This window comes from Equus asinus, chromosome 18, assembly GCF_041296235.1.
Source record: "Equus asinus isolate D_3611 breed Donkey chromosome 18, EquAss-T2T_v2, whole genome shotgun sequence".
Taxonomy (NCBI): Eukaryota; Metazoa; Chordata; class Mammalia; order Perissodactyla; family Equidae; genus Equus; species Equus asinus.
In genome coordinates, this window is record NC_091807.1 from 36,184,798 (window position 1) to 37,252,808 (window position 1,068,011).

The 1,068,011-nt window shown below is 42.7% G+C and overlaps 2 protein-coding genes across 7 annotated transcripts; one reads left to right on the top strand and one right to left on the bottom strand.

Annotated features, from left to right (window-relative positions):
* Positions 1 to 1,723: 1,723 nt before the first annotated feature.
* On the top strand, positions 1,724 to 62,084 carry PCP4 (Purkinje cell protein 4). 3 transcript variants are annotated; one of them, XM_070488919.1, is made up of 5 exons: positions 1,724 to 2,194; positions 3,878 to 4,009; positions 8,083 to 8,281; positions 35,242 to 35,293; positions 61,668 to 62,084. In XM_070488919.1, the coding sequence occupies exons 3-5, from the start codon at positions 8,273 to 8,275 to the stop codon at positions 61,793 to 61,795; spliced, it is 189 nt and encodes a 62-aa protein (XP_070345020.1). In that variant the 5' UTR covers positions 1,724 to 2,194; positions 3,878 to 4,009; positions 8,083 to 8,272; the 3' UTR covers positions 61,796 to 62,084. The 3 variants fall into 3 exon arrangements, with proteins under 3 accessions (XP_070345020.1, XP_070345019.1, XP_014694769.1); XM_070488918.1 differs by lacking the exon at positions 3,878 to 4,009 and having other exon boundaries at positions 1,806 to 2,194; positions 8,037 to 8,281; XM_014839283.3 differs by lacking the exon at positions 3,878 to 4,009 and having other exon boundaries at positions 1,809 to 2,194.
* Positions 62,085 to 140,854: 78,770 nt separating this feature from the next.
* Positions 140,855 to 828,408, bottom strand: DSCAM (DS cell adhesion molecule). Of its 4 annotated transcripts, none has more exons than XM_014839281.3 (33): positions 828,137 to 828,408; positions 717,593 to 717,910; positions 702,620 to 702,766; positions 422,789 to 422,935; positions 414,818 to 415,096; positions 413,178 to 413,453; positions 404,695 to 404,991; positions 403,670 to 403,945; positions 380,764 to 381,042; positions 373,061 to 373,180; positions 355,285 to 355,458; positions 280,422 to 280,618; positions 279,287 to 279,383; positions 278,607 to 278,735; positions 271,941 to 272,108; positions 261,218 to 261,288; positions 241,643 to 241,883; positions 239,921 to 240,067; positions 233,754 to 233,909; positions 223,646 to 223,779; positions 205,069 to 205,222; positions 200,673 to 200,790; positions 199,149 to 199,312; positions 197,459 to 197,557; positions 194,221 to 194,409; positions 192,753 to 193,043; positions 189,212 to 189,388; positions 177,474 to 177,504; positions 171,274 to 171,389; positions 167,704 to 167,853; positions 159,789 to 159,986; positions 158,168 to 158,470; positions 140,855 to 141,813 (listed from the first exon to the last, which is right to left on the bottom strand). In XM_014839281.3, the coding sequence occupies exons 1-33, from the start codon at positions 828,177 to 828,179 to the stop codon at positions 141,461 to 141,463; spliced, it is 6,039 nt and encodes a 2,012-aa protein (XP_014694767.2). In that variant the 5' UTR covers positions 828,180 to 828,408; the 3' UTR covers positions 140,855 to 141,460. The 4 variants fall into 4 exon arrangements, 2 of the variants coding, with proteins under 2 accessions (XP_014694767.2, XP_070345021.1); XR_011495418.1 differs by having other exon boundaries at positions 141,357 to 141,813; positions 199,149 to 199,316; positions 271,941 to 272,017; positions 828,137 to 828,300; XR_011495417.1 differs by having other exon boundaries at positions 141,357 to 141,813; positions 199,149 to 199,316; positions 828,137 to 828,300.
* Between the last annotated feature and the right edge of the window lie 239,603 nt (positions 828,409 to 1,068,011).

Consider the following 1,068,011-nt stretch of genomic DNA (forward strand, 5'->3'; position numbering starts at 1 on the left):
TTGAGGGATGGTGTCGTATCAAGGGCTCACACTTCTGATCCTCCTTCCTCATGATAAAGGAAGAGGACACATTTGCCAGATCAATGACCACGTACCACGTCTCTGAGGCCACGTTAATCTCCTCTAGCAAGGGTACCACATCTGGCACAGCAGTTTCAATTGGCGCTGCTATTTGGTTGAGTTTGTGCTACTCTACTGACCTCCTCCAGGATCTGTCTGGCTTTTGTAGAGACCCGATTGGTGAAGTAAATGAAGGTAAGCTGGGAACCATCAGGTCAGCATCCTTTAGCTCTCTAAGAGTGGTACTTATCTCTTATCTATATTCCATTGGGATGCGATATTGCTTTTTATTGATCATTTTGGCTGGGATGGGGGCCCTTGCCTACTAGGAGAGCTCTTCTGCCACAGGCCATGGATCCACTGTGGAGATTCTGCCAATTGCCAAATATGTCTATTTCCAGCAGACCCACTTTGTGTGGATCCTGGGCCAGGACACCGTTTATACTCAGCTCACATATGCCCCCACTCGTAACAGGGAGGCTGACGCTTTGAGTCCCTATTTTCCACTTTGACCTTATATTTAACTATCTTCAAAATGTTTGAGTGTTCTTCTTTTTTAGTGTACAGTTATTCAAATAAATGGTTATGGGCCCTTTGGAGGAATAACTGGGAAAATGAGCATTACGTACAGTTGCTGTGATGTTGGTGGGTCCTTCCTCCTGAGGACCTGGCCTTGCTTGCGGTCAATTGCTTCTGAGTCTGAAAACTGGCTCAGATTGAGAACTGGGCAAAGACTCTTGACTTTTTCTTGAGATGGCTGCCCTCAGTCTCTTGATTTCCATATTTGGTTTCTTGTACAGATTTGTACAGATCCTTGTACAGATGTGTTTGCATAGATTAGGGTCTCTCAACCTCAGTACTATTGACATTTTGTACCAGGTAATTCTTTGTAGTGGGGGCCTGTTCTGAATATTGTAGGAAATTTAGCAGCATCCCTGGTCTCTACACACTAGCTGTCAGTAAAACTCTCCCCCGCCCCCCTCCAGGTTGAGTGAAGGGGGGGGGATGGGGCAGAGGCGGAGCTTGGGCTGTGATTTAAGCAGAACAACTGCCTCAGTTGATCCCACAGGAAGCTTTGGAGCTGGGATGGATGACCCTGCAGAGTTGTTCCGAACTGGGGCAACGTGGCCAGACCTTCATTGGATGTGGACTGCCCCGTGAATGGCATGGTGACTTTGGGTGAGGCAGCTCCCTTTGTCTGAGAACAATCTCCCTGGGGGCACCGAGTTGAGAGCTGAGTCCGTCACCAACACTCAGCAGCTGAGGAATGAGCATCTGGAGGGTCCCCCATAGCGTTCTCTACAGAGACAACCACAGCCACGGTCCAGATGTCCGAGCTGCGGGGGGGCACCATAACAGAAGAACACAGGCTGGGGGCTTAAACAACAGAAATGTATTTCTCACAGTTCTGGAGGCTGGAAGTCCGAGCTCCAGGTGCTGGCAGGGCTGAGTTTTTCCTGAGGCCTCTCCCTTTGGCCTGTAGATTGTCTTCCTGTGTCCTCACACGGCTTTTTCTCTGTGCGCGCACATCCCCAGTGTCTCTTCCTCTTCTTATAAGGACACCAGTCCTGTTGGATTAGAGTCCCACTCTTATGACCTCATTTAACCTTAATCACCTCATTAAAGGCCTTATCTCCAAATACAGTCACAGCGCATGAATTTTGGGGAAGGCACAATTCAGCCTATAACGCCAGACGAGTGGGCTGGCTCTCCAGAATTGTTGATTTGAAATTTGGGCAACAGTTGCTGGAGAGGGATTTGGAGGAGTTAACCTGTGTTGAAGTGAGAGCAGGGAGAATAATTAAAGACTCAACAAAGCACCATTCTGAAAGCTGTCACGGCCGCTGAGATCAGAGAGCCCTATCAGCAGGCCTACAACCTGGCCTTCAGCGATGAGCCCGCGGTTGCAGCATCAGAGCGGGGGCCCTTTGAATACAAACACCCGCTGACCTTTTCATCAGAGAGAGAGAGCTGCGAAGGGTGACACGCTGGTTCTGTGAGCAATCCAGGCAGTCCTTATCCCGAAGACAGGCTTGGACATTTAATTGGGCTGAAAAGGACTGTAGGTCATAAGATGACCTTTTCATCCATGAACAGGGAGTAATTTAAACCTTGAGAACAGCAGCAGCTCCAGGTAAGACAGCAGCACTCGAAGGTGAGACTAGACAGAGGCCACAGAGCCGCGGCAGGCGGGTTTGACCTGTCCATGTCCCCCTCCCATGGCATTGTCCTTTCTCTCATATTGGCTAATGACCTTGTGGAGTGTCAAGGTGGGATGGAAGGTTGCATGTGTAAACCCAGGTTATTTTAGGTGAGAGAGAGGCATAGAGGGGGAGAGGGAGAAAGAGAGAGAGAGCACGCTCAAGGATAACAAATTTCCATGCCTTCCAGATAGAACAAAATGTACACATCTATTAACCAGAGTGGACGGTTAAGGGTGACCCATGGCGTATAGAAGCGTTGGAGAGAACACACGTGTTGGGCGGGGACGGAGAAACAGGGGGCAAATTGGCAACTGTGCAGTATTTTTTGCTAAAAACCCTGGAAGATCCCAGCCTAATATTTCCGTTAACTTATTTTTCTTTTAAAAAGGCAATAAAACACAGTCCTCTAGGTTTAAAACAGCTCCATTTTTCCAGAAAATGTTTAATGTTTTAAAAAGTTGGCTTAAAATTTGACAGCATAGGGATTTTTGAAGTCTCCTCTTTTCTCATTTTCAAAGGAGAAAATTCTCCATGTTGGCTTTGAAAAATGAATGTAATTTTACAGAAAAAGAGTTTTCTTTATATAGCAACATTCACATTTAGTGACTGATAGAATTCTTATTTGTTCAAAAGCAGTTTTGGGAGCCGATGGGGTGCCTGGCACTGTGCCAGGTAGGGGCAGTGGAACGGTGGAAAGGGTGGGTGCCTCACCCTCTTAAAGTCAAGGATGTGAGAGACAAGACTTGTGTAAGCGAGCAAACACGGAATGAGTCATTCTAAGAAATAAATACTCCAGGGGAGGTTCGTGGAATTACGTTGCATTTCCACACCCGTGGATATAACCATGGTAGCCCCCTGGCTCTGGGCCTTTTGATGTCCAGCAGTTGGCAGAGGGTTAGGATCTGTAGGAAGGATTAAAATTCAAGGCAGCAGGAAACAAGGTGGGGCACCAAAGGCAGGAGCCCACTGGGTCCACCTGTTAGGATGGGGATTGCTGGGACTTGAGATGGGGCTACTTAGAAACCCAGGGACTATAGTTGGCTTCTGGCTGGGGAGCAGTGAAGGCAGAAAGAAGGGAGGAGACTAGTCACTGACGCTGGGACAGGAAGCCTCCATTCTAGGAGGGTGACCACATTCTCTCTGTCCCGAAGACTTCCGTGTTCAAGGATTAGGATAGCACTGTGTCTGCACATGGCAGCATGTGAAAGGTCAAGAAGCAAAGGTGGGAACATGAAGCTGGAGATGGATTTTTTAAAAGCCCCACACCCCCTGAAATTAGAAACAAATGATGCTTTTGGTATAAAAGTCTGATGAAAAACCCTAGGTCATCAATATATGCTGGCCCTATAAATAAGCCCAGTGGAAGATTTTGAAAGATTGCCTAGTCCAACTTTGCAGCTTCAGGCAGGACCACGCTTCCAAGAAGATGAAAATAATCTATCTGTATCATATATTTTTTCATAAATTATGGGACCATACTTCTGTATTTTAATTCAGCAAGGTTGAAGTATTCCCCAAGATCTAACATATGAAGCTGTAGATCTAATTCTTCCGAAGTTCTCTCAAAATTTATTTCCAAGCTCAATATATTTAGTGTATATATTTTTGCTTAGGTTGGCAGAGGTGAAGCTTTAATATTTCTATATTACCGGTGGAGGAAACGAGACACTGAAGGATGGAGAGACTTTGCCAAGGTCATATGGAAAACTATTGTTCATCTCAAGGACTAAAGTGCTAAGATTCTGGTTTGTGACTCCATCTACCATGTAATATGATGTTTGGCTGCTCTAAGTAAAGTCGTGATAGAGATGTGTTGAAGCTGTTTAAATAAAATTGGCATCTGTAAGAGTCAACAACAGGCACACTGATCCTAAAAGGAGGTAGAGGGAGGCGGGTGGGCAGAAAGTGGGAGGGAGCCTGGAAACTTTGGAAGGAGTGAGTAACGTGTGTGCATGTGTGTGTGTGTGTTTGTCCTATCACTGCTTCAAGCAATGATGCTCAAACTTGTCTGCTTATCAGAACCACATGGGAAGGTTTAAAGACCATCGATTTACCATCCTTTCTCCCTTGGGATTCCGAGACGAGGTCCAGGGATTCTGCAATCCTAGGTCTGATGGCTGGGCTTGTTGGGGCACCAGTGCCCCAAGAGAATGGACGGGGCTGGGAGTTGTGGTCCGAGGGCCCACCTGTTGGTAGATGATGGAAGGAGCATCAGTGCGTCAGTGCCTGTGGAGTGGACCAATGAGCATACATGGAACTGCATGGGGCGCACTCTCAGATGCATCCTGTGTAACCCGTGGGCACTGATTGCCCACGGGCAGCTTGGTTCTCCCTCTGTGCCATACTCAACATTTGCTTTGAGTTCTCTAAAACAGATACAACTCCACAACTCATTAACAGGAGATAACTGTTTGACTACAGATGTCCTGGGGAAATGAATAGCGTTAAACTGCGTGCCACATGGCAAACACTGATCAAATCCTTCTATTTTTTCCCCGAAAGTCCTCTCCAAGTGCTTGCTCTGTCATCTATCTTAGTCTGCCAGGGCCGCCATAACAAAGGACCACAGGCAGTGGGGCTTAAACAACAGAAATTTATTGCCTCACAGTTCTGGAGGCTGGAAGTCGGAGATCAAAGTATAGGCATGGTTAGTTTCTCCTGAGGCCTCTCTCTTTGGCATGTAGGTGCCACCTTCTCCCTGTGTCCTCACATTGTCATCCCCCTGTAATGGGTCTATGTCCAGATTTCTTCTTCTTTTAAGGACTTCAGTCCTATTGCATTAGAGCCCAACTATAGGACCTAATTTTACCTTAATTACCTCCTTTAAGACCATATCTCCAAATACAGTCACATTCTGAGGTACCGGGGGTTAGAACCTCAACATATGAATTTGGGGGGAGGACAGCATTTGGCCCATAACATCACTCAGCCTCTCTTCCATGGCCATGGCTACAAATTAAGAAGATTGGTTCCCACAAGCCTTAGGAGACTTGTGCTTCTTGCTGCTTCAGGTTTGTGCTCACTCGTGTTCATGCAGCACAGACAAGGGCTCTGACCCAGGCCTCCTGCCTCGGCCTCCGTGGGCAACCCAGGCTCACTGGTGCCCATCTGGGGACATGTGGTCTTTCTCTCCCTCACTGAGGTGGACCTGAGGAGATGGGTGGGAACTGAGGAGATGGGTATGTCAAGGGGAGGAGGGCATATGGGCACTGAGTTAGGGTGAGAAGAAGATTAATCTGAATTGGGATGCCATGGTCTTCTCGGCACAGAGAGCAGCAAGGTGGTGGGGGGAGTGTGGGAAGAGGAAGGTATCAGGGGACACTTAATCTTCTTGCCAGACTCATTAACTCCCACCCCAGGACTGGCCAGGTAACAGGACTGGAATGTTCCTTGAGTCTCCCTTTCTGCGCCCCACACCTCCCCCAGGTGCTCAGCTCTGCTTTGTTGAAAAGCTGTTGCTGCTCTTCGTCCCAGGAGCAAACCAGAATCTGCAGCAGGAACCACCCTGGGGAAGTTTGGAAGTTTCAATTGAGTGTGCGAACTGTCGATTGCATTTATATGTCCTGGTTGCATTGGAAATATGCATTCTGGCTAGCTGGCTCTACAAAGGACCAGGTTCACAGCCTCTTCTCTGATGGGGCCCTAAAGCGCTCCTGTTCTCTCCTTTTACTGCTTTTATTCGTTGATATTGTGGAAATGTATAAAAGAAACCTTTACTAAACTGGATTAGGAAGGCCTGGAGGGGGAGCTCTCATGCTCTATCATGCATCCTCAAGTACTCCAAATAGGAAGAGACACACACCTGCATCTCTGACAGGAAGTACAACTACTTTACTAGGAAAGAAGATTTCTCTCCCCACAGGGCAGCAGCCCAGCCAATGAGAAACATCACAGCTCAGCCAATGAGAAGCACCATGGCTCAGCCAATGAGAAGCCGTTGTTGCCCTGAACTGTTAGTTTCCTCCAATGGACTTTCATTTAGAATAGCCCCTCCTTCTCTCCCTTTTTCTCTATAAAAACAGCTCTCCTCTTTTATTTTCTGGATTTGCCTATGGTTTGCCATAGCATACACATCCTGAGTTGCAGTTCTTTTGGCTAACCCAGAATAAATTGGTTTTGAGGATAAAATAACTGGTGAATTTTCCTTTTAAGTTGGCAGTATGAAGCTCCTTGACCCTCTCCTGGGAATTGGGGAGCTACCAGCAGGAGAGGACTGAGGGGTCACCATCCTGGCACCCAGGGCACACAATTTGAGGAGGTGCAGATTCTCAGGTTCCAGCAAGTGCAGCATTGGCATTTGTACGAGTCTGAGAGTGAGTGCCTCCTTAAGTTTTGCACTTGCCCTGTGCTCATCACTTCTTACTTCCTCCTCCAAACTCAGGGAAGCTGCTTCTGTGGATACAACTTGTAGACCTTCAGACAGTAGGTCACTCTCATATCCACAGGTTCCACTAGCGCATTTCCATTTCAAGGCACCTGCAAGGCAGAGGTGGTAGGACTTTCCCCTAGAGCAGTTGCAGCGGGCCATTCCCTGGTCGTGAGGAAGGACGGTAAGGAAAGAACAGGGAGAAAATTGGAATTGCCACAATTGTCGGGGTGCAGAGGTGGGCGTGGCTCCTGGGAACAGAGAGCCTGGAGCAGGAAAGCATGGAGGTGAGAAGAAAACCCCATGGAGTGTGAAGCGAGAGAGGGAGGAACCCAAGGAGGAGGGAGTGGAAAGGAGAGGCCACCTTGGCAGTGGCCACGTGGAAGCCAATGGAGGAGAATCCGAGATAGGGTCTGTGCTCAGCGCTGATTCCACAGGTAGCTGCTGACTGAGTCTCTCTGTGTTGTGGGGCCGGGTGAGGCCCTGTGACACTTCTCAGCATTGTAACAACTCTACAGTTTCTCACTGATTCATCCACATGAAATATTTGGTGGCCACCGCTTGGATATATCGGAATGTCCAGTAGATCCTTGGTATGTGAGGAGTTACTGCTCGTCATGTGGACTGTTCACCAGGACAGGGCATCACTGTTATTCTACTGAGGCTCCTGCTTGGATCTGGGGTGGCGTTGTAACTGGCACGTTGCAGGAAGTCTCCCTGACCGGCGATGGGCCAAGGAGAGGCAACCACATACATCTCAATTCTGTGCATCGGCTACATTCCCCAGTCTGTGACTCCTCCCCTGTGAAAGCCAAGTGTCCCCTCAGATGCCGTGAAGACTCCTCAGGGTCTCAAGAGTCCAGGACTGGGAAGAAGGGTTGAACCTCTTCACAGAGAGGCGGGATAGGGCAATGAGACCTTTAGTGGATTCCAGGGTCAAAGCTGAGTCTTCCTCCCAACGCTGGTGAGGTTATGACAACCACAGAGAAAGCAGGGGAAGCTCTTCTCCTCTCTTGTCACAGAGTGACTCTCCAAGTTGATGTCCTAGTCCTGCTCATGGCCTCCAGCCAGAGGGTGAAGTGCCCGGGGTACAGCAGTCTGGCAGATTTGGGGTCAGGGGACAAGGGGTGGAAAATGCTCAACTCTAAAGGCTGAGATGTGTGCTACAAACGCGGGGAGGCTGCAGCTCCTGAGAAGACAAGGAGGGGTGCTGGCAGGCACGAGCTGGTGTTTTCAGAGCTGCGCTTCCTTCAAAAACCTCCTTTCCGTTGACATTGAAAATGTATTTTCCATGTGTCGCAATCTTGTGCCCCTGGATTTAACGAACAATGGCTTCCCTGTGATGATCTTTGTACCAGTGACTTTGATTTTTTTTTAAATCCAGCATTTCCTTCTCTCCCTGGCAGAATTTGGAGCAGCGACCTAGCATGCCTGCCTCCTTTCTTCCACTAGGTGGCCCTTTGTGCTCTCAGATATCTGCGAGGCGTTCAGACAGGTGAATGAATCTCATTGGCTTACGGGAGGAATGATGCCACCGGGCAGCCCTTTTTAAGAGGAAAGCCAGGACCTGGGACTAGCGACCCCTGAGCAGTGTTCTCCGTGCTTAGCGGTGGGGATCCCGGAGCTGCGGTATTAAGGCAACATGAGCGAGGTGAGTGGCACTTCTACCTGAAGAGGGAAACGTGGGGGTGTGAAGGGACCTTGCTACACAGTTAGTCTCAGAAAATGTGAAGGGTTTCTGAGTGGTGGTAAAGAACAAGTCAATCCTTTGGGGCTTTGGGGACCACCACTATTGATAGTTTGGTTTGTATGGCAAGTGCAGAAACTGGTTAAGTTTGCAACTTTTTAAAATTCACCTTCGAAAGAGGAAGAGACTGATTGTTTGCTTCTGATTTAATTGACTGATTTCAGTGACTTTAGAAAGTGCTTTGGGTTTTAGACCTCAGAAGAGAAAGCCAATTGTTTTCGTCTCTCATGATGATTGGCACTACTTCCAGTGTATATCTTCACGTGGTTTTTTTTGGTGGGTACCTTTCTGAGGGTTAGCAGGCTGGCCATCTGGGGAAAGTCAGGCTCAGAGGAGAAGTGGGGAAAGGATTTCATTCTGTGGCTGTTTGGAAGCTTTGCTCGTACAAACTACATCTGCAGTTAATCAGAGTACCAGCGAGAGAAACGCAAATTGTATGAACCGTGAAAACAATCTGTGTATAGGCGTGTGGCTCCAGGATGGAGAGACGTGAGCCGAAGAGGAGCTAGTTTTCAATGGAAAGTCACTTCGTGGATTAGATTTATATGAATATGTTGTTGGGACAAACTGATGGCTCATTTTATTCTTAAAAAGATCATATTCTGTTTTTTTCTTTTAAACGAGGCAGATTTGGGCTTGTACAATGCCACCCTCTAATTCGCTTTGATAACCGAGACAAGTCCATTTTCGTTTCATTTTGGTTGGCGCTTAAATAATTACTTTTAAAGATCTTTTATCTTTTCTGTCTTTTTTCTTTGGACAGATGGGTGATCCTTTTTTTGGAAGTCTAGAGTAAAATTAACAGCTTTGGAAATAAAATGCCTCTTCACTGTTTTCCTCTCTCTTACGGGGGACTTTGATATAAACACAGAAGAAGGAGTGGGCAAAGCATTATCAAATTTAGGAACGGGGTTTGGGGTGGAGCCAAGGGCTCAAGCAAGGAAGAGGGTGAGTGTGGGGAGGAAGAGAGAGTGGCTGAAACCCTTCCAACAACAGCAACAACAGTAACCACCACACCAGGTCCCATTGGCCCAGAGGTCGCAGTGCTCAGGACGGTGTCTAAATCTCCATTGGTGTTGCCTTATTTGGCCCTCCCAACAACCCTGGGAGATAGGGGCTATTATTATTCCCAACTGGCAGATGAGCAAACTGAGTCACAGAGAAGTTCAAGGTCAAGTGGTTCAAAGTCACCAGCCCCTGAAGGGTGAGCCAGGACTCGGGTCGCAATGCTGGGCGGCTGACCGTCAGGTGGATCTTGATGTCCAAAAACATATGGAATTCTCTGAACAGTGGGTGCCAGAGAAGGAGAAAGTGGAGGAGGGTGGGAAGAGAGGAAAAGGAAGTCGGGTCTTTGAAATTAGACACAGGGCAATGAGGACCAGACCTTCATCTCCTGCACACTTGGGTGAGGGGCTTTCTGCTGGACTCTGCAGAGATTTCAGAAGCTTCTGTATTTGTGTCAGCTCACCTTGCTCGCGAGGAGAAGGGTGCCTGCTGGGTGAAGTGGCTTTTTTTTTTTTTATAGATAACTTAATAGTTTCACATAGAAACAGCATAGCCCTGAGGGGCCGTCTTTCTTCCATCAAGTCAGCTATGGGGATCTGTTGGGAGTAGTGATCCTCTTGCCGACTCTCCCCTCTGGCCATCGCCCCATCTTCACTGAGGCTCCTGCCCAGCGTCATGCTCATGAGCTTTCCAGAATGCCTCAGATCCCTGGTGTTCACTTAATTGTGGGTCCTCGGGGACAGAGCAGATATCCCAGAGCTCACCCCATGATTAGGGTCACGACCTCCTTTCTGCTAAACGTGTAATTAGGGCAACTCTGCAGCCACGGCCCCGCCCCCCAGCATTCCATCAGACCCGTTTGCAGACTATAGCAAGAACTCTCTGCCTTCCTTCCTTGAAGATTGATAAAATCCCACAGTGTGCACAACTCACTCCTTTGCCTCCCTTCCCTGCCCACCAAGTCCCTTCCAGCTCCCTCCACCTTTCTCCCTCCTGTCCCTTCTGTGCCCATCTCTCCCCTCACATCGCATGCAGCCCCTGCTTTCTGATCACCATCTGGGTGACCAGCTCTTGGCTGATCTCCAAGTTTGTGGGGGTGTGCTCCTTGGGGAGCTGGAATTTGTCTTTTGACTAAAACTTAAATCTGCTTAAAACGTTTAATAAAGTTGAACAGAAGCTCCTTTCTGGGTAGAGAACTGGACCCACCCCCCCTGCCCTCAGTTGGATGAATTACATGTGGCTTCTAGTTTTAATAACTTTCAGGCAGCGATGGATTTCAGATGATTGTTTACTTACTCCTGTAACTAATGACCACAGAGGGCCGAAGCAAAGGATTTTGTCAGACTTTTCTCTGACTTCAGGATTTATTTGACTCTGATGGGCAAATAGTTCCTGCTCCAGCTGTCAGGATTTAGCTGCAGAAATACCCCAGTTCATAGCTGCTCCCTTGGGCCAATGCACCACCTGGGCTGGGCGGGGAGGTCCCCAAAGGTCCAAATGCTTCCTTGGGTCAGCTCTGCTCTCCCAGGTCTTCCAGCCTTTAGGGGGAATGCGGTGGGCATCAGGGAACTGAGCCTGGAGCTGGCTCTCACCTGGGCGATTTTACTAAGACGTTGGTCTTCTTTATCCTCCATGACAATGCTTTTTGGGGAGAATGACGTATGATTGAAAAGAGCAGCTCAGTATAGGAAAGAAAGTAAAGTCCAAATTTAGGGCAATGTGAGAGAGTGGAGGTGGTTTGTGGGGGTGTCTAATTTACATTTCGGTATTAAAGTATGTCAGATGTGCCTGGAGCAATCCACGAGATGAGTTGGAAGGTAATTTAGCAAGGATCAAAATGCAGGCTTAGTTCTATTAGTTGGATCAGAAATCCTAATCACCAAGGTTGAAGTTTGCAAAATGCATTCTCTTCTCTCCCCACGGGACTCCCCGTGCACAGGAAGAGGAAAAAGGCTCCCTGTGTTTAGTCACCTAATATTGGAAAAAAGATTCCCGCGAACAATGACAACCATTCCCATTTCCTCATTCAGGTGTCCGTTTTTAAGTTGCTTTTCAAAAGAATTTAGTTAGGAAGTCCAGGAACTAGATTTTAATGCATAAAGGCAAACATTTGGAGAGTTCATTTAAAAATGACACACACTGTTTGGGAAGGGGCCGGGGGAGTTCCCAGTTGCATAATGCATCAGTTGACAGCTATTAATTAGACTTGAGACCTCTTTGGAAAAGCACGCTCCTAATGCTTCGGTTTCCCTGTCACAGGCTCTCTTCTCAAATTGGCCTGGGCGGGATGTTCCCACTCGGTGCCAGGGTTACAGGCTTTTCTTCCATCCAGACGTTGGCCACAACAAAAGACTGCCTGTCAGAGGCATGGCTTGAACACACCGAGGACATTTAAGGGCAAATCTTCAGACACAGAATCAGAAGTTACTTGTCTTATGTATTAAATCTCTAAGGAGAGAAGAAAGCAGCAAGCAGCATTGTTCTGGACGGAGATTTGCAAGGGGAGGCTGTGCCCACTTAAATCTTGGAATGGGGGCATGGGAAAGACATGATCTTTTTGTTTTCAAAAATAGCCATTGGTTTAAAAGTTGCATACAACACTGGTTTGGGGCTAACATAGTCAGCCATCCGAGTAATCCATTGGAGAGACGAATAGTAAGATGAAACAGACCTAAAATGAGAATTATTATAGTCGCATGCTTCTTATGATGTAAGGGAGAACTGGAAGAAATGGTAACAAATGAATGATTAGGTTTGCAAGGAACTGTGTATTTTAGATCATGTAAGCATAGATTCTGAGGTAACTGCATAAAATGTGGGTTTTGCAACTGGCCCCCAAAGGCCTAGCAACAGAAGGTGAAGTGACAATTCAATTTCTTAGTCATTTTAACCTCCTTTGGAGGTCTACCTGCAGTGGGGATCCAGGAAGATCTAGCAAGATCCACATGGTTTTGTTGGTAATATACACTTATTGTGTCTATTGTTTGCACAATAATAGACACCCTCTCTATTTTAATTGGGGATATTAGGTCTAGAAAGACCTAATTATGACTTGGGTTCAAAGTTCATCCTTCCCTAAGTTGGCAGAGGCCACAATTCAGCATGAAAATGTGTTTGCCGGGCAGATTGTAATGGACTGCCATAAACTTGTTTCTCTGGATCCTGCATTTCGTTAACGATTGCTGTGGGATCAGAACTAATGCTGTTTTTCTCTTTTCAATGTAAGAATGACAGAATACAAGATGTATTTTTTTTTCCAGAAAGAAAAATGAATAAATGAGTCACAATTGATTTTATTAAAGGTTTAGTGGAATATTGTGATGAAGATAAAAGATGAAACATGGGTTCTTGTAATGGAAAGTGCCTTGAATTTATGATGAACACATTTTCTGCATTATTTTTTGAAGGTCTAATTTCTGCTCCCAGGGCTTTATTAGAGGTGGTGTCATAGGTGGGAGGCACTCATAACTGGTCTGTGGTCCTTCTCTTCTTAGTGCACTGGGCGCGCTGTACTATTTCAACACCTGAATAATATCACAGGCCCCGGCCCAGGGCTTTTCATTAATTTAGAGTGACTTTCTAGAAAGGGCTTCATATTGGGGGAAAAGAAGGATTTTCAGGGATGCATATGCATCGGTTTAAATTATATTTGACTAATAGCTTTATAAAACACGGCATTAAAGATCATGGCGTTAAAGTATTGTGTTAGTCCGTTTCGGCTTCTATAACAAAGTACCACTGAACGGCTTATAAAGAGCAGAATTATTGGTCATAGTTCTGGAGACCAGAAGTCTGAGATCCAGGTGTAGCATGGTCGGGTGAGGGCCCTCTTCCTGGTTCCTAGGCAGCTGTCCCCTCACTGTGTCCTCATGTGGAGGAAGGCACAAGGGAGCTCTGTGAGGTCCCTTTTATAAGGGCACTAGTCCCATTCATGGGGGCCCCAACCTCACAAGCTAATCACCTTCCAAAGGTCTCCCCTCCTAATGCCATCATCTTTTGGTGTTAGGATTTCAGCCTATTAATTTTGGAGGAGCACAGACACCCCGACCGTCGCAAGTATCATGGATTGTATTTCATTTATTAGAATTACCCCACCTGGACTGTGAACTCCCTGAGGACAATATGTCATCCACAAGACTTGGCTCCTGGTTTGGTGCTTGTTGATGTCCAGTTACTGGATGAATACATGGCTTTCAGGGTGTGGATTTATCAGTTAATATGACCAAAGGACCAGAATCTCTCTTTTCTAAATGTTGATATTTGTGCTACGGGTAGGTTTGGAGAAGAAAAGTTCTATCATTTGTTTTTTACTCCTGGCTTGAAACCTGTGTTTGCCATTTAAATCCTTTTAAGTTGGAAATGGGTGCATTGTTATATATGTAAAATAAATGCTTTCACGGCGGACAAAGAAACGAGAAAAACTGGCAAGAATCTTGACAGAAAGAACTCTTGACATTTGGGAAAATGTCAAGGAAAATAGGGGAAGCTGAAGGAGGAATGGAGAATTCTAATATCCTGTAGGTGGGGGTTGTCTCCTTTGAGACTCTCTCACCTCAGAGAAGTTCTATCAAACTCAAACAAAAAGGACTGTAGCCAGAGAGGCAGAGCCCATGAATACCTTGAAAAATGGTTTGCTGTTTTGAAAACCAATCTGACTGCGGTTAGAGGCGAGTAAGAAAAAGTCTAAGTGAATCTTTAGTAAGAGAGTTCCTCCTGCCGAATCACGGTCAGCCAAACCGCAAACTCTGGCATATTGTTGAAGGCAAAACATATCTAGCACACAGAAAACAAATAGCATCTTTAAATATTTTAAGTCATATTTAAAAGTTAATCATCAATATTAATATTAAAACAAATATTTTAATTTATAGTTGCATATTTAAATATTTTAAATTAGTTTATATTTGAAATAGGAATATATGACAATTCATACCAATAAGAAATTGAATTGCATTTGCTCTCCTGGGAAGTTAGACATTGAATTGTGCGTCAATGTCCCTGTGCAGTCTAATGGGATCTGTCCCCACTTTCCTGTAATCCCCAGGCATAAACTATTTACCATTTTTCTTCCAATCTTTTGAATGAAGTGCAGCATAAATAATGAATAGAGAACGTTTTCCATTCGATTTGGCGTAGGTGCCTTTTGGGTATGGATATGAGAATGTTCTATAGATCATCATTTTGTGCCATTAGCCAAGCAAGCTTGCCACACCCGTCAATGGCCCAAACCTATAAATCCAACATCCATTGCAGGGCAACTTTACATGAGCCATTTAGCATAAGTTACACATTCCAGGCATCAATCCACTTGAATATTGTTTGTGCCTCTCAAATAGCCCTAAATTTATGTTTCTGAATCTTACAGAATTACTTCTCATTCTATTTCTGACAGGGAAATGCTTGGCCATATTTATAACATTGCCAGTGGAAAAATCAATCACCTGCTAAATGCCATTATTTTATATTTTACTCTTAAACTGCCAGCTTATAAATAAAAGGAAGAGAAATTAGAATCATAAAGTAGGAAGGTAATCATCCACAAATTGGAAACTCCCCTGCAGAACATCTAAGGGAAAAGAAGCTACAAAGCGTGAACTGATGGAGCTATTCAAATGAGGCAGTTTTCATATCAACATGGAACTAGGATGGAGAACAGGGGAGTCCTTTCTTCTGGAAGATTTCTGCCCCCAGTTTGAGGACAGTTATGGACTTTGCCAAGACTAAAATAGCTCACCATCCATACTTCAATCCTTCTCCAAATGGTCTGAAATGTCCTTGGGATGTTAGTTTTTCAATACTTGTTTATGACTTTTTGAGCGGGGAGTTTGTATCTGGATTGGTTTGGGATTATACTTTTCCCGGTATCACAATCCAAAACTGTAGTGGAGAGGCGTGACAGAAGAAATGGTCATCTGTCCCCAAGACACCACACCTGTTGCTTAGCCAAGGTTCTAACGAAGTGACGAGTTATTTTAATTTTAAACAATGCCTGAAAAGGAATCCCAGAGGTTGACAATACTCCTTAACATTTGTCTTAACCAAACGAGAGTAAAAATATCACAAGGAAATGTGTTTCCCCATTTTCCCCAAGATGTTTTTTTTTGTTAGCCAATACACTTTTCTGCCCGTAACATGGCTAATTTCCAATATTTAAAAGCTAATTAAGGAATTACACCTGTTTTAACATGTAAGATTCTTACATATATAATTTCCTTATTCAGTAACATCCACTATTTCATTAGGGAGCGTTAGAAAAATATCACTTTTTTTCTTGAGCCTGGCAAAATGGCTAATCATACCTAGGCTTTTCTTTTTCACACTTGTTGGATGTGCAGAGAAATCCCTGTCCGTGAATTGGTGAGATCATGAGCCTGAGAGTGATTGCGTTGGAGCACCCATGGGACCAGTCTTTTCACCTCTGAGAGGTGAGAGGTCATCAGTAGACACGAGTGTGGGCACAAACCTGTCCGCATCCTAGATGGGCAAGGATGTTGAGCCCTCTTTTAAAAATTGTATCTCTTCATGCGTTTCAAAGAGATGGAGATAGCAACAAGCAAAACTTCAAACCCTTATGCAAAGCAATTCAAGGTCCTTTGACCTGGGTCTGTCCTCTTCCTAGGGAAACCGTTGCTATCTTGTTCATTTCCTTCTTTGGCTTTTCCACTGTTGGCTGTCATTGTCAGAACAAGAACCACCAACAAGGATTTAGAAACTCACATTCGAAGCTTATCAATTTTGGGGAACTATCTCCTCAGTGTTCCCCCAGATCCACGACAGAACAATGGAATAGTGTCCACAGTGAGCATGGGTATCAATCCTCTAGACCAGTGGTCTCCAAAGTATTTGAAAGTGCACCCTCTCAGGAAAATGATTTTGAGCCTGTATGCACAATACATCTTTATTTATTTATTTAAAAATTATGGCTATGTGCTAATGTGCTAAATGTTAAGTGCAATCATAAAACAAAAAAAATACTTAAAAGAATGAGAGAATGATGAAATAAACCAGACTTTTAGATATCTTGCTAATTGTGATGGGTTTATTAACCCTAGCCAAAATTTCAAGGCACAATGTCTATTTGTGAAAAGTTAATTGATGGAAGAGCACAGAAATCTATAGTTCAAATAGTCTTGGGAATTCTACTTCTTTTTGAGCCTAAATTGATGACTGGTTTTTAAGCTCGTCTTGGCTCTCAAGAAGATAATCTAGTAGTAGAAGGGTCATTTAGCACCTCCGTGGTTTCCTCGTTGCTGTTGCTGGCATTGTTAGGAGTATTTTCAATATGTGAGCATTTTGTGCAGGAATTTTTTTTATTGTGGTAGAAAACACGTATCATAAAATTTACCATCTTAACCCATTTTTAAGTGTGTAGCTCAGTGGCGTTAAGTTTATTTACATTGTTGTGAAGCAGATCTCCAGAACTTTTTCATCTTGTAAAACTGAAACTCTATACTCATTAGACAGCAACCCCCCTTTTCTCCCTCCCTCTCTCCTGCTAATCATCTTTCTACTTTCTGTTTCTGTGAATTTGACTACATTAGGTTCTTCACATAAATGGAATCCTACAGTATTCGTCTTTTTGTGACTGGCTTATTTTACTGAGCATAACGTGCTCCAGGTTCCTCCATGTTGTAGCATGTGACTATCCAGGAATTATTGAAAGCCACTTACCTGCTGTGGGGAGATTAGTCTAGTTAAAGGTAGATTGTATAATCTATAAATCCTCTTATGCTGGAGCACGGGAACTGCAGTGCAGCACGTGGCGGTATTCTGAGAGCAAGTTGAGAGTAAGGGGGTCCTGGACAAGCCTCAGCTGTGGGGCTCCCACTCTTCCCTGCTCACCCCCCAAGTGATGATGTCAGCATCAATCCAGATACTAGCTATTGTGAAAACCCAATTTCTTTCTTATTGATCTTAGATCCTAAACAGAAAAATAGAAATTCTGAAGTCCTTTTCACCATGCGTCATTGTGAGAGTTAAGCACCTTACAACGCTGGAAGTTGTAAGGCCGTTCACAGTGCAGTCTGTGTCAGTGGTGCTCCCTGGAGTTGTGCTGTGCACAACCTGTGCAGCCGAACTTGGTGGCCCTGCCCCTCCCTGGGTTGCAGTCAGCCTGTTTAAAGATCATTGAGCTAGAGAAAGATTGTCGTTTCTGTGGTCTTACTTAGAATCTAGAGAATTGAAGGAGGCCATGGCTGTCATTTCATTCAAAGTAGTCATTTTAAAATAGGGAACTGAGTGCCCAGAGGCTAACCTTGCTCAAAATCAGAGTTTCTTGAGGAAAAGCCAGTAGGTTTCACTTACACATTTCCTATCCTATTAAATTTCTCATTTTCTATTATATCCTGGATACAACCCAATTTCTTTAATGCCTGTCCCAATTCCATTTAGAACTTGGACATGAAGTATATCAAAAATAATATTGTCCTGGATTTCTTTTTATTAGTCTTGAGTAAAAAAAAGAACTACGGAAATCTTGATGAAGGCATTCTTTCCTTCCCCAGGTCTTCTATTTTATTTCCAGAGGTTCCAGTTTGCGTTCTGACCCCCACCCCCATCCCCATCACACAGGGAGAAGTTGGCCAATGTCAGCGTTGTTATTCCTGTGAAATATTTCACTAAGGTCTCTGTTGACAAAGTTTTCCTGTTTCTTGGCTGGGAGAGTTTCCTTGACTTTGAGTTCACACCAATCACCTTCATTCCTTACCTTACTCTCCATGGCGCTGTGTGAATAAGAAGGAGCATTCTGAACCCCCCAAAATGAAACGCTTAGAAAACGTTTGCTCGGGGAATGCTGGCCCTTTCTATGCTCATTGGCAGTCACTATTTGTCACTCACATTTCTTTATGCCTTCTAGATTACGAAATTTTAAAAAACAGAGGCTGCGTCTTTGACACCTTTTCATCTCCCCAGCACATACCGTTCATCCCCCACTGATGGGCAATCCTTTATGTGTGGGACATTGTGCGGGGTAAGTGAATAAGGCACGGTACCTACCCCTCAACGAGCTCATAGGCTAGCAGGGGAGTCATATCACATGAAATTAACCACACTGCGGGGTCCACACAGAGTACAGGTCTATTCACTGTAGTATAAACCAAGTGCCAGGGAAGCATGGGTTAATGTCATTGTGCAGGTCTGGGAAGGGGAGGAAGGACGTGTTCAGGAAAACCTTCCCCATGGAGTCAATGCTCACAAAAGCAGGGGATCAGTACCCTTTGACTGAAGAATAACCAACATAAAAAACTTAGCAGTGTGGTTTAGCTATAACCACATGAGAAATTAGCAATCTTGAAGTCCAATGAATGGATACATGTCTGTTATGATACTACAGTTGATTTCTAACTTCTGCCCAGTGATAAAAATTGCTTTAAACATGTCAGACATTTTCCCATTCTCATCACTGAATATTTGGGTTCTATTGACTATCTTCCTTTAAAAGTATTAGGTGAAGAAGAGTCTATTCAGTACATTGCAAGCAGATTACATGAGGACAGTCAGGAAGATTTTTGGAATTGTGCGCATTGTTTTATTTTTAAATTTCCGTGTTCTAATTGTGAGAAATGCCTATGTGAATTTAGGTATGCCTGTAATCTACCTTCTGTGTGAGTATTAGCATTTGTCCGTAGTGGAATATCATTGCATGATTTGTATCTTAGAGTCCCTGGTAGCTTCTTAATGATTATTACTATTTTCTCCTCCTCTTTGGAGTTTGTTCAAGGCATGGGCTTATTCCTATATTTATAGCTCCATTCTCACATATGCATAAGTCCTGTCAAAATATCGAGATAATACAGTGCCACGTTGCAAATATTATTTCTGGCAATGTTCTATACCTCTGAAATGTGGGCTGTTTTATCTCTTCTTAAAGATAAGTTCTTAAAATAGATGTAGCAATTTGTCAAGTACTTCCACCAAATACCTCCTTCAAGTTCATAGTTATTTTTTCATCTAGATTTAATCGCTTCCATCTTCAGGGCAGATTTGTTTCATTTTGGGGGAACTATTTTATGAATTTCCGTGTCACTATTTTTTGCTGAGTTCTTGCTGAGTGCCAGATTTGGCTGAAATTCATGTGAGAATTCCCCCACAGTTGAATTTTGGATGAGGATTTTGAGTTCTCACTACAAAAATATAAATGCAGCGTAATGTAACTGTCGAGCTATAGGCGGTGCCCTCAGGGGGCCCTGTGCTCGCTCCTAGGTCCCTTTAGTATTACAACAAGGAGGCAAGAGAGAAACTGGAGAGTCAAGCAGACTTCCGTCAGAAATGAGGTAATTTAAAAACAAGCCACAGTTCTGTAGTTGTTTCCTCCCGTCCACTTCTGCAAGAAATCTCTTTTGATATGATGGTAGCTCAGACAGAGTTGGGAAGCCTGAGAGAGACTGCAACTGGAGTGGGGGGACAGGACCAGTGACACATTTTGTGGGGCCCAGCGAAAAATAGAAATGTGATGCTCCATGTTAAACTTTATTGAGACTTTCAAGATGATGATGGCACAGCGTTAAACCAAGCATGTGGCGCTTCTAAGCCGGAAGACCCTGTGTGACTGCAGGGGTCACACAGCCATAAGGCTGACCCTGGGTAAGAGTAGGAGGCCAGCCTTATGGCTCTGGGAGGATTGCTTTTTAGTGAAAACAAAATGAGAGAAAGAGCTGGTGAAATGTAATTCCGTTATCCCTTTGCAATACCTGGAGTCTCGTATGTAGTTTTCCCTGTCCAAGCAGAGGTTTTCAGAATGGCCCACCCCTGAACATAAAAGCAGGTGGCTTGAGGGTCTTACCCACAGATCAGATGGAGCTTTCAGGCTGGCTCTGAGGAAGCCCACCTAGAGGCATGTTTGGACAAGAAATCAGTGATGCTGGCTGACCCTGCAGGGCTATTGCGAGGATGGAGTAATAAAATCAATTCAAAAACACTTGGAAGGTATATATTTTTTAAATACTATGTAAATGCTAAACCATGACTTGAATGTGAAAAATTCCCCCAATTCAGATTCCCAACATCTTCACTGAGTGTTGGTTGTTTATTCCCATGAATGCTTCAAGCGACGCGTTTTGTCCTGAGACTTTTCCTGCCCTCGAGTCTTCTGTCCTCCTCGTCTCTCCTTGAGGGTGCAATGTCAGGGGACACAAAGGGCAGGTGTAGGAGGCTTGTTCAATTAAAGAGACATTTTTGTGCTTGGAAAGTAAAGAAGTCTATCGTATTAAGAGCCAGAGTCCATAAGTGCAGATATGAAGCAATTCTGTGGTGTGAGTTCGGCCGTTCCTAACAGCCTCGTCCCCGGAAGACAACCTCTAATTAAATTACAGCTGGGTTTGTTCTCCAGCGAATTAAGTTGTTCTGGTTTTCAGAGGGATTTGAAGGTAAAATATTGTGCGAATATCCATGACGAAGGAGTCCCGGCCGGGAGACGGAGGTGGTAGGCGGTGTTGCTGCTGGTGGTGGGATGTGTGCATTTTGTTTGAATGGAGAGATGGCTGGAATTTTCACCTCCCCAGGGGGCAGCAGACCAGATGGCCCCTACAGCTTCCATCCCATCTTCTAATCTGCCTCAATTCACTTCTTGAGCTGTGACAGCTGGTTTAGGACTAAGCATTCCCCCTCTCTTCCAAAAGTACACAACCTCAGACTTCCACCATCTTCTGAAGCTATTTTCGTTTGAGTTGAGTGGGGGAAGAAACCCGGCTGCTTCTTTATTACCAAAAAAGAAAGTCTCGAGCTTCTGAAGCCTCAGAACACCCCCTCTCGCAGAAGCACATGGAGCGGCGCACGGTGCCAAGTCAGCATCTGCGCTTCATCACAAGAAGTCAGTGCGCGAAGACTGGGCTTCAGCCTTCAGAGGAGGCGTGTACACACAGGAGTCTACGAAACTAGTTAAGTGTGTGAAAAATACATCAGGACATCCGGAGAGAGGGAATTACCAGGCGAGAGGTGTCTGCGTGGTCCTGGAGCCCAGTTCTCACAGGTGCAGGAAACACGTCTGCAGATCTGGTGTCCAGTGGACTCTGGACACTGCATGGTGTGTTACCAGGGTCCTCGACAATCTGATGAAGTGTGTTCACCCCATCTTTTTCCTGATAAGTTTTATGCATTTTCATATACAGAATTTTGTGTGATGTCATGGATTTCTATAATAAGGAGGGTCAGGAAGCTTGATGCCCACTCTACCACCAGATGGATGGAGGCATGAAATGTCTGTGCTGTTGGTGGCAGAGGGGGTCATCAAAATCAGGTCTTCCATCTTCTTGGCCAATATTCTCCCGTCTAGCCAGTCAAGATGAAGTGGCAAGTGTGCAGACTTCCACGCCAGTCTGCCCAGGTTCAAACTCCATCCCCTGCACTTAGCAGCTCTATGTCCTTGGGCATGTGACTAAACCTCTCTGTGTCTCAAGTTTTGTATCTACCAAATTGAAATAACTGTCATATCCATGTCACAGTGTTGCTGCCATAGAAGGGTTAAGCTACTGTTATTGAGAAAACATAGCTCTTTGCATTTGCAGAGAGAGAGCCTTGTGCCTTGGAGGCAGCCCCTTTCCCTCAGCCCTGAATGTGGGCTTCTCTTGGTTAACGGTGGCTTTGGCCTCTGTCCTGTCTTCTCGTGTGCACTGTTTTGTTCCCTTGATGAAGAGGTTGAGTGCAGCAGTAGATCCAGACTGGCTCAGCCATGGTGGAGCCATGTGGCCATGGTGAGTGACCATGCAGCACCCAGGATGGGTGGCTGTTTAGGAGTGGGCAGAGCAAAATTCCCCCCACTGTGGGGGCATTTTCATTCTGTGGTCTTCGGTCTCTCTTTGGCCTTCCTTTAATCTCAGCCAGCTCTGCATTCTACCAGCCATATTGAGGGAGCCATGGAGGAATGGAATGCCTGTGTTACTCTTGAAAGGAAGCAAAGATGTGTATTTCTCTGGGGAAAGTAATCTGGGAAAACCACGTGTGGATTTTCTGACCCCATGTCAGCTTCTCTAGCCTGTGAAATATAAAAGTGCCCTAAAAATCACATGATTCTGGGAGGGTCAGGCAGCCGTGGTGTTTCCACAATGACACAGTATAGATTTCATCTGGTTCTAGAAAACTGGCCATGCCTGTTGGCTTTTTCCTTCACCATCTGTATAAGGTAGATATGTCCTGTAACAAGTTAGTTTACAGGCATGTCTCAATTTCTGCTTTTGCATGTTTCTCTTATCGATGGTTTTCCACTTCCTTTCTTTCCCTTGGCATTTGGCTGGTCAGCCACAGCTCCCAGGGAGGGGGAGAGAGAGCCAATCCCTCATGTCCTCTGCCCTGCCTGAATCAGGTGCCTTCCAGGTGCACTGTGAGAAATAAGCGTGTGGATATCTGTGTCTTTGTCTGAGAGCCTGCTGTTGTCTTTTGTTCAGTCACAGCAGCTGTTCTAGAAAGCATCTGGCCTTTGTACCAACAACCTTTGTTCTGAGGATAATCTAGGAACTGACACAAATTCAGGAGGACAGAGAGGAATTGGGGCGGACGGGGAAACATTTGTTTGAATGCAATACAGACGTGGAAGGTGGATGATGGCATCCAGGTTCACGGATCGTTCTAGCACCTTGCAGATCTATGGGGCTTCGAAAGATGGCTGAGGGCAGGTTAATTCCACTCTTGCTGGGATAAATGGGGGTGGTTGTGTGTTGACTCATGTGTCCTTTATTCAGCCTTAGACTTCCGGAGAGTCTGCAGGTTGGGTTAGAGGCACACCCATCGTTCTGGGGCCACCCGGTTCTTCCAGCTTCCTTCCGCATTCCTCCTCTGGCCATCAGTCCGTCCTCATCCTGCATCTTCTCTTTCTAGAAAAAAATACAAGCTGTGATTTGTACCAAACAGGCAAAATGCATACACGTCAGAATCAGAGGCCCAGGAAATTTCAACTGAGATTAATAACTTAAGGACTAAAGGGTAGAGGGCACATACTTTATGAAAAAAATGATTCCAAATCCTAATAGTCCCTCTTTGGATTCTTGTAATAGCCATGTGAAATATATGTTTAATTTAATTGCATTTATTTAACTCCACAAAGAGGAAGCTGAGAAAAGATGGAGAAGCTGAGATCCAAGGAGTGCAATCGCTTGTTGGGGATCATTCGGCTGCAGGTGAGAGCTGATCTTCGCACTGCTGAACCCGATGGTTTCACTACCTCAACTTCCTGCAAGTCGAACACAATGGAAAGGAGAGAGGCATACCTCCTTTTGAGTCTTTTTTTACCATTACTTTGCAGTCTGATTCCTTTTAGGGACCAGGTCCACACAGTGTGACTGTTGTTATCTCATGTAATTCTCACAACCTGAGGAGGTAGGTTATTGTTATCTCCCACTTTATAGAAGCAGAAATGAGGCTCAGAGAAGTTGTGACCTGCACAGGGTCACATAGCTGCTGAGTGCCAGGGTTAGGATAACCTGGGCATTCCGATTTCAGGTCACTTTCTTTCTCTTTTTTAAAGGCAGATTTATTAAGGAGTAATTTAAACATACTGAAAGTTATGCTTCTTAGTTGTGCAGTCGATGAGTTTTGACACATTTGCAGTCTTGTAATTGAAATAGAGACTCTTCTATCACTCGAAAGTTCTTTTGTCCCTTTGGAGTCAGCCCCTCCCTCCACCCTTGGTCCCGGAACCCACATTCTTTGCTATCACACCCTCAGTAAAAATAAGCCCAATCGATGACACAAGGTGTTTACACTGTCTTGAGCGTAAATGACCACATAGGCTTCCAACAAGTGCAATCACGTATTGCAACAATTTCCCAACGGTGCTTTGTAATTGATGACCAAAAGTATTGGAAATGTAAGAAAATACCCAGGGGAGTGATGACAGTTCTGGTCTCACACAGCAGGGAGGGCCTTCGATCAGCATGGGAGCTTCAGCTTCTGCACAGCAGCCTCAGCCCCAGTCCTTAATGGGTTTCTGTCCTGCTCCTGAAACTGACGCTCAACCTCAGCACCCGTTCTTGCTCGAGGGGCCGATTCAACCACATCTGGGCAATGGAGGGCTGTGGAGCTTCCCTTGCCAGCAAGGGTCCCATCTGCAGTTGCTTTGCTCTGCACCACAGCTCCCTCTCTGCATCCTTGCTGGAGGCTGGGAAACCCCTGGCTCTGGGCTGGTTCCCAGGGCGGGTGGTTGAAAGAGCACACTTATCTTCTTCCTAGTCTGGAGACAGCATCCTGCCTCTGAGCACTCTGGGGTTCAGGAGAGAATTCAGCTCATGCCCACAGAATCGCAGAGAACAGGTACCCAAAGTGGTGCTGAAGAAGGCCGCTCTGCTGTGTGCTCTGGGCACTGAAGGCCAAGGAGGCCCCTACTGTCCTCTGGGGCCAGGATTCCAGGGCACACAGGGCAAAGTCAGCTGCAGAGCTCTCTCTTGTGTGGGTCTAGTTTTCAGCCCAAGTGGAACAATCTGTCCTTTCTCATCTTGCTGCTTGCATTATTAGTTTGCTAGGGCTGCCATAACAAGGTGCCACAGACATGGGGCTTAAACAATGGGAATTTATTGTCTCACGGCTCTGGAGGACAGAGGCCCAAGATAAGGTGTTGGCAGGGTTAGTTCCTTCTGGAGAATCTGTTCCAGGCCTCTCTCCTTGGCTTATAGACGAGGGTCTTCTCCCTGTGTCTCTTCACGTTGTCTCCCTTTATGCACATCTGTATCCAAATTTTCCCTTTTTATGGGGACACCAGTAGTATTGGATTAGGGCCCATCCTAATGACCTCATTTTAACTTGATTACCCCTGTAAGGACCTGATGTCCTACTAAGGTCACTTTCTGAGGTTTTGGAGGTTAGTACTCCAATTTTGGGGACCCACAACTCACAGCTCAACAAATGACACTGCAAGTGTTGTGATGGCTTCCACCCAACTTTAAGGACCATTTAGAACCTTCCATGCTATTCATTTTCTAAGAGCATTGACAGCAACACACGTGTCATCATGACTCTTTGTTGAGCTAAATGGAATAAACCAAGCAAAGGGATTTTGTTGGCATATTTGAGATATGTGGATTTGAACATTTAGAGGTATTGCCTGTAAATGAACTTACTAGGACGTGAGTTGACCCCATGAAGAGCTCATGGGGCACATCATCAAATCTGTAAAAGGAGAGGACCCCCCACAGAAGGCATCATAGCAACCACTCTTAAAGTTGCAACATGTACCTGTTATGAAATTCTGTGTGTGGCTTAGGGCAATTTTATAAAACAGAGACTATGTTTGTATATATCCACACAGAAAAAAGATGGGAAGGAAGAAGTATTCTGAGCCATCTCATTGAATATTAACGTGGATTAACTCTGTTTAGTTGTATTATACATAGTTTTCTGCTTTCCCCTTTGTGCATTTATTTTCCAAAATTTCCATATTGACCACATCTTACATTTATGAATAGAAATCAGTGTTCTAAAAAACAACTGGCACAAAGAAGGTTTTTAAGGTTAGAAAATTCTAATTTAAAAAATATAACTATAGGATAAAGTGAATTTGAACGAGACAAATCAGGAATCTAAAAATGAGAGTCCTTTCATAAATGGTCTGCCTAAACTACAGCAATCTAAGTTATTTCTATTACCATAAAGGTCAGGATAAAAATGCTAGGAGGAGAATATGGTATTTGGGGTGTAATTCAGCCTTTGGGTCTCTCAGAGGTGAGAGCGAGCCAGTGGAGGAAGAATTACAAAGGTTAATGCCCTTGTGGTTGAAGATTCCATCCCTCTTTTTTTAAGCAACTATTTTTTTTTTTTTTTAAAAACCCTTTTAGCTGAAATTCTCTTTGACATTAGTTTCTACACCTTTAGGGATTAAATTCGTGGAGTTTTTAGTGTTCAATTTTCAGAATGTAACTAGGAGAGTTATAGACCATTTAAAAATATCAGTGGCAAGAAATTAAACCTATTCTGTCCTTATCACAAAATGTGGGCATAAAGGCTCTTCTGCTCTTCAGACAAATTCAGAGGCCGATCTGGAAGAAGGCTTTAATGAGGTGTCTTTGATGTTCCTGAGAAACCACTCCTTTAGTGATTGCACTGGCCCCGGGGAGTCCTCCACGACCTGCTGCCGACCCAGCTGTTCATCCCATTTCGCTGTGCCGTCGCCGTGGTCTCGCTTCTCTGTTCGTTTAAAGTCTGATATTTCATTGAAGAGACTCCCCATCCTTCGTCAATAAAACATTAAATATAATGCTATGGAAACACGTCTTTTTGTTTCTTTATAAAAACGATGATCAAAGGAATGCACAGAACAAACGCTGAGAAGGGAGGACTGAGGTCTTTGGGGATGGTTCCCCATCTTGATGTCACTCCCATGCAGAGGATTCATTCTGCAGAGAGCACGCAATATCCAAAACTCATGGTCCCCAAGTGCAGTCTATGCCAAAGACATGCAGATTTGTGCTTTTCCTCCTATTTATGACCCATCTGAGGAACTGCTTGTCACGATGCTACCATTTCAGGGGCTCTAGAAACTCTGAAACCGTTAGGAATCTGAATATCAGTATGCAACAGCATGTAAGGAAGACAGCACCACAGAGAAAAATAACTTAAGAGAAAATGCGTCACCAGGGCGTACATGACATTAAGTGGTTCTTTCTAACAAGGGCTTCCAAGCCACCTTGGGAAGGAGATGGATTTTTCTTTCCTTCTTTGGCCAAATCTCTGCAACTACTTGGTAGACAGAGTCCAACAGAGACCAGGGATTGGAAACAGAGGGCAAAATGCTAAAAAGCACCTCGAAACAAGTACTTTCCATGCAAGCTCTGTGGCCTAGTGGTTAAGTTCGGTGGGCTCCATTTTGGCAGCCCAGGTTTGGATCCCTGGGGTGGACCTACACCACTCATCTGTTAGTGGCCATGCCCTGGCCAAGTCTCCCATAAAAGAAAAGGAAAAAAGAGGAAGATTGGCAACGGATGTTGGTTCAAGGCGAATCTTCCTCAGCAAAAGAAAGAAAACAAAAACAAGTACTTTCTCTTTCCCTTTTCTTGATACAGAGATGCTGCCCACTTGATATTGTTGAATAACGCCTCTTCTAGAAAACACTGGAATTGATGGCAGGGAGAGCACCCCTGCTGGGTGCCGGGTCCCTACATATGGCAGTAGAAGCCAGAGGTTATCATCTCTCATCTTTCCTTCTCAGAGGGAGGGAATGGAGACTCTGAGAAGGGATTTCCCCAGCAAAGTGCAGCTATTTGGGGTGCTGTGACTCACGCTCTTCCCTCAAGATGTGGACAGTCCTCCTTGACCCCCACCCACCCCTGTATGAATTGGGCGCCCCTTGCCCATGCCTCTGATCTTAGTCATGTTGGGTCAGTCTTAGCCACTGTATTGAGATGATTGACTTAGTCTCTGTCCCTTCAGGTTGTGAACCAACCCCCAAGTCAGAGAATGTGCCCATCTCCTGGCACCGGCAGGGCCCAGCCCAGTGCCTGGCTCATGGAAGGACAAGGAAACAGGGAGTCCAGGAACGAGTCAGCCCTCCCCACCTCGGTTGACTCTGGACCTCTGTCTGACACTGAATCTGTGACCCTCACTGCAGATGGTTTTGTACATTGGTGAATGTACCTTATCCTAATAATCAGCTTTTGAAAAAGATCTTTTATTTCTTAGCCTGGGAGAGACCAGAGTCCTGTAAGTGGGGAATTTTCCTTGTGTTGCAGCTGTGAGAGGCTGACTCCCGGAGTGCGAGGAGCCTGTTTCGCCTCCATCCCTGTTGTCTTGAGAACGGGGCTGTGAAGAAATGCCTCTATGAGCCAAAGGCTTCTGTGGGGTTCCTTTGTTCTTTTTCCCCTGTAGACCTGGCTCCACGAGGGTCATCTTTTCTCCAGTGTTGCCAAAGAAAATGCATGCACAGAGCTCTATCCAATATTTGGTGGCAAAATGCATGGGTCTCTTGGGAAGATGGGAGAAGAAGGAATGGAGAGTTGGTGGGACCCCGGGCATCTTGGAGATGACCTGGGGCTTGTACTGCTTCAAAAGGCTCTTTGTTCCCAAGCCCTAAGGGGGTTTTGGAAGTGGTGACCCTTCAGTCAAGTCATATCTCACCAAATTAAAAACCAAACCAAGTTCTTGCTGAATACAGATTTATCCACTTAAGTGCTATAGGTCCGGATTCAGAAAATATTCCTGGACTGTCATTTGTACCCCAAATTTCACCTGCTGGAATTCATTTCCAGTTTCATTCTCTTAAACCTTCTGAAATGAAAAATAAATATCTTTTAACAGGAGCTTGTGTTTCATCCTAAAGATGGAACAACGTGTGCTGGCTGAATGATTTTCCAAGTAGACATAATCTGTCCGGTGTTCTGAGTTTGCATTAATGAGGAAGCGGGTTTTGGTAATTCGGTTTCATACACAACATATGATTGGCATACCCAATTTTATGGATATCAACAGCAAAGTAGGAAAGACGGGTCCCTCCACTACAGTGTTCTAGAAATTGTATAAGAAAAACTCACAAATGACAGTGCGAATTCGTAACCTACAGTCATGGCCCATGAGAAAGCTGCAAATGAAAGCTTTCAAAGACTGTATTAGAATAATTTTCTAAATCCTTGAAATTACTTGACTTCTTGACTCTTTTACTTGCTTTGGGGAAACATGTGATCAGTGCCTGGTGGAGTTGCCTGGGAGCCTGAGGCAGAGGGAAACATTAGAAATACCGAGCGAGCCTGTCTTTACATAAAATGGGGATATTTTGTTTATCGTGACTTTTTGCAGTACTTTGATTTGCTAAAATATTACATTAAAATATTATTTATCTCTTTTCAGCTTTATTGAGGTATAATTGATGAATAGAATTGTAATATTCTTAATGTGTGCCATGTGATGATTCCATGTACGTATAAATCGTGAAAGCAGTCCCACCATCCGGTTAATTAACAGATCCATCACCTCATGTACTTTTTTTGGTGAGAACACTTCGGTTCCACTCTCTTAGCAAATTTCTGTTATATAACACAGAGTTATCAACTATAGTCACCACCTTACACATTAGCTCCTCAGACCTTATTCATCTTATAACTGGAAGTTTGTACCCTTTGACCAGCCTCTCCCCATTCTCCGACCCCCAGCCCCTGGCAACCACCATTCTACTCTCTGTTTCTGTGAATTCGACTTTTTTTTTCAGGTTCCACATGTAATTGATCCCATACAGCATCTGTCTTGACTAATGAGTTTCTTGGTCCCCTTAAACTTTGTGCCTGAGGTGCATGCCTCACTTTCCTTATCCCATGGTGACTACTCCAAGAACACTAAGATTTTGTAACAGATTTCGTAAGGAGAAGAGTGGGCTGAGAAGTAATCGAGTCACTCATTTTCTAAGGGAAGTGCAAGCCTTGCGACGAACACGCGGGAAGGTTGTTTTTGAGTCTGTTTGTGATGGTCCGGATCCCAGGACGCTTTAGGCAAGCCGATTCTATTAAGACATAGGTGTTTCTGATGTGTGTACAGCCTCTAGATGTAGCGAAGACGTGGTCAGAATGCCTCAATGTCTACTGTCAGCTCAAAGTACAGGAAGAAATGGATCCTAAGCCAGTTACTTACTAGAAAGTTGGGGTGGCCTGTTGCACTAGCGGAGTATCTAATTTGATGAGATTGCCTATGATTTTGCAGCTTGGTTGAAAAACGTCACCCAGCCAAATTTATGTGCTGAACAGGACACCTCTCACGTGTCACTTCAGATCCTATCAGTGAGGACCTCTGTGGGTGGCCAGCTTGGAGTGGACTCCACGGACTTCAGGCAGGTGTGAAATGACAGCATGTCACCACCTGCCCATGCCTTGCATCCCCACCTGTCCACCTCCAGCCCTGGGGCTTCTTCCTTGTCTCTAGGCAGGTGCCAGGTAGGAGACATTGCCCAGTCTAGAATCATCCAGAATTAATGGTCCTCGGTGCCTATCTTAGAATAGCGAGAGGCAGTAACTGGTGGATACCTCATTCATCCTCTCCCACCTGGGAGTCTGTCCTCAGACACAGTCTGCACAGCTCTCAGAGGGTGGACCATCAGCATCCCGATGTGCCTGGCAATGCCAGCTTGGTGATAAATCCTCTCGTTGGCTCTCTCTCTCATCCCTGCTTCCATCCTTTCTCCCTCATTCCTGGCATTGCCCTCTCTGACAAAGTTGTAGCACAAGCAGCATTTGCCTCATGCTCTGCTTTTGGGGAAACCAAACTAAGACATATTCTTTGTTATTTTCCTAAGCCACGGGTGCAACAGGACTGTCAGGAAAAATGACTTCAAAAACTATACCTTTAAATACCAGTCTTGCCTTTTTATAGATACTTGGCATGTATCAGATTATCAGAAGGAACTATCATCTACTCAGTCTTTATTTAGGTTCCTTTTAATTGGACGTTTATTAAATTCTGAAGTGCTCTCTTTTCATTAGTTAACCTCACTGAGGAAGCAAACCTCCCTTCTGAGACAATTGCCAAGTGTTTGAAGGTTGAGAACTCAAGCAAGGCCCCTTCCTATGGTGATTCTGCCTTCCTCCCTCAGATTTCCTCACTGCTGCCCAACAGATTCCACAGCAGGTATGCAAGCCAGCAGCCTGTGCCAGAGCAGAAGCTTACGTTAATGCTGCGATTTTAACTTCTTGTATTGCGTCCTTAGATGGGTATTTGGCATTTCCTAATGGTGAAATGGGGACAATATAGAAAGAGGGAATTTTGAGGAAAATGTGTGTATGTTCTAATGAACATGGTGGTTTTCTTATTTGTGATCATAAGGTAGATTGAGAGGAATACACTCCCTCACACAGGACTCTCTGCTCCTTAAAGATGTCTTGGGGATGATGACAGGGCCAGTGTCTTGATGTGTTTAAAGAGGAAATGCCAGTGTGCCTGAGGAGGATTGGTGTAGAGCTGGCTTGGGCAATAGCAATGCTGATTTCAGACGGCCAAAGAAGAAAGGGACTGGTATTCTTCTAGACTCTTAGGAGAACGTAGAAAAAGGTGCTGTGTCTGTGGTGGGACAAGGAGTCGTGGAGGGTCCCAAATAGGAGTGTTTTATGAATGTAAAGTCGTTAGGGTGGGGGTGGGGCTGGAGTTGACCAAGAGAGTTGAGAGCATCTGTGCCAAGTGCCTTCGCAAGAGGCAGACAGCGAGAATCACAGCGACATTCTCCTGGCAGTGGAATTATGAGAACTCCTGGCTCTGGTTTCGTTGGTGTTGAAACTGATGCTGATATTTTTGCCTCTACTTGCTCCCCCATCAAAGAAAAAATAAACAAAAGCCCATGTATTCAACCACTGCTATTCTTAGAGGCCACGACAAGTGACTTTCTAGATTGGTCTGAAAATATTGAGGCAAATTTCTGCTCATAAAATGATATTGAATGCCACACGCAGGAAGCTCTCAAATACACTTGTGCTTGGGTTTCTAGATAATTCTGACAGTATATTCGATACCTCTGCATTAACCCGGTAATTGTGGCTGTGTCTATTTGGTCAGAGAGACCTTTTCCTGCTTTCTGCATACCCTGATATGTTACGTTGTTTTGATATGTAAACTGAGTGACACACTGGTGGAATTCATGATATCATTGCATCATTTGTGAAATTCCTAGGAAAGAGCTCAGAATTCCAAAATCTTATGCCAGAGTTTGTTCTGACGACAGTTCATCATGCCGTTTTCCATTAACACTCCATCTTCTCATCAGTCCAATTAGAATAGATGGTATTCTTGAGGTGTGGCTATTTCTGTTCAGCAGGCAGCACAGGTTCTTAGGATGATGAGCTCATGGTTGGAGCTAATGGATGGAGGAGGCCAGCTCTTCTCTTATTTGGGGATGAGAGTGGGAGGGGAGAAAAGGCAGTCTCTTCCCTCAGGGTGCTAACTTCTATCACCTCATGAAAAAGGACCTTTTCCTTACTGGACTTTTGGAGAACAACATCCAGCCATCCATCTATTTTAGCGCAGCCTAGCTCTGAGTTCTCGTGTTATTTACATTTAAAGAAGGATCTCACAGCAATTCTACCATCAAGCCCCGGACTCTTGGTTTGACTCCACTTCTTGTAAGTCAAGTGTCCTCAAAACTCTCAGCCTCCGGTGCTTATAAAGTCACATTGACCTTCACACAGGAGTCTCCCTAGCTATCACTCCCCATCTGCTGAGGGAGGCCCTCAGGAGGATGCTGGGAGATGCTCAGCTCAGTGGTTCCAAGGGAAGACTCCGGAGTCAGTGTCTTTGGGTTTGAGCTCTGGCTCTGCCACTTCCCAGCTGCAGGACCTTGAGCAAGCTCCTCTCTGTGCCTTAGGATACAACTGGATAGTGAGGCTGACGAGGATAATGGTGGGATCTACCTCATCAGGGATGTTGTCAGAATTCTTTGAGTTGGTGATGCCTGGGAGCACTTGGAGCATGTCTGGCCTCAGCACATGCGAGTTGAGACCACCCCCAAACCCCAGCCTGACTTAGACCCTCTTCATTTCCCGGTTCAAGGAAATTTCACCCACCATACCTGTTGTTAAAACAATCGTTTTACCATGACCATAGACACCAGGGACAGGAAAGCTCTTGGATAATTCTCCACTGCTTTCGACCTTGCCTTAAAAATGTCACAAGGTCTCAAAGAATTATACAACCAGATGCTTTCAGTGACTAGTTCTTTCTTGTCAGGATCATTTTCTGATCCGAGACACCGTCTCCTTATGACATCTATCAGCTTCATTTTGCCTCCATCAAATAAGACCTGACACAAAAACCCTGTCTTAGAAATCCTGAAAGAATGACTCCTTTTTCTCCCCTGTGCACATTTCATTTTGGTTTTACTCAGGTTTCTAAAAAGTGATCTTTTATGGAACGAAGTATTCATGACATTTGAAAGGTGTCAATGTTCAAGGTATTCAAAGACAGAGGGGTTGAGTGTGTGCCTGTTTTGCACTTGTATTCCATTTAATTTGACTTTATTCAACTCTAAAACACTGTCCTTTTATTCCGTGGAATCTGCCGTTTTTGTCTGAGCCATCTATGAATTACGTGGGGAACGATGGAGACCCCTGGAGAAGTTCAGCTGCCCACAGCTGCTGTGTCACTAGCTCGATCCTCCACAATGCTGGTCAGATTTCCATAGAGTACAGTGAACTTACAAGCTTTGTATTTGAAAAAGGAGACACCGCAATAAGCACAGGCAAGAAGAAAAGGGCCTTTTTGACTTGAAAATCTACTATATTTAAGAAATGTGTAATTTGTTTAAATCAAGATGCAGTTTATTACAGGTTGAGTGCTTTAGATAACGATGTCATGATATGGGGACCTAAATGGAGTTTGTCGAAGAACAGCTGATGTTTGGCTAAGGGCTGGAAACTTCTCCCCCCATGGGAACACATGGGCAGATCTGGCATTCTGAAAATCATGATGTCCCAAATTAAATACGAAGAAGGAACCCACGTTTATCTAACGTTTCCAATTTGTTGCCTTTCTTTCCACTTTCTGCTGGAGAGGAGTGGTCTTTCTTCTCATAACGGTGCAAAGCACCCCATTGACCTGGTGGGTGTTTGCGCATCGAATTCACTGGGACGGTGCTTGTGTGTGTGTGTGTGTACGTGTGTATGGTGGGGTTGGTAATAAAAGGGAGACTTGACTTTGCCTCTCTCTTGGATTATCATCTGCCCAAGGCAATAAGCATATACAGGGAGGGTTAACTTTGTTAACATAAGTCTATATCATTCATCCTATCACTTAGACTAAGCAGAACCTGGAAGCAAGATTTTCCCAGATGATCATCTACCATTAATCAAGGGTTGACTAAAGACCTGGGAATTTCTCATGACAACATTGAACACTGATGGGAACTGATTATTATTTTTTTGATGTTGTTTTTAGGCTGAAGTCCTGGACCCGAATATAAATTTTGAGGGCATCTTTATCCCTTAGTGGGAGTCACCTGCAGTGATTTTCTCCTTGTTCAGTGCTCTGTGTCTCTTTCCAAGATCTCATTCAGATAGTTATGTAACAATGACAATTCCTGAAAAACACCGACCTCTGGGCAAAAATGTCTAGTCTCTAGTCTTGACTGTGCCACCAATTAGCTACATGACCTTGGACAAATCAGGCTCCCTGCCTGGCCTCATTTTCTTCACCTGAGAGTTAGAGACTTTACAGTCTCTTCAATTTTTTCAACTTGAAGCTTATTTTCTGAAAATGACCAGAAAATTGAACTGAAAAAATACTTCTCTCTCAAAGGACTAGAGCGATTCTGAACATCATGTTATTTAAAGACAGTAGCTGGATAAGCTTTGAGGAAACATGCTTATATGTTTACATGTGTAATGCATTCATACAGTTCCCCAGACCTCACACTCAGAGAACCTTGCCCAAAGGTTCAAGTCGAACCATAAAATACTCATACTTCTGGTCAACCTGGTAAAATGAAAATGTACAAGATGGGCATAAACAATGACAGAAAAATAACTCAGTAATAGCATAAACTCTACAAATACAAAATTTTTTTAGTTGATTAAAATTTATTTAAAAATAAGACATTGGACATAGCGATTGGAATAAGAATATAGCAGGGCAATGGCCAACAGTGACAAAGGTGACAGTTCTGATCTTCTCACAATTGGTATGAACCCTTGGCTGTTTCCTTCATACTTTAGATGAGGTTATGCTCCGTAGACAACAGTCTCTATCTAATTTCTCTTGTGACTGGTGAACTGCGTTCATCGAGCAGTGGATAATGGATGAGGGCGGCAGTCTGTGCGATTTCAGTTTATCCTTCCTTTGGTTGATCCTTTCCTAGTTTATGAGCACCATGCCTTAACTATCTGAGCTAAAGTAACAGAGAACTTGATATAGTGCAAGAGACAAAAAGAAACCTGGGTATATTTGATAACAATTTCCTTCTTTTCTTTTTTTCCTGCCTTTAGCGACAAGGTGCTGGGGCAACCAACGGAAAAGACAAGACATCTGGTGAAAATGGTAAGACGACATGAATAGTCCAAGCACTTACCTTTTCCCATCTGTAGTCTTGGGCACCTGGTAGCTGTGGATCGTGTCTTCCGCTCAAACCAGCCTACTGTACGTGTCTGTGCTCAGCTTAGAGAGGAATTTAGTCATGCACAGTGAGCACCGTGGTCTGGTTTTACAAAGAAAACTGAGCTAGCTAAATACAGTGGTAAGAACAGTTTTCCTCCCGAAGGAGGACTCCCATTTTGGGCAACATGATAATTACAATGCAAATATAGTTCTCTGCTTTCTTCATTAGGGTTGGTGAGAATCATCTGAGTTGTTGTGAGGATAAAATGAGATCAAATGAGATAGGTGCTTTGAAAACTGTGAAGTGCTCAACTCCTGGAGGGAGGTTTTAAAACGTGCTTCAGCCCTCCCTGGTACACAGAGCACAGTGCTGGTCCCAGGGGAGGTGCTGGATGAGGGAGTGTCACTGTTGCGATTCACCAGCAAACCAAAGTATGTTGTAGAGAGCAGATCATTTGAATCCTGTCTTTCTGGTCTCCACCACTCCCTTGAATTGTAGGAATGATCATCCAATATTATGGATGGGGAAACTGAGGCTTGAGTGGAGGAGGTGGGAAGTGACCAGGAACGGGAAGAGCATGGGCCTTGAAGGAGACAGAGCTGGGTGTGAGCCCAGCTCCCCAACTTTAGCGGTTGTGATGGAGGCTGGCTCGTAATAATGGAAAATCCCTGGTAAGTGCTGGGGACGACAGTTATGATCTGGTGAGGTTAGCTTCTGGGTGCTCTTACTTTTTGTTAATTACAAAATGAACTTACCTTTTGTGAAAAACTACTCCTGCTTCCAACTGGATGGAATTTATGCTAGTGCCTACTCATCCAATTGTGCATAATGCCCATCTCACACACTAGCCGTAAAAATTCCTTAGGGGCCTGAAAACCACTTTGGATCCTCTGTTGTGACTCTGAGCTGAGGCCTGAGCAAGACTCATGTACTAGAATGTTCCTCTCTGCTGCACTCATCTTTGGCCTCCTGACACACCCACCCATTTTGGGCCATCCTATTGGGCAGGGTCATTGTGGTGACCTCTAGGGTGAAAAGTTATCACATCAATAAGTAGAGGGGTTGGTGCCTAAGAATGTCCTGATCAGAGCTGGAGAGGGGAAGGTGCGGAAGGAAATAAGTTCTTTCACGATGCTCAGGGCTCTTCCTGTCTTCACTGTGTGAGTTGGGGTCAGTGTGGACCATTGGCAAGGAGGTCAGAAAGCAGAGGAGGAGCAAAGTTAGAGATGCTCAAACAGAGAAGGATGGTCTGCCATACGGGAGACTCCCAATTTTCCTGGTTCATAGATTCGTATCCATCTCTTCATTGGAGTTAATTTCCACTGAGCCTCACAACCTTAGAACTGTGGGGTTTTATAGTCAAAGATCCTCTAATGCAGTAGTTCCCACACTTTTTTGCTCTCACAACTTCTTTCCGTTCTTAAAAATTCTCAAAGACCCCAAAGAACATTTTTTTGTGTTGGTTATATCTACTGACGTTTCCCATCTTAGAAATTAAAGTGGAGAAATTTTAAAAAGGTTTATTTATTAATTCATTAAAAATAAAGCGATGAACCTAGGACATAAGTAACATATTTAAGTGAACAGTAATTATATTTTCCAAAGCAAAAAAAAAATATTTAGTGAAAAGGTTGGCAATGTTTTACATTTTTGCAAATCTCTTCAGTGTCTGGCTTATAGAAGGCAGCTGCTCTGCATTCAGTCTGTTGTGCTGTCATATGGTGTGTGGCCCCTGGAAAATTCCACTGTGCACTCGTCAGAGAATGAGATTTTAAAAAGCAAATGATACCTTAGTGCTATAAAAAATAATTTTGATCTTGCAGGCTCCCTCAAAGAAGGGAGGCACCCCAAGGGTACCTGGTCCCTACTCTGAGAACTGCTGCTCTCGTGTAACTCCTGTGTCACACACAAGGAGCCTGGAGTCTGAAGATAGGCAGAGTGGTGGCCAAGACAGGACTAGATCCTTTGTGTTTGATGCCGCTGCAACCTGGCTTTCCTCTGGGGTCCCAGAGCTCCTTCGAAGCATGTCTGCATGCTCAGTGCTGCGCACCAAACGGAATTATCAGCTATTATGGAAGATGCTACTTCCTGCCGTTCCAAGGCATGGAAGTTCTTTCAGCTGAAAATCGGTCCACTCTAGTGAAAACTGAGTGTGTCTTTTCTGGAGTTATAAAAATTCATTGAAAGGAAAAATTAGAGATACTATGGATAAAACATTTCTTTATATAATTCTAGATGTTACAGGATGTTCACTTTTAAGTAGAAAAACGGATATTTAAAGGTAGAGATTATTTGCTAGTTACAAAATAATGGTGCTGTATAAATTCGAATTGTTATTAACATGTTGTACTTTAATTTCAGATAAAGCTGCTCATGTATGATATATGTACAAGATATTTTATTATAATATCAAATTTGTGCTTTTGCCTCCCAAACTGAACACAGACAAATGTCAATAACAACCCAAGAAAGGGTGGGGTAAATATGTCTAGAAGTGGTCTAAACAATGTCCTCCTAAAAATCTGAGTTGCTTAATTTCTTATTCCTAATTTCATCATATGAGAGGATCATCTTGGAATTTCTCTTTTAACCTATTACATTCCATTGAAATTCAAATTATTTTACTCTGCCATCACAGGTATCTAGAGAGACCTTTTATCTTAATGTATATTTCTTATTAATACAAATGGAGCTGCCTACATGCGTTGAAGGATCAGGGACCCAGGAGAATAGAAATACAAAGCACAGAACATCAAAATGTTATGAGATTTGGATAGTAGTCAATTAATCTTAAAACGAACATTCCCAACTTTCATTAGTCATCTACAAATCAAAGTGTTCTTATTTCAGAGATTATAAATTTAGTTGAGGTCTCCATTTAACACTTCAAGCAATGAAGATTATGAGTGCCTTGAAATTCTAATTCAGATCACAGAAGACACAAGTCGGATGCATTAAAACTCCAGAGGGATCTAAATTTTGGAGGTCTGCCATAATTTTATTGTACTAAACGTTATCTCAAGAGGGCCATTGGCTTGGAATCTGGGCTCTTGTGATTCCAAGATTTATTTTTTTTGTTGTTGTTCCCATGGTAATTGTTGATGTGAAATATGACATTTATCCACTCCGTATCCAGAACACCCCTGAAATCCTCTTTCCTCTCCAGGACACCAACCTCTGGATACACAACCCAGCAAATCCAGATGTTCTTCATCTTATCTGCAACATGGAGACAGCTTTTTCAGAACTATTAGGGTCATTATTATTTTTTAGTTGAAAACGAATTCATTAGAATCTTGGTGGTTTAGAGATTTTCATTCCTATACGAACAAAGAACCTTCATTATTTGATTAGTTTAGGCCAAGAACTTCATTTGTTTCTTGATATAATGCCCTATTTGAGTGAAACAGTAGTTTACAGCTCCAGTTACAATTCAGGTGCCACGTTAAATTCAAACATGTTTATAAATACAGACACAACCATCTGAATCTAGATTATTCGCCACCAATTACCAATTTGGACACAACCAAAAGATTTTTTTGTAAGACAATAGTTTTGCCAGATATCTTGATCCATATCTTGCTACTTGCTCAGAGAGACTCCAAGAGTTAAATTTCTTTATTGACGTACAAAAATAGGAAAATATTGGAAGGAGAGTTGCTGCTGGGAGGCTTCCAATCCAAAGGAAAGATTTATGAGTAATAAAGCTCTGATGGAGCTTCTTTGCAGAGCTTGGAGGCTTACCCAAGCTAAATTGAATTTCTAAAACTGGAATGGATTTCTCTCGACTTAGTGGGCTGTGATACATTTGTTTCGAAAAAATCTGTCTTTGGAGGTGAAAGGCATATGGACATACCTGATAAAAGAGTTCTCTCCACCCCAGGCCGGGGGTAAATGCCCAGGAGGAAGGTATTGTCCTGCACTGCCTGTGGGCCTCACCACAGTTGTAGTTTCTTTGAGATGTGAGTAGCTGAGCAAAAACTCAGGTACCATGTTTGAATGGGTGGGTGTGCCCCTTCTCGGGGAAAGTGGTTGTGGCTTGAGAAATTCTAGTAGGTGTGGGGATATGCTAGGAGCACTTAAGATTTAGCTTGCTTTGATATGATTATATGATTGCCAGCGATGAATAAGATAGATGTCGTAGTACTGGGTATTCTCCTCTCCTTGTTTTGAATAAAACCAAAACCATAGAAATTTAAGTTTATGTCACCTTTGCATTTTGCAGGCACACACACACACACACACACTATAGTTTTATTTTTCTGCTGTTGAGTAGGTGGAGAGAGAAATTGACTAAGAATCATCTGCATTCATAGACAGATAGATATATACACTACCATTAATCTGACATGATTTTTCAAATAAGAAATAAAATTCAAATATTTACTCCCAAAGCACTTTATGCGTGCGCTGCCTGCCACCTCCCACTGCCTTGGCTCCAGATCACCCAGTGGACATCAAAGTTTTCTTTTGGTGTTTTTGGTGCATGATGATCTTTCAATACCTACAAATTGACTTGGGCATATTTTGCCTAGGACGCTATCTCCTCTCCTTGGTGTGCGGAAGTGTGTGGAGTGAGGTCTTGTTTGCGAGGGTGGAAGATCAGCCTGGAGTAAGAAGGTACTGATGGTGCCAGTGGGAACAAAGGGTGATTGTGTGCTCATTATGGCAGCCAAGAGAGAAGGTCAATTCCGGCAGGGGGTGCTGCCTGGCTACTCCTGTTCCTCGTGACAGGAAGATTGGGATGAAAGGCAGGAGGAAGAAATACTGTTGCTGGAAAGGCTACAGAGGCATCCTGGTCTGCAACTGCCCAAAGCGGTGGTGAGATTGGTTCTGCTTCAGATACAGGAAGTGATAGATCAGAGTTTGAGGACGGATAGAGAGAAGCCTGCAGCCTGCAATTTAGACCTGTGGCATTCCGACCGGCTGCTGTGTGCAGGGGTGTGGAAGCCAAGGAATGTGAAGCTCTGCTCCACACTGAGGATCTAATATGCCGATTCTGCACAGTTCCCAACAGGAGTTTGGGTGGAAACTTACCAGGCTAAGGTAAGCCTCCTTGAAAAGGGAGAGCGATCACTTATAATGTGGAGCTGCAACGTGTTTCGGAAATATGCTGCTCCAAACTGTCACAGACTGTACCGGGCTGTGGGAAAGCCCCTCCCTAAAGTTATCAGTCTCTCAGGTGTGCAACCATTCCCAGACCAGAAATCGATAAATAAGTTTCCTGCTGGAGCCACAAAACCACGAGGTGCACGAGGCCCAGAATTTCCCCGAACTGAAACATAGTGAATGCTGTCATGAATGCCACACATACGCGAGGCTTTCAAGGTGAAAGATCAAACGACTCTGGCCTCCATCTGGGCTCTCTTGGCTTTTTCTTTCCTTTTTCTGTATTTGAAGCAATCAGAAAAAAAAGTTTCAGAACAAGAATGGGTGAAATGCTAACACGGCCTTCAGATATTACTAGCAGGATACTTTCTTTGCGCTGTCAGCTTTGAACACCCTAAAGCATGTGTATCCCAGAACGAAGAGACGGAGACATGAGGCAGCTTCTGATATTGCCCCAGATGGAGAAGGCATGAAATTGGAATTGCTTATTAAGCCAGGCCTGTAAACCATGAGGGTCTTCACGCAAAGCTGGTCAATGGGTGATACTGTTCAATGAGCGAATCGATTCTTTGCGAAGGTTATTTGAGGGGTTAGTGCTGACTGGGAATTTATTACTGTCCATCTCAGTTATAAGAGTGATTACTTTTTGCCCTTCAGCTTGAGCACTATAATAACTTCCATGTGCAAGTGATGCCTTGGATAAATACAGTGTTTCTAACCCACTGTTTTTGGAGTAAACATGCTGGAAGCATTGTCAATAGAGGTGGGGATTTGTACTTGCTCCCAGGTATAATTCTCTACATCTGTATACATTTGCATAGTTTAAAATGCTCTCAGGCACAATCTTTTGATCCATTCTGTGGCAGACTTGGGAGGTGAGTAAGGAGTCCATGCCACGCAAAGTTCCTCCGGAAGTCAGGTGATTTGCCCAAGGTCACATAAATAAGAGGAGGAAAGTTTTGTTCATCTGGCTGCGGTTCAAACACACCAGCTGTCTCCACTTACACTGTCTCCTGAGTTCTCTCTTGACTGGGGGTCTTGTTTGTAAACTGGCCACTTGGGTGGGCTGAGGTCTGAGCCCATGGAACAGACTGAGGTTAACAGCCCTACATCTTGGCCAAGCTGAAACCATAGTTTCAGCAACACCATTATCTCATCACTTTAGTTAACTAGCCTCTGCCAAATTCGTGCGATCTCAGATTAATTGCTGGGACAGCCATATTACTTTTCAAAATTAAACATTGAGGCAGTATTCTAATTTATGAGCTTATCCATATTTTTCCTTCTCTTTCTCCCTTCATGCCCCCCTCCCTCCCTCCCCGCCTTCCTGTCTTCCTTCTTCCCATCCTTCCCTCTTTCTTCTGGAGATTGAATATTGGATAACTTTAGACGAGCTGAAGACAGAATTTTATTGCATATCATATGGAGAAGGCCAACATGGCTTAGTGAAAAGCTCAAGTTATAGATTATGCTAAAAGAATTGCCATTTTAGATCTTTTTAAGCCTATGAAGTAGTTGGTACCAGGAAAATTGCCATCCTTCTATCCTTTTGGGATGCTGCCCCAATCAGGAGATAGGAATGTTTCATATTCTGCTTATCAATTATTTGTATGGAAATAATATTTCTCAAGTGCTTGAAAACACTTTGCTCTTTTAAGAAAGTGAAATGCTCACAATTTTATTTATAGAATTAATTTGCACAGCAAGCAGCTTTTCAGAAGAGAGAACTGACTTGAATTTCAGCCTGCGCTGCATGATAAGGTGGTGGAAGTTTGCAGGTTTCATATTAGTGGGATCCATCTGTGACGACAAAGGCATGCAGAGATGCTAATGTTCCCTCTTGGGAAAGGATGTTTTTGGGACATAGAATGGGCCGAATTGTCTTCAGAGACTGGACCTCGCTCCCAGGCCAGATCTGCTTTCTCAGCCACGTTGCGAAGGGAAAAGGAAGGCTTGCTGTCCCTGTAAAGGTCTCCCAGGGCGTCCTCAGAGCAACCACAGAACTCGCTTCGACCCTGAAGGCAGAATTCTCCCCAGATCTCCAAAGAAAGCTCTCTGCGTGCGAGCCGAGTGGTTCTGGAACACAGCTTTGGGGAGAGCACCTGGGGGCAGTTGTGAGCTTACGTAAATTCCGTTCAACACTATTGATTGGTTTCTTCCAGCATGGCTCATCAATAAGGAGTGGGATTTTCTGATCAATGCTAATTAATTGTGATGATTTGGCTCAGTTTGGGCTATTCAATCAAGAAACAGCTATTTTGCTCCAAGTACAATTTTTCGTTTTCTCCTAAGTGGGCTTCTCCTTGTTTTCAGGAAGTGACCAATTTTCGTTAATTTAGGCCAGCTGAGAACAGATGCGCTCTGAATCCTCTTTTTAAGAGTTACTTCAAAATGTGATAGTAGGTTCTGTTGGCTCCATGCTAAAACCTAGTCTAGCCTACTGCTGCATCATTCTCCACAAAGGACAGGGCTGGCTATATCAGTTGTAGGGTCAAGGCAATAATGAAAACATGGGCCCTTGATAAAAAAATTATTAAGCAGATCATTAAATCAAGTCCAGGTCCTTCTGAGTGTGGGGCCTGCACATATTCCTGTCCCAAAGCCGGCCTGTGAAGATGCTACATTTAAACTTCCTTTTTTTTTTTTTTTTTAAAGAAGTAAACAGACATCATTCACGGCACAGTACATTTTTTTCCCACCATTTTCTAAACTGGTATCCTGGTTTAAGCACAGCAGATAGATAATTGGAAACTTTTTGGTGTAAAAAGTTAATTTGAATCTAGTTAATTTTCCAAATAAGGGATGTAAAACTTCCCTGTTCTTTATATTTTTTTCTTACTTTTTAATGGACTTGGCGAATATTCCTGGATCACTTCATATATTGGTTGTAAAGTGCGATATCTGGTTTTGGATCATACTTTGTAGAGGATTAAAGATGGCTACACAGCCTTTGGCCCGAGGGGAGGGAGTTCTAAGTCGCCTCCTCTTGCATGGGGCAGGCTGTAAGTCCTTACACCGAGAGCACGCAGCAGAGAGGATGCATGTGAGTTCCTGGGCTGGACCTTAAGACACTGGCCCCTTCTACTTTTCCCTCTGGGAATGCTTACTCTGGGAGAAGCCAGTTGCCACTTAAGAAGTCCAACTACCTTGAAACCATCACACTGTAAGGAAGCCGGAGCTAGTAGCCACGTGGAGCAGCCACTTGCAGAGAGGCTCAACCAGTCAGCAACGTGCCAGCTTTCCCAGCCAGGCTGGTGGACATGTGGGTAAAGATGCTCCAGGTGACTCCAGCCTCAGGGCCATCTGGCTGCGACAACACGAAAGACTCCATGCCCGAAGTGCCCAGCTGAGCCCGCCAACCTATAGAACTGGGGGAGAGAGTACTCGTTCTTGTGTTTAAGCTGCTAAATTCTGGGGTAATTAGTTCCACAGCAGTAGTTAACTGGAACATACCTAAACCTCTTGTCTTGGCTAACCCATTGGTTGGTTCTCTTCTCATTCCACCCCTCCATCAGGTACTTGCTGGATTGTTTCCTATTCTTTGCTGGTGAGAATGTTGTCTCTGCAGGATGCAGACCTTTAGGTCCTTAATCATCAGAAAAGGGATGTTGCCGAACAGTATGGACGCTAGCTTTATTTTGCTTATTCATTCATTCAAGAAAATATTTACTAAGCACTTAACATGTGCTAAAGATTGTAATCTGAGCTGTGATGGAATATTTTAAAGAGCAATGCTGGGTGAGTAGAGTCCAAAGTCCTTAGTGACAAATGGATCAGTGATGGTCCAGGGAGAAAATGGGGGTACATTCCACCTGGGTAATTTGCAGAGAGTTAACTCCAAAGGGACCATTTGGGAAGGTGTGTGCAGGGTTTAGAGAAACCCACAAAGAATAGTGTAGCACCTCAGGCTAGCTATGGCAGGGCCAGAAGTGACACCCCAGAATCCAGAGCGGTGCCTCGTGGGGGGCAGTCTGACAGGAGCCGCGTTCTTCTATTGAGGGACATACCTGAGCTCCCAGCAATTTTGCAGGCTTTCAGGGTTGCCATATTTAGCAAACAAAAATACAGGTTGTTCAGTTATATTTCAGTGTCCGATAAGCAAAAAAATTTTTAGTGTAAGTGTGTCCCATGGAGTATTGGGATATATTTATAATAAACACTTTTTCATTGTTCATCTGAAACTTGAATTTAACTAAACAGTCAATATTTTATCTGGCAACCCTAGCAGAGAAGGAGAGAAGGGAATAAATACCCAGATCTTCCTCTTTCTGTCTTCTGATAGCCTCCAGTCCCACCCATTGGATGAACCCAACCAAAGCTACAGCCCTGTGGTTGGGAAGAGCGGGCAAAGGGTGGGGAGGGAGTTGGAGGAGCCGAGGCGAACAATTGCATTGTGTCTTGCTGTGTACTTCTCTCTCCCGGCCTTTGGGCCAGGTCGCCCTAAGCCCCTCTCAGTCCTCCTAATTGAAAAATGTAGCCCATTGTACTGTAAGTGATTGCAGTCTGACAAAGACAAACGAGGGATGATTTTTGTATGCAAATTCTGGATTGGTTTCAGGAAAAAAAAGAAAGAAAACAGTCCATCAATTACATCCTTTTATTTTAACTGTGCAGTGTCATCGGTTGGCTTAATATTTTTAAAGGAAGGAAAACTGTCAGGTCTATTTTTGAAAGATGATATATGTGACATTCTTAGAGCAATTAGGCTGTCCCCGTGAAGGTTAATGGGTGTTCTTGGAGGTCACCTCCAGTCCTCCTCAGGTGTCATTCAGGAGCAAAGGGAAGTGGTGAAAGATGGGATGGGAGGCACTGAGTTAGACTGCAGCCAGGCAGGGCGAAGGGGTGAGGGTGGAGCTGAGCTGCATGCATCCCAAGCTGGTCTTCAGGGAACCCTGTTGGAGCCCAGGCCAACTGCGACATGGGGATGGGGGACAGAGCAGGCACAGATCCCCCCAGGAAGTCAGGCTTATCAGAGCAGGAGGGAACGGACAGCGGCTCCCAGCCTCCTGAGATGTGGGGCCTCAGGGACCAAACAAGGGTGGAGTGTGGTCAGGCACCCTCCAGTGATCTGGGGCTGGAAGCCACTCACCCACATGCCACGGCTTTCCAGAAAAGCTGCCTTCCTAGGGCCCACTGCATCTGTGGATGACTCACCCAGCTGCCCTGGGCCAGGACAGGTGGGGAGAAGGGGCTGCCCTTGACTCCAGGTGTTCCCGGAGAGGCCTGGAGTAGCGGCTTCCTGCCCCGGGTTGATGACGGATGCAGCCCTGAGCTTTCCCCAGCTAGCGTTTCAGATAGGAGATGCTACTGTTTGCCTTCACTGTCCTGGAGAGGCATCAAGGAACAGATTTGCTTCCATTAAGGTTCCTTTTGGATTGCTTAGTTTCAGAACCTTGAACGAAACTTCAAACTTGTGGCTTCAAGGTCAACTGCTCAAAAAAATATGAGACAGGACCCATCATCTCTTTCTTTTAATTAAGAACAAACCAGACCCCAAATTTCCATCTCTCTCCTTCCCCACACAACCAGGGCAATTGTTCTTTTGGGTACTTGGTGAAGGTATTTCCCAAAGAAATGAGGATTTGAGCCCCTTCAATAGAAACCATACTTTGAAAGTTCAAGGGGGAAGAAGAGTAACCAATATGGTGGGATCATTGAATTTAAAAGGTAACTATTTATAAACTTCACTTTTTCCAGCATTAATGTGGAGTATTTACTATTACTTTTTTTTTTTTTACAGAAATTACCACTTGTCATGAGTGGGAAAGCTATGTGCATCTTACTAGATTTAGTTTAATAAGACATTTAAAAAATTATATTTTCCTTGAAGGCTACCCACTGCTTCCCAAAAACCTAACTAATGGCAGATGCTCCTAATCAACCCTCTGGGATTCCTTTGGGTCCTTAGCACAGTCGTCCTGATCAGGGTGCTACTTTCCTTTGTCCTGTTGGGATCTGGAATCGAGTCAACCATTGATCAGCTGAAATGTGCATTGATTTGATAGCCCCAGATGAGGGACGGGGCGGAGGGAGAAATGGGGAGACAGCGATATGGCCTCCTTCACAAGGTTTATGAGAATGCTCCTTCCAGTAATTTATGATGATGCTAAATGGAAGCTAGCTGCTATTTTTGTGCTTGGCAAGTGGCTTCTTCAATATTTCTCAAGCACATTCTTCTCTCTCTACCGTTCCTTCATCCAGACCCTTACGATAATTGAAAATTGAACCGTGCTCCTGCGTTCATTTAGAAAGCAAAATCTGCTCAGATGTCAGAGAGATGCTTTCACGGTTAGGGGCTGAAGTGAGGGGAGTAATTCACACCCCTTCCATCACAATCAGCTCACAGACCCAAGTGCAATGGGCTGGACCTCTGTACATGGCAGAACTCATTTTCCACAGCACAGAGTTGCTAATGGTGCTCATCACAATGAGAGGATAGGTCTTCTCGCCTCCAACCTTTCTTAGATTTTGGGGTGTTGGAGTTTTCAATGCAAACATGAACCTTTTGGCAGTTTGAATTGATGTGTGCTCAGCAAAATTCAATTTCCCACCAGTCCATAAAGGATGCGTTTTTATAGTGTGCTGGAAAAATGGGCTGGGTGGTCAGAAATGGCCCTTGAAGATGCCGGTTGTAGATCATAATGCATTTTCTGGCCACGATAAGTGCTCTGAGAGTTCCTCCCAGGTGGTCGCCCTCCATAATTGTTTCCTAGGATTTTCAGAAGAAAACAGAGAAAGGTTTAGTGTCAAACTTTTGCTGTGTTCATCCATGGGTTCGCTGACTCCATGCAGCCCCCTCTGAGGTGCTTGGGCACTTGAGTAATGGATTTTGGGTTCTTTTCCTTTTAGCTGTTTCCTCTGATTGTGGCAGCGCTGAGTCTGCTCCGCTGCATAGTCTGGCAAGAAAACCAGGTCTGATTCTCAACTTGCTCATGAAGATAGGGGAGGGTGCATCCCCAAAGGTTCTTGTTCCTGCCGTTGTGTGGTTTGGCTGTTTGCTGGCGGTTCACCCACCGTGGATCGTTCCATCTCTTTGGGTCCCAATTCCTCATTGCGGGACGATGTTGTCTTCAGGCTCTGGTCTAATTTTGACACTTTGTGATTCTGTGGCTGTCTCTTTCCTGGGACACTATAGAGTGTTTGATTTCTTTTGATTTTATTTCCTGCCCACATCAAGGGAATATTGCCTGTGAGTCCAAAGGAGAAATATGACGCTATTTCTCGGTGGAGGCAGTAGAGGGGAAAGAAGGTACAATGGACAGAATCTGAATAGGATTTCACCAGCTGTGAGCATGTGATAACAAGTAATATAACAATTTCAACAAAATGGGTGAAAATGGGAAAATTCATCCAATTTGTATCTGGACAAATTGTGTTTCCAACTAGCTGACTGCCGAACATGGAAAGAGGGCTTATCCTCCTGGACTTTTCCATGGCATGCGTTCAACTTTGCAATGAGGCTGCCCGGCCAGTGGCTGCCCTCCAGGCAAGGACAAGTGTAGACCCTACTCATCACAGGAACACAAAAGGGGTGGTTGGCCTCCCAGGCTGAAATGGGCACACCTGCATGCATAAAGAGGCTGCTGTCCGCTCTCCCTCACCCCTGAAATTAAATTGTTACTGCAATTCTGGAGCCAGAAGGTGCTCCAATCTTATTTTGAAACTTTATGACCATTTCACTTGTGGGCCTAGGAAACGCCAGCTGGTACCATGCATGATTGGAATTGTGTGTGAGTTTGCCCATGTGTACCCTCTCCAGCCCCACGGCAATTGAATCTTGACTTACAGTTATTTCTTGAAAATGTCTCATTTGCATTTTCTGTAAATCCAGCCCATAACACCTTAAATTATGGCAATGCACAGAGGAGTTGAAGTACAATTTTGAAATTATGGGCCAGATTAGTGTGTGGAAGGCTTGAACAGCATCTCAGAAGGCATTGTGCACTACCTGTAGATAAGATGTTCAGCCGTATTCGGTTCACACATCTCAAAGTTGAACAAAACCATAAAATCTTGCCAATTACATATCTGGGCTGGAATTAGCCTCCTAGGTCATCCTGGTCATTCACAGCGGGCAAAATATAACCCCTGGTGTATATTTCCTCAGTTCAGCTTAAAATGGCTTTAGCGAAAGGTCAGACGCCACCACTCCGGGAAACGCTTCCATTCTCTAATAGACTGATGTTAGACACTTTTTTTTGTAACATTCTATCTAAATTGGTTTCCCCATCACTTTCTTGACATCAGTCTCTATTAATGCTCTCTTGAGTTACAGCAACCAAAAATGGATATTTTATCACTGTCTAACTTTTTGATCTACACAGAAATTCTTCTACTCTCTCTGTTGATAATTAAAATCCTCCAAGGGGTGATATTTCAGCGCTGGTTCTTTGAAACATTCTGTGTGTGTGTGTGTTTTTAAAACTATTTCAAAACTGAATAATTTTGGATCACGTTGCTTGACACTGCAAATTTCTCTGTTTTTGGAATTCTTGACATAATACACCCTGCTTTATTTTTGGTCTGTAAGAACTTCCAGAAGAGGGGTGCTTTGATGGCCTGCACAAAGGGCAGGGGACTTGCTGTCTTGTCACAGTGTCACATAAAAGGCCCTGGTTAGACAGTAGTGATGGTTCATTGAACCAAGCACAGCCCACATCTGGATTCTCCCCAGGTATTCACCCACTGAACCAGTAGGAGTGACGGCTGGAGCATCAGGATCTTTCCACTACCTGAGAAAGCACTTCTTGTTCCATTTCTTTCTGGGATTAGTTGTCCTAACATTATTATTAAATGATTCTTAAAACTAAAACTGGAACTCTAATGTTAGCTAGTCCTTCTGGGTCTGGGGCTTTCTATGTGGCCCAGCTACATAGTCCAGAAAGCACATAACTTTATTCCTTCTTGGGTATTTGATTTTATTCTCTTTTTACAAATATGTGAAACCATCTTCCTGATGAGTAGAATAATAAAACCCAAAGTTTCAAATGCCTTGCCTCTAAAAAGCTATTTCCAACAAACCAGCAAGTCCTTGGCCATGAGCTCTTAAGATAGTGTCATTTAAAAAATGCAAGTGGAAGCCATGTGTCTTTGCCTCAAACATACCAGAAGGATATGGAAGACTGAGGCTGTGGGATCAGAAAAGCAGAGTGCGTGGAGTTTAAATCCACAGGCTGGCAGTTCCTGGAACCCAATGCACATCTTTGTTTATGCATAAGTACATATTTGCGAACAGCGGCACGTAGCTCTGTGCAGAACCCATCCCCATCCTTAGGACATTCTGACACCCAACGCTTGCTCATGTTGGGAACGTTTAAAGGGTGTTTTAAAGTATGGGAAGTCAAGGATGAATGTAGTCTTGTCTATTTCTGCCCCTCTTTTTCTTGTTGCACATAAAAAGTGTGAGAACGCAGTGAAGCACATGATGCAGGGCTAGATGGGGAGTCGAGGTTGGTGGCAGCCTCGAGTTTGAGATTTTGAGCAGTAACGGGCATTAGTCAGCCCAGCTGCAGCGGGATCTGGCTCTGGCTTTGCTTCACAGACCCCCTTTCAAGGCATCACTCAAAGATTTACGCTGAAAGTCAAATTCTGTATACACAGCAGACGCATCTACCCAATAGTCTTGTGCATCTAAGAAAGCTTGTAATCCTTGAAAATCCACAAATGAAAATGCCTGTCTGTCTGGATTAGAGGCACAGGGCTGAAAAGCCAGAGTGGGAATGTGCCCGGTGAGATAACACAGCCCCTCGGCTTAGCTGCTGGCAGGGGTCCAGGAAGAATGCAGAAACATCTGCCCAGCTGAAGCTGGACGCTGGCACACGGCTGGAGAGAGGCATCTTTAATCAGGCAGCACCACAGAGAGCAGGGAAGGAGGAGAAGCCCGCAGCCCCAAAGTCTGCAAAGAGCTCTAGTCCCTTCCTGGCGTGCATGTAATAATTTTGCAATCCACGCTGCTGTTTGCCTTCCATGTCGTTCTCGAAGCTTGATAATTCATCCCATAGAGCCCAGGGCTTGTCTGCCCTTTGGTCTTTCTCCTCCTTCTGCACTGAGTCTTGGGACACCTTCCATTTGCCTGAGCTGTTACTTTTCCCCTTTAAAGTCAGACTGTCTAGAATGATGGGGGTGGGGAGCTAGAAACTCAATGAGTGCAAGTCAGGTTTTCTATATTAATTAGGCGAATCTCCTCCTTGGAGGTTCCTTGAAGATGTCCTGTAATTATGATTGCATTGGACTTTTCTTTCTATTTAAAACTGGGCAATTTTACAAAATTCTCTATGGTGGGGAAAATTTCAGTTTAATCCTTTAAAATTGTTAGTTTGAAGTTTAGAAGCTAGATGCGAAAGGGAGTTCAAGAAGGTTCCACCCTTCTGAAATAGTAAAACCGAGTAACATGAAAGAAAGGAAAAAACTCAAATTATTGCAAATTCTGAAAGGAAGAAAAAAATGGACCTGGAGCAGAATGAAGGGAGTTGGCTAAAACTTGATTAGGGAAAACTCCCGCCAAGGAGGAGCTGTGTGTTGCTTATGTTTGTTTCCTATATTTTCAAGCCCTTGGAAAGCTACATACTTTCAAACGTTGGAAGGAGAAGGGTGTGGAGGGAGAAGCTGATGCACCACGAGAAGAAAAAGATCATATGATGGCTGGCGAAGGTTACCAAATATGCAGGAATCATTTCTGTGAAAAAATGGAGATTTTTAAAGCATTAAGCGCTATGAAAAATAACCATCCATGTCAGAAATTTAACAGCCATATATATAGCAGAAGAAAAAGTGTATAGTTAAGGGTGGGGTGGGGTAGGGATAAAGCCATGGAATTTTCATTCTTTCCATGTGCTCAGAAGAAGAAAGAAACATTTGGGATGTGATTCTCGCTTCCGATGGGGTTCTTATTTATCTACTTTCCTTCAACTTATTCTCCAGCAAGAACTAAAGAATTTTCTATGCAAATAAAATGAAAGCCTGCTGTGTGATCCCTAAACTCATGGGGACATCCCTTTCCTTATGTGACATCCCTCTCTTCCTCCAGCCCCCTGTAAATTAGGCGTGCCTGTGGGACGTGGTGGCCCAGACAACAGAATCCACTCTTGCTAGGTTCACTAGAAAGGGATTTATTACAGGGTGTCTGTGCCTTACAGAATTTCTGGGACCAGTGCAGGGCCAGGAAGAGCGCATAAGAAGCGCTCAACCACACGGCAGGTCTTTCCAGCAGAAGCTCCACTGTTGCTGCTGCCTCCTGGCACATAGCACCAGGCACAGGACAGCGGCTGTCCCTGTGGCTGCCCCAGAGACCCAATGCCTCTGCCTCCGTGCTTGGCAGAGGTGGATCTTCCTGTGTTTGGTTGCCAGCCTCGGCACTCCCTTCTGCCTTCTCAGATCCTGCCACAGTGCCCCCACCTGGCTGACCCTCAGCCTGGGCTGCCACTGAATTCTGCTCCCAGGACATCTGGGAATGGGTTTGTCCAGCTTCTCAGCATCGGTGGTGGAGGAAGGAGCTGGAAGGAGAGGGTCTTGGGTGAGTCAGTCTGTGCATCACGAGCTCAGATATTAATCCTTGATTTGTAATTGCTCTTTACACATCATAAAGCCGGCCGGTGCACGCTCTCTACTTGTCTCTCTAAGCATCTTGAGAGAGAACCAAGCCTTGATTCCTTATTATCCCCATTTCAAACACGGGAGGATTTGAACCTCAGAAAAGCAAATCTGACCACATTCAATCAGCCATAGCTTGAATTTGAGCCTTTCTTTTGAAGCTGATTCTGATCATACCTCATCTGCCTGTCTTTCTTTTTTTTTTTTCCTAGAAGATGTAGGCATTTTGACAAGTGTCATGGGCTGAATTGTGTACCCCCCTTAAATTCATATATTGAAGCCCTAACCCCTAGTCCTTCAGAATGTATGTGAAGATAGGGCCTTTAAAGAGGTAATTAAGATAAAAGGAGGTCTTTAGGGTGGGCCCTAAGCCAAGATGACTGATGTCCTTGTAAGAAGAGATCAGGACACAGGCACACACAGAGGGATGACTGTGTGAGGGCACAGGGAGATGACGGCTGTCGACACGCTAGGAAGAGAGGCCTCGGAGGAACCAACCCTGCTGACATCTTGATCTTGGCTGTAAAACCTCCAGGACAGCAAGGAAATAAATGTCTGTTGTTTAAGGCCCACACCCTATGCTGTTTTGTTAAGGCAGCCCTAGCAGGCTCATACAACCAGGGACCAATTTGGCCTCCAATAGAAAAATTATTTTTTTCAATGATATTTATATCTTCTTTTTTGGTTCTCTTCCTAGGCTTAATAAATTTGGGGGGGGAAATTTGATCTCATCTGTGCTCATTCTTTTCCATCAATCCCCACATTTGTGGGATAATCATTTATTATCTAAATGCCCCAGCTGGGTAGTCATTTTATACAAGCAAAGTGCATACAGGTAGGGACTAGAGAAATGGGATAACAGGAAACAGAGGACCCCGAGGAGCTGGAGTAAGCTCTCATTTTCAGCTGACCAAGCCAGGCTTGGCACTGACCACAGCCCGATCTGAATCGAGGAGACTGCGGGCTTCAGAATGCCTCCATTTCAGGACAAAAGAGAATGTCTCTCTCTTGGAAAAAGCTGTTCGTACCAAAGCAGATGCTAACGTGGTAAATGGAAAGTTAGGAGAAATGGGAATTGTGTTTTCATTTGCTGTGAGAAGACAATAGATGCAGAAAGCCCCTTGCCTGGTGCTGTTAATCCCTGACCCTGCTCGTTAATCTCCGCTGCTTAGCAAAGACCTGGAAAATTGCAATTCTCTGCACCAGCAGCCCCGTTCAATAAACCCCGAGCCAGCGGGCAGGAGCAAGGCTTGCTGAATCCCGTGCTCCCGCCGGGCAACAGGGGGGCTGTTTTGACTCAGGAACCACTGGCTGAAGGATCTTGTCATCTCTTCATGCTTCATTTCCAGCTTTTTAAGTTGTCTTTGCTTTTTATTGGCATTTTATGAAATGGATGCTCTGTGCCAGCATTTTTATGAACTAGATATACAAATTCATTTTTACTATATTTTTTTCTTGGGAGGAATTGACCTTTCCCTAACATTAGATGCATTCTTCTCTGGGTAGATTTTGATCCAATTTGAGGCTTAAGAGATAAAATTTCCAATCCTCATTTGCTTTCTTACTTGTCTTCGCTTTCCTTGCCTCGAGGGCCTGGGTTTAGATCCTTATGAAGGAGGCCATGCTGGGTCTCCTTGGCCAGGGGGTGGCCTGGTGCGGGAAAGGGCGGATAGCCAGCTGAGAGGCTCCTGGAGCCAAGGGCTCTGTGTCAATTCAGTATCAAGGGCAATACAACTGACAGATGTTAATTCTTTCCAAGTTAATAGGGTACTTTGAAAGAAGGTAGGACATTCTGAGGACCTTGGCATCATAATACCCCATTTGCAAGGCATACTTAAGTTAAATGACTGTTATTTCTTATGGCGTGCTAAAATTTAGGTCCTTTTATAGTATGATCTGTGCTGTGCCTCCAAATCAAGGCAAACTCCTACTCAGGACAATTATATCCCAATTTACCGCTTACGCGCAAATTTCTGATCCACAGGATTAGGCCTTAGGAGGTAATTTGTTTCTATAAAATAAATCTTAAAATATGGAGAGTCTTAAATACACAAACAAAAGCCTTTACCTGTATGTGTATGTGTGTGCATGCATGCACAAGCGTGCTCCTCTGTTCATGAGTTATTGCCAGTATCTCTAGGCAATGACTTTACGTCATCAGAAACTCAGAAACAAATATATTTAAAAGTTCCTTTGATCAAGCGTGGGGGTTGTTTTGGAGTGATGCTAGGTTTCAAACTTCGTCATTTCTCGGGCTGTTCAGAATCCACGAATAGCTCTCTTATGCCCTGACTGACTACATGTCTTTTAATTTCTAGAGCATTATGCTAATTATTTGATGTCTGCCTCTTAGATTGTGAATGCACAGATGAAGAATAATTTTTCAAAAAGCGTTGTTTCTTGTCAACCAAGAATACCTGCTGCCCCTCCTCTGTGCAGGTGGTCCTGGCCTCATCTCCCCACCTGTGTCCTTCCTGGAGGCCTAACCTGACTCCTTAATGCACGCATGCATGCTCTCCCGCTCAGCATTCTGCTTTTGGAATTTCTGAAATTCCATTACTTATTGTGCATTTACCTTCTTATTTTCTGTTTTCCCCAGGAGAACAGAGGCGTGGGCTTGCACTCTGCTCTCTCCTAGCCCGTAGAACAGTGATGGGGCCGTGCTGGGCACTCCAGACCATTTCCAGAATTTGGTATACATTCTCCTGGACGGGCTGGTAAACAAGCAGATTTTGCACACTGGTTGGCTGTGTCATATATTCAGACTCGGGCCATTTAAGGTTTTTTAGCAGCACTGACTGGTCCATATGAAGGCTGTCATCTTGGTCTGAGTCTAAGGAGCTGAAAGTAATGCAGCGCTGCAGAATAAAAACAGGACTTGGAGCAAGACCTGGATTCTGCATCCGCCTTTGGTTGGCTAGGACTCACCAGGTGATCTTGGACGAGGTAGATTGTCTCTGTGCCTTTGTATAATGGGGACAATGAGCGCTTCCTGTAGCTCTCGTAAGCAGTAGCAGAAGTCAAACCAGCACAGACTACAAAGCTACTTTAAAACCTAGAGAGCCCCAGAGTTAAATTAGGTGCTGTTATGGGCCGAATAGGGTCCCTCCCCAAATTCAAATGCTGAAACCCTGACCCCCAGTCCCTTATAATGTGACTCTATTTGGAGATAGGGCCTTTAAAGAGGTGATTGGGTTAAAATGAAGTCCTTAGAGTGGGCTGACTGATGTCCTTGTAACAAGGGAGACACAGAGAGGATACAGGGGGAAAGCAGCCACCTGTGAGTCAAGAAGGGAGGCCTCAGGAGAAACCATACCTGCTGACATCTTCATCTTAGACTTCCAGCCTCCAGAATGGTGAGAAGACAAACTTTTGTAGTTTAAGGCACCCAGCCTGTGGTACTTTGCCGTGGCAGCCCGAGACGACTAATGCAAGTGCTCAATAGAATCTGTTGATGGGCTGTAGGATGATTTGACAACCACTAGACTGCGTGTTTATGAGAATAGATAAACGCAAATGGGATTTTAGTATGCCACAGCCTTTTCCCATTTGATGGGTTTTCATGACCATATCAGAGACTTGTCACATTCATTTGCAATTGTCTTCAACTGGTAGTAGTTTCTTCGTTTTATATTTATGATTCTCTATTTTACCTTTGCCATCAAATGATCTGTAAAAGAAAGTCCACTGAACGTCTATGAGGGAGGTCTATGTAGTGCTCCATAAAGAACGGCTCTTGTTACAATGCCATCTTTAAAAGGGCCACCTGAATGTTTCTCTTATGACATAACAAAATGCAAAATAGCAGGGCCACTTCCTGTCTCAGTCTCTGCAAGGAAACGGCAATATTTCAGGGAAATAGCAAAGAAATATCTACACTAGTGTGAAGTATAAATCTGAATCAGACTGGGTTCCTTCCTAGTGGGGAGACCATGGCAGTACTGAGTCATGAGCCAGCCTGAGCCCCGGGATGTAGCATTTCTCCATTATGCTTGGGCCCTTGGCAGCCCTCTGTGTCATGTCTTGGGTGTTTGGTAAAGTTTCTGCCAAAGAAGAAAAGTCTAATTCCTTGGGGTCATTTTGCAGCTGTGCTCTTTGTTCTGAGAGAGAGAGGGGTGGGGAGAGAAGACAGATGGATACGTGGATAGGAGGATAGTGGATAGGTGGATAGATAATGGAGCAGATAACGTCAACTGCCAGCCTGATAGACTTTGATCCTCACTTCCTCTGACTGCCCTGCATCTTTGAGACGAGGTTTTCCAGGTAACAGACCTGGCGGAGTTTGGGAGAAGTCTGAAGGGCTTGTGGGGGATCCCTCTCTTCACACCTACAGTCAGAAAGTCATGGTTCCTCTCAGTCAACAGGGGAGCTGGCAGTCACCATCTTTTTCCATTAAACCAGTGATTGCTGTGAATAACCTCTTGACCGTTCTCCTGGTCAACTTGGGAATTTCTACACAGAGGGACACACAGAAAACATAAAATTCCAGAACCCTGGACAGATACACAGGATAACGACGGTGCGGTACTGGGCAGTTTATAAAGTGTTCTGGTGAGATACTGCTTGCTCAGACTGATGAAAAGCGTCTTCCGGAACCGGGTGGCCAATGCATTTGCACACTTCAGACAGTGAATAAAAATGTCAGGTCGAGCCCATTCAGCCCAGATGTAAGCCTGCAGACATCTTTACGAAGCAACAAGTAGAAGGATGAAGGCAATGGCTGCATGGCAATCTGGAAATAAGATGGCACGCGGTCCCCCTGCACTGCTCCTTTAGATCTTCCGTTCCTCCTGACAGAGGAGCTGTGCAGAGGGCCTGGTACCTTCAGTGCCTCCTGGCTATGGGGACTGGGGCCACCCCCTTCTGCACTGTCCCAGGTTTACAGTCACAGGACCTTTGGGTCATGGGCTGCCTGGTCTTCAGACATCATCTCTACACCTTGTGCTGCTGAAAAGGGGCCATCCTCTCACAGCCCAACAAATGGCACCTGCCGCGCAAGAGGCTGGGGAGGGCCCAAAGCCTGGATGGCTGGAAAGCATTCCCTTCCCCTCCCTATTAGGGCCCAGGCATCTGTGAGTTTCACCACTGAGCAGACTCAGGGCCCTGAGCCTGGGGACCCGGTGACTGCCCATGACCCCTCCACTCACTGTGCAGCTCCAGATGCTCTGCTCAACACCCTTGGGCCTCTGGTTGACTTTACAACATGGCCTTGATCTGCACATAACACTGGACCTAGGGGGAGCAGGCTTTTAAACAATGGTTTTACTTCTCCATTTTCTAGATGAGCAAATGAGACCCAGAGAAGCCATGAACCTTCCCAAGTCACAGAGCAGCTGGAGACACCTGCAAATCGGACACCCCTTGCCTCTGCTGGCTGCCTCATCTGTGGTGGGAGGGTCTGAGGATTGGAGGGAGCCAGCCCCATCCCCAAGGAGGCTGGAGGGGTCTGTCAGCCTGATGAGAGGCCTGCCTGTGTTTATTCTCTGGCCAGGTGCTGGTGGCAGGCACTGTTCTAGGCTGGTGAGGAGGGGCTTAAAGCCCCCCTAGAGCTCCCTGGCATGAGAACCCACCATCAGTGGGGGTTTCTTGGGAGCTGGTGCCCGGCCGCTTGGACGGGGCTGCCTGTGTGTTCACCCAGGGCCCATCTGGGTCACACCTGTGCCTCACCAATTCCCTTCTCCCGTGAGGGCTGCGTATCTGAATGTGCGCACCCTGGAAACCCTGACTGTTTCCTGAGTCCCTCCCCCATGAAACAGCACTTCCTTATGTGGTTCCTGTGTGGCTGCGTTCTCCATCTAGGAGAGAAACCTCCCATCTTCTTCACCGCGTCGTCAGTGGATGGTGCCCCTCAGCTGGCCCCGCAAAGGCTTAGCCTTGGCACCTCCCAGCCTCCACCTTTAGAGGCCTGGTGGTGGAAATGGGAGTGAGGAATCCTGCCCACATGGATAGGAAGTGGTTACCACTGAGGGTGCCTGACTTGGTTTAGTCCTCCAGACAAAGGCATGCACTGGACAGCTGCCGATCCTATTAATTAACGGACTCGCTTGCAATCAACAGTTACTAACTGAACACCCGCTGCGTGTCAGGCCCCGTGTGAGCTGCTGGCACAAGACAGGTGAAGTCCCCGCTCTCATGGAGCTCACACTGGAGTCGGGGGACAGACCACAGACCAGGGAGGAGAGAAGGAAGGAGAGTGAGGTAGTGATGGCCCATGAAGAACCAGAATGCGGGGTGAGGGGACGAGGTGCATACTGTAGGCAGCACACTCTCCCAGAGCCCTTCCTGCGCCCCGCAGATGTGGCCAAGGTCCTCTCTCTGTGTTTCAGCAGCAGAAAGGGCCCCTGGTGCTGTGGGCACCCTGCCTCTGCCCTGGAGTGACTGGGAAGGGATGCTCTTGCATGGCCACCCTGCTTCTGGCTGTTGTCACCATCCCCTGCATCACAGGAGGGGAGCCTTGGCAGGCACTCGAGGACTCGGATTTCTGCAGGGCCTGAGGCTCTGCGGAGTGGCTCTGGGGGCTGGATACCCGGCTGTGGTCCCTCCAATGCCCTCCTCCATCATCCCTTCTCTCCTGCTGAGTCTGGGGTGTTCAGGGTGTGCTTTCTAGGTCGTAGGACCACATGGAGCCATGTCCAGGCCTTTACATCATTGGAACTGAACCCTGTGCCACCCGGCTTAACTAGTGGTCCCTTCTCTGCCACCATCCCAGTCCCTGTCCTCTGCCTTACACATTCTGCCCCTCTCAGTGGAAGGAGTGACAATGACAGACCTCCTCCAAGAAATGCTTGACTCTACAAAGTAAACAGAAAGTAACAACTCCTGGAATATTAGCGGTTTTTGTTTAAAGACTGTACTATTTTTCAAATGAGAGAGGAATCTATAAATCATTTTTGGCTGAAGATATTAGTTTAAGGTATAATTGTGAAATTCATGTTTATGACCAGTCCTCATGGCCTCGTTACATATTCCCTAAATATACATAATTTTCTGCACCTTCATTTATCATTTGTCAAAAATAATATTGCTGTTTTCTTCCATTATTAGAAAAGGGAGAAGATGAATCATACCTTTCAAAAGCTTCAGATCGCAGCAACGTTTTAAATCTAAAAAAGAAATTTCCCGTCTCCTTGTCTCCTTTTAAATCTGCGTTCGTTTTTCACCTTTGTAGCTGGGATGCAGTGGATGCAAGGATTCCTTTGGGAGGGGAAGGATTTGGGACTCAATCATCTTCTGACAATTCCCAGTGTTGAAGCTGCTGCTTATCTGCAGATGTTACCTGTATGAACGGGCTTGTTGCCGTGAGCACAGGAGCTGGAGCCATTTGAATTTCAGGTTTGCTAGATACTTCTCTCCAGTTCCAGGCTCATGTGAGCACAACAATGAAACATTTTTTAAAGTATTGACTTGGGCTTCAGGAAACTCCCCCTCCCAGTGGTCTTGTCCCTTAGCAGATTCCCTGAAGAAAGGGCTCCTGCAGTGTGGATTAAAATGTGAATGGAGCCTGAGGCAGTAAGAGACAATCCCACTTGTTCTCCAGATCATCTAGGCTCCCATGGGTTAAAAAGATGCCTGCACCGCGCCCCCCCCCCCCCCCCGCCCCCCGCCCCGCCCCATAGTCCCTGGACATTGGTGCACTCAAAATCACTGCTTTTACGGGCATCTGCAGCAAATCTGGGATAGAGGGAAACAGTTCTACTGATTTAGGTCACGCACTGATCAGTGAGCAAGGCTTGCAAAGCCAGTGTCCTCTCCTGGATGGAGGTGTGACTGGAGGGCTCTGGGGGGAAACTGTTTAGTCTCTAGGAAAATTGACATGAGCCTGCTCAAGGACGAGCAAAGGAAATGTCACCCAACCAGATGCGTCTGAAATGAGGGCCAATTCATACGTATATATATTCTTATTATCATCTATCTATCATATCTCTCTATCTATCTATCTGTCTATCTGTCTATCTATCTATCTGTCTGTCTATCTTTCTATCTATCTATCTATCTATCTATCTATCTATCTATCTATCTATCTATCTGTCTGTCTGTCTGTCTATCTTTCTATCTATCTATCTATCTATCCGTCTATCTGTCTGTCTATCCATCTATCTACTTATCTATCTATCTACCTACCTACCTACCTGTCTATCTATCTATCGATCTATCTATCTATCAATCAATCATCTATCTGTCATCATCATCTATCTGAGAGAGAGAGAGAGGACACAGCAAGCAGGTGAGAACAGGCCTACCTCCCTTTCAAGCAATCCTAGTGTCCTCACCCTCTTTATTAGGGGTCTGCCTGAACATTGTTATCCAAAGTCACTGAGAGAGGAAGTGAATGAATGGACCACATTTTGGTTAAAGGATGAACCCAGGCTGCCTGGTGACGAAGTCAGGAACAGCTTTGTCCCTGCTCCCTGGCTGGGGCCTTCTCTCCTGCCTCAAATCCCCTGGTTCTCCCGTCCCCAACGGGCTGTGCTCCTCACACTGCCAGGCTCCAGGTGCAAGTCCAGGTGGCAGGGAGGCTATGGGTCCAGGTGCAAGAGGAGGGTCCTGTCCCCTGCCTTGAGCTAACTCCAGGGACTTATTTGTCACTTCATCTGTAGACAAAGTAGCTTTATCTCAGTTCCGGCTGCATCTTAGAATCACCTGAGAGCCTTTTAAAAAAGCAGGCCAGCCTGACCCTACCCTGGGGACACTGATTTATCTAATTTGGCCTTGCTTGCAGGAGCCCCTCCCACTGCAGCTGTGCAAAGAGCATCCCTGAGTCTGGAGTGGGGCTCTGTGTCTGTGTTTTAAAAAAGATGCTTTTGGTGATTCTGATGATGAGCTTTCAAGGGACTGAGTTCTGAAGATTCTTCCTTTCTAAGACTAGAGGATTTTGTTTATGTATTCATTTTGAGTATTTGGCTAGAAGCTGGCCAGTACTCAGTAAGGTACACAGCCCAAAAGGACAACGGGCACATGTTTTCACTTGCTTTGGCTTATATCCTGTTTCAATGATCATTACAGTGTGAATTAGTTAAATCCTCCTGGTTTAGCAAACAAATTGCTAAGCCTACCTCATTGGAACAAAATGTAAGACTTGTGAAAGTTCAGCCTCACTGTGAAGGTCAAATGCTGTCATCCATTTCTGACAATGATAAAAACAAAAGCCCTAATTCAATAAGCAAATCTCATTGGCAATAGAAGTACCCACAGAAACGCAAAGACTTTAACTCAGAGGTGTTGTGAATATCAGCTCCTGTTTGGCCTGTATCTGTAGCACTATTTAAATTGTATCCACACTGTTTAAATTGTTACTTTCAGGAGACAGTAACAGCACAGCTAAAATTATTAACACTATATGTGAAATATGGCCTTGAGAAACAGAAAATCGTGTACAGAAACTATCTGAGATGTTGAGACTGTGTCCTTGAGTTTCACCGACTCTCGCAGGTGTAGAGTTGGGGAAGCCAGAGAACAGCACATTCTGAGCTCTGATGAGCATCAGGACACGCTCCCCTGGACTTTCCCTTGCAAACTAGGTCTTGTGCCGGGGGTGGAGAGTGTGCTGCCTGGTGGACCGGCAGCTGTCCGCCTTCATGCTCTCAGATCAGTGATTGCCTTATGTTTTTCTTGCTACAGATGGGCAGAAGAAAGTTCAAGAAGAATTTGACATCGACATGGATGCGCCAGAGACAGAACGTGCAGCAGTGGCCATTCAATCTCAGTTCAGAAAATTCCAGAAGAAAAAGGCTGGATCCCAGTCCTAGTGGGATAGCCCCTTCCTAGTCTGCCAGAAGACATCGAATTCCACCATCGTTTGTCAAGGAATTAAAAGAATAACACCCTAGAAAGAAATCATCTGCACACCATACACACATGCACAGCAGTCCCACAATGCATGTACAGAGGCCCATGATATTTATAGCCTGATAGGAAAGTGTAGACAATGCAATTGTGAGTGGCTTAATCTCTATGTTTACCTCTAGTATCATTCCTCCTGCAACTAAGTATTTTCCTTGATGTTGTAATAAAACGGAGTTAAGATGCGTGATTAAAGTGTCTGCTTTCATCTCTCCCTTTGCATTAATCCTGGAAGTTACGACTGTCAGAGATGACCGCCCAACAGTTGTCTCTTCTTTGTCCCTTAAGAGTTAGAGCTGAACCAAGGTGCCTTCTGCGAGGAGCTTTTCGGGAGAGAATGAGAGATCCATTCTCAGCCGTGACTGTCTCATTTGGAGAGTATTAACTGCCGACTGGTGATGGTAATACATTTTCTTCTTATGATAGGAATAGAGCCTTATATCCTGGGGTGCCAAAGATTTAGAAGTTCACAGCGAAGCATGACTCATCCAGGAAAACAGGAGGGGGAAGGAGACGCATCTGTGTTTGGAACGTGTCACCTAGGTGTACTCAGCAGGTGCATTTCAGAACTGCAAAGGGGACGCCCCCACTGTTGAGGGCGTTCTGCCACTTACCTGCAGTTCTGTGCACCTGCAGGGATTCAGAGGGAAGGCATGTTCTCCAGTCTTCCCCACCCTCCATGAGCTCCTCACACTGTCGTTTGCTACTGTTAGGATTATTTACTGCAACCTGCATTTTGGAGAAGCTATCTGGGTTCTCTCCCACCACACCTCTTTCCCTGCAAACTTTGCCGGAAAATTGCTTCACACACCCTAAAGGCGCTCTGCCAGCAGTGGGGAGAGGTCTGTCACATGGAGAGAATGGCTCTATGGAGTCAAGAGCCAGGGGGTTGGGTGTGTGCCTGCCTTGGGGCCCAGGTGGCAGGAGTCCCCAGCCCCTGAGTCTGGCTGTTGTTTGAGCTTTGCCATGTGAGAAACTGATGTGGAAATTGCATCTCTTCTTCAGCATCCCGAGGTGCTCAGTGACAGCACAATGTACCACCATGGGGCATCAATTTCTTTTCTTTGCCAGCTCCTTAACCAAGGATCAAGGTGGAGCTTGAAGAATGGTGGAAAGAGGAGGGACAGTGCTCTGTGTGAGTGTGTGCATGTGCTCACACACGTGTGCTTAGGGGTGTGGGTGTAAAATATGCTGGAAGCAGCCAGTATGCAAGGCAATGACTGGGGTGGAGGCCGTGTTGCTCCTTGGGCAGGTCCCGTTTGCCATCATGAGGGTACAGACTGAGAAAGACTGGCTCGCTTGGGAGGATTAACTATCTCAAAAACTCCATGTAAAAACGTGTTTGTCATCTTGTGTAAGGAGATCCCTGCTCTGGGGCTGTTAGGGGCGGGGCGAGGGAGAAACTCCGGGGTTCCTTTAATGGGTTTCTAATTAGAGAAGCACTAAATAGGATTGCTTTGGCACTAGCCACCAGCCAGGGCTCCTTGGAGCTCCTGGCGGCCTGTGGTCCCCACTGAAAAGAGGCCAGCAGGTTGAGGGGACACTCCATAGAAAGATTCCTGAGACCGCGGGGGTACGAATGCCACAGAAATTAGATGGACTCTGACGTAGTCTTCCTTGGAGATCCCTAAAGGACCAATGCAGAGAAAGTCCAGAACAAAATAAGAGCTTACACAACTCAGTTGAATTCCCTCTGCATCCTCCCAGCACCCGAATTGTTCCCGCATCCTCTGAATATTTCACATAAAGGAAGCAGGACCTCCCCTTCCTGGGTGTGTCTGGCTCTGACCAGCGGGCACAGTCTCCTGGGGCTCTGACCCATCTGGGATCAAATCTAGTTTTACAGTGAAGATGCTCCCCCTAGAGGGGATTCTCCATGCAAAGCAGGAAATCCTAGGGAGTGGTTCTTCTCCAACATTCTGAAGGGACAGGAAGCACTCTTTAGTAGTAACGGCCCATTGATGCAGAAGGAGGAGAGTGCCGTGAGGGCTGTGGTGTTTGGGGAGAGGCCCCTCAGTGCTTCTGATGCACCTCCCTCCTCGCAATCACAGGACAAGGGTACATCTCACTTCCTTGGAGCCACAGGGAGGCATTTTAATTTTTCACTTCCCAGGTAGATTCATGAGAGTGTAAAACTCCAGCTAACAGCACAGAGAAGATTCCAAACGTGTCCCCCTCTGCACGGAAATTGAGTGTGTTGAGTCCATGGCCTCACGGAGCCAGGGGAATAAGTGGCTTATGGCTGAAGGCTTTGGAGGGTCTTTCCATTCCCACGGGCTGTAGTGTTCATCCAAGAGGAAAGGAGGGAACTTTCCCAGGGGGGGCTGCACAGGGTGTCAGCAAGTTGGAGCATCACTAATTCAATTTTGTTTCATACATATTTATTAATTTATTAATATTAATTATTAACATTAATTATTAATATATTAATTCATTAGTATTAATATGGCCATCCCTCATCAAGGTCCCGGCAGGCTAGTGGGGAAGAGGCTCAGATAACCCACGGTAAAACGGTAAGATTTGTGCCTCCGAACAGAGGGGAGCCAGCCCATCCAGGCTTGGAGACTCAGGTCTTCCCAAGGAACTGCCCCCTCAGCAGCAGTTGGAAAGACGATGGGAGTTACTAGGTAAATAAGAGTGGCTGGCTGGTTGGTAGAGAAGTGTCTGGGCAAGGCCCAGGAGAAGGAGGTACCCAGCTTTGCAGACTCAGAGGTGCAATTTATTAGCACATCCCAACCTGGGGGACGTGACTGCAACCCAAACATGGGCAGGCCAGGAGGCAGGACTCCAACACTTGAGATTGGGAACTGGGTTCATCTTTGACTTATAGGTCGGTCAAGTGACTGCAGAGACGTTACCTACCTTGAGCAGCTGGCTTCCTTACCATCGAGGTGATATTAAAATCCACTTGGCAAGGTGGATGGGAAAATGTTAGGAATTTACAATGAGATAAAATGCATGAGTGCCTAGCTCAATGTAGGTGCATAATAAATGGAAGCCATTAATAACGGTAGACCCATGTGGCAAAGAGTCGATCACTGCCTCCATCGCCAGCACTCTTTTTTTTTTCATTCAACCCAACCCAGAGTTCCACAGACTCTGCTTCTCTTGGCTACAGACTGTTGGGCCAGTGATTGGCACTTGACTAAAGAGGTGGGCTCAGCCAATCAGGATGCTTTTCTTGTGAGTCTCAACTAATTGTCATGGGAACTGAGCCAGTTATTGGGAAGATGTTCAGTCTGGGCAGAAGCTGGTATTGTGGCAGGTTAAAACTGCCAAAAAGCCTTTTTAAAGTAAAACACAACAAATTTTTTTCTTCCAAGAAGCTTCAAAAGCCCTTTTGAAGAGAGATGCAGGTTGATTCATAAGAGGATTTGAGATCCAAGATATATGGGCACACAAAAGATAAAGGGTAGCCTAGGTTGGGTTAGTCATTTGGTTGCAATGAGCAGAAACCCATTCACACAAGCTAAAAAAAGAGAATTATTGGGTCTTACAGACATCCAAGAATAGAACATCCATGACATCCAAGAAAAGAATAGAATGCCATAGGCAGGCAGAATTATGTTAAATATAAATTTATAAAAATAAACTGGGGCACCGTAGGGGAAGAATTGATGCCCTCATGTGATTGTCTTTATAGCATTTTATGACTTTCAGTAAAGTTTTATGGTTTTCTTCATATAGGTTTTTTTGTTCTATTTCTAGCTATTTCATGGTTTTTGTAGTCTTTCTAAATAAAATCTTTTCCCAAAGCATTCTCTGGCTGGTTTTCCTGTTATCTAGGAAAACTACTTATATCTGTGGTTAACTCTCTCTGCTCATCTTACTGAACTACAGAACATATGGTCCTTTTTCGGCGGATTCTTTAGGATTTCCAGGTAGACAATCCTATCATCTGCAAATGACAACAGTCTTGTCTCTTCTTCTCCACTGTTTTTAGCTCCTTTCTTTTTTCTTGTCTTGTCTTCCTTATGCTCCATCCTTGTGTTTTGATCGTTTCGGTCTCAGGTGACTGTAACAGACCATATAATGAGGTGGGCGTTTTCACAGGTCATGAGTTGACTGATTGTAACTTCACAGGGTCATCTACTCTCAAGTCTTGCAGTCCTCTCATTGTGTCTTTGAATGAACAAATTTTATGTGCCCTGAAGATTAACCTAGATAGATTAGTGTAATTGGAAGGGAAGATTGGAGAGGGAGAAAGAGTTTAGGGTCAGAGCTTATATAGGATTTGTATTTAAGGTGAGGATTCCCATGATTGGTATGTTTAGGAGATTTTACTTGATTCCAATTCGAAGCGTAGATCATTGAGGTGGGGTCCTTTGCTCAATCTGCAATGTCCAGTGTCTTAGGCAGCTTGGGCTGCTGTAGCAACCGTACCATAAACTGGGCGGCTTAGATAATAGACACTTATTTCTCATAATTCTTGAGGCTGGAAGTTCCAGATCAAGGTGCTGGCAAATTCAGCACCTGGTGAGGGCTCTCTTCCTGGTTGGCAGATGGTGGGGAGAGAGACAGAGCGCTGGAGTGTCTTGTTCTTCTTACAACGGCACCAATCCCATCATGGAGGGGCAATTCTCATGACCTCATCTAAAGCAAGTTACCTCCCAAAGGCCCCACCTCCTAATACCATCGGCATTGGGAGTTAGGGCTTCACCATATGAATTTGGGGGGACACAGACATTCAGTCTGTAACATCCACCTTCACAGGAGCAGGGGTCTCTGGTCCTCCCAGACGCCCTTTACTATGGTGTGATCCGACCAAATGACACATTGGACATGTTCACTGCCCAGATGACTTGCTACACAGCTGAGGTATATTTTCTACTGCCCGCCACTCCTCTCCTCTGTTGCTGCTTTGACATTGGCTCCGTTTTCCTTGTGGCTGTGATGGAGGACTCCATTCAGTGCCACATTTCCCTTTTAGAAACAGCTTGTTCTTTTGCTAACAGATGATTAATTGAATAAGAAGTAGGGGTGAGCAGAGTGCTGCTATGCTTTGAGTGACCTCCCTGGGAGTTAGGAGTCCGCAGGGCAGGGGTAAGGAGGGGTTTTGGTGGGGCTCTATCAGGCTTTGTAGATAACAACCAGAGGATTGTAAAGTGGATCCACTGAACTTGTTCTCTCTGCTCCTTGCCCCATAAAGCTGATCTGAATACTGAGATTTGGGGTGCCCAAAGCTAACGATTCTCATTATTTCTATGCGCCTGTGCTGCTGCAGGGGCTCTACCATCTGAGTGTTTAAAAGGATGCCATCCCATGAGCCACAACTGCTCACAAAGATGGAGAAGTGCTTCTCTGCTAGAGCTTCCGAGCTTCAGTGGGGGGTCCTTCTTTCAGCCCCCACAGCTAAAGCATCATTTCCTAGCCCCCCTGCGAAATGAACTGCAGAGTTCCTCTTAGAGGATTGTCTAGTCCAAAGCCAGGCAGAGTCTATGACGTGTAAGATGGGTTCCTGCACAGAAACCCCCAGACACACAGGAAATCACGGGGTTCACCCAGACTGAGAGGAAAGTGTGTTCCATGGGAACCTTACTGACGCTGAAAGCACCACCCTCACTGCACATTTCCCTCTGGTGTAGACACAGCTATCCATGTCTTGGTGCTTTACTCAATCACGGTGCTGTGGGAGCCACATGTGGGGCCTGTCCTGCCTGAGACAGGAGAGCATGTGGCTGACTTTCTACCTATTGACTTGTTCAAAGGCCTCGATAGAACTAATAATAGGGAGAGAGCTGACATCATTCCATACTCCATCATTTCAGTGCCTGTCCCTTTGATTTCTCCACTTTGCGCCCACTTTTCTCTTTCTATAACATTCCCTGTGGCACCCAGAGTAATCTTTTAAGAATGAGAATTTGATCATGTCATCTTTTCTACTCCTTCCTGCCCCCAAACTTAAAATCCTTCAACAGCTTCACTGTGCTCTTAGGATAAAGCCAGTTTCCTTAATGTGGGCTGCAAGGACCTGTGTGGTGCCCTCACTGCTCACTTTCTGGATGTTTCAGTTCTTCAAATGCCCGCTCCTCCCTCCCATATCAGCCCATTTGAGTTTGCGCCTCTGTCTTTCCATCTGGTTAACTCCCATCATCCTCTAGTTCTGAGCGGACATGTCACCTCCTGGAACAGTTGAGATAAAACCAACTGCCGGTGAAAGATAAACCCCGAAATCCTGAGGCTGAACCCAATAGAAGTTTGTTTCCCACTCATGGCAGAGCCTGATACAGGTGTCCTGAGTCACGGCCATTGTCCATTGGAAGGCGGCTTCAGAGGTTGGTCGTGGGCCAGACCCAGAAGTGACTTAGATCAATTCCACTGGCTGGAACGCAGGCACGTGGCCACACCCGTTTTCAAGGGAAGCTGGGACGTAGTTGACCAGTGTCCAGGCAGTAGAGGAAACAGGTTTTGTTGAACCCACTGCAGTCTGTGTCCCTCCCCTGCCAGGCCCACCCCACACGAGGCTCTGCTCTTGATGGCACTTATTACAGTTTTAATTTCATACCTATTTATGTGGTTCTTTGATTAATACTCATCTCCTCCCCTAAGCTCCGTGAGGTCAGGGACGTCCTTTTTATGGGCAGTTTCATTGCTCATTAAACACCATGAGAATGAATGAATACATATGTGCCCAAGGAAGTATTTGTGAGCAGAGGGACATAAAGGAAGCCCGTACTTTCATTCAGTAAACAGCCAAGAAAGACCCTGATTTGGCCAGAGTCGCAGGAGGCCTGTCCTCTTGGTTTTCATTTTCCTTTCTAAAGAGGGTCTTAGAAAGCCAGTGTGTTGTGGAGTTTCCTGTCATCCTGGTTTACAACGGACAGAAACACCGTGGAGTTCAGGACAGATGGGCACCAGTGCACAGGGACATTTCTAGACCACCTCCCACCTAAAAGGAAACCAGAGCAAACAAATCCCCAAGTCTGCAGTGGCCTCAAGGACAAGTCTGCATTCTGCAAGTCCGGCATCTTGTCTATCATCTTTTTGGTTGAGGAAGTTTGCCCCAATCTAACATCTGTGCCAGTCCTCCTCTACACTGTATATGGGACACCGCCACAGCATGGCTTGATGAGCGGTGAGTAGGTCTGTGCCCGGGAATTCGGGCCCATGGACCCCGGGCCGCCAAAGTGGAGTGTGTGAACTTAATCACTATGCCACCAGGCCAGCCCTGTATCATATTACTTTCATGTCATTCCTTCCAAGTAGAACATATCCCCTTCTCTCCACCTACTCTCCCTGGGGGAGCAGACCGCCTGGACTTGTGGTCAGCAGAGCCAGGCTTGGCCCCGACTCAGTCACTACTACTGTTGGTGTTGTCCTGTGCAAGAGCCCTAACTTCCTCTGGCCTCAATCTCCCCCTCTGCAGAGTGGGGATAACGAAATTCTCAGGGTGGTAGACAGGGAGCGGCATCTTTTCTGCGTCTCAGGCCAAAGCAAGCTGCTGAGCGCTTGATGTGTATTATTTCATTTAATCTTAGCAATCTTTTAAGTAGGCACTTTTTATCCCCATTTTACAGATGAGAAAACTAAGCCTCAGAAAGGAGAAGGAACATGCTTGGGGTCAAGCAGCTACTGAGGCATGAGGCAGGATTTCTCGTCTGGGTCTGATTGGAGAGCCTGCAGTCTTTGACACCTATATCCCCCAGTATGAGGCATTGAACGCCAATATATCTTGTAACTAATGATATTTCTTATCCACATGGGGCACGTTTGGGTTCTACACTGTTTGATGATCCCCATGATGCCTCCTTCATCCATTCACGTCCTTAGGGGGTTCTCTTGCCTCTGAATTCCAACACCGGTGGTGTAGATAGAATAATGGCCCCCAAAGCTGTCCACATTCTAACCCTGGGAACCTGTGACTATGCTACCTTACATGGCAAAAGGGTCTTTGCAGATGTGCTTAAGGTAAGGATCTTGAGATGGGAGACTATACTGGTTGCCTGGATGGGCCCAATGTAAACACAGGGTTCTTGTAAGAGGAAGGCAGGAGGATCGTGTCAGAAGATATGACGGTGGAAATAGAGGTTGGAATGACGCCCTTTGAAGGAAGAGGAAGGGGCTGTAAACCTAGGAATGTGGGCGGCATCTAGAAGCTGGAAAGGGCAAAGGAACAGATCCTCCCAGGAGCCTCCAGAAGGAGCCCAGCCCTGCCAATGCCTTGATTCCACCGCACAGGACTCATTTAGGACTTCTCCGGAACTGTAACTGTAAATTAGTGTTGCTTCAAGCCACTAGATTGTAATTTGTTACAGCAGCCACAGGAAACTAACACCGTGGCGTTTTCTGTGCCATGTACCTTAACACGCGGTGGGTCTTGTAACAACCATAATGCGTGCATTAATTATTATTGCCCCGGCTCGTGGAGAATCCCTTGATGGGGGAGACCCCAGTTTATGCCTCTCATGAGGTCAGTGCAGACATATCAGAAGAAGAGAGTAAAATTCCGTTGGGGTTCAGAACCCTGGTGAGGCCATGGAGATGGCCAGCAATCACTGTGTCATCTGGCCTGGTCTCTTGGGATGGAAGCAGCATGACATCATCACCTCCACTGTCTCTGTGGGATGCCCTCAGACAGGGAGGTGCTGACGGCTGAAGTGAGCGCGCGGCATCATGGCGCTGCAGCTGCCACAACTGGACCCTGCAGCAAACTCCACACACAGAGTTGTCCTGCCTTGGAGGCTGGCCGAGGGCCAGTGCTGGTCCTCGGCCAGCGCTGGTCCTCACCGAGGATTTTCTCGTGGTTCAGATGTAGCTCAGGCTCTTCTGTGTCATTTGCTTGCAACCCAGGCAGCAGCCTCTGCAGCTCCAGGGCACTGAGCTGAGCCGAGGAACCCAGCGGCTGCAGGAATGGCTTTCCACTGCAGAGCTGTGAGCGGGGAGGGGGCAATGCAGGGACTACACCATAATATTCCTCCAGCATCCCTTGTCCTCCCACTGCAGTCAGGCTCCAAGGAAAGGAAGATGTATTCTCTGCTCATCTTCCTGGTGCGGATGAACCGTGGGGTGAGATACTTTATTAACTTGATCACGTCCTAGGTGGGCACACCGTGGTGAGGGAGCTCCCCAGTGCTGTTCGTGGAGTGGCTGGGCTCAGCTTTTGTGATTGCCTGGGTCTGAACGAAGAAAGGCATTTTGCAGCTCCCTCGTGAGCAGCCAGGCTTTCAATCCAGTTCTCATTTGCTGCCACTCTCACCCCATCTACGGCCCCCTTAGGTGCTTTCATGTTCGTAAATCAAAGAACGTTCAGGGCTGCAAGCTGCTGTAGGATCTCATCCACTCCTGTGTTTTGTAAACAAATAAAGCAATGCTCGGAGAAATGGAGCGGCTCATCCATGGCTGCAGGGCCAGGCCCCGGCCTCCAGGCCAGTGTGTCTCCTGCTGAAGCTTAACCCACAAACAGGGCTGATGCAACCCATTCCTGACCTTCCATCGAGACGCGAGGCCGTGCTTTTCTCCAACAGGCCCCAAGAGGCCCCTTGCTGGCCAGGTCGATAGCCTTTTGCTAAAAGTCCCTGGGAATGGAAGTGGAAGAAAGATGAGAAGCAAACAGTGGGCCACTCCATTGCTATTTTGGTCCAAATCTCAGAAGAGTGGAGGGAAGCAGTGTCACGGTCAAAATTTAAGCTCAGCTGCTTTAACAAACACCCCAAATAACAGTGGCTCTGACAAGCAGGCTGTCTCACCTGCGACAGTCTGGATGAAGCCTTCCCGGGCTGTGAGAGCAGCTCCTGACACCAGGAACAGTGTTCCTTCCATCTCGTCATTCCACTAGCCTTAGGAACTGCCCTCTCCCTCCTGGTCTAAGATGGATCATCCCTGTGTCCACATTCTAGTCGCAGGAAGGGGGACACGGGGAGGCACAGCTGGGAGGAGGGATACAGAGGGATGGTGCAAAGTCTCTGCCACATGGACCATCTTTTGAGGCCTAAACTATGGGGATTGGTGTATATACGGCCCATGTTCCCCAGACAGTTGGCATCTGTCCACTTCCCTTGGCATGTGTGGCCTGGGGACATGATTGACGTGGCCTGGCAGATGCTGTCCGTGCCTGCCTATATCTCTCCAGCACTCGTCATTCCATTTAATGCCGATGGCCTCCTCCTGCAAGCATCTGGGGCCCCTGGGGGCTTCTCTCAGCCTGCATGCAGCCCAGCTGGGAGTGACGGGGCATCTCTGCTGTCCAGTGCAGTCCCCAGACAATGCCTGATTGAAACTGGAGGATAAGCATCCCAGCCTCCTGCTCTTCAGATGAGATCTCTCCTAGGCTGCTCCATCCTGCCTCCCAGAGTTCCCTGGTGGGGGTAAGCCCTAAATGCACACAGGAACCTGCTTGATGACGTATGCTTTATTGGTTTTGCTCCCTTCCCGTCCCATGTCCGCACTTCTCTCCCCCTGCTCCCTCGGATAACCTCCCAGACAAACCACCTCCATCCAAATCCTTGCCTCAAAGTTCGCTTCTGGGGAACCCAACGCAAGACATATGGCAAGGGAGACGTGTGGGCATTTTTAGCTAAAACTCGAGGTTCTGAGAATTCTGGACCATATGCTTTGTTTACATCATATTTTTCACAATTTCCTTTTATTAAGAAATCAACCTTTTAAGATTAAAATGGGCACGAATTGACTTAGCTTTTATCCATGAAGAGTTGTTTTCTTCCCTTCCTTGAAGCAAAAACTTGCCTGTAAGGGTGAAGGAGGGTGGAGTAGGATGGTGGAACCCATCAGCTTTGTATCGGGCTCTGGCTAAATCTGTAGACACAAAAATGGAGAAAGACGTCCTCTGCTTCTTCTGGAAGGTCCATTCCAGTGGGAGATTTAAGCTGTAAGTATATGAGAAGGCAAATATGAGCCTGAGAGAGTAATGCAAGATGTGTCACAGTGGAGCTCCTGCTCATGAAAAACTGAGCAAGTGCTTGAGAAGATTATAGGTGGGCTGGGAAGCCGGAAGCTTCTAGAACTAAAGAGATGGAAAGAAGGAGAAAGTCCAAGAATGAGGCTCACAACGTCCATAACAAGATCACGTGTTTCTGGATCAGCCTCACTTTCTTGATCACAGGAACATCAGCCACGAAACCCTCCCTTGGGAATTGCATACAAACTTTCCCTTTGCTTTTTCAAGTTAGCCAGACATGAATTTCAGGCTGCTTCAGAGACACTGCTTTCTTCATTGATTTGTGTGTTATGACTTGGTGCCTCTGGGCTATGCTGACATCTTGAATCTGCTTCTGCATCTCGGGTTAAACAGGGATGGTGTTCTCCACACGGGTATGCCCCATCCCTTCTCTGCAGCGTTGTCACCCTCTGCCCGCTCTCTCGGTTTCTTCCAGATGTTCACTAACTTGTTCTTTGTTGAAGTTCCTTCAGCCCCCTGACCCCCAGACCATTCTCAAAGTGGTCCTCGCTCTCCAAGAACAACTCCTTGTGTTCGGTCCAGCCTCAGTGACAAGGCTCTCTGCTCAAGGGGTAATTGCTTTCTGGGAGGCTCCCTGGTGCCTCATGATAATAGCTCTCTGATGGACACAAGCTCTCAGTGGTCCTGGCTGCAGAGCATTTTGAGTCTATAGCCTGCACACAGCAGAGCCCGTCTCCTAGCACCTGTGACAGTCTAGGACCATGAAAAGCTATTCCAGTTAAAATCAGTGCAGTGTGGGGTGAGGCTGGTTGCACTGTGACTCCTTCAAATTTCCTGAGTCCCGTCTCTCCTCTTTCGCTATAGTTTGTAAACCCCAGGCTATGATTTCCCAGTTTTCTTAATGGGCAATCTAACAAGCTGAGTTATCTTCCAGACAGATTACATCATCTTTATCTAACCTTAAACTGGATGCCTGACCTGGATTGACTCAGTCCTGGGGTATCTTTTTGGCTCCTCTGGCCCGGGGCCACACACTCATTCTCAATTTGAGGTCTCCCCAGGAAACTTAGGTCAATGTCTCTCCATGAAGTTTGTGGATGTTACAACTCTGTTTTGTAGTAAATGGTCTGAGTTAGTCTGTGAGCCAACAGTAACTCCAGTAGGTTTTAAGGATAAGGTGGGACTAGCAGGGCCTTGCATGGATCATTCTATCCTGGACCCATATCCAGGAGAAGGATCCAGAACTTGACATACCACTGAGGATGAGGGAGCAGAACTGCTGTTCCACCACCTTTCCTGCTCTTCAGTTTGTTCTCCCTTCCTGTCTCATCTAGATACCTACTGCAGATCCCTTAATAATAATAGTCACATTACTCAGGATCATTAATGCTAGCAGCGGTAACAAACATCTTAATGGTTTAATATGCAGGAAGCATGTTTCTCACTCCTATAAGGTCTGATGAACATTGTGCAGCTCTTTTGGGCACCTCTCCGCCCAGGGGGTGACTCAGGGATTCAGGCTCCATCTCCTGGGTGACTCTGTTATCTTTGGGTCATTTACTTCCGAGAGGAAGAGCTTGAATGATTACATGGTGGGTTAGTTTCCTAGGGCTGTCATAACAAACTGACATATACTAGGTGGCTTGGAACAACGGAAATTTGCCTCACAGTTCTGGAGGCTGCAAGTTCACAATCAAGGTGTTGACAGGGACGAGAGTGGTTTCTCCTGGAGCCAATGAGTATCTGTTCCAGGCCTCTCTCCTGGTGTCTTGTGCTTCTGGCGATCCTGCAGCTTCCTTGGCTTTCCTTTCCGTCACTCCAACCTCTGCCTCCATCTTCACTTGGCCTTCTTCTCGGTGTCCCTGTGTGTGTGTTTGTCTTTTTCTTTACTTCTTATAAGGGCACCTCTCATTGGATTTAGGGCTTAGCCTAAATCTAAGATTATCTCCTCTTGAGATCCTTGACTAAATTAGATCTGCAAAGACCCTTTTTTTTCCAGATACTGTCAACTTCACAGCTTCTTCCGGTTAGCACTTGGATATATATTTTGGGGACCACTATTCAACATGCTCCACATGGTTTGTTTGGTTTGTTTTATTGTCAGGCCCAGAAGTGGCACACAGGGCCACCCACGTTCTACTGGCCAGAACTAATCACACAGCACAGCCCTAATTGTGAGGGAGCCTGGGGAATACAGTCTTCCTGTTTGTCCAGTGGAGGAAATGGAGGTGGCGAGCATCCAGCCGGGCTCTGACATCGGCTCGCCCTGAAGGAGCACTCACTCTGTGCCAGATGGCCTGCTATGGACTTTGCACAGACCATCTCATTTTAACCCTCACAAGAAACCTCTGAGGTAGATACTCATAGTTATCCAGATTTCAGATAGGTAAACAGAGGCACAGAGCCCTTTGAACAATTTCCCAAGCTCATTTGTACATGGCGGAATCACTGTTTTCATCTGAGCAGTTGTTTTCAAATCCTATGCCTTTAGCTTTTGCATGATGTGGCTTCTAACTGCATTGACTTCTGGCTATTTTCCTTTGTGGGACAATTGTTACCCTTCCCCACATGTCCTCAAGCCTGTTCTCAGACCTTTGTTGACTCGTCCCTGGTGACTGACCTGGCTGGGGCACAGTGCTCATTGGGTGCTGGCTTTCCTCTGAAATGTTCTTTCCTTCACTCTGAAAAGTGTCTCAGCTTTCTTCTCCCCACTATCCCTTGTTCAGGGACACGTCAATGGATGCTGACGATACAGACAAAGTTCTTACCTTCCAGTCCCGTAACTGGATGACATCGATCGACAGGAATGACAATGCAGATGTCCCAAGCTGATTGAAGTAAATGTTGACAAGTTCATCCTTCAAAGCAGAGAAGCTGGCTAGTGGAGACTGGTGTGTGTACCTCAGCACAATTATTGACTTTTGAGTGAGAAGATACTGCAAATTTATTTCTATTTTGGCTGCGCACTGAACCACATCTCAGCAGCTCCAGCATAATCAACATCAAGCTGCAAAACATCAATTGGCAGCTTGGTCGAAGTGGATCCAAACTCCCTTGTCTGAACAGAGCAACACAGCATATTTGTGAACAAGAAGGTCTCAGATTTCCAGTGTGTGGAGAGGAGGGGATCACGGTTACCTTCCTCCTCTCTGTTGTACCTTCTATTCTGGAAAATTTTCTGCTGGCCTGCAGAAGTCGAAAGAGGGAAAAAGACACCTGTACAATTTTTGTACTTAATTACTGATTATTGATCCAGATCTGTCTTGTACGTATAGCAGACAAAAATATAAGTATTTGTTTAAAGAAAGTCCAGAGGAGGGATGAGCTTGGAGGAAGGGTAAGAAGAAGGAAGAAAAGAATCAAAGAAAGGGAGAAGTGCAGGAAGGGAAGAGAAAAAAGGAGCAAATAAGTAGGAGGAAAGAAAATAATTTCCCTCCAGCTTGGTTTTGGGGTAAGAGAAAACATTTTCACCATGACCTTGACCAGTGCATAGTTAGGGGGTATTCATGCCTGCTAAAAGTTCTGTTAAATCTGTTCGCAGTTTCTGCAGATGCAGTAGATTTCATTCCAAGAGCTGGAGAGCTGTAGTCAGTCCGTGGATGGGGGAGGCACCTGACAGCGTGAGTTGGTACTAGTTCACTTTGCACCTGCTGTGTATGAGGCATTGTACCAAATCTGTGGGGACACAGAGCAAATGACGCAATTAGGTACAGTTCTTGCAGTCTCTTTTGTTAGGCACAATGTTAAGACATGATCATCTGTCTGCAAGGAGCTTTCTTTTTAACAGAGGTGATAGACATGCCCACAAATAAGGTAAAAGTGTCAAGTTCTTTGGCAGACAGATGAAGAATGGGAAGGGAGTGAGATCAAGTTCAATCAAGAGAATACGTCATGGAGAAGTATAGGCCTTGAAGAAAGCATAGAACTTGAACATGTGGAGATAGAGAAAGGGACATTCCAGGTCAGCAGACACAGAGGCAAGAAAACACTTTTCTGGGAGAATAGCAGCTCTTGCAATTTGAGAAATGCATAGGGAGCTTAAAGTGGTGTAGTGGAATCAAAGCCTCAGAGGCATTTTAAGGCCAGGCTGGATTACAGATGGCCATTGTGGCAGAGATGGCTAGCAGTTCACCAGCCTGCGTCTTCTCTTTGTCTTGGGACCATAGCCAGTCTACACCTCCAGACTTCCTCACAGTTAGGCCATGTGACTGAATTCCAACCAATGAAGCCATCTGTCAGAAAAGAGGAGCAGACCCCATGGGTGGGTGGAAGGTAAGCCTGTACAACTGCACCACCACTTCCCACCATGCCAGCTGCCACCACTACCACCACCGTTACCACCTTAACCACCATCAATGCCACCTCCACCTCTACCACCATCACTGCCATCATCAGTACCACCACCATCACCACCATCACTATCATCACCACCTCCACCATCATCAACACCACCACCATCATCACTACCACCACCACCAACAACAACAACACTACCACCACCACCACCACCAGCATCACAACCATCATCACCATCACCACCACCATCACTCCTACTCCTATTACTGCTAACAGGAGTATTGAGAAGACACACTGTGCCAGGTGGTGTTCTACGTGCTCTCACGTTTTATCTCGTTTAACCCTAACAGTGACCTACGAGGTGGGCACTATGATTAGCTCCATTTTGAAGACAAATTTAAAGCCATTGGTTGTGTTCTAGACTTCAGAGATTTTAGCCTATCAATGCTTTTGAAGTTCTTTGACGTCAATTCTTAAATTATAGTATTCAGGTAATAGTTTAGGCTTTGTGTTCTTAATTGTGCTCATCACAAGTCTGGCAGTGTTTTAGTTAATCTTGAATCATAGATCAGAGTGTTTAATGATGAGCACACGCATCTGCAAACGGAAGAGTTTCCAGCAAAGAGCTACAGCATATACATGTTTAGTGTGAGATGACTCTTTAAAACATGGGCAGTTTAAAAAAGCTACTGCCTTGATAACTGTCCTTCACTATTATGACTTTTACTCTCTTGATAATTATATAGAATAGAACAAAAGGGACATTTTGTTTCAGAAATAAAATTCGGTGTTTAACAACTTGACCTAGAGAGGAACAGAGAACTGATGAAGAGGGTTTTCAAAACAAAATGTTCTGATCTGAGTGCTGAATCCCTCCATACCTCCATCAATTCCTTCCACACCTCTACCAGCACCATCATTTATTGACCTTGCTATTCATCCATACTATGACCTGTCTCTAATCTCTCTATTCATTCCCCCCAACCATCGCCATTTTATCTTGACTTTCCTTTTAGTCTCCGTCTCTGTCTCAGCCATTTACTAAGGTACACATTTCCCTCCTCTCTTGATGCATTACCTGTATTTTTTTTGGTTAAATTTTACTTTTATAAATGTTGCATGGTTCTACAGACCTTATAACAAAACAGCAATGTTCTGCCCCACCTTTCCCATCTCCATGTCCTGTCTCCCAAAGGAAACATTTTCAGCTTTATCAGATGTTTCTTTGAGCATTTACCTCCATATTTCTAAAACATGCTTATACAACTCTTAATATTTCAGTGTCAGGTATTATATGCGGACTTCCTAAATGGAAGGTGAGAATTTACCTCCTCTTGATCTTCCCCTTCTGCTCTTCTCTCCGTAGAACTTCCTTTCAATCAGTGTTGGTATTTCCATCGTTATGCCTATGCGAATGTAATCCAGAACTGAGTCATCTAATGTTCTGTCATTGCATTTTTTCCCTGAAGTTAATAATTGTCTAATTTTTTCTTTGTTTAGGTTTTATGTACCTACCACTATTTTAATCCCAAAATTTTCATCAAAAGTTTGTTTGTCCTCGGTGAATTAAAATACTTCAAGTAATCTGTAGTTCCCTTCATTATTTTTTTCTGACATATTCTTCCATCCTCTTGCTCCAATAGGACTGCAGCACAGCTTTCACCCTGGACTGTCTGTCTGTCTGTCCCTCAGATAGTCACTAACCTTTCTCTTGTGTTGAGGTTCCTGACTTCTGGCTCCCACATGTTCCTCTTTCTTGGTTACCTTCTTCATGTTGATAGAATATACCTTTGGGTTCCTGCTAAGAAAGAGTACCTGGAAGCTATATTTTTTGAGATCGTGCATTTTTGAAGATGTGTTTTTCTTAACTCTTACAATTAAATGATGGCTTGGCTAGGTAAAAATTCTAGGCTCTAAGTAATTATTTCAGATTTCTTATATTGATCCCCCCTAGCTTTACTGATACATAATTATGTACAATAAAATTCATTAGTTAAATGCATATAGTTTTATAACTTTCGTAATTATGTAAAATTGTATAACTACCACCACAACCAAGATATAGAACAGTTTTCTCACTCTCAAAAGTTGCCACTCTATAGTCAATCCTCAGGCAATCACTGCTATGATTTATGTCACTACAGTTTTCTTTTTCTAGAATTTCATAGAAATGGTTTAATCATACAGTTTATAGACTTTTGTGTTTGTCCTTTTTCGCTCAGCATGATGTTTTTGAGGTTCATCCATGTTGTTATGTGTATCAATATTTTGTTCCTTTTTATGCCTGAGAAGTATCCCATAGTATGAATATATGTAATTTGTCCCTTCACCAATTGGTGGACAATTGGTTTGTATCAGTTTTAGGATTTTATTAATCATTCTGCAACTACTATTTGCAGACAAGTCTTTGTGTGGGCATATGTTTTTATTTGGTTTCTTTCTCTCTGAGTGGATGGAATTTCTGGGTCATATGGTAAGTTTATGTTTAGATTTATGAGAAATGGCCAAACAGTTTTCGAAAGTGGCTATGCCATTTTGCATTCCCACCAGCAATGTATGGGAGTTCTACCAACTCTGGTCAACACTTGGTGGTGTTTCTGAAGATTTTTGAAGGTGTTCTTTATTTTGCTGTAGGCTCCATTGTTCTGAAGAGGAATCTAATATTGTTCTGGCTTCCAATCTTTCGTCTGTGCCCTAGTTTTTGTTTGGGGACCTTTAAAGTTCTTCTCTTTATCCCAGTTTTCTGAAAATTTAGTCATGTGCTTTGAGGTGAGTGGCCTTCATCCTCTTGTGCTGGATGTTTAAAGCAAACTTTCCTACTGGAATCTCATCTCCTTCCCTTCATGGAAATTTTCTTAAATTATTTCTTAATTTATTCCTCTCCGTTTTTCTCTGAACTCACTTTCTAAAACACCTATTATTTGGATGTTGGCTTCCTAGGATGATCCTTTCATTTTGTTTATTTTTCTCTCATTTTTTGTTTCTCTATCATTTTGTCTTGCTAGCTGGAAGATTTTTTTTTCAATTTTATCTTTCAATATTTCTATTGTATTTCTCGTTTTGATTGCATATTTTTAGTTTCCAAGATCTATTTTTTGTTCCCTGAATGTAATTGCTTTTAATCACACTTATTTTATTAAAACAGTATTTACTTGTCTCTATCAGGATATTAATTGTAACTTTCCCACCCAAAGATATATTATTCTCCTTGCATCACCCTTGTTTCTTTTTCCTTATTTGTTCGTTGTAGCATTTGTCTTTCCTTTCATGCTAGATCAGTGATTCTCAACCGGGAGAGTGGCGGGAAGACTTTACTATGGGGGGATATTTGGTGACATCTGGAGATACTTTGGGTTGTCACACTGAACTGGCGGTGCTACTCCCTCTAGGGGGCAGAGGCCAGGGATGTTGCTAAGCACTTCACGATGCACAGGATACCCACCCCCTGCCCTGCAAAAAAACATTATTCAGGCCCGAATGTCAGTAGTGTGGAGGTTGAGAAACCCTGTGCGGCTAGATGTTTCTGTCAGATGTCTGCTGGTCCTTGGCTGTCAGTTGATATTTGAAGTGCAATGCATTAAAAAGTATCCATCAGCAGAGCTTGTTAACTGGTGGATTCGACACAGAGACGTTTGGCTGGGTCTTTCATTGCTCTGTGTAGGTCATTGTCAGTCTAAGTGTGTAGGGGGAAGAGTATAAGTGTGGCAGCCCATGTGCTCCAAACTGAGGAGGGAAAGGGGCCCCGGGGTCTCATCATGAGTGTGCAAACTTTTATTTAATTCTCGTGTTTCAGGCTATACCCTGACCTCAGCTCCATATACTCTGCCTTTTTTCAGTCTCTCCAGAGAATAGACTTCAGCCTTCTGCCAAGTCGAGGTGGACAACTCAGGATGTAATGCCCTTACACGGACCTTCAGTCAATGCCCCTGTTTTCCATGACACCTGTCTCCCCATTGCTCACCTGAGCTCTAACCTCGACCCATCCTTTCTGGGGCTCATTCTCCCTTTCAGAGGCGACTCTGCTGCTTTACCAAGCAGCTGCCACACACCCTGTAAATTCTCCTTAGACTCCCATCCCACCACCAGCTCTTCCCTAAACTCTCAGCGGGTGATCTCACCTCCCCTCTTCTCAGAATGAAGGCGTTCCAACAGAACCCCTGGACTCCATTCCTCTGATGGACAACGTTTCTTAGGTCCATCTCTTCTCTTGCTCCTGTTTATGAAGAAACATCTATTCCCTTGAAAAGGGCCACCATTTCTCCCGTACAGAGGATCAGCCCCTTCCAGTCTCTTTAGGAAAGGTGTTCCACAATTTCACTCTTTTTCCTGAATCCTTAGTTTCCTCCTCATCATAGCCTTCTTTCTCCCTGTGAAAACACAGTTAGGTCTACTTTGTCTTTAAAAATGAAATCATCCCATGATTCTGGTGTTTCCTAAGACTTCTATGTTTCCTTTCATAGCCAAATTTCTTTTAAAAAGTTGTCTACATGGGGCTGGCCCAGTGGAGTGGCAGTTAAGTTCACCTGCTCTGCTTTGGTGGTTTGGGGTTCACCAGTTTGGATCCTGGGTGTGGACCTACACACCACTCATCAAGCCATACTGTGGCAGTGTCCCACAGAAAAGTACTAGAAGGACTTACAGCTTGGATATACGACTATGTACTGGAGCTTTGGGGAGGAAAGAAAAAAGTTGTCTACACTTCTTGAAAGCGCTTACCTACCCGGCATTTGTGGACTGGCCATCACTTCCATCCCTCCACATATCGTTGATGGTATTCTTGGCTTGCACCCTCCCAGAGACAGCCCCAGGCTTTCTGCTTCTTGTCACTGCTCCTTCACTCTGCCGAGTCCTTTTCTCCCCTCAACTGGGTCTTCCTCTTACTCCCATACACTAACAAATGGAGGAGTCACTTCAGGTTCTACACTCAACCTTCATTTCTCCTCTCCTGGATAATCTTATTTATACTCACGGCTTCTATCATTGGCTCCCAAATCTTCATTGCCAACTCGCTGGTTTTAAAGGCTCAGACTCCATATAAGGCACAACTGAGGGAAATGACTCTTTGATTTTAAGTTAGGTGGGGGGGAAAAGATGGTAGCCAAAATATCTAGAATGGCTTGATAGGTATGGTCAGAGGATGGCATGCTATCAACCTGCTGTAGTTTTTGGTAGGCTCACATCATCAAATGTGGGAAATAGCCTCCCACCTCAGCTAAAGATTCAATATTTCTGCCCTTTTGCCACACTAAATCCTTACCTTATTCTGTTTTAATTTGGGAGCTTTTTTACACCTAAACTATTCACATACTCCTGTTTCCCAAATTACCCTGAAATTATATTTTGAAGTCCATCCATAGCTACACCAAAGAAATATGGTCTTTCATTCTTTTCAAGTTCAAAATGAAAGCATGGTTTTGTTTATTCTGTGACTTGGAACACAAAGGAGGGAGGCAAGCCTCTCCTGAGCCTCACACTTGCTCATATACTCATTATGCTGCCCCTGGATTGAGTCTTGTGGCTTAGGTTCTTGGCCCAGGCTCACACTATAATCACCTGGGGAACGTGTGAAAAATGCCATTGTTCCGGCTCCGCTCTAGACCGATTATGAGGCTTGCTCATCAGTACTTTTACAAAGCTTTTCATGTGATTCCAATGTGCTGCCAGAGCTGAACCACAGTTCCAGGGTTTATATTTTTTATTTGCCCAACTTTTATTTTCTTTTGGCCAAGACTCAAATATTACTCTAATGATTCTCAAACTTTCAAGTGTATTAGAATCACCTGGAACACTTATTAAGACATTTCTGAGCCTCACCCTCAGAGTTTTTGATTCAGCAGGTCTGGGTGAGCCCCAAGGATGTGCATTTCTAACAAATTCCCAGGTGATGCCAAGGCTGATGGTCTGGGGACCATGCTTTGGGAACCACTGCCTAACTCTGCCTAAGGGTGTTAGTCTTCTGGAGTCTACTTCTCAGAGTTAGGGTAACCAGCTAGTCTCCATGTTGGCACTAAAAGTCCCAGGTCTTGAAAACCCCTTGGTGTGAAGAAAACTAGGACAATTGGTCACCAAAAAGTTATGTGCATGTCCTACCCCCTAGAACCTGGAAACCTGATCTTGTTTGGAAGTAGGGTCTTTGTAGATATAATTAAATTAAGGATCTTGCAATGAGGAGAACATACTGGACTGACTGGGTGGGCCCCAAAGCCAATGGCAAGTGTCTTTAAAGGAATGAGGTGGGAGGGAGGTTATACAGACAGAGGAGAAGCCCATGTGGTCACAGAGGCAGAAGGAGGAGGGATCCAGTCACAAGCCAAGGAACGCCTGGAGCCACCAGAAGCTGGAAGAAGCAAGGAATGGGTTCTCCCCGAGAGCCGTCAGAGGGAGAGTGGCCTTGTTGCCATGTTGATTTTGGACTTCTCCAGAACTGTGAAGGAATATATTGCTTCTGTTTTTAAGCCACCAAGTTTGTGGTAATTTATTACAGTAGCCACAGGAAATTAATACAGTCGCCCTAACCACTGCTCTTCTATTCAGAGGTGTTTCTTCTCTCTTGTGCCTATTGGAAGGGACATATTCTGAAAATACACCGCATCCACAGACCGGCTGATTGACTAACGAGTCTATAAAAATGCTTCCGAAGAACAGGCTAGAAAGCAATGGAGTACGGTTAATCTGCCATATTAGAAGTTCTGAAGATTATCTACAGTAGGTCATTAAGCAGCAAATGAGGTAAATAGAAAATCTATTAATATTCAATGTGCCACCTGGTTATGTAGGAAATGGCAGCCCAACAATCGTAGGCGTCTTGTCAGAAATATTCTAGAGCAACCGTGCTCTGGGTACAAAAAAGAGACCATGTGGAGAAACCTGGAGAATGTCAGCACATCAACTACTGGGAAAGTATTCAACCCTAGAGTCAGGTATTGGAGGATTGTCTGTGTTCTAAGAAAGTGCTGGCACGTTATTGGGTCACACAGAGAGAACCTAGGTGAAAGGACTGGGCCACCCTCAGGGCACACCCTGTCAATTGCAGGTCACTCCTAAGGCCTGTGCTTGGAACGGAAAGGTTAAGATATATACAGCAGGTTGCCCTGCAATGTACTTTGAATTCTATTCCCTAGGGTAGTTCTGCTCTGGAAAACCAGGTGTGGATCTCTCTTTGGGGCTCCCTAACTGGTGTAGTCTATTTTCTCCATCTCTTCTGGGTGTTCTATCAGCTGCTTCTGAGGGGTATCTGCCACCCACATCCTTGCTGAGGTCTGAGTCATGGTTTTCTCCTGTTATTCAACTTCTGGACTATTGTCTGAATGTACTGCTGTCTAGGTTGCTCATACTTAGCATGTGTCCAGCATATACTGTCATGTGTTATGCTTTTTCTTCTGTTTATTTTTTTAAAGTTGTTCATCACTTGTCTCATGCACGCGCTTTTGCGCATGGAGATTGCTAATTATTTAAAGACGAGAATCAGGCCATCTGCTTTTTCTCACTTTTAAAACACCCAGGCCTGGCACCAGTGCACAGCAGGATCTTATCTGGTACAGAAGTATTCACAGCTACCCACCATTGTTTTATTGTCACTGAATCTAAGTATTAATAAAAGCCTTCCGGTTCAGCTGTGAATTGAGTGGGGCCCCCTGAATGGGCCTCAAAAGCTGGCTAAATGTTCTAGAACGTGGGGCAAGAGGATCAGCATGGCAGACCTGGGAGAGGGTGGTGGAACCACAGGCGCGGCTCATCACCTGGCCCGTTTGCAAACATTCAATGAATATTTGCTGAATGAATGTTGCCCGAGGGAATTAGCGGTGTCCAGCTTCTTGTAGGAGAATACTCTGTGGTGTTTTTGCATCTCACCGAGAACCTATTTTTAAACTCAAGTTCTGCAATGGCTGTTCTTCTTGGACTCAGTTTCTGAGACCATAGAGAAGAAACTCTACGTTATATCTAATGTCATGTCTACTCCAAGGCAGGACCAGCCCAATGGCCCAAAATGTGTTTGAAAGCTGGTGTTCTAGCCTAAGCTTCACGTGAACGCTCATTCTATCCTTCAGTGTTCGCATCATAAATAACCCACCAGGGAATGAGATCAGTCTTTAGGGAAGATGCGCCATGTTTTTTAAATTTCTTTATTTCCTGCTCTTTCTGAACCCTGAGGTTCAGGGGCCTCAGGCGTAGCCCTCAAACATGACTAGCCCAGAGTACGACTGTAAGGAATTGTGTTAAAATGGTAATTTTAAAGAGGGAGTGATTAACGTAGCTTATAAAATGTAAAGATGTAAGATCCAACATGTATTTCTCCCCGCAACCTCTACAGCTAGCGACGGAGGACAATCTTGGAGAAAATGTAAAGTGCTCATTGCGAAAAATAGAAGCAACCCATCAAGATACAACGGGCTAATGTAACGGCTCTGCAACTACTTTTTCCCCCAAAATGAAGAATTGTTAGTAAGCTAAAATGCTGTGACATTTTAATTCACAAATTTACTGTTGAAACTTTTAATTTGGGAAGGCTAACATAAAAAATGCTTTGCTTGCAGAGCTATCAATAATTTAGAAGGTGGTTTCTTTGGGGTTTATCTACTGATTTCATTGAAACTTTGCAGTATGGGGAAGAGAGAGTGACTGTTTTTGAATATTGTTGAAGTTATGTTACCCAAGGATCTAAATTGGGGAAAGAAGCTTAAAGGGAAAATAGATCAAATTATCTCCTATCAATGGGAAGACGAATTCAAATACTGAAAATCTTGTATTAATCACTTTGGTGCAAAATTAGGAAAACTTTTATGTTGGTTCCTTATAAATTTCAATTAGATTTACTATAGCACTTTATTACTAAATAAATTTTGTAAAATGAATTTATTATGTTAAAAAAGAAAAAGTATATTCAAGGATAGTCAGACTTCTGCTGATAAAAACTGACCACGTTCTCTTAGATATTCTTCCAGAGATCTATTTCCAGAAGCTTATTCACGTCGTTAAAACTTAGAAGCACAAGCCAATGTCAGGTAAATGAAATTAAGCTTATGAAAAATTAGTTTCTAGTTTTAGAACTCTCAGTAAGCACTGCAAAATAATTTTTTTTAGTAACTTCTGACCTTGGGAAGTTAGGGTACATGGTTGAATAAAACTAAATAGAAATGGTATTTTAAAAAATTACGTGAGCCCACTAACTCTGTCCTTGGTTTTAAAAGTGTCTGTTGGCTTCCAAGCACTCCATTTAAAGAAACTTAACAGTAAGAAACTAAGCTTCGTGAAAATAAATGGCACTTCTGAGATTCTTGGAGTTAAGTGTGTCTGAGAATGAAGACTTTTCTGTGAATGTGGGATTAAATCTTGGAGGCCCATTTTGAGAGGCATCTAACACACCTTCTGTTAACTGATTCTCCAACTGGCACACAACCTCGGGTCCGCAGAAGACTTCAGCACTAATTTTCCACAAATTACCACCCCTCACTCCACAAGGTCTAGATCACCATTACACAAATAAGCAGCATCTTTAACTATTAAGTCAGGGTACTGGGGAGGCTATGGGGCTCCAGGCACTACACAGGTATCCTGTTGCATTTTTCCAGTCCTCTTTCTCTAAGTTGTCCCAACGGTGTGCTTCTATAAGCGCCGATGTTCTATGGATAAGCTGAGCTGTCATGTTGAGTTGGATGTTCTCACTTGTTTCTTTTTCTGAAATGTGCTGACCTGATGTTTCCACCTTGAATTTCAAGAGCCAGGTGGATTTTTTTGGAAGCTCGAATCTGTAAGTTTGTATGTTATCTTTAGCTTGGGCTCGAAAAGAAAATAGGTGAACATTTATAAAAGGGTGACTTTTCAAAGAACGTTATTTCTATATATTTTTATTTTTAACAGTCTGAGTAGACATTTCAAAAGACTGCTTCATGTCAGCAAGGAAGCTTACAGAATGAAATTTTTGTTAAAAATTAGAACTTACCTAAAAATCCCAGAAAGAACACTGCATCTTAGCTTAAGGTAGGAAACTGAGGGGAGGAGATAAAGCATGGGGGAAGGAGTATGGATATGACCCGGGTTCTTTCCTCAGATGGAAGGAAATAAAGTAACTTTTGGCTTCACAGGTTTTCAAACTTTTTGACATCAACAATCTTCATTTCCATTTCATTTCAGAAAGTGTCATTCATGGACTTTTTCTGGGTCTTGTAACTACCCAGAGTTGCTCTGCCTTCGAGGAGGGCAAATTCCTCACCACAGCTACAACCTTTGGTGTCTTCCACTGGCTCACTCTGAATGTTCCTTTTTTCTGCATCAAATCAGTAGCCCCATAACCTTACCCTCGGTCTCCCAGTTCCTCAGTCTTCTCTCACCTTAGTTTCCCCACTTAGTCTGGATGAGATGATCAGCCATTTGAATTGTTCTCTTACTAGTGTCCTAAATTTCAGTATCTGCTTGAATTTCCTTGCTACCATTTTGTTTTTGCCTAACATGACTAAATTCTTGTGTGTGCATGTGTATGTGTGCATACGTGTCTCTGAGTGTGTGTGCCTGTGAACATGCACATGTTTTTATAGTCCTAATGTTGAACATTTAGATGCTACTAGAGAAAGATACTCGGTAATGTTCATTATTCTCAGCACAAAATTATTTTATATAACCTCAGTTGAGGCCTCCTTGCTACTTGACATTTCTTATCATTTATTCTAGTAAATTCCCTAGTGAATTGCCCACAGTATCTGATCTACCCCTTTCTATTCTCTTCAAGTTTCAAACTTAGTTCCTTAAACTGCCTCCTTTTCTGAAGATGAACTTGTATCCTACACCACTGAGAAGATATAGCTGTACAGACTCTCCCTCTCTCTTGGCCTCTTACACCTCCATATCAGAATTCATCTTCATCCTCTATTCTCTTCTCTTTTGCTACTATTTCAGAAGATGCTAATATTTCTTCCTTTTTCATCACTGAAAGTTTCTCAGCTATTTTCTCTTTGAATTTTACTCCTACCCAATTTTCCCTCTTTCTTCTCCTCTTTGGGACACCAAATATACGTATGTTGGACCTTCTGAGGGTATCCCAAATGTTGTTTATGCTCTTAATAGTTTTTCCCACTATTTTTTTCTGTCTTCATTTTGGGTGGTTTCTACTAGCTTTTATTCCAGTTTACTAATACTGTGTTCTGTGTGTCCAGTCTGCTGTTAAACCTATCTGCTATTATCTCAACTTCAGATGTTATACTTTTTAAAATTTTAGATGTTCATTTGATTATTTATGAACTTAAGTTCTTTGGCAAACTTGTTCATCTTTTTGTCTATATTGTGATTCTTTCCTTTCATTTAAAGATATGTATCAATCAAGTTAAAATTATTGTTTATGATCTCTAACATCTAGCTTGTCTGCACTTCTACTTCTATTGAATGTTTTTTTCTACTGATTATTGGTCATATGGTCTTCCCTCTTTGTGTATCTAGTTTTGTAAATTCATATTGGATATAAAAGAACAGTAGAGACTCCGGTTGATGTATCTTCCATCAAAAAGGCTTGTTCTTTCCTTTGTGAGGCAGGGAGGATAAGAGGCTGATCACCTAGTACAATCAGGATTTGGTTGAGTTGGTGTTGAGATTCAATTTTAGTAAGACTTAGTTTACATATGGTTCCCCACTGTGTCAGGCTTTTGGTTGAGAGCTCAGCAGGTCTTTATCTCAGCCCTGAAAGACCAGAGGGCTCAGTTCTGCCCGTCAGAGGTTTTCAATTTAGCTCTTTAACTTCGTATATGAATTAGTTATCTATTTCTGCATACAAATGACCCCAAATTAGAGGCTTAAATAACAAACATTATTATCTCAGTGTCTGTGGCTCAAGAATTTGAGAGTAGCTTAGCTGGGTGATTTGGCTGAGGGTCTCTCACGAAGTTGCAGTCAAGGTGTTGGCAGGGACTGCCATCAACATAAAGACTGGGCTGGAGCTGGAAGATCTGCTTGCAAGCTTAGTCACTTGTCCACTTGCCAAAGCCCTTTTTTCCTCTCTGGTTATTGGTGAGAGACCTCATTTCCTCACCATGTAGCCTCTCTATAGGGCACTTTTGTGTCCTTATGACATGGCAGGTGGTTTTCCCCAGAATGGATGATTCAAGAGAGAGCAAGGTGGAGGTCACAGTGTCTTTATGACCTAGGCTCAAAAAGTCACACTCCATCATGTCTACCATATTTTATTCCTTAGAAGTGAGTCACTAAGTAGAGCCTACACTCAAGGGGAGGAGAATTAGCTCCACTGAAGGGAAGAGGATGAAGGCATTTGCAAACATATTTTAAACTGCCACACCTCCACACACATCTTTCAAAATCTAGCAAACATCTTCCAAGAAGATCCGCTTTGTGTTTGAGGTAGAATGCCTGAAAGGCCTTGTTTTTTAAGCACTGAGAACACAGGAGAATTCACTTTGTTGTTTAGAGTTCTTGGCCTACCTCTGCACTCTCCCACAGGGCTCCAGAACTCAGAGAACAGCCTGAGGCCCCTCTCGTTTCCAGTTTGTCATGGCAGCCTCATTTGCAGCTAGAAGCTCTGCTGTTTCTCTTTCTTCCAACGGAAGCCCTCTGTTTGTCCAGATCCTCAGCACCCACCAGGAATAGTCCCCCAGGGACAAAATGGATGGCCATCATCACTTCACCTCCGAATGGTTTTTCCATATTTGGAATCTTAGATCATCCAGTTCTTCTTGCTTCTACAGTTCTCTGATAATTTAAAAACGTAATTTTGTAATTGATCCAATTTTTTGTGGTTGTTGCACTAGGAACGTTGGCCTGTGTGGCTGCAGCCATCCTGAGACAGAAGCAGAGCTCCCTTCCTTTTCAAAGGAAACGCCCCCATCTGTTTTCTCGTTTCTGAGTTCCTGAGGCCCTGCTCTGTAAAGTGTGCACCATTTCCTTGGAATCTCACTTTGCTCCTGTCCTTCTCCTTCAGCTTGCAAACAGATTTATGTCTTTGCTCTTCTAAACAAATCCATTTTGTTTTCCCAACCCTGGCACCTCTTTAAAACCTCCCTCTCACTCCATTTCACTCCGGTGCTGGAGGGGCTTGGCCTCATCTCCCCCTTGGGTCCTTTCCACTCTGGTTTCTGAAAGTTCCCTGTAAAGTCCTCAACAGACCTCTTGACAAAATCTGGAGACTTCTTCCCAGTTTTCCCCACACCCCAACATGTAGCCTCATTTACTGTTAGAAACTCTCCCCTCTGGTCTTTTCTTTGGCGTTCCCGGTGAGGGCAATTTCCCTTCTTTTGGCACATCTTTTGTCTCTTAATGCTCTCTTTTCTCTTGTTACTGGGTGTTCTACCCGAATTTCACTAAAACCCGGGGCTTCAACTTCCACTTCTACTTAAGGGACCCCCACATTTTCATCTATAGTCTTTACCTTTCCCTTGGGCAACACAGCGGATTTCAAGTGCTTATCAGACATCTCTACATAATTGGACTGTTACTATTCTAAAAGTAATATTTTGACCTGAAATGTTATTTTCATAATCTCCATTCATTCTCTGAGGCTCAGATCACATTGTCCTTCCACCTGGCATCCATCTCTGATCCTGCAGGCTGCATGGTGTAGGATGGGAGCAGGATTCCTCTGTGCTCCTGTGTGTCTTGTCTCCACCACGCCATTCACCACTCTGCATTGCATCATCTGCTAACTGTCTCTCTTGCTCCCCTAGAGCACTTGTTCTCACCTAAGGGGATTTTGCACCACTCTCCCCACCCGAGGAAATTTGACAATGTCTGGGGACATTTTTATGGTGTGAGTGACTATTTGGGGACTGCTACTGGCATCTAGTGAGTAGAGGGCGAGGATGCTGCTAAACCTCTTATAATGCACAGGACAGCCCCCATAACAAAGAGTTATCCAGCTACAAATCCAGTTTCTAGGGCTGAGAAACTGCAGTAGACTTTCAGAAAATGGTAGCCTGTTTTCCTGATCTGTGACCCTGCAGTGCTTGACTCATTATGTGTGCTCAATAAATGTCTACTAAATGTCTGAAAGAAAAGAAACTCATTAAATACACTCGCCTGCCTTATCTTCTTTTCTCGATTCTGTACTATCTTGTTTCCTCTTTGTTTACTAAAATCTTATACATGCTTCATGATTCAGCTCAAATCCTGGTAGCACTCCACGAGGTCTTTGTGATTCCTCCAGAACTCCAGGGAGCCCCCACAGCATCTGTGTGCAGTTTTTATCACTTCTTCTGGAGAAGTATGCTTATTTGCTTCCATGGTCATCTCCCTAAGTAATTCGTAAGTCCTGGGAGCACTGTTGGCTAACTGCTCCTTTTCGAATGCATCTTAGGGCCCAGCACAGAGCCTCAGGGCAGTAGGTATGTTTTTCATTGTTAATGAATTGATTCTGCTGCCAAGCGGCCTTCAGTATCCCCAATACAGAGTACTTTCTGTGTACCAGGCTGTATCCGCTAAAATGATGGAGAAACCAATGGATGATTTGAACTTCCTGTTTGGGGTCGTTTGTTATCTGACGATAAAAGCCTAATTGAGAACTTCTGGTGGGCTGGTGATGCCCTGTAGTATTTGTCAAATAAACTCCAACAAAACGACTTCCAGAAACATCTTCTTTAACAACGTCAGCATTGGAGTTAATACATATCCAACTGGACAATTGGACAATTTTTATTTCAATGTATAAATAAAAGTATGTTTGCCAAAAACAATAAGCACATCTCTAAGCAGTCATACTTGGCTTACAGCACTGCAGGGTAGCAGAAAATGCCACCCCAGAATATGGCACATTGACATAAGGATTATTTTGAGCTTAAGACAGAGCAGGTATAAGAAAAGCTCTCTGTTCTCCCCCTATGTGCCTAAAAGCAGGACATGACTTTGTAAAGGTTCCCCTCCTCCCCTCATTACCAGGAAGAACGGAAGTTAATCCCTGGAAACAATTCTAGATTTTTTTCAGCCCAGAGATATCAGCAGAAGAATCTACATAACAAACTTTACTAGCTAGCCCTTATCTTCCATTAGTTCCCCCATATGTTTATCTTCCCAGAATTCGCTGCCCGCAGAAGCCCAAAGTCATTTTCCTGTGTCTTACTGCTTCTCTAAAAATGTAGTGTTCTTTTGTTAGGATGTTCTATATGTGCAAGTTCTCACCATCCTTTTGAGATACTCATCACTGGGTGCTCCCATGTGTGTGCAGCTGCCCATGTTAATAAACTTCTGTTTGTTCTTCTCTTGTTAATCTGTCTTTTGTCAGTCTAATTTACAGGGTTCCAGCCAATGAAACTAAGATGGTAGAGGAAAGAATGTTGAGTTTTTCCTCTCCTGAAGCACACATCCGAACCATTATGAGTGAGTTCAGAAGTATGGCCATTGATCTAACAAGTCCTGTGGGCTGGAACTAGGCACGTAGTGGTAAACAAAACGTCATTTCAAAGACAGACTCATTCTTCTCCCTGCTGGCAAATTCCTGCTCTTTGATGGTGGATATGAATTTTGGAAATTGTCTAAAATCTTTCAGAGTTGAGAATAGTGAGTAAAGGGAGACTCGCCCTAGGCCTTCTCTGAAAGTCAAAACTAGGGTCTAATTAAATAATTTAAGCCTGTTTCCTGAATCTCTTATAATCAAGTTGAGAAAGCCATTCCCACATGGCTTTATATGTTTCAAGATCTCTGAAATAGCTCCCAGAGACTCAAGGCGACTACTCTGAGAGGGTCAAACTCTTGCTGATCTGTAAATTCTCATCATCTTGTTATCTTTCATTCATACCTTGTTTAGAAAGTGTGTTTAAACACCTTGTGAAGAGGCAAAGGCTCCTACTCTATTAGGACAGACTATGACATTCAGAAGATTGGGGACAAAGAAGAACATTCAACATTCTTCTTGTGAATGACCTCTTAAAGGATTTCTGTTGCTTTAAATCACAGTGTCTCTTTTCTGCCTCTGGTGAGAACCTTCCAGGCATTTTAGATTAGGTTTTCTGTGCTTCCAACACAAGCATATCATTGGGGAGCTAAATTACATTTAGAAGTCGCATTTTTATTTTGATGATATATTGTTGATTGACTTTGCGCTCAATTTAATAGAGTAATCATCTTGCTCCCGAGTGGCTATGACATGCTCAGTGCCCTAGGCCACAAGCCAGAATCAAGATCCCGTGTAAGAAAGTTATCAAGCTCTTTAATGGAGAAAAGAAAGATAATAGATTCTCTGCTCTGTGCCCTCCAGCCCCTCCAGCTACTTTGAACTCATTTTCACTTGGACTCCAAAATTAATGAATTGTCTTTTCCAAAATAGCAATACCAGTTTATACGAACTGGTGTGTCCTAAATAGACAAAATAAGTGTGTGCTTGTTTTGCAATAGAAAAGAATGGACTTCCATAATTATAGTTTTAATGTTACACATTTAGTTTCATTTTCCTTTTCAAAATACATACACATGGCAAACTGCAATGAAAACTTCTAGAACATCTAATTCTACAGTGCTTGGATTGGATCACAGCGGACATTATAGTTCTACGCGGCCTCATAATTTACAGCACACATTTTGTGTTTTAATTTCCATAATGATCCCCAGAGGCGAAGTAACACACCAGAGATGAGAGAGTGACTATGCCAGGACTTAAGAACAAATCATTTGACCCACGTCTTCCACCCTCTTCATTACAAGGGTATTTCTCAAACTCAAGTGTGGTCCAAACCCATTCGAAAGGGAAAAAGCCTTCTTGTGGATCCCTGAGAGATACACAAAAGTGAAATGTTGCTGTTTTGGTGATTACCTGATCTAATAACATCATAAATCCAGAGGCAAACGTGAGCTTCCAGGCTTTCAGAATATGCTCATGCTTTTGGGGTGAATATCAAAGAGAAAACACACTAGAAAAGGTGCATATAATTAGAGGGCTTGAAAGCTCCCTGCGATTTTATGGACTCCATGCTAAAAAACACCATGACTTAGGAGAAAGAATATTTTTTAACTTTCCTGAGTGAAGATGTAGAATTTGCCATCTTAGCGTGAAAGGTTCTGCAGAGAACATGAGTTTCAATCATTAAACCTAAGCATCCAAAAGGCAACCTCGTTTTCACATGTATACCCTAAGCCCCCACTGGATGACGGGGATGGAAAGAGTCCTATTTCATTAAACATAAGCACAACCAGTTCAGGGCTCCCTCTAGTGATCCAGGGTCTCCTCTTCTTCTCCCAATAGTGGAGACTACCTTCAAATGTGGGGGGTTTAGAAAGTGCCACAGTCTCGGCGGGAGGGGGCATCTTGTCCTTGGATGTCATTGTCTTCTCTTGTGAGCTTCTGAGATACCCATGTTCCCATTTAATCAGGGATCACTGGTTCACCTAGATCTGTCTACCTGGAGCCCTTGGCAGGACGCCCTCTCCTCCCCTTGGAGGAGGATGTCCACTGAGCCTCTGATTCTCAGCGAGAAAGGTATGATGGTTAATTTTATGTGTCAACTTGATTAGACTAAGGGATGCTCAGATAGCTGGTAAAACATTATTTCTGGGAATGTCTGTGAGGGTGTTTCTGAAAGAGATTGGCATTTGGGTCAGTAGGCTGAGGAAAGATCTGTCCTCCCCATGTGGCCAGCCATCACCCAATCCACAGAGGGGTCCAAATAGAATGAAAAGGCAGAGGAGGGGGAAAGCCTCTTTCTTCTTGAGCTGGGAGATCCATTCTCTCCTGTCCTTGACATCAGCTCCACTGGTTCTCTGGCCTTTGGACTCTGGTACTTGCACCAGCGACCCCCTCCCTGTCTGGTTCAGCCTTGGACTGAATTACCCTATGGACTTCCCTGATTCCCCAGCTTACAGACAGCAGATCGTGGGACTTTTCCGCCTCCATAACCGAGTGAGCCAATTCCTATAGTAAATCTCTTCTGGTATGTATCTCTATATATCCTATTGGTTCTGTTTCTCTAGAGAATCCTGAATATTACCGAAGGGACACTCTCTCTCTTGTGCAGAACTTTGTGGGGCTCTCCCAGCTGTCACTTCTCGTGCATCAAAACACCTGGGCTAGGTGAAAAGCTGCTGATGTTGGTCCCCAGTTAGGAAGCAAGGCACAAGTCGTCTCTGCTCCTGAGGCACTAAAATTCTCCAGTGGGGGAGGGGGCATCTATCACTCCTTCCTTATACTAGTCAGGGTTTGTCGAAGAAATAGAACCAATAGGATCTCTCTCATATGCACATAGGTAGGTATAAGATGTAGATATACGGGTAGAGAGGGAGAGAGATTTATTTTAAGAACTGGTTCACATGACTGCATGATCGTGCAGGCTGGCAAATCTGAAATCTGCAGGTCAGGCCAACAAGGTGGAAATTTAGATGAGAGTTCATGTTACAGTCCTGAGTTCAAGTTCACAGGACAGATGGCTGGAATCACAGGCAATATTTCTACCTTGTGGTCTTGAGTCTGAATTCCTTCCTCTCTGGTGAAGCTCCATCTTTGCTCTTAAGGCCTTCAACTGATTGGATGAGGCCCTTCCACAGATTACGGAGAGCAATCTGCTTTACTCAAAGTCTACTCATTTAAATGTTGTTCATATCTGCAAAATACTTTCACAGCAACATCTAGGTTGGTGTGTGACCACACAATTGGGCACCATGGCCCAGCCAAGTTGACACATAACATTAATCATTACACCTCTCTCTGCACAGCTCTGTTCCAGAAGACAGACCAGCTTGGGCATGGAGCCCCTTCTCAGGACACCCGGTGACCCCTAACTGTCAGGCATCCTTTCTCATGCTCCTTCACCTCAGCCTGGGGACATTTGAAAATTCTCCCATGGGACAGGAAAAACTGGCTCTCACTTTAGCTCATGTTGTTCCAAATCTGTCATTTATGGTGTAAAATGTGTTTCCCTGGGTCCTTCAGGAATGTGGCTTCTGTGACTCCAATGGCTTTTCTTGTAAACTATAGTTTCTCCGTTGAGCTGCAAAGGTTATTTTTAAACTCAAAAGCTGAGAGTTGACACCCCGGTTCTGCTGCGTCATCACAGCAGGAAGGGATCACACTGGAATGGATCCTGTGATGTCCGAGCTGCTGCCTGGACCAGGGGAAGCAGCATAAGCTACAAGAGGAGTCACGAGAGTGAGAACACCAAAGTCAACCCACCACCATGCCGGCAGCTGTGTTGCTGTGATATCAGCCTGCTGCTGCTGTGCATTGATGAGATCTCACATGCGCCCAGACCCGAACCTTCTCTGTGGCCCCCTCTGCATCTTATTCACCTTGCATCCACCACACAGTTAGATTTCAGTGAAAAGCAGTTGGATGAGATAGGCTAGGGAATATAGCAAGTACAAATTTCTTTAAGTAAGAACTGGAATTTCTTCCTCATCTCTGGCTGGCACTGTTCTTTAAGATTAGTTGAACATTTTTACAATCACTGAGACCAAAGGCGTAATCAATTTGCGTGTCTCTCTTCATAAAGCCCTTTCCTATGGTTAGATTACAAAGCCAAGGCCCATCTATTTTGTCACTCAGATCACTCATTAGAATTATGTTGAAAAACAAGACTTTCGAAGCACATAGAATGAAGATCTAACCACATCACTTACAGTTAGTCCTCTGTGTCCTTGAATGGGTTTCTAATTTGTCTCAGAAATAGCTGGCTCTGTGAAATACAGCATAGCTTTCAATTGCTGATTAAGACCTACATAGATCAAAGGCTCTGTTTCCTTGTTCAAAGACACACCATCTTATATAACTAGCATAGAGGAGGCTCTCAATATTGTTTGTTGAATCAACGAATCGTGTTAATAATACAGATGCTCATATAACATAGAAACTACCAACTGAGCCACAGGAGGGGCACTCATCCATGTGGCTTAAACCACTTGGCATTGTTCATTCAGATATTACCATAGTCATTTCCTGGTCTTGAGGGTCATTTTGTCGGTGAGTGAATCATCAAATCCTCTAGGGTGAAGCTGAGAAGAATTCACTGGAAGCTTCCAGAACTAAGGGGAAGACTGAAGAATCTGGCTGAGAGAAAGGGCAGGGATCAAGGTAGACTCAGCAGCAGGGTTGGGGCCAAGGGTCCTCCAGTGTGGACATGGTTGTTAGCACCATGGCCGCTCTTGGACACCTAATGCCAATGCCAATGCTGACAGTCTCTAAGGGCAGAGGCCACTCTGGACCTCTGCTTTTGTGTGGCAGCCACTATGAGCAATTCTTTTCACCATCCTGGCATCTTTGGATCACCTTCCTGGGTGCAGAGGCTGGGGCAGGAGCTTCTTCTTGGCCGAGCGGAAGTTGCACGCCCACTCAGTAAGAGTCAGGGTGGCACGCCAGCCTTGCCATCCACTGAGATTTGCACAATGCAGGGATTTCCCCCAAAGGGACCTGGGTTCAGAATCCTGGTGAGCAAACCCTCCAGCGACGTTCACTGCTGTGCTGCAACTGAGTCATGAACAACGGTAGTTTTACGGGAATGAAATCAACTTAACACCGAGGAAAGCAAAGTTATGTTTATATGGAGCCACTTAGCACTGAGTTGGGCTGGGAATAAACACACGACAAACATTGTTTTTTATTGTTATTTTATAATCATCATTATTAACAACATGGAATTGTCCAGATTTTAAAAATAGTAGGTAGTGACTAATTGTCCACGGGCTGGCCCTCGGTAAAATTCGCAAGCAGAGTTGTGTCTCAGACATCTGTCTCCTTGCATTTCCAACACTTTCTCCCATCTGCGTCCTTCCCATCCTCACTTTCTTTCTCGGACCCTCTTTCCTTCTTTCCCAGTAGCACAGGGTCTTGTTCTTTGCTAATAGTCAACTAACATTTGTTAACGAAGTTAAACCTGAGAATGGCTTAAATGCGAGCTCTGCAAAGCTATTTGAAATTCTACCATGAGCTTGCAAAGTTGGCAAGGCCAATGAATGAATCTTTAATGGTGACACTTACTGCCGTAGGAATAACTAGCCTTCATTAGATATGCACTTCCATGTTGGGCACTGAGCTAAATGCTTTGAATGCATTATCTCCTAGGCGTAAATGCATTTAATCCTCACAGCTCTTTGAGAGGCTTACTATTATTATTACCACCCTGATTTTCAGATGGGAAAATTGAGGCTTAGAGTTAAGGCAGGAACCTGGTTTTGACTGACCTGCTGCTCATACTGGGGGCTATAGCTCAAACTACATCACCTTCAGCCTAATTTCACATACTCCCAGGGCTAGTTCATGACACTGCTGTCCGCTCAAATGATAAAGAAAATAACTCGAGAAGCATTGAGGAGCCCTGTATTAGTCTGGGTTCTCCAGAGAAACAGAACCAATAGGATATATACATAAAATAAGTAAATGGTTCGTGTCATTTGGAGATTAAGAAGTCCTAAGACATGAAGTCAGCAAGCTTCCAGGAGAGCCAATGGTGTAGTTCCGGTCAGAGTCTGAAGGCAGAGAAGACTGATGTCACAGCTCCAGCAGTCAGGCAGAGAGAAAAGCTCCCTCTTCTCCAGCCTTTTTGTTCTGTTCAGGCCTTCAACTGATTGGATAAGACCCACCCACATTGGGGAGGGCAATCTACTTTACTCAGTCTACTCATTCAACCGTTGATCTCCTCCAAAAACACCCTCGCAGACACACCCAGAATAACACTTGACCAAATGTTTGAGCACTCATGGCCCAGTCAAGTTGACAGGTACAATTAACCATCACAAGTCCTAATTTTCTAAAGTGTTTTGAGTTCCTTGAGGCCAAGGACTAATTTTTACTCTTTTTTGAAATTTTTTACTATTTGTTAATATTCAGTGCCCAGCTAGTTCAGTTGAATTGAATAAATCTGTGCCAGACTTTGTTTCAGTGCATGGGGACAGTCCCAGGGGCTCTCGTGAGGAATCCTGTGCTCAGGGAGTCCAGGGTGTAGGAAGCAGAAGAGGCCAGTTTCAAGTCGTGTGTCTGCAACTGAGCAAGTGATTCCAATTCTCCTTGGATTCTCCAATTCTCCTTCCATTCCAATGGAGACACTGAGCAGTGTCTCCAATTCTCATTGTTTTCTCTGTAGAACGGGAGAGAACAAGATCTACTTCCTTGGGTTGCTGTGAAGACTAGAGCGTAGGCAGGGGGAAGTGCCAGGCACGTAGTGGACCCACCATAAGTGGGTGCTGTTATACTTAGGAGGTGAGGAAACTGAAATTGATTTTCTTGGCAACTATTAAAGATGGCAGCTTTCTACTTGTTGCGCCCAAAGTGGTTTAGGGAGAGTGTCCTCCCCAAGTCACCATCCATCAACTGGACATATACAGGCTTTGTCAGCATCTATTCTGGATGGCTTCCTTTAAAAGACACCCAGCACGCCTCCTTTTGAAAGATAAATCACTGACAGTATGACCTTTGTGTTCTAAAGCAGCTTTTATGTGGTGCAAAGAAAATATTTGAAATGCTGAGAAAGTCTTTCAAGTGGAAAGATTTGCTGCAGACTGGCGTAGCCAGGGTAGATGACCTTTTAATTGATGATGCACCAAGCTCTCAAAAATCAAGTTCAAAGTTAACTTGTCAAACAGTGTTCCTTTAGGAGTTGGAAGCCTTGATTTTTTTCTCTCTAATAACAACGTAGCTGTTTTGCTTTTTTAGCAAAGTATTTGCTCCCCATTTTAACATCCCTCACCTCCCCCTCCCAGGCATCTCTGGGGCTTTGATGGAGAAGTTAATTCTCTGTGGGTCAGACCCTCTGCTGAGACAACTCAGATAACAGATTCGCCTCCGAGACTCACAAAGACTTACAAAGAGTTCCCAAAGAAGCAGAAAGATAAATGTTGGGTCTGATGTTGCAGGTCACTGAAAATCCATTTTGGAGTTACAATGCTATTGAGTCTTTCTGCTGAAATCTCCTTGCGGAGTCTTCACGGAACCAACAGTAAATTGTGGTTGTCAGTGGGAATGCTTGCCCCTCGGTCTTACCAAAGCAAACAGAGTAATCATTTGGGAGGAGTGGGTCTAAAGGCATTTCATTGGACTTGAAATAGACTTAAACTTCCTTACATTCCTTGGTCAAGCCACCCATTTCAACTTGACATTCTTTCATGTTGCACGTGTCCTTTCAGTTCTGGACTTCCCTGGGTACCACAGCTCATCTGCAGCTTTGCCTGTGAGCTTATTTCCAAGTAGCTCTTTAGATGGAGCATTTTCTATTCCTTTCAGTCATCAATATCTATGCAAATTTTCAGATTTGTTTAGCTATTTTGTTTTTTTTTTGTGCGTTTTTAGAAAAATCCAATAGAGTGTTTGCCTGCATTGGTTTCTAGATTGTTCCGTTTACTGACGAATTTGTTACCTACTCCCACTTTCTGGGAGTCTCAGAAGGCCTGAGGTTTGGCCAGAAATTTAATATCTATCCAAAGGCATGAACCCTAGAATGTTTGCCATTCAGGGCCCCAGGGACCCCTACTGCCTGTCCTAGGAGAGGGTCAGCTTCTCTTCAGCCCTGTATCTCTCTTCCCTCAGGATGATCCACTGAGTCAGGGGACACAACTGCTCTTGGTGCCCCCACCCCTCCACCCAAAGTGCTCCTGTCCCAGGAGGCCATGCCCCAGGGTGCTGACGCCCTTCCAAAGTGTGCACGGTCAACTTCAAACTGAAGGAAATTGCTGCAGCCCAACGTATTTTTGGCTCAAGCTAGCTAAGAGCCATGAAAATGCTGATTTTTTAAATTTTTTATTTTTTTGCCAGAAGCACATAACTGCCTCTTTAAATTATTCCAGCTAACTTCCGTTGATGGTCTGTGGATAAACAAAAGTGCCAGCGGAACTGAATTTGTTGGGCGGTTTCACATAAAAGACGCATGTCGTAAGTAGAAGATCTGTACTCGAGAGCATCTAATTAGGAAAACCTAACAACAGCCCTGGTAAATGTCTCCCAGGGAGCTTGCATCTGGGCTCAATGCATCAACTGCATATGAAAGATTCATAGCTTTTGTGAGTCATTAAAAGCTATGTAACGATCACGAAGGCATGTTCAGCTCTTAGGGAAAATGGAAGGCACGGTTTTGAGTTGAAAAGTCATTTGCCTTATGGGGTGTGTGTGTGTGTGTGTGTGTGACACAAAAATGTTCAGTAGGTGACCTTTCTTTCACATGCCTCCCGCCAGGGCCCCCACACCTGTATTCTGTGTCTCCCCTACAGGAGCCTACACGGGATTTCGTGCCTACAGGTTCTTGTTATTTTGCTTGCTGTCATGTTTGGAAAATTAACACCCACTAAGATTTTTTTTAACATTTAAGCAAGCACATTTTTATATGTAGCTTCTGAAAACTGAACAACTTTCAAGACCCACAAGGATTCATGTCAAAGGCTGCCTGAAGAGCTGATGGAAAGATGGTTGTGGTCAGGGGTGTCTCCTCCTCTTGATACTGCCATAACAAATTATCACCAACTGGGTGACTTACAACTACAGAAACGTAGTCTCTCAGTGCTGGAGAAGAGGTCCAAAATCAAAGTGTCAGCAGAGCCATGCTCTCTCTCAAGCATCTCGGGGAGGATCCTTCCTTGTCTCTTCCAGCTTCTGGGGCTCCAGGGGTTCCTTGGCTTGTGACGGCATCACTGCAGTCTCACCTCTATGGCCACATGGCCTTCTCCTCTTCTGTCTGTAAATTCTCTCTGTCTGCTCTTCTCTTGTAAAGGCACGTGTCTTTAGATTTTGGGTCTACCTGGATAATTCGGGATGCTCTTATCTTGAGAGCCTTAACTTAATCGTACCTGCAAAGACCTTTTTACAAATAAGGTTACACTCATGGTTCCCAGTGGATGTACCTTTTGTGGGGGACACTAATCAACCCACTACTCCTCTCAGACCACAGCAGTCAACAAAGAGAAAGGCCGCTATGTTGTTGTAACTCAATTTCCCGGAGATATTTGTTAGAAAGTCAAAGCTTATTCCAGTGAAAGCATCACTGTATGTTGACTCCACCTCCTTGTTTTGAAATTTCCTGCCTGATTCCTAGGAAATTTGCATAGGAATTTTCATATGTAAAAGCCAAATATTTGCCAAGAAAAGAGATTCTTGTTTTTGGAGCGAGACTGAATGAAGTTCAAACACCAGCTGAGTCATTTTTTAGCTGTTCTTGACCTGGGGAAGTCACTCGATTTCTCTTAGCCTCAGTTCTTCATCTGTTAAGCATGGAGAGTAACATCTTTTACACAGATGAAATGTAAGGCAATAATGTATATGCTCCTAGCATAATGCCTGGGGCATACTGGGCACTCCACATTGTGACTATCATCAGTGTGATTGTGTGGCTAGATCCTTTGAGATGTCTTAGCTCAAAACATGTATGGCTGTTCTTGAGAAAATACTAGTTTATTTGCATGCATTATAGAAGATGAAAAAGGCCACTGGAGGTGGGGGAGCAGGTGTCATGGCTATATTCCACATTGTAATGGTGTCCTCCTTTGAAAAAGAAGTTCTAAGCACTACTCCCTCCTTCATAATCATGCCTACCTTCATAATTTCTTGAGGGTAAAGCCTAAAGTCTCATACATGTTATTAGTCCACATATTGGCTACAAACGATAGGGCAAATCCTTCTTACTGGGTCCCAGCGGAGAGGTGCCATGTAGTTAACCCATGCTTATTCTCTGGCTGCCTCAGAGAGCCCATTCTCTCTCCTTTCTCCCCACCTTTCCTAGGCAGGCTCCTCCTAGAAGGTAGCCAGATTACGTTAGTTGGAGGGAAGATGAAAAGAAATCAATGGTTATGGCCTTACAGCCCGCTTGGGAAATCTGTGCCCTTTCTCCAGGAGTTTCCAAGTTTAATTTTTCTTATTCAATCATTTTACTTTCTGAACTTGCTGGCAGGCAGTGAATTTCCTTCAAAACTGTTGCAGTGTGGTGCTGCTGGGGACAGAAGCAATTTTTTGGAACTATAAAATTTTGGCAGAGTTCGAGAAACACACTGGTGGTTCCAGCCCATCTGCAAGTGACCGCTCTGATGACTCCCAGGAAACAAACAATTTGATCCAGCCTCCATTGACTGCTGTTGTGAAGTTGGAATTTATCATAATGTTCAGAAGTCTAATGATCCTGGAAATCAGGAAGAAAGAGAGATTAAATTCCTAGCTCTATAGTATAACTCTTCCAGTAAATGGATACAGTCATATCTCTCATTGTGAGCTCAAAAGACTGACTTTGAAGATCTAGAAGCTTCTGTTGTTGACGCTACTTAAAAGAGGCTGATTCCAAAATCATCAAGTGCTCTGTCTGTAGGACAAATGGAATTTTAATGGCCTGCAGTGCCATTTAAGTACTCATGCTAATAGGTATTTTCCATTTAGGACATAAGTACATGGTAACCAAGAATTCATTCCAATGCTGGCCGTTGTTATAGGCAACTAATTTACACTGATTCTTGACTAGAAGTAAATTGCCACATCCATTAAGGAAATTAAAGAAGGGCATCTTTATTCCTTCTCCTGCATCAGACAGTGGACATCCTCCCCCTACATTTGCTGAGCGTCCAAATGTCTTCCAAATACGTTCACCAGTTTTATTCCAACCATTAAGTTCTCTGTTTTCCATTTACTCTTATTCAGTTAACAATAACAACCCAATATGAAAAACGGAAGAGATGCTTCGGGCCAGGAATAGGAGGTTTGTGCTGAGCTTCCACACCCTCTAAGGTTTTGCCACTGTCCCAGCACCTCAGTGTGGATGTGCTTAACCATCCAGAAGCCCATTGAATCTTGTCTTCCAAGAATCCTTCAAGAGCTCAATCTCCAGCCTCCCATCCCTTTCCCAGAAGGCTGTGTGTGGGGCTGAAAGTTCAACCCTCTAATCACCTGGTCTTTCTGGTGACCAGCCCCATCAGAGGCTATCTAGGGGCCTCACCCTAAGTCATCTCCTTAGCATAAAGTCAGGTGTGATCAGAAGGGTCTTGTTATGAATAGCAAAAGACTTATCACTCAGGAAATTTCAAGAGTTGTTTTTTTTTTAGGAGCTCTGTGCCAAGACTGGGGACAGAAACCAAATACATTTCTTATTAGACCACAGTAATCCTTCTTGGCTACAAAGTTGGGGGTTCCCACAACCCTGTCTCCCATTCGAGATCAATAATTTGCTAGAATGACTCACAGAATGCAGGAAAGTGCTTTACTTATGATTACTGGTTTATTGTGAAGGATACCACTCAGAAAGCCAAATGAAACAGATGCATGGAGCAAGGTATGGGGATGGATGCGTGGAGCTTCCATAACTTCTCTGGGCTTGTTAACTTCCCAGCACCTTGATGTATTGCTCAACCAGGAAGTTCTCTGAACTCCATTGTTTGGGGGGTCTTTATGGAGGTTTCCTTACGTCGGCAGAATTGATTAAATCAGTGGCCATTGGTGACTGAACTCGACCTCCAGCCCCTCTCCCTTGGTGTAAGGTGGGAGTGGAGTGGGGCAGAAAGTTCCAGCCCTCTAATCATGCCTGGTCTTCCTGGGGACCAGCCTCCATCCTGAAGTCATTTAGGGTCCCCGGGCCACTGGTCACCTCCTTAGTACACAAAAGACACTCTTATCACTGGGGAGAGTCCAAGGTTATAGGAGCTGTGTGCCTGGAATTGAGGACAAAGACCAAATATTTATGTTTCATTATATCATGATGCTCTCATACTATTTATGAGAAGACCTCTTCATATGGCATAGATCATGATCAGTGAAATAATTAGGCACACTTAGGTTCTATTTCATGAATATATCTTCTCTCTGTATTTGTGTCGTGTGTATAACCATGTTCACTGCTGTATTCTCATTGCCTGCACATGGTAGGTGATGAGAAAATATTTACTGAATGCATAAGTAAATGGATGAATGTGATCTTTACCTAGGCCATGTGCTGTTGGGCATAAAGTATTCAACAGCAATGCCCTGACCTGCCATTAGTAGGGAGGGAGAGAGGATGATTTTTGATACTGTGACACAAGAACACACCCATTTCCATTTTAAGTCCTAGAAGTAAGTAACTCTTTCAACCAGAGTGTTGAATGGGTCTCCTCCATTGCCAGTGACATCTCCAAAGAATCACAGAGATGGGTCCTTTGGGGAGTTCGTTTTCACACATCTTTCCTATTTCCCAGTCATACAGGTAGCCTGGATTTTGTGCAGCAAAGACAACCATTTCATAAGATTCAATGGATGAGACTCAGAACTTAAGCGTCATTCTTCCACATAATTAATAGAGTTTTAAAAATATGTCTTTGTGTCAGGGACTATGTTGTATACCAGGGATGTCATGATTAAGATAAGATTCCTGTTCTCAAGGGTGGGAGGAGGCCACTCATTACTCACCATTGTTTAAAGTGTCATGACACAAACGCACAGGCCGTACTGTGGGAGTTTATGCTAAACCTCAGACTGAGATTCAGGGCCTGAGTCATTTGGTGATCAGTCATCAGTGTCTGTGATTTTCAACACCGTGTCCCCTCTCTGGGCCACTGGTGATGCAGTAGATCCACAAAGAGTGATCAGCAACTGTCCCCAGATTTCCTGCAAGTTTTAATGTGGTGCTTACTGGATGGGTCAAGGGAAGATTTCTAGTTAGTGATGGTACTTGCCTCCATCACCTAACGAGCCTTCGCAAGTTTACGATAGAAAACATCAAAGAGAAAGAAGTGAGGGAGGAGCGTTACTTTGGAAACTCGCTAAATTCTCCATAAGAACACACAGAGCAAGGAGGATAACGGAACTGAAAACCCATGGACACAACTACTGTGAAACTTGGTGGCAAGATACTCCCCTCAAATCCTAACATCTAAGTGAGTCATAATCTATGTCAACAGATGCTGTTGCCCGACTCCTCCATCACGTCCTCCTGAGGACCTCCCACCATCTTTCTATTCCTTCCTTCCCTCCCTCCTTCTCTTCTTTCCTCCCTCCTTCTCTCCTTCCTTGCCCCCTCCCTTCTTCCCCCCTTCTCTCCTTTCCTCCTCCCTCCATTCCTCCTTCCCTCCTGCCTTCTCTCCATCCTTCCTTCCTTCCTCTTTCCTCCTGCTTTGTTCTCTGAAACTGAGGTCAAAAGCTGGGAAGAGAAACTAACATGCATTGGGCTGCTGCTCTCTACCCACAAGGGTACACACTGGAATCTCCCAAAACCTCCCCAAACATGCATGAGATTTTCCAGAATCCCTGTGGTTTCATGTGATTTTGTTCCATTCAATAAAGTCATTTTGCTAAAAGTACATTACTGTTATTTTTGTATGGTTGTAAAACTTCTCATAAATAAATTCATAAATCATAAAAATAATCTTATTTCTAAATGTGTACCATGATTTTGGTTTGGGAAATACAATTTTTAGAGAGGACACAAGGGGACAAATTTAAATTGAACAGCTGGAGAAACAAGCTGGGAAAAAATTCAGCCTCCAAATAAGACAGAAGGGTTTGACGGTGAAGTGCAGTTCAGTGAAATTTGAAATGGTTGCGGAGGAGCTTTCCTTGTGGTGGTTTGTGTCCCTAAGGTATGACCCAGCTGGGATTAAAATTCGAGTGGTCCAGCGCTGGAGGCAACTCTCTGCTCTTGGGGTCTGCTTCTTCTTCTCTTTGCTGACCCTCCCTCGCCCATGCCGCTTGCCTGTGGAGGGCACCATCTTCCCAGTTCCCACCCAGCCTGCTGTGTTTCCTCGTCTCTCCCCTTCCCTGCAGGATGTCTCCAAGGTGCACAAGTTTGTACAAGAATACGCTGGTGATGCCCAAGTGCGCTTCTGTGGCCCTGACTGGTCTCTGGAATTCCAGACTCATGTTTCCAAATGCCTGTAGAACGCCTCCAGGAAGACTGGAACTTTTGAGCCTGGACCCAAGGACACATTTGGGAGTCCAGGAATGGCTGCAGGGGTATTACTGGGGACTGGTTTCCTGGTGTACGTGTGGGGAGAGACTGAGGCAGAAGGAGAGGGTGAACCTCCGTGATCGAAGGGCATCCTCCCGAGTCAAGGCTAAGAGAGAGGCCCCTGGTGCTAGGATGGTGCTCAAGTTGATCCCCTTGAGCAAGAGGGCTGAGCTCTTGCACTGCCCTGCACTGACCTGTCACTGGGTGCAAGCTGCCCCCAGGGAGGGACGTGACCTCCAGCGAGCCGGCACTCATCAGCTGGATGCCTCTGAGACCCTTCAGCCACCAACACTCCCACAGCTGGGAGAATGAAGACCTCCATCCTTAAGGGGACTCTGGGTGATGACCCACGAGGGCACCCACCACCTCTGTGTATTTAAAACCCTTTAAGACTTCAAATATAAGAATCTTGCAGAACTAGTAAGAAAGGAGAGATTCTGTAGTCCAAATGCCTCACTTTATAAGCCAGAAAAATGAGTTCTGAAGTCAAGTAAAATGTCTGCCCCAGCCTGTGGTGACACAGCAACTTATGGCTGAGCCAGGACTAGAATCCATCACATCTACTTCTTGGTCCAGCGCCTTGTCTACACGCAACAATGAGCATCCACTGCCTCCCTCCCCAGAATAGACACCTAAGTTGCTTCTGGTTGATGCGAGTTATGCGCATGTTAAAAACCATAGGTGGCCAACTTGTAAGTTTCTTGCTGAGTCTGTGCAAAGAGAGTCACAGGAAAGGCTACAGGGCACCCCTTCGCAGAAGCATCAAGACAGGCTGGAAGTGTCTTGCAGGATAAGCAGAAGGCACTGGAAGTTTGAACTTCCCCCAGCCTTCTCAGACAGTGATGCCCAATGGCCTGTGAACTCAGGGAGGACAAGACCCCTGACCAATGACGCACGCACTCCCAGGACGTAGCACAGAGCTGAACTTGTGGTGGGGCACACTAAAGCGCTTCTGAACCAACAAGCCATTTCACTACTGGTAACTTGCTTGTCCAAACCACTAACATAGGCTTTCCTTCTTCAAAGGTTCCCTCAGAAATTAGTATTATCTTTTCTATTCTTATCTATATCTGAACTTTTGAAAAAACCAATGCTCTAAAACGAATGTCATGATCCCATTCTATTCCAATTTGCCAATCTGCTGTCCTTCCATTGGGGATATTTTGATTTAGCGTCTAAGGAATTTCCCAGCAGGCAGTCTGAGGGGGAGATGGAGTGCAGGAGACTGGTTTGGATGTGTTCTTCGGAACAGCACCTGTAAGGGAGGAGGAAAGCTGGCTCAGGCAGAGGGAGATGATAACCTGAAATGAAGTTGCAAGAGAGGACTCACCCAGACCCATGGGGGCTCTAAAACTGGGATGCCTTCAGAGTCCTCCCAAGTCAAGGCTAACGGTAAGGCCTCTGTCCCCTGCACCCACTAGTCCTTGGATGCCAGCTGGCCTAAGGAGGGGGCATCATCATGGGTGGGGCATCTCCCTACTCCCCTAGGGCCAATCTTGGAGAGCATCTCAGCCATGAGTCACAGCTTTGGTCCTGAAGATGTTGGGTGGCACATGCAGCATCCTCTGAATTCAGTGACTTGTTAATCCATTGAGATATGGCAGATAGACACACTGTGGTCCCAGCAGCCATCAAACAAAAGCCTGGCATTCTCAGCACATGCTGAGGGTCACGGAACAGCCCACTCTGTGCACATCTAGTGCTCCCTCTGCTCTCAGCTCAGTCCACCCTCAACCTCTCTCCTACTTCCAAGTTCCAAGGATCTCCTCACAATGTCAAGACTCCTGCATCTTAGAAAAAATCTTCCCTCCACGTCCGTCGCTCTGTATCCAATTTCTATGCCTCCTTTATATCAAAACTTCCTTTAATAGTGACCTGTGCTTCCTGACTTCACTTCAATTGTGCACTCTCCCCTTAACCATAGAAAAGCCATAGAGGAAACAGGACTGGGGGTGGGAGGGGACTCTTTCCCCAAACAAACAGAAAAGCTCACAGTTGGAAACTTGGTAGAACTAGTACAAGCTCCTCAAATCATCTATGGAGATTTTGAAACATGAATCAAGATCCAATTTGACATTATCTTTAAAAAATGACACACTTTTCACTTAGGAAATAAAAGCTAACACTCCCACAATATTTGGGCCCCTCCAAATATTGCAGTCACATCGTACCTGCATCTCAACCCACTGCCATCCGGCTTCTGAATCTCCACTTGATGAAACTCAGGGTTGCTAATGGTCCACATGTTGCTTCATCCAGGGGATATTTTCCCTCTCTCAGCCTATTTGTTGGCTTTCACTCTCTTCTTGCTCCTTCCTTTGGAAATTCTCTCCCTTGGCTATGGGGACACTCGACTCTCCTGGTTCTCCTCACATCTCATTGACCATTCTTCTCTCTCTCGCACTCTGATCCTTCTTTTTCAGCCACCCATTGAAGCATTAACTCTTCTCTTCCACTCCATGTGCTTCTCCAGGACAATCCCAACCATTCCTATGGCTTCAAATGCTGTCTCTATGCTGCTGATGCTCAGGCTCCATCTCAAGCCTGCACTTCCCTCCCTAGCTCTGCATTCTGAGGCACAGCTGCCTCCTGGATCCAGAGGCACCTGAGAACCTCAATCAAATAGGTCCAAACCCAAACATACCCCTGCTAAAAATCCTGCTACTCCTCCTCTCAGCATATCATTTAATGCAGACATCATTCTTTCAGTAAACCTGAAAGTCTTACTAAGTTTTTCTCTCGTCTTCACCTCTCGTGGGATCAATTATGCAATTCCTTCTATTTTGACTCTTAAATATTTTTTAGAATTCTCCATTCCTTTGACCAGTGTTCTAATCTAAGGCATTTACTACTGTAGCTTGTGTCCCCAGATGTGGGCCAGGCCTGCAAGGAGAAGCATAAACACACAACAGAGGTAGAACAGAGCCACTTGTGTACTGGGCTCTCGGACTCCCTGAAGAACTAGTTTCACACATTGTAATACTCACATGCACAACACACACACACACATTCTCATAAGCTCGTATGCTCTCTTTTGCACACACTCCTGACTCTGTGAGCGTTGAAGATCAACATCTTTACTGAAGGTTTCTTGGAGAGACAAGAAGGCAGTTAGGTTGCACACCACATAGCACTTCTTCCTTAAAATCCTCTTTCAACATCTCCTTCTTTTTGCCCTAAGTTCTTCTCCTTGGACAGTCCTGCATCCCTTTCTTCCACCTTGTTCATCTCTCTTCTTCTGCCTCCTTCTCTCCCTCTGGCACTGCTCCTCCAGCCCCCTCCTCCTCCCAGATCTTTCCATCTTTTCCAAATAGAGACACCTGGATTTTCTTGTCTTCTATATTTTTATTCATCACTTATTTTGAGTGAACACTGAACATATCACCAGTTGAGAAAACACATGACTGTTTCTTTTTAGTAAATTCATGTGTTTCTTGTGGCTGCTGTAGCAGAGTCCCACAGACTTGGGGCTTAAACAACAGAATTTAGTCTCTCACAGTCTGGAGTCCGGAAGTCTGAGATCAAGGTGTTGGCAGGCTTGGTTCCTTCTGAGGGCCGTGAGGGAGAATCTGCTCCAGGCCTCTCTCCCGGCTTCTGGTATTTTGCTGGCAATTTTTTGGTGATCCTTGGCTTGTTGAAGCATCACCCCAATTTCTGCCTTCATCTTCACGTGGGGTTCTCCCTGGGTACTGTGCCCACATTTCCCCTTTTTATAAGAACATGGTCATGCTGGATTAAAGGCCATTCTACTCAGTATGACCTCATCTTAACTAATTACGTCTGCAATGACTCTATTTCCAAATAAGGTCACATTCCGAGGTACGGGACTTTAACACTTCAACATAGGAATTTTGGGGGGACCCAACTCAACTCACAACAAGTAGAGAGGGGAAAAAGTAAGAATAAATACTATCCCTACAATTTCGTATATTTTCCTCCACCTCCTGCTCAAGCAAATAAGTCTTGGAGTCCCCATTGGCCCTGGCCCTGGGCAGTGTCAGAGGAAAGCAATTTCCCGTGGTGGTAACGGTCCTTGGGCCAAAACAGGCCTCCTGGATTTTATACCAAAGTGAGTCCTTGGAAACCTCTTGAAAGGGCAGAGCTCTCTGCAGCCGACGGAGTTGTGCTGCTGCGTTCATCCATTGGTCTCGAGGTGCGTCTTATTTTCAGTAGAGCGTGTGGTGGTGCGGAGGTCAAAAGCTGGCTGGGGGCACCTGCAGCTGCAGCGGTTGGCACGATGTTTTGTCATCACTCATTAATAGAAATAGTAAAACCAATAACAATGACTCTAACATTTATTAGGGTTTCCTGTGTTCCAGGCACTGGTCTATTCCACACGTGTTTCATTTACGTTAGATGTGGAAACCACGGCTCAGAGAGGTCAGGACATCTGCCCAGGATGTGCAGCAAGTAACTGCTCTGGGCATCAGCTGGGCTTCAGCATAAGGAGGGGTAAAGATGAGGTGTGCCACGTTGGGGAGGGCTGCCAACCGAGAAGTGAGAACAGGGATCTGCTCTATTCCACGCACACCTGCGGCCTCTCTCAGGGGCCCTCTCAGGTGTCCTCGACCTGCTCCTAAGGTGATACTGAGCCCACTTGCTCTGTCTCTTCTGCCACTATTGCCAAAACCAGTGATTCTCAAAGTGGGGTGCCCAGCATCTGCATCACCCAAGCTCTTGTCAGCAATGCAGAGTTCCGGGCCCCACCCCGGACATTCTGAACTGGACACTCCGGGATGGGGCCCAGCAAGCTGTATTTGTTTCCAACTCCTCCAGATGACTCTGATGCACTCAAGTCTGAGAAGCCTTGAGCTAAACTGCCAGGTTTACAAGCTGTCTGCCAAGAGTTGATTGAAAGGAATCAGGTTTTTAATTGGGACGGACTTCACCCGGAGCAGAGCAGACCCGGCTTTGCCCAGCAGCCTCAGACAACTCCCGTGGAGGGGCAGCCCCGACCCTGGGCCCAGATACCCGCTCCAGCTTCTTTTTGCCCTGTCACATTGCTTCTCATCTAGCTCACTCTTCCACAGCCATTCTCATGCCTGCCTATTTAACAAGCATTTTTACTTTCCATCAGCAACTACCATTTCATTTTGGCTGTGAAATTAACTTTAATAAATAGAAACCCCTAATGCCTTGGGATATGTGCTCCCACATTCCCAGATAAGTGTCAAGTAGGAATGCTCAGGGCAAGTTAGGTGACATTGTGCAGGGCATCCAGAAATCCCAAGTTCTAAACACTAGGCTCCCTGGGATGCTGAGCATGCTCCTCTCAATAATTTATCAGGGGGAGGGATAGTCTTTGATCTGGCCGCGACCAAAAGCAAAATAGACATGGACATTTTGTTTTGCTACCTGACGAGTGGCTCCCCAGCTCCATACAGCTCCCTCACCAGCTGCAGGGGAGGAAACCCCCAGACGGCCTGGCCAGGTGCGGGTCAGCATTCAGGATAGGAGAGGTGAACGTGGGGCAGGGGAGTGTGGCCGGTTCTGCCTCCCCACAGAAGTTGTTCCCAGTTCTTGCTCACCCTGGAATTTATGAGTAGGAAGGGAGCAGACCTGGGGTCTCAAGTTCGTGCCCCGCTATGGTGCCGCCCTCCCACTATGCTGGAGAAAATGTGCAAAGACAAGGCCTAACCGACACTGGGCGCTGCTGGTGGTGTTACTTTCGTTTTGAAACCCAGATGCTGTAGATTTAATTGCACTATTTGATTAGAGTACATGCTCCTCCCCTGGGGGGCTTTTGTTTGACTGGCACAGGGTCTTGTAGTTCCCCCAAATCCCCAAGCCGAATGTTGAGGTCTGTGTGGGTCAGGATGGGAGTTGTCAGACTGTGGTGAGCCCATGGACCAGAAGGATGGGAGTTAAAGACAGGCAGGATAGCTCAGTGGTCAAGGCCATTGACCCTGGAGCTCTTGTTGGGTGTGCATCCCATCTCTGGCCCTGAAGAATTTCCTTTACCACCCTCTCCCCATTCCAGGTCTTGGTTTCCACAGACTGGAGATGATGACAATGGTATCCGCCTCCGAGAGGTATCCTGTGGAATACATGACAATTTTTATAAAGCATGTAGAACAGTGCCTGGTAGAAGAAGTGTGATGAGTAAAAAAAAAAAAAAAATCATTGATGCTGACTTGTTTTTTACCATTTTTTTCCCCAAAAGACATAAGACAGAACAATCTTTCTGGTTAATGAAAATAATCGAGGGTTTTAGAGAGGACATTTATTTCAGTTTCCAGGGGCTGCTGTATAACAAAGTACCACAAAGTGGGGGCTTAAACAACAGGAGTTTATCGTCTCACGGTTCTGGAGGCCAGAAGTCCAGATCACGGTGTGGGCAGGGCTGGCTCCCTCTGAGGCTGTGAGGGAGAATCTGCTCCGAGCCTCTCTCCCTGGCTTGTAGGCAGCCATCTTCTCTCCAGGTCTTTTCACGTCATCTTCTCTCTATGCGAGTCTCTGCATCCAAATTTCCCCTTCTGTAAAGACCCCAGTCCTATTGGATTAGGGTCACCCTAATGACCTCACTTTACCCTGATTATGTCCGTTAAAGACGCTATCTCCTAGTGAGATTCATTCCGAGGTACTAGGGCTTAGGACCCCAACATATCTTTTTTGGAGAGCCCACAGCTCAACGCAGAACAACATTCAACCATTGTTTTGGTTTCTGTAATCATCCCAGGCTGTCAGAAATTCGCCCCAGAAGGGCTTCTCTTCCACCAGCTCTTCCTTCTCCAAAATGGACAATTTACGTTTGCGTCTGTGCTCCAACCCCCTGTGGTCTCTTGTGATTGGGAGTTCTAAATGAAATCAGCGTTTCCTCCCAGATTTTTACAGGAGAGCTCTACTTCCAGTTTTGAGGTCGTCTCAGAGGGGTTTTGCTTTAATTGGCTTATTTTTTCCCGTCCAGCCAGATTGCTACAAGGGCTTGCTTTCTGGACGAGGCTTTGGGATGCTCAGACGCACACAGCAGGACGGAATCTGGCCCACATGATGGGATGTTACAAGGTTGGAGAACAAGCCCGTCTATTAATAACAATTATCTCAGGATGACTGCCCAGAGTCAATGTCATCTTCAGAATCATTATTCCCCTCAGTATCTGCTCACTTGAAATACAGGTGTGGGATTTTTAAAGAACCAAATATTCAGAATATGCCTCTCTTTTCTCCCACTTCTGAGGAACTCAAATCCCTTTGTTGTTGGTTCTAATGTGACTCCTTGCTTTTCGTAGGTTCTGCATAATCATGTGGTAATTGAAGGCATTGGAGAGTTCGATATAGTTACTGGAGTCCACGTAGTCTAGGGTGATTCATGGAGAGCTGCACCTCAAGGCAGCAAGGAGACAGACATAGGGAGGCCAAACTGTCTGACTCTTGGCCCTGTGTTCCATCTTCTAACCATCCTCTCTCTAGGTTGACCAAATTTGGAGACATCTGTCATTGCGATTACAGTGCGTGCACTCTGATGCATGACTTCTGTGAAGGCTTCAAGGAGTTTTACTTGCTGTGCTTTTTATTATCCATTGCTGCCCTGAAGTACGTACTGGGTTTTCAAAATCCTGATATTTTTGGGTGGTTCTGCTATTGACCAAGCAGATGCCAGGGATGCCCCATGGCCGGGATCCAGATGTGCAGTGGGCTCGGTGGGTCTGGATGCACTTTCTCTTTCCAGATGAGACCCACTGCAGTCTTGAGCTGAAGAAGACAAAATATGGGAGTGCCAGGGGTGGGAGGGGGTTAACAGGACCACATTTTCCCTCCTTTATGAGCTTCAGAAGGGGGAATGGAAATGTCAGTGAGGTTTGCAACCTCTGAAATATGAGCTTGTTAATGAACAAGGTTAAACAAACAAAAACCCTAGAACCCAGGCAACCCTGTCTGAGTGTCCCAGGGCTGCCATGACAAAGTACCACAAACTGAGTGGTTTAAACAACAGAAATTTATTCTTGCACATTCCTGGAGGCCAGAAATCTGAGATCAAGGTATCAGGAGGGCAATGCTCCCTCAGAGACTCTAGGGAGAACCTTTCATGCCTCTTCCTAGCTTCTGGTGGCGGTTGTTGACATTTGGCATCCTTTGGTTTGCAGCTACGCCACTCCAATCTCTGCCTCGATCATTATACGGGGTTCTTCTGTGTGTCTCTGTGTCCAAATTTTGCTTTCCTTCTAAGGACACCTGCCACTGGATTTAGGGCTCACCCTACTTCAGTTTGACCTCATCTTAACTTGGTTATACCTGCAAAGACCCTATTTCCAAATAAGGTCACGTGTTGGAGGCTTCTGGGGTTGGGAGTTCAACATATCTTTTTGGAGGACACAATTCAACCCAGGACACTCCACCGTCCTCACAAGTATTCATCTGTCTGCTTGGCTTTCAGAAGCTTAATAACAAGAATGTAAAGTCCTAGGAAATATTGGAAATTATCTGAACTTGGGATTTTGCAGTTGGGTTTACAGTGCTCACGTGTCTTTGTTGATAGGGATAAGGAAATAAAATTCAGAATGGTTTTGGTTTGTAGGGATCATGTTCGTTGCTCAAAGGGCAGCTATCGAGCTGGTTGGTCCCTGACTGTGGCCTTCAGAACTGGTCAGTACCACCTTCCTCCAGTCCCGACCCACTCAGGCCCACAGCCATGTTTCGTGGCAGGGGTGTAAAAGATTTCCCTGTGCTTCTGTGTGTGGTGAGGGAGCATGGGTGGGGTCAACACTGAATTAAACAGTTAAGCAAAAAGCACTGATGCTTTGGAACAGTGTTCTTTGGCTTTCACTGCGAGTCTGAAGGTCTCATACAGAAAAATCTGAATAACTTGGGTGCCTGACTCGCATCTACCACTTTTAGGAAGTGACTGTCTACTGTCCAGAGCCACAGCCTAGGGAAAGGAGACGCTGTTGGCATGGCTCCTCTATGCTCTTGACATTGGAGTTATAAAGGTGATGGACTCTCATGATCTGCACTATATTCAGAAGCCATCTGAGTGGACATTGGACCGGCTAGAAGACCAAGAGAATGCTCATTTCATCTTTTGATGAGATGACCTTGCTTCATGACCTTGGGCAAAGCAATTTGACTCCCTCTACTTTGCTTCTCTTGTTTTGAAGTGGAGATCACGACACGGAGACTCATACAAGAAAGGCTTCCCTTTGCCATATCCCAAAAAGAACCAAACAAGACCCTTAGAGCAATGTATTGGGGTCTAATGTGAATGATGTTATAGGCACTCATACTGAGCCTTTGAATATGCTCATTAATGTTTTCAGGGTGCCGGGGCATTATTGAGTAAATTGCAACTTTAGGCATAAAAGTAAAATATAGCTGAAAATAATTATAAAGATCATAACAGTGTTACACGAACTTTTTTATGGGTAATTGGGACTTTCTGAATGCTTGGACTATAATGACTCAGCCATTCAACTAATGGTTGACTTGATTCTCCCACAGTCAAAGTAACTGAAATGGTAGGTCCTGAAACCTACTTTATGGCAAATGGTTGAGTTTACAGAGTGCTTCTTTATGTAAATATGGATTTTTTTTTGCATATATCTTTAATGTGTTTTTTTAAGGTAAAAGTAATGTTCACCAAAACAACCACTGTTTGAGAGTTTTCTCTCAAGTGAAATTGAGGTTGCTGTGAACGAGGGAAAATGGCTTTTGTTGTCACCTCAGAACTTCTTAGGGCCATGGCAGGATGTGGGGGGTAAGAACTGCTTCATGAATTAGGTATCTTATGCTCCTATTATCAAGCTAATGATTTGCTACTTATTCTTTCATATTTCTTGATAAGAAGCACCTATGAAAGGATTGACTAAGCTTGAGCCATAGGTTTATGTGCAAGTCTGAAATTCTAACTTTTGGAAATTTAAACATATTCTTTTACTCACATTTGCAATGAAATTGGCTTCTTGTGAAGTGTCAGCTCACTGGGATGATGAACAGGAAATCCTATAGTTTTATTTTTTCCAGTATCTGCCCTTCCCAACTCTGCTAGGATGAACTCTCCCTTCCTCCAGGAGGCAGCTCCCTGAATGACCTCCTGGCCAGAGCCTGTGCTTCTTTTCCCGCTCCTTTGGACTTAAAATAGTTCACTCTGGTCCTCAAGACTCGATGTTTTTCCTTTGCAATCTTCACTATTAAGTTTAGCTCCTATCTCTCTTCTCCTCCCCACACAGCAGGTCACACCTCCTCCTTGTCTCCTCTCCTTGTCTTCCTTCTCCTCCCTCTCTCTTTCCAGCACTGGATCCCCTGAGAAAAGGGTTGGGAAGTTTGACAAAAAAGAGCAAACGTTTCCTGGTTGACTGGGTGAAACTACAGTCCACTCTCCTAGTATTGTTGCCTCTCTGGCTGACACTGACAACATTTCGGGTCCTTAAGTTGGGAATCCGAATGCTCAGTCCCTCACGAAGCGGACATTCAGACAGTTCTTTAGAGGACCCTAGAGAGATCTCTATCACTTTGGCCCCCACTGCAGGAAGTTTCACCCACAGATTCTCACTGCTTGCACAGCAGACCCCTTCTCGACTGGGTCTCCACAAGTCAGCACGAACTTGAGATGTTCACTCAACCCATGGGGACTCCTGAATTCTTGTGACATCAAATGGTGGAGGTTCAGGCTGCCAGGTGCCCTATTTGAGTACTTGTCCATGGTCTTCATGGAGGAGGAGTGATGCCCTGCTTGGATTGGGGAAAGTGAGGGGAGGTGACACAATAGCTGTGTTCATGGAAGAGCTGATAAACCCTTTTCCCCTCTCTGAAGAAAGCCTGTCTAGGGGCAGTGGGCAGAGTTGGTGTAGTGAAGCCAGCAGGCTCCTCAGGAAAGGGAGGGAGCCTTCCAAGCGAATCTCCTGACTGGTTGCAGAGAGTCATCCTCATACGAAGCCCAGGGTTTCTATCTTCATCATCAATCTTGAATAGAAACACACTATCTACCTATATTTGCTTCTCACAGAAATCCCATAAGGCTGATAAAGCTGATGTCCTCATTTTAAAGATGAGAAAACGTTCCACATAACACGGTCCCCTCACACACCCTCTCCTTGCACACTTGCAATCCATCCTCCTTGTAAGACTGAGATAACCTCCTCTTTGAAGCTCCCAAGATTAAGTTGACCTTTATGGTCCTGCTTCATGGATTCTTAATTTGGCCCTGAGTTTAATCTGTTTTGTCCTATTTTATCTGTCAAGTGTATTCTTCTTGTTTCTCTAACAAGATGGTACAATATTCGAAGGTGAGAGTCACATCTTCTAAGACTTATATTCTCCTCTTAATTGACTAGAAAATGCTGGACATATAGCAGGTACTGAAAAATATTTCTTGATTGATTGAAACGAGCAGCCCAAACTTGTTTTAGAAGCTTAGATCATTCAGATATTTCCTTTAATTCTTTTTTACTGGGCAACTCAGATGTACTTGAAGAGATATGTGATTGACAGAGATCTCCATTTCCTTCATTTCATTTTATGGACAAATGCATGACCTTTGGCAGATCCAACCAAGGGTAGCCTCCATTCAAATACACTAACAGGGGAGACTTCTGTGGCCCACCTATTCTGAGATCTAGATCCTGCAAATGGTCTCCTGTTCTGCTTATTCTCCTTGGAAAGAATCTCCCAACAGTGCCTTATAGAGCCATCCAAAGGAATGGTTGAGAAGAACCAAAACCATGCTATGGAAAATGTATACATAGTTTAATCAGCAGGAAACATTAGCTATAGTGTGTGCATAAAACTAAAAAACCTTATGTGGTCAAAAGAACAGTCTAGTTCTGGTACTGAGCACAAATTCCTTCTTCCCAACGTATTGGGGGAAACCTGAGTGACTCCATCTCTGTTTCATTCTTGCTTGATGCTCTTTGGCCCTTTCATCCACTTCTGTGATGTCCATGCTCCTCTCTCTGCCTTTCACTGTATTTCATTGGATGGGTAACTACTTGTGTGCTGGCTGATATAAAAATAACAGCAAACCCTTCATCCATCCAGGAATTATTACTCAAGATACTGACTTTAAAATACAGAGCTCTCATGGATTAGTATCCCACCACCATTTGTGCTAAAGCAGAGGTCCCTTAAAGAAACTCGAAGGGGTGCATTTCTCCTGCAGTGCAAGTTCTCCACACCTGGCTGCCGCTCTTGACTTTCCCTTCCCAGGAATGGCTCTTGTTTTCTCCTCTCCATTCTACTGGCTGGGTTCTATAATCCACTCTGGTTTTTGAGCAGACAAAAGCAAAAATTGGGGTCAGGCAGATATGGGTGCCAATCTCTACTTAGTTTCTTATTAGCAGTGTGTGACTTTGGCCAACTCGTTTGATTTCACAGCGTCTTCCCAATGACAGCCGCCATTTTGTATACATAGACAGGAATTATGGGTGTTAAATTATCAAAGGTCCCCAGCCTGCTGCAGCCCAAGAGTGGGGAGGAGATAAGGACTGCTGCTCTTGTTTAAAGGATTTGTGCCCACTTACGGTGACTTACATTTGCACAACCAGCCAAAAAATTATGCTGCTCTATCTGATGCACACATTAAAGTATTGATGCTGATGGTAAAAAAAAACCTGACATTTTTACATAAAATATCTTCCTATGTGGCATTAATTGGATTCTTCTTTTCTATTACTGATTTTTTCTGAGAATATTTCATAAGATTTCTATGAAGGCGTTCTTGTTGGCATCTATGAACTTATACTTACTCCTCACTTGAGTTTGGAGAAAGGAACAAAGATGTGGTCTCCTGGTGACCTCTTATTGTACTCAAGATGCCGTCAGTCCTGCCTCTGTGGTGAATCTGGTGTGCGGAGCTACGATGGCACCTTGAATGTGGAGGACATAGAGTACAAAGAGTACTGAGTAGTTAGAAGAGGTACAGAGGGCGTGCCAACCTTTAAGAGAGCTTAATTAATCCAAGAGCCGAGGTAAAAAGAAAAAAAAAAGTACAAACATTAAAAAAAATCCTCATTAAACTGGCGGCCTTTGAGCAAAGCAAATCTAAGTCTTTTAGAAATCACTCATTTGGACCCAAATCCAAAAGTATCTTTTGGCTGAAAATATCAACTTGAATAGTTACTTGAAAGTCATGACACATTAGCAGTGAAACTTTAATTAAAAGTAGCCATTGCTCACTACTGTGCGAGGACTTCCCTCTTAGTGGGAGGGTCTTTGAACTGTTTGCAGCATCAAATTTGCTTTCATTCTAATGATAAACCTTTAAAACTTTCAGAAAAATAACAGGAAAAAAAAGACTTTATTGACTCCTAGGGCTTGTGTCTGTGAATAGCCTTTTCTTCAAGGGGGAACTGGTCACCCCAAAAAGGAGTGCATCCTCCCAAAGCGAGGAGAGGGGCAGCATTTCCAGAGTGCATCAGCCCTGCTTCCATGAAATCTTTGATCACATATTCCTTCCTCAAGAAAATTGGTATGGATATCCTGTCTATTCACCCTGGGCTCTTGGTTAAATATGTACCGTTTTTCCTTGTTAGTTAAGCTGTTGATTCTCTTCAAGCCTGAAGAAATTGCCATGAGTTCGTAACTGGACCTGAACCCAGCTGGCTAATTTCTATAATTCAGATCCTGGAAATGCTCCCTCATTAAATAACACCCTGCTGTCTTCAAAGAGCCCTCCAGGGCAGCTTATTTTAGGTACGTTAACCCTTGCTTTGCCATGGATACTAAAGCACAGCTTTCCATCTGCTGAAGGTCCAGGCTGGGTGGTCAAAGCCTTGCACGGTCAGCTCAGGGAACAGTGTGGTGCTCTGGAATCCAAGGTGTGGAGTCACACTCCTGCCTCTGCCACTCATCAGTAGCATGGGAGAAGTTACTACAAGGCTCTGCACCTCTGTTTCAGCATCTGTAAAATAAAGATCACTGTCTCATGGGGTTATTGGGAGGATCACATGAGATAACGCCTAAGAAAGGCTTTCTAGGTGCCTGGCATGTGATCAGGACTTGATCTGCAATGGCTGTTATATTATTGTTTTCATTCTACAGACCTTCACTGAGATCCTACTATGCACTAGGCATTGGGATAGACCAGTTGGGGAGCCAAGATGAAACCATGAGCCCTTTGGTCCTGGTGAGAGGAGCAGACAAGTAGATAGATCACTAGAGTTCAGGGTGATCCTGGCTTTGGTCAAGATTTCCCAGGATATTTGGGAGCATCTACTCAGATGTGGGTCCAAGGGTGGACACATAGAGGGAGCTCTGAAGGCTGGGTGAGAGTTGGACATAGCAAAGTGTCCCAATGCAAGGATGAGCTTAGGCAAAGGCTTTGAGGCATGGAGGAGCCTGGAGAGTTCTGGAGTCACTGGCACAACATGGGGAGTGGGGAGTTGAGTCTGGGCAGGCCAGGTCAGAGTGGCCTTGAGGGTCATGTCCAGGGGCAATAGGAAGTCACCAAAATATGTAAGTGGAGAAGTTATTTGATGATGTTTCTGTATCAGGGGGATGGATTTTCCAGGAATGCAAAGGAGGGACATGAGAGACCAAGACTGGAGTCCAAGGGACTGGTTGGGAGCAATATCCCATTGAGAGAATGAGTACCTCTCATTCATGTAGAGAATGGTCGACTGTAGAGGTGGCAGGATGGGCAGGAAGGGATAAAAATGAGAGAAGGTTGAGACTAGAGTGGACAGCATTGGCAACCACTGCAGGTGGGAGCTGAGGTGTCTGCAGGAGAGAAGGGTGATGAGATGGAAGTTGGAACATGGCAGGTGGTTCAGAGTGAAGCCCACCTTCACCTGTGATGGGGATTAAGAGCAAGAGTAGCTCCCCAGACGGGGATGGGAAGCTCTGGCTGCCTGAAATCCCAGCTGCTGTCCTCTATAACCTCCGTCCTTGGGCAAGTGACTCTCTGCAAGCCTCAGTTCCCTCACATGTAAAATGGGGGTAGTAAAGCCTTTCTCCAGGGCTGGGGTGCATCAAACAAGGGAATGTGTGCAAAGAAATGGAACTGGGAGCCTTAGCCTTGGTCAGTGGGCCCAGGCCGAACATATGGGAAGCGTCATCAGAATAGTTTGAGGCCATGTAAACAGGGAGGGGCTGCCAATATGGACTACATGGTGATTCAAGGTTTTACCAATTGCAATTCCTGTCTCTATAAAAACAGGATTTGAATGGATCCAAAAGGTGTTCTTACCCTGTCCAAGCTAAAGAACTAGTCACCATGAGAGTTACCCGGATAAAGCACAGTCATTCCCCTTAGTAGCTGAGGGTTGGTGAGGAGATGGGATAGCATCGGAGAAGTCTGGGCTTCATTCCCAGCATTGCTGCCCCTTCCTACTTACACCATCGTAGGCAAGCTTTTCACCTTCCCTGAGTTGTGTTTCTCCACCTGGAAAATGGGGGATGATAATGCTTGTTTTCTGGGCTTTGGGGAGGATCAGAGGTGACAAATTGTAAGACCTGGCAAGCAGTGGCTTCATTATCATTATTAGAGGAGATGAAAGGTAATCACATATAGCTATCTAGCTCAAAATGAGGAACATCGAAGATAGGATGCTTTGGAGGTTCAGAGGAGAAAAGGACTATTTTCAGCTGAGATAACCAGGAAAGCCTTCCCCTGGAGGAAATTGAACTTGCTCTGGGTCTGGAAGAAAGGTGGAGATTGTGTGGTGTCTTCACCATGTTGACTAGGCCAAGCTGGAACCACATTTTCCAGAATTCCCCTCCTCACATAGGGTTGTGTTAGGGTGGCCACAGGGCATTTGCATGAGGTTTCAAAGGTGAAGGAGAAGCAGCAGGTATGTTCCTTCAGCCCTTGGGAGGTCAGAGAAAAGGGTCCAGGCACCATCACTTCTTGTGCACGTTGTCCTCATCTACTGGCTCAGCTGGGTGATTCAGCTGTGCCAGCTCCTGCTGAATGCTCGCTCTGCCTCTCCAGTTCCTGGGCTGGGGGTGGACTTAGCTCCATGACGGAGAATGCCAGCTTGTCCTGCAGGACACCCTCACCACCTGCCCCTGAAGTTGGCAGCTTAGAGGTGTAAGACACTGGTATAAAGCCTAAATTCTGTATGCCTTCACATCTCGGGGAACCTAGGAGGGCCTCACATGGTCCAACTGCAGTTCCCCTCCCTCACTGTGCTCCTGTGGATGGGTCCCCTGGTGAAACACTCTCCCTATCACAGGGAGTAGGCTCAGGGGCTGCTTATCGCTGGTAGCAGGCTTCCATTCTCTGCCGGCCTGCAGAATTATTCAAACAAACCAACCACGTCCTCCTGTGGGAACCAGGGGTCACCCTGTCCTCTTGTTACTACAAAACCTGCCTCTCACAGCCCCTGGTAGTTCACTCTGTTCCCAGATGGAACCCCTGTGAGGCCCTGCATGGCATGTGGTGCCCTCCATTTCCCGAGCTGTGAGAGCGTGTGACTCATAAGCTGCTGTCAGTCTCGTCTGTCCCATGTCAGGTGCTGTGTGTTTGACCATGCCCCTCACCCCATGGTGGGAATGCCTCCTTCACCAATGAGGTGAAGGGGTGGTGTTCCAAACAGAGAGCCCACAAGTTCCAGTCCGTTCTCCTGGATTCCAGTTCCTGCTTGTGAGTTTCTCTTGTCTTCCCTCTCCCCCGTCTGATACCCACCCTTCCTTCCCATTGCCTCCCTTGTGCACTTTAAGCACCAGACACAAAGCCCACAGCCTTGAAGGGGCTGTTTAACCAGCTTCCAGGATTGCATGGCTCAAATCCCTGTAATAAATCCCTTTATATATATATTACCACTGATGGTTTTGTCTCTCGGATCTACCGCTAATTTTTACAGATTCTAACAGGTACAATTAGGCTCAAGGACTAATAGGATCTGAAAAATCTAACGATGGTGAGGAGAGGCCTATTTATGCAATAGGTGGGAATTTTTCAATCCATTACCTTGGTTGTGCTAGAAATGTAACTGCTTTCTTCCTGGAGGCCCCTTTCTGTAAGGAGTAGAAATATAATCTTCCTAATTCACAGTAAACACAATGAAAATTCATGTTCCTTTCCCCGCTCTACTTCTCTTCAGAGGGGGGCACATTCATTCTAGGGACCAACATGGTGGCATCTCTGCAGGGAATCAGGCCTTGCTTGGCATCTGTAGACATTGGACTCCTCTGCAGCATGCATGTTCCGTCGGTGTGTCTCTGTTCTGGCCGGCCGGTGCCCCTGCCCTCAGGACAGCCACCCCTCCTCTGACACTGCCTGCTGCTATGTATGATTTCTCTGCACTCGATCAGGGGTCAGGGTTCTGTGAGCCAACCTTGTGCCCTTGGCCTCAGCATTCCATGCGGATGCCTGTTCTCACTTGTCTTGGTGCCCAGGGCTCCAGGTGGCAAGGGTCCACCACGTCTCCTCAACTCTTGGTTCTTCAAACATACCAGAGGTTTCCTTGCCTCCTCCCCTTGAGTCCAGTCCTGGGGTGGGTTCATGGTTCCTTTTCAGAGACCTGTATGCATTTAATTCTTTCCCTTTCCTTTTCTTCCTTTTAGTCTAAGGAGAGTGTTTTTCTTTCTTAGGAGAAGCAAGTATTTTAAAAATCTCTTCCTTGGGCTATAGCTTAGGAAAAAACCTCCAGATATTAAGAACTTGACATCTTTCTTCTTTCTTTCCGGTTGACCTGATGACTTTGCTTTGGAGCAATAAGAACCTCTAGTTCTAATCAGAGAAGGCCGTGGGGTGGGTGAGGGATGGGAGGACACATACATCACATAATCCTTCAAAATCTCAGGCAGCGGAGGAGAGAGGTGCAGAGCCTGGTGTTAAGGACCGAATGTCTGTGTGCCCCAAAGTTCATATGTGGAAGCACTGACTCCCCATGTGGTGGTAGTTGGAGATGGGGTCTTTGGGAGGTGACTAGGGTTAGATGAGGCCATGAGGGTGGAGCCCCATGATGGGATTAGCACCCCTAGAAGAAGAAGAAGAGAAACCAGAGTTCTTCCCCCCAGCCCTGCACATACGCACCCAGGAAAGGCCACATGAGGAGGACACAGCAAAGGCAGCCTCTGCAAACCAGGAGGAGAGGCTCCCCGAGAATCAAGTTTGCTGGCACCTTGACCTGGGACTTCCAGTCTCAGAATTGTGAAAAATAAATGTCTGCTGTTTAAGCCCCCAAGTCTATGATATTTTGCTATAGCAGCCCAAATGGACTAAGACACCAGGGAGCCAAGGATCGGAGAGAATTTAAAGGGAGAGCCAATGGAAAACAGACTCCCTTCTACAGAGAGATCAGCAAGGCTGGGCTTGAGGAAGCCCATTTGATTTGACACTCTGGAGCATTTTTGGGAGAATGCTGGCAAGAAAACAAGATTGTAAAAGGTTATGGAGTAAACCAGGATTGGAAATATGAAAGCATTGAGTGTCAGCCACTTACTTCTATGATATCCTAGTAAATAAAAGTGGAGCCAGATGATGGAAGCTTTAGGGCCTGCAGGGGACCTTGAGGTCCCAGCAAGGATGAGGGAAGGATATTTTTAGTATGAGGGAGGTTTAGTTATGCTGGTTGACAGAGGAGAAAGAGCCAAAGTAAACCAAGAGATGAAAAGTGGAGTGAGAAATCTTCACACTTGGAAACAGAAAACCGATTTTGGAATCTTGGCTACACTTTTTGTGAGCATGACCATCTTGGACAAGATAATAAACTTCTCTGAGCTTCACTTTCCTCATTTGTACAACTTCTGGGGATGGTAAGTCTGTGTCACAGGCTCACTTTGAAATGTTATGCTATTAATTTAAAAGGACTTTGCATAATACATCACTATTTCCATAAATAGGGACACATATAAGATGCTTACTATGTGTCAGGCCCTGCTCTCTACATTTAATGTATATTAACTCATTCAGTTGTACATATTAAATGCCTTTCAATTCACTTAATTCTCAGGCAACACTGTGAGGTAATTACTTTTATTATTTACATTTTACAAATGAGGCACAGAGAGGTTAAATCATTCTCCCAACAACACAGAGCTAAGAATTGGCAGGAAGACTGGCTCCATAACCTATACTCTTAACCATTCTACAACACTGCCTCATGCCAAATGAGCTTTCAGGATAAAAACTGATTACTCAGTTGATTGATTGGCTGAACATAGAAAGAGTAAGGACAATTGCTGGAAAACAATATCCAAGAAGGAACAAAACAGTGAGATCAACAGCCCAAGTGGAAGGATTGACCTTTGAAGGATGAAGGACAAAACCAGGAGAAATGATGAAGCTGCAAGGTGGCAGAAACACTGCTTGAGCACCTGTATCCAGCAGTTCCTGAAGCTGATAAGATCTATTCCCTGAATTTCTGCTTAAGCCAACAAAATCTCTTTCTTGCTTAAATCAAGATAGGTTGAATGTTAGCCCACTTGTGTCTGAAGGATGATAACTGATATGCTCATGGAATTTAAAGTCTGGTGGTAGAGAGGAGAGGTGGAGTGGGCTGTCATTTCATGAGAGTAACCAGTCCTTGTCCATCTGTCTGTATTAGTTTCCTAGGACTGCCAAAATAAGTTACACCAACTAAGTGGCTTCAAACAACCGAAATTTATTCTCTCATAGTTCCTGAGGCTAGAAATGTGAAATCAAGGTGTTGGCAGGGCCATGCTCTCACTGAAGGTTCTAGGAGAGAATTTGTTCCTTGTCTTTTCCTAGTTCCTGAGGATGCAGGTAATCCTTGTGTTTCTTGGCTTGTAGGTGCATCAGCTCAATCTCTGTCTCCAGCATCACATGGCTGTTTTCCCCATGTATCTGTGTTTCTTCTCCTCTTATAAGGATGCCAGTCATGTTGGAATAGGGCCCACCCTAAGTGAATATGACTTCATGTTAATTTGATGGCAGCTACAGAGAGCCTTTTTTGCAATAAGATTGCATTCACAGGTGCCAGGGTTAGGATTTCAATATATTTTTGGAGGGACGTGATCTGCCCACTGCACTCTCATCACTCGTTATAAACGGCCATGCGGGACAGAGGATCACCTTGATGTTTTCCTCTCATTTTCTCCTATCTTTCCACAAGTATTCAGGCAGCTTTCTGTCTCTCAGCTCTCAAGGGGAGGGATGAAAATGTCTAGAATAAAGGCCATATTCTCGACTTTGAGTTCTGAAACTGGCTCTTGAAATCCACTGTAAAGAGAGCAGTCTAAAAACCAAGGGATTTTTGATTTACAAGAGTTGAGCTTTGTTGCGAGACAAAAGCAATTGTGAGTTTCAGCAAGAAGGCTTGAGGGCTGAGCACAGAGACTATAAAATAAGCCAGGGCGCAGGAGAGAGGACACAGAATACAATGCAAGTGCAGCTCTTCAACTACTTACAAAGGAAAATAAGGATTCAACAAGCAAGGTGCTTAGGAGGCAATGAGGTCAGAACAGAGCTGTTGGTAGGTGTCTGAGAAGACCCTCATCCCACAGTCTGCTTCTGCCGAGAGTTAAAATCCTAAAGAGGCAAGAACCATGCTGAGCAGTTTGAGGAACCCAGTAGGCACAGTCCGGCAATGCTGCAAGCCTCTGAGGATGGGGCCAGAGCACACGGCCCTGGGATAGCAGATGACCTAAGATTGAAAGAGGTCTTTAGCTGGAAAGGTCCAAGGCAGTCTCTAGGTCTCACACATCCCCTGAGGACAGGCCTCCAGGTGGACCAGAGTGACAATAAGGTCAGAGTGCCCACAGTGACCATGGCAGGGACCACAGACTTTAGCGGTGGCAGCTAGCATAGAATGTCCGAAGACCATAAGGAGTCGCTTCTCTGAGACTGAGGCAGCAGCAATGGCTAGAGGCCAGACTTCACCTTCAGCAGCCTGTCCTGAATCAAGCGTATATTCCCATCCCCGCCCCTAGAACATTGCTACAAAGACTGGGAGAAGAGAAGGAGCAGGAGGGAACCCTGCATTTGGATAACTTCTTACCCCAGCAAGTTGAGCTCTAGATTGGAAGTGACGAATTTCCTTGAATTGAGTTTTTATTTTCAATCATCCATTGAAATGGAGGCTGAGTTCAGTTGCAGAGAAATAGAACAATTACATTTTTACATATCTGAGTCTTCATAATATGTGTCCTGGTTACTGATTGCTGTGTAACAAATTACTGTAAACTTATCAGCTGAAAATACTCTATGTTTATGACCTCACAGTTTCCATCAGCCAGGATATTGGGTAGGACGTGGCTGGGTTTTCTGCTTTGGGGTCTTACCAGGCTGCAGTGAAGGTGATGACCAGGGCTGAGGTCTCATCTGAATGCTGTGAGCGAGAGGAATTCACTTTCAAGCTCTCTCAGGTTGTCGGCAGAATTCATTTCCTTGTGGTTGTAAGATCAAGGGTTGATTGTTGACCAGAGGCTGTCCACAGCTTGCAGGGCCACCCACAGTCCCCTGACACACAATCCTCTCCACAGGAAGTTCACAACATGGTACATTACTTCTTGAAGGACAGCAGGAGAGTGGAAGTGAGGCAGCCAGCACAAGGTGAAGTCTTACGTAACATAATCATGGGAGTGACAAATTGTCACATTTGCCACATTCTAGTTGTGAGAAGAAAGTCACAGGTCCTGCCCACACTCAAAGGAAGGGGCTTACATGGAGGCGTGAATGTCACAAGGAAGGGATCATTGGAGGTCACCTATTCCTGCAGAGTTGGCTGCGTATAGTCTTCATTCCAGCGTAGGGGTTCAATTGTTTCCAATGAAGTCTTTTGTCAACTTCATAAAGTTCTGTTCAAGATTATATTAGTTAGAGAACCTTTACTTGGAATTTATATATAAGCTGGGTAAATCCTATCTAACTGTTGAAGGAGGGAAAACTTGGACAAGCAGGACTCTGCAGAGATTCCAAGAAAGGATGGCTTCCAAGCGGGTGGACGACATGTTAAAGCTCCATACATCACTCGGGTCCAAATAGACTGTTTCTTTATTTACTCAAGTGTTACTCAATATAATTTAGCTATTAGAAAAAGACATACCATTTGAGAAACAACAACTTGCCCTTATGATTTTTATTAAGTCTAATGAACAAGAAATAATTGAGAACATGTAGCTACTTGACATTGACTACTTAAAAATTATAAACATGCATCTTTTAGGGTGATAATAGAACAGTTTCTTTTGCAGTTTAAGCTATAAATTCTGTCCTCTATACATTTTTGGCAGAAATGGCTTTAATTAGCTTTCCTCATCTTTGTCCTCCTCCTCACCCTTCTCCTCTTCCCTTCCTCCATTTTTAAAAAATATATATGTCAATATAATTAGCTTTATGAACCAAACTGGTCAACTAAGAAGAAAACGATGTAAATTGAAAAGGAACTACATGATCACACATTTAAACACGGTTAAATATGCTCTCACGCGTGCTATCGGGCTAGGAATGGATTTCAGTACCATGGACATTCACCCAATCAAAAGCCCCAGTGGGAGTGTTTACTTTATGCTGATACACACAAATACAACCAAATGATCCTTTTCAGCCCCGATGTTGAAATGGTGCTTGGGATGACTGAGTGGGATGCTTGTTGGCACAGTCTCTGTTGACAGTTATTACTTAGCATGCATGGTCTTGAATAAGCAGTCAAAGGAATAGCTAATCACAACGATAAACGTTTATTGGGAACCTATCATGTGCCAGGCACTGTTCTAAAGCTTTTAGTTGCGTTAACTTATTTCATACTCACAACATTCCTAAAGGAAATTATTACTATTTCCCACCCTTTACAGATAAGGAAATCAAGACATGGGGAGTAACTTACCCAAGGTTACTAGAGCCCAGATTTGAACACAGCAATCTGACTTCAGGTCTCACACTCTTAACTCCTTTAAGTTTCCTGCAGGACTAGTACTATACACCTGGGTAAGTCCGTGCAGAGGTCTTTGGAATGATTAAAAGAAAGCAAATCAGTCCTCTTTGAGCTCTTCCATTAAGTCCCAAGATTAACTGCTTGATGAAAAGACCCTGGTGTGGTGTGTGTTCTGGGTGTCAGAGTGGTTTCTATCTGTATAATGGGGCAGGTTATATTGAAGACATTCTCTCATGTTTATTATTTTGGGTCAAAGACTAGCTCATCTTAACTTTGCGTGAAATGTCATTTTTTTTGCCCTCTTTTGAGGTATTGTGCTCAGCTCAAGTCAACAATCTCTTGCCCCAGTTGTTAGAAACATCGAGATCCTCTTAGCAGGGAACCGGGAGGATGACTCAGCCACAAAGTGGGTTTCACAAAGAAGTCTGCAAAGGAAGCCAAACCCAAATTTCAGGAAATGGTGTTAAAGGTTCACACGGATTGTAAGACGTATAAACACCCCGTCTTCTATCTTTGAAAGCCCTTACCGCTACTTCAATTGCTAATCCTCATTAGGCTATAAACCTGGAAAGGACTTGGCATCAAAGATAGTGCTAAAATCAGATGCTTCCTGGCTGAGTCCAGCCCCTTGAGGAAACCAAATGACTTCCCCATCCTTGGCTTCAAAGTCCCTCCTGATTTACAGATTCCCTTAGCCTGTCAATCCAGGTCCTTTGCTGAGTGCCTGCTTTAGCTGTGTGTCACCAGCTCTTCATCCGTGAGAGGGCCTGGGAGGGGAGGTTAAACCCAGAACGAGCCCACCTTGCTGTCCACTGGCGGCAAATGCAGCAAACTCTTATCTTGGATCCCAGTGGTCTTCCCCTTGGCTCACAGGCAGCTGTGGGGCAGACTCCCCAGGACTGGCTCATGTTTCCTCAAGAGTGCAGAAGAGCATTTTGCATTTCAAGAGGATTTATTCTTAACTTTCTCCTTTACTTTTTGGCCAAGATTTACTTTCACCATATATTGAGAAGTTCAGAGAGTGTTCAATAAGCATCCCCTCAGAGAAATCTTTGGAAGACTAATAAAGAGAACAATAATGTCCTTAATAAGGAGATTAAGACAGGGAGTACTGGGGGCCGGCCCCGTGGCAGAGTGGTTAAGTTTGTGCCCTCTGCTTCGATGGCCCAGGGTTTCGCCAGTTCGAATCCTGGGTGCTGACATGGCTCTGCTCATCAAGCCATGCTGAGGTGGCATCCCACACGCCACAACTAGAAGGACCCACAACTAAAAATACACAACTATGTACGGAGGGGCTTTGGGAGAAAAAGGAAAAATAAAATCTTTTAAAAAAAAGGGAGTATTAACATTTGCAATGCTACCTACTCTTATTTTCGAGTATTTCTTGAATGTCTAATACACATTGGGCACTGGGGTAGGTGCGGGGTAGAATGAAGAATAAGACCTTATACTAGGTAGGGCTCCCTAGAAATAGAACTTGACATGTGAATTTATATATACGCAAGTGATTTATTAAAGTGCTACCAGAAGAAAGCAGAAAGCGGGTGGGCAAAGAAAGGTTGGAACAGGGATGTGATATCTGGTGAAGTCCCAGCTTTGGGGTGATCCTGCCTGGGGTTCTAGAGTGTAAATTGCAGCTCATATTTTGTTTCAAACAGGCAAGGAAGCTGGGCTTTCATACTCCTGGACTTGTCAGTCATTGACTAAGATCTCTCCAGGAAGATGATAACTCCCAGGCATTCTGGCTCTCTCTGCTTGTAGGAAATGCAATCCCAGTAGGTCAAGAGCACTGAAGAAAGCAGTAGGCACTGGCATTAGAAGAAAAGCACACAGAAGCTGGGGTACGGGCACATGGAAAGAGCAAAAGGTGATTTGAAGGGTTGGATGGGGCACTAACAGAGTCCGCTACGGTCCACCCCTTGCTCTGCTTAGATTTACTCACATCTCACATTAAGTTTACTCCATCCTGTCATGGATTCTTCAAGATTGTGGTTGATTTCAATTTCTGTGGAAAATCCGATAAGAGGAGAGCTAGTGGGACAAGATATAGCCCCCACTGCTGCAGTTGGTCCCAAGGCAGTATCTGGTCTTCATCATCTCTTTCCTCTGGCATCCATTCCAGATTCCCTTCGCCATCAGCAAGCATACTTGCTGGTCTAGGTGGCTTGTTTGGTGAATTCACCAAGACCCCCATCCCTGAAATGATGAAACCCGTGGTTACTATGCCCAGTTAAGGCCATGGTTGCTGTAACTGCCCATGCACAGTTAAAAATGGGCACAGGAGCACCAAGAGATGCCCTAGTGAATCACCTGAGTGTCAAACATGTTCCTCTCTGTACTCATTAAGTGGAAGCCCTACTTCATCATGACGATCAAGGTCAATTACTCTGGCCAGGAAGGTAACACTGTAATTTTCCTGCTGATTTGCTGTTAGAAAGAACCCAAAACGACTGAGCAGCAACTGTAGCTTTAAGTTAAATGTGACTTTTACTGTGTCTCCCAGTGGAAGTGTCTTCCCCCTGGTAACTGGGGCCTCTAGACCCACAGAACCTAAAGTTGGGGGGATGAAATCAGAAATTTCCTTGTGAATTTTTGGAGGTGATGGTTAATAAGGTCACTCCTACTTTCAAACTTTTTTTCCTGGATCCATGCATTCTACCATTGAGGACTTAACACCATACCCCAACCTCAAGGGGTGTCATCTCCAATCTAGCATCTTAGCTATATTTTCAAGATGCTGTTATCATGCTCTGTGCTAGCTTCCGGATGTAGTTTGACCAGTAGGTCCCATTGGCATGTGCCCAATGTCTCACTTTCTTTGCCATAAGTAAGTCCCTTGGCTCTAGACAATATTTCGATATGTGGGACCCCATTTTGGTACATTTGTCACTCTATGAGCTCTAAGATGTTGTTTGGGCCTCGGCACCAGGACAGAAGGGTAGAGTGGTAATGTTAATCCTGATCCCAGTTGCTACCTTTTCCAGGCCAGGCAAGAGGAAGGAAGATGGCAAACAGGATATAACTTCTGTTCTCAGGGAAAACAGAAGAATAAGGTACAGCTCAGCAGAATGGTTGCCCTGCTCTTAGCCAACAGGGCTTGGATTCCATGCTCCTGCACAAATCTGTTGCTGGCTAAGGCCCCTTTACTTAGGGGACATAAACTAGGCATGTCCCGCTCTCTTCACTTGTGGGCAAAGTGGCTCCAGCTGCTCAGGGAAATTCTTCCAAAGAGAGTCACATGTATAGACAATTGAAGCCAGGGCATGGCCCCAGAGGATCCGAGTAAAAGGGATTTGAGGATATCTTGGCAAAGTGTGGACAGTGTCTGCTACAGACCTGGCCCCTGTTCTCATGCAGCTCATGGTCTCAGGAGATGGGGAGATCCTGAGAAAATCCTGAAATTCAGAGTGGTAGGTGCCATGACAGAGGCAAAGGCAGGAAATTCTAGGGTCACTGAGCCTAAGTCTCTTTCCTGGGCTTAAGGGTGGGAGAAAGAAGAAGGGACCATTACTCCATAGGAGGGATCCTCTGAGCTGAGCTCAGAAAGATGGGCGAGGATTATTCAGACAAATGTGTTGGGGGATATGATGTTTTAGATAGAGGAAAAGGCATGTGCAAAATCACAAGGGTGAGGGAGCCAATACAAGTATTGAAGACTGATGAAAGCATTGTGTGTGTGTGTGTGTGTGTGTGTGTGTATGAGAGAGAGAGAGAGAGACAGAGACGGAGAGAGAGAGAGAGGTAGAGAGAGAGAGAAAGATAGAAAGGTGGGGTATAAAGGGATGTTGATCGAGATGAAATAGTAGTCTAGTCTAGACAGACGAGACTAGATAAGAGCCAGGTCGTGAGTGGTCTGATATGGTATACTGAAGAGTTTGGATGTTTTACTTAAGGCAGTGGAAAATCATTGGTATATATTAAGCGGTGAATGACTCAATGAGAATTGCATGCGTGGAAGACTAGTATGGCACTGGCATAGAGAATGAGATTGGAAAGGGTGCAATATTGGAGATACCAAGACGTATTTCAAGAAGTCATTGCAATAATCCATGTGAAGAAGGACAGGAACCAGAGCAGGTGTGGAGAGATGAGGAATCAAGGGAAAAGTGCGGGAATAAGAGACATGGTTAGTGAATGTGGGGTGAAGGAGAGCTCCAGACTGGATGGTAAAGCCATCCATTGGGATAGGGAGTCAGACGGAGGGGAACCAGGGGTATTGGGGTCATATATAGTCATCAGTATTGCATAGGTTGAATTTGAGGTTGCATGGGACATCCAAATGGAGATGTCCAAGAGGCTGTTGGATGTGCAGCTCAAAGCAGAAGTTCAAGCTGGAGATACAAATTAGGAGTCAGCAGAATATAGATGATTACTAAAACTGTGATTGTAGGTGAGATGCTAAAATTGTCCATGGTGAGATATAAATGCCAGAGTAAGGGCATAACTCTAAGACCACATACACTTGAAAGGAGTTTTGGAGAATGAAGACCTTATGAATGAAATTGAGAAGAATTAGCCCAAAGAGTCAAAGAACAAGAAACCAGGCAGAAGACAACTTCTCCAATGCTGCAGAGGAGGTTGGCCAAAATGAGGATTGCCAAGGGGCCATAGGATCCAGCCACAAGGAAGTCATCTGTGGCCTCCAGGAGAGCAACTTCAGGGGAAACAGTGGATGGGAGCAAAACAGGTGGTAAGGGAGTAGGACCACAGAGTACACGTCTTTAAGATGCTGCCTTGCAATGGAAAGGAGAGAATAGGACAGTGTCTATAGTGAGTGGAGTGAGAGAGATGGAGAGATTTTTTCTTTCTTGATGGGAAAGACTTGAATATCTTTACATATGAATACGAGAGGCAATAGAAGTGAGAGGGGGACTGAGGAGTGGGAGAGGTTGAGATCCAAAGTATAGATGAGGAGGTGGGACAGGGATTAGGAGAGGGTGCTTGGCCCATGTAGAATTGGGTTAGCATCAGAAGTGCTGGCCTCACAGGAATCTCACTTGCAGAATGTTGGCTCAGTTCTGGTTGTCTGGTTCATGTTTTCAAGAGTGAGAAGTGCGATGTACTTCCTGACCTGTATGCTATGGCAGGAGCCTGGACCTGGAGGAATGTGAGCAACTGGGGCCACGTCCACCAAGGACAGACCACCAGTCTTTTTACCAACGATGAAAATCACTGTTCTGCTGACTATTACACAAGGGGTGCCAGTACACACTGAGAAATCTGCTAAACGTGATGTCTGGATAGAGTTTACCTAAAGAGAAGTTTTTATTTAGAAAGGTCTGAGAGAAGGTCAATCTTTTCAACAGCAGTATTTGAGATTTTACACAACACGGAGTGAAGTCTCTATTACCTGAGACTTTTGAATAACCAGGTTGTTTCTTTATTTTCCCCTCCCCCAGGATAAAGAGCAAACACACAATAATTAGCTGAATTAAGGAGTTTATTACAAAGGTTAAAATCTTTCTTACACCCGGGGCTCATGGACATTTAGAGCATCCTTTTTACATTCTACAAACATCTGCACACCTACATTCACTTCATAAGCATCATTTAAAATCACTTACCAGTTTTGGCTAATGTCTCTGCTGGGTGTAGGGGTCCAAAAAGATGAATGAAATGCAGCCCTTACCACTGGCACACACTTCTGAGGAGCTCAAATATTTATCCAATGAGACTGACATTGAGAAGGATCCTCTCTTTGTTGAGCCAAAAGGGCCTTAGAAATCTTCTGGTCCAATCAAGTCTGTTTGCAGACGTCCAAATCAGAGGGTCATGCATAGGATCGCACCAAGAATTCCTAGAGTTGGTGGTACTAGAGTTGAGCGTCTCAGTGCAGTGGGTTTTTTTGCAGACACCACGTGCTTTGCCAACTCCAAATCCTCCTATGATCCGACATCTTTAAACAAACAAAAATGTTCATATTCATCAGAATGGGCACATACAGCAGGCAAGCAGACAAACACAGGCATCTTGAGTGCAGTCTTTGAGAAGGATGGGTCCTGAAGGATTTTCCAGTAAGCTCCATAGCCATCTCATGTGCCCTTCCTGCATGCTCTGATAACACTTGTTGGAAGCATCTTCGTTATGCTTGGTTTGATGCAAAAGACTCTTACTCCTCTTAATGGAAACACCAGTACATTGATATTGACGGTTAACTCTTGCCACACGAGTGGGTTGAATGTCATTCACTAAAATTCACTAAGATGAAGATCACAAAAGAGTTGTAAGAGAAGATAAGTGAAAGTTTCAATGGGACAGGAATGTCCTCTTGTCATGTAGCCACGCAGTCAGAGGAATAGGTAGAGTGTTGGGTTAGCACTACATTGAAATAAAATCAATTTGAACGTATGCATCTTTACCTGGTTTGCATGTGTAGAGTGTATTTCTTTGGACTGTTATCAGGTCACCTTCCTGGGCAATGGCAGAGCAACCTCCCATCTTGGATGGGGAAACAAATGTGGGAGGGCTGTTGGCATGGTGTGTGGGATGTGTTTCATTTGTGTGTTACTGAGTGTGGGCACAGTGGTTGCATGGAGAATCATGCTGTTACTCAGGGCATGGGTCCTTGATTTCCACATACCTGCGGACTGATGCTGGATCAGCACCCTGGTACCATCATTACTCCATCTCAGAAGTGGCACCTTTATAGGGCATTTGTAATTTCAGATCTAGAAACAGGAAGCATCCTTTTAACAGAGTGCTAAAATATTTCTCCATCGAGTGGTAAGAGGAGGTCCCCTCTATTTAGTGAGGCCCTCAACCCTTGGAGGAAGCTCAGAAGATGAGAGATTGAGGCAAACCCTAAATTAACTCTTTGAGAATGTAACCTTGTGCCTACACACAGCGTGGTTGGAAATGCCACTTTCTCTCTCATTGTCAATCTCTAGGGGACATGGTAACCACTTTGGTGGTGCTCCAGCCCCAGGCCCTGCTGTCTCGAGGACACTTCTGAGCACCTTCCCTCTAACACACATGTGAATGTATGTCCCAGTTGTTTTGTTCTCCATGGGAAGGCTATCTTTTTGTGGCAGAACACAACCCTCTCTGGGCAGGCACAATGCCAGAGATAACAAACATTGCTTTTTCTTCTTACAGTTGGTTTGAAGTTTCTGGGACACAAAGAGCTTTCTGGCTTTGCCAAGCTTGTCTTGGGAGATGAAAGCAGGCACCCCTTGCCATGTGTTCAAAGTTACTTTTTCCATTTTTTCTCTTTCTTTCTGAAAGTGAGAAATTGAGAAAAGGAAAAAACCAACAACATTCCCATCAAATTGCAAAAAATTTGTGAGTGAGTGCATCACACCCAGAAGTCTAATCTGCAACTAGTCCTACGAGAGAGTGGAGGAGGGAGCTAGTGCTGCCCATGTCTAGTTTGTTATTGTCAAGAACCATAGAGGGTCTCGGATTTTTATCATACTTGCAAGCTGACACATTGGCCTGCCACACTTTCATGGATGCAGCCTGAAGACACGAAGACATGAAGCCTGAGTTCAGAGACTCAGCATGATATTACTCACTGCACAGGAGTCAGCATGCGTGCCATGTTCCTACCAGTTTCCCTAGGTCCCCGAGGCCCATGGGGTGGTGCAGAGCAGCCAGGTGGATGCTGTGCACACAGTGGGTTTGTGTCCCAGCGGTGGAATCCTGAGCTTAGGAAACCAAACATTTTTTTTCTAATTCAACAAATACTTATAGGATGCTACCATGGGCCAGGTGCTGTTCTAGGAACTGGGGACGTGATGAATGAAACAGAGTTCTGTCCTTGTGGAGCTGACATTCTAGTGGGAGAAGACAGATAATGAATAATAACCATTATAAATAAGTAAATGATACAGTAATTTAGAAGATGATAAGAGTAAGGGCAGAGAGCTGGAGAAGGTATGAGGAAACAGAAATGCCAAGAGGCGGGCAGAATGAGGTATTAAATAGAGTGCACAAGGAGGGTTTCATTGAGAAGAGGAAATGGAGTGAGGATGGAAGGAGGTGAGGGAGGCTGCCTGAGACTCCCCCCTCTCCCAGAACATCAGGAAGGAGTGAGGGTTTGAATGCCTGTGTCTAATGGAAACCCCAAACCTTTAAAAGGGGTTGCTGGCAAACCTGCCAAACTTTGCCTCAGAGAGAGATACTATTTTTGTTATCCTGGCAGCAAACACTTCTGCCTTTTGCCCAGCAGGGAGACAGATCTCTGTCTTCTACAGCTAGTTGTTATGCAAAGATAACGCAGAACAGAATCCATGAATGCCCCTGCTCAGAAGACATACACAAATGCAAGGGACCCATGGAGGATTGTCTCTCAATGCTTATTCCCTACTCCTTCACTCGATGACACTTGAGTGACCCAGGTCACGCTGAAGTCCATCCAGTCTTAAGTCCCAGCTGGCTGGGGGTGAGATGCTCAGCCAGGGTGCTGTCCTTAGTTACCATCTAACTCTGTCCTAGCCCCGGCGCATCAGGCTCAGGAATTCCTTAGGCCACCCAAGAGCTCTACCATCATGCGTCTTCCCAAAGAAACAAACATACATGAGCAAACAAACACTATTTCACACAGACCTGAAGACTCCTTGATTTGAGCCCTTGTTAAGGATTGCAACAGCTTGGTTTCTAAGAGCTGCAGAAAACCTTTCCTTCCCTCCAGACTCATTCCCCTGACTCTGTTGTTTGGCAGGTCATTGTGGGTCAGTGGTTGGAAAAGCAATGTGGTGCTCAGGACTCCTGGATATTAAATTGTTGACAGTCTTCCCGAGAGACTTTTAGAGAGTTGATGAAGTAGCCCTCTTTCTGGGTCACATTTGTTAGGCAGTTAAAGAAGGCTTTTGAACAGGCTCATACTCTTAGCTCCCTTTAAACTTCTCTAGGGTAGGTGACTATAATGAACCAGTCCTTGTATTTCCGTTCCTGCTCTGGGCCCTGGAGGCCGTCCACACTGTCTGCCATTGCAGGAAATAGATTTACCGAGTTCACAGCTTTTCTGGAAAGCTTCAGTCATTTCCTTAAAAATGGCATGAAGCTTTTGGCATATGAGGACTCAAGGGCCCAGGTCAGAGGGACCTTAACTGAGTGGTCGTCTACTGCTTAAGAGCAATTTAAGCAATAGTGTGTTTTTTGTGTCTTAAGACATTATCAAGATTCTCCATAGCAAGAACACAAATAGGATGGGATTAGAGTTTACCCAGTCTAGCCTGTGACCAGCTTTATGCCATCCTACTCTTCCATCTTTTCTCACCTCCACTTCTCCACACTCTTCTCTTCATGGGTAATCATAGCAGACATGGATACAAGGAAGCGGGTAGGCAGTTCAATGTGAATTGAATGGAAGCACCAGGGCTCCTGTAGATGTATGAGCATTGGGTTCTGTGTGGCTTACCGGCTACGTATTAAGAGATCTTGCTCACTTCAGGAAGGTGGGCATTTTTCAGACTGGGGGCCAGATGGGTGCCTTGGAGGAAACCCAGTCCATTGACCCAACGTTTATTGTCCAGAGTCTGAGTTTCACCACTCTAAGATACAACAATCTGGTTATAGACTAAGGCTAATAAAATGACCTCTCAAAGACATTAAAAATCAGATTAGAGACAGGCGGAGGTCTGGAGGAAGATTAATTATGATACTCTCTATAACAGTTTTTGCAATACACAGCGTTCCTTTAATCTAAGCATCTGGATCTCTTTATAGACAGGAATACCGGGCCCCATCTGACAGGTATGGAGGTGGACCTTTGACACAGTGCTTGTGTGCTGAACTCATTTTAATAAGCATTTTCAAGGCAAGATTATTGAAAGTAATTCATTCCAGAGGCAGACATGATACAGAATTTTTTTATTTTTGCACAGCTTGAGAGAAAAATTTAAAAAAAGGTAAATTTCTAAGTTTGGGGAATATAGAAGTTTTAGACTGATGAAAGAGAGAGCTTTAATTTTTTTTCCCCAGAAACTAGCATTTTATTTCTTTTCCATAAAAAAACAGTCTGTGAGGGTGCAGACAATAAGTTATCAGCATGGATTAAATTCTGAAACCATGGCAAGAAAAAACGCACATCTCACATCCATGGAGTCACCTAATGGTAGCACCAGCCGGCGGTCCTGAGATGGGTCTGGACCTGTTCTGCAGGCTCTTGGTGTCATTGCATCTACGTGGGGAAATGGGCCTACCTGGAAAATAAAAGGAAGGAAGAAATGATGGAAAAGAGGGAAGAAAGGAGGGAAGGAGAAAGAAAGGAAGGAAGGGAATAAATGAGGGAAGGAGGGAGAAAAGGAAAGAAATTTCTGAACATGTTCCCAGGTGGTAATAATCGTCACCAGCCTATGCTGGTGGCTTAAAGGGGAGCCTGTAGAGAATATTAAGGGAAAAGAAGGTACTTGTGCAGTCTGTTACCTGGGGAACCGAGCATCCATGGGCATTTGATCAAGTTTTCTGGTCAATGCCAAACCTCTGACATGGAGACCTGGATATCCTTCTCTTTTGAGAAAGGGAGTCTGGAATGGGATGTGGGTACAATGGGAGGATTACATGCTGTTTCTAAAGCACACTATGGAAGGCTCATGGGATGACGAACGCAGACCATACTGTTTAAGAGCAAGTTGTCTGTTAGGACGAGCCACAAAGTAAGTAATTTAAACTGGAGGAATAAGAATGACAATAAAAACTTAGATTTCAGAGGAACATCACTTACTATCAACTAGTTTTCTTCTGAGTATGGAGGAGTGACCTGGAGACAACATACACGAGGACGGTCTATTGCATATTTAGGTACCAGTCCCAGTGGTGACAGGACAGATCTGGGAAAGTAGGATGCACAGACTTCTCCTGGTCCTCTCTTCCTCTCTCCAGCAAGCTGGGGCTAGCTGTGGGACTCTAGAGCAGAGGTCTACAAACTTTTTCTGTAAAGGGCCAATGGTAAATATTTTCAGCTTTGTTGACCATACCATCTCTGCTGTAACTACTCAACTGTCCCATTGTGGCATGAAACAGCCATAGACAAAATGCAAATGGGGCGCATGGCTGTGTTCCAATGAAACTTTATTTAGGAAAACAGAAGTGAGCTGAATTTGGCCTAAAGGCCATGCTTTGCTGGCCCCTGATCTAGCCAGAGGGCCAAGTGAGCATTTGGGAAGCCTAGAAAACCTGGCCAGCCCCTTGTTATGGCTGAGACCAGCTGCACCTTCTGTGCTCTTGCCAGCCGTTCCCGAGAAGTTCAGAGTGTTGGCATCCTCTCTGGTTTATTCAGCTGGGTTCTAGGTTCAGCCCTGGTATTTGCAAACACAAGCATCCATAGGAAGGAGGACCCAGCAATCAGTAGGAGGCAAGAGAAGCAGACATCGAAATAAAGGCAGACCACCTTTTCTTTTTTATTTCGCTTAGACAAAATGCAAAGAGTGTCTCGTTAAATTAAAAAATAAACAAAAAAGGAAACCAGATCAATTCCCCCCCCCCCTTCACTGATGGCACTCGTCCTAATGAACAACAGAACAAGGTCAGACTGGGGACCCCGTTTCTAATGGGAAAGAAAGGTGTGCGAATGTGGCTAAAGTTCCCCTGCCCTCACATCATTGTCCCTTTTAAATTCACAAAGAGGGTTAATTTTTTTTCCTGTTTTCTTTCTTGAATCTTGTGTGATAGAACTTCCAGTCAGAAGGTTGAATTAGTCCCCCATGCACTTTGTAGAAAATCAGTAAAAATGCAGTAGCCTGTGAAGATCATAAAACTGGACTTCTTTCCCAAAAAATCAGATGCCCAGGCAGATGGAGCTCACACTCAGACAGAAAAAAAGCAGGAGAGTCTTTGCACTGTCTGTGGTTTCAGTATTTTCTCTTTTTTTTTTTTAATATATTTTGGCAATTTTCTTTAATTATAAATATCGGAATTCCGTAAAAAAAAGGTAGCTTTGATTGGATTTTTTAAATTGTATTTACAACGGCTGTCCAGTCATGCTGTCTGTTATACCAGGGTGTACGATTTCGCGTAGGGGTTGTTTCCTTTCAAATGCCCCCGAGAGTCAAGCAGGGACTCTTGAGAGCTGCTCATCTTAGCTGCCTGTCCCAGCTCTGCGCCCTCTCGCTGAGGTAATGTGGCCACGGCCCCCTGCTGCCACTGCTGTCCCTCTCTCGTGGAGGACGTGGAGGAGGAGGCCTCCATGGGGATTGGCTCGAGGACCGTGGGGCGCTTCAGGGTCCGACTTTTCTGAGGTTCCAAGCACGCTTGCCCTAAACTCAGGTCCCTGCTGGTGCCTGGACCGCTTCGGTTTAACAAAAAGTCCATCCTAAGGTATGGAGGCAAATGGATGAGGTCACCTGAAAAGAAACACAGAGGGGTTAGCTGGTTTCTTCATTCGGTCAACAGGTGCTGAGGGCTTTTGTGTGCATGCATAGGGTTTGGAGATGGACACGAAACTGCTCCTGGGCACGCTTTTCAAGACCCCTGGTCAGAACTCACACAGGGGCAGGTGGAATTGTCTTACACCTCTCCCCTGGGCACAGGAAGAGCTGGCTTCTCTACAGCACGTTAACTTGGGCTCTTAAATGTCACACTTTAACCAGAGAAAAAGAGATGACAAGGTCCTCCAAAACCCCACAACGGAAAGAAAAATGACATCAAAGGCAGCAGTGCACATCAGGTATAAAATGTGATAGACCGAGCCCCGGATGTGATGGCAAGTGCCGGCAGAGTGCCAGGTTTGAGGAGGGAGGCAGGGATGCTGAGGAAGGAGGAAGGAAGAGCTGAACCTAGTCTCAACAACTCCACAAAACTGTGTGACCTTGGCTGGCCACTTAGAGTCTGGGTTTCTACAATTGCTCTTGGTGAAAATCCCAGAGCATATGGCCTCCTTCCCAGGCTTTGCCTACCTGCTAAACCTGTTGTGTCTCTTCTGTTTCAGTTAGTGCTGTGTACAAAAACAAGAACAGCTTGGACCACAATATTAGCATTTCTGCTTTCTTCTTGAGACCACTCACTTTGGTTTCTGTGGTGCTATGGAAATGCACCTTCAGGTCTCCTTCAAGAGAACCTACCGCCGGGAGAGAGATTGGCTGGTGGTCCAGCTGCACCCTCCAGAATGCCGAGGCCACCCGGCCTCCAGGCTGCTCCCAGCTACTGCCTGAGCATGACAGGATCCTCCTGATGGCCATTCCCACCCAATGTGGGATTTCTCTAAAAGGCAACTTTGGCTCAGAGATTCCCCATCGTCCTGGCTGCAGCCTCCTCAGCAGTGTGCGGCAGTCTGAGGTTCTTCCTGTCCAATCCTTTCTTCCCTTTCTCCTCCCACAGGTGTCAGATCTGTATCTTGGTCTGGGGACTCTCCCTGCCTGCTCCTGCTCCCTCTCTCTCTATTCTTTGCAAGACTTTCCCCAGTAAATCCCTCGCATATCTAATCTATTTTAGCATCGTCTTCTTGGAAAATCTGAACTGCCACAGCTTCTATCACCATTAAGTACTGAAATAGTTTCTTCTTTTGTTTTTGTTTTTTTTGATGAAGATTAGCCCTGAGCTAACATCTAACATCTGCCTCCAATCCTACTCTTTTTGCTGAGGAAGATTGGCCTTGAACTAACATCTGTGCCCATCTTCCTCTACTTTATATGTTGGACACCTGTCGCAGCATGGCTTGATAAGCAGTGCGTAGGTCTGAACCTGGGATCTGAACCCACGAACTCCAGGCCACCAAAGTGGAGTGCATGAACTTAATCACTATACCACCAGGCCTGCCCCCTGAAATTGTTCTTTCAAGGTCAGCTATGACCTCTTATTGCCACATTCCTTGGTTTCTTCTTGGTCTTCATCCTACTTGCATGGTCTACAACATTTGATGCTGTTGATCTTTCTGTTCTTAGAACTCTCAGTTTCCATGGCACTTTGTTCTCCCAGATACCTTCCTACGTCTCTGATTGCCACTTGTCACTCTCCTTTGCTGGATCCTTGTCCTCCATTATTCCTCTATACAAGATTTTCCCAGTGGCCTGTGCTCAGCTCCCTCTCAGAGAGCTCAGCTGCTGCATCACCTCTTTATGAGTAGTTCCCACATCTATCTTTTCCATTTTGCTCTCTTTCCTGAGCCCTACACTTGAATTTCAGATGTTTTGCTAGACATTTCCACATGAATGTCCATCCTGAATTTTAAATGCCATGATTTACAAACTCAGTTCATGAAAGTCAGCCCTGACTCCCAGCCTAACCCCCATTTCTCCTGTGTGCCTAATCTTGTTTCATGTCATCCTCCTCCTCCGAGACCTTAATGCTTGAAACCTTGAGCCCTCTCTGACACCTTCTTCTCTGGGTTAATTCTACTTGCAAAATACCTCTTGACTACTTTCTGATCCCATCTTCATGATCCTGGTTCAAGTCTTCGATACATCTCTTTGGTCCCCTGCAATGCATGAGCACAATGAGGACCCAGGCACTAGATACACTTTGCACCCAACATTCCCCAGGTTGAGCTGGACTGAAGCCTGGAGCTGAACTTCCGCAGTTTTGGAATAGGCAGTGCTCGTTCTCTAGCCTGGTGCTTCCCCCCGTTCTCACTTCAAGATACATGCAGACAAGGGGTATTTGCGCAGCATGCTGGGATGAACTCAGGGGGCTCTTCCTGGCCATCTTAGGGCCTGAGGGGCTCACCAGCTTGGTTCACCTGTAACTCCTTCATGACACACCAGGTAGGCAGCTCTAGTTAGAAAAAGGAAAGGAGTATGCAGACCTGGAGCCAGGAGCCCAGTTAGGAGGATGAGCAGGGGAGGGAGCCATGATGGTGGCCTGAGCTCAGAAGGCAGCAATGGGAAGTAAGAGGGAACGAAACTGGAAGATATGTCAAGGAAGACAGCTTCAGAACTGATGACAGGTGGCACTGGTGAAGGGGAAGGAGGAGACAGGGATGACTCCTTCCAGCTTCCAAGCTTAGGAAACTGGGGAGACAGTGAGACCATTCACTGGGAAGAGACGTCTAGGAGAAAGGTCATATTTTGGTAGAAATAGATACTGGGTTTGTTTTCAGACATGCTGAGTTTGATGTGATTGGGGGACACTCAAGAGGAGATGTCTAGTGGGCATTTTTATCTTAATAATAGATCAAAGGCATAACTCATCCCTTAACTTTCTGAATTTAAAATAACTGACAATTCTCCTTTCTTTTGCTTCAAAATATTCCCTGCTTTCCTTATTGTCAATCACGTCTTCCTCAGTCAGCCCCGTGGAGGTTCTGGGCTCTGAGTGCAGAGCGGGGGATGAAGGAACCACCTGTACGAAGCGGGGCTGCCCCTAGCTCTGACCTGCTCACAAAGTAATGGGAGCTGTGTGTGTTTACACAGTGACTTAAAGGCCCAAACCTTCAAAAATTCAAGTTCACTCACTGCAAGGGAAAACCAATTAAACAAGAGGAAAGGATCGCCCAATGGTGTAAGAGAACTAGAAATAAAACCAAGAACAGGCATCAAAAAATGCATTTTATACAATTTAAACGAACATAAGGATTTTGAAAATGCTATTACTTTTCTTGAGATACTTTTCCCCAGGATAAGAGGGACAATGACCTTATTTTTGGGAAATTTACCAGTTGATTATCGTGTCTTTGAATTACATTGTCATGTCACTCGATATTTATGATGCAAGAGTCCACTTAGTGTTTCCCCTTGGCTTTCTCAGGATGTCTTTATCCCACGAAGCCATGGTGAGTCATTATATGATTTCATTAGGAGCTGTAGCATGTATTTCACTAAAATGGCCCCAGAGACATTTTGGATTTGGCTCACTGAAATTAAAGCTACTCTGATTCAATGTTGGCTTTATACAGTGAGCTGGATCAAAGGAAAGCCCAACAATAAATGCCTTAACAACAAATCAGCCATAACACTCTTAGAGAAAGAAATTACATAATTTGACATTCTTGTGAACAAGGTTTTGGTAACTTGACGTATTTGGACTTTGGCTTAGAAAAAATCATAGCATGAGGACCACCATTAGAGACCCTAATAGTGAAGGTGCAGGTGCACCTTGCCATGCGTATTAGCTTCACTCCTGAAAAACGAAAGTATTTACTTTTTAAAAACGAAATCTTATGTCCCTGATGCCTTTTACGATGACATTGAAATTATTTATCTTCATTTATGATAGTAGATGTATTCTTCCACATTCTCTATCGGGGGTTAATTATTTGCAAACAAATATCATGAAAACATTAAAAGCTGTAATAAAAAAATAAAGTTGAAAATTGTTTTGCAGTGTGAAGAACATTTTGCACGTGAAGCAACATGTCCTATTCTACCCATTTTGAAATTTGTGGATTTTTATATATCCAATTTCCTAAAAGTGATTATCTGTGTTTATTCCTGAGTCCAAAAGCAAATTATGTTAATTTGCTCCTTTATTTCTTTACATGACTGAAACTACTTTTTATCATTTTGTTCAACTACTTGAGCAAATGTGGAAGACATTTGCCTCCAGGGTTATCTAAAAATGTAGGTCAAGAATGCCTCATGCTGTTCCTGAGACCCAACCAAATCGTGAACACTTGCCATATCTGTAACATGTTGTAACAAACTGGGGAATGAGTCTCCATCCTGGCAACCCCCCGCTGAATGAGGGGGGCTTATTAAATCCTTAAAAAGCAGTAGCTTTTTGGTCCCAGCTGGATTGCAGGATGCTCAGTCCTAGATTGGATGGACCAAATGTGTTCGAAATCAAAAGACAAAGCCCATGATATCTGCCCCCTGCCCGCAGGGCCTCCCACTTCAGATTTAGCGATCAAGAGGGTTAGGGTAGCTGAAAAAGACTGGCGAGAACCGGAAATCCTTAATAATGGAAACAGCTCAGCACCGCAGCTTGATGTACAAGGGCGTCTTGTGTTTGCTTATGGCGGGTCTGCCAAGTATCTCTGAATATCCAATGTCTCCGAGTGATCCAGTTTTTCAGGCAAAGCTTGATTAAGTTGTAGGATGCTCTAATTAGCTCTTTTGACAGTGTGTGTTTCCCAATTAGCACCCGGAGTAGCCCTTTCAGCTGTGTGAATGCTGCAAATGAGCTCTCTTAATAATTCATGCCCGTATATGGAAGAACGCACCAGAGCAACTGGTGGTGAGCTTTGTTTATCAAAGGTACTTTATGTCTACCAAAATGGCCCCCCCACATTTTAGTCCAAGTACCAGCTGGGAAGCTGGATTCTCGAATCGTCTGTCCATCTTTTATGTTCTTCAGATGCTTACAGATACCAACTCAACCGGTGCACCTATCACTCCAGAGAGAGAGAAGTGAAATGGGAAATTTTGGTGACAATCTGGATATGGGCACCCCTGCCTTTCTTAACCTCCCTGCCTCCCTCTGCCTGTTTCATATGGGAGAAACGGAACAATGATTCTAATGGTGGCAGTTAAGATTGAAGTCTGGATGGTAAGTGACTGCATTTAATATGACTGGTTTAAATCCAGGCTCAGTTTCCACATTCATAAATTGGGAATAACAGCGGAATCTGCCACAGAGGGTTGTGGTGAGGATTTAATTAGATAATGTATATGAAAATTTTACTGACGGACGTCTCCCTTCTCAGAGGGGCTGAAGTTATGAGCTGGAGACCTGCCAGGGAGATGCGCAGGGAATCTTCCTCATACCTTAGTTTCTGTCTTTACTGGGTTGATCAGCAATCCCTAGAAAGATGTGTCCTTGTCCTAACCCTCAGAATCTGTGAACGCGACCTTATTTGGAGAAGGGGTCCTTGCAGATGTAATTAAGATCTCGAGATGAGATCCTCTGGATTTCAGGTGGGCCCTAAATTCATGACGTGTGTCCTTATAAGAGAAAGGTGAGGAAGATCTGAGACACAGAGAAGAGGAGAGAAAGCCGTGTGAAGAAGGAGGCAGAGATGGGAGTGATGCAGCCACAAACAAGGAACGCCAGGAGCCACCAGAAGCCAGAAGAGGCAGGGAGGGCCCTTCCCCAGAGTTCCCAGAGCGGGAACAGCCCTGCTGACACCTTCATTTCAGACTCCTGGCCTCCAGAACTGTGAGAGAATAAATTTTTGTTGTTTTGAGCCATGTAACTTGTGGTAATTTGTTACAGCAGCCATAGGACACTAACACAGACGTTCCTTCTTCTCAGCTGAAATGGGCTGGGGGGCTTCACATGAACACCTCTGCCCAGAGAATAGTCTCTGCTTCCATCAACCAAGGAAAGGAGGAGATTTCTCTTGAACGATCAATGACAGCAGCCAACATGGTAGCGGTTTAGGGTGTCCCCACTCGTGCTCTGGGCTCATAGTAGCCCCTCGCTGGGCTATCCTGTCATCCGTCCTTCCTTCTCTCCACAGGCCAAGCCAGAGTCTCTTCTCCCAGTTCCCCTGCTCCCAGGAAGCAGACGTCTGCCCAGCTGGCACTCAGAGACCCCCTCAGGGATATGTTGGAAGCGGCTTTCCTGGATTCTCCCCGAACATGGAGCAGAAGCCTCTTGGAAGGCATCTTTCTCCGCAAGAGTGGGCCTTCTTGCTTCCTCCCCGTCCAGTTCTCCCGTGCTGATCCGCCCGGCCACACAGCCCTCGCCATGCTCCATGGAGACACACACCCTGATGGAACCAGCCAGGACCCTCGGGAGTTCTTCCATGCATCTGAAAGCAGCAGGGACCTAGCAGAAGTTTAAAGATATTTTTTGCTTTGAGCTCCAGAGTCACTCTGTCAGGTGCACATGCCCCTGGGCATCCTTGTGCATCAACCTACCATTGCCATGAACAGAACACCGAACGCTGGCAGAGCCCAAGCCACATCTTAGTGCTGTTTCCAGGAAAACCAGCCACAGTGGCACTGCGGTGTATTCCGGCAAGGACTTACATCCTCTGTTATCTAACTTCTCCTCTCTGCTTCCCTCCAGCTTTCCTTTCCACTTTCTTTCTCTCTCTCTTTCTTGTTTTGTTTCTCTTGTGCGGAAACTTCCACCCATGAAGTAAAAGGCATGGAGAAGGAGTAAAACAGAGAGTGCAGGAGGGGGAGACAGGTGAGTGCAGCACAGCAAGCAGGACCCAGACATCAGGGAAAGCGTGATGTGTATGTGTCTGTGTGTGTGCCTATGTGTGTGTGTGACAGAAAGACAGAGATGGGAGGAAAATTGGGGGGACAAGCAGCACACTAACAGGGAAGGATGAGGGATGTAGGAGAAAAGGACAGTGGTTGACAGGAGGACCCAGGCTCACATTCTGAAAGCTGGAGGGAAATGACCTGGGGACGATGCTCCCTTCCACGTCTTCCTTTTGCACTGCTTACCTAACTGCCCACACTTCTAGCACCTTCCTGGTTAGCTACACCTAGTTAGCTACCTTCCCAAACCCAGCATGAATACACAGGGTGACAGCGGGCTAAAAGAGTCCTGTCTGGGCCTTTGGGGGCCCATCCGCCCACAAATTTTTGTGGTTTTCAATTGTGCACTTGCACGTCATAAACAGTCACCCACTGTGCCCTGCTCCCGAGGCTGATGGTCCTCCCATCAGAGATGTGCAGTGCAGGCAAGGGCTGAAGATGGCTGATAACTGTGGGAAGAAAGAACTCTGAGAAACCAAATTTAGGGACCAAGGTGCCGGACCAGACTGCGGTCAGACTGGGCTGAGATGGATGGAGTATGGCAGGGGTAAGTGGGAGGGAGGAGGGCTGAGAGAGAGAGACAGAGAGACAGGAGACAGTCATAGAGAAACAGAGAGAGAGAGACATAGAGACAGACAGAGAGATACGGACAGAGAGATGGGGGAGAGAGTCAGAAAATAGAGAGGGAGGGAAAGAGAGAGAGAGATGGAAAGGGAGGGGAGGGAGATGGAGATGAAGGAGAGAGAGAGAGCAACTGGATAGGGAGAGAGAGAGAGTGGGAGAAAGACGGGAGATCAGAAAGACAGACACACACACACACTCAGAGGGAAGAAACATGGAGGCATAGAACCAGGGAGAGATGAAATGAGCGACAAAGAGCCACAAATAGAGAAAAGCAGTTGGAGAGGGAACAAGTGAAGACATCACATGGACTGAAGCAAAGAGGAGTGGGGAGGGCGAGAACACTGAGGCGGACATACGAGAATAGGTGTGGATCATGGACAGCAGGATGGCCTGTCCCCTTGCCTGGCATTGACAGCCCACACCCCCATGGGGCCTCTACATTACCAGAGCATTTATCCCACTTTGCCTCATCAACCCGCAGACCCCCACACCACAAGCTGCCCCCTTCACCCCCGCCACGGGAGCCCAGGCGCTGCTGTGACTCACGCCTTGAGGGATGAGGGGTGATTTAGCTTTGTTTCAATGTTGCACCTTATTATTTAACATAATGCTCCATTTCTCATCCTCCTGTCACTGCCCTCTGGGGACCCTTGGTGCCACTAATATCTCTGAGAGTTCACACTAAATAAGTCAGCATCGATTTCTCCCTCTGTCCCTAACCTCTTTGCTTGCTGGTGCCCTGAACCAGCACAGAGCCCCCCTGGCGGTCCCACACCCCTCAGCAGATACGTGCTCAAAGCTTGCCATCCTCCACCAAGGGGCCCTTCAAGTCCGCCTGTGTGAAAGGTCCTGACTTAAACCTGCCTTGTCTTAGCTGAAAATCAGGAGACTCCCCCTTCCTATCAGGAAAGCAAAACTTCCTGAACTTTCTCAATATATTCAGACTCACACATAGAGTTTGAATGCATTTTCGCTTTGGAAGAAGGATAGCAAAATCAATACTGAAACAGAACAGGAATGATTCGATTCAGAAAATCTATAATGGATGTGCATTCCACGAATCTATTCTTAGACTACGGTTCCTGTCATTTGCCACGCACACACTAGAAGAGAAAGGTCTAACATTTAGATCAGTGGTCCTCACTGAGGTTGATTCCCCCCACCCAGGGGGCATGTGGCAACATCTGAAAACTTTTTTGGATAACACAATTGGGGGGGGTGCTGGTTGCTACTAGCTTCTATCGTACAGAGGCCAGGGATGCTGCTCAACATCCTACAACACACAGGACAGCCCACACCACAAAGAATGATCTTGTCTCAAGTGTTTATTGTGCTACTGTTGAGACATCTTAGTTTAGATAGCCAAAGGTCATGATTCCAAGTGGATCCTTCTATTACTTTAATTGTACTTGAAAAAACACTCAATTCAACCAGAATAAGGAATCCTGCTCCCCAACCTCCCTAGTCCACAAGGAGTTACAGCTTCAGTTCTTCATGGGAGAAAGTCAGGGATGGGCTGGACAGAACAGTGGTCAGAAGGTCTTTCTCTGACTTGACCTGATGAGGTGGGAGCTTAGAACAATGGGAAGAGCATGAGTCAAGGAGTTCTGCACTTTGTGTTGAAATCCTGCCTCTTTCTCTACATACTTTGGTGACCCCTGTCTTTAGTCAAGTGAAGGGGGCACAATAATTTCCAAGGGCACCTTTAAGTCTAAAAGATTCTTTCTTATGCTCTGAACTATCTCACCTGCGAAGACTGGTTAAGCGCGTCTGTCTCAAGAATTTAGGGATAAGTATGGGACAAATGAATGCATATCTGGGAACCTAAAATTCCAAGGCACATGCAATAGCCTTCCTCCCCTTCCTGTGCACGACTTTACTAGTCGGCAACTGTGAAAACACACATGCTTTCACAACAAATTCGTACAGGATGAAAGTGAATCAGAGTCCCTAGGGGCTTAAGTCTCCTCCGGGGCCACATGAAAAGGAACTTTCATCAGTTTCTAACGAGGTTCGCTATCTGTGCTTGGATGGAGCTGGATGTTGGCACAAAAATAAGATGTGAAGCATGCTTACATGGAGTTCTAGCAATTTCAGTAAAAACCACACAGATCAGCCTTCCAATGATACTATGGCATCAAAGAGCAAGTTACAAAGGGGAGCGTGCAGCCCGCCCACACTGGAGGCAGACGAGATCTAACACTTTTTTAGTTTAAGATTAATGTTGCAGTATGGTAATGAAAACTTGTAAACGAACCTCTCCTGGAAAATGAATCTTCACTCCCAAACGGCAACCAGGAAAAACTCTAAATAAATAATGTGCGCTTGATAGCAGAGGTCCGTGCACACAGATCCTATTACCATTCTTGGCTTGTACTCCGGAGGCTTCATACATTTTTAAGAGCTCATGGATATTGTGATCCCCCACTCCCCGGTGGACTTTGAAAACTACACTGAGGTATAAAGTGGGGCTTAGAGTTTGTTGCTGTTCATGATTCTTCTGAAATAAAGTAGTTCTGAAGAAAAGCAGGATTAGAAAATGTCCCCCAGCATTTAGGCAAACCCAGAACTCATTAGCAGGATTTTGGAGCACTCAGTGAGGAAGGGTCTGTGAGGTTCAAAGACAGCTCCAGCTCCCACGTGAGACCCACAGGGACCCACACACTGGGGACCACCGAGGAGGAGCTCCCATTGGGGGCTTGTATCTGCTCAGCCATGAAGCTGGCAGACCCATCTCAACAACCCTGTGCATCTTGAGTCATCCCACAGAAGGACTGAGCTAAACTGGAAATGAGAGGATTCCAGGCAGAGGAAATATTTGTTTGTGGGGTTTAGGAGGCCAGAGAGTTGGAGCCCAGAGAGGGGAGGTCATGACTGGTGAGGAAGACGGGGCTGACCTCTCACAGCCTCCTAGGTCTTTATCCTGAGAGCCATGGGAAGCCACACAAGCGATATCAACACGAGGGGGTTGACTATGTAACTAGAATTTATGGCTTGTTGCTTCTCCACTTTGGGTATAGGATGCATTAGAACTTGGTGCCAGTTGTATCCACACAGAACCACACTGACAGACTATGGTCTTGCTGTCTTCTTCTTAGTTTTTCTATATTCCCAGGACCCTCAGCTTGGACCTGGCTCATCATGACATCTCACTGGGCTGTGTGTAGTCTGTGTGCGTGAGTGTGGGTGTGGGCGTGGGAGGGGGTGGTGCCTGCCTTCCTAAGCTGGATTTCACCTTGTTTCTTGGACCTCCTCATTTATCTGTCTTGTGTCTTCAGTACCTGCTGTCTATGACACTACATGCTGTTCTGATAAACTAAGGAGACTGTGGGAAGTGTTGATTTAATACATTGACATTTTCGTGTCTTAGGATAATACCTCATGCAGTATCTTTTTACAGAGAAGCTGTTCAATAAATATGGGTTGAATAAATGGGTGCAATATATTTGTGTCCTGACAGACCCTTTTTGGAAACGCAGTGAAATTTCAGTCACTGTGGAGAGCCTTTTTGCTTGTCATGTGCAGCACTGGAATCTAGAAGCTTCCTTCTGGTCACTCAGTAGGACACAGGTGGCCCTCTTGCCTCTCCATCACAGGTCTATCAGGCACAGCCCTCCTCCTCAACTTCTACCTCCCGTGGGCTCCCCAACAACTAGACCTGAACCCAAATAAGCCTATCAAGCCAAACAGTGAGCTGTCTAAGGGGCTCAGAAGTCAGAGCAAAAGCAATTTGAACAAGAGAATCCAAGTCCAGGAGGCAGAGGATGCACACAACAGAAGCAGCTACAATAAATCAGTAATAACACTCAGAAAGGGGGCTTGAGCATCTATAACCAGTGGCAAGAGTGGGAGGAGGTGGGTGCAAAAGGCAAGCAGACTTAGAGTTCCAAGCTTGGGAACCTTCAGAACAAGTCCTACCATCACTTTATGTGTCCAAGGGACATCAGACTAAAATTACAAGAGAGTCTTTAAGAAGACAAAAATGCAAATGTACATCAGAGAGATTTGGGTTTTCTAGCAGGGAGCCAGAATGAGGACTTCTGAATATTTAGATCTACCCAGAACAAGCCTGAATAGCAATGTACGGAGGTGTTGATAAAGGCCCCAGGGTCCTTCTAACTTGAAATTCTATGGGACTGTCTGAAAGTTTGTAAGTTTGGCAGCTCAGAGGAAACTCCTGCTGTGGGTAGTGAATGCCAAGGTCATTCCTGTCTCCTGCCTTTATCTTTGCTCTTCCCTCTGCCTGGATCACTGTCCCCTGAGGATCTCTGCTGGACTTCCTCTGCCTCATCCATCATTTAGATTTCAACTCAGGTCTCATTGTCTCCAAGAGGCCTTCCTTCCCTGACCATCCTCTCCATAAAACGCCCCTGCCAGACTATCTCCTTCTCCTACTTACTTCTCTTCCCAGCACTGCTCATGATCTGAAACTATGTGATTTGTTTACTTGATTAGTGTCTGTCTGCCCCCAGGGATGTGAGCTCCTTCAAGGTGGGGTCTTTGTGGATATTCTCTACTGCTGTATCCCCAGCTGCTAAAGCAGGGCCAGTTATTGAGTAGGCACTCAAAAAACACACACTGAAGGAAGAAATGGAAGCAGAGAGGCTGGGAGGGAAGGAGCAGGCCCATCTCTGGAAGGGTGAAGGCCAGAGCAACACCAACAGTGTGCATGTGCAGGTGCATGCCTGTGTGTGTATGCATGCATGTGTGTGTACAGGTGCATTCCTGTGTGTCTGCATGTATTTGCATGTGTGTGCATGCCTGTGCACACACACATGTGCATGTGTAGGCATCAAAGATACTTGTACTTGAAAGGAGACCCTTTCCCTAGTTCTTGGAATAACATTCATGACAGAAATTTCTAAATTAAATTTGAATGATGTGAAAAAGAGGAGGAATGCAAACCCAAGGCACGGGGCCCCAGCATCCCAACCCAAAGGAGAAAGGGCAGGAGGGAACCCCCCCCGAGAGGAATGAAGTGTGACGCCCTGGGTCATGAGGCGGGAGTCTGCGCCAGTTGACCAGCCAGGAGCAGAGCTCAAGTTCTCAGATGATGCAGGAAGAGCGAGGCTGGGGAGGAGGTTATTTGGCAGAGAAGATTTCTGGCGTCTAATTTTGATTTAAGAGCCAACATGAGAGCCATGTAGCCTTCGGAGGGGAAAACAGCACCTAAATGACACGGAGACCAAGAGGGCCAGCCTTAGTGGAGGAGGGCACGATCTGAGCAGAGGTGGGCTTGTCCTTCAGATAAGGGCCCTGCCTCTCACTCTCCAAGCTTTTTGGTCAAATACACACCCAGGAGAGCATGAAGAATGGGAGGAATGGATCAAAAAATGAAAACTCAAAAACTGCTTCGCATAACTGGTTATTCAGAGAACCAACAAGTTGGCGGCAGGCAGTGGTCATTTCCAGCTGGAACACCATAACGGTGTTCATCACGACACAGGCTGATGTGTGTCCATTTAAGGCTGCGGCCCCAGAGGGTAAGTGCAGAGATCTGAAGGGGCCAACGCTTCCCCTGCTGCTAGTGGGGTCAGCTGCATGACGCTGCACATTTGAAGCTTTAAATAGATTTAAGTAGCTTCATGCAGTAGCATCTCTTGATTGCATCGGATAAACATCATGAATAAAGAAGCAGTAATCCAAGAATGTCAGAAACTGGCTCAAGATGCTACCCGAAACCAAGAATAGGTATTGTAACCAAAGTACTGACGCTACCCTGACTGAGAGGAAGAGAAGCTGTTGAACTTTCCAGCTATTTCTCAGAGGAACAGAGAGTTTTGTTTGTTTTTGTTTTAAAAGATAGAAATAGCCATCCCTTATGGAACATAATAAAACAATTACACAATGGGCATTTTATTTGAAATATACAAGTCCCACAATGCAGAAAATTCAAAATTCAGGTATTATTAAAAATCGAAAGCTAGACTCTGATGTTTGCCTCTTGTATGAGCCTTCCACATTTCTTGGGGATCTCCTCCTTATCTGTAGAAGAGATTTTCTTTTGACTTGTTTAGAGCAAGAATAGGAAATAAATCACTTTGTTTAAAGTTAAGCTGGAAGATGGAGTGGACTTAAATGTCCTCTTGTGTTTTACTAATAATTTCTAATAATTGCAATATTTTAACCAATTGGCTAGTCTTGTCCTTATCACAACCATGATGTAGTTGTTCATTCAATAACATTTATTAAGCACCTACAATATGTGAGACAGTGTTAGGAGTATATATTCAATATCATTAAGTCATTTAAATGTATTTCTTGAACGCTCACTGTTCTGCCAGATATCTGCTAGACACTAGGAGAGAAATACGAAGGCAACAGACATGTTTCCTATGTTTCTGCAGCCATGATCTGGCCAAGTTCGTTCAACTTGATTCAGGTTTGTACAGAGTTGAAAAGCTTGGGATTATAAATGAAAAAAAAAAAAGATCATCAAAAAAGAAGAGGAACTGATGGCGAGCAGAAAGCTATCCAGAGGTTTGAAAGACTCCCCAGAGACACACACTGACTGATACCATCTAGAATCACGAGGGAACACAGGTACACGGCAACACAGGCACACAGCGCAAGGAACTGCTAATTCTGACACAGCCTCTAGTCAGCAGGAGAAGAAACTGCAACCTCGGGTTCTGTGCCCAATGTTGAATTTAGTTGCATTGTAAAGGAGCAACAGAAAGGCTTCCAGAAGGATGAAACATTTTCCTAAAAGCATATCAGATGTTCAATAATAACACAGTCATCCAGAGTGGACGAAACAAAGTTTGTGGACTTTAGAACTCCCATTAATTTAAAAACGTCTTCATATCTAAAGTTATACAATCATTTCATTCTCAATAGCATATTGAAACAACAGCAACTTAGTTACGATCTTTCAACTGCTCTGATGGATCCAGGCAACAATGTCATGAAAAAAGTTTTAACTCTTTTTCAATATTAATCCAACAGTATGAACAAGAAGCCATCAAAAAGAAACAAATCTTTAATTAGTTCAAAGTCTGCCCAAATAGGACCATCATTTAATCCAGAAGCTCCTTATATGCTAGGGGGATGGTGGCTGTGGATCTTAGATGGAAGCATGAAGTACTTCACTGGGTGATACACAAATGAGGTGGATGCTTCCCAGGATGTCAGTGGCCACTTCAGGAAAATGAACAAAAGAGGGAAGGAAGACCGCAGCCAACAGCACATCTGGAGACTGCCATTGGAGTCACCGTGGGAATTCTAACGACAGCATCACAAGGCAACAACAGAAACAACGAATGTCGATGACACGTTCTCTGCTAACCTCTGCTTTACCTCCATACGTCTTACACAAACCCCATGTGTTGGCACCAGAGTTACGCCCATTTTGCAGATGGGGCAACTAAAGCCAATCAACGCTAAACAATACGCCCACAGGTTCATTTTCTCCTCTCCTGTCTTCCTCATCCACAAAAAGTCACAGCATTTATCTTACATTTTCCTGCATTTGCCTTGCAAATAGATGCCAACAACAAAAAATCCTTGAAATAAAAACACCCACAAATAACCGTTTGTCTTCTCCCGGAGGACGTAGACAGAGTGAAAATAAATGAAGCCATCATTCTTTATTGTATGCTGGCATGAATCTTGACTCAGTCTGGAAGATTAGTTGCTGGATAGGCACTTCTTATTTTATATATTTTTATGCATTTATAAGGCTCATTTCAGCTGGGCCTTATGCCATAAAACCCAAGGGAATTGCAATAATTTTAAAATGAAGATAAGTGTTTGAAATAGAACTAGCACAGTGGTTCAGAAAATGGGAAAAAGAGAAATAAAACTGGATCCCATAAGAACAGATAAGCCAGTCCGTGAAGGAAAGTCTACAGGCAGCTATTTGAGGATGAAAAAGGAAAAGCGGTTTTTCTGATGAGAACTACAACTAGCTGCCATGATTTGAATTCAGTCTAAAAATGCGTTTTATTTGTCCGCTACAACGATTTGCAAATATCAGAGCCAACACTTAAAAAAACTGTGACTCTCCATACAGTCAAGATTTCTGGATTTTCTTGAGAAACTCCCTCATACTAGGCCCCCATTTCCACTTGGGACCCGTTGGCAGGAGCTTGTTAGAGCCTTTTCCCTCTAGAAAGTTGGTGAATTCTTAAGTTGTCCATGCCCGCATCACTCCGTTTTACCCCACACCCTGGCCTCTTCACTCACTCACATGATCTGCCAGGCCCTGCAGAGTTTACAGCACCCACACACGAACCCAGACCATTCTCACATGTTCAGGCAAAGACCAAACTACCAGCTGACCTAGCAATAGCCAGTTAGTCTCACTTTGGGTAACTCAGTGAAGTCAAGTTCCAAGCATTGGCTCATTGGTGAGATCCCTCTCCTTTTGAAAGCCCTCAGCATAGCTGTTTTAAAATATAAGCCCTATAATTTTGATACTCCTCTCATCAAGTGGTGGTGGTGGTGGTGGTGGTGGGGGGGGGTTTCCTTCTCTTGAATCTGAGCTCCTTGGACTCTGCCACTGCTTGAACAATAGATATGGCAGAAGTGATATGTAATTTTCTAGACCCAACCTTAAGAAACTGGCAATTTCCACTGTCTGTCTCTTGGGACACTGGCTCTTAGAATGGAGCCACCATGACATGAGGAAGCCCAAGTCACCTTGTGAAGAAACCTCTATAGGGAGGACACGGCCAGCACCAACTCACCAGGTGAGCGAGCATTTTCGAAGAGGGTCCTCCAGCCTTAACTGAGCCCCTCCAGCTGACATTGCTGGAAAAGAGATGAGCTTTCCCCACCAAGCCTTGACTAGATTTCGGATTCATAAACAAAAGACATGATTGCTGTTGTTTTAAGGCAATAAACTTTGGAGTGGCTCATTATGCAGCAATCAATATACAGAACAGCCAGTCTAAACACCAAGAAGGGCTTTTATCGTAGACGAGTGTGAACGAGGAAGACGAGCTTTCCTCGACAACGGTCCACATGGGTCCTCTCTCACCTGGCCGATGTGCCTTTGGAACCGCCATGTTCATCACGCGTCCTCCATCCTGAGGTTTGGGGGGAGATGCAGTGAATCTGCAGATCCCCGATTCTGAAGGGGTGCTGGAGGTCAGACTGTCTGTGTACTCATTTGTCCCTGCCGTCAACTGTTCAGATGATGTGTCCGATATGAAGCACTCTGTGATGGTGAACTTGGCGTGCCTCAATTGTTCTTCCATCTTGGCATGCTCATAGGCCCTGGCCAGTTCTTCGTAAGTGGAGGAGGCACTTTCTGTGGAGACCATGCTGCTTCGCGCTCGATCTACGCCGTGTGAAAGAGAAAACAAGACGGGTGAATTATCACCGTGAGTTTGCACTGATTTCTTCCAGATCACTGGACAGCCCACAGGAGTCCTGGGTCTTTGCCGGAGGACTGCCTTTGTTGCTGCCTTTGTTGCTGTGAGGTCAGCTTCACAAACCTCAGCAAAGTGGGCTCAGGGAACTTTGTTTCAACTGAATCGCTGTAGTTAGATGCCCCCAGCCTGGGACATTTCCACTAATCAGTAATGCATCCCCTTTAAAAAATTCTGTTTTTAGTGAAAATAATTGGGAATGCAGTATAAATGTGCTGTGGTGTTTCCCCCTTCCCTGCTCTGACTTGCAAATCGATCTGTACTGTAGACTGTAATTGGCATGAATGATTGGAGCTCTGCAGTTCAGCTCCTCTGGCCTCAGAAGCCGTGATGATGGTTCGAAATGAAGACGTGACTTTGCAAGGAAATTGGCCAAGGGGCAGAACTGTTCCCAACGGCTAGACTCATCCTTTGTGTGTACCTCCCTTTACCGGGACTTGAAAACCCCCAGGACAAAAAAAGGTGCACCTTGGTCCAAGGAATCTGCATTTTAAGCCCACTAAAAAGTTCTGAAGTCACCTCTGTGCAAAGCTGAGATTCTTCTAAGAGAAATAACAGCCATAAAAATAAATGTACAGGGTGACACTCCACCTTTGGAACACTATTTTTAAGTGTATCTTCCAGAGCAAAAGAAAATGAGTATTAAAATTTCCTACAGCTATTAGGTTTAGATATAATTTCTTTTCAAAATTTAAGATGGGGGGGGGGGTGGGCAACCCGGTGCTATTCTTAGGCTCTGTCTCTCTCAGAAGTGAAAGCTTGCTGGCTGATGCCATAGGCTAGATGACTTACTTTATAATCAGCCCCTGTTTAATTGTCAGATGGATCAGCCGAGGTTCCCGGTAGAGGGTGCCACGACCTTGTCATGTGTCTTAATCCTGGAGATGCTAGTGGGTCAGACGCCCTCAGAGTATGATCAGGAATTATTGCAATCATGTGGGTGAAGATTTAAAAATGTCTATGTTTCTCTCGGTGAGGTAGGAATAAAAGGAGACAGCAGCATGAGTCTGCAATTCAGGATATGTGCAAAATAGATGCCTTTGGCTCTTTTGCAGAATTCCTTGGGCCCTGGATGTCATCAATGCGTACCGCAGTATTGGTACCTGTTAGAAAAGCAGCCTAACAGTTTGAAAGCGACCTTGAAAGAGAATGAGTCGGGGCCCATGAAGCCCAGGGTGTGGGCTACACTCATCCTGGGGGTGGAGGAGGAGGTGTGCAGGCCCCTACCTGTGTCTTGAGAGGGGCTGACGCTGTAACTGTCACTCTCCTTGTCCATTGACCCCGCAGCCCTGGGCGTTGGCAGCCTCCAGTCTGTGGTGAGGGTGTGTGCTGAAATGGTGGGGTGGGGTCTGTTGAGGGTCCATTGGCTGGCGTACCGGTTTCTCGCTGTGGGCCCAGCCTTTGCATTCCTCCTGGTGGTGGGATCTGTGAAGAGCCAAGAATAACGTCTGTCTCTGTCTCTAGGAGTATGGTGAGTCATGATCAAGACACTGAGTGCAGCTCTCCCAACCCAGCCCTATGACCCACCCTGCAGGGATCATGCCTCCAGGAAGCCCTCCCTGATTGCCCTGTCCAGAGTACTCATTTCCTTTCTCTTATGGCCTGAGACATTCATGCGATACTTAAGCATTTCAAAAAGTCCTGTGGGGGAAAGGACTTGAGATTTGGACTCAGGAGTTATGGGTTAGAGTCTTGCTCTTGGCCCTTAATAGTTTCATGACCTGATGGATATCGTTTAAACTTTCTGAAAATCATCATCCTCTGTAAAAGGAGGAACCTTGGCCAAATACGCTCTATCGTGGTTTCCTTTCTACAGTTCTCCTACCTTGAGGTGATGATATGGGTTGAATCCTGTCCCCGCAAAAGATATATCCGTGTTCCAACCCCCAGGCCCTCCGAACGTGATCTTATTCGGAAATAGGGTCATTGCAGATGTACTTAGTTAAGATGAAGCCAGACTGGAGTAAGGTGGGCCCTTATTCTAGCATGACTTGTGTCATTATAAGAAAAGGAGACAAGCACAGGGGGGCAGAAGGCCACGGGACGATGGAGGCAGGGCTGAAGCACGGTAGCTACAAGCCAAGGCATGTCAAGATTGTCAGCAACCACCGGAAGTTAGGAAGAGGTGAGGAAGGACCCTCCCCAAGGGGTTTCAGAGGGAGCATAGCCCTGTTGACACCTTGATTTTGGACTTCTAGCCTCCAGAACTGTGAAACAACGAATTTATGTTCTTTGAAGCCACCCAGTTGGTGGCATGTCGCTACAGCTGTGCTAGGAAACTAACCCATGTCTCCTGTTTTATTGTCTTTATTTACTCATGGCCTTGAGCATGACTATTTTATGCATCAACTAAATTGCAAGTTCCTAGAGCAGAGGGACGATAGCTTTTTCTTGTAACTCTGTCTTAGATGTTCGCATATGGTAGCATATCTCGTCAATGGATTTGTCTGAACTTTGACAAAGACTTGGATTACCCAACGTGGAGAGCAAAGGTTTCCTGAGTGTCTGGATCTGTGAATTCTTTGCTTTTCAAAGAGGGATTTTATGCGGTTCTATTTCAAAATGGTCTGGCCACTACCAAACCCAGCAGTCTCTCTCCACTGGTCAGCACTAATGGAGCAGCTTCAGAAAAACAAAACCAAGAGGGCCAACCTGTGCCATTATTACACTGACTTATTTATGTTTTCTCATGAACCCTCCAGAGTAGGGTCGAGGCTGTGCATCTTTGCATCCACCCATACAGCCTGCTATAATCCCCGGTACACACTGTTCCCTGGATTGATACATACAGCCCAGTGTCACTTTATGGATGAGGCAAAGGAAGCTCAGCGAGGAGAAGGGACACAGCTGTTAAGTGATGAAAATGGAGCCTCTGCCTTTCAGTTCAGAGATTGTCCATCACTGGACCACACGTGTCCTCAACCTGGACATCTCAGTCTTCTAGTACGGTGTCTGCATGACACTGGCTCATTCACAATTCCACATTAAGTCGTGGGAGGCAGACACTTGAAAGTGGTGAAATGACTTTCTTTTCAAATGGAGGATTCTCCTCTTTGCAGTTTCTGGTTACTGGACTTTGAACCTAATCCATCATTCTGCAATGCCAGAGAGAAGCATTAAGACGGCAGCCAAATCAACATATTTTAAGATTTCTTGGGTCATCAAAATGCTCCATCTTGGTGCATCTTCTCCGGGGCATTGATTTTAAGACACATTTCATCCCTTACTTGCAAAATTTCACGGAAGACTTTATTGGAAGATTTTTTTTTGCCTTGATTAGAATGTAAATGAGTTACGCTGGAGCAACAAGCTCTCTGGACAGCAAGGTATGAATGATAATTGTGTGTCTCCACTGAAACGCTGGGTGAGAGGTCCTCAAAGGATAGACAAACATTCTCATGGGTAGGAGGCTAAATGTCTTCCAGGCACTATTGACTTGATAAGTGGAGCTCAAATAAATGGAGCTTGTTATTTAAATGCTAATGAATCTTTTCCAGAAAATTACCCAGTCCCTTACATAAATTTTGAGGGTTCTCATTTTTATTCTTCTTTAAGTTTCTTGCAACTACAGCTGTGGATCAGTCTATTCCTGGCATGGATGCTTGTAGGGGGATGGGGTCTGTTGGATGGTCCTACTTAGAGGGCACAATTTCCTCAACTCCCCTCAAACCGTCACCTGCATTTCCTCCTGTCGAGCTCACCCACCACTGGTGAGGCAGAGCCCTCTACGCCCATAGCCCCTTCTCTCGCTGCGATCACCCTATTCGGAAAGCTCCATGGTCAAGGTGCACACGTCAGCCTCTACTCAAAGTCAGAACTCCTTTTAACTTAATTTTGTTCATTATCCCTTTTTTCTAGATGAGGACAGTTTTAGCCGTGGCCTGATAATGTTGGAAATATAGGTCATGATATCACTTTCCTTGAACCACAGCCTGCAATTCTTTTCTGCTCTAAGCAAGCATCCTAGCGGCAAAATTGTCTCAGTAGGTAGAATACTGGGGTAGTTGACACCTTTTTTTAATAACCAGGTTTTTGGAGCTGTTTTGTACCTGAACTGAACTCTTCTGTAGGATTGCTCCTGCGATAGAAACGAAAACAAAAATTTTACCTGGATTCCACCCCGTAGCTTCCTTGGTAGATCTTACTAGCTAATCTACCAACCAAATACACGTTGAGATTTACTGCCCCTGCATGGAAAGTATTTAATCTGGTTCCTCAACATGCTAATATAAATAAAACTTAGTGATAAGGCATCGTGCTTTCTAAACAGTCAATGATTTAGGGAGTAGGTGATATAAATAACTCTTGGCCTTTCAACTCTGGGTCTGAACCTGAATTAAGCTTCTGCCCATTGAATCAAATTATTTTAATTATCTTGAATTTGGGATAAGAGAGGATTTTGCGGATAATAGGGTTACAAAACATGTCATGTGTTTTGTGATCGTGGTATTAATCTGCTTTCATTCCCTGCTATCAGTTTTCATATCTTGTAGATGCTGAGGCCTCAGCTTTAGATGGTGAATTTACCAGTTGTCTCATAGGGAGGATGAAACTGGTGGGCCTGAATGTTCCTATTATTTAATGAACAAATATTTACCAAGGGCTCATACAGTGGACTCTCCTCACCCACATCAGACATTTTCTCCCGGTATTATGTCTAATACCATCTTGAGTGATACAGTGTGCAGTTTTTTCAAAGTCTCAACAAAAATGATTCAGTCCCAGGTGTAAGCTCTTCTTATTTAATATAAACATGAGTCTATTTAGCCTCTAGATTTCCCTTAAGAAGCATCAGCTCAACTTAATGGCAACATGGAGGGGTTGAGAGTGGGGGCTGCAGAGTTCAGTTGCCTGAGTTTGATGCAGTTTCATTACTCACTGGCTGTGCCCATTTCCCTCGTCTCTGAGACTGGGTTGACAACATCACCCACCTTCAGAGCCATTGTGAGACTGTGTGAGATTAACGGGCTAGTGTGCTACGGAACATGGGAGGACTCAACAGATCTCAGGCTCCAGCCAGTGATTCCCGAGTGACAAACACTTGGCAAGGGATGGAGCACCTCCTGTTTATTGCGAAGACGGCATCCAGAGATCTGATGGACCAGGAAGGCTAGAAACTCAACTTAGAACAGAAAAGGTTTGGTAGAAAAATACCCATTAAAATCCACAAAACTGGATTCTGGAGAGTGCCTGTGATGCAGAAAGGAGCTGAATGGTAGAGCTGGTGAGGCAGTAAGCTCTGTCCTATTCATTTCCCAGAGTATGCCTACATATATCAGGGCTGCTTGGTTAATGCTCTTTGCATGAATGAATGAATGACAAATGGATGGATCACTCCAATAAATATGCCAAGAAAAACCCAAAACAGGTCAAGGCTAATATTTATCACTTGACATGCCCTTGTATCCTTGCATACTTTGTAAGTAAAAAAAATTGATTTCGATTCTCCTAGGTAATGATCTCATCGGTAAGTCTCTGCAAAGTGTGCTGGGGGGAGACCGTGTACGTATTAAAATGGTGAGGGCAAAGTACATACAGCCAGCTGATTAGATTTCTCAGGAAATGGAGAACAAAGAGAGGGAAAAAGGGATTGACAAAGTCCTGTTTAAAATACTAAACATCCTTCCTTTTCCATCTCCTTTACTCTGATTTCAGAACTCGACAGTCGATAGCTATTTAAATATATATACTGAATGGCTATATATACCCTGTGGCTGGAACTGCGGATAGTGACATGAATAGAGTTCCCACTTGCAAGTGTATCCTAACCCACAGGAGAGATGGGGAGTAAAGAGAGCTGGAGACATAGCCAACGCATTTGTTTTCACAGGCTGAAAGAGATAAATAGCAACTTGTTGCAGTTTCTCCCATCCTCATAATAAGAATTTGTTGCAATTCTTTGGGGAACTAATACAATACTTAGGAATGTAACTTCTATGATGCAGTCACTCCAGTGTGCAAAGGACATATTTTATATGTTCTTCAAACTGAAGACTTCCTACAATGAGAGCATAGTCCTGAGATAATTAGAACAATAACGTCTTGTGGTTGAGGAAATAGACTTTAAATGAATGTTTGCAAATATGCCAGGCCACAGTGAGAAGAATCTGCTCCAGGGGACTGAGATGACACTGGGGTGGCAAGTTGTGGGGTACAAGAAGCAAGCGGGGGTCTGGGCTTCAGAAAGCTCGCGGCTTCAGATTCCTGCAGTAATCCACTGGGGGCCTGTCACTCACTGTTTTTACTTCCAAATTAAAAATGAAATGCTCTAAGTCCGTCACAATGTGGTTTTGGGGAAATACTTAATGAAAAATGATCCCAAAGATCTTTTACTATAGAGAATGTTCTGCAGATGCTAAATGAATAACTATTTTTTTTTTTTGGAACTAGAGGCTGATGCATGAATTTGAGTAGATCTGTCTAATATTTGTAAACATTATTTAACGAACTTTAGCCCAAATGAGAGAAGTATTATTCTATAAGCTGTAGTTGGTTCAATGGGATGTGATCATCAGGCAGAAACCCCTGGGAGAACATCCCAGCGCTCTCAGAACGAAATGCAAACACATGACACTGCCCTAGGAGGCCCTACAAATCAGGGCGGCTGTTTCTCTGGCTCATCCTTTGCCACCTTCCTTGTCGCTCCCTGCATTCCAGTCCTGATTCTGTCTGCAACATGCCCTAGGAGCTGTTCCCTCCTCTTCCCTCTGCCTGCCAGGTGGCTCCTGCCTGTGACTCAGATCTTGGTTTGTGGCTTCTCCTCAGTGGAGGTCTTCCCCAAAGACTCAGATCCGAGGTAGCCCCTTTCACTCTCCCCACACTCCCACTGACTCACCATCAGATGATCGTGTTCTATTTTTTCCTAGTACTTATTGACAAACAAAAAATAACTTAGCTCCTTGTTTAAAACGTCTGACTTCCTCCACTAAGATGAACTGAATGTCTTTTTGCATCTTACAATGGATCCCTATCATCCAGCACCGGGCCGTATGTAAAGTAAAACCTTAACAAATATGTTTGAGCCAGAATGAACGAATTCTTAAAGCTTTCCAAACATGCTTACAATGTTATAGCCATGGGAGACGCAGACATGTCCCTCTGGTGTGCCTTCTACCTGCCATGCACCTCTCACTGGCTACAATTTCTACTTGTGCCTGAGATGTATGTCTGCTGATATGTTGAATGTCATCAAATCAACTTTTATTCTGGGACTGATCATGCAATTGGAAGTTTCCCAGTGCTTTACTTTCACTGTCTCCTCTCCCGACTTGTCTTGACTATTTATGACTAGACTTTGTGTGTTTCTTTGTTTGTGGAACATTAAAGGGAGGTGGAAATGCGTGCTCTTTTTACCTGGCAGAAAGAATTGATGTGCTGTAGCGTGGTGAGCTTGAGGGAGCCTGCACCGATTTACTAAAAGGGCAGGGATACGAAGAACACTTCTTCCTGGCTTCTATGTGACACGTGTCTAACATTTGGGGAAGTGTTTCTCAGTGAGGGTTCCAGACAACCAGCATGAGAATCATCCAGGATGTCTGTTACAATACAGATTCCTGGGCCCTGCCCTAGACGAAGTGGATCAGAATCTCTGGGGGTAGACCCTGGAGTGAGTATTTTAAACAAGCACGGTTGATTCTGACGCACACCAAAGGTTGGGAACGCCAGCTGGGGCAACTGTCTCCGTTCTCCGTCTCTTTCCTGCTAATGCCTCTGTTAACTTCCATGCTGAGTGGGACAAAGGAATATTGAAGTCAAGGATCCATCGATCTAAGTCCCCTGGGGTCTATAATCTTTCCCTGATTTAACAGCAATACGTGGCTCGGAAACCCATCATGGCAGTATCCTGATGTGGCCAGAAGCAGGACCAGCCAGAACACAACACAACAGGAAAGCCAATAGCTGGAGAGAATCTCAAGGACCTTGAGACAGTTTTTAAGAGCAAGGCCCTCGTCCATACACACCCCTTCACAAAGCTAATTCTCACTCATGCCCCATTCACGTCTTCAGAATGTGCTAATGCCATCAAAGAAGGAAGAGGGTGAGGTTAGACAGAAGGGAGAAATAAAAGACTTCTTTAGCATATTCTTGAAAACAATTTCTCAAATGAATTTCAATAACTGTTAAAACTGTTTTCTTGCATATTACAATGTAAATAATAGGAAAACTGTTTTTAACAGATTTATTTAGGAACCAACAAGTTTGCTTCATGAAGTTCAGTGCATTTCACAAATGCCTTAGAAGTCAGAAATTATGAAGAATAGCCTTTAATAGTATAATATTTATTTTTCCCATTACAACACTCTACCCTAAGAATGTAAATTTTTGCAAAGAAAGTGATTAGGGATTTAAGAGTTGCACATCAAAGCATCCAAAAAGACAATAATCGGGACATCAATTTCTCAGTCTTTAAAGAGATTTAGGAACAATTTCAATTAGGAAGGAACAAGACTATCTAATTAATAAGCTCTAGATACTTATTCAGAGATTTAATTTCATTGCAGTAATTAATTTCCATATATCATGGATGCAAATATTATTAACTAAACCAAACATAATACCCAGATTAACCAGAATTATAATTTTTCTCAAACAGTGTGTTCAGGAGAAAAGCATAAGCTTTGAGGACAGACAGATCTACAGCTAAATTGTGGTTTCACTACGTGTTATGCGGAGAACTTTGGGCTGTTTACCTAACTGCTTTCACACTCTGTTTTCTCATCTGTAGAATAGGCGCTGTAACATCTGCATTATAAGTAGGCACTTTGCAGGGTTCTTGCGCAGATAACAGACACGATATCATCTTTCTATCCCAATCCTGGCATAGAGTAGATACACGCTAATATTAATTAACTTCCCTTTTTCCTATGTTGTGTAAATTAAAAAAATTAACTTGACCGGAAATTTCTAGTGCTTTCGTAGTAAACCAATACCAAGAGTTATTGGCTTCAACTGACACAATTTTAATAACAGCTGAAATCAAACAAGAGAAACTCAATGTCCCAATTACAGATGTTATCACACCTGTTTGTTTCTTAGGCATAGGGCTGAAAAGCCCCACATTTCCCTTTCATCAGAACAGAGCATTAAGGCGTTCTCTGCACCGACAACATCTATACAGTTTAAGTGATGTTTGACCACTCACTCGTTCCCGGCCGAGCGTCCGAAACGTCCACTAAGGGTCCGGTGGCCTGCGACACTGATTGGTAGTGGACCGTGTGTGTGACTGTCAGGGACTTCTGTTTAGCTGCCTCTCCAAAGTCAGCATCCGTCAACAGAACCGTCGAGCGATCATCTATAGCACAGCGAGGACACAGAAAGCCAAACACGTTTATAGCCCCCTTTAAATGACTCTCTGGCCTTTTTTCTCATAGGTACTTGAGTTATTATTAATAGCAACAATAATAATAACCTCATCAATAGCAGCAAAAACAACTAAAAATTCAAGCACTGCATTAGAATTACTCTAGAACGCCAAAAAGAGAAAATTATCCTTAGGGGTTGACTCCGGGGCCTGAGTTAAAGAGAGGGATCGAAGAGAAAAGTCGCTCGTCTCCCTTGGGGCTTGGTTTCTTCTCATTAAGCAAACATTGATTTGGGGAGGCCTGTTACAGCCGTCCGTTTAATAGGGTTTTGGATATATGTGTTTGTTAAAAGCTCATCTGAGACATGGCCAGCCACGTCATCACCACCCAACGATGGGGCTGCCATTGGAAACAAGCTCTGTTTGCAGAACTGGAAAAACTCGACTGCAGTTGTCTACACTGGGGGTGACCCTCAGACTGGACTTGGCAAATGTTTGGGGTCGGGGGGTGGGGAGGAGAGAAGGGTCAGTCTTCGGAGCATAGCAATTCTTCTATTTTAGAGTTTTGGAGGTATGTTCTTTTTCTTCCCACCTTTTCTGAGCTCTAATTACTCTAGAACATCCTTTAATTGACTGCTCAAAATGACTCACTTGTCAGATTTCCAAAGTCCTATTAGCGTAGGCACTTAAAGGTTAGAGAAGCAGGAACCTGGCCTCCGATGAATTAGGAGCATTTTAGTGCTTGGAGAAGGAGCGGTTGGTTGAGCTGTGTGTCATTATTTCATTGTCTCAAGATTTTCATTACTTTGTTGTGATACTTTTCACATTTTCTTAAGAGCTTTTTTACTCCAAGGGAAACTTCCGTTAAGATACGGATTTTTCATAAATTTTCAAGCATTGCAGCCCAGGACGATGTTCATATGAGCTTATCAGTCAGCCAGGACCATGCTACAGCGTGCCTTGACACGGAACGGTAATGTGAAAGTCATAAACAACACAGCGAGACTTCTGTGCCCAAAAAAGGCTCTGAACAGAACGAACCTTACAAAATCCAATTCCTCAGGCTCTGGCAGGAAAGGAAAACTTCTTGAAGTCAGAATAAAATTTCTTGGCAGAGCAATAGAGGAAACACTGCCAAGATGTCTGCTGGCATCCCAGGGTGTGGTGCAGCACAGGTTGACACTGTAGCAGAAGCCAGGGCTCAGCTTGGGGGGCCGGCACCCCAGCCTGCACTTGACCCTCAAATATGGCTGTCTTTCTACAGAGACAGGTTCTTACAACTGGACCTGGCCTCAGAGGCCTGACATCTACATTGGTGTTTCATTAATAATACTGGTGTGTTGCAGTTTCTAACATGTGGCCCCGCTAAGAGCAAACCAGATATTCACAGGGCTAGGTTACAAAGTTTTAATGGGAATTTCAGGTGTCTGTCAGTTTGTGAGGTTAACCATTCATTCCGGCTAGAAATTAATGGCCCTCTCATATTGGATTCTCATAGTCAGAGCCCAGAGCATTTTACAGCATCACATTTTTACTTCCCCAATAATTAGAAAATGCCATCGACCAACTGTCAGGCATCACCAGCAGGTCAATGACTCTTGGTGATAGATGATCCTGTAAGGAATGCGATGCATCTCTGGCTAAGGGTCATTATTACTTACAGAAATGATGAGCAGACCTTCCTCTGGTTTGAGGCCAGCAATGACTAGCCATTGAAAAGCAATGTACCACTCCCAGGATCCACCTGGCTATCTATTTTAACAGCCATAAGTAAAGCTATTGACAAGTCCAGTGAGAAAAATTTAGCAAATATCTGAACCAAAAGGCCAAAGGAATTACATTTTGATTTTGGAACTGATGTTTCCAAGGAGATTTTAGTTTTAATATCCAATCTATTGAGTTCAATAAGAGAGATTCCAGATACACTGAAAAGAAAAGATAACCAAAAACGAAAGAGTGCCTTGTCCTGATGCAAGCAGGCTAATAAAACCCTGTGTATTTTAGGATGGGTAGAGCACCCTCATACAACATGGGTGGTATTTAATGGAAGCTGGTTGGTCCAGGGCCACACTGGACTCGACAGACCTTCTCTAAGTGCTGCTATGCCTGGAGCAACCTTGAATCCAGCAAGGGCAGCCCAGGCCTTAGAAGTCAGGAGCCATTAAGTCAAGCTGTCTTTGCTGTTTTGTTAGAACATAATAAAAGCAGGGCAGGGGCAAGGGGCAGTGGAGATGTTCTGCCAGTCTGGCCATTTACCACTGCCTTCCGGGCAGGAGGGAGCTAGGGTACATGCCAGGAGTTGGGTAGTTTTAGCCAAATCACAGAAAAGGATTACCATGGGACCAAGTGCTAGCAAACACCTTCCAGAACAAACACAGAGCGAAGTTTGAAAAGACGCAGCCGCGGCAGCCTCCCTCAGAGTCTGTTTCCATGGGTACTGGAATTCTCAGTGGTACTTCTAAAGTGAGGCATTCTGGGAAGTAGCCTTTAATACGGAAGCAGGTGGCGACAGCCAGTCACCTGAGGAGAAGCAGGCGGCCGAGCAGGGGCCCTTCCTGGCTCTGCTCCTAACTGTCTGTGACACCTGCAAGTGACGGACCCTCTTGGCGGCCCAGTTACAAAGAAGTGCCCTTTTCCTATGTTGTTTGGGAGGGTTGAATTAAAGATTTCACATAGGGAGCTTACAAAAGTACGTGACATTTAGAGAGCTCTCAATAAATGTTAGCTATTCTTCTGATCATTATTGCATGAGAATATAAAGCCTCCGATTCTGGAATAAATAGAACTATCTAGGAATATGGTGTGGGACAGTGGGCTTCCAGTGGAAAGAGCCCAGAAGGAGTCGAGACACCAGGCTTCTGGGTGAACAAGCCACAGAAGCCCTCCCTCCAGGTGTCTGTTTGGTAGTTGTGAAATAAGGGAGCTGGGTGTTTCCCAATGCGCTGGGGAGGAAACCGTTCCAGGCTGTTTATGGGGTGCTGCGGGATGGTGCAAAGACACTTGTTTGTGCAGTGTTAAGTAGAGTTCAAATGTTTTCTTTCATGACGGGCTTATTGGAGTTGACAAGGAGAGGATAAAGTCAATTTCCAAGATGTAGCTTTGGCATGGGGTCCTTCTAGGTTTATTTGATTCCAGGTGTTCATTCTTTGGAGCAGCGCCAATAACCTCTCCAAGAAAGACCCAACATGGGTCAGATTTGGGGAACTCCTGTCTCAGGTGACCTGTCAGATATATATAAGTTCATTTTCCCCTATATGTGCTGGCACTTATTATTTTCCTCAATAACAATTCTCTATCTTCTAACTTCTTGCTCAGGTAGCATCCAAGACGTTCCCATATCTAATGGGGTTTGGGCTGAGCGGGCAGAGCTGCAGCAGCCACATTGTGTAAAGCGGCAAACAGGCACCTTACCGATGGTCTCCATTGTGTCTCTCTCTTCAATCAGAAGCTGGGCCCTGGGTATGTCAATGTGCATTCTCAGGGTTTGTTGTTGCTTGCTCAAGGTATCCGAAGTCCGGGTATTCTTACTGGAATAAAATAAGGGGGGATGCATTAACAAACACAGTCCAGTGTTACGTTATGCCAACATAGGCTTGCACATCAACTTGGTTTATTATCTAATTATGTGAATGCTTGTGTGTGGGGGGAAAAGGCCATGACTGGAGATTTTTTCCTTCATTCAAATGATATTTATTAATATTAAATTTCAGCAGTCAATTGTGAGGTTCAGAAATACAAATTGTCAATAGAGATTGGTTCAATATCAATAGAACCTTCGGAATTTCTCATTTCCTGAGTAAAAGCTAAGTGAAACAAAAAATCAATTTTTAAACCAAGAACAGTTTCATTTGTCAGATATAAGCTATCCCAATGATGGAAAGGGAGGAAGCGTGTGCACCGGCTGGTCATTGGATGGGGCTTTTACTAATGGATTTGTATCTATATCTGGTGTCATTTTATTTTTGTTCTAGTAACAAATCATAAACCTTGTTAGCTTTCCTGACAATAGTTTAGTTTTCCTAACCGACATTACATCTTAGAATAGAAAAATAAAACAATTACAATAAGAATTTTATTTCAAAATTTGTGTACCAGAAAATGATCTTAGAGTGAGCTGTCTTCTAAAAGTAAACGAAAATAAGTAGTAAAACTGTATGGTATAATCAAATTCAGTTATAGCCTGTAGTAAAAAAAATCTGCAGGTTGCACAAAAATACAAAAAAATCGATAAAGGCTGTAATTAGTAACCCATATCAGAAGAATGGTTGTTTGGTCTTTACAGAATTAGAAGAATTGAGTCGATTAAAATAATGGTTACTGAAACACCCTCTAAGAAGCAGCAGTCCTTCAGGTAATTCAATCAATGTGATAATTTACAGCATTCGTAAATCCAGCTCAATCATCAAAATCTGTTTTGAGGAAGATTTCTGGAGCCCGAGTTCACTCAATGAGTTACCCCCTGCTAGTTACTTTTCACAGAGAACAAGAAATGGGGCGTCCACACTACAGCTCAAATGCTTTTCGCTCTAACATCCCCTAGGAGTCCCAGATCCTTCCTTGTCAATGAGGACTTGCCCATTCTTGAACCTTGTGGCTGAAGAAACGTTAATAATCTGAAGGTCGAGTTTGCTCAAGAACCCCGTAGACATTTTCATGCTCATGTCTGAGTTAATATTCTGAATATCTTATAATGGTCCTTCCTTCACTGAGTGTAACCAAAACAACTCATGAAAACAACACCTTCAGAAAGGTGTTCCCACTCAGGACTTGATCTTGAACCAGATTTCTTGCTCCACAGATGAGTAACTGGGTTAGGCAGCTAGATCATAGTAATTACACAAAGCCCAAAGTCAAACGTTTTGGCCTGAATTTTTCTGACGGTCTATATACTCTTTTCAATTACTAATAAGTTCTCACTTTATTTGTGTTTAAGAAAAAAAGCAAAGATTCAAATACGTGAATGAGGAGCGTTTTGGTTACTTAGGGGGCTGCAGCCATGTCATGCTTAGACAAGTCTATTTCTCCAAAAACATATGGGGAACTACTCCACTGTGAATAACTGAAAGATCTGTTTAGAAACTTCACTGGGGACCTGAGCTTGTCCTTGCGCCAAAAATAGCAGTGTGAGCTAGTTCCTTCTGCTCATGATGAATAGTTATGAGGCAGCCAGCGGCTGCTCTATTAAACGGCGATGACCCCAAGTGCAGGCTATCCTAACAACGAGGGGTCCGCTGGCAGATTGACACAGGAAGCCAGTGAAATAACTGGTGTGTGCCACTGCAATTGGCACAAAGACTGAGAATATGATTAAACTTGGTGACCGAGGACAATCAGAGCTGGAGGTTAACTCCTCCTCCTGGAAAGACTGTAGGCTGCCAGGCGCTGCAGCTGAAAGGCAAGATCATGGGCCAATGAACCTTGAGATTCACGGGCTCATTGTTTCTCCCTCCCTTTGCATTTGCTGTTCCCTTTGCTTAGAACACACTCCCACTGCCCCCCTGATACCCATGTGGCTGGCTGCCTTGCTTCCATCTTTTCAATGGAGCTGGATTGGCCCTGCTGTGGGAACTCCTCACGCATCTTCTCTTCATTCTCTAATTTTGTCTCCTTACCACTTCATACTCTCTAGCATATATTTAACTGATTTATCTTTTTACTATCTGTCTCTCCCACTGGAATATAGGCTTTACAAGGGTTATTTTCATCTGTTTTGTTCCCTGTGTATCCCTGGAACTTAGGGCAGTATGTGGCCAAAGTAGGTGCCCAATAAATACTTGTTGAAGATTGTTGACTAAATCGTGTCGTTTGGAGGTACAGTGTGAGCTCAGTGACCTGTCCTGGAGACTTCGCTTTGGGGACATAATGTTCTTCTCATTCTAAAAGGGTTATTAGGTCCCAACTAAACTGTTTCTTTAACTTAATCTTTGCTGCTATATTTTATAATTTATTGTTATATGAAGGCTGACTCTCCAAAATTATAACAATCGGTCAGCAGAACAGCAGCAAACCTTCAAAAAAAAAAAGCTATTTAATGGAACCTCATTTGTGACCTGGAAAAAGATTCTGAAGGCTTTCACTGTGGAAACAAAATTGCATCTTTTATATGATATGGGATTATGCTAAACGTATTAGTTATTATTGAAATATAATCTTCCACCATCCATTTGCCATCTGCCTGTCTGATTAAAATGACAGGGAGCTGACGCTGGCTCACAGTGTATGGTATGTCTGGGCTTAGTCAGTGAATTACTCGCAGTTGCCACAACTCTTCAAAGTCTCAATATTTCCTTAAATGTGTGGAAAAGAACTGATGAAGATGCCTGCACATCACACCCTCCCCCAATGTGATAAGGAGCATTCTCTAAGTATAAAATAACGATAGGGCTCTCCGGATCATTTATCGTTATAACAGTTGGGTGGGTGTTTTGGTTTTTGGTTTTCTTTTTCACTATGTGTATAAAATTGTGAACATCAAAAAAGCTAACCTAATTTAAACTTTTAATTTGAATCCTTCTCTGACTATAACTAGCTCTTGCTAACACTGGTCCTTGGACATTAATCACGTGTCGGTTAGTGCCTTAGAGCAGGCCAGTCCTTCTTAGAAGGCTGGGATTCTTAAAAAAATTGCTCCTGCCTAATCATATAAAAGGAAAATCCCTTCGATGTGGGCATGGTGGGCGAAGTCTCTCTTCTCTCTCTTCTTTGGGGTGATTTGCTTGGGTGAAGTGGATGAGTGTCCAGAAGCACGAGGCCCAGTGATGGGAGATGGTATCACGTGGGAGACGCCCTGGGGGGCTCCAGGTTGTCTGTGTTTGCCCTACAGTTGCAATAGCCTGTCTGGCCCTGGGACAGCTAATCCCGCTGAAATACACAGGAAACCCGCTGAAATTCCACTTCTTTGTAGAATGTGGTTGGAAAATTCATGCTACCTTCGCCAAGATCACAGAATAGTAAAGCTAGGAACAGTGTCAAATTGCTGTTTTTAGATGAGGAAAGTAGGACGCAGACAGGGGAAATGACTTGCCCAAGATCATGAAACCAGCTGGTGGCAGCGTTAGGCTTGTGGTTCTGTGTTCGCACTGCACCAGCCTGCTAAGTCCTCAACTTCCCAAGAAAGCAGCAGCGAAGATCAGGGACAGCAATCCCATAGCCTTCTCTGCACCAATGGATGTGACTTGCCTAGACTTCCTGGGCCACATTTGAAATCCAGTTGGCCCTAAACTCACCAGGTAGGTCATCAGGTCTTTTGTTGCTGGGCCCATTAACCTGCCAAACTCAAATTGAACTGACCCTTCATGATTAAAAGCATTGCTTTTACTTCTAAATTAATCCCACAAAAAAACCCACCTATTTGAGGAACTTGGAAATTCTCTTCCTTTTCAATCGCTTTCACCCTTTGGAAGAAAACCACCTCCACTATCTTAAGTGAGAGTAATTACTAGTTTTAATCTTTCTAATTTCATGTTGGAAACTGTCAATTGCAAACAGCATTAATTCCTGCCCTCATCAACAGGTGGTCTTTCAACCAGAGTAATTGCCCTATTAATGAGGAAGATGCTTTCTAATGTCTTGCTTGGGGCTAATGAGAAGGGAGAGGGATGCAGTCTAGGACACCAGATACCAAATTGTCCTAACTAAACAAACATCGAACATGTCAGAAAACAGACTGTTGTGTCACGGGCTTTGGGCAGAGGCATGATCTGTGGGTTGGGAGTGGATGGAGGAAGTGGCCAGAAGCTCCCAGTGAGGGCTGTAGGAACGAGGCTGGGGTACAAACCAGTGACGTGAACTGGGGTGGGGATGGGGACGAGCTTGCTGTGCTGAGCAACAGTCATGCCCAGTCTCAAGGGGGCGCTGTATGTAGCTCCAGACAGCCATTACCATCTAGGCTCTGCCCAGTGTGGCCAGAGCATTTCCAAGACAGTCAGAGAGCCAAAATTTCATGTGAAATCTCTTGATTTCTAAATGTCATCAATGAATTCATATTTTCAAGTCTATATTAGAAAATTTATTTTTTTAGGTAGATAAGTCACTGTAAATCACATGACTCTGGCTTGATTTTTGTTTTCCAGATGTTTTGTCAAATTTGTTCAACACAAGGGCACATGCTGGATGCCTTCCAGGTGACCACAGACATGTCCTAATACTTGCTTAACAACAAGTACAGACTTTCACAAGACATGGACTCAAGGCATTTCATACAGATTTTCACAATCTTCCCATGCAAGTTTGATCTAGTGTGACGTGATTAGATGTCCATTATGAAGGAGATATTTTACAGTCACTTGCATCTCCGAGCTCTCCTCTGAGCTCCAGATTCCTGCTACCAGCTATCTGTTTTATACTGTCATTGGATGCTCAAAAAGCATCCCAAATTCAACAGGACCCATACAGGTCTTTTTGCTCCCATCAACATCTTCCCTCCCATGCCCTGCAAAAAAAAGTCCCTACCCAGCATCTATCTTCCCAATCTTGGCAAATGGCACCAATGTTCATCTAATTGCTCACACCACGTATTTCAGAGTTATCCTTGGTTCCTCCATATCCTTTACTGCAGTTCACACTGTTTTAAAGCACAATATGGCCAAACAAAGATGTCTGTGGGAAACGTCCTCCATGGGCTGATGGTAGTTGACCTTTGCCTTAGGTCTTCAAAGATACTGGTGAGATGGGACATGGGCTGTTTGTGAACAACAAAAAAGTACTAATTTTATAGGCAAAGATGGGGAGGGGAGTTAAACTGTGGTGGAGGAGGGAGTGGGAAGAGACCCCATACGCCATACTCCATCCTTTTTCTCTCCCTACATTAGTCATCCTAAAATGGCAACGTCAAATTCACCATCAGGGTCCCTGATATTTTTCCTATCTGGTCCCAAGACTCTGATTATCATTTTTTTCACTTTTGGTTTAATCATTACAATATAAAAGGCTTAACATGCAAATATCAGGGTGTCTTTTACAGTTCACTTTTTTTTTTACATTCACTTACTTATCCAAATACTCTAGTCATTCATCTACTCAACAATTATGAGTGCAGGAATTACAGTGCTGGGTGCTCCTAAAAGGATGATGAAATATCAGGCTATGACCTCCAAGACCAGACAGAGAATAGATATTTACAGAAGAAGTTGTTGAGTACTCTAGTGGAGGGGCACTGAAGATGCCACGGGGGCTGAGGGCCAGCAGACTCTTGAGCAGCCCACTGCTTTGGAAGAGCACAGCGCACAGCACATTTCCTCTTGTGGGTTTCTTTTCACTTGGCTAACTCTGTTAGGAAGAAGGCCTGGCCTCAAAGGTGGTACATTTGGGTGGAAGTAAGGCCACAGCTTCTCGATTATCATGTGTCTCTTTATTCCCAGGTTAGCGGGAAACATTCTATTGGTTGAGTTTTGTCAACAAGAAAACTACATATGGCACGTATAAAAGTATATTAGTTGGTATTTATATAGCCAACTAAGTAGTGCACGGATATTTTGGTATATAGCATGGAAATCATATCTCAAAGAGAAAATATGTTATCAATTTCAGACTGTCATCAAAAAAAATCATTAAGACAAGTTGGAAATTGTTCTTTTAAACATGATATCTGGGATTCTAGGTCTTGTTCTTACCTCATGAGCATTTCAGCTAAACTCTTTGCATCTGGGGAAAGAAAATTAATATTAGTACATGATAAAAACTTATTAACATTCACTTAGGCATTTATGAAAAATATTCTACAGAGTCAAATGACAAAAGCCATTTTTAAATGTGTGTAATTGTATACCCAGATGACTGCTAATAACCTAGAGTTTTATGGATTCCTTATTTCTTCTACATGGGGTATATGTATATATATATATATTTTTCATTACAAAAAGATAGCATAATACTCTGGGGCCATAAAAATCGTAAAAATTCTCAGACATCTATTAAAGGTTTTATTACAACCTATTTGCCACTTTTCAAAAACCCACTTTTACTTTCTCGAGTCAGAAAATTAACGTTTTGAAAGTAATTCATTTATGTAGCACAAATTCTACTCTTTTTGTTGTCAAAATTAAAAAGCTTATGATACCATAGATCCCTTTAAAAAGGCACTATTACAGAGCTGTGAATCCTGTATGCGGATCAAAGAATTGTAGAAATGGCATATCGCCGTATCTGGAAACTCAGAAATAAAACTTTATTTTTCTTCACTGAGGACATTGTTTACCAAGACTTGGTTACCACTCCTGACAAAATAAATCCTGCCTAAAAACGGTGTACAGAAAAAATTCTATATTTTTAGTGGCATGGCTTTGAAATTCTCATTTCCCTTAAAATATAATTTGTTCTTTTTACACATCTTGTCCTGGCAAAAATGAACATTTCCTTTCTTAGAACACAAAAGCCTTCTCTTTGTTTTTCTTTCATTGCTCTCTAAAACGTCTTGATGTTAAATGCAGTGTTCGATACACAGAACTTTCTGGAAGTGGATTCAGATGACTGTGTGTCTGGATCTATAGAGAAGAAATACGTATGTTGGCGCATTTTCATCTTTTCAGGGGCTGACATTTAGATGCAATCTTTTTCCAGTTGGGGAGCAGCACGCTGTTATGGAGAGGTGTGGACGGTCCTAGCAATAACCACATGTGGGCTGGCACCCTCAGGAACCCAAGCTCAGTTCTTCAAGTCAGCCACACCAGTTCCCATTGGCAACCTCACAGCAGGACCCTGGTTTTTTGCACAGATGGGTTCAGTCTGGGAAATGAAACAGCTCCCTTCCACCCCAATCAGATGGCAAAGTAAAGGAAGAAAAACAGTATTTAATTTCCCAGCCCATGCCTTTATATTTATCTGCAAAGACAAAGTAAATACGATGAGCTTCCTTTCTTCCTGAATGAATTAGCACTTGCAAAGTAAATATATGTATATTAAATGCCAGAAGCTGGGGATTAATTAGCTCTATGTAACGACTAAACAGTGACTAGTTCAACACTCTAAAAAAGAGGGGAAAATTCCAAGGAGTAAACATTTTACTTCCGCTCACTATTGGAAGGGAGCTCAGACTCAAATGGCTTTAGGACGGACCTGGTTTCCTCGTTCTGCCCACCATCATCGTTCCTTTTCTATTCCTGAAGCCAATCACTGTGTTCTCTTCTGTGATTTTTCCATATCAGTGTGCTAAGGAATTGCAATGTCCAACAAGTGACAACAGAGGCTTCCTCAAATACTGACATGCTCCAACTGCAAATTTTCCCTGTCTACAATTAGCAGGCGTCTTCATTGAGGCTGAGCTGGTCCACAGGTGTAGGCGCCCAAAGCCATTTTGGTCCACGCTCCTCTAAGCTTAGACACAGACTGCTGTCTCTTCCTGTCCTAGCTACTGCTTTCTCCTTCTGATTTTATCTGGAATTGTGTGAAAAACTGTATTAATGGAAACACTTCTTCTGTGAGTTCACCTTTGAGACACGCTGGTGGAGTTTTAAGTACAGTGATGTGGTCTGGGTGGCACAGGTGGCATCGGGGATCATGAGTGACTGTCTTCTGGGGAGTGGGCATGGGGCCAGCTAGCAACACAGTTGAGTGCATATTAGGGATCTGCATTGTGCCAGTGACTTTAGGACTGCTAGCTTGTGTCCCCTTAACACCTATCCCTGCCTGGGAATTATTATGCCCTCATTCAGAAACCATGAAACAGGGACCCAGATATGCTCAGTCATTTGCTGCAGCTGAGCGGAAATTCATAACCAACATCTGTGGATTCAAACTCTTTTTTTCATCACTATGCTCAAGGCCCTTTGTATATAGAGTGGGACAAGTGTCATATCCTCAGGGACACACAGAGGAGCAGATGCCTAGTGCCAGCTGACTGAGGAAGATGATCCCAGGAGGTCACTGTCTCAGGTGGGTCAGTCTGGAAAGATGGAAGACTGCCCGCACCTTAAAGGAACCATGGACTTGGGGAGCACAGACTTGGATGGGAAGAATGCTCCAAGGTAGAGCAGTAGTGTGCATCGGAATTCCGAGCTCCTCGGGAAGCAAGGACTAGGTCCGTTTGACTGGACAGAGAAGTTGTGATTGTGAACTGGGGATGGTCAAGACATTAAAGAGCCAAGGGGATGTGACTCTGTGCTACTGGTCATAATCAGGAAGCTTTTACCTGGGCCAAGGGAAGGAGGGGAAGAAGGAGGGCAGAGGTGGTGGAGGTGGGTGCCGGTGCTATTGACTAGCATTGATCAGGCAATCCAGGGTGCTCAGGATGGGGGCTGGGGCGGAGACTTGTTAGCAAAGGTGAGAGGTTGTGAGGGTTGGATGAGAGGGCTGCAGTGAGAGCAGGGGCCGAGGAGGGGATGCCATTACAGTAGGTAAAAGGCATCTGTAGGAATCGAGGACCTACTGGGTATGGAGGCAAGGGGCACAGAGACCTAGGGAGTCCAGGGAAATGGCGAGATTTGGGATATACAAGGCTGGGTGTATGGTAACACAAGTGACAGGAATAGGAGTCTCCAAGGACATGGGAGCAGAAATCGGGTGAAGGCTGAGGTGTCTGGCTTCAAACATTGGCAAACTTGAACATATTAAAGTAGGTGGGGGACATGAGCTGAAGCTGGTCAAGGCAGATCTGGAATTGAGTCTGGGAGAGATGCGAGGGCTGCAGTGGAGCTCAGCGTCTTATTCATGCCCATATATGGAGAGTGGAAAGAGATGATGGAATCTCTGACACACGTCTGTTTAGGGGTGAGAAGAGAATCTGGGACAAGTTAAGATAATTTTTTCAAGTCATGGAATCATAGGGTCTTCAGAGCATTGAAGACGTTTCAAGTCAGCCTCCCAATAACGTTTGAATCCCATCCACAATGTCTTGGGCAGACGTCAAAATGAGCTGGGGCCACTGGACTCTGCAGGGAGGGGTCATGCTGCTGCTGCACACACAGTGCCCTACTCTCGCTCCCAGAACTGACCTGTCTATCAAGTCTGTTGACCTCTCCCACCTCAACGTGTCCCCAGGGGACATTTGCTTTTTTCTCTCTCCTCGGTTCAAATCTCATTTACTAGTCAACAGTATCCTCCTGGTCTCCCCAACTCTAATCTCTCAGCCCTCTAAGTGACATCCATGCTGCAGGAAGGGTGATGGATCTGACACACATCCCTCACTGTGTCACACCTGTGCCTTGAAACTCTCAAAGGGACCTCCCTGCCTGTAGGACTCGTCGGCATAGAGCGCGAGCCTTCACATGCTGGTCCCAAGCTGTCTTTCCAGCTCTGTTGTCTCTCACTTCTGATCTTCTGCCTTCATCTTGAGTTTCTGGCTCTTGCATTCTCTGCAGAGACCCCATGACTTTGCTCCTTCAAGTCCCTCTGTTGTCCCACCACTCATGCAGGTGCCACTTGCTCTGTGCATCTTCCCAAGCCTGGCTTTGGTTCTCTGGGCTTCGTGGACCTTGGCACATATGTCCAGTACCGCCTATCCCAATCTGCACTGTGACTTCCTGTTTTTATGTTGTCTCTCTATTGGGCCTTTCATCTTTATCTCCAGGCACAGCCCAGTCCCTGGTAGAAGGTGGAGCCACACTAAGTTTTCTCAGGGATATATTTAATTGTGAGAGACATCTTTCTAGTCTTGCATTGAAATCCCATGATGTAATTTCTACCTGGATACAACAATGACACCTTCTGGAATCATTTACCAGCCTTTCAAATATTTCCACGTAGCCACCAGTTCACTGCTTGCCTTCAGCTTTCTCTTTTCCAGGTTAAATTCTTTAATTTTCTCAATCACTCTCCATATGGCATAACTTCTAGGTAATTCTCTGCTTGGGACTCTCATTTATGAAAGACCTGTAATTTCTTATTATCCTTTATTAAATGAGGCTGAGTGCAGAAACTGGTAATTTTTTGATATTCTTCTTGCACACCAGTGAGAACACAATGATCATTATATGTGTTGCAAATGAATTTTCACAATCTATCTAGGAGACTTTACAATTATCCTTATTAAATTTTATCTCCTTGGCTCCAGCCTTTCAAAATCTCTTAAAATTCGGATTCTTCCCTCTAACACATTTAACTTTCCCACCTGGATTTGTGCCACCTCAAAAACCGGCTCAGCCTGTCCAGATTTCAGCTACAGCCTGGTACTCCCTTATCAATCAACCATGTCAAAATGCAAATGGAATTTGTCAGGCCTCTGCACAAACCATCCTTCCTACAACCTAACCTAATTTATTCCAATCTATAATTTCTATAATTTATTGCTTTTGATGATGGGTATGGAATATAACTATTTTCTAACAACTCCAATTTGATGGTTCAAAGATTATCCACAAAGGTCTTGGGATTATGTTTGAAAAAATTTTGTTCAGAATCCTAATATGTTACCCTTTGGGGTCTAGAGACCGGAACCCCATGGCACTTAATCTCTCCAGTGGGAGAAATAGCTTCCCCTTCGGTGGATTAGCATAGCATTTATTGGTGTCCATAGTGTGCTGCTTATCATTTGGACTTTGTACAATGGTTTGTTGTAAACGTGGTCTGCTTCCCCTACTAGCAAGGGCTTGGGGATATTATTTTATGCAACATCTCCTCCTTCCCCCACCCCGCCCAATGACTAGAACACAGTAGGTTTTGAAAGAATAAATCAATTTAAATAATCAGGGGATCTGATTATTTTCTCAAGCAAGCCGAATCTTTCCCTTCTTTCCCTCCTTCCTTCCTCCTTTCTCGCCTTCCTTTCTTCCTTCCCTCCCTCCCTTCCTTTTTTATGATTCTTGTTCCACATTTTCTGGTTTGAATAGCACTTCTCCTGGTGCACATCAAAGCAGAGCAGATGTTGAGTCCTTCTTTCTTTTACCTGCCATCTGTGAATATGAGAACATCATCTCAAGCTTCGTTCTTCTTGCCCAATGCAGCTAAACAGTCTTTTGTGTTGCCTGTCACATTTTCCCACAAATTTCAGCTCAGTTCGAGATTTAGACCTGTGACATCTCTTCTAAAGCCCCTTGCTACTCCTACACACCCATCCTCGGCTCTGTGCTCCCTGCTTAACCTTTCGATTTGGAAAATGATGGAGAAATATCACCAGGATAGTCTGGTGATAGTGAAACATGGAAGGAAGGAGTTGTAAAAAAATACATTTTCTAACACTCTGAATGTGCAAAGAGAGCTAGAAAATAAGAACTGAAAGGAGAATTTGATGATCAGAAGGTAACTGGCCATCTCCCTTCAGAAGAGTAGTTTCATTTGAGTGGTGGGGGTAGAAGCAAGACTGAGGATTTGGGAGCTGGTGAGCGGCAATGTCGCTGAGTACAGAATATCCTTTGAAGAATTCAGTGAGGAAAAGACTTAGAGAGAAGGGCAGTAGGTTGAAGATATGCAAACTAGAAGGAATACTTTTTTTCAAACATAGGAGAAGCCTGAGGGGTAGTGAATATATACAGGTAAAAAATGAATAAACCAAATATTTTCGATGAGCAAAAATAAAATTATAAAGTGGCTATTGATCCCATATATTTTCTGGCCCCACGTTTCACTGATAAACCTTTTAAAGCTAACCTAATATCGAGGGGATGACCTATTTCCTTCTTGAATATTCCTAAGTCTGAAGAAGTTTCATGGAAAGAGAACTGCGGTAAGCAACAGTGACCCAGGCTCTCCTTCTAGTTCTGCCCTAACTGATACGGGATTTTGGACAGGTTGCCTTTAGTTTCCGTGTCACTAAAATCCTTTCAAGTTTATGCTCAACTGATCTGCACAGCTATTGAGAGACTAAAATAAGATAGTGTACAGTAAAGGGTTATAGGAGAGGAAACAGTGAAAAATGGCAAGGGTTAGTACTCTGTTGCTTATTGCACGGTTCAGTTAGTTCTTGGGGAGAGGCACCCCCAGCTGGAGTAGGAGTATCCCAGTGTGGTCTCCCCCACTTCCCACGTTCTTTCTGTGGACTGTTGCTTCCATCTTGGGTCTGCACGTGGCACGAAGGTTCTTATCAAAGAGGCAGTGCAAGCCACATTGTGTCAGGGGAGAGCACACAGCGAGTCTGAAGGACTGCAGCTGTGCCAGCCTTGAGAGCCTGAGTTGCCTCATTTTTACATGCCCCAACGTTTCTTTAAAAGAGAAAGCTGATTCATAGCCACGTGACTACATTTTCATTTCTGAGGTTCTAGTTAAGCAAAATAGAATATGCTTAGGTTAATATCTCTACTGGGCAGTCCTTGCACACACCCACAGAAACAGAAAGCTGATTTGGGGGCAGCAGACCTCAGCCCGTTTTGCCATCTATCAAAAGCTCTTGTTTGCAAGCTCCCTCGCAGCAATCTCTGCCTTTCTGTGGAATGGAACTGGGTCTTACAAACTCGCTATTTTGATAAGGGCTATAAACCTGCATTTACGTTTTTACAAAATGACAAATAGGACTTCCAATCATCAGCGTGCTCAAATGAAAGCTGATTCAAAACCCAAGGCAAAATAAATATCCAGAAAAGAAAACCGTATATACTTGCAATCCAAGAAAACTGCAAGTACAAACAGACAAAATAGAACACCCAGACAGGGCACAGCCTGGTACCAGGGCTGACCTCAGCTCGCTCCCTCCTGACGGTCCACTCTCTGTCCCGCGCTCCATTGGCTGCCCTTGGCTCAGCCCCACTCCCTACTCTCAGATACAGAAACCTTGTTTACTTAGGTTTGCTGTAACAAGTTTGGAGTTTAGAAAGGATAATTTTATTAAGAAATACTGGCTGAAAAAAAAAGGAAAGAAAGGAGGGAAGGAGGGGAGGGAGGGAGCAAGAAAGGAAGGAAGTACGAAGCATAGAACTAGTTTCAGAGTACATGCTTCTAATTCCATCTAAACCGCAACCGCAATTTGGCATTTGTTAGCCTGGCAATTAAGCCCCCAAGGTGCACACTCCCAATTCCTTCACTAACGAATATCGTGGACTTCTGGAGCACAGGAGCCCTACTCGTCAGCGTCATGCCATCTTTGCCTAGTTTAAGTTGACCTCAAGTCTAAGTGTATTAGGCTCTTAGATACAATTCTCTTCCCTTATATTATTAAAGTTTAAGCTAATTTTTGGTCTTACATATGAGGAAGGGTTTCTAGCTCATTTGCAGAGCAGATAAATGGCATATCAGAACTCAGAAAATAATGATGACCCCTCATGACCCACCCCTTAAACTGTGGCTGTGTAGAACCATGAGACCTCCTGGAACGGATCAGTTTTATAACATTAGTCCATTTCAGAGCATGTTTAAAATAATAAATATGTTTCTGTTCAAGGGAAGAAGTGCAACTGGCCACAGAAGCGTGGCCCAATTTTATATCATCCGTTGATTTTTATCTTTAGTTTATTTGAAGTCTTGGAAGTAGCTTTTTGGCTTGGCACTGCCAGTTGACCCATACTGGCTGGTGCCAACATAAGTTTGCACCCTCTTGGGTAAACTCATGCTAAAGGAGAAAGCTTTTAGGGATCCTGGAGTTGATCACTTGACATGAGAATCAAATTTTTATAAGGTTGAGGCTGCTGGGATCGTGGGCCCAGCCAGTGACTCATTCTATAACCTTGCACTTCAAAGGATCTAAAAGAGGGGAAAAATCAGGGCATCTTTAAAAGCAAAACATGGCTTCTGAACTCCTGGATAAGGTTATAGATTTTTAAAAAAATGTAGCACTTGCAGACAATTTAGACTTTAGGAGGTCGCTATGCTCTAAAATTAGTAAAGTGCTCAGGAAGCAAGAATATAGGTTGGCTAAATTGCTTGAGTCCCATTTTCCTTTTTTTTTTTTTTAATTTTTACATAAAAGACCGTTATGTTGTATTCACCTAACTAGGTTGCTTGTCTATATGGTAAAACATCCCGTGCTTATAAACATTTACTAGTTTCTAGCAACCAAACAATGGAATCAAACAAGGTCAACTATGAGGTTGACCTTACATAGTAACTCTCACAGTGTCCACTAGGAACCCACACGATGTTTTTCTATAATTTAAATTTTCTAATTTCCATTTTTGATTCTGATTGGTGGCTGCTCAGGCAACCACTGACATATTATTAGAAATGTCCTTATTTTGGACAATAAAATTATTGTAGGAAGCAACTCTTTCTGTTGAAACTGTAAATATATTTGAACTCATTCTAACCCAGGCACAGAATCTGTGCCCTATGTGGGTCAAGTTGTAATTGGGCGATTCTACTAATGAACTCTGTTTAATAGACAGGCATCCACTGCCTTACACACTCTGACTGTCATTTCCCTCCAGGAGTAAGCTGGGAATATGTCGTTAATGAATGGGGACCCTGCAGGGCTGAGAGACAAAGGTTTTTCTGGGGCAAGGCCTGGCCTTTCATTAATTGCCTCTTAACAACCCTAGTCACTTACTCTGTCCTTTTATGGGTCACTTCTCATGGTTACAGAAAGATGAGTCTGTCCCCTGTAAGCCTTTCCTCACTGCCACTGAGTGTGAGCATCTATAATTCTGAGATGCGGTCTTAGTAATCTGTTTTATCTCCAGGACCTAGCCAACCTCTTGTGATCAAACAAAAATGGTTAATATGAAAATTTTACTGCTGCGTTTAAAAATGGTACACCTGGCACACGGTAGATAATCAACAATGGTTTGTTGAATTGAATGTATTTCAGTGTGTCCATGTTAAAACTCGCCATTAGGAAGCAGATAGAATTGGGTACCCAATGCTTTGTATTCCTGCAAATCCCTCTTGTCAGATTCTTGATTTGGAAACCTTTATTAAGCATCTACAAAATGCAACACTGCAGACACCTTCATACCACAGCAAGCTACTTCTCCGGAATTCTCTGCTCCTCAGTGTCTCCCATAAATACATCCTCTTTGCCATGTCACTTATTTTCTTCCTACTGAAACCTTTGTGTTGGCTCTATCTTTTCTCTAGCACAAAGAAAAAAAATTGTTTCCAGTGAATGGAAGACCGTGCTCTTTGACGTGATGTACTGCTTTCTTTACCAAGACCAACTACAAAATGTTGGTCCTAGAAGTAGAGATGCCAACAATAAAAATGCCAGTCCCGGGATATTTTCTGGACACAGCCCTTGGAAAGCAATAGCTAAATTACAAGGGACGATTAAGAATGAAAATAAAGGATGCACGAGCCTCCCAACAGTCTAACCAAATGTATCAGCAAGAGTCAGCTACATCTTTAGCATCTTTTCCTTGTTCTTGGCAAGGAAGAGGAAGATTGGAGTGCTTAAGTTGTAGGTAGAATAGGAAAATAATAGCTGGGAAGGAAAGAGAAAGAAATAGGGGCCAGGGGGAAAAAGAAAAGGTGAATTTGGCAGAGAGTAGTAGAATTGCCTTCACACTTAATGCTTTGCTGCCAAACCCTGAGATCAAATAGAAATGATGAATAGGGGCTTGCCCCTTGGCTGGGTGGTTAAAGCTCTGCCCACTCTGCTTTGGTGGCCCAGGGTTCACAGGTTTGGATCCCAGGTGTGGACCTACTCCAGTCATCAGCCATGCTGTGGCGGCATCCCACATACAAAGTAGAGGAAGATTGGTGCAGATGCTAGCTCAGGGCTAATCTTCCTCAAGCAAAAAAAGAGGAGAATGGGTAATAGATGTCAGTTCAGGGCCAATCTTCCTCACCCCCAAAAAAAAAGATGAGTAAGAAAATTTTACCGTTGGTTTAAACAAATGTTATATGAACAATTCATAGCCTTCTAAACACAACTAGTTAGATTTGGCTGCCTAAACGCACCAGGACACACCCCCTTGGTACCTCAATAACAATGTCCCTGAAGTCCAGACTATGGGATTCTGTTTTCTGTGAAGGAGGGCTATAAAAACATCCTTTTGGTATTTTAATGATGAGCACCTGTGAATGGAATCCAACACGGCTCACCTTAAATCGAATTTCTCAACATATTAGGCAATATTATATCTGTGCAGTGCTGTTTTGTGTAGCCCTCACATGGCCTCCCCTCTTCTCCCCAGTTGGGATTAATTGCTCCCTCTTTTGTGCTTATGTAGGATTGGTTTGAAGTCCCGTTTGAGCATTCATGACATTTTTTGTTCTTTTCCTGGAAGACGCTTCTGTGTCTCCCTCCTACGCTAAACCTAGAGTTCAGAAGGCTCTTTCTTTTCATCTTTGCACATCAAGCATCTAGCACGGCGCTCAGGATATAGACTTCACTCAAGTAAGTAGAGTTAAAAGATACGTGGTTAACGTGATTTAGAAAGGACACTTCAATGAGACTGATGGTTCCTCTGAATTACTGGGCTGCAGAAGATTTAAACAGAAGGACTGTTAAAGTATAGAGATGAAGTGCAATGCACTTCAGATATTTTAATTAGTTGGCAAAGTGAAAGCAAATTAGTAGTAAAATGTGTTAAAGTCCTATAAAGAAGAGTACTTTGAACGAGTGAAGATGTGAAAATATCACCATGTTTTGCTGCTTTAACTGGATCACGGCCAAATAAAGTGTTTACCAGAGAGGTCAATGTTTCCCACATACACCAGCGAGGTTTGGGGATATCACAGATATGTTTTAGGGGGAGTGCTTGCAGACTTGCTCCTCAAATGTAACTCTGAAGAATACACAGGATGCTGCTAGCATTATTCCGCACTGCACTGATATTAAAACGTGAACATCTTGCAGACGCATTTTACCAAAAAAGCGGCTTGGTAAATACCCTGACAGGTAAAGAGGAAGGACTCGGAAACACTTGTCCTGTCCAGCTTTTCTGTTTGAAAGAACTTGTTGTCCTTCCATTGCAGAGCAAGGGCAAGGAAGGGCTGTCGGCCAGAAGCTGGAAACAGCCTCGTCGCCAGACTCCACAGAGCTGGACAGTATAACAATGGTGCCCCCAACAATGGCTCTCATCTGGCCGAGGGGCTCACCTTCCACTGTTGTTTTCTTAGTTAGACTGAAACTCTTACACTGGGCTTCGCCTCAAAATTTTAATTCGGGAAAGTGTGTGTTTTCTGCTTTCCAATGCCTTACCAGAACCATAAGCCCTCAATTTCCGCTTCCCGGTAATAAAATAGTTCACATTTCCAGAGCAAATCTCCTAGGTCTTTTCAAAGGAAGCCGTACTTGGTGGTACTGCTTGAATGGCTAAAAATTAAAGAGAGTGGGCTTGAAAAATCCATGAGAAAATCCACCTACTGCCAGCTAGGATTTAGGAGACCTGTGAGGGGCTGACTTTCACTCCATTTCCGATTGACTGAGTAGTAACATCTGTAGGACTTTTCCTCTAGGCTTTGCGGTCTTGTAGAAGGCACGTCACAGAATCAGGCAGTTGGGGCTCCTGGCTCAGAGAGTAAAGGCTATTCCACTGGGGGCTAATTCTCTCCTGCCTGGCTGTTGAGTGACACCTGGCACGCGCAGTGGATGGCCGGAGCCTTGACTCACCTCTCAGCCTCTTCAGCCTCTGCTCCCGCCTCCTCCTTCGCACCACCAGCAGGAGAACAAAAAGCAGCAAGACCCCCACCAAGATACAGGAGATGGTCACCAGCATCTTGAGCCCCTCGTTGGTCGCCAGTCCTTCTTCGCTTTGGACAACTGACTTAATGAGTGGAGGGATTGTACCTGAAAGCAGGGCCATGATGTTAGATGGCTATTAATGAAGACAGCATGGCGGAGTTTTTAGGGATGACGGGTTATAAGAATCGGGCCGTGTGATCCAAGGGTGTCCAAGGTGATGAGAAATGAGAGGAACTCTTTATCTAGGTCCTTGCTGATTTATTTACTTGCTCGCTCCCCTCCTTTCTGCCCAACTCAACTTACTCTGTAGCACATCAAATCAGCATCGGCACAAAGGGTGGAGTGCATCTCTTTGAAAGGGACTTCATTTTGCAACCTACTGCTGGGTGCAGGCACTTGAAAGCATAATGTCCAGGCTAGGTGCTTAAAAAAGCCACATGCATTTACCTGGAATTCACTGTCACCCATAGCACAACTGAGACAGGCTGTTTGAAAAATTGCACATCAAAGAACGAACAACAGGTTTGGCAAGCGGACAGAAGAGAGTCTGCAGGGAGACTGTACCAGATACACTGGCTTAAAGAAGCTTAAAATCCCTTTTTGTTTGGTTATTCACTTGCTTTTTATCACAGGTGTAAGACTACATCTCCTTTAAAAACTGTCATTGTAGGGTTTAAGAGCTACAGACAACTTTTCAAAGGGGAACCATCCAGGTCTCTAAAGAAACCTATTTATTGACCAGGCATTGTTAAACAGTGCTGTGAAATTCAGATTATTTAGAATTATAAGGAAATAACTAGAAGGCTGAACTCTGAACTATTTTAAGCTGCCTTCTACACAGAGGCTGAATGCAATGGGCGCAGAGATTCAAACACAGACATCCACTTTTTATGGAGCATGCATTTTGGCACCCTCCATTATGTAAGATGCGCCATTCCACTGTACTTTGCATGTACAACTAGGGCCAGCAAGTCAAAGATTTAGGAAAAATAATGTAATTTCCCCCTGAGCAAAAGTGGTCTTTATCTTGCATCAAGTGAGTAGAACAGAGATAACGAGCCCCAGTTCCCTATGCTGTCTGCTAAGTCCAAGGAGAGCATTCTTCCAACTTTATAGTGTTTTGTGCTGGGAACCCAAGTCTGCAAATGCTCGGAACCCAGGTAGGTGGCGCATAAGGGGATGCAGGCGAGGATGGGTCTGCAAAACCAAGAGAACATAAGGACAAGTGGAAACGTTTGGCCAAGGAAATGGTAGAAGAAAGAGTCAAATAAAGAAATGGAAGAATCTGCAATCTGACTGGTATAGATGGGAGGCTAATTGTCAATGTTTGTTTTTCCCAAAGTGAAGAAAATTCTTCAGACAGATGTGACAAAAGAGATATTAAAGCTATAGATCCACGAGATTGGCTCAAAGAAATCCGTAATCTTTTTCAAAGAAAATAGAAACATATATTCTCACTTCCTAGTGTCATAAAATCATTTCAGAGTTGAGAAAATTAAAGGTAGCTCACAGGACTTTTTCATGATGATAATATAAGATCCCGGATAAAGTGAGAGCATTAAATATTCTTTTAGAAGACAAGCATTTAAAACCCGCACAGCGCTTTGTAAGTTAGACTCCAGTTTCAAATGCTGCACAGGAGCAGTTTCTAACTAAGTGGTTGGCTATGGACATACCACCAATGTGCACACTGAAGCTTTGCTCCGGCGTCTCCACAGATTGTAGAGAAGCTGTGTGCCCGAGTGTGATTATTGTAAAAGTCAAGTGATGTAAGTCAATAATCTAAAGTAAGAAATATCCTGACTGCCCAAATGGTCACCTACTAGCAGAAGGCTTTGGGGAACCCTTAAATAATAGTAAAGTGTTTGATCTTTCATTCTGTAAGACCAGAGAATTAAACCATGTCAGGGGGAGAAACCAAGTCAGAAGTGCTGCTCTGCCTGTGGTGATGCTTTGTGACGGGAACGTCTTTGAAGGATGTCACTCATAACCGAGGGCTAGAAAGTTAGAGCGACATCAGCCCTTGAGACAATGGTTACCACCCAGGAGCTGTGCAAAGCGCTCCGGGGCCATGGGGTAGAGCGCCACAGAGGCAAGGCCCCAAGCTGGTGTGACCAACACCAGGAGGGTTTCCACCTAAGGACCTCCCTCCAGTCACAGGCCCCAGGCCTGAAAGGTTGGGGATGAGCGTGGGCTCTGGCTGAGGAGGGCTTTGTGGGGAAATGGCCCTGGATAGGACATTCGAGTGGGTTTCCACAGTGCGCCAGAGAGCAAAGAACTGGCTCTAGGCCAACCAGGAGATTCCAGGAGAAAACGGCCAAATGAGGATCCCAGGCCACATCACCTCATTAGCTTCCTTCAGTTATTTCTGAGGGTTCTTGGGTTCATGGACTCTCTTTTCATAGGATGCTCCTGCTGGAGCTTTAATTAGCAAGATCCCAAGTGCACGTAAGCGGGGGGGGGGGGGGGGGCCCTTTAGCCTGCCTGGCAGTGAGTAAAGTATTGGGGCATTGGCTCAGGTACAGCCTTTCTGGGCCCACTCATCCGACACTGGGGTCCAGCCTGATCCGCGGGGAGTGGACAGAAGGCTCTGAGGGGAGCTAAGCCAGCAGTCCCGAACATTCCGATAAACTGCAGCTGCTTTACATGGTGATCAGAGCGCCTAACGCAATCCCTGCGGCTCCCTGAGTGAACAGCACTGCAAGGCTGCAGAAATCAGCATCAAGATGCCACTCTTCAGGACTTTCTAAAGTTCCCTAACAACAAGTCATTCAATGAGCTTCACCAGGCTGGGCACTTGTTCAATATCAATAAATGACCCTTGATACAAGTTACAGAAAAAAAGGATAAAAATTTATATCATTTAATTTTGGTCAACTAAATGTCATGAGACGCCTCACCTGGTTTTCAGAAAGCCCATTCATATTGCACATGTGCATGCATGTGTGTGGGTGGGTGAGCATGCACAAACATCCTGACACTGTCCTATTTCCATCAGTGCCTCTATTTCTGCTGAGAGACTAACATAAATCCTTTACCATGGAAAACTGTTTTTGCACATGCAGTTTAAGGGCTTAATGAGAGCAAACACGAAAGTTATATGGATTGGGATGGGGTGGGGAAAGAGGTGGGAGACAACAAAAGCAATGTTAGCTCATGGTCATTGACAAAGGTACAGAACCACGTGGTCAAGAATCCTTCAGCCCGGAGAGAAATCACTCCTGCACCAAGACTTGCTAATGAGATCCCATTGGTTCTCAGCCCCTTATTTCTGGAACACGGTCCTGGTCATGTGAGTACAATGAGCTAGGGAGCCCTGGAGGGAGCCGACTAAATGGCCCCAAAGCCTAATGGGATCTGTGGGCCCTGGTTATGCTGTGCCAGTGATGAATGTCAAGTGGGGAAGGGTCAGTGAGCACGTGCATGTCCCGAGACACAAATAGGAGGGCTCTAAGGCCAGCCAGCTTACTGCCATCGTAGTTCAGCGTGGCGAAGTTGGCCTGCTTCTCCGCACAGCCAGCACTGTTGCACACCCTCATCTGCAGCTCATACCAGGTGGCCTCCTGCAGGTCATACAAAATGTACGACTTGGAGAGAGAGGTCCGCTGCGCTGTGGTCCAGACCGTGGTCCCAAAGGGTCTGTACTCGAGCGTGAAGGAGGTGATAGGGCAGCCGCCATCATTCCAGCCGATGAGGTTCAGCCTCACGCGTGTGGTGTTGATGCTGGCGAAGAGCTCTTGCTCCTTCGAGAACTGGGGCTCTGTGGGAGAAGGCACACCGGGGATCAGCTCATAGCTGCATGAATGAGAGCCGTCAAAGTAGTCACACATTTCCTCTGGGCTGCTTTCTCCACCTAGATGAGGAGTTCAGTCCATGTCTGGGTCACAGGCCACTTGCAAATTGTCCACTATTTATAGGGACCTTATAGACCAACGGGCTATCTCCAACCATAATAACCTAGGTGTGAGGGGCAAAAGTGGGTGGGTAAAGGTCATCTTTGTGTTTTCTAGAGTTCCCTGAAGAACAACACTCTTTTCATGTGTGCGTTTCCTTGAGTGGTTCTGAAGGACCCCCCGCAGTGTGCTGGGCTGACCTTTCCATTCTCGTGTGGGTAGATCTGACTCACTGAAGACTGAGTTGGATTTGGAAAGTGCCATCAGGTACCCCTCACCATCCAAACACTTTATACTGGAGCAGAGGGACCTAATGGATATATTTCTGCATAAGTCAATCCCTCATCATCTGAATCTTTATGATGACGTTCTCCAAAACTCAGGTGCTGGCTCCAAACAACGCCTTTGCCTTGCCATCTCTCTCTCTCGTGCCATCCAGCCCACTCCACCAGATAAGAGTCAGGTGAGAGCGAGACCTACGAAGACCTTCTCTTCACCTCCCCCTTACACTGGTGTGTGGCTATATCTCTCCCTCTTTGAGGTGTACTGGGCAAAAATTCAGCGCTGAACATCATTCCCCTGGGATTCATGTCCTTGAAGGTCCATGTTTCAGATTAAAAAAACAACCCACAAAAGCGTCAACAATCTATCCCAGGCAATTCCCACCTGAGAAGCAGGGCCATGGGGCAATGTGAAAGTTATAGATAGAGGGCACATGGGGAGACTAAGGGCAAAGGAGAAGGTGAGAAGGCAAATGTCACATTTCACGGCTGCCCAGCCTGGGCACTTTATGTTGGCACCAAAGCCCTCGATTTTCAAATGATATTCTTATTTTTACCTGGAAATGAAATAGGAAAAAGAGCTCCAGAATACTCTGTAAGGACCCGCCACTCTCTCTTTACCTTGCTGTAGCTGCCAAACCCACTTTGGCAATAAAGTTCAAACACACAAACATGCAAATATCTGATGCATCTTTTGTGACTCCAATGCCCCTTCGATCTGGAAAACAGAGGAAATCTAGAAACAACAAGAAGGCATACGCACCTTTTCCCAATGTTTTCGCTTCTATGATTTCACTTATGCGCCCGGGCCCCACTCCATTTTGGGCGGTAAGTGTGAACTTATACCAGGTACCACATTTCAGATTTTCCAGGCGGTAAGAACGTTCACTCGGGCTGATTGGAAAACTTCCCCACTGCTCACTGTTATCCTCGGAGTACTGCAATATGTATCCTTCAGAAAACAGGAAATATTCGCAAGAGCGTTATTTGCCTGCTACCAGACGTTGACTGGTGTCTGTATTTTGTATCAGATGGGAGTTCTCAGAATTTGAGCATCTTTGGAAGAGAACATTTGAACTCTTCCTGATTCCAGGAAATTTAACCCAGGCTGTGCTGTGACGACGTATTGATGAGTGAGGTATTTAGGCCACACCGACATTACTATGGTGGTATTACTGGATAGTGTGGTGGAAATAAAACCAGTTTCTGACCATAACCTTTTAAAAGGTGCACCTGGCAGCAGAGAGTGGACACTAAATTTCTGGCCTTGATAGCACACGTGCCCGAATCCTTGGGCATGGTCTGAAGCTGAGTTATTTTTAAGAGAACAAAGCTCTGGGAAAGTGATAGGGAAAGTGATACGCTATCAATGGGGCTAGGAATCTCCTCGACCGTCCCTTGCTCAGTCCACAATTACTAAGGGAAGCGGCTCCAAATCTTGTAGCCATCTCAACATTTCAATGGTAACCTGGCTTCTTCTTAGTTGGAAAAATCCCTCCAACAATTCATTTCTGCACATGACCACTGGTACCTCTATTTTTACTACTAACAACAACTGTCATTTTCTGAGCACTCACTACGTGCCAAGCATCTCCTCAGCCCATTACATTACCTCATGAAACCCTATGAAATAGCGATTATTATCTCCACAGTACTGATGAAGAGACTGAGGCCCACAGAGGTTAGGTGACCATTCTAGGGTCCCATATGTAAGAGTCACACCCCACCGTCAGAATCTGAATCCTACCCTCCTCGACCCTGTGGTCACTGAGACATTCCTCCCTGTTGTAGCCTTCATCCCTGTTTCTCCAAAGATTCTCCTGGGGCAAAAATATTCTGTCTGCTCTGTCCTTGTCTCCAAGGGTTCACACCCAGGTAGCCCGGGACTCGCCTACCTAGTGCATGGTGTCCTCACACCAACAGACTGGTATCTTCTATCCTGCCTGTGGAATCCCACTTTTAACACAGGCAAAGCACTTCCCACTTCCACACTCTACTCTTCTATAACCCACACTGGCAACATTACGTCTTCTCCGAGCCTCTCATGCGGGGATCGCCCATCTCTGATTCCTCCGTCTGTGTTCACGGTCAGTATCTTCCCTGCTCCTTCCTCCTTCCCTTCTCTCTGGCTCCTTGGGGCCCATCCTCCTCCCTGATCCTCATTTTCTCTTCTGTGTTCCTGATCTGTGCTCATTGCAGCTCCTCTAATACCTGACAGACGAGTGATGGATCTGTGTACTCCATGCTCCCACCATCATAGCCTGACTTCCACTCCGGCTTTGCCCAAAACACCTCCTTGGTGCCCTACACACCGTGGGGACTGCATTTTCCTTCTAATTTCTATCGTCTAAACCACTATGAGGAAGCTTTTCCAACCCTTGGCAATGGGAGCCCTCATGCCAATGGCTTTGACCACCACTGTGTTTCAGGGCCCTCCGGTTGCCTTTGCTTGGAAATTCTTCATCACAAAAATTGGCCTCATCTCTAAGACCTTCCACTCTGACACTCTTCCTGTACTACTTCTACTAAGCTCTCACACTAATGGATCCAAAACTTCATTTCACTTGAACCTAGAGTCCTGGGGTCCCTTGAACTCTTTCCTTGGTGCCCCATTTTTTTCCATAAAAAGGTTCTCTAACTAGCCTAGAATTTTTGGTAGACCATTTCGATACAGAGTCTGGTTTTCCTCACTCTTCTGATTTCCGGCCACACTTATCCCCCGGTCTGGTAGGACCAACTCTGGTAACCTGTGATCCGCTTTTCTTCCCAGCTGTCCAGCATCACTTGAGAAAGTCATTAAATGGTGATAATTGTGCCCGCTACAATCTGTGCTATTTCTCTGCAGCTGGGGCCTTGTTCCCACTAGGCAATGACTTTGTTCATCTATTAATGACTCCCTGTGCATTTCACACGGCAGCTGTTACAAATCTTTCCCACGCTCCTCAAACCCACAAAGAATCCTCACCCCTAATCATCCACCTATTTTCAAAAAATAATCTCACCTTCTCCTTTCCTAATAAAAGGGGACATCCTCCCCTTTACCCAGCAGAATGCTGATAAATGTTTAATGACCAGCTCTTAAAAAACAGAAGAGCTATGATTGGTAGCATTTCTGATTTTCATGGTGTGTAAACACCCCCAGCCTGGCTGTAGTCACTGAGTGTGAAGCTGGGAAGAGATGCGACAACTCGATCTCATGAGCTAGAAGGAGCTGGGGGTCCAGCATACCACTGGCTTCACCCTAAAATGCCCCTATATTTCTAGTCGTCTTCTCACCTTGCCCTTCTCTAGGAAGAAAGGAAGTCCTCTGCCTTCGGAAATCTAAGCCCCCCATCCTCTCCCACCCAATCCAGGACCTCTTTCATCACCTAGTCCCGCACTCCTGCGCATCTTCAGTCTCTTCCTCTGGATTGTCTCCCTTTCCCTGGTCGACAACTTACTTAGAATGATGTTCTCCCACCTCCACTTAGGCTGGAATTATCACGCTATCTCAATCCTTCAGTACAAACTTCCTTTATCCTTTTCTAGTATACACTAATTGCAAAAGCTTTGTGCAAATAGGTCATTTCCCATCTAAATTCTAGGTTCTCCATCTTTTATTATTTTATAAGTCAGAACAGGAACTGTGGTTACTTGAATGAATGATTGAACACATGAATGAATGAACGATAATGTTGACAACATGTGGAAGAAACGGCATGCGGAATTTCAGAGGCGAGATAACCAAGCTGGTTTTTTTTTCTTTTCTGCATTTGTTAATATTTCACTCAGACTGGATGCACAATAATAATTTTGTGAACGGGACTCCTTGGATGAATGATGAGTTTCAACAAATACCACAAAAATAGATGCATGGTTTCCTGTTTAGTTAATGGAAGGATTAATTATGCAATGTATTTTTTGGAGGAATAAACTAACATAATTATTTGATAAAGATGTGTCACATCAGCCTGTGGATAATGACAATTAAACAACTATTGTGGACAAGCTATTTCTATTACCTCTGATAGAGCTGCCCCCGTTGTCTCCAGGAAGCCAGGAGAGGGTAATAGAAGAAGACGTGGTTTTGGACACCGTCAGCCGAGGCTGATCTGGTGGAACTAGAGAGGAAACAGTTGTTAGAAAACAAGAATTAGTTTTTCACATCCTTCATCCTCTTTAACAGTCATTTACCAAATCATTTTTAACAGCCATTTATTAAATAAGTGTTTTAGGTTGCCAAAATATGCAATTCACTTCTGTCAAAATGTCTATTTCGTTGATATCCTGGGCTAAAGAGAGAGAACAGAGCGAATCTATTATTTAAAGAAAATTCAACCACATTTCTATTTAGATTTATATCTAACTCATTTTCTCATTGACTTCTTGAATTTCTGAGTTGTTCATCACTAACTAAAATCTTTTTAAAACTTACTAAGGATGCATGCATTATTTTACTCTGAATTTCTGCCATGATTCCAGCGAGAAAGATAAATGGTATCCACTTAGCTGTTCTGTTCTCAGGGACGTGAAAGGGAGAGGAGAAGAGTGGCTAGAGGGGAAAAGAATTGCAAAAATTTCCACTTTAACTACTCCCCCAAGACACAACACCCACATGTGCACACACTCACTCAGCTCTGAAAATCAGAGGCGTGCCGCCAAGCAGCAGCATGTGACCTTGAGAGTTCATACAAGGTTTGAAGAATACATACTTTCAACCAATGAGCCTCAATACTATTTTGGATTATCTCTGAGGATGGAAGTGCTGAAGAAATTCGGAATCAGGTTATCCAAATTATACAGAAAGCTTCCCATAAAACGTCCTTCTCTTTCCTCCGAGAGAAGCCTGATATATTAACCCGAAGGCATAAAACATTGACCTATCTCTTTAGAGTCATTAATATAGTGTCTATCTTCTTAAATGCCCTGAAATGCTCCCGACTTCAATATACTTGAAATTCCAGATCAATTATTCATTGTTTTTTTAAAAAATATGGTTCTTCTCCTCTTCTCCCTTCCTACCGAGGACAATATTGATTTTATTTTTACTTGCTGCGATTTATTAATGTGACAACATTTAAACCCAAAGACGCATATGTTTTGATTCCACTAATAAAAAATCACTGTTCCAAATTTGAACCCCATCAGTGGCCATTTGGGATTTTACATATGATTTTAATTTGAAATCTTGAATTTGTCACGTACCTTTTGTGTATGATATCACGAAAAAATTACGTGCGTTGTCTTAAATACAGAACTAAATGTTGTAGCAATACACAGAGTTTTAGTCAGTGTCTTTTTTACTTACATTGCCTATAACAATTTAGTTACTTAGAAGACCTTAAAAGACCTCGGTTCAGACTTATTTTTATTTGTATTTTCTGGGTTACACTTATATAGAATAGAGTCAACCATGCAATTAGTGGCAGTTATTAAGAAGGACTTTCTTAGCGATGCACACAGAAAGAAAAATGAGACTAAGCTCTCTAGATGCAAAACTGTAAACAGTGTTATCTCTGGGATTATGAATGCTTTTTATTTTCTTCGAGTTTTTTAAATTACACTCTCCAAAATGAACACGTATTTTTTTGTAACATGGAAATAGCAATTAGCTCTTTATAAAGGCTGATTTTTAAGTTTGTTCAATTTTACTCTTTGCATATAGGCATACGTACAAAAAAAGTCACGAAAGAGAGTCCCCAAATTTTGTACCTTGTACTTGTAAATTTAAAATAATCTCATCTGATCCCCAGTTGTTATTGGCGATGCAGCTGTAATAGCCGGAATCTTCTGCCTTCACCGTGCGGATAACGAAGCTTCCGTTGCTGAAGATGCTCCTTCGCCCATCAATCGTTACTAGGCTGGGTGTCCCGTTACTGCCTCACAGGAAAAAAAAGGCACAGATTAAAGAAATTACAATCCAAGTTAGCTGAGGTTGGGGAAAAGCATAAAGACTCTCTCTGAAGCAAACGACACATTTGGAAGCTTGTATTAAGTAAGAACTAAACTATCATCATATGACAAAAACAATCAAATAGCTGAGTTTTGTACTTTGTAAAAAATGCTATATTGGAGTGAGGTCTGTGTCAAAGGCCTAGATTCTGGCTCCTCGAATATGTCAATAACTGCCATAGCCCCAGTGGGCCTTTCTCTCCTCCACTGTGCAGGCACCAGTAACTTCCCCTTTTTGGGAAATCCTCTTGTGGACAGAAGTGCCATTTTGACCAAATCATGTAGGAACAACTAAATTTTCGGACCTCTGGTAGATTCATTTGAAGTTATAGTTGTTAACAATTTTGACATAAGAAATGAACTGTAGCATCTCAACAGGGCAATGAGCTGACCCTAGTATAAAGAGAGTTTCCTTGCTGTCATAAGCGAGGCCACGGTGGCGAGAGTCCAGTCATCTAGGGTCATCCCCAAATCAGGCAGAATGCCACTTGACCTTAGGAGCATACTTATTTCCTTTGGATTAACTGACTTTAAAAGAGATGAGAAAAGTGGTCACTGGACGAAGACCGTTATTTCAATAGGTTATGTCTTTCAAGTGCTTTTGTTTTGAAAATAGGTACTCTTCAGAATCCGTTTTAAATCAAATCTCTGGGCACATTAGTGAATTCTCAACCCTTTATTTATAACCTAATTTCTTCCTCTGAATAGAGAGAAAGCATTTAAAAAAGTTACGCTGACAGAATACTTCTCACCCACTTTCTCCCTTCTATCTTAGCTGCTATTATTTTAATAATGACTGTTGAGTATGGAAAATCAGATTTTGTATTAGCAAAGTGCTAATGTATTGCATTTCTTAAAGTTATTTCTCAGAGCATTTGAGTCAGGGTTAGTCGGTCCATTATCTTGGAAGGGGAAGAGATGGGCGCTAAGTCTCACATAACCTTGGGTACATTCATCTTGGTTGTACAGGAAATTTAGGCGACAAGGCACAGAAAACTTACAGAGATTATGGGGTTGACGAGACTCTTTTCCTTGAAATAATTCTCTTACAAACTTAAAGGCTGTGAATTTACGGCGGATTGACACAATAGATCTGATCCTTTTAGTGCTAAAGCTAAGATCCACCCCGCACCCTGACCTCCCCTCTATCTCGAATCAGTCAGTAGGTTTCCTGGAGCTTTCATTAGAGTAAATGAATACCAGGTTCGACCACTGGACCCAACACTGTATGTCTGATGCCATCTCTCAGAGTTCACTGAGGGCATACACTGGGTTACTGGTTACCTGTCTTTCATCCATTTTACTGCAGGAGAAGGGTCCCCGACAGCTTTACAAGGCAAGGCGATGTCTTTCATCCATGGCGTAGTCACTGTGCCACTGAAGGTCAGGATTCGTGCGGGGGCTGGAGCACCAAACAGCAGAAGCCTAGTTACTCCACTTGTCTACACAGAGGCCAAAATGACCTTGCCCACTATAGCAACACCCCTAAAAAAGGCGAGTGCAGCACCGCCAATTAACGTCACACCTCTCAACATTATTCTCGGTGTCCGGGTGTGTACAAGGGATTTTCATTGTAAGAACATACAAATAGCTGAAAACCTCCTATTGTAGCATTTTTTCCCCCTTCTATTGACTACAATTAAATATTTGGGGCTTCATAAGCTTGGCAGCTCCAAGCTGTGTTTTCTATGAGCCCAAATATTTTTCAAAACACTTTATTAAGCAATTTATCTCAACAGCAAAAACTGCACATTAAAATACATTTTTCATATCTGAGAGAATAGACAATACAAAACATAAAGCCCCCAAAGACAGGAGGAAGTAAAACTGGAACAACTTCTATTTATCAGTTTTGTGGTACCTTCCTGACTTTATTATATAAACTTGATCTTCTGCATAAACTTTAAGGAAAATGAACATTTTCAGAGTGCCCTCTCTTGAAAAACAACCATTTACTTGGGACAGTGATTCAGATGCTTGAACAGGAGCATCATGCAGAGGTGTCTGGTGCTGGCACAGTCCCCAAGTAACAGGAGGGCTCAGGAGGTAGAGGGGGAGAAGCCCAGGGTGGACTCGCGTCAGCAGGGGCCTCTTTGAAGACTATTGGGGCCCAGCACTGACAGGCTCCTAGAACCACCTTCTTGAGTGAGACACAAAAGATGACAGAGACACCAAGACACAAGTCTTCCAGAAGCAGAATCATCTGCCTGACCTTTGCCATACACTGGGACAGTACTTTCTACAATGCTCCATCTGCAAGCTCAGCATGGCCAGATGCACACAGATGTGGTCTTAAGACTGCAAGTGGAAGGTGACTGCAATCTGATTCTGGACCCATAAAGATGGGACCAGTGTTGGGACCCCTCTACCACTTCAGGCTTGAGAGTTTGGACTGACCAACAGGCATAGGGGGCAAATTCCCCAGGAAAGCCCTGGAATTCCAGGAAAGGTGGGTTTCCTGGAGCCAACTCATTATGGAGTCATCCTGGTCTAGAATACAAGCCTTGGTCATTGAGGTCTACCAAACAACTCCCGTTTTTGTTGTTCTGAGCTCTGTGGGCAAGAGCAGAGAGAAGGAGGAAATGCCAGTGGGCTCAGAAGCTGGACCATTTTTGTGCAGCAAATATTACAACAAAACCCAACCAAGTATTTGAAGCAACGTTCCTGCCTGCAGGGGAAACAGAAGCTCTTCCTCCTTAGAGAAGGGTCTTCCGAGACGGCTCATGGATGGCACCCTTCACCACAGAATGGAGTATTCTAGGGCGGAGACCACTCTATCAGTCCTTGACGTTGCGGATTTTCATCATGATAAGAGAAATATCCTGGTCAGGTAGCACCGGCTTTCTGGTATTGGTAGTTTGCATTTTCCCTTTCAAACCTTTCAGACTGTCCTTTTATGAGGAATGTTTTCACAGAAAACTAGGGGAGAACTCGTGAAACCTAGCTAGAGTTAGGGGCTTTCAAGCTTTTTAAGAGTCCCCTCTACTGTAAGAAATATATTTTACACGAATCCCAGAAGTTACACACATATTAAGATGTGCGCGTGAAAACAGTTATGCAAATTAATACTTAGTGTGTATGATGCATTCTGCTTCTTTTTCAAGTCTAGGCTAGACTATTTGACTCTATTCCATTGCATTCCGCTTTAGCTCTTAAATATGCTGGTTATAAACCTTAAAATTAATTCCAGGACTTAGGGACGATTTCCCATCTGCTTTTTGAGCCCCATCCTTCCAGCTTGAACCTTTCTGTTTTTACGGTTTGCCAGTGTCTGGGGCTTCCGAGTGGTGCCTGCCAGCCTGAACATTTGCTCCATGCTTGAGGAACTCCCCAGCTCAGCCCCTTTCCAGAAAATCCACCTAGATCAACCCTAACTCTGCGTGAACCCCATTTGAGCATGAGAAGCTGAACATTTCTGGAGAAATCCATGTGATTTGGGAACCATTGTGCATTCATGATCACCAACCTACACCAGACTCTTCAGCTTTCCCTGCCGGTCCTTCTGTTTCCTTAGTGAATTCCTTCCTGCTTCTCTGCAATGATGATTTCCTCTTGTCCCTCCTCTTCTCAAATTTCTGGTCCTCCATCCACCTCCACCCCCACCCCCCACCCCCGCAACTAAATTGCCTAATACTTGAAAGAGAAAATTGAAGACACCGCTGGGAACTCTGCATTTCCTGCCACCAAATCTATAAACTCACTTGCGTTTCCTCCAGCAAACCTCGGTCTTGTGGCCATCGCTCTTTCTCCTGTGTTATCAACCTCTCCCTCTCTGCTGGAGCCTTCCATTGCCCTACAAACATGTCTTGCTAGCTGACATATTAAAAAATAGTAAAACCAGAGCCTTCCCCTCGCCAGACCCCCTGGACCTCCAACATGCTACCCTCTTTCTCAGCTGGAGGCCTTCTCATGTTGCAACACCATTGTCTTCCCTTGTCATGTAACTGCACTCATCCTTGAGGGCAGGTAGACATCATTTATATATATATAATCCTTAGAAGAGACTCTTGTGTGCTTACCAAACCCTGTTTCCTTTTCCTTCTTGACATTCACCCTGGCTTCCTTTCCCAGCTCTGTTTTGAAAATCACTAGGGCTCAAGCCTTCATTCTACACAACAGAATGTGGGTAAAACTGATGACCATGCTTCCAAGTCTGGCCCATGAAAACCTCTCTTGCCAGCCTCCATGCCCTCTCTCTCTCCATCTATGTGGCTGGACATGAAGGACCCCAGGACTTGAAATCACAAGGTGGAGGAGACCTGGATCCCTGAGTCACCATGTGGAATGAGCCACCTGTCCAGGAATATCTGTGTTGGCCTGTGTTACTATGTCAAGCCAGGGAAACAGGGATATCTGCTTCAATGGTCAGGCTTCCTCGACTATATCACCCCTGTGTCCCTAGCCTAATGCCTGACATACAATAGGCACTCAAAATGATTTAAGAAATGGCCAAATGACATTTAATTTCCCCAGACAAGTCGTACTCCTGGGGAAGTAGCCAGTTTTCTTTTGTGCCCCTTTGAGTATATCACCTCCTACAACATCAGCCAGGACATTCCTGGCTATGTCTGGAGATATAACATCGAACACACAAAAGGAGAGGAGGTCTAGCCATCGTTAATCCTACATCTTATGTTGCATTTCTGTTTTTAATCCCACAGTGCTGTCCTTATGCCCATCAATAATCATTGTGTTCAAATGTTAGAGAGTGTATGTTAGGGGTGGCTCGATATCATGATCAAAGAGTATGATAAACAAAAACAAAAAAATCCACCAATTTGTTTTCCTTACCAACAACATGCTTATTTTCTATCTGTATTTGTTTTTAAAATGTGACACTATTCTCTTTTTCCCTCAGTATTTTATTCTCTCTTTCTCAGCTATCACACTAATAAGCATGTTATTAAGAGCACTTAGAGGTGAAATTGCAATCTTGGAAAGCTCACTCTCTCTTTCAGGCACCTAGAACCCGCATGAGTAACAAATGGCCAATGTGGTGTAGTCCAAAATAATGGGGCAGCTCCCACTGGCCTGGAATTGTGATGTAGGTACACCTGATCATGATGAGTGCTAATTCAGGGGGACCCTGTGCACAGGGTGGTAGCAATGACCAGAAGTAGAATAAGAATATTCTGTGCCTATACGTGCTCTTAACATCTCAACGGGAAGACATTCTATTCATTTTTAGGGACTTTTTGTTCTTTGTTGACTCCAACTTCCCACTTTTACTTAAGGTCTTTGTTTATAGCACTCTATCAACAGAAGAAGAGCTAATTATCCCCTTATACTTGTAAGGTTCCAAATTCCATAGACCAAAACACAGACATTTCTCTTTAAGAAGTATGGTACCTGGTTTTGGTGAAAGTAGACCTTGCTGGGAAGTTGCTATGTAGCGATTTTCATCTACCCATAGAGGTGAGTGGGGGCTCCTTTTCTTAATTTCCCAAAAGACATATTAAGTTGTAGAGCCACCCACACCTCTAGGAGGATTCTTTTCTGATACGCCCAAAAGCCCAGTGCCAGCTAGCAGCCACCCTTTTTCTTGGGCTGAAATATGGTAACATGCGAGGTTCTGATTTACTTCATTTTTAAGCCTTTGTAAGCTTTATTTCGGATTAAATAGAGACTTAAAAACAGTCAAATGACAGTGGGAAAGGAGGTCCTTTCTACAGTGACACACCTTTAGCTAATGGCTCTACGGTGATGATCTCGCTGCTGTTGCCTCTCCCAGCCGAAGTCACGGCCACAACCCAGACGCTGTACTGACGATTCCGACTCAGGTTAGGAATTCTGTAGGAAAATGAGTCAGGAGAGGCTTCAAACTCGCTGATCACCTGTGAGAGGAGACATAAATGTTCCCACATTCAAGGAGGCAAATGGCACAAATGGATTTCCTAAAGGAATGGTTATTAACATATCATCTATCATAAGAAACCAAAGCCACCATTAGTCCCTCTCTGGAAGGCTGGATTTGCAATATGAATACATATACATCTATCTCCCCATAGTCTACCTTTCTCTATGCAGCAGCTTTGACAGCCACCAATCAGTAATATAATCCTTTAAATTAGGGGTCCTTTAAATCTAACCCTTAAATTAGAGTAACAAGAACCAGATTTAGCCTCCTACTGGAAACAACCACAGAACATGCAGGATATATGAAACAACAGTTTCAAAGGCATTGTTCCTCCACTAAGGAAGGACGATCATCTCTGAAATACAGGAAACAAATGAGGCAAGACCCACAATTGGAGGGTGTTTACATTTTTTGAGAGTTTCCAGGCCATGACACAGGGAAGGGAACCCAGGAGGAGCCCAGCAGCTTCCCTGACTTGAGGAGACAGAACTGAGAGACTAGTAGGGAGCTGGAGTTCACAGGACTGAGTACCGGGGAGGAGAGAGCTACACAGAAAGCTCTGGAGAGCTAAAGAGCGTCCCACTGGGGTATTCAACTGAGTGGATCTGTGCACACATGTGAGGAACTATCCGAGGCCAGGGAAGAACCACCTGAAAGGATCAGAGGTCACAGCACGCAGCATTTACACAGAATAGTGCCTGTTCCCACCAGACAGAGGGCAAACCCTCAAGATTCATGGAGCATTAGATATAGTACATAAGGGTCTTTCCTCAGTGATGGGCAATAATTAGCCCTAGATTGGACATCACATGGGTATTGCCTAACTAATATTAAAAGCAAGATTCATAAAGATTAAATTGACACTAAGTAACAACTGCATCCCAGAACAAAAGTCAAAAATATTCATGGAAATAAAAATATCCAGTACCCAATAAGGTAAAATTCACAATGTTTGGCATCCAATAAAAAATTTCCAGATATGAACAACCCAAATAGCCATCAACTGATGAATGGATAGACAAAATAAGTTGTATCCATACAACTTATTACTCAATAATAGAAAGGAATGAAGTATTGATACATGCTACGGCTTGGATAAATCTTGGAAACATTATACTTAGTGAAGGAAGCCAATCGCAAAAGACCACATATTTATGATCCCTTTCTAAGAAATGTCCAAAATAAGCAAATGCACAGAGATAGAAGCAGATTAGCTGTTGCTGGGGGCAGGGTAGTGGAGGGAGAGAATGAGGAGAAACTGCTACCGGGTGTGGGGTTTCTTTTTCGGATGATGAAAATGTTCTAAAATTAGATAATGGTGAAGTTTGTGCAGCTCTGTGAATATATTAAAAATGACTGAATCGTACACTCTATAAGCATGAATTTCTTGGTATGTGAATTATACCTCAGAAAAGCTGTTATAAAAAATTCCAGGAAGGTGAAGAAGCAGAAAAACATGACTCATAAAAAAATACAATTCAATCAATCCAAATCGACCCATAATTGACACAGATATTATATCTAGCAGACGAGGCCATTGAAAAGTTATTATAATTGTATTACAGCTATAACTGTATACACTCAAAAATTGAAGTAGATACATGAATGATATAAAAAGACCCAAGTTAAACTTGAAATGAAATTATAATGTGTGAGAAGAAAAAGGCACTGGATTAGATTAATAGATTAGCTCTCGTAGAAAAAAAAGATTCGTGAACTTGAAGACAGATTAATAGATGAAGCACAGAGAGAAAAGAGAATATATAACTTAAAGGAGCCTTAGTGAGCTATGGGACAACATCAAGCAGCCCGACATAAATAAAACTGGAATCGCTTAAAGGAAGGGAAGGATGTAGGACAGAAAAAAATGATTGAGGAAATAGTGGCTGAAAATCTTCCAAATTTGATGAAAACTATAGATCCATAAAGCCAAGAACCTCAGCCATAAAAATATGAAGAAAACCACACCAAGGCACGTCATAATCAAATTGCTCAAAACCAGTGATAAAGAGAAATCCCTAAAAACAGCCAGAGGGGCTGGCCCCACGGTGTAGTAGTTAAGCTCGGCATGCTCCATTTTGGTGGCCCCAGCTTGCAGGTTCGGATCCCGGCACAGACCTACATTACTCATCAGCCATGTTACGGCTGCGTCCCACATACAAAATAGAGGAAGACTGGCACAGATGTTAGCTCAGGGACAATCTTCCTCGGGTTAAAAAAGAGGAGGATTTGCAATGGATGTTAGCTCAGGGCGAAATGTTCCTCAGCAAAAGAAAAAGAAAAAAAAAAGCTGCAGAAAAGACACACACACGAAGGAACAAAGATGAGGATGCCAGCAGACTTCTTGTCAAAAACTATCCAAGTGCTATTGAACGTCCCCTCCAAATTTATGTGCTGAAACCTAATCCCCAAGGTGATGGGATAGGAAGTGGGGCCTTTGGAAGGTGATTAGGCTGTGGGATTAATGCCCTTAGAAAAGAGGCTGCAGAGAGCTCCCTTGTCCCCTTCCACCATGTGAGGAAACAAGTCTGCAACCTGGGAGAGGCCCCTCACCATACCCTGATCATGCCGGCACCATGATCTAGGGCTTCTAGCCTCCAGAACAAACACAGAAAATTAGCATAAGGAAATGGGAGTGACGCTGTAACAAATACCTAAAAACGCGGAAGCAGCTTTGAACGGGGTAGAGGCTGGAAGAGTTTTGAGGTTGATGTTAGAAAAAAAGCCAATGTTGCCTTGCTAAAGGTGATTCTGGTGAGAGGTCAGAAAGAAAAGAGGAGAGCTGGGGAGAGCCCCATCTTCTTAGAGAACGCGAATAATGACATACAGAATTGCACAACAGAGAAAAGATGATCCTGGTCACAAAGTGGCAATGAACTTGGCTGAATTGTGTCTGTGTTCCAGTGTTCTGAGGAAGGTGGAATTGCAAGCATGAAATCAGATCCTTAGCTGAGGAGACTTCTAAGCAAAGTGTTGAAAGCGTGGCTTGGTTCCTCTTGACTGACTTTACCGACATAGTGAAATGCAAGAAGAGAGAAATGAATTGAAGAAAGAATGAAGCAAAAAGGAACTAGAAGTTAAAAATTTGGAAAATTCTCAGGCTATCCATATTCCCCCAAAAATGAGAAAGCAAATTTGGGTGAGGACACTGGAGGATGCTGCCCGGCAACCATTTGATCAGGAGATTAGCTTGGGTGTGAACACACGAGCCTAATCAGCCACCCCATGAGAACGCTGCCAGTTTATGGGATAGAACCAAGGCAGGCTGTTGAACTCAGATTCTACAAAGCAGGACCATAAAGCTATTTGGCTGTGAACTTGTGTTATTCTTCAAGAAAAGGGAAGAATGGCTCTGAAGGACATTCAGAGATCAGCAGGATCACCACCTTTGTAATTGAAGCTTTGGGGGCGGGGACCCCCCTGGAGCTGTGGCCATCAAACGCCCACCTGGCAGATCCCTGGGGTCTACTCTGATGAAGAGAACCACCGCCTGGGTGGGGTCCCTGCAGAGGGCCCCAGCACGGGCACAGCCGCACTCAGCAGTGGCGGTGATGTTGTAATCCTAGTGGGCCTGGAGGATGCAGCATTAAACCTACGAAGACTATTCTTGTGCCTTAAGATCCAACGGAGTTTGCCTTGCTAAGTTTCGGACTTCCTTGGAAGCCATCACCCCTTGTTTCTTTCCTTTTTCTCCCTTTTGGAATGGGAATGCCTACCCTGTGCCTGTCCCGCCATTGTACTTTGGAAGCACGTAACTTGTCTTCTTCACAGGTTCACAGCTGGAGAGCAATTTGCCTCCGGATGAGTTGTACCTTGAGTCTCACCCATATCTGACTTAGATGACATTTAAATGAGTCTTTGGACTTTAGACTTCAGAGTTAATGCTAGAATGAGTTAAGACTTGCGGTACTATTGGGATGGAATGAATGGATTTTTGCATGTAAAAAGGAGGTGAATTTCGAGGATCCAGGGGCAGAATGGTATGGACTGAATGTTTGTGTCTTCCTCCAGATTCACAGGTTGAAGCCCAAATCCTTCATGTGATGGTTTAGGAGGTGTGGTCTTGTCATGGAGGTGATTAGGTCATAAGGATGGAGCCCTCACAAATGGGATTAGTGCCTTATAAGGGAATGAAGACACCAGAACTCTCTCTCTCTACCAAGTGAAGATACAACAAAAAGCCAGGAAGTGGGTTCTCACCAGACACTAGACCTCCTAGCACCGTGACCTGGGAGTTCCCAGCCTCCAGAACTGTGAAAAATAAATGTGTGTGGTTTAAGCCTCCCCCTGTGGTATTTGTTATAAAAGCCCAAGCTGACTAAGACAAGGAAACGAAGGTAGGGACCGAGTCAGTGACTCACTGAGGTCGTGATGCCAGCCGAGGGTGGACAGAGGCTCAAGCTCGGTGCTTCCACTCTCAAGTCCAGTGCTGTTTCCTCACACACTCCATGTTGCCAATTATGAGCAGCCGAGCACAGGAAGGACTTATTTCTACCCCTGCAAGCTGTTAAGTAAACCTTAGTAGGTCAGCAGGCTGCATAAAAAGCAAGACCAGCTGTGCAATTAAATAAGGGACGTAAATGTTAACTATACATCTCAATCGTCATACATCCTATGCTCTCTCACAATCACGTCAGAGAATTGCCCATTGTCAAATATTTAACTTACAGGTACACAGTGTCAGGTGATTAAAGGGAGACTACAGGGTCCTTGCACAGATTCTTCAGGTGTGCACATATACATTAGTGTGCACACGTGCATGCGTGTGCACACATCTGTACTCTCCCTCCTCCCTCCGCCGCCCACACCAGTCCTCTCTCATCTTCAGAAAATCATGGGAAAATTAATGCCTCCAGAATTTCAGAGGGAATTTGGCTTGCCTCCTGGCAAACTGAGGAAATAATCCCAAGACTGTGTGTACTTGCATTCTGCCATGTTCCAAGGCTACGTTGTTGCCAAATTAATTTTACAAAGCTTAATGATGTGCAAAGTGTAACAACTGCATTAACAGAGCATTAAAATGTATTTACAAATTTAGGATTTCCTGTGAAGAGTACATAGCTTTTAGTTGAAACTCAACAAGTATCCTGTCTATAAGGTGCCATTGGTCCTTGACTATCACTAAAACATGTATTTTATTTAATTTTTACCTGCAACATGAAGCATGGCTAAAATCAAAGGTAAAAATATGATTTCCTATGCAAAAATATTTGTTCACTATTTATATGGAAGATTAACCAAGAGCTGAAGTAAAAGGTTTATTTATAGAAAATTCCTCCAGTTGGAATGATGTTTCTCTATAGATTAGGTTGGAACGGAATAGTCAAGCTGTTCAAGGTTCCTACTGTTTATTTGGGAAAGTCAGTTGCACTGGCGTTGCCACCCTTTGATGCCACTGCATTCCCCTGATGACTGCCATAATTAGGCACTTTTTTTCTGGTCTCAGCAGAAGGGCAAGCAGAAAGTTGCCAGCTGCACATCTTAAGCAATCGAAGAGTTGATATGTTTTCTTTTTAATATATGTCACTGGATATTAAATGTGACTTTTCCTATTGTCTTGAAGTTTTAGCAATGGCCTTAAAAGGTGAGAATAGTGCCGAAGATGCCAGTACCTTTTCTCCTAACAAGAAACATGAGATCACATATGCAGGGCTTTCTGGTTCTGAGGCTTTGCCCATCAGCATCTCTGGGCCCCATAAGAGGCTGAGTCAGGAATAAGGACTTTTCTGTTGAGAGAGGTCTGTGTGCATTCCCACCTAGGGGTGAGAGGGGTCTTTGAGCTCCAAGAAAACCACTCAGAGATCTTGGAGTCTGGAAGGACATAGAGATTGGCAAGTGAGTCACAGCTGAGAAGGCTAAGGCTAGCCATAATGGCAAAGGATAGCCCTGCTCACAATGGGAGAGAAGGCTGTGCTGGGGCTGGCTGGGGTAAAGATGCTTACACACGGACCCCACGGGAGAGAGCAAGACTGGATGCCTCAAAAGGGAAGTCCGTAGGCACGAAGTAGCTCCTATACAAGGGTGTATTGCAAATTATATAACATTTACTTTAAACAGCATCACTTATCTATAGATAGTGCATAATTCAACTATTAACAATTTCAAGGGGTGGCAACAGGTGAGAAAAAAAGAGCTAAATGGGAAAAAAATGAGTCAAGCTCATTCAGGGTAGTGAAGCAAGTCCATTTGATTAAATCCTTTTCCTTAATGCTCAGCCAAAAACGCTTGCTCTGAGAAAGAGGGAGCATGAATATTGTTTCCTTATGAAACATTTTCCTCAATATTTTATATGAAATATAGTAGTATTGATTATGTCTATGTTTCATTAATCGTCTTTTTATTGGACATCAGATATTCCAACACAACGATCCAATAGTGTTTAAGCTGACTTGCTGATTTCACATGCATTTCATTATATGACACTCCCTCCTAAATACTGAGAATGTTCGATGAGAAGGGATGGATTTTATTTCCAAATTTCTCCCAATACTTCAGCTAGGTCAACACATCACAGACTTTGAAGTATTAATGGAGCGTGGAGGGAATAAAAAGTGACAGAGGAGAGCTTGACTCTCAAGGGCAACAAAACATGAAATTGCAGCATAAGAGAAGCAAACTCCCACTTTCTTAGAGATTAAGGAATCAAATGCGGCAAAGGAAGAAATTTGTGGGGAGGGGAGAAAGACACATTTTTCCGTATTGAAATATCTAAATGTTTAATTTCCTTCTAGAACTGCAACTCTCTAGACTTATTGTCTTCAAAATTAAGACAGAGACATTAGCCATTCAAGAAGAATTTATTATGCTTAAAATGTGAATTAATCTTGAATAGATAACATAATTGGGCTAACCATTTATTTTAAGGGAAGACTTAAGAGTTAACTTCATGACCTGCGGAAACACAGAAACAATCAACATTAAGGAAGTTCTGCTGCCAGGCATATCTCTTGCATAAGCATGGGTTTTGGTGGGGAATTCTGCCCCGCAGCTCATTTTTGATTCTTCTCTGTGCTGGCATGATGGAATAGACAGGAAATTTACAGACTGGAGTTGTCATTCTTCTGTGCCTATCATGAACTCCTGTTAGCCATTTGAGATAAAAAAGTCTGTTCTTCCTCATCTAAAATGTATTTGAACGTGTTGATTCTGTCAGCATCCAGAGTTGACCTAACATTTATTATTAATTAATCACTCTCGATTGAAATGGCTTCTAAGTGGCAGCCAGTTATTTATTTCTTGGTCCATTAGAGATTGTGAAGTAATAAGAGCAGGTTCTTCTCTCTAGCTGATGTCACCTAACAGGGATAATCCACAGAGTTCTTGAGGAAAGACTTTGGTTTTCTGTTTGAGGCATACAATTAAGATATAGAATATTTATGTAGTTTATCCATTGGGCTATCACAAATACTGTGTTTGCAAATGGAATGTTCATGGTTTTATTGTAGGAGGTAGTTGGAGGGTCATGCCGACACCACCACAGTGGGAATATGGAGGCCCATGACTGATGAGGGATAACGAGATGTCTAGGACACCTGGGGCCAGCCTCATAAACTTGCTGGACTACAGATCCCTCCTTTGGATTACGGTAAGAAAATTTATGCGAAAGATCCTAACGTCACACCTAGTAATAAGAAACGCTCAAAAACAGTTGCTGAGTTTGAATTCACAGGCATTTACTGAATTCAACTCCAGTGTGTAGATTATAAGGTAAGGTCCCTCCCCAAGGACCAAGATATGATCATGGCGTGGCAAATGGAAGGTTAATTAAAATGAGGCATGGTGGGATTCCAACAAATTCTTACTAAAATCTAGAAATTAAATCCTTTGCGTTCCTTTTCTAACACTATCACTGTCATAGTTGAGGACATGGATTAATATTTGCAAAATGCCTAGGAAAGTAAATGGAAACTTCATGCATTTCATTAAAAAAATATTTAGAGCAAGTTTTTACAAGACTTCTGACATGTTTGCCTTCCTAAAATTGTACCCAGAATGGAAAATTCAGCTGATGGTATAAACTTTGTGACACCCAAGCCACGCAGCTCATTTCCACTGTTCCACATTTCTGCTCGATTGCCTTGGGTCTGGCGGATGGAGTCATGGATTTCTAAGGAACTGGACAGTAGCCTTGTCAAAAGAATGTAAGCGTTGCTGGAAGGTTACTCTCCCAGGGCTTCAGTGTCACCCCACAAAAAGCCTGTGAACAGTGTCTTCCAGACCTACTTTCATTCCAGAATGATTTCTGCCTTGTGGTGCTGGTGTAATATTCTTGCTCATGTTTAAGATACTTTTTAACCAGTAAATAAGATAAAATTAGCCACAATGAGCTACTTCAAGTGCTCTTTAGTAATTTCTATAAAACTGGATGTTTACCCAATAATGGGCAAATCCCTCTTGCTATTTAGCTCAATGGATGAACTTGTAAAGCCTTGTAAGCTTTCTTTAATCCCCTCAATCTGGTGCCATATTTGCCCTTTATTTATACGTACTTTAGGGTCTTTATCTCTATTCCGCTTTGGATTATGCTCTTCATGCTCTTACCATCTCTCTTCCTGCTGGGTGGAGTTCAGACTCTCTGAGTGGTCCTTCCTCACCCCTCCCTCCACTTATTCCCCAGGGATCCAGCGTTGGGACCCACTAACCACCAGCTGGAATGGACTGTGGAAATGCCTGCTGTACTAAGTGAGTTTAATAAGGACCTAGAAGTTATTTGAATACAATGGGGAAAAAAATGTGTAGAGAATGACCATGGAGTCGCAGGCTGTTCAGTGTGTCTGTCAGATATAAAAAGAATTCCACTTTAAAGAATTTCAATTAATCTTTTACTGAAAATTCTATCAAAGAAATGTGGTGCTTTAATATCTAATTATTAACAGGCAGTTAAAAAAAACACTTGAATGCTCTGATTTTGTAGATAGAATGCTCACAGTAGTGATTAAAAATACCTCCCCCAAAACGGAATAAACCAAATGGACCGCTCTCTTAATTACAGAGCAACAACACTTTCAGAGCATATAAAATCTTTCTGTTTAGCGGCAGAGAAGTGGTCTGGATTACATTAAGAAGAAGCAGTTAGCTGGATCAGTTTAAGATTTGCCTCTGTTGTTTAAATTCCTACGTAGAATACATTTGGATCCTATTTCCATTTTATTTCACTATTTTCATCTCCGAAAGGAGAAAATATGGCACAAAGCCCTTCCTAAAAGTCTAGACTGGGACGGCCAGCGCTTATAGAAAGATAGCATCCTTGTTTCATCCGGTCAGTGTTAGTGGCTTCCTCTGACTTTACTGAGATTGCTGTAGCTGCTATTGGCTATGTATGACTATGGCTACTTTTAAAAAAGCTTTCCAAACAAAATATATCATCTTTTGGCTTCCAAATATAAAAATTATTGTTATAATGTTTTGCAAGTGAATGAAAGTTGATATCCAGAAAAGGCAGGAAAGAAACTAGTATCTCCATGTTATTATTTAGAATCAGGGCACTGTCCAATTTACCACTCTGGCACTACAGGATTCTTATATTTCCCAGGCTCTTTCTAACAAAACCACCTCTATTTACTACAATTTTGGATCATGCCTTCTCTGTTGTCATACCATCTGCCATACTTGATTGCCATCATCTATTCAACACATTCCACACAAAAGAACTAGTTTAGCATCTTATAACTTCTCGCATATAAGAAAGAAATTAGTGAGAAAAGCTCTTCTTTATCAAAAAATAATATATGCACAACATACATTATTGGAAAAAATAGCTATTTTCCACGGTCTTAATTGAAAAGGATTTAAAGCCTTTTATTTCCCTAAATAGTACCACATGTCTGTGTCAGTCCAAATCAAAAAGATAAGATGTTTTCAAAGCTGGAATCTTTCAAAGGCTCCAAAAGTGGTTGATCAAAATGGCATTTTAATCTGTGGCTCCTTGGAAAGCAGTAAGCAGCATTGGAGAAGCACGTTCAGAGGGGCATATACTCCAGTCTAGTCTGAATGAGTGCCATCTCGAAGCCAGAATACTTATTGGCAATTTATCTGCACAATTGGGCAGGCTATCTTGTGGGACTGAGCTTCAAAAGAGATTTCCAGGGCTTGTTTCTGTACAGAAATTCTATTTGAATATATGCTTCTGTTTTCCTCTGCTCCATAAAGTAAAAAATTGGGCTCAGGATTTTAAAGCTTTCTCCCGACCTTAGAGTATGTGTCACCTGCATTTTGACCAACTATAGCAACTGGACAGCATCACTGGATGGCAATGAAATTGAATGATTACTGAGGAAATTGAATGAATACTAAAATATGTATTCAACAGAAAGATCGAGCAGTTATTGGCTGGTTCATTGAGGATAGGTAAAAGGAGAATGAAGACCACTTTTAAAGGACTAGATTATAAAAGATAACATGCTCCTCCCACTCCCCAAAAGGATCAAATTCTAACAAACAGATGTAAATTGCAGCATAAAAAATTTAAAGTTGCTTTAGAACAATATTTCATCAGAATTGGCTTTGAAATTCTGAGGTATTTCCAAGGAAGCTTCAAGAATATACTTCCCAAGAGATTTTATAAAACCAGAATTGGTTTTCATAGGTCTGGGATGTGTAGATCTCGCTCTGTCTCAAGGAGACTTTTCTAGGCCTTTTTATCCCAGCCATGTGATTGTACGAGACCATGTTGAGTACTCTGGTGCAATGTGGTTGAGTACAAGAGCACTAATACATGGGCACCACACACAAGTACACAACAAAGCTCTGATGAACAGGAAATTAAATACACATGTGTAAATGGAACAGGACTGTGCATTCTTATGCCAACTGTTGGCATTTCTATAATTTCTAGCTTTGCTGTTACAGAAAGAAGAGACCCACCATTGTGTCATTTAGATAGAACTAAGGAAGAATGGCTGTCACGTCAGTGATTTAAAAGCATAGGGCTGAGACAGAGAAAGACAAACACCGTATGATTTCACTCATCTGTAGACTATAAACAAAGTTATGGACAAAGAGAAGAATGTAGTGGTTACCAAGGGGAAGGGGAGTGGAGGGTGGGCACAGGGGGCAAAATGGCACACTTATATGGTGTGTGACAAATATTAACGTACAACTGAAATTTCACAATGTTATAAGCTGTTATGACCACAATAAAAGAAAAAAAGATAAACCATGAAGACACTTAAAAAAAAAAAAAAAGGGCTAGCCCCATGGCCAAGTGGTTAAGTTCATGCGCTCCACTTCAGCGCCCCAGTGTTTCACTGGTTTGGATCCTGGGTGTGGACCTAGCACTGCTCATCAAGCCATGCTGAGGTGGCGTCCCACATAGAAGAACTAGAAGGACCTACAACTAGAATATACAACTATGCACTGGGGGGCTTTGGGGAGAAGAAGAAAAAAAGAGGAAGATTGGCAACAGATGTTAGTGCAGGGTCAATCTTAAAATAAATAAATAAATAAATAAAATAAAAGCAAAGGTGTTTTATCTAACTCCTTCTGGGATAGAAAGCATCCCAAAGTGTATAACACACTTTCCTGCCTTATTAAGTAGAAACTTCATTATACAACTTAACCTCTGTTGGATGACTCCCAGTCATCATCCATAAAATTTAATTCAACACAACATTTGCTGAACATCCACTATGTCAGCATAATACTAGATTTTCTGAAGGCATAACAGTGACTAGCTGTGGTTCCTGCGCTGAGGAAACTGATTCTAGGGGCTCAACCATGTCCCCGTCTCACGATAATGCGAGATATTATGGTTACACCAAAGGGACGTTAGCGATCAACGCCGAGGATCCTTGAAGTGAGATGGGGCCACCTTCCCAAGGAAGGCAGTAGGCGTCAGAGTGAAGAGCCCAGACCCCGAGCTCAGAAACCTGTGGTTTGCAGACTCTGTCTTTTCCTTGCTGAGCTGTGTGGTCCTGGCCAAATTGCACAGTCTCCGTTTCAGTACCAGTCCAGTGAAGATAATAATAACAACCTCTTCTGCATAAGGTCGTCATCAGAATTAACTGTTGAAAAACGGCATTTTAAAAAATGTGAGTCATGAAAGCAATTTAGTGGGTCATGACAATCGCTTAAAAAATAAAATAGAGGAGAAAAAAACCCCAAAAGAACAGAAAATATCAGAATGCCTCACGTGTAGTAAGCGTGAGTTTTGTTTACGAAGCTTTTGTTGTGCACGTCCTGGATTGTGATTATAAAATCTATTTCCTATCGTGAGCCATGAAAAAACAAGTTTGGAAACCACAGGGATAAAGCATTTAGCAGATGGGACTAGAACACATTTTGAGGAAGTGCTCAAAAATGGTGGAATAAATAACACAGCATTTAAGTTGAGCCTTAAGAATAAACATTTTTACATAAGAAGATGAGGGGGAAAAGGGAAGGAGGACCCAATACAGACACACACTCACGCGCACACACAAACACACACACACGAGACCTGGCGTAGTTGAGATACCAGATGGGGGCAGTTTGGTAGAGTATGAGACTGGAAAGGAATTGGAGCCGGATTGTGGAAATCTGTACAGATCATATTGAGGATTTTGGATTTTAATTTTTTTAGGTAAAAGGGGAGAAGTCAAGAAATTTGCACAAGGGAGTGATAGGATCAGACCAAGAATTTGAAAGAATACTTATGGCCGTGATGCAGACAATGGACTGGGAGCTGAGACAGGTATTGGAACGGCTTCTGACCCAGTTTTGGTTCCCCAGGCGAGGACTTGAACCAAGGCAATGGCAGTGGGCATGAAAGAAACGGGGAGGATTAAAAAGACTTTGCAGAGAGAGAATCCTCATGACTGGATGTCATTTTGCAGATGCTATTTCCTCTGATCATAATATCCTCTCATCAAGTAAAATTCCCCTCCTGCAAGCTAGGGCTTTATATATGTCCCAAGAAACTATCTCTGACCCTATTGTTTGAGTAACACCCCCATCGCCCGTGTTCCTGTGTCATCCTCTGCTGTGCATTCCACTCTTGTGACCTTTGCCACCTCACACAGAACATAATGATCTCTGATATTATCTGCCCTCCTCAAGTTAGGAACTCCTTAAAGAAACACACTCTGCCCTTTGTCACAGCAGTCCCACGGTAGTCATTAGAGCTGGTCTCTATTCTGGTTTGCCGTCTGCGGGGTGCATGTTAAGGTTGTACTTCCTGTTCCCTTGTGGTTGGGTGAGGCCATGTGACAAATGAGGGCCAATTTAATGTCTATAGCAGACCCTCCAAAGACTTCTTTCCCTCTGCCATAAAACTCTCATGGGTCCTTCTTGGAGTGAAGGTAAGTTGGAGCAGTTATCACAACTCACAGTGGACATGAATGTGAAAGAAACAAAAACTGTCTGTGTAAATCACTGAGACTTTAGGCTTCCTTGTTTTGCTGCATAACTCAGCCTCTCCCCACTGACGCACCTTGGAAGCTGGCTCAGTGTCTATCTGAGAGTACTGCTCTACATAGATTTGCTGTGCAAATGAAGAAAAGATTTGGTAGCCAATCAGATAACGAGTGGAGAAGAAGAAAGGCATCAAAGGTAACCTTAAGGCTTCTGGTCAGAGGACAAAGGATATTGTTAGATCGTTAGCTCAGCTGGGAAACAGGAAGAGAAGTGGGGCAAGAGCGAATTTGGCTCTGGACTGGTGGGACGTGAGGGACTGGTGGGGTCTCCATGAGGACTGATTGGTTCTCTAAGATTGTCAAGATTAGGGATAAAAATTTTGTGCTCCTTAACTTTAGATGCCAGTTAAATTATGAGAATAGATTCAATGAGCCATGGAGATAGTAAAGAACATGTAAAGAGAATAAAGGAGGAATAGTGAAAAATGCCTACATTTAACGGTAGGGGGTCAAAGGTGAGGGAGCAACAAAAGAGAAAGAATAAAAGGGTAATGGAAGCTAAGAAAGAGAGAATGTAAAAACAAATGGCTTTACAATGGAATGCCACGCTAAAACGAAATAAAATAGGAAGAACATTAGGAAGAGGTGATGGAATTTTACGACCAGGAGGTCCAGGGTGTCTTCTGAGCTAGGAACAAAGAACATTGCGATGAATATCAGTATAAATAGAGATGGTCAAGTCAGATACTACTTGCCTGATTCCATTATTGCACCATGTTTTGACTTGAGATCCCTGAGCATTTCTGGTTCTCTGAGGCCACTGTCTCTTGTCCTCAGCCCCACTCTGGTTTATTAAATGCAGTTGTGGGAGGGTTGGGAGGCAAAGACACACCTGCTGCTTTGGACTGAAAGTTATCTGGACCTGGTGAAAGTTACTCTCCTTGCTTCCCAGAAGACTTGCTTAATTCCAAATGGTGGGCAACATCGTGCAGAGTTAGTTGCCCAAAGTCTCCTTTTGGTCAAGAATACTAGTACAATCTCATTTGCTCGTTCAGCAACATCTGTTCAGCACCTACTATGATAATGGATAAGATTATCATCTGAAACTGGAATAATTGATGTGGATCACAGCTCACTGACACAATTTTTTTATTCTTCAGTAATGAGAAGTGTGTGCTATCTAATTTCACCTTTTAAGCTCTATGTCAATCAGCTTAACATTGTAAAACAGATGATTTCTATATCCCGGTGTTTATTTAGTACACACAATTTTTCACAGACTGCTTTTACGTGGGGAGTAGCGGAGAGGAAAATCCAGCATGGCTGCTTTCCACCCAGAACCTTACAAGGTTAACTTGCTTCTTTGGATTTTCATGGCTTATCATAGTGTGCGAATTGATCATTCAGATCATTGTATGTTAAAATCAACAGCCACAGTCCAAAAATCATGTGGCTGAGGTTCTGGAGCAAATGAGCTTTGAGACTTTGCTTTTTGAATCCCTGATGGGGCAGGTCGATGACTCTGCATTTGCTCCCCTCACGGATAGACTCCAGTTTCCCCAGCCCCACTTTTAGAAAACCAGTCTTTTGTTGAATTTACAGTTTCTTGTCTGTTGACATACAAAGTTTCAAATTCCAATATCTTTTACTATGCTGAACTGAGAGAACACCATGAAACAAATGCCTTTTATTAGAAAACGCATTTTACGTGTTGGAGAAGAGAGCGGCGCCTGTGTCATTTCACAAGGTCCTTTCACGAGGAAGATGAATTAGGGATCTTGAGAGAAAACTGACATCAGCAAGAAGGTTAGCTAAGGGACTCTTATAAAGAAGATTAAATTACAGAGTATAGTGTGTCCTGATTTATCCTCTCATGTTCTACATTCAACTATGAAATCATTTCAAGGAAAAAATTCAGATAGATGAGCAAGACAAATATACAGAGCTAAGACTGCCCTCTGGTGTTTATTCTGACACATAGACAGAAAGGAAAAAGCCCCGGAAAATTTGATAGCATTGTTTTCTGACTTAAAATTATAGAAACTAAAGATGGGGGAAAAAAATCTCCCTTTCCAGTAATTTATAGTTTCTCAGTGATTCCATCCGAAAAAACAGAATAAGAGATGAGGTTTTCAAGTAGTCACCTCTAAGAGAAACGTATTAGCTCTCTCTGATCTTTACTTGTTATGGTATTATTTTGTTTTAAAAATAGGCCTCGTATGGGAAATCTCTGTCTCTCCTGCTCATTTTTGCTGTCAACCTAAAACTGCTCTAAAAATTGAAGCCTATTAGAGAAAACAGTCCTCGTGGTCTTAAATGATGTTTGAAATAGATGAATCTCAATGTGGCTCCAGAGATGGAATGAAACTGATTCTGGTTCACTTCCCTTTATTGAGGACAGGACTGGGGTTCTGGATCCTTCTTGCAAAATTTAATAAATTGCTTGTAGCTCAGAAGACTACAGGCACCTCATGACAGTCATATTTCTAGATCTATAGTGTTTTCTAATATGGTCAAAAGGCAGACACCCTGCTAGTGATTGTAAGACATCAACTAGGTGAGAAACTCAGTTGCTATTTCCCACCTTTTCTGGTTGTCGTTTTTGGAAGGCTCTTGTTGAGAGGGTACCAGATGGTCCAATCCCGTTGTTCCGTGCATGGAGAGACAATGGAAATCCCTGGGCAAATCATTTCTATCCATCCTACAGGCTGTTTGATCATGTTTTCAGGATAGTACTCTTCCTTCTTGATTGCATGTAATTTGTAGGCTGGGAGGATCCGGGCCAATACGGCCCACAGCGTCCACAAAGGGGAGCGCTCTCATCCAAGCGTCAGTCACTCCGGGCTAAGTTCAAATAAGCCAGGTTGGGGTTTTTAGTTTAGAGATAAAGACTCGATTGGGAAGGCAGAATGAGAGCGAGCTGCTGGAGTTCTCTGTACCCTGCTGGTCTCTCTCTGGCTTGTTGGACTCAAAATAGCAAAGGTGAATTGTTTAGCAAATAGATAGCTGAATGATGGCACGAAGAGCAACAAGAAGCACTCCACATTCTGGTGGAATACGGGTTCTCTTTACTTCGGGAATAATCTGGTCTTTCTTTGGTAAACACGGTGCTACATTAGGGTAGTGAGAGAATCAGAGGTGACACAGGGGAGCACTGGCTTGGCTCTCCAAGCAGAGGAACAGAATTTCCTAGCTTTTCATCTCAGCATCTCTACTGCCTTGCATCACTGGGCTTTGATGGTAGAATCCACCCCGTGAGAATAACAGCATATTTGAAACCAAATAAGGAACCCATAAAAAAGTCCTGGAACCCAACTCTGACCATTTTACATTTAAATCTACTTCGACTGCAGAGGTGCGGCTGTTGACATAGACACAGAGGGACATACAACTTGATATTTTTCAGCAGAGACATGGACCGACCTCTGTGAGCTGCACACACGCTCTCCGTTGTCTCCCCATGGTTAATCATGCTGACTGTCTGGGGAGCCACAGGGTCTTTGGGTCCCCTACAGACTCTAGACCTGGGAAATTGTATCAATTTAGTTGAAAGATTAACTAGTAAATTAGTTCAAAAATATTATTCAGCCCTAAAAAAGAAGGACATTCTGACACATGCCAGAGTATGGATGAACCTTGAAAGACATTACGCTGAGTGAAATAAGCCAGTCACTAAAGGACAACAGTGTGGGGCTGTCCTGTTGGTGTAGTGGTTAAGTTTATGCACTACACTTCAGTAGCTTGGGGTTCATGGGTTTGGGTCTCGGGTGTGGACCTATACACTGCTCATCAAGCCATGCTATGGCAGTGTCCCATACACAGAATAGAAGAGGACTGGCATAGATGTTAGCTCAGGACCTATCTTCCTCGAGCAAAAAGAGGAGGATTGGAAACAGATGTTAGCTCAGGGCCAATCTTCCTCACCAAAAACAAAACAAAACAAAACAAAACAAAGAGGACAACACTGTATGATTCTACTTGTATAAGGTACCTAGAGTAGTTGAATTCATAGAGACAGAAAGTGGAATGGTGGCTGCCAGGGGCTGGGGGAGGAGAATGAGGAGTTAGTGTTTATTGAGGACAGAGTTTCAGTTGGAGGAAGATGAAGAGTTCTGGAGATGGATGGTGGTGAAGGTTGCCCAACACTGTGGGTGTCCTTCATGCCACTGAACTGTATGCTAAAATGGTAAATTTCATTATGTGTATTTTACCACAATGAAAACAAAATTAATTCTGTATTCACTCCAAAAAAGCTTACTGAGTGACTACACACGTCAAGTTCTATACCGGGGACTGGGAGCTAAAAGATGGCTTAGACACAGTGCCTACCTCAGAGGATGTCATCCAATTTCTATGAAGACATCGTAAATTTTGATGAACTATGTTTCCTTTCTTTTCTCTAAATTTCCCTTTTTCATATGCTTTTGTATCTGGTCTGAGAAATAGCTTAACTCTATGTTGCTATTTAGTAGTAATAACATGAGTGATAAACACTTTGAAATATTAAGTACTCTAACTTTTATTTCCTTCACAATGAACTAAGCTGACTATTGTAAGGGTCATAGATACTCATTAAAGTCCCTCATGTCTAGAACAGGGGTTTGCCAGCTGCTCTTTTTCAGTGGGGGGATGGGGCAGAGAGGGAGGATGGGCTGGAGGTGGGAGCAGAGGAGGGAGGGAGGAAGAAAGGGAGACAGAGAAGGCACGAAGTGACTTGAATGATGAGTCCAAGAGAAAAATCAGTAGGTGATGTCCACTGACTATCAATTAAGGCACAATTAAATCCTCAGGGGTTGGATTTTGATACGCTGGCTGGCAGTTTTGTACGAACTCGCCAAATAGAAACAATAATTCCAGACAATTGTGTCCCTTTTAATGATTCCAACGTATATTTTCAAGTGAGGTGCAAATGAGGATGTTTCTTTGTATGTGGAGACAACGGGGGAAAAATAAAAACCACTGGAAAGACCCAAGTAGGTGGGAAAGGAAGGACCGAAACTGGCCCAAATGCGTCTGGTAGCTTGTTCCTGGAACATGCTGGAAAGGCACCTGGTTATTCACCAACTTACTGTGGGATAGGGGTGGGAGCAGAACACTGTGTACTTTCTGATGATGCCGTTCAGCTTGAGAGGGGGGAGCCAGGACACGAAGACCGTGGAGGCGGAGGCCGCAGCTGCCTTGACTCCCGCGGGAGGACCTGGAACTAGAAGAGGCGAGTGTTTAGTCACAAAAATGCAGCTTCCACACAGTGCTCAGGTCCACTCTGCCCAACACGACCCCCTCTTCCAGTTGGGCCCAGGCTCAACATCCCTATGTTGAAGCCCTAACCCCTAGCATCTCAGAATGTGACCTTATTTGGATACAGAGTCTTGACAGAGGAGAGCAAGTTAAAGTGAGGTCATCAGCGTGGGTCCTAGTCCAACATGGCTGGTGTCCTTACAAAATAAAGGGAAATTTGGATTCAGAGACATGCGTAGAGGGAAGATGATGCGAGGACACAGGGAGAAGATGCTGTCTACAAGCCAAGGAGAGAAGCCTGGGACAGATTCTTTCCTCACAGTCCTCAGAGGGAACCAACTCTGCCCACACCTTGATTTTGGACTTCTGGCCTCCAGAACCGTGAGACAATACATTTCTGTTGTTGAAGCCCCCTCTCTGTGGTACTGTAACAGCAGCCCTAGGAACTGGCAGTCTCTCTCTGACCGGTGGCCTCTGAGCCCCACTAAGCCCTGTCCTTGGGCAGGTCCTTTGAGAGCCCCGTTTTAGCAAGAATCTAAGTCAGTGCAGCCAGAAGCCCCTCAGTGTCTCATCACCCTTGATATCTGATCAAAGTCCTCATTCTCCACCATCCCCAAGGTAATATCTGATCATCCGAGCCTGCCTTCAGCGAGAATCCTGTTAGACGGATTTAGTCAGAACGCCCCTTATCCCTCAGGTTTCCTCTTAGTAATTCTCCCTCCAATATCCCCGCCCCTTCCCTTCCACTCCTCGGCTATAAATTCCCACTTTCACTTGTATTCGGTGATGAGCCCACTCTGTCTCCTCTACTGCAAAACCCCATTGCGGCAGACCCTATACCTACACCTACACCTTGCGATAGTTGCCCTGAACAAAGTCTGCCTTATCGTTCTTTAATGAGTGTCATGAAGAATTGTTTCTTTAACAGAACTAGAACAATCAGTTCAAGTGCCTGTTTTCCTGGGAGCCTTCCCTACTCATTTCAGTCCCAGCTGATTTCTTGCCTCTGAACAGCGGGAGAATTTAGTTTCTGGGTCATTCTTGTTTCTGCTACCGTGTTTGGCTTTGAACAGGCTGGGGATGTACATCTCGCCTCCTGAGTTAGAGAGGAATGAGGGCGAACTACCTCAGTCATCAGAGATCACTCTTCCTTGCCCAAAACATTTTTTTTCTTTTCTTTGAGGAAGATTAGTCCTGAGCTAACATCTGCTACCAATGCTCTTTGTTTTGCTGAGGAAAATTGGCCCTGAGCTACATCTGTGCTCATCCTCTTCTACTGTATATGTGGATGCCTGCCATGGCATGGCTTGCCAAGCGGTGTGTAGATCCGCACCCGGGATCCGAGCCGGCGAACCCCGGGCCACTGAAACGGAACGTGTGAACTTAACCGCTGTGCCACGGGGCCGGCCCCAAAACACTTTTTAATAGTGACACTTTTGGGTCAGGAGAGGTACAGAAACATTTTGCATGAGTCTGGATTTTTTGTCAAAGATTCACAGTTCGTATAGAGAACAAACTCGCCTCTGTAAACCATCTAAGATGGCAGAGAACGGTGCTAAGGATATTAAGCATAATTTGGGAGAGAGATTGAATGCACATCCCACTCCCCATCCTTTTGTTTTCCAAGTTGAAGAAGGAGGATGGGGTGGGGTGGACAGGACACAGGGAGAAGAGGAAAGAGCATTCATATTGCTACGAGGAAAGCCTCAAGGATCTTGCTTGTTCCTCACTGGTCTAACTGTCCATGTGGAGAGTGGTCCCTGCCTTGATGTAGGTCTTGACATTCAAACTAATATACATCCCTTGTGAGCCCCTGGAGGAATCTCTGAGTCTCTTCCTGCTCCAACAACAACATAATTGCTCAGTAAGTACCTCTGGAGTTGAGTGTGTGTCTCATAATTGTCACCTTGACTCTTCTAGTTCAAAACGACAAAGCCAACAACTCCAGTGAGAGTTAACTTGGGCTGGGACACTGCCACCATTTGAAAATATAAAATCTTGGGATCAGTTTTTGGTGAGTGCTGCTGACAGCAGAAGGTCTAGAAAAGGGAACACACCCAAGTGATGAAGCCTGGATCAGTAAGTCCTTGGGAACAAGGCAATGTTGTCCTGAGGACGGAGGGCATATGTGCTTAGGTTTCCTATAGGTGAGGGCAAGAGCCAAGACATCCACAAATTCATCACCTGATTCGGAGCCTCAAGGGCTCCTTCTGAACACCAAGGATGGAGTGGACATTGACTTAATATTTCCATCCCAGTGAGCGCTCCAGCTTAGCCAGCACTCTCCATTCCTTCTGGAAAGCAACTCCCTGGCCAGCATCTACCGGGCTGAGCACTCCCTCTGGCCAGCTTCTCTCTAGGAGCCAAAGTACTTGGGCAACAACCACTTGAGTGACTGCTTAACCGGAGTCAGTCATGTATGTGTTCCCCCTGTTTGTGACAATCATGCTTGTCATGGAAATGCAATTTAATTAATTATGTCAACCAATGAAATATTAGTGCAAAAGCAAGCTGTTTCTACGACAATTAATGGGACTTCTTTGGAAAAGCTTTCTTAAAGGTAATTTTTTTTTAAAAAGAGGTTCAATTAGGTTTGGGGCAAGACAATTGAGAAGAATGGGACACATGGCAAAAATCAAGACAAACACAAAGAAATTGCAAGGAAACAGATTGTTGGCAATTGGCAACTTGCTTTTATGCCATTATCAAGAAACTTAAATGGAAATTGCAGATGATCCATGATGAATGGTTCATGGAATAAAAGATGACCTAGGACTCTAATCTCTTCACCAAAAATTAAAGAAATGAGCCTGGATCATTTGATTAGAGAACGATTAGAGAATAAATCTATATTTATATATTTTAAGTTAAAATACAATGTTTCTTGGTCACGGTAAAGTTTATTGATTCCTTGTTTTAGCTGACTATTTCCGTTAACTTGTCTTGATCGCATCAGTTCAAAGGGCTTTTACTGAACTTACCACCTAAACCCCCACCTGGCTCCCCATACACTGACTTATGATCTATCTGATTCAGCCTTTCCTTACATGGTTATTAGAATTTTGTACGAAAAAATAATAACTATATAGAAACTGAGGAACAAGACATTCTGGCAAAGCTTTCTGGATTGCTGAGCCAACACTTTAAGAGATAGAATTTAAAATTTTAGTTCAGGTTTGGATTATACCACAATGGTTAAAGACATGGGTCCAGCAGCCCCACGCTGGCTTGTCCACCTCTACCACAAAGTTCTTGGTCCTGAGAAAGTTCATTGACTTCTCTGATAAGCCTTAGCTTCCTCATCTGTGAAGTGCGGAGAATAATTATAGCTATTTATGGCTTTACTGGTAGGATTATGAGAGAGAATTCGAGTAAAGAATTTATATGGAATTCTGCGTACAGTGAGCACTAAATAAATTCCAGCTATTGTTGGTAATAACCGTCATCATTTCCTTACATTACACATCACTAAAGGATACTAGCCTTTACTTTGTGACTCAGTGTTGAATAATAAACACCGAACGTTGAGAGTTGCAGAAGACAGAGGCGGAGTAGGACAGTCTGTTCGGGACACGTTTTCTTAAAACCTCTCTAGTCATCAGATTACATTTTGGTAATCTGCTTTTTCTTATGAAGGTATAGGCAAGCCTGGGAATTTTTCACGAATTCCTGGCCAATGTTGAGTGAATTTCTGACTCCAGATTTGATTGTTGAAGTACAGAGCACAGCTCCAGGGGACCATCTCCTCTACATTCTCCCCATTTGCCCAGACCCACCTTCTGAGCTGCAGATGCTCTTATTTCTCACATACATAATAGCCACTGGCATCGCCACTCTGACTCATAGGCACTGTAGACCTACCATGTCCAAAACAGGGCTCACCATCTTCTCTCCCAAGGCTGCCCTCCTCCTGTCCTCCATTTCAGGAAATGGCACAGCCCTCTCCTTGGTTGCAAGAGCCAGAACCAAGAATTCTCTTCCCAGCCCCCTCCTCCTCAGTGAATGTGTAAGGTTGGTGTGACCTCCTCGTGGACATGCCAGGTCAGTGTTTGGGCTCTCCTCCTGAGTTGATGTTGTCCTACAACATTGGACCCCTTTTTAGGTCCTTAGAAGTGGTACACTTCTCCCACCCCAGGCCCTTGACACACGCTGATCTAGGGCTTTGGGTTCTTTTTGTCTGAAATTTTTCCAATCCTCCACCTTTTCCTTGGCAACTCTTACTCATTTCTCAGGTTCTGCTAAATATCACTTCCTTGAGAAAGTCTTCTCTGACCAGTAGCCTAGGTTAGGTCAGGGCTCCCATGTTCTCTCAAGACTCTTCTCCTTCATAGCGCTTGTCACTATCCACTCAGGAGTGATTGATAAGCATCTGTCTCCCACAGCAGCCTACAAGCCCTGCCATGCCCATCCTGTTCTCTGCTGTGTCTCCAGTACCCAGACTAGTATCTGGAACATGCTAGATCCTCAGTACAAGAGAGTGGAAAAATGATTTCATCAACTAAAGTGTGGGAGACAGAATTCTAAGATGGTGCCCAAGATTCTTGACCTGTGACGTAGATACCTGTATAACTTCTTCCCTCAAATATGGGTGGTACTTGTCACTATGGTGGACAGATCACTCCCATGGTCAGATTACAGTATGTGATAAAGGTGAAGAGATTTTGTAGACATAATTAAAGTCCTAATAAGTCCACTTTAAGCAAATCAAAAGGACAATATCCTGGGTGGGCCTGACCTAATCAAATGAGCCCCTTAAAAGAGGGTCTAGAGGTCAGAGATGGAAGAAGTCAGAGAGATCTGAAGTCAGAGACTCTCTCCCATTGGCCATGAAGAAGCAAAGTGCCATGCTGGGAAGGGACCAGATGACGGGGAGAGTGGGTGGCCTCAGAGCTGGGGAGACAGTGTCAGCCCCACAGCCGCAAGGAACTGGATCCTGCCAGCAACCAGCGAGCTTGGGAGAGGACCTGATCTCAGAAGAAACCACAGCCCCAGCCAACACCTCGCTCTCAGTCGGTGAGACTCCAGCTAACCCGTCCCTGGACCTCTGACCCAAGGGCACAGTGAGATAATAAATCTGAATTGTTTTAAGGTGCTAAGTTTGTGGTAATTTGTTATACATCATAGAAAATGAATTTATACAGTTAAGCCCTCTGATAATGTAACTTAATGTAAAACATCAACGTCAGCGTTCTGAGAAATATTGCCTTGGTTTGAAGGATGACAGAAGTCTAAGTACCCACACGGACACTTCAGTCAGCTTCATTTTTGTCACCATCATTTTTCTGGTTTGGTGATCAGCCAAAGGTAGGTTTGTGTGTGTGTTTGTGTGTGTGTGTGTGTGGTGTGTATATGTGATGTGTGTATGTGTTGGTGGTGTTCAGGTGTGTGGTTTGTGTGGCGCGCGTGCCTGTGTGTGGTGTGTGAGAATGTCCACATGCAGTGTGATTGTGCATGTGGTGTGTGTGTGGGGAGGAGGGGTGTGTGGCATATGTGTTCACTGTGTGTGTGAGTGTGTGTGCGTGTGTGCATATGTACATGTGGTCCACCGTGGTAGCCAGATCCGCCTGAGCCCCAAACTCTACAGTGGCATCTCTGAGCCACGAGCAGATGACATGACATTGGATGCACACATCCACAATTGACACTGTTCATGGCCAAACAATGCATGCGAGTCCCTTCTCTCTTCCTATTTGCACAGGACTCATATATTTCCGGCCTTTGCTCTCACCAGAGCAATGGTTTCCAGACACCCTTTAAAGTAGACAAATCCTTTCAGTGAAGTATCATGTGGGAAACCAACAGATAACACAGTACAAGTGGAGTGGCTCTTCTTGAAGCAGAGCAGGGAGCATGGAGCCCCCACTGGGCCTCTCGCTTACCACTGGGCACCTCTGAGGCCCACCCAGGGGCCCTTGGACTTCATAGGAACCTGTATGAGAACCACTGTAGTGGAGGGAGCTTTGAAATCCATATGGTCAAACGCCTTCTAGGGCATCGTGGTCTGTCGTGCTGCTAGCGTACCTGTTCCTGCACAGAGCGTGACATAACACTGCCGTATGCTATGGGACTCTGGAATCCCAAGCAGCACTGATATTGGCTAATTGGTTGGCAGATCCTCCCGTGGAGGATCCTCACGTGTCTTCAGTGTCTACTGAGGGACAGCACTGCTGGTGGTTAGGCTAATAGACACACACACACACACACACACACACACACACAGAGTCCATCGCTTTAAGGTATACCGAGGTGTGGTTACACAATCACCTGATGACACACCATCCATGCCTTCAAGAGAATGTATGGCTCAAGATATGGGTGGCCAGAGATGTCCTGGTGTCAGTTTATTTGTCACTCACTCTTAGCTCTACTTTGACATGTTGTGCCAAAGAGATTGTTAATTCCCGGGGGCAGGGAGCAAAGATCACGTTACGCCTCCGGCTAGCCTTCTGCCCACATAAGGCCTTACAGAGTTATGTACATTAGGGAAGCACTCAGTAAATGTTTAAATAGAATATAACCATCTCTATTTACACGTATGGTATGTTTACTTTTGCAGAAAGGATGAGGGCTGAATCTACTTTATGCCTGTAGGACGAAAATACAATTGGAAAATTAATAGATTACGTTATGTTTGTGTTCTTCTTCCCCACGGCTTTGCTCAGATTACAGTCTCAGCAAATAAAACGGTACTAGGGTTTCACAAGTGGTTTAGAATTCAGAATTAGTTGTCTTCTGTTCAAAAACAGAAAGCCAGGTCAGCAAATAATTGTTTGTGTTCTTGCAGCATAATAAAGGTACAAGTTCTCATTGATCCAGCAGTCCTGGGAAGAGACTCTGAAACCTGAGCAATTCTCACCGACCCCCCAGAATACGTCCATGGACCAGAGACAATGTTTATGCATCTGAGAATATGTTTACGGACCCAAGACTATGTCCACGGATCTAAGAATGCATCTATTGGCCCAAGAATCCTCACAGAGGTGGAGAAACTACTTGAGGCACAAAAAAATATTCTCTAAAAAAATATTTCAGTTGCAAATTATACCCTATAGAAGTAAACTTTTTGTCTGTTTTATTTTTCAATTCTGTTCATTTAATCTACTTTTATTTACTTATTATTTTATTCTATTTTTGTCTTTTTTACTAGCAACTGATAAATTTTTCCTTTTTAAGATGATCAGTGACCTCACAATACAATTTAAAACTCCAGCCCCCCTGGCCCTGAGAGGTTAAGGGCCCTTGTTGAAGAAATGTGTTAGGCATAGAGGACCGAAGTGATTCTTTGTTGTAAATGTATAAATATTTCTTGTGAGAACATCAACAAACACTGAAACTTCAGCCTGTGCCTAGAATAGTGACTTATTGAAAATTGTTAAATAAATATTAGCAATCATTATTTTACTGGAATTTTATGCACATTTTTACATAATTCAAGGGAATTTGGCAGTGTAATCCAAACTTCAAAACTATGAGACCCCACAGTACAAGTATAAACAGAATCTAGATCCTTCTGTGATAATTAGCCTTTGTCCCTTTCAATCAGATACAAAGCGCATTCAGTTCTATAAACGCCTATTTATATTAGGTAATGAGTCTACAAAGGTGGTTGGCACAATTCTTTATCATTTCTAAATTAATAAATGTGGGAGATAAGCTGATCATTATACCAGTTTTTCTCTCCTTCCATCTAACCTCTGCTCTGCTGCTTTGTGAAAATGCTGATGATCTAGCCCAAGGAAACACTGACATTCAGGTCTGCATCAGTCTGTCCCACAGACAGCACAAGTGGAATTCTTCAGCTCCTCTCTGGGGTAAGTGGTGGACCCAAGACAGGACCTTCCACAATCAATCACATCTCCTCATACCGTCAGCACCAGATAGGAAAGCAGAGAACAACTGATTGAAAAATTAGACTTTGGGTCTTAGGGTCAAGTTTTGAGACAGAACTCTATGATTTCTAAAACTGGAGGATTAACTAAAAATTGATCCAAAATTGCCTGTCAATAAGGAGCTGTAGACAACCTTTCCTTCTTATTGGATTTCTGTACATTCTTCTGAAAAATGCAGGTGTCAAAATTTATGTCACTGATCAATTTGCTGTTTAAGTAATAATTCCAGTGACATTTGTGTTATTGCTTAGCAATGCAAAAGAATGTTCCACCCCCACTCTGAAGGAGTGGAGATCAAATAATCAAATGTCTAGTGTCAAGAAACTTCCCACTTTGTGTCAAGCTAGGTGTTTGCACACATCACTTGACTTTTTATATCTTAATTCTGGTGCAGTCTGATCATTCTGTCAATTTTGTAGGTGAGTTCAGTTTAGAGGAGGTTAGATAAGGTGCCCAAAGTTCCAAGGGCAGCAGGTGACAGAGCCAGCATCGAGACAAGGCTCTTTGTCTATTACATTTTTAAAAATTAAATTATGGCCATCTTCCCTCAGGACATAGCTTTGTAGATCTCTCTGTTAACGTGTGACTTCCTAACGGCACTGCATTTTGACCTTAGATTTCCCTAAATAACTCAATTTCTTTGAACAGAATTGGCTGACACCTGCACATGCCTGGGAAGAATCAGAATGTTCTAGAATGACTAATGCTAAGAGGATGAATCGGTGTGCAGGCCCTGTGATGCAAGAGGGGCTAGAGAGACAGTGAAAATAACCTGTGAAGGTGGATGGACTGGATCGCTTCGGGGAGCAGGGCCTGGTTTGCTGAGGTGAGAGCAAAGAGTGAGGTGGAAGATGGCATGTGATGAATGTCAGGGAAATGTAGTTAGCGAATAGAAAGGCTGAAGAGAAAAGTCTATTAGGCCTCTGAGCATGAGTTTCTAGCTTTGCTTCCGCAGGACAGATATGGGGTGGAACCACAGAATGTTTGATATTCTGTGTAGTGAAGGGGTTTGCATAGACATCAAACCTGCAATACGTGAGAGGTCACGAGCAATGGCTCACAGCTTTCCCACTCCCACCCTGCCCAGCTTCCTGGGAAACAGAGCCCTGGCAAGAAGAATAAACTACGAAGCCAAAATCAGCACAGAACTTGGGTATTCTGGTGTCTCATCTCAGCCCCATCTCTGGTAGAATTCTATGCTCTGATTTGCAGGGTTCTACAGGGGTACCAATTTGACCTCAGTTGTTTCTTCCTTTGTTAAGGTGGAGACTGCTTTTTCTACTATTGCTGTAATATTTGTTAGAACTTACACTGTTCTTCAAACAGGTTTGGATATGGCCCCTCAGAGTTTCCCTTAAAACAAGACAAAAAATTATTTGCCATGTAGTTTTCGTAGGTTTGGGAAATAGTCACATAACCAAGTCCAAATTGCATGGAACGGCAAGAATTAATGGTCCGAACCAAAATGCTCCATGAATTAAAATTTTACTAAAACATAATGAATTCTTCCAAGAAATTAAAAAAAATTAACATGATGCTGTCAATTTAAGGGCTTATTCTAAAGAGATTCTAAAGCTGGCACAGAACAATATGACGCAGACTGTTACATAATTGTCAAGTGGAAGGATGGAAACAATCAAAGCTTACACTAATAGCTAAAGAGTCACTAAAATCTTTCTAACAGCATACAAAAACAGGCAAGTATTGCAGCTCTGGGATACAAGGCATTTTTGTTTAAAATAACACTTGGCCAAAATACCAAAAAAAAAAAAAAAGAAAGAAGAAAAATTATAGGGGAAGAGAGAGTCAATGGATAAATCAAACATAGGTGACAGGGAGTTGACGGTCTGACTTGCACTGGGATATTTTGGGAGGGCAGCAAAAGGTTTGCAAAGAGCAAAGTCAAGGCTGACAAATTAATGGCAAGCTCCCTGACCGGCCTTCCCAACAATAACTTCAGCCCGGGAACGCTGCCACTTGGCAGCCTCACGTGTCCCATGTGTTTCAGACAGGAACTGAGCGTGCCATCCACACCCGCCCCATTTCTCACCATCCTCTTTGGTCCTGGTAAAGATCTGCTCACTTCTGACGCCATCTCCGGCACGGGTGAAGGCCAACACCTGGATGCTGTAGTTGGTATATTTCTCCAGCCCGTCCAGCTCCAGGGAAGGCTGCGTGGTGGTGACATTTTTAATCTCGCCCAGCTCTGGAGGACAAGAAAACACAATCTGGTTACTGTGGCCGTGGGTGTGCGCCTTCCCCTGCACTGTTGCTTGCTGGCCAGCACGGGCCACGCGTATCTGTCTGTCGCACCCTGAAATTACTCAAGGGGGCTGTGCGCAACCTTCGTGTGACACTGACAGTACACGGAGAGTTGGACAAGATCATTCACACCAAACTGCCACAGGACACCAGGCGGAACATGGTCTGAAAAATCAGAGCAATTCACTCCAAGTTAAAAGTTATAAAGCCACTGCCAGCACGGGGGCTGCCACTCCGGCAGAGTCCTCCAGCAGTGGCTGATCAAGCACGTCCCTCGTGCCTGGACCGCAGGAAGCTTAGGACCACAGATCGCTCACTCTGTAGACATATTGCTAACTGATGAACAAGAAGCTTCTGTAAGTCGGGTTTTGTTTTTTTTGTTCAAAAATCCCCTCTACTTTAACATACATGCATTTTTAAGTATCTAACTTCTGAAATGTTTGAGCTGAGATGAGGTGGCTTAGCGAACTCCTCCTTCACCTGGCGTGAACTCTCCTAGCATCCTTGCTGAAGTGACACGCTGACGTGTCGGAAACTTGGCGTTGGCTAAAAAAGCGTCGTGTTCTGGAGTGGGATCAGCTAATAATATTCAAAGATGGAACGTTATGCTCACCCGTCTTAGGCATATTCTACATGGCAATTTGAGAAAACTTATAAGGACGTGTTGAAAACTTATAAGGACGTGTTGAATACCTCCACGGATGTTCTGGATTTTGAAAGAAGCTACCTACAGAGGCACCAGAGCAGGAGAGAGAGGACTGAAGAACTGCTCACTGCTAGGGCAAGTGGCCCTTTGGGGAATGTTTGGTACCAGCTGCGTGCCCTGAGTGCCCGGTCACTAAGAGAACTGGGTGGGAGGCGGAGGTCCAGGAGCGATTCCTCCTCGGGTGGCTGGCCATAGTGAAGGCCACCTTTGCACTCATTTAGAAAGCAATAGGGCTGCTTGTCAGCTTCTCCTGCTGTCTCTGGCATTAGTAAAGATACCTGACATGCCGGGCACGCTTACTTAGGTGCCAGCACTGTTCTGGGTGCACGTTAACTCTTTTAACCAGCACAGCAATCCTGTTATTTCCAACATCCATTCATTTTATAGGCTAGGAAACTGAGGCAGAGAGGGGGTCAATATCTTGCCCAAGGTCATGGAGCCTAGCCTAGTGGCCGAGAGCATGGGCTGTGGAGCCACAGTCCGTGGCCTCATGTCCACAGGCCACGTTCTCAGCCACTCCGCTGTGGTTACTCTGTGGAGCTGTCATGTTGGCCAGATTACGTGGACTCTCTGCCAGCTTGGTTTCCTCTCCCTGCTCTCTGTCTTTCTTTTCTCTTATTCTTCTAGCATATTGAACAGACATTCAGAGATTAATGGTCACCTATTTTGTGATTATGATCACTGTGGAATATCTTTTTTTTATTTCTACTTTTGTCACCAAAAGGATCAGGGTTGAACTGGATATAAGAGAAAAGTTAAATTTAAAATAATGCATGGGGTGGCCAAGCCTTGCCACACACGTGCCAGGGTGCCTGTGTGTGGTGAGGGTTGTGAGAAGAGTAGGGAAGCGGACACATGAAGGACGTTGGGTCACAGACACAGCCCCAGACCCGAACATGAGCCAAGGCCTGTCACCACCTTGAGCAGACTAGGGGCGAGTTCTGGGGGCAGGATGCTCTGCTGGGGGGAGAAAGCAGACAAGAAGGACAGCCCCCAAAGAAGCTTTTGGCCTGGTGTCTTCCGGGGAGGCCAGCAGGCTGCAGACTTTTAGGGGATATAATTTGGAAAGCTCCATAGATGGTTCATGGAAAATGAGAGCAATGTTTGCTCATACTTGTGGCCATCGTGCATTCAAAGTCAGCAATTGTTAGCCCCAGATGGGGTAGAAATTCTCCCCTCTGAAGGAAGGGCCCGCCCAAGGTGACCATCAGGTATCTTTCCGTTATACTATTCATTTATAGGTTTCATTTTCCAGAACATAACTAATATATGTCAATTGGGTTAGGATAAAAACCTCAAATGCTAATGGAAAAAGTTTAAGATCTCAACAAGATCTTTTCAGATTTAGGAACTTCTACATTGTGCCAAAGATTTCACACACACACACACACACACACACACACACACACACAATCAGGGAAAAATGCAACTAATGGGAGGGGTTACACAGGGGCTGTGTGCCGGAGGCTGGCGATGAGACCTTGACTAAATCATTTGACCTCCTGGGGCCTCTGCGTGTTTCTACCTTTAAGAAGGACCCAGGGGTCTCTGTCTCACAGAGAAAGTAATATCAGGATGTGGAGAAAGTTGTGCTGATCCTGCAGAGCTGTTGCTGAATAAGACACAGTGAGAAGGAACAGAGCGGTTAGGAGAGAAGGGCAAAGTGGATCGCCCTGAGCTTTCTAAAGAAAGCAACAGTTACGACAAAAGAGTTACATCTGCTCATGAATTACTCTACCTATTACAATTAATATTTGGATGTTGACTCACATTGGGGTTCATATTGTCTTGAGGAACTAATTTATCACGAACCATGAATACGATTGCAGTCAAAACCCCCCTTCAAAATGAACTCCCAGAGATTTCTAACACTACCTGAGCGCCGGAATGGACTTTCCACACGAGCCCCTCGGCCCTCTGGTGGACGGTGTTTTCCTGACCGGCAGAGACTTGATGATTAGCAGATATGGGGGAAACCGGAATGAGAATGACGAACAAAGCCAAAGGCAGAACAGCACGCCTCATTTGGCATTTAGTTTAGCACTTGTTCTTTTTTTATGGCTTAACCATGGATTTCTCTCTCTTACCTTTCACAGCTCCGAAAGGGTTATTTTTTTTTTTAAATATGGAAGCTAAATAATAGTGTTCAGTTGAAGTTATGTGTAAAATAATATGAAATAAATACATAAAATAAATTCAGAAATCATACTATTTCTAACACACAATTTTTTTAAAAGACTTTATATTTTAAAATAAAATAGTTTAATGTCTTTATTACCCCCTCCCTCGTTCTCAAAGGGTTTTAAGGAAGAAACCAAAATAGGGGTGGAAATAACTCCTCTGAAGCCCCCAAATGTCCCCTCCCACTGCAGCAAACACCCTGGTTGGTGCCCGGTGTTTCTCTGCTTCAGAATCCAACACTTTTGTCTTGAAGAAAGCAGAGATGAAAAGTGGCTCAGATTCAGATGGAAATGGTGACTTTTCCTAGTGCGCCATTTTCCCAGCAATCCCAGATGAACTGCTTCTGTCAGGTCTTAAAAATCAATCAACTTACTGATTACGATAAAATACTCAGAAATTTCACCGACCTGTATATTTAACCTGCCTTATTAAAGATATTAACCAGTTTCATTTTATTTGATTATGTTCACAATAACAAAATGCTTTGTTATACTTATTTTTGAAAGTATTTGGGGCAATTGCTAACCACAGTGATAGCAACAATCTCTGTCTCTCCCACCCGCTGTGTGCGTGTGTGCGCGCACGCGTGTGTATGTGTGTATGAGATGTTTTCTCAAGGGTTAGCAGGTGTAGTTCTTTTCATAGTCACTGTATGTTCTAAGTCTGTGGGAAGCTCGGGGTCACAACCTGAAGAGTTTGTGAAAAAGCGTCCAGTCATTCCACAAAATTACCCGCTAATTCATAAATGTCATCTCTCACGGGTAGGGAAAGAGTTTGTGTTTCTGAGGGTTTCTTCCTATTATCTTTTGGAAACTAAGCACAGAACTTCTGCAGAAGACATTAAGCACCTCATTTTGATCTTAATGCAGTGAGTAAAAGTATCCTTAGAAACTATATGCATTTCCAAGTATTCTTTATTTAAAGAATTTTACTTTTTTTTTTTTCAGGAAGATTAGCCCCGAGCTAAAATCTGCCTCCAATCCTCCTCCTTTTGCTGAGGAAGACTGGCCCTGAGCTAACATCTGTGCCCATCTTCCTCCACTTTATATATGGGACGCCTGCCACAGCCTGGATTGCTGAGCAGTGCCATGTCCGCACCCAGGATCTGAACCGGCGGACCCCGGGCCGCCAAAGAGGAATGTGCGCACTTAACCGCTGACCCACGGGGCTGGCCCAATTTTATATTTTTGAATATTCATATTTTTAAACCTTTGAAAGTGTAACATTCACTGAACCAGGTCAACCACATCATCCATCGTAGAACTAAGGTGCTAACAGGCAATATTAGCAAATATGAGTAATCTGCGAAAATATGGACAAAGAGCCACCACTAGATTCTGGAAATATTTCCAACAAGAACAAAAAAAGAACAATTTTAGTGTAACACCGCCTTTAGGTGAATACGTCAGGGTGCTTAGTTTCATCTTATTCAAGATGAGGATTAGAAACCAGGACAAGTATATGCAATAATATTCTATGGTATTGTGTCAGTGAAATAGATAATTGTGCAAATTTTCATTGATCTACACTTTACATCTATGGAATTTTTAAAAGTTTTTTTTTGGAGGGGAGAGGGTGGAATTGTGAAAGAATCATCTACATAAATGTGTCCCTCTACGTGGTTGGCTGTACATTATTGGGCTTATGGTTCTGTATTCATTAGACTCTCCCTTGCTCACTAGTCTAGAACATCCAACAGGGCAGACACTGCATCCTCAGTGTCCAGCATGAGCCTAGCACAGAGCTGATGCTCAGTTAACAGGTCTGCTGGGAGATGGAGCAGGCGAATCTTTACAGAATGCCTCCCACTGCCGGCTGCTGTGGAGGTGCTACACTCAACATCAAGAGGAATTGAGTCTGATCTTCAGCCTTGAGAAGCAAGCCTGGTTACAGACATAAATAGCTAAGGCTCAAACAGTGCTATTTATTTAGCAAGGTAAGCTTATTTTGCAGTGTGTCTTCTTTCCTTTATTCTGGCACCAATAGTGGTACCCCTGCAGCCTCTGAGGCCCTGTGTGCTTTGTTTACCTGGATGTGGCAGCGACCTGCATGGCAGAGCAGACCCAGGTGGTCCTGAGCAGGGTGGGATCTGCTCTGGGAGCCGTGGCTGCATTTGCCCAAACTCAGAGGTGAGTGTGCACCAGGAGACCACAGTCAGTCAGAGAGGCTGAGAGAAGCCCTAAACCAGAGGGGAGATGCCGCCCAGGGGCAGGGAGAGCAGGAGGAGGCTGGAGAATGGAGAGCAGGGGAGGACGCACTGCGGGCGCCCAGGTCTTGTGAACAGACCTACGGAGGCCTTTTCTGTCGAGGGCAGTGGCGCAGGTGTGCACCTGTCATGCTCACAGAGTGGGGCGTAGCCTGGCCCAGCACCCACCATCGGAAAGCAAAGACACTGACATGTATTCTCCCCAAGAAACTTCTGGCCCCAGTCTTACTGCCACCTGGACAGGTACCCTCTCATTCAAAGCTTAGGCCAAACACAAGGGAAATTTTTGTCCTAAAAGTTGAAAGAAAAAAACAAACACAAAGAGACAAGAAGAAGAAGGAAGGAAGAGAAGCAGGAGGAGAAAAAGAGAGAGGGAAAGGAGGCAAAAATGGACAGTTTGGGATTAAAAGGCTTCTCTTGGGGTAATAATATTCCTGTCACGATGTTCTAGCATTCTCCCTTCTAGTCCAACTACAGGAATTTAAGAAGTTTCCCTGCCGAGTTCTATTTAGGAATAGGAAGAGGTCAAGGTTTTAGGATACGCATCACGTAGAACTTTCTAGATAGAGATCAAGGTTTTGGTGCTGTCTGCAGAGGCTTGACATAGATACTCATAATTAGGAAAACACATTTGTGCCTAGATTTCCCAAGTGCCATCCCCCTCCTACACTTCAAATTGCTTTTGGAAGGTGTGTGATGTTTTAAACAGCTGTATATACCTGTTAAAATGTCAGATGAGAGATAAGAACAGAATGATGTGGGGAAAAGAGGAAAGTGTCCTTTGATAAGGAGGTGCGTGCCATATCCTGAATCCCGTGTGTGTGGGGTATCTGCAAATTCCATCCTACTTTAATCCTCTTACCTCCGTCCATGAGGTTGGCCCAGTAAATGACTCTGAACCCCTGCAGAATTCCATTCAAGGCTTCCTTGGAAAGTGTGGACCAGGATATTGAGATGCTTTCTGGTGATGTTGCTATGGCTTGGACATTTTCCGGGGGATAACTGGGCACTGGAAACAAATAATTAGAATCTGTGATAACCGTGGGTGGTTTTATTAGCAAAGCAATACTGCGTAAGCAACATTAGTTTCATATTTCAATGTGCAAGCAAAAGAAAAAAAATGCACTCCATGCCCAAAATTAAGGAAAAAAATGAGTACCATTTCCCTATGCAAATATCATGATAATTCAGTAAAATATCGTGTTCATGCACGTGTCCCAACGTGCTTCCACAGTCTCTCTTTCCAGCTTCACTGCTGCACTTTTAAGGAGACTGTTCTGGGCTTAAAGAGTTGAGGACACTTCTGCTGTTATGGCATGAGTAAAGGACCATTGCTTGACTGGTCTATTTTCCCATTATTCTTGTAAGCTACATTTTTCTCCATATAGTAATTCCCTTGGTATTTACTAATACCTAGCATATAAATTGGAGGCCTAGCTGCTTAAAAAGAGCTAAAAAGCAGACATGTAATTGTAATTTATTCACTGCCCCCTCCCCATCTGCCTCCCTGCCAAAACTATAACATTCTGTCAGAGGAAAGAGAGAAAATGGACTAAGACGCTGGTTAGAAGAAGATCTGAAATATTTTTCACATTGAGTTTATGCAAACCTTAAACGTTGTGGCTGGGAGAGGGGACAAAATATTGACTGAATCACATACATCAATGAAAAATGAGCTTCGAAGTGAAAACCAAAAGTGGCATATGTAACCACTCTTGCAAAGACTATGAAGATGGGATGAAAATCCCGGTCTTCAGGGTTCTAGTTATCTAAGACTTCTCTTCCTGTAAAAATGGTCAGAAATTATACATACAAGTCACTGCGAGCCTCCTCAAACCTCCGATCAAGTGGTTAATTGCACAAAGGTGATTGCAAAGCAAGCTTGCTGCCTTAAGACCTAGACTTATTGCTGCAACGACTCCCGTATATTGTCTCGCACCCAGCAGACTGTGCCTCTGCACACCAGGGGTCTCTGTCTTTTCAAGCTCTATTGGAAATGGGAGCTTTTAGGTCATTTTCACTACGACATAACAGAAGGGGAAATTAATTCCTCATGGCCACTAGGGGGCACTCGGTCACTGTGAGATTTGCTCTGGAAGTCTGCTCATTCCCGTTCCCTGGTCTCAGAATGCTTGAAAATAGAAAGCAACCTTAAAAAAAAAAAGAAAGAAAGAAAGAAAGAAAGACAAAAAGAAAAAAAAATTCCTCCTTAACATTGATTTGAGAGAAATTCTTAGAAAATCAATTTCTACTTTCTGGGCAGACTTCTGCAGTCGTAGGAAGAGCCTTCGCTTCCCTCAGGAAAAGCCCCATTCTTGTGCTGGAAATGAATGGGAAAGATGCTGCAAAGGGAGTGGATTTCGGCTTTGTAATTGGGATCTGTCAAGGGCGGGGGGGCATCAAAGCAGTCCGCGAGTTAATCAGGGCCAGTGTCCCCACCAGCCACCCCAGGCCCCAAGGGCCCAGCGCCTCTGGCCTTTGTTACTACAAGGCCAGCAGGGTGCCCCACTGCGGGGAACCCAAGAGGCCACCAGAACGAACCAGTGAGGAAGGAAAGGCGCCAGCCCGGGGCCCCAGAACCTACCATCCTCGAGGGTGGTGGTGATGATTTCCTGAGAAGAAGGTCCCGTCCCGGCCCGGTTGCAGGCCTGCACCACCAGGCCGTACTGGGTGAACTTATTTAGGTTGTCCAGCGTGTAAATCTCACTGTCCCCAGTGGTGTCAATACTGATAATGTTGAATTGGAAGTTGCCCCCAGTGCTGTACTCGCGGTAACCTATTTGGTAGCCACGGATCATCCCATTTTGCAAATGTTTCTTGGGAGCCTAAACAGGAGAGAAAAAAAATACACTAAAGAATACTTGAGGTATGAAACCCGCACCCACCCACTTCTTACGGAAACAAAAATAAAGTCGAATCATCAGAGTAATAGTAATAATGGCATAGTAGCGATTACGTTCATAGTTGAAACTCATATGTGGAGCTTGCCCTTGGCCAGGGCTCTTCCTTTACCTGTATTAATGTACACAGCCCTCACTGCAACCCTCCGAGGTGGCACTACAGATGGTGCCACAAATGACCCTCCTTTGACACAGCAGATCACACAAACATAAGGGACAGAAGGGGAACCCCTGCCACCCTGCCGACCTCTCCAACTGGTGGCAAAGGTCCAGAAGATGGATTGTGTACACCAGCCCCACACAGCACCACTGATCTTCATGTATTCCAGCAAAATCGATTGAGCTCGCTACGCTGTGCCAGACTGTTCTAGGTACGGGGGAACAGAATTTAATTCAAAATAGACCCTGCCCCCGTGAAGCTTACATTCTAATGGAATATTCCAGAATAAAGGTGTTTCCAGGTTGAAAGCTGGATATGGAGGGGAGACCACTGCTGCCTGAGTTGTTTTGGAGTCATTTTACCGTGATTTAAACCGGGGAGGCTGCATCTAGAGTTAGCTTCCCTCTGCTAATGATAGAGACTGCCAAACCCACGGCAGAACAATCTTGGCTGACATGTTGGACTTTTTAAAGAAACCAGACACTTTTCAAGTATAAGAACAACACCAAAGTGATGTCGGTAAAGTAATAAAGTTTTTTTAGACTTTCAAGCAGTCAACAGTTACGTGTGTGTGCAAGGGTGCACGCATATTTGCATTACGTCTATGTGTGCATGTGTGAATGCGTATTTATGTGTGTGTGCACGTGGGTATTTCAGTACAAACCATAGATTTAGATCTCTCAGGGCTCTGAAAAGTCTTCTCTGCTCTGAAAATGCTGACAATCCAGCTGGAGAAAGAGAATAAACACTTGGGAAACTATAGAGAAATCTCAGTGTGGAAGCGTATGCTACTGCACGGTGAAGGCCAGTAGGCAACCAGCAAGTGGCAAAATGGAGAGCGTTCTGAAGCAGTCAGAAGAGGCCAGTCCCTGGTGGGCTTGGAGCACTGGCCTGGGCTGTGGAAAGGGCGCTGAGGGTGTGGAGGCGGAGCCTGCAGAAAGGGGCAAGGAGAGACTGAGCCGGCTGCAATGGAGCAGAGGGTGCTTGACGCACAGCAGTGAGAAGTGGCAGCGAGAACAGACAGGGTGGAGCTGCCTCCTGGGGGTAGTCGTTGATCGCCTGCAAAATGTGAAGGAGAAGGGTCCACACAAGGAGAAGCCAGAAGAAAGAGCGAGCAGACAGCAGCATTAATGAATCTGGCAGATATTTCTGGATTGCCTAATTTGCCAACCTCCCGGTGGGATTACATGCCCCGGGTCTTTAGGTATTAGTCTGAGCTATACAAGAGCAGCAAAAACACATTTCTTTTTTAAAGTAAGTTCCTTCATTTACGGTTTTCTTGGCTTCCAGTTGCTTTTCTCAACAACCAGTGTGATTTCATGCATTTAAAACATGGTGCTGATAGACATAAACGAAACACTCATGGAAACCGTGACTTCCGTAGTCAGGTTGGCACAGTGGACCCTGACATAAGAGCTCAGATCTTTCTCATGTCAGGCAGATATCTATGCACGCCTGTTTTTGCATTGACGAACTATGACTTTTCACTTTGCTTTAAAATTGAATCTAAAGATTTTAGATGTTGATAATTCGATTACATGTAATTTGTTTGACCACAACCACTGAATTGCATTTGTATCAACAAAATTAATTCCCCTGAAAAAGTCAAGTATAAGTCAAACAAAGCAAAGATATTTCTCTTATTTCACAGTTTGTTTAATGTTAAATACAGTGATCCAAATATTATATATTTTTTCTTTTTTTTGCTGAAGAAGATTAGCCTTAAGCTAAAATCTGTTGCCAATCTTCCTCTTTTTTTAGCTTGAGGAGGGTTAACCCTGAGCTAACATCTGTGCCAATCCTCCTCCACTCTACATGTGGGTTGCTGCCACAGCATGGCTGATGAGCAGTGTAGGTCCATGCCCAGGATCTGAACCTGCGAAGCTGGGCTGCTGAAGTGGAGTGAGACAAACTCGACCACTATGCCATGAGGCTGGCCCCCTAATGACATATTTTTTTTTAATTTAAAAAATATATTAATTTTTCAACTGGTTCCCTGTGTGGGTTTAATTCCCTCCAAGATATCAAGTCAGGATCACACTCTGGGGGCTACGGAGTCAGCTCAAGAAGGAAGTGTGCACAGTGCAGACAAATGCCCACAAGAAAATGTTTATGCACCACACACAATTTAGCGAAATCTTCCACAAGTGCGGGCACTTGCTTGCTGCCATTAGTTCCTTGGGTTTGGGGGGATTAATCATGCCTGTGATCTGAGTGCACGGTAGAGTGGAGGAATCTTCCTTTTTTCCCTCTCCATGGGGGAAAACACATTCTAATCCGCTTAAGTATGATGGACAACACAGATGATTTTGTTCCGTTCAGTGTCAATATTTTGTTAAAAATAAATGGAATATTCTTTACAATTTTCTTAGAACTGAATTTTAGTCTTGTTAATTCTAGAATGACATAATGATTATTTTTGCCTATTAGGTCCTTCTGCAAAATATTTTATATAAAAATTATTTTTTATTTTTTTCTGATAAAAGTACACAGCCACCACATCTACGCAGTCACTATTGACACTGGATACATTTTGCTTTGTCTAAGTGAGGTTGAAATCTGTTTTTGCTTTTGTTTTTCATGTGATTGTCTCCATACTCTGTATAATTTGGTGCCTGATTTCTTACATTTAATATGCTATTCCCATGTTTACTTGACAGTCTTTAAAAATCATATTCCACAATTGATGTTTGATTTTATCTAACCATTTTTCCATTGTTAGCCATATTATTGTGTTGCAATTTATTTTCAACCACAAATACTCTGTTAGGAAGCTCTGTAATACAGTTTCTCTGTTTTTAAGTTTATTTATTGGATGCAAGTCCCCCCAGTGGATGACTGTCTTATTTCAAAAAGGTTGTGCCCCAATTGCCTGTGAACGAGATAGGATTTTGTGTTATTCTCCCTTTAGATGTGCAATACAATATGACAACTTAAGGGATTGTATTTATCACAAGGGACAAACATGGGTGCTCTCCTCCAGTTTTCTTAATATTCCAGTTTTGAAGAGATATGTGTTGAGTAGGGTTGTGAGTTACTTGAAGGTGGTAGTGTTTTCAGCTCTTTTCCTTTCAGGATTCTAACACAATCTGTGGTTATCGTGCAGAATGAATTGTTGCAGCTGAGAAAGAAGCAATAGATTCTTCTTACAAATGGAACATGTACTTTTAATTCCATAGCTTGTCGGCCTTCAGAAGGTTTTAAGAGAATCTAAAAAGGTGGTGGGGCCAGGAGAATGGTTATGAGGTTTTGTTGTAGCATGATGAAAATGTTCTAAAGTTAAATTCTGGTGATGGCTGCACCGACCTGTAAACATGCTAAAAACTGTTGAATTGTCCATGGAAGGCAGCGGATGCGACGGTGTGTTAATTTCATCTTAATGAAGTTGTTGTAATAAAAGGCAGTGTGCTGAAATCATCTCTAGGCTACTTATCTTTCTAGTTCAGTTATAACAATAGCTCCCTTGGCCCACGACAATGACCGCCACCAACCAAAACTCACCACTTGTACCATCACATCTTCACCAATACCACCACCAACATCAACATCATCACCTCTTACCACCACCACCACTTCCTCCATGCCCCCACCACAACCACTACCATCTATTGCTGCGCCCACCTCCGCTACCACCATCACCACCACTGCCTTCACCACCGCCACCACCTCCACCACCATCACTGCCAATGTCACCACCACCTCCTGCATTAGTACCACCACCACGAATAGCATCTCTACCACCATCCCATCAACATTCTCACCATTGGTACCAACATCACTGCCACTATCATTACCTAATGCTACCACCGCTTCTACCGCCTTTACCACCATCTCTACAAAACATCACTGCCATGACCTTCAACACTTCCACCCCACCATCACTGACATTACCATCACCATCACTGTCACCACCACCGCCACCATCTCCATCACTGTCCCAGAACCAACATCACTGCCACCGCAATCACACTATCACTACCACCATCTCCACCACCACCTCCACTCGTTGAACACTTGCTTTTTACAACCAGTGTAATAGGTAAGATACATATAAATATATATAAAATCCCATTTGTCCTGACAACAACTCCAAGGAGTCTCATTATCATTCTTTATAGATGAAGAAACTGAAAGTCAAAGAGGTTAAAACATCCTCCTCAAGGTAAGCGTGGAGTTGGAATTCCAACCTAGGATTTTCTAACAGTTGTGTTTAGTCTCCACCATTCACAGAGCCTCAAATAACTTTCCTCCTTTTTGCAAAGGTTGTTAATTAAGTTTGTAAAGTTATACTAAACAAAGCATTTTTAGTCACAGAAAAATTTAACAAATATTATGAAAAGAAAGTATTATGTCTTTATGCACAAAAGCAAGCAAACAGTCTAACTATATCAGGTAAAGTTTAAGTTCTATTATTAATTTGTAGGCTAAATAGTCAGATTCGAATTTGGAGATGTTTTTACATTAAAGAAATCCTCAAGGGCATATTGAAAAACACAGATCTCTTTCTTTTTCTTTCTTTTTTTTTTTTTGCTGAGGAAGATCAGCACTGAACTAACATCTGTACCAATATTCCTTTACTTTATATGTGGGTCACTGCCACAGCATGGCTGACAAGTGGTGTAGGTCCAGGTGGAGGATCCAAACCTACAAATCTGGGCCACTAAATTGGAATGTGCTGAACTTACCCACTATGCCACGGAGCCAGCTCCAAATCTTTTTTAAAAAAATCCCTAAATGCAGGAATTTTGTACATTAAGTGTAGGAAATGTTAGGGGTTGTGAGGTAAGTTTCAAAGTTTTTTGAAAGTGACCTTGGAGGCTCTTACTGAGTTGTATGGAGACAAGCCAGTGAGGGCAGAGGGTGTGGATCAGCCAAGGCACTCTAATCTGTCTGGCAATGGGCTTCATATCACCCAAAGACAAGTTGGTACATAATACCCTTTACTCTAAAAATTGTTTTGGATGATGCCTTCAACATTTCTACTTGGAGCAGGTGTCTACTTGGAATCAAGGGAGATCGTTGGCTGGTGTATGTGGAGAAGACATCCTAGTGGGGAAGACAGTTTTAGAGCACTGTTCTCTAACTGTTCAATAGCATCAAAGAAAGATTGATGAAATGGTAAAAAATCATCATTCCCTTTCACGAAGCTAAGTGAATGTAGTTAATGGTGGGGTAGGAAGAAAGGAAAAAGAAGAAATCAGGTAGAAATCTTAAAACATATTTTGAATCTGGGTTGCATGATACTGGAGAAGACAAATTTCCTAAGAAATCACTTTGGCATCACGTCTTTATCCCCAAATCTCAGTGGTGCCTGTTGGGAGATCTGAACCTGCAGTAGTCTTTCCAGACTAATGTCCCCTGGATGTTCCTTGATGACTTAGGATCCTCTCCGACTGTTTGAATAAGCATGAAAATACCAGCTCTCTCACATTTCCCCATGTCCTGAGAGCCCTCATCAGAGAATGCTCTCCTTACTCCTTTCTACTGTCAGAACCTGCCTCCTCCTCCACGGCCAGCTCAATTTCCAACTCATCAGGAAGCTCCCTTTGGCTGCCTGCACCCAAGGAGTCCTCGCCTTCCTCTGGTCTCCAGCGGCACTCATCCATCCACCATCAGCTCAGCAAGAACTGATCACTTCCAGCTCCTTTTGTGGCCGCTGTTCCGTACAAATGTCTGGTTACCAAGCCCTTGATTGCAAACTCCGAGTGCGCAAGGATTCCCACAAACATGATTCGGATCTCGCCCACTCTCCTGTCCAAATCAGGGCTTCAGCACAGTGGACATTCTCAGAAAATGTTATTGTAGATGAAGAGAATGGTTTTAAGCATATATGAGGGGCAACAAAAGTGATGGGTAAGAATGACGTCAGTTGCAGGTTTATAATCTGATTGGATAAAGGGCGAATGTGAAGTATATAAAGATGGAAGAGATGCCTGGACTCCAGACTCATGACGTAGCTGTTGATCAGAGAGGTCTGGGTCAGGCTGTACGGAAGAAACCCTCAGGAGAAGTGCGACAGCCTGGACACGTGGATTCAAGCTGCGAGCTGGCTTCCATGCCATCACTTAGTATGGCAGCCCAAGCATCATGACGGGAGATCCAGGCAGGATTCGGAGGGGTCCAGCTTCATTTCCTAAGCCCCATCAGGGAGGAAAATAGCTTCTGAAGAGCCAATTTATTTGGACAATGTCATCCATTTTTTTTCCTGCTTAAAACAAGGATTCCAGAGAGTTTGTTCACTTGTTCAGCCAACCGGTGGGTTACATGTTTTTACAGTCAGGATCATTCAAGAGAGACCCATAGATCTGCAGTGTCTCACCTGGCAACCGGTCCTCTTAATGCATATTAAAGAAATACTTCGGAAAGTAGATGAAGGGAAATAACACTAAAGTGGAGGAGGGCTCCCTTCTCTCTCTAGTGGGGAATTCAACAATCTGCGCCCCTTCCTGCAAGAAGATGTTGGGATTTACGGACCACTTTGACATGTGAGGGATCTGTTTCCACCTTTTCTCAAATCCCTTCGAATGTGCGAAAATTCTGAGAGAAGCCCTGACCGATTTGCTGTTATATTTCTCACGTAGAAATAAATTGATTTTCCATGTTGAATTTTACTCTTCCATCCATTTACCTTTGGATCCAGTAATGATCCTGATTTCTTTTCATTTGTCCCATTTATGTGCCATCTCTCGCACTCTCTCTCCCCTTTCCTGCCCTGGCATTTTCTTTTTTCTGCTGTAGTCTCCCTAAACAGCCTTCTTTCATCCTTCCAGCTGCCCTTTCTCCAGCCTTCAAATCCCTCCCAACCCCCACTTCCTTTAAGAAACTGTCTCTTTTGATCTCCATGACAACAGCAGCACCGTGTCAATTTATTTGTGCGGTTTGCAAGTGCCTGCATTTTACGTGTCCATCCAAATCAGCTTGCAAGCTGCCTGTGGCAGATTCTTCGCTCTTTAAAGAGATGGAAAAACAGGGGTGATGTGCAAATGCTCCTGGCACTGTGGAGGATGGGAGTGATTAGAACAGGCATCTCTTCTTCAGCAAACCACCAGCCAGGTTCTGTTTCCAGCACACTCCCCTCCCCCTTTCCACTGCAGGCAAAGAATGGACTTTGCTCAATGCCGGGATCCACCTGCTGACCAGGGGAGCTAAAATTCTGCACTGCAGAATTCTGCATTCCAAGAGCACCACCGTACTTGGGCACGTTGAGTAATTCAGTGGAAAAATGAATTGAAAATTTTCCTTTTAGATTCCTCCCAATTTACTTAAAATGTAACCTGTCCTCATTTCCCTCTTTTTTTTTTTGTTTTTGAGGAAGATTAGCCCTGAGTTAACATCTCCCGCCAATCCTCCTCTTTTTGCTGAGGAAGACTGGCCCTGAGCTAACATCCACGTGCATTTTCCTCCACTTTATATGTGGGACGCCTACCACAGCACAGCTTGCCAAGTGGTGCCATGCCCGCACCCGGGACCTGAACCGGCAAACCTCAGGCTGCCAAAGTGGAACGTGCAAACTTAACCACTGCGCCACTGGGCTGGGCCCTCATTTCCCTCTTATTGTAGGGGTGGGGGACTGCCTTTTTCATCCTTGTGTAATTCCTCCAGCTCCTTCACTGCTCGCCAACGTAGACAGCAGCTACTCAATAACTTGTTCAGCGGAGGAGTGCATTCGATTTTACAACCGTGCACTGGGGGCCTATTCTGTACAAGGCTCTGTGGGCAGGGCAGACCTACAGTCCCTCCGCCATGAAAGAGCGGGAGGCTTGTGGTGCTGAAAGTTTGCACAGGGTCCTATGGGAGGGAAAAGTGAGCAGAGGGATTCCCAGAGAAGGGGACACTTCATCTGAGCTGAAAGGAAGACCAGCCTCTGCTGAGGAGGGGGCAACATCACAGGAAAGCAGTCAGCACACACAGCTGCCCTGGGTGAGAGGACAAGAGATGCCCAGGGATGGAGAACAGCTCCGAGTGACCCTTCAGGGAGGTATCTGTGGTGATTGTGGGGCTGAGGGATGGCGGGAGTGTAGAGGAGGTTAGGCAAACACCCAGAACCTCTGAATGAGAAACACTCTGTGGTGAGGGGGCTGGCAATCCACGTTTTAACAAGCCCTCCAGGGGATTCTGGTGTACTCTCAAGTCTGAGAACCACTGTGGTTGTCATTGGGGTGTCATTAAAAGGTTTAGAATTGCCCTCACTTGGGATGGACTAGTCAGTTAAAAAGTGATGGCTGTGCCTTCTCTGATTTTTCGGGTCACCAATAACCCATTTTCCTGGTGTCTTTGCAGAACAAAAGGATTGAATGCAAATAAGACTGCAAGACCACTGTGGTCCCTCAAGCCACACAGCAGCAAGGGGACTCTCTTCACATGGTGGCTTGTTTGGAGGGAGACCAACTGCCTTACTGGACAGAACACTGCTGTGGCTCCGTAGCCCCCGTGGATATCATGGCAGAGCAGCCTCTCTACAGGAATGGACAATGGACTTCAAGGGAGAAGAGATGTTTTACATCGCCTCAAAACACATTTTCATTCTTGCCTCTCTCCTTAGAGTTGCATTACACTAAATATACTATCTATTTCATAGGTCTTATACAAGCAATTTGCATGGCCCTATGGCTCCCTCCCCCAAATTATTGTCCATTGAGGGGTTGGGAAAGAATTAGGGGACCACATGTTATGAAATAAAAAAAAAAATGGACTCATGAGCTGAGAATGAGACATGCTTAGAACAAAGGGAGCTATTCAATTCAGGTGTGAGAAATAATGATGAATGGCAGAATGTTTGAACTACACTACCTTGAGAGGCCAAGAACTTTGACTTGTAGCCAACAGTCACTGTATTCTAGTCAGACTTGGCAGCTGAGGGGGAGATGGCAGCCAAGGGGGTGTGTCAGCTTGGAACACAAAGTCGAATTTCAGAAACAGGTACTTAGAATGTTATGGAATGAAATTGAGATTAACTACCGCAAAACAGGACTCCATTTATTCAATTGCTAAACGGTAGAAATGGCTCCCATTTCATTCATTCACTCATTCATTCATTCATCTAACCAGTAAACATTTGTTGAATAGCTACTCTTGCCGGGCCCCTCTTTTTTCTGAATTTTGCTGTCTTTTGCATAGCACACTGTCTGGTAGCCACATAGTGCATTTCTCATCATACATAAAGGCTGAACCAGTGGTTTCTGCCAATGACCTAAGAAAGGAATTCATGGCACATTCACAGACTAGGGTTAGTTTTGTATATATCCGCACCGAGAAGCCGTCTCCAGGAATATCCTTCGCCTAATGTCAAGGTCTCTAGATGTCATGACTCCTTCTTAAGGTTCCATTGCCAACTCAGGTAGTTGGTGAAGATGGGGAGGTGGCTGCCACAGCTCAATGAAACCAGAGACGACTTCCGAGAATAGAGTTGGTCAGAAGGGTGATGGCTCAATGTCCCAGTGTCTAGAAGTGTAGTCAGTCACAGGGAAGTGGCAGGGAGAGTGGAAGTGCCCTGGGTTCCGACCAAGGAAAGAGCAGGGAGAGAATGAGGAGGGGGGCTATGGAAGTTTCCTGGGCCAAAAGGGAGTGTAGCCAAGGTCCAGCCAGGAAAGAATCTATCTGGAGGCTGTGAGGTTTTGGGAGACTGGTCCAGTTTGCACATCTAAGTCTACAGGTGATGGGGATTTAGAGGGCAAGGAGTTTTGTTTTGGATGCCAAGAGGGAGTGTGTACTAGCCAGTGAGCATCAGGCTGGGGTCCCAACTATTTAGTGGTAGCTGGGTGATCCCAAAGGGCTCGGCTCCTTCCATGCAGATGGGGGGACCCAACCTGGAGTAGCTCCCCCTCAGGTAATGTGAGCTCCTAGAGATGGCAGAGTGGCCAAGGAGAGGGGGGGCTGACCCATTAAAAGGCCACATAGATCTGGGGAGGACACGGTTGACCCAGATATGTTAAGTAAGAGCAAAAGGCAGGATTTCCAATGACAGGAAGGCTCTGTAAAGGGATGACCTGCCACAACCATATGCAGGGCTGCTGCTGTGACAGTCTTTGTAACTTCTGCTAAGTAGGGTCTGTCCAGAAGAACCAAAGAAGATCTGAGGCTCAGAAGAACCTGCTCAATGAAAGGAAGGCTCTAAATTCACACTTAAGAACAGTTTCTCAATGCTTTAAATCTCAGCACAAAGAGCCAGTTACTAACAGGAAGCTGTTTGTGACGTATTTCAATTGTACGTGGCTATTTCCCCAGGTACCCTCTTGATTCAGTGAAGCGCGGTTGACAAACTATGGTCCTGGGGCCAAGGCTGTTTGACCACTTGTTTTTATATATCCCTCTTAGCTAAGAATATATATACTTTTTACATTTTTCAGTGGTTGCAAAAAATCAAAAGAAGATTTTGTGACATGTGAAAATTACATGAGCTTTAAATTTCAGCGTTCCCGGGTTAAGTTTTGTCAGAGCTCAGCTGCATTCATTCATTTATGTATTGGCTGTGTCCACTTTTGTGCTACAATGGCAGAGTTAAGACAGAGACATTATGGCTCACAAAGATGAATGTATTTACTCTCCGGCCCTTGACGGAAATAGTCTGTCAACCCCTGTAGGACACAGTGTGGATCAAAGCCACATGCAGGGTGGAGTTCACTGGGTGGGCTGAGGATGGGGGTGGAGTGGAAGTGGGAGGAGAGGCAGGGTTGGAGAAAAGCCAGCATCTGGGCCAAGTGTTTGATGGAGTCAGTTCCCCTCCTTGCTGGGATGGCAAAGTTCTAACTGGTGTTCTATCAGAAGAAGACAAGTAATGTCTGCATCAATCGTGGGCCTCTGGTCACGGATTTAATATCTGCCACCTGCACCTTAGCGATGATTTAAGCGTAGGATGGCATTGCTCCTATACAGCTACTTACCTCTGTCTCTTATCTGTACTTGGGAATGAAAGGCACCAGCCTCAACCAAAGGAATTCAAGGCATCAGCATCATGAATGGGTAATGGAAGAGAGGGAGATTGAAAAAGTGTCTGATAGGCTACTCTGCCCTCTCAGGAACATGCTAGAAGCATTTGGACCAAATGTTCTGGTTCTGAAACGGGGGATGCTCCTGACACAAGCCCAAACACATGCAGAGAGAGTCACAGATTCTGCACAGACCCCCGGAAGGGACAGAACACACCCCCCACATCAGACCTTCCTTCTTTGGGAATTCTCACTGCTGGAAGTTAATAAGAGTATGTCTCCTCCTGAATTCTTCTGCTATTTATATAAAAACAAGGCTTGTTTCCAACTTTGGATTGTGACTGCCAGGGAAAACAGGAATGATCAGATACTTTTAAGAGGCAGCATAGTTTTATTTCCTATATTTCTGTGATTACTCAAAGCACACAGAACTTTTATTTTCAGTTGTAACTTAAAACTTTCAAAAGAATGTCCTAGTGGGAGGAATCCATCACAGGAATTGAAAGAATGTGAACTTATTTTCCCAACTTTTTAATACACAGAGAAGTTTGGCCTTTAAAAAGTTATAGAAGATCACCTGAAGTAGACTTAGTGGGTTACATCTTAGTGGATTAAGTTAAACGTATTTGCATTAGTGACATGAATCTGAAAGCATATATTGTGTTTTTCTGTTCTGCCTCATGTTGCCATAAAAATGGACTGTGGAGATTAGATGCAGAGGTGTCTCCTAGGGCAGCTTGCTCATGCTGTCCTGGCTGGAGTTCCTCCTGCAAAAGACCCTGAACAACTTGGTCCAGACTCGTTATAAAGGATAAACATAACACCCTATTTCTTCCCTCCCCTTAGGAGACAATGTCATGAAGTAGCAGATGTCATTCAATGCCTAGGTAATTCTTGATTGGACATAGGTTTTCCCTTTTTTTTCTTTGATTTTTCATCCTAACATCTACGCCTTGTTTAGTAACTTATCCACATTATTTGATTTCTCTAAGATGGCTAATGTCATTAGCAAGATGGCATAGTGATGACTGTCTAAGAAAATTAGGCACATTAAACTGTATACTCGTTCATTCACTCCGTTGATAGATGCCATTCAACTCATTTATAAAACTCAATGCAACAGTCACGTTGATTTGATCTTCCAATTTCTCTGTGAAAAGTGGAGTCAGTATTTTATGAGAACCAGCAAAACTATACATGAGACAGTCTTTTGAATACTTTTCTTGAACTTACTACCTATCCATCTATTATTAGATTATTTAAAATAAAACTTTTATTTATTTATTTACTTTTGTCGGGCCAATTTTACAGTATTTACATTCCTGGGAGGTATTTGTTACTGGGCTGTCCAGAGCCATCAGAAGGGCAAGATCCAGGGTAGAGATCAAAATCAAGGTTGTTATTCAAAGGACCAACCTATGGAAGGATTCTAAAGTGCTCTCATCTCCTCCCCCCTCCATGGTTATCAAGTCAGTGCTGTGAGATGAGTAGGATAAGAACATGCCATGAACATGTGCTCTGATTTATTTATCTATGATATAATGAAAAGCACACTCAGACTGGAACTAATGAAAAGGGTTTGAGTTTCGGCAATGACTAATAGAGTAGCTTGCTCGAGGTCATTTTTATTAGGTGTAGAGATGGCAGTAATATCAAATTTTCCTGAAGTTTAATCCAGTGCTTTTAATACTATATAAAGTATTCTCATTATATGCTCTTCGCTTGCCGTAGATGCATTTCACTTATGCTAATACTACTTAATGCATAATCTAATGAGATAATGTCAAGTTATAGTTTTACATATACTCTTCATTTTTCACTGTAAATACTATATATTCATACATTTATGTCCCTGTAGGGTTTCATGGCTAAAATTATACACAGTGTACTTAATAGACAATTAAGTAATTTTCAATATTATTCTGAACATAAATTTTATCCTAAGGTCTCAATTTCAGAACCTAAACCATTTGTAAAATGTGATGTTGGTGTACCAAATACACACCCATGGCTGGTCATCAATAAATTTCTAAAATGTTCTTTTAGTTGCAACTTCCTGGTTCCTACTCATTACTGTTACTTGCGTTTCTGATAATATGTTCTCTAAGTCAAAGCAAAAATATCATCCTTGCCTCCTAACTTACTGTAACCTGACAGTTTATAACCTGACAGTCGTAAAAGAGAACAATGAAAGTGCCTGCCCTCTGTTGTCTTGTACTGTGTTTGGTTCATCCAGGCTCAGAGTGAAGCTTTCAAAAGAAACCATCTGAAAGGATTGCCAGCTGATGAACAGAGATGGCCTTGGTCCTAGTCTTTAGTCCAAGTTCAGTTTATGTCCTGTCAGGGTCAATTAGCTGGAGAGGTACAGCCTTTTCACTGGAGTTGAATGGAGACATGCCTCCAACGCTGAGACCTGGCTAACCTCTCTTCCCAGCATGCCTGTGTGTCAGACCTGGATCCCACCCTCTTGGCGCCTGAGCAGCCTCTGGAAAGGGGGCCAGCATCTTCACTTTGAGGCTGAGAACCAAGAGAACTGCTTGCTGGGTTGGGAGGCCAGCCAGGACCCTTTGAGCAGGCCAGCTGGCAGCTCTGCTCTGGGACAGAGACCTGGAGTCCTTAGAGAAGGCCCATCACATGGGTACACCAAGAGAGCGAATGCAACGGAGAGATGGAGAGAGATGCAGAAGATATACCAAGTCAAGCAAATAAGCAATCAATGGTTTTACTAAAGGGGTCTGCGTATTTTATATATACTCCTTTCCAGGGAGTCCAGAGGTTTCCAAAGGAAGAGGTACCCCCACTTGATATGAATATTTTAACATATACGTGAACAGTGGGAGTGCTTCCTGTATTTATTTAACAAGTATTTACTGCTCTCTTACGGAGGATGTAATGAACAAACAAAGTATCCCCTCTCCCCTCACAGAGCTTCCAGTCTGGTCAACTGTAAGAAGTTGAGAGAGAATAATCCTACTTTACCTGGGTGACTAAGACGTTCTGAAATCAGTTTGCATTTCTCTTCTCTTGCTATAGCGGGAAGAGGTCGGATTTGCTAATACGAGAAGGGCTGACAATTCCTTAAATATTTGTAAGACATCTTGGTCATCTGGGTTTTTAATAAAGCTGCTGTAAATCCAACTCTAGAACCAATTGATTAGCTCATCAAAGAAATCTAAACTTTTGCAATTTTTCATAGCCTAAGGATTAAAGTGAGAAAAAAATTAAATAAAATTAATTTCAAGGCAACCCTTTTGAATTTCAACTGATTAGGAACAAAGGGTGTCGATTTACTTCTCAAATTACGCTAAGGATAAGTTTACAATTTGGAAAGAAAAAGGTAGCAGGTAGAATGTACCTCTTGCCTATTTTCTCTAACTTTAATGGGATTGGGTAAAATTTATAATATGAGGTTGGCAGGAGAGGAAAATAACTATTTGTCAAAAGTTACTATGCACGAGCCACAATCTCGGCCCTTCATAGGAATTAGTTTATCGATGGCTAAGAAGCCCATGAGACACAGTCAGACAGACCGGGTGGAGGTCCTTGATCTGACAGCCATGAGTCCTTAGATCTTGAGCAAGTCCTTCTGACTTCAGGATCCCCTCCGTACAAAACTGAGTGCACCCAGTGCACAGATCTAGAAATAATGCACAATCTAAAGACTTGAGCACAGTGCCCGCAGAGAGCAAACGCACAGAAAGATAACTTTCCCGGGAACCCCTGCCAGGAAACACCATACTAGAAGGCACTCTTTTTCCAATGTGCTGTGCCATTTCTTGGAGGTGTAGGGGTTTAAATGCAGGAGTCAAGTGGAGCCTGAAGTTTATTAAACCCTTACGATGAAGGTCGCTGGCAATAGAGCAGTTTTGTTTTTAAATGGCAGACTAAGCCATTTTCCCATTGTATGAGCTCATCTCTGAAACATATAATTGATTGTAAGGATGCCTCAATTAGCTGTAATTATTGGGGCTTATGGAGATGTGATGTTCTAGTTAAAAGTATTCCTCAGATTACTGAAATTTAATGCAATGCCTAAATCTTCAATTTTCATATTTTATGGAAATCGTGCATCTCTTCTGCAAAGCTTCTCATTCTAAATAAAATCTTGGCCAGAGGGTGTGATACTGAGGGGTAAGAAAGTGGTAAAATCCTTCTCAGGATTTTTATCCTGAGTCGTCAGTTTGACAATTGTTTTCAGCACTGCAATATTTAAGTAATCGAAAATTTCATATTTTCAGGATAGCCCATGGCTCTAAAAAGATTTCTCATTCAAATCAAAACAAATCAAAACATTTACATGATTTTGTCCTCAAAATCTCTGACTTTAATTGCATTCTCTGGATAAATGTTTTGAGATATCTATAATAATTAAGTATTCCAAATACTGAAGGGTTTATTTTATGAGCACACGCAAATAGCAGTCAGTCAAACTGTCCTTCATTTGTATGAAATGAGATCAGTTGATTCTGAGACTGACCAGGAAAGAAGGTGACAGGCATTGTCAAAAGAGGCTTGTTCTGTCAGTATTTTTACACCAGGAGATAGACTAAAATCGGAATTTTCTGAAAAACCAAAAAATTCTCTTTTAGTCTTACAATTTTCAGGTACTTAAATATATTATCAATAAGCTGTAGTTTTAAATAGTTTTTCTGAATTTGAATAACCCCAGCAAAAGCATGTAGTAAATCGTATCAGCTTACGCAAATCCTTTTGTTTTCCAAAAGGTGTCGAGCAAGTTAGAAAATGAATCTTTATTATCTTTTACTTTACTTTTATTTTATTTAGAACCAGTTATGTTTTCTCTTGAGTTCCTATTTAGGCACTGCTTAGCATTTTTATTTAACTCAAAATATGTAAAAATACTTAAGCGCCCTTCAGGGCCCTCATCTTGCATAATATAGACAATTAAATGTGGCGCGAGTTCTTGGACATCTTCCTGTGGGCTTACAATTGAAGTGAAGTGCAGATGTCCATCTCCTCTAAAACATATCACAAATTTATTGGACCATGACTGCCATTTACTTGTCAATAAATTGTAGTAGAAAGCCAGGTGTAAAGTGATTGGTCTGTCTGATACCCCGAGCATGGGTCACATCTTTGGGTGTCCACCATCACGTGCTCCGGGGTATTTCACTGTAGCGTGAATTACACCCTCGCTGTATTCAGTAGCCTGGTGTTTGGAGATTCTAACAGCTGGGATGCCTTCTCCATGGCGTTTCTGAAAGACGTAATGCTTCAGAGGCTAGTGTGATATGGAGAACACTTGTCATTCCCAACTTACATAGGCACACATTCATCCATCCATCCATTCACTCACTCATTCATGCAAACCTGCCAGCCACTGGGATCAAAGATGAAGGAGACACTCCCCACCTCTAAGGAGCTCACAGAACAGCAGAGGAGATGCAACCAAACGATCTGTAGAAACCATGTGACGGGAGCCTCGCTGAGCTACCACCACGAGTAATGAGTAACATGAGAATGAGACAATTGATTCCACTGCGGAGATTCATACATCTTCACAGAGAATCATGTAGGACCAGAGTGTTGGGTAAGCGGGACTAGACAGGCAGAGGGGGGATGTTACAAACAGTGTGAGCAGTGACATGGAGAAGGGGAGAAGACGACAGCTGTGGGCACCTGCATGGTCCCTTATAGCTAGGGAAAGATGGGGTGACAAACCTGACATGGGGTGTTACAGCCTGATGTTGAATGGCGTAGAGTGTCCTTTGGCTTTTGGTCTGTATTCAGTGGGCCATGGGCAACTTTGCCTGACTTGAAAATTAAAAATATTGAAACCTTCCTTTGGTGAAAGAAATAAATAAAAAGGGAAAGTTGTTTATTTTCTTCAAGAGAAGGTGTATTTACGGAAGCATTGCTTGTACAATGATAATTAAACAACTTTAACATCTGTCCTGAATGTTAGAGAAAGGCTGCCAAGGCGCGTCTGACGTTTAAGAGGCTTAGCCTCTAAAATGGCTGTTTTCCCACCCAAACCCTGGAGCAATCCTCCTTTCTGTCTCATATCTCTCCATTGAGTGCAACTTTTCCTTCCGATCAGTTGTCCTGTGACCCTGAATGAATTTCTGTCTCAGTCCTACAGCTCCCGATATATTTCCATCCTGGCTGACCAATGTGGGGCTCTCTCTTTGGGCTCATGGGATTTCTCCCTCTTTCTTTACTTCCTTCTTTCTTCTCCTTTGCTGTCAGTCACCTTATATAAAATGTAAATATGGAACTTTTACACCACAAAACAAAGGCATATTGTATGCAGCATACTGTAATTTACCTATCGTGTAAATTACGGACAGGAGCATACAAGTTGGTTGAGTCAGTGCTGCACTTTCATTACATAATCAGGCCAATGTGAATCGACAAGCCAATGAATGGGCAGCCCTTACCTCATTCAATCAGTTAAATCACCGCCATATCCGTCCGTGCGCTGACAGGCCAGGCAACAACGGCCTGCTACTCTGAGATAAATCACCGTTCCGTGAACAGACTATTACAATCAGCTCATGATCTAATGGGAGCCAGGTATCCTTTTAATTGCCTACAACACGTTCATCCTTTTGACGTTAAGAAGAAATTTAACTGCAATTTACTGACTTTTGCTGCTGTTTTTAACAGAGAGAAAAAGGATGGAAAGCCTTTTTAAAGCCTCGTTAAGTTTCCATTCTTAGTTATAAGAGCTCCGTAGATGGACACCTGTTTCACGCAGGACCCAAAAAGCTTTAGGGGCCACGGTAATGGCTGGTCTTTTTCAGTGGCAAAAGGTAAGAGAAAGCGGAAGGCCAGTGGGTGGAACTTGAGAGTCTTTAATTCGAGACAGAGTGAGTCAGCGTTCCTTTTGTAGAGTGGCCGGCTTCGGACGGAGTTATGGCATGCTGTGTGCCTTTCATTACAAAGTGTGTGATGCTCACAGCTGGCGGATGAGCTCACAAAGAGGAAGGACACCCCTCCCCACACTGCTCAGCCTGTGCTGTCTGAGCGGCTACACAGTCATGGCATACTGCCGCTGGAATCGCAAGTGTACAAAGCTGATGCAAACGGGCTTGCTGCATTAACATGTGCGAACACCAAGGGTGGTATCCACCCCAACAATGAAAATCCGTTTTTGTTACAGACACTGGCCGCTTTATGTTAGAGCTGATACTAGAAGGAAAAACCCAACAACAGGCGCAACGGATTAGGTTTTTAGGTGACAAGGGGTGTGAGACTTGAAGCCCTGCTTTCTTCTCTGAGTGAGAATGCAGAAAGAAGATGAGGAAAGAGGTAAGAAGAAAACCCATGTGAGGAGAGAAATCTAGAACTGGAAGAGCAAGTGCAAGTTTACAGAAGTTTTCACCCAACAAGAGGACTCTAGATAAAATGGAATTCGGCCTAAGGTAGTTAGTTCCAAGAGCACGTTGGGAGGATGACTGATTCCCAAGGCAGCTTCACCCACCAGACAGGTGACTTCAAAATCACTAGGGCAGAGGTGCCTAACGCTCCAGAACATAAATCAACACCGCTTCCTTCACTGAGAACATTTTGCTGTGAAAAACATGTTGCCAGACAAAACAGTGTGCTGTGTGGTGAGGTGTTTTGCATTGAGGCTCAGACGTTCTCTCCCAGCAGCTGGCGACAAGCCCTTGGCTGGCCAGCAGCCAGTCTGCATCCGAGGGCCACACTTGAGGTACCACTGCCTCAGACAGCAGCTGGTTCAACGGCCCACCTCACTGGGAGGAAATGAAGGGGTGTGCTCGAGGACACAGCGAGCTAGTGGCACGGCAAGGACTTCTCTCCTTTCTGCCAGTTCAGTGGACTATCTGCCATACCATGATGTGCCATTTAGGAAAAGCAAGTGGAAAATGTTTCTGCTGGAATGAAATTAGCGAGTGCAGTCAAGCACATCCGTGTCACTACTTGTGTCGAGACAGCACTGAGGACCAATCAGGATTCAAAGAATAAAAACAAGACACAACCACAGCCCTCTCTGTGGATACAGAAGGTGCTGTCAAATTATCCAAGATGTAGCTACAAATGTTGGATTTTAAAAAAGGGCCTTTAATGTAATTTCGCAAAACAAAAGTTTTATAAAACGTTAGTGTCTTGGCATCATAACACAACGTGAGTGAAGCACTCACCCCCATGGGAAAAGTGCCAAGAATACAAGTGTTTACTTGGTTTACCTTCCAGGTGACCCTGATGCTCTGAGATGATATGGGCTCCAGGTGAACTTCTTGAGGTGGGCCATCAGGAGCTGTAGAGATCAAAACCCACAGGCTGGTTAGAAATGGTTCCAGAGTGGAATGAAACCTATACAACAATGCACAGGTCAGGAAGACAGGCCACAGCAGCACAGAGAAGCATGTTTTCAGCTTTAGTGGGCAGGTCAATGTGGCAGAGTCATTGTGTACAAAATTGACCCCGCGCTTACTAGCCCCCGGGAGAAATGAATCTTCAGGACTTGTCCTTGTATTCTTTCTCAACATGTCTTTGACAATTTGATTAATAAACCTTGAGTTTGAGCAAGTTAACAGGTAAAATAGGAAGTTTTAAAACAACATTCATTTATAAAACACCATGGGGGCTGTTGAAGACCCTTCTCTTTCCCTTGGAAGTGTCTTTAGTGACATGACGTTGGGGTCACTTAGGTTGCTCAGACGTATTGGGGGAAAAAACTAAGGCTTCTTCTGCCTTTGAGTCTCTTTGATCTCTTTAGCTCTCCACACTTTCCAATTAAAAACTCTCATTAATGAGGGGCTGTAGCCACAGATGGCAGAAACAAAGTTGAAGAGTACCACAACGCGTGCAGCTCACACCAACCTATTTCCAAGCGTTGTACAGATGCCAATTCCATTCCAGGTACAGTCAATTAATGGGTATTACACATGTGCTACGTACTAAGTACTTCGCATAGGACTGAGAGAAAGCCTCTTTGTCCACCGAGAGTTCATAATCTAACCAGAACAGTCGAACGCATGCACTGAGATGAAGACAACGATACAACGTAGCATATGCTCAAATATCTTCTGAGAAGTTGGAGCAAATGGTAACCCAGGGGTCAGAGGGAGAGACCCCTGTGGGTGACAACATGTGGTTGGGTTGACAATTTTGCAGTTACTGCTGAGCTGCAAATGGGACATTTCTGTGAATGAGCAGATGCCAATTTGCAGAAGGGTGATAAAGAAAGAAAGGAAAGCAGAAGAATATGACCCAATTTGATGAGTTTGGAAGTGAAAGTAAGGGCATAGATAGAGGTCAAGTGAGGGGAGAGGCAAGGCCAAGGGACACATGTTTTCCTCTTTTTGGGGAAGAAGGTTTGAGTAAATATCACGATGTAGCTAAATTGATGGGCGTTTCAATCTTTCTGCCCAAGTTTGGATTCCAGCTCTAGCCCTTAGAAGCTGTGTGTTTTTTTGCAGGTTACTTAATTTCTCCATGCCTCAGTCTCCTTCTTTATATAAAGGGGCAATAAAATTTACCTCACAGAGTTGTCATGAAAATAATGTACTTAGTAAATATATGCAATAATAAGAAATATTATTATTATCATTGGGCGTTTTGTGCATATGCGGTAAAGGAAGGAATTCAAATAGTAAGAAGAGAAGGTACATTTGAAGGAACAATGTTTGAGCAGAGACACAGAGGATAGAAGCAGGGGGAGGTGACGGAGTGAGTGGGTCCCATATGAGCAAACGCCTCCGGGATGGGAGGATGGAGGAAACAATGGGGAGGCTTTGGGTAGATGTGCTGGTCGCAAATAATGAGAGGCAAACCCAGGAAACCAGAATTGGGGGTGAAGGAGAGCGTCATGGGCTTGAGGAACACAACAAAGCCTGGGGAAATTGCAGTGGCTTCTGGAAAAGTGTGCTCTGCACATGAAAGCACTGACCACAGGCGGGGGTGTGAAGCAGATGAAGATAACGTGGAGAGAAGATGATGACATGGAGAGATGCCAGCGTGCTGGGTCGTGGGCCTTGATGAGACCACTGACATGGTGCAGCACAGAATGTTGCTGGGTGGATTTGGGTTAAGCAGAGACAATGGGAAGGAAGAAATGGATGCTGGGTACTACTTGAGGAGTGAAATAGGACCAGACGGCTGCTCCCATACATCAGGAAGAAATGAGGGAAGCGATGCCAGAGGTCGAGGCTGGTAGGACTGGGAGAGAATGGTAACCTAAGAATGCCAAGAAAGGAAGCTGATTTTTCAGAAAAGACGAGTCATTATATTTTAGATATTTGAAGGGAAATGGTGACATTGCAGCATCTGCTAGGCAGCTGAAAATGTTTAGAAGAACTGGGGAGAGACAGGAGGAATCAGGACTGTAGACTGCTTCCTTCTCCACGCCCCTCATTCACAGTCTTGCTGGTGCCAACCCTGAAATTTATTCTCAATGTCTCCTGTCCTCTGCCTTCTCTGCCACTGTCCTCACCACCAGGCTCTCAAAGCCTCTCACCCTGACAGCCCACTCCAGCCCAGCATCTATGCCTGGCGCCAGTTTCTATTTAGTTCTTAAACATTAATTCTGGTCTTCATTTTGCTCCTTTTAAAGCACACATGGACTCAGAGCACCCTTCCAGCTTCTCACCCTTCACACTAACTTCCCACTGTTTGTGTCCTGCCTTCTTCTCCATGCTTCTGTTCTGCAACCCCCCACCACCCAATGTGTCTCAGGCCCCAGCCACATCCAACATCTCAGTGGAACCTAAACACACCAGCCCTTGGGCAGATTGGAGCCCATCTTTTCCCTCCAGCAGAGTTCCCTGCCTGTGCCTGTGAGCCCCCACTTCGGCTTAGAGACCTGCCATATCAGTGTTGGGCATATGTTTGTATAGCAGTCTTTGCACCAGTCCTTCTCTCTTTCCCCAACAGACTATAAGTTGCACCTCTCTCTCCCCAGCAGGTCATGGGGACTGTTGGTTTTCTGGGGGTGCTGCAGCCTCTTGGATTTATTGGTACTCCAAGTCTGCGGTAGCATTGAACAGCAACTGAGGGAGAGGCTGGCTCATTGTGATAACTTGCTGGAGCTCTGCACCTGATTTTTAATCAAGCCCTTTGTGCAGGAATCTTTTGATATCAGATCCAATGAAAACACGTGGAACAGATTTCTCTCCCCACTGAAAATTCTGTGGTCAGTGAGAAGCGTGCAGTTCATCCATAAAGATTCTTCCTGAGAGCCAGCCCTGATGGCCTAGTGGTTAAAGTTTGGCACTCACTGCTTTGGTGGCCCGGGTTCATTTTCTGGTCCTGGAACCACACCACTCATCTGTCAGTTGCCATGCTGTGGTGGCGGCTCACATAGAAGAACTAGAATGACTTACAGACTTACAACGAGGATATACAACCAGGTACTGGGGCTTTGGGGAGGGGGAAAAAAAAAAAGAGGAAGATTGGCAACAGATGTTAGCTCAGGGTGAATCTTTCCCTGCAAAAAAAAAAAAAAAAAGGAATAAAAAAAGTCCTTGAAAACACGATTTTGAGGTCTGACAGTTATGCTGATGCTTATTTTAATTTAGTTGTGTTAAGTCAAATTGAAGAAGGAGCCTGTTTATTAGGAATTGGAGGCAACGTTAGGGCACCACCTCATGCTGCATCCTTTGGGCACGTCTGGGCTGTGGCCTTTGATGTGGCCTTCTCAGAAGTATGGCAGGCCAAAAATAGTCGCAGTCTTCATATTCGTATGGAGATGTATTCGTAATTAAAACCAAGATATTAGGATAGTGTTTACAAAAATGCTCTTTATTCTATCAGAAAACAAAGTAAAAAATGCAGTCATGAATTGGGGACAATTTCTTCTTCTATTCTGGTCTAATATTTTATGAAGGCCCCCGGTGAAATTCGCAGGGGTGGGGGGCAGTCCCTGTCTCCAGGACAGACCTGACCTTTAAGAACACAACACCTTTTCTGCTTAGCCTATTACTACTTCAATGGTTTGTCAGTGATTCATTTATCGGTCTGCCTGTCCTCAGAAGCAAATGCATTCCGACCTCTCCTCTCTTAAAAATAAAATGATAGAGGGGCTTGCCCCGTGGCCGAGTGGTTAAATTCGCACGCTCCGCTGCAGGCGGCCCACTGTTTCATCGGTTCGAATCCTGGGCACGGACATGGCACTGCTCATCAAGCCACGCTGAGGCAGCGTCCTGCATGCCACAACTAGGATGACCCACAACGAAGAATATACAACTGTGTACCGGGGGGCTTTGGGGAGAAAAAGGAAAATAAAATAAAATAAAATAAAATAAAATAAAATAAAATAAAATGATAGAAACAATATTCAAGACAGCCACCGAAAGAATATAATCTGTATACACACATCAGAGCTGTGCCCAGCATAATTAGGGGGACTTTTTGTTTCTTTGGGCACTGGATTTTCTACTCTAGGTTTCCAAAACATTGTAAGAAAAACTTTAAAAAAACGATATAAAAAGTATTAGTCTGCTTTCAGAATTTTAGTGCTTTCCTTACAGCTCCTGAGCTGTAATTTTTTCATCAGTCCTCATCTCAGTCCAAAAAGATAATTTCTGTAAAACTACAATCCAAGGCAGACTGAATTCCCAATGCTGAAAGTGTTGAAGATCAACCATTAGGTACCCATTTATTTAACTAAATTTGAAAATTGTGTTGACATTTAAGAATTTATTTACATGCTCTTGAATGGAAGCTGTACTACATATTGAAAGCATAGTTTCTTCTTTTCCTTTTTTAATCAGAATATTTAGAGAGGGTTAAAGGTAAGAATTAACAATGAATGTGATTTTCTAAGATAAATAATCTCTGCAATTCCAGCAAAGCCAAAATTGTTCGATATGTAAAATAGTAATAAGTGAAGACTATAGTTACAGTTCCTAATGCTTTTTTCTAGGCAAGGCAACTTTTTTTTTTTAAAGATTGGCACCTGCGCTAACATCTGTTGTCAATCTTTTTCTTTTTTCTTCTCCTCAAAGTCCCCTAGTACATAGTTGTATATTCTAGTCGTGAGTGCCTCTGGTTGCCATGTGGGACGCCACCTCAGCATGGCCTGATGAGTGGTGCCATGTCTGCATCCAGGATCTGAACCCTGGGCCGCCGAAGCAGAGAGTGTAAACTTAACCACTTGGCCATGGGGCCGGCCCCCTAGGCAAGGCAACTTTGACTAATGCTGTTTGGCTCAAACTACAGTGATGCCAGACCCTTCCTAATTGCCAAACCCACAGCTCTGCTCTTGTTTCTCGTCCCGGTCACCCAGGGCTGGCTCTACATCCCTTCCTCCTGGGCTGGCTCCTCTCCTGCTGCCTGTTTCCCTGACAGCTCCTTTGTTGCTCTCAACGGATGGTCCTCTCTCTCGCTTCCGATCAGTGAACACCAAGACTCGAGTCTCGGCATTCCCCTTTGCTCAGAGAATATTCTCTCCTCCATAGATCAATCTCCTGGCTTCACCCAGAGTCTTGGACTTAATCCCTTATAGAGCCAGGCTGAACCACCCCAGTGGGGATCACTCCCAAATTTCTATCTCTGGTTTCCTTATTCCTCAGTATTCTTTACCGAGGGCCTGCTGCGTTCCAGGTGCTAAACTAGGCAAGAACTGGGGTACAAAAACAGGTAAAAAATAGACTGAGGGGCAACTGCATGGTTCCACAACCACATGTTCATGCCCGGTAGACGCAGCATGGGTGAGAGGAACGTTCTTTGCTGGAAAAGGAGACCAAGACGGTGTTCAGTAAAAATCAGAACCAAACCAAGAACAGTTGATGCCTAGATGGGGAAAGCTGAATTTATTTAATAGCCATTTTGTCAAATAAATAGCTTATTCATTAAACTATTTATTTAGCATCTATTATGTGTCAAACACTAAGTGTCTGGGATACTGCAGCAAGCAAGACAGACAACTATTCCTGCCTTGTGGGAGGGACCAAGAATAGATCATAAAATAAATAACTCAGTAAATTATATGGTGCGTTGATGGTGATAGAAGCTATTTTTGAAAAGCAGAGTGTTAAGGGAGGGAGATGACCAAGCATGCCAGAGCAGGCAGTGGGTTAAACTTTAAACAGAGGGTCAGGGTGGGACTCATGGAGATGATGATATCTAAGCAGATTTCAAAGGGTTTGGGAGGAAGGGGAAGAACATTCCAAACCATTTCAGAACAATTCCAGAACATTCCAAGATAGCTGGCTTGAGTATACTGGACATGAATGAGGAACTGCAAGGAGACCAGTGATTTATGTAGGTTTAATTTTCAAAGTCTCTAAATGGAAGCTGGAGAAAAACAAGTACGAGAGCAGATTGCTAGAGGCTCACGGGTAGGGCACACCTGGTTCTTCTCGGCAGGCAGACCCTGTGCATTTGACTCTGTCCTTGAAGAACACAATTGATGCCACACCGGGCCCTCTTGTGCACCACTATTCACATGTCTATTGTTACATGTTGATGCCTTTTATTCTCTATCCCCCATGATATCCTCCCCCCTCAGCCTCCAGCTCAGCACACAGGAAACTCTTCTTCTAGATCAAAGCTGTTACTCTGGATGTGATGAAAGATGATGCAAGGACCATTAACTCAGTGCCGGGTCCAGTGGAGCTCCAACGACTCCATGTGGTGACCCTTCCATAATCCTGACCTTCCATTCTCTGATACGTCTATGAAAATCCAGTAGTTTTTCAGGGAGCTCCCACGTAATTGAACTTCCCCATTCTATGGACAGATTCATAATGACAATGATGAAGGGATCAGCCACCCCAAACTTGGTCACAGGCACTAAATGACACATGACCTTCAGGGTACAGCTGTTAATGGAGAACTTGGTCTTGGGTGAGGGTCAGCTGTGGACGTGACGTGCTGACTGGTATCAAGGAAACCTGGCAAGTCAACGCACTTCTGTTCCATTAGGAGCTGATCTGGTTAACTCTTGACAGTGTCTCCACTTACTCTCTTGACTTCTCCTCTTTGAGGGGTGAAGGGTTGCTAAGGGGAGTCCGGAAAAGTGTGTTAAAAACTGTGATCTCTGCTTCGTGGGTTCCTGAGGTCAAGTGTATTAAAGTAAATGATAATGCATTTGAGCACTTTCACATGAAAATAAACTCAGTGTTGTGGAGTTGGAACGATGTTATTTTCCAGCATGAGGCAGAAAGGCTATGTAAATGGTAGCAATTCCTTCCTCACTAAGCTTTGCAATGGATGATACAACAGGAATCCAAAACCCAAATTCCCACCATGGCAAGACCTAAATTAGGCATCTGTAAACTTTTTCTATAAAGGGCCAAATAAGAAATATTTAGGCTTTGAGGGCCACATGAAATCTCTGTTACATATTCTTCTTTTTAAAATGCAAAACCTATTCTTAGCTTGAAGGTTATAAGTGGGATTTGGTCCATGGGCTGTAAGTTGCCGACCTCTTAAAGGAAAGAAGGGTGGCATGACGGTTAATTGGGGCTGCATGGCCAGCCTAAAGGGGAACCACTGTATATGTTCCAGCTCTTTGTTGCCAAGGAGGCACTCAAAATTTAGATTTTGATCTGATATTACCAGATTTAAAAAATTGACACCTAATCCAAAAGATTTGCATGGCAATAGGAAGACCCAAAGCAAACACATCCACAGGCCTGCTCTGCTGTGGTCTGCATTTATCACCTGGACCTGCTCCACCCCATCAGGACAGGGGAGGGCGGGAATCTCAGGCTGCCAGCTCAGAGGCTTCCTGTGGTCCTAGTTGGAGCTTTGATGGGTGGGTCTTCTTTCTCCCATCTTCTTCCTGCCTCCACCTTCCATCCCTGCCCTTTCGCTTTTCTGTGCTTTTCTTTATTTATGAGCCCCTTTGAACTTTCAGTGTAAATATTTTGTCACCTCTCTCTCACACATACACATTGCTCATTGTTACACCTATTCAAAGACGATCTTGTAAGGCGTGCAATCTCCCACGTGCTAGACATACATGAGGGGTAGAAACATGAGTAGTACATAACTCCGTGGAGAAATGACCTCATGGCCCAAAGCTATTGCCAGAAAGATTCCTACTTAGCGCTGGGGGAGGAGGCACTGATGCCATCCAGGGAGCCTGGAAAAGGTATTGCACTGGAGGACAACCTTGACCTGCTTTTTGAGGAAGAGTACAGAAAAGGAGACTTGGAGGGCCTTCCAGATGGGGATGTAACATGCACGCAGAGGACGGGGGACAGGCAAGGTCAACAGGAAGTCAAGCATATCTTCAAAGCAGTAGAGTCAGGGAGACGCAGACCTAACCACCTCACAATCCTATTTCCTCAGCCAGGTGGATATTGAGAGGTGTCTTTAGGGGCCTGAGATTTGGGCACTATATTACCATAAAAATGATTATGTCTGCAGCTTCTAGAAGCTTCCATCTGAGGATTCTCATTGCTTGAAAGATTAGCTCTTTTTTGTTAGGGAAAAGGGGCAATGAGGAGGGGAAAGTTCATCTCAAGATGGCTACAGCTCCTAAAAGATGTGCCTTTGGGGATCCCTGCCAAAGAAAGAGGCAGCAGCAATTCTGAGTATATCTTTGGTCAGGAGACTCACCCTCTGTTCTACGTGAGTCACACATGGGAAAACAACTTTTTGATTTTGGTCACGCAAACCTATGTGCCAAGACAAGCACAGATTTGGTCTTGGAGCTTTACTTTGCTCCACCTTGTTTCTTTTCTAGCATTTTCTCTTAGTTTGTCTGAACAGAAAATGAGAGAGGCTGTGCTGGGCTGCCAGCAGCCAGCACCGGGGTAAAATCCAGAAGGCCATCCCCGGGAGCCCAGAAGGTGGCTTCTGCATCCATCTGTCTGCAGAGATGCCAGGAAGCTGTACTGCAGACCCGTGACTGGTGACCGGGAGTGGCTGATCACCTGGCCTCCTGGCTGGGGAGAGAAACGCTGCCATGGCAACTGCAGCTGCAGCGGAGGTCACAGAGGAAATGAAATAAAAGGCAACCACGGCAGCATTCATAATGGGCATCAGGAAAGCAGTTGCAAAATGCACCACCGGAAAGATATAGCTACCTGGAGAAAGTTGTCGAGATGGGGCAGAGTCAGAAAAGGAGTTAAGAGGAAGGAGAAAGTTGAGCACAGAAAGATTACACTTTGGGGGCAGCTGATTCTCCCTAAATATCCAGCATAATGAAATGCCAGGAAGTTAGTGGGTTGCTAAAATAAGTATTGAAATAAGATTCCACTTTTGCAAGAGCACATTAACAGTTATTTCCCACTTATTTGTGAGCAATGTAAAGGGCTTTCAGAGCTTGGCATTTTTCTTTTCGATTATCCAATGTGTTTGTGGTAAGGAGGAGAAGAGCATCATCACATCCATTCTGTGGTCAGAAACCATGCAGAGTATCCAAGTATTAGAAATGCCTCCCCTCAGACACAGAAGCATAAAGCTACCCTAACACCCACCCATGAAAACAATTTTCAAGAACTGACGTGTCCAGTGTGGAGAAATGAGAACTCACCCTCAGTTCAGGAAGAATTTTAACCCATTTAAATGTAAATTTTAACCCATTTCCTTGAGGAGAATATTGATAATGCATACCAAAAGAGTTACATTTTGGCATTTGCTTTGATCCCACAATCCTGCTTCTTGGAATTTAACCTAAGAAAATAATCGTGGAAATCGCACGAGATATGCCACAAGGATGTTCATCACAGTGGTGTTTATAATAATGGAAAATTGAAAATAATCAACAAGCCTAACAATATGAGATTTGTTAATTAAATGGTAAAAGGTGCCATTATAAGTTGTAGGAAAGTATTTAAGAGATGTACATGAGGGTAGAGGAGTAATGACTATTTGGAAGGTCATTAATGAGGGCAACAGAGAAGGAGGTGGTGGGATGGAAGTCAAGAATAATCTAATCCCCCAATTGAAAGATGAAATGACCCTCCCATGAACTCTTACTCATTTGGGGGTCATCGCCTTAACTCTGGTGATGCAGAACTAGGGATCTGAGACTAAGCTTCTAACTTCCTCGCAGTAGTAGCTTGTAGCTGATTAGCTCTGATTTCAGGCAGGAAAAGAAAAACTAGGTTTGGGGCTAGACACTCTTTTCCCCCCAAGAGATGAGCCAGGCCTTGGGTTTTTACCTCTCCTTCCCCAGAGAAGCCCAAAGGCAGCTTGCTTCCTCCTCTCCTGCCAGGAGGTGGGCTGACACTCGGCAGTCATTGCCACTGTCTCATTGTTCAGTCCCCTACAAACTGCTTAATGTCACCCCTTGTAACGATGAGTGGACCACAGTGTTGAAGGATGTGTGTACCTGTGTGTGCACCTGCACGCGTGCGCATGTGTGCGCGTGATGAATGATGTAGCAGGGGATGTCAATGTGTTCATAGGTAGCCATAGGTGGTAGGATTATGGAAGCTGTTTTGCCTTCTTCGAAATGCTTATCTCTATCTTCTAAATTTTCAACATGGAGTATGAAATACTTTGTAATAGGCAAAAGAACAATAAAGTTTATTATAGAGACATTGACATTTCTAGGTTGTAAAATAACGTGCACCACCATCCCCCTGACTCTTCACACAGACAATGTTCTTGTTTTTTCTTACTTAAGCATTCCTCCTACCCCTGGACTGCACAGGGTCTCAGCCAAGACATGCACTCATGGTTCTCCTGTCAGCCCGGATTCCAGGCATCCGAAGAAAGGAATTGTAAAAACAGCAGGGTTCTTTAAATCTCACCAGTGTTAGTCTCCTACGTCTTTCTTTTAATGCTTGGATATGAGAACCTTGAACTAAGTCCTATTTGAAGAGCGGTGCCTTCAAAGTAGGAAGCAGAGCACTGTCTGTGGTTTTGACAGGCCGTGGAGCTACGGAGAGCACTCATCACAGGCCCCCACCAGGCGTGGACAAGGGCCTGATTCTGCATTAACCATCTGAGCCCTGAGAGCCAGCTCTGGGCTCCTGGCGTGGGCCTCCGCCCAGTCAGACGTACCTGCTTCATCCGCGGTGATGGACAGCTCGTTGCTGGGCTCACTCTTGCCAATCCGGTTCTTGGCGTACATGCGGATGCTGTAGGTGGAGGAAGGGTGGATATCAATGATGGTGGCCGAGTTCAGCTGAGGGGAAACATCTTTGGTTCTCTGAGCAGAATCCCAGGAGTCTTTTGGGTTTTGTTTTTCAAAAAAGAAGAGATAGAGACGTGAGTTTTTTCCCTCTGTCTTTGAAAGTTCACAAGTAGGAATCAAAAACAAAAAACCAAAAGAAAAAAAAAAAAAAGGAAAGAAGGAAGGAGAGAAAAGTTACAACTCAAAGTGAATTCTCAATGCAATGCTCCCAGTGTTCTGGCTGTGTGGCCATCAGAGGGGGCACGACATCACACACACTATCCGTGCTGAGCGAGGGGGACAAAGGCTGCGGGCAGCTGAGTTCTGGGAGGAGCGTCTGAGGGGACACCACAGGTCTCCCAATGGAGATCACGGAAGCTGCAAGTGGCGATAGCTCATGCCAGGGAAATGGAAAACGGACACATCTAGGCACTCATTGTACAAGATAATAAAAGGAATTATGGTCTGGACACTTCTCCACTCAAAAGAAAAAAAAAAAAAAAACCTCTGGTTCTAAAGGATATTTGAAAACCAGCAAAACCTTAGAGACCACGTCAGATCCTTTCTTCTCCAAAAAGAGAATGGTAAAAATGAAATACATAAAAACTAATCTCAATCTCCAGCATAAACACTGCTTACTAAATGTATTTCTCAGTTCTAATTTTTGGAATCATTTAGCCTCAAATCCTTTATCGTAGGCATTACGTTTCAACCACTGCTAATTTTAATAAGAGGACAGGCCTTGTATAAAGAGTTATCATTGAATATATGACAACTTATGTCTGTTGATTTTAGAGCTTCAACCAATGATGAGAATGTCAGTAAATGGTTCTTTTTTCAGAAAGAATTTGGGCAGGTGCCAATTTGGGGCAGGTGGTCAGGAAATGGTGTTGGTTGTGGAAGAACAAAGACCCCCCTGGGACAGTGGACAGAGGATGCTTACATAGACCCTCACTCCCCATGTCCCCTCGCGTGGTGCTCATCACACTTGTGAGAAGTGCATTGAGATTCTGTGTTCCCTGCTGGGTTCTAAGCCCCATGAGGACAGAGACAATGCCTGCCACGTTCAGTGCTGTATCCCCAGTGCTCGCACAGTGATGGGCACATGGCAATATAACAAATAATAAGTGCATGTTTCATAGATAAATAAATAAATGGAAAATATGCAGACCTTTGAGTCCCGGGAATGGCCCCACTGCCCTTTCCATATTGATGATGACTATGGAAGTTTAGAGGGCTGCTCTGCTCCAAAGTAACCGTAAATGCAAGAGATTTGCTGGATTGTAGAAAAAATATGTGGCTCTGAGATTGCCTTTGAATGCTCTAACTTATAAGGGAATGGAGAATAATAGAAACTGACAACGAATATTCCAGCTAAAAGAAAAAGTACCCTTTGAGTCAAGAAGATTGAAGGTGGAAGAACAGGACATAGAAAGAGAAGATGCTGCAAAAAAAATCAAACTGTGGCAGAGAAGACGAATGTGGTTCAGTGGAGGACAAATGAGGGGAGGGAATATAATACCAATGGAATAACACATAAATATGAGCTTTGTCCCATGAAGAGAAAGCCAGGCCTTCTGGAGAAGATGTTTAGGACAATAGAGAGGAAGCTCAGGCATTGTAAGATGCAGAGAAAGTCGCTAACTAGCCCCAGGAGGAAGCAGACACTAGCAGTGTTGATGGCTCCGCCCAGAGCAGTGTGGATGTTTCCAGAACTGACAAGGTCATGAAGACATAGGCATCTTCACCGAGGATGTGTCTGGGAGGTAGCTGAAAGCCTGAAAAGGCAAAGTAATGTCTACCGGCCACTTCTTTCTCCCGCCAGTCGAGTCATATGAATAGCCTGCGGGGGAGTAACCAAGGCGGGAGTCTTGCGCAAGAAACGTAAGGTCCTTGGAGAAGGGGCTGTGTTTTCAGCTTCTTCCTTGCAATGATTATACATTGAAAGAAAAAGATGATGTCGATGAGGATGACTATTCGAATAAGGTTCAAAACAACACAAGATGGATTTTTAGCTAAAGGTCAAGAAGATGAGAGAGAATGTGTTATCCTGAAGGATTTAAAAATAACTGAATGGAGAAGGAGAAGAGAGTCTAGTTAAATCCCCAAACGCATTCTGGGAAATGAGATGGCATCAAAGGCGGAATAAATACGGGGAGGTGACTACCCAGGAGAAAAGAGTCGAGAAAGGGAGTAAAAGTGCTGCTTCTGATCTCAGACGCGTGCAAACAGGCAGGTCATGAATTATTAACAAAGTGTGCTGGAGAATACAACGCCGGGTGTTAAAAACAATCACAGAGAGATCCTGATGCTTGGGAGGATGAGACTGCAAATTGAAATACAAACATAACCAGGAGGAACATACCATGGACAAAATAAAGAAACTTCTGAAGAGTAAGTCACAACCAGAAACGCATGCTTGGAAATCCAAGAGCTGAAGGAGGCAAGCATGAATGGGGTGTGTGTGGGTGAGGACGTGAAGAGGAAGGGAGAGGAATGAAATTGTTTTGGGGCTTAATGACAGGTCTCTTTGCCCAGTGGAGGAAGTGCATGGTGGTTTCTGGATGCAGAGGGCAAATGCAGCTCCAAGGAGGGTTTATGTGTCACACTGGAAGATTGTTTACAATGGGATGATTTACCAAAGCATGGGCTGGGCTAAAGGAATTTACAGGAGATGCTGAGGCTCTCAGGATCTAGCAAGAGTCGGGAGCTGCTCCCTCTCAGGGCCAGGAGGGCCAAAGGGAAAGGACAGTGTTGCTGGAGTCCAGACAGGACTGGAATCTCAGAAGAGGGGCCCCCAACTGAAGCTGCTCACAGAGAGTGCAGACTCTGCCAGGATCCTTGTCTGAATGATTCTCTATGCCTGCATTGGGCAGAGCCAATTGGAAGTCAGAGGGAAAAGCAATCTGCCTGGTGCAGTCCACGGCGTTCAGCATCCCAGAGAAGAGAGTTCAGTAGCCCAGACAATGGGATTGTGGTGGAAGTCGAGGCAGCAGGCAGAGAAAAACCAGCAAAGAGAACTCATGCTTGTGGAGTAGCATCTGTTCACTCAGTACTTCGCAAGGCATTTTACAAATGTGACTTCTGCAGTCCCCAAATCTGTGAGCCCCTTCGAAACACCCTGGAGCTTTTTGACAACTGCACTTTAAGACCTACTGAATCCCTGAAGAATGGTGCCCAGAAACCTGTGCTTTTCAAAAGCTTCGTTCTCCGGGTGACTCTGATGCACAGCTAGAGTTTGGACAGACTGCTTTATCTGATTTCAAGTAAATTAAATGCAACAAATGTAATTTAAAGTTACTAAATTGAATATTTATTGATGACTCTACATGGCAGCACTGTGCTAGGCACTGGGGATCCAGGGACACACAACGTCAGAGTTCCCGCCTTTGGAAAACTTATGGGCAAGTTGGGAGATACTGAGGATTCTGAAAAGGGGACAATAGTTTCACAAACACCCGCGGTTTTAGAGGCCTTTGATATATAAGCATTTCCATGCATGCTTGAGTGACACTAAAAGCTGCCACTTATTAGATGTTTCTTATGTGCCAGCCAGTGAGTCAAGGGTTTTAAATGCATTCCATTCTTAGAAAGAATTCAACAAATATCTGTTGAGTGCCCACCACATGTTAGGTGCTGAGCTGGGTGCTGGAGAAACGGACTGGCCAGAACTAGACCTGTGGGCACAGGGACCCCCAAGAAGCTTCCAGTCTGGTGCGGTGACATGTTGATCAATAATCATAGCTGCCATGACTCTATTCCCCAAATTCCCAAATGAGGTCACTTTCTGTGGTTCCAGGGGTTGGAACTTCAACATAGCTTTTTGGTGGACAGAATTCAACTCACAGCAACATCACAGAAAGGTCCATTCTCCCTAAGCTAATAACAAATTTAATGCTGTCTCAACGAAAATAAGAAAAATGTTTTTATGGAGCTAGACATGTTGACCCTAAAGTTTGTAAAACTAAGGAAACATTAAAAAGTAAAATGACAAGAGGGAACTAGCAATACCAGATAGTAAAATATAAAGCCTCTGTGATTAGAACAGAGCGGCACTGGTGCATTAATAGAAAGATTACTCGATAAAATAGAATAAAAAATCCAGAAAGAGACTGAAGTCCATATGGAAAGGCAGTTTATGATAGAGGTGGCTTCTCAAATCACCGGGCACAGGTGGAAATCTTAATAAATGATGTTGGGGCTACTGGATACCCACTTTGAAAAGATAAAACTAGGTGCATATCTCCCAGCGAACACAAAAATGAACTCCAAGTGGATTAGAGAGCTAAATTTTGAAAAGAAAGAGGAAGAAGCCATACAAGGACTAGAAGAAAATGGGGTGAATTATTTTATAGCTGAGTGTAGGGAACAGATTTTCTAACTTGGCTCAAAATCCAGATGCTTTATAAAAGAAAATCTTGATAAAGTTGAAAAACAAAACAAAATGCAACAAAATAATCACAGAGATAAGGATGCGATCGCAGCCACCAGGAAAGAAAGGAGATGGTTGTGTAGGAGCACATGAGAGGGAGGCCTGGCCTCACCTATGGACCAGGGATGCATCCCTGTGGAAGTAACAAGAAGAGTCTAAGGAGAAGGCGTGAGTAACCATAGCAACAGTGTGGTCCAGGGAAGGGAGGGCCTTCTGGCCAGAGGGGGCAGTCTGTGGCCTTTGAGGGACCCTTGTCACAGGGAGATGCTGTGGTATCCCATTTTACAGAGGAGAATGGCTAGGGGAGGCAACCAGCGAAGTGTTCAGCTGGTAAGAGACAGGGCCAGCAGCAGAGCCAGGACAGGCTGGACCCCAACACCCTTGTGGAATGTCTGGATCATCACCAGCACCTGGAAATGACCGATACCCCTGATTACAGGGAGGCACTGAGCTGTTCCCCTGAGGGGTTACCTGGGCACCAGCATCAAGATCCTGTGGTCTTGTGGTTAGGGCTCAGCCAGAGAAACTGGCAGGGCCTGTCCCTCCCTCTGGGGACTCTGTCGATTGTTCCTATGCCGCGTTTCTCCCGAGTTCTCATTGCCACCATCAGTTTCCAGGCTGTTCTGTGCTGGAACGTGCCTGCCTCACCTAAGAAGCATTTCCTCTCTCTAAAGACCTGCATCTCAGAACTTCTTGTTCTTTGGCTCCATCCTGATCTTACGTCTTTGACCAAGGACAAGGCCTCTTCTCTTCCCTTTGGCCCCGGGGAAGCCCCTCTGTCATAGTTGCTGGAAGATCCCTGTTTGGGTCAGCACTATCCTCAGCTCATTCACCTGGTCACTTCGCCCTCTCCCTGCACTCAGCCTGTGCTGGCTCTGTCACACTGCCTGGGAACAGTATGACTGGCAGCCACCATGCTCCTCTCAAGAGGCTCCCGTGGGCCCTGTGTGTGCATCACCTCACTTCCAGGTCTCTAGTTGGGACTCTGGGCGAATGAGCTGAGGCATTGCATCTTTTCTATGTGCATTTCTGATCCAGCTGCTTAGCCCAAGTCTCAAATACCCTTTCTAAAACCACTCTTCTTGGTTTGGTGCAGTTTCTTTTTAATCTTCACGTATCGCTCTCCTTAGCAGTTCCTTACAGCTCCTTCATAGTCCCACCTCACACCATTTTCTCGTTCTGTCCCTTCCCTGTTCTCACTGACACCTTTCCTCACTCCTGACCTGCCTCTCAGGCTGCCTCAATGTTTTCCTAGGGCATCAGCTCAAAAGATACTGAATCGGTAACAACAGTGTAATCTCAAGTAACGCACGGTGCCCAGAAAGTGAAAACTAAGGCCATTTGTGTGGCCTCTGGGAATCATTTTAACCTTCACATGCAGATGGCGCTCTAATTCCTTGTCTGTTTTACAAGATGTGGTAAAAGTCCTGACCAGAAGCCACATCGATGGTATCTGACCCTCCGCCTGGTGGAGCATCAAGCTCAAAAGGGTGTTTGCATTGTCACTTTAAGACAGTATGTTAGAGACTAAATAAACACAACTGTTCTATCCTGGCAACTGGGTCGGTTTTACTCACGGGCTCCCGGCCGAGCTGGCCGAGCTGGCCCAGAGGACATGCAGGAGGGCTCCGGGATGCGGTCATGAGTGGTCCTTGCCGTCAGCGCCCTGTCTCAGCAAGGAGCGGCTCTCTTTTCTCAGCACAAAACCCCACCGCACAGCCCACCCTACAGACGCTGAACACAGCTGAGGCTCAGGGATGCGACCCAAGGGAAGTAAAGAGAAGCGGGAGAGGGAGGGAAAATAATGACAGTGGCCGGGTCCTGTCCGCTGTCGCCCACATGCTGATCGGGGGCAAGAATGCCAAATTGGCCCTCAGGAAGCAAGACTGAGGTCTGCTGGCTCGGAGAAAGGAACCGATGAAGTGCATCTCGACACAAAACACCACTCCACCAGAGGAAGCGTGGGTGGACGTCGTGCCAGAGAAGAAAGGAACTAGGAAAGAGAGCCCCCTCTGAGTGTCTGCGGGTCCAGGTTTACTCTTACAGGTAAATGAATAAGGAAGGAGAAAAATAAAAGGACTCTTTGAAGTGGAGATGAGGCTGGAGGAAATAAAGGCCTTACCTGATTTATTTTTGCATTCGATATCGTAGCCCGTGATGGGGCTGTTCCCATCAAAGCCCATCGTCCACCTGAGGGTAATCGTGCGAGCTTTCACATCTTTGATCTCAATTTCGGGAGGGTCTGGGGGCTCTGTGCAATCAACAGAAAACCCGGCATTAGTTCAAACGCGGCTGGGACATGAGAAGCCAGTGGAAGTGCTGAGCGTGGCTCACACAAGCTGTGTCAGCCCTCGGCATCGGCAGCGGCTTTTTACTCGCAGACATTTTTTTCTTCGTCACGTTTTAGGAAGGAAAAATGCCGCTTTTCCAAAACTGCCCATTTTCATAGCACTTGCAGAGCTTGGCCAAACCTGGATGGATTTTAATGTCACTCAATATCTTGGCCCCAAACGTTAAACTTCCCTTTTAATTTGGATCATCTAGTATCAAGATTCCTAAGGTTGTGACCCAGACCCGGAAGGACTTTGTTCCCTGTCTTTTGGGGCTGCACCTTGAAATAATCTCAGGCACTGAAAAATACTGCTTTAGCACGAGCATTGTACATATTCAAAATTTTCCAAGAATTAGGAAGTGTTATGCAGCAAAGTGAGCTAGAGATGCCCACACAGATGCCCAAGCCTGGGCAGACACCTGCTGTCCTAAAAAAGCCCTGTTTTTCCCGCTTTGCTGCCTCCTTCCTACCTTGCACCGTGAGCTGAATTATTCCACGATCCTCCCCATAAGAATTGATCGCATGACAGGAGAAGAAGCCAGAATCTTCTCTAACAGTTGGCAAAATCTATGTGTAAAGCAGAAAGAAATCCATCTTATCCCACAGCATGGAGCAAGAGAACCACTAAAAGGGTTTTTGCCTGTAAAAATCTCTCCATTCTTTCACCACCCTCCCACCCCCAGCGTCTACACACATACACACTCGCAAACACACACACAATTCTGGAAGCAAATTATCTCAGGGCAACTGTAAATGTGCAGACGGACAGGTGCAATGTACATTATCATTGTAGCTGCCAGCTCGTTAAGTTGGATGTGCAATTTATGTGGGATTTCACGGTCAGGTTGATATATCCTCCACATATCCTTTTTTTTTTTTTCCTCATAGTAGATTTTCAAAGCATCCAAAGCAAGCCCGCCTAAAGAAACAGATCTATAATACTGCAGTAAAGGCTTGGTCTCACAGGACCCTCATTAGAGTCTGCTCAAGAAGAATTCCAGCATTGGACCCTGTGAGTGAATCAATACCAGTGTTTCAAACACAGGGCTTTTCTTTTTTCATGCCTGTGCTGCAGCATCATTTATCCCCCACACTAAAAGCATCACTCACTCACTACCAATAGTGCTAAAAATTATGGGAGACTATAATCCTTATTCTAGTTTTTGTGATCCTAGATAAAGAGCAGAATTTTTTTTGCATGGGATTTTTCTCAAGAAGTAAAATATTTTTCATTAAAATGTATTTTGTCCCAAGGCCTGACCAATTTTTCTTTTTACGGAAGTGAAAACATGCGCACAGCGTAGGCTGTCACTTCTCCAGGATTAACTGTCATTAAAAGACTCTATTTCTTATAGTTTTTATTCCAGTTGGGTTCCCTGCTGTGTTCATAATAATTTTACTCTTAATAACACTTACGCTAAAGCACTATTTTTGCAGGCTACTTAGTAATCTCACTGTATGAAGGGGGAGAGAAATGGTGCTTCATACATAAGTTCCAGAAGATTATTTGGGGTTTATCACCCACGTGCACCCATGTATGGGAGAGGACAGGCTTATTCTGCCAACGAAGTTGGAGTCCATCTGTCATGTTTGTCCCGCTTTTACCTGCAGAGTCGAAATCACCTCCTCTCCCACTTCCTTGGTGGACACAAGATAACGGGCCATTTCGGGGTTAATGATCCGGTCCTCTTTCTCCCAGCGGACTATGATGGGTTTCTCCCCATGGGCCGTGCAACTCATTTCCTTCTTTTGACCCTGAGTGGCCAGGGTCGTGTTTGGGTAGGATGTAATCATCGCAGGAACTGAAAACCCAAGGGGGACACAACTTATTTATCAAAGCAGGTTCCTGATTTTCCCCACTGCGACATTTAGCTAAATCACGCTTAAAGAGACGTTCCTTTGAAATAAACCTTATTTATGAAACTGCTGAGCAAGAATCGTGAACAAAACAGAGGGAGAGTGGCAGAAAAATGAAACGTGACTCAATGAGCCTTAAGCAGAAGGTTTCATATTCAGAGGCTGTTACTCTTCCATTCCCGTGGAGAGCAGACGTGGGCCATGGAGCATGGCCCATGTCCCCTAGAACCCGTAGGAAGATGATTTTACTTGCTGATTAGACTGGAAAGGAGGTTTCCACTCAGAATCATGCTCCTCCTTCTGCAATCATCTACGTTTCTAACTATTACTTTCAGCTGTAGAACTATGAACCCTTATTCATCAACATAGATGGAACCCTGACCAGTTGCCGCTGACCAATCCTTGAAATTACTTCTAGACATCCCCACCTCCCATGGTTGTTACAAACTTTTGTAGTTACTTGGAGACCTCAGAGTTACCCTTCTCCCATAACTTACAGCCGGGAATCTCACCCCCAATTCACTAAGAAAACAGAAACCATTATTTGTGAAACTTCTCAAGTTCCCTCTCCCCTGCATCAAAATTAATCTATAGACTTCCATTCTTGGCAATATGCTGGGTGACATAAGACCCTACTCCCAATCCCTGAACCACCTAGAAATGCTGGATAGCATAAAATAAGCATCTTTTTAAATGGATACTAAGCTCATGAGAAAGTGAGAGAAATCCCAGGAGCCAGAAACAAAAGTGGATGTTGAAAGGCCAGAGGGATGCTGCTGCTGATGCTTTAACCACTTGAGAGGTAGGGAGTCAAAGGTGAGACTGCCAAAGCCAGGCTCCTCAAAGGGCTCTATCTTCAGAGCAAGTATATAACCAAAATAAAAATAAAAATAAAAATCCATGATGGTGAAGGGAGATGCAAACCGCCTTGGCTTGTGCTATGAATGAAGAACAAAGTGTCTCCTCCTCTGAGAATCTGTAACTGCTCTGACTCTACATAGGTCTGGAATTCATGCTAAAGGATTAATAGGATGGTGATCCTAGTCTGGTGATAGGCCTGAGAAACTCAGCAAAAGCAAACACAAGCACATTCTAGGAGGGTGTCCTCTCCATCCAGGCCACTGGAATTCTCCCAGATAAACACTTGCTGAACATGAGCTTACAATAAAAAATATCAAAGACATGAGAAAACAATCCACCATAACTGAGAGTCACCAATAATTCACCATAATTCACCATATTTGAGAGTCATCCCCCAAGGACTTCAGATGCTAGAATTGCCAGATATACACTCTAAAAGAATTATACACAAAATGTTTAAGTATTTTTGAAAAGCATGAGAAAGGAACAAGATATTATCAAAAAGGATCAGGAAGATTTGCAAAATCACCAAGACAAATTTACATTTTCACCTGCTTTTTATCTCATTTTCCCAATCACAGGAAGAAAGAGTCGCCCTCATTTTTCTTTTTTTCTGAGGAATATTTGCCCTGAGCTAACATCTGTTGCCAATCTTTCTCTATTTTGTATGTGGGCTGCCGCCACAGCATGACCCCTGACAAGTGGTGTAGGTCTGTGCCCAGGAGTAGAATCTGGACTGCCGTAGTGAAGTGCATGAACTTAACCACTAAGCCACTGGGACTGGCCCTCACCCTCCCTCATTTTTAAGGTCAACTCACAATTATGTTCTTTATTGCCCACCTCTGAAGCCCTCCAATGCTCCCTGGGCACTTTACCATAGAAACACTGTGCTTTCTTCTAAGACTGGCATATAATGGATCATGTCTTCCCCCATGACCTATTAGATTGGTTTGAGACAACAAGAGAAAGATCTACCATTTCTGTAGCCTGAACACCCATGGAAGAACCCATGCTTTGAAGTTTCTCTACTGTCAGCAGACCTGTGGCAGAGACAACAAGATGTGGAGTGGGCAAACTGGTAACTGAGGACAAGAAAAACTATGAGTCCCACATGTTAAAGAAAGCTGCCTACGACTGTGGTGAGGTTTCTCCTCCAGCATATCTGAAAAGCAGCAAAATAACTATACAGTCCGCAGCCTTTCATCTCAACCCCTCCCTTTTTGTAGTCTAGTTAAGAAAAATTTCAAATTTTTATTAACAGTTTTATTGAGGTGTAATTTACATACCATAAAATTCACCTGTTTTAAGTGTACAGTTAAATGAATTTTAATATTGCATTAGTTTCCTAGGGTAGCTGTAACAAAGTACCACAAGCCAGCTGGCTTACAATAATGGAAATTTATTCTCTTACAGTTGAATCCAGTCCAAAACCAAGGTGGTGGCAGGGCCATGTTCCCTCTGAAAGCTGTAGGCAAGAATCTTTCCTCTCCTCTCCCAGCTTCCGGTGGCCCTTGGTGTTTCTTGGCTTGTGGCCATGTCACTCCAATCTCTGCCCTCATCTTCACACTGTGTTCTTTCCTGAGTGTCTCTTTGTGTCTTCAGATGGGTTTCTTATAAGGACACCAGTCACTGGATTTAGGACCCACCCTATGCAGTATGACTTCATCTTAACTAATTATATCTGCAAAGACGCTAATTTCACAGACGGTCATATTCTGAAGTTCCAAGTGGACGTGAAGTTTTGGGGGGCAATACAGTAAATTTACATTACCCAACACACATACACACATGCTATTACAACCCAATACAAGTATATAGAGTTGTATATTATCACCACATCAAATGTTCAAGTATTTACGTTACCCCAAAAAGATTCCTCCTGCCCATTTAGTCCTTTCCCACCCCCAGTCCTAGGCAGCCACTGATTGACATTCTGTTCCTATAGATTTACCTTTTCTGGACATTTCCTATGAATGAGTGACACAGGAAGTATTCTTTTGTGTCTAGCTTTCTGGATCTTTTTCACTGAGCATGTTTTCACGGTTCATCCATATTATAGTGTCTATCAGCACCTTGTTCCTTTTTGTTGCTGAATAATATTCCACTGCATGGATAAACCAAATTTTGCCTATTCACTTACCAGTTGGTGCATATTTGAGTTGTTTCCACTTTTTAGTTCTTACGAATAATGCTGCTATAAACATTTGTGTACATGTTGTCGTGTGGACCTATGTTTTTATTTTGCCCAGGTCGATTCCTGGGAGAGGAACTACTGGGTCACGTGGAAATTCTGTTTAAAATCTTGAGAAACTGCCACACTGTCTTCCCAAGTAGCTCCACCCTTTTTGCAATCTCTACATAAGAAGATTAAGCACAGAAGAGGGAGAAGAGGTGTTAAGATTCAGGGTTCATGGGAAGGGAAGAGGGATGTTTCTCTTCAATCACGTGATGGGTAAAGTAAAGCTGAGGAAGGTGAGTGGGCATCTTCCATGTCAGCTTGATGCTTACTGGCTGTGGAAACCCTGAGCCCACCACAGTGCTGCCACTGCAGAGGAGCTGGGGGTGGTGAGGGAGATTCCAGGAGAGGTTGACATGTGCTGCCTTGGAGAATTTAGCAAGCACAGGGACTGGAACCACTCCTCTGAGATCATGAAGGCAGAAGGCTTCCTGTGGCAGCCTGTGCAGCAGCAGCATGAGAAAGGTCCACTGAGCTGTGAGCCTGGGACAACAGATGGAGACTTTTCCAACCCACCCCAGTTCCCCAACTCACCAAGGGAAGGGCCTAAGGCCCTGGGAGTTCAATGGCCCCATTAGTTGGTCCAGACAGTCACCACCCAAAAGCCCCCTGCCCAGAGAGGAGGCTGGATACATACTCCACTGACAGAGGCCGAAGAGAAACATGGCGTCCTGCTCCAAGGCAGTCCTCACAGCAGAGGAGGCCAGGGTGAAACCCCAGGAGGAGCAGGAAGCAGAATGGACCACTCCTCCTCAAATCTCTCCTCAGTCACGGATATTCCTGCCTTCAACTTTGCACCATCTGCCATCAAAGAGTTCTGGATGCTACTGGGCCCCTTTGAACAGAGGGTGGGGAACCTGGACATCAAGTGTGGATGGAGAGCTGAAAGGGATGCTCGCATCTTTACCAAGGGGGAACAGACAGGAGCATCGGACCCCTGTGCCCAGGACAGTGGGGCACACCTACTCTGTGTATCAGCCCTGTGTATGAGCCAGCGTGCTCAGTGCACTGGGATGCACACTCATTACAGCCCTGGGGACCACTTTCCTGATCGCAGTTATGAGGAGAGGCCAGGCCAATCCTTGAGGTTCTTCTGACATGTTTCCTCATCAATTTTCCTTTAAACATAGAGTAAGAATTCTTTTTTATACTTGCATCATTTCAGTAAACCTCAACCATAGGGAATATATTTATGAGAAAAATGAAGCAATTGTAAATTGTGTCTAAGAACCCCGGAAATAGCCCTAAAATATCTGTACAAAATGCAAACATTTTAGCAGTCGGAGACAGCCCCAGATGCTCTCTTAGAGCCTATTGATGTTTTCAAGCAGGACAGATGAGTGTGGTTAAATTCCTTTCTTGCCCACAGCAGATTAGAACCCACCCTTCGAGAGAGTGGCAGTCAGCCAGAGCTGGGCCATCAACAAAAGTGAACCGGTGAAAGAACTGATATGAGAGAGGAGAGCCGAACCACACCGAGCAGGCACGAAGCTCAAGACCACGGTGCTGTGGGACCACTTGGGTCCAGCAAACACGATGTCCCCCCTCTCCTCACCCTGCAGCCACACGTCTATGCCCACGCTCACTTAGTCTCCCCTGAGTATTTCAGAGTACTCTAGAATGTCACCATCATGGGTTTTCAAACCATGATCCTCAGCCATTGAGAGTATGTTAATACTTGGTGTGGTCTGTTTAATAAGACATAGAACTATTTAAAATACTTAAAAAGATTTTTTTCTGACGTGACTAATAAAAATATTTCAAGGGTCCAAGAGGGTAGGAGATGTCGGTTCTGTGGACATTTGACTCATGATGATGCTGGACAAATGCAACATCTCTCTGCAAGTGTCCCTGAATGTCTTCTTTTGAACAATATACCAGCCAGGAGGTGGCAGCACCATTTTCCTGTGAGGGATTTGGAGAAAGGATCAGAGACACCAGTTGAATACTGGCGCTGCAAGCAGTGGGACTGCTGTTGGTGGAACGTCTTCAGTAGTGGGGTATTAGCTATCAGCATGTATTTAGGCATGCTCAATAACTTTTCTTTTATTTCTCCAGCTTTTAACATTATAAAAAAAATACTTGAAAAAAATGTATTTATGAGCCTTTCTTATAGCTAGCTGTTACCATATGACTGAGCTCAAGGCAATGATATATCTAAGACTTTTGGGAGGTATGCTCAGCTGGTTGGAATCCCTTTAGGCTTCCTCTATTTCCTCCTGTGTCAGCCTGAAATCAGGACCTGATAGCCGGAGCACCAGCAGCCGTCTTTCACCATGTGGTGACTTTGACGATGTGAGCCTAGGTCTCTCATGACACTCTGAAGCTATCATCCCAAACCTGGCTTGCTTCACTCCAGAAAAGGTCTACATGAGAGAGAAATAAATAATTGTGTTTATCCATTATTATTTTGGATTTTTCTATAATAGGAGACTGAGAATTGTTTTGAGTTGACTTAATCATAGGTCTAGACTCTTTGGGAACATATGGAATATGTTCTATATTGAAAAACAATTCCTATTGGATGGCTCTGCAGAGAAGGATGTCATGTACAACACAGATAGCTTCTAAAACAACCCCCATGAGTTGAGTGTTATGGGTTAGGATGTCATCAGCCTCTATAACATGTGTTTGCCCCCTTAGTTGTGCCACTGGCTTGCTGTGTGATCCTAGATAGGAACTCAACCACTCTGTGCCTTAGTTTTGTCCTTGTCAAGTGGAGATAGTGATTATTGAGAGGATAAAAGGAACCAGCTCACAGCACGGAGTCAGTGCTATATGAGCATACATTGATGGTGTCTCCACTTTCTGATGGCAGAGATTTCTTTGTGTCCCAGGGGAGGTGGGGTCTTCAGATGAGGAATGAATGTGGGCTTTGATCTGGGGGCTGTGGTCTGCTCAGGCCTTCGGGCACATCTTCCTCATGAGGCTTCTTTACTAAAGACATCTTTGGTTTGGGCTCATATCCACTAACCAAGACTTTTTTCCCATAAGGACTGAGGGCTAAGTCATGATAATTAAAGATCCCAAAGCCACCAAAGTGACCTAAATTTCAAAACTGTGAACAAGTCTGTTGTAGGCCCAAGAAGAAGAAAACATTTACTTCTCATTCTTCCTTTCAAAACTGGGGAACATGAAACAGAAACTGTGAAACCTGCATACAATTGAGCTTTGAAACATGGCCCCCTGGTCCCTCCAGAAAGGAGTCGATTCTTGGAACCCGCTGTGCTGAGCAGAGAACAGAGAAACTCTGGTCCCAAAGCTGTGCTCTGGAAATCAGTCCATGCTAACATCCCACAGTGGTATGGGTGTCTAAAGGCTACGGAGAGGATTCCTCATTGCAGTACTTGCAAAAAATAAAAAAAATTGTAATATCGCACTGCATGACAAAACACAGGTTTCCTGTGAGGACGTGGCAACTGTGATCACTACCCAATTCCAGGGTATTTGTCACTCTCAATTCTTTATATTCCAATGAGAGTGAACCAATTCCGAAATAGAGGTTTCTGTGCTGCTATGCAGGAAGCAAATGCATCGTGAAGGCTGGTGTTCCCCTGGAATGCAATTTCCTATCACTTTAAAACAACCAACCAGAAGAACACCTTATTGCTCTCCAAGAAAATGCATCTTTGCTTTGAGGACTTGCTTGTTTTCTGACCTTTCCTTTTCTTAGTAATGAAAAGCATTATTGCATTCTACATTGAGTCAAGAAATGCCGCGACTGAACCATGGACCTCTGGTTTGCAGTTTGCCCTTCTTACTCTACAAAAAATGCTTGTTCTTACCCATATTTCTCCTTTGGAGGGGCGCCCCACCAAAATGGGTATTTTATTTCTGGTTAATAAATTCTGTATTTATTCAGAAATACTCTGACAAGCCTGTGTTCTCCTATCCCACCCAAGTATTTTCACCCCTTTAAAGGAATGGTCAAAAGGATTCTTAAAAAATGGTTCTTTATCATGCCTCTTTGCAATGCAAATGTTTGAAGGCATGACCTTTTCACTTGTCACAGTCATGGGTGCTGAGAGATGACAACACGTCAGCAGAGCGGTGCCTTCTGCAAGGATTTCTGAAGCATAACAAATGGATGGGGTAATTGAAGAGGGATGGGTAGCAAGGAGAGGCTGTGGGCCAACCCTGTTGTCAGGAGCAAAGGAAATCCAGACCAGGAGAGCTTTGTTCAAGGATGTGGGCTGTGTGCTTCCTCCACGACATTGCCATTACGGAGGGTGTGGTTTAGTTCGTTATACAACGGTTTATAAATTTCCTTCATTCACCAGCGTATCATCTAACAGCACCTTAACGTCCAGTATTCTGCACACTTATGGTACAAGGGAGCCGCATCTGACCCACTTTCTTGCAGCAGGAAGACGCGGTGGTGCAGTGGAGCCACCGCCACTGGCCAGGGACAGCTGATGATGCGCGGGAAACCCAGCTCTGCTGTCCAGTGATGTGACCTAATTAACTTGAAACCGGAAATGGTGGGAGGATTTACACCACTGAAATTGGCAAATGCTAGAAATCAGGGTTTTTTCCCAGCCTTCCACTCTCAACAGCGAGTTTTTAACATTTACCGGAACACCTCCTAGGAGGGTATGTCACTACTTTAACGATTTTAGATGGTGTTCCCATCAGATCAGAGGCACTGAGATGTGGTGAGTTTACCAAAGAGCCATAACTAACCTTGTCCACAACTGTCAATCCTACAAATGTGAACAACATGACTGTATGTTTGGATAGGTAATTCAGCAGTAAATTGATGCATACGTTGATTTCTCAACATGAGGATATAGAAAGAATAAAAACTTATATTAATAAATCACTGATATTAAAGATTAGTTCCACACTTTACTCTCCTGTTTTAATGGCTCTACCAGTGAGACGAAACTGATCCTAATACATTTTTATTTCTATTCTCCCTTGCTGGCTCTGATGAAAATTCCACTGAAAGAGAAACAAAATGAAATACCAGGCATCTTGGATGACCCTCAACTAGAAAACCTGCCTGTCATGGTCATCTGGTTCAATGCCTTCATATTACAGAGAAGAAAAGACAAAACCAGAGAAGAGGAAAGAGCATCTATGGCCCAGATTCAAGAGTCAACCAGGGCCGGACTTAAATGACTCCTGTTCGAAAACCATCACCATCATCAATAACGACCTTCAACAGAGAGAGGGTGGCCAACTTCTCGGACGCCCAGGACTCCCCATGTTTGAGCAGGAAAGTCCTACATCCTGGAAAGTCCCTCAGTCTCTCTGCACAGTCAGAACAGAGGTGGCAGAGGAGAGTGTGGGGCCAAGAACAAGACAACAAGGCTGCCCCAATGCCCAAGCTGGAAAACAGAGGCAGGGACACTAGGATTTCCAGCTGGGAGGTGCAGGGAGGGAGATGTTCTGAGACGTGAACACATTTTTTAATCTACTTCTTCAACTACTTTTTTTTACATCCCTCCAACGTATGACTATGAAAAATTTCAAACGTACAAAAAGTTGAACAGCCATGTCTCCGCTGCATGGATCCCGCAATGAAAATATCACACACAGATTTAAATTAAAATTTATTTTCACTCTTAGTCCATCAGTCAATCAAAATCTACTGAATAAATAATTTTCACTATTCTATTTTGAAATAGACTTAGGTGAAAATTTGGATCGCTGAGCATCTCAAAGATCAAGCATGCAGACGGCAGCCACCTTGCTGAATTCGGCTGCTTAGGGTGGAGAACCACGGTAGTGCTTTATTCTGGACTCTGCAGATGTGACTTGGGATCTGGTGAACTAGGGTTAGAGCAGTGCCTGTCTCACATCTGCCAGGTCAGAGGAGGAAGTGAGAAAGGAAACCGGGAGCAAGGAGCCTGGGCTGCAACCTCATGCGACCACAGACACACTGGTCTGAGTGGGAAGCTCATTGGCTGCCCTGGGCCTCTGTTTTCTCATCTGACTCATAGAGGAGAGCTGAATGGGACCAGGTGCTCCAACATGGGCTGCATCTCAGAAGTTAGAATTACCTGAGGAGCTTTTCAAATGTACCAGTGCCCAGGCCCCATCTGAGCCCAAAGGAATCAGAGTCTCTGGGGGCAGGGCTCAGAAATGGATTTATCTAACGCTCTCCAAGTGATCCTAATGTACAGTCTGGATTGAAACAACTCAACTGGATGATTTCTAAGGCCTCTTCCAGCCCTAATTGTCCTCTCCTTTCCCTTTTTCTTTCTACTCCCTTCTTTCCTTCTTCTTTCCTTCCTACCTCCCTCCGCTCCTTCTCTCCTTCCTTCCTTCCTTATTTTTTCTCTCTTTCTTCCTCTTTGTTTCTCCTTTTCCTCTCTCTCTCTTTCACAATTCCATAATAACAATAATACCTAACTTTTATGCATGCTGACTATGTGCTAGAAAGTTTTTCCTATCCTAAGCATGTATCTAATCCACATAGCAACCTGGTGAGATAGAAATTCTGACCATAAAAATGACCCAAGACATATTTATAAAATGTCCTTTAAAAGAGATTCTAAATTAGGCTATAAATATGTGTGAGGGATTCAGAAATAACATTTCTAGCAGATTCATTGGACTTAAATTTACATTAACAGATGTCTATGCAGACCATCAAAGACAAGAAGACACCAAATATCTATTTTGAAGGAGGAAAAAAATAAAGATTACAGTTTAAAAGAATTTTAGGATTCACTTCATATTTGACATCTTCTCCTTTTTTCCCTTTATTTATAGGTAAGGAAACAGAGAACTGGAGGGTTTGAGACTGGCTACACTAGAAAGTATTCCCTTTATGCCCCTCTCCTACCCCTAATCAAAGCTCCCTCTTGTCTAGTAAGGTTTTTAAAACATCAATATCGCCATAAAGGTAATACAGTAAAGTTATCTTTTTTAATTGTTAACATGATGACTCTTTCCCTCTCCTTTCTCCTTTCCTTCCTCCAGGATCTTGGGAAGCTAAGCAGGTTGAAGCTAAGCCATACAAAGTAAATAACACACGTGTACCTCTGTATCCTGTCGTGTCAGGTCACTTTTACATACATGATCTCACAACAACATACGTGTCCTCAGTAGAGAAGGGAATTCTTAAGTTCCACTTGCCCATACTAAAATAGTGTGGCTTTAGACTGATTGCCATGCAACTAGTATTTGTGAGATCTAGAAGGAGAACCCAGCTCTCCTGAATCCAAGTGCAAAGCCTCTTTGCCTAACCAGAGTGGAGGATCGGAGGTTGGCTCACAGGGCACAGGTCCTCTGACCCAGGGTCATGGGGCAGCTGGAGCATCCTTGATAGTTCCTCGGTCCGGGCTGAGTCCACTCAGGGGAGACTCTCCATGATGTCCTCGATAGCTCCATTCCTTAGCTGCAAAAAGGATCCTAACATCTCTCCCACCAGGCTGTTGCATATTTGAGAGATGATGCCGGCGGGACTGGGACATCATCTGTAGGACCCAGATGCAAAAGGAAAACATGGAGACTTCTGTTCAAAAAGCAGGAAAACCATGCCATTAAAGTTCTAAAATACAAAGCTTTTTTCTTCCTCCTGCGGTACCTCTTTCTCCCCACGTGTCGTGATGGTGTATATTTTCTATTTAATGTGGCACTCCTTTGGTCTTGGGCTGGGCAAGTGCCGACCCTCCCAGACACCCAGGACATGGCCTGCGACTTGGTATGCACATGCATACGCCCCAACAGGTGCCAGGTTCCCCTCCTACCAGAATGACTGCCACACCCAGGTCTTGGATGGACGACCCCCAAGGTAGCCTGAGTCACCCTCTGAAAGCTCTGTGGTGCTGCCGCCATGCCCCACATGGAGACGCTGCAGGAAGCCTGACTCCGATCTTCCCGCTACACATACCAGGTCTCCAGAGGGTGGAGGACCACAGCAATTGCTGAGTGGATGCAGGAAGAGGGAAGCCTGGGGCCCAGGGAGTGGGAGAGTATGCAGCTGAGAACCCATCCTGGGGAGGAGGGGAGGCGGTGGAAGGTGGGATGACGGGGGCACTGAGGCTCAGAATCCTCATTTTATGCTCCATTGTTGTGTAGGACTTCACTTGCAAAATACAACTTTAAAGATGAAATTGTTAAGAGTTTCAAGATGGAGGCCGGAGAACATTCAATCCCAAGTGCAAGCCCTTGGAAGCTGAGGGCCCCATGCCACTGCATTGGTCATCCAGGTCGCTGGCCCTGGAAGCTGGTAAATACTCAGCATCCTAGGCAGCTGCTGCTGTTACCAGTGGAGAAGAGCAGCCTGGTTTCCCTGGAGGGGATAAAGAAGACCTGGGAGCGGGCAGCCTCTTGGGAACAACTAACCACAATCTTAAAGATGGGCCTGGGAGTCAGCTGCCTCCTCTTTCTCTCTTCCCATCACAACGGCCATGGGCACAGAGGCAAACCTTAATGAGAGAAGTGGTTAGCCCCCTTTCTAACACAGTGCAAACTATTAATGTCATCTTTCATTATAACTGTGGTTCCTATCCTTATATCACCTGGGGGCCACCAAGGAACCCACAGTTGCATTTCCCAGTCACAGCAAACACACGTTCTCCTCAGCATATCTAATGTACATTGTACCATTTCAACCACTTTTAAGTGTACAGTTCAGTGGCATTAAGCACATCCGCGTTGTTGTGCAACCTCCACCATCATCCATCTCCAGAACTTTCCATTTTCCCCAAAGGAAACTCGGTCCCCATTAATCAACAACTGCCATTCCCCCTCCCCCAGCTCCCGGCAGCCACCGTTCCACTTTTTGTCTCTATGGATTTGACTGCTCTAGGAACCTCAGATAACAGGAATCATGTAATATTTGTCTTTTTATGACTGTCTTCTCTCACTTAGCATAATGTCCCCCAGGTTCACCACGTTATAGCATGTGCCAGAATTTCCTTCCTTTTTAAGCCTGAATAACATTCTACTGTGTGTCTGTGGCACATCTTGTTTATCCATTCATCCATCGATGGACTCTTGGGGCGCTTTCACCTTTTCGCTCCTGTGACTAATGCTTCTATGATCATTGGTGCCCAAAGCGCTATTCTTGAAAATGTCTGTAGCATTTTGCTAGAGAAAATGGCCTGCAATTCTGTGCCTGCCCCTTCTCGAGGCGTTCAAAGGCTGAGTGGCTTTTTCTCTGGGATCTCTGCCTCCCAGCGTCATCTTCATTTCTTCATCTGTAAGAACAATGAGACCTCCAGCCTCCTGAGGCGGTGATGAGGATTAATGAGATTACGTTAGTGGAACCCACTGAGTGTGTTGGAAGAAAGGCCCCGCAGAAACTTGAAGTGCTATTATCAGGCTGCAGAATCAAAAATTCCTCCTGTCCAAATACTTATTGTTCATAAAAGTTTTAGCAAGTAAGGCTGCCTGCTGGGCAGCTCTAATCCCCATAAAGAAAATTATTTCTCCAGCCAGGAATTAACAAGTTCTTAGCACGCGCTAAAATATCTCCTCGGCTGGGTTATTATGCTTACATAATGAAGTTACTTTGATTATAACCATTAATCAAATACATGTTTCCAGGCTAGAGTGGGCTGTATTTGATGTTAAACTCGAACAGGAATGACAACATCCCTACTTCCTGGCAGCTTTGCCCAGGCCTCATGACATGATTAAAGGAGCTGGGGTGAAGACAGAGAACATTTAGGCTTCATATTATATTCACTCTGAACCTGTTTCAAGTCACATTATTGGAAGGAAGTTGACTTATTTTGCATGACAAGTATGAATATTAACCAAAAGATATTAAAAACGGTATTTTCCTCCGATTGGCATAGAGATAGGCATGTCCTTTTTTTTTCCTGTCTGGTCATGTACGTAGATGTTATGTTTTGCCTAATAAGAAAACTTCCCAATAATTAGGTAGAAAAAACGAAAATAGTAGACTTTGATTTCCTGCCAATAGTGATAGCAAAAAATAAATTCAAAAAAATTATAAGAAAAGAGACCATGCCATCATGAAAACTTGGGTGAGGTCGAGAACATTAATCAGAAAAAATTAATAATTGGTCATGTGTTAGCCAGCCCCCCAAGGGATCCCTAGTGATCTTGACTTCCTGCCATGCAAGCCCTTGCAGAGCCCCTTCCCACATTTTACCCGTTGTTGATGTGTATGACCAATAGAATATGGCAGAAGTGGTGGCATGTCAACTCTGAGATTAGATTAGAAAAGATTGCAGCTTCCATCTTGGGCACTAGAGTTCTCTCTCTCTCTCTGATCACTTGCTCAGGGGAACCTTGCCATCATGTCACCAGGACACCCAGATGGCTCATGGAGAGGTCCAGGAGGAATGCAAGTGTCTGGCCAACAGCCTGGGGCGGGACCTTGGAAGTGGATTGTCCCCCAGACAAGCCTTCTTCCTTCTAAAGTATTCAGATACAGTTCTTGGAAGGTAAGAAGTTTCCATGGAACCAGGACCAGTGGTTTCCAGTGGCTAGGGGACTGATACACAGAATAATTAGGCCCAAAGCCACGTTCTAACTTTTGAGCAGGTGCTTTATATATAGCTGTTTTTCACAGAGAAGCAAAGAGAAGGAAGAGAAACCATCATCCCCATTAACACTCGTGATGGTGACTATGCCACATACTGTTAATGACACCTGCAACAACATATTGCCTTGGGGCTCCCTGGAAGTCAGGGCAGTGTCTCATCCGAGCTGTGCTCACACCTCCTCCTTCTTTAGGGCATCCCAGGGGCTTCCTCCACCTGAACATTCTTGTCCAAGACGAGCCAATGACCAGGACTTTGATCCTGCCTTTGACCCCGTAACCCCCAGCATATTTTAAATTTCTAACATTTTGCCTTTTCCTTGAAGCCATTCTGATCACTTGGTCTTCATCCTCTGTCAATATTCATTTCCCACAGTACCCTCTTCATTTGGCCACTGATGATGTGTTCTCTTTTGCTTGCATACAATGCCTATGTTTTTCTGTTAATTTGGTTATCTGGATTTGGTTATAATATTTGGTTTAATCTGGTTATCATTTTCTTCCTGCACGTTTTTATCATTTGACTATTTCAGTATCAGGGAAGCAAATAGTCCTTTTAAAGACACCTGGGGTAATGATGATGATGATAATTATAGCCAACATGTATTAAGCGCTATGTTGAGAATTTCATTAGCTTTTAATCTTTACAGAAGCCCTAGGAGGTAGGTGCAATTACTACTCTGATTTTGTAAGTGCAGAAATTGAGGCACAAACAGGCTGGATGACTCACTCGCGGTCACACAGTAAGTCAGTCTATACTTTTCCCGCGTGGGCATGCACCGTAAACAACAGACTCCAGTCTTTCCTGTTTCTGAATTGTGTATACAATAGGACCACACTGTCTGTATTGTTTTGTCCTATCATTCTGTGTTTTGCTTGTATATCTGCAGCATATATATGGTGCCTGCAAGTGTTTTCATTGCTGAACAATATTTCTTTGTATGCACACTCCATGGTATATTGGGAGGTTTCAGAATTTGGCCATTCATTGCAAACACGGCGACTGTGAACATTTTTGTACACAAACCATGGTCACTTATGCATGAATTTCTCTAGGGAACATACAGAGGAGTGAAATTTCTAGTTAAGGTACGTGTCTATCTTTAAATTGATGAGATAACGTCAAACAGCTTTCAAACATAGTTGTAAAAATTTATAGTTTTACCAGCAGTGTTTGTTATTAATTTGGTTACCACAGTGGTTTTCAAGAGTGGTCCCTGACCTAGCAGCAGAGGCATCACCTGGGAACTTGTTAGAAATGCAAATTCTGGGAAGGCCCATCTGTTTGAACGAGCACGCCATGTGATCCTGGTGCACGCCAAAGCAGAGAACGGCCGCTTTAGAGCTGTTCTTTGCACCGTCACTCTTTTTCCCCCCAAATCACCCGGAACCTGACTTTAGCATCTTGTGGGGGTGTTGTGGAAACAGTGGAGGATTTGGAATCAGAAGAGCTGGCTCTGAGTTTTGGCTCTGCCAATTAGGAGCTATAAACTTAGGTGGGTGTTTATGCTCTGAGCCTGATTCCTCATCTGTCCTCTGCACCATGGTGATGCGTCCCTCAACACAGAGCAGTTGCAGAGAGCAAGTACACAGAAAGCCTTTTGTAGACTGTACAGGTTTCTAATGTTAGTTATTTTTTCTCTAGCTAATATTTGTATCAATGACTTGTTTTCCAACCTAGATTTACACCATTCCACCAAGGCTGAAGAGCTTTTCATATATATATGAAATATATATGATATTCATATATAGGATATTCAGATATATTCAAATATATACCATATTCATATATATATATATATAGGCAAGGACCAGAGGAGAAAAACAAAAACAGTTTTAGGGTGATGGGTTGATTGAGATTTTATATTTAAACACGTGTGGTTTTTATAAGTTTGAGTAATAAATAAAGCATGTTCAGAAGTAAATTTCACTTTTGTAGGTTCTAAATGAAGTATCAATGGATTTGGTAAATAATATAATGGCTGTATCCATCCTATTATCTAGAAAATTGACAGCATAGGTTGAAAAAAAAAAAAGAAAAAGGGAGTGTTTTTTTTCAGGTGCTAAATTCTGTTAACTTGATATGACAAGAGTGGAGTGACAGTCTGCTTACTTTCCAAGAAGAGGGTTTCAAGTAGTGTTTTCAAAGGGATTCTTGCCACAGATCGATAGAAGGTTCTATAGGCATGTGCCCGCATGCATGTGTGTGCTTGAGTGCGCCAGCGTGTGCCTGTGTGAGTGGGTATGCATTCTTCTATATGTGCACAGTGTGCATGTGTATATGTGTGCACACGTGTACATGGATGTGCATATGTGATCACACCTGTATGTGTGTGTGTTGGAAACACAGACAATGATTCCTGAGCCACCGGAGCCTTTGAATTATCTTAAGTTCTTTCTCCAAAATTTTATATGAAAGCCAAGATGACGTGCATTTTTAGTAATGTTTGTTAGAAAATATACAGTTATATATTTCCCTCTTTTTAAAGAGCTTTCTCTCTTAAAAAGGAAGAATTCAGAGTGCTCAGATGGTCTCCTGTCCTGTCACCTAGGTTTGCTAAAGCAAAGACAGGTGGAGAGGCAATGGAGATACAAAATAACACCAGTGGTTTTGCAGACAGAGGAGCACCTCTTCTGAAGGAACAAGCAGCATGGCTAAACCCAGCTTTGTGGGAGCCCAAGCTAGCTGCCTTTTCTTTCTCAATTCAAAGTGGGGGAAATTCTCCTCATGCACTGAAATTATAGAATTAATCACGCTAAAAGATAGACATCAAGTCCTAGCTCTCAAGCAAATGCCAGGATAAGTAAGTGTGCACATGCATGCAGTCTAAACTAGCACTTTTTCTTGCTTTGTGCTGTGGGCTTATGAGCTTTAGAGGCACACGTAAAATCAGCAAGCCCTCACGTGTTGCATGTGCATGGATATTTTCAATGTAACTGCGGGCAGGCAGCATCTCTTGGTGTCTCTGTATATGGCAGCTGATAAATCTTACAAAGGAAGAAATAGAAAGGAGCAAGGGACTCCTGGCAAACAGCACTGTTAATCAGGAGATATTTTATGACTGAGCCGCTCTCAGGGGGTTTTTAGATTTCAGAGGCTTGGGAAGCGACATGTCTAACTGTCCCTCCCAGGGGAGGCGAGCAGGCACTAATTGAGGTATTGACGGCTCTAAATGAGGCAGAAACCCACTAGGAAGACTCAGCTCCAATGAAAATGAGCACTGCCAAGCAGTGCATGCTGAGACATTAGCAGCTTTCATTCACTGCTCTTTCATGCAAATAAATGCACTCTTGAGCGCAGTGACTTGGTCTCTTACAGCACATGGTCTGCGTGGAAAAGCCAGGAGAAATGATCTGTTAAAGCATGAAAAACATCCCCTTTATAATTTCCCCCATTCGTTGTCTTTATAGATGAATATTTATGTTGTATATTTCCCCTTACACACATATAAAACAGGTATAGGAGATATTTCAGCATGTTTTAAATATTCAGGCATATTAAAGAATGTTTGACAGCATCACCTATAGCTTCCCATGAAGGAAGATGGTATTTATGCAACAGTTGCAGGAGATTTCACCTCATCTGATCTTTTGTATTTATGGGGTAGCATGGTGCCTGCTGAGGCTCCTTTCTCTGCAGCCCGCCAGCACCTGCTTCCTTCTCAGGGACACTTCAGTACCCAAAGGGGAGGGGACTGTGAGTTCTGACTCAACATTCAACATGTGCTATAATGGCATCTCTCTTCCTGAAATCCACCCAGTTCTAAGAATAAGTCATTTCAATGCATGTAGGTAACTAGGACTTTAAACATGTGTGGTTTGTGTGTGTGTGTTAATAGCGGATGAGCTGTAACAAAAACACCCTCATTCGCGAGGGTGTGTCCCTAGACAGTATGGAAGGTTGAAAGCACTGGAAGCTGCTCGGGGGGAAATGCACGTGAGGCCAGGGGGCAGCTCTGTCTGCAGTAGGCAGAACAGTGGTTTCCAGCCTTGAGCTTGCTTCAGAATCATCCAGCAGAACTGTGGAAGCACAGATGGCTGGACCTAGCTGAGTGTCTGATTTAGCAGGTCTAGAGAGGGGCTCCAGAGTCCACACGTCTAACAAGACCCTCTGAGATAATGGCGCTGCTGTCCAGCGACCACAGGTTGAGAGCCATGAGCCCAGAGGAATGGGTGACTCCAGCACCAAACACCGTCTCCTGACCCACTGGGACATGGTTATTTGGATGTGCTATATCAAAAAAATATAAACAATCTTGTTTATTTAAAATTCCCTATAGTGTGTGTAGGAAACATCCTTAACCCTTGCTTCTCCCCTGATATTTACAAAGTCATTCAAAAGAAATTTAGGTGAATAGTTTGAGGGAAAGAAAAAACTCATGTGCCTGATATTAAGCCAGAAACTATGAGTTAAAGCTTAGTAGATCTGAATATATAACAATTTAGGAATTCTGTAGGACCATAAACAAGCAGACAGCTAAACAAAACAAAATGGAAAAGAAAATGGCAAATTGGAAAGGATACTGTAACATGCAACAGAGAAAGTATTATCATGTGATAACGAGTTTATGAATGTTGAGAAAAACAGGACATCTCGGAAAAAATACAAAAGGATACAGAGAGATTATTTAAAAAGAAGAAATGGAAATGTCAATAATAAAATATCAAGGCACTCAGCTTCTTCTGTCATGAAATTAAAGGATCACTGATCATTTATGCTGTCCAGTGAGAGCAAGTTAAAGACTGGAAGTGTCCAGTTTGGTAGAAGGTGGAGATGCTGGTACTCAAATCCTGCAAATGGAAATGCCAGTTGGTCCAGCCTTTTGAGAAGCCAGTTTCGCCACATGCAACCCAATTTTGCATGAGCACGTCTTTGGACCCTGCAATTCCATTTCTCAGTTTTATCCTAAGAAGTCAATTAGATATATGAGCACAGTTTATGTATAAGGATGCTCATTGCAACCTTGTTTATAACAGGAAACTTTAGGCACAGCATAAATGTCCATGATTGTTTAAATAAGTAATTAGACAGTCATAGAATGCAATCTTATTCAGGCATTAAAACACTGAAAACTATATTTAAATTTCAAAAAGAGAGCTGTGCTAGTTTGCTAGGGCTACCATAACTATATGCCACAGACTGGGCAGCGTAAACAACACAATTTATTTTCTCACAGATCTGGAGGCTGGAAGTCCAAGATCAAGGTGTCTGTTGGTTGGGTTTCTCCTTGAGTGGCAGGTGGCCACCTTCTGGCTGTGTCCTCACATGGTCTTTTCTCTGTGTGCATGCATCCTTGGTGTCTTATAAGGATCCCAATTCTAATGGATTAGGGCCCCACCCTTATGACTTCATTTAACTTTAGTTACCCTTTTAAAGGCCCTATCTCCAAATACGGTCACATTAGAGCTCAGGCTTCAACATATGAATTTTGGGGGAGACATAGTTCCGTCCATAATAATACCAATAATACATTATCGATTGAATAAAAAGGCCTATAAGGCATAATCACTTTTTGTTCTTAAAAAGTGTGTTTACAAATCTCTTTTTCTTTCTCTCTCTCTTCTCACCTCTCTCTGTTTGTATATAAACAAATCTATATATCTATGTGTAGGAATAAAAATTAAGAATGTCTGAAAAGATAGTAAATATGTTAACAGTGATGAATAATGGGTAATATTCACTTTATACTTTCTTTCTGACTTGTCTGAATCTTTTAAAACAAACATATTTTCTTTAATAAACAGAAAAAAAAAAGTGTCTCGTTTTTGACATAATAATTATGAGCTTAACGGCTTGAGCTTAAGGTTCCATTAAAATAGCCCAATTTGAGCAGCACAGTCACCACCCGAAAAAAGGTGCATTGAAATGTCTTTAAGTCACGGCTGAAGACTCTTCTGGAGGCTACATTGTTGAGCCAGCAATTTCACTGTCAAAGCAAATGGCAGCAAATTGCGAAAGGTTTCCAGTTGGACACGGACTCTCCCGTTGAGCTAGTGCTTTCACGATGCTGCACCTTTTCTTCGAAGGACTGCATTTCCTCATATTCCTAAATTCCTAAATGGTCAGGGATTCTCATCTAGTAGGGAAAAGCTGGGAAAAGAAGCAAACTTTCCTGTCCATCGTATATGTGAAGGAACGTAGGGAGCATGGTGAGAACATACAGAAAGTTATCCTTAGAGAACTAGTCTCTATGTAAAGGTCCAATTTAGCACCAAATGCAATTCCCCTGGGTCGTGCGGGGCAGATACAGGGAGGCAGCTGCAGACCCTGGCTTGGACAATTTCCCATCTGCCCCTCCTCTTCTTACCCTCTGATTAAAAACCAAGCAGCAACAGAAAACGGGCTCATCTGATCCTCTAGGGAGAGCTGAGAAACATTTGCTGGTGATGGGAAGTGTCCCTCCACCTCCAACTAAGGAAAAAGCCCTCAAAACAAACAGCCTCAAAGACAAGGTCTGAGCTATTGTGATTTCTTTCTGGAAGCTCTAAGAGCAAGGAAGCCGACAGCTAAATGAAGGGGCACAATTTTGAGAACTTGCAATCAGGGTTAATTGTAGAGATGAGGCTCTGCGGCTTAGAGAGGCTGCCTGTAGCCACTCGGACAATGAGCAATTTTCCCCTCATCTTCTTGCATCAGAGACTCTCGGAGCTGGTTGCCATGGAGGATGCAGTGCACCTGCTTCCGCCTTGACAACAGCCCGTGGCAGGAGCTTCTTAATGAAGCAGTGGGGGAGGGCGAGTGAGAGGGTTATGCAGGGTAGGTGGCCAAGCCTGGACCCGTCTAGGATGTCAGCTTCGAACAAAATGACAAGAAGAGAAGCGTTAAGTGAGGAAGTGTTTCTCATCTTCTCAACTCTGTATCGAGGCTGTCTGTGCAGACATGAGCGTCCACACCTCTTTCCTTCATCATCTGCTTTCTTGTCCACTCTTACCCTGCAGATCTCATCTGCTTGGGCTGGTTGGATGATTTATGATAAAGCCCTCACCCGCCCTATTCTGACCTGCAGGCTCACATCTCCAGAAGTCAGCCGGATATTTCCAGCTGGATGGCGCACCACCACCTCAACATAGGCAAAATGAAACGTGGCACATTTTCCCCCAAACTCCCTCCCTCTCCCTATTCCTGCATCCCAGACTCAACCTTAGACTCATTCCAGGTCCTCACGGCCAATCAGTGGACTAGCCCTTTTCTGTCAACATGCATAGCATCTTTCCAATCAGACTTGTCCTTTCTAGTCCCACGACCGTCAGCTTAGTTCAAGCCTTAATCAGGATGCCTGTGCTGGGCTGCTGGAAGAGTGTGTTAATCGATTTGTCTGCCCCTTTTCTTTCCCACTCCGGGCTATTCTAAACCTCTGCCATGTTCAGCTCCTAAAATGCCGCTTCCAGTATGACACGCTCTCACTTGCAATTTACAATGGCTTCTCACTAGCTACTATCTATTTCCACAGCTTAAAACTTAAGATATTTTACAATCTTGCTGCAGCCTATGTTTCCAGTTACCAACAAACTCCTCCTTTAACCAAACATTCTGCCTCTGCACTTGAACCCACTTGTGTGTTTCTCCGTCTCCCACAGCCTATATTTGTGGTCCGAGAACATACTTTTCCTTTTCCAGGCATGGCTGGTTGGCATTGCTTTTCCTTTCTGAAAGTTATCTCCACTTCTCCAACCCGATTTCCACTCATCCTTCCATGGCAAGTTCACATTCCATTCTCCCCATAAAGGCTTCCCTGACCTCACTTCTGCAAGATGACCTCTCTTTTCTGCCTCCTGCAACATTTTAATGTCTTTATCACATATATCTGACATCTCCACCTGCTGTCTTTTTGTCTTTTGGCATTACTTTGTTTTGGCATTATTTATTAAAAACTACTTATTTTGAAACATAGACACTAAGGGATTTGCAAAAATAGCATCAATTCCTGTGTGTCCTTCCCACAGCTTCTCCCAGTATTGAGGTTTTATGTAGCCATGGTACAACATCGAAACCAGGAAATCGACATTGGAATATTACTATTAACTAGACTATATTCTTTACTTGGTGCTCACCATTGTTAAACCCTCGTTCATTTGGGTGTGCATGTGTGTATGCGTGTGCATGTGTGGTTCTATGTAACTTTGTCTAACTATAGATTCACGCACCCACCACCACAGTCAAGCTACAGAACCACTCCATACCCACAAAAGAAGTCCCTGTTGCCACCTCTTCGTATTTGCACCTGGCCCCACTCCAACCTCTTTCCCTGTCCTCTGGTAACAAATGAATTATTCTCCAGCCTTGCACTTTTGTCATTTTAGAATGTTCGACAGAACCTTTGAGATCAACTATTTTCATACATATATTGCCCTTCAGGTCCATCCAGGTTGTTGTGTGTATGAATAGTTGATTCCTTTTTGTTGTTGAGTAATAGTATCCCAGTTTATGGTTGGACCAGAGAGTTTTCAACCATTCACCTGTTGAGGGACATTTGGACTTTCCCCAGAATTTGGCTATTACAAATAAAGCTACAAGGAACATTCGTGTAGAGGTTCATGCCTCTGCAGTAAATGCCCAAGAGCGTGACTGCTGGATCACGTGCTAAGTGCAGGTGGTCAGGGTAGTTTTAGAAGAAACTGTCAAACTATTTGCCAGAGTGGTTGCACCATTTTACATCTCTACCAGCGATGGAGGTGATATCCAGTTTCTTCACATCTTTTCCAGCATGTGGTATTATAACTTTTTAAAAATTTCTGCTGCTCTTGTAAATGTGTAGCAAGACATTATATTTTTAATGTGCTGAAATCCTTCAGCGTTCCATTTCTCTCACTTCTTGTTGTATTCCGGCAGGTTTTCTTACATTTGGATACAAAGGTCAGTGTATGAAGCTCCGTACTGCACTCTGTGGATTGTTGTCCATCTATTTATTCAATAGAGGGCCATCTTATTTGTCTGGATAACTGCTTTCTTCCTGAGATTCTGTTTCATTTGAAATAAAGATTACATTGCCTGCCTTTTTGTGCGTCCACTTCCTGACATATCTTTGCCCATCATTTCTGAGAAGCACTGTGTTTTTCCCAAAGGCTTTCTGCTTCCAATGCGGCAGATTTTCTGAGGCACAAAGAAGAGATGTTCTTTGGAGTCTTCCAGATACCAAAGCTCTTCTGAGTTCTTCATCAGGGCGAAGACTGCTTCTTTTCTCTGATAATAAAGGATCTACTCTGCCTGTGTTGGTGCAAAAATCCTTCCAGTGGGCTTACTCTATCAGACTTCAATGTATTTGCATCTCAGCAGTTGCAGTAGCAGGTCAAGCTGAGTCTCCCGCTACCCAGACAGTCACCAACATCAGCAGAGTGCTCAGGTATACCAGATGTCCATGTATGAGTCAGCTTTCCTACAGGCCAGCTACGGCTCCTTGGGCATTATCCTGGTGAGAATAAGGGCACCACGTTTCTCAGTAACAACATGAACACACACTCAATTTGTTGTATTTTTATACTGAGTACTTGAATGTACTCATAATTTATTAGAAAATATTTCATTCCTATAAAAAGAAACAGAGAAGAGTAAATGACCATCCATATGCCCTAATAGTAAACCTTGCCATCATGTGACCCCAGGTGACTACTCATCTCTACTTTCCTGACCTTCAGTTTTTTGTTTTTTTTTTTAAAGATTGGCACCTGGGCTAACAATTGTTGCCAATCTTTTTTTTTTTTCTGCTTTATCTCCCCAAACCCCCCCGTACATAGTTGTATATCTTAGTTGCAGGTCCTTCTAGTTGTGGGATGTGGGATGCCACCTCAACATGGCCTGACAAGCGGTGCCATGTCTGCACCCGGGATCCGAACCCTGGGCCGCCGCAGCAGAGGGCACAAACTTAACCACTCGGCCACGGAGCCGGCCTCCTGACCTTCAGTTTTTATTGGAGGGTCAGGGCGTGTGATCTAGAAGCTACGCAGTGAGAAGCAACCACGAAATTTATTTAGTGATACAATATTCTCATGTGATTTCTTTTTTTTAGAGATTAGTTTTTTAGAGCAGTTTTAGGTTTACAAGACAACTGAGAGGAAGATACAGAGATTTCCCGTATAACTCCTACTCCCACATTTGCATAGCCTCCGCCATTATCAATATCACTCACCACAACGATACATTTTTACCAAGGATGAACCTACACTGACACATCATAATCACCCAAAGTCCATAGTTTACCTAAGGGTTCACTCCTGGTATTGTATATTCAACGAGTTTAAACAAACATATAATGGCAAATACCCATCATTTAATACTGTAGAGAGTATTTTCACTGCCCTAAAAATCCTCTGTGTTCTTCCTATTCATCTCTCCCACTGCCCACTCCTGGCAACCACTGATCTTTTTATCATCTCCATAGTTTTGCCTTTTCCAGAATGTCATATAGTCGGAATCATATAATATGTAGTCTTCTTAGATTGGCTTCTTTCACCTAGAAATATGCATTTAAGTTTCCTCTTCATGACTTGATAGCTCATTTCTTTTTTGGTGTTGAATAATACTCCATTGCCTGGATGTATCACAGTTTATTTATCTGCTCACCTACTGAAGGATATCTTGGTTGCTTCCAAATTTTGGCAATTATGAATAAAACTGCTACAAACATCCACATGCAGGTTTTTGTGTGGACATAGTTTTCAACTCCTTTGGGTAAATACCAAGGAGCACGACAGCTGGATGGTATGGTTAAGGGTATGTTCAGTCTTAAATGGACAACTCAAACAACGTCTGAGAGTACCTGTAGCTCCATGTTCTTGCCAGCACTTGACATTGTCTGTGTTCTGGTCTTTTTCCATTCTAATAGGTGTGTAGTGGTATCACTGTTGTTTTAATTGTCATTTCCCTGATAACATATAATGTGGAGCATATTTTCATAGGCTTTTTTGCCGTCTGTATATCTTCTTTGGTGAGGTATCATCTAAGATCTTTGGCCCATTTTTAAATTAGGTTGTTGGTTTTCTTATTGTTGCGTTTTAAGAATTCTTTGTATATTTTGGATAACAGTCCTTTATCAGATGTGACTTTTACAAATATTTTCTCCTAGTCTGTGGCTTGTCTCCTAGCTCTCTTGATATTGTCTACCACAGAGCAAAAGTTTTTAATTTTAACGAAGTCCAGCTTATCAACTAATTACTTTCGTGGATCTTGTCTTTGGTGTTGTGTGTAAAAAGGCACCACCATACTCAAAGTCATGTAGGTTTTCTCCTACGTTATCTTCTGGGGGTTTTATAGTTTTGCATTTTACATTTAGGTCCGTGATCCATTTTGAGTTAATTTTTGTGAAGTGTGTAAGGTCTGTGTCTAGATTCATTTTTTTCCCCATGTGGATATCCAGTTGTTCCAGCATCATTTGATGAGACGACTGTCTTTGCTCCTCTATCAAAGACCAGACTATATTTATGTGGGTCTGTTTCTTGGCTCTCTATTCTGTTCCATTGATCTATTTATTTTTATTTATTATTCATTATTCTTTTACCAAAACCACACTTTCTTGACTACTGCAGCTTTACAGCAAGTCTCGAAGTTGGGGAGTGTCAGTCCTCCAACTTTGTTCTTCTTTTTCAATGTTGTGTTGGCTAGTCCACGTCCTTTGCTTCTCCACATAAACTTTAGAATCAGTTTGTCAATATCCATAAAATAACTTGCTGAAATTTTGATTGGGATTACATTGAATCTATAGATCATCTTGACAAAATTCCGTCTTCTTGTCCATGAACATGGAAATCTCCCAATTTATTTAATTCTTTGATTTTATTCATCAGAGTTTTGTAGTTTTCCTCATATAGATCTTGCATATATTTTGTGAGATTTATACCTAAGTATTTCATTTTTTTTTGATGATAATGTGAATGGCATTGTGCTTTTAATTTCAAATTCTACTTGTTAATTGTTGGTATATAGGAAAGCAAATGATTTTTGTATATTAACCTTATATCCATGTTTCCAGAGTGTTCTTTTCTAAACTATACTTCAGCTCCTACACTATACTCTCAAAAGAGTTTAAAACTTCCTTTCTTCTTTCTGTCTCCCACAATAGAAAATGAAATGTGCACAAATAAATTTTTAAATGTGATTTATTTTAATTTATATATCTAACAATCTAGAGGGGAACTAATCTTTATACTTCTTCAGCTTTGTCTATCGGTAGAGGGAGTATACAGGGACAAAAACGAGGGGCCTGGGAATCAGGGAGATAAGTTACTTGTGAAGCAGCCCATGCTGGCCTAGAGCAGAAATATTTACTTATAGTAGGAATTCTTAGCCAGGGCTCCATGGGTTCTTAGAGGATCACAAAGGAACTCTAGTATTTGATTTGGGGCATATGTATATGGGTGATTTCCCATGGCAAGAAGTGATAGTTATCCTCTGATGCCCAAAGAAGTCCATGACCCCCAAATTTTCAAATTTTTGCTTTAAAGCCACAGGTTGGCCCAGAGAAGCAAGATTTGGCTATGACCTTACTATACTCCCATCAAGGAATATAGAGAAAGCAGGTGTCAGAATGAAGGGAGTTGATAGCTATGGAAGCAAAGAAAAAAGAGCAAATGGAAGCAAGCAAGGAGCTTTCCATGTTCCTTCCATAACAGAGGCAATTCTGACTCAAAAATGTCAAGGATTAGGGTCAGACTGGCAAAGCACCCGCAGCGGAAGGCAATGCAGAAGAGCCAAACTGGCCAGCACTCCTAAACACTACGTTTCTCTTTCTAATGTCCTCTGTTCTGATTCTCATGATGTCTACCTGTCTCTGGCAGTTCTTTGGCTTCCCATGTAGGTCCATCTACGAAAGGCAGGACAGCTACACTTCTTCCTAAGTAATTAGTCCTATGTTTTTGGCTGATGTGAGGACAAATCCACCACCAATGCACAAACACTGTCCTGAGTCAAGGAGCAAGGCATGGCAATCTCACCAGGGCATTGACGATGCCCTGTAAGACTGCTTGGGAAGAGGTGATATCTATAGCCCTCAGCGTTACCGTGGAGTGAGCACCTTTTCTAGAAACTTCTATGATTTATGATACATAAGGGTGCTATATAGTGATGATAATCTATTACTGTTGGTAGACTTGACATTCCCACGAACCTTATAACAAACAATGATGGACTTTCTGAAGATCAAAACAAGGATGGCTCTTTAAATGTATGATAAGCCCTTTCGTCACTCTCCAAACAATGTCCTAAAGGCAAATTAATCCCATTTGTTTTCCCAATGAACCTAATGAAGTTAAATCGCTCAGACAATCGACACAGTGCCAGAAGGGAAGAGACAGTGAACTAGCAAATAAAGCTCGAAATGCCCAATCGTTCTTGCATTTTGTGGTGAATTTTTAGGATGCCATCCTTACTGGGAAATGTTTTCAAGACAGCTACTGTTCCATTTCTTCATGAACCATGAGAATGTCTATCAATCACAGGAAAAAGATGACACATCCTTCTGCATATTTTAGGCTATTTTTTCAGTTTCCCATCATTCTCACACAAGAGCACATATCTATTTTGTGAGACCTCTGCTGTATATTATGACACTTGGAAATTTATATGCTTGGCAATAAAACTATTCTTTTGGGGGGCTGATATTTTCCATTTTAATTTTCATCCCTGGAGTGGATTGAGTTGTGAGTCCCAAAGACATGTCTGCATCCTAAACCCTGGATCCTCAGAATGTGACCTTATTTGGAATAAAGGTCTTTGAAGATGTGACTAAGGTAAGGATATCCAGATGAGATCACCCTGGATTAGGGTGAGCTCTAAATCCAATGAGGAGTGTCCTTGTAAGAGTCAGAAAAGAAGACACAGGAAGGAAAGCCACCTGAAGACAGACATCGGAGGGGCGCATCTACAAGCTGAGGAAGACCAAGGATTGCCAACAGCCACCAGAAACCAGGAGAGAGGTAAGAAATGAATTCTCCCTCACAGCCTCCAGAAGGAACCAACTCTGCTGACACCCGGATTTTAGACTTCTGGTCTCCTGAACTGGGAGAGAATAAATTTCTGTTACTTTAAGCCACTCAGTTTGTGGCAATTTGTTCCTGCAACACTTGGAAATGAATGCGATCCCTCGAATCATGTAAATAAGACATGACATTTCATTTCGTGAAAGTTTTACTTATTTCATGCTTTTTACTTCATCTTACGTGATTTGCTTTATTTTGTGTCTCAAAGTTTCCAGGGTGCATTCTTATCACCCCAGAAACAGGAACATAAAAAGACGTAGCTAAAACGTGCACCCTGAGCTAGCAACACAGTGAAGAAGCCTATGGCTTCTTCATGGCCTCCTGCTTCCTGGTGTAAAACACGGGTTTAGAACCAGGCACCGGTTCCAGGAGTGTAATCAAGTTGCGTGAACAAAGCAGCTTTAGAAGCAGCTTTTAAGTTGCCACCGAAATACATGTTAAGGAGTTTTTTTCCACCATAAATCGAGACTGACTGACATATGCATACATACGGGTATCTATACATAGCACACACATGAATAATGTATGATGATTGCAGAAAAATCCCATTTAACGTATGGAGTTTTCACTTGGGGTCCATGCAGGAGGCAGCTTAGGTAGCCACTGCAGATTACTTCTAGGAGCTAAGAGATGCCATGGATTGCTGGCTTGGCGATAGAGAGGAGGGGAAGGCTAGGGCAGAAGTGGCTAAAGGAGAAAAGGATGGATGGGCTCCTTCTCCGTGAAAACAAGCTGAGACAAAGCGGGCTCCCCGAGGCAGGGGGATAAGGAGGCTGGCTCCAGGAACAGTGTGGGGCTTCTCTCCTGAAGAGAGAATGCCTGGGCCCAGAGTCCTTTCAGCTCCTCTTCTTTATTGGTTCCCCAGGGCCCTTTGCCTAGTCATTTAGTCACTCAAACATATAGCTACAGGGGAGAAATGTTGGGGAGACAAACTCTTCTTAGCAAAGTCTGAGGTTACAGGCACCCAGTTTTTCAACAACTTGGCACCGGTTGAAAACATGGCACAATGTTCTTCCTTTTCCACTTTCCTTGTAGAACCTTCCTTCAGGCAGAAGGCAGGGGAGGGGAGAGAGAGGGAAGCAGTTGATACTTCTATTTCCACTCAACAAGTCTCCAATCCTATCTTCCCACAACATCACTGCTTTGCTCCATGATCCCAGCTATGATGTTCATATAGGAGTCCTGATGGGGGACCCGCCTTCCTCTTAGTTTCCCCATGACACACAGTAACGTACAGGGCAGTCCCTCCACAAACATCCTTTTCCCTCTGTGGAGCTTCCTATGAGGACTGGGCTCCTGCTGCTCAGATGTCACTCAAGTCAAAAAGATATTTCTGTGTTGATTAAGCTGCTATTAATTTAGGGTTTTTTAAATATCTACTGTATTTGTATGCTAGTTTTTATGCTACTACCTGTCTTTGTCTTGGTTTTACCCTATTTTTCACGGGTGGGAGCAGGGGAAGTTTCTCCCCTGAGGACCACACCAGTGCCTTTGTGGGTCCCGAGCTTCTCCCTTCTGTCTTTCCCTTATGACGCAACAGAGCTCCGTCTCTTCTCTGTCTACTGCCCCTAGAGACATGCAGGTTTTCTAACTTAGGTTTGGAGTTCAAGTGCTTCTCTAGGCAGTTGCTTGGCCTCCACCAGTAGGCATGTGTCGGTCTGCAAAGCCTTGCTACTGGGCATGAGCACCCACACTAAGCTAGTTAACTCGGCCATCAAATCGCTCAATCATTCATTTGATTTTACAAATATGTCTCAGATGCCCACTGTGTCAGGCACTGAACCAGGTTCTGGGGCTACAGCAGTGGTCAAGGTCATCAGGCTCACTCTCCCTATGCAGCTTCCTTTCCTAGACAATTAACCAATGAACACAGGTAGGGTGGTGGGTCAGGCAGCGAGGGACAGCTGGGTTTGGAAAATAAGGCCTCCTTTCTGCTCCTGCTCCTAAGGCTTTTCAGGTAGTTTGCTGTCCAGCCCACTTCGACTGGACTCATGCTGCTTTCTCTCCAGCCAATCACAACTGTCAGCTGGCCTGGCCACCTCAGAGCCATCCCCCTGCAGGGACTCCCTAATTTAAATATTATTAGCACAGCATTTTTCATCATAGGTTCTTTAATATACCAGACTCCATGTTTCAAAGCTCCAATTCTTCATAATTTTGCCCCCTCTCACATCCAGACTACTCTCTCAAGAAACTCATCCCTCAGGCTTTCTTTTTGGCTCTTTTCTTTCTCCTCCATGATTTTAGAGAGCAATGAAGGCTCAGTCAACTGCAATTCATCGTCCCAGACCCCAAAGTCATGAGGACCTTTGTCAAGGGGCTGATTTAGGGCTTCAGCAGAAGAGTGCCCGAGGCTCAAGGCAGCACCCACAGAACTCAGACATTCTGACCCATGGAAGCAACTCAGGGAACCTCCCGTCCCATTCACCCTTCACGCATGTGGCCTTTAACATGTCCTAAGTGTCAGCCTCAAGGGTGAGAGACTCCCCATGTCTCACTTTGCTGTGGCTCAGCATCTAGAGCAGACCCTGGGTACCCTGCTGATGAATGAATGCGTGGGTGAGGCATGAATTCCTGGAGATCCACAGTGACTGATACACGTAGATCAGTGTAAGGGGGCGCAATGAACTCCAGTCCAAGTGGATGGTATGGTGAAAGCAGAGCACTGCCTTTGGAGTCCAGAGATCTGAGGTCTCAATTGGGGCCGCCTCTCTTGCTGAGAGAAGAACTCGTGGGAAGCCCTTCACCCCCCTGCATCTCTGTTTGCTCCTCTGTACAATCAGAGGCTTGACTGTGCAGCTTTAAGGTCCTTCCAGTTAGGAGGTGCTGACTGCATTTGGCGCTTAGAGCCTTCTGCCAGAAGGGGCTCTGGATGGAGTCATTCCGTAGTTGGGGTAAGTGAGGTGTCCATTTTAGGAAAGGGAGGGGCAACTGCCCAGCCTCAGGTGTGCAGAGAGCTGGCTCACACCTGCAAGGACAGGTAGGAGCTAGAGCAATACAAAAGGAACAGAGGTCAGCACTCATTTCACTTAAGGCGCATGGCCCTCAGGACGGCCTCGGTAAAACACAATGTTAGTGTAATAGTGTTTCTCTTATTCTCAGAGTGAAGATTCCAAAGCTTTTTATAAGAAATGAGATGGGATCCATCTCACCTCTTATTTATAGTTTATTGAAGATTCAGATGATTAAAGCCTACTTAAGCAAAAAGACTAAATTGATAAAAAATTACTACCATTTGTCTATGCGCTCTAAAAAAAGGGTAAATCTGCCCCTTTTCTTCTTTTATTTTTTTAAACTTAGATGTTTGTATTCAAGACTCTCTAGAGAAGGACCCAGGGATTAAAGTGCATTGCACTCCAATATTCTTTCTAGAGAACAAATGATAAACATAAGCCAGTCAAGGTCTGCAATTATTTCCTTTAGCCTCCTATGAAAACCAAGATCCACTTTTTATGAAATTTATATGAAACCAGTTGCTTCCTGAAAAGCTCTTAAAAACACCTGAAGGCAAGGTCTGCTGATTTTAGAATCTTGCTTGAAATCACAGAGACTTATCTATGCGGATATCTATAATCAACACTTTCTACTAATCTATAATCAGTTACAACACCAAAGTGAGAGCTGTGGGGGGTAGAAACATGTCAATGCACTGTTTCGAATTAGATTCACTGTGAGTGACGTCACTTGGACAGCCAACCATAGCAAAGCAGAATTTTGCGCTTGGCAGACAGGACTTTGCTCCTGGCACAGCACAGGTAACACCGAACAGTGTGGCAGGAGACCACTTGCGTAGACCAGAGCAGCCTGTGGATGAGAAGGCAGAGCTGTGCTGGACCTCTCACCTGGAGCTGCCGCCCTACTGGAATGTGATGGCAGAGATGAGACACCATGGCAGGACTAAATGACAAATGAGAATTTTAATATCATTTGCCTTATTTTTCAAAGTAGTTTCCATAAGTGGAAAACAAAGATCACTGGGTCTAAAAAATTGATCAGCGCTAATGATCCGCCCCCACGCCAGAAGAGGGCCAGCGGATGGAGTTCTCTCGTCTAACTGTAAAACGCATCCTGACTTTCTAAGAGAACATTCCTATCCCTGTCTCAAAAATACTATGACAAAGATTTTCATCCTTTCAAGAATATTTGATATTCAATAAGTCAGAAGACAATGTATATTTCATAACATTTTATTACAGTTCTTCATTAATTTCTCCTGATGGAAAACTAATAGGAGCAATGAAGAACAATATGAAGAAACATGTTTTCGTTGACTCTGGCTGCCATAACAAAATATCGTAGACTGGCTGACCTAAGCCACAGAAATGCATTTCTCACAGTTCCAGATGCTGGAAGTCTGGGATCAGGAAGTCAGCATGGGTGGGCTCTGTGACGTCTCTCTCCCTGACTTGCAAATAGCTACCTTCTCACTGTACCCTGATATGGCAGAGAAATGGCGAGCTCCAGTCTCTTCGTCTTCTAATAAATACTCTAATCCTTCTTGGGGGCCCCCCTCTCATGACCTCATGCACCTAATTACCTCCCAGAGCCGCCATCTCCAAATACCCTCCCATTGGGGGTACGGGCTTCAACATATGAATCTTGGGGGGGGGACACATATTCAGTGGAGAATGAAGCACAAAAAGGTATCATCCATAATTGTAATCCACAGAGAAGCGACCAATTTTGAGCACTGGCATTGCCTTCCTATTCTTTTCATGTGCTTTTCTTCACACTGTCAAGATGATACCATATACACATACACATTTCAAATCCTGCTTTTTCAAAATTTAGCTATATCACATGACTTTCCCCCTGATTAAGAAAACTTATTTAAATACATCACTTAAAATTACTATATAACATTGAATTAGGTTGATGCACCATAATTCATACAAATATTCACTTAATTTGGCTATTTAGAGATAAATTTTTAACTATTTAAATATTAAATATTTAACTATTTAAATATTGTAAAGTGCTATACTGACTCTTTTTCCATAAATCTTGTCTACACTTTTAATTTCTTAGGTATGGATAACAAGGATGAAATTAGTGGATCAAAACACACGAACCCTTTTATGGCTTTCGATGTGTATTGTCAAATTGCCTTATGGAAAGTTTCCCACCAAATGATATATTAGAATGCATATCTTTGTGCATCTCTGCCAGCATTCCATATTACCAATTTTTGCTTTCTTACACGTTTATTAATAAAGGCAATGTTCAACAAGTTGTGAAATTCTTTTTAGGTAGCATTCTATTTCATAAAAAATATATCTTTTGAGAATTAATACTAATGTCAATATGTTGAAATCTGCCATATGTTTTATTTTGTTATATATACCAAATAATATTTTTTGGATATGCTTGATGCAGATCAGACACAAATTTTCTTTCTCTCTATTAAAGATACTGAATAGTTCTGGGGAAATTCACTTTAAGCATCTACGGAACAACATCTCTTGGAAAATCATGGTGTTAATGCAGCACAATCTCTCAGTCATGCTTAGTAATGAGTCAGGAAATTGGAATCATTTGAATCTAAGGAGTGAATGACTCAACTTTTTCTACCAAATAGCTGTAAACAATTTACAGAATTTGGCGGGTTTAGATTTTATTTTATTTTTTTAACTCTGACATGAAAGACTGAGCATCAGTAATATGCCTTTCAGAATTGCCTCACTTTTATCCTCCTGTCTATTGGAATCCTGGAGGCAAGTATCAACAGACATGGGCACCATGTGCCAACACATGCCTACCTCTTTTCTTCATGAACTGACCTCAGGTAGATATTTTCCAAACATAACCAAGTCAAGAATCAGAAATGTTCCACTTAAAGTGAATATACACATTGAATTTAATAAACAAAATGTAAAAGGAAGATGCTGAACTGACTGAACAATAAAATATTAACTGAATTCATTATTTTCTCTCCTCTAAAAATATTGTGTGTTTGTAAGCACAGCCTTAGCCTGAGTTTGCAGTTCAGGCATTTGGTGTTCTAGAGGGAAATTAGCTCATTTTATCTTTTAATTAAAGTTGTTTTTCTCCATGATACATAAAAATTGATTATAACGGAACTTGATGCTAAGCAAACTCTTCTATAATAAACTCTAATACTTCATAATCTGATTTTTAAAAAATCTCCATAATTTTGGTGCCACGCAGTATTGAGAAAGTATTGGAATAGCTATATGAGTTATATGAGACTGTCGCCAAGACACTTCATTGTTCTGTGACCAAGGAAACAGATGGAGGACCCAATTCTTCCCTCACATAGCACAGTGGACACAGGTGTTTGTGCACAGAGCAGAAGCTGGAGGAAACGGAGCCATCTTCACTCACAGGTCTGCCTCACCACCCAACCAAAAGATGGTCATTTATCCTGTCTGTGCTCATCTCTGTGCTCGCTGGACCATGAGGCTGGACAAGCCCCCTTTACAATCCTTCTTCTGAGGTCCCTCCATCAGCAGGTTTGTAAAATCTCATTAATCTTCTAACAATCCTAGAGTCAGCTTTGCATTATCTCCATTTCACAGATGCAGAAACTGAGGCTCAGAGATGTTCAGACACCTGCTACATACAAACCACACAGCTGGTGAGAATCAATGTCAGGATTTCAATGCATCTGCGTCTGACTTTAATACCTCTGTTAGTTATTATGCAAAAGGTATGCAGCCTTGTGAGTATCACCAGAATAATAGATAGGTCCCACCCATGGCACAACACCCCCCAACCCCTCAGCCTGCAGAGAACACTGAAATCCAATGCGATGGGGTTACTTAGATTGGAGATTTATAAAATCTGAATACACACACACACACACACGCAAATAATCGCAGGGTTATTCTATATCAACTGTTCTCAGATGATTTCAGGGATGATTGGCAGACACCGGGGGTCCCCAAGAATCTTCCAGGGGATCTGTGAGATTAAGAGCTATTTTCAGAATAATCCAAGAAAGTATTTGCCTTTTAAAACTGACAGTGCAAGAGCAACCGTGGGCCAAACTGCTGAAGCGTTAGTTTGACTCGAGGCAGTGGCCACGACAGCAAACGGTGCTTCCAGTCTTTCACCGTCACACTCTTGCAGCAAAGACGAACACACATTGCCAGCTTCCCTTAAGCGTATCCTTGACAAAACAGTAAAAAAAAAAAAAAGTGCATTTTATTCCACCTTGACCCTTGAAGACGAGTCTTTTTAATATTCTGTGTGACAAACGGCAAGAACATACAAAGCCCGCGTGTGCCGGGTGCTGGAGAGAGAAAGCATTGAGCAGGTCAGCTGCTTTTTTCATGGCATGCCATTTTTACTTGAAAGAAAACTAACAAACAAATTGTTTTTCTTTGGCTATTTGACAAACATTTTCTTGAAATGAATGAAGTGAGCCTGTCGCTCGAAAGAAAAGAACTGAAAGCATTTGGTGCTCACCATAAAATCTGAGCTTCCAAGCCAAAATTAGATTTTGGAAAACTCGCATTCTCCATCGTTTACTGAATAAACCTTCGCGATAGTTAAAGACTTTTTGGATGACATTAGTGGTGATATTAAAAATGGTGTTTTTACATAATATTGCATAACAAAATGTGTCAACATTTGAAATATCCACATAATTAAGTAAATCGGTATTTTCCCAAAACCCAATGCCAGCTGTTACAAAACTATGCATGTGCAAAAGATCCATACAAAGCATGCGAGAAACCGATAGATTTTAATGCAGCAAAGTACAAAAAGGCTGTTGATATGGTTTCTGATTCAGGGTGACAACTAATCTTTAAAAACTACCACTTGTCGAATTTTGGTGTAGTACCAAAAAGGAATAGCCACAAGTATCTCAAAAGGGTAGTACGCCTCCTTGTTCCTATTGCATCTCTGTATGCAGCTGTATTTTCTTCATATACTCCAACCGAAACCATGCTTCACAACAGACTGAACGCAGAGGCCGCTGTAAGCTGTAAGCCAGACATTTAAAGGAATTTGCGAAAATGTAAAAACAATGCCTCCCTTCTCACTGAAATTTTTTGTTTTGGAAATAATTGTCATTTAAATGTTTTTATAAAAATGTCTCAGTTGAATTTCCAATACAGTCCCTACTAATAGCTATAACCCACATAACCAAAAGCTCTTTGGGGTCTTCAATAAGTTTTAAGAGTGTAAAGCCATCCCAGAGCAAGAAGTTTGAGAAGTGCCCTTCTATATAATAAAGCAAGCTGAAAAGTTCGAAATCTGTTTTGATGTGCTTTCGAGGCTTAACGTCTGATGGAAGTTTCTTAGACTGAGGGCCAACACTCCAACTACACTGTAACCCCTAGGAATGTTCTTTGCTGGATGTTCTTTTGCCCCTCAGCGCTCTCTCCAGCCCACCCCACCAGACTGTTAAGTCAGATGTCTCCTTATGCATATCAGCTGCAACCTCTCTAGTTAAGTCTCGCAGTCTCTCGCTTCCCCGCTCTGGGAGTCCTGCACGTTCCTGTTCCCTAGGTTTCTTACAGTTAGAGCTGTCTGGTGGATTCTGACTCCTAGTCTCCCTGTGGACAGCAGAGCAGAACCCTGCCCGGTGTTTTTGTGTCATCCTCTCACCTTCTGGCACTGTATCAAAGTGGGTGGCCAGGTCCTTTTTCCTAGTCTGTCTTAGTCTGGAAGCTCCACTGAAACCTGTCCACCACGGGTGACTCTGCTGGTATTTGACATACCATAGGTGACATAGCTCTCAGCATCACAGCAACACGCAGCCACCACATTATGACAACCGACAGATGGGTGGTGTGGTTCCCTGACCAGAAATAAATCTGGGCTGTGGCAGTGAGAGCGCCAAATCTTAACCACCAGACCACCAGGGCTGGCATACCCCAGGTAACACCTAGATATTGTCTTTCATCCTGGGATCCAGAGCCTAACCATCACTTGGGCCTGAGAGCCCCTTTTCAAATGTCCCTCAAGCACACCACACTGGCTACCATTACCACTTTCACACCAGCTGCTCCTAATGGAAATGTTATTTTCGGCTCTTAGAAACTTTCCCAACTTTCTTGCCTCATGATCTGTGGGCTTTATAAACACAGATAGAAGAGCTCAAATAGGTTAGGACAGCCAATCTCAGAACGAGAAGAGTATTTTTAAAAATCCTCAACCAAAAAACCAATTACCTTTATCGCAGTCACGTCACACACATACATTATAACTGGAAACACAAGTGCACAGACACATCCCTATATTCATCAAAATGGATTTTATTCCTATCTTCATCGAGAGTGGTTATCAGCATGACTTAAGAAAATGCCTAGGCTACTTTTCAATGTGAAATTTTAGAAAGTCACAACATTAGAAAAAGGTTACTCTCACGTATGATTAGAAGGGTTGCTGGATATAAAAATGACAACATCTATGGCAACACTCTTAAAAGCCTCTCTAAAACAGATGACACCCAGAAAAGTCATATCCACACTTCCCACCTGCTCAGACAGGCCAGGGGCATGAAGGATGGAGAGATTCGGGACACCCCTACCCTACACGCTGGGGCCCTGGGAACTGCTCTGTCATGTCCTAAGCTTCAGAGAAGTGAAGAATGAATGACATCAGGAGGAAGCAAAGTGGATTTTTCAAGGTAGCAACAATTGAGAAAACATTTACCTAAGTACAAATATGATGGGGATATTTTTTAATTGAAAAAAAGATTTCTTTAAATATCCTATAATCCAGTCTATCCCCCCCCCCCCCCGGAAGAATCGAGGCATATAATCTTTCATTAACTAATTGCTGATGCACTATTTAACACTGACACTGTTTCAAACAGGATTTGGTGAAACTATATAAGAGAATACATCTGGTGACACAAAGATACATATTTAAATATCTCTGACAATTTGGGACTTAGTCATGGTTTAAGTAAATGTTCAGAGGACAGGAAAGAAAAATGTTTGATTTTCTATGAAAACAATTACAGTTGTTTTCCAACATCTTTCTCTTTTACAACCGCATTTGATCAGAAATGTGAGGTGTCAAGATGGAGGCAAGATGTCTATGATGGGGAAAGATGATCGAGAGTATCAAGATTTCCACTAGACACACCAAGATTATCTACAATATCGATAAATATGAGTCTAATCCCTTCATAAATATTGATGCTTAAATAGGCAGAGTGCAATAATTGGCAAAAAATATCAAATTCTTATTGGAAGTTTTGATATGCTCACAAACTAAAAAGTTGAAAACTGCCTTTCATATTTTCTAAAATGAGTATCTGAGACTTTATATCACTTCAAGTGATACTAATTGGGACAATTGTCTCAAGGGCCAGATACACACACATGCACAAATGCCAGAAAATTGCCAAACTAAAAATGCCACCCACTTCATAAAGATAATAAGTCTAAATTTCTTGTCTTAAATTAAATGATCAGTCACTTAAATATCCACTTGCAAATGTAGTTGACCATGGACTCTTGATAAATATAAATTGAATTGAATTAAAGACTAACTTTTACTGTTTTTCAGGAAGTTGGCTAATCTTCCACCATCAATCCTCCTCTTTTTTTGCTGAGGAAGACTGGCCCTGAGCTCACACCCATATCCATCTTCCTCTACTTTATATGTGGGACGCCTGCCACAGCATGGCTTGACAAGCGGTTTGTAAATCCACACTCGGGATCCGAACCGGCGAACCCCAGGCCACCAAAGCAGAACATGAGAACTCAACTGCTGCACCACCGGGCCAGCCCCAAGACTACCTTTTTAATGTAGGTAGAGTGTGTGCTATGATGTGATGGTGCACGAGATACAAGTATCATCCACACACCTCACACTCAGATTGTTTGTTGGTAAATAATGAAAAATCTCAGTCCAAGGGAGTCTGGACAGGCCAAATGCATGAACGACATTGCTTATTCACAGAGTCAGACCTTCCTTCCAACAAAGCCCATAAGTAAAGTGCATACATGTACGTATCTGTTTTTCTCTCCTGTTTATTGCCTTTGTTCCTGTTTGTAAAACCCGCCCTGACCACTTGACCTTCACCATCACTTGGTGGCCCTTTGGATCAAGTCCAAGAAATCTGCCTTGTGTTTGGAATCTCGTCTCCATCCCAACCCCTTTCCTCCAGTTACCTCAGGCACAGCCTCTCAAAACCTCCCAGCCAGTCTCACTCCCACTCTCAAATACTCTACAAATTGTCGTTTTTCCACCCTCCACCCTTATGCCTCCTTCTCATATCTTTAAAGATTTAATGCCTAAAATCCTCCCAGATGTGAGAGAAGTACCGGCACCTTCTGTTCCACCCCTGTTTTGTGTGGGCTTGACAGCTACCCTCCCGGAGCCCTCAGTTAAGTGGCCACCCTATCAACCTTGAGATAGCACAGACCTTGTTGATAAAAGTATCTGTAGGCCAGAGGGCAAGCTGCTTCATCCTCCCCCATCCCCACCCCTGTCCCCCCTGGGGTCACCTCATCTTCATTGGGACAATGGGGAGAAGACAAAGACAGTGGTCCCTTCAACAACCTCCTTAGGCTCTGTTTGAACCAACTGAGGGGAGAAGAACGTAGAGGTCAGGGACATCTTCCTCTCCCCCAACACCTTCTTGGAATCAGATATACGTATCCTGGCGCTGCTCCATCAGCCACAAAAACCTCAGCACCATCACTGCATCACTGTGTTTAATTTTGGAAGATGCTGATTCCAACATGAAACACATCCATTTTTATGTGAGTTTGATAATAACCTTTTCCATGTAAATAGAACACATTTACTAAGCACTTTACGTATATTATCTCTTGTATATCCACATATCAACCCAATGAGATGGGTTCTCTTATCATTCCTGTTGTGTAGTTGAGGAAACTGAGGCAGAGAGAGATGAAGTGAGTACATGGCAGACCTGAGATGCAAACACAGGCTGTTTGTCTCTGCGAATCTTTACTCTTGATCTTATCATAGAATGGTCTGAAATAAAGAATGCAGGTGACATGCACAGGGAATTTGGGGACAAGGTGCATATATAGATGGGGAACACATTCTACTTATTACTCAGTACATAATTCTTTGTAATTCAGTGGGTTGCCAATATTTCCTTGGGCTGAAACAGAAATTTCTCCCACGAATACTGACTTTATAATAGCTCAGTTCACTGTCTTGCATTTTTTAGGGAGCCATATTCACTGCTGAGACCGATATCAAGCAGCAGAAAAGATCTTACATTAAAGTGATACAGACTCATTTGGTCATGAAACGAAAGAGAGACAGACACAGAGAAGAGCTGCATTAGGAGGCCTGGAGTCAAGAAATGGCCCCGACTGGGGCAGTCACCCACAAAGACCAAAGTGTGCCAAGTCAGAACCATGAACCCAAATCCTCCTCAGATGTGTGGATGACTGTTCGATGGATAGCAATATACGTATAAAAAAGTTAAATTTGCCATTTTGGTTGTTCATATTTAAGCAGTCTCTTAGGCTGCTGAGAGGGAAGAAATCACTTTGGGACCAAGGACCAACGCTCTAATGAAGGGTGTTGCGATGAACTGTCGCCCACGCTGAGTCTCCATTCTTGAAGACGCAGCACTTCAGTGTTTGGAGGGTCCCAAGCTTTCAGAGAAGACTACTATGTCACTAGAGAACCACAGCGTAATCACACAGCCTCAACTCCTACCTTCTTGAAGACAGAGGAAGACAGCTTATAACATTCTAACCAAGTCTTTGGAAAAGGGAGATTTTTCTAGCCTGTCACAAAACTGAAGTTTACGGGAAATTGCTACTTTACTAATACTAACAGCATTTAGGGTGTATTGTTCTCTAAATGCCGGGTTCATCCCATCGTATTTCTCAGAATTTGCAATGCTTTGTTCTATCTTGAGATCACATAGGTATTTTGAAGTCTGTAGCTAGAAAGCACCACCTCCACCGCTGCCCTAACTTGTCCACCTGGGGAAGACGCCTGCTCTTCTTTTCTGTTTTTTCAAAAATAAGCTTTACATTTTAGAAAGTACTTATATTTGCAGACATTTTGTGGGCAATACAGAGAATTTCTCATATATTCCACATCCAGTTTCTCCTATCATATACATCCTACATTAAACAATTACTGAACGAATATTGGCACGTTATTAACTAAAGTCCATACTTTATTCAGATTTCCTTAGTTTTTACCTAACGCACCTTTTCTGTTCCAAGATCTCATCTAGGACACCACATTACACTCAGTCACCATGTCTCCTTGGGCTCCTTTTGGGTGTGACGGTTTCTCAGAGTTTCCTTGTTTTTGAGGACTGCCAGGTTTGAAGAGTACTGGTCAGGTATTTTGTAGCATGTTGCTCAACTGGGGTTTGTCTGATGTTTTTCTCATTATTGGTCTGATACTATGAGTTTTTCTAAGGGGAAGACCACACAGGTAAGGAGCCATTCTCATCCCATCCTATGCAGGGTCCATGCCATCAGTATGACTATCACTGATCGCCTGGCTGAGGCTGTGTGTGTCAGGTTTCCCTACTGTGAAGTTACTCTCCTCCACCCCCTTTTCTATGTTGTACACTTTGGAGGAAGTCACTAGGCATGGCCCACACTTAAAGAGCAAGTCTTGTGCAACACTTCTTTGAGGTGGTGTGTCTACATAAATTATTAGAGACTCTTTCGCTGGCAAAATTTGTTTATTGTCCCTTTTTATTTATTCATTTATCATTCAATCACATCATTACCTGATACTACCTCATACATCCTGAACTGTATCCCTGGGTTGTTTTTCCCAGGGTGCAACATAAGACAGACATGAATCCATGAAGCTCAGGACTGGAGGCAGGTCATGAACCCTGAGTGCTGGTCTAGCCTGGACTTCAGTCTCCTCCCTCTCAAACAAGAGGCTTCAATTTGCTTTCAAACTCTTATTCTCCTTCCAGCTCCAAACCTTTATATGCATGTCAGAGATATCATGACTTAGTCGTCCTAAGTCTATAGTGATAGTAGACCTTGTTAATAAAATCACTATCGACTCTCTCCATATTTGTGTGAAACTTGCCTCTTTAGGGAAGCAATAGTATTAGGGATAACTACCTGCCCATGTAGCTGAAGAATCTATTACAAACTACACAAGAGACCAAAATCAGCAGAGTGTACATTTTCATCTCACTCTGTGGCAATGGTGATACATTACTACGGAGCTATCCACCTTCAGTCTACTGAGGTTGGAGGCCAACAGTGGCCACAGAACGAAGACACAGATGAAACAGTCAGTGGCCTCACGTTGGTCTTATATTCTACGGTAACCATCTGTAAGAACTGCCACAAAGAAGTACATTTCACTTGTGAAGTAGGAATACCCAAGAGAGAAAAATGTCAGATTTGGAAAAATATGGAATCATTTATTTTCTCTCATATTTAATTTGAAGAATGTTAGATAAATGCCAATAATTAAGACTAAAAGAGCTACTATCTAGGTCTATGTAGGGCTCTTTCTGACCTCTTTAATCACCTTGTCCCTCTTTAGCAAGAAAGCCCAATCAATGAGTTGGGAAATAGAGTTGAGTCCATTTGGAGGGAAGAAAATGGTATCACATACATGAGGGTAAAACATGGCCTTCCACTGAAATCTCATCTTCTTGTCCCATGTAGGACCACCTCATTTGTTGCTTCTTCAAATGTATTCAGTTGCAAACAAATTTAATCTCACTTTCGATGACAACGCAACCAAAAAGTTAATGAAGATGCATTGGGCTTGCATTTCCTTTCAGAAAAAAAAGTCATATCCATTTACACCTCACTAGAGGCCATCATCATTATATAAAGAGCTCTCTCCCACTAGATATGATAAACATATGTTTGTATCATCAGTGGGACTAAAGAAAAAAGCTCACTATTGCATGGGTAATTTTTCCATTAGCCAAAAGGAAGCTTATTTTGCTGAAATAAAAATTATCAAAGCCCCAAGTGATGAAGTACAATGTGGCTCTATAATCAAGCACTACATGGAGAGGGGAAACACCACAGTTGAAAATAGCTTTCCTCTATACATTTGCTTTGATCTGCACACCTAAATATAGAACAACTAGTTTCTTCCTACATTGAACTTGGCTGCTCATGTCTCCTGCCCACAGGAACAGAAACAGCTACCCGAGGGCAGGCAGCATGCTGCCTCGTTCTGTACGGTACTCCAAGCACGGAGCCCCAGGTATGGCCCAAAGTGGAGACTCAGTCAACAGTGGATGAAGAATAAGTCAAAATGTGCTTCCCAAGGTGCCCCCTCAGAAGAGCATCTGAGCTTCTAGAACCTTTTCACTGTGCTGTACGTTCAGAAAGTCCATGGCTTTCTGGCCCTTTCTTATTCCAATGAGTCTCTACGGGTGTGGGCTAGTTTATGATTCCATATTTTTACAGAACTTCCAGCTCTGCAGGGTGTTATTTCAGTAGGACAAATGTAAGGAATGAGAACTAAAGCCACAGCTGCCTGTGGCTAAAGGAAGGAAATGCCCCAGCCCAGCGGGGATGCAGTACAGCAAGGGGTTCAGGTTGGGACCCTTGGGAACAGGCTGCTTGGACAGGCATCCTGGCTCTGCTTGGTACTAGCCCAGTGGTCTTAGTAAGTACTCTGAGTCTCTCTTTCCCCATCTTCAAAATGGGGTTAATAACAGTACCCACTTCACAGTGTTGGAATAGTGATCCAATAAGTTAATATTGATAAAGAGTTTGGGAGAATAACTGCTACACAGAAAGGACTAAATAAGTGTCTATTGAATCACAATCAGGTAATGGAATCACAGATGCCCCATCCTAACAATGTCTGAGAGGAGGCCATGGCTGTGGATGTCACTGGGCTGGGTGTATGGCAAGAACCGGAAAGGAAGCCATAGGACAACTTTATTAGATTGCTGCCATTGAACTTCTCACAACAACTGAACAACAGTCCTCCAACTTTCCTGTCAACTCCTGGAGCATAGGTACCCTGTGCCTATCACTCACCCCCAGAGCTAGCATGTCACCTGTTGCATGAAGATTGTTCATAGTTCACTGGAAAAAATGCTGCAAAATGCTAGGGGAGTGTATTAGTTTTCTATTGCTGCTATGACAACTTACTGCAAACATATGACTTAAAACAATGCAAATGTATTCTCTTACAGTTCTGGAGGTAAGAAGTCTAAACTCAGGGTGTTGGCAGGGCTATGTTCTTTCTGGAGACTCTAGGGGAGCATCTGTTTCCTTGCCCTTTCTAGTTTCTAGAGGCCACCTGCATTCCTTGGTTCATAGTCCCCTTTCTCCATCTTTAAAACCCACCACTCCAATCTCTGGTTCCATTGTCACATCTCTTTTTTGACTTTGACCCTGTTACGTCTCTTTTAGAAAGACCCCTGTGACTACATTGGGCCCACCCAGATGATCCAGGATACTCTCTCCATATCAAGATCCTTAATTTAATCACAGCTGTAAAGTCATGTTGCCATGCAAGGTAATATATTCATAGGCTCTGTGGATTAGGACATGGACATCTTTGGGGGGGTCATTATGACAGAGGTTTTGGAAGTTTGAGAGAAAAATCAACTCAGACATGGGGATATTTGGGAGTAAAGGAGGAAAGATGAAGCTCTAATGACAGGATAATTCAGAGCTGAGTGTACAAATAGCAAGAATACCAGTGATTGGTGTATCTGTGAGTGAAGATCAGGATGGTTGGAAGTAGTGCCATTTGATCTGAAGCCAAAACGATGATTGAGAACCAGAGTCCAGAGCTTCTTCTCTAAGGACAGAAGGAGTTGAAGGACTGCAGGTAACGAAGGAACTAGGACAAACTAGCAAGAACTGACTGTGACCTCAGGGTCAAGTTCACTAGAGAAGCCATGTACTTAGAAGAAAAGAGACATGGGGAACCCCAAGGAGACATTGACTGTATGAACAACATATATCTGTGTACCTTTAACTGACCCAATCTGGGTATAGGCAGAGACCTTGAATATCTTTTATTGCAGTAAAATAAGTTGGTATCTTGAACGCATTTTGTATGTCATAAATGTGGCTGACTCTATAAGGAAAGTCGCAGCTCCTCACAGTGGTGAAACTAGAAAAGTATGGAACAGAGATGGAAGCAGGAGCCAAGGGGGCATGGAGCATGGTGGGTGGAGCAGCACTGTTGTTCAGTAATAACTCATAAGGGTTAGCTGCAAGGCCTTGAGGGAGTCCTGGAACTGTATCCGAACGCAGAGCTTCTTTTCTAGGAACAAGAGGACTCAGAGCAGGAAATAGGATGATTGCCATGGAACCGCCTTCAACCAACCTGGGCTGGAAATCTGGCTTTGTGTCTGGTTGGCTGAGTGACTTTAGGAAAATCACATCACTTCCCTGAGACCCAGTTTCACAGGTCATCTACAGGAAATGAAGCTGATCATACAATTCTCATGGGTTTTAAAAATTTTTATGAGACTAAAAAGCCATGAGTTCATAAAGTGTTATCTTGGAGATCACACGGGATGTTGCAGCTTTTCCTTTCTTATGTTTTGTGTTCATTCGGTGTCAGGTACCCCCGATTATCTCAGTGTTTGGGCTTCCTAGAGCTTGACTCTCCCATGGTCAGAACCTTCCGAACATGGACCTGAGGCCAGAATTTCCCCGAAACCATAGGAAGTAGTGTGGGCCCCTCCTTTAGCTCAAGGGCACCTCTATGCAAACAAGAACGAAACCCACCCCTTCCTCGGGACCTCTGACTGCCATCTGCCTGACAACTGTCACAGTAACTGACCAACCACGATGACCGTGGTCTGAACCCCCAAGATGTACAACACGTTATCACAATCTTAGCCAGTGGCCCTGGAGAAATGAGATATACGAGAATTTAAAAAAAGACTCCACTGTTTTAAATCCATATTTTGCCTTGTTCTAAAATATATCAAAAGGAGAAAAGCTTCCAGAGCCTTACAGAATGCTATATTTCATCATGTTTTTGCTCAAATGTCAGAAAACATGGATTTTTAAAATGATAGTGCCCAAAAGAATCAAGTAGGGAGCCTCTAAGTATAGAAATGTGAGGTTCCAGCACCAGAACCCGACTCCATATGTCTGGAAAGTGGAGCAGGAATCTGCATTCTTACTTTGGTCCCTCATTCTCCCATAAGCGTGGCCAACATGCCCAGGATGTGGTAACCCAGATGGAAGAACTGCAAATTGGGCCAGTCATTGAGTCATGAGATCCTCCTGTTTAAGCAGTAATCCACTGCCCCAGCCTCAGTATTATAGAACCAGGCCAGTGAGAGCTGGATAGCTTTGGGGCACATTGGGAACACTGTGAGTAGGGTAGGGGTGGAGGCATTTAACCCCCAAACTCTACTTAGCAGCTGGAATAAACGTGAGGCAGGTGGGGTTGGCCTAGCTGGCCTCCAGGATGGAGAAGGATGAAGGTAACTAAGTGCTAAAAATGACTAAGCTTGTGTCTTCTCTCATTCATTCCATGCGATGCTTTCATGGCAGCAGGAAAAAAGGAAAATTAACTCATTCATGTAAAGGAACTAATTCATCTAAATGAACAATGATATCAAGGAGCGAGTCCTTCCTCTTCCATGCTTACGCTAAGTCTACCTACTGGCTTTGCACCATCTTAACGAAGTGCTGTTACTCTTTTTGGTGACAGCTACCAGAGGTGACAGCGCAGGACCTGGGAAAAATTAAAAGCCTTTCCATGATTTTCTAGAACTTTACCACTTTCAAGTGAAGAATGACTGTGCCCTTCTCACCTGACTTTCCAACAGCGATATAAGTTCCAATATGAGGTAATTCCCACTTCCCCAGACTTGAGAGACAGCAGCAATACCTCTCTCCAAAAGAGTGGATTCTCATATGTTCATCACTTGTCATTTACTGTCTAATTTCCAATCATTTAAATTCCCCCCTTGGATGACTTCAGAGATGGAGAACAGTTACGTGTCCAGAGTGGAATCAGGCAATTGTGATGGGTTTTCCTTGATTCCCACCATCTCTAGAAAGTCTGTTTCAAAGATCTTTTCTGCAGAGAAGAACATGCAACATTTCAGGATGTCAAAACCCTAAATACCTTAAGGTACTGAAAGATGATTTTGGCCCTGGAAAAGGAGAGAGCAACTAGTTTTTTCCCCAAGTGAGAAGAAACAACGACAGTACATATTGGAAATAGAATATTTGACATCACAAGTTTCTCAAGAAGAGAAGATGATAATAAACAATGCTCAAGCCTACCATGATGTTGCTTTAGACCACAGGATGGAGAAGTGGGCCTGTTTCATATGTGCCGTTTTGGAGACACATCTTAAACATGAGTAGTCACCTTGCGTGCAATATGAAATCAGCAAAAAGCAATGCTGAACTAAGGGGCACGTTCTAGGTTATTAATGGAAATGAATTACATAGCAAAAGAAACAAAACGTAGTGCTTTTTTCCAGTCTAAGGTGGATTATATCATTAGGTAGTTGTCCTATGCTGGGAAGAAGTTATTTAATTGAGCACCAGTGCCAGGAATCCTACAGGAAACTTCCAAAGGTGCTTGATTTAGAAGGACAGACAAGGCCCAATAAGGTTGTTTCCTCAGATGCAGTCACGGGGGCAGTAACTTAATCCAGCCTCTGAAAGAGTCCACAAAGCGTCCAAAAGTTGATAATTGCAAATGGAAGAAGACCTAGAAATTTGAGATATTCTAATAGTGACCTTGAATGCTCTTGTACTGGCCACTTTTTAATGTGTCCGCTATCTGCCTATTACCTGTCAATTTCAGGTGTCCATCTGCAGGGACCCCTCCACTGGAGCCTCCTAGTGATGCAACCACCAGGTCCTTGCAGGAACATCGGACAAGAAGGTAAAGCTATTGTATACCACACACATCTTATGCTGTGGACTGAATGTTTGTGTCCCTCTTCCTCCCAAATTCATATTTGAAGCCCTAATCCCCACTGTGATAGTATTTGGAGACGGGGCTTATAGGAGGTAATTAAGGTTAAATGAGTTTATAAAGGTGGGGCTCTAAACTCATAGGACTGGTCGGCTTATAAGATGAGGAAGAGATCTCTCTCTCTCTTTCTCCCCGTGTGCACGCACGGAGAAAAGGCCATGAGAGGACATAGCAAGAAGATGGCCATCTGCAAACCAGGAAGAAAGGTCTCACCAGGAAGTGAGTCAGTCGGCACCTTGATCTTGTATTTCTAGCTGCCAGAAGTATGAGAAATAGCTGTCTGTAGTTTAAGTCATTTTTCCATGGCACCCTGAACAGACTGATGCATCATAGCTGCTCAGACTTTAATGTGCACACAGATCACCCAGGGATCTTTCCAGAACACTATTGCTGAGCCCCACTCCAGGAGAATTTGCAGAGCCCACTGATGTTGATGCTGTGGATCCCCAGACCCCACTGTGAGTAGCACTGACCTGCACAACTGTATGAGGGAGTCATCAAAGACTGAGCAGGAGAAAGCTGGCCATCTGCACGTGCCTATCCCACAGGCACCTCCACCTCAGCAAAAGTTTTTATCTCCAACGACTCCCCAGGGAGATGTTAGTCTCCTGTGATGTTTAATTTTGTGTGTCAACTCGACTCATACTAAACATTGCCCAGTAAGTGTTGTTTCTAAGTGCGTCTATGAGGGTGATTCTGAATGTGTTTAGCATTTGAATCAGTGGGCTCAGTAAAGCAGATTGCTCTCCCCAACGTGAAGGGTATCCTCCAACCCACTGAGAGCCTCAATAGAACAAAGAGGTGGAGGAAGGAGGAATTTGCCCCTTTGCCCCCCAGACTGGAATTATATACATCACTGGCCTTCTTGGTCTACAGCTGGCAGGTATCAGATGGTGGGACTTCTCAGCCTCCAAGCACGTGAACCAACTCATAACAAATCTCTTCACATATATATCTCCTATGGGTTCCACTTCTCTGGAGAGCCCTGAGTAACACAGCTCCCGAGCTCCGTTAATGCAGGTGATCACCTTTCTAACGATCATTTAGTTTTGAAAGTTCAGCATAATCTGTAGCTGCTCCCTCTTTATAAAAATGAAGAGGGCAGGGTGTGCTCAGGGTCTGGCCCCAGGCTGGACACAGACTGCCCTCCTGTTCTCCATCCTCCCTTCCTGTCCAGTCACTGTCAGTCGTGTCGACTCTCCCTCCTGCAGGCTCTTACTGTGCCCTTTCCTTACTAGGCCTGCTTTATCTGTGGTTAGTAGGTATTTATAGCTTAATGTCTAAACTATTCCAAGAGTCTCCTTACTGGCTTTTGCCTCCATTTCTGTTCAACTCACCACAACTATTGCAATCCATCTTGCAGATAGATGTCAACTACTTTTCTATAAGTACTTCTCTCGCTATATTCTCTCTGCTTTCAACAGCATTCAACGTCTTTCACAAGTTGATGGTAAATTATGTGGGCTCCCTTTCCAGCTAAAATATCTTATGTTTTCTGGCCTCTAGGTTTTGTTGAGGTTGTTCCCGATGTCAGGAATGCCTCTCCCATCCTCCTCCTTATCTCTGCTTATTGCAACTGCCTAAGTTCTTAATATGCAGCTCCAATGCCATCCCCTCTATGAAGCATCCACTTATTGCCCTGTGTGGAAATTTTGACTTCCTCCTCTAAACTCTCATAGCAAATTGCCTGCATGATACGCAGCACATTTACGACAAGTATTTTCTCACAAGATGTTTGTAGCTCCCCCAACAGACGTGAGCTCTTTGGGTGCAGAGACTCCATCAAGATTCAGCACATCTTACACACAGTAAATGACTATTTGTTGGATGGACTCCTGCAGGAATGAATGAGTGGATGGATGAAGGGATGAATGGACGAATCATCAAAATAATCAAGTAAAAAAGTCACACTTGAGGCTCTGTGGTGGTCATGAGTGCTGTTCACCACATGCATCAGATCTTCTACATTCTGAGCACTTGAGAGACTTGCTCTTCCTGGTCCCTTGTGGTTAGGCAGGGCCAAGTGACCAGCTGTAGCCAATGAGCTGTGAGCTGTGAGCTTCCAGCCAAGAGCTGTGAGTCAGCAGAAGTGACATGTGTGGCTTCCAGCCAATGAGCTGCAAGCAGGAACAACCTATGTGGTTTCCAGGCTGGACCATCTACTTGTTAGGATGAAACCATCCAGAATGCATTTTCCCATTGACATCTTGACAGCTCATTTTGAGACGGTGCCTGCTTCATCAATCTGAGAGCCTGAGAGACCCCCACAACAATGAACAGACTTTCTCCCCCTGGTGGGCATATTGTGTGAGGAAGAAATCAAGAACTCTTTATTTTAAGCTGCTGAGAGTTGGGAGTTGCTTGTTACTCCAGTATATCCTCTCTATCCTAACCGGTACAGGCCCTCTGGGTCTCTCTCCCTCGATCCTTATTTTTATCTCGTGCTCAACTCTTCCAGCCATAACCATGTCCCTCTCTCCCCGACCTCTGACCTTGATGGTTTAGTAATCTGACAGGACTCCTCTGTGTCTGAGGCTTTGCTTCCTGTTTTCTATTTACAGCGAATGACCCCTGGGGCCCACAGCTCACAGCTGGGCCATCTGCCTGAGCTCTGGGATCACCCCTGAGTTTGAATGTGCTACGAACAGCTAATGTTCTTGCGTGTTGACGCTGACTCCAGAACACAGAAGCTCAGGAGGAAAGATCTTCCCGAAACAGTCTGTCATATTTCATTATTTAGAATTAAAGTAAATGAACAAATCATGGGGGAAGAGAAAAAAATAATGACGTGATTAAAAAAATTATGAAGAGTAAAAAATTGAGTCCTTGGGGGAGGAGATTTTGGGAGTTGAGCACTGGGTGGGTTACTGGCTTGCTTCGCTTTGCTAAAGAGACCTGGGGCTCACAGGCACAGAATTTTTCTTGAATGTACTTCCTTTTCTTTTTTAACTAGCAAAGGGTAGTTAGTGAAGAAGGAAAGAAATAAGAATTTTTAACAAACATAGTTTCACATATCTTACCTGTAAAAGGTGATATAATTTTCAGGGCTCAATGGAAAATCAAAATGTGGAGCCCTTTGTTCACAGATTATTGAGAATATCCAGACAGTGACAGCATAGCATTAATTCAAGCACTGGGCCCTTTGTGACCACGCAGCTTGCTCACCCATGAAGCCAGCCCTGCCTGTAATGGATGCCTTTCAAGATTCTAGAATGTTTTGCTCTTGCACACCTTGTTCTCGCATTATATTCCATGACCTTGGGGAGTGCAGGCTATGACAGCTGAATTAGTCCAGCATCTCTGGAGGAGAAAGGGGTAATGCAAAGAAAGAGAAGAACTTGCTTTCCAGTAAACACCATTACTTGTCATCCCATTAATTCCCCCAGTGTCACAGAGAGAGCCCGCCATGACAGTGATCCATACAGGAAGCAGAGGGAGGGACCTCCCGGGGGTCTACCTTGCATTTCCCACCTGTGATATTCATTTCAGCCCTGTCAACCTCCGAATGCACAGCTAAAGGGAAGCAGGAAATAAATGCATCTCTGTGCCCAAATGGATTCTTCTTTTCACATTTGGACAACACACGAAGGAGACCATTTCTCAGCCGGTATGTGGCCATATGGAAATAACCACTGGCTCACAATGGTCTACTATCCTAGATCTTTTATCATACAGGCTCCAGCCGAACAGTTATTAAAATTCACAATTGTGCTGCCATCAGCTTTTCTCCGTTTAATCATTTTCTTGAGACCCTGTGCCTGTTTTGCATTTCATTATTTATGATGCAGACCTAAGAGGTCTCAGAGCTAAATTCCAAAGGAATGGGGGGCCGAACGAAGGCCACTGAAGGTGTTCTCTAGCAAAGCTCTATGAGCAGGAGCTTTGGCTGCGAAGGAGCAGCACATGGAGGAAGAAGCGCTGTGCGGGTGGGGTGCCGTAGTGGGAAAGGTGAGCCAGAAAGGCCACAGACATTTGCAGCTGTGCCTCATTTTTCTCCGGCAGCCAGAGTTAAGGCAGATGAAAGCACTGTTTTTAAAAGCAAGAAGGCTCAGCGCTGTCATGATTTGCATGCAGAAGAGCTTGAAATTCTGTCCTGGCAATTATTTAACATGACAGTCCTCATTTTGACAGACAGTCAAGAGCTTGACCTCATGGAGAGTCTGACAAGGAGTTAGGAATCAAACCAAGAGAGAGACAGAGGTGTGCTCTTGTCTCCCGCCAGCGACCTTGGACCCATTCTCTTCCACCCTGCTGCAAAAGGCACTGTGTTGTTCCCATGATGGCCCAACTGCCATAGAACAGCGAGAGAGAGAATCTGCACAGGATGGCTGCAGCGACGTTCAGCGAGATTTATGGGCGCTCGCGTCTTGTGGCTCCTGCCGCGTGTTGGGGTAATGACACGTGATAGGGGATTAAAGTGCACGTCCTTAAATCAAAGCTGTGTCAATGGTTGGGAGAGGCAGCAAACAAACTAAAGGAGGTTGGGAGCTTGGCTCATTCCTATGAGTGGGAGGACCTCATTAGGACCAAAAGGGGCCTGTGATTCTAACAAGAGCAAGTCTTGCATCTGGGAGCCTTCTCATGTTTGCAGGATTTACCCAAGCTCCTTGTGGATGGATGAGAAAAAGGGAGAGCTGGGAGCGGGGCCAACCCTTCACAGCTTGCTAGGCATTGGCATGAGGCTTGCCGGCCTAGGCCTAGACTGGCCTCTACAGACCTCCACCTGTCCTGCAGGGAGGCTTGCTGGACCTCTTGCTGGATGTGCAGTAGGCAGGGAAATTTTCCCAGGCCCCTGTAACCGAGTCTGCCTCTCTGTTTCTCTCCCTTTGCGATTGGTACTGGCAGGGAAGGTGGCTTGGGCGGGTGGAGCTCATAATCTCTCCTTTCCCTTGATCCCAGGAGTCAGCAAGTGAGAAAGACATTATACATGGGCCTTTCTGAGCCGGAGAAATTGCACCTGTGGTTTGCTGTGGGCTCTTACGTTCCCATCATTCTGAAACTGGACAGACCAATGATGCTGTCAGCTGTCATGGTGACCTAGCCAGGGGGAGGAGTCGGGGTGGGAGAGAAAGAACATTCTTTGCATTCAGGGGAAATCCAGGTTCCTGCTCCTTAAAGATTCATCAAGAGGGGCTGGCCCCGTGGCCGAGTGGTTGGGTTCGCGCACTCCGCTGCAGGTGGCCCAGTGTTTCGTTGGTTCGAGTCCTGGGCGCGGACATGGCACTGCTCGTCACACCACGCTGAGGCGGCATCCCACATGCCACAACTGGAAGAACCCGCAACGAAGAATACGCAACTATGTACTGGGGGGCTTTGGGGAGGAAAAGGAAAAAAAAAAAAAAAAAAAAAGATTCATCAAGAAGCATATCCAGGGGGCCTGAGTGAACACGGGCAGGAATCCCATACTCACTTCCCAAATGTCTAAGGAACAGGGGTCAGCCAAAAAGGAGGCCCCAGCAGAACAAGACTTTGGAGTTGGTGGGTGCGCCCTGCTCAGGATGTGGGCAGGACAAGAGCTAACATGGAGGAAAAGCTGCAACGGTGATTAAGACTCTAGAAAGCAGAACTAGACAAACAGGTAGAAGTCGATAGCGCTTGGCCTGGAGGAGCAATAGTTTCTATCTCAGCTCCTTCACTTCCTACTGCGTGAGGCGTCCCCAGGACGCTAGATTTTTTATGCTACAACCGAGAGTGCCAGGCAAACCGGGATAGCTGTTCACCCTCTACCTGACCTTGGATCCATCTTTAACCTTTATGGACATCAGTTTCATCATCTGAAACAAAGCAAATTGGCCAAATTGCAGCAATGTTGGAAATTAGCATAGAAATATATTGAAAGTGTCTGGTATGTTTCCTAGAACAAGGCAGGAATTCAATAATAATATTATAAAAAATAATATTCGTGATATTTCAATTGGAATAAGATGTCTTTAAAAGTAATGAGCTCTCCATCAATAGGTGCATTCAAGCTGAGGCTAGATGAGACCCTTCCTGGGTTGTTGGGAGGGAGCTGAAGCCTCCAGCAGGAGGAGGGGACTGGGTGAGGTCCCTTCCCTCTGAGGAGTCCAGGACTTCTGGGATGGAGAGTCCACGGCATTTTGAACAAGCACATGTACAGAGCCAACCTTCCAGGAGGTTCGAGGAGGTTATCTGTGAAGGCAGCTGTTGCTCTGAAGTGTGGGATGCTAGGTTTCCAGGCTCAGGGATGAGATGAAAACCCTCTCTGCAGCCTGGATGCTGGGATTGAAGTCTGGGGAGCCAAGACTTGAGGTAGTCATGACCTCATGGGGAAGCACAGTGGTTCTGTGAAGCCGGAAGAGATGAGAACAAGCTCTGACATAGTGAGGAGAGGGGAGGCGTGTGGCCCCAGGCTGGCAGCCCCACACCAGGAGGAGGCCTCTAGGCATTGTGTCTGCCTGTGGTGAGTGAATCCAGACATGGCACTGGCTTGGGAGCAGGAGATCCCAGAGCCTACATCAAGGGACAGCCCTCTGAGCCAGTCCACTTGGCACTGTCCAATGGGGCGGGAGGCCCCCAGGCTGACACAGGTCTCAGGCCTGGTGGAGCTATTGTGAATGAAAGCTGTGTCTGCTTAGTGACTTTTAAGCCTCCACACACCTTCACCTCATGCAATTTTTGCAGAGATTCTGCTCACAGTGACGTTGACTTTATGACCTTTGAATTTAAATCTGAGGCTTCATGTGTACTTGGCTGGGTTCTGCAATTCCAGGGCGCAGGCAGGCAGAACACCCTACGAAAGGCTGGGAATTCGTGGGCTCTGCCATGAGCCTCATCCATGTGGTATCAAGCAGCCCCAGCATTGTTCCTGTGGTCTGTGATATCTCTGAAAAATTCCTATGGGGATGAGCAGTTTGGTGTCTTAAGGTAAAGTCAGAGGCGTAGATTAGGATCGTGGGAAAAGGGAGATGAAGGCAATTGCATTTAAGGATGTGTGGGAGCAGGGATGAAAGACAGAAAGAGAGACTGGGTATGTGGCACTACAGGGTGAGCTGGAAATAAACATTTTAAGTTAACTCAATGCATCTTCTGTGGTTTGTTTCGTAATTGTTTCAAGATTCTGTGCTCACAGTGGACATATGTGAGGGATGGCATATAATACAGTGCAAAATGTGTGCATTCTACATTGCCTCAAGAATCAACCCAGAATTTCTGAATCCCCAGATGGCCTTGCTGTGCCCTCTTTTTGTATCCACCGCTAATCAAAGAAAGGGCAGCGCGTGCCAGCGATGGCTCGGTAATGGCTGCTGTGCTGCACTGGGTCAGGCTGATGCTCCCACTCTCGCAGCTAATGAGAAGATTTGAAAGATTACGGACATGCTATGTCCGCGGAGGCTGCCAGAAGCAATTAAGAGCTGCTTCAATGAGAGGCTACGCTGGCACATCCAAGACTTGAATGATAAATGAGGGAGGGGTTGGGTTGTGCGCGCGTTACCTACCCCAGCATCTCCAACACCCTTTCCCTCCTGGCATCCTTCCTTGCTTTACAGCCTGGTTCCAGGGACTGCTGAGATCACTGAGCATTAGCTCAATCTCCATCCCATGATATCCTGAGAAGGCAGTAGAGGGTTTTCTGCAGCTTTCCAGGCTCCCACATCCTTGTTCCAGGGCATGTTGCCCGTCCTCTTTTCTGTCATCAATGAAATATGGTGCAGGAAGCTATGCTCTTGATGCAGCTTGGGGATGATAAACGGCTGGAAGGCAAAACTGGCCACCAAGGACAGGGCTAAATAGACACACAGCTAACCATGTGATGGAGAGTGTGGACCACTCAAAAGCACATAGCAGAAGAACACTGAGTGCTAGAAAAATGTAGACAATATATAGATCAGAATAAAGAGTGGGTTATTCAAGAGCAAATTCAGATGTTTCTAGTTCTAAAAAAAATGTGTGAGCCCTAGAACCAAAGAGAAAAAACCCAAGCACATGAGATTTACCAATATGCTTATAATCTTTTTTGGTAGGAAAGGATGTTTCCCACCACTTCTTCCATGTAGGGTCAGCTCTGTTGGGGTAACAGTGCTTACTTCTCCCTACTGCCTCCCTTGTTTCAATTCAAAGGAGAAGGAGGAACTTACACTTAATAGTGAGTTTGGAAGAAGGAACTAGGCATATATTGCTCTGCCCTTTTCTCTACTATTTTTTGGGAACTGGCAGCCCCTAAGAAGCACGCGCCCTGTGGTGAGCAGATTCTATGGCAGCCACCAATGATTCTGCCTCTGGTATTCCTGCCCTCATGGAATCCTTTCCTCTCGAGTGTGGGCAGGACTGGTGACTCTAACCGACAGAGTACAGCAAACGTGATGGCATGTCACTTCCATGACTAGGTTACATGAAAATCTAACTTCCATCTTGGGACTCTCTGTTGCCTCCTCAGCTTACATGCTTTGTTGAAGCAAGTAGCCATGTGGAGACATACATCCTCATTGCAAGGGACTGAGGGAGTTGCCTCTGGTCAACAGCCAGAGAGGAACTGAGGGTTTCAGTTCAACAGCCCCAAAAAGAACTGAAACCTGACACTAACCACATGAACTTGGGAGCAGAGCCTTCCCCGAATGAGCCTTCAGAGGAGACCTCAGCCATGGCTGACACGTTGATGGCAGCCTTGAGAGAGAAGAAGGCCCAGGGAAGCTGTGCCTGGACTCCTGACCCACAGACACTAGAGATGATAAATGTGTGCTGCTCCAAGCTGTTAAGTCTTGGGTAATTTGTTACAAAGCCACAGATAACTAATACACACCTTCAGGCCATAAGGTATGCATGGCGGGTCTATGCTTTGTTGGGCACAAAGGTTGTCAGGAATCCAGTGATGCTCAGGACTGCCTGGCTGTGTCTGCTGGATTCTTGGTTAGGAAGTTCCTTTGCTTATAGATATAAACAGCACTGTCCCATGTCAGTTTTATCAGTGACAAATGAGATGTTGTTGTTTGATGCTTTTGTCTCTTTCCAATTTTCCAGATCTTGGGCAGGCAAAAGAGAAATACTTCTATGAGGTCTCCTTTAAAACACCATCTTTGAAGGTTGAGATCAGGTGAGGTTTTTCAACCTTTTCGCTTATTCCATTTTTAAAAGACGTGGGAACACGTGTAATTATTATAGTCTTCCTGGAATCCATATGGCTTCCTCCTCTCTCAATAACAGTAAAGACTCCACTCTGAGCATGTATGGAAACTAAGTAATAAGGGACAGGAAGAAAGACAGGGACTTCTCAGTATGGACCAGATCCCACAACACCACCCAGAGATGAGAATCAGGCCACGACAGCAGGGAAGTGATGTCTCTGGGCCCATAGGCTAAGCATCCTTCCATTTCCTTAGAGAGAAGACTAAAATTAGAATCAGATGAGTACTGTTTATTTTATAGTGCTCTTTAGAGAATGAGAGCATTGAGTCAGCCATTCTCTACTATTGCTTCTGCCATGCTTATAAAATCTTGTGTAGTCCTTTAGTGTATAATATGAAACACGGACAATTAGAATCACGGTCTGATGCCCAGAATGAGCTAAACATCAGGTGACTGCTCTGCTCACATAACTTCAGAATGAGAAGGTTCCTATTTCTACGTGTGCGTATGGGCTGTACGCATCCATAATGGGCCTTTACAACAGCAGCTAGATGGATAGATGCACACATATGAACACCCAGCTTGAGGTGTTGGAATCAGTGGGCTAAGGGTGTGGGCATTTAAATGAATAGGTGGGAAAATAATATATTTGAAGGCCCACTGCCTCATCTCTGTCTTTCTGTAGCAGCCATGGCCGGAACTGCAAAGAGCAGATGTCTGTTCACAGCCCCAGTGTCCATGGGCATCCCGCCATGACCTACCATTGCATTACAAATGTTCATCAGTGACTCTTCTCTGGGGCCATTGTCTTTGGATGCATCCTAACATGAGCAGTTCAGATTGTCCCTGCAGAGAGTCAAACCTGGGGATTCCCAAGAGAAAAGTGAGCGTCACAGTCCAGATACTGCACTCTCCTTAGAATCAATTAGCAGAGGGAAATTTCCAAGCCTCACTTTTCTGTAGGGTTATTTCCATGAACCTTTTCACAAGGTCCATGGCAGATCAGATGATCTGTGAACTTGTTTCAGCTGAGCTTGCAATAAAACTGGTCTAGGGGCCCCTGAGGATAGCATTTATATGTAGCTGCTTTTCTTTAGTTATGCCTAAACAAAACTATCCATTGTCTTCTGCATCCTTTTCAAAATAAGTTACATTAAAATCGATGACCTGATAGCAATGATTAAGAGAAATGAGAGGAGGGAAAGCAGCCCCCGACATCCAGGAGCTGGTTGGGAACTGCCAGTTGGGCCTCAGTGTTTTTTTGTCGAATGTAAACAATTGCACAAAACACCAACATCAGATGAGGCCACTCCGTGGCTGAGACAGATCAAGATAAAACAAGCCCATTCCATTATCATGTCTGAACACAGATAATAGCATGAACATTGTCCAAATAAACCACAAAGTGACCAAACATCCACTATCCTGGCCAACATGAGTGACCACTGCATCTTTACTAACCACAGCTTTGGCCTGACTGCATTCTTCCCCATTGTAGATAAGATTCAGTAGGATTCCCAATCACAGAGTTACCCCCACTCCCAAAAGCATCCAATCCAGAGCCAAGGGCTGCTTCTTTGACACCCCACACCACCCTACCACCAGCCCAAGTATATAATACATCCTTTCCAACACCCTCCCATGGAGGCATCTTACTGGTCCCTGTGGTGTGTGTTTTCCCTTATAACAAGAATAAATCCAACTTGTTTCATTACTGGTGTGTGGCTGGTGGGCTACGGCTGGGGGGCACTGACAGAAAAGAGATGGGAGGGCAGCAGGCTGGGAATCCCAGTTCTGATGCTTGACTGACTGCTTGGCACATGGTAGAAACTCAGCAAATGTTTGTTGAATGAATGAAAGAACTAGGAAGCTACTGCTGAAATTGATCTGCATGTGTCTTTGAGCCTTCTTGCCACTGACCACCTCACCATGAGGCTGTTAACGCTGTAAAAACATTCAAACATAATTTGTCGTCTGTAATAACATAAAATTATTAAGAATTTGGGCTTGGACCATACAAATAAAAGAAAAAGGCAAAATATCTATTTAAAATAGTATACAAAATTCAAAACTCCGTGGGAAAAAAATAATAACATATGTCTCAGTCCTCAATGGAGAAAATTGTACATCTCCCTTAAGGGATATACAAGAAGACTAGAGAAAATGGAAAGAAGTTTCATATATCTGGATGTGAGGACTCAATATAATAAAGATGTGGGTCCCCCACCCCAAATTCTTCTATAAATTAAATGAAATTTTAATCACCTTGCAATGTTTTTGAAATAGACAAAAGTGTATCTGGCAGAATAAACATGTGAGCGGAGCAAAGAAAATTTCAGGGGACAGTGTAGGGAAGGGCTGGAAGTGGGGGCGGGGAGGAGAGGCAGATCTTGCTGTATTGTATCTTTAACATATTATAAAGATTCAGTTACTTAACCACATGATATGGGTGCGGAAATTAAAAAAGAAACTCAATGCCAAAGAATCCATGCACATTTAAGGTACGAGCTTTCAGTAATTAACAGCTTATCCTCACTCTTTTGTAGACACTGCTGTCAAAATATTCTGTCATTTAATTGTCACAGCTCTGGACAGTGGGCACGATTACCTCCACCTCACAGACGAGGAGAGAGTCTTGGGAAGGCTGGAGAACTTGCCCAGGTTTGCATAACTAAGAAGCGGTGGAACAGGGATTTGAAACAAGACTATTTAACTGCAAAACACAAACTCTTAACAACGGTTACACAGGTTCGTTAGAAGTTTCTAGATATTCTGGGATTTTTAAAAATAGCTTTATTGAGGTATAATTCACATACCATAAAATTCGTGTTTTAAAGTATACAGCTCAGTGATTTTTTGTATATTCACAGCATTGTGCAAGCTTCACCACTCTCTAATTCTAGAACATTTTTATCACTTCAAATGAAATCTTGCACTTTTTCTTTTTTTTAAAGATTGGCGCCTGAGCTAACAACTGTTGCCAATCTTTTTTTTTTTTCCTGCCTTTTCTCCCCAAGTCCCTCCAGTACATAGTTGTGTATTTTAGTTGTGGGTCCTTCTAGTTGTGGCATGTGGGACGCCTCCTCAGCGTCACCTGATGAGTGGTGCCATGTCCCCGCCCAGGATCCAAACCAGCGAAACCCCGGGCGGGGCCGCTGCAGCAGAGCGCGCGAACTTAACCACTGGGCAGCAGGGCCGGCCCCAAAATCTTGTATTCATTAGCGGTCACTTACCATTGCCCCCTCCTCCCTGCCCCCTGCAACCACTAATCTACTTTCTGTCTCTACGGATTTGCCTGTTTTGGACATTTCATATAAATGGAATCATGTGATATATAATCATTTGTGTGTAGTTTCTTTCACTTAGCAGAATGTTTTCAAGGTACATCCATGTTGCAGAACGTATTGCTACTTCATTTGTTAGTAAGGACGGATAATATTCCATTGTATGATATACTATATTTAGTTTATCCATTCACCAGCTGACGGTCATTTGGGTTGTTTCCAGTTTTTAGCTACTATGAATCGTGCTGCTATAAATATTCATGTGCAAGTTTCTGTGTGGACATATGTTTCATTTCTCTTGGGTACATATCTAGGAGTGGGACTGTTGAGTCATATGGTAACTCTATGTTTAACTTTTTGAGGAACTGCCAAGCTGTGGTCCAAAGTGGCTGTACCATTTTAAATTCCCAACAGCAATGTACAGGGGTTCCAATTTCTCCACATCCTCACCAACATTTTTTGTCTGTTTTTCTAGCTATCTTACTGGGTGTGGAGTGGTATCTCATCGCAGTTTTTTTTTTTTTTATAATAATTTTTTTTTTTAAGATTGGCACCTGATCTAACATCTGTTGCCAATCTTTTTTTTTTCTTTTTTCCTTTTTCTCCCCAAAAAGGCCCCAGTACATAGTTGTATATTCTAGCTGTAGGTCCTTCTGGCTCTGCTATATGGGACGCCTCCTCAGCATGGCCTGATGAGCAGTGTCATGTCCGTGCCCAGGATCCGAACCGGTGAAACCCCTGGCGGCCAAAGTGGAGCACACAAACCTAACCACTGGGCTACGGGGCCGGCCCCTCATTGTGAAAACCACATTTCCCTAATGATTAGTGATGTTGAGCATCTTTTCATGTGTTTATTGGCCATTTGCATATCTTCTTTCCATAAAGGTCTTTTGAAATCCTTTGTCCATCTTTAAATTGGGTTATTTGTGGTTTTATTATTGAGTTATAAGAATTCTGGATACAAGTCTCCTATCAGATACATAATTTACAAATATTTTCTCCCATTCTCCAGATTGTCTTTCCATTTCTTGACGCACAAAATGTTTTAACTTTTTATAAAGTTCAAATTATGTATTTTTCCTTATATTGCTTATGCTTTTAGTGTCATGGCTAAGAAAGCATTATGTAAATTACTGCAACAGTTTCCAAGCGTTTTATGCTTTTAGCCCCTACAGTTAGGTCTACCATCTATTTTGAGTTAGTTTTTGTATAGGTGTGAGGTAGGAACCCAACTTCACTTCTACGTTCTAAGAAATGTCTAAGTTTACATTAACTCATTTAATCTCTGTAACAGCACTCTGGGGTAATCTAGAACTAAATAACCAAGGCACAGAGAGGTAACGAAACTTACCCAATGTGCACAGCTAGTAATCAGCAGAGCTAGCCGAGATGTTCGACTTGAGAGCTCATGTTCTCAACTATCTTTCTCTAAAATGAAATTGACATTTCAAAAATTAAGGACAGCATGAGATGTTCAACAAATGATGTTAAGACAACTGACAAACCATTTGCATAAAACATATTAGCTCTTACTCATAATTTCCATCACAAAAAATTCCTTAAGCATTAAACGGTTAAATGACAAATATAGAATATTAGTATCCTTGGGACTGAGAATAACTTTGTAAGCATGGTGCAAAATAGGAGAAAACCCTAAAGGAAAAATGATAGATTTAGCTACATAAAAAAATCATTTAAAAGTATATATCGAAATCCTATAAAATAAAATGAAATGTTTCAGACTTGTAGTAATGGTGGACAGCTTGACTAGACTAGCCTTTTCACAGATAGCACTGTAAAATCTGGATTGTGCATGTGTGTATATACCTACATATATATACATACAAATACATAAATACATACATATATGCACATATATACATATGTGTGTGTGTGTGTGTGTATCCAGGCACTAAAGGCAAGCAGAAACTGAACTAAAACAGAATCTTTGCTTAAAAGATGAACCTCAGGGCCCCGCCTGGTGGTTTAGTGATTAAGTTCATGTGCTCCACTTCAGCAGCCTGGGGTTTGTGGGTTTGGATCCCAGGCACAGACCTACACAACGCTTGCTCATTGAGCCATACTATGGTGGCATCTCACATACAAAATAGAGGAAGATTGGCACAAAGGTTAGCTCAGTGACAATCTTCCTTAAGCAAAAAGAGGAATACTGGCAACAGATGTTAGCTCAGGGTCAATCTTCCTCACAAAAAAAAAAAAGAGAGAGAGAGATGAACCTCAGTGGATGAGATTTGTGAATTTACTGGGGACCTAACTAGATCTGTGTATGGATTAGTAGTAGAAATCCATAGCCTATTAGCTTCATCTATCAGAGAACAGAGTTAAGGACTGGCAGAGCAGTTCAGAAAGTTAGGGGGAGGGGCAGGCCCCGTGGCCAAGTGGTTAAGTTCACCTTCTTTGCTTTGGCTGCCCAGGGTTTTGCCAGTTAGGATCCTGGGCATGGACCTAGCACCACTCATGAGTCCATGCTGAGGTGGCGTCCCATACAGCTCTACTAGAAGGACCTACAACTAGAATATACAACTACGTACTGGGGGGCTTTAGGGAAAAGAAGAAACAACAACAAAAAAAGAAAATTGGCAACAGATGTTAGCTCAGGTTCCAATCTTTAAAAAAAAAGAAAAGAAAAGTAGGGGGAAATCCTAGAAAGAAAGGAGTCACAGAGAGTGTCAGTTCCAATATTTGCGTATACCATCTACCCAAATCTTGGATGACCACTAAGCAATGCAGGGCATCACAGCGGGCTCAGGGGAAAAGCATCAGCTGGAGGAAGAAAGAATGATCAGAGATTTCAGCTGCGGCCCACCACAAGGGAGAGGGATCTTGAAGTTTAAGTCCAACTAACTAAAGTCTGTTAGGATCAAAGTCACTCCGGAGGAATGTGACAGAATCCAGTCTCTTCAATATATCACTTAGAATATCCAGTATCCAATTAAAAAACTGCCAGACATGAAAAACAACAGGAAAAAATGTGCCCCACGCTGAGACAAAAATGGTCAATAGAAGCCAACCAGAAAAAGACAAGACAAGAAAGAACAAGTGTTGGCGAGGAGGTAGAGAAAAGGAAATCCTTGTGCACTGTTGGTGGGAATGCAAACTGGTGCAGCCACTATGGAAAACAGTATAGAGGTTTCTCAAAAAATTAAAAATAAAACTGCCATATGATTCAGTAACTCCACTTCTGAGTATTTACCCGAAGAAAACAAAAATACTAATTTGAGAAAATATGTGCACCCCCATGTTAATTTCAGCATTATTTACAATAATCATGATATAGACACAACCTAAGTATCCACTGGTGGATGAATGGATAAAGAAGTTATAGTGTGTATATATATATTGTGTATACATATATATATATGGTGTGTATATATATGTATATATATGGTGTATACGGTGTATATATATATGGTGTATATATATGTATACATAATGGAATATTATTCAGCCACAAAGAAGAAGGGAATCTTGTCATTTGTGACAACATTGAGGGCATTATGCTAAGTGAAATAAGTCAGACAGAGAAAGAAAAATGCCATATGATCTCATTTATATGTGGAATCTAAAAAACAAGACAAACAAATAAACAAAAAAAGCAAGCTCATAGTTACAGAAAACTGATGGTTGCCAGAAGGAAAAGAAGGTGGGAATAGGGCCAAATGGGTAAAGGGGGCCAAAAGGTACAAACTGTCAGTTATTAAAAAAAGTCACGGGGATGTAACGTACGGCATGGTGACTGTAGTCAATAGCACTGTATTCCATATTTGAAAGTTGTTAAGAAAGTAAATCTTAAAAATCCTCATCACAAAGAAAAAAAGAAAAAAATTTGTAACTATGTATGGTGATGGATGTTAACTAAACTTATCGTGGTGATCATTTTGCATTGTACACAAATATTGAATCATTATGTTGTACACTTGAAACTAATATAAGGTTGTATGTCAATTATACCTTAATAATAAAAAGGAAAAGAACCAAATAAAATTCTAGAGCTGAAAAGTAAAATATCTAAACCAAAAACTTCAGTACATGGGCTTTGTACACATTAGGGATAGCTAAAGAAAGTCAGTGATCACAAAAGTAGATTTAAAAATATTTAGTCTGATGAGAGAGGAAAAAGTTTGAAAGAAAAATGATCTATGTATCAGAAACTTTGGTATTGGGACAATATCAAGTGGAATAACATATGCGTCCTAGAATGAAAGGCAAGAGAGACAAGGACAAAACATATCACTCGAAGAAATAATGGTTGACAACTTGTTAGATTTGTAGAAAGATAGCAGCCTATAGATCCAAGAAGCTCCTCAACCCAAATCAACATAAATACAAAGCAAACCACATATAGGTACATTGCAGTCCAACTCTGAAACCCCAAGAGAAAGAAAATCTTAACATCGGCCAGAGAAAAATGACTCATCAAGTATATGGGCACTGACTCCGAATTGACACCAATTCTTGGAAAACCAAGACGTTACTCTGGCCCACCAATCAGAGTTCTATGGGTCAGGGGATCTATGGTGTTTCGGCTTAGGTCCAGTTTACAGTGGACCTAATGCATCTTCAGAGCCACCCTCTGGTGTGTTCTCAGTTGCAGAATGCACAGTTGGAATAGATGAACTCAGTAACTGACGAAATACCTACATGATTCTTAAACTGTCACGAGGGGGCTATTATGATGGGACAGGAAAAGCCAAGTGGAAGCCGTGAGAACTGCCTCTTCTTATCGACATGGTAGTCTGAAAGCAAACTGAATTCCTGGAGGAACTGCAGAGATTAGTGCACCGGGCGCCCTGGGGAAATAGGGGGTGGGGGCAGGGTGGAGATGCAGGAGAGAAGGAGAGCCAGTCACCGGTGAGGGTCCCATAAAGCAGCCCTGGGCTCTGACGGCTCAGCATGCGGTCTGGAGGGGTCTGTTTGGGTTTCTGAAAGGTGGCCCCTCCAACCACAGGATGTGAGAAGCAGAATGGAAGCGAAAGCATGGGACACCTAGGCAGATGCAAGACTCCCAGTCTCCTCCTGGGACTGCCGCGGGAGCTCCCACCTGCTCTCGTGGCTAGTTCTCTTGCCTCCCTATATTCCTCCTATAAGTCAGACACAGTATAGAATTGCGAATGTTATTATCAGAATTAGATGAGATAATACAAGTGTTTGGAGTAAGTTGTAGCTATAGTAGTTATAATACTTTTCCTGTGCTCCAAATGCTCCAATGGCATGTCATCATAATTAAAGTCCAAAGTGTGACCGTGGATCTGGCCCCTGCCTGGCTCCCTGGCCTCCTTGCTGCTCCTCCAGCGTAACCCAGTTCTACTCGGAGCCTCTGCACTTGCTGTTCCATTTGCCAGGAATGCTCTCTCCAAGCACACGCACACCTCCTTTCCTTACTGCATTCTGTTCACTGCCGAGCATTATGCTAGGTACACATCTGTATGTCTTCTCCCCGTGGAAATGTATGCCCCATGATGGTAAACTAGTACTTTGTACTGTTAACCAAATATGCAGTGTCTAGAGCAGTCTGGGACACTAGGGGGCGCTCAGTGACTACTGCTGAGTGGACAGAAGAGCCAGATGTGACCAGAGGCAGCCAGAGGACCGAAGGGGGCTCCTGTGGGTAGCTGGGCAGTGACCCCATGGCCAGAGACCAGATGGGAATGCGGGCATCTCAGGGACATCAGCATGAAGGGTGACAGCTAATTGAGGACTCAGAACACTGATGCCACCTCCCACAGAAGAAGGCTGTGAGAGAGGGGAGCTTTAAATCAACCGAAAAACCTTGAAGTAGCTGAGATTACCCCAAACTGACAAAAACGAGTTTTCAGCTGCTGAGCAGAGGGAAGCCTCCAGACAAAAGAAAGAGGAAGAAGAAAGTAAATAAAGGGGAGAATATACTTTCTTTTTCTTGGGGGAGTACTGGCCCCCAGTAACATTTTTTTAAAATGCTGTTTGTATTTATCATTCTTCCCCCACCAGGTACTGGCCTCCCTGCTGTGGGCCACCAGATGTTTCCAAGGCTCTCAACGGCCATTCCTCCCGCAGACCTCTCCTCTGCAAGCCAGAGCATCACGCTTTGTGAATCCTTATAGTTCCTCAACCCAAATAGAACTCATCAATCCCTCAGGGGTATTTACTGAGGCCTGGCTTGCTGAGGGGAGCAGCATGGTTGAATCCAGCCTTATTAATTGCGGATGATGCTGTCCCTTACCTACTTAGTTTGGCTGCCTCCAGCTGCAAATGGGAAAACTCTGACCTACATCGGCTTAGGCAGCAAAGGCAATCAGGTAATTGGCCATCTCGTGCGACCATGGGGGATACCAGATGCAATACATTACGCGTAAAACTCTACTTTTCTGGTTTTCTTGACTCTCTCTTCCTCTAGGTAGTGGTTTTATCCACAGGGTGACAACAAAACGCTGCCACGGATCAAGGTGTCACCTCCAGATAGAGGCAAGAATTAAAAGAGATGAGCATCTCTTGCAGAGTCTCCTATTAAGAAATAGGGAATCCTCTGCAGAAATATCATAGAAGATCTCTTTTTATATCTCATTGGCCAAAACTGGGTTGCATGCCCGTCTTAAACCAATTATGTTCAAAGGGGAATAGGTTGCCCATGGTTGGTTCAGGCTAGAGTTCACATCCACCAATTTAGACAGATGAGGGTTTACCCGCTGGAGCTGGTGAAATAGCTTGTGGTGAGCTTCCTTGACACACGAGACTGCAAAAGATCTGTTATCACTGAGTGCAAAGCATTCTAGGGCTGGCATAACAACATACCGCAAACCGGGTGGCTGAAAATGACGGAAGTTTATTCTACCACGGTTTTGGAGGCAAAAACTCTGAAATCAAGGTGTCGGCAGGGGCACGCTCCCTCCAAAGTCGAGGGGAGTGTGGTTCTTGCCTCTTCTATCTACCCTCGGCTTGTGGCAGCATAACTCCAATCTCCGTTTCTGTCTTCGCATGGCCATATTCCCTCTGTGTCTATATCTGTGTCCAAATTTTCTCTTTTTATAAGGATGCCAGTCATATTGGATTAAGGGCCACCCTACTCCAGTAAAACTTCTTCTTAGTTTCACCTGCAAACACTCTATTTCCAAATAAGGTCACATTCCAAGACATTGGGGGTTAGGACTTCAACATAGGAACTTTGGGGGCACACAATTCAACACTTTACACTGAGGGAGGAAGGGAATTGAAATTGGAGTTGGTAACAAAGTGCAGCTGCTATATTAGCCTTCCCATTTTGCAAATTCCTTATTAGTTCCAAAGCATCTTCAGCTGGTAGAATTTCAGGCTCCTTTAAGAAGTGAAATACAAATATTGGGTGGAGCACAGGACATGCTACCGGAAAGAGCCACCATCCACCATTGGCATGACAGCCGCTGAGGGTCTTCCACCAGCTGAGAGTTGCTGCATACACTGCGCTTACTCTTCCATGCTTCTTCCCATCCTCTATTTCTGCACCCAGACATTCCGACGAAAGCTGCAGATATTTTTGACAACTGGACTTCAGAGGGGAAGGGTGAGGGATGTGAGTGTATGCATGTGTGTAGGAAATGGGGTGGGGGCTGGTGGACTCTAAATTATGAGACTGTTGGCCCTGCCTGAGGGGTTGGGGGGCAACCCAACAGACAATGACTCTACAGAGAAGAGGATCTGCAGCAGCTGCTGTGGTTGTTGCTCCCGCCAGCACTGCTGGAGCCCCAGTGCAGTGCTCATCAGGATGGGGACCCTACCCACACCTGTGGGCCAAGCAGCCCCACATCCAGGCACATGGCTCCTCCATCTGGTATGAGACCACCATGGGCCCACCAGTTGGGCTTCCTTCCTTCTTCCCAAGGGATGCAAATAGGCACGCACCCTCCAGGAGTGAGACCCCCTCTCCAGGAATATATCCACCAAGACCCTAGGATACTACTGATCCTTTTAGTCATGTTTTCCCTGCAATGTGTCTTGTGAAACCATAGAATGTTGGTGAGCTTTCCCTCCCCTCTGCTGTATGAATATTAACTAATAAATGCATGGGGCAATTAAAAAAAAACAACTGTGTTTTTGAATTGGGGACACTTCACATTCTATTACAGGTGCTAATTTGTCTTTTTTGGGGTGAGGGGAGGTCTTCAGACTAATTTGGGAATGAGGATGATAACAATCACAACAGCATTAACAACCTCAGCCTCAACAGTGGGAGCTCTCAGTCTGTACCTGACACATGTTGGGCATTTTGCTAAGTGATTATACGTGAAGGCTCATGTCAGCCTCACAGCAACCCCACGAGAGAGGTATTTTCAGGGTCTCTGATTTATGAAGGCTTGGAGAAAGGCTAAGTCACTCGCCCCAGGTGACATGGCTCGGAGGGGTGGAACCCGGGCAGCGTGAGTCTGGAGCCTGACTGTTAACCACAGAGTTGCATCACTTTGACTCATTTTCCTCACATGTGTCCCTAAGGCTGCAATAAAAGTGTAGACGTGAAGCAAAGATCATGAAATATTAAAACCTAGTTTTTAATAAAACCTAGACAGCACCTGATTCACGGTGGCTGACTCCTCCTTGGCCCCTTATAACCATACTCTCATGTGCTTGGTTGCTTCCAGTCTGATGATCTGAGATATGTGAAAAGCAGAACATGCCATCTTCATTTCAGGCCACCCTGCGTGTGACCTTCTAGAACAGTAGTTCTCTACCTTCTTTGCATCATGGATCCCTTTGAGGACATCATGAAGTCTACAGTGTTTCTTCTCGGAAAAATAAATACACTTTTGCATGTGATTTCGAGGGGTCCCAGAACCCTCACCGGTCATCCACAGCCCCCTGGGGCCCAGGGGCCAAGGTTTGGGAGGCTTGATTTAGAAGCACCCCGAATTAAAATATCAGAGGGAAAACAGCCTTAGACTGAGATGGACGTGAGTTATTTGGCAATTTAAAGAACAAAAAAAATTGTAATTTAGTAGTGTTATGCATTCAAACTTTACTCCCCCTTCCTCTGCAAGAGCAAAACAAACAAACAAAAAATAAGCCGTTACTCCTGTTCTAAAGGAAAGGGCAGACTGTCAGAGCGACCATGAGGAGCCCAGAAGCATTCTGTGGGATTGACTGAGGCCATCACAGCTTCATGTGTGGGCAGCTTGGCACTGTGCTCCTTTCTTCTCCCAGGAGTATCACAGAGAAATTGCAAGGAGTGGAGAAGAAGATTTTTATTTCCATAACTAGGTGTTTAGGTAAAGATCTGTAGGTCCTGGAGGCAGCAGGTGAGGGCCAGGAGTAATGGAGATTGAAGGAATATTCAGGGCAGATAAGGATTCTTTGGTGGGGGAAGAATGGACTATTGTATGCCATGCCCCACATATCCACCCTGGCAATGGCAGGACTTGAAGTGGCCTGAGGTCAGATCACGTTATTGCGGTCTGTCCGGTAATGGCAGAGGCCCTCGGGACTGTCTGATCAAAGCTGACTTGAGTTGGTGGGTGCACACACAGGGTGCAGGCATGTGTACCCACATTCTGGCAGAGAAGAGAGATGGGCATGGCACCCAGGGACCTGCCGGGGCTGAGCCTGACAGAGGAAGGCCTCAGGACCAAGGCTGCCCTGGAGCCTGTGGGTTGGCTCCGGGAGCCAGGGGAGTTTCATTAGATCCCAAGAGTAAGTGACGCTCCAGGGAAGCATCTGCCCTGTTTGATAAGGGATGCTCTGTTATACTGCAGGTGGGGTCAGGAAGGACCTATGCAGAGCGGCCGACCAGAGAAGAGTTTCTTGTGCATCGTGGGCCCCAGATCCGTATGGTAACCAGCATTCCTGGAAACACACAGGCTCAGATCCGCCAGGGGCAGAAAGTTGGGAGAAGGGAGGACGCAATTTTGGCATCTAGGAGAAACATTAGGAACAGCTCATCCAGTTGAGAGATCCAGCAGTTTTGGGAACTATTCTCTTCCCACAAAAGGCCACCTTCCCACATCCCAAACGGTCCCTAGCACAGTGGGAGAGGCTTCTTCAGCCCCTAATGGGCCTGGGGTGAGGGGTGCAATGTTGTCACCAGAGGACAAATTTGCTTGAAAGCAGAGCCTAGTCCTTCAGTCTTTTCTGCCAAGGGTCCTTAATCGCCTGATGTTTTGGGTCCCTATTCGTGGGATGAATTCTGCTGAAAGATAAATTAGAGTTGAGATGATAACGTTGAATCAGAAGCAAGAAGACCAACGAAGCTGGAAGGGTTTGATTACTTTTCTGTCTCCCTGATTGCTTTCCATGACCATTCATTCCACACCTGACTGCCTGGTCTCGTCTCTGCCCATGGCCGCCTCATGACTGATTCCAAAAAACTGTGGGTGGGAGACACTCATTGTTAAATTGCTCTATTATTGGAGTAGCGGGTTTTGAAAGAGTTGGTGTACAGGTAAGAAAATTTCTCAGACAGGAGACTGAGCCTGTGCTCAGTTCCCAGCACTCCCGGTGAATCCCCCCAAAGCAGGTCTTGTCTTGTAGAGTTTAGGTCTTTAAAACGAGCATAAAACCCAGCACCAGGCATCCCGGGAGTCTGCAGTTCTCATCTGAGAAGACGCCTTAATTTTCTGACATCAACTGATCAGCCAGAAAGTTCTCTCTTATTGAATTTAGAAATATTTGCAGCCCATTTTTTTTGTTTCTGTTTTTAATGACATAGAAAAGGGAGAATACTTACTATTTTTACGTAGAGCAGTGCAATTTCCTTTCTATCAAAATTTTTTTTTCAGTTTGAAATCCTCAAACACTTTATTGATGATTCTTAAACAACCAGGATTGGGAAAAAGATATTAGTGGGGCCAGCCTGGTGGCCTGGTGGAACATGTTAAGTTCGCATGTTCCCCTTCAGCGGCCTGGAGTTTGCCGGTTCTGATCCTGGGTGGGGACCTATGCACTGCTTGTCAAGCCATGCTGTGGCAGACATCCCATACATAAAGCAGAGGAAGAGAAAGGGCACGGATGTTAGCTAAGGGCCAGTCTTCCTCAGCAAAAAGAGGAGGATTGGCAGCAGATGTTAGCTCAGGGCTAATCATCCTCAAAGAAAAAAAAAAAAACATTGGCCACCAGAGTTTGCAGAGGTGCCACTCCCATGGATCAGCATCACATGGATGTGAAAATACCTCCCCGTGGATCTTGCAAGTCGTGTTGCCTCTTCCTTCTTCCTTCCTATGACCTTTTCATTTTCTTCTTCAGAGCGATTTTCTGGAAATGTTCTGGTGCCCAGCACCACCAGTGTATATGTTTTCTTTCTTTACAACCAACAGCATCATGTGCTATTTGTATGTCATCGAATACACAAGTGGAGGGCTTTATATTATACAATGCATTTTCACATACATTATCCCCTTTAATTTTCATGATACCCCTGTGAGGAAGGCATAATTCTTGCTATTTTTTGGGCTCAGAGAGGTAAAGCAATTGTCCAGAATCACATAGTTAGAAGTAGTGGAACCAGGAAAAGAATCTAGGGCTTTGGGGTGCAATCATAGAGGGATTTTCACTGTCCCCTGGGCTCCCCCATTGATTACATCATACTTCTTCACCCCTCTCCACGTCCTTCTCATATTGTCTTTGAGGATTTCACCAATTTTCACTTGGGAGTGTAAGATTTTTTTTTCCTAACAGGATTTCCTTTGGGGGCTACTGCTTGAAGGTTGTCAAAATAGTAGTCACCACCCCAAAGTAGACTTGTTACCATTTTTATGTAACAAATTTGAGCAATACTGAGAAATTCTTTAGTACGTTAAAGCCTGTAATCAACCCTTTGGAGAAAAGGGGAGGAGACTTTGTCCCTTTTTTTAGGGATTCCATGCAGTGTTTTTCCCAGTGGCTGGCAGGGTGGCCCTGTTTGGCTGTCATTCTTGTCCTCTTGGGTTTGAAGAGGTAGCTCTCGTTCATTGGTGATGGTTTTTCTGAGTTTGTGTGGAATAGGGGGTGCATGTGTGCACGCACATGAGTTTGAGTCTGTGTACGTCATTACTAGGACTGTATTAAGAGATCACAATAAAGGATAATGAGATGATAGTCTTTGCTCTTCTTGCTACGACCTGGAAGGCATTTGGGTCTGGTGTGCACACTAGGTGTGCCCATGTGGGTCTGCATTTTAATGTATCCTCTCTATTACCTCTAGAAATAACAATAAAGCATTACAGAAATTGTGCCTGATGTAAGCCTGGTTAATGTCAGATAAGAAGAGCCCAGAACCTCCCTCACTGTGGTGTCAGGTATAATCCTGTTACCACTTATGGGGACACAAAATCGGCTTCATCAGGTGCTGGTGGGCAGCTGAGCAGCAGCCAGGGTGCCAGCTCTGCCCCCATCACACCAGCACCAACGCACCCTGCTTCCACTTCCTCCCTATTTTCTTAGTAAAATAGCCGTACACCCAGCGGCAGATCTCCCATTGCTGTGTGTGCTGCCTCAGTGTGTCAGTTTGCACACACTTATAGTTTGGTCAAACCCACCAAGAGTAAGCAAAACTCACCTTACGTGTGTTAGTTGTTTTTGTTAAATGGTATCACTTGAGCAACAGATATATTCACTGAATATCTTTCTTCTTTGTGCTTCTATATCTCTTTCTCAAATTATTTTTTGCCTTTCAGAATTTAAATATTATGATTTTTAAAAGGTTAAAAATACCAGACACTTAAAGCTGAAATAACTTATAAAGCCACCCGAGGGTTAGCAAGAACTGGTGAAAGGAATGTTGTTTAAGTGCATCCATCTCTCCACTAACAGTTTGTACGGGTTGAGAGAATCTAAAATTGGCCAACTCTAAGAACATTTTTCTTGGACATATGCTCACCCAAAAGCTTTCCCTCTCTATCCCCTCTGTGCGCTGTACAACCTTCACACAGAGCTACTGCTTTTCTCGGGTCTTTTAATTTCTTACATCTGCTCTCTCTGTTCCCTCTCCCTTGAGTGCCTCGGTTTACCCACAACAATTCTGAAACCTGTTGCATCCTTTAGGACTCAACTCAAAAGCCACAGAGTTTCATTCTGTAGTCACCGATTCTACCAGCAAATGCGAACCGTACGCTCGTCTGTACACTCGCAGTGTGCCGCACTGTCTTCCAACAGTAGTGCATTCTGCTGGACAGGAGTAGTACACACCCATGCCTGATGGCCCCACGAGAGAGAAAGCCTGCTAAGGGCAGGGGGACGTTTTCTTTGAGGTTCCATGCCCACTACCAGCACCAAGGGGATAGAGAGAGGAGACGTGGGGAAAATCTTTAGTTTCTGCATTTTTAAATTCTACTCATTCTTTAAAAGTTTTTTCCATGAAGCTTTCCTTTATCCCCTCAAGCTGGCAGTTCTGTCCTCCTTTGAAAAGCACATCTATGATACATATTACTACTCATCTCACATTATAATTAGTAAGCTCTATAGTCTTCCTTGTTATTTCCTTTTCCAAAGCATTTGCTCCTTCATTCAGGAGGGTGAGGTCCATAGTTGACTGTGTTTACAGCCTTGATAGGGCCTTGTGTCTGTTAGAGCCTAGATAAGTATTTGTGGAATGCAAAAATGTTTCATACATTTAAAATGTATCAAAGCAATTGCAAAATATGTTCCTTTCATTGGGGAAAGACGGATCAACATTGGTTGCCACCGATCCTCAGCCCTTGGGTTTCCTTAATATTTCATCAATTTATCACTTTTTAAAGTTACCATTTCAACTTTGGATTTCAGTGATAGGACAATTTGTCTTCGGATTCTTGCACATCAGTTCCTCCAGAGTATAAAATTTAGAAGTCAAAATTATGTATTGGATACATGCAAAACATATTTCCAAGCAACCCTATTTCAGACCTATAATTTTTTACAGGATATAAAAGTATAGCAAATAGATGGTTTGATATTGTCAATGTTCTGTTGGAAATTATGGACTAACTAGAATAAGTTCTTAGTGAAACAGGATGGATACTAGTCTTTGTGTAGCTAGCCTTTAAATATCTCACACACATACACACACCACTGAAACTCACTTTTAAATCCAGCCCCCCTAATAAACAATATGGTAGTGATCCTTTCCAATCGATCAGTAGCACAATTAAAATTAAAAAGAAGAAGCCAGATCAAAGCCTTGTACTCAGGAAGAAATCACAAGTTATCCAAAAGAAAATTATAAAAATGGAGAAAGACATAACCGGTTCACTGCCAACAAGATGTACAACCATTTGCTAATAAGTGACGCTCAGTAAAAGTTGGTCCACTTTATGTCTTTTCTTTGGTGGTTTAGTTACCAAAGTACGAAAACAATTTCATTATAAGGTATCCTTTCCTATAAAATGGGTCAGCAACATGGCATGGACCCTAAGCACAGTGCTACACGTTTCTATCTTCTTGTAGTTGTGTGTTTTGGTAGAGGTTTCTGGTTGCTTGATTTCATAAGGATCTTAAAAGGGAAATCTATGGACAAGCCAGCTTTCAAATAATAAAATGTATGAAAAAAACCTCTGAAAAGAACACATCTGAGACCATATATTGGGCTGTTCCACAATAAAATCTACAGGATAGCAAGGCAGAGACCCATTCGTCTGCTAGGTTGCCCAGAGATTGTACCAGTGGCCACGGGAACCAAAGGGAGGGAATCATGTGGCTCCATGCCCCAGACTCAAGGGGACATGGGCATGCTGTTGACAACTGGCTGGATTTTTGCCATCCTCTTCAAATGTGTTTTTTGGACAGCAAAACGTCAAATCCCAGCTATAGCAAACCAACATTTTGTTTTTGTTGTGTTCTGTTTTTAAAGAAGTGTGTAGGGAGACCATTGAAAATTTAAGCCCGAAAAGACCTATTTAGGTAAAATGAAGCGTTCTTCTTCCTTACTTTTCACCGTGAGGTACATGGACTTGCTGACGTCCGCGCCCACATCGTTGCTGACCTTGCAGAGGTAGTAGCCACTGTCTTCTTCCACGACATGCTTGATCAACAAAGACCCATTGCTGAGGACCTGAATTCGGCCATTCAGGGCAATTGGTTGGAACTGGGGAACCCCAGCACCTGAAATAGAATAAAACAGAGCAACAATGATGCAAACATGAATAAACATGGGGAGACAGTGAGCTCAAGGTCACCCAGACTAATAAAGAGAAGCGATGCACATTTAACATATATCACAGGGGACAGTCATGGGAAACACGAAGTATTTTTTTTCTTTCTTCTAACATGGAAATTCTTGTTTGGAGAGAAACACGTTTATTTAAAATGACAGTATTTCAAACTCTGAGATAAAGAGTAAGAGACCTTACAGATTGTTTCAACACAAAAAAACAAATTTGATGAGTGTTAAGCAGCTGATAAATTATTCAAAGTCATCACAGTAGAGTGACTACAGAAGTAGACATCTCTCATGGTGCTAAATAAATTCCTTGTGTTCCCAGGGGCTTAAGATGAATGCAAACACGGAGGGCTCCAGGGACATGGCATTTGAAGACCTTGCTCACTGCACACATCTGAGTCTACAAAGAGACTACAAGCATTGCAGATTTCTCTTCTAAGTGTGGTCGTTCTCCAGTCTAGAAACACACACACTGTTAATACCATTCAATGTTTCTTAAATAAGGAAGCCAGTTCATTGCACTGAGACAGCACAGAATTAAAGGACCACTCTCTTCAGAGTGCTTGCATCCAAGTAGATAATGGCACAGGTGTGATATACTCTAATCACAGATGTTATATGATTTATATGGGAGATCCTTATGACACTAGTTTGAAAAAAAAATCTTTTAGAAATAATAAAACAGAGGATTAAGGTCTCAAGAGTTTTCTGGGAAGATGGTGGTTTGGATTAACCTGCTATGCTGCTTGCCTCTCTCCTGGGGACATTGGGTGGGGCTAGGAGGGTGTGATCCAAGACATGAAAGGCTGATTGGGCTTCTCTCTTCTCTGTCCTGAGTCTGAGGATTTGGGGAGAGGGCCCAGGGGTGAGGACCAATTCCATCTTCCTGGAGAAAGCCCAAATCACGGGCCAAGAGTGTGTTCTAGAGAGGAGCTGCTGGTCTCCATGGCCCCTGAACCTACACAGGAGCTGAACCGTGTGCTGTCACCATACTCCTCACGCAGGAAACTTCAGACTTTGCATCTGAGGACATGAGAGGAGGAGACACTTCTTCCTGACATCTCTGCACCAAACTGACCATTTGCCTCTTGATACTCCACAACTCACAGTGGCAGAGAACGTGGCTGTGCCACCTCTTCCCTTATTTCTACTTCAGGTATACCAGCCCCACCAAAGAGACAAGGGAAATTAATAAGGTATCCAAGGGGACCTTTCACACTGAATAAGGACAAGCAGAATCCCTACAACAGGTGATTTCTATCAAAAGAGAACTGCTAGAGAGGAGTTAGAAAACTTGAACTAAAAAAAAAGAGAGTTCCATTTCTGTTAAGGATGGAGAAAGATACAAAAGAATATCACTTCCATTCTAACAACAAAAAAAGAGACTGTTAATCTATGAAATCATACTTTTCTTTGAATGAATCAGAAACTTGAAGTCACAGGCGGCTAGGTAAACTTAGTTGTAAAGACTTAGAAGCCTTGCAAGGAGACATGGGATGTATAAGCAATTTCACCTTTGGTACAGGGTAAAAGGACAAGGTACTGGTCATAAAAGCAGATAAGAACTAAAGAACCGGAAATAAGTATAACATACCTCAATCTCTACTCTTCTTTTATGCACCATGGCCAGAATTCAATAAAATATTATGAGACACAAAAAAAGCAAGGAAAAAGGACCAGAGAAAAAAAATCATCAAGAGAACTTTAGTACAGGACTATCAGACAGGAATTTTACAAAAACTATGATTAATATCCACAAACAGGTGAGGGATTGTATAAAATTATACAAAAGAGACAGATAGACAAATGAAATTATAGAAACAGCAAACACAACATTAGATATGAAGAATTTCTTAAACAAGATAATTAGCAGATTAGACACAGCAGAGGAAAGAATTAGTGAACTTCAAACTAGGTCAATAGAAATTATCCAAAGTAAAATAAAAAGTGCATAAATGTGAAAAATACAGAATAGATCATCCTAGAGCTCTGGAGCAATATCACATGTTCTAACATTGAATAATTACAGTGTCAAAAAGAGAAGAAATAAAGAAAGGGCAGAAGAAACAATATTTGGTATAAAGGAAACATTAATACCACTATCAATCAGTTTGACTCAACTGACATTTATAGAACTCTACACCCTATAATAGCAGAATATATGTTGGTTGTTTTGTGTGTTTTTTTTTTTTTTTTGAGGAAGATTAGCCCTGAGCTAACATCTGCTACCAATCCTCCTCTTTTTGCTGAGGAAGACTGGCCCTGAGCTAACATCTGTGCCCAACTTCCTCTACTTTATATGTAGGATGCCTACCACAGCAATGGCTTGCCAAGTGGTGCCATGTCTGCACCTGAGATCTGAACCAGTGGACCCTGGGCTGCCAAAGCAGAACGTGTGAACTTAACCGCTGTGCCACCAGGTTGGCCCCTATATGTTGGTTTTGAATGCACTTGTAACCGGTGTCAAAACAGACAATATTGTGGGTGATAATACAAATTTCAGTAGATGTTATAAGATAAAAATAATACAAATTATGTTCTATTTCCACAGCAAAAGTAAAATTGGAATCAATAACAGAAATGTATCTGGAAAAACTCCAAATATTTGAAAACTAAACAACACACTCTAAATAACTTATGAGTCAAAGAAGAAATCACAAGAGTAATTAGAAAAACTATGTATTTTGAGTTGAAATGTAAAAACAACATATCAAAATTGTGAGACGCAACTAACAGTAATACTTAGGTGGAAGTTTGCTGCACTAAATTATTGTATTAAAAAAGGAAAAAGATCACAAATCAATGAGCTAAGCATCTACCCTAAAAAGATATTATGAAAAGAGCAAATAAAGCCCAAAGTAAGGAAATAATAAAGAGGAAAACTTAAATTAATGAAATACAAAACAGAAAAACAATAGAGACAATCAATAATGCCAAAAGCCTGTTCTTTGACAAAAACAATACAATAAAAAAACTTCCAGCCAGACTGATCAACAAGAGAGAAGACCCAATTCACAGGTAACTATAATGAAAGAGGCCATCACTACAGTGCTTACTTGAATTAAAATGATAATAGCAAAATAACTTCGTGGCAATAAACCTAACAATTTAGATTAAATAGATAAATTCCTTGAAATTCACAAACTGTCAAAGGTCACTCAAGAAAAATTAGATAATCTTGAGTCCTATATTTATAAATAAATTTAATTTGTAGTTGAAAACCTTCCACAAAGAACGCTCAAAGCCCACACAGCTTCACTAGCAAATACTACCTAACACTTAAAGAATAATAACACCAATTTCACACAAACTTTTTCAGAAAATACAAGAGGAGGGAGCACTTTACAGTTGACTTTATGAGGCCAGTATCATCTTGATACCAAAATCAAGAAAAGAGAACTTCAGACCAATATCCCTAAGGAAACAGACATAAAACTCCTTAGCCAAATATTACCAAATCAGGTGTATCAATATATAAAAACAATAATATATCATAACCAAGTGAGATCTACTCCAGGAATGCACGGTTGGTTTAAATTCAAAAATTAGTCAATGATATTCACTGTATCAACAGACCAAAAAAGAAACACAGGATGATCACTGAATAGACACATAAAAAAGAAAAAAACTACAGAATTCAACATCCTGATAAAAATCTCATAGTAAACTGGCAATAGAACAGAATAACTTGATAAAAGGCTAATACAAAAAATTCACAGCTAACATCGTACTTAATTCTGAAAGACTGAATTATTTCCCACCAAAGATCAAGAAAGAGGCAAGAACGTCTGCTCTCACTCTTTTTATTCAACATATTTCTGGAGATTCTAGCAAGAGCAATTAAAGAAGAAAATGAAATAAAATGTATTAGAAAAGAATACTGTAACTGTCTTCATTCATAGATGACATGATTTTTACATAGACAATCAAAAAGAATCTACAAAAAAGTTGCTAGAATAATAAACAAGTTCAGTAAAGTCACATCAATATACAAAATTCAGGGGTAACTTTCTTTATATTTTTAGTAACAAGAGATTGGAAATTGAAATTTAAAAAAATAATACATATGCATCTAAACAGGAAATATTTAGAGAAGAATTTAACAAAATATGTGCAAGACTGACCCATTAGTAACTACAGAAATTATTGCTAACAATTAAAGGAGATCTATACACGGAAGCCTGTATCATGGTCATGGATAAAAATTCTCAGTATTTTCAGACAGTAATTGAAAATCTTTTTTTACAAAGGGCCAAATAGTGAATATTTTAGGCTTAGCAGGCCATACTGTTTGTCAGAACTACTTATTTCTGCCATTGAAGAAGGAAAGTAGCCATAAAAAATATGCAAACAAAACAGCATGATACGTCCCAATAACGTTTATTTACAAAAACAGGTACGGGCAGGATTTGACTTGTGGCCCATAGTTGGCTGACATCTGGTGTAAACATATGTAAGAAGCACATGGATGAGAGATCATTGTAAAGTTGGAAGGGAGAGCACATCCTAACAATACTCACACATCTGGATCACTTCTTTATCACGTATCTAAGATATGAAATATCATAACATAATTCTGAGTAGAAAAACATTTAAAAATGTATCTCCTTCAAAAATAATTGAAAATCAAGGATGAATAAGTTTTAGAAATGTAACAGTATTTTGTTATAAATTCAATATGTTGCTTTCCTCAGTATCAGCTACTGAATATTTTATAAAGTGAGACTAAATGAACAAGACCATTTTATCCCCAAATCTGTTCACTCCTTGGAAACTGTCAGAGAAATTATCAAAATATATAAAATGCAAAATTATAACAGAAACGTGGGTAACACAAATGATTTAAAATGTAACTCATATGAAAGTTCACAGAAGATTTTAACATATGTTTCATGAATACTGAACATGTCAGTAAAAGAGTGATTGATTTTGAAAATAAATTAATGAAAGTTGTTTACTAATTTACCTACTAGGGTTTAAAACATGACAATTTCAGACTAGGGGTCTGTGAATTTTTGGTTAAAAATTCAAATTGTAAAATAGTAAATTTTTTCCTCATGATCCCAACCCCACTATTTGGCGAGACTATAGCTTTCCTAATATTTTATAAGCACATATGAAATGTGCATATAAAAATGTGCTCTGTTCTTACACAAATGGGCTTTATTGTTCAATTTTTGAGCACCAAGTGTGTGGCAGACACTGGGCCAGTAGCTATAGTTACAAAAGATTGCGGCCTGTCTCTCAATCTCTCTCTCTCTGAGGTCAGAGCCCTCACTCTGGGGAATGTGAGCTGCCATATTGTGAGCTGTCCTATGGAAAGTCCCCCACGAGAGAGTCCTCCAACCAAGAGCCTGTGAGACACTGAATCCTGCCAACACCTGCCGACATGAGTGATCTCGGGAGAAGACTCTTCCTCAGTTGAGCCTTGATATGATACATCCCCAGCCAGCACCTTGACTGCAGTGCTGGGAGAGCCTCTGAGCCAGAGCACTCAGCTGAGCCATATCAGAATTCCTGACACACAGAAACGGGGGGATAACAAATGTGTGTTATTTTAAGCCACTAAATTTTGAGGTGATTTGTTACACAGCAAGGGATCACCGATACACTGTGGGGAATTAGGTAATTATGCAACTTTTCAGTTACTTGGCTCCCTCCTCTGTAAAATGGAGATAATAATAGAACCTCCTTCATGGGGTGGTGTAGGCATTGAAGTTCTTAAACTGGAGTACAGTATATCGTAAGCGCACAATATTGCTGTTTATTTTTTTAAATTTCTGTTTATAATTATCAAATCATTTTATTGTCAGTTGACTTTTAGTCTTTCCTCTTCCACAAGAATAAGGACCATGTTGCAATGGACCTCTCCACTCATCAATCAATCCATGAATAGAGAGGAAGATACATTGGTAGGAAATCTTTTGGGTTAATCCTTGAAGTAGAATTCTGCACATTTAAACGCTAAAATATATTGCTAAATTGCTTACTGAAAGATATGCCAATTTTACCTCCATCAGTGCTGGCTGGGGTTTTGTCCTCACACATGTACACGATTAATCTTGTTGATCTTCATCAATGCACTATATATCTAATTATTTAAATTTGCATGATGTTACTATTTTTTTGTTTGTTTTTGCTTATAGATAAGTTTGAGCATCTTTTCACAAATGTATCGGCAATTTGTACTTGTTCTTTAGTGAACAGTATGTCCATATCCTTTGCTCGTGTATCTGCTGGACTTCTTATATTTTTCATTTTCATTTGCCAAGGCACTTTGGATCTTAAAAAGTATTTCTATATTCCTATTTTACAAAATTTTTTTTTCCTGTTGTTTGGATCAGGGTTGAATGTTGAATATTATCAGCTACCTTTCCTCATCTATTAGGATGACCATATGTTTTTTCTCTCAGAAGAGTTGATTGTATGTTTTAAGGATTTGGTTTTATAAATTAGACAATTCCTTCTTGTGGATAACCTGTTCTTTAGGATAAGGATAAGGGTATTATTAGAACTTAAAATCATTGAGAAAGGCTTTAATTTTTATTCAAGTGATTAAATTGGTCCAAAGTTTGAAAATCTATAAAGGCTAGTGAATTGACTGCGAATTGAGAGTTAGATCTAGTTTAATATCCACAACTTGAAAACACAGTCAAATGTGAGATTTAAAAAATCTTCCTATAAGACAGCAAACCAAGAAATCTGAAAATTTTATAGGACTAACAAATTAGGTAAAACTGTTACAAAACTCTAAATATCTAATGAAATGCTGATAGAATATGAGAAAGTTACAGGATAATTCATGTCAAAAACACACATGTTTTCCTTTCCTCAACGAATTTTCACCAGAAAAAAACTTGTAATATTTGACACATTTATACTAAAGAATTACAACATAAAATTTACCAACATTGCTAAGCTGTCTCAATTAAGAAGCTGAAAAGGATTATCTACTAATTCCTATCTGGACCCGGAGAAACTTCTTCACTAATGAAACGTCCTAATGATGACAGAAATAAAGTGTAAGTGCATTTGAAAAACATTAAATCTTTTTTTCATTAGCAAATGAACCTAACGTGAATGGTTATACCATTTATAAATCTGAACCTGCTTGCTAAACAGAATAAAAGTGAACCAATTCATCCACTATAAGGACAACAGTCTCAAGGGTGAGCACTTGTCATATTGAGGAAAGTGGACTTCGCCATGGTTTGATAGAATTATTGGTCATCTACTTTAGATTCATCATTATCGTAAAGAGAAAAATTTAACACAGCGCATACAATATTCAAAATTCTGTAATCTTGTGAGTGTAAGGTAAGCACTCTAGGTAATTAGCTAGAAGATACACTGTAGGAATGGAAAGTCATTCATTAAAAACCTGTCAATTTTCCGTGGATAGCTGGGGTCAATCCAGGACAGTTTTAGTGCTCTGTTACATGAAGAGAAAATGTTACAGCATTATGTAGGGCACATACTGAATTCCTGGGTATGTTAATACTGTGTGGCCTTTCTCGTTTATTGAAAAGATATGCCTAGCAGTGTTCTCAAGGACTGAGGGAGTGGAAATAGCGGAAAAGGAACAGCTGAGTGTCGCCAACTCAGCCCACTTTGAATGCAGCAGCAAAGGTGGTAATTGTTTCATCTTTCTTCCACTCTTAAGTCTTTGCTGGTCTGTAGTGAGAGCGCTTGGCTGAGGATTAGAAGAACTGGGTTCTAAGTCTATCTCTGAAACTCATGAGCTGTGCCCTTGAGGAAGTAGCTTATTGCCTTGGCATCCTTAATTTGATTATATATGAAATGGGAAGAAGAATCCATTTACATACATATAGATTGTTGTACAGACAAAAAAGAAAAAAGACTGTATGAACGGGAGTGAGTTGCCCACAGGCAACGACCAGAAGAAGTTGGTCAATGAGCGCAATGAGGGAGTCCCCATGGCAGGGCAGAGAATGACTGATTTGAAGTAGAGGGGAATAGTGGAAGGGGGTCTCTACTTTCCCTGGGTTACATCCAGAGAGTAAGGCTACAGGCTATTCCTTCTCCTCAACAAGGAATACAAAACACAGTCTCTTTTCTCCTTATGGGGAAGGAGGTGTTTTCCTGAGGAATGAGTTCATTTTTCTTGCTCAGGGTGAGGGTTTTCCTCCTCTGAGAATAGTTGGTGAGTTGCAGAGAGGGAGCAGGTATAGACGGAGGTGGAGATGGGAAGAGGAGAGAACAAGCATCCAGAGTGACAGCAGTTCAACTATTTCAGGTTCGGCAGCTGGAAAGGGAATCCTTGCTCAGGGGCAGAGTGCTGAGTTCTGGTGTCCTGTTCCAGAGAAGAAGCCAGAAGTGTTCAAAGGCACATCCTAAGACACTGGTCCAGTTCCAGGCTGGAGAGTATTCCCAAGCCTAAAGAAGGAAGTGTCCACCCTGTACAACGCGTGCATGTAATGTTTGCACCAGATACTGTCTGTTGGTCCGCAGCACTACTGCTGCCCTTCGAACTCTTCCCTAAACTGCAGGGACAGCAAGCCTGAAAAACACCTTTCCTTGGCTGATTTGTCACCAGGTTCTGGTTTATATTTCACCAGTAAGAGGCACTTGAATACGATTTTGATGATGCAAGGAAGAAATCATCACTGTCCTTCAGAAGCAGCGAGTTGATGCATGGGCAGACACCAAACACCCAATTCCTGGAGAACAAATTGCTGCTTTATGGTGCTGTGGGCAGCTGTGACCACAGATGGGAGTAGCTTCTCATGGTTCCCACATTTCTTAAGTTCCTGAAAGTTCGTTGTGTTTCTCCCATCATTCCAAAAAGTTTGCATGCATCTAATTCCCTGTATTAAATCCATTCTTGATAAAACACCACACCCTAGCTGGGACAGCGTCAAGGTTACTTCTTTCCTAAATATGCATACAGTTATGTTCACTGTGCAATTCAGTTTTCTTCCCTTAATTCCTTTATGTCTATACTGAAGAACGCTATCCCATGAAAACAACTGTAATTAGGTGGACTAGATTAGTGCCTCCCCAGGGGTTGTGACAATTTGGTAGCCCACTAGTTTAGCATGCCGGTTTCATGACTTTAACTCTGTGCCTAATCTGCAAGCATCCTTTTTTATTATCAAGATGGAACATGGGTCCCTCACTCACTTATCAGAAAATGCAACCATGAACTGACACGACTCAGCACTTGCAGATGGCACAGGTGATACTGGAGGCAGTTTAGGTGGCTCGGTTGTGCCAATGCCACCCCACAGCTTTGCATTGGGACTGTGGGCTGTGAAGAGTCCCCACAGCTCTGTCTACCCCATGAGGTCTTCAGCCACCACCTCCCTGGAGCAAGAGGTCCTCAAACATTAGCCTTCAGTGTGGCTGCCTCTATCTTCAAGAGGACTGCTAGAAAGTTCCTGGAGAAAGGCAATTAGAAAGAGAGAAGATGGAGGAGTGGAGAAAAAGAAGGGAAGAGAGGGCAAAATGGGCCCCAGAGTCTACTGTCCTGGTGACCCTATCAAGGCTCAGGGTAATTGCAGCTTCCTTGGGTGAGGGGTCTACGGTGGTCTTGGAGCAGCTCCCAGGGCCACTAAGACTCCACTGGTTTTAGCACAAAGGAGGGCAGAAGTGCTGGTGAGTTTTATTCTACCCTCAATGGAAGAAAATAAAACAATATGTTGGCCCCTCATCCTCTCTGTTCTGCTCATAATCCTTTTTCCAAGAACTCATTATTGCTTAGTGAGATGCATTGTCCCCACGTGGGGGACACACCAGCAGAGCTGCTTTTCTTGGACAAGGGGGAGCCACGTTCATCTTTGAAGCTGGGTTTATTTTCATCACTTCTGTCACAGGGAGCTGTTGACTTCTTCTCCTTTTTAGATTCTTTGAGCTCTTTCCCTGTAAGAATTCAAGATTCATTTCTTGTCACTTATTTGCATGCTAGTGGGGATAAGGAACACTGGATAACAAGTGGGACCAAGAACCTGGTCGAGCCTGGTGCACGAGTTTGGAGTAGGTGTTCCTGGAAAGACTTAAGAGGTCACTGTAGGTCCAGGCAAGCAATGGCACAGAAGAGGTCGAACCCTTGGGGACTGCGGAGGGTCCCGGAATGTCACCTTGACTTTGGGAGAGAAGATGTGAGCAAGACCAAGATGACGCATTCCAGGGCAAGTCCTTGAAGAAGGAGGAGGCTCCAAGGGGGTCACCTGAGCAGTCTGACCAGGTACTAAGCCCGGCGCTTGTTTCTCAGTCTGGAGTTGAGCACACTGCATGGAAACAGCCAGAGAACTGTTTCAAGTGTCAGGTTTCATTTCTATGGATTTATAAACAAAAGATTCAAGTCCCTGTTGGCCTCCATAAAGAGTCTATGACAAGTGGGGAGGGTTCTGGCAGGTGGGTTGACACCAAGCAGAGGAGGACTCTTCTGGGACCCTGGTGGTAAGGGACAGCCAGGCCCTCTGGTAGATTGCATCTTGTGGGTGCAGAAATGATAACCTCCCAACAGCTCACTGGGGACAGTGGGAGATACCTGAGCAAAGGCAAAACCATTTATGGATCAGCGCTCCAAAAAGTGATGGATTCTCTTGCAATTCAGGGAAAACTGGATTTGGGGAAACTTTGGGCTTACGTAAATGTATAAATGTACTACAGCTACCAGCAGGAAGGACATAGGAAGATGGGTGGCAGAAAGCTAGTCTAGAGAGAAACAGGCAGGAAAAGGAGGGTCCCATCCCCACTGGAGCCCTCTGTGTGTGCTACAGAGTGGAAGAAAATAGGAAATCCCCTGAACTAAGGAAAAACTCTCCATTGTTGGGAGAAGAAAGAGATATGGGAAGCTGCAGAGACTCAATAAACCCTGGCTACAGACGCAACACCTTTCCACCCAGAAAACCAAAGAAGATCAAAGAAATTGTCAACAGAAGTTCACTACCACAAGCATATAAAAAGAATACAATAAAACTATAACAGACATTAAAAAAAAGATTTGGCTAGATGGAGAGACTATTCACCATATTGGCTGGAAAGGCTCAACATGTTCTCCGTCTTAACCTTTAAATTTACTACAATCTCTCAAATTTTTCAGAATAATTTCTTTGGAACTTGATAAAATTATCCTAACATTCATTCAGAAGAAACAAACAAACAAAAATCCACGTGAGAAATCTAGGATATTTTTGAAAAAAATAATGAGGGCAGTCTTGTACTAGATATGAAAATACATTAAGCAGAGAGAAAACTCTGATGTGCATGGTCCTGATGTCGGAACATACAGATCAGTGTAACAGCGAGAGGGACAAAAGACATATTTCAGTAAACACATTTTTTTTTCATAGACTCTCAAGCAATTCAAGATAGTGGGAAAATGTTGAACTATTCAACAAACGGTTTTAGGACAACTGGCTAAACATGTGAGCTGATGATAATGACAGTAATGATGATGATGATGATAATGATGATAACAGCTAACGTGTGTTGATTAATTGCTATGTGCCAGGCACCATAATAAATGCTTTCTACGAATCATCTTACTAAATCATCACATTAATCCCCTTATTTTATCTGCTTCACATACGAGGAAACTGTGGTCATGCAGGTTAAATAATTTTCCTGCAATAACACAGCCAGATGGTGTGGTGTCTGGCGCTTGAACTCAGCCCACTCTCTTAACTGATGATTTCTACTTCTTCTCCTGGATTCCTACTTTACTTATTTTTCAAAAATCAAGTCCAAATTTAATACAACTGAGTATATAAACAATAGGATTTAAGGTTTAAAAATGGCAGCAAAAAACCAGCATTTCTTCTCTGCTTGGAAACCGTACAAAAACAAATGGGAGAAAGAGGAATAGAAAATACAAGCTCTATTTTGCATGAAATTAGGAAATAGATAAAATCTCAACCACAAAATAGTTAAATGGGCCACCAACCAGGTACACTGAGCAGAGGTACACGGAGAAAGACAAAGAGAGATGGACCATGCCTATCGAATCTGAGCAAGCCTCAGCAAAGCATGCATTGTGAAAGTGGGAGGCATATCCCAGGGGCAAAACCAACATTGGTGACCAGAGTGTGTGCAGGCTGGGTGGGCAGGAGCTCCCGTGGTCCTGGTGTCTTGGAGAAGTAGGGTTGGGGAAGAACCAGATATTTGCACAAAGCAATCTCTTTCTGGGGATATAAAGTTTCTGCAAATGTGAGTTCTCAGAAGGAAGCCAGGATCTAGCAAAGATACTATAAGAAAAACAGAAGAAAGAAATAGAGAATGAAATCTCACCAGAAAAATGTTGCCGTGATTTAGATGAAAGCTGTGAATAAAATGCCACTTGTCTATGAAGCAAGAGCTTAAGAAAGTGAAATGTGAGCTGGCAGATCTGGAGAAAGAAAGGGGAAAAGTAAAATTATCAAAATAAAGGCGATATTGGAGAGAGCATAGAGGAGCACAGACTTTGCTGGGGAATAAGACATAGAGAACAGACAGAAAAAAATATCAAATAAATAAAATGGAAGTAAATGAGCTAAAAAATCAGAGAGAAAATGACACCTACAGAAGACAGGTGAAGGGAATCCTAGGGTGCCCTAACTGGAGACACTGAAGAAGAAACTGAAAAGCATGGAAGAGAACAAATATTTATAGATAAAATTCAAGAAAAATTTTCTTAAATAAAAGATACTTTCAATCTACATATTAAGTAGGCACACCACATCTGTGGGAAAATTGACCCCAAATGAATAACATCAAGGCATCGACTATACATTTACTGGACTTCAAAGTCAGCTCTTTGGTGCATGTAGCAAAAGGATTAGGTCCCCTCCAAGGGGAAGTCAGGCAGCCTGTTCCTTCCCAGAAAATCATGTGAATCCCCAGTCTCCCACCAGCTAAACTGACTTCATGTGTAAAGAAGTGACAAAAAAGACATTGCGAATAACTAAAAAACATTGGGATATTCCCCATGGGAAAAACTAAGACTACAGGACTAGTAGTGAGCAAAGGATTAATCTAACAGAGAGCGGAGGTGAAGCTAAAGTGGGGATATGGTGGCAGTGCAGAACATTGATGGTATAAACCCTGACAATGGAGAAATTTTTTATCAAAAAAAAAAAAATCAGGTATTTAGAAAGTTTATCATCACTAACTCTGGGACTTGATGGTCATGCCCACAGAGGGAGAGGCCCAGACTCCTGATATGATCCCAGCCCGATTTGTTCTCCTGGAGTTGCTCCATTTTGATAAGTGGCCCCTCCACTCTTCTCAAAGACCTGGGCACCATCTTTGACTCCTCCTTTTCTTCATACCCACATTTAGTCCATCAGCCAAACAGATTCAGAACCCAACCACTTGTCCCTCTTCCACTGCTGTCGCCCTGCTCCAAGCCACGTCACAGCACAGGCCTTCTAACAGGTCTCCAGCTGCAATGCTTGCCCTCCACACACTCTCCTTTCAACAGCAGGGCCACTGGGATCCTTTTCAAATACCAGGCAGATCACACTACTGCTCTGAGATGACTCCAGTAGCTCCTAAATTCTGGTTTCAGCAAGGCAGCGGAAGAAAAGAGAGAGATCATTGTCACTACTCTGATCCCCATCCGCCTTTGGCAAAACTACATCCTTACAATGATTGCTCAGGAATCTGACCTCCTGGGACCTCTAGGATCTGCTTTCACTCACTCTGCCCCAGCTTCTGTGTCCTTCTTGGTGTTTCTGTAACATTTGAGGCATAAACCCGCTTCCTCCCCTGGCTTTGGCACTACTTGGGCCCTTGACCTTCAGTGCTTTCCCTGTAGATGTGCACACAGCTCATCTCCCATCTCTTTTAAGTCTTTGCTCAAACATTACCTTCTCCTAGGGCCTTTCCTGACAACTCTGTTTTAAATGCAAACTACTCTCCATTCCTTTCCCACCCACCACACCCAGGCATGCTCTGACTCTTGTCCTTGGACATTCCCATGACCAAAGCTTCTCTGGAGGTCAGAAGTGGCCCTGTCTATAGGCAGGCAGAGAGCTAAGGATGCCCAGGCAGGGCCTGGGCTGGTGCACTGGCTATCTCTTATGTTAGTAGCCTCTCTTTGGCCCTCAGCAGCTAACAAGGGGATGGCCCTGGTCCCTAGGACAGCGATTAACACCCATTCTCTTCACTATAAATGACAAACATCTGCTTAGCTGTGAATTTCTGGGAGCACAGGTGAGGCCCACTATGGCACTAAGTCCTGATTTTTTTTAATCTCTTTTAGACAAGAAGCTTCATTTGTTCATGTAAAAGAAAAAAATTCAGGAGACAGAATGGAATGCCTTAGACTTCCTTTACCCAGACCCAAGGTCAAAAATGTAATAACATTATTTTTCAGCAAAGATTGTTTCATTTCTGCAATAGCTGCTCTTAAACCACTGAGATTTACTCTGGAATTCTGCAGTTCCAGGATTAAACGTTTGCATCTCTCAGAGAAACAACCCGAGTCTGTTTTGTCTGAATCCTTTTTATCACATAAAAGGGAGCTTATGCTCTTCGTGAATATTTGGTTACTGGGAACATGTTCCATAAGCAATAATAAGTTTTCCTGAAGAAAAATCTTCATTACTTGCATAATTAAAATAATAATATACAATTTTCCACTACTATTGGAAAATACTAAAAAACAAGCATAACACCTGGTATTATTTTGGTTGTAAGAAACAGGCACTACTGTAGACAGCAGGGGGGCAAGGAAATGAATAAAAATCTGGCAAGTGGCCAATGCATATTGAAAGCTCTAGAAATTGCTTACTCTTTGAGCCATCAGTTCTACTTGTAGAAATTTATCCCCAGGGAAAAAATGGACACATGTACAAAGATCAATGAGATGGAAGTTATTGTGACATTTTTATAACAGTGAAAAACTGGAAAAAACACACACTATCCAACAAGAGAGTTGGACACACTTAGGTGCCAAGTATCCATCCTCCCCTCTTAGTGAAATAGCACAAGTTGTATTCATGTTGGCCGTGTGCTTAGCTACAACACAGCTTGCAGACTCCCTATGTCCAGGGGTGACCTGGCCAGTGAGCCAGAGAGATGTTAGCAGAATTGACTCATGACGCATTCCGGAGAGGTCCTTAGAGGGAGCTAACTCACGTGGGAAAGGCAGCACTTTGCTTTTCCTCTTCTGCAGAAATGTGGATGTGGCCACTGGAGCTCAGAGGCCATTTTTTGATGGTGGGACATGCTTGCTAAGAGTGGCAGTGGCAGAACAGAAAGATATAAGCAGTTTGAGTCCTTAATGACATAGGGGAGAAGACAAACTGGTCCTGAACTATCTATGTCCACACTCCTCTTATGAGAAAGAGTGAACCTTTGTGGCGTGGAGTCACTGAACTCAATCTTAACAAAGGAAAGAGACAGTTAGATGTCCTTATTGACGTATTAATATAAACTCTACACAGACATTTAAAAGTCATATTGAACACTCATATTTGTTGACATGGAAAGACACTCATATCATACTGTTAACTGAGTAAAGAAGATTATAAATCAGGAAGAACCACATGATCAAAATTTTTTTTAAACCACAAACTTACATGTTTATCTATAGATATACATATTTTTTTCCTGAGGACAGGTTTTAAAGGCTAGAAAAAAACATTTACAGTAGTTACCTTCAGTTATCTTTTAGTGATGTTAATTGGGAGAAATTTAGCTTTTTAAAAATTTGCTGCAGTTTCTGATATTTTCTTTGATGACTTTATATTGCATATTAAATTTAAAGATAAAAAGGCTGTAACTGAATTTGCACATCAGAGATGGGAAGAAATAAAATGTTTGTAACATCTGTGACAGACAAAAGGTTATTTAATCTGTGAAAAACACTTACAAATAAATAAGACATAGAGATAAGCGTACAAGAAACAAGAATAAGAAATTCCCCAAAGGGGAAACAGAAATAGTCAATAAACATAAGATAAAACATTTTTAACGTCATAGTAATCTAAATATGCAAATGAAAGCAGGAAGTCATTGCACCCGTCACATTGTAAATATTAAGAAAAAAAGATACTATAAGGTTGGTGAGGATGCAGGACACACACAGCCTCATACTGCTGGTTGGTATGTGAATTGCCCTAATATTTTCCAACAGGCCCTGGGCCAGTACAGACCCAGAGCCTTAAATGTTGTCCTGGTATTTCACTTCTAGTAATTTGCCTCAAGAAACAATCTCATATATGCACACTGAATTAACATACAAAGATACTCATTGCTGCAGTGTCTATAGTAGAGAGGAACTGGACACAACCTAAACAAGAGACAGAAAACATCCACACAATGGCAAGTATTAGAAATAATTTTGAAGAAGATAAGTGTCACAGAAAATGTTCATAATACCATATATGCACACCTATATAAACGAAATTAAATGTATGCTGTTTGTTTCCATATAATGTAACATGGGGCTTCAGGTATAATCTAAAATAAAAAATCACATGGGCAGTTACTCTGAATAACAGGCTTTTATTTTTGAATAAAGCACTTTTCACATGGACAATGTATATGATGTACAACAAAGGAGTGGCCTCAGGGACTTTTTAAAAAAAAATTAATCGATTCTCTCCCCAAACAAACAGTGTCTAGCACTCTCTTTCTTTCCTCTTCTTCTTCAAAGGAAATACACCAGAAAGGATTGTGGCAAGCATGCTATTTGTTTTCCTTCAATTGTTGTTACTTTCATAATAAGGAAATGCAACATACCACATTTGTTAGGTCTTAGATTGCAAGAAAAAAAATGATTTGTTTATTTATTTATTTATCCCACCAGTATTAACTGTTTAATAAATAAATTACCAAGTCAAGATGCATGAATGAGAAAAGAAAGAGAATTTCCAATACTTTCATAAGCACAGTTAAAGAATCTTTCCCAGAAAGATGATAAAATGAATGTAATTTATTTTTACAGTGTCTAGAATAGTTCCCCCATTGATTTCCAGTTTACACACTTCTAATGTATTGCTTAAGGTGTTACCTTAAAACTGAGAAATGCTGCTTTGCCTTTGAAGAAAAAACATGATTAGGATTGAAACTTTGAATGTTTTTTAAAAAGAACCTATGAAGGAGATGATACGTAATTTTTATATCTAATGTATCCAGGTTAAAAAAAATCAATAATTTCATCTTTGACCTTCAAAAACCACTTAATCTCATATGTCTGAATATTAAGTAAATAATTTTCCAACAAGGAGTAATTCTGACAATTTATACTTGTATCTCTACGCGTATGGGTTTGCAGTGGTCTTCAAGGAGAGCCTGGTTATCTAACATAGGGTAGGCAAGGCGGAACTCTCCTAGGTGCTGAAATACCTTACAGGAATAACCTGCCTCCCCTCTATGGTCTTTCCAAGGACACGTTATGCAAAAACACTCTCATGGTCTGAATAAAAACACATAGGTGGCCTAGTAGGGGTATATGTGAGAGAAGGACTGACTTGGTAGATATGGGGACATATCTAGTTGCAAGAAACATCTCTAGAAGAAATGCTCATCTAATCCTTTAGAATATAATGTACTTCTGGGAGATAACAAACAAATCAAGTAACTTCATACCTTTAGAGAACTTCCACACGATGGTGGGCACAGGATAACCTTCAGCTGAGCAATTGAGGATGACAGCCTTGCCATAAATCCCATCCTGATCCCGTGGTTGAACCACAAACTTGGGAGGAACTGAAAAAAGAGAAACGTCATCAGTAATTCAGACAAGACCACAACTAAGTAAAGGTGTGATTTTAAGAAATCCAAGAATTTTAATGGACATTAAAATACAAAGAATGTTTTACGTCTATGAAAAAATAAAATACATTGTTTGTGATTAGGGAGGCATTCTTAGTGGAGGCAATTTTTCTTATTCGTATCAATAAGCGTATGCAGATGGAAGTTACTTTGCATTGAGGAACACTGGACTCTCAAGTGTGGGAGTCTGACGAAACCCAGGGAATGTGACATTCTGTTTTTGATTTGTGTTATGGAAGATCTCCAGGAATCCATCGGGTGTGAACCATTTAAAGCATCTGATATCTATTCTTCCTCTGCGAGGAGATAAAGGGAGAAATAATAGGCACTCCCTAAAAGCAATCAAGAATACAACATGGTATTGAACTTTTCTCAAAACTTTGAGGAAGACACATAGACCATTATTCCTGATGTCAGTACATTTCTGGGCCAAAAGGGGTCTATAGAGGCCAATTCAAATGAGACACCATGATGGATTTAAAGCATATGTATAAAATATTACATTTTAAGCAGATTAAGTAACTGCTTATTAGTGAGTTTTTGTGAGGTGCTGAAAAAAATCCCTCCCTATCTGAAACAGATGCATGCGCTCTGCTTAAAACATACCTGCCAAGGGAGAGCAAATGCTTTGAGCTAAGTCACTGAGATTTTAAATGTATTCAAGTCCTCTCTCAGATAGGAGAAGATACAGATTCCCCTAGGAAAGGTACCATCTGAAGATGTTAGAATCCTGGAATCTTTTCCAGCAGATCAGTGATTAATTATAGGATGGATTTTCAATGAGGCAGTCATAGGATTATGTGAGAGGAGACGGATTATGTCCACCATATCTTAGATGCTTAGCGAATGTAGGTGTTCTTTTACTTCTCTCCACAGTTTCTGGTAAGACTATCTTGTATGCTTAGCAATTTCCAGAATTCTTCATTTTGAGCATAAATGTGGACCTATGTGCCACAGATAGACAGGGATTCCAGCCACCACATGAAATGGACTGGGGAGAAGGTTAGAGTCTGGATTATCTAGGAGCTTAGAAGCACATTGAAACGATATGAGTCACAGTGAACATCACTTTGCCTGTAAAACAGCCTAGGAGGAGGGAACGATATCAAGACACAAGAATCAGTTAAAGATGGAACTCACTGCTGTGTTTCTGGAAGAGACAACAGAGAATCACGGCTAGGAGTAGAGAGCCAAGGGCTAAACACTCGGCCTTGATCTCACACTCTGCTACTCCCAGTTAGATGATCTTTTGCAAGTAATCAAATATCTCTTGGTTTTGGTTTCCTTATCTGTAAATTGGGGATAATTACAGTACTCACTTTATAGGACTGGTATGGGGATAAAATGAATGAAGATTATGAAAGTTATCTGAACAGTGCCTGGAAGATATCAAGTGCTATGGGAGCGTTCGTTAATTTAGTAAATGCGTGTATGTCCAGCTTTAACATATGGTTAACACACACAGTTCCCAACTTGCAAATTAAATAATTTATACAGCTAATGGATATCTTCAATATTGCTTAACTGGTAAGCAATTTTACTTCATTTAGATGGTATTCTGAGACAAATGTATTCAATATAATGTAAATATATTTAAAATAAGGTGATAAGGGATGTCTGTCTCATGGCGAGAAAATTACTTCTAGGAAAAATGCTAGAGGGTTTATAGAGCAAGTTTTTTAGTAAAAATAATCAATCAACCTCAAGGGTAGATTATAAAGTTTAAGACATCATGTCAGAATTATTCTGCCCAGGGTGGAAGGTAAATATGCAATCATCTACATTATATGTCTATTTGGCTCAAGTTTTGCTAAGAGCAGGGAATACTTGTCTAGTGGGCAGGGTAACTCATTTCCCCTGGAAGAATGTCTAATTATAACTCATCCATGACCCTTACCCTCAATTTGGTTCTAATCCAAAGGGATGTTATTAAAAACTGATCATAGAGGTTTACATGGGAAACAACCATTGACATATTTTAGGTATAAGGTAATTACAAATTGAAATGGCCCATAAAGTCGAGAATTATCTTTCATATGCCCCTCTTTCATCTCCTTATATCAAGTATTGATGATTCTTCCTTGGAAACGTATCACATATCCTCAAATTCTCTTCATTTTCACTGCCATGCCCTACTCATGATGGGTAGACAGTGTGTGGTGAAATGTCACACGTTCTCCATTTATCTGGTTTCAGCACCCCTAGTTTGGATGGCTCCACGCACCTTGCCAGGATACCACAGCAAGAGCATGAGTGTCTCTTTGCTGTCTCAGGGCCTCCTCTGAAGTCACAAACGCTTATTCACCTTCATGGGTGCAACCCCGAAATGTGGGAGACAGTCTTCCACCAATGAGGGACCAGAGTTGGGATAAATGCCCTGCCTCTCCAGCCTCCCATCCCATGGGTCAGTTCTGAGGCATGTTCAATGCCTGTGCTTCTCAAACATTAGAGACTATCAGAATCACCTGAAGAACTGACTAAAATACAAATTACTGAATCCATCCCCAGAAATTCTGACTCAGTAGGTCTGAGGTGGGATCCAAGATTCTGCCTTTCTAATAAGCTCTCAGGTGATGTTGAGGCTGCTGGTCCAGAGACCATGCTGTGAGAACCACTATTCTACATGATTCCTCAGAGAGTTCCCAGAAACAATGAGCCCCAGTTGCCCACAGCAGCAACTAGCTCATTAAATGAACTTTTATTGATTTTTCCCTCTTTTTCTGATCTCATTTTCCCCCACTCTTTCACTCTGGGATCCAGGAATTCCATCTCAAACAAGTGATCTGCAGCCAATTCTATACCTCACACTCTGCTTTCAGAAGGACTTAACCTGAGACAAGGCCAATGGCTCTTATCTGGGTTTCTGAAATATATCCCTAACTAGTATACCTGCCACCTACTGTCCCACTTGAATCCATTCTCCACAAAGTGGCCTGAAGAATCCTTCTAAGACATAAATTCTATGATGTGAATTCTCTGATTAAAATCATCAGTGCTTTCCCATTGTCCCTTGATACAGTGCAGACTCTCACAAGAGTTTGAAGGCTCTTTATGATTGGGTCCTAGGTTGATTGATATGGGTCCTAGGTCTCCAGCTTTACCTCTTGAGAGTCCCCTCTTGCAGTCTTTGCTCCAGCCATTCTAAAATCCTATCTATTCTCCACTCCCCACAATCAGTCTTGGTACTCAATCTTCACACATGCTTATGCATTTCTTTCTTTAATGAATTATAAATTATTATTATTTACATCTCAGCTCAAATCCCACTTAGTCTGGGACAGCTTTTCTGATGCTGTGGATGAGATTAAGTGCCTCCACAAAACCCAGTGTTACCCTGTCATAGCCTTTACCACACTTGTTTGGTATCACTGGTTTAACTGCCCGTCTTCCACATCTGGCTGTACATCCTGTGAGAACAAGAACTATTCTTCCCTTGCAGATCATTGTACCCCAAGCACGTACACAGTACTGTAACACAGAAAGCACTCTGAAAATATATGTTGAATGGACAAATGAATAAATGGATATTATTATCCCAGTTTTAAAGAATCGGGAAATAGACTTTGTCCAAAGTAGCATGGCCAAGTTAACAACTCAGATCAGAGTGATGCCAATGTCCAAGGTCTTTGAGTAGGATAAACCAAGAAGCAGCATCTGAGGGAAGAAATCAGAGGACACTATAGGAGGATTCTGGCCACGGAGATACAGAACCGGAGGTAGAAGGATGCAGAGCCATTGGGATTACTGCAATTTGGGCCAAAACTCATGATAGGACCTAAAGACTGAATACTCTATATTGTCTGGGTTATAATTCTCCAAAATTGCTGGTTTGTTTTTTCTAAATTATATTTTGGTTTCCTTTTTATTTGCATAACACTTTATTTGGTATGTTTTAGTGAGCATATTTGCCAATCTAGTTGGCTTTCCAATAGAGATACTTTTCCAGTGGGCAGGAGGGTGATTAAAGAGATGGAAGGAATATGTCCAACCAAATAATGATGTCACGTCCCCAAAAGGCAATGTAGACCATTACTGCCATACATTTGTCTGAATCATAATTACATGCACATTATCCCTTGACCTCTCCCCTGTCAAAGTGTAATTTGAGATATATATGTTCTAAAATACCCCAATCCTATCATGGAACCTATGTAGTGTGACAGCATCTGAAGACTCAAAGAGATTTCTTTGAGAGAGTTTCCTGTTAATGATGCCTAAAATGAGGGTTTTTTAACATACAGTGATCTTTGGCTCAGTCTATTTATTAAAGGGAAGAATTATTTTTGCTGTTTTTAAGGGAGGAATGGTATGTTTATAACAGGTCAGGTATTTTTCAATCTTAGATGGAGTCCAGTGTTTTTTATTTGGAATTCATGGCCTCTGTGTAGCTATATATTTCCAAAGAATGGATGTAGGTTTCCCTAGCTGTCAACAGGGACAGGAATTCAGTTTTATTGAAGGTAAAACTGGGGGCTATCTGGTGGTGCTGGGAGGGGGACAGCTGTGTAGATAAATATTGCCATTCTCTACTGGATGGCATTTAGTTAAGACAGTAATCGATCAAAATCTAGCTAAGATTTAATTTATGACACTGGAAACTAAAATCCAATGGCTTCCCTCACACTCAGAATAGATGACCTGGCCCCTGCCTTCAAACCTTTCCCTTGTCCCTTAGTGAACAGTGAGCCCATTGTTCTCTTGCTGTCCTTCAAACATGCAAAACTCACTTCTGACTCAGGGTCTTTGTACCTGTTGGTCTCTCTGCTTGGAACTCACTCCTGTGAGTTACCCCCTCACTTTCGTCAAGTCTCTGCTCAAAAAACTCCTCAGAGAAGCTTACCATGTCCGTCCTACCTAAAATATCATTCCCATCCCTATCACTCTCAATCCTCTTACTAAGCCTTATTTTTCATACCGCATATAGATATGTGACATTATGTGTCTGTTTGTTCATTGTCTCTCTCCTCCACTGGAATCTAAGTTTTATGGAGCATGGACTTGGTATCTCTGTATTGACCACCACTGTACCCCAAGCACTCAGAACATATTATAAAATAGGTGCTTAATAAATATTTGTTGGAAGAATGAATGGATGAATGTAGTAAAGTAGTAACATGAGTATGGCATCAAAAATTGGATCAGTAAACATGGCAACAAGATAGTGGCCTTGTATAATTTTTGTTTTTCCTGCCAAATAGAGGTCAGCTAGAGACCTTTTAAATAGTGTGTTTATTTTGCTATATGGCAGCTCATCATTAAAAGCCGGAAACAACAGATCCATCATAAGGTATAAACAAGTGTGAGAAAATTGACCTCCTTTGAAATCACAGATAGGAAATCATTGTGTTGGCAGCTTTTCCCTCAGTGGCACAGAGCCAATAATAGGAACCAAATGGCAGGTATGTTTTGTCATTAAGTCCAGTACTTTCCCTCCAAGTGGCTTCATTAATGCCAAGGTCACCCAATTGAGCATGATGTTAGGGCGATCATTGGTCCACTGCCAGTGTAAGCCATGGGTCACATACTCTAACCCACATTATCTTGTCCTTGCCTATGTCTCCAGCCACTGACCTGCTTGTGAGACACAGTTCCTTCCTCAGCATTATATCATCTAACTGGTGATTTAATGTTAATTTCACAGAAGCTCATTGAACATATTTGAAGAACCACCACATGGAGCCATTAATCAGATTGCGATCAACTACATTATCCCAAATGGCTAGGCTCGATCTCAGTTCACCTGATCTTTGGTTTGGTCAGAAAAGTCCAGTTGCCTTTCCTGAAAAGGCAAGCGATACACAGAATGCTTGTGTACATTTTTATCTAACATTTCTGTTCTCTGACCTGGATCCTTCAGAGCGGATTACATAGGGGACAGGCTGATGCACTGCTTTGCCCTTCACCAATGATAGTCAGAGCCAATTCCTCTTATAAGAAAATGCATGGGAAACACATACTAGGTTGGCTCTCATTTTGATTTATCTTCAAAAAATGAGAAAAAATTCATATATCCCAATGCTGATACTCAGAGCACAAAGCAGAAAGAAAAATATCATTTGTATCTCTAGTTTGTATCTAACCGAAGATATATTTTCTTACTTGTTCTCTCAGGAAAAATCTACTTCACAGATATAAAGTATTGAATTCTAAGTATGCTTCACTTTTTTTGTTGTTGCAAATAGATAGAAAGTGCATTACTTTTCAGCCAGAAACGAAGGATAGGTGTCATGAGGACAAGATGTAAGGACTAAAGAAGGACATGGGATTCTATTGCTTAAGAAAGAGTTTGCTCTGGGGCTGGCCCAGTGGCATAGTGGTTAAATTCACATGCTCCACTTGGGCGGCTCTGGGTTTGGGGGTTCGGATCCCTGGTGTAGACCTGCACACTGCTCATCAGGCCATGCTGTGGTGGCGTCCCACATACAAAATAAAGGAAGATTGGCATAGATGTTAACTCAGGGACAATCTTCCTCAAGCAAAAACAGAAAGATTGGCAATGGATGTTAGCTCAGGGCCAGTCTTCTTCATCAAAACAAAAAAGTCTACTCAGATCTGTTGACTATCCTGAAGATAATGGAAATCTTCACCTCCCAATGATTACACTGAGAACCCAATGTTGGGGAATTTTAAACTGCAAATAATCAACATTAATATAAATCTTTAATTTCACACTGCCACTTTTGCAATGTGGGTGAATATCATAATGTAGATTAACTCATATAGCTCTTGGGGAATCATAAAAGCACAGAAGATCTACGCTCAGCAGACTTTCGAGAACACTAGCTGCTCTTTTTGCAGATGAGGAGTATGATCCTCAATGGGAATTTGGTGACTTGAATAGAGATTTGAAACAAGACCAATGCTTACATTTTAGGAGTACTGAGACTCTTGCCAATGTTTTCTACAAGTTAAACGACCCTATTTAAAACTTTTTTCATTAACATTACCAAGGTTTGCTTAATTTAATAAATGCTGCAACAACTTCTCCAAATGATGAGAGATTTAATGCTAAACAGAAGAGAGGAACAAAGAAAACCACATTTCTAAAACTAAAACAAAAAATACAAAAAGCTATTTCCCACTCTTTAGAAGAACTGTGACATACGGCTTTGACAAATATTACCTTTTAAAACCATCAACCTAAATGCTAATACTATAAAAAGTGCTATATAAAATAGATACAATACAGCAAGAGCAAATGGACTTTGGTCCTCAAAAAACCATTGGGTTAATGCAGGAAAGCCCTATATCACAAATTAAGTCCTATGGCTCTCACCTCCTCATTCACACATTTCTTCACTGCTGATTTTTTGAAACTTCAAATTTTAGGTAAATAAAACCTTGGCTTGCAGTTTAGGGAAGTTCATAGTTGGTTTCTAGAGTTGTGTTTTTTTTAACGGAATAACAGTGAATTCCATGAACTCTAGCTATTTTCATAATATTTCAACCCGACGCCATCTGCGAGCGCTGTTGAATTTGATTGCTCAATGTCACGCATCCCATGTCTCTCTCCCTACCTCTCACAATTAGCTGGCTTTGGTGCTCCACAGCTGCTGCCTCATTCCGGGCTATGCAGGTGTAATTCCCATTGTGCATCAGGGATAGATTAGAAATCCTCAAGGAGCTTGTGAAGTCAATGTTGTCAATGGTCACCCCGAGGCTCGCTGGGATTGGCCGGCCATCCTTCTGCCAGGTGATGGTGATGGGTAAGTCCCCTGAGACCACAACACATGGGATGAAGACCCGCTGTCCAATGGAGAATCTTGGAAACTCAAAAGGTTGGATAAAAGGTGGAACTGCAAGAAAAGAAAAGAAAAGTAACAGAGAAAAGATGATAAGGAACTGCGTCAATATACTACATTGTCTTTTCCTTTAACCCATTTGCATGACATTGAAGGAGTCATGCAATCATCGCTGTAGCATATCAGTATATGAGCCAGTAGAAGATTTGAAATTGTGCTCCTGTTATTTGAATTTTCTCATCGTTCTAAATGAAAAGCATGGCTTGATGTACTTTAGCATACATGCTTAATCTAACTTATTTTGATAAACATTTAAAAGATTCAATAACTATTTTTGAAATAAAATATTTCAGACTCTATGCTCTTCAGTGTAAATACTGTGAAAGAGGGTTTGGGTTTGGTTTTCCCTTAGAAGCTTTTAACCATGATGTGTACAAGAGGACATTTCTTTCCTGCGTCACTAATTTTAGCACTACAATTTCTGTTCTCCCTTCAATCTGTTTCATGCTTTATTAATAGACACACTTTAAGCCTGTTGAAGAAGCAGAGACTACATTTTTATTATGTTAAACGTTTTTTTTACATCCAACTAATAGCAAATGTTAATTAAAAAGATTTATTTTATGTTAAGATAACCACATCTTTACTCCATACCCCTCAATTTTACACATTCTGCATACATAACCTTAAATTATGAACTGGTCCATGGCCAGTTTTCTGAGTGTTGAGATGTGTTGCTAATGAGGACAAGGTTATAACCTTCAGCTTGGCCAGCTGCCGAAAGGGCCAAGCTCAGTCTGGAAAGCTCTTTCCAGATTTAATTTCCATGATAAACTCTTATCTATCTTTCTTGCCCCAAGACCACTCTTTCTCAGCTCCTTCCTAGATGGCCTCACAGGGTAACAGCATCATAAGATGCTTAACATGGAGCCAGAGAGCCAAGTTTGAAATCTACCTGTTACTTATTAATCATAGAGTCATAGGCAAGTTATCAACATGCTCTTCCTATCAGCCTATGGGGTGGTTATTCATAGCCTCACCTTGTAGATGAGGAAACTGAGACTCAAGATGTTACTTTGTCCTTGGTCATAAAACTAGTTCATTGCAGAGTGAGGGCTCAGACCTTATTTATTTTATTCAGGGGCTTGGAAATAAGCAAGATTGCAAACTAAGATTATTAAGCACTCAATGACCTAATATAAACCAGACATTATACTAGGAAATTTTACAGAATGAAGTTAGCAAATAGCAGAATGTCTACTCACTTTGTTTATTAAATCAACTATAGGTTCATTTCAGGTTCAGCTTGGGAGAGATATAAGAGATCCAGCTGAGAAAAGTCTGAATGGAAACCACTCATTCATTCATTCACTCAAGAAGTGTGTATTGAGCACCTGTGATTGACAACACTGTGTGTTGGGCATACCACAGTGACCATAATACACCAGTCTCTGCCCAGTGGAGCTTTCATGCATAGTCATATGCAGTGGATATCAAGAGAGTGTAGCCATGGCTATTCTGCTATTTAACATTATTATTATTACTACTATAAGCTTCCCAGAGTGGTTGGGAGTTAGAACTCAGAACTGCAAATACAGCTGGAGTTAGAAGAATGAGTAAGCAGATGGCTCAAGTTAGGTCTTAACCAGAGAAACAAACAAACAAAGAAAAAGAGCTGAAGGTACCAAGTGCATTCAATGTCAAAACTGCTGTGGCTTCTCAGTGTAAAGTTGGAGCTTTGGGTCTGCACTGAGTTGATCTGACGCTAAGAAAAGATCTCAGGGTGAAGTTCTACCTGGTGCTGGTAGAAAGAAAAGCTGGATTAGTTTGCTTTAAAAATTGGATTCAACTGTGATTATTCATAGTTGACACTGGGTGGGGAGAGTGCCAACTTTTAGCCAAGTTGCTTGCATTTCTCTAAATCTTACCCCAAATGACATAAGTGTTTATTATATATGTAAATATTACTAACACTTAATAATCTGACTTTTTAAAAATAAAAATACATACATTTCCTCTTCTTTAGCTTCTTACACACAGAAACTTGGTTGTCAGTCTACTCAGACAAATCTAGGCACCCACTTGGCTTGGTGCTCATTATATATATTGCACATGGTTTTTCTAAGATAAGAACTTTGGAGCCAGGCCGTGTGGGTTTAAGTTCAGCTGTGCTACTAACATTATCAACCCCGCTCTGTGCCTCAGTTTCCCTATTGGTAGGACCAAGAGTGCCACTGCAAGGAGCGAGTGTGTCAGCACAGGGCTCACAAACGTTCGCAGGCAACTGAATCAGTTTCTTAGCATTGGTTCTATTTCATAAGCCTTTACAATGAGGAAAAATCAAAACAGTTAAATTGCAAGATTATTGGTTAAGGGAAAGGACTCAATTTCTCTTATCGCTTATAATAGGGAGAAGAAATATATAAGGACTTACTTTCCATTTCCCAGATCAAGAAAGAAAGGTAAGACATAGCATGTTTTTGACCAATGAATTTAACAAGAAAACAACATAAGGTGTAGGCTGTCACTAATTATTCAAAGTAAGAATGTCTTCTTACAGCAGGAGAAAGTTGTAGGCAAGAGAAAGGGCGTGTGCATACTGTTTTTCAAGAACAGAGGAAAGAAGTAACTACAGAGAAATCAGAGCTGGAAAAGAAAATGGAAGCAAAACCTGTACTTTCTATAATTCCAAAATATCTATAATTCATTTGTTTGTTGAATTCTAAGGAATACAAGTATAGTTACAGAAGTAAATTTCAGAAAGTTTAGCGTACGTCAACACTGCTGAAAGTGAAGACTGTTGCGTCTAATGCAGGGGAAACAAACGTCAGAAAACTGATGCACTCATGCTCACACACGTCACTCAAAGGAAAATCCCTTGCTTGGAATGTCATCTTTTCAGTGTCACAGCACTCTTAGTTATCTCCTTTCTTAGGCTAAACCAGATGCTGAGAATTCAGGTACGCTGATGAGGGCTCAGTAAGAAGCCACAGTTGGAAAGCCAAGAGGGCAAGATACTGATGGCAAACTGTAAAGAATAGACAGAAGAAGGCAACGCTCACAGCAGGTGGCGCACCTTCTGTGCTGGGGCACGCTGTCCTTAATAGCCAGCTTTTTTGTAATTAATAAAAAATCATAGTCCATAAATAAGACTGAATCATGAGTTATAGTTTACATACTAAATGTAAAAAAAGATATCTCTAAAATATTTTAAAACATATTTACAAAGTAAAAACTATCCAAAATAGTTAAAATAAAAATTTTCATGATAAGAGGAAGGATTTAATTAGAGGGAAAAGTCATTTTCCCAGAATAGTATCAAAAATTAGGTTCGTTATTTGTTGTTTTGCTTGCACATTACATCAGAATGCACTTTTTTTATGCAAACTTAATCATCAGATCTATTTGCCAAGCATATTACTTCTCACCACATATGCTGCCTCCCTTGCTTCAGTCACGAAGCCTAAGTCTGCTGTATAAAATGCTTAGAAATTTTCTAAAAGGTGCAAAATCGTATATTTTATATACATAAGGTATAAATTGGAGGCAAAAAGTAAACCAAGTGATTCAAAAACTCTTGTAATAGTTTTTGGTAAAACCAAATCACCTGTTTGAGACAGACTGCTTATTTCATGTGGCTCATTATATCACATTTTAGGGTAAATTCTCTGAATCTTGTTGACAGTGACAGCTTGTAACATTACAGGAGCAGAAGTTCTGAATGTGACCTGCAATAGGTTTTGATATAACCTTTCTACGCAAAGTATGTAAATATCTGCTAAATGTAACTTATTACCAGGTTTGTTTATTTCATTCTCCACAAGGGTGGGAGTTCCTTTCTCTGAGTCAGTTCAGAGCCATTGAATGCTGCCAAACGTTAATTTAGACTCTTATTCTTTCTAAATCCTTAACAAGAATGTTGTCAGGCTAATATAGCTCTGTGTCTTCTCCCTCAAAAATTAATTGTATATTCTTCTTCATAGGGGAAAAAAGATTTTTTATTTTCTCCCCCAAGAGGAGTACGGCATGTTGAAAGAAACATGAGTGAGGTGTCAGTCAATCTTGGGTGACTAGCTGGTGTCTTCTGGATTCCAGGTTCTTTAATTCTGATTCTATTTCTCCATGAGCAAAATGGTGACAATGAAACACAAATCGTGAGAGGGTTGAGGAAGGGCTTAGGCATAGAGCCAAGGTGCCACACTGAGGCTGCTCAATTAGCTCTGTCTTCCCTCTTCCTAACTTTTTATTTGTCCCAAATTTCATAATTCGCTGGTAAAAATCAAATACATTACATGAACGTTGAGACATACTGAGGTTTGTTTGCATTGCCATATACAATTTCATCAGTTCCACAATTTGTCATCTCTTTTCTAGTGGTCATTTAACCCCGTGAGCCTCCATACAATTCTCAGGTCGACAGCTCTTGGTCTCAGACTCCTCAAAGACCCTTCCTCAAGCCAAAGTCGTATGAGTTACAGCAATGGATATTTTCATCTTTTCAGCTCCTTGTCGCCATTCTGTCTAACAAGCTCTTTCTTCTCACCCTTTAGCAAAGTTTTCTTGTTTGTAACATCTTACCTGCTTCAAAGTGTCCAAAAATTGCATCTGCTAATCCTGCTCGTTACAGAAATGCAATCCTACGGCCCATCTCTGAGAATTCAGTCCCAGATACCTACCCATCTCAGGCACTCACATGCACGCTGGACATGCCCGGGACCTGCCCAGGCTAATAGCTCTGTGCTGTCCACGGAGACACAAGCTGTGGCTCTAAAGCCATGAGGCTGGTGAGCATGTGCAACTTGTGAGTCAAGCACATCACTCAATGGTCTCTCCACCCATAAGACTGGTTATTTGTCCAATTCTGCTACGTTGCAACATGCTTTAGATACCAAAATTGTAGATTACTGACCCTGTGTGATATAGGTCTCCACTCTGTGCACACAGCACTATTAAATTCTTCCACCCACTCAAGATTCTATAATGGAACGTATCACAGTATGACTCACATTTGTATTGTCATCTATATTCACGTCTATTTCCATAAGTAGAGTGACCCAGGAGGCAGGAGATGTAAGGAGTTTTTATTTTTTATTTCCCACAACGAGTGGAATAAATAGTGCCTTGTGCATCTTAATTGCATATTAGTTTTTGAAAATACCTTTTAAAGGTGATGAACATGTGTTTACACTCTGATCATTAGACAATCCTGAAGCTATGAGTAGAAAGGGCGTTACATCCAGGACATAATAATGATGAAATGATAGGGGCAAAGACGAGGCTCCATTTCATAGCCCAATGAGGGTAGGGGCCCACGAATTGGACTAGTGGTTCCATGGAGCCATCTCTCCCCCTACTGGTGGGGCAAGTTGGGGAGCTAAAGTCAAGACTTCGCTTTTTCAGATATAACCATCTGTGCTAACTGAGCTGCTGTGTGAGCTTGTTCTCTTGAGCCGGGCAACTTTCAGGCCAGCAGCAGCCAGAGCTGCTCCTGGCTCACCATGAATTAGGCTGCTGGGGCCTGTGCCTGCTGGAAGAGCAAGAGCATGAGGCTGAGACTCAGCAGGGCATGAGGCAGGGGATAAGAAGGGCATCCTTGAAGCCCACAAGTGCTGAAGAAACCAGAGGCTTAAGCATGCCCACGTAAACGGGGGCTCCTCTGGAAGCCATTCTCGGTCTCTCACTGTAAGCTCCCCGCGGGCTTCAATATGATCTCATATTAACTGACAGCCAAACATCAATCTAGGAATAAAAGGCAAGAATGAGCCATCTGGGTGGACCCTGGCCTGCTGCTGGGTGGGAAGGACAGGGAAGGAGTAAGTCATTGTCCCTGTGGTGTGGTGGGGACAACTTTTGGGTCCGTCTCTAAGATTTCCTTGGGGAGTTATATCTTGGGCATATTTGCAACAGCCCAAACCATGCAAAACATAAAAAATTAAACATGTTAAAAGTATTTATTTTTCTTTAGCTATAGATTGAAAATGCCACATTTAAATTTCTGTGGCTGAGGTAAGTGGGAGGTTTGGGTGCATTTAGCTGTGAATTTAAGGCTTGCTCAAGCAAGAAGAATCCATTTGGCTTAGCATTCTTTTAAGACAGGTGTTATAAGCAAAGACAGTAAACCAGAGGTTCAGAGGCTACTCAGCTCTGGCCACATTCTAAATTATAAAGAAAGATTTTTCTTCATGGCAGAAAAAAACAGTGGGACCAAATCACCCATATTAACCCTAGTTTCAGAAAGTCCCAGGTTCAAGGAATCTGTCATGACTTGAAGGACTGTCTACAATTAAAACCAAACAAAAAAGCAAAATCAAATAGATTTCACAAATTTCACAGTTCTCACTCAAGGTGAGCATCAACACCTGCAGACCCTGCGTGCTTGACCTACTACCGTTAGAATATCATCTGCTGTAGATACTGCTGTGATACAAGACATCTTTTCTCAGATCGCATTGTAATTCTTACAGTGGTTTGGAACTATTTCCTTTTCTGGTGTTGTTTCTCAATGCATGCTATTTTTTTCTATGTAGAATTATTACCCTTATTTTAGTCAGTAAAGAGTCCAATATAGCCAATTGGAGGTGTTAGGTTTTTTTCAATTATTAGAATTGAATTACACAATATTTATGTGGTAGATATGATTTGAAATTATGTCTAAGTTAATTAAGTGGATCAGCAGGAATTATTATATTCTCAGGAATAATAAATGTTGTCACCATCTCTGCTTTCTTATGGGTATTTATAAAACACAGACAAGTGTTTTATAAGAGTTTGTAAGAATTCATAGATCCATGGCGAAGGGATAATGAGCATGGGTGCCTCCCTCATTTGAAAAATTCATACCAAGTAAGATTGAGATTAAAAACCTTAAATAAGTAGTTCAGCAACTCAAGTGGAGACTGTGCACTCCTTACTAATCACATACTAATGGAAACATTATTAATACCTCGATGCCCTGGCCTGGCCTTGCTTCCTTCCTCTATTTCCCTGATGATCTCATCTACCCGTTCTGTTGCAGTTGTCAGTTCAATGCCCTTGATTCCCTAATCCACATTTTCAACCAAAAACTCCTTCCCAAGCTTCGTGCCTGCTTGTTCAGCTGTCTGCTAATATCTTCATCTCCAGGTCCCAGAAGTACCTCGCATCTCAAACCAAGTGTCTCACGTTTCCCTTAATCTAACCTTCATCTTCAATTCTCTATTCCTACTAGTGCTGGAAAAATCTCCCAACAGCCAGAAGCCTAGCATAATAAAAGTGTTCCTAGGGGAACATCCCTCGTTATCTTCAACCACTTTCCGGGGGCTGCTGTGTCTCATCTACTCCACTTTTCAATATCTCTTGCGTCTGGCTCCTTTTTTTCCCCAAACACATTACCATCAACTTTTACTAAAACTTCTTCAGTTGTGTTTGAACCGATCTTCCTAGTTTCTTTTTACTCTTTCTGCAATACAATCCATCTTACACACCTCCACCAGATTAATTTTCTTGAAACACCAGTGTGAGTATGTCTCTTTGCTTCAATCACTTCCCTACCTTTAGGATCAAGGAGGAAGTACCAAAGGCTACAAGATCTGATACCTATCTGTAGGCCAAGTCATACTATTTGCCTACATTGAGTATTCTTTGTTTCAGCCATATTGACTCTGACTCTGAAGGACTGAACCTTGGCCCTGTTTCTGTCCCCATGCCTTACTCTGGCTCCATTCTCACCCCTACCATCTAACAGTGTGAAAACTCAACTCAGTTGTTACCTGTTTGGGAGAATTTTTCAGGTTCCAGATCCCTTTGAGACTCAACTTAGTTTCTCTTGGAAACCATTTTTTTTGACTCCAGACTTTCTATTCTACCTCACCCCCAGAATTGGCCAGCTGCCCACCTTCTCTCTTTCTAAAACATCTCATGCATATTTCTTTGACGGTGTTGTTGTAAAACCAGTGTTTTTGTTATTTGTCTACCCACAGCCTATTGAGATATTTTCTGTTTCTCATCCTGCTGTTTTTTCTCAAGACATTTGCTGCCTCCTGCTGTGTGCTATCATTATTTGTCCACAGGGCCTCTTACAGACCCCAATCTCTTGGCAGTGACCTATTATTACTCGATCTCACTAACGGTAGCTGCCCAGATATTACCTGAATAAATTAAAGAAATCACAGAAATCAAAGAACTAAAAGGATTCTTTGAGTTAAAAATTGTTTTGATGACAAAAGTCTAGTCCAATTATGCGACTTGTCATACACTGTGATCATTTTCATTTCTTATTTGAAATGTTGGGCTAATGTCATTATATAAAATGAGGGCAATTTAAGGAAAAAATTTTTAGGCAAAAGTGTTTAAGATGCACATCTATAGCTGTTTGACATCTATGTAAGTGGCAGGAGTCGTTGACGTACCTGGAGACATGTGGCCCAGATTCCTTTTCAAGAAAGGACACGTGCCCCAGATTCTGGGGGTGATGTCAAGTGGCGCCTTTCATTATCAACCTGCATTATGGCTCACCTTCTCCCTGTGCCCAATGCTTCTCCCGCTCCCTCCTTCCACAGGTGTTGATGGTTAAAGCACTCCCTGATAAACACCTTGCACACTAAACGCCCTCTCCGAGACTGCTTCCTGGAGAAACAACCACAAGTTCGCTTTGCGTAGAGTGAAAAATCGATCTACTATTAATAAGGAAAGCAAGTCTGTTTGTAACATTGCCTCTGCATACTCCATCCATCCATCCATGTTGCTTCTATTCATTTTGGGTTGTGGCCTGAAGACAATTAATATGTGTGCTGGGTTCTCTTTTAACAAGACCTCTTTGTACATGATTAACAGTTTCTTCCTATTCTGCAGAATGGAAAGGGATGCTAGAAGCAGGGAAAAAATAGTTTGAAAGTTTAATTGTAAGATTGCTGCTCATTCCCTAAAAATATATCTGTCTATTTGTTTGTTTGTTTGTTTTTACCCCTTTAGCTGTCCTAATTTCAGGCAGTGTCCAGAACTGAAATTTTGTCTTTATTTTTAATATTTTAATTTATTCTAAATAAATGGGATTATGCCTATTCACAAGCTCAAATATATGTGAAATAGAACTAAAATGAGGAAGAATTCAGTGCTAATACCAGAATTAGAAGTCAAGGAACCCCAAAGACTCAACTCAGAAAAACATGAAAGCATGGCAAATATAAATGAACACACATGTGTGCATACATGGATAAATGCCCAAGCACGTATGCACACTACACACTCTGGCCAAAGAGTTCCCAGTAGGTGAGGCCTAAAGCACAGGGCTCATAAGCTGACTACCAGCCAACAGAGTAGCACAGTTGACATAAAAATAGCGTAACTCTGGAATAAATCAGGAGTAAGAGTAGCTAACTCTTCTACAATGGTGGTTAAACAAGATATTTGGATGACCAGATTGTGAGGACTGTAGAGCCATAAATATGACAACATAAATAGAAAGTAAAGAAAAATAATTTTTTTTTTCAAAAATTGCTTAAAATTAAGTCCATGGGAGAAAATGCAATTAAAACATTTGAGGAAGAAAAAAAATCCTTAAGGCATAATGTAGAATTACAATGAAAAGAAACAGAAACTGTTGTTTTCATAAGCTAGAAAGATACAGATTAGACATAAGGAAGGAAAAAGATGAACTGCTTGGAATTTGGGGATAAAAAACACTAGAACTAACACTCACAGCATCTCCTTCTAAGGTACTTTCAAGAAAAATGACTCACCTATCTTATCATCAACCAGACGCCTGCAGTGGGATATGGTGGAAGGAATGGGGTGGATTCTAGTCCTTAGTCCTAGTGACGAGGATTTTTAGCCGTCTTAATTTAAAACTACAGATGAGAAGCAGGCTCCGAGGAGTGGAATTTGCTTGCCCCTTTGTTGGGAAACATTTACATTTCTAAGGGAAACCTCTACCTGTAAAGATGCCTCCCTGTCTGTCCCAGGAAGAAGGGGGATAGCCTTATCTCTAGAAACTCTTAATGCCAGAGGCAAGAACTTAAGTTGGTTACTTTCTGGCAACCTCATGTAACTGACCCCACCCCCCCCCACCCCCACCCCCCTCCACCAAATCCTCCTTTGTCTTTAGCTGAGGATAAAATTCAAGTGGTGACTTCTGCCATTTACTCAATCCGGTTTGATTCTTATCTAAAATTTGTGGGACCACCCAATGGCCGGACCCTACGGGCACTGACACCATTTTAACTTTTTTACATATTCTTTGTCTTGTAAAGAGATAACTCACATACCTATGACTTAAATTTAGCCTTACTCTCCACCCAACTTTGCAGCAGAAGCGGCAGCAGCAACATGCTGGCAGCAGCTCTGTCTGCCCATGGGTCCTGTCCCCATGCCAGTGGCGGCAGCAGCAGCTCCCCATGCCCCAGCAACTCTGACTGCCCATGGGTCATGTCCCCATGCAGGCAGCAGAAGCTCTGACTGCCCCTGGGTCGTGTCCCCATGCAGGCAGCAGAAGCTCTGACTGCCCATGGGTCCTGTCCCCATGCTATTCTATACTATTCTCTAAATAAAAGAGCACTACTGCCAGATCTTAAGAGTCTAAGAAATCTTTCTTTCAACTCCTCGGCTCACGGACCCTGCATCATTTCGAGATGTTTCTTCAAGGCTTCTGATAGAAGATGTTTTATAACCACAACCATTATGTTGAAATAGAATTTCTTTAACATTTAAAAATGATGAACAACTTTAGGATTTATGAGAATTTCTGTACTTAATTAGAGTTACCTTGGACTGAGGAGAATGGCAGGTTGCTTTTCTCCTGGTTGAGGGCAAGAACATGTTTACACAGAAGACCTGGTTAAAAAAAACTGGGTATTTTTCTGATGAACCCAAACTAATCTGCATCTCTAATATTTAAAGAAAAGCCATTTGAATCATGATGGCATGAAAAAATTGAAATATAGCTCACGTGTTACTAATGCAGTGAAGAAAAGACTCATCTGGATGAGTTGAAGGACTTTATTTTTGTTTATATGGACTATTGACAAAAGCAAAACCATGAGAATCCAACTGGAAGTGATGAAAGCCAGGCTAAACGACAAGGATAATGAAGATTTATAATACTGGCATTCATTTTAAAACTTAACTTCTTTTTCCAATCAGCTTCTTTACAATGATTATTAGCAAGAGCAGTTTATTTACTTGAGAAGTATTTTCCATGACCTTGACTTAGAAAAGGTCATCTCTCTTTATAAGCTTGGTTATTAATCATAACTGATTTCAAGTGGCTGTATTTTTTGAGCAAATGCTTAAAATGCTTAAATATGTCAGAGAGAATTCAAAGGTGTAAAAAAATAGTTATGATATTTCAACAACACTTTATGTCAATTAAATTGTTTTGACCAATTTCAACAGATTTTCAAATTTATGACCCCAAAATGTAAGAAAAAACAAATATGTTTTGAAATATATGAAACATCCATAGAGAAAGCTTCAATACACTTCACAGACTAAAATTGTCTCTGACCACACAGCCATGATATCTTAGGATATGGAGAAGAGTGCATAGCATGGGTCATCTAATAAATGATACAGGAAAACTGACTCAATATATAGAGAAAGACACCCACTTCTCCTACCCCTACAACCCTCAGCATGGATTGAAGACCTAACTGTGGACAGTGGAATATAAACATAGAGCAAATGTAGGAAAAAAATGTAGGGATGCATCTTCCCTGACCTCAGAGCCTTCTTAATCAAGATCTCAATGAAGACAATCAAAAACAAAGTTAAGAGACAAGAGATGGTCTTGTAAAAGATTTTCACAACAATTTCTAAGTAATAAGAGATTCATATTTACATTAAAGAACTATAGCAAAGCAGGAAGAAATAGAAAGAAGACATGGCAAAATGGGCAAAGGAAATTCATAAATGAGATACCCAAATACCTGATAAAAATATGAAGAGATGCTCATCCTCAGTGGTGATGGAAGAGAAAACAAATTAAAATAAAACACTACTTTACATGCACTAGATTTGCAAAAATTAGAACGGCAGATAACATCAATTACTGGCAAAGGTGGGGAAATGTGACCTCTCATGCATGGCTGGTGGCTGCATAAACAGGTATAGGAATTTTGGAGAGGGCTGTGCAGTCATTAGCGAAATTAAGTTAAATTCTACAATCTAACAATTCTACTTCCGGGTTCTGTATTTAATAATACACATGGGCACATCTATAAGGATATTCATTGTAGGATTACGTACAGAGCCAAAGAGCTGGGGGACAACCTAAATGTTTACATTTCACGCTTTTATTGTATGTATTTACATACAGATCTTAATAAGGGCATAGAAAGGAGTTTTGAAATAAATATGGTAAGTACACATAAACGTGTGCCTATGGGACAGGGTGGAATATTAGAATTGGCGGATGGTTAAAAAAAAGTTAAAATAAAACAAAACGGAGAATTTGTATGGACTGATGATAATGGTGTGGTATAAAGCAAATATTGACAAAACAAAACAAAGTGCCCAACTGACCAGTCAGCAGCACCCTTAGGGGTTTTTGTTCATGAGCTCAAAGGAATGACAGCCAAGGGACATGGGTTACAACAAAGAAGGCTTATCTTCAGTATGGAGGTGTCACTCTCATTTCCCTCTTTTAGACATTAGACGATGCCTAGAGGGCTGTGTTCCTTTGAGAGCAGACAGACACATCAGTGTCACAGAGGAAATGAGTTGCTGAACAGTCTTGCATACAAAGTAGGTGAACAAATGGGGATGTTAGAGATGGCTAGCCAGGAGGACAGCAGCTCACTGTTGCACACATTTGGGAGCTTATATGGAAAAGGGGGAGAGTTCTGTGCTGCCCTAGAGGGACCAAAGGGACCAGAAATAAGGGGAGGAGCTAGAGAAGGCAGATTTGTATTCAAAGGAGGAAGAACTGTCTGATGATCATGGCCTTGAGGAATCAAGAAGGGCTTAGAGCTCCGTGGGACACTGCACAGACCCTGTGCAGACTAAGTCTGAAAAACACGGGTATGGTGGAGGGGCCATTGAGTTGAGTATCATGTGAGAGGCTAGTCTAGACAAACTCCAAGTTCATTTATATCCTTAAGGTTCTGTCATTGTATCATCTATTTTTGTGTATATAGGCATATATTATACGTACTTATTTATTCCTAGCCATATGTGACTATAATACACATAAATATTTGTACACGATTTTAACCTATGCATATATTTTGTATTTCACATGAATATATTTATACATAATTATAGAAATATATTATATATACTTATACTATACTTATTATATATACTTATATAATATATATAAAATACAATTTACAATGTATATTTATAAGCATAAATATATATCCTATATAAATATAATATACGTATTATTTGTCACATATCATATGTGCATAAACTACACAGTTCTGTTGAACTTATATATTTTGATATTTACTAGTGTTAGGTGCCAATTCATATGAAAGGTCCTACTGCATGATTTCAAACAGTTGAGGGTTGATTTTTCTGATGTAAAATGTTACCAGGGCATTATTAATTAAGCACTATCAAAGGGTCTTTTCCTGTGTGTGTACATGTGCATTTGCAAAGAGTTGGATTATGGGCTAGGCAAGGAAAGTGTAAGTAATTTTCTTAGCGTTCTTTCTTTCTCATCTCTACTTAATTCTCTCTGAGTTCCCATGTTTAACAAGTATTGCAAAACACTATTTCTTAATTTTAATTTTGACTAAGTAGAAAACTGCATTCTTTGACTTTACAACAAATCCAATACATAATCCTTTTCTTTTCCTCTACTTAGAGGAAATTAATTTGAGATATTATTTTTAAAAATTTTTAACAAAAAGTTTCCTTGAAGAAAGGTACCAGCTCATTTCCTAGAATGGAACAGGAATTACAAGGCATTCTTTTTTGTTTTTGTTTTTTGAAAGGCATTCTATCAACAGGATAATCCTGTCAGAAGGAGAGTACTCAGACTGAGTTGGGAGCTCAATTCTGAGATCCTAACCAAAGCAAAGAATTTCTATTCTCTGGAAGCTTGAGAGCTCGAATCCTCACGTCAGGCGAGTTTAGGACGGTGGGACAGTGACAGCCCCCCACTTCGCTGGCCTTCTTTACCACATTTAGATATGAAATTAACAAAGAGAATCTAAAATCCCAATTGAACTCACAAATTACCACAAAAGGATTTCTCACCATTATTATCTTCATGTTTCCCCACTACGTCTATTTTCTCCTGTATTATTCACCATAGAAACTATACACTCCCTAAGAAATTGTTGAAAATCAATATACACATTTTGTGAATGACCAAAATTTATGGCCACATAAGAGCCCAGCAAATAGGACCCACTGAACATTGCTTAACTTTAATAAGGCACCTAAAAGAGAAAAACAACTTGAAATGCCGTGTTTTCTAGAAACGATACTGTAAAGGATTCCAGTAGCTAGAGAGATGGAGAGTGGAAGAAAATGAAAGTGATAAAGAGAGAAGGCCCCTTGCTCCCTGGCAGAGTTGGGTGTGGAAGCTGGTGGAAGTTGATGGTGCTCTGGTTGGAACAGGAAGTGAGCAAATGTCAGCAAGTGGCAGTGGGTGACATGCACAGAGCTGTATCTCTCTCTGCCTGGGCCAAATGACATTAGCTGTCAGGAGCCCCCGAAGAACGATGCCATTAGAAGGCAGTGCTCCTAGCCGCTCACTAGAGATGGGAGGAGAGCAGACACATTATCAGCACTGGTTTTCATTTAGCATTCATTTCCCCAAATGCGCCAACAGCAAGACTGCAAGACTGCCGGGAGGATGGATGAGATTCAGCATATAATAAAAAGCCGCTGTGGATGCAGCATCTTTACGTCGAATTGTGCAGAAAGTGTCCCAGTTAGGCCCCAGAATACAAAAGGTCACTGCCATAAAGTCAGAGACACTGTCAGTGACACCTAATCCTTTCTCCAATTTAAAGCAGGATATGACACGAATTTCTCTTAAATTAGAACGAGACAGTGCTACAAATATAAAAATGAATGAAATATGAAAGAGGGAATATTTGTGGTTGCTCTCGTTGCATTTCCAGTATTATCATCTCATCTCCATATTGGTAAATATTAACTGAAAAAACCCAAAAAAATATAATTCTGAAAGCTTGCTGTTTCTTAGACATTCTTGGCTACTTAAATTTTCAGCTATCTCCCTCTATTAATTTTAGCCTGCTGTCCCCAAATCCCTCTTTCAAAGTTCCCATGGTCTGAATCCACGAGGGGGCTCCACAGACACGTTAGACGAAACCCTACCCTTCGGAAGACTTTCCCAAGACACTAATATTTTAGGTTCCCTCTCTCAGCCTTTCCATCATCCAGAATGGAAATTCTGGAGTCATCTTTGGTTCTTACTCACCCCCCTTCACCAAATTAATTCCTTCCTGTTCATCTCTTCAATTTAACTAATTCTCTCTCTCTTAAATTAAGCCTTTAATATCTCATGCCCTTAACTTTAAACATAACCTTCTTTCTTGACTTTTTAACTAGCTTTCTTCCTGGGTTCTTTGCCTTAATTTCTTCTCACTTCAAACCTGGCTTCCCACTGCAGTATGAATTACTTTTCTAAGACATACCATGAGGTCGTATTGGAACCCAAATATGTGTCTTTGAGTGTTGAATACATCAGTGGACAACTTTGAAGCAGTCTCCTGACTTCCTTACTCTGTTTCTCTGATTAGACTTTATCCACATGCCAAGTCACTGGGAGTATTAATCAAGGTTACACATATGAAAGTGTTTTGTAAACTATAAAGTTTTACATAAATATAAACAGAAGGCGACATTTTTATCTAGCAGCCAATTAACTTCCCTGGCAGTGTTGGTCCCCAGAAATTAGAACACTCAATTAGGCACTGTTCAAGTTCAAAGTGGCACCTAAAATGAGACAGAAAAAAGCTTTGAAATGTGTTAAATATAACACTGCTTGTTTAATTGAAATGAAGTGAAAGAAGGGATTCTTTTTGAGAAGATCAGCCCTGAGCTAACATCCACTGCCAATTCTCCTCTTTTTGCTGAGGAAGACTGGCCCTGAGCTAACATCCGTGCCCATCTTCCTCTACTTTATAGGTGGGACACCTACCACAGCATGGCTTGTCAAGCGGTGTCTTGTCCGCACCTCGGATCCGAACTGGCAAGCCCTGGGCCACTGAAGCGGAACGTGCTAACTGAACCGCTGTGCCACCGGGCTGGCCCCAAAAGAAGGGATTTTTGACTTTCATTTCTCCCTACACGTTTGAGGACTTTCGGTTGGTTAAGATATTTCAGAACTGCTTAAGTTTCAGGCATTATCAACAATTAACATGTTATTTATATCAATTTGAGTTTTTTTTCAAATTTCCCAAGTCATATGCTACAAAGCAGACAAAGGGTCATGACTATCACCAAAAAAGACATCACTGAAAAATAGCATTGTTTTCAAATGCCATCTAAATACACATACACACACACACCACTCTATTCAGTGTTAAAGAAGAATCTCCTGAAAACAAGATAAAAATGGGTTTCACAGTTTGCAGCATTATTGATGGAAACAAGTGGGCCCGCTTCCAAAGGAAGCCAACATTTAACACATCATATTTGCTCTTCCAGAATCATCTGAGTAAAATATTCACTGTGTAGTCTAACAGGAAAGGGAATGGAGCTGTATTTAATGCACAAAATGGGAAAGAGTTTCTTTCGATCCTGATCCACAGAGAGAGTCAAAAACCGCAGTCTTTTCCTGTAATTCAGCTGTTCCTCATCTCTCCTCTTATCATAATTGAAAACAGTAAAGGTTATTCATTTTTAAAAAGCTTTGATGGACTACTAACCCTGACCACTGGAGTGTTATTTAATTTATATATTGCATTTCAAAACATTTTAAAATTCAAATTTAAATGTTCAGAAGTCAATTTGGTTATGACCTTACTAACAACATCGGATTAAAGGCTAAAATTGTTAATAGTGTATAATTGTTACTACATATTGAAAGTTAGAAGTCATTTTAAGCAATAAATGCAAGTGGTATCTTAAACCAAATTACTCTAAATATCTTTGTAAGAGTGCAATGCATGTGAATATAACAGACACAAAAAAGAATGCCCTAAACTGACATATAGGAATCCAGAATTTATTATTTTTCACCTGGGAAGTCCCACACTGGCTTATGCATCCTTAACTCTATCCACTCAGCCTGCAATTTTCCTCTTTCAGTATCTACGTTTCATCTATCTACAGAGAAAAGATGAAATTAAGTAAAAGCAAGCTGGGATATCCTGCAGTATTGAAAGCCAACACTGTATTTGGTTTAGAAAATGTTCCTTAAAGCAGAAGAAAATATGTCTTGAAGCAATGATTAACAAAAAGTACATGCTCTCTCCTCTGCCCAGACATACATTTAAAAAATTAATTTAAATCTGATGAACATCAACTCAACATATATTTTTTGACCAAGTTCTGCATTCCTGGCTTCTTGGCAAAACCACTGTTTTTTTTTTTAAGATTGGCCCTGAGCCAACATCTACTGCCAATCTTCTTTTTTTCTTTTTCTCCCCAAAGCTCCCCAGAACATAGTTGTATATTCTAGTTGTAGGTCCTTCTAGTTCTGATATGTGAGACGCCACCTCAGCATGGCTTTAGGAGCAGCGCTAGGTCTGCGCCCAGGATCCGAACCAGCAAAACCCTGGGACACCAAAGTGGAGCACACGAACTCAACCACTTGGCCATGGGGCTGACCCCAAATCCATTGTTTAAAGTCTTTCCCATCAAACTTTTGTTAGTGTGTGATAGTCTCACATGGTGGGGTCTCCTGAGAGATCTGATCTGTCATCAAGGAGCCTATTATTAGAGACAGACGAGGATGTCTCTTGCTTTGTTCATATGGCTGTTGTAATAGTCATAGATCTGTTTGATCTCAGTATCTTCCTGCATCTGGATGACTTTTCTGCTTTCTTTATCTCTCTGATTTGATTGTCGCACCTGACATCCTCCTTTCATCTGGCCTCTCTCCTCCACCCTCCCTATCAATGGTCTTTGCTTGGCTTCCATTGCCTAAGATGGTTCTTCTTCTCCCTGGGGTTGGTTTTAGAGAGAATTCTTAGCCATTGGATAGAATTTATTTTCTGAAATATTGACCTGCTCAGGGGCCTTTCTCGATTGAGCACATTTTAATATGCAAAGTGAATACACGTTCTGAAGTCGTTATGAGCCCTGTTCATATTTTAAGTCACTGTCTTAACACAGCTTGTATTGTCAGCTGCTTTCATTTTCCTCCTTCTTTGATCTTTCAATCTTCTCCCTGGCATGGGGGTGTGGGTGGAGGCAGGCAGCCTATGCAGGTACCCCATTGCTCTGGCCATAGACACTGGTCCAGGAATGGGCTGGTGGCCTATGGAATGCCAACCAGAGTCCCTCTGTAGGATTTTCCTACATGGAACGGTCAGGAAAGGGCTCTGTTCTTCTCTGTCATAGTTGTGGGCATGTGAGTACAGAGATATTCAGGGCCAATTTTTCTGCCATATCAAGAAGCTGCTCTGAGGGAATTAAACTGATGTGCGGAGGGAAGCACCAAAGACACAGACAGAACATCCAGATGGTCATTATGGGTCTAGATCAGGCCTCCCCTGAGGCCCACCCTATCTCTGCCCCTCCCAAAGTTTGGCTTAACATGCCCTTGAATTTCCATCCCTATCTCCCCCAATACACTATTGTAATTGCTGTTAAACTGGTGGATTCCTGCACTTTTTTTTATAAATAGGGTCATGGTCAATACACTGCTTCCCAATCTAGGAAATTTAACAAGACAAATTTAAATTTCAGACAGTTCTTGTTTGAATTTTTGTCAGACTTTGTCTTTAGACATTTGGTGAATAGGTTTTGCTGTGCGTCTGCCTAAGCGACTGATGTCCGCCTACATGAAGGTGAAATCTGCAGTGGGGTACGCAGAGTCCCTCGACAGTCACACTTAGGCCTGTGCCCTTACACATTATCTATTCACTGTTGTCTCCAAATCCACATCCCAGAATCCTAAATACCACTCTCCTAAATGCAGTTTCCTACTTACTGGATCCAATTATTTGTGTAATATATATTTCAACCTCAACATGTCAAAAAGTAGACTCCTAATTTCTTCCCTTAGACTGTTCCACTAGATCTTTTGCTAACTCAGTTGATGGCAGGGCTCTTCTTGCCATAGCTCAGGTCAGAATTTTGGAGTTATCCTTCCATCTTTGTTTCTCTCACAGCCACATCCAATCCATCAGGAAATCCTATTGAATAGACCTTAAAAACATGCCCAGAATCTTTCTTCTACTTTCTATCTCTCTGGTCCAAGCCCTCCTATCTCTCACCTGGATTAGCCTTCTAAGAGGTCACTGTGCTTGTCTCTTCTTGCCCTTTAGCCTAATTCTCAGCACAGGAGTCAGAAGTATCCTTTTAAAACCCAAGTCAGACCATGTGACTTCTGTTTAAAATCACCCGATATATCCCCTCATCTCACTCAAAAGAAAAAACTCAAGTCATTACAACCCAAATCTAGGTCCCACATGAAATGGTCCTGCTAATTCTGACCTCATTCCTATTAATTTCATCCTCGTTCACTCTGCTTCAGCCACACTAGCCTCTCTGCTCTTCCTCAAGCTTGCCAGGCACACTCCTGTTTTTGTTCTATCTGTTCCCTTTGTCTAGAATGTTCTTCCCCAGATATCTGCTTGGCTCTCTTGCACACCTCTATGTCCTTGCTCAAATCTCACCTTCTTAAAGAAGCCTTCCCTGACCACTCTGTTAAATATTGCAAATCCCATATCCCAACGACTGCCCCACTCACCACCAGCCATTTCTCACCAGGCGGCTATAATGAAACATTTCACAAAATAGGATTGTCCTTTTGTTTGGCAGCCTTTGTAAAGGAGCTGAAAATATTTATAGTGCATAATATATGCTTAAAAGAAAAAGATTCCTGAAAACACAACTGTTTGATTAAATTGTGAAATTTTGTTTCCTAAAATCATAGATATGCTGGTTATAAAAGCCAATAAATTCTCCTTTGGGGCATAAGCTGGTTTTTGGATTGGTCTCTGTCACTTAAAATCGAAAGGGCCAAGATTAATACATTGATTTATGCTGATCTGGAAAAGAATAAAAGTTTTTGGAATTTTAAGAGTAAAAGTGATTCAGATGGTCTTTATTTGAACTTATGTCTCCTAAAAGAATGGTATTAAAATATTTATATTCATTTATCCAATGGCCATAGTTCTGGCGATTTTTCCTGAAAGAAATAATCTTAAAAGCAGAGAAAGGCCAACACATAAAAAAGCTCATTTGATGCATCATTCATAATGAGTGAACATTAAAAATAAATGAAACGTTTAGCACTGAATATTTTCAAAATGTAGTTTGCAGACCCATGGGGATCCTTGAAACCATTTTAATGAATCTGCAAGAAGACAACCATTTTCATTAGAGTACTAACATGTTATTTGCTTTTCTCATTTTGTGGACATTTGCACAGATGTGCAAAAATAGTGGTGGGTAAGACTGGTAGAACCTTAGCACAAATCACACTAGCACATCAGAATATACTAGAAGTTGTATCGTTTACCAACACATATCCCAGTCGTTGTTGTTTTCTTAAACCAGTTTCATTTAAGGACACTTACGAAGCCATAAAAACAATAATTTTAATAAATCTTGACCCATGAGTTCATGTCATGTTTAATGTTCAATGTTCTGTGTAACAAAATGGGAAGAATGAACAAAACACTTCCACTGCCTGCTGAGAAGGTTGTTGATTTCGAGTAAAGTAGTTGTGCGCTTGCTGAGTTACAAGCTCAACTAGCCACTTTTTCCACGGAATTTCATTGCTTCCTCAAAGAATGTCTACCTAAAAACTACAGTTATTCAGGCTCGTTTATTTGGCAGACATTTTCCTGGAAAAGAAAGAAATGAGCCTGTCACTCCTACAATCACAACTGACAGTGTTTGTTGTAAACAATAAAACTCACACTTTCAAGCAAAAAAATAGAATTTTGGAAAACTTGTACTGTCACCATGAACTTGACAGCTTTCCAATACTTAGAGACCTTTCTCATGGAATCACGGTGATATTTTGATATTGTATAATGAATTGTGTCAACATTTGGAAGCTCTACATAGCTCAGAGAACCAATCATTTCCAAATGATCAACCTGTCATGGTACAAAACCATGTGTTGGTAAAACATTCATTCAAAGGGTATAAGAGAGTAATGAATTCTAAGATAGGAGAGTACGAAAAATTCATTAAAAAGGTGCAAATTCTCCATCGCAGCTAGCCTTTAACATACTGCCATGTTTTAATTCTCTGCATGGTATTGAATACTGTAAAGTATTTTCTAGTTTATTTACTTGCTTTATTTTTTGTCTCTCCTGATTGGAAGCAAAGCTTCATGACGGAAAAGATTTTGTCTACCTTCTTCATCACTGTTTTCCTCACGGCCCAGAGTGGCGCCTGGCACAGAGTAGATGTTCCATACATGATGGCAGAAGACATAAATACAACCACAAAATTGACTTTTATGCAGGTATGACCCGTCTTGTTTGTCAAGATTTTCTAATGATTTGAAAAAATTCTTAAGATAGGTGGTTATTAAAAAAATTCAAAATTATTCATTTGCAAGTGTATCTAAGGTAGAACAGATATTAGATAACATACAGTACATAACATATTACATATTGTATGTGTGTGTGTATATTTATAGGCGTTCCTAGAAAGGTAAACGGAAACGGTTTGTGAGAAAAGATGGTGGGGAAGACCATGGAAAACCCATGCAACTTTGTAAGGAGGACACCAAAGACAATGAGTGGTACACAGGGAGATAACTTGGACAGCTCAAGCAGGCAGCTTAACGTGGCAGGAGGCTGCTTTCACAGATTTTTGAAACTGTTTCATAACATATTAGAGCTATTTTCATGACCGACTTCATGTAGATTATTTACATAATTGGAAATTTTCATTTTAGGTTCAGCTGAGGAAACTGAATTGAGGAATGGAAGAAACAGTCTCCTCTAAGGGTCTGCCACTATAAAGCTGTGTGTTCCTGGACGGGTCTTGCCACTTTATTGGTCTTTACTGATAAGGAGATTGGAGTTGAGTTGCATTATCTCCAAAGTTCATCCTCATGGTTAGATTCCATGATAGTCTATGTCATGATGTCATGATGTAAGGAATAACTTAAAAGTCAAGAAATTTTCTACGTAGTCCTTTAGTCATTTAATTCCTATATTGTTACTTGGAAGTGTTCATTCACTCAAGATGAGAAGCTTGTATGAAATCCTCTTTCTTCCAGTTGGATTCTAAAAGAACTCATTTTTAGGAAAAGAAAGATACATGTTTTAAAATTATCTCTCAGAAAACTAGATAACCAAGCCAACGATGCATTTCTTTTTTCTATGGTAATATTAACAGCACACGCCCTCCTGAAAATCAAGCCAAAAGTTCACACGAAAAGATAGCTATATCGACCACAGGTCTTGCAAGATGCAGTAGTAAAGAGAACAGAACATCTAATGTTCTAATCCAATCATTCCATGGTGTTTACAATTGTCCTACTCTAAATGTGCAGATTCTTAGATTGTTCCACTCCTAATTGTTGATCTGGTGAAGCAGCAATGGCAGGTTGTGTGGGGGTGGAGAGGAACAGCCTTACCTTTAACGGTCACATGGACACTCTGGCTGGTGGAGAGCTGCGGCTGAACCAGCACGTTGCACGTGTACTCGCCCTCGTCCACTTCTTTTTGCACGTCTGAGAGTTTCAGAGTTCCATTGTTCTCAAACGCCACTTGGCGGTGGTTAAAAGGAAGCAGATTAGAGTTCTTGTACCATTTGATGGAGTAATATGGATAGCCAATCACTCGACAGTGAATGTACGTGTCCCGTCCTGCTATTGCTGTGATATTTTTCATTGGTCGAATGCTTGCAGGCCCTAGAGAGACACAAAGAAACTCTTGAAAATAATTTAAGGGTACTTCTCATGTGCAGAAATGGGTACACTTTTCCTTGAGTTAAAAATGTAGGTTATTTTCACATAAGACATCTTTTTCAATTTAATAAGTTTCTCTGTATTTGGCATTTTCCACTAAGGAGGTTTTTTTCTTTTCCTTTAATTTCATTACTTCCAAATGAGTTGAGTGAGTGTTAAATACTTTAATTATCAATAACTTCCATTAAAACATTTTGAATTACAAGGTAAAAGGCAATTTAATCAATAAAAAGCAACTAGTCTGCACAGCACACTCATGCTCTTTCTGTGAAAACACTGGTAGCAATTCGGCTGTTTAGCTCTCTCTATAAAATAGATATGAAGATGGAGGGTATGCCACGTTGCACTATGAATGTAAGTTAAGATAGCATGTACATGAAGGTTTGCCATGAATGTAGGAGAACAGAAGAGGAAGAAGGAAGAGGCATGCAGAGCATTAACCAGGAAAGGAAAGATCCAGTGGACAAATCTAAGAGAAAAAGAAGGGGAGAAGCTGACTAAAGAAATCAAAACGCCGTTTCCAACGTTAACCCAATCAGTGCCATTCCTGAGTAGGAAGGAAAGGGCAGGAAATGAGAAGCAATAGTTAATCCGTTTTGGCATTCCAAGACTCAGCTCAGTGCATGCAGAAACCTTCTTCTCCACTACAATGAGTTATGTGTGTTTTTTTGAGGAGCTGATTTGACAAGCACCTCTTACGTTTATTCGAGCCTGGTACAGGACGACTCCTGCCGAGTTGTTGGCCGTGCAGCGGTACACTCCCCCATCCCGGACCTGAGAGCTGGAGATGTTTAGGTAGCTGACCACGTTTCCCTCTGACGTGATCATCTGGCTGATGCGGTGACTGCCACCCTTGAGAATAGGGTCGTCATCCAGGGTCCACGTGATTGTGGGCAATGGAGTTCCCTTCACGTTGCACATGAGGGAAACCGGTTCTGCTGGACTCACTACTTTTTCACTAAAGGCGGAAATGATTTTAGGAGTTCCATCTGTAGGAAGACAAATCATGGAAGGAAGTGGCACATACAAATAATTAAACAACTTCCAAGTACATTTATTTAATGATTAGGAGGTAGATGATTACTAAATGACTAAGGCTTATTAAACACTACAAAAAAGCCTGGTTTTATTGATAAAGCTAAATCCCAATAACAATAAGATTTCACTTTCAAAAGAGATAAACACAGCATTAGCAAGCTTCAATAAATTGCTTATGTATTTCCTGATTATCATAACAAGAAGAATAACAATGCAGCCGAGATATTCATATTAAACAATGTCAGCTCTTAAGAAGTCTACAATTCAAAACTGGTATGTGCCCCTCCCAAAACTGTAAACAGAGGAAATCCACACCCCTAGTCACTGCAGCTTTCTACTTCCCCAAGGTCATTCGGGATTGCTCACTAGGGAACTGCTTAGAGGAAGAAAGACTGAGAAACTGATTATCTAATCTTTCTTTTCTCATAAGAAATAACCTCTTGTAGTTTTAATGACAAATGGGACATACATGTAAATTTCCAAGAAGCCTCTGAGAATGAGTAAAAGCTAAATAAAGTTTGACCTTTCTGGCACGTATTAAATATCTCTATAAGTATCTTAAGTAGGGTGGCCATATAATTTATCATCCAACCTGGGGCGCTTTTGAGAATGGAATGGGTACTATGAACAATTATAACAGGAGAACAGACACAACTCAAGGTTATCCCAGGCAAACTAGGAGCTTAGTCTTAGGGAAATTTCCATGGGAATTTCCCATATTTTCAACAAAGACCAAGTTTTCATATTCCATTATTTTTCTATCACAGATGTGGACTACTTCCCTCGTATTGTATAGTAGTAATCACAAATGCATGTTTCTTTTTTTTATATGGCTCCCCATGAAAAAAAAAGAGAGAGACATGCATATTACAGAAAAATACTTGAAAGTCAAAGGAAGGAAAAGTTGTGAATAGGCCTACTAGCTTCAGGGAAATAAATCAACACTGTGACACTTCTTTTCTAGGCGTAAGTGGCTCATTATTTGTGGGTCACAATTATGTCACATAATTGTGATCACATGCAACAGGATTTTTGATTTTAGTAATAAACTTTGCTGAAGGAGATAGTTTTTTAAAAGGATTTTTGTGCTCATTTTCAGGATTCATCGCAGAATGAAAGATAATGATTACCAGATATTATTTTTTAGGTTCTAATTTTTATTATAAGACTTATAGATATCTATTGTTGAAAAACCGGAAAGTATAGATACAGAAAAGACATATGGGAGACAGAACTGAAGATAGCTTGCAATTTCATCACAGAGAGATAACTGTTAGCACTTCCAAGTCCTGAAGAAAGAGTTACTCATTGACCCAAAACCTTGAAGCCCATTCTGTGGCCAGCGGGGCCAGCTGTGTGGGGTTCTCATGACGGGAAGCGTTGTGGTGAGGTGCTGCACTACAGTCTGCTACCATCTTTTCATTTGCAAATTCCTGAATCTTCTTCATTCCAACTCACATTCTGATTGCCTGGAGAAGGCTCTCAAGTATGTTTTTTCCCAGATGCATTCATAAGGAGCACATCTCAGTGTCCTTGTGTTGCAAACATCTCCCTTACCCTCCCAAAGATCAGAAAAAGAACTTCCTAATATTAAAATGAAGACCCTGCATTTCTGCCCTTAGAATACGGCAGACACTGCTTCAACAGGCTTTGCATTTAATTCACAGAGAAGTTAGACATCATCCTGATTTTTATTCTCTGTACATAATCAGTTGTTGATGCTGGGGGATGTTGAGATTATTTTATTTGACCTTACAATTCAACTTTATCTTCAGGATGTATTTAGCTGTAAATTTCTTTGCACTGATTTTTACACCGTGGACTGGAAACTCAAGTCATTTTTATCTGTTTAGGAACGTTTTCTTCAGTTATACTGTTTTTTCATAGATAAAGTTTACATACAGTGAAATGTGCAGATCTTAAGTGTACAAACAGAATGAGTTTTCTTAAATATATACACCTGTGTAACCAACATAACGCTCGAGATATAAAACATTTCCATCATCCCGCAACATGGGGATCATCCATCATCCTTATTCCTAGGGCTCCTTTAAATCAATCCTCACTCACCATGGGCAGTCACTGTTCTGATTTCTATCACCATGAATTAATTCTGTGTGTTCTTGACCTTCAAACCCATGTAATCACAGAGGATGTACCTTTATACATGCATATATTCTACCATAACCACAGTACAATTAGCAAAATTAAGAAATGTGACTTTGGAACAGTACCATTACCTAATGTACTGTCCACATTGAAAGCCTGCCAATTGACCCAAAATGTCCCTTATAGCTATTTTTTCCCTGTTCAATCAGTATTACACATTACATTTATTTGTCATGTCTCTTTAGTCTCTTTTAATCTGGAACTTTCTTAGGTCTCTTATATTTCTTGACTTTGACATTTTTGAAGAGTTACTTTGTAGTAACTATTTCCTCAGGATTAGAAGCAGGTTGTGCATTTGTGGCCAAAATATCATGGAAGTAATGTTGTTTCCATGTGCTTATAGGACATTGTATATCTCCTTTTGTGAAATGTCTGCTCAAATCTTTTGTCCACTTTTATATTAGACTGTTTGCCTTTGTTATTGATTTGTAGAAATTCTTTATGTACGCTGAATACAAGTATCTATACATATGTCAGAATCACATAATGGTTAGATATATTTGTCAGATAGCTTATATAAATGACACAGAATGTTTGTCAGGCACATATATAGAATATAACACATATGTGTGCTCATGTGTGTAAAATAGCTTCTTTCAGTCTGTAGTTGCCTTTTCCTTTTCTTAATGATGTCTTTCTCTTTGCCACTCTGTGTTTTCTTGGTCCTAAGAAAGCTTTATCTATCCCAAAATGATGAAGAATTCTTCTGTGCTTCTTTTTCGAGACTTTATAGTTTTTGACTTTAAATTTCAATCTATAATTCATATCCCATTAATTTTTGTGTAAAGTATAAAGTGTCAGGTAGGGATTGACATTCATTTCTTTCCATACCTTCATTGAGTAGTTTCGGTACTGTTGGTCGAAAAGACTTTCCTTTACCTATTGAATATCGTGTGTTCTTTTGCAAATCCCTTCAACATATATGTGTGAGCATGTTTCTGGACCATCGATTGTGTTCCACCGAGCAATACATCTACCTCGTTTAATGCAGATGTAGAGTAAGTCTTCAAACCTAGTAGGATGAGTCCTCCAACTTTATTCCTTTTTTCAAGACTGTTGGAGTGATTCTCAGTTCTTTACTTTTCCATATATATTTTTTAAATCCGTTTGGACTACAGGACTTCCACTTTTCTATATAAATTTTAAAGTCATCCATAAAAGCTGTAGAGATTTTGATTGGGATTACATCAATCATTTTAGAGAGAACCGTTACCTTAAGAAATTACTTTCCCAGTCCTTGAATATGGCATGTCCTTCCAATGTTTCAGGTTCTCACAATTTTATATTAGCAATGTTGTATCGTTTTACATGTTGAGCTCTCTCACATCTGTTGTTAAATTATTCCTAAATGTCTTATGTTTTATGCTAATGTAATGGGAATTTTAAAATATTATTTTCCAATTGTTTGTTCCTACTATGTAAAAATAAAATTGCATTTTTTACATTGATCTTGTATCCTATGACTTCCTAAACCCACTTACGCTTCTAGGAATTGTTTGATAGATTTCTTGGGGTTTTCTAAGTAAACAAGTCCTGTGATTAAAGACAGCTGAAATTTTTCCTTTCCAAACTTTATACATTTTGTTTTCTATTCATGCCTGGCTAGGACTTGTAGTACAACGTTGGATAGAAGTGGAAGGTGTGAGCCTCCTAGCCTTGGTCTCAATGTTAAATGAAAAATATTTAATGTTTAACCGTTAAGGATGACTATAGCTATAGATTATTCATAGATGCCATTATAGATTGTTCATAGATGACATTAATCAGGTCAAGGAAGTTCCTTATCCTCCTAGTTTGCTGAGAATTTTCCTTCTGAATGGATGTTGAATTTTGTCAAATGATTTTTTTGTTGATATATTGAGGTCATCAATTACTTTTTCTCCTTTATTCTGTTAATATGATGACTTACATATACATAGATAAGTTTTATTTTTAATGTTTTGCCAATCTTGCACTTATGGGATAAATTCCAACTGAGTTTTATATAGACAGATGCATAGATATACAGATCCATATATACATATTTATATATATATACATATTTGTATAGAGAGACACTTACACAAATACATATTTATATGTATATGAATACTAATATGTATATGTGTATGTATGCATATACCTATATGTATTTTTGGGGGGAGGAGGTGAGGAATGTTGGCCCTGAGCCAACATCTATTGCCAATATCCCTCTTTTTTGCTTGAAGAAGAGCGGCCCTGGGCTAACATCTGTCCCAATCCTCCTCCACTTTGTACATGGGATGCCACCACAGCATGGCTGATGAGTGGAGTGTAGGTCCACACCTGGCATCCGAACCCGCAAACTCCAGGCTGTTGAAGTGGAACACACAAACTCAACCACAATGCCACCAGCCTGGCACATCTATCTATATAATTTTAATCACCTGTGCTAAAATTTAAGATTATAATCTCCATGTGAAATGTAAGAACCTTGAAACAAATACTTTCAAATAATTTAATTTATATTCTGTTCTTTGGGTTATTATCTATTTATGTTATAAACTCTATAATACAGTGTTGTGATTTTATAATTGTATGATTTGTCAATTGTTTAAAAAAATGAAAAGAAAAAAACAATTTTGCTAAATTTTTTTAACATATTTACTATCATTTCTCATGTTCTTTATTCCTACAGATCTAAGCTTCCATTTTAGGTCATTTCCCTTCAGCCTGAATGACTTCTTATTCTTTTCTTTTTTGCTGAGGAACAGTCCCCCTGAGCTAACATCTGTTGCCAATCTTCCTCTTTTCTTGCTTGAGGAAGATTAGCCCTGAGCTAATAGCTGTGCCAAACTTCCTCTATTTTGTATGTGGGTCACTGCCACAGCATGGCCGTTGAGTGGAGTAGTTCTACACCGGGGATCCAAATCCATGAACCCAGGCCACCAAAGTGGGGTGTACTGAACTTCACCACTATGCCACGAGGTTGACCTCATGACTTCATTTTTTTATGTAATATGTTTCCTCCCTCAGAATTACAAGATTTTCTATTTATCTTTTTTTTCAGCAACTTGATTCAGATATGCCTGCATGTGATTTTCTTTTTATTTATGCTTCTTGGGGCTTGCTGAGTTTCTTGGCTTATTTTTTAAACCAAATTTGGGAAAATTATAGTCATTACTTTTTCAAATATTTTTCTTCCTCATTCTCTGTCTGCTATTTCTCTGGCCCTCTAATTATACGTATATCAGGCCATCTGATAAATGTCCCACATGCCATTGAGGCTCTGTTCATTTTCCTTGCAGTCTTCTTTCTCTCTGTGCTTCATGTTGGATATTTTATTTTAATTAATCTTCAAGTTCACTGACCCTCTCTTCCTCCTTCTCTGATCTTCCATTAAAGTCAATACAGTGAATTTTCCATTTCTCTTGGTTCCTTTTTATAGTTTCCATTTTCTCTGCTGGTCTTTCCAAGATGTTCATTCCTTATGCCTATACTTTCCTTTAAGTTATTGAACATATTTTAAATAGAAGCTTTAAAGTCTTTGCTTATTCTAACATCTGGGTTCTCTCAATGTCTATTTCTATTGGCTACTTTGCCTTTTGACCTCTGGTCACAACGTCCTGTTGTAGTTGTTTTTTTTTGTATGTCTACTTATTTTTATTGTATACTTGGACCTGCCTTCAAATTTTTGCAGTTCAGGTGTCCACTAAGTTTTTCAAGGAATTTTGCTTTTAGATTTTAGGATTCCCTACTGTTATTTCCTCTTTCCTGGAATTCCTACTCACCTCCTTCAATAAGCAGGTGATTTGACAGTACAGACCTCTGCCCTTCCATACCTCAATCCCATAAGACTGCAGCTTTCTGCTTTTCTTCTAGTGCTCTAGTTTTTTTCCCCCTACCCCACAAAGACTGGAGAATGTCCATCCTGAGGGGAAATGTGGTATCAATGTAGATATCACCCAGTTCTTTCTCCTTCTTTTAAAGGTCAAATCATTTATGTCTGCTTTTGAGTGTCTCCCCAGTGTCCGCATACACTTTTGCTTTCCCCAAATTTCATAATTTTTATCTTCTTGCAAGTTAATCTGATACATGCTATTCTATAATTTCCTGAAATAGGACCTGTTCTTATTCTTTTTTTACTATTCCATTCTCCAGTTATTCTGGTTTTGATCTTGAACCCATAATTATTAGATTCTATTTTCTTTACACTTCATTCCAATTCTTTTGGCCTCAGAGGAAATACTCTCAGATTATGCATTCTATCAATGGCCATTCTTAGTTCATAGTATTGTGAGATTTTATGATTTATGTTAAACCATAAAATAATAGGAGGTTTTATCGGAAAATACTAGTTAGACACCACTTTAATGCAGATATTAGATATGTGTTTGTAATTCCATTTCTGCTCTCTTTTGCTACATTAGAACTGTCATCTCTCAGAAGAGAAAAAAATAAAGTGAAGCTTCTTGTCCTGAATGGAAACTGACATGCGACAAATAAATCCATGAGTATGCTCTGTAGGCTCCTCTGCCCCCCCTTTTTTATTCAAGTGACAGGCTTTTTTGGAGATGAAAGCAGACATTATTTCCCCAGTGAGTGCTGAGTGTCTTTGAAATCTTTCTTGCTGTCACTCTCCGATAACCTGAACTCTTCTGACATTATTATGGATTATCAATATGCTCTTTAGGTTTTCTTAGTCACATGAGATGGTTGCCAAGGTAACCAGACCTGGACAGGTAATCTCTCCCTTTTCTACAAAGAATCTGAAAATAGTGACTATGTAAAAACTACAGTGCATCATCATTAACAAACCGGCTCTTTACAAATTGATTATTTTCTGCACTTAATTATTATGTGGAACACAGTGTCAGGCATTTAATAGGAGTACCATGCCTTCAGCTACTTTTCCTCTGATTTAAAGATCTCACTGTCTGCAAGGAAATTCTAAAATCAAAATAAGAATCTCATTGCTTTAAGCCTGTTCCTTCTTAAAATTAGCCAAGTTTAAGAAAGTAACAATAGAAATACCCTGTTAGCATGAAGACATATTTAAATTTATTTTCATATATAAATGGATTTTATTGTTCCCCCTGTAGGCTATATGAAAGTCATGTAATTATTTTAATAAGTTGGCAACATATGAATTTTAAATTACATATAAGGACACAATTTCCAACAAGACATGCAAATATATAGATAAAACCTAGTTTAATAACTGATGATAAACATATGTCTCACTTGAGTGTTACCTTGATAGCTTCTTTCCTTGGCTGATTGATAAGCTTGAAGATGTAAGTAGGCAGTTAAGAAAAGAAAACAGTACAACATACCTAAAACCTATTACCACATCCCAAGGTAATTCCTCACAAATTCCATTCACGTAAATCTGGACCCAATCAGTGGCAACCCTCAAACCAGATCCATTTGCATTACATCAAAATGTTGCCCTGCATTTTGCCTTTAAAGTTTTGCTTCTCAACTGGAGGCTATTTTGCTCCCCAAGGGGACATTTGGCAATGTCTAGAGACATTTTTTAATTGTCACAACTTGAGGGGGGTGCTACTATCATCTAGTAGGGAGAGGCTAGAGATGCTGCTAAACATCCCACAGGGCATAAAACGGCCCTCCAAACAAAACATTATTGAGAGATTCTAGAGGATAATAATATCTAGAGGACAACGAATTGTCCGCCAAACCGGAGGTTTCAAGTTTCTGAGGTCTATATTGTAACAAGTAACTTTAAACACATGAGTGGGAAACATTTCCGTTACTTAAGTTTATGTTACTAATGTTACTTCTACCAGACACCATTTCATTTCATCAGAACTTGCTCTTTCATTTGCCTGAGTTAGCTGGAAAAATTACGGTAGAGTTATTCTTAGGTCAGATAGATAGAAATCTTAAAACTAAGAGTTATCAGCACCGTTTCACCCTTTATTCTTCTTTTTGAGTGCTCTGGGTTTGGGTTCTTTTTCAGCCGAACCCCATAACAAGGCCCACTGACCTTCAAGGACCACCTGCACATAGTCTTGAGCGGACAGCTTATCCTTGCGCACAAAGCACTGGTATGCGCCCCCGTCACTTTTGACCATGTGATCCATTATAAGGTTTTCGTGGTTGATCCCTGTGATCCTCACATTTTTTCCAGGATTGAGGATTTCACCGTTTCGGTACCAGGACAGTTCCTGGTCCTCACTTCCTGTCACGCTGCAGGACAAGGAAACCTGGCTACCCACGCTGCTTTTAACTTTCCTGGGGCTGATGGTAGCTTTCAGCGGCTCTGGAGATTTTGGTAAGAGAAAAAAGAAGGTAAAAACATCACATATGTAGATATCATTTCAACAAGATCATGGACTTTGGACCAGGCAAATGCATCATTGCAAGCATACTCCATAAGTTCTAATGTGCGGTGTTCATTCATAGTGCACCGTTTTGTTGGGAGCACCCTCTTTGCTACTTGTTTTTTCTAGCCAGCTTTCTCTAGGTAGCAAGTGGACTAATGCTGGTCAAATTGCTTTTCACCTGAGTAAATGTGAGGATTAACTCACTAACAATAAGAAATGCAGTGTGCTGGTTACCAGTAATATTTGAATACTTAAATCCTATTTGCCTCATCTCAAGGCAACACTCATGGGTTTTCTCTGGACCATTCTCACATACACATATACTCATTCACATCCCCTATGTGGCTTAACCAGGGCCAACAAGACACAACTGTAAGAAAACAGGTTGATATTAGAATTTGTGACCATGAAACAGAGTTTTTCCTTAAACTGAGGCTAACTGGTTTGTACAGGGATGGAATACTCATCCTTGACTTCCTATGTCTTCATTCCACAAACCCAATTCAATGTAGCAAGCATTTATTGAGCATCTATTGTATGCCAACGGTGGGGTTAAGCTCACAGGTGAGACAAAGATGAACAACATTTGGGTGCAACTAGCATGAGCCATAAAGTTACCAAACATCTTTGTACGTTATTTGAGTCAGATGGTGTTTGACTAGACAAGAGGGATCCTCTTGCAATCACATGCCTCCTTCCTCCAAGTCTGCCTTCAGCATCCTTCTCAGCTCATTCCTCAAGATCATCACTACAAATCAATGGGAGATGAAATCTATCCACCATACTTGGACCAAATGATCCATAATATTGAGTCCAAGTCCAATATTTGGATTATTTAGAGCCTTATATTTCTGCTGATAATAGCCCCATTTTGAATTTAAAGTAGCTTCTGAAAACAGGCCAAGGACAACCACTTTGATGTGACTGCCATCACTTGTGCTGACAGTGCAACGCTGCCGCTCTTCTTTGTATGAATTTTCAGACAGACTGGCCATTCTGAATTCAACAGCTAGGTAACATTATCTCAGAAATGTATCCTGTGGCCTAATGGAGTTTTGGAGGTTTGGGGATCAGACAGACCTGAATTCCAATCCTGAGCCCCAAACTCTCCAGCTGTGTAACCTTGAGCAATCTGTCTGAGCATTAATTTCCTCATGTGAAAAATGGGGCTAGAATTGGTCTCGGCAGGACTGTTGTGACGATTAATGGAAGGCTATAAAGAAACCCCAAAGATCAGCTGATAACGAGAGTTCCATCAGAGGCAGCCAACATCACCATTGCAAGTTACCGTCCAACTTACGTTTCACGTACAGTCGGCCTATAACCTTAGCAGTTCCATATCTGTTGGACACTTCACACACATAGCTGCCTGAGTCTGAGGGACGAGTGTTCTCAATGAGCAGCCCTGTCACGGTCTTATGGAACCTTCCAGAAAGTTCCAGGGGCATGTTGTCCTTCAGCCAGCGGTAATCTGGCTCAGGGTGCCCAAGCGCTTTGCAAGGCAGCTCCACACGCTGCCCTGCCATGGCTTTGCGATGATCAAACCCATCCAGTATGGACGGGGCTGAGTTCGCTGGGTCTGCAGAAGAAAAGAAAAGTCTTAGATACAGTGAATGAGGAGTTGAAATGGACGTTTAGAATCACAGGGCCTCGTGTATAATTTAAGTTCTATACATCACACCAACTATTAATATAAATCTTTAAAATTTTGTAGGTGAACAGAAAAAAAATACGCTATTCATATAAATTTCTTCTGCTCAGAATTTGCAAATGGTTGAAGCAGAAAAGGTCTTCCTTCTCACTCTCTCCTAAATAACTAAGAACTCCAGAACTGGCATGCTCGAACAGGAGTTGCTGGTTCAGGCCAAGAGCTGGGTTGTGTTATAACCAGAGAATGTCAGACTTCCCCTTTCAAAACAGCAACAGTAGCAGAAAGTTGTTTAACATTAGTAAAATTTATTTCACAAAAAAAGAGTTTTACCTGTAGTTATTGAATTTGAATTTGAATTCATTTATTCATTTCACAATATGGTTTGAGCCCCCAAGTCCAGGACTAGCACAGAGTTAGGCCTTGGAGACGCAGTGGTGAACAAGACAGGCGAAGATGTGCCCTCATGAAGCTTCCATTCTAGTTGGGTGGATGTGTGTGTGTGGAGTGGTCAGCAACGTATAGGTAAACAGATGCATACAGGTAATTTAGCATGCAGTAAGTGTGCAATGAAATAAAAGAGAATGACACAACAGAGAGAGTGAAGGTATAGGTGTTGGGGGTGGAGTGTAGGGGGCTTTGGGGATGGTCTTCATGGATGGTCTCTCTGAGGAGAGATAAAGGAATGAAGACCATCAAGTTGTGGAAAGAATTACATGCTTAATAAAATAAGAAGTTTCCAGATTATCACTTATGACAGGGCTCTGGTTTTAAAAAGCCATAAACAATGTATAATTAGCCTGTTCTCCCAAACGATGTTTAGCTTGCATTATATTCTTGAGCCAGATGAGGAAAAGGATAAAACAGTCTCAAGAACTGGGTCAGTGGAAACCACTCAGTTCAATGTCTGAGCTTGCTTGGAGGAAGTGACATTCTAAGGGATTATTACGAAGAACGCAAAAATAGGGATCCTTGATTGGGTGCTAAAAATACAACTCAATGATCTTTCCTTGCCATCTCTTCTAATCCTTCCTGTTCAGAATTGCACTAGACCACACACGTGAGCAGCCACACTGGTGTCCACAAAGATATTATGGAACAGAAACAGGCTTCTAACTCCTGATATGTTTTATCTTTGTGTTGGTGGGAAAAGCGCCACAGCCATGTTTTATCTTTGTGTTGCCGGGAAAAGTGCCACAGCTGTTTTACTCTATCTGCAATGAAATGCTGTGGTTCCTTAGTCAGCCACCAGGGGCAATCATCAGGAATGAGTGAAAACCACAAAAATGTTCAGTGGAAACTGCTTCCGCTGTGGCTTTTCTTTGCATCATCAGAGATAGGAAACCTTGACAAACTTGCAGCTCTTTTCACTTTGCTGGTGCCTTCTGAGAACAATGTGAATGTCCTCATGGGATATGCTAAGGGGACCTAAATAATCTCATAAGGAATACGTGACTGAGTTTCCAGGACTCTTCTGAAGTTCCACCATTCATTAACTGAAGAATTCCATGTTCCCTAATTACCTTCCCTCATGTGTTTGAGTGTGGGGCTCCAGAGGCGTTACAGACAGACAAGTCCACAACGCCAGGTACAGAGGCCTTGCCGGTGAAGGTCTTATCACTTTATTCCACCTCCTGGAGGAAATTACAGATGGACTTGGGAAAGTGTTGCTTTGAAGAACAAGCTACTTTCTTGGGGGCTAACTAGTTACAAACTCTGTCATTTTGCTTAGAGTAGGAGGTAGGATTAGGGTTGGAAAAGGCAACACAAAGAAGGAGTCACTCCTTTGGTGGGGGTGGCTAATAAAAATTTTTGCAGGAGAAACCCACAATCTTAGGAAACAAGAGGTGCCCATTTCCAACGCTAGTCATAAAAAATCAATACTCAATGACTGTGCTTAAAAATTTTATTCTGACTAAAACTAATTATTGATACAAATTTTTCAAATAGGTTTAAGAGAGTTCTGTATAGTTCTGATGACTTTTTAAGAAAAATGAATGGGACAATTGGATATCCGTATCAAAAATAAGAATTTGGAGCCTTACTTCATACCACCTACAAAAATTAACTCAAAATGGATCATAGACCTAATTGTAAGAGCTAAATCTATAAAATTTTTAGGAGAAAAGATAGAAAAAATTCTTTGTGATCTTGGATCTGACAGAGTTCTTAAACACAACACCAAAATAAGTGGCAAGTAATCAACATATTAAATTTCATGAAAATTAAAATATTTTATACTTTCAAAGATATCATTAAGAAAATAAAGTAAGAAGCAACATACTGGGAGAACATATTTGCAAATAATATTTCTGATAAAGGACTTATATCCAAGAAATATAAAGAGCCCTTACATGTCTATGATAAGAAAAAACCCAAGCAATAACAGGGCAAAAGATTTGAATAGATAAATCACAACAGAAGAGATACAAATGATTAATAAGCACATGGAAAGATGCGCAGTATCATCAGCCACTAGGATGATGCAAATTAAAACCACAGTGAGTTACTGCTTCACCCCCACTAGGACGGCTGCAAGAAAAACATGAACAACAAGCGCTCCTCAAGGTGTGGAGACGAAATGGAAGCCTCATACGTTCTTGGTGGGAATGCAAAATGGTGCAGCCACTTTGGAAAACAGTTTGCTAGTTTCTTAAAATGTGAAACTTCAATTTACCATAAGGTCCAAAAGTCCCACTCCTGGATATCTACCTTAGAGAAATGAAATGTATGTTCACTGAAAGAGTGGGTTGTACACAAATATTCATAGCAGGATTGTTCATAATTGTCTAAAAGTGGAAACCATCTAAATGTTCATCATTTAGTAAATAGACAAACAAAATGCATATATACATACAATGGAATACTATTCAGCAATAAAAAAGAGTGAACTACGGATACATATCACAACATGGATGAACCTCAAAAGATTATGCTAAATGAAAGAAGTCTCATACAAAGCCACATACTCTATGATCCAATTTATATAAAATATGCAGAAAATGCAAATCTATAGGCAGTAGATTAGTGGTTGCCTGGAGCTGGGGCTGGGAATTGGAATTCACTGCAAATGGCAGGAGGGATATTTTTGGATAATAGAAATGTCCTACAATTGAATTATAGTGATGGTTGCACCATTCTATATATTTACTGAAATGATTGAATTGTATACTTAAAGGGGGTGAGGTTTATGGCTGGTAAATTAAATCTCAACAAAACTATTTTATAAGAAAAGAATGGGGCATTTCTTTTCCTGCTTTAAGTACACAACTTAAGCAACGCTTGAGACACTCTCCTGGGGACGTTTGTCCATACACAGAATTAATACAACCGAAAAGCATTGTGTTTAATTTTCACCCCTTTGTCTTCAAACGTTTTATCTACATTTTCAAAAGTTAGTTTTTATCACAAAAATTTGCAGATACACAAAATTAGAGAGAATAATATAATACATCCCATATATTCATCACCCAGACTTAACAGGCATCAACATTTTTTCTTCTTTGTCTATTTGTTTCTTTCTCTATAGTCTTCACTTTTGTTGCTGACACATTTGAGTCAAATCATAGAATCTATGTTATCTTATCACTGTATCATGAGAATGTTTCGCTAATAAAAATAAGAGTTTCCTCATATGATCACAATACCAATATCACACAATAGTCATCATAACCTTTGGTATCATCTATTATCTACTACGCATTAATTTTTTCCTGATAAGCTAAAACAAGCCTTATGATTATGATTATTACTATTATTATTACAATGGAGGTAATTAAGTCAGGATTGTTCTGAAGTTAACTTTTAGTTATTATGTATCTTGAGTCTCTTTTAATCCAGAGCAAACCTTCCTCCTTTTTCTCTCTCATGTCTTTGACTTGAAGAAATCAGGTGAGTTGTCTATGGGAAATCCCACATTCCGAATTTGTTTCTTCACAGTGTCATTTAACATGCTCCTCTATTGCCAATTTTCTTATGAACTGGAATTTAGTTCTAATGGATCAACTAGATCAAGTTCAACCTTTTTTCTTTCTCTTTGCATCCACAAAATGTGTGGCTTTTCCACACAGTGTTGCTAAATTGATCAGCAAGTTCAGGTGATAATGTTTGTCTGAATTAGTTATTTTATTAAGGGTTGAAAACGGGATTTTCTAATTTTTTTAAATTTCCTTTGTAAGTAATTAGATAATTACATAGATGTAATTATTCTATAAATAAGACCTTTCCTTCCTGAACTAGGGTTGTCTGGTTATCTTGAAATACAGTAACTATAGAAAAGACAGGGAGAATTTTTGTTGCTCTCCTTAATCATCAACTATCAAGACTTAGTGCCCTAGATACTGCTATGTAGACCAATGAGATTCTTTAAATATATATATATATGTAGTGAGTGTGTGTGTGCGTGTGTGTGTGTGTGAGAAAGATAGTCCCTGAGCTAACATCTGTGCCAACCTTCCTCTACTTTGTATGTGGGATGCTGCCACAGTATGGCTTGAAGAGTGGTGTGTATGTCTGTGGCCAGGATCCAAATCTGGGCAGCCCAGGTCCACTGAAGAGGAACATGCGAACTTAACCACTATGCCACTGGGCCGGCCCCCCAGTGAGATTCTTATTATTGGTTTTGCTATTATTAAAAGGATATGTATGTATATAATCATAAGGAACCAAGAGTTTAAAAAATATTTGTTATCAGTTACGTGCAATCATTATTTTTGACATTCAGCTCATCACACTTTTGACCAATGAGATCCCTTTTAGAAGTTGGCTTCTGTATCATTTTGACAAGACTCCATTAATGTTTAAGCTCGTCTTATACACTTGCTGTCCCAGACCTATAATCCACCATTCTTCCAAGAACACATCGTCCCTTTTAGTGGAGAATGATATTTACAGGAGACAGTGACGTAGACGTTAGATGTGCTTGTTGCTATTGGTTGCCCAGTGCTTCTGGCCTCTTCAGTGAAAAGACCTTGGAAATACGTATTCAAAAACATAAAAAATGAGTGCATACTGCTAACTTTAACTGGAATTTAGCAATTCAAGGATTTTACTTTAGTTCTTTGATTTTAAACTTTTTTCTTACACTGAAAATCTTGGTTCCAAATAAAAAGAACACAAATATAATTATTTTCCCCCTCTTCTATTATAGCCAGCCCTTGTGGTCTACTGGTTAAGATTTGGCACACTCACTGCCTTAGTGTGGGTTTGTTTCCTGGGCAGGGAACCACACCGCCCATCTTTTGAGTGTCATACTGTGGAGGCTGCATGTTGCTGTGATGCTGAAAGCTATACCACCCGTATTTCAGGGTCACCCATGGTAACAGGTTTCAGCAGAGCTTCAGACTAAGACAGACCAAGAAGGAGGACCTGGCCACCCACTTATGAAAAAAATTGGCCATGAAAACCCTTTCAATAGCAGTACATCCAGAAAGTGAGAAAGACTGGGCAGGAGTCAGAATCAACTTCATGGCACTAACAACAAACTCCTATTATATTTCCCATAATAAATATAAATAAATATATTTTCAAAAAATAACACTAACAATATTTTTATGAATAATACATTTTTCAAAAAATAATACTAGTAATGTAGACCTTGAGGATACTATGCTAAGTGAACTGCCAGACAGAGAAAGGCAAATACCATATGATTTCACTCATATGTGGAAGATAAAAACAATAAGAACAACAAACAAACACACAGATTCCAAAGGGTAAGGAATTGGTGGTTAAGGGTAAGGGGGTTGGGGAAAGGGTGAACTGGGCAAAGGGGCTCATTCGTATGGCGAGATGGCAACTGGACTTTTGATGGTGAACACAATTTAAGTGCATACAGAAGTTGAATTATAATTATGTACACCTGAAATCTATAAAATGTTATAAACCAATGTCACCCCAATAAAAAAATAAAATAAAAAATTAGGCAACCAAATGAATTTTAGCAATTTATTTTAAGCTGTGTTTATCTTTATATTTTTCATAGATACATAGTCAAAAATTATGTCTTAAAAAGTTACTTGAAATAATTATTTTCTATGTTTGGTTACCTCAACTACTCAATATGCATGCAGATTCATTTGCTTCAGTATATTTTCCATTTTTAACATTCATTTTTCAACAATATTTTGAAATATAAACCATCTGCGTGATTTTAAAGTTGAAACTACGTAACAAGATATATTCAAATAAGTCTTATTTGCCTCCACGTCCTTTCTACTTTTTCCCCTAAAGGCAAGCAATTTTATTAAGTTTTTAGGTTACTTTTCTAATATTGCTTTTCACAATGAGAAGATCTACATATATTCTCCCACCTTCCTTACATGAAAGACTGCATGCTATATATACTGTTCTGCACCTTCCTTTTATCATCTAACAATATATCTTGGCTATTACTCCATTTTGGTTATAGAGATCATCTCCATTCCTTTTTCTGCCTGTATACTACTCCATTCAGTGTCTGCACCATGATTTATTTAATTATCCCCTATTGATGGATATTGGGGTTGCTTGCAAGATTTTACTAGTATAAGTAATGCTGTGATTATTAACTTTGCACATAAGGCATTCTTTTGCCACTTTATCATTGGGGAAGTTTCCTAGCTGTAAAACTAGGGAAAAGGTAACAATTGACATAGAACAGGTAAAGAGAAAACATTTTCAAATTCAGAGGAGAAATCACTGAATTCTGGCTTATGTTTGTGCTTGACCTTGAAAGACATGCAGGCTTTGGCTGTTTTTAGAATGTGAATGGAGAAGAGGAATCCAGAGAGAGCATGGCCAAAGACAGTAAGTGTGTGTTCAGGTGACAATGTTTTCAACTATCCCAACATTTAACAACCTTCCATCACTTCTCCTCACAAAGCATCAATACCAATAAAATATCCGTTGCATGGAGCAATTTTACATTCTAAACCTATAAGGGCAAAGTCCAGGCATTTTGCATTTGATTTTCTAATGCTGAGATGGACATTTCACACTTCCAGACTGCTCCATGAAATGTTAATGCATCACTGTGTGGACGCATTGCTTACTTGTTGGACAGATAACAAGTGAATTGTGAAGATTATGCAAAAAGTCGACATTTTGCCAAAGTATAAGTCCCAAGGCACAAAACTAACATATTTACCAGGGTGGAATCAACTGCTTTCAGATTTTCTTCCCTTGAGAATAATCCTGAAAGTGGGGGAGGGAAGATGCAAATATACTTTTAATTTTAGATGTGTGTGGTTTCCCCAAACAACATTGGTAGGCCCAATATGGGGACCAAGAGGTATGTTCCACATGATGCTCTCCTCCCTCAGAGCTATGCATGGCGGGAAGCATCATGGTGTTGGTCGGTATTGTCCATGACAGAACATACAAATACGGAGGTCAAGGAGGTGTTGTCTTCAAAATAGGGTCAAAGGAATTTGGAGTTTTACAAGACATGAAATGACTTGACTTGGAATCTCTATATTTGTGTTGTATTGGTATTGGTTTAAAAGACTTTAAGTTGCTGAAATATTTCGGAAAAAGACTGAAGGCTTCATTTTAGTCAGGAAGTCCACAATTTTGGTTGAGTCTTCTCAGGACGCTAACAAAGGAATAGCAGAAATGGCAAACACAGTCTCGATGAGTTTTTACCTGAGACAAAAAGTCTAGCACTGTTGCTCTGCCTCGTCTCCCCGGTGTATCTGTGTCGCGTGATACAGCGGTAATTATATAATCCATCTTCATTCTGTACATCTTTAATATACAAGGCTCCCATGGATGTGATGAGAAATCTAGATCCTGAAACAGAGGAAAACCATTACCCAATTAAAATAGCACAAAAGCAACCCAATTACGTAAACCGAGTCGTTGAATAGTATTTTTTCACCTGAAGGAAACTCGTGTAAAGGCTGACAACAGGTGTGTGATTGTTACTTTAAGGTCCAAGCTGTTTTAATTTTTCAACTATCATAAATTATCAGTTTTTACTAAATATGATACTCAGTAGCTATATTCTTAGAAAATCTAATCTCATGAAATAATTCTTTAGGTCATGTATTTGTCTTACAGCAAGAGTTGGCACATAATTGGCACAGAGCTAATTTAGCAGATTTTCTTTGACAATCAGTTTTTTCTTAGAATAAGACAAATTAAGAGAGTATTAACTTCCTTTCGTAAATTACCACCTCACGAAAGTATAAACTTTTGCCTCAGTTTGAAGTGTTTCAATAAACACACAAAAATGTTAGATTATAAAGCAATAAAATATTCGACAAATTTTCAGGAAAAGATTATCTTATTTCCTCATGGTAATAACCAACATTTATCACTATCTTCTAAGACAAAGATCAAGTCTTCCTGTATTCAATGTTTTAGAGTACTCTGCTATTTCTTAATACCTACTTAAATAATTGACAACAACTATTTTCGCCTCAGGGAGAAAAAAATCATACTCAGCCATTCCTCTTTCATATTAGCACAGAACATGGGTGACCTCTCTCTGACCTGTGGGTTTGTTTTTAACCTGTAGATTGTGCAATTTAGTTTTAAAATTAATTGTCCATATGTGATCTGTGATTTTTGCCTGTACAACTCTAGTTGTGCAGAAATGGCCGACGCTCAGAGATCAAATATCAGTGTTGCTTTAAGAAGAACGAGGATTTTTTTTCCTCTGAAAATGTAAATATTTAAAGATAACTTTCAGTGTTCAATTATACTTTGATGATAAACCAAATAAAGGCAAAAGAGCAAACCACAAAGTGAGTTTTTGCTCCAACATGGCGGGTGACTCAGTAAATTTTCTGCCGCTGTTGGACTTTTTTCTATGGAATATTTCTGCATCTGATACAATTCTACCTGAAAGATAATGTGATTTTGTCTCTTTGGGAAAAGACTAAGATGCCAAAAATTCCCCTTCTTTTATTGTTTGTTTTCCTCAGGTTCATTTGAACCTTGCTTTGGTTTATTCTCATCGGAATTTACCAGGAGTCTTGACTTCATTAATGTTAGGTCTCAAATATTTAAGTTGTGAACAAAATTCCTACAGGTCTTGTTTATTTCTTGTAAGGACTACACTTTATTCAGTTTTTATACTTTATTCAACTTTATTCAGTTGCTCAAAGTAAAAATGGCTTATGATTTCTTATGCAAGATGAGAGCAATTCAAAATGACACAGATAAAAAGAATCATAAGCATGAATCCAGGAGAAGCTTTTCAAAAGAATACAAATTAACTACTAAAATAGTATAAAATATCTTGAGTAATAAATTAACTTTTAAACAATTCTAATCAGTTACTTATTTAAAATACGCTATAAATACGCTAATATTAGAACAGCTTGAAAAGCAAATGCTGTATATTCTAGATATTTTTGCTTTATCCTCCCCCCAAAAAGGACTGCATTTGAAAATACCTTTTACCGCTTGTCATGTGTCATCAGACACCAAACATTTCTTACCAATACACATTGTGCATAATTGAAACATTTTTTTCTTTCAATATATTTTGCATACTTATATAATGTTTTAATAACCAATTCCTTTAAAGCACAGAGTAAAGGACAGAAAAGAGGGACAAAAATGATAATGTATGTAATCCCGGTCACCTTCTTAACAAGCAGGATTTTCATCAGGATTGACAGGCCATCAGCAGTGGCAGAATGTAAGCGGAAAGCGTTCCGTGCACCGTCCCTCGGAAGTGTTGGGAAATGCGCAAGGGCAGAGCAGCCGCAAGCGACAACGTGCGTTCATTACCCTGCTCATCCCTGAGAAGACTCTATCCTCCAGGCACAGTTCATTTAATCACTCACTTCGCTCCTGTAATATCTAACTTTTTTTTTTACCCACTTAGCATGCAGAATAAGACTCTCTTAAGACATGTCGTTTCAGAAAAGCTTGAACCTTGTCTGTCTTAAATATTTTCTGAGATATTCACACAAAGTAAGAAGGAGTGGACTGAAAGACTGCACTTAATTTGAACTATCTCTGTGTAGCCCCTCATTTCTCATTGAAACTCATCTCAAAATTGATAAGCATTTTAAAACATAAAATAAGGATGAAGAACAGAAGCCTTTGAACAGGAGAGGGCCCTGAAGACCCCAATGAGGGTCCAGTCCGAACTCCCAAGACATGTGGAACTCTCAGGGGACAAGGAGGGCACACAAAGTAACTCGAGTGTCAGATGTCTCGTCTCCATGGTGACCAGGAATCATTTTAACTACTTCCTGACTTGCCATGGAACCCCACTTCCCGCCTTACATCACCAGGGGTTTTGTATCATATAGAATAAATAGTTTGTTCACAGCCTTAAATGGGATTGAAGAATGTGCTTCTGTTAAAATAGGCAAATATTAAAATACAAAATATCGCTATTAATAAACTGCACACACAAACTCTCTGCCTGTCTCTGTGTCTCTGACTTTGTCTCTCTCTCTCTCACACACACACACACACACACACACACACACAATCACTTTACTGCTCAGAACTATCTGGTAACATACAACTGTGCGAAGCCAAAATTTTATAGGTCACTTTATTTCCCTTGGAAAACTATTAGCACTTTAGATGGAAGCCTTTCTAAAATAAAGTACATACTTTTTGTCACGTTAAACACATTGTAAATCAGTCAACGGACAATAGTGAATGGTTCTGGGATTCGGGGTCATCACTGTGGACATTGATCACTGAATCACGCTGCTCAATTATTACAGGGATGTCTCAGAAACTATCCTGGCTTCTCAATATGCAGTAAATGGTCCCCAGGTCTTTAAGCCCCTGGTTCTGTCTTAATAGTTTATCTGCTCCCTCCTTTACTAGCAGGGTATCAGCTGTTTTTCTCTGTGCTGTCAATATCCCAGTCGACACACTCACAATGTGATGCATTCAGTATGCTGAGAGGTAGAAACGAGACATATCAAAGCTGTTAGAACTTTGCATAAACTAAGAGTAAATGGGTTATGATAAAGGGCTGGAGTGATTCTCCAGTGTTAGCTGACATGAGCTTGTATGTTAGTGCCACTAAAATAAACCCTCGGCTTGGTACCAGTTCAGCCAGCCTGGCTAAGCTCAGCACAGGGACTAGCAGAATATTTCCATCTAGAGACATACAACCACCAAAGAAAATGGAAAAGTTGCACAGTTGGGAATGTTGCAGGAACATCCTGGGTAGATGATGTACAGCCACATTCCTCCCACAGTGCGGAGCAGTGGAGAATGCATAGAGAGGTTTTCTGTACAATAGCATCAGAGGGAGAAATTAAAATAGCAACAGTTGTAGAAACCCATTTTGCCCAACTAGGTGTAGCTGAAGATCTGAGCTGCAGAAAGTAAGCATGTGCGGCCTCCAGAAGGGAGCGTGTTGGAGCTGATTCTAGGAGGCAAAATGTGTTATGAACGAGCAGGAAGCCAGAGCCAAATGGTAGACCCATTCACTGGACCAGCACTGTCCTGGCCTCCTGGAATCTAGAAAAGCGTGAGACACAGCCTCTGCATTCAGGAAGCTTACAATCCAAACAGCTTTGAGTCTCAGGATCAGACACAAGGCATCGAGGTGAGAAAACAGGACGGGAGGGAAGAAGCTGGAGTAAAACCAGGGAACAGACATTATCCTTGTCTCACCTGAATGAAGGAAACCACCAACGTTTAGGGACGAAAACTGGTGCTTATCACCAAGCCTGTATTTATCCTTGAATACTACTCTGATATAAGTAATTAACTTTATATATGAAAGCATCCTTCATTAATCTGCCTGTTCCATCTACTCAGCTAATTTTTTTCACGTCCTTATAAAGAATCAAATTGAAAGATCTTTTCCTGGTTCCAGGTGGAACAAGCTCACGCACCTTGAGAGAATCCTCTGGTGGAGGAAAATAATCTAGGTTTTAGAATCCAGTGGATTTGCCTTAAACCTATCAACGTTGCTTTCTAGCTGTGTGGCCTCAAAAAACACATTCAACCTCTTTAGACTTTGGTTTGATCACCCATGAAAGACAGATGATGAGGATGAGGAGTAACATCCTCCCCATCTGAGCAAGTGAGTAGAACAGTTTGTTCTACTGTTGAAGATTAGATTAACACATAGAGGTCATCTAACAAATAGCCACGCGTTAAAAATGGTATCTGCAAAAGTAAATGTCATGTTTGCTATTCTGCTGTTTTGATAGGATAAGTCAATCAACAGGATGTGCATAATGCTACCCAAGGCCATCAGGCCTGCTTAAGCCACACACGGAAGAGTCCATGGACACACACACAGTAGGGCACACTTTTACTTGTTCATTTATTTGCTTACATATGTGAGGCAACCTCCTGTATCAGAAAAAAAGCATCAAAGTAGAAATGACTTAGATGAGTTTTACATCACAATTCTGCCAGTTGGATCTGTGTTACTACAGGCGAAATATTTCCCCTCTGAGTCTGTGTCATACGACAGAGTCCTAACAGGGAGTAGAAAGCTATAACAAGGCCCACCGAGTACCTTTATATATCCCAGGGAGGGGCTGTGGGGAGAGGAGGGCTATAGAGACATTGTCTTCAGATATTCTGTCTGTAGTAGAAAGGGCTTTTCATGAAAACTCGGAGACTTCCTCTATGATCATTATCATGTTACTTGAAGAAGAATATTCCCCGGCATATTTTTCAGTATCTGAACACAAGATACATATTCTGAAGTTTTCCAATTAACCATTCCTCACCCCTCATATCTCATCCAAAGAAGTTCTTTCTGTTCCTACTTCTGAAATATCTCCTGAATCACCCAGTTTCATCTCTCTCTGCTGCACCACCCAGGTCTAGGAACCCCAAACTCCCAACACCATTCCCACCCCTGCTCCTCTCAGCCCATTCTTCACTCAACATCCGTGATCATTTAACACAACGAGTCATTTAAATCATTTGGTGTCTGGACAGAGTCCTGCTAGACCAAAGCATTCATGGTGACCTATGATGGTTTATGCATTGACCTCCCTCTACTCTCTCCTTCTTCCACCATGCTCTGGACACACTGCCCTTCTTTTAATCGCTCTACTCGGAGGACCCTGAGCCCAGATCTCTACCTGGCTGGCTCCCTTCTCTCATTCTGACCTCAGTTCCTAAGTCAACTTTCCAGCATTGTCAGCCCACATTAACCACATCCATGGTCACTCACGCTCAGAGCACTTGATTTTCTTCTATCTGTGTGCAGTTATCTTGTGTGTGTTTGAGATTGGTTTAACATTTCTGTCCTCCAAGTAGAATAGCAGGAACTTGGTTTGTCTTGTTAAATTTTCATCTCCATTACACAGAACAATGCTTGGCTATGCTACCCAAAAATACCTGTTAAAGAGATGGGTGGATGAAACAGTCCATTATTGCTTGTACACAAAATGTCTCTTCTTAAGTCTAGGTAAAAAGAAAGAAGGCTAAAACGCCTCTTTTACGATTTCAGCAGGAAATTTCCTAATGTACAACACACAAAAAGAATATTTTTCCCCTCCAGGAATGAGTATAATATATTCTTATATGAAAATGATTTTATTTTAAGATGTTGATGTTAATTACCCTTCATTATGCTCTCTGGCTTTTTCCTGTACAACCAGACTGTTAGATCTTCAATAAGGACAACATTATTTTCAGGAAGATTTTAAAAGCATATTTGATTTTTCACTTAGTCAGAAATATATCTGAGGGGATTTTTTGCTATTGCAATCTGAACTGAGCTAATAGTAATCAAAAGAACAGATGGTTCTTCTAATAAGACGCCTAATGGTAACACAACACAACGAAACTTTCATTAGCTGTGCCTGCCACCTCCAATTGACAGCCATAGTGTGTAATGAAACTGAGCTCCCTCCTAGGCAGTTTTCATAACAGTTTCTGGAAAATTCAAGGAACATAAGATTGAAATCTAAGTTCTAAGTATAGGGGAATAGAAATGAGACGAGCCTTTGAATGGACATCTTACATTTTTTAGTTTGAAAGTTAAATTAGCGTTAACTAAAATAGAAGTGGAAATAGAAAAAAAAAATGTGTATCTATATACATCCATGATAAAGTTAGCCAAGTCTCTTAATTCAGATGTAGATTTGGAATGGCATTTATCTTTCAGTTTGGTTCTGACGTGTGTCCTATTCTGGGATGCGATGGGTGGGTGCCAAGCCATGAGTAGATGCAGGCATGAGGGAGCTACAGATATTTCTTGAGCAACTGAGTGGCCTGATAAAAATGACTGTTAAAAGAAAATTAAGTTGAAAGCTGCATATAAGAAAGAGAAAGGAGCAGGGCCCTAAGGTGAGACATCTAATCTGGTGTTACGGTTGAATTGTGCCCCCTCCAAAATTTGTAAGTTGAGTTCTAACCTTCACTACCTCAAATGTGACTGTATTTGGAAATAAGGTCATTGCAGACGTAACTAGCTAAGATGAGGTCATACAGGGGTAGGGTGAGCCCCTGGTCCCATATGATGGTTGTCCTATAAAAAGGGGAAATCTGGGCACAGAGACATCTGGGTATTAATCCTAATCCTCATCAGAGCCAATAGGTGTTGCATACTTAGGATGAGCCACCATTGCTAAGTGTTATACATTTTGACCAATTTAGTTCTCATGATGGCCCCATGGGGCAGGTACCTTATTTTATTTTATTTTTTTAAAGATTGGCACCTGAACTAACATCTGTTGCCAACCTCCTTTTTTTCTTCTTCTTCTTCTCCCCAAAGCCCCCAGTACATAGTTGTATATTCTAGTTGTAGGTCTTTCTGATGGTGCTATGTGGGATGCCACCTCAGCGTGGCCTGAAGAGTGGTGCCATGTCCGCACCCAGGTTCTGAACCGGCAAAACCCTGGACCGCCGAAGCAGAGCGGGCGAACTTAACGACTCAGGCACAGGGGTGGCCCCGTAGGTATGTTATTATTCCCATTTTTACAGATGAGAAAAGTGAGGAACAGAGGTTAAGTGACTTGCCCGTGTTCATACAGCTAGAAGGATCCCAGCCAGCATGATCCCTCGGTGTTCTGGGTGGAGTCATGCCTCCCCCACTGCACTCCCTGGCTCTAGGTCACAGCCAGAGTGTGAGATAGTAAGGCCTATCTCACAACAGAAGCGATGAACACAGGAACATACATACACTAAAGAATCAACAGCGCTTGGTTGGGGAGAAGAGTGCTCCACGTGCTGAGTCTGAGGGCCTGATGGGATGTGGAAGCCTTGCCAGAACAGAGATGTCGGGGGAGGGATGTCTGTTTTAGGAAAGACAGGAGTTCCATCCTGAACATGCTGAGTCACTTAGAGTACCTGATAACAGTCAGGCTAGAGACAGAGTTTCTGGGATTAAGCTATACATATTGAGGAATGCTTTACGGGAACTGATACCAAAGAACCACATGGAGGGAGAATGAAGGAAGAAGGCCAGCAAAAGACACAGCAAGAGAGAGGTGGGACAGAGACTCAGGAGGGTGTGGGATTATGAAAGGACAGGGGAAGAGAGGCCTTCCAAGAAGATGGCGCAAACATCTCAGCTCTGTGTCTTCCTATCAGCATAACCCAGAACATAAACGTAACCTAAGGGGGCCTCTGTTTCCTCATCCATACAATGGGACAATAGTACCTTCTTGGGGCTATTGTGATACTAAAAAAGAATGTCCCTGTAAATGCCTGTTAGAGAAAGGCACTCTAGGACAGCTGTAATCTGTTGTAAAATATAATGACAAAATATCCCACTTGCTAGATCAATAAAAATGTTAAATATCTAGCTACGAACAGCTAGAAATACATAAAATGAACTTAAAGAATACTATAAATCATTACCAAAGGGCATCATAGAAGACCCGGATAAATGAAGAGGCACATCCAACTCCAGGAGCAGATGACTTGATATTGCAAAAATGCCCATTTCCCACAAATGAAATGAATTACATTTTAATTGATTTCTGAACAGAATTTGTTTGGAACTGGACTGAATCGATGCAGATTAAAACAAGATGCTATTTTTCATCCAGGAGATTAGAAAAAAAATTAAAATATTTGATAATACGTAGTCTTGACAAGGATGGGGGAAATGAACACGGGCTGGTAGGAGGGTAAATTGGTGAAGACCTTCGTTTTTTTGGTGGGCAATCTGCTAGCATATTTCAAACGTAAGTCTTGCAAACATTTCGATCCAGCTTGTCCCCTTGAGAAACCTGGTCCTACGGAAACACTCGTACATGTGCACACATCAATGTATGCACAAGAAGTGCTCTGTAGTGTTGTGTAAAAAATTAACAGTTGTAAACAAACCTAAACGCCAATCAAGGGATGAATAAATAAATAAATTAGGGTACATCCATACTGCGCAGCCATTTAAAAGACAGTAAGGTAAATAAATATATACACACGCTCTGTGGAAAGATTTCCAAGACACAACATAAAGTGATGACAGAACGTTACGTGCAAAAGGCAATGAATGTGTGTGTGTGTATACACTTGTGCATGTAAATGAAGAGACAGGAAAGATATTCACCAAAATGTTAACTATAGTAGCCTCTGAAGCCATGAGTAGATTAGGGGAAGGGAAGTGGGAATTGCATGTTTTATTTCACAGTCTCATGTATTCGCATATCTGACAAGAAGACTCTCTTAGCGCACTATTTGTGCAGTTGAAATTTATTTTGAAGAAGGTGTCAGTGGGTGGTGAGCATATGGACGCAGCAGGCGTAGACCAAACTCATTTGAGCAGCACGGCAGAGGGGAAGGAGAGAAATCTGGGATAATATTGATCTTGGGAGTAAATGTGTTGAAAGATGGCCTTCCGTTTTGCTTGGTTTTCTCTCTGATCACTTCTGTGCATGTTGAAAAGCAGAAGGGGAGGCTTTCAATATTTACCCTGGTCTTTGTAACCCTTCCCCTCCAAACACTCGACCCCAAAAGTCTAAACCACTAAGAATGGATCTCCCCACCTTCCTAAGCTGCTTGGATAACACATGAGTTCACACCCAACTGCACTCCATCTCGTTGGTGTGTGTGTATTAGGACTGCCTCTCCCAAATGGCAGCAGCCTCTCCGTAATACAGTAATCCTCATGTTTGCCTTACTCATCTTCTCTTTCCCTTCGCCTTGCACAATGCTGAATTAAATGATTGTTTGGACATTGATGACATATGTATTTTGAGTTTTTCCCCCAAGTGGGCTCAGTACAATAAGGCCTCACATGGTTGGGGCTTGCTATATTTCTGAAAGCATCATCAAGATATCCAAGGAATCGTGAGGCCCCAACATGGACCTTGAGCTGGTGGAAGAAATCACCTGCCTAGAAAGAGGGACCTTGCCTCTGCACAGGGGCCATGAGGGCTAAGCTAGCAAGCCTGGGCTGGATTTGAAAGGAAGGAGCGATTGGGCATATAGATGTTCAAGTTCTTTCAAAGCAATCTCACAAAGACATTCTTCTTATGTAAATAAAATCCTCTCCGTGAAATTCTCCTGCAGTTAAATGAGGCTCAATTATACACGACTAATTCAACCGAGCACACTGCATTCCAACTGTATACCTAATTACCCTATTTAGGCTTTTAACGATCAGAGCTTCCTCTCGAGCAGATATTCCAGTCTGTCATTAATCTTTCCTCTAGTTAAGTTTCTAGTTATTTAAAAGAATAAATCCTTAGGAAGAATAGAATTTGATTTTTAAGGGAATTCTTTCAAGGGTATTTTAAAAGAGCCAAAGAATCTTATAAAACTTGAATTGCATTTATTCATTTGTACGATGAGCAAAACAGTTTTGGCCTCTAACTTCTAGGAGCAAATATTTTAGTCGGGGACAGACACAAAATTAGTAAATAGACAAAGAAAAGGATTACAAAGTGTGAAAAGTGCTCTTAAGAGAATTAAGACATGGATGTTGAATCTACTTTAGGAGAATTGCTGTTTAGACGGGGAGCCTGAGAGGAGGGTCTCTGTGCAGGGTGCATTTCAGATGAGGCGCAGTGAATAGAAAGAGTAGGGCTGAGAAGAAAGAAGGAAAAATACGTGCAAAAGTCCTGAGGTAGGAAAAATTGTGGCATGTTCAAGGCACTGAAATAAGATACATTTTGAAAACACAATTGATAGGAAGTAGGATTGGCTCAGATGCTGGAGTGAGGCAAAAGAATGAGGTCAAAGGCAACGCCCGGGTTTTGAGGACCGGAGCTGAATGTGGTGAAGAATGCCTTTGCTGGGAAGGAGAAGGCTTGGGGGCACACTGGGTATCCGTAGGTGACTTATTTTAGACTTGTGGCAATTAAAAGTGGCCCCTTATAGATTGTCGGAAAGGTAAGAAAATGAAGGCCATTAGGTCTGCTTGCTGCATCAGATTAGCTCACATTTAGAAGAGACGCATTAACATCATTCCTGTCCCAGGAGACTTCTGACTCTGCGGCTGAGAGGGAATGCCTATTTCACGTTGATCATCTGTTCCACTCGTGGCTGTGTGATACCGTGTAGATTAAAAAGCAACACGTTCAAAAAGGAAAAGAAAGTGAAGGAGGAGCTGACCACAGCATTTCGACCCACAATGAGTGTGCTTATCCCCTCTAACTACATTACGGATCCAAATGGGATGGAAGACCTTAGGTTTATCGGTGAAACACAGTGATGATTAATCATAACGTTAGTTGGCCTGATGCAGATGACATATGGTTTTGGGAAAGAATTTAGAAAAATGGGAGCCATTAAGAATGAAAATAGACACTATGTTGTAGCCACTTAATATTATGGGGTAACAGTTTTTCACAATGGTGTGTAATGACCTATTAATGGGTTGTGAACTCAATTCTGTGGACCGTAACTTTATTTTTAAAAAGTAAAATGGAGTAGATAGAAGGAATTGGCGTGCATCAGAAATAGGAGGGGTGAGTATGTTATGAAGGTTTCATCTTAGCTCACATGTGCCCACACAGGATTGTGTGTGTTTGCATATGTATGTACACACGTGTCTGTGCATACGTGGGTACATTCTGGGTCCCAAGATAAAATGTAATTTTTACTATGTATTTCTTACTGTGAGTCAGAGTGAAAAATGTTTGAAGAGCATGGCTCAGCACCCTGGAGATCTAGCTGTTCTCTCTTTGACTAGGTTCCCGATGTCCAAGCATGTCCAATGGTCCTTGTATATTTGAGATTCTTAACGTCATCCCTTTAAACATGCAGACGGACAAGTCTATGAGGCCACAAATTTGGCTGCCCTATAGCAACAGTGGTAGACAAAGCAGTTGATTTGTTTTCCAAACCACATCATTTGAAGGTCTTGGATTATGTCTGTTTCTTTATGACACATGAAGATATCTAAGGCAATTCCAATGAGTTTATTGAGCCATTTGCACAAATACTAACACAAGCACATACTTACAAAAACACCCCATGGTATAAATCATGTCATAATCAGCTTCTAGTGTCACCCCACCCCCAGAACCCCTTGACTTAGCCTGACCCAATGGGATTCGCTAGAAGGTTTAACACCAGCTTCCATGTCCCAGAGCTGACCATGAAATCCATTGCCTAGTGACATCTTTTGTAACAAAATGTTATTAACATAGTCATACAGCAATTGCCCACAATATGCAGAGCTGGTAATGGGGTTGAAGGTAACTCCATTACTAAAGGCTAATTCCTAGTAACAGGGAAAGGAAACACATCATAAATAAAAGTACAAACCTTACAAAGCAGGTAAAACAGCGCCTGTTGTATACATGAAAGTGTTGAGGTAAACAAAGATTGGAAAAGAATATACCTATGATTAATCAGGGTGGGGCAGGAACCATTTGGTGCACAGGCCAACGAGATTCTACAGAGAAAGGCCATCAGAACACAGAGTGAGAGGTTTGTTCCCTGTATAAGTCTCCTTAATCCTTATGATTCTTTCAGAGGGAAAACCTCGAGAGAGTGACATTTACTGACCCCAAGCTGTGTGGCTACCCAGCTCCCCTCCACTAGGACTCTCAGTGGGGTTTTGTGGAAATGAGTTCTCTCTGCTACTTGTCCAACACCTGCTAATCTCCTTTTTCTTTTTCTTTTTCTTTTCTTTGTTTTGAGGAAGATTAGCCCTGAGCTAACATCTGTTGCCAATCCTCCCCTTTTTGCTGAGGGAGATTGGCCCTGAGCTAACATCTGTGCCCATCTTCCTCTATTTTACATGTGGGATACCTGCCACAGCATGGCTTGATGAGCAGTGTGTACGTCTGTGCCTGGGATCCGAACTGGCGAACCCCAGGCCACCGAAGTGGAGCATGTGAACTTAACCACTGAGCCACTGGAGTGGGCCCCCGCCCTTTTTTCTTTTTTTTAAAGATAGGAAAAGTAAGCCACTCGCCTAGAGCCTTGGAAGGCAATTGTATCTGTACGGAATTTAATATTACTGTTTTGCTTTTATTGTATTTGAAAATATTAGTATTTTTATTTGCATGTATAAATTATATATATTATATAATGGCCAGTGATACTATTTAAGGGTAGCAATGCAAATTTTCTTTATAATTCCATTGCTTTAAGAAAACGTAAGTTATTTAAAAGACAAAAATAAATGATAGTGTAGGCAGTACTCAGTGATTGCAGAAATCATAACTGTGGTTCATGAATGACCAAAATTTCAGACGCGCTATATTCATGATGCTTCCAAGAACAGGTGAGTTATACATTGTTCTTTGAGGAAAGGGATAGCCATCAATTGTTAGGATGGGAAGATGAAACTACTCAGGACAAAGTAATAAGAAGTTGGCAAGTCATGTGTATGTCATATCTCTTTCTGTTGGGACAGAGAAATCTGAGCGCACGGAAGGCCAGCCCAGGAGCAAAGGGGGTGAGCTGGGGAAGCCCAGGAGAGACCCTCAACGGAGGAACTTTGTGTGCTACACTGCTGACGGGTAAAACAGGGGTTCCAGGAAGTCCGGGGGTTGGTGCCAGGATAGCGGTACATGATTTTCAGATTGTGAGGCAAGAAGTGAATCCAAGAGAAGCAGAGATCAAACAGCGGTGGTTAAATAGGGAACGCAGCTGAGAGCAGAGAGGTGAAGATGCAAAAGATGTTGCCAGAACTGGACAGCAAGACAGATGACTGACAGGGAAAGGCAGCCAGGCAGCACGAGGCCGAGGGGGAAAGATCCACTCAGCCCTGCCGCAAGGGATCTCTCAGGTTTGTAGCAGCTCAGCCTTTTAGGAGAAGTTCTGGCCACATGAGGATTTGTTTTCTTCCATCTTGTCCTCTCCTCCGTCCTCTGTCCGTCCTCCTCCTTCCATTTTTCATTTAGTTTAAAAATTACAAATCACCCATAAATGCCCATCTGTGCACCCATCACTCAGAATTGATCACCGTCAGCACTTACTGCTATTTGCTTCATTTATTTAATGAAAGAAATAAAACTTTACAGAGAAAGGTAAGCTGCCCTCTTTTCTCCCTCCCTTGTCCTATCTTTTTCTCCTAAAAAGCCACTGTGATCAGCAATTAAGTAACGTATTCCCAGTTTATAGTTTATATTCTATCACATACACTTATATGCATCCATGAACTGTATATACTGTTCTGTATTTTCCTTCTTGTTTCAAATTTACATAAATAGCTTACAATCTATCATGGGAAAACTTGCTTTTCCCACCCAACGTTATGTTTTCTTAAGCACTCTCTATGCTGATATAGAGAAATCTAGCCCATTCTTTTTAACAAAAACCTAGTGTCATGTTGTATAAATATAACTCATGCTAACCACTGCAACGGAGCTCAATGGCAGCATGCATTTTTCAATGCTCTTTTCATTGCAGTATCCCCAGCCCCTAGAACAGTGCAAGAGACATGCATCGCAGTTGCTCATTAAACACCTGCGAAATAAATGGATGAATCCTTTCATTCCATTACTGATGGACTTTAAGATTGATGTCAGCAGTCCACTATTACAAAGAAAGTCTCCTCAGACAAATTTTGACAAGTTTCCCCTGCACACACGTCAGTCTCCCTAACATGTCTACCTAGATATGTAGCTATTGGGTTGAGAGGTTTTGTGTTTTCCGTTTTCCTGGATCCTCTGCAATGCTATGAGACTTCTTCAAGGCCTGGCTCGGTGCACCAGGGGTCATGGCTCTGGCTGAGGGGAGTGGCAGTCATGACACCACTGCAGACAGGGTCAGAGTGCATGCTGCTGATTTTGCAACGCCTCTTCCTTCCCAATTGGAGCCTTGCATAATGCTTTCTCTTTCCTTCAAATGCATAATACACATTTTAAAAAAATTGATAAGTCTTTATCAGAAAGAAGAGGCTGAGTTATTCCAAGTAGTGAAATAATCCTCAGTATAAAATAAAGAGGAGAAAACGATTCATAGCCAGGGACGGGGGCGTCTTGGGGCTGATGGGGTATTGCCATCAATATCAGCCTCAGCGCCTTAAAGCACAGAGTCCCTTTCTACCCAGGGTTGTCAGTGGTAACCACAAGCTCAAGGTGGATGTGGCCCTCACCACCCCTCCACAAGGCCACTGGATACACGATGGTGCACATCACTGTGCAAAAGCAATATCCTGCCCCATTAATTACACCTGCTGCAATGTAACAGCCTGGTAAATCTTAACGCGCTGCTTTGATTTCCTTTTGCCTTGGGCTACCTCCCAGAAAAGTACAAATGAAATAAAGCCTTTGAAAAGGAATAAACACTTGAATAAAATATATTTATTTTTCTTTGTAAAGCAACTCTTAATGGGCTTTGTAACCTCCTTGGAAAAATTAAAATGAAAACACATACGGGACCCTAAGTCTCCTTGCAGATTTTCAGATCCTGAGACTCGAGTTGAAGGCCATTGTAGCAGGCACGAGGCTGTTTCTGAGCCGTACCGTAAACAAGAATGCTATTCGCAGTAGAGGGACCTTGACTAGGCTTTTGAGCTGGTGCCCATGCCCTGCCACTGTGCAGACAGTACTTGGTACCCCTGCTGGTCTGCCTGAGACCCAGCAGCTTGGCCTGGAGGACAAGACTGAACACATACACGATGCAGGAAATCTAGCGTGGAAGATGCTCTATGAAGTGAAACTGTGGATTCCTGTGGAATTTGCACTATCTTAATACTTCCTCATTAATGACGCGTGATTTTTGCTTTATTAATCTGTAACCAATTCCTACGTTTACTCTTTCTAGGGCTCTGATCGAAACTAGTGATCAGCAAAATTCTATTTTCCAGTGGTACCCTGTCAAATTGTTTTCCAGTTTAAAGTGTGAGCAATTGCTATTCTCAACTCCACATGCATTTCTTATTCATTAGTATTTTTAATTGCATTTTTGTTAGATGGTTATACAACCATCTAATGAATTTTCTTCTAGAATATTGAGATAAAATTCCTCCTTGGATTGATTTTTGGCCATTCCTATCATGAAAATATAGAATATTACATGGAATCTTACTTTCCCCCTTTTTACAAAATAGTTTAATATGGCCAATAAGTCAAATGCGAGTTGTAGCAACTTTCATTTCTGACGATGTAAATGGTTAATTATTATGAAATAGTTCCTGGTATAAGAAACTTAGAAACACTGGATAAATATAATAAATATACATTTAATTGAACAGCAGAGTTCTCAAGTAAGGAAAATCCTTAGGAATCTACGAATGAAGAGTGAATTGAACACGCTGGAGCAAAGATCTCATCAATGCTATGGGTATGGTGGGACATTGCTCTCCCAGAAAGCAATGAGGAAAGAAAAGAGAAGCCTTTAGTCTTATGCAAGTTGAGGAAACCTCTGCAGAAAGCCACAATCTTGCTGAAAGAATGAACTAGAAAAAAAATTATTATCAAATACCCTTCCCTGTTCCTGCCTGAGCTTTGGGTAGAAAACATGTGTGGCCAAAGTACTAGCCTTGCTCAGGTTGGGGGCTTATATTTGCACTATCTGCAGGGTCTAAGAAACCCATGCCAAGAAATTAACAGACAGTGACCCAGTTTCCAAGAGCATCTGGTGGAAGCAAGGACAGACCTTCTCTTGGGGACTGAGCTACCAAGGATGGTCACAGACAAAGCCCAACTGCTCTCTTCCAATGCTGAGCACTCAATCCAAAACCATGGAGCGCAGGAGGGAACAAACTACTCTAAGAAAGAGTCAGGGGAAACAATAGAGACCGCAGAGAATGGAATAACTGAGTTTAGATTACTCAATAAGCATTTTTGCAATGTTTGCACAAACAGAAAACTGAATCAGGAATAAGAGAAAGGAACAAGACGGTGTCAAAAAGATGGACAAATTAGACAAAGAATGAAATAGAATGTCCAGAAATGAAAAATATAATCCTTGCTATAAATATCTAGATTAGACACATTTGGTGAGATTAGTGGACAGTAAAATAAATCTAAAGAAATTTCCCAAAATATTGCCTAAAGAGCAAAAGAAACATAAACATGAAAGAGAAATTCAGAGACTTGAAGGAGGGATGGGGAGATCTGCATGGCTCGTTAGAATTCCAGAAAAAGAAAGTGGAAAAAATGGCAGACAAGCAATACTCAGAGAAAAAAATCTGAAATCTCCCCAGAATTGATAAGAACGGAGAGAGTTTGCCAATAATAGACACTGCTCTTGAACTAAAGGATGTGCTTCGGGAAAGGCAAGCGTACTCAAAGAAGGAATGAGATACAGAAAGGAATGATGAACAAAGAAATTGGTATGAATGGGTAACAACAAATAATGACCATATAAAGTGATCATCACCATAATGACTAATACGATGGATATAAAAAGTAAGATGTATCTATAACACTGGACGATAATAGCCTTTAAGATGGGGGGATATCATAGGGTATTCTGAAGTCCTGTGTTTTCAGCAGGAGGTGGGTCAGTGGCATTATGTCTGTGCCTGAAGAAAAGCAATCTCTCTAGTGCTTTTATGATACTGACCCATAAATTCTGTTCCCCTCTTTCCCCCGGCAGACACTTATTTATTATTTGAGAACCCAGACCATCTACTTTACAGTTCACAAAGGGGTTGTATGGTCACTACTTTACCGAATCTTCATAGCAAAACCATGGGAATAAAGGCCATTTTAAACGCCCCCCCATCCTCCACTGATTAGCCAGCTGTGTCCTTTGAAAATATTTGATAAAATCCTAAGCGCTGTCAACTTTATGTTTTGAGAAGGGTGCCCAATCTTAGTAAAATCTATTAGAATGCATTCCAATGCAAATGAAGTCCTGGGATACGGCCATATTAATTCGCTGCTCTAGGGTAAGCAAATCTTGCTTTTTAAAACAATTCTCTTCATTTCTTTCCCATATTTTCCCACCTGGTAATTGTTTACAAATCCCGTGTGGAACACATTCATCTTATATTGGCTCATATAAGCAATTCTCACAGTAAATATAGTGTACAGTGTAACCATCCTGCACCATTCAGAAATCCATGGAACGCGACATGGTAAATTTACTTTTTCCTTCAATTTAATTCAACACGTGTCTAATAAAAGTAGAAAAATCCTTTATCAAGGATGAATAAAAAGTCCTTGTGTGTTAAGATAATTTGCTCTCTTCTTAGAGAGAGCACAGAGGGTTTTCTCCAATGTACACTTTATTCATTTTGATATCTTCTGATAAATTATTCTCATGTCATGCTGAGAAAACTTCAACTTGTCATTTGAGCAAGGATATAATAAAGTCATTATGAATGTCTAGCATTGAAGCCATCTTTCTTTCATTTCTTGATATTAAATTTTAATTAGTGAATATCCTTTTAAACAGCCAATATTTTATGGAGAGAAATTGCATGAATGAGGGCCATAAGGAAAAAGCTAATGTTATAAAAAAAGACATCTGACTAGTGGGCACCACTTTTTTCTGGCCCATTGTGAAGTTATCCACCATATATAAGAAATACCACAAAGGATTATACAAAATCAATGCTGAATTTCCATAATAGATCTTTTAACATTAATACTTTCCGGGTATACTTACAAAATTCTTTGTTAAATTCCCCAAGTCATTTTAAGCATGTGAACCAAGCTGACAAGGGTCTTACCATCAAAACCAGAGCGAAGTATAACAGAAATCTGGATTCAGTGTATTTGGATTACTGAAGGGAGTTAAAAAGCACACCCTTAACTCTTGCTCTAAAAAGAAAATATAACCTTTATAATCACTGGATGGACAAACACTCTCTCAAAAATCTTCTTCACATACATTGGCCAACTTTTCCACCTGTGCTGTTTCCTATTCAATAGCTGCCATACTCGTTATCACAATGTTCACCCATCACGTAAGAGAAAATTTGAGAACAGAGATTTTTCAATAATGTGGAAGTGAGAGAACACATGTGTAGCTGAGGAGAAGGAGAATAAATGAACGCAAATGTATCCTCAGAGGAGGGCAGATTTTGTGGCCGGAGGCAGAAGTTTGGGTGTTCATCATCTTGGGCACCATTATTATGTATTATTGAGAATAAATCCCAGTTGTTCCCTGTTCATCATCTGACTCTAACATCTGCCAATCCTCCTCTTTCTGCTGAGGAAGACTGGCCCTGAGCTAACATCCGTGCCCATCTTCCTCTACTTTACATGTGGGACGCCTACCACAGCATGGCTTGCCAAGCAGTGCCATGTCCCCACCAGCGAACCCCGGGCCGCCGAAGCAGAATGTGTGCACTTAACCACTGTGCCACCGGGCCAGCCCCTCTTGCCCACTTTCATATTCAGACCTTCTCAGCAGATGTGTGAGCCTAATCTCAATATTCAGTCAAAAGCTCAATTTTTGCTTTTTTTCTCCACTGCACAAAAGTAAAGAATGTGGAGTCCATCAGTCATCTGTTAGACGGCAACAATTTTACAAGGATCTGTAATAGGCAACCAAGAGATGACAATCTTCGCTTTCAACCTGACAGGTAGAAAAAGAAGATTTGAATAATTCATGGCAAGAAGATGGAAGGTCTTTGATGAATTGATTGCTGGTGTAACTTATTTTGTGTTTTGCTTTTGGCTTCATCTTTCAATATGGCGTCTGTATTAGTTTCTTATGGTTGCCATTACAAAGTACCACCAACTGGGTGGTTTAAACCTCAGAAATTTCTTCTCTCACATTTATGGAGGCCAGAAGTATGAAATCAAGTTGTTGGCAGAGCCATATTACCTCCAAAGCCTCTAGGCAGGGATCTTTCCTTATCTCTTCCAGCTTCTGGTAGCCCTGTGCATTCCGTGGCTTATGGCCGTGTAACTCCAACATCTACGTCTGTCTTCACATGGCCATGTTCCCTCTGTGTCTGTGTCCATACTTCCCTCCTCTTAAAACGACGCCAGTCATATCGGATTACGAGCCATGCTACTCCAGTCTCATCTCATTTTAACTTAACTAATTACATCTGTAAAGATCTATTTCCAAATAAGGTCACATTCTGAGCTGCTGGAGAGTGATGGCTTCAATGTGTCATTTTGGCAGACACAATTTAACCTGTAACAGCAACTCAAAGCAGCTCTTCCCTTGCCCAACTCATGTGGAACCAGGTTAAAATAAGAGTGAGCAAACCGTACCCCTTGCCAAGAAGGGGAGGGAGTTTCTCCTAAGAGAACAGTGTTACTATGTTAAAGGGTTTCAACATATATAACATTCCACATCAGATGAGTCAGGTTGAATGAGGTCAGTGTACTCTTGAACACACTCCATGGAGCACCAGTCATCTCAGCAGCCGCTGCCATATAAGCAGTGATCATACACGCAGGCGGGAGCTCTTCCCCTGGGCAGACCTTCTGGCTACTAGAATGAGCATCAGTGTTTATTAACTCATTCAGATGAGCTTTAAATAAGAAGCCAATTCTATATGAAACAGTCCATGGGTGCATGAACACAAAACACAGAAATCTTGAGGGAAGCTTAAATTTTAGACAATGTGCCCAGCTTGTCTTTGAGATAAGAATGCCACAGTTCTTAATACAATTTACAACAAAGGGTGCAGATCAGTGAGAACATGAAAGAGCCCTCAACTCAGTCTAATCAAATGAAATAATGTGCCTGCAAGTGATTTAAAGTACAACTACAAAGTATTTTAATTTATCTTTCATTTGGGGGAAACAATTTTAATTTTGTCAGCTCGTACTGAGATTTATCTCTCTCTCTCTCTCATGTTTGCGCCCACCATGGAGTTTTTCTCTAGGCAAGTGTGAGAGTGAGTTCAATTTTAATGACAAGACGTCTCCAGAAAGCATGCTCGTTATGAAATGGTGTATGTTGGTATCCCCCACAGCATCCCGCACAGCACTAGCCATGTTCATTCAATAGCTACTTGCTTGCTAATAATATTTAGAGAAGTACATCATTCCATTGCTTTTATTGGAAGTGCCCTATCACAAAAATTTGAAGAACTGTTAACTCCATAATATCATTTTGATTATAATATGTTAATGCAATTTGCATACACTAGGAGTAGGACTATGACACTTGATCATCTCAGATGAAGGGAATTTTGACCAGTTTCTTCATTCTTCCCCTCCAAGAGGGTAACAGATATGCAAAGGAGAAGCAAATTTGGACTCTGGGAGCTAATACATATTAATCAACTCCTTGAGGATGAGTCTTCACTTCTTAATCACTCTTTTCAAAAGTGCTTTCTTATCCCCTTCATTATCTCCTTGGTTATTCTACATTACCTCATCGAACATTCAATGCCTTTCTCAAATATCAGGCTTGAACCTTAAACAAAGGACAGGAATTCCTGAATAACAAGTCCTCTGTGCTTCTTGAACATGTAATCTTATTAACACTATTAAAAAAATGCTTGCAAGCGAGAGTTACAGTATACATTTACCAAGACTCTAAAAATCATTTGTTATCCTAGGATGGGTTAAAGAGAAACAACATTTGATAAGTATTTGGAAAACACTAACACCTAGAAAACAATCTTAGATGACCAAATCAGAGGGTCATCCATTGGCCAGACCTTTCCTAAAATGAAATATATTTTAATAGAGTTATAGAATGAGAGTGGTTTAGAAAATAATACTCCTGTAGAGCATGAATTTGCAACTATTTTCCAGGAAACAACCCTAATAAAACTTAGAAAATAATAAATTAATTTATTTTAAGTATCCCCCAGAGACGCAAAGGATGGTAGAATGTAAGTTCTTATAACATCCCAAATTCCAGAATGGAGAATGTGTTATGCATCAGGGGGAAAAACACAGCCTTGTGGGACAGAGGAACCTCTGCGTCTGCTCCAAACGCTGAGCTTCTTCCCTTGGCTCCCTCTGAACTCTAAAAATGCAACTGAAGAGATGCTCCCCACAAAGGACCAAACAGCAGCATCATAGCGAATATAACCTCAGAGGCAATGGTTATGACTCAGTGAGATTCTTAAAAGCGTGACACAGGTGAAAAGACAAAGCAAGCACGTACACAAGCACACTGCCGGAAGATTCTGTTCCTGAGATAGTACAACCTTAAGTGGGCCACCAGTCAATTTTCAACAATGAAAAATTATTTTGAAAATACAAACGTTCAAAAGATAGTAAAATCTACCACCCCAAAACGAAGGTTTAAGAAGAACCATGAGATGATAAATATGTACAGAACTGAACATTACTGCACTAGTTAGACGTCACTCAAATTCTGCTTCCTTTATGATAAATGTGAGACTACATCTAATGCAGACTGTGTGCACATTAGTGTGTGGTTGTCTAATGCTGACTTCGGGTTGAGACCATTAAAGTCTTCTTGCAGGAAAGACTTAGATTGCCCTCAAACCTAACGAGTTCAAATTCAGAGAAATACAACCCAGGGAATATACTGATTTCTCAGTCTCATTACTTCTGTAAGTCACGCTCAAAGAATCTGGTATATACCCCACACCTTCTAAGAATCTCTCAGGACCCAAGAAGACAGCATCCTGCACACAGCAGCATTCAATAAAGATTAGTTACACAGAGAGAAAATTGAATGCTTTTCTATCGAAAAGTAAACTGGAATTTAAATATGAAAAAACACATTCCTAGCCTTTGGGAACTTATATTTTATAGGAGGAGAAAACACAAAGAAAGTTCTAGCTTGAGAAACACTTTACTAAATTTATATGTTTATAAGCATATATTTAAAAATCCAGGTATATAGAAATCTATGTTTTCATTTTGATAAGGCTTTTTAAATTACATGTTTTATGATTACAAATATAATATAGACATAGTGTGGAATAATCTAAAAAATAAAGAAATTGTAAAGAATAAAATATAAATCCTTCATAATTTCATTACATAGGTGGCATAGATGACTCCTATAGCTGACCAAGAGCTGACCACGATTAACATTTTTGTGTATTTCCTTCTACTTTTTTCTACCTGTATACATGTATGAGTGGTCAGATAATTGAGATTATATTGTTATTTGAATAGCTTGGCATTCAGCTTATTTTACTTGATATTTTTATTAGATGGGTGTACTCAATGGATATTGTATGAATGATGCTAAGTTGTGAGTGATTTCCTGTCATTAAAATGCCTTAACACATCATTTTAATACTGTGTACTCATCCATTGGGTGCACATATCATAATTTAATTAACCTATCTAGTCTTGGGTGCTTCCAATATTTCACTGTTATAATTGAAACAGAACAAAACTCTCCACATAGATCCTTATGTGGCATCTCTTTTCAGCTTCTCTAAAAATTCCTTAATATAATTCCCTAAAGTTTCTGGGGCCAAACTTCAGAATAGTTAAGGAATAAATTCTACAATATAGTTGTTGAGTAGCTTAATGCAACGGCAATCTGCTTAGGGTCTAAATACAGCCCTGACTCCACACTATTTTACCCAGCATATTTAAGAACATGGGAGGTGACAAGAAGAAGAGTAGTGATCTTTATTGATTACCATGTTCCAGGCATTTGGCATATTACCTCATTTAGTCTCCCCAACACTTGTACGAGTTGAATGAGGAATCTGGGACTTAGCAAGGTCACGTAACTTGAGGACTATGGTCACACAACCCAGGTTTGCCTGACTCCCAGTGCCATGCTCTTTCCATTACGCCAGACCAGATGGTTTCATACAGTTAAGATGAAAAATGATGGAACCTGGACCCTCACAGCCCCCTATGCATCTGACAGCACTCGAACCACTTGCCGAGCCCTGGCAACAAAGGTATCTGGGAAACAGCTTTTTGCTTCTCTGGGTCTTCAGCTCATCAGGCAAACAAGGAGACCGGAATGCCTGTTGCGTAATCCGAACCCCATGTTCAGACAGAAATATTTACAGAAGAGAGAGCACAGAGGAGGGCTAAGCCATCTCCCTTCTAGAGGAGGAGAGAATGGGACAACCTCTATATTGTGCTGAATTTTTGAAAAATGGATGAATTTCAAGCAAACGACAGAAAGAGGAGGGTTTTCAACACAGAACTGTAGGACCTGAGGCCCACAGGTTCATTTGTGAATTTTTTCTGTGTGTAATTAGGGAGCAGTAGGAGGGCTTAAGATTGGGACATAGGCAGTCCTACATGGGAGGGGGGTTTAAAAACTAGTGAATCCCAGGATCTTTAATATATGTTACCTATCACCCAAGGGGACCCTAAAGCAAATTTAAAATAAAGGAAAGGTAGAATTAGGTAATTTTTATATGGTTGATACAAGTATATTGAGTCCAGTTAGTTTAATTTGCCAAAAGACTTGCAAGATGTTTATGAGAACTCTAACTCCAATAAGAAATGGTAATATATTATATCTGAACTGCCTCCTCCCTTTTCTTTCCTAGCTGGTTCTAAAAGTAATTTGATGTGGCTCTGTATTTTTAACTTGAGAAGAGGCTATTCTGGGACACTCATTTTTATTTTATTTTTATTTTTATTTTAATGCAAGAAAATGAAAGATTTGAAGAGAAGAAATTTCTCTCTTCAAAGGTCAGGTCTATTTTTACTTTCAGAATGGTCTTTTTTTTTGGATCAAAAATTCATCTCTTTGGTATCTAACTTTAAGACAAAGCACATTTTTTTGCCTGGAGATTATAACATTTTCCCCTATTTTAGGTTGGAAGGGCTGAGGGCCAGTTTGTAAGGTCATATTCTGGGACCACGAAAATTAGTTACAATTGGTTTAATAATACAATTTGGAGCTTTCTGTATAGATTCCATAGTTGCCTTTGCAAGGAATTTCTCTTTGCTTTGTTTTTCTTAAATCACAAAACTTGAAAAAAAGAAAAACCTTCAGAAATATTAAGATCTTGCTGTTAGTTGTGTTTTCTCTTTGTATTAATGAACAGAAAGAAAATGGACAACAAGGCAATTTTATGAAAGACATTTTATGTCACTCCATATGGACAAAATTCCGTTAAAGATCCTTTGTGTTTGCAGTTCATTTTTATTTTATTTTATTTTATCTTGTTTCATTGTTTGTTCATGGGCCCTCTTGGGGAATAGAAGGAGTAGGGGATACTGGCATTTACCGCGTGATCGACTGTCCTGATCATTTGTCAAGTCTTATTAAAAGCCCCCGAAATTACTCTGTACCTTGGCCCCTAGACCCCATCAGTCATCAATTCAGAATGTCCAGCCTATTACCAGCACTCTCTGAAATCCCTTCTAAGCCCTTCTAAGCCCTTCTAAGCCCTTAGCAGAGGGAAAGCTGTGTCTCTGTGCCTTTGTGTATGTAAATGTACCCCTTCAAGACTTTCAACTCTAGGGCAACTCATCATGCTTTAGCACAGCATTGACAGTGTTAACTTCCTAAATCAAGGGGACATTTACAATTTTAAATGTTAACTTGTTTATTTTAGTCTTCATTGCTACCACATCTTACCACAAGGCAACTTTAACTCAAGTTCTTAAATATAGATTTAGTTCACAAAACTAGGTTAAAAGGATGTTTAAATGGCAAACAACAGAATAGCAAAATTTCCCTGAACAGCACCCATAACAGAGACTAGATTAAAGAAATTCTTCCCAATTTTGCCAAATTTCCAAAAAAAATTCTAACTTTGGGAATTAGCTAAACTTAGTTAGATCAGATTTAGCACCCATTAATCGACTATGATAAGGATGATTTCCAAAAGCAGGATGGTGTTGATTTGTCTTGGTGGTTTGAGTTGAGATGAGGGAGATTATCAGAGGAAAAATATACCAGCTAGGAGCCACTGATATTCCATGTCCTTCAGGATGTTTCAGAACTGAGGACATATCAAGAGTAAAATACTTAACTTGAAATGGACATGGCCATTGACGTGAGGAAAATATTGATAAACGGAGGTCCCAAGGTACTGCTAATATTACTACCACGACTATGAGATCAACTCCTACTGTAAGAGCAGAGCAGCGTTAGCAACTTACTATTTTTATAACAAGTTCCGTTTACAAGGCAGTGTCACATGCAATACCTCACTGAGGATGTTTGTATTCGGCTGGTTGTTGCTGCACCTACTTATCTAAATTCCCCGGTACTGGGGCTACAGGCAACCTACAGCATCCTTGCCTTCTGGGCATTTACCCTTAGGTGACATGCCACTTTCATTCAGATATTTTAAGAAGTGACTCAATTTTAATGGTCCCTCAGTGCTTCTGAGCAAAGTGCATTTGGTGATCCCAAAGTTCAAGGTTACCTTAAACTTGACCTGTCCCAAATCCTAACCTCTAACCCATATCCCTTTCACAGTTGACTCCAAATGGCTCCAGAACACACCCTGCACTTTTCTCTCCTAACCCTTCATTCTCACTATTCATTTCCTCTTCCTACAATGTCAGAACACAAACTATCAATTCCCTATCTCATGTTTAAAATGGTAAATAGCTTGCTTATGGTCACACAGTAAAAAATTGTTGGATTGGACTTAAAGTAAGTCTCTAGGCTCTAGGGTGCCAATGTCCATGCTGTCTCTCACATTCATTTTGGAATTAGGCACGCATTGTGAAATCCCCACCCGGGGATGAGGAGTTTCTTAGAAGAAGAGGCAGTGTTGTTTTCTCTCTGTCTCCCATAGTGAACACTCATTGCTTGAGGAAGGAATGACTCCACCACATGGGAGTCCAAAGATCCCACCTAGGAATACATACTTCTCATTGCTTTTAGGGTGTGGGTGGAAAGGGATTTCTGTATTGGAAGCTGCATCATTTCTAGTCTCCAAACAGGCTTAGGGCTCCTGAGGGAACCCACCTACTTAAACTGGGGAGTCAGGGTTGCTGATTACTTATGGACCTGCTAGTTGATCAGTTTGGTCTTTTATGGTCTTTATATTTCACGAAGTTTGAGAAATGGGACATTTATAGAGAATGCCCATTGGAACTTAGAAATCTAAATGTTGTCCTCCCTGAACCTGCCTGGGGTGAACAAACCTCCTGAATCTCTGGGGTCAGGAGTCATATCAACCTGGTTGCCTGCCTAGCAACGTGACTTGCAAATATGTCATTACACGTTGCTGTTGGGAGCTGTTTGTTTATTCATTCATTTTATTTAACCAGCACTTGTATCAACTTAGTAGTGACAAGTATGTTCTAAGTGCATTACAAACGTTGACTCACATAGGCCTCCTGCTGCCCTTAAGAGGCAGGTCAAGTAGTTACACCCACTTTGTTTTTTTTTTGTCTGACATGGTAAGTAAAATGATTTTTTTCTATCTCTGAATTTCCATGCTCCAGGAAACATATTTCTAAATTTTCATAGATGTGGAATGGATTCTTCCAATGGGATTTCATACAGAATCCCAGATGAAAAACAGCCACCAGTGAATCTGCTGTGATTAAATCAGGCATAGTGGGCCAGAGCTGCCCCCAATCTGGCCTTTCTCCCCCCATTCCAGAGTCAGCTTCCTCTAAGGCCTTACTGGATTGGGTTTCAAATTTTTGGATCTCAGGACCCCTTTTTATACTCTTACTCTTATACTCATTGAGGACCTCAAAGAGCCTTTGATTATGTGATTTACGGCTATTGACACTTAGTGTGGTAGAAATTTAAAAAGATTTTGAAATATTTTATGTATTCTTTTAAAAATGAAATAGTAACCCCATTATATGTTAATTAAACATTTTTTATGAAAAAATATCTACATTTTCTAAAACAAAAAAAAGTGAGAAGAATGACATCGTTACATTTTGTAAATCTTTGCCATGTCTGCCTTACTAGAAGACTGCGCAGTTCTCATATCTGCTTCTGCTTCAATCTCTCGTGGTGTGTTGTTTTGGTTGAGTAGATAATGACAGACTGGCTTCACACAGATATGTAGTTGGGAGAGAAAGGAGTGTTTTAATAGCCTAAGCAGATAAGTGTGGATATTCTTCTTTGGTAGTTTCTTAAGTGTTAGTTGTGATGGTCTTTTCATACTCTGTTACATTAAAATCCATTGCTCAAAGTTTTTGAACTTTGAACAGACCTATTCCTCATTTTTATAACATCATGCACTAGTCATTTGTAAAATATCAGTTCTCTGAGTTAAGTAGATTTTTGAAATGTTGACACATTTCAATATACAGTATAAAAAATCGTATTTGTGAATATCATCACTGATCTCATCAGAAAAGTCTTTAAATATTGGGAGGCTATCAAGTACATGATGCTGAGTAAGAGTTTTCCAAAATTTCAGCTTTTGCTTGAAAGTTCAAATTTTATCATTGAACCAAATACTCTCAATTTTTTCCCTGAAGTGACAGGTTCATCTTGGTTCATTTTTAAGAAAATGTCTGCTAAGTGTCCATAGTCTGAATAATCATAGTTCTTTTCATCCATTGTTCTTTTAAGTATGAGGTGTTCCATGAGAAAAAAATTTTTAAAAAAAGATCGTTCAGCCTGCAACTCAACCACACACGTGCTTTTCCTTGAGATAACCATCCTACTGGCGTATGTTACTGAGGTGCTTTATAGAAACTTCTCATGTCTTCAGCTAGACTATTAAGACTATTAGAATATTATAGAGACTCTGTACTCAAGGGTTGAGATTAATAAATTAATAGTTTTATGATTGCATAAGCAACATTCTTAATTTCTTTCCTCTATGTGTCAGTGAACAATATAGTACAATACTTGTACAATACAAGTGCAAAAGGGTCCCAGGTCTTGATTCATGCTAAGGCACCAACAGTTTTACCCACCACTGCAAATGTCAAAAATAGTGCAGAAGGCAAACATCATGTTAGTATTATTTCGAAAATACTTTTGACCTTGCATATTCCCTGCAAGTGTCTTGGAGACCCTCAGGGGCCCAGGGACCACATACTGGGAACTGCCGCTCTTTGGCGTTATGATTCAAAGAGTGCTATTGGATCACGTCATGTCTGGAAAAGATGTAAGGGGAGTAGACATGATGGTATGCTCATGGCCACGTACCACCAGGGTCGTGTGCGCCTGCTTCGGGCTGTGTCTCCCAAACTTGCCCCATCCCTCTCTGGAGAACGCTGACCTAGTGACCTACCAAAGGCCACTTTTGCTAGCTTTCCTGGTTCTCTCTACAGAGGGCCATCCAGGCTTGCTGGCGGGGGTTTACCCAGACAGAGCAGAGCAGTGCTGGAAAATAATCAAATGGTTCACCTTTTTAAACACCCAACACAGTTGATGGGGAACTGTTATGATTTCTAAATGGTCATGTAAATTTTATTCTTTCTAGGACAGATGATATTGATTCTTCAGAAGTGGTTTTAGCTAGCTCAGATTATTATAAAAAGTATCGGCTTCGGGAAAAAGAAAACTTCTAGAGAGCGTAAGTATGAAATAATTTCTAAATGGAGAAAAGACTATTTTTCCAAAGAGAGTAAAATACCTGTGTATTTCCAAATGACATTGTTCTTCTTTAACTGAGGTTCAGCGGCCTATCGCTTCCTTTAGGTAAACAAGATGAAAAATAGAACTACCTCGAAATTGACATTGTCTAGTTATTTTTAATAACTATTTCTGAAGGGGAATGTTTTAACTTCAATTGACTCTAATCTATATACTTGAATTTGAATTTTAGGAAAACAGGTCCTCACTATATTAACTTTTTTTTGCCTTTTGGAACACAAAAATTTAAGGCTTGATTTTAATGAAATGCTAAAACTCAGGGTAACATAGCCGTTAGCCATAAATCACCTCTTCACATCACCTGAGAGAGACAGGTTGAGAAAAAAATGAATTAACAAATTTGAGAAAATTTGGAAGATGTATTATGCTCCCGCCTCGCCCATCATAGTCCTTCCCTATCACGGCCCATTTAATTATCTGTCTATCTCCTCCTCCAGCCTCTGAAGGCAGGCACTCCCTAGGCCACGCCCACCATTGCATCATTTCCATCAAGCACATGCCTGACAATGACGTGTAGACGTGTGCTCAGCAAAGAAGTGCTCAGTGATGCAGAATGATCGGAATGGACGTAATTATAAAAATTGCCATTCTATGCCACTGACGGTCCTTTAAAAATACCAAAAGGAAAACGTATTGACGAACTCACATACTCTAATAGAGAATGGACATTCATACATTAACATAAAATTGTAACTATTTTTCAAGTGTAAGTAGTTAGTAAATCTATTTTCCAGAGAAAAAATTAAAGACAGCGCTCACTGGAATTTTCATTGGAATTAGATATCTTAAAAATCACATGTGTAGTTTACCAAACCATGCCCATGTGACCTTGTTCTTACATGGGTGGTTTGCCAGTCTGAGGCTGTTGATACTCTGGCAGCTGCAGATGAGACAGGGCTGCCTGCACGACAACAGGGAGGCATTCCAGGTAGACCTGCCTTCCACAGTGACATCCACTTCATGTTGTGGCACTAACATCATCATCAATGGACACACACACACACACATACACACTTCTACTCTTACTAGGATCCCAGATTTTGTCATGACAGCACCAATCAGAAAATCAGACAAAATCCACTTGAGCCTAAAATGTTGATAAGGGACCCCAGGCTTGAAAGTGATAAGGACACTATGCTCTAACAAAGCTTCAGTATTAGACGTTCTCTTGAAAATTTTTCCAGGGTACAGCAGTTATGGTTTTAAGTGTTCAGAAAATCTGACTACTAAAATATTTTAGAAAATAATATGAAATTCAGGCATTTCTGTCTCCATAACATTGACCATCACCACCATCATCATCACCACCATCATGGCTACAATTTATTGAACTACCTGATAAGCACTATGCCAAGTAACGTGCATAAATTATCTAATTTAATTCCCTAATGTCTCAGTCCATTCAGACTGCTATTGCAAAAATATCATAGACTGGGTGGTTAATAAAGAGCATAATTTTGTTTCTCACAGTTCTGGAGACTGGAAGGCCAAAACCATGGTACCTACAGATTCGGTGTCTGGTGAGAGCCCACTGCCTGGTTCAGAGATGCTGCCTTCTCACTGTGTCCTCACGTAGTGGAAGGGGTAAGGGAGCTCTCTGAGGTCTCTTTTACAAGGGCACTGATTCCATTCACAAAGGTCTTACCCCCATGACCTAATCACCTTTCAAAGGACTCACATTAGAGGGTTAGATTTTAACATGAATTTGGGGGACACAAACATTCAGCCTCACAAACATAAGTGAAAAGCTCTGAGATGGACTTCAGTCTCTCATATTGACTCCCTCTTATCTCAGACCTCTAACTGGCACCTTTCTTGTCTTCTGTGAATGCAAGTTCAGAACACATCGCTTGACAATGTCTCACTGAGGGTTAATTTCAAAGGGATTCACGTCTGCGGCATGAACCAAATGCTGCTGCAGAACACTTCACATTTGCAAAATGTTCTGGAAATGCACATAAACAGCAAAGGGGCAAAGATTTCGACTCCTGACTTACCATAATCTTTCAGATTCTGTGAACAAAAAGAAGGTCGGAGATCTGTTAAATCAAAGATTTTAGAGGAAGTTTGTGACATTGGGTAACATTTTGCAAATGAGCTCCTAAGACCCCACCTCTTGGCTAGTTAGAGACAATTGTGTGCTCACGTGGCCTCTGGAGGACTGGAGACGGAAGGTTGCACACAAGGCTAAGAGCGTTTCCTTGGAAACAAGGTGCTTCTTCAATACAGCACAGGTCCCTTCGGACGTCACATATTTTCCAAGCGCCTTCTGCGTGTACGGAAATCTGCCCTATGAATTGTGCTTCACTTAAACAAATAAACCTGGGGAAGGAGCCAACTTTTAGAAATCCTCCTTAGAAAGTTCTACCATTGCTTAAGCTCCATTCAACAAATAGGGTCCCTCATCCACTAGACTCTAGGCCAACAGCTGAGAATAGAAGGATGAGCAGAGAAAGGTTTGTTCTCTTCTTGATTGGAACTTATCATGCTGTCACTGTCTAGGAAAGGCTCTTTCATTTGTACCCTGACATTGTTTGCTTTGTATTCATTTCCTTTTTGACTTAATGAATGGGTCCTCGTTCCTGGAATGACTGATATTCATGAGATCTGCAGGCATACCCAGTATACATAATCATGCTTATTCTACGTGGCAGAATAAAATAGTTGAGTGGAATGTTATTCCAGTCCTGTCATTTAGATCAAGAGGAGCCTTGCAAGAACCTCTAAGTCATAGGAGGAAACAAGCAGCACTATATGTGATACGGAGAGAACAAAATCTTAGCTGCATTTGACACATTATTTTTCACTCATACATTAGATTCCTAGACATAGAAGATCTAAGATCTAGGAGATATGAAAAATAATCTAATCTGGGGACAGTATGGATTTTAATTGGTTCCATACAAACTACATATTATTAACGTAGCCTGATTTATTTTCATTCAGTGAACAGATAGTTCATATATAATAGGAATCATGCCAACTACGGAAGATACAAAGGAGAATAGGACACTGCCCATGGCCCCCAGGAACTGAGAGTCTAGTGGGGGAGATAGTCAAGTAAAAACACAATTTTCCTAGTGAGTGATACAGATATTCTGAGGGCACTGAACACAGGAGACTCTAGAAAAACATAGCAAGGGCCCTTCACCCATCTAAGTGGGATCAGGGGAGCCATCGTATCATCTTATTCTCCTGAGACCATTCATGTATAATAGTTATGTTTAAATTTAGAAGTTGTGCTATTTATCAGGACCTAGAATTATAATCACTGGTGCAGTCTTGGGATAAAGCCTTAGTGATACGTGTTAAAAATGGTCCCCAATAAATCAGGGCTCTCTGTGTCAACATTCCCTCTGTGATGTGACTTTGCCTTGAGTCCCAGATTCAAGGGATGGAGTCTGTGCCCCCCCCCCCCACCCCTTGAATCTAGGATGGTCTTTGACTTGTTTTGACCAAAAGAATGCCATGCAGATGACCTCATGGGAGTTTCAAGGCCATCCTTTTAAAGATCTTGTAGTTTTCACTTTGGTTCAGGAACAATCTGGCAGCCACAGGAAGGAGTCTAAGCTACCCTGATGGAAAGAGGCCACGTGGAAGGGAGATCTAGGAAGACCAGAGGCTCCACATAAAGACAAGGTCACACGAAGAAATCAGCCCCAAACCTCAGGGAGCTAAAACTAGCCATCTGAGCCATCTCGACCTAGGTGCTAGACAGGTGGGAAGGCTGCCTTTGATAGTTGGGTCCCAAGTCCAGGGGACACCATGAGGAGCAGAGTCAAGCAGCCTTCTCCGCTCAGTTTCCTGTCCCAAAGAATCATGAGCTACAAATGATGTTTATCCTAGGCACTAAGTTTCAGGGTGATTCGTCAAGCATCTATTAATAACTGACACAATCTTTTTGTGTATGAACCAGATCCCATGAACCACTTGATGGTACAATACTGTTTTCAAGCATCCCGTTAAACGAACTAGTTCTTTATAAGGCTCTCTGGCTACTTGGTGGGTCTGCACCCACCAAGTTGTTAACAACAACCTTTGGCTGAAAGTAGGCTTGTACTGCTACTAAGGGACACAGAACAATTTAAGCCCTGGGTCCTTTGACTGCCCAACATGAGAATAAATATGGAAAAAACAAAGAAATGTTAATAAAGAGTATATTCAATAAACAAAATAATAAAGGACACTAAGCCTAGACTTCAGGCTAGCACTGACAATTTTCTTCAGTGGTATGGATGTTGAGAAAGAAGGAATGGTTATTAAGTTTGAAGATCCATAACAGGCTGGGTGGGCAGCACATTGAAAGACAAGCTGGAATTTAAGGTAACTTAGAACGATGGATTGGAGTCAGAATTAAAAATAATTAATACAATGGGAACCGTGAGGTGTCAGAGATTGAAACACTATTTACAAATAATATGAAGGAAAATGCTAGTTATGAGATATTTGGCAGAGAAAGCTCTGGAGCTCAGAGTGGATGGTGATAGCAGGTCCCTACCAGGCATGATGTTCAGTCTTAGGGATACTGAGAGTGCATTGACATGAGAGTTTCATGAGAGTGCATTGACAACCTGAAAACTGAGTATCTTCTAGTTCCGACATGACAACAGACATTCAACAGTCTTAAGTTAACATTAGTTCTTGTCGGTGGTTTCTTTTATCCTAAGATTCAGTTAAACGATGTATGAAAATGGACATTCAGTAGGTTTTGTTTTCGCTTGCCAGCTTGCTCTGCATTTTCCTTCCCCGAGCTATTTATTCACTCAGGAAGACCTGCACAGGATCACAGGAACCCTCCCTAAGACATCCAGAGTGATGGCTCATAGCGGTGCTCACTCACACGTGCAGCACGGTACACTGAGTGCCCTCTGATGTCAGTCATAATTTTAAACGACGTAACTAGTGTTCTTAGGCTGATGTGCTTTTGATTAATGAGGCATTTGTTCTCTATCGGGTAGCAATTTAAAACAGTCCATTTTCAGGGAGTTATGAATGAGATTTGAATATTACCATCTGACCTGTCTAGATGTTTAGGTAATTTGTGATTTTTTTTTCACTGAGAAATTACTGAATATTTTTTTGAATAACAGTCTAATGGCCCAATATTAATGCTTATGGAGGAAAAAACCATGATAACTGTGAAGAGTAATTTAAATATTTTAGTATGGATTTAAATACTACTTCCAAATGTCCATTCATATAAAAATTTTACAGTAAATACTGGCAATACTTCTAGTTCCTGGCTATGGAGAGCTTTAGCATTAAAAGGTTTCATTAGAAAGTTACTTGGACTTTTTCAATGTTAAACTAGATAATAATCACTTCCACATTCAGCTATAATAGAGTAATAAGGTCCATATTTACCTTCTCATCTTAAACAACTTGAGGATTGGACAAGATGCATGAAATAAGGGCTTACAGAACTGGGAAACAGACGGCACAGGACAATGAACCCTGAGACAAAGAGAACCAGCGAAGCGGTCTCTAGGTCTCTAGGATTTCCTTAGCCGGCTGCCTGGAGACAGGTCCCCTGCCACAATGCAGGGAGGGGGAACCCAAACAACCTGACGGCCTCTCCTTTGAGGTGAGAGCACATCCTTTCAAGTTTGAGGGGGACAAGGCAGCTAGAATTTACAGGAAAAAACACAGAGGAGGACGTTGTAGTGAGGTAGTGTAAGGGCCCATCAATTAGCTTCTTATTGCCAAGGCACCCATTTCAAAGACATCCATCTGGAATAAACACACTATCAGCTACACAGCTAGACAAAAAGACAGCTCTCCCCACGCCCCGCCCAGAAGCTCCCATTCTAGAAAGCCCTGGTGACTTCGATAACTGACTGAATGACCTCACTTTTCTTTTCCTATGCTTTAATTTCCTCTCATACATTTTAAATTCAGCAATAAAGAGCGAGCCTGCACCCCACGCTTGACCCCAATAAAGGCAGAATCCCCGGTGCAAGCGCTCTCTCTCTCTCTCTCTACGTGTGACCTCACTGTGTGGTCCCAGGTATGCCATGTACCCTCCAGAATTTGTGAGTAATAAATCTTGTTCTTCAAAGTTCTCTGATGCTTGTTGCTGGTTGCATCTTGCAATCATAATAAAAGCCACGAGGGCCAGTTGCTGAGGCGCATCTTGCAATAAGAACTACATTGTGTGCTGGTCCAGCCACGACATTGGCTCCACTTGGGGAAATGTCTGTGGGGGCTCCACAAGTAGTACAGGCCCAGGTGAGCGCCCCTAGGTGTTCTTAGCCAATAGCATCACTATTGATAGCCTGAGACTGATACAAAACAAGCGAGAAAGGAACAGATCCCCAGTTTTGCAGAGGCATCTCCCAAGTCTTTTGTTGAGCACTTTTCCGTGAATGTATGTGAGAAAACTACCCAAGGCTGAGGAAAGGACCGTCAGAAAGGAGTAGACAGGACAATCAGTGGAGCTCACACAGAGCTGGGATAGTTTGTGCCCCCACCGTTCAGAGTGAACTGATGTCTGAACACAGGGGGGCTCAAGTAGAAACAACAGAAGTGCATGTGTATTGCCTTAGTAAGGAGCCAGCTCAGCTATGGACTGGAATCATGCAGCCAAGGCTGAAAGTCAAGGTTTAATGGAAGCTGAGCAAGGCCAAAGAACTCAACCGCATCCCAGAATACAGTCGAACAATAGTAAAAAAAAAAAAAAAAAAACTAAAAACATCCAGGACCCAACAAGATAAAATTCAAAATGTCTGACATCCAATAAAAAAAATTACTAAACTTGCCAAAAGCAGGAATATTAATTGTCTAAGAAATGAGGAAATAACACAAATAATAGAATTAACAGATGATTAAATTAAAACAATTATAAATAGATACCATTTGTCCGAGAAAGTTGGGAAAAGGATGAGGAGAAAAATGGAATATATAACTTTGACCCAAATTAAACATTAGGAGATGAAAAATACAATATCTAAAATGAAAAATTGGGGCTGGCCCTGTAGACCAGTGGTTAAGTTTGCATGCTCCAGTTTGGTGGCCCGGGGTTCGCAGGTTCAGATCCTTGGCATGGACCTACACAAGGCTCATCAAGCCATGCTGTGGTAGCGTCCCACATAGAAGAACTAGGATGACCTACAACTAGGATAGACAACTATGTACTGGGGTTTTGGAGAGGAAAAGAAAAGATAAAAAAAGATGAAGATTGGCAACAGATGCTAGCTCAGGGCCAATCTTCCTTACCAAAAAAAGTACACCTTTTAAAAAATAAATAAATAAAAGAAAAATAAATTAATTAATTAATAAAATCAAAAATTACTGGGGCTGGCCCAGTGGTGTAGTGGTTAAGTTCACATACTCCGCTTTGGCAGCCCAGGGTCTTTGAGTTTGGATTCCAGCCTTGGACCCACACACTGCTCATCAAGCCATGCTGGGAGGCATCCCACATACAAATTAGAAGAAGACTGGCACAGATGTTAGCTCAGGGACAATCTTCCTCACCAAAAATAAAAAAAAAAATTATCACTGGATTTTGGAAAATGCAGAAAAAACCATCAACGAACTTGAAATCATAGCAATAGAGATTATCCAAAATGGAATAGGGATAGAAAAAAATGACTGCAAAAATGAACAAAACATCAAAGGCCTGTGGGACAATATCAAGCAGCATAGAATATGTGCAATTAGAAACCAGGAGGAGAGAAAAGGAGAGGCAGAGATGAGACCAAGAAAATATTTAAAAAAAAATAGTTTCAAATTTGATGAAACTATATAGCCATAGATCCGAGAAGTACAATGAACCTTAAGCCAAGGACACATGAAGAAAATAACAAGACATATCATTATAAAATTGCTCAATGCCAGTGTCAAAGAAAGCATATTTAAAAGAGCTAGTTAATATTACATACAGATGAGTATAAGAATGACAGCAGACTTAGCATGCAAGGCAGTGACAATGGAGTGGCATCTGTAAAGTTCTGAAAGAAAAACTGTCAATGTAGAATTCTCTACCCCATAAAAAATCTCAGAAAAAAATATAAAATAAAGGCCGCAGACTAACAAAATTTGGAAGAATTCATTGTCAGTAGACCTGCACAATGAAAACTTAATGGAAGTCTTTCTGGCAGAAGGAAAAGGCCATCAGTTGAAAACTTCAATTTACATAAATGAATGAAGAGCACCAGAGATGGGAAATATGTAGTTAAATATAAAATTTTTCTTTTTCGTCCATTTTAAAATTTCTTTAAAAGATAATTGACCGTTTAAAGTAGAAACAATAAACATATATTGTGGGGTTTATACCATATGTAAAAATAAAATGCAGAACAACAATAATAAAAAAAGCTCAAGAGGGGAAAACTCAAAATATACTGTTAAAAGATTCTTACAGTATATATGACAAGGTATAATATTACTTGCAGATAGACAGTGATGTGTTCAATAGGTATATTAAGTCAAAGAAAACACTAAAAATAAACAAATAACAAAAATAGAACAAATAAAAACCCAATAGCAATAAAAGAGAACTAATAAGCAAAGAGTTAAGATAAAATGAACTTTTATACAATCACTAAAATAAAATATATACCTAATCCAAAAGAAACAGGAAACATAGATAAAAGAATAGATGTGACAAATAGAAAACAAATGCAAAATGATAGATTTAAACACAACACTTGCAATAATTACATTAAGTATAGATGGCCTACATACTTTTTATTAAAAGGCAGATAATGTCAGATTGCATAAAAAAGCAAGACCCAACTATATGTTGTATAAAAGAAATACACTTTAAAGTCACAGAAAGATTGAAAGCAAAAAGACGTCAAAAAAAGAACAGAAACATTACTCAACAGAAAGCAAGCAAGCCTTGCTGAAACCACTGATAGCAAATAATTTTAAAATTAATAAACTTATAGGAAGACTAACAAAGTTAATAAGAGAGCAGTCAGAAATTACCAATATCAGCAACGAAATGGGGTGTATCCCTAAGACTTCCTACATGTTAAAACAATAATAAAGGAGTAATATGGACAACATTATGCACATAAATTCAACAACTTAAACGAAATGGGTCAGTTTCTCAAAAAACCACAAAACACCAATACTCACCCAATAGGAAGTTGATTTTCTGGATAGTCCTATAATTATTAAAGTACTTGTATTTGCAATTAAAAACCTTCCCCAAAACTGCCCCCAGGCAAAGATGATTTAACTAGTGAATTCTATCAAGTATTCAAAAAAGAAATAACACAATTCTATACCATGTTCCAGTAAATAGAAGAGGAAACTTCCTAACTCATTTTATTAGTCCAATATTAACCTTATTCCAAAACCAAAGACATTATAGGAAAAAAAATTCCTCAATAAAATATTAGCAAGCTAAATCCAATGACGGATAAACAGAATAATACACCATGGCCAAGTTAGATTTATCTTGATTAGGGAAAGTTGGTTTAACATCTGAAAGTCAACCAGTGTAATCTGCTAGATTTGCAGAGTCTGACAGCGCTGGAGATGAGGTTTGTAGGTCAGATCTCCCTTTGAGATAATCTGCTGTGGGTGATTTAGTGGATTGACTGCCATCACCTGACATGACTTCAAATACACCATGGCATTAATACCAAAACCACACTGTACTCAGGCTGCTCCCAGCAAATGACCGAGCACAGAGGAGTACTAAAACAGGCCATTTCTTCTAGATGTAGGACACATCTAACAGGCAGTGCTTGCTCTGGGATTCCTCACTGGCCTGGCTGAGAAGTTCTCAGAAACGCACTGCAGTCTGAGGCCCTTTCTACTCAATCCTGTCTCCTTCCCTCTATCCTCTCACAGGTGTCAGACTTCCAGTGTGGTCTGAAAGCTCTCTTCACCTACTCCTGCTTGTGATGCCCTTTATTTTTAACAGAAATTTCCCCTTATAGATTTTTGCACATCTCTTCTGTTTTGTCAGCTTCTTGGAAGACCCCAAATGACACACAGTCTAAACAAGAAAAGCCACATGATCACCACAATACATGCAGAAAAATGAAAGACTGCATTCCTTTTCCCTAAGATCAGGAGCAAGACAAGGTTGTCTGCTCTCAGCATGTCCATTCAACATTGTAATAGAGATGCTAGCCAGTGTAGTAAGACAAGACTTTACTGGCATAAAAATAAACATATAGGTCAGTGGAACCAAATAGAGTCCAGAACAACTGACATACATGGTCAATTGATTTTTGATTGATGTACCCAGGTAATTCAATGGGGAAAGAAAAAATCTTTTTCAAAAACTAATGCTGGAATTTGTGGCTATCCATATGCAAAATAACTTAGATATCCATATGCCAAAAGGGGACCTCAATTATTACTTCAATCCATGCACAGAATTTAACTTGAAGTGGGTCACAGATCTAAATGGAAGAGCTGAAACTATAACACTTCTAAAAGAAAATATGAATGACAATTGAAGTGACCTTGGGCTAGGCAAAGATGTTTTATCAAGGACACAAAATAAACTATAAAAGAAAAAATATTGATAAAACAAATTTCCTAACAAATATCTTTGCTCTTCCAAAAACACTGTTGAAAAATGCATAATCTAAGTGCAGATTAAGAGAAAATCTTTACAAAGCATATCTATGATAAGGGACTTGTATCTAGACTATATCAAGAATGCCTAGAATCCAATAGTAAGAAGACAAATGTACCAATTAAAAATATCCAAAGTAGGGGCCAGCCCAGTGGTGTAGTGGTTAAGTTTGCGTGCTCCGCTTCGGTGACCTGGGGATTCGCAGGTTCAGATCCCAGGCACAGACTTATACACTGCTCAGCAAGCCATGCTGTGGAGATGTCCCACATACAAAATAGAGGAAGATTGGGAGAGATGATAGCTCAAGGCCAATCTTCTTCAACAAAAACAACAACAACAAAAATGAAGATAATAAATATTTTCCTCTTTCTCCACGAGATGCACTCTGAGAGCTCTACTCCATCCTTTTCTCTCCTGTACCTTTTTCTTTAATGCTTGTCTTGAAATACTAAATTTATTTTATAACCCCAAAATGGGTTGCAATCTGAGTTTGAAATGCCCTGATCCAGTTAGCAATACAGGTATGTCTTGAAAATCACAGATTATTATAATCAAAGTGCAGAAAAGATCTCAAACAAGTTACCTGCCAACACGAACCTGCGTAAGGCTGCAAAATGTTCTGAGGAAGCACCAGGTAAACAGCCAGGCCTAAAACCTAAGGAGATTCGTCAAGACCTAGGAGAAGTGGGGGGCCCTTAATAGTTCCAGCTTTATTCAGCACATAAATATTCATAAGTAACTGATGGAAAATTTCTCACCCTCAATAAAGTATCTCCAAGTTACATATAGCAGGATCTGTGATATGTACCTGAAGCTTTTCCAGGATCAAATCTACAGACACTAGATGTGTTCAGTGGAAGCAAAGGAAGAAACTACTCAAGAGAAAGAGAAAGCACCTAGAATTGAATTTGGACGTGTTTTGCACAAGTAAGGTTCTCAACAAAACTTATTTATTAATATTAATACTAAAGGCTATTACAAAAAAAAGATCAACTTTTCCAACCAAAGGCTTTGTAATTATACTTAAATGAGAAAGTCCTGCTTTAGTAATAGTTATAATAAAAAAGAAAAGACGGATGGAATTTGACTCTAATTCCAGCACGAAATAGCAGTGTAACAAGCTTGAATATAAAAGGATATTGTCATCTAAGGTTTCCTTAACAGAACTCTCCAAGAGGTGGTGACACCACCGTTAGGCTGTTGATACTGCAAATGGAGTTAATATACTAAGTTCCAGACCTATTTGAAGAGGAAATGAATAACTGGCAGAGAAACCAAACAACCTGGGAAGCTGCCCAGGGCCGGGAGAAGGATGAGCTCTCATCTACACAACGGCCCACATTCCTGTAATGGCAAGGTGCTCGCTGAGAGGCACTCTTCACAGGTGTTCCCTGGGGGCAGGTGAGACCCACCTGGGATGCCTTCTTACCTCCACAGGCCACTTCCTCTCTCTCTCCTCTGCCCACCCCCACCACGATCCCTATACATGCCTCCTCCCCACCCCACTCCCACGAGGGCACAACCGTGTACTGACTCTGTCATACTTGCCACTTTCTTTTCCAGCTTTATTGAAGTAGTATTGACAAACGAAATTGTTTCTATATTTAGATTATATACTACTATCCACTTTTATTAATGACACTTATGTGTTTTACAGCTCATATTTTCTCCTTTTTTTTCAGTTGGAAAAAAGACCTAGACTTTCTGGGGCCAAGGACTGTAGTCAGACTCCTAGAACAGGCATGAGAGGCCATTCACAATCCAGACCCCATCAATCTTTCTGGACGTGCAAACGTACTCTTTCAAAAGGCGACCTGCACGCTCAATAACCTGAAAAGTCCTGCGTTGGCTGGACATTGGGATCGTTCTTTTTTCTGGATTGTGCATCTTTGATTTAACTTTCTGACTCCTACCTGTCCTTCAAGGCTGGGTTCCCTCCCACTTCTCTGTTTCTTCTGTGGTGTCTTCCTGACCACCTGGTTCTGTGCTGGATTCTTCCCCACCTGGACTCCCTGGTCTCCCTCTCCCGTGCCAGCCTCTTGACCCACGGCGTTCAGCTCAAGGTTTTGTCTTCATTTGTCTGCATGTGCTTTATCAACTGAGGAGGGGAAAGCCTTGCAATTATTTGTAGAGACATGCTAAGTAGCCTCCCGTGCCTGGCAGGTTCTTGGTGTTTAACAGGCACTTGTTGAATTTACATTTTACAGGCCAAACAGACATTCCTCTGATCATTTCTTGCACATTTTTTTGCCAAAATAAGCAGGCAAATAGTGTGGAGACAGGACTGAAACATACTCTATTTCAACACAAAGAAGGATCAAAATGAAAAATAGTTTTGCAGGCTCTTTCAAGATTCAGGGGGAAAATCACATTAAGCTATTTGCAAAGAAAATGATAGGGATTGGTAGTAAAGTCAATTGAATTGCTGGAATTAGTAAAATAGAAAATAAAGCCACTGTATTGAAAAGTTATAACACTATTTCATAACTGATGGTGTCCTGGTTTAATATTACAGTACTCTCTACTGCTCTCTAGTGGTCAGATTATAGAGCACGATGCTTTCAGAATAAATTGAGGAATTTTTAGAAAGGCAAGAAGGGCCATGTATAGAACATTCAAGATGTCATTCTTAAATGAACATTCGGTGAAAGATCTTGCATAATTTAAAAATTCAAGAATTCTCATGTAACTAGCTATTATTGAATGTGCTAATGAAAGGATTCTGAAGTGTTTCATGTTCCTTCAGGTTTTTTCAGCCTAATATTCTGTCACCTGAAAAGGTGACATTGGTCTGATGTAGTCAAGGCATGTAATCACAAATATAGCTCTGGTGTCTACATTTTCTTTTCCTATATTAATGTTTCAAATCAAGTAGGAGATTTCCTAAAATTACGCTTTTAACAACATTGTAAAGTTTTAAGAATTGAGTGGATACCTATTTTTATTTCCTGTTTGCTTTTAGTTTTCACTGTCAATATATGATATTTCACACAGATTTTGTTACTTTTGATCAAAAGTCATTTTCAAGATAAAACAGAAGAAACAAATGATCTCTAAATAAAGATTTTTCAGAGAAATAGTGAACTTGAGTACAGCAGAGAACACACTAGAATTCATTTCAGAAAAATGTCCACATGTTAATTATTGAGTCTAATATTAGATTTGATACTTGATAAAAACAAGAAAAATAAAGAGATATGTAGAACCATCTATATGTCCATATCAAACAGTAAATAATTCAAATTTTATCTTACTGTTGTAGAATGAAAATTAACTATAATAGCCACCCAGATATTTATGGCATGGTTCTGGGTATGTAAGGCTCATTCAATTCAGTTTAACACAGCAAATAATAATCACTGTGCTTAATAAATGCTAGTCACAAGAAGAATACAAAGACTTTTGAAGAAAAATCCTGGCCAGACAATGGACATGGATAATCACAATAATGAAAGATATAAAACTTTGTCATATATATTATCTCATTTATTCTTAAGAAAAATGCCTGCCCTCTTCATAATCCCCATGTATGAATGAGGAAAATGAGGCTCGAAGCGATTAAACCTCTTGCCTAGAATTGCTGAGTTGATGGCTCCTGCAGACTCAAATCTCTTCTTTTGCTTAAATATGTGTGCTTTTTCTTCTACACAAAGATTTCTCAATGAAAAATGGGAGAACTTCCTTGAGAGCAACCGCTGATACAATGTAGGAAAGTAAAGAACCTTCATGAACAGGAAAAGGTCAAATGAGAGCTGAGAATCAAGTGTGTTGGGCAAATTTAATGCCATCTCCCTCAGATTCTGGCAAATTGTGTGGCTGGGAAGATAGGAAAATAAGATTGGCTAGAGAAAAGAACTCAACGAAATTCCTCTAAACTTGCGTATTTTGCCTGTGCAAGACACCCTGTACAAAAGAGCTCATGTTTTAATCAACCAGTCAGTTTTGACAGAAGCACAAATTAAAGACAAAGATGCTCAAATAAACTATGATATCTGTGAATCCAATCCTTGTAGCTTTGGAGCTGGGAGGAGGAGAATTTTGTAACGTTCCAAGGAAGCTGATGTTTGATTATGGCACAAGAATAGGGGATTTATTTTCAATGAAGGCCAGCCCTCTCTTGCCCATGACTGCCATACTGCATTCCTACATCTGTACATTGCTACTACTGGAATTTTGCAGGAATGTTTTAGCAAATAGTACAAACAGTAGATAGTTTTAGAGAATGTCTAATTAATTATCCTGACATAAATAATGAAGGCATTGCAAAAATGAATCTAGAATAATCTGCTAAAATGAAGGGATAAGCTGGGATGAGGACAAACAAGGTGGAGTTGAAAAACCCACAATTAATGAATTGAACGTTGTAAATAGAAGATAGAATATTATGTAAAACTAAATGAGTGGGATAAAAGAAAGACTTTAAAAGTTTTGCTGACAATAAAGAGTAAAAGGTTAAAACACTAGTGTAATTTTAAAAATAAGAACTGGGCATGAATATCTAACCTACTTTGGCCATAAATCTCAGTAATTGAGAATTTAAAAAGGGAAATAATCAAAGAAATGGTAAAAAAAAAAAATAAAGTATTCAGGAGCTCACAAAATCCTGGTGCTTTCAGATAGAAAGAGCTCATGAAGTATCAGGCAATTTTATTAAAAAAAAAAAGAAGTCTTCTACATATACGGAAGATATTTTGAAATACAAGGATAAAGAAAGTCTTCTAATTACACAAGCTAATAAAACAGATTATCTACAAATGGAGCAGAATGTACAGCTCTCTGAGAAAACTTGTAAACCCAGCCGTATTATCTCTCATATATGAGGGCAAAGGAAGAGATTCACCCACATTCAAGGGCTCACCAGCTGTATCACCCATATACCCTTCCTTAAAAGAATTACTATCACATTCCAACCTATCAAAAGATTAAATAAGAACTAAAGAATATATTGCATGACTCGCAGTAAATGCAGCCAAATATAAATTATGTCAAAGTATGTGTTATTAACATGCTCATAAGAACTGACAGAATGACTAATCTATTCTGAAGTCATTAACATCATCACCATCATCATGACGTAAAGCCCCAGGTTATTGCTATTGAAACAAGGCACTGGCACGAGGAGAATAGCAAAATTAAAAGCGTACTGAATTACTTACCCTACACCCAGGAAACATATAGACACTTTTTTATTCTTGGCTTTTAGAACTAGCAAAATATGTTTGAATATGTTCCTATAAAAATTTAGGAGTAATCATCAGTAGAACAAATATTCAGTACACGTCTTTCAAATCTCTAGAGAAAAAGTGGTTATGATAACATAGTCACATAGAAAATGCTAAGAGAAAAGGGACATCTTAAAGGGATGAAAATAGGACACAACAAAAATATTAAGCACAAAACAAAACAGGAGACCAATTGTAATGACTTTATAGCTCAATGAAACTCATGCTTTCAAGAATATTGAATAATTTGATGAAATAATCATCATATAACAATTGGCAGAATAAGCTGAGTTAGAACTTGTATGTAAACAATCCCAATTCTCATTTTAAAGTAAGTCTGCGTGCACACCGAAGACTAAAGATATAGGTAAACGTGCTTATGGGCTTGACCTCGTCTCAAGATCTATGGCTGGGGGTGTGATTTTGATTATCTTTTTCAAACGTTTCTAAATTTGCTAAAATGAGAATGTATTACATTTATAATGAAGAAAATTAGCGGGTTTTTTTTTGAGATGGAGACAATTGAAATTCCAAGGAGAAGTGAAGAAATGAAGCTGAACTTTATGGAACAAGCAGGAAGAGCAGAGAAAAATCAGAAGGTTTGCATCTAGCATACATGTTGTTAGAGGTTGAATTGTGTTCCCCCAAAAATTCACATGTTGAAGGCCTAACCCCCAATCCCTAGAATATGACCTTATTTGGGTGGAGGGTCTTCGCAGACATAATTAGTTAAATTGAGATGAGGTCAACAGGGTGAGACTTAATCCAGTATGTCTGGTGTCCTCATATAAAGGAGAAATTTGGACGCAGACTCACACACACTGACAGCCACACAGGGAAAACACCAAGTGAAGGTGGAGACAGAGATCAGCGTGGTGCTCCTACAAGCCAGGGAATGACAAAGACTCCCAGAGAACCACCAGAAGCTAGGAGAAAGTCCTGGAACAGATTCTCCTTCACAGCCGTCAGGAGACCCAGCCCTGCCTGATATCGGACTTCTACTCTCCAAAGCTTGGCGACAAGCCGTTTCTGCTGTTTAAGCCGGTTTATGGCACCTCCTTACGGCAACCCTAGGAAACTAATAGAGCAGTTTAGTTAGGAGAGACCCTGGGAGCAACTATACCCTTAGGCATAGTCTTAAGAGTGTCACCTTCTCACTAATTTTTAAGATAATATGTTAACCTGACAGTTGTTACAGCTTTGAAGAAAGACAAAGGAAGTTGTGTATTTCAAAACCCTGAGAAATCTGGAGAAGAGCTGGCTCCACCATCCCACCATTGCCACATTGCCCATCACCTGCACTCTTCCCCTCGACATTCCTTATCCAGTTGGCTTATCCGTGACCCTGATGTTGGAACCTGAGAATGCCTCTGCAACTGCTGAGAGAAAGAGAGAAACTAGGTGTGTCATACCCATCCCCTCTTATCAAAGGGAAGAGTGGCCTTCAGAAAGCTCAGCTACCTGCAAGCTGAACCCAGCTTGCTCAGAAAGTGGTGCGTGAGTTCATCCTGCAATCTCTGGGCATGCTTTAGCATCCTCCATTTACGCAGAACTGAGTATGTGCTTCTGGCATTAAAATGGATCCTTTAAGATGTGTCTCTGGGCTAGAAAAATTTGGATTTCAATTTGGGCATCAGGAGAGATAAACTGGAGCCATTACCAATCACTACTTTAGCTGAATTAACACCTGAGAGGGCGGAACCAAAATGGAGACAGGAGATGAAAAGGATGTGGATTCCAAAGGCGAATGTTTCCGTGATTTTGCCAGTGACAGCGCCCAGACAAACAGCTCTGCGGGAGAGGACACTCATCTTTTCCTGGGTCGCCTGCAAAGAGGGAGGCAGATAAGAGAAGTACAGAGCTGCCTCTCTGCCACCTTGAGAAATATCTTACAAGGCTGTGGTTTTCTTGCCTGAGAACAACTGTGAATGAGAAGGCTCTGAGCATGCAACATACATGGAAGAGACAGAAAAGGTTCTTTCAACACAATGAATGCCCCACCCACACCACTGTTATCTTTCTTTTTCTATGGATTTATACCAGGGATGGCAATGTGGGCATGTCCACTGATACGTGCCCTGCTCAAGCACATGGCAGACATTACTAATCAATTACTATTCTCCTTTCTAGTGAGGACTTCAGATGCCTCTCAGCTCTGCATTCTGAGTAGCCTCTGTCAATCAGATGGAGCTGGCATTTGAAATATAACTTATTTCCAGTCTTGGCTTAGATAGGTGACATATTTATGGCTATTTTAATCTCATGTGCATGGATTGAAAGCCTTATTTTAAAAGGATGAATGCCAAGTTTTAATTTCTATATTTTTTTCATGATTTTCAGTAACAACTTGCAGAAACCACACTTTTTATTTTTTCCAAAAGAGGCAGCCACAAACCCAATATCTCATTGCTTCAGGTTTTTCCAATAGTTAAAGGTCTTGCAGAAAAAGCAAACTTTCAAACACACCATCAATATAATATGTAATAAACCTCAGCAAAATGTGAATCTGTAGACACAGAATACTGTTGTCTAATAAAGTCTTTTACTAAGTAATTATAATGACACAATTTTTTCAGTAAAGGTTAAGTATCTTTATCTGAGCAGAATCCGATGAAATTAGTCCTGATGTAATAAGTACCATTTGTCACTATTACAGCAAGAGATGTTGACAGGATTTGGATGTCTCCGTGGCAACCCCAGTGTTCCATTTCTTTTTTCTGTAACCTTAGACACTAACAAGGCATAAAAGTCCAGAGGGCATAGAAGGTATTGCCTGGGTAATTTATTTACCCTTTCTGACTTTGCCAGGCAATGACATATGTGAAAATCTGGAAGCATTTTACATCAAATGGATATCTGCTTCCCATTTTGATTCTGCCGGTGAACATTTAGAACGGAAATATTGAACACAGGTTTTCATTAAAAAGAGAAATCACTAATTTTTAATTGACTCATTATCCATAAGGCATGAGAGACAACACATAGGTAAACAGAATATAGAGTTCTCCATTTCAGAAATTTACAAGAATAAATATCCCTAAGCAACACTACATGTTCCACTAAAATTAAGCAATTTTAATGAAGTGCTAGCTACAGCCCATTGTTGCAAATAAGGACATTTGTGGAGCAGAGTGTCCAATGGGGGCATATTTGCAGCTATATTGGAAATGTCAGAAATTTGCTAGGAGAACAGAGCCTGTGCAAGGGCACCGGGGCATGTGCATTATAAAAGATCCTCCTCTGGCCTCAGACTCAGCTGTGGCTCAGTTTCCAGCCAGAATCATACCTGAAAACACATTCACACGATTTAAAGGCCTCCATTTGGGTCACAACCAGTGACAAAATACAATTAATAATGGCATTTTATAAATGTTCCTGCTGTCTATCGTATTAGGCAAAGATCCAAGAATGGAGGGCTTTGGGGGTGGGAGGAAGGAAGATGCTGCTATAAAAATTTAGAGAAATACTGCAAACGAAATTTTATATTTAATTTCTTTCCCATGGTGCTTTATCTTTTTATAAATAGCAAGTATCAGTTTTTCCACTTTTATAAATAAACTAATATGAAAAATAATGATTTATTTCCAAAAATATGAAGTTAAGAATCTAATTATTCTATTTTTAGAATTTGTTTACATGGATAACCGGATTTAGAACATTGTTTATTTGAAGATACCTTACCAGCATGTTATAAGTTGAATTGTGCCCCTCCGCCCCAAAATATGTTGAAGTGCTAACCCCAGTACATTACAATGTGACCTTACCTGGAGACAGGGTCTTTATAGAGGTTACCAAGTTAAGAGTGGGTCATTAGGGTGGGCTCCAATGCATCACTACTGATGTCCTTATACAAAGGGGAAATTTGCACAGAGAGACAGACATGCGCAGAAGGACACAACAAGAAGACACAGAAAGAAGATGGCAACCACGTGACTGGGGCGATGCATCTACAAGCTAAAAGATGCCAAGCATTGCTGGTAAATGCCAGAAGCTGGAAGAGGCAAGGAAGGACCCTCCCCTAGTGTCATCCGGGAGAGCATGGCCCTGCTGACACCTTGGTTTCAGACTTCTGGACCCCAGGACTACGTGAGAATAAATTTCTGTTGTTTCAAAGCATCAATTTTTGGTAATTTGCTGTGGCAGCCACGAGAAACTAATACAACTTACTTTAGATTAAAGATAAAAAGCTATTTCTAATTAAGAATATAATGCCAGTTAAGGCTGCAACAGTGATGCCACCTACCGTGTAATAAATGACAGAACAGAGGTGTGGGTCACTAGGATGAATCTTAGGGTCAAAAAGGTAAGGCTGGAGCATCAACTAGTTCATTAGCATAAACCTAAGTTTCCTGTTCATTTCATAAACTTAAATTGGATTACAGCATATTTTTTCTGCTTTGATAAATTCTAAGGTATATATTGATTTCAAATCTTGTAGTTCTAATCAAACTTTTGCATGTATACACACACACACATATACACAAACCTATACAGAAGCAATATATGTTTATACAGTATGTTTATATATGTATATATGTTATATATGTATATGTGTATCAACTATATTATATATATGTGTGCGTGTATATATATATTTTTTTGGCAAAGGGGAGGCCAATGAAGCTCAACTTTTCAAATAAATTGAGATCATCAGGAAGATCCCTTTGCCTGTTGGTCAAAAACAGCTTCTCTAGGCCTTATGGTCAAATTTAATTTTGTGCCTGTGAACGTGCACGGGTCCAGGCGTGAGAGTTGGGCAAGACTTGTTCTACATTGTTGGCAGAACTCAATAAAAGATCAACCCAAGATCGTGTCCAGCAAAGCCAGGTGCAGAGGTTGAGGCTCGTGTCTGAGGGCTGCTCACCCAACAGCCAGAGCTGCCCGCACGGTTGATGGAAGCCGCGTGGATGAGTTTGCCTACAACAGTCACAAACGTCCTCACCTCACCAGATCCATGGACAGTTTTCTAGAAAACCTCTCTCGCCTCCTTTTCTCTGCCCACTCACCCTTGCAAAGGCTGTTCAGGTTTTTGGTGAGATGGTCCCTGTGTACTTTCACAGGTGGAAACTGCATATGGAAAAAAATCGATCAGAGTATCTATATTCCTGTACTTTCTGAAACATTTAGGGAATTTGGCACCATTTAATAAATTATAAATATTTAAAGGTTGACAATGTAAATAACAGCATTGAAGTTGTCCAGGGCCACATTTCACAACTGATTTTTTAAAGGTGGATAGCATTACAGATCATTGTTCTAGAGAGTTCCATGACATGAGAGATCAAGGGAACCACCAGACATAATCCAGAGGCATAACTTGAAGGTCTGGGACATCTTTACTACATTCAGAGAGTTTTGTTCTCTGTTTCCTGGGAACCCCAACTAGTCACCATGGTAAACACAGCAACCAAAATGGCACCATTGTAGGGCCTGAAGCAGTACAATGGGAAAAATGTGCACAGTCATTCTCCTCAGTCAAACCCAAACTGCCATCTTGGCTTACCTTTGATCTTTCTTCCTTGGTCCTTGGCTAACACTTCGAAAAACAAACGCAGTGTGCAAGGACACTATACCCCAAGGTGGGGATGCTTAATACGGAATTATGTTTAACAGGAAAAGTACCACCCACCTGGGTGTCAGCCCTGGAACTTGATGCCATTAGCCATTTGACGTAACAAGCAGCCCCATGTTCTGACTCCAGGCTCCCTGAGCAGCCTGCTGGCCAAGTGGCCCCTGTGCGATGAGCCTCCCTGAAGAGAAGGAGCAGGATGCACACGGAGGACAGAACCTGTCTGTTCTAGGGGCCTGTTGCCCTTGGCTCAGGCCGTTCAGACACTGGCACGTGGATGACTCAGAGCTCCTCTCATCTTTGTTAACATGAGCCAGAATTCCCAAACCCCTTCAGACCTGAGTCAGGATCAGGATGGCTTCTCTGATCCCAGAAGGCTAAGGTCAGGGCTCAAGGAGGAGAGACTTGCTAAACGCAGTGGTCCCTTGCAGAGAATGGCAGAATTCCCCCAGCCTCCCCCAGAGCCTGAGACCGCTGCTCCCATATGTATCGCTGCCTACCTTGTAGCCTTCTATTCCTAATCTCGACAGGGGAGGAGAAGCAGGGAAAGGAGGCAGAGGAGGACCACCTCCCCCCAGACCCACTTCATCACTGCAAGACCGTCACTCTTACCCCAGTGCATCCAACTGAACAGAACAAAAGCTAATCAGGCTCTGCTTGGTTCTTGTCTGCTGTATACTGCCTAGTGTTGCCATTTCTTTCTGTGAGATTTGGTTGGGGTTGCAATTAAATTAAGCCAGCCAATGTTGTGTTCCAGGTGAATATCGACACTCTACGAAGAAAGCCCCACTTTTCAGACAGAAATTCTTCAAATGGTACTGGTGAATCAGTTGAATTTAGATTCTAAATGGATCTAGCCCTCTACCAATTATACTGCGAACCATATTGTCTCGTCCATCCAGGAGGGAAGTGGCTCACCATCATTTTTTAGTTTGTCCTCGTGGTTCTGGTTCAGTTTGATCTATTATGAAGGGGAATCTCCCTCCTACATTCCTGAAATCTTGTGTGATCTCTGAGACTCTCGTGGAGACACACTTGCCATGCTCACACTCTGTCGTACCCCCAATTAAATGTTTGAGCACAGATTGACTTACTCTCCATTCTCTCTACAAAGGTGCTGGCCCTCAGCTGTGGGAACGAGTGCAAAAATTACTTTATAATTAATTATTAGACTGGGGCTGTGTGTCTTTTATAGTCTAAGACAAGTCAGGACTAAACAGGAAGACAAAACTATTTCAAAACATCAAATTTCCTCTCGAACAAATATCCCCAGTTAGTGTTGGGAATGTCATGACACTTCCTTTTCATACAACACACACACACACACACACACACACACACACACCCGTATGTCATGTGAATCCTTTCATTCACAAAAATAAAATATAATAAAGCAGAAATTGCATCAGTGTGCCGACCCCTTGCATTTTAGGCTCTGTCACAAGTATCAGTGAAATCTTTTGCAACATGATTTTTACCATCAACACATATTTATTGAGCACATACTATATACCAGGTTCTGGGCTTACTAGGCAGGGGAGATAAACTGGTGAACAAGAAAAATCGTGGCTCTCATGGAGCTGACAGTTGTACCCACACTTTAGAAGTTACTAGATGGCATCAGAGGAGAATTATTTCATTGCAAACAAAAAGGCAGTTTTGCAAATTTTTGCAAAATATCATGTAAAGTATTGCATTTACAGACTTTAAAAAGGTGGTCTTGCATCCAGTTTAAAAGTGGAAACTGTGGACCCAGGCAGCCTGGGCTCCCATCTCAGGGTTGCCAGTTGTCATTTAGAGTTTCTAAGCCATCCTGTACCTTGGGTCTTCATAATGTTGATGAGACAATCGAATGAGTTAATGTAAGAGCACACAGTAAGTGCTCAACGAATGCTGGCTATTATTAAATACCACAAGCTATGTTACTTATTTTAGTTATTTGGTAAACATTTTCCAGGCTTTTTCTATGCTGGGCACGGTTCTGGGTGCTGAAATACACAAGACAATAAGGCATGCCCTCCGCCCTTAATGGATTCCACCCTCTAAGAATTCAACGAACCAAGAGCTAGTTAAGAATTACTTAATCAACCTTCAGAGCAACTCAAACAAAAGTCGTTAACTGCTTATGAAAAATACAAGTAAAAATGTAATTTTTCCATAATGTCCAATAGTTTAAAGACTACCTTCCCACACACGGTCACTGCACACACATCTGTTACCAAAATCAACAACACAATGAAACACTGTGTGCAGATGCATTTGATGGGGAATTCACCACCACATCCTCACTCACAGCCTGGCTCAGAGCTTTTAGGTAAAGTTCTAGCAAGGCAACATTGTTTAGAAGTTGATGTCAACACAGCAGAGGAGAGTTTCCAGTGCTCGGGCCCTGGAGCTCAGCTCCCATCTTCATCCTGCAAGGCATTAGTGCCTGCTTGGCCTCTCTGGACCTCAGTTTCATGATCTGCGAATAGGGTCATCCTAGCTCCCACCTCGAGGGGTTGCTGGAGGGTTAGACGACACAGAGCACGTGAGGCATTTAGGCGGAGCATGCAGCAAGTGCGTGTTCTCTGTCGTTACTATCAAATTGTACAACCACCAAAGATGATAAGGGCAGGGCAGCAGTGCGTAGAGGCAGGTCCTGAGACAGTTTGGGAGGAGAAGACAAACAAAGGAAGACCTTATAAATGAAAGCTAACAGCTCAAAATGCAAAGCAACCTGAGGGCACGGAGCATCTCTATGTCAGATCAAATGTGTGTGGAGAGAAACAGCACAAAAATAGCTACGCTGTTCCGCCTTCATCATCCTTGGTTCAAAAAGGCTGACGTTGTGGGTAACCTTCAGAAACACTTCCATGTGCAGTAGGTGAAATCTCATGTAATAGAGTACACGCATTTCCTTTTGGTGCTGTAACAAATCACCACACACTTAGCGACTTAAAACAAGGCAAATTTATTCTCTTATGGTTCTGGAGGTCACAAGTCTAAAATCAAGGTGTCAACAGGGCTGGTTCCTCCTGGAAGCTCCAGGGGACAATCTCTTGCTCTCGTCTTCCGCCTTGCGGAGGCTGCGGCACTCCTTGGCTCCTTGCCCTTCACTCATCTCTGCTTCCACCCTCACATCAAGTTCCCCCCCATCGTCTCGCCGCCCACTTACAAGGATCCTTGTGATTACGTTTAGGGCCCCCGTGTAACCCAGGATAATATCCCCACATCTCAAGATCCTTAACTTAATCACCTCTGCACAACTTACTGAACCTCAAAGCAATCCTGTGGTCTAGACGCGATCATCTCTGTTATACAGACAAGGAATCTGAGGCCCAGAGGGTTGCGTCGCTTCCCAGGTCCCAGGGCTGCTGAGCTGGGGTTAGCGCCCAGGCCGTCTGAGTGTGAAACCTGCTCTTGTAACCAGGACCACACATGGTCCCTCTTGTTTATTTTTCTCTCCTGGTTGTAAAAGGCAAATTTTTTGCTATAACTGCTACACATCATCTATTTGTCTCAAGTTATCAGCACCTTACGGGCACAAGAAAAATCAGTCACCTTTCTGCTTCATTAACACATCCATCAAAAACAAAATGAGTGCCGACGCTGTGCAAGGTATGGGCTGCTCAAGGTGCTGTGTGGGGCTGACGGAGAAAGCCTGGCACCTGCCTGGTTTGGATGCTGCTCCTTCTGGGACCACCTTCATCTCCAGTCCCTGTACACAACTTTATTTTTCTTGGAAGACTATTTTCCTAAAATCAAATTACCAATGAATGGAAATGAAAGCTTGGAAGGAGGTGGGTTTGTTCCCAGTGTCGGCTGGTGGCAGAAGCAGGATTCATCTTTCCTGCCTTTCTTGCAGTCTAGGCGAATGGTTAGCAAAAGACCGGACAGCATCACCTGAGTCAAAGTCACCAGGATTCACCCAGGAGGGGCCAGTGGCTTTCAGGGCATACCTGGATCCCCTCTCTCCACTCTGCTTCCTAACTGGGCCTTTCATTCCAGCCTTCCCTTGGGTTTCTGTCCCGAACATTGTTAGTCAGCCCAGGCAACTCCACAACATTCCTTGCCAAACACTTCATTGCTATTTTGCTTTCTCAAGAGCGTGTGCTCACATGTGATCATTCAGTGGCAGGGCACACCTGTTCTCAGATGCTAACGCCACACAAAGTCCACCATGAGATAATGTATTTACAGTCATCTTGAAATGGACACGTGCAGGAAGAAATCTCCACCCTTTCAGGCAGTGCAGCCAGAGCATGTAGGAACAAACTCACAGGCAGAGAGAGACTGTCAACATGCCTAAAATTGGGATGCAAAATGGTAAAACATCAGCACATGCAAAATAGTATATCAGCTTCTCAGTGTCTTAGACTTAACCAAAATTCCTATCTTGGAAAACAGATTACTTGAATTTAGGGCTGGAATTAAATGACTCAACTCAAAATGGATCTGGATCCCGGCAAGGCCATGCTCATTTCGGGGTAGTTGTTCAGCCTGGGGCTGGGGGCACAGACACTTCAGTAATTGGTCCTCATAATGGCGCATTATGCAAGGAGAACAATGAGCAATTTTCCTAATCAGGGCATCAAGTGGAAATAATTAAACAAAATCACGCGGCAGCACCTCAATTATAATTAGAAAAAGCAATTCCAATATGCCCAGTGTGTGAAGAAGTGAAAGGATTTTTGGATTTGCATAATTATTTATTATTCTCGATGAACTTATATTGATCATCAGCCATTAACTAGGTGTCACAAGAAATACCTGATTAGAGTCCACATCAAGATCTTCTGGAGAGTGTACCATTACCAAAGTTATCGACGAGACCTATTTCAGCCATCAATCATCAGGTTATTTTCTCACAATGCTGAAAAGTGGCCACAATTATGCTCATTTGTGGACTGGGGCTAGCAGCAAATGGAAAAAGAGTTTGACCCTAGGGTTACCTGTCACTAAAGACACACATTTTCCCCCACAATGCTCTAGAAAGCTTTTCAGTAATGGGATGGATCAGCATTAACAGAATGTCGACAGCACAGAGATCTTTTCATTAGGCAGGAGACTGGGGGAGGTGACTCCAGAATCAATAGTTTCCAGTTTTTAGATTTAGTGGCTGAAGTACAAGATGAGATGTATTGGTGGATTGGTGGCCTTGCCTGAAAGCTGCCAAGCTGGATCCCCTTGGCTCAAAGGACACCCCACGAGCCAACAGCCCCCTGTTCATGACCGCTGGGGTCGGAGGATAGGCTGGTTGCTAGATGATTTGTAAAATCCTTCCAGGTTTTCAAATTATATAATTTTTGTTTGATTTAGTTAGGATTATGCATTAAACAAAATGAGCTTTATAGTTTTACGTTTTACATTTTGGGTTAGTTTTTGTATAAGACACAAGGTTTAGGTCGAGGTCTATTTTTTCTGCCTGTGGATGCCCCAATTGCTCCAGCACCATTTGTTGGGGGGAAAAAATATATGATCTTTCCATCATCGAATTGCTTTTGCACTTTTGTCAAAAATCAGTTGGACATACGTGTGTGGGTCTATTTCTGGGTTTCTGTTCTGTTCCACTGACCTATGTGTCCATCCCGCCATCAAAATTGTAGGAGTTTTAAACTCACCTTTGTGCCAATTCAAAGTGGTTCTGCCTCAATTATGGGCAATTTATTTCTTCATCTAAAAATAGTCTTATAACTCAGAAATTACATAAAGACAAATTGGGGGGAAATTCCCCTTGAAATGCTTAGCTTATACAAATTACACTTACATCCTGTTTTTCTGCTTTAAGTCACAAGCTATAGTACTTTGGGGAAGAATCTAGAACTCTGGTTCTCGAAACAAGGCTGAGCTGAGTTCTGTCTGTTTGGGCATTCGGTAGATCTGGTTCATGCTGGCATCTAGTGGTGTGTGCATATGTATTTTAGGTTGGGAAATCTGGTACATATTTTTAACAATCAAGATAGATTCCTGACTCTTCATTGAGTTTGTCTCTCATTGACCCAGATGACAGGAAGCAATATGCCTGGGGACCAGCAGACCCAAAACAGAGATAGGCATTGGGGGGTCTTACCAGAGACTGTGTCTGACAGAATGCCAGCTCTGTGGGCTATGAACAGGGGTGTCAGGAAGAGCTGCATAACTTGCAGGACCTGGGAGAAAATAAAAATGGCCAGACCCTTGTTTAAAAATTATTAAGAATTTCAAGATGGCAACAGCAGAGCTCCTTCTGGGCTCATGGCCCCGTCTAACTGCCCAGGTCATACACCCAGGAAGCTGGCCCTGACGTGTGTTTCTTGCTCAAATGAGTTGCAGAATCCAGCTTTTGTTACCTCAGTACTTTCCAGAGTTTTTAATAAGCTACCGTAAATTTTGAGTTTCCAGGGAGGGGCTGTACTGTTTTTCAAATGGATATGCCTGCGTGTGTGTGTGTGTGCGTGTGTGTGTGTGTGTCTGCGTGTATGTGTGTGTTTTGACTGTATTTTGGGAAACACTGCATCACAATCCTTACAGATATACCATGTACCTGTAACAAGATGTAGTATCTAAAGATATAGGAAATGGATTATATTTGACTAAAAAGGTAGAAATTTATTTTCAGAATTCCTGAAAATAGGCAAAATCAGGAATGTGGAATTAAACAACTATTTGAATGAATGCTCTAAGATGGCTTTCTTCAGAAGGGGTGTAGACAGACTCTGTGGTCATCACTGGCTTCATGTTCAGGACAGTTTCAAATAGGGGGAGCTCAGCAGTGGAGTCTTCCACCCTGAGAACCACAAGAGGGAGGAACTCAAGCTCTGGACCACACGAGGGTGTTCACACAGTCACACAGGTGACAACAACAACAACAACAATAATAATAACCAAGCTTTACCCAGCGCCTCCCATGGGCCAGGCATGAAGCTTCCAAGAAACCATCTCATAATCTCGGAGAGAATCCCGGGAGGCGAGCTCTGTTATTATCCCCATTTCAAAAGTGAGAAACTGAGGCACAGAAGGTTCCACACTTAGAGAGAAGAGCCAGAACTAAATTCCACTGCTCTGGCCCCCAAGTCCAGGACCTGATTAAAGTTACAGGAGTACCAGGCCCAGGACTAGGAGCCTGGGGACACAGGAGCTAGTCTAACTTCTGCTACGGACTCACCATGTGACCCTGGGGAAGCCACTTTGTCACTGAGTTTAAAATGACGAGGACAAAATAATGTCTGAGACCTTTTTCAACTCTAACGTGCTATAATCTCATTTAATGATCAAACACAATAAGATATAGCTTGTGATTCTGTCCAAGGCAAAGCTAGTCAAGAATATAAATTTCTTGAGGGCGAAGATCATGTTTTCTGTTTATCTTGGTATCTCGGAGGTCTATAACCGTGCCTGACACACAGCCGGCTCTCAAATATTTACCGAATTGATGAACGAATGAATGAGTAAATGAGTGAAGGAATAAATGAATAGTGAGTGAGTTCAATAATGAGGGAATTCAGTAATCCAACACAGAGCAAATAAACATTGTACACTTTTAGAAGACTCACAAATCAGGGCAGCAAATAGAATCCTGCAGTCGTAGCGTGGTGTTGGCCAACCTCAGTGTCAAAGTCCCATCGGCATTCAGCTATTGGACACATCATTGCTGGTAACCAGAACTCATGGACCCGACCTATGTTGGGCCTCTGGGGTGAAAGCTTTCATGTCAGCTTAAGGAAAAGCTTCATCCGGCCTTTCTTTGGTGTCAACAACATAAAGAACAGGGGCCGATTGAGATGGCATATTTTTGCTCACAAGGATCAGTGTGTCCTGTGGCACCTTTTGATAATCAGCAGACCTTTACTCTCTCGTGAGGCACCGTAATGCGGGCGCAAAGTTCAGAGCTGGTGGAGCCAGACTTCACGGCCTTAACTCCTGCACACGGCAGTTATCGACATCCTCATGCATATATTTTTACGACGTTTTTTCTAGAAGGTGGCAATAGAGTAACATGTTCTAATAAAATCGGTATATTCTGATAATTCTTCAACAGATGAAAGTGAGGCATCCTGAAGCAGAAACTCCTTTTTCTCTTTGCACGAAGTTGCCATGTGGACTAGCAAGAGCCCTGTTTACCATGCATTAGCTGTATAGATTCAGGCAAATTGCTTAACCTCTCTGGGCCTCAATCTGTTCACTGCTAAAGTGGGGATATTAATATTACCTCCTGCATCAGGAAGCTGTTGTGAGATAAGTGAGAAAATAGACATTAGAGCATCTGCAATAGCACTATAGATAGCAAGCGCTCCAATAATTAGTTATTATTAGCTTCGCCAACATATACGCAGACAAAACAGGATCAGGACATAGGAGACCTGTTCTCAAAGATGCTGTGAGAAAACCTTACTCCAGCCCAGACCAGGTGTGGGTCAGACTGCTCAGTCATTAATACAGATGGACTAGTCCATAGGAAGGCAGGGCTACCAGCACTGCAGAAGTTTGAAGAGAAAGCGTTGGGCTCTGAGTGCTTAGTAAGCATGTGCTGGGAACCTCAGACAGATGCTGGCTGAGTTCTGAGTCCCCTGCACACAGCAGAGCCACCGAGCCGTCTTCAAGTGCAACCTTTCATTCCATACCCTTTCCCAGTGCTGAGGGCCTCAGTCCGGATCAGGCAGGATCACTGTCCCCAACAATTAGCTTTCCAATGTGGCTGAGTCACTGCAGCAGGACTCTTAGCTGCAGACCCTTCCAGGTCTTCTCTGATGAGCTGGTAGAAGGAGGACGGAGGAGAGAGGCCCCGGCAGCTGGCATCAGTAAGGACTCCTGCCCTCTTCAAAGCCATGGTCCAGGGGTCTTCTCACAGCACTGGCCTTGGATATATTATTCTCTATGACCACATGGGTCCTCAGCAAAGACCACCTTGTTGACAAGCTTAAAGCTTAGGAAAGCCAGGCAGGATGAGTGTTAATCATGCAGATGTCTTGTGGAAAGAAAACCATATCAAATATAGAGAAAGAAACATTTTTGATTGTAAGGCAACCTGGGCTACAGGGTGGAAAATCTTCTGAAAATGGAAGTTGTTGGGACATGTAGCTGCCACATTAATGACATTAGTGGCCATGAGGAGACTGGCACCCAAAATCCCAATCCTTTGAACTTTTGACTCATTGTTCAACTCAATGACAGTTCTCACGCATGGAGGGGGGCATTATAGGAAAGCGTTAACATCAAATGTTAAAGGCTCTGAAGCCCAAAAGGCCCAGGTTTGCGTCCTGGCTGTGTGACACTGAGCAACTTACTTAACCTCTCTGAGCTTCAGTGCCACCCTATATAACAGGAACTGTCACATAAGGTTGTAAAGAGAATTGAATGGGGTGATGTGGGAATTCTGTTTTGAACAACATTTGGAGTTTGTGTTACTTATTCCTATTATTAATAGAGTTGCCATTAATGTTATCAGACTGGACCACCTGGAGCCTTGAAGACACTGCTGATTGAGGTCTGGGCCTAGAAATGGAAGCAGGCTGGGGAGGCCCCTCAGCGCTCCCTGACACCGGCCTGACACAGTCGGATGTTCAGTTCCTACCAATGTGAGGGAAAAAATTGGTAAACCCAGTGGAAGACCCACCCAAATATGGACGAAATGGAGAGTCTGTCTGAGTCTTAGGTAGACCAGCTCTAGGCCGTGACCCCAGGGGCCCCAAGGAGGAGGTAGCCCCGGGGCCGTCTTTCCTGAGAGTCTGACCCGGGAGGGCAGAGCCCCAACTGTGAGCCTGTTCCTCGGAAGGGCCTCTCCTTCATCCTCAGCCTCCTGTCGATCTTTCCCTTGCTCAAGGGTCCTTGGGGGCTGAGTTGGGTTAGAGCCCCGAGCACACAGGGGTCGTCCTTGCCCCTAACAGGCGGGATTATTAATCATGACAATTATCTGAGATGCAGAAGTTTGCCATCTTTTTTTTCAGTTTTGTTTTGGTAATAAAGATAGTAGATGCTAAATGCTGCACAATATGGGAAAGGGTTAAATGATGTCAGATCCATAACCGTGCATTTATGAAGCCATTTACGACACAACCCGCTTTACAGTGGCTTCCTCCCCCCACCACTTCTCCTGAAGTGCCTCCCGCCAAAGCGACCAATGAACTTCCTATTCCAAAACACAGATCATTCACCTCCCTTGCTTAAAAGATGCGAATGGATTTTAGAATAAAATTTAACCCTCTTGGCCTGACTTGCAAAGCCCCGTGTGAACGGCCTCAGTCTTTGGCTCACCAAGCCCACCTACGTCTTCTCTTTCTCACTTACCATTTCCCGCTGCGGGGTCTTTGCACACATGGGTCCCTCTGACCGAATTATTCCTAAATTCTTTGGCGATTCATCTCAAGTTTCTGTTCACTACACGCCCCCACCCCGCCATTTCTCTTCATTGCACCCTGTTCATTTTGCTTCCGTACATTTCATATCATTTCCTTTCACGGCATGCTCTTGATTTTGCTTTCATAACATTTCTCACAATTTGCAATTATGCACCTGTTTATTTCTTTACTTATTGATGATTGTCTTCCTCTCTAGATGGTCGTTCCAGAGGATAGAGGTTATGAACACAACTGAACAATCTCACCTCCCACAGGGATGGCACATGGAAAGGGACCAAAACATATTTGCAGAAAGAGTCAATTGCTATACAAATATATCTCTTAAGAGAGAAAAGGGATTCGTAATATATTTTTGAGTAAAAAGCTGCATTATAAAATATTAGTTACTGTGTGACCTCTTTTAAAATATTTGTGTAAAACATCCACGTATAAGTATGTGTGAAAAAACAAGTCTGGATGTAGAGACTAAAATGCTCACTGTATCCATCTTAGCTTGGTGGCGTTGGAGTGATTTTATTTTATTTTTTAAATTTACTCATCTGTATCTCCTAGTTTTTCAATAATGGGCATGTACTACTTATGTATTAAGTATATTTTAAAGCATGAAATGCAATTTAAGATCCCTGAGTAATTTAATTTTTGATTAATTTCTGGAGTCCCCAAATGGAAGATGTACTCTTTGATGAAAGAAACCATACACGATGCATCTATGAACCTCTTCCTTTTTCCCCAAAACATGTGTGTGTGTGTGTGTGTGTGTGTGTGTGCGCATGACACAAAGCACATTCAATAACAGAGGAGAGAGCATGTTTCCTATTCTTGTAAACCATTTGATGGTGAAATGCTGAGATGCATAAATCAACACTACAGATTTCTTAGGTGTTTCTTTCTTTATGTCTGCTCACACATCTCTAAGTTGTGTAGCGCTGTTGACGATAGAAATCTCCATTAGTGGCAGGTAGATTGCGTGGATCTTCTGAGTATTGGCTAATGAGTGTACTTCACTTAATCAACTTCTGATACCAGTATACAATGCTAAATCATTCCGAAATAAAAATTTTAAACAAGGTTTTAATTAAAATTTGTATTGCTATAGGCGTAAATCCACATCACGTGCCTTACGTGGCCTATGGATTTATACTGTAATGGAGGATTGGTAAAGCTGTCGAGAATTCTTTCTTTATTTTGGCAATATTTCATATCTGGCAATGCTGTAACATCTTCTAATTAAAGAGAATGTTCATATGGCCTCATTGTAAGTAAGAGGGTTGAAATCACAGATGAATAACGGGATTCCACTCATGAGAGTCTGTGTTTGCATCTGTGTCCCTGCTGGGGAAGCCAGCTCCCCATGGTTCCACTTCTCATCACTAGGATACTTCATTATTACAATAAAATCCAGGTTTATATCATTCTCTGTATGTCCCAATGGAGGTCACCATTATTTTTAAAAAGTAAAATCACATACGCAATCTACTGCTTTTCATTTGGGTCAACACGATTCCACAGGCAAAACACAGAGCAAGGAAACGTAATGTCCTAATAGTAAATACTCGCAGAGGGAATACGGGTACTATCTTCTCTGGCTTTGCCTCAGTCCTGCTGTTGTAGCGATCACAGGTGACAACAGCATGAAATATTTTAACACTTGAATTATCCAGCCAGATTTATAGTGGTTCTACATCATGCTTATATTTCTATTCACTTTACAAAGTTGACAGACAGGCATTGGTACCAAGCTTTCTTGTTGTTAACCTAATATTTTCATTGAGAATTCACAAGAAGTGGGTGAAAAGAAAACACTTAAAAATCTTGCCTTTGTGCAGATTGAGGGTTTCTTTAAGACAGGAAACAATGTACAGTACCAGAGAAAAAACACTGCTTTTCCTTTTCTTTTTCTCCCTCTTGCATTGGCAATATGAACAGGAGCTACTCTTTCCTTTCTAAACTTTAAAATATGCCAAAACATGCTCATGGGAGCATCAGTAACTAAATTGAGAGACTCACGATACAAGGTTGTGGTCGATCTGTGATTGCTCCCTCCCTTTGCCAACGTTGCATGGCTGGAAGCATGCTTCTCAGCATCACTAAAGTTAGACTTGGACATGTGACTTACAGCCAAGGTCATGCCAACAGAGAGTCTGGAACAGAGGCTTTAAATGTGCCCGTGTGGTTTGACATGCCTCTGATGCTGCAGTGATCTGCTCTGAGGAAAGCAAACGCCTCATATCGGCTGGTCCAAGGAAGAGAAGAATCAAGTGGAACCGACCTGGCCCAACCTGGTACCCAGAGATAAGTCCATCCCAGCCCAACCTAGCTGAGGTCAGCCAATACCCAGCCAACCAGAAAACTCTAGAGCAAGAGAGATAAAAGACTTAGATTCAGGGGCTATTTCTTACACTGCATTATCGCAGAAATAGCTGACTAATATGCAATCTGCTAAAAAACAGAGTTTTGGCATAATATGTTCAAAGACTAAACAGGAACGGAAGTGATCATCTGGACCTAATCCTCTTATTTGGTAGCTGAGAATATTGAGGCTCAAAATTTGTAACTTGCCACAAAGTAGAGAAGAGGAGAGTGGGATCCAGGTCTGCTGATTATCAGTTCCTTTCCTGACTGAGCTTTGGCAGATCAGCATGGATTTTTGTTATGAGCGCTGGATTATGCTGTCTTCCCTCCCCACAACGCTCCTCCATCACCGACCTATACTTATCCTCAGAGTTCACTATGATTTCTACTGGTAACCCCATAAGCCTTTATTGTGTGCCGGCCTCTGGGCTGTGAGGTGACTCGGCTCACTCTGGGATAACACAAAGATGGGTCTCTCCCAAGACTAGTGACTTACGTGAACAGTCTCGTTAAATCACGTTCTGTTTTTGTTTGTTTGATTTAACCAAATCACTGTCCGAATCTCGGATTTAATTCTTAGAATCACAGAATCTCATAGTTCCCTGGAGTCTCAAGCAGATTTTAGGGCAGAGGAAAGAGTTCTTAACACACCTGAGGGCTGAGTCAAAATGTCTAGAAGTTGGTAAAAATCCAACACGTGTATGATCTTTCCTTTGTAAGTGTAATGGTAGTGATGCTATTCAGCACCCTGACCACTTCTCCTCCATTGCTTTGAAAGCTCAGCTCACTGAATATTTTCCTGTACAGCTTCTCTCTGATCATCTCACTACTTTCTCTAGGATGAAGCTTATAGTTGAAGATCTTCAAGAATCTCCTCAGTGGGCTCCCCAAAATAAGCATTGCTTCTCTTAAAAAATGTGCTCAGTGTAGCCAAAGTTTTACTCTGTGCGTGATGCCCCTACTCATAAAATGCCTTATGGGATGTTCTTCTGACCTGTGCATGAAGCAAAGCCATATAGTCCGTTGCCCGCCTCAGACCAGCTCTTGTCCCTTGAGGTGATCGCCCCTGGTGTGCTGACTCCCAACAGATTCACCCAACGTTCTCACCAGTTAAGGATTTCATGTTAGCCTCCAACCCATCTTTCCAACTTTGTTCTGTGCATGGATTCTTTCCTTTTCTTGGTTTGATGACTGTCTCAAATCCTGACTTCAACTTGAAGCAGTCCCCAAGCAAAAGAGAAACAATAGCATACACTGCACTCCATCTTGCCTAATCATTTATTTTACCAGGTTTATTTTTCTATCAGCAGCCTTCGGATTTACCATATTATTGGTCCCCAAATGTGAGAAGCAGCCAGATGGAGAGGGCAGAATCCCACGTCAGGGCAGAAAGTCTAGGTCTTTCTCTCTCCTGTAATACCAACAGGATCTGGAGAAATTTATTGAACATCAGTTTCCTCCCAACAAGTGGGCATACAAATCTCACAGCATTATTTGAGAATTACAGAAAATACAATGCATGTGAGAGTCTTTAAGCAGTGCTATATTTATGATAAGTGATTTTGATGTAAGCCTTCTTTTATTGGCTTATTATAAACACATCTTTCTTGTGCAGTCTCCCCACCTGTCTACTTCAGAGCACTCTCGGAAAGCATCCAGAATAGGCAGCATCCTTCAGAAGCCAGCTGCTAGCCGGCAGCTAGCCGGCATTCTCTTCCCAATCGGAAGGTGGCAGCCAAAACCTCATGCTCTTTACTGAAATGCTCAGCACCAGGTTGCTTTCTTCCGTCCCCAGGACCCAGGTTTGCCAAGGGCTCTGGCCCACTCCACTTTGGCTTACATCTCTAAAATACCATAAAGCTTAAATGATTTTGCCTAGTTTCACATCTTTGCCTTTTTAAATGCAAAACTCCTTCCATCTTTCAGGGGTTCTTCTCTAAGTTACTTGATTTGCCACTGGCCTTCTACATTATTTAAGAGTCAAATTGGAACACCACTTTTGATAAGTAATTAATGGTATTGGCAGAAAATCTTTGTTAAATGCTTTGGGGCATCTTAGCTATGAGGCCTGTAGCTTGTCATGTGTACAGCATGACTAGACAGCTAATTTTATATTTGGATTCAGTCTGCAGTTTAATACGAAAGTCCTTTCTTGCAGATGCTTCCCCTTACCTATCACCTCGTTTCCAGGTAGATAAGGAAAAACACAAAACGTCTAGCATGCAAGGTCATACATAAAATCTGCTGCTGACAGTTCCCTCAGAATGTCCTCTAAAAACCCAGTTTGGATTTAGAGCTGTGATGGGCTGCTTTCTAGATGCCCGTTAACTTAACCCTTGCTTTGGAGAAGTTCCATCTCCTTCACATTACCTGGCTACTTGGTAACTACAGTACTTTGCAACTAAGAATATACAAAACACGCTTGATTTTCTTGGAACGAGAAGCACATTCTTGTTTTCCCTAATGACTCAGGTTGTGCAATGCACATTGAATGCAGATCATCAGACTCTATTACTTTCAATGCAAAGATCTCCAATTCGCCTAAAAGATTGCTTTCTGTATTGGAGAAAATATATATCTATCTGTTGAGATGAACACATTGCTTAAAGAAGGATCAACTTGCTTGTGTATTAATGTCTCAGCAAAACACCATTAGCTCTGGAAATAAAGGTTAAACAGGATACTCAGCTTTGTGTTCCTGCCTGGGACCTTATTACCCGATAGGCACAGAAAGTGGCACCAAGAATATCTCCAAGGTAAATACAGCTTTTCGCAATGTTCCTGAAAGATATTCAATAGTTCAAATAATGGACACTGGCATTAAAAGATAAAGATGTTTATCAAGTTGATTATTATCATCTATGTGAATATTTTGAGGTTCAGCCTTTTAGATTCCTTCATTTACGTTAATTATGACAACATTTTTAACAGGATTTAAATAATCTTCACATCTTTGCTTTATGTGAACTTTTGTCAAGAATATTGTACTGTTCTTCTGTGGGCAGGACAGCACTAAGACATCCCCACCTTACTGAAAGGCCCGTGGGGGGGAAATGGTCAAGGAGGAAGGTGCCTATCCACTTCTCTGGCTGAAAGCTCATGCAAAAGTGGTTTGCTCAGAAACCACAAATCCGGGTACCTCTGTGAGGGGGCTCAGTGCCAAGGAGCTCCAGGTGTGTTTTAGAGCTGATTTCACTGTATTAGTTACTTGTTTCAAACACCTTGGTAAATAACTTCACGCACCCTTTTCTTCAATTCAACTCTGTACATATCTATCTGACTCTTTGCTAGCATCTGCCTTTTATCTCTAAAGAAACTCGGGGTACTATATGATGCTAAGATCACATGAATGTAGTGGACGAAGGGAAAAGACCTGGGCTCAGGCAGAGGAGCCTGAGTACGCTGGTGCCTGCTGGAGCCCTCTGTTTACTTGTGTGTCTCCTGAAGTTGATGCCAACTCTCAGAGGGCATAACACTTCCATGATGTCTTGCTGAGGTGGGCACAAGAAAGTGCTCAGTTGGATAAGGACTTGCTGGATGGCTAGGGGAAGAACGAATGATGCATATCTGAGTGCTCTCGGGACGTGATGAGGAACTGGCCTTCCTCGCAGTTTCAGCCACCTGTCTCTGTCTCCCGAAGCAGAGACTCTTGTGTTATAGTGGGGGTGTGGGTAACTTCAGGGCTTGGCCCACATACAGCTACACCTGGATGCAGAAAGCAGATATGGGAGAGCTGGGGCAGGTCAGCTGATACTGCCCAGAGAGCCACTGGGGAAGGGGGTGGACACAGTGAACAAGAGAAAGAGGTGGACAGAGTGATGGGGGAAGGGGGCAGGCAGAGTGACCACACTCCTAGCAATGGAGGTGACACCCACTTCTCTGCTTGTCAAAAGAGGGTGTGTGGACTAAGTGACTTTACCATGAACATTAAGTCTAAACATCTATGATTCTAGGGTCTAGAAAATGCCTGTTTCTGAGAAGTCACATAAACTTTCTTTGGCCAAGAGTGCATCTTAGCATGCCTCCTCTGTTTGTGTTTGATGATCCTGAGTCAGGCGTGTAGAAGTCAACAGTCGGGCAAGCCAAGTCTGGAGGCTGGAGATGGCAGTGAAAGACACTACTGAAGACCAGAGATAGTGGGGTGCAAGGTAGGGTCCTTGGCAGATAAGGCCAGAGTATCCATTCAGGCACATTCTTGGCACTCAGCAAGTGGAACAGACAAGGGCCTGCCCTCACTGAGCTTAGCATCTAATCAGGGAGTCAGAATGTAAACAGGCACTCATATACGTTATTGCATAACTAAAGACCACACTACTGACAAGGAAAAACGATGGGCTCCAGCAGTCAGGGAAGGCCTTTCTCTTTGAGACCTAAAGGCTGAGTGGAGGAGATGGCTAGATAAAAAGGAACTTGGAGGTGAAGAGATGGAGCTGTGCTTGCGAAGACCCTGAGTCAAGGAAGAGGTTGGTGATTGGGGACCTGAAAGTAGAAAGTGTGGCTGGAACTGAGAGAGCAAGCTGTGGGGTGCGGGGAGAGGAGGTTGCAGGCATAGCCAGGGCCAGATCAGGGAGCCAGGATTCAATAGGAATCCTAGTTTGTCCTTAAACAGGGGAGGTGCCCAATACATTGTGCTCTTGGTCAAGGAGAAATGAATAATAAGAGAAAACAGAATGACCTAGACATCACGCCAAGAAGTCAGAGCAGATGGAGAGAATGGAACATCAGCTGCTGTTGTGGACATCTCCCTTCTGTCTGGCTGTCTGCTGCCTCCCACTCCTGGAGCACCCATCCTTTTGCAGACCTTGTTGAGGGGAATTCCTCCCCATTCTGCCCTTTCAGTAGGGCATGCATGAGATGGTGACCAAAGATGGTAGGACTTCTGTGCATTGTGCAGGTCTATTTAGTCACAGAAAGGGTGGGCAGTCACTGGTTTATAGACATTAAGGATCTCAAGTCTACTTCAGAGAGTAGCAGACAGTCAACTCACGCTGAAATGACATGCCTGCCTTACTGTTTGATATTGGTGTCATCAAGGCAACACTGGACTCAGCTAAGGCCATGTGATGGGATCCAATGAGAGGGTTCAGTCCCAAGGGCACCAGGCCAAGGAATGTTAGCCAATCTCGGATGTCATCAGTGGAAATCTTTACCACACACGGTACTTCGCTGATTGTCACACACAACCCAATATCCTCCCAGTTTATCTTCCATTAAACATACAGGGCCCCCTCTGCAATATAGTGGAAGATCGACTCCATTAAGAAGGAGCCATTCCCAGTCAATGCTGCTTTTGAGAAAAGTAAAACTGGCACAAAAAACAAATGCCCTCAGTGCATGGTTGACAACGGCCAGAATGGACCCGGACCAAGTCACAGAGTGAATCTCATTCAAGAATCATCCTCAGTAACTCAGGGATATGGCTTTTCCTCCAAAGGAAATAATTCTACAGACTACCCCAAAATGAATAACATTTGGTTCGAACATGAGGGAGAGCAGCTGTATGTTCCCTTGGAAACCTGGAAGTCTTACATTGGAAATTGTATTTAAGAATGAAAATATAAATCCCTATGACTTTCAAAGTCCTGTTGGAGAAATTCCAATGAGAATGCCAGTTCTAAATGCGGCAAAGAGGACACTGAGCATAAGCAAACAGAGGACTGAAGATTCTGGCATCTCCTTCTCATCAATTGGGCAGCCCGTCAGGAGTGCCCTCCTTTTACGTCACCTCCTTGTTCTTCTGCCCTGTGCTTATTCCTTCACGCTCTGGCAGGGGTGGTGAAGAATGCTGATGGGATCCCATTCAAAGCAGCCTGGTCAGGCACTATGAGGGACCTGTTATGACCATTCTTACTTGGGATGGAGGATTTACTCATCAGGTTAAGGTTGGACAGGCAGGTGAATGAAACCCTACCCCTTCAATGACCAGGGTTCTCACCCCCAAGTGGGGACTGCCTTGTGGAAGGCATGGAAGATCTCTGTATTACCAAGGCAAAACCTAAGACCCGTAATTTCCTTCTAAAAGCCCTATTTCCCATTTTTGGTTCCAAAAGATCTAGGATAAGTAAAGACCAAGAACAAATTAAAATATATTTCATGGTATTTTCCACAGACCTGTGAAATGCTTGTTCTTTACTTACTGGGGACCAGTACTGTTCCACGTACTTTATGGTTTAAAAATCATTAACCACCTCTATCCAGGGCTGAGGTGAATAAGAAGTAAGCCATGATTAGGAAAATATTGCTCAAATTGGGAAAAAGCATTTGAGACATTCCAGAACTACTGGAAAGATTTGTTCTCATTTACATAGCAAAATGCTACAGAAAACTTTCCTTTTCTTTGTTTTTCTAATAAAAACCATATTCATCATATAATATATCCCATCACCGTGCTTATAGTATACCCTGAATATAGTACGTTTGTACTTTCAGCATCAATAATCCTCTTTGAAAGAATAACCACATTGCTGTTGGTGTTCACTGACAATTTTTTTCTCCTAAATTAGACAACTTATTCGTGAAAAAGTCTATTCTCACATAAGATAATCCACAAAGCACAGCTGCTTAACAGGCAGGTGTGTGATACTTGCATCAACCAACCTCAAATCTACCTGGAGTTTTTGATGAAAAAGGTCCAAACTGTATTTTTACGTGATTGCCTTACTCTTAAAAATCCATACGCTTTACCAAAGAGGAGTCTTGATCACATAGACTTTTGTCCCTGTGGGTGCTGGAACACTGGCCTAATAAAATTAAACGTTTCTTGCATGTCTCGAACAAAATACAACATGAAGGCAAATTTCCTTCATTCTGTCAATATGGAGATCCACTGTGCTATAGTCTGTTTGCAAACAGAAAACCTGTTTCTTCTGTTCTGGGGGGCTGGACTCCCACCGAAGACTACTGTAAAACATCATTGTTACAGTTTTGTCTCAGGGTTGAGGAAGAGAATGCTAAGTTGTATTCATATCTGTATAGATTTGCTATTTCTGCTCTAACACATTGCTACAAAGGTAGCAGCTTAAAACAGCACAAATTTATTACACTTGTGGACGTCAGAAGTTGGAAACGAGTTTCACTGGGTTAAAATCAAGGTGGGCAGGGCTGCATTCATTCTGGAGGCTTCAAAGGAAATTGTTTTTCACCTTTTCAAGCTTCTAGAGGCCACCCGAATGTCTTGGCTTATGGCCATTTCCTCCATCTTCAGGCCTGCAGCGTTGCATCTCTCTGACCATTCTGTGCTCGCATCTCCCTCTGACAACGCCTGGGAAAGGCTTTCTGCTTTTAAGGACTTGTGTGATTAGATTGGGCCCATCTGAATAATCCAGGATAATGTCTCCATCCTAAAGTCACGTCAGGGCATCTGTAAGCTCCGTTCCCTTTTGCCACGTGGTGGACCATATTCACAGCCTTTGGGGATGAGGATGTGGGCATCTTTGGGAGGCCATTATTCCGCCTCACACAATATCATTATATCCATAACTACCTTTCCAAAATATTGTCCCACTGATAAAAATTGTGCAAAAACAATGTCAAACATAAGCTCATTATACTAATCTCATATTCTCAGAGAATATTCTTATATTCTCAGAAACCAAAGATGGCAAAGAACACATCAACATATCACATTCACTTTTTAGGAATACAAAATAAAATTTCACCTGCCACAGATTTTCACGTGTGGCCAAAATAAGTGATTTCACAAGCCATCTATGATGTATTATTTAATGCTATATTCTAAATAGTAATTGAACAGACTTTTTAAAAGATAGTTTTACTGAATCATGTAAACTTATGCCTATATTCTTCTGTTGGTATTTTTTGTTGAAGTCACAAAGACATGAAAGTCCTTCAGTTAAAGTAATCAAAAAAGCTAAAATCTAACATATTCTTTCCTACCCAACCTTGATTAAAGTTCCTTGATAAAAGAAACTGTTTTAAATGTCTTAATAAAGATTAGGCTTACCTTTCCTAGCAAGAATTCTCACAACTATTTAGTGATTTCAACCTATTTTTATTAACTCTGTAAATCACAATAATTTTAAACAGAACAGCTGCATTTACAATATGTAAACCAATTAGAATCATTCCTCAAAGGCAGAAATAAAATCAATGTATTAAGTTTGGCCTTTTTGTTTCTTTTTAGCTCATTCTGACTTGGGATATATAGAAAAACAAGTCAATGAAATGGTCAATGACATTTCTGAATATACATCAACATAAACGTTAATAAGTACTAGAAAGTTCTAGAATGCTATACAGGAACTGGTTAACAAGTTACTCTGATATTCTTTTTGAATTTTTTTTTGGGGGGGCAGTACACCATGGGACTACAGAACCTGAATGAATGAAACCAAACCAAACAACATAACATAAGATAATACGTGTGAAGATTCCTCCTTGGCTTGAATACTGGGAAAACCAGCAGAACAAGCCAGACTTGGTTTGCTAAAGGGCCTGTAAAGTTTAAATCTTTTAAGTGTCCTAGACTCAGACTAGCACTTGAAAATGGACCCCCAATACACCATTAGCTGCTTCAAATTCTGGCCAGAATCTCATTCATTCATTCACGACTACACGATGATACTCAGTACATTGCTTTTGGGAACATAATAAATGTTATTTAACTCATAGATGCAAGGTTGATGGCCTTGGAAAAGAATATTTACAGGGATAAAGCTCTTGGTTTAAGATTCCATGTGGCTTTCACAGACAATGACTTCCAACATTTGTCTAATTGCCCATATTTTTACCTAGGTTTTAATTCAGAAATTAAATTTTGTCTTTCGTATGTATTAAGCTCCTCAAATGTATCAGGACTCATGACTTCAGGTTATATATGGTTTTTATAGAGCACATTGAGACTTTATTGAAGCTATGCTTTGTTTTGCTGTTGCTTTTTAATTACGGACTTCATTTCAGCTCTGAAAAGAAATATTTAGAAAGCTACTTAGTTTACATAGAATTCATATGGAACTTTCTGGCAGTAATTGAACAATATACATATATATATATATAATTTCCGCTTTTGCATCTCAGAATTTCAGTCGTATTTTGTAAATTTGTGAATCTCTTGTGCTTCACCTGGCCTCCTGCCCAAGATTTTGTTCCATTGGTTGGTGTTCTGGCCAGTTGGTTGAGCTGGGCCATTCCAGGATGCATAAAACTCTCTAAGCCCTGTTCTTCAAAGCCAGGTCTATAAATAATCCTGCAGTTTTCACACACCACACTGGAGTAGAGGGTGGGCATGAAGGTGGAACATAGCTGAGACTTTTAGCAAGTCATCTCTGGGCATTCAGCCTCATCATCCAAAGACTCTGCCCAATTGGAATTTGCATCTCCCTTTGAATGGCTGAGGTTAAATTGTTCAGACTCCAAAGGACCATGATATAAGAGAAGACCAGGCTCCAGGGTTTGTACAAGAGAGCAGATAGAATTTTAATGAAAGGAGAATACTTAACTATTATAGTCCAACTCCCCATGACAGTTTTTACTAGCTTAGACATCCCTCCTCTTTGACAGAAACATAAATCTTCATAAAAGATTGGTGGGGCTGCTTTAACAGTGTATGAAAGATAACAGACTTGGAGCGGCGAAGGAATTTCTACATCAAATACGTGAGACGATTGAGTGTCTCTTGGTTCCATGTGCTCGTGGTGTATTCCTAAGAATCACGTGCGAGCGTGTGTGCGTGGCTTGCCTCATGTTAAGTCTGTCCCAGGTATATTTAGTTGTCAGAATAAGTGAAATTAAAATTGCTTTCTCAATTGCATCAAACATCATTGTGAAGCACAATAATGTTAGTAATTTAGCCACATAACTGTTTCTTTCCAGCAGAACACGTGCTGGACTGCATTCGAGTGCACAAATAAATCAAACCACAATGGTCAGAAATTCAGGGTAGCCACAGATGTGTGCATACCACAAACTATTTGGATGGTTAATACAAACGCAATTTGTAACAACAAATTACTACTTCACTGTGGATACTGGTTATGACAGCGAGGTCCCTCAATAGCGTTACTGCTGGAAGATACCAGTTATATTACATCCCAGGACTCTGAAGTCCTGAGAGTCCCCTCAGGCGGGCAAACTTCAAAAATAAAATTTATTTTTTGCCTATCTACACAAAATCAAGATGATTAAAATATGGAGACAAATGAGGAGAGATATAGATACAGAGCACTAAATATAGATACCAAGAAAAAGAGTTATCCTGGAAAATACCCCATGACGGCATCAATATAATTGCAAAACGAAAACTCAATATTCAAAATGGATATTTCAACAATTATGATCTTATACAAGCTGGTTTGGGGGAAGATATTTTAGTGAAGTTAAGAAATTAAAGAGTAATATCACATGTAGTTATTTTACCATATAAACATATTTTTATATTAAAAAATGAGTTTCGGGGGCCGGCTTGGTGGCATAGTGGTTAAGTTCATGCACTCTGCTTCTGTGGCCTGGGGCTTTGGGTTCAGATCTTGGGCATGAACCTACACACTGACCATCAGGCCGTGCCGTGGTGGCATCCCACATACAAAATAGAGGAACATTGGCACAGATGTTAGCTCAGGGTCAATCTTCCTCACGAAAATAAAAATGTTTCAATAGTTATTGTAATAACCTGTCAGTATTATACAAATATGAAATATATTATCCAGTTATTAGTAAAGAGCAACATTTTATATTTTGTTTACATGAAGCATACAATATGCGTTTGTGCTCAAGGGGCATCAATGTGTGTGAGAGTTCTCTACTAGCAAAAAAGAAGAAACTGGATACGTCAGGATTTTTTTTTTTTTGGTACATGATGCAAAAAATTCCCTATTGAGGCTAATACTTACACAGCTGCAAAGAAGGTCTGATCTGGGATTTGTGCCAAATGTTGTATTCTATACAGGAAAATGGGACAAATCTGCAAAATTCTGGCTGGAGCTGAAATTAGTAGTTTATGTCTTAGTTGTTCAATTATATATAATTAGATAATTCCTATTAAATTCAGAATGACATTTAAAATGTTTTCTGATATTTCTCATCTTTCCTATTCTATCATGAAAGAGAAAGATGGCTGCCTCTGTTTCTGAATGTCATGGGCTGTGTGTGTGTGAGTACGTGTGGTATATATGTACACACACAAGCACTATCACACACTCATGTTTATAACTGCATAAAATAAAGTTTAATTACTGTGTAAACTTGCCACCTGTTTTCTGAGCTCGTGGGATTGGTATGTGATAAATAAGCTCCTTTTTCTCTCTCAGAATGGACTCTTTCTTGAGCAGGTGAGGAAGATGGAGATTTACTGAAAAAGCAATGCACAGCCTGTCATATTGTCTTAGTGCGACATAAAATTCCATGGCATGTGACACTAGAAAAGGTCACGCTGACAAGCTGACGGCTGCGATTCGGGTGGCTTTTGTAGTTGGAGTGGGAGATGACTTTGTGTCCTCACTGCACAAAAAGCCTGCAACAACGAAATGGATGTTTTCCTTTGCATTTCCACAAAGACTTCAGAAAGCTTCATTTGCCCCCACCCTTCTTGCAGCCATCCGTGGGGACCATTGCCCATCTCCTGATCTAGTATGTTAGGATGACAAATTTATCATCCACCCGAATATTAGTTAGTATAATGTCAAGAAATGTTTACTATTGTTGATTATGAGAGATAAATAAAAGGAGAGCATCAAAAGTACTACAATTTGTTCTTTAGGAATGGATAACACTCAATTAAGAAACATTTATTATTGTTAGTGCCATTCCCGGCGACCTTGTGTCTAGCAGACCAGAACCCCGCCCAGTGTTTTGCCTCGTCCTCTCATCTTCCAGTGTTCTATCAACAACTCTCTGCTGCTATTTATAGGGGTTTCACGGCCAATTTTTTCAGATGTGCGTGGCGAGGTCCTCCTTCCTAGCCTTTCTTCCTCAGGAAGCTCTGCTGAAACCTGTCTACCATGGGTGACCCTGCTGGTATTACTAGCATGGCTTTCAGCACCACAGCAACATGCAGCCATCACAGTATGACAACTGACAGATGGGTGGTGCAGTTCTCTGATGGGGAAATGAACCCAGGCTGCAGTGGTGAGAGCAACAAATCTGAGCCACTAGACCACCAGGGCTGGCTAAGAAACGTTCACACAGCAACTTAAAATGCTTGAAGCATTGAGGCTGTCTAAAGAGCAAAGAGCCCTAGTCCTCCTATAAAGTTATCCTAACTGAAAAGATCAGGAGATGAACTGATCGTTCTCTAATAAGAGACCGAAAAAGAATAAAAGCATTGGTCCCTGGATTAACAAAGACATTCATCGTATCTACATGCAGTAAGGGATAGGGACGAATCCTTGGCTGGGACTACTCACACCACACGAAAGCCATTCCGCTCTCTGACAGTGCCCCAACATGGGAACAAGGTCCATAAGTGGCCCCGAATTCCTGCCCCGTTGGGATGAAGAGAAGAGCATGCTAATGAGCAGAATCATATACTGAAGCAGAAAGATATATATGAGCCAATTAGACAGTCTGTCACCATGGCAAAGTCTGCTCATGATAAATAAGAGCAATTTTCTATTTTCTCTAATCTGTTTCAAATGTCAAAGCTCTCACCACGTTCCAAGGGCTGTTTCTCTTCTTGTGTTCGGGTTCTTTTCCCAGTGATGAGAAGTAGTATACTGACCCAGTGAAGGGTGTCAGGAACTCAGCTATGCTTTGTTGACTGGGTGACATTGGCCATTGCATGTCATCTACCTGGGATTCTCGTGTTCATCTATAAAATGAGGACATCAATGCCCACTTTGAAGGCCTGTCAAAAGGACGAAATGAAGCATACTATATAAGTCAAAGTTTTCCATCAAGACTACTCTGAAGGAAGCTCCCAATTTTCAACTATCCAAATTTTCTGCCTTTATAAATGTAGGAATAAATAATGACTTTAAAGACACTACATAGAACAGAAAGGAGCTCTACTAGAAACAAGTTGGAAGGATGGCCATGTGCATGTGCTCATGTGGCAAAGTTTTCAAATGAAAGAAATTCATTAAAAGTCTCATACCATCTAAAATTTGTCTTCAAAGAAAGCTAAGAGAGTTCCGTGAACTCAAATCACCCTCCAAAAGCAGGAAAACAAATGGAAATGTGGGAAGTGACCACGAAAAGATATCTGTAGCAACTCAGGCAGAGGCGACAAACCATCCTTCTCAAAGCAGAAGAATTATACTGAGAGGGATAACTGCTAATGGCTTAATGAAGCACAACTTATGGTAATATGATGGTGGGCTTGGGGTGGGAGCTTCTCCAGAGCTTGTCTGGCATTGTGGACCAGGAAGAGAGGTTGGCTTGGATAATTTCTATCCCCATCTCTGCGGGAAATGAATGGAGAAGAGACACCCAGAATTAGGAAAAACCCAAGGCCTGCTGGCTCCTGGTGGCTGGAAAGAAGTGAAGGCAAAATGACTCACACATTAATGTAACCCCATTTTGGAAGTGCTTCATTATACACACTGGTAACAATTGCTGCTCATCTGGTTCTGGTTCCACCCCTGAAGAAACCTTTCATAAGGACCTGACCTAGCCAGGCCTTCTATTAAAAGGTCTGAAAAAAATCAAAAGTTCCCAGTATGAGGTTTATATAAATATAATACAAGATGAGGTTAGGAGAAGCTCTGGACAAACAAAAGGAACATGAACACTCAACCAGAAAGGGTAGTTACTGAGCCAATGGATGGTTTAAACAAACGATATAGTCACGAATGAGAATTGTTTCATGAAACAATCAGATAGCTCAAGCAGAGTGAAAGGCTAAGTACAGACAAGAAGGAGTTGGAATATAAGCTATTTAAGAGCACAGGAAAGACAAAAAAGGGGATTTTTTTGAAAAAAAATCACAAACTGACTTCCATGTTGCAGTCAACCCAAAGAAAGCAGACATTGTCCATAATGTGTGGGACCAGATTAGGAAAATAGCCTAAGTAAATAGATAGATAATTTAAAAGGACTCAAGAGAGTTGGGAAGAAGCCAAGGAGATCCAAAATCTGTATAAGTGGTGTACCCGGCTAAGAGAAGCATATAAATGAACTAAAAAGTATTAAAAATATTATTTAAGAAGTAAAGAGGACAAGAAGATTTGAATATATAGATTAACATGGTCACATTGTCCTAAGAATATCTGATATAGAAAAGCCAACAAGAACCTTATCTTTATTAAGATTTATTTTACAGGACCCTCGAAGATAAATAAAGGAATATTTTATAATCAGGTGAAAGAAGAAAAAACATTACTCAAAAGAAGAAAGTAAATCATAATTACACTCACCTTTTTCACAATAGCATCTTACATTCTAAGACAGTGGGAAAATGTAAAATATTCATAGAAATAAAATGCTATACCCAGGCAAAAACAGTATTCAATTATAAAGACTTCAGAGCACATTTTCAAATGGAAACATATCAAGAATTATAATTGCTATGAAATTGTCCTGACAGTCAGAAAAAAAATTAGCTAATGGAAAAACTGAATGAGGACTATCAATATTGAGCTCTAGTTAATAACATGTTTGCCAAAGTGTCCAAGAGTCTAACAATATCTGTAAATTATTTTGAAATGCATCAAGAAGTGAGAAGGATTGATGGATACAGGGACCAATAAATAGATAGCTAGTTGTTAAAGCAAATATATGAAATGTCAATTGTAGAATCTAGGTAATAGTAAATGGGTGTTGACTATACAATTATTTTAATTTTTCTATATGTTTAAAAATATTCACAATAAAACGATGGAAAAATTGATCAAGAAATCATAGCAAAAGGATTGGCTCTGTGCATTAGCTCTATTTAACTATAGGATCAGGAGTAAAACAATTGTGAGAATTACAGGACAGAAATGAATTGTCTTAAATTATGGCTATTCAGGATTACTATAACTACCAAAAATTCCTAGGAGAAGGGAGATAGTAGGTAGAGGAATGTTTATAATCAGGGATCAAATACAGATCTCTTAATAGTGATCAATGAACCAATCAATCAAGGTATAAGTGTAAACACTAGAAGAACCAATATAAACAGAATCCAGTAAAATTAGGGGTGGCATTCTTAAGATGCTTCATAATTTCATCACAGGTCATCGTGGAGAGTTGATTCTGTCTTTAGAAAAAGAAGAACAAGTCTATCACATAAATTTGTAATTATGGAGTTAGCCATTATAAGGACTAAAACCGGCCCATCAACATTCCATAACATAAAAAGAAATGCACACACAGAAAAAAAAAGAAAAAAGAAGAAAAGAGAAAAAAACAAAAGAAGCAAAACAAAGACCAAGTACAACATAAAATATGATATAGCACAACATAAATTTGCTAAACTTACTCCCATATGGGATCACAAATGTAATTGCAGACCATTATGGTAAGTTTTAAAGTGACTAAAAGTGTTTAATATTAATGTGGAAAGGCATATTTGGCCAATGCAAACACAAAGGAAGCATTGGTCATGCTCACCAGTAGTAGACAAGGTTGAAATTAGGATGGAGAGCACTTATGTGACAAAGAATGGCTCTGCATGATGGCCAAGGCTATAATCTGCAACAAAGATATAACAGGTATGAACACCTACACAATGCAAATATCACCTGAAAATTCATAAAGCAAAACCTACGAGAAATAAAAGAAAAATAGGCAGAAATACTTTGGTATCAGGCGACTTTAATTGACCTGTCTCAGCCCATGACTGCTCAAATACACATAAAAAGTAAAGATAATGAATTTTTAAACAACATAGTTAATAAGCTGGTTTTGCATGTAATTTACTTAGTTCTCTAACCTAAAGACAGATAATCCATCTTCCTTTCCGATACCCAAGGAAAAATACTGCCAATCTCGAAGACATATTAGGCCATAAGGAAAAGTTCATTAAATTTTTGCAAGTAGAAACGGTACAGAACAGAAACGGTCTCTGAACTCAATATAACAAAATTGCGATTAAATAGGATTTTCCACATGGATTTGCTCTGGAGTCATGAAAGAAACCTGAACAGAGATTGGAGAACATCTAGAAAATGATGATAATGAGTGTAGTTCATATCAGAACCTGACGTATATGCCAAAAACAACACACGGAAGAAACTGTATTGCCCTCTACACTTACATAAATAACAAGAAAAAAGGAAAACAAATGAATTAAGTGTCCAATTTAAAGAATTAGAAAAAAGATCAAGAAAATATATACAAGTAAAGCAAGAGGAGGAAATTAATTAAAAATAAACGCAAGAATCCATGCATTAGAAAGCAGACTGATGTTAAAACTATTAAACAGACCTGTAGTTTTAAAATGACTAATAAAATAGATGAATGGTTGGTTAAACTAACCAAGAAAAGAAGAACAAAACACGTAAAATTAGAAACGATCATGGGGAATGAATCATAGATAGTGGTGAAATTAAAGGCTGTAACGTACAACTTGATAAGAGAAGGAAATTGGAGCAATGCATACTAAAGAAGAAGGAAATTATCCTTATTTGCACACAATATAATTGCACAACTGAAAAATTCATGAGAGTCAATTGAAAAATGATCACAAATGGTAAAGATAATTTTGTGAAGTGAATGAGTAAAAAATAAGAGGTAAAAATAGACTGCCTAAGTATATGCAAACAACGACCCTTTTGAGACCAAGATCGTATTCACCACAGGAACAAACAGAATAAACATAATAAATGAGTATGAACCACATGAACATCATGTGGAACCGCTTCTCAGATTTACAAAAGGACATTTGAATAAGCGGAATGCCAGACTCTATTTAAGAGGAGAACACTTAATATCCTAAGGGGGGAAATTCTTGTACTAATCTATACATTTCAGACCACACTAATGAAATACCAAACAGATTTTTTTAATATAAACAATCTAATCTTTAAAGCAAACATGTAAAAACAGCCAGAAAAGAAATCTTCAAAAAATCAGTAAGTAAAGCAGAAATAGATCTACCAGATATTGAAACATATTTCAAGGCTGTGGCAGGACGCATGAACAGACACAAGGATGGAACAGACAAGAGAGACCAGGAAGACAAAGAAACATACACTTTTTAGGCTTTGATGAAAATGGCATTGGGCATCAACAGAAAGAAAAATAATTATTCAATAAATGGTGATGATGCAACTGGAACTTCTTGAAAAAACTGAAATTGCACTTCTATCGAACTCATCAAATCAAAACAAGTACCAGAGATTTAAACAACACCAATAAAATATTGTAATTATTAGAGGAAAATTGGGAAATTTTTGTTTTGTATAACCTAAGACAGAGAACGTCTTTTTAAGTATGACACAAAACTGTGATGTCATAAACAATTTATAAATTCAACCACATGAAAGTCAAATATTTCTGTAAGGCAAAATCAAAAGCAAACAAAATGAGAAAAAGTTTTGTAATTCACATCATGGACAAGAGTTCCTTACACTGTGATGAAATCCTATAAATTAATCATTAAGGGAAAAGTCATCCACCCAAAAGAAACATGGATGAAGGATATAAACTGATGGTTCATTGTAAAGAAAATATGATCGCGAAAATAACTACGTGAAAATAACTACATGAAAAAACACTTGGTTCACTCATAATGAGAGATGCTGATCAGATGCATGAGACACTGTTTTCACCTGTCACAGTGGCAGAAATAAAATGCTTGATAACATGAGCCGGCCAAGGATGCGTGGACACACATACGTAGTACGGATGGGAATGAAAATGGATAAAAGATCTCAAGAGACAAATTTGGCATTTTAGATATCAAACTTTAAAATGTACATTACCTTTAATTGAGAAGGGCCACTTGTAAGAATTTTCATAAGATACACACGCCATGTGCAAGCTTATTAATTTATCAGAATATTAGTTACAGCCCTATTTGTAGCTGCGAAAGAACTGAACGCCACCAAATGTCCATCAGTGGAGGACTGGTTAAGTAAATTGAAGCACGCTCATAAAATAGAAACTAGACAGCTGTTTAAGAGTGAGGAAGCTGATGTGAATTAAATTATTATTCAGAAAGGTGTGAGTTATTCTCTACCACTTGTGCAAATAAATTATATATTTGCAAATGTTTGTAAATGCATAGAACATCTTGGAAAGGATACCCAAAGAACGGGTGTCAGTGAAGTGGGGAACTGGGTGACTGTAGGCAAAGATGTATAACTCCTAATAAAAATAAAAATGATGATGATTATGATTATGACAATAACAGCTCAGATTTTTAAAATCACTTTGCAGGACCTGGCATATCTACCTATCAAGCATCTATCTATCTATCTATCTACTAGCTATCTAGCTATCTAATCTGTCTCCATCTATCTAATTAAATACCCACATCTTTAATAGTGTCTTAACACTGTGAGGCAGAGTACTTTAATTTCTTGACTTCCAGCAATTTAGTTCAATAGCCTGCCCCCAAAGTGTTCTCATCCCAATCCTCAGACCCTGTGGATAAATCAGCTGATCTTAAAGTAGGAAGAGCATTCTAGATTATCCAGGTGGGCCCAATGTAATCACAAGGGTCCTTGAAAGTAGCATGAGACAGAAGAGTCAGTGTCAGAGTGGTGTGACATCAGACTTTACCAGCCATTGCTGGCTTTGAAGACAGAAGGGGGCCATGAGCCAAGGAACGCAGGTAGTCTATAGAAACTGGAAAAGGCAAGAGGACTGATTCTCCTCTGGAGCCTCCAGAAGGAAACACAGCCCTGCCAATGCCTTGGTTTTAGCCCCGTGAGATCTATTCAGCCCATTGAGCTAGAAGATAATAACTTTGCATTGTCTTAAACTACTTAGGTTTGTGCTAATTTGTTAAAGCAGCAACAGGAAATGAGTACGGTGGACAAGAACAGAAGAATGACCATAGAAAGACAGGATGGCAGTAGGGAGCAGACAGGACTGAAGCCCACGTCTTTCCTGTTGGAAGTCCCTTCCTGCAAGTGTCCATAAAAGATCTCATGCAGGGAACATATGAGATTCTAACTGTACCACCTGCAGCCAGGGCCAAGGGCTTCCATCAGCCGAGCACTGCGGTGTGCATGGTGTGGTCCCCGGACCTGAGAACCAGTTACAAAATCAAATTCTTGGACCTGTCTTTGGACATCTGGAATAGATCTGGAATCACCATCAGAGAAGTGGCCAACGATCTGTTTCAACAAGCCCTCCAAGTAATTCTGATGTGATGCGTGCTTGAGAAACACTGGCTCTTTGTTTGGGCTGAGCAGTGGCCCCAAACTTTACAGCATGTTGGAATCACTCAGGGCTTTTTCGAAAAATCCCAATGCCCCAGCTGCACCTCAGACCTATTGAATTAGAATGTTTGAGTGTGGGAGGTGGGTATCAGCAAAATAGCCTGTTCAAATTGGTATAGACCAACACTGGAAACTGTCTGATTAAAAATAAAGAGAAAAGGGGCCGGCCCGGTGGTGCAGCAGTTAGGTGTGCATGTTCTGCTTCCACAGCCCGCGGTTTGCCAGTTCGGATCCCGGGTGCAGACATGGCACCGTGTGGCAAGCCATGCTGTGGTAGGCGTCCCACATATAAAGTAGAAGAAGGTGGGCACGGATGTGAGCTCAGGGCCAGTCTTCCTCAGCAAAAAGAGGAGGATTGGCAGATATTAGCACAGGGCTAATTTTCCTCGGGAAAAAAAAAATAATGAGAAGAGTTCACTCCTTACCTCTGGGGAATAAAACTGTGTTCTCTCTTCAAAGGACATTACAGCTAACTCTCGAGCTATTTAAGGAAGGAGCAATGACCCCTCGCTCTAACAACTTGTTTGATTATAAACACATTTGGTAAAAAATATTTTCTGCAAGATTGTCAAGTTCTAAGGTCTGTTTGTTTTTTAAAGCACAAAAATAGAAGAGGAGCATATCCTTGCTGTTTTGGATGACGGAATCATGCCTGCGAAAATCTCAAAGAGACCATGAAATATGCAGATGTGGTCACAAGAAGTGCCATATAAATGGAACTGTTGCTCAGAAAGAAATGCCAGCATCCCACAGACATATGCACCATCCCATCTGTGATTCTAAATTCATTGCTCACGAACGACTACAGCGTTGCCGGAGATCAAAAGCGATCTGTGTTTTTATCCCTCTGGAAATAAGGCAACATATAGCCTAGATACACCCACCGTCCTGGAACTCTAGACAAAGGACACTGACCCGAGTCTAGACCCACTTCTTGCACTGATGTGACCTTCTGTTCCTGAAACCCTTTGATCTAAACAGACAGCCTCCAATGCTGTCAGCAGCTCCCGCGTCACTATAGATTATTAATCCACATAGTCCTAGGGTTGGAGGGTTGGAAAAGATCCTATAGTCCAGGCCAATCCTTGAAAGCCTGAATCCCATCGATGGCAATTCCGACAAGCAAGTGTTCCTCCTCTGCTTGAACATTCACGGCAATGGGAAACTCATTACCGACCAAGGGAGCCCATTCTGGTTTTTGAAATATTGTTTTGAATAGTAAGTTCTTTCCTATATGGACCTGAAACTGCTTTTTCTCCCAGGTTCTATTTCTGCCTTCCTTGGTCAGGTGAAGAGTGGAATCTCTATGACAGATACAGCTTTCCTGATCCTTGCACATGACTAACATAGCTCCTCTTTACTCCAGCTGACATACCCTCACTTCCTTTGGGCCAAAGTGGTAGCAATTTCTTTGGCGCCAGCTCAAAGGGCTTTTGAATGGCTGAGAGTGGACAGCAAGCCTCCAAGGATGCTGAGACTCCTCTGTGACCTAATATATAGGTTTGATTTCTGTTGGTTTCCAGGAACACTCATAAGAACTTCGTTGAACTTAGTCGATCATCACCTCCAAAAATCATAATTTTTCCTAATGAAGTTATATTTAAAATTTTTTAACTCTTAGTTAATTTTGTTTATCTTTTTATTAAAAAATTTTCCGTATATATTCAGGAACTTTAAAGTACCTGGATCTCACGAATCTAGAATTTAAGCTGAAGGACAAATATACTAGGCTGTATTTAAGGTAGTTTCACCACCTTTCACCACCAGAGGGCGCCCATATTTTGGTCGTTAGTCTTTTACCTGTATTTAAACAATTAAGAAAATAAAGGGGATTTGTAGCAATAGCAATCAAATTTAAACCTAAGCTCAAAGATACATCAGAAATTATTTTTTTTAAGTTATGCTTTTTTTGGTGAGGAAGGTTGGCCCTGAGCTAAGATCTGCTGCCAATCTTCCTCTTTCTTTTTCTTCTCCCCAAAGCCTCAGTACATAGTTGTATATCCTAGTTGTAAGTTCTAGTTCTTCTATGTGGGACGCTGCCATAGTATGGCCTGACCAGCGGTATGTAGGTCCACACCCAGGATCCGAACCAGCAAACCCTGGACCAGCGAGGGGAGCACTCAAACTAAACTGCTCAGCCACGGGGCCAGCCTCCCATCAGGAAATTTTTAAAAATCAATTTGATTTGTATTTGTTTCTTAACTGCAACACACTATCTACTTACACACATACACACCCCACTACATTTAATCCATAAAGTAATTACTTAAATATTAAATTGATCTTTATCCATAAATTTATTTAATTTTTTATGATTTGTCTGTATCTGCAGAAATTGCCATACGACTATTTTATGTGAAAGAATGAATGCTCTATTTTCAGAAATATATAGCTTTCTGAAAGCATATATTCAGAAGTATGAATGATGATGTGAAATTAATTTGCCTATCAAATTGAAAACGATAAAAGAAGAGATCATGTCTAATGTTGGGAAAGTTAAGAGTCAACACTCTGATACATACTTACCAGAAATAAAATTTATATATTTTGGAAGGTAATTTGGAAAATTATGGCATTTTGTGGAACGTGCATGCATTTTGATTAAAGAGTAACTCATCTAGGAATTGATTAAAGAGATATACGCTGGATTTTTTATCACCAATGTTTATAATAGTGAAAACGGAGGAAGGAGACTAAAGGTTCATCCACAAAAAAATTAGTCGAAAAATGCAATTTCATAGCAGAGAAAGAGAGAGAGACCAACTGAGAGAGGAGGAGGAGGAGAAGATGAAGAAGAGAAAGGAAACCTATACCATTCCAGAGACTTGTAGTACTTCAGGGCTACTCTGAAACACCCACAAAGCCAAGCTCCACCCTCTGAGGCCAGGAAGCCAATGGGAGAACAGGAGGTGTACATGTAAGGATGTGAGGTGGACGGCTGACCAAGGAAAACTGTTTTCTTTTTTTTGCGCACACAGAGAACCCCGGAACAACTCAGGAACTGGAGGCACCAGATGCTTCTGAAGTTTGCAGTGAGCAGGAGCTGAACAAGGAGAGCTTCCTGTGAGGCCCCAGGTCCTCATATTCTGCCTTGCATAGTCACGTGACCACCCCTCCCTCACCATCTCAGGAGTCTAAAGGTTTATTCTCTGGATAAACTGAAACAGAGCTTTTGCACATTTAAAATAAGTGTAGGATTTTTTAAAAAGTTAATATGAAAAGAAGAAAAAGTTGGAGAAATTTCCTAAAATGTCAAATAAAGACAAGATGGGATGGGGCTGGCCCCGTGGCCTAGTGGTTGAGTTCAGCATGCTCAGCTTTGGTGGCCTGGGTTTGTGGGTTTGGATCCTGGGCACAGACCTACACCACTCGTCAGCCATGCTGTGGCAGCATCCCACATATAATAGAGGAATATTGGCACAGATGTTAGCTCAGGGCTAATCTTCCCCAAGCAAAAAAAAGAGGAAGACTGGCAACAGATGTTAGCTCAGAGCGAATCTTCCTCACCAAAAAAAGACAAGATGTGGACAATAAAAGAATAAAGAATTAATACATTATTATCTCAATCCAGGAGGTCTAACGTCTGAACAATGAGCATTCCAGGAATGGGGAGGGAATTACCCAAGAAGTAATACAAGACAACGGCCCCACCTTGAGGGACAGAAGTGTCTGTACTGTAAGAATGAACTCAATGCCCAACACAGAGAATACAAAAAGAGCTACAGCCAGACACATCCCCATAACACAGTGCGATGTCAAGGATTAAAAGAACAGCCTAGAAAGAGAAAAAAAAGAGAAAGAAGAAAATGAATCGACACCGAAAGATCAGGAATCAGAACGGCAACAACCCTGGATGCTAAAAGACAACGGAGAAATTGTTTTAAATTTCTGAGAGGAAAAATTATCCTCAAACTTAAATTCTTTTTGCAAACCTAAGACCTTAAAAACATACCTCCCATGCACCTTTTCTCAGAAACGACTGGATAGAAGATATGCCCCACTCAAAGGAGAGAGAAAACAGACGGAGACACAGGACTCAGAAAAAGGGAATCCAACATAAGGAGTTGTAGAAAGAATGCTGTTGGTGACACAAGGGGCAGATGCTAAGCAGGGAGTGGCAGGTTTACACTGGAAGCCAGTGGAGGTGCTTGGAGAGCCCTCGCCTGGGACAACAAATGAGAAAGAACCGATTATTTATCTGACACACTCGACCACATGCAAGACTCTTCTGTGCTTTGCAGAGTGGAAGCCTTAGCCACTTAAGTAGAAAAGGAAATGCCATCATATTACGCTACCTGGCTCAGCTCATCATACTTACATGGTTCTAATGGATTTGACTAAAAATCAGAGATATGGGAATATGGGATATGTGACTAAATTTCTCCTCTTTCGCAAGATGAAGGCAGTAGATACACGAACAGGATTTAGAAAAATCCAAGTAAATACCAAAAGGACTAGTAAAAAATGATGAAGTTGATTGCCTAAGGAGGGAAATGGGGGATACATTCTTACTTTTTGTTGTCATAAGCTCTTTATAATTAAAACTATTTACATATAGCATTTGACTAAAATAATACCAATGAGGCAATATGTACTCAATGGAAAAGTGTTTCAATAGCTTCCGTAGGGGGAAAAAGTTGTAAACTAATATAATCCCATATATTATCGCAGGAAAAAAACCTGGATAAATCTACGCCAACATGTTTAAATGTTCATCTCTGGGGCACAGGCTTATAGAGGTCTCTCACTTTTTAATAACCATTCCTGTTTTCTGAATACTTTACAGAGCATTTGTCTTTGGTTTTTTTACCTAAAAATGAAATAAATAATATAATTAATATAAAATAATGAAATTGATATGTTTTATTTATTTCAAGTTTGTCTGCAAAAGGAAACGTTTTGTAACTTGATGCAGTATAGAGAGCTTTTCAACCAACAGAATTCAGTAAAAATGGCTAAAATCAAGAACTCTATTAGGCCATTAATTTCACGTTTCTACCTTACAGGAAAAAGCTATGGGAACAGAATATCCAAGAGCCTTGAATTCTACAGCTTATGCTTGGGGCAGGCTCACCACAATGTCACACCAAGGCCACACGTGCAGTTCAGCTCTTGCCTCAGCGAGGTAAGGCTGCTAGTGGAAGGTGGCTCACAGAATTCAAGAGCGTTATACCACGCTGTCTCCAACGGGGTCAAGTGCAAAGTGACACCATAGATCAATTTCCCACCCATCCTTCTTAGACTTTCCACATTTTGACCCAGCACTAAGGTTACTCTTCGTCATGAAGCTTGAAGTGTTTTCTTTGTTTTTAATTAATACGGTTAATTCAAGGCTAACAAAGAACTCATAATCTTAGATCAGCAGCCTTGGAATGCCACACACACATGAAAAATTATTATGAATTATTTTCGTTTTGTTTAGCAACTTTCTTTTCATTATGGACATTTTATGGTTTTCCCTCTCTAGATTCTGGTTGTCATATTCAATTTTATCCAACCCGTTTCTTTTCTGGTATTTTCTTCCTTTAATGCATCGGAGGGGGTAAAATGTAACTGATAAAGATCCATAGGTGGCAACTTTCTTTTCAGGGGTTTAGCATAATCAACATGAACTCTGACCAATTAGTAGCAAATGATCCCATCAACTTAAGCTCTTTACTTCCAAAGTTCTGACCTCACATGCAATAAAAACAGCCTGCTCTCCAGCCAGAGAAATGAGCTCACGCTAATGCTATGAAAACACTTTACCCAGCAGGCAGGACCAGTTGACTTAACGAGGTCGAGACCATCTGGACCACTCCCTCATTTCACAACCGAGGAGAATCTACCCGTCTCCGTACCAGTTAGTGGGAGATCTCAGCTATGGTGATTTTTAACCCAGTGCTTCCAAAGCAAAAACAATAGTAATGAACCGTGCATGGAGTGGGACTAGGGTCCCAATTCTGTTCTCAGTGCTTTGCAGGGATGAAATAATTTAATCCTCCACAGCAACCTGATCAGCTGGGTACTATTTTTTCCTTGTTTCATTGACGGAGAAACTGAGGAGGTGCAGACCGCCTGCCCAAGAGCACACAGCTGAGAAGCTACGGAGCCCGCCTTCCCTTCCAGGTAGCCCAGTTCCACAGCCCGTGAAGCCGTTATCATCTCAGATCCTCTGCTTGGAGGGCGAAGCGACCTGCTCCATCATTTTACCGAGACGGAAAGCTCAGAGGAGCGAAAGGACTGTCCAAACACCTCGTTACTTGTCCAGCCATAAAGCTGGACTGGAACTCACTTTTCTGACTGTTAGTCTCTCTGTGGCTGCTTTTAGTTCCATTATGTCATTCAGACGTGTCAAAGTAGCGAGTGTGTCTGTGCATAAAGACGGGGAATGTGGACGCTTCGCCCTTCAATTCTTAAATTTAGAACAAACGATTACATCACATTTCAAAACATATGTTCCTGGGGAGATGGGTGTGAATTTTTTTTCATATTGAATCATATTTTAAATTCATGAAGAACTATTTCAAGCAATCCTGAAGTAAATCATTCTTTTTAACCTAAGGAAAACTTTTGGGAACAATCATCCTTTAACCATCAGCGTACCAAGTTCCAATGTCCATAAGCGTGTTTTAGTTAACTGGAGATACACATGCCTCTTGTTGTATTGGATATATTGTTTCCTAAATGGAAAAAAAAATGGTAAAACTTCATTTTGAAATAATTTTATCTTGGATTGTTAGTTACCACGTCTGTGGGAACTTGGAGATTTAAGATGATATCGCAAATGGTCCAAAATCCAACCCAGGAATAGTTGATCTTGTTTGTGTATTTGTTTTGGAGGATATTTTTTTTTTATTTTTGTGAGTTAAAGTATTTTTTGGTTAAAAAAAAGAGCCACTAGTATTCATTTCTCAAAACGATGATAACGTGTCTCTGATCCTGTCCCCTCCCCAGATGTGCACACAGTGCAGGAATTGGGTTCGGGCTAACGTGCAGGGAGAATGAGAAGAGAAAGTGCACAGTTTCTCAACGATTATTAGCACAAACAGCAGTGCACTTGATATTTTTGTTGCAAAGGTCATGCGGGTCAGCCCTCTCAGCGGGTTAAGAACGTATTTCCCAGCAAACAAGACTGTCCATATGGAGCGCTAATGTATGTGGGCAGAAGCATCAATGTCGTTCTAGGGGAACAAATGGGCAGTTCACCAAACTGGCAGAGATCTTGCTAAAAAGCAGCCACAGTAACTCAGTTTACCTGCTGGAACGAAGTGCCAGCTAATCTCAGAAAATAGTTATGAACTTTCCAGCCAGACTGAAATAGAAAAACAGAATGACCTGCATGGAGGGAAGAGTGACACATTCGTTTTGGACCTACAGATGATGAAGGTTATCTCAAAATGCAATTTGAATATAAAGAGACAAATATTGGAATTCATTATGAAGCTTATTGAGGATCCACCGCTGAAATAAGCAGTAACTAAATGAAAAGCCTTTCTGACAATGAAACAGGCCAAGCTAAAGGCAGCCATGCTTCCCAACATGGCACAAGGTGAAATAGGACCACAGCGAGGGCTCTGAAAGAGGGCTGCGGTCATCTGTAATATAGATCATATAGAGTCTGCGTGGTCTCCAACAGGCATATACAACTGTTTTCAGATGCTGGGCTGAATTGTGTCCCCCCAAAATCCAATGTTACAGTCCTAACCCCCAGCACCTCAGAAGGTGATTGTATTGGGAAGTAGGCTCCGTAGGGCTGGGCTTGCTCAGCAACAACCTACGTGCCCTTTTACGTCCATGTGCTCTTCTGGTCCCTTCTGAGCAGGACACCAACCCGCTGGGATCTGTAATGGCCCAAGGCCTGGCCAACCCGGATCTCAACTTATCTCAAAGGATTTCAAGTCTTAAAGGAACACAGAGCCCTTCCATGTGAGCTACTGTTGCTGAGAATGCTGGTTGCACCAAGGACAGTCCCTCTTGGCAAGCACACAGTCTTTATTCCCCTGCCCCTATAAGCAACCCCCTCTTTGCCTACAGTAGCAGGTACGGAATTCCGTGCAGCTGGCTGCCCCTGGACACTTCCTGAACGTAAGTTCCAATAATACTATATGTCTCCTATGCTGTCTCCGGGTCTTGTCTTGATCTCTCCACGTGCTGTCCCACACTGCTCGCTCCACGGGGTGTGCGGCCAGACAGGTCTTTAAAGAGGTAATTAAAATGAGGTCGTTTGTGTGGGCCCTAGTCCAATGGCTGTGTCCTTATAAGAAGAGGAGATTAGGCACAGACACACACAGAGGGAAGTCCATGTGAGGACTCAGGAAGGAGAGAGCCATCTACGAGCCAAGGAGAAACCATGGCTTGAAAAACCAACTCTGCCGACACTGTGACCTTGGACTTCTGGCCTCCAAAACTGTGGTAGAATAAATTTCTGTTATTTGAGTCCTCCAATCTGTACTACTTTGTTATGGCAGGCCTAGCAGACTAATACAGATGATCATCAACACAGACACACGCAGGTCTAGAAGATTCCAGAAAATGGTCCAAGAACATCTTGGCATGCTCCTTTGCAGCACATAATAGTCCATCCTGTTGTTTTCCAACTTTTTTTTTTGTAGACAACACTTACTTTTCTTCTTCTGAAATATTAACAAGAATTATAGACAAATAAACACACAAAATAGCTAAAAATGGAGGAGCCACAGGAACAGCCACCCTCCCCTCCCACCCTGAGCCGCGAGGCCCCTGAGGCTCCCGCAGAGCAGAGTTTGAAAAATGCCGCTTCCATTCTGGTGCCTCACAAAGATCTAATATGTCAGCAAATTACCTCAGGTTTGCACATTATCATTAATCACGGTCGTCACGGGGGATGGCAACATTCCCCCAGACATAATAAATAATGATGACCTTAAGGCTCCTGCAGGCAGAATGTGTGTGTCTGTGTGTGTGTGTGCCTGTGAAGGGGGTCCGAGTCCATTAGAGGCAGAGGGAGACATCGCTCTTGATGTGTCCTCTGGGGGTCCCTGCGAGGAGGACCGGCCTCTCTGCCAGGAAGCCCAGCTCCTGCAGACACCCCGAGCAGGTGGATCAGCAGCCCTGGCCCCAGCAACCTTCAAAGTCACTCTGCAGGCTCTCAAGGGCATCTGAAGATTTGCATCTCTGCAGAGAAAAAAATGCCCATCGCCCCAAACAACCAGGCTTGCTGTCGCCTCGCCTAACCTCCAGTCTGGCTTCCGAAGAGCACCTGAAACTTTCAGAAGCTTCTCCAGCCGTGAGGCGCCCCGCGGTCCTCCGTCAGCCGGCCATGCACAATTAATGACAAGCTTTCACTTCTTAGGCATTAGCACTTCAGTCGGCCCTTCTGGGGCACCCCTGAGTTTATTCTGTGCTTAAGCTTCAAACCCCGCTTGGATTTAGGTCTTCGCATTCAGACCAGTGCCCTTCAGAAGGACACGGGGGCGGCACATCCTATCGTGGACAGCTACCTGGGCCACCCAGGTTCCTTCTCTGGTAGAACACTTGATGAGATGTGGCAGGGAGGCTTTTGGAACGGGACTGGGGCCTCCTTTCTCACGACTGTAGATGAGAGTCAGGGACCCTTTCTGTCGCCCTCAGCCTGGCCTAGTTATTGTTTCAGTCAAGTTATCCTCAGTTGCATTATTGACGTGTTCCTTCGTGGAGGTGCTTACCTCTGCGTACAAAGCGGTCAGCCTATTCCATTTGGGTAGTTGCAAGTTTCCTCGGCCTTTCATTCCATTCTTGATTTTGTAGGGGATTGAAACTATTTGTTATGTTATTAGTTAGCCAATGGTAGAGGCCACTTTATTCCATCTCATGTTTTATCTTTGTGTGGACGTTGCTTCACTCCCCAGTTAAATGAGGAACCTCATGGAAGAAGGAACCTGATCTAAAATTTGCTTGTATTTCTATCCAAGTGTCCCCATTTGAAGGCAGAGTCAAGATATATTGATAATCTTAGGGAAGCACCATAGTGTGGGGAAGGCCAGGCAATTCTTAGTTTGAACTTCGGCTCAGCCATTCAATCCTGATGTGCACGTGGACCATTTCTTAGCTTTAACTCTCCCGAGACTCAGTTTCTTCCTTTGCTACATGAAGCTAATATCACCCATTGGGTTGTGATGAGAGGTAAATATTTAGATAATGCATGCAAAATTGCACAGCTAGGTGCGATTTATAACGATGATGATCGCAAATATTTAGTAAAATGTAGATTTAAAATAGAGTTTGCTGGGGCTAGCCTCGTGGTGTAGTGGTTAAGTTCACATGCTCCACTTCAGTGACCCACAGTTCCCGGGTTTGGATCCCAGGTGTGGACCTACACACCACTTATCAAGCCATGCTGAGGCAGCGTCCCATATACAAAATAGAGGAAGATGGCCACAGATGTTAGCTCAGCAACAATCTTCCTCAAGCAAAAAGAGGAAGATTGGCAATAGATGTTAGCTCAGGGCCAGTCTTCCTCACCAAAAAATAAAAGCGAAAAAATAAAATAAAATACAGTTTGCTCCCAACTTTGTCAGCTAAAGTGTTTGTGGTCTTAACTAACCAGCCAAAGAGATTTTGAGTGTATTTATGGAGGTCAAATCAATATGATCAATGCAATTAACCTTGACCTGGAAAGCAAAGTTGACGGCAAGTTCAAAGGGAGCAGTGAAGTTTACTTCCTTCATTTTAGTCCAGTGACCATAGTTTTGACAAGCCTAGACCTCGTAAAAATAATATTTATTTCTAAATGTATTTATCTTTGAGTTTAAGTTAAAAAGTATGTATTTCTATTGCATAAAATTGGGGCATTTGGAAGAGCCCAAAGAAAACAAAAGTTCTAGTACTTCTTAAAAAATATTTAATGAGGAATAACGCCAGTCTTCAAGCATTTGGAATCCCAATGTAAAAAGGCATAACATGTATTTTAATTTATAAGTAAATTTTCAAAATAGATCTGTTCAAACTTCCTTCACACAATACTCACAAATTAAGAGGAATAGGAAAATAATCCCTTTCATGGAATAGTCTAGAAAAAGAAAAACAGTTCTCTCTCTGTCATGGAAAACTCAAACTTGATCTAACGAAAGAAGCAAAAAGAGGAATAGAAAAAAAAGAGATCTCATCCTTAAAAAAATTAAAAAAGAGAGAAAGTAAAAAAAAAAAAATGATAACGACTAAAACAGTATTTATCTGCTAGTCTTTTCTATAGCAGAACTTTGTAATTTCTCGGATGTTCGGCTCTGGAGTTCCAAAGGAATGTTGCTTTCCGTTGATGCTCATGAATCACCCATAATTATTTCCACCATAGCTACTCCTATCCTCTCCAATGAACCCACCCATTAGAAACAGCATTCCCAACTTAATGTTTCACTTTTTTCTGTTTTGGAAGGAAGTGCTAACCCACAGCACTGGGTGTGCTCAATTACATAGAGTGTCTATCAACCCTGAGAGGTATGCTTTCAGTTTGAGCACAAATTTATAACTACTTCACAATTTTATCAAAATTATGTATTTAATTTAAAATCCAAATACACATTTCCATTGTATTATTAAAACTGTATTCAGTATTTTACAAGATGAAAGAAGTGAGACATTTTTAGAGGCTGGCCCTGTGGTATAGTGGCTAAGTCTGGGGCGCTCCGCTTCAGGGCAGCCTGGGTTCACAGGTTTGGATCCTGGTCATGGACCTATACCACTCATCAGCCATGCTGTGGTGGCGACCCGCATATAAAACGGAAGAAGATTGGCACAGATGTTAGCTCAGGGCCAATCTTCCTCAGCGAAAAAAAAAAACAAAAGAGAGAGAGAGGGAGAGAGACATTTTCTGCACTGATATTTTCCCCTACATTACTTTTTAAAGAACTCGCTGGTAAAGTGTAATATATTAGGGAAGAGTACATTTATTTTAAGGGAACAGTTCAATGGCGTTTTCACCAACTGACCCCACCCATGTAAGCAACACCTAGGTCAAGAAACAACAAATGACCAGCACCCAAGAGGCCCTCCCCTCCACCATGTGACTTTGTGGTCATGACTCAGCCTCCAAAGTCATGCCCTCTCTGACTTCTAACAACATAGATTAGTTTTTCCTGGTTTTGAGCTTTACATAAACAAAACCACACAGCACACATTCTTTCTTGTCTGGCTCCCTCCACTCAGCATTGCCTTTGTGCGATTCATCCATGGTGTGTGTAGCTGTTGGCTGTTCATTCTCATTTCTTTGTAGGATATATTGCGTGAACATATCTCAATTTATCTTTCCACTTAGCTGTTTGGGGCTGTTATGAAGAGTGCTGCTAAGAACATTCTAGCACCTGTGCAGTGTGAACAAAGTTGAATATTTCTTTTGGGGACACACCTGGGTGTGGAGTGGCTTTGTCATAGGGCAGGCGTATGACCAGTTTTATAAGATAGCGGTGGTTTTCCATAGTGATTTTATTTGCCTTACTGTTCATCTGCCAAATAAAATAGTAAATTATAAAAATTCTATGTTATCCTAAACTGATGGCCATTTCTTTGTTACATATAATCTTCAAAATATATGGAACATCCTAAAAAATCAATTCTTGGCAACAGGGAAGATTTTCAATTTCAGGTGTTGAAATGAGATTTTGAACAAAAACTTAGAAATCTAACAATGATGATTACTACTCATATGACCACAACTACAACAACCAGGTGCAACACCATGACAACATAAATAATAAGGGAACCCCTTCTATGCACCAGTCACCGTGCTAAGCACTTTATGGCAGTAACGTGTTTAATCCCCTCAGTAATCCTGCAGATTCTATGACTGTCCCCAATTATCCATGATGAAACCAGAGACATATGCTATGAGTCATTTGACCAAGATCACCGAGCTGTGCACTCAGGTCTGTTGGACTCCAAACCCAGCTCCTCTTGCCCTCTGAAGCCCGCTGAGCCAGTTTCAGCTCCAGGAAGCACATTATCATCGTACAGAGGGAGGCGGGGAGACAGGGCTATATCCTGCTCATCTGGGTTTCCTGATGTGGTCAATTTGTTAGTCCTTCTAGAAACTTCTCACATGAGTTCTCTATGTGGGTTGTCATAAATATTTTTTCTTTGAACTGTAAAACTTTGTATCCTAGCAGTGAAGAGAAGTAGGTTGCAAATATTTTAGATTTTATTTTCATACGTGCACGCATACACACACATACGGACCTAGTGGTCTTTTTGCATCAGGAAAGTGATAGCAACATGTGTGAGCTCTAACAAGAATAAATGAATAAATTTGGGCTTCCTTTCCATACTATTTGTTTAACTTAGCAAAATTAAATGTCCTGCAACAATATTCTGCCCCTAAATTCAGTCCTTTGGGGTGGAAACTGCCTGCACACGGTATGAAGCAGTAAGAAGGTGGTGTGTGCGATGCACCGGGCAGTCAGAGGCTGTTTCTCTGTGAGTTCCTATTTAGATGCTGTTCCAGCCTCATGGCCACGAGGTGGTTCCTTGTGTCTGGCTCAAGCTTCTGTTTAGAAAAGAGGATAATCTCTTTATCTAGATGCCGCTTCATCCACAAAAGTAAAAGAATTATACGCTGCAGGAGACAAAGCATTTCTCAGAGCCTTTTTGGGGGTACAGGTCCTCCCCTCCTAGGATCCCTCCCTTTAAAAACTGACACTCTGTGTGAATGAATAGCATGCCGGAGACTGACAGAGTCTGTTCCTAGGCTCACAGACATTATGTCAAATTCTATACAAAACAAATTGAGACTATTTTTAGAAATATCATAGACTTTGTTTTCTAAACACCTGAGACATGGTCAAGATGAATTTTAAACCATTGTAGAAATTGCTTATTTCTCATATACATTCCATATGAAAACACATCTAAACATGTAGTGTATACAATTTTGATGGTAGAAATTCAGCTGGAAGCTATTAACATAGGGCCCAGTACCAGACTGCATTACTGTTACAGGACCAGGCAGCATGTATTTTGAGTGCAGAAAGTTAAAGTGACATATATAGAGGTATGTGCCCCAGAAAAGCCATTATTAATTCCCACGAAGACTATGAATAACTGGACCTTAAAGATGATATTGGTGGGCTGGCCCGGTGGCGCACTGGTCAATTTCACATGGTCCACTTCAGCAGCCTGGGGTTTGCTGGTTCAGATCCCAGGTACGGACCTATGCACCACTTGTCAAGCCATGCTGTGGTGACGATCCCACAATTAAAGTAGAGGAAGATGGGCACAGATGTTAGCTCAGGGCCAGTCTTCCTCAGCAAAAAGAGGAGGATTGGTGGCAGATGTTAGCTCAGGACTAATCTTCCACACACACACACATACACACACACACATGATACTGGTTCAAGGACAAAAGACACTCTAGATATTAATATTTGTATTTTTTCTCTCTAATGCAATCATAAAACTTTCTAGTCAACCTACCAAATATATTGATTTGGAAGAGAATTAACAATGTCTATTTATGTAGAAAAAACTATTTTAAAGCTATTAAATTCATTTTTCACTCTTCCCACAGAAGCCCTGGCATCAGAAGCCACATACTACAGAAAGTTCACAGGAGCGAAGGAAAGCCTTGCTCAGGAATGTGAAATATACTCAAATGCCCAGCATTATTCAATATTAGTGTCAATGCCAAAAGATAGTTCCACAATGCTGCAAGAGAATGATTTTCTTCGATTTTTTAAAGTGGACACTAAAGTCAGAACCATATTCAATAGTGCGAACAGTAAATTATGACAATGAAAAGCATTGTCCTAACTCACGGGCAGTGGTGCCTACTCACTTTGTTAGAATTGGGGTTTGGGGTCTCCAGAACCAACTACCCCGAGAGGCTGACAGGATGGGTGTCAGGCACGCTTGGAAGCAGAAGGCAGCTGAGTGTGGGACAGAGCAATTTCATGAAGCCACGTGCAAATGAACGAGAGAGTGAGAACCTGCAGCCGCTGCTCCTGCTGTTGACACAAGGCTGCTCCCCTCACCCCATGAGTCCATTCGTGGTCCCCAGTTGAGTGTGAAACAAGCAAGCTCAGAAGTTGCTGAAGTCACGATAATTACTATTAGAGCGACCCAACTCCCATGGGAAGAGCAAGAGTAATCTTTCTGCTTCCGATGAGCTCACTTCTTATTTATTCCTACATGAAAATGGCTCAAAGCCACCCTTTCCTGGGCATTCTTGCATAGACATGAAGATTATTCATTTCTAGCCTCTTTATTCACATTAGTGAATTTCTTCCCTATATGTCATACTTTTTAGTAGCACCCTCCTAACCAGGATTGTAAGCATAACTACTGTATACTTATCTCCTCTGTGAAACACCCTCTCTAACAGACACTTAATTTTATGTCCTTAAAGCTATAAGATAACATCACTAAATTGTGCATGTTTTCTTTGAACACATTTAAAACACACGCTTAGCCCCGAAAATCATAAAACCAATGACTGCTTGTGCCACACGTTAGACATTTCACATCTCACTCTCCTCTCTTGTCCTCTCTAGGCTCAACTTTTTTTTCTTTAAAAGTAGAGAGTTTCTCAGAATTAGTCCTTACGACAACATAAGTATTGTTTGAAACAATCTCATGCTTTTGAAATTGGACCAAAAGAAAACAATTGGTGTCGAGACTCAAGACCAGAGAAATCACTCAACTCTCCCATTCTCCAGAGCTGTTTTGAAAAGGTTCAAAGCAAAAGGTGATGTATTCCCAGACATTAGCCCCTGACAAGGGAGGGCAATAAACGCTTTGACTCCAGAATTTTCGATTCCCTTTGCTTATATCATACGGGAAGCCCCTCTGTTTTCTGCCCCTGCAGAATTTCAGCAAGACGATTTATAACTCTTAGCACTCTGTGTCAGCACTTTTCGAGGTGTAAAATAGAGACAAATGGAGGTGGCAGAGCGGCTCACTTGCCACAGATGCGCGCTTGAAAATGAGGTGATAACACGCAGAATGCTATCAGGGAGCTAATGACACACAGCCGGCCTAATTGTGAAAATGTAATTAAGGTAGAGTGGCTGTGTTGCAGATGTAATTATTTTCAAAAATATATCTGACTTGCTTTTTATGTATTGATCGACTGTGTCAGTGAAAGGCATCTCATACAATTTGACAACAAATTAGTTGTGACTAATTTTTTAAAAAACACACATGGTTCTTCTTAATTTCTAGAAGATTGGAAACACATGATGAAATGCAGTTTATAGTGGAAAAGTAAACATGCATGCCCATGCACACATAAGCACAGATTCCTAATGATTTAGCGTTAACTTATAAAATAGCACATATCTATTCAAAAATTTCCAAAAGTGCTTCACCATTGGGATTTTGCATGTATTATTTATTTATTTTTTTTAGAAAGATTAGCCCTAAGCTAACATCCGTGCCCATCTTCCTCTATTTTATATGTGGGACGCCTGCCACAGCATGGCTTGACAAGCAGTGCGTAGGCCCATACCCGGGATCCGAACCGGTGAACCCCCCGCCAGGCTGCCGAAGTAGAACGTGCGAACTTAACCACTGTGCCACCAGGTCGGCCCCCTGAGATTTTATTTTAATTTAATTTTGATTCTATTTGCAAAGTAAGAAAGGAGAAGGCCACATTTATTAGGAACCTGTTATGGATAAGTTTAGGTTTTTGTTTGCTTTTTCTCTTTCATTTGCTTGAGTTCACAACTTTGATAGTCACAAGGCTGCCTTCTCCTCGTTGAGCTGGTGTGTTCTGCCTTAGTTTCTCTTCTGTTGGCCTCTCTGACCTCTATGGCCAGGCCCTGGCCTAGCTCCTCATCCCTTCCCCAGACCCCCTCTTTACAAACAAAGAAGGTCCTGGTCAAGGAGTTTTTCTCTTGAAAACAAGCACTAGCTTGTTTAACCTTTCCATGGCGAGGATATTATTATTAGTATAGTTTTATGTTTATTTTAAGAAAAAAACCCAACCTAAATGGGCAACATACTGATTAGAGAGTTAAGTTGGCTTGGTTTTAATGTCATTAGCCTAAACACTTTGACAAGAAATTACAATGGGAATTATATTTTTGTTATCTATTCTTTCGTAACAATTTTATTGTATGACCAGCCATGATGTCTTCACCTAATTAAATAACTATGAAAATTTCCTCTTTAATAACATGTTATTTTCCTTATATAATAGAGACATATTATAATTAAACATACACAATAAAACCGTTTAAGCTGTTTATCAGATACATTTTTAACATAATTCATTTAATGACTATGACTATCCATTAATAAACCTTGACTACTATTTATCCATTTGAAGATGGATGGATAAGAAAGTGTGCGTAGTTCTCCCTATTGAGTTAAAAACAGAGGTGAAACATGCTTCATTTGCCCTACTACATGGATATCTTTTGTGTTACTAAAATTTTCTGTGCAAATGAGTTAAACATCAGATATCTAATCATTCCCTTCCTTACCAGGGCACCAAGTAAGCACTTTTTATTTTTCCAGGAATTAAGTTTTGTTTTGTTTCTTTTTTTTGTAAGGAATATTGGCCCTGAGCTAACATCTGTGCCAGTCTTCCTCTTTTATGTGGGAAGCCACCACAGCATGGCTTGATGAGTGGTGCTATGTCCATGCGCAGGATCTGAACCCGTGAACCACAGGCCACTGAAGCAGAGTGTGAAACGGGGCCGGCCCCCAGGAATTAAGCTATTTTAATCAATATTTCTGCTTTGGCCAAAATTTATGAATTATAAATTCTATGGAATAGGAGGGGGTCCTAGTGGATGAAAGATGAGCTGTGGTTCTTGCCTTCAAGAATGTTCCAACCTCACCCCAGGTGTGCTAACCCTCAGCAGTCTCCTACCTGAGAGTCCAAATCTAAAGATCATGAGTTGTGGGTAAGTCCAATATTTCAACATTTCTGGTATGTTGTCAGGAAAAAATGTGGAAGACTGAAATGTGAAAAAATTGATTAAGTGGGCGCTGAGTGTCCTTCCACCCACCCTGGCTAACCTTACTTCTGCTTGTCCTTGACTAGACTGTTCACAACTCTACAGAGATAGAAGGTCACTAACAGAGCACGTACAGCCATGCAAACCTTTCCTGTCCCCAGCAATGGAAAGGATGCCTGTCCATGGTGATGCAAATGGATTTTGTCCCATAGAAAGTACAAATCCTTGTAAGTCAAATCCTCAGCTGAGCCATTTGCAACATCTTACCAGTTCCCTCATTAATAAATGAGTTAAATAAAATCATCGACTCGTGCTCATTTTATGTTTGCGTGAGAGTCATGATTTTACTTCCTAAAAAAAAAATCCTTTAATAGTCTTCCTGGGTAGCTTTGGCTCTGGCTTCCTGCTGGCTGTGTCACTTCTTCCAGCTTCTGTCTTATCTCCATCTGGTGCGACACCAAGCATGAGACACAAATTCCCCAAACACTCCTGACATAAGGCTACTGAGGTTCCCTGGCTTTACTTTGGGATCTGGGGTCGTAGCCTGAAAGGACCCACACTGTGCAAGATGATATTTTAAAACTTTGTGTTTTAGCCTTGAAATGCATACAGATCTTGTATTCTGGTCCATACTGTAGCAGTGTTGTAGCATTAAAAGTAACACGTTGAATGTCCACACAACTGATATTCCAGGAAAGCGCATCCTTTCTAGCTTCCCACGTCCCCTGAATGGCCCTGGCCTGCAATCCTTGTGATCAACACCAGTCATCAAACAGGGCTTGAAATAAGCTAACATCAGGGCAGAAATTTGTGGGGAAGCTGCACCCCTGTGTCTCCTCTGAGTTCCTCCTTGGCTCTTATAGGATTTCTGCTCCTTCCTGAACTCCTGCCCCCTGGCTTGGCGGCTTCAGTGTTTGCCTTTAGCGGCCTAGCTTTTCCTCCTTTTCTGTTTCTAGTAGGCTGAGAGTGCCAGGTAAGCGAGGAGGTAACAGCCACGTGCAACGCAAGAGGATAAAATGATGAGGAACTCTCCCATGTTTGAAGTGCAGGATCTTTAGCACAAAGGCTCAGTCCTTTCAAATGTAGCCTTTCATGGGTCTTGTATTAAATTCTCGGTCTGGTCTTTCTATGGGATAGCTGAGCAATCTCAGAGAGAGGGAGGTCTCTCTCCACCTCTCTGTCCTTCCTTTCCTCTCTCTCTGTCCCTGTGTGTTTACAGGTGGAGGATAAGTATACCAGGCAGTTGTAAGACTTCACCAGGTAAAGCATACTGCTATCCTATGTCAAGTAGATGGGCGTTGCAGAGGTGAGGCTGGAGGGGTCAACTGGAATGACATGCTTTGGGACTTGGAAGCCACACTAAGCAGTGTGGATTTACCCCCAGAGCAATGCCTTGCCATTCAAGCCTTTTCAGCAGGGGGATAACATGAACAGATTTGAATTTTAGCAAAATCAGCATGATGGCAGGGTAGGGAAGCCAGTGGAAGGGAGCCAGAGTGGAGGCAAAGAAGCCTGTGCGGCAGTTAGTAACCTGAGAGAGAGGACCAGGGCGGTGGCAGTGAGGATGAGCAGCTTCTAGACACATTCTAGAGAGAACCTACTGTGTGAGGAGCTGCTGTGAGGGGAAGAAGAGTGGTTTCCAGAGAGATGTCCAGGCTTTTGGCCCCAGGATTCATAGATGGTTTTATTTTCACTGAGATAGGGGGCATGGAAGTTGTAGCGAGTGGAGAAGCTATTCCCAGTAAATTACACTCATGTTCATATATGCTCTCCTTTGTGTACAGCCTGGACCAGCGCTTCTCAAACTCTAATGCACATCCAACTTGCCTGAGCATCTTCTTAAAACACAGACCTGATTCAGGAAGTCTGGGATGGGGTGGAAGTTTCTATCTTTCTAACAAGTTCCCAGGTGATGCTGATGCTGATTCCCAGTTGAATTAAAGTTCTATATTAATCAAAACTTTTCTCTTATTATGCATCAGTCCTCAGTGAACCTATCATCATTAACTCCATGAGAGTGATCGCCTCTCCATCCTCTGTACCTAGAGCAGTAAGAGTGGTTGGCTGTCCTTTGGGAGATAAACACAAAAATTTGCTGAGAGAGTCAGCACCCAGAGCAAAGGCCCCACTCCTTGCACTTCTGTTTCTACAGTGAGGGATGATGCAGCTGAAATGGGACCAAAGACTCTGAAAAGTCTGTGTGTAGATCATGGCTCCTCTCCACGCTGGGCACATGGGAGGATGGACTTTGGTCTCTGTTAACTACTATTTAAAGTCTCAGCCATGTCAGAGGTTCTCTTTCAGCATCGGACTGTCTGATGGTTTGAATGAAAAAACCCCCTTAGCTCTGAAGTTCGACTCTCTACTGCATTTTAGGGGGAGGAATAAGCTTTTTATCCTTTTCTGACTCCTTGGGTTCCAAACAACACATGCATGTCAAGAAAAGAAAGTCATCCACTCAAAGGAGAAGGCAGTAAAGGTAAATTATCCCACTAAGGATGCCATTCCTATGAGAGTTCCCTTCAAGGATAAGAGCTGGGAAACCTCTAACCTGGAAGGGAGGGAGAATTATCCCAATTGTAGCTTGAACAGTAAAAAGGAAAACTTTAACTTATTGTTTTCTGCTCCAACTCCTACAGTCACCCAAAGATTAATAAAATGGCTTATTCTCCCTTGGTTTCATTTCCAGAACCATTTCCAGCAGACACAATTTAAATCCTAGATATTTCCCCTCCAAAAGGCAACAAAGAAATGTTCAGGAGAATTCACAGAAATTGAAAGAAAGTTCAGAGATTTTCCAGCTATGTGGCAAGACTATTATGAGATTTACGACATTATGCTATACTCACGTGTAATTGGGTAGTCAAAAACCATAGGCACTATGCTCTAGATCTATGCTTTTGCAAAAACAAAATAAAACTATAAAATATTCACAAAGACAAAATTCCTTCCATCTCCTCAATGTTGGAAATGGAAATAAAGACAAAAGATTTATTGTGTCAGCCAGGAGACCATGTGAGATTTCATAGGTAGGTCTGATTTGCTAAGAACAGGGCTGTGCATGACAAATGTAGCTCATTTAAAAGAAAATTCTAGATCCAGACTGGAGTCTGGACATTTTTATTTTTTACCTACCGTGTTTACAGAGTGTAGTTGCACAACATGGATCTAAACAATATTACTTTCCCACTGATGGTACACCGCTCAGCTCCTGGTCAGGAGGTTCTAGGTGAAGATGAGTAAAGAGGAAGGAAGAGGGGGGCGGAGATGTCCAGGGGCCCCTCCTTCCTCTGCCCCACCCTTGCTTTCCTGCCAGCTCATTCCTGACTTGAGAGAGTGCTGCCTGGATTCTCCATATCCAAACGAGAAGTAAGATACCCCACCTGCACATCACAGACTGGCTGCTGGAGTGAATGAACTAGTGTAGGCGGAGTTCCCGGCACACAGTAGGATGTGGACCAGCTGTTCATTTCCTTTCTTTGCTTTTTTCTCGACCCTACACTTTTTGCCACTGTCCTGGGAGGTTTCCTTCTCGTGCTCAACGCATTACGTGTAGCATGAACACTAGCATTCGATGTTGGCATAAGGATTTGTAGTCACCGGGGATTTTGCAGACTTTTATTAGTGCGAAATGCCCCTTCAACTCTCTCGAACATTGCCAAACTCTGGCGAAAGAACCACAAGAATTAATTAAAATTGATCTGAGGTCACTTGTTAAACTACAGATGACTCATATTGGCTTTCTCTTCTTTTCAGATGTCTTGATGAAGCAAGAGAGTAAAATATACAAGCTTATCAGCTCGTAAAATGTGTGAGTCTCTGCCTCTATATTTTAAGCGTTTTTAAATTCCCTAAGTATCTTATGATATCATAAAAGGAAATACAATTTAACGTCAAAAATTACATTTAAAAGGATTGTGTACACTTCAAATGTAATTCTCTTTTCAAGAATAAATAATTTCCAGTGAAAAATCTATTTGACATTTGACAGTTAATGATCCAAAACATTGGAGAGTTATGGTTAATTGCTCTTTTTCCATATCTCATATCCAAGCATCAACAAATCCTGTTCTTCCTACCAGCAAGATATATCCAGAACGCGCTCCCTTCTGGCCACCTCCACTGCTGTCACTGTCATATTGTCATCCACTGCAGGACTCCTGAAATTGCCTGTTAACAACCCCCCGCACACACCCCAACCCCCCACTGCACAAGCACTGTCTTTTCTCAACTCAGCAGCCACTGCAGTTCCTACAACAGAAGTCAGATCCTCTTCTCAACTTCCTGCAATGGCTCCCCAGGCCACAGAGATCTTACAGGGCTGGAACACCCTATGAGACCTGCCTCCCCCTTTCCCCTTTGAGCTACCTGCAACTCTGCTGTCCCCTATCCATTCAACCCAGCCGCCATACTGGCCTTTGTGCTGTTTCTGCAACAAGCCAGTCACACCCTCGCCATAAGACATTGCCTTTTCTCTGCCTGAAAAGCTCTCCCCACAAACAGGATTCACCAGCTACCTCTTTTGTTTATGCATTTCCTCAAATGCCACTTTCTCAGTGAGGCCCATGTTTACCACTTTGCCCCTGTTTAGTACTGCCATTCCTGATGTTATCATTCTCAACCCTTGTTTCTCTGCTCTCCGTGTTTCTTTCATCCACAGTGCTTAACGCCCTCTAACATACCATATAATTCACATATTTATTATGTTTAATGTAAGTATGCATTCCTTACAACAGAAGTCCCACGAGGGAAGATTTTTGTCTGTTTTCTTCACGCAAGTATCCCAGACACCTAGAACAGTGCCTGGTGTGTCGTAGGCATTCAATAAATATCTTTTGAATAAATCAAGTTTTTTCAATGTTTTAAGAGAAGAATTATTATTTTAGAACTTCAGAGTCTTTGATATAGTCTACTTTATAATGAATATATTATTAGATATATATTATACATAATGATGATAAGTCACATTTAAATTAAGAAATTGACTTGCTTGGTATTTGTATTGCTTTGGATACTAAAGTAGGTTAGCGAAGGCCAATTATATAAAAACAAAAGAAAGGAAATTATTGACCATAAAGCTCTGTTCTCACCCCACCTCCCAGAGCAGATGGGTCCCGCCTGTTCTGATCTCTTACCTTTGACTGTGTGTCTTTTAATGGCAGGATGTACTTTTCCTCCAAGCCCTGCTGTAGGAGACCTGTGAGGGACCCCTCACCGCCTACATAGGGTAGGAAATCTCAAACCTGCACAGTACAGGGTTCCCAAGGCAGTCAGTGTTAGATTGCTTAACAGAGATTTCTCAAATCCACAGAAGAACTGCAAGAAACTTCAATGAGAGAACCACAACAGCAAAATCTAGACTGTGGGGCAACTAGTGGCCAGAAGATAACGGTGAAGGTTTTCATTAGAAGGCAATCACTCCCTTTACATGGGAACACACAGAAATTGATGGAACGCTGTACTTCCAACTGGTCATTCTCCAGCAAGCATTTAACTCATTTATTCTCCATAACTGACAAACACAAACGGCGCAAACCATGCTTTCAAAATTTGCTACAATTAGCATTTATTATATATGTCGCTCTTCTCTCAACAAAAATTCAACATTGTACACATGTGCTCCAAGAAACTCAGATCTAAAGATAATTAGGGTGTTTACTTTCCATAAAAATCGGTATACATACATTCGCCTTTGCACAGCTTTGTGCCACTAAACAGAAGCTTATTCCTCTAACTTGCATTTCCAGTTAACGTCAGGAAATGCTAACACGATCTGTTGAAGCACCACGAATTTTCAAACCATTGCAATTGTGAAATATGAAGAATTAGATTTCCAAAGGAGAATATCCTCGGTGTGTCATCCACTGTACTCATAAACGCTGAGCACATAGTAGGCTGCACAATATAAGGCCAAGAATGTGGGCTTTGGCATGAAATCTGGGATTTGAATCCTGCCCAGGACTTAACCTTGCTTAGCCTCAATTTCCTCATCTGTAAAATTGGGATAATAACATGGTTTCTAGTCAGTTGCCTAGATGCTCAGCACAATGTCTGCCTCACAGTGGGTGTGCAGGAAATATCAGCTGTTGTTATCACAAGGATCTCTATTGTCTTTTTCATATGAATGTTCTGATCCCACCATTACCGGCTCAGAGACCTTGGAAAACTTACTTTACTTCACTGGGCCTCAGTTTGCTCATCCAAAGATGGGGGATAACACCACCCACTCTGCAAGACTGCTGTGAGGACTACGCAAAGTCATGTATGTGAAGACCTGGACCACAGTGACCGGCCATGGCAGGGCTTCCAAAGATACAGGATCCTGACTCCTCTTTCCTGTACAGAAGGGCACTTGGGACACAATTTCTGTAAGCCTGGAAGAAAAAGGGTAGCAACTGATTGACTTCTGTTAAGTCAATGAGATTATCAAGAAATGCCTGCCTACCATTGTTCAGAATTTATAAGCACATCTATAAGAAATTACACTTTAAGATTATCCATACCTGTATTATATTTAAACGGATAATATTTTATATATATACATCCATCACCAATATATGAGAAAAGGTAGCCAATATTTAAAGAACAATAGATAAACATTACTTTAATTCTCAAATAGGATTTTAGAATCCACAGAATGGGTCTAAAGTCCAAAGCTGTCTAAGAGAGGAGATCAATTAGAACACAAGAGAGTTTCTCATTACAATATGATATGCAGTCCACTCCTTATCAAGCATGAGAGTTGGAGCTTTGCCTAACATCATGGAGGCTGGGCAATAATTCCTGTAAAACTTAGCTGGTAGTAAAAACAGATTAACTCAGTATTAAATGAAATCATCCACAGTGACCTAAACTAGAAAATAGACTGCGTTGAAATAAGCATATGAATACTTCTGAACTATAAACGATTAAGAAGACAATTATTATATTTATTTATGTGGTCATGTAGCACGATAGAGGAAAACACAGTATGTCAGATGTGTAGACAGCTGTTGAGGATTCCTAACTCACAATACATAAAATTCTAGCCACAAAATGTACTAGGGTTGAATAGTTTTGACAAGAACAGCCAACCTCCTCACCGAGTTTTTCCCTGTCCTCTACCACCTTGCTGGGATACTCAGATTAAAACAAACAAAAACCCTAGAACTCTACTACCTATGGGATGTTAGTAACGAGGAACCTTCCAATTTGTGCCTGCCTCTAGATAAACGATCCCAGGTCTTAATTAAGAATCCACCCGCTGGCAAGGTGTTCGTTGACTATGTGGAATAGACCATGCTTCAACATGCCTGCTAATTCTCTGGGAAAGGTTAGAGAAATAATTAGGGAATTTAACTTTGTTTCCCTATTGCTTCTTTCCTAACCATAGCTAAGACAATTGGGTCAAAAGGAGCAGAAATGCAATTAAATTTAGCAAATATTTTTTGAAAATCCTAGATGCATAGAAAGGAGTCACCCAATGTCTGATCTGGAGACATGTGCTGAGCACCAAGCTTTGAGAAGACAGCTCTAGCGGCACCTTGAGCAGGAGCAGGAAGGGGTCGAACTTGCAGGAAAGAACGTGACAAGACAAGATGTGACTGCTTTATTAGTTTTTCCTTTTCACTTACCAACTATTCTGATGTCTAAACTTTCTGAAGAAGTCTCCTTAAATATACATTTTCTGTAAATATAGGGTTTATGGTCTTGTTCTATGGGAGATGTGGACATTTTAGTGATAAATTCCATATTTTCACGTGGGTTTATTTATTAATTTGTTTCAGCTGATTAAGACTCCTATTTCTATTCATTTTTCCAGGAACCTTTCAGGAGTAGATGTCCACTTTATTAGGGAAATTAAGCGTCTATCAAGACTTCACCATCTGAATGGCACAGTCAGAATGCTAATTCTGCCCATTTTCTTTCCAAATCGTTTTTTTGCCCCAATTTGTGCTTTCAAGGTTGTAGATTGTACCCTTGACCCTGGATATCAACCCTTATTCTTTATTGTATTAGGGTTCCAGCAGGGAAAAGATGGCACCTTCAAGCCCAGTAATTTGTGGAGAACCTAATAAAGGGACAATTTACAACATCAGCGCAGTGTCCACGGGCTTATGGCAGCTCAAGGCTGTTACTTCCCCTAGGACCAAAGGGTTAATGGGAAGGAATGGTTTCAGAGCCCACAGGAGGCACAGCAACCTGGCAGGAAGGAGCTGGCGAAATAAAACAATACCCTGACAGCACTCTTTTCCTACCCTCTAGTCTGCTGCCGGAGCCTCCCACTGGCTGAACCCAATAGGAAGCCAGGTGGGCAGGGAGCCCGTTAATGCATCCATCCTCCCAGGGCCCAGGGCAGAGTGGAGACAGATGAAAGAGTGGACCTGAGGAAGCATATGGGAGGTGTGCGTCAAGGCTGCTCTTCTTAAACAGAGCAAGGTCAAGGAAAATGGCAGTTGTAGGCATTCTAACCACAACCTCTCACTGTTATTGCAAAAATTACTCACTTCTCACAGCCTAGAGATAATGAGTCAGTAGTCTCTTCTTTGTAAGGTTGCCAGATTTAGCTAATAAAAATATGGGACACCAGTTAAATCTAAATTTCCAATAAACAATACTTAAATTTTAGTGTAAGTATGTCCCAAGCAATATTTTAGATATGCTGATACTAACATTACTTATTGTTTATTAGAAATTCAAATTTAACCCGGCATCTTGTATTTAATTGGACAACCCTATCTCTTTGTATAAAGTTATTACTTCTGTCCCAGAAGACAAGGGCAAATGATGAGTTTCCATCAAGTATGTTATATTTAATAGTAATCCCGTGAGTTTCATATTTTTGCTTCTCTTTCCAATTTAATTCTTGGGTCCTCCCTTTTTAAAAATTACGCTATTTTTATTCATTGTGATATATAAAGAGTGTCTCCATTGAGAATGCACTGAATTTATTCTCATTGAGGTCATCCGTGAATTGCCTCTTTTCTCATGAGAATACACTTCTTAAAAAAGGCATTAAGCTCCGTGTCCTGTTGCAAGGCAGCTACGAAGTTTCGTTATGTATCTTGTGTACAAATGGTAAATATGGATTTTAAAAATAAGCCCTCATTTAGAAATGTTCAGTATGTTTGCAAAGATAAACATGAATCTATAGAAACCAGTACAAGAGCAAGCAAGACCGTGGTTCCACAGCTAAAGGATTCCAGGGGTTTAACGAAGGAAAAGTAATCTTCGGGATGGATTAGACCACGAACATTCTTGGAACTCTGCTTTGATGGTGCCAGCACTGTCCTCACCTTGTCCAGGGTGGGAGATGCTACGAAAGAAGAGCCCCCATGGCTGGGCTGGGTGGAGAGGGAGGGGCTGATGTAACGTAAGGACACAAAGACAGCGTCTGCTTCTCCCTCTCATTCACCTTCTTGCGGCCCGTCAACTGAGTCCCATCTCATTCAGAATAAAGCCCAGAGTCAGTGCTCAAGGGGTTTCATGACCTGGCCCCCCCAACACTCAGATCTCATCTCTTCTTCTCTCCTTGTCTTCTTTACCTGCTCTCCTCCAGCCACACTGACCTCTTCAGGGGTCCTGAATTTCCCAGGCATGCAACTGTGGCAGGGTTCCTGCACCTGCTCTGGCCTCTGCCAGAACTCCTCCCTATTTCCATGAGTCCATTCCCTTGACCCCTCATTTTTTATGGCCTTCCCTGACCAGCCCCTTTAAGATGGTGCCACCTCCATCATTCCCAGACCCTTTGCCCTACTTTGTTTTTCTTCTGGGCGTTGATTACCACCTCCCTAATAGATAATTATTTGTCTATCTCCTTTGTTGTTAGAATATAAGTTCCATGAGGCCAGGGAGTTGTCTTTGGCTTTTTGTCTACTGCTATAGAGCTAGCGTCTACTGTACAGTCCCTTGCACATGGAGACCCCTAACTAATCAGTATAAAGTCTCCATCTCCCCGTTACATCACACCACGTATTTACTCTAAAGATGTGTATGCTGTATTCACCAGCTGGCTTTGCAAGTGTCCATTACTTGAGGAGTTCACCTCCACATTATCAAGAGACTTAGACCTCTCCTTCTCTTCTTTTCTTTTTTCTTTAATAGCTAAAATCAAAGTGGGTTGGAGTTGGGTGCTATCATCATCAAAGTCTAATGTCTAACCATGTTGATGAGCAACCACTCCATCCAACATTTTGTTCTATTGATTTCACTCTTAATGTATCATATTATTCCTTTTGAGTTTTGTTGATGATCTTATTGGTTCTTCAACAATACAAACCCACTGCATCCTTTGGAAGATGATTGGCCATACTGCCCTATATTGAAAAGTGTATTTGACATCTGTTGACCTCTTTACCTACAGGTCACTAAACCAAATCAGTCTTATCAAGTGATTACGCTTATTTCCCCTGAAAATGGTTACATTAATTGAAGCCTTCAGAATCTTGTTCTCAGTGTCTCATCCTCCTAGTTTAAGTTCACCATAAACTAAACTGGTCCTATGCACATACCAGCCCCATCGGTAGTCCCACCAATGCCTTTTGAGTCTATTGAGAAATGCAGCAAATCGTAATTCCTGACACTCATACAGCCCTTTACAATTTATTAGAAAGATTTGATACATATTATCTTATATAGTCTTCATAGTAGACCTATGATGGGTTGTTTTCCCAGTTCCACAGATGAGGAAACTTGGCAAGTTGATACCAAGGGGTTTAAGCAGGGCCAGTGGCAATGCCAACTCCGCGGGGAGTGCCTCCCTCTCAGCGGTTGTGTGCATGATGGCCCTGGTTTTAAGTGACTTGGTCACAAATTACTTCAGTGGAGAAGGTAGTGGCATATGATTACAGAATCTAATTTGATGCATTTTTTTCTAAATATCATCAGTTCTCATACACAAAATAAAAGGATCCCTTAAGCAATTTACCATGATCAAAGTGCCCCACTCGGGGGCTGCCCAGCAGACACATATATCACTTAGACATATATTTTTCATACAATCTAGTGAAATAGTTTCAATGATTGGTTATTTTAATTTTATATTAACTCGTTCTGGAAGTGTACATTTTGGCATCCACAAGGTTTTTTGGGGGACTTGTGCACAGAGAAACAATCTGGTCTTTAATGATGTAAGCCATATACAAACAACCTTAGGAGCCCAGGGTGTTATGTCTGGAAAGGACAACATGGCCCCACATACTCAAACAGAGGTCCACGTAATTGAGGTGTGTGAATACGTGTCATGTAATGTGAATCCACAGTATAAGCATAGGTCATTGTACTGATGCTTTAATATTTCATAAAGACTAGCAGTTTCAAATAACATTTAATATTAAACCAAATATATATAATGTGGCAGAGAATAAAAATTCACATGAGTTTTCAAGACAATATAGGTTTCGTAGATGGTTTAAGCTGGCAGCAGGCTGCTTTGAGCGAATCTCAAACCCTCTGGGATTTTATGTTATTTTGCCCTTAGGGTTAGGCAAAAGGAAAGATTTGGGAAAAAAATTAAACCTCCTCAATTAGCAGATGAGTAAAACTTGAGACCCAGACAAGCTAATTGACTAACAACGATGTTAGAATTAGCTATTGCAAAAGATGCCATACCCTCTTGATTTCTGTAGGATAATATGCCTGTGTCTGAACTGGCTGAGCTCCTGTGGGTTGCATTTCACGGGCGCATGGTAAAGGGGGCAACATTAGTTTGCAAGGAATGCCATAACAAAGTACTGCAAACTGAGTGACTTCAACCACAGTTTGGAGGCTAGAAGTCAGAGATCAAGGTGTCAGCAGGGCCACGGTCCTTCTGGAGGTGCTGGGGAAGGATCTGTTCCAGGCCTCTCTCTTAGCTGCTGATAGTTCCTTGGCTTGTGGAAGCAGAACCAGTCTTGACATGGTGTTCTCCCTGTGTGTGTGTGTATGGGCGTCTGTGTCCAAATTCCCTTTTTATCAGGACACCAGTCATATAGGATTAGAGGCCCACCCTACTCCAGGATGGCCTCATCTTAACTAATTACATATGCAATGACCCTATCTCCAAATAAGGTCACTTTCTGAGGTACTGAGAGTTAGGACTTAGATAAATTTGGGGACGTTGCATAATTCAACCCACAACACAGATCAAGTCCATTTTCACCCAGACTCAATGAACCAGATGGTTCTGAGAAATGGTAGCCAAGTTCAAAGACGAAGATGAGCCTCACTGGTGCCCATCACCTAGGCTTCCTCAAGTTCAACATTAACAATTTACCACATGTCCAAAATACACTGCAACCACACAGCCTAAGGTTTTCAACTTATCTATGCAATCGTAAAGCATCTATAATTGTTGAACTTTTGCCAGTCTTAGGTCAAAACATACAGGAAAAAAGGAATGAAAGTTTGAGCTAACTGCCTATAAGAGAGCAGAAACCCATCTGCTGGCACTGCTTTATAAAGAAGGCCTTTTTGAGATCCCTGAACATTCATTAGTGATAAGCAAGCAATCGTCGGAAAAATCGTCGGAAAAGTCTCAGTCATTCTTGAGCTAACTCATCTTTTATTTTAGGGGTAAAAACTTAGCCCAATGCTCATTGTCTGCACATTCCTGCATTTTTATTGAAGGGGTCAGGTATTTCACCATAAGTGAATACTCAAGACCTGGTCTGGAAGAAGCGTTCAGCGACTGTGCTCCATGTTCTGGCTTCCGTGATATTTCAGCCTCTGTTCATCATCAGGGAGTTGCTTAATGACTGTGATGCACGGCGCTCCTCATTTAAAATCCCGCTACGCTTCCCGCATCCAGTCCCCGTGCACACGGTGATAACAGCATTCTTGACTTTTAACACTTCACCAATAACTCTATTAATCAAAGCATCAATCTTTGAAAACAGCAAGGTAGCTATATTTGGCTCTTTTTCATTCAGGAAGATGTTTAAAATGATGCAAAGAACAACCAAAAAAACAAGATACGTTATCCACAGTCAAGTAAAAATTGAATACGACACTCGAACTAACTTGTGCTTCTTTTGAGATTTTTACAGATTTCTGAGGAAGCTTTGTTACTAATGCACTGCATGCTTACATTTCAAAAATATGTAACAATTCTATAGCTACCTGGTTAATCTCAAAGACAAATGAACGTTGTCAAGGCTTCCTCACCACTGATCTCCACCGCCACGCTGGTGTTTGCTGGGCTGGTGATGACATCCATCACATCTGTTTTTCAGACAAGCAATAAAGAATGAGTATTCCAGCTAATTGGATCTTCAGTTGGAAGGTTTGATGGCATTTTCCAGAACCTGCTACTGCCCACAGCTTCCCTGAGAAACATGAAAAATGCCACCGGGAGCTGCTGACCCACTGACTTCAAAGAGGAAAGATGAAAAATATTCAAGGTTGTTGGACCACTTGTTCGCTCCATCTCACTTAACTAGAAAAACAAAGTTGTTCGAACATTGTCCGCTTCATTCAAACATGAAGTGGTAAACTGAGTTCGAGGATAGTTACGGACTACAAGCAGCACATTAGGAAGAGTTAGCAGTACCCTCCTTACGTCTCTCCACCGTGTCTGCTCATCAGAATGTCCACTCTGTGTATCCGGCAAAGGAAATGCTGGTTATCTGGGAGGAAAAAATATATCTTTTGTCTGTTGTGTTACTAAAATATTAACCTCAAATATAACATGGAAGATATTGATCTGGTGGTAATCAAAGGAGGAAAAAATATGTTTTGCCCTACTTTACTAAAACATTACCCACAAATATAAAGCATATTATTAGAGAATTTAGACTTTGATTTGAAAATAGACTTTCTTCATTAAAATAACAGCAACAATCGTTAAATACCAGGGTCTGATTTTAGAAAATAGTCTTATTCATCATCAAAACGCGCAGCTCTTCTATTTGACTTACAGACGACAAGCACAGCATCGTATTTACACACACGCCACTGTCTTTATATAGCAGCTCACTCAGAGCCAGGAGCCTGTCCCTGACTTCCCAGGGGGCCTGTGCAAGCTCACCCCGATGGCAAATGCCAATAATGCCGCGGGTCAGATTGACAAGGAAGACCACACACAGACAGGGACCTGGTCAATAAGCAGCATTTCATATACAGTAACCAGCTGGTGAAGCTTCTGTGAAAAAATCATGTAGAATCACATTAAAAAGCAGGAATAAGGCCCAAGCACAACGTCTTCACACTTGGCGAAATTATAAAAATTTCATACGTGCATTGTGAAGCAAAACAAAACCAGAATAGAAAGTGAATTTTCTAAGTAATGCTGGGAGATTTTTTTTTCTGAAAGAGTCTAAAACTGCCCTCCTGAACATTTCAAAATAAATAACAAAAAAATTACTGTACAATCACCAGTGATTATAGTTAACTATTATATGGAAATAAACTCTTCATGGGCTATACTTCAATAAAAGGTGATCAAATTGAGGGGAGAATTTATTAATTTGAGCAGAGCTAATATTTTTACTACTAAGATTCTATCTGCATAGTCTGACTTTACTGGCCATTGTCTTCTAATAAATCCTCCTTTTAGGAATTAAAATATCTTTATTTGAAAATAATAAGTTGTTCAAGATATCAGTGTCATGCTTATTTACATATGAGAATAAAAGCAAAAAATTGGAGAAAATCAAGTCATGTTTGCTGTATAGTTCAAAAATTGCACAAAATCCTCATCTTTTTAAAAAATGCATCAGAATTGTATTGTGTATATATGTGTTAATAATAAAAGTTCGATTTATTTGGAAGGACAAGAAAATTCTATGAATTAGTGTAATTCTGTTCACGGTATATTGCTTCACAGTTCACAAAGTGCTTTCACATGTTCTCAGCTACTCTTGAGAGAGGAGAGGAGAGCAGAACAGATATCATCATATTCATTTTACAGATAAGGAAATGGGGAGAAATTTCAGAATAGCTCCCAAGAAAACGCAGCCGATGAGGAGTGATATAAAAAATACATTCACATATGACATCATTAAAAATGCAAAGAATTAAGCTTAAGGTAAGCTATTCCATACATTTTCTTATTAGAATAACATAGAAGAGCTCCCATTGGAAAAGAAATATTATAAATTCTATGCCTGTTACTTAATAACAAAAATAATCAACGTGAGCATGACCTTGGTGGAGCCACTTTACTACTTCTTCAAAGAAAAGGCTGCTTCAACTAAACGGGATGGAAAGGATTGAACCAAAATGAGGTCACTAATGCCCCTTTCCATTCAAACATTCCATGAGTCTGTGAATTTTATGGTTCTTACTGAATAAAGTTACGATCCTGCACTTCCACCAAAACAAGACCTTTGCACCTCTGACCATGCAGCAGCTGCCTTTTCACCAACCTAAAAGGTATCAGATTGGAGGTCTTTTTTCTGAGGAAGACTTGCAAACACAAAGACGTTCTCTAGAATGAGAACAAAGCAGGAGACAGGCTGCACAGTTTTGCAAGAAGAGGGTAAGTGTGTTTGAGCGGAGGAATCAACCCGATAATGATCTTCGGCCAGTGAAACTCCATCAGTGATCTCTAATGAGAAGAAATTCATTTGTCCATTCAACCCTGAACGAGCCCTGTTCTTTCTCACTCACAAAGCTGATTGTGTCTATTTTCCTTCACATCCTAGGATTTCACAAATAGTAATTTAACACCTCCTCGATGTAGTCATTCCACTGCACACTGGGAATACAACAGAGAGTAGACAGCCATATTCACTGTCTTTCTAAGTTTTACACCTATCACTTCAAACTTTGGAAATAATGGGCATCTTGTGATGTTCTGGAATCTCAACTGTCAGAAACAGTGGAATTTCACGATCTTCATATGTTGTAGGAGAAGCGGGAGAGGAGAGTGTGAAACTTTCTTTACGTTGCATTATTCCATCCCCATCTATGGCCAAGAGCAAGTAGATCTCAGAAGGGTTCCTATAATTGGATGTTATTTGGGTAGCATCAGCTTGACTACTTGGTTAATCAGTAACAGAAATAGTTGTCGACTTCTCAATTTGTACCTTTGCATGTGATCTTTAACTTTTACTGCATATTTGATATTTTTCTAGTGAATTTATACCACTTTATAGTTACATGCTTTGGGAGTAATGTGCTTTAACCTCCCGTGTTCACAAAGGGCAGTGCCCTCCGTTAGAGCTATTAACAACACAACTGTGTCCCTGATGGCCAGTCTCAGAACTGCACAGAAGGGACCACAGATACTTCCAGCGCCATCATCGTTTGCCTATTTCCTCCGAAACTTCTAACAGCAAGTCTCAATGAGGCGTAAATGGGGCTCTCATGTTCTTATCCTCAACCTTTTTTCACTACCCCTTGCTTTTTTCTCTCATTTCTCTCTGCCCTCCTGGCATCCTTCTGTCCTTTGTTATTACCTACTCTACTCAGCCCGCCTTCCCCTTTTATCTTCTCTTCTTCCTTCCATGAACACTACTAAGTTTCACCCTGTGCAGAGTGTCATTCGCCACCACAAAGAACACAGGTCACAGCAGGACACAGCGATGACTTCTCACTAGGTCACTCATGGTCTCTAAGGAGATGCAATTTTCCCCTGGACAGAAACAGGTGGGGCGCTTCAGGGTATCTTGTCAAGATAGGAGGGAAATTACCATCTAAAAGCATATTTGCATGCTATTTATGTCCCAGTGCAGGAACCACAGTGGTTAAGAGCTTAAAATCCATTTTAGGAACAAACAAAAATTCAAAAACAAAAACATGTTTATGGGTGTTGAATAAATGGAGAGAATACAAGAAAAATAACATTTAGAAGGAGAATTTAAGAATCAGAAAATGTATGTAACAATGAAGAAAACCTAAGTGCAGTTGGAAATAGTTCAACTGTTTTCTAGGAACCTGATCAGATCGGAAGAAGCAGCAGAAAGGCACTTCGTGAATGCTTGAGGCTTTGGCCTCAAGCTGCCAGGTAAACAATGCAGTGATAGACTGTGTATGGAATCCACATGGAAAAGCCGAGGCCATTCGTGGATGCAGAGACAGGCATCAGCTGGGCATGAACTAGTAGGCACACATTATTCTTCAAAAATTTCCTTTCAAAAAAATGAAAGCACCTCCTGAAATAATTTAAGAGAAACAGTGGCAAGTACAAAGAAAATCCAACAAATATGGTAAACCATACTCCTTGTTCCCAAAGAGTTATTTCAGATCTGTCAGCTGGGTCCTGCACGCTCTATTTATAATTTCTGAATCACTTTTTCTCCTCCTCTATGCTGTCATTGAGCCAGGAAGCCATGCAATGCCTTATCATCCTGGAGAAAACAAACAAGGTTGTCTGATTAATTTTACTCCTTCATACTTATTCCTCTTAAACACAGCTCCGTGTTAGAACTCTAGATTAGTTAGAAGATGCCCCAGGCTCCATCTCCACACATCACAATAGAAGAGCGATCTTCCTATGCAAAATAAACCAAGGCACCTCTGGATCTTTGTTTTCCCTCTTGATGTTGCATAAAACCGATAGAGATTTCAATAAACAACAGTCAGACACCCCAGGTTGCATCGATGAATATTCGAATGCTCTGTGGCAATAAATAAGGGTGTAAATAAGATGAAAATTACGGACATTCATTTAAATATGAAAGCAGTTCTTTTTCTTTATGGGGCATAGTAACAGCATGGACAAATGGACCCTGTAGAACAATGTGCTTTCATTCCTTGTTTTCTCTCTTGTACTAGTTAATGTGATATAAATGTGTGATGTTTGCTGGATAATTGTGGCTATTAAACCATTACTAACACAGGTTTATCGAGAGATTTTATCAAACCCTGGTATTCTTCTCAATGAAGCTTCTGAAGGGAACAGCTCTGATTTAGATATAAAGATGTTGAGTAGGTCACCTGATCGTTTGATCCCAAAACAGTGGCAAGGCAAGTGTGGTCTGGGCAGGAAGAGGGAAAAGAGCATGAAATATTGTTTTCAAGAAGAAGAGGCGGCATGCATAATTTAATCTTTCCTTAAAGAATGAGTTGCTAGCCTTTCTTAAAATCTGGAACTTCAATATTTACAAGTTCATCACTTCTCTAGTTCTCGGAATATAGTGGAAACTACTCTGCTGCTATTCTGAAATAGGACAGAGCCTTTCCTGGATGTATCAAAGTTTTTGAAGTAGGATCATTTCTAAAGCAATGGTTTCTTAACTTTGCATCTGAAAATTTGAAAATCAGCATTTCATCAAAGGCTGTATTCTCCATTAATTTTTAACTTACAATTTTGAAAAAAAATCCAAACCTAAGGGACAGTTACAAAAATAGTACAATCAGCCACAGTGTACCTTTCACTTGGCCTCGCCACTTGATAACAATTTGCCACTTTTTCCCCATCACTTCTCTTTTTCTCTCTCTAATAACTGTAATTATTGTTCCTGCTGCTACTCAACAATTTGAGACTAAGTTGCACACATGAGGCCCCTTTGCCCCTAAATACTTTAACATTATCTTCGATCGATTCTCGAAGAGACCATGACGGTCTTTGAATTTGATAACTTACAAATGGTAGTGTCATAAAAGTCGAATTGAAGGTAAAAATACTTTTCCTTAATCAGAAACATTCTTTCTGACTCTTTATTCCAAACAACTAAACAGAGTGAAAACTTCGAGAGGGCAAAGATTTGTTTTCCTTATTCCCAGATACCCAGGAGCTCCCAGGAGATCTTCCAACCTGGTACACATATAGACACTGTGCACTGATTCTGAAAATTATTCTTCAAACCATGTTTAATGACTGTTTATCTCATGTGTCTAGAACAATATATGAAGTGATCTCAATTTTGGTTAATGTCAATAACGTTGCTATGACCCATGTATTTGGGAACATGATATATTTTTTAAATGATTATACTGAAATTGTCTTTTTTCCCCACAGATAACCCTCAAACATTACCCTAACTCTTGATTTATTTTGAAAAATGCTCAGCCTTTGTGCCTTTGGTTTGGATTTTTACCATCTGGTGGTAACACCCAATGATAAGGGCCATTATCATTTTAGCTTGATTATGGGATCACTGAATTGTGCTTTCCTTTTATCTCCCCCTACTGTCAAAAAAATTTTTTTTTCAAGAGAAAAGCAAGACTCACCAAATGGACTTCTATTAAAATTAATTTTTTAATAACTGCTTGGTTTTATCACTACTTCCCCAAATGCTAATTAATTCTAACTCTAAACTATGTAATTATAATACTTCTACTGAAATACAAATTATCTGGTGCCCCTGGGGTGAGCACGTTAGAATGTATTTCATGTTCCATTCAGCTCTTTCGGAGACCATGGAAACAATGCAGCAACCCCTGCTGGCTCCCCTCCCCCAAATATTTGCAGTGCCTGTTTTTTCCTTTTTAGCAAGAAGACAGGAATGGAGCTGACAGTTGGCATCCCGTCAGTTTAATGCCTCTCTCCATGGGGCAAGGAGAATCAGTGGCATGCCAAGTTATTTTTGGCCAGGCACTGCCATACACAGAACCTTCAGGAGTCTTCATTTAGTCAGTGGCCTAAGTGGCTGCCGATATACCTGCAGAATGTGAATTGACGTTGCCATGGAAATGGAACAACTCTTCCTGGTTCTGTCAAAATCCATCTCTATCTGCGACTAGGCAGGGGTCAGAGAGGAAAAAAACACCAGCTTCAGGGAGAAAAGGAGTGGAGGGAGGGACTCTGCAGTGCCCTGCAGTGTTGAGAAATCCAACTGGCTTTTTCTGCAAACAGATCCACACACATTGTTGCCTTTATTTATTGCTGTATTTATTTATTATTTTAAATAACAATAAGAGTAACTGATATAGGCCTTGGACACACAGATCGATATCCACACATAGATTCTAAGAAAACCAAAGACATTCTACTTTATTAAGTAAGTAGGTATCTGTGAATTGCTTTTATCCACATCATCTCCAGCTTTCAGGAGTCCCTCCAGCCTCTGCAAACACACAGGAATGGCTGAGGCCAGGGACTCCGCTCTCCCCTAAGGCCTAGCCTGTCCTGAGTGTTTAGGTGGAAAGGATGAAATGACCATTAGTTCTGTTTCCTGCCTCTGCCGAGCAGACCGTCAAGACTGAGTGTGATTGGCAATCTCTTCAGTTCTCTCTTTTTTTTTAGGAACCAGAATCTTACATGTTTTTAGATGTTCTCATTTATAAGCAAACAACAATGAAACCCTGAATCCCAGAGAGGTTGGTGACGTCTGAGGTCCCAGAATCAGTGAGATAATCAAGGCCTGTTCTGTTACAGCATGGTCACCGTGGCTCGACCCTTCACTGTCCACGTGTCCAGAAGTAAGCTAATCACCTTCTCTGTGCCCCAATTTTCTCATCTGTTAAACGGGAACCGAATTAGCACCTCTCTCTTTGGGTTCATATGAGGATCAAAGGAGATAATTCATGTGAAGTGCCTAGCACAGTGTCTGTCATAGTAAATATTCAATCAATGAGAATTCTCATTATGATTACTAATGTTGCTAACAGGGAAACTACGCATTAGAACCTCAGAAAGACTTGACAAAAGACAAAATTTTTTTTTACCTTTTGACTCCCTTCACCCATTTCTCCCACCCCTGCATCCTCCACCAATCTGCTCTCTGTATCTATGAGCTTGTTTTGTTTTGTTCTACTTCCACATATAAGAGAGATTATACAGTATTTGTCTTTCTCTGTCTGACTTATTTCACTTGGCATAAAGCTCTCAAGATCTATCCATGCTGTCGCAAACAGCAAGATTTCATTCTTTTTTATGGCTGAATAGTATTCCACATATATATACATATATCCCACAACTTCTTTATCCATTCATCCATTGAGGGACACTTAGGTTGTTTCTATATCTTGGCTATTGTAAATAATACTGCCATGAACATGAGGGTGCATCTATCTTTTTGAGTTAGTAGTTTCATTTTCCTAGGATAAATACCCAGAAGTGGAACTGCTGGATCATATGGTATTCCTATCTTTAATTTTTTGAGCAAGCTCCATACTGTTTTCCATAGTGGCTGCACCAATTTACATTCCCACCAACATTGCACAAGCGTTCACTTTCCTTCTTATCTTCTCCAAGAATTGTTATTTCTTGTCTTTTTGATAATAGCCATTCTAACAGGTGTAAGGTGATATCTCATTGTGGTTTTGATTTGCATTTCCCTGATGATTAGTAATGTTAAGCATCTTTTCATGTACCTGTCGTCCATCTGTGTGTTTTCCTTGGAAAAATGGCTGTTCAGATCTTCTGCCCATTTTTTAATTGGATTGTTTGTTTCTACTGTGGAGTTATATGAGTTCTTTATATATTTTGGATATTAACTCCTTATCAGATATATGATTTGTAAATATTTTCTTCCATTCAGTAGGTTGCCTTTTCATTTTGTTGATGTGCAGAAGCTTTTTAGCTTCATGTTGTCCCACTTATTTATTTTTGCTTTTGTTACTTTTGCTTTTGGTGTCAGATTCAAAAAACCATCTCCAAGACCTATGCTAAGGAACTTACCGTCTATGTTCTCTTGTAAGAGTTTTACAGTTTCAGGTCTTACATTCAAGTCTTTAGTCCATTGAGGCAATTTTTACATATGGTGTAAGACAGTGGTTGAGTTTCATTCTTTTGCAGGTGGCTGTCTAGTTTTTCCAACACCATTTATTGAAGAGACTATCTTTTGTCCATTGTATGTTCTTGACTCCTTTGTCATAAATTAATTCACCATATATGTGTGGGTTTATTTCTGGGCTCTCTATTTTGTTCCATTGATCTATGCGTCTGTTTTTGTGCCAATACTATACTGCTGTAATTACTTTAGAATCCAAATTTCCTTTTTTTGTTTTTTTTTTTTACTAGATAGTAGCAAATCCAAGTACTTCTTTTTCCCCTAGAACCTAAAACCAGGCTTCACAGAGCTTACACATAACATCTTTAGGGTCCTGTTTCCTCTGCTGTCACATGGAGAGGTTGACCCAGATGATTGCTAAGCCCTCCTATTCAAATATTTCTCTGATGCCGTTTAACTTTCTGTTTTCAGTCTTAATATGCATTAGCCCATTGTTCCCAGAACCTGAACAAAAATGTCACAACTCAAGCACATGAAAACAAGGCTGTGCATGGAAAAACAGCAATGAGTAGGGGCCAAGAAAGAAACCAGGTTGACTCCCCTCTGCCTTAGGGATGTAGTTTTGTGGTGTTTCTGGGGCCTGCAGCCCTGTGCTGGGCCAAGCCTTAGCTCTCAAGAGGGCAGAAGGAAGGTCGGAGGCGTGCTGTCCATGCAGACAGGACTCCATCCCTTGTCACTGTGAATTTGTGGCTAAAGCCTGTTCCAGCTTTAGGCTTGGATCCAGCCCTCTGTCTCATCTTGAATCACTCGTTTGGCCCTGCACATGGCTCTGAGTCTCAGCTCACAGTCCCTGTCTCTGGACCCCACGCTCTTCTGGCCTCGCCCTGAGCTGATATATGCTGGGTTCACAGAGATGCTGGTACTTAATGCAGAGGGAGGGTGTACCCAGTTTCCGGTGGTGCAGGGGCCCATGGAGGGGATGAAGAATGCTGATGATGGTGTTACTGAATATAGCATCAACAACAACTATCCTGCTTCAATAGGAATCTATGTGTGCATTCCAACAGACCCTTCACATAGAAGGACATCACCTTTGTGTTCTGACCATTTGCTAGAGACCTCACAGACTTGAGACATGTCCCACTTCGCTCTCTGGATGAGGTAGAGTCCCATCATCAGCTGACATGTGGCAGCCAGTCCGTTAAAGAGCCTCGCCCACCATCTTGCACATACTGTCAATGAGGCTCTGCCCTTATCTACATACCATCGCTGCCTAAAACTTCTGAGATATTATACTTCATCGAATCTTAGAAAGAAAATCCAGGCAGGCTGACGTTGTCAGGGAGGAAGACATTTCCTCTACCGGCTCTGGGTTCTCATGGCCAGAGAATGAATTAAATTCACATGAGACAGAATAACAGGAGAAAATTAAACAAAGCTTTATAACATCTATACATGGGAGAGGCTCAGGCAGACTGAGAAAGTCGTCAAAATGGCCAAAGCCACCACCTTAAATATCAACTTCAGCTAAAGACAAAGGAGGATGTTGGGGGTGGGGAGAGTCAGTTATGGGAGGTTACCAGACAGGTACAGTAAACAAGAGTAAGATTATTATGCAGATTTAAGTCCTTGTCTTCCTCGTTGATTAAGAGTTTCTAGAGATAAGGTCATCCCTCCTTCCTGATACAGAGAGGGAGACACCTTTACAGATGGAGACTTCCTTTACAATGTAATGTTTCTTAACAAAGGGTAAGTAACTCTGCTTTTCAGAGTTTCTTTCCTGTCTGTAGTTTTTTAAAAGCAACCAGCCCAAAATATTCCTCATGCCAAAGAGATATATCTTGGGGTAGCCAGTTCCAGTCCCCCACAATATTTATGAATCTGGTAATTCAGGAAAATGTCCCAGGAGCCTTCTATTTTATTCCTCCTAGATGTGTGCATATACGTGGTGATTCGTTTTATGTGTCAATGTGGCCAGACTGCAGTACCTGGTTCTTTAATCAAATACTAGTCCAGATGTTGCTGTGAAGGCATTTGGTAGATGCAGTTAACATCCATAGTCAGTTGACTTTGTGTAAAGAAGATTATCCTTGATAATTTAGATGGAACTCGTCTGACTCCTTGAAGCTCTTAAGAGCAAACACCAAGTTTCCTGGAAAAGGAGAAATTCTGACTCAAGACTGTAACATAGAAATCCTGCCTGAGCTGTCAGTCCCATAATCGTGGGAGCCAATTCCTTAAAATCTCTCTCTCTACATATATATATTATATATGCAAACACATACACATATATGTATGTATATATACTTGTGCATATATGTATATATCTACATATATATATCCCATTGGTTCTATCTCTCTGGAGAACCTTAATACAATGTATATTTATCTAATGTTTGAACCAATGAAACAAGCACATTTGAAACTTAAATCACCTGGGTAGCTGAAATTAGATCATGAAAGACATGGCTTGCCTTCTTGCATCATTCTAGACCCCCAAATTTTCAGCCCCTGCCTCTTAACCTAAGTGAACACACGCTCTTTCAGACCTCTTGTCTATTAGAAGGCCCTTAACTACTCTGAACCGCTATGCTTTCTGAGTGACATTAGTCCCTTGCCCTACATTATGCCTGAAGTATATTAGCTAGCACTGCAGGGAAAAACTTCCACTGGAAGAAATTCTGTGAGCCTTAAACCCACAACCTTCTAGTTGAATTTCAGCGGTACACTGAAATGCCCACGTTCAGGAGGCACACGCGTCAGTAGCTCTGCCTTGCTTTAAATACTTTCCTTCTTCAAGAGAAAGTTCCAGATTCTCTATAATCATTCAAACAGGAGGGGCAAGATGAAGAACACCACCACCATCTCCCAGCAAATACCTTTCCCACGAAATTGTTTCAAAATCAAAGATTGCCGTCAACAATTTAAATGCCTTAAGTATGTTTATGCTTTTATCAATTCCTGAGGGGCAAAAAAAAAAAAGCCCAAAAAACAAAAAAAAAAAACCCAACACTAAGCTGAGAACGGATGAAACAATATATAGTGTGTATATAAGGCATCCCCAAAAATTAACTTTGAGTCAGCGTGTGATAACGGAACCGAAATGGGTTTTCTTTGCTTAGCTTCTAAAAGACTCTAATAAAATAAGATTGCAGGAGACTCTAGAAGCTCTTTCTCTCCCTGGGGTTTTACAATAATCTTGCAACCCCTACTGCATCTAGAAGAGCGGTTCTCAACCAGGGGCAATTTTGCCCCCCGGAGGACATTTGGTAAATATTTGGAGATATATTTGGTCCAAAGCTGGAGTGGGAGAGTGGCTGATACTGACATCTAGTGGGTAGAGGCCAGGGATGCTTCTAAACATCTTAAAACGCCCAGGACAGTCCCCTTCCCCAGAACAAAGAATCATCTGGCCCACAGTGTCAACAGTGCTGAGGTCGAGAAATGCTCTAGAACAAAACGAGGCATCAAGTATGTGCTTTCCCTTGGTGTGTGTTACAGTTAAACTGAAGAGGGAGACAGAACTCCTGACTAAAGCAAGGGCAACACGAGGCGGTTAGGATAGAAAGACGGCATAAACTCAAAGTGCAAAATGGCACGTGTTCTCCTTGGGAGAAGAGCCCAGCAAACAAAACCCATTTCAGCTCCGCCGTCATGTGCGAACTCACATCAACAAGAAGGGATAATAGCGACACAATTTGTTCCACTTGATTATAGTTCATTTTACTCAACAGGGCAGTCAGATTGCATGTTCATGATCATCAAGCACAAATCCTACCAAACGTATTTAATAAGAAGGAAATGTAGTTTTAAATGCCTTCATTAATTTGATTTTTCCCCTTTTAAAACAATAAATATTGATAACTAAATCTAAGCCACATTATCTCTTTGGGCTTCTACTTGGTGAGTCTTTTTCAAACTGGAGCTCATGAACCCTTGCTGGTGCACACCAGACATTTTCCCTTGAAAAGGAAACAAAATCGACCACTGGTGTCTATGGTCTGTCAGGAGCCAAGAGACTTCATTTTAGGAAGGTGTTACATCTCTTTATCTAAAGGCGATTTTGGTCAAGGGATTGTAGGAGTCAGATACCAAAAGCTGGCAGTGGAAAAATGTCCTCCACTCCTCTCCATTCTTTTTTTTTTTTTTTAAGATTGGTGACTGAGCTAACATCTGTTGCCAATCTTCTTTTGTTTTTTTCTTGTTCTTCTTCTCCCCAAAGCCCCCCAGTACATAATTGTATATTCTACTTGTGAGTGCCTCTGGTTGTGCTGTGTGGGACGCCGCCTCAGCATGGCTTGATGAGCGGTGCCATGTCCACACCCAGGATCTGAACCGGTGAAACCCTGGGCAGCCGAAGCGGAGCGCGCGAAGTTAACCACTTGGCCATGGGGCCAGCCCCTGCCCTCTCCATTCTTAACTCTATATTGCCACGTTGACACCCAGAGTCTGGTACTCAGGTTGGGAGGGAAGAAGTCACGTATAATTGTCACATACGTGTGAAGTTAATAAATCAACAATACGACAACATCCAAAGAACAATGAACGATGAAGGGCAACTAAGTTGGTTTTCTGTTTAAATTACACTTGCACAAAAAGCATTCAACCGGAAATCAAGAGACCAAGACTCTGATGCAGGCTTCATATTTATTAACTTCATTAACCTTGGAGAAGTAACTTTACTCTTCTCTTTGAGATTCCTAATGAATTAATGCTTGCAGACATACAAATACTTTTTTTTTTGAGGAAGATGGGCCCTGAGCTAACATCTGCTGCCAATCCTCCTCTTTTTGCTGAGGAAGACTGGCCCTGAGCTAACATCCGTGCCCATCCTCCTCTACTTTATATGTGGGACGCCTACCACAGCATGGTGTGCCAAGCGGTGCCATGTCTGCACCCAGGATCCAAACCAGTGAACCCCAGGCCGCCGAAGCGGAACATGAGCACTTAACCGCTGTGCCACCAGGCCGGCCCCACAAATACTTAACTTTTAAAATGTATTATTTCTAATTAATCTAGGAAAAGTGTCTCAGGAACTTCTTGAATGAATGTGAGAGCTTGATCTGATGAAAGGAATTTGGTTTATAACAAAAAAGGCCAGCATAGACTTTTAAAATAAAACTATTAGTGGCAGCTTTGGTCCCTAAGAAAATTTACACCCTGAAGAACTTAAAGATAGAATTTTCAAGAACAAATTTTTCAAAATTAAGCTTGATGTTTTTATCTGTCACTTTCAAATACTATTTCACATAAAAATCTAAAATTTGGGAGGGAAACAAAGAGACGTTCCAAAACTTTTATTGTTACTGTGGTTTTGGAAGAATAGCACACATGAGGATTCTCTTTCTTCCTTTCCTTTTCTATGTCTTTATTTCTAAACTTTTCCACCAATCTTACTAATGCAGGTATATGAATTCACAAAAGTAACATCATAAATATTACAGAATGAAGTCTTCCCTGCTTTTTTCGTTTGCTTTGATTGCTAAAGGAACTCAAAATATTAGATATTTTTTCAAGGTTTACATAATGGTAAAAATTACCTTACATATAATCTTAAGTGCATATATATATGTGTGTGTGTGTGTGCGCTTTACCTAAGTTAAGGTTTACCTTTTACCTAAAGTTAAGGCTTTTCAGCATTTTTTGTGTTACCATGTATTAACAATCAGTGCAAACTCTTGGTACACAGTACGTCAGCTAAACACAGAATCTGGACTAGTAAGCTCATTCATTCGTTGCTTGAGTTTTCTGGTAAAGGGTGACATTAAACTCAGGAAAAGCTTCTCGTAAAAATGGATGAAAGGGGCGTTTTTTAAGAAGGGCATTATTAAATTCACTGATAACTGTGAAATTCAAGTACATTATGTTTAATTCACCTGATGCAGATACTAGTAATATGCTAGAGAGATCTCAGAGAGGTTCATCATAACTTTACAGATAAATATGTTCACACTACTTGTGTTTATAGATACTGTTCCCAAAGTGGATCTTTATTTGTTATATATTTATTTCATGCAAATATATGCAAATACTAGAGCATCAAATAAATATACTGGGGAATAAAAAACTAAACTCAAGAGTGATGCCGTGCTTTCAGATTTGGGGAGACAGAGGATGGCTCCGTCTTTTCTGTCCAGCAGTGGGCGGGGGTGCAGTTAGAACCAGATGAACATAGATGCCATCAGGGACCAGGAGAGTCTGTGTGGGGCCATGTACAGGGGCCACCACCCTTCATCACAGAATGTGGGGCTTTATGTTGCCGGCCCCAAACTGACATGAAACAAACATTATTCGGGTAAGAAGAACAATTATACATTGTTGATAAACCCCTCCCCGAATGACAGTGGTTTGCAAAGATATTAAAACAATAACTTTTCAGAGTGAGTTTTGTTTTCATCACCAGGCCTTCTGTGCACAGAGGAAACATCCATCGTCCATGTCTTGGATCTGAACAAGTACCATTCCCTCTTCTTTCCAGCTCTTCTCTGTTTTGCTGGTTTTCTCTCCATTTCCGCAACATCTAGCTAGTCCATCTTTAGGGCCCTTCTCCCTTCCAAGCTCACTGTCCCTTTCCCCAGCACACTTTGCCCCTCTGGTCTTCTCTTCCCTTTTTGGGGCACTGCGTGCTCTGTGGTTGGAATGGTGCCTCCTTCGGTAAAAAGGAACAAGGAATTTAAAGTCAGGCAGATTCAGTTCCTGGCTGTGTGGCCTCACAAAGTTCGCCTAATCTTTGAGGCACCAGGTTCCAGTCCCAGACAAGAGGGGTTCTGCAGCCACCTCCTGCGCCCCTCCACATGCAAGCCTTCTCTAGCCAGCAAACAGGCCAGGCAGTGCTGAAGAGCGGCCCTCAGCCATAGAGAGGGCAGGTTCCTGGTCCCTCAGGCATGATCATTCTGAGGGATGCTCTACCACTCTCTCAGGGCTCCAGGTGGGGCTGAGTCCTCATCATAAATGCAATAACCCAACGGACAACGCTCACTTCACTGGCTTCTTCCCTTTCCCATCTCCCTTCCCAAATCCTTAGGATATTTTCTGGGATTGCCTCTGAAATAAACTGTTTGCACTCAACTTCTTGTCTTGGGGTCTGCCTCTGGGGGATCCCACTCACAGAGAGGCCCCCCTTAGCAGCTCGGATGGGGAAGGACTTCCGCACGTGGAGCTGTGACTCTCCTAGGGCAGGGTGGCTCTCGCCTAGACCCCAGTGAACACTTGAAAGGGGACCACCTTTTTTCAGGAGAGCCCTGAATGTAGAAGAGAGGGTGGGGATATTGTTCACACCATGATTGTCACTCACCTCAAAGCCATGCCTTCCAGGGAAGTGCCACTGCCCCAAATGACACGCACTTTTTTTTTTTTCTTTGAGGAAGATTAGCCCTGAGCTAACTGCTGCCAATCCTTCTGTTTTCGCAGAGGAAGACTGGCCCTGAGCTAACATCCATGCCCATCTTCCTCTACTTTATATGTGGGATGCCTACCACAGCATGGCTTGCCAAGCAGTGTCACGTCCACACCTGGGATCCCAACCGGTGAACCCCGGGCGAACTTAACGACTGAGCCACTGGGCCGGCCCCAGACACCCACTCTTATTTGGCTTGTTCAGACCAGGGAAAAGGGGGGTTACTCAGAGATTCATGGCCTTATGGATGCTGGTCCTGTGATGAGAATGTTAAACAGGATTGTTCCATTGTCCTCCTCTTTTGAGCTGCATAGAAGACAAGGCATCTGCCAGGAGATGGTTGGGGTGAGAGTTGGTGTGGCAGGCGGGTGAGATTTGGGGCATCACAGACAATGGGAGCAGTCGGAGCACCTGCTGATGGACCAGAAACATTGCTGACCCAATTTTTGAGGCAGGATGGAGAGAATCACATGCGCTAGCTTTGTATTTTGCATTGACCTACCAAATAAGGTGGAATAACTGTGTACCAGCAGCAAGCTAAGGCTTCAAGAGGCCTTATGCACTTCTGCCCTCTCTCTCTGACCTCTGCTGAGATGCCGGCTCCCTGCTAGCATGTTGAATGACCAGAGACAGCTGGTCCAGTTCCTCCCATCACCCTAACACACAACTGGCCAACCCCAAAAGCAGAGCACCTTCCTGACCAGCAGCTGACCACAAACTTACAGCTGAGCCCAGTTGAGCTCAGCCCAAACTGCCAATCTACAGAATCATGAACTAAATAAATAGCTATTGTATTCAGCGACTGAGCTTTGGGGTGGTTTGTTACACAGCAACAGATAACTGATACACCCTGGAACAAGCCCAAGGTACCTGCCTTGCAGTGCCTGTTTGGTGGTCATAGCTACTGGTACAAGAGAAATGTGGAGCCACTCCTGCCACTCAGGGAGGATCTTCAGTGAGGAATTGTGCCTGAGACAGAAACCCTGTGTGTGGCTCTCTTTTCTTTCTCTGTGAAGATGGCACTCCTCAGAGCTACAGAACATGAGAATGCATCTCTACTCCAGTCATCTCCGAACTGTCCACAGTGTAAAGTGATGCATGAGGGCAGCCATTCTCCATCTTTGTGTCTCAAAATATCACAGCATCATTTTAAAACTCTAAGCCAAAAGGCAGTCCTCCAGCATGGGGTGCTTCAGTGCCAAAGACCACAGTATTCCTGCAAAGTCCTAAGGACAACTCGAAAAATGATCATTGATTTAACTTCACAAAGATCTCCACGATGTAAGCACAGCCATAGCCACAAGCCACCACTCATATGGAATGGTGAAATTCCAGAATTCCATGATACGTTGGAATTCTCCTCTTTCCTCAAATAAGACACAGGAAAGAGACACAAAGCAAGACTCACCACATTAATTTAAGGACTAAAGCACCCCCTCTAAGAACTTGGCCAGCATGGAATCATCCGTGATATTAATTCCTGTCCTCTGATATTTTATTTTATATATTTATAGAGTATAAAAATAAATGATTTTCACAGAGAGAATATGCATAAAGACTTGCCCTGGATTTTCTAAGATAGTTCTGATTTAAAATATCATTCCAGTATATAATGGATGGTGTCCCTCATTGGACAAAAATAAGGAATTCTTTCTTCTATAGTATTCACGTTTGTGGCATTGCTGCCACTATTGTCTTATATTTCTGGTAAACTGTGTGTGCTTGCTCCTCATCTTTCTAATGAAATAAGTGGTTCCTTAAGGTCACAGGCTTGGGGGTTTCCCCCTTACATCTCTCCTCCCCTGCTGCAGGATGCTTAGTATGTTTGTCTTTGCTGACTTGGCCCCAGTGAATGACCTTCTAAGTCATTGTCTCTGGTTTCAAAATCCTAGAAGACAGAGGGTTGAGCAATTAGTTGGGGTAAGGAGCCATTGGAGAATATTCATATGTATGATTAAAGATATATTTGTCTTCTTGGGAATGCAACCTGGTACAGCCACCATGAAAAACAGTATGAAGATTTCTAAAAAAGTTAAAAATAGAAATACCATATCATCCAGCTATTCTACTACTGGGTATTTATCTAAAGAACATGAAATCAATAATTCAAAAACATATGTGCACCCCTATGTTCACCACAGCATTATTCACAATAGCCCAGGTGTGGAAGCAACCCAAGTGTCCATGAATGGATGAATACATAAAGAAGATGTGATATACATATACAATGGAATACTACTCAGTCATAAAAAAGACAAAATGGTGTCATTGTGACATGGATGGACCTTGAGGTATTATGCTGAGCGAACTAAGTCAGACAGAGAAAGACAAATACCATATGATTTCCCCCATTTGTGGAAGATAAACAAACACATAGATCAGGAGAATAGATTAATGGTTACCAGAGGAAAAGGGGGTGGGAGGAGGGCAAAAGGGATAAAGGGGCACATGTGTAGGTAACTGGTAAAACTAGACTATTGGTGTGGGGAACACGATGCAGCCTATACAGAAACTGAAATATAATGATGTACACCTGAAATTTACACAATGTTGCAAGCCAATATGACCACAATAAAATAATTTTTAAAGAGATATATTTTGTTCTTGGCAACGTCAAGTCTTTCTACCTTTAGTCTCGTCTCTTTCTCAAAGCATTCCGTGATGCTCACCTTTGGGAAGGTTCCTTAGGAAGCCACCGGAAAGCTATTGCTGCCTCCTCCAATGCTAAAAGGCACTGGCATGCATCCAGCATGAGGTTTGCATGATCCTAGTCCAGAACACAGTGGAGGTGCTTGGTGGCTCTTAAATAGTTTTTACTCTGGAACAGGAATTATGTTTTCAGAGATTTCACTCTAAACTCTAATATGTGCTTGTGTTAATTAGGAGTAACCTAATATTAAAAGTCTTGGATCCTTTCAAAGCCTTTCAAAGTCACGTGGATCTTCTTAACACTAGGTATTTAGCCCATCAAAGGTCCGAGTCCTGATCCTCAGAAACTTGTGGTCATTTCTCTCTGTCATGGATATTTCACATTCATCTCCCTCATCCCAGCACCTACCTGGACCCTAATCTGATTGGATAAGAAACATTCAAGGTAAATTTCTAAGCTTTTTAGCCCTTTATGTAAAAACCAGCTTTCAGAATGTTGCAGACACGTTTTTGAATGTGTAAGAATGTCCATCACCACCTTCAGAACTTCCCTTTCTTCTTAGAGGAAATCTTTCTTTCATTATAAAATATCAGAGAATAAGGATATGCCTTAGCCCTCTATCCTTTTTTCTTCCCTTTACGCAGGAAGAACAAAACTAAGAAGCTTTACCTAGAAAACACAGTTTTAGGAGGTAATAAAGTTTATGGAAACAGGTTTGCCATTTTTTATTCCCCAGCAGCCCTCACAATACTTCGAAGAAATAATTTCTATATTACAGATATATTGTTTTAACTCTGATGGTGCTGTTTATTTTCAAGAGATGCCTTACTATAAGGATGAAGTACTAAGAAGGAAACATCGTTTCACAATCAACCCAGGCCCACTCTCTGGTTCAGCTCCACTCTGACCCCAAAAGGGGACCAAACGGAATACACTAAAATGTGGAGACTGTGCGATGAAAATTCAGCACAAAGAAAGAAAGCACCATGGATTTTTTTTCCTGATGTGTTTATCGTCATAGAACAATTGCTCTTATGCTGGAACTGAAACTCGTTTTCTTCTCTTTAGAGTCTCATACAGACTTGACAATCTCTCTTCTCGATCTGACTTTTGCTGATAAATAAGATAACGGGCTAGAAAATGCCTTCATGTGGTCAAGAAAAGAAAGACTGCACAGCCCTTCAGTTGACCAGTTCTCTGCAATTTACCTTTTGGGGGCTCTGATCTCAAGTGGCCCCTCTAATTGCTTTCACAGTGAAAGTAAATGCTCTGCCTCATTCTGTGTCGTGATAAGAAAATTCTGAATTATTGCACATCCACCCCATAGAAGGACTTAAGTGCCTCGCCAATTTAAAACAGCATGTAACCTAAAATAATTCTATTTGACAGTGAAATATTCTGAGAGAAAACGTATTTTCTCATAGACAGAGACAGTCTCACCTGCACCCAGAAATCCCAGGGACAGTTGAAAAACCCATCCAACACTGAACTCCTCCATCTCCATTCTAAACCTGCACTTCATCTGGTTCCTTCCACGTGGATCAAAAGTACCACCATCCACCCCGTTACCTGGTAAGAAAGTCACCAGGTCCTCCCCGTTCTCTCTCTTTCACTCTTTCTCAGCATCCATGGGTCACCAAATCCATTTGGTTCTCTGCCATCACATCTCTCAGCTCTGCCAGTTGTCTCTCCCGCTGTCCTCTGGCCCAAGGCTGGTCAGCCCCATTCCCTCAACCATTTGCCACACCTCAGGCAGAGCAAATTTTATGTTGCAAATGTGATTATGTCTCCCCCCAGCCATAATCTCTGTGTCTCCTCAATACTAATAGGACCATTACCATGGCTTGTAGGACACCGAAGGTTAAGGGCCTGCCGGCATCTGCAGCCTCACCTGCTCCTAATCTGCCCCCTCCCAGGCAGCTCCCCAGCCCAAAAGCACCATGTGCTCTCTAGCCTCCAGCTTCCCTCTCCCTGATGCACTGCCCTGCCATCATGCCTGTCTCACTCCGAATTCTACCCCCAGGTCTCGGTTTACTTGCCCTTTCCTACAGGTGACCTGCCCATGGGTCCTGATCATTTCCTCTCCTGGCACCAGCACACCTCACTGGCCCACTGCAGCCTGTGGGTGTCACCTCCTGCACTGCAGACTGGTGAGCAGGGCCCATGATAGTGTCTCCCACCAGTGGGCCCCTGTGCCTGGCAGGTACTGGTTCACGGAGGCAGCTGCTCAGTAAGCATGGGGAGAAGGAAGGACAGGGTGGCTTGCACCAGAGAATTCCAACCCAGAACTCTCCTCCCAGCCTCAGGGAGGGCAGGGGGCAGGCAGAGTGGTTCATCACCCATCTCTGTGCCGTTTCCATTGGAGGTGGGCCCCACGCATGTCAGCATGGAGCACATTTCCTGGCAATCACAACATAAGCTGTGTCGTGGAAAACGTACGTCCTGTTCCCAATCCCCTCCTCCCTTCCAGGCAGAAATTCAAGTAAACTGACAAATCAACAACAAGGAGGTGTATTTTACAGGCCTGCATTGCCTGGTCCACATCACCGTCTGACTCGGGTGTCACCTTGAAGACCAGGCACTGGGCTTGGGAGGACAAACATTGAGTCTGAGGACATCTGGCCACAAGGAGGCAGAACTGGGACCTGATCACCCTCTCAGAGGCCAAAGCCCCAGAATTTAAACAGCTGCAATCTGTTAAGGTAAACATCTTCAAAAGACTTGAGCATTTTCACTTACATTTCAATAAACTCTTTTTTACACTCTCACTACTTAAGAAAAAAGTCATATAAGTTGAGTGGTTCCAACTCAATGTTGTGTTTTTAATATTTTATATAAAAGGTTGTTTGAAATACTTAATATTTTAATATATAAGGAAATTCCTTTAAAATTCACACTGGTGGGAAAAACCGAGAATAAACTATGAAGCTGAAACGCTAATAAATATGAGAAAGGCAGCTTCGGGTTTCTAGTGAAACTCATGGTTGGTGTTATCCCTTCCCCCAAGCCAAATCCCCTCAACTATTTCGAGGCAGAGATCGCTCCAGCTCTGCCCTAGGTACTGGGGGTACATCACTGAATGAGGAGATAACATTTTGCCCTGGACACAGGACCCAGGCAAAAACCAAAATAAATGAGTGTACCTGGAGTATGTGCAGTGGTAATGACAGTCACAGAGAAAAATGAAGAGAAGAGTGATAAGAAATGCACCTTTCGGTCACAACTTTAAAAACAGTGGTCAGACAGGTTTCACGGAGGGACATAGGAAGCCCTGGACCAAAAGAGAAATCAGGGAAAGGAGACTGAGGGTGATGGGGGTGTGCTATTGATTTGAGATGGTCAAGGCCATCCTGATAAAGGGCCAGAGGAGCAGAGACCCAAAGGGAAAGACCGAGAGAGACTGCGCTTACCTGAGGGGCGGCATTCTCAGCGGAGACCTGCAAATGAGACAGCCCTGAGGCAGGAGAGTGTGGGGAATGTTTGGTAACATCCAGAAGACTTTGTGGAGTGAGCCTAGGAGAGAGGAAAAGGGGGCAAACTCCAAGGGGAGAGGGACATCTCACAGTGCCCTGGGGACCACCATGAGAGCCTCAGTTAACCATGTTGCTGTCAGGCCTAAGCCTGGATGTGTGTGTGTGTCAAAAAAAAAAAAAAAAGAATACCAATTGATTTGATTGACTTTACCAATAGGAAATAAAAATATCTCACTTGTAGCTGGTCAACAAGGGCAGGGAATCTGACTGAAAAAGGACCTTGAGGATCCTAAGATTGTTTCGGGATACTGTAACACAATGGTGACTCCTTACTGTGGCTTAAGAATGATCGAAACTACCCTTATCTCCTGCCTGTGTGTGTGATTGGATCCACGCATGTATGGATGTATATAAAAATCATTTCTTTGTATTGTGCTATAAACATACAGACATATATCTTAAATATCTCAAACTTATTTAAAAATTGGTTCTCTTTCTCCAGTTTCCTAATTAAAGATCTGAGGCATGAACCTTAACCACTATACAAGCATTGGTCAAAGAAATAAATACACCTATATATCCACTTTCCATCTGTCCATTCATCCACCCACCCGCCTGTCTACTCACTCATCCATCCATCCATCCACCCACCTATCCACCCACTCATGAATCCATCCATCCACCCACCCATCAACCTATTCGTCTATCCATCCATCATCCATCCATCCATCCATCTATCCACCCGCCCACTCATCCATCTATCCACCCATTGACCCATCCTTCCACCCATCTGTCTATCCATTCATCTAACCATCCATCTCTCCCTCCCTCCACCTAGATTTGACAATTACGCTCCAAGAACTATTTAGGTGATCACAGCATGTCATCATTCACCATATTCTGACTGCTTAGAAGTTAACTTATTGAAGTAGGTTCCTCAAGATGAGTCCTTCTGATTGTTTTTGATAAATCTTCTTTGACCAATACCTGGTGCATTGTAAGTCTGATTCAAATTTAAAGTGGTTCAATAATTTAAAATTTATTTGAGTGACTTTGTACTGTTCCTATGGAAGATCAGAAGTTTATAAAATAGAAGATAAACTCTTAATACCAACTCTCTGTATTAAAATAAAAATAGGCAACCACATGCTTTTTTATCCACTGAAATTAGGATATTCCCAAGTTATGGTATGTGAAATTTTTTTATGAAAATTGACTTTTGTAACAAGAATAGAAAATTTGACCCCAGGTGGCAAAATCAATTCAGATTCCTTTTGACATTCTCTAACCTTCGAATTTCTCTAGGAGCAAGGTAGTTGTATAAAGATTATATTCTTGGATATTAATTATTTCGAGTCGTTTCCACAGGGAAAAAAGTAAATGTCATTTGTGACAGTTCAGAAGAAAGTCAAGGTTTTACCTTCTCTCATTTATAAGAAAAAGGGAAAATAGGAAGTCGACTAGAAAATGCATGCATCTCAAATGCAGCTGAAGGGGGCCTCCCACATCTCGAGAGAGCTCAAGGTGATCAGACGTGGAGGCCCTGCTTGGAGATGCTAAGCTGAACTCCTGCAGGCATGGCCCAGCTTTCTCATTTCACTCTGCAGGTGATAGCATTTATCATCCAGGGTTCATTTTTATGCACATATGTCATGAGATGCTGCCTTGACCAACCTTCTTTTCTTTTGAAGAGCATTTATCTTGTTTGGTATCAAGGACAGTTATTTAGGAGTGATGTGTATTTTTTAATTTATTAATCATTTTACTCAATGCTTTCATATGTGTGTGTGTTTGAAGATTTGCCCTGAGCTAACGTCTGTTGCCAATCCTTCTCTTTTTTCGCTTAAGGAAGATTAGCCCTGAGCTACCATCTATGCCAGTCTTCCTCCACTTTGCACATGGGACACCTCCACAGCATGGCCAATGAGTGGAGTAGGTTCACACCCAGGATTAGAACCTGTGAACCCTAGGCCACCTGCCAAAGCAGAGAGCACAGAACTCCAACCACTCCACCATGGGTCCAGCCCCTCAGTACTGTTATATAAGGTAATTAGCCCATATCATTTTCTGTATTATTTGAATTTTATCTATTTACTATCCTCAGATTTTGAAATAACGTATGGAATGATATCAAATCATGGGTGACCATAATGATTTCTCCCAGTGTTATCTTTGGAAACATCATAGCATTTTAGTTGACTCTCTGATTCTATGTGGAGTCATCCAATAAAGGATAAGAAAAATAGAGAGTTCTAATTTGGGGGAAAAGGCTGGGCTCTTGTGACAGACATACCCGAGTTTGACCCAGTTCCGCAAGAGGTGGTCAGAGTTAAGAGTGTAACCTTTGGTACAAAGTCACTGGGTTTTAATCATGGTCTGCCATGATCCCATCTAATCTGCATATTTATTTGCATTCTCTGTGCTTAATTATCTTTATTTGTAAAATGGATATAATGATACTCACTATCCTAAAGGTTTTTGGGAGAATGAAATGAGATAATACATATTAGAAGGAATACATATTAGAAGGGCTTAGAACAGTGCTCCGTGCAGAGTAAGCACTAAAAATAATGGTTATTCTTCTCATTATAACACGTAGAAACTTGGGCAAATAATTTCCCTAGGCTTACATCCTCATCCATAAAGTCAGACAAAAATAGGAACAGAGTTAGGGTGAGAAGTGAGCTGTGATAAGATGTGCTGAGTTCCTGGCAAATGCTGCATTGCCACTTTGCATCTCAAGAGCATTACTTCCTTAAAATCTTCATTCTGCATTTACTAATCAAGACAGGAGATTTATGATGTTTGATGGGGTTAAAAATAAGTTGTTAGCATTAGAAATACTGTGGAAATTCAACTGACTTTAGATATGAGAATGCATTTTTCAAAAATATATTCATCTCTATTCCTCACACACGTGAATTGAGTATCTACTATGTCCTAGGCACTGCGCTGGGTGCAGAGGGCACAGGGGTGTATGAGAGCCAGCTCCTGTGCTTGAGAAGCTCAGAGTCTAGCAGGAATGACAGGTAGATGAATACATAATACACCAAGGGCTGGTGGGTGTGATATGGGCATATTAGCAGACCAATATGGCGCTGAACAAGAAACTTGGAGGAAGGCAGACAATGAATTCCCATCTCTTCCGCATGTTCACAGCACGATTGGTCTGAAACAGAATCTCACCTTGGTGGGCCTGGACGTGGTTTTAAAGACATTCATCAGAAAGGGAATTGTGGCTGGAAAGGAGACAGCCTCAAGCAGGAAGACCGTAAATGAAGTTGGACCACTTGGCATTTATTTCAGCCACCTTCCAATGATATGACTTGGGGCAAAAATCTGAGCCTCAGAGTCTGCATTATTAACAAAAAAAGGTATATTATCACTACAGGATTGTTTTGAGGATCAAAAGGGATAATATATTCTTTTAAAAAACGTACATTGTGATATACATGATAAGACGGGCCGTTGTCGAAGAGGAAGTGCGCTCTACTGTTGGGAGGCGTACCATTATCCTGCTGTGGGGGAAGCTGCAGAGGACCCAGGAGTGCTGGTTTGCCCACAGCTGGTTGTGTCTTTGGTGACAAAGTCCCCTTGTGCAAATCTGACCCTGGAACAAAACTCTTAGGCCCCAATGTTTAAACCAGATCTCATATGATCATTGTTATCTCCTTCCTTGTTTTTTTTTTTTTTTGTAAATGCTGCTTTTTAAAATTCTTATCATAAAAGTAATTCATGTTCACAATAGAAAACTTCAATAGAAACAGAAAAAGAATAACGATGTTAAAGTTGATTAAGTTAGCTGTTCTCGATACAGGTGCTGACTTAGAGCTTTATAATACCTATTAACCCTTGAACCCCATGAAGCTGGTACAATTATTGTCCCCATTTTTCAGATGAAGCAAGTGAAGCCCAGAGAAATTAATTAACATGCCCATCAGACAGGTCAGAAGTGTGTTCCGCAAATTACAATGACTTATGTGAAATCCTTTACGTACAGCCCCGCCTCCCCGTGGTCATCACTGTCTGCACGTTGTTATATATCCTTCTAGTTTCTAATGCCTTTGTCCACTCACTGCTCAACAACTACCTTTGAGAAAGCATTCTGTGTAGCAACTGTTCCACGTGCTGGGGACAGAGCAGCCAACAAAACAGTGGATAGAACAGTGTGCCTTCCAGTGGGGGAGGTAGATGACAAAGAAGATGTATGGTATGGCAGATGGTGTTAAGGTTAGGAGAAGTCAGAGGTGAGGGTGGATGTTCAATTTATACTTAGGCAGTTAAGGAAGAACTTTCTGGAACGTAAGCATTTCCTGTAATGAAAGAGAAAGCCATCAGAGAGTTGCAAGCAGAGAGTAGGCTCTGACTTATACTTTTAAAAAATCACTCCATCCATCCATCCATCCATCTTACTGAACAAAGTGCCTGGAGGGAGGGAGGAGAGAGAGGAATTATTCTCAACCTATGAATTTGGGGGGGACGCCATTCAATCCTTGACAGGTAGCATTCTTTTCCATTAATTAATTTCTTCTTGTGACAGTAGATCTGCCACAAGTGAAAGAACTATTTTAGTTTTCTCACAATTATTCAAAAGTACTGCCCATTTCTGGAACTGTTTGCATGGATAGAAGGCAATAGCAGTCCATGCATGAGTCAGTCTGTCCTCAGTCCCTCTCTCTTTCTCTCCCTCCTCCCCCACCTCCCTTCCTTTTTAAATACATATGAACCAAATCCTGTTGAGCAGATATGATATTTCCATTCCCCAGTACTTCAGACCCTTATTTAGAAATAAGACTGTGAAAGATGCAATTAGAGGAGATGAGGTCATACTGGAGGAGGGTGGGCCCTACACCGTGTGAAGATGAAGGCAGAGATCAGGGTGATGCTTTTGCAAGCCAAGGAACACCAAAGATCGCCAGCAACCCGCAGAAGATGGGAGAGAGGATGGAACACATCCTCCCTCATGGCCATCAGAAGGAACCCAGCCTGCCCAAACCTGGATCTCAGAATTCCAGCCTCCAGACTGTGAGACAAGACATTTCTGTTTAAGCTGCCCAGGGTGTGGTACTTTGTTACAGCAGTCCTAGCAAACTAGTGCACTTGCCAAGCACCTTTCCCATTACAAAAAGTACTCCTCTTTCTTCCCCTGGCTTTAGAGCTTCTTGATGTGGGGCCCAGAGGGGAATTTATCTCTGGATCTCAGATAGAGTGCTCAATAAATGCTAAATAGCAGGTGAGTGAGTGAGCTCGTGATAAAGGGAATGAAAGAAGGGACAGATGTAGAGTTTGGCTGACACACGCAGAGTATGGGCTACTCCGCTGAGTAAAGGTCTGCGTGACAATTAATAATGTCAGGTTAACCCCTCCACCCTCCTGTCCCTCATCCCTGAAAGCCCTCTGCTTTCTCCACCGAGAGGCCACAGGTTCGATAGAGACAAGGTTTTAGTGCCCCTTCATTTCCAGTGAGAGAGATAATGGAAGCTTATTTAATCCAAAGCAAATTGCAAGGAATGGCGGAAGAGTGGGGCATTAAACGCAGCAGGATCGCCTCCACAAATGCGGTGCTGTCTTAGAGGAACGGGAGCTGTCGGCTCGACCAAAACGTGCAGCTTCTTCAAACACATTCCTTGTTATAACAACCCCCAAACTGTAAGATAAGCAAGTTTTAAGTCATTCTTGGAAAAGATTCCATCTTAAAAAAGAACGCTGATTTCTCCATTTTGGTGCTAAGTAGAATTGGGCCCAAAGCTAAAAGGGAGCAATTTCTAAGTATGAAGTGAAAATTTGCTTTGACACTGTGCTTACTTTCTATGTTTGCCAGTCTATGAATCTTAGAATAATCATTTTATGTTTCTGTTTCGTCTTTTTCTCCAGGTGTGCCCTTTGGATCATCCACTACTAAAATCATCAGGGATGCTCTCTTCAAATCAGATCTGATGGCTCCTCAGACAGACCTGCTCACCGAGACTGGGGAGAAGGGCATACAGAGGGAGAAACAGGACAGTGTTTGGCATTTTAATGAACGACCCAGGTGGTTCATACACGATATGGATTGGGATCTAGTTCTCTGGGTTCCATCTTTCTTACACAAAGCAAACTAGTGGAGGAGGAAGATGACATTGGGGTAAATTAATTCATGTACTGAAGAGAAAGACTTGCATTTTATAGGATGAAAAGAGATTCAGAAACACTTTTTATAGATCAGGATTTGGGACTAGCAAGGAACCTCCTGATCACAGCCCAGTAGTTGTGTAGGGAGCCCGGCACACTGGGAGCCCCAAGATTTTCAGAGGAGCCTTGGGGATCTCTGGAAGAGCGTGTGGTGGGGGGAGGGGTAGGTGGGTAGCGCTGCAGATGTCCCCACAGTCAATCAGAGCATCTCTGAGATTATTTATCTGTTAGAAATACTGGGATTTCAAATAAGATTTTATTTCAGAAAAGGATTTATCACTTAAAAAAACAAGTTTGAAAACCTACAGAATCACAGCAGGATGGAATCTGGCTAAAGTCATCTATAATTAGAGCCAGTGTAAGAACTTTGTTTTCTTTCCTGTTATCTCTGCTTTTCTCGGGATAAGAAAGGAAGCTGTGATAGATCAGTTGAAAAAAAACATCAGTTCTTGAGTTTTTTGAAAAAGGAAAATACGGCATAGATTACGGCATACCTGTAGATTACAGCATATTCTCTATGTGTGGACCTAATCTGGAGCATCCCTCGTATGTCTCATTTTACCTAATGATTTTAATAAATATCATTTTTTACAAATATTTATTCACAAATATTTTTATTTTTCCATTTTTTCTCAAGTGCTATGGAAAAAATATGATAAAATGATACTGTTCTTGGGTGTATAGCACCTATAATTTTAGTGTAAATAACTCTTTGCAAATGTGCTTATAGTGAGTTGCATTATACTTTTGGGGATGCTTTATTTTCTTTTTTTTTTTTTAAAGATTTTATTTTTTCCTTTTTCTCCCCAAAGCCCCCCGGTACATAGTTGTGTATTCTTCGTTGTGGGTTCTTCTAGTTGTGGCATGTGGGACGCCGCCTCAGCGTGGTCTGACGAGCAGTGCCATGTCCGCGCCCAGGATTCGAACCAACGAAACACTGGGCTGCCTGCAGCAGAGCACACGAACTTAACCACTCGGCCACGGGGCCAGCCCTGGGGATGCTTTATTTTCATGTATGATCCATCTTCAACATCCTTATTAGAATTCCTGAATTCTTAACAAATCCTGACTAATTATCAGCTATCAGGTTTACCGGCTCATCCTTTTAGATCTGATGCCTACTCACTTCCCCATCACATGCGCAAGGAAGAAAAGAAAAACAAAACACTCTCTATTCATTATTTCATTCATTAAACATTAATTAAGGTCCATTTAAATTCTCGAGAATGCAAGGTACAGATCAAACAAAAATTCCTCTAAGAAGCCGCCACTGATTTTTCCAGATAGAATGAATTTCTCTCTGCCTACTCCCCCAGGACTCAGAGATGCTACTTTCGAACGTGGCATCATCTTCTTCCTGTCGATCTTAATTACCAAGTCTATTCCTTCCATCACTCCCACACTGTATGGTGAGCTTCTGGAGTACTACAACCATGTTTTATTTTCTTTGTGTGTTCTACTCTCACTAAATATGGCCTTAATCCATTCAAATTGTATGAAGCTTGGGAAAGGAACCAACACAAAAAATTTTCTAGGATGCAAAAGCTTAAAAAATGTAAATCAGGAAAAGACTGATAATAAACAATCAGTTACAAAAAGAAACCATCTACCTTTTAATCTATACCCCATTGTATCTCATTTGCTTTATGTCAAAATGCCCTAACAGGGTCATCCATCCTTTTTTGCCACCCTATTCCCTCTCGGATGCTCTCCAATCTGGTTTTAGCCACAGGACTCCACCACAAATAATACTGAACCAACCACCTAACCACTACGAAATATATTTTATTAAAAGAAACCGCATATCTATTAAAACAGTAAATGTAATCAACGAAACAACGAGAATGCTGGAAGAAAATGCCATTGCATATCAACATGATCTCGATATAGGGGAGGCCTTTCTGCATATCAAAATATTAATGAATGTCATTATCTTTACAGGTCATCATCATTTTTATTTTTGTTTATCTGTGTTTCCTACATATTACAGAAAGAAGTGTACACAGTTTCAATAGGAAAAAAGCAATTCACGTTACCCCAGTCTATCTCAAAAGTCTCTGCAGTGAAGCCCTCCTCAGTATTTACTCCATGCTGTGCTTTAGTAAAAGATACATTTAAATGTTTCTTTGAAACGGGACCAATGTGGAAGGTGAATTTACAAACAAAATAAGGTACGCGCTAATAAGCATCAGATAATAAATGTGCTAAATACACAAGACTAAATTGCAAAGCTTAAATTCAAGAATTTTAAGAGAGGAATCATTGCAATAGCTCTTTTCACAAACTGCTGTTTGCACCATGTATTTTGGTTTAGTTTACTCTAGAAATTGAAAGTTATTTTCTTGCTAATTCAATGAACACAGGCCTCTCCCAGAGCTGAAATTTTAAACATGCTTAATAGAACATGCTGAAATGTGTGTTCACGATGATTAGGCAGTGGGTTTACATAATTGAAAGGGAAGGACAGGGTCTCAAGTCTGAAGCACTCTGCAGACATGAATTTTGAAATCTATTGAGAAGTCAGAGAATACAGGGGAGCCAGAAATTTAAAAATCAAGACATAGTTAAGGAAAAACGTGCTTTGGGCTAACACCTGAAATCCTGTGGGTTTTCAGATATAAATACACATACATATATGTATGCACATAAAAATATGTATTATAAGACCTAAGGCCAACTTTTTGTAAGTTGTGGTGTTATTAAACTTATCAAAATGAACTTTAATAAGTCAAAAACTATCCTTAAGGAAGAATCATTTTTCCAGTATAGTGCTGTCCAGAAAGACTGAAGAAATGCATCCAAATTCAGCAACATTTACTGCTCTAAAAGTAATAGAAAGTAGGTATTGGGGGTAAATTTGAATTTATTGTTGCTTTGCACCTGGTAGATGTCACATGGACAGCAACGGTGTTCAGTTGCAATCTTTAAGAATGCCTCTTAAAGCAAGAGGAATCATTTGGAATAATATTGTAGCTCTGATGCTCATGAAGAAAGCCACCTACATAGGTCAGTAGCCGGAAACAAAGAAAGAGCCAAGCAGAATACACAAAAGAAGCTGGAGAAAATTGTACAGCAGCTCAAAGATTTAACAGGGAAACCACTTTTCTGAAAACACACGGCATTTCTGCTTTCCTTCTTTCTCAGTGAGACCATCTGTTTACTGTTCTCTAATTGACTAATTGATTTTGGAAGAGGTGCTTGATTATTCAAAATCTATAGACTGTTTCAAAAATAACTATTTAATCTCTAAGAGGAAAATTAAAATGCTATTTATAGACATAGTGGGAAACCACCTATTCAATGTGAATTTAAAGCCATAATAAAAGAAAATGTTTAGAATTAAGAAATTCACAAGGAACCCATTTGCTGGCCGGTGTCTTCTCCCACACGATGCAGAAGTTAGACAGATGGCCTTCAAATTGTGTTCCCAGGAGTCTCGGGCAATGAGGAAAGCCCTCAGGAAGTGGGGGCTGAGCAGGGAAAAGTCATTTCAATTCAGCCTGACCAATTCAGTTTTTACACATTTCATATACTGGGAGTGCACTTCACAAGAGGGGAAGGCATCAGATGGCTTTGATTTGCAGGTTATTTTTATTCCTTTGGGTGGAGGTCATTCAGTTTTTTAAAAAATTGATTAATTTAATAAAAGTCTGTATAAGAAGAGGAGAAAAGGCAGGTAGAAACGTGGAGAAGAACGTCATGTGATGACGGGGCAGAGATTGGAGCAATGAGCCTACAAGCCCAGGAACCATATGACGCCTGCAACCACCAGAAGCTGGGAGAGGGAGGCAGGATCCTCCCCAGAGTCTTCAGAGGGAGCACGGCCCTGGGGACACCTTGATTTCAGACTTCCGGCCTCCAGGCTGTGAGAGTACAAATTGCTGTTGTCCTAAGCCACCCAGTTCATGCCAATGTGTTACGGCGGCCACCGGAAACCAACACAGTAGCCATTATTAGTGTTGTTAATTTAGCAGTTGAAACCTTCCAGATGAAAATTATCTTCCAATTTGCATTTAATAGTCAGATTGAACTGGAAGGCAGGCATCCTTTTTTTCCAAATAAGGAAACTGAGCCATGTATTCACTATCATTTAATTAAAAGCATGCAAAACAAGGGAGAATGGGGGCCAGAATTCAAAACTTAAGAACCTACCAGGGGCTGGCCTGGTGGTGTAGTGGTTAAGTTCGAGTCCTCCGCTTTGGTGGCCCAGGTGGTCAGTTCAGATCCTGGGCATGGACCTACACACCACTCATCAAGCCATGCTGTGGCAGCACCTCACATGGAAGAACAAGAAGGACCTACAATCAGGATATACAACTACGTACTGGGGCTTTACGGAGAAAACAAAAAGAGGAAGATTGGCAACAGATGTTAGCTCAGGGCCAATCTTCCTCACCAAAAAAGCATTAAAAAAGGGAAGAACCTAACGAGTGTTTGCTAATCTTCACAAATCCGGGAAAACATTTCTTCCCTGAGATCTGCAGATTATCAGGCACTGTGATTTCTGGAACATCACACGTATTGGCTCCCATGGCAAATTAAAAAGCTCACATGCAAGTTCCACTTATTCTCCTAAGTCTTTTCTTCAACGCTTTATAAAAGCCAAAAATGTCATGAGAAGCCGGGGGTGCTGCAGAGCATGTTCTTTGTACCTGCAATTACTCCCAGGAAGCCGCTGCAGTTCCCTCAGTGATAAAGCGGCTGTCCTGGGACACTGCGGGCATGAGAATTGTGTGAGATGATGCATGAAGTGCAGGTACCGGCCCAGCAGAGCAGGCAGGGGTGTGGAGTCTGCACTGAGCAACGTCAGACATCACTCCCACACTTACTGCATGGAGGAAGAAGGAAGGAGGACGAGATGCACCAGAAAACTGACTGTCTCTGTAATTCTGGAATGACACAAGAAGCATTTTGGAGGCAGAAAATGTTCACTCTAGCCATCAGTGGCATTTCCGAATAGTTGTCCCCATTCGTCCATTGCAGTAGTCCAGCACCAACCCCCTTGCGTGGCGGGTTGAGTCTGTTATGGAGGAAAGCGATGACCTGGGTGGCAGCATGGCAAGCCAAGGCCTTTAGGGGCAGAGTCGGGTCCAGGTGGGGCTTTCCCTGTGGTCATGTGACCTTGGACAGTTTCCTAGCCTTGCTAAGCCTTTGCTCGCCCCTCTATAAGTGAAGATCCTAATGATCCCTCGTAAGATGGTCATGAGACTGAAATGATGTGATGCGTGTGCACCTGGTCTAGAATACATGTTCTTTTCCACCTTGCAATACTCCCTGTGTAAGACCCAGACTGAGGATTCTCCCTCTCCAGGGACACAGGCATTCTAAGGGGGCCAATGTGTGGTGGAAGTCCATTTCCTGAATGAATTGCCGGTATCAACAGGGGAGCTGTTTGGAGCAGGAAATTAGGGAGGGGAGCAGGGAGTGGCTTCTGGGAGGTGGTGAACTCAGTATAATCAAAGGAAGCATTTCGTTGGGTCAAGGGAGATACCTGGTGAAGGGCCCCTGCCAAGTGACTGACATCTCCACGGTGCAAGCTCTGGCCAGAAGCGAAATGCAAAGTGGACAACAGACTATGGGGTCTGGATGCAACACATCTGGATTTGGATGACATCCACTTCCCAGCCTCTTGAGCTTCAACAAGCTGCTAAGACTTCTCTGAGCCTCAGTTTCCACATGTAAATAACGGGATGGTAACACCTACAGCACAGCTCTTGGTATGGAGAGGACAGTAAATCAATGAGATTCCCCTTGCCCCATCCATTCATAGGCCTCAAATAGCCTTCGATTTGTAGGTTATTTTTATTCCTTTGAGAGGGAGCCCATTCATCTAAAAGAAAAAGCTTGATTAATAACAGTCTGTAGATAACCTTTCCTCAAGTTGGATTTGTGACTCATTTAATATTTATTGGGATCAAGTCACTGCTAGCCTCACCCCAAAGCACACCTAGAAAAGAGAGTGCAGGTCTTTCTAAGGAAAGTCACACCTGGCACTTCCCCACAGTACCTTTTCTGGAGAGAACTAGTGATGGGTGGCTTTGTTCTGGTGGCTGGGCTGGGGTGGGTGCCTGGAGGATATTTTATGAAGGCTGACACCCAGTTGTGGGGTCTCCTGGAGAGCGTTGCTTCTTGAGGCCTAAGTCGACCCCATTCAAATTCCCCGGTAAGACCATTCGAAGCAACCAAAATGGAACCCCAGGTCAGCCAACTTGGTCAGGAAGGGATGTTAACCATCCTCTCTGTCCCCAGTCCCATCCAACCCAGGGAGGACATGACCTCATTGTCCCTGCCATGAAGGTCCAGCTCGGCAGGAAGGCAGCTGCTGCTATTTCTATAATCCCTTTTCATTGCACCCTCCCTCCCCACGGCCCTCCTTTCCATTTCTCCAGCACCTGCTGTTAGAAAGATCTTAATCCCGGTGAGGGAGAGAAACAAGAGATGGTGGCTCAAAATCAGATCAGCCCAGAAGCCACGCTGCACCCAAACCTCTCACCTTGAGGGACCCGCAAGCTAATTCCTCAAAAGCCAAACGCAGCCATCTCCTTTTCAAAGCCCTGGGAGTCAGCTGTCAGGCCACATAAAATCCATTCTCCTCAAGACTAAAATTTTAATGCACTGTTTACACATGGAAGCAAAAGAGGTTTGCATAATTAATAGAGCACAGAAAATTGAGAGACAGTGCACAAAGTATGCTTTAAGGGGGAAAAAAGCGGGGGAGGACGCTGAGAAGGAGGAAGGATGCCCTCCTGACTTGTCCTGCACAACCACAAAGAGATGGGTGGAATCGGAAGGCAGATTCCTGTCTGGCTTCTAAAGGGTAATGACTTAAGCTACAGGGGACCCCATTCCCAAGGCTGCCACCCCAGCAGCGGACACTGGGAGGAGAGGAAATAGAGCCCCCGGTCAGTTTCTGGAGCAAAGCTTCCACTGTCCTTCGAATGTGCATCAAATCCTTTAAGCAAACTCAACCCTCTCTGCCACATTCCCTGAAACAATGGCACATCCTCGCCCACCGGGAAATGCAAGGAGAGGAGGTGGAGGGAATGCATGGGCACAATTTCCTCCGCAGATGGCGCATAGCGCTCCCGCAGCCCTCTGAGTCTGGAAGGAATTCCTCGGAGTGTCATCGGCAAGGGGTGCCCGGCAGAGGCAGCCTGGCATATGGTGTCTCCAATTTTTTAGTGACAAGTGGCATGTTAGCAGAGCCGTGGAAGAGCAGAGAGAGAGAGCCGTTGGCTAATCGCTCCCCGTTGCCTGCACCCTCAGGCAGAATCATATTGCTTTATGCAGATGAGCTCATAACAGTTTCTTCAATTTGGCTTTTATATAAAAAAAGTGCCAGCTCCTCACACTGTGTCAACAGCCACCCGAGGGCCTACCACTTTACAACGCAAGTGTATTACTATTTAAAGACAAGCTTTTAGCTGAACATCAGTGCTGCCTTCAGAGTTTAATTACCGCCCTCCCCATGGGGCCCAATGAGCCAGCGACTCCTCCCAAGGGGGTTCTGCTTGGTGATGATCTTTAACTAAGTAAGTAAATGCCTAACCAGCTCAGCTTAAAGTGCCTGCGTCTGATTTCTGGCTCTGCTCCAAGATTGCAGGTGACTGATAACCAACCATGAGCCATCAGGATCCTGGGGTAATTAATTTCCAATTGAAAAAGAACTAGCAGACCACACACACACATATATATAATAAACTAGTGGAATACAATACATGTTACATATAGTATATGATTATATGTTATTATATACAATATATATTACATTTTTATTTCCTCCTCTGAATTACCAGAGAAAGAGCTCAAGATAGCAGAAGCAAGCTCCTAAAACAATTTCCAGTTTTATTAAAGCAGTCATTTAACGCCAACGCAAAAAGAAGGGCTTCTCCTCTTAAAATCCTTTCTCACTTTACTGAGTAGAATGAAGCAAATTTGAAAGACTCGGTCAGGCTTCTTCAGTTCCTAAGTACTGATCGTTAACCTAGTCCTTTCTTCCAAAGTATCATTAAGTAGGCTCGACTTTGGGATATACCTTTGTCTTTTAGGAGACACAGGAACATGTCAAGAGTAGTGCACACTGAAATTGTATCTGAAAGTGGTCCAGAGAGTTAAAAATCTGGTAAAAGCATCAAAGTGTTGAAATAAGGTAAAATGTAAAGAATGCCTTTTATCTTTTTGTTTTGAGAAAATACACACAAAAATTAAAGACGAATCAAGGCATCAATTCAATTTTGAACTAAACCAGGCTTGGCAGAATATTCCGAAGGTGTCGACTGAGCTCCAAATAGGCCAAGGTGTTAAGCTTCCCTTCCAGAAAATTCCAGAAGGTTCTTTGCTCCTCTATTTTGACATAAAAAAAATGCTCCCAAGGTTGTGAAGCTACGCCGACAAAGAAAGCAGCTCAGAAGGATAAGTGGTGGTCCTTATGTGATGGTCTCTTAGCATTTGTGTAACCAAACTAAATAAAATAAAGCACCCTGAAATGTTTATTTGTGGCACTGAGTCAAATAAGTTATGTGTTTATTTTAATATGGTGCTGACCACGTTAAGGTGGTGAGGCAGAGTGAGAGGGCTCACCCTAGGAGCTGGAAGACCCAGGTTCTAGTCCTGCCTCTTAAGATGCTAAATTTTGGGACAAGTCATCCTCTAGCCTCACATCCCTCCTTAACTAAAGGACTGTATCTGTTACGTTGAAGTTGTTGGAACTCCAGCTAAGGAAATGGAGACAAGGGATGCTGTGAGGTCACAGAGATGAGACAAACCACTTGGAAGTACCCCCTGCAAGATGCTGCTGCTAATACTGATCTCAAAGCTGACACATCCTTCAGCTAAGTCAAGATTTCACTGTCTCCTGGACACACTGATGTACACAAAAGTAAGTGAATGAAATGCTGAAATGGATGAGATAATGTTGAAATGAATGAAATCATGAAAAGTTACGTAGAGAGGCTTTATTGAATGTCTATGAAGTATCGAGCACTGTGCTTGGTCCTGTGTGTTCTTGATCTCATTACAGATGAACAGAACCCTATCAGAATACCAGCCCTGCTCTCAGGAAATGTCCAGTATCACCTGGCTGGTAGTTGGTCATGTGGATCCCAGCTGCAAACCAACATCTAGCCCCAGGCTTGATACTTAGCTTGACTCAACAAGTGTCCTTTCTCTGAGCTGCCTTAAGTGACATCCACTTTTCATACAAGGTGATTGATAGAGGAGGGGAGTGTGGCAGGTGGACAGTGGGCTACACCGCACCCTGAGGCTACGCCACCCATACAGTCACCCAGGCTGCAGCTTTCTTACTCTGGGTTTCATAGATGATGGGGACAGGGCTGAGGGTCCTTAAAGTGGGACTATCATGCTGAGTGTTATGGACTCTGATGAGGGTGTTTCCAGAAACACTCATCCTTCGATGGGCTGGCCATCACCTCGAGGTGATGCTAAAGCCAGCTGCCACCGAGAAGGGCATGGTCCTTGGGCTCGCAGCATATAAGGTTGCTCTTCCACTCACCCACAAACACCTGCTCAGTCCCCCTTAACTGGGGAAGGCTGCATTTGTCATCAGCCTAAGGAGACATGCTGTATGAGGGGTGGCAGCTGGGGGAGTGAGATCCAGAAATGTCAAAGTCCCTTTCTCCAAAAGGGAGCCTATGTGTCACCCTAAGGTTGTGTAGCCCCCTCTTCCTGCTCACCCCACATGGGACCCAATAATATGGTGAAGAGTGCACCAGTCAGGGTCAAGTCGGGATGACAGAAACCCTATCTGTTATCTTAACAGAGAATTGGATACAAAGAATTGTTGACCAGGTACTAGAGAATGGAAAAGGCACGAAGGAGACCCTGCAACTTCAGGGATTGGAAACTGCAGGGCAGAGAGAACATAAGGGAACAGGTGGAGTTACTGGAACCTGGAGGCTTGGGGAAAGGACCCACAGAGCCAGACTCTGACCTCCAAGGGACATGTGAGGTGACATCTTGGTGGCTGGCAGATGCTGGAACCTCAGGAACCCAAAGGAGGGACCTTGCTAATTCAGAGCCCTAAATAGAGGATGCTATTGGCTGGCATTTGCCTCTCTGAAAGGGTACAATAAGGCTGATTTTGCAAGTGCAGAAGGGATAACCCTGCAAACAGAAGCTGAATGTGGCTCCAGGAGTCAACCGCCACCGCTGGGTCAAGTTTAGGTGCTACTGACACAAAGAGGAGTCGACAGGTGGGAATTCACCCCTTGTCAGTCTGCCAGCCTTCTGGACAACCCCAGCGGCCCCGATTGGCAGAGCCCAGTGGAGCAGCTGGTAAGGGAGAAGGCTGGTCTGCAGAATCTCAGCCTTGGTATCAGAGAGCAGAGTAGAGAGGATGGGTTGGAGCTGAAATACTTAATCCAACAAATGAAATGATCCAATTGACCATTGCTGTGCCTGGTCAATGAGTATTAGTTTTCTATTTCTGAGGACAAATCCATACAAGCTTAGCAGCTTAAAACAATGCCCATTATCAGCTCACAGGTCTGGACATCACACACTCACCATGGTGTGTCTGGGTTATCTGCTCAGGACGTCACAAGGCTGAAATCAAGGTGTCAGCCAGGCCGGGTTCTTATGAAGAGGCTCTGGGGAAAAATCCACTCCCAAATTCATTCTTGTTGTTGGCACAATACAGTCTTTTGTGGTTTCGGGTCCCTATTTTCTTGCTGGCTGTCTGCTAGAGGCTCTTTTCAGCTCTTCTAGGTGTTTCCTTGCCATATGGCCCCCTCCCCTCAAGTTTTCTCATGCTCTGACCCCTCGCCCAAATTTGAAGGGATCATGTGATTAGGTCAGGCCCACCCTGATATCTCCCTATCTCAAGATCAGCTTATTTGGGACCTTTATCACATCCACAAAATCCCTTTTGCCATATAATATAATCACAGGAGTGAGATCTCCTCACACTGGCAGGTTCCTCCCACACTCAGAGCAGGGACATTGTACAAGGGTCTTTGGAGGTCGTCTTAGAACTCTGCCTACCACAACCAGCATATAGGAAATCCCTTCTGTTCTTTTCATTTAGAGAGTGAGAATTCACATGGAATTTTACTAGGCATACAAAGTAGGCCCAAGCTAAGTTCTGGTAAAAAATTAAAGCCAAATTTTTAGAAGTGTACTCAGATGAAGACTTTAACCTCCCCAAATATTTTGAATAAGAAAGTAAGTTGTGGGACAGGGGAAGCTCCAGAGCCCTGTTGTAGCCTCCAGTGAACCCACCAGATTTACAACAGGACATGTGTGGGCAGGAGCTGAGCAGGCCACGCCCATTTCTTCTCTGCATGTGAAAGCTGCACCATGCAAGCAGGCCTTAGGTCAGGTTTTAAAGGATGAATCTTCCTATTTAGCTGTTTTGCATGATTGAGAGGCAAGGCTGAAAAGATGAGGACCAGTGCTACAGAGCTCCAGGAGCTTGCTGTCAGCATCCTGTCCTCAGAGACGCATCTGGGCCCCAGAAGCGGAAAGAGAAACACCCAAATAGAAAGTGGAAGTTCCAAACAGAAAGCCAGAAGAATCCTAGCAGCCATTCCTCCATCCCCAGACGGGTCCAACGCATGAGATGAATCCTTCAGATCTCAAATGAGAGCTGGGAGGGGTGGGCTTCAGCTCATTGCATTTCTCAACTCTGATGCAACTGGAAACTCATATCTCTGGGAAACAGTGGTCCACTGAGGAACCTGTGTGTATCTCCCTCTTGCTCCCAGTGTGAGCAATATCTAGAATCTGCCCCATTGTCCTGAAATCCCCCTATGTGTTAGAAATATTTCTATCTCCTCCAACAACCTATATTTTATGTCAGCGATTTCACCTGCACGCTGCTGCCAAAGGTTAACCACTTCATTTACTTTCCATCTGAATCAGCTCTCAAACTACATTTAAATCTAATATGGTGGACCAAATCTGTGGGAAAACACTTCTAATTCTTTTATTATGGAAAGAAATCAGCACTTACACAATCTTTATGCATTTTTACCTTTTTACCTACCTTTGTGAACTAATTTCACTATGACTTATGCCACATAAATAGTTTTGAGACTACAATTATATGTAGTGTTCTTAAAAAGCTTTCTCTTCACCCACCATGATAATGGGAGTTCATTCCTGTGCATCAGGGCTCCTGAAGGATCGCAGCGACTGTCGTCAAAGAACATTGCAGATCATCTGGAGACAGTTTTCTAATTTTTTTAGTCTAGGATTAGGATGGAAATCCAACCCGGAAATTGAACCATCCCTAAATTGCACGGCTGTTTATCTGATTACTGCTCAAAACCATCTGCACTTAATTGTAAGACAACAAATCATTTAACAATCAGCTAGGATTAAAGGAGAAAGCCTCTTAGGAACAGTCTCTGTTGGTGGAATTTAAAAAAATAAAAGAAGAAACAGCACATAGCCCAACATTTCTCTCTAGATTTTAAAACTCCATCAGGGGTTTTGTTGATAGTTTGAGGAGCACTGGAATGAAAGTACAAGGGCTTATCTTTGTATCTCAGAAAGGGCCTATGCACGATCTAAGGATCATCCCCTCTTTTCTGAGAACTGCCAGTGAATTCTGGAGACCCACACAATAACAACATCTCATTTGAATCATCATTTCATATGGAAGAGCCAATGGTGATTCGGTGGGAGTCTACCAGGGCTCCTGAGAGATCATTTGTGTGCATGATGCCTCCTGGGGCTGTGCAAGGAGGGGAGGCCCTTGTATTTGAACATGTAATGTAGAAAAATACAAATGTTTCTTTTCTTAAATCTTCGCAAACAAATAAGACATTTTTATATTACTAAACCAAATACATACTCAACTCTTCTCTAACCAATCCTTCCTCTTCCAATCAAGAATTGTGGTAAGCTATCCCTGCTTTTCAGAAAAAACTGATGAAGCTGAGTGACTGGCTCAGGTGTGTATAGCCATTACGGGAGAAAGCCAAGTCTGGAATCCAGGTGGCGTTCCACCTGCTCAGGGGACCCAGGAAAGATAAAAATGCAAGTGTTCTTTAGCCTGGAAACACATAGACCTGTACTCAAGCAGATATTTTATAGATGTATATAAAAAAGTTTTAATGGTAAAACCTGAAGAGCAATAACCATTCCTCACTACCAGAAACCTATCACAGATCATCTCTACAGTACTGAGCTATTGAAGGCACTATTTAATTCGCTTCTGAAATTTGCTTAAGCTGAAGATTCAGTTGAAGTAGTACGTTTTAATGATGCCAAAATAAGAATCAGAATGAAAATTTGATCATCAATCCAAATAACATTCTACTTAGTTATAGAAGATGACATATTAATTTAACTTTCTCGTATAAAATAATTATTCTAAATGTGAATACAGGAGACTTTGACAGATTTTAAACCAACTTGTGTTCTGATAGTAGAAAATTTATTAGTTGGGTGAGAGAGGTACCTATTGGATAATATTCTTAGATTTCGAAGAAACACTTCTGTCAGTAAGAAAAGAAGAATGCATAGAATGAAACCGATATAGAATATTTGCTTCAATTTGCTCTAAACTTTTTTCCACCTCGGAATCAAGATCACTATATAGAATCACCACCTTTAAGAAAGGACATATGTTTGATGTTAATAATGATGTAACCCTCAGAAGATGAGATTATATGCACAGGGACATCTCACTAGAACATGTCAGAAAGATCCATCATGGGTCAATAGGGTTTGACAATAAGTATCAGGAATACTTGCCTTGTGACCTGACAATAATCTGATGTATAGCTGCATTTAACATATGTGCTCTTGGGCGTATACCCAAGGAGAATGTTTTAAAAAGACCTTATGTCTTTGAATGGATGCTACAAGTCTACCTAAATGACTAGTATGCAAGGATCATTAGACAAAGGAATGCCTATCCCTTCCTTAAGTCTCAGAAACTTCCCATGATATATTCATATCACTGAGAAAAAGATGTCATCACTTGATTTCACCTTTAGCAGTCATCACTAAAAAGATCTAAGCAAATTGTATTTATAAAGTACAGACTCTTATCCACTAGGTCAATTTGTAGCATGAGACGGTGACTGTGTTTGCAAGTCAAGAGAAACCAGCCTGCAGGCTGATGACCAAGTGGCCCAGGGTCCCACCAGAAGTTCTCATTTACAGCAAGACAGAAACGCTGACGGTTCTCTTTGTAGCTTAAGCATCGATAAAAACAAATATTGGAACATTTCTTCTTTACATTTATTTGTAAAGAGATGGTCCTCTTTCTCTCTCTAAATTGAGAGAGATTTTCAATGCTATTTTTACCAAGTTTTCATCTCTTTTCACAAATTATCCTGGTTATTTTGTCATCTTTGGAAATGACTTTAAACCTTGATTGTTCTTGGCGGCACATGGAGAAATGTCCTTCACCAGGGACGCCAGGACGAAATGAATTTATGAGCCCAGACGTAGATCTGATAAGCAGGCAGAAATCATTTTTATTATGTACATAAAACAGCACCCGATGAAAGGACAGCCACATTCTCCCCTGACAACCTGTCTGTGTCACTCCAGAAAACAGGTTTTCTTTTTAAAGGCAACCTTAAAAGAGACTTACAGTTTAAAATGGAAACCCTTAAAACATAAAGGTGAGAGATGGGATTAAGCAAAAGAAAAAAGCACTAATGGGAGTATATGGAGAATAAAATCTCCCAGTTAAGGACAGTACAAGTGAAGACGAATGATTATAAGCAGAATGAGAAGCTAAGAAAAACAGCCTTTCATAGTCTGAGTATCTCACAGGGTTCACAATCTTGTCGATTTTGTGTGTGTGTGTGTGTGTGTGAGAGAGAGAGGAAGATTAGCCCTGAGCTAACATCTGTACCAATCTTCCACTACTTTGCACGTGGGATGCCTCCACAGCACGGCTGATGAGTGGAGTAGGTCCACACCCAGGATCTGAACCCGTGAACCCTGGGCTGCCAAAGCAGAGCATGTGGAACTTGAACCACTCAGCCACGGGGCTGGCCTCCACCATCTTGTCAATTTTGAAGAGTGATTTATACCTTCCCAAGTGAAGCAGGACCTCAGTAGCTCTGGAGTCCAAAGTCATGTTTAGAATTTGAGGCTCATCTTAATTATAAACAAACACCTAAATCATAATTATAAACAAATAACGAAATAAGTAAGATGATATTTTACTGGAGGTGGCCAAGGTGAGTGTTTCTCTCAGCACCTTGTATTGTGGGAGAAGAAGAAGAAAAAGAAGAATGAAACAAATGTCACATTGTGCTTCATTTCTTATAGGAGTTAAGAAAGTCTGTTAATAGAAAAAGCCATTTTAAAACCAACAGTTAACAAAAAAAGAGAAAAAAACCACCAAGTTCTTTGGATTACCACAGCAGAGGAAAAGGAGTGGGAAGAAATGACTTACTCAAACGGTAATGGCAACCAGGTAACAAATGCATTGCAGGGTTTTTTGGATAATATTTTAAAAAAACAAGCACAACTATCTCACTGCTTGTGTACCGAAAACATCCCATACATGTCTCTTTTTAAAAAGATACGTATGTATGTGTATAAATGTGCACAAACATTACATGTGTATGTGTTTATTTTGTAATGGTCAGCGAGATGCTATAATCCCTGGAAAAAGAAATTGAGTTCTGAAAAGCAGAAGGGATCAAGAGTCTCAGTTTCAGCTGAGCAGCTTGACTCCATATTCCCAGTCCTTTTCAAAGACTTTCTGATTTTGTGTGTGTGCACATGTGCGTGTGTGCGTGCATGTGTGTGTGGGGGGGAGAAAAGTAGATCTAGGCATTTGCATTTTTAGAGTTCTCTGGGTGATTATTACGCACTTAAAAAAAATCAAAGTCCCAGGACGTCAAAAGCTGTATCCAGATTTTGCCAAGACCCACGCACCCAGCAGTGTTTCACTTTGAGAAGCACAAAGCTTCCCCGACCAGGTAAGTCAGGTGACCTCAAGGGGCGGGAAGCTCTACTCCAGACGACCTCTCGAAGTGCCTTCTCCGACCTTCCTGAGAAGATGGTGCGCTACCTGACCCTGACTCCCTGGCAAGGCAGTTTCTGCAAGTGATGTTGGGGAGGGCTACCCACATCAAGAAATTAATACTGGGCTGTCGTCTCAGCAGACTTGAGCCCAGCGACTTCAGCTACTGAGTACTGTCAGCTCGGTGGTGAGGCCAGGGGTCTGTGAGCCCAGTGCTTAGCCCCTGCCCCAGGGCTCTCCAGTTGCCTCTTCCGCATTTCTGAATTATAAATGAGCTGCTTTCTGACTTCCCCACTGGCCGTTTTTGAGGATTCCCAATGCTATCCTTTCTCTGTGGGAGGTTTTCCAAAATGGGATGATAAACCATGTGTTGTAGGAAGCATTCCTCTTTATTTCTCTTTCTGCCAACCAATTAAACCAACTCAAATATTACAAATGGTCTCATTTTCTTTTACTTCTGTTTAATAAAGGCAACAGCAAATAATCTGTTAGCCCTTCTTGTCTCTTGGATATCAGGATATCGTCAAGAAGAGGAAAATATCCATCTTCTACCTCCAACCACCAAAACAAATTGGAATTGCTTGAACTAACAGTTTTTGGAAATCATACTAAAAAATTCTTTTTAATTTATTTTTTCTTCATTTCTCCTGTGGCCCATTTGACAAATTAGTTCATTGTTCACAGAGTGAGAAAAAAAATATATATATAAGAATTCATCATTGAAATTGCTAATTCTTGTTCTTTCCACTTTGCTATAAAGTGTAGATGGCATTTTCTTTGTGGGCATCACTAAAAAGCATAAAAGAAAATGATAAAAATTCCCCCATGTGAGTGTAGGAATAGAATTCACTAGAAGTTCATTAGAAGTTTGCGTTGTAGTTCTGGGGCCTGAAAGTCTCATTTATACAACAGACAAAAATCTGCAAGCACAAAATATCAATGATTCAAAACGTATAAGTCATATCAAAGTCATCCTATTACAATATCTATTAAAATGGAGCAGCATGAAGATACTTAAGCAGTTTATTGACTTCCTATAAAGTCTGTCTTTGTGCTTTCAAAATTTTCTGTTTTTAAACTCAACATTTGCCAAATTCTCATCCACCATTAAGTAAGATGAGACGATGTCAGAGCCAAGTGGCAGAATTCACAAGGAGTCCGCCATGTTGTCTCAGTACAAGGAAGAATCTTCTCTTGCTCAATGGAATGAAGTGCCTTTGAAATAAGAGGGACTTAGAAAAGCTCAGAGTGAGACTGGAAGACAAGTAGTCAGGTGGGCAGAACGGCTCCTGGGGAGACTCCTGCATTGGATGGGGAGTTGGAGGATGTGATCTGGAAGTTCCTGGCCAGCTCCAGATCCCATGGCCCCATGTTCTTGTGAATATCCCCAAGCACCTTGATGCTGACATCTGCCCCGTGCTGAACCAAGTGAGGACACGGGCATTTTCAGTCTAGCAGTTGTTCATATTATGTGAAGTCATCTTTGTTTATGGGAATTACACTAGGGGTCGTGGGTTAACAAACATTGATAAATGCTTCTTGGGGGAAAGAAAGAAAACTCTGCAATGAGCAACTTTGATATTGCTAACATTGGATTGAACAGTATAGAATAATAGCTATGGGCTCAGACTTTGGATTGACAAGGAGCTAGGCTAGAGTCTAGGCAGTGAGACCTCCATTTCCACACCTGTCCACCAACCTCAGCTAACAGTGAGGATCACCAAGGTACAACGGAAGCCCAGTCTTTCAGACTAAACATGCAGGCACCTAGCGGAGCCTGGTGGCAACGCAGCCCCAACAGTTCTTTTCAGGGATACGTGAATCCTTTGAAAGCATAATCCACAAAAAACGTGTTCACATGCTTATGTTGAATACATGTCCTTCCATCATTGTCTCACAGGCAGAAAGTTCTTAGGAAGAATATGAACCACCTTGTTTTCATCTGTCTGTTTCCGCTAACTCTATTTTCACAGTGACAGATCACTGCTTTGGGGATTACCATCAGAAACCATTTATATGGTGATGATTCAGCTTTTGTTTGGTGAAATTACACCTCATCGTCTCTATTTTCCTCTGTCTTTTCTTCAAACAGTTTACATCTTTAAAAAAAATACGGGGTTTGGGAAGGTTTGCCACAGTGAGATGGTTTTCTGTCCTTTTTCCTTTCCAATCTTATTTCAGACCCCAGGTCTCTTGATGACCTTCTTTCGTAAAAAATAATAATGACAAAAGCAAGTAGACAAGTAGTAGTGTCCATTTTTGGAGATGGAAAGCCATGTCCAGGTAGTTACTGAAATGGCTGAAAGGAAAACAGAACTAGTGGCAAAAATACTAAGGGAGACTGGGTTTTGAGTCCTTTGCATATTTTTCAACTTTTTAAAATAACATGCAGACATATTTCACTTTTTAAACTGTTCAATTCACATATTTTTCATTACTTAAATGTGACTTCAATCATAATTTCCAAACCTTGGAAGCAATCAAAATGTCCTTCTCTGGGTGAAATGGATAAATGAACTGTGGTATATCCAGACAATGGAATATTACTCAGTGATAAAAAGAAATAAACTATCAAGCCATGAAAACACATAGAGGAAACTTAAATGCATATTACTAAGTGGAAGAAGCCAGTCTGAAAAGGCTACATACTGTATGACTCCAACTATATGACATTCTGGAAAAGCAAAAACTATGGACACAGTGAAAGATCAGCGGTTGCCAGCAGTTCAGGAGAGGGATGGAGGTGATGAAAGGGGGAGCTTAGAGGATTGGTAGGGCAGTGAAACTATTCTGTATGATACTATAATGGTGAATACATGTCATTATACATTTGTCCAAAACCACAGAATGTTCGACACCAAGTGTGAACCCCAACATAAACTACGGACTTTGGGTGATTATAATGTGTCAGTGCAGGTTCACCAGTTGTAACAAATGCCCCACTCTTGTGGGGGATGTTGACAGTGGGGGAGTCTATGCCTGTGTAGAAGCAGGGGATATATGGGAAATTTCTGTATCTTCCTCTCAATTTTGCTGTGAACTTTAAACTGCTCTAAAAAAAATAAAGTTTTTAAATTACAAAAACTGACTTTGATGACTTTTTCAAAAACTAAACAAACCTAGCCATCTGTCCATTTTATCGACTTTCCCCACATAGCAGCCTCTCTTTACGAAGAGTGTGTTCAACTCCTGTAACACACAATCTTTCGCTCTTGTAGAGGTCTCTCAACATCATGTACCCGCCCCCCCCGACACAGCACTTGCTCAGAGAAAGCTGACGCCTGTGTTTACCTCTCATTCCTCCTCACTAGTCACTTCCCTATTTATTTCCCTCCCATCAGCATCTCTGCCTGAACTGATTTTTCTACCACCTCTGAAAATAACAGCTCATTAGAAAGTGATCAGAGATTGAGTGAGCAATTGGATATAATTACACAAAATTATACAGATCTTAAACCAGGCGCTCAACTATGTGTCTGAGCGTGGGAAGCCGAAGCTCTGTGTTTTACTACCTAGGGCTGCTGGAGGTCACATCAATAGCCTTAAAAGGGAAAAGAGAAATGATCCCTTGCTGCAATATACACGGGACTTCATTCTTCACTGCACACTGCCCTAGAAAAAGACCATCAGCAGTGATGGCAGTGGGATTTCTGCAACCTCCATGCTGAAAATCAACAGACAGGAGAGAGATGCTCAAATAAAGCATGTCAAGAATCTGGCTTATGGAGGCAGTGGCCTGTGGGTACCAAGGCAGACTTTTCCCTCCGAGAAAAGATTACACACAGTGGAAGAGACTCCATTGTCAAGGAAGGCCATTGCATCTCAAAATGACAGAACTACCTGGGTATTCCTGCAAACTGAAACCACTTAGAGAGTGACCAACCATCCTGGTTTGCCCAGCACTTCCCAGGTTTTTGCACTGAAATTCACGCATCCTGGTTCCCTCCTCCGTCCCTGGTTAGCCAGGATGGTTCGTCACCCTGCTGAAAGTCCCTGAGACCACGAGATCGACTAAGTCTTGGTAGAGAAGTAAGGGAAAACCAATCCAGAGGTTGGCAAACTTCTACCAGATCAATGATATTACCTTGATTTTGAAAAAAATATATATATATGTATTATAAAATGTCTTAGTGAACGAACACCTCTAGCTGATTTACTCATTATTTTCAGCTGCATGTTTAGACACAGGACTGTAAACACAGGAAAACCAAACCAAAAAGAGCCTCCTGGAAAAGCGCATTCCAGCAGAGAAGCTTGGAGGTAGAGAGAAGCTGAAGCTGTGATTTCAAGGCCCAGACACTGCCGGAGACAATGACCAGAATTCCCTGATTCTCAGCTTTCCCAGCTATCAATGCGACAGCTACTCTTTGCCCTGCCATGTCTTTCCATAGCAAACATTTAACGATTACTACAATAAATGTATTTGGTCAGGATTCCCAAGTTTGGAAAAAGAAATCACCATAAAGCATCCATGGCTGTTCTTCCCCCTCGCAACTTCATGTCGGGGGGAGCACACAGTTATCCCTGGAAGCAAAGTGCTTTAGTGTACCCTTCAAAAGAGACCACCTGCTGGAGGAAAAAAAAAGATCACAAAGCGTGAATTTTCCTGTGAGGCAGAGAAATGAGGACTGTGTTGTTTGCCTCATCAAAGTCCTTCATGGAGACTAGGCAATTAATCTTCAAAGGAAATTTGGGGAACCATCTTCGATTTTGCACACAAATAAGCTAGAATGAAGGAGGCAGAGTGACTTGATTTATTCAGGGCTTCTCCACCACCCTGGTGCTCCCACTACTTCTCCATTGCCGTTTCTGACTTCCCTCTGTCCCGTCTTTGGGAACCGAATTAGGGCCTAAGACAGCACCAAGTACCTCACCTGCATCACACCAGCCCCGCCCACTACAAACCAAGGAGCTTTGAGCCACTTTGCTCCTCTCTCTAAGTCTGTCCTAGTTCATGGGATGGTAGTCAAGACTAAATGGAACAAGCATGCAGAACATGAGCATGATGATGGCACATTGTAGACAGTCAAGAAATGTCCGATCTTGTGGGTTTTATCAGTTTCAATGGGGGGAGGGGTACCATCCTGGGGAGCATTCTGGGAACCTATGGGGACTTTGTGTTTCCATTATGACCGGTGACCTGGTGGGGCTGCAGAGGGAAAGGAGAAGCAGGGATTTCAGATGTCCTAAATGTGTAGGCCCATCCCACACAATGAGTAATCGCACCAAGTCCCACAAGCCTGCTGTATGTTTATATAGATGAGAAACCCGCTAATCATTATCAGGACCTACAGCCTAATTCTATTTAGCTCATAAACGTGAGCATTTTGTACTCAGTTCTAACTTACACTGAATTTTTCAAGAATGTGACTACTGTGTAAACTAGAGGAAGGTGGTATGTTTTTTAGCTCAGAACTTCCCTTAGAGCCTTTCACCCCATTCAAGACACCAAAAGGGGCCAGCCCCGTGGCCAAGTGGTTAAAATTCCACATGCTCTGCTTCGGCAGCCCAGGTTCGCGGGTTCTGATCCCAGGTGTGGACCTACCCCACTCATCAGCCTTGCTGTGGAGCCATCCCACAAAGAAAGTGGAGGAAGACTGGCATGGATGTGAGCTCAGGGTGAATCTTCCTCAAGCAAAAAAGAGAGGAGGATTGGCAACAGGTGTTAGCTCAGGGCGCATCTTCCTCACATACACACAAAAAGACACCAATGGCACTCTCGAAAATAGTAAATAGTATTACCTTCCTGCCCAGGTAACGTTTAAAGACTTGCATACAAGTATCATAGCATCACCATTTACAACATGTGAATGGCTAAACAAAATGTGACATATCCACACAACAGAATACGACTTGACAATAACAAGGAACAAAGAATTGAAACAACCTCAAAAACATTATAAGTGAAAAACAACAGACATAAAAGATCACAAAGACTACCTGATTCCATTTGCATGAAATGGAAGGTAGATTAGGGGTTGCTTGACGTTGCATGACAGAAAGCAGAGCAGTGGCTGCCTAAGGCTGGGGTAGAAATGGGCAGTGACTGCTAATGTATATGGGATTTCCTTTTGGGTTGATGGAAATGTTCTAAAATTAGGTTTTGGTTATGGGTTCACAACTCTGTAAATATACTAAATGTTATTGAATTGTATATGTAAAATGGATGAATTTTATAATATGTAAATCATGCCTGAATGGAGCTTTCAAAAACTCAATATAATGAATTAATTATAATCTAAAGACAAGATAAAACGGAAATAATTTTTTAATAAAATATATATTTCATCATGTACACACTCAGGCACAAGAGCGTGGAGGGTCACGCCTGTGCACTGAGTCACTGTGAATGTGACATCTATGAATGTGGACCCAGTGTGTGGGTAGATAAATAATATTAGCTATAAATTTCACTTCAGGAAGTAAAGCGTTATTCCAAAATATTTGTTATCAAAAGGGAGCTTGGACTTGATAGTGTTGGGAATTACTGGCATTGTTATTTCCTTTAATCCCTGCATATCTTTTTGCATGTAATACTGTTTTAATTTTAGAAATGAGAGAACTGAGCCTCAGAGAGGTTGAAGAAATTCCTGGAGTTCACACCTATGGTGCAAGGCAGACATGGATCCATCCATGGTTTATCAACTTCCCAGACTCAGCATTGGGCTATACGCAGCCTCCCATGTTACCTCCACTCAGGAACGCATCTTTAAGCTCTCGTGTCTCTTAAAGCATGAAACTTCTCCTGGTTGTCATGTTAAACGAAGGCATTGGCTCTCAAGGTTTACTGAAGGGTGAGACCCACAGCCTATGCTGGCAGGTGAAAGGGGGATGATATAAAAATTGCACAGACTAGAGAGAGAAATGGCCCCTGGGAAGGGAAAGGGGGAGATGGATGGAATCTGAAGTTGTATTGGTCAGACTATGCCGTTTGCCCCAGAGTTCCCCTGCCCTAATCTTAGAAGTCCAGAGAGCCTCTCTTATCTCCCCAGCCCACAGGATTTCCTTCGGAAGACTCATGCCTTGTACCACGTGACTCACTTCCTTGGCCACAGCTGTTTGGACCTGAGGCTGGTCAGTGGGGGAGGGGTGTGCCTTGCACGGCACATTGAATAGCACACCTTCTGCCTGGGAGTCTGAAGGGGTCACCTACCATGACTATCAGCAGATATGGAGCGGGCAGAAGCTGAAAGGCAGGTGGATAGAGGTCTGAAGCAGCAGAAACCCAGATGCAGGGTGAAAAGAAGAGAGGTGGCTTTGGCAGAAAGAGGAAAAGAGAGAGGCCTAAAGAGGCTGAGAGACCACAATGGGCTCACACAGCTCTGAGACAGTGAAGGGAGCCTGCCAAGGACAGAGCCTCAAGTGGACTGTCAGGGGCACCAAATTTCTGGAAGTTTGGTGTCTGGACTTAAAAATGCATGAAACTGCATTTTATGCATGATATATGCAAGCTTCTTTTAATACAGAATTAGAGTGAGAAGTTACTTGGTGTTAAGAAAAATCAGCATGCCAATAAGAACTACCCCATTGACCTCGTTGTTTCCCATGCCCCAAGGTGGGTCCCTGGAAGCTGGAGGTGAGGGAGCCAGGGGTGGGGTACAGGGAGAATGCTGCTTCCCCCAAGCACATTACCCCAAAGTGGTGCCTTTCTGATAACACTTAAGATAATATGTTGTTAAGACTACAAAGTGAAGACACAAGTCGGGAGCCAAGGAGTATAGCCTTTGTACGTGTGCTCTCTTCTGCCTGCCAAGGTATAGGCTTCACCCCTTGGGCGAGGCCTGTTCTCCTGTCCCAGAGCTGCTGGGCATCTACTACTGAATGACCAATGTGGCCAACAAGGCTTATGTCACTTGATAGTTTACCAGTCATCTGGGGCAATTAGATGACGACTCAACTTGGAGAAGAGAACAAAGAGGAGGTCCCACTCCTCAGGAAAGAGAAGAAGTCACTGTAGCTACATGGTCAAGGTGGCGATCCTGGGTCTTTGAACTGACTCTAGACTATCCAGGGTTTCAGCTATCCAATCGATGTCAATCCCAACAAAAGAACGCTAAGAGGCTAATGAGTTAATGCAGAAGCCTGATGACACTGTGGTCATGGAGATGAGTCTCACAGAACGAACACCCCGGGATAAGTAACATATCAGATTTAAATTGGAATTTTTTTGCACCGAATTCAGTTGTTGTCCTTACCTTGTAAACAGCTTCTGAATGATCAACAGCCATATGTTTGCAATCAGTGCCTTGGGGTCTTCAAGATGTACAAAACTGCAACCAGGTCTCCCCACATGTGCAAAGACTCATGGTTCCATCCCACATTCTTCTTCAACTTTATATACAAAGGTGAAATTTAACTTTAGCAGAGGGAAAATACATCCTAATGAATCACTTTCAGCCACATTTAAGGAACCATGAGTCTTCCTCCCAAATTTCAGGCTCTGACCTTATATTGGAAAACTGGACCATTACAGCTCCTGTCAGCTCCATACATGCCTGTCCGTCACCCCTGACATGCACACCTACAACATATGTGTCCTTATATAGAAACTTTACACACCAGCTAATACAAGCTTCATGTGAAAAGGCACATAAATAAAGATAAAACATGAATTTTCAAACCAAAAGGGTTGACATTTATGTCCAGATTTAAACCCAGTCCTATTTCCCCCTTGCTAAATGGATCATTTAGCTTTCATCCTTTTCCCACATTCACATATGTTATTATTGTCCTAAATTTCATGGTTCAGCGTTTTCCAATTAGCCTGCCGTAAGCATGTGCTTCAGGAGACAGCACGGAAGCATTTGGCACCATTGACGCTGGGAAACTGCAGCTCTGGAAGAGCCCATCATGTCTGGGAATATTTCCTGAGACGGTGGCAGGATGCCATGGCCCAACACACGCCTAACTCTTCATCACACAGAGAAGGGAAAGATGAAAAGTAATATGATGAAATCTTACTAACACAAGGCAGGAAATCCCTTGTAACCTGCTCTGTGTTAAAAGACAGAAATGGCTGAGCCTCTGAACCTCAACTGCACCTAAATAGTTTAAGACTCTCTAGGTAGTCATCGACTCTCAAGGCTCGGGCTCATCACAATTTGGCTTTCCACACAGCTGCTCACTGTCCAATGCAGTCTTCACTGCTCAAAAGCAATTTGAATTTATCATGGACTGGATGTAGCAAATTTATCTTTAGCTGACTTCCAAATTATTTCTAATTCTTCCTTTAGTTCAAGGCAGTATACATTATGTGGCACAGAATGCTTTTAAAACAATCTCATTGTCTGAAACATTCAGTGGGCTGATGCCACATTTCTCTGGAAAAAAAGTCAGCCAGGGAGAAAAGGAAATAACATCACCACTGCCGACACTGACAATGAGGGTTTCACTTACTCATTCCTTCATGCATGCATTCATTGCTAAGCATTCATTCATTCACTCAAGCTTATATTCATCATGCATTCATTTACTCAAGCACTCATTCATTTACTCAAGAATTCATTAATACATTCACTCATTCATTCATTCACTGAAGCATTCATTCATGCAAGCATTCATTTAGTCATTTACTCATTCATGTGATTAAACATTCATTCATTCAAACTTTCATTCTCTCATGAAAGCATTCATTCAAACTCATTCATCCACTTGAGAATTCATTTATTCATTCATCACCCAGGCATTGATTCAGTCACTCAAGCATTCATTTGCTCATTTATTAACTCATTTAACAGATACGCATCACAATTCTCCCTAGTGCTGGGTGCTATGTCTTGACCTCAGTGCTCCTCTGTAGGCATCTCTTTATGTACAAAAGTAAGGTGGGCATGGGTCAGGTTGAAGTTGTCCCTATCTCACATGCATAAACATCTTTTATTCATTGTGAAGGAGAAATGCCAAACAGCAGAAAAATAGAAGGAGGGTGTGTTGGCAATAGTCCTATGAAAGACATGGGGCCATGGGCAGGGCCACATTAGGACGTTTATGGTTCCTTCCTCCACAAAAAATTGTTAAAGATCATATCTTATGACTGCATCAGTATAAAGACAAATACAATCTGGGCTGGATTATGTTCATTTTTTTTCTTCTGATTTTAAAAGAAATTAAAATATTTTCATGGGTTCCTAGGATCGTCATGATCTTAGACACTGTGCCAGTTCTGCTGGGGGATAGGTTTTCCCAGGCTCAGAGGACATGCTCACCAGAGGCCCAGTCTTCTAACACCCATTAACTGCACTTTTCTTGCACAGGGCAGCTCACTTCCTAATGCCTGCATGTCTTCACTGAAGAGGCAGAGGAAATGGAAATGAAAGCACCTGGTTTAGTGCTGGGGACATGGCCAGGACTCTGTGTTTCTGCTTCTCCTTTCCTCACCAAATGACAATAATAATATGATTCACTCGGGAAGCCAATGAACACTAATGGTGGCAAGACCACAGAAGTCTCTTCTGGGAGCTCATAAGACTGAACCGGAGCATCCAGACTAAATGAATCTCATGAGATTGGGGCCATTTTCGTCAGTTACCCATGACTAAGTGGACCAACCAAACAGGCCCCATTTCAAGGAATGGATTGAGTAAGACCTTTATTTCATCTCCTATAATAATTCTCATTATACCCCAAACTCCACCTCCCCGGCCCTCATCTCCCTTAGTTATTACTTTTAACATACTTCATAACTGACTTATTTGTTATGTCCATCACCTGTCTCTCCTCACTGCAACATTAGCTCCACAAGGGCAACTGTTGGTATGTTTGTTTACTACTATATTATTATTCCTGACACTTAGATCAGTTCAGACACAACATAGGCACTTGCTGAATATTACTTTTTAAATTGAATTGATTTGAAAATTATCAGAAACTCTAGTTTGAAAAACATTAAAATTCAGCCTCTAGGATATTTTTTTTACTTTACTATGAAGATTTTCCTCTACAAATCCGCCACTCTTGATCTAGTATTCCTGGTAGTGTAGAATAATATTATTTTCCGTCTATTCCTCTTTCCATTTCTGATATAGAAACTATTTTTGACTATAGTGTTCGGCAAGGGGTACAGAATGCATTAGCACCTTTCCCTTCTCCCCCTGTCAAATGCTTCTTCATATGCCAGATTTTCCTACCTAAATTTTCTACCAATTTGACAGTTTCTCATAAAGCAAGGAAAATTAAGAGAGCATATCAGCAGTTATGGGGCTCACTTTATTAAGGCACAAGGTTTTTAAGATATGGTTCAAATATATTTTTTTCTTTATGATTGGCTGGTCTGGTTGAAAAAGAGACAATGACTTTGGATTAATCATTTCTAATATCCTGAATGTACAGATTGTCCCATGTCCGATAAAGGGAAGCTCCCTCAAGGTTTAGGGCTTCCTCTGTCATCCCCATAGACTACTGCCACCACACAGACACTCCAGTCTGTACATTCAAGGAGATGCTTATGGTAATTATTGGGGGATACTTACGGAAAATGCAAAAATATTAAGAATCATATTTTCTTCCTTATGGAATGTAAGCTCATTTCTATTTTTATTCAAAATGTTAATAGTTGTATTGACTTTTTATTATAAAATTAATATATTCCCATTGTAAAAACTATAGTAAATACAGAAAGGTAGAAAAAAATTAAAATGAACCACAATCACATTATCACATCTTGGAAAACAAAATGCCTTCTGTTGCCATTTTGATGTATTCCCTATAGATTGTTTTGGTGCAATGAGCAGAATGATCTGAGAGGGGACCCAGGAGTTCACTCAGGGTTGCCTGGACAATGAGCCAACTGGAAGCAGGGCCCTCCCCTTTGTGCTGGCATCAGGTGCTGCATCTGAATGAGGCTTCTTCCCCCTGACAGAAGGGACTGCACCTTCCCATGGGCCTGGGGGTCTCCAGGTGCTGGGCAGCTGGCTGTCAGACAATTCCAGTAGCAGCTGATGCCTAAACCCAGACGGAATGTTTATCCTCCTGCTTAGTAGGATTTCTCTCAGGCTTATAAGAAAGGAGAGTCACGGGATGCAGAAAAATTCCTCAACTGGACACAGACCCACCCACCATCCGGCATACTCAGTGCCAGCACACCTCTCTGTGGGGTGACGAATTGATTAGGAACCTTTCCGTTTTCTTGTTTACATTTATTTTCTTCCTTAAAGTTTACTCGTTAACACATATTGGACCACATTGTGGAACATGTCCTCAGCCACTGTGCTAGTCAGTTTCACGTGTCAACTTATAGGTAGGCTATAGCACCCAGTTATCCAGTCAAACACTAGTTGAGGTGTTGCTAGGAAGGTATTTTGTAGATGTGGTTAACATCTACCATCAGGCGATTTTAAGTAGAGGAGATTATCCTGGATAATCTGGGTCAGCATCGTCTAATCAGTTGAAAGGGCTTCGAGCATATCTGAGGCTTCCCTGAGGAAGAAGAGAGTCTGCCTTTGGGCTGTAGCATCAGCGTCTGCCCCACAGTTGCCAAGCTGCCTTCCTATGGATTTCAGACTTACCCACTCCAACTGCTTAATTGTGTGAGCCAATTCTTTGAAGTATGTCTCTATCATCTATCTGTCTATCTATCATCTATCTATCTATCTGTCATCTATCTACCTACCCATCTGTCTTCTACTGGTTCTGTTTCTCTAGTGGACCCTGACTGATACCCGCACCCTGCACCAGAGCTATATAATATCTTCCATAAGTTTAAGATGTGGATAAATGAGAAATAATCTCTTGAGGTAAGGTTTATGAAACTTGGGGCTTTTTTTTCCCATTTATTTGCTTCTTTATTTTTTTATGCACTCTTGTTTCCCCAAACTGGATTTAAGGTATCAACATAGCAAGATATCATAAATTTAAACATAATAACACATAGAATACTTATTAATACATAATTAATAAACAGCAAAAGGAAGTTTATGGTAGGAAAGTAAGGAGGCAAGAATAGATTTAGCAGACAAAATAATTGTCAAAAGCTGAGAGAATGGTAGGAGAAATGAGACAAGTCCATAGAAAGATCCCTGGACATTCATCAAGTACACAGCAGTGGCCCTCCAAAGGCTGAGGGCAGTGCCTTAAGACAGAAGGAGATGCCCCCGGGGGCAGAAAGCCAGGAAGGTGTTCAGAGGGCAAAGAGAACACTCTAGAAACTCAAAATGCTGGCAGGCAGGCTGTAAAGCAAAAAGTGCATCCCATGGTTTGGAAAGCTGCTGATTGGCCCAGCAAAGTACACAGAGATCCAAAGTGTCCGGCTGGTGCTCAGATCCCAAGCCATCTGAAGGCAGACTTTCAACCCCACTCTCACAACACGGGGAGCCCATTGCGAACGGAATCTAACTAAACGTTCTAACTATGCCACAGAGTCCGGGGCCAGCTCAGCTCCGTGCTGGATTGACTCAGCCCCATGCCATCAGCCTGACAGAGTGGCACGTGCTTCTCAGGAGGTAAATATTCCTTACTTCAACCCCAACACCATGTTGAGCACAGAATAAAAAAAAAAAAATCACAAGGTACACAAAGAAATGAGAAAATGGGGCCCATAGTTAGAAGAAGAAACAGTTCACAGAAGCACCTATGGAAATGGCCCAGATGTTTGAATTATCACTCATGGATTTTAAAGTCATGATGATGAAGCATCTGGAGGAAAATGCTGATGACATGTATGAACAGATGAGGAATTTCAGCAGAAGAATGGACATAGTAAGAACAAAAATCAAATGGGACTGTCAGAATGGAATTACGTGTTATCAGAGAGGGAGAATTCAGTTGATGGGCTTACTGGCAGATGGACACAGCAGAGAAAAGAATCGTGAAATCAAAATCAAGCCAGTAGACACTATCTAGACTAAAGGAGAGAGAATAAATAGTAAAAAAAATAAAATGAAGCATCCAAGACCTGTCACGTAATATCAAGCAATATAAATAATTGGAGCCTCAGAAGGAGAAGAGAGAGAGATCGGAGAAAAATATCGTAAGAGACAATAGTCAATAATACTGATGAAATATATCAAGATGCATATCCAAGAAGCTAAACAAACCAAAAACATAATTTTTTTAAAATAATTATAAAAGGACACTTAGCACATCAGAGGCAATGTGCTGAAAACAAAAAATGAAAAGAAAATGTTAAAAGTAGCCAGAAAAAAGTCATGTCTTATGCAGGAGAAGCATGGAAAGAATGACGGCTGAATTTCTCACGGTGTGGTAAAATTTTCAAAATGCCAAAGAAAGAAAAAAAACCTGTCAATGTAGAACTCTGTATCTAGCGAAAGTAAACATCAAAAATGAAAGTTAGGGGGCCGGCCCAGTGGCATGATGGTTAAGTTTGCATGTTGCACTTCAGTGGCCTGGGGTTTGCAGGTTTGGATCCTAGGCACAGACCTAGCACTGCTCATCAAGCCATGCTGAGGCAGTGTCCCACATACAAAATAGAGGAAGATTGGCACAGATGTTAGCTCAGTAACAATCTTCCTCAAGCAAAAAAAGAGAAGAAGATTGACAACAGATGTTAGCTCAAGGCCAATCTTCCTCACACACACACACAAAAAAAGCTAAGTAAAGACATTTCAGCCAAAGAAAAACCCAGAGATTTTGTAGCCAGAAAATCTGTCCTACAAGAAATACTAAAAGAACATCCTCAGAGAGAAGAGATATGATTCCAGATGCAAGCTCAGGGCTGCAGGAAAGAAAGAAAACCACAGAAAATGCAATTTATGGGTAAAAATAAAGAACTTATTTACTATCTTTAATATGTGTTTGTTTGTGTATACACACACATATATATGTTTGTATGACAAATATATATATGACACATATAGGGGCCGGCTGGTGGCACAGCAGTTAATTTCGCACATTGCGCTTCTCAGCGGCCCAGGGTTCGCCGGTTCCGATCCCAGGTGCAGACATGGCACCACTTGGCATGCCATGCTGTGGTAGGCGTCCCACATATAAAGTAGAGGAAGATGGGCACGGATGTTAGCTCAGGGCCACCCTTCCTCAGCAAAAAGAGGAGAATTGGCAGTAGTTAACTCAGGGCTAATCTTCCTCAAAAAAAGAATACAGTAGAATAAGGGGTGGGAGGGGGATAAATGGAGTTATAGAATCATGAGGTTCTCACATTTTGTAAAGAGTTTAATGTAACTGGAAACTAAACAATGATAAGTTAAAGATACATATTTTAATTTCTAGCAACCCCTAAAATAACCCACAAAAATGCATATCTAAAAAGGGAATAGAATTAAATAATTACTTGATCATTCAAAATAAAACAGGAAATAAAAAAGAGAAACATATTCCAAGATAAAAGACAAACACAATCTTATTGATAATTTCATTAAATATAAACGGACTAAGCATCCCTTAAAGACCAGATGAAAAAGCAAGATCCAAATGTATGCCTTTTACAAGAAATATACTTAAAACATAAACAGATGGTTGAAAATAAAATATTGAAAAACAACGTCCTATTCAACCACTATGCATCATAAATCTACATGGCCATGTTTATATCAGACACAGCACGATTCAAGACAAATAGTAACACCAGAGATAAAAAGGAATAGCTCATAACGTCAAGAGTCACTCCATCAAGTATAAATAAATCCTTAACTTTATATGCACCTAACAAAAGACATTCAAAATGCAAAATTGCGGAATGTAAAATTTGACAGAATGCAAAAATTGACAGAATTAAGAATGTTTTTTAAGAGCTCACATTCATAGTGGGAGATTTTTACATGCCTCTCCCTAAGACTGATTAAACGAGTAGAACAAAAATTGAAAAAACATAGAAGATTTGAGAAACATTAACAAAAAAATCTAAGACAATTAACAGCTATAGAAAACTACTCAACAAGTATAGAATAAAGATTCTTGCCAAGAGCATGTGAACACTCACGAAGATAAATCATATTCTTGCCAAGAGCATGTGAACACTCACGAAGATAAATCATATTCTTGCCAAGAGCATGTGGACACTCACGAAGATAAATCATATTCTTGCCAAGAGCATGTGAACACTCACGAAGATAAATCATATTCTTGCCAAGAGCATGTGGACACTCACGAAGATAAATCATATTCTTGCCAAGAGCATGTGAACACTCACGAAGATAAATCATATTCTTGCCAAGAGCATGTGAACACTCACGAAGATAAATCATATTCTTGCCAAGAGCATGTGAACACTCACGAAGATAAATCATATTCTTGCCAAGAGCATGTGAACACTCACGAAGATAAATCATATTCTTGCCAAGAGCATGTGAACACTCACGAAGATAAATCATATTCTTGCCAAGAGCATGTGGACACTCACGAAGATAAATCATATTCTTGCCAAGAGCATGTGGACACTCACGAAGATAAATCATATTCTTGCCAAGAGCATGTGAACACTCACGAAGATAAATCATATTCTTTCCAAGAGCATGTGAACACTCACGAAGATAAATCATATTCTTGCCAAGAGCATGTGAACACTCACGAAGATAAATCATATTCTTGCCAAGAGCATGTGAACACTCACGAAGATAAATCATATTCTTGCCAAGAGCATGTGGACACTCACGAAGATAAATCATATTCTTGCCAAGAGCATGTGGACACTCACGAAGATAAATCATATTCTTGCCAAGAGCATGTGAACACTCACGAAGATAAATCATATTCTTGCCAAGAGCATGTGAACACTCACGAAGATAAATCATATTCTTGCCAAGAGCATGTGAACACTCACGAAGATAAATCATATTCTTGCCAAGAGCATGTGAACACTCACGAAGATAAATCATATTCTTGCCAAGAGCATGTGAACACTCACGAAGATAAATCATATTCTTGCCAAGAGCATGTGAACACTCACGAAGATAAATCATATTCTTGCCAAGAGCATGTGGACACTCACGAAGATAAATCATATTCTTGCCAAGAGCATGTGAACACTCACGAAGATAAATCATATTCTTGCCAAGAGCATGTGAACACTCACGAAGATAAATCATATTCTTGGATATCAAGAAAACCTCCAACTGTAATAATTCATACAAAGTATGTTCTCTGACAACAGTATTAAAACTGAAATCAATAATAATAAAATAGCTTTAAAAATACTCATATATTTGGAAATTAAACAAAGCATTTCTAAATTAGGTGAGGGTTTACAGAAAAACCACAAGGAAAAATAGAAAATATTTTGCATTGAATTAATGAAAACAGAAGATGTCAAAATGTGTGGAAGGCAGTGAAAGCAACACTGAGAGGGGGATTTATAGGTTCAATTGCCTGGTCAGGTAGGAAAACATAAGTTATAAAATAAAAAAATCTAGCCTTCGAGCTTAACAAGCTAGAAAAATAACAAACTAAAATAAAGTAGAAGAAAGGAGATAAAAAAATAGAGCAGAAATTAATAAAATAAAAACAGATGAAAAATCTTAAAAATCAGCAGTGTGAAAAGTTATTTTTCCAAAAAGATTAATAAAATTAATAGGGACTCTAGTAAAACTAGAGTACTGATCCTACAGGTATTTAAAAGATGGTAAGAGCATATTCTAAGGAGCTGTATGCCAGTTAAATATGACTGCTTATATGAAATGGACAAATTCCTTGAAAAACACATCTTACCAAAACTGAAGCAAGAAGAAAAAAATCTGAATAGCCCAATAACTGTTAAAGAAATGAATCCTTAATAAGAAGCTTTCCCATAAAACAGAACAAAAAAGAAAACTCTGCAGGCCAGATGTCAATGTTTAAGAAAGAAGTGATACCAATCCTTGACAAATTTCTTTTAGAAAATAGAGGAAAAGGGAACATCTCCCAAATAATTTTTGAGGCTGCATAACTCTGATAATAAAACCTAACAAGACATTATAAGATAAAAATAATAAACAATATCCATCATGAACATATACAAAAACCTGTGAAAATAATAATAATCGAATGCTGTAAACATAAAAGGGATGATATATCTTGACCAAGTAGAGTTTACCCTAGAAATACAAAACTGGTTTAAGATTAAAAAAATAATCAAAATAATTCATTACATCAGCAGACTAAAGGAGAAAGTTCATACAATTATCTCAATGAATACAGATAAAACATTTGACAAAATTTAGCCCCATTTATGATAAAACTCTCAAAAAACTAAGAATACAAGGGAACTGCTATAATCTGATAAAAGGCATCTGTGGAAAATATACAAATAACATTACATCTAATGGTGAAATATTGAACACTTCCCCCTTAGAATTGGGAACGAGGCAAAGGTGTCCACTCATTACTTTTAGTCACTTCTAATCAACATTCAACACTGTACTAGAACTCCTAGCTAGCATAAGACAGCAAGAAAATGAAATTACAAAGCCAAAACAATCTCAAAAAAGAAAATTACTTATAGTGTCTGATTTTTAAGATTGCAGTAAAGCTTTAGCAATCAAAGCAGTATAGGCAAAACCACCTCAAAAAAAATCACACAATTAGATGTTCAGACCAACCACATATTGTTAAAACAGAGTGGAACTGGCATGAGGATAGACAAAGAGATCAGCGAAAGAGAACAAAGATCCACATATATATGATTAATTATTTCTTTTAATCAAGGTGCAAAGTCAATTACATGGGTGAGGGAGAGGAAAGTCTTTTTCACAAATAATGCTGTAACAATCAGATAAATAGATGGAGGAAAATGAACTTTACATCCAACCTTACTCTTTATGTAAAAATTCATTAAAGATGGATCATGAGACCTAAACGTAAAAACTGGAACCATACATTTCTAAAACAAAACCTAGAATATGTTTACAACTTTGGGATAAGCAAAGATTATTGCTAAACAAACAAAAAGACACTAATCATACAAAAATCAAAGAATTAGACTTCATCAATTTTTTTATTTGTTTTTTTTTTTTTTGATTCAGATAATCCCTGAGCTAACATCTGTTGTCAATCCTCCTCTTTTTGCTGAGGAAGACTGGCCCTGAGCTAACATCCATGCCCGTCTTCCTCTACTTTATACATGGGATGCCTACCACAGCATGGCTTGCCAAGCGGTGCCATGTCTGCACCCAGGATCCAAACTGGCGAATCCTGGGCCGCTGATGCAGAACGTGTGCACTTAACCACTGCGCCACCAGGCCGGCCCCTTTCATTTTTTTTAATTTGCTAATTGAAAAGCACCATTAATAAAATACATAGGTCACCTGACCCACTTCCCAAAAATACATATTCAGGCAGGCTACGAATAGGAAACAAAATATTATACCTGACAAACGATTTATATCCAAAATATGTAAAGAACTCTTACAACTCAGTAATAAGAAGACAAACAACCCAACGAAAATTAGGCAAAATATTTGAGAAGTTACTTCACAAAATAAGGTATACTATGGCCCATAAGCACATGAAACAATATTAGTAGTAGTCATGTAAATGCAAATGCAAACCATAATGAAATACCATTTCATAGACACTGGAATGGTCAAATTATAAATAGTGTCATACTAAAAGTTGCAAAGAGTGTGGAGTAATAAGAACTGTCATACGTATCAGGCAGGAGTTTAAATGGTAATTTTTTGAAGTTTCTTATAAAGCTAAATACGCAATCCCACCCCCAGTATTTACCACAGAGAAATACTAACATATGTCCATAAAAAGACATCTACAAAAATATTCACACCAGCCTTTCTCATATTACTCAAAGACTGGAAACAGCCCAAAAGTTTGGCAACCAGAGAATGGGAAAGATTTTTCTTTAAATAAAGGAACAAACTTCTGAAGGTGACAACATGTGTGAATTTCACAAGTATTATATTGAGAAAAAGAAGCCAGGTACTAAAGAAGGCATACAGCTTGACTCTATTTATATGAAGTCCAGGAATAGGTAAAACTACACTGTGTTGACAGAAATCAGAAAGGGGATGCATCTTAGGGGTTGGCAAGTGGGACGTGGTAATGGGAACGAGGGCACTTTCTGTGGTGACAGTTAATGAAACGTTCTACATCTTGTTTTGGGTGGTGTCAACATGGGTGTATTCAAATGACAAAACACATTAAGCTGAAAAATTGCCCTCAGTGCATTTTATTGTACGTAAATTCTAACTCAAAAAATAAACTAAGGAAAACTATGGATTTCTGTTTAATGCAGGAGACCACGCACAAAGTCAAAACAAGTGACAAAATAGGAGAAGATATTTTCAATGTTAAAAATCAATCAAACAATATTTGGAATACACATAGTTTTCCCGATAAATCAAAAAGAAAAAGACAGAAATCCCAATGGTAACAGAGCAAAGGATACGAATGGACAATTTTTAAAAGGGAAAATCCATAAGGTTCAAATGAACAAAAATAAAACCTAAAATTCATTAGTAATCAGAAAAAATAAGAATTAAAATAATGATATCATTTTACAGTTTTTCATCTATCAAAAATCAGAAAACCAGACATTTCCAAGTGTTACCAAGGATGTAGGAATAAGAGAATAAGGTACAGGGTTGGACACCATGAAAGAGAAGTCAAAGAAACAGACAGAAGAATAACAAATTCCAAAAGCATTCTTAACAAGAATCCTGGAAGAAGACAACAGGAGAGACAATAATGAGAGCTGCGATGGGGAGAGAAACAGGGAGGAAATGGCAGGTCAGCATGTAAGTTTTCCTTCGCTGTTTCAAAAATGTGACCCTCTAGTTTCATCAGCCCAGCACGGGATGTTTTCCCACTGTTAGGTGGGCCCACTTGGCACCCACACCTTCCAGAGTACACTATAGTCTGAATACATAGGTCTCACCTGAAAGCAGGTGAAATGGCATTAAAGTTGGCAATTCATAGCTAATACTAATTTATTCTTACTCTCTTCTAAAGACTAACAATGACATCTTCCTACTAGTAGAACTTATTTCTTTTAATTTTTCCTTTAAAACATTATAAACAAGTCAAACATATTTTCACTCCCAGAGTCACGTCCTAGCCTCTAAAGATACTATGAAATGTAATTTATTTGATCAGCTTCTTATTTTTAATTCCCTGATCCCATATGCTGGTGAGATTAGCAACTGCTAGTGATCTTTGGTTGAGTCACAAGGTAATTACTTTAGATAAATGTCATTCTGTGGTTTCCGATTATGGTGCTAAAGGCCAGTATTTAAGGGGACCTGATTAAGCCCTCCTTGGATTCACTATATAGTCCCGGGGACTGTATGTAATAAAACCCCGCAACATAACTCATTCATAAGTCAGTTCTGATGCATGCATCCCAAAGGCTGATTTCACATCTAAATCCAAATCTTCGTGTCAGATATCAGCAAGAAGAGAAGAATGGTTATGCACAGTTGTGTTTAAACAATGAGGATGCCTATTCCAAAGGCACACACCCAAAAGTACCTGTGTCAAATATTTTCACTGTGACTTTCAGGCGGTAGGTATTTTATTTTCTTTTAGTGCCAAAATGCGACAAAACACACAAAGAAACAGATTCTCTCTCCCTCTCTCTCTCTCACACACACACAATTCACAAAAAAGGATAACAGTTCCAGCAAGAAGGAGCAAGAACAAAACATTCCTAGGTTATATCATAAACATATAGATACTAAACATACAGCCTTTGTAACAATCCCCAGAAAGTGGTTTTAAAATGCACCATTAAGCATACGAGGAGAGAGCAATGCGGAGATACAGATATGGGCACACATAATAAATATTTCAGAGATTTCCAGTCATTGGTATTCTGTCCCATGCACACGAAGATAAAATGCAGAGAAAATGAAACTCTAGTTAGATAACACATGGCCTTACTCATAAATACTTATTAGAAGTTGAAATGGTGTTCTGAACGTTGCCTAACTGGAAGCAAAACATCGCCTGACTGTCAGTGTTTAGAACAAAGTACTCAGATTTGGAAGACTGCATGAGTGAGCAGGCCCCACTCCCCGGGCAGATGGAAAAAAAGGTGTAACACAGAATGAGTGTCCTTAAGTAAACAAGGGGATTACCTTCCTGTAGATGGCACACTGATGTCTGAGCAATGGAAAGCAATGCAGTATTTGGAAGAGATTATTGAAGTCATGACTAGATAAAGGAATTGAATTAAATTTACCACAAAATTTCAGAAAGCAATAAAAAAAAGAAAACAAGACCAAGGATAACTGACTCTATATGAACCATTGAAGAAAGACCACCTAAGAATTCAGAAAAGTACAAGATAGGATCACAAAAGGATGTCTATAAAACCAGTACTGTATTTTCCAGGAGACTCATTTTATAAATGGAAAGCAATGGCATGTAATGAACCCAGTCAGCAACAAAAAGCCTATTTGGAGCAAGCACATATTGTACCATCCAAAGCATTTGCTGGTTTCGAGGCTGAGGACAGATTATATTAACAATTCCAGGCTGGGTTCGATTTCCATTGACTTAATGTTTGGCCATTCAACTCCCAGAGAGTCACATTTGTGACATATCAACTTTCAGAACCAAAGGCCACAAATGAAGCCACAGGCACAAATCTGCTTCTCGGCACTAATGGTGATGGAATATGAGCACCATCGCTGCCCTTCTTTCTTCCACCACACCCCAGCATCTGCCTCAGCTGTCCCCAGCTGTTATCGTCCCAACATCATGCAACTCCAAGAGTCCTCAGATCAGTCAGGGGAATGGGCAGGAGAAAACAGAAAAGTACAAAGATAGAGAATATCTTCGTTTCTAAAAATGTCAATTTCCTTTTGGTTGGCCAATGACCTCCTTGGGTCTTTCCAAAATTTTCAATGACACCTATATAATAACCGGATAATTTCAGAAGGATGTTTAAGAACTGTGCTCATGTGCATGTATAATGAATGAGTTCTCATATGAGGCCTGGAAGGCAGAATATAGAGTATTCTGGTTGTGTCACCCTGTGTTACAGACGATGGAGCTAAATTCCAGAAATGTTGACTGACTTGGTCTTGGTCTTCGTACTTAGCAACCCGTTAATGTGGTCAGTGATGGAGAAAAAGTCTTCTTTTATATGGAAGAAAATCACCCCATTTGTGAAGGAAAATCACCAACCTTTTTTTTTGAGGAAGATTAGCCCTGAGCTAACTGCTGCCAATCCTCCTCTTTTCATGGAGGAAGACTGGCCCTGAGCTAACATCCATGCCCATCTTCCTCTACTTTATATGTGGGACGCCTACCACAGCATGGTGTGCCAAGCGGTGCGTAGGTCTGCACCCAGGATCCGAACCAGCAAACCCCAGGCAGCGGAAGTGGAACATGCTCACTTAACCTCTGCGCCACCAGGCTGGCCCCTCACCAACCTAAAAAACAAAAAATCCCCAATGTTCTCATCACCTCATAGTCCCAATTCATTCCATTCTCGAAGGTGCCTACAGGACAGAGGAGCCTGGGGATGTTGCACCCTCTGCAGTGACGCAACGTTTGGGGCTCACGACAGCAAGATCAGGTCATGGAGTTTGTGGGTTCATGTTCAAAGTGAATGCTAAGCATCTCAGAGTTTGACCATCAGGCATCATTCTGAGCTGTAAAAAAGGACAGTAAAGGATCAAAGGGAGTAAAATTCAATGACAAAAGAGTTTTTCTGTGTTGTAAAAGCTAAGATTACGATGCATTAAGGAAGGAGGCAAAATTGCCAGTGTGGATGGAATTATGCCTCAAGAAAACTGCAGGGCAAAACAATTCTATTTCAGTCAGAGAAAGACCTGTAATTTGATCCCCACTGCCCTGTGTGTCATGGAGAAATCTATAAGAAAAGGATCACCAGAAATTTGATATTCCTCTCATGAACCCTCCTGTTGGCTTCCTTCCTTGATGTTATGTAGGGGTTCACACATAGCTCAACTAAGGCACCAAACGCTCCAGCTTCAAAGCCCTAGATGTGAGTTACCCGGCAGTAGAGGTCAGTGGGTCAGGCCTGGGGAATAAATGAATTACACATATTTTGCAAATCCATCTGCAAGTCAGATGAAAGACAATTTGGAATTAGCTCAAGGCACAAAGCTGGAGTGTTATGACAAGGACTGAAATCACCTCCCATCTACGGAATGTCAGCGTTACGTAGGGAGGTGCTAGGGAAAGCATGGCCCCACGAAATCAGGAAGAATTGCAGAATGGAAGGAAAATGCAAAGGGTGCCCATGGTGATGTGGGGAATGATGGGCAGTTTGTGGAGTGCTTTTACACCCATCAGTGTAATTGGCTCTCATTCCATCCCCATCATTCAAAGAAATGGACTTTGTAAAGTTAAGTCCATCGGATCCAATACGGCAGATCACAAGAAATCCCCAAGAAGCTTTTCACAAGTACCAACTTCTGGGACCCTGCGGTCCAAAGAAAGCTTTGATGGTGGGAACTGTGAACGTGGAATTATCAAAAACCCATCTTGGTGATTTTGATGATCCACAGGTATAACAACGCAAAAAGAATCAGAGAGTTGGAAAGTATTGGAGCCCATTAGACCCATGAGGAAATTCTAATAAATGTTAAAGGAGAATGCTTAAAAGGACATATATTCAAAAAATTATAGTATTAATACATCTGCAGATTTTTCTTTCAGCATGTTAACACAATAGCAAAACGTGTGAATGATTTCAGAGAGGGTTTATTTTTCCTTGTTTAATGCTAAAGGGAAAATAACCCCATGCACCTCTCATCATAGTGACTGTTGAAATGAGAGGGTCGGGTTTGATTGTTCTATGTCCCAGAGGCAGAGTTGATTAAGGAGAATGACAAAGCTGCATCCTAGGAGGGCGCATTCAGATGTCCAGCCCAAGGTTGATACGAAGGACAAGGACGTTTTAGCCTAGCACTTCTCAAACTTCAGTGTGTGTCAGAATCAGCTGAGGATTTGTTAAAATGTGGATTCTGATTTAGGAGATGTGGGGCAGGGCCTGAGCGTCTGCATTTCTGACAAGCTTCCAGGGGATGCTGACAACCACAGACATCCTGGAGGTCGCAAGATGTTCCTGGCAGCACAGCGGACTGTGGACAAAGATGTTTGAAACCCAACTTTCCTAGGAAATCCATTGACCACTGCAGAAAGGAGCACTGTCTCCTCAATATCTATGCAATCCTCAATTTGCTTCTAAAGCATATTTCTGCACCTAATAATGCCAGATTCCAATCATAAAATTGGACTACAGAAGTCTGTACTCTAAATGGCAGCAAATAAGACATCCGAGCAACAACCACATTATATGGCATCTAGAAAGAAAAACACGGCACCAACTCCATTACAACATATTAAAAGAACAGATGAGTGATTCAAAGGGTCCATTAGAGGATACTCTTTTCCAACAATTAAAAAAAAATCCAGTAAAATAGATTTTTACACAAAAAGGAAAATGATAGCTTCAGGAGAAAATTAATAACAACAATACTTGTAATAATCTCATCAATGACACAAGGATCTATTGAAGAGGATACGGAGAAAATCAAAGATTGCAGACTTTTAACTGGAAATCACTATGAAATCATCTTATTCTTTTTTTTTTTTCTGGTGAGGAAGATTGTCCCTGAGCTAACATCTCAGCCAATCTTCCTCTCTTTTGTATGTGGGACACCAGCACAGCATGGCTTGCTGAGTGGTGTGTAGACCTGCACTCGGGATCTGAACCAGTGAACCCCAGGCCATTGAAGCACAGCACAAGAACTTAACCACTGTGTCACCAGGCCAGCCCCCAAATCATCTAGTTTTTATTTACACATTTTCCCAAACAGAAAACTAGGGCCATGTCTGAACCTAAAGCCACATAATTTTCATGACAAAAATCTGGGCTGTAACTCATGTGACTACGTATTTTTCCCAATATAAATGCTAATCCACACACTGACTTTTTAAGGAGGCATTCACAAGTGTAGGTTAATTATAACCTATACTCACGCTGGAAACTGTTTTCTGTGTTTATTAAGTTTTATACAATATTTTATTAGCATCAGTAAATTAAAGAAAAAAGGTAATGTGCTGTCCATAACTGGCTGCATTACCAACAGAGGGAGAATGCATGGTCTTTATCACAAAAGATTCTATTTGCCATTTGTTAAGGCCTTCCCGAACTCTCATAAAGCCTTCAAATAACATCATCTCTACTTAACACATATCTATTATTGAAATCTTGTTAACAGAATCATCAGCTAAATAATAACTGAATAAAAATTTAAAGATGCACAATTTACATTTTAGTCCGTTCAAACTGGAATATTCTGTAAAAATCAACATTTTCTGATGTACAAGGCAGGGTTTTCTTTTCATGTATTTGCAAAGCCTTTGGGTGTGAGCTGGAGTTGAAAGTTAAACATCTATTTGCATTTGGCTTAGGAAATCCTTGTCACCTTCTCATGAAATTTCAGCTGTCTCAGTGGATTTGGCGAAGATCAAAGCCCCGGTGCTCAGTGAGCCTCCGTTTAATCCCTGCCGACCATCAATCATTTGATTCTTGAGTACAAAGAGCTACTCCCGGGCGCAGTGCTGCCCACACGCTTATGACTTCATACGACTGCGTTTTCACCTGCTTCCGTTCAATGGGATGCATGGGTTCCAGGTATTGCAGAGACTTTGCAAAACTGATACAACGAGAATCTAAAACGCACACTCGTGCTCAGAATTCCCTGACAGAAAACACTGACGAAGCCTTTCCTTTCTCTTCCTGCCTGGTGAGTAAGTGGCATGGTGTAGAGCTCTCCGATGTGCAAATACGTATTCCTGATCCCTGCACTTCAGGTTTATACCCAGCGACCTTGGCGGGCCCCCAGCCACTCCAGCAAGAGGCAGGGTCCATCTGACTTTAAAGTCCTTTTTCTTCAACTGCATCACATAACCTTGTGATATTATATATCGTCATATATTCTGGAAAAATCCTTTGTGAATATTACTTGGTTAATACCAGCCTTGGTCAGAACATCTTTAAATAGGAGGAAGAAACTTGCAATTTATCTCAAACACAGACTAGGATGGTAAAAGCTATTATAAATATCCATGGATGCCATAAGTTTCAGCTGGCGGTGATGGGAAAAAATTGTAGCAAAATTGTCATTTTTAGAACAATAAATTCTCCTTGTTGAAATCATGGAGACCGAATTTTTATTTTTTATTTTACTACAGATTCATAAAAAAATGATTGATAAAAGTGACCGATTAGCCAAGTGATAAATAATGATAATTTAATATATATAAATATAGTATAGAATGCTCATAAATATCCTAGTCTTTCATTCTCCTATGACATGCACAAATGAAAAAAAAATAGAATTTTTTTTCTGAGTAAATTTGTGCTCATCTACATGGGGAAAAATGTTTAACAAGAAAAATAACTGAATAAGAACAAAAGGAAATTATTTTGACAGAGGGAGAAGAAGAAAAATTTTATTCTCATAGAAAAGAAAGGGGAACCATTTATGTGAAGAAAAAGAAATCACGATCAATTATCATTATTCTGTAGCCTTATTTTCAAGAGCCAAATGTTCCATCTTAAGAATTAGGAACTCAAGTCTGTATTTATATGGGAAAAACAAGACTTGGGCATCAAGAAGCCTTGCGACACATCCCAGTCTGCCAGTGTAGCCCTCTTCACTTCTCTGCATCATTTTTCAAAGACCATGAAAATAACAATTCACAATGGAATTGCCATCTATCAACAAGTCACTTTTTCCATAGGAGCAATCAATGAAGGAGTTGCAAACTACCCCTGCTGCTCTCACCTTCAAAATGTAATTTCTATTCTTTGGCAGCCAATGCAGTACAATTAATGTTTTATTCATGCTCCCTCACCAAAGAAAATGAAAAGAAAAAATAAACAATAAAGAATTACCATGCTTTTAAGATATAAGGTATTGCACCTATGGAAGGTAAAAAAAAACAAGCTTGTAATTTTTGAAATCATCTTCAGCAATGCATCTGACATTATCAAGCGTGTGAAAATGATGAAGCACAGAGCTTGCAATCGAGCACCTATAATCATCACAAAACCATTCTCATTACTAAACTTCTGAATACAAACTACTGAAAAATAATAAACACATTATATTCTTTTGTCCTCTGGTGGCTCACGTCTCGATAATGTAGCCAAAAATTCTATACAAATGAACTGGCTCTATTTCACCCACCAGTTTCTTTAAGGATGCAAAAAAACCCCCACCAACCTAAACATATAACTCCTCTTCCCCAGAATTAAACTGATGGGGGCTGGCAGGAAGTTTCTGCCATTTTGTAAGGGAGCCCGCATGCTTAATCTGAAGCGCCAGTGTATCTAAGAAATAGACCCAAAGTGAAACAATATCCACACCCAAGGAAAGACCAAGCCTGGAGCCAAAGGCCTAGGTTCATATACTGAGTCTGCAGCTTACCCAAAAGTATAGAAATATAGAAAATTAGGGGCTGGCCCCGTGGCCGAGTGGTTAGGTCTGTGCGCTCCGCTGCAGGCAGTCCAGTGTTTCGTTGGTTCGAATCCTGGGCACGGACATGGCACTGCTCATCAAACCACGCTGAGGCAGCGTCCCACATGCTACAGCTAGAAGGACCCACAACAAAGAATATAAAACTATGTACCGGGGGCTTTGGGGAGAAAAAGGAAAAAATAAAATCTTTAAAAAAAAAAAAAGAAATATAGAAAATTAATACAATGTAGACAATGACTTTGAAAAATGTGAGTTTCACTACCACTAGGTCCACTGTCCTCACCCAGGCTTAGGGATGTCAACCACTCACGGAGTCTCTGCGGCGCTTCCACTCATGGCCTTTAGACCTGGGATCAAATCCTAGCTCTCCTACCTCACTAACTGTGCCAGCACCAGGGAAGTTAACTAAATTCTCAGACTTCAGATTTCGTATATACAAAATGGGAGGACTAGTAGCCCTGACTTCACAGAGTCCCTCCGAGGAACAAAGGAGATAACATGCAAGTCTTCCCCAGGTATCAAAGAGGGATTGCTTCCAGGATCCCCTTGGGTACCAAAATCCACAGATCAGCAAGTCCCTTATATAAAATGGCACAGTGTTTGCATATACCCCACGCACATCCTCCTATATACTTGAAATCATCCCTAGATTACTTATAATACCTAATATAATATAAATTTATTTAAGTAGTGGTTATACTGTATTGTTTAGGGAATAATGTCAAGAAAAAGTCTGTACATGTTCAGCACAGATGCAACCATCATAAGCCTTTCGATCTAAAGTTGGTTGAATCTGCAGATCTGGAACTGGGAAGCTGTGGATCCAGAAGGCGGATTGTATTTAAAAACCTCAGCACAGTGCTTGGCTAGTAACACCGACAGGTGGTATAGCTAGTAATAGTATTCACTTTGAAAGAAGTGCCTCAAAGTCAAAAATGCTGAAAAACTAACAAAAGCCTATACCTGGTGTCTTCCTTCTGTAAGATGACCTTTTGAGCACGATCTCACTACTGAGAGATCCGGAAAAATATTATCAGCGTCACATCTCAGATGAGGAAACACCTTACAGGGTTAATGTCTTGGCCAAGTCATTGGTTACCCTGGGGGCTGGGGACAGGATACTCCTCTTTCCTCACCTCTGCCTGCGAGACGTGTACTCTAGACGACCTTTCAGAAAGAGGCGGTAATGAATATGGATCATCACCCAGTCATGGTTCATCTTATATCATTTGACCACTTCTGTTTCCAATCAGTCTTTTAGGTGCCAGGGACACAAAAGCAGTGAGCAAAGCAGAGCAGACCCCTGTCTTCAAGGGGTCCCCTTACAGAGAGGATAAATGAATGTGTGATGTAAAGAAATAAAATCTCAGGGTTTTGACAAGCAGTACAACCATTTGGAAAAAGGCGATGGCCATCTTCCAGTCTAGTGCATGATCCTCTTGTTTCAGAGGTAGTGACGGTGCCCTAAAGAAATGAGGTCACTGCCCATCTGCCTGTCCTGGAGTCAAGGCTAAAACTCACGTCTTTGGACATTCATTCCTGTCTTGTTCATTCTGTACCCTGTCCATAAAGGCAAAGGTTTTCCCCTGACTGAAGTCCAACACAGGTAAGAAAAGAGGATGCACATGAAATATAGATTCCTTCCTCAGTGGGGAGCTAGCTGAGAGTCTGATGTCAACAAATGATCTCCATAACAGGAAGAAAAGACACACCTAAAAAACATTAAAGAAAGCAAATGTAGACAAGGTCAAGATTTTAGCTGACTGAATTCAGATGCCAAAAACCCTCTTGAGGTTTCTCATCATTGCCAACTTTGATAATTGTCTAAAACTTTCTTTCAGGTAGACCTGAGAAGGGGTGGCAGGAAAGAAATCACAAACCTTCTTTCTGATGAGGAAGAGATTTTGAAGCACAGTGAAACGTGTGTCCATGGTGCCAATAAATAAGCCACAGCCATCGCCACCATTGCCAATGAAGCACTGAGCAACCACATGCGACCCAAACGTACAACGCTATTTCCTGTATAGCCTCATTTATTAAAAACCTCCTTGTATTCTACGGCAGGGTTACAAACATCTGAAACACAGAGAAGCACTGTCCTGGGAGTGTAGGTGATGCTGTGAGAAGTGAGTGTGCAGCAAGGTCAAGGTCCCGGGAGTAATTCTGTTCAAGATGAGTTCTGAAAGAACCAGGTGAGCTGACAAAAAAAAGAGTACAAGCAGACTGTAGAGCCATCCCAGGGAAGTGTTCATAGCCATGGCAGGGACATACTGAATTCTTATTGAATAATTCCCATTTCAATCCCATAATCGTATGCCAAGTATACATTGACAATATGAATGGTGCAGGATATTTGCAGAAAATGCCTTGGATTTATATGTCATATAACAGCTTACCCATCATTTCCCTATGTATCAGCTTGTTGGATCCTTGCAGGAAATCTATGAAGAAGATATCAGCCCCATTTTACAAAGGAGGGAATTGCATGCCATAGAAATTCCATGATCTGCCCAAGAAAAACACAGCCAGAAAGTGGCAGGGCTCTACCCAAACCTTACTCAGACAGAACCCTTCCTCCCAGCCCAGCTGCCCGGTGGCATTCAGAATTGCTGATACGCCACATTTAAAGAGAAGATCTACACTTTACAGGAAGGAGATGATATTCCAAAAGAATTTTAGCACTAATTGTAACTTTAGTTTTTTTTTTTAAAGCTGAATTTTATATATACAAATGTTCTATTTTTCAGGCAAAGAATTAGCCTTAAAATGTGATTGTTCTCCAGGGAGTTCTGCTGTTTTTCCTAAGTCAACGTACCTTACAGATACTCCGAAAGACTAGAAATCACCATCTGTATAGGCTGACAAAGAAACTCCATTATTCAAACGTCTATCAAATACCACATGGTTGCACGGGCTTGTGTATCTTAATGACATTTTTAATAAGCTGAAGAGACTCAATTGACAGCAGAAGGACGAACTGCTACTTGGTTTTGGGCAATGACTTCGTGCTGCAATTAAAATAAAAGGCAAATGGCTTGCTTTAGCCTGCAAGGCTTGGCTTGACTTTACCTCTGCTGATACCTCTCACTTCACCTTAAGCCATCCTCCTCCTCAATTGTTCTCTCTGAAACAACCATTCTCTCTGTCCTTCCAATACAGCGGGCTCCTTCCTGTCCCTGCACATTTGCGATGATTTTCCTCTGCCTGGCTTCTTCCTCCTCATTCAGGTCTTGACCCAAGTGTCGCTTACTCAGAGAACTCTTAGAGACCTCTTGTGACTATCTCTGCTATCATCCTGCACCAGGCCCACTCTAAAGCAATCCCCCTGGGTTATTTTCTTCAGCATACTTGCCAGTGATCCCTTTGATTTTGTGTGTATTGTCTTTCTCACAGAATGTAAGCCATGGAGGCACAGACCTCATTCTTATATGTTGCTGTCCCTGGTCCTTAAAAGAGTTCATAGGAACTCATCACAGGCACTCAATAAATATTTGATAAGTCAATGAACTGCAGATAATGTGCTCGTGATTAAACTGAAATAAGGTTTGGGAAGATGCAAAGCAAAACACATTTGACTAATTTAAATGTTTGGAGAACCAAAATAGGTCCTGAATTGTTGTTCAAAATTTGGAAGAAAAATATTTTCTGCCCAAAATTGAAGTTTGGAACTGCCTTAGAAACCTTTTGATTAACTTAAATCCACACTAAATATTTATGAGTTAAGGTATATGTTTTATATGTTGGAACTTCACAAAAAAATTTACTTGTTATTTTATTTTAAGTCTCTCCTATTAATAATTTTTGAAATTACTGGCACATAAAATAAAGTCCAAACTCCCAGACTTATGTTATGACTTGGCAGGCTTACTTGTCAGCCTTCCAGGCTCCACCTTCACATGAAGTGCTTCCATATAATGAAACTATTTGAAAAGACCTAAAAACATCATTCAGTGATGTCTCTAGGAAGAGAAAACTCCAAGTGGTCAATATAGAAGATTGTGTTTTGTCCAAGATCACTGATCAGTAAAAGGTAGAGCCGGGATTAGAACTCCAGGCTGGGCTGACTGCACAAAGAACGATTTTCAACCATCCATGGTTTCACTGAAGCTTCATGTAGTACCAGGGGAGACACAGACAAACACGAAGGTAAAATTCATAGGTATCCCAAGAATGGGAATGATGATGCAGAATTGCTGTTACATGCAGGCATAGCCAGGGAATATGTGCAGAAACTGGGTGGGGGGAACAGCAACGTGATTAAAGCAGCAAGTTGTTACCAGGTTTAAGGTGAATGGAGAGAAAGGAGTGGACCAGGAGCACGGCTACTTGGCTGTTCCTAGTGTCCTGTTAACTTCTAACGGGTGAGAGCTGACACTCATTTAACTTGCCCAGCCTGCCTCACAACTGCATCATGTTCATGAGAGTTTTTCATTGTCATTTAACTATTTAGAACTAGAACTTCTAGGTAGAGTAATCTGAGCAGGTTTAGCACACTCTGAACACATGACAGGTAGGCTGAATTTACAAGTGACCCATTTCTGAGGTTCATCAGTAAGTTAGACTTAGATCTTATATAGCCACTGACATTTGGGTACTTATCTGCAAATGTTTTCCACTGAATGTAACGTTCCAAAATGGAATCTTAAATCTGCTCCTATGAACACAAGTTAAACACTGTGATATTATTTTTTGTTATTGTTTTGGGTTTTTTTGGAAAACCACTTCAGTTCGTGCAAATATTACACTATATTTGATACAAAATTCTATTTCTCACAAGTTCCTTCTCAGTTGAACACAGGTGTTATAATATTGAAAATTGTGGAGAATTATTCTGATCTTCCAAAGCCCAGAGGAAGATGCCCCTGCCCCAAATTTATTGGAATAACGTCAGGAAAGGATCACCCTCTAAAAGATAAAACAGGAAAATAGTAACCAATACTAGATTTGGAACAACAACACATCATGCCGTAGAGTTTGGGAATGTGTTACAGAGTTTCTGCAGAGCTATGGGTCATGGGAAGGTGAGTAGCAGATGCCCATGCTTTCCAGCGTGACATGGCTTGGCGGGGCATCACTGCGGGTGGGAGCCCAGGACTGAAGTCAACTCACATGGGTGTTAATCCCCATTCTGTCTTATCCAGAGTATGACCTTGGGCAAGACACTTCTATCTTTGTCTCAGTTTTTATCATCTGAAGAATAAAAATACTAATGACTATCTCACAAGATTTTTATGAGTATTAAATGAAAAGAACTCTTTTATGCCGTTAGCACAATATTTGTCATAGGGTGGGGGGTGAATAAATGGTCGCTTCTGTGATAATGTTGGGGATAATGATGCAAAGAGAATGCTGGTTAGCCATGACTATAGTTCCACTTGTTACAACATGACTGGGCTGTCTACAACACAAAGATGTGGTATCTCAATCAGGCACAGCAATGGGAGCCAAGGACGGGGAAGAAATTATTGTGATGGTGGCCTGGTTCAGGGTCTGATGCCAAGAAAGCAACCACAGTCCTCCCAAAGGGCCCAGTGTATGCTGAAGGCATATCACTTGAGGATATTTCATGCTCTTGGCCCTAACTCTGCGTGCTTTCTGATGGAAGGAGAGGCAGGAGTTGTGTTAGGTGAGGTAACCTCCTTTCACCGGCACCTTCTACTCTGGCACCTCCTGAAATCCCCCCAGTGCCAGGCAGCACCGATCATGCCTTCTTTGGTGCCACCATGCGTCTTTGTGTCCACTTTGAACTTTACCACCCCTTATTCACTTCTTTCCACAGCCATCCATTCAACTTGTATGTAACAGAAGTGGCCTATTTTCAAAATTCAATCTGAAACATCACCTGGCCCGTGGTAGGTATGTCACAACAGATGAACGAATGAATGGATAATTATACTTGCCTTCTCTGCATTAAGAACCTGCTAGGAAAGGGCCCACACTGAAGTTTTGAAGAACCATCTCCAATCAAAGGCATGCTGTGGGCTCACACTGCTGCAAACACAGCCAAGCCCTGCCATGCAGCACAGAGCTGGCAGGTTCTGATTGGCTCAGAGATATGAAAGCTCTCTTCTTACCTGAAAGTCAACCAATTCTTCAGAAACCCCCCTGACATAACTTATTCTTCCTGAGAACCTATTTTTACCATAAACCACTAGAGGTACTTCTTTTTTTCTTCTTCAGAATTTGGCATAAACTTTCTTTTTAGCATAGTCTAAATAGACTGATGAACATACGTGAAAATTCCTCCTTGCTGGTAAAGACCCCTGACTTTGAGTGAATACCATTTTAAAATAATGACGCAGTGTTACTTTGAAATATTTGGAACAAGGTTATTCAAAATAGATTGAGTTTTTGAAAAGATCAAAACTACACAGACGCACATGCCTATATGTATGTGCATATATTTATTTATATTGGAATAGTAGCAGACACTTGCTGGAAAACCTTTTTGACCCAGAAAAAAAGTAACATTTCATTTGTTTACTTTTATTTAATCCACACAAACTGTAAATTTTATAGGTACTTCTTATGTGAAACGGTTCCTTTCTTTGAGAGGAAAGCTTTCAATATTTTGCTTATCAAGTCAGCTAATGTTTAATTCATGGCTTCTTCTGCCAACTCAATTTAAAGAAAGAACGCTTATCAACAGAAAAGAAGAGGCAAAAGTCAACCACATTCTGGTTCCAGTTTATAAGAATTTGGACCAGATTCAAATTCTCTTTAATGTTATACTGAAAGAAATGTTCTGACAACACTACATTTTTAAAAGAGAGGAAGGAAGGAAAGAAGAAAGGAAGCGAGCAGGCTGCAACATTACAACAGCTCCAGGAGACAAACATCACTAATGATAAATTCTACAGGCAAAGTAAAATGCATGACATGAATGAGGTGGAGTACGCTGGCCCCTAATGTCGGCCCTATTGCTAATGGGCTATATGGGGGGAGGGCACCTTATTCTTATTACCCAGGTGGCCTCTGGTTTTACTTCAGACAAAGACCAACAAAGCAGAGCCCTCTGAGCCACCATTTTTCCTGCAGTGGTTTTGCTGAGCCCATGAAATAGGGACAAGCCTTAAAATGGTGGATGAGTGCAGAGCAAGAAACACCTTCATACTGTCATATCAACACAGCTGACTCACTTGTTTCATAAGAATAGATGGCTACTACCTAGAAACGTGGGTGTTTTAGAAAAATGGCCCAGATAATTTCACATCCACTGGATTGGGAACACTATCAAATTTTCTGATACCTAATTTCAAATACGGATTGTTTCCCCTGAATGACAGCCTTTTAAGGAGGTACTGATTTGAAAGCATATTAGAACCAATATTCTGATATTCACTAATGAGTGGGAGTTGATGAGTCTGAGGCCATGCAAAGCCCCTTGATGCCCATTCTTTGTCAAAGAGTTTATTGAATTTTTCTATTAATTTATTCTGTTCAGATAAAAATAGGAAACCTCTAGTCTGTTCAGAGTAATACGACACAAGGAAGCAAAGGTCTTTACTGGAGAGGTTGGAAGGAGTAAATATGCTGCATGCTTGGCAGGTAAATATCTCGGGGGGGAAGAAAACAACAAAAGAAAACAGAATACAGAATTGTGGTAATTCCTTGAAGCAAGAAAATATTCTTGAACATTAGCCCCCAAAAACAATCTGGGTGACACTAAACGTACACATTAAGAAAAGCTATTGAACTGTATTCAGACAATTTCTCAGGGAAATATAATGCTTTCTCTGTGATTTAAGGTCTGCCTCACATTACAACTTCATAGCTGGAAATCACTCTCGAGGAAAAATGAAATAGCTCACGTATGCCTCATTCCTTGAATATATCACATAAATAGAGAGAGATGCTCATGTTCCTCAGGGTTCCAGAATCCATCACAAGATAATACGTAAGTCAACACGATGCTATATTAAAAATAAAATAAACAGTATCATTTATTTTATGCATTTGTCCTCGCCCTTAGAAGAAAACACTTTATAATTCTCTTTGTAATTAAGGTTCTGATTTTTTAAATATTTCTTACTGATTAGTTTTGTTTGCCAATCCCAAGAATTTAACATATTTTAAAAGTCCACAATCAAATAACGCAATGCTCCCTTAATAAATAATAAGCACTTGACAACATACAGAATACATTAATGCAGTCATTTATATAAGCCAGTTCGGCTGTCGCTGGTTTCAACCAGCTTCTGCCTAATCAGATGTCACTATTATGTCTCACGAGTAAATAGCATATAGGGCAAATCAAAGTACTCAACTTTCCCTGTCTCAAATGACCTTGTGTATCTTACACTGAAGTTTGATTTCTTGGAAAAACGTCCTCTTCAAACAAATGAGAAGTTTCCTCTGTCGATTTACTTACAGAAATGGGGTTCCAGGTTTCTCATAGACTTTTAAGACAGAAAAGTTCATGGCTCTAGACCAGGGCTGGCAAACTGGCCTTTTTGTTGTTGTTTTTTTTCCCCTTATCTTTTAAAAATTAGTAGACTTTATTCTTTATAACAGTTGTAGATTTATAGAAAATTTAAGCAGATAGTACAGAGAGCTCCCACATAGCACTCCCAGACTTCCCCTACAATTTCCTTTCTTATTAACATCTGGCATCTGTGTGGTAAATTTGTTACAACGATAAACCTATATTGACACATTATTTTTAACTAAAGTCCCCAGTTTATATCATTTCACTCTTTGTCTTGTACATTCTATGGGTTTTGACAAACAAAATGCGTGATAGCATGTATTCACCATTACAGTTTCATACAGAATAGTTTCACCGTCCTAAAAATCCCGTTTCACTTATTTATCTTTCTCTCGTCCCTACCCCCAAATCTCTGATCTTTTTACTGTCTCTACAGTTTTGACTTTTCCAAAATGTCATATAGTTGGAATCATACAGAACGTAACCTCCTAAGACTAGCTGTCTTCATTTGGTAGCACACATTTAAGGTTCCTCCACGTCTTTTCCTAGTTTGGTAGCTCATTTCTTTTGATCACTGAATAATATTCCATTGTATGGATGCAGCACAGTTTGTATATATGTTCAACTATTAAAGGACATTTTGGGTGATACCAGCTTGGAGCGATTACGAATAAAGTTTCTATAAACATATGTGTGCTGGTTTTCATGTGGACATTGAGTTTTCAACTCATTTGAGTGAATACATAGAAAGATGACTGATGGATTGTATGGCAAGACCACGTTTAGTGTCAAATAAACAGCCAGCCTATTTTGAAAGCAGCTCTACCATCTTGCCTTCCTACTAGCAATTAAAGAAAAGTTCTTGTCACCACACATTCACATCAGCATTTGGCATTGTCAGGAGTCTTTTTGGATTTTAGCTACTTTAATAGATATTTAGTGGTATCTCATTGTTTTAATTTGCAATTCCCTAATGATATATGACACTGAGCATCTTTTCATATGCTTCTTTCCCATTTATGCATATCTTCTTTGGTGAAATGTTTGTTCATATCTTTTGTCCTTTTTTAAGTTGAAATGTTTGTTTTCTTATTGCTGAGTTTTAAAGATTCTTTGTATATTTTGAACATAAGTATTTTTCAGATATGTGTTTTGCAGACTTTCTCCCAGTCTGTGGCTTGTTTTTTGATGCTCTTAGTGTCTTTTGCAGAGCAGAACTGTTTAATTTTAATGTCCAGCATTATTTTTTTCTTTCATGGATCATGCTTTTGTGGTTGTATCTAAAAATTCATAACCAAATCCAAGGTCGCCTAGATTTTCTTCTATATTATCCTCTACAAGTTGTATAGTTTTGCATTTTATATTTAAGTCTATAACCCATTTTGAGTTAATTTTTGTGAAAGTAAATTTTTATGTTAAATTTTGTGTCTAGATTGATTTTTGTTTGTTTCTGTTTTTATTGTTTTTTTTTGCTGAGGAAGATTCACCCTAAGCTAATCTCCATTGCCAATGCTCCTCTTTTTTTTTTTTTTTTTTTGCTTGAGGAAGATTAGCCCTGAGCTAACATCTGTGCCAATCCTCCTCTATTTTTTTGTATGTGGGACACCTCCACAGCATGGCTGGTAGTGGAGTAAGTCTGTGCCTGGGATCTGAACTGCAAACCCAGGCCACTGAAGCAGAGCATGCAGAACTTTAACTGCTCATCCACTGGGCTGGGCCCTCTAGATTTGTTTTTTCACATGTGCACATCCAATTGAGTTCAGTACCATTTGTTGAAAAGACGTCTTCCCATTGAATTGTCTTTTGCTCCTTTGTCAAAAATCAGTTGAATATATTTGTGTAGATCTATTTCTTGTCTTATTCTGGTCCATTAATCTATTTGACTCTGCTTTTGCCAATACCACACTGTCGTGATCACTGGAAGTCAAATTCAGGTAGTGGTTGTGCTCTTACTTTGTTCAACTACAATATTTTGTTGGCTATTCGATATCTTTTGACTTTCCTTATACCCTCTAGAATCAATGTATTGATATGCAAAAACGAACTTGCTGGGATTTTGATTGAGATCGCATTGAATCCGTAGACCAAGTTGGGAAGAATCGACATTTTAGCAACATTGAATCTTCCTATTCATGAACATGAGCTATCATTCCATTTATATACATCTTTGATTTCTTTCATCAGTTCTGTAGCTTTCTTCATATAAATCCTGTCCATATCCTGTTAGATTAATACCTAAGTATTTCATTTCTTTGGTGCTAATGGAAATGGTATTGTTTTTAATGTCAAATTCCAATTGTTTATTTCTAGTATATAGGAAATCAATTGAATGTATTATTAACCATGTATCCTGAAACCTTATCCTAACTGCTTATTAGTTTCTGTAGTTTTATGGTTGATTTTTTTAGAATTTTCTAAATAGACAATCATGTCATCTGTGAACAGTTTTATTTCTGCCTTCCCAATTTGTATACCTTTTATTTCCTTTTCTTATCTTATTGCATGAGCTGGGATTTCCAGTATCTTGTGAATAGAAGTGGTGAGAGGCAACATCCTTACTTTGTTCCCAATCTTACAGTGAAAGTATTTAGTTTCTCACCATCAAGTATGATGTTTGCCGTAGGTCATTTTGTGGATATTCTTTATCGAGATGAGAAAGTTCCCCTGTATTTCCAATTTGCTGAGACTTTTTTTTATCATGAATGGATGTTGGTTTTATCAAATGCTTTTTATGCATCTATTGTTATGATCATGTGATTTCTTTCAATAGCCTGTTAATGTGACAGATTATATTCATTGATTTTCAAATGTTAAACTAGGCTTCCATACATGGAATAAGTCAACTTGGTCATGGTGTATAACTCTTTTTATACATTGTTAGATTCGATCTGCTAGAATTTCATTGGAGAATTTTGTATCTGTGCTCATGAGGGATGTTGTTCTGTAGTTTTCTTTTCTTGTATTGTCTTTATGTGGTTTTGGTATTAGGATAACACTGGTTTCATAGAATGAGTTAGGAAATATTTCCTCTGCTTCTATTTTTAGGATGAGATTGCTGAGAATTGGTATTATTTCTTCCTTGAATAGTTGGTAGAATTTACCAGTGAAACTATTGGGGCCTGCTGCTGTCTTTTTTGGAAAGTTGTTAATTATTGACTCAATTTCTTTAACAGATATATCTTTATTCAGATGGTTTATTTCTCCTTGTGTAAACCTTGGTAGTTTGTGTCATCCAAGAAACTAGTTTATTTCATCTTAGTTACCAAATCTGTGAGCCTAGAATTTTTCATAATATTCCTTTATTCTCATTTTAATGTTCACGGTATCATTAGTAATGACCTCTCTTTCATTTCTATTAGCAATTTGTGTCTTCTGTCTTTTTTCTTGGTAGCCTAGCTAGAGGCATACCAATTTTATGGATCTTTTCAAAGAACTAGATTTTAGTTTTGTTGATTTTTTTCTACTGGCTTCCTGCTTTCAATTTAATTAACTTCTGCTCTAATTTTTATTTCTTTTCTTCTGCTTGCTTTAGGCTTATATTGTATTTCTTTCTCAGTTTTCTAAAGTTGGAAGCTATATGATTGATTTTAGATCTTTCTTCTTTTCTAATATATATATTCAATACTAAAAGTTTATGTTGAAGCAACGCTTTCATTGCATCCCACGAATTTTTATGTCTTATTTTCATTTTCATTAAGTCCAAAATACTTAAATTTCCCTTGAAACTTTTTCAATGACTTACGTTATTTAGAAGTGTTTTTATTCTTCAACTATTCAGAGCTTTTTAAGCTATTTTTCTCATACTCAATTACATTGAATTCCATTATAATTAAGTTCCATTGTAGTGCAAAACCATATTTTCTATGATTTCTATTATTTGAAATTTGTTGAGGTGTGTTTTATGGCCCAGAATGTGGTCTTGGTGAATAATCCATTTGAAAAGGATGTGTATTTTGCTGAAGTATTCTATAAAGGCCAATTAGATTCAGTTGTTTGCTGGTACTGTTCAGGGCAAGTAAATCCTTACTGATCTCCTGCCTGCTGGCTCTGTCAATCACTAATAGACAGGTGCTGGTCTGTATAATAGTGAACTTGTCTATTTCTCCTTGCAAATTTTATTTTACCATCATTTATTCCTCCTGCGATGCTCCTCCTTTCTTTATGTAGATCTGAGTTTCTGACCTCTGTCGTTTTCCTATTTCTCCACTTTTGAGGAACCATTATGTTGGATATAGAATTCTATGTTGTTGTTTTTTCTTTCAACACAGTACATATTTCACTCTACTCTCTTGTTTGTATAGTTTGTAGCAAAAAGTCCAATGTAATTCTTATCCTTTTCCCTTTACAGGTAAGGTATTTCCCCCCTCTGGCTTATTTCAAAATTTTCTCTCTTTCGTCAGTTTTCTGTAGTTTAAATATGATATGCTTAGGTGTAGAATTTTTGAGTACTTATCCTGGTTGGTGTTCTCTGAGCCTCTTGGATCTCCGATTTGGTGTCTGCCATTAATTTTGGAACATTCTCAGCTATTGTTTCTTCAAATATTTCTTCTGCTCCTTTTTCTCTTTTCCTCTGCTATTCACATTACACATATATTATACCTTTTGTAAGTTCCCCACATTTCTTAGATACTCTCTGTTTTTCACTTTTTTTTTAATCTTTGCATTTCAGTTTGAGAAGGTTCTATTGACATATCTTCAAGCTCACTGATCCTTTCTTGGCTATGTCCAGTCTACTAATGAGCCCATCTCTCACACTGGTTTTGATTTCTAGCATTTCCTTTTGACTCTTCCTTAGAGTTTCCATTTCTCTGCTTATATTACCCATCTCTCCTTGCATATTGTCTACTTTTTCCATTAGAGCCCCCAGCATACGAATCATAGTTATTTTAAATTCCATTCTGATAATTCCAACATCTGTTTCATACCTGAGTCTGGTTCTGACTCTTGCTTGGTTTCTTCATATGTGTTTTTACTTGTCTTTCATTCCTTGTAAATTTTTAGTTTACAGACAGACGTGTTGAGTAATGGGAGCTGGGATAATTAGGCTTTTAGTGTGAATTTTGTGTGATTATGGCCATGAGTTGGGCTGTATTTAATGTCTGATGGATGTGTATGTGCCAGAGGCTTCAATTCCCTCTAGTTTCTTTGTTCTATTTTTTTCTCTCCCCTTGTCTTTGTTTCCCTAGGAACTCCTTCTCAGATAGAGTCTGTGTTCTGCAGCTCTCTCAGTTGAAATGCATTGTTGCTATTTTGGAGTTTTATTGATGTGGTGGCAAGGTATTGGGGAGAGGAAGCTTTCTATAATCTTATGATCAAATCTCAGCTTTTAGTATTCTTGAGTCCCTGGGTTATTACCTTCAGAAGTGTTATTTTTAAGCATTTTTCCCTCTCTTCATATGAGATAAGAGGAAAGCCACAGGGAGCTTCAGTTGGCTAGTTGGTCTTTCACAAGTCAGATAAGATGCCAGTAAAGTAATTTCCCTTGGAAGACAGTTATTTGTTATGGAGGATGCACTGGGCTTATTTCAGATCACTACTGTCCCACTTCGCATGCTCAGAACATAAGGGGTTCTTCTCTGATCTCTATGTGAGAACATGATGAGGTTCCTGGAGGTAAAACCCAGGAAAGTATGGGGCTCCTAGGAAATTTTAACACTCAAGCTGTCCATCCACATTTAACCACCAGTGATCTGTCAAACTTACCATTTAAATATTCCAGCAGTTCTACTCCCACTAAACTGATCTTGGCTGTCATTCTCTGTTTGGGCCTATTTCTTCAGATTTCAGAGTGGTGGTTTGCCCTGTAACCTCAGTTCTCTGATGGATCTAAAGAAGCCACTGATTTCCAGTTTGTTCAGCATTTTCCTTGTTGTGAGGACATGAGTGATGGTTTCCCAGTTCTGCCTATACATGTCAGAGCTGAAAATGAAAGTCAGCAAACTTTTTCTATAAGATGTCAAATAATAAATGGTTTTGGCTTTATGAAATACTCAGTCTTTACTGCCACTACTCAAGTCTGCAGTTGGAACGTGAAAGTGGACACAGACAATATGCAAATGAATGGGCATGACTGTATCCCAATAAAACTTTATTTACAAAAATAGGTGGTAGATTGAATTTGGCCTGTGGGCTAGTTTGCCAGCCCTGCTCTAGACTAGAGGCTGCAGACTGAAATGTCATCAAGGGTCAAGAAGGCAGCAAACATAAGTGAAGTTCGATGGGATATTAAAAAATACAAAATACTCTTTACTCATATATTAATTACATATTCTTCATTTCCACAAAAAAATATGCCGTATCTCATTTTTCTTGAAACAAATATTTTGCTTTGGACAAAAATGTGGGTACCACTTGGGGCCAGCCTGGTGTTGTAGTGGTTAAGTTCACATGCTCCACTTTGGCACTCTGGGGTTTGCAGGTTCAGTTCCTGGGCAGGGACCTATGCACCACTCATCTAGCCATGCTGTGGCAGTGTCCCACATACAAATAGAGGAAGATTGGAACAGATGTTAGCACAGGGCCAATCTTCCTCACCAAAAATAAATTTAAAAAGTGGGTACCACAAATCATTTAACATTTCTAAATTACTAAGAGGAAACAGCCACATATTGTGAATATAATTGGAGACTGTAATTCATCTCAGTGTCAGGGATCCCTAGGGATGGTGAGGACACTGATGAACTGGAGAGGAGAGCACTAGAGCCAAAGCCAGCTGCTACCCAGTGGGAATAAAATTCTGAATTGCCAGATTTACAGTTTTTCAAGAGGACCTGGAAATCTAGATTTTATGGTACCTTTAAAATTTTAAATGTTGGCAACTCCTCAAAATAAACTTTAAAGCATCATACAGGCCAACACGGTGTAAATCAAACACAAATATCCCAGCTTGTTAAAATGGCTCTTGGCTGAGCTTGCCCTCCAATCTAGGCCAACCCCAAGTTTACCAAAGGTGGGCCCAGGAGTTAAAGAACTCGTTCAAGGTCACACAGCCAGGGATGGCCGAGTGTTACGCATGCTGTCGCTGTCAAGTAGACCACTTTCCTGGGTCAGCTCACAGGTCCCATTAAATGCAGCTTTAGCCTCCATGGCATTGACGTCTCCTTCTCTGTAATTATTCCCACTACTGTGTCACCTTCTTCCACTGATAACATCAATAATCCCCATGCTTACATTCCTAAGTAGCATTTAAAATCAACTAACTTAATGCTTTTCATTTTTTTCAAAGAGCACAATTATATTTCACTTAATCAGCAAAGGACTAATAAAACAATCACATTTATGTTTGCGCTGCGAGATCACAGCAAGATAAATGGTCCCAATCAGTTACAGTCCACAAGGAACACCTTATTCAAAAACTGTGTTTCAGGTTATTCGGATCGAACTTCCCTGTGCAACGTAGGGGAGTCTGTTTTAAGACTGAATTGGTCTAGAAAAAATTTCATCTTTCAGGATTTCAGCTTAATAGAAAGTGATATTATGTATTTTAAGGGCAAAATGACAACAGGCGAAATGGTTGGAATATTCTCCCCCTGACAGGTGTCCTGTAGTTTGTGCAGTCCTAGATGGAGCAGTCAGTTGGTGCAGAGGCAGAGTCAAGGTGACTTTGTGAAGACCGACAACGAAGGGACAGGACGGAAAGTGGAGTTTTCAACTGGGGCATGTCAAGAGGGCTCAGATTTGCATTCATTGTTGCCCTCACTCGCAATCCTTTGATTTGGAATTCTTCAAAAGCAAGAAGCAAAAGGGCACTACAAATGGTAGGCCAAGACTGATTACACAATATCTGCAATCATAGTGAACTCGACCGAAAGATTTTCACATGGACTGCAAGAAAAGAATTGTCCTAAAAACCTGGTGACATCACATCATATTTCATTGCTATAATTTTGGAGCGCCATACAAGTATTTTTTAATGGAGTTAGGGATAAAGACAGACATTTCAAAAATACATTCCAAGCTGGAAAGAACAACAAAATATTCTGCAATGAAATGCATTCAATAAAGTTAGGGAGAAATGGCTGAGTCTGCTGAGCAGAGCGACAAAAAAGGAACCAGCCCATCACACAGCAGGCATCAGTGCATGTTTTAGCATTTCCTAAACCGGCATTCTAAGGAAAAATGAGAGATGTGGCTCAAAACAAATTGTTTTGTGCACAAATAGGTTTTGGAAATAGGAGTTAGATAAAGTTAAAGGGGTATTTTTACTATAAAATCTCTCAGCACTTTTACCATGCTTGAATGCATTGGACTCTCAACAAGAGATCTCTGCTAGGAAGTATTTTTCAGATCTGTTGACCCTCAAAGGCTGTATTCAACTTAAATAATAACTTCACATATTAAGAAGTTAGGGGGCCGGGCCAGCAGCGTAGTTCACACATTCCACTTCAGCGGCCCAGAGCTCACAGATTCGGACCAGGTGTGGACCTGTACATCGTTCATCGTGTCATGCTCTGGTGGGGTCCCACATACAAAAAATAGAGGATGATCGGCACAGATGTTAGCTCAAGGCCAGTCTTCCTCACAAAGAAAGGAAGGAAGGAAGGAGGGAGGGAGGGAAGGAAGGACGGAAGGAAACAAAAAAGGAAGGAAAAAAGGAAGGAAGGAAGGAAGGAAGAAAAAGAAAGGGGGAGGGAGGGAAGGAAGGAAGAAAGAAAGAAAAAGAAAGAAAGAAAGAAAGTTGAATTTGCAATTTTCTTAAACGTCGGAGCAATTTTGGTTATAAGGGTACCAGACCACGTTTTCTTCTCTTCTTCCTTAAATTTAGGTTATTAGTTCTAGGAGCTACCACCTGTTCATAACCAGCACAATTCTCATGTTATTTCTTTGTAAAATATTTTGAATATGATGAATTGCTTCAGATTTCTAGATTAGTGTTTTCTTTCCAAATGGGTCTAGAAAGAGTTAAAATATGCACATTATACAGAATTTTCAGTTCCAGCTATTAAGCTAAATTGTCATAAAATTTATACTGAAGCAAGATAGAACACCTGGTTAGTTATCAATTAATACCTTTTTATTATGTTCTGGCTGGCTTTCTCCCTTTTTATGTGTGATGATCCTTGGGCTGGGGTTATTTATGATTTATTGCAAGGACAGTAATTAAGATTTATGCTCACAGGAAATGCTTTGCATCTCTGCTCTATGTAGAATAACACAATGCAGTGTTCCTTCTAATCACACAGTGGGGAGGGGAGCTGAACCTCAGAGAGAAAAAGAAAGATGATCCCAAAGAGGACTTCACTGTTGCAGAAGGGGGCAAAAATGACATTGGAAATGCTTATCAGAAGGAGAACTGTGAAATGGGAACACTTTATTGGAATTAGGTGCTTATGAAAGGCCAGCATGGGCTTTGAAAAGAGTGCGGCAGGCCTTGCCTGGGAAAGTCTAGACCCAGGATGAGCAGAAGACAGTGAGACTGTCAAGATGGCTTCAGCTCTGGTTAGAATTCTTGTCACCCAGGGCTCTTATTTCAGGACAATTCTGGTAACAATCCATTAAAGAGGGTCACAGTGCTCATGAGATTAATTTATAAGATGCTACAATCCTTCCTTATGGGGAGATGGACTCTTTCCCAGATTCAAAAGTCTGCAGAATACCTTTCATGGGGACCAAACACCTTTAAAACAAAAATGGTGCATAAGAAAAGTCCAAGCGGCAATCTTGAGGATTCTGTGTCGAGAAATGGTGCATTTCCATCTCTCGCCTTTCCCATTGAGAACACAATTTGGAATACTCAGAGAGAAAATGCCCACTATTGATGGTAGAAAGAATAAAATGCCCACATTTCTGGCAGCCAGTTCAAGGGGATTCAGGGTGCTTTGTGACACAGCTCTCATTTTTTCCCTCCATGCCCCATCTCTCAGAGATGCTTCCTTGGGTTTACCTCTCCAGCAAACTAGAGAAATAAATCAAACTAAGAAACACTCCAGACTTCCGTGAAGAGCCCAGTGTGGGCCACCCAAACCCCTGGGGATGGCAACATTCTGTCCACCTCAGAGCAGACTGTGACTTCTGGCACCCAGGGGGAAGATGGGTATCTTATATGACCTTATGTAAGGAGAGTCCTTCAGTTTGGCTTTCTCCCGTATGTCCCCCACTTCACGCCCCCACCCCACAACAAGAAGGCACTGAGTAGATTCTGCTTCTAATTTCATTAATGAGATTTGGTATTAAATGAATCACATCCATGACTTCAGGGTCAGGCATCCTGGTGGCAGGTAGCTAACCATGTTTCCCTAAATGTGTGTCATGAAAGATGAATATACAGGGTGCTAAAAAGAATGGATCCCATGCATGGTCAAATCGCTCCAAAAAACACTGGCTTAAAGGAAACAGGTGTGTCGCCGCAGGCCTTCTTGGGGCCTTTGATAGTTCATTATAAATCTGCTGAAGAGTGAGAGTGTTTGCAGCATTTCGTCCAGTGTATTTCCCCTAGAGCCCTCTATCCAGAGCAGTTTTGTTCAATGAAAATATAACAGGGTCCACAAACGAGAGCCATGTATGTGATTTTAGATTTCAAGAAAGTCACATTAAAAATGTAAAAAGAAACAGGTGAAGTTAATTTTAATAACGTAGTTCATTAACCCAGTATATCAAAATTATCATTTCAACGTGTAATCTATATAAAACATTATTAATGAGATAGTTTACATTCTTTTTTGTTGTACTATGTCTTTGAAATATGGTGTGTAGTTGACAACTACAGCACCCTCAGTTCGGACGGGCCTCACCTCCAGAGTTCAATGTGGTATCGCACGTGGCCGTGGTTACTGCACTGGAGGTGCAGGTCCAGAGCATCTCGGGAGGAAATTATTTCACAGAATTGGTGCAATTTGGGATACACAGATAAGCACGATTTCCGGATTTGGGCTAATGCAATGCTGAGCCTAATCAATATTTAATAAATTTAATTAATATTAATTTAATTTTAATTAATAAATGTTTATATTTATTCAATATAATTTATACTAAATGCAATAAATTTAATGGATTTTTATTTTATATAAATCTTTCTTTATTGAGGTCATAATAGTTTATAACATTGTGAAATTGCAGTTGTATATAATTGTCAGTCACCATATAAATGTGCCCTTCACCCTTTGTGCCCACTCCCCAGCCCCCTTCCCCCTGGTAACCACTAATCTGTTTTCTTCATCCATGTGTTTGTTTATCTTCCACAAATGAGTGAAATCACATGGTGTTTGTCTTTGTCTGGCTTATTCCACTTAACATAATGCCCTCAAGGTCCATCCACGTTGTTGTGAATGGGACGATTTTTATATAATATAATTGATATTAAATGTAATAAATTTAGTCATTTAAAAGATTTTTATGTAAATCATTTTAATAAATTTAAAATCACAATAAATAGTTACTAGATGTTTACTGTATGCGAGACACTGTGCCAGCTACTGTAGAATAGCATTGAAGCTTAAAACCATCTTGCCTTCTGAGGCTGTCATTCTGGTGAGGAAGCTGAGCACTGGATCACAGAAGGAAACATTTAACAACACTGAGTGCTAAGACAGGATGTGATGGAGGGGTCTGACTCCACCAGGGGTCAGTGAAGGCTTCTCCCACCAAGTGGTGTTTAAATGGCGACCTGGAAGATACTTTGGCTGTAGCTAGACAAAACACAAAGGGAAGAACATGAGGTGGGAAAAAACATTACAGCCAAGGGAGTGAAGGAATATTGGGATGTCGAAACACAGACAGTGGAACCTGGAAGGACCCACGATGAGGTAAGCCTGGTCAGCAGGAACAGGCAGGATGTTTCGGGCCAGCGTTGGATTTTATCTGAAAAGCGATGGGAAGTGCTGGAGGCTTTTAAGCTAGAGAGTGACATGGCCCAGTGTGTTTTTGTGAGAAATTAAAGATAGCTCAAATCCTTTGCTATACCACTCAGTGAGAGTTGGAATCTAATAATTCCTTTCTCTTTGAATCCAAGTTGACCTTAGTGACCTGTTTGACCAAGACGATTTGGTGATAGGAGGCTCTGGGATTTCTGAGGCCAGGTCATAAGCAGTGTTTCAGCTTCACCCTGGTCTTTGGGGACACCCTCCTGGAGCTCTGAGCCACTGTGTGAGAAGTCTAGCTACTGCAACAGTGCCATGCTGGAGACACCTTGTGGAGAGGACACAAGGTGTTGAGCAGAAGAGAGAGAGAAAGAAAGAGAGAGCGGTCAACTGATGAATGAGAACAGTCTCTTCAAGTCCCCAAATCAATTTGCCCCAAGAAGAGAACAGATCTCCATTCTACTGGCCATCCATGCCATGCCAGCTGAGTCCACATATCTCTGAGCAGAGGTGAGTTGCTCTGACCTCTGCCCAAATGTCATGATCAAGAACAAAGTAAAGGATACTTATTTTAAGCCACCAAGTTTGGGGATCTCTGTTACACAGCAATGGATGGATGCAACGGTTTTTGATGATTCCTTTGGCTGCAGTGTAGAGATGGACCACAAGGGAACAAGGATGTACATGGAAAGCAGTAGCTGAGCCACAACACGGCAGCAGACAAGGAGTTAAAACACTGCAGAGGCAGAATTGAAAACCCTGTCTGCCTAGGTAGGAAGCGGAGGTTCAGTCACCCGTGTTATTTTCTTCATTTTTGCTCTCTCCTCTGTAATTTTCCTTATCACGTTAGAGAACTAAGATAGGGATCTTTAATTTGCTTTCCTTTGCTACCAATCCCATATGTTTTCAGGGGACTCAAGAGAGCCTGTGGTCACCTGGCCATGAAAATAAACCAGAGATGGTGTCATAGATGGCAGTGCATGAGGGTAGAAACACCTGCCAACTCATCCTCAGAAAGAGGATGTTTGGGCTTATTGAAAACTGCATATCCATGGTCGGGTGGCTTAAAAAATAAAAAAGTAATCTAGAAAAAAATCTTAAAACATTTAACTTTGCCTCATTGTAGCTAATTAAAAACAACTAAAATGTTTTTGAAGTAGGAAGAAATATTATGAATAGTGAAGTGGTCAGAGGCAAAAGCGTTCTCAACAGCTGACATTCCTCTGGGTAAGTTGCAAAGCCATTTCCTAGCACCATCTTGGAAAATGTAGTGGAATTTTGTTTAATTGGGTCATCTAACCGTAGTATTTTATTTGTGCCTAGCTATAATGGTTTTATATTCTTAATTCTCAAAGAAAGTTTTTATTGTGATATCTAAGGCTAAATTAAACAAGAGATTTCTCAGAAGTCTCTAAGAAAGACTTCAGTGGATCAGCAAAGGCCACGGTTTTTAATTCATCAGTGTAATGCAAATTAATTGCAATCACATTCTTAAAGTAAAATTGTTAGACTGGAGATCGGACGTAAAACCTAGCATGTAGTACTGCTGAGAAGAGATATTAACGGCCCACTTTTCCACTTCACATTTGGGGGATCCGTAGCTATTATTTCTTATTTAGGAAGTAAAATTGGCTGCACCTGGGCATATCATTAGTCGCTCACCACAGGGAACCTGAGGCTGATGGGTTATAATTTAGCAGAGAAGAAAAAAAAAAGGCAAGCCAATTAAAATGAAACACATCACTTGGTGCCCATTCACTGATTGTTTGTCAGAATTTATTATCTTATATTGAGCAAATAAGAGATAATTAGAAAAGGAATAAGTGTGACATAATCAAAATTTGGGGAACAAATCACTTCTCCTGTACACGAAGAATAAGTCCCTCTGAGCCCTCAAAACTCAGTCCTGCCCAAGGAGAAAAGCACACCAACCGACATTCACAGAGAACTTGAGAGGAACCCATCAACCAGAGCCCAACCACAGCGCCAGGACCCAGCAGTGTAGACCGTGTGAGGGCCATTGGGTACAGCACACACTGTATCAGCCCTGCTCAGTGAGACCCACAGAACCTGGACTGCAAGGAGGAAAACTGACCCCTGGTCATGCCAACTGGGAAGCCCAAGACGGAGACCACCCTCATGATTTATTTAGGGTCAGGTACTGTTTTGTTTTGCTCTTCCTGTTATTTGGTAAATCTGAACAGACTGACACCCTGATTTAGAAAAGAAGCCAATCAGGTTTCATTGAAAGGTTTCCTGGCTATTTCTTACTAATCAAACTTATTTTACATTTTCATTATAATGAAAAGCAATTTATGGACACCAACCTGTTCAGATCTTTTAAAAACTCATAATCACTAAGACTGGTAAGTTTGTGAGGGAATGGGCCCTCAGTGTGAAATTGGGAACAAATTTAAGGAGGACAACTGGCCATAAGCTTCAATTGTTTGAAAAATGTGCATTAATTCAGAAATTCCACCAATAAGAATATAGCCTTGAGGGAAAATCATATGTGCACCTAGATTTGATTAAAGATTTTCATCTCGGCGTGACACGTGACTGTAAAAATGGAAACAGCTGTAAGTCTAATGACAGTAGTACTAACTAGGGTATAACCATGGGACAGAGTATAACGAGGCCATTTAACAGTCTTCAACAATGCAGAATATATAATGCTGACCGAAACAAATAAAAAATGCATGTTACGGAAGAACATCAATAGGATCCAAATGATATAAATTATATATAAATTACAACTACGTGTATGCATATTCCTAGGCATATATATATGTGTGTGTGTATACAGCCATCCTTCAGCATCCGTGGGGGATTGGTTCTAGGACCCCTGTGGTACCAAATCTACAGATGCTCATGTCTCTTATGTAAAACGGTGTAGTATTTGCATATAACCTAAGCACAGCCTCCTGTATACTTTAAATCATCTCTAGATTACTTATAATTCCTAATACAATGTAAATGCTATGTAAATAGTTGTTATGCTGTATTCTTTAGGGAATACTGACAAGAAAAAAAGCCTGCACACGTTCAGTATAGATGCAACCATCGTAGGCCTTTCAGTTCCAGGTTGGTTGAACCCCTGGATGTGGAACCGCAGATACGGAGGATGAACTGTACATATATACATATACATAAACACACACACACACACATATAATCTCCCACATACATATGTGTGTGTGTGTGTGTAGGTATGCCTTAAAAGTAGACGGGAATATTATACACGAAAATGGTAGCAATTTTCTCCAAATAATGGAATTATGAATTATTTTAACGATCAGCTTCCCACCTTCCTGTGCTTTTATATTTTTAATAAAAACTCTGCATTACTTTCATAATCTGAAAAGAAAGGAAAAAAAAAGAATTTCAGAGCAGTCTCATCATCATTGTCTTCAAACACTTTGAAAGAGAGAGAAGAACTTGATGTGAGAAAGTCAGGAGACATAGCCAAATATACGCCAGCAAATTCTCCATATTTCAGCCAAATGGACCCCAGCAAATTCTCAACATTTCATGCTGAGTCTTTCCTTATTTTGAGTGGCAATATTGCTTTCCTCAGAGATTATGATCTGCCTTATATACATGAGCCACATTTATTCTATACATAAGAAAATGGAATGCCTTACACCACAGCAATGGTGGATCTATCGAGTGGCCTGGGATAGGTAACAACATACAGACAGAGAGCTAAAGTCATTCCTGGGCACAGAGCTACACATCCACAAAGGTCTAAAATGTGATATGGGCAACATCTTTGCAAGTATGCTGGGTCTAGGCCATTAACAAAAATAGAAAAAATCTTGAAAATACACATTTTTAAAAGCCACAGGGAGATATATATGATTCCTTATGCCACCCTTCCCATTGACTCAGGCATCGTCTCCACTGGAGTCTTCAGAAAGCTCACTTTCTGAGGGAGATGATAAAGGTAACGGTCTGCAATCACACACACAACCAATGCAAAGCACAGAAGTGGCCTGGGCTGTTATTTTTGAATGACATCACGTGTGAGCCAGCTCCTGGTTGCTGGCTGCAAGCAGCAATAGCCAACTTTGCCTAATTCAAGCAGACAGAGCTTAGCTGAAAGGCTACTGGGAAATGCACAGACTAAATGGGAAGGTGTTGATGACTGTGCTGTGCAGGAAACAGTTAGCAGCCTGATGTTGCTCAAGTCTCACCTCTCTTCTGGGGCCTGCTTGCACATCTGACCTTGACCAGCTCCTGGGAACCCAGCCCTTAAAATGTTCCCTATGCCACTAATTAATAATGTTGTTTTGTACCCGGAGGCCTGAAACTCCCTTCATAAGCTTATCTGAGTTATTTGTACCAACAACATGATTTATGATGGTCACCAGACTTCCTTCTTATTGTAGGTGCCTATGTGACCAGACCAAAAAGAAAGCCCTGGACTCTGAGATTCCCTGGCCTGTGACACTTGGCACAGGTCACACAGTTTATGGCTAGAAGAATAGTGTGTCCTGTGCCATAATGTCGAGGAGACTTTGGAGGCCGGTGCCAGGTCTCCAGACTTTGCCTGATGTGTCTTTTCCCTTTAGTGACTCTGCTGCATATCCTTTCACTGTAATAAACTGCCTCTGAGTCCTGAGTCCTTCTAGTGTGTCACTGAACTTGAGAGCGGTCATGGGACAACAGAAATAAACAAAGAAGGCCCAACAGAGGTCAAGACCCAGGACAGAAGAAAGTCATAGAACCAGGCAGTGTGGACATCAACCACTGCTAGCATCACTGAAGACCAGAGGCCACAGCCCGTCCCCTCTAAAATCCTATTAATACCTGCACTGGACACTGGAGACCCCCATGGCCCTTGATTCCATCACTTTCCTGGACACCCAATGGCTACAACCAGAGTGGAACTAAGGTCCCTGCTTCTTGACTTCACTAGCTCCCAAGTACTGTAACTTAGAGCCAAGCTTCTCACAAGCTTGGCACTGTGGACACTTTGGGCCAGATAACTCTTTGTAGTAGGGACATCGTGTGCATTGTAAGATGTTAGACAGCACCCCTGTCCTCTACACACTAGATACCAGTAGCTCCCTCTCAACAGTGACCATCAAAAGTGTCTGCTGACATTGCCACAGGGGGCCCGGGAGCAAAATCGCCCTGGGTTGAGGACCACTGACTCAGAAGAAGTCAGGTCAGGGGTCCAATAGTAGCTAAAAGCACATCTGGAGACTGAGACTCTGCTGGCTCAACTTCTACTATTTTCTCCTTCTCACCAAAATACATATAGCAGACAAACACCTGGACAGAAGAAGGGCGTTCACATGTGAGGCATCCGTGCACTTGGCAACACCTCCAGGGCCTTCATCAGTATGATTGCCTTTCTCACAGTGAAGAGTCAAGAGCAATAAGAAGTGTTACGTCTGCTTTCTAAAGAAAATTTTCTTTACTCACATTCTGGCTCCCAAATTAAGAGCTGCGTGGGACTGATTAGAATATGGCATTGCATTAAGAAATTAAAGCATCATGTTTCACTAAACGTCTCTGATAAGAAGAAAATTGCTAGTTAGTGCACAGAAAATCAATAGGCTTCTTGATGTCTCTCAAAATGTAAATGAAATCTGAATAAATGCATTTTAAGAAGTTGCCCGATGACATCCACAGATGAACTCTCCATGGTCTTTGCCCTTACGGAACTTCCACTCCCTGTGGCCTAAGGAGGGATGGGAGGCGGATGGGAAGGTTGGCGGCAGCTGGTGCAGTGTGAGGGATGAACTCGAAGGCAGGACCACAGGGCTGTCTCCACAGCACGTCCACCCATACCCTCACGCCTGTGGCCTAGGAAGGGGCAGTATGAGGGAGGACCAGACATCTATAACCCGGGGATCTGGGTGCATTCTGCCTAAGGTTTTTCTGCACATTTGTGCTCTGTTAGAAATAATCTACAGAGTACTTAATAAATTCTGGATGACTTAATTTGAATATTAGAGGTGAGCCAATTACATGGGGTTAAGAACATCCCACTGATTGACGGACTCAAAAAAATCAATATTTTAGGGGTAATATTTTTTCAACAAAATATAAATCACTCTAATTTTATTGTTATGTAGTCCACACTTCTCTATTTTGCTCATTTATTTGTATGAAATAAAATATTACATCTATTAAATTATTCTAATATATAATTTAACTATCTCATCAAAAAGAAAGAAAAGCCAGGTCCCTTTGGCATAATTTACTGAAGGCTTCTGTTGATTACCACTTTATTTAATATCTACTCCTAAAAGACCTACAAAATAATCTGTACTAGAAGTTTGTTTTCCCACCACATCCACAGGCATTGTAAATATGCCAATCTGTACTTTCTGGACTTAACGCATTCTTCTTTTCTGAAAGGTAAAATTTGAATTGGGAAGCTATTTTAAAAAGCCCAGTCAAAAGATTTGAACAAAGACTTCAATAAATATACAAATAGTAGGTAAGCACACGGGGGAGAAAGCTCCAAAACATTAGTCATTAAGGAAATGCAATTTAAATCACGTAAGACAGCACTATGACATCTATTAGAATGGCAAAGGAAGAAAGAGTGAGAGGGAGGGAAGGAAGGAAGAAAAGAAAGGACGGAAGGAAGGAGGGAAAGAAGAAAGGAAAACTGACAATAGCAAGTGCTGGAGAGGACATGAGGATATGGAGAAACTGGGACTCTCATACATTGCCAGCGGGAATTCAAAATGAATAAGTCATTTCAGAAAAAAATTGAACAGTGTTTTATAAAGTTAAACATTCACTCACCATACAACTCAGAAATGCTACCCCTAGGTATTTACTCAAGTGAAATAAAAACCTGTAAATGAATGTTTACAGTGACTGTATTCATAAACACCCATAACTAAAACTAACCAAAATGCCCCTCCACAGGGGAGATAATAAACCTGTGCATCTATACAACGGAATTCCACCCAGCAATAAATAGAAAATAGAATACTATCCAGCATGTACTGATACATGCCATAACATGCATGAATCTCAAGTGCATTCTAAGTGAAAGAAGCCAGACTCAAAAGGCTACCAGATTTGGGGCTTGTGGTGGGAAGTGGGAGGAGGACGGGGGGGGGGGGAGTATAGAGAAGAGGAGGAGAGGAAATTGACCACGAAGGGGGGCCAGGGAATTTGGGAGGTTTGAGTCAATGTTCTATATCTGATTGTGCCGATGGTTATATAACTCTATACATTTGTCAAAATTTACAGAAATATACATTAAAAGGAGTGAATTTTATTGTAAGGTATTATTATACCTTCAAAAAATGAAAAAAACTAGCCTGGATGGAAGAATGGAGCCAGAGGTTTCGGGGTGAGCTCACAAATAGCAACTTAGGATGCTCTCCTCACACCAGACACCCTTCTGGATCTCCTTTTCAATATTTCAGCCTTCAGGGTTCACGACAGGACTTACAAGGCGTCTTTTGTAAAACTCGTTCTAGGTGTCATGTCAACATGCTACCACAAGGGGTGCGATTTCATCCTGGCGACTGAGGAAAACAGCAAGAAAAGGAACATCTTAGGAAAGTATAACATTCCCCATGACATAACTGGAAGAGGCTTGAGGATCATGGAGTCAGAAGACAATTTACAGAACAATGATCACTGGATCCCTGAGCAGCATGTGCCAGGCCACAGCTGCTGAGCGCCATTTTCTTTATGCTGACTGGGAGGGACAGGTGTTTGCATGAAGTCATGGAGTGGTTTGGGGGGAATGGGTCCAAGCAGAACCCAGCTTTCCTGATTCCTCCTTAGTGAGTACCCATTCATCTCCATCTCGATTTTGCATCACGGGTATTGGGTAAATTTATTTGGAGGCAGCGTACAGAGATGTCTCCAAATGCTTAAACCAATTGAACAGTTAGGAATTGCTTTTATGAGGGGTCTGATGCACAAAGAGAGGGATCAGGGTGGGAGTGAGAACTGGCACTGAGCCAGCTCATGGATCAGCCACAGAAATAAACAATATAAGAGAAAAGAGTAAGGAATGAGGAAAATCACTTTTTACATCAATTACCACCACAATGAAAAAAAACTCTAAGAAAAAAAGATTTTTAAAGACTCAGTTAAAGGGTTGCTCATTTTAGGCTGAATTTCATTTATATACCCACAAACACTATTGGGATTGCACAGTTGTCACCTTCCTGCTCTCTTCTCATTCCTTGACCTCACCCGGTTCCCTAAGTCAGGGAGCTTTCCTAATTTTGAAGCCAAACAAAGCATTTGAATATCAGTTACCCTGTCGTAGGTGTAGAAAAAAATGTGTGCTTCAGTGGAAAACTGAAATGTGCAGAGGTCGTCCGACTCTGAGTTTTCACCATCTTTGAGCAATTTCACAGTTCTGTAGATTGCAGGTAACTGATAGACACAAATTCTGTTCAATTGACTTCCCTCCCACCTTATCCCATCTCCATGGAAAAACCAGTTTTGCCTCTATTTGCATATTTATTTCGATATTCCCAATGAATAAATATTTGTTTTGGTTCTCTTTTCAATTGGTTGAAAAGCTCCCAACTGGTTCCCAGCTCCTTCCTTGAGTACGTTACATAAAATCTTTAACACATGTCCATTTTTATATTTGCGTGAGACATCCTTTAACAGGAAGGTCTGTGACAGCCGCCCTGCCCTAACCCTAACACTGGAGGTCCCCTTTGGAGGTTAGAGCTGAAAGGTGCCTGGTGCTGCCCACACTCGAGCACAGTTGGGCTGCTCTTTGCTTGAGGACCAACTGGACCAAACCCAGCTCTGTCTCTCTCTACTGCTTTTGATGGAGTTGGCTCAGAGCCCGCCCTCAGGAAATATTTGTTTAGAATTAAAACCACTTAACACTGATTTGTATGTACCCGGTACAAAAAAACCAACATTAAGGGTTACAATGTGCTCACTCCTTGCAGCATAATTGGACCTAACAAAGAAACATCACGCTAGTTACTTAAGTAAATTTCAATTTATTATTAAATTATTAGCTCTCCTCACGTACATCAAACATCCTCAACGCTTTCCTGGAAACTAGCGCTACCCGCAAATGTAACCAATTAAATAATTAATTGAAATAAAATGACTCTTGTCCCACAGAACGGATATCAGATGTGTTTACTCGCTCTATCAAATCCTCCCTTTTCCATATTGCACCATTTCTGAGAAGGAGATCTGACAGTGGATCCGGGCTGGTTCTTTCATTGAAGACCGCATAAAACATTTTGAAGCTATTCAGAGGGAACACATGAAAAACAACTTTCATACCGGAGGTTAAGTGGCAGAAATCTTTGTAGAGAAAAGTCCCTTTGTTTTGTATGCTATTTTCTGAGTGCAGCGAACTTAAGCCCTTTGATGTAGCAAAAATTGTGATGTGCATATGTACAAATGATCCAAACAGTAAAAAGCAGCTAAAAAAAAAAGAAATCAATAAAGCGGCTTTTTAACAAATGCATCCCAAACTGGATCAAAGGGATAGCCTCACAGCTACATGCTACTGATCTAACATCATTATATTTTCATTTCAAGGAAACATCCTCTGCAACAGAAAGGTGAAGTCGATCTGTAATGAGCTTCTTCTAAGGCAAGAGGAAAGCTGCTTTTCAAACAAGAGACTAAATAAATACAGGGCCTGTGTGAGGCTCTGCAAACAGGAGGGGACAGAGAGCTCACCTATGAAACAGATGCCTCTTGAAAGCAACTACAGACTCAAAGGGGGAGCTTCGCAATCCTTTTCCGTCTGCCTCCCCACCCGGAAGAGACTTTAATATGTAAATATGTGGTCAAGAGAAAACACTTGCCTGGGGATAGTGGCTATTATTTTTGTTTTGTTTTTTATTGTTGTTTGAAGTGTAGTAAACACTGGAAACAGTAGGCTCCCGAAAGCTTATGGATACCTGATTTGAAAATGATGCTCACCACTCAGCCAACAGCCGGAGGGATGGTCTCCCCTCAGAAGTTTTAAGGGCACAGGATCTTTCAGATGAGTTCACTCTCAAGGTTGGGTTGTTTTCTGGTATTCATGTGGACTTTGGCCTTGAGGGTGATTTTTGGGCTCCTTGTGCTGAACAAGTTATTTTACCAGACGTGTCTGCCTACTGCAGCAACGCAACATCCCAACAAGACACGGGACTCATCCGGCCTCTGTCTGGATCCCTCTTCTCCCCTCAGCCTCTCCACACCTCATTTTGCATTTCGCTAACATGGAAAGTTATCCTTGCCTCTATCACTGGGCTAAAATGAAATAAAACAGAATTGCCTCCCAATAAGCTTAAGGCAATATAATACAACCGGGAAATAGGTGAATAAGGCTCAGAGATATAAAAATCCTCCTTCAGACCTGTCTTATCTGAACATCTAGCTAGAATAATATGTCACCAGCATTGCCATAATATAATCAGATTTTTAAAAAACAAGGTTTTTCTTTTTTCCAGGCCTTTAAAATGGAGACAGTGGATTACAGGAAGTAGAGGAATATAACAGGCTCCTCCCCAGATGGAGTGATGGGCACCTGAACAGCATCACTCTACTAAAGATGCTCAGAAGCAGGGTCTCTTGGAAGGCAGAACACTCTGCCAAAGAAAGAAGGAAGCCTACAGGAAAATAAAAGTCAATACTAGCGTCGTTTGTGTTCATAAGAACACATATTGCCTTACCAGAGGGGCTCACATAATTGTGCATGGAAGTCAGGTCAGAAGGGCCAGGCATCTGAAGAAACTTCTGGTTTGCTTTCTGGTTGGTTAACTTTTACCCCCATTGGTTCTATTGACTGTAATAGATAGTTATATATGCTAAGGAAATGTCAGATCAGGAAAGAAGAAATCTTTGTGTACATACACACACAAAATTCACACTTGCCAACCTTCCAGGTATGGGCAAATTATGAAATATCTCAAATATATTTTGAAAAAGATGAGAACGTATAATTAATTGAACAATTTTCCAAACAGCTTATTCATACCAATCATTTCATAAGCAACATAAAGAAAAACAATCTTTGATGGTATAAATCAAAATGAGTTTTTCTAATCTAAGAGCACATTTATTATGTGAGTTATTGCCGTTTTGATACACATTATACAAATATATTCTTATTATAAAAGTTGCAAATAATGATACATCTTTAAGTTAAGTAAATTTTTACTTTAAATCTTTCTTTTTCAGGTGTCCCAATTTGACAAAACGAACATTTACACCGTTTCTGAAAGAAGAATAAGCGACCTGGAAAAATGAGAGATGTTTGTGAAATTCAACAGATATAAAACCCAAACTAACATTAACACAGGAGTGAAAAACTATAGAGATATACACGGAGACTGACTTTGTCCAGGTTCTTTAACAGAAAACAAAAGATCTTTGTAGTAAGAGAAGAACACTCTATAAAGATGCCCGATAATGCACAGCACGGTTAGACACCAGCTCTCCTCCACAAGCTTTCCTCACATGGAACAGCCACTCCACAGAAGCTGCCAATCCTCTCTCGCAGGCTCCTTCCACCTCTCTTAGACATGATATTAAGTTTCTTTTCTTTGCTTCTCCTGTACAAGCTCTTATAATGCCTTCCTCATCCTTTCTCTGAGCAGAGGACCTCATCTTAAATTGCCTCAGTTAGACTCTCCCATCTCAAGTCACCCCCTCCAGGAGGATCCCCCCGCAGGAGCTCCGGAGCCGTCCACCCGAGGCTTTCTTGAAGGCCTCGTCCCTTATTTTATTCTCTCCCTTGCATCTGCTCCTCGGTGTCTTATTCTCTATTGGATTGTTGTACTCATCATGCAAACATGCTTGCTATATCTCATCGTTACAAAAAACACATAAACAAGTAACAACAATAAAACCAAATATTTTACGAGACACTCTCCCTCACTGCTGTCCCATTTTTCTGCTTCTCACGCACAGTCACATTTTTCAGAGGGGAGACCACGTACCCATCTTCACAGCCTCACCAGCCATTCACCCTCAACCTCTTTAACATGGCTGCTGTTCCACAACTCTACAGAGATTAATCTCGTCCAGGTCTCTGATGATTTTGGCGGTGCAAAATCCAGTGAATACTTCATTGATCTCATCTTGACCTCTCAGCAGCATCTGATACAGAAAAAGCCTCCCACCATGGTTCTCTGGCGTCCATGACACTCTCACATTCTTATATCTCCTCTTAACACATTGGGCGGTCTAGTGAGGTCTCCTTCTTTGCCTGATCTCTAAGTGTTAGTGTTCTTCAGGAATTCATCCCAGGCTCTCTTTTCTTCTCTCCATAGAGTATCTCATTCAACCATCGACTTTAGATACAATTACATAGCTGATGACTCATAGATTTATGTAGCCATATGAAATCCAGATATCCACCTGCCAACCTGGCTCTTCCACATAAGGATCTATTATATTTAAAACTCAACATGTTTTAAAAGCATTATTAATTTTCCCCATACAACCTTGCCTCATTTTTCCTCCTCTCAGGAAATGGGACCACCATTCACCCAATGCCTCAGAGCAGGAATCATTCTTGATTTCACCATCCTCCTGCCTCCACGCTCCTTCCTCCCTCTCATCCCACCTCAACACATCCTTCTGCAGGTCCCAGTCTTTCTATCTCTGGACTATATCTCAGATTTGTCCATTTACCTCTACCTCCAGTTCATGTGACCATCCTTTCTTAGGCGGACATCTGAAATAGCCCCTAACTGGTCTTTCAGCATCCACATTTTCTTCTATACAATTTATTCCTCCTTATCCTCATTAGTGAGCAGGATCTCCATAACCCAGTATCAGATCACGTCACGCTCCTAGTTAAAATCCTTCACTGACTTCCCCTTGAACTTGGAATAAAATCAAAAGTCCTCCCATTGCCTCCCAGCCTCTGAGTCATCTGGACCACATCTCTCTGAGACCTTGTCTCCTTTTCAGTTCCAGCCACAATCTTCTTGCATTCCTCACTGATGTCACCCACTACTCTTCATGTGGCTGGTCTTTCTCATTCCTTGAGACATAGAGAGAGCTTCCTGTTTCCCTAATTTAAAATAGGTGCTTTCCCACCCTGTCCCAGCACCTTATCTCTCTCCCTTGCTTGTTTCCTTCAGAACATTTATTACAATCGGTAATTATTTCAATTTATTATATGTTTCACTGTTTCTTTTTTCTATCTTCCTCAGTAGACTGTAAGCTCCTTGAAGACAGAAATTCATGGCTGTCGAATTTGCCATTGCATTCCCAGAGTGCCCATCACATAGGTGATGCTAAATAAATAATTGTCACTAGAAGGATAAAGAAGTAGGAGGCTAGGGGAAATAAAACTTCTCAATGAGGTCAGAACAGGCAGTTTAAATCCAATGAGATAAAAAATGGAAACTTTATTCATAAGAAAACACTTGAAGCTCTTAGATTCTTTCTTTACACATCAGGAAAACAAAATAAATGTTGCTTGGGAGATCATAACGACAACTGAGTGAGCCAGGTCTTAAAAATTACATAGCAGTAAAACAAGCAGAAAAGGCTAAGAAAGCTGTCCACACAAGGAGAACCAGAGGAGCAAAGCTGACTGCTTCTACCATCACTTCATGAGCAAATATGATCTGGACATCCTCAACAATTCTAAGTCTTCTAAAAAATCACTTGAGATTTAAAGAGCTAGTCATTTTCCTTAAACGAGTATGAGCAACTTGCAATTAAATGACTCTCAGTTGGAGTTGGCATGTCTTTAGAGCCTTCTGTCTCTACACACAACCAACCTCACTTCAGTCCCCTAGAAATACAGCAAAAGCAAACCCTTACCCTGAGGACAACAGTGATGGTGAGGGTTCCTCACATGTCTATACCGTGTTATGATTCACCCAGCCAGTGGATTTACTTAAACTCCTCTATTATTTACAGCACACCTGGAAGTAGATATCTTATCTCCAGTTTTTGGAGGCTAAAACTCAGATGTAGAGAAGCACAAAGATTTGTGCAAGGCCACACGGTGACGTGGACTGAGCAGCATTTGCACTCAGCCTTCTAACATTAAGTCAGCTGTTTCCCACTGCCCTCGCCATACAACAGCGACTCTTCCCACTCTTGGACAGACTTCCTATACTTTCTATGCTGTGTTTTTGCCCTTTCTTCTACCCTGGTGGGGAGGCATCAGAAAGAAACCTGAAGGCCCTCCAAGTTGCGCATAAGAGGTGCCATACATCATTCAGATGGTACATTTTTACCACTTTGTATATTATCCAGTTTTGTACCAAGTGTGGTTAACCAAGGCACACGACCCCTGCATGATGGAAGCTTGAATAATTTGCATCTTTGTGTAGATGGTAAAAGAGATCACCCATAAAGTGGCCAAACTATTAAATATCTGGGAATCCAAGATATTTTTTCTGATCTACATTTCAATAGCCTATCTGAATCCACCAGAATAGGGTCAGCAGAGGAGCAATGCATCCTAATGGTTAGGAACACGGGCCCTGGACCCAGACTGCTTGTTCAAAGCCTGGCTCCTCCACTTACCAGCTGGATGACCTCTTCTAAGTTACCGTACCTCTATGAGCTTCAGCTTCATTATCTATAAAATGGGGATGACAATAGGATTGTCATGAGGAAAAAATACGTTAATTCAGGGGCCAAGAAACTACAGCCCATGAGTCAAACCAGCTCACTGCCTGCTTTTATAGACAAATCTGTATTAGAACACAGCCACACTCATTTATTACGTATCATATGTGATTGCTTTTGCACTGCAATGGCAGAGCTACATAGTTATTACTGAGATCTCATGGCCCACAAAGCCTAAAATATTTAGTGTCTGTCCCTTTACAGAAAAAGTTTCTGACTCTTGAGTAAACATATGTAAAAACTTAGATCAGCCCCTGACATACAGTAACTACTTAGTTTATCTATCTACCTACCTATCCATCTATCTATCTATCTATCCATCTATCTATCTATCTTTCTCTGTGTGTGTGTGTGACATTACTTAGTCTGTGGGAAGTACTTGGATATATATGGTACTGCTTGCTCTTTGACATAGTTCAGTCCCTACCCCCAACACAGAGACCCAGAGGTTGGGCACCAGGGGTCAAACATTCCTGGAATTGGATGAGATTATCCTTATAAATTTCCTTGAGCCCTTTGATTCTGGGAAAGTCAAAATTAAATTGAAATAAAATTAACAGAATTTACTTCTTTGGAAGGATTGAATCTTATGAAAATGCGCAATTGTGTGTCTTTTGTGTGTCGACCGTGTATCCAGCTAAATGATACCCATCAAACTCCTTTGGGGAAGATTATACACCCATAGTCTATAGACATCAGGACTGGCCTTGTGACTCATTTGGGCCAATGATATGGTAGAGTGTTACCCAAAAGTGGACAGATAATTGCAACATAATTTGATTTTTACCTAGGGCGCAACTAGCGTTCAGCTGAGAAATGTGGAGGACACAGTCCTTGGTCTCTGACCATCTGCAGGAGGAAGAAGAGGAATAAGAGCTAACAGGCACTAGGGAGGTAGGATGCCCGAGAAGTCAGATAAAAAGAATGGATTTTAGAGGCTGGCCAGGGAGAGAAGCCCCCACAGAGAACCCACGTCAAGCAGCCAAAAAGCAAAGACCCTTGGAGTTGAAGCATCTTTGTAATAAGTCCGGAGAGTAAAATACAATCATTTTCCAAAATTAGCTCACATAAATTTTCCCCCATGCCCTTCAGCAGATATGGCCATTAAATACACCACGCAATTAAGTAGAAATTTTGAATGCCAGCGTTGAACCTTCTGCAGTCACACACTTCCATCAGGTCCCTTGGAATTATTTTATAGGCACACCTCTTCATACCACCCAGTCCTCTCTCCATGTGACCCAAAGGCTCTTGTCCTCTCCACCAGCCCTCGGGTCAGCCCAGCCATGCGAGCTTCCTGCATGACCTCATTTGTCTTCTCGGTCCTTAGGCGACTCTTCTTGGCAACTCACTCCACTTGATAATTAAACCAGTTACTTATCTGCTCCACTAGCTCATATTCCCTTCTCTAACTTTCAGATTAATTCTGGTAAATTGTTCCCACGTCTTGCTCATCAACCACTTTTGTTATTTCTTCAAAATAAAATTTGCCAGCTTTCCTGGGCATGGCTTTCGGGTGGGATCTTGGGTATTCTGGATAGTCAGATAGCTCACGTGGATGATTCACTGTTTTACCCCAACTGATCAGCACTCTTGGGACCCTGATATTACTTCCTAGGATCATTTCTTCCTCTGTCCTCTCTCGCATGCTCCACAGTAATGGGATTGGTGGGAAGGAGTTAAGACATTGGGATCTTTCATTTAAACGGATAATCGCTCCGTTCCCTTGGGCACAATTTAGATGGCTTTCCATGTTTAGCCAAATGCATCTGGATAATAGAATGTCAGAACTGGGAGGGCCAGGGAAGTCACCAGTGATTATCTCTGTCCCAAACTAGGAATTTATGCAGCAACAACACGTGTTCGTTCAGCCTCTATTGGCACCTGACTCTCCATGAGGCCTCCCAGGCCAACGTGGGATGCAGACTTATGGTGCAGAAGGGAAAGTGAAGGGTTGATGGTGACAGAAGCCCTGGGCTGGAGACCTGGATCTGACACCATCCCTGTAACCATGGGCACATTCTTCAAACTCTCTGCGTCTCGGTGTTTTGCTTGTACGATGGGGACAACCATGATGCCTGCCTCCCTCCACCTTTGAAGGTTCTACAAGAGTGTGCCTTTGAAAGCACGTGTTCATGCAGCGGAAGCAGGTGTCCCTTTACAGGTTGAAGTTTGCAAGGGTAGCTCCAGCTGTAGCGAAGTCTCTGAAGAGCTGTGCTGGCTTCCACAGCTGCTGACACCAGTGCTCATGGAAGTGCTCCCGGGTGAGGTCCCACAGCTGCAATAACCAGACTTTGCAGGACTTTTGGATATAAGAGGGCAAAAATAATAAATAAAATCGCCCCCCAAATGAGTCTAGCTATTGTAGCCCACTGACAGAATTTGCTTGTACCTGGCTATATTAATATTTGTCATTCTATAGATAAAGGAAGATGTAGAGAAAGCAGTTCCAAGATTAAAAGTTGAAAGATGGAGAGAGAGAGGAAGAGAGTGAGGATGGAGGGAAATGGGATGAGAGAAGCAGAGAAAGAGGTTATGAGAGGAAGTGGGGCCCCAGATGCTGGGGTCCCCTCAGGGAGGTTGTCCAAGAACCGGAGGAGGGCCAGGAGCAGCTGAGTGGACAGACTTAGCAAAGGATCCCTACAAGGGCATGGTCCATGTGTCTGGGAGCATTGTGTCTTCCCATGCTTAAGAATCTCCACTGCTCCTGCCCAAGGCCAGCTCAGAGATCAGCTGAGCCTCCCCGTGCCCAGAGAGGTCTTCATTTGTCAGCATCCTCCACAGCAACCATACGCTGGCCAGGGAGAAGGGTACCTCGTACCACCCGGCTGAGTCAGGCCCATGTGGGTGTCCCCTTTGGGCACTTTCTCACCTCACAAGCAGCCTACAAGACCAGGTGAGGAGGAGGCAGAACAGACGGGTGCCTCTCCCACCTGGATGTCCCTATCCACTTGTGGCCATTCGGAGCCACCTGAGAGCACTGAACGCCGTGGGCACACCAGTGACACCTTTGTGTACTTGGCTCTCCTTGACTAGTCCCTGGCTTTGAAATGGTCACTTTACCTCCAAAACCTGGAAGCTTCTTGGTGGTCTTTTGTCCTTCTTTTAGTAGCCCATCCAAGACAGTACATTCGCCACCTAGCTTCTATCAATCTGTGTACCCACCCCAAGCACAGCAGCCTTTTCACTCTGCCTAGACTCTCAGCAATGAAGCAGGGGTCTGGCCTGCCTTTCCAAAGTGTCTGGGGGCACTGCTCTCCTTGTAACAAAGAAAAGAAGGAAAAATGTCTGAACAAAAAACTGAAATCGATGTTCTTTTCCCCAAAAAGCGCACTTTGATACACTTCAGAGATTTCTAAATACTCCATCCCTAACTTGGATATAATTTTTTAAAGACATTTAAATATTAAATTAGTAGTTTATATAAAAGCCACAAGAAACATATGAAAACACGGCTGGCTGCTATGAAGTCTGAGATTTGATACTGAATCAAAATTCTTTTTAGAAACATCCATTAGGGGGCCGGCCCAGTGGCACAGCGGTTAAGTGCACACATTCCGCTTTGGTGGCCTGGGGTTCACCGGTTCAGATCCCGGGTGCGGACATGGCACTGCTTGGCACGCCATGCTGTGGTAGGCGTCCCACATATAAAGCAGAGTAAGATGGGCATGGATGTTAGCTCAGGGCCAGTCTTCCTCGGTGAAAAGAGGAGGATTGGCAGCAGTTAGCTCAGGGCTAATCTTCCTCAAAAAAAAAAAAAAAGAAACATTCATTAAAGTAAATTCTGATTTGACCCAATGCTTTGTTCAACAGATAAGTGATGCCAGGGGCTGGATGTAAATGAAAAAGGCAATGTTCTAATGGAATTAATTTATATCAAAAAAATTAAGTAGCAATGAGACTGAAACCCAAAAAGTGAGAGAGAACAAGACTATTAGAAAGTCACGGCAAAGGACTGAGATGTCAGAAGCTGGGAGCAGGATTGGGGCAGAGCTGAGAGTCAATGCAGCATCTTCTGATACGTTCCCTGCTCCTCCCATGGTGGAGGCATCTGAACTCCTCTAGTGGTTTTACTACCCTCCCCTCCTCTACAAGTGACTTAGGACTTTATTTTATAGTTAGTGAGTGCATCTGTTTTTCTACCTAACCAATTCTGATCTCTTCGAAGACAGGAACTAAGTTTTGTTCAACTTTTTCACCCAACTAAGTCTAACACAGGGCTTACTATACAAAGTGAGTGCTCAAAAATTAGCTTTGAAACAAAGAAACAAATATGTCACTTTGCATACATCACACATACACTCATGATCCCACGAGTCTGACATCCCCACCTCCTTCTCCCTCTCTCCTCCCTGCTTGGTGCCTCTTCATCTGTCAGAGCAGGGCTCAGCAGTCACAAATGATCGTGTTCACAGAACCGTGACATCCACCATCACGTGGTTGGTAGCCATTTATTTATCTCCTGGACTGTAAGAACCACAACGACCCCATCTCTGGAGCCTGGCACAGACTGTCATGCAGTGACACTCAGTAAATGTTTACCCAGATAAGTTGAGCAGAATTTGTAAGGTCAGAAGAGCTGACAGTTATTTGTCCTTTGATTAGAAAATCACATTAAATATCATTTCTTTTAAATCTTATTTGGTGTACTGACTAGATCACAGAAACATGATGAATGACAGACTGAGACTATAACTATTAACCAGAGGAAGGCTATGAATCTCTTTCAGGAAGAGAAGGAAATCCTGGAGGCCCTGACCTGGGGTGGGTGTACAGAGGATCTGGAGCCTGGAGAGGTGAGCAAGCGCCTGGAGGAGGCAGCAATAAGGCTGTGGCTGCTATCTCTTCCCAGGAACCATCTTGGGAATACATCTAAACGTTGATTAGAGAAAAGTTTTCTCTACGGCCATATTTAATTGGATATCCATAAGGCACAACTGGACAGAAAATCTATCCACTTATATACTGGCCCATCAGAGTTACCCATATAGAGACGTGGACTGCAATCTCTATAGGCTGGGGGTCCCTGGTGAGCCCACAGGTCCCCACCCAGTAGACATGAGCCCCTCCGCAAGCAGAGTTGCCCATCTGTAAAACGGGAAGAATAATAGTCTCTCCTCAGTGGGATCCTTTCACACACATGCACAAAAGGGCTGTATTATGCATGTATACACATGTGTACATGCATGTGTGCATGAGTAAGTACACACACGTACATACACACATATATTAAAGGGATGCGTTATAAACATGCAAAGATATAAAACATATATATAGTACATGCATACATACATATAGGCACACATATGTTGAAGGGTTCTTTTATACACACATACTAATGCGTTGTGTAATATAGAGATACACACAAACACTAGAGTTGTCTTAAACATACACCTACATTAAAGAGGTAAAACATAAAGTGTCTAACAGCTCCTGTCAGTGCTCCACAAATGCGGGTTATTACAATTATCCTTAGTCTATCAAATACTGGATCCAAAATGAAATAACCCTCTGGGCTATTGAGAGGACACGATCTTATTACAGCGCTGAAATTGCTCGGTTGGAACATGCAAGACCTCTCACGTGCTTCTTATTTCCAAACCTGTAGGTTTCATTGCCTTGATTTTGTGCAGCACTTTTAGAAAGAAAGATCCACATAATCGCACTGGATCAACATGAAGCCCAGCTCTGGAACTGAGAAAAGAATGTGACCCTATGAGAGTCCCTTCAAGGGGTGTTATTTCATCTGAACACTAAGGCACCACAAGGACTTGACGGATTTTAGGTACAAACAGACCATTTGCTTAAGGTTTTCATCTGCACCCCTTTTTCCTTTTATTTGTCCTAAGGGAATTGATTCTCAAGAGATTTTGCAAAATAGCATGGAAGGCAGTCAATTATCCATTTCCTTGTCATTGCCCACATTCACTCTTCCATATTGATTTGCTTTCCAAAACCTCTTTCAAATTGTTTATTGATATCTTCCCAGTCTGTGGTTCTCCCCTATTTAATATATCATCACCAGAGAATAAAAAGAAATGCTGAATGACAGTTATTTTAATAGATTCCAACTCTGAGTGTGATACTTGGATTTCCAAAGTAGAGAAGAGTTGTCTGAAGTGACTTTTCTACAGCGTGTATCACGCGGTCATGAAGAAACACACACCCCGTACAATCATATGGTGGCGATCCCGGGAGGCAGGCAATGACTCTGCAGATCAGACAGCACGACTCACGTTCACACCACTTCTGAGTGGGTGGTATTTGGTATACTAACATCACACACACTCAACCACAGCTCAGATACAACAGGGCAGCCATAATTCCAAGCATGTCACCCACTGTCCACTCTCAATATGCCATAGAAATTCCTATTCTTGGTAAATAGCATCTGAATAAATCAAATAAAATATGCATAAATCTAAAATAATTGTTTGGAAGATCCCAGGTTAAAGACGTGTGTGAATTTCAATGTATTAGTTTAAAGCCTGTATATCCATCTTTACATCCTTAGCACGTACGTGTGCAGATTTTTCTATTTGGGCAATTAACTAAGTGGAAAGAAAGGAGAAGGTTAGCTAGAAATTGGGGATAAGATCACTCCCCATATGAGCATTGGTTAGGACTGCAGAATAAGAACAATTTGACGGGAACAGAAAGGACAAAAACACAAGGGCCCCGGTGAGTTGTGGGAGGGAGCATCAACGGTATGTTTGAGGACACGTGACTTGGACAAAACTGTGTGCAGAAAACACAAACTTGCTTCCTTTCAAAGGAAAGACATGACGGGTTTGACATTTCTTTTTCTTGACCCCCAAAACAGACTAAATTTAAAAAAAATAGAACTCAGCAGCTAGTTATTCTTAAGTATATTCGGATATATTCCTTTAAAAAACAGTTTTAAGGGATCAAACTGTAAGCATCTCTATTTAAAGATCATCGGAGCATGGCCATCCTCGTTGGTCTGCCCAAGACCCGTGGTGTCAGCTCTTTGCAGCCTGTGCAGAGCTAGCCCCAGCCTGTCTCTCCACACGCAATGGGATTTCATGACTGCAGCTTGAACTTTCCCTCCCAGCGTCTTCACCCTGCAGCCACAGGGCGTTTTGCGTCTTCTTTTATTAAAATGCAATAGCACTAATTTTCCACTTCTGCGCTTAGGATTCTGTCTGCCTAGAAGGCGTTACCCCCAAATATACTCACATCTTTCTCCATCATGTCTTTGCTCAGATGTCCACCTCTCCAAGAGACCTTCACTCAACATCCTATGTCAAGTGTTCAACAGCCTAAACCTCTTACCACCCTTCCCAAATCAATTTCTCTCCATAGCACTTACCAGCAAACATATGTACTTTACATGTTTATTTTGCTATCTTCTTCCTCCACTGGAATGCATGCCCCATGAAGACTGGAAATTTGTCTTTTTTATTCTCTATCATACCCTTAGTCCCTGGAACAGCATCCGACGCACACAAGGAACTTGGTACATATTCAGAGAATGAGAGAATGGATGTAAATGGGAATAGATTGTACAAAGGTCACAGTTTAAGAAAGAAGGGTCACAGAGAGAGGGGACAGCCAGGGCAGAAGAACCAAGAGGAATCCCATCAACAGGAAAGGAAGGAGAAAGAAGGAAGACAAAGGGAGAGAAATACAAGAGAGCAAGGGAAGGAGAGCTCTGAGGAGGAAAAGAAGGATAGACAGTGCTGCCAAAGGCAGGCGCAAGGTCCAGAAGGGTGATGGCTGCTGGATTTCAAAATTAAATGGTTGTCAGTGACCTTCAAGGAAGTAGTGTCAGTAGAATGGTCCAGACTGCAAATTGCTAAGGAGTTGAAGGGGAGATTCAGAAAACAGAGTTAATGAGAATAATCTGATTGAAAAAAAGAGGGAGTGAGGGAGGCAGGCCAGCCACGCAGTCTCAGCAGCACAGAATCTGGAAACAAGGCTATTACCTTAGGAGTTGTGTGCTGTGCTGCGGGGGCTGGAGGGGGTGTGTGTGTGTGCTGATGTGCACGTGTGTGTTGATGTGTATGTGGGTGCTGACGTGTGTGTGCTGATGTGAGTCTGTGTGCGTTTGCTGACGTATGTGTGCACCTATCCGAGTGTGTCTGAGTGTGTGTGTTGACTGAGAGTGGTGGATGACCCAGGGTAGACCTTTCAAATACACAAGGACTAACTTCACCATGTTTTCTTTTACAAGTAAACGGGAGAAATTAACATTGAATTAAAATGCCATCCACACTGTGTACTTCAGACTCTCTATTTCAGTTCCAGGAGGTAAGACATCATAACGTCCACACGTCAATGTATTTAAGACCTTTTCAGATAAAAATTTTATGACAGCTCAGAACTAAATTTCCAAGTCAAAAGAATTGACCTAAATACCTGCTGTTGACTCAAATAGAGAAAAGTAGGAACAAAGTGGAAAAAAAAAAAACCTGCATAAAAAAACTAAAACAAATGAAAAGCCCTATGGAACCCAAAGATAGAGGCAAAATGAATTCTCTGAAGAGCAAAATGCATTTTGTTCTAATATTCTCTTAATAGATTTTTTTAAACATCATAAGGAGATTGAAAGAAACCTGGGTGCCTCTAGGTGGATTATGCAAATACTCATTTCATTTCTCTGCTTTTGGGTGAAGTATCGGCACCATTTTTAAGGCTGTAAACCCCCGACATTCCCTATCTCTGCTCCCCAGCTGGCGAGCACAACCAAAGGATTATGCAGAACGCGCTCCTGATCCGGGCAGCAAAGACATTTATGCAGCGCTCAAAAGAATCCGGGATACTGCAGTTTGCGGGGGCTTAGAATGAAGATTTTTAAAATACAGTTCCATGATTTTCACCAGCTTATCTCAACCAAGAGGTTAAATATTCTCTCTCTTTTACAGAAAGAGAGAGAGAGAGAGATTTGCTGCTCCTGCAGCTAGGAAGGGAAATGAATTTGATTCTTTGATTTCAACCTTCCCTCATCTCTCCTCTTTTTGAAAGTGTGAGGTTTACACCAGTGAATATTCCATACCAAATTTTACCATAACCACTCTTTTTTTCAGAGTTGTATCTCTAACAAAGAAAAATATGCCTTGCTATATCTTAGTCTAAGAGGAATGAAATGAACATAGTAGGGGATGTTTGCATTGTCTCTTCTTCTCTAACTCAAATGACCTGACTTGCTAGGAAAAGAAACACCGTTCTCGTCTGAGTATTTTAGTCTAGGATTCTCATGACTTCTTTTCACAATATCTCATTCAACAAACACTTCATAGCTTGAGAATATGCCCCTCAAGTAAATGTTCCCCTCATTGGTGATCCTAGATCAGAGGCATCCTACAAATACAGGTTTCATTGAGAATGCGCCAAGAACCCAGTGATCAATACAGAATCAAGCCCGCCTTTGTCACTCAAACACTATCTTTATCTGAAAAGCATTATAGTTATATTTTGACCAAAAGAGGGATCCAAATAGAATTAACGCAGAAAAGTCTACTCTTGCTAGAATAGTCACAGGAAAGCTATCTATAGTCTTCATTTTTCTGATGAGAACATAATCGAACTTAGTGTTTCTTAAGTGAACCTCAGAGAGAACATATTAGAAGAATAAATTGCAGCTATATTTGCCTTAATGCTCTGATTTGTATGAAACAGAAAAGATCAGGAGAGATCCTTCTTTTCTAAATTTGCCCTGCTAAGTAACCTGTACTGTCAGGTGTTGACTACCTATGTGTAATCTTGAACTTTCAAATGGAATTTCCTTGATAACAAGGAAGTTAGCATAACCCCTAATAGAACCCTGGATATAAATAAACATGCGTAACTTTAACACATACGATGCAAAGGGTGATTGTCTACTTGGATCATTTCTAGCAAAAAAATGACCTCATGAGTTCGTCGTTGGAAATGGATTCAAGACTATTAGCCTAAAAATAAACTGGAATTCCAAACAGAATTACAAGCACTATGGTTTAATATTTGGGTGGCAAGGGAACCCAGAGTTTATAAAATTCACATTAAATAGACAGTCACAATGCTCTGCAAGCAGTCAGGGTTAATTCAGATGGTTTTCTCGGCTCTTGCGTTTCTTGATTTCAAGCTCAGCAAAGCGGGGCTGTAATTACGGACTGGGTAGTACTCACTGTTCACCAGTTGGGTGTAAGCTTTAAACTAATAACTCAGCAATTACAGGAAAAATGAGCTGTAATTACACCCATTTTACTCGCAGCTAGACAGATGGAACATTTTCTCCTTGTTATTGGCAAACTGTCACCACATTTATTTCATTTTTACTGTTTACTATTTGTTGTACTTTGATTAAGAGTAATTACAGGCTAGGAAAATATGAAAAACATGAACGTTACGGATGTTTTAAAATAGAAGGAGGCCCTTCTCCCCGATCTATATGGAGAGAGGTTTCATTTTCGATCCTGTTGAAATGGTGTCAGCATTCTTGAGCTATTTTGAGGCAGCCTTCATTTCTGCGATGCCTCTTCTGCAGGAAATTTCCATGTTTACTAATAATCCGAATCATTATAGGCCCTATAAAGACCTTGCATTTGTTTTTTTTATAGCAGCCCCCATGTCCCTCACACTCATCCATTTTGTGCGCAGTGATCAAGTAAAGCAGAAATTCACCTGTGCCCGGAATAAAAGGAATAATGCGAAAATATGCCATTGCTTATTGTTTTCATGGCTTTTAGGGATAAAAGTCTATTTCCCTCCTACCATTGTAAAATAAATTAACATACATTGTCCAGTAAACAACATTATGAAGAGTCCCTATTAAAACTTCCCTCTGAAGCCCTTTAGCATAAGTGACATCAATTTTAAGATCACATTGATATTTACATTTTAGTTACTCACAAGGCAAAAGTGGTACTGATAACACTAGTAAGAAAAATACACTTGAATTAATTTTCAGCAACCATGTTTCTAGCAGGTATTATTAATTTTTAATTTACGTGGGCTAGAAAATTGTACTATTTTAAAAGAAATATTAATAGCAGAAGAACACACATAGAATTATCCTTCGTTAAACATAGACTTTTGCTGATATTAAAAATAGTATCTATTTTAGAGTAAGTCCCCATGTGTAAAATACTGTGTTCTCCATTTGTACAGTTCTTCATGAGATTAAAAAAAAAAATTGTGAGTCCCAATTACCTAGGGTGTGATTCTCAGCTCTGGATGCCACAATGCCAGGAAAAATGAAAGCCACCATGATCCACAATTGGCCCTAACAAAAGCATGCTTTTGCAAGAACAACAAAAAAAAATGCTTCCCCCATCCTAAAAGGTATACTTGAAAACAACTGAAAAGTCGTTTTGGCAACAATTTTTATTAATGGGAGAAAAAAAAACCCTGCCTTGTTCTACATGGGGTCCATATTGATTCATGGCAATGCCATGTGTTAATGCACCGCCTTACTAATGGCTCTGCCTGTGTGGTACTCTGCTGTGCTAGTGCAATGCATGGAATTGATTAGTTCCCTTAATGAGCCTTAGATTGTGCTGCTACCAGTATGCAGAATGCAAAGCAGGGTAAGCGTGTGGCTGGAGAAAACCTGCCTCAAAGCACTCATCAAGAGGGAAGCCAAGAAGAAAAACTGGCAGTAGCTCAAGGGGAGAGCTGCAGTCAAGGATGCCTTTTCTCTTTGAGGGATGCTGCAGCTTGCTACCTTCTGGGCTTTCTCCCAGGACGACGGGAGAACAGGGCAGGGGGGTGCTCAGACCTCACTGCAGCAGTAACCATGTGCAGCTTGGAAAACAGCTGCAGTCAGAGAGATCTAGAGCTGACTCCTTTCTCTGCCCTTTCCCATTTAGATAACCCGAAACCTCCCCTCCCTCATCCACAGCTTCCTATAAACGAGGGAAAGAGTGAGGCAGCCATCCCTATCTTCATCTGTGTGTCAACGGCATCATAAAATGTTAGCTAGAAATGTACCAGAGAAAGTAAACAATATAAAGCTATGAGGAAAGTCAGTTCAGCTGATGGATAGTCAATGATGGGGGACTGTAGGAGGGGGTGAGATGGGGACGGGTATTCTGGGAAGCCAGTTGTTAAGGCAAAGGGAAGCACAGGAAGGAAAGAAAAGAAGGTGTGGATGGGAGAAGTGGCTTTAGACACATTTCACGTCCGCAAGGGCTCAATCTGCCATTAGTCATTTGTCTAGAAATCCTGAAAGGTTTACTGAGAAAGGAAGATGGGAGAAAAGGAAAATAAAAAAATAAAGAAAACAAAAAAACAGCTCGCCCTTTTCTCTGTGCCTCCTTTCCCATGCCACACACACAACACAGGCACACAGACACAACACACACACACACACAACACACACATGCACACACACACACATACATGGACACAACACACACAAAACACCACACATACACATAAATAACACATATGCAAACAACACACACAAAACACACATGCATGGACACAACACACATGAGACATCATATATACATGCACACAGACCTACATAATGCACATGCAAACACACACACGTATACACACAAAAAACACATACACTCCAGGAAAGGAGATGTTAGATTAGCTGCTGAGAACTTCTACAATTTTTTTAAACAGTATGCTAAACAATTTAAGAAAATATTTCTACTTTTGTAAGGAAATACAAACAGACAATATGACCTAATCCATTGTGTCAGGTCAGAAGAGAACAGTTGCTTAAAAGCTGTAGAGCTGGTGGAAGGAGCGATCAGAAGTCCCATCCTCGTGTAAAATACCTCTTCCTCCTACTACACAAGGGAACACACTGCATGCAATGTCGTATGTGGCAGTCAGGGTTTATGCTTCCTCATGCCTTTATTCAGCATGAAAGGGTTTTCCCAATGAGATGAACAGAGTGTGCGACAGTGGAGATAAGATGCACCTAGCAAGCCAGAGTGTCGGTGGCAGCATTACTGTGGTCCGTGTGGTGGATGTTCAAACTTAGGTCACTGCCACCCACAGGGGCTGGAAATGGAAAGGGGGAGAGAGGAAAGACATGGGAGCTAACTGCAGGGAAAGGCATCTCGATGAAGTCTTCAAGGATGCTTCCTCTACCTCTAGAAGCTCAGATGGAGCTCTTTGTTTCAAGTATTAAAGCCCATTTGACAGATCATATTGAATTTTGAGAAAAAGCCAAAATGCTTTTTCTCATTTTAGTTGTTTCACTTTGGTAATCAGAAGCCACTGGCTTTCAAAAGAAGCTTGCTTTTCCCCTTCTTTTATATACGTAATACAGAAGACTTAACATGATTGAAAATATCCAGAACAGAAGTTCTAGAATCCCCGAATCTTAAGACTTCAGGTAAGAATTTATTTGGTCCCAATTTGGCGCATTTATTTGCTCTGAAATGGAGATTCTTACAGATTGATAAAAGCCACGTTAATACGTGTTTCAAAGATGTGTTGTCATTACTGCTATGGAGTCAATTCTGATTCCTAGTAACCCTGTGTACGGCAGGGCGGAACCCTGCTGGGTCTTTCTGCACCATCCTCTCACCTCCCAGTGCTCTATCAGACAATGCTCTGCTGCCATTCACAGGGTTTACAGGGCTAATTTTTTCAGAAGTAAGTGGCCCGGTCCTTCTTCCTAGTCTGTCTTAGTCTGGAAGCTCCACTGAAACCCGTCCACCATGGGAGATCCTGCTGGTATCTGAAATCCCAGTGGCATAGCTTGGAGCATCAACAGCAACATGCAGCCACCACAGTATGACAACTGACAGATGAGTGGTGTGGTTCCCTGACCAGCCAACAAGCCCGGGCCGTGACAGTGAGAGCTCTGAATCTTAACCAGTAGACCAGCGGGGCTGGCTCAAAGATGTGTAGTAGCGGAAAAAAAATTAGTTGAATCATTGCTTGAGCCCTTGAGAATAGTATTAGTTTTTCAAAGCAATACATTATAAGGTATCAACTTCTAAAGGATGTTGCATAAAGTTAAACTGGAAAAGTGAACTTAACCTTGGGTATATGGGTTCCCAATGCCAGCAGTGTCATGTTCCAGCTCATCATTGTATGCTTTTAGATATATTACAGGGCAAGTCTCTTAAAAAATATATATTAAACATCGACTATGCACCAAATGCTTTGCCAGATACTATGAGAACAACCAGGAAGTAAAATCTAAAGTTTTTCCTTTAAATGAACTTATAATGTAGTTGAAGAAAGAAGACCAATGTTTTCACAGGGTTTTTTTTTTTTTTTAATGGTTCAAGTTCTATTGAACTAAAGAACAATGGAAGGTGGTAAAATTCAATGCTGGAACAGACCGTGGTAGAAGGGATCATTTCCCATGGACCTACTATGTGCCAATGGTCCATAGGATGATTTATAGATGTTCTCTCACTTATCCTCATGGCGTCTTCACAATATAAGTATTATTGTTTGTGCTTCGGTTCTTGGATGGAAAAATGGAGGCTCAGAGAAGTTAAGTAATCTCTCCAGGGTCACACATGCTGTAATGGTACAGCTGATCCCTGGCTGTTGGACTGAAAACCAAGAAGGAACTCAGAGATAAAAATCTCAATATTGGCGTTAGCCATGAAGTAGGCTGCACAGATGAGGAGGGGGCCAATGCTGGCCTCGAGAATGAAGAGACGGCAGACGAGGAGAGCACTGCAGTGGGGGCAGAGGGCAGGGACTGACTGACCCAGGGCATGGGTGAAAGCCGCCATTAGAAACAGTGAGAGATGAGGCTGGAAAGAGCCATGGCCTAGGATTCCAGTCTTCAGTCCACCTGCATCAGAATTACCCAGAGGGCTTCGAAAAAGATAAATATCTCTGCCCCTAATCATGGGAGATATTTATTCTGAAGGTGACGAGCCCAGGAAAAAGCCTCTTTATAAGCCCTCCCATGAACTGTGATGTACCTGCCATGAGATTGGGAACCACAGGTGCCGAGGATCCCCCCAGAGAGCCAGTGAGGGGGGTATTTGCTCTGATAAGAGCCTGGAGCCTAGACTCTGAGCTCTGCGATTGCAGAGACTCGGGCTTGTCAGGTCTTGTGTTTCTAGCACCCAGCACAGTATCTGGAGTAGATTAAAATGTCTTCTGGTGGAGGGATGAGTGGATGGATGGGGAGATGGAGGAACGGTAGAGAGAAACATAATAAAATTCTCCTTCAATGCAGCTCATATTTGTGTGAGTTGGATTTGCATGGTGGCTACTGCCTGTAAACATAAACTCAACATTTTCAAATATCTTGAATTGAGTAAGAGGGGTTGACATTCTCAGCTCTAACTCACACGTGGGTGGCCTTCTGTCAGGGACCTGACTTTTTTTTGAGGAAGATTAGCCCTGAGCTAGCTACTTCCAATCCTCCTCTTTTTGCTGAGGAAGACTGGCCCTGAGCTAACATCCATGCCCATCTTCCTCTACTTTATACGTGGGACGTCTACTACAGCATGGCCTTTGCCAAGCGGTGCCATGTCCGCACCCGGGATCCGAACCGGTGAACCCCGGGCCGCCAAGAAACGCAACGTGCACACAACCGCTGCGCCACCGGGTCGGCCCTGGGGCCTGACTTTTTGTTTTATTTTTTCTAACTTGGAGAAACTACATATTTTGCAAGTGAGCAACTTTATCAATAGGAATTTTGCAAACATTGGAGCATCAGGGTCAAATAAGCTTAGGAAGCCCTGGGTTAAATGCAGTTACACAAGCCCCCTCAGCAGGAATTCTCAGAGCCTTAACTGTGCACTGTGAAGCTCTCAGGGGAGAAAACCATATCCACGGAATGCCTGTGAGCATTTCACAGAGCAGACTGGCAAGCACCGGCATGGGATGACCAAAGCTCAGCTAATTGGGCTATTTCAGCCAAAGGTGGCCTCTTCTGCCTTATTATGGGTTGATTACGTCTCCATAAAATTCATATGTTGAAGTCCTGACCCCCAGGACCTCAGAATGCAACTGTATTTGGAGAGAGGGTCTTTAAAGAGGTGATTAGTTAAAATGAGGCCAATAGAGTGGGTCCTAATCCAACCTAGCTGGTGTCCTTATATAAGAAGAGGAGATTTGGACACAGAAAGATGCCAGGGGCCACATGCAGGCACAGGAAGAAGTTGGCCATCTGCAACCCAAGGAGAGAGGCCTCAGGAGAAGCAACCCTGCCCTCACTTGATCTGGGATTTCCAGCCAATAGAACTGTGAGGAATAAACGTGTGTTGTTTAAACAGCGCAGGCTGTGGTGTTTTGTTATGGCCACCTGAGCTGACTGATACATGCTCTATTCCATCCACATCAGCTCCACTGAGACCCTCAGGCTCACTGTGCACAAGGATCACTGTGGACTTTCTTAAACTCCCACCTTCCCAAAGTCCGGCCCAGAGATTCTCATTCAGTTGGTCCAAGACAGGGATTCAGAAAGCCCCTGGTTTCAGAACCACACTTAGATTGCACAGCTCGGCAGAGCAAGAAAGCCCAGCACAGAGTCCACACTGGACAAACACGTTCTGGATGGATAAGCGAACTAACTCTTTCTAAGAAGAGTATAAAGCCAGACTCAGACTTCATGACACTTCCCACTTCAGCAAGTCGTGTTTTGGGAAGGACCAAGGCAATGTATCTGCAGTTAGGACTCTCATTAGTATATGCACGACCATGAAAAGCTTGGGACATGAAGAATTGGACTTGCAATTTAAAATCTGAGGGGATCCATGATATATTTTCCTTTAAAAATAGATTTTAAAAAATAAAATGCAAGATTCTAAAAATTATTATTATTATTATTTTTTAAAGATTTTATTTTTTCCTTTTTCTCCCCAAAGCCCCCCGGTACATAGTTGTGTATTCTTCGTTGTGGGTTCTTCTAGTTGTGGCATGTGGGACGCTGCCCCAGCGTGGTCCGACGAGCAGTGCCATGTCCGCACCCAGGATTCGAACCAACGAAACACTGGGCCGCCTGCAGCGGAGCGCGCAAACTTAACCACCCGGCCACGGGGCCAGCCCCTCTAAAAATTATTTTTGAAGTCACTAGAAGCCAGACACTCAAATTCTTTTACCACATTTTGCCAAGAATGGATACAGGAAAACAAAAAAGCTTCATCTTGTTCCAGCTTCAGGTTTGGCCACAGAAATACACTGGGAGCCATCAAATCAATGACATTTTCGTAGTTTGATGTATAATGGCCTCTTTCGTGAAGCATTTACGTACTCACTTCCTGCACTTTTTCTCCTAATATTTCCCCTTTCTTCCTTCTGTGGTGGTCATTCGATGTCCTGGAAGCTATGACAATTAAGGGAATTGTTCTCGGGCACAAGAATAATGTTTCTCGTGGTGTTGAGGATTTAATATCTACCCAGGCATTCAAAGCCACAAAGATGCAATAACCGAGGATGAAGTTCCTGATTATGAGCAGTGTAAAGCATGAACCAAGAGCAAAAGACTTTATTAGAGATGATGATACACAAAGATGAAATTTAGCTGAGTGTTGAAGGCTGTTAACTGAATTATGGGAAAGCAGTGAAAGCGGAAACTGATCCATATTTATGGGATAGTGTGATGCTTCAATACTGTCCTTCTTAAGGCATTCACTAGTTAGTAAAGGCTTATGGATAAGCCACTGGAAATATGAGGACCAGAGGGAAGAAGGGCCCCCAAATTCATGGCCAGTCAACAAGAACTCAAGGTGCCCTCCTTCCTGTTTTACTTTATATACGTGCTTTCCTTTGCTCTGTCTGGAGTGAACACTTCCATAATTGGCAAAACACCGTCACATTTGCTGGTATTGGGTCAAGGGCCTGAACACCATGTGGTTATTAGACAGTTATTTTACACATTCACTTTTAAAGCCAACTCAATTTAGCAAAAGGGATACATGGAAACTTTTAACGTGAAAGTGTATTTATCACGGTACTTGGTAAACTCAAGGAAACTCGCAGGGCAAGGAAGGAGGGATGGAAGGAAGAAGAAAAGAAAATGGTATTTAAACTAGAAAGTATTTTGTTTTGTACATGGAATATTCTAAAGCAATGGATCCTTTAAGCAGTCTTATGACATTAAAGATATTTCCTCCATAAAGTATAACTGGTGCAGAGTGGATAATGCATGATGAAAACTACACATCGATTATAACCGTGTATGCTCCAGGCCATAAAATTAACTGCATTAACTGGAGAGATGTCCTTATCAGAGGGGAGGCCGGAGGTGAAGGGCTGCTGTACTGTTCCAGCCAACGAAGGAAGTGAGCTGGGAAAACCATGACTGAAAGGAGAGACAAACGGTGGAGCAAACGATCTAGAACTTAATTACCGAAAAATTATGAAAATCACTGAAAGAAGTGTGTATCACCTGATATCCTGAGTTCCGATTTCTTGTTCCCAAAGAGAAATACTGGGACACTGACTTGATGTAGAGTCACTTCCACTACCCGTTGAACTTCCTACAAACTTAGTTTCTTTCCCCGAGTTCCTCTTAGTTTTCCTTCCTTGGATGAAATATTTAGAGATGACAGAACTATTGACATCAAACAGAAAGTATCTAGGAGGAAAGAATGGCAGGAAGAAAAGACTACTGGAGAAAATGGAACACAAAATAAACACAGTAAGTGGAGAGCTGGCGTATGATTGAATTTCAGTGTGGCACAACAATAGTCTCTTCCAGACTCTCCAGGTGGAACTGGACTGTCCCCAGGTCCCACCAGGTCTCACCAGGGACCAGTGGCTCCCTGTCCCATGCACAGGCACGCTTCCACATGCACACACATGTGCGATAGGAAGCTGTGCTCGGCCCCAGCCACCCAGGTCTTCTTCCAATATTTTCTTCCAAAGTTTCTCTTTGCTCTTAGATATGACGCTGTGCATTCATGTAGAGAATGTGCAACATCATAAAGATACAAAGCTGTTCAAATTTTGCTCTGGGTTTTTAAAGGAGGAAAATTTCAAGCCATGAATATTCATGGGACGTGCTAACTTTTCATTGGGAGCGTAAGTTTTCCCATCCTAAAATCATCACTTTATTGGTGTCTGCTTTGTAGGAGCCGTTCCAGTTCACAAGACGGACTGTAAGGACCATAACAGCATCCTAGAAAGGCCAATCGGTTTGCTCCTAAATTATAACAGCAACAGTCTTTGCCTTAGTCCCTGTGTGTGAAGTGCTGCTTCTCTGATAACTATATTTACGTCTCTTCTTCTGCAAAGTGTTTTGCATCTTCTGTCATGTTTCTCTATCAGACATATTTGAGAAAATAACTGTAAATAGCTTATTAAATGTCCCAAATCTAATAGTCAAAAAAACCTGGTTAAACGTCAGTCTTAGATTAGTGATACAAAGTAACATTTGATGTGTTACGGCAAATTGTATGTAAGTTTTTATTATTATTGAATAAATTTAGCTGACCCCCAAGAAATTCCATTATATAAACTATAGTCCAAGGCCTGATTCTCTGGTCTAAAATGGAAAAATTGCTCAGGACAGAACAAAGATTTAACAGTGCCAGCATAGTTATAAGACAGAAACTTTGGTATAGTCAGCATATAAACTACATATCATTTGAGAAGTCATGTCCATTCAAAGCATTCCTTCTGCAACTATTTACCTTCAAAATCCATCAGATTATAGTAAGTGATAGCTATTTTTCATCTCAGGACTCAGAAACCCTAGGATCTTCAACACTAATAAAAATGTGGCTGGTTTATATGAAACCACACATCTGCATGAAAAATCAGACACTTACATCATCCAGCTGTTTCTAAATGTCCAGATGCTCTGGAATGATTCACTCATGTGTCCTGCACATTGAAAGTGCGAAATAATAATGTTGAGAGTGCAGTAATGCACTCCATAGGGGAGGGAAAGACACTGGTGTTAGTTAGAGAAATAAAATGAGTTCTCGGTACATACAAGAGAACACTGACGAGAAGATAGACAGGAAAAATAAATGGAAAAACAAAGATGGCAAAATGGTATATTTTGTATTCTTGCAACAATAAAAAAATAGGATTTTTAAAAAGTAGGATAAAAGATTCAGTAACTACTGCATTGCGCATATTCCCAGGGGTGATGTCAAAATATTCGACAATCTGTACAGTTATATAAATCATTAGTTAAATAAAAGATTAAAAATTTTTATCCGACTTTTTTCTCTGACTGTATACATGTCTGTACACGTATGCATACACACACACACAATAAAACTGCTCAGCAAGTGACTTATGCTATAGCGCCAACCATTCACCAAATTATCCCTATGCTTCTGATTTGAGTAACTGCTGGCGTGACTGTTCCTTTGCCGTGAATGCCCCGAGCTGAATGATGCCCCGAACTGAGCCATGATTGGGCATCATACACTTTCTGCCCTCCCCTTATGTCGACGGCCATTAGTTCCCTGCACCGAGTTACAGAGAAGGTGTTTGGACCAGGTGTGCCCTGGATGCCAGCACTTTCCATACTGCCCGGACTTAAAGGACCAGTGCCTTGGCCTCAACTCCAATTCCCCACCTTTGCCTTCAGCCTCTTACCTGTTCGGCTGTCTCCGCCACCTCTGGACCACATCCCCGGCCTCTAACCTCCTTCTCTCTCCACATGTAAGAGGGTCCCCCTCCCAGGTCCCCATCACCTCCACGGCCTTTGCAGAGCAATGCCATTAGATCCTTTGTAGTCCAAACAAGTAGACTGTTTCTGTTTACCAAATGGTATAGAAGAATTTTTTTTAATATTTAACAACAGATCATGCCACATTGTTGCATATTGGCTAAATACCTGCTCTGAATATATTGTCTTTTGCCCTGGTAATAAAACCCCAATACAATGACCTGGAATTTAGAACAATGACATGCAAACATTAGTAAGTAGTGGTAGAAAGACATGTGACCTGGCAGTTTCACGTTAGAGACCGCCTAGGAAGGGGTTTGAGTGGTGACTGTGAGGTCCCCAGCAAGAGAAGTCGTGCAGGACAGGTTGAGTAGAGCCCAGGTGCACCAGCAAGCCCAGGGCATGGCAGGTCGGGCTGTCCCCTCTCTGGGTTAGTGGCAGCAGGTCCACTTTGCACTTCACTTTGCCTCCCCTGTTCTACCTGTTGGCATTGCCTTCTGGAAGGAGACCTGGACAGGGAGAGTGGCCTCTGCTCCAGGTGCATGCCTGGCAATGGCAGTGGTTTTGCTGGCCTTCCTTCCTACTTCCAATGTGGTCCGTACTCCAACAGTAGGAGAAAGTGGGGCTGGAACAAGGAGAGAACGCAGCTCATTGCGGGGATGGAGGATGGGAGGCCAATCTATGCCATTTTATGCGGTGACACAAAATCATGGATGAGGACTTTCTTTTTCTCCTTTGGACTGAACTGCTTCCAGAAGTCAAATACTAAAAACAAAAACCTTTTCATTGGGGGAAGGCTTTATTATCAGCTAAGCCTTTTCCACTCACCTATCATGTTTTGTTTTATGCCAGAGGCAACATTTCCATTATCATTACCTAAGTGCTTTGGCTCAAAGATAAGGGAGGATGTTTATCATCTTGTCAGGGATGTAGGCCTTTCAGCAGTTTTTACCTATGTCATCTTGCCTTGCGCCAAGGAGGAAGTCCCAAATGTGCCAGAATGTCATTATTAGGGAAGGAGGGAAAAGGAGGTGACTGGGTAGTGGGTCAGGCAAGAGCTTGGTTAAGGGGCTTTCCCAGTTCTAGTGGAGGGCTCCCAAAGGTTGACCAGCCATCCATAACCCCGACCTGGAGGAAAAGCCCAGACTCTGGCCTGGAACAGCATGGCTGGGATTGTGGGGCAGCCTTGGGAGTGCCCAGCCTTGGGGGTACCTAGTCCTGGAGGTGCACAGCCCTGGAGGCCTGCAGCTCAGGCCATCAGCTCCTGCGCTCTGGGCACACAGCTCAGTCCCAGACCCTGTCTCCTGGGGAGGAGAAGCAGCGCACATGAGGACAACCTCGGCTGGGTTTGGTTTTTGAGTCACAGTGTCTAAGGCTGCAGGGAATCGAGTGTCCCTCAATGATGACGGCAGGAGCTAATGGAACCCTCAGAAATAGTAGCAGACGTTTACTAAATATATTTCTTGCGAGCCTCCTACTTGGTTCAAACATTAGCACCTCCTCCTTCAGTCTCCCCAAGGCTTCCACATACCGACAAGCTGTCATGGCCTGCTCTAGGGGCCCACAGTCTTTGTCCTCATTTGAGAAGCAGATATATTCCGAACACTGGCTCACATCTTGTCTGTATTCTAACCTCAATGACTTCCCAGCCCTCTGATTTACACCTGTAAGAACAACGCCCCTGCTTCCTCCAACCTCAAGAGTGCTGTGAGGTCCCCGGAGTACAGTTCCTTGGTCATTGAAAGATTTAAATTCTCTGGTCTGTTGAAAACTCTCTACTCTGGAGCTTAACCAGGGCTGCGGTGCACGGTCTCCCAGACACTGCTGTTTGATTACCCAGGAGATGTCTTGATTTTGTTCTGATGGAAATATACTCAGTTTTAAGGGATGAATTATGTTTGGAATGAGTCAAACACGCCACAATTAATTCCCCCTTGGTCTGGGGAGGGGGGGTGTCATGTGACCCAATTCTGGCCAATGACATAAAAGTGGGAAATCTTCTGGGGGCTTCTGGGGAAAGTTTTCCTCCTTAACAAGGGACAAGCACAAGAGGAGAGCTCTGTCTCCCACCTACAGGACCTGGCCACTGTCCTGTAGGCCCGAATTTCCTCATTTAGGTGGTGACATCCTTTCTCCTCCATTCTGTGCCTTTTCCTTTGCTATTTTAATCTATATCATTTTACTGTAATAAACTATAACCATGAGAATAACAGCTTTTCAGAGTTCCATGAGTCTGAAACATCAAATCTATGGGTGATTTTGGGGATCCCCAACACAGTCTGACCTTCCTACATGGGTTCCCCTTGACAACATGGCCGGGGAGCAGTAGACAAAAAATGGCTGGGTTGGTGCGTCCAGCAGATGGACCTGGGAGAGTCTCATGGAGTTCCTACTTTCAGCAGGGTACAGTGAGCAAACAAGTATTTTCATTGTGCCCCAAAAGGGCCCCAGAGACTGTTGAAAGAACCCTTTTTGAAGAGGCCTTATATTAACAGTGAAGACCCCAGAGGCCACAGGCAATCTGCCTAGACTGATGGAGCATGAAAGCTTCAGCAGCTGCCGATGTTGACCATGAAGTCATGTCAGTGATGGAAACAAGACCACATCCCCCGTGGCTGGCCTGTTCTAATGCCTCAGTCCCAGGTTAAATGCCTCAACACAGCAGAAGCCCCCTAGGTGCAGGCTGGAGGGGATCCTGAATTGACTGAACAATCCCTGAATGGATTATGATCATCGTGAGCTAAATAAATAAAGATTCCACCACCCAGCGCAACGAGGTATATATTACAAATTAAGTTGAGCTATACAAAAGTAAAATACCAATCCTAACACATGATATGTTTGGGGTTTAAGATTCAGAGCCATTACACAGGTAAAAACATGTTAGCTTTTTAACCCAATCGCCTACGCAATAATCCTGAGGTTGGCAAAAATCTTACAAATCATATCAACGATCAGGGAATGAACACAAACACCAGATATGCAAGCTGAAGTCCCGATTAACAACTTAAATGCAAGTGGATTTCTACGTTGAGTTCGTGGAAGTGTGTTTTGTACTTCCCAGTGTTGGTGCAGGAGCAACAGCAGCGTTTCTCAGCATCATTTTGATCTCAGCACACGTCGCAGGTTGCGTGTAGCAAGGGGATCCATTCCATCTTGATTGCTTACCGTACTCATTTCCTACAGCTGCTGCAACAAATAACCACAAAGTTGGTGGCTTCAAACAATATAGTTATTATCTTATGGATTTAGACATCGGAATCCTAAATGGGTCTCTTGGTGCTAAAATCAAGGAGTTGGCAGGCTGCGTTCGTTCTGGAGGTTCCAAGGGAAAATCTCTTCCTCACCTTTTCTGGCTTTGAGAGGCCACCTACATTTCTGGCTTCGTGGCCCCTTCCTCCATCTTCAAAGCTGGCAGTATCGGGTTGAGTCTTTCTTACCTAGCATCCCTCAGTGCCGTACCCTCCTGTGGCTTTTCCCTTAGAAGGACCCTGGTGACTACATGTGGCCCACCAAGTTAATCCACTGTCCTCTCCCCATCTCAAGAGCCTTAATCACACCTGCAAAGTCCTTTTGCCATGTAACATAACCATGTGTCCTGGAAACGAGGATGTGGACAGCTTTGGGACCAAATATTTTGCCGACCACACTTAGCAAGTACCAGAGGCCAAGATGCAGCCATGAATTAAAATGTCATCTCTGTCATTGATGTGCTCCAGTCTAGACAGGGAGATAAACACGGAAATGCCTATTTAGAGTCTGTGATCACAGCTTGCTTTCAGTAGGTCCTGAAGCAGCAGACCCTGGTTCCTGCTATCTTGCAGTGCATTGTCCAAGGCGCGCCACACGCATGTAGACATCCCGCCAGAAACTAGCCATTTCAGGATTATGCGTCTCTAGTCCCCTTCTTTGGGAAGCTAAAATACCACTCATTTCATTTTGTCCTTCTCACCTCCTTTTAAAGGCTACCTTCTATCTTTCTTGGAGTTTCTATTTAATTATCACACACAAATGCTAAGGACCTCCAGGTTCCTTATGAGTCCCTTCAAGATCCTCAGGTGAAAAATTTTCTTCTATTTTTGCAAACCTCATAGCCAAGCCCTGCTGTGCACGAGCGAAAGCTATCGTTACTTCCTCCATTCGTGGCTGCTCCGTCAAACAAGCTGCGCGTGCGGCTTCTTCGCTCCAGCCTCAAGTTGACAGGGAAAAGCTGAAACGCACTAGGAGACGCTTGGATACAAACAGCGTTTGTTGGGGCAAGCCCGCTACATTCTTCTTTAAAAGAACAAGATGGGTCATTCTTGCACTATCACTGCCACATTTCTGCATCGCTTTCATTGCAGCTGCTACCTCAAGACAATGAATTGCAATAATATAATTTCTCTTCCTAGCTGTATTTGATGTTGGCAATTTAAAGGCTGGAGTTTAATTACATATGACATGTGGACAAAAACGGCCATGTCTAATCATTTCAGGCCCACAGCGTGGAAAGCAAGAACTAGAAACCAACAGAATCCTATCAGCTCTGTTTAAGCAGGAGTGTGATGGTGGAAGGTATCTTATTGTAGCTTATCGTAACTAACGCAGATCAAAGTTGAGAATGTGAAAGCTGAGGATACGAATTGCCAACTGCATATGAAGTACGCTCTAGATTAACTCCTTCACATAAGTATGGCAGGCCCCCAATTTTATGTCTGTCAAGAAAAACAAGCAACAGCTTTAAAAATTAAAATATGTACTTAATAAAAATTTAAAATAAAGTTGAAAGTAAAATAAAATAAATTAAAAATAAAATAATTTTTTTAAATTAAAAAATAAAAATCAGGTGACTCTATTTTAGCCGTATCTTGTATTACAAGAAAGTTTTGTGCGGGAGTCAGCTGACATGATATCTACACTCTACGCATGGGGTGGCTATCTTTCTGGATCATAACGGAATTTATAAATCACCTTAGCATGATCTTGGGTGGACTGAAGCTTACAGAGTCACGAGCAGTGTTCTTTCTTGATCAGGGATGCGCTGCCTAATCTTCTATCCCCAGAGGTCACTTTCTGGCTGACATGAGGAATACATCAATAATTAGCCCTTAAGATGCGATTCTCTGTTGGCCTAATTATTCGGGCCATTTTCACAGACAATAAAAGCAAATAAACCAGAGCACAACTCTTTTTAAAATGTAACAGGAGTTAAAAGCAACGTCAGGGGGCTAGTTCAAATGCCTTTCAAACTGCCAGGAAAAAAAAGTGAAATGGACCAAGTCTGGGGGTTTTATTTTCGGCTGAGAATAGGAGAGCCCGTGGGCCCCACGGAAGCCAGAGTCACTACAAGCTCTGATGACTTTTCCCAAAGCACCATGGCCTCTATTTCCTGGAAATCCCATGGACAGGCAGAAACATATCTTCTAGAATGTGGCAGTTCAATTACAGAGCGCTCAGCAGGAGAATCAAGGCTATACTGATTTGGCCAAGCACAAGCGTTACAAAGTGACACATTTTAACTTGTTTGTGCGCAGAGAATTTCCGGAAGGATGGATAGACAACAAACCAACAACAATAGGTTTCTATCTGAGGGTAGGGCATGCAGACCTGGGAACAAGGGGATGAGGGGCTAGGGTGGGACCAGAATTTTCTCCATACGCCTTTTTAACACTTTTTGAGTTTCGAACTACGAATGTATCACCTATTTACAAAAGCAAATAAAACAACAAGAATAAGCCAACAGTAATCTCCAATTCAGAAGATGCTACTTCGTGGGAACAAATTGGTCAGGCAAAGCTTTCCTGCCAGGAGCTGTCACCAGAAACGTCCACGAGGAAGAAGCCCCATTTCTCTTACAAAGAAGTTGGCTCATTTTGCCAGGACAAAGCCAATCGGAGCAGAAGAAAACATAACAAAGGCAATTCTACAAATGTCACCTCCTCTCAAGTTCATAGCACTAGCAATTAACTTCTGAACTGCCTGGATCTGCGAAGACACTGACCTTCTCGGGTTTTCTGTCAAGCCCTTTGGACTAATGTGCCTCTCAGACTGCTTCTGCCAAAGCTTAAAAATGAACTAATATGTGGTTTGCACTTCATCAGAGTAAACATCATGTTGCAACGGAGCCAAACTGACACTCTAATAGGTCACAGTGAGCTGAGAAGGAATTTTATTGCAAATCCTCACCACGGGGCATCATGGGAATTCTACAAGAATCTTCATATTCATGAAGCTTAATTATAGCAAAATTGCCAATCTGTAAAATACGGCTGCATGTGAATACGACTTTCAAGTCTGAAACACGAACAAGGAGACTATGGTCCCCCTGAGACCCCCTTGCAGTATGTGCAGAGATGCACGAGAGAAAGAGAATTAGAGGAAAAAACAGGAAGAAAAATAAAAACAGATCGAGAGGCACTCTATTTACCAAAAGAAATGGAAACGCCAATCACAAAAAAGGTCTTATTATGTACTTGTCATCAACCATAATATTCAAATTGGTGAATAAAGAATCAAATAAAATCACAAATTTAAGAATTAGTCCCGAAGATAATACAGATTTTAGTTACTGAGGTGAACAGAGTTGCAAAGGCTGTGTGCACATCCCACCTGTTCTGACACAGCCCTGCAATAATCGACTTGAAATGCTGAGTGCTGCTCTGGAGAGGAGGGGAGGCCTCTTGAAATAACTGGATGGAGGGGCTTCAGCAACAGACGAACAGAACCGTCACAAGTACCTCTTTGCCCACAGAGATCTGCCCATGTGTCTTCTAGAGTCAAAAATACACCCATGTTTCCAACTATTTGACAAAAATTGAGGCAATTAAACTCTGGCAGGGCTATGATTTCCTGTCAAAGAGATAACCTTCACCTTATGAATTCTTCTCTTCTTTCTTTTGGAAAGATTCTCTGCTGTGCTCTGGTCCATAGTAAATGCAGAATCCCATGGTAGCTCATGGCCCTTCCTGTCCACAACCACTTGGGGTTCGGGTGAATATCTATCTATCTATCTATCTATCTATCTATCTATCTATCTATCTATCTATCTATCCATCTACCTACCTACCTACCTATCTATCCATCTACCTACCTACCTACCTACCTACCTATCTATCCGTCTATCTACCTACCTACCTACCTATCTATCCATCTACCTACCTACCTACCTACCTATCTATCTGTCTATCCATCTATCTACCTAGCTACCTACCTACCTATCTATCCATCTATCTACCTACCTACCTACCTACCTATCTATCCATCTACCTACCTACCTACCTATCTATCCATCTATCTACCTACCTACCTACCTACCTATCTATCTATCTATCTGTCTACCTACCTACCTACCTACCTACCTATCTATCTGTCTATCTACCTACCTACCTACCTATCTATCTATCTATATATCTATCTACCTACCTACCTATCTATCTATCTATCTGTCTATCCATCTACCTACCTACCTACCTATCTATCTGTCTATCTACCTACCTACCTATCTATCTATCTATCTGTCTATCCATCTACCTACCTACCTACCTACCTACCTATCTATCTATCTATCTATCTATCTATCTGTCTATCCATCTATCTACCTACCTACCTACCTATCTATCTATCTGTCTATCCATCTATCTACCTACCTACCTACCTACCTATCTATCTATCTGTCTATCCATCTATCTACCTACCTACCTACCTACCTATCTATCTATCTGTCTATCCATCTATCTACCTACCTACCTACCTATCTATCTATCTATCTGTCTATCCATCTATCTACCTACCTACCTACCTATCTATCTATCTATCTATCTGTCTATCCATCTATCTACCTACCTACCTACCTACCTATCTATCTATCTATCTGTCTATCTATCTGTCTATCTACCTACCTACCTATCTATCTATCTATCTGTCTAACTATCTACCTACCTACCTACCTACCTACCTATCTATCTATCTATCTGTCTATCCATCTATCTACCTACCTACCTACCTCTCTATCTATCTATCTGTCTATCCATCTATCTACCTACCTACCTACCTACCTATCTATCTATCTATCTATCTGTCTATCCATCTATCTACCTACCTACCTACCTATCTATCTATCTATCTGTCTATCTACCTACCTACCTACCTACCTATCTATCTATCTGTCTACCTACCTACCTACCTACCTATCTATCTATCTGTCTATCACCTATCTATCCATCTATCATCTATCTATCCATCCATCTACCTATCATCCATCTATCCACCTATCTATCTACCTATTATCTATCTATCCATCTACCTATCCATAAATCACCTGTCAATCACCTATATATCTATCATACATCTATCCATAGATAGCATCCATCCATCTATCATCTATCTATTTATCTATCTCTCCATCACCTGTCATCCATCCATCCATCCTCATCTATCTATCCATCTAAATATCATCTTTCAATCTATCTACCTATCCATCCCTCTACCTATCAATCACCTACATATCTATCATACACCTATCCATATCTATCTGCCGTTGATCCATCTGTCACCTATCTACCCATCTATCCATTTATCCATCACCTATTTGTCATCCATCCATCCATCTATCCATCCATCCACATCTGCCTATCCATCTGTCTACCTGCCTATCTAAACTCACAGGAGACAGCAGTCTTGCTCCTCACAGGGTCAAGAATGACTGTGTGCGACATGTCCTCAGGTAACATTTAAAGCAAAGGCTAATGAAGACAACCATGATGGATGATGTTTTCAGACAGGTATTGCCAAATAACTTACGTGTAAGCAAAGCCAAATGCATTCCAAATTTTTTTAAAGGAATATATTTGTTACTTAAAGAGAACAGCAAATGTAGTGTGATATGGTATGACTTGGTAATAACAGCAGCAACAATATTAGCTGTCAATCATTGAGCGCTGGTTATGTGCTGGGAACCATGTTATGTGTTTTCACACCCGTCACCTTGTTGTGTCTTCACAATACCCAGAGGAGGTAGATGTGATGATTAGCTCAGGAAACAAGCCCCAGGAGTTACATGGAACAACGGGCGTGCAGGCAATGAGCAGCAGAAACAGAATGTGGCCACGGAGCTGTTTGACTTGAAAACCTGAGTCTTTAAGGACCACACACGGCTGCCTCTCTCCGAATTCCAATGAAATGACCAAAGAGGGAAAGGAAGGAAGGAAGGGAGCCAAGGAGGAATGGGGGAGGGAGGGAGGGAAGGCTGGAGAGAAGGAGGAATCTGAGTCAGTGCTGAAAATCAGGATGATGCTATCGACTGGTCAGAAAGTGTATGAATGTACAATGGAATGATAATAATAATGAACATCTACCATCTCCTATCTGTAATTCCAAAATTGAAAAATATCTAAAAACTGAAAAAGTACTTTCATGATTCACCTGCTGGTAAAACCTGACCTGAATTGATAGGAGACTCTATTTGGTCCCTGTTTATCCCACTCAGAAGGAAAATTCTGAAGTTCTGCTGCAGAAATTTTGCAGGAGTGCTGCCCCACGCTCCATTGGGGGTTGGGGGTGTAGAAAAAACTCAGTATGCACAATGTCACCCTGTCTAAAATCTGAGAAATTCTGAAACGCATTTGGCCCCCGAGGTTTGGATAAGAGGTGAGAATGTGTAGTGGCCGCTGACCCAAAGAATCCCTCTGCCATGAAATGTCCTTGACGATCAAAGCAAGCAAGAAAACAACTCGTGGGCAAAGCCAAACCAGCAATGACAGAAACTTAATGAAAAAAGAAACAAGCATCTCAATAACTGATGGAAAAAAAGCAGCCTGCTCCATGGCAAGGAGAACCCTGGGCAATGTTATCGCATTAAGATCTGACATCATCCTCTTTCCCCTCCAGGCTAATTTCATAACCCAGTTTAGTGTGAGCACAAGGACAGCCACTTCTGGGCCCTGATTACATTTGTTCTCCCCCCGGCCTCACCAACCCTTGACCTTGAGGTTTCAGGAAGTAGAATATTTTGGTGCACAGTTTCTGTAGAAAAATGGGGAGGGTTTGGAGAAATGATTTATGAGAAACCTCAAGGTGAATCTTAACGTGTATCATACCATGTATATACATTTTTAAACCCACCGAGTAATAGTTTGTGTGCTTTGTGGATTCATAAGTATATGGTAAAGGCATCAAAATATGCATAGAAAATATGGATGGGACTTTACGTCTGTCTAACATTATTTATGAAAAAATGAATAAAATGTGGCACACTATACACATCTGTCTCCATGTTGCATTTAAGCATCTGTTTTATTATTCTCTGTCCTTTTCTGTTTATTTGAAATACATTTATTCCTTCAACATTTGTTTCAACAAAAATATTCCTTCTGTGCCAGGAGCAGAACAAGATGAGGGAGAAAACAGACAAAATCCATATGAAAGGTTCCATAATCAAAATTAAAAATTGTATTAATTTACTGTGTCTTCTTAGGAACAGAAAACAAACTGACTTTTTTTAGTAAACAAGAGGATAGTATTGATTTGCTTATTTGCTTTCAGTGGCATTTAGATTAAATAATTAATGATAATATATTTCCCTAACAAAATGGACATATCCTCAAACTATACAAAAACATTGGGGCTTCATCAGGCATCAAGGGAAGGAGGAGGGGAGGGAGGCGGTTAAGAGAGATCTTTTGCAGGCGGGATCTCTGCCTTAGGGCGTCTGCCCAAAGAGTCACAAGGAAATACGAAAATGGATATTTAACTCCATTTTCCCAAACTAGGCCTTTTTCTTTGAGTAAAAGTCCCCTTGCTTGGTCAACAAATGTAAACAACATAGTAAATAAATATTTGAAGAAATAAAACTATAAAATTGAGATTTTCATTACTTGGAATATTCTTATCAAGATATTCTTATTTTTACAAGGTTCTTATTCTACACATAGGATTGGAGCATAAAATCACGTAAATAATCTCTTGGCAGCCCACGGTGAGGGTTACAGCGATCCTCTGAAAGCATAAAGAATTAGGGCGTTAAGTTGTAAAAATAAAAATTTGCAAAGAGACAAAAGCGTTAGAATTTATGAGCAATGACAATTACATAAGAAACAAATGTCTGAAGGATGTTCGCTGTTAATATTTCTTTCTTGAAAGGTATAATCTTCTCTATCTTTTTTCCTTCAGTTCTATAGATTTTTCCCTTTTATTTGTCCTCTATCAAAATTATTGTCATGATGGATATGTCCATCTAAATATGAGCTTTTTGTAACATAATGAGTTCCACGCTTCGTCGTGAAAGAGGCGTATTTGAGTTTGGAGCAGACGGAGAGGGTGCTGTGCCTTGTCCCAGAGTGAAAGTGAGGACCAGACCTTCTCTCTCTTCACTACCAGAGGACATCTGGAGAGCAGATATCAGCCCTGGTCCCCCCAAGTTTTTCTTCACCCCCAAATATACCATTGGGACTGGTTTAGCTCTGTTTCAAAGCACATAATGAAAATAGAAGTAAATAGAAAAATTAATAAAAATAGAAGAAGTTGAGTGCTGAGTGCTCATCAGAAGTCCAACTTAGGGGGCCCTAGAAACACACAGGGGCTTCCTCAGTTGTCAGTGATGTGTGTATGTGTGTGTGTGTGTGGCCTGTCGGCCTGAGTGCCCAGGGCCACCCCACCATGCACAGGCCAGGCCAGTCCCACGCAGCATGGAATTGTCCACGTTGACAACATTCCCCTCCCACCCCATACACACTGGGTTATGGGCATCTGTCACTTTTGTCCCAGAGCACCCACTTCCCCTTCTTACAGCAAGAGCACCTGGGCTTTCATGGGAGGAGCCACCCACCATTGGCATGGAACTGAGGTCATCGCCACTACATCCCTGACATAGTGAGTGGTTCATAGATGAGGGTGTGACATGTGCCATCTCTGGGAGTGTGGATGAAGAGAATTCTTTCCCCCAGGTGCTGAGCTGCTGCTGGTGGTGAGCAGTGTGCTGCACCTGTCTGCCAAGGGGTAACCCAGAGGAAGTCCCAGTGCAGCAAGACTGACAGCAAGAGTGAGATGTGCTCCCATTAGAGTTGTTTGAACACCTTGATCCAGCTGGACCTGATTTTCAGTTAGACGAGCCAATAACAACCTCCTTGGTTATTATTTGTCATTTGCCATTAGCAGTCCTCACTAATACAAATGATTGCCCCAAGCCTGAACTCAGTCTATTGCTGCAAATATAAATAAAATCCAATAGTTCTGAATTATAAGTGTATAATATACTTGTAAAATATGTATTCAGAGGTCAATCTGCCAAAATATTGTCAGGCTACAATATATGCACAAATCATATATTCATAGTCACAAAGTCAGTGTTCCCTTCCTTAAGTGTCTGTCCCCAGTGACGAATGCCTGCTTGTTCACACCTGAGATAACAGAAGTGGGTTCTTCTAACAGGCTGAGAAACACCTCCGCACGCCACCACACGTATGGAGCACCAGCTGTGAAGTCTGCAGGAAACTCTGTGCTTTCACGAGAGAAGTAAGTGGGGTCTTTCCACCAGAACCCACAGGTTTTCTAACCGTATTTATAAAGATCTGGTCACTCCATGTGTGCTGTCCTCAAAGCCTGGGTTTTTTCTGCGTGAGTTTGCTTCCTCGCATCATTCATCATTGAGGGAGCCCATTCTCGGTCATTTCCATAACGGATGAAGGTGCAGATTGCCTGGACTGTAATCTTGCTTCCCAAGAAACTGACCAAAGTCGTCAATTTTGTCCTGGCAGGGAACAGAGGGGCCCATCCTGACAACACAACGCCCCCTGGAGAGAGGCTCTTATCACCATGACCAGGGAAAGGGCCCAACCCCACCACGAGGCAAGAACAAACCCCGATGAAACGTCTGAGGGCTTACAGACACGCTCTCAGGAAACCACGGCGACTCCAAGCGGGCTGAGACAGCCAGCTCCTCACACTTCCTTTTAGTCCTGCCCATCGCTTGCTGCTGCTTTGCACGCTCAAGGTCCCCAAACAAATGACTTAAACCAGCAAAAGGGCCAAAGCAAGTCAGCCATGCCCGGACTCGCATTACAAGCTCGTTCTGTGCATTCGACCTGAATTCAAATGTTTCTCATCTTGTCCTATTATGGAAACTTTGGCCATACTAGGAACCCCTGTCCATTGTTCCGTAAACAGTGGGTACTTACTACATGCAGGCACTGTTCTCAATATGGGGAGCAGCCTAGACGCGACAAAGGACCTACCTTCAGGGGCTTTCGTTCAGAGGAGGAGGAACAGACGACGAGCAGGAAAAAGGATAACTGAAGGACAGGATTTCAGACGGTGGAACTGTGACAGAGAAAACTCGAGAGTGGCCAGGCGTGGGGAGGGGGCGGCTGCAGAGTGAGCAGTCAGAGCCAGCCTCCTGGGTGGGTATGTTCTGAACCACAACGTGAATGGCAAGAAGGGACCAGCCAGGCCCTGTGAATATCTAGGGACGGAGTATTCCGGTGGGACACAGCCTGAGAGAAATTCCCAAAGCGGGAACAAGGGGACAAGACTGGATTCAGCAAACAAGAAGGGGCTGTCCCCTCCTCGCTCACGCCACTGCAGGCTCCCAGCTACTGTCAGTTTCTGCTTCATCATCTTCCTACCTCAGGGTCCTCACATATGCTGTTCCCCTGCCTGGAATGTTCCCTTCCCCACCTCGTCTCTCGCTTCACGTCTAAATCACTGCTTGTCCCATTGTGGGGACACATTCCCTGAACTCCCCTCGGACAGGTCCCCAGTACCTCCCTCTTACAGCTCCCACCCCCCCCCTTTCCATTTCTAGCATGTCTCACAATTATAACCAGATAGTCATTTACATGATATGTGAGGTCTTCCCGGGACCATAGGCCAATGAGAACAGAACCCCAACACCCCTGCCCACTGCACCATCCCCTGCGCTCCATCCACACAACGCCTGGTTCACCGCGACGCCGAACCAACACTTGTTGAATAGATGGGTGAATGAACATCAGCCAGTAAGCACAGCACTAAGTCTCTGAGGGACAGAGGACTTTGGCGGCTGTGGCACTGGGTGGGAAGGCTGGCTGGGAAGACTTCAGAACGGTGGTTGGACACACCGCCACGGCAGTCCCTGAATATCGCAGGCCAGCCGTCCCCTTGGCCCACAGGTGAGTTAGGTACGGTCAGCCCCGTCCTTCCAGCGCCCGTGTGGTGAACTTCCCTCAGGTTCACAGCTGCCCGAGGCCCAGCCCAGGACAGCAGGGGCTTGCGCAGTGGCTGCCTCTTCTCAGTGGGGACCTTCAGTCATCTAACGGTGACCTGAGGAGACCAACCACACCTCGAACATGCCAGCTAATGGAGCAGGGAGCTTGTCTCCGGTCCCTGCCCTTCACCCACTTGCAGACTATGGATGAGCACAGTGAAGCATTCTAATTATGAGGCTGGTGATGCTCATAAACAGTGCATGCCAGAACCAGATATGAGTAATTTCCATGCAATAGCCCATCGAATCCTTAAAACAACCCTATAAGAAGGGTGGTATCATCGTCATCATTCTCCAGAAAAGGAAACTGAGCTCCAGAGGGGCTGAGTAAGTTGCCCAAGATGACACAGCAAGGAGGTGGTCAGACTGCAGAATCTGGCTGCTCTCAACCCCTGGGCGAGGTTGCCTTGCCATGACCAGGCTGCTCCCCTGTGTGTCCGCTCCTGCCCTTGCTCTCCCTGCATGTACGATAGCGCCTTCTGCACACTGTCAGGACAGTCAGGCTTCCCTCTGGGATGGTCCATTTTCACATGGACGGGAAAGTCCCTGGCTGGTGTTCTCCTGTCCCTTTTGTCCTTGAAGCACTTAGGCCCTCGGCACTCATGTACTGACACTGCTCTGTCCCTCTGCTCTCACAGTCGACGCAGCTCTGCAGGGCTAGTTGTTAGTAGGACTAAACAACCGAGACACGAAACTAGCTAAATATTCAAGAATCAGAGACGACGACTCCACAGATTATTTCAAAGTGATGCGCAGCAAGGCGGCACGAGAGCTGCCAAAACAACCGTGGCCAGTTAATTCTCTTTTTAACGCAATGCTTTCCTAGTTACTGGCTTCCATAGTTGGCCTTATCATTATTTTATCTCCAGCATTAGTGAACGGTGGGTGTTCTGCGAGACGGACACCATGCAGCCTCGAAAAGCTCCCAGAGCAGCGTTCACAGCTTTATCGGCCACTTCCTGTGGTCACCCCCGCCAAGCTATACGGACGGTAGATTATCCGGCTGACCCCACACCTCCCGAAGATGCAGGACTGCTGAGGAAAATGTTTCCCAACACGTATATCAGGAACACATTAGAAAGATAAAACCATATGAAAGCCACTTCATGTGTGAGTCTTACGATGCAATCAAAATAATATCTCAGAAAAAATGCAGTAAGTCTTTTCTGCTCAGATGGAGAAAACGCATGCTCTCCTTCCCACCTACACGGCGGGGCCGTGCTCCTCTGAGAGTCCATCCCAGGCTTTCTAATCTGAAAAGTGGTCCTTAGCATGAGCAACGTATCTGCATCCAGAAGCAATTTTTTAAGGCTTGATTTCTCTTTTTATTGAAACATGCTTCCAAAAAATAAATGCTTCTTTATTTCGCTAGATGTTTGTTGAAACTGGATGCCCATAATGTCTGTGTGACCCTCCAACTTGAGTCCCTCGAAGGTTACCATTGATTCATGCCTCTGCATTCTGGACTGTAGATCTTTGTTTTGGTTTTTTCCTATTTTAACCTATCTATCTAACTATCTGTCTATCTATCTATCTATCTATCTGTCTGTCTGTCTATCTACCTACCTACCTATCTATCTATCTATTTATCTATTTATCTATCTATGTATCTATCTATGTAACTATGTATCTATGTATCTACCTACCTATCTATCTACCTATCTATCTGTCTATCTACCTATCTATCTATCACAGATATAAACTTAATTTTCCAGTACCTTATTTCCAGTACTTTTCCCAAGTTTTCCCTGGGAGTACAAGGCCTCTTTCTCCCTCCGTCAGCTCTGCCATCCAATGGCCAGCAAGTTTAGGATACTGAAGTACAGTGAGCTCTAGGCCCTGTAGTCAAGTCACTTGTCATAATCCACAATGTCTGAAAGGATCACTCGCTTGCCCAGGGAACATATTTCTGTACACTAGTCCCTGTGCTGTAGTATGACAATCTCCCCAGCCTTCCTTGTACCCCTAAAAGACACGGGTACGCACCAAGTTGCATCAGTGGATTCACCTGCACGGAGTGACAGAAAAGTGCTAGTCGTGTTTGTCCCGGGCAGTAGTCTTCCATGTTGGCACCACATCAAACTCACTTAGAGAGCCTTTTAAAATATGGATGCTGAGGGGGTCAGGCTGGTGGCGCAGTGGTTAATTTCATGCACTTCACTTTGGCAGCCCGGGGTTAACGGTTTCAGATCCTGGGGGCAGACTTACACGCTGCTCATCAAGCCAGGCTGTGGTGACATCCCACACACAAAATGGAGGTTGATTGGCACAGAAGTTAGCTCAGTGACAATCTTCCTCCAGCAAAAAGAGGAAGACCAGCAACAGATATTAGCTCAGGGCCAATCTTCCTCTCCAAAAAAAACCCAAAACAAAGGAACAAAAGAACGACCCCATAACCAAAAAAATTAATTAAATAAATAAAATAAAAAATGGATGCCTGGGCCATCCCCAGAGCAACTAAAGCAAATCTCTGAAAACAGGGCATCAGTATTCATAAAAATCACCCAGGTGGTTATAATGTATGCCCACAATGTCTATGTGGCCCAGCCAGGGCCAAGAATCTGTAGTCGTCGGACTAGCAGATTCAGCACCACCTAGGAGCTTGTCAGGAATGCAGAGTCTCAGGCCCTCCCAGCAGGACTGAATCAGGCCTGTTGTAACAAGGTCCCCGGGTGACTCGTGGGCACATAGCAGTTTAAGAAACTCTGTTCTAGGAGATTGAAAGATAAAACTTTATCTATTGAATTAATAGAGTGTACTACAGGGGGCCACCTGTTCTACCATTTTCAGAAACTAATGAGTGTATAACCTCTTGTCCGTGAGACGTGAACCACTCCAGACCACCCGGAGATCCAGAGGACCCTACTTTCTCTCTTTAGGATAATCCCACCGGAAGATTGTGGTTGGGAAAAAACAAAGTGCAAAAACTGGGGCTAAGAGGAGGCGAGGTGGGAGAGAGCAGAGAGGATTAAGCTGGGAAAGAAGTGGATCATAATTCTCGAGTGCAAGGACCGAGTAGCTCTCTTATTCACAGCCATAGCCACAAAGCCCAGCGCCCGGCTCGCACACAGCAGGTGCTCACTAAGTACTCATTGCATCATTTAGGGTCCTGAACAGAGGACCGCTGTGTGACTCGTCTATTCTGAGACAATGGACACGTCTCTCCAGTCCTCTGCTGCTCAGTGTTCTGATCCATATGGTGCACTTACGTTATTTATTCTGAGATACAAAATACTTAGCAACGGAAAGTGCACTGATCAGTAATCACATGATGAACAGACCCCAGGAAGGCTCCTTCGATCCAGAAGCTCTGGTTTATTGGTTGAAGACTCTGCTCTCCCACATACCACGTGCCCAAGTGGAAATTAGCACACCGGCACCCTCGACGTGCCCTCATTAAACCAACATTCACATTATGTGCCAGCTGCTCTCCTAGAAGTTAACAGAACAGACCAAAATCCTTGCTTGCCTGTATCTTAAATCCCAATTACATATCATTCAGGCAACCACAGTGTTAAAAAAAATAAAGACTGGCACAACTGTCATCATATTTTCCCCAAATGTTGCCACAATTTTTAAGTCTATGAGTTACTTGTTTTTCATTTTCTAAGGACTGACTTTTTTCAACATATGGCTAACATAAAAAACCATCCAGATTCAATATCATCAACCACATCTTTTTCAACAATACTAAGACAAAACAATTCTTTTATGATGATTTTCGAAGCTGTTTGTAAAATACAACATTACACATATGATACTATTTAAAGTGAAGTATCTAGGTCTTTACGAACAAAATCAATTTTCCCAAGCAGTTATTTAAAGGGAAAAGATGTAATAATTTATTTTTTATTTTTAATTGTGGCAAATTATGTATAATATAAAACTTACCATTTTAATGATCTTTAAAATTGAGGTATGTTTGACATATAACATTATGCTAGTTTCAGGTGTACAACATAATGATTCAATATTTGCATATTTTGTGAAACGATCACCATAATTAAGTCTCGTTAACATCCGTCACCACACAGAGTTACAAATTATTTTTTTCTTCTTATGATGAGGACTTTTAAGATCTACTCTCTTAGCAACTTGCAAATATGCAACACAATATTGTTAACTATAGTCACCAGGCTGTACATTACATCCTGTGATTTAATTACTGTAAGACTGGGAGTTTGTACCTTCTGACCCCCTTTCCCATTTCTCTCACCTTTAACCATTTTTAAGAGTACCATTCAGCAGTGTCATGTATATTCACACTACTGTGCAGCCAATCTCCAGAACTTTTTCATCTTGCGAAACTGAAACTCTGTCCCCATTAAACAGAAACTCCCCACCCGCCTCTTCCCAGCTCCTAGCAACCACCATTCTACTTTCTGTCGCTATGAGTGTGACTCCTCTAGGCCCTTCATATAAGTGGAATGATACAGTATTTATACTTTTGTGACTGGCTTATTTCACTCAGCAGAATGTCCTCAAGTTTCACCCATGCGGTAGCAGGTGTCAGCATATCTTTCTTTTTAAGACTGAATAGTATTCTCTTGCAAGACTATACCACATTCTGTTTCTCTGGTCTCCCATTGACGAACATTTGGGTTGCTTCCTCCTTTCGGCTATTGTGAATAATGCTGCTAGAAACATGGGGGTACAAATATCCCTTCAACGATTTATTTTTAAAAATTAGTTTCCATTGCTTTTCTATAGGTGACTCAGCATGCTTACTTAAAACACAATCAACTTGAACAAATAGAAGATGAGTCAAATATACATATATTTCACGTAGCTTGTACAAGAGAAAATACCCAGTCTTCATCAATAACGTTGCTATTCCATAAGAGAAAATGCATCCTGATTTAAAGGTAGATGCTAAGAAGAACTTAAGAGCCTCACTCTGCTGTACCAATGCACGAAACACATTGACAAGGGCATGATTCATAGCCATATTCTAATTAGAATCATGACCACATACAGCTTCTCTGAAGAAGCGTGATTATAGTCTGACTGCATTTACTTTCTTGAAGAGTAATATAAGTTCATTTTCCTCACTGCATGATTTTAGAAGAAAATTTATGCACTGTCCTTAATGGAGAAATATTTGGAGAGAGATCAAAGAAAGCAAAGAAAATGACCCAAAGGTTGGGAATTGTAAAACTTATAAGGAGAGGTTAAAAGAATTTCTTCCAAAGAAGAAAAGGCTGAGAGACTAGCCTAGAAAGAAGTCTCCCCACACTAAACAAGGGTAAACCAGGGCATGGCTGTGTGCGAAGTAGAAAAATAGTTCAAACTTATAAAGACGCACTAAAGTTAGAGGACTTGGAAGCTCTATGGAAACAACACAGAGGAGCAAGGAGAATTTGAGACAGCGCTTCAAGAAACCCACACTCAGATGGAGGCGCAGAAAGGCACTCTCCACGTTTTAAATTTTAGCTTAAATAAATTAAGCAAAATTAAACAGTGACTCATAACTATTGTGAGATGTCAAGTGGTGCATACAGAGTGTTTGGAATGGGGCAGTTGAGAAGAGAGGCCCACCATCTTTTGTCTCAAATGCCTAAGCCAGTCCCTTTCCTTTATTTGGAAAACCTGAAATCAGTCAACGAGAATGCAGTGAAGTCAGTGGCGAGGCAGAGCCCCAGTAAGTCAGACAAAGCCCAAGGTGAAACCGAAGAAAGACAACAGCTTGAGCAAAGCTAGGAGGCAGGAAGAGCCTGTCGTGTACACTATATGCAAAGCCAGCTTCAGAAAGAGATTTTCGGTGAGCTTAAGGGGCTAACAGGACTCCTCTCCCATCCCTACAAGAAGAGAATTCCAAAAGGGCTCTGCCTATTATTAAAACTATTCGATTTCTGCTTGATAAAATTAAATAATAAAGTTTCTCCACCTGTTCATGTTACCACCATCCACTCAATTCCTTAAGCCAAAACCTAAATCATCCTTGATGACTGTCTTTCTCTCACCCCTCACATCCAATCGACCAGCCAACATATTAAATCTTCTCCAAATGTTTCCCAGATCTGTCCTCTTTTTCTGTCCCCATGTCTACTACTCCAGTGACGTCTCCACCGTCTACGAACTAAGCATCCAGTGACACTTTCTCTTCCTGCTCCCCACTGTTCTCTATATAGCAACCATGGTCACATCGTTCCCCCTGCCCAGATGTCAACAATTTTCCATTATCCCTAGAAAAACTCCAAACTCCTTGACGGCCAATAGGGACCTCCACACGCTTGCCCTGCCCACTTCTCAGCCCTCCCTCTCTGAACTCATCCTTCTTAGGAGTCTTTGGCCCACCCCACCCAAGGACCCGTGCACCGCTGGTTCCCTCTTGCTGTTCTATCTCAGGGTAAATGCACATCCTTTCCTTCCCACTCCATTGTAGAGTTGGCCATGATGGCGTCTTGCTTTACAGTAGTAAGGATAAAAATGATGCCCAGAAAGGCACAAAACAGAATTAGAATTCAATAAAACCTCAGACATCTATAAACTAGATTCTAGAAAAACAGAATTTTCAGACTTGTTCTACCCATAAGTGGAGTTTGGCCCTATGGAAACATCTAGCCCTTACCTAATCTTTAATTATTGAACCTAAGGCTTAAAAGATCACTACTTTTATATAAATCAGCATTAGTGGCCTTAAATTCTAAAGCAGAATTTCCCAAATTGTATTCTAAGGGATATCATGGATGGTCTTGGAAGATAAAAATAAATAAAAATTAGAATTGCTGTGATCACTTAGGACTCGTGGTGCATGGTCCTATAGTAAAGAATTGCATTGCGGTTGTTTAATATATTCTCTCTTAAATTGTTTTGAACCCAGAATCCATGTGACCTCTGCCCCATCCTCTTAACCTCTCCATGGACACAGTTTGTGAAATGCTGGTGGAACACATCCCATCTTATTAACTGAGAAGGAACACTCTCAACTTGGAGAAGCATCACTAATTTTAAAGGACCTTTTTTTTATGGTTCTAGTCTCGTCCCAGAATTTCAGAGCTCATAACCAGCAGGAACACAGCACTTCACTTAATGTGTCATTAATTTTTAAACTACGACATTCATAATCTGCCTATTCCTGCCTTGATGGTGTGCCAACTGTTCATGTTTAACTGTGTACTGTGATGGTTCAAATAGAAAGTATTATGGTTTGTTGTACAGGTGTTTTTTTCCCTCAGCTTTTTGCTATAGAACATTTTAAACATACACAAAAGACAAAAGCAAGTATAATGAACCTCCACGTACCCATCACCCATTTCAACAACGATGAACTCTTGTTGCACACCCACCATCCCCATCACTGGATAATTTGAAAAAATTCCAGATATCATAAAGGTATTTTTTTAAGAACTAAATGTTGGTTATTAAGAGGAAAAGAACCACACCTCTGATCCCAACATTTATACATACATAAATATACACACGTGTAAAATGTACATTTATTAAAACAAATAATTCCAGCTACTTCTGATTCTACGTTGGCGTCTCTGAATTCATTTCATGGCATGGCAGAGGAAGGTGCCTCAGTGGACCTCTCTCTTGTGTTCAGTTACTGTTGATAAGGACTAGGTATAAAATGTTTGTTCCAGACCATGGGGACTAACATGGTCGTACACTTTGGACTGTCAGATTAGTTTGATCCACACAAACCTGTCAACAAAAGCAGGCCAGCAGGCTAGAGCAGAGCAGAAAGAAAAATCAATAAATCTTTGCATTAATCATGCAGCCGTCAGCGAGCATCCGGGTGCACAGAATGAAATGTATACGTGTGGCCTGTTTGTTTTTCCTCTCTTCTAGTTTTCTTTCACTTCCACCTGATGTGCAGGATTCCCACTGCTATGGCTGAGTTCAAATAACCGTCCCTAATTTATGGTTTCTGTCCCACCTAATTCTTTTAAAAAAGGATTTGAGACTGAAGATAAATGAGTCCAATTTCCATCAAAAAAACAAAAAAGTCCATTCTAACTTGCTCTCTTTCCACCAGTCTTTACATTCTGGTCACATATGGTACTTATTAGTCAGCAAATAAACCATTCTGTAAAGCCGGGTTTCATACCCTATGTAATCACCTGACGAACACAAAGAATTCTATGCAACCTTGACCTCGGTTCTGCCTCTCATCACCTTGAACATCCTTGCTGGGGGTTTAAAATGTTTGACATTCATGCTGCCGCAATGTGATCTATTCTCCAAAGCAGAAATATGCCAAAGCACGAGCCCATGGATCTTCCTATTCTCCTTCTGAATAACTATTTCACAAGTGTGGATATAAAAGACGTACAAATCAATACCCTCTATTAGTAAGAGGTAGCTTCATCTTAGATCCTGAATTTGAAATAGAAGCAGCCATGGATATATTTTTTTCCAGTGTACAGCAAACTGGTGTAAAATTTGAGATTATTCATGTTGAATTTGCAATAAAGGTATATTGTAAATACATGAAATTAGTTTTCCAGCTTCACTATTTTTCTTTAAAAGATAATTTTGCATGTACTCACCACCTACCAAGGATTTCTTTATAAAAATATCAACACAAAATTAAAGATATTTAAAATAAATATTTTGGTAATTTTGGCAAAGAAAGGGAGGAACATATACGTATTCATCTTTTGTATCAACAAACAAACCCAGTAAACAAAGAGCAAGAGATTCAGGAAAATAAACCTGGATTCACGTGTTCAGGATCATCAATAAATCATGCAAGGAGCCCAGTGAAAATCAGTCATCAGGCCTCAAAGAAACTAGAGTTTCTGTGTATCTCATATCTCAAATTGACTTCAGAGTTTCACGGAAACCTTTTCCTGGACAATCACCGAAGGCATGGCCAGCAATGGGATGTTCAGGTTTTCTTGCTTGGTGATGGGATGGCATAGAACCCAGCAGAGGAGGAAATGATTGAGATATATATTGGCATATTTTTTCCTCACTTCATGGCAGGAGATAAAGCAGAATTCAGCAAAAGAGGGAATAACTGAGACATAGATTGGGACATGGACCAACAGAAAACAACCACTATGCAAAGCTCATAGGTCCTGAATAATCTTTGTGTATCATCTAAACAATATCTGAAAGGCTGAGATACACTTTCCTACAACGTTTGATTATACATGGTAGGAGTGTGTAATACGGACAGTTCTTTTTTAATCCTGAATCTTGGAATAATTTTTTAAAGAACGAATTACTTAACTTGGAAATCGGAGCCGCAGCCACGTGTCCCGTGCATGCAGATGCTGCTGCTCTGGCTTTCCACGGAGGGCTCAAGCCTGGCTGCGTTCCCTTTTGGGAAATGGTCCTCCTCAATTTCAAGTTCATTTGGCTTTTTCAATGATAGGGTTTCAATTCAAACAGATAACAATGCCAAGAACTAAAAATTTCACCATCTAATTAGGGAGGAGGACACAGTATGGCCTTTCTTTCCTAATATCATCTGTAGTGTGCAAATGACTTGATGAAGCCTTTTTATAAAAACCCCTTACTTTCCCTGGGACAAGAACAATTGTCCTCAAAGATACTAGCACAATGCAATGGGCACAGAAGGAGAATAATATGCATGCATAACAAAGGGATCGAAGGAAGCAAGGATAAATAAAAGATGAGAAAAAAAGGGGAGGCTGAAGATTTCAACATGAAACTTAGTTCAAAAAAATTAAAAAAGAGAGAAAGATAGTACACACATCTATTATCAGAGCGTTTAACCTGGTATGAGTACCCGTTAATCTGGGTTAGGGGAAGTGAGGATGAGGTTGGGAGGGTATGGATGGGTGTCAAGGTTGAAGGGCTGGAATTCAGGTAGGTCTGGGTGCTTATGTGTTTTCCTGGGGATCCATCGCTCCACAGTTTTCATTACCTCCTCAGTCCATCCTTGATGCCAAAAAGTCAAGAAACATTGATCTCAGGACATTGTCACTTATAAAAGAATTGTTTTTCAGAAACTACCAGAAAACATTCCCAGACAGACAACATATTGTTTGTATCAAAATGCATTTTAAATATTTGATATGAAAAGAAGACTCGGAAATTCAGAATTTTAAGTCTATTTCAAAATGATTCATTCTGAGAAGTCCAGTTTTCAATGAACTTTTCACTCAATAGTCAAAAGCACCCCATTAGTCTTTGCAGTTCCTTCGATTATAATAAGCCTACTGACCTTCAATAAGTTATATCTGTGTCTTGATCTCATTTGTACCCTTTTTAAAGGGTCATATAACAAAAAAATGGCAACTTTAAAAACAATGCTGTATGCAGATTAAGTGCCTAAATGGCAGTAATGAAGGAATTTTAAATTTCTAGTGCAAAATCACCACAGTGAAATCCCAGGTTGAGTCCCCACTTTGCTACTTGCTGCTCAGGTGACTCTTTCTTCATCCATGAAATAATTTCCTAATGCAACATCTGATCCTGTGATAGAGATGGAAGGACACCCTAGGCAGCATCCCCATTTTCATCCAGGCTCACATGGGTGAGCCCATGGGCTAGGCAGCCGCCATTTCTGCTGTCCCCATGTGATCTTTCCAGGGCCCCATGGTTCAGGATGTAAAGATACTCTGACGCTCTTCCACACAGAAATTCTACAGTTTTTAGATGCAGCTTCATAAATTAGTGAAGCACACTGATTGTTATTTGAAACAGGCACACCCACACGCCAAAGCCATAAGTACAGATTGAAGCTCTATGTTGACTGAATGTGTATGAGTGAGTGAGTCTGTGTGTGTGTGTGTGTGTGTGTGTGTGTGTGTGTGTGTGTATCCCTTTAGATGAAGGAGTAAAGTAAAATCTGAGGGACACTGGCTTGGCTATGGACCTAGCGCCTAAGGAAACGCTATAAAACACCACTATAGGTCTTGGCACGAAAGGATTTCCATTGGCTTGTTCACCCACTCGTACTCAGCACTACATTTTAACAAATGCTGCAGCAGAAAATAGTAAGCAGTTTACAAAAATAAAATCATTTCATGAAGATAAAAGGAGACAGCTTCTGCTTTGGGACTCATAAATATTGGGGATTTGGAATACTTATTTCCCTTAGAACAGCATCATGTTGTGAGAGTCACCTGTGAAATCCTGGGTTGCCTCTGATTTGCCTACTCAGACACTCTTCACGTTGGGAGGAGAGGTTGATGTCAACTTGTCCTTTGGAGTAGCAGAAAAAAATGTAGGAACGTAAAAGCTCTTCTTAAAACATTAAGAATAATTTGAAAGGAAATAGCACCATCATGTTGATGAAAAGTTGCTCATTCGACATGCATTCAACGAATCTTTAAGCTCCTACTTTGTATCAGGCATCATAGCGTTATACTTGAGGTCAATGGGAAGGGGCGATTTTAAACAAAATGGAAATTAAGAAAATTATTTTTGTGCTAGACAGTTTCCTCTATTTTTATTTTCCTTTAGTTGGGCAATATTGTTTCAAAAAACATTAAGCATCTTGCCCTCAAACCACAGTGAAATGCCCTAAATATGTCAAACATCCAGAAGGTGAAATCTAGCTTGGATGAGCCCACATTCAAAAATGTTTTTCTTGCTTAAACAAGTCCCTCCTCTCAAGTTATGGCTGTTTTAAGTACGTGTCATTCAGTTGACAACTTTTGTTGACTCTTATGTGTATTTGCACTGTGGGAAACTGAAAGAAAGCATTTACAAAGGCAAAATCTCTATCTTCTAGAGAGGGAGAATGGCAAGATAGGTCCTTGGGAAGTGACTGATGCTCTCTGTGCTTCAGTTTTCTCACCTGTTAAGTGGAGCTGATGAGAACAGTCACCTGTGGGGTCATTGTGATGTTGTTAGATATAACCCGACATATATCGTTAGCTATTCAATAACACAGATGTGCTGCGAACGTTTTAATGTAAGTCCACACCTTGCCTGCAAACATGTATTCTGGTTTATCTGTGATGGTTAAGGCAAAAAATAAGATCCTTTCATTCTAGTTCATTGCTCATTTCACATCATCCAATCTAATAAGTAAAGTATTTACTTTGATAAAACCCAAAACACTATTTGTTCAGTAGCATTCTACTGCTCTTATTTTGAAATTGCGGGATTTCAGATCATTTCCCCATGACCTCTTCAGCATACCTGGCATTTTAGCAACTCTCCTTAAATAGAGTTACTTCTGTTTTTACTCTCTAACAAGCTGCACACAAGTAATTTCTTATTTGTTTTGAAACCATGGAGTCCTGAGCTCCCAGTTTCTGGAACAGGAACACTGTAGATAGAAAATCCTAATCACAATGCCAACTTGTGTCAAACACGGTTCTAAGCACTTTACATACATTAACTCATCTAATTGTTACAAGAATCTTATGATGCTGTTATTGTCTTTGTTCCCATTTTATGACTGAGGAAACCGAGGCATGGAAAGGTTCTGTGATGAGCTCAAGGTCTACTGCATGATCTATAGTGGGTCTGGAATGTGGACCTAGACATTGGCTTCAGGGTCCGCCCTGGTACCTTCAAACCAGATAGAGGAATGCATAGCTAGAGATCAAGACTTGGCTAGGTATGGGATTGGCCCCGTGGCCGAGTAGTTAGGGTTCCACATGCTTCACTTTGGCGGCCTGGGGTTTGCAGTTTCAGATCCTGGGTGCGGACGTACTCCACTCATCAGCCATGCTGTGGAGGCATCCCACATACAGAGTAGAGGAAGATTGGCACAAATGTTAGCTCAGGGCAAATCTTCCCCACCAAAAAAAAAAAATTGGCTAGGTATGTATAATTCATGAACCACCTTCCCTGGCATTTCTAATATTTATAAAAACACTGTGTCCAGTTCCACAGAGAGGTCATTAATTGTGGAAGCTCTTGCAGCTGTGATGTTGGGACCCAAAGCCAACATCATCATTGGTTTGAATTCAAACCCAAGCCCTCATGCAGACTTGGAAAAATAAAGGGTGGGCAGAAACCTGAAACGGTCCCCGGGAGGGCATGTGGCCCAATCAGGAGATTGTAAAAACAGTCTAAATTTGGCAACTTATGTATTTGCTTATTAGCTTCTCTACAGAGAACTTCGTGACTACGCCCTCCTGCAGAGCAGCGTGCTCTGGAGATCTCCAGTGCTCTATGCAGCCCAATTCTGGACAGTCAATACTCTGCATCTTCCTATATTTCCAGAAACTAAACATGCTGAATATTCTGTAAATATTCTCATTACTTCCCCACACGTGGACACAGCACAATCAATGCAATTTTCCAAACAGGACTTAGTTGTAGACATTTCAATCCTAAGTGATTGTTTATCCAGAAACATTCTGTTACTTTGCAATTGATTTTGGAATTTGGGGTACTCTTTGGGAAAAAAATTATTGCATACAGGTTTGTTTATTTTTTTTTAAACCACACAGTATGGTACTTGCGGCCAAGGCATTCCCTTTATTTTATTTTATTTTTTAATGTGCTATCTTAAGTCCTTTTTTTTTTTTGGTGAGGAAGATTGGTTCTGAGCTAACATCTGTTGCCAGTCATCCTCCATTTTTTTCTTCCTCCCCAAAGCCCCAGTGCATAGTTGTATATCCTAGTTGTAAGTCATTCTAGTCCTTCTGCATGGGATGCCACCAGAGCATGGCCCGATGAGCAGTGCATAGGTCCGCACCCAGGATCCAAACCGGCAAACCCCAGGCCACGAAAGCGGAGCAGGTGAACTTTACCACTTGGCCATGGGGCTGGCCCCTGCATACAAGTTTTTAGACTACTGGTCCTTTGGGAAATTTATTATTCATTTTTACAGTAATAAATTTTCCCCTTTCCTTTAGTGGAGGGAAACTCAGGACTCTGAGATGCCAAATAATCCAGTGCACCCGAAAGTAGCATTTATCAAAAGCTTGAGCGCTCATTGTGTCATCAGATTGCTTCATATAATACCACATCACGTGGTAACCCAGAAAGTTGGATAAGGGAGCAATGTAAGATGTGGAGTTCAGAAGTTGCAGAATTAGACTCAGAAAGTGAGTTTACATACTTAATATGTGTATGAGTCAGCTCAGGCTGCCATAACATAACATACGTCATGCCACAGCATAACAACAGCATAGACTGGGCGGCTTAAAAACAGACATTTACTTTCTCACAGTTCTGGAGGCTGTAGGTCCAAGACCAGGTGCCAGCGTGACTGGGTGTGGGCGAGCTCTCTTTGCTTCCTGCTGGGTGTTCCCATGTCTCTCTCCGTCCTCTTACAGAGCCACAGTCCTATCGAATTAGGCCTGAACCCTTAGGATCTCATTTAACCTTAATTACCCTCTAAAGGCCCTATCTCCAGATGCAGTCACATTGAGGGTTGGGGCACACGAAATGGGGCGGGGGGAGCATTATTCGGTCTGTAGCATAATCTGAACTGCAAGTCATGCAGTTTGCCTACAGACCCTGGTGTCTATCTCGATTCTGTCCCCATCCTGGCCCCCAGCCCAGCCTGACACAACAGTGGGCTACACACAGCTGAGGGAGAGGCAGCTGATGGTGTGGCTGCCAGCTGGAATTCTAACACAGTTGGGGCAGGGCTAGGGGGACAGCAGAGGAGCACCTGGTATCAGCACTTCTCGCCACACTGCCGAGGCTTTCTGCTCTTTGTTTCCTTCCTTCAAAAAATTATTTTTATTTAAGGATTTCATTTGATACATTTATCAGTTGTCTATTATGTGTCAAGGAGACAGAAAGATGTACAATATATGTGAGTGAGGGTCACAAAGGAATGGAAAGGATTTGTTAATGTACTGGGTTGAATAGTGTCCTCTCAAAATTCATGTCCTTCTGGGAACATCAGAATGTGACCTTATTTGGAAATAGGGTCATTGCAGATGTAATTAGTTAAGATGAGATCATAGTGGAGTAGGGTGGGCTCTTAATCCAGTATGACTGACGTGCTTATAAGAAGAGAAGAGACACAGGGACACACACAGAGGAAAGACGGCCATGTGATGACAGGGGCAGAGATTTGAGTGATGCTCTTACAAGCTAAGGAGCACCCAGGATTGCTGGGACCACCAGAAGCAAGGAGAGAGACAGGGAACAGATTCTCCCCTAGAACCTTCAGAGAGAGCATGGCCTTTTTGACTCTTTGATCTTGGACTTCCAGCTTCCAGAACTGGAGTAGAGTACATTTCCGTTGTTTTAAGCCACTAGTTGGTGAAATTTTGGAAACTAATAGTTACTATCTGGAGAAAAATAGAGAGTAGTGCAAAGGCAAATTCATCTGTGGTGTGGGGAATGTTGACTTCTGCTTTAGCTATGGTCTGCTGGAGGTGACAGGAGGGCAACAGGCAGTGGGAAATAAGCAAGCCCAGGAGAAAAGGCAGGTCCAAAGTCAGGGTCATCTACGTACAAGTGATGGAGGAAGCCCAGGGAAAGGGACGAAATGACCAACAGAGAAAGTGGAGATTGAGAGGGGTAGAGGATGAGGACTGAGTTTTGGGGTCTATGTACATTTCTGAGCAGGGAAAAAAAGACATGAACTAAAGGAAAGAGATAGTGAAGAAATAATCAGAGAGGAGAAAGTCAACCAGGATAGCATAGGAGGGCAACTGATTGGAGAGGAAGGTCTGTGTAGATTCTTCAGGGACATCAGAGAACTTGCACCAAGAGACAGCCTTGGTATTTGACATTAGGAAGTCATGGGTGCCCTTGAAAAGGTAAATTTCAGTAGAACGCAAGAGGCAGAGCCCAAATCACGAGAGATTACGAATAGTAGTGAGGATAGACTATTCTTTTAATAAGTTTTCCAGGAAATAAAAAGAAAGCACATAAACATATAGTAGTATGAAAGTTGGCAAAGTGAAAGGTTTCTTTAAAATGGGGAAACTGAGTACCTACATCATAAGAAATACGGTCATCACCAAAGAGATGACGGCAGAGGCAAGAGAGGAGGGAACTGATGAAAGAAGTTCCTAGAAAAGTCAAGGGGATGGTGACAACAGCACTGGTGGGGGAGAAGACTGGAAGGAAAGAGGAGCATATCTTCCTGTGAGAGCAAAGATGAAGACGAATACAATGTTTGAGGTAGGAGGGGTCGTCAGAGAAAGCCACTTCAGATTCCATAAAGGGAAGATACTATCTTTTGAACACTGGAGAATAGATCTATGAGGGGCTCGGAAGGGGGAGCTTAAGAACTCTGAGGAAAAGCTTTGGAAAGCCACCTTCGGCAAGACAAAAGGGATCAATAGAAATATCCAAAGATCTGGAGAAACAGTGAAGGACCAATTCAAAGTAAATGGCGTGATTGGTCAGTGTACCAGTCCCTAGTAATGCTCAGCAGGCTGGAGGAGGGAATATAAAATGGTGGCGACCACTTGGACCGGGGATTTACTGGTGATGGGGCTACTGAGGAGGGAGGAAATCTAGAGTTCTAGAAGTTTTATCATCCTGTCCCATCTGCCCGGAAGTGAAGCCACAAGGGCTGAAAACTGTGTTGGCTCTGCTTGGTACCTTTCTGCAGCTCCTGCCACCAACCCGTCTAGTGAGGGACTTTCTTCTTCTTGGTCTAACCGAGCAAGAAGGAAGCAGCACCAAGAGCCCATACAATCCATGTTTATCTCAGGTCTTGACCTTGATTTCACATGGACCTCTTATTCTGAGTCAAAGTTTGTGTTTCTAAATCTTGAATCCTGCCTTCTTATGCTATGGCACATACATTGCCTAAAGCAAATTTTGATTCATGACATCTTATTTTAGCTTGATGATAATGATATTAAGAGTATTATTGCTATCACTGTCTGATGTTATTTTGTGAATGATCCTGTTATTCTCTTCAACGTTCCTGAAATGAAAACTCAGAGATGAATAGGAGACCAGAAAATGCTCTTGAGTCCAGATTAGATCTGATTGACTTGGCTGACCATCTCTTACCAGGTCTAGAAAGAACCAAACGTCATAGGGAGAAAGGAGAGCAGACAGAAGGCCCCTGATAGCTAAACACGAGGTGAAACCATATTTACATTTAGGTGAAGCAAGGAAAGAATCTGGGTCAATGGGTTTGGGGAGCTTAAGATAATTTGGGATGAGATCTATCTGAAGGCTGGGGATATTTGGATATTAGGCAACAAAGTCCTTAAAGAATAGATTTCTTATTCACTTGGTTTCTCCAGCATTTTCTGCCGGGCATATTCAAAAAGCGATTGTTGAATGAGTGGACAAAAATGAGCCACCATCACAGAGCAAGTTGCATTGAACAGAAAAGAATTAACGTCGTAGGTCTGGGACTGCTGCCCTCTGAAAGGTCTGCCTGCAAGGGTGACCCGAATGGATGAGAGGGGCTCCTTGGGCCTACACTGTACAAACAATTCAGTCTAGGCTGGACACCTGCTTTTGCTCTGGGAGTCTGGAGTTTTGGTACATGCCAGGCAGAGGGTGACTACATGACAGGCCCCAGTAGAAACCTTGGGCACCGAGTCTCTAATGAGCTTCCCTAGTAGACAGCGTTTTGTATCTGTCCTCACTGCTCTGGGAGATTAAGGGCGTCCTGTGCCACTCCACAAGGAGAAGGCTCCCGGAAGCTCGCGCCTGGTTCCCTCCAGATTCCTCCCACGTGCATTTTCTCTTCACTTATTTTGCTCTGTATCCTTGCACTTTAATAAACCACGGAGGTAAGAAGGACTATGTGTTCTGGCATCCTTCTAGCGCATCACTGAACCTCTGACACGTGCATAAAATAAAAAATCTATGACAGTAAATCTAAGAAGAAAAAAATAACGTGGACAGTAGTTGGTCTGAGAAATGGAATATTCAATTTGGAATTTTAATATCCGGCCATTTTGTTGCAAGGAGAGCCAGTGAAACCATCTTTAATCCACCTGTGGAAGCGGGGGCAAAAAAAGAGGCATTTTTCTGTGTCACCAGCTCGTCTGTGCTGGAGCTGCAACTAGAAGTCATGTTCTCCTGGCAACACTTGGAGCAGGATATCAGGGGGCATTTTAGGCTGACCTCATGACTGATACCTTCACAGAAGATGGGGATCTTACACACACACACACACATACACACACACATAACACACTCATACACACGTATACACACGTATGCCTACACATGTGCACACATACACCCAACACACACACACACAGGCACACACACCCCACTCCTGCCATACTCCAGGCTAGATTTGCTACCTAACGTTCCTTTCTTTTTTTTTTCCTCTTTTTAAATACTATGTTAACAGGTCTGTCACTGTGGGTCTGTCTACCTGTCTCAGTAGTTCAGAAGTCAAAATGTATTTTTGGTTTTGGGCTATAATCTACAGCACACACTTTCCAATTTTGAGAATGGGAATTTCTCTTCTTTCTGAAGGCTGCTAGTAGACTTTCTGTTCACTCCGGATCTTTCAGGATCTCATTAGTGGGTTATTGTTGGAAGGCCAGGCTCAAGCTGCTCATCTCATGTGCCCTTCACGCTCAGGCTCCGGAGGAGTTTCCCCAGGTCTGTGAACAGCTCTGCTTTAATTACTTTCAGATGGCCGTGGAGTGACATGTAAAAACTAATTTAGTGTGCGATAGATCTAAATGGAAACATTATAATCAATAAATGGCCTTTAAAAAAAGAGACCTGAGTTCTCTCTTCAAACTCCTATAAACTTTCATGTGAAATAATTTTTCAGTTACCTCACTTCCTAAAAATGCAGCACAGCGAAAATATTCCATCTCTCCACCTCTCTAATTCCAGTCTGCTGCATACCTCCCGTGCTAAGGATGATTTCTAGTGTCTCAAATGAGGCTCTTATTTGCTGAAAATTAATCTAGATAGATAATTGATAGATAGATAATAGCTAAATGACAGATAGACGATAGATAGATGATAGATAGGTAGATAGATAGATATAAAAATATCCCTTTTGCAGTTTCCATTTGGTCCTACAAATTTCTTTTTAGTGAATGTTAAAAAAATGCTTCTTTAATTTTGCAACTCTGGTACTTTTAAAATCAAAGATGAAGATTTCAGGAGACGACAGATCTGTTCCTTAAACCATCTTGATGTTTGGGCTCACTCCTTTTACTCATAAGCACCTTGAGGGCAGAACTGGGTCTTATCGTCATGGCAACCTGAGTAGCTAGGTAGTAGATTGCCTTGAAAATGCTCAGTAACTAGAAGTAAAATTAAAATACATGTGCCTTAGACAGAGGGAACCTGGCCTCCCAGGGCTCTATGTTATAGCAACAGAGTGCACAATGACTGACAGCGCCCACCACAGCACAGCCCTCCCTACCCCCAGCGGCTGTGTCCTCCCCCTCCAAAACACAACAGATCGCATCAAATCTGCTCTGAGTTTAAGCTTGCTGAAATGTGCTTAAGGAAAACTGTGCCTACTTGGGTTGACTGTACCTATAATGTAATTGTGTTCCCCATCCCAAAAGGCAGACAAAGAGTTTCTTAAATGACACCTCTTTTGTGAATCTTTCCTACCTCCCCAGGCAAAAATCATCTGAAGGTGTGTGTCCCTGTAGCGTTTTGCCCACATGGCTGTCACAACGCTCACACCACACAGCACAGTAATCTCTCCCCTGGGCTCCCTAAGCCAGAAGCCATCTCCACGGGGGCCTGGAGAAAGGACTGCTTCTTAAAGCCCAGGCCCTGCCTTATCTACGATGGCCAGACCCGAACGCAGCATCCAAGAACTGCAACGAACGTTTCACCTGAAGTGCCAGGCTGATGTCCTTTGATATTTAACGTGGGCAGAAAATTGCTCACTGTTACCCAATACGCAGGAAGAAGATAATCATCCATGGACTTGAACCCATTGATCCCAAGAGATAAAATTCTCCTTGAGTCATCACTAACAGAGGTGTAAAGATGGGAAATACCATAACCGAAAATGGGGCCAGTGCGAAAGAGACAGGCCGATTCTCTGGGAAGAGTAAAATGTGTGCTTTTTCCATTTTCCAAATCCGGTTACCCTTTGGCTATATCTTTGATGTTAATGTAGCTAAACCCCCAGTGAGATTCTCAGAATCTTATCAGAGGAAGCAGACACGGAAGGCCAGGCTCTCTCATTGCTGGCCTTCCTAATCGGCAAGAAACTCACAACAGCCCTTTGAGTGAGACCCAAATACAAAGCTGTCGCTATTGTTCTTTTCCAGGATGGGTCTTATGTATCCATCTGCACATCAGCAACACCGCCCAAGGCATGTCACATTTTTATTGGGCTACATTAATATTCTGATGTTTAAAAGATTCTCATGTTTGCTCAAAGGAAGAGAAGTGATCGGGATGTCTTCAAAAGGCATATAGACATCAGCACTCTTGTTTTTCCTGGCTCATTTTAGTTAGGAAAGAAGGCAAGAAGTCAGAATCCATCACGTTAATTGAGGGCATTAGATGCACAGTGTATCTGTCCCTGAGATATTTTCCCCCCTCTATATATTTACAAGCCTCCTACCACCTATTGTGCCAGTGTCTGAGCGGGAAGATCAACCAGGTAGTGTCCTGTGGCCCAGATGAAGATCCCAGGTAGAGGGCAAAGCAGAGGGACAGTAGCATCAGACATTATAAGCCTTTCTTTCCCCTGGGAATTGTGGAATTTCTACTTCTAGACTTGTCTTAGTCAGCTCGGGCTGCTGTGAAAACATGCCCTAGGCTGGGTGGCAGTTATTTCTCACAGTTCTGGAGGCTGGGAGCCCACGATGGGGGTGCCTGTGCGGTCGGGTTCTGGCGAAGGTCCTCTTCTGGCTTGCAGACGGCCGTCTCCTCACTGTGTCCTCTCGTGGTGGAGAGGCAGAGCTCTGGTGCCTCTTGTTACAAGGACACTAATTCCATCGTGGGGCCCCACTCTCATGACTCATCTAAACCTAATTACCTCCCAGAGGTTCCATCTCCAAATACCATCACACTGGGGGTTAGGACTTCAACATAGGGATTTGAGGGGACACAAACATTTGGTCCGTAACAAGACCACTGGAGTCAGCTTTCAAAGAACACTTAAAACAACTGAACTCGTTCATGTTCTTACTATCAGTGACCTAATGACCTCACATGACAAAAGACACAACTTGATTCCTGAGTCAAGAGTCAGGCCAACCCAAACCCTCCCTGGAAAGAAATCAATGCATGACTAATGTGCAATAAGCTAAGGAAAGCAACTGTAGGAATGGCTAATGAAACTACATGGCTCATTGGAACCCACACAGACACTTGACTGGCGCTTCTCACCCCTAAAAGAACTGAACCCAGTCATTTATTTTTTCAACCAAGACAAAGGACAACAATCAGTAAGATGTACCGATAGAAGGCATCTTGTTCCTTTTTATAGGAATATACCAACATTTTTAATTTTTTTCCATTGAAAAGGAATCTCTTTGTAAATGTAAATACACATTTACCTTGGCCAAGATTTCCAAAGAACCCAGCCTAGTATATTTGCATAAGCCCATTGTTCACCTACTAAAAGCAGGTCTTGCTGCCCCGACCTCCCATGAGGCTGCTCTGGACCCACCAAGGCTGAGCAGTGGAACCCCAATATTGCCACAGCAGACAGGCCTCACTCAGGGCAGGGGTCATGGCCCTCTCTTAACTGCCATTAGCTTCCAGCTTTCTCAGGTCAGCCACCACGACTTAGCTGCTATTCCTTCTCCAAACTCAACTGCCCTGAGATACTTCCACAGGCTTATTTCCATGGCCGATGTAGTTCATTGCTTTTCTCCATCAGGGGAATCAGAACTAAAGGAAGTGATCTGTGCAGAGTAGGTGTGTTTCCTGGGACAAATTTCCCAGCCAGATTCACGGCTGGCTGGGATGTCTCGGAGTCCCAGGAAGAGAGAGGTAGGGTGACGGCCGCTGCCAATGACTACATCTAAACTAGTCAACAAGGAGTTACAGTGGTTATCAATTCACAAAATAAAGACAAATTAACCTTTTATAGACCATCTGCTGTGCATATGGCATCCAGGATGTCTTTCCTGGAGCGCAGAGTTAACTCAGAAAAAGCTTGGTCCTGGGACCTGTGTGCTGCAAGGTCATCCCCTACAGTCAGGAAGCCCTGGTGCTCCCCCACCACTCAGCCCGGGGGCCTGGAGGAAGGAGGTCTCAGCTTGTCCTCTCAGCCTGCCTGCCTCCCACGGGCCTGCACCCTGCCACCAGAGAGAATTGTACCCCTTCTCCACCGAAACCATCTGAAACTGGCTTATCGATTAAGATCCCCAGTGTTTTTAACCACTTTGTCATCTCTTCAACCTTCATGATCCCCTTCCCTGGGCATTTTTGGCCACCTCCGTGGCTGGAGCTCAGGCGCTAGAAACAGTCTGAGAATAAGTGATAGTAAGTCACATTATGAGGCTTAATTCCAGATGTCTCACTTACAGATCAGAACACTGCTCTGGGGACCTGTTCTCAGGTTGAACTACCTGAGTGCGAAAATCCCTCCCTCTTTCTGCGTGGGTCTCAATCTCTCTCTGTCTCTCTCTCTCAATCTCTCCGTGTCTCCATCCCTCTTTCTCTCTCTATTTATGTATTTCTGCCATGTGGAGCATCTTGGGAATACTTTGTGTTTGGTTGATTGGCTTACTTACAAACAAACAGAAATTTCCTATTGATGTATCCTTTAATGAGACAACCGCCCATAAAATATTGGTTTTCTGGATGCTTTTGTGAATACAGAAAAGCCACGTGCTTATCCATGGTATCTGTTGTTGCTTTTAAAATTTTGCCAAAGGATTAAAGCTCAAGTGCATGACTGAGGAGAGGACGTGAGAGACATCAGCTCTCATCTAAAAGACACTAACTCTGTATTTGCATGTCAGCATCCTCTCTACTCATTATATACAAAATTCCTTTTATTCTATTGAATTAGGTTCATGTTGGAAGGAGAAAAAAATCTATTCACATAGATTGCAAAAAGGTGAAACCTGGATATGAGCATCTCACTAACCAAAGATGTCTAGGAAACACAAGAACACACACATTACATTATATTACATATATATAATAAAAACCTATACAAAATCTATATTATATATATATAAACCTCATGGTAGATATTTCTATTTCTCATCCAGATTTCCAGTTGCTCTCTCCTTCCAGGCACATGCCTCATTGAAGTCAGACACGGCCATGTGACTTGTTTTGGCCAATTAAATATGGACAGAAATGACATATGTCACCTCCAGGTGGAAGCACATGGAGGCAGTTTATAATTCTCCTTTGCTCTCTTCTCCATCCAGGGCAGACCCTGAGGTTGTGTTTGATGACTATTATAAGATGGCAGAGCCTCCATCAGCCTAGACCCCTGAGTGTGGGAGATTGCAAATATTGCCCCAAATTCTTCCTCTCCCTGAACCCACAAGCTCTGCCTCTGGGCTCAGCCAGACGGACTTGTCATCAAATCTCTCCATTTGCCGTCAAGAAACTAAAATGACCTCTAAAGAGAAGCAATTAAGACCATTAAAGAGTCCAAATAAGCAAATCAAAGTGTACAGGTGAGTCTCTATTCTGATTATTGCGATCAGATTTCAGTTCTTAAGCTTAGCACTTTTTTCAATACTCAGTTAACAAATTATGACGATGAATCAACGTAACAGCAAGGAGTTTATTGTTCAGTGAAGCACGAAGGACTTTGAACTCACTTAAATATGATAAAATAAGAAAGGCTGGACACATCCTAGATTACTGTAATGCACTTTAAAGACCAAAGATTTCATTTTTGATTTGGACCTTTTAATGGTTTTATCTTTCTTTTAATGGTCTTTGTTGTATAGTAGCCTATACTCTCTAGCAAATCAAGCTGAAAAACAACAATGATGTGTCACCATGAGAGTTCAGTTCAAATGAGTGATTTCTAGAAGTTGACCAAATTTTGGTGGTATTCAAGAATTACATTAAAATGTGTGTGTGCACACACATACAGAAAGACATATAAAGAAAAGCAGTCATTTATAATGCATCATGCCACATTCAATGCTCATCACGACTCTTTTCCAAAAGCAGCCTACAGTCATTATCCAAAGACGTGTAAAACAGGAGCACTGGACAGTGTGCCCACATGGCCTTTCCCAGTGAATACCATGGAGCAAGAAATCAACTTAAAACCCACGAGGAAAGAAGAACCATAAGGTCTTAGAGACCAAATTTCAGTTGTGCCATTTCTAGATACCAAAAAGAAAACAAGAAACTATTTACATACAAATATATATATTTCAGGGCTGAATATATATTCTGAATACAATCTTTAAGAAAGTGATCAAGGATACCACATAACTCTTAAGACATTTGAAAGGGTCAAAACAGCATGAAATCAGGGGTTCCCTTTTCCAGATTATAGTTTCAGAATATCAGTCCTAAGTGTATTGCTGAGGTCTCTCACAGACACAACAATTCTACTCCCTATTTTCAGGAGCAGAAATAAACCCAAACGTCCTCATAAAAGTCATATAACGTATACATATAGTGCAAGTAACTCATTTCTTTCCATCAGTAATTCACTGAAGAATATCTGAATTGAGCCACATAAAGCAATATAAAACACTGATATCATGCAATCATAAAATAGCATCAATCTTAAGTATATTAATTCTTGATTATGATGAACGCATAGATGGAGACCCGATTCGATACCTGAAGCAACCTGGGAGAAGGTGAGCCCAGCACCCTGCGCCCTGGGAGCGCAAAGCCTACCTGAGATGAGTGAAACAGTGTCTTTCTCCCATGAGATGACAGTGATGTACGCCTCCACCGAGGAGGGGATAATGCACTTGAAGACCGCGACATTGCCTCTCATGGTTTTCTGGTCCTCCACACGGACTGTATAGGGCTCCCGTAAAACTGGAAGGCAAGAAGAGGACCCTCAGTGACACACGTAGTCAACGGTTCATTCTCAGAGCATCTCATTTGAATATATACATTGTATCTTACATATAATAATTGCATCAGATAGGTTTATCGGAAAAAGATCCAAAGAAACCTACATTTTATGTCTTAAATTTCCATCCATTAACAATAAACTACACTATATGCTAAAGTACTAAAGAGAACATCTAAAACCAGTTCATCTGAATGCACCTTGAATTGAGAAGTAGCTTCTTAAAAGAAGTCATGATGGGAAAGTTATGATGATGCTCTCCGTGTTCTCTGAGGACTAAGGAAGAATTCTCTGACTATAAAGAAAAAGAATTAAAAAATTCAAGAAAGGCAACTTCTCCTGGGAATCCTTGAAAACGATCTGACAATAACATAACTCTTTATGAGTAAATTTTTTTCAACGACAGTTGCAAAGCAGTTTTGGGAGCAAATATTCTGCTTCCCATCTCTTAGGGAAGGATGCTGATTAAGGAGCCTGCCCAACCACCCCCAGCAAGAGGAGCAGCCCAGAAAGCACTCGCAGGGGACTTCCATGAACTAGACGTCCGGGCTAGAGGCAGGGTGGTGCTGGGGTTACGTGCCCATTCTGCAAACCCCACTGCCTAGGTGCTAATGCCAGCCCTACCATTTACGCAGTGAGCAAGTTCTGGCGCCATCTGTGTAGTGGGGATTTTGATGATCCTATCTACCACATAGGGCAATTGTGATCGCTCAGTCAGTTAATGTAGACAAAGCACTCAGGATCAGGTTGGGTGAGGTTACAGGCCCCAACACCCAGAGTTAGATTTATGCCATCCCTTGATGGGCGGAAGACCTCTGTCTGCTGGATAAGGAGACATCGGTGCGTCTGATTCAAGTTCTGCCCCCTTCCAGCTCTATAAATATGGGTGCAAGCCTTACTTCTCCAGAGCTTCATTTTCCTCACATTTAAAATGAGAACACTGAGACAGGAAGATATCCAAGGTCTGAATTCTACAAATCTGTGATTTTCTAAGATACCCATAGAGACAAATTATTCTACTACCTAATCAACTCTCTTCAAGTTTTAGTCATTTATTGGACAAATATGTGTCAAGAAAACTGGCCATAAAATGAATTTCAAAAGAAATTAACATACCAGCAAAGATAGGAGTGAATTTCTAAAGGAAAATCTAAAAGGCAGAGGTAAATAATGCTGAAGAAGAAGTATTTTTGAGATTGGTGCTAGCTCTGTGAGAGGCTGAGTATTTCAGTTTTAGAGTATGCCGTTAATAAGAGTATTATTCCACAGTCCCCATTTTTAACTTTAGTATTTAATATCTTCCCAACTGGGAGAACTTTTTCATGCCTATCTCAAACCAGAGAGATTTGCAGAAGTTTGGGAATCTTTTTAAAGAAGATCTCATCCCTGCACTCCATGTGCACATCCTGGCTGATGTGCTGTTCCGGGTGGCCATTCCACGCCTCCTGTGGGAGGCCCACTAGGCGGGCAGTCAGGGTGCCCAAGAGCCTGAGCTCAGAAACATCGTCATTACACACAGTGGCAGGAACTGACTTTGCACAGGCAAGCACCTCAATAAATAACCCCTTTGGGGAGAGTGGAGGTCTATGATCACAGGTTGGAGAGAGGCAACAGAGACAAGTAAACCAATCAAAAGCATTAACGAATGAGAATTTGGGCATGGTGGAGAGTAGAAGACAGACAAGAGGAAAAGGGTAGAGAATAGATGAGAAGGGGGCACTGGACAGCACGGCAAAGGCTGAAGAGAGAGCCCATTATTGCAGGGTCCAGGTCACCTGAGCAGGTGTATGAGTCCAATTTAAGTTTGTGTCTGTGTGATGTTTGTGTCTGAACTATAAAATCACTCCATCTCCCCAAACCTTCAGTAAACAAATGGCTCAGGTGAGGGAACTTTTAATAGAAATCAAGAGAAGGGAGGCTAGTCCCACGTCTCAGTCAGAAAAGAGCAGGGATGAGAGAAAACGCCCATATGGGGACAGAGGAAGTACCTTCCCACAGGACATGCAGTCAAGCACTAGGCCTTGTGACGGGAACCACAAATATAGGGTGACCAACTGGGACTTCCCCTGTTAGCACCCAAAGTCTGGCATCCAGGAACCCCTCAGTCCCGGGCACCTATACACATGCCAAGAAGTGTCCTCTCCCCTTCAGCTGCCCACTGGCCTCACCAGCACCAGGACCATGGCAGCAGTCACAGGTTAAAATCTCTGTGACTTTTTCTCCTCCCTATCTCCCAAGCCAGCCCCATGGAGCCCAGATCTTCTTGAAGCAGTGATACAACTACGATGCACTGAACCCTACTGAGCTCAGAGAAAATGCGATGTGGACGGAAATTCTCCACCCCTTCAATTTATCATTCACTCCACAAACACAGACCACGCACCAAGTCTTTAAAAATTTATTTTAGGATTTCTAACTATGCTTGGCACATAGTAGGTGGTCAATAAATATTTGGATAATGAATAAATGGAAACACAGAGCTTCCCTTTTGAGAGTACTTCTAATCCTATTGTAGAAAAGACATGTATCTACATTTGAATTTATAGCCACTATCTATTGTTTAAAAAAGCAACTTGGGTTTTCATTAGAGATCTCTATCTCATTAATGGAGAAATGTTTATTCCTGAGGGACCCACAACTTCAGAAGCCAACACTGCTATCTACTGGTTTATACCTCTCACGGCACAATATATGTCTCCCAGGGTCATTGTAAGCCTCCCAAAAGGCTTGTGTAGATTTGGTCTTCAATCTGTATCCAACTACTACTAATCATTGTCACACAGACTGGGCTAGAAATCTAAGATACAGGAAAAGACTAATCCTCGTTTTAAATGTGATTGGCATTTGCATTATAAGACAGCCTTACCTAAGATCGTGCTTTGTGTCCTACGTTGGGGTTTCCCCAGAAGCAGACCCTGAGATAAGGGGTTGGGTCCAATTGATTGATTAAGGACTTGATTGCTAAGGCTGAGGGAAGGAGGGCAGGGGAGACAAAGCAGCCAAGCCAGGGTGTGATATCAGGGGAGTCCCAGCTTCAGCCTGATCCTGAGGGGAGCTCCTCCCACTCTATGCCCAGGAGCTGGGACTTTGTCATCTGAGAGCAGTTTCTCTCTGGTGGGGGCTGGTCCCAGGAGCCTGGCATTCCCAGGCACTTCCGCTCTCTGTCTGTGTGAAGCTGCTCCTGGGCACAAGCGATCCTTGGAAGGCTGCAGATCCAAGTTCTTAGCAACCAGCATAGATGCTGGGGGTTCTGACTCAAGGGCTGCCCACAGTGTCCACTATAGCCATTGTAGTTCTCCTTAGTCAAATCTACAAGCTTTGAAATCTTTCTGTAAGAGCTAACGTGGTAAGGGGATCAGGAGCGAGAATCTACAGTGATGGGACTTTGGGGAAAAATCAGCCTATGTGGTGAGTAAGGGATGACACAGCTGATGGGCAGTGGTAGTACCCATCCCTCTCTGTCAGACTTCATCCTTTTGAATGGAAAAATCCTTTAAAACGTAAATATCAGTAACCAAGGAATGGCCTCATTTCACATTTGACTATGGAAATTAATTTAACCAAATCAGGCCAACCACATAATTGGTGGGGCCCAGGGCAAATTGAAAATCCAGGGCCCTTTATTTAAAATGGAGGGGGAAAGGGCCACTAAAGACGCTAAAATATAAGACTTTTCCTTTCTTCTATGGTCTTTCTCTCAATCTGTCATGGTGTTTTTTATTTGCTACTTCATGTCACACTCCCTGGAGTGCAGGGATCATCGCCGAGCAAGCACAGAGCCTCACAGGCTCCCTGGACCACACTCCACTCGGCGCAAACAGCCCGCCAGCTGCAGGGCCCCTTCCTGCCAGTCTCTAGGCTGATGCGCTATGCCCTGGCCAGGGATGAGAGAGGCAATCTACCCTTCCACATGCCCATTGTCCCAACCCCCAATGGACAGGCAACCGCTAAGGAATCGCAACCTCCATGTGTGGATGCTCTTAGACTCTGGATGGAAGGACATGAGGCTTGCCCCCAGCAAGTTGCTGTCTAAATGAGCTGTGGTGCCGCTAGCTTGGGGCATGAATGGTTTCCACTGTGCCCCACTTCAGCGTGCGTGCACCTGTTCCTACCCACACGCCACCCAGGCCCCCACCAGGATGGAGGGTGGCGGTGGTTGCTGGACAGGGGTGGAGGCGGGGGCCAGGCAAGGCCAGAGCACCAAGGATTAGCAGGACAGGAGTGGTCATTGGGTGCGGTTAGGGAGGTGGAGGCTAAGTGGGGCTCTGGGCACTCGAAGACTGGGGAGAGGGCGGTTCAGAACCCTTCCCGGGGAGCTGGCATGAGGCAGGACCCTGCAAGAGCTGAAACTGTAGGTCCCTGGAGCATGTTCCGCTGTCGTACCGCATGCCACTTATGAAACACAAATGGGGAGATAAAGCCTTAATATTTCAAGATGGCAACAGGAGAGAGTTAAGCCTGAGCACAAGGCCCTTCTCAGCACCGGGCCCCGTGGGACTGCACGGGTCCCATCCCGTGAAGTCAGTCCTGATCCGAATTCTGTCTATGCAGCAACCAGAGGATGGGGGAGGACGGGATGCAGGTGAGTGAGGAGAGTCTGGAGCATTGGGTACTGCCAGGGAAGGCATGCCTCAGTGGCCCTCCCTCTCCTGAGGGGTCAGATTCGGATTGTTCCTAACCCCCTTGATTCCTAAGTGATAAAACAGAAAGAGATGCCCATGTGGTGGATTTCTGTGGAACACCAGAGGACTTGGGGCAGGGATCTGGGTTCACGCCTGTTGTCTTTCCTGGTTGGGAGATGGTGATCTGAGGTACAGTGTGATCTCGAGGAACATCACTTTCAGAGAAATTGGTTTTTTTGCTCTATTTTATTTTGTGGCTGATTACCTAAATACTTGTGAGATGCCCTAAATATTCAGTACATGTTGAGTACACTCTCAGGTGAAGCACTGTCTCGGGGACTATGGAGATCCTCACATTTATGGAATGATGAGCTGCAGAAAGAGAGAAAATTCACATGGCAGAAGAGCTAGAAGGAAAGAGTGAAAGACTGAGGCTCGCGGGACAGAGTGGCAGAGGAGAGAGGAATCTAAGGAAGGGTGGCATGAGGTCCCTGTGAGGAGCTGGGGGGAAGGAGGCACTTGAGCTGGTCCAGAAGGGCAGGAGGGACTTAGAAGGCAGAGAGGAAAGAGGGAGAAGACGAAAGGTGAAAATGAGCACCGAGTGCTCCAGAGACTCTGAGGCACTGGCCCAGCGCCTTTTAGCTAAACCAGCTCCCAGTTGGCTATGGGCAGCCAACAACAGGCTCACAGAGGCTTCTATTTCCTTCATCTGAAAATGGAAATAACATCTACCTCACAGGGTTCTTGTGCAGATTGAAATAGAGAATGACTTTAAAGTACTTGGCACAATGTCCAGCACATAATCATCATATTCGTTGAGTCTCTCTGATCGCTGGCCAGAGGAGCCTACTTGAGCTACCCTTGGCTGAGATAGGAAGCATCCTCTGAACACATCAGGAGCTCTGGAACCTGCAATTGAGCCCTAGGAAGGGCATCGCAGCCTGTCCCTCTTTGATTCTGGCTTCATCCTTCTCTTTTCCCGCAGACAGGCTTCTTCTGTTTTTCTGGCCCACATAGAGGATAGAAGGTGCCTGGCCCATAGTTCCCAAGCATCCTGAGGAGAGATGGACTCTCTCTCAAGATTTCAATGTCAAATTCAGAGGGTAGGGGAACTGATAACCAGCTTGGTTAACTGCTCTCCCTCAGTACAATCACCTGTGTCCAGGGGTTCAAGACCATTTTGTGTGATGTGGAGGCAAGACAGTTAGGGGGTTATCGTGGGCTGGGTGGAGAGGTAGAGATGTCTGCCATATATGCAACTATTCTTAGCTACCATTATTATATGAACATTAAGACAACTTTCTTAAGAAAACAGGTCAGCCAAGTGTTATCACTTGCTTTTTCTTAAAACAACTTTATCAAGATATAATTGGCATACAATAAACTACATGTTTATTGATTAGTTGTGATGTATGTACACACTCATAAAGCCACCACCACAATTAAGATAATAAATGAGGCAGCATCCAAACAGATTATTTGTCCTCCTTTGTATTCCCTCCTTCCTACCCCTTCCCAGTCAACTGCTGATGTGCTTTCCATCATTAAGGATTAATTTGCATGTTTTAGAAGTTTAAATAAACGAAATCATATAGTACATACATTTTCACATGGCTTCTTTCACCCAGTGTAATTATTTTGAGATTCCTCTCTGCTACTGTGCTTACCAATAGCCCATTCCTTTTCATTCAATTGTATGAATAAACCACCATTTGTTTACTCATTCATCTAATGATGGGCTTTGACCTAATTTTGGCTATTCCAAACAAAGCTGCTATGAACATTCATGTAAAAGTCTTTGTGTGGACATGTATTTTGAGCAAATACCTAAGAACAGAATGCCTGGAATATATGGGAGGTGTATATTTATCTTTTTAAGAGACTGCCAAACTGTTCTCCAATGAGGCTGTACCATTTTACATTCCCACCAGAAGTGTATGACAGTCCCAGATGCTGCATATTCTCAGCAACACTTCTCATCACTGTTTTTAATTTCAAACTTGTGGATATATCTATCTCATTGTGGTTTTAATTTGCATTTCCTTGAAGGCTAATGATGTTGAGTATCTTTCCACTACTTACTAGCCACTACATATCTTCTTTGTTGCAGTATCTCTCCAAATCTTTCACCCATTTATTATAGTATGATTGTTTTCTTACAATTGAGTTTTTAGATTTCATCACATTTCTGAATAAAAGCCCTTTAATAGATATATATCTCGGATGTATTCTCTCCCAGGTGGTTGCCTACCTTTTTACTCTCCCAACAGTGTCTTTAAAGGAGCAGAGGCTTTTAATTTTATAAAATCCAAAATAACAATTTGTTCTTTTTATGGATTGTGCTTTTGGTGTCATACCTAAGAAATCTTTGCATAACCCAAGATTGCAAAGATTTTCTCCCATTTTTCTTCAAAAAAAGTTTATATTTAGATCTATGATCCATTTTGAGTTAATTTTTATATACAGCACAAAGTATAGATTGAAGCTTATTTGTTTGCATTTGGATATAAAATTTTTCCAGCATCATTCGTTAAAATGACTATCCATTTTTCACTGAATTCTCTTTGCACCTTTGTCAAATTTCAGTTATCTATATACATGTGGGTCAATTTCTGGATTCTGTTCTGTTCTATTACTTATACTTATAATATTCATCTTTAAATAAGTCTTAAAATAGCATTAGCCCTCTTAAATTATTGTTTATTTTTCAGGGTTCTTTTGGGTATTCTAGGTCCTTTGTATTTACATATAAATTTTAGAATCAACTCATCAATTTTTATTTGTTAATAAAAAAAGGTTACTGGGGTTTTCATTGGGATTGTATTGAATCTATAGATCATTTTGGGCAGAACAGACATCTTAACAATACTGAATCCTCCAAGCCATGAAAAAAAACTATTTTTCTCCTTTTATTTACATCTTTAATTCCTCTTAGCAATGTTTTGCAATTTTCAATGTATAGGTCTTTCACATTTTGGATCAGATTTACCCTCGAGTATTTCTTGTTTTTGATACCATTATAAATACTATTTTTGTGTGTGTGAGGAAGATTGGCCCTGAGCTAAAGATTTGTGCAAATCTTCCTCTATTTTGTATGTGGGACACCACCACAGCATGGCTGATGAGTGGTATGTAGGTCTGCGCCTGGGATCCGCAACTGCGAAACCTTAGGCCGCCAAAGGGAAGTACACGAACTTAACCACTATGCTACCAGGCCAGGCCCTATAAATAGCATTTTTTTTTAAATTTATAGCTACAATTTATATGTATGTGTGTACTGAATTTGTACACTGTCATTTAAATAGCTTCACTTATTAGTTCCAGTAGCTTTGTTGGTAGATTCTATCAGGTTTTCTGCATTGATAACAGTTATGTAAAAATAAAGACTGGCGACCTTCTTTCTTTGCAATCAGAATTCCTTTTATTTATTTTTCTTGCCATGTTGCACTGGCTACAAACTCCAGTATAATATTGAATAGAAGCGGTGAGAACACACATCCTTGTTCTTTTTCTTCATCTTTGCAGAAAAACACTTACTCTTTCCCCATCAAGTATGATGGGAGCTATAGCAGGATTTTCGTATTTGCATTTTAGCAGGCTAAGGAAGTTCCTTTTTACTCCTAGTTTTCTGACAGTCTTTATCATAAGTGGATGTTGTATTTTGTCAGTGCTTTTCTGTATCTATTGAAATGATCACATGGCTTTTATTTTTGATATGTTAATGTGGTGAATTACCTCAATTAATTTTCAAATGTGAAACCAACTTTGCATTCTGGAGATAAGCCCAACATGGTCATGATGTGTTATTCTTTTTATATGTTGTTGGATTCAATTTGCTAAAATTTTGTTCAGAATTTTTACATCTATATTCATGAGGAATATGTGTCGGTAGTTTTTATCTTGTGATGTCTTTGCTTTGTGTAAGTATCACAGTAATACTGGGCTCATAAAATGATTTGAGTATTCTCTCCTCTTCAGTTTCATGGAAGAATTTGTGCAGAATTTTTATTATTTCTTCTTTAAATGTTTGGTGAAATTCCATAGTGAAGCCATTTGAACATGGAATTTCATTGTAGGAAATTCAAATTCAAATACTTTAATAGATATAGAACTGTTCAGGGGCTGGCTGCATGGCTGAGTAGTTAAGTTCACGTGCTCTGCTTTGGTGGTCCAGGGTGTCACTGGTTCAGATCCTGGGCACAGACCTAGCACCACTCATCAAGCCATGCTGGGGTGGCATCCCACATAGAGGAAATAGAAGGACTACAGCTAGAATATACAACTATATACTGGGGAGCTTCGGGGAGAAGAAGAAGAAGGAAAAAGGAAAAAGGAAAGATTGGCAACAGATGTCAGCTCAGGGCCAACTTTAAAAAAAAAAAAAGGAACTGTTCAGTTTATTTCTTCTTGAATGAGTTTTGGTATTTAACATCTTTCAAGGAATTTCTCATTTCATCTAAGTTGTTGAATTTATTGGCATACACTTATTCTCAATATTCTCTTATTATCATTTTAGTATCTGTTGAATATATACTGATGTAACCTTCCTCATTCTTGACATGGGTAATTTGTCTTTGGCTTCATAGATTTCCTGTTTTACAATTTATTGATTTTCACTCTGATCTTTATTATTTCCTTTCTGCTTATATTGGTTCTAATTCGCTCTTCTTTTCTAGTTTTAGGATGGAAGCTGAGATCACTATTTGTGACTGTTTTTCATTTCTAATGTAGGTTTTTAGAGCCATAAATTTCCCCCCTAAGTATTGTTTTAGTGGCATCCCCAAAATTCTTAAATATTATGCTTTCATTTTTATTCAGTTCAAAATACCTTCTAGTTTTTCTTTTACACAGATCATTTAGAAGTGGTTTATTTAGTACCCAAACATATGGGGATTTCCCAGAGATCTTAATGTCAGTGGTTTCTAATTTAATTCCATTGTAGTCAAAGAACGTACTTGATATGACAATTTTTTTTTAAAAAATCATCTGAGACTTGCTTCATTGCCCATAATGTGGTCTATATTAGTAAATTTCCGTGGTTCCTTGAAGAGAATGTGTGTTGTGCTATTTTGGGATGAATGTTCTTTATTTAAATGTCAGTTGGGTCAAGTTGATTCATAGTGTCATTCAAGTATTCTTTATCCTTGCTGATTTTGTCTACTTCTGCCAGCTATTAAGAGAGGGGTATTGAAATCTCCAGCTATAAATTTTGATTTGTCTCTTTCTCCTGGAAGTTCATGTTGAAGAAATACTTCATGTATTTTGAAGTTCTAAGGTGCATAAATATTTAGAATAGTCATATCCTCCTAATTAATTGACCTCTTTTATATTAGGAAATGAACTTCTTTAGCTCTGGTAATATTCTTTGCTCAGAAATACACTTCATTTGATATTAATGTAGTGACTTCAGCTTTATTCTGATATTTTCTTTTGATTAGATTTGTTTGATTTGATGAGCATAGTATATCTTTTCCCATCCTTTTACTTTTAACATATTTGCATCTTTATATTTAAAGTGCATTTCTTTTAAGCAGTGTTTGAATCTAATCTGGTAATCTCTGCCCTTTAATTCAGACGACTGGAGCATTTACATTTAATGCGAGTATTGGTATGGTTAGTTTAAGTCTATCATCTTGTTATGTGATTTCTATTTTTACCATCTGTTCTTTGTTTCCTTTTTCCTGTTCTTTTCTTCTCTGTTTTGGATTGAGTATTTTTTTTAATGATTCCATTTTTTTCTCCTTTGTTGGCTTATTAGCCGTAACTCTCCGTTTTGTTATTTTAGTGGTTGCTTTAGGTTTTATAATAGATATCTATATACCTGTATATTATAGTATACATTATACAACCTCACGTATAATAAAAGAACCTTACAATATTATTCTTCCACATCTTTACTCCAGTCCTTAATGCTATTGTTGTCATATATTTTACTTATACTTATGTTACGATCCCCACAAGACCTTGTTATTGTGTTTAAACAGTCAACTATCTTTTAAAGAATTTCAAATAACAAAAAAATATAATTTATTTACCTATGTAATCATTTTTGTTATTTTTCTTTCCTTGGAGTAGATCCAGGATTCCATCAGGTGTCATTTTTCTTCTGATTACAGGACTTTCTTTAAGATCACTAGTAGGGCGAGAGTCAGCTGCTGATGAATTCTTTCAGCTTTTGTGTGCCAAAAAAGCCTTTATTTCACATTTAGTTTTGACAGATACTTCCACTGGACATAGATTTCTAGATTTACAGACTACTTTTCTTTCAGTACTTTAAAGATGCTGCATCACTGTTTTCTCACATTGGTTTTGATGAGAAATATGCTGTCATCCCTGTGTTTGTTCCTCTGTGTGTAATGTGTCTTTTTTCATTGACTGTTTTAAAATTTTTTCTTTATCCTTGGTCCTGAGCAATTTGATTATGATGTACCTTGGTGTTTTTTTATTCATGTGTCTTATGCTTGTGGTGTGTTGAGCTCCTTGGATCTGTGGGTTTATAGTTTGCATCAAATTTGAAAAATTTTGGCCAGTATTTCTTGAACTCCTTTTTTGATTTCACCATCCATTCCTCTGGGGATCCTATTTGTATATTAAGCTACTTGAAATATTTTTGGGTTTTTTGGAATAGATTTTATTTTTCAGAGCAGTTTTAGGTTTACTTAAAAATTTCACAGCAAGTACAGAGAGTTCCCATATGCTCCCTCTCCCCGCCCCCTATGGTTTCTCTCATTATTAGCATCTTGCATTAGTGTGAAACATTTGTTATAATTGATGAACCAATAGTTATACATTATTGTTAACTAAAGCCCATAGTTTACATTAAGGTTGATTATGTGTTGTACAGTTCTATGAATAATGTCATGCATCAACCATTAAGGTATAACACAGAATAGTTTCACTGCCCTAAAAATGTTCCATAACCCACTTATTCATCCTCCTTCCCTCCCCATTAACCCCTGGCAACAAATAATCTTTTTACTGCCTCTATAGTTTTGCCTTCTCCAGAATGCCATAGAGTTGGAATCATATAGTATGTAGCCTTTTCAGATTGGCTACGTCATGTAATAATATGAATTCAAGATTCCTCTATGTCTTCTCATCGTTTGATAGCTCATTTCTTTCTATCACTAAATAATATTCCATTGTATGGATATACCAGTTTGTTTATTGTTAAAGAAAAATTATTCTGATGCTTGTTGAAAAGTAAAGGAAGAATTCACTCAAGACTATTGCAATAGGGGTCATGACTATTTCAATACGGGAGAGGAATTTTTCTCAACTATGACTATGCCAAGGACAAGTGCAGATTTATTGACAATGGACAGAGTGAGGGGGTCAGTGGATGGGAAATTACTAAGAGGAGATATCAAGACTAGGGAGATTCTTGCCAAAGGCAAGCCAAAGACTTATATATCTAAGGTAAGATGAGGAACTTGATCAGATTCCAGAGGTGGGGGATAACTTAGCCTGAGTCTCACTAAAACTGGGCTCGAGGAGGACAGACACAGAAGGTCAAGGTCAAGGACTAGTCAAGAAGAGGACTCAGAAGAGTCTAACTTTTAGTCAAGGAGAGAGAATTGTCATTATCCGTTCACATACTGAAGAGCATCTTTGTTGCTTCCAATTTTTGGCAATTATGAATAAAGCTGCTATAACACTTCATGTACAGGTTGTGCCCTCCATCTGGAAACTTAAGACAGTAAATTGGGGCAATCACAGGGCTCAGCTGTTTCTTCCAGTTTCTCAAGGATCACTTTCCTTCATTACCTGATGGCCAGTCTTGAAAACTATTGCTTTATGTATTTTGTCTGTTCGTTATTGTTTCAGATAATATAGCAAATTTGGTCTCTGCTACTCCATCTTGGCTATAAGCAGAAGTCCCAAATGTCATTAACCACAGTTTACTAAGGAGGAAACAATGACTAGATTTTTTTTTTTTTTACTTGCCCAAGGTCATATAGCTGATTACTGTTTGCTAACCAGTAAATACAGCAATGGGCAAGGGGCAGAACTATTTCAAGTGGTCCATCTGCATTCCAGTCCTCAGAACAGAAAGGGAAATGAAGCATCTTATGTGAGAGAAGAGCTAGAATTGCTGATTAATGAGACAGGATAGGTGAACCATCCTTCTTTTGTTGACAGCCAGACCTAGGTCAAAGTTGCTGAAAACTGTTAAGAATAAGAATTCCCTGTACTGCCAAAGGAGAGATGAGAAAGTCATTTTCCCTAATGGATTATTACAGGAAAATCCCAACACCAATCTAGAGGGACATTTTGACGTTTAGGATGACCTGATACACAGAAGGACACCCCATGAGTCAGTGCTCATTCTACTCAAACCTGCACTACAGCCAGCATTGGGGGACATAAACGTCCCTTGCCTGCCCTTCTAAGCAGCCATCCAGTTCCATACTACCATCTGCATAAAAATAGTAAACCAGATTTTGAAGCATCTGATAAATAATCTAAAAGATTATTAAAATCACAATGTGTTCATAATAAGAAGTAAAATTAAATGAGAAAAGAAATTTCATTTGGACGACACGACTGTCCATCTTGTAAGTTCAAACTGGCACAGTAATCATGAGTGTGCTGGACTCATATTTGGTTGGACTTCAGATGTCAACAATACCAGCACATAAACAGCAATAACAAACTACGTGGGAGAGGGGCTAGCTGCCAGAAAAGAGGATACAATTTCTATCCCTCTAAAAATTTCAGTGTCATGCAAAAACAATCAATTCCATGACAAATTTAGAAAATAGCAGATAAAACATGAATAAGCATTTAATTCCTTTATCTGATGGGAAACCCGAGACACAAATATCATTAACACATACAAGCACAGCTTTTTGAAGTTCCAGGTTTCTCTATAAGTGGCACTTTGTAGATTACAAATATGTTTTTATAACACATCATTAAAATGTTCAGCCTGCCAAGTAAAAGCATTCATTATATCTCCCTGTTTGTCAAGTTTAGAAGTCTCTATACAAATTTCATTTGCTTTATTTTAATTATTTGGGCATCAATTTTTCCTATCTCTTGATTAAAGCCAGTATCCTTTTCTTCCATTCTTAAGTGCATTTTTGTGCAAGTCTTGGAATTCATGAGCACGTCAGGAAGATCAAAATACAGTTGGGAAAATGACTAGCTAGCAGAATGAGTCATAGTCTAATGTTTGATCGCTTACATCAAAGATTATATGCGGGAGTTCAGAAACATTTCATATTTTGCTCATGTTGTGATGTCTTCAAGTAGCACCTCCTCACTTGTGGAAGAAATTACTACAAAATTCCCCCAGCCACCTGCTGCCTAAGATAACAATCAAAGTTGCAATCTCTGCCCTGCCATTATATTGTGTCAGTCTACTGTAGTATTTGAAACAACAGGCTTAAAAAAAAAATTAAAACACTATTTGCTAACTGGAGTCTAGCTGTGAGTTTGTTTTTCAGGGCTTTGTTAAATCTATAGAATGGCCCAATATGTCCTGTTCATATAACTTTTGATGTCTGTGGATCTCAGACTGTATTCCTGGTTTGACTTGTAGCAATGCAATTTAAAAAAACATGCAGTATGTTCTTAAAAGCAACATAACCAATTCAGGATTTATTCATTGACACCATTCCTGCAACATGTGACATAGTCAAACATGTTACAATAGCTCTTTTTTTTTTTAATTTCACAAGGAATTCAAGAATATCAGACTGATTCTGTTTCAGTCATATTACACCTTGATGCTGTGGTTTTATTCCAGTTAGATTCTTTGTCTTCTTTTCTCCCTTTCTCTTCCCCACTCCCTCCACTGTCTGCCTCCAGGACTGGGTATGGTGAGGCAAGTGGGAAGAGTGGGGCAAGAAGCAAACCCACTGGGTTTGAGACACTGAAAGTTTGAGTTAGAGTATCAATTGTTCAAAATACAGTAAGTTTACGATAGAATTTAGACCTTAGCAACTTGATATCACTAATTTCAAGCTTTAGTTCCAGCAATGTAAGGCACTCTGAAATTCATCAAGGGATGCTCTGACATCTCAAGAAGCCGTCAGCAGTGTCAGAATGAATGATGACAAGGCTTTCATTGGTGCTCAACTGATGGCCTTTTTTAATCGTCAATGCCCACCACCACCCCAAATAGACACAGAGGGAATAAAGCCCAAGAATGGTACTCACCAGCCTTGATGTGGACATCCTGACTTCTAATTTTCCCTGAAGGATTTTCAGCTGTGCAATAATAAGTATTATCATGGATTAAGGTACTAAAGCTTGAAGGAGGGAAGGGGAAAATTTGGAGAGTGCCGTTGGGGTGGACGTGGCGGATCCCGGGAACATCGTAGATCTCCTCGCCCGTCGCTAGGTACCATCTGAGAGACACAGGAGGGATGCCCGCAGCGGGGCAGGGCACCAGGGTCCCCGTGGTGCTCGCAAACACTACCTCTTGCAGAGATGCATTGACAAAGTACAGGCTGGAGTGAAGGTCCTCACTGAAAACTGAAAAGACAACACAAGAACCGGTCAGTAAGATGCGCCTTCTAAATCTGTCCTTTGATCAGCCTGGCCTCAGAAGGTTATTCTCGACTAAAACTAAGTAATTCAAAATTTGTCAACCTACTATGGACAGAGAGGCTTATTTTTCCAATAAGGTACCATCCTCATCTCATATTTTGTACACAAACTAAGTTATATCCTGGATCTTAGCTTTGATTAGATCTTCAGCCCTGCACCGCATGCTCGGTTCTGTCTCCATATTACTGACCACTATTGGAAATTATATTATGTATTTTGTAATCATTTATTGTCTGTCTCCCCCGCTAGAACACAAGCCCCTGAGGACGAGGTCCTGATTTCTCATGCTATTACCTAGAGCACAGAACCTAACATTCAGAGGGCACTCAGTAAAGAGAAGAGAAATGAATGAATGACTAGATCCAGTTGCTAGGACCAAATTGCTCAGGTTGGTAGGTACACTGAGAGCTATTTTTGAATGAAAGTAGTCACAGGTTTTTAAAATTAAATTTGAAGATCATATGTAAAGTACTTTTAAAAGTACAATTTGTTTTCTGAAAATAGCGTGCAATCAAAAATGCATTTTTTCATTGAAAATATATAGCAACACTTTGACAAAAGTATCATTCAGTTCCACCAGACTGTAACAGTCTCTGTCGCATTTTACATTTTATCTTCTGGTCCATCTCCCTACACGTCTTACCTATATAATTCTTATAATGTGCATACATAAACCATGCAATTGCTAGAGACTGTTTTATCCTCTTAACACTGTTTCATATACATAATATCATATTTCTCTACAGACTTCACAAGTAAATAGTAAGGGGTACACTTTTGTATAATATGAGTTTCTAAACTATTTTCTTGATCTTACTTATTTAAACTGTTTCTGTTTTAATTACTACAAATAAAATGTCTGCAAACCTGTTCACACATTTGGTTTTTTAATTCATTGATTGAGTGCCTAGATTGCACTTAGTAACAAATAATTATGAAGTGTCATTTATACAAACAAAGGAAACAACTTCTAGAACCCAGAAATTAAACAAAAGATTTATAAATGCCACGAAGACCTCCTTCTAGGACCTCTGTGCTTATATATGACTTTCTTTAACAAATGCACACCCAGTCATATATCCACAAGAGAGAAAAGGAACCCGGGATGCTTGGAATTAACCTCACTGGGCAGAGACAAGAATAACATCTATTGAGCACCAATTCCCTCCCAGGCAATGTTATGAGACCTGAGTGTTAGTTCATTTGCTCTCAGGAACAACAGCTCTGCCAGGTGAGTATAGGCTCCACTTTGCAGAAGATGATGTGGAGACTCAGAAGGGTTGTCACTTGACCAAGGATGGAGCTAGGATGTCGCAGAACCAGAATTGGTCCTTCTGATGAGGACTTTATTTCACTATGTGGCTGCCTTTATCTATAAAGCCAAATCTTGAGGAAGCTGTGTTGACAAAATTTAGCATCCTCTAGATATCTTACTTGAAACATTTGCCCACTTTCTTTCTTTTCTTTTTTCTTGAGGAAGATTAGCCCTGTGCTAACATCTGTGCCCATCTTCCTCTATTTTATATGTGGAATGTCTGCCGCAACATGGCTTGATAAGCAGTGCATAGGTCCACACCTGGGATCCGAACCAGCAAACCCTGGGCCACCAAAGTGAAGTGGGCTAACTTAACTGCTACACCACCAGGCCGGCCCCCACCCACATTCTCTTAGTCTCTATCACCGGCAGTGACCACGAGTTGGCCCATCAGGGCTAGTGCTGACTATCTCTGAGCTGGGAAACAGAGTGAATGCCATTGGTCAAAAGACAATGGAGAAAAATACACTCTGTAAGGGCAACAGACTTACTCAAAGAGAAGACAGGGGTGTTCATCAGGTGGTAACTGATAGTTTGCTGTCCCAATCAAAACTAAATTCAGCAGTGCTCCATAAATCAGAATATGAAAATTATTGCTCACTGAGAAACTGGTTCGGATCAGAAGCGCAGTTCCTAGTTAAACACTGCAGCTTTCAGCTCAAATAAAAATGCTGACAGCGGCACTGTGATTTTACGTTTCGGCTTTCTAGGAAACTGACATCACCCCAAACATATTGTTAGGAAGGAGGTAACTGTCATTCTTCGAGGCTAATTAATTCCACCCAGATTCTTTTCTTCCCTCCCCACATTACCCTTCTGTCATCTCAATTGCGGGTAATTAAAACTAAATAAAACTTCGTCAAATTTGAATTTATTCTCTTGCCTCATACAAGTAGCCTTGTTAGAAGAGCAAGTGTTTGAAAATGTGAATGTATATAAGACATATTTCTTAATTAAACGTATAGTTTCCTACTGTAAGCCACATCCCAAGAGCCAGCTTGTGAAATTATTTAAATGACTGCGAGGAAAATGCAAAATAAATGTTTAATCCTAGTAAAGAGATAAGTGACCTGTAGGGGATTACTGTCACTTCTCCTTACATTTTTTAAGGCATTTCACATTTGTCTTTCTATTTCACACCACTGGGTTTAATAATGTAACATAAACTCATTCTCAAAGATACACGTCATATGGCCACAGAAAAGAAAACCCAACTATATTCCAACAGTTTTTGTTTCTTCCATGTAAGGGACCATCCATCTGCTTACATAACAGTAATCCATTTTATGGTGTGCCGCACGCACTTCAAATACAGTAACATTTGCTCCCCCCAGTAAGGACACAGGCAATCTTAATGTGAATTATGTGTGTGTGAAAGTTCCTTGAAAATAACTGCAGTTTAATAACAGAAAGCTAAACAAAACATTTGGCAGCCTCTTGTTGTGAAATTCAGGGTATAAATTCCTGCAATACAAACACTAGAGTGATGGAGGAGGCGGCTTCCGAGGATTGTTCCTCCATTTGCAGAGTTCTCCAGATTTTATATCCTTATAACAGATGGTACAACCAAGGCTCCAGTGACAAACATAAAGAAGAACGTTACATTAAAAAGAAAAATAAGTCAATATTGCTTTCTTTAAAATTCAAAGATGGTAAGGTGGAAAGAAGAGATGGGGGAGAAACTTTGCAGAAAGGAATGACACCATCATTCATGCATGCAACGATGTTTAGTGAGCATCTGCTATGTACCAGGCCTTGTGCAAGATCCCAGTGATCAAATTTGCAAGGTCAAATGATCTGTGTCATGGTACTGCTCTCAAGGAATCTCTGGGCTAGAGGGTGCCATGTTCATGTAAAGAGATTGATGGTAATTCTTTTGCTGAGTGTTGTGGCAGAATTATGCACAAAATGCTACAGGAGCATAAGTGGCAGAGAAAGCTTGCCAGAGGAGGAAGGGAAGGTAGATTCTAGGTAGAAGGCATAAGAATGTTAGGTCACTGAGTTTCTTAGGCAAGAGGGAAGTGAGAAGATACTGGATGACTGAAGGGCAGAACTAACAGCAACACAATTTTGGAGAAGAAGTTTGAGGTTCTTTATATTCATTTATTCTGTACATACTCACTCATCACCTAGCAAGTACCTGGCTCTGTGCTAAGGCCTGAGGACACGCTAACGACCAAGGCTTGGAGGGCGATCTCCGGGAGCTTACATTTCAGAAGCTTATTGTAAAGTCTAGATCATAAGAGGTGTCAGATCTCAAGGTGAAAAGCATCAGCTTAATTCCGCAGGCAACAAGGAGTCCCACCCATAGGTATATACCCAAGAGAAATGGATACAGATGTCCATGCAAAAACTTGTACACAAACGTTTAAAGAGGCATTATTTAAAATAGTCAAATGTGGAAACAACTCAAGTGTCATCAACTGAAGAATGGATAAACAAAATCGGGTATATCCATACAATGAATATTACTCAGCAATAAAGAGAAATGAAATATTGATATATATTGAAATAGCGATGCTATAGACATAGATAACCCTTTATAACTTCATGCTAAGTGAAAAAAAGCCAGTCACAAAAGATCACATACCATATGACTACATTCATATGAAATGTCCAGAAGAGGAAATTGTAGAGACACAAGTAGATGAGTGGTTTACTTAGGGCTGGAGGTAGGGTGAGGAGGTAGGAGGGTGACAGCTAAAGCATGCAGAGTTTCTTTTCGAGGAGATTAAAATCGTCTAAAATTGACTCTGGTGAAGGTTGTACATATCTGTGGATTTACTAAAAACCAGTGAATTGTACAAATGGGTGAATGCTATTGTATGTAAATTATAACTCAATAAAGCTATTTAAAAAAAAAGAGAGGGTCAATGAAAGTTTTGGCACAGAACAAGTAATTTCCCAGACTGTAGTTTCAGAAAGTAAATACTAGGTGGATGAGGAGTGAAGACTAGAGATAGGAAGTCTGAGTAGGCTGCTGTGGGGGCGGCTTAGACCTCCCTGGGCGTCGGTGCTGTGAAAGGAGGAGAAATACTAATTATATAGACATGTCTGATTTAATCCTGCCAGAATTTGTGGGCAGGGCATGGAAGTAAGGAGAGTGAGGATAAGGAAAAAGTCAATATGATCCAACTTTAATAGCTTGTATGCCTGGTTGCATAGTTACACTATGAATGAAGATGGAGAACACAGAAGACAGAGCTGGTTGGGTAGAGAAAATAATGATGTTAGTTTTACTAAGGTTCAGGGGGCCCTTCCCTTGGGGCATCCATTAGCAAGTTGAGAATAGGCATCCAAGATCCCAGAGAGATTCCACAGTGAAGGAAGCTGAAGTCCACCGCTGGGTGAGATATACAAAGAGAGTGCGAAGAACAAGAAGAGACAAAAATCAGAGAGATCTTCTGGGATCGTTAATATATAAAAGGCAAGCAAAGGATATTCGACAAAGGACTTGCACCCAAAATGCATAATGAACCCCTCTAAGTCAAGAAGAAAAAGACAATCCAATAAAAAATGGACAAAAGACACGCACAGTCACTTCACAAAGGCCAATATACAAGTAGCCAATAAGCACATGAAAAAATACTCAATGTCACTAGTCATTGGGGAAATGCAAGTTAAAAGCACAAGGAGTTACGACTACATAACCTTCCGAATGACGAAAATGGAAAAGACGGAATATATTGAGCGTCTCAAGGATATGGAGCAACAGGAACCTCATACATTTCAGGTGGGAATATAAATCAATAAAATTATTGTGGAAAACTGTTCACCACTACCTGCTGAAGCTGAGCATACGCATACTCTATGACTTAACAATTCAACTCCTAGGTATTTACCCAACAGAAATGCATACATATGCTCACCAAAAAAAATACACACTGAGGGGGCCAGCACTGTGGCCAAGTGGTTAAAGTTCTGTGCACTCCACTTTGGTGGCCCAGGGTTCATGGTTTCAGATCCTGAGTGTGGACCTCCTCCACTCAGCTATGCTGTGGAGGCGTCCCACATACAAAGTAGAGGAAGATCGGAATAGATGTTAGCTCAGGGCTAATCTTCCTCAAGCAAAAAAAAAAGGAGGAAGATTGGCAATGGATGTTAGCTGAGGGCAAATCTTCCTCACCAAAAAAATAACCACACTGGAATATTCATAGCAGTACTATTGGTACTGGAAACCTCTCAAATATTCATCAATAGTAAGATGAATAAATATATTGTGATATATTTGCACGTTGCATCACTACATAACAATAAGAATGAACAGCTACAAACAAAATATTATGAATTTCACAACCATAATGTTGAATGAAAGCAAACAGACACAACAATAGTATATACTGTTTTATTCCATTTATATCAAGCATAAATATGGGAAAAACTAATCAATGATGTTGAGTCAGGATAATGGTTACCCATGAGGGAGGGGCTAGAGAATGGAAAGGGCAAGAGGGGGCACCCAGGCAGCTAGCTATGTTCTTTCTCTTGACCTGCGTGCTGGGCATATTGATGTTTGAGCTAATGAAAAGTTCATTGAGCTGTACACTGTGATATGCACACTTTTATGTATATATTCTACACTTCAATTAAAAAGTTGAAGATTTTAAAGAAATGGAAAAAGACAGAACCATCAAGGAGATAAAGGGGAAATTATGAGAGGAGCAGCCCAAATCCTAGAAAGAATGATGCCTTAGAAACAAAAGGACAGTATTTTGGGAAGTCAACCAGCAGTTTTCAACAGTATTAACAGCTTCAGAGAAATCAGAAAACATGAGAACTAAAGAAGACCACTAGTTTTGCAAATTGAGTATATTCATTTTGAATGGAAATGTCATTTAGGTCCAAAATACTTTCATTGATTTTATAGGAATATGTAAGTGGATACGCTTACTAAAACAAACCATTTCTATAAATGTCTTCCAAAATGAAAAGGAATGTAATTTAGCCTTAGGTAAATATTATCTAGAAAGCATAACCCTTCGCTGATTCTGAGACTCCAAAATTTTTTATATTTAAATAAATGCTTAGAAGTTTAGTGTCATCTTGATCAGACAGTCTGAAAGCAGATAAATGAATGGTCTCACAATGACTTGGAAAGCATTCTAAGTTTCTTTGAAATAATTGCAAGTCAGGTTATAAAAATGTGCTCATACGGGGGCTGGCCCCGTGGCCGAGTGGTTAAGTTCGCGTGCTCCACTGCAGGCGGCCCAGTGTTTCGTTGGTTCGAATCCTGGGCGCGGACATGGCACTGCTCATCAGACCACTCTGAGGCGGCGTCCCACATGCCACAACTAGAAGGACCCACAATGAAGAATATACAACTATGTACAGGGGGGCTTTGGGGAGCAAAAGGAAAAAATAAAATCTTTAAAAAAAAAAATGTGCTCATACGTTACAGTAATTGTGCATTTAACTCTATTTCAATCATTCTATCTATTCCCCAGCATGGAAGAAATTGTGCAACTGTCCTCATGAATAAGAATTGGATAAAAACGTGAAATGACATAGAACTTAGAAATATGAAATTCTGTCTCTGTCCTTTATATATATATAGCCAAAAACTGGATTTACCCTCCTGCAAGGACACAGTCAGGCAGTACAGAACAAGAAGGCATGAAATAAGGAAACAAGCACAGTGGGTCCTGAGAGTGCCCAAATTTCTGCCCGGAGAGAGATCCCAAATCATTCCAAAAGGAGGAAACCTAAATAGAACCTGGTGGAATTTCTGAGTTGAGTAGGAAAAAATATGAAGCTTGGGAAGGCCAAGACCACTAGAATTTACAAAGCAGGAAGAGGGAAGTTGCATAGAGAGGGAGCTCCAGAGATCTGAAGAAGGCTCTCTTGGATGAGTCTTGAGCTGTGTACTGACATTTGCACATGCATGAGCAAACTACTGACGCAGCAAAAGAAACATCAGAAAGGAGCAGGTGGAAGATCCCTGAAACTCACACGGAGGAGGGAAAAGCTCATGTTCCAACCAGCCAGAATGGAAGGAACCAATACACGGGGTATCAGATAGAGTCCTCAAGTAAACACCCACAACAGTGGGGACAAAACACCATAAAAATACTTAAAAGAGATCCCAGAATGGATCCCAGAAGGGATTAAATTGATTTCAAGTAACTTAACTGCACAACAAACAAACGTCAATACTAGTTAATGGAAAAGAAAAAAGTCTGATAATCAATAATGTAAAATTTACAATATCTGGCCACAAAAAAAATTGGACAGAAGCAAGAAAATATGACATGTTATCAGGAGTAAACCCATTCAATAAAAACAGACACAGAAATTGCAGATGCTAGAATTAGCAGGCATGGACATTAATTAAAATAGCTATTATAAGTATTCGCCCAATATATTCAAGACAGTAGGAGAAAGCAAAGGCGTATTAATGAGAGAGATGAAGATCGCCAAAATGGAACTTCTTGAGATTAAAAATACTATATAAGAAATGAAAAACAAGCAAATGGAATTAACAACAGATTAGACCTTGTAGAAGAAAATATCAGTGACCCAGATAAGAGAGCAATAGAAACTACACAATTTGAAAAACAAAAAACAGGTCTACAGACAATAAATATGAAATTAGTGAGCTCTGGGACAATATCATTTGGCCTAATATGTATACAATTGTTCCAGAAGGAGGACAAGAAACAGAAAATTTTTGAAGAATTAATATCCAAAATTTTCAATATTTAATGAACATTAGAACCCCAAATATCCAATAAATTTAATGAACACCAAACAAGAAACATGAAGAAAATCGTACCATGACACATCATAATTAAACTGCTGAAAGCAAGTGATAAAGAGAAAAATCTTAAAGGCAGCCAAAAATTTCTTTTTAGTTCATATTACATACAGAGAAACAAAGATAAGAATGAAAGTAGACTTCTCACCAGAAATAATGCAAGCCAGATGACAGTGGAGACAAAAAGTTAAAGTATTATTTTAAAAGAATACAGAGAAAAAACCTTGCCAAGGTAAAATTCTATACCTAGAAAAAAACTTTCAAAATGAAAGCAAAATAATAATGACTTTTCAGACATTCAAAAGCTAAGAGAAGTCATTGTCGGTAGACCAGCAGTACAAGAAATGTTAAAGGCAGACTTTCAGGCAGAAGGAAATTGATATCAGATGGACATTTGTGACTTCACAGAAGAAATCATAGTGCCAAAATATGGTATATATGTGGATAAACATAAAAAAAACTTCCTTATTTAAAAAAATCATCAAAAGAGAATTTACTATTTAAAGCAAAATAACAATGATGTATTGCGGGGTTTATACCATATATAGAAGTAAAATGAATGAAAGTATCATCGTAAAGGCGGGTGGGGGGAAGGAAACAATCTGCTGTGGTGTCTCCTATACGGTAAGTGGTAGAATATTATTTGAAAGTAGGCCATGCTCATTTAAAGATATAAATTGTAAACTCTAAAACAAGCAGTTAAAAAACAAAACAAAAAGCAAAACAAAACTTAGATATTAACCAATGAATGTAGATAAAATTATTTTTAAAATACTCCACTAATCCCAGAAGAGACAAGAAAAGAAAAAAAAAGAACAAAAAATAGATACAAGAAATAGGAACAATTATCAAGATGGTAGATTTAAATCTGACCCCAAATGATGTTCACATTATATAAAAACGGGCTAAACACTCCGATTAAAATGCAGAAATTGTCAGATTGAATGAAAAATCAAGACCTAACTATATACTATTCAGGAGAAACTCATTTTAAATATGAAAAAGAAAGGAGATTAAAAATAAAAGGACAGGAAAATATACCATGCTAACACTATTCAAAAAGAAAGCTAGAGTGGCTATATGAAAATCCAATTAGATTTCAGGATAAGGAATTCTACTAGAATGGTTAATGTCTAATGATAAAGTGGTCAATTCATCAAGACAATATAACAATCCTAAATGTTTATGTACCTCATAAGTGAACTTCAAAGTACAGGAAGCAATTCTTCCAGAATTATAGTGAGAAATATCAAATCCAAAATGAGAACTGAGAACCAGGTTTCTTTCTTTTTTAGTGCTGTCATTGGGGTGACATAGTCATGTTTTTTGTTGAGATTTGATCCATCTACTTGTATTTTGATCTTAATAAATTGTATATAGAAAAAATCCAATCTTAACTAATGCTTATGGTTTACTAGGGTCCAGACACACTGGTCTCCTCAGTGTCTTGGGTCCCCAAGACCCTTCCCACCTCAGGGCCCTTTCCTGGAATACTTCATCATCCTTTGCCCAATTGGATGCTACTCATTCTGTGAATCTCAGCTTGAACATCAATTCCTTAGGGATTTATCCCTGGTCTTCTACCTCCCAGACTAGACCCTATGTCCTACCTCTGAGCTTCCTGCATCATTCATTCATAGCTCTTAGAGTTGTTCGGTACGTACACCCCACTATATTGTAATATATAAGGGAGGTACTGCATATGATATGATGCAACCTTATTCCTGGTACCTAGTGCACTGACTAGTACATTACAGAAGCCTTCAAATTTTTATGGAAAAAATAAATAAATGTTTAAAAGAAAATTATTATAGTTTCATACTATATAAAGCTAAAAATATTCCTTATAAGGAACAATATTTAATCCGTATTTCATATATGTCAACTATTATAATCTAAATTCCATCATATAGTTATCAAAGGACAACAAGCGTGAGTGACTGAGAAGAAGAATTGCTCACATATTATAAAAAGAACACATTTATGAGATTTTAGCTACTATGTGTAAGAATGTTCTTTTTATCCAATATTTGTACTGATTTTGCAACAAGGAAAAAAATCTCAACTTTGCTGTGTGTTTTACAAATCTCTGGAGGAAAAAAATAAGAAAAATGTTAATGTTTTACCCAGAAAATGTCTAAGTACTGTTTGCAGTAACTGTCTAGAGAATGATTTCCATATGTGTACAGGGAATTCATTTTAGAGAGAAAGTCTCTCCGTCCCTTTGGATGGATGAAAGTCACTCTCATTAATATTGCTGGGGGTTAAGTGTACATTTTCAGAGGAGAATACGGACTCTGTAATGAATACTATGTATGTAGTTCGCTATGTTCCAGCATTTACCTTTTAAGCTCAAAGGTTTTCAGACACATGAAAGTGGCTTGAGGTTTGGAAGAAGCAGAAGACACTCTGAGAATTATGATTACAAGCTGTAAAGCACATGAATAAACCAAAATGATGTCAATGACTCTTTGGGATGGGGGAGCACGGAAATTTGGGAACAAAAATAGAACAAATTAATTACGAAAGAGAGAGGAGTGCAGATTCACATAAGGAATTATAAATTACCGAAATCATCAGAAAAAGAGAGTGGGAAATAAAGCTAACATCATCATAATGTTGACAGAACTGTTTCCTGCAGATTAAAAGCAGATTAAAAGGCTGGGAGAAAGGGGAAAAAATTACAAAAAAAAGAATGTCCAAAAACACAGCGACATGAACTAGAAACAAACAAAACAGCTAAGCCACAATAAAACAAGACCATCAAATGAAATTAACTGAAGCCAACTGAATCACCTATCCTAGGGCTAAAAAAACAAAATAAATCACAACCAGGGACTGCAATGGCTTCTCAACAGAAAACAGAAAACCCAAGTCCAGTAAGGAAACCTCAAACTCCAGTGTTAGGCGTCAGCACTGAAGATGGAATAAGAAGAAGACACACATTCTTCTTAGGTAATCTCATTGACCATGATAGTGTTTAGCATCCTTTGGTTTTTTTTTTGGCCAGAACTTCATCATGCTCAGGGGCACTCAATTTTCCATTTGCTCCAGCCTAAGGACTTACACAAGTCTAACTTTTCAAGTAATTAATTTTTTCGGGTAATGCATAGGTCTTGTGTTTCAGTCATAAAACGAATGACCGTTCTCATAATTGCAAATATACCCTAAGTTGCAAGTGACAACAACTGTTTTAATTAGCAAGACCCTCAGAGGATTGACTCCAGTGTAACCTGGTCCCTCCAATTCACTAGCCTGAGTTCGAGGCCTGTTCATTGGCTTCGTCCTGTGTGACCTCCTTTAGCTTTCTCCAGTATGTCAAATCACGAGCCACTCGTCCGCTGCCATTAGCATCTCATGGCTGCCATCATCTTACCTCTCTTCTTCTCTGTCCTTAGGACTATGTGTAAATTTCTTTGCTATCATTTTAACGGACTTTCAGGCCCAGGATGGGTGACCAGTAACAGAGCATAGATGTTCAGTTGCCTCATCTTACCAGCAACGCCAACTGTCTCCAAAGCAGTGATAGGAAGAACCTATGTCTGGGCTCCAGGTATATGAGACCCCTGTATCTTTGCACAAAACATGGGGGAACATTGCACAGAACTCACCTGGCCTCATCAGCATCTGTACGTTCACACCACCTTATCCATACTTGTTGTTGTTGCCCTTGCTTAATCAAGATTTTGCTTATTTATGTGACCTTACTCATTGCTCAAACATTTGTACCTTGGATGCTTAGAAAAGGGGAGGGCATTGTTATCGCACACCACCTTCTTATACAGCACTGAGCGCCTGGATAATGCAATGAACACTTAAAAATAACTCAAGGCAGGCCTCCGTTAAGGTAGAAAGGGCACTTCTTTGCGACAAAAGGTGCACCTTCCTTGGGGTTCTCTGTGGTTGAAACTTGCTGTCAGGTTCTGATCTACGACAGCATGGAGGCCAAGGGCCTGCCCTTTCACCTCTCTGGACCTCGGTGTGCCCATTTATAGAAAAAGCCATGGGACTGACCTGGAGTTCTACAGCCAGAGTATCAAGCAAGGAAATGAAGATATTTTTAGATGATGCAAAGTCAAAAATTTAAAATTAAAATTAAAAATTTAACCTCTCATGCATGATGTTTAAAAAGCTTCTGGAAGACCAAAAAAAGGCAGCAAACCAAGAAAGAGGAATATATGAACTATGAGAAACAGAGACTCAAACACAGGTGAGAGACAAAAGGAATTTCTGAAAGATTCCAAGATAATAACTGTATAATGAAAACTAGTCCAGCTTGGTGCAGAAAGGAGGCTCCCAGAGAGATGTTTCAAAGACAAAAACAAACATTGGAAGACCCCTATGTATCTGAATGTACGAAAAGGAGTACTTAGTCCTATTGGAGAATTTGGGGGATGAATTAGTTACATATGCAGTGAAGACTAAGTAAGCAAAAAAGTAAGTGATTATTAATCCTAGGAAAAACACAAAGCTATAATAGAAAGGAAAGTGTTCATAATATGCTATGTGGCTCGGCTGTAGCTAATATTTACATAGTTACAATAATGTAAATCCTAAATATTGATTTAACCTAAGATGGTAATATCATTACATGGAAAAGTATGAGAGGAGATAAGAAGGGAGGGTATTTGTAGTCCATATGATTAAGTTAAATAGATATCTAAGCCTGAAAAATTAAATATTTCAATGTAAACAGAGAACTTGAAAATACAGCCCTGAATATGTGGAGAAAGAGCTTAGAAAGGAAAAATATGCAGACAGCAAAGTCTGTAGGTGAATGTGTTTCTAGAGAGTGTATTTATTTGCAATCATGCTCAGAAACAGCCCCAACCAACCTCACATAGAACAATGCCTCCCACGTGTGTGAGTCACAGTGTGTCTGATTCTCATCCTACATCAGCCAACGTGGAGCCTAATGACACCCACAGGCTCTCGATGATGGAATGTAGGCTGTAGAAATCCCACCTACACAGGATTATTTGGGAATCTCAAACACTCAGGACTAGAAAAAAATCCATTGATGGAACCCTGGTAAATTGTCCTAACATCCTGGTCCACTCAGTTACTCCCATATTCTGAGATTCAGCATTCTTAACATATAACAGTCAAGAAGTTGACTTCCCCTTTTCTTCCATGTGATTTTTTTCCACTTTTGTTAATATTTCAGAGAGAGATATGTTATAACCACACAAGGTACATACAAAAATATTCTATCCGCAAAATATTAGTTTTTAAATAAAAGAGCTAAGGGCCATCCATTCTTGCAGTTGCTCAGACCAAACGCCTGGGGTCCTCCTTGATGCCCCTCTTTTTCTCATACCTTACATTTACTGCTTCAGCAAGTCAATGAGCTGCATCTCCAAAATATGCTCAGAATGAGCTACTTGCCATCTCCTCTGTCACCTCCCTGGCCCAAGCTACATCATCTCTCCCCTGGACTGCCATGATGGTGCCCGATGGCTCTCTCTGCCTCCACCTTTGCCCCCTACTCACACATTGTCATTGATGAGCCAGAGTGATCCAGTGTGTCAGGCCATCTCTCTCCTCTGGTCAGAACCTTCCAGAGCCCCCACTGTCTCATATAAAGGCCAATCTTTCTCCATGATCCATCCTCACTGTTCCTTCTCTGATGCCACCTCCTACTTCTCTTCCTTGCTCATTCCACTCCAGCCATGCTGGCCTTCTTGCCATCTCTAGACCGTCCCCACAGGCTCCAAGCTCTGGATCTTTATACATGCTCCTCTTTCTGCCTGGGATGCTCTTCCCACAGAAACCACCCGGCTCACTCTCCTAATTTTTCAATTCTTTGCTGAACCATCTCCTTCTCAATGAGATTTTCTCTGACCCACCTACTTAAGTTGCAGTGCCCTCCACCACGGTGAGAGCTCCCACTTGACCCACGTGCTGTTTCTCTCCATCTATCACCTAGTATGCAGTATACTGCATCATTTACATATTTACTACATTTGTTTAGTCTGTCTGTCTCTCCTTCCCCTTAAAATTTTAGTTCCTAAAGGATAAGTATTTTGGTTGGTTTTATTCCCTAATAATATTTTCAGTTCCTTGAATAATTTCTGGCATGTAGTAGAATCCCAATAAATTCTTCTTGAACACATGACTATGTTCAAGACATGCTTAAATTCAATTAAATATAAATAAACAAATCCCAGGGAAATATAATATTTTAAAATTAACCTTTCACTCTAAACAATTCATAATTCCACCTGTACATTTATAGAGCATTTTGTCCATTCCAAAGCATTTTCATCCATGACTGCCTCCTGTAATCACTGGAGTGTTTATTGTTACACACTGTACTAGGTGAGAAGGCAGAGGCCAGAGAAGGGAAGGGAGTTAGTTATACAAGATCTCACGTTGTGTGTCCTAGGGCGTGCAAAGATGAGAAAGTGTCCCCTTCACTTAGCGGGCTGCATCTGTATATGACACTGTTTTAATCTATACTTACGTGGCTTGCCAGCCTCATTTCTACCAAGATAGTATCACCAAGTGCATTACTAAACTTTAAATTTGGTTTCAGTCTATTACTATTGCTTTTCTTTGGGGCGTAATTGATTAGCTAACATTTACTCAACATGTATTATATGCCAGGATCATGCTAAGTACTCTATATACAAAACCTAGGTTTCTTTTTTTGCTGAGGAAGATTAACCCTAAGCTAACATCTGTGTCAGTCTTCCTCTAATTTATATGTGGTTTGCCACCATGGCATGGTTGACAAGTGGTGTCGGTCTGTGCCACTGAAGCAGAGTGCGTCAAACTTAACCACTAGGCCACCGGGCTGGCCCCTACAAAACCTAGTGTAATCCTCAAAATACATCTTAGAAGCAGTCAATACTGCTATTGTCATCTTAGAGATGAGAACGCACCTGAGCTTTGAACTCTGTCATGAGGAAGAGACCTAGGATTTGGTTCCAGGGAGCCGTTTCAGTAGAGACTGTTTGGACTCAGACCTCTCTGAGAAGGAGAGGAAAGTCCTGGGCTCTCTCCTCAGAAGGCAGGCAAAGGCACCCACCATTCTGCGTTTGAGTCCTTCAAGGTCAAAATCCCCAAGTTAGACACCTTTGATGGAAACATCCTTGCAGAATGATGATTTAAGATTCTCATAATAAGTTGTGCTTGGCTAGGTACACTGTGTATTTCTTGGAGCTCATTCCAAGTGGTATGAACTAAGTCTCTGCCACCTTTCATCTATGTAATCTCTTACCTTTAGATAGATTCAGGCTCAGCAATGACACCCTTAACTCAGAACTGCATAAGAAATGAAAAAAATGAAACTCTGCCACTGAAATGTCTTTGATTACAGCACTTATTTCTTTTTTCTTTTCTTTTCCTTCTGTTTTTTCCAGAACATCCTAATTATCTACTTCGATGTATTTCTTCCTAAAATTCAAACTGTGATTAAGGATTGAAACAACCAAACCAGAAAACATAAATTTTGGAGTGGTTTCCTCTAAAGACATCCTCTAGACCCAAATCTGTGGAGAAAACGTAGCATGTCCAAAATACGTCGGGGCATTAAAGCTAATTTACAACTACACTCGGTTTTTCTCCTGTGGGACAAAATCTCAGTTGGAATTCATTACTTTTGACAGTTTGCCCATCACACTAGAATGGATTCGCTGAGTCACAGAAACTTCTCTCTAAAAGAGAAGGATCACATCCTTCGTGCTATTAAGTATTCAGAACAGAATGGAGTGTGAACATTCTCAAGGCAGGTAGACACACCATTAATAACCCCAGAACCTATGAGATATGGCTTGGGCCTCACTAAGCAGAAACCCCACAGCCACTCGAGTTTCTTTCCTAATACACCTAATATACACCCAGCAGCTGTGTAATGGGCCCAAGCACCCCCTTGGGCACAGAAGAAGGTCATAAAATAGAGTCCATTATCCCACATTGGAAATTTGACTTGATTTGGATTTGACACTTCATTTGGAGAAATGTCCTGGAGGCATATCTTTTCTAGAAGGTTGGGGATGGAGTGGGTGGCTGGCTGTTGCCAAATTAATTCTGCAGAACATTTTTAAACTTAAAGGAGTAAGACTTTTAAAATATTCCCTTCATGATGACTTCTGAAAATCAAATTGAGTTGTAATGTCTGAACGTTATTACTGGAGCATTTTAAATTAAACCAACCTGGTATCCTTCATTTCCAGGAGGGAGCACGAAGACAGTGCCAGTGACAGCATTTTCCAGCGTTTGATAAAAATCAAATCCTATTTGTAAAGACAAAATAGTTCTAACTTTAAATGGTATTCTAAGAAGGCTATAATGCCCACACAGGCTATCAAAGGACACCCCAGGACTACGAGCCTGGCATGCTCTTAATCCATTATGACTGTCTCCACATGAGAATAATCTGGTGTGAGATGCAGGTAAGGTTAGCAAAGAGACACAAAGTGCAGGAGAGGAGTGAATAGGAGGCTAGAACTGGACTCACCATACTCTGGCTTCTAAATTAGTAGTGTCTTCATTTGCATATTTGGGATGGCTACGGTATCATGTTAACAACATAATGCATGCAGCTCGCTCCATGATCACTGAAGCCCAACATGGATACCATTAGGAAATATTATGAAGCAATTCTATGACTATTAGAAAAAGTTTAGCTGATAGAAAGTAAACCCATGATCCCAAGTAACCATCACAAGAGCCACTTTCATGTTTGGGTATTTGGACCAACCCTACACACTTAAAAACAAATAATTTAAATATTTTTGAATCACTTCTGTAAAATATAAGAGGCCAATAAACTAGAAGAATGCCAGAGGCAATAAATCTAAATTTCAATAAGGAATGTATGGACACAACAATGTGAGCCATAGGAATAAATGTCTGAGGAAGCATTTAGTAATGGCTCAAAGTCAACTCTACAGAAATTCAGAAGTAACATGGCGTTAGACTGGTCCTAACCTTGTTTTATTTAATATTTTTGTTAGTTACTTAGACAAAGATAATATAATGATAGAAATGAGAATGAGAATAATATTAGCAAGAAGTAATATTCATTAAATACTGTGCAGGAAACACTGTTCATTATCTCCTGTAATCCCCCTCTGCCCCCGGGGGTAGGTGCTCTTGCTGTCTTCATTATGCAGAGAGGTAAGGCCCCGTGGCTCAGTGGTTAAGTTCACGCACTCTGCTTCGGTGGTTTTGCAAGTTTGGATCCTGGGCTCGGACCCAGCACTGCTCAGCAAGCCATGCTGAGGCAGCGTCCCACATAGCAGAACCAGAAGGACCTACCGCTAGAATACACAACCATATACTAGCGGGCTTTGGGGAGAAGAAAGAAAAAACAAAACAGACCAAAAACTTGCAGAGAGAAAGCTGAGGCAGGATCTTGACAAGTTACTGCTCAAGGGTGGGTGAGGGCATGGTGGGTGTATTACCCTGCTTGAGTTACAACTACAAAATACCACAGACATGGGGGTTTACACAACAGAACTGTATTTCCTGACAGTTCTGGAGACTGGAAGTCCAAGATCATCATGTCGGCACCTCTCTTGTTGGCCCGCAGATGGCCGTCTTCTCATTGTATCCTTATTGTATCCTCACGTGCTCTTTCCTCTGTGCACACACATCCCTGGTGTCTGTGTGTGTGTCCAAATGTCCTCTTCTTACGAAGACACTACTCAGATTGGATTAGAGCCTGACACTAATGGCCTCATTTTAACTTAATCTTTAAAGCCTGTCTCTCCACTATAGTCACATTTTGAGAAACTAGAGGTTAGGGCTACAGCATATGAACTTTGTGGGGACACAATTCTGTCCGTAACAGAGGGAAACAAAGATGGTGGAAGCATGAAAAGAGACAATTTGGGACAACTGTGAACGAAGAATTCTGAAGATTCCACAATGATGGCTGCGGGCAAGAGCATTAAATGTTCTATCTGGCCCCAGGACTCTCCAGCAGAAGTTAGAGGAATGCAGATTTTGCCTCGATGTAAGGTAGAATGTGTTAAAATTAAAAGTACCCAACATTGGGGCTAGTCTTGGAATGTTTCAGAGAGCAATGATTTATTGGTGCAGCCACGGGCCCTGAAGGTTAATTGGACAATGTTTAGGTTCTCACACCTTCCTATTAAGAAGCGTGATATAACTAAAGGGATGCACGTCTCTGCCTTGGAAGAGATATATCGATTCGATAACTTGATCTCCTTGGAGGCTCCTTTTCTGAGCGATGTGAACAAGGGTCCTGTAATTAATTACATATTGGCTCTAATTCCTAAAATAGCTTATACAATTATTGAGACAACTTCAAGTGAACATGCCTTGAAGAATAAGTTGTGTTTTGCCCCTTAAGTAGTCCTAATTAGCTGCATGTATCATATAATTGGAAGATTATAGCTTGAATCCAAGATAAAAGCATAAGAATGATGAACAAAAAAACACTTTTTGAGAGGAATTAAAATGTGCAGAAGGTAATATATGTGACTATTATCGCTATTTAATGACACTGAGTGCTAAGACTGGGCTTGGAGCCAGTACCCTGGACAGGTAATTGCTTGCTATTCTTTCCACCATTTTAAGAGTCTCTGCTTTTTGTGCTGGGGAAGATCCATGCATTTGGCAGGTCAGACGAATGCATAAATGATTTGCAGAATTATATTGACAGCCAAATACTAATATTGAAAAATGATCACAACCATTATTATTCTAACATACGAAAAAAAATTTTATAAAGTCAATACCACCATACACACAAGAGGCCATGCTATGTCAAGGACAGTTCCAGGCACTGGGAGGGGTACAGAGATGTAGGCAGGCACTCAGGGGACACGAAGCCAGGGAGCTTCTGCCCTCACAATAAGCCACAGGTGACAGTAATTGCAAGAAGGGAGGATAGAGAAAAAGGGAGGAAGGGGCACACACAGGGAGCTGGGATAGAGCAGAGGAGGGCAGTGGGTCCTGCCGGCTGGGACTAGGAGGGCTACGGGGAGGATGCTGCCTGCAGTTCACTTTGTAGTTTCAATTCCCCTCTCAGGGTCTGTCCTTCCATTTGGAGGGTCCTTATATTGGAGAAGTGGTTCTCCACTGGCAGAGATCTCGCTCCTAGGGAACATTTGGCAATGCCTGAGGACACCGTTAATTGTCACAACTGGGAGGCTGCGTGGCGCTATGAGATCCAGTGAGTAGAGGCCAGGGATGCTGCTAAACATCCCAGAATGCACAAGAAGCCCCCACAATAAAGAATGACCCAGGCCCAAGTGTCAATAGTGCTGAGGTTGAGAAACCTGCATTGGAGTCTAAAACGCACAGACTTTTAGGCCTTCCCTCCCTCCTGTTGGACAGGTGAATTTGGGAGAAGGCAATGGCATATCCCCTTTTCTCCCCACCTGCTGCTGGCACCTGTCTGCTGCAGGGAGTGTATCCTCTGGGCTGCTCTCACCCACATTGTAAACTGAGCGGGGTCCAGCTTGGCCTGCTTCTGGGGTTCACACCGAGACACTGTCATGAAAAGACGATATTTTGACCTCCATCTGACTCCTAGGTGTTTGTCTATCTCTCTCTCTCTCTCTCAGGTGGTTCCAGGTGTGGGAAAGGAACCAGGACGTCTCATTGGCTTCCTTAAAACCCCAACATCAGTTGCCCTTGAATCTAAAATATATGATAGGCATTAACTAAATCCTAGAAATGTCAGCGCTTAATAAACGATGAGCAGATTAAACTTGGCTTGTAGTGAACTAGATGGGCATCGACTTGGGGTCATCTGGAGATCCACAGCAGATCCACGTCGCCCTACAGAATTCTGGAAGTGGCCTGAAGATGAAATCAAGGACCTCCAATCCAAGGAAACTCTAATTAGAGGCTCTCGGCTTTAACAGCTTCTAAAGAGATTAGACGACATGGTTACTCTAGAAGACCATTTAAAAATATTTTTTTTAAAGTGTAACTGTGTAGTGATGAGTGATAGACTTATTACAGTGATCATTTCACAATATGTACATAAATTGAATCACTATGTTGTACACCTGAAACCAACATAACGTTATATGTCAATTAGACCTCAATAAAAATTAAAATAAGTAAAAATTATATATTCTAAGTGATCAATAACCACCTTGAAAAAGGCCTCTTTGACAATTCACCAGAGCCTTGAGTCAAGCCATGTGTACACAAAGTCTTTCCTTCCTTCCTCCCTCTCTTCCCTCTTTCCTTCCCTCTTTCTTTCCTTCTTTCCTTTCTTCTTGCCTTCCCTCCTTCTCTCTCTCCTTCCTTCCTTTCACCCTATTGCAGTGTAAGCCTGATCTGCCTGTTGGAATGTAAACAGAATTTTTTGTGAAATCTGCAGATAATGCACCAGCAGCCTTGTCTGTAACAATTCAATTGGGCCCTCCATGCCACCACTGCATTCAGAGAGCTTCAATACAATTGGTCCACACTTGATTTTCCAGGACCCTCCCTTCAGTTATCTTATTTCCTCACAAATGCCATATGGAAATGTAGACTATAGAGGTGGCTTTTCTGCTTACTTAATATATGCAATCCCTACCCTCCCTCTAGCTTTGTCAACTCCTCCTTCTAGGTACCAAAGGATGAAGCATCGCCTCACATAGTTATGTAGAAGAAAGATGTAATGTACTTTTGGAAGAGGATAGAGTGGACAAAGTAAGAGAATCTGGGATTTGACTCATCATCTTCATTTGCTTCTATAACACAAAAGAGAAAGTCTTATTGTTTTAAAATTTAAGCTGGTCAACTATTCACAAATCACTTTTAAAACTTGCTAAGGCATCCAGAGATATATTGGAAAGGCATTCATCACTCTCTGCTCTCTCCTTGACCACGTGCCTGTTACTGTGTGTATAGCACTGAATTATATGGAGTCCTGTGCTTGTCTTTCTCCCCTACTAGACTGAAAGTTCCAGAGGCAAGGACTGCATCCCATCCATCCTTGTGTTTCTAACACCTAGCCCAGAGCTGACACAAAAGAGATACTCTGTAATTGTTTAATGAATTTAATTCACTTCAAAGGATATATGAGCAGACAAGTCACAAAGAGGAGATACAACTGCAGATATGGGTCACCTAACAATGAGCATGTGCTCTGAGAAATGTGTCATTAGGTGATTTCGTCATGGTGTGAACATCACAGAGTGTACTTATACAAACCTAGATGGTATAGCCTCTTACACACCTAGGCTCTATGGTACCGATTTTGAGACCACTGCTGTATATACGATCTGTTGTTGACAGAAACGTCGTTATGCAGCACATGACTATAATTAAGGAACATGTAGAATTTACTGCACTTAAATAAATGCCACAAATAGCCACAGTGTTTAAAATTCACTTGTATTCATTTGAAATGAAAGTATATGCACATTTTAGAAAGCAACTGGTTAATAGGTTATCAAGATCCTGAAAAATATTATAAGCTTTCATCCAACATTTCCTCTTTGAGGAACCTATTTATAATACTAATATTTACCATTGGTGAAGTATCTAACTACAACTGTGCTAAGAAACTTGAAACGTCCTTGTATCCCTTAATTCTCAAAAGACACCCACAACCACAACAATTTGACAGGGTAGGTAGTAGTCCCATTTTAAGAGTGAGAAACAGAGGCTTCTGCATGTTAGCTAACATACAGAAGGCCACGAAGGCCACGTGGCTGGAGAGTGGCAGAGCCACCATTCACATCAGATCTGTGTAATTCCCAAGCCTGAACATTTTCTCCTACAACGCATTCTGAGGTTACAATCTTAAATAGCACAGATGTTTTCTGCACCAAGTTATTCTTTCCAATCTTATATAAAACTCTACAAAGTTGGAAATCATCCAAATAAGCCATAAGAAGAAAATAATTGTGGAGCATTAGTTTGGTGGAATATTATGGATCAAAAATTGTATTCAGTGAACATGATTCAGTCTATACAGAAGTTGAAATAATGATGACGTAGACCTGAAATTTACATAATGTTATAAACCAATGTGACCTCAATAAAAAAAATTTTAACTATATTTAAAAAGACTATGAAATACTACAGAAAATATTTAAGATACAATGTCAAGCAGAAAGCAAAATTGTGATTACACTGTGGTTTCAATTAGAAAAACAAGTTTATAGGTAGAAAAAAGACTATAAGGAATATTCTAGCATTATGAGAGTTAGGACTCTAAAAGATATTGTCCCTTATTCCAATTTCTTGTCTTTACTAATGGATGAATTTACTAATGGATTTCTTGAATTCTGACGGTTGGTTAGAAGGTCAGCTTTTGATTTGACTGTAAGAAGAAATATTATAGGATCTGGTGCTTGCTAAAAAAAAATAGACACAGCTTTACAAGGAAAGATATCAACAGTTTATCGAGCTGTTGGAGAAGTCTGCATTGAAAAGCTGAGCAACCTGAGTGCTGATTCATTTGTCATGGATCAAAACTAATTACAGGGTTGATGGCACTAAGCCACGAGGGAAACAGAACAACCCTGGATCAGCACTGCCTTGGTCATCTCCTCTGATGAACCTAAAAGCAGAGACTTTCCAGGAGGAGAGAGCCTGAGCCAGCTTCTTCCTAACTGTGTGTTTGCTCTACCTAACATGTATGCTATTGAACGACATGTTGCTGAAGTTTTCTTGGACCATTCTGCTTGCTGGGCTGTACGTTTGATCTCTGCTTAGCTTATCAGCAAAGGGACTTAGGGCAAACTAACTTGTCCAAGCCTCAATTTATTTATCACTAAAATGGGACTAATAGTAACCAGCTTGTATTTGTGTAAAGCACTTACTGTTACTTCTGATGAATAAAGGTTCAATGAAGGGTAGTTACTCTTATTGGCATCAAAATAGTAGCAATAATAAAGAAAACAATGTTGATAACAATATAGCCACCTGATTAGAAATTAGAATGTTTCAACAGACCCAATGCTATTGATGGATGTGGTTTACCAGCAGAAGTCGTCCTTCCCTCCTTTTGAAGTGTAGGGAATCTCTTCACCCATCTGCTCATATCTTCGTCACCCAAACACACACACACCCTGATATCTCCTACAAGACCTTAAACAGTGGTGGTTAAGAATGCTCCAGAACTGGACTACGCTACCCAGGATTACATCTTGGCTCTACCACATTCCAACCACCTGACTATGTTCAAGTTAAGGACCTTCTGGGTGCCTCTCTTTCTGCATCTTTAAGATTGAAATAATAATAGAATTGACTTCACAGGGTTATTGTCATCAGTAAGTGAGCCAGTACGGGGGGAGCATTCAGAACAGTGTGGGCATACAGCATGTGGTCAGTCAATACTGTCCTTTATCTTCACTGAGATGCTGAATGTTATAACAGGGAAACAGCCTACAGCTATTAAAAAGGTTTGTCTTAATCATTTTGACAACAAAAAGGAACCAAAAACAAAAAGAATACAAGAAGTCTGTGATGGTTATATGTCAACTTGGCTGGGCCACAGTATCTAGAGATTTCGTTAAACATTCTTCTGGATGTTTCTGCGAAGGTATTTTTAGATGAGGTTAACATTTAAATCAGTGGACTTTGAGTTAGGTAGATTGCCCTCCATAATGTGGGTGGGCCTCGTCCAACCAGTTCAAAGACTTAACAGACGAAAAGGGCTGACCCTCCCCAAGCAAGAAGAAATTCTGCCAGCAGATAGCCTTGGACTCGAACTGCAACTCAACCTGCCAGCCTACCCCGTATGTGTTGGATTTACCAAGCTTCTACAGTCACATGAACCAATTCCTTAAAATAAATCCCTACCTAATTATCTCTTTCTCTTTCTCTCTGCACACACACACTGTCGGTTCTGTTTCTCTAGATAACCGTGACTAATATAAAGCCGAAGACTAGCTTCACTTATCAAGGGCAGATGGGTTCTTCTCTGATCTTGGCAGACTTACTCCTGGCTGGTGGTCTCCCCTCCACACCCTGCCCCAGGAGAACATGTGCCTCAAGGATTAGCACCTTGAAGGCAGCAACAGTGTCTCATTCTCTGCTGGCTCCCCAGAGCCCAGCCTGGTGCCAGCATCTGACCAACCTCATAAAGTGGTTCTTGTTGAGTCAGTGGGTTCTGGACTCCCTGGCCACTGGCCTGCTCCAGATGGAGGCACCATCTTACCTCCTGTCACACAGGAACCACTTTCCACTAAGGAAAAGTGCATAGATCCTCTTCCTCAAGGGCCCCCTCTCATTCCATTTTAGTCTAAGAGGTTAACTTTCATTCCTGGGGGCGGGGGGGGGGGGGGGGGTGAGAGCCTTCAGGGGAAGCCCTGCCCCCCACCAACAGGGCGCATATCTTTCACTTATTTCACAAGCATTGCACAATCCAGTAACAGTACAGAGAAGGATCGTCTCCAATGTATACCCTATCCCTTTCTCCTCCCTCTAATAGCAAAGATGGATTATACTTCTTTAATTGATATTTTACGACAAAAGAATGATTAGATTAGTTTCATACTTTCAAGAAATTTCTAGATAAGGTTTTGAAAAATTTGCAAAGCAATTAAGTTGAATTAAACTGCACAATGCTAGTAGACCATACAAACACACTTAGTTCTGACTCCCGTTGCCTCGTCCTAAAGCAGAAGGTTGGGGAGAGCTGCAATGGAGTCCTGGGGCTGCTTCTGCATCCTCTTCACTGTGACCTTATCTTCTGCCAGGCGGGAGGGCTTACTCACTTCCTCTGCATTTCATTTAGGGCTCCAGATAGCATTCTAACTGTGGTAACAAATAAATCCCCAAATTTCAGTGGGTTAAGCTAACAGAAGTCTATTTCTTGCTGTTTAAGAGTCAAATGAAGGGGATGGTGGTAGTGTCCTTGGTTGGTGGCTGCCCTTCTTCTACAGAGGGATTCAGAAACCTTGGCTCTCCCTACTCATGGTCCCTCATTCTCTAGTCCCATGGTTCTCAAACTGGAAGATGACCAGAATCATTTCTGGTAAAAAAGATTGCTGAGCCCCACTCCAGAGTATCTGATTCAGTAGGTCAGGAGTGGTCACTGAGCCCCCAAATGATGCTGATGCTGCTGGTCAGGGGAACCATACTTTGAGAACAAATGCCCTCAATCCAGCCAGCGGAGAAGTAACAGAGCAGGGAGAAACACACCTCCTGCTTAACTATCAAGGCCCAGAAATGACATCACTTCAATTCACCCTCCAGCAGCAGGGGCCACTCACAGGGACCCCCCTCCCAGGGGTGAGCTGATGGGAAATGTGGTCTATGACTGGGCAGCTGCTTCCTAGAACGAACCCTATGGAATGGAAGGGGCAGGAGTCCTGCTGGGGAGCGAGCCATCTCTGCCAGCATCCAGTTATTTACAGAATCAGCTGTGCCCGCTATGAATCCTCCTGGAAGCTCACGTTCCCTTTCTCCAGATCGTATGTAAATTTTGTTTGCTTTGCACACTTAGGCTGGGGAGAGGATCATCTTCCCTCCTCACCTCACCTTTCTCTATCTTAGCCACAGACAAAGGTAAAGCAATGGATGCAACCAAATCTAGACAGGTGACAAGAGGACACAGGGAGGAGTGCGGTCTGCAGTACCACCAGGAAGGGAAGGGAGGAGGTCCTGTCTCTGTGACCCTGACAGAGAAACTCCGCCTACCTGGGGGCGGGGCAGGGACTGAGGGCAGCTTACGTAGGAAAGGCGCGTCTTCAATAACAACTTCTCCCACTCTTATTAATTTAATGGGAATGTCTTGGTCGACTCAGGCTGTCATAACAAATCCCACAGACTGGGTGGTTTAAACAATGGAAATTTATTTTCTCACAATTCTGGAATCTAAAAGTCTGAAATCAAGGTGTGGGCAGGGTGGTTTTTTTCTGAGGCCTCTCTCCTTGGCTTGTAGGTGGCGTCTTCTCCTTGTGTCCTCACATAGTCTCCCTTCTGTGCATGTCTTTGTCCAGATCTCCTCCTCTCACAAGGACAACAGTCAGATTGGATTAGGGCCCAGCCTAATGACATCATCTTAATTTAATTACTTCTTTAAAGACCCTGTCTGCAAATCCAGTCACATTCTGAGGCACTGGGGTTAATACAAGGCTTCAATATAAGAATTTGAAGGGGGTGGGGACACAATCCATCCCATAATGCTGAGGATAAAATGTAGCTTTTATTTCTCAAGTCACTGTGTCACTTAAGACACAGATTACAGTTTCTCCAGCAAAGAAAACCTCCTAAATCGGGCAGGCAGTTTCGTCTCAGCGGCTGACTTCACTGTAGTCTACAGTTTTCAGACACGAATTTCAATAGCCAGCCCGTTGTCACAGGTGGACACATTCATCAGGGAAGAACATCTCTGGGAAATGTGAGTGAGACTTTCTCTTGTCAACATTTAAACCAAGAGCCACAGAAAACCTTACCCAGTCTCTAACCTGAGGACACGCGGCAATACCCGTATGTGAGCAGTGGAAACCCCTGGAGCTGGCGACCCTTTAAAGGGACTGCCTAAAAGCACCTAAAATAGTGCTCTGTAAATTTTGATATAAATGAAACTTAAAGCTCTTGTGAGGAGGGAAAAACTAATACAGGAGGCCTTCTTCCATATCTGAGATGTGAGGTTGCAAATATTCATGGTTAGAATTGAGCCACACCAGCCCAGCTATGACATGCTTGACTGCAGCCTCCTTGCAAAGCTAAAGAGAGGGGAGGGAGTGGTGGTTTTGGCCAGAAACCTAAAGCCATGTGTTTAGTCCCTACCAGACAAACTAGGCCAGCCCAGGAAGGAGGTCAGGAAATTGTCTATAGCATTTGCTGTCCACAGGTGTCCTTCTTCCCATATATTCCCATACATGAGTGTCATTACAAGCTCCTCTTAAAAATTCAAGACTTCCATGGAGCATCAAGTCTCATTTCCATCTGAGTGCCAATTACTTTAATCTTAGAATCTTTTGCATTAGTCGAGTGCTGCTGTGTGTTTCAAGAATGGACAATTTCAGTTTGGATAAAGTGGATGGAAGGGAAGTCTTGGATCCACCTGATTGGAGTCAAGGTCTTCGACCTAAGCAAGGCAGCCTGGGGACCACAGTCTGGGTGGTAGCAATACTGGGGGTGAGAGGAGGGCTCAGAAAGACAAGGAGGACAGCCAGCAAGAAGGGACTCCCTTGAAATTTCGCCTGGAGGCTTTGAGATAAGCAGCATCACCCTAAAAGGTCTCCTGTCATTTACAAGATCCTGGTCAAACTAGCAGAAGTTGAGAATGATGCTCAGCTCAGTAAATCTCAAATTGGTGTCATTTACCAAGTCTAGGTTAGTCAGCGTGCAGTCTCTCTATTCAAGTCAATTCGAGATGTCTCAGCTAAGTGGCCACTGTGTGTCATGTAGCAAAGACAAAGGCTGCTCCTCTTACACAGAATTTTGTGAGGGAAATAGGATAAGCTCCTATTTCGGGACTCTGTCACAGCAGAGTCACCTAAAGTCAGAGCAGGGACAGTGATCAGAAATGGAGAAAGCAGATGAACTCAAAATAGTGGAAACGGTCTCTAGTCTCCTAGAGGGTGTGACTTTGTGACATACTGAAAGGATCAAGCACGGCTTGAGCAAAATCATTCACCTCCCTGGTTTTCTAGTTTGTCAGCTAAAAATGTGAAGATTGAAAATGCCTACATGGAAAGGCTATTGGATGGGAGGAGAGAAATTACATATTTAAAATGCACAGAGTGGGCACTTAATATCTTCTATATCTGCATAAACATGCACACAAACACACACTCTTCCAGAGTGATGCCCCCAACTATTTGCTTCTGTGCATGGCAAAAGGACTCATCTTACCCATTACCTTCCAGAATAGTGGTTCGCAAAGGGTGGTTGCCCACATCAACAGCATCAGCCTTAACTGGGAGCTTGTTAGAAATGCATATCTCAGCCCCCAATCCCAGACCTATGGAATCAGAAAATCTGTGTTTGAGTGAGCCCTCAAGGTGATTATAATGTACACTGAAGTTTGAGAACCGCTATTCTAGACCAATGGTTAGCTACCTGGCTGCACAGTAGATTCACCTGGGATATTTTGAAAAAGAGCAGTAATATCATAGCCCCACTCAGACCAAATACATCAGAATCTCCGTGAATAGGGTCCAGGCCCAGAACTTTCTTTTTTTAATATCTCTGCCAGGTGATTCTAATGTGTAGCCAATGCTGAGAAACCACTGTTCTGGGTACCACACATGAGGAGCTACTTGGTGGTTCTCGTACTGAATATCCGTCTAATTCATTTCTTTACTTCCCTAAATACAAATGCCTAGTCTATCCCAAGAACTGCAGTAGGAAATGGGGACATAAGACAGACATGGACCACACATTTCTGGAGTTAACAGTCTGTGGGCATCCCCGAAAGTCCACCTTTTACAGCCACACAAGTTGTGTACGGTACAACTCCAGTGGGTGCCTTTCACATCTTCATATACAACCTGTAAAGCCACACACAACATCTAAGTTTGAAGCCCAAGGTAACCTTGGCACTGAAAGATGTAGAACATGTAACTTCCAAGCAGCTTTAGCCTCTACTGTTGGCATGTCCAAGCCTTCACAGGAAGTCCCAGCAGGACCAAGGCCAGTGAATTGATTTCTTGTCACTCTGTTCTGTATAAGCACTACATTTATTAATTAATGAGGGACCTTATATGGAATATGACTTTGCTGAGCATGGTGGTTTTCTTTTGTAATGAACTGATACCAATACAAAGTGCCTGCATTTTGATGTTACTTTATTCTTATTGTGTTAGACGAAACATGGCCCCCAAAGATATCCAGGCCTTAACACCTGGAACCAGTGAATGTTTCCTTTCATCGTAACAAGGACTTCGCAAATGTGATCAAGTTAAAGAGCTTGAGATGGGGAGAGGATCTTGGATTATCTGAGTGGGCCATATCACAAATATCCTCATAAGAGAGAGGCAGAGGGAAATTCGATACGGAAGAAGAAAACAATGTGACCAATGCAAGAAGATGGTACACTGCCGGCTTCAAAGATGGAGCAAGGGGCTGGGAGCCAAGCAATGCAGTGCGAGAGCTGATAAAGACAAGGGAATGATTCCCTCTGATACCTCTGGAGGGAACATGGTCCTCCTGACACATTGATTTTGGCCCAGCGAAACTGATTTTGGACCTCTGACCTCAAGAACTGTAAGAGAATAAATGCGTGTTGTTTTAATTCACTAAGATTGTAATTATTTGCTGCTACAGCAGTAATATAAAACTGATACACTTATGTATACCCAAATAAAGAAAATACAGAAGGAGAGAGTGGAAGTTTGGGAGAGAAGCTAAGGGCAGCTGAAATTTAAGAACTCCATTTAGTGGGCCGGGCTCTGTGCTGGTTACTTTACATGGATAATCAATAATCATGTGAGAAAGGTGATATCATCGTCGTCTTCATCATCACCACCACCATCTTCATCATCACCATCTTCACCATCATATATCATTTTCCTCCTCCTCATCATCATTTCAGTTTTAAAATGAGGAAACTAAACTAGAAAAAAGGGTAATAATGTTCCCCAAATCACCCACCTGGTCAGTAGCAGTCAGAGTTTGAACACATGTCAGCTTGACTCCAAAGTATGATCCCCAAAAGATACTTTTCACTAAACAAATTAACACTTAATGTCACTGAAGAGAGCTTTTTGCCTTGAGTTCTAAAATTCTCCTCTAATTGGAACACAGCAGGTTACCAGTTAATGATCTTTATGGCCCGAAAGCAGAATGGCTGAAGCAACCAGGTTTGAAGAGCTATGGAGTAGATTTGATTGAGAGCAACCCTTAAAGAGCAGCACAAATGAACGTGGCAGGTCTGGGTCCCACAGACACAGTTCATACAGAAATTAACATGGTAAGATGCCATTAATAACTCCTCATTCAAGACCATCTTGCCCCAAAGCAATTGCCTCTGCATCAACTCCTGAAAGCAACCCTGCCACATCTTAGCTGCTGTTTCTGTGCTTATTTTCCACCCTGACATAACACAAGAGGTAAATCTACTAGAGAGGTTGAATTTCACATCCCCAAAAGATGCAATGAGGACTTGCTCATATTGGAAGGCAAAAAATCCAATTGATATAAAAAAGTAAAATCTGAGATGAAGAAAAATTATTTTTTTAAAAAATAAATTTTATTTTATAATTTCCTACACAAAATTTCTTCATGACACAGAATGTTACTCAGGTATGATGTTTCTATCTGGTGAATAGTTCTCAGTATCTCTCATAAGTCCTTGATCTGAGGAACTCTCTCTATCATCCCTCAAAATTTGTCTTTGCCCTTGTGATATAAAGTTATCGAAATTCCCTAAAGTGATCAATCAACTAAAAGTAAAGTCCACAAAAAATACCAATAATTCGGACACCTTACACTAACATAGCGACCCCATATACCAGAGCATGATGCAGGTCTACACAGTTCGTAACTCTTTACTGTTCCCACTATGAAGAAACACTTCTGTCATCCTTGTTTTGCAGATAAGGAAACTGAGGCACAAAGCTACTAAGAACTGGACACAGAATTCTATGCTCCGGAGTCTGTCTTCTGAAGCACAACGTTTTAATGTCTTATCAAAATTCTAAAAGGACATTCAGAGGAGCTTAAATATCTTATTTCAAAATTTACACAAAAGTCTAAAGAGCCAGGAAGAGCATGGCCTTGCCCTAGCAGAAAATAAGGCTAGTGATAAAGCCATGGTCATGGAGCCAGTGTGTCCTTGGAGCAGGGATAGATCAGTGGATGTGATGTCTGGAACAAACCAGAGAGGCCGGAGGAGAACTGCCTGCCGATATGTGGAAATCCGACATGTATGAGAGAGGGGCACCATGGGAAGGAAAAGGAAATGCTCCATCAATGATTTGGGGACTGTTTCCTATCCACAGGGAGGTAAGTGAAATTTAATCCCTCTCTCTCACCATAAAAAAATCAATTCCTGATGAATTCAGGACTGAATGAAACGAAAGGCAATGCAAAATATTCTAGAAGAAAAGAAATAGGAAAACTTTTAGTAGGAAAAGCATTTTTTAGACACGAAACAAAAATAAAAAACTGTAAAATTAATCTAAGATCACCTATTCATGAAGAAAAACAACAAAAAGGTGAAATATAAGCCACAAATGGAAGATATTTACAGCACTTACAACCATATAACTAAAGGATTAGTAGAAAGAATATATAATGGACTCTACAGAAGAGAGAGAGAGAGAGAGGAAGAAGATGAACAATCCAATAACAACAACACATAGCCTAAAGGCGTTAGTAGGCATTTCACAGTGTTGGAAACATGAGTAGTCCATACACGATGTGAAAAGATGCTCAGCGTCATTAGTCAAAAGGGAAATGGAGATCAAAATGGAAAGAGAGACGTAAATTTCACACATGAAAGTGGTAAAAATTAGGAAGTTTGACAATATCAAGTGCTAGCCAGGACACGGAGTAATGGAAATGGAAATATGCTTCTGTTGCTAGTAAATGTTTGTACAAAAAAACCCCTGTAAACCACACGAAAGTATATTAACAATGGAATATATTCTTTACTAATTACCTATTCATCTCTCTCTCTCTCTCTCTATCATTTATCTATCAGCTATCTGATCAGGGATATTATACAGCAATTCTTCCTTTTCTCTTTTAAATCATCAAATTCCCCTTTTCTACCAGATCATTCCTTACAGCATATAAATACATGAAATGTTGTTATTTCTCCTGTCTTACCTTCTCCCCTCCAATCCTTCCTTGGCCCCACTTTCCCCTTCAGCCTCCTATTCTCACATTCTAGGCAGGTTTCTGTCCCCACCCTTCCACCAAAATTGCTCTCACAGAAGTCACCAGTGACTCACATGTCACCCTAGCACGGATATGCCACACAGTTTATCATGCCTGGCTTCCCTCTGATAGGACTCTTCTTGCTGCTCATTTCCAGCCTCCTTTGCTGGCTCCCTCTCATTTCCCAATTTCTAAATTTTGAAGTGTCGCAGCACTCAGTCCTTGGACCTTTTCTCTCTGATATTTATATGCACTCCCTTGATGATCACACCCATTCTGAAGAATTTTAATAGTATCTCTAGGCTGCCATCTCCTAAATTTCTATTTCTATCCCCAACCTCTTATCTGAACTCCAAACTTCTATACCCAGCTGCCTCCTCCCATTTCCACCAGGATGTCAAAATTTGCATCACAAACTGAACATGCTCCTAACCAAGAGCCCTTGGTCTTTCCCTCCCTGCCGACAAACCTCTCCTCTCTTCATTTTCCCCATCTCCGTAAGCAGCACCTCTGCCATCCTAATTGCTCAGCCTACAGCAATTAGAATTAGAATGAGAAAGCAATTGTCACTTTCTCTACCAACCCAAATCCGACCCATCAGAAAATCCTAACACTCAACCTTTATATCTACCTGAAACGTGACCACCTTCCATGGTGTCTGTATCATCTCTCACTAGCACTGCGGTGACTCCTACCTGGTCCGCTGGCTCCATACCCCTTCCCCTTTAGGTCTCTTCTCAAGGCAGTAGCCAGAGAAATCTGTTTTTAAAAAATTATTTTATTGCGGTCACGTTGGTTTATGACATCGTGTAAATTTCAGGTGTACATCACTATATTTTGGCTTCTGTGTAGACTAGATTGTGTTCACCACCAAAAGTCTAGCTTCCATCCATCATCATACATAGGTGACTCTTTACCCCTTTCATCCTTCCCACCCTGTCCCCTTGTTAAAACATAAGTCATATAATGTCACCTGCTCAAACTCCTCCAGTGGCTTCCGTCTCCCACTTCCTCTCTGTTCTCATCTCCTTCTACTTCCTCTTGCTAACTCTGCTCTTGTCACACTGGCCACCTTACAGTACTTGAAACACACCAGTCAGGATGCTGCTGCAGGCCTCTGGCGCTTGCTGTCTGCTCTGCCGGGAAGCTCTTCCCCTGACACCTCCATGACTCGCCCTCACCTCCTCCAGGTTTTCACTCAAACATCCCCTTCCTAGCCTCCCTATCTAAAACTCCAAGTTTCTCCTAAAATTAATTTTCTTCACTGCTTCAGTTTTCTCCATACACCAATTACGATCTAATGAGCCACATATTCTATTTATCTTGTTTATTGCCTGCCCTTCACCCACTAGAACTCAGCTACCTTAGGACACGGGGTTTGCCTGTTTTATTCACTCTATACCCCACCACCTAGAATCAACATGTGCCACAGGGTAATTTCCCTCCAAATTATTTGTTGAATGGATGAACAAACTACACACATCATCACGGATAAATCTCAAAGCAATAATGTTGATAACAAAGCCAGTCCCAGAAGAACACCTCCTCTGTGATTCTAATTACACAAAGTCCAAGAGCATGCACATCTTAGCAAGATATTACTTAGGGCTACAAACATATGTGGCACAACTACAAAGAAGAACAAGGATGAACCACATGGCATTCAGGACTAGCGTTCCCTTGGTGGGAGGGGCTGTGGTTGGAGAGGGACACACAGGGGACTTTTCAAGGACACTCTTCTGTTTCTTAACTTAGGTGGGGTTCTATCCATGATTACATTGTGTGAGTGTAACGAGTTTTTAAGCTGCATTTTGAAAAGACAAGAAACATCATTTAGAGCATGTCAGACCACATCACCCCTTTGGAATCCAATATTCACAATATAAACGGCCCCACCACTGAAATGAGGCTTTGTTCTGTTTACGTGGCTGTATTACAAACTCACTGTGTGGCAAAATCAGGCTACTCATTCTTAGCTCCATAGCCCAACTGGAAGGGAAAATTCACCCCAAGAGACTGACCTCCAAGAACAGTCAAGGCAAAAAGAATTTGAAGGTCAGCTCTTATTTTGTCTCACCTGACAGCACTTTGCACATGGGAATAATGAAAAAAAATCTACTAATTAATTACACAAACCACAGAGTTTTACTTACTAGCAGGAGGGTTTGTACCCCAAAAGGAGAATGGGTTCCCCAAGAGTTTGTTGAGAGTGGGTGCTTCCTTTCTGCTACATCCCCCCTTTCTCCAAAGCCAGTCCAGCTCTTCCTCCTGCCTGAGAGCCCCTGAGCCTCTCTCCCACACATGTGGGTCCTCACACGTGCATGCAGCTGAAAATTGCATCACAAGGCAAAGACTTCATCAACTGTCCTTCCTTAGGAAAATTACCTGTGGCCCCAATGACATCTCACAATTTGGCATGAAGACCAAGAAGATTTGAAGCAATATGTGATAAAACATTCCAGTATTTTTTAAATATTGTTATAACACTGGATAACAATGCAGGCATTCAAATGAAGCCCTATGAATAAAGCTCAAGGAGATAGATGGATGGATGGATAGATAGATACATAGATAGATAGATAGATAGATAAATGGAGGAGGGAAGATGGGAAGGGAGGAAGGAGGGAAGGGAGGGAGCCTGTTTTGATCACTAATATTTCCCCAACAATGATTACACAATAGACACTCAAAAAATATATGTTGAATGAATGAACGAAGTAACGGATGTGAAACAACAGGAGAAAACATGGTCCAAAATCTCTAACCCCTGTCAGGTATCCTACACCAGAATCTACACCATCAGCCCTCCCATCTCCACTATGTGGCAAAGCTCAGGTAAACACGCATTTTGCTTCTGTCTCTTGAATGCCAGGCCTATTCTCATTTAGAAGACAGCCTGTCTATGCTCCTGCTACATGGCAGGTACTTGATGAACAAATTGTTTTATTTAATTACTATGTTTCAGGAGAATATTTCTAAGACTCTATCCAATTTAGTGTATCACAAGGTTTTCCTTGGTCTGTTAGATTCTAGAGAACGACCTCACTCCATGGAAAGTCTGGTTGTGCCTGGTATATCTCAGGTGGTGACACCAAGACCTGTATCTCTGGGCTCCAAAGAGCTCAGATTGGTCAAAACCTTCCATGGCTCAGCGACAGTTCTTCATCCTCAGAACCGCGCTGTCCAATATGGCAGCCATCAGCCACATGTGACTATTAAATTCAAATTCATCAAAATTAAATAAAATTAAAAATTCCACTCCTCAGTCACTCTAATCACATTTCCAGTGGTCAGTAATCACATCGGCCTAGTGGCTACAAGCCACTAAATGCCTTAATGTTCTAGAATATTTCCATCACGACACAAAGTTGCATTGGACAGCGCTGAGCTCGCATGTGATCTGATGTAACAATATCCCCTTCACCTGGGATTGTGTCTCAATAGATGCTGAGGATAAGCCAGCTGGAAATCCTCAAACTACAGAGAGGGCTAACATGATTTAATAATGATTATGGAACTGAAAAAGATATGAATCGTACCTTAAGAAGCAAAAATATCAATGAAGGAACATTCACTGGGGCAAGGGGATGAGTAAATCCTCTACTTAAAGGTGAAACACACATTCATACAAAGAGTAAGCCCATAAAACTGATACATTTTAAACCCGTATTATACTGAATTTAAAGCAAGTGCATTGGTCAAGAAATAGATTAATCCATTTACACACTAATTGGATTGTTAGGTGCACGTTTGTATCAGGGTAGCCTGAAGTAGCCCTTCCAAGTAATGGTAGAAATTGCTCTTAAATAACCTTAAGATGAGTAGAGTCATCTTAAATGTCCTATTTAACTCCCTTTTCTACTGTAGAAATTATGTTATAGATCAGTCTAATGGGACACACACACCCAATACGCATACAAAGGACAACTGGAAGAGTCAAGAAGTAAAAAGAGAAAAAATGCAGCTCTGTAGAATGACATGAGACAAACGAAAATCTGAACTGCACTTGGAGCAAAGCGAGCCCTTAGTCACAGTTCACAGTTCACGGTTCTGCAGCTTGCTAACGTTATGACCTTGAACTTGCCACTTGACCTCTCCGTGCTTCAAATTTTCATCTGCAAATCGAAGGGGGTTGTGCAGGTGTCTGACACTTCTTTCAGTTCCTATGGGCAGTGACTCTGTGAACATGGCTTCATCCACGCCCTTTCCAAGTAGTGAACTTTATCATCCTTTACTCTGTGTGGCTTTACTAAACCCATGTTCAGCTCCAGGCTGCTCCAAGCCCATCAGCTTGGCACCTGTATTAGTTTCCTATTGCTATTGTAACAAATCACCACAAACTTAGTGACTTAAAATAATACAAATTTATTATCTTACAGTAGTAGAGGTCAGAAGACCAGATGGGTTGGTGGGGCTGTGTTCCTTCCAAAGGCTGTAGGGCAGATCTGTTTCCTTGTCTTTGCTGGCTCCTAGAGGCTGCCTGCAGTCCTTGGCTGATAGCCCCTTCCCCCATCTTCCTTCTCTTTTCCTTTCTCACCCTCCCACCTTCCTTCCTGCTTTCCTCTTATAAGGACCCTTCTGATTACACTGGGCCGGCTCAGATAATCTCCCCATCTCAAGATCCTTCATTTAATCGCATCTGCAAAGCTCTCATTCTCCTGTAAGGCAGCAGATTCACAGGATTAGGATGTGGACATCTCTGGGTAGACATTATCCAGAGATGAGGACATGTTGGGGGGCCCATTATTCATTCTCCCACAGAACCCATATGGGCTGTGACCCACAGATGGCTGTGTGCACTCTCAGGGTAGGAGCCGTATCTTCCAAAGTTGTGTATCGCACGTGGCCTTGTCCTTAAGGGCCACTTGACATGTAGTTCTTGGATAAATGAATGGATAGTGTTGTGGAGTAAACTGTGTCCCTTCAAAATTCATAGATTGAAATCTTCACCTGCAGTAACTCATAATGTGACCTTATTTGGAGACAGGATGGTAACAGAAGTAATCAAGGTAAAACAAGGTCACTGGGGTGTGCTCTAATCCAAAATGACTGGTGTCCCGATAAAAAGGGGAAATTTGGACACAGACACGCTCACGCTGTGTGAACATGAAGACGGCCATCTACAAGTCAAAGAGAGAAGTATCATAGTCTTCCCTCACAGCCTGAAGGAACTGACACCTTGAACGTCCGCTGTCTGAGCCACCCAGCCTGTGGTGCTTTGGTGCAACAGCCCCAGTAAACCAGTACGGAGAGCAAAGCTCCTAACTAGAGAGTGCCTTGGTACACTGAAAGTAAGATTGAAAAAAAAAAATGAACTTGTCAGAAAGTTCTGTGCCACCAAAAATATTTTAGTCTAGTTGTTATTTTAGAGAGGCAGAGGAGGGGTTTAGGGGTGGGAGTGTCTGAGGGTATCAGTTCCTAACCAGTGTGGTTGCCATCGCTCAGTGCACAGAGGTTAAAGCAAAGATGGGCCACGCGTCTGCCCCTCCCCCAGTGGGGCAGTCTGGCACCAGTGGAGGATGCTGCCCTGGGGATTCCCAGCTCCTCCCTGCACAGAGCAGGGCCAGCCCCGAGGCAAACTGCAAAGGAGCTGCCAGTTCCCTTCCTGCTCCTCCCCCTGCCTCTGTGGGACCTCCTGGTCTCCAAAAAGACACACGTCCAGAGTCAGGCGTGACTCCCTCCAGCCCAGAGCACTGGCCGAGCCATCCACACCTTTATTATGAATTGTTTATTCTCCAGAGTGTCTGTGGTCACAAGTGATATCTCCCATTAAGAACGACAGAAAAACAAACAGTGTCCCCTGAGAAGGAAATTTGAGGCATTAGAGAAGTGGTGGGGGAAAGGATTAGGGGGCATCAAATCACTGCAGGTAGGATCGGGCCCCCTCCTAAGACCATCCTTGGCACCTTGTAAGATTTGCGAGAAGGCATTTTCTCCAGCAGAAATTAGTTCAGGGCCATTTTGCTAGAAATAGACTAAGCATCTGCCGGAGGCCACCAATAAGAGAGGTGTTTATTTGTTTTCTTGTCCCCATCCAAAGCTGACCCCTCTCCTTCCCCTGCCAGTGTATTTTATTAAAGGCAGCGAAGGGTCTTAATCTCTGGCTATGCATTTTCTTCTCCAGATGCCCCCTTGTTTCTCATCTTACACACCACTGGTCAATTGCGGGGAAAATAATTAGCTTCTCCTACTCTGTGCTAATTATGGAGAGCATCATTTACCCAGCCCCATGCACGCTCTCGTGGCAGCCTACCTCCATCCTGCCTTCCCACAGCCACGGGAGGCAGACAGCGAACGCGTTCCGGTGACAGCTGGCAAGCCAGCCTCTGGGAATAAAACATTTTAGCACTTCATAAATTTCTAACAAGGTTTCAAATTGCCGCCGTTTCCCTCCTCTCAGCTCTGTCAACTAGCAAAAGGGAGGGGAAAAAAGACTAATTAAATCTACAGTGGGAAAGTGCTGCTGGTAAGATTGCGACTTATTAAAAATAATGAACTGTTAGGACCAAATTGCAAAGTAAGGTGAAATTCTCCCCATTTCCCTCATATATAAAAATACAAAATATATCCTTCCACTTTTATGTGTTTGGTATATATGGGTAGATATCAAAGAATTAATACATATCAGAACAGAATGTCAGATACAGGACATTCTTAAACCTAATAGAAAGTGACAAATAATAAACCAAGATGTTGAGAGACTATATAACAATACTGAATATGGACATTAAGGCTTGATATCATTTATAAAGTAGGTCATTTCAAATCCTTTTCCTGTATGATTTTTATGCAAGAAAAGGATTGCTGGTAAGGCACCAAATGGAGAGAAACAGTCTCAAAAATCTCGCTGCAGTGACAATTTCTGAGTTTAAATCACCATCACTAATTTTTAAAAATAACAACAGTAAAACCCTCTTCGTTCTTTTGCTCTCTGTTTAAGCAGAAAGATGCTCGACTGGGCACGTGCCAGGCTTACAGGCAGGGGGAGCAGTGGAGAGGGAAAGAGAAGGGAAAATAATTCACAAAGATGTTTCGCCGTCAACTAAAACAAGCCAGCAGCCAGGTGGGAGGCGTGAGTTCAGGGAAATGAGAGATAAAATTTTAAAGACTTTTACTCTGAGAAAAGCAACATTCCTGTTTCTATCAGCACAAGTAAGCAACCACAGCTGCCTCAAGCCTGTAGGGGTATCTCCCACAACAGCTCGTCAGCCTGAAATAAGGGGGCCTGAGATGGACACGTGAAGAGAATAGGGCAAATCTAGGGCACTGAGAGATTCCACCAGAAACTCGGAGTCCAAATCCCTTTGAGCAAGCACATGGTCAAGCACAATGTAGGTATGGACAATCGGCAGCTGCTGGGCTGAGGGTTACTGGTGACCGTGCACCCTCCCAAGGCAGGCCTGACACCACACACGCAGGGGCGCTCGATTTCCCCTGATGCCTGTTTTCCCAGCCTGAGAAGCTTGACCTTTAAGAGGACATATATAAGCAAGCTTCTGCAGCTAGGATGGAAGGAAAATGCAATGAACATGTGCCCTATCCACGTTTGGGAATATGAACCCTCCTTTAAAGTACCAGCCTAGCTGATATTCAGAACAGTGACCTCAGGATTGGATCTCTCACAACGGCTCCCGACTGTATTTCAGATGCAAATGATCTCTTGGTATTAATTCCAGCCTTGCTAATATTTGGTCCTGGGCATCACAGCTAATTGACGGAATGAACTGCCAGTTCCGCTGATGGCGGCCTCATGTGACATTTGGGATCTTCTGAGCAGTGGAACCCACAGTGACTTGATGTTGCCAGTTTGCCAATTATGATTCTTGGTACATCGCTCAGCATTCTCATTCTCTCTCTCTCTCTCTGGTTTCACTAAGAGATATAGTGCATCTTATTTTTCCTATATATGCAGAGGTTCGGTGACAGGAACAAAAACAGAAAAATCAAGAATAATAAAGGGTGTGATTAAGTGGAAACCTATCTATAAAACACTCTGATGTTGACTGATAATGGCAAACAACGTAAAGTGGATTTTAGAAATTCATCCAGGCTTTTAACTCCTAGGCTGTGACTTCACTAAAAGAAACAAGGTTACCCCTCACCCTCACCCCAGATTGCAGTTCTGGGATGCTAATGGGGACCTCCCCACGGGCCCCATTGCTTTACGGTGACACCCCCTCTGGGGGCTGCAGTGTGATCATTCTGAGAACAGCATCATAACAGATTTTTTCCTGCACGTTTATGCAAGTTTCCAACTGATTTCACGGGCATTGTCTAATCTAATGCTTGCCACAATTACATCTTGTCTTCCACCAATGGAAACGATTTTTCTCTGTCCCTTCCAGCAATTCTTGCAGGCATAACTGGTGAGGAGGAGACTAGTGACCAGCCAATACCTTGGGCTTACTGAATAAACCCGACCTGAGTTTATTCTCATCATAAACAATTTCCATTTCCAGGTGTTCGCAAGGTTCGATGAACATCGCGGATGGTCTTGCCCTGGTAAATTTTAGAAATCCATCCGTTGCTAGAGGCACCCACGCACTTTGATCTCATGATCCAGAAGAGTTTCAAGGTAAAAGCAGGCTTCCAAAGGAGCATGTTGATTGTAATCAGAGTGAAGCCAGTAGTTACCAGGAACCGAACTTGAGCACTGAACTGTGGCCGCAGCCTAGGGGCACAGGGCAGCTTACAAGAAGGAGAGAAAAACTGCTTTTTCCTTTGAAAAAGAAGCTGGAGGTCTACGTGAGACATGGCTGAAGTTTATCCAAAAAGGAGAGGTGATAGGAGGGATAAATACTAAATATGGCAGGTAAAGACAGCCTTCAATGTCAGGGAGAAGTAGTTTTGGGACTAAAACATTAGACCTGTCTCCAGAGGGTAGTTGGAGGATGTTTGCTCATATTAACTCACTGGAGTCTCTACTTAGAAGCTCAGGGGGTGGTACACCTGCCCTCTGCAGTCTCCCCTAAGGCTCTGAGTGGCCTCGATCAGTGCCACATCCCCTCTCCCCCAGGGAAAATTCTAGAACAGAGTGACATTTACATCTCTGTGATAAACTACTTATACTCCCTCATAAATATTCTTAATACTTTGAATTTTCTGAGCAAAGTCTTCTAGAAAAGATGGTGTAGCCCCTTAAATGCTTAAACCCCATTTTCCTCTTGGGGAATGTGGGGGTCCTGGCCAGGGATTCACAGATGACCTCTGCTACGAGAACTGGCCTGTCGTGCTGCAACATCCACGGGCAGAAGAAGGCAAGTCCTGCTCTCCCGGAGCACACCAGGTGAGTGTTACTGATGTCACCATGGTAAGAACCCTAAAGAGAGCCCCGAATCCTAGGCCAGTCCTCCTCCAATGATCCTGGAGAGCTCGGTCTCTCAGCTTTGCCCAGGTATCTTGTGTTCAGCCGCATGGCACCCTGAGCTCTTCCCCAAGTCAAACCAACGTACATCCTCTAAACTATATCCATTATCTTCCTAAAAATAAAGGAGAGTTGTTAGATTACTGGTCTTCATGATCCCTTCGAGACAAAACTAGAAGTCGCCTTTAACATTTCTTAAAAGACTCTTTTCCTCAATTTTTTTCAGTTTCTCCTCATATTTATTGAAATGTGAAAACCAAATTCAGAGTCAGTTCCCCAACCCTTTGCAACACTTTTTTTTCTGTTGGTACATTAGAGTCACGATGTCAAGGTAGCATGTTGGGACTCACAACTCCAGTGCCCAGGAGATTGGCAAACTCACGTTCAAATACCCCATCCCAGTCTGCGACCATGGAATACAGGGATGGTCTTGCACCACCTTCAAAACTCACCATAAATAATCGTTAATTGCGTTTTCTCCATGAAATGCGAGTGTAATGTCACCAAAGTTACTGGTGTGGCCAATCCAGGTGATAAATAAATGAAAAGCAACAGGATATTTTGGAGCACATGAGGAAGCCATTTGGTTTCAAACTAATTCAGCCTGACCTCATTTTTCCAAAAGGACCTAACGTGGCCTGTTGAGCATGCATTGCACATCTGCTTTAAACATTTACTATGTCCCAAAGACAAGAATGATGCCCTTAAAGAGAGGGATATAACTTCCCCGATATTGGCATTTCTTTAAGGATAAGAATCTCTTCCTGGAAACTAAGGATTAATTACTAACCTGATATGCTCACCTTGCAACCACCCATCTCTTGTGCCAGCAAAGCAATCTCGTGACTATTGTAAACGGGACATTTCTATCATATGTGATGGATGCTCTTTGTTCCAAGACAGTATATAACCACTCTGTACACCCCACTTCTTTGGTGCCCGTCCTTCCTTGGGGAAGGAAGGAAGGCCCCAGGCTATAGTCCTCAAACCTGGCTCATAATAAACTCACCCCAATTTTGATTTATAGACTGGTTATGGATTATTTGCATCGACACAGGGCGCGTAGTCCTCTTCACCTTCTCAGGACGCTTGGGATGCGCAGAAGAAATAAAGCTAACATCCACCACCTACAATTGGCCAGTCGATGCTTTAAACCTTTCGTGTGCCTGAATCACCCAATTCTCACAGCAGCCCCACACGAGGCAGATGATACTATTATCCCCACTGTCCAGATGAGAAAACTGAGGCACAGAACAGTTAGGGAAGCTGCCCAAACCACACAGCATGTAGGAAGAGAATCAGAGCTTCAAACCCTGAAATATGTATCGCCTAATTAGGAAAACTTTTTTCGCAGTTACTAAAAAGCAGTGAAAACACGTTGAGAGCATAAGTAAAAAGTCAAAAATAAAAGAGGTAAAAAGTCGTCAAGTTGAAAAGCACATGAGGACCTGGACAGTCTTTTCTGGAAACTCCTCGAAAGATTTAGAATATCTGGAAAGGAAAAAAACAACCACTGAAGGCAGGGGGAATAAATATAATGCAGTCTGGGGATGGGCGTGGGCACGGCATACAGCTCCCAGGCTGGCTGGCTTCCGGAGGGTACCCGCTGGGTAGCTGCAGAGCACCGCCGGGCAGTCGGGGCCGGGCAGAGAGAGAAGTTCATGCTTGAGGTAGTTGGAAATGGGCCAGCCAGGTGTGCTGAGAACAGGAGGGACCGAGAGGCTGGGCAAGGAAATGAGCCTTCATCAGCACAGGAACCGCGCAGCTCATTCAACCAGGCATCCTCCTGAGCAGGCACGGGGCTGGAGTCCTTCAAGGGCCTCGGTGCACGCTCAGGCTGCTGGTCAAAATGCAGCTATGAACTGAGATGGAGGGAACCGGATGGAAAAGAGTGAAGGTCACCTCAAAGAACAGTGTGTCTTTTGAAATTTTTCCCAAATGTGGAGTTTTGAAAGCAGAACTCCTCGAAAATGTGTACCAGGGCGTGCTGCTCCCTAGAACTATAAACGAGTTCCTTTCTGGGCACCCACACCAGGGGACAGGGTGCCTGCTTGACCCCATTTCTGCGAGGCGCACTGCTACGGTTAACGGAAGCGAACCCCAGAACTTAGCCTGCTTTCTCTGTCCCTCAGTGCACGGCTCATTTGCACCCAAACTGCACCTCTAAGTAAATCAAACACAAACTAAAGAAAGTATGAAGTTATAACGAGGAACCTTGAACAATACATTTTTTATTCTCAATTACTTTAGGTAAAACTCTGAAACCAATTTGTTTGATTTGTGAGGCCATTGTTACTGCCTCAAAACCTGTTTTTGATTTGGAAAGGCATTCTGCTTAAGTACCCCAAGAATGCAACCCAAACCAGCCATGTAATTTAATTTTACATGCATGTTTTACTTCCAGGGAAAATGCATATGGTGCAAACAATGGAGAGAAAAAAATGGAGACTGGAGTTTATGAGGTCATCTTTATGTGAACATTCTTTATTATTTCGTAAACTGTGACCATGTTAATGGGAAAGAGGCCATGAAAAATATTCATTTTTGCTACACGTGTGGATAACCGCAAATAAGATGGATGGGAATTGATACAGAATTTTCCTAACAAGGATTGATACAGTGTCCTGTTGTGTCAACACACATTCAATTCATAGCTTTTGTTATTACATGTTTTGTGAGCAGCAGATGAAAAAGCAATTCAGTGGTTACTGCCTGTCTCTTTCCTCTCAGTTATAGGTATTTCAGACCCGCATCCTATGTCTTCAGTTGTTTGTGGGGTTCAGAACGGAGCTCCGCCAGGTTTGGGAACTTAGTCCTCCCCTCAGCAGGAGCCCTGCCCATCTCCTACTATTGGCTCATGAGCCTCTGCAGCCAAATTCCTTGTACCTCTCTGTATCGTGTGACTTCCCCCTTCCCAGCCGCAGATAGCTGGGAGAATGGTGGGCATCTGATGCGCTGCGCAACATGGTACCCTTTGCGGGTATCTACTGTCAGGCAAAATAGTTGCCACTTGTCACACATGTTGTCAAGACCTACAACAAATTCTATAACTTCACAGGATTTGGATTTAGAAATGATTATTGGCATAGTAGAAGCTGTGGTAACCCAGCACAGAGCCCCTTTTCCAAGCTGGCCTACCCATCTAGCCACCGTGCCTATTAGCAGCTAATGCCTCTCAGCTTCACCTTGCCCTCCGCACCCCAGGGGACTGTCTCTGCCAAGCGAGAACCAGCTCACCCTGGAGGATACACCCCACTCCTCCCAGGCAATAACTCCTCCACAGTCAATAACTGGCTGACCTAGGGCTCCAAAGGGGGGCCCTACTGCCCCGCTGGAGCAGACCCGGCAGGACACTTGGTGCTCCAGAGCCCTCGTGTGAGGTCAGGCTGGGTCCAGTCTCCAATGGAAACCACATCTCTGACTCACTTAGTTCCTCACACTGTCCTTCTTCAATCAATCCTTCAGTCATTTGCACAAGAATCTCCTTCTCAGATTCTGCTTCCAGGGAACCAATTGCATTAGGTTTCTCAGGCTGCCGTAACAAATGACTGCAAAGTAGCTGGCTTGAAACGACAGGAACTTACTCTCTCTCCACTGGTCTAGAGACCAGAGATCTGCAGTGGAGCTGCAGGCAGGGCTCGTTTTTCTGGAGGTTCTGAAGAAGGAAGCACCCCATGCCTTTCCCAGCTTCTGGTATTTGTCAGCAATCCTTGGCAAACCCTGGCCTGTGGATGCATCCTTCCAATATCTGCTCCATCTTCACATGGTCTTCTTTTCTCTGGGTCTCTGTGTCTAAATCTCCCTCTACTTTCTCTTGTAAGTTATTGGATTTAGAGCCCACCCTAAATCGAAGATGTTTCCATCTCCAGGTCCCTACTGGATCTGGAGACTCTATTTTCAAATAAGGGCACATCCTGAGGCTCCAGGTGAACATGAATTTTAGGGGGACACTATTCAACCCACTACACCAAACTAAGACAACTGAGCAAAGTACCTACAAGCTGGGGTTAGCAAGAGAAGGCACAGGTCCCCTGATCTTTGCTCTGCCCTCATTAAAGGGCACGTTGGCCAGGACACTGTGATGGACATGCAGCATGGCTGTGAATTCCAGGGAGGTGCCCTCCACTGTGCTGCTCTCCATTTTCATAAGGCGAGTGTTAGAGCAATCTTACAAGCAAGGGAATACTCAGGCTCCTGGGGCACAAGGCAGTGTGGGTTCAGATGCCAGCTGTTTGTAGCAGTTGTTTGGGAAGGCTGGATGCCCAGCACCTAGAAGCCTTGGGGATCCATGGTAAGCTGGATTCAGGTGCGCCCCCTCAATAAGGAGGAAGCTATTGGTCTCACGGGAAGCTAAAATTGGGTCGAGCGCCCGGCACTGAGAACAAGGGAAATGTGCCAGCTGAGACACTGTCCAGGAGGCAGGAGAGAGCTCCCACAGCTCCTTCAGACAGTTGTGCTTTTTATACCACATCTTACAAGGACAGTCAGCCTGTGACTTGCTGACTGTGAGAGCTCTGACATAGACCAATCTTTTCTTTCCCTCTGAAATTCTATGAAAAAATACAGAATCAAAGAGCATGAAAGTGATAAAGAGACAAGAACAAGCACACTTCCTGGTGGGCAGTGAAATAATAGACACGGAGACCAACGCAGCTATGCGCAGAACCTAAGTGAGTGAAGTCAGTAGCGGAAACCAGAGCGAAGATCCACGAGTGGCACATGAAGGGTCAACGAGGCAATGTGGTCTCCAGAGCTGTCTGGGAGCCTCAGTCACCTTCTAGTTCTAGTTTCCAGAGGTCCAGCTGGGCCAAAGTTCCTTTTCTTTCTTGATACCTGGTCATGTAGCTGAGGATCCTAGCATCTTCACTCCCAAATGTATCCTTTACAATAAACTCATTACTTGCAGTGACATAAGTTAGTCTTATTCTAGTGTATTAAAATGAGCCAACATAACATCCCATAAAATTATCAAGATAAAATTAGTCCGAATATGTGACACCACATTAAAACCCTTAGACATGAATAAAGCATCTGCTGGAAGCCACATTAATCACTACTTAGTCTTCCTTGTATCTCAGATGAGTCTGAGACTCAGTTTAGTTAAACATCTTTCCATGACCAGTCAATGGACTCATCTTAGGAAGCAGAAAGAGCACCAAAATCAAGATAGAGCATGATTTAAAATTAGGCTGAAAATTGATCCAAGGAGAAAGCTATTTAGAACCTTGGAGATCAAGGTAACAATGCTGGTCTTTGTTCTATGGGCAATTAGCATGCTTTAAGCAAGAGATTAATATGAAGAGATTGTTTTTTTTAAAAAAAAAAAAAATCACACTGGTCTTTTATTTCAAGATGGCAGAATAAGCCTGCTCGTGTTCCCTCCTCTCTCTCAAAGCTTCCTTAAAGTAAGAGTAATGGGCTAAGAAAAAAGGTAAAAAAATATATATATATTATGGCAAAGAATACAGAGCTATCAGCAATCAAGAGATTTCAACAGATTCTGAAGTGCAGAGCCCTCCAGCCACAAAGCAAAGATGGCTATTCCATAAGCCCTGACCACTTACATAATCCTCCCAGTTTCTCTTCCAATTCGCGCAACCTTGAATATAAATAGACAACCAACAGCCATCAGATATTCAAAGAAAGCTCACAGCATAAAAGAGTAAGACCAAAGTAAAAAAATGGGACAACACGAACCTTGGATGAGACAGAATACAGAAAACTAAAATCATCATCACCTCTAATAAATATCCAGTGAGGGATTCCAGAAGATAATTTATTTCTAAGACAATAATAGAATAGTGATAGAGAATATAAGAGACATTACGAGAAATGAAGAATAGAATGAGAAGGCCAGATACACATCTATCTGGAATCTCAGGAACATAAAAATAAATGAGAGGAAATAATTAAAATGAAAATGATGGTAAAATTTCCTGGACTGAGAGAAAACATGGATTGAAAAATCCCAAAAGCACCATATACTAAGTTACATAAAGGTAGGGTATATAAAAAGAAATTCATGTGTAAGCACACGTCAATGAGATTACAGAACATCAAATACAAGGAGAAGATCTTAAATATAGCCAGAGAAAAAGGACAAGTCATCTACAAAAAGGAAACAATTTAAATCGCAGCTGATCTTCCAACTGCACCAAGGAAAGCCAGAGATGGTGATATATTACCTTCAAAGTAAAAAAAAAAAAAAAAAAAAAAAGAGGGAAAATAACGGTCAGTGTCGAATTGTGTACCCAGCCAAGTACTCTTTCATGAAAAGGATGAAATAAGGACAGTGAGAGAAAACAGAAACTGAGACAGAACAAAGAGACCCGAAATGAAGGAAAGACTAAAGGATACACTTCAAGAAAAAGGAGCATCATCCCACAAGGAGGGTCTGAGATCTAAGTAGAATGAGCAAATGAAATGATAAAACGGTAGGTAAATCCAAACAAATATCATGTAAGTAAGGTAATAATAAAATAATGGCTAACTTCTGAAATAAAAAATAAGATACAGAAGTGCCCAAAACAACAAAAACATGTGCATCTTGAGTTGGGTGATCAAAACCAACGTACTCCAAACCCCTGTTGTCTTAGTCTGTTCAGGCTGCTCTAACAGCATACGACAGACTGGGTGGCTTAGAAACAACAGAAATTTATCTCATAGTTCTGGAGACTGGAAGTCCAAAATCAAGGCACGAATAGATTTGGTGTCTGGTGAGGTCCCACTTCCTGGTTCACAGACGCCATCTCCTCGCTGCGTCCTCCCGTGATGGAAGGGATGAGGGGGCTCTCGGGCTTATTTCATAAGAGCACTAATCCATTCATAAGGGCTCCACCGTCATGCCCTTACTACTTCCCAAAGGCCCCTCCTCCAAATACCACCATATAGGACATTAGGTTTCAACATATGAATTTTGGGGGGACACAAACATTCAATCTGTAGCATCTTTTTTGTTCTGTTCTTTTTTTTCCATAGAGGAGGGTGGCCAGAATAATTATTTAACTGTAGACTTTTGCTAGTTTAAATACCCCTGGTAAAATTCCAAGGTAAATTTAAACGTACAGAAATAGAAAACACAAATCCTAAATAAGTAGAGCAAGAAAGCAAAACTCATTATGCAAAGAAAGAAAAGAGAAAGTATAAATACAATAAAGTCAAAAAGTAAGAGAAGAGAAGTTTCAATATATCAATAATCACAGCGAATGCAAGCCGACATGTAGAGTTTGGATGACCCTGTCCCAGACGGCTTCAGGAGAGCTGAAACAACAAACTATTGTGTTCCAGCACACTGGACTTCAACTTTTTAACCATGATGATTTTGATAAGAATACTTCTTTTAAAGGGAAAGAAAAGATATTTTGGCTTAAGTATGAAAAAGGAGAATAGGGAGACACAAAGCTGGATATCAGGATGTTATCACAGCAGCCTAACTGGGGGATAATAAACATATTTTACTTTTCAAGGACATCCTCAATTTATGTCCGTGGAATTAATTTTGAAGAAGTGAAGTTTTGAGGTCAAACAGATGCAAGTATTTTTCATTTTTAATAGGTATTGTGAAGTTTCCCCTCCAGGAAGTTTATACCCTTTAATGCAGTTAAGTGTTTATAAATTTTCTTGTTGAAGTTCTTATTGCATACGTAACAAGGGCAGGCACTCTCCTTGATTGTAATAGAGAATGAGACACACAAAACCCCTGTCCTCAGGGATCTACCATTCCGTGCGGGGAAGGCAGGAAAACAAATAGTACAAAAAGTAAGTCAACAAATAATAATTTCAGATAATAAAATGTTATGAGGAAAATAAAATAGGTGAGTTGATGGGGAGTGACTTCATAGTGTGTAGTCAGCGGAGGTCTCTTTGAGCCAGGACTTGAGTGATCCGAAGGAAGAGCATCCCCAGCAGGGGGATGGCAGTGTGCAGGCTGTGAAGTGAGACTCCCTGAGCATGGACAAGGAGTAGAAAAATGCCCACGTGGCCAGTGTGTAGTGAGCGAGGGCTGAGTGGGGTAAGACAGATCAGCCAGAAGAAGCTGGTAAGAGGTTTGCTTTTTCTTTCAAATAGATGACTCAGATTTATATAGATACCCACATCCATGGCAGGACAGAGGAGGAACAAAGATAACTGATGTGCAGATGAAACGCATAAGTCTGTCCTCATTCACACAAGGCAGGGATCCCAACTTCAGCAAGCAGCATTATGTGCTTGGGACCTTGTACATGCCACCTCTTCAATTATAATATCAAGTGCAGACGTACACATCATCATCTCCGTTTTAATACTGAGGAAACAGAGAAGCAGAGCCAGATAAGTCACACAGCCTGTAAGTAGCAGTCTGGCTGTAAATTCAAGTTGTGCCAACTCCAAAGTCCATGTTCTTTCCACCATGAGCAAAGGGACCACTGACTTGCATACTGACACTGTGATGAGACTGTTAGAAACCAACAAGCAACCTCTTGAGTGCATAAACTTGTAAAGGTGAGATGGTTCTCATGACTTTACTTACCATTTATAACTTTATGGACCACTCCTTTCCAATTCTATATAAAAATTATATATACTATTTATCATACGTCTTACATATAAACTAAAATAATTATTAGGAGAAACTAGAGAGCAGAGAAAAATAAGTATGGCAGCATCCTAGGATGAACTGGCCATTATAAACAGGGATCAAATTTAGTTCCAGTTAATCGCTGCTTCATGTATGTTTAAACTAAAAATTGTTATGTCTGATAGTCTTGTTTTTTTTTAAAGATTGGCACCTGAGCTAACAACTGTTGCCAATCTTTTTTTTTTTTTGCTTTTTCTCCCCAAATCCCCTCAGTACATAGTTGTATATTTTAGTTGTGGGTCCTTCCAGTTATGGCATGTGGGATGCTGCCTCAGCGTGGCCTGATGAGCAGTGCCATGTCTGTGCCCCGGATCCAAACCATTGAAACCCTGGCCCACCGAAGCAGAGCGTGCGAACTTAACCACTCGGCCATGGGGCCGGCCCCATGTCTGATAATCTTGTTACCTCATGTCACAGTAAACTCTGATTTCTACTAATTACCAGCTCATCTTTAAATTGAGATTGATAAAACTGGTAGTGACTATCTCATAGTAAGTTTTTAAAGACAAAATTGTGCTTACAAAATCACTTTGGGGTCTGAGAATCACAAGCCAAAAGTGGGGGGTCAAACATTTTCGAGTGAGCTGGAAAAGGTAGGCCAGCAGTGACCACTGGTGCACAGGCTTCTGAAGGCTTCTCACACGAGACAGGAGCCACAATTAGTTGAAAAGAACACTTGAGAAAATATTTGAAAGGAAAACCCCACAAACTTATGAGTACATGATATCAGGAAACCCAAGGGTTTCCATTTGGAACACAGGGTTGACTACATTGTGAGATCATATTAAAGGAATAAGGTTTGCATAATTAAACAGAAGGAGGAGCTCTACAAAGACCTGAGCCCATCACTCCGAAGACAGCGATTTCTAGTGGAAAGAAATCTCCTGAGCCCTTGGCTTTGGCTGTAGGAGATGGATTTGATTTTTATACTCTATGGGATCATAGAATCACTGCTGGAGAGAATTCTAGAGGGACTGAACAGAGAGGCAGAGCCTTGATGGGACACATATTACCATTCTCAGTCATCTCTGGGGACGAGTTCCCCAGAAGCTACTCCAAAGGCAGAATCGGCCTCAACACGCATGGCTGAACTCAAACCCTCTTAGTAGCACCCATTACAATTCATTCATTCTTTATTTTGAAACTGACGATTTGCTTTTTTAATGCTCATAGTAAAATCTTTTTTAAAGTATAGAAAAGTGTAGATTAAGACCAAAAATTTACCTCTACACTCCCAACCTCAAGTACAAAAGGAGGAAATCGTGGTTAAGAGTTTCATATGAATTCTTCCAGATCAAAAGTATACATGTATGTAAAGAATATAATATGTATGTACTTGTAAAATACATACATAAGATTAAAATATGTATGATATTATGCATTCCACTTTTGTCACTGGGTAACCTATTGCCTTGTGTCAGCACACACACATCTACCTCATGCATTTTAATGGCAGTACGATGTATTATTTTATCATATGAGTGCCTCCTATTTTTCATCGTTACCGATATTGCTGCAGGAATATTGTCACACATGTCTCTTGTGTGAGAATGTCACAGAGTAGATTCCAAGCAGAGAACCTGTTGGGGGGTTCCATTTTGAATCCTGGGAAATACTGTCTTCTTCAAGGTCACTCCAATCACCACTCCCACGGCAAGTGGGAAATGAGGGGGCGTTTTCCCCATACTCATGCTAATGCAGTGGCAAATTTCCATTTTTACGTATCTGGTAGATAAAACAGGGCATGGCATTGTTTCAACTGACAATTCTTTAACAGTGAGAGGAGCTGAGCCCATTTTCATGTCTTTACTGGACACTCAGATTTCCTTAGGAGTATCTGCCTGACCATAGGTTTTGCTCATTTCTCTATTGGGTTACTCATCTTTGTTTTATTCATTTTAAGCATTCTTTATGAGAGAAGAAAATTATAATCCTTTGTTATATATCTTCCATGTTATTACAAATATTTTCCCAGAATTCCATGTGCATATTGTTTTTATAATATTTATTGAATTGTAGGTAGTCATCGAGTGTTTTGTCATGTCTAGATAAGTTTTTCCCAATGCAAGATTATTTTTTTGATTCAAACATATTTTTCTAGTACTTTTTTGGTTCACCTTTTAAATATAAATATTTATTTCATTTATGACTCCTTTTGGTGTAAAAAGTAAGGTACAAATTCAGCTTTATTTTTTTCCTAAATAACTAGTTGTTTCAACTTTATTCACTGAAGACTCATCTTCCCTTTCCTGATTTAAGCCTCCTTTATCATATAATAAATCCCCACACATATCTGAACCTATTTCCAGACTGACTTCTGCAGTTGTGCGCTGCATAACGATGTTTCAGTCAACAATGGACTGGATATATGATGGTGGTCCCATCAGATTAGTACTATACAGCCCAGGTGTGTAGCAGGCCATCCCATCTAGGTTTCTTTAAGTACACTCTATGATGTTCGCACAACAACAAAATCGCCTAATGACGCATCTCTCAGAACTGAGCCCCATCGTTAAGCGACGCATGACTGTATTCTATTCCAGTGGCTCTGCATCTAAGACAAGTTGAACAATGGGTACACATCATCTAATCTCCACTTCATCACTTTTCTATAAAACTTTCCTGCCTTCTCCCAAAAGGATGGGACTCTGGTTCAAGCCCCAGCTCTTCCACTTACTGAGTATGCTTCCACTTAAGCAGAAGTCACTTAACCTTTCTTTCCCCCAATGTTCTCATATAGAAAATACTGGTATAACTAGAACCTATTGCCTAGAATTCTTTTAAGGAGTAAATGATTTAAGACAATTAGAACATATCAGGGATAATAAGCACTCTATTATCGTCTCCCATTGTCATCATTACTATTATTCTTTTTCTCTGTGGATTGATGTTGTTTAGTTGTGTGCATTTTCCTTTTGGTAATATTGGAGTTTTACATTTAGTCTTAGCCCTTCTAGTGGTAACATTTATAATCATACATAATATTAAACTTTCCTTACTTTGTCCAGTGATTTCAAGCAGTAACTATTAACTCTCAGCTATCTACCTTTCCTCATTCCTCTTCATCTCCAGTTTAACACATATTAGTCCACATTTTCATGTTTAATAACATTTAAACTCTATGGCCATAACTCTGCATTGTGGAGCCTTAAAAGTTCACCAGCACTTCATTGACCAGAGCTCCGCCATTCCTGAGTTCTTTGGAACAGTCCTTGGTTGACTGGATTTTACCATCAGTCTGCTCCTCTCCAAATTTGGCCAGGGTAGGGGTGTTCTAGAGGTTTTTCAAAACGTTGCCCAATCAAGTTCCCTGGTCCTACTGCTTGGGGCAGGAGTGAAGGTTCGGGTCAGAATTATTTGCTGAGATTGCCTGCCTCTCCCTACCTAAAAATGACCCACTCATTCAGGATCAATCTGTTACCTCCTGCCCCGTAGTCAGTTTCTGCCTGTGCACACTCTGCTGTGCTTTACTTAATGCATTAATGTTTAGGGACAGGAGGTTCTGGGAGGGACCCAGCCTCCCTTTGCCATCTTCCCAGGATCTCATCTCCAATCTAAGTACTCTGAAGTGTCAGTAAAATTTAATAGGCATATATTGACTCACAGAGTCAGAACTGAGCTCTGGCTACATTGTTTTAATCTATTTTTAAAAAATCTTCCCAGCCATGATGATCCAGGCAAGGGATAAGCATGCCCATTTCTTAAGTGGACAGGCTCAGTTGAGTAGGCTGGCGAGAATGGTTCACTTAGTTGTAGGAGGTAAAATCCCAAATGTGTTCCTCACAAGTCAGGAAACATTGATAGGAATCCTTCTTTCTTGCAGGGCCTGTCACATACTACCTATATGAACACTAGAATGTTCTGGAAAGTCTGAAGCATCAAGGTGAGGCATTATGCCAACAGACAACTGTTATAGTGGCCAACATTTACGGAACCTTTACTATGTGCCAGATACTGTTCTAAGTGTTTTATACATTTATTCATTTAATAATCACAAAAACCCTATAAGAGAGTATTATTATTACTAACCCCTTTTACAGATGGGGGACATGAGGGACACAGAGATTCAGGACCTTGCCCAAAGTCATCCAGCTCCTCAGCAATACAGCCAGGATGTGAAGCCATGCTCATTGGCTCTAGAGTCCCTGCTCTCTACGCCCATGCGGTTCCAGCTCCTGAGTAATATGGGGTGGTCATTATTTGTAGTAACTCTTCCATTTGAGCACAGAATGACCTAGATCACAGCTAGATCAGAATGACCTGTGATCAGATCACAGCTGCCACTTGCCATCCACCTCAAGTCTGGCTTGGGCTTGTTCATTGGATAATTATGGAATACTGTCTAATTTACCACTGAATCAGCCTGGGAAGACTTCCAAGTGTCTTCTGTCATCCATCTACATTTCTTATGTAAGAAGTCAGAGGCCTCAGTTTAAATTTGTATCACGCATTATTTATACCAAATGCCCACATTAACCCAATAGAGTTGTAGAAATAGCAAAGTGGGAGTAGATCGAATTACCAGATCTGCTACCAACTGCCTGGGTGAATACGGGCAAGTGATTTATATTCCCTCTGCCACCGTTTGGGCAGCTCAGAGAAAAAGGCACCAAAGAGCAGAGTATTCTATGTTACTATCTTTCGGACGGATGGCTTCCCTCAATGGAAAAACTGAGCTGAGAAAATGTTCTTTAGCCTTGCAAAAAACACAACGGTGGCTTCCGTCTTCAAATGGTAACATTGCAGGCTGAAACAAGAGATGCTTAGTAGATTTTTTTTCTCTCTTTGATGATTAGAGAGCAGAAGAGAGTGGGAAAAAAGGAGAAAGAGGAAAAATCCAAATGCATGACTTGAGTTTATAACAATCTGGTTTATCTGCAAATTCACAAAAGGCTCTTCAATATGAAACCACCTTCCCAGAGGTAATCACAAGAAGAGAGTGGAGAGTAATCAATCATTACCAAATTGTGACACCCAAAGAAGTTTGGAGGTGGATGACCAGGGACAGGGAGCTCTGATTGGAACAGCAAGCCGGGTCACCTGTTCTAACACCATATGGACCTTTAAGAGTTCCCTCCAGAGGAAGTAATAACAGTGGACAAGTAAAGGGATTATTTCCATGATCCCAAAGACGGAGCAAACATGTTACCTTAGAGAGTGAATTCCACCTACCCATATTCAGACTATGACCTTCACAGAGAAGACTTCTCCCCAAAATGATTGCTTCAAATTCGACAGCCTCAGTCCAAAGCAACAATGTTAAGGCCCACTAGTCTAATCACTTCTTTGTAGCAACGATTCATTTTACCGTCTTAACATATCAGGCAATAAAAAGCTAAATATGTGGAGTGTTATGGACTGATCTGCGTCCTCCCAAAGTTTATATATTGAAGTCCTGACTCTCGCTACCTTAGAATATCACTGTATTTGGAGATATACCCTTTGAAGAGGTCATTAAGGTAAAATGAAGTCATTAGGCTGAGCCCTAATCCAGTATGACTGGTGTCCTTATAAGAAGAGGAGATGAGGACACAGACACACACAGAGGGAAGTCCATGAAAGGACACAAGGAGAAGATGACCATCTACAAGCCAAGGAGAGAGGCCTCAGGAGAAACCAACCCTCCTGGATCCTGGGATCTCAGTCTTCCAGCCTCCAGAATTGCAAGCAAATAAATTTCTGTTAAGCTACCCTGTCTGTGGCACTTAGCCTAAGCAGAGTAACACAAGGAGCATTTATATACACTGAATGTGCCATATAATATTGGAATATTTCTGAGGCCACGTTTAAGGTGATTCATTCAATTAACTTCTGCAAAAAACAAAATAGGTTGTTAAGCATTTATCTCTTGAATTATTATCAGTGTAGTAAAAATAACTCAACAGTGGCACTTTCCATGTATTTTTGGATGGTATGTTTTAGGTGAGAATTCAGGTGGGTCACATGTTAATGTTACTGCCTCGAGATTGACCATGGCAACCACAGATTCACCTGCCAACAAGAAATGCATGTAAAAGGTTCAGATCACGGGGGTCATGCCCTGAAGCTGTCAGGGAGGTAGCTGGTGGTCTTATTGGTACTCTTCTCCATCCTCCAGAAAAACAGTGCAACCAAATTATTGTAAGAAAAGAGAGAAGAGAAGGAATGAAAATGGGCCTTGGAGAAAGCCCAGTTAAACAACAACATTCTCGGGAAGGAATCAGAAATTCCTGAGACTGTTACACAGCAGCATTAGCAGGTCCCAGTTCTCACTCCAGGGGGGCAATCTGCCTGAAATCCAGCACTGGTTCACAACATAAGAGGAGCGGTCACTGGTTCTTCTGATTCTGACCAGCAGCAAGACACACGTCATTGCAGTAAGGACCCGTACCCAACAAGCTGTACCCAGGCACTTGTAAACCAACAAGTGGGGTGAGACTGGATTTTGTGTGCATAGCTTTAAACCCACTACTATTTGTGTGTGTGTGTGTGTGTGTGTGAAAAATAACAAACCACTAAGAGGCCTCAGTTCTGCTCTTGGCGTGGGGTCATTCTTTAAAAGGACTTTAACTGGAAAAGTCATTCTCCAGTGGGAGACAAAGGGAGAACATTTATGGAGTGACATGGAACATAAAGAGTAAAAGACCAAAAACCTCTTAAATTTTAGCTGTATAGAAAACCAGAGCAGTGGACTGGATATAATCAGTATGATGAAACTCGTAAATGGTATTTTTAACTCATCACACAAAAAATTGCATAAAAACCTCTTGCATAAGTCCATGAGCACTAAATTGTTGAAAGCAAATGACTGTAATGCTTTGAGGATACCCAATTTGAAGAATTTATTGCTTTCCAAAGACACCTGCGTGGGGGTCATATCCCAAAGTAGCTGGTAAAATTGCTTTCTCCTTTCTTCTCACACACACCTTTAAAATATTGGAAAGGTCAAATTTGATTCAGTGTATAATCTGATGGACATGCCATATTTTGGGAGCCTTAAGGCAAGTTTTTTTTTACATGGAACTCATATGACTTATTTTATTAGAGGATATATAAAGCTTGCTTTGGATTAATTTCTAGAAATAAGTCAACATTTATTAGAATCACCTTTGCATAAACATATTCATTCTAGACAAGGCCATGTCATGGCATATTTTATCAATTTGATGCTTTTTGTTACCCACCACCACTCAGTCCTCTATTTCACAAAGTCTCAGTGCACAGAAAGATAGTTTCTAAATAAACTGAATGAGTCTGCGCTAAAAATCTGTTGGAAGTAGAAATCAATACAATTAAAGTGGAAATAAATTTACACTAGGGCAAAGAGATTAGTTCTGAGCCACAAACATCAACCATTTTTGGCGATGTTCAAAGCTGTAAGCAGGAACCTGAACCACGCTTATGGGCAAGTCTGTAGGAAACCCCAATTTGTGAACGTTTCCCAGTTGATTGTGTATCGTCCTCCAGGAGTTGTGATGACACACTAATAAGAAAATGCTCTCCTGCAGAGGACGTGAGGGGCTGTAAGTGAAGAAGTAAGTGGCCCCATCCGTGCCACGTTCCACGGGCTCACCCTGGAATTACTCTCACAGGTAACTGCTCATGTTGTCCCACCACACTCCTGGTGCTCCTGAACTGCCTGAAAGAAAGCGTAGGAACAGTCTTCACAGGCCAGCCCTCCATCAGAAGAACATGAGTAAAGACTTGTAACTGACAGAAAGTAGGAAATACTGCCAGTAAGTGCTATATAGAAGGAATGCTTTTGTACGCCGCCCGAATCCTAATCTCGTACATGTCTTTCGGTTCACATAGTCTGGCCTTCCGCCAGCCTCTGGCGTGTGGCATCTGATGAGAAGTCCAGGAGAAAGAGACTCAGAGTCCTTTCACTCGTTCATTCATTCATTCAGCCAGTCAGTCAGTCATTAAATATGTACTGATCTGCCTCTGGGATGCCAGGAGAAGCACGGGGCACTGGGGACACAATAGTGAGAAAACCAACAGGGCTCTCTCCTCAGAGAGCTTAGTTGAAGGGACAAAGACAGTCATATCATCAAAGCCTCACACAATAGTGTACCTGGTGTGTCTCTCCTCTCCACACATTCCTATGAGTGTCTTCCCCTGAGAGGATATTCTGTCTCTAAGGCTGATAAAGGATTGTTTCACCTAAAAAATCACTTAGATAAAAATTTCAGGAATAGTTACAATACCCACATGCTCTGAGTCCTTGCTCCGTATAACGAGGTCCATGAACTAGCCGCATCAGCATCACCTTGGAGCTTCTTAGAAACGCACAGTCTTGAGCCCACCTGGACCTAATGAATCAGAGCCTACACTTTAACAAGACCCCCAGGAGATCTGGACTCACGTTAAATTTTGAGAAGCACTGCTCTAAAATGCTTTTCCCAAAGCTTGTTCCAGGGAGCACTGCACGTGGGTGCTAACGTGAAAACAAACGAGTTCATTGGTCAAAGAATGTGGGAAATCATTGTTTAAGGTAAGTCACTGATTTCTTCATCATGGGGTTTTCAGAGTCTTCGATGTTTGTTTTAAATACTCAAGAGGAAGAAATAACTAGTAATTATAATAATAATAAGGATAGTAAATAATATTTATAGAGTATTTTCTACAGGTTGTGCACTAGATGTAACTATAAATATGAATACATACATGGAATCATATTTAATTCTCAGATGAACCTAAAATTTTAAAATTTAGGTATTATTGTTCTCATTTTTCAAATTGGGAAACTGAAACTCAGAAATGTGAAGCAATTTTCCCAAGATGACCCAGCTAGGAATTGACCAACCAGGATTAGCACCCAGCCCTGCCCAATTTCAAAGCCCAAGGGCTCAACTTAAAACTTCCGGCAGTTTTCTTAGCATATTCGATCACTGAACTTCCCCTAACATGCACACAGCTTTTTACTACTTTATAAAGATCATATAAGTCTAGTCCATGAAACACAGACTAGGAAAGTCTTTCATAGAAACAAGATTTGCCACAGTGTGTCAGACCCACATTCCAGAAAGAGAAGCCCCGACTGTCGTGGTGCTGGGCATCACCAAATGTGACATCAATTTTAAATGTGAGGCTTGCATTCTAGCCACTCAGTGGGTCACAAAACAATTTAAGTATTTCTTCCAGACCCGGAACATTGGATACACCCTGCCAAATTACCCCTGTCTTTATTGGCATGCCACTAACATACAGAACATAAAATCCACCTGCGGCCTGGTCCAGACATACAGCGGACTTCTGTAACCTCCTCCCATCGTTGCTAAACAGTTGGTACAAATGGATCTACCACTTGCTCATATCCTGCTTGGGACTTATACTCCAAATCATTTCTCAAGTAAAGATTCACCTTCCTTATGATGTCAAAACTCTTGGGTTGTCTTGTCCTGTTTAAAACTGAATGGTAGCTCATCTTAGGATCCACTTGGTCCTGGTTTATTCATATGCTTACACTTTTATTCATCCATTCCATGCTTATTTACTGAGTTTCTACTACGTGCCAAGAAGCCTCTCAATGCAACACGAGGCTCTTCACATTCGCAATTATGATCTTCTCAACCCAAAATTAATGTATACGCGATAATGGCAGCCATTTAGGCATATTCTGATACAACATTCCATCCATGGACAGACTGAGGAGAGTGGAAGGTCAGAATTCAAGGTCAGACCCAGAAGATATGGGGGAAAAAACAGACTATAATACTCGTCTTCTCCATTCCTCCCCCAATTTTATGCTGAGGAAATCAGTTTAAAATGAACATTAATGGCAAATTTGAAGTAGGAAAAGAAGCCACAGAAAAATGGACATTATGGTAACGTCAGTAAGCAGGAGGGAAGACCTCTCTGCTGGCTGCAAAGCTGACCCAGACTGAAAGATGTCTTTTCCTCCACGGCAAGCTCTGTCTGTCCGTGTGTAACACCCAAGCAAATTAACACCGGAGTCAAAAACGCTTCCACTTTCCTCACCTCTCTTCCAAGAATTCCCTAAATAGTCGCAGTTAACTAAATGTGTTTAGTTCTGAATTGAACGGATGCTATTCACTAAGAAAACATTATTACACAAAGGGCTCTGGATTTTTCTTCTAAATCTGTGTCTGTTCTGAATAAAAAGAAATGTACAACCAGCACACATTTCTCTCTAATCTAAAAGGACAACATTATGAAAATTCAACAGGGACAGGACCCTGCCTATCCTAATTTATTGTGTTTGTAAATAAATTGGGTTCCCCTTTGGGTTAAAGTGTAACTTTGATGGGTGAGACAAAGAATTTGCATTTTATGCCTTCACTGGAGAAAATACCGTATCCTGGTAGTCCTGGGTGAAACGGGCAAAACCACAGCCCATTAAAACCTTGTGCATCTCCTACCTTATCAGTCTCTTTCTTCTGTTTCATTTTGAGTTGGGATCACTGGTTCTTGTCTCCAACTTCCCTGTCCTATAACTGGCAACATTAAGTGACTTCTGCCAATAGCTATTTTCAACCACTTTCTCCAAACTCCACTGTCCTATAAATTCAGCAATTTGGGCATACACTAGGTATGACTATCACATGTAGAGACGATCACAGGTGGATTCTGTTTTAATATCAGAATCCCTTTACTGTAAAAACAGATGGAAGGAATTCCATCATGATTTAAATCTAAAGCCATAATCCAACTTTAAATTTAAACCAGATTATTAGAAGGACATGCAGTTATCAATCAAAAAGATTAATTCAGCAATTTATTTTCTTTACACTGTTTTGTGGTGTAATGTAACATTGTAAAAGCACCATAGTTTTAACCATTAAAAGAACTGTTTTCTATTTACCGTCAGAATCTAAGTCTAGAATTTCCACTAGAAAAATATTAATATTTTTATGGCATTGTTTGGCACATAGTTGGCACTCATTAAAGTTGAAACAATAATAACATATTAAGGACCCATGAAAAGTATTTTACTATAAATGCTTCATCTCATCCTCAGGAGTAATTAGAGAATATTGCACACCCATCTGTTGGAAGGATATTGATAGAGCAGATGAGTTTGCTAATACCTTAAGATGCAATGAAACCAGGGAAGCATTGAGACAATCAAGAAGAAGGAAGATCACTGACAGCAGAAAAAGACAACTGAGATAGAAAGGATTCACACTTTTAGAGAATAACTCAAATCTTAACCCTTTGGCTCCAAAGAAAAAGTGACAGCAATGGAGTGATTACCTGTCTTGGACAATAAATCAAGTTGAACAGCCGCTCTAGAACCTAGCATGCTAGATGTGACAATGACAATGCTGGAGCAGCTGTGCAGCTTTGCAAATAACTGGGACAAAGTTCCATAATCCTAGCAGCTGCCTCATTCCATCCTGGTGAGCTGCCTAGGTAATTAAAATGTCACACATGATGCAGGAGAGTAGATGGATTTTTCTGCTCTACTTAAAGTCAGATGATCGTTCCCAGGCTCAGTGCTGGGAGCCTGGACCAAGCACGCACCGTCTGCACGGCTCTGATTGGCGCCTCAGCCAATTTAGCATCAGGAGGTCTTGTTGGTCCTTCCCAAGTAGGGTTGAGCCTTTGCTTTCAAGTCTCAGCAGAGGACTGGATGATTCACGTTCCTTCCCAATATGAGAGGCTCACAAGCCACCATCCAGAACTCACAGGAGCCTCAAAACTTCTGTTTAAAAAGCCCCCCAGGATGGGAATGTTTACCTTAACCGAGCTTATGGTAGGCAGCTTTTCTCATAGGCCCTAATTAAAGTCCAATTTGTCTTACACATAACGGAGCCCATTCTGGTCCTGACAACTTGTTCTGCTCTCTACAAGGAAATTACTTTCAGAATTCATCATCCTATGTGCTTGAAATTTAAAGAACACTATATAGGATAAATTTGTGCATGTGATTTCCATCAAGGCTTTCTGATGCTCATATTCCCATCATCCTGTTATTTGGAATTGCTGGTATAGGAACTAGGAGTTGGCTGACTCTTGGAAAGAATAATCGTGTGTGTGTGTGTGTGTGCGTTCATGCACATGTGACCATGTTGTCTCTAGTGCAGTAAAGCACTGCAGATGTCTGGGATGCTATAGGATAGAACCTAACAAATAAATAAGAATTTATAAAATTTTCTAGGGATCATATAACAAATAAAAAGTGAATATTCCATTCATCTTTGTTATTCGCCCAGAATGCACACGTGATGCTTCATGTAATGAGGAAAACATCTTTATGGAAATAGGCTCAGCACTGACTGGCTGCTGGAAGCAGAAGCCTTCATGAGCGCCCACATAGATGGATGGAGGGTGGGAAGCATTCATATCCATCGTCCAAGATGCCCTAATAAATCGAGGGGGAGAATAGATAGCATGCAATACTCCGACAATATGTTCTTAAGTAGTCATAGTGTTGCTAGTTATTTGTATAATAAATAGAATAATATCAAAATATGTCATTTTCATTCTTGGAGTCAGGATGCAGTGAAACGGTTTCTTATCCTGTTCCTCAGAGGCTACGTAACCATTTGAGCTACAAATAAAAGTGCTTCTCCTCACATTGTCATAATCCCAACTTCAGGAGCCCCGGCCAGGAAGGACAGAAGTGCAGGCGTCTCCCCAGCTCCCCGCACACGGACTGAGCTGGGCACGCTTCCCGAGTGTCTGCTGTCCCTCCACCCCACCCCACCCCACCCGGCTCAGCTAAGGGAACTGAATAATGCAGGCTTCGAGACCACGAAGCAGAAAGCGAAAATAAGGACTCATTTCATCTGAGGCCTGTTGGATTTTCTTTAGATTTATACAGGCTTCTTATCAACAGTTGTTAGAGACACAGATTAGGGTGTGTTGTGAGTCGAATTTTTCCCCCCAAAATACGTATGTTGAAGTCCTAGTCCACCAATACCTCAGAATGTGACCTTGCTTAGAAATAGGACTGTTGCAAATTGTAATTCGTTGAGATGAGGTCAAACAGGAGTAGGGCGGCCCCTAACCCAATATGACTGGTATCCTTATAAAAAGTAGAAATTTGGACACAGAGACATGCAAACAGGAAGAAGGCCATGGAAAGATGAAGGCAGAAAGATCCAAAAGCCAAAGATCAGCAAAATTACCAGCAAACCACGAGAAGCCGGGAGAAACACCTGCCACCGATTCTCCTGCATGGCCCCCAGGAGGAACCAGCCCTGCCGACACCTTGATCAGGGACTTCCAGCCTCCAGAACCGTGAGATAACAAGTCTCTGTGATTGAAGCCCCCAGTGTGTGGTGCTTCACTCTGGCAGCCCAGCAAACTCAGACAGCATGTCTGTTCTTGGCTGATTTAATTACAATAGAATAACCATCTTTGACCAGCTGACCCCTGTGGCCCTGGCCTCTCATTCCTTACAGGTTTAAGAGCAACACTATAATTGTTGATAAAAACAGGCTCTTCACATCAGTGAAACTGGTGTAATACATCGATCTTGCAAAGACAAGTATTTCCTCCTGAAAAGAGATCATGACATGCAAATAAAAGAGCAAATACCAGTTTGCATGGAGTCAAAATTACTCGAGGAGGAAAACCATGATTAAAATAAGAACTTATCTAAAATTATAAATTTGGAAGCCTTTACTTTGGTTCATGCCTGATATAATATTGCTCAAATTCTATTTATTATGAAGCCCACTATAAACCAAAAAACATTTTAACTCTATGTATGGAGACATGGACACATACATATATGTATGTGCGTATAGTTTATATGTGTGTATATGTGTATCCATTAATACACATACATACATAAGTATGTGTCTGTGAACAGGCTGCTGGGATGCTCTCACCCATGACGTCAGGCAAAGCAGAGAAATACCACCCCGTACATTCGAAAAAACGTCGGGCTGACAGGCAAAAACAATTTAAGTAAAATTAAAGCTTTACAGATGTCTCTGGGAACATGCCAAAGGGAAATTACGCTCGTTCTACAAAGTCAAAAAAATTTAGAGTCCTCATTCGCCATCACAACCCTGCCAACACACACACACACACACACACTCGGCTGCCGACGCGCCAAATTACGGTCCTTTCACATCCCAGGTTCTCCAAACCACTATCTCCAACTCAGCCCTAGGCTCTCCTCTCCCCTCCCCTGCCTCTCCCCCTTTCTATAGGGTTTCTTCTCCATCAGTGGCTCTCTACCCTTCCTAATATGAAACCCCTTAGTTTTCTGGGTTCTCTGACTTCTGTTTCTTTCTGCCCAGGCCTCCCCAGAAAGCCTCAGGTCAACAGCTTCCTGTCCAACACGGGTGTCTCCTTACCCAGGGGAGAGCAGAAGAGATGGGGGGCAGGGAAAAGAAGGCAATCACTTTTAATGCGCTATCTTTTCCTTTTACCTTGACAAACATTCGAAGTGAAAAATGCTGTCCCCTTTCAAAAAAATCAGATTTCTTGCAAGAGGTCCCAAGGTCTCCTAGACTTTCAGGGGTGGCCCTCCTTGCTCAGGGATCAAGCCGGTTCTTTAGACCCTCAGAGAAAGAGAAAAATGTGGAGAAGTCTGAGGAGTTCCTCTGGGGCAGTTCCCCCCGCGATGGGTCCCCATCCCAGCTCTGGACAGAAATTTCTGCAGTTCACCCCATTGTTTCAGGAGTCGGGGAGGTGTCTTCATGTGCTCAGGCGGCCATAACGAATCCCGCAGACTGGATGGCTTAAACTCAAACATTTACTTCTCAGGGTTCTGGAGGCTGGAAGTCCATGATCAACGTCTGGTTTCTCCTGGGGCCTCTCCGCTTGGCTTGTGGATGGCCACCTTCTCTCTACGGCTTCACATGGCCTCTTTGTGCACACACATCCCAGGTGTCTCTTCCTCTTCGAAGGACACCAGTTCTGCGGGATCAGCACCCCCTCCTTATGACCTCATTTAACCTTAATTACCTCCTTAAAGGCCCTGTCCCCAGTACGGTCACAGAGGGGGCCTAGGGCTTCAACTTATAAATTTGGGTGGGACGCATTTCAGTCGAGGACAGCAGGCATGTAGGAACATGTGACTGAGAAGGAGGAAGGACAGAAGTCTGCGGCTGGGAGTCACAAAGTCAGTCATCTTCAGACGTTGCCAGGATCCAGCCAATGGGCAACGGAGGAGCCTGTGACATCTGGAGGGGAGGGGACCCCCACATGGGCAAATTAAAGAAATAAACACCCTGCTGTCCAAAGAAAACACATCTGTGGGCTGAGGACTATCGGTTTCAACCCCTGCTGGAGAACTGCTGGCAACTTTCAAAATTAATTGAAAACGGCCTGGACGGCACTGGTCGACCTGCTGGTGTTCATTTGTGCCATGTTTGCTTTTTGTTGGGTGATGACTATTCTATTTGTTACAGGATGGGGCATGGAGGGAACCTGATTCTTAGCACATATTTAGTTCCCTCAAATGTATATGTAGGTACAAAAAGTAAAATACACATGTCACTTAATTTCCTTAAAAACTTACTTGTGGCCTTTATTGTGCATATATAAAACAGAAAGAACTCATTTCTACAGGCTGGACTAAAACATAGGTGATGGATGTCTGCATGTTGTAAACAAATCAGACAAAGTGTTAATATGCCAGGTAGATGTGACCAAATTCTTCGTTCCTCGGATCCTCAGACGGATGGTAGATCTGCTTCATGCCACATGCCATTCTGATCAACTAGTAGTGATTGCCTGGAGTCCTGTGATGAGGAGGATTCTGAGGTTTAGACTAAAGATTGGGAAGACAGTGCTCTCGTCAATGAGCCATATCTGTCAGGGATGGTGGAGGGAGGGCTTGGTAGCATCAGAACATGGAGGCACAGCAATCAGATCGACTTTCTAGGATATTCTTGTCTGGGATAAGATCCAGTGTGGCTTCAGCCAGACAAATCCCTCGCTTTGGAGATGCAACAAATGGAAAAGTGCTCTGCTGTGTTTTACGGGCCAAGGAACAGAGAGAATGAATCATTTCCTTGGGCAGAGAAGATTAAGATCATGCGAAATATAAGTAGCACACCCACTCTATGAAGTTAATGTGAAACCCAGAGAAACAAATATTTATTAGTTTTGTTGTTTGGGAGGTTGGTGGTTAGTATTTTGTGGTTTTGATTTAAAAAAAAATTATCTCTGTAATAAGCTTATTGATTTTTTCCTCTTAAAATCAGCAATATTCTCTGGGAAAAGGCCAACCTTTCTTGGCGCTACCTCTCTTTTCTGGAGATTATTAATTTCTTTTTAATAGACCTCATACTGCAAAATCAAATTTTTATATCACAAAGGGATTTACATTTATCTTGAGCGGCACACTCTTCATCGTCTATCAAACTGAGTTTAAGTTTCTAATTGGAATAATTTTTCAAGTGTTGAGCAATAAAGAGGCAATAAGTGATATATTTAAATTATTTATTCAACTTATTTATAATTAATTCGGTTTTGGTCCTTGCTGCACAGTGAGGCTAACCCGATGCCTTTGATTTTCAAATCTTTTCTATCATTAGGCAACAATAGAAGTGGCTGCTTTTTCCACCGCGCTTGTGTTTCATTGGTCTCTGGGGACTCAGGCAACACCAATTTGAATCACAGTTAAAATTAACACATTAACTTTGTTTTCCAACACGCTGCTCCAAAAACAGAGTGTCATGAATACAGCGTGCCTATTCTTAGTCAAACTAAAAAAAATTACCCACCTAGTAAGATGAGCCATTGCATTAATAAGACCTCATCCTTTAGCTCTTAAGGACTGCTTATGCCTTGGTCTACACTTTCCTTCCATACACTAAGGTTGATGTATCTTTAATACGTATTCTGTAATAATCCTCAACTAGTTGCTCCAGTTAGCTGGTTTGCAGGTTATCTGAAACCCTTTTTCTGACACCCCTATCTGCTTATCCTTTTTGTAGCACAAACTTATGCTCCAAATTGAATGCATCATCTCCTCCGTCACCTAAACAATTTTCCTAATCACAATTCCTCTTTCTGATTATGGCATCATGCTCATCTTCAGAAGTCCATGGTCATTGGTTGCTTTCTTCTCCCACATACACAAATATCCAACACTGTTCACTCCATCACTGGTCTAGCTCACATCCCTATAATTTCTCCCTCCACCAAGTTCTTGAGAACCAGACACTCCAACAGCTACACATACGACCCACATTTTTTTCCTATAGCCCAGGTCAAGCATCTGCCCTGCTCCCAAAGCTAAAATGATTCCCCTTGGCTCACTGAATCTACTCAAGCTTCCCAGAGTCCCATTTATTTAGGTTGGATCCCACCTTTGCAACCCCATCCACCACCACCTTCCAGTTGGACTTCCACGTAAGAGACACTCACAAGCCCTCATTCAACAGTAACTATCCCTTATATGTGTCTTTGCTTCTCACACAACATCTGCATACAGTGGATACTCAATAAATACTGATACTCAATAAATAGCTGTAGAATAAATGATCAAAGAACAGCCACAAGACAAACACAGAGAACAGACCAGAGAAATCAAGTGATCTAAAATGCAAGCCAAAAACTCAGAAAATGTGGCAGGCAGGAAGATTGAGCCACTGCCTAAAATTATTTGGAAATAACTGATTGTGTGATGACTCAGCCACCTAGAACTGGAGGTGAGCACCTCATTGACAAAATGGCCTTAGGTGATCTGATTGCTTGGTCCATACTGGGCGTCCATATGTTCCACATGTCATGGTAGGCAGAGAGAGGGATTTTCCTCAGGCTGGAAGATGCCCCAACTCGGTAGTGAGAATGAGGGTGAGGTATCAGAACAAAAACAATAACAGTTATGATTACAGACATTTGTTGAGCTTCTCCTATGCGTCAGGTACCAGGTGCTATCCCTTTCAACTCATTCAACCCCGAAAACAGCCCTGTGAAAATAACAAGAGTGCACAGCTGCCGAGTGGCTGTGGAAGACTGTGTGTTCTTGTCGAAACTCTTCACTCCCTTTCCTACAGGGGGTGATAACAACCCCACCTACGGTGGTGGGTGGGCGCCTACTTCCCTAGGCTTGCCATGTGATTGGCTCTGTGGCTTGTGACCAGACATGACACATGCAGATCTGAGCAGAAGTTTTAGGAGCCACTGCATGGTTCCCAACAGACCTGAGGGAAATAGCATGCCCCAGAAAAGGCTGTCTCCTGAGTGGATCTTAAATGAGCAGAGCTGTGGCCAACACAGCCCTACATGTCCATCATGTGAACAAAAAATAAATAATCTTTGTTTTTGTTGGCCATAGTTACTTAAGGGTTGGTTGTTTCTACCCAAACCTTAGCATTAGTAGAGGCAAGATTCACACCCAGAGCCTACACTTTTATCCATTCACTCTTCTGTCCCCTTAAGCACATGCCCTATTATTAGAAAAGGCCCTAAGTCCACTTCAGTTGGGCCCTGTCCCCTCCATTCTGCAAGCTGGAGCTGAGCATGCTACTCAAAGTGTGGTCCATGGACCTGCAACAGTATGAGCATCATTGGGTAGTTGGTTAGAAATGCAGAATCTCAGCCCCTCACTCCAGAATCTGCATTTTAACAAAATCTCCAGGTGACGCACGTTCACAGTGAAGTATGAGAAGTGCTGGTTTAACACATCTGTGTGAATGACACGCTTCATGAAAGGGCAAGATCAAACGGCCATGAATTAGAAACGGAAAGGCACAAGCACCCCCTTATTTTCCACACCTTTTAGAGAACAGAGGAGGAGAAAGTGTTGTGACTACCATAATATTACTGTAAAACTTCCTAGTACTTGCTCTAGCCACCAAATAATGCCCTTTGATGGAGCAGCTCACACACTGCTGGCTACCCACTGACCCCTTGTGCACAACCCAATGGCTGGTTTATTGAACAAATAAACATTAGAGTCTATTAGTCCTCATTAGGAGCTGTTAGCATGTGAAAAAAATGACACATTGTGCTTATCTTTATTCTCCTGTTCCAAGATCCTATTATCGGTTTATCACCCTTTTGATGAGTGACATTGACCATTAACCATAATAGTAAACATCACAGCTTCCTAAGTACAAGTTACCATCATGATTAGAAGAAGAATATAGCCCTTACCTAGCGCTACATAGCCGAGAACTCAATGTCATGGTCTCTTCTCCACACAGTCCTAAAACCCAGTGGCAGTGAGCCAGAACATCCAAGCAGTAGTGGAAATGCGTAACGACCTTTCAAGATGGCGGAGGATTCTGGTGGAACAAGTACCCGTGCATCGGAAACGCATTCTCCCCAGCGAAAGCTAAGGTTTTTGACAGGCTGGTTTATGAATAAATTCATGACATGAGACATTTCCAAAATGTCTGTTAAGAACCGTTTCAAAACTAAGTCATCAAAATTACTGCAAAATGTATACTTTAAATTCAAACAGCCGGGGGAAAGAGTGTGCTTGTTATGTAGAATTCATTATCAGTATTTCGGAGTGCAGCCTCTATAAACACTTGTTGAAGATTGCTTTTATGCAATTGTTTGGAACATAAGCAGAGAAAGAGCTGACTGGGAAATTCCAGAAGCCCAGAGCTTACTCATCTTGGTTTTTTTTCCCCTGCCTTGTTAGAAAGAAGTCATTTCTTTTTCTTCAAATTTTAATGCAATTGGAAGGGTCTGATTTTATCTAATTTATCAGTTAATGTTGTTAAGAATAGTGGCATCACTTTCCTGTGGGACATGGAAGCCAAATAGAGGTTTTCTCTTTCATTATCATGTGGGGGTAAAAAGGACCCTTCACTAGATGCAAATTACTTTTCATAGGCATTTCACTCACAAAATAACTATGTGCATATTCACAGACTCACATAGGATCCCTATACATTGTTAATTCAACCTGGAGCTGCTAAAAGGTGAGATAACTTGGTCAAACAATCAAATTAGCCAAAAGAAGATATTTAGGGTCAAAAATAGGCTACAGGGAAAAAAAAAGCTATCCTTAACATAGAATGAACTGAATGGTTAAGGATTAGAAATAACACTGCTCACCACAAAGAAGGAAAGTTGCTTTTAAACTAAAAGGAGAGCTGGTTCAGATCTGGTACGCCATCAGAATGGAAGAAAATCAATCCATAAATAACAGAGAAGAGAAATCACCACAGACACACCCAAAAAGGAAAAGTCAAATAGTTTAGAGTACACAAAATTTAATAATATTCATATGTCAAAAAACTCACCATAACATTAAAATGAAATAGTGACCTCCAAATTGTACATTATCTATTAAAAAAATTAATAACTCTAACATACGACAGCAACAAAAAGCTTACAAACCTGTTTTTCAAATAACAGACCAAAAAAGAAATGGGCAAAGCACATGAACAGGCAGAAATAAAATTCCAGGGACAATCTAAATGCACAACAATAGGAGGACTGGCTAGGATATATATAATAAAATGCTGCCATTTACAATCATGGGATAGGAGAATATAGACTGATATGGGGAAGATGCTCATGAAGCAGTGAAAAATCAGATAAGCACCTAATTATGAATCTCTGACAAAAGATATCCCAAAATGTGAACAGTGTTTATCTCTACATTATAGACCTAAAAGTGTTTTCTTGGGTTTTTTTTCCTTTTGGCTTATGCTCTTCAAGTGTTTTACAAATTTTACACATTCAGTATATATTGTATTTAAATTAGAACAAAAAACAATAAAGATTATATAAAATTAAAAAGGATTTAAAACTGGAGCAATTTATATCAAAGGTTTTAGCATAAATAAGAGGGAAAATTCTTCCTAATCCTGTAAAACGAAAGCCTAAACCATTGAAATATCTTACTTCCAAGAGTAAACTGGTGTATTTTGGACAAATAGCACGACCCTATACTGACATTTTTAGATATCAGCAGCTATGTTTGTAGGCAAAAGACAATGTTGAGTCACATACGTAAAGAGTCCAAAAACTTGAACCAAAAGGAAAATTCCATTTCCTTAATTCAGAGCCTATGTTTGCAACACCGGACACCCTCTTGACAGAATATCTGCTGGATTCTGGAGTGAGCTGTAAATTACAGAGACTTCAGAGCCTTAATAAGAAAGGGTTTTAGACTAGATGGTGCCTCCTTGCTAACTTTGAATCCACACCGCCAACAGGTCAAGTTGGGCGCCAACACATCAGCTCAAGTTTATTGCTTGCATCACTTCCCCTTATCCAGAAAAACCAGTCACGTAAATTCATTAGGGTAACTGATTCATGAAAGACAAGAAAAGAAAAAAAAAACCTCAAAATAAATTATCCTACAGTGTTAGTTTCTTGTTGCCACTGTAACACATTAACACAAATTTGGTGGCTTAAAATAACACAGATTTATTCTCTGACAGATCTGGAGGCCAGAAGTCCAGGATCAGTTTCATGGGGCTAACGTCAAGGTGCCAGCACACCTGTGCGCCCCCTGGAGGCTCCAGAGGAGAATCCGTTTCCTTGCCTTTTCCAGCTTCCTGAGGCCACTTGCATCCCTTGGCTTGTGACCCCTTCCTCACATTGCTCCAGCCTTTTGTTCCATCATCACTCCTTCTACTGGCCCTCTGATGTCCTGCCTCCCTCCTAGAAGCAGCCTCATGATAACATCAAGCCTACTGGATACTCCAGGATAATAATTTAAATACATTTGCAAACTCTCTTTTGTCCTATAAGAAAACATTCACAGGTCCTGGGGCTTAGGACGTGGACCTCCTGGGGGAGGTGGCAGTATTATTCCACCTACCACACCGACCAGTCTGATGGGCAGGGCCCAACCTACAGAATTCCTCTTCTTAGAGCAGCAATGTGTTATGTTTTTGCTGATGTTTTTAAACCGTGACAAACTATGATTCTCTTCAAAAGTGCTGAATTGAAAGTAAGTCAGATAAGCGGGTTTCCAAGAGGAAAAGGAATACTCATTTTTAAATTTCTCGGTCTTTCCCTGTCTACAGTGAGTGCTGTGCAGCTGAAAACTCATATGTTTTTAAAAATAATTATGGAACATCTGCCATATGGTAGATACAGATGTGATCACTGGCTTTTGCTTTACAAATGCAAACGATGCCTTTGACTTCCATTTGGCCTGCCTTTGCCAAGAAGGCAGAAACGGATGAGCACACCACTCTGCCACGTGAGCACACCTACACTACCCCATCACCCCCCCAAGCCTGAGAGAACAACTAAGGACAACTACAGCAATCAATGGAGGTGATTGAAAATCTGTTAAAGAAAAATATACAACTGTAGCTTCTTGAATGTGGCAGGGCCTTGATACAGAGGCCACTCGTGCGTGAGATGTCTTCACCATCGCAACACCCGCTAAGAAATGATCTCAGGCCTCCAGCCCCCTCTCTTCTCTTGGTCCTTGTGAGTTCATCACCTATGAGGTGACATATTTGTGCTTCTATCATCTCAAACCTCTCAGTTGTTTGGTGACTTAGTAATTACTGGACTATATAGACTCTTAAATACTGAACTCCAACTTGGACAGACTAGGAAGGAAGGAAGGGAAAGAGTGAAAGAGGAAGAGAAGAATGAGGGAAAGCCACCTTTATGCCCATATCTGGACCCTTGAGAGTTGTTGGAGAAAACTGCACAACTGGGAAGATTTGTGTCACAACAAATGCATGGTCACTAACCTACATCAGCCCCTCCATGTCTCCAAGGAGAGGGCCCTCCCCTTGTCTCCGAAATGACCCTTTCCCCTATTTCAACCTCTCCAAGTCTCATATCCCACACTCTCAGGGGCCAGTCTTTCCCTCCCGCTTTCTGGAGAAAAGAGGGACATAATCAGTTAAATATCCCTGTAACCGTCTCACCACTGCCACCAAACCTACAAACCCTCCAGGATCTGATCCATTCTCCCTTCATTTGGGTTAGAACAGAGACAATGATCTGTCCGGTGCAAGGCACTCCTCTGGTTGGGTCTATAAGGCGATGGAGACACAGGCATCCTGGAGATCTGAGTGTGGACATGGCCTTGCTGCCACTGAGCTTGGCTCTGAATCAGGAGAGTCCAAAGTCTGGAAACCTTCCTCTAAAGGGACGCCCAGAGGTTGCTCTTCCACACAGTGATGAAGCTGGGGAGGAACACCCTTAGGGTGGCAAGGCTTTGTCTTCTTCGTCATTCCAAACTTTCTCTTGACTATCTGGTTCCTCTTAGGTCCTTGTCCTCTCAATTGCCATTGATTCTCCAGTGATGAGTTGCCATTTAAATATGCTCAGCTCCTCTCACTGAGTAGAGCTCTCCTTGTACTCCTACCACCCTCCAACTACTGACCTTTCTCCTCCCCACTGCCAGCAACCTTTCCCTGAGGAGATGCAAACATCTCAGCCTCCATTTCTTCATTTCCCAGTCACTCCGCAACCCACTCTGACCCACCTCCTGCCCCATTCCTCTTGAATTTCTACCATTTATGGCCATTCCTTCTCAGTCTTCTTTACGGAGTCCTTTCTCTCTGCTCAATCCCAAAATGTTGGCATTTTTAGGGACTCTAACTTATGCCCTCTTCTCTTTTCACTCTACACTTGTTGTTCAGGATGTCAGCCACACTCATTGCCCAAAATACCATATTTAAGCCATCTCTCCAGCTACCCAAGCCTGTCTCTCAAGCTCCAGACCTACAGCTCTAACTGCTGTTTGTAGTACATCCACTTGAATGCACTCATAGGCATTCCAAACTGCCCAGGACCACATTGAACTCAGGCTTTCTCCTCCCTCACTCCCAAAACTGCTTGACCTCCAAGCTTCCCTTATCAGTGAAAGGCACGTCCACCCAGCTGTCCAAAATAGACTGTCCAAAGTATATCTCCCTTTGGCTCACCTCTCCCCCCAAATACATTGCTCAACCTAGTCTAAGCTCCCATCATCTCTCCTAGTGAGCTGCGAGGACCTCCTAAATGGCCTTCCAGAACCCACTCTTGCTCCTTTCAAATCCATCCTCCACTCTGCTACTTTGTATGGTACTATAAAAATCTGATTACATTACTCCCTTTTGTAAAGGCTTTAATAACTGCCCAAAATCCTTTGAATAAAACGTAATCCTTTTTTTTTTTTTGCAGGGAAAGTTTCACTCTAAGCCAACATCTGTTCCCCATCTTCCTTTTTCGTTTTTCTCCTCAAAGCCCCAGTACATAGTTGTATATTCTAGTTGTAAGTCCTTCTAGTTCTTCTCTGTGAGCCACTGCCACAGCATGGTAAGTGACAGATGAGTGGTGTGGTTCTGTGACCAGAAAACGAACCCAACCCGCTAAAGGGGTGAGAGTGCCAAACTTTAACCCCTAGGCCATCAGGGCTGGCTCTAAAACTTAATCCTTAACATGAGCTAATCTTCCCGTTATAATCTGGCCACTGCCCACTTCTCAAGTCCTAGCTGTGTCACTCTCCCTCCTTCTGTGAAGATCCCTTCTGCTTGCTCATCCACATCCCCTCTCCGCCCTGTCCTCTGGCCCCTGAGGCTGACTGTATTGGCTTTATTAATGAGCTGCCCAAGTTCTCTGACTTCCAGTGGGCTCAGGGCAGTGGGAGTGCCCACAGGAGATCAGAGGCAGGTAGGAGAGTGGAGTCAGTTATTAATCCCCGTGGCTCACTCCCCAACGGGAGCTTTCTTTAGGTTGCTGAATCTGTCAACAACGATCACTCCTATCAAAATGAGCCTCTCCTTCCAGCTTGTGGGAACCACTCCACCACCCCCTGACCCCACTAGGCTTATGGATGGTGACTAATCAGCCATCACAGGACCTAGGACACTGCATCATTTGTGCTCTCCTGACACAGCCCACACCTTCATAAATGGTCCCTTTATTAAACGCTCCTGGAGTTTTCTAATCTGGGAGCACCATCTGTGTCCTGTTGGGATTGTGCCTCGTGGGACCCTCGTCCTCTGCACTCCAGCCCTGCTGAGCTTTCCTCAGATCCTTCAGTGTGCCATATTTTTTTATTCCTGGAGGCCTTGTCACAACCAAGGCTGACCCTTCTGCCCTGCCTGACTCCCAAGCTATGTGCTCCCAATGTGCAGTCTACTTTGCCGCAGACACACTCTGAAATGCTACCATAATTGCCATATCTCTTTAAAGTCAGCTCCACAAGGGCAGGGACCACGTGGGTGGCACCTGATTCCCTCAGTGCCTGACACCCTGTGGATGCTCAGTAAATATGTGTCGGCCAACAAACTCATTTCTCTGAGTTTACCTGGTGGACACCTGATGAGATTTAGTTTCATTCCAGCCCTTGTATTATACATATAGAACTGCTACAGAAATAGCTTTGGATGACCTTGAGTAAAAGGTGATATCATTTATTGCCAAATCCTAGAGGTATTCAAAACTCATCCTTCATTTTGACAGTCATGGGGTCCAAAAAATTTATGAATGCTGCAATACATACAAATACATTCAAGGGCCAGATTCTCATTAGTTTCATCGTCACAAGAAATTAGTCTTGCGTAGCAGACCCAATATTTCATGGAAAGCATTATAAATATCTGATTAGTGGTTTATTATTATTGAACTTTGTTGCCAGCTGACCGCCTAACCATACGGTGTCCAAATTCCTTCACCATGAGGAACACATCTGCATCCTATAAACCTGTGGTCTAAATCCAGATGCTCAGACCTCCCTCCTTCCAGGTCAGCCTCCTCAGCCTCTGGATGGCCACTTAGGAACCGGTTCCTGTCCTTGGCCTTTTGATTACCCTTAACTGCTATCAACCAAATTGTAGGTTCGTGGTCCTCCTGCCCTCGCAGCCCTCTGCGGACAGTTCTCCTGCCTACTCCCCTTGAAAAGCTTCAGTCCGCTCCCTGGACCTGCTCACTCCTCATAAGTGACCACAACACTCCTAGCTTTTTGCCAACACACCGAGAAGGGGGGACGTTTGACTCATTCACACAAAGACCCAAAGGTAACCACAAAATGAAAGGGGGGCATCTTGAAAATGGATAAAGAAGTAATAACAGCAAAGCCAGAACCACAGAGTGGCCAGACTCTGGCAGGAGACAAGAGAAGAGAGAGAAGAGAAAACCAGATTGGGGAGGGGTGGGGGGAGGGGAAGGTAGTGCTAGGGAGGGAACAAAAGCCTGAATTCCTCCCCACCTTCTTCCGTCATCCATCGGAGGCTTTTTTACTTCTTACAACATACTATTGTGAGAGATGTGCATGTCACAAGCCACCAGGGCCCTCTGGCTACATGCTCCCCGGGTGACTTGTTTGGCTTTTGTTGTCTGCCGGGGACACTGTAATCTGCTGCGCAGACCCCACTTCAGGACTCAGGTACTCATCCCCCATTGCCCAGGCATGTTGCCTGCTGAGAGCTCACAGCTGAGTCCCTTCAGGGAATCGACCTCAACCAAAAGATGTCTCCAGAGACATCATTATCCAAAGATGGGTCAATGGGGGTGCAGGAGCCCAGCTCCGTTCAGGACATCTCTGAGCGGCATCTCAGCTCCAGAGTTTCTCCTGGGATCAGCTGAGGCTCCGGCTGCATGTCAGGGCAGCTCCCTCTGCCCAGCCCTCATTGCTTCATTTTCCCCCGGGTGTCGTTCCTGGGAGCATTCCCTTCCAAATTTCCTACAGGCAAACCTTCCCAGAGTCTGTCTCCCTGGAACTGACCTCAGCCATCGACCCTCCCTGCTAAAATATTGAAGCAGTGGTGGCCCTATCCTGACTGTCCTTCAATCAGCCAACATCTGGTAGTCACCAGGCTACAGCGAGATAAATAGGCCCAAATATGCCCACTAAAGATGAACTTTGACCTTGAGATCCTAGGCAGGCCCAGCAGTTATACAAGCACTGTTATAATCTCAAAGTTGAAAAAGACTTTGGGGGTCACGCATTCACCTGCTGCTCAGTGTGGGTTCGAATCATGCCCTGAGCACACGCCATCCACAGATGACTATCCCTCTCTGCCTTGGGTAGCAGTGTGACTCCCCTGGGCCACCAAGTCCAGCCTCGTTAACTGGTGTCTACCTCTAACTTCCACTGCAGAGACTGTCCTACATGCCCTCCATTGCTCAATCCCAGTGTCAACCTGGCCATTCCTGAACAATCTTTGATGCCCCCTCCTCACTGGATGAGACTCTTGTCCCACACCCAAATTGCATCCACCCAGCTCTGGCCTGCTGGGATTTGTATCAAAAGGTCCAGGGTGCCCCAGGGCAGCACAGCCACAACCACAGTGGGACAAGAGGAAGCAGTCACCATCATGTCCCAGGGTAGGACCAGCAGCCCATAAGACTGGACAAGGGGCAATGTCTTGGAGTGGGTTCTCCAGAAGTAGATCCTAATTCAAGGATTCAAGTGCAAGATACCTACTAACCCTGCCACATGGGGCAGGTGCGATATAAAGTCTGCGATCAAAGTGGGCCTGAAGCTTCATCCTCCAATTCTACTCCTAGGTATAGACAAAGAGAATTAAAAACACACATCCACATGAAAACTTGTACGTGAATTTTCATGGCAGTATTATTCATGGTAGCCAAAAAGCAGAAACAATTCAAACGTTCATCAACTGGAGAATGGATAAACAAAACGTGGTCCATCCATATGATAGAATATTATTTGGCAATAAAAAGGAATGAAGCACTGACACACGCTACAGCATGAATGAACCTCAAAAACATGTTAAATGAAAGAAGCCAGTCAAGAGACCACGTATGATATGATTCCATTTATGTGAAATATACAGAAAAGACTACTCTATAAAGAACAAGGAGCAGAGGCTACTGCCCGAGGCTGGGGCTGGGAGTAGGGATGGGGAGTGACTGCAAATAGCCATGGGGGATATTTTTGGGTGGTTCTAGAATTGGATTGTGGAGATCCTGGTATAACTCTGCAAACTTACTATAAATCAAATTGAATGCTTAAAACAAGTGCATTGTATGCTATCTATGTAAGCTAGAACTTAATAAAGATGTTAAAAATATAAAAATAAAATTAAAAAGTAGATAAGTGGCTAATTGACTGAGCTTTGTGGTCACCCAGCACAGACCCCACCCTGCCTCAGACCAGGGTTAGTTGATACGCACTTGTGTCCCCATGGAGACTTCACACTTCTTGTCAACTGGCATTTTCCTATTTGTTATACTCACAACAGAGTCCCTTGCCTATAGAGATCATTCAATAATTATTTGTTGAATTGAATTTTAGTGGAGGGGGGAAAAAGACATTTTTCAGGACCTCAAAGCAATGCTCTAAAACAAGGTTTCACAAAACCTTTCCCTCAACATGGCCCCTTACAAGGGAATCATGAGCATAGCGTCTAGAAAAAGGGTGATGACTTGGGTGTGAGAAGAAGACATGACATTGAGCTAAAGACCCAGCAAGTCAGTCTTTGGGCCAAAAAGTGTATCAGCAGTGAATGTGGCGTCGCCTCCTGATTTGGGGCCAGATGACAGTGGCGCTCCAGAAGGGCAGCCATCCCTCCGCCACTCCACAATGCCAGAGGCTGCTGGCTCCTCCGCCAAGACTGTCAGATTATGGCCCACATGGCTGAACTTGCGGACAAACAAGACAGCTTGGCTGCTTTTCACTTCAGTCTAAATGTTACCATACATCTCCGGGCGGAACAACATCGGTGAACTGAATGTCGCCTCCATCCTGATGAAATCTGTCACCGGGCCAATCAGAAGATCCTGAGTAGCTGACATTCTGCACCCCCAGGATTGCATGCAGAAGAGATGGCACAGCAGTAGGTAGGGGGAAAAGTTCTCTTCGAGGAATGTAAGTTATTTTCTCTCTGAAAGTTCACTGAAAAGGAGCACAGAAATTGCACCAAAAGAGAAGGATTCATTGGAATCTCTTCTTGGTCCAGTAAGCCAGCCCCCTCCTGATGGAAAGTTTGCTAAACCAGGAAAGTAGGTGGGTGGGTAGAGTGTTTAGGCTTTGGGGTCCAAGAGATCTGGGCTTGGATCCTGGCCCCATCAGTTAGTAGCTTCCCAGCTCGAACCTCCCTGGACCTCTGATATCTCACTTGTACAACTGGAATAATAATAAAGTCTTCTACTCGGGGTTATTGTAGTTTAGAAATGAGGCTGTACCATGACCGGCGGCGTAGGGAGGAAGCACTCAGCTACGTGCCATGGCGCCCCCAGGGAAGAACATATCAATAAGTTAAATGGACACAGCCCCTGGCACAGCTGGTCATCAGATAAAACCGGAAGGTTGATGTGTCCTTGGTTGGGGTTTCAAAAGTCCTTTCCAGTGGGTATCTGTCAAAGACAAGAGTCTGTTTTCATCCTTTTCAGGCCATAACATGCAGACTCAAGGAGGAGGAAGAAGAGCCCCTGTGCGATACTGAAACACAGACTGACTTTTTGAGGGTATTATGCATTAGCCAGAACCCCAAAATTAGTATCTGTGGTTCTGCATTTTAGAGAGCCTTCATTTCAAGTGAGCATTTCTTTTTTAACACCTATAAAAATTTTTTATACCTACCAAATGCTTAATAATGATTATTGAATTTTAATTGATAATCATTCCCACAACTTCACCAACATGAATTATGAAGAGAAAGCATATTATAAAGAGATTTAAATTTAACCTAAAGATGGGCCTAAGTGGGGACCAATTCTTTCCTCCAGGAAGGCAGGCCTGGAATTGCAGAGCTGGTGGTCCATGCTGGAGAAACACATGAAGGAGGTTTGCAGAGAGAGAATGAAGCCAACACACAGAGAGAAACAGGGGGAAACAGTGTGTGAGCCCAGAGACGAAGACAGCAGCTGGCTCAGCTTTGGGTCACCTTTCAGGACTGGCTTTACTTTCTCATCATGAGAAATCTGTATCTCCCACATAACCTCCCTTTGCACTGAGCCCGGCTGAGTAGATTTCTGGAGGACTCAGAGGGGAACTCATATCGGACAGGCAGCTGGGACCACTTAAGTCCAACTTGGTTTTGTTCTGGCCTTTCTCACTTCTTACTCCTTTCATACGCTGATTCCCAATCACTATGGTCCCCATTTAAGGCATCTGGGCTGCAGTGAAAAGAGAATATTCCTTCTCTATCTCCCAACCTCCTGGAATTGATGGGTAGAAGAGATGCCTTAGAAGGAGAAGAATGATAGATAGAGAAAAGGCTTTGAGGCTTACACGGGAAAACGTTGTTGAATAAACTGAAAGTGAAGTTTTCTTTAGATGGGGAAAAATAACCAAGGAGGGGAGTACCAGAGTAATATAACAGGTAGGTAACAGCCAGAAATCCCTAGCATTTGACCTCACAAACTGCCTCGCCGCAAATAGCCACTCAACGATAAACACACCTTTTCATTTTCCCTGCAGGTGCTCAGGTCAAAGACCATCATACCAGAGTATGTGAAAGATGGGGATGGCCAACCCAGTCTTCCCAGGTAACCTCCTGGTGCCCACATCTTCAGTTCAGGAGCCTATGTACTACACTCTTGCACTGTCCCCCAGCACCCAGGCCACCATCCCTGCCACCACAGCTCTCAACCAGTAATCACATCAAGGGCTCCCATGACACCTGAATTCCCTCCCACTTTCCTATGCTCTCTTCATGAATACATGTAAGTGACTTTTACCCACACCCTTATGGCACGGCTATTTGTGGGGGACAGAGGGAGAAGATGGAAGCTTTAGAAGTGACTTTGAGAGTTCCAGGGGAGTATGTCTAGACAATTGAATATACAGGTCTGAAACTCAGAGTAGAGCTGGAAATAGTAAGTTATGGGCATGCACTGTATCATTCAGAAAAAGAGTACAGAATAAAGACAGAGGAGGACCTGGGTGTGAGCACTAAAGAATTCTAATATGGAAAGGTCACGCATGAGCTGACAAAGAAGACTGAGACGGAGACTAGAAAAATAGGAGAAAGCATGAGAGTGAGGGAAGCTTGAAGCCAAAGGAAGAGACTGTTTCACTAAGAAAGGAGTGGTCACCGGTGTTGAAAAGTACTGTGAGGATGGAAAATTGTCCACTGAATTTGGCAATATGGAAGTCTTTGGTGGCCTTGCAGTAAACTATTTTAGTGAAGGGAGAGGGCTGACGGGAGTTGGCATATTGGGCGTTCACTGAGTACAAGGTAAGGACATGGAGTCGGTGAATGTAGACATGTGTTTAGAGAAATTTGGCTTTGAAGTGTGAGGAGAGAGATCAGAAGACAGTAGAAAATGAAGGCAACAACAAAGTGCAAATTTGCATGAAAGTCCAGCCTAATATATACTAAACATGAGAATAGAGATGATGATGGAAACAGCAGAAATGAAGCACCATTTCATTCCACAAAAGCCTGGGGGCCAGTTGATTGAATTTGAACCCACATCTCTGACATAAAGACCATGATTGGGCAACAGTAAAGAAGCCGATGAGACCAAACACACATTCATTAGTCTAAAGAACTATGGCACATGAACACAGGAGTACGAGGCAGGTCTGATGCACTGAGTCTTTTGGTCACTTGCAATCTTCCAGAGGTCACATAGACAGCTGAAATTCACTGCTACAGCCAAGCAACCACATAATATCCAAGAGGAAGAGGAAAGCAAAGCCGCTAATAAGCATGTGTGACCAGAATACAACTGGAACATATTTGTGCCCCAAACTAGGGGCTGGGTGTGCCAACTGTACAATCCCCCTGCACATGGAGACCCACAGAACCAGGAAGTCTCTCCAGCTGTATATACATCCAGTTGCCCCTTTCAGAACCCTTTTAGAACACTTTTTCAGTGTTTAACCTCAAGCCCCAAGCTTTACTAGTGTTGTCATTGAAATCTTAAGAACACTCAGTGTGGAAGCCCCATCTCTTAGCCTAGTGGAGAAAGGATCAAAGTTAGAAGTGCCAAAATCTCTCCTGAAAGGACATGCTAAGACAAAGAAATGCTGCTTTTTCTCAATTATACCTAATAGCTATTTTAAAAGCTCACATAAAGATGTGCATTGATGAGGAAAGGAACTGTTTATCTCTATTGGGTCGGTCCTAAAGGCTTAGGAACAACATTGGCAAATGAATAGTTCATTGACATTGGGAGATTTTAGTTAATCTTGGAGTAGAGAGGGGAAAGGATATAATGGAAGAATAAAATGAGATGTTGATCCGTACATGTGCTTGACTTGGAACCACATCCTTGCAGTGGTACAGGCAGAAGTAAAAACACTAGGACCACCCACAAGAGGCAACAAGGCAGTCCAGTTGACAGGAGGTAGACCAGATAACTGAAATGTTCAGGAGCTGCACATGCTGACCTTCAATTACTTAATTGTAAAGGAAAATACTGTGAAGGGCTACTTATCTCATAGTCGTGCATCTCTTAATGGCGGGGATACGTTCTCAGAAATGTGTCAATAGATGATTTCATTGTGGTGTGAACATCCTAGCGTGTACTTAAACCAACCTAGATGGTGTAGCCTACTCCACACCTAGGCTCCATGGTACTAAGCTGTGAGACCACCATCATACATGCAGCCCATTGTTGACTGAAACATCATTATGCAGCGCATGACTGCACTCATTAACGAAAAACAGCAATTCGTGAGACAAGTGCAACGTTCAAAAAAGTGACGGCAATTTACAAGTTCAAAAGAAACACAAATAAAGACAAGCACTTGAGCAGAGCCACCTATCAAATCTTCTCAACGTGACTTGACCTGCTTCCAAAGAAAACGCCCCAACGCTACAGCACCGTGATGGAGGCAGGAGGTTAGAGCTGACGGTTTAGGGGCTGAATGGAGAAAACAGACCTACTGCGACCAATCTCAACCTTCATGTTTTGCCATTTTGTTTATTTCTAGTTGTCAAAAAACCGAAAAAAAAAAATGCAGTCTTAGAGCAACCCCAACCTTAACCGTGTTTGTACACCAGGAGGGGCCTCACACTTGGTAATTTCCTCAGGACAGATAGGAACATACAGACTACCACGAGATAAGGCTATTTTCCCCTCAACAAAGCTCGTTTGTTTCAACCTGGGCTGACACAGATAATGCCTCAAAGGCAGGCTGCTCCCTCACGGAGACACAAGACCCTATTCAGTGAACAAGAGCAAATGGAGGTCCCTTTGTCTCTCAGGATAAAGCTGGCACCAACCTCTGCTGGAAAAATTAAAAGACAAATTTTTCCAGCGCTAATCAAATCTCTTCCACTTAATGACCGCCAGTGTCTTCCAGGGCAGCTGCGATTGTGTCTGTCTTACGAATGGAATCCTGAGAAATGAAATCCAGGAAATGACAGCAGTCGTGACAGACACTGGGATATGTTTCCATTTTTCCAGATATTTTTACATGCATTACGACCATTTGAGTTACTGTTTACGATAACTTGTGAAGTATGCACAGCAGACAGTAGGAACCAGAATTTAGAGATCTGGGTTAAAAATACTGGTCCTGGGGCTGGCCCCGTGGCCCACTGGTTAAGTTGGCGCACTGTGCTTTGGTGGCTCAGGGTTTCACCGGTTCGGGTCCTGGGCACGGACATGGCACCACTCATCAGGCCATGCTGAGGTGGTGTCACATAGCACAACCAGAAGGACCTGCAACTAGTATATACAACTATGTGCTGAGAGGCTTTGGGGAGAAGAAGAAGAAAGAAAACAAAAAACAGGAAGATTGGCAAGTGATATTAGCTCAGGTGCCAATCTTTGGGGGAAAAAAAATGGTCCTGAGGGAGAGGATCTGGTTCAAACTGAACACCCACCTCTACTGACCTTGGGCAATTTTCTCAACCTTGCTGCGGCCCAGTTTGCTGATCCATAAAGGGCAGAGAGCTGTAAAATAATGGATTTCTAGGAAAATAATTAAATGTGACAATCAAAGATCTTAGTACAGTGCCTGGCAGACAGAGGGTGCTCAAGAGACTCTAGCCATCACTATCATATCTGTCACCACTGTTGTTCTGACCACAGATGAGGCAACCTGACTGGGATCCCATAAGATCCCAAAGTTAGAGATGCAACCAGAAACAGAAGCCACAGCCCCTGACTCCCTGTCTATCACTTCTTCCAACTCACCATGGAAACGACTTAAAAAACAACAAAAGAAGGAGTTTTACTAAGGGATGGGCTCTTGTGTTAAACATGGTGTTTAAACAAATGGAGACCAGAGTCCTATAGGAGTAAGGATAGTGCGGTTTGGGCAAAAGCTTAAAAAAATAGTAGTGGTTTGTCCTTTGCTCTGTGCCTAACTGTGAGATGATGTATTAAAGATTTTGAGATGCTGGAAGGCTTTTCTGCCTCCTCAAAACAAAAAGGGGGGAGAACCGATCATCTACATTGAGGTGCAATGACAGGAGAGAATCTGGTCATCGTCTGATTGGAAACTGCCAGCATCCTCCTGGGAAGCAAAATCCTAGCCCCGCAGACCACACTGTATGAGTTTTACAGCAACACAACACGGTGGCTTCAGCAAAAACCTATTTTCTGGAGGATATGCACTTTGAGTCCTGAGAATATACACTCACATTTATTTTTCAGACACCCAAATAATATTTCTGAGGGTTTGAACCCACTAAAATTTTCCCAGTATATAACTAAAACGCACCCAGGAGAAGAAAATTAAACACAAAAATCTACACATACTTTCCAGCTCTGCTCCATTTTGAACTTCTCCGTTCTATCTGACGCTTAGCGTTGTAGGAGAATTTCCCTGCATTTAAAATCACCACCTTTACCTCTGCAATAGGTAAGGATTGAAATCTTGTACGGCCAAATAATGGGTTATCCTTATTTAAAGATATGCAGTAAATTAGATTTTTTTTTTCCTGGTGCCAACATTTAGGAATACATACTTCCCATTTCTAAGCAATTTCAGGTTTAATTAGGATTCTCTAAGCCCCATTTGTCTCAACAATTTGACAGCTCCGGCTTCCCCTTCCACACCCACACTTCTCCTTTTTTTTACAATCTTCCCATTTGTAGTATTTTATTCCGTCTAAATGCCAGGAGGGAAAAAGGAAGCAAGCGTAGGTACAAATCAGATCACTCGTTTCTTCTCTGAGCACACCACTTTCAAGGCACCTTTGATGAAAGGTTATTTTCCCTTGACTGACAATTATCTCTCAGCTAATTATTAAAGTGTCTGATTAAAATGTGCATGTTTGAGGGGCTTCCAAGGGAGGTGGCGATGAAACCCCCTGGAAGAAGAATATGACATCACAGAAATAACGTGCAGGAGAGCGCCCTGTTTGTCCATTTAAATTAGTTCCATCATCCATAACAAGTGTTTAAAGAGCAGAAAAGCAAGCGTGATGCATAATGCATTGTGTCATGATGCATAATAATTAGGCCTGCTCCCTGCCACCCCATCTCCCAAGACTTAAAAATCTCTCCAAGTAAGCATTTTGTTCTAAAGGCTTTGACAAAAACACCATTTAGGGACTTTCAAATTTACAGCTAGGCAATTTGTCATCATTTATAGGAGAGGGAAGAGGTAGAAGAAACAGAATGCTGCACACTTCATCACCTCACAGACCTCCTGGTGACGAAAGCTCCTCAGGCCTTGAGTTGGAAAAATGGCAGCATCCAGCCCCTGCAGGACCGCGTGCATGCAGCCCCTCCCCATGCAATGCACAGCTTTTCTTTAAAAAAAAAAAAAAAAAAAAGACAAAGCCACCTAAGATATTTATTCCAGGCTCAAGCATGAGCAAAACCATTTGCTCTTGAAATAGCCGAAGTGAACCGAAGGTTTGGAAACAAATTCCCAACTTCATATGGGCTTCTCCAATCTTCCACCAAGACTGGGGTTGAGGCTGGAATGGCATTAAAAACATTCTTTATGCTAAAACATCGTTTTTAGAAGGTATGATGAAATCTAAGATAATACTAAATTTATATAACAACTAAAAAACATGAGGAAAAAGGAATAGAGGTTCCCAAAAGAAAATAGATGGTCTTTGGAATGAGATATTGTTACTTTCAAATGACCGATTATTTTATTAAGAAGAGCGTTTTCTAGATTTAAAAGAAAATTTAGATCTGAAGCACAAATGTGATCCTTCGTTGAAGCAGGGAAACAAATCAGAATTTGAAATCTGAAAAGACATGCACAGTATACGTTTCCTTCCACCGTTCATTCAACACTGAGCATCTAATGTGTGGTGGATTCTTCACCATGGCCCAGGGCTACTTGTCCAAGAAAAATTAAATGAGGAATAACAGAACAGCAAGATGCCTAAAAGCTGATTATTTTAGGACTAGTAGGAAAGGGTTAACGTAAATAATTTAATGAGTGAACGATTAATGGAGTCCAAAAGGCAGACTCAAGTAACCAGAAAAATTCTCTTTCAGCTAATTTAACATTTTACCATAATTGAACACAGAGCGCCTTCAGCCACAGCGCTGTGCTGGGCTGCAACCGGGAACGGGCACCTTCCGGCCTCGTGTTAATCTCTCCCAGACAACAGGGGCAGTCCTTGTCGTTAGGAACATCTTCCAGGACTTTCACAAAAGACACTCAGTCCTGGGAGAAAAATGCAAGGACCAAACACAGAATGACTGTGTATGCGTCTCCAACTGCAGTCATATTTAGCATTCATTAAGCCACAAATTTCAGAACATAGAGCTAACACCACGTCATTCATAATCCTCACAAACTCCTAGTACAAAGAATCCATCTCAGTGGACAAGGAGATCGTCGTGGGCCAGGCTGTTAGGATAGATCACGCAACATGGCGTGCACACATTGATCTGCTTTGACCAATGCATTTCTTTCCAGTTTTTTGCAATATCCTTCCCAGACATAGATGTGGCATGATGGAAACCGTCTAGAGCTGGGAGGCAGGTCAGCTTGATTTGAAGCCTCGCTCTCTCCATATACTATTGCATGTTATAAAACAAGTCAATTTACATCTTTGATCCTCCCTTCCCTCTAATCTCTCAAATAAAAGAGTTTGACAAGTGGTTGCCGAAGTCCCTTCCATCTCTCATTGTCCCCGGTTCTAGGATTGTGAGATCCTAAGCCTCAAAAAGTAGGGCGCCATTGTCAGGAAAGTGATGAGGTGGGAAGGTGGAAACTGCGGCGGAAGATAATGTGTGTTGGGACATATAAATGAAGGCTTCCTGCATGTGATCAGAAACAGAAAAGGCACCTGGTAAAAGATTAAAGCCACAAGGGCACAGTGAGACAAAATAAAACATTATCTTACAGTGGAACTCCACAGTCAGGAGAAAAGATAAAGAAAGGAAGAAGAAGAGGGGGTCTTCGGATGAGCAGCTCCACGTGGCTGGCGCTCAACTCCATCTAGGGTTTATGCCAACTTAAACATTAGTGAGCTCACGGGCTCGAGTGTGAGAATTATCATTAATTTCCCTATGAAGCAATAACTTGTCTAGAGCATAAGAATAGATGGCTTTTTATTATGCGTTTAACTTCATAAATTGCGTTAAAATCTCCTATCAATAATCTAGGAAGGCAAGCATCTTGACCCCAACACGGCAAACATCTTTACCCCATTTCTCTGCCATTTTGATTGTGTCGAGTTGTCATTTTGGCTTTTCACATCCTACGATCAGGACGTGCTCAATTTTATCCCTTCACCTTCCTGGCAAGGTTCACAGCTCAGTCCAGGCCTCCTCTTCTATGCCATTGGTCATGACAGCAATGTCCTAGCTAAGGTGTCGCCTTCAAGTCTTTCCACGTTCCAATCAGTCCCTTACGCCACTTCCAGAATATTTTTTTCAAAAACACCATTCAATGAGTCACGACAGTAGAAATTTTAAAAATAGAATCACTCTCTGTAAGAAAGAAAATATGAAGTAACAAATATAAGGCCATCTTTAGGAAATGGGTCTACTTTGCAGGAAAACTGCAGCAAGTCTCTTGGACATTCAGATATGTTGACAGGAAAGTTAGAGACATCGTGCATTTAGAACTCAGAGAACTACAATACACATCCTATTTGCTGACAGGGTTAAAGTGAAGATATCAGGTGAGACTCAATTTGACTGGGTTATAACTTTGATTAAGAATTAAAGATCAGTTTTTTCCCCTAACACTCCTCATGTAGGATGATAAGGACCCTCTTCCGGTCCAATTGTCTGTGCACCATCTTCGCCTTTATCCATTCTATCTGCAATGGAGACCTCTGCGTGTGTACAGAATCAAAATGTGTGAAACATATTTTCGATAATTACAGAAATCCTAAAACATGGCTGGTGTTAGAATACTGAGCAGTCACACAAATTTTACCTTTTGTAAATCTCTCCATTTGTAACTGACAGAGAACTCGCTAGGCTTTTCTTATTTTATTTCCTCCCTTCATCTTTTCCTGACTTAAATTAAAACCCTTTACTTCACATGTTGTAAAACTTAGTGCCGATTCCGAGGTTCGAAACAGCTGCAGCCGTTGCTCCCTCCACACCACGGCTGTGTGCCACGAGCTTGAATCCCACAGAAGGGCTCCTAGCCGTTTCTAAATGCCTCATATAATGTGAAACCGAATTTGCCCCACCTGGCCTTGCTCTGAGAGTCTTTGAAATCTTCTTGCTGTGGCTTGAATTTTGCTCCTCAGCCTCCTAAAGACCCGTGGATCAGTCTCTAAACTTACAGCTCTCACCTCTGCTTCCGAGCCTGCAGGCTGCGTGCAGAGACACACAGACACACACACGCACGCATGCAAGCATGCACACATGCATGCACGACTCCCCCAAAACAGATGCTATTGCAGCCAACGCTCAGCCTATTCCTCACATTGCAGTCTCTCACTGATCCATGTCCTGTAGCATTCTGCTGAAGTTGTTCCTCCTCCAGGAAGCCTTCCCTGACTTCAGCTAACAAAGCTTGCTGTCTCTATTTTAAAATACAATGACTTTTCTGAACCATCAGCAACCCATTTTGTAGTCTAACTGGATTTGATTACGCAGCTGATCTCCTTATTTTATTAGTTTATAGTACCTCGGGTTTAAAAAGATCTTATTCCTTTGTACTTGTAAATGTCATGATTTTCTGATGAAATGGCCAACTCTTTAAAGAAGGAAATTATCTTTATGCTTCTTCCATATTCCCAATGGGCATAAAATAAGCACGGTAAATATTTTCATGGTAATTAAGAAACACTCTCCTTCTAAGAAAGCCCATTGGTGAGTTTCTGTTGGTTTCATGATTATCCACTAGTAATATTAGTAACATTCTGTTACTAATGAAAAGCCACTGTAGATAATGCCAGTTGGTCACAATCTGTATCATGTCTCCACATGATATATTTGTGTGTGTGTGTGTGTGTGTGTGTGTGTACGTATATATCCCTTACTCCTTATCTCAATATTCAGTTTTGAAAATACAACTCTTTATCAGTAAATACACATTTTTATTAAACTTATTATAAGAAATAGTGCTTAATCTAAGGACACATAGACTCTGTGTGTGTGTGTGTGTGTGTGTGAACAATTGTAGAAGTTGAAGAGAGGACACTACAGAAGAGATAAATCATAAAAGAAATCCTACAGGTTGCCCAACAAAAAATGAGGCCACAATGTGGAATATGAACTCAGCTGTAAATTATTTTGAGATTGAAGATACGCTACCTTGAATTCTGCTAAATCTAAATTCAACTTGTTTAAGAACAGACTTTGGAAACTCACAACACGGAATAAATTTTTTAACATATAATTTTTAACCCTGCCGTAGATTTCTATGGAGCATAGTATATAAATAAGAGGAAGTGGCTGTTTGGGGTGATGCCGTTTTAAACTGGCGCATCTTACGGTTAATTTAGTTACGTTATGTGACAAAAATTATAAATCTTCATCCCTGTGGTTAACTCTTCCTATTCTGGTGACTGTAGAACCCAAACAGGTTCATGCTAAAAGGAACCAAAACTTATTTCAATTATTTATAAAATGATAGATGGTGATTGCTACAGTGGAACCTTAACCCAAACTCCCTGTCAATTTTATATTTTGTATGCTTTACTTTCATGAGAGTTACAAAAACTAGAAGAAAGTAAAGTTGTTAGTTATCTGTTGATTTAAGCCAATTAGTTAATCTTTCCAGGTGTGCCCTCTGATCTGCACCTTGGGGTCCAGTTTTCAGCATCTCTTGGGTTATGCTGTGATAACTAAACTACAGATTGCCTTTCATCAAATGCTGTAAAATTGCCTGTCCATGATTCCATCCTGGCACACAGTTTGCAGGCAGGCAGATTCCGTAGAGTCTCGGGGGGAAAAAAAAAGATTGAAGTAAAGTAATATGGGCAGTAATCAGTGTATAAGGCTACAAACCTATTCATGCCTTTAGCTTTCCAGTAAATTCACATAGTGAGATGCTCCCATAGGGAGAATCTGGACCTGACTTAACTAGTGGTCAAGCTGGGATTATCCCCTTTGATTTCCCTCTTTACCCCATCCTCCCACCTGTGTCGGAACCCTGCCATCCACCACCATCCTGGCAACAGTTGGTCCCCTTCCTGCACCACTGAAATAGCGTTTGTTTGATCACACCCCCACCAGTTCTCTTGGCTTTGCAAACGTTCCTGAGCACCACAACCAAAATGCAGCACTGCTTGCTCTCATGACTTCGAGACTATGATTTTAACACATAAACCTTAAATTCAAATTGAATTTCAATTTGAATTCAAATGCCTCCACATTCTGCTCCCTATCCCATTTTTAGATGTATCCCCCACCCTGACTTTGCACAGAAGCTGCGTGGAGCTGCACACCTCCCCTCCACCTGTGGGAACTTCCCTGTTTTCTACCTTTATTCCCGCCAATCTCTTTGCAGCCCACTTTGTCCAATCAAAAATATACACACCATCAAAAGCTAATTTTTGGAACCTCCTTCTCCTTGAAGCCCTTTTTAAACAGGCTAATCGGAAGTTGTTTCTGCTTCCATCAACACTACAGAACACTGTATGTCCAACATGGCAATCATGTCATGTCCAGCCTTTTGTAGTTATGAGCTTTTCTTATCTTCCTTGGCACTTTGTCATGACCTACGAAAAAGAGAACAGTCTTATTTCTTGCACAGTCCTCAGTAGAGTGACTTTCCATCATTTCTTCATTCAAAAAATGTTTATGGAGCAACCTCTGGGTCTGGCCCTGTTCCAGGATCTGGAGATACTGAGATGGACGGCACACAAGCCCTGCTCTCTTGGAACTTAGAATTTAGTGCATATAACAGATGCTCAGTAAACATTTGCTAGAAAATTGTTGAACCAAATATCTTCATATTCCCCCAAATATGTATAATATTTCTATAATTACATAGACAGTCAACAAAGATTGTTTTAATGAAGGTATTTTTATTGTTATGCTTCTAGGAATGGGTCAGGGCTGAAAATTCTAGAGCGTAATGCTTGTTGACATTTCAACCAATATGCATGTCCAGATCTTCCACATAAAGACACTCCTGGCATACAGAGAGATACCATCACTCCATCAGGAAAAAAATAAAATGAATTAAAGAGACAGCAAAGACAGTGGGCCAATAACAGTTATACCCCTGTAAACAGCATTTGTTGATTTAATCATTTAATCAGCAAAGACTTACTGGGTACCTGAATTGCTGAGTAACTCTTCTAGATGCCCAAGATGCAGAGGTGAGCACAACAGACAAGGTCTGTGCATCCTCAGTTATAGGAGACAGATGTCAAACAGACAAATAACTATATCACTCCAAGCACTCATAACTACTACAAAGAAACACAAAGCGTGGAAAGGAGAAATAGAGTCATCAAGGATGCCACTTTATTTAGGCCAAGTGGCCATGAGAGTCCTCTCTTAGGACATGATATTTGGACAGGGAACTGAATGAAGCAGAAAAGCAGAGCATGAAAGGGCCCTGGATAGAGCAATGCAGGAATAAAAAGCAGCGGGCGGAAAGCTGCTGAGATAGGAACTGGCCCAGCATGCTGGAGACACACCCAGAAGGCCAGTGCAGCTGCAGGGGAGGAAGCATGGTGTGGCCAGCCTGAGCCAGAGCACAGAGGGCCTTTTAGGTTGTAGTAAGGGATCTTGGGTTTATTTTAGGGATGAGGGGATGCACCTGTGGGCTCTGAGTGGAGGAGTGACATGGTCTGATTTACAGTTTAAGCAGGTCCCTCTGGGTACTCGGTGGAAATCCAACTGTGAGGGTGAGTGTAGTGGCGGAAAGACCACTGGGTAGGTTATTGCAATAGTCCAAGAAATAGGAGCAGAGCTTGGACTGAAGTAGAAGGAGAAGAAATGGTCACATTCCGAAAGTAGTGTCAGTAGGATGTGCTGGGGGTTTGAATACGACATGTGAAGAAAGAGCAGTCAACTATGACTCCAAAGATTACGTCCTGAGCAGTAGACGAACAGTGATGCTCAACTTGGATGACAAAGACATGAGATAGGAGTGGAGGCAGGGAGAAAAATCCAGGAGTTGTTTAAGACAAGTTAAAGTTTGAGATTCCTACAAGATTTCTAACGGGAGATGTTGAGTAGGCAGTTGGATCTGAGGGTCTGAATTTGAGCTCAGAGGGGAAGTCGTGGATAGAAATATGAGTGTGGAAGTTATCAGTATATAGATGGGATTCAATGCCTCAGCCTAAATTAAATCGTATAGAGCATAAGTGTAGATGGGAAGGGAAAGGGAGGAGAGGAATGCGAAAGGGAGGGAAGGAGGAGGGAGGGAGAGAAGAGAGCTGAAAACTGAGCCCTGGGCTATGGCATCACTTAGCGTTTGACTTGAGGGGAGAAGTAAGCAAAGCAGCAGGGAGAAACCAGTGAGGTAGAAGGAAAACCCAAGGAGTGCGATATCCAGGATCCAAGGCGAGGTGTTTCAAGAGAGAAAGAGTGGTCTGCTGGTCACACGCTACAGAGAGGTCAAACACGATGAAGACTAGAAATATGGAGGTCCTCAGTGATGTTGACAAAAAGCAGTTTCAACAGAGTTGTGACGAAGACACTGATTAGAGTGTATTTAAGAGAGATTGAGAGATGAAGATGTAAAGTGAGTTTAGACAGCCCCACTCAAAGTGTACACAGACCAGCTGCTTATTTCTTGTCTGAAATCAGACAAAGACAGAAACTGAGATGTTGCTGCAGCATCCAAGTGTGTGAGCAGTGGCCTCTGTTCTCAGTGAGTGGGGTAGAGACAACTTCAAGAACTGCTGAGCTCACACGGCAGGTAGCACATGGAACAGCCTGAGTGCTAGGCATGTACCGTAGGACCCCACAGCAACCTGCAGCAGACTGGAAACTGAAAAACTAATCCTTCATCTTAGTTAGTTTGAGAAACACTAGTATATGTGACTCTTTCTAGTAGTTTTGCCATAAATTGTAAGAGAAATGAAGTCGATGAAGAGAACAATGACCAGAGCGGGAGTTTTGTTTGTTAGTATGTTTACAGGAGAGATAACAGGGTGAGAGAGGGAAATCAGGAGATGCCTAAGGGTGAGATCATAAGTGTAAGGGCAAAGTCCTTACATGAACAGGAGATGATGGAATTCTGGATACAGATGGAGGTCTCAGCCTTTGATGGGAACAAGGCCAGTGGGCCACTAGTTCTCCTGTCTCCCTCTGCTCCCACAGATAAAGTCCCCTAGGCAAACAAGCCTCCTTATCAAGGGACCAGGCACAGCTCCTGCTTATCCCTGACTAGCAGGTATCAGTTCCCTGCCAGCCTGTGGACCTGTGAAATTATACCTGTAAGCTAATCACATGCTCCTGTGGGAACCAGGAGCACCGCACCCTCTTGTTACTACAAAGCCTGCCTCCCACAGCCCCTGGCTGTTCATTCTGTCCCTGCACTCGTGTGACCCTGCCCTGTGTGGATGTCCATGTCCCCTGGGCTGTGAGTGTGTGAGACTAAAAATCTGCTGTGGATCTCTCCGTCCAGTGCTGCCTGCTGAGTGTTTAGTCAGCCCCATAACTCAATCCCTTCCTCACCAATGGGGTGAAAGAAGGTACTCAAAACAGGTGTAGACACTTACAGAATGACGAATTCATTGTGTGTGGGGGAGGGGATATTCCAAGTGGTTTGCCTGATTCTTCTGGGTTCTTGGTAAAAGAAATGAGGTCATTGACTGAGAGTCTCGCAGGGGAAGGGGAGTTTGAGTTCTATGGAGGAAGAAGAAGGGGTGAAACAGTCCTCCTATGAAACAGGAAGCAACAGGGTAGTCAGGTGGGGCGGAGGGCAGAGCTAAGGGCTCACCTGAGGTGTGTAGTCATAAGTTAAAATGAGACCAATCAGAACAGAAGTGTGAGTAGTGCTTTTCCACTCAAGCTCAGTGGCTCTGGAGCAGTGGCATCTAGGCAGGGTTGGGTTTAATCAGGTGTATCCTAAAGTCTGAAGCCTCTGAAACAAGTACACACGAGCACTTGGGTGAAATGAGTTAGAGGGAAAGCTTGTTGGAGAGAAGGCATACAGTGATGACAGCTGTCAGGTGATGCACCAGACAAGATTTGGAGATCACTACATGTTGTAGCCGCCTAGCATCATCTACCAAAATTTGGAGGGTTTAATTTTTAATCCAAACACCACAGAAATAGACATGTAAAGATATGGGACACGTGCTGCATGTTGGGGAGTGGAGGTCATAGGTGCTTAGTAACGTGGATAGGCAGCATGTGCTTGGCGATATTTCAGCGACTGAGCATCCTATCTCAGGAATGAGCTGAGATCCTAGAAATGTGGTGATTAAACAAGCAAACAAAACCTGAAGCTCCCAAACTGTTGCCGCACTGCCACATTTTTCCAGTATCTTCCATAAAAAAAACTTAAGAAAGCAATGCTTGCTATCGGGCCCATCCCAGCTCTTCAGCATCGCTCCTATTTCCAGTTCTCCAGATAAGTATTGCCACGTACAACAGTGTGTGTGCTCAGGAACCAGCCGAGTACCAGGAGCTCACTGATGGATGAGGATAACCTGGTAGTCAAGTGCAGGCATTCTAGAATTCCACTGCCCAGGCTCAAATGCTGCCCTCACCACCTACTGGATATACGACTTTAGGAAAGTCACTTCCCCTCTGCAGGCCTTGATTTCCCCCAAGTGTAAAATGGGGATAATATGAGTAAGGATCTCAAAGACATGCTTGAAGATTAAATGAGATGATGCAGGAAAGCACTTGGCACAGTGCCAGGCTCATAGTAAGAACTCAGTAAGTAACAGTGATTGTTATAAACAGGTTCATTCAGCACTCCACGGAAAAGTGACTCCGTAGGTATTATCATAGCCATCAACTTCAGGTTGCTTAGCCAGTAGAGAGGATGCCAAATATCTTTTCACCTCTCTGTAGTCAGGCCTTCAGGGAACTGCTACCCAAGGTTTGTGACATGGATAACTGGATAGGAATGAATGCAGACTTCATGATAGGGGTCCAGCTGAGGGATCCAGGCCATGACCCCATTAGAACCTCATACCAATGAACCCCACGCAGTGGGTGTAGTGCAAGGAGGCCACCCAGACAATAAAAAGCGCTCTGTCCATCCTCTTGCAGCCACCACCTAAGGGAAGCTTGGGCCATTGGAGCTCTGAGCCTGAGAGAGCTGAGCTATTTTCATCACATCCAGACGATGGAGTTGCCTAGACTCCACAGAAAGCAAATATGTCAAGCTTGACCGCTACCTAAATGTCAGAGAATAAGAATGTCACCGTAGCATGGCATGAGTGTGCGCACACACACACAAACATGCACACACGTACATTATGCTTACTTACGGCAAGAGCTTTCATTTCAGTTCAGTAAGCGAGAATGTCTAGGAAGAATTGTCCAAACTTCCAGAGCTATGTCCCGTGGACACTTCAGTAAAAGAATTCAGCTGCAGTGATAAGATTCGGACTTGTATCAACAAAACTGCTTTGTGTCTTTTTGTATAAGAACCCCAACTGATACAAAACATATCCAGTTTCAGTCTCTAACGACCAATTTCAAAATAATTTTTTCCCCAATATTTTGGCATTGAGAAAATCGATGGTCAATTCATGAAAAATGAAACGCAATGTACTTAAATACAGATACACAACTTCAACTTGGGGGCTGGGGAAGATCCCATCATGTACTATGAATGTAATATAAATGTCATCCCTCCACCAATTTCATTCTTAAGCACGCTAACAATAGAACGCAATATCACCGAACAGTTCCACCAGTGAAATGGATAACAGTTAATTAACCTGTCGCTGACTCACCTATCTAAAGTAAGGGAACAGGGGTTGACAAGTAAAAGTAAATGAATTTTCCCCATTTATGCACTGATTCTTCAAAGTTGATATTTCGCTTTCTCGAAACAACTCTTTATTGCTCAACTTTAAAGCAAATTTAACGTCATCATTGTCAAAGTTTAAAAAAGTCATATGAATAAGTATGGCTTTGTATGGAAGGTTTGGAGATGCTCTTGATGTAGAGAAAACAAGGCCTGTGGCATCAGACAACACAGGTTCGAAATGCTGCCCCCCATCGCACGCCCCACCTCACCATTCAACATGGGCCCATGTTGAACATCTCCAAACCCTGGGCTCCTATTCTGTAAAACTGAGATTAAAAACACCGACTCATTTGACGGGTTGAGGCTGAATGGAGGTCATATATCTGTGTGACCCATAGCACATCACTTAATCCCACCTTATTTATAGTGGTGATAATAAAAATGTCTACTTCTCAGCTTTCAGCATTAGAGGAAATACTATAAACACTTAGAGCAATACTCCCATTTAATAAAAAAGTCAGCTGTTATCACTGACATCATCATCACTATTATTACTAATAAGCATAACTCGTGCATGTAACATGGTAAGCCAAGTGCCCACACTCTTGAGATGCTCCATAAATGGGAGTTTCCTTTTACCCTCATTCTCTTTTATGGGAAGAATTACAAGCAGGATTTCTTTCTTCAGAGAAAACCAAGAGATTGTAATCTCTACAAGTGATATTGCACAATTTTCAGAGAGGGTCAGAAAATCTAAGCAGATATTTACTCCTTCTGTTGTCATTAACTCTTGCGGCCCAGCAGTTCTCAGGATGAGGTATGTGGGACCAGTGACACAGTTTCATCGTGTGGCTTGTTCTTAAACAAAAGATGCCGCAAGTTCCAGGGAGATCAAAACACTTGCACATTTTGATAGAAGAAAAGACTATACATATTCTAAACACTCAGGTTCCTGCCAACCAGACCACCCCATTATGTTAATGTAAAGGGCCAAAAAAGTGACAGAGTGTAAAGAAAAATCTAACCATCACGAAGCTTGTCAAACGACAAAATGAGCCAGCAACTTCTCATCTTAGCCTAGAAATCCATTAATAACAACTCTGCCACCCATATTGCTCACTCCCATTCTTTCCTACGCATTCTCAATTTTCTTCTATCAGAAAGCATTCCATAAGCATTTAACTCAGCAAACCTCGACGTCACCGCAAGTACCTGGCACGGAAAAGCAAACTCACTAAATAAAAAGAGTGACAAGCACCACACTTGGAGCCATGCTGTTAAAAAGCAAAACAAACGAGAACAGCATTGCGGAGTACTTTTTAAAGGAATTCACACTTGAAACAAATGCAGAAACATAGAACGCACCCCTCCACGACCACGACAGACACCAGAAGCTTATGCTCACGTGACAGCAGGAAGTGAGAGGAATGCAAACAGCGACGTCCCTCTCCCAGAGAGAAAGCCTTGGCAGAATTTGGAGCCATACTGTTTCCTCCGCGCAGGAACAGTTCCTCATTTCCCAGAGCTTCTCTGCATCGAACGTCCTCAAATAATTGGTGCTCTCTAACTAGGGTTTCCATATTTCCCAGAGGCCTCTGCATCCAGCCTTTGCCTGAGAGAACAGGTTACAAAAATATCCCATCTCCCTTTCACCAGGCACCAAAGTGGATCTGCGGTGCTTTGAAAACAGAAATCTACATTATCAGGAAGAACAGGCCTCCAACAGCCCGCAGAAGCAGGCGCTTCGGGCACAAAGTACCCAGGCGAGAGAAAATGCAGTCAGAGCACCTAGCACACAGGATGGATGGAATTATAATTTAACCAACTGATCAAACACTAATTAGCATAATCACTTGAGGGCAAAACGGCTGGAGGAACCCAGGAATACCTCACCTCAGCATGCATGTTCTTAGTAACTGATGAAACAGGGGACACAGATATGATCTTGTTTTCGTTCATGAAAAAAAAAGAAAATAGGAAATAAAGCTTAACCAATGACAAGCTTTACTAGCTATGATTTTTGCAGCCAAAGGAATCAGAATTGAGATTCAGAACCTCTTCCTTCTTGCTTTCTCTCCAGGACCACTCTAGCATCCATAGAAAAGCACAAAACAGATATTATATTGTAGCAACTAAGCTCTATTAAACTAGTTAACTATCTCAACTATTTAACTTGGGGTTTCTCCACCTCGGCTCTATTGACATTTTGGACTAGATAATTATTTGCCGTGGGGAGCTGTCCTGAGTATTGTAGGATGTTGAACAGCACCCCTGGCCTCCCCTCACTAGACGCCGGGAGCACCTCCTCTGCCACGAGAATTGTGACAACTGAAAATGTTTCCAGATATTGCCAGTGTTGCCTGGGGGGTGAAATTGCCCCTGGATAGAACGACTGATTTAACTGAAGAATGCAATTTGCCAGGAGCATACCTCTTTTCAAAATGATCAAATCATACAAGGAGGGAGGGGAGAGTCTTTTTATTTCCACTTATCCAAAATAATGAGTCTAAAATGAAAGTTCCATGGAGCTTCCTTTCCAGCTCACGGCTCTGTCTAGAGGTTTATAGTAACTCATAATGCCTATGCTTGTGCACTTCAGAAAAAATAATTAAATAGCAGCCTCCCCTATTCCAAGATCTCTAGGGAGACAGATCAGACTTCCAGAGGCACCCCGAGGGGAACATCCACAGGCTGAAAGAACACTGTCCCTTGCTTCCAGACTTCAGTGTGCCCTGAGAGCTGAGGGGTCATAGCAGTGTCCCCCTACCTGCCACGTGACAGCAAAACACCTGTGACTTAGGATATCAACAGAGGCAGCTAAGGTCTCCAGACTCTGGGGAAAAACTGCTTTCTTCCTGCACCCTTACTGTGTCTAAGTTCTGATATTAGCTCCCAGATTCTAAGGAGAGAGAGGGAGAGGTGAAAATGATGACAAAAGGCTAAACGCAGAAAGCCCCTCCATTTCTTGCAAATGCATCTCCACCACAGTAGATTCATTGCACCCCCTTCAACTGCCCTGGCCATGAGTCAGACTGGACCTAATAACATTCATTCTCACGGAGAGACGTTAGAAACCTAAGAAAAAGACACTCAACGCTTATTAAAGTATGTAATAAACATTTGCTATGGCTTAAGGTGATTCGTTCTAATAAAAAAATCTCGAGTCACACAATCTCTCATTTTTATTTTTTCTAAGGAGAGTGTTTAACCATTTATAATGACTCATGGGTCTCTCCCAGGTTATTAAACTTGATGATGGAAATATTTATGCCCTTTCCGTGGGGGAAGAGAGGAAAAAAGCTTGACCTACTCTGCTACAAAATTTAAAAGAGAACCGTCTTTACAACGCTGTGTGGGTTGTGAAAAGTCCAAATCGGAGAGGAACTGTGAGCTATTTTAAACACATATCTTCCTCTACAAAATCCCCTGGCAGAGCTTGTGACTTCTTAACACAATGCCCCGCCTCTGTTAAAGGAACATAGATGTAACAGCCTCTTGTTGCAAAGAAAGCGTCTACCCTAACGTGTGTGGCTGTGAGTAAGCAGAAATTACATTTCTGCAGCCTACAATGTCTTTCCTACTGTTTTCTTCTAAGGCTAAAAATCAAAACAGGCGCTCTGAGATATAGTTTCTATCGCGAATCCATAAAATCGCCAAAGGATGATAACATCAAACTTGTTGAAGATGCCTAGGAGGGAAAATTATTTTTAATATTACCTAAAATAAGATCTCAGGACACAAAAAGTTATTTTTAAGGTTCTGAATTTAGGCCTCACTGCAGCACATATCTGAGTCTATTTTAGTTCAAAAATCAAGGACACCGTGTTTTGAAAGGATTATTCTGCCACTCACTAATAACTGTCCTCAATTTTATCACACATGTGAAAGGTCTAAAGTGCATATGTGTCCTATATGCCATTTTTTCTTTTTATGACAACTTAGCGCAACGATACCTACTCTGTATGATACATACAGCCAACTTGGGGTCATTTACCTAAAAGAAGAGAGCGAGGCCAAAAAAAATCGAAAAGAGCAAATGATCCCCAAATCATTTCTATCGGGCTTTGGAAGGTGCTTGTGCGTTGATATCTGAAGGAAGGCATGTGTGGTGTTCCCGGGCGGCATGAGAGTAAAACCTCAAGCTGCAAACAGATCCATTTTCCTGTCCTGGCTCATTCTGCCCTCGCTCATCCCTGAGGCTTGTTCAATACAGTAACCCAGAGGGCCTCCACTATTGACCTCTTGCTTAAAGCAATGCCGTTACATTTAGGTTTCAAAGGGCTTCTCTGCTAGGACTCCAGCTGCTAGCAAAGAAGGGGTCAATATGAGAAAACACAGTGGAACCAAGACCATAAGCAAAGCACAGGCTGGCAATGAACCTGAATATCAAATATGCTAAAACTGTCAGAAAAATGGAGTGTATATATACCCATGTGTATATATTTGGATGCTGATATATGTAGATATTAGACATATACAGAGATGAGTCTCAAGCTACTAGCATCCAAATTAGAAGTGTCCCTGGTGGGATCACCTCTCCCTCTAATCAGGGTCTTCCCTGTTACAAGTTCCCACCCCCAACTCTCCCGAAATCTGCCCAAATCCCTGTGATAGTCAATGAAGCCCTAACTCTGCATATACATACCCCCTAATAAATTACTGCTCAACACAGAGCTCCCCAACAGAGCACTGGGTCTACTTGAAACTTTACTGGGTGGCTTTCTACCTAGTGTCTGACTCTCTACGTCAATCAGAGGCTGGGCAGCCCCTTTCCAGACTCTCTGGTGGTCAGAGCTGGGAAACTACGTAAACTATCAGGTGAGCCTTATGCACAGTCACGTGGGGAGCCCTCATGGGGGTGGGGAAGAAGATGACAAAGATCCATAACAGAATGAGACCTGAGGAGCTTTTCAAACTACAGCCCATTCCCCAGGGTGCCAGCATCAGAATCTCCAGTGGGAGGCTCATGACAGGAAAATCTCTCCAGGAAATTTCCATACCTTCTTCCTCCCTGACCCAGCCCACCTGGGCATTGAGAACCAGTGACGCTGATCCTTACCCGGGAAGGTGCAGACAGGCACATTAATTAGATCATGGCTCAAGGCATCAATAGACTGTGGCCCAAAGGCAGCGAGCATCCTCCTTCCACCCCTTTTAAGATTCCTGTTATCCCTACGTGGGGCTGACATGGGGGCTGGTGAGCCCCTTCCTCCATATTCTTGGTCTTCTTATAACCTTTACGTCAATTGCCTCCAAGCATCTGAAACCACAGAAGCCTGCAGCATATTCTCATCCTCCCATCCTCAGCGACGGGGTGATGGCACAATGGGGCGATGGGGTGGGAAGGAGAGTGAGGAGTCTCTTGTGACTAGGAACAACAAGGAGGGGTTGTGGCTGGTGATGTGAGATCCCACAAGACACAGACGAACTGACCGCAAGTCAAAGTAATTACCCAAAACAAATTCCAAGATCACCTCTAGGTCAAAATTTTTCTACCCAGGTTTCTATGTAAATATCCATCAAGCCTACTGCAAAACAGTAGCCACCCAAGATTTAATAGCTATTGATTTGGGTGAATTATAATACGCACGCACACGTCTGGCAATTCACCATCCCACTCACTTTCTGTTATCATGTCAAGGTACCAGACAGAGACTGCGAACTTGGGTCTTACCAACCTGAATAATTTATGAAAGAAGAATTCTGTTCCTTAGAGACCATCTCACATTTTTTATGCATTTCCTTTTCACTAACCAACGAAGGACATGAATGACTACCCTTTGCAGAAACTGGCATTGGCGAGGTCCAGTAGGGGTGATAACCATCACTATGGCACCCCCTCTATGGTGTCAAGTTGCCCATTTTGCTCGTAGAGCCAGTTGTTGTTGTTGTCGGGGGTCTTCAGCTCATTGCTGAAGTCTCACATGTAATATTACAAAGCTTTGTTATTTCTACCCTGGCAGCCACAAATCAGTTATTAAAAATGTTCTATAGCCGATATTAATAAACACTGTAATTAAGCAGACTGGGATTTTGGGGTTTCCATGTCCTAGGGGACCTCAAGATCAAATCATGCCACAATGGGACTACTATGGAGAGAAGAAACGAATCTCGAGTTTCTCTAATGAGAAAGAATGTTTGCTCAAAAGTTTCCACAATATAGCACAGGTCCTTTATGTAGGAAAAAAAGCAGGAATGAAATTTAAAAACACATTGAATTGCAGTGGTTCTAATTATCTCTCGACTTTGCCTTTGTCTTATGATATAATTATGGAAATTTTCCCATCGTCCTGAAGTTCATGCAATGAGTGGAAAAACAGGACTCATGAGAAAAGTCAATGCCTTACTCAACAGGAGGAAAAGGAATCGATGATGAGGGTCTCCACTACCATCAGCCATTTCCCATGCCATGGCTCCTCAGTGTGTGACACAGGCTACCCCATCAGCATCCTTCTACCTGAGGTGACCCATTCGCACTTGTTCTAACCCCAGCTTAACAGGATCGTCATGGCGCTCCCATGAGGGTGCAGAAGGCACCCGGGGACCCTGAGGTCATCACAACCTTCGCTGGGAGTATTACGGCCACTGTTGTTTTGCAGAAGCATCCAATAATTTGAGAGTTCAGTTATCTAGAAAGAACTATAAACCGACTTTCCCTGTATTTATGCACAGTGGGACAAGAAGAAGAATTGCTTAAATTTTGTGTAAAAGCAAGCTTCAAACTCTTTCATCACTTTAATATTGAAAGAGGCAAAGCTCAGGTGAATCAAAACCAGCAATTAAATAGTTCAGATTTCTTTCCACCACCTCACGGAACACGCCCATGTCACAGTCTGGGGAGACAGGCTACAAAACAACCCATTTTAGAGACAGTTCTTCATAAGCTAAAAAGCAAATGCTTTTCCCAGCATCATACTCTGGGGTGGGTCTGGCTTTTGTCCCAACTTCCAACCTGTTAACCAGCAGTTTCCATACGAAGACAAGGAGTCTACTCTTAATAGACAATAAGGCCCACTCGGGACTAGTGAAACCAAAATGTTATGAGGAACAGATGCAGTCCGGGGAACAAAGGCTGTTCCATTCCTAAGAGCAAGTGCCTTCTTTTTGCTTGGTCCAGTAACATCTATGTCAATCAAGCCACCTGTGGCGACATCCCCTGCCCCATCTGGACTAACCAATTAGAAGAGCATGTACCCCATTTAAAACCCCAGAATTTAATAATGGGTTACATGGAGGAACCTGCGATAATCACAAGATCCTAAATTTGAACCTTTCTCACAGTAATTGCTCTACTGTAACCAGGCATGTGGATTCTGCCCTCTTACTTTCTCCTGTTGAACATCTTCAAGAAAGGCAATGCTTATTGCCAAATAAATATTTCAGCCACACCGCAAGTTCAGCATCCTCCCTTCACCTTCAGTCCCCTATTCACACCTATCCAAACCCAGTTTCCAAATAATATTTACATTGGCTCCCCCCACCCCCGCCTCCCAAGTCTGACATGGACTTAACTCTGAGAGCATTTCCAGAATATTCTGCAGAGTCCAAAGTGAGTTCTCAATATTTCAGCAAGGGTGGGTATGGTTTTTTCCTCCTCCAAAAATTCTGCCCAGGGCCAGGAAGCTGGAGGAAGCCAGCATTTGGTATGGAGGTGATCTCTCCCGTATTCAATTCCTTCTTTCATTCTCCCAGTTGCTGCATTTCAAAACGGCTTTCTATAAATAGGACTGCTTGCTCACTCTTAACTCTTACTCACTGTCTTCTGCGTAAAAATAACTTAAATAGGGATGCAGGCAAGATTCATTAATCCCTGTCATTCTGTCTCTCTGTGTAGTAGCCTCTTTCTTCTTATCTCATCATCTATCTTGTCAACTCCATTCATCCCCCCCTCTGTTAAACCGTGGTATATATTTACATAATCCAGGGGGCTCATACACCAAAAGTTAATCCAATTGAAATTAAAAAAAAAAACCATAAGTATGGATCGATACAGAACAAATACAGATCTCCCAAAATTGAAAGATGATAAATACTCTAAGCGACAAGTCGCCTAATTTATTCTTGTATTTGAATAAAAATCAAACTTTTAACAATAAGTAAAATGTACTGCTTTCATGTTACTTTGAAGGAATGAAATTTTATTTGATTATGCTGCAAAATGAGAAAAAAAGATAATGATGAGAAATCCATTAGTCAACAGGATACTTCAGAAAATAGCAGTGCGATTTTTTAAGACGATTAAGGCCTAAGAAACTGAGCTGTGTTTTGATGTCCTGGATGGCCCTTTGATGAAGAAATGAATTCCCAGGCCCCCCCTAGGGAAACTTATGTGTCGTTTTGATGTTTCTGACTGGTTTTCAGAATGCGACAGGGCATTAAACATTGTACAGGATGTTTGAATCGTGCCACTTAGCAGCGCCCACTTTGAGAACACGGGGTCCAATGCACTTATGAACTTACTTTCTGTGACGTTTGACCCAATCCACCTCACGAAGAGCACCCAGAGCAAGTGTATCACTGTCATATAACCGTGATGAAGTCCCAGTACAGGTGCCAAATGTGAATCCGTTTTGGAAAAGAGAAGAAAATGCCCAGAAGCATTTCGAGAAAATAAATATTTCTACAGCCATCGAGTCAGAGTGTCATAACGAGCTGGCAGGAGCCAAGGAATTCACACGGTTGCTCACGTACATTTCTCACTACGGTTTATACGTTAGAATTAGAGATTGGGGGCCAGAAGGCACTAACTCAGTAAGGAAGGGTAAGAAAGGCAGGTGAGCGAGGCAGGTGGGAGAGAGGAGGGGGTTAAGGAGGGCAGAAGGGCTTTGCCCATCAATTTGTCCTTCTCTCTCTCAGTCAGCAAACAACACAATCCACCTGCTGCGTTCACGTGCTCTGCACACGCATGTCTAAGGGGGCTCACCTGTCGACCTTACCATCCACGAGGGAGGCCATCACTACCCAAGTCAGCACTAAATAAGTAGACAGAGTTACAGATGACCCTAGACACAATCAAGGAAATGTCCAAGGTTTTACGAAAGATGATAACTCGGGGGTCTAATTTGGAGGACCAGGTCTCTGAATGCAGCCCTTCTGAATATCCTGGTCAGAAGCTACCTATCCTTTGAACAAAAACAGGTTATCCACACCTGCTCCATGGTGCTTCCCTCCTGCTCCCTTGGTGGATGGTGTGTCACCTGCAGAAGGCACCCCGTGTACTGCACCCTGGGAATTCAAAACTGCACAGTGGGTACATGTCGGGTTGCTGGAATCTTCCATTCCCACTCTTAATCCATAAATTCAGCAAGGTAAATGCAACTTTGAAATTTCTCATATTTTCAAAACATCAAAGAAAAGAATATAAACATAGTGTGTTGGGGGAGAGGGGCAGAAAGAGATGAGAATTTCTGTGCTCAGCTCTCTGGAATGTGAAGAGTTAACGCCCAGAACAGGCGAACAGGTGCTGCCCAATTTGCCTGAGGGAGCGAGGAGGGGGCTCCTGGGCGCCAGAGCCCTGCCCCGGCAGCTCAAGACTGACGGACTGCAGAGTTGGGGGAGCGTTAGCATCACCCCTCTCACCATCAGCAGGAGGAGAAGCAGCGGCGCCTCTTGGAATGACATTGGAAGGTCAGCCAATCAGGCGCGGGGCTGCTCCAGGAGCTGCCACCTCCGAGAGGAGAAGCACACACTGCCAGCCGGCTCCCCTGCCAGTTTGGAAGGGGATATGCAAACGCACTCTCGCAGGCCCACCAGACCCCTGAAATACCTGCTTTTCCTTTCTGTGCACCTTCTATACCTCAAAATACTGCTGTGAATGTGATCTCCTTTTGTAAAACCGGAAACAAAGACGGCCGGACATTGCCACACCTGCTGTAACCTTTGCACAGCTCCTGCTGGACTGAACTCCATGACACGGGAGTCTGGGCACAGCGAGGCTGGGAAATTGCGGGGAGGAAAGCCTCTGACCGCCCTGCACAGAGCAGTTCTCCCTCGGAGGCGGCGATTCTGCCTGCTCTGCTGAAGGCTTGCTGCACCCGTCTTGCGAGGTTTGCCGCCCACTAGTGTCCTATGGCAGGGACACAATTGCCATGCAGGTAGCACCAGCTCACCTCCCAGGCCTCCAAAGGAGCCGGTCACCAAGAGCCAGCATGTGCTTCAGTGCAGCAGGCAAGAAAATGCCCAGACACAGCTGTCTGCAGGTGAAGGCCCCAGGGCCTCGCCTGCTCTGCTGTGCGCCAAACACGCATGGAAACCAAGGAAGCGGGAGTGCTGGTCTCTGAAAATGCTGCTGAACGCTCTGCCTAACCTAACGCTAAATGTATTATTTTTCACTGCCTATTAATTATTGATGAGGCAGATTCATAATCTCACCCGTAGAATTCAGCTAATTTGGTGAAATTCAGAGGCTATAGATTTTGTAAATGCAGCTATTGAGAAATCCATCGTTTCATTTTCCGAACATAAATTGCCAGCCTCCTGCAGTGTTCATAGGTCTCTCTTTATAAAATGACCTTAGCCATCCCCCTCCCTCTCGCTCCCCCTCTCTCCCCCCTTTACATGGAGTTTCAGGGCACACTGCATCGAATCTCTTCAGGAAATACTCAGTGCACCTCATCCCAGAACCATCAAGGATAAAACACTTTGACAGCTACACGGAGGTCCAGGAATTAGGGATTTAGAATGGCAATTTCTTTTTCATCAAAATGACTTCCCCCGCCAGCGTGCTGCGTGGTACCGGTTCTGCCCAGGGACCACTGACTCCCGAGGCGGCAACGAGCTGTGGTCACACCAACGTGGCATCCAGGAGAGAGTAAAGAACTGGACAAGGATGGGCTGGCATTTATGAAAGGTCTACATGGCATTTTCTTTCCCTACAGAGGGCATCTTGTAGGGGCATACAGGAAGACGTAGAAATTTTAGATGAAAATTCTGGGATGGAATTTGAATCTGCTTAATAAGAATAAGGAAGGGAGAGGAGGAAGGAAGCCCGGAAATTATTCACCTGATAACATTCACCTGATAACATGAATTAAATACAATCACCTTAGAAACCCTCAAGGCGCATTTGCACTCACAAAGGTCTGCTCCTAAAAGTAAATCATATACCACATTGTCGGTATGTAATTCTCTGTGGAGATGACCCGTGACCCCCAGAAGATGCTGCACACCCCCACTTCCTCTCCAACGAGCACCATTCTCTCTTCCCCCACCCCCCACCCAGTCTCTACAAGCTCCCTGAAAATGTCAAAATGGCAAAGCCCAAGATTGCTTGGCTCAGGAAAAGACAATGTGTATGTGTGTAGATACAAACAGAGATGCAAAGATACCAGCAAAAATGTATTGTACACAATAAATCTGCTTCTTATTCACTAGTCTGCTTATCTGGAGGCCACCTATGCTTTGAACACGAATTGTAAACTAGAATGTGCTCATTGGGGTTAAAACCAAGAGAAATTGGGTTAAAACCTGATGCAGGCTGATCTGTCCTGAGGAGCCGTTGAGGGACGTGTGTGAGGATGTGTGTCTGCACATACATGGACCCCCCTTCCACTGCACTGCCACGGAAGCTCTCCTCTGAGTATTTCCAGAGCATTGCAGAACAAGCCGGCTGCTTTAAAACATGGTGACCGCACCTGATCAGGTGAGGTAATTCATTCAAGGCTTTAACCCATGAAGGCACTGCTCTCTGGCTTCTAGTTTTCATCCAAAATACTGTCTGCAGCCTGCCAGCAACCATGCTTTCATTAAGAAATAAATGTTCATCCCACAACATCGATAGGAAAAGGGCTATTGTCTCCTGTTAAAATGCAGATATATTGGGAGCTTCTTATTTTATTAGTAACCCAAAATATCAAACTGCACGATCTTTTACAAAATAGATTTTTTTAAAATCATGTCAGGAATTTTGATGTTTGAGGCCTAGCAGTCCTCAGTTTGGGTATTAGAATCCATTGATCTTTTATCACACACATTCAGGAATTTTTCATAATTAAGGTAGACCAAAATATGACAGTTGTTGAAAAAAAAATATTTCTCCATTTTTTTTCCCAAGACTCATTCAGATACGTAGGAGCCATTTAATTTCTCCCTTTTGAAATATGGTCCTATGAACAGGCAGTGTTCCAAACCGGACTCTTATTTCATTTGGACATGACTATAGATTTTATGATCTTTTGCACAGTATGCCTTGAACATCACTCCTTGAAAACCTCTTTAAAGCTAGTTCCCCCCCAAAAATGAAAAAGTCCAAAGCTCTACAGTCAGGTCGTTTTTTTTTTTTAATGCTTGATCACATAAAAAGAGGGCCATTTTTATATGAGAGACTTCCATAGTCTTCTAGTAGATAGAATCAGAACATGGAATACACCAACGTAAAATATTCATGTGCACGTCCAGTCTATAGCTTATACTGGGAAATCTACCTAAATCCATTATAGTACCAATAGTGGTGATCATCAATCGACTTTAAAGGTCTTGAAAAAGGTGAAAGAAGATAATGCTCACAGGACTTCGTATACATGTACATACCTACTCTTTGCATATATTTTCCACATCGTGGAATATTTGAGGTTTTATACAATTTTCTCACTATATATGATCCTTTTATGATTATTTGAGTATGAAAACTGATTCCCAAAAAAAGTCACACATTTATAGCATCTCTGTGTCAGGGACTGTACCGGAAACTCTTCTCTACTATTTTTGTCATATAGAACTATAAAACTCTAAGATAGATACGGATTGACTGACAATCAGAAGCACCACCTCTTTCGTCATCCTGAAACACATACTTCCCAGTAGAGTGGAAATTATGTTCCATCCTATAACCCAGGCCTTTCCGAGGAGTCCGGAGATGTACGCCCTGACAGGTGAGATAGGCGTCAAGGCTTTATGGCACTGGCACACGTATGTGAGCCTTTTCACGTCTGCTCTGAGACGCATCAGCAGATCAGCACAGAGGGCAGACTTCCCTGATACATCAGCACATATTAGCAAAAGCAATCTATCCCCCAAGGTAAATCCCCGCGAGGCTGCAGAAGAGGTATAGTGCCCTCTGGGAAAGATGGGTGTCATGTCAGAACTTGTTGCAATTTTTCCTGCTAGGAAATCTCAGAATGAAAGTTGGGAACACTTTGCTTTAGGTTATATGAGAGAGCGAAGTATCATTTTAATTTCAGAATCCTTCTTGCAACTCTACCTTTTCTTAGTCATCTTTTTGTTTTTTTAATTTTACAAAGTTTATGCATTTCCTCAGGCCTGTCTGTGTTGATTCTTGAAGTACCATTTAGGTAGGCAAAGAAAATGCACTCCTCTGCAGCTAGCTAATGCTCAGAGCTTCCCTGTGTATCTTCCAGGAAAATCTTACAGCCTCCTCTTGGCTTCTGGTATTTTCTCACAAGGGCGAAATTTCCTTCCTCCCTGTCTCTCTCTCTGTCTCTCTCTCTCTTTCCTGGGTAGGGAATTTTGCTTAATGGTTTAATTTTAACTGTCAGCAAGTCACACATTTTATGCAGATTTGTGTTCCGAAATTTGAAACGGGAATTGAAGCCATAGCTACTCCCAGGCAATGCCAAAGGATGACAATTTCCTCTCATTCCCAAATGAGAGGAAGCCATTCATACGTGTAAGTTCATATTTACACAGTGAGGGTGACCTAAGGTGCAGTCACACTTACTAATTAGGTCTGACTCAGTCAAGAGCAATAGCTTTTCAAATACTCAGGATGAAAATGTTTCAAGATATAATACTGGATGGGCATGAGGAAAGAAATGCTATTTACAATATTCACTGATTTCATTTTTACAACTGTACAGGTGTTTTTAAAAAAAATTTGTCAACATTGCAGATGATGTAATGCCTATCAGTGCATATTTTTTACAGAAATGACTGTCAGGAATATGTAGTACCAAGAAGGTTGCGGGGAGGGAGGATGGAAGGACAAATCTTTCTTAAAGGCTATTGCTGCTGGGGATAAACTAAAGCAGAATTAAAGCACATGTTTTAAAAGCTCAAAAATCTTTGCATCTGAAGGCAAACGTTCTTCATTGACCCCCTCCACCTGCCTGCACTTGGAACGGCATGTCTCTTTCTGGTTGTAATGTGTCACAGCGGCGATCTCCCCGTTTCTCCCCCTCTCACCAAACCTGGTTTGTTCTGAATGAGGTAGCTGTCTCGTCCTGGAGTTAGCTCGAAGCTGTCACTTTGCTAGGTAAGCTCCTTTAAATGATTACAGAGCAATTTTTCCCCCCTGGCCTCTCATCATTGCTTCCTCTCTTCCCAAAAGAAATAAAAATAATAGTAAAAAAATTGAAAGCATGAACATTTAAGCACAGACAGGAGAGCAAAAGGGAACGATTTCACTCACGCATCTAATGCCCCCACACTCTGGTCCATACAAGAAATGAAATTCATCACAAACCGAAAGGCTCACCATTCGCGAAGCTCTGGAACAAGGAGAGAGCCAGTATCCACATGCCCTGCTGCTCCCCGGCCTCCCGCGAGCGACGCGCCGGCCTCGCCCCCCGCGCTCCGCCCGGCTCCGCTCGCTCGCCACCTGCCCGGGGGCCGCCGCCCGCCCGCCGCCGCCGCCGCTGCTGCCGAGCCGCCCGGGCACGCGGCGCGCCGGGCTCCGGGCCGAGGGCTGCGCTCGCCGCGCGCTGCGCTCCTGCACACCTGCTCCCGGGCGCCGCTCCCGACGCTGCGGCCAGAGCGGCCCGGCGGGGCTGCAGCCCAGGGGCGCCGTCAGCTCAGGGGGCCGCCGGCAGGTCGGCACGGGCAGAGAGCCGCCGCCGCGGGCGTGAGCTCATGCCGGGCGCCCGGCGCCCCGACTGCGCAGCAAGGGCCTCCCGTGCGCCAGCCCTCAGCCTCCACATCCAGGCAGCAGGCGGGCGGGCAGGCTCATCTTTCCTCTCCTGCGGCCCGAGTCACATTGATCCCTCGCTAACCTTCCCTGCCTGGGAGGCGGGCGGGCGGGCGGGCGGGCGAGGAGCGAGCGGAGCGGAGGCGAGCGGGGACCCCCTCCCCTGCCTCTGGCCGCTGGGGCGCTCTGCAGTCTTAAAGCAGCAGCGGAGAAGTGGAGGCGAACTGGAGGCAGGACCGGCGGGAGAGCGCAGCCACGGCACAGTCACGCACAGTCATCAGGATGCATTTCTTAGAGGCTTAAATAATGATTTCAACAGCCCATTATTTTTAGTCATTTTCTTGCCGGTTGCTAATAAGACGTGGCCAGGGGTGACTATTCCGGAAGGTTGCCAGCTAAGCAGAGGTGACCATGAAATGTTAGCAGTTTTAATAAAATGTGCAGCTGGATTCAGATTTCATATTTACTCCTGTAGAAGTCCAGTTCATTTGCCCGGGGGGAAATGCCTCCCCAAATCCTTGCTGGTGCTGTGAAGAGTTCTGTGGCTTTGCGGGCTAATTTTTAATTATCTCAAATACATTGCAGAATACAAACACGGGCAATTCTAATTTTGCTCTCTGAATGGTGCAAAAATAAATAAATAAATAAAACCTGATTAAAACTGCTGATAATTTGAGTAATTCCAAACATATAACCCCTTCCACAACACGGTGAAAAGCCAGTAGGATAAAATTTCCTGAATGTTCTGTATGGTTCTCAAAGTCATAACAATATCCAAATAGAAGCTTTAAAAAAGGGTGTGCATCCATCTCTATCACTTTGCAAAATAATGACCCACAGGGCTGGAATGTGCCCCAATTTAGGATCCAAGGTAGAGTGCTCAGAAGCAGTGCAATAGAGACTGAGGAGAAGCATTTGTGGGGGGAGGGCAGTCTGTGGGAGCTGAGTGGGCTTCCTGGGCACTGGTTATCTTCTGCCTTGGCTAAATGTGCCCCTCCAGATGCAAAAGGGGAATTATGCTCACCTAGAATGGTTCACAAAATAACAGGAAACTCAAATGGTGAGGCAGAAACAAAATGGTGTTTTACCAGAGTTGGGCACAAGATGGCCAGGCCCTGTGTATGAGGAAGGGCCAGCTGAGCCAGTGACGCTTGCCATCAGCTCTGCAGCTGCAGGTGGTCACGTGCTGCCGCCCACTCAGGACGCTGGCCCAGCCCTGCCTTACCACACACTCCAGCGTCCTCTCCTTCTGCATGCACAGGGTGCCCACACACTAGTCTTTCCTAAATGCAGTCCAGGAAGGCAGGGGATTCGCGTAATTTCTGTTCCTGCTTCCAGCTCCTTCACCCATTCATTCAATTCACAAATTTCTAACAGCACACCAGCCATCCGTGAGGCTCCACACAGCCTTCAGAGTTAGGCGTCAAGGATGGAGGTCAGACACACCCGGGCTCAGGGCGGCCTGGCCACTGACCCCATGTGGGGCTTGTGCATGTTGCTTGTGCTTCCTTATCCTCATATGCAGAATGGAAATTATCAAGTTCCTAATTCTTATGGTTCTGAAGATCCCAGGGCATGTTCCTAGCGTAACAAATGATGGCTATGGTGATCAATGAGTTCGGGAGCAGGGCCGGCTACATAATTCGCAGCGTCCAGCACAAAATGAACATGAGGGGCTCCTTTTGCAAAAAGGAAAAAGGCACCATTAAAGGTACTAAAATATAACACTTCTCCCTCTCTTTCTCAGTCTCTCTTGATCTGTTATGGTGTTTTTTATCTGCTACTAAATGCCGTGCTCCCTTGGGCATGGGAATAGTCCTGGTGAGTGCATGTGGCTCACTGCAGCACCAGTAGCCCACATCTGCCACCCTCTGCTGGACAAATGCGCTGCACCCTTGCCAAGGCTGGGGGTTGGGAGGCCAATCTCTTTTCCCCCCTCAGGCCACCAACCCAATGCATGATGGACAGGAGATTCCCGTGGGACTGCAGTCTCCATGCTGAGAAGGACTTGTACCCAGATTGGAGGTGGCAAGAGGCTCACCCTGGTCAGGTTGCCTGTGGAATATGCCCTGGCCAAGGCGGGTAGCCTGATGCAGGGACAGTGGCTGCCAAGCCCCCAACCTAAAATACCACGTGACGCGCATGCTCGACCTCAACACTCCTTTCCTGCATACCCAGGCCTCCACCAGGCCAACAGAGCATGGCGGTGGGACCCAGGCAACCTCTTCCAACACGACCCAGTCACAACCTTATCGGAAAGCAACAGCGATTGCAGGATGGGGAGGCTGGTCAAGGCCCAAGGCAGCATGGAGTGGGAGAGTGGGCAGCCAAGAACCCCTCCCAAGAAGGTGACAGGAGGCAGGAGGGTGCGGGAGCCATAAATGCAGGGATAAAATTAAATTTAACAATTAATAAAAATTTCAAGATGGCAACTACAGAGCATTTAACCCCAAGCTCAGGCCCTTCTGGGAGGGCGGAGGTCCCACTGCAGGTGCATTGGTCCCACCGCATGAAGCCAACCTTCTGTGATTGTCTATCTAACACATCTGCCCCAAACTGAATAGGTTAATTACCGAGAACGCGCCTCTCAGAGCACCAAACTCTCCTTTCACGAATGTTTTAGAACATACTTCAGTATAAAAACATACTTACATCCCGTGAAATCGTGAGCTCCATGATGTCAGACAGTGCATCTCTCGCCTGTCCCCAAGGCCTGGCGTGGTGCCCGGCTCATGGACACAGTAAGTATCCCGGGAGTGGTATGCAGATCTCTGACGCAGCTGGAGAGCGAAGCCGGCTCTAAGATATGTACACATACGGTGCCGCGGAAATTTAGAAGAGAAGGAGCACTTCATACCCTCGGAGACTTCTTTGGAGGACACGGCAATTTGGCTGAGCCTTCAAGTTCAGTTAAGACGTCGATGTGCAAAACTGAATCAAGGCCAGGGGGCATTCTACCCTGATGGCGGAGACATCAGGAAAAGCCAACTTTATCAAGTACATTTAGGGTTAATGTATGTTGGTTCAAAACCTCCTTGGGAGTCCCCTGGTGAAATCTGAAGATACATGGAGGGCAAGGAGAGATCAAGTAAAGAGGTAGCCCACTCTGGATTGGTAGGTAATGATATATATATTTTTTTTTTAATTGGGGTAACATTTGTTTATAACATTATATAAATTTTGGGTGTACATCATTATATTTCAATTTCTGTGTAGACTGCATCATGTTCACCACCCAAAGACTAATTACCCTCCATCCCCACACACATGAGCTCGGTGACCCCTTTCGCCCTCTTCCTTCCCCCCTTCCCCTCTGGTAACCACCAATCCAATCTCTGTCTCTATGTGTTTGTTGTTGTTTTTATCTTCTATTTATGAGTGAGATCATATGGTATTTGACTTTCTCCCTCTGGCTTATTTCCCTTAGACAATACCCTTAAGGCCCGTCCACGTTGCCGCAATTGGCCGGATTTCATCATTTCTTATGGCTGAGTAGTATTCCATTGTGTATATATACCACGTCCTCTTTATCCATTCATCCGTTGGTGGGCACTTAGGTTGCTTCCAAGTTTTGGCTATTGTGAATAATGCTGCAACGAACATAAGGCTGCATATATCTTTACACATTCATGTTTTCATGGCCTTTGGATAAATACCCAGCAGTGGAATAGCTGGATGGTATGGTAGTTCTAGTCTTAATTTTTTGAGGAATCTCCATGCTGTTTTCCATAGTGGCTGCACCAGTTTGCACTCCCACCAGCAGTGCTATCCCTTGGTAGCAATCTTAATAAGCAGAGGAATTTGCATATGAGGCTTATCTTGGCTGGCTTCAAGACAAGTAGACCTCCGCTCCAGCCAGTCAGAATCTTAAGAGTTTATACAGAGGCCTTCACGGCGTTGACTCATGTATGCAGTCCAGATGGTCTCAACAATACCTTACTCTCTCAAGGTCGCATCCTTGAAGCATCTCCTAGTCCGGGAAGGGTGAGGGGTGGGAGGGTGGAGCGGAAGGAGACTTGGCTTGCTGGACCAGCTCAAGGGTCAACCAGTGGTCCTGTCACCTCGATGACCTCCTCCAAGAATGTAATCCTTCTTTTTTGTGTCTTAATTAGTAATACCTGGCCTCCTGAGGATCAACCTTTTGACCTGAAATCCTCCCACGTGTAATTGCCCCCGCCACCTCTTGCACTCTGTCTTCCTACTGCTCTGGGTCAGCCTTCCCAGCAGAAGAGAGCCAAAGTCAAAAAGGCTACTTTCTGACTTTTTTATGGCTGAGTAGTATTTCATTGTGTTTCCAATAAGAAACAACGCACATTTGGAGAGTGGCATCATCTGAATTAGATTGTCTGTTACGCCTCTATTTTCCGTTGGAGGATCAAGAAGAGCATCTCTAAAGAGGTGGCATTTGAGCCGTGTTCTAAAGTTGGGGTTGGAGGTTGCATGTAGATGGGGGTGAGTGATGAGGGCATTTCAGGTGGAAAGGTCAGCAGTGGCCTCAGTGGGAAGGCTGCTCCCTTCCGATACGTGTGGGTAATTCTTACCAAGAGGATAAGTAGTTGCCCAAATGGGAGAGTGTGCGTGCCCTCAAGCTGCCGCAACAAGTACCACAACCTGGTTCACTTGCAGCAACAGAAATTTACTGTCTCACAGTTCTGGAGGATAGAAGTCCAAGATGAAGGTGTTGGCAGGGTTATACTCCTGAACCTGTAGACAAGGATCCTCCCAGGCCTCTTCCAGCTTCTGGTAGTTGCCAGCGGTCCCTGGTGTTCCTTAGCTTGTAGATGCATCACTCCAGTCTCTGTCTTCACATGTCCTTCTCCTCTGTGTGTCACTGTGTCTCTTCTCTTCTTCTTATAAGGGCAGCAGTCATATTGGATGAGGAACTCACCCTACTCCAGTAAGGCCTCATTTTAACTAATTACTCTAATAACTCTGCAATTTGCAATGACCCTACTTCCAAATAAGGTCACATTCTAAGATACTGGAGGTTAAGATTTCAATATACAGCTTGGGGAAGCAGCAATTCAACCCACACAGGACTCAAGATGCCTGAAATCAAAAGGCAAGAGGCATGGGGAGTGTTTCCAGAGAGAAAGAAATGTGGACATGGATGAGGACCCCAGGGTCTTGTCCCACCTCACTTACGCCATATGCACCAGAGGCCCGTTTATGGTGCATATGCCCAGAGAAGGAGTTCAGACTTTATCCTGGAGTCTCAGTTTCTTCCCTTGGAAAGTGAAATAATCATACCTGCTCTTATTAAAAACATTGTTGAGATGATCAAATGAGATATGGGAATTGGCTTCAACAAGGATTACACAGAGAACAACTACGTGGAATCATTACTGTGTACAACTGGACTGGTAGAAATATTTTGAGTAAATTTATCACTTGACGGAGACTCATTCTGGCTGCTGGTGCTTTGATTAAATTGAAATCAGGCACTATTACACCTCTGGTGTCAGAGCCCAAAGAGCAAAGACGGTGAAGAGTGTCAGCAGTGGCCCATCCATTTCTTCCTCCAGTGAACTGAAGGAGACCTTCCACAAATATCTGGAGCATGCCTGCTACCTACAAGTCCTTATAACAGTTCCTAGGGGATGGAAGACGAAACTCTATGAGCTGGGAAGGGCACTGGGGAGGATCTGGGCTGCTTGAAATGTTCTCTGTCTGCATCTGGGTGGAAGTAACAAGGATATGTACACATATAAAAATGCACCAAGCCGTACACTTAAGATTAGTGCCCTTTACACACTTTACTGTATGTTAAAAAAAAGACAAAGTCCCTACTAATCTCACAATTTAGTGGAGGATTCAGATAATAGTCACAGTGATCGATGAGATAAGCTCTATAATCAGGAGGTGGCACATTTAACTCAGCTAGCCTGTGTGTGTGTGTGTGATGGGAGCAGACATGGCAGGAAGCAACCAGGAAGGAAAGGAACGGAAGAAGGAACTGCTTGGACTCTATCCTGAAGGCGAGAGGAGACCACTGACATATGGTAAGCAGAAAGTGACATGATCAGATGTATGTTCTGAAACTATTTCTTGCTAGAGACAGTGACGAATGGCCTGAGGGATTTGAGGACACAGGGAGACCATTAGAAAATTAGCCTGAGTCCAGCAGGGAAATGATTAAGACCTAATGAAAGCCGTGGTACTGGGAGGAAGACACTTGCATCCCATAACATTGGGAGGTATTTAAAAGGTGACATGATCAGAACTTTGAAATGCTACTAATAGTGATGACGTTTGCAGTCACTATCAATATAGCGGTCCTTTAACTCGTCGCTGACGTTTACTCAGCATTGGTATGTCCTGTTCTATGCCAACTGCAGTACATGCTCACCCAATGCAATTCTTCTCTGTTAGATAAGTGCTATTACTGCCATTCCTTTTCCTCAGAGGGGGAAGCCTCAGCTCAGAGAGGTCCAGAAACTTGCACTGTAGCACCCAGCCAGTCAGGGGCAGAGCTTGGCCTGAATCCAAGCACAACACTTGTAGGTCTGGTAAGGATTCATCTCCTCTGAACAGGGAAGAGGTAAGGAGGAGGTGGAGTGAAGGAGAGAGGAAGTGGTAAGAGACAGAGAGGGAGGAGGTGATGAAAGATAGGGAGGAGGTGATGAGAGATAGGAGGTGATAAGAGATAGGGAGGAGGTGATGAGAGATAGGGAGGAGGTGATGAGAGATGGGAAGAGGTGATGAGAGATAGGAGGTGATGAGAGATAGGGAGGAGGTGATGAGAGATAGGAGGTGATGAGAGATAGGGAGGAGGTGGTAAGAGATAGGAGGTGATGAGAGATAGGGAAGAGGTGATGAGAGATAGGAGGTTATGAGAGATGGGGAGGAGGTAATGAGAGATAGGGAGGAGGTGATGAGAGATGGGGAGGAGGTGGTGAAAGATAGGGAGGAAGAAGTGAGAGATAGACAGGAAGTGGTGAGAGAGATAGCGAGGAAGTGGTGAGAGACAGGAGGAAGTGGTGAGAGACAGGAGGAAGTGGTGAGAGCTGGGAGGACAGCAGGATGACTCCCAGGGTTCCATCTGAGATGCCTGTGCGGACAGAGGAGCCACTGACCAAAAACAGGGAGACCATCGTCTCGCAGAGGCTTTTATTGTTCCTCTCCACGTCCACCCTCACCCCACAGTCTATTCTCTGTAAAGCAGTCAGCACGATCTCTTAACACTCATACACACACACACACTCACACACACGCATGCGGGATCACAGGAAGCCCTGTTCAGAACCCCCACCGCCACCACTCTGCGGGAGATCTCCTGCTGTGTTCCCCTCGCACACTCCACACTGGCGTCCTTGATTTTCCTCAGACACGACCAGCACATTCCCATCCTCTACACAAAACCCTTTTCTCCAAGAGGCCCCCTGGATTGCCTCCCTGCCACCATCACTCCACCCCAAGTGCCTTCTCTTTGGAGAAGGTTTCCTGACAACCCCCACACCAAGAGCATCCCTGCCCTGTCAGTGTTTCTCCTCTGAGTGCTATTTCCTCTGTATTTATTTACGAATATATGTGCTTATTAACGGGCTGGTCTACCTCTGTGGGAGCTGGGATGATCTTTGCTTCCCTGCTGCCTTCTCCACACCGACAGCAATGCCAGCATGGAGTGAGGGCTCCATGAATATATGCTGAGGGATGAGAAAGAAAGACTAGGTTTTCAAGAGAAACTTCGCACGCGGCAGAACCTCACAAATCCTCGGTTACATCTCCTCCGTTCCACGTCCTGAGAGACATACAGAATTGCAATAGCAAAAAAGGACACCCAGATGGCGGGGGGAGAAGACAGCCCTCCCACATGTCAAATAGTCTCCACTTGCATAAACACTTCATCAAAATAAATATTTCTTTACTCCCCACTGGGCAGGTGCCTGGGCAGGCACTCTAACAAGTTATTTTTCAAATGAAGGCAGTTACCGAGCCTGGGGATTTGAATTATAAGAAAAGGTCAAGGCAGGTTTTGTATCAAATACATTTTAGAAGCAGAGAACACTTCAAAGAGAAATAGGAGTCTGTGTGGAGAGCGCCAATCCTGGCTGCCCATTGGGAGTAGAGCTGAGGGAAGGAGGGACGGTGGAGGGAAGAGGCTGGGAGGAGAGGGGAGAGGGGAGACCAGGATGACTCTGCCTGGGGATCCAAGTTTCTGCCCGCCCCCTGCATGTCTGCCTGGGTCTAAAACCAGGGGTTGCAAACTGCCCCTTCTTGAAAGACTAGCAGTCTCACAAAATCCCCAGAGACGCGAGAAGTTGGACACAGCTGTGCTTTGGACCTCCTTGCAGGAGGTTCCTCAGTTCTGAATGAGGAGAAGGAATCCTTCTGGGTTTAGCATGGGGTTTTGGCATCCTGTGACACCATCCAACGTGGCCCTGAAGACAGCAGTAGGGGAAACAGCCTGGGGTCATTGGGTGACCCTCACGTCCCCAGCCACAGCTCAGCTCTGTGGCTCTGTGGGCAGCACACCAGATGCCACTGGAAGGAGCACTGATGAAACACTCAATGGGGCCACCATCATTACTGGGGGGTTACCAGACAGGGAGGAACTGGAAACCAAAATACCAAAGTGAGAAAGGCGAGGGGGCAGGCCTTATGTTCCTGTGGCATGATGTGGCGTGGAGCACAGGGGTTAAGGGACAGACTGCGGAGTCGGGCCTGGGCATGGTGCCACTAAGCTGCGTGACCCTGAGCAGTGGCTTGACCTCTGGCTTCCAGACTGCTCTGTTAACCCTCCCTATGCCACAGGGCTACTGTGCCGGTTAGATGGCTTAACACGTGTGAAGTGCCTAGAACAGTGCATTCTGCAAAATATAGCCAATCAAAGTGGAAGACAAAGGGGGAGCGGGTTTGGGGGCACGTTCACTACATACAGGACAGATAAGGGCCCCGTACGTATCAATACAGACCGAACACTTACTTACCACATGATAACAAAAAGACAATCAAGCCCATAGGAACGTGGGCGTGGGATTCGAATATGACTGTTCACCCGAGGGGAAAGCAACGCAGCCAGCAACCCTGAGAAGATGCTCGACCACATTAATAGGGAACAAAATGTGAATTTAAATAGCAATTAGATGTTGCTTCTCACCACCAAATTGAAAGGAACTAAAAGAAGCGGAAATTCAAATGTTGGCGGCATGTGGGGAGAAAAGGACACTTGCAGACATTGCTGGTGGCAATGTGATGTTTTTGTAGCTTGCTTCGTTTTTAACGTATTCGGACAATAGGCATTTGAAAAAACAAAATGAAAAAATACTCTCACCCTTCAACTTAGCAATCCTACAAGAGTAGGAAATCTCTCCCATTAAGGTAGAAAAATAACCAGTACTTAAAGTGATTTGTACAATGCTTTCCACTGTAGCACTGTTTGCTGAGACAACAGGAAGAAAATGAAAAAGAAAGAGAAGGAGAAAAACAAGAAAGAAGACAATCATCTGAGTGCCCATCAATGAGGGATGTTGAATAAATTTTGGAACAAGCAAACATTGGAACATTGCAATAAAAAAATCAGTGATGTGAGGGCATTTCCACCACATTTAATTAAGTGAGGAAAGCAAGATGCGGAGGAGTGTATAAAATATCTCATTTTTGTAAAATAAACAATAATAGAAACCCTATATCTGTGTGTGTGTGTGTAAGCAATCTCATAAGAGTGGGAAAAAATGTTGCACACTACATGTAAATGTTTGTTGTCTGATCGGGCTGAGGTGAGGAGAGGTGGAGAAAGAAGGAAGAAAATAACCAAAAGAAAAAAAGAAAGGGATTGATTTAGAAAAAAGAGCGTGTGTAATATGAGCTCACTATGTAAAATATAAATGTCAAAATTAAAATGTTAATGGTGGTTGTCTACATTGTGGAATATCTATTATTTATTTGTTTCTTATTCTTTTCTGCGTTGTCTGATCCTTTTTATTTTCTTGATAAGAATATCTAAAATTAAATAAAAAATAATAATGAAATAAAGTCAATCAGGAAGCTTGACAAGGTCTGTGCACCATAATACAAGGGAGCACATACTGAGTACGCGGGCTGACCCTAAAGATCAGTATCCTCTCATGTCCTTCTCTCTTGACCTTTCTGGTCCAGCCTTGTTGAATCCTAGTTGCACGTTTAAGGAGAGGTGCGAATCCACTTTTGTCCGCAGTTGTGGAGTCACAGCCCCATTCTTCCCATATTGTTTGTAAATTCATCTTCTCATCACCCACATCTTGCAAGAGCTCCATAAGCAGCCCATTGGATGTGACACTTACGCCTCATTCTGCAGCTCCCAGGACACTGAAAATGTATTGGATGAGAACCCATTTGACCTTTCTCATTGTAAAAATCCCTATGCAAAGTAACATGCCCCATCAAGTCACTTCCCCACTCTCCTGCAGAGGGGTAGGGGAGGGGTTGGAGGCCAAAACCCAGAGGAAGTGACAAAAGAAAAAGAACCCTTTTCCCAGGGCTTACTGGGGCAAGCCCTTGCAGAGGTGAACGAGTCAGGGGAGGGGGAGGGAGTTGTTACAGAAGAGAGAGCAGAGAGAGTTTGTGGAGACCTGTGGTGGGCGAAGACAGAAGAGAAAAGGCCAGACTCAAAGTCCACCTGGAAATCTTGCCCAATAGCCGCCGTGCAACCTCAGCTTCCCCTTCTGAGCCACAGTTTCAGATCGTTGCCTTGCAGAAGCATTGCACGCACTAGGGTGGCCAAGAGCAGGGTCCTCTCAGCGAAGGAAGGTCCAGGGCAGCAACTAAGCAGAGCTCAGTCCACAAAATGGGCAATGACCCTTCATCTGCGCCAACTTCCATATGGTTTTACCAAATTGTAAGAAAGAATACGAGCTGTGTTTGAAGAGCGACTCTTAATATTTGTAAGGTATTTTAACATCTTTATTATTATTTCTCTAGGAACAGTAATGGATATTACTCCAGGAATAGATATGAAGTGATTAAAAAATAAATAGCATTTGATTGCCAGATAGCCTTTGCTGTCTGTGACAAAGCTAATCCATTCGATCTTCAGCAGCTCCTCTCCAAAGTCTGTGAAAGACCTGAGGATGTGAGCTACAACTAGGATATCTCCTCATCCAAATAACAGAGATTTATTGCGCTCCTGGTACGGGCTGGGACTGTGCGTGTGTGGGATAAGCAGTGAACAAAATGAAAAGCAAGGACTTCTCCCACGGTACTTAGAGTCAGCATTACACCCATTGGATGGAAACTGTAATCACTCTGGTTTTGTTTCTGAGAGCAACTCAAGAAAGAGAACTTGTTAAATCCTAACTGATTTGCATCCTGGTGTGGTCTTTGAGAGTTCTTTTGTCATGCACTTTATTATCATGGAAAATGCCAGCCTCACACACATATACATGTGTGTGTATATATGTGTGTTTAAAGTGATGCTTGCAACTGGAAGGAAAAAAAACAAAAATATCTACAATTAGGAGACTAGTTAAATAAATAATGGTGCATCTAGATAATGGAATACTATGCAGCCACTAAAAAGATGAGGCAGCTTTACAGCTCGTATGGCAAGATCTCCAGGATGTTTTGAAGTGAAACAAGCATGGAAAACAGTGGGTACTACATGTTCCCACTTAAATAATGAAAGGTGTATACGTTTTTATGTGTACGCATGCATGGACAACTCCTGGAGAGAGATACAAGAAGTTACCATCCAGATATAAGAAGTTATTATGCATCTCAGAAGGGGTACTGGACTAGGACGTGAGAAGGATACATAATTTTATGAAATAGTCTTTCCTATCAAAGAGATATTTTCTTATTAATTTTATTTCCTTTTACTATGCCTATGTGTACTTTTTCAATTAAAAGTTATTGGCATAAAAAATATATCAGCGAGCTTGAAGAAGTTATTGTCTACAGTTCTACAATGCCACTAGCCATATGTGGCTAATTCAATTTAAAGGTTAATTAATTAAAATAAAAATTTACTGGGTCTGGCCCCGTGGCCGAGTGGTTGAGTTCGCGCGCTCCGCTGCAGGCGGCCCAGTGTTTCGTTGGTTCGAATCCTGGGCGCGGATGTGACATGGCTCATCAAACCATGCTGGGGCAGCGTCCCACATGCCACAGCTAGAAGGACCCACAACAAAGAATATACAACTATGTACCGGGGGCTTTGGGGAGAAAAAGGAAAAAATAAAATCTTTAAAAAAATAAATTAATTAATTAAAAAATAAAAATTTACTTCCTCAGTTGCACTCGCCATGTTTCAAGCGCTTGATAGCTACATGTGGGTGGTGGCTAGCACATGCACACTGCAGGTGTAGACCATTTGCATTATTGCAGACATACTGGACAATGCTGGATACTCTTACAAACCTAGAGCCAGAGGATTTATCATAAAATGTCTAAGCTTCTCTTCTTCATACTCGAGTTGACGCAAAAGAAAAATACAGAACAGATTTTGCACTATAGAACAAAACAGGCATTTCCTTAGAATTAACATACATCTCTCCCTCTCTCACCCCTCATTAAGCAGCAGGAAAATGAGAAATTCATCCTTCCAACATTTTAGTGTCATGCATTAAGGCGCTAAGTTATTTTGTATATGTTTTAAGTATGACCATGTCTGGGTACTTTTGCCCACATGGCGACCTAAATCGATCAATATTTACTGATGCTATTTGCAAGCGTAAAGTAATAAAAAATAAATAACAAGCCAAAAATCATCTGATTTTTTCATTATTTTGTAAATACTGATACGTCCTCACTTTTTCAGATCCCTCATACTCTAGCTTGTTTAGGAGTCTGAGGTCCCTCCCATCTCTGAGAAGCCACAGGTGTAATCCCAGCTGATAGCTAAGCTTGGGGAACTATGGCTCCCTAAGGGTTATTATCAGTATATTTGGCTCAATAAGCCACAAAGAACCGACAAATCAGTTAGGGATTTCCCATCTGTTTGTGCTCTGAAAATTTTACTTGTGGTTTTTAATAAGTCCAACATAAATTTAAATCTTTTCTAGCCACTCAAACTGGGGTCTTGGTCAGTCAAATGGCAAGGAAGTAACCTTTAAGAATGAGAAGTCCTTTTCTTCCAATTAGTGAAAGATAAATGCACAATTCACATTTATCCTTGCCCTTCAGAGTGAAAAGAGCTGACTCTCAGATTCTCTCCTCCGTAGGCCTGGCTGCCTTAGTCCCAGCTAATGGCAAATCAGAACTGCCTCCTGAAGACTCTGTGGAGACACATGCATTTCACTGGTTAACAATAGGATCTTCCACGCGGAGCCCTCACCCAGTCGGCTGTTAGGTTGAGAGTTTCTGTCATCAACCATTAGAGGAAGAAGTCTGGGTGAATACAAAATGTTCTTTCACTCCCTTTCTTTTTTGTGTCTTTGGACTTCCTAGAAGACACTGCAATGACCCATCACAGAGGACAGAACTTAGACCCATCAGAGAAAGCACGAAGCTGCATATTTACCTACAGGGAGGAATCCAGAAGGACTTTCTTGCTACCGTGAGAGGAATATAAATCTCCCAAACCTGCAAGCTCTCCTCTTCCTTATTCACAGACTTTAATGAGAGTCGGCGGAGAGTAGCAACCTGATCTGAACTCACCACGCAGGAAAATGAGGCAAAAATGGGGCCTGGCCAGGCTCACAAGGAACATTCTGTCCCAGGCCAGGCATTTACCGGGACAGCCTCCAGACAGGCCAGCGGAGGGACGGTACAGTAAAATAGTATGTTTCTGCTGTTCATTGTTACTCAGCCTGGGAAAACCCAGCAAACATCAGCCCGCTATGGATCTGCCTCTATTTAGGAGGTGCAAAGGAGTGAAACATGATAGAATCAGTTTTATTTTTCTTTTTATGCACCAAAGTGTTCTGAAAGCAAATGAAATAAATATTGAAAATACCCTACTTGTCAATCATTATTCGATCCATTCCTATGGGTAATTTTTAAGTAAACATAACAGTGGTTCATGAATACGGAGCTGATAGGTAATGACACGTTCTTCATAGAGGGATTTTTCCCAGAAAATTTGTTGTTTATGTGAACCAAAGGAACTTATTCAAATAAAGTTAATATTATCCACTTCAGAGTCAGACCAATGAAGGCTAGGATTTATCTCTCCAATTACTAGTAATGAGACCGTGAGTAACTCACTCCATCCTGCAAGACCCCCGTTTCCTCATCTGAAAATGGGGATATCCACAGAAAGGAACCTGTAAGGTTCTCATGAGGCTTAAACAAGGCATCATCTCTGCTCAGAGCTGAGCCTGGCAAATCAGAAATGCTCAGTGTGACACTGCTGGTGATTTACTGTGTCCTGCCTTCTTAAGGAACACAGCTGGTACACAATAGACTTTTTCCTGATGGGTTAAGTCCATCATGACGAACATCATGATGTTGATCAAAGCCTGTTTGTCCCCATACCTAGTGTTCCTGTTGCTTTTGGGGAACTCTATTGTTTGGTGTTTGGTATCAGTTTCTGGTAAATCCTCCACCCCTTCCATATTCATTTATTTCAATCTGCCAAGAGTCAAGAATCCAGGTGACCAAGTCAGTTACTATCTGCTTAAGACAGGTGTAAATGAGCTCAAAATCAGTGATTCTCATGTTAGAATCACCCAGGGAGGTTGGCGTGGAGTGGGGTCAAGGCTTCAGCGTTTCCTAAGTTCCTCAGATGAGTCCAATGGGCAGATGGGAGCCACGGCTGTACCTGAGGGTCTGTTCCCTCCTTCTCAGCCAGCAGTCCAGGAAGGGCAGTAGGTGACCAGCTTGCAGTGAGCATAGTTGTAGGGCCGGCACGGGATGTCCTGTCCAGTAGAAAGGCCAAGGTCACTGACTGCCTTATAAATCCAGAGACAACTCAGTCTGCCAAGGGGAGACAGAGGAGGAACCACGGCAAATTCAGTCCTTCAACCAATGCTAACCAAGATCATAATGTTCTGGGTCTGGTAGACACTTGGGGTACATTAGTGAATAAGACAGACACGGCCCCAATTCCCTGCATGCACAGAGACTGATGTGGGTCAGATAAAACCAATAATTGGACAAGTAATTAAATAGTTGAATAAATAAATAAATTGCAACTAAATAATCATACTGTGGAAAGTGCTTTGGTGAAAAAATGTAGGCTGTAGGGAGATCGACCAAATGAGTCCCTAACCAAGGGTAGGAGATCAGAAAGTCATCCCTGAGGAGGACCAGAAGGGCAGTGTCTCAGTTTGCTGGGACTGCTGTGACAAAGTACCACAAACCAGACAGCATCAACAACAGAAATGTATTCTCTCACAGTTCTGGAAGCGAGAAGTATGAGATCAGTGTGTCAGTAGGGTTGGCTCCTTTGGAGCACTGTAAGGGAGAATCTGTCCCATGCCTCTCTCTTATCTTCTGGTGCTTTACTGGCAATCTTTGGTGTTCCATGGCTGGTAGATGTATCACCCCAATCTCCACCTTCACATGTTACCTGGCATTCTGCCTGCATTCATTTCTGTCTCTCTGTCCAAATTTCTCCTTTGGATAAGTACCTCCGTTGTGTTAGGTTAGGGTCCACCCTAATGATCTCATCTTAACTTGATCCTCTGCAAAGACCCTATTTCCAAATAAGGGCACATTCACAGATGTGACCCCCTAACCAGGGTTACAACTTCAACATCTTTATGGGGACATAATTCAATCCATCGCATGTGGCCTGGTGAAGGAGACTGGAGGAAGAAAGCATCACTAGAGAAAAGAGCTCATGCTGAGGCTCTGAGTCAGGAAGGCTGCTGCAGTGACTGGGAAGTGGGGCTGGAATACGGTAAGCAAGGGAAAGAGGAGTGGGGATGCAGGCAGCAGCCCAGTCCTGCAGGGTTGTTGTGGGCTCTGTTTGGAATGGGGGAGCCAAAATGGGGAGTTGGAAACCAGAGTCATGGAGGGTGAGGTGTAGCAAAACCAGCAAGAGGAAAAAGAAGGAACAGCCCTTCTATGACCCACCAAAGACTAGAGGTTTAATTCTGGAGAGGGATACAGTCTCTGAACTGGATCATGGCAGACACAGTTGAAAATTGGATACAGATTGGAAGCAGGGGATAAAGAAACGTTTGTGCAGTGAATGTTGCGGGTCCCCAGCTTATTCCCTATTTGAGTTCTCAGAACTCTGGCAGCAGATTACTCTGGGACAATGCTCAGTCCAAAAGAAAAGGCATAGAGATACTCACATGCAGATTCCTGCCCCCGCCCCATGAAACCATCCAGGCAGACCACACCACACTTTTAAGTGCTTCTAAAATTTTAGCATGAAAAAAATTACAGGGGGAAAGGGACATTAGAATACAGATCCCTAGGGGCCTCCAGCAGAGATTTTGATTCAGAAGGTCTGGGAAAGATTCCAGAACACCCGTTTCTAACAAGCACCTGGGAATGCTGACGTTGCTGGTCCATGGACCACACTTTGAGAACCACAGCTCTAAGTGAGAGTCAATGGGCTTCCAAACACACTTGAGAATTCTGCTCTGAAACATGAACAGAGATTAAGTATCCAAAAGGACCAAGACGTGAAAAAAAAAAACATTTAAAGAGAGGGACCAAAACAAACAGGAAAAAACAGTTACTTAGAGGAAAGAGGCTCTCAGCAAGAAGAAATCTTGATTAGATCAATCATTATTCTCAGAGAGAAAAGATAAAAGATATTGCATCCATGAAAATAAGAACAGATGCTGTTATTTAAAAAGGAAAAATCAAAGATCAAAAATGAAGTACTTAGAAATTAAAAATCTGATAGCAAAATTGAAAAAGCCAATAGAAGGACTGGAAAATATCTAGAAAGCAAAGCAAAAATTTTAAGATAACAAATTAGAGAGAGAGAGATTTTTTTAATTCGAGGACCAGTCCATGGAGCCTGACATGGGAATGAAAGGAGTTCTAGAAGGAGAAAAGATCACATTAGGGGAAGAGAATGATCAAAGAAATAATCTAAGAAACTTTCTTAGAGCCAAAAGACATGATTTTCTGGCCTAAAGAGGACCATCAAATATCGAGCACAACAGATGAAAATAGATGTGCATGCAAGCACACTTCTGTGAAAGTTAAGAGCACAGCAGCACAGGGACCGTGAACTCCTAGTTAAAAATACGGGTTTAACACGAAGGATCGAGAATTGCCATGGTATTGGATTTCACAAAAATAAGGTATTAGAAGTTAGAAAACAGAAAAGCACATCATTCAAAACCACAGGTAAAATTATTTCCAACCCAGAATTCTATGCCCAGGTAAACCAAGTATTGACAACAGGCATAAGTACATTTTCATAATACAAAGTTTCGAAAAGTTTATGTCCACTGTGCCCTTTGTTAGGGAGTTACTGAAGGATGAGCTCCACTGAAATGAGGAAACAGGAGGTCCAAAACAAGACCGAGATGGAGGGAGTCTCCAGGATGATGGCGAGAACCAAGCACGCGGCTGCACCATGCTCCTGGAGAGCAACAAGTCCAGCTAGTGTCTGGTCGGGAGCTCCTGGAGAGATGTCTTCAGAGAGATGAACTGGTGGGACATCTGGGTGTTTGAATGTATTGAGAGGAGAATTTCACAAATGGGAGAGAGTTGGGAATTAGTAATAAATACATAGGAAATAATTCAAACAAAAGACCCAAACAATATTAATTCTAAGGAAAACAAATGTTTAAAAACAGACAGAAAAGCCAAAGGAGTGTACTGTGCAGCTCAGCCGTAAATACTGATGGTACTCCAAAACGCTGGATGGTGAAAATATAAACATAGGCCATTGGTCTAATCAACATCACTACTATCTCAAAAGAGACATGGTGGAAGCACAGAGGTATAGGAGGAATGTCAGAGAGAAACAGAGCTCAATCCTCATCTGCTCTCATGGGAAGTTGATAGATAATGCCTAAAACTGTAATTTGTTTGTTTGTTTTTATGATGAGGAAGATTGGTCCTGAGCTAACATCTGTTGCCAATCTTCTTCTTTTTGCTTGAGGAAGACTGTTGCTGAGCTAATATCTGTGTCCATCTTCCTGTATTTTGTATGTGGGACACTGCCACAGCACAGCTTGATAAGCCGTGTGTAGGTCCATGCCTGGGATCTAAACCCATGAACCCTGGGCCACTGAAGTAGATCACGTGAACTTAACCACTACACCACTGGGCCAGCCCCAAAACTGTAACTTAAAGAAAGAGATGTTCTGTAAGCATGTTACTTCTAAACAAGGAGATAATTTTTTAAGTCAGTTTTTGAAAGTTGAATGATTTTCTGTAGGGAGAAGGAAAGAGTAGGGATGGGAATTGTGTTTTTGTAGCAAACCTTATAAACCATATGACTCTTCAAATTAAGTACATGTATAAGCCGGAGAAAATTTTTTTAAAAACATAAATATCTAAAAATCTAAACAAAAATAAACAAATAACATACAGATGAACACTTCTGAAATGGTGGCATGAGGAGTTACGTGGACTCTCTCTCCAATGAAACAATCATAATTGCTGAAAATTATTTTTTAGAAAAACTAAATCTCTGGAAATTGTTCTAAAGGCATACAGTAGAAAAGCGTGAAATGAGGAAAAAAACCTACTAAACCTTGGTAAGAACAGTGAGTGTCTGTAGCTTCTGAGCCATGACCCGCTCCCTCCCAACCCCACTCCCGACTCAATGTGACAGAAGCTCTACTCCAAGCAGGTGCAACCGAAAACAGGAGGCTCCTACCTCCCTTCGTTTCCATTCAAGAGCTACAGTTTCTCCCCAGGGCAAGGCAGCTGCCAACATTTCTCATCCCTTTTCCCCCAGCTCTGTGTTGCAGAACTTCTATTTCAGGCAAGCATGACTTTTCATCAGAAATAATGGAGAACAAAGCAGTGGAATGACATATTCAAAATGCTAAATGAAAAGAAAAACACCTGTCAACCAAAGATCTTCTATCCAGCAAGGCTATCTTTCCAAAGTGGAAGCAATATAATGATAGTCCCAGAACGGACAAAAACTGAGAAAATTCATTGCTAGCAGACCTGCTTTACAAAAAACACTATAGGAAGTTCTTCAGACTGAATGCAATTGACATCAGACAGTAATTCAAATTCATATAAAGAAACATGGAGTAGCAATAAAGACAATCATATAATTAATTATAAAAGAAGGTATAATTGCATATTTCTTCTCTCAACTGATTTAAAAATCAATCACAGGGGGCTGGCCCAGTGGCGTAGTGGTTAAGTTCACGTGCTCTGTTTCAGCGGCCCAGGGTTCGCAGGTTCGGATCCCAGGCATGGACCTAGCACCACTCGTCAAGCCACGCTGTGGCAGCATCCCGCATAAAATAGAGGAAGACTGGCACAGATGTTAGCTCAGGGACAATCTTCCTCAAGCGAAAGAAGAACTGGGGCAGCTACGTAAACAGATGAAATAGACTTTAAAATAAAAAATGTTTATAGAGATAAAGAGGGAAATTTTATAATGATAAAACATCAATTCTTCAATAAGGCATAACTGTTATAAACATATACGCCCTAGCAACAGAGCCTTAAAACGAGTCAAGCAAAGCCTGACAGAATTGAAGAAAGGAATAGACAATACAAAAATAATTGTTAAATATCTCATGTTCAGTAATGCATGCAACAGTGAAGACACAGAGGATGTGAACAGCACCATAAACCAATTAGACTGGACAGACATCTACAAAGGACTTCACCTAAAAAAAGCAGATTTTATATTCTTCTCAAGTATAAGAATATGGAACATTCTCCACATAGACTGTATGTTGAGCCATAAAAAAAAACTAAACAAATTTAAAAAGATTTAAATCATCAAAGTTTGTTCTCTAACCACAATGGAATAAATTAGTAATCACTAACAAAGGAAAATTTGCGAAATTCACAAATATTTGGAAATCAAACAACATGCTCCTAAATTACCAACGGGTCAAAGAAGAAATCGAAAGGGAAATTAGAAAATATTTGGAGGTGAATGAAAATGAAAGACATAAAATATAAAAACTTGTGGGAGGCAGATTAAGTGCTGCTTAGAGCAAATTTTGAGTTGCAAAGGACTCTATTAGAAAATAAGAAAGATTTAAAATTGATAACCTAATCTTCTCTAAGACACTGAGAAAGAAAAAAGAAGGAAACTAAACCTAAAGCAAGCAGATAAAAGGAAATAATAAAGACTCGAGCAGGAATTAGTGAAACAGAAAATGGAAAAACAATAGAGAAAATCAATAAAATAAAAAATTCTTTGAAAAGATCAACAAAATTGACAAACTTCTATTTAGATAGACTAAGAAAAAAGAGAGAAGATTAAATGTACTAAAATTAGAAAATAAACAGGAGACATTATCATTGATCTGCTAAAAAGTACTATAAGTAAATACTATGAACAATGTATGCCATAAATTATATAACTTAGATGAAATGGGCAAATTCCTAGAAAAACACAAACTCCTGAAACTGACTCAAAAAGAAACGGAAAATCTGAATAGACCAATAGCAAATAAAGAGATTGAGTTAGTAATCAAAGACCCCCTAAAAATGTTCAGGCTCAGATAGCCTTACTGGTAAGTTCTACCAAATATTTAAAGAATAATTAATATTAATTATTCATAAACTCTTCCAAAAATTAGAAGGGAACACTTACCAATTCATTATATTAGGCCAGTATTAACCTGATACTAAAAGCAGTTAAAAGATATCACAAGAAAAGAAAACTACAGACCTATAGCACTTACGAATACAGATGCAAAAATCCTCATCTAAATACTAGAAACTGAATCCTGCAAAATATAAAAAGGATTGCACATCATGACCAAATAGCATTTATCCCAGGAATGCAAGGTTGTTTAACATCTGAAAATCAATTCGTGTAACATATGTCAACAGAATAAAGGATGAAAACCACAGGATCATCTCAATAGATGCAGGGAAAGTATTTGTCAAAATTCAACATGATAGAAGCACTCAACAAACTATCAATGGGGGGAACTTTCTCAATCTGATAAAGGACATCTGCAAAACCCCACAGCTGACATCATAATTAATGCTAAAAGATTGAATGCTTTCCCCTCAAGATCAAGAACGTGGCAAGGCTGTATGCTTTCACCACTTCTATTCAATATTGTACTGGGAGTTCTATCCAGCTAATTGAGCAAGGAAAGAAATAAACATCCAGATTGGAAAGGAAGAAATAAAACTATTTCTATTTGTAAAAGACACGATCTTGTATATAGAAAATCTTGAGGAACCCAGAATCCACTAAAAAACTATTAGAACTAATAAAAATTTGAGCAAGGTTGCAGGATACAAGGTCAACATACAAAAATATATTGTAGTTCTACGCAGTTTCAACAAACAACCTGAACATGAAATTAAGGAAACAATTGCCTTTATCAATAGCATCAAAAAGAATAAAGTACTTGGAAATACATTTAACAAAAGAAATGCAAAACAGGTACTCCGGAAACTATAAAACTGTTGAAAAATAGTAAAGAAGAAAGGTAAATGAAAAAACATTCCATGTTCATAGATCAGAAGAAAATATCATTAAAATGACAACACTCCCCTAGCTGATCCACAGATTCGATGCAATCTCTATCAAAATATTAGCTGGCTTCCTTGCAGAAACGGACAGATTGATCCTCAAATTCATATGTAAATGAAAGTGATCAAATTTTAGACGTGGTGATGGATGTACCTCTCTGTGAATATCCTGAAAACCATCGAATCGTACATTTAGATGGGTGAATTGCATGGCATGTGAATTATATCTCAAAGTAGCTATTTAACAAATACATAAGCAAGAGGCAGATAGAATGTTATACACCATATTTACCAAAATTTCTCAGTGAGCATAGAGGCTCTTTGCTTATTAAATAACGTGTTTTCTTCCCCTTGAAGCCATGATATTCTTCATGTGAGATCAAACGTTTTATAGCAATAGCTCATGGTCTCTTAAAAATATAAGTTCAGAAGTATAATAAAAATGCAGATTCAATTAACTTTTATTTATAACTTTAAAGACGTAATAAAGATGCAGATTCATCATGGCGTGTACCGGTTGGTCCTCATTTACTCCACTACCCTTCCCTGCCCTCTGTGATTTAGCAGCTGACCTCCTTGGACTGCGTCATCCAGCTTCCCTGATATTCTGGCTTCCAGAAGCTTCTGCCAATAGAGTCATGAGCAGGAGACCAGAGATGAGGAACAGAGATTAAATATCCCTCCTTACCACACCATGTTTTGTCAGTGGCTGTGTTTCTCATGACCACAACCCTTGCCTGCAATCCTGCCTCCCACAGTTCTTCTAATTATCATGGGGTCCTGTAACACCCTTCGCTCCCCTTGTCCCATCATGCTTAGTTAGGAATGGAAAAGCTTTTCTGCTGGGGCCATTCCTTAGTTACGTCCTCATCTGTCATTGGTGCCCACACCGTGGTACATGGTCCTTCATTGGCACCTGTTTCCTGCTGGGGCCTCAGTGGGGATGGGCATCTCACATCAATTCCTTACTCAATACGAACCTGCTAGGGTTGACTGGAAGGATTAGTTTCACCATTCAGACTCATTGCATCATGTTCAATCTTTGGCTTTAATGTGCCTGCAGACACCAAGTAGACCCTGACTTTGCAGATTCACGTCGGCAGGATGAATGTGATATCGGAGTTCTACTCTGATGCAAAATGATGGCCTTTTGCTTCTAATTTTCCATGAAACTAGAGATCCTCTTGCAAGCAACAGAGTTTTACTTTAAAAGGCAAGTTTTTTCTCCTATAAGAATTAACTGTAAATATGGCCTGGGTGCCTCTTTCATAGTCTTTCAAATAAGATAGTAAGAATCAAAATGACTTTGAAAAGTAAATTGCATCATACAAATTTGATATCCAAATAATATTTAAAGCTTATTGGACACAGATTTTTGAAGTAGAAACCTGAATCCTGGGCTTCCAGTCCCTGCGAGCGCCTCCCTGGGTGCCTCGTCTGCCTTTGTCCATGAAACAGTTCTCTCACCCTTCTGAGCCTGCCCCTACCACGATCTTCTGTGTCTTAGCACACTCACACCAACAGCCTCAGGCTTTCCTCAGGATGGGTAACAATTCACCCAGAACCAGCAAAGCCACAAATAAGACATCTCTTACTTACTATAGCAGATCTCTGAAGGACTGATTCTAAAAAATTATATAAAATATTCTGTGTGGGTTTCTTGTGGGTTAAGAAATACATTGCACTATTTTTCACGGCTGCTTTAGCCATTGGTGGCCTATATTTATTCCTTTCCTTCAGGTCATATAATATCAGATCTCTTCATTAACATGCTAGCTGGAGATGCATTTAGAAGCTTTTTCTCTATAGCAACTAAAACGCCCAATATAGAGAACATTTATGGAATTTCATTTATCATGAACCTATCTCCTATGACTTTGAGAGAAGTCAGTCACAGGGATGATGTGACTTAGGAGATGTCTGGCCAGAGCCCACGTCTGAGAATATGAGCCCCTCCAGCAGGCGCACTGCTGTGATGGGGTGACCCTTTCATTCAGGGTGTCTTTAAATGTGTGTCTACATTTGTATGAGCGTGGAGAAGGAACTGGCTAGCCCACCGACGTTTGTCATCTCAGAGGATGGGACTGTAAGGGACCTGGGGAGAAGAGAGATTATCATCATTTTCTATTGCATCATTTTACTTGTTGCAGCAATATGTATTACTTAGGTAGTTTGTTTTAAGAAATGTAATACCAGGCATTTACAAAATAAAAAGTAGTCCCATAGAATTAGCATTCTGGGAACACATTTTGGGAACTCTGCTTTAAACTAGTTTCCATTGATAAAGTCCAGGCCCCTTCCCATAGCACGAGGCCCCTGAAAACCACATCCCAACCTGGAGACTCATCTTCTTCTCCCACGTCATGCATTGTGCAGACGCAAGTGCCAGCACCGCCGTATATCCACAGCTCCCCAAACGCACCAAATGTATCATGCTGGTCCCTCTGCCAGAAATTCCCTCCTCTCCCTCTGCCTGGGGAGAGCCCACCCCTAACCCTTCTGGACCCGGTTCAAATCTCACCTCTCGCCCAGGCTGAGGTCTAGTGCATCTCTGGTTCCTACGTTTTCCTAACGACTTGCTGTTTACTCACCTCGCATTGGGGGCCATCAAGTGCTCGTGTGTTTGAATCACACTGGAGAACATCAGGTCATTATTGAGCACTCTTTGCCCCTCCCACATCAAGCTCTTTCCAAGTGTCCTCTCATTAAAGGCTCCCAACACCCTAGCAGGTAAAGAGAATTCTTTCCCCATTTGACTGACCAGGAATCCAAACTTTGGAAAAGTTACAATCTTGCCCAAAGTTACATGGCTAGTGGCTGGTTCACCCAAGATTCCCACTCTGCCTGGACCGCTCTGGGTGCCCATCCTCTACTGGGAGCCTGAGGCTCAATCATGAGCTTCTCACGAGGCTGGCCAGGTGAGCCTCTTATCTCTATACCCCCCAGGGGCTGGCACAACTGCCACTTGGTAGATGTTTAATAAATGGCTGTTGAACAAATAAGGGAATGCATGAGTGACTCAGAAAGATTTGATTCCTTTTAACTTCTCAATGTTAAAACATTATTACTTCTGGGCAGGGTCCTATCTTAATCCTGTATCAGATTACCTGATATGGCCTCTGTTATCAACACTTTAGCAGGGTGACCAGATGTAAACATTCCCAAGAGAGGGCCTGAATCTCGGTAGACTCAGCAAATGTTGGTCTCCTTGTCTTCTTTTCTCCCAAAGCTGGAAGGACGGAGGTTGGACGTGTGAGGTTGGGGAGAGTCACAGTGTGCCAAGAGGACATTGAGGCAGTGATGGAAAGGACATCAAAGATAATCCACCCCACTCACCATCTTGATTAGCAACCCACTGTTCACGTGACTAAAAATTAAGGAAAATACTGAGTGCAACCTCACTCACCAAAATGTCCACCGTGCACGACCATATTAGGCTTTGGAGTTAACAAACTGCCTTCGTGTGCACTGTCCCAAATAAAATTCTCAGCAACCCAGCTCTTGTCCGTAGGTGAAATAATCAAAACTCAGAGAGGTTCAGTTGAGATGACTACCAGGCAGCCATGGAGCTGAAAATCAACCCCAGATCTCTTGACGCCAACCCAAATCTCCATCTCTCCCAGCAGTGCCTGCTCTCTGGCTGTGGTTTCCATCGCCAGAGAAGGACAAGGGACAGGAGAAATGGTCTGACCTTGCTATTTTCCCTTTTATAGCTCCATCTCTCAGTCAGTTAAAAAAAATGGTAAAGAAATAAAAGAGACCATAAGTTGGGCCTCCAAGAAAAGCACCATCCTCTGTCTCTCCAGACCCTTTGCCTTGTGGAGGAGGAAACAGGTGCTTTTCATCCTGTTTGTTCTCCAGGCTTGGAACTGGGTCAAGGCAAGGGAACGCCATAGGAACAATTTTATCCAAGAGCAAATGTTTACGTTTTCCTCCCAAACCTCCCACTTGATTTTTGAGAGCATGAATACATATGGAAACTGACGACCAAGGTTAGAGAGAGGATTTTAAGTATGAAATAATCTCTGTTTTTGTCTCTCATTAGGCATGAGAACGAGGAACAAAGTCATCTCTCTGCATTAAAATGGAGCAGCCCAGGAGGATAAAGTGGAGGCGTGGGTCCTGGATTTACTCTCACCTCGTGAATTGTATGATCAGGCATAAATCACCGGACCGCTCTCATCCTTGATATTAAGCACCTATAAAATGGGAATAATACGGCTTGTGCTATTTTTCCCACAACATATTGTCAAAATAAAAAGGGTGGAATATTTAAAAGTTATTAAGAATATATAAAAACCTATAGGAATGTCAAAGTACTGTTATTAATTCTCTATTTTTACTACTATCAATTAAGAAATAGAAAGAAGAAAATATGCTTTTCATATTAATATTTAAATTCTGAGGGTTAAAGTTTTTTTTTAATAATAAAGCAATTTTTTATTCTGTGGTGGTCCAGGAGCAATAATTTATTTGTTTCCTCATTGAACAAACAAACAAATAGTGTAGACTACTGCCCACCTACTTATGCAAATACAGATTAGTATTTTACTCGGGAAAGAATGGTTAAAATTTTTCAAATCCATATTTCTATGCATCAATAAATCCTCAAAAATAACAATAGCTCTGAGATTCCAAAAGGGCAAATTTTTTCTGCTCCTCCATTTTAAGGACAAGTATTTTTTTTCTTGAGCTTTAAATCACTTTCACTCAAAATGCCCAAGTAACTGTGACCTATAGAGCCGATTTTTTTTTTGTAACAGCATTATTGAGAGAGAACTCACATATTCTACATTAGACCCATTTGAATTGTACAATTCAATGTTTTGGTATATTCACAGAGTTGAACAACCATCACTAAATCTAATTTTAGAGGATTTTTGCCACCCCAGAAAGAAACCTGTACCCGTTAGCCTTTTTTTCCCATTTCCCTCCACTCCACCAGCCCTAGGCAAACACCATTCTACTCTCTGTCTCTATGGATTTGCCTATTCTGGACATTTCATATAAATGGAATCATACAGCATTTGACCTTTTGTGACTGGCTTCTTTCACTTAGCACAACAATTTCAAGCTTCATCCATGTTGTAGCATATGTTAGTACTTCATTCCTTTTTATCATGAAGTAATATTTCATTGGGGCAGCCCTGGTGGTCTAGTGGCTAATGTTTGGCACTCTCACCACCGCGGCCTGGGTTCATTGCCCGGTCAGGGAACCACACCACCCGTCTCTCAGTTGTCATACTGTGGTGGTTGTATGTTGCTGTGATGCTGAAAGCTATTGCACCAGTATTTCAAATACAAGCATTTGGACATCTGGGTGTCCAAATGTTACCCATGGCGGACAGGTTTCAGAGGAGCTTCCAGACTGACAGACTAGGAAGAAGGACCTGGCCACTCACTTCTGAAAAACTTGGCCAAGAAAACCCTGTGAACGGCAGCAGATCATTGTCTGATACAGCACCAGAAGGTGAGAATATGGCTCAAAAAGACCCAGCAGGGCTCCCCTCCGCTGTCTACAGCATAGCTAGAGTCAGAATCGACTTCACAGCACTAATAATAACAAAATCCATTGTATTGCTATTCCATGGTTTATCTATTCGTCAGTTGATGGACTTTTGAGTTGTTTCTTCTTTGGGGCTGTTATGAAGAATGCTGCTACAAATCTTCATGTCAAAGTTTTTATATGAACATTTCACTTCTCTTGGGTATATACCGAGGAAAGGAATTGCTGGTTCATACGGTAACTCTATTTTTAACTTTTAAACTCTAAGGCTGTTTTCCAAGGCGGCTATACAATTTTTCATTCGTACCAACACTGTGGGAGGGTCAGGGCTTATTTCTGAAGATTAATCTGTAAGTCTGTCTCTTAGCTGACTTGTGTTCAGATCCTGCTGCTGTGTGACCTTGGGCCTGTGACCTCCCATCACCAGCAGTGGACCTGCACCTTGGGGAAAACAGCATCTGCCTCTTAAGTTCCATGTGTGGATCCAAAGGGCTGATACCTCAGGGTACCAGCCCCGGGCTGGAGGTATGCAGCAGGTGCTCAGAAACGCTGGAGGCCTGCCATGGCTGGCCATCAGTAGGAAAACAACAAAAGTGATCAAAGCATATGGATCACAAAACAGCCGTCACTATCTGTTTCCAAAACAGGGCAGGTCGGCTCAAGGAGTTCAAGTAAGTTAGACCAGACAGGGCTCAGGCAGACAGGGAGGAGATTTCGGGTGAAGATGAATAGCTCCCACTCTTCTTTGCCCCAGGCACACGCAGGGAACAGCATGAATGGCTCAGGAACAGCAGATTTGCCTCCAGATACTAGGGAGGGAAAGAGCATTGATAGGACTGTCCGCAGAGAAGACTCAAGCCCACGGGCAGAGCTAAGCGGTAGTATTCTGCCAGAACTTGAAAAATCTGGTTCATCTGGATGCATTTCCCCAACATTGCTTTCAGATATAGAGGAGCTCTAGCCTGCGCCAGTGTGTGTCCCATAAACGACCAACCTTAAGGAGAATGACCAGAAATAGTTCATTTCACTTCCTGTTCTGTCGGAAAAAGGCTCATCGCTGAAGTTTTCAAGCCGACTGCAAAAGCAAAACCAAAAAGTGGGTTACAGCAGCCACTGGATGGGTGTCAGCCCTAATTTAAGCCCAACGTGGAGTGCGGACATCCCTATATGGCCCTTACGGGACACGACCCCAAACTTTTTCAACAACACACAGTTGAGCGCCTGCATCTAGCACAGCTCCGGAGTCTGTCACTATTGAACTCCTGCAAAGAGGAATCTGGCAGGAAATTGAGACTCTTCAGAAATGTGGAGAGAGAGTGTGGACAGGTGCATGGTGGGCGGAGGGGCGGAAGTGTTGCTAAAATAAAAGGGCCATTTATTGAAAGTTAGCTTAAGCTGTGGCCTTGCCAGCGAATCGAGCTGGAAAGGTGACATAATTCCTTGCAATTTCTTTATCAGCTCTTAACCCAAAAGGGGGTAAATCACCGAAATCCTTTTCAGAAGCTTGAGGTCCGTTTAATGATATTCTTTAATAGCAGAAACATAAAAGCGAGCGAGCAACCCCAGCAAGAAGGCGCCGCTCACTATTCGCGAAGCTCTGGAACAAGGAGAGAGCCAGTATCCACATGCCCTGCTGCTCCCCGGTCTCCCGCGAGCGACGCGCCGGCCTCGCCCCCCGCGCTCCGCCCGGCTCCGCTCGCTCGCCACCTGCCCGGGGGCCGCCGCCCGCCCGCCGCCGCCGCCGCTGCTGCCGAGCCGCCCGGGCACGCGGCGCGCCGGGCTCCGGGCCGAGGGCTGCGCTCGCCGCGCGCTGCGCTCCTGCACACCTGCTCCCGGGCGCCGCGCCCGACGCTGCGGCCAGAGCGGCCCGGCGGGGCTGCAGCCCAGGGGCGCCGTCAGCTCAGGGGGCCGCCGGCAGGTCGGCACGGGCAGAGAGCCGCCGCCGCGGGCGTGAGCTCATGCCGGGCGCCCGGCGCCCCGACTGCGCAGCAAGGGCCTCCCGTGCGCCAGCCCTCAGCCTCCACATCCAGGCAGCAGGCGGGCGGGCAGGCTCATCTTTCCTCTCCTGCGGCCCGAGTCACATTGATCCCTCGCTAACCTTCCCTGCCTGGGAGGCGGGCGGGCGGGCGGGCGGGCGGGCGAGGAGCGAGCGGAGCGGAGGCGAGCGGAGCGGAGGCGAGCGGGGACCCCCTCCCCTGCCTCTGGCCGCTGGGGCGCTCTGCAGTCTTAAAGCAGCAGCGGAACATGCGGAGTGCGAGGGAGCGAGGAACAGAAGGAAATCAGAAAAACGAAAAAAATGGACTGGTCTGCTGTCTATATTCCGGGTCCTTTGTGGACATCTACTCTTACATTGTTTATAGCATCTATTTTTAATAAGCTAAAGAAATAGGTAACGCTCATAAAGACGCTAACTTTGATAGGTGATCAAAATAGGTTGCATTTAATGTAACCTTCTAGCCTTTCCGAGAGCATCAGCGTGTGACACTGTTCCTCATGCCCCCGCCTTAGCTGCATGATGCAGGTGTCAGTCGATGAGGCTCATTTTCCAGAGAAGGAAACAGATCTGGAGAAATGTGACCTGTCCACGAATAAGCAAGTGGTTGAGGAGCAAAGTTCAGCCTTTCCAACCGGCGGCCAGTGTCCCGGGGCTTATCTGTGATATTCTGTGGCTTATCCACATTGTCTTCAGGTTCCATTATGTATTTTTAGGAAACATTTCCTAAATTCTAAAGACCTGAAAATATACAGTGTGTTGTAGAAGCTCAGGGATTTCCAGTTAACCCTGGAGCGCCGGACACAAGCTCCTCTCAGGAGCCTCACTCGAGTGACAGTAAATGAATTGAGCCCAAAAGGACAAGGAGAATGGAAAGGAAGATGACCATAGGCTCAAGATGCCAATGTGATTTGAAAAGTCACGGAAGAGGAGATTGTGTGCTGACTCGGCAGGTGGAGAAGGTGGAACCTCTGTCTGTGGGGAAGGGGTGGACGAGAGGCAGGTGCATGGGCCTTAGGACCCTGGAAAGACTGAGGGACCTGGAGGCAGCAGGTGTTCTCAAGGGGAGTCTTGGAGGACTCCTTTGAAGGACTCTCCTCCAGAGAGCATCTGGACTCAGTCACCAGGAGCCCTGTGGACTGGGGTCAGTTGAAATCCACATGCCTCAGCGGGGAGCTTCGTCTCCCCTTGCTCAGGCTCCAGAATTCAGGCAGTCAACTTACACCACCCCTGCCGAACTCTCTGCTCCCTCCGTGAAAATGCAGCCTGCTCTTTGGGGAGGTGACCTTCACAGGAGAAAAGACCCACACTGGCATTTGGGGGCTCCCCAGTGGAAAAGCCGGGACTCCAAGGAATGACGCTAGAGAGAAGCCCATTAGTTGACAAGTCCCTCCCTCTCACCCCACACGCCCAATACGCAGAATTTCCCATTAACGCTTTCATTTTCTTTCTGAAATATAAATATACATCCAAGGATTAACAGACATTTTAGGAAAGTCCCAACCGAAGCAGAAGGAGACTGAAAAACAAATCTTACAATGAATGACCCCAGAGGAACATCCGAAACATTTTCAACCATGAAACAAGATATCATGCTGGAAAAAGACTGCTTGGACAGTAAGAATGAACTCTTGAAAACTGAAAATATGATAGTGAAAATTTAAAAACATCAATAGGATGATTGGAAGATAAAGTTCTCAGGAAGTTTCCCAAAGAGAAGAACAAAAGAAAGGAGACAGAAAGTAAGAGGAAAAAAATAATTAGAAAGTGAATCAAAGAGATTCAGTGTCTGAATTATAGGCGTTTCTGAAAAAGAGAATAAAGACAAGGAAAGAAAAATATTATCAAGAAAATTATTCAAGAAAGTTTCCCAGAACTGAAGGACGTGAGCTGTGGGAATGAAAAGGCAAACTGAGGACCCAGAAGAAAAATCAATCAACCATTTCAAAGCACTTCTTTATGAAATTTCTGGCCGCTAGGGATAAGGGGAATATCTTTAAAATTTCCTAAAATCTTCCATATTAAATGATCATGGTTTAAAAAGACGTCATATGTCTCAACAGCAACTCCAAAGGCTAGGAAATAGAGGAACAATGTCTAAAAACTAGAGGAAAAAGAATCACCAGCTTACCCCAGCCTCGCGGTGGAAGGGCAGAATAAAGATACACAAGATCTCTGAAGTGTTGCCTTCCATGCATCCATTCTCACAAAGCTTCTGAAAGACTTGCTTCACCAAAACCAGAGAGTCGAGCATGAAAGAGAAAGACATTCCTCACGGCCTCCCCCAGGAAGAAGGGAGCCCTAAGAGAGCAACACAAAGGAAATCCCCAGAAGGATTGAGAAGGGAGGTCCCCGGGACAAGACCCGTCCACCACTGGCACGTGCAGCCAGTCCATCATGGAGGAGGTCACAGACAGCACCAAGAGGGAGGTTTCCAAGAAAAGAAAATCACTGATAGATTACCTATGTCTCTGAATGAATGGAGAGAAAGATGGTTCTGTTTGAATGGGTAGGACTAATTAATGATAGTTATGTGGAAAATGAAGCAAATGGAAGAAATGAAGCACCTTCAGGAAAAACAAAATTTGTACAAAAAGGGAAAAGTCCTTGCAGGACTCTGTTGTCTCAGTGTGACTAATACTTACACAGCAATCGTGTAAATACTGAAAGGAGATTAACCAAAAGTCCTTCCACAAGTATGTTGGGAGGAAGCCGGGGAGCAGGTGTCCTCTTATGTGGTAGAAGGAGGAAGTGGAAGACAGCTGAAACTTCGTTACCCGTAGTAGGGGGTCAACAGATAATTTCTTCAACCGAACAAAATGAAGAAATCACCGTATAAGCAGGTTTTTGAGAAATATGGAGGTTAATAACAGAAAAGAAAAAAGGCTACATTCTTTTTTTTTTAATCCAGGAAAGCATTTTTTTTAAATGGCATTTTAAAAAAATGGTGTTTAGACTAAATCATTGGTGTCAAGGCAAGGTGGCATTCTTTTGAAGCTAATGAATGGCCAGAGTTATCTTGCCTGTCCAGGGGGTCTGGGCTCACCGGCCAGACCCAGGCTGGTCCTTCGTGCCATGCCATTGGGCACCACCTGGTGGCCGACATCTGCACGGGATTATCTGTTGACTGGACTGGTTTGGGCCTTTTTGGTTTCCAGGGACTCCCAGGAAAGAGGCAGCAATGCCTGGATTCTCCAGGACGCTGGGCACCTGTTTGATGGGGATCTGACCTGAGGACAGTGAACCGGGAGAATATCGGAAACAGGAAGACTCACCCTTTGTATTCTCACTTTTTGAACTGGGATCTCCTGCCACTTCTCCTGGTTTCAATCTTCTCTCCACATCCTGCTTCCCCCGGGGAAGAGAATTGGGGCTGGCCACCAGTCACGTTATAGCTGAATTTTCTAAAATCACTTTGTGTTGCTGAGAATTGGGGCCGCCCACCAGTCACGTTATAGCTGAATTTTCTAAAATCACTTTGTGTTGCTAGTGAATAATAGGAGGATTACTCTTTTTAGCTTTAAACTACTTATAGTACCTCTGTTACTTTTAAAAACAATAAATCATTTAAGGGACAAGAGTATGTAAGCCAGGGGCAATGACTAAATATCCGAGAAAAAAGAATCACCAACCTAACCCAGCCTAACTGGAAATCTCGTTGTGTAAGGGTAGGATAAAAAATAAGACCTCTAGGGGCCAGCCCTGTGGTGTAGTGGTTAAGTTTGACACACTTCCCTTCAGTGGCCCTGGTTTGGTTCCCAGGCACAGACCTACACCATTTGTTGGTGACCATGCTGTGGCGGCAACCCAGATACAAAACAGAGGAAGACGGGCACAGACGTGAGCTCAGTGACAATCTTCCTCAAGCAAAAAGAGGAAGATTGGCAACATATGTTAGCTCAGGGTGAAACTTCCTCAGCAAAAAATAGATAAACAGATAAATAAATAATCAATATGCTAGTGAGGGATATTTTGGGGTGGCCTACCATGGGCCCCAACACTTCCTACTTTCTAGTAGATTTCAGCTAAATTTTCTCAGTTAAAACAAAAGAGTTGATAATATATTTCTTGAGCAGCCCAAGACAAATTGCATGACATTTTCGTGTGTGTTTGTGATCAGTCCAGTACTTACCAAATCTTTCCTTACAGAAATAAAAAAAATTATTCTGTCCTTTCATCTTCCCCTAGCTCATTGTTGTTACAATTTGCATTCATTTATTCAGTGAAATTTTAGAACAGGGATCATTGTCCATAAGATGTCCTTGATAACCTTGGGGACAGTTTTAAAGTCATGCCTTATCCTTCTCCTCACGTGTCACGTTCAACATCCCTTTCCTCTTGGATCCTCTTGTCTCCGATTTTAGTCTCTGGCCAGACTCCAAGCCCTCCCTTGCCCTTTTGGCTGCAAATCCCAGTGGCCTTGAAAATGTTTCCCCACTGTTGGAAAGGATGGCATGCCAGCGCCATGGACTCACACCTGCTGGAGGCCTCCCCATGAGCAGGAAGTGACACCTCTGCAGGCTCAGTGCCCTCCTGGACCCTTTTCTGTCACACCTGGCCTTTTCTCATGTTGCGTCTACAATAATAATACCATCAACTGACAAAATAAAAAAATTAACCAAGTCAGTTAAAATAATAAAATAAGTTTTAAAAGTCAAGAATAAACGGTACTGGGCATTTGAAAATTTTATAAAGCCTGTAACTCATTGAGATTTGACCATGACATTTTGCATGAGGTCTGCCAGGCACATCCCCAGACACCAGCTCTTTTTAGCCTCATTACAAGCCTGTGTGGAAATTCTTCTCATGCTCCCAGAGAGGTTAAGGACTTGCCCAAGGTCACATAGCTAAAAACTGAGGGAGCTAGGATTTGAATTTGGTCTTTGACTGTCTGCCAAAGGTCTTAAGACTGCAGAGCAAAGTGGCTAAGATCGTGGTCTTTAGATTCAGATTAATCTGGTTTCAAAGCCTGCCTCTGCAACTGACTAGCTGACCTTTGGACATCCCTTAACCTGTCTGTGCCTGCATTTTCTCATCTGTAAAATGGGTATGTTAATACCTCCCACACAGGACTGAAGTGACAATTAAATGAGATATTTGTAAAGAGTTTAGACCCTAGGGAGCACTAAATAAATATAGCCAGTATTATTTACTGCTTTGACTACATTTTGCAATGTTTAGTCAAATCTTGATTGTCCATTCTGTGAATCATCCACTTCTCTTGGGAATCCATTCTTATATCTCGTATCAGCCCAGACTGAAGCGCATACTCTGTGCTTCTCAGCACATGAGAAGGTCAGTAGTGATTCAAGGCATGATCTGAGATGGTGGGGACGTGGGAGAGGGATGGCCTGGCGCAGAGTCAGCAGACTTTGTATGAAAGGATCAGATAGGAAATATTTTAGGTTTTATGGGCCACGTGATCTCCATCTCAACTGCCCAACTCTGCCTTCATTGCACAAAAGCAGCCACAGACAGCACGGAAATGAACGGACATGACTGTGCTCCAGTGAAGCTTTATTTATGGACACAAATCTAAGATTTACTTAATTTTTGCATCACAAATATTCGTCGTCTGGTTTTTTCAACCATTTAAAACTGTCAAAAGGATTCTTGCAGCTGGCCAGATTTGGCCCATGGGCTGTAGTTTCTTTGACCTCCAGACTAAGGCATTACACAAACATAACGCCATCACGGGAGCTGAGAGTCTTTGGAGCAGGAGAGGTTTGGAGAAGGGTTCCTGGAAGCCAAGGACTTGGGTAGATCCAGAAAGGGTTGTGGGGGAGGGGGAAAGCCATATCAGGACATGTTCAAGAGTTTGCTTAAATGAGACAACAAATGTGGAAAGATTTAGCACAATGCCTGGCACTTCACTGACGCAGACTTTTTAAAAAAAACTATTATCCTATATAAGTGGATCTCTGTTTTTTAAATGTAAGAGACCGCACTAAAGTAACCTACATCCGAACCATTTGAATACAATTCACTCTTTATGATTCAAAGGACATTTTCACAATGGGACAGCAGCCTCTGTAACAGGGCTTCAGGAATGCAAGATCCTACTCCTGTGTCCTCCAAAATACGCTTCCAACAATTAAAGCTGTGCCTGGAATTTCTTAATTAGAATTTCATTTCTGTGACTTGAACTTTTGCTTGCAGATAAATCTCAATTACACCTGGCAGGAGTTGCACATTACACCGCCTTAAGCATATGCACTTCTTGATATCAAAGCAGAAATTTATGGGGAAAGGAAAAGGGACTTAAGTTCTGAGGGAAGGAGAAAAAAAAAGAAGGAAACACCTTTCCGGGAGAAGAATCCAGAATGTCAGGTCAGGATCCTCATAGCAAACTCAACCGCCTATTTCACCTGTTAATTCAGCTCTAAGATCATTATTCTGGACATCAGTTTTCATCGTAGAGAAGTTTTTCTAAAAGGGCTAACAGACTGGGGGTCCTAGTTAAAAGGATGTTGGCTAGTAAGCTTTTTATGTTTAAAACACCAGTGCTCTCCATAACCAAGGTTGAAGATTTTGATGGATCACAACAGAAATTTAAAATCCTGTCTAAATTATTTGAAGTAGTGGATTTCTTATTCAGGATTTCACTCCTAAAAATATTTAGTTCAAAGTTCTCATATCTGGACTTGTAATTAAGATTATTTAATTTTACTGCAAATGATTTAATAAGCTATTTTAGGCTCCTGAATGATATAATATTGATACCGAACCTCTTAATCTCAAGTCTGTGTGCCCAAAGTGCAATAAGTCAAACAGCGAGACCTCGGTGCTCGGAGATGGAGAAACGTTTATTCGAATTGGCCAAGATGAGATGGTGGGAGCATGTGTTTGCATAATCCAGTTTAACAAGAGAAGAATGAAGGGGGTCTTGTAGAGCTAAGGGGCTTGGCAGGAGGAGCTTTGGAGAAACAAAGGAGTCGCTCCCAATAAGCCCCTGTGATTCCAACCTCCCTGAAGGCATTCTCTCTTCTGCAAAACAAGCTCACAAATCCTCCAGACCCCCTCAGTCGCCCCTCAGGCTAAACAGGCAAACAGCAAATTGCTTATTGAATATCTACAGTTACACTCAGGTACCTGGTTTCAATAGTAACACCAAGATTTTCACCTTGTCCCTATCCAAGATGATAAGAATCATCTTATGACTCATCCATCACCAAGTAATTACAATTTTACATATATCCTGAAAATAGCATGTTTTAGCATTTTATTGTCCCAATTATTGCTACAGAATCATCACTGTACTCCTTCCTCATGATCCCATTCATTTCAGGTCACCAGCTCACTTGATCTTTAAGAGGTCTGCCTCAGTAGAGAAGGTAAAAAAGGGTTGCTTAAAGAATCGAAAAGAGCTTCTATTTGATTTGGGAGCAAAGTGCACTAAAACCTATAAGCCACAAAATAACTGTTACATCAAACAGCAAGTGTCAATGTAGAGTTCGCCTGGTTCTATTTCACTCTGTCTCTTGTACCTTTTAAAGCATCGTCATTATCGTGCTAAAACACATCACGTGCACTCAGGGCTTTCTAACAAATCTTGGTGATTTACCTTTGAAAAGGACTTCTAAGCTGCCATTGCTGCTTGGAATTTTATGTCAAAGGGTAAAGAAAATTGAATCAGGCAATCATCTGTGGACTCCATCTTCCACTAGCATAAGTCCTCAGAGCGCTCCACGCTCCTCACTCAGGCCAGACAGGACGACACATCCCGGGCTGATGAGTGACTAGTGTTTTATGACCACACCCTGATGCTGTTAGATTAGAGGCATGGAAGACACTGTTTTGACATTGTCTTAAAACTTTGTTAATGGCCGGGGATGCAGAATTATGAATCACGGTGTGACTTTATTTGATTTAATACTAATTCATTAAATTTTACTCTAAGAAAGTTTTGCCCAGAGACATGAGCCTTTTATTTAATTTATTTTTTTTAGCAGGCACATGGATTCAAATATGTGGGGATAAACAAAAAAGGTACATAGTAAGGTTTCTTGAAGCTAATATTTGGTTTCCACATCACTATTCCACACTATTTTCCCCACATTTCTTTTCGAAAAAGCTCCAATCCGTGCTATTTTATGTTATACCATATTATGCTTTCTTATAAATTTAATTTGAAGCCTGTTTAGTACTTTTGCATGGTTGCTGTGCTTAGGGGACAAAATCATGTGACAGCCAGAATTAATTCAATTTGATTATGAAAGAAGTATAAATATTCCAAGAGGAAGGGGGACATCCAAAGTAGTGATGGCGGTGGTGGTGGTGGTGGTGACAATAATAAGAATAATAATATGTGGTGCGAATTTTAAGGACAAATACATACACAAATAGGTTGAATCCTGAAGACAGTAAAAGCAAACTAGTTCACTCACTGCAGGCAGAAAGACCTGGGAGCTAGGGGCAAACATTTTGATTGCATCAGAACCAAATTATCGTCACTGCTGGGACCACTTCTAAGATGGCGCTAGAGTTCGTCAACCTTCAGATGTCCCAAAGCTAAGGAAATGTTTGGGCCCTTGTAACTGTAAGAACTTTATTTATCACAGTTTCCTTTCTCGGATTCCAAGCATCAGAATGCCAAGTGCCGTGCATTCTGACCTGTGCCACCATCCTGGGTGGAATTGGGTCTGGAATAACTGTCTTTCCACTATTACCATTTTCGCAATTTCTCTTTTTTCCCAAATGATCATTCATTCCCCAAGGGATTATTGATCTTCCAGTTCTGTCATTCAACCTGGTTCCTTCTCATGCCAAGAAATAAAGTACCACTTTTAATGACCTTCTGGCTAAGTCAATGTAAATTTCAAGCATTAATAGTACCTTAAACTTGGGTTCTTTACCAAATATCACTATTAGTGGTTACTTCACTAGAATATTAGTGATTTATTAACTACATACCGGTTTCTCATCAAGTGCTAATATAATCACTTCCTTAAGATTTTATTACAATACTGTAGCCAAGGGTCCAACGTCTAGACAGGAACGAACTCTCTAAGGAGAAATTAACAGCACATGCAATTCCAGGCGGTCGTCATCCAACTTAACTGAATTAACCCAATGGCATGTGTTTGTCTGGTTTTGGTTTTGAGCTTTGTGACCTCATAGCAGGCAAATCAGTTAATGCTCTAAGGCTCTGTATTCTCAACTGTAGAATGGGGATAATGCCCTCACCTCAGAGCATCTTGAGAGGATCATGTTTGATGATGCCTGTGCAACCACTTTATGGAAAGGGCTGAGCTTGGGGGGATATAGTCAGGAAATGGTTTTATTTTTAACCCACCGCAATCTTCAAACCTGCTTTCAATTCTCCATTCCACAGAGCTGGATGATGTCTCTCAGAAGCTCATAGCTTTTCTCGTCAACTTCTGGTGTCAGTAAGGCCTCATTTTTGGATATTAAAAAGCCAGTCTAGTCTAATGCATCATTTTCAATATCTTATTGATTTTCCCACAGTTCAGCTGTGACTTAGGTTTGACAGTCTGCAAGGAAGACGACAGGATTTCTTTTCATCCTGCCTTGATCATCTTCTTGCTACCTCCTCCCTGAGGCCCCCAGGATTGAGCAAGGAGGAAGCATGAGAGCTGGAGACACAAGGCTGTCTCCTGACCCAGCCAGTGCTGTCTGTGGTCCTTCAGCATGGCAGATGCTCAAATGCCATCTCCTTCTCTCACGGCCGCCTCTATGGGTTTTTCAGGAACGGACCTCACACCCTCTGCCACCCCACCAGTCAAGAGATCTCCATGATGGACACAGGCTGTGGCTCACCTCAACGGCTGCCTGAGCTCATGACAGGCATCTTTCTGACGGTAGAAGCCCTTTCTTGACAACCCTGCTTCAGCCTCCTTCTTTAGAGAAAGCCCAGAGGGAAGAAGGACGTGGTCAGGGAAGCTGCCGACAGGCTCCAGTGAGACCACACCTGCAAGTGTGTTTCCTGACTTCTGCAATGGGGACAATCATTGTATCCACCTTCTGCTGTCTCCCTCATGAGCTGTCATGAGGGTTAAATGAAGTGGGCTGCTGAAGCCCTTGCCACAGCAGCTAGCTTGACAACACCTAGCAGAAAGCTGGCATGGTCAAGGTGGTTAGGAGCAGAGACTACAAAGCTGATCGCCTCGGTTTGTACAACCTTGCACAAGTCACAAGTGAGTTGGCCTCTCTGTGCCTCAGTTTCCTCTCTGTACAATGGAGATAATAGTGGTACCTCCGAGTCCTGGACATTGTGTGTTGACATTCAATACTCTGCTGCCCTCAAAATTCTCCCCCACACCCACACCAGGGAAAAGCCTGGAGACTCACTGTCCACCCTCTCTGCCTGGGGTTCCTGTTGGATTCTGCCAGTGAGAGGCCCTCATGGGCTATTCAGAGTCAGGCCAGGGATCAGCAAAGGCAGCTGCATGGACGTCAGCACGGGATGCCTGAGGAGGTCTGCCAGGGGTTTCTGAGATCCTCCTGAGATTTGAGCACTTGGTTGCTGCAGGGCCGTGAGCCCTCCCTATTGTCCTGGCCAAGCCCTAACCTGGCCTCATGGGGTTGCTGAGAGGATGAAGTGAGGCTGTACCCAGAAAGTGCTCAGAACCGCTCTGGGCACCGTCAGTGCTCAGTAAATGTCACTGCTGTGAAGTGTTCATTATGATCCTCAATGCCACTGATTGATCCATGCATGTCACTTCACCACACATTTACACTCACAGGAGGAGGGACATAGGAAGACAGCTCGGCCTCCCCAAAGGCCTGGGCAGAGGCTGCTGTGCTCACTGCCACTCACCCAGAAACGTAGAAGATGCTGTGAGTGCTCGCCCGAGTGGAGCCATCCCCATAGACCCCCCCACAATTTGGTACCCAAATGGGGCACATGCATGGAGGGGAAGCGTATAAATTCACCATGCTGTTGAACCATTTGTTAGATTTTACTTGAAGTCACCTTTTATTGGCAAACTCAAACCGGGGATCTTGAAGTTAGATCGCGGAACTCCAGGCAAAGCAGAACCAAGCTGTCGTAATCACCAACTCCCAGCTACACGGTCCAGCTGCATCTGGCTTTGAAGCCAGGACGTGACTGGCTTGCAAAACCCAAACCCAGCTGCATTTGTCTCTGCTCGGCAGAGAGTTGTCGAAAGATGCATATTTGAGGATCGTGGCAATGACCTATTTGCTCACAACTCTAACAGGGCAAACTCACGTAAAAGCCTAGAATATAAAGAAGAACCAACAGTAACACATAAAGCCCTTCATGCCACCTGGATTGTTTGCTTGCAGAGTAAGGAATTGCTCTTTGATAAAGCTTCCAGGATTCACCCTCAAAACTCTTTGTCCCAATGATGTATCACAGCTTTATTTTTAAACCCCAAAGCATGTGTCAATAATGCCTAATCTCTCCAGTGACTCCTACATATTCTTATGGCAGCATCGTCTCCCCACCTCTAACACCAGAATAAAGCTCAAATGTTGTATGTTTGTACAACCTTATTATCCCTCGAATGATCTTTCTGGGTTAAAATGGTCCAGGTCATCGCCACTCCAACCCCAAGGATGACAAGGGCTCCCGGCAGCAGAGGCCACTCCTTTCTCAGCATTATCATCTCCAGTAAACAGATGCCTTATTAGTCATCAAACCCAGGCATGCATAGTGTATCCTACATGAAAACATTCAGGATCACAGTCAAGACAGAGTTGATGGCAGTTATCTTTCACCCTTCCTTCCATTTCTCTAGTGTTTTATGATATGATTAAAAAGAAATGGATTCACTCTCTGGGATCCTATTTGGATACTTAAGAAGAGCAACATAAATATGCAAAGTTTTTGAAGGAAAAAATGGAAGATTTCTGTTGATATCGTATATATGCATGTTATCTGTATACGTATATACGTGGAGAGAGAGAGAGAGAGAGAAATGATTTTCTTGGGGAGACGTATCTTGGTCCTGGGGTTCCTGCTCCACTGTGTAATCAAAGTGCAAGAAACCAAGAAGAAGAAATGATGAATCTCATTCTGGGAGAGCAGGGCAAGCCTTGAGTAAGGATGAAATATCCAGACTCCAGACTCTGAAATCTGAGGGCTGGACCAAAGACAGATCCCGTACCCAGCAGAGAAGTCAGTATAATGTTTGGTCAATTTTCATGTTAATCCTGGTGGGCTAACAGCCTGTCCTGCCTTCTTTCAGGAACATAGGAGTGCCTACCAGTGGTTTCATTATTCTTTCGACAAGTGGGCAGGCAACAGTAAACCAGAGACACGAATTTCTGCCTTTATGGCTATTCCTTGCTAGTGGAGAAGATACATATATACAGATAGACCAATAGGAGTCAAGGTATTTGAGATTTGGTCCCTGAGGAAGACTCTAGGCTGCTGTGACAGTCTGTCGTTGGGGGCCCTGGCCAATTCAGACCAGGTGGGAAACATAATATTTGGAAGGTAGGATATAAGATAGAACAAAATGGTGGGGATGAAGGCAAGCCTTTGAAGCCATAACCAGACAAAAAGCACAATTCAGAAAAAGTTAACACTGTGTCAGCCCCAAACTCCAAGATTGCCGGCAACTCCACCGGCCCTGCAGTGGCGTCCGATGTTGCTCATGTATTTGGAGATCTTTGCAACTTCATGGTTTCCCCGCTGAATCCAGTCCATCCCATCAGATTGCCTGAGAGGTAGTTTCCTCATGAACGATGATTATGAGGCTTCTTAGTTTAACCAAATACACGTTTTTCCACAGTGCTTGCATCACTGAGATTGGATGTGGAGTTTCCGGGAAGGCTTATGGAGTTAGCAAAGGAAAGATGCCAGGTTGGAGTCTCTGCTGTGCATCTTCCTCCTGAGACGCAGCTTGTTTATCTCCTACTGCCAACGGGCCCAGCAGTGAACTTGCCAAGACACATGGGCATTGCCAAGACCAGTAGGAATAGATCATTCACTATCCTCTGAATCTGAAAAACAAGACGGCAGAGTCACAGTGCCCTGACTCATGCCTTGTGCAACAGGGAGACCACGACTTCTGCGTGGTTAGAGGGGATGTTTCAAGGATGAGTGTCCAAAATGTGTTCATCTTACCAGGGCCTTACAGGACTGTGTCCTAGCACTTCGATGTATAGTATTGAACTTAATGTACTGGAGAGGCAGAATGGTGAGGGAGTGGGGAGAGAGGGTACTTACGATTGGTCCGTATTTGTGACCGAATGTTTGGTGTTAGAGTGTGCACGTAATTTTGAGGGTTAGCCAATCCACTCGGCTTCTCCCTCATTTCTTACCATTTTGCTTCCATTCCCCAGTACTTTCCCGGCTCCGGGCACCGCTCCGTCTTTGGCATCTTTCTCTGTGCCTCCCTTTGCCGCAGGTTGGCATGATGCCACCATGACAGTGTTTGTTCTCCAAGCATGATCTCCATGTTTTCCTTCTCTATTCTACCTAAAAAGAAAATGGCATTTGTTTTTTACTAAAGAATAACTGACAGCCCCTTAGTCAGGCTAAATGCCGTTGGCAAGAATCAGACGCCCATCAGCGAGTCCAGCGACTGAAGGCAGCCCTTAGAGGCTGCATCTGGGAGGGAAGCAGACGCCTCAGAAGCTCAGGGTAGATGTCTTCAACCCTCCTGCCTGTTATTTTCTTTAAAAATCCTCCCCACAAGGAATCCTATAGGTCATGGCCCAGCTGCAACTCTGCTGTGCACTCCATCCTCCATGAGGAAGGCCTCGTCACTCCATCCTCCGGGGCCCGGGTGCAAATCAGCTCTTCCCAGCGCCTTTCCAGCTCCCTCAAACCCAGACCATCCCTCCCCCCACAGAATCAGAACCTCCCTGGTCTGACCACTCTTGGCGACAGCCCTTGTGCCCTAAAGAATCCACGGCTTGTTTCCTCATCCAAACTTTGAGGTCCTTAAAAGAAAGGTCCATATGGAACATCTTTGTCCCTCTCACAGCACTAAACACAGCAATGTTCAGGTGGCAGGGGCTCATTTCATAATCACCTGCCATGTGGAAGGGGCCAGGGGATAAGGAAATGATGCAGACATGCTCTTGCTTCTCCAGGAACTCTCTGCCCAACGAAGAACCAAAGGCCTGTGGAACATCATTACTAGGTGTTGAAAAAATGCACCTATTGGAAGGGAAAAATACGTGCTCCTTGGTATTTACCCAAAGAAATTGAAAACTTAAGTCCACACAAAAACATGCACACAAACGTTTACAGCAGCTTTATTCATAGCTGTCAAAACTTGGAAGCAACCAAGACGCCCTTCAGTAGGTGAACGGATAAATAAACTCTGGTAAATCTAGACAGTGGAATATTATTCAGTGCTAAAGAGAAATGAGCTGTCAAGTCATGAAAAGACACGGAGGAAACTGAAATGCATATGACTAAGTGAAAGAAGCCAGGCTGAGAAGGCTCCATACTGCATGATTCCACCTACACGACATGCTGGAAAACAAAAAACTATGGAAACAGTAAAGGGATCAGCGGTTGTCAGGTGCTTGGGAGAAGGAGGGATGAATAGATGGAGCACAGGGTTTTTAGGGCAGTGAAACTATTCTATACGATACTGTCATGTAGATATGTGTCATCATACAATTGTCCAAATCCATAGAATGTTCACCATCAGGAGTGAACCCTACTGTAGACGATGAACTTTATGTGATTACAACAAGTCAATGTAGGTTCAATTGTAACAAATATACTACTCTGATGGGAAATGTCAATAGTGGGGGAGGCCGTCCCTGTGTGGGGATGGGGTTATATGGGGACTTTCTGGACTTCCCCATCAATTTTGTTGTGAACCTAAAACTGCTCTAAAAAAGTCTATTAAAGGAAAAACCCCACAGAGGGTTGGGTTGAGGAGGGTTATGTTAAGAGGGCTCTGGGGAGGTGGGTTGAGCTTAGCCTTCTCTCAGGGTGAATCAAACCACCAATGAATTAAGAGACTCTGCTTCTGAAACGTCTCAAGGTTAGTTTTCAGGGACAAGCTGAACTGAACACAGTTAACCCAGAAATGGCAAAGAAGTTGATCCCTGTGAGACATATGGTTATTTTCATTCTGGAAGCTTAGAGTCAAAGACCATTGATCTATGAAATGAATTTGTAGATTGTTACTTGAAACCACTAGTAGCATAAAAAAAAAACAAGTCTGATGGAGACCCCACGATTTACCCCAAGTGTCATCAGAGCCATCCAGTTCTCATCACTCCTCTGAGTCCCAGGTCTCCTAAGAGAATCTGCATTGGTATGAGCCCATGGATGCGTCAGAATCTACAGCCTCAGCTTCTGAATCTGTGAAATGGGCATAATAACACCACCTCTCAGGGCTGCTGTGAGGATCCAATGAGACTGTGCAGCTAGCAAATTTCCTAATTCATAACTCTCTATTCAACAGGAACCTATTCTGTTCCAGGAATTCTATGACAGGGCAAGTCAAGGCAGAGAAGCATCCCTTAGGAAGCATCCATTTATTACAAATCTCACCCCCAGGAAGTCAGAAGGGCTCCATCAATTCTAACAGTAACTTCTGGATGCAAGAACATGAGTGATAAAAAGCTTTGCTATTGATGTTACAAATACCGGAAATACCTTATTATTAAGAAGTGTCTGGTTACCTGAACTTTTGAGTTTTAGTTCTTGCTTTTTCAGAGCCCAAACTGTAAGGCTTAAGAGGTTTTAAAAACTTCAGCAACTTCTTTGAACTTATTAAAAATTTCTTGGGATTACTATGCTTAGTAAGTACTGAGGTCCATCATTTTTTAGCTAGTTTCTCTTAAACAGAAACTGGATTTAAGTGCTTCTTTGAATTAAGCAGCTATCTAATCTTATTGGAAGGGAAAAATACGTGCTTAAGAAAATATCTTTGATGTATTTAGTTAAAATTGTCTTTTGAATAATTCCTGGGAGAAAGTATAATGAAGAGGATAAGGAGAAATAATCATGCCTCAGCTTTGACCTAGCTTCTCCAATTAGTAGATATTTATTGATTACTTATACAACCCTATTACGTAGCTACTATACCCCCTTGTTTCAGAGATGGAGACGCAAGGCAGAGAGATGTGAAATGGGGAGGCATTACACCAAGAACACTTACAATTTTAGGTCAAAGAGAGGGATATTTTTTCTTTGGAACTTGTGACACTATTGCTTTCTTCTTTTCCAAATTAAATATCTAATTGAAGAGATTAAGTTGTGACATTCTGTGTCCAGAGGACATGAGTATTTGAAAATCCGCCAAATGAGTGTGATTCTACAGTGAGGAGCATGGGGGTGAAAAGAAAAGAGGGGCTCTCCCATAACCGGCCACAGGAAAGCACCATCTGTGTCATGTCATAACCATGGGGTCGGGGCCTTCCATCATGTGAGCATCTGATGAAAGTCTCACTCACCTAAATGAGAACACTGAGTATGTTATGGTTACCAGTAATGCTCAAAACTGTGTCTCAGAAGACTCAAGGGAGAAGGGGACATTTACTATAAACGCCAGGAAAGAATTGGATTCTTCGGGAGTCCCAGCATAGCACAAGGTTAAGAACATGGCCTCTGGAGTCAGACAGCCTCACATGATCCCAGTTCTTGGGCAACTTCTTTGCCTTTTCAGAATCAATTCCTCCTCTGAAGATGGAGGTAATAAACAGGACTTTGCTCAAAAGACTGCTATGAGGATTGAAAGAGTTTAGAACAATGCCTGGCAACTGGTAGTTTCTATGAAAATAAGGCAGCAGGTTGAGAAAAAGTGAATCTGAGCTAACTGGAAAATTCAGAAGGAATGCTATCACGAAGGAATTGCAGGGGATGGTGGCTCCCAGGATGGGGCGGGGGGGGGGTCCAGAGGTACCTAATGGTCTATCAGGCAGCCCAGGGGGCATCAGGCAGTGCCAGGGTAAGGAAGAGGTGATGGGCAGCCACAGTGGAGGGTGAGTATCAGTGCCAGAGTATTGATGGGCTGGGCATGCCAGGCAGTGGGCAGCCCTGGGGGAGGCGGCAGCTGGTCGGATATCATCTCTAGAGTTGAGGATGAGACCGCAACCATGATTTCACAGGACAGACAAGCAGGCCCTCAATGATTCCCCTGGAACATGCTGGACATACACAGGCCCTGCGGGATGTGTTTACAAGCAAAAGACAGTAATTAAGAGGCAACATGGGGTCATGAAGAGGAAGTCTTGCCAAAAGCATCTTTTTTTAAAAAAACATAAAGCAAGATTACCAGTCTGTAGATCAAGAGAATCTGTTAGCTCTCAGGGATCACGTTCACAGAGGGATGTCAGCTTGATTTCAGCAAGTTCTTTGATGAAGACATGACATTCTTGTGAATACAATGGAGAGCTATGAGGAGAAACTGAATAATTAGGGGGATCGTAGCTGGTTAGACAATTGCTTCCAGAGTCCTGGTTGATGGGTGATTGTAGAGATCAATGGATTCTCTATTGGCATATTAAAGAACCATGCTGTTGACTTCCGGTGTTCACATTTTATCCACAGGTTGGATGAGGACCATGTGCTCACCAACTGTCCGGGCGACACTGGCTGTCACAGGTAGACACTACACTCAGGGCGGAAACAAGCTTCACAAACATCATTACCACGGGGAGAGATTTTCAGCTGGGGAAGATGCAAAAGTTCTGGGGATGGACGGTGCAGGTACTGAATGTCATGGACTTGTTCCACCTAAAAATGCTTAAAATGGCACTTTTTAGTCTGTATATTTTACGTAACATAACAAAAAATGCAAAAAAAAAAAAAAAAGGTTGTTACAGCCAAGAGAAATAGATTTATCATGTCATATATAAAGTCTATTTAGTGGAGAGCTTAAAACCCAAAGAGCAGTGTGCCTCATCTCATGCTATGCTGCGACAAATTTTTAGTGATAAGTTTCAGTGCCTCATGATGGGTTTGAAACAAGAACACATTTGGAGAAGATGTCAGGGAGATTCCATTTTGTGTTTATGTTGGTTTCAGATACAAGCTGTTTGAAGTTCGGTGAAGGCAACTCATGAAAAGAGAACTTTAAGCCATCATTTCCATATAACTAACAAATTCAAGTAAGAACTCAGTATTTAAAACTATTATGATTGACCAATTTATTTACAAAAAGTAATTTTTAACAAGTAGATGATACTAACAAAACCTAGGGGTAAAGTCTGCTTACAAGTTTGACCACATCTATGGCATATTATAAATATATTTCATTTTATATTATATTTTGAATCTGTTTCATCGACTTGACATACTCCTTTTAACCAAATGTCTCCGTGAGATGTAGCAAAGTTACCTCATTGCTTGCTTACGATATCATGGAACCAAGTCCAGTGTGTACTAGCTCTGCTACCATGAAAAATGAAACAGAGGCATCTGGACAATTTAATACAAATATTAAAGGAATTGAGAAACTTGTGAAATTAGATAAATGACCAAAAGCTATATTTTTGTTCCAGTTGTCTGAATTGGATTAAATACTTTACCATACTTCAGTAATTCAATGTGATTTCCACTCAGCTACTAATGGACACCAAAAAAATTGAAAAATTTTACTAAGGAAATCAAAGTAAAAATCAGGAAGTGAATTAAAGAGGGGAAGTGTACGTATAGTTGGATGTGGGCTATAGAATCAGAGATTCTGGGTTTGTGCCTCAACTTCCCCTTCTATGAAATGGCCTAGATACCCAAGGGGTTGTTGAGAGAAGGAAATAAGCCAATATGTGTGACTCTGATGTTCCTACTGCCTAGTACCTGATCCATGGTGTGGAGGGAAGACTAGCTCTTTTTATTGGAGGTCCCTTCCCCATCAACGTTAGAGCAGAGAATGCGTCCAACTTCTTCTCATAGGTCTCTTGGAAGAGAGTTCCATGGGAGGACCATTTCCTGAGAGGCAAGTAGACAAGAGGGGACCCCAAGTACCCAGGGACTAACAGGGGAAGCCATTTCCAAACCTCTTTCTCCCCTCCCACCTGCAAGTCTTCCAGCCTGCCTCACACAGGTGACCCCATGAGGAGCCAGAGAGCAAGGGCACTGGGGAAATGCATCCATCAAGGTCAGCCTCTGGGCCCAGTAGAGCAGAGAATACTCGTGGGATGAATCAGCTGAGGATAACCAGCTCAGGGAGCATTTGAGGCTCTTGTGTTCTCCCTGATGGGATTCCATCAAAGTAGCAGGTCCCACACCTGAGTTTCTAACAATGGCGTCTTATTTCTTCATTGAGTTGCCCTGAAGCAAAGTATTACAGGAAATAAAACCTATTTAACTGCCTTAGCAAATAAAATGGCTTTTCCAGACACCAGTTTTAACTCTGATATGGCCAAAGTGAAAGTAAAAAGTGGATGTGAGGCTTAAGAAAAGGAAAGAATTTCATCATGTGGTAAGAAAAGCACATGAAGTTTTTGTAATAATCATAAATTCAGACTGTGATGGCCTGAATGTTTGTGTCCCAACACAAAATTCGTACGTTGAAATCCTGCTCCCCAATGTGGTGGTTTTAGAAGCTGGGACCTTTGGGAGGTACTTAGGTCATGAGAGTGGAGTGCTCATGGATGGGATTAGTGCCCTTATAATAAAGACCCTGCAGAGCTCCTGAGTCCCTTCCACTGTGTGAGGACACGGCGAGGAGTGTGGCACCCAGAAGAGGGCCCTCATCTGACCGTGTTGGCACCCTGATCTTGGGCTTCCAGCCTCCAGAAGTGTGAGCAATAAATGTCTGCTATTTATAAGGCACTGCGTCTGTGGTATTTTGTTACAGCAGCCGGAACGGACTGAGACACATAGCCCAGCCACGTGCTAAGGATGTCAAGTGCTGAGCATCCCAGCTCGTACTGTGCACGCCTCTGGGGCTTGTTCCCGTAGGCACCACCCCCTCATTTCAGGCCGAAGCCTTGCGTCAGCGTGACCCCGGATCAATGGATCGGCAGGCGCATTGGATTGCCACTTTTTAAATAAAATTATGGCAGAGACATTAACGAGCCACGGGCTTTGGGTGGGCTGGCAAACCCAGCACACTACGTAGAGGAGGAGAACTTATTGTCATCTTGGAATTAGCAGTTCTGAGATATCTGCCCTAATTTCCAGACTCATTTCTCATCACCCCACTTTAATGAAACTTTCATTTTAACCAAATGGGTCCAAGTGCCATCCTCAAGTCGCCTGGTACCTTTCCATGCTGTTCCCTGCCCAGAACTCCTACTAGGCTCCTGGTCACCTTCTCATACCCTCCCTCCTTTGGGGAGCACTCGCTCCCAGAACTCGGGTAAAACAGCATCAGAGTAGTAATTAAATATTATTAGTGCAATTTCTATTATGTACAGACAGCCACAAGCTAAATGTGACACTGCCATCAACTCCTTGCCTTCTCACGCTCTCTTCTCTGTGGAATTTATTATGACTGCCTCCCATTTGGCACCTAGTTAGTGTCTATACCTAGTAAGAATTCCTTGTCCCGTCTCTCTCCAACCAGGCTATCAGCATCTTGAGGATGAAAATCTTTTTTTCTTTCTTTTTTTTTTTTGCTGGGGAAGATTTGCTGTATTGCCAGCTTCCTCTTTTTGTACGTGAGCCACCACCACAGCATGGCCACTGACAGATGAGTGGTGTAGGCCCACGCCCAGGAATAGAACCCAGGCTGCTGAAGTGGAGCCAGCTGAACCTAACCACTAGGCCACCGGGCCTGGCCCAAAAGTCATTCTTAAATGTTTCCAGGTCTCATCTGTTGCCTGTTACAGAGCCTCAGTGGAAAGGCATTTAACCAGTGGCTCCTCCCATGATAAAACCCTGGTAATGGGACTATGAGAAGTGCATCTGATATCAAAAGTCATTGTGAGAAACAGCTTCACCCCCAGCGTGCAGTAAAGATCATACGCCGTAATCAGGTGGATCAGCTTTGCAAGGCACGTTTCAATCATAGGACCGTTCTGAACTCAAACCATTCAGCCACACAAGAAGTGCTCGGTGGCACATCGGGACAACTGATTTGCTCAAAACCTCCCTGGAAAGCGTTTTAGAGTGGAACTATGTTTCAAATGCAAAAAAGCAAACACTTGAGCTGAATAAATTTAAACAAATAACAAATAAATAAATAAATTAATTAAATGCACATCTTTAGGTACATAAATAAATAAATATATATATATAAAAATATGTCCCGGGATTCAGCAGCAGCAGCAAACGACAGATAAATCTGTGAAAAGTGCTGAACGGAGAGGCCACAGGTGAGGGAGGCTCCAGGTGGTCCATGAACCAAGGGAGAGCCAGGTATAAGAAGGTAAGATTCCAGGTGAGAAGGTCTACCCAGGGTACAACAGGAACAACCATGACCCAAAAGCAGCTAAGAGCCAAGAGCGGAGGAAAGGACCCGATATGCAGTGTGGTAGGTTCATCTGTCTAATCTACCGCCCCTTTTCTGGAAAGATGCAGTGGCTGCAGTGGCTCTCAGCGTGTGTCCTCACCCGCTGAGCTGGGAGGGTGTCACGATCATGGCTATGACTCTTTCTCTCAGCTCAGGCCGAAGCTGCCTGTGGCCCAGGGCGGCAGGGCACAGTGTTTCAGGGTGTGTACTGCACAACAGCAGGAAGAACCGCTGCATAAACCAGCGGCCTTGGCGACAGCCCTGCCGACCACAGTCAGCTTCAGAACAATCGCTTCTCCGCACAAGACAATAGGAATTTACGCAGTACCTGCTGAAAAAGAAAAGAAAACCAAGAAAAGCTATTAGCCATGTGTAATAATTCATCTGGCAGTGATGAATTCAATGTTGCAAGTTCTATGCACCTGGGACTTCGTGTCCCTTCCCCCGCCACATTTCTTCTGCCATCCCTGCTATTGCTCGTGTCAAAGGGCGCCCTGCCCCTCCAGCACTCAGTGTTTCAGTTATGCACTGTGAGTCCCCTCCCGGGAACTGTGGGTGTTTGAAAATAACGTCCTGACAATGATTTTTGCTCCCTGGCACCCTCTTGATGCCCCTACTTTTCCATTATCCATTGCTTCTTTCTCCTATGGCTCCTTCCTTCTCTGATCAGGTCTGGAATGCCTGGGAGAGGTCGAACGGAAATCTGTGCACAGCCAGGGCCTGGCACAGGATGATGGTTCAGGATGAGCGAGAGGGGACGGAGGGAGGGATACCCCTGAGCTTCCCCCTTCATGGGGCCCCCCAGTGCATATGCAAGTGGCCTGAGGCCACGGAGGCAGCCACAGGGATGCTCCACTCAGCTGGCCCTTCCAGAGACACTTGCACAATGAGTGTGGTTGGCTGGTAGAGCCCAGTGCCCCTGCTTCGAGATCTGCTGCAGGGTTGACCCTGAGGTCCCAATCGCCCCAGGAAGCTCTGGTGGGGTTCCAGAGCCAGGCCTTTCCGCTTGAAGCTGGGATCCTCTAAGGCAGCCTCGGCTCTGGGACTCCCTGCCGGCCCGGCCAAGACTTCCTTGGCACCGCACCTCAGTCTGGGGTTCTTCCTCGCCAGTCCTCCCTCCTTCTCACTTTCCTTGCACCCGGGTCAGACGTGCATTGCACTGAGGCCCACCCTGCCTGCTTGAGCTCCTTCTCCTAATTACCCTTCACAGACTGGCCCCAGTAAGTCTCGTGCGTGTCTAATTCTCCTAGGCACAGTTTCCTGGAGGACCCCAGACCATGCAAGGACCAAGGAGGACTGGAAGCTTTGAGGTATCCATCTGGGCTGAGCACCCGGCAGGTGAGTTCCCCCCGTCACCTAAATGAGAGAGGCCCCATCTTCTCCATTTATGCACCAGGCTTCCAGGAGCCGTCGCCTTCCCCAGGCAATGTTTGTACTTCTTTGAGACCTTCTTCCTTTGTGGCCGCTATACCTGATTCCATTCTGATAAATCCGCTCCTTCTTTAGAAATGCTAATACCCTCATCCAAGTTACTGTTACCGTATGAATTGCAGCAAGCATCTGTGCATATCTGAAAAGTAACAGTGAACACAGTATCAAATGCACAGCCCTCAGCCAGTCCTCTGGGCGCCTGTGGCTTTGCGGGCTCCTTACAACAGCTCTGCAGGCCGCAGGTTTGTCAACACTGGTGGAAGCGCTCCTCACACATCATAGGAAGTACCTTAAAATGCTAAGAAGCTTTGTTGTCAGGTTTTTTGACACCGTGTCTGCAAAAAGGACTTTGGCGACTGTACTATTCACAAAGGTTCATTAGTCATTATTAGCCCACACCAGATTAGAAGCAGCACCAGTGACAAGACACAATGAACAGTGAAAAGGCAGCTGGTGGCAGTGGGGGAAAGAGGGGAAGTCACAAAGAGCAGGCGCAAACCGGAGAAAACACCCGCGGCTTTGTGCTGCAGGAGCAGACGGTGGCGCTGCAGTGTCCGCCCAGGCAGGACAGGGGGGAGCTGAGAAGCATCGTCCTGAGCCGCAGAGAAAGGCTGAAGGCAGGTTTGCTGGGGCAGACTAACCATTTTCTAGTATTCATTAGGTTAACAGGTATTCATTCAGTGTCGCATCCTGTGTCAGAAACTCTTCTAGACCCCGGGGGGATATTGTGACAACCAAACCCCTGTCCTGGAGAAGCTGAATTTGAGCACTGTTTCCATCAAAAGTGGCTAATGTGCTGTAGGGGACGGCAGCTAATGCAGGGAGCTTCTGATATCTGGAAAATGCACCTAAGCAGCTGACGTCTTTCCTGAAAGATGCTCAACAAATGTAATATTGTGCATCTTAAGAGAGAAGGTTTGAGAATGGAGTGGGGGACTGAAATAACATCCTTCTCTCCCTGTGAAGACTGTTCCTTCCCCTCAGTGGTGGGGATCATTGGACGTCGGGGGCAAGTACTGATGTTTGTTCAATGGATGTCCAGTGAACGCATTGTTCTGACTGCACTGTTGTTGGCCAATGATGGAAGTCCATACTTGGACTCAGATGTAACAGTGCCACCGAGATATAAAATACACAAAAGCCGTCAGTGATGCTAAGCAAAGCCCTGTTCTGCTCAGGACAGTCCCCGTGGAACCACAGCAGCAGAGGTCAGACCACTGGGCTCCAACTCTGGCAGAGGAGAAAAGCAATCACAAATAAAAAGCCAATGGAAAATAGAATAACACATGATGCTAACACTATGAAGGGAAATAGAGTGAGGCAAGGAGACAGAAAATGGCCAAGTGTCCCTTTACACAGGGCAGTCAAGCGAGGCTCCTGGAGATGATGGTGGATGAGGAGAGAAGGGAGACACTGAGCCACACAAATATAAGGAGAACATTTCCAGCTAAAGAAATGAGAGAAAACAGCCAGAGATGGACTCATGCGCCCAAACTGAGGGAGAGGTGTTGGAGGTCACATGGGTCTAAAGGGTAGGCTGGTGGGGACCAGGAGATTCCAGAGTGGTCATCAGAGAGGTAATCAGTAAAAGAAGAGGAAAGGATGAGATAGACGGTCCAGGAAAGGAGTGCGGGGTCGGAACCATGGTGGCGAGATGCCGCAGATGTGATGCATACGGATTTCAGCTGGCCAGGACAAAAAGGCATTGCTGCCAGCAGTGGGGGTGCCAGTGGGGCAAAGTGAGCTGTTGTAGGAGCTGAAATAGTAAGTCTGGAATATTGCTGGGTAAATGTGGCTAGAAAGAGATAAGAGGGAAATAAAACAAAGGCACTTTGTGTTGGTTGTGGGGCTCCATGGTGAGGATGGAGAAGATGCCGGAATCCGCTGCCTTCCCGCCAGCATCTGGGTTTGACAAGCACCTTCGGCAGCCGTGGAAGCACATTCTCTGCCTCAGCGGCTTCAGCCTCCAGCAAATGCTGCTGCCTCAGCCCTGTCTCCAGGGAGGTGATTTCTCTTGAGCTTCCCATGAAATCTCCAGCTGAAGATGGGACATCCCCACTTGGATGTCGCACAGGCTCCCCAGACTAGACACGTCCAACCTTTAACTTCCACTTTTCCCTCAAACACCCCTCCTCCTCCGTGTTTCATGCAGAGGAGCCATCAGTCACCCAGGGACTCAGTGCAGAAATCTTGTAGCCATTGCAGACACACTTCTTCATGGTTATCATCCGTGGTCAACTGGCCTCCAAGTTCTACCAAGGCAGACTCTGAAGGCTCTCCCTCTTTGTCCCTACCCTAGCACGAGAAACTTCCTCCTCCCTCATTCTTTCTCAATAAATTCAAAGACTGGCAATGGAGAGAGATGCCCATGGGGGGAGGGGCAGCTGAAACACTCTTAGACACACTCTTGTCCTTGACCTTTCATGGGGGTCTGCCTATGACTGTCAACGCCACCCCGTACTGGGTCTCAAGGGACACAAAGCTCTCCCCAAGATGCACCCACTTTCACACAGACACAGACTCTTCCTTTTAATTCCATGTAGCTCAGTTGATTACAAGCTGAACCTCGACAACAAGAGATAACAGAAAGGGACCATTGCAGAAGGTAACTTGAAACCAAATCTGTCTTGTAAGAAGGACCAGCTCCCTGAGGTTCAGACACCCTCTCCCGTTGTGCAGCTCATGGCAGGTAGGTGCTGCCCAGCTCTCTGTGATTCTCCCTTCTCTGGAAAGGATGCCTGGGCACAGATGTGCGCACCACTGGCCATGTCTGCAGCCCAGGATCCTGTCCCACTACATCCTGTCTTTCATTGGTCAGCCGGGGATTGACATCAGACCCAAACAGAGCAAATCAAATTCTTCTCTAGAGTTTTTTAAACTGGCACCATGGGCGCATCCTCTAGCATGATGAGCGACGGCTGTCAGCAGCCATGTGGACACCGTGTGGAGAAAGCCAGCAGGGAAGGAAAATGAGTAGGAAGATGACACTGCACACACACGGGGAGAAGCAGAGAAAGCAAACAAACAGGGGTCACAGCTGCGTGTGAGGCTCCATTTCTCGTTCTCCTGGAGACCCAGATGCTCTCTTGGCCTTCCTGGGATTTGGTAAAAGGACAAGCCAGCATCCTCTCAGAAAGTGCTCACCCTAGCCCAAACTAGATCAAGTTAGTTTTCTGTTTCTTACAATAATACTGAGTAGTACACCCCGGTCTCTAGTTTGCTTTCTCCTTGTCAGGGACCCATCCCTCTGGAGCCCTGTCCTTGAAATCCAATCCCGCAGGAATGGTGTCATCCTGTTCTTGCAGGGCTGTGAGATCGGCAGCAATGGCCTTTCCACACCCTGTTACACTAAAACCCACCAGGCTCCTGGGCACTTGCAATAGATCTTTTGCCCACACGTGCTTTGTAACATCATGCATTGGTCACTGGAAAATACTGGTTCACCAAATGATGCATTAACAATATCAAAAATCACGATTGATAACAGAACATCAAAGAAGTCTTAAGTATTGAGAAAATATCAAGCTCGAATTTTTTTAATTTCGATTTTTACTCAAAAGATTGAATTTTATCATTGTCAACAAATACTGTGCATTTTTTTCTTCGAAGTGACAGGCTCAATAACTTCATTTTCACAAGCACGTCTTCCAAACACCCAAGTCTGAGTAACCATAGTTTGTGTGTCAATTGCTCCTTCAGGTAGAGTGGTGTTCCATGAAAACCCAAATGCGGCTAGTTTAGCTGGGCGCTCAATCACACAGGTGTTTTTCCTGGCAACAAATATTGCACTTCAGCCCGTGGAGGAAATGCTTTGTATGTTCTTCCCATCTTCTTGCACAGAATGTTAAGAGACGTGAGCTTCAGGATTAAGATATTATAAAATTAATTATTTTTTATTATTTCATCAAGGATGTTCTTAAACAAAACTGGCTTCCTTTTATTCATTCTTTCTTTTTTACCCGTATGTGCGCAGTGAAGAATCCAATGACTCCCAGTACACTTTGGTGTCCTGGCCTTCAATCGTGGTAAGACACCAGCAGTTTTACCCACTGTGATGGTTAATTTTGTGTGTCAACCTGGCTAGGCTGTGGTGCCCAGGTGTTTCATCAAACGTCAGTCTAGATGTTGCTGTGAAGGTATTTTTTAGATTTGATTAATATTTAAATGAGTAAACTTTGAGTAAAGTAGATTATTCTCCATAATATAGGTGGGCCTCATTCGATCAGTTGAAGGCCGTAAGAGAAAATACCGTGATCCCCTGTGGACGAGGGAATTCTGCCTCCACACGGCCTTTGGACTCGAGCTGCAGCATCGTCTCTACCCTGGGTCTCCAACCTGTCAGCCTGCCCTGCAGATTTTGAACATGCCAGCCCCCACAATTGTGTGAGCCAGTTCCTTAAAATCTAATCCCTCTCTTGTGTGTGTGTATGTGTGTGTATTATCATCTATCTAATCTGTATCTACATCATAAATGTGTTACTATCCCACCAAAGAGCACTGTTTCTCTCTCTGCATACACACACACACACACACACACACATCCTGTTGGTTCTGTTTCTCTGGAGGACTCTGACTAATACACCCACTGTTGCTCCTGGATCATCGATGCAAAAGTCAACTCAGTGAAAAAGGCAAATAGCATCTTCATTATATTAAGAAAGCCATTTTGACGATGTGACACTGTGAATGTACTTTGGGTCTCGAGATGCCCAGATGTCCACAGCCCACACCTGGAGAACCCCTGCCCTAACCCTTTTCCTCCTGAAGTCTCTGTGATCTCAAACCTTCACGATGGCGTGAATAAATGGATCTGTATCAAATCTGATTGGCAGGAGAAGCCTAGAGTCTGCGAGAGGAAGAGGGCCGTCCTGGCAGGCCCTGAGTGCTTTCACTCCTGGGAGAAGCAATTCCCTGGGCCTCGTGCTGCTCAGCCCCGCTGTCTTCCAGACGCCATTTCTCTTCCCCCAGGTGCCCTTGGTTCAGAAGTTTTTCCTGATGATTCAATTTGTGGACAAAGTCCTAAGGATTTCTGTTCCCGCTCTTCAGGTGTAACAGCGTGCCTATTCTATTCCTATAAATTATGAGAAATTGAGCCATCACGGCCTGGGAACAAAACAGGACGTGTTCTCTATGCCCTTTTTGTCTCCGCACGACTCAGGATGTGTGGGATGAAGCACGTGCGGTGCCGGGAAGAGGCTGAACACGTTCTCGTCCTGTTGGCTGAGATCTCGGGAGGCCCTGGACCCCGGCCAGGCCAGCTCAGGAAAAAGGAGAAAGCAGAAAAAAAATTCCCCAGTTGGTGGCAAAACTGTCTCCTCGTCCGGAGTAACTTTAGCATTCAAGTTATTCAGTAAAGCAGCCCGTCTGGCAGCGGACTATGAGAAGCAATTCATACCACTGCAAATGGAGAAGTGAAATGTGAGGTCTTCCACATTTCAGTGTGGATTATTCAAAATGGGTGCACGATTTTTAACATTCAAGAATTGTTTTGAATGTCTCCAGAAATGCACAAAGGAAGTACGTTTCTCACTTTGGGTCTCAGAAGAATGTTTCCCATTCTCATTCTCTTCCCTCTTTGCCTGAACCTACCTTTAGCGTCAGGCGGGCCAGCTGCCTTGTTTCGGTGTGAGGAGGGGACTCATTTACGTGCATCGGGAAGTAAAGAGTCAGAATGCCAGGACGATCAAGGAGGAGGGTCTGTGGCTGTCCTCCCCTGCCACTCCCAGCTGGCGAATTCTGACGAGAGCCTGGAGGAGGAGCCGTGGAGTCCCCGCCCCGGGAGCCTGCCCTGTGGATTTCCTGGGACAAAAGCGTAATTAACACGCGCGGCAATAGCTTCAGAGCTGCTTGCGCCCTAGCTGATCCCTTCTGCATAAACGGCACAGGAGGACACGGCATCTGAGAGCCAACTCTAGGGGTGATCACGGACTCCAGCTGCAAGTGCTCGTGGGGAGCCCTGCTCATTACCAAGGCTGCCGTCACCTCAGGACAGCCCCGCCCACTACGGGTACCATTTTGCTGAGATGCGCCGGTGCGCTTTGATTCACAGACCATCCTTTAGCTGGATGAGTGTCTAGGGGACCACCGTTTGCTGCCCTTTCACGCGAGGAGGCCTTGAAAGGTGGCAGACAAGCCATAGAAGTCAAGTCCCAGTGCAAACATTCTGTGAATTGTAGCTGGGGAAAAAGTCTCTCTAGTGTTGGCGACTGGGAGGGGAATTCCCACGTGCCCTGGGAAATCATGACCCCACCAATTTAATTCATTAGAGGTGTCAGAAAATACAAAATCCAGGCCACGTAGAGAAAGAGGAGGGCCACAAGAAATAGAGCCTATTGGATCACAAAGCAGGGGGGACAGGCTGCAGGCACTCGTGGCGCTGTCCCCATCTCCCTATGAGGCCAGAGAACGCCATCTGGATCTCTCTGAGAAAGACACAGGCAAGGGCAGGGAAAAGGGCACCAGTGGAGGGGCTGATCAAGACCAGAACAAATGATGGTGCTGGCCTCTTGACCTGCCATGACCACTGGTTGCTTGTATAAATAACTGTGGGAAACATAATCCCCCAGGTGGGGGAGTAGCAGAGACTTGCAGAGCCCTCTTCACTCACGCCTTTATTTATTTATTCCTATTGCATTCAAGTTGCCAGTTATGACCACCAAATAAATCTAGAATGCCCAATTTAAACCAATCTACTGGAAGCGTTGCTGAGTGCCAGGGGTCACACAGAACTCAGAGCCTGAATCTCTCCATGCTCCTCAAGGAAATGTCTGGCTCTGAGCTTTCTTTTAATTATTGAAAATCCCAGATGCTCTGCATGTAAAGAGATTAGCATATGCTTCAGGGGACAAGGGCTCGGAAAATGCAATCTCTCTCCAATTCGTAATCTGAGTTCTTGGTTTAAACAGATCTTTTTCTTCTAACCAGTCAAGAAGCATCTCCTGAAGTTGGAAGTGCTAAATGAAGTTTTTTGCCCCCTCAGCCCCCACTTCACTTCTGGCCTCTGAATTTAGAAAAAGTCACTCTTACCAATTTTCTAGCTTCAGGTCAAAGGACAAAATGGAAAGAGCACGTTGAGGTTGTATTTTCACATTTTTTCGTTCTTACCGCTCTAGAATGAACATCATGTTGGGTGGAGGAGTGCCCGCCCTTCACCTGTGCCCACAGGCAGGGCAGCACTTTCTCTTTCCTGCCTGTGGGATGGTGCAGGAGCGTCTCAGGTGGGCTTTCTTCTGTTTGCATTTCAGGGTCAGACGAGGGTTCATACTCCAGAAGAAGGGAGAGACGTGCCTGACTAATTCTATTGTCATACATCAAAGAGCCCAGGCGCCTTCTAAGAAGGCAACGGGCGATGACGGAAGAAGCTGAGCATTTTAGGGCCGACGTAAGAGTCTTGGGTTTGGTTGTCACGTTCTGTGATTTTATAGGAATGGAAATAATGGGTGTGAGGGCAGAGAGAAGGCGACACCATCGGAACTGAGTAACTCATCTAAAGTCAGAGCAAGGCAACGGTCCAGGACGTTTTATGATATTTTATCAATACTATGGTATGAAAACGAAAAAAACTAGCATGATATAATACTGATAATAATAGGATATAAATATGATAAAAACATTTTTTATTTTCATATTCCAATCACAGCTGCCTGTGAGATTCATTTTAAGTGTATGCTTGACTCCTAACGGAATGGAGCTTGCCATAATCTCTTCCTTAATCAGATGATTATAAATTGCATAGCCAGGAATAAAAATGATGCAATTTAATGATGCAGATTAACCATCTAAACGGCCCAAAGTCACTTTCCTTCCCACTTTGGCATACCATGTGTGTGTGTGTGTGTGTTCCCTGAGCAGGAATTCTGTGCAATGGGTGCAGGAATTCTGCACCTTTGAGTGCTTCAAAGAAAAAGATAATTCAGGTATTCCAGACATCAGATAGTTTCTTATGAAATTCATAGGAAGATGTACGCATACATCTTAAGCAAGCTGTTAGTTTATGAGATACAGTGAAACCGTAGGGTAGGTTAAATGTAGATAATGAGTAATTAAGTAGCTTGTGAAACAAAGGCAAAATTGATAACGTGTTAAATATAGAAAATAAGTTAGTAACCTGTAAGACATGTCAAGTTTAGATGGAATAAAATCTTAACATATAATGCAATAAAGAATATTCTGGCTTATAGGGGAAAAGCGATGGAGAATAGGTCACGATCATGTCACGCCTGGGCTGTTGAGTGTCCCCCGCATTCAGCCAGCCATCGGTGACTCCCATTAGAGTCTGCCCAGGGCCCCAGTGCTCTGCCCGAGGAACACAGATGAAAACCACGGCTTCTGAACAGGCGCTTTAGTGAGCTACAGCTGAGCCAGGCCTGCTTGCCTGTATCTCTCCAGTGGAGCAGGTACGTGCCAGGGACCCAGGGAACCTTCCGTTTGGGGCGTCCCTTGCTCAAACCTCAACCCCAGTCCTCCGAACCGCACCCTCAGTGACAACACTGATGTGGCAGGAAAGGAGACAGGACACGGGAATTCACCCCTTGCACCTGCTCCACGTGTGTTAACTTGCCTTTCTCCTCTTCCCTCTGTATGACTTCCGTTGACTTAGTAAACTGTGGGATTTGAGCATCTTAACCTGGCCCGTGTTCCTTTTGCTTGCACCATCTCTGGGATAGCCCGCCTGGGAGTGACTTGGGGTTACTGCTGCATCCAGGCAATATTCTACACAGTAAGTTTTGTTTTTAACTTCTAATTTCATTTCATTCCACTGTAGTCTGAATGCTCTTAATTATTTGGTATTTGTTGAAGACTTTTCTTTGTGACCTAATCCATGACCATTTTTGTCAACGTTCAATATGAACTTGAAAAGAATATGTATTCTCCATTTTTTAAGTGCAGGAATATATACTTTTTTCATTTGTATAAATGATATTTCACCCAGTTTTTGTGATATTACAGCTGTATCTGTTTGTTCTATCAATTTCGGGTAGAGTTGTGTTCAGTTTCCTCACTGAGATCGTGCAGATGTCAACTTCCTGTTGTAGTTTTCTGAGACAGATAAATAGACATGATTGAGTGAATTAGTTTTATAGTTTGTCATTTTTGTATATGTTCAGTCCATATTTTTTAGGCACACCGGGACTGTGGTTGTCGCATGTTCTCAGGAAAATGTTTGTTTTATCATTAACGCATTTCTCTTTACTCCTAATGGTGCTTTCACCTTAAATTCTATCTTGGTGACATAACTCCAGCCGCTTCAGTACATCAGTTTGTTTTTGGTTAATACTGACTGTTGTGTCTTTCATTCAACTTTGCTTTTAATCTCTCTCCCACATCTTGTTTGGGTGTGTCTCTTTCCAGCATCATATAGTTGAATTTTGGTTTTTTTTTTTTGCAGGGGAAGATTTGCCCTAAGATAACATCTGTTGCCAATCTTCCTCCTTTTTTTCTCCTTTGTCCGCCTCAAATCCCCAGTTGTGTATAGTTGTAAGTTCTTCTATGTGAGCCACTGCCACAGTATGGCTACTGACAGACGAGCGGTTTGGTTCTATACCCAGAAAACAGACCCAGGTCACCAAAGCAGAGCACACCGAACTTTAACCACTAGGCCATCAGGACTGGCTCATATAGTTGAATTTTTAAAGTCCATTCTCCTTTTTGCTGTCTTTTATTGAGGAAGCATAATCCAGCTTATAATAAGTTAAACCAGATGCAATTACCAATATTCAAATATTCTTACCTAAAATCCCATAATGTTCAACCTAATATTTATTGTGAGGTATTTTCATTTATTACCACCATCTTATTCTCTGTTTGTCATGCTTTTTTCCTTTGCTTTATTATTTCTCCTTTTCTGCCTTTTTTTTGCATTCATTTCTTTATTAACTTCTCTTCACCAGCATGTATTTCCATTGATTTGGAAATTATAAATTATTTTCTGTTCTTTGGTTGTTACTTTCAAATTGTTAATGCACAAACTTTATTATAATTCTAATAGAGTATAAAGCCTTTTCTATCTCAATAGCTGTCGCCCATTGCTTAATAAGATGAAGATGATGTTTTCTTTCTTTCTTTTTTTAAAGTATGCTTTATTTTTGGTGAGGAAGATTGGCCCTGAGCTAACATCTGTTACCAATCTTCCTCTGTTTTTTTTCTCCCCAAAGCCCCAGTACATAGTTGTATATCCCAGTTGTAAGTCACTCTAGTTCTTCTATGTGGGACGCCGCCACAGCATGGTCTGATGAGCGGTGTGTAGGTCCACACCCAGGATCTGAACTGGCGAACTCCAGGCCTCTGAAGTGGAACACATGAACCCAACCACTCAGCCACGGGGCCGGCCTCTGATGATGATATTTTCTTACCGTTGTTATCTAGTTTTAATTCCACATTTATGAACATGAAAAAAGTTATTTTTTATAGTTCATTGTTAATTAAATTTATGTGTGTTTTACCAATATCTGAGCTCATCATCTTTTTTCTTGCATCTCAGTTCTCTCCTAGCTCACTTTTGCTTTCCCAAAGTGTATTTTGCAGTTGACCTTTCCACCAGGATCTGCGGTGGGGACAACACTGTTACTCAGCAAGGGAGGCTGCAAAATGCATCTTTCTTCAGGGCAGGATGGGCCCAGCTAAAAACAGGTTGACTCAGCTCAGACGAAGAGGAGGAGGATGTTGACAGATAACCAGCAATGCTCCCACAGCCCTGACCCTGTTGATTCTGTTAAAGGACAACACTGTTCCTTCCAGAAGGACGAATGGACATCTTGAAGATTGCCTTCCTGCTCATCTGGACAAATAAAGAATAAAGCCTAACAGAGCTGTTTATTTTTCTGGGAACACCAAAAATACGGGTATGTGCATCACAGAACAAGCTGTTTGGGGCCAACGGCAGAGGAACGGTAGCAGCTTCAAACAGAATAGCCGCTCCTGCCCCCGGGTTTGTGTGCCTCCAGATTCATACATTGAAGCCTTAACCCCCACGTGGCTACGTTTGGAGATGGGGCCTCACAGGAACTAATTAAGGTTAAATGAGGCCATAGAGGTGGACCTTGTTTTGATAAGATGGTTGTCCTTATAAGAAGAGACATCAGAGAGCTGGCTTGCTCTCTCCCTTCATGCACACACGTGGAGGAAAGGCCATGTGAGGACATAGTGAGGAGGTGGCTTCTGCAAGCCGGGAGGACAGGCCACCAGAAACCTAATCAGCCAGCACTTCGATCTTGGACTTCTAGCCTCCAGAACTCTGAAAAAATAAATTTCTGTTGTTTAAGCTTCAGTCTATGGTATTTGTCATGGCCGCCCAAGTAGACTAGGATACTCAGCACCACACAGCATTGGCCAGAGGCCCCTGCAGAGCCCTGAAGTCAAGGCCTGATGTCAAAGGCACAGCCTGGCCTTTCCCTGCCAAGAGCATCTTTGACAGCAGGCCTTAGCCACAACACTTCCTGTGTGTGTCAAGAGGAATTTGACGTTCACAGAGCTGGTGGGATCAAAGCCAAAGAAATGCTATCTGGGGACTCATATTGAGACCGAAGCTTTATTTGGCCTAGGATGACAGCATATAGCATAGAACCCAAGGCTCAGCAAGATAACGGACAAATGTTGGAACAGACAAAGACTGAATGAATGAACAGACTCCAGGAGGTGGGCAGGAAAGACATTTCTATTGCCGTGGTACAGACGGGAAGCACGTGCTTACACAAGCAGCTTCCCCAGGATCACAGAGCTGGCCAGCAGCTCACCAGAACCGCACCCTACATCTCCTTTGACCTTTTCTTCGCTGTGCTATGATGGGCGTGGGAAGTATCATCAGAAAGAACCAGTGCCTGTGAAAGCAATACTAGCATGGGGTTCGAGACACCCAGCACCTGTGTCTGCCGTTCCCTCAATGAGCTAAATCACCTTGGGTAGGTCATCTGCCCTCTCTGCACCCAACTGCTCTTGCCTATAGAAAGCAGAGTGGTTGGGCCCAGTAATGACCAGGGCCCTTTTCAGTATTGAAATTACCGATCTCTCCCAAAATATAAGTTGGTGAGTTTCACTGGGATGTGCTTTTAGAAGTGGATTCTGTTAGCCAATCCCTCCACAGATGGCCAGGTCCACGCCAAACTGCACCAGGCTTTGATGTAGAGGGGCCTCCATTTTCTGCCATTTATGTAAATTACATCTTCTCGGCTTGAAAATCAAAGAGTTATTTGAACTGCCAATTCTACCCCCTGCATTTGGGATCTGACAAGTATTAGAAAAGCTCCCATCATTTAGGAAATTGCCTCTCAGTGCGCGTGATGGAGGCAGGCTGGCTGCTAGTTCTGCATTCACATCAGGCTTGGTCCTGTGATGCCAGGAGAGGGGCCACCTGGGTTTTGTCCTAAGTGAGGAGAATTGGATGATAGGGGAGTAGGTAGTTATGGAAAGATAATTGCAATACTATTTCATTTTTCACTTGTTCTCTTTCCTTAATGCCTTATTAAAATGAACGCGTAGGCATTGGCTAGGTGAAGAGGGAAGCAGAGAGCTTTTCTGTTGGACAAAGGCCTTGCAGGAAGAGAAGAGAAGCAGCATATTTAGGGGAAAGAAATGTGAGTAGTGTAGTATTTGGGTGCACATGCTCAAGACAACATATGCCCTGAATGGTGAGAAATAGAAGTAAGCCAGGTCCAGCCCTGGGGGGGCCCTGGTCAATAGCACTCGGCGTCAGTCTGTATCTTGCAGGTGATCTGAGGCACTGAGAGGTTTTACGCAGGAGAGACACATGACAGATTGACATGTTGAAAGATCACTGAGGCCGCTCTGAGGGATTTAGGGCCAGATGAGGGTCTGGGAATCATTTAGAAGACGGCAGCAGTCATCCCGGTGAAAGACGGTGGAATGCTGGGGATGCAGGGATACTGCATGAGTGAGAGGGATGCGTTGAGGGTGACTCCAGAGCCGGTCTGAAAGCTCGGGATTAGCAGGGTCCTCCATCGCTGTCGGAGACTCACGGCTGGGAGGTAAGTGGCTCTGTTTTGGAGACGTTGCGTCAGGTAGGGGTAGGACAGGTCAGTGGCGCCCCTTAGCAGAGTAGAGTGCTGTTGGCAAGGACATGGAGAGGTGGTGGTTGACAGCACAGAGTGATGAGAGGAGTGGGAACAGAACCTAGATTTCAGTGGGTGAAGCAGTGGATGGGGGGGTGGAGGTGGGGACAGCGAGTGTGGACAAGATGTCTCCTAAGGAAGAGAGACACACAGAAACATGGGCTTGGGGGAAAGTTGCTGGTTTCTTTTTGTTAATAAAGGAGAGACTGGGTTGGTTTAAATGCTCTTGAAAATGTACCAGTGAACAAGAGTCCTCGTGTCCGTCCCCTGCTAAAACAGCCCATCACCAAATATACCTGTCTCAGTGTGGCATTGGGGGCTCCCCATGAACCAGCCTGGTATGGGCTGAATTGTGTCCCCCAAAAAGATATGTTGGAATCCTAACCCCTAGTACTTGTGGATGTGACCTTATTTGGAAATAGGGTCTTTGCAGATGTAATCAAGTTAAGTGAGGTCATACTGGATAGGGTGGGCCCTAAATCCAGTGACTGGTGTCCTTATAAGAAGAGGGAAATTTGGGGAAAGACACAGAGACACACACTGGGGGAACGCCAGGTGACAACAGAGGCAGAGATTGGAGAGATGCATCTGCACGCTGAGGGACACCAAGCGTTGCCGGCACCCACCGCATCTGGGAGAGCTTTTGGGGAGAGCACAGCCCTGCTGACATCTTGAGAGAGGACCTCTGGCTTTCAGAAATGCAAGACAATAAATTTCTGTTGTTTTAGGCCCCTCAGTTTGTGGTGATTTATTGCAGCAGCCCCAGGACACTGATACACAGCCTGCCTGCGGCCACTGCCCCTTCCTTTCTCCATCCCTCAGAGAAAGCGCCATGTGGCCATGCAGCCACACTGAGCTATTCTCCTTTCCCAAATGCCCCTTGCGTGTTTCTGCCTCCGTGTTCCTGCAGATTTCCCTCCTCTTCCTGAAACGTCCTTTCCCTCACTTTATTGTCTTGAAATTCTCCCCATCCTTTGCAACCAAGTGTATGTTAAGCTTAGGGTCTCTAGAAGCATCCTATCTCTACACCCAGCAGGACTGTGGCCTTACCTCTTCCTATATTTCAAGACATCCTTTCTTCCAATGTGTCTCCAGCGGCATTGTCACCCTCTGAGAGCAAAGAGGAAGCCACTTTACATCTCTACCTCCCCTACACTGCTGAAATGGTGTATCTGTCATGGTCTGGCAAGGAAAGAAAGTTCCTATCAGAGATTGGCAACACGAGGAAGCTGCTGGTCCACACTCACACTCTGGGCAAAACGATCCCCTTCTGCTTGAAAATCAGGTAGATGGCTTTTATTTTTTGTTTTACTTTAGAGAAATGTTCCTGTTGACCTGCACTGTCTAACACGTCATGATTTTCCGCTAGAACACCTAAGGCAGATTCGGCTCTTTCTACAGATCATGGGTAATTTCATTCAAAAAACATAAAACTTCTGTAAAAACTCTAGGTAGCCTCTATATCTTTTGATTTGCCTTGGTCTTCAAAACCATTCATTATTGTTAGGAGCTGGTTCCTCTGAGGCCACACGTTCATCGTGTCGCGGGGCAGCCGGCATAGAATTCCATCACATTGGCCTGTTTTGTTTAACTTTTTCAAACTCCAGCTGGAGACTCTCCTGGAACTAACCTTGTTTTGCCTAAAATTACAGCTAAATTTACCTAATCCACATGGTTCTCGTAAAACCATTGTCTCTAACTTATTTTAATTTTTTTAAGTGCATTTGCTTTATTTTGAAAGCACAATCCCAACCAAATATTTCTCTAAGGGTTCAATTTGGAATCAGGGTTGAAGGAGCCGGAGGAAGGATAATTTTCACACCACCACCTTCCGGGTCCCGGGAGCACGTAGTGTCACCATTGTTAAGGCTGATTGTTGCGTTGGTGACGGACGTCAGGTTGATCCATTACTGGAAACAGGCCGCAATTAGTTGGCTTAACGTATTGTTATAACTACATATGATTTTTTTAAATGTCTCTCTCCAACCGTTTATTTCATCCTTTCAAAATTTAAAAGATTTTATAACAGGTTCCCAAAGTCATTGACAGACACAACGTACCTGAGTTTTCTGTTTTTCTTGTCACATTTAACCCTTTTTATATTAGTGATTTAGAATATGTGGGCATTGAAATTGGCAAGAAAGTTAATATTTTAATATATTAAACCAGCTTGACCTCTCATGCTCATAAATATTATTACTATTGCTTTAGAAAAGTGAGAGAAGGGAATTCAGATTTTAACAATATACGTCTCAATAAATAGGAAACTGAATGAGACCATCTACTGAAACAGAAAAAGAGAGCCAATGAGTACCGGAATGTAGAGTGAACAGCCCAAAGCACGAGAAGTAGTACGTTCAATCAACAACTCAGTCAAGTTTGGTGCAAAGTAGGAATTCAAGAAATATTTGCTGAATGAATGAATGAAAACGAACTAAATTAAAATTGGGAACCATAAGGAGTAATTTATCCCTGGGATGAAATTTTCATTAATATTCTTCCATGAAATATTTGTTTCTAGGGAGGAAAAAAAATAAAAGAAGGATTTCCCAATAAATTGTGGTAGCATTCCAGTTCCACACAACATGGGATGACACTTCTGTCCCCTTTCACTTGAGCATATTTTTTGTAATGTCACTGAAACTCTTTAAGATGTGGCTCTTCTCTTTTCTAGTCAAGTCACAGCTCCTTAGGACAGGCAGGTGCTCGCTGCTCTGATCTCGTTGCTTCAGATTTACTGAAGGGCATTTCCGAAAGACAATCGGAGATCGCAGAACGTGAGTGATCATCAGGGGAAAGCAGAGGGCTGGAAGCTAGATCATTACAGAAATTCTGCTTCTACCTGTGAAGAGAGGCTAACAAGTGTAACATGGCAACAAGTGCGGACACGCACGGAGACAGATGACTCAGCATCCGAATCTCACTGTATTAGCTGAATCTTGATGATTCAGATTCTCCAGGTCATTGGACAACACCTTTTGACCCCTTTGAACTCTTTCTGGCCTGGAAGGAAAGTACACACGGGTCGATACAAGGTTTATTGGCTACTAGCCTACCTGGAGGGAAAGTTGTTTTTGGTCTGCTCCCAAGCTAGCTGAATAGACCCCGTATAAAACCAGGCCCTCTTGCTCTTGCTTGAAGGACCATCTCTATGTGATGACGATGTCAAAGAATCCCCAGTATGTCTACCAGACAATTATTGAAATTCAATTTAAACCTTTAAGGAAGTCTTAAAAAATTGCCAAAGGGAGAATCCATTCATGGCGTGCAGTACACAATGCTTCTTCTTTAAAATTCCCCTTTCTCTGAGTCTTTCTCTACTCACAGCCCAGATCTCCCACTTCTCTCTTTCCAGTACCTCAAAACTCTCTCAAATCCAGCGCAGCTAGACCTTTCCCCCTCTCCTCCCAGCCTCTTTGCCAACAACTGATTTTCACCCCTTGAGAAGGCATCCAAGTGGGACTTAGGGCAATGTACAAGGTTGAATTGCGTCCCCCAAAAAGATTTGTGTAAGTTCTAACCCCTGGTACCTGTGAATGTGACTTTATTTGCAAATAGGGTTTTTGGAGATATAATCGAGTTAAGGAACTTGAGATGAGATCATCCTGGATTAGGGAGGGCCCTAAATCCAACGACTGGTGTCCTTATAAGAAGAGGAGAAGAGACGCAGACATTCATACCGGGCTGGGGGAACACAATGTGAAGGCAGAGGCAGAGACTGGAGCACTGCGTTTACAAGCCAAGGAGCGCCAAGGACTGTCTGGAGCCACCAGAAGCTGGGAGCGAGGCCAGGGCCAGATTCTCCCTCAAAACCCTCGAGAAGGAACCAACCCTGCTAATGCCTTGATTTAGGCCTTTTGGTCACCTGAAGTGAGAGAAGAAATTTCTATTGTTTCAAACCACTCAGTTTGTAGTGATTTCTTACAAGAGTCCCAGGAGACTAATACACACCGCAGCCTTTCAGAGCTGAGGTGAGGTCTCAGTGAGTTCAGTAAATTTGGGCTGCCGATCTTCTTGGTTCCGTTTGACCCAAGTGTTTCCAACTTTCCTCGTGGTCCTGGGTCAGTCCCACCTGAACACTCTCAGTCTGATGATGTCTTCCTGATAACCACAATTTTCCCCTCCTTGGATCCATTCCCTAGCAGGGATGCCATCTGCCATGACAACAGAGGTTCTGTGGCCCTACGTCCATGAATAACCCCTCCTGTGGACCCTGCACCCTCTGACTCACTCCCTGACATCACCCACCTCCATTTCCATGCAGTTCAATGGCGTCCGTTCCTCGCCTGTATCCTGCTCCCAGTGAATTTCACAGCTTCCCGGTGGGAAACATGTCTATCAGTGATTCCAAGGAAGAAACCCAAGGCTCGGTCTCTGCGAGGCTCCTTTCTCCATCCAGAAAAAACTCTACTCCAATTTCTCAAGAAAGTAGCTATCCGTGGAGATAGGTTAACCGTCAGCTCCAGATGGCAATTTCACAAGGAAGTTTCTCAGCCTCTGTCCATTCAGGCAATTCACGTCATATAGTGTAGGTTTGGTTCTTGAGATGCATCTGGTCCAGAACAGCGTACCCTCTGAAGCACATCATGACTACCTCCAGTCCTTTTTCATGGTTTTCTCCAGCTGTGCTGGGTTTCTCACAAACCTCCACCGTTCACCTGCATTAGCTGTGCCTTGCTTGCTCATCAGCCCACTGCAAGGTCATGGCTGGCTCTAAGCAGATGATGACTCAGAGGGCAGCAGGGCAGGTGTGTGCCTGAAATCAAAATCACGGGTGCACCCCCAAAATGCAACTCATATGAAGTTGCATGTTTTGGTCCTTACCTTAAGTCAGTGTGGACATTTAAAAATAGAGTGTTAGTTCCATGAGGGCAAGAGTCTTTGTAACTGTTCTGTCAGCTATTGAACCCCAAGCACGTGGAACAGCCCAGGCATAGAGTAGGGACTTAAGGAACATTTATTAAATGAATTAAAAATATTGAAGAGAAATGTACTTACTAAAATTCCTTGAAAGATGAAACCTCTTTTGCAATTCTTGGTGTCATCTCCCTGTCCCCCCTTTTCCTCTTTCTCTTCTTCTCCTCCCAGCACCCTGCCCCATACATCATGGGGTATTGGTTTCCCATGGCTGTCATAACAATTTACCACAAACTTGGTGGCTTACAACAAGAGAGATTTATTCTCTCACAGTTCTGGAGCCAGAAGTATGAAATCAAGTTGTCGGCAGGGTTGGTTCCTTTTCGAGGCTACAAGGAAGAATCTATTCCATGACTCTCTTGTAACTCCTGGTGGCTGGGGGCAACCTTTGGTGTTCTTTCATGTGCAGTTGAATCATTCAATCTCTGCCTCCTTCTTCATATCATCTTCTCCATCACTTTCTCATCTGTTTTCTACCCTTCTCTTCTACGGACTCTTGTCATCCATCTAGGACCCACGTTAAGCCAAAATCTGAGATCCTTAATTCCATCTGCAAAGACTCTTTTCCCAAATACGGTCACAAACACAGGACATATCTTTTGGGACTCACCATGCAACTTACCAGACTTGGTATCTATCATAGGTGTAGCATACAACGTCTCTGATTTTTCTCTGAAATCTCCCCCAGATTCCTCCTAATACTACCCAGACTGGCTCTTTTCTCTTTCTCCTTTTTCCCCAACTAATCCTTTTTCCAGTCCCAGGCGAATTGCTGTGGAGCATCAGGACTCCTGACAATTGCCCCCCTTCCTCCACAGGCTTCAAAAGCAATCTCCTTAAGGGGCCGGGGAAAGCAAAGGTGGAAACCCACTTTATCAATAGCATTTTTCCCCACATAAACTGATAAATAAATAATTCAGAAGAATACCTTTTTTTGTACTGATGACAAGAAATATTCATGCTCTAGCCCATTTGACACAATATTTTCCATGGTCACCTGTCTCAAGGCTGGGAACCTCTAAATTTAAATATCAGGATCTGAGGAATTATCACCTTTGGGACCGTCCTACAGCTTTAATTTGAAAGCCTTCCCTGATTCTTGAAACATAGAGATAAATGCCCAACTTAATTAATGAGGGGCTTTTCCTGTGTTTTGCGACCATGTTCAGATTTCAGTTCAAGTAATAACAAAATCAAACATTTGGAGATTGTGTGTGTGTGTGCATGTGTGTGCATACGTGTGTATATATGCATACACACACACTCGTTTTTACCAGTTTGTTGCAATCTCAACTCTTATTTTTGCATTTTTCCTATATTTGGCTTATATTTTATTAATCTTCCATTTATTTTCTTCTCTAATCTTCCACACTCTCTAAGAATTCTGATTAAGGGTCAAAGCAAGAAAGTTAGATTCTCTTTAAAGTATTGCTTAGAACGATGATGTTGGTGTATTCATCCTCAATCATGATGCATCTGTAACTTTTTTCCTGTCCTGTTAAATTTCTTGCATTCCTGTCAATTCCTCTGTTAATTTTTTTTTTCCAAGGAAAATCAGCCCTGAGCTAACATATGCCACCAATCCTCCTCTTTTTTTTTTTGCTGAGGAAGACTGTCCCTGAGCTAACATCCGTGCCCATCTTCCTCTACTGTATATGTGGGACACCTGCCACAGCATGGCTTGACAAGTGGTGCGTAGTTAGGTCCGCACCGGGGATCCGAACTGGTGAACCCCCGGCCGCCAAAGTGGAACATGTGAACTTAACTGCTGTGCCACCATGCTGGCCCCACTCTTAAATTTTTATTGTTTTATTTTTTATTATGGCAATGTGATTTTAGGTGTCTCTCAATTTGCTGTTTGTTATTTATGATATTCTATGTTTGAATGAATGGCTCAGTGGTCACCCATTTCAAATTTCAGACTATCTATTCAAGAACCAACCATGAATACATCTATTTCACGTGCAGCTCACTTACATATGTGATATTTTATCATTTATCTCCAACCGGTGGTCCTCAAATTGTAATTTTGAGTGATATTTTGTAATACTCTGATTCGTAATATGAAATGATCCACAGTTGTGGAAAGCAAATAGCAAACCAACCCCAGGGGCTGTGGCTGCAGTAGTGTCCAAATTCTATAACCACCAGGGCAAAGAGAATCAAATTACTTCCCGTTGATTATTTCCCTGAAATCAGATTTCCAGAGATCAAGTTTACTTATGGCAAATGAACACCTGTGCTCTCGTTTCACTCCTTGGCATATGGACAAAAATTTTATGAAAGAAGGGAAAACACTCTAAATGGGAAATTCAATAGTAATTTTACAATGATACCATCATTTTAGGATGAGGGATCCAACAATGAGACTTTTGTCCAATGGAGAGACCCCTGTGAGATTCTCAGGAGGCCCACAAGTATCTTGAGAATTTTCTATCAGCAGAAGCACCTGCTTTGCTCCCCCTTTGGCTTGGACCAAAAGGGACAGAGAGAGGATGAAGTGAAAGGAGAATGTTGGACCCCCCTCCAAATTCTGCTGGCGGGAAGCAGGTTGACCAAACCGTTCAGCCAAAAGCGAGCTACCTTTCATGGAAAAGGAAAGATGAGTCAAGGCAAAATGAGAGCCCAGAGGCAGAGCCGGGAGCCATGGAAGATTGTTCCCAGGCCTTGAGATCTAATAGAATTTGCCTGGCTGGATTTCAAAACCACATTGGATGGGTGACTTCTTACCTTCCATTTTCCCCCATTTTGAACAGGAATATCTGTAGCTGTTGACCTGTGCCCATCCCACCACTGTAAGGTGGGGGCAGGTAGTTTGTTTCCTCTTTAGTGTCACAGGCCCACAGAGGGGGAGGAATTGCGTCCAGGAGCTGTACTTAATAGATATCTCATCTGCACCTGATTTAGATGATGAGATTTGGTCTTTTAGAATCTGTGAGGGAAGGGTGTAGCTCTCGGGGACCAGAGGGCAGACTGTGGTAGGCAGAATTTTGGTCCCCATGACTTTGACGCTTGGTGTTATGCCCATGAGTATGTTACATAACACGGCAAAAGAGACTTTTCAGATGTAATTAAGGCTACTAATAAAATGACCTTAAGATAGAAAGGTTCTGCTGGATTAACCTGGCGGGCCAATGTAATCACGTGAGCCCTTAAGAGAAGCAGAAGAGCAGGGCTGGCCCCGGGACATAGCGGTTGCAGCAGCAATGAAAAACTAGTATACCTTCTCAGCCACTGCGAAGGGAAAGACCCCTGTTCTCCCCAGCCATGCTTCTCCAGGTTCACTGGCCGTTGTTACTCCACTGAGAGCAAGAGGAGAAGCCTTGAGAGAAAGGCTCGTTTGCACAAGACACGACTTCTGTAACACAGTCATCATGCCACACAATATAATTCCACCTCCTTCCTGTAAGATATGTGCACTTCCCATGACATTTCAGTTCACCCTAGACATTTCCCCTTTGGCAATCTCTGTGGAGTAACAAATTTTACTTGAAATGAGAATAAGGCTCCAGATTTTCATTCAAAATTTTTTTCCCAAGAAAACTATAAGCCTGAGGCTTTCACCCAGCACCCAGGTTGGGTTTCCAATGACTCAGTGGGAATTGGGAAGAGGGAAGAGGGAAAGCTGCCATAGAGTGGGGTTGGAGGAGACTTATGACCAAAGACAACTGCGTTCAGGGGCACAGCAAGAGCAGGGCCCTGGGGCAACGGTACGCAGCTGTAGCGCTGTGCAATTTTTATTATTCTTGCTGCAAATCTGCTACCTGCCCTCTGCAGCCCCCACCTCTGCTCTATTTTCCTTCATAGCACTTATTAATTTCTAATTCTCCAGAGTGTAAACACCATGAGGACAGAGATTTATGTCTGTTTTGTCCACTACTGCTACATCCAGCCCCGAGAGCAGCATGCACAGTTGGTCCTCAATAAAGTACTCATTCAAGGAAAAGACGAATGATCCCATTTGGATTTCAAAAAGGTTGGAGGGGGCAAGAGTGGATATAAGGAGGCCCTGAAGGGACCTAACACAGTAATTCATTTGAGACGTGGTAATGATTGAACTAAGGCAGTGAATTTTACTCTCCTAAAGAACTGGAGCACACAATTCACAAATAATAATAACATATATAATACTCTTTGTTGTCAATTCCACATAGCAAATTGACTCAATTCCACATAGCAAGTTGATTCTCATACTATGTTTTTATTTGTTTTGGCAGACCCCTTATATCTATAGAGAGCCTGTGTTCCAATGGATGAAGAAGCTTCTGACATGAATATTGGTTGATATTTTTGCTTACATTAACAAGAGAGACAAAAGTGAAATAGTGGAACGTATGTCAGAACTTCACCCACTCACACCTGACCGTTTGCTTGTCCACGTGTATGATGGCTCTCGGCTGCTCCAGGAAAGGGAGCTGGGCGGCTGGAGGATGGAACTGGAGGAAAATTTCACATTCTCTTTTGTATTTTGTAAACATTGTGCAAATGTATCATCTAAAAATGAATATTATTTAAAACATAAAAAGTCAGTTATCCACACTGTAACCTCTGCTTCGTGCTGGCTTCACCGTTATGCTCCCCTTATGAGTGAGTACATACATGTCAGCCACTGGGCCTGGAGCGGAAGAAGGAAAAGAAATTTGTGCCACAAAATTATTCTCTATTCTGAGTTGAGATACAGCAGGAAATCCTCAATTCAATAACTGAAGGTCCTTTCTAGACTCTCTGTAATATATTTAATATCATGAAATCCGTTTAAAATGTATGGTTTGGAATGACCGGGCTGACATTCCTTAGAAGCGAACCAGTTCTAACCAATTTTGAAAAAATTCTTATTACTTTTCTGATCATAAAAGCAATACCTTCTTAGGAAAAAAAGAAAAGAAGCACTATAGAAATTGCTACCACACAAAATACCTTTTAGCACGAGCAGGAGTTAGGGAAGTAGTCAGACCCAGGAGCAACTGCTGCCAGCCGTTTTGGGTATTTTAAAGAACGGTGATTTTACATGCTGACAAGGTCAACATGGCCCAAATAGTGTCAAACAGTGGCATCAAAAGGTCTGTGTTAAACTGTCCTGCAAGTCAAGCAGCCGCACGAAAAGGTCCTGCTTCCTATGCAGGTGACTGGTGCCACCCGGGAGGGCGAGGTCTCTTGCGTTGGTTTGCAGGTTGCTGGAGGCCATCTCTGTATTCTCATCTCCCAGCTGGGTGCCTGGCACATGCGGGTGATCAATAAGTACTTATTGAATGCATGGGGAGGTGGCATGGGATGGCGCAAATCCTACCAACCTGGGAGCCGGACCTACCTCAGACTCCAGCCTCAAAGCCTGCAGGTCGAGCGGTCTGAGTAGGTCAGCCCACGCCTATGAGTCTTGGTCCGTCATGCATAAAGTGACCATAATAACACTCTTCTTGCTGTGGAAGTTTAAAAACGATCTATGCAAAGGTGGTCACACAGCTCCAGGAACAAAATCAGAGCATGGTGTCTTTGTGTAATTATGATGATTAGTTCTAGGAAGGAATTGGACCGATGGGCAGAGTCAGGGTGCACAGCCCTCCTGGAGGTGGTAGGGGTGACAATGACTGCGGTCAGGGCATGGCGCCCTCAGATGGGGCTCTATCCAGCCGTCACTGCAAATGTGCCCAGCCCACTACAGAGGGACACACATGTTTGGCGAGTGAAGTCAAAACCTGCATTCTTCGAGTTTCTGTTTCAAACTTGGAGGACACTTGCACACCCATCCGCTGAGGGCTGCTGAGAAACCACGTATCTGCAAGGAGTGGTGTGACTACAAGTTCTGGGGCACCAAGTTCGCCTGAGCCCTCAAGCCGCAGCCTTGTGAGCCTTCTCAGCCCCTGGTCAGAGTCCCTGCACATCCCCACAAGAGCTGTTTCAAATCTCTATCTCCCTACCTAAGGCTGCACCCCGACTGCCAGGCCTGGGGTCGTTAGGTGACGACCTCACTGTCTATTTCACAGAGAAATCAGAAATTGCTGACGGAGGTATGATTCACATACTGTGTAACTCACCCATTTGAAGTGTACAATTCAGTGGTTTTAGCATATTCATAGAATTGTGAAACCGTCACCTCAATCAATCACAGACATGTTCATCACCCCAAAAAGAAATCCTACACCCGTTAAGCACTCAGTCCTCATTCTCCTTCATCCCATCCCAAGCCCTAGGCAACCACCCATCTAATTTCTGTTTCTATGTATTTGCCTATTCTGGACGCTTCATAAAAATAGGATCATACAGTATGTGGCCTTTATGTCTACTTTCACTCAGCCGAATGTTTTCAAGGTGCATCCATGTTGTACCCTGTGTCATTACTTCATTCGCTCTTTTTCATTGCCAGGTAATATTCCATTGCATGAGTATACCATATTTTATTTATCCATTCACCAGTTGATGGATATTTGGATTGTTTTCACTTTTTTTCTATTATAAAAAAAAGTTGCTATAACTATTCTTGTACAAATTTTTCTGTGGTCATATGTTTTTATTTGTCTTAAGTAGACACCTAGGAGTGGAATTTCGGGGTCCACATGGTAACTGTTTGTTTAGCCATTTGGGGAACTGCCAGATTGTTTTCCAAAGTGGCTGAACCATTTACATTACCACCTGCAGTGTATGAGGATTCCAATTTCTACGTACCCCCCAACGCCTGCTATTGTCTGTCTTTTGGATTCTAGCCATCTTGGTTGGGGTTAAGCTTTATCTCATTGTTGTTTTGAATTGGATGGCTAGACTTCAGGTTCTTGAACCCACTATGACTACTGATTTAAGATAATCATATTAAGTATAATATTTTTTATATAAATGAAAATATAATAGAAATATAAAATATGATAAAAATATAATAGAAAATTAGTAGCTACCTATAATAGGAACCCTGATGGTAACCCTAAACACCTATGTTAGGAAATGTGTAAATCCAGTCAGATATATTCATTTAGTAGCAGCTGTTCAAAAGAATGAGGTAAGTCAGTCTCTGGTATTAACAATAAAAACATCTGATGATCGTATCCATCTTTACCAGACCCTTCCCTTTTCAAATGAGGAGGGGCCATCTTTCTGTCGCGGGTCCATCCCAGCCTTGAGTCCTGGACCCCATCCCGTCACACCTCTTCAGGAACTTCCTTTCCACCATTTGCATTCTCTTTCTTATCTGTATCATCGGCCATAGAAAGAGCCCCTTTCTACTGGTGTTTCCTCCACAAACATCCAATGCAACAGAGACTTGGAGGCAATGGTTGGGGGAGCTCCAGTCCTGCTCTCCACTCAGCAGCTGTGTGCTTGCACTTCGTCTCTTCATCTGCAATAATCATCCCCACCTCCTGAGGCTGTGGTGAGGATGCTATGCGTGGATATAGAGCTCTCAGAGCAGTGCTGGCGCAGAGTCAATGCTGCTTTTTGCTATGATGGTTACTATCTTCAAAACTGTAACCATAACTGGAATAAATAACACGTGCAAAGGATACAAAATTTAAGATAAGAATGTCGTATGGTAGCATGTAAGTTTCTCTCCAATCACCTTTCCACAGCCTTACCCCAGAGGCAAACACTGCTACCAGCCGCTTGGGTCTCCTTACACAAATGGATATTCCATACTTGGGCAAGAAAATTTGGAGGGAAAATTATATACACAATAGCCTTCTGAGCACAGTATTCTTGCTCTTGATTTTTTCCAATTCATATTTATTGTGGAGATGTTTCAACGTCAGTAACAAAGATTTACCTCATCCTTCTTAGTAGCTGCCACCAAATGAATGTGTCATCATGGATTTACATGGTTCCTAATAAAGATATTTAGGGTTTGTCTCTTTCTTTTTTCTACTACTTTTCTATTATTAAAAAAAAAAATAGTCCTGCAAGGCCTTGTACAGGCATGAATTTGTATATGTGACTAAATCTGTAGGTAAATGACTAGAAGAGGAATTTCTGAGTCACAGGAGAGCTGCACTTTAATTTTATAATTAAATATTACAAATATATAATAGTAATATATTATTAGTAAATAATATTATTGATATATTACATTAAATACTATAAATATATAATTATGAGTGAATATAATTTAAACATAAAGTTTATAATGAATAATGCCAAATTTACCGTCAAAAGATGTGCCAAGTGACAATTCCCAGCCACAATACAAGAGCATGTCTCTTTCCCCCATCTTCTGCAGCCAAGTGGTGTTACCCTTGATCCATGTCAATGTGATCGTTGAACAGCAGAATCAGCATATAGATTAAATTTGTGTGAATCTTAATTTGACTGAGGAAGACCATGCATCTAGAAGCTATTTGTATTTGTGATGGGAGGTGTGGAAATGTAAAAAAGAAATCTTAACTAAACTGGAATTAGGAAGGCCTGTCGGGGGAGCTCTCAGGCCCTGTCATCCATCATCAATTACACCACACAGGAAGAGAGGCTTGCATCTTGGACAGGAAGTACAACTACTTTACTACTGAAGGAAGATTCCTCTCCCCACTCAGCAACCGTCCAGCCAATGAGAAACGCCGAAGCTCGGCCAATGAGAAGACGTTGCAGCCCTGAGCTGTTACTTTTTTCCAATGGATTTTCATTTAGAACAACCCTTCCTCCTCTTTTTTCTCTATAAAAGCAGCTTCCCTCCTTTGTTTGTTGGATTTGCCTATGGTTTGCCACAGCACGCACATCCCAATTGCAATTCTTTTGGCTATTTCGGAATAACCTTATTTTGATATAAAATAACAGGGAAATTTGCTTTTTTTTTTTACGTGTATGTGAAGAAGATTGGCCCTGACCTACCATCTGTGCCAATCTTCCTCTACTTTGTATGTGAGATGCCACCACAGTGTGGCTTGATGATCAGTGTGTACGTCCATGCCTGGGATCTGAACCTGTGACCCCTGGCTGCTGAAGTGGAGCATGTGAATTTAACCACTACGCCACAGGGCTGGCCCCCAAATTTGCTTTTTAAGTTTAAGAGAGGAATGGTGAAAACTATCTGAATATACTTCTTACTCAATTTCTATTTTATTTTAAGTATTTTCTCATTGTTTTGTTAGAAACATTAAACCTTTGATCATGACAAAAATTGCAAAATCCTGTCCAAGATTGTCACTTGTGTTTTCAATTTGCTTGTGGTGAAGTTTTTCCCAATTCAGGGATTTATGTAGTCAAATTGATCAATCTATGTCTTGTATAATACTTAAAGAGGAATTCTTCATTACATGTTTTCTTTTAGTGTGTTTTTTATGTTTATAATTTCAGCTATTGAAAATTTGTCTTCCATAATTTATTTTTTCCAAATACTGTCTGGTTATCTACAATCCTTATTTAATAATTAATATTTTCCTATCTAATTTAAAATACTGTCTTTAAATTTTTGTATCTAATTGGGTCTGTAGAGAGGGCTCTTTTCTATTTATCTGTCCTTTCTAATACCAGCATCACATTGATTTGATTATTACACTTTAATTTAAAAATTCTTTTTCAGAAAGCTTGTTTATCTCTCCCCTCAAAAAATGTTACTAGGGCTTTTCTTATGATTATGTTAAGTGTATAGATTAACCAAGGTAGAGTTGACGATTCTATAAAGCTGACTCCTGCCCAAGCACAGAAAATGTTTTTCCATTTTTCAAGTCTGTCATGTTCTTTTATAGCTGAATGTTTTCTTCAGCGTGATCCTCACTATTTCTTGGTAAGTTTTGTCCCAGTTATGTTGTGTTTTTGTGATGCTATAAATAGTTTCCTTCTTCCACTCTAACCTCCCACTGCTGTGTATAATAGTATTTGATATCTGTATATTACTTGTTCTATTCTGATACTTTCTGGATTCTCTTGTGTGTAATTGTTCAACCATTTCCTCTTGGTTTTCTGCTTTTTGCCATAATGTAAACTTTACTTCATCCACCTCTTATTTCTTTCTCCCTTCTAGTTACATTGACTATCCAGATTAAGATGAATAAGGATAATAATACTTAACATTCTTTTGTCTTACCCCTGACTTTATGGGGATGCTTCCGATGTTTCTCTATGAAGCATTAGAGTGTCCTTTGAGTTGGGATGGATATTTTAAAAACATTTTATCAGGAACATTTTAAAATATGCAGAAAATTGGGAAGTATAGTACAGTAAATATTATAAACCCGACGCCTAGACTCACAACAATTGCTAACATCCTATCTTATTTTTTTGCATACACACACACTATATATATATATTGCTGAATGATTTGAAGTAAATTACAGAAATCATGAATCTCCAAAAAACAAAGATATTCCTCTACATAGACAGAAATCATTATTAAACATAAAATTAATAATGATTATAATACTCAGGTCATTTTCAAATGCGTCCAATTGATCCCAAAATGGCTTTTGTGGCAGGAAACAGATCACAAATTGCATTTGGTTTGTTACACCTTGGGTTGGACGTATTTCATATTGATGAGAAAGTGTACACTTATTCTTTTCTTATTAATAATTTGGATGTTGAATTCATCTACTGTCCTTTCAGCATCTAAGGAGAAGGTTATAAACTTTTTCTCTTTTGCTTTATTAATGTGGTGAATTGTGACTAAAAGATTTCCTAATATTGAAGGAAGTTTGTATTCGGGGAACAAAACTCTCCATGTGTTATTTTTTCCAATGTGTTGCTGGATACTGTTACTGAATGAGATTTGCCTGTGGTTTTTGTTTTTCATACTATTTTTTTTAACCTTTAATAACAAAGCTGTGTTTGTTCAATTTTTTAAAAAGTAAGATTTTCCTCTTCTATGCTCTGAAATAGTTTCAATAGTATTGGGGATATTTCTGCTTGTAGTATGGCCGTGTACTACCCATATATCAACTCTCCCACTGCTAACACCTATAAACACTGGGGAAAATGTAAATTTGGTTTATTCTCCACTCTGTATTGCTTTCACATTTCACTTTCTTCTTTCTCTTACTATTTCTTCCCCAAGCTCTTGAATGTCTGATTTTCTTTTCCCTCTTTTGCTTTATGTTGCTTAATGGTGATAACTTAATTAAGATTTCATAGATTTTCTGAAGACATGCTTCACCTCAGCTTCCATCTGTTCCATGGCAACTTTCTTCTGGTGAGTGTTCTTGACCTGCCATTTTCTTTTTTTTTTTTTCAGGGAAAGACTCACCCCGAGCTAACATCTGTTGCCAATCTTCCTCTCTTTTTCTCCCTCGCCAAAGCCCCAGTGCACGGTTGCATATCCTAGCTGCAAGTCCTTCTAGTTGTTCTATGTGAGCTGCTGCCACAGCATGGCTACTGACAGATGGGTGTGTGGTTCCACCACCGGAAAGCGAACTCAGGCCACCGAAGCCGTGAGTGCCAAACTTTAACCACTAGGCCATCAGGGCTGGCTCTTGACCTGCCATTTTCTTGATGTGCCACTTTTTCCCACTGTTTCTTGAAGGGCCTTTAGATAGAGTCTATGGTGATTTATTACTGATTAGTCATCTGGAATGAGGTCAGTTCTTGAACCATCTTCTAGTAGGACTTGTCTGTAGAGGAGGGATCCAGACCACATTCCAAGCTGTGGGGAATTTTTCTTATCTAGGATTATGAACACGGATTAACTATTTCAGCCTTTGCTTCTCCCCGGATAATGGAGATCAGATGCTGCTCAAAGGAAAGATATTTTTCTTCTTACCTGGATCAGACCCCCACTAGGCAGATTTCTGAATGTGCCAACTATTGAGTTTGGAATAAACCACATACCCCAGCCTAGGATAGACTCATGGCACTCACTCGTGGCATTTGAGTGCTGAAGAAGGGAGGAGAAAGACAGAAAAATAACATGTATTGACCCTCCCATGGGTGCCAGTCACTCTGCTAGGCTGTTTGTGTATATTATCACATTTAATTCTTAGAAAGATTTCATGAAGTAAGTATTATTATTCCCACTTCTTCAGATGGACAACTTGGAGCAAAGAAGAATAAGTTCCTTGGCCGAGATTACTGATCCAGTAAGTGGTGTAATGGGATTCCAATGGCTCCAACGTTCACTTTTGACAGGATCTCCCCAAGCTGAATTTCTTCATTGCTCCCTATGTCTAAGCAACTGTTATTTAAACGAGACTCTCTTATGACAATGACAAGCACAAAGAAGCTCCTGTTGCCCCCACAGGTGGCACTTATCTCCCCTTTGATTTTTGCCTCTCCTCCCTGTTTGCCAGTCACTACACTGCCGTTGACTTACTCAATGGGATTGGTCTTCAGCATTGGTCCCTCTCTGATCAAACCATTGCTCTGCACTTCTCCTGCCAGTCGCTAGGAACCAATACCCAGCCTTGCCAGAGGAAATTTATTTTCAAGACTCAAGGCTTCTTTACTCTGAGCCCTCGCATGCCTCCTGGCTGGGGTCTAGACCCGAGCAGAAATGAACCAGATGATCTGACACCTATTGCTGCCTGGCTGCCTATCACTGTGCTCCACCCGGCTGGAGCCCTGACACTCATTATTGCCAAAATTTAATGAAGATGATTTTATTTATTGGGAACAGACATCCTAGAACAGGAGAAGCCTGCTGGGCTCCTGATGGAGGGCAAAATGCTCAGGTCATGGGTTCAGAGGGCTTTGTTTAGTTCTCTTGCTCGTTTGGCAAGTAGTCTTAGGCATAGCCTCCTGAGTTAAGCTATTCTCCCAAGAAACAGGGTTAAAACATTTGTCCTGCCTACCCAGGACGTTGTCAGGAGGCTCAGAAGAGAACAAGATGAGAGAAAATTCTACCAATTATAACATACTCAATAAATGTTCTCTATTATTAACAATATCATTGCCATTGACATTAATAGGATAAATGGATGGAGAGGGAGAGCTTCATGAGTTACATCAAGTGATAACTTCCCATTGAGGAGGGCTTGCTTGTTACTCAGTAGAAGCAGCGTGGTTGGGAGGGTGGTTCCTGCAGGTGGAGTACCTAGTTTGCAGCCCAGCAACATCTCTTCCTACCTATGTCAGCATCAGTTCCTCTATGTGTAAAATTTGTGTTCATCCATGTATTTAATTGAGATAAGGATTAAGGGAGATAATCCTTCTATGATGCTTATCATGATGCTTGCTCAATGACTAGAAACTGTCATTGTTATGGTTGTTATGGTTAGTTGAATTGAGTCAATTAGAGTTAGATGGAAGGTCCAAGAAGAGAGGCACAGAGGCCCTTCTCTCCATTGTAAGGTGAAGTCTCTAACCATGCAGGTCCAGGATCTTAACCTAAGTGGACTCATTCTCACTGATTGACAGGGAGATCAATTCAAAACCAGGCTGTGAAATTCTTAATCAGCAGTGGGAACTAAAACTGATTAACACAAGACAACACTTAGGAACTCTGGAGGATGCCTCCAGGCACACAGGGCTATTGCTAGGAAGAGAGAGCCATTAAAAGGCTGGTGGAAGCCTGAGGGCTGAGAAGAGAGAAAGGAAAAATTCCTGTTGGCTCTCCCTTTGCCTCTCTAGGCATGCAAATGCTCTGCCCAGGAAACTGCAGCAACTGAGTTACCACAACATGTGTCCTTGGCTGGCATTTCCCACAAGACATGGACCAACCTTCACGCCAAAACCTTAGCCACCAGCTGATGCCTCTGTCCAGCACCGCTTCCAATTTCACTCCCAGGTTTTGTTAATTTCATTTTGGCTTTTGGTCACTCACAGCAGCTTGTCTTAGAACCACTTTGAAAAAGACTCCAAGGAGAATACAACTTCTAGGCATCTGATGTTTATTGCCCTGGCAGGGGCCCTTAGATTCACCTTGGTTATAGCAAAAGAAAGACAACTCTTGTTTTTTGACAATCCTTTGTTCTTTCTGATTCTTGCACGCATCAGTAAATTACTCTCATTTTTTTCCTAAAAAGGTTTCACAGTATAAATTGAGGCATGGAAAATGGTGTGTTTCCTCTGGTTCCAGATAGGAAAGCTGTAAATAATTTAAAATTCCTGCTGTGCAAAATTACCCAAACAGAAAGTGCATTTTTTGTGCTTGGCACTGAGGATGGTAAAATAAGAAATTGTGCCAATTTTCCTACAGGTGAAATTTTAGCTTCTTTATAATGTAAGCACTTTGACTCTGAAATAAGTAATGTAATGAGATTTCTTGCAAGGCATGCCAGCATTAATGTGGGACCACAGGAATAATGGCCCACATTTACCTTTCTCAAAAAAAAAATACTCACAGAATTACTGATTGAAAATCTGTGCCTGGGACCATTAAGCCACACCCCAGGGCTCAAAGATTGTGCTCACTAATATCATTTATGTTACCATAACTGTCGAGGTAAGCACACCAAACTTACATGAAAAGATATTGTTTTGTAGCACAAAATTCTGGTTTGTGTGTTATTTGAATCTCTATAAGCCACTGTATTTTGAAACAGCAATATGACCTATTTGTCACCCCTTAATTAATGTCATTGTAAAATGGGGCCATATTGAATTTCTCCTAACCCTCTGTGCCTTGTGAGCACCTCCAAAGATGTGCCGCTGTCACTGCAAGGCTGCGGGCTTTTCCTCCTTGATGTCCAGGTTAGCACTGAGGCTGGCAAAGCTAAATTCTCATGAGCCAGAAGGTCCCAGAACAAGAGGAGAGAAGACATCTTGCCCAGATTTTTCTCCCTGGGAAACCTGCATTGGGAGCTTATAATGGAAAGAGAAATGGACTCCTGGTCTCCAGTTGAGGCGCCATTTTGTAATGTGGGCTGCTTCCCTGGGCACCACACCAGTAGCTCCCATATCAGCTAGCAGTTCCAGATCTCATCCTTCATGATAAGGGAAGAGCCAGGTCATCAGCCTTTATAAAGACAAAGCACAAGCATCAGCAGAGAAGAGCCAAATATACATCAAGGACCATAATAAAAATTGTTTGCCAACAGCTACTGTAGGGGAGAAAGACATTTCCTCTACCCGCTCTGGGTTCTGCTGGCCAGAGAATGAATTAAATTCACATGACACAGAATAACAGGAGAAAATTAAACAAAGCTTTATAACATGTGTACATGGGAGAGGCTCAGGCAGACTGAGCAACTTGCCAAAATGGCCAAAGCCACCACCTTAAATATCATCTTCAGTTAAAGACAAAGGAGGATGTTGGGAGTGGGGGAAGTCAGTTATGGGAGGTTACCAGACAAGTACAGTAAATAAGAGTAAGATTATTATGCAGATTTAAGTCCTTGCTTTCCACATTGATTAAGAGTTTCTTCCTGGTACAGAGAGGGAGTCACATTTACAGATGGAGATTTCCTTTACAAATGTAAACGTCTCTTAACAAAGGGTAAGTAAATTCTACTTTTCAGAGTTTCTTTCCTGTCTGCAGTTTTTAAAAGTAACCAGCACAAAATAATCCTCATGCCAAAGAGACACATCTTGGGGTGGCCATTTCCAGTCCCCCACACTGCTAAATATCATAAAATACATATACAACTAGAGTTTGTTTCTGATGGTAGCTATCAGTCCCTCTCACCCGAGAGCTGGCTTCATCCTTAAGTGACAAGCATTCAGTCTCTTTACGTCCCCAACTCTAGTTGCCTTGCAGGATGTCCAACTGCTGAACAGTTCTGAGCAGATGCGGAAAGGCCAGAGGGATGAATCCTCACACATATGAATGAGTTTGGCTGATGTTTTCTACAAGAAAGAAAGAAAGAGAGGGAGAGGGAGAGAGGGAGGGAGGAAGGAAGAAAGAAAGAAAGAGGGAAAGAAGGAAAACAGGAAGGAAGAAAAGAAACGAAGAACTTAAAAAAAAAAAACTGTCTCCCATAAAATAGCTCCACAGTTAGAGTAGGATGGGTGTCATGGGTTTCCCTGACTATAGGAGACAAAAGAATAACCCTCAGTCCTTTTACCTGCAGAAGTCCACCTTGGGGCAGGTGCCGTGGCCGAGTGGTTAAGTTCGTGCGCTCTGCTGTGGCGGCCCAGGGTTTCGCTGGTTGGGATCCTGGGCACGGACATGGCACCACTCAGCAGGCCACGCTGAGGTGGCATCCCATGTGCCACAACTAGAAGGACCCACAACTAAAATATACAACTACGTACTGGGGGGATTTGGGGAGAAAAAGCAGAGAGAAAAAAAAGAAGATTGGCAACAGTTGTTAGCTCAGGTGCCAATCTTTAAAAAAATAAAGAAAGAAGATGTCCCCCTTTTCTCAGTGTCCTTCATCTGCTGAGCGTGTCCTAGGGCAGCAGCTGGCATCACAGGTCATCCCACGTTCCCACATCTGTTCTGCCAGCTCTTCTTTGAAGAGATTCTCCATGACTCCTGCAGCAGGCTGGGTCTTCCCCTTATGTGTTCATTACACGGTGTGCCACCTTCTTTTGAATTCTCTCTTCTCCATTGAATTATGAACTCTCGGGGGGGGGGGGGGAAGAATTTTATCTGTATTACTCATGATGTCGTTCCCTGAGCCACCTGGTCAACACCCAGCAACAATTGTGGAATCAATGACCTCGGGGTATCTCCTTGAATAGTTTTAAGCTCATTGACACGCAGATGGCAGGTTCTGTGTTCTATGCTGCCCTTAGAGAAACAAAACCATGAGTCTTTTAGCCTTTCCCAGAAAATGCATCTCACATCCAACCTAAAACAATGGAAGTGCTCTGGGTAAAATAAATCCCAGGGGCAGATGCATAGATTCCCCTCTCAGTATCTTTCCTGCCCACTATAGGTTGGAAGTTCCAGGGGGCAGGACTTGCGTTGTCTCAACTTGTGTAGACACAGGACAATGACAAGCTCAATGAACATCTTTGGATGACAACTGGTATCTGTCTTCCCTGAGCTTCAGGCAAATCGGATCTGCTTTGAAAATACCTAATAATTACTTGAAAATAAATTCAGAATGAGTTTCTTTTATGGTGACAGAATCACAGAATAGAGTGCTCAATAGCCAATTTTTACAATTTATTGCCATTGTCTCTGTGGCTCTCTGGATAAAAGGGGGCTTGGCACTATGGCTGGAGTCCGACAGTCTGCTTTGTCACCGACCTCCTCAGCAATGGGACTTGGGCTGAATGACGCTTCACACATGGGATGCTCCGCATGGATAACAGAATCCAGGCTCAGCTTCTGGTTTTCTTATCATCAATTTCTCCCCAGTGAATACTTAACCCTCCAAAACAGTGCGGGTGATATATTTGATAGGTTTCACCTTCAAGCTTTATTTCATAAATTATAAACACCTGCTGCCTACAATCTGCTATTCAGTCTCCTCTATTCTAGGTATTTAGTGGCAACTCACAGCATTGTTTTTCCCCTTGGAAGTAATCGAGAGCACATTTACCCCCCAATAGTGCAATTTGAAGGAATCATAGACTAACTGTCCCTTAATTTTTAGCACTTGTTCTTAATAATGCTCAAATGCCCAGAGGGTGCTAAGACTCTCCTTGAAAGGAGCTGCTGACTGTGTGGGCTATGTGTATAGCAATGGCAGAAAGGTCCAGAAAAAGTAGGTGTACTTGGTGGTCAGAGCTGTCATGATGGGAACTCAGAGATGCCAGTCACTCAGGTGCAGTTGACAACTCCCTCAAGACAGATTTCAGGGGAACTTAGAAGTGTTCCCAACACCTGTTAGCCTCACGGCCAAATTCCTACCCTGACGTAATCTTTTACATGGGGCTGCTTACTCCACAAGGCTCCTTCTAAACTGTAAATACACCATCCAGAGAGTGGTGGGAGGCACATCTTAATCAATAGCTCTGCCTAACTCAGTACAATTTTCTGATCAGATTTATGGGAAGAATCCTAATGGGACGTGACTCAGAAATGCTGTCTGTTTAAGTGGCACTGCTAGTCTTCTTTTATGTGACAGGAGAACCTACCTTATATGGGGTGGTCACAGAAGGAAAAGAGCAGGTAGTCAAGATCCCTAAATCAACCTAAATCCCCATAGCCCCTGGAAATGGTTGAGTGTAGAGAAACTATTTGTGTGTTTCTGCAGTGGTGGGGCTTTCTGAATGAATTTGTCGCAAACTGGGGCTCCTGGGCTCAACGAGAGGCTTGGGAAGTGAACCTACATCTGTAGAGAGACTGAGAGAACCCCCAAGGGCTTCACTAACTCTGGACGTATGTTTGTGTTTCAAGGGGAAATGAGGTCTCAGAACTTGGAAGTGTAGGTCATAAAAGCTGGACACCTGGGCTCCCCTGGCCTTTGAAGGGATGTATTTACATTCCAGAAGGTTAGAATGAGAACCCAAGGTCGTTTCCTTCTGTCTCCAAGGAGCAAATGTGTTGCTCCCTCCTTCTGGGTGGGGAGGGGTGGCAGCTGCCTCTTTCTCCTGTAGAGGAGGAGAGAATACTCCTTCTTCTCTTAGCTGCAGACTCTGAAATTTGTATGTGTAGGAAGTTTGGCCTGGTTCTCATCACATCAGCCCAGAGGTAAGAATCAGGCCATGAGAAACCATGAAGTCATTATTTGTTTTCTAAGTGAATAATGACCTGTCTCTAATCCAGAACACCTCATGTACACATTCAGGATAAAGTTAACAAAGATGAATACTAACACCTAACAGCAATTCAAAGGGAAAAAATATAGCCTACTTTATTTCTCTTTGAGCTTCACTTGTGGCCAGTCAAGGGGAGGGAAAGAATGGGGCAAGTGGAGGGAATTCTCACATCATCTATTTTTGTAATTGCTGTTTTCTTTGTCAAATAAATGGGGGTGAATTTGAGACTGTCAAAATCAGGGGTTCTCAACCCCAGCACTACTAACAATTTGGCCTGGACAATTCCTTAGTACGGGGAGTGTCCTGTGCCTTGTAGGAGGTTGGCAGCAACCCTGGACTCTAGGAATCAGATGCAAATAGAAATACCCCACCCCTCAGTTGTGACAACCAAAAATATCTCTAGACATTGCCACATGGCTAGTAGGGGCAAAATCGCTCCAGTTGAGAACCACTGTTTTACATACACGTGTGACACCACATGTCTATGAATTTCACGTAGTAGTAGTCATGGGTGAGATTGGAGGAGCTGGTCTTTTGCACAGGCAAATCAGATTATTTCCTACTCGTCTGAAGAGGTCTTTCTAGATGCTCCTATATGGTAACCCATTTAAATGGTAACCAACATTTTACTCACAATGATAAAGCTTAATCTGCAAATGTCCCTGAGAGAGGTTCACAGTTATACGGGGCCACTTGAAACAGAACGTCAGAGGAGATGGCCAACATAGCAGATGCTTTTTTTGAGATCAGCATTTGATAAAGGGGAAGGCATCAGATTCTGGAAGGGAAAAAGGGATTCTAATGCATGAGGAAGAGGATACAGAAATCAAAGACCAGGGGGGCCAGAGACGAGGTTCACTTAATACATTATTTTGCAAAGAATGGGCACCACTGAGTATTGAAATATTTAGAAAACAGAATGCACAGTGTTGGGGAAGTGGGAGAATCCCACCCCCCTTTTCCTTAAAGTTCTTATGGCTGGGCCAATAATTAAAAAGGCAGGTTAGCAGGGGAAAATCAAACAAAGTTTAATAGCATGTGTACATGGGAGAAACTCAGGAGAAATGGAATCACTGAGCCAACTGGCCAAGGCTGCCTGTTTAGGTATCTCCAGCTACAGACAAGGAGGACGTTAGGGTAGTGATTTGGGGCTTCAAAGGGAAGGAAGGCAACCCACATGGAAATGGAAAAGCAAATGTTTGGTAAAGAGAACTTTGATAAGAGTGGGCTTAACAAGCATCCGCCTGGTCTACCAGATACCCAGAGTTATCTGTGGTGATGGTGTGTCCTGGAGATAGGCCTTTATTTTAAATTTCTTTTAGGCAGTTGGGGGGGAAGGTTTAATGTTCTTCCTGAGTCTGAGCCTTTATTGCCTTCAGCTCAAAATAATCCTCATACCAGGGTGGTGCATCTTGGGGCGGCCTGCCCTGAGCCCCATCAACAGCATTTGAGAATGCCATAAAAATCAGCCAACTCTGGTATGGGAAAGGATGCCTTTGTGTGGTCTCTGTTCTAGAACATCAGGTCATGGGCAGGGAAGTCAGCTCGAATGAGGACTTGAAAGTCTGGGAGAGCAGGAAGCCTAGAAAGTGGGGCCAAAATGGGGAAGAAGATGCTCAGAGAGGAGTGAATACAAAAGCACTTCTACATGGTTTGTATTTTCCTTAGGACTGTCTCATTGCCTGGATCACAGACGTGCCTTAAATAGAGGTTATTTATCTAAATACTCTGCTACATTGGATTCTAAATTTTTGTCAGCAGTTCCTTGTCTTCGCCATGAATATTTCTGCTGAAGTGCCTAAGCCAGGGTCTGACACAACAGGAGGATGTAAAATGAGTGAATCCATGCCAAAGGGAAGCACTGCCTTAAGTAAGCTTTGTATAGTATATCTGCCACTGTGGCTGTGCAGCAAGATTAAAGATAAGTTTCAGAAGAAGGTCATACCATCATCAATGGCCACTCATACCTGCCACTGTAGGCAGCCTACAAGATGTGAGAGCTGGGCACCATCACCCATGGTCTCAAGGACTCTCGACACAATGGCGTCAAACCCCAAGAAGACTATGGTCTGAGGAGGTGTATGCATCTTCTATTTTGCATAGTAACTTACCACAACCTTAGAGGCTTATAAGAACACCTACTTATTATCTGAGTTTCTGTGGCTCAGGATTTTCAAGCACAGCTTACCTGAATCCTCTGCTCAGGGTCTCACAATGTGTCAAAGGGGCTGTATTCTCATCTGGAAGCTGGACTGGGTGGGGGGGGGGAATTCACTTCCAAGCTCACTTAGATGGTTGGCAGAATTCCTTGATGGCTGTTGGCCAGAGGCTGTCCACAGGTCTTACAGGTGCCCACAGTTCCCTGCCACATGGCCCTCTCCATAGGCAGTCCACAACATGGCATATTGCTTCTTCAAGGCCTACAGGAGAGCAAGAACCATACTCTGCTAGTAAGATTGCAGATACCATAATGCAATTGCAGGAGAGACATCTCTCCATCTTTGCCATTCTCTATTGATTAGAAGCAAGTCATAGATTCCCACCCAAACTCAATGGAAGGGGATTGCACAAAGGCATGAGCAACAAGAGGTAGAGATCATTGGGGATCATGTTAGGATCTGTCCACCACAGGAGGGCATAAGATAAAAGAGAATCGTGGTAATTCCCTCCTGCACAGCTTCCCTGAAACTGTTCACAAGGGACGTGGTTACCATCACTTTGCAACAACTCTGAGTATTCTCCATTGAAGGGAAAAGCTAAGGAGAAAAAAGTGAAGTGCAGGATGGTTTTTCCCCTTTCCACACAGCAGATCACACTGCAGTAGGTCTCCAGGCCACAGAGGATAGGATCGCATCTCATCCATCACTTTGACCTACTGACTGAACAGAATGGGGTTGGGGGCAAGGGGGAGAAAGTCCAACCACTGTGGAAACCTTGGATTTAAACACTGAAATGTCTTTTAAAACGTCTTTTAAAACATTGAAACGCTTTAAACTTTTGGTGTGCTGTTTCCTGGCCAGAAACCTGAGGTCACACTGACTCTCCACTTTTCCCATCCCAGAGCAGGATCAAAAACCCTTATCTTGACTCTCGTGCATAGCCAACATCTGTTTTAATGAGGGGTCACCCACAGAACCTTCTGCCCCTGGAAATCTGGTTGGTCCATCCCTCATCCACTCTGCCCAATTTCTTTTGGATTTTCCTTGGAATTCTATTCTGACCTCAAGAGAAGTAGATTTATTCGGTCTCACTGGCATGCTCAAAGACCCTGTCCTTATCCACTGTTTGACTAAGCACAAAGCATTTTCTTCATCAGGTAAATTTAATTAAGAGGCCACTTACTCAGCACGCCCAATCCTGCCTGGGCCAAAGGTTAAAAACAGAGGGAGAAAAAGTCCTCCCAGACAAAGAAGCAAAAGTGAATCACGCTCTAAACCTCACTGCGCAGTGAACCCTTTGTCAAGGAGGAAGTAGCCGCTGTTTCTCATTACCTGGAAGCACTGGGTTCTGAGTCAGCTCCTTTTCCTCCTTGACCTCCAACCCCCATAAGAAGGTTATTTGACCAGCTTGCACAAGGTAGAATTGCTCCTTCTCCCCCTAACACGTCCCCAATTACCCTCTGTTCCTCAGCAGGGTCACAAATGAAGATGTGTGTTTGGCTTGTAGTCCACTATGACCCCTGCATTGTTTTCTTCTTATTCTCACTGTAGTCATTTATCATTTGTTTTGCCTCTCATTGCATGTTATGCTTGTTTTCTCACTTTGGTCCTTCAAAAAAATTATCGGTGGGCAGCCCAGTGGCGTAGTAATCAAGTTTGCACACTCGGCTTCAGGGGCTAGGGTTCTCAGGTTTGGATCCCAAGTGTGGACCTATGCACCTATGCTATGGCAGGCATGCCACATATAAAATAGAGGAATATAGGCACAGACGTTAGCTCAGGGCCAATCTTCCTCAGCAACAACAACAACAAAATTATCAGGTGTTTCTTCAACTTAGAAATCATGGATCTTTAGCTCTGTAAAAGTCTTCAAAGATCTCAACCTCCTCATCTTACAAATGAGGATAGTGGGAATGACACAGTCAACTGGCTTGACAAGGGTCATATGGTGATTTTACTGTGAGCAGAATTAGATTACACCTGAATCCTTATATTTCTTCAACACCCTACTATCTTTATGAGATGCAATAGTGGAGATGCTGGATTGCTGAATTTATTGTGACTGCATTGTGATTGTTGCGCTGACAGGGTCACAACTAAACCACAGCTCAGAAGAATCTAGAAGAAGCCAATGTCAGGGAATTGCCTCTGGGGGCCGATCAGCCTGCATCCTGCATTTTTCATCATCTTTCTTTCTTGTCTTCTTAGAAGGCATATTTTCTTGTAATACTAGCACCAGACTCCTTCACCCTCCAGCTGTGCTCCCTGTGCCTCTACTCTTAGTGACTTCACTGAATTCACATGCCACCACCACCCCTCTCCCTTTCAACTTGAAACATCATCCTCAAGCCATGCCCCTGCCCATATCCACCTGACAATTCTTATTCCGCTTGCACTGTGTAGTTATAAGAGCCATCATTTATGGAACGCCCATCCGTTACCCAGCATTGTGCTTGGCATTAATTGGGTATCACTTAATTGCCACAAATACCCTGTGATGTGGATGCCATCTCCACTCTACAGATGAGGAGACTGAAACTCAGAAAGGTGAATGATTCAGGATCTGAATCCAAGTCTGACTCCAGAATCCATGTTCTCCTGACTGCCCCAGCACAGCAACCCAATATGCCTTGAATCTTCCAGGATGTTATTGATTTCAGATGCCCTGTCCCATGGGACCTCTTCGTATCTATACACACCCCCCCCCCCCCACAAATACAGGTGTGTAATATACCTCCACATTTTGAACAGGCAGACGTTTAAACCCTAGGGAACCCCCGAAAAATAATCAAAAATCTGTTTGCAGTTGGAGTCTCACCATAACTAACCCCTTCCGCCATCTATCTTGCACTCCAACCAACTTTAAGTCATACAGACTATTTGTTTCAGTTTTCTGAGGTCCTTGACAACTCACATCCTTGCCAGCGACATTGAGAAATTAATGTGGTCGTTTTCTGGTTTTCCTGGAGCTGATCTAATTGGCATTATATAATGTTGAAACATTTTGAGACTTTTTTTTGAAGTTAACTCTTCTTTTTTCCTTTTGTTTCTGAGTTTCTCTCCCATGTTTACCATTTCCAGTATGATTTTTTTGGTATACCGCTAATTAGTCCTTTGTGAATCTACACTGGATGTTTCCTGTTCTTTGTGTTGTTTCTAAAGAAATTGCAATTTTCTGGGCTCTAATTAAAGTGCCCCACAGGATATTCCAGTTTTCTTCTGTTTCGTGTAATATTGTGCAATTTTTTCTCTTGTACTTTATGCTCTCTTTGTGGATGCTGAATTCTCCTTGACTGTGTTGCCTTAAATGCCCATAAGAACCATAGATGTGTGTATGTTTATTACACTTTTCAAAGAAGTTTGAAACACAAATATTGGATTCCTACTCTTCTTGACAGTCCAGCACTAAATATGTGGGGATGATTACGTATCCTCAGCTAATTAGAGAGCCAATAGATGGGATCACACAGCTTTGTTGTTATCTACTCCTAGAGTGGTACCCCTAGGCAAGTGCCAAAATAAAAAAATTCTGATTTTTCCTATTGGAAAATAAGGGTCTGTGTCTTCTGATTCCAGGTATATATAGAAGGACATGGCAGATCTATACTACCACTGCAGCATTTTTTTTAAAAAAAAGCAAGATAAATTACACAACTCAATTTTTTAGAGGATTGGAGAGCCATAGAGGTGATGAAGACTACAAGAACTAAAGGCTCAAAGATACAAGAGTTGCTCCTGGGTGAGATGGCGATTGCTGACTATTTTCGTCTTTTGGCATATTTGCCAATTCTGAACATGAGTTGAAGATTAAGCTTGACCCAAATTCAGGGATGTTACTAGTAGGCTGTGGGCAGACACTTGTGGCTGGAATGATGGATTGAAAACTTGCATAGCCCCCAAACAAGCATGTCTTCCCCAGGAGATGTTTGCCAACCTCTGCTGCAGTGCTGGGAATGGGGAACCTAGACACAAATGCAGATTGAAATTTTACCCAATAATCTAGGGCTTAAGAGACTAATCTCATTAGAAAGAGAAGCTCTACGACCAACACAAAGCCAGTCTCTCTCTCTCAAGACATCAGCTATATTTGAACTTGTGTAAGCGGAGACCGAAATTCAAAAACTCTGGAGGACAAAACATTCAGAGCTGAGAAAACTGAGAACATTCTAGGATGAGGAGATAAAGCAAACACCTAGGAGTACCACACCCAAGAAAAAGGAACTTACCAGATACAAAACAAATCTTGCTAAAATTGCAATCCAGCCCCATCCAAGATAATCTTAATTGGGTTGAAGTGATTAGCATCTCATCCTATATGCCCAAAAAGGAAAAGGGAACCAGTACTGATGGAAGGTATTATCTAGAATGCCTATGATTTATTTATATGCAAAGCCTGGGATATAATAAAAACATCATTAGACAGTCAATGGGACCAATAATCAATTTTAGTTCTGACATGTAAAGAGCTTAGAAGTTATTGTCTTATACTTAAAACAAGAAAAATCTGGACAAACTTAAATTCAATGACTTTCCTTGAAATCATCAGAAAATTAAGGTCATGGGATAAATCACCATCCCCAAATCTGGAGAGACAGACAAATACAGAAATCATAGCCAACATCTGCTTATCTGGAGCAGAAGGCACTGGAGCCATAAAGTGGTAAGAATGCTTAAATGGCAATTTTGATGAATTGCTGAATGTTGGAGTATAGGCTACCACAAGAGTGAGAAACTTCTAGGGACCATAGTTTCAGGGGGGACCCCCAAACATTTGTGGGCTTTACTTCTAAGAACCACTCCACCTTCTCACTGTGAAGATTTGAGAACAGTGTCCCCAGCTCTGGCAGGGGAAAGGCAATCATTGTGAAATACAGCAGGAGTTTTTTTACAGCAGAGGACTGCTCAGCACTGGAAAAGAATTTGCCAGAACCTTATCCCAACTGTGGGAAGGGCACTCCTCCCAGTCAAGCCCAATGTAGCTTTCCTGTCTCACCTAAGGGGGAAAAATAGTCATCAGAGGTCAAGGCTTTAAGAAAATAGATTGGAAATGCTGCAGCCAAGGAAGAGAGTAGGAAGCAAGGGTAAAAAGAAAAAGTTAAGTTACTGGAGAAACACTTGGGAAGCTCACAGCCCAGAGACACAGAGCCACAAAAACACTGAGATTTAATCATGGGATTATAAAATGCTTCCCATCTCCCACATGTTACCACCACACCAACAGGGCTCCCTCCGATATAGAATACAATGGATTACAGCTGAAAGAGCTGCACGATGCAGACTTTACATAAGGAAGCCCAGAGTCAACGGGGAGGAAAAACAATGACGCTAAAAGAATAGGAAGCCTCTGGCACCTGTAGCAACAGCAAATATTAAACACAGCCTAACTCCTAGCCAGAATACAAAGCCTAGCATTGTAGCGCTATTTACTTTAGTTCCTATTACCTGATACATCACATCCAGCTTCCAAAAAACATTACGAGGCATGCCAAAAAAAGTCAAGAATCTGCAAAGACAAAGGGAGCATAAGAACTCATATATGACACAGATGTTGGAATTATCAGGCCAGGAATTTAAAATAACTAAGATAACTAAGAGAAAATGTAGACAACATGCAAAAACAGATGAGTAATGTAAGCAGAGAGTTGGAAATGCTAAGAAAGAATAAAAGGAAGAATGTTAGAAATAAAAGATACCGTAAGAGAACTTAAGGCTGTATTCACAGGCTCATCAGTCAACATGACATAGTCATGGGATCAGTGAACTTGAAGATAAGTCAATAAAAACTTCCCAAACTGAAATACAGAGAGAAAAAAAGAGTTAAAAAGCGACAAAAAACAAAAGCAGAGCATCTCAAAACTGTGAGACAATTTCAATGATGTAACATACGTGCAATTGGTATACCAGAAGAAGAAACAGAGAACTCTACAGAAGAAACATTTGAAATTATAATGGCCAAGAAGTTTCCAAAGTGAATACCAGACACTAAATCACAGATCCAGGAAGGTCAGGGAACACCAAGTGGGATAAATACCTCCCCCGTCTAATATTCAGCTGATGCTTGCAACTTTTGGCAACTATAAAGTTAGTATAACCATTCACGTGTGGTTTTATGTGGCTGCAAGTTTTCAAACCAGTTGGATAGGGTCAATACTTGGGAGAACAAGTGCTGGATCATATAGTGAGACAACGTGCAGCTTTGGAAGAAACTGCCAAATCATCTTCTGAAGAGGCCGTACAATTTTGCATTCCCTTTAGCAATGTCTGATTCCATTTCTTTAATAGATGTAGGCCTATTCAGATTGGTAACGGAATATAGAACAAGCAGAATAAAAAATTAGAGAGGCAGGCCTGATTGCCTCGTGGTTAAAGTTCTGTGGTCACTGTTTCAGCAGCCCAGGCTCACTTCCCAGTCGCGGAACCACACCACTCGTCTGTCAGTTGCCATGCTATGGCAGCGGTTCACATAAAAGAACTAGAATGACTTACAACTAGCACATACAACCACGAACTGGGGCTTTGGGGAGGGGGAAAAAAAGAGGAAGATTGACAACAGATGTTAGCGCAGGGTAAATTCTTCCCTGCCAAAAAAATAATTAGAAAAGCTATAGAAGAATTAAACAATATGATTAACTAAACTGATCTAATTAGCATATATAGAAAACTAATCCTGACATACCAAATACATATGTTTTCAAGTTCACATGGAATATTTATCAAAATAGACAATAGGATGGGCCACATAGTAGATCTCAGTAAATTTCAGAGAATTGCAAGCTTACAGATTAAGTCCTACATCAGTGGAATTAGACCAGACATCAACAACAGAAAGATGACCAAAATATTCTTAAGCCCTTGGAAATTAAAGAACACACTTCTAAATAACCCGGAGTCAAATGAGGAATCACAGTGGAAATTAGAAAATATTTTGAAGTGAATAATAATGATTTAACATTTCCAATCACGTAGAATGAAACTAAAGAAGCACTTAGGATAAAATTTATAGCTTTGAATAAACGTGATTAAAAAGAAGAAAGGTTTATAATTAATTATCTAAGAGTTCATCTGAATAAGCTACAAAAAGAAAAGCTAACTATACCCAACAAAAGTCGAAAGAGGGAAATAGTAAAATTCAGAGCAGAAATCAATTTAATAGAAAGCAAACACTTTAACAGAGAAAATCAACAAAGTCAAAGCCAGATACTTTGCAAAGACTAATAATATTGTAAAATCACCTATAAGACCATTCAAGAAGAATGAAAAAGTCAAAGATTACCAATTGAACATTTTAAAAAGAACATTACTACAAATCCTATAGACATTAAAAGGATAATAAAGTATTAATAATTTTATGCTAATTATTTGAAAAAATTAAATGAACAAGATTTTAAAAACACACATTACTAAAACTGACAAAAGAAGAAGGGAAAAAAACCTGAAGAATCTTGTATTTTCTAAAGAAGTTGATCTCATTAAATTGTTTCCACCAAAAGTTCCAGCCAAGATAGTTTCACTGGCGAATTCTTCAAGGCATTTAAGGAATAAATAATAGCAATTTTTACAAGTAGTTTCAGATAATAGAAGATCAGGAAACACTTCTCAAATCATTTTATAATCTTAATAACAAAATTTGACATGGTCATTTCAAGAAATAAAAATTATAGGCCAACATCTCTTGCCCAAAAGTCTTTTTTAAAATTACCAAATTGAACCCAGTTTTTTATATAAGACCAATACAACATGACCCTAGGAGGTTTATTCTGGGAATAAAAGGATGGTTTAACATTTGAAAAATCAATCAATTTAATACACCACATTAATAGAATAAAGGGGACAAATGATATGTTTATTTCAGTAGATGCAGAAAAAGCATTGATAAAACCCAACACCCATTCATGATATCAAAAAAAAAAATCAGAAAACTAGGAATGGAAGGAAATGTTTTTAGTCTGACAAAACTGTTTACAAAAAAAAAAAACCTGTAGCTAATATAATACTTAAAGATGAAATATTAAAATCTTTCCCTAGAATTTAAGAAAAAGGCAAGGATTCCACTATCATTCTGTTCAGCATTTACTAGGGCTTCTAGACACTGCAACAGAGCAAGAAAAAGAAGCAAGAGATTCATTTGTTAGAAGAAATTAAATAAACTGTCATTATTCACAGATGACGTCACTGTATGTAAAAAAATCAAAATGAATCTACAGATGAAATAATAGCATTAAAAAGTGAATTTAGCAAGTTTGCTGAATGAATGGTAAATATACAAATATCAAATCTTTGTTTATATGCTGTCAACAAAGAATTAGAACATAAAACATTTAAACATCATTTCAAATAGTCTTAGAAAATACGAAATATTTGAGAATAAATGTAACAAAAGATATGCAAGAACTCTCCACTGAAAACTGGGCACTACAAATGAATTTTTAAAATGAAATATGTATTTCTACTGGAATATTCAATATTGTTAAGACTTCCCAGATTTTCTATAACTTCAATAAAATTCCAATCAAAACTCCAGCAGATATTTTTGGAAAAATTAACAAGTTGAATTTAAAATATATATGGAAATTCAAAGAACCTGGAATATTCAAGAAAATCATGAGAAAGAAGAGCAAAGTTAGAAGATTTATACTGCAAGATTTTAAGCCTTGTTATAAAACTACAGTAAATAATACAACATATCAACTCAAGAATAGACGTGTTGAGCAATTAAACAGAACACAGTCCGGAAATAGACCAACGCATTTGTGAACAACTGATTTTTGGAAAAAGTCCAAGAGCAATTCAATGGAGAAAGAACATTCCTCTCAAGAAATAACTATACAATTATTAGATAGCCACATGCAAATAAAAATAATAATCCTTAACATACCTCCTATAGCCACCTAATATACAAATTAATCTGAAATGGATGAAACAGCTAAGTGGAAAAAGCAAAACTATTAAATGTCTGTAAAACAGGACACGAGGATGTCTTCATGAGCTTGGGGTAAGCAACCAAAAATTAAACATCACTCAAAAAGCACTACCTATGAGGAAGAAAATTGACCTTTGGACTAATAAAAATTAAGTTGTGTCAATCAAAAGACACCACCAAGAGGGTGAAAGGGCAAACTCAGACTGGGAGAAAATGTTTACAGTACCTGTCTCTGACAAGTGGCTTGTATCCAGAATATTTAAAGGAACTCTAAAAATCAATAAGACAAGAAAAAAGACAGACAACCCCTTTTTTCATGGGCAAAAGAATTGAACAGACACTTCTCCAAAACGAATATCCAACTGGCTCTTGAGTGTACTGAAGGTGCCTAATACCACCGCTCATCAGAGAAATACAAATTAAGAAAATGATGAAACACACCACTGCACACCCACCAGAATGGAATAAATTTGTAGAATATTTAGTGACAGCCCTTAGCGCAATTCTCTGCAGCATCTCAGGCAAGCTCTAAGCAAAATGCACGGTTGGGGAGTTTCATTAATCTCCACAGTTGCAACGTGAATTTCAATATTTGGGAATTTAACTATACAAATAGAAAAATATAAATATTAGAAATTTCCTTAAACTCAAAATTTTGTTTCCCTAGATGGATATGTGAGTGACATTTCCATTTTCTAGAGCACCATTTTGGGGTGTTCTTCTAGGACTCACATTGGTAAGAATAGATTTCCAGAACTCAAATCACAGGCTTAAAGTACTCTCAGTAGTACTTGCTGGTCTTCCTGAGATTTTTTTCCCCCTAATCTTTCTCATTGTATTTTTTTTCCCCAAATCAAGTCCACTACTGGTGAATTAGTTAGATGTCTCAGAGCTCATGCAAACTTGAAGGTTGAGTTTCTCTATCTTCTTCTCTTTCTTCAGATCTCCATTCAGAATTTCATATCCTCTAAATTTAATAATCCAGAAAATTAACTTTTTTACTTTGCTGCTTTTAAGTAGTATTAGCGTATTTTATTTCAAACTTTTAAAAGATTAGTAGAACATTTAACGTATTTTTGTAATAGTAAGAGATGATGTTGCTTTTTCATTTATGTGATCCTTAATTGAATTTGTATGTATCAATGTTTCTTTGTAGAAAAGCTTTCCCATCTGTGATTAAGAGATGATCTGAACCGTCATCCTGAGTTCTGGAGCAAGATGAAAAGATACCCTGTGTATTCTTTCCTTGGGGAAGGAGACACAGAATAAAGTGCTAGGACTCTCACTGTGCTCTGCTCGGTTTCCCAATATCTACGAGCTGTTCTCTTGAAGCATCCTGCCCTCACCTTCAGGAGGGAAAGTCTACCACACACACACAAACCGGACACACCACACACACAGACACCACATACATGCGCATACCACACACATGCACACACACAACACACATACACACATCCATTAGAATGAAAAGAAAAAAGCTATACCCCTACCTTGACAGCTTCCCCTTAAATGTCTTTATTTCCCTCTACCCTGTAGAATGTTAAGGTGATCACAATAGAGGCTGAGAACAGTGACACCCAGGGGAGCGGGCCTCCCTAGGAGACATCCTGACGCCAGAAGCAGCATCTCCAGACTAGAGGGGTTCCTAGTTGACCGATACTGTGGCGGAGACAAGGTTGCAAAGTTCCCCACCTCCGAAGGGCTGGGCAGGGTACGGGACAGAGGACTCCTCTGCAGCTCTGAAGAAAGCCAGTGAGGGCACCAAACAAACAAGGCTCGCTGGCTCTGGAGTCACAGGACGACCACTTGCGAGCAGCTAAACCCCTCAAGGTCTCCACTTCCTCACCCGCAAAATGACATTGTGAGGACGAAACGAGACAGAGTGTGGAAAAGCGGGCTGTAAAACACAAACCTGTGCGACGTGCTGTCTACCATCTTTATTAGAGAAAACGCCAAGAGTAAGAGATTGAAGAAAACGATTGTCAGATGTGGCAAATAACAATGAAGCCAAGGGACTCATGAGGAAGTTGACCCATGAGGAGGGTCGGAGTCTCCAGGTGATTCCTAAGGAGTTGTCTTTTCTTCATTTTAACGTGTGAGTGATTTGAAGACCTAATGTTGCTTTGTTCCTGGTGTGGCTTTTGGATACCAGAATGTTTCTGCGGGGGCAGTCAACAATAGGTCAGGAAGAGGCTGTGCCAAGAAAACCAGCCTTCTCCTTCATGTCCCAGAGTGCACACGTGCAGTCTGGCCAGCCAGGCGGTTGCACACGACAGAGACAGGACTGCGGCAGTGGGGACGACCTCCATGTGCTAAGAGGCGGGAACTGACCTCTTAGGACGCTTCACTGGTTTTCTGAGGGAGCCCTTCTCTTGTTCCACCCCAGCTCTGCTGGAGCCCCAAGGGCCCCTTTTTCCAGGTAAAAGCATCTTTTCCTGCTTGTCATAGACCACACATCCGGGCAACATTTCCTAAATATCCAGGTAGTGCATCCTCTAAGGGCATTTTTATGGGGAAAAATGGATCTGCGAAAGAATTATTCCAAATTGTGGAACATATTACAAGATACACGTGCACATCAGAAGATTCGGCTTTTCCAGATATCCTTGAGGAGACTAATTTTCCTCAGGACGGAGCCACACTGGGAAAATCCTGCAATTTCTGCCTTCCTTGAGGAAACAGCCAGGAGCATGCTGATGCTCGTTGTTTTTGTTCCCTGATCTTCATCGGCATAAACAGAGACTGCCTGTCAGAACACACGAATTAAATAAAAACGTTTCCTTTCTATTTTGTGTTAGTGTTATTTTACATAGGTGCATCAGGGTACAGACTGGAATGGGGGAACATTGGACATTTTTATCTATTTTTCCAAATTCTGAAATGTATTGTCTTTACAGTTTAAAGGAAATATTGTGATAACTATTGTTTCATATAAAGGATCTAGACTTGCAATGAATGCATTCAGTTCAGACGGGGGACCATCTAACGCATCTAACGTATCACATCTTCTGTCCGTTATTTTGGCAAATGCAGTCCTGGCAGCCTCACCTCGCTGACGACATAGCAATCTGGAGAAGCGGAAAGATATCTTCACAGACAACAAGACACAGGGCTCCAGTTGGAGGAGCTCCCCATGGGTACGACTAAACCTAACAAAGCTGAGTGGAAAGCAATGCAAAGTTAAATGTTTAAAAACATGATGCCAAAACTCAAGGATGAGCCAAACAGCCAAATACAGCATTTTGAAAGGCAGAAACTAAGATTTACTGATAATCCACATCTTACCAAATATTCACAACAATCCCATGACTATCACCCTCATATTACTTATAAGGCTCAAAAGAGAGACATAAGAAGTGGTAGGAATGGATCCAAATGCAGAGTATAAACACTACACATGTGTGATACTACACACTGTTGTTGAATGAATGCTAAGAAATTATTTCTATAACCTTTCCTGTGCAAGGTAGGATAGTCGTATATCAGAACAGGTGTTCCCCGGGTTACAAAGGCCAAATGCTTGACTCAATGAGCTTTGTATTCTGGGAGGGTATACTAGCAAAGAAGGTAGATTTTTACAAACACACACACGTGTGGAGGGAGCATGTTTGTGGTGTTTGTCTGTGGACATACATACAAATGTCAGGAGGTACAAGCACTTGAGAAAAATGAAGACATATAGGAAGCTGGAAAGGGACAGGCTTCGTGTACGCATGCGGGTGTGGGTGTGGTGGTGACGCCAGCGTGGGCAGGAGGGTCTCTCAGAATAGTAACATCTGAGCAGAATCTCAGAGAAGTTCTGCAAATCAGATTCCCCTGGGGCCCTGGGGAACAAGGAGCCTCTCCAGCCCCGGGTCTGGCCATTGTGGGAAGTCAGAGAGGGAAGCTGTGGCTGGGCTCCGGGAGAGAGGGGAAAGGGATGTGGGATGATTTCAAAAAGTCAGTCGGAGTCCAGGACAAGTGGGGATGCAGAGGTTCAGGAAAGTTTGGACTTTATTCTTAGAACATTTGTGTTTTAGAGGATTTCTATCTACTTACACTAAAAATCAAAACTCCTGGAGAGTTATAGAAAATTGATTTGGGTGTGGCAGGAGGAGAAGCAGGGAACGAATCCTGGGGTGCAGGCCCCTGTCTAAGAGTTTGAATACGGATAGTAATCGTGGAAGTGAGGAGAACTGGACATATTCTGGACCATTTTTTAATAAACTTTATTGTATGGAAGAGTTTTACATTTACAGAAAAATTGCAAAAATAGTACAGCCCATCCCCATATACCCCACTCCTGGATCCCCCCTTAATTCTCAGAGCGGTATGATACCTCTGTCACAATTAATGAACCATACTGATACATTATTATCAAATAAACTCAATATGTTATTCAGATTTCCAAAATTTTTACCTAAAGTCCTTTTTCTGTTCTAAAATTCCATCCCGGGTACCACTTTATGTTTGGATGTCATGCCTCTTTAGGTTCTCCTGGCTGTGACAGTTCCTCAGACTTTCCTTGTTTCGGATGACCTTGAGAGTTTTGAGGAGTACTGGGCAGGTCTTCCTAGAATGTTCCTCAGTTGGGATTTGCCTGATGTTTTTCTCATGATTAGACCGGGGTCGTGGGTCTTGTGGAAGATCACAGAGTAAGGGGCCATCTGCATCTCATCAAGGACACATGCCATCAACATCACTTATCACTGTTGGTGTTGACCTGGATCATCAGGTTGAGGTGTGTTTCTCAGGGTTTTTCACTATAAAGTTCCTCTTTTTCTCCCCTTTCCATACTGTCCTCTGTGGAAGAAAGTCACCACGCACAGCCCACACCTAAGGAGTGCCGAGTTATGTTCCACTCTCCTTGTGGAAGTGGTACCTACGTAAATTATTTGGAAGTCTCCACAAGAGATTCGTCTACAACTCCATTTATTTATTTATCCTGTTATATATTTACATCTGTATGGACTCAAGGATATTCATTTTATACTTTAAGTTATAATACAATGTTTCGTTTTTCAAATTGGTCCAGCTTTGGCCATTGGGAACTCTTTCACTTGGTGCCTGTGCCCCTTTGACATATCCACGTGCGTGTGTGGGTGTGTGTGTATTCCTTACTTTTTGGAACTACAAGATGCCCCAGGCTCATTTTATATATTTCCTGTCCCAGTCATAAAATTATTTATTTCTCCAAGGAGCCCTGATCCCTTTTATTTTATTAGAGAATGGTATTAGAAACCAAGATCTGGGCACTAGATGTGCTCATTGCTACAGGGGTTTCATTGTTTCTTAGCCCACTCAGCTGACGGAGCAAGGAAGTATATGTACTTACACTAATCCTGCATAAACATGTATCTATATACATTTCTATATGTAACCATCTATATCTATATAGATATACAGACTTTATACTGATATATACTCTAATAACCACACCGCTTCCTCCCCTTGCTTCTCTATAATCTTCCACATCAACAGTGACAAACCTGGCCCTCACCATCTGCTATCGTCTTACCTAATTTTTCAGGTCGAGTATACACATATAGTAGTTTCAGAATTGTTAACATCTACCCCCAGGGGAAACAACTTTATCAAGTAGGGTACAATTTCTTTTGCCTTTAGTTTTATAAACTCCAATCATTTCCAAGGTACTTAGATCAGCAACTTTTCCCACACTCCCTTCCTTGAAGATGTTTCATATATTTGTGATACAGTTAGATTTGTGTGTTACATTCTGCATTCCATCCTGAGATCTCCCAAGCTTCTAAATGATTTTTTTTCAATTTTCATACATCATCATTCACTCCTTATGCTATAAAGTTCCACAGGCTTTGACCAATGGATAGTGTAACATAGCCAACATTACAATACCATGCAAAATAGTTCCACTGCCCTAAAAATATCTCTGTGATTCATCTATTCAACTCTCCTCTCTTCCTCTGAATCCTGGTGATGAGGATTTTTAGGCGGCTTAATTTTAAAACGGTTTATGATGAAGATTTTTAGGCTGGTTACTTTTAAAACTGCAGATGAGAAGCAGGCTCTGAGGACTGGAATTTTGCTTGCCCTTTTGAGACATTTGCGTTTGTGAAGGAAGGGGGATGACCTTGTAGGGACCTGAAATTGGCCACCCCAGGATATGTCTCTTTGGCATCGGGATTGTTTGGGGCTGATTGCTTTTGATGGGCTGGGACAGGGAAGGAGGCTCTGGGGAATGGAACTTGCCCTTGTTGGGACACATTTACATTTGTAAGGTAAATCTCTACCTGTAAAACGTGCCTCCCTCTCTGTACCAGGAAGAAGAGGAGAGATGACCTTGTCCCTAGAAACTCTTAATGGGGAAGGCAAGAACTTAAGTTGGTTGCTGTCTGGCAATCTCATGTAACTGGTTTAGGGTGGTGGCGTCTAACCTTTCTAACCTTTACTTAATCTGATTTGATTCTTGTCTAAAAGTCATGGGATCACCCAAAGACCAGACCCCACCTGCACTGATACCATTTTAACTTTTTTCGTGTTCTTTCCTTTGTCTTGTAAAGAGATGAATCATATACCTATGCCTTAAATTTAGCTCTAACCCTCAACTTGGGGCAGCAGAAGCTCTGACTGTCCATGGGTCCTGTCCCCATGCTACACTATTCTCTAAATAAAAGAGCACTACTGCCAGATCTTAAGAGTCTAAGAAATCTTTCTTTTGACTCCTCAGCTCACCGACCCCGCATCACTGGCAACCACTGGTCATTTTACCATCTCTACAGTTTTGTCTTTTTCAGAATGTCATATGACTAGAATTACATAATATGTAGACTTTTTAGACTGATTCCTTCCACGTAGAAATATACATTTAAGATTCACCCATGTCTTTGAGTGTCTTGATAGCTCACTAAATAAAAGTCCATCATATAGATGTACAATACTTTGTTTATTCATTCACCTATTGAAGGACATTGGTTACTTCCGTTTTTAGTGACCATGAACAAAGCCACTATAAACATTGCATATAGGTTTTTGTGTGGACATGAGTTTTTGAATCTCTTGGGTCAATACACAAAGTATGACTGCTGAATTACATGGCAAGACTACGTTCAACTTTGTAAGAAACTGCCAAACTGTCTCATAAACGGGCTGTGGCACGTTGCATTCCCACTAGCAAAGAATGAGAGTTCCTTTTGTTCTGCATCCTCATTAGTGATTGGTGTTGTCAGTTTTAGTTCTCTGGATTTTGTCCGTTCTAATAAATGTACACTTGCATCTCGTTGTTGTTTGCTATTCCTCAATGACAAATGACAATAAGCATCTTTTCATATACTCATTTGCCACCTATCTGTATATCTTCTTTGGTGAGACGTCTGTTCAGATCTTTGGCCCAAGTTTTAAATTGGACTGTTTGTTTCCTTATTGTTGAGTTTAAAGAGTTCTTTGTATATTTTAGATTCAAGTGCTTTGGCAGATATGTGTTTTTGCAAGTATTTTCTCCCTTTGTGTGTCTTTTTTCATTCTATGAATATCGTCTATAGATCAAGTTGGGAATAACTGACATCGTAACAATATTAAACTTTCCAATCCAGGAGACGAAATGTTACTCTCTTTATTGAGATCTTTGATTTTTTCATTAGAGATTTGTAGTTTTCCACATATAGACCCTGTACTTTGATAGATTTATACCACAGTATTTCTTTTTTCTTTCTTTTCTTCTCTCTCTCTCTCTCTTTTTTTTTTTTTTTGGTGTTACTTTGTATTAACTGTGCTGACTTCGAATGCCCCCAGCGTCCTTGTTTTTGTCCTTCCCTATTGTCTTTGTGTTTCCCTAAGAACTTTTTCTTACGTAGAGTCTGTATCTTGCAATCCTCTGAGCTCTAAACCACTGTTAATACACGATGATGGTAAAATGTGGGAAGAGGAAGCATTCTGGAATCTCATGATTAAATCTTGGTATTTTCGTGAGACTGTGTCGCTGGGCTGTGATCTTCACAAGTGTTTCTTAGCTTTTTAAATCTCTTAGATGAGATAAGAAAGCTAAAGGGGGCTGAGGTGGGGTAATTTCCTTTCCCACGTGTTGGGATGAGGTTCCAGTAGAGTCTTCCCCTTGCTGATAGGCCTTTGTTATGGAGAACGCCCCAGGTGTATTTCAAAATAGCAACTCTTCTCCTCTTGCCAGAGACACAAGAGGATCTTTCTTGACTCTTCCCTATGATAACCTGCTGGCATTTCTGGAAGTAAAATGCACAAAACTGTGGTGACCCCCAAGACTGCTACTCCCAGGAGTTTCTTACCCTCATATTAGTCCGCACTCAGCCTCCGGCAACTCACCAAAATGACCGTTCAAGTGTTCCTACCAGTGGACGGCTCCAGCGACCTCTGTTCCAGGTAAGTAGATCTTAGTGACTATATCTTGCTCTCCAGATTTTGGGGTGTCAGTTTTCCCTTAAATGCCAGTTCTCCGATGGGGCCAAAGAAAGTCGTCGATTTTCAGCTTTTTCAGCTTTTCCTTGTTGTAAGGATGGGGATAATGACTTTCAAGCTCTACATTTTGGAGCTGAAACTGCAAGTTCTGGATATATTTATTTTTGAGGCAAAAAATGTCCAGGCTTCCTGTTGGGTTGAATATGGAGGTGAGAAAAAAATACACTGATTGGGAATTGTTTCGCTGATGATGATCAAAAGTTGAATTCACTGTATGCAACATTTGTGTTTCGTAAGCACCACTGGCCTCAGGAGATCAGTCTATTGCACACATCCCCCAGCTTGATTCTGAATTCAGAGGCCCCAAGCAGTTAAGCTGACATTATTTCCATTACAAGGTGGCACAGTAAACACTGTGTGCTTCTGGGTTCAAAATTACTTTGCCCTTCAGAATTGCCCACGGGAAATCTTGAGAAAAATACCTTCTAAGTGGATGATTTTAACAGTGCTGTGCTGTAAATATATCCTTAGCTCTAAGTAAGGTGCTCTGCAGCCTTCAGTAGCTACCGGGTTTGGACCGTTCTCTCGGCTGAACTTTGGAGCCCACTTTTTGCACGTCATTGACAGCATCCCATGGCCCCCAGGAACGCCAAGGTGTTGGCAAAGTTTTGGAATTAGCATTTAGTGGAAGAGATTTACACTCAAACTTATTCAGGGGCTACTCGCCCATTTACGGGGCAATGGGATGAACAGATCTAGATTTTAATCCAGACTCTGGACAAGGACATGACTCCTTTGCTTGTGTTTTGCATCTGTAAAATGGGCCTGGGAATAACTGTTTCCAGCTGTTCATGGAATCACTTTATCCCATGAAGTTTAGCCCTGAGGTACATAGCATAAATGCCCAGTCAATATGAACTCATCATTTGGGTTGCTTGCTGCTGTCTGCTCCACGGTTTGGTAAAATTTCCACCAAGTAGTATAAACACTGGTCATTTTGCTTCTGATTAACAATCCCTGGGAGACTTCCTGAGTTAAAGTGGGAGGGTTTTCGCCCATGGAGCTAATCTGCCATGTTTGTCTTGTGACACGTGACCACGGACAGTTGCTGGTACAAGGGATGGGTTCTGGTGGGTCTGAGTTTCTGGAGGTCCCTTCTCTTGTACATGAAGCTGTTCTCCTCCTCTGTGTGAGATGTCGTTCAAACCTCAATCATGTATTCGACAAACATTTCTGTGCTGTGTCAAGTGCTGTTGATACAAGGGTGGACAACACAGACCCAAACTGCCTCTCCCAAACCTACAATCTCCAGAGGAGGACTAATTTTAACCCCCTAATCCCACCAGTATTAACTGTAGCAAGTGTCAGAAAGGAAGGAGACAGTGTGGAGCAGGGAGACTGGGCCGGAATCACAAGAACATGAGGAATGGAACCGAGAGCTCGCTGGGGCTCGGGAAGCCTTCCCAGGAGAAATTTCATTGACTCCTCACTGCTGAAGGACGGGAGGGAACTCAGCTGATAGGCAGGCAAGACGAAAACTTTGGAGGGCGTCATCATACAAGCAAGGCGTTGGCAAACTTTCTACAAAGGACCATCTAGGAAATATTTTTGGATTTGCAGACCACATCTGTCACAACTACTCAACTCTGCCATTATAGCCCAAGCCACAGACAATAAGCAAACAAGTATTAAGGGCTGTGCTCCAGTAAACCTCTATTTATGGACACGGAAATTTGAATTTCACGTAATTTTCATGTGTCACAAAATCTTTTTTCTTTGATGCTTTTTTCCAACCAATTAAAAATGTAAAAATCATTCTTAGCTCACAAAAACAGATAGCGGACCAGATTTGGCCTTTAATTTATAGTCTCTAGAGGTAAGTCAAGAAGGGGCTGTGGCTGGCAGTGGTCCACATGGCTGAGAGACTCTCAAAGATGAGGACTAAAGACACTGAGCTATGCATGAGATGCTGTCTTCCCTGGAATAAGTGTGCAAATTAAAACTGCCATCTTGTAAACTATTAAGTGCTGCGCAAACAGGAGGCATTCTATTACAATTGCTTATGGTCTCATCAAATGTTAACGTTGGGGCCAGGAAAAGGGTATCTAAGTTACCTCATTTGCATGTAAGGAAAATTTGCAGTTGCCCAAGGTCAAGAGATCTGTCCAAGACCAAATGGTTCTCGGGAGACCGCATTTAAGACTACGAAGGCGTAATTTCCTCTCCTCTGGTGATGAACATATCCTCCAGTTCAAACTGCTTAAAAATTCATTCCCAGCTGCTAATGAACATCAGTGAGCAAAACATGGAGTGTCCCAAGACAGCATTCTTTTCCTGAAGAAGAAAAGTCAGGAAATCTGTACACACTTTCATTGAAACAACAATCAGGTGCCAGGTAATAGTTCTGTGCTTCGTTAATTCACATATTCACAATAGTGAGACTGCAAGGGTGGGTATTACTTCAGAGGGAAACAGTAAACAGAACAGATAGGTCCCCGCCCTTGTAGAACTTAGTTTAGAGGGAAAGATCGATATTGCATGGTCACATAAAATTATGTATTTTCATAACGAAGATGGGTGCAATAAAGGAAAAGTGTAGAAAACCAGAAGTCAATTAAACAGGGCTAGTCATTCGAGTTAGGAGGTTGGGGTGACCTCTCTGTTGTCTCTGTTGACAGGACAAGTCTGAAGCTGGAAAGGGCTTAGAATATTGAGAAAACTCAACAATGGTCTTTGGGACTCCATACGTTGAGGCTAAGCAGTCCCCAGGTCAGATTGGGAGGTGGGGAGGGGGTGAGAACAACAGCGTGGTCAGTGGAGGTGGCCTCCCAGACTCCAAGGCCCCTGCAGGGGCTTACACACGAAGGGAGCATTAAGGACTGAGTCGGATATGCTTCGTGCCATGGCTGCCTGTTCCTGACGTGCATGTCGGGAGAGGAGAGAGGAGGGCACCCAAGACATCTCCTCTGTCACCGGGGAATACATGTGTTCACTGTGAAAATGAAGGTTGTTTCTCGAAAGCTCTATCTCCCCCAAAATGCGATGAAACTGCCATGTGAGTAACTGACCTCCGTTCACGCAGATGTGACACGTAAGAACTCCAGGTAGAATTATAATGCACATGCTTATCATCTGGAGGTTTGGGGGTTGTGAAAAATAGATACTGAGCACAATGGAGATCTAGAGTGTAGTAAAAACAAAAAACGAGTGGGAAAAATGTAACCCGGACACTGATTTAACAAATCCCTATGAAATCATCAGCTCAATTTCTCTGTAAGAAATATTCTCTTCCTGTTTGAAGTGACACTGCAACCACCACCACATCTAGTCCTTATGGGGCACTGATGTGCCAGCGCTTCTCTAAGAGCTGTGATGTTATAATTCATTACTGCTTACCCCAATTCTAAGAGGCACAGCACCATCCACATTCTCTAGAGGAGGAAACAGTCCCTGAGAGGTAAGTGACTGCCCAGCTAGTAACTAGAAAGACCAGGTTTTGCTCAGGCCTTTGGGATTCCAGACTGAGAGCCCGACCTCTATGCTATAAGGACCACCATGTGGCTGTGCAGAGGCCTTGGAGGGAGGCAGTCCCCGGAACACGTTGGCCCGGCTGTAAACCAGTAACCCAAATTCTCAGAGACTCAGTTTGTTCAACAGTCACATGTGTAAAGTGACAACATTGCTACAAGAATCAAACGCAAAATACTTAGCCAAGTGACCCTTAGTAAATGATTGGTAAATGGTAGCTCATCTTGCTCAAGGTCAGAACACACAAAAAAAAGAACCTGAGCTGTCTCTGCAACACTACCATCGCTGTCACCCTCCACGCCAGCAGCAGGAAGAAACACGCTCAGAGTTCAAATCGCGTGGAGCTTATTTACAAGAAGTGAGAGAAACAAAGGAAGCGACAGAGGGGCTCGTCCCTGCTTGGGCAGGGCAGGTCCCCACGGTTCTCATCAGCCCAAGCCTCCAGCTCGTCACCCTTCACAGCTGCCCCCACTTTTACGGGGCTCTTTATTTTCCCCTGCACCAGTCAGTAACTCCGCCCAGCTCTTCTGGCGGAACCTGCCATTCTGTGTGACATTGCTATGACACTCTTAGGTAGAGAGACACATGGAGCCACCAACCTGAGTGGCTGGTTTGAGGTTATTAAAACTACTGTCTCCAGGAGTGTTCCAAAAAGAGCAAATTGGGAAAGAAAGACACAAGAAAACAGCTCATCAGGCCGGCTAAAAATATAGAGAATGGGCCCACTGAACTTTCTCTTGAGAGAGGATGATTAGGAATTAATGAGTCAGCCAAGGGTGTCAACAGATGTGGCCAAAACACAGGCCAGAAGCAAAAGACAAGGGAGGCAGTGACTCTTCAGAGCACGTCCCAGAGGTCCCCTCCCACTGCTGGTTTATTTCTGATGAAATAAATCTAAGCCCAAAGTGGTAAGTCACCTATATTTTGATGAGAGACTCAAAAGCTTTATTGCAATTTTTTAATTAAAAAAATCCATTTATCTATATTTTTAAATGTTTTAGCTCTTAAGTTTTTCTATTTTTCTGTAAATAAGGGATATGGAAATAGAACTTGAGGGATGGTTTATCACAAGAGAAAGACGCTATTTTCTTTATATAAGCCCAAGGTTTTCATATAACTGTTAGGTTGTGTTTTTGGGGGTTTTTTGCAAGAGACAGTAGGACTGGAGCCTCTGGGCAGACCGGCAGGCCTGGGCCCTTCAGAGGCTTTGCTTCTGCTGAGGATTTCCAGCCCTGCTCTGGATGGCTGACCTCAGATCAAGGAGGAAGGGGAGGAGGGCATGAATGAAACCCCTGAATAAACAGCCGAAGGGTCCACATGGTCACCCTAGCCTGTTACTAGGCCACAGGAAGATCAAGTTTCAATTCCCAGGAGGGAAATAGCCCCAAAGCTGTTATACAGATATAAATATAGATATGTGTGTGAGAGTGTGTACATATTATATACATGTAAAATATATGTATGTGTATGCTCACATATATGTATATGTGTGTACACACATCGATATGCAGGTATACATGTATGTATGCATATGTGTGTATATATATCAATGTATGGATAGACAGATAGATGACTGGTAACAGATGATAGATATTGATAGATGACAGATGATTGATAATAGATGATAGAGAGAGACAGACAGACAGATAGACAGACACAGACTATAAAGCTCATATTTTCAGAAGCTGGGAATACAGGAGCAAGGTCGACTGAGTCCAAGGGCAGAAACCAGCAGAGGAAGCTTAGAGTTAAGCAAAGTCAAAGTTCACAGTAGGGTCAGGTAAAGTCTCATTCCAGAAACCTCAGGGGAGCCCTAACACGGCAGACTCAAAACAGGGGCATGCTCCAGCCCCAGGGAGCACGCGAGAATCCAGACTCCGAGGTTTCAAGCTCAGTGCTCGCAGGCCAGGTGGGGCCTTTTGGAACTGGAGGAAGGTACCTCGCAGCTCCAGCACTGCCACTGAGCCACTCAGAGGGCGGGCACGTGGCTGCCAGAGCTTCACCTTTTGAAAGTGGCTTTTCACTCTTCCAGTTTTTAAATATTGGGTCCATTTATAAAAAGAGGGGCAAATAAAAATCTCATATGGCAATGTGTGTCCCCAATCTGACAGCAGGTGTTGGTTGAGCTCCCCTTGGCGTCCAGGCACACAAAGCTGAAAAGAGCAGTCATGGTCCATGGTGTCCAGGCACACGATGCTGAAAAGGACAATCGTGCTCTCTGTTCCTGCAGATCTTCTAGTCTAGGAGGGAGAGAGAAATTCGGCACTGCTGGAAAATGTGGGAGCTGGCCCGGACACCTGGCAGGAGGATGCAGGATGGCCTCCATGAGGAGACCCTGAGGAAATGCAAGAGCCAGCCCAGGGAGCAGGGCTGGGGGTGTTGAGTCAGGAGCCCAGTGCCCATGTGAGGAATAACGAGGGGTTTAGAGAGCCGAAAGGAGTCCTTGAAGTGAGAGATGATGATTTTCTACCACAAACCACACTGCACAAGCCTCCTTACACCCAGTCCTGCTTCACAGGAAACATCTTTGGGTGCTTCTCCTTCTATCCTTAGCCCATTTTCCTATTGTTTTATTCCCTTTTTTCTTGTCATTTTTATAAAACATCACAGCTTTATTTGTCATCTCCACCACAAACACATTTTCCAAAACTATCATTTGTTTTTCTATTTTGTTCATAGCATCTTCCTGCCAGATAAGTGTTTACATAGAAGAATGTGTGTATCTACTATTCCATGGCTTTTCTGTTTTCCTTGTCAAGGAAGTCTCCCTTTACAATTTTTATTGGGATTTTTAAAACATATTTCCTTAATTATCTGCAATTTATTTTTGGCTATAGTCTGACATAGGAGTCCAACATTATTTTTTTCCAGATGGACAGTCAGTAAACTGTGCCAGCACCACCTTTCTAATAAGCCAATTTGTCCAAGTAAATGGCAATTCTATCTTTATCATAAATTAAATGTTCCTATATATTACACTTGACTTCTAGATCCTCTATGCTATTGCATTAACTAATTCACCTGTGCCTGTGCTAAAATGATATTGATTTGATTGCTCTAAAATGTGAATTTCTCTCATTAGTGTTCTCATTATTTTCAGGTAATTTTTGGGCTTCTTTTTATCCTACTTGATCATTTAAGTCTCCCCAAAAAATCCTCTTGAGATTGCAATTTGGGAGAATTGGTGTTTTTATGAGATTGTGTCTTCCTATCCAAGAACGTGATCTATCTTTCCCTTTAGTCGGGGGTCGTTCAATAAGATCCTGGCAGAGGCCGAGGCTGGCGCTCAGTGACCTGGGTTGGGAGGCAGAGGAGGGTTCCATTTGGGAGTGGGAGAGAGCTGGTAGACTCCCCGCCTTTCAGGATGCCTGCCACACCCTGCCTGCTCGTCCGGGTGGACCTTGGAGAAGGTCCATAGGCCAGATCCCGTGGATGAATGGGGGAAAAGCCACCATGCACTTCAGAGGCTTGGGAAAGCCCCAGCCTGCGGCACTATTGCCAGCACACACACACACACCACACACATACAGTCACACCACACACACACACTCATACCATACAAATACACACCAGACACATGCATATCATAGGCTCACACCATACCCACACACACCACACACACGTACATACACACACTCGGACTCTGACACGCATTCACACTCATTCACACTCTCAAACTCATTCAAACACTCACACACAAGTGTGCACACTGACAGGCTGAATCTTGGAATTAAAATTCTAAGCTCCTTCGTCTGAACGTCACCATCTCCCAAAAAGATAAGAAATTCTCTGAACGAGTAACATTTCCTGGGAGCTTTTTACACCTGAATGTGAATGAATTCGTGAGTCCCCGCTGTAAGAGGAGCTTTCTAGAGAGGTAGAAAGAGAGACAGGGAGTCAGGACTCAGGGTCTCTGCAGGAAGTTCTAGAAGAGGATGTCTCAGGCGAGAAGAAACTAGGAGATGAAGCCGGCAGTGTCTGGGAGAGTCTGGCCGTTTCCTAAGGTGATAGGCTCCATCGTGTCCACTGGATACTTGCCTCATTTATTTACAATAGTTCTTTTAGAATAGGGGTGAACGTACTTTTTCTTAAAGGCCAAATAGTAAATATTTTAGGCTTTGAGGGCTAAGAGGCAGTATAGAGGATAGTATGAAGGCTCACGCAACCACTTCAAATTTAACCACTTAAAAAATGTAAAAACCAATTGCTTCTCAGCCTTTCAGCTAAGATAAGAGTAAAAATTTATAAATCGTTCTCAGCTCGTGGGCCTCAAAGAAACAGGTGGCCCGCAGATTTGGCCCACAGGCCATAGTTTGATGACCTTTCTCTAGAACCTTCCACTCACTTAGTTCACAGAATTCCAGAATCCAGTGCTACTGTCCCACTAAAATGTTTATTGGTAATTAGGCACATAAAAATATTGTTTCCGTAAACACGCCCACACCACATGTTGAAGCTACACGTTGAAAAAGTCACCGTGAACCTGACAATATTGACCGAGAATGACCAAATCTACCCGAGTGAGATTACTGGACTTAAAAAAAAATTCTTGGGGGCCAGACACGATGACCGAGTGGTTAAAGTTTGGTGCGCTCCACTTCAGCCGCCCAGGTTCAGTTCCCCAGCTGTGGAACCACACGGCTCATCTGTCAGCGGCCATAATGTGGCAGCAGCTCCCATTAAAAAAAAGAAAAGAGGAAGATTGGCAACAGATGTTAGCTCAGGGTGAATCTTCCCCAGAAAAAAAAGAGTTCTCAGGACATCTGGGCAAAAAGAGCAAGTGCTTTATAAGGGGGGAAAAAATAAGACTATTAACAGGCTTTTTCACAGCAATAGCTTATGCTCTAAGAGAATGGAGTAAAATTTAAGATATGAAAGAAAATGTGAGTCCAAGCTTTATAAACAAACTGACTTCCAGGCATAAAAGGCACAGAAAAGCTGTTATCAGCATGCAAGAGTGCTTCTTGAGGAACTGTTTAGAAAACAACTTCAGAAAACCAAAACGACTATGAGGCGTTGATATAACTACTGGCAGCAAGCATTGAACGCATGGTTACTTGTGTAACCAAGTCTCGATGTGGGTTGAAGGGAGAGAGGGTGGTGTGAATCGGCCGTGTGCTCTGACAGTACGGATCTAGTACCAGAGACAAACAGGGAGACCATGAGCAAACAAGATGCTTCCTGATACCAGTAATCATATGGGTAGTCATAGTATCAGGATTGCTATGCTGAGACTTTTGTGTGTGCAAAGCGGGATAAAGAAGCAAGGAATCCTGGGTGTTCTAAGTCTCTCCTTCCCCACTGAGAACCAGGATTCCCAGTTTGGAAGAAGGGAGATACAGCTGTAGGGGAGGAGAAGTTAGGTCAACCCCTATCATTCTATTTATTGATTTATTTATTTTTAAGTTAAGACTTTATTTTTTTAGAGCAGTTTCAGGTTCACAGCAAAATTGAGGGGAAAGTGCAGAGATTTCCCGTATGCCCCTTGCCCCCACACAGGTGCAGCCAGTAGTAGGGTATCCTGGACCAGAGAGGGACGTTTCTTACAGTTGATGGACCTACACTGACACGTCATCATCACCCTAAGTCCGTAGTTTACCTAGGGTTCACTCTTGGTGGGATTGGACAAATGTCTAAGGACGTGGATCCCCCAATATAGTACCATACATACTGCCCTACAAATCCTCTGCCTGTTTGTCTCTCCCTCCCCGCTAATCCCTGGCAACCACTGATCTTTTCACTGTCTTCATAGTTTTTCCTCTTCCAGAACGTCATATAGCTGGAATCATACAGTGTGTGGTCTTTACAGATGGGCTCCTTTCACTTCATAATATGCATTTAATGTTCCTCTATGTCTTTTCATAGCTTGATAGCTCATTTCTATTTGTACTGAATAATGTTCCGTGGTCTGGATGGACCACAATTCATTTATCCATTTACCTACTAAAGGCCATCTTGGTTGCTTCCAAGTTTTTGCAATTATGAATGAAGCTGCTATAAACATCCATGGTCAGATTTTTGTGTGGACAGTATTTTTTCAACTCCTTTGGGAAAATACCAAAGAGTATGATTTCTGGGTCATATGGTAAGAGTCTGCTGTAGTTTTATTTTGAATCAAAAGTGCCAGCAGGTACTCATAAGATTATATATATATATGCGTGTGTCTGTGTGTATCCTATATGTTTCCACTAAAAATGTCTTAACGTCTTAGAAACTATGACCAACCCCAGTAGCGTCAGCATTCCTCAAACCGGATTGTAGCATCGTGATTGGAAATAACATTTTACATTAAAAGAGACCAAGGCTTCCTAAAGAAATGGCTGATTCCCAGTCTGCAAAAGGAAATGTACCAGCTGCGCCTAAAATATCTTTTCACATCATAAAGTGTGGGGGCTATTAAAAATTATTAGGGTCATGTCAAATGAAGAGCAACATACAGGAGCTCCCACTGCAGCTCTGTGAGTTTCAATGAGAATAACAATGAGCATGGATTGAAACCTGTCACATATATTTAAATATATTCTTTCTTAATGATATTTTTTTTAAAGCTAACTGGTCACCTTTGGACAATGATAGGGAATCAATTAATTATTTTAAAAACTGGTCAATAAGGAGGAAGCATACAGCATTTGTCTCGAAAACTGGTAAATAAAGGGCATTTATATATATGAACTAAACTACTGGGTAACAAAATAGTAGATGTGAGGAAGTATTCACAGCTTGGGGTTAAACTATAAAGAAATGCAAGAATTGTCACTACAGAAGTCAAGTAGTGGTAACTTCGGGGCACTCAGTGTGGTTGGAATGGGGCACATGGAGAAGCTTCCAGCTGGGTGACAAAGTGCTATTTTTGACCTGGGTATTGGTTATAAGTGTGTTCATATTACAGAGATTAATTAAGCTGTGCGTGTGTTCTGTATGGCTTTCTGGATCTCTTATGTTTTACAATAAGAGATTTTAAACAGAAAAAAAAAACCAATAAACGGAGTGATCTTCAAAGTTATCTTCCACCTCAAAAAATAAATTTGTTTCCATGTACAGGGCTAAATCTTTAGGAAAAAAAACAAGATATGGTTTGGGGGGAAGAAGGTAAAGCAAGAATAATTAAAACTACTCATGCAAGGCCATGTCAAGAGAATTTCTTACAGAATCAATTTCTTGATATTGAGGGTTAAGTTGCCTGCATGGCTAATGAGAGGTGCGAAAAGCCAAAGTAATTAAATTAAGCAGGAAGAATATTAGTGGGTAGACTGTGTGAGTTTTCTAACCATATAGAGGTCATGCATTTCAAATATCAGATCACAGCACATTTAAAAAGACTGTATGTTCCAGAAATTTGGACTTTCTACCAGACTTGCTGATAGACTTGCAAATCCTTGACTGGAGACTTGCAAATTGGACCTCAAAGTGATTAGTCCAGCTGGGTGATTGAATCGGGCTTGCCTATTAGGGGTGGCGAGGACTCATTTGATGTTCAATACTATCTGTCTTGACAATCAATGCTTTTGTCATATACATTTCATTTGAAATATTTATATGAAAAGTAATCTACAATAATATTTTTTTCTAAAGGTTCATATACACAGTTAAATATATTTATCTGTTAGTTGAGCAGGTGGTCTATTCGTGGCTAAAGCTGAAAGATTTGCATCATCTGTTGTCCTTTGAGAGAAGCAGACCAGCAGGACAGGCAGAGTGCCTTAGCTCCTGGCAATCCAATTTGCTCCATTGTCTCCTTGGATTAATCCTCAGCCCAGCTAGCCCAGGCACAGAGTTGAAGTGAATTAACAAGCTTATTCCAAACCTGAAATCACTCTGATAGAGGAATGTCATTGACAGGTTAATCTTATTCTTTATTTTCAATTAGATTCTTTTTTAATTTTCTCCAAAGGAAATTAAAATGCTTTATTAAAGTAAACAAAACTTTCCTAAGAAACTTCTCAGTTTACGAACACAGTAGACCTGTAGGTCCTGGCTGGCTGTCCAAGGCCCAAAGGGAGACCTTGGGACATGGATTTCCAGGGCCCTTGCTACTAAGAACAGTCTTGTTGCCTCTGAGATTCCAGATCAACTGCACACAATAAAATTTGGGGTGGAAGAAAGGCCTCAGAAATATGGGAGGAAAAATTTGGAAACAGGCCCGATGAAGTCAGATAATGTAGTGCAAAGGAGCATATTGGAGAGACTGTAAATAAACTCTTCATAAATTCTGGCCAGCAAATATGCAGGAAGATGTCCTTGCAGGGGTTATCTTTTTATACTTTGTACGTCTGGGTGTAAATAAAGATTTTGAAGAGAAGTAGAAAAAGAAAGCTTGAGTCAAAGGCACTCAAAAGTCAGAAGAAGCTTAGAGGTCACCCAGTCTGGTCCAGCCCCAGCCCACCACTCATACAGCATACATGAATTCCTTGCACAGCATCTCTGACAAGCTGTCATCCAGCTTCTGAGTAAGGACACAGAGGGAGGGATCTGGGAGACTGGAAGATAAACAACCCTTGAGCTGGCGCTGGGAAAAGTGATAAACGAAGTCTTTCTTCATGGTTCCCACGTTCCCTACTCTACGCCCTTTCTCCTCTGCGGAAATTCTCTACACTTTTTCATCTGCCTGGTATGCACTTATATCCTGGCTGGGGAACTTTGCAGTTAGTCAGAGTTCCAAAATGGTATGTACTGCTTTGTGTGATAGCAAGTTCCCTGTTATCAGAAGCAACCAAGCCAAAGCTGCATGACTATAAGCCAGGAAATTGTGGAGTGCACTGAGTGGGGAAGCAGGACTGAGACCCTCCATAAACTGAGGCCCTTATGACATCAATTGTATATATTGATATCAATTCAATAAATCTTTATTTACCTTTTATAATAGACCAGGCATAGTGCTGGGCATTGCCAAGAAATTGCAGGCTCAATAGTTACAAAGACTATGTATGCTGTATTTGCCACTCTAGACTCAGCCTGTTGCCTGAATCAAAGTGGTCAGTATTTGTTGAATAAATGAATCATTGGTACAGGCAAAACAATTGTTAGCTAAGTGATATAATCAATTTGCTGAACCCTCAGTGTCTAAATTTTCCTAAATGTAAAATAGGGCTAATAATAATATTAACCTCTTAGGGTTATAAGAATTAAATTAAAAAAATACAAACTTCCGCTTTTGTCCATGGAAGGGTAACTGATATAGTATGCGCACTCTTGCCATTAAAAGGAACTAGGAGGGGCAGGCCCGGTGGCGCAGCAGTTAAGTTTGCACGCTCCACTTTGGCTGCCCGGGGTTCACTGATTCAGATCCCGGGTGCAGACCTACACACCACTCATCAAGCCTTGCTGTGGCAGGTGTCTCACATACAAAATAGAGGAAGACAGGTGCAGACGTTAGTGCAGGGCTAATCTTCCTCAAAAAAAAAAAAAAGAACTGAGAAAACTGGACAAAACATATGAAATAAATATTTCTAGACACTAGATAGTACATGATGCAGAACTGTGATCCCTGATTAAGACGAAACAAGTGAGGTGAACCCTATAGCCATCCAGGTTCTCAGACCACAAGACAGAGAAGAGAATCCTAAATAGATCCCAACAACCTGCTGAGCGGAGGAAAAAGTTCAGGAAGTGTGTGGCAGCTGGAACTTGTGGAGCAGAATACCAGAGAGAAGAAAGCTACAGAGAAAGAGCTCCGAAAATCTACATCAGAAGTCCCTAGGATGTGAATCTGCGCTTGTCTAGGGTGAAAATCCACAAGGCTGGGCAGAGAACAGTTACTGGGGAAAGAAAAATTATTTGCAGTAACCATAGGCTAAAAAATTCCCAGAGGTCCTGTGTGACTTGGAATTGCTCAGGTGTCCACCAGGAAGCCACTGTTCCTGGAGTACATGGGGCATTCATTACAGACACAAGAAGGGCTGTGTCTTAGTAGGAGAGATAGACTGGTCCTAAAAATAGGCTACTTGAGACCCATCCCATAATCTTTTTAAAAAGAGCTTGAAAAGACCAAGCAGATTTGTAAGTAACTTAGTTGCTTGCTAGAACCAAGGTCAATGCTCTTTAAAGCAAAACAGCAAAATCCAGCACACATACACAAAATACAATGTCTAGCTCTAATAAAAATTTACTAGATGTGTGGATAAGCAGGAAAATGTGACCAAGAACCAAGATAAATATCTATCAATAGAAACAAATCCAGAAATGATGCAATGAGCAGAAAAGGACATAAAAATAGTTACTACAAATATTATAAATATGTTCAAGGATTTAAAGGAAAATATGAATGCTATGGGTGAAATGGAAGATGTAAATAAAGGACTAAGCGAAACTTTTACAGATTTTAAAAATACAGTATCTGCACAATTCTGTATGCAGTATGATTCCAAGTATGTATATGTATGTTGGATATTTGTAGAAAAAGATATTAAATATACCAAATGTTAATTGTACCTTTTAGTTTTTATTATTTTATATAGCTGCCATGTTTTCTTAAATATACAATATAATAGCTTGTAAGACGAAAGTTTTATTACAAAGGATGATGTGATAAACCTAACTTGTAGGGTGAACTTTAAGCCTTAACTGTCTTTAGCTCCTGTAAGTGTAGGCATTTAATATGTCATAATCCTAAAATTTTAGAACTAGAAGAAATCATAAGACGTCATCTTCTCACACACCTCTATTTTACAGATGCAGAAACCAAGCAGCAGATAGGTTAACAGACTTGGCCAGGGTCCCCGATTGTTAGTTGCAGACCTGGGGCAGGGCTCTACCTTCCCTCCCACACTGACACATGCCTTGTATGGAGGGAGAACGCAAAGTCCTACTCTTTAAGGAAAGTTTCACTGACTTTTCAAAACATGAGTATGTGAGAATTGTAATTATGCAATATCACCAGTGAAATGTAAATCTGTAGTGCAATAAAAATCTAATAAAGCAAATGTGAAAATTGTGTTAATAAAAAAATGAAAATGTAACACCTAAATTTAAAACTTCACTGAATGGATGGGAGTAACATGTGATTAGATGCTATAGGAGAAAAAGTCAGTAAACTTGAAGATATAGCAATAGAAGCAATCCAAGTAAACCATAGAGGGAAAAAAGACTGAAAAAAATGAGCAAAGCCTCAGTAAGCTGTGAGATAATATCAGGCAGTCTAACATAGAGAGAATTGAAGTCCCAGAAACATAAGAGAGACCAACAAGGGGATGGAAAAATGTTGAAGAAATTATGGATACAATTGTTTTTCAAGTTTGAGGAGAACAAAAACTCAAAGATCTAAGAAGATCAAAAAAAAAAACAAATTAGGATAAACATGAAGAAAATTGCATCAAATCATATTATAAACAAATTGCTGAAAACCAATGACAATAAGAAGCTCTTAAAAGCATCAAGAGAAAAAAAACCAGAGTATGTTTTGAGGAACAAAGGTAAGAATACTTCATATGTCTTGTCAGAAACTGTGTAAGCCAGAAGACAATGGATTCCCTTCAAAGTGCTGAATTTTTTTTGAGTTTCATCTTAGAATGTTATACTCAGAAAAAAATCTTTCAATATTAAGATGAAAGAAAAATGTTTCAAACAAGCAAAAGCTGAGAGAACTTATCTTCAGCAAACTGCAAAATGAGACACGTTAAATAAAGTTCTTTAGGCGGCATAAATATGATACCAGATGGAAATCTCTACACAATGGAATGAACAGCACCAGAGGTGACAAATGTGTGATAAATATAAGTAAATTTGTGTTATGTTTTTAATGTATTTAAAAGATAATTGTTTAAAGCAAGAATAATAGTAATGCACTATGGAATTTATAGCATTTAGAAATAAGTGATTATTTAGAAATAATAAATAATAGTAAAAATAATGGGAAGAGAAAGGAACATACTGTTGCAAGTTTCTTAAATTGTGGTATAATGTTATCTGAAAGTATACTGAGATAAGTTGAAGATGGATATTTTAAAGCCTAGAACAACCAAAAAAAAAATTTTCAAGAGATATAACTAGTAATGTAAATAAATTGAGTTCTAAAACAGATTCAATTGAAATGAAGAAAAAAGTGACAAAATAAATAACAGATGAAATCAATAGGAAGCAAATAATAATGTAGTAGATTTCAATCCGACTATATAAGATATCACATTAAACGTAAATAAAACTCTAATTAGCTGAAAACTTTCCCAGCCAATTAAAAGACAGAGGTTGACAGAATAGACAAAAAAACAAGATGCAACATATGCTTTCTACAGGAAATCCACTTTAAACATAAAGACACAGATGGATTAAAAGTAAAAGGGTAGGAAAAGATAGGTGATGCTAACACCAGCCTAAGAAAATAGGGGTCAAAATACTAATATTAATCGAGGTAGATTTCAGAACAAACAATAATATTAGCGATAAAAAGGGACACTTTGTAATAATAAAAGGATCAAATTATCAGAAAGAAATCATTAATGTGTACTTGCACAATAACAAGACGCCTAATACATGAAGGAAAAAAAACAGAAAGACAATAGACAAATCCATAAATACAACTGAACATTTCAACACTTTTCTCTCAGCAATAGAACAAGAGGAAGAAGTGCTGGCCAGTGCAATAAGGAAGGAAAAAATATCTACTTATATAGACGATATATAAATATATCATATAAATTGGAAAGGAAGAAGTAAAAATGCCTTTATTTGCAGATGATATGATCATATACATAGAAAATCCTAAGGAATTTACAAAAATGCTATTAGAAAGTCAGAGGGAGAAAGTCAAATACCATATGATCTCACTCATAAGTACAAGATAAAAACGACAAAAAAAACACACATAGCATTGGAGATTGGACTGGTGGTTACCATTGGGGAAGAGGGGAGGGAGGAGGGGAAAAGAGGTGATTAGGGTCACATGTGCGGGGATGCACTATAATTAGTGTTCGGGTGGTGAACATGATGTAATGTATCCAGAATTTGAAATATGATGTACATCCGAAAAAAATAAAAATTAAAAAAAAAATGCTATTAGAACTAATAAGTCTGTTTAGTCAGGTAGTAGAATACAAAGTCAATATTGAAAAACCGATTTTATTTTATACTAGCAATGTCCAAATCAGTTTGTCAATTGATACAACATAGCCTGCTACAATTTTGGTTCATCCCTAATTATTACCTTGTTTTGGATGCAAATGAAAACAATGTTGTGTTTAATGTTTTTTCTTGTTCCTTCATCGTTAGTCCAAAACAGGTAAACGGAGAAATAAATTATAGTCTGTATACCCACACAATGAATACCATGCAGTAAAAAGAAAGAGCATGGAATGAACCACTTGTCCTGTTTGCTTTAAAGGTGCATTTTATTGGATATAAATTGTACCTCAATAAAGTTGATTTTAAAAATACATATGAAGCACCCAGCCTTGCATCTGCCACATAGTAAATGCATAAGAAATGCTAGGAATGAGGAGGAGGTGGGGGCGGGGGGAGAGAAGAAGAGGAGGAGGGAAAAAAGGAGGAAGTCCTTGTTGTTAAATTATTTAATAAAAGTATTTAATAACAAACATCTTTAATCACAACTTGTAAAGATATCAAAGTTGTTGTCGTTGTTAGGACATTGCTTTGCTCTCAGAGTTCATAAGCAACTGAGGGAAAGACTCATCTCCTACCATAGCACAGGCACACACAACTAGTGCTTCAAGGCAGGAATTCCTTCCTGAAGTTTCTTTGGAGATTTATGTTTTTCCAAATCCCCAAGTTTGAAAAAAATTGGTCAAGAAATCAGGAAAACGAAGAAAAGTATTAGAATTCTCCTGTGAGAATTAGCTGAAAAATCAACATATAGATGATGTGACCGTTTGGAAGGAGTGCACTGACGTCAAGGTGCGGGCAGGAGCAGGCACGCTGACTGTGGGGCTGAAGGCTGGGGTGGACATTTCCAGTAAGCGGAGCAGGAGCACTGAGATGAATGGTCAGTCTTGGTCAGTCCCTTCTGCCTGCACCTGTGTCATTTTGTAGCCCTGTGTGTTCCTGGCTGCTGACAGTGAGGCATTCTTGAAAATAAAATTATTATTAATAAATTTATCAGAATTTACTTTACACAAATCTTATGAGTGGTGTTCCAAGGAATAATACATTCCGAATGCAAAATTTGTCCTTAAATTGGCAATTTTGCATAGTGCTATCAACCTGGACAGGAAATGCAAATTTTATGTTAATTTTCACTAATCTTTGCTAGCATTTCCCAGTGTTTGAATATTTGCTATAGGTTGCAATTCTTCAAAAATACTGCTAAATTTACTATTTCTTATTTATAAAATTTTTTAGATATTGATAAGAGTCAGTAAAGAGTGTAAAGAGAGGCCGGCCTTGTGGCCAAGTGGTTAAGTTCGTGCACTCCGCTTCAGCAGCCCGGGGTTCTCCGATTCAGACCCCGGGTACAGACGTGTACACGCTCCTCAAGCCATGCTGCGGCAGCATCCCACGTGAAGGAACTAGAACGACCTACAACTAGGATATACAACTATGTACTGGGCTTTGGGGAAGAAAAAAATAAGAGGAAAATTGGCAGCAGATGTTAGCTCAGGGCCAATCTTCAAAAAAAAATAAAAAGACTTGCTATTAAAAAAAAAGAGCATAAAGAACATTGGCTATGTTTTAAGAATAACACTGTGGGTATTCAGAGAATTCCCCCCAATTGAGATTTCTTATTCTCAGATCCCAAAGATCAATATTCATTAGGAATTTGAAAATAATCACAAGTGTCAGCTATGGAGAGAACATGAAATGATTGATGCTGCCTGGGCTTCATAAGTTAGGTGGCATTTGAGAAAGCATCGAGGGATGAGCCTGGGATAGCAGGACATGGCTGTTGACATTGAGAACCAGGCAGGTGGGAAGGGGCTGGGCCCCGCAGAAATGCTCACCACCCACATGGGACGGGCAAGTCGGGGTGGGGAGGGCTGAGGGCTGCAGATTCAGCATTCAGCAATGTTCCTCTGTTCGTCAGCCACTCAAGCAAGCTGTTGCCCGTGAAGAGTGGAGATGCAAAGATGTGATGTTCTGAACCTGGGCAGGACACAGCAATGGGGAGACTGGCAGGTAGTTGGAGAGACCCTGTCTCTGGCTCTGGAACCAAGGCCCTTCTCATCAGGGATTTAAGGAGCTCACGGATAGAAGCTCAGCGCCACTGGCCTTCCGTTGTTCTGCTCAAACCCTGCACCCCCATTTTACTGACTAGGGCCTTCTGACCGAGTCCCCCTCATATGCCCCAGGCCCAGGGTGTGGGTCTCAATGAGCCCAGTCCCTGCTGAGTTCCACTTCCTGGCACCCGAATCCAGCCTTCTCCCAGTTGACACTCTGAGGAACTCAAGTCCTGCATCCCATGGCCACCGAGCACCTGGTCCTGACAGCTGGTCCTGCCACTTATTCTCCTCACCCCACCCCCTCCCATGCACTGGGGCTGAAACTGCCCACCTGGACCTCCACACATCCCAGGGGACCCGACACACACTCACCAGTTGAAATGTTAACATGGATTTTTTCCTCTTTCTCTATTTCAGGAAGGTGACAGGTCTCATAGCATTTCTTTGTCTCAGTCAGAAGACAGAAGCTTCTGAAAGTCAATAACTCATCCTGTGTTTAGTAAGAACCTTAGTTCATCTGAGAGTTTGTGCACGGAGTATCTTTGAGGGCAACCAGGAGACAGTGGGGACTTCCTCCGTATTGCCAGATTGGAGGATGTGGCTTGGGGCAGATTTAGGAGCAGTGAGAACCCTCATAAAACTTGATAGCAGCACCCAGAAGGGTCAATCTCAGAGGGGATGTTTACACTAGGGGCAGCAGGCAGAGATTCCTGTGATCTCCAAGCAAGGCAAAAGGGGCTGAGCCACCAGACCCAAGGGGTCAGATCACAGAGAAGGGAAAAGAGGCCCCTTCACAGAAACCAGACAGCCTCCCCAGGCATCTGCCCAGCCCTGGAGGTGATCAAACCCAGGGATGACCAGGAGTAATGTCCTGCAGGTGGAAGGCTGAGTCGGAACGTGCAACTTCGTGCACATCTGTTTGTCGAGTGTGATTTGTCACTGGCCCATGGCTGCACGAGTTGGTGTCTCTCCAGCTCGTATATCCACTCTGCTGAGCCCTGGGTAGGATATTCAAAATGAAATCTCTTTTCTCTCACTCATATCTTTTAAGGAGGATTAACTGTGTTTACCGAGAGTTGGTTGAAATTGTGTTATGTGGCTGAAACAACTGCATTGATTGCCTAGATGGGTCCATTCAGGGAACCTTCCATTCCTAAAGTTAAGCATGGAGGGGCTTCAAGAGGCCCCACAGAGAGGTCTGCACTTATCCTTCCTCCTTCCTCCTGGGGGGATCTGTTCATCTGAGGAGCCAGACTCAGCACTCAGCATTTCCAATTAAGCCCTGATTACATACGTGAGCCCCCTACTTCTGGAGGTAATCAACCCTCTCTCACCATTTTGTTGAAAGTGACTCAAGCTCTGGGAGAGGAAACAGCAGAGGAGACCACAGAATCAATAGGCGTGCCCTCTGTGGTGACCAGTTCTCTGAACTTCCAGATTAGACCTCCTGATATCAGAGGAGGAAGTCTGCAAAAAAAAAGAAAAAGCATCCCGCTGCTCCCTTTGAGTCAGAGGAGCCAGCAGGTCATGCAAATGTTGCCATGGACTCATGGACTCTAATTCTGGAAAACTCGCCTGTTCGAAGAGGCTGTCTTGGGAGTGTTGATTTTGTTTCTAAAGATCTAGTTGCCTTAACTCATGAAGGGCCACAGCTAGTATTTAGGATGGAAATGATTTACTCTTTAATTGCAGAATTGATGCTCTTTGTTCTCTTTAAAATATCGAAGAGTCTTGCTGATGTTGTCTTGAAAGTCATCAGGGCAGAATTTCTCCCCATAGCTCAGTCATGAATGACAGAGAACTGCAAGCACCTCATCCAGGTTGTCCAATCCCACTGGGAGCAGTCTGCAGGGGATAATTCCTGGTCCTTAGTGTGGTGGCAGAATAATGACCCCCTAAAGATGCTCATGTCCTCATCCCTGGGACCTGTGACTATGTTACTGTAGAAATTAATAAAAGTTTAACTAAATTGGAGTCAGGAAAGCCTGTAGGGGGAGCTCTCATCCCCTATCACACATTGTCAATTACACCAAATGGGAAGAGACAGATGCTTGCATCCCCCACAGGAAGTACAACTACTTTACTACTGAAGGAAGATTTCTCTCTCCACCTGGCAACAGCCTGGCCAATGAGAAACACCACAGCTCAGCCAATGAGAAATGCCACAGTTCTGCCAATGAGATAATTCCACAGCTCAGCCAATGAGAAACACCACAGCTCAGCCTATGAGAAATGCCACAGCTCAGCCAGTGAGAAACACTGCAACTCAGCCAATGAGAAATACCATAGCTCAGCCAATGAGAAACACTGCAGCTCAGCCAATGAGAAGTGTCACAGCTCAGTCAATGAGAAATGCCACAGCTCAGCCAGTGAGAAACACTGCAACTCAGCCAATGAGAAGTGTCACAGCTCAGTCAATGAGAAATGCCACAGCTCAGCCAATGAGAAACACTGCAGCTCAGCCAATGAGAAGTGTCACAGCTCAGTCAATGAGAAATGCCACAGCTCAGCCAATGAGAAACACTGCAGCTCAGCCAATGAGAAGCTAATGCTGCCCTGACCTGTTACTCTCCCACAATGGACTTTCCTTTAGAACAACCCCTTCTTCTCTTTCTTTCCTCTATAAAAGCAGCTCTCCTCCCTTGTTTGCTGGGTTTGCTTATGGTTTGCCGTAATTTATATATCCTGAATTGCAATTCCTTTGGCTATTCCTGAATAAACTCATTTTGAGGGTACAATAAGTGGTGAACTTGCCCTTTAAATTGACATTACCTTACATGGAAAAGGGAATTTGTAGATGGGATTAAGGATCTTGAGATGGGAAGACTTTCCTGAATTATTTGAGTTGGCCCAATGAAATCACAATGATAATTACAGAAGGAGGCAGGAGGGTCAGAGACACAGAGAGATGTGACAACAATGGAAGTAGAGGTCCAAGTCGATGACAAGAGAGAGACTGGAAGATGCTATGATGCTGCCTTTGAAGATGCAGGAAGGCACCACAAGCCAAGAAATACAAGCTACTTCTGGAAGCTGGAAATGGCAAGGACACAGCCTCTCCCTTAGAGACTTCAAAGGGAGCCAGCCCTGCTGGTTCAGGACTTCTGACCTCCAAAACCGTGAGATGGTAAGTGCGTGTTGTTTTACCACTAGGTTCGTGGTTGGTTGTTACAACAGCAATAGGAAACTAACACACTGGAAAAGGCAGAGAAAAGGTAAAAGAGCCTTCTCACCACACTCATCTGCTGCCTCCTTCGTGTGGGCTCATGTCACGGCTATAGATACATAAGAAACACCCTCTCCCCACCCACCATCAAAGCTGATGGTACCTCCTCAGACTCTCAGTTTTTCATCCCAAACAATGTCTTTTTGAAATGTGATTAGTATTGGTCAGACCATACTCCATTTTTAGCAACAAAGTAAGTAGAAACTAAATTTGTGGATGATTTTTAAGCTTCTAACAGACCCTATTCTAGAAATCAAATGTAAGTCTTTTTGGGGGGAAAACTTGCCCATATCTTCCAAATGTGTGTGTAAGTGAGAAGCGAGCTTTCAAGAACACATACGCCATTCTCATGAGTCCAGGCCTTTCTCCAACTTAAGGCTGCGAACTCAAGAGGAGACGTGTTCTTTCCAAGGGCTCAAGTTCTCAAATGTACTTTCTTAAGGGAAGACTTGAGAGGATAATCAAGACGACTAGAAATAGGAAAAATCCATCTTTTCGAACCCAGGTTTCCATGTAGACATGAGTTGTGGAGACAAATAGTTTGTTCTTTTTTCCCCCTCATCTGATTTGTCAATATTCCCCAGGACTTGGAGGCGTAATAAGGGAAGGGTGTTTAAACTGGTGTGCAAACAAGAATGCTCACGTGCAAACAGACCGCAGAGTCCCTCAACTGGTGTATTTTTATTTCTACTCCCAGCCTTCCTGCTGTCTGATACTCTGCAGTTGGATCAAAGGAAGGTTAGCCAGTGCCTGGCTCGCCCATCACCAGCTTCTTTCCCACATGCGTGGTGGACATCTCTAGTTGATCATGGCACCCCTCTGTCTCAGCCTGGATGCAAGCTCGTAATTGTCAACATAGTCTCTAACAATCAAGGCTGGAGCTGAACTCCTGAGGAAACCAATCTGCCAATCCTGGGATGAAGCCATGAATCTGCAGAAATCTCCCGCTAACACCAAAAATTGTCAAGGATATTTCATCAATGAATATTTGCCTGCTGTGACCTTCAATATGGTAGTACTTCCAGGTCAGCACCATCAATCTCTAAAGAGATGGCAGAGAAACTACCTGAGACAGGTAAGGAGGAATGGATAGGTCTGGTCCACTGGATGCTTCCTAGCTTGGAGTGCCAAGTGCAGAGTCCTCAATGGCCCCAGCAGGGTGGGGCTGAGAGAGGAAGAGGAGGGAGGAGAGAGGAGAGGCAGGAAGGAGCTGAAGACAAACTTTCCAACTTGACAGTGCAGCCCAGCACCAGCTGCCCCCAATGCCTCCTGCCTGGATCACATCCACCCTCCTCTCAGGTTTGTGGACCTCATGTGACACCCTAGTTGAGGGGCTTGCATATCATCTCAGTTGCCATGGAAATCTCCATCTAGGCTCATCTAGCAATATCATTAGGGTTTGAGTGAGCTACACCGTAGACTGTGGTCCATTGGTTGTAAAGGTTAGAGCATCCCAGAGCTCAAGGTCTCCACTGAAGTCACGATTTTTCAGGAAGGCCTGCTTGCTCCATTGCAGGGGAGGAATGCACTGAGACTGAAGGGACAGAGAGTTGATTTAACAGCATCTCCTGGAGAGACAACCTGACTGCAGGTTTCCAGAATGTGAACATCACAAATACAGTCTGATACGCAGCCCGCCGTGGCCCCGCCTCCAGGTCCCAGAGAACAGAAGGCAGTAAGGTAATGGGCAATTAGACCTGGTGATGGAAAGTGGAAACTAAAGGACTTATCTAAGAAAGCAGACTGTGCCCCCCACATGCACGCGTCCTGCACTCCAGGATCTTATTTCTCCTTATTTCCCTAGTGGCATGTTTAAAGTCAAGGCAGAATTTGGGGCTGGATCATTCATAAAACTGTAACAATACTTATCTAATTCATTTCTCACATTGAAAAGCTAAATAAATAATAGCAAACTAGGGAACTGATTAAAATAAATCATGGAATGCACCTAAGAGGATTGCAGATATCAACGATGCTGTAGAACATTCAGAGACATAAACGACGTTCCAATTTTAAGTGAAAAGGCAGTTGATGAAACTATACAATAGAATGCAATTTTTGGCAATTTGTATGTGTGTATAAAAATGGAGAATTATATAAACAAGAGTGCCTAAGGATGGGGGAGGTGAGTGTTGTTATTTTGTGTATTTTTTAATTTGTTTTTATTTTCCGTTTTTTTCTTTTAAAAATGCGTCAATTTTGTAAAAGAGAAAAAAGTAAGCTCTTTAATATTCAAAAAAATTAGCAAATCTAGTAAGCCCATTTACAATAATAAGCCTGTTAAACTATAGTAATAGAAAAAAAAGAAAAGTGACCAAAATTATTCTTGGCTCCCCTTTGTTCAACTGATGTTCACTGCCAGAAACGAGAGAAATGTGTTCCTAGCAAACTCAGAGGGGCATGTTTGTCCTTAACTCTGTTCTTCAGGTTCCAGTGGGGTGCTAGCCACCATTGTCATCATCATCATTGTCATTGCCTTCATCACCACCATGACCTCCAGGCCGATCAGGATCAGTTCTCTTGGATCAGTTCTCTTATGACGGCACTCATTGAGCGCCAACGTCTGCTGGGTGCTCCCGCATCCGGACAGCCCTCTGGCTAACACTTCATGTATTAAATACAATCAGTTGGAGAGAACAGGCTTTTCCCAGAAACTGATAAGGATCATGTTGCTTTGTCCAAACTTGCTCCACACCCCGGTAGATGAGAAACATACTTTCTCCCAATTTCTCCTAACATTTAAAGCTGGTACAAAGGGGAGGACAGAGAAAAATAAGAACTGGAACTCCACATAAATCATCCTGCTCTGGAAGTGAGACGCAGACAGACGTCCTCAGCCCAATGAACAGAAAACCGGTCGGAGCACGTGGGGCAGAGGAAGAAACTAGAGGGGATCCTAGGCAGGATCAGAATATTTTGGAAATCAACTGAGCATTTGGCTGGAGCATAAGATACGATATTTGCACCCCCAAAACCCTGGTCTGAAATCTCAGCATTTAAGAAGCTTCACGAAGCCTTTTCTCGGGAGCTGGTGTGATGCTTGTCCTTGTATGTGTGTGTGTGTGTATATGTGTGTGTGTGTGTGTGTGTGTGTAGGTGACAGTCTATCTTAAATGTTTCCAAACTCATCATATAAACACATACATGCTACAGTCACCTTCCTTTAGGGAAGCTATGCAAGGAGACTATTCCATGTGGTTTGAATCCTGGGCAGCAGGACAATGAGCCGCCCACAGCGAGGTAACCAGATGTCCCCTTGGGGCACAGCCCTGGACACTGCTGATCTCATGAATGGCTGGGATGCCAGCCAGAGCCCAAGAGCAACGGAACACAGCACTGAAGAGCCAAGCAGGTTGCTGGCAAAGGTGGCTAAATGGAGAGGCGGTCGTAAACACGCATGACAGAGAACACCAGGGAGCAGCCACCTTTGGATTTAGCCATGTCGTCCATGGCAGAAATGCTGCAGGAAAAAAAAGGAGCTTCGGAACAAGAAGAGGAAAACACCGAGGGGATAGACACTGAACTATGAAGACTAACTATCTTTTTGTGCCATTAACTGTCTTTTGAATGTCCTTCTGAAGTATTTGTTGTTTTTAACAAGGAACATGAATATTTTGAAAATGAATAGAAAAGATACACATGGAAGAATTTTGTGCACCCGTTTTCATTTCTTTTCACAAACGTACGCCATTGTTCTCGCAGGCCATGTCTGGCCCATGCCCCAAGTCTAAGCTGTCTGCTTTCCTTTGTCTGACACGCCACACCCGGTCACCAGCTAAGTCCCACCCGTTCTACCTCAATGGTCCTTCCCATCTCTTTCCTCCTCACCTAGATAATTCCAATAGCCTCTCAGCTTCCCTACCTCTTCTTAGCCCCAGCATTCTTTATGAGAAATGCTGGGGTCATCTTACGGCAGTGTAGCTCCGAACACATATCCCACGTATGGGTACCATCTCCTCTACTGGACTGAAAGCACCTTACAGGCAGGATGTGTGTCTGAGTCGTCTTTGCATCTCCCAAAGCACCTATCAGTCAATATTTCTTGAATGAACAACAGCAAATGCAATGCATGCATGTATCAGGGGCACCGGCCACACCCTGGCCCCCACCCAGTTTTTTATCTTCTCTCCTCCACACACCCACATTCCTTCCTCACCCACGCTGGTGCTTGTGCACAACAAGGGTCAGGTCCAGGCACCGGGGAGAGAAAGGGAGAGGTGGGCCCTGCTCCGGGTTCTGAGGCCCCCACTTCTTTGTGAAGCACTAGCCAGACTGACCCAGTTCCAGGTTCCGTTAGAGGAAGAGGCGATTCCTGAGTCCGTCAGGAGGAGACTGACCTTTCTCCTCAAGGTCAGACGAAGTGTCACTTAATTCTCATCAGGTCTTTGACCCTCATCCTCCCCCTGTTCTTACCATCACCGTGTCCCATAGTGGGAAGTTGAACGAGCCGATCCAAATCCCCACTACTGGGTCTAGATGGATGAATTTAGAGATGCCCATTTTTACTATATGTAGAAAACAGAAATTATGGGCATGATGCTTTATGCTATGGGTGCATATAACTGTTTAGCCCAGCAAAAACCAGTCTCAAATACCAAGAAAGAACATTTAATGATGCAGATGAATAAAATATGGAGGTGGCAAACTCCACTAACCCCCACCCAGCTCCTTTACCCCACCACAGGAATACAATTGCATTCATCAGCAAATACGCCTGGATGATCACCTCCTTTGGTTTCCATTTTGAATGTGATGTTTCCCAAAGAGAGGGCCTGGCCAAATGAATAAATACAGCATTGCATCAATGACATTCTGATGCTAAAGCCAAGTGTAGGGGTTGGGTGCTTCCTCCAGCTCGAGGCCCAGCTCGCGGCCTCTCCTCTATGTGTGGTACTAGCTCCGGGCTGTGGAATATGGGGCCATCAACATGGAGGTGTTGCAGGGAATGCAGCCTTTATGGGAAGTCAAGCCACAAGCAAGAAGGTTGCATGGGTAGCAAATGGTTAAAATGCAAAGGAAGGAGTAGACAAAGCCAGATTGATACCTAAAGATAGTCAGCTTGGACACCATCTGAGGATGATAGGGAGGGAAATATGCCAAACAGAAGCTTGTTCATTAATTCCCAACCGGAACTACAGCTGTTAGGAGGAAATGGGGACATTTCTGGAGAGCTTTATAACTAAGGGGACATATACCCTTGTTGTGTAACGTTAATTGGTGCACAGTGGGAACATCCAAGGAAACAGTGATCAGAACATGCTTATCTTCTCACTGTGGAATAGTAAGGGGAAAGCTAGGAAATAAGAGATTGATTTTAAATCCAGGTTTATACCCTTTCCAGATTGTTGAACTTTTGCTTTTTCATTGTCAAGGTTAACAGTACATACATTTCTGAGATTGGTCTCTAGGTTGATTCTAAAAGGTAAAAATCAATAACATCAAAAATAATTCTATAATTAACTTCCCTTCTGTGTGCATTTTATTTTTCCTGCTGTACTTAATAATCTGTCTGTCTATCTATCTATCTATCTATCTATCTTGTAATATCTGCTTTTATCAGATCCTTACCATCATCTAGTGTTTAAAGGACATTTTCAAATATATCGAATCCTTTTTCTTCCCTTCTTTTATCTATATTGAGCCCTTTTACTCTAAACTAATCCCTCTCTAGTTCTGTTGCAGAGCTATCACCCTGGGTAAAATCTATTCTTTCTGAACCTTAAGTCTTCCTCTTTGGGTTTACTCCCTTGTTTTGCTGGAGCACATCCTCGAATGCTTTAGTCACAAAGATTGCCTTAGAAATAAAACTTCTGGGTTCTTGCATAATCTTCACAGTGAGTTGATAATTTTGTGGCTTGTAGAATTCTAGGCTGGAAGTCACTTATCTCAGAACTAAAAGACATTCCTCCTTGTCTTGTAACATGAAGCTTGTAAGAATTCCACAGGCAGTCTGACTCTGATCCTTTGTGGGTGAACAATTCTTACTCTCCAGAGCCTTTCAGAATATTCTATCACTTGGCATATTTTGCACCTTCATAGCAATGTACCTCAGTGCCATCTTTCTCATGCATTATGCTAGGATCAGGAGACCATTTCAGTCCAACGAAGGATACCTTCTTCAGCTCTTGCAAATAATCTTTTAATATTCCTTCAAAAACTGATTCCCTTGGGCTTTCTTTTGTCTCTCGTAATAGAATTCCTGTAATTGTCTGTTGGTCTTTTAAATTGATCTGTGTTGTCTCTCAGGGGCTTGCACATGTTTCTATCCCTTTGTTTTGTTCCGGTTTTGTTCCACTTTATAAGAGATTTTCTTGATTTCGTTGTTAAAACTTCTGCTGAATTTTGTAGTTTGAAAATAATTTGTTGCTTTCCAAGAGATCATGCTTTTTCTCTAATAGTCCTTTAAAAAAAAATCTGTTTATGTATTATGGATTTTATACCCTCTCTCTGAGGACACCCATTAGGATTTTTTAAAGTACACTTTTTTTCCCGGAATTATTGGTTTCCTCCTGGGTCGTTTGCTTCTGTTTGTTTATCTTCGCCTCTCCCCTTTGCATTGCAGACTCTCCTCAAATGTCCGTGACCCCCCACTGTCGGTTCATATTATAAAATCCTGCAACGGCAGAGCCCTGAGCTCTCTGCCTGTAAATGAGGCCCTTCATCTGGAGGGTTTCACTCCAGCGTGAGCAGGATGGAAGCCAGCCCTACCGCTGGGGCCCCAGAATCCATTGCTTTGGGGCATCTGCGCTCCAGCTGCCCTGCTCCTTCTCAGACAATTTGTTTAGTTTCTTTAGAGTGAAGAATCCTTTGCTTTTTTGCCTGAGGGGTAAACATCTGCCTATTGGCTGTTCTGTGCTCCAAGGGTAGAAAGAGGTGAGTCAGGGCTGAAGTGTTGATTAACCCTCACACATCTCACTCCCACCCTTAAAAGCATCTCTGAGGTCAAAGCCTCCATGGGATTCTACTGGCCACACAGGCAGATGTGTGATTTGGGGTCTCTCCTCACTACGGTCCCTTCCTGGCCTTCCTCCTCTGATTTATCAATTGCTATTAACTCCACCTGCTATTCGTCTTTAGGAAACATATAGAAAGCTGTCTTTCATTCATGGTTCCCCTCCAATTCTCTTGATGCTTGTAACCTAATTCATTTTTCACTCCCTAACTCTCTTTTTAATAGGATTTTGAGAGGAAGAGAAAAGAAACATATGCGACCAGCCTGACATTTTGAACTGGAAGCCACTTTTGGAAGTAATCAACTCCCAAAAAAGGAATAAGATTTAGTTAATTATTCAAAAAATCAATTAAAATAAGAAAATTACATTCAGTAACATTTTCTCGGGTCCCTACTTTGTTCAAGGTAGGGTGCTGGACTAATGTGGGGATTTACAAAATAGTAGGATTGGGGATTCAGTCCTTGCCCCAAAGGAATTTACATTCTGCTACCAGTAACAGATATTTATCAATATGCTTTAACTGTATGTTTCACTATATGCTGATTTTAAGAAAAAACTAAATATATGTGAATTCCCTCATGTGTAGTTTTGAGTGCAATATTCTAATCTGGCTGCAAAAATAGGTGTGCATTGCCAGAAAAAAAACAGGATGGCACAAGGACAGAAAAAGGAGAGAAGGTGGCATTCGAGGCGTAGAGGCCATGAGCTCTGGGTAAGCAGAGAGAATTCACGGCTTTTAAATTAATCAAGGGAAATCTGATGGAGGTAGTTGAGTCTACCACTAGTTGTGATGTTTGCAGCCAAATTACAATGTTACACTAAAAACCGTACATAAGGGCATTCAGATCTATCTAGCCATTTCTTAAAATCAGTGTACAGTCAAGTGTGCATTGTAATCCTTTTTTGTGAAAAACATGTATTTATATTTATAAAGGTCAAAATACAAAAAAAAAGTCTATTGTATTACCTAGGGAGAGTCATGATTAGGAGGGGACACAAATGAGGACTTTTGGGTGCAGAAATTATTTTATTTCTTCATCTGGGTGATGTTTACAGGGGTGTGTTTACTTGAGGAAATTTCATCCAGCTGTCTACATTTCAATAAGACATCTATTTTTAAAAGAAGAAGAAATAAAAAGAAAAGGGAAGACAAAATAGGTCAAACACCCTTTTGTTTAGAATTTATTCCAAGGGGAAAATCTAGAGCAGAGACCATGATGAATTCCTTGTGATGTGGGGTTGGTGAGCCGAGGAGTTGAAAGAAAGATTTCTTGGACTCTCAAGGTCTAGCAGTAGTGCTCTTTTATTTAGAGAATAGTATGGAATAGCATGGGGACAGGACCCATGGGCAGGAGGAGCTGCTGTAAACATGGGTTGAAGGCAGGGCTAAATTTAAGGCATAGGTATGTGAGTTACCTCTTTACAAGACAAAGGAAAGAATACGTAAAAAAAAGTTGTTAAAATGGTATTAGTGCAGAATTATTGGCTATTGAGTGGTCCTATAATTTTTAGATGAGAATCAAACCAGATTAAGTAAATGACTGAAGCCACCACCTTAAATATTATTTTTAGCTAAAGACAAAGGAGGATGTTGGGTGTGGAGGGAGAGTCTATTATGGGAGATTACCACACAAGTGCAGTAAACAAGATGCAGATTTAAGTCCTTGCCTTTAGCATCGATTAAGAGTTTCCAGAGATAAGGTCATCTCCCCCTTCTTCCTGGTGCAGAGAGAGAGACACGTTTACAGATGGAGATTTCCTTTACAATGTATATGTCTCTTAACAAAGGGTAAGTAAATTCTACTCCTCAGAACCTCCTTCCCATCTGCAGTTTTTAAAAATAACCAACCTAGAATAATCCTCATCACTCAGAAACACGGATTGCTGATCACTGTATTCCTAGCACCTCATATTATACCTGGTCCATGGTAGATGCTTAATAGGTGTTTGTGGGGAAAGAGAGAGAGAGAGAAAAGAGAGGTAGAAAGAAAGAAGGAAAGAAAGAAAGAAAAAGAAAGAAAGAAAGAAGCCTTTGTGGACTCAGCCACTGAGACCTAGAGTTGTTTTTTGTTTTTTGTTGTTGTTACCACAGCATAGCCTCACTTAACCTAACTATTGCACCTTCCCTGAGCTTCCAGGGCACCACGCATGCACAGCCATCAATAGCATACATCTCTCCCTCTCCCATAACGTGAACTTCTCGAGGTAGGGGCTCTTTCTTTTCACCTTAAACAGTTCTTAGCTCATAACAGGTGTTCACTAAAAGTGTGTTGAACAAAGTCATTTCTAACCCTCATGTGCCAGTCACAGTGGTTTGCATATGGCAGGCCCTGAACCAACGTAATGGTTGATTGGTTGCTGAGGGAAGTGGTTTCCAAGAGCTTATAAACAGGACGGACAAATACCAGTTCGTTTTCTTGAAAATTTGCTGAAATCCCACTAAAAACATCAGCTACTCTGTTGTGCTTGCCATATGCATATGAGTGAACTCTCTTCTTAGAAACTCCTTCAATACTTTGTCTCCATTTCTCTCTTTCCAACCCACCTTGGCAGCGAATTCTACCTTGCAAAAATGCAGCCTCTGTGGTTGGACGATGAGCTGGGTAAGACCCCATCAGTTCAGTGTGATGGGTTTCACTCGATGCCTCCCAAAATGACTATGAATTCCACTCCTCCCGGGCTTTCCAAACCTAGCAACCTCTCCAGGCTGCCACGCCATGCTCTGCTCCAAAGGGCCAGGGAGCCGGGAGCACGTCTTCCTGCCCGTTCACAAGGAAACGGAGAAGGTTACTCAGAGAATGAGCAGCTGTAATGGTTTCCCTGAGGGGGTAGCATCCTTGGGCCTGCGGAGAATTTTGCAGCTTTTCTTTATGCATTTTTAATCAATTCTAAGCTACTTACAAATATGTGCAATTACTTTCTGCATTTCGCTTTGTAATAAGATTTAATGACTCTGCTGCAATCCTCTGGGTGAACATTGATAATCTGACTCTATGATTTAAAATTTAGCTTTAGCAAAAGAGGAGGGTAGAAACGGAGAGGGAGCCTTTTTTAGTTTTGGGTTTGTTTTTCTTTTTTAAGGAAATCAGAAGTTGGAATTATTTTAGCCTTGAAAAAATCCCCAATACGAGAGAACAGAACATCTCATTTATCTGCCACATAGTGTCTGATTAAAATACAGGGAAAAAAGTCCTGGCGACACAAGCTCTCCTTTCTTTAAAACATTTGGCAGATTATTTTAAACAGAGAGACCCAGAGGCACCTAGAGAGGTCACCAAGTCCATCTGCAAGTATTTAAATGTGGAATGTCCTCCAAGCGTCCTTGACAAAGAGAATGTGTCCCACTCTCTGATCATTTGCAGAAGCCCCTGTTTCCGCCGTCCTGGTATATGCTGACCGCATTGTTTGATAGCAAATAATAATCAATGCACCAAATATCTACCGAGTGGGCGCTCTGTGCTAGCCACTGATGGCGGTGCCATCCATCCTTACAAAAACCCAAAGAGCCAGGTATTATTGGCAACCCCGTCACAGATGAAGAAACAGAGGCACACGTAAGGGTTATGCTTTTTCTTTGGTGCACCAGGGAGCTGCAGCACCCACCTTTCTTGAGAAGAGGCCCATGGACACACAGGATCCTGTGCATGTTGCTACAAACCTTCAGCCCAACTTTCTGCAGGCAGCTGAGTCCCTCACCACCACCACCACCGTGCAAATGCTAGCTCGGTGCTCTTCCTGCTTTTCCATGCAAAGCAAGGGAGCACAAAGGCAAGCAGGTTTAGGCTCCCTCTGGGCTTCCCCGTCAGGTGACTTCCCCCTGTCCGGGACTCTAAGAGGCCGTGTGGCCTGTCTGGGAAACGAGAAACATGGGCAGACGGTCCATGGCCTAGTTGTCATCATCGAGTTGCTAGGCAAGCAGGTAAGCAATCTGGGGCTCAAGTTCTTTATCCAGAAACAAAGGGAGGTGAGAGAGATAACCTCAAAGACCCCCGTTCAGCTCCACCATGTGAATCCATTTAACAATTATTTACTGAGAGTCAACTACGTGATGGGAATTAAATAAAACTGAGGTCTTTTCTGTGCACAAAGAAGAATAGAGTTTCCCAGTGTGCAGTGGGGTCCTTGTGACAGAAGGTTCCAGCTCAGGGCTCCTGCTCAGAGGCGCCCTGAAATAAGGCAGATTTCTGGCCTTCCTGTTCTACAGTAGAACATTCTGCTGCCGGGGTTCCTTCTTCTCAACACCGAGTCTTCCTACTCTGAGACGCAAACTTGGGGTTAGTTCTCAATGAAGGCCCAGACTAGCCTTGGGATCCAAAGCAACTGAAACAGTAAAATCTGATGGGGTTTATGAGCTGTTGGGTACATACACGTCCCTGCCCCGCTCGGTGGCACCAGGCATCACTGAGCCATTGCTTGTGACGTACAGCCAGTCTGTAACTATTGTCGTTATCAACAGTGACCCATAGAATTACGTTAAGTGAAATAAGCCAGTTAGAGAAGGACAATCTCTGTATGACTCCACTCATTTGAGGAATTTAAAAATGTGGACAAAGAGAACAGATTAGTGGCTACCAGGGGAAATGTGGGGTGGGGGGTGGGCACAAAGGGTGAAGTGGTGCATCTACAACACGAATGACAAACAGTAATGTACAACTGAAATTTCACAAGATTGTAACCTATCATTAACTCAATTAAAAAAAAAAAGAGTGACCCATAAAACATTGGGAGAACTGCATTTAGTTTCTGAAATAGAAACACCAGGATGAGCCCTCTTACTCCCAAACAGCCCCGGCATCACCAGGCGTCCTGTGTAAGGGGCAGCCCTGGAAGTTGGGCCACTCAAGGCTTTATATATAACAAGGAGCATTTTCCAAATGTTTATTCTAGCAGTGAGGCACAATGTAATGTAATTGACGATTGTATTCCTCGTTATTGATCTTCGAATTTGAGTAATTTACTTGTTCTCTGTTTAGATGTGGAACACTGGCATTCAGATCTAGCATGGTGTTCCAAAAAGGTGCATGTGGAAGGTTGGATGAAATGGGCGTGGCCAAATTCTGACTCATCCTTTAGTAGCTGAAGAGGCAGTAAGTAGTGTTGAGAGACTACCGCGTGGTCAAGGGGAAAGAAGAGAATATGAGATTAGGGATGGGAGGGTGAAGCCAAAGGCAGATGCCTCCAGGGGCAGCCCAGACCCTGGTGCGCCTAAGCTGCCTTTTGTGGGGAGAGCTGTGGGGACAGGAACTTTTGTGGGAGAGGGTTTCCCCAGCTACAAGGCAGATCTGAGTGTGGACAAGGAAAGGACACTTCTGCAAGAAAGAAAGGCAGGTCTTAGTATGTCATCCCCTCAATAGACTGAGCATCCCAAATGGTACATGGAGTTGGAGCCCAAAGGACTTGGCAGAGAAGGTGGAGGGGAGAAGCAAGGGCCTGTCAGACCCGGACAAAAATACAGGTAGTGGGAAACCAAAGTGGCCATCTGAGCAGACGAGTCTATTTGCAGGAAGCTTATTTTCCATGATCAACAATCCACCAGAAAGCACAGCCTCTCAGACAATTTCCCCAGCTCAGTGAGCAACTGTCCACCAAACGCACACTTTCCAGAAACCCCTTAAGGAGGTTGGAGTTTCAATTACTATGATCAAAAGGAAACCATCTACTTAGAAGAGTAACTCACGCAGAACATTTGCTGGTACATTTGGGCACTAAGTATGCCCTAAATGGTGGTCACGAGGCAGAACGTGTCTGCAGAAGGCCACTGCTGAGCTCTTACGACGGCATCCTTGCGAAGATGGCAAAAATTAAGAAATCAAGAAAACTACTCTCCCTTTCTGAAAATTTGAACATTTAAACCAATAGCATAGACTCATTCCGGCATTTTGCAGCACCTCTCCCACTCAAAGAATTGACAGTTTGATTCTCTCACAGAAAAAGCGTTGGCTTTGCAAGGGAATGCATGGAAAGGAACTAAAATTTATTGAGTTTTCCTAGACTTTGAACCTCAAAAAGGCCTACGACCAGCCTGCCCCCCCTCCCCCCACCGTATTACATAAGCAGGGCAGAGTCAGTATCTGTGACATCTGACATCCTGACATCTACTTGATCCTCTTCACAATACAGTGATGGAGGGACTGTTATAACCCCATTTACAAGCGAGGAAACTGAGGCAGGTGGAGGAAAGAATCCAAAGACACATAGGTACTAAATGGAAGAGTCTGAACTCAAGGCTAGCCTTCGAAAGCAACAAATAATTTAAAAATAAATTTAAAAAAACACTATTTACAATAGCATCCAAAAATCAAATACCTAGGAATAAATCTAGCAAAATCTATGCAAGACAGCTACAGTGAAAGCTAAGAAACATTACTAAGAAATTAAAGAAGACCTAAATAAATGGAGAAATAGACCACGAACACAAATGAGAAAGCCCGGTATCAGTAAGATGTCTGTTCTCCTCAAACTGGTCTGTAGGTTCAACATAAGCCCAATCAAAATCCCAGCAGGCTGTTCTGTGGACATTGACAAGGTGATTCTAAAATGTCTACAAAGAAGAACAAAGTCAGAGGACTCACACCACCAGATTTCAAGACTGACTACAAAAATTCATTAATTAGGACAATTTGGTGTTGGCTCAAAGGGAGACAGACCAACGGAACAAACTAGAACAGTCCCACACGTAAACATATAAAAATGTGACGTGTGTCCTTTTCCCCTCCTTTTTCAGATGTGCTTGGTGAATGCTTGGCCCCAACATGGCTTCCACGTCTTACAAAATTCACCTCTCTCCCAATACACCCAGCACAGGGCTGTGAACAGAGTAGGATCTTATCAGTTCTTGCTGAATCATATTACGCTGTTTTTCTTCGTGCTCCAACCACAAACCTTGAACCTAGAAATACGCTGCTCCCCATCGGATCCCCGGTGCTGTTAAGCAGAACACCTCCCTGGAACCATATCCTGTGTACAATGGGCCATTCATTCTTTCATTGATCCATTCGTGAGCTCATTCCAGTCTTTTATTAAGCACTGGCTGCATATCAGGAACTTTGCTAGATGCGCATGCTTGCACTTACTCATGGATCTATACACACTTTCAAATTCCTTGAGTTACCATCTTTGATTTGACCTTGTAATGACCCTGTGGGACAGGTGTTATCCTCCCATGCCTTATGTTGCAGACAAGGAGCGGAGCTTCAGAGACAAGATGTGGTTTGTTCAAAGTCACACTGCTATGACTTCTCAGAGCTCGGGTGAGAACTACTGAACGTTCATTATTCCCAGAGACGCCACCCATGACCCTGAAGCTCCACAAGGCATCTAAAGGGGCAGCCCCTTTCCAGCTCTTTTCATTCCCCCATGAGGAGCCTGGAATGCCTGTGGCTCATCCACCCCACATCATCGCATCACTTTCATTTATGCTTCTGACTGGTCACTACTCATTTTTATATCTGGGGGTAAAACCCAGAAAAAAAAACCAGCAAGAAAAAGTTCAATGCTACAGCAGTTATGTGACCCACAAGCCAGCTTGGAAAGTGAACCATATGATGGGATGTTGATCAGTGCGAGTGCATTGGACCAGGTCTGTGGGAAGTCTCAGGACTTGGACTGATGTAGAGAGCCGCCACGCTCTCATGTTTCTCTTTCCAAACCACCTGCACCCTACGCCAGTCACAAATGGACCTGCACAAGCACTGAGCACCAGGATTTCCAAGGTAATCCTTTAAAACGTACATGCTAAGAAGCATCTGTAACTAGATGCTTGAAACATCCTCAATCGGTTCCCAGAGGTGGGAACAACCAACCAAACCACCCCGCCCCCACCACCACGTAGGTTGAGATTCAGTAAAATGTGCAGCAAAAAATAGTTCTAAGCATCTGATAACTACCTGTTTGTATACTTTATTGAAGATTTCACAATGACGACAAAAACGAGGTATAGTGTTGACACATTAAATAATGAATCCAAGCTGCAAAGTAGAAAACATCCTTTTTCATGATACCATGGAAACTCATTCAATAAAATGGAGCAGTTTTCATATTTTGGCAAGACGAGGAAAAGCAAGATCAAACTCACAGGGACTACCCTTTATTCACAAAGATAATGCCTCGAAGGGTCATCCTGCTTCTACATCCCTTAACATGTATCTCAGATGAACTGCTTGGTACCATCTCCCGGTGGAAGTGCTGAGGGAGGCTCTGGCACCCTGTTCATTTTTTATCCCAGCACGGGCAGTCAGCACAGCAGAGCTCAGCAGATGTAGCCGAATGTGGGTTGTGGAGTTCTCAAACTTGATTCCATCACAAGCCCATATTTTGAATTATTGAAAACCTTCTAACACATTTACCTTGAGGCAATAAATTTTTAAAATTTAAAGGGAAGGTTTCCAAAGTGAGTTCAGACAAGAAAAAACTTGATGAAGATGATCTTACCCAGTCTGATTCTTAACTTAGTCACCCAAGATTATGTACACCTCTGAGTATATTTGTACCAAAGAGGAAAACTTTATGGCATTGCCTTATTTTTCCAGCATGTGCCTGTTCACCACATTTACTAAGGGCTATGAAATGTCTCAAGCACAGTGAAATGGACCTAGGAGACGCATCACACTTTGTTAGCACAGGCGGACACAGAAGGACGGACGGAGTCCAAGCTGAAACAGCTCTGATCAATTACAGACTGAACGCAAACTGTTCCCTAGTGCACAGACTATTAGGAAAATCACTCCATGCTGTTTTAGAGAATTCTTACTCAACTCACTAAATTTTCCTCTTCGAACGGCCACGGATGTGATAGTGAAACAGTTTAAAAATCGGTGAGTGTGTAGGCAAGAATTTTGGCATCACACATCACACACCACACATGGCATCACACACATTCGTTCAGGGCTGTATCTGAAGAAAATTGTGAAACAAAGATAAAAGTGATAGGTGAGTTTTCGCTAAGCCATCACTTACGTGCATTTATGTGCATTATTCCAGCAGAAATGCCCAGGAGTGTGCCATCAAACGAGGAAGGAATCTGAACCTCCAAATGTTTTCTAAATAACCCAGCTCAGTGACTCCTGGCACTGTGGCAATCATGATGCTTCAGTCCACACCTTCCCCTGCTGCTTGCCGTCGTCAAGAGCAAGTCTTAATCTCAGGGAGAAATGGCCTGTTAACAAATGTAGTGGGTAGAATTGCATTTCCCGGAAAGAGCTGAAGTCCCAACCCCTCCTCCCACCTAAATACATGCAAAGTGACCTTATTTGGAAAGAGGGTCTTTGCAGATGTCGTCAAGCCAAGATGAGGTCATGCTGGTTTCGGGTGGGCCCTAAATCCAATGACTGGTGTCTTTATAAGAAGAGGCTAATTTGGACACAGATGCAGAGGGAGGATGATGTGAAGACCCACAGGGAGAATGCCACGTCGTTGGCGTGATGGGTCTACCCGCCAAGGAACGCCAAAGAGTGCCACCCATCACAGGTGGAGGAGGGAGGATCTTTCCCTGGAGCCTTCAGAAAGAACAAGCGTCAGCTGACACCTTGACTGTGGGCTTCTGGCCTGAACTGTGAGAGAACAAATATCTGTTGTTTGAAGGCATCCAGCTAGTGGTAATTTGTTATGTCACTGTAGGAAACTAAAACAGTTCATAAATCATGATATGGCTGCAAATGGCATTTGCTCTGAAAAGATGACAAGGCCTTACTCCAAAATTCTTAATTTCTAATGGTGAATTTCCAGACACCACCTGCCTTGTCCTGTCCTCTCCCCAGATCACTTTTCCTCACGTGGGCTTGGGCAATGTGGTTTCCTCCTCAGTAAACTGGAAATAACACTCCTCACCCCACAGATAGATTGATTGGCATCCTTCAGTGAGAAAATGCAAGAAAATTCTGGAACATAGTAGAATGTTCCTCCTGTTTATCATTAGAATCCTTCATAAAAGTTTGGCCTGGATTTAAAACATTTGCCAGTGATCCTAGAATCTGCTGGAGGTTTTTAAATTTGGTAGTTGTGATGGTTAATTTTACCTGTCACCTTGGCTGGGCCATGGAGTGCCCAGATATTTGGACAAACATTATTTTGGGTCTGTTTGTGAGGGCGTTTTTGGATGAGATCAACATTTGAATCAGTAGACAGAGTAAAGCAGATGGCCCACCTCAGTGGGGGTGGGCCTCGTCCAATCAGTTGAAAACCTGAATAGCACAAAAGTTGGCCTTCCCCTGAGTGAGAGAATCCTCCCATCTGACTGCTTTCAGACTGAAACATGGGTTCTCCAGCAGCTCCCAGTTTCAGACTCAAACTGGGGCATCATTTCTACAGATTTTGGACTTGCCAGCCTCCTCCATAATCACATGAGCCAATTCTTCATAATCTCTCTTTCTCTCTCCCTCTCCCTTTCTCTATTTCTCTCTATAGATAAATGGATGGATGGATGGACAGATAGATAAATAGATAGATAGGTAGATAGATATGTAAAGATATATATCTCCTGTTGGTTCTGTTTCTCTGGAGATCCCGGAGCACTACAGTATTGAGCATGGTGCTAACCCCTAAAATCTGAGCACACATTTGTACTTTGCACCCATACCATTTATGGAGCACCTGCTACGTCACAGGCATCCAGGAGACGAGCATGAATGAGCCAAGGTCACATCTTCATGATGCTCACACCCTTGGCCTGTGTTCAAAAGAGTCCCTCCTCAGCACGGAGCACTGACATCAATAACAGCATGACAAAATTGGATGAGGCTCAAAAGTGCGGGTGGCGTCACCCCTCTAATCTAAAATGAGAGGCTAGCACCTATGGGGCCTTCAAACGAGGCTGCAAAAACCCGTTTGCACCCTTGACACAAAACTCCACTCGAAAGAATTTCTTTGGGGGATGTTTTACAATTCTGTTTATTTTTTCCTATGAGGAAGGGTGGGGACTATGCTGTCCTATCATTTCAGAGCCCAGTGGAAGGTTCCAAGGAGACCTCTCAGAGATCTTATCATGTGACTGGGAAGTGGTGGTGAGAGACTCCTGGCAGCTGAACAAAGAGCCGCGGCAACCCTGGAGCTAACTGCGCATCCACCAAAGAGGGATAGAGATATGTTTCTCCTCAGGACTCCTCTTAGGTTGAGTTTCCCCCAGAGTGGACCTGGGTCATGGATGTGAGAGCAGGTGTTTGTACAGAGATGATCTCAGGGAGGACTTGTGAAAGGAAAGGGAGGAATTCTCCAGGGAGGGGAAGGTAGCCAATAAGGGAGGGGGTCGGTACTGAACAGTTCCCTTTTGTGAGCACCTAGGGCTCACACCTGCTGGGGATCCTCAGAGAGACCGTGGCGAACTCGCTTCAGAACTGCCCACCTGAGGAATGACAAACATGGGGCATTTGTCATCTGGCCCCCTTGGAACAGTCATAGGTCACAGGCCCAACCCAAGGGCCAGGGCGCTGAGCATCAGCTGCAGCATCTTTAGAAATGACTGGCCTAAGAGGGCCTCTGGTCAGGGGTGAAAAGAAGCCAGAGGAAAGAGGGTGGAATGTACTATGGGCTGCAGAAGCTGAGGGGACATGAGTGAGTAAGAAGCAGTGTCCCCATCGCAGGATCAGCACATAGGTGCTCCCAGTGGAATTCCAAGGAACCCATAAGAGAAGGTGCCAACCGTGACCAAATGCGAAACCCAGGGTGTGCCAAAACTGTGTCTCAACCACACCAGTCATTGTCCTTCCACGCCCCACCACCACCCCCCACCGCCGGTCTCAGTTCTAACCTGGAAGGGCCAGTGAGGTGGGGTGGGGAGGGCCACAGAAGACCAGAAGTAGAAATAAGAAAGACTGACTAACCCTCCATCTCCCCCCGGGCTTCCCAATCACGGGCAGGGAGAACATTTAACTTCGAATACAGTTTGGGGTTTTGGCTACTAAACTAGACTGGACATCTTAAATACCAAATCAAGGCTGTTTGGGGGTCTAAAATTGTCTAGAACAGCTTTTTATCACCCATCAGAGATTTAAGGAGTTACTGAGTCGCTCAAGATTTCATCCAAGAGTGGGGCTGGGGGAAGAGACCACATCAGACAGTGGGAGGAAAGAAAACAGTATTTTATGGAGTTTGTCTTGTTCAAAGTAAAAGTTACACGTTTTAGCAGGTAGGGGAGGATAGAAACTTCTGAATTCCCAGACCCAAGCAGGCATCCAACAAAAGCCACGCAGCCACGATTCTAGAATTACAATGAATAAAGAAACGGAGCAATAAAGAAATCTATTCCACCCAACATTCTTACAATCTTAAAAATAACAACTATCCAGGCTCCTATCCAACTGGAAATGAAATTTTTCCCTCTAATAAACATTGTCCCCTGCCACACTCCTTTCTTCAATTACCCCAAATTTAAATATTCTGTTTTCCACTCCCTTTGGTACTCTTCCATTTATTTTTCATGAAATGAAATCCACCCCTTCGCAGGAGGTCCTTTAGTTAATGAGTGGCACGTGATCAATAAGATAGAAGGATTGTTCGTTGCAAATGACTCAGGATTGTGTTCCTCCCTTGCACGGGGGCAGCAGCGTCACATAGTGGGGCAAGTTGGTGGTTTATGGTTCATGTGCAGGTTTTTGCACACTTGGCCGTGGTACCAACTTCCATGGAGGCCCCAGGGCTCCTGTCTCCGCTCAGGATGCTGCCATCTCCGCTCAGGATGCTGCCATCTCCTCCTGGTTCTCTACCTCTCTCATGATTTGTTCCCTCTTGCTGTTCCTGAAAATGGCCCCTTTTCCTCTCTCCACCCTTAAGACTTGGTTCTCCCCAGTCACCTGTCAGCAGCCGCTCCTTTCCTCCCTCTGCCCGCTCTCACTGGGTTTTAACCAAATCCTTATCACCAACCTCACCCTCTGTCCTGAGCTTCAGATGTATTCAATTATCTAATCCAGTGGTTTTCAAGCTTGGCTGCACAGAAGAACCACCCGAGTTGCTTTCCAGAAGTGCCGGTGGCTGGGCCCCACTCTTATCCACCGGGATCAGAGTGTGTGAGACAGGGTCTGGAGATTTGTACTTTTTGAGAGCTCTCCTGATTGTAGCACACCAGTGACCTATGCATCTCCTTTCTCCTGTTGGGTTAGCATATTTCCCACACATGTCAGTTTTGTCACCACAGTTCAGCAGTAACGACCTTGAGGATATAGACCATATTACCCCATGGCCCCTGAGCTCATGATGATCACCCCAAAAGGACTCAGTGGGAAGAGAAATGGCTGAGAATCCACAGCTGCAGGGTCTGGTTGCAGATGTGCATCAATGAGTGCCGTTCCCTCCGGAAGCTCCACTGACCCCAGTCCCTTTGCCTGTGAAAGAGGAGCCAGAACCTCACTGCATCATTGCTAAGGCACTTTCATGCTCTGTGAGCCTAGGTCCTTGCAAATCACCTGTAATTACCTGTGTCTATTTTCTTTGGGGCCACTTTCTTTTCTCTCATGTAGCTGAGAGCTTTTTCCTTCCCTTTCCCTTTTTTAATTGTAATTTCTAAATAAAATCGTTCAGCCTCTGCCCTATGGAACTTCCATGAAACAAATAGTTCACGAAGGTCACTGACCCAAGGAGCTAGAGTTTCTCAAGAGAGGAAGACATGAGTAGTTCTAACAGGTGAATGCCCTAGTAGAGAGAGTTGGCCATTAGCTGTGCCCTGTAGGGGAAGGAGAAAGCTTCATAAAGATGGTGGCTTTTACTAAGCACCTTAAAGTAGGAGTTTATCAAATGGAGAAAATGAAGGAGAAATGGAAGGAGCTGGGGAAATACCTGAAGAATGGGGAAATGTATGGGCAGTGAAGCGAAAAACAGAAAAAGGTAAAAATAATGCACATAGAGAGGACTATGTGTAGATGAACAAATATGGTGTCTGGAATTTCACAACCAAGTGTGTGATGCTCAGGAAGTCAAATGGAGAAGGTGCCAGAGAAACACGGGCAGGAATCCCACTCCAGCAGACTCCACCCTCGCATGTAAAGGAGTGGAGGAGAGTATAAGCAATGACTTTCCACCTGCGTTTCTCCAGAAATTAAGTGCTTTGGGAGAAGGAAGTAATCATACCCTCAAAATATTTGGTCTCGTCACAGACTGAAAAGTTGTTCACATCTCCCTACTGGTCCTTTATTTAATAGAGTCAAAAATGCTTTAAATCACTAACATGAGTCCTCTACATAAAGGAATATGATAATGAAGTTGAACTTCACGCAGAATTTTTTTTTTTTTAAAAAAAAGCAATTTCTGCCCATGTTGTCAGGCAATCCTTGGATCCTAACCGTGCAAACTCTAGCTCAGGGTTTGCTTTCAAAGATTCGTGGGGGGAGGGGCAGACAGAGGGAGCAGGAGCGGGCAGGGAGGCAGGAAGGGGCAAGCCTCTTGAGCATGAGGAATGTGATGCAGCCCTTAGCAATAATTTCTTTATCATCTCATGCCCCTATAAAGGAACAAACCACTACTTTTAACCACATCTTCCTAAAAGACAAATACCAGCGTTTACAAAATTAAAGAAACTCCAAGGATGCAAAACTGTGGCCAATTATGCTGCAGCCCAGAGTGAGTGACAATGACCAACTGAGGGCATCCGCCTCTTGCAAAGGGCCATTGTAATTGAGCCACTGCCAGACCCCTAACTAGGGCAGCACCGCTGGGTGCCTCTACAACACGGTGCATCTTAATTGCTTATGCTGGCATTTATTGGATGTCTTCAGTGTGGCTCAGCATCCTTTTATAACTATCCTATTTGACCACAAATCAGATACAAATAAAAATCAGCCACAACATCCTCCGTCCTAAAGGCAGTTGTATTATTTTACAGCTATTTGATACTTAAATTTTAATGAAGGTGGGACCAGCATGGAATATGGACAGAAGCGGAGTGAGCAGAAAGAGAACTCGTTCTGGAATGAACAGGTCGACTGGAAGGAGGGGAGGCTCAGGGAGATGGCGAGGCGACAGGGACAGACGTGCATATGAATGAATGGACCACAGACGTGCATATGAATGAACGGACCCTGCTTATAAATGCGTTGACCAGAGGCACAAGATGGCTTCAAAACGCAACACGCAAGGTGCGAGCCTACAGATGGGGGAGAGGCTCGCGTGAAGTCACCACGCTGTACTTACGTGTTGCAATATTTCACTGCATCCTAAAGCAGCTCGCTCTGGCAGAGGCAGCCCGACGCTCTGCTCCCTCCTGTTTGCTGTTCTTCAGCTCCGGGAGGGAGCCGCGCATCTCCTCTCTCCCACCTGCTGGCAGTTCCCTGAAATGCAGAGCGCACCTGGTCATCAGCGGGGCTTCGAGGATGCCCGAATTCCACTGTACTTCCTCTCATTTGGAAACCGAAATGTGGTACCGAAGCGACTCCAAGTCAGGCTAAACGTTTCTTATCACACACTTGTCTTTTGAAATTTATCTCCATCTCGATGGGAAGTTCTGGGTTGCATGTGAGAACGGAAAGCTATGTGCGGATGATAAATATTTCATGATGTCAACTCTGCAGCAATTTTGAATGAGATCTTCCACCAAGTTCCAGAAATAACTCCACTTTCTCATTAGAAACAACAGAAAGAATCCTACTGCTGTTTGGGGCGTGGTAGGGGTGGGTTGGAGTCCAAAAAGCTCACTGTTTTCAGACACTGAGATGATATTCTTTTCACTTAAGGGATCTCAGCCAAAGGATAGCCCTCGGACCACAACTCCAACCCCTCCAGTTAGGAGCTGTGCCTTCTAGAAACAGGTGGCAGGGCGGGGAGATGTGAAAGGGAGAGAAAGGCACGACGCCTGTACCTTCTCAGACACACCAGCGGGCTCCCAGAGCAGATAAAGTAGTCTTTGAGTCTCATCCAAACAGTGAACTTGACCAATCTCGTCTCCTGTGTCTTGACCGGCAAGTGGATGGAGTTAGCTGTTTTGAGCGGGAGGAGTGCAAATGGGGGCTCCAGACTAGGAGGAGTGGGAAGGGTTGATTGGTGTGAATCCATCAGTCAAAGTCTTGAATCCAGAGTATTTAAACAGGCAAACAAAATTTGACAAAATGGGAAATCGGAAGACAGTAGTAACCTTCATGGTTATATTCTGACATAAGAGGAAAATTCAGTCAGCTACACTGACCCAGGAAAGGGATAGTTGGGTAAGAAAGGGGTGTCTTCCCAAAATAGCCAAAGAGGCTCTTTGTAGATCAAGAACTGTCAGACCCCGTCAAAGAAGCAGTGGTGACATTTTGGTGTCATGGGGGAAGCAGTAGCCTCAGAGAGGCAGGGTGTGGAAAGAGCCCGAGTCCACACAGTGGGCCAGGATATGGCGTACATAGTGGGTCTCAAAAGGTATTCCCTGAACCAAGAGCATCGGCTTCACTTGGGAACTTGTTACAAAGGCAGACTCTTGGGCCCCACCTCAGACCCTCTGAAAGAGAAACTCTGGATGGGGCCCAGCCCCCTGTGTTTGAACAAGCCCTCCAGGGGACTTGGAGGCACCCAAGTCTGAGGCCCACTGAGCAGGCACCTTGGCTCCTAGCGACTGCTAGTCTGGAGAAAAACAGCCACTGGGTTTTACTGCCCATTCCACTGTGCAACGCCAACACCTGCCTGTGGAGAAAAGGTCCTGCAAAGTGACCTTTCTGTTCTCTGAGTTGCAAGCCTTTGTCCAGCAGAGATATCGACCTAGCTGCTTCATCCCTGCTGTAGAAATGCCAGCCTTGTTTCCCAGAACCCGAGGCTGGGATGGCCACGTGCTTGGGTAGGGAGAAGTGAAGGGGCGGGCAGAGGTTCTGCTCCCTGGCCCTCAGGCCATCTCCTGCACCTGCCTTCCCCTGCTATCTCCCATCCATCCTTCGGGAAGGGGCTCCCTCTGTGGGGAAGCCTGCCCTGGGAGCCCTGAAGCCCTCGATGGTTGGGGCCACCTTTGCGAGCCCCTCCACGGTGGCTGTCTGAGGCCTGAGTTGATAGGCACGGAGCAGGGGTCAGGTGGAGAAGGAGAGAGCAGCTGGGGCTGTTGCTTTACAGAGGCACCTGGGAAGGAAAGGAGAGCAAGAGATGGAGGTCGAGGAAAGGGATGGGTTCGTGCCTGTTCCTGCACAGTGTGAAGGGCCCGGTGTCTCACTGAGAAGAGGGGGCTGGACCAGAAGCTGAGGGGGCTGTACTCACAAGAGACTTGTTCAGGGACACTTGGGGTACAAGTAGCCACGCTTGAGGCCCAGGGCCAAAGCAAGTGTCCATGTGGCTGAGACAGTGAGAGCCCAGCTGTGCTCAGGCAGAGGCAGTCCACTCTCCCCCAGAGCCGGCTGGCTGCGAAGCCATGAAGAGGAGCTGGCACAGGACAGCTGGGCAGACTTGCCCCTCCCCCGACATACACCTGGGGGTTCCTAGAAAAAGTTCTTCATGGAGGGTCAAGGGAAGGGTGAGGGCCCTGGAGGCTGCCCTGGAGGTATACAGCTCCAGCCTGCCTCCAGGGAGAACCTGCCGAAAGATGCTGTGAGCAGCCGGCCTCCAGCTGCTGCACCTTCGGGACCCACTGCAGCCATCAATGAGCCCAAGCTCTCCTGGGCTGCTCCAGCAAGGACTGAGGTTTGCAGGGGTGTCAGAGCTGGGCATTCCTGCCCGCGGGGCTCCTCCGTAGGCAGTCTGTGCTCTGGGCCTCCCTGTTGGCCTTGGTGGAGACTTCCTCTTAAAGGCACAGCAGACTGAGGCTCCCCCTGCAGACCCAGTCCTCCTTGGCTCCCTCCTCCCCTTCGCAGGTGCCGACTTCAGCAGACTTTGAGGCTCCTCTTCTTCCATCCTTCCCAATAAATCTCTTGCACTTGCTCTTCCACCTTGGTGGCTGCTTCCCAGAAGACCGAAGGGACACATCCTGCTAAGGAGAGAGGGGCTAAGGGCTGCCATATATCCAACAGCAAGATCTTCATATGGACCCACAGTCTGGTGGGGCTGGGACCTGTGGCCACACTCTTCCCTCTAAGTGCAGATAGTAATGGCCACACTCAGAGTACATACGCACCAGCGGCTTCCAAATGCTTCCTGTGCCGTCACTCATTTAATTCTGGCCGTGACCCGATGAAGGGGGCTACTAATGCTTTCTCCATTTAATGGATGAGAAAACTGATAAGCAAAGAGATAAACCAAACTCGCCCAATGTCACGCAGCTTTGAAAGCAACCCAGGCCCACCACTCCATCCAGCCTCTCATGGGTTCACGTGTGTCCACCTGAAGGCAAGAATTGTCTCTTATTCATCTGTTTACACACAATGCCCAGAAATCATTGGCACCAGTAAGCAACTAATGAATAAATAAATGGAAACTTATGCATCATGAGTTCATTGGTTCCCAATCTATGGGCAGCTGCAGCTGTATTGTAAGCTGTCTTTCGGTCCATATGGGCCCATAAGTTGAAAAAATACTTCTTCGTATGTTTATGTATAATGTTTATTAAATGTATATAGAAACCATTGTGATAAATTAAATAATTTCGTTGTAAGAGGTTGTTGAGCTCATAGTCATTTTCGGTGTGCTGTGTCTATTTTTACCACTGCAGATATTAGAAGTACAACCAACAGGTGAGCCTCCAGGACATTTTGCCACATTGAAAAAAAAAAGGAGTCATAATATTGGAACACGAATCAGAAGGAGCAGGAGGAAGAGAGAAGAAAAGCTGGAGAGGAAGAAGGATTTGGAGGAGGAGGAGTGAGAGAGGATGCAGAGAACCAATCTTTGGGGCAAAATCTGTGATGAGGATTTTGTTCCTCTCTCTCTCATCATATCCTACTTCCTATTTTTCCCCGAAAAGGGCTCACGTAAGAAAATTTTTATTTGTTTTGTCTAAGGGCCGCCATCTTGGATTGGCCAAAGCAGAATTCAAACTGAAATTGTACTAGAAATGTTCGAGAACCACATTCCATGTTACAAATTATCACACTTTGCTCAAATCATTTTGGGACACAATGAATCAGCAAGAATGAAAGCTCATGCAAGCCACCCCAGAAAAACCGGGCAGAAGCAGAAACGCAATCTGCTTCCTGCATTCCCAGCTATAAACAATCTTTTATATCATAATGTCAGATCTAAAAATAGTTCACTTTAAGTTTCGAGCCCTGGTACATAATGAAAGGAGGCCGTGCATAAAAGCCAGTTATTCATTTATTCCCTACATTAAAGGCTTCAACGGTAAGAGCCCAATTAACAAAAAAGACCAGTGGGAAATTATACGCAATACTTTTTGTTTATTACAGAGAGACTTTTCGTTCATATCTCACTGAAAAGAAATTTTGTACTGACTCACGTAACTCACCCATGGCATTATTCCCTCTGAATACAGGGCTCTCACAGAGGACTGTGCAGGAAAAACATGAAACGGAAAAATAGTGATTTTTAGAAAGATAGTGCCACTGTGTCATTAAGAGTTGTGAACAGCATTTCCCATTCCAGGGGTCAAGTCTTGGACAGATGGACAATGCCATAGCTGTGGCTTTGAAGATGCACCAGGAGCATGACTCAGGAATTCTGGATTCTAGTCCTGGTTTAGAAAGGATCATTTCTCCATAGATTGTCTTATCAATTCCGGACACGGTGTACAAATTACCTCGAATCTTCTCCCCACTGTGCCATTGTGCAGATATGGAAACAGAGGATTAGTGAATTGCAGGTTTGGGGTTCTCCCTCCAGCCCCGAATTCCTCTTCTGCCAAATGAGATGGGTAATCAGATCACATTTAAGATAGCTTAATCCTCTGCAAGTGTATGACTACTTCTCAAGGAGCCTGAGACATTCCTAGGAAGCCAGATAACTAAGAAATAACCTGGCTCACAATTGCCCTTCAACATTCAAGCATGCAGTTTACTGTTCTTCTCAATTCCCAGCGTCCGTAACAAATGAGAATTAGTGACTTTGCTGACGCCCATATTTGGAGGCCAGCTAGGAAGCTGGCATTTTGGAGCAAATCATTTGACCAGGAAATGAGCCTGCTGGCCACCCAGCACCCCCATTGCAAAAACCCAGGTGATTCTTTGCTCCCTGTCATAGCGAGTAGCTCTTACGAACTCATTAAAGTCTTCTTCTTCCTAGGAGAATAAATGGCCACAAAAGCAAGTCGCTGGCTAGTGCCGGTAATGGAGCTGAAGAGAGAGAGAGGTGGCCTCGGGACCAATAGATCTTTCTCAGAGCACAGGTGCAGTACATACCGACGAGGGAGGGGACAATTCGGCTGCGCTTAGGTATCTGACCAGCCCGCCACATGCTCTTCCACGGGTGAAATCACTTGTTATTCTTGCATTTGAGAATTGGAGTATGTGTGAAGATCTCAAGACGAATCTTTTAAGAGTATCAAAGACCTTTCATATCAATTCTCCCATCCTTATTATGCCTAAAATTGCCGGGAGTGAGAATATGGCTTTTTGAAATACATGCCTTGATCAGGCGGATGTGATATAATCAGAATGTTCACACGTAACAGCTAATTGGGGCCACTTTCACAGGGATGTCATGTTTCCAGTTGGTCTTCTTAGTATCAAGAGTGCCTCAGCATGCCTCCCCATGTTCTGGCCACGCTAGGACACAATCATAAATTCCCCGTGAAGCACACCCGGAATGGTCGCAGAAGAGGTATAAAGCCAGGAGGAGGGGAGAAATCTCACACATGCCTTGGTACCAGAACACAGGGACTTTTAGTAACCACGGGGTCTCAAGTCTCTGACAGAGTGCTAAGCAGATCCAGTCTCCCAGGTGCCCCCAAGTGACTCAATTCCTAGACCTCTCACCATCCCAGGCAACAGTCTCTAACAAGAGTTACACACCGGGCTCCCCAGAGCAAAGCATGCTGTTCCAAATCAATGATTCCCAACATGAACAACCCAGGATGGGACACATGATCAACAAGAATGGAAATAAATATGACAACTTCTCTTTATTGCCATTTTTACCCATCATATATATATGCTCATATGCACACATATATATCTATTGATTGCATACATGTAACTGTAGTAACATATTTTATATTTATATAGACATACAGATGTATATATGCAATGGGTAAAAATGATAATACATAAAAGTAACATATATTACTATGGTTACACAAACATAATTCATAAATATAACACATAAATATATGTATATTGGAGTACATGCTCAAAATTGTTTCCAAATGGTAATACAAAGCAAGAATGTTCTAGATTACCTTCTTTGATCTGGATACTGTATTTTCTCCAATTAATTTTAAGATTGTGTTGGCAATATTTCCTCACATTGTTTTTGATCAACTGAAAAAATGAGATATTCTTCACTTAAACGTTAAAAAGCCAGGGTTCCCTGAACTTGTATCTGCAAAAATACTTATTGAACAAAATGTCAGGATTTCCATTCATCTTATTTGAATTTACTTTGTTGATTTCTGCTCATTGTTTTTGCCTGTCAGGATCAACACATGTGTTTGTCCTCAACTATGTTTTTTAAAAAAGAGAGAAAAAACATATAGAAAGAGGCTGGAAGGAAATATGCAAAAATGTCAAGAGAGGTTGTTCCGAGGTGGTAGGTTTGGGGTGACTTATTCAACTTCTTCACACTTTTCCTACTTTTGAAACATTCTACAGCGAGCATGTATTTCTACGATAATAAAAAGATAAACATTTGGAAGCAAACGATTCGATTCTGTCATCTGTTCCCCTCGCTGCCCCTCCTCCAGGCGCCCGTGTAAATGCTCTGGGTTCATATGCCCTAAAGCACAATGCAGGAACTGACCTATGACCTTGATTTGGTTTTAATGGTTTATTTCCATTAAAATTTCGCAATTTTGAATAACAACAACATTTGACAAAAAATATATATATAATGATGTTTATCCAAGGCGAACGTAGTTTGAAAGAAAGGGAGGAAACAGTGTGTGGTTGGCAGCCCCGTGATGCCCTGGGCCAGCCTCTTGGGGCTCCAGCCTACTCAACCTGGTTCATGTGGCACAAATCCACTTAGCTCCCGGTGACGGAGACTCCTCTGCCAGTGTATTTGCAAAGCACCTGTTACCCATCTCTTACATAAGTCCTTGGTTGACTGATTAGTGGTTAATTAGCTTCAAAAAGAATGTTTAGCTCAACCCAGATCTTTTATCTGTAACCTGCTCACAGCAGCCAGATCAAAGCTGTCGTGCTTTCCTCAAGGATATCAAAATGTTATCCCATAAACATCTTACACCAACTTTGAGTGGAACAAAATTGTTAACCACAGCTACAATTTTTAAAAATTTTTTATAAATGATTCAAGATGTCACTGGCGAGATCAGCCAGCACAAAAGAGGGCAAAGCCAGCTGCTCCATCCCCCAGGAGCCAGCTATCTGTCCACGATCCCCACGGCTCCCCTGGACGAGGCCATGAGGAGTCAGAGTGTGGCTATGTCAGCTCAAATGGGCAGGACAGCATGGGTGTCTCACCATAAGCAAGTGTGTCACCTCCTCAGAGCTAAGGAAAAGCGCAAGACATCCTACAAAAACTTTAGCCAGGTCAGCACTTACCAGCAGAAAGTAGGCTGTGACTGTTTTTAATTCCAAGAATTAGGATGTAAGAGAAAACCAGAGGCATTTGGATATGTTTCCTGAATGCAATAAATGGCAAATGAGGTGAGTGAACATTAATAAAATCTGAGGCAATGGAAGCAAGGAGCACAGGCAAAGAACCATACACGTGTGGGCAGTCACCCGGGGACGGGGGCCCGGCAGCATCTGGATGGAGGATAACAGCAATAGGAGCAAGAAGAAGCCAGCAGTTGAGAAGCAAATAAGATCATGTAGGGATTCAAAATTGGTATGAGAAATACGTTATTGTGTTTCTAAAGATGAAAACATTCACAGCATGGATTATAAATACACAGCTATTATCAATGATTCTGTACAAAGTGTGTTATTATCTAGATTATTAAACTAGCGGCTGAGATGCAGCCATTATGAAATGATTGCACAGAAGCGATGCTGCAGGACTGGAGACTAATTAGACAGGATCCGAGACGCCTGGTGCGTAGTGGAAGCTAACAATTGGATCTAGGGAGGGGGTGTGGTTTCGGGGTGAAACCTTATTTCTGGCCCTTATCATTGACCATAAAAGTGCATAATGAAAACCATATTTCCAAACTCACATGCAATGCACTAAATCACTTTGTACAATTAGAGTAGGTATATTCTGTACATTTCTGAAAAACTGTGTGCAAATAATTCCTTTTGGAAAATCAAGTTATGCTTTAAATGCACCAAGGGAGATAACGCATTTACAAATGTTTTGAAAAACTTTAAAGCACAAAAAATATCAGTGATTAGTGATCACAAGGTCTGCACAGCTGATCTGTGACCATAGTTCTAATTTGATTTTTTAAACTCAGTATGTAAAGTCACAACGGTAGTAAAATAAATAATGATTGATTGTCTCTCGTAAATGAGGAATTCTCATGCCAAATGATGCTTTACCCCCATGTTTTGTGCTTTAGGAGATAATGTGGCTGCTGCATCCAGGACGTGCAGGCCTGGAAACGCAGACCTGACTTAGGCTGGGAGGCTGTGGGAACCAAATGGAAATGCATGGATGCTGGAGGTGTGATAAAGGAAAGTGAAGACAATCACACAATTTGGTGGCTGACTGTAATCGGGAGATAAGGACTCTGGAATCAAAAACCAACTCAAGTTGCCAGCCCAGTGGCGCAGGAGTTAAGTTCACACATTCTGCTTTGGCAGCCCGGGGTTCCCCGGTTCAGATCCCAGATGCAGACCTATGCATCATGTATCAAGCCATGCTGAGGCAGGCGTCTCACATATAAAAAATATAGGAAGATGGGCACAGGTGTTAGCTCAGGGCCAGTCTTCCTCAGCAAAGAGGAGGATTGGCGGCAGATGTTAGCTCAGGGCTAATCTTCCTCCACAACAATGAAAAATCCAACCCAAGTGAGCCTGGGTGATTAAAAGATGCTGCTGTCATCACCAAATAACTAGGTGGTTATGGGGTGAAGCCAGGCTGGGGTATAAGGAGAGTGGGACAGGGGACTGTAACTGATTCAGTCTCCTTGGAAGAACCAGGGTGCTGGAATCACTGAAATCAGCATTTTCGCCTGAGGGTTTACACATTGATCTCGGGCAAGTTTAGCAAGTGTGAGTTGGGTTAAGGGCCTGAGGATCCCCACAGGCTCTGATGAAACTTGAGTTCCTAGATCTGGAAGGATGAGCGGCAGAGCTGGGGTGTCCCCACCAGCCTGATTCTCAACTTTGTGCAAGATGGGAGAACCAAGTTAAGCAGAAGCCAGGGCTTCCTCCTCAATTCCAACAGCTGCCCACGGGAGCTGGACACGCATGCCACACCAGACGCTCTGTTTAGACCCAGCAGCATGCCAGGGTCTGGCCAAAGCACACGCAACACCCAAACACACTTTATAAGCTCCCTGTTTTGCAGCCGGAAATGACTATAGAGGAGAAAAGGAATCCAATTCAAAATGAAACCTTTTCAGAAAATTTACTCATTGAAGAAAATCAGCAAATCATTATTGAAAATTCGCAGGATAGATGATTATTTTGCTAGATACTCCAATGCACAATTATAGGAACTACATCCGAGCTAAGCGTTAAGGGAAAATTTACACTGTTAAGAACCAACAGAACAATGACATCTACATTTGTAGAAAAGATTTTTTTAATCCAGATGGAACATTGAAAAGTATGGGAAGAGAAATTGTATGCTGTCGATACAAGAGAGAGAATATTTTTTGCCATTAAGAATACGGTGGCCTTTCAAAAGAATCAGTGTTGGACCTGAAAGTGTTTCTAAGAGACAGAAAAATCACAGAGTCGCACGACCACTCTCAAGGTGGCTAATTTACCACTGCTTTTCAAACACCCTCTGTCCATTCTTATCTAAAATTCATCTGAAACACGACTATATGAGAACTTGGGGCCAGGTAAGATGCCAATAATGTGGCTTATTCCTGTGCCACCTCTTCTTTAAGCCTATGTCACACATGTGCAGCTGTCACCTTAGCATTAGTCATATATTTTTCAGAGTCGAAGTGACACGCACCGAAAGCATTAGACCACTTTCATGTTAATTGCAATTACAAAGCAAAACGTAATGTGCTGCCAAAATAGTCACAGGATAATTGCCCTGTGATGACAAGATAATTCTTCCTACTCTTCCAAAACAGAATGCGGATGCCCCATCTAATTACTTCACAGTCTCCCAGGCAAAAACTTTCACGAAGCCCCAGCCAAGCATGTACCTTTCCACACAAAGCTTCTCCCCAAGCATCTTATCATAACGTCAAAGGAAGCGTGTGGATATGCCAAGGATTTGATCAGGGTTCCTCAGCCTCAGCACCGCTGACAGATGGAGCCAGATGATTTTGTACTGTGTGTGTGGAGGGCTGTGGGAGAAGGACTTTCCTGTGCAATGTAGGATGCTGAGCAGCATCCCTGGTCTCTACTCACTGGGTGACAATAGCACTCATCCACCCCCAGTTTTGACACTAAAAATGTTTCCAGACATTGCCAAATGTGCCCTATGGGGAAAAACTACCCTCCGTTGGGAGCCACTGGATTAGATGCATTTGCCCAGTTGGTAAAAAGGTCCTGTTTACAGCAGTTGACCCAGGGCACACACCACAAGTAGAGAAATATGTCTTGTGTCACCTCTCAGCTTCCTGTGGTCCTGATCGATGCCTCCTTCTCCATTTCCAGGCACCGAGCGAGCAACTGTTACCCTCTCTTCACTGAAAGATTCAACTCTATAAAAAACCACCCAGGCCTTTCTCCCTTCAAAGAGTCCCAATTTCAAAATAATTCTGCTGTCCCCCTCATTTTCCACAAACTCTCCTGACCACCACCACCGGACCACACATACATCTTCTCAAAACATCTATTTCATCACGGTTACTGATCTCAGATCAGAGTAAAGAGGAAAGCACTTTGATGGAAAAATAAAGTATAAAAAATAATATCCTTCATACTCACAGGAGTATTTGATGAAATTTTAAGTGGTGTGCACAAGCGAACAAGGCGATAACTTGGGGTCAGCAAGCTGTGTTCAATATTTCCTGCATAAGGCTAGCCCTGCTGAGCCCTCCCAAGATTTTGGGGACAGGAAATCCTTCAGATTCCAAGGACGGTCCAGCCCTGAATAAAGGAAACAGCTTGTGTTAATTCTGAACCCTGACCGTATTAGGCTTAGGCTGTCTCTCATTATTTCAAGTGATAAATTAGGAAACTTCCAAAAGATTCTCAATACATCATTGTAATTTGCTTTGAGATACAGTGGCCAAGAGAAATGCAGTTGCCTTAGAGCATGGATCAGCAAACATTTCACATAAAGGACCAGAGAGTAAATATTTTAGGGATTGTGGCTGATAGAGTAGCAATAATCAACTCTGCCTTTGCAGTGTGCCATAGACAAAATGTACATAAATGAGTGCAATTGTGTTCCAATTAAACTTTATTTACAAAAGCAGGTTAATGAGTGCAGTTGTGTTTCAATAAAACTTTATTTACAAAAGCAGGCTAGGGGCCAGATTTGATCCAAGGGCCATACTTTGCCAACCCCCAACTTAGAGGATCCTCCTTGTTCATGCATCTGACAGTTATTGACATCAACTATGAGCCAGGCATCGGAAGGCACAATGGGGATATAGGATAAATAACACACTGACCCAGCTCTTAAGAAGCTTGCTACCTAATGAGGACACTGACATGTCAGCAGCGGATTCAGGAAAGTGTGAGAGAGGTACCATGGAAACCCAGGAGCAGAAATGCTTTCCCCACCTGGGGACGGGGGTGAAGGCATGGCACTAAAGAGGTGCCTGAAGCTGCTGATCCACTGACGGAGACGTTGTTTCTGCAGAAGCTGTCTCTCTCTGCCTTACTATCATGCCTGGGCTAACCCGTCTGTCTCCTGCCACTTGGGGCTTCCCACCTCGGCCCTGCCTAGAGGTTATCCTCCCTCTTCTGGGGGTCCTGTGCTCGTGAACAAAAGAGGCTGCAGTTTTGAAATGCCTCATCCTCAAAGACTTGAACCACGTGCTCTGACCCCCTTCCCCTGCTGCAGGCCTACCCAAGTGAAGGGCACAGATTTTGATGACCAGAGTCCTTCCCTCCTTCTTTGTGGCTAAAGTGCCAAACTCTTAACTGACCGCAGAGGCATCATTCAAGTTCTGCATAATGCATTCATGCCCTGCATTCTTTGTTTTAATTTGTGGATTCGACTGGAGCACTTTAGAGCGCTAACTCAGCTGCAAATGTGTCTCACTTCATAATATTTCGCAAAGCCTAGGACTGGCTGGCCTTCTCACTGCGGAGCGGTGATTGGATAATATTTTAATGCTCACTTTAGGATGCAGCTTCCCCTCTGACTTGTGAGTGAGAGAACATGGAATGCCATTGTTTTCCTCTGTTTCTAACCACAAAGGACAGGAGCATGGGAGGTAGAGAGTTCATAGAAAAGCATGAAGAAACCCCCTCGTGGAGTATTATGAGAAGCATTCCATCGGCTCCACAGCCCAGATAGTTAATATTCTCTTTGATTATTACGATTTTCTTGTATCTCTGATTTCTAAAATTCCACCCACCACAAAATGGTCGAAGGATGCACATGAAAAAGATTAACACATTAATTTTAGTAACAAAAGCATCCGGGAAGGATGGCAATTAACAGCTTAAACTAGCGTAGGAATAGCAGCAATGACATAAAGTCCCCCAGTGGCAGGCTTCTTGAGATTCCCTTGGAGAAGTCCCACCTTTATAAATAGAGAAAAGTGCTGTAAACCCCGGTGGGATGAAGTGGAAAGCTTTTGACCTGCTTACTCTGAAGCCTAAGTCAGCCCCACAGATCCCCTGTTTGTGAAAAGGGGCAGGAAGATGATGTCGGTGCCTTTGCCCCTGGGGCACAAGGCAGAGCACAGAGCTGAGGCCAGTCCTTCCCCTGTCCTGGCCACAATGATCTGGAAGTGACTCACTTTACCATGAGCACTGCCAAGGCTAACTTTACGGCTGGAGCCAGTGTAGCTATGCCTGGGGCTTGACTGGCCTCTGACATGATGGATGCGGAAGGCACCATCTGCTCACCATTGCTCCCTCGCCAGCCTGTCCTCATCTCCAAAAGAGGAGTAATCATTGGTAACCTCAACGCTCTCGCAAAGATTAGCGCAACATATAAGTCGGAACAGGGCTCCGAAAGAAAGGATCTCAGACTAGGTAAATTCTCATGAAAGATGTATGAGTTTCCCATTGCTACTGTAACAATTGACCACAAACTTAGTGGCTGAAAACAACAAAAATCAATTCTCTTACTGTTCTGCAGATCAGAAGTCTGAAATGAGTCTTCTAAGACTAAAATCAAGGCTTTGAGATGCCGTATCCCTTCTGGACTTTCATTTCCTTGCCTTTCCCAGCTTCTAGAGTCCACCCATGTTCCTTGGCTTATGGTCCCTCCCTCCACCTTCAGAATTCATCACTCCAGCCTCTGCTTCTGTTGTCACATCTCCTTTTCTGACTCTGACCCTCCTGCCTCCCTCCTATAAAGACCTTGTGTCTGCCCACTCAGACAGTCCAGGATAATCTCCCATCTCAAAACCCTTAACTCAATCACATCTGCAAAAGTCCCTTTGGTCATATAAAGTAAGAAATTCATAGATTTTAGGAATTAGGATGCAGATCTTTTGAGGAGTCATTGTTCTGCCTACCACGAAAAAAGCAAGGGCAAGTTCAGAATGAAGTCTTTCTGCCAAAGACAGGGTATGGGACATGTGAAAGTGGAGGCTATTTAAAAATCCTACTGGCTGGGAGAAGGAGGAACAAGGCAGAGGCTGCCAAATTTAGAGGTAGAAAGCACATGAAATAGGAGTAGCAGCCTGGAGTCAGGAGTCCCGCGTTGTCGGATGGCTCAGCCGCCACCTTTCTCTGTGACTCTGAGTGAGTCTCAGGTCACTTGCCTTTCTGAGTTTCTTCTGCTCTCTTCTCCCACCTCAGGCCCCTCCCTCTCTGCCTGTGCACCCACACGCTCTGCCCTCCCTCCTGTTAGAGCCATTTCTGCTCACCCCTCCTCTGGGAGTCTGCATCCCTCCCTCTCATCTTTGCTTCAGAAGTCATCTCCACACTCTTGTACATTGTCAAGTCTTTCCTTCTCCAAGGAATTGCTTCCTTAACCCATAAATGTGCTGCAATATCTCTTTTCTTTAAAGGATCTCCCTGGGCCCCATGCTCACCTCCATCTACCACCTTATATTTCTCCTCCTTATAGCAAAACTCCTCAATATAGTGGTCAGTGCTGGCTGTCTCCACCTCCTCACCTCCCGTTCCTTGAACCTACTCTATTCAGGTTCAGGAATGACAGTGACCTCCGTTTTGCTGAGCTTGTGAGCTGTTCTCTCACCCTCCTTGACCTCTCAGTGCATTTGACAAGGGCGATCATCCCTTCCCTTACCTTCTTTGACTTCAAGCCCTCTTAGTGTTCTTCCTACCTCCCTGTCTGCATCTTCTCAGCCTCATTTGCTGATGCATGCTCTTCCTCCTCTTGCTAGCATCTCAACATTTCTTGTCCCAGGCTCAATCATCGGACCTCTTCTCTTACTACACTCACTCATTTGGTGAGCGTATCCACTCTCGCTGCTCTAATTGCCTCCTGCCGGCTAATGATTCCCTAATTTATGTTCCCAGCTCAAATTCCCTCCCAGCTCTAGACTTGTGTGTCTGACTGCCTATTCAATATCTCCACTTGGGTGTCAGACAGACATCTCAGACACAGCATGCCCAAGGATGATCCTCGGTTCATCAACTCCAACCCTGCTACTCCCAAAGCCTTCCCTGCTTCAGCAAATCCATTCTTTTGGTTGCTGAAGCCAAAACTCTAGGTGCCATCATTGCCTCTTCTCATTCTCTGCCCTTACATCCAACTCAGCAGCAAGACCTATTGGCTGCACAATAAAACATATCCAGAAACCTCTTCATACGTTTTGCAGCCTCCACTACAAACACCCCAACTTGAGCCGCCATTAATCTTCACCTTGAATCCTCTATTAGACTGTCATTGGCTTCCTCTCTTGCTTTCTCTGTGGTCTGGTTTAAACACAGGAGTCAAAGAGTAGTACTTTTTTTAAAAAAAACAAAAATCAGGTCTTGCCTTTGCCCTGCACAAAATCTTCCCATGACTTCCCATCCCATGCAAAAACCAAAAAACAAAAACAAAACACAAAAACAAAACAGTAAAAACCCAAGCTACCCATGGTGTTCATATAACCGCACACGCTCCAACTCAGCCTCTCTCTGGCCTCATTCCCAGCGGCTCTCACCCTGCCTCACTGTGCTCCAGCCTCTCCACTCCTTGAACAAAAGCTGCCTCCATGCATTAGCATTTGCTGATCCCCCTCAGAGACCGTGGTGCCTTCAGACCTTCCTAAGGTTCCTGCCCTGCCTTTATTCATGTCTCTGGTCAAATGTCACTTTTGTAGAGAAGCCTTTCCTGATCACCTTACTCAGCATGGCCCTTCCTTTCTCCATCGCTTCCCCATCTTCTTGCAGAACATTTGATTGCCTGCAATTGGCACACATTTTCACTCGTCGACCTGCTTTTCTGTCTCCCTACTATGACGGAAGTACCACGGGGACAGGGATCTTATGAGTCTCGTTCCCTGTTCTCCACGACTGTGTGGGCCCAGCACAGAGCAGGTGCTCAGCACATTTGTAGAATATTGGTAGAATGGGTGGGCATGTTCCCATAGCACATCTGCTTGTGCCATCATGATGCTCTCTCGCTGTATTCTAATTGCTGTTGCCCTGAATGCCTCCCCAACTGGACTGTAAAGTCCTCAAGGGCAGGGAGCATGTCGCCTTTATCCACAATGCCTAGACAGTCCCTAGGTATTGGATATTTGGATAGATGGATGGACAGATGGATTTATGAGATTAGACGAGTAAGAATTATGCATGGGCTGGCCCTGGGGTCCACAGTTTGACAGGTAAGTTGATTTGCTTTTAGAAATTAATTCATCATTCATTTCAGTGGGCCAAATAAAGGCCATCCAAACTGGTCAGATGGACAGGAATAAGCAAAATGATTTTTTGAAAAAAAATCTATGGGTTGACACATCCTATTTTCCTCTGAGTTGTAATTGGTACTGAGGTTACTTTCATTTAGCAAGCCCTGTTATTGGTGCCCTGGGACATTCTCCAAAGGCCACTCTCACCTTCACAGCAGAAAATACAAAGGGCCCAAATCAAGCAAATTCCTTCCCGAAGCTAATTCTAATACAATGAGAAGTAAAGACAAATGTGTCGGTTTTCTTCTGGGCTCTTGACCTGATCTCTGTCAGACCTCAGCAGATTCTTTAAAGACCTTGACCAGCATTCGTTTGTGTGGATTATTTAACTCCTATTGTTACTACTTTATGTCCCCAAAGATTTCTTGATAATTTGGAGGTACACAATAAAATCTTAGCAATCTTGCCTTTCTTTGGTCTACAAAAGCAAAAAAATAATTAACTAAACCAGATATGTTATTTGAAGAAGGGAAAGGGAGAAAATGAAGAAAGCCTTTAAAATACAGATATTTTTAAAGTACGGTTGAGAAAACTAGCATCCAAACCATTTGTATTAGAATTATAGTATTTTCCATTTAGAGAAGTGGGACAAGTTAATTGCATAGTTACCATGAAATAAACTACGTGGTAATTACACAGAAACTCCTTTAGAAACCGTAGTAATTACACTGAACTAAAGCCTTCTAAAATAGACCAAGAGTTACCAAGTTCACATACAATGAAAAGATGTTTAACCTGTATTCCAGCGACTTGACGTGAATACGGCACCGTCAATGACTTTTGATGCCAATTTTTGAAGATAATGATTTTTAAATATAGACATATTTCTAGAAATGGTCCCTGGCACAATCTCGCCTTTCAAAAAATGGGAGGAAAAGCTCAGTTAACTACTGCCGGGCAGCAAGAAAGTTGACAGTAATTTCCTGCCTAAAAGAGGTGACAATCTTCAAAGAAAAATATTAACAGTCTCAATTTTAGGAAGGAGCTTTTGGTGGTTGGCTCACATTTACATACTGTATGTCGAATTTGAAAGGAAGCTGTGTCAGAATAGAAATGGCTAAGTGGAGAAGTGAATGGTACAGTGTATTTTGCATAAAACAAGCAATTTTCTTGGGAATTACAAGGCCTGTTGTGTAGCCAATCTCCCAAAAGGCTCAAAACAGTCACCTTCTGTAACTCTGTTTTACAAAACCCAAATTATTCAGTGAGAGAGAAAAAGGGGGGAGGTGGATCTATGGACGATGGGGATTGTCAAACCCTAAGGAATTGGTAGAATGAAGAGGTCAAGGAAATAGGTTCCTGGAATCCTGGGTGTTTTGAAACAACTTACTAACCCTTGGGAGTGACTTTATTAAAAATGTCGGGCTCTCTCTCCAGGTCTTCCTTACTTAAGACCCTGGGATTAGTGTTTCAGAAAAGGTGAATTGAGAGCTCCCAGCCATGCCCAGAGTTTTTCTGGATGTCAACCAGCCCCCTGCCATCCTCCCACCCTACTGGACAGGTTTCAATGGGCGCTCGGCTCCCTGCTCCGCGCCCCCGTTACCAGGTCCACCCGCTGGCTGCAGCCCAAGGCCGAGACTACGTCAGGGCTGGATTTGGAATTGGCTGCCAAAGTTTTTGTGAATTTAATTTTATAGACATTGTTCTGCTAAGTTGATGCCAGCCTAGATGACGGGCATGACAGTAAGAAATGACATTAGAGATGAACAAAACCAGACGAAGGGGGAAAATTCTAATTGCACATAATTTAAACCTTATTTGTGCTTAGCTCTGGCATGGCCATGCCAGCTCAGAAGCCTTGGAGAAATACATTTAGTCCAAAACTCGTTCTGTTAAACCTCGACCCAAGCTGCCTCTTACCCTCTCACACACGCACATACATACCCATGCACACACACACAATAATTGCTTCCAGGGCTGTGGGCATCTCCACTGAGTTGTGAGATCCTGGAGAGCAGAGAACTATCTTCTGCTGCTTCTTTGTATTTCAATGAATGTTTGTTAACTGAATAAATGGGTGCTCAAATCTGAGCACAGACGAACTGCATACCACCACAGAATGTTATTGCCCTTAGCCACAAAAGATTCCCACAACCTAGGAAGGGAGGAAGAGCTACAAAGCGGTCTTTTTAAAAAAAATGTATGATAATCAAGAGAGAACAAAGTTGTTACAATCAGTCTGAATTTAGAAATAAGAAACATTTTAGAGTTACCATAATCATTTAAAGGCACGCGGAGACTAATGAACTAATGAACTCGGGACTCCTGGAGACGCTTTCTAAACTCTTTTCACTCCATGGTGTTGCTCAGGTGTTGACTAATATTCACCTATGTCATGCTGCTATTTCAAATGCGATGTGCCAAAAGTCGATTTAGCCATAATTTTTGAAGAACCTATGTCTTTAGAGAGACAGGCGGTTTTGTGTGTGTCCAAGACAGACAAAACTAACTCGGTCTTCTTAATATTGTTCTAGAGTGGTTTCTAGTTAAAGTTATTAACATTAAACTTCTCCAAACCCACTGTCAGAGAAGTATTTTATACCAACCATTGCTGTGGACTGAATCTTTGTGTTCCTCCAAAATGCATATGTTGAAACTCTAATCCCAATGTGATGGTATTTGGACGTGGGACCTTTGGGAGGTCAGAAGGTCATAAAAGGCACCCAGTTTATGATATTTTGTTAAAGCAGCCCACGCTGACCAAGACAGGTATGCTCTTGAACATGGATGTAAATTAGTCAATGCATGACCCACTCCGGGGACGTATGTGCTAAACCTTGGCTCTAACATAGCATCGAGGTTTTGTCCCTATGGAAATCACGGAGGGGAAGGAAAATCTTGGAGTCCCTCCCAGCATCACAGTCCAGACGTTGCCAGAGCTGAGCCCCTTTTGGTCTACCCTCCACGGCCTGTGGGTAGGCCTTGGTCACTCACAGCCACACAGGCCAGATGGATGCCAGGACAATGGGAGGCAGCCCCCAACTGAAAGAGATCCAGACCAGGTGATCATTGTGTCTAAGTAGAGTTAGAATCCTGCCAGCCCTATAAAGCCAACCAGATCCCACAAGAGGGCAGCCTTCTCACCTAGACCTGGAAAGGACCGAGAATGTGCAATGGAAATTTTAAATAACTAAACTTGATGTGTTATTTGATCCCCAAGGTCCCCTCCAGTGCCATCTACTGTGTAAGTCTCACACATCCCCACTGGGGTGTCCCATTCCCCGTCACCCCAACTTGAAGGGGCACAATGGCCTGGCGTGGGAACACACACCCTGGAGGCCACTTTCTGGACTTGGCACACTGCTGGCAGCTTCTCCAACCCCCATAACCACTCTGTGCCTCTGTTTTCTCATCTGGAAAATGGGATGATAACAGAACCTCCCTCTCAGACTTGGTGTAGGATTAACGGGGAAAATGCCTAGCGCTCTAGAACATGGCACATGCTCAGTGAATCTTGGCTCTCGTTTGCACAAATTACGGTTGAAGAACCTGAGTGTCAGGAAGATGGCTGAGATACCTGGCGGGGGTCTGCAGGCCAAGCACGGAATCCCAGTCTTCCGAATCTAAAGCCTGCGGATGGTCCCCATGAGTCATCCAGGCAACTCAGGCCACTGCTCACAAGTGAGTTTTCCACTTCTCACCTTGCAAGAATAAGTAGATTTATAAGGTGATAACTCATTTTTACAAAGAGAATCCCACTTTGGAAAGCAAACCCCTGGACATTATACACACATACACACACAGACAACATGCACACATGCACAAATGCGTATATACATCCTTATATGTTTCTATTTGCTAATATCAAGGTAATGTCAAGTGTGGGACATTTGAAAAGTAGAGAAAAGTATAAAATAATTAGGACTTCCTCATAATCTCATGATCTCAACACCACGCACAGTCACAGGTGACATTCCAGGAATGGCTTTTGTGGTCTGAGAGGTTTTTCCTAAACACACATCCATTTGGGAATATATGCACTATATATGTACAACATTGCATGATGCCCTTCTTTTCAGCTCTGGGGGATTCTTGCCATGCCCCATGAAGCAGTTATTAGATTTTAGAGGACAAAATTTGGAAGGAAGTTATAGTCTTCTGATGCTGTGTTTTTCCTCTTAGGGGTTTTGTGGTCTGAATCACAAAACCTGTCCTTCAGAACCGCCCCCCCCCCCAACCCCAGTGCGTGGGGTCAGTCTCACTTCACCCCATTGAGGTTTCAATACTAGAGAAGTGACAGGTGGCATCTCCTCCCAGGACCAAGCACTCCAAGTGGCTTTGATGGAAATGAAATAAGCCTGTCACAGGAGGACAAAGACGGTGCGATTCCCCTTATGTGAAGTATCTAAAGTGGTCACGCTGAGGAAAGCAGAGAGTAGAGTGATGGTTTGCAGGGGCAGAGGGAGAAGATAATGGAGCATTGCTGTTCAATGGGCCAAAAGTTCCAGTTGTTCAAGATAAAAAAGTATAGAGATCTGCTGTACACATCGTGTTTATAGTAACAATACCATACTGAATGCTTAAATATTTGTTAAGACGGTAGAATGCAGTTATGTGTGTGCTTTTTGTTTTTACCACCATAAATAAACAAATAAAAATACAAAAGACTTACTGAATTCTGCACATGGGCCACTATGCAAATAGCAGGTACTCAGGGACCCAAGATGGGCAAGCTGGCATCCTGTCAGCGCCCTGTCTGGGGACAGTGGAGGTGAGCTGGCCACCCGGGAGCGTCAGCCTCCATGGCAGGAAGCTGACCACCCCTACATCTGGTAGAAGTTCTCCCGGAAGCAGGCTGCACCCCTGCACTGAGCCTGCCCAGGACTCTCTGCTCCTGGGTCCTGCGACTTTCTGTTGCTTGGTAACTAGAGTACCTAATTATTTCCATAGGAGGTCAAAGAAATGTCAGCAACCCCATTACATGGGCCCAAGACAGTCAGATGTAAGGCAATAATCTGCATAAAGAACTTCATTTTCCAGCGAGGGATAAGAAAGAACGAGAATTGCAAAGTTCAGTGCATTTTTGCTAATACGGAAGCAAGAGGATCTAGAAAACAAAAGCGCAGTTCAAAAAAGGATGATGAAAAGCAACTCAGAATAGGTTTTTGGCATTTGCTGGGGATTTTTTTGCCCCTAACTCCGGAAATTGTCCATAGATAAGGAGTCATGAATGGTCAAGGAGAAAAAGTACTTCTTCATCTGTTAGATAATGAGATGTTTTCCAGCAAAGGTTTGTTAAGGATCGTAGCTTTTTTTGGCTTGAATTTTTTTTTTGTCTCTTTGTATTTGAGTTTTCTTCTCAACTAATTCTAGGTTATCAGGTTTAAAAATAATTGAGCTGTCTTTTTTACTTTCTTTGTTGACAATACCCATCCATTTTTATCTGACTATCTGTGGCTATAATTGCCAAGGTTTTATTTTCCAAAGAATTCTTTCCTGTACTCTGGGTAATTTGCTAAAAACGTTCTAGCTGCCTGTGGGCAATGGAACATGGTTGTTCCATATAAATTCTTCCTGCAGATGGACTGGCCTCTGTTATTCATAGCTGGATCCGCTTTGGGAACGTGGAGTCTGGAAGCCCCGAATTCTTCCTCTCCTCCACATAATGTGATGAGCGGCTGTGGGTGCTATGGAGAAACATTTACCACTGGCACTTCCCACAGTTCACAGGTATGATGCGCTCCACATCATTCCAGGTGCAAGAAATCCCCCCCCACTCCCATTTCTTTATTTTTCTCTAAACCAAATGAAATTCCACACCAATTGGCAACACACCCTGGGTCTCTCTCCCTGACTTGGGTGGTACTGGATACCCACGTACTGTCCCTTCAGTTTAAAACACCCAAATAATGCTACTGTCTGCCCCCTGGGGCAAGAAGACTCAGATTCAAAAAAAGAAGCACCCTGGAAGAGAGGGAGAATGATCGTTCTTCCTCCATGATTCTTTCACCAATGAAAATTGGTTACCAAAAAGCTACTTTAAACACTTAAAATGTTGCCTGGCTCCAGTGTTCCTTGTGTAGTGTAGTGCTTGTTTCATGAATGCTGGCTTGCTCTCTGGCACCCGCCTAACCGGTCCTGCTCCCTGGGTTTAGCGCGGTGATGTGGTGGGATAACAGGTCCGCGAGGCTTGGCCCGCCGGCCCCCTCTGCTGGCATTGAAGCGTAAATGGCCTAGTCGAATCAGCCACTTAAAACTTCCCCCTGGTTTCGTTATTTCCTATAGAGCCATTTTACTAAAAGCTCTCCTTTATTTTGAACGCCCATCACTGTCCAGAATTATCTCCAATGACTGACTGAGAGCAGGAAATAATTTATTGGAACGCACATGTGAAAAATGACACACAGGATGGTGCGATGGTTGCACAACGTGAATGTACTCAGTGCTGCCGAACAGTACTTTTAAAAATGGTTAAAATGGTACCTTTTATGTTGTGCGTATTTTACCACAATAAGAAAATAACATACACAAAGAAGAAACGGCGCCAGTGAGAACAAGTGAAATGATGAGCGCATTATGCATCTAATGTGTAAGCCCGGATCTACTTGAATGCTTCTTATGTCACTTTTAGGGGGCAAGGGCCCGCATGCCCTGGGCCACCGAGGGGTCCGTCAGTACCCAAGGATGGTTCCTAGATGGGAGGTTGATGAGTCACAGGAAAGGAGGGCCAGACTTCAGGGGGGCTGGGGCAGACCTTGGTGGACGTGGTGACACAGCACTGTCCTTGTGCCCCGTCCCACCTGCCTCATGGTTCTGCGGCCCTGTTCTCAATCTGCCTCCTCACTCTCCAGAGTGTGAAAGAGACTCATACCTTCCCCCAAAATGGAGCTATAGAGGGCTTTGAAGAATCCTATGTGCCCAGCCTCATTATTTAAACGGTTCAGAGGATGGGAAGGAGATTTGAAAAAAGGACCGAGAGGCTCTGAACAGGCTGAGTAAAGAGGCGTGGGAGGCGCAGATGGCCCCACCTACAGAGTCACCCCCCAAGAGCTTTGTTCAAACAAGGAAAATTTCAAAACCCAGGAGGCCGAGCTTCAAATGGGCGCAAAAATAGGCCTTGGGGTATGTCCAGAGAAAAGACAAGCCTCTCCCTTCCTCTGCCTGTGTGTCTCTCTCTGGAGGAAAGGAAGCTCAGTGAGAGGAGAGGAAGGGTGGAGAGAGCAGGGGGAAAAGAGAAGAGGAAAGAGAAGGGAAACAGAAAAAAGAGGAACAGTGGATAACAGGCAAGAGAGACCGCTGGTCTACCTTGAATCCCGGCTCGCAAGGTGAGGGGGAAGCCAAGAACCAGCATTTGCCCTTGTCTATGCCGAAGGTGGGACTTATATCGAATCGGCAGGCAGGCCAGTGTTGGAGTGTTGAAAGAGCACCTGTGTGTGTGTGTGTGTGTGTGTGTGTGTGTGTGTGTGTGTTTGTACGCACAGCGCCCATTGCACAGCCATTGTTTTTTTGTTGTTGTTAGTAGGTATTACATATCAAAGGAAAAAATAAACTATCACACCATCTCTCAGTTTATTCCCTCACTGCAGCCCTTACTTTAAACTCTAACATGTAGCCCCCAAATATGGTACCATTTATTTCAACAACAACAAAAAATAAGATAAAGAGCTTGTCTTTTTTTGTTTTTTAATGCAGTAGAAAACAGGAGATCATGAGAAATTTGGCAAGGTTCTGGTCAATTCACATCTTGCCTGGAAACTCATATTTGTCATCTGTCAACTCCACAGTCTGCAGCATCCATAAAAATTAGGCGAAAGCCGTGTATTAAGCTACAGGTCATGCGGATCATCGGTGCTCCGCTGCCTGCTCAGCAAGGGCTTCAGAATGCACAGCGGCCACACTTCGGGCTCTGCTTTGTGTGGGCTGCGTGCATTCCCAGCGCCTTATGGAGACGGCAGGGCATCTCTGAGCCGTCGAACTGTCAGCACGGGCAGATCTAACCAGTCCTGTTGATAAGACAGACACCACCTCAAACGCGTGTTGGCTCCTTCACGTTCCACTGAATCTCCACACCCACAAACTACAAACCCTTTGCAAACTTTCTAGTAATAGACAGAAGCGTCTCTTGAAACGGCATGTTCACAATCACATCCTCCGCATTTAGTTTAGAAAAATGTATGCAATATAAATAAGGCTCAAATTTAACTCATGAAACCCATCCTTCTGGAGAACCTTGAAGAACTGTATTCTTAATGCGTTTCTTTCATCTGGGAAACAACTGTTGAGAACGTGCCAGGCCCAGGCACTGGGGCAGCCACCTGTTCAAGGGTGCTGGAATTGTTATTGCAAACCAGTCCTCGGAATGAAAGACCTATCTTAGTGATCCAGCCTCCCGCCTGCCCTCGTTCCAGACTGTCCTCTGGGTGGGGTGACCAATGTCAGCAGCTGCATGCAAGTAACAGGAAGGTCCATTGCAAGGGACCCCTCACAGAACTTAACAAATTTCACCAACTAAATGCAATCTACAGAGAGAGGTACGTAGATAGCGTCAGTGTAAAGCTATTATTACGCTCAATTGTTTTTAAAAATTATTTTTAATGTTTTAATTTATATATTTTTTAAATATTTATTTTAAAAATCATAAAAATTTTTAAATGATTCCTCCGATATATTTTGGGACCATAGTTCAGTCTTCCATTCACTCAACAAACATTTTTGAGCACCTGCTATCCGGCAGGTGTTGTGCAGGGAGAGAACACAATGGACAGAGTCGCTGACTTCATGGGGAGAGGCAAGGAAAAAAATAGACAAATAAGTGTATGGTGTGGTCATAAATATTTTGGAGGGAAATAAAGGAAGAAAGACAGTGCTGGGTGGGGGAGCATACCAGATTTAAGTTTAGGCTGGCACTCCCGGAAGACCTCACTTCTAAGGTGACGTTTGTGCCAAGAGATGAAGGAGTGAGACACTGAGCAGGGAAAACTATATCTGATCATCCTTTTCTTATATCTTTCAGTTCTTCAGGGACACTCCGTGTCCATCTATATTTTGAAGCTGTGGATAATTTGTCAATAACGTTGAAATATACAGGAACACAGTAGTCAACTGCAAACAGGATTCCTCGTGGTGTGGTGGGGTCGAGGGACAGCAAACAGATGATTGCAGCTCAGGGCGGGTGTACACTATGTGAGGGTGAGCTCCAGGTGCCAGTGAACACACAGGTGGGCATCTAAGCCAGAACAGGCGGGTTCTAGATGCTGGGAATTCTGCAGTGATGAAAGCAGGCAAAAATCCCTGTCCTCATGGAGCCCACATTCCACTGGATAGGAAATATCTATATTTATATCTATTTCCGTATCTTTTTCTATACTTAGATTTCTATCCACCTGTCTATCCATCTGTCCATCTTTCTATCTATCTATCTTTATATTTATCTATCTATAATAGCTGTAGTCTTCAAGGATTATAATTTAGCACGCGGACCAGGAATACATCTGTAAAGGGGCATACGTATAATTCGAAACAGAAATATGATGCCTCCAAAGAAAAGTAAAAATGCAATGAGCACACGAAGGGAGGAAAACAGTTACTTGATGAGGCTCCTCAGGAAAGACTTGATAAGAGAATGCAGGAAATGTAAGACTGGAAAAATCTAGAAGCCCAGGTGGCCTCAAGCACAGCCATGTGGAGAAAGATGCAAGAACAGAATGAGGTGAGGCTGGGAAGGTGTACTGGGGCTGCAGCCCTGGGGCCCCTCTGTCCTACACCTGCGCCGAAACACAACATTGATGACAAATACTTAGACAACATGGAGACTGCCGTGGCCACTCTGAGATCTTGAGATATGCTTGCTTAGTTTTGTGAGTGAAAAATCAGAAACTAGAAAATCCTCAAAGAGATTCAATTTTCCTGCAAAAGAATAGAAAAATTCATAGTATTTGTGTAGAATAATAAAGCACAAATTGTTCCTATTCCGTGTTTTAAAGTCAACTTAAAAATATCCCATTTTTATGGAAAAATTATGAAATTTACTAGTTTATCCACAATTAGATAATTTATCAAATCAGTAATATTTGTCAATATTGGTTTAATAGTGAATATAATGGAAAAAAAATCCTAACACTACCAAATCATACAAATCCCCATCTCTTCTTAAAATAGTCCTAAAAGTTTGTATGTATCTCCCTCACCCATGTTTAGCAGAGTCCGCCTTCAGGAAATGTTTGTTGTAAATGCAATGATCCAATTAGAAATGTTATAGCAATCTTTGAGACAAGTGTTAAAAGACTGAGAAATTTTGAAGAAAGCAGAAAAATTTAGAAACCATCTGGAAATCTTAAATAGGCGACAGTAATTATTCAGCTGTTTAGAAACAAGTCCTTAACAAGAAAACTTGAAGCTGGTCTCTCATTTTCTGCGAAAATAATTGTTTGTTTTCAAATCTCACAGCTTTGGGTTTTGCAATATCACGAACAGCCACCCTCCCCTCTCTCTGTGGACAGATTCCGTATGTCAAGTCATGGGATCCTGATTTAGAGAGCGTCTTCAGGCTCCTTGTCCTCAACACGAAATTCACCCCCAAAACTGCTGCTAAGTCCCTCCTTTAAGGACCTGCCTGCTGTTCTTCCCCTCATCCTTCAACTTCCAAAAGCTGAAGCTTCTGCCCCTGTAGGCCAGGTCCCATCCCTGGCTCCCAGAACAACTCTGTGTCTTGTGAGAGCAAAGTGACGAAGGCCCAGTTCAGTTGCTGAAGTGACTGGAAACAAGCCAGTTCATCTTACAGGACTGTCCCCGGTGCCTGAACCCCAGTGCCTTCCTAAAAGTTATTGAGTAGACATGAGCGAGTGAGCAAATGTTGTGCTTTGCTCTTGTGCCTTTTTTGGTTCCTATGACCAGGCCCCACCTTGAACCCAGTTTCCCCAGAATCAGAGCCCAGCCATGCTCGAATGGGTCTTCCACGCCCAGACCAGAGATCCTGTGCTGGGCAGTCTCTCAGCAGTCTGCACCCAAACTCTTATAGAGTTCATGCTTTGTTCATGCTGGGAAATCCATCTTTCACTGGCCCTCCTTATCTGACAGTAGCCCTGGACTGCCAGGGGCTCTCGGGCTGGACTTCGTCTATGGTCTGAACTCTGTTCTGCCCCTGGCCCCCTTCACTGGCTGTTGCTTTGACTCTGAGTCCTGTTTACCGCCCAGGCCCTGGCCCTGACAGAACGACCCTTCTCATTTACTATTCTAGCCCTAGCTTGATGATCACGATGTGACCAGCACACCCTCTTCCCTCAGAATTCTTTAGAAAGTCACCACTTCACCTCTACACAGAGTCCCTGGCTTCCCATTAATTGCGGTGCACCCTAGACCACCCAGCATTCCTCATGCTCCCTTTTTCCTTCCTCTGGCCCATGTTAACCTCTTTCTGGTCTTTATTTCCCACCAAGAACCCAATAGTTTGTAGAAGGGCCAAGGAAGGACAGAGAACCACTCAATTGCAAAGATATCTTCTTAAAAATCTAAACTACAAGTCCGCCCCTTTATTAGTCTGCTCAGGCTGCCATAACAAAGTACCACAGACTAGGGAGTTTAAACAACAGAAATTTATTTTTTCACAATTTTGGAAGCTAGAAGTCCAAGATCCAGGTGTTGGCAGGCTGGTTGCTCCTGAGGCCTCTCTCCTTGGCTTATAGATGGCCATCTTGTCCCTGTGTCCTCACATGCTCCTCCCTCTGTGTGTATCCATGTCCTAATCTCTTCTTATAAGGACACCAGTCAGATGGGATCAGAGCCCACTCTAATTAGATCATCCTAATTTAATTACCTTTTTAAAGACCCTATCTTCAAATGTGAGGTACCAGGGGTCAGAGCTTCAACATATGAATTTTTAAGGGATGGAATTCAGCCCAAAACAAAGCCTAACAAACTACAATATAAATTCATGTGCCATTCTCTTCAAACTGGGCTCCCTAGACAGTGGGATTGGGAGTATGCAAAGGCACAGATTAAAAGTAGCACAACCTCCTGGAGAGTCCGTTTTACTTCATGCTATGTTATACCCCAAAAAAATATAATCAACATATTTTGGAGAAGAAGTAAAACTTTGAATAAAATTTTGCTATTAAAACGCAGAACTTCAAAACAAAATCTATACTGGCCTCAGACCAACCGAGGCTGGATTCTCAGACACACGAGTGGTATAAATTCTCCCTTCTGTCTTGCAAAAATTATGCTGGTGAGGAAGTTTGAGGAGCCCCTGACTCTTTCTCCAAAAGAGCACTCATTACCAGCTTCCTCGTGTCTTAATGAGTGTTATTTTGATAAGCAAAACAAAGGTTTCCAAGCTCCCTGGGGTGTAAATGCTGCTAAAGTCTTGCTGGGCTAGAAACATACTGAAATTTTTCTACTCAGGCAGAGTTCATGTCTTAAGTCACATCCCCAGGGTGCAGTTAATCTATTTTAATTGATTGGAGCTTTTTAAATTTCTGAAGGGCTCCATCTAAGGGGAAGGCTGGAGATGGAACAGAGCATGCCAACTCTGGCTGAGAGGGACATGTTTCCCCAACCTTTGTGATGGAATCTGACAGAAAGCCCTTCACAAGAATGTACCCCCAATTAAATTTTGTTAAGGCTAATACCCATGCTTAAAAAAAAATAATTGGCCTGAGTGAATACATGATACCTTGAAGAAAAATGTTTAATTATTAGTAGATATTAATAATCTGAATAAATGGGGATTTATGCCATGTTCCTGGTATAAATTAGTATAATACAGTATACCTAATATAGTAGATGCACCAATTAACCAATTTAATCTAGTAGATATACCAATCATCCCTAAACTAATCTGTATATTCAATGCGATCCTAATCAACATTCCAACTGGATTTTTTTTAATGAATTCAACATAGTAATTCTAAAATTTATATGAAGGAATAAAGATCTACAAATAGGTAAATTGATCTTGAAAATGAAGAACAAAGGTAATGATCAGGATGAACTCAACTTGAGAAAATTATGTAATAAAAGCAATACGATTCTAGTATGGGTTTGGACAAATAGACCAATGGAATGCCTGAAGGAGCTTAGAGATAAGCCCACACCAACTTCATGTATGATAAAGACAACACCACAAAGCAATGGGGGAAGAAGAAATTGTTCAGTAGACTATTTGTGAGAAATTGAATCACTGTGGAAAAAAAAAAAGCTGTATTCCCAATTGATGCCATATGAAATGTAAACTCCAGACAGTTTGAAAACCGAAAAGTTAAAGCTAGTTGCAAAGATGTAGGGCTTTTTAAACAAGAGCCAAAAGAATAAACCATGAAGTAATTTGTCAATGGATAAATTTGCATCAAAATTAAGGATTTTTGTTTCATGTTGAGCACCACCAAGTTACTACAGAGATGACAGCCTAGGAGAAGATATTCACCACATCAAAAATCGGTGGCATAAATCCTCCTCTTTTTGCTGAGGAAGACTGGCCCTGAGGTAACATCCATGCCCATCTTCCTCTACTTTATACGTGGGACGCCTGCCACAACATGGCTTTTTGCCAAGTGGTGCCATGTCTGCACCCAGGATCTGAACTGGTGAACCCCAGGCCGTCAAGAAGCGGAACGTATGAACTTAACCACTGCACCACTGGGCCGGCCCCTAAAGCATCTTCTCCAAGTAATAAGCAGAGTCTGTATTAGAAGCTAAGCCTTTTTTAGTATGCTTGCTTTCCTATCATTCTGTGCTTTCTTGTTTCAGGCTTAACTGAAAAATGGTAAGGTTTAACACCAAACAAGTAGGAAGGTATATAATCTATAATCCAAAGAAGGCTAAGTTGTAATATACATTTTTGAGATTTTGAGATGACCAAAAAACTTAGCACTGATCACTAAACAATAGACATTAGGCAAAACTTACAGATTCAATAATAAAGGTAAGATTCTGATAACTTAAAAAAAACAAAAATCGGTGGCATAATAGGGCCTATCCAGTGGCGTACTGGTTAAGTTCGCGCACTCTGCTTCTGTGGCCCAGGGTTCACAGGTTCGGATCCCAGGTGCGGACCTAGCACTGCTCGGCAGGCCATGCTATGGTGGTATCCCACATAAAACAGAGGAAGATGGGCACAGATGTTAGCTCAGCAACAATCTTCCTCACACACAAAAAATAATAATCAATGGCATATTACTATCTACAATAAACAAGGACTCTTGTAAATCAGTGAAAAAGAACACCCTATAGAAAATTGAAACCCTACAGAAAGAAAACATGAATAAGCAATTGCAGAAGGGTGTGTGCAAATAGGCATCAAATATACTAGAGATCAAAACAACGCAAGTAAACCCACAGTGAGAGACCACTTTACAGATATGGTGAATACTATCAGAGTTGGAAGAGACGTGGGGAGATGAAAACTTCCTGTTCGACACTGCTTGTTCTACAAGATACATGAATATCCAAGACTATGGAATAAACACACTGGAGCGGGGGCCTGTGAGAGAGGGAGGAAGAAGGGGGGGAGGCAGTATAAGGGGGGAGGGTGAAGATGAGCCTCCCACACAGCAGCGATGAGTGCATGGCATGATCTTATGTATCATGACCCCAACTCTGTCCTAGAAGAACAAAAAACCCACATTCGTGTTACCCTGTGGGAATTACATACATGATTGACAGGCATCAATGACTTAAAAGCTTCCTTAGTTATGAGCATCAGGGACTAGCAAGATCGATACCAAATCCTTATGTGCCTTTCTGGGCACATGGGAAAGCTACATTTTCCAACCTCCTTTGCAGTTTTCTTGGAACCATCTGACTGGGCTCTGGCCAATGAAGGTAGGTGTAATGCCATTTCCCCCTGGCCCCTACAACATCCCACGTGATCGTCCATGCTCCATCTCTCCCAGTCATGAAGCCAAACATGGAGGACTCTAAGGTGGCTTAGCCACCTGATGAAATCAACCTGGACTCTTCAATCAGCTTTTGGAGGAGAACCACCCAAGAAAGCCACTTGACCCCATCAGACTCATGTGATAAAGAAATAAACCTGTGTTGAGCCACTGGGATTTGAGAGTTGTTTGTTTTAACAAGTAGCCAATCTGGACTAGAATAATGTTCTGTCAAATCTAGTTTGAGTCTCTCTTTTGAGAAAAAATAAATAAGGTAGATATGCTTACCCAGTGCCAAGTAAGTTTGCAATCGTGAGACAGAGTCAGGTTCAGAGGTGATGAACTTAAAGAGCAATTAGCATTATGACGGTTCAGTTCTTAAGAAGGAACTTAGAGATGTTCTTTTCTTCACTCCACGGCAACACTCCAGCATGCCAGAGGTCCTTATTAACAAAGCCTATGCCTCTGAGGTTGAATACAATACAAAGGCATTTGCTAAACCAGTCTTCTTCAATAATTCCTCTGACAATCCCACAGCATTCTCCAGAGAAGCAGAACTCTCAAAGAAACATCAGAAGTAGGAAGTACTGGAAATTTACTTTTTCATGCTAAAAACTCATTTCCCTTCACAGAGTAGGCTTTCCTTTCCAAAATGAAATGCATAAAGAAATGAAGATGGAAATATTTCCTAATACTTGGGAGTAATCAGAGGTTGAATCTCGTGATTGGTACCGATTAATCCCATTCCTTCCTCTTCAGGTTCCCTCAAATAAATGAACTTCCTTCAGACTTCAAAGAGCAGTGTAGAATTTCCAGACAATATTGCAAAGGAGACTGGGAGAGCTTTTATATGGCAAGCCCACAGTGCACTCTTTGACAATCCATATCTTTCCCCTTCTCATCTCACCAACCGGCGATCCTCTTTCCCATTGTTCCCAACAAAGCAGTACCCAGCCCCAGCAAGCGTCTCCATCTGCCTCCTCTGCAGAGAATCTCTACCTACTCAACGCAACCCTAGACGACAGGTGAGTCCAGGAACTGGAGACTCAGCTAGCCGGAGAGATATATCCAAGCTTCCACCAACAGATGCAAGTCTCTCCCTAGAGAGGGACTCTTACACCACCTCCTAAGGCAATTAAATTATCTTCATGCTATTATATATGTGCTTTGAAACATTGATAAATTACCAAATCCTCTTAGAAAGTTGCATTCTATCAGAAAACTTCTCTGTCATGTACCTTCAGGAGTTTTCCCTCATTTGTTATTATCAAAGTCATGTAGATAATAGCCGTATCTTTATTTGTTCCCCATCCAGATCAGGACTTTCTCTTTTGACACCATAGTTGGCTTCTCTGGAAAGAATGAGGAAACTATGAAGTTGGATTCTGAAATTATGGAAGATGGCAACTGACATCAGAGCTAAGTCATTGGGGTACCGTAACCTCTTCAGTAACTGTGTAGCTCAGAAAGGGTGCATAGTTGTGGTGCCGTTGCCTCTGGGAATCACTTTGAGAGCAATATCAAATGAACTTCAAGTCTCAAAGAATCACAAACCAAGGTAGATCAGCCTTTTGGTGACTGATCTGTTGCTCAAAAACCACTATGATGAAAATAAGGCAGTAAGTCAAGGAGTGTGCCACTCATTCATATTGGCATACTAAGGGGAATATCTGCCATTGAAACTCTGCTCTTCCGTCAAGTGACCAAGTGACTGGTACTTCCTACCTCAACCCCAATCCAAAATTTCAAGCCCAAGCTAGTGACAAGTCCTGTCCTCTCATAGTGCTTTGCGTTTCAGTTACAGTTATAGAACATTTTATTTTATGTGTGTCAAAAATTGCTTCTTGCCCACCGAAATCCATTTTCCCCTTTGTCCTAGAACTAGAGTTATACGGAGGCCAGAGGAGGCCAAGCTGGAGGCTGTGCATGTCCGAGCTCCCTTTGCAGCTAGGTGTAGCTATATGCATCTATGAGCAGACCCAATATGTTGCTTCTGCCTCATTTAGTTGAAAAGAATTGTCTGCCCTGGACACCTCCCTTTCTCTCCCTCCACTTGAGCTGGAACATGGGCCAGCTTGCAGATGAGCACAAGGCCCTTGGGGATGGTGGAACAATAAGATGGAAGGAATCCGCTCCTTTCCAGGAATGATCACATGCAGGAAAGCTACTCTGTGTCTTAGGACTGTTACAGGAGAGAAAAGTCAATTCCATCTTCTTTAAGCCATGGTGTCTTTGTTACAGCTTGTTAGCTTTCCCATTACCTAATACTGCCTCATTTATGATAGCTATTTGTGCACACATCAGTCTCATCCCTTAAATTGTAGGATCTTTGATGCCGAAGAAAGGAAAACTAAGGTGGTGCATCATTGTTCTGTATCAGGATTCTCTTGGATGCTTTTACTCCCATTTTCTTCTTTCTTATTCAACATGAAACGCTGAGATAGACATGCCTCTTTTTTCAGATGAGGAAACCAGCTGTTTTGTTACCTGTTGCTGTGTAGGAAATTATCCCCAAACTTTGCAGCTTAAAGAAACCATTTTATTATGCTCACAGATTCTTGGGTCAGGATATAAGATGGGATGAACCATGGATGTGGTGTCTATGCTCCAGCATGTCTGAGTCTCAGCTGGCGGACTGGAAGATCAAGTGTGGCTCAACAGCTGGTGGTGGGATTCTTCTAGAGGCATCTTCATTCATATGTCTGGGGGTTGTTGCTGACTATCAGCTGGGACTTCAGCTGGAGATGTTGGCCAGAACACCTGCATGTGGCTTCTCCATGTGGCTTGGGCTTCCTCCTAGCACAGCAGCCTCAGACTTCTTCCATGTTGTCTCAAACAAGGGAGAGTGTCTAAGAGAACCAGGTGACAGCTCGTTACCTTTGATGGCCTGGTTTTGAAAGGCGTCTGGTGTCATTTCTGCATAGCCGCAAGCCCATTTGCATTCAAGGGAAGAAATATGGACACCCCTAACTCTTGATAGGAAGAGTGTCAAAGTCACATTAAAGGAGAGTGTACAGAATGAGAGATTTTTTGTGAGTATTTATAAAAGATATAATCTGGAATGTAATAAGGTACACCTGAAATTTACACAATGTTAAAAGCCAATAGGACCATTATAAAATTTTTTAAAAATTAAAACAAGGTTAAGCTTTAAAAATAAATAAATAAATAAAAATATAATCTGCCAAACAAGCTTGGTGAGGAAGTATTCCATTGAACCTTATGAAACTACCGTTTGGTAGTTTCTCATAGTTCCTCCTAGTTCTGGAGGCCGGAAGTCTGGACTCAGCATCACTACGCTGAAATCAGGGTGTTGGCAGGACTGCGCTCCCTGTGGAGTATCTAGAGTAGGATCTGTCCCTTGCCTTTTCCAGCCTCTGGTGGCTGCCAGCATTCTTTGGCTTGTGGCCACATCCCTCTAATTTCTGCCTCCCTGATCACATGGCCTTGTCCTCTTCTCTCTGTGTCCAATCTCCCTCTGCCTCTCTCTTACAAGGACATTTGCATTTAAAGCCCACTCAGATAATCTTGGATGATCTTCCCTTCTCAAAGATTCTTAACTTAATCACATTTGCAAAGCCAGCCATATGAGGTAGCAGTCACAGATTCTGGAAATGAGGAGGTGGGCGTCTTGAGGAACTATTTATTATTCAGCCCACCAGAGTCAGAATAGGAATTTTCAAGGGCACAGGTGAAAACATTTGAGGTGGCAGTAGGAAGAGTCTGAGAAGCTGGAGTAGAAATCCATGCCACGATAAAAGACTGTAAGACAAGCTTCGAGACAGGGTCGCTGGCAACCCTTGGGTCTCCTGCACATCCTGGTGATGACTTTTGCCCCAGCTGGTGTCTCCAATATTCACACCATGAACTCAAGAACCCTGAGGAGAGTCTAGTGATCATCTGGCTTCCTTGCCGGTTTTGTGGATGCTTGTTTCATTACTCAATTTTCCCAACATCTTTGTTCTATATAAAGACCAGGGTTGTAAGCAAAAAATGAGAATTATCTATCATTAATCTTTATTATTTGAGCAACTATATGAGGAGCTTTGGGTTATTGGACCACCCAGTGCCAAGGACATATGGTGGAAAGGGAAAAAAGTCAGGCGACAGGGGTTTGGGTCTTTGCTTTGCTGGCTAACATTCCCACCTCCTCGTCTTTTTTTTTTTTCCTCAATCACCTGTTTACATTTTTGCCATTTCATGCTCTCCACACATCTATAATCATTTTTTTTCAAGTTTTTGATTTTTTTATTGAGTTCATAATAGTTTACATCATTGTGAAGTTTCAGTTGTACATTCTTCCTTATCTGTCACCACATAAGTGCTCCCCTTGACCCCCTGTACCCCACCCTCACCCCCCTTCCCCTGGTAAACACTGAACTGTTTTCTTTGTGCATGTGTTTGTTTATATTCCATATATGAGTGACATCATCTGGTGTTTGTCTTTCTCAGTCTGGCTTATTTACTTAGCATAATTCCCTCCACGTCCATCCATATTGTTGCAAATGGGATGATTTTGTCTTTTTTGTGGCTGAGTAGTATTCCATTGTATATATCCACCACATCTTCTTTATCCAATCATCAGTTGACGGGCACTTGGATTGTTTCCATGTCTTGGCTATTGTGAATGGTGCTGCAATGAACATAGGGCTACATATGTTACTTTGGATTGTTGATTTCAAGTTCTTTGGGTTGATACCCAGTAGTGGGATAGCCGGGTCGTATGGTAGTTCTATTTTCAGTTTTTTGAGGAATCTCCACACTGTTTTCCAGAGTGGCTGCACCAGTTTGCATTCCCACCAGCAGTGTATGAGGGTTCCCTTTTCTCCACACCCTCTCCAACATTTGTTATTTTTAGTCTTTGTGATTATAGCCATTTTAACAGGGGTAAGGTGGCATCTTAGTTTAGTTTTGGTTTGCATTTCCCTGATGATTAGTAATGTTGAACATCTTTTCATGTGTTTATTGGCCATCTGTCTATCTTCTCTGGAAAAATGTCTGTTCATATCCTGTGTCCATTTTCTGATCAGGCTGTTTATTTTTTTTCTTGTTCAGTTGTGTGAGTTCATTATATATTATGGAGATTAACCCCCAGTTGGATATATGGTTTGCAAATATTTTCTCCCAGTTGGTGGGTTGTCTTTTTGTTTTGGTCCTAGCTCCTTTTGCCTTGCAGAAGCTCTTTAGTCTGATGAAGTCCCACTTGTTTATTTTTTCTTTTGTTTCCCTTGTCTGAGAAGACATGATATTCAAAAAGATCCTTTTAAGTTCTATGTCAAAGAGTGTACTACCTATATTATCTTCCAAGAGTTTTATAGTTTCAGGACTTATCTCGATGTCTTTGATCCATTTTGAGTTTATTTTTATGTATGGTGTTAGATAATGGCCTAGTTTCATTCTTTTGCATGAGGCTGTCCAGTTTTCCCAACACCATTTATTGAAGAGACTATCTTTTCTCCATTGTATGTTCTCAGCTCCTTTGTCGAAGATTAACTGTCTGTAGATGTGTGGTTTTATTTCTGGGCTTTCAGTTCTGTTCCATTGACCTGTGTGCCTGTTTTTGTACCAGTACCATGCCGTTTTGATCACTCTGGCATTGTAGTACATTTTGAAGTCAGGGATTGTGATGCCTCCAGCTTTGTTCTTTTTTCTCAGGATTGCTTTAGCAATTCGGGGTCTTTGGTTGCCCCATATGAATTTTAGGATTCTTTGTTCTATTTCTGTGAAGAATGTCATTGGGATTCTGATTGGGATTGCATTGAATCTGTAGATTGCTTTGGGTAGTATGGCCATTTTAACTGTGTTTATTCTTCCAATCCATGTGCATGGAATCTCTTTCCATCTCTTTATGTCGTCATCTATTTCTTTCAGCAATGTCTTATAGATTTCATTGTATAAGTCCTTCACCTCCTTAGTTAAATTTATTCCTACATACTTTATTCTTCTTGTTGTGATTGTACATGGAATTATATTCATGAGTTTTCTTTTTGTAAGTTAGTTATTAGAGTATAGAAATGCAACTGATTTTTGCAAGCTGATTTTGTACCCTGCAATTTTACTGTAGTGTTTAATTATTTCTAATAGTTTTCTGATGGATTCTTTAGGGTTTTCCATATATCAAATGATGTTGTCTGCAAACAGTGAGAGTTTCACTTCTTCACTCCCTATTTGGATTCCTGTTATTCCTTCCTCTTGCCTAATTGCTCTGCTTATTCAAAATGTTGAATAAGAGTGATGATAATGGGCAGCCTTGTCTTGTTCCTGTTCTCAGGGGGATGGCATTCAGTTTTTCCCCATTGATTATGATGTTGGCTGTGGGTTTGCCATATGTGGCCTTTATTATGTTGAGGTAATTTCCTTCTATCACTGTTTTGTTAAGTGTTGTTATCATAAATGGCTGTTGGATCTTGTCAAATGCTTTCTCAGCATCTATTGAGATGACCATGTGGTTTTTCTTCCTCATTTTGTTAATGAGGTATATCACATTGATTGATTTGCCGATGTTGAACAACCCCTGTGTCCCTGGTATGAATCCCAGTTGATCATGATATATGATCTTTTTGATGTATTGCTGTATTCGGATTGCGAATATTTTGTTGAGGATTTTCGCATTTATGTTCATGAGTGATATTGGCCTGTAGTTTTCTTTTTTTGTGTTGTCCTTGTCAGGCTTTGGTATCAGAATGATGTTGGCCTCATAGAATGTGTTAGGAAGTGTTCCATCTTCCCTAATTTTTTGGAATATCTTGAGAAGGATAAGTATCAAATCCTCTCTGAAATTTTGGTAGAATTCTACGGGGAAGTCGTCTGGTCCTGGGCTTTTATTCTCTGGTATGCTTTTGATTACTGTTTCAATCTCCTTACTTGTGATTGGTCTATTCAGATTCTCTATTTCTTCTTGATTCAGCTTTGGGAGGTTGTAAGAGTCTAAGAATTTATCCATTTCCTATAGATTGTCCATTTTGTTGGCATATAGCTTTTCAGAGTATTCTCTTATAATATGTTGTATTTCTGGGGTATCTGTTGTTATTTCTCCTCTTTCATTTCTAATTTTATTTGTCTAACCTTTCTCTCTTTTTTCCTTTGTAAGTCTGGCTAGGGGTTTGTCAATTTTGTTTATCTTCTCAAAAAACCAGCTCTTCATTTCACTGATCCTTTCTACTGCCTTTTTTGTTATTATTATTGCCTTCTTTTAGGTTTGCTAATAGTTGCTCTATGTACTTCGGTGCTCCTGTGTTGGGTGCGGAGATCTTTATAAGTGCTGTGTCTTCTTGGTGGAGTGTCCCTTTAATCATTATGTACTGCCTCTCTTTGTCTCTCTGTACCTGTCTTACCTTGAAGTCTACTTTGTCTGATATAGGTATTGCGACACCTGCTTTCTTTTGTTAGCCAATTAGCTTGGAGTATCATCTTCCACCCCTTCACTCTGAGTCTGTGTTTGTCTTTGGGGCTGAGGTGTGTTTCCTGTAGGCAGCATATTGTTGGGTCTTGTTCTTTAATCCATCGCACCACTCTGTGTCTTTTTATTGGAGAATTCAATCCATTTATGCTTAGGGTGATTATCAATATATGAAGGCTTAATGCTGCCATTTTATCACTCATTTTTCGGTTCTCTTGCATTTCCTTTGTTTCTCATCTTGTGTATTTTGGTCTACAAATTGAGTTATGTAGTTTTTTATGTCGTGTTTCTTTGTTTTCTCCTTATTTATTATTTATGTCTCTGTTCTGCTTTTTTGTTTAGTGCTTACCAGGAGGTTTGTATTCAAAATCTCATAGATTAGATAGTCCATTTTCTATTGGCCTCTTATTTCCTCAGACTAAACCGATTCAGTCCCTTTTCTCTTCCCCTCCTAAGTTGTTTTTCTCACATCTTATTCCATCTTGTGTCATGAGTTTGTGGTTAAAATGACAAGATCTCTTTGTTTTTGGTGTTTTCCTTCCCATTATCTTTAATGCTATACTTAAGGATTTGCTATCCTGCTCTGATGTATAGCTACAATTTTCTGATTTTGTCTACCTATTTATCTCCTTACTCTGTGCTTTGTAACTCTTTCCCTTTGTTTCCAGGTATGAGGGCCTTCTCAAGGATTTCTTGTAGTGGGGGTCTCATGGCTAGAACCTCCCTTAGCTGCTCTGATATTTAGTATTTCTCTCCTTCTCCTGACTTTGGGCTTTGATTGTTCTTCTTTTGTCTGTTTTTTTTTTTTCTTCAAAGATTGGGACCTGAGCTAACATCTGTTGCTAATCTTCTTTTCTTTTTTTTTTTTCTTCTTCTCCCCAAAGCCCCCCAGTACATAGTTGTACATTCTAGTTGTGGTCCCTCTGGTTGTGCTATGTGGGATGCTGCCTCAGCGTGGCCTGATGAACGGTGCCATGTCTGTGCCCAGGATCCGAACCAGCGAAACCCTGGACCAATGAAGTGGAACATGTGAACTTAACCACTTGGCCACGGGGCCAGCCCCTCTTCTTTTTCTAATTCAGTTAGCTGTAGTTTGAGATTGCTTATTTGGGATTTTTCTTGTTTCTTAAGGTGAGCCTGTATTATAATGACATTCCCTCCTAATATGGCTTTTGCTGCATCCCATATGAGGTGGTATGTTATGTTTTCATTTTCATTTATCTCCAGATATTTTTTGATTTCTCCTTTAATTTATTCAATGATCCATTGGTGGTTCAATAGCATGCTGTTTAGTCTCCACATCTTTGTCCCTTTCTCAGCTTTTTTCTTGTAATTAATTTCTAGCTTCATAGCATTGTGATCAGAAAAGATGCTTGCTATGATTTCAATCTTCTTAAATTTATTGAGGCTTGCCTTGTTTCCCAACATGTGGTCTATCCTTGAGAATGTTCTGTGCACACTTGAGAAGAATGTGTATTCTGCTTTTTTTGGATGGAGTGTTCTGTATATGTCTATTAAGTCTAATTGGTCTAGCTTTTCATTTACTTCCACTGTTTCTTGATTTTCTGTCTGGATGACCTTTCCATTGATGTGAGTGGAGTGTTGAGGTCCCCTACTATTATTGTGTTATTATTATTATCTTCTTTCAGGTTTGTTAATAGTTGCTATATGTACTTTGGTGCTCCTGTGTTGGGTGCATAGATATTTATAAGTGTTATGTCTACTTGGTGGAGTGTCCCTTTAATCATTATGTACTGCCCCTCTTTGTCTCTCTTTACCTGTCTTACCTTGAAGTCTACTTTGTCTGATATAGGTATTGCAACACCTGCTTTCTTTTGTTAGCCATTAGCTTGGAATATCATCTTCCATCCCTTCACTCTGAGCCTGTGTTTGTCATTGGAGCTGAGGTGTGTTTCCTGGAGGCTGCAAATTGTTGGGTCTTGTTCTTTAATCCATCTCACCACTCTGTGTCTTTTAATTTGGAGAATTCAATCCATTTATGCTTAGGGTGATTATCGATATATGAGGGCTTAATGCTGCCATTTTATCACTCATTTTTCGGTTCTCTTGCATTTCCTTTGTTTCTCATCTTGTGTATTTTGGTCTACAAATTGAGTTATGTAGTTTTTTATGTCGTGTTTCTTTGTTTTCTCCTATTTATTATTTATGTCTCTGTTCTGCTTTTTTGTTTAGTGCTTACCAGGAGGTTTGTATTTAAAATCTCATAGATAAGATAGTCCATTTTCTGTTGGCCTCTTATTTCCTCAGACTAAACCGATTCAGTCCCCTTTCTCTTCCCCTCCTAGGTTGTTTTTCTCACATCTTATTCCATCTTGTGTTGTGAGTTTGTGGTTAAAATGACAAGATTATCTTTGTTTTTGATGTTTTCCTTCCCATTATCTTTAATGCTATACTTAAGGATTTGCTATCCTGCTCTGATGTATAGCTACAATTTTCTGATTTTGTCTACTTATTTGTCTTCTTACTCTGTGCTTTGTAACCCTTTCCCTTTTTTTTTTTTTCAGGTATGAGGGCCTTCTTGAGGATTTCTTGTAGCGGAGGTCTCATGGCTACAAACTCCCTTAGCTTTTGTTTATGTGGGAAAGTTTTTATTTCTCCATCATGTCTGAAGGATATTTTCACTGGATAGAGTATTGTTGGCTGAAAGCTTCTGTCCTTCAGTGATCTGAATATTTCATTCTTAGCCTGTAAGTTTTCTACAGAGAAATCCACTGAAAGCCTGATAGGGGTTCCTTTGCAAGTTATTTTCTTCTTCCTTGCTGCCCTTAGTATTTTTTCTTTGTCATTCACTTTTGCCAGTTTCACTACTACATGCCCTGCAGCATAGGCCTTGTAGTAGTAGGGTCTTTTTACAGTGACGTATTTAGGAGATCTGGCAGCCTCTTCCACACAGATTTCTCTCTCTTTCCCTAGGTTTGGGAAGTTCTTTGCTATTATTTCTTTGAACAAGCTTTCTGCTCCATTCTCCTTCTCGAATACCTATAATTCGTATGTTACATTTCCTAATTGAGATGGATATTTCTTCATTTCTTTCCAGTGTTAATTCTCTCTTCTCCTGTCTGGAGCATTTCAACATGTCTGTCCTCAATCATGCTGATAAGCTCCTCTATGATGTCCACTTGAGTGTTCAGGGAATCCATATTTTGTTTTGTCTCTTCCATTGTGTCTTTCATCTCCAATATTTCTGATTGATTCTTCTTTATAGTTTCAATCTCTTTTGTGAAGTAGCTCCTGAACTCATTGAATTGTTTCTCTACTTCTCTTTTAACTCACTGAGTTTTTTGATGATGGCTGTTTTGAATTCTCTGTCATCTAGATGACATATTTCTGTGTCCTCAGGACTGATTTCTGTATACTTGCCATTTTCTCTCTGGTCTGAGGATTTAATATAATTTTTGATACTGCTAGAGGGCGTGGCTCTGTTTTTGCACATTGGGGTATTATTTGGTCTCAGTTACCGTCTGTCACCACTGGGTGGGGATCAAGAGCGACATATTCTGAGCCCTCTGTGTTCCACCAGGATAGCAGGCACTGGAGCCAGTGTTGGGTGGGTCAGGGGGAGGTGCCCTTTGTCTTGTGCACTCTCAGGGTTTTCTCCCTCTGCCCTCGCTATCTGCTCTCCCGGGGTGTTGGCTTGATGAGGTCACCCTGTGTTATCTTTCACCTTGGTAGGGACTTTCCCCGAGACTGAGGTTCCCTGGGGATCTTTGATGTTCTCACACGCGAACATCCCCTCCCCTATTCCTTCTCTCTAGGAGGCCACCTGCAGTCCCAGATCCCAATCTTTTAGGGAGGGAGCGAAGTTTTCTCTTACCCCCTTCCACTTCCTACAAGGGGGACCCCAGCCTTTCTGCCCTCCATCCTACAGCTGTGTGGGTCTCTCAGACATCTTTTGTGTTGTGTTTGGATGTCCTCTGTCAGAATATGAACGTTCTTTTCATTGTATGGTGGAGGGGAGAGATTACTGGGAGAGCTCACTCCACCATGATGCTGACATCACTCCTACAACCATTTTTAAGCACCCACCATGTACCAAGAATGGCTATATGAAGATGACTCAGAGATGCTTATGAAATCTTGACATCTAACAGTATTCTGTTCCTAATAGTATGTATGCTTTAGGCTTTCATCCTGGCAGGAGCATTGTACCACCAAAAGGTACCTCCACCATCTTCAGTCCAAGAAAATATGGCTTATGTCTGGCTCTGAAAATCTCCTGATACCCATCCACCTACTTAATGCCCATTAAGACTTATACAAAGGATATGAACAAGAGTTGGCTACATCTGATGTAGTAGTCACTTTAATAAAGGGTTCTCCCTTCCTTATAGTAAATGCATATTTTTCTAGTGAAACAATGAATTGTAAGACTTTCTGCTTCCTGGGTCACAATCACACTGATTAGATTAACAATCTTTTGAACAAGGCATGAAAGTACAAGGGATAAGGTGACTAGGAATGATTTTAATACTGAAAGTCAAGAGATGCTCTGTTTTTAAACTGCAAACCATTCCAGGTTCCATCAGGAAAGCCCAGTGATGCTAGAAGGAAGACAACCTCCACAGGAGCCGGCTTCCTGAGCAGCCATGAGATGCTTCCTGGGTCCTCGGGGGTAGGGGAGAGAGAGGAGAGGTTAAATGGGAACATGTGGTGAAAGATTAAACAACATCCCTTTAATCCCCAATTGTCCAGCTACTGCTGCTGTAATTACATGCCATCAGACTCAAAAGCCACCAGATGTTCAAGGCCTAAACCAGGAATTACCCACTTGGCTACTATCTTAGTGAATAAGCACTGTGACCGGAAGGGCAGAGCTGCATTTAAACTGAACAAGATGGAAGCATTTTTAGATTTGTTCATGGGAAGTGAGAAGATGGAGGCAAACCAGAATATTAACCATTTCCTCCCAACAGAGGATCACAACATCTAGGCTGCTGAGTGCAAATTAGGTTATAGTAAAAGCACCTGTTGGAATCTACCCAGCGAAGTCTCACTTTTCTTTTGAGCTCAGAGAATTCCCACTCCAAATGTTATCTTGGGGGACAAAGTCTATCTCATAGGTTATTTTTTTCTTGATACTCCAATAAATAAGTCATCTCTTTTATATGAGTGAAAAAGCAAAAGTCAAATTTCCTCTCTCCTTCCTTTAAAGAGAAAAATAAGATGAGACGCAGTCAACACAAATGTTACCAGCTCTTAGTTAATGTCAGCCCTGATATGGGTTCCCCTACAGTGAACCTGGCATGTATGGGGTTAAAACTAAAAACCTGCATTCCTAGTTCCCTGGGTCTTTAGTTACACTCATATGTAAAGGTTTGTTTCTTTAATCTCTGACCCCCTGAGCTTTACAACCAAACAGAAGTTATAAATTGTTAAAGTCCAGGTGGACTCAGCTGGGCTCCCACTAAAGTTGTAGCTAATCCCAGGACCTTGAAGCTCTTTTACAGAGGAACTAATGTCCAGAGAATATCAAGAAACTGAAGCTTCCCAGGCCCAACTCCTGACATGAGAGTCCACTTTCCTCCACGGAGATAAACAGCCAAGGACACGCATCTGAGAAATCCTGTGTCTCCTCTCCTGGAAGCAGCACCAGACACAGGATGATGGGAAAATGCTGATCAAGAAGGCCATGGCCCCTGCTCCCCACCTAAAAGCCCAAATAAAAACCCTCACCCGTTTCTTAATGGAGAGTAAGCAACTTCTGGGGCCCTGGCCTTTTCTTTGTTCCCTCTGCCTGGCAAAGTAAAGCTTTCCTTTTTCTCCCAAGTCTCTGTTCTCGTCACTTGGATTGGCATCAGGATCAGAGACCAAACTTGCGGTAACACAAAGAGACTTTCTCATTTGTGCTTCCTTGATTTTCCAGGAGATGACTTTGGATTCTGGGGAGAGGGGATATTTCCCCAAAACTAGGAGTGATGACTAGGTAGATAGACATATCTGTATTCCTCCTGATTTTAAAGTTTCATGGAACCACGGCACTGTTTTAAGTTATGCACATAGTGTTGAAGGTCTGATTCTGATTAATTTGGTGTGAAATTCCACTAACTAAATGGTCTTTCCAACAGACACAGCCTAGATCCTCAACACTGGCTGCTCCTCACGCAGGCTGTTCTTATGTTTACCTCTGGACCACCAAGAACCCACCATAAAACAATGGCGTCTGTCAATGTGAGAATAGGTCTCATCTTTTATGAACAATGCATTATTAAAAATATTTCCCATATACGCATTAGAACAGGTTGCAAAATCATGGAGCTCAAAATTTTGGGGGGTGAAACCCAAGCCTATGGAATTTTGATAGGCACTCAAGTGACCCTAATGTGCAGCCAGGCTTAAGAATCAATGGTCTAACCTCATAAAAGTATTATGGCCCTTGATTTGCAGTCTAAAAGACCCCAGGTGACCAAGCTTATTTCCTACGATCTATCAATTGCAGGTCAGTAGGTGAGGCAAGATAGCACAATGGTTAAGGATGAGCCAAGCTCAGGAGTCAAAGATCTGGGCTCAAATCCTACTACTACTTGCCACCTCATAGCCATTACCTAGTTACTCAACTTTGTCCTCTGGGACTGAACTTCCTGGATGATTCAATGAGATGAGGATTGTAAAGCACTTCTTACTTCCTATTACATAAGAATTCAATAAATGGTAGCTACTATCATTCATAGTTTTGAAATAGTAATGAACTGATCCTAATTTCAGTGCCTAGATTGTGCATACGGGGCTTTGTTCCTGCAATAGAGACATTTTATAAAATTCAGGGGTGGAGGTGTTGTTGAGGTCTCGTTTGGTGTTGATGTCTACACGTGGGATCCATTGTGCTTTGTTCATCCTCTCAACCCTCCTGACTGTGAAATATGGTCCTGAGCATAAAACAATGACAGATAAAGATGGGGCCATCCCTCTTCCCTTATCCTTAGCTTTCCCCTCCTATTCATTATGCCCGGGTTTTATCTTGTCTAAGTGCCTGTAACACACAACCTCACCCTGGTTTTCACTCTCATGGCATGGCCCCATTCAAATGGTTCATTTAAGTTCCAAGCTCAGGTGCCACCTTGGTCTCCAATTTGGAAAGCTGGCCCTGAATCTGATCCACCTCCACCAAGTCTTGATTGAATCCACATAGCCCTGGCTCCTCTCCTTGACCATATATATCTCAAATTAAAGGGTGGGGAACCATTGTACATCCGTGTTCATAGCAGTATGTTCACAGTAGTCAAAAAGTGGAAACAACCCAAGCATCCATTACAGAGGAATGGGTAAATAAAATGTGGTATACACATGCAATGGAATATTATTCAGCCTTAAAAAAGAAGGAAATTCTGATGTATGCTACAACATGGATGACCCTTGAGGATATTATGCCGAGAGAAATAAGCTAGACACAAAAGGACAAATACTCTATGATATTACTTATATGAGGCACCTAGAGTAGTCAAAGCCATAGAGACAGAAAGTGGCATCGTGGTTGCCAGGGGCTAAGGGGAGAGAGAGTTGGGGAGTTGGAGTTTAATGGGGATAGAGTTTCAGCTTTGCAAGATGGCAAGCATTCTGGAGATGGATGGTGGGATGGTTGCACAACAACATGAATATTCTTACTAGACACTTAAAAATAGTTAAGATGGTAATTTTAGGTTATGTATATTTCACCACAATTATATATTTTAAAAAGCTTGGGAACAACTGTAGGTAGTCTCTTTAAAGTTAGGGACATGGCAGTGATGTTCACCATAACCATTATTGTTTAGATTTGACCTAGAAATACTCATGATTGAAATTAGAGAAATAAAAAGATCAATATTGCAAAGGAGGGGCCTTAATTACAACTAGGTCTAATATAATTTTGTACCTAGAAAAATCAACAGAATAAACTAAAAAAATAGAAATATTAAAGAGAAATTAAAAGTCCACAAAATTAGTAGCTTTGAATCCCTTGCTCTACGTTAAACCAAGGCAGGTCAAGCATTTCTGACTTGCTTACCATGGGTCACCTTTTGGTCCATGTTTCAGCCAACCAAACTAACTGGTTTGAAAGGTAGAGCCCTTTCTAACTCCCTGAGCTGCACCATTAAATTCAGAATCTCTGCTTAGTGAGCCCATATCAGTAAATTCAACCTGATCCAACTTTCTGTTCCTTCCATCCGGAGACACAACAATGATTCTATTGAACTGGAAATTAAGACTGCCTCCAGGCCACTTTGGGTTCTACATGCCTCTCAATCAGCAGGCAAAGAAGGAAGTTATTGTGCTGACTGGGATCATTGATCCTGACTACCAAGAAGAAATTGAACTACCACTCCACAATGGAGGGAGTGTCTGGAAGGAACAGTGTGTCCAGAATACAGAAGATCCCTTAGGGTGTCTCTCAGTATTTCCATGCCCTGTGATTAAGGTCAATGGAAAACTACAGCCTAACCCAGGTGGGACTACCAATGGCCCAGACTCTTCAGGACTGAAGGTTTGGGTCACCCCATCAGGTAAAGAACCATGACCAGCTGAGGTGCTTGCTGAAGACAAAGGGAATATGGAAGGAGCAGTAGAAGAAGATGGTTATAAATACCAGCTACAACCATGTGAGCAGTTACAGAAAGGAGGACTGTAATTGTTATGAATACTCCCTGCTTATTTTGCTATCAATTTGGTTTTGTGTGTGTATATTTATATTTGGAGATTAAGTATGGTTTAAGGAGATGCATATAGGTGCCAAGTTGACAAGGGGTGGACTTTTGATGGTTAATTTTATGTGTCAATTTCACTGGGTACCTAGATTTTTGCTCAGACATTGTCCTGGGTATGTCTGTGAGGGTGTCTCTGGATGAGCTCCACATTAGAACCGGTAGCCTGAGTAGATTGCCCTCCCTAAAGTGGATGGCATCATGCAATTAGTTAAAGGCCTAAGTAGAACAAAAAGGCTGACTACCTTCCAGCTGAGACAGTGGCTTTTTCCCTGTATTCAGACTTGAACTGAATCATCAGCTCTTCTTGGGTCTCAAGCCTGCTTGCCTTCTGACCGAAACCACACCATCAGCTCTCCTGGGTCTCCGGCTTGCCAACTGCTGGGATTTGTCAGCTCTACAATTGTGTGAGCCAATTCCAATAAATAAAGAATTTTTAAAAAATATTCTGTTGGTTCTGGTTCTCCAGAAAATCTTGAGTAATGCAGTCGTCTTTGAGAAGGCTAGAGTGAGGGAGAGACTGTTGTTATTTAGTTTGTACATCTAGGAGCTAGACTGAGGATGCCATACTACCAAATGCCCCTTCCCTCCACTGGCTTTTTATTTCTCCTGGTCTCCCCTGGGCTTTGTCTGCAATCTGACTTTCTTCTCATGGCAGGAAAGTTGTTGCTACAATCCCAGACCAACATTCTTCTAGTTCATGAACCAAAAGGAAGAAAAAACTATTCAACACTACTCCACCTTCAACCTTTAACCTAGAACATTCCCAGGACTCAAATTATCTGAGCTTCAGTAAAGAGCTCGCCCCCTTGCAGTAATCCCTGCTTTCAGAAAGTGGCAATAGGTGATTGACTCAATTTGGTCAATGTGCCCCCTAGTGGCCAAGGGGTGCAATGCACTATGATGGACAGCCCAGCGGGTACACATAATATAATAATACAACTAAACATAAGGGAGCGTGTTTCTCCAAAGCAGGAAAGCTAGGCAGACATTAATCACACACGGTTGGATTCAGCCTCCTCACTGAACTCCCATCTCCTCCAGCCACCTTTCCCAGCTATACGCATTCTGTTGCCACAGGTAGGAAATCCAACTCTAGTTTTCGAATCTAGTCCAGTACCCTGGCTAGGTAAGCCATGGATCCCCAATGTCCCCAGGAAAGGGGGTGAAATTCTAAAGAATAACACTGAATTCAAGCTGTCCTCTTACGAGCTTCCAGTTAAGGGGACAAAGACCATTGCATTACCCCAAAATCCAAAGATTAGTAAAGGTCAGACCCTAAGACCCACAGTTGAGGGTTCTTGTCCACTGAAAGGAGAAGCTCCATCATTTATGACCTGAAGTGCCTCTTAATGCTTTTGGCACACATTTTTCTCCTATGACTAGAAAACCTGTTCTTTCACGTGGGAGTTGTTCTTATGATATGATTCATTCCCAAGCAGCCCCAGATGTGTGTCTGCACCATCTTTTTCTATTTGCAGGTCTGTGTTGAGTTCCTACAACCTCTCCCTATGGAGCTTCTTCCCCTCCATGGGCACAGCAGAGCCTGTCCAAAGCTATTTCCTCTAAGGTCCCCTGTCCTTTGTCCACACCTACACTCTAATGTCAGGACAAACGAATAAGGAAACACTTAATCAGTACCACTTATCAGGCATGTGATAGAAAGATTTTACACATTGCAAAAGTCAATATACTATGGCATAATATATATGTACGTGCCTGAACATAACCTTTGGGCAGTGCCCCTCCCATCCAGCTGCCACACACATTCGGAAGTTCTGTTATATAGCATTCACTCTCCAAGTCAACCCAGAGACTTGTATCGATTAGGGCTCTGGGGCTGGTCATTCGGCCATCCTTCCTTGAAACAAACACGGATTTCCTTCTCTATGTGAATTACCGTGCTGGCAGCTAAAAGTATGGGAATGCCTACAGAAGCCTGCATCCTGGGGCAGGGAATGTCAAGCAAGAGACAGCATGAGAAGGGCTGTGATGGGGGTAAGCTGGGATGCTACGGGAGCACATACAAGGGTGACCCAACTCACATGAGGCCAAAGGAAGGGGCACAGGTGACCAAGAAGGACATCTCCCAACACATCTGTGTGAGCTGAAGTTTAGATCTGGTCAAATGTCCAGGTGGGGAAGGTGTTCCTAGGAGAAAGCCCCGGCAACCTGTGGAAGGTGGGGAGAAGTGAGGTGCACACGTGGCTGAGGATCAATGGGAAGACCAGGGAGGCTGGAGTGCAGAGCGCAACCCCGTTCCCCTTGTGAACCTCGGGCAGGACTTGGCCAGGGCGTCCATGAGTTGTTAGTGAGCCCCTGGTGCTGTTTCAAGGAGAAGAAGACGGCTGGCTTTGCAGGAGCGCCCTTAGTCATGCCTCCACTGTAGCTCTCTGTCACCAGCCTCAACCCGCCAGGAAGGTGGCTGATACTTCTGGTCCCTTCTCCACCAAAAGGCACATGGCGTCTGGGTCCCCTAGCTGGCCCCCACTCTAATAGATGAGGACCATGTGTAACTCTATGGGGACCCACGTATAGCATTTATGAGCACTCCTACACCCAAAAAACATGTGTGTCATGTGGGAAGGCATTGAAACTTCTCTTTAAGTGGCTGAGAGTGTCAGATGGGTGCCCCGGTGTCTTCTCCTTCTCTATTGATGTCCTATTGTCTTGCTTTCATGTGTAACTTCCAGATGTCCTGTATGACAACAAAAATCCTGATTTTAAAAACACAAGTGTATGCCTTCTTACATAGTAATACTCTTGTCATCAGCTAGACCAGCTACTAGATAACTAAATTATTTTCCTCTTCGTTGAGATGCTGAGTTCCTTCTGACCAGAGCCAGCGAGCGCTATCAACTGGCCAATGTTTTGCTACAGATATATTGCCTGTATCCAGCATAAGCTCTCTGGAACGATCACAAAATCTGGTCTTGCAACTCCTTGAAAACAAGCCAGGTAAATGTATGGTGATAATTTACAAACAGGTCAGAGAACTGAAGACTAGAAAATCCCCTGCCAGGCCTGGCTTTGCTGCTACAAACCAACAAAGATGGAAACCAGCCTCGTTTTCTTTTGTTTTTCCTCGGGAGCGCACTGGGGCTGTCACAAGTCCTCATGCTCTCTCCATGCCTTTCTGCTAAGGAGCCATATCACCTCTGACACACAAGGAGGAAGGACAGGAGGGGACCCTGTCAAGACAGCATTTTAATGAGCTGGAGGGAACACTGCTCGCGGATGCAGGCCCGGCCCTCCCTGTAGGGCTGCGAGCACTGCCAGCATCAAATTCCCCAGCTTCACGAAACTTGAACGTAGAAGATGGCACCATGAATCAAACTTGGCCTCCTGCAAGGGGAGGAGGAGATCATTGTCACCGGCTTCTGGCCAAGAGAAGACAGTGTTGCTTCCAGTATTCAGTATGGCCTCTGCCCGGTTACTGAAAACTTTCCTCCATTTATAGGATTGGGCTTATTACTTTACATAATCACTGTTTTTACAGCAAGCCCTTTCACATGCAAACCAAAAACCATCAGGAATGCATTAGTGCTGTGCATATGGATCAAAGAATATGATGTATAATAGATAATCTAATTCATGCAATGAATATCGCATACAAGCCACCCAATCTCACCAACACTTCTGATCACGTCGTGGAAGAACCATGCCACTGGTCCTGACAGGTCTGCAAATTTAGAAGAAACACACTAATTACTAGACTCATATATTTTATAGAAAAACATGCAGCCAAATTTGTAATTCTGAGGTCAACGTAAAAGGTGATCATTTTAGAAAATAAGTAGAAATAGGGTTATTGGACATCTCTTTTTTTTTCTCAAAAGAAAGAAAATTTCTAGAAACAGTGACATAGCTTTTTGGTTGGCTATCATTTCAGGCTTCTTGGTTAGACTAATGAATATATCGTTACTAAAATCTTCTGCATACAATCCATCTAGCCAACTTCAATGATCAAAGAAGGTCAATCAATCAAAGAAGGTCAGCTGAGAACGGAAGCAGCCCACTGCTTAACTCGGCCGGCAGACACTTAGAGTAATATATAAGGTGTTCCTTCTTTCATGCGTGTCCACACTTTCTTCTTTCTCTCTCTCTCAATACACACACATACACACAAGGTAATTATAAATATGGTAATCTTGGCAGAGGGTAATCTCAACGAAATAAAATGAAAGAATTTATTACTGTACTTAGAAATACCTAGAAAGAAGCCAACCAAGCTGCACAGAAGGACATAAAGGAGAGAGTACAGAGAGGAAAGCAGAGGCCCCCACCCGTCCCCGTAAACACTTCCCTGTTCCCGCAGCAGCGTCTACACACCAGTGGTGGTCCAGGTCCCCAGTTCCTACTGTTTGACTTTCATCCTTCATACCCATCAGTCTCCTAGAATTTTATTCAGTCCCAGCTCACTAAAAAGGCAGGATCTGGGTGTATGATGTGGGTCAGGTCATGAAGAGACATCTGAAATGTTACACGGCTAAGAAAGTGGGTGCTGGGTGTGGCCATTCATTTATTTGGCTGGAGGAAGGATGACTGTGTTGAGACAACCTGTTGTAAGCAAAGCGTTTGCTGTGCCTTGTTGGGTTTTCAAAGAGCAGAATTCAGTCATACACATAAATAACTATAGTTCAAGGTTGAAAGTGGTTGTTCTCATAAGACAATGGCTGAGAAAACTTTATCTGGGAATTTAAGAAGGGAAAGATTACGTTCTGTTTGGGGTAGTGATTCTTAATTGTGGAGAGAAAACCCACCACGAGGGCATCTCAGAATCATCTGGAAACAGTCGTGACAGAAACTGGCTAACCATCCACCAAAGCTATGTCTCTTTCCTTCTAAATACGTAAGTAATCTACACTCCCCAACTTCTGACGGAGGTGTGCCACATAGCTCAGGGGTGTGATGGGTGAAATACGCCTGAGAACCATTGAAATGCCATCAGGGAAGACTTCCTGGAGGAGGGAGCATTTAGGCTGAGTTCTGAAGGATGGGTAGAATTTGGAAATGGAAGACAGGAATCATGAAAACTCTTGGTGGAAGGAACAGTGTGGATAGAGACATGAAAGTGAAGAGGATTTAAGAAAGTAAACAATACATTTGGTTTGGAGCAGTGGTTCTCAAACTTGGTTCCTTTGGAACACTGCAGTTCTCTGAGCAGGACTGAATGAAGACCTATAAATTCACATATGATAGTATTTCTCCTAATTCAAAAACAACAACAACAAACTAAGTGAATAAATAAATTTTAAAGATTTTTCCCTCATTTATTTTTCTTTCTTTCCTTCTTTCTTTCACATATTAATAAACAACTGTTAAGGAGACACTGTGCTTTGTGCTGGGTTCTGTTGATTCCTGGCGACACACATAGATGTTACCTTTGCCTTTATGGTACTTAGAATCTAATAAGGAAGACAAACATTAAATAAATTCTTGTAATCATGGTCTTGATTAAACAGGGGAAGGGCAGTTTGGCAGAGAGGCGTATAAATGATCCATTAATTTCCCAAGGTTTCCGCAACAGTACTGCAAACCAGAGGGCTTAAACAACAGGAATTTATTCCCTCACAGTTCTGGAGGTTAGAAGTGGAAAATCAAGGCATCAGCAGGTTCGGTTCCTTCTGAAGGCTGTGAGGGGGCATCTGTGCCAGGCCTCTTCCCTCGTTTCTGGTGGTTTGCTGGCAATCTTTGGCATTCCTTGGCTTATAAACCCATCACCCCAGTCTCTGCCCTCATTTTCACAGACCTATGTGCGTGTGTCTCTATCCAAATTTCCCCTTTTTATAAGGACTCCAGTCATGTTAGATGGGGGACCTGTCCTACTCCAGTATGACCTCATTTTAACTATAATAATTACACCTGCCATGACCCTATTTCCAAATAAGGTCGCATTCTGAGGTTCTAAGGATGAGGACTTTAACATACGATTTTTGGGGGGGACATAATTCAACCTATAACATGTGGGGAACTGAATACTCTGAAAATATCTGGGAAGGCTGCATGCAGAAAATGAGTGAGCTGGAGGAAAAGGAGGCAAAAGCATTCCAAGCAAAGGAAATAGCACATGCAATGTTTCTGGGGCAAAGGAGAGCATGGTGTGTCCAACAGCAGTGTGGTTCAACTAAAGAGGCCATGTTGATAGGCAACGCAGTTGTGATGGAAGGAAGTGTGAAGTAACAGTCCTGGCAAGCGTTTGCCAGGACCAGAATGAGGGAGGGTCTGCAGTGTGGGTGTCACAGGCATTGGACAGACAGACCCATTAGGCCTTACCAAGCTCTTCCTGGATACTAGAGAGACAGAGAGTTATCAATGATCACAAAGGTGATTACAAGAGGATTGGAAAGTAGACGTGCCATTAAAAACTCAGAGAAAATATGAGCCCAACATCAGAGATGCTGGAAGAAAAGGCTCAGAAGAGATGAAAAGGTTGGGTGATGGAACCACAAATTATCCCCGTGACGGTGAAAGAGGCATGACACTGGGGAAAAAAAAAAGCATGACTGCTGCCCAGCAGCCTTGAGGATAAACCGAGATTGTATAAGCCACATCTGAAAGATGAAGAGAACATCCCAAACCAGAGCAACATTCCAGGAAAATTCCAAAAATGTGACACACTTAGACAAAAGTTATGTTCGAAAGATAAAAGTGCAGAATGAAACAAGGCTTGTGAAAAACTCCGAGAATGACAAATTTTTTCGTACAGCATAGTGGTCAAGAAGAAAATCCAGGAAGGATACGTGAGGCTGGTGCTGACTCACGGAGAGCACTCAATGGACAGGCGAACAGTAACGTGGGTGATAAGAGATGACAGAGCAAAAAGATACGATTCATCGATATCAGTTTTGCTTCTGGGTTGAGTTTCCAGCAGAATCAATATTTGCAATCTGATAAGGGCACCAATGGACACGCCTGGTTTGGAGCTCGGCTGTGCTCCTACCTCTGACCTACGACAAGCCACATACTGTATTTGAATCTCATTTTCCTCATCTTCACCCTGGGGCCAGCAATAGAGGCCATGCCAGAAAGTTTGTGGAGAAGATCTCATGAGATAACGTGCTTTCACAGCGTCTGCACATAGCACTTGGCTGTTGCCAAACCAGAATGACAGAATAAACACGTCCAAGAAGGAAAAAAAGCCCGGAGTAGGTAAAGGTTCAGTAAGAGAATCAGAACTTCTGAAATATGTTCACATCTCTAGGCTAATTGTCTCTGCCCAGGATCCTGAGATTGGGGCAAAGTCACAGGGCACCTGTATTAGTCAGGTTGGTCTGCATAACAAAATACCGCAGGCCAGGGGACTTAAACAACAGAATTTATTTTCTCCCAATTCCAGAGGCTGTAAGTCCAAGATCAAGGTGTCAGCACATTTGGTTCCTCCCGAGGCCTCTCCTTGGCTTGTAGGTGCCACCTTCTCCCCGTGTCCTCACATGGTTGGCCCTCTGCGTGTCTGTGTCCTGATCTCCTCTTCTTAAGAGGACATGAGTTATATTGGATTAGGACCCACCCTAATGACCTCATTTTAACTTAATTACCTCTTTAAAGCCTCTATCTACAGATACAGTCATATTCTGAGGCCCTGGGAGTAAGGACTCCAACATAGGAATTTACGGGGACACAGTGAAGCCCATAACAGCCCCCCTTGGTTATTTGCATGATCCCAGGGAGTGGACATGATGTCAGGAGACTGATCATGGCAGTCATCCCAGTTTTAATAAGGACAGATTCTGGAAACTTCAGATCAGTGAGGTTGACTCTGACCCCCAGAAAAATAATAGGACGCATTATTAGACTTCGGCTTTGAGAGCAATTAGTCAAAGGAGTCCTGATGTCCTGGAGTCAGCATGAGTTCACAGGAATCGCGCCAAAGCCCCCTTGTTACCTTCTTTTTCAATTAAATTCTCAAGTTAGTAAACGTTTGTTGAGCATCCACTGCGTGCCAAGTATTGTGCTCCAGCTCAGTCCCGGCTTCGAGGAGTTCACATTCCCCAGGGGGAATTGGGCAGCCACGCAAAAAGTTAACTTACCGTGTGGAACTGCAACAAAAGAAGGAAATGCATGTCACAGAGATTACACAGCGCAGAATAATTTTATCTGAAGGACTGTGACAGGGTGGCTGGTCGAAGGAAGCTTCCTAAAGGAGATATTTGAGCTAGGATTTGAAGAAATAATTATTTTCCAACAGAGGAAAGGACTTGGAGCTCCCCAGGCAGATGGTGGGGGTTGGGGAGGTTCAGGAAAGGGGCCAGCAGGCAGGGGAGGAAACGTTGACAAATGTTCAGATATGAGACGACGCATATTCAGAAAACCATAACCTGCTTGTTTTTCTTCCTCATATGTAACATCTTAGTGGGTGATGTGGAAAGACACCAGGGCAAAAAGGAAGTCAGAGGTCAGATGGAAAGGACCTTTGCCATGCCAACGAGCCAGAAGTTTCTCTACTGGTAATGGGAAGTGAAGGGGCTGCTCAGAAGTGGAGAGGAGACAGCAAAATTAATACCTGTGACAGAAGCACAACTTAAACTCTTGTGGGAAATGGTGAATGTCTCAGCTCACGCAGAAAAGTAGAACGAGGATAGAGCAGACACTAACACCTGGGATTCAGCGCCCCTCTCTGAGCCCCCTGACCTGCGTTTCTCAATCTCTGTCAGCTCTGGAGCACGTCATTACCCTCCAGCTTTTGCCAGGGGCTGGAACAATGGCTGCCCACGTTCCCTGGGCTTGCATCGTACAAGCCCTACCATTCAACAAAAAAGATACTCACCCATCCTTCCAAATATAAAAAGTTCAGGAAAATGCTCTCACCGTCCCAGCATCCATGTGGCCGGAGTCGGGCTGATTGACAGCCCCACTGGAACAAAGAATAGGAGTGGACAGGAAGGAGCGGCTGCAAGGTGTCAGGGGTGGGGTGGGCGACTGTTGGGCAGACCAAATGACTGATACTCACAGAGCATTCGTGAATCTACAGCAGTTGTCCAGGCAAGAGATGATGAAAACATGAACAAAGGCAGTGGCAATGAGAAAGGAGAAGTTCAGAATTGAAAGATATTTAAGAGCTGGAATTAACAAGTCTAGAGGGCTGATTGAACAAATGCGTAAAAAACAAAGGGAGATAGAGACAACGCTCAGGTTTCTGACTTGGAAAATGCTATGAATGGGGAAGTCATTAAGGAGGGAATCGGGGAAAATGTGAGAGCAGTTTTCCGGGGAAGGTAAAGGGTGCAGCTTGGGGCATCTTGAATGTGAAGGGTATCTTCTGGTCTTCAGATGGAGATTCAACAGGCCACGCAGGTTCTAAGCCTTGACCAAAGCTAGAGCTCTGAGAGCTATTAGGCTGGTGGAGGCAATTACAGGTGCAGGAGGAGACCGTCAGTACTCTGGGACCACAGCATCTGTTCTGGGACAGAGGCAAAGCCTAGAGAAGAGTCTAGATATTCCGAGAGCTTGAGATCAGCACTCCAGCCACTTCCTTTTAAATAGCCATTGTTACTTTCCAAGGTCAGAACTGAGGCCTGGGTACGGAAGGTTGTTTATTCCAAAATTCCACTGGCTTTGTCGTATCCTATTCATTTCTACTACCGCACTTTGCAGAGACTTCTTGCTTCATGCAGAATGAAATGTGAATTCTTTCACCTGGAATTTACCGTGCTCCATAATCTGGTACCACACAGCCCCTTTTTTTTTCCAGTTTTACTGTACTGAGATATAATTGACTCATAATATTGTATGTTTACACATAATTTGACATATGTATACTTTTTGGAATGATTACCACAGTAAGTTTAGTTAACATCCATCACCTCATATAGTAACACATGTTTTTCCTTGGGATGAGAACCAAGATCTACTCTCTTAGCAACTTTCAAATATATAATACAGTGATGTTAACTATAGTTACCATGCTGTACATTACCTCCCCAGAACTTAGTTATTTTATAACTAGAAGTTTGTGTCTTTCATCCATTTCACCCACCCTCCTCCCTCCGCCCACTGTTTCTGGTAACCACCAATCTGTTCTCTGTTTCTATGAGTTTGTTTTTTTAGATTCTACATGTAAACGAGATCTTATAGTATTTGTCTTTGTCTAACTTACTTCACTTAGCATAATTCCCTCAAGATCCATCCATGTTGTCGCAAATGGCACAATTTCCTTCTTTTTATGGCTAAATAGTATTCCATTGTATATATTTACACTACATATTCTTTATCTCTTCGTCCATCATTGGACACTTAGGTTGTTTCCATGTCTTGGCTATAAATAATGCTGCAATGAACATAGGGGTGCAGATACCTCTTCAGAATAGTGATTTTACTTTCCTTGGATACATACCCATAAGTGGAACTCCCAGACCATACAGTAGCTCTGTTTTTGAGGAACCTCCATACTGTTTTCCACAGAGGCTGCACCAATTTACATGCCCACCAACAGTGCACAAAGGTTCCCTTTTCTCTACATCCTCACCAGCATTTATCTCTTGACTTTTTGATGATAACTATTCTAACAGGTGTAAGGTGATATCTCATTGTACTTTTACTTCGCATTTCCTTAATTATTAGTCATGTTGAGCAACTTTCCACGTACCTGTTGGCCATTTGAAAATCTTCTTTGGAAAAAGGTCTACTCAGATCCTTTGCCCATTTTTTAATCGGATTATTTGTGTGTTTTGCTACTGAGTTGAGTGAGTTCCTTATGTATTTTAGATTTTAACCCCTGATTGGGTACATGGTTTGCAAATACTTTCTCCCATTCTGTAGGTTGCCCTTTCATTTCTTTGACTATCTCCTTTGCTATGCAGAAGCTTTTTAGTTTGATATAGCCCAACTTGTTTATTTTGTTGCTTGTGCTTTAGGTGTCATATCCAAAAAATCATTGCCAAGATCCACATCAAGAAGCTTTCTCCCTATGTTTTTTCTATGAGTTTTATAGTTTCAGGTCTTACGTTTAAGCCTTGAATCCATTTTGAGCTAATTTTTGTGAGTGGTATTAAGATAGGAATCTAGTTTCATTCTTTTGCATGTGAACACACGGCCTCAGTTTTTTATCATAACCATTCTATTACAACCTGACCTATTTGTAGTTAATAATGAAGAATACATTTACTCCATCCCAACATCCCCCAAATTCTCAACCCATTATGGAATCAGCTCAAAGTCCAAAATCTCGCCTAAATCTCATCAGGTCAAAGTCCCAGATTTCATCATCTAAATAAGGTATAGGTGAGATTCTGGGTATAATCCATCCAGGGATCCAAAATTTCTCTCCATCTGTAGCTCTGTGAAGCTGGAAAACAAGTTATTGTCTCACAACATACAATAATGGGACAAGTGTGGATATTAGTTATAGACATTTAACAGAAAAGAGAGAAAGTGGAAAGAACAAAAGGAGTCACAAGTCCCAAGAAATTTTGATAGTCATCTGGGCAAACCCCATTAGGCGTCAATGCCCGGGAAAATCCTTTGTGACTCTTGGCTCACCCTCTGAGCTTGTGGTTCCACCCTCTGAGTCATATTTCCTTTTTCATAAAAAGTAGCAGGAGTAGTTTCATAAGCCTGTTTCTTGCCCATAGGCTTTTGTGGGACAAACATCCTTCTTTTCTTTCATCCTGTCTCTCTCTTTTATTCCAAACAGGCAGCGTTTTTACTCATATAAAATTCTCAAGAACATTTTGGGTCTCCCATGTGTATCATAGGGATTTATTCCATCAGACAAAAGGATCCTCCTGTCTTTCCTAGGTAATCCCGCCTCTAGTTTTGGCTTCTGCTGAGATGACTGTGGGGCAATGCTCGTGAGCTTCCTGGACATTCTGTGATTCGATCTAGGGGAATGGTGAGTCACACTCTTAAGCTCTTCAAAGAAATTTTTGTATGAGTGAACACTGATATTTTGGAGATATTAGGAAAAGGTTACACAGCCACACTCTCAGCTTTTTCTCTAGACTATGTTTTCCTGATGGTAAATCTCTTAATTTTAGCATCTTTCACATTGTGGACAGGATGAGGATTTTTTAAATCACTGGATCTTGGGCTCATTGATCAACCCCAATGATTTGAAAGGAAAATAAAGTTCAAGGAATTCAGGTAGAGTTAAAGCCAGAAATTCAAAAACAAATATTCAAACTTTGAAAATATCAATATATTCATAACCATTACCAATACTTTATATTTTTCTAATAAGGTCTAATTTCTCTCTTATTTAACCAAGAATAGCACCACCTTCATAGTTATAGAACCTCCAGTCTAGTGATAAACATTTGTTGAGCATGGGCAGGCTCTAGGCTATGCTATTTGTGTGCCTACTTTCATTGAAAGGAGACTGAGATGTCTCTGAACGATAATATCAAGTAAGAAATAAAAGCTTCCATAAGGGTAAGAAATTAACAGGCTGGGTGCCCATGTCTTACATGTTATCTTATTTAATCCTTTCAACAGCACTATAAAATAGTATCATTTTGTTGATGAATAAATAGATTCAGTGAAGGAATGCAACTTTCCTAAGTTCCCACAGCTAGATGGTGACAAAATTGGGTTACAAACCTAAATATGGCTGACTTCCAAGTGCATCGTGTTTTCTCTACACTCTGATGTCCTCAAGAAGTACAAGGCAAGTTCTGTGCAGGACCCAAGGAGAGAGATGTCGTTGTATGGGGTAACTGGAGAAAGATTGACAGGAGGAAGGGCTAGAATTAGGAAGGTGGAGCGTTGGAGGGAGGACATTCATGCTAGTTTGACAGATGAGTGAGGACGACGGCACAGATGAAGAGAGACTGAGATGTGTCTGGGAGAGCAAGGAGTCTGTTTAGCTGGAACAGAGACACAAGGAGAAAGTAGTGGAGGAACAGCTTGGACTCAGCAATTGGATTCCAATCTAGAAGACCTGAATGGAAGGCTGTGGAACGTGGCTATTCTTAGTAGGCAAAGGAAACCCACTAAAAAAACACGAACAAGGAATTGATGTAATTAGAGCTGCACTTTGTCAAGATTCGTCTAACCACAGTGTGCAGGATGGAGGAGAAGAAATGGCGGGCCCTGAGACAAATGAGACAGCGATTGCCTGGATCCGCGTGCAGGGTAATGAGGGTCTGAATTACAGGGATGGTAATGGGAATGGAAAAGAGAGGCCAGATGCCACAGCTGATGTGAGAGGCTGCAGAAGTAGGCTTGACAGGATGTGACAGCTGATGGGATGTGGAAAATGTAAAGAGGGGGAAGTTAGGCATGTCTGACTCAGAGATTTCCAGCCCCGGAAAGCAGGAGGAAGCTTGGTCTCAGACTGCAGGAATGGAGATGCAAGAAAGGAAACTGGAAATGAGGCCCTGGATTTGGGGGGAAATCAGAACTGCAGATACTGATTTAGGAGTCCTCCAACAAAACATGAAAGTCAAAAGAGAGCAGAGAAGACCCTAGCAAGGGAAGGAAGGAGGACCTGGACTCATGACCAAAATTAAAAGATGGGTGCAGGCAGAGGAGCAGAGTGACTCATGTGTGTTTTGGGATCAGCGGTTTATTGTAGGGTTTAGACTCTAGGCGGTTGAGGAGAAGACAGAGGAGCAAAGAGACAGGAGAGAAGGAGAAGGAGTCAGCAGCCAGTCACTCTGAGCAGCTGAGCACATTCAGACCCCCAACAAGGCTGTGAGATTCAGGAAGGCTCACGGCAGGCTGTGAGGGCAGCCAGGTCCGTGGTGGGGGTGAGGTGAACAAGGAGCAGGGGAGAACAAGGACGATTTGGAGCGTGCTGACACCTTTGTTTCTGTCTACCCCTCATCTACAGTAACAACCGTTAGAGGGAGCAGTGACTGAGGCTTTATCTTCCCCCAAATCTCGCATAAACTCCTCTTTGCCTCCTTCTAACTGGTATCATACAAGGACAGATTGGGGTCACAGAGTTCCAGCTTAACTAAGTCAACAAATGGCAGGCTGGAGGAAATTATTTGCACGTCTTCACTAAAAAAGTAAAGAAATGCATGATTAAAGCAGTAATAAGATGGTATTATTTTTCCCATGAGATTGACATCAAATTTAAAGATTGAGAACGTTTGTGTTGGTGACGCTGTCAGGAAATGCTCATTTTCACGTACTATTGGTGGAAGTGTAAATGGATGCAAACATTTTAGAGGGGAAACAATGCATCAGTTCCAAGATTTTAAATCTGCACACTCTTTGTCCGAACAATGTCATTCCTATCCCGGAGAAATGGCAGCTTGAGGGAGCAAAGATGTGGTGGATGAGGTTATTCACGGCGGCCTTTTCTGTGACAGTGAACAATACTAATTACGGAAATAACCTACATCCATACCATGAAACAAAATGCAATTGTTTGCAACGTGATGTGTATGCAATGATGTCGAAAGATGATTACAACATATGATTAAACTAATGAAAGGAAATTGTCAAGATAGATAAGTAGGTACATAGGAAGTAGTTAAGAAAAGAAGGAAGAGGAGGAGGAGAGAGAGAGAGAGAAACAGGAAAAGTGGCTGTGGCAGCAGAGAAGCGAAGGCCCCCAGCGAGCTCGGAGATGGAGAATAACTGGTTTAGGATTTGGTGGAAAACTTACATTTTACTTCGGTGTGAATTTGTTTGAATTCATTAGAATAATTGTTTGAATTAGTTCAAACAATTATGTATTTATGTATCTAAATTTGTTTTTAAATTATGTGTCTAACAACGAAATAATTAAAAATTTTTGGCATATTAAATGAAAATGAAAGCAAAGAAATGGAGAAGGGAGGAGAAGCTTTCTCTAAAGGTCAGACACACATGGATGCCTTTCCCGTAATGACCTACCTCCGAGGCAATTTTTTGAAAAGTGACTTTGCAGTAAGAGAGCACAAATCAACATTTATGTAAGTAAAACCACCACCACATTTAAGCAAGAAAAACAACTACTAAATGTAGAATTTCAGCGTCTAAGCAGACACCTAGTGCCGAAATCTCGTCCGCTTCTCCCAGGAGCTGGCGTCTTTCTTCCAGAGGTACGAGAGCTCAGTGCTCAGAGATGCAGCTGAGGCCACAGCCCCAAATCCTGATGTTGAGCTTCCTGGATGACACGTTCCTATGCGTCTTTCACTCTTTTACTGCTGGACTTGGAGCCACGGTGTCTCCTGCTGCACAACTTTTGAGTCAGTGCTTATCACTTAGGACCAATCACAGAGGACTTTAAATCATGGCTGTGTTCTTTGACAATTTATTAACCTTACTTTAACCCCAGGAAAACAGACCCACCAAGAAACACGTAGACAGTTCTGTGGATATAGTAATCCAACAGGTAGTATATACACTGGGTTTTCTCACTGTTTCACTGATGATGATAATGATGATGATGATGATGGTGGTGATGATAGTTACCATCCACCCTGTGCTAATGTTGAGCTGGTCAGTATCCCAAGAACTCCACATAGGTTAATTCATTAAACCTCACAGCTATTCCGTGAGGTCTAAATTATCATCTTCCCAGTTTGCAGATAAGGAGCCTGCTGCACAGTGGGAAGTGGGGGGTCTTGGAGCCCCAGCAGCCTGGTTCCAGAGTCCGCAGCCTTCCTCCGTACAAGGTGGGGGGGTCTGCTTACCGCCAATTGACTCCGCAGCCCGCCACAAGCTGGTCTTCGTCCTGTTTCATCCTCCTTTTGCAGCCCAAATGGCAAGCTAAGACGCCCTGTCTAGGAAAGAGGTAGCTGGCCCAGTGCTCCCCACAAGCAGGTGTCCCACATACCCCCGGGACTCCATGCACCTGTGGGCTCCACTCGGCAGTACCAGGCTGCCTGCAGTTACCAGGAAACAGCCAGGTGCCCAGCACAAATCAATTAGAAGGGGCGATGAGTCCTTTCAGTCCTTTCACTCTTGAGAGTGCCTCCTGAGATGGGTACAAATTGCCCCACTTTACAGATGGGGAAACCGAGAGTGAGGAAGTCTAAGAAATCTGTCCAAGGTTGGAGAGAATTAGCAACCGAACAGAATTGTGGGCATCTTTAAACAACGTCCTAACAATGCTTAAATGTGTTTTTAAAGTCCCTAAAAGTGAATTTCAGCATTCCTCCTCCTTCTCCTTCTTTCCCTAGCCTCCCACAGCCCACAGCGCCGTCTGAAGGCGAAGAGGTCGGCCCTTCACTGGGGTTCAAGACACTGTCTTCTCTGATGATTGGAGCCCCGTCCCAGTGCCCATGCCCGCAAGGAACCAAGTGTCTCCCTGAGCAGTGGCTGGTGCACGCTTTGATGTAAAACAAGGTGACATTTCCCATGAGGGATGGGAAACCACATCCAGCTACAACTTGAACCATTTCTGCAGGGCACTGAGCTATGGCAGGCCCTGACTCTTATCCTAGAGCAGTGGCCTTCATGGGTGCTGTCCTGCTGTGACCTTCATGCACCCGCTGAGTGCCATAGCATAGGTGGCACTGCCCTCCATACACTCGAGCTTGGCATCATTGCTCCTAATAGTAATAATATCATCTCCCTGGTTTTTTATTTTTTAAAGCCATTTGATTGAGGTATGACCGACTTACAAAAAGCTGTATATATTTAATATGTTTGGCGATAACTATACGCCCACAAACCCATCACCATAATCAATGCCGTAAACATACTCATCACCTCCAAAAGTTTTCTCCTGCCCTCCTTATTTTTGTGTGTCATAAGAATGCTTAATATAAGATCTACCCTCTTAGCAATTTTTAAGTATACAATCAGAATTAGTAACTATAGGCACTATGCTGTACGGTGGATCTCTAGGATTCATTCATCTTGTATAACTGAAACTTTGTATCTTTGGGTAATACCCCCCGTTTCCCCTCCCTCCAGCCCCTGGTAACCACCATTCTACTCTCAGCCTTAAAAAAAGAGGAAATCCTGCCGTATGTGACGAAATGGATGAATCTGGAAGACATTATGCTGCGTGAAATAAGCCAGACATGGGAGGACAAACACTACACAATCCCACTTAGATGAGGAATTGAAACTAGTCAAAGTGTCTCCCTGTACCAGCTGGTGTGAGCCGTGTGCAGTAACCCATTTAACTCTCACAAGCCCCCGTTTATTCATTCACTGAGCAATACTTACTAAACACCTGTGACGTGCTAATCACCAAGGACAGAGTAGTGAAGGAATCAGGGGTGACAGAGTAGAGCTGACAGATTAGAGGGTGTGTGACAAGTGATGAGTCATCGGTAACCTGCACGCAGGTGTCACAACAAGGTAAGTGGGGAGCATGGCATGTGTGGGGTTGGGGACTATTTCAGAGAGAGGGTGAAGTCAGTCGTGATGGACGGATGATAAGAGTGGGCTTGCTTGACAAAGGATGGGGGCTGAGGGAGGGCCGGCTTGCCCAGGCAGGGGAAAATCTAAGGACAAAGGCTTAGCTTAGCAGTTAGGGAAACAACGGGAGGGAGAGAACAAGAATGAGAACAAGAATGGGCACCATGCCGTGGGCTGTGAGCAGTCCACCACAATAGGGCTTAGAGTTCTAGAGGCAAGAGGCGGCGCTGGAGAGGAAGGCGTCCTACAGCATGAATGAGAGCATGAGGAGACTTTGAACAGTTTAGGCAATTTGAGATGTGATCACATTTGCATTTTCGATAACCATTCTGGCTTCATTTCGGAGTGCATAGAGAAGATTCGTGTCTGGAACCACAACTGGGAGCTGTTGCAATCAGCCAGATCCAAGATGGTGAAAGAGAGTAGTTTCTGTAGAAATGGAGATAACTGGATGAGTGAAAGAGATGCTTCTAGAAACAACATGAGGTGAAGGATTGGCTGTGGGAAGTGGGGGAGAGAACAGTCAAGGAAAATACCTAGGTTTCTGGCTTGGCTAACTTGATAGATGTTACTGTATTCTCTGAGATACAAATTCTAGAAGATAAAGTAGGTTTAGGAGGCAGGGAATTCATTTTCAGTTGGAACACATTTGAGTTTGAGAAACCCAAGGAACAACCAAATGGAGTTGTCTCGTGGGCAAGCCTGGCTCATCTGAGCAGGAGCTCAGGAGAAAGGTCTAGGATGTAAGCACAGTTTGGGGAATTACGAAGATGGGTTATTATTGAAACAATAGATGTGCCTGAGATAGTTTAGGAGTTTCTGCAAATTGAAAAGAAGTCCTTGGACAGCCCCAAAAGAACACTGACAGGAAGATGAAGCCATAAACGCATGGGGAAGGACCAGCAGAGATATAGATGTGAGACCAAGTGAGTGTGTAAGCGCTGAGGACCTAGGGAGAGCATCTTTTAAGGAGAGTGTGGTCCATAGTGGGACAGTCGCAGGGAATGTAAGTGAATAAGGACCGGCAAGGATTCGTTGCATTTAGAAGCCATTTCAAGGTAAGGTGGACGCCCAATGACAGAGGACTGACAGTTGAGTGCGATGGAGAAATGGAAGCCATGAGTATAAACGATTTTTCACCAAATTTGGCTATGAAAAGCAGGGTGTGGTTCTGGGAATAACAAACTCTGAGAGTGAGAATGAAAGTGGAGTGAGATAGAGACCACTGTGGAGGAGAAGGTTAGGAAACCAGAACATTTAGTGAGGACATCAGAATTGAGAGTGTGGAGGGAAACCATGAGTCCGGTGCCAAGGTCTTCCATAATGAGCGGGATGGCCAGGTAAAGACAGGAGGTCAGCCAGGAGAAGTGATGAAGGATGCTAAAGCAAGAGGTACCTGCCTGCTAAGAATCAAGACATGACAGAATGGGATTCCCAGTGAGGAGTGAAGCCCAAGGAACCCACTTTGGTGGTCCTGTGGTCTGGGAGTGCAGGTGAAGGAAGAGCCTGCCCCTGAGAGGGCTGTGGGGAACTTGTCCTCAGGCAGAAGGAGGTTTCAGCTAGAGCAAAGAGGGGGAAGACCAATGGAGAGTTTTCACAATGAGTAGTTAGCTGGTTTGTGTACCCATAAACTTGGTTCCTGAGGGCCGGGTGGACAGGTGTGTGAGGGAGGAGAGCAACGGGAAGCACAGGGAGAAGCCCCGGGCAATGAACTCTGAGGAACCTTCTGAATTTCCTTTGCTAAGGGCACAGGTGGGATAAGAACAAGGATTTCCACACTTTCCATGGAGAAGTCTCCGTAGCGAGAGAGTGCCCTAGCCAAGATTTTCTTTGAGGACTTAGGTTTTATCACAAAATCACGTGAGAATCTTGCATCTTGCTTTGTGTCAGTGTCCTAGGGCTGCTGCAAAAACTTACCACACACTGGGTGGCTTAAGACACAGAGCTTTATTCTCTCACAGTTCTGAAGGCCAAGGTCAAGGTGTCAGTAGGATTGGTTCCTGCTGGTGGATCCAGGGAAGAATTCGTTCCATGTCTCTCTCCTGGTTTCTGGTGGCTTCGCAATCCTGGGAGCTACTGTCAGACCCAGATGACATCCAGATTCTGTAATAAAGTAATTGATCGTAGGATTGGCATTGTAACTACCAGAGACCATCGAGAGGAAGTACATTCCACATGAACTTAGGAGATGACATGAGCTAAGAGGAGCCCAGACTTGAGGGGTTACCAGGTGAGAGTCACTCTTTGTGTTGACACCACGTGATTTAAAAGTCATCCACTGGGGCCAGTTATCTCACATTTCTGTGCCGGTTTCATTATTGCTTCAAGATGTGTCCTCTCCGCAGCCATTATCCTTTTTGGATTTAATTTCCTCATCAGTGAAATGGAAAGTAACATACCACTAACCTCCCAGGATATTAGTGCCTTAAGAGCCATTATGCGAGCCATCAGAAGGAGTCTTTGGAACAAATGCTTTGTGTCTGGCCTCATCTGAGAGATGGCAGAGGAACTGGCCTTTAGAAAAAAGCCTGGTCCACAACGTTCAGAGCAAGCATTCACTCAGTGTGTGATGTTCCAGAAGCAGCTACCAGGTCTGTAGGTGTGACGGAGGGGCCTCCTCAGAGACAGAGCAGAAGAGGAGCTACTGGCTGGGGACACACCTTTCTTGTTTGACTGCCACCATCACTCAGCTCAAATGTAAGGCTCTAAATACCAGTCAGGGTGATGCGGCTCCCCAGGCCCTCCCTCCATCGTCTAACTTGTATCCCAGCTTCCATTCCCTCTGCCCCAATTCATCCCATATGCAGATTCCTGATTCATTCTCCAAATATGTACTTTTAGACCAACTCATTCCTCCCTGCGAAAATCTTCACCATCTTGACATTGTTGGTGTTCATAACTCCATCATCCAGTAACAATCTCATGTTTCAACTTTATCTTCCACAACTTGTGCACAAGAATCCTTTCCTGCAGCCAACTAGCTAACTCAGGGCTACAGCATGCCGCTGTGCAGGTTTCGCACTGCATCTAGGGTTGCTGTTCACATATGGTAGACTCTACGAGGCACGCACTGACATGTATTCACTCTTCACTCCCCTCCCGCCACCACCCACTGCCACCAAGCATGCTTTACACCTTTCTCCTTCCAGGCTTTAGTTGTTGAATTTTTTAATTATTTTGTGATTCCATGGATGTTTTTAAATTTATAGTAAAAAATATATAATATAGCAAATGCCCCATACTCTACTCCTGAGAATCAAACAATATTTATCATATTTGTTTTGATGTTTAGGAAGATGAATAAAATATTACAGATAGAGTTGAGGTCCATTTCTTACCCAAATTTGACTCCATTCTCTTCTTTTCTTCCCCTAAAGCAAGCACTGTTGGGAATTTGGTGTGTATTTTTCCAATTGACCTTCTAATACCCTCCAAATACATGTCTGTGTAGACAATACTGGGTCAGTCAGGGATCGGTTGTACAAAGCAGAAAGCTCTCTGGCTAGTTTAAGCAGGAAATAAGTGTGTAAGGATATTAGGTTGTCCTCTCGGATTAGGAAAGCAGGCTTGGAGGAGCAACACACCAAATCACATCCTGAGCTGCCCTAATGGGAAGAGTGTGGCTCCCCTGCAGGGAACAAACCCTACTCGGGCCCTGCCACCCACCAGGCCCTCTGAACCCTAGGAGCATAGATTCCGGGACACACAGGCTGTCCCAGAACCTAGATCTATGGACCCCACTCCACCAGCAAAAGGCGTGATGCAGGCAGCGTTCCAGTGTCGCCATGTTCTAACGCAGCATCCGTAGGGGGTGGACCTGATGATCTGACGGACAAAACCGAGGGGCTGGCTCCAAGCCTGACAGGATGCCTAGGGAGCAAGAGCTGTGGCTTGAGTGTTGTTTCATTCTATAAGTTCTATTAAAAAGTTTAAAAAGTAGATAAGAAGAGTGCGTGCAATCCATGGCGGGTAAATTATAGTAAGCCGGTTGCTCATAACAAGTGCATATCCTCTCAAATCAAAGAGAATTGCAATTTATGAAATGCACCAGTTGAGCACTAAATTTTCTAGAGTGTGTCTACACTGCTGCTTGAGATCGCATGCAACCAGAATGATTAACATTTTTTATGTTTGTTGGACTTCTTCAAATGCCATAGCAACGGCCAGCATCAAAGACTTTTGACTTGTGGCTGTTCCTTCTTCCAGATGTTTAGGATTCCAAATCTTCAATATTGTTACTCCTTCTAGGAGCACATAGACTTCTGACTAAACAAATGTCCCCATAGAATGAATGTGAAATATCTATCATATCGGACATAATGGTAATCAGTGGCCTAACGAAATCTGATCTTTGAAATGGCTTCAATCCATCAGACACTTAAGATTTGGCTACCCATCTATAGCTGGCTAATTGGTAAATGTGTGTTTTATATGTGTTGGAGAAAGATGCCATTAGATGGAATAACCATCTCTTTACATACATTCTGGAAAATGGCAGAAACCCAGCAAATTCTTTTGGGGGGAGGCATAATGCAATATGCTCAGGGCTCAGCCAAGTTAGAGCTCTGAGACACATTCAACAAGAGATTCAACCTGTCGAAAACCATCATTTGTGCTTGCAAAATGTTCTTCCAGTGCTCGAATAATGAAGGAAGTACCCCATGCATGCTGCACTAATTGGGGTGGGGTTTGTGATCCTCAACAACAACAAACAGCATGAGAGGCACAAGGATTCGTCTCCTGCCGGCAGGTCATTCCCAGTCAAATGTCTAGCTCCCCTGCTCTGCCAAAATCTGGGCTGGGAGGACTTTCAAAGCCACGGCCTCTTCCCAGCAGAGAAGGAGCTCTGAGCTCAGACTAACTTAGGAGATGAAGAAAGTCATTTGTAAAATTGATGTTACCCAGAGTAACCAAGAAAGAAATGGTACTTCTTCCCTAGATAATGAGCTACCCCGGAGAGCTTCAGGGTTGTCCCAGTAAAGTGTCAGCTTTGGGGAATAAATACATGCTACTCTTTTCCTCTTCTTTCTGCTGAAACTAGCAGAGTCTGCAGCCTCAGGATACTTGTCCTTCCTATTTTGTTTTGACTTGAGTAAAATATACATAATATAAGATTTACCTGCTTAACCATTTCTAAGTGTGCAGCTCAGTGGCATTAACTCCATTCACATTGTTGTACAATCATGACTGTCATCCATCTCCAGAACTTTTTCATCTTCTCCAGCTGAAACTCTGTCCCCATTAAACAACAACCCCCATTCTCCCCTCCCTGCCAGCCCCTGGCACCCACCAGTCTGCTTTCTGTGTCTATGAATTTGTGTAATCTAGGTGCCTCATATAAGTGGAATCGTATAGTATCTGTCCTTTTGTGACTGGCTTACTTCACTTAGCATTGTCTTCAAGGTTCATCCATGTGGTAGCATGCATCAGAATCACCTTCCCTTTTTAGGCTGAATAATTTTCCATTGTATGTGTAGACCACATTTTGTTTATCCATTGATCCATTGCTGTTTATTTTTTGTGTCAACAAGTCCAATGGGAACAAAAAATAAAGTGAGATTATTGGATCACACACACATGCAAGAAAAAAAAAGGGGGGCTCATTTAGCTTTATTTTGGACCAGCCTTGAGCATATGTGGAGGCATAAACCCCTGAATCCACAAGCATCGCTTCCATCTGCCTGTGATTGTTGCCAAAGGCATCACTGTAGAAAATTATCTTTCTGTTCCCTGATACACCCGGGACTAAGTAACACATTAAAGTATATGGTCCTCTAGTAGGCTGGCAGAGAAGGCCTCTTCGGCTCCTGTGTTCTCCGTGACAGCTGTCTGAGAAGCGGTAATTGATTAGATACGAAATTTGATGGGAGAGATGGAAGGGAAGATAAGGGGGAGTTTTGAATTATGGAGCTCTTCTTAGGAGAAAAGCATCTTAATGGAAACTTCCGTCAAAGGAGAAAAAGGACACGATTACCTCTGAGACCAAGGTTCCCACAGAAAGGCAGAGAATGAAGGTGATGGAGAAGGAAGGAAGGATGAGAAATGGCTGTCTCTGAGGAGTGTGGGGTGAAGGAGGGGGCACATCCTCATTTCTTACCGTGGACCCTAGTTTGAGCAGACTGAGCAATTGAGCCACGAATAAATTTTCACCCAGAAAATCTAAGAATCCCTAAGGAAAAACAGCAATATGGTTTAAGCAGTTTTTTAAAATACATAACAAATATACATATATAAAATAGTGGGTCCAGTTACCAACTCATACGTATAATTTTCTTATCTATAAAATGGGAATGGCCGGTAGACTATGAATGTTTGGAACTTGGAGGTGTATTCTAGCACTTCAGGCTGAGCCCCTGCTCCTCAGGTGCCATTCCTCCACAGCGTCACCTGCTGGTCCCTTCCTGACATTTACATCTCAGTTCAATGTCACCCCTCAAGAGGACTTCCCTAACCAGTGGCCCTCCTGTTTTATTCAGCAGGACACTGACCATTACCTGATATTTTCTGGTATATTGGTTTAATGATCTAATTCCTCTCTACGATGTGAACCCCATGAGCACAAGACCTTGCCTGTCTTTATTGCTCTGTCTCCTCAGCACCCAGAACAGTGCCTGGCACACAGTAGATGCTCAATAAATATTGGACATGGTCTAGAAATTTTCCAGACGGGCCAAGTGTCAGATGCAGATGGGTGACTTCCCCATGACTTAGCCTGGCAACGTTTTCTGCAGCGAGATGGAGTGTAGAGTGGACATGTGGGTCGCCTCAATTTATCGCCTCTCAGCAATGAACACACCTTTCTACACGCTTTGCTCCACAACCAACAGCAGAATCCTTTAAGCATTTGTCCTTGAAAGTAACCACTATGCTGAGTTTTCTCAGTAGAGGGCACTGGAGGGACACAGAGAAGGAAGAGGCATATTGCTCTTTCCAGCGTAGAAGGAGTCTAGGAGTAGGTGTGAGGACGTCCTGGGGGGCTGGTACCCCAGGCACGGGCCCAGAACGGCTCCCTCTGCGGTCCTGCAGGCTTGGCCTGGTGACAACATTTCTGCAGCCTTCTCCTGCAGCCCCGTGCTCTGAAGGCCTGTCCCCCACACTCACATCACATATGCTCTTGCAGTGTCCTTTGGCTTGCCCAGCAGCTCCAAACCAGCTCTGGCCTGGCCAAACCAGCAAGCATCCTGCTGCCCAGTGGCTGCACCACGAGATCTGAAGTCCTTCTGAGTCTGTCCTTCCTTGGTGTCTCCTCACATTTCACAGTTAGTCTTTTGTCATAGCGGGGAGTTCTTTATGTTATTCTTCCTCTGTTTCGCCCACTGTTTGACTTCTGTCTCTTCAACGGACTCAGACTTCTAACCACAATGGTCCTGCATGAAAGCCCTGCTGAGGGAGCATCATTAAGTGGTTCTCTGCCCAGAGGAGGCCACTGATTTGGCCATGGGGCTGAGAAACTGACCCATGGTGGCCCACACATCAGCTCACGAAAGACAATGAGGTGCTTCATTAACAAATGTTAATCAGCTAAACTAATCAGTGTCTCTTTCTCTACCATTTGGTGGAGGAATGCAAAAGATCAGCTTGGCTTTAAAATAGACCAGTAATGACAGAAGGTAACCCTTATAGAGGGATGACTACCTCCCAGACCCCTCCTCTGAACATCTTCCTCATATTAACTAATTTAATCCTCATAATGACCCAGTGGCATGGGTTACTGTTACTAGCTCCACTTTATAGATGATAAAACAGAGACCCAGAGAAGTAAAGTAACTAGATCAAGGTCAACAGATTGTACATGGCAGAGCTTGGAACTGAATCCAGCTGTCTGGCTCAAGAGGCCACATTCATCATTTACATAAAATTAAAAGATGTAAACACAAAACAAGAATACATCTTTTTAAAAGATTGCCTTCCAACTAAAGGCTACCCCTTAAACTGTATAATGAGATCGCCAATGGAGAAGGGAAGAATGGGAGCATGGGATGAGGATAGACATAACTGAACACCTTAATGAATAAAAAACAAAATAAGAGTGGGGGCTTGCAAAGATGTGTACAGTCAGGATACATGCAGACATGAGTGTGACCGACCCAATCCTACCTGTGTGTGTTGGTACACATCAAATGCATGAGGTTCAAGATGGCAGCAATGGTGATGGTGTTCAAGATGGCAGTGACAGTGATGGTTCTCAAGATGGTGATGACAATGTTGGTGTTCAAGATGGCAGTGACAGTGATGGTGTTCAAGAGGGCAGAGACAGTATGGTGTTCAAGATGGTGGTGACAGTGTTGGTGTTCTCTGTACCAGAAGAGCCAAAAGGTACCACAACTCAGAGCAAATGTAGTAGGGAGTATTCTGACCTTGATGAAGTTTTGCTGGACACCCCTCTGCTACTAAAAAACAGAGCCACTAGAATGTAAGTTCCACTAGGGTAGGGAATTTTGTCTCGCGTCTAGAACACAGCCTGGCACACAACAGATGCTCAGTATTTACTGAATGAGTGAACAAATTACCAGGGTCAATTATCTCCCTGGGAGTTCACACTAGATGGGGAGGTTGAGGACCTGGGGTTAAGAGCATCCTCCGAGAATGAGTGTGGAGGTAGCTGTCCCAGTGGATAAGGCAAAATGCATCTGAATCCACCATCTAAGGCAAGTCTCTTGCGTTTTTCAACTCTCTAATGTAAATCTTCCAAAGAGCATGTGCATTACCTGTCTCGTCTTTACATTAAATTTGGGGATGAGCCCATCAGATGCCCAAATAAGCTCTTTCCCATTAGTTTTTCTGCCCTTTAGAGGAAAGGGAAGGTACTCAACATTTAATACCAAATCAGAATAAGGAATTGATTTTAAATGCTAATGAGAAATTAGCATAAATCAAGCAAAGACGATAATCTCAGAAATAGCCATGTTTATTTTTTACTCTAGCCCGAAATATGCCCCAGAACCTGACCAGCATCTGGTTGCTAGAGCAAGCACTAAATTAATATGTGTCCCCATGAGATGCCCTTAATAAAATCTTCAGTGAGACATTTAAAAGTCAAGCACACAGGAGTACTAAAATTGCCATCCACAATCCAAGCACATGACAGGTTTTCTAAAGTTAGTGCCTCACCTAGCACTAATTTTGTCTATGTGACTTAATCAAGAAATATTCCCTACTCTTCTTTCTTTCTCTCCTTTTTTCAGCTATGCCAGAAAAAAAATCAAACTTCCAACATTCCAGAAGGTCTTCCTCACTTTTTCCCAAGTGGCAGTTCGAATCTTATGTCTAATATTCCCTAGTGAACATCTGGCCTGACAGCAGTTTCCCGGGGATGAGAAGAAACACAGCTGCCTTAACCAAGGTGCCAGTCTTGAGCGTCAGCAAGCTGATATTTATCACTTCACTTTAAGACGCATGCAGCGTGCACAGATGCGATTATATAATTACAATCAAATGGCAACGGAGTGTGAGCCTTGAATTACTTGTCCTAGAACAGAAAAGGTATTTATAATTACTCTGAGACTGGGGAATAGAGTAAGTGTGGACAAAGGCAGACTAATTTCTAGCTCAGGGATTGGGACTCAGATGAAGCATCATGAAGGGGCAGCTGCCTCTTATGGCCGAGCAGCCCTCACCACCCACAGACCACAGGTGAGAGCTCTTAGAGCGGTGGCCTCGCAGAAGGGGACAAGCCTTCACAGGGAACTGTGCTGTCATGGCTGTCAGCAATGAACTACCAGCTATTCTTGGCAGTGAAGAGTCCTAAGGCCTCTTTTCTTTTATTCGCTTGCTGGGCTGAGTATTTTAGCTCCTTACAGAAGTGTAGACACCAAAAGAAGAATTTTGGAGGGGGCAGAAGCTCAGTGATATGAATAAAATGGTTCTTCTCATGTTAACAGGGCTGGGTTTTATTTCCAAGTAGTGAAAATTGAGGGGTAAAATAGGCAAATAGTTTATTCCTCGATGTAACGACTCAGAGATTAACGCAAGGACTCACCTGTTCGTTCAGCAGCCAGTCAGGTAAAGCTGGGCGATGCTGGAGCAATGTCCCCAAAATACTCATGTGGGCTTTGTTCTCTACTAATGCAAAATTGCACGGTGGTTCAGGCCCTGAGCTTTTGGGTCAGAAAGACCCAGGTTTGAATCTTCCTTCAGTGTGAGCTTACTCAAGTCACTTAAATTTATCTATGAAATATAATGTATCTGGACAATAGTTTTTATTCCTACTAATATAGTCAATTGCTCTGGGACTTATGCCTTAAAGGTCCCTGACTTGCTGACTCCAAGGAACTGGGCCAAGATTTAGAAGACGGATGCTGGAGAAGAACGATTTTAGCAGACAGAGGGAAAGGTCTGACTCTCATATCAACAGAACGAGCTCATAAATATCTCCTCCGCTTCACCCTGTGTCAAGAGGATGAGAGAGCTCCTCCCAGACCTTGTTGCCTAATTAACATTGACATTCTGGAAGCTTTTCCTGTCTCTTTTCAGCTCTTTACCTCTTGAAGGGCTCTAATTTTGTTCCGTATCTAACTTGTCAAAAATTGTAAAGAATTGAGAGAATTGTTGGCTAATTATCCCCAAGGCATTAATATTGACCACTTCGATTTCCCCAGTTTTCCGCTTAGTCCACTGAACAAATGCTTATAAGGCACTCTGTTAATTTCCTATTGGTGCTGTAACAGATTACCACAAAATAAGTGCTTTAACACAATACAAATTTATTCTCTTCCAGTTCTGGAAGTCAAAAATCTAAAATCGAGGGGTTGGCAGGCCTGCACTCTTTCTAGAAGTGTCAGGGCAGAATCTGTGTCCTTGCCTCTCCAGGATCTAGTGGCCGCCCACATTCCTAGGCTCAGAGCTGCTTCTTCCATTTTCGAAGTGCATCCCTGTGACCTCTGGTTCCATCGTCTCCTCTCCTTTTACTGCTCTGCCACTCCTGCCTCCCTCTTATAAGGACCTTATGATTATTTTGGCACACCCAAGTAATCCGGGGTAATCTCCCCATCTCAAGATCCTTAATTTAATCACATCTGCAAAGTCCTTTTTACCACGTAAGGTAACATACTCGTGGGTCCTGGGGACTAGGATGTGGGCATCTTTGGGAGGGGGAATTATTCACCCTCCCATGTAGATGATCAACCAGGAGCCTGTGGACTCTGCAAGAGCTGGGATGCACAGGTTGAAAATCCCTGTCGCTGTCTCTTGAATTCTTCTCTTAATGTCCAGGGGAGTCAAGGGGAGCAACTGGGCCCAGGCTAGCTGTTGGCCTCCTCTGCTCAGAAGCAGACTTTGAGCAAACTATTCTCTACTTAGTTAGGTAAAGAAAAATCTGGGACAAGCCAACTCCCCTTCTTTCAAGCTGCTAATTATACCATGAATTCTGGAGAGACTCAAGGGATCAATAAAAATTTATTGAGACATCATTTCTGGTCCGGAGACAGAGCTGGACCTAGACATGGCCTCCTGTCCTCATGGAGCTCAAAGGCTGGGAGGGACACAGACCAGAAAAAGGGCAAATCTAATAGAGTCCGGTACATGCTTGGATGGGGACTGTTGCTTGTTCCAGACTTGATTCCCCCGGAGGCAAACCTTGAGACAAGAACTTGAGCTCAGTTTATTCAGGAGGTGATCCCGAGAAGCACTGGTGAGGGATGGAGAAATGAGATCTAGAAGTGAAGGAGCCCACAGACAGTACATGGCTGCCTCTGTGAGCACCTGGCCCAACCCCACTGGAGATGTCTGGGAGACTGTGTGCCCAGGATGTCTTGTGAGGGGTGAGGAGCTGAGCTTTTACCACCACCTCCCACCCAGCACGGATGAAGTGCTGCTCTGGACATGCAGATACCCCTGGCATGTTCAGTTAGCCCTGTGTTCTGGCCATGCAAATGTCCTGGGACAAAGAAGCAAGTGCAAGAGAGAATGTTGCCCTCAGGCATTGTGGGGGGCTCAGGAACGCTACCTGGAGTGCAGGTGCGTAAGTTAGTCAGGTGAGAAGGAGGAGGGAGCAGAGCATCCTAGACAAAGGAGCAAATTAACCATATTTACTAGAATTATTTGTGTGTGTGTTTTGTTCCCCACAGGGTGTAAATTTCTATGGGACATGATTAAATCTTGTTTGTCTTTTCATTCAACAAACCTTTCTCAAGCATTTTTTCCTTTTGTGCTGGGCTAGAAAAATCTAAGCTCAAGAAATATGAGAAAAAGTATAAAGGGGCAACTGGTCTACCCCTTTTCTAGCTTCAGCAAGAGATGGCTACCAAGAAAGAATGACCAACCTGAAACTCTCGTCACCACACAGAATGCTCAAAAATGTTTCCAGGCATGTGACTTTGCGTGAGAGAAGCCACACTGTTTGTTTCTTTAAGAACTTTATTATTTTTTACAAAAGAAAATATTTTGATTTAATTTTTAAAAATTGAAGTGTATAGAATGCATGTTTTATAAAAGGACTATATTGTCCACGCTCAGTTAGCCTATTTTTTAAAAACGTGCTGTGGATACCATTTGTAGCCACAAACACATTTCTAGAATGTTCTAGAATATCACATCACATCAGATTTCTTTGCCTTCTTTCTAGCCTATACTGTATTTACCTTAGGACCTTTGAATGAGGTTAATGTAAGTAAATATTTTCTGGCTGTTTTCTTCAGTCCTTTGAATGTCTGTTGCATTTTCTTTGAAATAGGATGGATTTTTCCTCAAAGTCTTGTTCATGCTGTGTCAAAAGAAAGAATAGGAGGCATGATGATGTTGCCAGTCTAGGCGGTTGTGGCCTTCAATGTCTGAGAGCCTGTTCTCCCCGCTAATTGTTTGGATGCAAGGTCCGGCTAGACCTACATTATACTGACATCTGCTGGTCATTTCAGGGTCATCGTTGGTAACAACTATTCAAGATGGAGAAAGACTTGCCCAGTTGTTTTCTCTGAGTATGCTGAGCTTAATTTTTACTCAATTTCAAGGCTTTAATCAAGACATGTACCAATTTCTCTGGGCAGCTATGTCCATACTCAAAGAGATAACTGGTGGGACCTTGTTTTCTTCGATCCCCATTACATCCATTGTTGCTGTTTGCTATTGGTTGGACTAGCTATGATCATTCAACACTATCCTGGGAGCATTTCTGCTGGAAAAAGCAGACAAATAGAAAACTTGTACAAATTGTTTCCTGTTTTCCTTATTTCCACAAATTATTCTCAGAGCCTGAGCTCTTAGTCCTTCAGCAGAGCAAATCTACAGGGAGGGGGAGGACGGAGGATGTGGAGAAACGGTTTTGAGAATACCGTGTGTCGAATGCCTGGTCTTTACTTCCCATCATGCTCTGCCCCAACGGCATCTGCAACGTTGTAATAAGCAGCCTTCACCGGCAGAAAACTAAATTGTTATTTGTCATTCCAGAACATAGCTTAGAATTGTAAGGTGAGCTTCCAGAACCCCAATTCCTAAGCAGAGAAACTGATCTGGAGAATGAGCTCCTGCTCCTTGCCCTTCTGTGTCGACTACTCCATGCTAATGTCACCCCAGCCTCTTGCCCCTTCTACGAGAGTGTGGTCACAGAAAGAAATTAGACTTCAAAGTCCATGACAGTGGGTTCAAATCCTGCCACCACTTACCCATCTGAACTGGGCAAGTAACAAAATCTTACTAAGTCTCCCTTTCTTGCACCAGAAAATATGAATAATAACAGATAATGCACAAGGTCGCAGTGAGGATAAAAAGGGAATAGGCACGTAAAGTCCCAAGAGGAACGAACCTCCTGGCACACAGTAGGGGTTCACTGCTCCATCAGTCTCACAGCAGGTGCCCAGGTCTCTCCTTCCTGCCTCCCTGTCTCCTCCCTTACAACCAACTTCTTCAAAGCAGTCTCCAGCCTTTCTTCCACCCTCCAAGCAGGATGCTCCCCACCATTGCCCGCTGCCCTGAAACCATGCCTGACAAGCTCCCCAGAGACCTGCTGGTGATTTCTCTGTCCTTATTTAACTTCTTAGGATTCCATGACACTCACTTATCTTGTTTTCCCTCAGTCCTAGGCCCGCCCACGTTTCCTCTCTAATCTTTGCCTTGGCCGATGCCTATGGCTCTACATGTCATCCTGACTCCAGCATTTAGCTCAGCCTGACCTCTCCCTGAGCTCCACACGCATATGTCCAGGTGTTTGCATTCCCTCTCTTTTGGATGTTGTGCTGGATGTCTCTTGTGCACCGCCTCATGTCCTCACAGCCCACCTTTTATTCCAGCCATTGCTCTGCAGCCAGCTGCTCCTGACAGCTGCCTCCCCCAGGCCCTGCACATCCTTGCTCTCCACCCCGGGCCTCTTCTGCTGCTGTAATGTTGGCTATCTGGGAGCCCACTCCCTCAGCCGAGTGGGAGCAATCTTACCCTGGGAGAGCAGGGGGGCGGACACGCCCTGGGGTGACCCTTAAGAGTGGGGTATGGGAGCTGGTGGGTGATGACCCCACTTCCCATTCCCCAGCAGGACTGAGCCCAGAGGCCCACAGTGGGAATCACCCCAAGACCACACCCGTGGAGTGGCTTTCCCCTGCCTCAGTTTCACTTCTTCCTTGTCCCTGAAACACTTCCTCAAATAAATCGTGTGCGTATATGTTCTTGCTGCAGGTCTGCTGTTGGAGGGAACTCAAGCTAAGTTATGCGTGTCATTGGCCCCAGAACGTGCTACAGCCCTAGCCACACTGCTCCCTGCTCGTCTTCCCGTCTCAACAAATGGAACCATCTGCCACCCAGTTGCTCAAGTCACTCCCAATCTCTCAGTTTACCTTGTTCCCCCACATCAGTCCATCAGCAAGATGGAGCAGCTCTCCCTTCAAAATAGTCCCCAAAACTGTCCACCTTTCTCCATCTTCCACCAGTATCACAAGCTCCTACCATCACAGCAGCCTCCTGACCTGATCCTCTCCTTCCATTCTCAGCCCCCGAAAGTCCCTACTCCACCAACCAGCCAAGGCAGCCTCAGAAAGAGGTAAAGAATGTCATGTCTCTCCTCTGATTAACACCCTCTTGGGGCATCCTGCCACACCCGGAACAAGATTCAGGAGCCAGCTCAGCTACTAAGACCCTCGCTCTCTCTCATCGAACTTCAGCCGCCTGGTCTTCTTCCTTTCCCCCAAACCTACAAGCTTCTTCTTACTTCAGGCATTTGCACTTCTGTCTTCCAAAAACCGTATTTAGGGCAGATCTTCACCTGACTGGCGGTTGCTCATCCACCAGGAGTCAGAGCAAAAGTCGCGTCCTCAGAGGACCACGCAGCACCCGGCGGCCCTCACTCCCTCCCTCCCCCATCACAGCCCGGTTTCATCTTCACTGCCGTCATTACCATCTGATGTCCCGTGGTCCATCCGAAATGGATCTACACTTCTAGGCCAGAGCCAAGCCAAGCCCCCTGAACACCCTAGTCCACAATCCGTCTCTCCCTCCAAATGCCTGGAGCTCTTATTTCCTCGTCACTCGCACAGACGCACGCACTGCTGTGAACGGACGTGTCTTCTCTGTAACCGCAGATAGACTCCGTGAAAGCAGGGATCAGAACTCCTATAGCAGAACCTCGGCTCTCTGGAACCTCAGAAATTGAGTCCCCCTGAATAAGTCATTCTCAGGCTCACTTCACATGATCATTTCCAATTTGAGAACCACCTTCGTTTCACGAGTTTGGATGCAAATATTGTTCATGCAGTTGGGCTACAGACAAGCACGGAATGACTGCCCATACCAGGCCCTGGGCTGAGCACAGAGGATGGAAATGATAAGTGAGACCAACTCGTTCCCTTGGTGGGGACCTGGGGAGTCCACTGACCATTAGAATAAGGTGGAGGGATCATGGAGCGTGCCACTGGGAGATGACAGAGGTCACTAACTCAGACTGTGTGTGACTATGGACTGTTAAGGAAGACTTCCTGGAAGAAGTGACATCTAAGCTGAGACTTGAAGGGTAAGTAAGGGTGAATTGAAGAGGCCAGTTGGGTTGGGGAGGGTCAAGGATTCCCAGGCCCCTAGTTCAGGCAACTGAGGAAACACAGGAAGCTCAGCAAGATTGGGGAGCAGGGCGGACAGGTTGAGTTTAAGATTTATTATACGCTTCCAGAATCTTCTTAAAGAGAAGATCCTGAACTTGGCACACTGCAAAAAACCTATGTAGCTCTGTCACTTGCCTTTACTCATTAACTTTTCTGTTGTTTATCACTCTCTGGTCTTTCTCCCCATAATCACTCATGCTATGTGGGTGGAGCAGACTTCTGGAAGGTGTTCCAGAACCTCCTGCAGCAGAGGCCTGAGAGGAGATTGTCAAAATGCAGAGTGCTGGGCTCCTGCCTGGACCTCAGAAGCAGGCTTGTGGGGTCAGGGCTGTGGACTAAATTTCCTCCAGGTACCCATGTGGTTCTTAAATATATTCAAAGGCGAGGACCAGTGGTCTGGGGGCTCTCACTCAGGACCTTGGATGCTGCTTTGTTGGGAAATTGAGAGGGTGTCATCAGAAACCCTTTCTTGGTCTGGATGGCTACAAAGTCAGGGCCCGTGCTGGCCTTCTCCTGGGCATGTCTGTGTGCACCCCTCCCGAGTGGCCTACGATACCCACCGCCTCTTTGAGGGCAGCACAGCAGTGTCTGACATCCTCATGTGGCCTCTGCTACATGTGAAGGAGCCCTGCCTCCCATCTGATGCTGTGTGGGCACCAGGTACAGGCCACGGCGGGGTCCCTCGCCCCTCCCCACCTTCACGCCCGATGACCCCCCACACACGGCCTGCAGACACAGCAGTGTCCACCTGCGTGAAGGAGGCTGCCGGCCCTGAGATTCTCAGCACGCTCGGGTCCCCAGCACTTTCTCCCCGTCTCATCGACACACCCACACAATCCGCAGCCCCAGGGCCTAGCCGGTCCCCACGTGGACTTTTCCATCATGTGCTGTGCGTCCACCCCGTCGCCCCAGTGGTACTGAATTCCACCAGTGGGCATGACCACACATGAGACACAACAGCCTCAAGAGGTACTGAGATTCAAGAGACTTATGCAAATACACACATGGGCACACACATGCATAACGCACGTACACACACACACACACGCAGGTTTTCTTCTTATGCTTGTTACCGGGGATCATTAAGGGCCTGTGGGGTCCATGAGGTCCCTCCTCAGCTCATGCCCTCCCTCCCCCCTGCTCCCATAGCTTCCTCTTTACTCCCCGGAGAGCAGCTGTGGCATCAGGGCCACGTCGCTCAGTCCTGTGTTCCATTTACCAGCTTTGGGAACTTAACTACTCTCTCCCTAGGTTTTCTCATCTCTAGATTGGACAAAATCATACCTCCTTCGTGTTTGCAATGCAAATTAAATGAGACGCTTGTAAGACACCCTGCGATGCAGAAGCGCCTGCTCCCTGAGTGACGGCCGCTGCTGGGATGCGTGGGATCCCACCTCCCAGGGCAGGGCTCAGTGGGCAGGTGTCGTAGGGAAGCTTTGGGGGGAGTTGGGCTCACTGGAAACCAGAGCCAGAGGCAGAGTGCTCATGGCTATGGCCTCGGTGGTAAGCATAAACCAGGAGCAGAAGTGAGGGACTGGGGGCGGGGCCAGGGAGAGCTGACGGGAGGACGGGTTATCCAGCCGGTCTCTGCAAGGGACTGCTCGCCCCCCAGGATGGCGCCCCAAGAAGCCTGATAAACCTCACTCAGGAGCATCCCTTGGAGGGGATCCCCCACCCCAGTCCTCTAAGCAGGTGGCCCCCGTGGGAGTGGCTCTGAGGAGGTGCTGCAGGTGGCGTGGGCAGGGACACCCGGGGGCAGAGGGGAGAGGCACAGGCCAGGGTAGGAGTTGGCACCTGGGGAGCACGCCTGTGACACAAGTCAGACCCACCCTGAAAAGAGCAGAAGGCACAAGTGAAGTCTCGAGGATCTGAACTGGAGCACAAGAAGTGCTTGACACATCTTGTTTGCAAATCGAATCGCCCCTGGGGTGCCCTCCGGCTTCCTCCGCTTTGTTTTCTTTCTAACTGACTTGTGTCACCACGTCTCAGCGGTTTTGGTGAAAGCTTAGGCTTTTGAGGGGGCTGTCAATCCAACAACATCCTTTCATCCTTCCAGAGGGGTGGGCCACTCAGCACCCGGGATTCATCTCCAGGGCCACTCACTCTCCTTGGCCAGGTCCTGCTGTGGGCAAGTGGTGGTGTTGTGTTGTTTTTGCTGTGTGGTGGTGGTGATTATGTGTTGTTGTGTTGCTGTTGTGTTGTGTTGCTGTTGTTGTTTAAGTCCTGGGATCACTGAAAACCCAGAACTCTTCAGATCCAGAGCCTTCCAGAACTCAGAACACGGAGTTTGCTGTACCCCTTAACTCCCACGGTCCCTGTCATGTGTCGTACACACTGCAAACAAAGATTGATGGAGCAATGTCCCTGAAGAGTAAATATCATTAAATTAAAAGCAAATGAGCCGCATTAGCAGGCACACAATAGCCTGTTTACGTGGCTGGTGCCTGAGGCCATAAGAAAGCAGAGAGGAAGATGATGGAGGTGTGTGTGCGAGGACCCCTGGGCCACAGGGCATCCCTTAACTGACGCAGGAAGCATCACTCCTCCACTCAAGCAGGGTCCAGCCTGCTGGGTGCACCATTGACCTGCCCTTCTGCTCTGTCCCATTCTGCATGGCATGGACTCTACCTGTCACAGGAATTTGGGATCCCCCAGCACCAGGCTGGGAGCTCTGTTGTCAGGGGTGTGGGACTGGGGTCCCTGGCTCCTCCATTTGGTGTCCAGCTGGTAGCATTCTGTGGATAGGTGTGGTCTGACTCGCTGGGCACTTGCACTGGGAAATAACTGCAGGAGTGTCTCCGCACCCTCTTCTCAGGAGAGGAGCAATGACAAGTGGGTACCCAGTTTAAACTCGGCCTGTAGTCCCCCAATAAATCAATCAGTTCAGAAAGGCTGGCGGGGTCTTCCATCTGTGTGACTTTCCCCTTAGCACCCCCAGGGCTGCCAGGAACTGAGCCTGCGTGCTGACAGGTGTGACTCCGTGCCCCCTGCACACTGGCTTTTCCCGGGTAGAGATGGTGAATCTCGGTGCCTCCAACAGCAGCAGCCCAGGAGTCTTAGGTCCTCCCCATTATGGTAGGGGCAGCTGGACTACGGACTGCTCCTGGCTGAGACCCTCTGGATAAGAGGACAGAGACACCAGAAGTGTGAGAGTCAAGCGTCCTGCAGAAGCAGGGTGTCCGTCGTCCACCTGGCTGAGAAAGACATGGACTTTTCTGCCCCCTCCCCTGACCTCTCCAGGCCAGGGAGAAGGTGTGGGGCAGCCTGTGGGATGTGGGCACAGCCCTGTCACTGCTGTTCTGGTACACTTCCCAGAGGGTGGGCAACGGCCACAGCTCCATCATCCGCCCCTGTGTTCTAGGCAAATGACAGATCCTGTTCTCCAAGCGCCTTGCCCGGCATCCCAGCAGAGGGAGAGAGGAGAGTCTTTTCAGCTGCCGGGAGCCAGAAGCTCTCCAGATTCCTCGAGTCTGAGACATCAGGAAGAACAGTAAGTGTGGCAGGCACTTACTGGACGTTAACTGGGCACCGGCCCCCATCAAGGCGCCTGTTTCTGTTTTTTCGTTCTCCTGCCAGCTCTATGGAAAGCTGTCAGCTCCAACTCACATATGTGGAAACTGAGTCTCAGAGATGGGACTATACTTGCCCAGTGCCACCGCAGGTAAGTGGCAGAGCCCAGATTTGAATCCGGATGTGTCTAATTCCCCCAAAGAAGGTGGCAGTGGCAGTTCCATCTGCCCAGGGAGCCAGGAGGGTGGAACCAGAGACAGAGATACTGTGAGGAAACTGGAAGCACGTGGGGGTGGGTGGGGCCGAGAGTCCCACACTAGTCCCCTGACCCACCCTTGTGGGTTATGGCTTGTGTTCGTGGCTGCCTGCGATGTGGCATCTCCTTGTACCACTCCTCCCCACCACCTGCCCAAGAAGGTCAGGTCCACAAGGGCACCCTTCTTCCTCTGCTATTGCTGAATTCCCAGTGCCCAGACCTGTGTTTGTCTACAATGGGCATTCGGTGAGTACTCGAATGAGTCAATCAATCAATCAATGGGATGGCTGACCTAGACAAGCTAAAAACTGAGCAGACCAAAAACTCCTGACTCCGCCTAGTTACTCTCACAGAATTAATCCAAACCTGGCTTTCAGTGTAGTCATTTTGAACATCCCTACGTATTATGTCTTGCACGCACACACACACACACACACACACACACGCACTCTTTCGCAAAAGCCCTATGCAGCCACTTCTTGAATTACAGGCGGGGAAAGTGCAGGAAAGGGCATGGGCATGGGGTGAGAAATCCCTCCAGAAACGCAGATTCCTTCCCGTCCCCCAGCCTCCCCCTCCAAACAGCTCATGGGGGAAAAAAGAAATTTAAAATTGTGTCTGCATATGAAACCTCTCAAGAGTGAAAAGAGAAAACAAGGGATTTTTTTTCCCTCTATATAGTGTGAAGTTGGCTCAGAAAGAAATTTGAGAAAAATCTGTGTCCGTCTGCCACCCGGCCTTCAGTCAGCCGAACGTTGCTCAGTCAGGGTACGCGAAGCCGAAGAAATAATGGAAAAGCGCAGAAAACTTCATCCCATCCCACACTGCTGATCATTTTCCAAAACAGCGTTCTTGCCAAATGGGCTTTTGGCTTCATCCTCTTGCTGCTTTCTTGCTCATTGCTTAGAAGAGGCGTTTTGGCAGGAAAAGGAATCCACGGTGTGAGTCTGACGTGACATTCCCGTTCTGATGGAGACAACGGCATGGGAAACAAACACTGAGAAACAGGTAGGGCTCACCTAGTGTTCTCTTTGCAAGGCGTTTCCGCCCCAAACACCTGTCCTCTTGTCACCCAGTCATCCGGGCAGCTGCCTCTCAGCCCCACGCTGCCTACAGCCAGCTGCTTGCTCCGTATACCCATTTTACAAACTCACGTGTTTAGGGCTTATGGTGAGCCTGGCACTATTCTAAGTGCCTCGTGTATATGAACTACACATATGCAGTCTGGAAGGCTGACATTATTACTATGTCCATTTCACAGATAAGGAGTCTGAGGCTCAAGTTAAGGAATTCGCCCAAGGCCACACAGCTGGCAGACAGACGGCTGAGCCAGGATTCCTAGCGAGACCTCTGCTCCAGATCCATCCACGTGCTCCACCCACACATGGAGCTCTTTTGACCTTGAGGTGGGGGACCAGCCTGCATCTCATCGCTCCAGAGCCCAAGGGGGCCAAGGAGCTGGTCTGGTCACCCTTCTGCTGATGGAAAGGAATTAGAAGCTAAGTCTCCAGAACCTTCTGCACCCAGCGCCTTTCAGAACCAAGTCTCTCCTATTTGTCCTTTAAACTGGGGGGCAGGGATCCCAGAAGGAGATTTTTCTGGCTACTTTAAACCAAGACACATGTGTCAAGGAGGTGCTGTGTGCCAGGTTCTACCACGCTAGTCATTCTAAGAAGTCCGAGTCGATGCTCCTCTCCTTGCTTTGTTCTGAGGACCGTTTGACAGACTAGCCTGGAGTGGGATCTGCGTGTCTGGGAGCCAGCAAGGTTTTCCCAGCGCACTTTAAACCCTAAAGGCTGGCAGTAGGTCATGTACAGAACATCAGGAAGGCACAGTCTCCAACGACCTTGGTCTTAGTGCTGTTGGTCACCACTAACATTTGCTTTGTGGATAATTTCGATATTTATTTGGTTATAAATGCCCGCCTGTTTCCCAAATAGCTAGCTGTCAGCCCCAGGGCATTGTGACCTTAGAAACTTGATGTGGAAAAGCAAACCAAGGGAGATGGTTGGCTGTGGTTTCATTCAGAGAAAAGAGAAGAGGAACCTATAGTCCAGATGTATCCAAGGCACTTCTGGAAACAAAGAGGGATGGGAGAGAGCTCCAAGTCTGGAAAATAAGCATGGCCTCATGCTCAGAAGGGCTGGGAACTGTCCAGTACAACCTCTGCCCAGTGGGGCAGACCTCTGCCAGGACAAGTGGCCCAGGATGTAAGGAGAGAGCCCTGGACAACAAACCAAAAGACAGAGAGTCACGTGACGTGGGTGGCTTTGGATCAATTGTGTGCAAATTTTTTCCACCACAGAGTTTCCTCTTCCAAAGAAATCTTACTCAGAAGCCTACCTACACCTGCCAGCATGAGGAGAGATTGCCCTCACTGATCCAGAAGTTTCAGGACCAGAAGCCACCAGACAACATTTCAGCCTCTGCCATACGGGGTCTTTTCTTTCCCACAAACCCAGGAACCCCTGCCTCACCCAGATGCTGGGGTCGGTTGGTCAAAGGGGCAGGAGCGTGTTACACACCTCTGGCACTAGTGTTTGGGGCCTGAGACATTGGCCAGGCTGGCCCTGCTTCAAGGCAGTACAGATTCTCACACCTTTTACACTTTCCCCGGGACAGACATGGGGGCCCAGAACTGCCCCCCAAGTCAGGGTTCTTGTATGAATGTTCTAGAGCTGTGGGAACAAAGCGCCACAAATTGAGCGGCTTAAACTACAGAAATGTCCTGTTTCACAGTTCCGGGGGCCGGAAGTCCAAGGTCAAGCTGTGGGTAGGGCTCATCCTTTCTAGGGCCGTGAGGGAGAAGCTGTTCCATCCTGTCTCCCAGCCTCTGGATTCACTGGCAATCTTTGATGCTCCTTGGCTTGTAGACACATCATCCTAATCTGCCTCCATCTTCACATGGCGTTCTCCCTGTGTGTGTGTGTCGGTGTCCGATTTACCCTTTTATAAGGACACCAGTTATACTGGATCAGGTGCCATCCTAATGACCCCATCTAACTAATTACATCTGTAGCCACCCTATTGCCAAATAAGGTCACATTCACAGGTCCTGGGGGTTAGGCCTTCAACATAGAGATTTTCCAGGAGACACAGTACAACCCCTAACAGTTCTTCCTCAACTTTAGGGCAGGTCTAACCAAGGCAATGCAGCCCAACTTTCGTACTGCATTTCAGGAGCCAAGGGACAAAGGCTTCTTTTCCTCTTCCTTAATATACATGTTAAAAAGCAAGAAGCTTAGTTTCTAGATAAATAGGGAGCCCCTCTGTTCCCCGTGGCTGGGAATGGAACACACAGACTTTCACGGGAGCTTCATTGAGAACAATAGTCACTGTCACAGCCTGATAACTCCACCTCCTTCCTCAGTGAAAGTGAAATGATGGCACGCTTGGGGGGCTCTCCAAGACTTCCAGGAGAATTTGGCCAAGGGTCTTCCTTTAAAAGCCCAATGTGGGAAACTGATAAAAAGGGGAGGTTCCTGGAGAAGGAGGGAGGGGGCAGTGGAGAATTTCATTGTAGAATAATCCCCACGCCTCCCACGCCAGCCCTCTGCCAACTTCCCAGGGCCCCTGGAGGCAAAGGTGGGCTTCATTGTCTGTAAGGTCCCTCTAGTTGAAGCATCAGTGTCAGGCCCTCACAGAGAGTCTGGCTACCTGCTGCCAGAGTCTGGAGGGCTTCATGGGGCTCCTCCAGGGGTGGAGGGCGTTGCTTCAACAGAGGCAGGCCTGACTCCATCGATGCCCCAACCCATCCTGGGCTGCCCTGGAGCCACAGCACAGCTTCCCTCTTCATGACCTTCACTCCAAGTCCCACTGCAGACTCCTGGAGACAGCCGCAGGGACACACTGCAGGGACAGCCACGGCTGTAAGAGTTGGGCCAGGAATGTCACCGCCCTGCCCTGGAGTGAGCAAATCCTTCTGGTGATCTCGTCCATGTAATTGGCCGAAGGGCTTTGCCTAGTTTTTGACAAGTCAGCCCCAACTGCATGACTTAGAGGCCAGTAATGCCTTCTACGAATATCCTAGCCTGACAGGTGATGCAAAACGCTTACAGGTCACGAGGAAGGCATTCCCCAGTGTGTAA

Bases quoted from the DNA above. Each gene is read 5' to 3' on its own strand.
- DSCAM (XM_014839281.3), bottom strand. From the start codon at position 828,179: ATGTGGATACTGGCTCTCTCCTTGTTCCAGAGCTTCGCGAATG. The intron at 279,384-280,421 runs GTAAAAGCGGGA...CTTTACACATAG, and splicing joins AGGTGATTTCGACTCTGCAG to ATTTTGCCAACTGTTAGAGA. The intron at 278,736-279,286 runs GTAGGAAGGAGG...TTGATTGCACAG, and splicing joins AATTCAGCTCACGGTGCAAG to AGCCCCCAGACCCTCCCGAA.
- PCP4 (XM_070488919.1), top strand. The intron at 35,294-61,667 runs GTAAGACGACAT...TTCTTGCTACAG, and splicing joins CAAGACATCTGGTGAAAATG to ATGGGCAGAAGAAAGTTCAA.